This window comes from Camelus dromedarius, chromosome 4 (genome assembly GCF_036321535.1).
Source record: "Camelus dromedarius isolate mCamDro1 chromosome 4, mCamDro1.pat, whole genome shotgun sequence".
NCBI lineage: Eukaryota > Metazoa > Chordata > Mammalia > Artiodactyla > Camelidae > Camelus > Camelus dromedarius.
The window spans coordinates 67,977,769-69,131,201 of record NC_087439.1 but is presented as its reverse complement, the minus strand read 5'-3'; the positions used below and the strand labels follow the sequence as shown (position 1 = coordinate 69,131,201).

General features: G+C 39.5%; 1 protein-coding gene, 2 long non-coding RNA genes and 2 other non-coding genes across 8 annotated transcripts in view; 4 read left to right on the top strand and 1 right to left on the bottom strand.

The window, feature by feature from the left end:
• Positions 1-20,073: 20,073 nt before the first annotated feature.
• On the bottom strand, positions 20,074-21,988 carry LOC116152939 (uncharacterized). Its single transcript, XR_004136570.2, has 3 exons — positions 21,864-21,988; positions 21,299-21,389; positions 20,074-20,619 (listed from the first exon to the last, which is right to left on the bottom strand). It is a non-coding gene; the product is annotated as an uncharacterized LOC116152939 (long non-coding RNA).
• A 72,460-nt stretch (positions 21,989-94,448) lies between these two features.
• Positions 94,449-94,555, top strand: LOC116153201 (U6 spliceosomal RNA). Its single transcript, XR_004136989.1, has one exon. It is a non-coding gene; the product is annotated as a U6 spliceosomal RNA (small nuclear RNA).
• A 110,822-nt stretch (positions 94,556-205,377) lies between these two features.
• PARD3B (par-3 family cell polarity regulator beta) lies at positions 205,378-1,129,690 on the top strand. Of its 4 annotated transcripts, XR_010380651.1 has the most exons (24): positions 205,381-206,022; positions 330,711-330,812; positions 556,301-556,472; positions 621,505-621,614; positions 678,386-678,474; positions 686,453-686,539; positions 692,200-692,325; positions 694,522-694,880; positions 697,303-697,442; positions 698,565-698,693; positions 724,002-724,187; positions 737,190-737,360; positions 741,559-741,691; positions 748,403-748,502; positions 756,820-756,935; positions 788,232-788,276; positions 840,750-840,956; positions 841,888-842,125; positions 932,441-932,551; positions 974,887-975,189; positions 1,023,271-1,023,403; positions 1,067,585-1,067,664; positions 1,108,583-1,110,108; positions 1,125,001-1,125,067. XR_010380651.1 is itself a non-coding variant. In XM_031451950.2 (23 exons), the coding sequence occupies exons 1-23, from the start codon at positions 205,903-205,905 to the stop codon at positions 1,125,356-1,125,358; spliced, it is 3,615 nt and encodes a 1,204-aa protein (XP_031307810.1). In that variant the 5' UTR covers positions 205,378-205,902; the 3' UTR covers positions 1,125,359-1,129,690. The 4 variants fall into 4 exon arrangements, 3 of the variants coding, with proteins under 3 accessions (XP_031307810.1, XP_064341133.1, XP_064341132.1); XM_031451950.2 differs by lacking the exon at positions 1,108,583-1,110,108 and having other exon boundaries at positions 205,378-206,022; positions 1,125,001-1,129,690; XM_064485062.1 differs by lacking the exons at positions 205,381-206,022; positions 1,108,583-1,110,108 and adding an exon at positions 255,557-255,638 and having other exon boundaries at positions 1,125,001-1,129,690.
• On the top strand, positions 372,797-372,868 carry TRNAE-UUC (transfer RNA glutamic acid (anticodon UUC)). Its single transcript has one exon. It is a non-coding gene; the product is annotated as a tRNA-Glu (tRNA).
• A 20,510-nt stretch (positions 1,129,691-1,150,200) lies between the features above and the next one.
• The window catches only part of LOC135321220 (uncharacterized), a 5,522-nt gene continuing 2,289 nt past the window's right edge, over positions 1,150,201-1,153,433 (top strand). The window contains exon 1 of the long non-coding RNA XR_010380787.1: positions 1,150,201-1,151,265. This is a non-coding gene — a long non-coding RNA (uncharacterized LOC135321220). The remainder of the gene's footprint in view (positions 1,151,266-1,153,433) is intronic.

Below are 1,153,433 nucleotides of genomic sequence, written 5' to 3'. Positions count from 1 at the left end.
TTTTTGCTTGTCTCACTTAAGATTCACATTTATAGCCACAATGGATACTTAACTCTAGTAAGATGGTTATATGAGTGCTAAGAGAGATTGTGGAGTCTGTTTTGAAGGATATTTTAAAACAAGAGTTTCTTATGAAAGGAACTACAAGGTCCTATTGTATAGCACAGGGAACTATATTCAGTGTCTCATAATAACCAATAATGGAAAAGAGTCTGAAAAAGAATAGATATATACATATATGTATAACTGAATCACTATGCTGTACACTAGAAACTAACACAACATTGTAAATCAACTTCAATTAAAAAAAAGGCATTTCCTTCCTGGGTGCTTTATGTGTTGCGTAGCATGAAGACAGAGCAGAGCATTGCATACATTCTTATAGTCCTATCTGGATGCTTTATTCAATTTATTATTTTCATTCAAAATTGACACCAAATCACACATAAAAGTAGTAGACGTTTGGTTCCATGTTGTCCTGAAAGAGTTAATAGTCTTTTCCAAGTGATATACTGGATTCTCAAAATATAAATTTGCATAGCAAATAATTAAAGCTGCATATTTGCATATGTCACATAATTTGAATATGCATTTATATGCTCTGGATGTATATGCAAATAGAATTCATTTAAAAATTCCAGGGCATAGATGACCTCCCAACTGTAATGCCCAATGACTTTTTTTCCCCACTTCCCTTTATATCACAGGAACACTTGATGCTTTTCTCTTAGAAAGTCTGTCCACCCTTAGTGACCTTGCATAAACGTGATTTCATCTGGAATTCTGTGATGGGCATTTGTTGGATTTTTTTAACCACTTAACATCTGAATTCTCTTTTTCCTTTGGAGAAACCCACTGCAGACATAGAGATGGCCACATATTTGTTCTTTGGGACCCCTAGCTGGTGAGGGCACATACCTAATCTCAGCCAATCAGACAGCCCATCTAGAACTCTGAGCCCAGAGTATGCAAGAACATTCACTGTGGTGACATCAGGGGGTCTACAATCTGTGTCCCAAGCAATGGTTGCAGCAGAGTTAGGAGTCTAAGAATGCCCTCTGGGAGGTTGGGGTGGGGGTGGGATTTCTAACCCAACTAGGCCTGCAGCACAGTCAGTCGTGTCTCAGCATCTTCCATTGTCCGTTTCCCAAGGCTCTTTCTCAGTCTTCTTGTTGATTCTCTCAGCTACCAAGCATACTTCCAATTAAGCTCTTTCAAACTGAAGTTAACCAATTTTTATTTGTTTGCAAACAATAAGTTGCAGTGCTGATGATGTCACTCTTCTGCACAAAATCATGCTCTGAATCATGTGCTAACATAAATACCTCTTTATCCCAGTTATTTAGGAGGCTTAGGCATTTTTCTCAATGTAACTTCCATCTCCATTCTTCATATTCTCTACTCTCCAGTCAACATTGTCTGACCACAGCTTTCCAATCAGGTGCCTCAATTTGTATCAATTTCCTTGCTTACTAAAAGCTCTCCAGTCATTCCGATCCACATTCATTTGGCTAGGTGTTGGGCCATGTTTAATATCTGCTGTAGCTATAGGTACTGGAGGTTTCAGATTCCTCCAGATTCCAGTTTCCCTGTCTAGACTTCCCCGATTGCCCCCAACCCATGGAAAACAGATGTGACCTTGATCTTCCTTGACCTCTTCTAGCATTTTACATCTTTCTTATGTCAAACCTCACATTCCACTTTGGAAAAAAAATAGTCATTTGTTTTGTATTCAATATCTCCTAGATTGCACGCTCTTACTAATATCCTGGAAGATATATCTTATTGGGTTTTGTATCTACATTTTCTAGCAGAGATCTTGTGACATAAATTCTGTTGAAAAACGAAATGGATATGCACACATCTTTCTTACTTAAATGGAGATTATTACAACTCTCCAAAGATACAGCTTATATCTCTTAAATTCCACCCATCCACTGACTGACTTAAAAGAAAGATAAAACATTATGTTTCTGTCCTAACAAGGGAATAATGTATTAAAAAGTTTAACAGTTAGGTATTTAGGGGTTGAATAAGTATTTTTATTTTGACTTAATTAACTGGGTGTTTTAGGTATTTTCAGCATTTAGATGTTTCGTAGTCAGTGTCTGTAGGTGGGGTCTTGAGGGTAGACAGTCTACATCAATGAACAAGCATGGTTCTCATGGCTAATGTTCACCATTATAAGCTTGTTTCTAGACAATTATGTTCATGTATTCTTTGTTACACACAAAGTTTCAGAGATAGGAATAAAGGAACTCTAGACAAATTTAGGGAAGAAAGTCAATTATCCATGTTAGGATATTTTATTTCTCAGAGGAAGGAGGTTTGAAGAAAGTATCATTGTATGCCATTAATAACGGATACAGATAAGACAGAGTTGCTAGGTAGCAGAGATTAGAAAAAGAACCACGTGTCTAGAAAGGGCTTTACAAAGATGAACAAGTGTGGTCTCATTGGAAAAATTTCCATAAATACAATGCATTTCTGGAATGTTCTGTGCAAAACTTCCTTCTTGTGGGTGTTGTGCTTTCTTTTAAAAAAGAAAGATGCTCTTCTCCCAGTCTTTTTCCTACAAAAATGCATTTAGAAAATGGTTGAAGGGTAAGTGCACTGGGGCACTCTAGACGTAATCAGTTCTGGAGAATCTCTTTTATTACTGGGTCACAATGCGTCAATGATAGTTCTAGATTAGGTATTCTGAGCACATTTGGAGAGAGTTTCTTTATAGTGAGTTTAGTTCCTACAATTTACAATTCTCTCTCTCTCTCCTCTCTCTCTCTCTCTCTTTCTCTCTCTCTCTCCAAGCACTCCAACTACAAGCTGTCTTCTCTCTTTCCTTTCAGCGTGGCTTCCATCCAGAGCCAGTTACAGAAAACAGCAGCTCCCTCGCACTACTGCCGACAATAATCTCAAGGAAGGAATTGCACCTACTCAAGCCTGAGAACATATTCAAGAAGTTAATTATTTTCCTAGCGTGGTCCTTGAAGCAGCCTTTTTTTTTACCTTGTTTCACTATAAAGTGCCATGGGGTATTATTGCTGTGGAACATATGGAGTACTATATAAAACCAAGTTGTTGCTGATTTTACTTAAAATCAGTTTTTATTTCCTGTTTTATGTCTGCTTGTTTACAGCACCTTGCAGCCTCTCCCGCTTATTCCCCGGGTTCTGAGACCTTCCACGCAGAGCTGCCTCTCCCTGACTCTGAGACCTCTCACTTCAGGGTGCCGGGAGCCCCCTCATGCTGAGAGAAGGAAAGAGGGGATGCCAGAAACTCATTTTCAAATAAAATGGCAGCATGATTGAAATGCGTTCCTTTAAATTCAGTATCAATTAAGTTTAATGGTCACAAGTCTTTCATCGATTTATAGAGCTGTGTATATCATGATTTTGAGAGAGAACATTACTCCCAAGACAGCTCTCTAATTGCGAGAAGGATTCTATAGTGCAGAGACCTTCGATTAATGTTCTACAGAGATAATTTGTAGCTTTTTGTTCTGTTGGTCATTGGGCCTGCTGCACACGGACGTCAGTTAGCAGGTTTGGGAAATTTAGCCAGAGCCACGGCAAACGAAGGCTGGTAACTATATCCTTCATGACAACAGAGATCTGGAGAGAGCATTAGTAACTGACAGGGCTTTTGTTCCGGGCTCATTTTCCATCACCGACAAATCCTCAAGGTAGTGCAGAAGTAGTGAATGGAAGACACAGAGACCTGCCCCCAAGAGACACAGTTGAAAAGGTGAAGAATGGACTGTGACATTTGCTTTATTCAGCAGCATGCTAACAAAACAGGCCACAACTTGGGCTTGGGTTCAAATGCTGTCAGCGTGGACAGTGCCACCTAAGACAGATTATTCATTTCTGGCTTTGGGCAAGTTACTTAATTTCCCAGGTGCACAATTGTCTCACCGACAGAATGAAGCCATAATACCGAACTCAGGTACAGCTGAATGTATGTGTCCTGACATGGTAAACACTTAGCCAAGAGATTTCTTTCCCTCCTCCCTAAACATCTGAGAGTCTGTTTGCTACACCAGTGGGTGGACTTTTCTATAGTAGGGTAACCAGTTAGAGATCTCCAGAGTGGGTGAAAGGGTGTTCCGAAACCACCCTCAGACATTTATATTCTAGTTGCCTCTTGGCTTTTCTGTTTTTATTGATTGTCGCTAGTGTGCTAGTCCTGGACTCAGTGATCGCCACAAATTCTGCTTCCCTCAAGAACTGAAAAGCTCATTTGAGCTTCCCAAGAATGCAGGGTGGAGATTAAAATGCCAAAGGCATGAGCCAGTTGCGATCTAAGGAAGTCAAAAGCCAAAAAAGCAAGAAACTGAGAAAGATGGAAAATCTAGTGACACTTCGGGATTCACATATTTCCTTGGGCAAGTGACCTCCCCCTCTCCATGTCCCCCAGGCCTCCGAGGTCTCATAATGTTCTGGCATCCTGGAATATAAGCAGCAAACGGCTCCCTGACGGGAGAAGCTAGAACGATGTCCACGCCCAGCATCCCTGGAGATCCATATCGACAAAGGCTGTCTGGGACATCAGCTGGAACTGGGTTTGCACCTTATCTCCGCCACTGGCTGATTGTGTGAACTTGAGGGAGCTACTGACCTCTCCGGGACTTGGTTTCCATCTGTATAAAGAGTTAATGGGATTGTTGTGAGGATTAGGTGAGAAAAATGTGTTTAAACAATAATGGGTCTAATGATGTGAAAGATGTTAAAATTAAGATCATAGACTTAGGTTCAGAAAATCTCTCAAGGTTCCATGCCCTCATCTGTAAAATGATTATGTAATAGTTTCTACTTTTTGAAGGCTTTTGGGAGAAGGATTAAAGGAATTAGTCAATAAATGGCACCTACAAATAGCCCCAGCACATATTACACGCTTCAAAATAGAGCTGATTAGATTAGATAAGATATTTATATCCTCCTTTTTATCCTGTTCCCCGGACTGTTTGCTTTTCCTGTTTACCCATCCCTCAGCACCAGCCTTGGCCTTCTGTAGATGTCTCTCTTTTAGCATCCAGATAGGAATCCCCAAAGAGCCTTAGCAAACTTCCAGTGGACGTCATGGCATCCTAGTGGGTAAGTCTGCTCTCCCTGTGTCCTGACAGTTGTGATTAGCCACTTTGAAATTAACGCCAGCCTTTCCTAAGGGCAACAGCCATTAGCCAAGTAAATGTGACATCTCAACCTCTTTTATAAAAGTGAGGAGAGTGTTAAAAATATTGCTGGTCATTTCACAGTGAATTGGCTTCCCCTTGAAGAGGTGGTGTGTCTCTGTCCTTGTGGGGGTCTCACGTTCGCTTCTGGTCACCTTGTTTCAAGAGAAGAGGCACCGAGCCTGACAAATGCTGGCGAAGGGCATGATCTGACTCCAAGGTTGAGGAAGACTCATGGATTCTGAGAAGCAGCAAAGAATAGGATTAGCTAAAGATGAGGATGAATCTGATAGCAGGACTCAGCATTATGAGGGTTTAATACAAACTCATCGGCCCCTCTTTGTCAACATAAGAGCATAATATGAGTGCAAGTGAATGTTCCACAATATCAAGGGGCAGCAAATGAGAACGAAGTCTAGGGAAACATTATTAGCACCAAATGTTTACTTGTAGGAACCTCTGTTGTCAAAGGCATCTCTGTAACCAGGATTCTGTCCCCATATTTTTAAAAGACAGAATGGTTTTTGTGCCATAAAAATATGTGATTATGCAAGTATGTCCAATATGGGTAATTAAATTTCATGCTTCAGGAGACAAATTAGTTGTTGAGGGATATCTGGAAAACAATTCTTCTGCATGGATGTCATTTCGCAACCAGCCAGCCTCCCCAGTGGGGCTTGCCTTCCTGCTGAGAAAAGAATAGGGGGTCTGCCTCGAGAAGGATTTAATATGGCGAGTTCCTTTTTTTTTTTTTTTTAAAACTCTGAATGTCTCTCATCCTCAGTTTGAGTGTTTGTTAGCCTTTGGGGTCTGAGTCTATTCTAGGTGGATCTCAAACTAAAGGATTTTGAAGAGACCAGGTCAGTCAGTGTGTTTAGTTTTCCACAATTGCCTAGAAGATCTATCTAGTGGTCCTGAACCAAAATTATAAGATACTTCCCAGGAAAATCCCATTTTCCCTTGAAGTCTTTTAGGCCTGAACGAGTCAGGCAAGGACTATTACCGGGAAGCTTTGGTTTGCAAGAATGGAGATCCAGGAAAAGAGGTGCTGTTACCTGGATTGTGGGCTTTCCAAGGTCCTGGTTAACTGCATTAATGAGAATGCACATTTTTATCCAGTTACCCTTTGCTAGAAAAATATAATTCTTCATGAAAACTGGAGAGTGGTTTGAAAAGGAATTGGCAATAAGATTGTATTTCCCATGAAAGAAGACTATATCTTTTGAGGAAACAATATTTTGAGACATCTCCAATACCCTGAGATAGAGCAGAACCCCCAAACAGATGACATTTGGTCCGATAGATGGCATTTTCATACCAATTTATACAGGTCACACAGAAATATTAGAAAGTCAGGAAACACTTGTGATCACAACTTTATTTGGATAAATTGCTTCTTTCTGATATCTATGTTTTATATTATTTTGCAGGGCTATAAAGGACAGACCCATTGTCAATTTTGAACCACCTTTTGTACTGAAACTGAGTCCTAAACCACACTTAGCTCCCGGCACCTCATGTGTCCCTATGGTACTTATTAGATTATAATTCACTGACTTCTGTGAAAAGATCTGTAGATCTAAGGGCACTGGATCTTGTCTGCTAATAGTCAGATTTGAGTTCTTGACCCACTCATGACAAGTGTTATACTCTGTCTGCCTCAACGTCCAGGAAGACGTTGTGGCCATAACTCCAATGGCCATCAAAGACTCAAGAGAACTCCTGAGGGCAGGCCAGGGAGGATGGGAGAGAGTACTATACTCTATTGGGTTAGAATCTCCCTGAAATCATTTCTTTTCTTTTTCACAACTGCCCATCATAATGTGCATGTGTATTTTGTGGATAAAAACTAAAGCTCAGAGAGGCTGAAAACCTTGGCTAAAATCACATAGCCAGTTAATGGTAGAGTAAGAATTTTAATTCTCACCTGAATGGCTTCAAAGCCCATGTTCTCCTCAAACTCAGGTCAGAGCAAGAGGAAACTGACCATGGTAGACTGCATCTTCCCCCAAATGGCCACAGCAGTGTTTCCAATCCCTCATGCTCTTTTCACAAACTTGTCCCATGTTGTCAAGAGGTGGAGTCGATATCCCCTCCCCTTGACCGTGCACGGGACTCTGTGGCTGCAGCAGAAGTGATGCCATGAGGTTTTCAAGGTCATCAAAGGCAATCTGCATTCCGCTGTCTCCCTCTGAGTGAACCTTCAGATGGTTCAGCTCGCGGCCTTTGAGCTGGCCCAGCTGACACCCCTTGGAGCAGAGATAGCTATACCTCACAGGCCCAAATTACAGATTTATGAGCAAAATAATTGTTGCCATTGTTTTAAGCCACTGTGTGTTGGGATAATTTGTTATGCACCACTAGTAATAGGGAAAATCATAGAAAATATATCAACTCAATACTTAGAATCATGATTTTAGCATAAAGGGCAAGATTATATATATATATATATATATATATATACACACACACACACACACACACACACACATATGCATGTGTTTGCATGGATGCATAGATATGAATACACTTAGACTTGGAGACCCTGGTTATAGCACTGGTCACATTCATGACAAGGAAGCGTAAGTACATGCCTTCCCTGCCTGTTCCATCCCCCTCCTTCTCTTAGAGGCAGCAGAGGAGTGAACACTCTCTGATGTCTGATTGTTTAGACTGCTTTTTCCTTCTCGTGGATGACGGCTGCTGTGAATCTTATCTGCTCTGCGTGCTTCTTCATGTCCTTTTTTGTTTCACTGGAGAATTCCTTCTGTGCACCATGTGGTCTTCGGGAGGTATCCATTACGATGCCTTGTGGCCCTGCCATTAACACCACCTCTGTAGGATGCCCTGGGTGGCTGGATCACTCAGATTGGCCATTCTGAATTCACCATTTCCAGCCCAGAGATTGCTTTGGGGATGGTCATGGTATTCAGACAAGGCCCATTTGCAGGTACCCTGAGATTGACAGCTGGACCCTGGAAGAGAGAGCTCTTCTGTGGTTGATTGAATTATGAATTCTCATTCTTCACCTCTCCTTACACCCATTCACTTTGCTGTGTAAGTTTGTAGTTTCTCCAAGAAAAATGCAGAAAATATTTCCTTGCCCCTTCACTTCAGACTTGGCTATATGGCTTTTTGGTCAATGGGATATTAGTTAACTTGCCCAATGGTATCTCTGTTTTTGTCTTAAGAAGAGTTTCCTTGGGGTTCCTTCTGCGTCTTCATCCTTAGCCTGAGAAGGAACACACATCCCCCAGGACAGAGTTAGTCTGGCTGCCTTAGATGGAAGCAAAGCCTCCTCACAGTCAACCTTCAAACTGATAAGCAATAAATGCTTCTTACTGTGCACGATTGAGATATGTGGCTGTCATGCAGCATTTTAAAGAAAGCAATAGAGAACTAATATACCTTCTTTCCGTGGCATTGCTAAACCAGGAAAGCATACATTCAGATGGCTTGTGGCTGTCTTGCCGGTGAGACAGCTCAGCTGAGAATGAGGCCGGGCAGGGGCTGGCAGGACCAAGAGATGGAGAGCGAAACAAATCCACTTGAGCCTGTGGATCCAGCTGCTGCCTAAAGCATTTGGATCTACCTTTGGAGTTTCCAGTGACAAGGCAACAGATTCCTTCTTTTGCTTAAGATAGTCTGAGTACAGTCGCTGTCACTTAAAATGAGAATAACCTAGACTAGCACACGCGTAGGCACATAAGCCACGTCTGATGTGCTCCCTGCCTCTCCAGCTCCCTGCTCACTCTGGCCCCCATTGCCTTTCTAGCACCTAAATAACTGGCTTTTATCCAGATACTTTTCCAGAACGTATAAAAGATTTTACAGTCGAAGTTTGCTCAAAAGCAGAAATTGTCAACCTGTCCTCCCCTCCTCCTGTACAAGATGTTGCAGAACCTGACCTGCAAAGGACACAGCTTGGAGTCCACCAGCTGGGGCGGGGTTTTGGTCGTCACTTGAGAAGACTAACTGGGTTCTGGCTGTCCTGGGGTCTCGGCAGGCCGAAAAGCTGCAGCTCAACGCAGGAGACTTCTGCTTTCTCCTTCTTCCTAGGGGCAGGCAGCAGCCAGCCAGACTGAGTACATAGGATTGGCAGCTTCATGCTTGATTTACAGGTTCTAATCCTAGAAAGTTCATTTATGTCCCCATGGAATACAATTTATGCGAGAAAGAAAGAGCCCCGCCTCCAGATCTGTATACATGTCTGTTTTTCCCGGCTCTCTGGGTACTTCAGAAATGTAAGCTATGGGATATTCCAAATAACTCCACCCTGGAGTGAACCACATGGGGATATTTGAAGTGCTGTGGGTTTTTTTTTTTTTTTTTAACCAATATCCAAGAGCCTAGTTCAGTCTCTTCCCAGGTTATTCTTTCCTCACGAGTGTCTTTTAATCTCCCCCCTACCTCCCTTATCCCAAGGGCAGTCCATCCTACACCTCACCAGTGAGAGCAGAAAAGTGGTACCTCACACGCAAACACCTGCTCCATGAGAAGTGGGAGGCGGCCGCATCGTCACACTGAACAAAGGCCCCAGATTCCTGCCAGAGCGTGGGGCCGGACCCAGGAACCACACGTGACCATCCCCTCCTGGCAGCCACACCACGTGCTGACCATCAGTCCAGGGGGCTTGTCCTCGTTCAACTTTAGTTTCGAAGCAGGAGCATAAGGAGACGATGTGGCAGAGAATCGCCATGAAGCTTTACAACAAACACATTTTATCAACGTATTATTATATTCAGACATAAGCAAGCCCAGAGGATGATGCAGGGTTCCAAAGCCTGCCAAGGTCTTGGCAGACCCACCGCTCCTGCACCCACGGGGGTGCCATCCCGGAGCAGGGCTCTACCACCCTGAACAGGAGACTCGTCGGTCCCTGGGGAACACGTCAGTGTGCCCCTGACTCTCCCCCGAGCACTCCCTCCCACGTCCGCATGAGGGATGAGGCCCCGTCAGAGTCCTGCCACGAAGGGACCTATTACCAGGCACTATAGGTACGTTAGACATTCTACAGAAATGTCTCCTCTAATTTCACGATGGTACCATGAAGGAGATTGATGTACACAGTCCCATGGCCTCCAGGATTCATTCTCCTCATTTTTCTACCCAAATTAAGAGCAGTCTGTGACCATTCAGGCTGACAAGGTGCCAACTCAGCAAGCTTGACTCCTAGGCTTCTCTGCAGCCGTGGGAGACCACGCCACACAACTCTGACCAGCGAGCAGCCGAGTAAGTCCACGTGGGCGGGCTCTCAGGGACGCTATTGTCGTCTTGACTGAAAAAGGACAGATTCGGCTGCATATGCCTTTTGCCTGTTACCTGTCTTGCCCCTTCTTTCTGCATGGGAGGAGCAGGTCAAGATGCCTGGAGGAGCAGCAGCTATGTTACCACCAACCATGAGAGGATGACGGGGCACAAGCTGGAAGGATCTCAGAGTCCTGATCCATACATCAGTGCTGTTATTACCTCTGTTTTACAGATGGGAACACTGAGGCTTAGAAAGATGGAACGGTTTGAACCAGGTCACAACATAGGTCAAATCTTTATCTAAGTCCAAACTCCATGCTCTTTCTATAAGTTCTGTTTGGAAATACACTCTTAAAATTAGAGACTTTAAAGAATATATGTGTGCATTTGTTCTTAATTCTAGTAGGATATACCAAAAATGTATTCTTACTTTTACATGGAGCTAAATTCGTGGGATAGGGAAGCTGATTGACAGGGATGAAGGGAAGGGCACTGAGCGTGGGGGGTTCAGAAAATTCTTCCACAGTGAGATTGGAAATTTCTGGCTATAGCCGTGTGTGTGTGGGTGTGTGTGTGTAGCGATGCAATGAGGTTAAATAAGAGCTACCATAAAGAGACAAAGAGGGGGTGTCACTAAGTGGAATTTATATGTAAATCCAAGGGAAGCAAGTGAACTCTTAATAGCGTTCCAGCAATAACAGACAAGACTTTCCTTTTCTTCCCTACCCCTTTCTTCACCCCATTAAAATGAATTTCAGAAGCACTATCACACCAGAGAAGAAAAGAACAAAATTGTGTTTGTGTTTAAGGTACTGGATTTAAAATTTTTATTTTATTTAAAAGGTTTAATCTTCTGTGCCCTTTCCACCCAAGTGGGGGTGACGTTATCTTGAAAAGTCACTTTCTTATTACCTTTAAAATAGACTTTTTTTTTTTTTTAAAGTGGTGGGAGGGAATCTTGTTAGGGACTTCTTTTTCTCTAATGAGCTGTGGTTTCCTGATGTAGCCTGGATCTGCCTTAAAAGCGTCTTCATTCACATGCCGTTTCACTCAAGGGGAATTAAGCAGGTCAAACCCAAACAAGTTTTTCATTTATACCAAGAATAAATGATGCTCCCTTGGAAGTGCCTAGAGAAAAAAATCTAAGGAGAGATTTGATTCTAAACCCCAGCACCCCATGAGCCTTGAACTCCAGGGATATTGTTCTTGCTTTGATCACAGATCTATGAAAGAAAAGAAGAAATAAAGACCCAGTATGTTCTTAGCTGCATCTTGTCTTTAGACGGAAAATACCATATTAAGTTTCTCCCAAGAAGTAAGAAAAGCTATGCATCCATGAACGGTAATTTCTGGAGGGATATATGGCTTAGCACCAACTTTCCCCCAATCTGCTGACTTAGTCCCCCCTTGCCCCCATTCAGATGGATTGGTACCACCCTTTCTCCATCATCAAAACTGCATACCAGCAGTCTGGGAGTATCAGCAGATATTTATCTAAATTACTATCATGCAATTGAAATAAACTCAGTGCTACACGAAGTGAGGGGTACCTGAAGATGTGGACTCCTATGTCAGGATTTTAAAACCAATCTGACCACCAGCATCATGCTAAGGTTGTGTGAGGTCTACAGTGAGCCAATCTATGTGCCCCTTCTCCACACGATAGCATTTTTATTTGGAAAAATTCAGATAAAAGCCAAGTACAGGCTTAAATGATAGAGTCATGAGCAAGGGCTGTAAGCAGAAGTCATTCAGGGCCACAGAGCTACTGGAGGTAAGGACACCTCCCCAAAGCAAGGACCAACCTAAGGTTGGAAGGCTGATGCTCAGAAGACAGGTCACCCCCATCCTCACCACCCAAGAGGGCAGGAGAGGCCTCAGGGGAATGAAGGCGTGGCCTGGGCTGATTCACCACCATCTGTTCAGACATTTTAATGATAATAGCAAATAGTTACTGGGCCTTTGCCTCTCACCAGGCAGTGTGTTAAGAACTTGACCTGGAGCGCCTTGATTCATTTTCACAACTCTATGGGATTCTTATTAGATTTTTCATGGAAGAGGTGACTAAGGCTTGCAAAAGTTAAGTAACTTGGCCAAGACACCATGGTAGTTAGTGGTTGAACCATGATTCAAAGTGGGCAGCTAGACCCCAGCTGGCTCCATAATACTAAGAATTAAACTGTCTTCCACATGCTAGATAGTGCCTTGGGCACTGGGAATATCAACATGATGGAGACATTTCTCTCTGGCTTATGGCTGATTTTTTTCTACTTAAAGATTCATATAATCTAGTTATTTCTTAATGCTTAAAGGCTTTCCATGCCTCCAACCCCCATATTCTGGAGCTGCCTGTGCAATCTCCTTGACAATGACTGTCCCAGGAGTGGTTCTCAAGCAAGGCTGTAGGGGACTCTCCACCACCCTTTCTGGGGGATGTGGTCAGGGCATAGATAATTTTTGTGAATCCCCAGGTTATCCAATGTTTAGCCAGAGTTGGGAATCTTTGCAGCAGTTCACGGCGCAGCATGGGCTGTGCTAGTATGTCTGTGCAAACTTTTTGTCCTTAATCTTGTTCTCTATGGTGGGGGTGGGGGCATGTCTGTATGTAGCACCATTTTCAACTCTGGGTTGGGAAGTGCCTTGCTTTCTGTTCAGTACATGGTATAGCCAGGGCCCCAGCAGCAACTATAAAGCAATTGAAGTCTGGAAAAATTGGCGAGGTCCAGCTCTCACAGTCTGGTTGCCCACAGTTGGTCTTGGACAGGGGTGTGGGGGAACAGATGTCAGGTTGTTAATAGCAACCCTAGGGTTTTACTTCTATTAAATAAACTCCCTTGGGAGGAACCAAAGAGCCAGTGGAAATGAGATGTCACTGTTTTAAGAGGGTCATTTGCCCCTAATGATGGAGATAAACAAAGTAGGTAATTGTTTCCTGCCCAGAGAAAGGTCACTTGGGTGACCTTGTGAATAGATTTTTTTTAACCTCGTTTTGTCTTCCTTATCAATCACCTTTCATTACAAAAATAAAACTTCTATATGGCACATGTTATTTCCCTTTTTCAAAAAGATTTTAGTGAACATATTTGGCTAAACAACTAAATTCAAAGTGTTGGGGTTGAAGGAGTATTTTGGTGAAAATTACCACCAACTAACAAGGCCAGCTGGGACCAGTCAGTTACAGTCTTTGACCTTCTGCAGTTCATTTGCTTTTCTTTAGTTATCTTTTCCCAAACGCACTGCCAGTGGTCTTCAGGCTTTCGTTTACTGGCAGGTGCCAATTGGATCCCCATCTATAGTTACTAAGAGTCTGCTCAACGCCTAGCTTAAGACCTTAGACCTGCTACCTATCCAGCCAAGCCTAGAATGGCTAACGGATGTACAGAGTGCTTAGGAACTACCCTCAAAAGGATTCATTCCCAACACCACATCCTTCGTAGGACACTCTGACCTCGTTCAAGGAATACCTGTAGCTATTTCTCAAGGAATTCAGCAAGAATATGAAATGGTCTCAGGTTCAAAGTTATCCCTTAGTTTTTACTCTTTTCTATAAAGCTGCTTGACGTCTTGGTCTTATTCACCATGTGGATTTTATAATAATTACTTGCTAAGTCAATGGCTAAATATAAAATGCAGGAGTAAAATCATTGAATTATATAAAGCCTGTGCCTTAGTGGGTTCATTTTGTATTATAGGAAGGATGTGGGAAGCATGTGAAATGTTAAATAACTAATGGTATTCTGGACCTTTCCACCCCAGAAAAATTCTTCAGTGAGTCATTTTCAGACAGCTTTTGAGATAGTTTTAGAGATTTTCTCAGCCCAAAGAACTGCTTATAATGGAAACAAATAGAGATATTCAAGAAGGCTTTTGCCAAATATCCTATTGTTATTCAAAGGGTATTTCAGCATTTTAAAAATATTTTTCCCCTTTTTTAAAGGGAGGTACTGGGTATAGAACCCAGGACCCTGTGCATGTTAAGCATGTGCTCTACCACTGAGCTATTACTGCCCCCTCCCTTTCCCAGCATTTAATTCACTAATTATCCATTCAATTCTTTGACAATGTTGGATTTCTGAGTGGCAGGGCCCGAGACACCACCATCAGTGCTCATGGTGGGGACTAGGTGCTGGCCAGTCCCAGTGAGGTTTGCTGGTTTCTTTCCCTCTGCGGAACCCCTAGCCCAAGAACAAAGTCTCACCACTGCCCCAGCTCAATGTTGCAACAGAAACTTTGAGTTATGTGGGAGAAGGCAGAGGGTCGATTAAAGGACTGGAAAATGAGACCTATGAGGAATAGTGAAAGGAGTAGGGATTACTGAGCCTGCAGAAGACAAGGCTGAGGGTCACTTTAACAGCCTCCTTCTTTTCTCTGGAACAATCTCTCAAGCCAAGGAACACGGCCAGCTGTTCAGCATCTCCGCTGAAGACCAACCGGGAGGAAATAGGTTCAAGCTACAGCATTAGGGATTTAGGACACAAGAAAGAATTTCCTGACTTTGAGAAATGTTAAACATCAGGAAAAGTTACCCACAAGGGTTGAGGAATCTCCTTCTCTTGGGTATTTTAAAATAGGAGATTTTCATAGCTGTCCAGAATGATTTAAAGACCCTAGCAATTGGGGGGTGGAAGAGATATGACCAAATAATCTCTTTTGGAGTATCTTTTGGTTTGAAAATCTAATAAGGCATTTTCAGAATTGTTCCTAAAAATTAATACACTTAGAGACATATTCTCTCCTGATCCTCATTTGTCAGTCTAGTACAAAATTTATGTTAAAGTAGTATTTAAAAAGGAAGAAACAGCAGGATTGAAGGCAAAAATAAAAACCCACCTCATTTACAGTTACAACTCTTCAAGCTATTTGCGCTTGAGAAGTGGAGTAATTCTCTCTCTGAACAGAGCCATTCAGTCTGTGTTCTCACTGTAAAGTAAAGCGCAACAGAACTGCATTGTTTCCATCACAAGGTTACCTGGAGTATCAATTAAGAAATGAAAGTGCCTTTTACAGTGACAATAATTATGTTATACACATGCAAAAACATCATTATGGAAAGGTATTTTTATTTAAGTATCTCAATACTTCTCTCTAGCTTTCATTTCTGCAGAGAACCGAGTCAGGTCTGACAGAAGAAACTCTAAACTCTCAAGGCACGGCTGGCTGTTCCTGCCATATCTCTGGCCCACAGTCAAGAAGAAAGTTTAGAGAATTTCACTTTGATGTCTGGCCTTGGAATATTTCCTGGTGGTCTGACAAACTCAAGGGCTTCCAACTAGAATTTCAAACCTGAGCAAACATCTGAGCTCCCAATCAACCACTTGGCTCCGTTAGATCCAGGTGAAGAGGCTATCATCTTGTTCCAACCATTCCCCAGGGATTTTCACGAGTGTTGGGGTGGATCACGTGGCTTAAAAGGCAGCTCAGGAAAATTGCTGAAGAGACCCCAACACGGGTTCTGGAAAGTGGCTCATGTTACAACATGCTGGTGCCATTTGCTTGGCTAAGAAGCTGTAAGAGGAGACGGCAGATGAGCCTGGAGGCACAGACTTCTCCTCTCTCCTTGTACAGTGCCTCCTTAATTTGGTGAATGTCAACTAATTGGGAAGGCTTGAGGAAGAAACCTACTGTGTAGCCCAGGGAACTCAATTCAATAATTTGTTATAGCCTTTAATGAAAAGGAATCTGAGATATATATATATACACACACATACACACACACAACTGAATCACTGCTACACCAGAAATAAACATAACACTGTAAACTGACTATACTTCAATAAAACAAACTGAGAAGAAAAGAAAAGAAAAGAAACCACATCACTACTTCGAAGCCTGTTCCGAGGTGGGACTGGGTTTAACACACTCTCCCACGGCTGTGTGTTCCCGAGGCCAGCTTCGCAGCTCCCCTTTAATTTTTTTTTAATGCAAATCTCCCTCCCCTGGTGAGACCACTTCCCAGAGTCCTGGAGGTGGTTGTTTCCCAGGCATCAGTGTGGATTTACTAGAAGAACTTGGTTGGGATTCTACTCCAGAAGAATCCCATCTCAGTAATTTACAGGCTTTCTCCTTGCTAATGAAGATATTACTTTATCCCCAAATTACCAAGCAAAGAAAAGAGGAGGGAGAAGTTTTGGGATGGAAGGAGTTGGCTTATTGCTAGTGAACCGTGATGAGAATTGTCATTAAATCTTCAAGCTCAGGAAGACTCCACTCCCTAAAAAAGTGGAATAAAAGACGAAGAAGGCAGCATTTATTCGACAGCAATTGTACCACATAACCCATCAAAGTCAATGCACAAGCAGTCACGGGGAAAGAGCATTCAAAACCACATCCTGAAACCGGCGGCAGTGACCCCAGTGTCAGCCCACTGCCCTACAGTCAGAACGTGCATTTGCAGCAAACCACTGACTCTCGAACGGGAACGCTACGGAGTATTTTCATTTTTATCCTCAGATGAGTTCAACTTTTTCTAGGGCCTGACTCTTGGAGGAAAAAAAAATTTTTTTCTCTTCCTGCTGGTCTCTTGGCAATTTCTTAGGTGTGAGAAGGAGAATAAGAGCTAAAACAAATGCTACTTCTGGGGAAAAGCCACATTCCAGATGAATTTCTGTTGCTTAGTTTATTCCCATGTTTTTCCTTCTCCCTGGGGCATAGAGCGTTTTTTTACCCCACTCTATATGCTGTGTGGAGTCACAACTCAACATAGTGAGACACACACCAAGTCAAGTGTGTGAAACTATTTCTTGAGTTATGCAGTTTTAACCTTCACATTAATACTTGCAGGGGGAAATGGGAGGGTCCCCCTCCCCACAGAGTTAGCTACCTTAGCAGGTTGTTGGAAGGAAATTACATTGATGAAACAGTTAGACAGTGATTAATATGCACCATAACTCATTGCCATATCCCTGTTTCAGCATTCTCCTCGTCACAGTGGGATGTCCAATTACTCACTATCGATCAGCAATTGCATTGCGTGCAATAGAATGGCAGCATCAATTTATTTCATCCTATTGAGTTCCCGCCAATAACAATTGATATTTGGCACATGCTTCGCAGAGACATTTGTCTGCCATCAGGGAGTTGATTAACAGGTTGGCAGTTTGGATGTTTGTGAAAAAGGGAGGAAAAGTGCAAACTGCTTATGAATTCGTTCTCAGACCTGATGTGAAGGAAAAGGCCGTGTTCTCCCCTCCTTGTCTAAATTTAGTCTCTGCGATCAGCTGTTTGCCCCTGCCAACCAGTTCACATTCAACACTGTTCTGCCCTTATTTTTTATTGATAATCATGTGAATAATTAAAGTCCAAGTGCATGAAACCCACATAAATCATCTTCAGGGGGCACATAATGAACCTGGGCTCAGCCATTGCTCACAGCATAAATTAAGGCCAAAATATTCACGGTGTAAACCAAGCATGTCGTTGCCTCCTGCAGAATTCATAGTAACCTGCTTGTCACTCAAAACCTACCACCCTCAGGGGAGTCCGCTAGCAGAGGACCCTTCTCTCCCCAACCATCACAATGACCACTGACTATTTGCCTCTCCTTTGCCTCAACCATTGATGCTACGTAAGCAGACGACATGCTATTTGTTTTGAAAGTCCCACTTGCTTCACTTGGCCAGTCCTGCTGCGGCCCTAGCATTTGCTCTGCGCTTACTTTGAGAAAACCCAAGCAGCCTCATCCAGGGCTATTAACCTCTCTCGCTAATGTCATCAATCACGTGCTTGGCACCTGGGCTTCGCTAGACAAATCTAACAACATCTGCCACGCATTCTGCAACTTTCTTTGGATTCCTCACACTTTATTTTCGCTTTCATCTCCTCTTGCTGGTGAGATGTATGTCTGATCCTGGTCAGATACCAGGGAGCTGGTAACGTGCCATTCTTCCACAGGGCGGCGTGCCTTGTGAGAAATTGGGCTGGCCACTCACTCGGGGCTGGCAGGTGTACCTGGTGCCAACATCTGATGGCCACTGAAGCTTTTCCCCGGAGAACTTCCTTGATTCAGAGGACACTGGAGTCTGAGAAACTGCTCATATGTGTACATGGGAACAATTGGCACATTAAAAGCATCTTTGGAAAAAAATCGTTTTATTTAGGCAATAGGTCACAGATTTCCTGCCCAGACCTAGGGAACATCCAAGAGCCCTACTCTTTGGTCATCCACACCCTCTCCTTCATCACCCCCAGAGGCAAGTCCCATTTTCTTTTTGTGTCATCATCATTCTTCAGACCAGCATTTGCCTGGCATCACGGGGTCCTACCTGCCACCCTGACTGTGGCTTTCACACATCCAAGATGACACCAAGATGCTTACTCTGATTGAAATGTTCAGGATCCCAAAGATCAATAGCAGAGGCTCCTCTTGGAGGCGTTAATGACTCCCCACCCATTTCCTTATGGCAAACATGTCCTCCAGCCAATATTCCTAGGACTTCTGCATCCACAAGCTTAGAGGAAAAAGCCAAGGTCCTGAAATATCCATCAGGCCTATTATTTTATTAGTCACCTTGTGAAAACTTAAATTTGTCCTCGACCTTTTGTGATGGAAGATGAAGAGCGTGCAGGAGAGAGAGAGGGACTGTTAAATAAAAAATATCTGCTTCCATGAAACTGTCATTAGTAATGAAGAGTGCATTTCAAAGTTCTCCATGAGGCATCCAGGGCTATTTAAATGATCAAGGGAAAGCGCACTCATACCTCAAAGATCTTTTTTTATTATTCGGTAACTTCACTCTTGGCTTACTAAGCCTAATATTTATCTTTTTCAATGAGCCTCATACATTGTGAATCTTTTTTTTTTAAAGAAAAATTCATGTTTATATAGTTTACAAGCTCATTTATCTTCACTACATAAAATTTATTTTTTATGATAAGGCTGTAAAGTAAGGGATCATATTTTAAGGTCCTCCTCATCTTAAAGAATTCTTGAACTGCCAGTGTCTAGGGGAGAGAGAAAAATGAGAGTGCTGATTCAGTCAACGCTGATGCCAGTGTATCTTCATTCTAAAGAGCTCTCAAATATTTAATAAAAAAATTTTTTGTAATAGGCTTAAGTGAAGTAGGCAGCAAGACATGCATCATATGATGCCCATGATAAAGAGACTGTAATTGAGGTGATGGGAGGAGCAGGCACTGCCCTCAAATACACTGATATTACATTTTTTTCCACTTGGATGCCCTCCCCACGCACACTAATCCATGGACCTGATGGGGAATAATCCACTGACATCCAATTTTCTGCGAGAATTTTTTTTTCCCTTCCTGAATGAGGCAATTTGTTCGTGAAGTAGCCTAAGTATTAACCCTTTCTCAACTAAATGGTCTTCACAAAAGAAAGATTAATTCTGGCATTGGAGATTAAGGTCACTGAATCAAAAAAACCTAGTCAGATGCCCTCAATTTCTAGCCATATCCCCTCTTGTCTAGAAAAATAACAAGGGAAACTGATTTTTTTTCCAGTAAAGCAGAAACCAGGAAAGCTCAATATTGAACCTGCAAAAATCTTGCGAATGAAATGGGGCGGCAGCTCCACCAGATTCTGGTTCTAAATGTTTTCTACCTCTGAGACAGAGCTAGAAAAATACACACACACACACACACACGTATATGCAAACAGTTGGTAATTTAACAAACATTTATATGATGCTCAGTTCAGAGTAAATAAAATATGAGCTCAGGTTGTTCAGAGTATAGTGGGAGAGATGCATGCAAGCAAATTACAGAAAGCGTGGAAATCATCAGGAACAAGAGTATTCAAAAGATCCGAGAAGACAGAGGGCAGGCGTGACTGCAGCAGGGAGCGTTTTTTCCAGGGAGGGCAGGGTTTAGAAGGAGGGATACGGGGAAGGCAAGCCAAGAGACAAGCCGGGATGGTGCTATGAGCAGCCTAAGAGAGCGAAGTCACAGGGTGGTTTGACCTGCTATTACAGGGCATACATAACAGTGACTTATTTTGCAAGCTCTTGCCCCATCTACCCGTGCACGACCTCAGGTCCCTCCACGTTCCCCGCCGCACCCCCACCTCAAGTTTCTCACAGAGTCTCCGGGAGGTACCTCACACGCGCCCACGGAAGAGGTCCAGTTATCATCAGCTCCGCGCGGGCCTCCCTCTGCCAGGCAGCCCTGGGTCCTCTGGTGCTGCTGGGTCCCTCGGCGCAACTGCCAGTTATGCTGAGCCCAACCTAGTAACAGAGCCGCTCCTGAAAGACAGTGTTGCTCCCACAAGATCTCACTTCCACTGCTGCTATGTCCCCTCCCCCCTTCAACTACTCCCCTGTTCTCTAACCTTGGAAGTGTCAGGATTGGTCCCTATAACTGTATCAAAGGCTACAGAGGACATTAAACATACTGTGGACTCTTACAGAATTTGTTATGAGGCATTATTTCCATTTGCACACGCAGGTCCCTCTGTCTGAAGGCTCCAACATGGGGAACTAGGGACTACCCCATTGTATTCCCAGAATCATCCCCACCCACCCTGACCCAGGCCATGCTTGTACGCCTGGTTTCCACATCTCTCAGGTAGACTTCTCTCTTAAGATGCAATTCAGCCCTGTGCAAACACACACAGGGTAGTTGACTGCGTGCTGGGTTGTCTCAGTCCCTGCGATGGATGTGGTTCAAGCTGAGACACCCTCCCCCATACCCGGTGACCGGTGACATGATTTGGAGAGTTCCTTAAGAAGCCCCATTAAGTCACTACCACTGAGAAGAGAGGTCTTATGTACTAAAACTCTTAGTTACAAGAGGGGGGAAAACTGATCTCAAATGGTTTTTTTTAAACCCAGGAAAGTTCACATCATTGGACAGTCAGATGGCTCCACTTCTACAAAACTTGATTCAGCCCTCAGACAATGGGATCAGAACTCAGTTTCTCACCTTCCATTTCTTGGCTCCACCTCCTTGGCTCTGCAATCGGGCTGGTTGGTACCAGGGCAGCTGCCATCATGTCCCTACGCTATATCATTCTCTGTGTATTACAAGCAGGGAAAAGAGAAGGTAAAAAATTTCTCTGTCCCAGAAGCCCTGGCAAAATATCCCCTTAAGCACATGAACTTGAGCCGTCATGATGGCCAGAGTGACACAGTGGCTTAGGAAACTGCCCTTTGTCCCAGCCCTGGATCTGGGGATAGAGTCCACTCTGCTGGGAAGCACATGATGGAGTGTGGGTAAAGGAGCACTCTCCTAGAGGAAAAATCAGAAAACTGTCTTTTAAAGGGGGGGAGGAGGATAGAAGGTAAGTGACCAAAATTTTAAAATCGATATTACCCCACTATTTGTGTCCCTAAAATATTGTGGTTGCATTGGCACAAAGGTGATTTAACGAGCTGGAGTAGAGTTATTTGCACTGTCGGGAGAGCTTGATGGATGTTAGTCTGCAGGTCTGAGGCTCAGTGAAAGGTGTGGGCAGGAGGAGGGAGGTGGCTTGGGCACAGGCACTCACCTGGGGCTCTGGACACCTGGGAATGGGGAAGGTGGACCACTACCTGGATCAGTCAGACCAGAAACCAAAGAAGAACCAGCCGTGAGTCAACTGAAATGCACAAGATAAAAATAGTAGACTTCAACATAAACATAAAACAAAACATTGCAAAAATATCGGAGACTACATATCTAGTCTCTGGGCTGAGGAGAACTTCCTAACCAAGACTAGAAATTCAGAAGCTAGATAAGAAAGGATAGGCGTATCTGAACATATAAAAATCAAGAGGATTTGTATGCAAAAATCCAATAAATAAAATCGCAGGCAAATATCAGAACCGGAAAAAAAAATTTACCAGATTTAAAACAGTTGGTATCTATAACATATAAGATCTTTTTAACATTGTCAAGAATAAGCCAAACAATACGATAGAAAAGTCAGTAAAAGATACAAATAGACACATCACTGAAGAGCACATCTAAACGGCCAAAAGCATTTTTTTAATGTTCAGTTAACTAGTAGTTACGGGAAGGCAAATTAAAGTAACAATGCTATGCCATTTTATAACCATCAGATGGACAAATTAGTAAGAACCATCACACCAAGTGACATTGGCTGGTAGGAATGTAATAATTGAGAGAGTGTTCTTACATATAGTGGCAGAAATGTGATGCGTTATAGTTGTTTAGAAGAGCAATTTGGCAATAATTATAAAAATTGGAATTACATTTACTATTCAACTCAGCAATTCCACTCTTGAAAATTTATTTTATAGGAATAAAAGCACCAATACATGAGGATATTTGTGTGTGTCTATGTGAGATCATTGTTCAAAGCAGAAAAAAAAAAAAACTGGAAACAAAATGAATGCCCATCAATAAGAAAACAGCCAAAATTGTATGGAGTATTCACAACATAGAGTATTGTACAGCCATAAAGAGAATGAACCAGAACTATATCAGCTGACTTGGTTTACTTCATGGGCATGTCAGGATGAGGAGGCACTTATAATATATAATATAATGTATAACCTCATTATATATGACAATTATAAAACCTGAACTATATTAATGCAGAGAAAAATATGGAAGAGCACACTTTAGATTGTATTAATTGATTACCTAGAGAAGAAATACCAGGGTATGGAGAGGGGGAAGTAAACAGCTGCCCTGGTTTGCCTGGGACTGGAGGATTTTCCAGAATGTGAGGTTTTCACTGCTAAAATCGGGACAGTCTCAAGTACTCTGGAATGCTTGGTCACCTGAGAGGGGCCAAGGCACAGGATGGCGTGAGAAGGAAAAGGTGAACAAAAAAGGGGGGGAAATGTGATTAAAATCATGTAATCATATATACATTCATGTGAAATTATTTATTCAGGTTGATAGTTGTGAAAAATGAGCTCTAAAAATACTTATTTTCACAATTTTCTGTACAATTTAAGGAAAGATTAAGTCCCACTCACTGACTCCTAGGATCTAGAGGAAGCTGCTCTAAAGATGCAAAGGCTAAAGGCAGCTTAGATTAGGGAGGGTTCATTCAGTAGATGTTCATTAAATATCCAGTCTGCGGAGTAACTTACCTACTGTTGACACAACACATAGAAGGTGGTCAATAAATATGTTGAATGAATAAGCAAATTTCTGGCCATAATTAGAATACATATTTCAGTTGATCACTGAGCAACATGGGTTTAAACTGTACAGGTCCCCCTACAGTTCTACAGGATCCGTGGTTGGTTGAATCCAAGATGTGGAACCATGGATACTGAAGGACGTCTATGGGATTTGAACATCCGTGGCTTTTGGTATACACAGGGCTCCCAGCCTAAGGATACTGAGGCATGACTGTATTATAACCAGAGCATATTATAACCTGCAGACAGCATGATCTATCTCAACAACAAATGCTCTAGTAGAGGTAAAAACAGAAGCATATGAGAACACAGAAGAGGAGGCACTGACTTAGCCTAGTGATATCATGGAAACTCGACAGAGGAGGACCACTGAGGGTTTGAAGAAACAAGTGAGAGTCTGCAGAATGGAGAAAGTAAAAAGGAAACTCTAGGAAGCACAAACACCGAGTGCAAGGCCAAGAATCATGCAAAAGCAGAGTACCTTTGGGAAAGAGTAAGAAACGTCCTGGGGCCCGTGTGTAGGGGCGGCAGGAGTTGGGGAGGGGAGGGGAGGTGTCAAAGGCCTGCGTACCCTGCCAAGGAGTTTGAATTCACTTTGACAGCACTAGGGAGACAGAAGGAGTCTCCCACCAGGGAAGGGACACAACTGGATTTCATTTTTAGGAAGATAATACGAGCACCAAGATGGCAAATTGACTTTACGTCAAATGCCAGTTCCCACTGGCTGGTTGTGGGGACTTGAAGGACAATGCTAAGAAAGACTGTGCGGTCACCCCTGTCTGGGCTTAGCACTGAAGTGCCATGACTGGTCAGCACTGTCTACTGGGACAAGGGAGAAGGGGAGGCTGACAGATCTGCTGTGTCCTCATGCTGCACCTGCCGGCCCCGGGGAGGAGGAGCCTCCCGGAAGTGAGTGCCGTCGGGAAGAGCAGATTTGACTCATCCTCTCAGGGGATGAGGGACATCACTGACATCACAGAGGTAGAGAGGAGCAATCAGAATCAGAAGGGATTTCAGAGGTGAAACCAGTAGGACCGGCCGAAGGAATGGAGGAATGGACGAGGGCCAGGCACTAAGGGACCCTCTGGCTGACAAGTTTCAGACGAGGATTGCTTTACGATATTGGAACCAAACCCGCTTGGCTTCCATACACACACCTCATGAGAGGGCACTGAGGACTCAGCAGTTCCCGGAGCTGCCGTGGCACAGCCGACACGTTTTGCCTCCAAGTCACTTTCCGGTGTCTGTGGCCCCGGCTGCTTACCGCAGCAGTCCTGGTGATTTATTCTGCAGGCAGCTCTTGGAAGTTGGAAGTTCCTCCTGGAGCCGAAAACAGGAAGCATCGCCCCTCACCTGGCCCAGGGGCCAGGAAGGAATCCGTGGACTCTGACACCGCTGCGGGGCGAGCTCCCATGATGTCAGCGGTGTTTACCGCCACCCGGCGCTTCCCGTGACACAGGGGCGCAGCTCAGTCTCTTCACCAGCAGAGAGGAAGTGACTAACCAGGAAATCACCCCTCTCCCTCCACCCCCCGCCCCCCAAGCAGAGACGCTTTGGACTTTCACTAAAAATATCAACACCATCTAAAAATAAAGTCCATCAGCTCTGCCCTTGCCCCGGGAAATCCTGACCAAAGCTCGTCTGACGTCACCACCAGCCCGGGTCACGTCGCGTCTCAGAGCCACACCCCAGCTGGCCTCTCAGCTTAAAGTGCATTTTGAAACCAGTCCCCACCTGCCTCCCTATCAAGGAGAGGGAGAAGAACGGCTGACCACGATTGTAGCAAACGAGCGTCTTCCCAGGGGACGAATGGTCTTCCAAAATTCTTCCACGAGCTCACACACCCAAGTGGGTTTGTTTCCTGTCTGGTTGACTTCCTCCGGGCTCATTATGGTTTCAGTGTCGTTTTCCAGAGCAGGAAAGAGAGCAGGAGCGGGCCTTCGGCAGCCTCGAGTGGACATGCGGCGGCTGACCTGGAGGAGAGAGGGTCTCCGTGAAGCCATTTGTTAGGAAACCACTGACAGGCGCTTGAAGCGTTTGGTAGTGGCGCTGTTCCTGCAGCTGGTTCCTGGGGCACTCAGTTTGCCGCAGAGTTTATATCCTGTCTTGTTCTAAGAAGCCGCAGCTGAAAGTTGGAATTTACCTTTGAGGGGAGAGGAGGCTCCTGATAGGCTGGACTGATCTAGAAGCAGAGCTGGGATGCCTGAGCCCCAGTTCAAGAAGGAAGGATGGAGAAATCAGAACGAATTCTTGATTCAGCCCTTAACTCCTACATTCATGGAAGATTCCCGTTAATACGGAGCTGAGTTATTGGCTTTACTTCCCAAAACAAGGAGGCAGGAGGGTCTCAAATAGGACCCTGACTCCAAAGGAAGTAGCATAGCGTAGTGGACAAAGGCTTTGAAGTTAGACTCCTGGGTTTCGATGCCGTTGTCACCATGTGCAGCTGTGTGGTGTTGAGCTAATTCCTCAGGCTCTGTAAGACTCCTGTTTCCCAGTTATAAAAATGGGAGTTGGCGTGAAGATGAACTGCAATATGAACTGCCCAGTGTCCCATGCATAGCCAGTGCTCCTTGGACATCCCTGCAGGACACACAGTGTGCATGAATGAATGGATCCCGAGTGGTTGGCCGATGGGAAGGGCATGCAAGCTCAGTGATGAAACAAACTGAGACCAGGCAGTGGAAGGCATTCTTTTATTGCCAGTTCTCAGTCTCTGCACCAGAGAGCCCTGGAGGAAGGGGATGGAAACTGTGACACACAAGAGATTTTGGGGAGGGGGGTGGTGCACACATGAGGAGGCCATGCTGGGCTGTTGGATGCCCCCTCAGACCTCACTGTTGGCTGGAGCATTCTCTCTGGAAGGACCCCTGGGAAGGCTTCAGCGGTCACTGCAAGCCTGGCCCCCAGCAACTTGGCAGGCAAAGAACTCCAGCCACCTCCAGGGCACAGCAGTAGCAAAGAGGGCTATGGCCAGTGTGACTCCAAAGTGGTGATGGGGAGGGAATTATGGACTATCAGGAGGCACTTTAGGAGACCAGGAGGTGGGCACAGAATGAGGACAGTTGATAGATAGAGAAATAGAGAGATAGATAGACAGACAAATAGAAATGGAAAGACAGTTGACCCTTGAACAGTGTGAGTTAGTGCACCAACCATCCATGCAGTCGAAAAACTGCATATAACATACAGTTGCTCTCCCTATATGCTGTTCCTCCTATCTGGGGTTCTGCATCTGTGGATTCAACCAACCACCAATAGCATAGCATTGTAGTATTTACTACTGGAAAAATTTCCACGTATAACCCATGTAGTTCAAGGATCAACTGTATATACGATATACATATAAGAACAAAAACCTACAATGAACAAGAAGAAAACAAAAGGAAAGAAAGAAAAGTGAAGCACCATGTTAGGTCCCATGAAATATTTGGGGTTGCCTGTGAGCCGCCTCTGGAAAGTCCACGGTTCACTGCCCTTGTCTTCCAAGGCAAGTCAGCACCTCCTGGAACCGAGGAAAGCTCACTGAAGCGGAAGGAGGCACCCAGGAGATGAGAGGGGATGCTCCCAATATTAATTAGAATGTCAGCTCCATGAAAGCAGGGATCTTCATCTCCAGTTCGGTGAGTACGCTGCCTGGTGCATGGTAGCCTGTCAATAATTATATGATGAATGTGTTTGCTGACTCTGCCCTGTTGTTCTCTCAACGTCTTGTTCTGGGTACATCGTGTGGGGCATACATGCGTCACGTTCATATCAGTAAATACAGTGTAGTTGAGGTTTTATTTCAAATGTTAGTTGTCATTCCAGATGCTGGTTGTAGCCAACGCCCTTCTTCCTAACAGCTGAGGGAAGCAACCCAGGTCATGGAGAGCAAATTCTGACTCAGAAATTCTAGTGAGGCCCCAAACTGGTGCATATTTTTATTACTAAACATACATCATGGCCCAGGAGTAATTTCAAAGCTGTGCAGACCGTCACAGTCAGGGATTCAGCACTTTCCCTCGGAGCCAACTACACCCCCCTCCCCACCCCCTTCTGCAGATTTGGGGTTTTTTTGGTTTGGGGGTCATGGCAGAGTAGATCCTCTAGGGGGCAGTGTGTGCATACGTTTCAGCCAAGCAAGCACGGCGTTTTATGGTTGCTCAGGTAATTGCCACAGCAACAGAAGATCTGGGGGGTCTGAGAAACAAAACGCACTGTACAAAGTTGTTCTTTAGGGAGAGCAGCATAAAAGCGGCCTGAAAGAAGTGCGCAGTAGAGGAAAATCTGTGACACAGCAGAAAACTGGGGGATGGTCATGTTCAAAGCTCCAACCACCGAACTGCTTAAGGTTCAACACAGGAACTATTTGGCATGCTCCTTAACATTTGCTAAAGCGTTTTTAATATTTTTACTTATTACCTTCTACATTTCATGTTTCTGAAATCCATGCAGAATTGTGTTTCATCCTCTTATCTATTCTGGGTGGCAGTTCAAATTCAATTAAAGTTAACCAGTTTTAATTGAGTAATAATAGTTCATACTGTGTTATTGAAAGCTTATAACGTCCTGAATGTTTTACTGACATGACACGGTTTAATTATTTATATGACATTTTATAAAGCTCCCACATCGCTATGAGATGAGGATTCCTCTCATTTTGGAGAGGGGAAACCGGCTCCCTAAGGTCCCTAGCCTAAAACTTGAGTCCAGAACCCATCCTTATAATATTAATAATAATAATAATAATAATAATAATAATAATAATAATAATAATAATAATAATAATATTTTCCCTTCTATAGCCGTGCCTCTCAAACTTAAATGTGTATACTTATTACCTGCAGATCTTGTTAAAGCACAGATTCTAACTCAGTAGGTCTGGGTGGGGCCCAAGGGGCTGCATTTCTAACAAGCAGCAGGTGATGCCAGTGCTGCTGGTCCTTGCACCACGTTTTCAGTAGCAGAACCTAGAAGAGTGTGTATGTGTATAGGGGGCGGTATAAAGATGTACACGTGGTACAGTCCCTGCCCTCAGGTAAGGGTTCAGGCAAGTACACAAGTAACAATACTGCAAGAGAACGCCTATGTGAAGGGCACAGAGGTACAGACGCAGAACAACTCAATAGATACTAAGTGACGGGCTCCTAGGGTAGGATAATGCAGCCCAAAGCTTTGGGAGGGATGGGCAGGAATGAACGAGACACAGCTTCTACCTGCAAGGCACGTGCAAGCTGGTGGAGGAAGGCCAATGGAGACACAAAACCCCACAGGTTTACAAAACAGGCTCCCAGGAGGGCTGTGGGAGCAGGAAGGAGGGACACAGCGGGGTCAGTGAGAATCTCAAACAATTAGAAAGCAATGTATTTAAGACGTTCAGGAAATGATGGCTCTCAGCTGGCTGCTGCCCTAGAGGAAGGCTTCGTGAAAGAGATGGTGTTGGAGAGATACCATGCAAGACAGATGGAGTTTTGACAGTGGATGGAGAAGGTTATTTCAGGGAGAAAAACCAATGTAAGCTAAAGTTCTGAAATATAATAGTACAAAAAGCTAATTTGGGGACGAGTGCAGAAACCTATTTTCCTATCTGGACGCTGTATAGAAAATTATGCTGGAAGCTATGTTTTCGAGCAGTGATTTTCAATTCATATTAAAAATCAAAGAGTTGAAAAAGATTTTGATGCTGGGGCTCCACTGCCAGAGATTCTGGTTTCATTAGTGGAGCTGGAATTGGTATGTTTTTGAATCTTCATATTTTTAGCCACATGATGTGTGTGAACAGGCAGGTTTGAGAGCCATGACCCTAGAGCAGTGCTTCTCAAAGTGTGGCCCCTGGACCAGTAGCATCAGCGCCACTTGGGAACTTGTGAGAAATGTAAATTTCTGAGGTGGAGCCTGGAATCTCTGATTTTAACAACCCCTTCTGGGGATTCTAATGCAAGTCAAAGTTTGAGAACCGGTACTCTAGAGACTTGCCACTCCAAGTGTGGTCCATACCCTTGCTACACGGGCATCGCTGGGAAGCTTTGACAAATGCCAACTCTCAGGCCTCACCCTGTGGCTGATGAGTGAATCAAAAGCGCAGTTTTACAGGATCCGTAGGTGATGGGTATGTAAAGTTTGGGAAGCACTTTGAATTTCTGGGTGAGAAAATCTAAACTTTTTTTTTTCATAGAAGTATAGTCAGTTTACGATACTGTGTCAATTTCTGGGGCACAGCATAATGTTTCAGTCATACGTATATATACCTATATTCCTTTTCATATATTCTTTTTCATTATAGGTTACTACAAGATACTGAATAGAGTTCCCTGTGCTGTACAGTAGAAATTTTTTACACTGTTGGTGGGAATGCAGTTTGGTGCAGCCATTATGGAAAATAGTATGGAGATTTCTCAAAAAACTAAAAATAGGCTTACCGTATGATCCTGCAATCCCACTCCCTGGCATATATATGGAGGGAACTCTAATTTGAAAAGATACATGCACCCCAATGTTCACAGCAGCATTATATACAATAGACAAGACATGGAAGCAACCTAAATGTTCATAACAGATGACTGGACAAAGAAGGTGTGATATATATACACAATGGAATACTACTCAGCCATAAAAAATAGTAAAATAATGCCATGTGCAGCAACATGGATGGACCTGGAGATAATCATTCTAAGTGAAGTAAGCCAGAAAGAGAAAGAAAAATACCATGTGATATCACTTATATGTGGAAACTAAAAAAAAGAAAAAGAAGAAGAAGAAGAAGAAGAGAGGGACAACAAATTAACTTACTTACTTAACAGAAACAGACTCACAAACATAGAAAACAAACTTATGATTACCGGGGGGGAAAGGGGTGAGAAGGGATAAATTGGGAGTTCAAGATGTGCAGATAAATAGATAAATAAGAAATCTAAACTTTTAAAAATAGTAATTGGGAGCAATTGAAGGTTATAGAGTGGTGACATAATTCATTAGGGTTCTAGGAAGAACAATTTAATAATTGTGTGTAAGATGGATTAAATACAACAGATCCTGCACAATATACTTTATTTGATCCTGCCAGATAATCATAGAAAATTCGCTTGTCACTCACACCTCCCCAGACCTTCTTCCCCCTTTGTTCCTTCTTCTTCTTGGCTCCAGCAGAGACTAGTGCACTGGGGTCCTGGGTACAAGCCTGCCTCACTGCTCAGAGCTCCTTTCATGGTGGAGTCCTGCCAGCCATTGATCCAACAGTGGGAGTTATCTCAGCAGTGTGACTGCACTCAGGCCCCAATTCCAACTTGTATAATATTTCTGATAATAAGAGAGCCTAAATGAAGCATCCTTTAAAAGGCCTTCACTGTTAATTTGGCACAGGGAAAAAAGCCAGCCCATTATACTACGTTTTCCAGTCATCCTGCTTGTGCTGTATAGACTCTCTGAATAGATGTCTGTAATGAGATTACGCAAAATGGAATTCATTACCTGACTGAAGATTTATTGCTTTTTAACTAGAAATACAAGGCGATACACACTCTGCTCCCAGAGTTGGCTGTATGACTGCTCTGCATCTCCGTTCCAGAGTGGGTACGGGAAGGGATCGCTAAGGAGCACGGGGTCACAAGCCGGAAGGATGGAGTGAACAAATGTGTCTTCATTAGGACAGAAGCGCAGGAGCCCCAGAGCTCTGCGGCTAAGTTCTGCTTCCCCGGTCTCACCATGAGGACCGTAGATGGGCCAGTCATCTCCCCACCAGCATAGCTGGAAAGACTCTAAGGGGCCCTGAAATGCCGAGGTGCTATAAACTAGCGGTGTTCAGTTCTGATGAACATTAAAGGGAGAGTGTAGTTAATCCCTCCACACGTACTGATGGCAGCGTCTTCCCACTGGGCACCTTCGGCTTGGGGCATTACAGGCCCACGTGTTCTGCCCAGCTTCTCCATCAAGGCAAGGGCCTCGAGGTGAGTTGATAGGCTTGGCTTCTCAGCGCTCATTGTAATCTGTATTTACCATCATCATGTGTATTTTAACACACCTCTGGTGCATGGCGCGCCATTGAACGCTGCACAAAATAGGTAAGAGAGACAGGACCGTGGCCTCATTGGCGAAGGGTAGCAGCTGTATCCAGGAGCACCCTGGGAGCATTCCTTCTTGCACGCTGGTTGATGATGCTCCTTGGTCCCCACGTGGTACCATCTTTGCTTCTTCACACTGTCCTGTGCCACCTCCACAGAACTGGCCGGAACCAAGAGAGGTCATGTCCATGCAGTGGCCTCTTATGACCACTGTAACCACCGCCCATTCTAGTGCCTCTGTCCTCGCCCCCTTCTTCCTCAAGCCCTTCCCTCTGGCACGCAATGTAAAAATACTGCTGATGCTGGCTCTATGTGAGATAATCATCTTAAATAGATGATACTCACATGGATAATAGGATAAAGTAAAGCAGGATGGGCAAATTGATAATTGCAGATTAGAAGGAAACTTAATTAGCAAACCAAACAAAAGCCAAATTTCGGGGGTAATAAGCATGATGTGTTAGCATTGTTAAGAATGAGATACCTTCCCATGTCTTTATCCCTGAAGTTAAAAACCGAAGCAGCCTCCTCGTGTGTGGTAAAAGTGTATCTGAAATGGCATGTTCTATTTGTTTGTTTAAAGATTTCACATTTTAAAAGCAAAAGAAGCCATTATTCCAGATATTTATTTTCCCCGTAGCTTTAGGAACTAACAGGGGGGAAATGTCATCATAGGTTATAATAGTGCCCTGGACAACTGTAGGATGAGCCACCAGCCTGAATTCTTGTTATTATTTTAATTTGTATATAAACCTTGTCAGATAGCCAGGCATATTTTTTTTTAATGCAAACTAATAGCCATCCTCATCTGATGTTCCTGAGACAAATATGACAATGACAATGTGCTGTTAAAGGCCATGTTTGCACTATCAAAATAATGAGATGGTGGCCCCGGCTGCCTGGTAATTTCAGCTATCTTTTCGTCAATTTGGATTGTCACTTGGGCAACACGATAGACAGATCTGGAATTAGCGGTTTCTAAAGCTAGAAAACATCACATTTTCCTCTTTTTGGTGAATGCAAAATGGTACAAGCTTCTTTGTGTCTCATGACCTTGCAATCTAATAGAATGCCTCTAATATCAGACCCTAAGTGCAGACTGGGATGCTGGGACTGGCCCACATGGTACCTTTGCCATGGCTGCAAGCAAAATCGTCAGGTCAATCTTTCCCAAAGAGCTAGAAGCCCATGGATGTGGATTCTGTGACTGTCCAGGGTCATGAATTCTACGGTGCGGTGTTCCTTCTGGGAAAGCTGGCCTGTCTTCTGCCTACTCTTGCAGTTTGAGGTCTCTCAAGATCAGATGGATGCTTTCAGGGCTTCAAGTGAATTTCCAATACTCTCACTCCAAAGTCCCGAAACACCGGTCAGCGAGTCCCCACGTGCTCTTGCCTGGGCCAGGGGCTACCAGAGTCATCACTAGGATGTTTCCAAACAGCACATTTAGTTTGAGGAATTACTGACCAAAAGTCCTAACCTTGCTGACTTTGTTATTGTGTGTTGATGTTGCTACATTGTGACACGTCACAGAACAAAACAAAGACTCTTATCTGAAATAATTATTATTCATCCTTTGCTGGGAAAATACTTGCATTGCAGAACTTGACTAAAGGTTGGGAAGTAGGGGGAGTTGAAAGGATTTAACAAACTTTTAAAAGAGAAAACATCTCGTACACTAGCATATATTAAAAGTTTATGAAATCACAAACACACTTTTGCCAGAAGAGTATAGTTGCTAACATGTTCACTCCTTTTTTTTATTATGTAAGCAAATAATGAGTCCTTCCTCGCTACAAAGGAGTCAGAGGTTTACATAAATGTATAGAGCAAAATTTGAAAGGTGCCCTTTATTCCCCCTCCCTTCTTTCTAGATTCTCACATTCTTTCCAAGAAAGCAGATACTTCCTTCCTGCTTTTTTCCTATGATTTTATAATACACATGTACATGTGTACAAATCTTTAAAGGTTAAAAATAAGTGGGATCACACCATCCATACTGTTCTGCAACCTGATTGACCATTAAATATGTGTCAGTACACATAGCACTACCTCATTCTCTTTAACAGCAGCCTAGTGTTTCAAATTAAGGGTGAATCATAGTATATTTACACATTATCCTATTAAATATTGTTTATGATTTTATTTTACTTTTCCAGTTTCAAGCTCTGAACATTCTGCACATGGAACCCATGTGCAAGTACACCTTTAGGTTGGGTTTCTAGAGTAGAGCTGCTTTTATAATTTTAATGACTATAGCTACTTCCCTTCCAAAAGAGTTCCTCCACCATAGTGGGATTGCAGAGTCATAAACAGAGTACTCTCCAAATATATTCTCTTAGAGACAGTAGGCTCAGTACCTTGGAAATAAACAGACCTGAGTTGACATCTCAGTCAGTTCTGATACTTAGCTCCCCGGCAAGCTCACTTGTGTATAAAATGAGGATACTATTACTGATCCTTGAGGGCTGTTGGGGGGATAAATGTGATAACATCTAAAAAGCACTTGGCGCATAGTAGGTACCCAATAAGCCATAGTAATTATTAATGAGTCTGTGGCCTGAATTCCACAACTTGAGAGAAACACAGCAACTAGCAGTTTCCAGAAACAGAAATGACATCCTGAGAACGAAAAAATTCAGATAAATGTATACACAGAAGCTGCATCTTGTTGGTTTTGAATTTCATCAACATTTCTATCTCCTTCTTACTAAAACCGAGAGAAGCTGCTCATTGTATTAGTTTCTTTAACCTTTGATCTCGATCTGCAATTCAGCCTCCAGAAGTAAACAGAGCACAGACAGCATTCCCAGTTTACTTCTGGATATTTTATATGACAGGGAGGTTTATGCAAGGAGTTATGCTTCGTTAATTCCCTGTTCCCAGGTTAATATTAAGATTAACTGGCATTCCCCGAGCACTCGGTGATGTAGATGTCCAACCTAATTTATCACTCTGGCTTAACGAAGAAAGTTGTCTTTCCCTGTCCCACCTCCCACTGCCTCCTTGGCCAAGATCATCCATAGAGTTGTCTCTTCTTCCACTTCTCCACTTTATAATATGGTGTGATTGCTGGCATCACTTGCCCTTCATATTTTTTATTAATAGGGGGCTTTCTAAGAGAATCAATTTTGGGGGGTAGATAATTAGGTTTAATTATTTATGTATATTTTTAATGGAGGTACTAGGGATTGAACCTAAGACTCATGCAAGGTAAGCATGCACTCTACTACTGAGCTATACCCTTCCCTCAGCCCCTGGAACACTTATTTTAAAATTAATTTACCTCATCTGATTCCTAGCTTTCAGCTGTTGTAGCAAACCTGTGTGTGCACCTGATCACTCAGATTTAGATGGAAATATCTACCCTATCAGCTTAAGGAATGGCTAAGACGGGACTGCTCATTTATTGCCAAGAAATCATTTGGGGCTTATAAATGAGGAATGGTTTCCAAATCTCCATGTCCAATAATATCTGCATTGCCCTAAGCCTTATCTCACCTATTTAATTCTTTCTCTTAGCTGCCAGCTGCCATCCACAAAAGAAGAGCAGAGGCAAATATAAAGGGATAATTATGGGAAGCCTCTTTATTCAAAAAATGGCTTTTCATGATTTTAAAAAGAAAGATATTAATCAAAACCAACCAAAGGCAGCCCCAGCAGCCCTTTGGCAGAGGTGTGTTTTGAAGCCTTGCTAGATGCCTGGAATGGCGTGGTGGAGGGAAGACAGCTTCTCAGTTACAACGGAGTTTCTGGTCCCACTCCACCTGGCCATTTACCAGGGGGGTGACCTTGGGCATGTTACATGGCCTCTGTGAAGTTCACTCATCTCACCAATAAAAATGAGGTTAATTTCAATACCTATCTTGTAAAGTCAAGGTGAAGATTAAATGAGTCTCAAAAATGTAAAGCATTTAGTGCCCCCTACAAAGCCACAAAGCAAGTGTTATAGAAATGTTGGCTATTGGTGTTTGTAGTTAAGAGTCCAGGACCTGAAATAGGCTTCCTGAGTTCATATCCTGGATTCGTCACTTATGACCTGGCTGACCTGGAGCTGCTAAGTCACCCTTTAGAATGTGCTTCTATATTTGTTAAGTGGGAATGATAACAGTATGTCAGGGAATTCTTTTGAGAAGCAATGGATAAGAGTCAGTGTTCGGCATTTAGAAAGTACTCATCAATGTATAATACAGTTCATATTGTTTTTGGTGAACTACATTGCAAGATAGTTATGCTATGTCCATAAAAAATTTGTTCTGGTATGAGTGACTGGGGATTCCTGCACTCTTTCTTCTTGTTTCTTACAAAGGCTGATTTTAAAATATACCTAGGTCTGCAGAAAACTATCTGGAGACATGGCATGCCATTCTTATTAATATGTTGGGATTTTATTGACGAGGCAACATGTAACCGGTGGACCTTGGACCTCAGCCAGAGCCGTCATTACTGCAGTAACAAATGGACCTAATTATAAGGTGGTTTTACCTAAAAGGTCAGCCAAAGCCACGTAACCAGAGGCTGGCATTATGGGAAACTCCTAGTGTATTATATTGCATGTCAGTATTAACACAATTTCTGCTACTGCTGTATGAATGTTACAGTATTTAGAGACCACAGCTTTCTATTCTGTGTGTACAGTCGTGCACACACACATACACACACACACTCATACACACATGCTTTTCCCTGGGGCAACAAGTCCCCCTAAGCCCCATGGTTCTGAAAGCTGGCTGTGTTGCTGGGGGACTCCTATTTTTCAGGCTAGTTGCACAGCTGAAATGAGTCCTTGCTGCTTGTAAGGCTTGTTCCATAATTCCGTTTGGCTGAGGCAGGAGACAAGTACCTCATTTTAATTAGAATTTCAAGCAAACTGCATTATGTTGTTGTGTGTTATTCCAAAAGAATGTACCACATCAAGGACAGCTGTTGATGGAGTAAAGCATCCTGTTTATTCAGCTTAAGAAATAAAAATCCTCTCATTCACTTCACATGCTCTCTCATGACACTGCTCCTTACACATCCCCTGGAACATAAAGATGAGCCCCGAGGCCCTCCAAGACCATCAACTTGCTAAACAAGATGCCAGGTAATAACCACGGTGCCCATGACAATGTGGCATTGTCACATCATTAGCGGGCAAATCACAGGTCTTATCCTGCTCTCTGTGTCTCTGAGGGATTGCTACAAATCACAGAACCCTCTGAGGGATCCCCTGAGAGAGGTCCTAGCCTGTGTTGAGGAAAACCGGGAGCCCTGCTGCTTTAGACCCACAATTAAGTCCCTGCTGCTCTCCAAACCAATGAGTTCTTCCAAGTCATAATCTAATTTATTTTTCCCATTTTCTAAGTAATGCCAGGGTAAGTGCGTTTATCACTCTAGACTCACTGATTCTAATTCCTAATTCAGACTTGTTTGTTCAGTAGAAGGTAAACAACCCCAAGCTATCACCCACCCCCATTTATTTGGAAAGAGAGAGTTTCAGTGGGAAAAGATAAATAGCATGTCAAACGTGGTTTGGAGGGGCTGTGACTGAATAATTTCTAGTTTCCTTCACCTGTCTCCAGCTGTTGTGGCCCACTGTGACTCTGACGGCTGTGTGCTGGCTTGGCTGAGCTGCTATTCAGTCAAATCAGATCAATACTTCTAAGTATTTGTCTGATAGAATAACCTTAGGCCAGTCCAGGAATTCACACATTGAACCACATGGATGAGGATGACTTGTTTCCAGTTATCTGCCCATGAACACAAGCTCAACTGGTTGATACCTGTAATCCTAAAATCCCTTAGAAAATTAAAGGCAGGCCACATTTAGGGGATTGATGGACCCAAAAAGCCCTGGGGATGCATCAATTCAATTCCGCAAACGTTTATTGGGTGCTAGTACATACAAGGAAATATAGGAGAGATAAAGATCAGCAAGATGTAGTCCCAATTCTCCAGTATAATTTAATACCAGGTTATAAACACATCAGTAGTTAATTAATTGTTATTTAGATTTGGCCTTGTTCCAAAGGAAGAACATTTGTAAAAATACATACAATAAGTCAAAATGAAATAAAATAGTAATGCATGAGATGGGGTTGGGGAAAATTAAGGGTGGGGAAAATTCAAATGAAGATGGAAGTGAAGGAAGTTCAGAGAATATATACCATGAGAAATAATGCTCATCAGTGGTAGGCTGTAAATTTGTCTTGGAGCCTCCTGGAAGCTGACACAAAAGCAGAAACAAAATTGGTTTATTGTATGATTGACAATGTCTATATTGATCTTGCTCAAGAAAAGAAGGGCTCTACCAGGTATGGAGAGTATAAGAGATCTTTCTCACACAAAGAGGATTTTGCTTTGTGCTAGTGAGTATCCATGACTTACTTATGGAGAATATAATCATGATTTTCATTGGCTGGGAGCAAGGGTTGTTTGTTGCCTATGACCCCAGCATTCCGTCACCTTCTTCCTTGCTGCAAACACCCAACTCATATAAGCCCCAACGGCTGGATATTGGCTTTCCCAGACTCCTTTGACATGTGACCCCATCATGGCAAATGGGACCCAAAGAGTAGCATGCTGGGAAGCTTCCTGTCTACTGAAAAACACCGAAGTCTGGATATATCTAGCATCGTTCTGGAAAGAGTAAAAATACTATTATAAACATTAATGGGACACATGAGAAAAATACAACAGTGTAAAAAATGGAAACATTTGACTCAAAGTACGCACTCATTTCTGAAAGCAATCTACTACAAGATTCAGAAGATAACATTGGGAAATCATCAGGAATCTTTGAAAGAATGCAAGAAGACAGGCCACTATAAGTTACATGCTTAATGAGACAAAAAGCTGAGATTAAAATTCAGATCAACAGAACTAACAAAGATCCCAAAAGATCTCAAAAGGTAATGGGAGTTCCAGGTAAAGATGGAACTTTAAACTAACATCTCATCCCTCCCTAACCCTTATTAAAGTCATACACATGTATCTTCATATGAGTAGAGAAAATAGAAGAAGAAAAAAAATGGCGAAGTTTTGAAGCTGGAAAACAGACATATAAAAGCTGACTTAACAGATCTGAGAAAGCCAAATTCTAAACTAAGAACCAACCTAGTTTATACCACAGACTCAGTAATCAGTAGCACCAGTACTTCTAGAAGATAGGATGAAGGAGGAAAGGACAAAATATTAGGAGGACTGAGAAAATTAAACAACTAGATCACCAGATTCTCACCCCCAACGATGGACACACACACATGCTGCCATTGAATACAAGCTCTTGTCCCCAGCTGAAGCCTGAGGGTTATGTGATAGGGTAAAATGGAGGATCTCTAGGCATGGGGACACCAATGGAGACCCCTAAGGTTCTATACCACAAGCAGGAAGGTTAAGTACATATTTACATACTGATCTCTAGTCCCTTCTTCCATTAGCTCCCAAAATGCAGGCCATCATTTTTCAGGAAGGAGATGGATGAGTCTTCTCTAAGGGATGTGGCCATCCCATGGTGCTAAAAGCCCCCAAGTACTGACAGTGGAGACAGTAAAAGCTCTTCAGTGACTCACTGAGGTTAAGCTGCACCAAGGCACTTGGAGAACTGCCTATCAGCCCACTAGCACTCCCCTCTTAAATATGAGCAAACAGTCAAAATTATCCAAAAGTCCAAAAAAGCAAAAGACAAAGGAGAAAACAAAAGAAAAAAAAGAAGAAATTGGAAGAAAAAGACAACATGCACGGAGAAGAGAACATTAAATAGTATACTATAATTAATATCACCCCAAAGATAAAACAGTTGCATACATAAAACAAGAACAGGATGCTCTGCAAATGGAACACAGAAACAGAAAATGTAAAAATCCTTTGGATAATATATTGTACAGCACAAAGAAGTATAGCCACTATATTAAAAATAATTTTAAATGGAATATAATCTACAAAATATTGAATCAATATATCATACACCTGATACTAATAGAATATTGTAAGTCAGCTATACTTCAGGAAAAGTAGATATTTGGAAAAATGCAATGGAAAATGGAATTCACACGAATAATAGTAAAAATCTGAATCATGTGGTGAAACTTGGAATCAGTCATATGGAAAATAAACTTGGAAACTTTTCCTGGTTTGCAGGAGCAAAATCACAAGGATTAAAATGACAGGTATAAGATAGATACAGAAGGTATATAATGGAGAGAAAGCACAGGTCATTGGCGTTCTCAGAAAGGAGATCAGTTTAAGTAGAAGAGAAAAATAATAACCAAAGCTAAGAAGAAGAAAGCCTTCCTGAGAGGAAAAAGATCTGTACTTGCAGGTTCAAAGCACCCACTGCATCCAAGCCAAATGGACTTTAAAAGACCCTATCCAGGCACATTCTGGCCAACTTTGGGACTAAGAGAATGAAAGGAAGGTTTTGCAAGGCTCTAAGCCAAAAAGAAAAGAAATGACTGACTACAGAAGAATGAAAATGAGACCAGCCTCAAACATCTTTTCTATAGCTTGAAATACTAGAAGGCAAGGGATTAATTTCAATAGAATTTGAAAGAGAAACAACGCCATCCAAGAACGTTGTACCCAGACAAATTTTATGTGAAAGCAACAGAAGAAAGTACCCTCAAATATGCAATACATCATGAAGTTCTTGAAAGAAATTATCTGAAGATGTGTTTGTACTGCCTGAGAAGGAAAACTACATTTTTAAAGTTTCACAATGTGAAGTTAATTGTACAAAAGGACTGGTGGTAAATATGGAACCATTTAGAATTGAGAAAGATCCAAATTAATTTTTGTAAGTGTGGTTATAAAAGTGGACACCAACTTCCAGACTTATTTTTAAATTAGAAGATATATAATGGTTGGGAGGAAGAAAGAGAGAAAAGGGAAGAGGAGAGAGAGGGCAGAGACAGGGAGAGACAGAAAGCTTTAGTCGTTAATGACATTTAAACATTAATAATGACAGAAATGAGAAGAGAAGAAGGGTGGGAAGTAAAATTGTGCATAAACTTAGTAGTTGTCAGATTTTGCTGTGCATTGGAATCATCTTGGAATCTTTATGAAGCACTAATGCCTGACTTCCTCCCTTAGATATTTCCAGTTAATTGGTATGGGGTGCAACTACAAGCTACTTCCAATGTATGGCAACAATTGGGAACCAGTGGCTTAATTCATTAAATAGGAAAAAGCAAGGATGGCAAAAAGATTTCAGGTTAATTTCCAACTACTGACAATTGGCAATGACTGCCCTGGGGCTTTGTGGAGGTCATATCCAGGCTCAATGGGAAACTGCTCTGATCTGCTTATAACTATCCTCACCAGAAGAGGAGAGAATGACGTAGCACATTTGGCATCCCTGGACTGAAGTAGATTTTGAAACTAAAGTAACTATTAGTGGCTTAAATAACAGCATAGATCTCTTCCAAAATATTAGAGATAATGAAAGCAAAGAAAATATTGCCATATAGTAAAAGTCAAGAAAGTTGGGGAGAAGACAGTGGAAAAAAAGACTAAGAAAGTGGGGGAGGAGGAGGAGGAAAGAAAGCACAGTAGGAGAAATCCCAAAATAAGATGGCAAAATATGATCAAATATGTTCACTGAGCCTATAAATGTAGTTGGGAAAATCTCCTTCCTTGACAAGTATATATTTAGATTGTATAAGAAGAGTAGAGACAAAAGACTAGGAATAGATTTACTGTATGACCCAGGAATCCCACTCCTAGGCATATATCCGAAAGAGCCCTACTTCAAAATGACACCTGCACCCCAATGTTCATAGCAGCACTATTTACAATAGCCAAGACATGGAAACAGCCTAAATGTCCATCAACGGATGACTTGATAAAGAAGATGTGGTATATTTATACAATGGAATACTATTCAGCCATAAAAACTGACAACGTAACACCATTTGCAGCAACATGGATGCTCCTGGAGAATGTCATTCTAAGTGAAGTAAGCCAGAAAGAGAAAGAAAAATACCATATGAGATCACTCATATGTGGAATCTAAAAAAAAAGAAACAACAACAAACAAAGCATAAATACAAAACAGAAATAGACTCATAGACGTAGAATACAAACTTTCATCGTCTCTAACAATAAGAATAGCAAATAATGAGATTTATGGAATGTGCCAAAGCAGTATTCAGAAAAAAATTATAGATTTAAATATTTTTGTATAAAGAAGGAAAATGGGAAATAAATGCCCTATAACTGATGTGACTATGAGAAGGCTGTCCCCATTGGAGGGAAGCTGAGGTTGATGTTGGGGGCCATGAAGATTTCACTGTATGAGTTATGCTCTGCCTCTGATGTTCCTTCTTCCAAAGAAAAGTTCTTCAATTCAAATTCCAACCCTAGAGCTGCACTGATATTCCTCTCCGTTTTTCCTGATGATCCTAGCATAGGTGAAAAGTTTAGGATTTATATATGGGCTTTTACTTTGTTTTAAATTAAGCTGAATTAATATATGAGAACTGTAAGAATTAACAAGTTATTGTAGTACCATTTCTAAATCCATAATAGAAACAGCTTCTTTCTGAGCTCATCAACCCTGATACTGGGCATTTCTTTTCTGCTTTACTCCATTTGGGGGAAGAAAAACAGACATAGAAAAATAGGCTCCATCAAATAAATTATCATTTCCCACAAGCCCAACTGCCTTAAAAAAAAATCGTATCAGGAGCAAGTTAAAATGTATCCTAAAACAAGAAGCTTATTTTAAAAATCTTTAATAAGAAGTAAAATCTAAACCTCCATAGCGTAAAATTCTCGAGATTCCTCTATGCCCACATTGCTTTGCTAAGTACCTGCCTTCTCCGGTGTCACCTTATGCACTGGCCAGAAAGAACTCACCCAGAGCCTGGGCCCAAAAGTGTCTGAACCTGAGCCAAATGGAGATGCCTCACTCTGCATCTGCTCCATGTTTTCAATGACCCTTGCATCACGCTTGCCGAGTCTCCATAAACTAAATCTAAAACCGAGAGAGGCTGCTGTCCTGAGATGCCTACAACTGCTCCCGTTCCACTCCCTCCAGTCAGACCCTTCAGACAGGGACAACAGCATGAATCAGACTCAATGGGTCGTGATGACCGGTTAATTCCCCCCACCGCTAGCTCCCTCCTTCTTCCCTGCTGGGAGTTTCCAGCATGCTGTGTAGCCAGGGCCAGGCTACTTACGATAACGCTGATTAGCCAAATTAACCAAGTGCTTTGCTTGTGCACATTTACCTCCCACTGTTTACTCTTTGGCCATTTTAGTGCTTGTAAACACACATATATCAAAGGCAGCAACAGCAACCAGCACTGAGCCTTTGTTATGGTACCATACATTAAAGGACACATATATATATACTTGTATATGCATCAAAAAAAGGCCCACAAGAAACCACATGAAACTGTTGCTAACGGAAACTCTGTCAACAGTGGAAACATTTCCTCCTAGGAGGAAAATGGGGGAGGTGATAGAGGAGAGAAGCTTTGCTGTATTCTTATTATTTGCTTTTTATTTCATTTGTAAGGATTGTTGTGACACAACTCTACACTGTTGGAAATTTCTTTTACAATGAATATGTAGTACTTTTGTAATTAAAAATATTTTTAATGGGGGGTACATACTGGTAGCTGAAATTATTGATGCTCTTAAGAAAAATATTTCTATTATACAGTGTCTATAGAATTTGAGAATTTGACTGGGGTATCTTGTATCATCATGACCAGGGGCAAAGATCAGAGGAAAACAAATAAGCTCTCTCCGGGCTCAGAAGTATACCAAGGAAAGAAATGGGGCAAGATGAGGCTTTGACTAAAGGTAAGAAGATGATGGAGTGGCAAGAGAGAAAGGGGTCCTAAATTGCACCAGTAGCATCAAGAACTAGTTTCCTCTTCTATGTTCTTGTTGCTAGTGTCCAATGACATAACAATTCCACTCACTTTCCTTTTGCTCTTTCCTCTTTTGAATAGTAGGTATCATTGTTCTTTCTGGTTTGTCTTCCTGTCCTCCCTACCATTGTGCATCAACTGTGTTGACATAATTATTTGATTCACTCACTGGTTGAAGAAAAAAGGGTGAAGGAATGACAACAGAAGCAGAGAAGCAATGCACATCTCCGGGAGAGCATGGCTTTTGAAGGCAGTGGCCGGCCGACATATCCTGTATATATGACGCTCTTGGTACGAACCTGGGTTACTTCTGTTTGGAAAGTGTTTATGAACATCTGGAGAAGCATCTTTAGACCTATGTGTGGCAACAAAAATTTGCTTGCTCTGGGCAACCAATGGGTGAAATAGCAGAACATTTGAGTGTTTCTTTCAAGATAAGTATAAAATTCTAGAAAAGTCATATATCAAAAGTCAAAAGGAACTATATATATATATCCTTTAAGGGAACTCCTCCCATCTGCAGGGGTGGGGCTCCTCAGCAGTCAGGATGCTACTCTTTCTTATTGTCTTACTGCATTGGCTGGGTCTTCCAGTACAATCTTAAATAGAAGTGGTGGTAGCAGACAAACTTTCCTTATTACCAATAAAAGGCATGTTTTGTTTTTCATCACTAAGAATGGTAATTTGCTCCTTTTTTTTTCTTGGTAGATGCCTTTTGTCAGATTGAACAAGTTGCCCTTATTCCCAATTTGCTGATTTCATCATGAAGTGGTATTGAATTTTGTCAAGATATTTTTTTTCCGCTTCCATTGAAAGGTTCAAATGAGTTTACCCTCCCTCCCCTTTACTCTGTTAATGGTGACTTGCATTAATAGACTTTCAAATGTTAACCAACCTTGCCTGCTGGGATAATCCCCATTTGGTCATGATATATTTTGCTTTGTATATGTTACTTTTGCCCTATATCAAGAATAAGTCAAAGACACATATTGTAAACCTTAGAGCAACAACTGAAAAAAAGAAATAGAACAAAGAGGCTTAGAGAATAAGACAATAATGGAGATGTAGGTGATTTTTGGAGCAAATTCTCTTCATATCTTTCTCTTCTCTAGTACTCTGTCTTGTAAATCCCAGCTGCCTTAGCCTGTTCAAACTCCAAGCTCTGTCTTTTTAATTTAGCAAGACCACTGCACTCTGCTTGGGTTTCCCTTCTGCAGACCATGATCCAGAAAGTGCCTTCAGATAGAAAGCTAATGTGATTCTTGGGCTCACTTTGTTTGCCTTCTATCATGGATTACAGTCTTGTTTTGCCCATTATCCAATGTCTGAAAATAGTTGTTTACAGTGGGAGGGCAAGCCTGATACTAGTAACTACAATATTGCCAAAAATGAAAATCACAAGATAGGTACTTTTAAAAACATCATCATTCTGCAAGTGTTATTACACAAGTAGGTATTCTTAACACACAAACAGGTAATGTTAGTGTTTCAGGAAGGACTGTGTAACATCAATAATTCAGACTCTTGTAACAAAGGTAATAAAAAGAGCATAAAAATTAACTACCTTTGTCCAGATATTTGAGGCTTAGCTATAAAAGTAGTGTCGGTAAAAATGATGGCTTGATAAGGAAAATTCAACTCAAGATGGGGTAGGTATCCTTTAAAAATCAGTGAAAAGACAAATGTAACTAGAGAGGGAACAGGAGTAAGCCAATTAAACACATACATGCTAATTATGGAGAAACAGTGACAGAGTGGGTGGGTTTTTTTTTTTTTAAGATAAAAGTAAAACAAAAATTGGCTACTTTGAAGCAAGTTACTGAAGAGAAAAAATGATGATCATTAGTCTTAGAACATTTAGATACAGGCAGAGGGTAGAGCCTCAGACCCTGTGGGAACTTTTCTGGTTTAAGGATTCTATGGTTAAAAATAAAAACTTTAAAAGCCATTACATTAATAGGCCTCATTTCCAAACCATAAACTAAAGTATCACCTTATAGACATTCTGTTTGTAGTTTTTAAGAAAAGGAAAAGGAACAGTTTTTCCCTCATTTTAAGATGAATCTATATAATGAGACATGCACGAATCCAGGGATATCAATGCAGACTGGACCAAAGACACTTTTTACAAGATATTACACAAACCACATCATCATTATAAATGCTGCTTTACTTATTTGCATAGTTCCTCATATCATTAATTCTTGACTTTCCTGTATTTGATGAAAAACAAGAAAGTAACTTTCTCCAGAATTTTCTACGCCTTTCATTCATAGTTTTTCTTTTGAAAAGCAACCCCATCTATGAACAGAAGGCTAAGGAAGAGGTGCTCTATCCTTAAGAGAGCAAAGAGTTTAACTAAAGTTTGTTTTACATTTGTGCATTAATTTAATTCTTTCAACATTTTTTTCAGCTAGGTCAGGAAAGACAAATAGATTTTATATTTAATGCTATCTTCTAGTGACTGACAGGTGCTGTCTGGAGCTCTGTACTGAGACTGAAGATGCTTTTCTGGCTCAGCCAGGTTGATTTTCAGTTGCATCCCGCCCTGGGCAAAGACAGAGGAAGCAACCCAAAGGGGCATTGCCGTCTCTACACAAGTCCCCATACTTGGCTTGAGGAATACTGTGGTGTCCTCTCTCTAAGACTGATAAGGAGTCATTCCAGCAATAATGATAACTATGATAATAACGGTGTATCAATCAGGGCTCAGTTTGAAAAACAGAATCAACTCCAGATATTTCAAGTAGGAAGTGCCTGGAGATTTAACAGGGGATTGGGTAATTATCAAGCTGTTGCAAAGGCTGGAGGAAAGAGGACCAGGGAAAGCCATCACCTGATCTCAGCTCTGCAAGGAACTTTCAGAGAGTGAGAGAGTTGCAAGAGCTTTTGAAAAAGGCTGGTGCTGATCATAGCTGCCTACAGCATCAGAGCATGGGAAACTCAGCTCTGGGTAAGGAGTCAGGACTAGGACTCAGGTCTGACTCTCCCTTCACTAGTCTTTCTACAACACAGCCTTGTTCCTCCTCATTCAACTTTTGCCACCATTGTTCTGACATGCATACCCATAATTTTATTGGTTTTTTGCTAGTTGTTTCCTCTTATTTTTAAGTATCAGGTATGCTTTTTACAAAAGGAAAAAGGCTGCCAGTACTGTTAAAAACTTTATGGACCCTTGAAACTCTTACTTCTGGGGCTTCCACGCTACCCCCTAGTAGGGGCTCAAAACAAGCCAAGCCTCCCCAAAAGTGTTGCTTTTGCATAATTATTTTGAGCTAAAGGAAATCAAGACCCTGCAGTTTCCAGAGAAACGACTGGCCCTCCCTTAAAAACCCGGAAGAATTTAAATTAGGGATTTTTCCCCAAAAAAGATCTATTGTCAGAGATAAAATTTTGTCTCAGTGGCACCATCTATTTGGTGAGCAAATATCTAATTACCAAACATCTGCTCTTCTCCTTACTATCCTGTGAATGACCCTCCTGTCCTTGGAAGCCCCAGGTCCCTGTCCCATTCCTTAGCTCAGGATGATATATATACCTCATTTTACCTTTCTGTCTCTGCACCTTTCATGTATGTGGAGTTTCCCACACGTACAAAATTAAATTTGATTTTCTCCTGTTAATCTGTCTGTCCGTTTAAGTCTTAGACCAGCCAGAAAAACCTAGAAGGGTAGACAAAAGTTCTCTTCCTCCCCAACACCCTTTCAAATATATTAACATGCACCTACTTTTTGGGTTAAAAAAATTAATTTTGCTTATGAAATAATTTGGCTACAGACAACTAATTTAATTTGAGATTGGCTAGGATTTCTTGGCAATCACTTTGTGAGAATCTTGCAAAGTGTGAAAAATTTAACTTTCAAATTGTTTTAGGTGTAATGAAATATTTAGGAGTCGTAAACATGACAATTAATAAAGTTGGCCCAATGTTACATTTTGTAGATGTTTAAACATTTATTAAATTCAATTTTGCAGTTTTCTTTTTGGAGCTAATACTTTTTTTTTTTTTTTTTTTTTTTTTTTTTTTCTGGCTCTCAAATGCTCTCTCTAGTACTGAATGGCCAATGGCCCAGGGCCCTGTGTATTCCGATCTGAGCTCTTGCTGCGTCTCTCTCGGTACCACCAGTTCAAGCATAGCTCTTGGAACAGGTGTGAGCCTTCATACACACTAATCCCAATGAATGGAATGACCTCCATTAGCCCCAAACCCTCCCAGCCTGGTACTCACTCTTCAAGGTTTACCTTCTCATCAGGTCTTTCCTAAAGCCTCTCACCACACCGTCTACCTGCCTGTAGAGCTGACCTGTCCCTCGGCTCTCATGGAAACTAAAGTTTGAATGAAAACATTTGTTACTATGTCAGCTTTGCTTCTCAAGAGGGATCATTTCAATTTTGTAAGAGCTTATTCCAGCACAGGTGCTCATGCATGTAGAATTCACTACTAAAATATTGTGCATTAATGTAGATTCATTATGTAGCTTTTAAGCATCTCCCATGTGCAAGACACCGGGAGGGGTATCAACACAGGATTTAACACCACCCTTTTCTTCTAGTCATCTCTAATTTTTCTTTGGGAGTTTTGACCTATGAGATAAAAATTATGTCATTTTAATTTATGTTTTAATTCTTATTTTTTATTGAAGTGTAGTAGATTTACAATGTTGGCATCAATTGTTCAGCAAAGCAATTCAGTTATACCTATACAAACATACATTTTTTTCAGATTCTTTTCCATTACAGCTCATTACAAGAAACTGAATACAGTTCCCTATGATATACAGTAGGTCCTTGTTGTTTATCTATTTTATATATAGTAATGTAAATCTGTTAATCCCAATCTTTTCTCCCCCTTCCCCCCCATTAACCACAGTTATTTAAAATGATGTAATTTTTAAATTGATTTAGTCACTAGACTCAAAACTCAGTGCTGTAACTATAAACTTTGCTAGTTATTTTCATGTGATTTCTTCTTTTTTTAATTCAGTATCCCAAAACTGTGTTCACAAAAGAAGATGGTATAACAATAATGTATGTGGTAGGTTCCTGAATATCAAAACATGTTCATGTTCATAATTTTATTTGATCCATACAAACAATGTGACAAAAGCAGGGCTGGTAACATCATCCCCACTTTACAGATAAAGAAACGGAGGCTTCAGGAAGCTAATAAGAGGTAGGGTCAGATGTTAGGTCAATATCCAATCATAGTTTCACACTGCAGTAGTTTCATATAGTTACTCACTAAACATTTTGCCCCGGGTTCCAGAATGTTACATTGAAGGCAGAATGGTTACAAATTAGCAAGGAGGATAATTCAGCAGTGAATGTAAATGAGAGTTATAAAATAAATGACATTTAGTGACATTAATTAAATGATTAAATTAAACCTGATATTTTAATCAGAATTTGTTTGTGTAAAGTGCTAGATAAAATGAAATGTAGTTTAACCTAGTTACTTTTAAGATTCCAGTTACCATAACAACTTCTTGTGATTTCAATTAAAGGTGGTCTTTTCTTTAGATTATTTTTAGAACTTCGGTTACCATAACAACCAGATGCTGTGTATTTGATCAGTTAAATTATTCCCAGAGTTAAAATATGGTGTTCTCTTGAAAACAATCAAAATCTGATAAGTGGTGTGTCAGGAATTAGTGCCCAAACGGTGACGCAAACTCAATTTTTCAAGGAGCTCACATGTGAAATAAACGACCAATGAATCTTCCTTTGTGTGCTGGGCTTATGATGTTTCTCAGTTACAGAAATCAAAAAGAGATTCTTTATCAATTGGAGGAAAGTGGAGATGTCAGGTTCTGGGGTAATACGAATTGTCAGAGCTACAAAGAGAAATGATGTAAATGATAAATTCGTTTTCGCTGAGTTTGGGGGCCTTGCAGGAAGTAACATTACCAGCACGTTGCCCGAGCTGGGCGTGGGGAGAGGAATTAAGCTTTCCACAAGAGATGACAGCTGAAAAGAGCTCTGCCTTTCTGTGTCCATTTCCTCCCCCACCCCTCTTCCATGTCTCAGAATTTTGAAGGGGTCTGCTCCTACCTTAAGGAACTGGTTTCCTGGTATCGAGGACAAGAGCCACCACATACTAACAGGCTGTGCAGTTAGAAGCCGGAGTGAGAGGGCTCAGAAACAGGAGGATGGCAAACCAAGAGGTCAAAAGAGAGCCGGGAAGCGCTAAGCTACAGGGGGAGGCCGACTCACTGAGGAAGGCAGAAGAGAAGGAGGGGCAGGCAGGCTACGAAAAACAGCCTCCTCCGTAGCCACAGGCCCTCGGAAGACATAAATAGGCGTAAGTTAAAAACCCTGATGGCCATCAGCCTCCAATCATGTGGAAATATTCCTGACGTAATGGGCCCAAATGCACAGCAACATAACGTCTGGAAAATTCCCTCGCTCTCGGAATCAAAGTCCTCACCTGTTGGGGGTAGACTGGCCCTTCCAGGCAGATGTCTTGCTTTATTTGATGGGCACCCCTCCACGGTGGAGGTGGTTAAGGACAAGCGGCACATCTGGTTGCCCTGGAGGAAGCAGCCCATTAAGGGACAGATAAAGATGGCCTCGCCCAGGTCCTCGCCCTCTGCCCGTGAAACGAGGGGGAGAGCGTGGCCTTGCGCCCGCAGCCGGTGCAGGAGCGGTAGACAGCGGGTAGGAGTGTCAGCCGTGGATTCCGGGCTTAATTATAGTCCTCCTGCTTAATGAGGTTCCATGAGGAGGAGGGGGGGGGATGTTGGTGTGTGCTCATGTGGCTGGGGGTTATTTAATTAAAAAACAATAAAGCTGCCAGCTGCCGCTGGTTAACAATCTGGAACCCTCCCCGCCTCCCCCGGGGAAGAGCGCGGAGCAGAGGGCTGAGGCCCCTCCAGGCTGCGGTGCGCCGAGGTTCCCCCCGCACGTCACCTCAAGCCACCCCGGCTTCCTTCCCCAGCTCCTTTTGGTTGCCAAAAATATAGCTATCAGGTAGATTTACTGAGCCAAAGTACAGCCAAAAATCCTATCCACCGTCTTTGCTGTGTGCTTGTGGGGAAACAGAAAAGTGCCTCTGGAAAGAGACGCAGGAGAACTGAGAGAAAGGGGTGTGTGTGTGTGTGTGTGTGTGTGTGTCCGTGTGTGTGTGTGTGTCCTGTGCTATATTTCAGTTACCGATAAAGGACCAACGCCTGCATGTGAATGTCACCTTCAGTGACTCCCGCATCCCCTAACGCCTCTTAACTCTGCTAGCCGGAAAGCAGAACACACCTGCACCGTGAGTTTCCAGGGGGCCACAGCTGTGTACTGGTGAGGTGGGATGGGGTGTCTGACAACATCCTCATTTGCCCCAGAAACGGAAGGATTCCCGTGGCAAATTATTCACTCCCTGGCGTGGCACTTAAACCCAGAGGCCCCACTTGCTAATGAATCCGATTCTTAGCTGACTTCCATGTTTGACTCCCTAGTAAGTGGTAACCATTCTGATTTGCCTGGGACCGTCTGCATTTTAGCGCTGAAAGTCCCATTCTGGGCTACCCCTCAGTCCCGGGCAATCCAGGGCAAGGGTCACTCTGCCTCTAGCATTCTAGGAACCGGCTTACATGATTAGGGTCTCTCTTGGAATTATTTAGCCTTGCTTTTTTGCCAGCCCAGGTGGGCCATGAACCTCACAGGAGTGTAGTCCATCTCGGGATTCTCAGCCTGTGGGTGTGTGTTCTCTGGCCCCACCTAGCATCCTGTGCCAGGTGTTCTCTTCTTCATCTCCTATCATTTGGCTAAAGAGACAGTTTATTCTCTTTCCAGCTTCCAATCATCTAATCTTCCTGCTTAGGAGCCTCACATGTCTCAAAGTCCTATCTTCTCTACAGCGAGACTCTCCTGACTTGCACATGCCCTTTTAAGTCCACCAAGTAGGCTGGCCTGGGATTAAATCATCTTTGTAATTACATTTAATTTGCATTCCTAATATACAATTTGCATGAAAATTGCTTATGCCTCAGTCTGATCTGGCTCTGATCTAATCCATATTTATTTGGGAGTTGAGGCACCATCATAGGAGAAAACTGTGGGCTCCTGGTCAGAAAAGCTGGCTCCAAATCCTGGCCTTGATATTTACATGCTTAGCAGACTTACATCAATCAGTACTGCCGTGTGAAAAATGGTGGTATGATCAGGACCGAATTGCCTTCCCCCAAATTCATATGTCGAAGACCTAACCCCTAACACCTCAGAATATAAACTTTGAAATAGGGTCATTGAAGATGTAATTAGTTAAGATGGGTTCATACTGAAGTAGGGTGGGCCCATAATCCAGTGTGATTGGTGTCATCATAAAAGGGAAATTTGGAGACACACACACACACGGAGAATGCCACTTGCCGATTCATGGAATCGCAAGTTGAAAATACCCGAAGGTGGTACTAGAAGGTAATAAGTGAGAGGCCTGGAGCAGATCCTTCCCTTGGAGCCTTCAGAGGGAGTAGAGCCCTGTTGGCACCTTGACCTTGGATGGCTAGCCTCCAGAACAATGAGACGATAAATTTCTGTTGTTTAAGCCACTCAGTTTGTGGAACTTTATTATGGCAACCCTAGCAGACTGACACAGATGGTAACATCTATATCAGAGGATTTTTGTCGAGGATTAAATACATTTGATTATTTGTGTTGAAAGCACTTGGTACATAGGAGTCATTAATGAATAATAGGAAAAATAATACAGAGTGGTGGGTTACCTGAAACTTACACACCTTGCAGTGTCAGAGTTCAAATTCCGTTTCTGGCTCTGTTATAATTTATATGATGACTGCAAATCACTTCTGCCTCTCATCTCTCTGATCCTTATTTCCTCATCATCGAATGGATATAATGGCACAAACTTCATGGGGGAATTTTGATGATTAAATAAATGATTAAATAAAAGACAGTAGGAAAGCACGTTAACCAGCTTTATAACCAACGGCCCCAGGGCTTTTGCCTTTGCAATGCAGAAAGCACGAAATTTTAAGCCTCCTCTCTCAGCAGTTGCCCCCACCTGTGCCCCCTGAGTCCTCAATCTGAGGCCAAGAGTTGTGGCAGCTGACAGATGAATGAGCCTGAGAGGCTGCCAACCCTTTGTGTGTTGCAGGAAGTTGGAGCTGTAAGGCCTACCCTTTCCTTTCTCCCTCTCTGCCCACCCTCCCACTTGAGGGCAAGTTTCTTGCTTTTTTTCCTGAGGATCAAAAGAGCTATGACTCTGATAGTGAATGGTTTAAACCCCCTTTCTTTTCTTTTCTTTTTTGGAAGAAACAATTTGATAGCTATAATTATTCCTGCAGACCCAACTATTTTCACAGAAATTAAATACGTCTGTGGTAGTACTTCAGTACATCAACATGTTTGTTACACTATCAAAACCAGGTTTTTGGGGTTTTTTTCCTGCTATGTTGAAGAAATGAACAATTGAGTGCCAGATTGCAGAACTGAGGTTTTCTTTAATATTTACTGCTAGCAGGCACATTTGTTCTCGGGGAAAAAAGCACAGAGTGGGGCCGCTTGTATCCAGTAAAACCCATGGTTGCCATTCATGTACAACCCCTCCCCCAGGATTAAACATTTAATATTGCTAATGAAATGTTAGCTCAAAATGAACATCCAAGGCCTTCAAATATGAATGCCCTTTGACCCAGTCAGTCTTATAGAAATTTAGCCTAAGGAAAGCAATATTCAGGTGTTCAATAATGCAAAGATTTGTGTACCAAGGGTATCAGCATACCTCAGAGATACTGAGGGCTGGGCTCCAGATCTCTGTAACACAGTGAGTCACACAAATTTTTTGGCTTCCCAGTGCGTGTAAGTTACGTTTATACCGTACGGCAGTCTATCCATTGTGCGGTAGCATTACGTCTAAGAAAACATTTTTATGTACTTTATTTGATATACTTTCATTGATAAATTAAGGTATATACCTTAATTGATAAATACTTCATTGCTAAAAAAATGCTAACCCTCGTCTGAGCCTTCAGCATATTGTTAATCTCTTTGTAATAGCAGCATCAGAGATCACTGATTACAGGTCACCATAACAAATATAATCATGGTGAAAAAGTTTGAAATATTGGGACAGTTATCAAAGTGTGACACAGAGACTGGAAGTAAGCAAATGCTGTTAGGAAAATAGCACCAATAGAGCTGCCTGACCCAGGGCTGCCACAAACCTTCAATGTATAAAAACACACAGTATCTGCGAAGTGCAGTAAAATGAAGAGTGCTTGTATTCAGCAGAGAGTATTTCTAATACATTTTTGAGAGAAATCTTAAATTTCAGTCACTAGGAATTGGTCCAATAAATATGGTTCTTATTAATTATATATCATCTGACCATTAATAATGAAACATAGATTTTTATCTATTGACATGGGAAAACTCTTACATGAGCAAGTTACAAAACAGTATGTAAAATATTATTCAAGTTTTGGGCTAAATGTTTGGATGTATAGGGAGATAGAGTGTATGTGACAGAAGAAAAAGGGCATAGACTAAAATATTAATCATAGTTACTTCTGGGTAGAAATACTATTACTGATTTTTATATTGCTCTTTATGCCTTTCTCTTTTTATTTTTAAAGTGAGTATGCTTTATCTTTATAATCAGAAAGGATTATTAAAGCTTTATTAGCCTAGAAACCTGAAGGGGAATTACTTTAAATCAAAGGAAGCAATAGGGTGTAACATTTCCCAAACCATGTTTCAAAATACGTAGTAAGAATTCTTTAAAGCAAGGGTTCCCTAGTGAAATAAGTTTAGAAAACACCTTTCTTGTTCTCTTTCTTTCTCTCAGATTCACAATGCAAATTAGTAGCAGCAGCAGCAAATAATTACCTAAACTCAATTTGATCATAAAACATCATTTTTTCTTGTTTCACCTCTTAATAATATCCCCTGACAGCTTAGTGCCCTGAGAAACACAGTTTGGGTGGGAAATAATGTCAAAACAAGAACCTTTCCTGAGTCTATCTACCAATTTGGAGGGATAGAGGAGTCGTTTGCTGTTTCCATCCCCAGCATACAGTCTCCATGTTCTCAGTTCCCCCAAACAGCCAGATTTGTCTTGTAAAATCGGTCCTTCCCACTGTCTAAGGGCTGTGTGAATTGGGGTCGGGAGTATAAGTCAGTCAAGATGACATCATCTCTCTAACCACGGTGGATTAAGCATGATCAGTAACCCCAGCCTAGTCCATCCAGAGCATGGCATTTCCCTAACCACAGTAAGTTGTACAGGTGAGTGCAGTTGGATCAGAAACTAGGACATTTGTTGAATAACTGTGGGAAGTATTGTGCTCACAGTACTTGGACATGAAGAAGAACACATAGAGCAGTTGCTTAGGGCAGCCATCCTGTGACCACAAGGAGAGATGCCACGTTAGGGAAAAATGACCAGGAAGCAGAGCTGAAGTCTTGATAGAATTGTATCTGATGTCTATGTACCTGTGGCCAATAAATCTCTTTTCAATTTGGATCCATTTTTCTACTTCCAGCTACAAGTGTTCTGATTCAGGAGACTCAAGAAGAATTTCAAAGAGATAATTAAGAGGAATAAAAAGGAGGCTAATCCAATGCCTTAAAAAACACAGTTCATAGAGACACATTTAATCAGTGCCTCAGTCACCTGTCCAATTCCACAGGCATCCTTTAGATTATGCATCCATTATAGTTTATATTATGCATATATATTCACATTTCCTTAGCTTTAAAGTGTCCCAGAATAGACATCCACAGTCACCTGGAGACTGGGAAGGTAAGGGATATCAAAGATTTCTCACTAGTCTCTTCCTTACACCCCCTATGTCTGGCCAGAACCCCACATCCTTAGGATGAAACAAGCAATAGTGGCAGTCCAACCAGGATTGGCGACCATCTATCTCTCTGGTATTTTCCCGATACAGTAATGAAAGTGCCAGTGAGTTACAGCATCAGAGCTGTAAGCAACTTGCCATCAATCAGTGTCTCTTCCCATTTTTTCATATTTCTTGCTGCTTTCTGAGCTTTTACTGAATCCATACCATGGGATTTCTGGGAAGTGCCAACAATCTAATAGAAAATGGAAGTTTTGAACGGACACACTACCCTCCTTGACTTAGGTTTCTCTCCAACAGCTTCCATCTCATTGATTAAGTGACATCTGCCACAAACAGTGTCATTAAATTGTCAGGAAGAACTTCCCCGAGAATTTAATGGGAAAAATCAATGCTGGCATTCCAACCACTTTTTCGACATGATAAAAGTCCTCCTTAAAAAAAGCATCCCTGTTGCACCTGTAAACCATGTCCCAAGAGGCTTGAGAGCCCATCTGCTGATAGAGTGTACAATTTCTATCTACAAACGGACTTTGTGTACACTTAAGAGTGGTTGGATATAAAAGGCTGGTTGAGCCCCATACCCTAGCAAGATCTGTCAAGAAACAACAGACAACAACCTGGATACAAATCACTACTGGTGCAGGGAGAAGTCAGAGAAGTGTAAGGGATGACACATTCTTTATGGACTTCAAGTCAAATTGGGGGTGAAAACTTTGTTACCTTTTTTTTTTTTTTCTCAAAGTTGAGGGCCTTCTTACCATAGCTGTGTGAGACAGGGGCCAGCTGTCCTGAGCAGGTGCTGTATTCTCAAATGCAGACATACACCACTGGCTCCCACCACCAGATAAACCTAAGCTCTGGTTCTCCCTGCTCTATGAACTTGAAATGGAGACAGAGTTTGAATATGATTTGTTAATCACTGGTGGTCACCCCAGATCAGGGTTTTTCAACCTGAGCAGTACTGATATTTCGGACAAGATAATTCTCTGTCGTGGAGGGCTGTCCTGTGCATGGTACTATAGTTAGCAGCATCCCTGATTTCTACCCACTAGAGGCAGCAGCTTCTTCCTTGTTGGGGCAACCAAAAAAACATCTTCAGACATTGCCTAATGTCCCCTGGAGGCAAAATAACCCCTGACTGAGATTCATTGTACTAGATTATTCTTATTGTGGTTGCTCCATCCTCTATCAATTTAGTTAAGCTGGGAGTGAATTCCTCCCCGACTCCCAGAATTCCTCTCCATGTATGTTTCCAGGTTAGCAGTGACTACAAGAGACATTTTGCATGAGATCTGAGAGGTAGTGTGAAGCCTTAGCTGTTTGGTAAAGCTCTGAATTTCAGTGCAGAGTGCCAAGCACTGTGGCACCCTGTGCACATTGTCGCTGATCTGCTGGCTCACCTTGTTGGCACAGGTGGCACCTAGACCCACGGCTCCTCCAGCGCCTGCCAGATCTCCTTTAGCTGAGTCCTGAGTCAAAGAGCACCAGCTTCCTTCGCAGTTGCTAGCCTATCGGAATTATCATGACTTTGGGCTCAACACTAGACATGGAGGCAGCATTCTGCACAAACCGCTTCACCAGCTCCCACCATTGAATACCATCTAATCCCCGTAATAAATTCTTGATTCTGTGCCACTCATAGCAGTTCTGCTTCTCTGACTGAACCCTGACTGATACACTTACAAGTGGGGGTTTCAGGTTGTAGTGACATTTTAGAGAAGAACTGGGAGAATTCCCAATGTTCATTGTACCCCAGATAATTAGTCTAAGCCAAGCCAGGTGGTTCCATCCCTCTTGCCAGGGATTTGTTTGGGGATGCACAGAACTAAGTCAGTTTAAGCCAATGAGATGTAAGGAGAAGCTTGCTTGGGGTTACTGGGAATAAAAAGTCCATCTATCTTATCCAAGTAGAAATAAACACAAAAGTAGGCTGTATCAGTGGCTGCTGGCAGCTGTCATGTGACCATGTGGGGAACTAGCTTTAGGATAAAGCTGAGACCATTGACAGCAAAGAGAAAAACCAAAAAGAACTTAGGTCTGAAAAATTCTGAGCTGTCGAATCAATAAACCCAGAAGCCTTCCCTGCTTCTGAACGTCCTTTTGTATGAGATAATAAATTTCCCTAGTATTTAAGCCAGTCTGACTGAAATTGTCATATTTTGAATGGGTTCAATCCCCAGTACCTTGTGCATGCTAAGCATGCACTCTACCACTGAGCTATACCCTCCCTCTGAACTGGCATATTCTTAAAGTCGAGTCTGGATTAGACCTTGGATACAAATAAATCCTCATCTCTTACAGAAGATTTGACCTGGTCACCCCAGGGTGAGTACCCCATCATTTTTTCACACGTACTCTTCTGTTCCTATTCATCTCAGACCTGGAAGTCTAGACAGCCTTCCTTTGCTGCTTCTACCAATTTCAGTTGCCTCCTCGCTGCCTACTTCTCTCAGCCTCAGATTTCACCTAACACTTTCGATTTAAAGGCAAAAGACAAACAGAACTCAGTAAAAACATTCTCCAGGAAATTTGGGCATGTGCATTCTTGATTCCATCAGGACCAGGATTTACCTGAAAGGTTTGGGTCTTCTCCAACTATGACCCACACCTAGCAGTCCCAGGCCACCTACATCCAGCAGGAAACAGGCATGTATAGAGGCAACAACTTAAAACCCTACCTGGAGTCTCAGCACATTCTGTTCTCTGGGGCTATTCTTGTCCACTGTAAGCTTTTGGACCACTGGTCCCCACCCTTTGGATGCTCAGTCCGTGGGGATAGCAGGATGAAATGAAGAGTCATAGAGGGGCTGCTGTCAGCAAAAGGTGCCTCTGTCTCCAGATGGTGGTGAGAGAGGTCCTAGCTGGATTTCATCTCCACTCACCTCTGCTGCCTGGCATCTCTACACCAGGACACAAGTGGCACAGCCCTGAGTGCTGCCATGGTCAGGAATGTTGGAATTCGACCAACTGACGTTTAGAGCTTTGCTGCTTTTACTGGAAATCAGGCATGCCAAGCAACCTCTCAAAGTCTCATTGTCTCATAAATAAACGGAGAATAGGAAACTCTGTCATCACGCGTGGTGCATGGTGGAAACTCCATAAACACGGTTGTCTTTGTCTGCTCCTCCTCCACCTCTTCACTGCTTTAGCTGACCTCTCTGACCCCCAGCCCCTCCTCATGGGTATCCGCCCAGTCCTTCAGCTTAGCTGAATGACCGGTCCTACCTGCAGCTGCCCACATTCTGGCAGCTGGAGGGACTCATATTAGGAAAAGCCTGCTGTCCAGGTTCAAGGCAAGCCATGAAAACTTTCTGGTCCTGTAAAAGGAGGGAGGCACACAGCCCCCAGGGCCAGAGTGTCACATTTCTCAGGGAAGACATGGAGTTGTCAGGAGAACTTGCTGAGCGCACCAGTGTTGCCTTCGGCCTTTCACTCATGTCATGCCTGACTCGGGCATCTGAGCCTCATGTTTCAACCCTGGTCACACCGATGATTGTCAAGTTGGCTTACAGACAGTGGCTTGAAGGAGGCATAATATGCACATGGCTGTGATCCAGCAACCTTGTTAATCCCTCTCTACTGTTGATTAACTGTGTGACTTCAGAGAAACCATTTCAGCTCAGTTTCCTCCAGAACCTAATTGGGGGATTATCTCACACCATCTCAGATCCTGTATCATCTGAGGGTGGGGGAGGAATGAGTGCATTACGAAAAGTGCCCTCCTCTGGCTTGTTTTAAGGATTTAGTGTCTTTCCAACCAGATAATCCCTTGAAAGTCTTGGTTTCCTCAAGAGTCAGGTTTGAGCTCCACCCCCCATCACTGAGGTGGAGCCCAATATTTGGTTAACTGAATATCATTATATGCTTTGAACATGGCCCTGCATTTCAAAAAGCCTGTTCCTTATTAAGAAATATATATATACATATGTATAATCATTCAAAAATGCGCTCTAAGAAAAGCAGCTGCCTTAAGAATCTTTCTGTGGAGAAGCCAATTGTTTGGGAATTGGGAAGCATTCTGTCACTTGTGAAAAGCAGCAAAAAAGAGAGAGAAAAAAAAGAGGACACAAGAGAAAGAGAGAGATGAGAGGCACAAATATATTGACAGACGAGAAGAATAAATGTTTTCTTTGTGGGCGTCACACAGAGGTGTCGCACATACCAAATTATGACATAACTGTTGGAGTAACAGCTGCAGCTGTTGGCTTTGTAAAGTGATCCCACAACACCCCACTCTACTCAGTGCAGCAACGTGCCCAGGTCACTTCACACAATGAGCACAGCCTCATCCCAGGCCACGTGAGCTCTGTGCCAAACGTGGCTGTATCACAGCAGCAGGATCAAGCCGGGAATAATCGCATCCTTAGGAATAAATCCCCTGTGTAACACGCTGAAATCCCTTTTAAACAAAGCAAGCATGTGAATCTGCTGGTGAGCAGGCAAATCCCTTGATGAATTGCCAAGGAAGAGCGCTGGGTAAAAATTCCATATGTTGCTCCCATTTCCATAGGATAAAAACTACTAGATGGAAAAAAGTTGACTTGGGTGAACTTAGGAAGATGCTTTTGGCTTTAGTCATTTATTTATTTGTTCAACGAATATTTCTTGAGCCTGTGTGTGTGCCAGGCACCAGGCTGTGAACCAGAAATACAGAGACGGAGGTAAGCACTGAGCCAATAGCGAAACAAATCATTAATTCACGGCAATTGTGACGACCTCTTTAAGGAAGAAGAACTGGATGCTAGGTGTGTGAATAACACACTGTGATTCCTCTTTGGGAGCAGGCAGAAATGTACAAGCTTGCAATCACTCTAAGCCTACTTTGAACAAGAGGCAGAGAGTTGGTACCCAGAGAACTAGAAGTTCCAGTGAGAATTTTTTAAAACTCATCTTTTAATGTTGTATTTGGTAGCATGGTCCTGTCATTGACTATCCAGAATTTGGCAGTGAAAGTGTCAGAAGTCTCATGGTCTCAAGTCAGGGAGTGGTAAGCACTAATGGTAATTGTACATAAGGGTAAAATCCCCTTGATAAGAAATACTTCCCTCTGTCTGCGTCGGTTCATGTGGCGTCCAAGATCACGGGCTCTGGGACCAGCCTGCCTGGGTTCAAGTCTGTCTCTACTGCTCACTAGCTGTAGATGTCAACTTACTTAAATTCTCTGGGCTACAATTGCCTCATCTGTAAGACAGGAATAACTCTATTACTTCTTTCATAGGGTTGTTGTGAGGATTGGGTAATTAAATACACAAATAGCACCTCGGTCATACTAAATGCTATGTTAGAGTTGCTGTTATTACTATTCCTCATACCTACATCTAAGACCCTCTACTGCAGCTAAATTATTATATCTTCTCCAAATATTTAATTTCTTATTATCCAAGGATATTCAGACTTGGGTTGTTCATTGATCTCAACCCAAAACCTCTGCTTTTTCCAGATGTGAAAATCTCCTGACCCCTATACCACCCTTAATTATTTTCATGCTATTAATCAAAATACGCAGCCAGTTATACAGTCTGCTTCCATCCATGACTAGATATGTTCTCATTTCTCAGGTTTTGTCAGGAAAGATTTTGCTAAAGATGCTGTCTTCTGTATGCGCCGGCAGTCACACAGCAGAGGGGTCAGGGTACCTCCGTAACATTTCCTTGTTTAAGAGTTAATATGAAGTGGAAGTCTCCAGCACCTAATTCCCTAAACCACACACCCTGTACCCCAGCCACATGGCCACCTTCAAGGAGTATAAACAACTAGGAAGAGCCCTGGAGAGGCCAAGTACCATCATACACATCCTTCATCCTTGAAATCACAGCCAGATACAGGAAGTCCAAAAATGAAAGAAAAAGTCTCACTAAGTCCGATTGATAATAAGTTATTTGGCCTTTGACTTCCATTGTTCATGGAGGGGTCAGGACATCTTTGACATCTTGGAAGAAGATTGGCTTTCTTGAGCAGATGATGGAGAAAATTGTGCTGAGTTTTGATCATTCGTGTATTCCCTAGTTCCTCCACACAAGCAGACTGTGAACGAAAACAACTCTAAAGACATGTAAGCACTATGGTTAATTGGGTATGCAGTAAATACAACTTACTCCTGAAGAAACAGTTTGCTGTTTATTCACTGGGGGAAAAAATCCTAGCTTAATACACTGACAGAACATGACTATTGTGGGGCAGGTTGGAGGAAAACCCTGTTCAAAATATTTTTGAAAGGGCAAATAAAAGCCATCGGATTCTTTTCTTCCTTTTGTACATCTTCACCTTATTTCCTCGTTTGTTCTTTCCTTTCCCTTTTCCGATTTCCTTTATAGCTTATCCTTCTATAAGTGTTGCAGGAGACTTTTCCCAGAGAGAGTTTTCTGAGGCATGTCAGCTAATTAATTATTTTTCAACATTTTTTCTATACCTGACCTCTGATCTCCTGGCAGCCCTACCAAAAATCTTGTTGCCTTCTTTACTCACCCTAGAAAGATTCTGGGAGGAGGTGATTAATTGGCAAATGGGGAAAACGACACTGTCTTGAGACACACAGAGCATATCAAAATCAGTCAGATCCAAGTTCTTGAACCCAATGCTGTTTCCCTTCCATGTACGTACGCCCCGTGGGAACCCGGTACATCTTCTGGCTCAGCTGGAAGCCTCATTTAGGTAAAAGCCAGAGAGAAAAGACTGTTTCACCCCTATGTACTGCGTGTTAAAATCCACCTCTCTTTCATCACTTCTGTTCTTGAGTCCCCAAATCAGAGGCCTGGTACTGCCTGACAGGCATCACTGATCTTTGGCTGAGAAGCCTGGTGATGATTCTTGCCCATCGCTGACGCTGTAAATTAGCTACAACTGGTGTTCAGAAGGCAAGGTTGTGCACCTGCTGCCCTCACTTGGCAATCAGAGACTTGTCTTCCAAAACACGTTACCTTCCCTCTTCCCCTCCCTCCACACTAGATGCACACAAGCTTTGATTTCTGAGGGTCTCTCTGAGGCAGTCTGCTGTTGGATATTTTGCTATCCTGGTTTTCCATTTGATGAAATAATTCAAATGACATAGATGCTACTAAACATGGGGCAGGCTAGAAGATTCCCTTTGCAGGGGTGAAATATACACCTCCGACTCGTCACAAGTCATAGGGAGTAATGCTTTTTCAGGGAAGTGCAGTCCTGCCCATGGTGGGGAGTGATTGTCAGCAACCACCAGCAACGGCAGAATAAGGATGGTGGGTAGGGCCAACCTTATGTGTGAGTTTCAAGGCTGCATGCGCTGACAATAACAGTTATACTTTCTGTGATGGGCCTGATACCGTGACCAAAATGCACCACATGGATGAGAAACTGGGCTCTTGCTCGCTATGGGCTGAATTCCATCATGACCATGTTTCTTGTACATTCAGTGGTTATTGACTCTATACACCTGCCCAACTAGCCCAAATTACCTTGCTGTGTGTTTTTTTTTTTTTTAACCGAATTGCATACCACATTCAGTGTTTCAATAAACTAAGCATAGCCGTTTAAGCTACAAGGGGTCCACGCTTCCAAAATTTTGCTTTTCCTGTCCACCTAGAGCAGGATGTGTCTCATTACGGAGGTGTGAAATGGGAATCTTTGCTTTCTTATGAATAATAAATAGAATCATGAAAACTGAAAAGAACATAGCAGGATCTTGCATTTGGAGCTGACATTTAGTTAGCAGAAGTAAAATTATGTTAAAAAAAATCAATATGCTTTGTGAAACTTTCCATATTTTTAATTCACTTGCAACAGATAATTAGCTCATATATTTAAATTAGCCTGCTGAATTTTATTCAGCAATTTTTTAAGGAGATCGCATGCTATTTCATTCCAACATCAGTTCAGCCACTAATACAGAACAAAGAGACAGCTCCCCTGCCCCTGCTTAAAGGACTGTTTACGGCTCCATTTCCAGCCATATGATCTGGATAGTTTTCTCTCAATGCCACACATTTGCCAGTGAGTCTTTAACCTATGTGAGGGAGGGGACGGAAGATGAGAGGAGGAGGGGCAGAAAGACAAGGGACCAAGGGAGCATCTGAGATCAGGACTTTCACTTGGCTTCACCCTGATTGACTCTGGGTGACTCTGGGTGAGTGTTCATGGGTTTGGTTCTTCCTTCTCAAATGAGAGCACACACGATGGGAGAGCCTCCCCGGGCAGGGATTCTTTCAGGAACAGAGGCATCGGCAGAGAGGAGGCTCAAAGGACGTGGCATTTCCCCTTAAGAACCAAGTTTAAGCCCAAAGTCTCCTATGACTGAAAATATACGACCTCCTGGGGGGACATGGAGGGCAGGGTAAGTTCTCTTTATCGTGTTCGATTTGTTTCCCAGAGCATCCCAGGTGGGGAACAGTTAGGTTCACTGGGGACTTGGCCTTGCCTTTCAGTCTTAAGTTTGGTTCTAAGGTTCAGTTACAAATATCATGCAACATCTTATTCATTATTTCAAGGAATCTTCTTTCCTTTTCATTTTTCCCTTTTTCCTTTATCTCTAGTGATTTTCCGATCCCTCTCTCTTCCCATCACTGTTCTTTCCTTCATTTCCAGGCTTCCCCCGTTCCCCAGCACAGACTTTGCTTTCTCACCTTTTGTGTCTGGCCAGTCCTTCAAGAACCATCCCCCATCTCGGACTAGAATGTTCTTGCCGTCACATTTTTAGCAGGCAGGGCACATTGTGACCGCGTCTATATTAAGGGAGAGGGGAGGACAAGACTGTTTACTTTCTCAGAAGGCTAAACATCTCGGCTGGGAGTCCTTGACTGTGTGTGTAAGGACACAGACAGAGAGGACAAAGGCCAGCAGAAAGTGCTTCTGCCACAGCGATTTGCATCTGAGCTCAATTCAGCTCTGCTTTAAACAGTCTCATTTGAATACGCAGTACATTAGCTCTGCTGCTCCTGCTCCGGATCCAATATGGGAAATGCATTCATAGCTCAGTAACCTCTCCCCCACCCACTCCAGACCACTGGGGAAGAGGGTGGGGAGGGGCTCCAGCAACTGCAGAGAAATTGTATGTCAGAAGAATGTCTTTTCATCAACTGCTCTGTATCCCTCAGCTGCACTCCAATAGGAGATTTGCATATTTTCTCTTACTAATGGAAATAAAGACACGATGAAGATTTTGTTTTGTCTATTTAAAAATACTGCTTGGCCCCTTGTGCTTCTAAATATGCAATGGGAGGAAATGCTTTGTTAGGCTAACGGAAACTGGGAGAGTTTCAGACGACAAGTCTACCATTATCATCCGTGTGAAGGACCGCAGCTAGCAATCGCCTCCAGAATACTTCCTGGCAAAAAATTAATACGTAGATTTATAATATAAGGCTATGTGAATGTAGTCGTGTAAAGGACCACTGATCTGAAGGAAATCAGCCTGCAGAGAGCCCTAAATTATGCAGGAGGCTGAAATGGCATATTATCCAGTCCCTTTCTTTTCAGTGTTCACAGAGATTCAGATATACCTTGTGGTCTTTGTGTATGTCTTATTAACTCCTTGTCTTCTTTCGGCCTGAGAAAACCAAAGATAACTGAAGGATGAGAATGTTTACGCGTGTAAGGAGGGTGGAGTTGACGAATGTTTGAACCCCAGAACAGTTCTTTATCTGGCTATATGTGAAATGTAATAATACTAAGGTAACGATATTGACTTTTTTTTAACAAACATGCCGTAAGTTATATATAGCCCAGACTTTTATCAATGCCTTAAAAACAGTCACCATAGGAGGCTGAGTTTTTGTCATTTTATGGTTTTAGTTTTTAATGGTGGTTTTTGTTTTGTTTTAATATCACCCTGGGAATTGTTACTAAAGCCCACGGCATTTTCTATTGAATATTGCCAATGGAACCAAGTTTTTGTCATTTGAGGCTGAGTTTGATTTTTGCAAATAGTCAGATATTATCTGGAGCCTGAGTAACCGGCGAATGAGCTGTTAAGTGTTAGTTTAAGTAAGATCTTCTTCCATAAGTGTGGCCGTGGCAACACAAAAGGTCTTCTGAGCTTAGTTAAGTGCTGCTGGAAAATGGGAGATATGTGGAAATTCACACTCACTGTGCCTGACAAACCCCCTGCCTTTAATCAAAGAATTGTAGCATTAGAAGAAAACTCAGAGGTTACAAATTTCAAGCCCTTAGTTGAAATAAAAAGGCCACAGTGGTGAAATTTTACTTAAAACAGTGGGGTTTTTTTCTTGACTATATAAGGTAAAGTAATTAAAATTGTGTTTAACTAGTTCTTAAAAACTACAAACATTTGGATGCTGTTTGTGTGTGTGTGTGTGGTCAGTGTGATTGTGTTTGTATTTGTACAACCTACTCCCAGAGTATCCGATCAGCTCTCTACTAATTTCCTTACTTTGGGACTGTCCTCTTCCTCCACATCTAATTCTTGAAACCACAGAGGTGGGGCCCAGCCATCCATGTTGGGAGGGTGACAGCTGCCCTTGGAGATGGCTGATTGGACCAACAGTAACACCTGATTCAAGGCAGGCCAATCAGATCCTCTCCTCTGGGAATCTGGGATTGGCACTCAGGGGGTCGTTCAACATGGCTGGATCTAGAAGATACAAAGTTGGCAACTTAAGCTTTCCAGGGTGCAGAGAGCCAAGAAAGCTGGTCCAGAGAGAAGGAAAAAGTAATAGAGAAGACGTGAAGAGGAAGGTAAAAATGAGAATAAGGGAAGAACTGCCTGTGTGTCCGAAGCCTCTGGTTCCCAGTCAGAGCCTTCCTGAAGCCTGCTTGTGTTACTGCGCTTAGGTTCCTTAAGCCAACACTGCATCCTTAAATGATGTGTTTTAAATGTTTATTTTTATTTAAGTTAGATTGCTTTGATTTGTTACTCGCAACCCACTGGATCAGCCGGAACAGATTATGCATCTATCAACTCCCCAGGGGGCACGGAATCCGCCAGCCTCCCTCAGGAACCAGAGTTCTTTTCACGAGGACCTGATGGGAGAAACGGGAATGGGACAACGGCAGGGCCCAGGCCAGGAGACTTGAGTCATCTGCCGACCACAGCTTTCCAAAGGATACCAGGGGTGAGCAGGGCTCCCTGCGAGGTGTGGGAGAGTTGAGGCATCTGGACCGTAGCACACTGACTGCTGACTGTGGGAAAGGAGCAATTTTTAGTGTGACCTGTCTGGTCCTGTGAAAGGTCCTTATCTGACACAGCACCAGGGAAACTGGGAAAAGCAACTAGAACATTGTCATTCTCCCACATTCAGTGCGTTCAGGAACAGCCTGTGCACCGACCCCTCCATTGCCTGGCCTAGAAGATAGAAACCCAAGCTTTTAGAGCAGATGCACAAGGAGTGGCACCCGATCTCCATCTTCACTCATCTTCCAGCTCATCCAGCTTCATGCTTTTTGATGCAGAAACATGAAGCTACTGGTGTGCCCCTCCCCGACGGCATACCTCCTGCCCGGATGCGTGTAGTTTCCTCTGCTTGGAGTGCCCAGCACACTCTACCTCCCCCTGCTCCATCCTAGCCTCCACTGCCTCGGCCTAGAAAATTCCTATTCAACTTTTAAAACACTCTGTAACAGTCCATTCTGGATGGCCTTCATGGGCCTTTCTCCAGCCCAGGATAGAATGAATCCCTCCTTTCTACTTCAGTACCTTATGAATATTTCCACCACTGTCCTCTCTCACACTCTATCGTAATGATTTGTTTATGTGTTTTCATGACAGTAACCATGTCTCATTCACTTCTTTTGTTTTAATTGAAGTATAGTTGATTTACAATGTTGTGTCAATTTTTGGTGTATAGCAGAGTGATTCATTCATATGTATATTTTTCGTTATAGGCCATTATAAGATACTGAATATAGTTCCCTGTGCTATACAGTAGGACCTTGTTGTTTATCTATTTTATGTATAGTAGTTAGTATCTAGAAATCATAAACTCCCAATTTATCCCTCCCCATCCCCTGTCCCCCTGGTAACTATAAGTTTGTTTTCTATGTGAGTCTGTCTCTGTTTTGTACATAAGTTCACTTGTGTCTTTTTTTTTTAGATTCCACAAAAAAGTGATATCATGGTATTTTTCTTTCTCTTTCTGGCTTACTTCACTTAGTATGATGGTCTTCAGGTCTATCCATGTTGCTGCAAATGGCATTATTTCATTCTTTTTTATGGCTGAGTAATATTCCATTGTATAAATATACCACCACTTCTTTATCCAGTCATCTGTTGATGGACATTTATTGTTTCCATGTCTTGGCTATTGTAAGTAGTACTGCTATGAACAATGGGGTGCATGTATCTTTTCAAATTAGAGTTTCCTCTGGATATATGCCCAGGAGTGGGATTGCATGATAACTCTATTTTTAGTTTTTTAAGGAATCTCCATACTGTTTTCCATAGTGGCTGCACCAATTTACTTTCCCACCAACAGTGTAGAAGGGTTCCCTTTCCTTCACACCCTCTCCAGCATTTGTTATTTGTGGCATGTCTCATTCATTTTTGAATGTCCAGCAGCTAATAGTTAGTGGGTGCACACTGACTAACCTGTAGCAGCTGCTCTGGTAGTTAACACCGTTTTTGTGTTCAATATATGTGGAAAGCAATGAACTGAAATTGTGTAAAGTCATCTTCTGAGGAGGCTGTAAAGTATTTGTTCTAGAGAACAACCTTACCTTAGTGCAAGTGACTATTGGAACTTTTTGCATTTTTAACTCTGCCACCTGCTGCTTCCCAGGAGATTGAGTAGATGTTCCATACCTGAGAGCTATTAGGAGCTATGTTGCTCAACAGAGATATTTGTATATGAGAAGCTCCCACCAGTCTTGGGGACCATGGCAGTGAATGCAAATGTCAATTATTTCCCCCTGGTTCATATAACTGGAAGAGGTTCTGCACTGGCACCAAAGTCCAAAAACTCTGTGAAGTGGGAACGGCTTCTGTTTTCTGCTCAACATTGTATATGTAGCATCTGAATCCAAACAAGGCAGCCAGTAAATATGTGTTAAAAAAAAAAATAACAGGTGGGAAGAATGGAGGGAGAGGAGAAGGGAGGGAGAAGGAGTAGAAGAAAGGAGGGACTTTATAAGGAACATTTTTAACTACTGGTGAAAAATTAAATTCACCCTCTAAAATGAGCCACGTACAACAAAATCACAGTTAAGTGAAAACATACATAGTAAATGATAAATATTGTAGAGTGCAGTTCCACTGTTTCATATACACCATCCGTTATCAAAGTGTTGGTAAAATTCTTCATTTAAGCAGTAGGGTCAGGCTGTGGTCAAGATCACTGTGTGGTCCTATGTCTCCAAGCCAACTTTCTTCCTTGAAGATCCCACCCTGGCACTGGTGCTTTGGTGTTTATTTCAAAAACCTTTCAGTTAAACTCTGTTTGAATAACTGAACAGTCTGTCTATGAGCTTCAGGCATTCCTCCTCAAGATACAGTTCAGTAATTTGACTTGTGTTGCTGGTTTACTCAGAGTTGTTCTTCCCCCAACCATGTAACACTAGAACAGTGGGAGTCCAACAAAGCTCGAGTTGTAAAAGAGCTCTCTTCTCTGAAAATATCTCGTCTTTGCACAAAAGAAGTTGTCTAGACCTTCCTGGCTTTTGGAGGACACATGCCTACAAAGAGATATCTCTGAGGCTGAGTGCATCCCTTTTGTGGAAATTCTCTCTCCTCTATAATTATTTCCTATCTCATTTTCAAATCTTCCCTTGGCTTTAGAGCAGTGGTTTAAAGTGATAATGGTTCACTAAAATGTCACCATCAGTCTTTTCCAATTAAGTGTTTTGTGGTAGCTACTATTGCCTTAGATCATAAAATGGAATCATGGAAAGTTCGAACTAAAATTGTGGTGTGGAAGGTAATCTAATATAAAACCCTTGTTTTACAATTGACTTAATACAGTCTTTGCAAAGCCAAGGAACTTGCCTAAAATTATGAATGAAGTCAGTGGCAGAACAAAAAGAAGAATTTCAGTCACCTGTATTTCAGGCCAGTTGTCCTTTCTACCATACTAGGTAGGAACAAGTCAAGGAAGGTTACATGAGAGTGAATGAGGCCAAGGTCAAGTTCTTCTGATGCCTTAGACCGAGGAGACCTGAAGGCAAGGATTGACAGCATTGCAGAGTGGTGAAGAGAAAGATCTTTGAATTCCTATTCGGATTCTCCGTTCCAAGATTTAATAGTTATGTGACCTTGGGGAAAGTGGACCTTTCTGATCCGCAGTGTTCTTATCTATAAAAGGAGCATAATAAGGGTGCCTACACCAGACAGCTGTTGTGCAAACTAAATGATGATGTGAGTAAGCAATTAGCACAATATCTACACGTAGTAAGTACTCAAAATAGCAGAATTGTATCTTATATTGAACTTGGGCTAATTGGCTTCATCATATGTCCTCAATAATTGATAAAGAGAAAGAGAGAAAAGATGTATGTAAGAGTGAGACCTGGGGGGAGCATGAGAAGAGAACTGTGTGTTTGTGGGTCCCCTGGTCAGTCTCAGCTCCTAGATGCCTCTCGTACCATGAGCATCTCCTTGCCCCTCAGGAGATCTTTAAAGAATGTATTTGTTATATGCCATGTTCTTTGGATGTCAGCCAGCTTCATTTGGTATACATATGAAGAGACCCCAGTCTGCTCTGACGTTGGAAGGACAGCTAGATGGGTTAGGCTTGTTCAGAGTTGTAGTCTTCTGGTCTCCAGCATGACTCTCTATAAAATCAAGGAAAGTGTTGGTGAAATGTCATTTTTGCCTTAGGCTTTGACTTGCTGTTCTAATTCTTTCATTGGATACACTGGCACCTTAGATATCATTATCCTGGTATATATCATCATTATCACTGATGGCCTGTCACAAGTCCCTATTGTTGGTCTGGAAATCCCCTCTCTGGGCATTGTTCTCAGAGTTCCTCTCAAAAGATGACACTTACAGAGTCTCTCTGCTTCCCACACTATATGAGCAGAACCATCCCTGAACATCTCGGAGAAGATGCAGTGGGTCTTCCAGAAATCGGCACATACTTAGTGATTAATTCCAGGGTCCTGTGAACCCTTCCCGGGGCCAGGACTAGGGGAAGGCTAATGATGCACAGAATTTAAGGGGGCACAGAAAACCCAACAGAAAATATCTTGATGCAGCATTTTTTAATTATGTAAAAAGATCAATGGTGAACAAAATTTCAAAATGTTAAAGACAGGACTGGTGATTTTTCCTTCTACGTCAGACTCAAAATATCTTGCTCCTGCACTGACCTCACCTTCCTGGGTCCCTTGCACTCCTCAGCACACACACCAAAGATGTGTTGACCCTTAGAGCCTCTTGAGTGACTGTGGAATTACAAAATCAGCTCAATTTAGTCATGTATTCCACAAATTGTATTATTATATGCCAGACACTATTCTGGGTGCCTGATAGCACAGTGAATAACCAGGAAAAAAATCCTTTGCCTCCATGGGGTTTGCATCAAAGTGAGGGAAACAGACAATAAAGAAAGGAATGAAAAAATACATAGTATGTGTCAGGTTCCTTGGAGAAGGAGGATTGAGGATTCTATGGATGCAGCTAGGAATTGAAACCTTAAATAGGATGGTCAGGGAAGGACCCACTGAGAAACCGACAATGAGCGAAGGCCTGAAAGAGTGAGGAAGCAGGTGACGGGGCTGCCTGGGGAGAATCATCCCACGCAGGGGACCGGATAGTGCAAGAGCTCTGGAGATGGTTGTTCTGAGTGAAGCGTGGAGGTCAAAGACAGCAGCTTCCCCGCCAGAGTGGAGGTTTCTTGTAGGTAAACGGTAAAAATCCTTGTCCGGCAGCATTGGCAATAAAGATAGCAAACTCAGTAAGAAAAAGGAAAACTCTAGTTTGGGTGAATGGGTGGATACCTGAAAAAAAAAAAAGAGAGAGAGAGTTCTAAAAGAATGAGGGGAAGTTTGGTGGGCAGTCAATACTGTCTGCATTAGGAACTTGTTTTTTTAATAAGAATGTGACATGAAGTAAATTAATAAAAGCAGAGGTATCCACATAGAGGCCAGAGTGCTGACAAAGAAGAAATTTTAAAAAAAACTATCTGAATTTAAGGAAAACAGGAACCTCCTCTCACAATTTTGCTCTTCTTGGTACATAGAAAGTGATGCCAAGCCAACAGCCGGAGGCGGAGCAAATAGTACCTGATCTACAATCTTCAATCTCATAACTAAAAACCCACTAATTATTCTAATGGCAAACAGAGCTCTTCCTTGTCCATGTAACATTGGGCCTAAGATCATAGTAGGGAGCAAAGGGTATGGAGTCCAATCTGAATGTCTTGAGGCGTATATCAGCTAGATGGTTACCACAGGCAAAGCTGTGGTTGCCATTCAAGATTTATTCAGTTGACAAATGCCAAATTCCTAATATGAGGGTGATACGAATTGCAGCAATGGATACTTACTCATTGTTCAGGCATCTTCGTAGGGCAAGGACTGCAACATCCTTCTGGCGACTAGGCTTCCTATGACTAGACTTGCTTCTTGTTTTCAATCAAGAAATGCCGAAACAGTTGATAAAGAAACTAATAGCTGAAAATAGCACTGTTATGCACAGATGCTTGGTATTGGATTCTGCTTGGTATAGTTGCTTTATATCATTTAATAATCAAACGTCCAGAATTCCAGATAGGAGGGTCAGTCTACAGCATTATCAAAGATTTTGAAAATATTTAAAGTTTAAAGGACCCTACATTGTTCATTATTGCTCAAAACAATATTGAAATTCTTCTTGAGCAAATCTCTTTCTTGACCAAATCTCTTTCTTGACCTAGGAGATGAAAAAACACTGCTAAGCCTTTTTCTTTGGGTGAACTCGTGGGTCTGTGCTCAGAAGACAGACACTTATACGTGTGATGACAAACCTTAGTTTGCAGAGGCAGCAGAGATGTAATAGAGTGCCTGAACCAGTGCTTTCAGCAGCGACAGAGTGCAACCTTTTTCAAAATAGCTTTTCTTCAAAAACTGTTTGGAAATACATAGATCTTTGGATTTAATTTTCACTTTATATATAATGTCATCTCATGAAATCCTAAACCTTATTTCATCTTACACATAATTTCTACCATGAAATAAAAAGAAAAGAACTCTGCCTGCTTTCATCCCAAGTTTGCTAGACTTAAGAATTATCTCAAAATAACCCATATTACAAATATTCTGTGATGAATAGAAAAGACTATTAGTCAGGATAGACTAAGTTATGATACAGTTATAAATAAAATCTCCATGGCTTACTTCCATGTTTCTTTCTAGTTCATGCCCACTCCAATATGTGTGAGGCAGTCTTCCCTCATCTTGTCAATGCACCATCAGGAACATGACGACCAGAGGTGTCCACAGTCTCCTTGGCAGAAGAAGAGGGAGCTGGAAAATTAGACGGAGTGATTCTACTTACATCCAATGGCCAGAACGCAGTCACATGACCCCAACCTACTAGGGAAGATGGGGAACAAATATACAGGAGCTTATGCCTGGTATAGTGAGCGCCAACAGCCCTGCTTCAGTCTGATCTGATATACGCTCCTTCCTCCCACATGTAGAATCCAGTCACACCATCATCACCCCTAAGAGTCAACCTCAAATCTACTGCCTTTAGCTTACAGTCTGGGATCTCTGGGTGACACGTAATAGTCTCTGTCAAGTCTGGATGTGGCTTCTCCTGGTCCAGAGACCAGGGAACTTTAAAAAGACTATCTGTCCCACCTAATGATGGAATAAAGACAGAATCGTCACAATAAATGTTCCTATTTCAAAAAAAGAAAGAAAAAGAGACACAAAGTAACCACCCATCTGGAGTTCTGAAATCCTACCGGCCACATTTTGGAGACCACTACCTGGGTTGAGGGAGATTCCTGGGTTAGCCCTGATCTGTGCTCCCGAGGGGCTTTTCTCGTTTAGCTTCTTCCCTGACCACACCTGAAAGGGGTGAGCAATATCCTCCTCCAGGCCGTAGCCCTCAACGTTTGCTCCTGCTCATGGAAGGCTGAGGACCAAAAGTTGTACAGCTCAAACTGTCAAAGTCTTTTTATACTCCAGTCTCATGGGTTTTTGGGGGGAGAACACCACTCCCTCAAAAATTCAATAGACTTTTTATCCATTTGATTCTAATCAGCTCCGTGTGGTAATAAATACACCCAGAGGCATCTCTTAGTCATCATTTTCATGTTTCCTCTACTTCTTTGTTTTCTTACTTCTGTTCCTATCTGTTGAAACTAAATGGTGGCCATCTTTCAAGTTTGGAGAGAAAAGTCACTCTCTTAACCTGATGTGTACTCAATTGCTTTCCATTTTATTGGGTGCTTGCAGCTCAAAACGTTTTTTAAGCTCCACCTCTTACCTTTTAGAATCTAGAAGCAGTAGGCTTTTCCAATCCTAAAATGCCTCAAATTTCTGGACTTGATTTCTCTTTGTAAACTGGTCAGTTCTCTTCTGAGCTCATCTTTCTTTACAGTTATTAACATACTGTTTTCCAACCTTCTCCCCTAGAGGTGCACTCAGTAAGCACATGGTCTGTGTCCCAAGTTACTGTAGATAGCAATTTTCCCGAGTGTTCTGCCTCTGCATAACGTGAATGAAGACTTTTCCAGCCTTCAGTATTAATTTCTTCACCATATAGTGACCATTCACTAATTCAATGGCACCTACAGATATGTTGAGTTTTAAGTATGAAAAAACAAAAACAACCCCCCCAACTTTTAGGGATTTAATAAAATAAATACTATTTCCAGCTCCTACAGTGTGTAGTGCATGACAGGTAGCCCTCCTTCTTCTTACAGCTGCATCACCTTGACTACCTGGCCTCCAAGGTAACTGGATCTGAGGGATAAAATCACTGGCTGACCACACTAGAAAACTTTAAGGGATGGCCTAGAAATGGCAGACATTATTTAAACTCATCTTCCACTGGCCAGAACCCCATTATAAACTCCAACCCAACTGCAGGGTGAGTTAGGAAATATTGTGGAGCAAACAGATTTGGGGACAGAGCACTCCTTCTCTGTCACCTATATCCCCAAAATACTAAACCCAAAGATACCCACCAAAAAAATGTAAGGTTTGGGCAAGTTACTTTACCATTAATTCTTTGTTTTCATTATAAAATGACCTTAATTTTATTTAATCATAATAGAATGATTGTGAATATTTAATGCCATGACACATAAAGTCCTGGCGTAATACTTGATGGAGAACAGTCTCCCCTAAAAAGGTTTGTAAAAACCCAATAGAATATTTCTCATTTGTTCTAGGTTTTATGCAGAGGGATATCCTATTCTAATTCAGGCCTTAGTATTCTTTATAAAATAACTGCAGGAAGTAGTTTTGACCTTTGGCAGCCATGCAAGTTCCCTTTCAGAAGTCTGTTGATTGCATCTTTAAAATTGAGATTTTGTTCTTTCGTCGGGATTTTGGTATTCCCTCCAGTGTTGCTTTCAAGAGCCCCAGCTCAAGTGTAGATTGGATAAGTGTAGATCCTTCTGAAGGTTCTGATGGGAGGTACGGACCAATGGGCTAGAGGAGATGATATTCTCTTCAGATTGGGTACTTGGGACAAGGACAGTCTATTTGGGAGGTGATCTCAGGAAGCAGGGTGAGGGAGAAGGGAACTGAGACAGGAAGGAATTAAAGCCAATAAAGGGTGTGCTAATGACTGGATCACCACAGTGGATGATGGGGAGTCTTCTTGGGCTTTCCAGGACATCCTGTAGAATACACTTCATACAGGTCCTATGAAGGCTTGGAGAACCTGGATATGTATCCACCAACTCTTGTCTCTCAGTGTTTGGGGTTCATTCCTGGGACGTTGCTCTCCGTACTTCCAGCCTGCCCCCTGAACAAATGATCATGCTCCTCCAGCCAGAGCACTCCCCAGGCAGCAAGAGGCAAGACCCCCTTGGAAGATCTGGGAACTCTCAGCAGCTGACTTCTGGAGTGAGCCTGGAATAGGAGTGTGACATCAACAGCATGGAGCTTATATTTAAAATAATTCCCCTTGGAATTTCTGAATCACGGGGCCATGTAGCCACCATTCCTTACCAGTATCTCCATTAAAAAAAATTATTGATAACTCTAAAGTGTATCTCAAAATTTTCAAATTACGATTTCCTCACAAGAAATTAAAAGGTTATACATTGGAAAATTTGCTTCTTTCCCAGTCTATTGCCGTCTCATCTCTCTCTGTACTGGATTCTGCCGCATCTTGTTCTACATTTGTTCATCATGGCCACATTCTCCTTCTATGGCAGGAGAGAGTCGAAGGGCTCTGGGCAGCCCAGCTGGTAGCATTCTTGAGGAGTGGAGGGAAATTTTCACTGAAGCCCAAGAGACGGCTACTATCACGGTAGCAAGCAAAGCTGAAAGCAATGTCATTGTAAACATGAGCCCAATAAACAGAAAGGATGGAGACGGGTGGGTGAGTTACAAAAACCGGAGAAGGCAGAAGCAAGCAGCTACTTTTGAGGTGGAGTCCAGAACCCAGGCATCAGGCAGACCAGAGCGGAGCAAGGGTTGGTTGGGTGTAAGTGGGAAGAAGCAATCGCGTGGGAATGCTTGCTGCCTTCAGTTTCCTTCTAGGAGTCAGGTGGATCACTGCGCATGGGTGAGCCCCTGAGGCTGAAAGTCCAGGATGAGGCAGACGGTAGGAACCCCTCGACTTCTGTACATTTCCTGGACTTTGCCTCCCTCATCTCCTAATCTCAATCACTCCCATTTATCGTTTTTGTTACATTTTAACTCATTTTTGTTGTCTTACTTTTTCAGTGTAAAATGCATCCCTGGGTTAGAGCTCCCTTTTTATTCTGGATTAAAAAGTTATACTCTTCATAACTCAGACAACAACATTTTGGCAGGAAGTTAGCAGGAACATATGGGCCTCGGCATTTTGATGCCCAGACTGGCTTCTGCCAAAACATTTCTTTGCTGTCGTATAGATAGCAGCAATGTTTGGGACTGTTGGGGAATCATCCCACACAGCTCAGGCTGGGGAACGCTGCTGCCTAACAGCCTTTGTGCGTAGCCGAGGGACTTCGCATCCCTGGGTCTGGGAATTTTCAGAGGCAGGAGGGAGGCGGAGTCAGTCAGCATCCACTTCTCAAAGTTGCGTGAGCTCCAGGCTGTGTCCCCTGACTTCAGGCACCCGAAGATGGTGGTAGGATGCCTGGGGTAGGAATGTAGGCGGTATTGGTCAGAATCCAAATCAGAAAACAGAAACCATTTTAGTTTTAAAAAGAGAGAATTTAATGCAGGTAACAGAAGAACTAAAATAAATCAAGAGACAGTAAACAACTCAGAGATTAGCTGGAATAGGAAGCCATCAGCACCTTCCAGTGGAGGGGCAACGGGGAAGGTGGCATCAATGGAGCTCAATGGAATTTGGAACCATGATGAGCTTGTCCAATGGGATCTGGAGCCAGAGGATGGACTCAGTTACTGCCAGACATCTCCTGAGGCTGCCAAGGAGGGGGAAATACCCTGGCTCCCCTGGCCCCCACCCTCCATCTTCTTCTAGTCTTTGCACTAGATGAAACAGAAGGCACTAGACATGGGAGCCTGAGCCGCTGCCCCCTGCCATATAGAACCGAACAAAGGAGAGCTAGGGTGGACCTGAGAGCTAGTGGTACACGTGGGGTGGCTGGTGAAGGCAGGACAGGTGGGGGGCTCTCCCTCAGGACCCCAGTGGTAATGGGAGCAAACTGGGCTCCCTGACTGTGGGAACCCCCAGCCTAGCACCAGGGAAGCTGCTCACTTTGTTACACCCCTCCTGGGGGCACTGAAAGGTCACTTTTCCTGGGAGATGGTCAGGAAGAGGGGACCTGAGGTCACAGGGCTCAGCATCTGTCCTGACCTCGGCGGGCAGCTTGGGGCAGGCAAGGCCCAGGCAGGCACTAGACCTCAGCTCCCTGACTCCTCGGGGGCTGCAGGGGGGCCACGCGGGGCTGACTGGACCCTGGCATCCTGCATCAGTCATGTACCCTCCTGGGCCTGCTTAGTCACTGCCTCACTGAGCCTCACGGTCCGGGTCCTGGAGCAGTGCTGGGGATGACAGGAAGTGGACCCAGACAGGGAACAGGGAGCAGCCCTGGGCCAGACTGGGGTGGCCTTGTTTTTGTAAAACAAACATTTTAAAATAAAAAAAAAAAAGAGGACTGATCTGCAAAAGGGCGGAAGAAATTAGTAGCTGGAATGGAATAAGCCACCCACTCCTGCCCTCTAAGGTGGGAACGCCCAAATCCCCATCAGTTTGTCTTGGGCCAGCTCCATACTCAGGATATCGTCACGTGAAGGAAAATAACAGTCACGTCATTATACCTGAATTCACACCAGCTACCTGATGTGACCCGTCTATAATCTGATATACTATTATATCCCCATTGAGTATGTGAGAAAACTCAGACGGAGAAAAGTTAAAGATCTGTCCTGGGAAGCAGTGGATCCAGGGTCCGGACACAGGCAGGCCAGCTGCAGAGCCCATTCTCCGCCTGCTCCCTCGCCTCCCCCGCCCCACCTCCTCGGCTCTGCTGCCTCCACCCACTAGCGATCTGGCCCCCATCACTTGTCATTCTCGGAGGGGCCCAAGGCTCATTCATGGCTTAGAGGTCTGTGAGCCCCTTCTGAGAACCCCCAAAGCAGCTCCTGGGAGGACCCTAGGATGCGGAGACGCTTCTTAGCTTCTCTGTTTCTCCATTGCTTCTTGTTTTCTATGCTGCTTATTCATTCTGCACCCTGTCCTCCAGTGGCAGAGGTACGTGGCGGGGGGTTAGTTTTGTCATTTGCTAACCATAAATCCACCTTATTTTCCTTTTAATTCATGCCTGCAGTTTCTACTCGATATGTACCAGCTATCCCAAGCCCTTGGTATGATGATCTTGGTGCTGTTTTATTTCCAGGCAGCTGGGACCCAAGGGTTAATTGTTATTAAGCTGGCAATGGGAGGCTAGTATGTGACAGAAGACAGTTCTTTGGGCATAAGCTAACACTTTCAGCTTGCAGCTAAGGGACCTCCAAGGCGGGGGGGGGGGGGACAAAACAAAACAAAACCCTGAGCCCAGACATTATAGGAGTTGGAGTACTGCCTGCAAAGAGGCCCGATCGACCAGCCAATGCACGGTTCTTCAAAGGCAGGAGGTCTGATGCCAAGAAGTGAGACGATGGTAGAATATCATATGGGAACCATAACAAGATGGTTTATATCATGAAACCAGGCCACTGAGGACTGGAGAGCAGCTGAAATATTATGTTGAGGCATAAGAATCCCTAGACAAAAACCAGACTAGGCAGTCACAGTTGTCGGAGCGTGGAGCTCAGCTCTGGAGAGGGGACTTCAGTCACCCAGTAGTAGGTGCCAACCGAACTATATGAGGCTGGAGATGCTAAAGCCAACTGGGCTAGCCCCCAAGGTGTCTACAGTGTAAGAGGGAAGGACAGAAGTAAACACCTAATCACAGGAAAGCACAATAAATAACATAACAAAAGATGAGGAGGGCGTAAAGGAGAAGCATCCTGATTCCCAGGAAGAAGCAATAACATGCTAGAAATTTCTTAGGTAAGAGAGAGCATGGCTCGCTTAGGAAAATGCAAATGAGAGTCCCAAGAAGTGACATCAGAGAGATGAGTTTGGAGGCTACCTAACCAAATGGGTTTAGAAATCATGTTAAAAGATGTGTTTCCTTTTTCCCAAGGTCAGTGGGATGCTGTCAGAGGGCCTTATGAAGGGAAGGCACATGAGCAAATGTGGCTTTAGGAAGACCATCCTGACACTGTGACAGATGATGGACTGGAGAGGAATCAGGCTAGAGGCAGGAGAGAATTTAAGGGGTTGTTTCAGTAACAGGCAAGAAGTGAAAAAGTTCTGGAACAGTGACAGTGAGAAAAAGTTCTGGACCATTAGCAGTGAGAATGGATAGAAGGGGAATATAAGAGATTATTTAAGACTGTGGGAGTGATCATAACTAGTGACTATTTGAAAGCAGGAGTGTGAGAAAGTTAGGATTACGTCCAACTTTCAGGCTTGAGAACTTTTCAGGTAGTTCACTTTCTAAAGCAGACAACACAGAAGATGGGATCAATCTTGGACAGGTTGGGTTTCAGCTGCTGGGGGATAATTCGGGTAGAGATCCTGCTAAGAAATTAGGAGAACCATCTAAACTAGTAGTTAAAATCTTGAGAGAACCGTTGGCACTGGTTTGGGCCACTGGAGTGGAGAAATGTCATCACCCAGGAAAGACGTTGGCGAGAAGAATGTTGTGGTTGGTTCTCCGCGGAATCACCAACAACTAAGGAGATGGGAGGAAAAAAACTGAAAAAAGGGCCAGAGTCAAAAGAGGAAAAGTTCAGTGTCACAGGTGTCAAAGGGGAAGATTTTCAAGAAAATTATAGTTAACACTGCCAAAATGCTGCCGACAAGATAAGGGCTGAAGTGTTTCTACAGGTTTTGGCAAATAGATCACTGGTGTTTTCGCATCTTCTCTGGACATTGCCTCATTTCCTCTGAGCTGTGTGGCCTTAAGCAAGTAGTTGAATAATAATCCTACTTCACGGAGTTTTTGTGAAAATTAAATGAAATCTCTGCCCACGCAGGAAGGGCTTGTCTCCCTCTAGAATTTACTTCCTTTAGACATATTTGCAGCCACGGTGCTCCAATATGTTTTAAAAATAGATGACCTTGAAGAAAAGATAGTCTTTGCAACAAATGATGCTGGAGCAACTGGTTAACCACATGTAAAAAATTTTTTTAAAAAGAATTCAGACACAGACCTTTCACACTTCACAAAAATTTTAACTCAAAATGGATCACAGACCTAAATGTAAAATGCAAAACTATAGAATGCCTAGAAGATAGCATAGGAGAAAATTGAGGCAACTTGGGGTATGGTGATGACTTTTTAGATAAAACACCAGGAAGGCACAGTCCATGAAAGAAATAATTGACAAGCTGGACTTCATTAAAATTTAAAACTTCTGCTCTGTAAAAGACACTGTCAAGAGAGTAAGAAGACAAGCCATGGACTGGGAAAAAGTATTTGCAAAAGACAGATGTAATAAAGGACTGTTACCCAAAATATACAAAGAACTCTTAAAACTGAACAATAAGAAAATAAACAACCAGATTTTTTTAATGTGCAAAAGCTTGAATAGACACCTCACCAAAGAAGATACATATGGCAAATAAGCATATCAAAGATGCTCAACATCATATGTCATATAAAAATGCAAATTTTAACAACAACAAGATACCACTACACACCTATTGGAATGGCCAAAATCCAAAACACTGATAATACCAAATGCTGACAAGGATGTGAAGCAACAGGAACTCTCATTAGCTGCTGGTGGGAATTCAAAATAGTACAGCCCTACATTGGAAGACAATTTGGTGGTTTCTTAGAAAACTAAGCTTACTCTTACTGTATGATTTAGCAGTTGTGTTCCTTGATATTTACCCAAATGAAATAAAAACTTACATCCATAAAAAAGCTACACATGAATGTTTATAGTGTCTTTAATCATCATTGCCAAAACTTGGAAGCCACCAAGACGTTCTCAGTAAGTGAATGGATTAGTAAACTGTGGTACATCCAGACAATGGAATATTATTCAGTACTAAAAAGAAATGAGCAATCAAGCTATAAAACCACATGGAAGAATCTTAAATGTATATTACTAAGTAAAAGAAGCCAGCCTGATAGAACTACATCCTGTATAATTTCAACTGTATGACATTCTGGAAAAGGCAAAACTATGGAGTCAACTAAAAGATCAGCAGTTGCAAGGAGTTGGGGGGAGAGTGAGATGAATAAGCAGAGCACAGAATATTTTGAGGTCAGAGAAATTATTCTGTATGGTACCACAGTGGTGAATGCATGTCGTTATACATTTGTCAAAATCCATAGAATATACAGCAAGAGTGAATGTAAATTCTAGACCATGGCTGATAATGATGTTTAAATGTAGGTTCATCAGCTGTAACAAGTGTACCACTCTGGTGATGGCTGTTGACAGTAGGGAGGATGTGCGTGTGTGAGGAGGGAAGGGCCCGGGGGTATATGGGGATTCTCTGTACTTTCTGCTCAGTTTTCCTGTGACCCTAAAACTTCTCCAAAAAATTATCTATTAAATATACATATACCTTTTAAAATTTAAATTTAATATATTATATATATAAAACTTTATTAAATTTAATTTTTCATTTCACCCTTAGAAACAATGATCTGTCAAAGTCTTCTATAGTGGAAGTGGAAGTGGAAACATGGCGTATATCACATTTGGGACTATTACTCCAACCTATTTACTGGATGACCCAGCACACCTTTCTCCTAAATTTGGAAAAATATCCAATATTTAACATTAAGTATTATGCTGATAAATCTGATAAAATTGAGACCAAGTCAATGTCTCTCACTATCTCTACTTTTATTTCACATTGGACTTGAGGTCCTTGCCAGTGTTATAAGTCAAAAAATATATATATATATATATATATATAAAAGATGTCTTTGCATGTGATATGTTATGTACATAGAGATCAAATGGAATCTACAAAGAAGCTATCAAGACAATTAGTAAAATGACCAAATATGGTCTATAGATTTAATATAATTCTGATCAAAATCCCAGCAACATATACTTATGTACGTTGACAAGCTGATTTTAAAATTTAAATGAAAACGCAAAGGATTTAGAACAACCAAGACAATCTTGAAGATGAAGAAATTTGGAGTATTTACAGTGTCAGATTTTAAGACTTCTTATAAAGCAATGTAATTAAGACAGTGTGGTATTTGGATACAGATAAATAAACCTATGAAACAGAACACAAACATCCATCAACAAAAGAATAGATAGCATATTTTGGTGTATCCATATAATGTAATACTATACCACAAGAAAAAAGAGCCAATTACTGAAACATAAAACAACATAGATAAATTTCATGAAAAACATGTCGAGCAAAATAAGCCAATACAAAAGTACATGCACTGTGATTCCACTGAGATGGAGTGAAAAACAGGCCAAGTTAATCTATGAAGACAGAAGTCAGAATACTTGTTATCTTTGGGAGGATGGGATATTGACTGGAAAGGTTATGAGAAAATTCTGGGACAATAGGAATGTCCTTAATATGCACCAATCTGGATCATGATTATCATGATTATATCATGAGATATCTCTCTGTCTCTCTCTCTATCTCTCTCTCTCTGTCTCTCTGTCTCTCTCTCTCTCTCTCTCTGTCTCTCTCTCTCTCTCTCTCTATATATATATAGGCATACACTTAAGATTTATACTTTTCACTATATGAAAAACAATGAATTCTAAAATGCTTATTTGTTTCTTCTCAGTAAGAAGTTCAAGTTGCAATAATTCATCTTTTATATTGGAGGGGGTCCCCTGGCACACTCAGACAACTACACCCCTAAAAACATCACCAATGTGGGAGGTCCCTAGATCCTCATAAGATTTTTCTCTCACCGTGTTGTGCACATTTGTTTTGGGGCATTCAGAGTATTTGCCATTTCCTGCTCAACAGGTCTGCTTACCATGACATCATTAATATGTTGGATCAACTTCATATCTTTTGGAACATCAAGACAATCAAGACTAGGAAAGTGTCATAACCCTGGCGCATAACTGTAAACAAATGTGTACTCCTCTCATTCCCAGGCGAATCTGGATTTCTTTTGATCCTCCTTCATGATGGGAATTGAAAAGAATGCATTCACCCGATCAATAGCTGTATTCCAAGTGCTAGAGGCTACTTTGATCTCTTCTAGTAAAGATACCACATTTGGCACAGCAGCTGCAGCTGGGGCTCCCACTCATGTAAGTTTACCACAGTTCACCATCTTCTGCTATGATCCATCTGATTTTTAGGGACCATACAGTGAATCAAAAGAGAATAGGATGAACCACCTCAGCAACCTGTGACTCCTTGAGAGCAGTACTCAGCCCTGCCATTCATCCAGGGTGTGTCATTGCTTTCATTTTAATTTCTTGCAGGGGTAGAGAGGAGCGGTGCAAATTTAAGAGCTTCCTACATTAGCTTTCTATTGCTGCTATAACAAATGATCATAAATTTAGTGCTTAAAATGAAAGAAACTTATTATCTTACGGTTCTGCAGGCCTAAAGTTCAAAATAGGTTTCATGGGGATAAAATCAAGGTATTGGGAGAACTATGTTCATTCAGGAGGGCCTAGGGGAGAATCTCTTTCCTTGGCTTTTTTAGCTTCAAGAGGCTTCCTGCATTCTTTGGCTTGTGACCTCTTCCTCTACCCTCAAAGCCAGCATCATAGCATCTTCAAATCTCAGAATCTGACTTCCTCTTCTGCCACCCTCTTCTATTTATAACTCTTGTGATTTTGTTGGGCCTCCCAGATAATCTAGAATAATTTCTCCAGTTCAAGCTCAGCTGATGAGCAACCTTAGTTCCATCTGCAACCTTAATTGCCCTTTGCCATGTAACTTAACATAGTCACAGGTTCCAGGAAGTAGGACATGGACATCGTTGAGGAGCCACTATTCTGCCTACCATACTTCCACTAATTTCTGCTGTCATAACACCCCACAATCAAGTAATGAATATGAGGGTTCGCTCACCTTCTGGGTAAATTCAACCTAATGATGCATTTAGAGCTGGGAAAATAATCATAGGGTGGTCCACAGATCCATTGTGTTCACTGTGAGGTGGACCTAGAACAGGACTCTGTTTATCACATGACTTCCATAGCTCCTATAGGCATTTCAATTCCCTTGCTCTGTCACTATCACCTATGATCTGGTACCCAGCAGCCCTCAGAAATCAGCTTTCTGTGAATGTACAGTTATCCAGTAGATGACCTTTAGTCCTTTGAAGGTAGTTTGGGAAAATAGCTACTGCTATATGACGTTATACTTCCTGTGACATCACGGCATCTTTTCTCCAAATAAAATAGCCTCCCTTTCAATTAGTGGACTCTGGGTCTGAGAACTGAGGGATTGTGATTTTCCAGGACAGCTTCTGACACCAGCTTTCTGCTGGCCCACTATTAATTTTTCTGGTTGTATAGGTCAAACAACACCATCATCAGCTGCTCAACTGTCTTGCCCCGAGGAATACCTTGATCTGTTAGGGGTCTTCCGAAAGATTCCGTGACCCACAGGGCTCCTCATTGTCATTCTAGCCATATACCCATTATGGAAATTATATTTGTCTCGCCTTCTGATGGTTAAATGCTGACACCTGGTCTCTAGGATGCCAGAAGCGTATCCTCTGCAATGATACTAAGTACCCCAGTACTGTAATAACCTTCCATTCCACCCCTGGCTCACAAATGATAACCAACATTAATTTCTCTCATTCCCCACTGCCTAAGTGAAGCAAGTTCTCTGGGTCCCTCTGGAGAACACAGAGAGCTGTTTGTTTTTGTGTTTTGTTTTTTGGTTTTTGTTTTGTAATGAATCTATTCAAACAAGTCCACATCTTTGATTCTTTTGACCTGTTCCTTAATCCTCTGCCAGGACAGTCCTGGCATCTCCAGTTCATGTACTCTAGGCCTCCAGAAAATAGGAGGCTTGAGAATTAAGTTGCAGTAGATAAGGCTTGTCTCCAGAGGCCCTTGCCAGGATGTAAACCTTGCCAGTACTCGTGTCAATACACTCTTCCTTACCAAACCTTCTTTTTATCCCCTCTGAGCAGCCTCAAGTTACATTCCAAGCATACTGCCTTGAAATTTGTTGGGATACATAACCTTTGGTGAGTAGTTCCCCTTTTCCTCATAGTGTGGAATTGCGTGAGGGATTGTGATTTTTCCAAGATGTGCTTGACATCAGCTTCCGACTCCCCTACTAATGGCTTTTTTGTTTGTTGTAAGTCAAGCAGCACCATCATCTGCTGCTCAGCTGTCTTGCCCCTGGGAATACCGAGGTCTACTATACACCGTCAAAGGTTCCTGTGAGTCATGGGTCCTCATTATCATTCCAGCTGTATACCTTACTGTGGAAATTACATTCACCTTGTATATGAACAGTGCTTCCAGTTTGCGCTACACTAAGACTTGATGCTGGTTTTTGTTATAGACCAGGGGTTGGCAGACTAGGGCTGGACACTTTAAATTGTGGTAAAATTGTGGAACACAGCCATACCCATTTATTTATGTATTGCCTATGGCTGTGTTCATGCTACAGTGGCATGGTTGGGTAGTAGAAACAGGGACCATGAGGCCTACAAAGCCTAAGGTACTTGCTATCTGACCCTTTAAAAACCAGATTGCCAATTTTTGGTCTAGATCAGCTCTGCCCAGCAGACCTTTCTGTGATGATGAAAATGTAAGGTCTGCACAGTTCAACATAGTAACTGCTAGCCACATGTGGTCGCTGAGGACTTGTAATGTGACTGAGAAAAAAAATCTTGATTTTATTTCATTTTGATTGGTTTATCATTGCATGAGACTAGTGGCTATTGGATTGGACAACACAACTGCAGAAGCAGTGAGGAAGTCGGGAAAAGGTAGCGATCTTAAGGAGGACAAACACATCTTGAAGTCATCCACCACAGGGAAAGATCTTGCACAGTCTTCAGAAAATGCAAGGTTGCTTTCCTCTAACCGAGGGGAAAGGATCACCTTTGCTGGTCCAGGGAGCAGAGGAATCTGGGGGTTGACAGAACTCAAACACATCCACCCAGAAGTCCTCATCCTAGGTCTCAAGCTGTGAAGCCAGCCTCTTTGTGGTCCCACCACTCTTATGTTTACATTTTGAGCCTGATTATTAGCACAGCCTTCTGGATGAAAGAGATGAAGTTCTCTTTAAACAATGGCACTGAGGCATTCTGGTTTCTGGACCATACCTTGAATTGATAGATTGTTGACCTGAGTTTTTTATTTTCTTCCTTCTTGTGTGTGTTAACAACAGCAACTAATTTCCCAGCCCTCATATCTTTCAAGTATTGCAGTTATTACATAAACCAGTACATCTCCTTCCACACGCTCCCACTCTTATCCACCATAGTTGAAATCTAAGAAACTGTGTTACTTTGCCAGGCCAGAGATGACTGTTGTCCCACTTACGGGGGATTACCCCATCTTTCCCATCAGTTTCCCATTCTGAGTGTCTGCTTCCTATAACTACTCTTGATGTCAACATTCTTAGGCTGGGTTCTCCTAGAAGAAGCCCCTGAGACAAGGATTTGGGCACATGTGGTTCACGGGGACCAATGCTAGGGGGGACGGGTTGGGGAGTGTGAAAGCAAGACGGGAAAGGGTAGGAAACCAGTATATGGTATGTTAATAAACAGATCACTATGAAGGGCACCTGGGGCTCAGTCCTGCTGGGAGCCCTGGAAAACGGCGTGGAACACACCTCAGATTTGTCCTCTGACATTATTGACTGAGGGATTCTCCCTGTGTGTCAATTTTCTGGCACTTCCTGCCTGTCAAGGGCATAGGAAGAGAGAAAATTCTCAGATGGAGAGTTACAGGTGTTTGCCCTCTTCATTTTCAGGAATGGTGAGTGTCGAGGTGATGTGGGCAGGGTACCAACTACATCTGCTACAGCACTGAATACGTTTAAAAAAAAAATCTGTGAATCCATGACGGTGCTCAAACAAAGAGGGGTGGCCAAAGCAATAAATGGGAAATCAAAGCACAACACACACACACACACACACAAAACCTCTTTGATCGCCATTGGAGGTAATCAGTATATAACACGACATTCTGACAATCGGCAATTAAAGGGGAAAATTAAGCATGGAACCTAAGTTTCCTGTATGAATAGTATTTCAGGGTCATCAGTTAGCCCTGGTCAATGAGGAAAAAGTCTTTAAAGAAAAGTTACCATTTTCATCATTGTTTTGTAAGACTGAAGTAACATGAAGTCATTAATTTGCTTTAACATATTTCGGAATATAAAAGGAGGGTAGATGAAACAAATGAGGGAAATCTTGATAAGTATTGAATAAATGGAGGTTCACTCTACTATGCTTTTTTTAATCTAAGAGAGAGGGAGAGAAAGTCTTTTGCATTTCTTCTCCCTTCCAGCACTATCATTAGCCTCGAGTTGCATACACATTCTTCAAATCCTGATTACCCATTATTAAGATAAACAAAGCACTAGATAATGCACTCGAACTGCAATCGACAGCTTTTTTCCTAAGATGCAAGTTCCAAATCATGATTCCCATTCCTGCTTTGATCACATTATAACCTTAAAGTTTCCCTGATGAACGGAATCACTTACAGGTAGCCAACGCTTGCTATGAAATCATGCGTGTCTGCACATCTCATAGGTTTTGTTGCATGGATTTGAATATGAGGTTCCCATCAGAATGCCTGGCACGTAAGGAAGGTACTAAGTGTTGACACTGTTTCCCACCATCTCCTCCCCTTCCCAAACCCAAGAAGGAAAAGATCCTTTCAAGGTTCTTCCAAATGTAAATATATTACCTGAGAAGGGCACTAAGTTAACTCATTAGCACCTTTTAACACATAAGCAGAGTTTACTTTATCAGATTAACTGTAGAAAACAAGGTCCCCCGAGGCAATGGGACATCAGCTGCATAAATGTCGACAGGGACAAGGTAGTAGGGAAAGTAAATACATAAAATTCGATCTCACATTTGTTTGTGGAAATGCACTTTCTGGGTTGCTTTTGTTATCAATCTCATTTCATCTTCATCGACCTCTATTTAACAGCGAAGCCTCAAGAAGCTTAAAGCATGGAGCTGGATTCAAACAGCTACTAATAGACAGAGCTAGAATTCAAACTTGAATCTTCTGACTTCTGAAGGAAGTGTGGAAGTCCGGAGCCCAGAAGGAGAGCTGTGAGGAACAGGGAACAGCAGAGTGAGGACGTCTCAAAGAAGGAAGAAGAGGTGGGGTATTTGCCCCGTTCACAATGGGACCCCCTTGGGCCTCCCTACTGTAGCTGGGATTTCAGTTTCTGTATGTGCCTCTGTCTTACTTACACAGAATCACACCTGGGCCAGTCCTTTTGGTGCCTGGAATGGCCTAACGTTCAATTCTTGAACACCTTCCTCAGGAGAGTCATGATCGCATTGTTTTCACACCCAGGTCAAAGCCAAGTAAGATCTCCTTTCAAATTTTCTGAAAAACAGTCTTCAAATTATACCTACAGAATATGTTCTGATTCTGGAAAAATCTAATTTCATGTTTCCAATCTTGACTTCATATATGATATTTGATTTTTTTTTTTTGGAAAAACTATTGATAATTACCCCTATTTTAGTCATTTGAGATCCAGGGCATAGTGAGTTTTAAAAATGCTTACATCCTGTGGAAAACACTTTAAAAAAGGAAAGAGTCATATATTTTGCTGATTTTATAAGTCATATATATTTGTAGCTTTAAAAATTCAATTCTTAGAGAAGTGTACAAATGAGACAGTTTCCCCCATAATCTCATTCTTCAACATGAACCCCAGTTAATAGCTCTATGGCTCTTCTTTCAGACTTTTTATTTTGCAGAGTTTACAAGACACTTTCACATACTTCATCTCACTGAAACTTCACAACAGCAGTATTCAATTATAAATGTGAGATTGGGGAAATTGTTTTCCAGTGAACTTTAATAACCTTCTCACAAAAAGGAGCTACCATGACTGACTACCTTCTATTCACATTTTTGCAAACCCAGGCCAGGATTTATTTGCTGTGACCTTTTCATGTTCAGTTCGTATAGCAAAGAACAGACTGGGCTGTGGAGAACAGAATCAATCCAAAATCTGCTAAGCATTTTGGTTCTATCAGCTTCAGCCTTAGCTAAACAAAAAAACATTTGCATGGGTAACAGATAAAATGGAGCAGTCTTCCAACATACTATCAAGGATGCTTCTTCAAGATCACTGACAAATTAAAATGGGGGACTAGCCAGTCTAACCGTGGTATAAACCTGAGTTCAAATTAGAGTAAATGGTGGTATCTCTTCCCAAATAAGTGGGTAGAGATAGACTTAACACACCAATTACCACTGGAGATAAAGTAACAGCTCTCAAATTAATGGGCTAAAACAAGTTCCCCCAGGCTAACAGCATAGTCTTGGGGTTAGCGCCTTAATTAGTGGGCTCTTTGTTCTAATAGATCTTTTAGACAAGATCTTGAAATCAAGTCTGGGTTGGGGCGGTGGAGGGGTTGGGCGGAGGATATTGGAGAGAGCTTGAAGTCTTAGGAGAAACCGCTTGCTATATTTTTAAACTAGATTAATGGAAAGATAAGAACCTTGATTCTAAAAAGAGGCAAATCAATCTTATCTCTTGATTTAGTTTGTCTATAATGAACTGCTTATTTCGGCCTAGGAAGTGGCTTCAATGAACCCATTATGATGGCCAAGGACTAACCATGATTAAATTTCCCTCCAAGGATAAACAAAAGGAGAGTTAATAATTTTCAGTCTTGCTCCATTTCCAAATCATGAAGAGAAGTGTTTACTAGGTAAATTAGTCTTTTTTAATCATGTTTATAATTGTGGCTTCAACATTTGACGCTTGCACTCTTTAGTCTCAACCTGAAGCTGCAGGAAATGGTGACTGAAGTGGGTTTGATTTCCCCTGAAACAAAGAGGCAGCAACAGTCCCTGAGCTCCCTGGCCTCGGAGCAAAATGCAGAGTGATCTGGAGTACTGTGACCTAGCCTGAAACATTGTAATGGCCCCGGTACTGAGTCACGTCCTCACAAAACAAACATCTGTCTCTCTAACCCTTCCCAGCTTGGGCGGGGCCCCCACCCCGGAGCCGGAGCTGGAGCCGGAGCCGGAGCCGCCTTCCATCAGCGCTGAGGGCTTTGGTGACCAGACTCTGGCAGCCCATCTAAGAAAAAGACATTCGGGGAATTTTAAGTGGTTTGGATCAGCAGTTGTCATGTACAATTGATGTTCATTTATATTTTACTAGCCAAAATCTAATGCTGCCCCAAATTGGGAAAGAAATATTTCAAATACTAATCAGGCCCAATCCTGCTTTAATGTGAAAAATGAGCTGTCCTACCTTTTTTCAATCCTAGTCTCAGAAGAGAGATTTAATATTTCCTGACAGTGCTTTAAATACTTTGCTGTTCAGACTTCAATGAATCCACAATAATTATATCAGTTAAACCAGCTTGGTTTTTCCAAAGCTGTCTCCAGCTTAGGGGACTTTTGAACTCCTTATCATGGCGTTCATTCTTTGATACTAGGTTTAATAGAGGAAGAGCTGATGATACTCAGAGGATCACCATTTAACCCTTTAACCCATTTGCCTATTAGCTATTTTTATTTTTTGGTTTTTGTTTTAACCTATCAATTCAGGGCTCTACAATTTCCCAGCCTCCTCCTTTCCAGGCACTTAATTGCACTGAATCTAGGAGCCATATGCTATTCCCAGTGGAGAGTTTCAAGGGAGGCCCAATGGTTTTTAATTCCCAGAAGATCAAGCAATAAAGACTTCAGTAGATTATCATTCAGAACTGACTTATCAGTGAGGATCTAACCAAGCCTTTTATAGGAGCTTTTATTTTGTCATTTTGATAAAGAAGGCTAAAAAATGACCTTTGTTTCACAGATGGGGAAAGCATGAGATGGTTCACCATTGCTTTTTGTGGGGGGGAAATAGTACCAGGTTCTTTAGCTGGAACTCAGTTCCACTCATTCCTCATCACTCCTCAAGAAATCCAACAATTTCATCATAGTTGTGTCTTCAGTCAGTATACTCATTCTTACCGAACCACACTCTCCAGTAAAATGAGAATTTCTCAATGCACTGTATTGGCAATCTCCAACCTTCATCTCCACGAGGGTTGAGCAAACAAAGGAGCACAGTTGAGAATGATTTTCCATCAGAGGAACAGCCAAGGAGCACTAAACACTTACGTACAGCCACAAGGCAAGCGTAGGAGTTGGAAGGCCTCCCCTCTGTGTGCGCAGGGCAGCGGGCCTCGCCTTCTGAAGGTGTCAGGGAATGGTAGGTGGAGACCCTCTTTATTTCCACAGATGACCCCTGAATCTCCCCAGAATCTGTCTTGACTTCTTGGGAAGTGTAATTAATACCGCTACAAACCAGTGATCACATTTGGGAACTCTTTCATTGCTTTCCTACAATTTCCTATGTAAAAATAAATTAGAATCTGTAGAGTGGATGCTTATTAATAAAAAAAAGAAATAATCAAAGAGATGAACATAAATGGTTAAGAAATCAGAGCGGGCTTGCACAACACAGACATTGCAGGGTCGAAATTGAGGAGGGATGATAAGGTTTGCTTTGTGCTTCTCACTCCATATTTATGATGTTTCCCCTTAATTTTCTCATAATCAGTGATTTGCTGTTTTACATGTCACCACGTCTTATAAATTCAGACTTTCATTTGATGCTCTGTTTTTTAATCCTATCTTACCCATTGACAATGATGCTCCAGGAGAAATATCAGTAACTAAATCTGCTATTTTTACTCTAAGTGGGAAAATTTTTGATAATATTAACAGGCTAACTTAGAAAAGGTCACTTCTTAGGGCAATGAGTTTGGACTATTTGTAGGATTAATGCCAAATTGGGATGCTATGGTGGTAAGACTTTCAAATTTGGGAGTCAGAGGACACAAAGTCTAGTTCTGATTTGGCCCTTTATTAATTATAGGAGCTTCTTAGTGGAATGTGTGTAATTTAAACTTCCCCTTTTAGTTTATAGGAAGTATATAGCTATGCATATATTGGTTAGCTCAAGCTACACCTGAAGAGTGTCATTTGCTCCAATCAAAATTTCACACCATAGGTGTTGTCAGCTAGTCTTCTAGTAAGAAATCCCACCTTCCAGAGGGGCTCCCTAACAAGGATTTAGCAATCTTAGTCTTCCAACACCACCACCAGAGTATTCTTAATTAGCATAATGCATGTTAAAAATCTGTTTTTATTGTTAAAAATTAATTGTCAATTAGCATGGGGGTTGTTAGAAATGGGTTTTAACCAGTGCAAACAGTGATTTTAAAGATTCGTGGATTGTATAAAATATTCTAGAGACTCCCTTCCCAATTGTATAAACAGAATAAGAATCTAGAAAACCCTGTGTCCTGTACCTTAGGGATATCGTTCCTAGATTGTCCTGGGTCCGGCCATTGACTCAGTTCTCAGTCTGCCAGTGGCCTGATGCCTACCATGAGGTTACAGGAACTCTGCGTCTAGAATACGATCATATCTGCCTCAAGTGAACAGTGCCTGCACGGGTGTGGTTAGACTACCTAAAAGCTCAAGAGCTGGAATTGATCAAGCTTACAGGTTACTTTGTATGAGTTGTTTTGTGCCTGCTCCCTAGTAAGTGTTTAACGTGCACCTTTATACACAGACAAATTTGGTCAGAGATTTCTTTCAGTCTAAACTGGTGAAGAGGTTGTGTGGGACATAGTTATGCCTAATTATCTCTAATTATTGGTGATTATTACCACTGTCCACTAAATAATCTTTGCAACATTACCCTTCACTCAGCATTGACGTCTTTTTAGCCCCATGCTAAATATTCTTAATGTCACCCAGGTGCCTGTGGGCAACTAGAGGGTAATAAACTCATAGATCTCCAGACTATCAGTGGGATTCAGTGCACAGGGCTCTCCTGGGCTAGCAGTCCCCTCAGGACCCTATGGTCTGTTCTGACTATTACATGGTCCTTGTCCCCAAATCCCAGAGGCAGTAAAGATTTCTCCACTTCCCCTCAGGGAACAGAAGCCCTGAGGAGTACTGATCAGTACTTCCTGCAGACTAATTTCCTGCGGACTACTTCCATGGGGCCACAATCAACCCCTTTGGTAACCGCCCGTAAGAACAGAGCACAGATACGGATATCCTGTGGCCATATCATAGACAGAGGTGATGACGATGACGACAATGACCATGGTTGTTAATACAGCTTCCACACAGCAAAAAACAATGTCTCCGTGGATTGTTTGGCTGCACTTAAGTAAAACTCAAGGAATTTTAGCTTAAACCACTGTTTTCCTTTTCATATAAGTCGGGCAATCCTAAGCTAGTGCAGGGCTGCCACGATGCTACCAGGGACCCAGAGCCTCCCTTCCTGCTGCAGCATCGTTCATTTGTGGCCTTGGTCCCCGTGCTTTCTGGGTGGCTGCAGCACCTGCAGGCATACAGTGGAGAAGCATAGAGAGCATAGGGCCTTCACAAAATAAGCTTTTGCCTTTTTACTCAGGAAGGAAATCTCTCTCCAGGGAATTCTGCTTACATGACATTGATTGGAACTTTGTCATCCCCTAGCTGCAAGGGAGTTGGGGAAGGGCATAATTTTAGTAGGGCATATCACCATTCTGAAAAAAATAAAATTCTGGTAGGAAGGGAGAAGGGGAACGGATAGTGACAGGCAACTCGTACTGTGTGCCGTTCCTACTCATCACCAGTCACTTTACCATGTACTTTACATACGTACCATCTCTAACATTACCCAGTAACCACGTCCACATAAGGAGACTGAGAATCAAAGGCTTTTGGTAACTTGTCCAAGAAAATGGCAGATCCATGATTTGAATCCAGGTCGACTCAATTCACAATAATATTAGTTACCATTGGTCAAGTGCTTGCTGTGTGTCATGTTCCTCTAGGTGTTTCATGTGCATTGACTCATTTCCTCCCCCTAGAAGCCCTCCAAAGAAGGTATTTTTATTATCTCTATTTATCAGATGAGGAAACCAAAGCTCAGGGAAGTTAAGTAACTTGCTTAGAGTCACTTTAACCCAGATCTGTGTGAATCCTTAGCTGCTGACCATCCACTATACAGCATCTAAAAAATTCAATCCTTTAAACTGTGAACATTGCCACCATCTTACTAGGATAGTTAAGGCACCAAGCAAACAAGCCAAAGGTAAAATACCAATAAGGCAAGCTAATCAATAGTACAACTTAGAAGGAGTAAATAGAGGAGGAGCCGGAGAATGGAAACTGGGAATTCAAGAAATAGCAAGGAAATGAATAAGGTTCAAGATGGTGTTTAAGCGTGTGCCAGAATACACACTTATTATTTTCCCCTGATACAAAGGGCATCTTTCTCTACAGTGGTGTGTACTCTTGATGAAGTCACAAGGAAACATCTACCACAGAAGACCGATGCTCATTGCCTGCCCAGTAACCATTTTCTATTATGTACTAATGGAACTCCCATTTTACTAAGAGCAACATTAGGCTCGGTTAAAATGATTAACTTCTATAGACTTCCTTGCCTCTATGGGTTAGCCAATGATGTATAAGTAAGCACCATTTTTGGTTAGGGCTTCCTGAAGAATTATTGTTTATCACTGAAAAGATACAAGTTTGTGCTTGCTTTAGCAGCCCATATACTAAAATTGGAACAATACAGAGAAGATTAGCATGGCCCTTGTGCAAGGATGCCATGCATATTTGTAAAGTGTTCTATATTTTGCACAGTTCCCAGACGTTCTGCTACATCGCTGGCTAATACCAAGGAAACAATGAATCAAAGCACAGCATATGGCATCAGATATTGAAATTGTGATTTTCCTCACCCAAATGAGACAGACAGATAGACACAGAGACAGAGACAGAGAGATGACCTCTATTGGTTCATGCATATACCCTTTATTCACTTCTCTTCTTCCAGTCTGGAATGCAGTTGTGATGTCTGGTGTGGCAGCAGCCATCTTATGAGCATGAAGATTATAGTCTCATGCTAAGGATGACACAGTAGGAAGATGAACAACTGCTTAACTGCCAAGTCCCTGATGGCATTGTAGCACCTCTATACCACACTAAGCTTGCCTATCTCTGGATTTGTGATGATTTATGAAAAATAAACCTCTATTTAGTTAAACTGCAGTCATTTTATTATTGTTGTTGTTGTTACATGAAGCTGAAAAGAATACCAACTGATAGAGGTGGGCATGCTATTTCCTTTTTCAATCAGCTTTATTCTTTCTTTACTACCAAAGTTATCTCCAGAATAAGGCATATCATTGTCATTGACCAGCTTCAACTGTATAGGGGACCAGGTGTGATGCTGATTAGTCTGGAAGGAGTGATCTTTTGCACTAAAGAAGGCCTCAGGGTAGTAATGGGGCATTATACGAAGAATAGAAGCTTTGGCAAATCTAATCTTCATGACAATGTTTACTCCTCCACTCTGAGCCTCAGCTTCCTTATCTCTAAATTGAAGGCCATACTAATCTAACTTAAATATTTACTGGGAGTTGTGTGAAATGCCTAACTCAAGTGGTCTATATGTGTTTTTCATTATTATGAAGTCCCCTCTCTCTCACCAATACAAATGGAAGAACTCACCTCACACCCTCCTACTCCTTCCTCAGTGCATCCCTCCGCCTTCTTGTGTTTTGGAAAAGGATCTGCCCGGTTTTCATTTTATCTAGACTTCTTAAGGTTAAAAAAAAAGTTATTGGGGAAAGGAGTAGGAAGAAGAAACAGGTCTATAGCATGTAACCCCAGGCATGGATGACTCTGCTCTCAGGCAGAAGAGAAGCCACGAGAAGAGAGAAGACAAACGTCTCCCCCTTCCTCAGAGCTTGCATTTTCCCCAAGTGAAACAGAGACCCAAGTTTGTGACCATATCTTAAGGGCCACAAAGTATAACTGCATTTTAATTAGGGTTTTCCTTGACAGCTGAGTCTTCCGAAATGTGCCCTTGGTATCAAGTCATGATCATCTATACTATATATTTGCACTATGCACATATATACATACCACATACATATTTATATATAACATTAATCTGTTACCATGACAACTATTACAGGACTAACAAATTAAACATTATGACTCCACTTTAATAAGAAAAAAGAAATTCAAATGAAACACCAAGCATTTGTTTAAGCACAAATAGCATTAGTAATTAAATACACAGAGACAATACAAAAAAACCCCACAAATTAATATTTAGAAGCCTTTTCCAGTATGGAAATTGGCTTTGATGTTGTTTCCACTTTTCCTTTGCTTTGCATTATACATCTTTATAAATTAAGTGTGGCATTGGGTTAATAAGAATGGATCTGCTGTGTTGGATCACCTGAAAGCTCAGCTCCCATTCTAAGTAGTCACACCTTCCGTAGTCAGGGAGAAAGATTTTATGGCTCTTTATATTCATCAAAAAGAGGACTTTTTAAAAAGAAAGCTTAAATGTGAATTTGGTCTTACATCTCCTGTTTCATTCAGACAACATGTAGAACTACCCCTGGGGTTCTGAATATATTAACATCCTTTCACAATTAACCCTAATGGGACAAGTGTAGCATTTTTCCAAGTAGATATATTCAGAGCTGAAAAATACATAGTGTTTAAATAGATCTCATTATATCAGCTACACCAAATCTCTCCTCTTTCTATACAGAGCATTGCGCCTCTTTCCACTGTCATGCAACATTAAAATAGGAAGGCATACACAAGGATGACATGGATTTGACAAAAAATTAATGATTTGTACATCACTTTAATGCTTCAAATCTGCAATTCATGTATGCTAATTAGTTCATAATGGGCTGTTGAAGAACAGAACTGTCATCCTGCTGCTTCACAGGTTTCTGGAAGCTCCGATTCAGCACAGACTTGCCCGGTTGGCTGCTGGATTCTGGGCTGTGTAACGTGGCAGATCTATGGAAGCATCCCCCCACCCCCACCCCAACACAACTGTTTCCTGAATGTGGTGCTTTAATCTATCTGAGTCACGACGGCGTATCTCAAATAAGTGATTCCTGGGTGCCTCAGTACATACCGGGAGCAATAGCATAGCATCACTTTATCTAAATGATTGATTTCTGGATTTAGGCTGTCAGGCTATACCTCAGAGGGCAGCTGTCAGCTTCCTAAATGTATGAAGTTGTATTAGGCAGCGTATTTTGAAAATGTATGTACAACTTTTTTTTTTTTTTTATATTTACAGATAAAAAGGGATGTAAAACTTGGAGAGAGGAAACAAAGGGGGCTTAAAAGATCAGATACCTCTTCTTACTGTGAAATCATGTCTATCTTCCCCAATGCAAGAAAAGCTGCTAACAGTCCCTTTTTCCTTTGGTCTTTGTGCTGCTGGGGCAGAGACAAAGACTGTCACGACAGCAGGAGAGGGTGAGACTGAACGGCTTCGCGGACCAAAGGGAAACACCAGGGCTTGCTGGGAGCTGCGAGAATTGAAAACAAGTTGCTCTGTTTTTACTGGAGAGAAAACTGATTTTCTCTGATCTCGTGATAGAGGCTGGACCCAGTGTGGTTCTCATATCTCATCTGCCGATCTGTGAACCCAGCTGCTGCGCATGTCCGGAAAGAAGTTTATACAAGGAAACAAGCATCAAGTTTGTCTTCAGATTTGAAATATTAGTCAGGTTCCTGCTTGCTAAGATTTTGTCTTGAAGACTCTAAAATGAAGATGTACTTAATTAAAAATAGTTTTTTCACTGGGAAAATATGAATCAGAGATCATAATGGAAGAACTGAACTAGGCCAAAAAATATTCAGAATGTAGTTGAGCTATGAAGAGATTTTAGATAATTAGGAATAGAACTTTTATAAATATGCAAAACAATGGTATACTGAAAGGGGCTTTTCAGTGTGATTAAATTAATAAGAATTATTCTGTTTAGAGCTTTTGTTAAGGACTGCACATAATCATGGTGGAGGAAAAATTTACTACTCAGAATAGGTGTTTAATAAATGTTGAATGAATGAAGGATGCTCTTCAAATAATGTTGTGGCTTAGGGAACATATAAAATGATATTCCAACCTAGAGGTGCATATGCTTTCCAGTCAGCAAAGGAAACTTCACATTGACAGAAATGACAGTGTTTTATCTACATTAGACATCTGAATAACACATTCTCGGGAAGGAAATTAAACCATGAACTTGAAGCTCCCTCCAGACCTTGGGTTATTCAAATTTGCAGATTTAAAGTTGTGTTTTGGAAAGTATTTAGGAGTGGGATGGCTGGGTCATTTAGTAGATGTATGCTAAGCTTCCTGAGAAACTAACAAACTGTTTTCCAAAGTGGCTGCACTGTCTTATATTCCCACCAACAGTTTATGAGGGGTCCTGTTCCTCCACATCCTCACCAATACTTTATGTGACCAATCTTTTTAACTTTAGACGTTCTAATAGATATGTAATTATCTCTTGCTGTGGTTTTCTTTGCATTTTCTTAGTGACTAATGATGTTCAGCATCTTTTCATGTACTTATTTCCCACCTACAAGTCTTCTTTGGCAAAATGACTGTTCAAATCTTTTGCTAGTATTTTTTTTATTTTATTTATATTTTTAAAATTTGTTTTTCTTTACATATTCTATTTTTTATTTATTTACTTTTTTTTAGCTTTTTTTTTTTTTTTTTTTTTTTTTGGTGTGTGGGGTGATTAGATTTATTTATTTGTTTATTTTTGGAGGCGGTACTGGAGATTGAACCCAGCGCCTTGGGCATGCTAAGCATGCACTCTTCCACTTGAGCTACACCCTCCCCCTTTACTAGTGTTTTACTTGAGGTTTTTGGTTTTGTTTTTATCAAGTTTTGAGAGTTCTTTGTATATTCTGGATATAAGCTTTTATCAGAAATATTAGTTGCAAATATTTTTTCCTAGTCTGAGTCTTCTCTTTTCATTCTCAATAATATTTTTTGAAAAGCAGACATTCTTCATTGGTGAAGTTTTATATATGTGTGTGTGTGTGTGTGTTTTGGTATCATCTTTCACTGATCTGTCTACTAGAAGTTTACTATTTTATTATCTTCTGAAAAAATGGATTTTATCTTTATTAATTTTTACTCATTTTTTTGGCTTTGATTTCATTGATCTCTGCTCTGATCTTCATTATTTTTCTTCATCTGCTCATTACATATTTCATTTGCTTTTCTTTTTCTGCATCTTAAGGTGGATGCTGAAGTCATTGATTTTAGACCAAAGAGAAATGTAAGCATATGTAGATGCAAATATTGTTGTACAAATATTCTATTTATTTCTGATTGTCAAAACCTGGAAACTACTCACGTGCTCATCAACGGGTAAATAAAGACATAAATTTTGCTATATTTATGCTATGGACTACTACTTAGCAATAAAAAGAGAAGAAATATTATTACACAAACTATGTAGATACATGTGGAAGTAATTATGCTGGAGAAAAAGGCCAGAAAAAAAGATGAAACTCCATGTGATTTTATGTATATAAAATTATAAAAAATGCAAAGTAATCTGTGATACAGGTAGATTAATGGTTGCCCAGGGATGGGCATGGAAGAGCAGTAAAGTGATGCTCAAACCAGGCACTGGGAAGCTTTGACAGTGATGGAAATTGTCGTTAACATCACTGGAATCAGTGCTTCAGGGGTGTACACAAGTTTTAAAACTGATCAAATCGTATATTTTAAATATGTGCAGTTTACTGTATGTCTATTATACATTAACAAAGTTCTTTAAAAATACACCATTATAAAAATCATAATGGCTGCAGGAGTGGAGAAAATAATTACAATACTTATATTTGAGTCATATACAGAATATATTAAGAAAAAATTTTTATAACTCCATAATAAGAGGAGAAATTACCCAATAAACAGTAGGAAAAAGATTTCAACAAGTCTTTTATAAAGAAACACATATGAATGGCCAATAAGCCAAGAAAAGAGGCTCAACACTATTAGTCATCATGGAAATACAAACTAAAGCCACAAGGAGTTATCACAACACCCCATTCGGACAGCTAACATTAAAGAGAGTGATAACGTAAAAACACTGGCAAGGATGCAAAGGAGCTGGAATTTTAATCCATTGCTGGGTGAGTGTAAAATGAAAAAACCACTTTGGAAAATTGTTTGACAGTTTTTTTTTTTAAGTTAAACTTATATGACCCTTAGTACCCAACAATTTCTCTCCTGGGTGCGTACCCAAGAATTTAAAGCATATATCTACATAATATATGAATAGTCATAGCAACTTTATTTGAAATAGATCAGACTCCCTCCTCTGCTTTGAGGACTCCAATTACATGTATATTTGATGTTTAAAGTTGCCCCCCCCCCAAATAATGCTCTGCTCATTTTATTTTTCAATTAAAAAAAAATTCTGTCTGGGGTTCATTTCGGATAGCTTCTATTGTTATGTCTTCAAGTTCACTGATCTTTTTTGCTCCAGGGTTTAATCTGCTGTATTTTTCATCTCAGATATAATAGTTTTCATATTTAGAAGATAATTCAGGTCTTTTTTATGACTTCTATGTATCTACCATTCAGTGTAATGTTTCCTCTGGCCCCTTGAACTTACAGAATACTGTAATATAATAACTCTTTTAGTATTTTATCTACTAATTCTATTATCTGTATAATTCTTAGATCAGTTTCTGTTGATTGATTTTTGTCTTCATTATGAGTCATACTTGACTACTTCCAAATGTTAATTCAGAATGTTAATTCTGTTCATTTCTGAATGGGTATCAGACACTGAATTTTATCTTTTTGGATGCTGGATATGGTTGTATTTTTATAAATATCCTTGAGCTGTGTTCTGGAATGAAGTTGAGTTACTTAAAAACAGTTCTGTCCTTTCAGAACTTTGCTTTTGAGCTTTGTTATGTGGTATTACAGCAGCCTCTATTCTAGGGTACCTTTGTCTCAATACTGAAGCTAGACCTTCTACCCAATGCCCCATGAATTATAAAGTTTTCCACTCTGCCTCGTGGGAACAAGAACTATTTCTGGCTTTGGGGGACTTCCTGGCACTGTTCTTCTAATCTTTTCAGAGAATTATTTCCCCAGGTCTGGATAGGCTCACAGACCAGCACTGATCAGTACTCAGCTGAAGACTCGAGCAGCACCCTCTACAGATCTCTGCTCTCTCCTCTGACTTGCTCCCCTGAAAACTCTGGCCACACAAACGCCACCAATGTACTCCACCTGGGATCCCACTCTGTACCTCAGACAGAAACCTTCCAGGCAGCAAACCAGGGCAACCATAGGGCTCATTGCATTTATTTCCCACCTCTCAGGGCTCAATGACTTTCACTGTGTATTGTCCAAATCTGAAAAACTATTGTACAATATATTTTGTCCAGTATTTAACTGTTTCAGGAAAGAAGGTAAATCCCTGTCATTTAGACATTGCTGGAAACGGAAATCCCACCTAAGTCTAAGTTTGCCCTGCTACTCAATGATGACTTTCAATGAGTAGGAGTTTTTAATTTTCAGTAAGTCCATTTTATCAACTTTTTTTTCATGTGCTAAGGACTATGAAGAATACAATAATAAGTGAGTAGAATACACTTGCTTTTCCAAGAGGATCTCAATCTTGAAAAGAAGTAGGAAGTTACAAATAATACCTGGGGGAAAAGAAGGCTCAGGTGGTCAGCTGAGAAGAGTAGAGCAGGAAGAGTTAAGTATAGAAATGGCCAATAGCTTCTGGTTTGAGAGGAGAAGAGGGTGTTGTGTTAGGCAGAATAATAACCTCCAGAGATGTCCAAGTCCTCATCATTGAAGCCATGAATGTATTACCTTACATGGCAAAGGGGGTTTTGCAGATATGATTAAATTGAGGATCCTGAGATGGAGAGATGATCTGCGGTCATCTGGGTGTGCCCAGTATAGTCACAAGGGTCCTTATAGGAGAAAGAGGGAGACAAGAGAGTCAGAGAAGAAGATGTGACAATGAGCAGGTGTTGGGATGATGAGATTTCTGGAAGGGACCATGAACCAAGGATCAAGGGCAACTTCTAGAAGCTGAAAAGGGGAAGGAAACAGATTTCCCCCTAGAGTCTCCAGAAGGAAAATAACTCTGGTGAAACCCTGATTTTAATCCAGAGACCCATTTTGGACGTCTGAACTCCAGAACTATAAAGTATAAACTGATGTTATTTTAAGCCAGAATTTTGCACCGATTTATAATGGGAGGAAATTAATGTAGGTCTTGAATAGTAGGACTGCTTTTTGCTCCAGTGGGGGAATAAACTTCTCATATGGAGGGTTCCTCATACAGTGGTGACATGAAGGACCAAATTAAAAATACCTGTCAGCCTCTGTTGCTGGAATAAATATTTGGACTCAGCATGATGGGTAGTTCTTAGGCAGGTTCTTGGAGCAACCCTGGAGTCCTGTGAATCAGAAGGAGTTCCCCACCCTCTCCCCTCATTCCAAAAGGGAACCCACATAAGGACTGAGGGGAAGCAAGGACTTTACAAGATTTGGAATTAGGAATTTTATAGTATTTAGCATTCTAAATGGAACATTCTTCCTCCCTGTATAAAATTTAAGTCTATTCTTCAAATTTCCTACTTATGTTCAGAAACACAAGGCTGAATATCTGTAGCTAGAAGACTAGCTCTATATGACTCTCTTGGCCATATTTCTCTGCAGCTTGATTTTCCTTTTCTTGAAGTAATTTTCTAGTATTTATTCAAAGAAGTTCTTGTCATGATGCCTGAATACTTTGTGCCCATTTGAGGTTGAGACAAAATGCTTCTTTATTAATGAAAATTCCATAATAACCAGCACAAGATGTCCGTATGAAGACTACAAGCAGACACAAGTCTTTTGCCCAGATCATTGCGTTAGAGGGGCAGGAGCCAAGGAGATAGACTGCAGAGAGCAGAGCAGTCTCCTTCCTGTCTCGGGTGGGAACAGAGCCGAGGACACACGGTTGTCATTTTGGATTGTAAAAGTCCTCCCCGCGTGTGGGGATGTGCACAGACAAGCAATGAGCTGAACGTGCACAAGCATTGTATTGGATGAGAACCCTGCTCCTGGCCAAACAGCAAATAGCAGGGTGCATTGTTGAAGCTAATCCGGACTCCCTCGGCTTCCCGATGAGAAACGAATAATGCCCCACAGCCTCATATGTCCCGGCATTGTGCTCTAAGTCCAGGCAAGACTAGCAGGAGACAATGGGCTTAACGATTTTATTGCTCCACTTTTTGGGGGCCGGGGCCGGGGGAACACTTCATAAGGGCCTCCTGAAACAGGCCAAGACAAGATCTCAAAACAGAACAGGTGAGACAAGATGTTCATGAGAGGAATTAGGTTTACAGTGCCCTAAATCTGTTTGGTTATTTTATTTACCAGATGAATAATGCTTTCAAATCAGATTCTGCCTACATAGGATCAAAACAACTGTACAAAAAAAAAAATTTAAGATAACCAACTTTTCCTTTCTTGATGACATGACATTAAGGAATTGGTTTGATTGACAATTTTCTCTATTTTTTTTTTTTGAGTTGATTAAAAGAATTCACTTATTTCACTTACCTGAGAAAGTTTCCATTTAGAAATGGGTTCAGTGTGCAGTTGTATTGTGTGCCTGCTTTAAACATACACACACACACACACACACACCCTTCTTTCATCTCTTCTTTCCCTCTCCTGACCTGGGAGATTCTTATTACAGCAGAGGCTAAAACAATACTAGTATAATTGAGTTGTAATTATTCCATGCTTTTGTGCTATCATGTGGCTCCCAGAATACTTATATCAGGTTCTCCCTTTTTGGAGCTGCCAGTGAAGTGGTACGTAGAGGTTGGGAAGCATGTTTGAAGAAATCTGGCTTGGAGGAATACTGCAGGGGCAAACATCTCCTGGCAGCCTATGGGGCTGAAGGATGCACGTCGAGTCATGTGAATCATGCTGTTTACGAGGCAGGTGAGAACAATTTCAATGTAGGAGGAGTTCAAGGGAGTTTGGTCCTAAGCGTTAGATGATTAGGCAAAGAGAATTCAACGTAGAAAAACTCTATGGACCAGAAGAGTAAACAGTAGAGTCATGGAACAGGTGATTTTTTTAGAACAATTGTGACGTGAGGCTAGAAGGCCCAGTAGAACGGGCCCTGTTTCCTTAATGGCTACAGAACTACAAAAAGACTTTCCAGTCTTAGACTTGGAAATAGGACTGAAAAAAGGAATTCTAAAATCTAAGCCAATTGCATGCAAGTGGCCTCAGTGCTATGACTTTATGCAGCAAATGCATTATTTAGCGCCTATCACGTGTAAGGCACCTGCTGGCGGCCAGAGTTCAGCAGTGGACAAGACAGGCCTGGTCCTCGTCTTCAATGGAGCTTAATATCTGGGGAGGAGATAAATACGGTAGGCCAAAGAATGGCCCCCAAATATATCCTCATCCTAATTGTTGGACCTGGTAAATATGTTCCCTTGCACAGTCAAAAGGACTTTGCGGAGGTGATTAAGTTAAGGTTCTTGAGGTGAAGAAATGAATCGGGATTATCCAGGTGGGCCCAAGGTAATCACAGCGATCCTTGTACAAGGGAGGCAGGGGGACCAGGGTCAAGAGAGATGTGATAACAAAGCACAGTTGGGAGAGAGAGAAGGGGCCACAAACCAAGGAGTGCAGGTGACCCTCAGCAGCTGGAAAAGGCAAGAAATCAGATTTTCCCCTAAAGCTTCCAAAGGAAATGCAGCCCAGCTGACACCTTTGCAGCCCAGGGAAACCCATTTCAGCTTTCTGACCTCCAAAAATGTAAGATAATAAACGTATTATTTCAAGCCACCGTTTGTGGTCATTTGTGACAGCAGCAATAGGAAAATAATACCAAAAAAAAAAAAAATCAAATAATCACTCTGAACCCTGTTTCACCATCACCGTGAGGGCGCCACGCAGGGAAAGCACAGGGTGCCCGGGAAAGGATGGCAGAGTTCAGCTCTCAAACGAGCTGGCGTCCCTCCACGCCTCCCCCCTGGAGGAGACAGAGGAGGAAGTTGAGCAGGAGAAGAGGGGAGGTGATGTGTTGCAGGCAGAAGGACCTTGGCAAGACCCCAGTGCATGAAGGAGTGTGACGCACTGGAGACTAGGGGAGGGGGCCTGTAGCCTAGTGAGCAAGGGGACAGTGGCAACAGGAGCATCACAGAGGGAGCAATTCTCCAGTGATCTTACACTTTATCCAAAAGGAAGGGTCATAACAAGTAGGTACAAGATCAGAGTCATGTTTTGGAGGCTCACTCTGGCTGCTGTGAGGGGAATGGAAGTGAGGAAGGGAGAGCAAAAGGGGAGATGCCAGGTGAGGACTGTGGCATTGTCGGAGCCCAGGAGGATTACAGGAGTTTAGACCAGCATAGTGATAATGCGGGTGGGAGAGCAGATAGATTTGGGAGAATAGAATCCATCGGACTTAGTGATTGGTTGATTTAATCAACAATTCTTTTTAAAATTGCTAATTAGTGTTCCATCACATGATTGTATCATAATAGGTTTATCAGTTCTCCTGCGGATGACCGCTGGGGATTTGTCCAGTGTTGGGCTATTCTGAATAACATTGCTAGCAGTATTCCTGTACCACCTTTATGATGAACATATAATATGCTTTCTCTTGGGGAAATACCTAAGAGTCCAACTGCTGGGTCCGGGGGGAGGGGTATATTTAACTTTTTAAGAAACTGCCCACAATGTTTCCCAAAGTGATTGAACCATTTCACACTCCCTTTGATGATTGATTGGACTGAGAGGGTGGTGCAAAAAAAAAATCAAGCATGTTCTTTCAAACTGAACGATGTACCAAGCTCTTTAAACAGCTCCCTGTGTTTTGAGTGTGGAGAGAGACACAGAGGTGAAGGTCATTTTCCTGTGAGCACCTTCCCTGAAAGACAGAATCCCTTGGTTCCTTGGGTAGAGGAGGAGGGGGAAAAAAGTTGTTTAAATTGTCACCAAATCATTCTGGGAAGTATTTTGCTTGCAGACTGGTGGAGGCCATATTTCACCAAATCAGAGATGGGATCAGAGGCTCAAATTTCAGAAGCTACTTGCTCTTAGTCTCAGACAGGGAAACTGAGGCCCCAAGCTGTTAGGAGATGCTCCTTCTGCCCTTAGTGGAATGGAAGTCTGGTTTTGATCTACACTGTGACACACTCTGTGTGCTCACACTGTCTTTCAGATCTCCCCCACTCCCCTTTTAGCCTCCAAATTTGCAATTTTAGGCAAAGGCCTCTCCCTCTTCATCGCTCATCACTCACTGAACAGAATCCTTTCTGTCAATCGTCCCTCAAGTCCTCCCTCCAAAAAAGGAAAGTGTTCCAGAGAAGGGCAGCACCCAAACCTGGATTCTGAGAGCTAAAGACTGTACCAACCAGAAAGGACACTGAGACGAACAGGCTGAAAACAGGACAGGCAGAGCAGGATGTACAGCCACCAGTCTGGAAAGCTAAACTGATCTACATAGTCAAGTAACCAAGGAAGAGCTATGAAAGGATGACCTTCTAGAATGAGAGCTGAATCTATAGAACCCTGAAGCCCAGCAGACTCTGAGTTTCAAGGGAGATTTGAGGAGCCTTTTACAAGAGAGTGATGATCTTACACAGCTTTAGCTTGTAAGAAAACTGGAGAGGCAAGGAAGGATATATTAAAAAATACCTCGGTGGATTATAAATGGATTCTTTTTTTGATTGTTTAGTCTCTTACCTAGGGAGTAAGAATTCCTTGAATTTAGAAGAAGGGGTTCAATGATGGCTCCTCACCCAAAGATATGTCCACCCCAAGCCTCTAGTGTGACTTTATTCTGGAAAGGGGGTCTTTGCAAATGTCAGTAAGTCAAGGACCTCCAGATGAGATCATCCTGGATTATCTGAGGGGCCGTAAATCCTATGACAAGTGCCCTTAGAGGAGAAAGGCAGAAGAGGAGGAGAGGGCCGTGTGAAGACAGAGGCAGAGACTGGGGTCTGCGGCTACAAGTCAGGGAAGACCTGGGGCCACCTGAAGCTGGAAGAAGCAAAGAAGGACCTTCCCTTAGACCCATGAAAGGGAGTTCAGTCCTGCCAACACCTTGATTTCAGACTTCAGACATCCAGAACAGTGAGAGAATGAGTTTCTGTTGACTTTTAGCCGCGTGATTTGGGGTTATTTGTTACACAGCCACTGGAAACTAATATAGGGTGGAAAGGAGATTCTTGTTCAGCAAGTCTAAGTTTGGGATGGAAGGAGGCAATGAATATATGAGTGCGGGAAGATGGAACCAAGGATGAGTGGGTGTGAAGTTCCGGCTAAGTCCAGGCAGAGTGAAATCTAAGAGCAGAGGCACTGGGGGAGCAGAAATTGTCTATGTGGCTGGCTTCTCTTATAGGACCACAGCCAGGGTGCCTCAGGACAATTCTCTCATGCTGCTCTTACGTTATCCACCCAGTTTGGAAACAAGATCCAGTTAGAGATTGGGAGGAAACCACTTCCCCCATCTCTCCTGCAGGTTCCGTAAACACATGCCACGACTTCACTTAGTTCGGGCTTATTACCAGTAAAGCAAGACATGCAATTCCCTTCTTTTAATCATTCTTCTCATTATTTTTCATTTTCTGTTTTAGTCGTCTCATATTTCTCCTCTTCTGTCAACTAGTCCCTTGGTTATGCATTTTTCTTGTCATCCACCTTGGAAAAACAAACTAAACAGCATAATTAGTGTGGCTGGTATGAAAGATGTGACTTTTCAGGGGTGGAAAAGTCACTATTAATTGTTGATTCATATTGTAAACATCTTCGACTCCCATGAGTGGACTGGGTTTCTGGTCCCCACCAGGCCCTTCATGGGGTCCACAGACTCTGTCAAGAAATGATGACTCAGGTGTGACTCTAGCAGAGTGATCATGGTTAAGACTAGGGTGGCATCACACCAGAGTTTGTGTGTCAAGGAGAGAAGTTCATTCTCAGCTAAAACTTGACCAAACTGGGTGTCTATGTTCAAAATTTTAAACCCAGAATTTTAACTAGGAGGGCATTTCATCCTGCAAAAAATAACAATTCAATCTGAAATATAGTCTCTTTAATCCAGCAGTGCTTGATGTTTGCAGATGATTTTCCTCTGCAGAGCCTGAGAGAAACCTCCCTCAACCTGGTTCTTAAACATCACCCCTGCCCCTCCAGCATCAGAAGATTAAATTGCTAAATTTTATTCAAGTTTAAAACTGGGTTTAAAATTGGGGAAGTTGTAGAACGGGGTCCTTACAACCCTGAGCTTCAGGTTGTGATGAATCTGCATTTTGAACTGCAAACATGGTCCATCTCACAGACCTGGTCTACATGATAAAACGGCTGTTGTGAGCATCAAAGAACTTCATGCAAGTGCCTGGCATACTGTAACTGCTCATCAAATATGTTCATTTTAACAATACTGGCATGGGTTTACCCCGCCATGCCCTGTGATACACTTCTCCTTTTGATATCATTCATAAATTCTATGGTTTAAGCAGGTCAGAAAATCTCGGGGAGGGGTCCCAGCAGCCCTTCCTGGGCTTTCCACCACAGCCCTCATGTCCCTCTTCTTCTTCCTCAAATGGTCTACAACAGAGAAGACAGGACTTGATCAATGTTTAGTCTTGCATCGTTAGCATTCCCGTCTTCCATGGAGAGCCAGCGTCACACGGTGCTTCAAGCCTGGACTACTTTCAAGCCATACTTTCTGGTTTCAAATCCTAGCCTACCGCTTACTGGGAGTCTGTTCTTGGAGCTCAGGATGCCAGATGAAATACAGGATGCCCAGTCAAATCTGAATGTCCAATAAACCACAGATGATCCTTTCGTGTAAGTGTGTCCCACACATCACATGAAATATTTGGTTTGTCAGCAAAAATTTGTGAGCATGCAATATATGGGATGTACTTCTACTAAAATATTATCATTTGTTATTCTGAAATTCAAATTTCACCGGGTGTCCGTATTTTTATTTGCTAAATCTGGAAACCCTATCTTGGACAAGTGGCTTGATTTCTCTGAGCCTCAGTTTCCTCATCTGAAAAATGGAGCTAAAAACAGTATTGCCCTCTAAGTATCTGTCTCATAGACTTGTTCTGAAAGATTCCATGAGTTGATATGCGTGAAGTTCTTAGAACAGAGCTTGGCAGATAAGCACTAACAAATAAATACTAATTAAGGAAATAATCCAACCAACCTTTTTTCAAGCTGTCTATACATGCCTCACATAAACAATTGTACCTTGTTCTACAAAAGCAATATTTACAGTCTCTGAGCAAGGTTTAGGGAACGAGGGGCCTGATGCTGTCTTGGGTGCAGTCATTTCAATGATCTTCCCAGACTCCTTTTTCCTTCCCCACAGTTGTGCCCACGGCTGATTTGGACAATTAGTTACGTCCCCCCCATTCCCATTCCTCTCATTGCCCCAGTGTCACTCCACATGGGAGTCTGCTGGCGAGTGGTAGATAACAGGGCTGGAAGGAGGGAGGTGACCTCAGCTGCCTTCCCATCCCCCTCATCACCACTGCCACTCCTCTCACAGTCTCTCATCAATTTCAGGTCCCATGTCACACCCTGCTCATCTCATCCTGTCCCCAAACAAACCATAGGAGCATAGGAGGCTCACACTGGATGATATGCCCACAGGGTCGATGCCTCTGTCTTCTTGTTCAAGGTCTTAGGAAGGGGGCAGGGAGGAGGGGTGAGAGAGGAAGAACTGGGAAGGGGGAAGGGCGAAGGGTGCCTTCTCTGTTCTGAAGATCCTCCCGAGCCACATGTCTTCAAGCCCTATGGTTACTTTTAGTCTTCTTCTCATGACCAGCTCACCACCCTGTTGTGAACCCAGGCCAGGGATCTTCTGAAAAGCCTCCGAGGTCAGACTCAGGAGCCTCAGAAGAACGCCTCTTCGGGCAACTGGGGTCACATGGCCTCAGGGATCAGATCTGTTTTATTCTGTATGTTTTGTTTTTGCTCACGGTGGAGAACTAGAACCTGAGAAAAGACCTGTATCAAGGACAGGAAAGCCAACAGAAAGCCAAAAGACTGCAGAACGAGAAACAAAACCACCCGGCTGGAAAGAGAGGCTGAAACCACTGGAAAAGTGGGAAGGAAAGCCTGTGTGAGCGACAAAGTCCTCAGAGAGAAAAAGGGAAAGGACACCCAGACTCGGGTTCTGAGGAGTTCAAAGCAGCACACGGTTGCATCAGTCCCTCCTCCAACAAGGCGCCAGACCCTCGTGCCACGTTCAGCCTTCACGTCTCAGTCTCTGACCTGCAGGGAGACTCTGCTCGAAGCTGCAAGAGCCTCATTCAGTGGCCTATTGGTAGAGTCTCAGGGTCCCTGCCTTCCGGACCCAGAACCTAAGATCCCACCTGCAACAGTGAGAAGAGCGGCCATGGTGTCCCTGCGCCGCAGAGACAAGGCTGCCCTGGCATTGCAGTGACCCGTCCCTGCTGAATGAACCCCTTACGCCCAGAGGCTCAAAAACAATGTACTCTCCTGCAGTTCTGCAGCTTGTCTGGGCAACTCCCAGTCACGCCAGCTGGGGCACTGGAATGACTGCCGTCATCTGGAGACTCTCCTGGAACTCAGCCGCGGCCGTTGACAGACTTAGTCTCCATCCACTGAGGCCTCTCCACTTGGTGCTCGGGCTGCCTCACGGCATGGCGGTTGGGTGGTCCCCAAGGGACATTCCAACGGGGAAAGTTCCGAAAGGGAGGAGGTAGAAACTTCCAGACCAAGCAACAGCTGGTCCCAGAATTGGCACAGCATCGCTTCCATCATATTCAGCTGGTTAAAGTAGTTAGAGACTCAGCTCAGGGTCAGATGAAAGGCGAGTACACAAAGGTTTGGATACTGACAGGCATGGTCCTTGAGGTCATCAAAATAGCAGTCTGTCACATCTGTTTTGTAGATTCAGTAGCACTTCCAAAACAACACTCTGCCTCACTGAACACGTTTTTTTTTTTTTTTTTTTTTGCAGAGTGCTGCTTTCTACCTTTACTTAAGGGTCTCACAATTGAACAGACAGAACAAATACACAGGTACACAAATTCCAGTGGAAGGCATATCATGAAATCTTGCTATTTAAATAAATGAAAATGAAAAGGATTTAGCAGAGGGGAAATTATTCTGAGCGATAGGATTATGGGAAACTTCCATGAAAATTGCTGGGAATGTGCTTTAGAAATTGTAAACCATGATAAAAAAATATATAAAATATTACCATTAGTGTTATAAAATCAGTGGCTCTTCAATAACTATACTTAGTAGCTTCTGCTTCCTCTAAGTCTAGTGTACCAACTTGTTCACTTCTCAAAAGCATACTGGTAAAGACTTTGGGCTCTGTTGTTAGCCCACCAAGGTTGAAATCGTAGCTGTGTGACCTTAGGCAAGTTAATTAACCTCTCTGTGCCTCAATGGCACGACATTAATGTGGAGAGAATAATATCTTTCTCATAAGGTTTTTATGATTTAATGTATTTGAGGTGCCTAGAATGGTGCTTGTCACATAAAAAAATGCTCATGTTAACTGTTGTTGGTGATTATAATGAGCTGAATAATGCTTCTCCCCCAAAGATGTCCCCCCTACAGGAATCTGTGACTATGTTAACTTACATGGCAAAAGGGACCTTGCAAAGGTGATTAAGGACCTTGAGATGAGAGAATAGTATCCTGGATTATCCAGGTGGGCTGATGTAAGTTCAAGGATCCTTGTAAGAGGAAGGCAGGAGGGTGAGAGTCCGAGCAGGTGATGTGATGATAGAAGCAGAGGTCAGAGAGGTGCACAAAGAGTCGGCAACCAAGGAAAGCTGGCAGCCTGTAGAAACTGGAAAAGGCAAGAACAGATTCTCTCCTAGAGCCTCTAGATGGAACATATCCCTGCTGACCTATTTTTGGACTTCAAACCTCCAGAACAATAAAATAATAAATCTATGTTGTTGTCACCCACTAAGGTTTTGGGAATTTGTTACAGCAGCAATAGGAAATTAATGTGATGATGATGATAACGAAGATGATCATCTGAAAGCCAGTGCCTCCTACACACAATCAAGAAACAGAATCTAACCAGTCAGAGAAGTGCATGCTTTCCAGTCCTAGGGGACGGCATCAGGTAGCAGGCTTGATAAACACAGAGTGAGTCTGTGCATTTGATTCAATCAAGCTGTCACAGTTTTTTTTTTTCTTTTTAGATTTTGAAGCCTCTAGTTCAAACTTCAAAACAATGCTAACTACTTTGCATTTATATTTTATGACTTGTCTTTGAACATTTTCATCAATATTTTATCATGAAGTCATGAGTTTTACTTTAATTATATATTTTATAAAGGTTTTCATCTTGCTTAAGTGTGATTTTCTTACATATTGGGACCACTTAGGGTGTATATTCCCCTTTGGGTTACACATCCCTAAGCATATTACAGCAGGGAAAGAGAAGGGTGCAATATTCTGAAATACTAACAACTTACATCTGCATCGCACTTTACAGTTTACACGGTTCTTTCATCAACTTCATCTCACTTTGCCAGTACAACATTCCTGTGAGAGGAAAGCTAGACTTAGGGAGATTGAGAATGAATTACGGAAGTGGCATGGCTATTAGGTAGTAAAGTCAGGTTTTAACACAGGCCTCTTGACTCAAAGAACACATCCGTCTGACATCATCAAAGATTTTCAGGGAAAAAAATTCAGAGACTTATCTATTGAAAAATAAGGCTTCCCATCCCTCCCTACTAATCCCCCACTACTCATTTAGGTTCAGAGGGTCTAAAATGTTCCAGATTTGAAGATACATACATGACATGCAATATGGCTGTCCTGGTAAGTCCAAGTTTGAACACTAGTCCATTAAAGCCTGTGTATTCCCACCACCAAAAGAAAGACATTGAGGATTATGTGCTGAAAATTTCTCAACACCATCAGTAGCAGACACATTTCTTAGGGACTTGGGGGTGTGAGTGAGGGTTGTGGAGTAAGAGAAGATAATACATTTTCTTGGCTGGCAACCATTCTTTCAGAATCAGTCTAACTTTCATTTCAATCTAGTAAGCTGAAAGTCTAAAATGTTGAATGAAGAACTTGGCTGTGGACTTCCCATACAGTTCCTAGCCAGGAAATCTGAATTCAGGTCTTAGATCTTTGAATCTGGGGAAAAAAGAGATATTGATTACCGGCGAGAACACGGAGCAATGCTGGAGATGTTTCAAGATTTTGTGCTGCAATCGTTACTAAGCCCATCATTTTATAGCACCTTTGGAAACAATTGTGCAGCTAGAGATTGAACAATAAAGCAATGAAGAGGAGCCTGGAAGAAGCCTAAAAATAAACAAACACACAGACTTGGAGACACTCCCACCAGAAGAATTATCCTTAAATAATGGCAACAGTGAAATCTCATCCCTTCCATGAAGCTTTTCTTTTGACCTTGACCAGATATTACCTTCCAATTATGAAGTTCTATAACACCTAAGTTTGAGCACTTTTAGAGCTGAAATGGGAATCCAAGAAAACATCTAAGGGAAATAATCTAGCCAGCTGGCTGAATACAAGATCAAGATTAATTTTTTAAAAATAGCTTTACTATAAATTACCAAAAACCAACTTGAAAATACAAAATGCACAATAGGAACCAAAGATATAATAACTAGAAGTAAATCTAACAAGAATGTGCAAAACCTAAGTAAGTAAAACTAAAATTCTACTGAAGGAAATAAAGAAGAGTTACATAAATGGAGTTATGTTATGTTCCCGGATGCAAATACTGAACATTTTAAAGACTTCAATTCTTCCCAGATGAATCCTTAAATTCAATGTAATCTCAATCAAAATTCTACTGAATTTTCACAGAACTTGACAAGCTTGTTTTAAAATTCATATGGAAGTGAATATGGACAGAATTAACTAAGGCCTTTAGAAAAAAAATAAACAGAGGCATATCTAACAGATTGCAAAACATGCCATAAATCTATAGCTGTTAAAAGAGTGTGATTTTAGCATAGAAATTTATTTTTTAAATCAGGGAAACAATTTAAAAGCATAGAAAGAGAGTCATGTATCTATGGGAATTTAGTACATGATAAAGGTGGTATTTAAAATTAATGAGTATAAGTTACGAATGCATCCTGTAGCAAGTAACAGACACCAGAAAAATCGTAGCCTCATCAACAAGGATTTATTCTCCTCACATAAGAAGTAAAGGCTTGGAAAATCCACGTTCCCTTCAGCTTTCTATTCCAGGCTCCCAACCACACGTTCTTACCTTCATGTTTGTTGCTTCATGGGCAACCCTAGCTGCCCATCCTCCAATCTCACATCCCCATTTTAAGCAGGGGTGAAAAAATAAATAAATAAAAGAAACAAGGAATAATGAATGTTTATTGAAAACAGGACTTTTCCGGAAGTCCCAGTGGGCTTCTGCCTCTGTCTCATTGGCTAGAACTCTTGTTGTGCTATCACTTCAGCTTCCAGGATGCCTGGGACATATGGATGTTTAACTGAACACAGACACAGTGAACAAAAAAGTCTGTTTTTCTTTTCCATAAAGAAGAAAAGGAGGCTGGCTGGGTGTATCTACCCCAACAGGGCCAGCCTCATGGGTCTGAGTCCTGCGCAGTCACACAGGGCTCTGTGCTTGGTTTAATGCTCTGTTATAACCATCTTAAAATTCTTAATAATTTTACCTGTGAACTTCTGTTTTGTAAGTGAAGTCCAACAGGACAATGGCATATGTGCATGAGCCCAGGAGGTAGGTGTGATATGCATGCTCACTGGTCCTGTCACCCTGTTCACGTATAGCATTCACGATGACCCATGAGCAAAGAACCCTAGTGGATCCACGATTCATGGAAGCTCAGTGAGTCTCAAAGCAAGTACAAAGTAAGCACCTTGTATCTGTAACTGAGTAAGGGAGGACAGTAACAGCTCTGAGAGGTATGTTTTCTGTTCAAACCAGAACTTGCTCCAAACAGAAAGAAAGCGTCTTTTCTTAGAAGGCATTCTAAGAAACATGAATGATTTAGGAACCTTCTCATACCCTTTCTTATTCATGCTACTTCCCTGCATTAGCCAACTACTTAAGCTGAAAATGATGACATAGAGGAAAGGAAAACAGGGCAACATATAATTCCTTTTCCTTTCTGTTGTTCCTTACTAATTAGTAAGTGGAAGGCATAGAATGTGCATGTATCAAAAAGTGACATACAAAAAGGTGGAATTAGTTTGGTACAGTGTTCTCACCACTCCAGTAAGAATAAAATACATATGCATATACAAGCCATGATAGACAAAATGTACAATTTCAGTGATTATGCATACATGTTATGCACAGGGCTGTGAGCATGTCAGGAGAGTTCATATGACTAGAAAAGAGCTGAGAAGACCCTAAGTTCTCATCTTTGGATAATGAAATCTCTATTAAATTACTAGTGATCACCAAAGCTAACCAAGTAGAGACTTCAGTGGCCACACATGTCAAGGAATACAAAATTGTTCAGAAAATTTGCTAAACAAACAACAACTACTACAACAAAAAGCAACAATAACAAACTCCAGGAAGGGACAGAATCCAAATTCTAGAATTGGCACATTATAGAATTTAAAATGTCTGGTTTTCAACAGAAAATATGAGATAACAAGAAAGTATAAACCATACACAAAGGAGGAAAAAAACAATCAATAGAACCTGTCCTTGAGGAAACCCAGACATTGGGATTTTAAATCAGCTATTTAAAACATGTTCAAAAAACTAAAGGAAGCCACATTTAAAGAATTAAAGGGAGTCTGAGAATAATGCTTCATCAAATAGAGAACATTGTAAAGAAACAGAATAAGAAAAGAACAGAATAATAAGAAAAGAAAGAATAAATAGAAATACTGGAGTTGAAAAGTAAAATAACTGAAAAAAAATTCACTAAAGGGATTTAACAACAGTTTAGAGCAGGCAGAAGAAGGAATCAGTGAACCTGATAATATAAATTTAGATTATCTAGTCTAAGGAATAGAAGGATAAAAGAATTTAAAAAGAAAAAGAACAGAGTCTGAGACATGTCAACCATACCACCATATGTACAATGAGAGTTTCCAAAAGAAAGGAGACAGAGAAAGGGGCAGAAAGAATATTTGAATAAATAATAGCTGAAAACTTCTCAAATTTGATGAAAAACATTAATCTACATATCCAAGAATTTCAGTGAATTCCAAGTAGTGTAAACTCATGAGTTTATACCTAGACACATCATACTTAAATTGTCTAATGACAAAGGCAAAGAGGGAATTTAAGAGCAATAAGAGAGTAGCAACTCATTACATACAAAAAAAAAATCTATAATAAGATTAGCAACCAACTTTTCTTCAGAAGCTATGGAGGCCAGAAAGCAGTGGGCTGATATATTCAGAGTGCTGAAAGAAAAAGGTGTCAATCAAGAAATCTGTATACTGCAAAACTATCCTTTGAAGAAGAAATTAAGACATTGCCAAATAAACAAGAACTGAGACAGTATTAATGTATTTTTTATTTATAACACTTTTGTCTCCTATCTAATTTTACATACAGCTGCATAAAACAATAATTATAAATCTGAATTGAAGAGTACACAGTGCAAAAAGATGCAATTTTTATAATAATTACAGGACAAAAAAGTTTTATAGGAACAATATTTCTACATACTGTTAAAATTAAGTTGGTATTAATTTGAACTACACTATTTTAAATAAGATGTTGATTGTAATTCCCAAGGCAATCACCAAGAAAATAATTCAAAAATATATAATAAAATACATAACAAGAGAACTAAAAGATGTACTTAACAAAAAAAGAAGACAGTAGTGGAGTAATAACAGGAGCAAGAAGACATAAGTTATGTAGGAAACAAATAAGACAATGGCAGATGTAAATCCTACCTTTATTAGTCTGCTCAGGCTGCCATCAGAAAATACCACTGCTAGGTGGCTTACATAACAGATACTTATTTTCTCACAGTTCTGGAAACTGGATGTTCAAGATCAAGGTGCTAACAGGGTTGGTTCTGGTGAGGACTCTCCTCTGTTGCAGATGGTCACCTTCTCACTGTGTCCTCACAAGGGCTTTTCTCTGCGAACCTACACACAGTGAACAATCTCTAGTATCCCTTCCTCTTCTTAGAAGGTTATAAGACCTGTTGGGTTAGGGTCCTACTTTTATGACCTCAGTTAACCTTAACTAGCCCCTTTAAGGCCCTTTCTCCAAACAGAGTCACACTGGGGCTTTGGGCTTCTACATATGAACTTTTAAGGGGACAGAATTCAGTCAATAAAACTATCTTAGTAATTATTTTAAATATAAATGGATAAATACTCCAATCAAAAGAAATGAATGGAAGAATGAGTTAAAACATATGACTCAACTATATACTGTCTACAAAAGGCATACTTTAGATTCAAAGACACAGGGTAGGTTGAGAGTAAAACAATGGAAAAAGATATACCTCATAAACAATGATCAAAAGAGAACTGAAATGGCAGAAGATAAAAAGACTTGAAGATAAAACTTGTTACTAGAGACCAAGAAGGACATTTTATAATGATAAAATGGTCAATTCATCAAGAAAATAGAGCATATTTATGGAGCATATATAGGTATTATATATATATATATACATTATACATCTATATTATATTATATAATATATCATATATTATATAAATGTATAATATATAATATAGATAGGTATCATATATGATATCTATATATACACATGATAAATATGTGTGTGTATATATATGTATGTGTGTGTGTATGTGTGTGTGTGTGTATGTGTGTGTATATATATATATATATATATATATATATATATATATATATATATATATATATAAAATAACAGAGCACCCAAAACACATGAAACAAAAACTGGCAGAATTGAAGAGAGAAATAAGCAATTCAAAAATAATAATGGGAGACTTCAATATACCACTTCCAGTGATGGATACAACAACTAGCCAAAAGATTAATCAGGAAATAGACTTGAGTAACTATAAAACAACTAGATTTAGCAGACACTTGTAGAAAACTCCACTCGATAACAGCAGAATACTCGTTCTTCTCAATTGTACATGGAACATTCTCCAGGACAAACCATATGTTGGGTCATAAAAAAGTCTCAATAAATTTAAAAGGACTGCAATAGTACAAAGCATGTGTTTCCCAATCACAATGGAATGAAATTAGACAACAACAAGGAAATCTGGGAAATTCGCAAAAATGCAGAAATTAAGCAACACATTCCCAATAACAAACAGGTCCAAGAGAAAAACCACAAGAGAAATCAGAAAATACTTGGACACAGATGAAAATGAAAACATACTTACCAAAATTTATGGGATGCAGCTAACACAGTGGAGAAATTTTGCTCTCTCTGCATTGCTTGAAATTCTTAAGAAACAATTTCTTAGGAAATAATTCTAACTGTCAAGAGTTTGTCGATTTCTCATTTAACAGTTGGTGATCTGGTAGCCTAGGAAGGCTGAACAACTCTCCCACAGTCGCACTGCTAGTCCATGGAGACTCAGGAGAGCCCAGGGACCCCAGGTTCCTGCATTATTTGTGGACCCATCACACATCCCTTCTCCATCACACTTCTGATACCACACCGCTAATACTCAAATAATTCTCTTTGCTTCTACAGACTACAGTTCACTGTGCATTTACTTGAATACACTAGACTGTTAGTTCATTCAACATGAAGACCTCCTTGTGTTTCTCTGGGTGCATCTGCACGGCACTTTGAATAGTAATTACGAAAGCATCTGTTGGGTACCTATTACCTTGTAGGCACTGGGCTAGGCAGTAGAGATAAAAGGTGCACAAGGCACAGTCCTTTCCATTGATGAGGTCAGTCACAGTCTAGTAGGTGCTCAATAAATTATTTGCTGATAAAGTAAATGGATTATGAAGACTCCAACTGGGCAGTCCTGTCTACTTAATAGCACTTGCTAGATTTACTGGAATATATTAAAACATCATATTAAAAAGCTCAGGATGAAGAGCTAACCATATGCCAACTTCTCCGATAATATATTAAAACCACTAGTGACTATCCCAAACTCACATTTTTCAGACCAGAAAGGTCTAAAATAAGGTCTAAGTAAAGCTTTTCCTATCCAGACAGGTGATTTCCACAGACAAATGAGATCATATGCTTCCAAGCAGTAGGCACTTCCTGAACTTTGACAAATAAACTTAAAAGAGATTTATTTTTTAAATATTGACAGCAAGAATAGAAAATGCATCCAAGTTTAGAAGGTAAACTCAATTATGGATGCAGTGTTAACATACTCACATAGAGAAAGAAACCTGTAAGAAATGCATTGCACTGTGGTCTGGACTGTTCAGGTCTAGGTCTTCCTAAAGAGCAGTAGGTCTGGGCCTAGCTCTGTTACCACCAGACTCAGCCACGTGCTGTAGGCGGGACTGTGCCAAGGCTGGGCAACAGTGGATTTCATTCTCTGTGGACTCCAAGTGTCAGGCTGATGCAAAATGTAGCTCTGGGAAGACCCTGCACATTGGCTTTCAGAGGTCACACGGTCTCTTGCTATTTGGTGAATATTTTTCCCTACGCAAAAAAGGAAAATTCTGTTATCGATCAGCTCAGTTACAAAGGATAAAGGCTGCAAAGGCTGGAAAAGAGTTCATCAGAAAAGGGACCTAGAATCAGTCTTGGTGACCCAGAGGCTAAAGAAACATTTTCATTGCTTCTAAATTGATGGCCCAATGAATTCAGATTTTTTTCAAATCTTAACTTACTATTTAATAATGAATATTTAGTGAATGCTTTAGTCCGTGTTGGATAGTTATGCTGCAGTGAAAAAAAAAAATCTCCAAATGTCTTAGTGGGCTAAAATAACAAAATTTTATTTCTGGTTCTTGCAACATGTCTATCACAAGTTAGCAGAAGCCTCAGCCCATTCTAGTCACTGAGAATTCTAGGCTAATAGAGCTGCCACCCTCTCAAACACCATGCTGGTCACCGTGTCAGTGGAAAAGACTGGTCTGGCAGGTCTTGTTCTGGCAATGACATGATTTTGCCCAAAGTGACACATATTGCCTCCACTGACAACTCATTGGACAGAACTAGTCACGTGCCCCACCTCAACCTCCAGGGGGCAGGAAGGGCAGAGAGCCAGGAATATTTGGTGAATAGCAATGACTTTCACAGATTACAATAATGATACTCAAAGCAGAACAAGAATTCCAGCAGATTTAGTAAATCTCTGCCTAAGGACCATCAAACCCTCATTAATAAATGTTTAAGCTATTATGCGCCAGGCTCTGCATGACTATACTTCAGACATTAGCCCCACTGTTTTGTGATCTGCCCTGTCCTGTCCTGTTCGGCCCATCATTTACCTCCCAGCAGGCAATGTGGAATCATAACTTCTATGTCTCCACTGACTGCAGAACCCACCGTGTAGAGAAGCTGTGACGAAAAAATCAGTTCAACTGAAAATTGCAGGTGGAGTATTTTTTGAACAGGTTCTGCAACAATAGAACATGGGTTTTACTATGATTTGGAGTTGAACATCTGTAAAGACAAGGCTGCAGTCTCACCTGCCCGCAAGGGACAGACAGGTAACACAAAGGCATGGAGAGGCTCTGAGCGGGAGGGCGGAGAGGTGGGGGCTAACCTGAACCCGTGAGAACAAGGCCAATCCGAGGGAGCAGAGGTTCTCATCTGGACTCTTGTGGGGAATTTTGGTTTTGGATTTGCGTCCCCCAAAATCTTTTTTTTTTTAATTACACTCTGTGAACCAAATGAAGCATATCATAAGCAAAATTTCACCCTCAGGCTACCAATTGGCATCCTCTGCTGAACAGGTTCGGGTTCATAACATTCGTCTCACGAGCTGGTTTATCTGCTGTTAGGTTCCACTTCCTGTTAGGAGCATAGGCTCACAGTTTAGGTGCTGCCACTGGGTTAACGATGGAGGGGGCATCTGAAGTCACAGGCTGTGAGTGAGGACGCAGCTAGGTTTGAATTTTACTGCAGAGAGTGCATGAGCTGTACCTTGATGAACTAACAATCCTTCTAGAGAAATAGTACCCTAACAATTTTAAAATGGACTTTTTAGTAATAGCTAAGATTTCCTTTTAAACACAGGGAGTAGTGAAATATATATTCAAATAAACAGCATCCAGTTATAGGTAACATGTAGCTATTACTAAATTTCATTATTACTAAATTGTGAAAATTTTTTATTTCATCCAATGAGCTTGCTCAAGTTTTAGCCTCCGCTCCAAGCTCCTCCTCAGATTACACGTGCAGGATTGCTTAATGGTTTCAAAACATGGAATATGGAGCCAAATTTGCCGTCATCAGCTGTGTGATCTTAGGTAAGTGGGCATAAGCTTCTTCTCTATGCCCCAATTTCTAATCAGAAAAATGGGGATAATAGTAGTAACTTCCTCTCTTAGTTTCTTAACACTTTCTTACTATTTATTTAACTATGAGAATCTGTGTTGTCATTCTTTACTAGAGTGAAAAGACCTTAATTTTCTTTTCCAGCAAACTCTGTCCTTGACAGCTATTCTTTGATTGTTATACAAAGTCACTCAAAATAAAGGAATGTCTGTACAGCTACAGTAAAATCTTAGCACGATGGTCTTTTTTGGTTGGGCTTTCATTGCCATTTCACAACCTGGGTCCGGTCCACATTTCTCAGGAAGCCCAAACCCTGCCTCCTTTTCTTAGCTGGAGACTCCTATCCCACACCCACCCTTCTGCAGACACTTTAAAATGCACTTGAACGCCATAGACCAATCATTTAGCAAAGTAAACAATAATTTCTTCACAGGGGACTCCTAAGGGATCTGTGGTGTTTTGATAATCTGCCGTCATGGAAACAGCAAATGAAGTGTTTGGGTCATTGGAATGCTTTTAACTCGCGCTTCCTGTGGCAGAGACTACTAATTGCTTCTCAGTAGCTTTTCTCCCCTTCTTTTTAAGAAATTTTTAGCTGAGCCCATTGCTGCCCCACTAAAACATTTCTCTTGCAGCTTAATGTTGCCACGTGAAAGTTTTGGCAGAAGAGATGTCAGCAGGACTGTTGTGAGCCTTCCAGGACTTCTTAAAGGGAGAGTACCAATCTTTTCTTCAAACTTTTCTCTGTCACAACACCTTGAATGTGGATATAATGGCTGGATTCTTACTCCAGCAGCTATTTTACAGTATAAGGCTTAAGACAGCAACTCTCAAAGTGTAGACTGAGGACACACAGAGTCCCCTAAACCCTTGTTTGGGAGGTCCAAATGTTTCAGTTCCCTTTTCCAATCACGTATCTATGTGACGCTTAGAATTTTCTTCATAGACTTCAAGCAAGGCAATAGATTGCAATGGCTTGCATGCAGTAACAAATATTTGATTCAAGTTGTCTTCTATTATGCCAGATATGGATTTAGAAATATGTAAAATAATGTCATTCTTCTCATTATTTTGTTTTGTTTTAGAAAATATCATTAATTTTCAGAAATCTGTGTTATTAATGTTTACATGTAATCAGTTTACTATTGTTATTTTAAATTAAATTACGTGTGTATAAAATTTCTCATTTTAATTTCTAATATGGTAATCCACGTAAAAACGTCTTTTAGGAGGGCCTCAATAATTTTTAAGTGTGTTGAAAGTGTGAAGAGTGCTCAAAGCTTGAAAACTAAAACTAGTCTAGTCCCACATTCCAGGAATGGCAGAGAAATGAGCTATAAAGAGCCTACGTTAATGTCACGTTCCTTTTTTGTGAACAAAAATTAAACTTCTATTATATGTGAGCCACTATCATTGGAAGTGTTTCTGTTATATACAGTCAAACTAATTTTTAACAGATACACTCATGCTTTCTGTTATTTCAATTGAGACTGTGGCTAAGAACACAACAAAGCAATTAAAAGCTCAAGATGTTTCATTAAACACCCTTAGTTTGAGGCGGGAAGCCCTATGAAAAAGACAGTAGGACCCCCAGGTAGGGCTACTACCCTCCTGCCGGCACCATTTGGTTCCCTGGCCCTCCGGCATTATCTCGCTTTTTAAACTCTGAAACGGCTTACTTCTAGGAAAGTGGAACATATCCCTAAGATTCTATTGGTTCCCTGAGCTAGCTCCTGATTGGTCCATTGCCCTCACTCCTGATTGGTCCATTGCCCTCACTCCTGATTGGTCCATTTCTACAAAGCTGTTCCTAATTAGTCACCTTTGTTATACCTTATTTGCATATGATGTTACAAAATGTTGTGAAGTCTAGACTGGTAGCCTATAAAAACCTGTGTAAACCTACAGACAGGGTCCAGAGCTCGGAGTGTTAACTCCTCTGGGCCCACTGGAGTAATAAACCTGAGTTCTCCAACCCTCAGAGTGCTGCTTGGTCTCTCGCCCGGATCCAGGTTGCTGTCACAACTGAGATATAACACTGAGCTGTAACACACTTTGCTGCAACATTTCTGGAGGGCCCAGCGAGATTCCAACCATGCTGGACCCTTGAGCCATGGGGGCAGCGGAGCAACTGCCTGGAGGTTGGGAACTCCAAAAGCGAACAAGGAGGCACACCACCCGACGGTATTCCAGATCCTCCTTCGTGGAGGTGATTCAGTCCTCTGAGCGGCTATGCCCCAACTGGACTCGGTGGTGGGAGGGACCAACTTACCAAGCAACACGGCCAAACAAGGTAGGAGCCCCAGGAAGCGTCCATATTTAGGTTAGGGTATTCAGGTTCTGTCCAAGTGGACAGAAGTGGAGGCTGATCACCTCCTCCAGGTTCCCCGTCTGATGGTATTCCAAACGGGGAGATCAGGTTAGATTAGGTTAGATTAAGGACACCCTGGGTGATAGGGAGGGGAATGTGCAAATAATCTGTGTGTGTGTGTGAGTGTGTGTGGCCTGAAAAGCATGTGATCAGGTTTGAGTTTGTAGCTCCATGGCATTCTGCTACGGAGTTCAAGTGAGTCCCAACCTGAGGTTCCGTGGTGACCTCATATGGTTCATTGTGGTATCGGCCCCTCGGGGTATCAATTGGAGTCAGTGGCTTATACTGACCCACCAAAGCTAAGAGGCACCATCATCCCCGCAAGGGGAGAGGCCAGGTGGATGCAACGAAAACCCTCGCTTTGTCTCATTTGCCACACCGTCACAGGGTGGCTACACAGGGAGGGAAAGGACATACAACAGCCTATAAGTAAACAACCCCTGTGCCCTTGGGGACTAAAATGAGACTACTTTAAAAAGTCTCAGACACGACCTTGTCACCAGTCCCCTGGAATATCCTGTGGCAATTAATAAACCAGCCTCAATACTACCCATTTGTCTAAAATTAAAACCGCAAGACCTGAGCCAGAATGAGCCACCCCAGGACTGGCCGGAACCCTCTTTTGAGGTCCCCTTTTTGGTCCATTTATTCTGCCACCAGCTGGCCACCCCAGCCTCACATTTTGTCAGTTCAGGCTATTAAAAAACTTTGTGCAGGGACTTCTAGAGCTCATCCAGGCCCAGAAGAGCATCAGGAACACCTGCCTGACATGGAACTCTCATTGGCAGCACTTGCAGCCAAGCAGATAAATGTCAGGCACAGTGAGGCAGCGAGCTTTTTGAGAACTCCACTGTTCTGAGGAGTGGAAAAACACAAGACACTAGGGTCACAGTCCGTGGTGCCAGAAGCAGATCCACACCTATAGGCCATAAAATCTGTCAACTAATAATAATGGGAGGCTCAAAATCAAAGCCGACAATTCTGGACTGCATGATTAAAAATTTCAAAAAGGGTTTCTCAGGAAACTATGGGATTAAATTGTCACCAAGGGAGAGCCAGGTGATAAATAAGGGGCACCACTCTTAAAGTTGATGCTCACTTCACATGTTGATGAGAGCATCAAAAGGGGGAAATGAGGTGGGAGGCCCCATGAAAAAGACAACAGGACCTCCAGGCAGGGCCACTACCCTCCTGCCAGCACCATTCTGTTCTCTGGCCCTGTGGCATTATCTCGCTTTTTAAACTCTGAAATGGCTTACTTCTAGGAAAGCGGAACTTATTGCTAAGATTCTAATGGTTCCCTGAGCTAACTCCTGATTGGTCCATTTCCCTCACTCCTGACTGGCCCATTTCTACAAAGCTTGTTCCTAATTTGTTACCTTTGTTATACCTTATTTGCATATGATGTTACAAAATGTTGCAAAGTCTAGACTGGTAGCCTATAAAAGCCTGTGTAAACCTACAGACAGTGGCCAGAGCTCGGAATGTTAACTCCTCTGGGCCTGCTGGCATAATAAACCTGAGTTCTCCAACCCTCAGAGCACTGCTTGGTCTCTCACTCAGATCCAGGTTGCTGTCGCAACTGAGCTATAACACTGAGCTGTAGCACTGAGCTGTAAAACACTTTGCTGCAACAGTTGAGAGCACTAATTTAAACAAGACAGTGTGAAGCATGCAATCCTGGCCTTTTTTATACCTGGGATGTCACAAATGTCTAATTGCAGATTTTGCAGAAGTTCTGTATCCAGTTTGTCCTTCCTGTCACCAAACCTAGTTTTAAGGGAACAGAACTGGCTCCAATAGCCTGGCACACGTGTAGCCAGGGTGGAGGCAGGGAGATTCTTCTGTGTCTGAGGACCAGGTCGGTCACAGGGTTGCCCCAGTGCCCTTGGCAGAGGGCCGAGTTGGGTGGAGCAGAGGCCATGCCCCTGGGAAAGCTGCCCTCAGTCTCCAAGGCACCTCCTCTGTGTTTCCTGCCTTCACAAAAGACACGAAGGAAACCCAGCAGCTGGTCCCTGCCAGGAAGTAAAGGATACAGATTCTAGGGCCGTGGGAAAGGGGGACGGGAGGCCAGGGGAGGCGCTTCCATGCTGAACACCAGTCTAAGGAGCATTTCGGAAAAAGAAAAGCAAACGCTTCCTGTGATGTGAAACCCACTTTCTACACCAAAAGGAAGAGCCTCTGGTCTGCTGTATGAAATGCATACAATTCCCTTTTAGAACAGAAGACGCGGCAAGGAGGCTAGACTTCCTGTAATTCACAGGGCTGAAACTCATCATGTCTGAAATTCAATTTGCTGCTAGAATTTAAACCTGGTCTGTGCTGAACACTGAATAGAGGTGAAGCAGAATTTTTCCATATATTTGCAATGCATTTTAAATCATAACTCTCTTGAGAATAATACAGCAAATTTGCTTTGTTTTAAGGCTCACAAATCACTACATAATTCTCCAGTCTAGATTTTCTCGCCTTTTTTTACATTGCTGTGAATCCCTAACCATCCTGTCCACCACTATACCACAAACACCTGTAATAAAATTGTGCTGGGACAGGGCTGAAAATGCCTTCTTAAGGTCAGTTTGTTATCAGCAAAAGGAACTTACATGATCAGCATATGTTTAATGGCTAATTATTTAAACTGTACATTGATAGGAATTAAATATTCAAGTGTAATAGTTTAATTGATTAAGAGAATTTTTTCCTCAGATGATGTAGTAACTCAAAAAGCATATTGGTGAGAATGTGCTTTTACTATTTAAATGACTGATTTCCTGCATAGCTTCCCCGTTAAGAAGCTGCTTTGTTCCTACTGAAATGAAACCTTCACTCAAGGGCTGTGAAATCGCAGAGGTGGCTGTGAAGAGCTCAGCCAGAGAGACCAGCATGTGCAGAGCCCTAAACGGGGAGGGGGGAGGTCCTCATTCTTCTCCAGCTTCTGAGCTGACTCTCAGATGGTGCTGTCTGCTTTGTCAGGTAATATAGGTTGCTTACCTTGCAATCCCCCAGCAGGCCTCCTAGAGTGTCTAAGACTTAGATGGTGGATAGCAGTGACAAACTGTGTGCATGTGTGTGTATGCATGTGTATCCATGTTTTCCTGTGTTGCGCTGTGCTGTATAGTGGACTGGAGAAGCAGGACTCCTATGTTAAACAGTGGTGAGTCGTGCCCTTTGGAAAGAACTTTAAAAAAAAAGTGCCAGAGGACTCTCTGAATTGTTAAAGGAGGGATTGGAAAGGTCATAGTAATGATGTTGGCAATCTGAATGAAAATGCACGTTATCTTATAAATGAGGAAACGGAGGCTTAGAGAGCTTCAATGACTTGCCCAAAGCCACACAACTAGTTATTGGTAGCCAATCCAGCCCAGAGCCTAATTTTCGTGGTTCTTAGCTAGCACTCATTTCCCTCTGCCACACCACTGTAGGGAGCTGGTAAACAGTAAAGCAAAACTGTGAAGGCATTTTGAATATGCTTTCTGTGTCCTTATAGCATTTGTCACCATTTAGTAAAATTATTAGTTAACCTATATTCTCCACTAAATTGTGAGGTCCTTAAAAATCAATAAATACATAGTTATTTATTTGCTTCCCTTGTGCCTAGATCCAGTGCCTTGCACATAGCAGGCACTCAATAATTGAGGAAGAAAATTCCTATTTATTTTGAACTTGTCCTGATCATTCTTACATGAAGCTATGAAGTGGCCATACTGGGAAGATACATTAGTTAGGGTCCAGCCACGGAAACAGAAACTACTCCACATCTCTATAGGGGATAGCTACTATAGGAAATTAGGTACACGGTATGGAGGAGACAAACAGGGAGGGAGCGGTGAGATGATGATCAGAGATTATTTACAGAGGAAAACTGGGAGGACACGGTATTAACAGAAGTGTTTAATGGGAACTAGTATTATGGAGGAAATAGTTGTCTTACAGGAGTTGGGGTCTTTGTGGAGTTGGACTCAAAGCTGGAGACCCCACAAGAAGCAGAGAGAGGGGAGAAATACCCATTTCCCCTCCTGCCACCACTCTCAGTAAAGGGGGCAGGAAAGAGCAGATGGTTCCTGGGAGCTTGGCCCTCTCCTCCAGTGTGTCTGCTGCATCACTGCCCCTGACGTGACAGAGGTCCTTCAAGACCATCCGCTTCGCTTCGTGCTAATGCAGCATTCACCAAGTAGCCCTCAAACCTTAAGCCGAATTCTTTTTGCCATGCTGTTATTTCAACCAAAGGATGGAGAACTTGTTTTTTAATAGCTGGTCCACTAATCCACAAGGAGAAGAAAAAAATCAATCCAAACAGCTAAAAGTTGTTAGTTTAGGAGCTTCTCTTGCTTTTTTGTAAATTAGGAATGAAGGACCTAAAACTTTTTGACTGATACAAAAATAAAGCCTGTATTTCAGCACAACATAGTGTCAAAGAGAGAAGGTGGGTCGGGGCGGGCTCCCAGCAAGGGTCCTGGAGCTGCTTGGATTCTTTTGTAAGTTCCACATGAGGGTCATCTTTTACATCTAGATGTTTCTCCCTCCTTTCTTTAACAACAAGAAATAAATTCTAGCCCAGAGAAAGAGATACCCTGGCCTAGGATTAGGAAAAAGATAAAGAAAGGAAAGGAGGGTGATCTAAAGCTCCTTCTTGCAAAGAACCTGCCTCCTGCTGTCTCCAGCAGGCCTGGCCTCGTCCAGAGAAGCCCTCAAAGAACTCCCTTTACGCTCCACTCTCAGATACTTGCACAGTGAAATTTGTTGATGTCAACAGTTGCAACAGAAATTGACAGATACCGACATTTAGGAAAAAATCCTGCAGGCCAGATAAAATTGAGATTAAACCAGAGCAGCTCAGGGGACCAAAGAATCCCCTACTCCCCGAGTCTGGATGGCAAACACACGACATCGATGTGTATCAGATGTTATCAAGGAATTATTGCTAGTGTTCTTAGGTATGGTACAGGCAGTGTGGTTAGCAGGAGGTTCGGCAGTCTTAGGAGACACATGCGGAAGGAAGTACATAGGGGTGAAGCTTTAATGATGTTTGCATTTTATTTTCAAGTGATTCAGCAAAAAATGTTATAAGTGTGTGCATATATACACACATATAAACATAGATGGTTAAAAGACACAAGTATGGAAAAATGTTAATAATTATTAAATCTGGGTGATGAGTATAAGGATATTTTCAAAGCTTTTAAGTTTGAATTTTTTCACAATAAAGCTCAGGAAAAATAACTGTTGTCCATTCAGCAATTATAGTTTCAGTCATCAACTAATAACATGGAAATTTTTTCTTGTAAAAACCCCTATTTCTTGAGTTTGGCAAACTTGAACCAGCTAACTATAGTCTAAGTGAGTTAAAGAATTGGCTTTCTAAACCTGGTAAGCTTGAGTGACGAAGGCCTTGACTAGGGTTCACCCTGATGAAACCAGTATTACGAGCCTCCAAAATATCGTGACATTCCAACCACTGTAACATGAATGTCTGTTGTACTGACTTGGATTTAGGGCAGTATTCTCAGCTGTTCCTTTATTCAGCTGGCATTTATGCACTTGCCCTGGGGCCCTAAGACTGGAGAATAGGCACAGTCTACTCTCTAGGAGCTTCTAGACCACAGGGGAGATAAACACAGGAACAAATGTTGGCAGTGAACAGTGACCGGAGCAATGATTCAAGGGGTCACAAGGATAAGGGTGAGGACAAAGGAAGGAGTAGTTGCTTCAGCTGGGGGTCAGTGAAGGACTAGCAGGACAGGATTCAACAAGGAAGTATATCAGTCAGAGAGGATAATGAGGGGATGATTTACAATAGTGTGGTGGGATTATCACAAACCCACATGGATGGTGAAGCCACCAACTGTGGCCTAGAAGGAGCAAGAGGAAGGGGCCCTACCAGGACTCGGTGGAGAAAGCAGTTGTGGTTTGGGCTGAAGGATTCAGCCAACCTGCAGTGACCCAACAGGGAGGGAGACGGAGGAGGAAATCCCTGGATCCTGTCTGGCCCCACCAGCTCTCATCTCCCACCAAGGCCTCCCACTGGCTCAGGCCAGCCAGAAGCCAGGGGACCAGAAATCTTGGTTGTCCCAAAAGTTCAGCCTTCAGAGGTAGAGGGCAGGGTTGGGAAGCTCGGGGCCAAAACAACGTTATTCAGCAAAATGGATGATGCTGGAGAAGGCCTTGAAATAGGGGTAGGAGAAAGGGGGTATAGAGAGATGTCCACTATGGGAAAGCGAAGGCTGAGTTGTACGGCAGGAACAGCAAGGCAGAAGGTAGCCTCACAGGCTCAGGAAGTGCAAGCGTCTCAGAATGAGATTTAACTTGCTTGATCAATGGAAGAAGGGAATTGGTTATAGTCTCATGAGCTCTCCCTTAGGATCAATCTTGTACCATTTTGGCCTTTTTAAATATGCAAAATAGATGAGTTTAAATTCCTTGAGAACGGTGGCTGGCACCGTGCCCTTCAGAGTTCTTCGGGCCCGGTGGTGTTTGTTGGCTTGTCAGGTGTGTCTGCTTAGTACTTCCCCCTGAATTTTCAGCTTCTTGAAGGCAACCGTGAGGTTGGACTTGCCTTGGCACCTTGTAGAGTGCTCTGCATGTTGTAAATAATGATAGATGTCTAGTAAGTGATTTATAGGCAAGGTAAGACCTGCATCCATGTCCTGAGACCAGAGAAACTTAGACAGCTCTTATGAGAATTAACTGTGATTCACTATAGTACTAATAGATCACAGATTAAAAATAAAGGTGTATTAGATCAGTGATTCCCAATTTGTGTAAGTACGAAGTTCTTCTCTGAGTATAGATTATTTTTACAGAGTCCACGTGTACTAATGGATCTAGTGTACACTAAATAATGATAAAATTGCTCTGGGTTAATATATACTTAGAATTTATTAACCAAAGCATCCAAATTCATTCAAAAATTGTTGTATTATTCAGTATTCATTTAATGCTTGGGATCCATGTGGACCTTGGAAATCTTCACAATAACTCTGTAGTTGAGTCTTCCAACTGTAAGTGACAGATACCTAGCTTTATAGTATAAGCAAAAAGAGAATTAGTAACTGAGACATTTGAGAAGTAGAATGAGTTTTAAAGAAGGCCCTATCTAGGCATTCAAATAACGTCACCATGCCTCCCTCTCCCTCTCCTCATCTATAAACTTTGCTTTCTCCTCTGTTGGCTTCATTCTCCAGCTGATGTTCCCTAGTTGGTGGCAAAGATGGCCTCAGGAAGTTCCAGGGATATTTTGTCCTTACAGCCAGTGAGCCAGGAAAAAGAGAGCAGCCTCTTTTTCATGCAGCATCCCTGTCAGTCCCTCAGTGTGGATTTGCATCAACTCTGGTTGTGTTAAATGCCCACTTCATCCAAGATCACGTGATCATCATGTGAGGGAAAATGGAGGAGGAGGGGTTGTAAATAGGGCTGGGCAATTCAGAGAAGGCCAGAATGCTGAACAGACTAAAAAGGCAGATAGGTGGTACTGCAACCCAGAGGCTGTGAATAATACCCTTTTCTGCTTCTTTTCTCCCTTTTCCTCGTTCATTCATGCAGCATTTTTGAAGATTCACTTTATGGCAGGTATTATAAGAAGAATAACGTTCCAGTAAACCATGAAGTCAGCAGTATCTTATAAGCCCTGTCTTGTTTTTGTTGTTGTTCTTGTTTGCAGAGATTCACATACCTCTCCAAAGATAATGAACTCTATTACAATTCTATAGTTTTTTAAAAACTTTTCCCGCCTGTACAATTCATTCAGTCAATAATTTATTGAGCAATTACAATGTGCTAGATAAAATAGTAAGTATGAATACAAAGCCTAAAACGTTTTTCAGGTTTTAGTTGCCAAGATCTAAATTAAGAATTCTTTAAACAGTGAATAACATTACAGCCATTCAAAATAAATGTCCATGTTTATAGCTATCTGTTGATATTAGCACTATTGCGGAGGAGATGATATGATTTTTTTTTTAACCAGAGGGAGAGAGAAAGCAATCTTTATGTCCATTTTTAGTGATTTTTTAAAAAACATTCTAAGTCTTCTATAAAGTATTTAGATTATTTTAAGTCTTGAATAAGCATGCTGTACCTTCATCACAGTAATGGGAAGATTTTAATCCAGGGTTATTTTCAAAAGTGTGAATTACATATTTCGCTTATGAGCTATAGTATTTGAATTTTAATGCCTTAATAAATTTCTTTGAATATATGGAAAAGATTCTACTCTGTTGACCTTTTTAATAGTCTACTTTCTCATTGGCTACCTATCCTAAACTTTTCTTCCATGTTAGTAGAAATTGTTGCAGGAAGAGGAGGAGTGGAAATGCCAGCCAGTCAGAAAGCAGAATATTAAAAAGGTCAGCCTTGCACAGTTTTCTGCCATCATTCATAAACACATTAAACATCCAGTATGTCATCTCAGGACCAAGATTGTAATAAGAGCAGAAAATGGCACAATATTAATTCATCTTCATGACAAATATTGTAATGTGAAAGGAAGTATACAAGCTACAAATATTTGGTTACCATTTTTTAAATATCTTAAATGCTGTATAATGTAATGAGACTAAGTTTACACTTCCTAAAGTCAAATCCTCGCTAAATATCTACTGCCTTTCAAAATTAATTAGGTTCCTTTGGGACTACACTGAAATTAGGCTTAATTCCCAAGAGAGCTACTAGTATTACTAGTAGCTAATAAAAGACATTCGCTATTTTAAAAAAATAAGTAGGAACTTTAGTTTGGCTTATATTTCACTTTCACTGTCATTAACGTATTTGAATATGACTAATCATAATTTTCTCACCGTTTTAAATCATTACTTTGTGACTACCTCTATGTTAACATAGTTCCCAAATAAAGTAGTATTCCTTCATGATTAATTCTGTCATGTGACAGAAGTTGCACTACATAACTAATAAGAACAGAAGTAGGGGCTTGTATATTCAGAGTCTGAGAAAACTCAGGCAGTCAATCAAATCACATCGGGTGGTAAGCGCCCTGTGCATTCAACATAGTTTTCAATCTCTGTCTTTCAGTTCGTGTGTATGTGAGGTAAGAGGGAGGAGAACCAGAATCCTAGCAGGACTCAGAATCCAGCTCCAATTATTTACTGAAAGAACTGATCCGAGTTGTGCACAGGAGTGTGGGAACTAGCGAGATGGAGGCAGCCAGAGACCAGCAACAGCAGAAGTTCATTATTGCCTCTAGCAAGAAGGGCAAGGAGAGAGTGCTGTAGCAGAGCTCTGTGAGAGCCAGAGCTTTGGATGAGGAGCTGGAACCAGGAGCTGGAGCACCAGGGGAGGAAGCCACCGCCAAGACAATGAAGCACAGGCAGGGAGGGGAGAGGGAAGGAATACCACGACCTCTCTCCTCCCACATCCCATTGGCCAAACCCAACCTCACACCAGCTGTCAGGGAAGCCTGGGGGAGAGAGAGGCGTCAGGGCCAGGCTGTCTGGCTCAGAGCAGAGAAAAGGATGGGCAGGGACACAAATGGACAATAAGCAGCAGAGACGTTAAGGAGGGGAATCTAAGGAAGCTTTGCTGAAGGCAGTATTTGAGGTCCATCATGAAAAGAAGCACAGTGGAGGATGAGAATAGGTGGATGAGAAAATGGAGATGAATGGAGAGAATGAAGGAAAAAGGAATCAAATATAGCTCTCTGGGTCAGACTAGAATGCTGCCGAAGCTATCTCTTTTAGAATATTATTTGAAAAGCTGCCTTAAATGATGTTAAAAATAAATAAATCTGCCTTCAACTGTATAGAATATCTCCTGGCACATTCATTTTGAAATGGGAGATGATGCTGAGAGATTGTGAACATCCATCTTTGGTATTTTTTTCTTTCATGAGAGCTTTGGGCATTAAAAGAAAAATTCCCCTGTGAAATCTGCCAGTCTGAGTTCTTTGGTACTCGACCAGTTGTCGAAACAGTGAATGCAGCCAGAGTATTGAGTGACTTGTTAACAGCAGTACCATCACCGCCTGTCTTTTTACCATAGCTTATTTACTGCTAACAAATATCATCTTGCGCTGCTAACGCGTGCCTTTCGCCCACTGGATCCTGGAGTGCTTTATGAACTACAAATGCAGGAGCAGCTGAAATAGAGCTCTCTCTGGGGTAGAATAAGACAGCTGTTAGCCTTGCAGAAATGTTGCACAGCAGCCTGAGTGGAAACCAGGGAAGGGTTCTCAATCTAATTGAAACTGCAAGAAGAATTTAAGTTGATGGACTAATTGCGGAGGTTGGCGTTTATTTAAAAAAAAAAAAAAAAAAAAAACAAGGCTTGTTCTTCGCTGGTAGTGAGTGGCACAGTGACTTAGTTCTATTTACTAGATCTCGTGGCTTCCATTTAAGAGATGAGGAACCTGAAGCTGAAAACCACAAACTGTGCTCAAGAGAATTGGATTGTGATGTGTGCCCTTTGAGTTTCCAGTTGCTCGTTCTCTTTAGAGTCACAGAGCAAACAGGCACATCAGCTGGGAAGCAACGATTTAGTACTAACGTAAGAGAGAGAGAGATTACACCCAGGGCGTGCACGATTTTGCAGAAACTGGGCTATTCTGGGAAGGTCACCATGTGATCCCAGCTCAATTTGACCCTACACAGTTTATGAACTCGAGCGAGTTCCCAGAGCCAGAGGTGGTATAAATGCAAAACACACTGTTGCCTTTAAGAAACAGCAGATTATGAGTCAATGAAGCTTGAGATGGATTCGTTTGCAGTGGGCTCCTCTTGTCTAACGCTTCCTTCATGCTGGAATGTCACATTAATTGGTTCTTAATTGAACAATGTGCTTCCAATTTTCAAAACCCAGCAGAGTATAAAACAGGAAGTCAGACTCTTGCTCCTTGGAATAGACAGTCATACGGGTAAAGACACAGTTCACAAGGATTAAACTCTCACAGAGGTTGGAAGCTGTCATGCAAACACTTCTCTACTCGTCGCTGTAAGGAATAGCCCTTCAGGTGGTTGATTGCCACATGGAGAGCATTTTAATCCTACTTGTTTGGAGGGACAGCATCCCCTTATCCTTGAGGTGTAAGATGATGACTAAAACCTTCTCAGCTACTTGATTTCTGGAAAACCAAGATCACTGAATGTAGCCATGTGTCGTATCTGGTTAATTATCCAGTTCCTCTATAAAGAAACAATTTCCTCTTAATTTATGTATTTAAAATAAGTCATCATTGGCTCGTTTGTGTATTAAAATAAACCATCAGTGGTGGTAACTAGATAAGTCCTAGACATGAGAGTTTTATCTGCAATTAAATTTGGACCGAAAGGTCTCCTTTCCACCTGAAATTAAAAACCTGTTTGTTCATGTTCTCTCTTTGGAAGTGTTCCATGTACAGGCAAGTTTATCTTTCTATCCTGAAGAAATATTATTTTTAAACAGGAGCTGTGTTCTGAATTCATATGGTGTGAAAAATCAGACATAGAACTAAAGTTGGTTTCTTGCAACAAATAAACCTTTGGAAAAAAACTTGTCAAGTTGCTGTGCTATTTTTCCCCCGATACTGCAGTGCCTGGGGAGAGCACAAGCAGAGTGCCTTAGCTCAGACTTAGGTGTGTGTTTGTTTCCAGGCACATCTGTATCATCCTTGCTCATCTTACAAGTCAGAGGAGGGCTTTTCTATTTGCATTCTCAGACATGGCTCACTCATCGAAGTTGGGCTATTTCTGCCTCTTGCATCAGAAGTAGAAATGACATTCTTTCTCCCACTTGCATCATAAAATATGGTCTTATGTAGCAATTAGTTAGCAACTGATAATGCAATTGATACAGACTTCACTGCTTCTTCCAGGGATGCCCTGGTCCCATGGTTATTATAAACATAGGTTTTAAAAAGGGAAGAAATAGCCCATGAGACAATGCCATTTTAACCACAATCACTCCGATTTTACTGCGGGCGTGGTGACGATATTTTGGATTAGGATGCAGTTAGATCGTGATTTAAAAAAAAAAAACCCAAAACAGTGTATATCACCAACAAATCAAATACAGCTATTGCTTCTCATCAGTGTAGAATCCTTGTGGACTTACATCCTTTAAAAACAGAGTTTGGAATAAAGGTCAATCAAAGGTGCATCTAAGAAACACACCGTGGTCTCAGTGAGTCAACTCTGAGCCTCTCCAGCTGTGAAAGGCCTCTGAGCCTTCATCCTCCATCTTCATGGCGTTTACTGTGCTGACACCCTGATCTCACATCTTCAAGCTGATCAGTCTCATTCACTCACCACCCATTCCTTCTGCTCTAACAAGACTTCCTTAAACTTCACGGGGACCAAGTCTGGCATCAGAGAAGTCAGCATGGCAGCAACACTGCCACAAGAGATAAATGTTTCCCTGGGTACAAACTCAACAATAAGTGCAACATTTGACAAAGAGGAATGCCTTTGGCAGCCCTGTTCATTCTCTTTAAGAAATTGACACCGTAGAGAACAGGAGCAAAGCCCAGATAATGACAGCTACAAAAAGCTTTGGTAAGCGAAGTAATCAGGCCCATGTCAGCCAAGCTCTTCTCTCATGATCTCTTTCCTGAACAGCTGGTAAACTCTGATCAATGAGATATTTTTCAACATCTATGGCAAATCATCAATCAGTGTAAGGTGATGCTCGACAGCAATGATCTAACGGCAATAGCAGACTTGAAAATGGCCCCTAGTTTGAGGAGAGTTGCCTATGGTAGGTTAGAGCTTTCAGGACTCTCTTGTCACCAATTGCTCACCCAGCAGAATTCAGTCTCTATTTTATGCAAGCAGCTATGCTCGACTGATTCCTGCACTACAAAGGTGCTTAAGACACCGGTATCTCTGCTGCTTCTGGGGATGGGGAGAGTCCAGAGACTCCTCTTTGCATGACTTCTCCTCCCTGCCCTCCTACAATGGCTCCACTGGTGAAAAAGAGGTAAATGGGTACAGGCAGAAATTATTGTTGTTTAGTCAAATGATCCTCTCAATCCATCCATTAATTTAGAGATCTTTCGCTTCCAATTCATACACTGACCAGGCTCCCTGTTAGCTCTCGTGAGGGACTGTCATCGTGAGGGTCCCTGATGAACACGAGGCGTTTGCTGCTAGAGGGAGGCCAAGTCACACACGTGTCCCTGCTTTAGAGGATGATGACTTCCATACAATTGGTATACAGTGTGAAGGTGTTGCAAGGAGGGATGAAGCACTTGCGGCAGAAATTAAAAAGAAGTAAGAGGAAGGGCTTCTTGGAGGCGGTGGCGTCTGAGTGAGGCCTCAAAGGATGTGGAGAATTTACATCTGTAGCAATGGAAAGTAAACAGTGCAAATGGAAAATACCACGGCAGAAAGACTCTTTACTAAGGTGTTTAAGATGTTTTAGCCCGAGGGAGAACGGTCCGGGCGTGCACTGGAAGGTTATTAACAATGGGTTTCTTGCTTTACCATTTATAAAGTTCTTATAAAGTAATCCCCTGTTATTCAGGGGGAATGTTTTCCAAGACCCCACAGTGGATGCCTGAAACCTCGGATAGTACCAAACGCTATACTATGTTTTTTCCTAACATACATACCTTTGGTAAAAATTAATTTATGAATTAGGCACTGTAAGAGAATAACAGCAGTAACTAATAATAAAAATAGAACAATTATAACAACACACTGTAATAAAAGTTATGTCAATGTCCTCTCTCTCTCAAAATATCTTATTGTACAAATTTAGTACTTTCTCCATCTTAACTAAGTCCTTCTCCTGCACTGTGGCTGTAATTTTTGCAGTTTGAGGTGTGACAGCAAAACTAGCGCAAATTTCTTTTTCCTTCTTCACAGTTTTGAGGATAGAAGATTCTTACTGTAGCTCTTAGCAACCTCAGCATACAATTGTTTTTTCTTTCCTTATTCGGTTGAGAATTTCTACCTTTTCAGTTAGAAGAAGCACTTCATGGCTTCTCTTTGGCCTAACCGATGTGCCAGCATCAATGCTCTTGTGCTTTGGGGCCGTTATTAGGTAAAACAGGTTACTTAAACACAAGCGCTGCGATACTGCGAGGGTAACTGAATCAGCTGCTGAGTGACCAGTGGGCGGGATGCGCTGAGCAGAGGGATGATTCACGTGGACGGCGAGGGACTTCATCAGGCTACTCAGGGCAGCGTGAAATTGAAAACTTATGAATTGTTTATTTCTGGAATTTTTCATGTAATATTTCCAGAATTGCAGAAAGCAAAACCACAGATACAGATGGACCACTGTATACATTCAATCTTAGAGGGGCTGTGGGGTGCAGAGGGAGAGATGGAGAGTCACGAGCCGCAGTGCCTGGGCTCGTGGTCCCACGCTGCCACTTACCAGCCGTGTGACGTTGGACAGAATAGCTCCGTTCCCTCGGCTGTGAAATGGGGATTATTACGTGCCTACCCCAGAGGTCAATGCGGGGATGAAGTGATTTCATTCCCTGGAAACATCTAGAACACAGTCAATGTTCAATAAATATTAATTTTCTAGTCTATGTCTCAGACTACTCTATGAGAGTACATGCTTCGTGGCAGATGAGGAAACAGTGTTTTTCAGGAACCACCCAAGGACCTGGCAGAGTTAGCGGTCACATCACATCGTCTGGCTCTCAAACCCATGACCCCAAAGTGAGAGAGCTCTTAAACATGCCTTACCACCACCCCATGCTTTGCACTCCAGGCAGTGGTCCTCAACCAGGAGTGGTTTTGTACACACGCTCCCCCAGGAGACATGTGGCAGTGTCTGGAGATACTTTTGGTTGTCATAATTAGGGGGTTGCTACTGGCCTCTAGTGGGTAGAGGTCAATTATGCTGCTAAATATCTTCCAGTGCACAGGATACCCCCACAACCAGAAACTTTCCAGCCCCAAATTTCAGTAGAGCCCAGGTTGAGGAACCCTGCTGTAGGCTATCTCTTGCAGAGGGAATCATATTTAAATATTTCAACAAGACCCCGTTTTGCATACAATACTATGCTGAAAACCATCAAAGCAAAGGGCAAGTTGTGGAGCCAATGAAAAATCTAGGTGTTGATAGAAATGTTGGGGGTTTTCCTCTCGAATAGAATGCCTATGTTCATAGCGGGGGGTGGGGGGGAGCGTCCCTAGCAGTATGGGGTGGGGGAGAATCATGTGAAACCACGATTTACTAAAACAAATCCTGAAAAGCAGTTCAGCTGCTGCAAGAGGCAAACAGCCCGTGCCTTCCGCCTGCTGCCTGCAGTGTTTAAAGCCTGCAGCTTCGCACATACACACCCACAAAAATAAGTTATTTATTTCTACCCACAGCTCAAGGCTACCTCAACTGTCAAAGGTGCTAGAGAGAAAGTCCCCCTCTTCCTATAGTTAATCATCATTGAACTTGGAAATGTCACTCATTTCATTGATTGTGCTGTGATTATACTTTTTTCTCTTTAAAAGGCTATTAAATCAGGTAGAAAAGACCCATTAATTTTCTATTATAAATAGTCTCATAGGCATTAAATACTTCATTGCTTGAATTAGTTGCTGTAGTTTACGCAGAAGAAATTCTCTGCGATGCTGTGGTTTTATGCCTTCTGTCAGCCACTCTCATCTTCCCCCAGTCCTGGGAACAATAATTCAGCTTCCAAGCACATTAAATGTGCTGTAAATAGTACCTGCCTCCACAGCGCCACCTTGATGGACAGATCGACCTTGTTGCGGTGTCATAAATTTGAAGGCATCTAATAAAAACCACCACGTGCAGCCAGACAATTTTGTTCTGAGACTTACCAGGAAGTTCAGCAAAGCAGCTCACCTTGCCCGTTCTGCTGCCACCCTCACTCCCAACCTTGCTCCTGGAGTCACACCGTTATGGGATGTTAATAACAAGAAGAGCTAGAAAAACAGCATTTGTGTAACACTTTCCAACCTACAAAGCACATTTATGAACATTGTCTTATTTGATCTTTATGACAATACTTAGAGCTTGGAGTGGCAGTTCTTACAAAATGATTCAGTAGATAAGAGAACACGGTACTACCTACTCAAGTCATATAAAAACCTCTTCCAGGGCTTCAGGTGAGCTAAGACGAGGAAGACCTATAGGCAATGTTCTCATGGTAGTGCAGGGTCTTAGCTTGGCCTCCCCCAGCAGCAGAACTTGAGACATGGAACTGAGTTTAAGTGGTCTGGGAGATGATCCTAGGAAGTGCCAAGAAGGGAGTGGTGAGACAAGACAGGAAAAGGTGCTTTATGAGCACGTTACTCAGGCTCAGTCCTACAGGGGAACCTTATATATAGTGTGGAGTGGTCCCCCCCTGACGTGGGGAAGCTGGGGCATTGATGCTCCACTTCCCATCCATTATTGCCTGAAGGCTGTTCTTAGGAGGGCAGATGGGATGAACTCTCCGACATTCTGTCCAGGCTGAGAGAAAACTCCCAGAGTTTTAGACCAGCCTGTGGAAGGCTAAGCACACCAGGGAGTGTTTCTGTCTTGAAAATCACCAGTGTCTACTGTGGTAGCACAGTGTCAAACCTACTCAGTGAGAATGTGGAGATGGACCTTAGCTCTCTTTTCTGTGCCATCGTGTCCCTGACTTCCTTGTGACTTGCATCTTTTAATTGTCACAGCCCCTCTCCTCCAACTTCTGAGGCTTAGTACCTTCAGATGCATTTCTCCCTCGCTGGTAGGACATCTCCCTTCTTCAAAGCTTCTCCTCAGATTGTGGACTTATTCCAAGGCATGTCTGATTGCTAACTTAAAACATCTCCCTTCTTAGGCAGCAAAGCAGATCAAAATCTTAATTAACATTAGGCCCCCAGAAGTAGCTCTAGGTCTGTACATTGTTTGGTTTGACCCACTCATGGCTTTCACATTCTTAGTTACCTGCCACATTTTTTAAAAAATTAAAAGATTTCACCTCAAAACTGGCATTCCCCTTTTCTCCTGAAGCATCAGATGATCTGGCAACATGACTCTTGTGAAGGCAAGACAAGGATCAGCGGGGTGGAGGCTGCGTGTCTAGAGAGGACACATCTTCTTCAGCCGGCCACATCCCTGCCACCCTACACTCAGCATGTTCTCATCCCAGCCACCTGCCTGCTTCTGCAGGCTTTGGAATTGATAACACCTGACCTATAGCACATTGGCAAAGAGGGAGAAGATTCTTAGAGGTTGCTGCTTTTGTTACCCTCTGTCAGCATCCTTGAAATCGCACTATCTAGTATGTAATTACTCTTTGCACTTACCAAGCCTTCTAGCTCTAGAAGAAAGTGAGGGTTTGTTGAGATCTTTGTATGAGGAATGACACACACCATTATATAAATGTACATCTAATTTTCATTAGACTTGTCCTAGGTAGTGCCTGAACTTTAAATCCTATCAAGGAGAAGCGGATCTGCGTTTGAAATAGAAATTGCTAGAAGAAAGAACCAGGAAGACATTTAGATAATTTCATCCGGACGTGAGGAGTCATAGCAAATTCCATCTTTGCATTATCTGTAAGTTGGGAGCCACCTGTTCTTCATGACTGTCTGACGGTCGGAATGAGAGGCTCTGAGTTTAATTAAGTTACACGTGTGGGAGGAACAAGCTTTGCAGCAGCAGTTAGATTATTAATGGACTTCTATATTGAAGTGCTCACATTTTTGAAAGGCTAATTACAATATAATTTTAGTTTTAAAATATTGCTTTGCCAAGGGTGGGAGTTGTATCATGTGTTATTAAGTGGTACCTATTTTTTTTTCCAATCTTGGAGGAAATACTGGTATGGTTATGGTCATCTTTAATATCCAGTTTTTTCCCTTGCTTTTGTACTTGATGCGTCTAACTCCTGGAATAGAAATATATACTCCTTGACTGTCAAATATCAAAGAGCGACCCTGGAGTTCTTTGGACTTTTCTGAATTTTCCTAGGAAGAAAGTCAAACTGCTTGTAGATTGAGTAAAATACATCTCATGTTTTTCTTTGCTATCTGAGACCCGTGATCTTATCAGCCGTACAATTTCAGTATTTCTCGGGGGAAGACTGAAGTAGCTGTCTGATGAGCTAGTTCTGGAATGGATACTACCATCACCTGGTTACAGCTGCACAAGTAGGGCTCCGGTTGATTGTAATGGGAATCACATGATTTTTAGATGCAAAAGCCTGATTTAGAGCTCTTGTGTTGGAAGCGCTGTTTACCACATATTCCACGTGGAAATCAACACACATCCCTTCTACCAGCATATCCTCCCAGTGAAAATCATGGTCACTCAGTAAAATTCCAGTTTTACCAAATCAGAGAGAATTAACCTACAGAAAGGAACATGAATAGTGAGTAATCAGGACTTTTATATGCACTGGGAAGAGCCTCGGGGAGAAGAGGTGTTTTTCAAGCAGCACCTGTTCAGAGCAGCCTTCCCCTGGGCCAGGGCCAGTCGGCAGCTGTGATTAGCAGAGGTTGACACCAGCATCAAAGCGGCCCCCCAGCTCAGCATCTCCACGTGCCTATCCAGACAAACGCTGCAGTAGCTGGCTGAGTACGCTGGAGTGATACAAGGCTCAATTACCTCCCATTAAATTTTGCTGTATTTTTTTTAAGTCATTCTGCCTGAAGGAAGTGCTGGAATTAAGGAGAAAAGCCTTGTGGGCCCTGGAAGATGACCAGCCCCTTAGGCCATTCCTATCACTCTCACTCTCTTGTCTAGAGTCATGTTTTCTCCAGCATGACCAGTCCCTAGCAATGAACCAGGATCCTGCCATTCAATCCTTTGTGCAGGCATTTATACCAAGTCCTATTATCCTGGGAACAGAAGGGTGTCCGTGGAAACCAAAACAACACACAGGATCCTTTTATCTGAGTATCCCAAGGCCAAGCGTGTTCCTGCAGCTTTTGGAGCCTGCAGCAGAAGCCCAGTCCTGCGCTGGCTCTTCCCTCCCCATCTCCAGTGTTTTCTGACTGGTGGAGAGCTGACTTCTTCCTAAACCATCAAGAGCTAGTAGTGGCAAATCTAGCCTCCTGTCTTACCCCAACCAAAGCCTCTCCTAATAATTGCTTACCTATCTTCAGTTCTAACCATGGCTGTGAGCCAGCACCTCGCCTCTGACTTCCTCTTACATGTTATAGTTAATCATGCTAGTGAATCCAGTTCTCTGATCCCTCCAGCTGCAGCTGTTTAACTGCCGAAAGAGGAAGGGAAGAAAACTCCCACCATGTCTACATATCCTGTGAGCAATAGTAAAAGGGTCAGAAAGAATAAGGAGTGAAAGAGATGCCAAGACTATGTGCACACAAGAATGTCCCCAGACTGGTAAGGATATGGTAAAAGAAGGAAAGGCTCCCTGATCCGGCTCTACTTGGCCTTAAAGTGGTCTAGAGTTGGCCACAGTTAAAGATGAGTCTGTAATCTTGAAAGAGAAGAAAGCCAGATCATCCAGAAGGAGACTGAACTCAGCTATGAACTCTTGTGTACTAGAGGTCATGGCTGGCACTATAGCCGGACGCTCTGGGGGAAGGAGCAAAGATGCTTGATTTACTCAGGTTGAAGTTATAGTCAAGCCAACAAAGTCAGTGATAAAGCAAGTAACGGCCGGGTATTGTGATCTCTTTGGGATTTTATTCGAGTTGTGGAGTTTGGGGATGCAGAAAGAAGAGGGAGAGATGGTATGTTTTTAAAAGCCTTCTGAGTTCTCATTCTGTCTCAGGCAGGAAGTATTAGCTGGAAGGGGAGCCCAGTTTGTGGGTAATCGAGCCCTCAAGCTCTCTACAACTTTACAGTGTCGGGGACTCTGATGCTTGAGGCTCCTCAGGTAACCTTCAGCGCCTTAGGCTCCTGGGCATCCCGTGATGAGAGCCTCAGGACCCTGAAGGCTCCCAGCCTGCAGTCCACCCTCCCAGGGACGAGTGGTGATGGCTTCTTCCTTGTGTCCTCTTTCTGGTTTGAAATGGGAAACGATTGTTAGACATAATTTCTTCTTCCCCTTCATCATTCCTAACCCACCTCCCTCCCACTTACAGTCTACACCACCTGGGACAACGCAACCTAAGGTAATCAGGTGCATTAATTACCGCAGAGCAAGGGCAGAGGCCTGGATACCTGTTGTGCAAAAGCCTAGTTGCCTGAGGGAGGGTTTCTGTACCTGTTTGCATATGGGAAGAAGGGTATGTTCAACTTTTGACAACAATTTGTCAGTATAATCCTTGCCTTATGTGGACAGCATGGAATCTCTTTTTTTCCCGGGGCTATATTCTGTCACTACGCAGAACACTGAACTGCAAGGTAATGTCCTTCAACCCGCAGAAACCAAGAGGGAGCAGTGGCTGGCCTCCACCTGGCACACCTCTGAATTCGTAGTGAGCCAGGGATCCGGGTAGAAAGATAAGAGCCTTAGCTCCAGGTGCAAAGGTGTGGGTGTTTGGCTGGCTGAGAAAGAACTGAGGTCCAAGAAGGAAAGAGATGAGTATCAGTTAGGTGTCACTGTGCCCTCTGGAAGCACGCCTTCCCAGCAGGTGCCCAGTCTCCTCAGACTCCTCTCAGCGCTCACTCCTGTGCCTGCACTGTCCCCTGAGGAGCGGGCAGGCCCTCCCCTCAGGGAGGGTCAGCCTCTCAGTAGCCCTTTCCTCCCTCCCTCCACCCCCACCATTGTGGCTTCCAAATCATTTCTCTTTCCTCCTTTAAAACCCCAGCTCAGATGAAACTCAAGGCTTGGACTACCCACTTGAGCGGCTCAGCACTCACCACCCTTCCCCCACCTTCGTGAAGGACTTCAGCGTATCCTCAGGCTCTCATCCTGAGGCCGCATTTAGCAGCCCAGTCCACCTGTGTTCAGGCCTCCCGGTCTCCAGCCCTTTGTTCATCTGCTTCAGACCCCTTTTCCCCTGGCTGCGTTCTGATCTATGTTGCCCCTCGTTTCAGATCTCATTCTTGGCCACCCTTGCCTGTCCTTCTAGAGCACTTTCTTTGGAGCCCTCCGTTGCAACAATTCATCAATGCAATGGAAGCCTCCCGTCTCTTGAAACCACCTACTTTTAGCTGTCCACATGCCTCGGTCCTGGGCTTCACTCTCCAGTTTATCCAGGTAAATCCCAAGGTCCCTTTGTGAGTCACTCTCTTGCTAACATCCCAAACCTCTGCCCTGCTTGGTCTTGGTCTTACTAGAATGGTAACACTTCGACCACCCCCTGGTTGGACATACATCTGGCCAGCTCAGTGTGACTGGAAAATATTAAACAACTAGACTAACTACTTTCACTTTCGATTTGTAACCGCCCAGTTTTACTCATAAATTACATTCTGTTTCCCCAGGGATTATAGCTCATCTTGGAGACCATTAAACTTTCCCTCCTACTTCCATTTCTCTGCAGTCTTAGCTGATGTCCCTTCTTCAACCACAAACTAAACACCTTCTGATCAAAACATCCTTATCCTGCCATCATCAAACTTACAAACCTGCCGGTTCCCTTCTATCGCAGAGGAAATGGTGTCCTTGCTCAGATGGGGCTCCAATACCCACCTCCTCTCACTTCCACCAGACGTTACTCCTTAGTTATCATCTCTCTTTCCTGCACCATCAAATGGTTTCTCATTCTCTGCTTGATTGCTCAAACACACTTTAGCAGAGGCTATTTATTTAATTTTTGGAAAAGCAAAGCATTCTCATCATTCAAATGTTGAAAGGTACAAAAAGTTTTCCAAAGGAGAGCCTCCCTTTCCCAGTGAGCTCAAATGACCTCATTCTCCTCCCGTGGACAGTCAGCCTTTTCACGTTCTGGAGTATACTTCTTGAAATACTTCATGCGTATGTGTAGCTACATACAAATATGTATGTTCATTTTCTCCTTTTGAAAACAAAGGTGGCATACTACTTGAATTTTTCTGCAGTTATCTTTTTCACTTAACAGTACACGTTAGAGATCATATTCTGAGTTAGTTCACATAGCTTACTCATTCTGTTTTACAGCAGTATATTCCATTGTGTAGATGTATCATAACTTATTTAACCAGTTCTGCATTAAATATCTTTTTTAAAAATGAACAAAAACTGCAGCCTTCTGTGATCTCACATTTCCCCTCCAGTGACCTTCCATTTCTCCAAACTCCTCAGATGAGTTGCTACTCAGATCACGCCTAGATCTTTATCTCACATTCATTCTTCACCTAACTTCTGTCTGGCTCCATTCTTTACCAAAATTGTTCTTTTCCAGATTACTAAGTTCAAGGACTATTTCTCTGACTTTGTCTTACTTGAATTCTCAGGAGCAATGTTAATCACTTTCCCCTCTTGTTTCCAACACACCATATACTCTTGGATTTCTTATCTTCCAGTTTCCACCTTTCCTGGACCTTTCTCTACCGACCTTTATTTTTTGAAGTACTTTCAGTCTTCTTGTCTATCTACCCACTGTCCCTGCATGAATTCATTCTGACTTTTGGCTTTAAATTCACATACTGATGGTCTCCATATTGATAGTGCAAACCCAGACTCCTCTGAACTCCACATCCACCTGCCTGTTTACCAGCTTCCCTTGGAGGTGAAATAGGAATCTCAGCCTAGACTCAACTCAGATCCCCTGGATCCTCTTCCTCTTCCCCAAGCCTGTTCCTCCGTCAGACTTCTCACCGCGGTGCACATCAGCGGTCTCCACCATTATTAAGGCCAAAAACCTAGGCTTCATCCTTGATTCGTCTCTTCCAGTTATTCAGTCCATATCCAAGTCCTGTGAGTTTTATCTGCAAATGCATCCAACTTGTCTACTTCTCTCCATCTTCCTATCCCCCTCCACATCAAGCTACCACCCTCTCCCTTGGACCATCCCAATAACCTCCTGAGGCCTCTCTCTTCCAGCTCTTGTCCCCTCCAATGGATGCATTTTTCTCAAGGAGCCAAAGAATTCACTTCAAAATATAATGATTATCATGTAGATCAGATTATATCGCTGTACTACTCAAAACACTTCAATGGCTTTCTTTTGCACTTAGAGCAAAATCCAAATTCCTAGTGATGGCCATTAAGATCCCAGATGAGCAGGCCAGGGTCTCCCTAACTGTTTCTATTCCCCTAATTTCAGCCCTAAGAGCAATGGCCTCCTTTCATTACCTCGACTCACTGTCCCCTCTGCCTGGAATAGTCTTCTGTTCATCTGGACATTACTGGCTCATTTGCACCCTTTAAATCACAGCCCCAATGTCATTGCCTCAGATAAGTCCTCCCTGACCATTTCTTTTCCCCACCCCCGAGCTTTCTCACAGCACCCTGTTTATTGCCTTCACATGAAGCATTACACCCTATCATTAGCTCATGTATTTGTTTACTGCTTTTTTCTGTCTCCCCCGCTAAGACATAAGCTCTAAAAGGCAGGACCCACTGGGCTTCTTTAGTGTCTAGCCCCTGGCACAGTGCCTGGAATTTCCTGGAATCTCAGTAATTCTTTGAAGACAAAATTTTTCCCTAAACTGTAATATTACTAAAAGAATTTTGTCAAGTGTTCTGATTTTTAGTAAAAATCCCATAAATATTATGTATTTTCACCCTACTCATAAAATTTTTTTGTCCTTTTGAAGGTACCAAAGGATTTACGTCTAGGACCAAAAAAACACATTTGGTAGTTGTTCAAAATCTATGGATTTTGCTTCACTTAAAGGCTGATGTTTTTGAAAATCCTAAATTTTACTTGTCCTACAATTTCATACAGAAATTTTAATTTTTAACTTTTCTCAAGTTTAATTATTTTTACTTGATTTGATGAAATAAAGCATTAAATAAAATTCTGTGATGTCATAGGCACATAATTTCTCTGAGAAAGCTCAGAACTTACCAAAACAAAAACAAAAACAAAAAACTTTGGGGGGATTGTCCAGCTGACAGTTTCAAAAGCAACACTGGTAGAAGTGATCCAAATGAGGCAGCATCTTGTCCTCAGATTCGTGTCTATTGTGGTCATGCATTAAGATCTTTAATCTTAGTTGAAGGAAACTATTGCCCCTCCGTGATTGTCATTGGCCAAATCACCACTCCCAACCACTTTTTTTTCCACCCCTTGTCTGTTCCCATAAAATGTGGTGCATTCTCCCCAGAGCTTTCTTAATGCAAAGTCATGCATACATGTTGGAGTTCAAATAAATAAATCTTCTCCTATTCACTGTTTACCATTTATATCACAAAGCTCCCGCTGACCAGCTGGCACCCATGGAGACTCTAAAGGTTCTGGGGCTTGATTTATTTTTCAGTCTCTTGATTCATCTGCATGATGCCACTGTTGTATATTACAGGGGCAGGGCCATCTCCTCTATAAATTATGAAATCAGCTGGGAAGTCTGATTGCCTGTTAGTGAATGTGCGCTCCGTGAACATTAATCTACACACTGGGCTGCAGTCAACAAAGTCCTGGCTTCAGGCCAAGCCACCAGTCCTGGAGCACTTTTGACTGCAAGTCAGGCTCACCAAGTTAGACAGGTGTGGAAGACGGATCGCAGAGCAGCAATCCCAGCTCTGGTGGGATACGGAGGAGGGTGGTGACTTTAGATTGAAGAAACTCCAGAAAGGCTCAGCAGAATAGCTTCAAGTAGACCATGACAACTGAGAAGCAGCAGTGAAGTCCAGCCTTTCTGGCACAGAGGATTCAGAGGTAGAGTGGCTCTGAGACATCACAGAAGAGGGGGGCCAGGATGCAAAACAGCTTGAGGCCCACAAAGATTCAGGATCTGGGAGACAAAATCTAGCTGATTAAGGGCATGTATGCTGTGCACATCAGACCAAGAGGAGTGTGTGTGTGTGTGTGTGTGTGTGTGTGTGTGTGTACAGATGCATCTACCAGAAATGAGGCAGCTTCCTTCCAAAGTTACACCATTTGTCAGTGGTGTCATCATTGCTAAAGTCCTCCATAAATCTTAGGACTACATCTTTTAAATTTTCTACAGAAATAATGCATGGCCTTTGCCAAAAAATAAATAAATAACACACACACACATATACAAAATTGTCCTGAAGTGTACAAAGAGTATAATGTCAAATGCAAAGTTGCATATAAAATAGATAAACACAAGGTCCTACTGTGTAGCACAGGGAACTATATTCAATACCTTGTAATAGCCTATAATGAAAAAGAATAAGAAAAAGAATATGTATGTATACGTATAACTGAATCACTATGGAGAACATTATGGAGAGTCCTTAAAAATCTAAATATAGAGTTACTATATGATCCTGCAGTCCCACTCCTGGGCAGATACGTGGAGGGAACTCTAATTTGAAAAGATACATGCTCCCCAATGTTTATAGCAGCACTATTTACAATAGCCAAGATATGGAAGCAACCTAAATGTCCACCAACAGATGACTGGATAAAGAAGATGTGAGATAGATAGATAGATAGATAGATAGATAGATAGATAGATAGATAGATAGATACACACACACAGTGGAACACTACTTAGCCATAAAAAACAATGAAATAATGCCATTTGCAGCAACATGGATGGACATAGAGACCACCATACTAAGTGAAGTAAGTCAGAGAGAGAAAGACAAATATCATATGATATCACTTATATGTGGAATCTAAAAAAAAAAATGATACAAATGAACTTACATACAAACAGAAATAGAATCACAGACATAGAAAACAAACTTAGGTTACCAAAGAGGAAAGCAGGGAGGTTGGGGGGAGGGTGCAGAGGGATAAATTAGGAATTTGGGATTAACACATCCACACTGCTATATATAAAATAGATAAACAGCAAGGACCTACTGTATAGCACAGGGAACTATATTCAATATCTTATAATAACCTATAATGGAAAAGAATCTGAAAAAGAATATATATATATATAACTGAATCACTTTGCTGTACACCTGAAACTAACAGAACATTGTAAATTAACTACACTTCAACTTAAAAAGTGTAAAAAATAAAAATTAAAAAAGCAAAAAAAAAATCCCTTAGAGGTACAGCAGGTAGTTAAACCCTATGGAAGGTTTGAGACCCCTTGATTTTAACCTTAAATGTTTAATTCATATGACATTTTAACAAGTCATGAAATGCTTTTTTTCTCATCTTAGTGTAAAAGAAAATTTTCAAGAAAAGGGTAAATCTACTGGTGGATGGCATATGGAGGTCAAGATCTTACATAGATTTTTAGTATTAAGGCAGAACAAATGGACTGCAAGATTACCAAGAAAACAAATTCAGAGCAGTAACCTTTTGCAAACTGCCAAATTGCTGGCAAGATGAAAGCAGGGTTGCATTTGAGAAATTATGCAGTGTGTGCGTCTCGGAGAAATGTACAGCACGGAGAAGTATATGTGTTTTCATCTGAAACTCTATTTTTAATATTCATAATGACACCAACTGAAGCAAATCTGACTATATGTAGAACATCCAGTAAATGGTGGATGGTGGCGGTAGGGAGGGGGGAAGTTAAATGGAAACAGAGGCTCTGGTGAACCAAGTATATTTTTGAAATATCAGACACCTTCAGCCTGGATGCTGAAGATCACTACGCAGGGTGAAAAAGAAATCGAACGTTTGCCCAGAAAAAGTCTGAAATCGCAGCAAAGAGAAAGCTGGATTCTCAGCAGTGTGAAGGAAGGGAATATAGGAAAGAAAATGTCTCTCTGCATATCATAAAAACAGCAAAATTTCCAGCATATGCTGCTATTTTCCTTTTTTATTTTGGCAGACCATTTTTGTGACTTAGTTACGGGTGGGGTCGTTCTCGGATGTATGTTTCAGCCAAGAATGATGAATGCTCAGACTATTTTTCTGACCTTACATGCATTTACTTCTTGGTTTTTGTGTTTTTTTTAATTCCCCATGTGCCTTCTCCTAGTGTTTTCTATCAGATGGGGTTCCCAGGCAGCTCCATGTGGGATCACATCAGAGATGTGTGGAGTAATTCCACTTAGATATAATATTGACCCACTTCTGAAATGTGTTCCCTTATTTCCTATGTTTGTTTTGACATAAACAAGAGAGTGAGCCAATGAGAATTTAAGTAACAGAAGACTGATAAAGAAGCCAACACACACTAGTAAATTTCAGCTCCTACATCCATCACTTTTTTTCTAGACTTTGAGTAAATTACACATAAAGGTTTTTTCATAGTTCAATCAGGATATTAGATATTTGGGTCTATATTATTTTCTGATTTTTTTTCCCACTCACACATTTCTCTATGTTGATAAAGCTCACATATTTATGTTTAATACCTGCTGGATTGTTCCATGTTCTTAACATGCTATTGCTCGTTGAGCTGTTGCCCTTTTGCAGTGCATCTGAGTGATTATTAAATTTTTACTATTATATACAACAATATATTTGTGTAAGATATCATGTATTTATTTCTCTATTAAGTCACTTTTTACATATTTTTCAAAAAATGGAATTCCTGCATGAAAAGGAAGCTAGTTATGATTAGGAAGCTCCTGTAACCTCCTACCAAGTTGTTCTCCAGAAAGCTTCAATTTGCTGTGCCAACAGCCATGGAAAGTATGTCTGTTTTCCCATATCGTTTGTGAAATTGACCTTTCTCACATTTACTAATTTGAGAAGCTCACCAAATGGATTCTCATTTGTGTTTCTCTAATTTCAGAAAACACTGTGACTTTTAATGAAATTATTTATAGAATTTATTTCTTTGTGTGCTAACTCTCTGTTCATCTCTTTTGAACATTTATGAATGTATATGTTTATATGAATTTTCACATATTTTTATAATAGAGACAGTAGAGAAAAGAGGTCGAAAGCATGACTCTGGTGCTAAATTTCTGGATTTGAATTGAGGCTCTGCCACTTACTAGTTAGTAAACTTCAGCATGTTGTTCCACCACTCTGCATCTCAATTTTCTCATCTGTAGAATGGTGATAATAATAGGACCTGTCTCACAGAGATGCTGTGAAGATTAAATGTGTTGTTATATGCAAATGCTTAACACAGTGACTGGCACATAGTAAGTTTATGTAAATGTTCCCTTTTATAAATAAGCTTTTGGTTTTAAGTTTGCAATTTATTTTTCCATTCTGTTACTTTCTTTTTGGTATTTATTCTATGACACTAAATTGAATATGTAAATATACCCAAATATGCCCTTTTATTGCTAGGAAATGTGTTGTTTTATTAAGAAAACTCTTTGATTATTTGGATTTTGTTGACTCTATGGTATTAGAGTATGACTTCAAGTGGAGGTAATAATTAAAATATTTAGCAGTTGACAACATTTAACAATGATTAATCACTGCTTCAGGAGCCAATCAAAAAATTTAACAATAGGAATCAATCAACCAAAACAAGGCATCCACCGATCAGAAAAGATCTTATCAAATCAAAAGTTGGCATAAACCGATAAAAATACACTCTGTGCATCAGTTAACTATTTTCTGCACTACTAGCTAATTGTTCTATTGACGTATATTTAATACCAAATTCTTTCCAAAGCAGGATATTACTTCGGATTTGCAGTACAGCCATTTCTCCTTCCAATAGGGATATTTAAGTGGTTTAATTGTGTTCAAAGCATGTGTTTTACCGTTTACTTCTAGTTACTTAAAACATCTACTATAGCTACTCTCATCAGGACCATACGAATTGCAAAGTAATACCAGAAATAAGCAAAGCTCAGCTTGTTTATGCAGATTTCGAATGAAATATTTAATGTATATCAGCCATTTAAGCCACGTAGTATAGATTTGGAGACGTGTTGTCACAACGTTAAAACCGGATAAAAAGTGAAATAAAATGGGAGCTGCATTTACCAATCTTATTAGCAAAGATTCCAGGACTACATGTTATGTGGACTATATCGTGACTTTGTTTATCACGGTTCCCCCATTCTGTCTCTTCCCTTTCGAACTGTAATTGGTGTGTTTCATCATGTGCACATACTGAGACTTTTGAATATCTCTGTAGGAAATACAGTGCGGGCCATCCTGTTAGAGGGGCGTCCCCAGCACACTGAGGGGTGGGCTAATAAAGCCGGCACACGATGGGTGAGCTCAGATACAAGCAAAAGTCACCCGAGGAGATACTGCCTTGGCTAAAAAGGCAGCAAGATCAGGTCTTGACGATGGCTAATCATGGGGTTAACACGTTCTAAGAAAACAGGTGTCAACTTTGTGGAATCCACAATTTGGAAATCCAGAAAATGTGAGGGCCAACATTTCAGAGTTCACGGCCGTCATTGGAGGAGGGGGCATTGGACAGAGTGTGAAAGTGTATAAGAGGCACCCCCAGGAGCAGTGGGGAGTAGGGAGCAAAAACAGGGGGGAAGCCTATGTTTAAACCCCAGCTCTGCCACTTACCAGTGACTTCAGTCAAATTACTCAGCCTCTCTGGGCTTGCTTTCTCCTCTGTAAAATGGAGATGATGATGATAATGCTGACCCCGGGGACAGTGAAGTAAGCTGATAATACATGAAAGCATTTAGAAAACCACCCAGCATATAGGGACTACAGAAGTCGATAATGAGTAGAGACTTTAGAACACACCTAGGACATAGTTAGCACTCAATTATTGTTTGATGCTATTAGTCATAAAGATTATTGTGCTTGGATGACATAGTGACCAAAGCGACCCTCTGACTGTCAAACAACTTCCTATGTAAATTTCCCAAGTGGGACAGGATGTGCTGATCTAAGAAAATGACTGTCCGGTCCAATGAGGTGGTTGGAGCTCTCATGGAAGTTGATCTGGTGTACGTATCATCCTGTTATGCATTTGATTTGTATGACTTTGGCTGAGGAAACAACAAGATCTGCTTTTCAGACCTGCAACCCTGAAAGCTTGACTTTGGACAGAGGTGACTCCATTGAGATGTTATCCCTTTGCATGCTACTGCCTGGGTGACAGGACCATGGCCAGTCACAGTCACATCCTCCAGGAAACTACTCATGAAATGAGACCTGCGGAGCTGGCATGAGAAAGTTCTAGCGGAGCCACAGGAAGGTTAGTTGATTTGTGAGCACACACCCGCCTCAGGCCGACACTTGCAGACTGTCGACAGTCCCAGCAGCACAGTCGCTTTTGACCCTGAGCATCAGATAAACATGCAGAGTGCCATGCAGCCAAACTGCTTTCCCGTTAGTGTCTGTTACTCAAGGAATTGCTTATTCCAGCAAAGATGTGGCATTCACAAACATGCACAGTGCTTTTTGTCCTATTAATAGTATTTAAATAATTAATTGTGTTGTGTCATCCGTTATATTCACTGAGCGGCAATAATTTGACAAGCGTGGTGGTATAAATACCCACCAGGCACCCCATGGGTTGTAGGGAGTCCTGCAAAAGGTCACTGCGTCTGCTGGAGACTTGCTGAAATGGTGAGGAAGGCTTTACAGAAATTTTGCTGGAAACCCCCACTGGGAAGATCTGTTTTCTATGGTCTTATTCATTTAAAATTTAATAATTTTTCAGCATTTATTGCTTTGACAACAAGCTCCCATTAGAAAAGGAAAAAATACAAAGTAAAAATCTTCTCTCTTGCTTCAAACTGTGATAGTTTTATGGAATGCCATTGTTTGAAACCAAATGCCAGGACAGTGATGCTGGAGCTGGGTGAAAGTTACTGGCTGAACTCCAGGGAAAGGACTCAACAGCAATCTCACTCCAGTCCCAGAGACCAGGCTCGTGAATGAGTAATAGAAAGCAAGTTCAGGTGCTGAGGGTGCTATCATGATCCAGAGATGCAGTCCTCATCACGTGTATATAGCATCACATGTTCACCAAGACCTGGCATTCTTCCTGGCCTTCCAAGACAATTAATAAGTCCCTTACTGACTCTCTTTTTCTTTAGGTTAAATACCTATAATTCATTCATCATCCCTCTTAAGAGACGGTTTGTGTTCCATCACCATCTTGACAAGATTTGCCCAGAAGACCCTTTAAGAGGGCCATATCCTCTGTAGGATATATGGTATATATCCCAGAATATACGATATCCCAACTTTAGGAACCAAAGGGGTTACACTCGCCCATCAAAGTTGTCAGCTAACTACATTTCTATGCCAGTCCTGGAGGTCCTCCCAAAAGGAGCCATGTGCTTCTATGACTCAGCTTTGACAAAACAGCCAAAATTCACCATGAACTTGTCATTCTTGGGACAGGGTAAAGTCTTGAGAGCAGTTTTTTGAAAGCTGTCAAAGCACAGATGTTAAACTTAGAGAATAATAAAAGAAAAAAAAGGAGTAATGAAACTGCCAACTCCTCTCTTCTCTCCAAGCTGTATTTAGGCAAAATTCTATTTGTTCTCTTAAGGAAAGAGAAGACTGTCAGATTTAAGGGCCCAAGCAAACAAGAAACAAGGCATGTTAATTGAAAGAATTATTGTAATCGAAGTTTGAGTGCAAAATTACATCCTTCATAATTTTACACTTAAATGAAGTGCATTTCTGCCCATGCTTGTAAAAGACAGAGAATTTTCCTCATGTCTGACACATCAGACACCAATAACCTTGCCATGCAGTAACCAGAGAAGAAGGCTGGATGAGTCTGAAAGCTTTTTTTATTGTAGTGAACACGAGGATGGGAAAAATGCATTGTCACTCCATTATGTGGCCATCTAGGTGTGGGGTAACTGATCAAAAGCCCTGAAAGTGTGTCTGCAGACAACAAAGCATGTAAAAAGAAAAGTTTTGGTTCTAGAAAAGTTATATGCATTTAGCTTTTTATATATTATAAACTTTCATATATTCTGTATTTCAGAATTAAAGCATCGTGATCTAAAAATGTTATAAAATAAACATCAGCTAAATGAATCCAGGCACCACTTGATAAATGTCACTATACTATATGCATTTGTGACACAATACAAAGTAGGGCTTAAAAAATATAAGGCACTGATGCTTAATCATTTTTAACAACTATTTTTGTAAAAGTCCCTGGTAGATGCAATTTACATGTAAAATCTTTCAAATATCAGAACGGATTAATACAATAATGAAGAGAACTCATAAATGAGCCAGGTGGGAGAGGACTGCCAGGATCCTTAAGTCAGCTCTGCTCTGCTGATGGCTGCATTACTCATGATAAGCATCATATAGTTGATGTTCTAGTTGGTCCTGGATTATTTCTCTGTAACAATGAATAGCTTTTCTGAGCCACCTCTATGCTTTCCTTCAGTTTCTCCTATGACAAATGGCTTCTTGCAGTTAAAGAATCAAAGTGGTACAGTCATCCAAATGTAACAAAGACGTGCGGTGTCTCTGTGTCAAGCTAAACAGTCTTGAGGTCAGTGTTCCTTAAAGTGGGGTTCCAGACACCTATGCTGGAATCCCCTAAAGAGTGTCTTATTTACAAACAGGATTCCTAAGTCCTGTCCAAGACTTAATGACTCAGACTCTCCCAGTCTGTAGACTGGGACGAGGCCTTTTCAACAAGCTCTCCAGATGATGATCTATATCATAGAGCTATACACCAAAACCTACACACTAAGTCTTGAGAAACAACCCTGTAAGGAATTGCACCAGGTACTTGAACTTAATTAGTCTTGTAGAAATCAGTGGTCCACAGCCCTGAATGTGCAGTAGAACTACTGGGGGAGGCTTAAAGCCACACAACCATAACTGCACTGAATCCCCAAAATACCTAACCTGGCCTGAGGTGATGCCTCATGTGTTATTCTAATCTATAACTAGGACTGAATGTTCATAGCCGCATTATTCCCAACAGCCAAATGTAGGGAACTCAAGTGTCTATCAATAGATAAATGTATAAATAAAATGTGGTAAGTATATATATATATATAATATATATATACACACATAAAATATATATACAATGAAATACTATTCAGCCTTAAAAAGGAATGACATTCTGAAACGTTGCAACATGGATAAACCATTAAAACATTATGCTAAGTAAAATAAGCCAGACACAAAAGCACAATTACTGTCTTCTTCTTCTTACATGAGGTATCTAGAAAAAGCAAATTCAAAGAGATAGAAGGTAGAATAGGGGTGACCAGATGCTGAGAGAAGGGAGAGATGGGTTTAGTGCTTACTGGTTACAGGGTTTCTATTTAAGGTGATAGAAAATATTCAGAATGTGTAGGGGTAATGGTTACTAATAGTGTGAATGTCTTTAATGCCACTGAATTGTGTACTTAAAAATGGTGACAGTTACACTCACAATTGTAATTACAATGATAAACTTCATGTTAGGTCTATTTCACCACAAAAAAAAAGTTTAAAAAGGTAAAACACATATATAACTGGCACTGAGAACTTCTGTACATAACAGACACAGGTGAAGCAAACCACTTGCCAAAGAAACTCTTGCACTGGTCACTCCGTCAGTTAAAGCAATTTACCAACTCTTCATTTCCCCTGAAAAAAGGTGAAGTCCTGAGCATGGACTGAAAGGCCTCCAGGACTTGGCCCTGGCTCCCCATCCCATCTTATCTCTCATCCCTACCCCCCATCCTTCGTTGCAGCCATAAATTCAAACTGAATGACATGTAATTGCCTGAATTAACTATTTGGATCCGCACATCCGTGCTTTTCCCACTTGCTCTTCTTTTCTGCAAAGCAATCTCCCTGCCAAAGGCTCCTGGTCCAGCTCATTACTGAAGGCCATAGTGTCAACCCTGGCTACACATTAGAATCACCTGGGGAGGCTTTTAAAACTAACCGTGCCTGGGCCTCTCCCTGGACCAATGCAATCAGTCTGTTTCAGAAGTGGGAACATCTGAGTATCGGTAATTTTTTAAAAAATGCTCCCCAGGTGATTCTAATGTGTCCCGTGGTTGGGAACCACTTGTGTACTTGTTCCTCGATGTGTGGCTTGCTGACCAGCAGCCTTGACATCCTCTTGGAGCTTGTTAGAAGTGCACAATCTCAGGACTTGTTCTAGACCTACTGTGTGAGCAGGCCAGTCAAGATGACTGTTGTCTTGCTGTCTGTACATCCGCTGCTCAACCAGTTCCTGCTTCACTCACATGACTATCTAATCCTCTTCATTGTAGAGTTTAATTAGTAACCGCCTATGTGCTTGCTCCCTGCCCCAGCTGCTGGTTTCCCTGGTAATTGATGAGCCAACGTGACATCAATTCTCCCTATAAATGGTAGCCTCCTTCTCCCCCAAGGAGGGAGGTCTGCTGCCCTGTCCTGCCTGCTGCCCACGGTGGGGCTGTCACTCCAGGATCTTTGGTTCTGGCAGGTAAGATTCCCCTGTCCTCCAGGCTCTTTCTTTGATCTCAAGGCTGGGCAACTACAAAGCTTGCAGGCCTGCAGGGTGCAGCCCAACACTTACTGATTCAATATTTACATTGTAACAAGGTTCATTGGTCATTTATATGCATATTAAAATTTGAGAAGCGGTCTGAAGGCTCATCTCAGGGCTTGAAGAAGCCCACTCCCAGCCACTGTAGCTTTGTTGGCCACAACTGCCTAAAACATACCTCTGCAAGGGCACTTCTCTCACTGTATTAGGATTTTGAGATTTTGTGGTTAAGGATAATATTTTATCTTTATATCTTTAGTACCTAGCTGAGCCTCTTCCATAGAAGCTTCTATAAACAATTACTTGAATTAAATTAAAATTTAAAAGCAACAGTTAATCTTCTTAGTTAGAAATCTCAAAGCCAATGATAACACTCTCAAAGTAAATAAGGCAGGACAGTAATAAAAAGAATCCACAAAAACAACCCACTTATTGAGCAAGTGTTATGTGCCAAGACCTTCAAATATGGTATGTTCAGTCCTTACGATAGCCACACAAAATAAGCATTTCCATCTGTTTAGTAGATGGGATAATTGAAGGTCAAAGAAGACAAGAAATTTGGTCTCAGAGCTGTACATGATGGGACTGGGATCTGAATCCAGCTTTGTCTTTCACGGCCCATTTTGCTGAGCTTCTAGCAATGTAAATAAAACAACCTTCATTTCAGGACCTCCTGAGGGTATCTTTATTCCCTGCTTGATTCCTTTCTGACCTGCCACTCCCATCCCTCCCTCTCTACCACTATGACCTCCCCATTGGGTTCCAAGCACTTTCTCCTGTCTCCGTTCTGTCCACCTCTGCCTGCTTTCCTCCCCCTCAATGGCCTTGTCCCCTCAACAGGAATTGAAGTACATTTTAGACTCTTGTTTTAATTTTCAAATGTATTTGCTTTTTCTAAAATTTAATATCAGGTCAATTACATTCCTCAGTAGGTATTTAAGATTTCTGATAAGTCCTCTTCCAATAGGACTTGAAATAGGTTATAGATTAAAATACAGTTCGAAGGTAATTTTAATTGGAAGTAAAGGATTGTATTGTTGCTTCTTTTTGGTTTGATTGTATGCAAATATATACATTATAAGCCTAAATTAAGTTATTTTTTGTTGGGAAGTCAGGCTCCAAGCACCACTCTTGTCCTTCCTTGCCCTTCAACAGGAAAAAAAAAAACCCAGTTCTGCTCCACAGTTCTTTTGCTTCTACGTGTCAAATACCAGATTGGATGAAAACATTAATTTGAGGAAGTAAATGTTTTATTATTTATCTAAATATCATATATAAATATGTATCTTCACTGAGAACTGTAATAGTTGGACACGATCCAGTTCACAAATATTTTTTCTTTGAAAGAATGTGTTGTTGTTGTTGTTTTTAATAGAACATTTCAAAAACTTCCTAATAAGAAGCAATGGTAACATTAACTTAAACAAATGTCAAGACCAAAAAACCCCAAATTTAATATAGAACAGTAATTCCTCTGCTGGAATAAAATTTGAACAGAAAAGAAATAGCAGAGTGATGTATAGCCTGGTATAGCCAAATAAAGATTACCACAATATTTTATGATGGCATTGTAAAGCCAAATGGGATAAAATCACTGTAGGGTTGAGCCCCCACAAAATAACAGACCAGCCCTGGCAATTCAACCCCAACAGTAATATATGTGTTGGCTAGTGTACCCTCTTTGGATGTCTTTCCCCTGTATTTCTTGGTGAGAACTATACCCACTGTGAAGAGTTAGCCATCACTGTAGGGTGACCAACTTACGCAGGTGTGTCCAGAACTTCCTCACTTTAAGCTCTTACCTTTGTCCTGAAAACCCCTCAGTCCCAGGCAAACGGTAATGTTTGGTCACCCCACCTGGCGGTCGTGTTGTGCCTGACCACAGTGCCCCTCCCTATTTGCATGTACAGGGGCGGTACTCTGACTCACACTGAGTCAGTCACGTGCTGTCTCCTGGCTAATCGTCCTTTTCTGCTGCAGGTTTGAACTGAGGAGATGTAAACCAGGTCTTGGGCAGCCAGGGCACTGCATGACAGAGCTGGCTATGCCCTCTCCCGAGGCATCCCATCTAAGGCACCATTCACATTCTAGACGTTAGAATTCTATGTGTTCACTTAACACTTTCAGTGGCAAAGAGTCGTGTTACTCCAAAATCAATATAGTATGACAATTTCCTGAGCGATGGAATTAAAGTGTATTCAGGAAGGAAGCCTATTTCTAATTGACACCTAAGTGTCATATGGGCTGGTGGCCACCCTGAAGGCCGTGTGCTTGGTGATATGGTTTAGGGGATCTGAGAAACCCACTCAGTGGAGAGAAGGGAGGACAAAGAAGCCATGAGCATAAGCAAAGACCAGAGCCCATGTGTGTGAAGGCAGGCATCAGTTCTTCATTCCAATCTTCCACCCTGAGCTTGACTCCTTCTTTAGGAAAATATTCAGGGAACTTTCAACAAAATCCTCCTTTTTATTTAAATCAAATAAGTGGATGCTATAACTCAGAATTAACAAAGCTAAGCCTGTAATTTGCATCCAAAAATTGTAAGTTGCATCCACATGACCATAAAAGAAACATTATCTGACAAAAATTGTTACTTTTATTTATTTTCTGAAATGACCAGAAATTTCAATAAAAATAGTTAATCTTCTTAGCACATTACTCCATGCAGACATCGCCTCTGAAAAAAAAATTTATTAGGGAAATCATAACTGGGAAGAACATCTTGAGTGTACATTGCCAATTACATTTAGCAAATAATAATAAAGACATCTGGGAGTGTAGTATTAATAGTCAAGTACCCTTTGGATCTCTGTAAATAGATATTATTAAATCTTAGTAATCCAACAAATTCTGTATAAGAACTTAGCCTGATGGATAAGGATGTTGTTACTGGCAAAGAGATTAGAAATGAGCATCAAATTTGTTTATCTCTCCCTGTCAGTGATGGGCATATAATGCCATCCTTGAGAGAGCGAAATGAAAGAAGTCTTCAATTAAACCCTTGATAAGAAACTGCAGAATATCCATGCCACTTCATATTCTTTTTATAATTATAAGTCTTGATATTTTCCAAAGCATTTTGTGTGTGCTCAATCACATGTGATATCTAGAGTCTATCACATAAAATGTAATTCAGTGGTGGGATTGCAGGGTTTCTGTTCTATAGTATCACTAATAGTGGCAATACTGTGTATTTCTAGAGGGCTTTACTCTAAAAGCAGTTTAGAGAATTGTCTCGTTGCTCTGCACCTGTGAAAGTGGCAGCGTCAGTGCTTTGCCTAGGATGAAGAAATCTTTCTAATGTATTCTAAAGAAAGTCTCTTCAAATCTTTACTTACCAATATTACACACTCTGTGGCAAAACAAAATGAGCTCTGCATCTCTGGCATAATTGAAAAGCTTGTTTTTAAATGCCATATGTTGCTGGGATTCATGCTGTGTTTTTAATGATTATCACACATGCGAGCAAAATGCTATATTAGTTTTATATTCATATAATTCCTCATTATCACAAATCCAGACAATGAAAGACAGGAATGATATTAGGGTGCCAGAGATGCAAAGAATCTCCAAGTTCTCTAATCTAGCAACTCATCTTTCTAGACCACTGAATTTAAGTCATCGCAGATAAATGGTAGCATTTCCTTTTCGATTTAATAAGTGTTTTATGGAGGTCCACAATGCACCTATACAATGGAGAATAAGTTGAAAAATCCAATTCTGTCCCACTCTTAAGGACTATACAGTAGTTCCTTCAAAGAGGTATAAAATAAATAGAAAATAAATAGTAGTTTATCAATGTTGTACATAGCTTGGAATGACAAGTAGAGGTTCTCAAATTTCAGCATATCATCAGAATCCCCTGGTTGTTTAGTTAAAATACAGATTGCTAGGCCCCCACCTCCCATTTCTGATTTGGTAGATCTGGCATAGGAACCGAGACTTTGCATTTTCAACAAGTTCATAACGCTGACACCGTGGATTCCTGGATTGTACCCTGGGGAACCACTGCAGTAAAATACAGGGACTGAAAATATGGGCTCTGGAGTTCAAGTGCAGAGTTTGAATCCTGACTGCAAAATCTTGAATAAGTTACTTATGCTCATTGCCTCAGTTTATTGACCTGTAAAATGAAAAAAATAACAGCACTTAGCTCAAGTGTTGTTGTGGGAATTAAATGATGTAATGCTTATAAAGCAATAGCACGGTGCCTGGCACATGGTAAGCACACAATACATGTTCATTATTAAATGTTATTTTATGTTAGTAGTTCCATACACCAGTTCTCAGACCAGTACTGGTGTGTGGAAAACAAAAAACATGTGTGTGTGTGTATATATATATAGTATAAAGTTACAAAATGTCTTGGGAACAATTTTCTTTTACCCTAACCTAACATTCTTCCTAATTTTTCATGTTGACATATGTTTATGTCTATGAAAATAATGGTGATAGAAATAGTTTTATTTATTTGAATAATAAAAACTTGTCAATACCATAACTGTTACTCTCCCCCATTAAAATTTGGGGTTGCAACAGAAAGAAATAGAGGGGAGTTAGGATCGGGGGCTTCTCAAAAGGGCTACCATAACTGTGTCATCCCACAAATCTCAGAAGGGAGACGGGGAGCTCCTGTAGGAATGATACCCAGCTGTGACAAGAGTAGCAGTCGTGGGAAGGGCTCAGGAGGTCAGGGTGTGAGGGTGGAGTACACAGAGCACAGTGCTGTCTCTGTTCGACTCACTTGATGTAGCAGAACAGGGAGCTGAGATGTGCCGGGGTGGCCTCCCTGTGGCCTCCCCTAATGGTCAGCATATAGTGCAGGACACCCATCATGTTGTCATAGCAACTTTAAGGCAAACCTATGTCAAGGCCCAAAGCAAGAAGCCAGGGACTAGACCCATGTTCTGACCACTTGACTGATGATCTTTCTAATGGCCAATTCAATAAGGCCGGACTTAAAATGCATTCTCTTCTGCCAGTAAGAATGCAGGTTATCCCCTGGGCTTAGGGAGTGAGCCTGGTGGTGGCAGTCAGATGTTCCTCTCCCTGCCACCCGGATCCACGTTGTCATCAGGCAAAACACACTTAAGCCATACAAAACTCTCAAAGATAAAATACAATATTTCCTGGCTATTTTAGTTTAACTGTTTTGGCCCTACCACATTTTTACCGACCTAACCACATTCTCAAGACTTTGGATAAGAAGGAAAAATTCTAAGCAAAGATTTTGAAGAAACATTTTAAGTTCCATTCAAACCTCTTTAGGTAGAGGTCAGGAATGGAAATGAGGGAGATCGTAGGATTCAGGTTAAGAATTAGTGGCATCTTTGGGGTCCACATAATAGATAATGGCTAAGTGTTTTGATGATTCATTGATCTCATTTTGAACATAAAAATGGCTCCCCAAATCAGCCATAGCAGAAGGACCTGCTTCAAGGTAGACAGAGTCTCAGTACCTAAAGGTCATCAAAAAGTATTGTCTTAGGGGAAGAGAGAGAATTTCTGCAAATCAGATATCTGATAAGAGGTTAACATTCAAAAATATATAAGGGACTCATACAACTCAATAGCAAAAAAATAAATAACCCAATTAAAGAAGGGACAAAGGACCTGAATAGACATTTCTCCAGCATATAAATGGCCACAGGTATATGAAAAGGTACCCAACATCACTAATCATCAGGGAAATGAAAGTAAGAACCACAACAGAGATCATCTCACACCTGCCAAGATGGCTACCACTAAAAAATAAAAGATAACAAGTATTAGCGAGGATGTGGAGAAAAGGGATCCTGTTACTCTGTTGGTGGAAATGTAAACTGGCACAGTGATTATTGAAAACAGTGTGAAGGTTCCTAAAAATATTAAAAATAGAACTATCATATGATCTAGCAACCCCACTTCTGGGTATTTATCCTAAGGTATTTAACTGATTTATTTTTGAAATCAGAATCTGAAAGAAATATCTGCACCCCATGTCCACTGCAGCACTACCCAAAATAGCCAGGATACAGAAACAACCTAAATGTCCGTCTACAGATGAACGGGTAAAGAAAATGTAGTGTGTATAGATATGTGTGTGTGTGTGTGTGTGTGTGTACATATACACACACACACATTATATATGTATATGTGGAAATTTATCACGAATGGTCATCAATATTGTCTCCTTTGGACCTTTACTGCCCAGATTCACTGGTGATGCCTGCAGCCTGGCTTATTCTCACACCTCATCTGGCACAGTTGTCATAACTTACAGTAGGTGAACAGTCCCTTATTTTAAATGAATAAACATGGATATACACCAAAAGGAAATAAAATCCGGATCTCAGGGAGGTATTTGCACTGCCATGTTTGTTGCAGCATTATTCATAACAGCCATGACATGAAAACTAAGTGTCTCATGACAAATGAATAGATAAAGAAATTCTGGTATATGTGCACAATGGAGTATTATTCAGCCCTTATAAAGAAGGGAATCCTGCCATTTGCAGCAACATGGGTGGACCTGGAGGACGTCACGCTATGTGAAATTAGCCAGTCACAGAAGGACAGATCCTGAATGATCTCACTTATGCATGGAAACTAAAATAATCAAACTCATAGAAGCAGAGGGTAGAATGGAGATTGCCAGGGGCTGGGGGAATGGGGAAATGGGTAGGTGATGACTGAAGGGTACAAAGTTTCAGTTATATAGGAATAAATAAGTCCTGGAATGCTGCTGCATAGCATGGTGCCTATAGGTAACAATACTATAGTATACTTAATATTTGCTGAGAAAGATCTTATGTTGTGTTCTTACCACAAAAAGAGAAAATGATATCAAAGTACAGGGGTAGGAGGAAAGTCTGAGAGGCAATGGGTATGGCTGTGGCCTTGAAGGTGGTGATGGTTTCGTGGGTGTAAACTTACCCCCAGGCTCAGCAGTTCTATAACTTAAATATGTACAGTGTTTTACCAGTAGATCATACTGCAAAAAAAGGTTTTAGAAGAGATTAAGTGAAAAGCATTGTCTTAGTTTGGGTTTCTCCAAAAGCCAATCCTGAGATGAAGATCCGGGTGTAAGTGTTTATGTGGGAGGTGAGCCCAAGGAAGCGTGGTGAGAGAATGAAGTGAGACCAGGAAGGAGAAGAGCCAGTGAAAGCAGGTGGTGGCCGTGGACAGCGGGCTCGGTCCTGCCAGAACTGCGTGGACCACTCAGAACTGTACCCTGAGTTGTTAGAAGTGGGATTGCTGGATCATGTAGTAGTTCTATCTTTAACATTTTTAGAAGCCCGGACACTAGCTTGGTTTTTATCCATTGCAGCAGCCTGGAGAATGTGCCTGGCAAACCAGCTCCTCCGGGAGCTAACTGGCTGAGGGTCCAGTGGCCGTGCTTTGAAATCACTGGCCACTTTTGTGCTGAGGCCGCACTTCCCATGGGCTGCCCACCGATGACCATGTGTGATGGGGAAAAGGCAGGCATTTTCCTGAGAGACATGGAACTCCTTTCTTGGAGACTTTGGCTTGAGGACTTTCTGATAGCTTTGCTGAACCTTCCCTAGAATGCACTGCCAAGTAGGATGCATCCACCTAAATTTCTCATCACCAGCTTCCTTCAGGGTCAAACTTGCATCCTGGTCTTACAGCTCTCCCAGCCTTCCTTGGCCCCCTCTCTATTTCCTTTCACACAGCATTTCCCCTGCAGGCCTTTTAAATCCCCTCTTCACATCTGCTTCTCAGAAGACCCAACTGAACACATCCACCACTGCCCAGCCTTCCTTGGGTGAGGACTGCTCCTGGGGGCTCTAATTTCCAGCACTTCCAGTCTACCCCATGCACTGGCTCCACCTGCTCCCAGGACCAGCAGACCCCCTCAGGCAGGGAGATACAGGAAGCCTCCTCCAAGGGGACTGTCAGTTGGTGGCCCCTGGGTGAGCCTATGGGCAAAGCATCCACAGTGACAGTGTTTGCTAGGAGGATTATGGTTTGCTTATCTGCTCACATAGGCAAATAGATTGTTACACTGTATGAATATGACTAGGAGAAGAGGAGGCTTCTAGGCAGTAATATTCCCAGGTCTTTATTGGGAAAAATAATTTCCATAATTAGGGCTACTTTGTTTTTGCTTTCCCAATATATCTAGAGGTTTATTTCATTTTCTTCCCGCTACTTTTCTCATGACTTCCCAATTGGATTGGTTGTTATTGATTAAAATGGGAAATGCCTCACGTTCAGAACATTTGCATCTTCTGGTAACAAATAGATGTAAAAAGATTCCGAAGAGTCGTATATAGCAATGAGTCTTATAGTAGGTGTTTCATAGTGTTGGTTTTCTTCCTACTTAGCCGCCTGTGGATAAAGGACCATATGTACAATTCGGAAGGCGCTGTGGGTCATATTCCTTGTGTGGTCATAAACAGGACCAAAATGACATAATTATATGAAAGCACTGCTGCAAAGTGTAAAGGGCAAGGAGGACTTACTTTGAGGTCTTTGCAACTCATTACTACACTGGTTCCGATGGACCGTGGTCAAGGCAAGTCCTCAGAATCAGGACACCTGTAAAGAGGAGAAACTTCCCAGAACATGGTTAGCATATAATATGTCCTTCCAAATGTATGTTCCACTCTACCAGCTTACTTTAAACACAACTTACAGCTCTTTTAGGATATTCAGACCATAAAAGCCGTTTTTAGCTACGGAGAAAACATTCTGTTCCATATGTTAGACAATGTACCATTTGCTGTAATTCCAGCGTCCCTGAATGGTCTACATTTATTTGTAATTTAATAGAATCCATCTTCTGCCTTTGGGATATTATAGAGCATGTGTACCATTAAAAATATAGTTGATGTATTCTACAGCCTGACTTAGCTGCAAATGTAGAGAAATTATTGACGCTGCGTGATAAAAATGACGAAACATGAAACCTTAAGAAAAATGAAGAATCTAATTTAAAAGAATGGAAAAGGCAGAGATAAAATCAGGACAGTGACTGATCCAGCACCAATACATCTTTTATACTTTCTCTTCTTAAACTGAATAATAGAGGTAGGGCAGAATTTGCATTGGTGTGAATCACTCAGATCAAGAGATAGGAAGAAGGGTATACATATATTATCTGGTCAGTTTTACCAGACACTGTTCAATTGCTCAATGATCCATCTGTCTTTTCTGAGCCAGATTTGAACAAAGGTGACCCTCAGAACTCGTTACAAGATCTTGTTATTTGAAAAACATTTTATTTTGTATTTTCTTAAGACAGCCTCAAAGATTAATGTCTAAAATAAACTCAGCTGTTGAAAAATTTTAAAGATACAATCAGCAAAGTAATTCAACATGCCCCCGATGCTTTTAATGCCAGTGATGAAACTCTAATCTGTAACAAACTTGGAGAAAAGCAACAACAACACTCCTGGGTCTTCGTAACTCCTTATGTACATCTTTCAGCTAACAATTTTAGCTTCAATTTCATCCAAGGCAAATTAAATTAAACTTCACTAGAATTCTGTAGGCATCTTCCTTCTCCGCTAATCATCCCAAGGAGTAGAGTTGGCACAAATTAAAATACTAAAGATGTCTCAGATTTATCGGAACAATGCAAGGCTATTTAAGCAAAAACAAAAGGTGAGTGGGGCCAGGAGGGTTTAACTAAGAGTCAATTCTATTCCAGGCTCTACTATTCATTTGATATTGACCTTCCTTATCTTCAACCGATTTATTTGTGAAGTGAGAGGGCTGGGAGAGGGGTATAGCCCAGTGGTAGAGTATGGGACTTGCATGCATAAGGCCCTAGGTTCAATCCCTGGTACCTCCACTTAAAAAAATAAATAAGTAAGCCTAATTCCCTCCCCTCCCCCCAAAAACCTACATTAAGGAGAGGTCTTCTCATTTTGTACCTTCTACTTAGCTCCGTCAAATTCTACATCACTAAATAATAGGATCACATTCCATGTCTTATCAGATGATATTTGGGAAGTTACAAAACAAGCAAAAAAGTTAGGATAATAAAGCAAAATGTCAGAGCACAAAGGAGCTAGAAGGAACCAAGGAAATGGCCCAGGAGATCCCCATCTTGTTAAGTAAGAGAAAATAAGGCACAAATGTATGTCCCATGTGACATGAAAAGCCCTACGGAAAAATCTATCTCTGGTCAAATCACGGGGATACTTGAGCTATTTCCTAAGCAACAGATTGATATTTAACTTGTGATCACTGAAGTTTACAGGCAATTGCATTTTCATTTTCATTTGGCTGTGAGAAAGCTCAGCACCAGATTTGTGGCCCATTTCCAGCAAGTTTATAGGGTAAACCCTACTCCTGCCTAATCCTGCTTTCTGACACATCCATGCAATTTTTTATTTATTGCTATCTTGATGTATTGAATGTGAGGCAGATGACCTTAAACAGTCCCTCACCCTGCTCACTCTCTAATTCCCTTTTACTCAAATCACGAAGACGTATATGGATTAGAAAAAGAAATTTTTTAAATGGTGATCAGAGAGAAATTATTTTAGAATAGTGCTACTCATCTTACATGACCCAGATGTTCCTTCATCAAGGGGTTAGATCTTACAAGGACTGTTATTATCTTGCAAGGAGTAAGATCAGAGTGATGCTAATTGTGAAACATTCATTCCTCTTGCAATTAAACAAGTGCGCACATACCCCCAGGTGGTACACAAGATGGCCTATTAGAGTACAGAAGGAAAATACAACGATTTTTATTTTTACATAATTTTTATTTAAGCTCTACTACTGATTTAATATAAAAATGACCATGGCAACACAATTCTGTCCATATGTCAAGACTGGTGTCACAGAAGGATTCATGAGGAATTAGGAGTGAAAAGTGGGATTTCCACAGTGCAGTCTTCATTCTTGTTGCTGTTTATACGAACCTGGCTTATTCACTCACTCTCACAAAAAGGACAACACTTACAATGTACAGAGACTCCTTACATTATTGACAAGGAAAAGACCCAATAGCAGATGAGCCAAAGATATAAACAGACAATTCACAGAACAGAAAAATCCAAATAGCAACAGACGTTAGAAAAGAAGGTCAAACAAAATGAAAGGAGTGTAAACTGAAGTAATGATGAAAAAGCATGCATAGGTTGGCCAAAAAAATAAGTACCGTTAACACCTGGGGCAAAAGAGTATTCTTGTGCGTTGCAAGTGGAAATGAGAACTTTTACAGGCAAGAGGCAGGAAATTATGTATGATTCCACATTCATAAACTAACACCAAAAAAACGCCCCTCTGCCTATGTGGATATATTTAGTACATTTGTGTTTAGATGTATATGAGCATGGAGAGACATATGGAAGGATATATATATTGGATTGGTAATATCAGTCACATTTTGGGGTGAGGAGGTTTAGTGTGGATGGAGTAGGAAGGAGAGGGGGAAGGAGAGTCCAAAAACATGAGGAAAAAAAGATTGCACTAAAAATAACATGTATGACATGAACACATTTTGAATTTTTTGCATAATTTTATATAGAAGAACTTAAAAATAAAGTGGAAAATAAAACTTCTTAAAGCTTTCAGCCAGCACAGTGTATGTCTACTCTAAGGAACTACAGTTGAGGTGTTAGAAACACGGCAACTTCTGCCTTGGTCAGTTGTCCCCAAGTCCCAGACATCTCCCGGGAGAGTGACCATCCCCCATAGGCAAGGGTAGGAGACTAGACCCTCACCCGTGGTACATATGCATTTTACACAAAGCATTAAGTCCTTCTGAGATCACATTGAGGATATGAATGAACGAAGAAATGCATGAATAGTTCAGGCTACAAGGTTAATTTCTACCAGCTACCACCAACACCAAAACTGGGTTCTAATGCACTGAATTACAGTTGTAGAGAGTTCTCGGGTTTTGTAGTCTAACCTCCCATGCAGGGGTAATAGACTGTTCTAGAGCTTTGCTGAATGTTAGCACAGTCTTCCTAGAACTGCCTCCCAGTGGTTCTAATTCTGTCCCACGGAACAAAACGGAACATCCTCTGGCACTTCTGTGCTATAACTCTTCACAGTGTTGAAGACAGCAAGACGATTTGCTTTGGTCTCCCTTTCTCTGGACCAAAGAGCCCCAGATTCTAAAATGATGCTTCCTGAGCTTCCAGATGTAGTTTGATTCTTTTAGAAAACAGCAGGGAAAGAGTGACTCTGTTTCCATGAAAGCAGCCCAAGACCACCCAAACACTGATTTTTTTTTTTTAAATCACATTATTAGTTCAATTTGAAGTTGTGATCAATTCCATTTATTTTAAAATAAACTGCTCCCGTATGAGCAATTGAGCTTGTGCAATTGATTTTAAGTATCTAAAAGAGTAACTGTGTGAAGCGTTTCTTAGAATTTTGGCCTAGGATTTTAAATTATTGTGATCACTTCACACACCAATTCTGCTATCTGTTCTATTAGTAGGTACATTGCTCCGTAACAAAATACTCCAAATCTTAACAGCTTAAATCAACACTGAGCATTCTATGGGTCAGAAATTGAGAGCAGCTTCACTGGCTGGTTGGTTCTGACTCATGACCTTTCATGAGGTTGTAGTCATCATGTCGGCCAGAGCTGCAGTTATCTGAAGACCTCACTGAGCTGGAGGATCCAAGTGCAAGTTGGCTTACTTACATGACAAGTAAATTAGCACTAGCTGTTGGCAGGAGTCCTCTTGGGCCAGGTGGACCTCTCCATGGGGTTGAGAGTCTTCCCACTGGGTGGCTGGCTTCCCCCAGGGCGAGTGAACCAAGAAAAGAAGCAGGAAGGAAGTTGCAGGGCCTTTGATGTGTCTTGGAAGCCACACAGTCACTTCTGCCAAGTCCTCTGGAGAGAATTAGCTCTACCTTTTGAAGGGAAGGGTGTCAAAGAATTGTGGACATATTTGAAACCACCATAGTGATTTATTTGCAAACTGAACAAAAGGAAAAGAGGAGTCAAAAGATTATTAAATGGGCTTGGGTTTAAATCCCGCTTCTGCCACTTACTAGCTCTGTTAAGTCCCTGGGAAAATTATTAACCACTCTGAACCTCTTTCCCCATCCACAAAAGAGAAAGAGATATGGTGCGTACATCATTGGATTATAGTGGCAGTTAAATAAGATGAAATATTTAAAATACTTAGGACAGCATCTGGAATACAGTAGGTGTTCACTAAACTGTTCTATTTCTTCATTCAGTTGATTGATTGAAATGCTGAAAGGACAGAACATTGTGGTTTGAACAAAAGACTATCTTGCCATGTGCCTCATAAGGTCGTTGGTGCAAGAATGTGGTCCCCTATCTCTCTATTGCTAGGGTCCCAGGATAAAGAAATAAGACAGAAACCTGGTAATCAAGAATGGGACACAAGATTAAAGGGGTCAGACAAAAAGATACACATTAAATTTACATCCTGAGTACATTTTGTGGGCACCAAATAATTTGTTTAAATCTTGTGTCCATTACATGTTTTGCTGAAGAACAATTACCTTTGAAAGAGTAGAAAAGTCATCTGTGTTCTTTAAACACATTAAAAAGTAGCATAAACAAAGGGATTTTTTTTTTTTAGAAATGGCAAATAGTCCATTATCTTTAGCACTCGTTAAGAAACATAAGAGCTATATAATCCCTAAGCTATATGAAACATTTAGTAGAATAAGTTTAGTGTTCTTTTTCTTTCTAGATGAAAAAAAAAAATGTAAGCAAGGGTGTCAAATAAAAGAAACTGATATTTGAGCTTCACCGTATCAAAAAGAAAAATCAAAATGTAGGCATCCCCTAATCTGTTTTCCTTGCTTCCATGCAGTGATTTGCATTTTCAAAGTTCCTTTTGAATGTAAATGAATCCTTACAATATTCCAAGACACAGAATTATTATCTCCACTTTACAGATGGGGAGACTGAGATACCAAGACCAATCTCACCTCAGTTCCTCAAGAAATTAGAGTGTGGAACCCAGTCAGAAATACAGCTTTTGTGCTGCCGTGTTGACGGGGAGGCTGTTACGATGTCAAGCGTTGTAGAATAATTTTGTGTATTCCCAGCCACTTTACAAATAGAAATGACAGTAATAACTCTTGCATGCTTTTCAATATCCAAACTTACAGGCCGTTACCTAGCAGTTAAAAAAAAAAAAAAAAAGAAAAAAAAAGACTGTCACCAGATTTATGAAGGCTTTCTTGAATCTCTGAAAATATAATTTGTATTCCAACCCAGAAGAAAGTGCTCTGATTTTTGTCTATGCAAGACCAATTTTAAGAGGGTCCAAGACTACTCTAGGGGTTTGACTGAGGCCGGCCCACCTTTCCGGTTTTCATATACTGTCCCTTAGTCATTTATGGCTCGGCATTGACTGTGGTAACAGATCATCAGGCACTCGTGACAATACGTGGCAGTTCACAGTTCATGGCAACGGTGTGCTCTGCGTGATGGGGTTTCCAGCAGCTCCGTGGTTATGATTATACAACTGTGCATGGGCCAGAGAAAGAAAATAACCCAGCCGATTATATTTCAGTACACCCATTAGTGGATCAGCGTGAGACACCATCAGCAGTGCAGGGATTCATCAACCTCACAGGCACCCAAGCAGTGTTAAAAGCTTTAACTTTACTAGAAATATAACAAGTAATAAAAACAGACAAGACCTGAACTGGTCTAATGGACCTAGCACAAATGTGGCAGAAGATTAACAGCACTAAATTCTCAGGCGTGGAAACTTCCCCCAGTATTCAGTAAGCGGTTTTTTGAAATTCAGGGCCTTCGGTACAAATCTTTGTGTCAGCATAAATGGGTTCCTAGATGGACAAACTTTCATAGTCACACCGAGTTCATATTCTTCAAAACTGTGTTCAAGTTCTTAACTTAATGCATTTTGCCTTAATGCACTGTTGTAAATCCTTTTCAATCTATTTGTGAACATTTTATCTACTGTTGATGAAAATATTTTCTTTCTCATAGATCATATTTAGATCTAGGCACATCTACCAGGGCCATCCAGAGCATTTGCGTTTTTATTTTATGACAATATACTTGAGATGTATAGAAAGCTATGAAAATAATATACGAAATTCCATCTCACTCACCACCCAACTAAAGGGTTATATTGTCAATATATTTGAAGCCTTCTGTAAACTCTTCCCAAATGCATTCACCTTTTACTCACTCAGCAACAACGCCTCTGCTGAATTTGGAGTTTATCATTCCTGATGCCCAGCTAATGTATAGATAGTGAACAACTAGTGTATAGATAATATATGTGTGTGTATGTATATATGCAATATTTACTATTATTTTTAAGCTGTATAGAAATGGAATCTCTTAAGTGTACTATAGATGTCTTTTGTAACTTGCTATTTCATTAAACATTATTTTTGTAAGACTCATCTGTATTGATACCTGTGGACCCAGTTCATTCCCTTTCATCACTGTATAGCGTTCTTTTGTGTAGGGATAACACCACTTGCTTATCCATCCCCCTGTTTTCTGTTAGGCAGCTTGTGATTATCATATAAACTTCAAGCACGTTTTTGTAATTTTCAGTGTGCCCTAAAGCTATTGAAGAAAACGAACACATGAATGTTAGCGGGTTGTGTTTTCCGGTGGCAGACCTTGAACTGCCTGTTTTTGAATGTTTGTGGCTATGCCATGTTTTTTGTCAAGCCTATGATACCTGCCATGATCAGATTTATTATTTTTTGTTATCATGTTTATTATTTTATTCTGAAATAGGTAGTCTATGTGTCTAAGGCAGTGGCATCACCTTATTCTTCTAGGCATTCTTAACGTCTAATCTAGTGCCATATTATATCCATAAACATTCCTGAGTGGTCTCCATTTGAGAATAGCATTAATGCTTTATGGACGCATTTCTATTGACCAAGTATAGCTACGGAGAGGAAAGCTTCCTCTCCACAGTGTAAGCCTTCACAAGTACAACAGCCTGAACCGTAAGAGTAAACCAAAGACTAAGGGGAAAGGAATGTCGGTGAGTCGCGTGTGTTGCCTGAATCTAGTTTTCTCATTCATCTAATATATCAAACACTGGCGATTATACTATTTTTCAATACTTTTATATTACAAAAATGGATAATGCTATTGCAATCTGCCTACTCTTAGTTGTTTCAAACTTAAAGCATAGGCTTTTGCAAGTGGCAAGAGAATCATATACATAAAAAATGTACAGAGAATAGTCATGTTTCTAATTCACAATAAATAACTTAAACAAGAGCAATACAATTGATGCATAGCTACATAGCCATAAATGATTGCTGTCCAACAAGTTACTTATTTGAAATAAAATGCATTTTCAATCAATAGGTGAAGTGCACATTATCTTACAATGCCTCCGGGAGGACAAAGAAAAAAATTGAAAGCGAGAATCAGCAGCCCATGGCGTATATGATGATTGCTGCTACCTTACTTTTTTTCCCACATTTTTTAAAAAGGTGATTTATTCTATTTTGTGTCAATTTTCTATTACAAAAGTAATGTGTGATCATTCTGGACAATTTTAACTATTTAAAAAATTACTAACAAAAAAATAAATATTCATTACTAATTTTATTTTTCAAATCTAACCACTGTTAATGTTTTAGTACAATGCATTCTCTTATCTATGCATATATATACATTTTTAATAAAACATGAATATATTATAGAAAATATTCTATGGCCTTTTTCACTAAGCAGTATATCATGCATATTCTTTTGTTGGCATTATTCTCCTTTACCCTCATTTTTAATAGCTCTATATTATTCCATAATGTGGACAAGCTATCACTTATTTACCAGGCCTCCATTTTTGAACGTTTATTTTCACCCTAAGTTTTTTACCCTCATCAGCAATGTTGTAGTGAGCATCGTTAATGATAAATTTTTGTGTACATCCATGATGCTTCACCTGGGATAAATTCTTAGAAATGTGATAGCTAAGCCAAAAGCTACCCACACATAGAATGTTTTCTTATGTGCCACCAAACTGCTGTCCAAAGAAGTTGTACCAATTTTCACTCTCACCTTCACAGTTTGAGAATGCCCATTTCTTCAAACAATAGTTTTAGTACATTGCCTTAGTGACCTCAAGGCTTCACTTCTCCTGAATCTATACCATTTGCTCTGTGACTTTCCAGTGGCCTCCTACTGTGGCTGGGGCATAATTCCCTGCTCCTAACCTTGATCATGTGCACTTTTTCTAGCCAATGTGATATTAGCAGTAATGATGAATAAGCATCCTCTAAAGTGCCTGCACTCTTGTGCCTCTGCCATCACTATGAGAAGACATTACCTAGGCTAGTCCACTGGTCTCAGGAAGAGGGTGAGAAACAAGAACAGCAGAACTGCTCTCCAGCCAGCCACAAAGTGTGTGTCTGAGTCCAGCAGAAACCAGAAAATCCACTCAATTGAGCCCGGTCAAGATTAGCCAACACCCAGCTGACCTGAAAACTTGGGAAAAATAATAAATCATTGTTATATTTTGCTTCTGATTTGGGGGATAGTTTGTTATGCAGCAATAGCTAACTGATAGAGTTACCAATGCTACTCTCCCCACAACAGTTAAAATTTGGATAAAACTTTACAGATTACAAAGCCTTTTTATTATATTGCCTTATTCATTATTAACATATAGAAAACCAGCATTCAGAAAGATTCTAATTTGCCCAAATACTCCCAGTGATTCAGTGGCAGAGACAGGGTTCAAACAGAGATCTTATAACCATGCATTTTCCTCTAGTCCAGACGTTTTCTGTGAAGAACCAGGTAGTAATTATTTTAGGTTTTTCAGGTCATAGGGTCTCTTATTGTAACAGCTCAATTCTGCTGTTGTAGCACAGAAGCAGCCATAGACAATACATAAATGAATGAGTCTGGTTGTGTTCCAATAAAACTTTATTTACAAAAACCATCTTGGCCACTCCACAGGGAATGTCTGTGGCTGGCACTTCCACCCCTTGAGTCAATAACTAGCAACTTCCTCATCAGTACTAATGAAGGGGCTGAAAGTTTGGCACCTCATCTTCCAAAGTGCAGACCACCTATCTGAATTACATATATACAACCTAGATTTTATGTATATATATATTTATATATATATAAAATCTAAATGATATATGTAATATATATAAAATCCAAATGACATATATATACTATGTATAAAATCTAAATTATATATAAATTATATGTATGACTAATGCTAGTATATATCTAAATACTTTATTTATATATATATACTAAATACTATGTAGACACATATGTTATACCAAGATTTCACAGCTTCAAACGTGACAAAGATTTATCTTGTTCAATTTCATTTCAATTTCATTTGAAAACTGAAGTTCCCAGGGAACCACAGTAAAAAAAAAAAAAAACTGGTGGTAACATACCTCCGTGAAAGCAATCGCAGGTCGAAGGCCCACTGCTGCAAAGGAGATGACGTTTGGAAAAAAATGTATAAACGGCTGCTGGTCAATCATGAAAATAGAAAATAACTGAGCAGAATCCATCAAAATAGGTGATGTGTGAAAATGAGAATTTCCCAACTTGGTTCACAAAGGAGCGATTTGAAATGAAAACCCATGAATGCATGAATGAATGAATGAATGAGTGATTGAAGAGGTGCTTAGGGAGCTAATGTCAACCCAACTCGATCTCAGTAAAGGTTAATTGAGACAAGGCAGCTGTCTCATCTGCTGGGGGGTGTAGCCCACATCAAGAGGCTTGGCAGCAGCGATGGTTTGCACAGTTTTAAAGGAATCGGAAGCATTTTCAGTGATCGCTAGTTTTAGAAGAGCTCAGCTACGGGACACACAGTGTAGAAAGGAGCAAGAGGCCACAATGAAGTTCAGGACTGAATCCCAGCTCTACCGTTTACCAGCTGTGCGCCCGGGGAGGGGCGGGTTGGGGGGGTTGTTGAGGCCCCCTTGAGCCTCTATTAAAGAATATGTAAAATGAACATAGTAATAGATGTTGCCTCATAGGACTGTTCTGCAGATTAAATGAGGCAACATGCTTAATGTGCTTAGCACAGTCCCTGGCCATGTGGAAGAAATCCATAAATTATTGGCTTTTTGTTAAGGCCAGAGCTAGGTGCTGAGGATAAACCAAAATCTCTGCCCTGGAGAAACTCAAAGTCTAGCGGGAGACACAGATCCAAAACCAGGCAACTACAATGGTGAGTTGTGCCTTAACAAGAGTATTTATGAGGATTCTGGGGGGAAAACAGAAAGAAATGGCAGTTCTCTCCACTGAGAGTCAGAGGTACTGAGCGTGTGTGAGCGTGAGACAGAGATTATTATGAATGTTGCTGAGTTACAGTTGTAATAAACTACAATCACCCAACTGTAATATCCTTGAGGGTAGGGATTAAAGACTAGCCCTGTACCCAGCATAGCCCTTGGACCCCAATCATGCTTTGATGACTATTTGTTGATTTATAAATTATAATAAAGACAATTTTTACTTTAGCAAAGAAAAAATTCAGTTGTGTGAAGAGGAAAAGCAGTCTGGTCTTTGCTATCCATATGGTCAAGTCCTGTATTTTTGAGGCTCTTCGAGCTTATCTAGTGGTATTGGTAAGAGTTTGAGAATAAGTGAAATATAAGTTTGCATTTCCATTTCAGCCCTAATTTACTGACTGTTAGACCTGAGGTAAGTGATTTGCCCCCTCTGTGTGTAAAATAATGTTTGGTTTAGAAGTTAAGAGCATCATCTCTGCAGCTGGGCTGTCTGGGTCCAAATCCTGACTTTGCTACCTGTTAGCTGCATGATGGTGGACAACTTAGTTTGGGTTCCCCCTGCAAAGCCAACCTTTAAATAAGGACTTGGGTGCATGTAGTTTATTTGGAAGGAAATCTCAAGAAGCACAAGTAAGTGAAGGGAAGGAAAGGGACAGGAAGGAAGAAAAAGCACCCCCCATTAAAGTGTGCAAATGGGCAGGTTACTGCTGGGGAACTGGGGCTTAGCTTCCATAAGGCGGCATGAAGAATTATACTCAGAGTTCTTCCACCAGAGGTGGAGGAAACTGGGACATTCGTGCACCAACTTGTGAATGTCATTAAACATTTTTTTAATTGAAATATATTTGACATAAAACATTGCATAAGTTTAAGGTTACGGCATGTTGATTTGATACATTGATATAGGGTAGTATGATTGTCATTATAGCCACAGTTAGTGTTCTATCACATAATTATCATGTCTTTTTTTGTGTGTGTGTGGTGGGAGTAAGATCTAGTCTCTTAGCAAGTCTGATGATTATTGTTGTCCATACTCACTATACTGTGCATTAGGTCTCCAGGGTATATTTGTCTACTTGCTGCAAGTTTGTGCCCTTAAACAGCATTCCTCCTATTCTCCCACCCCTCAGCCTCTGGTAACCACTGTTTTGCTCTGGTGTTTTGCGAGTTTAGCTTTTTCAGATCCCACGTGTGTATTATTATACAGTGTTTCTCTTTCTCTGCCTGATATCTCATTTAGCATAAGATCTTTAAAGTCCATCCACATTGTCACAAATGGCAGGATGTCCTTCTTTCTCATGGCTGAATGATATTCTATGGTATAAATATACCACGTCTTCTTTATTCATTCATTCATCAATGGACACTTAGGTTGCTTCCATAGCTTGGCTATTGTGAGTAATGCTGCGATAAACCTAGGAGGGCATTTATCTCTTAGATACCCTGTTTTCATTTTCTCTGGGAATATACCCAAAAGTGGTATTGCTGGATCACATGTTGAACTTCATTGATTGAGAGTTGTCCCTAGGGGAAGGATGAAGTACTCAGCTCTTCCAGGATGCCCTCCTCACAGGCTGAGCCGGCAACCCTGGCTCTGGTGAAAACCCCAAGGCAGAGAGCCTGAGACCATGGGCACGCGAGGCAAGGAGCTGTCTTTACACAGAAAATGTCCATGGCCACTGCAGGTCACGTCGCCGCTTCAGGTGAGCCATGGCGACGTAAGCAGGGCATCAACAGTGTGTGATGTACATTCTAAGTTTTTTTTCTTTCTTTGTCTGTATATTAGAATCCATAAGGGAGATTTTACAAATGACAACTAAATGCAATGCTTGATCTTTGATTAGATCCAAGATAAAAAATACAGCTAAAAGGACATTATCAGGATGATTGAGGAAATTTAAATATACATGGTCTGCCTATTAGGTAACATGACTACATCACTGTTGAACTTCCTGGATATGAGAATCACATTGCGGCTGCTTAGGAGGTGGTCCTTGTTCTTAGGAGATACGTGCTAAAGTATTTATGAGTGATGTGGAATGATGTTTGCAACTTTCTTTCACTTGTTCCCAGAAAGAAAAAAGAAAATAAGAAACATACGCATACATGCAGATGGAGAGAGGGGAAGAAATTCAAAATGGAAAAATTTGAGCTGGTGAATGTAGGTTAGGGTACACAAATGCTCACTGTACTATTATTTTATGACTTTTGTGTAGTCTTCACATTTTTCAAAATAGAACAGTAAAAATGTGAAGAGTGACTCTGTCCCCTAGAGCAGCGTGAGGATTCACTGAGATTTCCTGTGTAGGGATGTGTAGTGGGGCTAAAAGCAAAGACTTGGTCCAGGCTGCCTGAGCTCCAGCTCTGGCTCTCCCAGTGGGTGACCTTAGGCAAGGGACTTCCTTGGGTGCCTAAGCTTCCCCACCTGCCAACTGGAATTGATAAAAGTACCTTCTTCATGACACTGTTGTGAAGGTCCAACGATACAACATATACACAGGGCTGAGAATTGGTGCCCGGCGTCTGGTAAATATGTAACCAGTGTTAGGTATTAACAGCATCATCACCACGAGTGAGTATATGTCCTAGTTTCCTGTTGCTGCTTCAGAAGGGTCCCAGTGTGGGCAATAAATGATATGATCACCCTGCCGTTAACCTGGAGGGCTACTAAATGAAACTACATAAGAACAGTGACACTTTCACAGCTGGTGCTATCAGTTTTCTTCATCTTCCCTCACACCCTCATCCTATCTGTGTCGGGAGCAGGACAGTGTGGCACTAGGTAGCAGGTGGGGAGCCAGTAAGGAGATGAGAGGACAGTGGGGTCCAGTACCAGGCAGGACGAGTAGGGATGGATGCCCAACAAAAGCTGAGAATAAGGGATTCAGCCTTGGAACCACTAGTCCTAGAGGGACTGAGGAGATGCTGGACCACTGGGCAAGCCCCAGGCCTGTGGTAGAGGGGAAAGTTGGGGCTTAGTCATTACAAATGTGACCAGAAGGTGAGGTTTGATCAAAGGAGAGCAACGCAGATGGTGCAGCTGGTGGAAAGCCAGAGCATGCCAGGGGTCTGGTTATCGTCGTGTCTATGTTTCCTAGGCTTACATTAGCTCTGCCTGGGGAGGGACCTTGTTCCAGCAGCTGTTGTGGTGCAGTTCAGGGGCAGCATGGTGAAGGAAGGGCACTGACAACGGGAGACCTAGCTTTCAGTCCTAGCTCTGCGACTGACTTGATGAGAGACCTTCGCCAGATGACATTCACTCTCTAAGCCTTGATTTTCTTATCTATAAAAGTGAGGCATCAGGTCCCTGCCAGCCTTCTAACCCTGTAGAGATAGAGTAGTTAAGAGCACAGATTCTAGAATCAGACAGAGCTGATTTCACTCCACAACAACGTGGTAATGGGCGAATCACTCAACCCCTCTAAGCCTTGATTTCCCTTGATTACATAGGGAAAATAATCATACTTATATCTTAGGGATTTCATCAAAATTTAAAAAAGCATCAGCTACGTACCTATGACAGAGACCAGATATAATATTTAGGATTAGGCTCAGCTGCAAATAACTAAAATACCCCCAAATAGCAGTGGTTTTAAAAGGTGGAAGTTCATTCTTCTCTGATGTCCAAGAAGTGCCCAGAAGTCAGGGCAGGGGTTGTATGGCATTCCACCGTGTCGGCCACTCAGGGACTTTCTGTCTTGTTGGTCACACTGAGTGGCTTTCCTGAGGTTACTCACTGGTCTGAGATGGATGTTGGAGAATGTTATCTTTAATTTGGGCAACCATCAATTAAAAACCAGGAGATTTTATGGAAAAAAGAGAACTAGATCTTAAGAACAATCAGTAGTTTCTGTCACAACCTTCAATAAATGTTAACTGCTATTTGCAACACTACTGTACAATTGTTTGCATTGTATTGTAGTATTTTGAATACATTTCTTATCATTTTTCCAATGATTCTACATGTAAGAATGAAATGGCTCCAGCAGCTCAAATTAAAAGGATTGAAGATAACCACCCAAAAGATTGTTAGAAAAACTGATTTCCATTAGAGCTTTACTTTCACTTCAGTCACTTTTAGGAATTTCAGTATAGAGAAATAAGTGTCACTCTGGCATCTGATTTCATATTCATAACAATGTGCAAAAAATGGATTGTGTCCTAACATGATTGAGAAACTATGGTTTGGTTGATGAACTAAAGATGATATAGAAGAGAAATCAAGCAACCATAAGGCCCTTAAATGTCTGGGAATAGTACATTTATTTTAATAGCACAAAATGGAAATCAATTCCAATTTCAAGTGAAGAATATATATGTGCTGGAATTAAATGCTCTTGAAATGTTTACACTTCATTTTGGCTCTAAAAGGAAGAGAAATATCAAGAAGACTGTGGGATATAAGAACAGTTATATATTAAAAAATAAGGATCCATCCTTCACTGAGGATTTTTTTAATTGGAACGATGCAAGCCAATTAAGACACATGCGCCATAATAAATTAGACGTTAGAAAACTGAGAAATAAACAATAAGAAATACATCAATGTAAAGATAAATGTTTAAAAGATGGAAAATTATGGATGCATCTATTCAGATCCCATCTCTCAAGCTGTTTGACGTTATTTGAAACTTTACATTTGCTCACATGAACATGAAAACCCAAACACAAGATTGGAACTCTGATCGCAGAAGTCTTCAGAGTACAGTGGATCTCTAGACTTTTTACCTTTTAATTTCCCAATCTTTAATCATCACGATATAATTTTTTATTGGGTTCAAGAATTTGTCATCCATCTTCTCTTTTGCATGATCTGGCTAAATACATGCAAGGATGCTTGGGGGAAACCACTCCCTCCTGCACAGTCACCACCCCTCCTGCACATCCACCTGGCAGGGTATTAACACGCCATTCAGGGAGCACAAGGAACACAGGGAAACATCAGCATAATTAAATCATGCCATCAGCCTCTGAAGTGCACTCCCAGCTGTGCGGCTCCACGTGAAGGTGCTTTTAAATACAGATCACCTAGGGGTCTCGTGTGCAAATCGAACTTTTCTTCCCTGCGTTCTGTCAGAAGAGGCAGAACAGGATGTAGCAGTTGAGAGCCAGAGACCCCAGCTATTTCCTCGATTTCAATCATTTTAAGCTCATTTTGCAGAAATACCCAGCTACCATTTATGTCTACAGGATGTTAATATCTGTTTGGAAAGCGGAAAATTCATATAAATTAGTCAAGTAGTGAATCTAATCACCTATTAGGAATCAAACATCTGGTGTCTGCCTTGAGCGAATAGAAGTCTTGCTTGACCCCATGCTCCTATAATGGCCCAAATCAACCAAATCTTCCCTTTCCTGGCTCCCTTTACTGGTCAGTTCAAGACAATCTGTACCTGTGCCTCTAGCAGACTTGGATCTTGAGTGCTTTTTGTAAAGATTTCAGATTTCCTTTGGTTTTTAATGGCTTGTATTTTAATGTCAATGGATGGCCTTGCTGCCTTCTCCTCTTTTTTCTTGTCCTTTTACTGATTTGTTTCCTCCCTCTTTTTCACCTCTTGGTTCAGTCCTCACATCTCTGTCTCTGCACACATCCTCTTCTTGTGCTTGGTGTCTTTGGTGATGACTCAAGGTAATTTTCTCTCTTGCATTGTTTTCCCTAATTTCAGGACAAGCTGTTGAAACGTGTGCCCTGTCGCTGGATCCTTCAGCTTTGAGACATGGGCAGCAGTCTCTGCCGTAGGAGCAGATGAGCCATAGGCCCATTTTACGGTAAGGGTAAAAAGTGGCCAGAATGTTTTCAGAGGAACAGGGGGGGCTCTGATGCTTGGGGAGGAAAAGCATCTTCTCAGATCATTTCATTTTCCTCATTCAACACTGGAATGTTGAGCTGTCTGTATTGGCCAAGATTCCAGCAGGAAACAGATAACAAAATTAGCAGGGATCATTGAAAAGAGTTTGGAGAAGGCACTGTCTACAAAGGTATAGCATGATTCAGGGGACTCAACAGGAAACAGTGAGGTATGCTGGAACTGGTGAGGAATGGGAAGCCATCACCATCCTAGGCCTAAAGAGGAAGGTGTAGGAGGAGTTACTCAAGTTGAAAAAACCTATATCTGCAGGAGAGGACCACCTGACAGGAGTTGTGCGCTTTGTTCAGAGTCCAAGTCAAACTAGGGTGACTCAAGAGAAAGACGATGAGAAAGTAACTGAAGAAATAAATACCCTGACCTCTTTCTCCACCTCCCTCCAATCCCCTACTGGTCCTCCCATTGGCCAAACCCAACAGGAAGCCATAGGTCAATGAAGCTGATGCAGTCCATAGAGGATAGAAGCATGGAGGACAGTTCTGGAGGGCGAACAGTATATACTGCAATAAGTTAGTTTTTAGAAATTTGACTTGTGTGTGTAGGTCTGTGCAATGACACTGATGATATGAAAATATTTATGAGGATGAGGACAAATACGATGATAGTAGTAGTGTTGGTGACAGTAGTAGTGATGATATCACCTCACTTTACACTTCCAAAGTGTTTCTATGCACATATCTCAGTGGCCCCAGGAGTAAAGGAACAAACTCTGAAGTGCTTGGATTGCTTTGTGAATGACCAGGTCTTGGTAAATTGTTGACCTAGTGGTAGGTATGTAACTAGAATACTTTATTCACTTATTTTAATGATAAGTATTGAAAGCCTACTATGTGCCAGGCTCTGTACTAGTTGTTAGAGAAAGAATCCATTTCTCCTTGGAGTATATACTCTATAATTAAGTTTGAATTTGAGAAAAGTTCCCTGGTGAAAAGGAGACCTGGCTCAGTAATAGAACCACCCAGAGCTATTGTTCAAACTTGGGGATGAGTATGACGTCTGCAAGCATGATAATAGGGGCTCAGTCCGCCTTCCACCTTTGGACTCTAATGGAACCCTACTGGGTTTCCACTTTCTCCTTGTCTTATCTTGTTTAATGTTGAATGCTGGGAAGCATGAAAACACCAAGTTAAAAGCAAATACGGGGGGAAGGGTATAGCTCAGTGACACAGCACATTAAAAAAAGATAAGTAAATAAAAATAATTACCTCCTCCCCCCACCAAAAAAAAAAAAAAAAGCAAATACAGCTATTACAATCTAATTTTAATCCCTGGCAAAGGGCAATAGCAGGATTGTTTTGTTTTTCTGTGTTTTCAATTTGTTAAAGACCTACATATCTCTTTGCTGAGGAAGTTGGTGAATTAGAAGGAACATGGGATTTGCAGCCAGATCAGAATTTTGAGACCTGGATCTGCCAGAGACAAGCTCTTGGGCATCAGACAAGTCGTTTTTTTTTTCTGAGCCTCTATTTCTTCATCTACAAAATTGGAATAGTAATGTTCAGAGAGCAAGGTTTTATATGGATTAGATGAGTATATGAAAATTTTTGTTGAAACTACAAAGGCATATGCAAATCTTAGTTCTTATTATAAGAATTGGCTGGTGAATTCACTGAAATATTCAAATGATTTGTTGTCAAAAATTTGGATTTTGAGAAAGATCCAGGTAATTTTATTTTTTAATCTAGATGTTTGGCATCATGCAGGCATAACCACAAGTGCTTCTATAAAATTTCTGTGCAAATGCATTTCCTTGCAAATGAAGGGAATTCTTCAGATAAAGGATCATTTCTCAGTAAGTTCATTTGAATGTAATTGCTATTCTTTTCGGACTCAGCTACAACTTCAGCCACAGGCTTCCCCTGTCTGCATCCTGCCCTTTTCATACTGTTAACCTAGAGGGTTTCGGCAGGTTCCTACCCTAAAACCTACTTCCCTGCAGAATCTTCCAGAGGCTGTGGTTTCAGACTAACGAGATGTGAATGTGCAAGTTCTGGCTCCGCCACTTTCTAACTATGTGACCTTGAGAAAGTACTTAACCTCTTTGAGCCTCAATTTCCCCATCTGTATTATGGAGGATAGTGCTGGTTATTCTCTGCTTAGCCTTCCACCACAAAGAAATTCCGTATTCCTTTCTGCTCTGCCCTGGGAGTCCAACCCCCTACAGATAACATCAGTGAGACTCACTTGAGCCCAGCCAATGGGATATTAGCATGCAGAAGATAGAGAACTGGAATATTTCTCTTTTTTATTTTTGAATGATGTATATTTGTTTTAAAAGAATTCTCTTTTTTTAAATTGAAGTATATAATTGATTTACAATGTTGTGTTAGTTTCCCATGTACAGCACAGTGATTCAGTTACACGTGTGTGTGTGTGTGTGTGTGTGTGTGTATATGTGTATATATATATATATATATATATATATATTCTTTTTCATGCTCTTTTTCATTACAGGTTTTTACAAGTTATTGAATATTGTTCTCTGTGCTATACAGTAAGAACTTGTTGTTTATCTATTTTCTATACAGTAGTTTTTACCTACTAATCCCAAACTCCTGATTTACCCCTCCCCTCTTGTAACTTTGTTTTCTGTGTCTGAGTCCATTTCTGTTTTGTAAATATGTTCATTTGGATCATTTTTCTAGATTCCACATATAAGTGATATCATATGATACTTGTCTTTTTCTGTCTGACTTACTTCACTTAATATGAAAATCTCTAGAACCATCCACATTGCTGCAAATGGCATTATTTCCTTATTTTTTATGGATGAGTAGTATTCCATTGTGTATATATGCGACGTTTTCTTTATCCAGTCATCTGTTGATGGATATTTAGGTTGCTTTCATGTCTTGGCTATTGTAAATAAGACTGCTGTGAACATTGGGGTGCATGGATCTTTTTGGATTAGAGTTCCCACCAGAAATATGCCCAAGAGTAGGATTACTGGATCATATAGTAACTCTATTTTTAGTTTTTTAAGGAATTTTAACACTGTTTGAGAGTTGGAATATTTCTTACTCCTCTCTTGCCTCTCAGTACTGCAGATCTGACAGTGGCCACAGGACTCCGAGACCAGCTTTGGCAATGGCGCTTCCGTCATAGTGCTAGTGATCGCTGGCTCCAATAACACTGTTCCCCCCCTTTCTCCTCTAGACCTACAGCTACTCACCCTTTTGCTAGTGTCTGGTACCCGGGCATCCCTATTGGTTCCCATAACCCTGCACATACCTGTAAACAGTCTCTTCACTAAGTTGTCTTTATGATCCTGCCTCCTCATGCTTTTTGTATCCTGCTGGGATACCTATTGATACAGGAGTTTAATAATAATGCTACATCCTAGGATTCTGGATTGAGGACTAAGCAAATAATATAGGTAAAGACTTAGAACAGGGGCTGAGACACAAGAGCTCAGTAAACATCAGCTGTTATCATCTTGCTCTCCACTTATCCCCGAAGCCTTAGTTTTCTGATCTGCTTTCCATCTCAGCCTAGAAATCAGCCTTCAGCTCCCCTTTATCCCATGCCTACCCCAGTTCGTAGCCCTCCCTGGCCCAGCTTCTGAGACCCCAGCTTTCTAGATTGTCCAGTAGGGAGATTGGACAAGAGCAAACATTCCTAAAAATAACTAATTCACGCTATTAAACAAAATCAATCTAAAAAATTACCCATGCAATTAGAAAATAAATTGAGTGACCATGTCATTAACTCTCATTCATGAATTATAGCTTTAGCATGTGTATGCAGCAGAATAATTTGTGGAGAAATACATGAAAAACTAAGTGTTAACCTCTTAACAGGAGATCCATCCTCAGTAAATCATAGAGGGAGGAACACATTGGGATAATAACACAGACTAGTAATGGTGATAGTAGTAAATTTCAGTTTGTCAGATAAATTGAAGAGGCTCATAAAATACCAATGAAGTCCAGTTTTAAAAATAATTATTAGGCATTTAAGGTTTTTCAGAAATAGATAAACAAATATAAAACTCATTTTGTCAGGGTGTAAAATCTTCCTTCAAACATTAGTAAGGCAGTCTGGGGCATTGTGGAGAAATAGAACCAAAATAACTTTTAAAAAAAGCAAAGAGTCAATGTTTCAGTCAAATTATTTCCAAACCCAAGTTGTATAATTATAGGGATGACTTCCACAGAGATATTCTGGTACTGCACCATTCTAGGACTGGTTCAAGAAAACAGAGCCACCCCCAGCTGCGGCAAAGAGGGGCTGGAAGCCTGCAACTGGGGGACTCAAGAGACGGTCACAAACCACCTCCCTGAAGCACTAGCATGGGTGGCACAGTCAGGGCTCTCAGGAGAGTCTAGAAGTCATGAGCATCTAGCCACCAAAGCAGAACCATGACCTACAGTATAGAATCTTTAAGAAGTCTACAAAGAGCCACATGGAGAGTGCAGCCATGTCTGATCCTCACTGACCCACTAGAATCCAGAACCACCTGGGGAGGAGGGTCTGGGAAGGGCAGTTCCCAGACTTTGAAGGGAGTGATGGTGGCGTTGATGAGTCAACAGCACACAATCCATCAGAAGTGCTACCGGGCACCATCCTGGGTACTTTAGAACCCTGTCGCATTTAATCCTAACAAGAATCATATGTAGTAGGTAGATGTATTCCCATTTTACAAAACTAAACAGAGAGCCAGAGATACGCAGTAACTTGTTCATGATCATACAAAGAAACCAGATTTATACTCACACTTATCTAGTTTTCTATAACATCCTCCTTCCCTATATAAATAACAAAAGACCATGCTTTTCTTATCTTCAGAACCCAAACTACTATCAAATAGGACGAACATTTTCTGTCATAGAAAATTGAATATATGAGAATGATAAGTTGGGTTAGGTTGAATGAGTTTTGCAAATGAATGTCAATAATTTACCAAGTTCTCTTTTTTTTTTTTTTTTTTTTTTTTTTTTTCAGATTAGCGCCCACTGTGCTCTCATGCTCTGTAGTGCCTCAGAATGCAAAATAAATCACACTCCCTGGAGCTGACTTAGTACTGAGTCCCAGTAAAATAATACCTCACTTTTCAGCTGCTAGAAGGCGATTTGGTTCTCCCAGCAGAGAAGAGTCATGAATAAAAATTAGTCAAGCAGAAGTCAAGCTTCAGGAAGTCGAAGGCTGGGAATGAGTGAGGGTGTGCTCTTAATCAGAACCAGGACTTCATTTCCACCTGCTCACCCCAAGGCCCAAGCTGGGCCCACTCAAGAACAGGTTCAAACTGGGAATTGCTTCAGAATTTAACTAGTCTTCTAGGACCACGAGTTTCTCAAATAGTAGAAAGCTCCCCAAACAGCTGCAATCCAGACATTCATTCCCGATCTGTCCATTTTCTGTAGGAGGGAGACATGAGGAATAAAAAGGATGCCAATTTCCCCTTGTTCACATAAATATGAGACTGGAAATAAGCAAAAATTAAACACAGACTATAAGCTAGCCAAGAAAGTATATTAATTCAAAGAAAAAAAGAGAAGCTGAAAGACTGAGGGTCCAGGTGACAACAAAGAGAAAATTTTAATGGAAAAAATGAGTAGGAGGGGTGAAGGGTATGAATCATGGTTAGAAGAGCATCTCAGAATCTAAGAGCCTTGAGATGGAACAGTTGTAAATAAAGTGGAGGTCTAGGGTGCAGATGCGAGATTAGGTGTCTGAGGTCAAGTTAAGTTGAAGGCTACCAACAATTAGGAGATTCAGGAACAGTGTTGGCGGTCAATGGACTTTGATGGTGAATAACTGGATCCCATTGTTCCTCATGTTAACTACACTCTTCCAAGATCCTCTGTTCTCTGGTCGTCCTCCCCACCCCCAATCCTCTCTCCCACTCACCTTGCTAATCCTCAGATTACTGTCAGAGACAACTGTATAACCAGGTTGATGGACTACATTGGAAATGCATAGTTTCTGAACCACGCTGAGTCCCTACTCATTCATGCTTAGCAATCTTCAGGTGATCCTAGTTAATTCACATTTTTATTCACAATAGTAGCTCTTTCAAACTCAAAGCCACCTACCACCTACCCTTCCTGCTGCCATCCTGATTCTGAATAGACAACCTCACCTCTAACCTCACAGAAAAAGAGAAGCAGTCAGGCAGGCACTTCCCTAAAATCCTCCCCTTTTATATTCAGACTTATCCATCATTTTATCTGTCCTTACCTGACCATTGTTTGCTTAATCTACCTTCTACCCAACTGCTCTAAAGAATTTGCTTCCTGAATTAGTACTCCAAGCTTGTGTCAACAATACCTGCTTTGCTATTGGATTCTTCACCAAGACCCACAAATATGGTAAGTCGTCTTCACCTTAAAAGCAAACATGCCCTTGCCCATGATCACTTAAGCTGCCACCCTGTCTTTCTCATTAACATTTTATGAAGCCTCACTTTCTCCTTTCCTCACCAACCATTCACTCCTGCACTTCACTGAAACATGCAACAAATATGGATGACAGCTAAAAGCTGGTTTATGTATCTACTGCTTACCTGATACCTACTTTAAAAGACCACTACTTTTTCAGTTATACATAAACATACATATATTCACTGTCGCATTCTTTTTCACCATGCTCTACACTGAAATTGACACAACATTGTAAACTGACTATACCTCAATAAAATAAAATTAAAAAAAAAACAAAAAAGACCACTACTAACTTACTTGCCAAGTTCAGTCCTCACCTTTTTGGTCCCAGTTAGAATTTGTCACTACACCTCTCCTCATTGGAATCCTCTCCTACATTAGCCTTAGAGGTGCTTCCTTCTTCGTGAACTTTTTGTATTTCTCCATCCATTTGTTTACAGATTCCTTGGCGAATCCTCTCCTTCCTCCTTCTCTTTAAATGTTGATTCTCTTCAGGATCCATCTTCAGTCTTCCTTCTTTCTTATGTGTCTTCTCTTACCAGTTACATCAAATTCAGTGAATTCAACTATGCCATGATTCCAAAATCTATATCCAGTGCCCAGATATTATCTTCTTGGTTGCCTACTAAATGTGGCCATCATTTGGCCTGCAACTCAACACATTCAAAACAGTACTCATTAATTCCCCTGTATCAAATCCTTCTCCTTTGTTTATAAAATTTCTCCCCAGAAAAGAGGAGAGGAAGAGTTTGGGTAAAACGAACAACTTAAAAGAGTCTACAGCATGAGGGATGGGAAGGGAGGAGGGGAAAGGGTTAGTAAAACTTAGAGCAACATTTATTGTCTGTTTCTTATATTTCAGGCACTGTGTTAGGTAGTTTTCATAGATAACATATTTATTTATTATCTTTAGTGATTTCACAACAACCATATGACGTGGTGATAAAGGAAAAATAACGGCTCCCTAAAGATGCTCGTGTCTTAATCCCCAGAACCTGTGACTACATTACCTTCCGTGGCAAAATGAACTTTGCAGATGTGATTAAGTCAAGGATTTTGTGACAGGAAGATTATCCCGAATTATCTGAATGAGCTCAACATAATCAGGGTGTCCTTTAGGAGAGGTAGGCAGGAGGTTCAGTCAGTGAAGAGGATGTGAAGATGGAAGTAGAGGTGGAAGTGAGGCAGCCGTGAGCCAAGGAATGTGGACTGCCTCCAGAAGCTGCAAAGGACAAGGGAGGGGTTTTCACCTAGCATCTCCAGAAGGAATTGATTTTAAGAACCATTTCAGACTTCTGACCTTCAGGCTGTAAAATAAGAAATTTGTGTTGTTTTGAGCCAACTAAGTAACCCCATTTGCACATGAGGAAATTGAAGCCCAAGGAATTTAAATAGCTGGTCTAAGATCACATAACTAGTAAGTGGTAGAGCTGGGATTCAAGCTCAGGTATTTTGGCTAGCCACCCGGTGTGCTCAGTTGCAATGCAAGCCCAAAGAGGGCTGTCTAAACTGATCATCCAAACAGGGTGGAGATCCAGATGCAAACACCAAGAGCTAAAGAAGGAGAGATTGGAGAGCAAGGGAAATAAAAGCAGGGTGCAGGGATTCAAGAGTGGTCCTGGGCACCTAGGTGCAGTCAGCACTGCTGCCCAAGACTGACTTCTGCTCACTCAGTGCCTCAGTTCTAGGAGGGCCGGCACTGTTCACAGGATAAGCCAGGGTGGATTTTTGTTTTCCTCTCCATTTTCTCTCCATCCCCACCAACCAGTGTGCAAGCTAGAAACTTTGGATTCCTTTGTTCAAGAATCTTAATGAGCATTTCTTTGTGCTGGGTGATGTGCCCGGTCCTAGAGATACAAAATCATACGTCCCCTTGCCTCCTTGTTACTCTCTCTTTCATAATCGGCATATCTTCCTCTGGCCTCCTGCCGCATTATTGATAACTCTGCTATTGTATAGTTAATCCCCATTCTTCTACCTGACTGCAGCAAGCAAAGTTAAATGTTAGACTGACTCTCTTTAGGAGCCCAGGGCTTGGGGCCATATCTATATGCTGCTGGCTGAGTGTGTTTGACAATATGCAGAAAGAGCCCTGAAATGCTGATGAAATGTAATAGTCAGCAATTCCACTCCTAAGACTCTCTTCTCTGAAAATAATCAGATTGAGATATGAGTGTAGTCATTTCAATGCTGTGCATGATAGTGTAAAAATTAGAAATCATCTAAATGTTAACATTAGTGGAAGGGGTACCCAAATCTTGGTGAATCCAGAAGATGGCAATCTATGCAGTCACTAAAAAATATAATGTTTTCACATAATGTTTGGTAATATAGGGGAATGTTCATGGTATCTTGTTAAATATAAAAAAGTAGAACCCATAACTATACTAATAGTAGCTTAATAGCGGTTAGCTTTGCGGAACAGAATTATGGGTTACTCTTATTTTCTTACATGTATTTTTACCTATATTTTTAAATTTTTCTATGAACATATATTGCTTTTATGGTCAAGGTAAATAGAACCAATCAATGTTATCTTAAAAAACAGTCGAGGAGTATGTTTATGCTGAATATTCTCTGCCTTTCTAGACTCTTCGTCATCCCTACTCTGTGCCCCAGGAGAAGCCAACCTCCGTGGACTGCATCACTAAGATATTCTTGCCCATGGTTTCAAGTTGAATTTGACCAATAAGAGGCTCTGGCCAAAGACTGGCAAATAGGAGAAGAGAGAGGTTGGGCTAGCCATTCTCCCTGCTCTCCGGCGCGTCGCGCATCTTTAGAAGGAAGCACGTTGGGCAGCGGCTGTGCTGCTTCACCTGTGGCCACACACGCCGCCGTGCCGCTCCTTCCCACAGCCCTGGCTCGCTCTCTCGGCTCTGGTAGATGCCCTGTCCTCTTGCATCTTCAGGCCTTGTGCCTCTAGGCTTTGTGCTTGCTAATCTCTCAACACCGTCCCTGGTGTTTCCCTTCACTCTGCCCACATCTGCATGTTGTCCCTGCATTAACTCTTTTCAGTTAAAGCTGTGAGGGCACCATCTGTCTCCTGCCAGGCCCCTGACTGGTTTGGTGTTTAAGGTGAGAATACCACAGCTGCAGGAATGCAGAGAGGGTGAAATAAGCAGATGGCTGGTGTGCAAAGAGCAGAGGTAGCTGCACAACGGCAAGATCATTGGGAAAAGCAGTGGAGATCCGGGTCTGGATACAGAGTGATTTGGTTGGAGACTCTTTCAAGAAAAGTGATGGTGTTATCCAAAATTCCAAGTTCAGCTGGGGTAAACAGAACGTTGTGGAAGAAGTTGAGCTTACAGTATCCCAAATATAAACTCTGCTGCTAGATTTGCAACTTTTCGCGGGAAATTTGGAGAGAGTGGGTTGATGGCGCCAGTTCAGAGTTCATTTATAAAATTTATGGATGTGGAGGTACATCTGTGGATGCAGCATCCATCACCTTTCTAAAAGGTGGACTCAAAGCGCAACACAGCAAAGAGCATCTCGTCACCTCTCTAGTGCTGGGTGACTTTGCTTTAGGAGTCACCCTTAGCCTGTGCTTCTTGTTCCCGCTCAAATTCAGTGACCCCTGCTGTTCTGACCAGATATCTAACCCTTCATCTTAGCCTGGGCCGCTGTTACTTTCTGAACCAGACTCTAACATTCTCCCCTAATTTTTGGCTTCCCTGCACCCAACTCAGGATTGGCAGCCCTTACCGACTCCTTCCTGCCACTAGGCAGGTTAGACCAGATGACAGACACGCCCCTGCAAGTAGACTTCCTCAAAAGCTGGACTTTGGCCTTAGAGCCCGAGCCCCTGGCAGAGCGATTTGAGCAATAAAAACCTTACATGTGCACAGTGTACTTTTTCCAAGGACTTTTGGCTCTATCTCATTTGAGTCTGGATTTTCCCCCAGGATGAAGGTCAGGGGAAAAGAAAGGTAAAGAGGCTGGGAAGCTGCCCCACAGCCAGATTTAACTCCCTTATTGCCCCTAAACTGGCAGTTACGGAGCAGTGTTTTCTTTTGGTCATAAAGTTGTAGGAATTTCCCTTAGGTATGAAACTCCCACCCCCACCTTGTACCCTTTCTCCCCGATTGCCCCTGCAACAGAAGGGCAATATTGCCGGAGGTGATTTCCAGGGATTCTTTCACAAAGTAGGCACTGAAACTGGTTCTTAGCCTGTGTGTCTAGATATAAAGCCTTTTTAATGACCCCAAATAATGAAGTCTTGGGCAACCGACTCACGCCAACTGAATTCACAAAAATTGAAGCACAAATCAAAAAGCAATGCTTTAAATTTTTTTTTTAATCTCATGTCAATTCTCACAACAATCCTAAAAGGTACATAGGTTCTATTATTTATTCCCTTTAAGACAAAGAAACTAAGACACATAAAGGTTGAGTAAGTTGTCCAAGATCCCACAGGTAAGAAATGGCAGAGCCCAAATTCAGCCCGGAAGGCAGCCTGCGTACCACACCCTTAACTGAAGCACCAGGCTTCAAGGGGCCGCTTAGACTAGACTTTCACGAAGTGGTGTTTGGATCTCACATTTTCTCCCTGAGGCAAACAGATGGAAATGCAACCTACAGACAAGATTGCTTGGTGAATATTAAGTGCAAACAAATGGGAATTAGATTTTCTTAATGAAGGGTTCTTCAGCTGAGAGTGCTTGAAATATATTCTTCCCCCACTGAGGAGAGCACCAGCCTACAAGATGCCTGGGATCTTCTGGTGAGGGCACCTCTTTCTTGGTCAGTGGTAGGGACCATCAGGCCAAATTCTCAGCCCCCTCCTCCTTCCCTCCCCCTGCCTCCGAGAGAGTCTTCAGTTAACGCTTTCTTCTCTTGGTATGTTAATGTCATTGTCTTTGCCACAGCTTTAAACATGCTAATTACCAGGCTTTGAGGGCTGCTATTCTCTAATCTCCTGATTGGAATTTAATCCGGAAGCTCATTAGCCAGCCCTTCCTGAGCACTGATTCTCGGTTTGCATTTACTGACTCTGGCCTCATCCTTTTGAGTTGATTTGCTTAGTTTAACTCTAAGTTCTGAGGTACTTTACTATCATTCTTATGTATCTTCAAAACTCCCTCCTTTCCAAAGTTGAATTTTTTTTACCTTCCTTTCTAATGTCGGCAGGAATGTTCCAAGTCAACAGTCATCACAAGTGGCTCCCATTTGGAAATGGACAAGGCATCTAGACCTTTGGTGCATGATTTTATTTTGACTGTTTTGCTCAAAGCTCCATGATATCAACTGTATAGAGTTGGAAGAAGTTTCCTTGGGGATGCTAGGGAGAGGGTGAGGTGATATTAAAACTCCGGGCACTTCTGTCCTGGACAAAACATAGGAAAAGCACTGTGACTGGTCCTCCCAAGTAATCTTGATTAAGTGGCACATTTTAAAATGGATAACATGTTGATGGGACTGGTAAAACTAAGGCACCCATGACATTGGTGAGAGAATCAAAAACACGTATCAGCCACCACATGTCGGAAGTGACACAGCCTCACAGGAGAAAGATTTATTAAAATTTTTCACCGACAATGGTATGAAAATTTGCACTAATTCCCCTGTTGGCCACAGTCTACTGATCCAATCTTCTCTCCCTACAGTGTAACCTCTAGGAGAGCACAGGTGTGATATATCTTGTTCACCACTGTCTTAGTCTGCTCAGGCTGTTAGAATACCACTGACAATGGGATGGTATGATTACGGCTTATAAACAACAGAAACTTATTTCTCCTGGTTCTGGAGGCTGGAAAGTACAAGATCAAGGTGCCAGTAGAGTCTGTATCTGGTAAGAGCCCACTTCCTGATTCATAGATGACCATATTCTTGCTGTGTTCTCACACAGCAGGAGGGGTGGGGAGATCTCTGGGGTTTATTTTATAAGGGCGCTAATCCCATTCATAAGGGCCCCACCCTCATGACCTAATCCCCTCCTAAAGGCTCCAAATACTATCCCATTGGGGATTAGGACTCAACATAGAAACTTGGAGAGGACATTAGGTCTACAGTGCTCTTTGTATCCTCAAACAGAACCTGACCTGTAGTAATCCCTTGAGAAATAGTTACTGAACAACTGAATGGGTGTTTACTCAGTGATTACTCTGGTCTAGCTCATAAAGTTGTAAAGAATCTATTTTTATACACATATTTAGATTATAGTCTTCATGAAATATTGTAAACCTAAGGCAGAGGTGAGAAACTGCCTGGATGAAGTTGAAAGACTAACTGAAGTAGCATCTTATCCTTTAGCCAGAGAGATGGGGAGGAAACTTTTTGTCCTGATGGAACAGAATCTAAAACATATTTTTTAATTAATACAATATGGATGTACTATGGGGTCAAATGCAAAATTCAAATAATATTTTTAGGTAGAATAGAGACAATAGAGGTGTGTTTTTCTTGCAGTGGCTGCCTTCCTGAGACTCTGGAAGTTCAGACTGAGTCTTCTATGCCTTTAGGAGCCCTGCTCAAAGACCCTCAGGTAATAGAAGTTTTAGCTATTGTATCAAGTCCAATGTGAGCCACCTTGACTGAATTATTATCAATGAAATCTCTTTGGTTTAGGCTCCATTTTCTGCTTGTCTCTCCCCTACCCACACTTTTAAAAAAAATAACGAGACATTTACAGTATATTGTCTCACTTATTTATCCATGCATTTTTATCTTTAAGTTGGTTGGTCAGTCATTACCTGAGCCCTTATTTACGTGCAAATCATCGTATCTGTGAATTTTTAACAAAGTTCTTTTATTACATTATGTCTTGGGTTGGGTTATCTGGAGAACACCCTATGAGATGGAGATCCATATGTAGAAATATTTTGGGGAGTGTACTTACAGTCAATTCTTGTATGGAAGTGAAGGAAGTAGGATTGTGCAGAGAAAAGAATTGCATAGTGATGCTTTTTCTACAGAGGTCTACTATAATTGGGATGACCATTCAGAGTTGACCAGTTTTAAGGAGGGGATCTGGAACTTCTTTAGGCCCTGCCCTCCACCTCTCTCCCCCACCATACATCACTCAGTGAATGTGGGTGTGTGGGCTGCACCATGAATGAGACATGATTTGGGTCAGGGAGGCTCTATGCCATTATGAGAAATTCCTGGATAGCAACTCAGCTGAGAGCCTCAGCAGGAACAATCTCAGCACCAGGAGAATGAGGGCTCAGAGTCCTAAAGAGGGGATCTATGTGATGCATCACAGCCTACACTGTTACCACAGTAGGGTTCAGTGCTCTTCCAAGGAGTTCCTCCTAACATGTTCTTTAAGAATGCATTTGCATTGCCTCTGGGTGTGTTGGCCATATTTACAACCTTCAAATACACTTAATTTATTTGAGACTTCAGATGGACACACCCATCTCTCTATTCTGGAATGCAGAAAAGTCACAGGCCTTGACTCTGTTCTTAGGCTGGATTTTCCCATCCTGATATCCATAGCAACTCCTGAAAACTAGTGTTTGACTTTCCAACTTTCTTTCTTCCGGATTTATTGAAGTATCCATGGACTGCCAGGTTATTCCCATTTATAATGCAGTTCACTCCTAGTATGTCCTGGGTTCCTTCTGACAACAATATATTTTAAAACCCTTGGGTCCATGGCTTGGCCATCATTAACTTATTGTTTATGAACTTATTTCTTCTTTAATGTATTAGTATTTATGTTCTTTGCTACAGATAGTTGTTTGGTTTGGTTTAAAGATTGGCCTCACTCAGAATAATGTAATGACAAAATAATTTGGGTCGAGAGTGGTTGTTACCGTGATAATGCCTGGGGACTGGTACTAACAGGTCAATGAAGGCAGCTCCAGTAGTGCCTTCTCCTTTCTCATGGACCACGGGGGCCTCAAGAATTGAAATGGGCTTTCATTTCTTTCACTAACGAGCAGCCAAATCTCTCTAGTCTCCAGCCTACTTACTAGAAAGGAGCCAGTTTGATTGGCTTTGCTGATCACCAATTACTTTCCCAGGTATAGCTCTTAATATCAGGTTATGTCATGGGTCATCGGTTGGTTTATGGATGGATGTCCTTGAATTAGGGGCTACTCTGGGTCTAATCAGTAGCTATCCTAGTCCTTTAAAGAGCCTATATTGGGAATACAGCAAAGGAATGTAGAGAAAAAGCTGATGAAGTTTGTTAGAGGTCATGACCAACATACACCGCTCATTGTTTACACCACCATTTGGAGGTATCATGTAACAAAAGTTTATTGTCCATTTGACAGATTGATAGCTCTTTTTATTTGCTGTGAAGTTATCCCTTTTGAGTCTTGTGAGATATGTTGATAACTCCATGTATAACTTATTTAAATTCTTTCTTATATTTATATTCTGGTTATATAAAGAGAAGTTTGAAGATCATTGCAAAAAGGTGTAACTAACATGTCCTAACAAGACTGCACATGCTTAAAGGAAAAATTCTAATTCAATCAAGTTTTCTTGATAGTATTGAAATAAAAATGACTTATTATTCATGCAGACATGTGCTAAAGTATTAATGGATTTCTCAAATAATTTTATGCTTATCACAAATTTAAAGTTGGATACTCTTCAAAGCTTCCATCGTGAATCCATGGATTAGTGTCTAAAATTATATCATATAAATTAAATGAAATATTATCAGATAGCATTGTAGTTAGACATCTTCAGCATTCAAAATTAACAGGATTTTTAGGTTTGCTGCTTATAGTCCTGTGTAATCAAAGCTAAACAAAGCTATTAATTTGGGTTTGATGACTGAGCAAGAGTAGGAATGTTTTTATTTCTTAAATGATGGAAATTAATAGTTACTCCAGCAATCAGGGAAAAGCTTTTACATTTTGCTGTTAAAATGTCGAAGCACTTTCTCTTGAGAAAAGTGTGAATTTAGCCTAGGCTAGGAAAAACGTATTTTCCTAAACATACCAAATTGAATTGAAAATATTATTAGCACCTTTCCTAAATCAAAAATATTTGTGAGGCTTAAAAGCTTTGTTTGTGAATTACTGTAGAAGCCTGCCAGGAAAGACCTTTTGGGCCAGTTGTTACTTTTGCTCCCAGTTATTTCCCTGCCCTTCTCCTTGTAAATGGCTTCCAGCTAGTTTAGCAAACGTGAGACACTGGTGGGAGCGTGGAGTGCAGGAGAAAGGAATCCCAGGGTCTGGGCGTCTCTGTCTCTCTGTCTCTGTCTCTCCTCTGGCTGTGTTTTCTTGACACAACCCCTTACAGTTCCAGATCTCCTCTGAACAGCCCCTCTCTCTGTGCCCCCAGCTTCTGCCAGGCAGTCAGTCCCTGCTGTGGATTCAACTCCTGCAGAGCAGCCCAGCTTCTGGGTTCTGCTAACACTAACCTCTTCCCTGCATCCAGCCAGTCCTAGAGAAAGAAGCAGCTTCCTGCTGTGGCAAATCTCTAGTTTGCTTTGCATTTCCTGTTTGTGTTTCAGCTCCTCCCATTAGCAGAGTAATTAACTGCTTGTATTGGATTCCCTCTGTTTGAGATAAGGGACGAGTCATGTGGCACCCCTCCCCCCTGCTGCCCCAGCACGGGATTAGTAGTAGGGCTGGACTGTAAGCAATTATATAGTTCACTACTTTGGATAAACACAAGTACAGTTTGGGATATTCTACAATTATGTACATATACGATGTTTCACTTAAATATTGTTTTATTCAATTTACTCCAGCAATCATATTTTGGATTCTCCCCCAGCTTTCAGTTACTTTCTACTGTAATTTTTTATACATGAAGATGTCAGAGTAATAACAATCAAATGCTGTTTTATGAATATTACTCCTTTGCTCAAGCACCTAGAGGCTATTTCTTTGATGAAACAGATCCAGATTCCTTAGTCTAGGTTTTGTAGCTCTCCCTCAATTATTTCCCTCAGTCACTTCCTTCTTCCCATATCTTTATAAAGGTTATAACCTTATATCCTATGCTGTGCTCCCATGAAGCCTATCTGTTCCAGTCAAACTATCTTGCCTTCCATTCTTAACATTCAATTTCCTGTCCTCTACCATTGAGTATTCTCTAGGGCAGCAGCATCCATTCTTATCACATCTTTGATATTGATAATATGTTATATATAGAATAAAAATAATAACTGACACACATGTGTCACTTCCCTGGGTCTCTCTCATCTTAAATATTGCCATTCTCCTGGATTCTAGTCTAAGCCCTGTTGTCTTTTCCTTCTAAACTCCTTTTTTTAGATGATCTCCTCCAATCTGATGAGTTCACCTCCAAATCTCTGGCCCCTAAATCTAAATATCTAGTCCCCAGACTCTCTCCTGAGCTTCAAACCTTATATTTCCAGATAATTAAACACTTGTACCTGGCTCCCTTGCAAGCACATCAAACTCAAAATATCCCAAACTGAACTCACTCTTCTTTTCGCACCATGCCCAGTCCTCCTGCAGCCTTTTTAGGATTCTCTCGCTTTAATTAATCATGTCACCTCTTAGCCAGAAACCTGAGCCTTTCCCGACTCCTCCTCCAAAGCTTGCCATCTTTGATCTGTCACACATCCTGACAGATCTCCCCCATCTACCCTTCCTCATCACCTATGTCACCTGAGTCACTGTTGGAGACAATGTCTTCCACCTCATTCCCTGCCTCCCTCTCCTCACTTATTAATGCTCCAACCAAACATTCTTCCCTTTAATTCCCCTAACACACCAATCAGTCTTGTCTCAGGACTATTTGCATTTGCTGTCCCTTTTTCTTGGGATTCTTTGCAAAGTCCTTTTTCCTCTTGTTTATCCAATCTAAACAGATTCTCTCTGACTCCACTGTTCCTTATCACACAGCCTGTTGTTTATACCCTTCCTTACACCTTATCAAAATCTGCAAATATTTCGTTCACTTGGTTAGTCATTTATCATCTGTCTTCCTCACTAGAGTCTAAGCTTTGTGACCACTTTGTGTTCAGCAGATTACAGGTGTTGAGCAAATATTGCTGAATAAAGAAATGAATGATGGAATGAATGAACTAAGTAGGGGCTTTTATCTGTCTCCTAAGTCCCCTGTATTCTTCCAGGCACAAGTCTGATCATGTCACTGTCCTGCTTAATAGCCTCTCATGGCTTTCTATTTTCTGTAATAGTCATCTCAACACCCAGCAACTCTTTCTGAGATTTATCATGGTGGCAAGAATAAGGGTTCAGAATCTAAAGTTTAAATTTGAAACCGCAGGAACAGATAAAAGAATGAGCTCCTTATGATCACCTTCTGGCCCAAAGAAAGCCCAAAGCCTTGAGCTAACGTTGGTCATATCTGTTGTCTTACATTTCACTACCAGGCAGACAGGAAGAAAAAAAAAGCACTGGACTGTGAACTAGAGGGTCTGGGTGCGGAATGTGGCTGGTCATCTGACCTTTCTAGTCCTTAGTTTCCTCATCTATAAAATGAGGAGATTGTACCAATAATCTCCAAGGCCCCTGTCAGCTCCACAGTTCTATGATTCTCATAGACTATTCTGTCCCAGGATTAGTTTTTGGAGGATCAAATTAAAAAAAGAACTTGTAAATTGTGTAATAGAACACAAATCATATTATTTTTCCTATGAGTGTGACACCCTCATTACAAAGCAAATAGTACTTGGACTTCAGGAATTGTTAATGACAATGATGGTGTGTAGCTTCCAAGTATTATTTATTACTTTTTAGAAGTAGTTTCAAGCCCTATGAAAATAAGTGATGTGCAGAAATGCCAATAAATAGAATACAAGTCAGAGGAGGGCAATACATTTTGCCTTCTATGTGCTGGGTGCTTTACGTATGTTAGACCTTAAAATAGGATTATCATCACATTTCATAAAGGAACACAGTGAAGCTTGGCTACGGTGGCATAGATGGTAAGTGATGGAGTACTTTGACACACGGCTCTATCTAGCTCCGGTCTGCTGGTTCTGCCTGCCATCTTTTTATACACTGAAGCATCTGGTGCCAAATTTCAGCTCTTTCTCTACCTCCTGCCAATTACCTACCTCCTGAGGAACACCAACTCACTTCTCAAAGTAAAGTAAAGGGATACAAATGAAGGGCAGACGGAGGCCTTAGGAAAAGTGTGTAGAATTGAAAAGAGAAGCCTTGATTACAACCTCACCTGCATTCAGGGTCTATCCTTGGGTAACTGAGCTTGTTTGAGAGCACCCCTGACCATTGCCTATGGCCTCCTTCTTAACTCTGTCACAGAAACCTAGTGGTGGGAGGACCTGGTGTTACTCTGAGTAGGACCTAGTCCTAGTGATCAGCACTCATGGGCCCTAATACACTTCAGACCAGGAGATCACACAATAAAGAAAAACATCTAATGATCAACTTCTAATGAAACATCTTTGGAACAGTTTCCTTGATTTGTGTTGGTTTATTTTATTTTATTTTTTATTTGTTTATTTTTTAAATTTTTGTGGGGGAGGTAATTAGGTTCATTTATTTATTTATTTTTAGAGGAGGTACTGGATATTGAACCCATGCCCTTGTGCATGCTAAGCAGGCACTCTACCACTGAGCTATAACCACCCCCATTTACTTTGTTTTTTAAAGAGGCACTCATTTCATGATTCAGGTCATTTTCAAAAAAACACAAATCAAAGTAGGATATTAATATTGATAGGGTATAATTTAGTAGGATGGGTGGTCCAGGTGAATCATTGTGGAGACTGATGAGTCTTACTTACAGAACAGGCATAAATAAGAACCTTTCAAAAAGCTGATAGCCCACAATACTCCCTTCAGGGTGTAAAGTATTTATGTTTTAAGGAAACCTATAGAAACACTCAACAAATGAATGCCATAAGGTATTTGGAGACAAACACCTCTTAAGAAAAACTCATTCTTGCCAAGTTAAAAAACAAAAAACAAACCCAAACCCTTTGCTTTTAAATATGGAAGGAAAGAATGAAAAAATCATACCCATTTTTCTCTTTTTTTCTCTTATGCTATCACTCTGGCACCTGCCTTCATAAGGAAGCTAAGAACATAATCTATTATATAATTGCTCTAAGAGTCTTAGAAAAAAGACAATCTTCAATTAATTTTTGTGATAAATAGTGCTTATTATAAATAATTCCTTGAAAGATAAAAATATTTTTTTAAGAGTACAAAACAGCAGAATGGATGACAGGTCAACTATGTATTAAAAATTATTCTTTCTTCAATATATACCTAATGGTACCTGTCATTTTAGTTATACGTTCCATAACGCAGAGCAGTTTAATAATACTGGCCAATATTATTGTTCCCTGCATAACACATTTTCACTCGCTACCCCAAAGCGGGCTAAGCTGTTGGACAACAAATGAGAAAATATCACACCACAGACAATATTTACCCATCCAACCAGCAAAACAAGAAAATGGAGCCCAGGCCTAGAATCCTCTAGTGTTACTCAGTCAAGGCAAATTACTTATTGTCTTCTGCCCAGGAGGTCCCACGGGGCATGAAATACTGATTTAGGAATTTGCGGGGCATGATTATGTGTTGTAACTATGTTCTTTTATGTCACTTCTTAATATATGATAAACGGTTTCTATACATGCTGTGATAAGGTTGAATAACAAATTAAATCTATTTAATAAACATGAGGGGTAAACGCTAAACTCTTTATAAGTGCTAACTTGGGTCATTAAGGTTCACTCTCCGGTGTTCAGGATTGCCCAATGCTTTGTTCATATGCGCGCCTTGCTGTCTAGCTTGTCTGTTCCTTCATCTCACAACCTCACAGCCTCAGCTGCATCCGCAAGTCTTGATTCCGCTCTTTCTGGGAGTGGGATTTGGAGAGCCTGCGTGTTCTTCATGGTTCACTTGGGGCTTCTCAAAGCCAGGAGTTGGGTCAGGGCTCTAAGAATTGGAAAGGGGCTAAAGCTGGTCTAAGAGGATGCTTGTGATGTGAAGAAGAGCAGGAGCTATTCATTATCTGAGCAGAAGAGGAGGAGTCTGGAGCAAGTGTGGGGGGAAAAAAGCCATGAAACATAAGGAATAGTAACATGCAAGGTTATTTCACCAGCTAAAAATCTTTGCTCTGTACCATTCTCCATGTCTATATAATACTCAATACTAAAAGAAGGTCACCTATTAACGCAGTGTGTTAGTATTTACTTGTCTGTTTGCTTTTCTCGTTTGGTACTGCCCACATACCGGTGTAAGATCAGCACAGCCGTTATTATGAGACTCTGCAGTCAGACTCCCTGGGTTCTAATCCAGCCTCTGCTAGTTCCAGGGAATGTGATCTTAACCTCCTTTGGCTTCAGTTCTCTTGTCTTCAAAAGGAAGAAAACAAAAGTATCTCTCTTGTAATATTGCAAAGTAAAATAAGATGTAGATACATTATGCATACTTACGTATGTATGTATATATGTACATAAGTAGTATCTATCTATCTATCTATCTATCTATCTATCTATCTATCTATCTATCTATCTATCATCTTCACCTAGCACAGTGCCTGGTATTGATCTAAATCAATAACGTTCAGTAGAATGATCACATTCACTGTTGTTTTGTAGTTTCTATTTAACTTCTCTCATCTATAAGCCCTGCATCCCTTACCATCTATAAGACTTTGGAGGGTTAGGAAGCAATCTTACATTTTGTGATGGCTAATTGTTTCTTTGTTATCCCATCTGTTGGGGGTTCATCCTTCTCTTATTCTCAGTCCATATGATTTAGTGGCAGGTGAACCACATCTGGCCAATCAGGGTATGTGACATAAGCTTGGATATGCAAGTCCTCACCAGAAAAAGGTTCACTGATGTCTGAGATGGCTGACTTGAAGGCTGTGTAAACCTAAAACACTGGGGTGGCCATCTTTGCCTCCTTTGGGGAGAACCTGTCTGAGAATGGAGACACACCGACGAACCCAGAGCCAATAGATGGAGAGAGATGGCCCCTGAAGGCATTGTTTGAGTTTCTGATTCAATCTTGCCTCAAAGCAGTGCTCTTTGGCTCTTCTGATTTTAATAGGAAATAGATCCTGTCTTTAGTTTATTTAAATTTGTTTGTATTGGACTTGCAACCAAATTAATACTAGTCTACATCCTCTTCAAATCAACTTGCATGAGCCTCTTTGATGCCACTGACCTTATATGAGGCCTTGTACATAGAAAACACAATATATTTGTGGCATATATGAATAAATTTTAAAAAATTTAAAACTCTCAAAATCCATGAGCTCATTAATTTAATATCCTGTGCTTTATCAAACTGTCCTAGGCAATTCAAATTTAATTTAAGTACATCTTGATGTAGGAACAAATTCCTTTTTTAAAGAAAGGAATGATGTAGCCTTGAGGAACTTGTTGGATGAACTGGATTGTGAAGAAAACTGTGTGGGGAGACCAGAGATTCAGCGTTGAAAGAATTGAATTCCTTTTAGCATAACTAACTCCGTGGTCAGCTCATTCCCTTAACATCCAGGAGCACCTTTCTTCATGATAAAATGAGAAGAACAATGCTTGCCTTACAGGGTTGTTTTTAGGCTCAAAGGAGCTCACTGATGTGTGAGCTAAGAATGGTAAAGATGTTAATGTTGAATTTTTTCCCCCAAATACGCCGATATCAATTGGTGACGGATACATACCTGCCACAACATGAGCCTAAATGTGTTGAAAAAAAATTTTTTTTCCTAGTCAAATGTACAACAGGAAGCAAGTTTCAGAAGTATTTATGTGAACATGCACAATCATATCTGGGTCTGGGATGTGACCTTTGGGAGAATAGTGAATGCTCTCGCCTGTAAAAGAAACGGTTCCACTGACGCGTTGTCTCCAAGAATCCCTTTAGTTTTGCCATCTCCGGGCTTCCGAAGGCAATTGCGATGCTGTGTTAAGTTCCCAACAGGTCCTCTGGCCATCCCTGCAGCTCAGTACCTGTGAGCCTTCACGCCTCAGGGTGTTTTTGATGGGCGTGGCGAGAAGCACCTGCTCCCGGGTTCTCCTCGAATCTTGCTCCAATCTCCTGGTTTTAAGGGTGTAGCTCTGCAGTCGCCCAGCTAGTCCCTCGAGTGTGCTGTATGAGATCCGGTTTCAATCCCCCCGTGGGTAGCTCTGAGGTCCCGTTACAATTCCCTAGAGCCCGGTGTGTGTGCAGGAGGGACAGAGCCAGGGAGAGACCGAGTGAGGGGACGAATCTCCGGGCTCCGGTTACCGCCCCGCACAGCCCCCGCCCCGCGCCGCCGAGTGTGCGGCGCGACCCGGAGCGCCGCGGCCCCTTTAAGAGCCGGGCCCAGGCCGGCCCGCGGGCCGCGGGAGCCCAGAGCGCGGCGCGCCGCGGAGGAGTTGGGATCCGGCGCAAAAGTTTCCTCCCAACTCCGGCCCCGCGCGCCGCCGCCGCCGCCGCCACCACCCACTCCAGCCCGGGGCCTGGGGTCGGCCCCACAGCCGCGGCGGCCAGGGCCAGGGCCAGGGCCAGGGCCAAGGCCGGGCCTGGCCGGCAGTTTCGCTTTGGCGGGCGCGGAGCAGCCGCCTGGGCCGGGCCCGAGCGGGAGCAGGAGCAGGACCTGGAGGAGCAGCCCGGCCGCCGGACCGCCGCGTCCCCGGCCCCCGCCACCTGGGAGGTAGCCCTCCTCGCTGTCGCCCCCTCTCCGATTCCCGGCCGCCGGCGGCCGCCTGCCCGGGGAGAAGGGGCGCTGCTGCGAGTTCCCGGCCCGCAGGGGCGCCGCGGGGGAGAGGCGCCGCGGGTCTCCGTGCCCGCCCGCGCCGGGTGTCCCCCGGCAGTGGGGGCTGCGCCCGCCGGCCCAGACACCTGTTCGGCCGGGCCCGGCGTGGTCGCCGGGGGCCAGGATGAAAGTGACTGTGTGCTTCGGCAGGACCGGTATCGTGGTTCCCTGCAAGGAGGGCCAGCTGCGCGTCCGGGAGCTCACCCAGCAGGCGCTGCAGCGGTACCTGAAGACCCGGGAGAAGGTGGGCGCGGCGCGGGGGGCGAGCGGGCGGGGCGGGAGGAGAGGGCGCGGCTGCGGGAGGGCTGTCCGGGAGCGCTCCGCGGCCACAGCACCTGCCAGGTGCCCCAAGGGCATGGTGGGACGCTCAGGGGACGCAGAGCACCCTGGCAACTTGATTTGCCACTACCTGTGGCCACAACTTTTGTGTGTTGCTAATATACGTGACCTGGGTGTGTTTGGGCGTTTGCGGGTCTTTCTTCAACAAGGGTGGTGGGAGGAACCACAGCATCAGTATCACTTGGGGGCTCCTTAGAAATGCACCATTTGTGTCCCAGTCCGAGCCCAAGGCCTCAGAATCTGCTTTTAAACAAGCTCCCAGGTGATTGGTATGACCCCTGAAGTTTGAGAAGTCCTGCTTTAGGAGTTGTTTGAGGGAACAGATCTTAAGGGAACGCCTGAAGGTGCTGCTCACCGCAGGTGTGATTTTTTGACCTGCTGAGGCCAGCCCCCAGCTTCTACTCCTCCGCTTAGAAAGTTGATTGGTACAAGTCACAGTCACAGAAGTTATAACTGATGGGGTCCTTGGAATTTCAGTCTTGTGAGCCATCCTCCCTCAGTGACAGGCAGGAGATCAGGTAGAAAGATGCTGTTTGCTTACACCAGTTGGTCTACACTTTGCTGTTTTTACTTTAATCCCACACATGCTGTGAACATTTACTACATGTGTGAGCTGGGTCAGGTCCAGGGCGACTACTGAAATGATGACAAAGATTGTCTCCAGCTCTGTCCCTGAAGTCAAGGACCAGTGAAAATTAAGTGGAGCTCTAAAAGAGTGTGTGTAAGTGAGCAAGGCATGTTCAGAAGCCCTAGCTGGACTCTGGAACTCATGTAAGGTGTGTGGGTAACGTGCTGGGTCTTTGTGTCCTCTTCAGTGGAACCTTTAAATGAAGGTGTAGAAGAGCATCTTTATATTTTTCGCATCCTCAAATGGGACATCTTGTTCGCCCAGATCCTCCTCGTAAAGTCGTAAACTCTTGCTTTAGAGGCCAATGGTTCTCGTAGTATTTGTTCTCAAGCTGTGAGAACTGTGGAAGTAGTGTGTTGGCCAATTTAGTGATGGAAAGATGTAATTTCTTTTAATGTCTTACAGGTTATCCAAAAAGTAATTTTGCTTCTTCTAAATATATAATTGAGGCATTTAGGAAAACCTCTGCATCTTCTGTGCCTCCAACAAGAATTGTTATACTATACAGGAAAAATTCTACACTGGGTAAATACATGTGTATGTTGCTTTGAACACTCAAGAGTTGGAGGAGAGCATAGTGAACAGTCTGTTAATATATTAAATATAATCGCCAAAGCTGGACCCTTTACTAATGGAATTGAGGCAGAAAGGGAAAATAATCAAAGTGGCCTAGAAAACTATAAGAGTATCTACCCAACGTTTTTTGTTTTTTTTCCCCCCATTTTTACAACACTATGTACTGTTTATTTTGTGTAATTCAGTTAAAAACAAATTTACACAAGTAACCAGTTGTCCTTTAAGTCATGTTTCACTAACTTTCGAAAGTAAGCCAAGATTAAAAGTAACAACATTATTCAAATTATTAAAGTATATCTCATTGAAGGATTGTTTTACTGAGATAGTAAACTTATTCTTAAATTTTTAAAATAATTATTAAAAATAATTTATCTCTAAAAACTTGTATATTTAGCAGTTTAGTACCTGGAGCTGTCCAAGTAATTGAAGTAAGCTATACACTTAGAAATAACATTCAGGGAACTAACTATACGATAGTTAATGCATTGTAATTTGATCTTAAAAGGTGTTAAAAAGCTATTGATATTCTGGACTGAAAGCATAATTTATAATATCACAGATCCCATAATGTAATTGTATTGATCAGTTTACTATTATTACGAGACATTACATTTTTCTGTGTTTACATTTATATATTAGTGAGTATGACATTTAAAGGTCACCTGCAACTTATAAGTACCCCTTCCTTTCTTTGGCTTTTAAAATCTCAATTTAATAAGTGGCAAGTGATATTTTTCCTCTCCCAAAATATTTCTCTCTCATAATTTTATTTTAAATAGCACTGTAATCATAACAAGGCTTAACTAATATTAAATGATATGCCTAATGGAACTAAAATGTCAAGAAATATTCTGATAAATTCCATGCATTTATCCATTGAATTTCGAAAATAATGGGAAAAGACCAGAAATGTCAAAATTCAATTTGAAAAACAATTTGTTATAAATTTACTTCCTTTAAATCAGTGAAAGACTTAAAAGACTTGTTTCCCCGAACAGCAAGGTTTTAAGTCCTTATTTAGTAGTAATAACACGACCACCAACATGAATTGTGCTTACTCAGTGCAGGCACTGTTGTAGGAGCGTTACATATGTATTAAATGACTTACTCCATGAAGTGGGTACTAATATCTTCATTTTACAGATATGGGAAAAAGAAACACAAAAATGTGACTAGTACATGGTAGAATTGGGATTTGAACCCAGGAACTGTGTCTCCAGATCCTTACTCTCCATCATCAACTAGCAACCTAGTAGGTCCTTATGCATTAGAATTTATCCATCTTATTTTTTTACAGTTTGTGTTAAAAAGATAGCTCCATCTACAAACTGCTACAATAGCCTATCAACCTGAAGACAGCAGTCTGGTTAATCTTGCACAGGGATGGGAACATCCACAAATTCCTCTTGATTTTATCTTTCATGGTATAGGGAGAAGTCAAATTGCAGTGACAAATTTTGCAGGATTTGCAAATCAAGTACGAAATATCTTCTTCAGCCTACTTACAAACTGAAAAATTAGGCAAGATCTCTGAGCTATCCAGGTAGAGACATATAAACAAATTTAGTGGGAACATTAATGAAAATAAGCCTGTCTCTTTTGGGGCCCTGAATAATTTAGATGGGAGAAAGGCCAGTTTCAAGATTGAGGCTGGTGTTTCTACAGTTTGAAGGCTAAGTGAAGCCCAAGGAGGCCATTCTAGATTTTGGGGGCAGCAGCAGAGAAGGAGCCACCTCCAAGTGGGAAGAAACAGAGAAAACTGGTATTTGTGGAATGTGGGGAACCAGCTGAATCAGCATCAGATAAGGCCAGAAGTAGGTAAGATGCTGAAGAAACGGAAGGAGCTTTGGGGAAGGGAGCTTTTGATCCTGTCCTGAAACCTGGGACTTGGAGGTTCCTGCGGCCTGCCCCCTCCCTGTCATTGGATGAACTCTACTAGGGAGGTTCATTGACCAAGGGGCAAGAATTATAGGGTTGCTTGTTTTTGGATCCTGGTAGTTTGTCATTGTCCGAGGCTCTAAATCCAATTTAGTTAAGTAGTTAGTGGAGAGGAGATTGTCTTAAGTAGTCAAGGTGGGGATCATTGAGTAATTAGTTAATTTATCATCAGAATTATGTGTCGCAGGTGAGTGGGTAATTGAGTTGTATCCTGCAGGGCTCTCAACCCTGGCTGATCATTAGTTACCTCAAATTTTAACACTTAACATTTTAAATAATAGGAATGCCTGAGTCTCTTTCTCCAAGATTCTCATTCAGTGGGTTTGGAGCAGAACCTGGGCATAAGGATTTTAGAAAGTACTCTGGATGTTCCACGTGCCCTGCCAGGGTTGAGAACTGCTAAACTAGTCTACTACCACTGATCTTTTAGTATCACTGAACTCGTCTGATTTTTAAACTCTTTTGATGGCAGGTACCATGTCTTAGACATCTCCAGACCATCCTGCTATTAGCAACTATCTTCCTACTCCTACCCTGAATGAATTCTCACAGCAGGTGCTCAAGTAATTTATTAAATTGAAGACTCATTTTATATATAAGTAAATAAGGGAAAGATTTGTTTAGTAATGAAAGTATAAAGGAGAGTATATTGTGTGTGTTCAGGATTTGAAATGAATCAGGTAAGACCATTGAGGTCATGGGAGTAGGTATGGAATTTTTAAGAAGACTTGCAGATCTCCATGTATGAGGATAGTTTTTTTTTTACGTCAAGAAACATCTAACTGACTTTCAAAATGAATCTCTTCTATATTCAGATATTTTGAATAATTTGCTTGATATGTTGAGACCAGCTTCCCAGATTGAAACAAAATCAGAGCAACAACTCCATTCCCTGATTGTGAGTTTAATCTAAGAACTCGTGCAGTAACAAGAATCTGGTGTGATATTCTATGGGACTGGCCTGGAGGGGGAGGCTGGAACTCTTGAATGCCTGAATTTTTCAGCTTTTAATGTCTCGTTCCCAGATTTTAAGGTTCCTGTATTCGTAAACTAGGACCACACTGGATTCCCAAAATGCTTTTCAGTTTACTGGGCACTGACTGACTCGCGTGCTTAATTTCCTATTCAGTCGTCTCCTCTCTGGATGCGCGGACTAGCTGCTCCTCCCGGCGTGCAGACAGGACCGACGCTCCGTCAGTGAGGAGCATGCTTCTGACTTGGCTTTGGTTCTGCTGCTTGACTTGCACGAGCAGCCTCTAAGTTTGCAAATGCAGAGCTTGTGTGGCCTGCTATGACCCACAGACGTGTTTTTTCAGTTCTGCTCAGTGTTATATTTTGACTTAGTTGCCATGTTTAAATATTTTGAGATTTCATGCAAAAATCCAGACTTCTGTCTTCTTTCAGGAAAAAAGACTCAGAAACCTTGATAATGCTGGACTTTACTTTCCCACCTAGCAACCATCAGTTGGAGCTGAGGACACCTCTTTCTCTCTGGAAGGAATCATTATGCTCTAGTCTTCATTATTACTTTCCCAATAGATGAATGTAAGTTATTATTCTCCAGTTAAAATGCTCTCAACAAGATTATCCAGACCTTACAGCTAAAAGCCATGGTTACTTTTCTGTCCTTATTTTTAATGTTATACCACCTTTTAAAACTCTCTCTACCCATGAGCTTTCCAGGACTTTTAAACATGTCTCTCTCTTCTGTGTCTTTGCAGGTGCTATTTCTTTGTTTGCTGGAGCCTCAGGGTTCTGGCCTTTCTCCTAATGGGGTCTCATCCATTCCATGGCTTCAGCTACCCTCAAACCTCTAGCCCTGAACTTGGTATAGACTCGAATATCCACTGGCCTCTGGATTTCACCACCTTGGTGTCCCACATAGAGTTGGAGCCCAGCCTGGTCTGTGCACATCTGCTTGTCTCCATGCTCCTGCAGCCTCATTCCTTGATGACCTCTCCTCCTCCATGTTCCACCACCTGTCTACTTGGTCAGAAAGTTCCTTTAATGTATCCAAGTGATATTTCTTAGATCTGCTTCCTCCTTTTCACCCCAGATCACGTGTTTCTCATTTCTGCTGTGAGGAATTGCAGCAGACCCTTAACCCACCTTCCTGCCTTTACTAGCTCCCAACTCCTCCAACCTATTCTCCATTGAACACCTTACAGCTGCAAATCTGATCATGTCTGGAGTACTGCTGGGAATAAATAGCTCTCCATTGCTTTTAGGTAAGAACCTAAATTTTATTTACCTGTCCAGTATCTTTATTCCTTTATACCCTTTCAGCTCATACATGCAACGTAGTGTGGGTTCACATTTTCCCCTACCCCAGATAAATCCTGCTCATCTTTTGGGATGAGTCTCCAGTTGCCTCTTCTCTAGGAATTCCCTCCCTTCCTCTCCTCCTCACTGTCACTTAGGGGCCTCATTCTTGGGTTCCTAGAGCTCCCTATGCTGTGCTTTCATTTTGAGAACTATGTCTTACATTGTGCTGTCTGTTATTCAGGGTCTCCTAACTTAAAAGACAGCCCCCGAATGACTGGCTTATGACAGCGGAGACTTCTCTTCTGGGTGGGAGGTCGGGGCTTTGACCCACACAACCCCCTGGCCACTGTTCCCTTTGGCTTTGGAGTTTTCTGCAGATCCTCTGCTCTGTGCTAGCTGATGAACAATGCGTGTGTGGAGGATGCCACCGGAGACTTGGGGCCTGGACTGGACGTGGCAGATGTCACTTCTGCCAGCATTCCACTGGTGAGACTGGCCATGTGCAGTGTCTAGACGCAGTGGGCCCAGGAAAGTAGTCCACTTGGATATAGGAGAGCTCCTAGCCAGGCTCTAGCACGCAGTGCAGTCATTTTGTCTCCCCTACTATACTGTGAACTATTCAAGAGCAAAGACGAGTCTTAAGTTATTTTCCTATCCCTGTTTTTAGCACAGTACCTGACATACAGTATATATGCCATAAATGCTTGTTAAATTATATCCAATTTCACATCACTTTCTTTCATAAAAATGAGAATGACCTTGAATTCTACACAATGTTGTATAAGTTTGAATCTTTGTATGTGGTATAGTTTTAGAAAGTCTCAATGCAGCATCTCTCTCGATTGTCTTCAAATACCTCATCATATCCGCGTTTGCTCTGGGCAGTAGTTTACTGGTCCTTTATACCTGCCACACTGATTGTCTTAAATAACAGCGCCAAACTCTGACGGGTTGATTCACTTCTCAGATTTTGGAGACTGCTCTGTAGTTCCGGATTTTCAGTGAGAGAACATTGTAATGTTTTTGTTTCGTATTTGAACAATGTTTGATTTTTCAAATGTGTCCTGTTTCTGAATTCCATGTTGATTTTAAAAATGATTCCAGACTGTCTCAATTTGTGTGAATTCCTTATTTTTGAAAGGCACTGTATCTGCATTGCAGGACTGCCAAATTAGGCCTGCGTCCGTCTCTGGGCTCCACCACTCTTCTGATTGCTGGACTCTCTCTCTTTGGGTTGCAATGAGATGGAATTGCAGGATACGAAGGACGGGACTGTTAAAAAGGTTTCACTCTCAATTTAGTCTCTATCAGATGCTGCCAAGTATCATCCAGATAAATATGCCCTGTACCGTTTCTGTCCTCCTCCTCAAGGTGAAGCTGTTAAACTCAGCAGGTGGTCCTGGGCCCTGGAGGAAGAGCTAGTGGTGTCCACTGGGGGATGGAGGCAGATAACGGAAGAGATGTCTGCAGTTCTTGGCTAAGCCACTGTCAGCAAGACTAGAGAGCCACACTGACAGGAGAAATGATCAGACCCATTTCATAGCTTCATTTGAGGCAGAAATTAAGAATTTATGGGAGTTCCAGTAATATACTATAGCAAGATTCAGAGTGAGTCTTGCCACTATTCTTTCTTTATAGAGACATGAACCCTCGAAAGAGTGATCTCTAAGCAAAGATGGGCATCTGACAAGGGATGTGTAGACATAAAATGCACTCCTTCCTGTTTATACGCAGGTGGCCTGTCCTGGGGAAGGGATGCAGAGAGAGAGTGGGATACCTGACTTAAGAATGATGGGAAATAACTGCCATGTCTTAACCCCATCTGCATCACATGAAAAAGTATGTTGTGCATTCAGTGAGGCCCTAGTCGCTTTGCTGGGTGGCTTATAACAATCTAACAACCCAAATGTCACTTCAATCACATGAGAGAGGATTTACAGAGTGACGCTGGGTCAAGCACTGTGTTTTGTGCTGGGGGTAGAGTATAAAACAAGGCATGGTCGCTGCCCTCATCAGGCTGTAGACTAGCAGGGCAGAGAAAGCAATGTCCATAAGCACAGTGTGGTAGCCGGGCCCCGGAGTGGTGGACAGAGGCAGTGGTTGACTTTGACTGTGGAGCAGGGAGAGATGGGGAAGCCGTGCAGGTGTCACTGGGAGTTATACCTGGACAGGGTTTAGAAGAAAGAATAGACATTTGCCAGGGCCATAAGGGTAGGGAGGGCTGCGGTGGGGGCGGGAGGGTGGGAGAGGAGCAGCCTGCCTCCCATTGAAGATAGACAAGTGTTTTCGGGGGGTGGGGAAGAGAAGAGCATTGTGGACAGTTTCCCAGGGGCTATGGTGGGAGGGAACAGTAGGAATGAGGCTGTAGGGAGGAGGCGGGATCCTAGCCTGGGGGCCTTTGCTGTGACTGTCTGAAGAGCTTGAGGGGTCTCCCGCGTGCTCTGGGCAGGGTGGGTGGCGATGTTGTTTGATGGGCTTTTTTCTGTCCATCGCCCTGGCGGATGGAGACAGAGGGAGCTGAAACTGGAGGAGGACTGGTCCCCGTGCTGGCTGTGGGAGTGGGGGGCCAGAAACATTGAAGCAGGAGAGGAAATGGGCTTAGAGACTTCAGGGGCAAAGAAACCAGTCTTGGGAGTTTACCCTTGATGGCAAGAGAAGCGTGGGTGGAAGTGAGGGAGACGGAGCAGCCTGAGATCCTGTTCAGTAGGCGTCTCAGTGACTTTACCTGTGCTCCGGGTGTTGAAGCCTGGGGGCCCAGAGACAAATGGGATGGAGCCCCAGAGGTCGGGGTGGGGAGAGGCGGCAGGAGAGGTGGGAGACTAAAGGCGGATGCAAGGGTTGTCGGGGAGTGTGTGAGGGCTTGGCCAAGATCATAAATCATGAGTTTGTAAAGGTGCCAGTCTTTTGCATCAGATTTTTGGCTTTGGGTTAGAGCCTTGATTCAAGACTGGGATTGAGGGCAGATGTGGAAAAAATGTGGCATACAGAAATAAAAGTGGTCAGACTAAGTTGATGAAGGTATGAACTATGTTAGTTCTTTCAGACTTTTGTGATGGAGTCGCAGTGGCCGGAGCCCTCTGTTTGCCTCTGCAGACCATCTCCTGACCTTTCTCCAGCCCCCTCTGTGACCTAGTAGGCTGAGCAGTGTGGGCTCTGTTGTTCTCTGGAGTCTCCCATGGAGAGAGGTCCTAACCATCGGAGAGATCCCAGCAGGAGAATGGAGATGGGGCATCCCCCTTCCTGCCAGGTCACTGTGGGTTGGGAGCCCTCCCTTATTCAAGGACTTCCCAGGCAGTCCTCCCTGCGTGCCTCTCTCCACTGGATCGGCATCCACTCCCTCCCAGGCCCTTTGGGTACCAGCTGGTGGCAAGGCCTCACCACTTAGGAGCGCTGTCCCTTAATGTTTTACCATAACCTGGTGCAAATCTTTACACATAGTTTCTTTGTTAAACTCGTAAGTGCCTAATTTGAGTGAACCTTCTGTTTCTTGCCAGGACGTGGACTGATAAACACAACAGTAGTAGGTTTTCCTTTATGACCCAGTCTCCACAGCATGTATATATAAATGAAAGAAGTTTCGGGAGGATACTCACCCTTAGTATAAATGATGCCCTCTTATTTTTTTATTCTGTTGTTTTATTCTTTAAAAAAAAAAGTAGTTGGGACATAGTAAATTGATTTCACTGACCACTAATGGATTAGGGTCTATAGTTAGAAAGCCACTGGGGCGACCTGATATTTAGGGGACGTTGGATAGGTCATCAGGTCAGATGATGCTGGAAATCTCCACAGCTTTAAGATCCCATTGGGTTTTGTTGTTGTTGTTGTTGTTTTGTTTCCTTTTGGATTGAGATAAACTGTGAGGTTAAAGGTAAATTCCTAAAATCAAGTATGCGTCACAAGGATTTAAATTACACTTTATAGATTATATGGCCAAGTACCTTCTATAGATAAGATTTAGATCTTGACACTAGTGAGTGGCCAGCATGTGAGCTCAGAGGCACCTTGGCCCAGAAGTTCAGGTGGCTTGATAAACTTCTGAAGAAACTGAAAGACTTTTACTTGCCATCCCATATTTCTTTCATCATGACATAGTCATAGTATTGGTAACTTCAAATATTAGGTTCTGGATTACTTCCTTTTGTAGCAGAGTTGAGGAAATGCAAGATGGATAAATGATCCTTGTCTGTATTTATAGACACATTTATAGAGATTCAGTGGGTTTGAATTTTGACAGCAGTGTCTGATCAGAGGCATTTTCCCAGAACCTGAAGAAAAACCCCAAACTGCAGTTCAAAAATCTCTAGTAAAAAGAAAAAAAATTCTTTTTTGGTCGCTGCTACTAAATTTGTGTTTCAGATCTTTCTCCCTTTCCTTCCACTTTTATCTGTAGATGAGGAGGGCTGCTTGGAAAAGTGACCGTGGGTAGCCCAGAGCCCCTCACCCCATTGCTGGGTTAGTCTCCTAGGATGGCAGGGACAAAGTGCCACAAACTGGGTGACTTTAAACTGCAGAAATTTTTTCACAGCTCTGAAGGCTAGAGGTCCAAAATCAGAGTGTTGGCAGGTTCATGCATCCTGGGAGAGGAGCTTCCTTCCCCCTTCCAGCTTCTGATGGACCTAGATGTTCCTTAGTTTGTGGCGGTGTAACTCCCATCTCTGCTGCCATCTTTATGTGGCCGCCCTCTTCCCTCTGAGTCTCTCCTCTTATAAAAACACAAATCATATCAGATTAAGGCACACCCTAAAGACCTTACTTAATGGAATTACGTCTGTAAAGCCCTTGTTTCTAAATAAGGTCACATGCACAGGTACCAAGGGTTAGGACTTCCACATAACTTTTGGGGGCACAGTTCAACTCATAACAATTGCTATTCAGTTTAATGCATTTTTTTCTGCTTTTACAATAAGAGATATTGAGAAAATTCTATTGATTCCCCATTGTCCTATGCACAATTTTATAAATTTTTGCTCCAAAATGATCCAGATAACTTGCTTCTGGTTTTATTCAGAAGTAAAGGTCTTATGGTTTGATACCACTTACTACTACCATCTCCACTTGGACATTTTGATATCTGTGCCCTTATTTCTATCTGCCTCTTCAGCTGACCTTGTTGAGACTCACGTTGGTCCTAAGTTTCGCCTCATCCCATGTCCTTTGTGCTCTGGCTTCACCAGGCATGACTGAAGCCTTGTGGCTTGTATGAACTGAATTCCTGTTCAGCCTGTAATTACATTAGAGTGATTTTGAGCACCTGTCCTGTGCCCTACAGTGCCGTCCTTTCCTTGGGGCTTCATAGTCCAGTTGGAGAGACATGTATACACCCCTGTTTACTCTTAGGGTTTGAAGGACCTGAAAGAGCTTTTTTATGTGGATCAAACCTATCTATTATTTACCATATCAGAAATTAGATTAAATGAAAAGTTAAAAAATATGTATAATTTAGGATAATGAACCCATAATGAGATCACTTATTGTCATGAAAATAACTGTACGTTTCAAGCAAAAGAAAACTTGAGTGAGAAGTGTGGCACATTTTTCCTTCTCTTTGATGTTTGCTTGTTAGGCAGCTGGATTGTCGAGTGTGCCTGCCTGCTTATTCAGACTGTTGCAGTATGTTATTTTGGTTGAAATATAGGAAGAAAACCCTACCTCGCATAGATATGTAGTTGGAAGGAGGAGCATTTTAAAAGCTTTTTCAGATACTTATAGGTGTGCTTTTGGTGCGCTATGTGCAAATCCAACAAGTGATGGTTTGTTTCTATCTTTCTTCTTTTCTCATACATTTATTACACTGTAGTTTCTGTGGGTCAGGATTCTGGCACCAGTTACCTAGAGTCGTCTTCTTACAACCTCACCAGTTACAGTGGAGATGTCAGCCAGGCTGTGTTCTCAGGAGGCTCGACTGAAAAGAATGTAATTCTGAGCTCGCTCAGATTGTGGGCAGAATTCATTCCTTGCAGCTGTAGGACTGATAGCCCGACCTTTTACAGGCTGTTAGCTGGAGGCCACTCCCAATTCCTAGAGGTCACTTTCCAGAGGTCACTAGCAGTTCCATACCACGTGGACTTTCCCAGACTGACTGATTGCTTATCAAGCCAGCAAGGAGGATCTCTAAAGCATGTTGGCTAGCAAGACAGATTCTTTATTACTTAACAGATCACGGGAATGACATATCAATAAGGATTGATTTCTTAATGATGAGTTGCAACGTGGACTCTGAAATTATACCAACATAATTTTCATACTGTTACATTGTAATTCACTCATTTATGTTGTACTTTGAATAGATCTTCTATCCATGTGCCATATTCTAGCATCATACATTGGTCATTTGGAAAGCATTGGCTCACCAAGTTATACAAATCTCCCAAATGTTGAAACATTTCATTATACAGTTTCAAAAGCCACATACGTTGATATTACCATCAATTTCATCAGAAAGGTGTAAGTCTTGGGAAACTATCAAGCGGACAGTGGTGGATACAGTTTTCTAAAATTTTAATTTTTGCTTTAACATTGGCAACAAATACTGTCATTTGTTTTTCATGAAGTGCCGAGGTTCACATCATTCATTTTTGACATGAAAAATGCCGAAAGCTCAAGTGTAAATAATCGCAGTTTGTCTGTCAGTCATTCTTTCAGATGAAAATAGTACTCCATGACAAAACCCGTTAGTTCAGTTCAACTCGATCACTCACTCATACGAGTGCTTGTCCCTGAGGTGACCATTGTGTATCAGTGTGCAGAAGTGCTTTATGTGTACTTTCTGTTTCTTTACAAGAGTCAAAAAGATGTGAAATCAAGGGTCAAAAATGAAATTTTTGTTGTTTCATCAAGGTCATTCTTAAGTTAACTTGATCCTTTTTTTAAATGCAAATGAGTGACAGCAAAGAATACAGTGATTTCTAGCAGTTTACTGCCTTGATTCTAACTAAGCAATTTTACCCACCATTGCTTTTGCACCAGGAATGCCAAGTGTCAACATACTTGTTCCAAGTGTAAACCATGAGATTCCAAAAACGTGTTCAACATGTTGACTATTTCAGTGCCATTGTTTATTGCCGAGCATTCACATACAAAAAAATTCTCCAGTCAGTATCAGCACCGAGTAGCCATCTCATCCAGAAGAAACAGCAAGTTCAGTTACATCTGTAGATTAATCCATTTGTGAGGCAAAGGTGAAGTTCTGCAGATGGAATATTAACTCAGTCTCCACATTTGTAGCCCGATGTTTCATTTGAGGAATTCTTGTATCGTTGGAAAGTGGAACTGTCATACTCTTTTTTTTTTTTTTATTCAAACTGATTTATCATCCAGCAGGCATTCTGCAATCTCAGTTGTACAAGACTTTCTTAGTCTGTTAGCATGCACTTCTCCAGCTAATGCAATGCAGTGGCTTCCCCTGTAAGGTGCTCCAGTGGCTTTTTCATTTCTAGTTAGAAAAGCTGTAATGTTTGGCTTTAAAGTACTCATCATACCTGCATTTTAAAATACTCACTTCCTTTTCCTTTAAATTCTTAGTGATTCATTTCAAAATGATGCTACGACTTAACTATTTGAAAGTGTTCTGTTGCATTAGACACAATAATGTAAATTACTAATACCTATTAAAGTCAAAGAAAAGATGATTTTCATGTTTTTATCTATTTACAGTTTTACACCCTCCTCCTTTTTTGGTAGATTTTTCCCTTCCATGAATCAGAGACCTCTAGTTTGTCAGTTTCATCTTTTGAAAAGTATCCTTACATGTCGATAGTCCAGTTGTGGTGGGTGGAGGAAGCAGAGTTTCTAATTCTCCTCTTTTATATGTTGAATTTTTTTATTGTAGCAAAATATATAACAAACTTTACCATTTTCACCATTAAGTGTACAGTTCTGTGGCATTCAGTACTTTCACACTGTTGTGCATCCATCACTACCATCCATCTCCAGAACATTTTCATCTTCTCAACCTGAAACTTCATACCTATTAAATAGTAACTCTCCATTTTCCCCTCTCCTGAGTCCCTGATAATCACCATTCTACTTTCTGTCACCATGAATTTTACTATTCTAGGTACTACACATCAGTGAAATCATACATAGTCCTTTGAGACTGGCTTATTTCATTTAGCATAACGTCTTCAAGATTCATCCACGTTGTAGCATGTGTCAGAATTTCTTTCCTTTTTAGGTTTGAATAATAGTCCATTGTGTGTGTATACCACATTTTATCTGTTGTTTATCCATTCATCCATTGATGGACACTTGGGTTGCTTCCACCTTTGAGATATTATGAATAATGCTCTATGAACATAGGTGTACAAATATCTATTCGAGTACCTGCTTTCACTTCTTTTGAGTGCATATCCAGAAGTGGAATTGCTGGATTATATGGTAGTTTTATGTTTAATTTTTTGGAGGAAACTCCATGCTGTTTTCCGTAGTGGCAGCATCACTTGAGATTCCCACAAGCAATCCCAAGGGTCCCAATTTCTCCGCGTCCATGCCAGTGTTTGTTGTTTTCTCTGTGTGTGTGTGTGTGTGTGTTTAATATGTGACAGCCACCTTAATGAGCTCAATTGAAGTATCTGATCTCTCCTGTTAAATCAATGATCTATCTTTAAATATAAAAACATTATACTTTTTAAAAATTTTAGAGTCAAATGTTACATTCTAAATTATAGTTTTATATATTTGAACATTTAGAAATACTTCTGAAAAGATTTGAAATACTACTTTGAATTTGTGAAAGGACAAATAAAATGTGTAATTAACCTTTTGGCTTTGGCCGTGTAAACTTCCTGGAAAGGCCTTGAGACCCCCAGGGATTCACAGACCTCACTCTGAGACCTGTTTGCTGGAGTCTAGCCCTGGGAGACATCTTCACAGTGAGTTTAGGCACTTTTTCCTTAGGTGAGTAACAGCTGTCTCCCTTGGTCTACAAATCTATTTACTGACCAAAAATTTTCTTCCTGTGGTCTATACCTAAGATTTTATTTTGTTTTGTTTTTTAAAAATAACTAAATAATAATAATAATAATAATAATAAAAATAAAAAAGAAAAATAACAAATCTGTTGTTGAAATTAAGGTGGGGAAGGAAGAATGTATTGTCATTGACTGGGAGCCTGCTTAGGGTCTGGCACAGAAAGTAGGAATAAATTGTACTTTTCTGGTAACAGAAATATTTTAAGTCTGTCCTCAATCTTCTTTAATATTTTTTAAAGATAATTTAAGGAGAATATTCATATCAGCCTTGATGTTTAAAAATTTCTCTGGAGCAGCATTTACAAAACTTGTTTAAAGTATTTAAGATAAGTTGTTAGAACACCAGTTGGCATGTGTGGCATTTACTGCTAGTATGCTTAGAATAGGAAAACAGCACGTCTCCGTGGGTTAGATGATTACAAGAAATGATTGAAATTTGACTAAAAAGTTACAACAAAAGTTAGGTATATTGTTTTGTATTTTATAACCTAAGCGTATCACTATTTACAATGACATTCCAAAAATACCAACATTTACATGGGGATTTTTTGTTTTTTTTTCATGAGCCACCCACTGTACATTGGGAGTGGTTGTGCTGAATTGGACCTTCTCCCGAGGTCAGGGGCAGCCTCACCTTTTTTGCTTTCACTGCACAAATTACATATTTACACTCTTGTAAAAGGAGTTTCTCTAAATATGACAAATTGTCTCCATATATGTAGTTCAGATCTTTTTTTTTTTTTAAACCAAAGGTGGTGATTATTTATCTTTACTTTATAATAGGACATCTTTTGGCTATGATTCAGATGCTGTTTAAAAATCATAATGCCTTTTTTTAAACTGATTCATGGAGAGTAGATTTGTTATAACTGTTTAAATAGATAAGCAATAAGTTTATACTGTACAGCACAGGGAACTATATTCAATATCTTGTAACTTATGGTGAAAAATAATATGAAACGAATATATGTATGACTGAAGCATTATGCTGTACACCAGAAATGGACACATTATAAACTGACTATACTTCCGTAAAAATATATACAATCAAAAAATATATTGTATAGAAATATTAGCATATAGGTTGAAATGACAAGAAGCGTAATAATAGAGCAGTGGTCATCAGATGATAGAATCCATGTGATTGCTAATGGAGAACGTGGCCTTGTGTACCTTTGCACAAACTGAACATTCTATGTTCCCGTAGCAAACAGTCTTGGGTGGGGTGCCTGGCATTCTCAGTTACGGCCATGTTGTTTAGGTGGAGAGTTGCATATTAAGACATTTAGAAACTAAAAATTGAGAGAAATTTTAGTTTTCTTTTGTGTTAAGATCATGAGGAATACAATGTTGAATATTACTTTAAATTGTTCCATGCAGTGATGAAGAAAACTAATTGGGAGTGGGGGGGAGGACACTAGAAGGAAAGTACATTTGGGCAAAAAGTGATGAGATGATGCTTCATGTGGGAGTGCTTCTGTGCACCGTGGGCTACTTGCTGTGGCCTCAAAGGTCAGGACGCTAAGCATCATTATGATGGTGTGAAAAAACCTTCTCCCTGCATGTTTGTCATGATTTTCTGTCTTTGGGCCTGGAATATTGAATTGGAATTTTAAAGTGTGTGATAAAGTTTATCATGGGGTTACAAGGGACTCAGGGTAGCGGTTTGGATGATCCCAGGGCTGGAGGCTTGTCTAATAATCCGTGCTGATGAAATCAAAATCTTGGGCCTCCTTTGAAAAGGCAAAGTCTGGCAGGGGATGGTGTTTTATAGATGAAGACTGTAGTATGTGCAGTGAAGCAGTGCACTCACATCCCAGCGTGAGAGAGAACTTTCTGTACTCTGCGGGAGGCAAACCTTGCCTCCAGAGAGAGTCGGGTAGACTTGATGAATTCATTACTCCCAAGAGGTGGCGTGGTGGGGAAGCGTGAACAATTTGGCTGTGTTTATGACGTAGGGCCAGCCCATACCTTGCCATTAGGGTTGATGTGGGGAAGGTAAACACACTGCTGTGTGCTCCTTCTGTGGTTGGCCTGGCAGAGGACAGTGCGTCGAATGAAGCCTGACAACATCTTTGTCAGCCTGATCAGGATTGTCTCCATCCTGGTAGATTAGGGGCTTGATTTCTGCGGATAGGTGGTTGAGAGCAGTGTGGTTTTAGAACCTTAACATTGAGGATCTCAGTTGCCCGCATAGGAGCTTTATTCCAAAGGCAAATGGGGAAAACAGTGATAATGACACGATAAAGGCAGTCCTTTTAGGTGGACTGACCAAGGGCCCAGCGTACAGGGTGGATCAGAAGCGGGGAAACTGAAGATCAAATAATTAGCTGTTATAACCGAGACACTTTAAATCTGGTTAGTAATAGCTCTGATTTCTGTGTGCCTCATTTCTACTACTTTAGGCAATATTTAGAGTAGAAAATCTGCTAACTTAGACTGACAAAGAGAGTCAAATAGATCCATGTGGGCTTTTGAGAGAAGCACTGCTCTTGGTGTCTGGGGCCCGGGGCAGAGCCTAGCGTAGCTCTTCTGTGAACATGAACTGGCTCTGTCCGTGAGCAAGGCTCTTGACCTCTCAAGACCTCAGACACAGAGCAGCTTACTTCTAAGGCTCCTCCCTGGCAATCATTTTATTTTTTTTTTCAGTGTCAGATTTATTACCTTCAAGTATAGATTTCTAAGTACTCACTTCTCTGTGCTGCCAAAGAGCGGTCTTTTGGGGGGGGGGCCTATCTTGATGACGGATGCTGAATAAATGACTCATGTACAATTAACAGTGTACACTCCCATGCAGACGACTTCTGAGCTCTAAGTCTCTCATAATAGTTTTCAGTCCCTTCAGTAGGGTTAAGCCCTTGAAATTTTGTTTGCATCTTTAATTTATTTGGGAAATGAATCTTTCTGAGATGTACATAACTCATCTCCCTAATTAGATTGTAACCTCCTTGAAAGCAAAATGCTTTGTTTTGTTCTTTTGCTTGTTTTCATCCATTATAATGGCTTAAATAGCACTATGCATACAGAAAGCACTTAATAAAGTATGTGAATGAATGAGCAGCTGGAGCATGCATTTTCATCTAAATCAAATTATTGTGCACTCTGACATTTTGAAACACGAATTAATATAGGTTTAGGCCTATGATATTTTATGACTTTCCTGAATGAAATAATGTGTTTGTAATTATTATTGCTGTGGTTGCATGTAAGGATGATGGAAAAGGTCAGTCAGAGGCCAGGAATGGCGCCCACAGGGCACTGCTCTGGGGCTGATCGGTGGGAGTCAGTTGATAGTCGTATCGCTTTTATTCCCTATGTGGAAAGGAAATACCGTCTTCAGGAGGTCAGTCTCTGAGTGCCCTCATGGATCCAGAGCGGTGCCCTACACTTGGGGAGGGGGAAACACAAAAGTCAAGAGTTGAGAAGTGACAGAGCACTTTGTCAGTTTTCTGGCCAGAAAGAGGAGGACACTTTTCTTGACTAGAGATGATTTTTGAGATGAAAGCTTTCCAAGACAGGGGATGCCTGGCTTCTACATTTAGTTTCAATGGGAGACAAAGGCAAGGGGACAAGAAGAGAAGCATGAAGAGGGATGAGAAGGAGGGGCGCACGGTGGCGATGCCAGGAGAGCAGCAGACGTTGCTGGGGGAGGGCAGTGGGAGGAAAGAACCCAGCTGGCAGGGCTGCTTGATCTGGGAGGAAGCTGACCTCTGTCCACAACAGGAGCCCTGGACCTTCCTTATGTTCTAACCCAGGACATTCACTGATGCCATCATGATAAGTCTGACCCAGGGTTCGTGGGAATGAGGCTTTTTGCCCTGTGTTTTAAGATATTGCATCAGACGTCAGTTAAAACAGATAATTAGATATTTAATTTCTTTGTAGGAAGCATTTCTATAAACCCAATAAGTATGTATGTTTTTTCCTCATACCACCTTAGTTGTTTGATCCTCTGAGGATCTGAGCTAAATAGGGGGGTGTTCCAGGCAGCTGTTTAAATTTTGTAGATAAAAATCATAAAGCTAGTAATTCATTCATATAACCAGTATTCATTGGCTGGCAAACGTGTCAGAAACTTTGCCTGTCGGTGGAGATACTATAAAGATATTATCGAGTTCCTGCTGTCGTGTGGGAAATTAGGGTTCTGTCTGATGGTGCACATCACCTGTAAAGCATCGTGTCTCAGAGAGGACTGCTCTGCCTGGGGAGCTGGAATTTTAGAAGCCCTCCTAAAAGAGATGAAACCTGGGTCTTCACTGCTGCCTGAAATTATTGATTCAGAAATGATCTTTGAATGAAGCCACAGAGACCACGTGTTGACATTGACTGGGACAGCCTACCTGGGCTGGTTGCTGTGCCATTCCATCCTGTCTGCTCTTCCATCCCCAGTCCAGGGTCATTCCTTGCTTCACATATGATACTGAAATGAGATGTAAGAAACACCTTAACATTGACCCAGGTCTCCACACTCTGCCAGCTCCGTACTTTCTGTACCCACACTGGTTTTCACTCGCAGTGTCTTTCCCACCAGATTGTAGGCACCTTTGTGGTCATGATAACGGTGGTGACATTGCTGTCGGCAGTGGTGGTGATGACACCTGTCATCCTTTGAGCATTACTCAGCACCAGACGGTGTGTATGCATTATCTCATCTGACGCCTGCAGCCTCTGGGAGGGGGGCTGCTGTTCTAGCTGACCAAAGATGCCACTGAGACTTAGAGAGGCTTGAGGACTCTCCATCCTGGTTGTCATCACAGAGGAATAGGTGGTCACTTGTCTGTCTGGTGTCTTATTTCTTTCTTTCTTTTTGTGTGTGAATCTGTCCATACAGTTTATATCCTTCCTCCCTGCCACGTGCTCAGTTAGTGCGTGTTTTTGTTTGTGGTGAGTGTGTAATAAGTGACAGATTCTGCTCTGTGAGATTATGCCCCCTGTTTTCTCATTGTTCTGGCTGGCACGCTGTCTGAGTGGTCCCCAGGTGCCCTGGGTGCCAAGGCATTGAAATGCAGGTCACTGTTTGTCCTTCAGCCTTGCTCTTCTGCCTTTTGTGTTGCCATCACTGGCTCTCTTCTTCTCTTTTGTCGGAGAGTCTGTAGCTCAGCACTCTCACTTGGCTTCTGCTCTTGGGTGTCACCGCTTACACGCCTGTTCTGTCACTGTGGCTAATTTCCAGACACTTTCTGCCTCTGCCGACCCCTGCTAAGCCCAGGCTGACTAGTCTTTTTACTCCTCTCCTACTCTCCTCCTTCTCTTACGGAATCTCCAGTGTATTTCAGCATCCACGTCAGGAGGCTGATGAATGGGGCATTTGCTTTGCTTGTGAACCGACCAGACATTTCACGTCGAGAATCCTGCTCTTGGTCTTTCTCCCGAGCCTATCCCTGGGTGGCTGTGGGGGTCCAGGAATACCACTTGGTCCTCCCAAGGTCGTTGCTTGTCTGATGGTTGTGTACAGCTCCCAAGTTGGAGCCGTTCAAGAACGAGGGTACCAGAGAGGATGCGTTACTGTAGTCATAACTGTTGATTAGGAATAAAACAAGTTACCACTCTCCTAAAACTTTTTTCCATTTCTGTGCTGTCTTTTTTAAAAGAAATTATGACCAAGTTCTTTATGAAACCCAGCTAGCAGCTACCTCACACTTTCTTCATAATAAATTTTGCTTGAATATGTGGATTTTGTATTTTAACTCTCTGACAGTGACAGACTTAGTCTTCCCTCCAATGGGCATTTTGCCTGTACCTCTGTCATACCATGCTTAACACTCTTAAGAGGGTAACAATTCCTGGTTTTTACGTAGTGTTCTGAGGTTCATCCCCCTGGCAACACCTCAGTTTGGAGAGGAAAAAGCATGACGTGGTTGTCACTTGTGTGGACTTTGAAGTGAGATTAGTTATTTTCAAATAGAAGCTCTGCTATGTATTATTTGTATGACCTTGGACAACTTATACTCACTGTGCCTCAGTTTCCTCATCTGTAAGATGGGGTTATAGATAGCTGTGAAGGACTACATGTGTTCACGTCTCTAAAGTGCTTAGAGAGTTCTGGACATACACTGACAGCCCACATATGTCTTCAGTACAATGTCCATGCCTCTCAAGTGGACCCTGAGCAGGTCCAGCTCTGGGGTTTATTCCGAGTACCAAGCATAAGGCCAACATGCAGTTTCCTCTCAGAGGTTTGCTGACTGTACACCACAGTGTATAAGCACATCGCAAACCTTCTACTAAACCTCATTAGTCCTTTACATTATTTTTTATTGAACAAATTGTTCTTCTGAGCTTGTTTCTACTCTTCAGGTGACTCTGCTTTAGTTTTGGATTTTCATCGACTTGATGGTGACTCGTTTGCTGCTGTTCTTCCTGGCTGTCCTGGGAGCATTAGCCACTAGAAGATTCGCTTTGCAGTTTCACAAGAGCTGGCTGTCCACTAAGTATAACTTACCTAAGACAATAACCTATGTGGCTTCCTTGAAATCTATGTGTTGTTCAGCCTGCATGGTTTCTGAAATTATAAAAATGGGCATTCATTCCCGTGTGTCTCCTAATGCTTTATTTCTAATGCACGTGCTCTTGGGTAACAGGAACAGTGGTGGCAAGCCCTTAAACTAGTTATTGCATTTTGCTTTTTGAATTCTAGACGTGAAACCATTCCCAGGAAAACCTAAGTTATATCATAAAGGACTTAAAACTGTTTAAATAGTTCAGAAAATGTGGTGGGTAGGCTTCTTTTCAGTTCAAGGGAAAATGTAGATTATTGGCCCTCTGAAACCCACTGACGCTAAGTAAGCAGTTTAGATTGGAATCTCCCATTTGTCACCTGTTGGTCCAGATGAGCAGGCTTTCCTGTCTCCCTTTGGTACAGGAGGGACTTAAGTTGGACATGCTCTCGAGTGACGTGGTGCTGGAGTCTGATGGCATCTCCGTTGGAGATGTTCGCCCGTGCTCGCTCTCCTCCCAGCTCTCTGACCATGGTGCTCACCAGTGCTTTTAAGACCCAGGGCTGACTTCAGTGCAGTGTCTGAGACTGAGAATAGGCATGCTCATCTGATTTAAAACCCTCTTCACCCAGTTAGTTCAGCTCGTGGTCTTGGACAATACCTGCCATTTAGTAGAATCAGTCTTTGCTGGCCCCTTCGGTGTAAGGCCCTGTGGAGATGCAGGTCTGTTACTCCTACCCCGTGATTTCTCAGGCAGTCCTGGCCCTTGTCATGGGAGCCTCGATACCTGGGTCTCAGCTCCTCTGTTATTCCTGTATTGTATCTCTCATTTTATAAACCAGGTTATAACCCTTTCTTTCCCTTCTGGGCTCCTCCCTGACCCCCAGTTTCTCTTTTTTTAGGGTCCCTGAAGTTGCACCTAGAGTCTTGCTGTTAATAACTCTGTCCTGAGTTCTTGATTGATTTTGTATACTTGACTTGAATGTTTGACTCTTTAAGTCACACAGTAGCTCGAGGCAGCCTAAAGAGAATAATTGGTAGGGACTTGCCTCCCACCAGCAGCTGGGGTGCTGCTAGCTTTGAAGACAGGGCTACCTTAATCCATGCAGGCCCCCTGGGGCACAGCGTACATTTGAATGTGCCTCAGTGTGATCTAAGGCAAAAGAGGGGAGACGAGGGGACTGGGAATCAGTATCTTAACTTCCTTTTTTCATATAATGCGATGTTTGTTTTGTAAATCAAGGGATACTCTGCATTATTGCAGCACACTTCATTTTTTAATTAAAAATGAAGTGCTAATTCTGCATATCTGAAGTTGATGGTACAGCAGGCCAGTGGTTCTCAGCATGACAGCAACAGGTGTATGTGTGTGTGTGTATGTGTATATATGTATATGCATGCATGCATGTGGGTGGGGGGCTGCATTATATAATGGAATGGTGCTTTTCCACAAGAAGCATGTCTGGTTTCTCCCCGTGCTCATCCATTCAGTTTCCCAGGGGTAGTGGTGGATTTTTAGGAATCACCGGCAGGTTCTTATCCACTTTCCTTTATGGCGTATTTGGGCCACACTCACGGTGGGTCGTAGTCATTGGTCACGGAGCATAATAGCAACAGGAAATATAGCTAATATATATTGATCAATTATTCTGTGCCAGGAACTTTTTCTTAAAATGGGTATTTTTCTCTTGTGCTGAGTTAAGGCACGCTTGACAATTCTAGCATGATAATATTCGAATTTGAAGTATAACTTGACTGTATATGTCTGTATGTTCATATACATATTTATTCAGGCCTTGAATCATCTTTTTTTCTTGGGGTGGGATAAATGAGCTTTGTAAGTTGATCCGAGTGTATTGTTCTTCATTCTACAACAGAAATCAAAGTACTTCCTTTATGTATTCTTAAAACGCAGGCTAGAGCTAACATGTATTTATTAATCCTTACTGTGTGCCAAACTCCATGCAAATGCTTTCGTTGTATCGTTCCATTTAATTCTTGCAAAAGTGAAGATGGCCCTTGAACAACACAGGTTGAAACTGCGCAGGTCCGCTTAACATGCAGATTTCTTTTTCAGTAGTAAACGCTACAGTACTGCATGATCCACGGTTGGTTGACTCTGATACGGAGGAACCACGGGTTTGGAGGGCAGCCTGCGAGTTATATACAGAGTTACATTTATGCGGAGGGTCATCGCCTCTAACCCTTCTTTGTTCAAGGGTCCACTCTACCTCCAGTTTTACCTCTCTAATCGACAGATGTGGAAACTGAGGCATCGAGGATTTAAGGGGCGTGATGCTGGTAACAGCTAGCATTTCATGATTACTCCCTACCTGCCAGACACGTTCTAAACACTTTGCCTTGTTAACCTACTTAATCCTCACAGCACTTTCATGAAGCATTTACTGTTATCATCGCGACTTTATAGGTGAGGGACCTGAGGCCTGGGGGGTAGTTGCCTAGTCCATGGTCACCCAGGCCAGGTCCTGAGCCCAGACTGCTTGGCTCACATTGGACAGAGACCCTGGAAGGGACTGGGGCTCTGAACCTTGGTTTTCTGTCACAGAACATCTCTTCTCAGAGCTACATTGCCTCCAGTTTTTTAAAGGCAATTAAAAATGATGGTTAGCAAGGAGTGGCAATTTGTTTAGATCAGTGGCTCTCAGCTAGGGGTAGTTTTGCCCCTGGGGACATTGTGCAAAGCCTGGAGGCATTTTTGGTTGTCACCACTAGTGAGCGGCTCCTCTTGGCATCTACTCAGTAGAGGCCACAAATGTGGCCCTCACAGCACAGAGAACAGCTCCCCTGCAGCAAAGAATTATCAGCCCTAAATGTCAGTAGTGCTGAGGCTGAGAAACCCTGGTGTAGAATGTTCTGAGTAGTCCCTTTTCTCTCACAGATTCGATTCCTTTTGTTTAAAATTATGCAGAAGATAGTTTTGGGCTGGAGAGTAAATAGAAAAAGGGGTTGGGGCTGATACTAAACTTATAGCAGGGGCGGGGCTTGGCTTGGAGAATATTTAGCTATGAGTTGTATTCATCTTTATTTTAAATGCTGTGCTTGAGTGGATTCATAGGATCACAAATTCCAGGTAAAGGACCCCTCACCTGCTGGGATGTGGGGGGATGGCATCTTTAAGTCCAGTCGTATAACTGGATTTGAGATACTGTCTGGAGCGTATGTCTCTGGGCATCTGGGTGGTAAACACTTCTTTGTACATGTTCTGTGTGTGTGTGTGTGTGTGTGTGTGTGTGTGTGTGTGTGTGTGTGTGTATAAGAGTAACTTCATGAAAGATGGCTTATGCCAGAATAAGAACACAGCAGGTAAGAGCGTGAGTAATCTTTGTCTCATGAGAAAGATATAAACTAGTTTATTCTAATGATGTAATACTTGGGTGCTTGATTTATCACCCCCATTTCCAATGAGGCAAAACCTTTAAGGACCAAACAGGATATAAAAATTCAAAGTGTGTCTTTGTAGTCTGGCCTTTTCCCCTAAGCAATTAGAGTGTCACTTCTGTTCTCAGAGTTTTCTGTTTGTGGATGCTTCCACGGATCATGGTTAAGACCTCAACACATGAACCCATCAGGGGAAGTTCAGAAGCTTTTGAAGCTTGTTCCCTGAGAGAGGTCCTAATCTGGGAAGACGCGATTCAGTCGGACAGCACAGCGGAGAAGTGTGATAGTCGGGCTTTGCCTCAGGATTGTCATAGCCCTGAGGAGCCGAGTATTCACTTGTGTGCTGAGCAGTGGGGACCCAGGGTAGGAAAGGTTGTGAGGGAGAGGTGGCCTTTGAAACGGATCTTATTTTAAGAGAAACTTACAGGTGTAATCCAGGTAAAGTACCAGTCTCGGCAGATGTGGCGGCCTTTTAAGGGCAGGCTGGGGGAGGGAGAGGAAAGGAAATCATCATCATCACAGCAAGAATACTCACAGCTTCCGTTTATTAAGTCCCAGCTTTGTAAAAGCACTAGTCTAGAGGCTTTGTGCTAAACGCATTGAATCCTCACAGCGCTCTCATGAGGTTGGTTTTGTCCTTCACAGAGAGGAAAACCCTGACCTAGCAGCGCCCAGTGTCCTGGCCGCCGTCACAGGGCTCTCGTGGGCCACACGCAGCCCCTGGGCGGCAGTCCATCCGGTTCAGGCTTGGCGTTCCCTGTGTGCCGGGGGGTGGGGTGAGCAGAGCTGTGCTGCAGTCAGATGAACATGCCTCTGGAAGAAATGCCTGTGACATACCTTTCTGTGCCCTTAAAGAGGAGTAAGTTTGGACTTCATTTAAGGAAACTGGCTCTGTTATATTTGGTCTCATAGACATTCTTGGAAATATTGTGACCTGGAAAATTGGACAAGTGTGATTGGAGTTCATCTGGCCAGAGTGACTGATTTGGGCATCGGATGTGAAAGTGTCAGGACAGGCTAAACAAATGGTAATTGTTACCACAGAGCTCTCCTCCATCAGAGCCAGGATAAGCCAGCCTGGGATCAGTGGCTGTTTGGATTAGCTGTGAGGATGGAAGGATGGTATATTCTGCCCTCCACTGAGGCAGCCCCAGTGTGGGAGTGAGAATTGCCTTTCCTTGCTTGACCATCATAGCTAATATTACTGTGCGCTCATCTGTCTCCTAGATTTTATACCTTTTTATACTTCCCCCCACCCTCTCCACCCTCATGACAAGGAATTGAAGTCTAGGCTTTGGTTAGAAAAGTAACAAGTTAATAGTATATCATAATGTAGTTGGTGTTTATTTGTGTTTCCTTGAGTGGCTCTTTTGTGAAGTTACTTTACTGTAAGAGAGGTATCTAATGTGACCTACAGGCTCAAAGAGAATTCAGTTCCATTCCTTCCTGGCTCATTCATTCATCAAACGTTTATAGAAAGCCAGTCCTTGACCTGAACAGGCTCACAGTCTAGACTCTGGAGGAAAACACAGACATGGGAACCAGTCAGTGTGCTGGCAGGTGTGAAAGAGAAGGAAAGGAAGGTGGCCAAAATGTCACAAGCCCCTAGAAGGAGGGGGTCCTGCTGGAGGGAGTAGGGAGGGGCTAGGGGGCAGCTCTTAGTTCTGGGGAGTGTTTTCTCTATTCTGTTTCATCCTCTGTCCTAGACTGATGCCCTGCCCTTCTCATCATTGCCCCAGAGGGAGTCTCCCGGGTAACCCAGCAAGTTGGCTGCCCCCCTTCATTCTCCCTGAGGGCTCCTCTCTCTCCTTCCCCAAGGCTGACACCCAGGGCTCACTGCCTTCTTCTGAGACTGGTGAGCTTCTGCAGCCTCCCATCTTTCCTTTTTTCTGTCATCTAACCCTAGCCAGTACTGTCACTTGTCACAGAGGTGGACAGAAGCATACAGGATGTTGAACATTCTGTAGTGGAAAATATATAGCAGACAAAGCCAGGTAACTCCGCTCGGGCGGGGGAGCGTTTCTCGTGCGGGGCATCGTCTCAGGTGTGGTGAGCAGGCTGCTGTATACTTTTTTGCTTCCTAGATGTTGTTTTGGACTTGTTTTCTTCAAAATGTGCTCTATGAGTATTGTCCACACCTGACCCTATTAATTTAGAGACTGTAATAAGGATTGTGGTCCTAAGGGACTGAGGGGGGCTCCATAAGAAAGCTGTGATCTTGTCAAACCTGTAATAACAATTTGTGTGACACACAGAATGAATCCCTTCCGTGGAGAGGAGTTGGAGGAGTAGAAATCACAAATTTGGAAGCAAAGTATCTTTTGTTAAAGTATATTTTCAAATTGTAGTACTCTTGTGGAAGACAGATGACATTTTTATCAGAAGAGTTTCAAATTTAAGCAGACTAGTTAGTCTGCTTTGAAAAGTCCATTTTCTTTGCTAAGTATAAGGTTGCGTATTATAGCTGTGAGTTCCTAATTCTAATAAAATGCAAGCCAGTAGATGTATCCTAGTACATTTCGTCAAACCGTGAACCGTTAAGGGCTTTATACACGGGAAGGCTAACCTATTTTAAACCAATTAGTTTAATTAGGAGACAGATTTGGAGGGACTGAAAATTGCTTCTTGTTCTCTGAGCTCTGCGGTTGTAGGATGGTGTACAACGCATGTCTGTTTTTTCTGAGGTCATCTAATCTCCTAAAAGAGGTTTTAGATACTGAGTTGCATTTATAAGTAAATTATGTCTCATTTTCTACATTCTTTACTTTTTCTTCTGCAGTCATTAAAGCCTTGCTGTGTTCTTGTTATGTGTTGATAAATGCTTTGTAATTATTGTACAACTAAAATGTTGAACTTGAATGGCTATATGGATTTTTTTATTAAAAAAAAACCAACAAACCCTTCTCACTAAAGAAAGGCCAAGTGGTGGGGGAGAACTGGCAGAGAAATATAGGAAACAGGAACTAGACTGACGGGAGGGGGTGGGGAGGTTCCAGGTCTAACAGCCTCGGCCTTGGGTGTTCACTGGCTTCCAGGTCCTGTGCGAGGGCTCTGTGTGGGCTCACCCTCTCAGTCTCCCTAAGAACTCTGAGATCAACATTATTTCTGTTCCCATTTTAAGGATGCAGAAACTGAAGCACAGAAAGGTTAGTTATCTTGCCCAACGTTACACAGCTACTGTGTTGGAGACTGAATTTGAAACGAGGCAATCTGCTTGCAGCCTACAAAGGTGTTGATGGGAGAACTAAGTTGGAATTGCATCTACCCAAGTTCCAGTCCTACTGGCTGCTTCCCAACTCTGTGATCAGGGGTGAAGATGTCTAACCCACCTGAGACCATTTCCCCATTTGTCAGTGGATGTAGTAATACTTACAGTATAGAGTTGTTGAGAGTTTCAAATAAGGCAATGCATGTAAACAGTTTGGCAGGTAGAAGGAGCTCGGTGAACACTGCCTTCTCTCCTTTCGGTTTCCTATCCTGGGGAAGTGGCGTGGGAGCTGGGTTTGCAGCCTTGACTTACCCTGAATGTCCTGGAGGTCTGAGGCACCGCTGAGATCTCTGAGAGCTCTGTGCAGGTGCTTAACCCCATCTGGAAACTTCCTGTGGTTTCCTTTACTCTTTGGTCATTCCAAAGAGAAGTTTTGTTTTTAGAAATTCATGAGCACCTGGTTACACTTTGCCAGGCAGAAGACTGCCCTTGCAGTGGTCTGTCCGTGTCTACGTGAACACAGCTGGACAAACGTGCTTTCCCAGCAGAATGAATTCTCCTTGGTATCCATGACTCCTTTGTCTTAAGGGAAGATGCATGTTTACTTCTTTTATCTTTGACTTCTTTCTTTGGGTTACTTTTTCCTTAATTCTAAAGAATGAGGGGAAACAAGTATAAAGGAGAAAAAAAATTCTCTTCTGCCGTCTTAGGGTCTTTGGCTGGGCCTATGAATTAAACTGACGTAAGACAGATGAACAGGGGAAAAAGACACACTTCATTAAATTTTTATATGTACATGGGAGCCCTCACGAGACCTAAAGAAATGACCAGAGCAGGAAGTTTTTATACCTTTTAGACAAACAATAAATTTGTGAAGAATTGATAAGACAAAGGGGTTTGGGCCGGAGGCAGTAAATGTGAAGAAGTGCCCAGGAGGACGGAGTTAGTGCTGCAAGGTTGTTTGTCAGATTTCCCTTGGCCCCTGATTCCCCAACTCTGGTGATAGAATGTCTTCATTTCTCTTGGTACAGGGAGGGCACCTCTACATAGGAGTTTATCTCCTGCTTCCAGAAATAAAAGGAGGGTCAGAGTGCCCTTCTGGCACCTGCTGTTGTCAGGTACCTTTAACTCAAAATAGTGAGCGTGTCAAAGTGGCATGTTTTGGGATGACATGCTCAGAAGTCCTTCACAAGTTTGAGTGAAAATAGGTTGTAATGTCTACCTTGACTTTTTTGCTTATTATTCTCATTTCCCCTGAGGGTCCTAAGAGTAAGAGGTGATACCCGACCTCAAGGTTTCTCTTCTATAGGATGGGCAGTGTATGCAGATTCATTTATGGATTTGAGACCCAGCCCACCCCCTCTCTGCTCTCCCAGTCCCTGGTCCAGCCACGTCCCTTCCTGTGCTTGGTTGTGGACGGAAGGTTTTTTATACATCTAGAAAGCAGCATTTAACAGGAGCCTCTGCATATCCATGTATATGCCATTTGCTCCCTTAAGGGCAGTTGGGTGTTTACTTGTGCCATGATTCCTGACGTGTGGTCCAAGGACCACCTGCACGAGAATCCCTTGGGGTATTCATTAAAGAAGGAGATTTCTGGCCCACCCCAGATCCCCTGCATCAGAATCACAGTGTCATTATTTGTGGTTTTAAAGTATGCTTTTCATGGGTTGATCACATTTCCCTTTGAGGAAGAGCAGCAATGCAAACTTGTCATTCAATTGTGTTCAGGTCTTGGCGCTCACATTTTAAGGGCTAATTTTCTGTCCTTGGGGCTTGTCACTACCAGTGAAGGCCTGTTTGCCAGAGTTCCAGGGAGCTCACTGGTGAGCAGAGCTGGGAGTGGTCGGAGAGGGCTCCAGGGGGACCAGAAGGTAGGGGAGGTGATGCCTGTGGAGCCAGAAAAGGTTGGAGCCAGGAGTACGTAGTTGATGGAATTAGATTCAAGGCAGAGGTGACTGGTACTCTCAGCAGCTCAGAGGAGTAGAATTTAGCTCTCTGAGAGCAGAGGAGGGAGATGAATTCAACCAGGTAGGAGACAGAAGCAACAGGAGGCTCCAGTGGGAAAAGTGCAGAGATGGGGATATGAGGCCGGACCTTGGCCAAGGGACCTTTTGGAACTAATTAATCTCAAGTCTTTTCCTCAAGGTGTTTACGATGACTTCCCAGTCTAGCTCCTAGGGATTCGTTTGATAATTGAATAATTAGACAGAGTATAGTGCATTGCATGGATTAAGTGTACACATTGCTTACAAGTGAATGGTAAAATGGAAGATAGCTAGTTAAGAGCGCAGTTAAAGTCCTAGGAACAACCCGAGTTAATTTTTGAAAATGTGCTGTTCTTAGTGTAATCCTACTATCTTAGAATATTCTAGAAAACAACAAAGACAGGTGTACACATTCCATCTTTCTAGGGCAGTAGTTCCCAAGCTTTGCTGTACATTGGAACCACCTGGAGAATGTTTTAAAAAATACTATTCGCTGGTTCCCGCCCCCAGACCTTCTGATTGAATTGGTATGGGGTGTGATCTGGACGCTGGGATTTTAGAAGCTTTCCAGTCTTTCATTTTTAAATGAGGGAATTCAAGCCTAGAAAGAGCGTGAATTTTTCCAAGGTCGCATGAGAGCAGAGACAGGATGAGATAAACAAAAGTCTCCTGACTCTTAGCTCAGGGTGCAGGAACCACTCCAGGCCTTACAGAGGGATTTTAAAACAGGGCATTGTCGACAGAGGTGATGTAAGAGTTGAGGAGGCAGACTGGCCATGGTGAGGCACCCCAGGGACCAGCAACAGCAGACAGCAGCTACATCACCCCTAGGATGGAGAGATGATGGAAGCAGGTGGTGTTTCCAGATCCCAGATGCCAGAGCAATCTTAGAAGGAGCTAGAACCACCGTGGTGGGGATGGGGGGCTGCCTGGCAGGAGCCGAGACTAATACAGGGAGCTGGAGATGTACCAGAAGCAGAGAGGGAGAAGGAGAAACATCCTCCCTTCTCTGCTCTCTGACCAACTCTGCTCTCTAGTCTTGCACCAGTATTGCCTGTTGGCCAAACCTGTTGGGAAGTGTTGTTCCCTCCAGAGCAGAAGCAGCAGCGAACCTGAGAACAAACCAGCAGGTGACTATACTGTGGTCTTTCTGAAGTGCAGAGATGCTGTGTTTGAGCAGATCTCTGTTTGGATGATGGTCCCATTAAGAAGGATCTTATGGGACTTTCTCAGTAAATTATAGGTAGAGATAAATTTTATTTTGGAGGAATAACCGTATTGAAGCAGGTGATTTCTTATATGCATTTTCATTAGTGGTGTGATCGAAAGGCTTAATACGGATGTGTACTTTTACATTACTGTCCCCTTTTTCAATTCAGGTCCGTATCTCTTTCCCATTCAGCACATTTACATTTTTACAGCCTTTATAGTTAAAATATATATCGGTTTAAAAAGACCCATTGGCAATCTTATCTGCACTAAATCTTAAACATTTGTTCCTTTGAGAACTAGTTACTTTCTAGATGTATCACCAAAGCCAGATGATTCCATAAATATATATGAGATGACAGACTTTGCTTTACTATACCATTTAAAGGCATCTTTAAAGAAAAATGGAATTATAGCACACTGCATTTTATTTGTTCTGCCTGATGGGCCAAGTACTTTGCACCCAGCGGAGCTAAGCCCTGACATCCTGCTGTTCTAACAGTAGCTCCCCTGTAGTGTGCTGCATTCTTTAGACTTGGATAATTAGTCTGATGTCATATAGGGAGCTTTATTAAAATAAATACAATACCATAGTTCCTTTCTAATGGCACTAGGATTAATTCGTTGTAGATGTATACCTGACACTCTTTGAATCAACAGACGTAGCAAAGAGGCTTCAGCTGGTGACACCACAGGCAGCGAGTGGGTTTTCAAAAGTGTGTCCCGACCCTGACATCAGTGTCGGTGTTAGGCATTTCTGCAGGTCATGATCTGAAGACCTGTGTCTCTTTTAACCTACCTCACTGAGCTGCCGTGAGAGCAATTAAAACGGGCTTGCCCCTGTTAAGAGGGTGAAGCTACTTAAACACTGAGGATGCTTTGCCAAGGCTGCCAGCGAGGGAGCTGCAAGAGTCTGGCTTAGAATTGGTTCCTAATTTCTGGCCTTTTGCTTGGATTGTCAACTTACAGATTCCAGTAGTGTGTTCTGACTTTGTTTTTCCTCTGACTTACTCTGTGCTGAATGCAAGCTTTCACTATCAAAAAGAGCATACCGGCCTGGGATGTCCAACTTGCACATGTCTGCTTCCTCCCAACAAGTCCGCGAGGAAGTTTCACCATGGAGGCATTTCGTGGCTCGTCTATTATTTATTTGTTAATTGGACTGTTTTTAGTGATGGGGGATCTTATATTTTAACATAGCCCATGAAATATTAATAGTAATTATTAAATAGAATAAATCTCAAACTTTAAGTATTTTGTAGCATTGTCTAATTTAAAAAATCCATGTGACCAATGCTGATAAATGTGGCATGTTCTTGTGATTTTTTTTTTCACTGCCATTGTCTATTTTGAACAGAAACTGGGGACAAGGGTATGTAACAGTTTCTTCTCAAGGTGTATAGGGGTGCTGGATAATGGCACAAAACCAGGTCTTCCAGACTGTATTATATAATACAGTGCAATCTAATAATGGAAGGGAAGCATTTAGTTTTAGGAAGCTACTGACTCTTCATGTCTGTAACTGTGTGTGTGTGTGTGGGGGGTGTGTGTGTGTGTGTAAAAACTGGGAGGAATACCGATAGTGCTGTAGAGGATGTGCCAGTAAGACTGAGGACACACAACTTACATGGGAAAGCCAGAAAGCTCATTCTAAGAGAGATGTTTAGAGTGTAAATCTCATCTTTTATAGGATATATGGAAGAAAAAAAGCCATTTTGTGATGGTTAATTCTGCTTATATAATTGCATTATTTAAAACAGAGAGATTCTTTTAAAAAAATTGAATTTTCTATTCTCCACCTACCTTAATTACTTTTAGGGGGCTTTTATTCATTGTAGGCAGTGGATTGTCCCCAGATAATGGAATTGTTGGTAGATATGTTCACTTTGGAGCTGTCCTGTAGTCGAAATGTGAAGATATTTGGGCTGCTTATGAGGGTATTTAAATACAAGAAGTAGCTTTTCATGTTTTGGATTGAAAGCAAAGAAAGCCACTTCATTGATTCTCAATTCATTTTGTAAAGCCCCGAATTACTAAAATTAAGTTCATTCAGCTCAAATATAATGAGTCATTTTCTGTTCAGCTTCAAGGGAGAAGAGCAGACCCTGGGTCATCTCATTTGGTTTTTTATTTGCTCACACACCTTTCATAATACTCTGAGGGAGGGGGTGCATTAGAATTATTGTGGTTTTGATTGAAGTAGGAAAAAAACACAGTGTAACAAGTCACGGTATCTGAATTTAGACCTTAAACCAACTGCTTCTCACATGGCTGTGTAGACTTCAGTGAGCTGGGCCTAGATTCTCTTGGTCAGATTTAGATCAGATTTAGAATTCTTTCATGCAGAACAAGCTAAACAGTATGTGGGAGTGACAGGAACCCATTTATCATGCACATAATGAGAGCAAGCTGGCCTGTAATAACACAATGTTTTTTTAATAGTGAGGATGCTAAAACATCTGGAGTAAGCAGGTAACCTGTGCATTTAATTCAAGGACTGAATCATAAGAAGGCACTTTAGGGAAGGCCCTTACCATTATGGAGTGCTGGATTTTTCTACTTTGGTTCTTGTAGAAACTTTCATCCCCCAGTATTTGAAATGCAAATATTTCCACTGGGCTTTTGGTATCTTTTATGGTTTTCAAAGGCACTGCATCATTATATTTGGTAATTTCATTTACTTTGCATAATTGTTCCTAATCTTTATTTTTGAGATTAAATCTTCTTCTAGAATACTTCAGTGAAAGGTTCTTTTCTTTTTATACTTGGAATACATCACTTAAATGGATTCCTGCGTTTACTTTGAAAACAAAGAAATTTAAAAATTCTTTCTCCAAATGAAGAACAGTCCCTGGAGAAAGTTTTTTTTTTTTTTTAAAACTAGAGTCATAACATCTAAAATTAGAAATTATTATCAGTCCTCCTTCGATGCAGAGGACACAGAGCTGGGGCAACTCTACTTCAGTCTAAAAACCCCCTGTTCCTTCGAAATCCCTCCTAAAATGTGGTTTCCAGATGGCTCGTGGCCTTGGTGTTCTCTCTTAAACTCTTTTGTATGCCACATTGAAAGAAAAAAGCTCAGCAGATATATTAAAATTTTAAAATGTTAAGACCAAGCCTCACTATGAGTGCCTAGGGGAGACCCATGCAAGTGGACCAGTGGAGGCTTCGACAGGACTCTGCCCTCAAGGGGCTGCATACAGTCTTGACGACAGCACGTGTTCATGTGCTACAACTGGGGCGGAATAGAAGAGATCCTGTCATTAGGTCATTTGGTGGCAAAACCCATGTTAAAATATAAACGCAACAAGCAGCGTGCTTGGGAAAGGAGGGGGCGGAGCTGGACCCTGACAGACAGGTGGGGCGCAGAAGCACCAGTGTGGGAGTAGATCCCGGAGCAGATTTGCAAGGAGGCTGATCTGACTGAACGGTATTCATGCTGGAGGGTAGTAGTAATAAGGGGGAAGAGAGGAAATAAGACCAAGAACCAAGAGGCCTCAGATGCCACTCTGGTGACATTGAACTTGACACTGAATTTACTCAGGAGCCAGTGTCGGCTTTCACGAGCTGGTGTGACTGAATGAAGGCAGAGCTTTTATCAGGATTCATCTGTCTGGGGGGTTTAGAATACCCTGCAATGGGAAGGAATGGAAGACCAGATACAGCCGTTGCTCAGGGTTCTAGGCCCTGAGCACATGTTTGATGCAAGTAGCGAGGTCCAGCTGAGGATGGATAGATCAGAAAGGAGAAAATTAAGAAGAATGTGAAGGGTTGTTGGAAGTAACCCGTGACAGAGAATTTGGGCCTTAAATGACCACGATTTCTGATGTAGGTGGTAAAGGAAATGTTGGGGCCATTGACAAAATGAGGGTATCAGGAAGGGAATTACTTTGTTTCATACTTCAGGGGCGAAGTAAAGAAACTGACTAGCTGCGTGCTCTTGGGTCGGTCAACTTGTCTGTATTAGATTCTTCATGGAGAAAATAGGCGTGTGACCCCTCTCATCTTAAGGTTATGGTGAAGACCAAGTGAGAGAGAGGAATGTGACAGTCAAAATAAAACAAACAGACAGAACTTCAAGTTTTTACAAGTGCAAGATCACAAAGTTTAAAGGAAGTGGAGTAATAGGAAAAAATAGGGAAATGGGTCTGATATGAAACATGAGGTGAAGATGTGATTATCTAACTGTTTGGGAATTTATTTGCAAGGACTGGCTAAGGGCCTCCAAAACCATCTTCTGCCCTTTGGCCAAAATCATCTTTCTAAAAACAAATCAGGTCCTTTTTCCTTCTTAAAATGTTTCCTTGTCCATAGCATGAAACTCTGTTCCCTGAGTAAGACCTAAAATCTCTTCACATTGTGGCCCCAAAATACTTAAAAAAAATTATACACTGAACATTATTTAAACACCCACTCACTATATGGCAGGCATTGAGCTGGGTTCTTAAGATACTGAGGTTGGGAGGCATGGCCTCTACCGTCAAGGAGCTCACTATCTAGGTGGGGGGTGCATATTAGTAAGTGGGTGATACAGACCAAGGGAATGGGGGGCTGTAGAAAGAGAAGCAGGGGAACACCTGATGCAGACATCCTCTCTGAGGATAGAAATGAGGCCGATATCAGGGAGGGCTTCCTAGAGGAGGTGCCAAAGCTGAGTTTTTGCATAGGGGTAGGAGTCAGCCAGGGGGAAGAAATGAGGGGTGTGGGTGGAGGAGGGTGTTTGAGGGTGTGCCTAATCTCCTTTGAATCTCATCACCCAGTTACTGTTTCACATAGAACTTTAGTCATGCTTAATTACTGTTAGCCATTTCTTAAATATGGGAAAGAAGTGGGTAATGGTGGGGGAGTGGTCCTGGACCATAGGACGGGGACCGGAGACCGAGACCAGGACTCCTCCAGACAGATATACACGGAGCAACCATATAACTTACTATTCAGAGTGAGGTGCTTTGAGGAGTGAGAGAGAGTGCTGTTAGTCATTGTGGCTGGGATACAAGTATAAACTGGGGCTGTCCTGGGTATATCAGGATGCTCGGTTGCTCTAGGCAGAGAACCTTCTGCTGCTGTGGTCACACCATCATAGCAAGCCTGCTCCTGGCTCTGACCCTCTCCCTGTAGGACTGCTTTTTGGGATGAGCCCATGATCCAGTTCTGTAGGAAAGCCTCCTTTATTAGAAGAATGAGGACTGAAGACTGGGTATGGGCATAAGTCCCCTCCTGCTCAGGAGTGGCAGCAGCTGTCACTGGGCTGCGTGGGTGGGTGGTGTTATGGGAAGCCTAGTAGGCAGCAAACCCAACATGGTCCCCTGTTTCAACAGTCAAGATTGGACCCTATGGACGAATTGGGGGTGAGGGGCGGGGACTTGCTTCTTGAGAGTCAGAGCCCTGGTTTCCAGTCTGCTGTGGATTAGCTGCTATCCTGGGTGGTCTCTTCCCCTCCCTGTCTCGTTGGGACTGTGAAGAGGGCAGGAGGAGATGATGACGATGCTGGTCAGGTGGACACTTCACTTACAGATGCTTTGTTCATTCTTGTCGATAAGGGTGCTGATGCTGATGGTCAGTCATTAAGAGCCTTTCCTCGCCTTCTCCTCGGTTTATGGGTGTGAGGTTCAGACTTGCATGGCTGGGGCAGGGAGACGGGAGCTGGAAACATGCCTTGAGAGCATCTCTGTCTTGTGGCTGCTCTAGTATGAATGCAGAAGGCTTTGCTTGTGGCCAGAAGACAACACGGACTGTCTCCAGGAAAATGTAGCTTATAGTTACCAGAACTTCCTTTTAGAAGGACTGTGACTTAGCCTTTTTAATGAACTGTCCAAGTTTGATTGCCCCTGTGTTGAAATACCTCTCATTAAATGAGAATTGGTCAAAATATTTGTCCTTTCATTCATAGGAAGGACTGAATCGCCATTCTTTCCCCTCTGAAACTGAATGACAGTAACAAGGATTTAAATGTGTTTTCAAATAATATATACAGCATAAAATAGGGTTTTGTTTTAAAGATCGGCAGTCCGTATTGTGGTTGTCTTCAGCATTTTTTTATACATTTAATATCTCCATTTGGGGATTCAATAACTTAAATGGGAAAAAACTGCAATTTTAATAATAAGCCCAGGTTGATTGCCTACTTTGTCTTTTGTATTAAAATGAATGTTGCAATTACTATGTATTAATATCCAGTAAAACTACATTCTGTTTTCATTTGGTATGAAAAAGGATTGCTTCTGAGCAAGCACACACAATTTATCCTGGTAAATAAAATAATTCGAAATGTGTGTGTATATGTTTATTATGAAGCCATCCTTCAGAATTCACCAAATGGAAAGAGAGGGAAGCTGATTGTCTTTTATTGTGGAGCTGACAGAATGTTTATTAATGGCCATGGATTTGAAATGAGCATCTTACTAAATGGAAGTCTTGGGCCAACCTCTGACCCTTTTGTCTTAAAGGTTTGAGAACAGATAATATGAAAGAATACCAGCTCTTTTCCAGATGGCTGCATGCCTGATGTTCCTTTATGTTTAGCTGTCATTCAAATATGAATGCCCAGTGATTATAAGTGTCTCTTTCTCTTTTCTGGACTGAAATGAAACCTTTTATGCATTGTGTGTTAAAACAGATTAACTGTTTGGCTCATCAGTAGGGAAATGAGAACAATAGCTGCCAGCTCAATGGTAGAGTAAAAGAACATCCTTTGGGGTTTAGGGGCTAAGGTTCACAAGCAAATGGTGTGTCCAAGTGTCAGGCTTGGGAAAGATGGGTGAGTTAGAAAAATAGTTCTCCTGAATTTTAATTTTATAACTGCATCTGGATGAGGGTGGTAGTATTTTTTTTTAGAAGCATGCAGGGTTAAGATTCAATTTCCCATACTTTTACATACACTTTTCAGTTGGTCCATCATTAATTTCTTGGAGTTCTGCTGTGCAAGATGAATTAAAAATGATATGTTCATATATAATGACATGTGTCTTATCATGCAGGCATAATGCAAAATTACTGTATAATGTTTTCCTACGTTCTAAAACATGCTATATTCTAAAAATGTGCTGAAGTTGTCTTTTTAAATGTACGTATATATATACAGACACCACATATATATATTTTCAGATACCTATAGTGGAATAATTTGAATCTCATTTTTTTACACTATTACTAGCAATTTTGTGATCTGAAAACCAAGTAAAGGTGGACGATGATCATTTAGGTGTGGTTGCAGTGCAGACCCGCCTGGAGGGCACTGGTGAAACTGATGACCCCTCAGTGACCTCTGCACTAGAGGCGACGTAGGAGATGGCTGGAGGCCAAGGGTCCAAGGGGACCAACCGCATCCATTGTAGGAAGCTAGACTACTTTGAAAAACGCGTGGCTCCCTTATATTCTCAGCAGTCGAGTAGGAGGATGGCTCTCATTTTCCCTGAAAATCCACAGAATGAGTTAAGTACAATATTTTCATGACCTAGTGTTAGAAAAAGAGCAAGTCTGATCCATTTATTTAACTCTTATTTGAAATGATTATTTTCATGATAAAAGGTGTGCTTCTGTTGTAGTGGTTCTTCTTCATGGGAAAGCCCGCCATGAATATCTGTTGTTTTAAGTAACAGTTGTGTTTCCTTAAACACTCATGATGAAAATAAACTTAAATAAAATCGTTTGCTTTTTCACTTTTGTTAATTTGTCTTCCTGGAATACTTTTGATGTTTTAAAATTTTTATGTGTCCTTTTTTATGACTTATGCCCAGTTTTTTAATAACAGCTTTACTGAGATATAATTTACATAGTATATAATTCACTCATTTAAAATGTAAAATTTAATGACTTATAGTATTTTCAGAGCTGTGTGTCTATTGCCACAATCCATTTTAGAATATTTTCATTACCCTCCCCCCAGAGAAACCCCATTCCTCTTACCTGTCATCCTCTAAGCCCTCAGCTCCTGGCAACCCCTTGTCCGCTTTCTGTCTCTGTACATGGCTTGTTCTGGGCATTTCATAGGAATGGAGTCATACAGCCCACTTGTGGGTTTTTTGGTGATTAACTTTCTTTCTCTTGGTGTAATGTTCTCAAGGTTTATCCATGCTATCCTTTTTATGGCTGAATAATATCCTATTAGATAGATGTACTACATTTTGTTTATCCATTCATCTGTTGAGTGACATTTGGATTGCTGTATTTGTATTTCTGGTAATTTATGTGTTTTTCTTTTCTTTTCTTTTTTTTTTTTTTTTTTTTTTTTTTTGGTCTTTGGATATTTATCTTGCACACGGTGTGGCCTCTATTAGGTTTTAACAGATGGCAAAGCTTTGGATGTTACATATAAGCTTGTGGCAATGACTAAAAGAGCACTGTGGAGCCGAGAGCTGCTATCTCAGGTCTTGCACAGAATCCAACAAAATGCCCATGGATAGTGAGAACAGCGAGAATGTAGAGCCCTCGATGTAGCTGGAGGCTCCCCAGCATCCAGCGTACATAGCAGAGCAGTGTGTGCAGGGAGAGGGTGGTGGTGGCTCTGTGCAGATGGGCTACTGTGTCTTGTACTATCCTCCACGGCACCAGATCAGTTGGCATCAATACATGCTTGTGTGTGAACCCTTGTGTACAACACCGCCCCCCCCCCCCCCCCATTTACTGTCTTCAGAATGGCAAATACTCTAATAGTCTGCAGGCTCCAAATTCTCCCAAGGTATTAAAGTTGGAGGGAGGGCACTAATCTAAAACTGTTATATGTATAATGACAATAATCCCAGTGCACTCAGTAGTTTATATATATTTTTATTTGAGTTCACTTAATTGTTCTAGGTAAGTACTCAGTAGAGCAAGGAGTGATCTCATTTGCCAGAAAATTCAGGAAACAGAACTGACTCAGACTCTCTTGGCCAGCCAGCAAGGAGAAACGGGACCCCCGGTCCTGCAAATGCGGAACTTGTGCTTGTTCTCAAATATCCATCTGCTCCCACACCTCTGCCTTCTGCCTTGATCTCCCTGTCTCCCTTTTGCTAATCATGACCAGCACAATCTACAACTTTAGTGGCGGCATCTGTGTTTTAGTGTGAAAATGTTCTTACTGAAAACTGTCATTAGGGAACTCAATAATAGTGTCTTGACTGGTCTGTCACAAGTGCCAAGATCAGCAGTGACTGGGGCACTCTGGATGTCACAGAGTGGTCCCATCAGTCCAGAACTGTATAGATGAAAGGGTCTAGATTGAGGAGTCAAAGTAAAGCAGATACTGGGTGAACAGGATTTCATGAGGTTATCCTCGTTAATCCATGGGAACGGGATCAAACGCTAAAGCCGGAAGATGCAGGACTCTGCACACTTTACTAACTTAATCATTGGCTTGCTCTTTCACTCACTACCAAGGCTTCCTGTGCATTTTAGTAAATGTAGCATCGATTTATAATAGCATTTCTCTAATATGATGAGAAATAGACCGTGTAGAGTCCTTCTCTTTAGGGTTGACCAACACGCATTCTCACAGTAACAGCAGAGAATTACGATGATGATCACTAAGAAGGATGTGAGAGGAATTCAGAGAGGGTGACAGTAGTGGCCACGTGTGGAGAGTTTGCTGTGTTGGGGATAGCAATACACAGATTGAATCCTTACAGCCATCCTTTGAGTAGGTTCTCTTAGCTCCATCTTAACAGGTGAACAGGTGAGAAGTAAGTTAGTTTGCCCAACACCAAACATCTAACCAGTGGGGAGACAGACCACCTGGGCCCCGGAGCCCCTGGCACAGGTGTAGGTCCCGGTGTTGACCTGCTGCCTGTAGCACTCAATCCCGCATCACCCTTTCCCCATCACCGCTGAGTTCTGTGAACGCGCCTTCATAGCGAAAGTAGTATTTTTCTTTCTTTCTGTTCGATAGATCTGTTGATGGTTATTTTATTCCTTGACCTATGAAAGTAATGCATACTAATTGGAGGAAAAATTCAGAAAGCACTATGGAAAGAAGACAAAAAAAAAAAAAACCCAAAAACCCACCCTTGAAATCCTGTCATGTAAATAGCACAGAATTAAAGGAAGGAGTCTTCAGCTATGATGCTGTCTGCGAGGTGGTTTGATCGGGTGCCTTTGTGAATCTTCTTTAACCATCACTGTCTATAAGGGCAAAAGTCCAAATGTTGCCTGCAGTGACCTGGCGGGAGAAATGCCTATTCCTTGGGGTCATGAAGCTGTCTTACAGAAAAGACTCGCTCTAAGAATTTCCTGGAGTTGTTTGCAGGTTTGCCCTTTGTTTCATAGGGTGCTCAGATGCTGCTTCAGAGCAGGAAATCCTGTTTGATCCTTGGGGTACCTGAATTACACCTTAGTGACGTGGAAGTTTCTTTGTTTCTATAGGAAAAGGCACTCAGACTATCTGCCTAAGATGCCGAGAAGGCATCAGCTTCCCTCTGCTGTCTCCAAAGGAGAGCGAAGGCTGGTTTGCCCCACTTCATCCCATGCCCCTCCCCTACTGACAGTGGAAGTTCTTTTTTTGAAACTTTGATGTGGATCCCATGATGAGGCCAAGCACTGAACAGATGAAAAACTGAGATGGAATCTGAGAGTTCTGACAAGGATTTGCATCACTGGGGATAGTGTGTGTAAGCCAGTGGTTAAGGGTTTGGCTCCTGCCCTCACTTCCCCTGGTGCTGGTGAGATTTCTGCCTCTGTAGAATATTGGCGGTGGGGAATGAGGGGGAGTATGGAAGGAAGCAGTTGGGTGAGAATAAAGAAACAGTTTATAGAAGCATATCAAGTATTATGGATGCTTATTAAGAGGTGGGACATTTATATATTTTATCCAATTGAAATGGTCATTTTGTAAGGCCTTTTTATCACTGTGGGACTGAGGAAGCTGTTTCAAACAGTGAAGTGTCTTTGTGTAAAGCGACAGATAAAAATAAGGGCATATTTCACAAGTTTCACGTCTTCTTACTTGGTCTTATGTTTTGTAATAATCAGACCCCTGGTTAAAATTGAGACTCAGAATTTTATTTTTAAGAGAAATGGGAGAATGCTGTGCCATTGGGCACAATGTGAATTCTTCAGTGAAACAAAGAAATAGGATTTTATTCATTCTCTCAGCAAACTTTTAAAATTGTGAGCAACTGATTATTCGCAGGTGCTGTGCTGGATGCTGTGAGCAAGACGTGCTCTGCTGTCGTCAGGTTCTCTGACTACTGGGTATAAAGACAATTAAATTAAAACAATACAGTGAGTCTTGTGATGGTGTTTTTTTTTTTTTGATAGAGAATGAATCTCATAAATAATTACATTTAGAATTATGAAATCATGGGATAAAGGAATATGATGTCCTCAGTTTTTATTATCGAATAACCAGTTTCCTCTTTTTTTAATTAAAAAAACTTTATTATGAAAAATTTCCAGCTTATACATAGAATAGAGTATGAGCCCCTCACCCCATATGTCTGTCACCTGGCTCTTCAAAGCATCAGTCGCTGGTCAGTCCAGCCCCTTTTTTTATACTTTTTTTGTCTATTTTGTTCCTACTTATTTGTCCTTTCAAGAGATGCTGAGAATCTTGCAGCAGGGCTTCTTGTGTGATAAGGGAGCTTTATTGAACATTATCTTCCAAGTCACTTCTTGTATCTTTTTTATTTTGCCAATCTGGAAACAGAGAATGCATGACACATGGCTATTTTTTAAGTTCGTTCTTTCTTTCTTTCTTTCTTTCTTTCTTTCTTTCTTTCTTTCTTTCTTTCTTTCTTTCTTTCTTTCTTTCTTTCTTCCTTCCTTCCTTCCTTCCTTCCTTCCTTCCTTCCTTCCTTCCTTCCTTTTCCTTCCTTCCTTCCTTTCCTTCCTCCCCTTCCTTCCCTTCCTCCCCTTCCTTCCTTCCCTTCTGTCCGTCCTTCCCTTCCTTCCTTCACTTCCTTTTCTTTCCTTTCCTTTCTTTTCCTTCCTTCCTTTTTTTTTTTTTTTTTTTTTAGCAAAAAGACAATAAAATGGTTATTTAACTCCCAGGTTTGAAGCTGAATCCTGCTGCTTGTCAAGGGGCACCTTTTGCTGGCTTTAGAGTTTCAGAGGTTTGTTTGCCTGGTGGAAAAGTATATGGAGTGTTGGTTGCAAAAAACCTGTAGCAGATGCAAAAACATAGAACACCCTTCAAATAATCTTTCAGCCAGGCCAAGCTTAGCAAGAAGAAGAATTGCAGAGCAGTTGTATTTGTGGTTTATATTTATATACGTGTGAAGGTAGCAATTTCAGAATTCTAAGGAATTAAGCTGGCTGGAGAATCGGGCATGGGAAATTGACCTGCCTAATTCATTGGCTCAGTTTTTGTGGTGCTTGTGATCTGTGATGGGGACACTATTCCGTAGCACTGTGTAATGCTTCCACAACTCATTACTGAGAATGGAATAATTTTTCTTACATGGCAGGGGCTAAGGCAGATTTTTTCTGGTAGAGATTTGAACCATTGATAAAGCCTCCCTGATAGTCCCATTGTGGAGGCTGTTTATTTGCTGCTGAGATTTCCTCTGAAAATGCTTTCCTTCTTTCTTTCTTTCTTTTTTCTTTTTTCTTAAAAAAACCCTCATCTCTCCAGGCAAGGTAATGGGAACTGTGAGAAGCCAGCACAAGTCACGTCAGCTTAGCCCTAGAATGTGGCGAGAACGCAGTTGTTTGCGCAGGATTACACGGCTGGCACGGGCGAACGTGCTCTGCAGACTCATTTCAGTTCTTAAACAGCTCAGTTAGCGACGCAGGGGAACGGGTGATGTTGACCCTTTTCTACTCTTGGGTAGACAGTCTTAGGTGGGCCAGGGAGCAGGGAGCTGGGACTAGAACGCGTCTTCTCTGCTGTCTGCATGACTCGCTGTCCCAAGGAGAGCATGGCACGTTGTTGGCGCTTGGTATTTGTTTGAATAAATGAGAGGGATGAATGGAAATATTCAGCTTTTTTCCAGATACGCTTTATAAAGCCTTAGTATTAGGAGGAGATCTTTGGAAGAGAGTTCCGTGGACAAATAAGTTGGAAAATGTTAGCCTCTGGTAGACTCACTGAGGGTTTGTCTTGCGACGAAGAAAAATCATTTTACTTTTGTTTAATCCAGTGTATAAGACCATATGATTGTGGTACCTTCCATAGCATGTCTATTCATGTCACACAGAATTACTGTTATGGATAAGAGCCTGTGGAAATTCAGCTCCAAATGAACAGCTTTCTAGCGTATTTGGCATTTACCAGTTAAGACCACCAAATCAAAAAATTAAGCTCAGATCTTGGCCTCTGCTTTTGTCTTAGAGTCATTCCTTTAGTTCCCATGTTGAAACCTCAACTATCTTCTCTAACTTGAGGATTTAGACTTCACATTTTCTGTCCCTACTTATTTCCTGGGTTATTCTTTTATTTGGGCATTAAAACAAACTTTTTCTTATAAGAAAAATACAAGTTTAAGTTGGAAAATTAAAGAAATATAGATAGGTAAAACAATCTTACTTAAAGTCCCATTAATGGAGATAACTGTGCTTTATTTCTATGTTGTTGTCAATCTCCTTTAGAGCTCAGACTAGAGGTAGATTGCCTGGGTTCAAAAGCCAACTCTTCCACTCACTGGCTGTGTAGCTTTAGATAAGTTATTTAGCCTTCAGCCTTAAAGACCTCATCTCTAATATGGGGATAGTGACAAGGCCCCTATAACGGGGTTGATATGAGGATTAAATGAATTAATATATGTAAAATGCTTAGAACAGTACCTGGCAGAATTTGTATAAGAGCCAAATTAAAGAAATAATGTGTATGCATTATATATGTGCATACACGTGTGCATGTATAATATTACATAGTTTGCACACATCGCAAGTTATTTAAGTAGTACACCATGTTGGATGTTTAGGTCATGATGGATTTTTCACAATGATGAACAGCTCTGTTATGAATACCTGCCCCTCAGATTTTTTTGAGCATCCGTCATTATTTCCTTAGGTTAATTTCTTAAATTGGAACCACTGGATCAGTGGATGTGAATGTTTTTAAGACTTGGGTACAGTCTTCCTACGGAACTTGGTAAGACAGCCAGTCAGTGCTGCTCACAGCTGTGTTTGGGGCACCTATCTTTTTCATTTTTGTCAATTTGGAGGGTAAAACATTTTCTCATTAAAAAAAAAAACAACTCTACTAATGAAGTTAGTTTCTGCCATATGGATGGATTGGCCACTTGTGTTTCTTTTTGTTTGTGGCTATTTACAGTTTGAAAGAAAAAAAAATGGACAAAGGACTTTTTTTTTTCTTTTGTGAGAACCCTTTTTATATTAAGGATTTTCATACCTTATCATTTGTTGTGAATATCCCCTGCATCCTTTCCCCCTTTTCTTAGTCTTTGTACGTATTCTCCCATTTCTTCACTATATTGCCTGGATCCAGACATTTCTACCTTTTTTTTTTTCTAGTCTAGCGTCTAGCATAACTTAAGTGAACATTTATGTAATACTAGCACTAACACTCTCTGCAGAATATCTTTAAAAAAAAAAAAAGGAGTCTACAGAGATGAAATACCGGTTGTTGAAGGGCATAGGACAATTTTTGAATTTTTGTCTAGTGAAGAAATGCCTTTGAAATTCTTTTTTTGTCCTAGAACTGAAGCGATAAGGTTTCAATTTTTTAAAGTAACATCTCATTCATATTTCATGCTTTTGTGATGCTGACCAGTACTTTATTGGCCTCTCTCTACCATTTTATTTGCAAAATGAGTTATATGCAATGTGAGACTCATAATATTAAATGACTTTTATGTAGACTTACTGAGCTAGATGGTTGAATCTCTTTGTCCATTTGTTAAGTTTAAAGTACGTTTTTTTTTCCCTGAATACATCTGTTAATGATGAACTTGAAGCTTTTGTTTGTTACCCCACTGGATAAGAATGCAGTAGAGAGATTTCTTTTCAAGCATTGATCTTTAAGCACATTTCCTGGATATAGACCTTAAGACCTCTATTTTATAATAATGGAAGTAAAATATTTGATGCATTGAATCTTCTCATGCATATAACCTCGTTTTCTACTCCATTTATTTGATAATTGTTTCATCATTTCAAATTCAATTTGTAATAGCAATGAACACTCTTTAATATTTTTCTAATAAGGATTAGTTGGAGAGGTTAATATGGTCAGAAATTTAAAGAAGCCCAGAGTCATCTTAATGAGTGTCAGGTAATTAACCTACATGAATAGATTAAAGAAATCAAGCAGGCACACTGATGGGTTTTCCTTTCAAGTTCAAATTTAGAACATCATCTGTGCAGTGGTTAGGTCTTACACATTAGATGGTGATTGCTATATTGTTTTTTAATATATAAAAAACTTAATAGTGAAGCCTTATTAGAATTATTCATCAAATTTGATTAATTGAAGGATGATTATGATATGTGATAGAAATATTGAATTCTTATATGTAAATTATATATTTTTTAAAATAAATAGGCTCTCCCCAAAATGAATTTGTTCATGAATCAGGAACCAGTGCTTTAGTATGTCAATCTCCCGTTTCAAGAAAAAAATCATAATGAGAAACTGAAGCAGTTTATGGGCGCTTAATTTAGGTCTAAGAAACTTGATGAAGGTGATTGTTGCTGTTATCCTATGAAAGCTATTGTTCAAATTTAGATGAAAATTTATCTGTTCCAGTGGTGACCGTAGGATTAAAAGACAAGTTCTGGAAGTAATCTTGAAAGCAAGACTTCACCTTCTAAAGTTATTCAAACATGAAATTTATCTTCTTAAAGAATTGAAGAAACTTATGGCAATTTCTCCTTTATTTAGTGAATTATAGTAAACTTCATATAAACTATGTGTTTTTCTGGCCCTACTAAAGGCAGTGTGCAATCTTCTTTTCTTTTCTTGTTTCCTTTTCTTGTTTTCTTTTTTTAAGAACTGTGGCAATTTTAGAGCTTGAAGAGGCGAACACCAGAGATTATGAATATTTATCCCTTCATTGAGGGGAGTTATTTCTGGTTGAGGGTAAGTAGCACCTTCTTGGAGAAAGAGACAAAATCTGGGTTTGTATTCCAGCTCTGCACTTGCCTTCAGCCTCAGTATTCTGTTTCATACAGTGAGGACACAGCTTCATCACATGGGCAAGATAAATGAGATATTGCTTGTGAAACACTTTGTACATCTGCTAAATGATATAAATATCAGATGCTTCATTGTTTGCTTTTAGGTGAAACTTTTCTTGTCACTCACTCTTCAGTGTGTCTCCTCCTTGCTAAATGCACTCTTTCATTTAGCTTAATTTTCAGTCTTTTCATTCTCTTTTGCTACAAACTCTGCCCAAGAATTTTCTTAAATAGTAGCACAAAGAAACAGTGAAAATCAGACTTGTATCGAGTTCACGGGATGGTAAGAATGTTATAATTAGTTCTATACACACCATTTCTAATCTGTGACAAGTAACATGTCCATTTAGTTCAGAATGTTGGGTTTCAATCTGGATTGTGGCCAGTTTTTCATTGTCACAGACCATATGGCCAACTTGCACCTAACAGCATCTCTCTAGTGGGAGTCCTGACTTAAAAAGGAGACTAGGTCAAATCAGGCCATTTGGGACTCATGTGTGAACAGCTCTGTGCTGATTGTTGGTGTGGGTGGGTGAGATGAAAAGATAAAAAACACAGGAAACCTGAAAAAACACATGAAACCCTTAAACTTCATAGCCTGATTAGAAGATGACATTACATAAAAGTCAGAAGTTGATACTAAGTGTCTCTCAACTACTCATTCGGTCATTTGGATTTTATAGATTATGCTCTATTTCCCCAGCTCTCCTGGGGATGCAGGGAGCATCTTTATACTACTTTGCATTGCCATATTGACCAACACAGATGTTTCCTCTTAGCAGATGCTCAATAAATATTTTGAATCAAGCTGTAGAACCAGGATAATTATAAATCCCTCTCTACTTGTAGAAAAACAGTTTGTACACAGGTATTACTGATGCTCAGTTAATAGCATCCTCTGAAATGCTGAGAGCAAATTTACTTCTCTGAATTATATAGCTGTGTGCTCACTTACTTATCTTTTAAAGTGGTCAATAAGTGAGGCTTCTTGCTTAGCACAGGAACAAGAAGTATGGGTGGAATAGTCTTGTAAGTCAGAAAAGTTGAAAATACTGATCTTTATCATATAACCTGAGGCATCTAAGTTAATTTTCTTCTATGCCTTGATAACTCCTATTTTATTAAACTTGCTGTCAGCCTCTTTGAGAATTTGCTTAATTTTTCTGGATCTGACTTTCTAATTGCATACTTTGTATCAGAAAGGCAGTATTTTACCTGTGGTTGAAATGATTTGCGGGTCTTGATTAATTCACCAGCATTACTTCAGGAATCCTCATAAAAAGTATTTCAGTGGTTCTTGTTAATTTCCCTGTTGGGGCAAATTAAGTGCTGAGAAGTAATCCACAAAGTCTGAACTGTTTGGATCTCTGAGGACCATCAGGGACAGATAATGAAAACACTGAAAATGTACCCTCCCAACTTCAATATTATTTTTCTTTAGATCAGACCATAGAACATTTTTCACTGTGCTAACAATCATGTGTACCAAAAACGTAGACCCGTAATGCCTGTTAACTACGTCCTGATAGCAACTTTGCTTTATGGACTGCACTTGATACACTCCTGCCACAAGGGCATTTGGCTAATTCCAAAAGGGACTCTGCGCAGAAAGAATGTGAAGCATGCAGTGCACACCAACAGGAGTTTGGAAAAACACTTCCAAGTTCAAGTAGCGCTTCACATTGGTATGAAAGGTCCGTGTTCGTTTTCTGGCTGTTTCCACCGTAGGAGCCACGCCTCATGCCTTGCTAGGATAATTCCACCTGGGCTCAAACTTAAGTGATTCCATCTGGCTCATCCAGGCTCCTCTGTGGTCAGCCTTTGGGTGATTTCCTTTCATGTGACCCACTGCTACCTGGCTTGTAGTTAGTACCATTTGCCGGGTGAGTAATACATATTTACTGAAGAGCTCTGGGTCATTTCCATCACACTTGAATGGCATTTGGTGATGAGTCTGAGAAGTCAGCTGCTGGGATGATTACATTTATCATTAATGACCTCATTTTCTAATCTCTGAATATTAACAGTGTTCAGAGAGAATATATTTTTATGGGAAATGGCCTACAGTCTTGTGCCTTTAACATCCTGAGTGCTTTTTCTCACCACGGAGAGTTGGACAAGGGCAATTCTTTGCTACAAAAGGGGTGGAGGTTATTTTTGTACAAATTCTTTAAGTATTAATATTTTTAGATTCCATTCTGGAATTCTTTGTATTAGGAAAAAAAAGTTTTAATATTAACTCAGTAAGAGAATATAATCTATGATGTGGCCAGTGGCCTAGTGCAAAAGCTAAGCTTGTTTAAAATTAACGTTTCCCTTTCAAAGCTGTTTGACATCCAGTCTTTCCAAATGATTCTTTAAAAGCAGAAATTAAAATTTACTCCTGAAAGTCATGTGCTTTAAACTGCTTGCTGAAACATGTCCAGAGATGTAAGATTTACATATTTAAAATCATATTTGACCAAAATGAGACATATGCAAGTAATTTTAGATTTTTTGGAAGGGGAGCCATTGTAATGCTTTCTGATCTGTTTCACTCAAGTGTTGCCTGAAGATCATCCCTCCAGCTTTGAGGGAATCAAGCCAAACCTTTCTTTCTCTTCTGAGTGAGTCTCTTCCTAGGAAAGCTTTTTCTTACCCCTCTCCTGCTCACACAGCAGGAAAGTGTTACTGGTTAACTGGCAACCTGCGGCTGGCAATCCCAGCTGCACGTTGGAATCACCTGGGCTCCCCGCCCCGCGATTGGCTTGGGGCGGGGCGTGTTTCCCAGCTTCCTTAGGCGGTCCTTCCGGACGCCGGGTGGAGAGCGCGCGCGGGGCAAGCGGAGCCGAACATGAGCAACGAGGTAAGGTTTTCTCTCCCTCTCTTTGTGGCAAACCAGCCCTTTCGGTTCTGTTTTTACCGCTTTTTATCGCGTAGGTGGTTTTGATTCTCGCTTTCTCAAACTTCAACGTAAAAAGCCCTTGGGGCGGTGGAGCTTGCTAACAACGCCAGTCCTTGGGCCCAGATGCACCAGCTCTGAGCAGTTCGGGGTGAAGTGAGGGCCGGAGCGCGCCCAGCGACTTTGACAGTTGGTGGAACTTGAGGATTCATTTAATAAACGATGTGCTTCCGTTGTCTGTTCCAGCCCGGCAAGCCGTTCCAAAAACGTACTGTGTTAGCATGTTTACTTTGTTACATCTCATGGGCTTGTCGGGCAAGAACGAGGCCCAGTTTGGCTGGGGGATGCTTCTGTTCCACACGGGGTCCACTGGGTGGGTTGCTTGGTGGTGAGACTCAGCTAGTGGCTGTTCTGGAGGGTCCAAGGTGGCTGAATTCCCATTTCTGGCACCTAAGCACAGGTAGCTGGAAGGCTGCTGGGCCCAGCTGGGCCCTCTCCGTGATCTCTTGGGGCTTTTTGACAAAGCTTCTTAGCAAGGTATTTGTACTTCCTACAAAGGTGATTTAGGGATCCTAATAATTTGCCCTGAGCTTTAGATGATTCTGGAGAGCGAGGCAGGAGCCACAGGGCTTCTAACGACCTGGTGTCAGGAGGCCCAGAGCATCGTTTCTGCCACAGTCTTTCTTGTCAAGCAAGTGCGTAAGAAAGCCGGGGGCAGAGCGGACTTCGTCCAGCTCCCTCTCAATGAGAAGGGCGGCAGAGAACTTGCAGCCAGCTCTTGGCTGCCCTTCTCTCAGAGGCAGAAGGCACGCTGCTGTGACTCCGCTGCGCGTTTCTGGATTACTGATTCACAGTCGCTAGTTACTATCCTAGTTCAGTGGCTCGTTATCTTTCACTTGCTTCGTTTCAGTGATCCCTTTTGGTATCTCTCTACGTACACACTGGTCCTCCTCCTTTGATTCACTTTATTCATGGCGCAGGTCATCTTGAAGCATGATGCTGACCGGGGACCCTCTTCCCTGAAAGTGTAGCTGGGTCTCCCTGCCTGTGTAGAAGGTGGTCTGGAGTCTGTGAGAGGAAGCCTAGTGTAGTGGTTAATGCCGCAGATCCTGGAGTGAGACTGCGGGTCCGAGTCCTGGCTCTCTGACTTCCTCCCTTGGTGACCTTGGGCGATGTTCTCCATTTGCCTGCTCTGTACTTTTCACCTGTGAAACGGGAATGCTTATAGTATCTACCTGAGCGGATGGTTAGGAGAATTGCTGCGTCATGCCCGCAAGTGCGTTGGGATGTGGTGGTGGTGTCTGTTGTTGCTGTTAATATTTTTATGATTCAAGGCCTGTCAGGCTGTGTTGCACCTTGGATTTCCAACCTTATTTCCTGTGACTCTTCGTGTAATCCTGTGACTCTTGTTGTAATCCCCGCTGCAGCCTCACTCAGCTGCCGCCTGTACTGTCTCCATGGTTTCCGTGTTTTCTGTCTTGACCTTGACTCGTGCTTCTGCCTGTCCGTGGAAAGCCGACTTCTCTTGCCCTCTCTTTTAGAAAGTGGTTTGACCGCAGCCTTTAGAGGGCTTTCCATAGATGGAAGCTGGAATCGTACTCATTTCATGACCAAAACGAGCTTATGTTTGGTCCTTCTGTTTTCTCATCAATACTTGAGGGCGATACTGTGCCTTTAATATTGGTTTTTAAAACTGGTCATGGTTCAGGAAAGGTTAGATTATGGTGCAATAACAAACAATTTGAAAACTTCAGTGGCTTCAGTTACATATTTCTGATGATGCTGTCAGCCTCTTGTGGGTCATAAGGAGATTTGCTCATTATATCATTTGGGGTCTTGGCTGCTGGAGGTGCCATCTTTTTAAAATTTATTTATTTGTTGGGCTAATTAGGCTTATTTTTAATGGAGGATGGAACTGAGGATGGAACCCAGGACCTCGTGCGTGCTAGGCATGCACTTTACCACTGAGTTACACCCTCCTCCCCCACCAGGCTCCATCTTAGAACAGGTTTCCGTGATTATAGAAAATCAGGGAAAAAGAGGTGGGAATCCATGTTCTGGCTCTGAAAGCTTCTGCACAGAGAGGCCTGTGTTAATTATGTTCACACTCCTTTGGCCAGTCACATGGCCAAACCCAAGCTCATGTGGGCGGTGAAGTGTGGTTGTATTGTGTTCTCAGAACAGGAGAATCAACAGTTTGTGAACAAGCTCCAATGGCGACCACAGATGATTCCCTGGTCTCATCACCTATTCCCTGAAGATGCTGCTGAGTTAATAGGACCAAACTGCTACCAGAGCCTCACCTGTGTGCATCTCATTAGGTTGTAGCATTCACTTCAGGTGAACTAGAGAGACTCCTTTAGATCTCATTTGGATGCTATCCTGCCTAAGGAACACAAAACAAAAAAAGACATGAAGTAGCAGTTACATTGTGTGTGTGGATTTTTTTAAAGAAATATTAAAACCTCAAATGTTCTCATGTTTTTTACATATATTTCCCTTTAAAGAAAGCTATTTCTTCCCCTACCCTCCACTTTCATTCTTGCTTTAAAATAAAAGCTACTTAGTAAGACATGAGGATGTTCCAGCGTCCTAGAACAACCATGCGGGGACAGCAAAATAGAATCTTTGGCAGAGCCGCTAGGTTTCTGGGGTTTACCAAATTGGTTTAATAATTTAAAGGGATAATGATCTTGGCGAATTGGAGAGATAGTCCATAAATGTATGATAGCTTTTAGTAGCTCAAAGTTTAAGATAATGATCAAAAGGAAATTGGTAGAAGCAGACTATCACGTATATGAAAGATTGAAGTGATTAAACACAGCAGTTGGAATGTTTGTTTGATAGTGTAAGCCTTAGGAAGGCTCACCACAGAACTTAGCTTTAAGGATTTCTAAAAATTAGACTCCAGACGGAAGCGCTGGAGCGTTAGGGAATAACCAGCTAGAGAGAAGACTGGCAGGTAAAGGGCCTGGGTCATCACTGACTGGTTGATTGTGTCAGCAGAGTAGGGCTTCTGTAAAACACGTTAAGTTGGCGACATTACATATTTAACTGGGCCTTGTAAGGCCCACAAAGCAGTGCTTGTGTGTATACGTGTCATTTTGTGAGTGATGTGGAAAAAGTATATCAAGGTTCAGAAAAGGAAGTCAAAAAATCACCTAGTACAGTGGAAGCAGAGGATTTGGGAGCCAGGGGACTGACGGGTGTGGCTCTGACTGGGGAGGTGTTCAGCTGGCCCAAATCGCCAGAGAGCTTCAGTGAAGGGTGTGGCCTCACATTCCTACCAGAGACCTGGTTAAGGGATTTTCTTAGAGGGGGATTAACTCTGAATTGGTTGCTTAGAGTTCTGTTCCTTAGGAGTTTTAGGGTGGCTGCACTAGATGCCTGGAAGAATCTATTAATGTAAATTGTAATCCTATGAAAGCCATGGTGTTTTTAAAGAGCTGGACCCCCTTTGACAACTGGGACTTTGAGCAAGCCTCTGCCCAGAAAGAGGCCCTGGTGCGTGCCACGTTGTGCTTCATGTCAAAGGTTTAATGGGACCCTCAGTTGAGAGTCCTAGCAGAAGAGACAAGGGGAAATTTGCAGAATACTTTGTGTCCCCAGCAGCCAGCTACTTGACAGATATCTGTGGTGATAGAGTGGATGTCTTGCTGGTTTTAGATGGGCAGTAAGGGGGAATTTGTTTGTTTTTAATTTTAGGCATTTTAAACAGCACATGCTTGTGGATTTTAAAAATATTTGCTTTAGCACAACACTAAATATTGGAAGGGGCAAGGAAAGTTTACAGCAAAGCACATTTGCTTGGGGAGGTTTCCATGGCTCTCCACTAGCTGTTACATGTTTATATCTCCAAAACTTTCACTCTGGCTTTTTTCCCAGGAAAGAAGTATCTGCCCTTTCCCATTCTTCTACCGTGTGTGTGTGTGTGTGTGTGTGTGTGTCTGTGTGTGTGTGTGTGTGTGTCTGTCTGTCTGTCTGTCTGTCTGTCTGTCTGTCTTTCTTCAAGAGGAGGGCACTGGGAGTAAAGCTGTACAGAAGGCTTCTTTGCTCCCAGAATCTCAAGCCGAATGGAATTGCTCTGAATTGGCTGGGTCTCTCTCAGGGTTATGCCTGGAAGGAGACTGAGGGAGGATTAGAGTGTAATGTGTCCTGGGAGCATAAACTCTTATTAGCACAAATAAATCAACTGATTGGCTCAGTAATGCTGGGAGTGCTGGTAACATTCATAGGTCATTGCATGGGGGTGTCAGTCAGCTGGGAAGTATTCAGATTATGATGTCCTGACTTTCACATGCTGCTTATCATGCCCCACCCCCAGCTACATACGTGTACAATGCATGTATGTTTGCATGATTGTGATGCTATTGGGGAGGGTAAAAGGACTTTAATCTTTAATTTACATTTCTCAGATTAATAGGAAATGGTTATCGTGTTAAATTGTGGGTCAGAAACTGGAAACTTATTTAAAATAAAGATTGAGACTGTGTACTTCAATAATCTTTGTCTCCGTGTGCTATGTAAATCCTGTTATGACGGAATTTCAGTTCAGCTAATTCCTTGCTGTATTGCTCTGGAGTTTACAAAACTTTTAAGATATCCTGGTTAAAAGTTACAGCTTTACTCATACTTTTGTTTCTAAAGTTAAATTTGAAGTGTTTGAGATATTTTCCCCAGTTGGCTTTTGGATCTATTTAGAAAGTTTTGACTTTTAAAATTAAGTTTTTGAGAGTATCAAGTTTAAAGCATGATGTATCTGACATCCTTTTTTTTTTTTTTTAAAGTAAACCCCCAAATATTTTGCAGAATGTTCTGCAATTGGAGAATGGTATTTAGGAAGAATTAAAATTCCGTATTACTGCAGGATGATCAAACCTGGGTTTTTTGTTTGTTTTATTTTGTTTTTCAGTTTAATGTGGCAGATATTGACAAGAATTTCATTAGTTTATCAGCATATTTCTGGCTGCTTGTTCCTGGGTTCTCTCTGGAATCACTCGGCTACATTGGCCTTCACAGAGGCTGCTCTCCGGAGGTGAACGTCTCTTCCCCTCTGAGCATTTGGAGAATAATACACGGCCAGTTGATCTTGTCTGCTTTACTGCTGCCCAGAAATCTTAAGTATTTATTATTCACATAGCTGTATTTTTATTACACAAAGTTCAATTAATACATGTTTGAAAACCTGTAGAATTTTAAGACCTCAGTGATATTTCATCATTTATGCTGAAAATGGTGGCTCCAACACTGCATTTTCTGCTGTTCTAAACCACTTCCCTGGTGCCACCCCTCCGATGGCAGTCAGAGGGTAGAGCTGCACCTTGCTGGCAGAGTATTTCTGCAACCAGAGCAGGGAGGCCTTCAGAGAGAGCTTTCTTGCCCCAAAGTTGTTTTGTAAACACAAAACAACAAGATTTTTATTCTGACTCCTGTCCTGCTAGGGGAGTGGTTAGCTCAGTGGGAGCCCAAATGCATTAAGAATTAAAGGAAATGGGTTGGGAGACTTTCTTTACTCCTGGAGCCAGGTAAGAAGTAGCTAGTGTCATTCTGAATGTGCTACAGATGAAGAAATCCTTGTAGCTCTCTTAGGGTACTCGTTTAGAAACATCCTATTAAAATTTCCTACATAGTTAAAGTTGACATTTTGAACCCTGTCTGAGAAAGCGGGAAACCCTTGTCATGAATAATGCTATGTAGAGCAGTAGATTAGGACATCTACCTTTTATCTTGCTTTCAATTCTGATGTGGCATTCCATTGTAGTTAAAGTGTTACTTGGAAAGGCAGAGGTTGTTTGGAGATTGTGTTGTGGCATGTAAATAAAACTAGTATAGTCTGTTTCAAAGTTACACTGCCTTTCCCCTTCTTCCTTCATCCCCATTCAAAGGTTGAGAACTGCAGGTTTTTTGCATGAAAAGCATTATACTATGTATCATAAAATCCAAAGTAAAATGAAGAAAACACTGAAGTGGTCTCCTTTTTAATCTTAATATATACAGAGTTAGATTAAACTGGAAAAAAGTCTGACGTTATTTTAAAATATGCTGATCTGCTTATTTTAACTTCATCTGCATGTATCACACAAATAAAACTAAAATATATGAATGCAAGCTTGCAGGACACAGCAAAAATGAATGTTTCTTTCAAACCTATCAACTTTTAAACCAGAAGTTTCAGGCTTAAAACACTGCAGGTGTTGGACAAGGTTTTGGAGAAATTGCATTTTAGACCATGAGAATTTTCATTTTTACGAATATGTGATATGTCTGATAATCCTTGAAAGATGGGATCTTCTTGGTCTATCTTCTTTATTCTTACAGCAGCACGTGCAGGAAGTATGCACTGTTTGGTAGTGGAAAGTGTGATGCTCAGTGTTGGGAGATACTGGGCTGCCCCTGCTCAGCTTTGGTTGGTTGTTGCCTCGGTGGAACACAGGCTGTCCATGGCCATATTTTTGCCTTTAGAAGGGAAGATAGCAATCTGGATCCTATTGCAGTGCAGTTGGTTTTTAAACATAAAACTACAACTCAAATAGCACACGTAGGTCTGCAGGTTGAATCAGTCTGGGGATCCCCAGCTTATGATCCTTGGTGAAATCATTAGACAGGTCGCTCTTCTTTCCATTTATATCTAGTTTAAAACAAGATGGGCAGAATTTATTCACACAAATTACAAATATTTACTTTTCTTAGATTTTTTTAATAGCCTGGTTTGCTTTGCCAACAAAAATTCAAACTCCGAATTTCTTTGCAAGTGTATTTTTTTGGTAAATGTGTCTATAAAGTTAAATGTATATTCCCTTTCTGTTACTTGATACTTGAAATCTTTTAAATTTTATTTCAAACTAATTGAAGCAAGACGTTTAAAACTACATGTAATAGCTTTTTCACAAATACCAGCAATTTCATGTTCCATACCTTCCTACTCCTTAGTGGCAGCCAATTTCAACCTTAAATGCTTCTTCTCATTTCTGAGCAATTTGCCTGAGTAAATATTTTTTGATTTTAAAATTTAGGATGTTTTTGGTTGATACAATGATTTGCATAGTTCTTTTTCATTCCTTCCTCCTAGTTTACATCCCCTAGCCCTCCCTCCCCACCTTCTGTGCTTTAACTTAAAAATTTCGGTGCAGTCAATATGCAGTTTTTACATTAGTATGACTAGGAAATATAGTTCAAAGCTGAGCCACATAACATACTATAATTTAATTTTTTTGCTTATACAAATATTTTGCAGGCTTTGGTAATGGTCTCATTTTTTGTTTAGTGATACTTCTTTAAATACTTTCAAACACCTCTAGTAGACTTCTGAGAGGATTCTTGGGAGCTTTTTTGGTGGGGATTTTTTTTTTTTTGACATTCATGTCTGTAAATATCTTTATCCTTTACTGATACTTGATTATCAAGATGAGACATTCCAGGTTGAAGTAACTCTCTTAGAATTTAGAAGACTGTGTTTTATTTTCAGTTTTTAGTGTTAGTGCTGAGAAAGCCTCCTCTTACCTGCCTCGCACCTCCAACCTTCCCATTTTCTTCTCAATTCTCTGCAAGTTCATGATGTGAACTTGCAGAGAATTTATTGTGCTAGGCATTTTCATCATTTGTTAGAGATTTTAAGTCTATAGGTTTATTTTTCAGTTTGGGGAAACATTTCTTTAAGGCTCTCTTCCCCACCAGCACATACAATTTTTCAGTTATTTGTGGCTCTTTTATTTTGCTGTTTGGACTTTCTGTAGTGTACTTCTAAATTATCTTTCACTTATTTTTGCCTTTTTTTGTTGTTGTTGTTCTACTCTGAGTCTTTGAGGTTTATCTTTATGGAATCTTAAATTTCTGCCATTAAAATTTTAACTTCTAAGTTGCTTTGTGACTCTTTATATTAAAGTATGACTTGTTTCATGGATGCAGTATTTGCTCAGTGGCATGAGTTTGGCCAGCTATTGTCTGGGATGCTTAGAGTGAGAAGTGAGATAGAGAAAACCTCACCTGTTCATTTTTAATGCAGACTTCCATCTGATTTCCTAGCCTTTACATGTGCTCAGCTGTGTTCAGTGTCTGCAGATTTCACATCCCTCCATGGCTTTAGTTCTCCATAGAGTAAACCTCTAATTTTCCTCTTAGCTGGGGGAAATGATTGCTGGTGTAGTGTCAGCCAGTTCTCTATTTCCAGTCCTTGCCTCCACCTTTGGGGCATCTGGTGCCTCCGGGTCCTAGATCTTTGGTTTGCTTCTTGTTGGCTTCTATACTGGCTCAGGTATTGGCTGTCTCTGCTTTGTTAAGCCAGCTGTTACCCATCTACCTGCTTTCAGCCTTCCAGATTGTGTTGCCACCTCTCACTTGTGAGGATTACCACTTCTACTCTTTGTGTGACGTGATATATTTTAAAATTCACTCATTTTCTTTTGGGGGAGGGTGGGGCCATGGGGAGGTTACCAGGAGAAGTGCCTGTGTGTAGCTCACCAGGTTTCTCTCGAAATCACCTCCTTTTGGAGTTTATCTTAGTCTCTTCAGGCTTCTGTAACAATATCATAAACTGGGTTGATTATAAAACAACAAATGTTTGTTTTCACAGTTCGGTAGGCTGGGAAGTTCATGATCACGGTGCTGACACATTCAGTGTCTGGGGAGGACCTGCCTGCTCACTGATGGCCGTCTTCTCACAGTAACCTCACGTGGAGGAAGGAGCTCGGGAGCTCGGTGGGGCCTCTCACAAGAGCACCAGTCACATCCCTGAGGGCCCTACTCAGGACACAAGCACCCCCCAAAGACTCTACCTTCTCATCCCATCATTGGATTTTTAGATTTTAACATGGGAATTTGTGGGAGGGGGACACAGTCATTCAGCAGTGGAGTCCAACTGAAGAAATTTTTGACTCATTTTTGATTTCATGCTATTATAAACCCCTGCTCTTCTTTGAGTGTGTATATCCCTAATATAATCTATAGTCCCCTACTTCATTATTTGACACTTCCTCATTCTTAGATTTTTCTACAGCTTTACAGTGCCTTCATCACTCTTTAGTGTTTCTCACGTGCAAACATCTGAGTAGCACAGTAGGCACTTGTTTCTGATTCGTCATCCTTTTCCCTTGTTTGAGCTCACGCTTTCCCGTTCTTCTTCATTGTATGTAGCTGTCAAATTGAATAAGCAAGACTCAAGGGAGATAATCAGCCAACAACTGTACTCCTGTTCCCCACTGTCCCTTTACATTTATTCCATGTGGTTGGTGCTTCCCTTGTCTTTGGATGAAATGTGCAGCACATCCCAGGCTCTCTGGTCAACTTGAAATAATCAAATGCTCTCCTGTCAGTAATTGATACAGTTTAATGTATCAAAACTTCGAAGTTCTTTCAGAGTTAGTGGTTATGCACTTAGCCCAGCTGAAGTCTGCAGAGGATGTCAGCAGCAAGGGGCGAGGGGACACGGCCGGCCTCTCGTCTCTGACCTCGTGCTCGTGCTCCCGAGTTGCTGACCTCAGGCTCTCTCACTCGCTGCTGGGGGATGAGGGGTGGCTGGGAAGGAGGGCGATGTTGTGGTTCCCACTGCTGCTGCAGCAATCGAGCACGAGCGCCGTGCTTGACAGAGCCGGAGGTCAGGGGACCTGGGCTGCTTTCGTGTCTGGAAGTTGTCGGCTAGACTCGGTTTCCTTGTCTTCTCCAGCTTTTAGAGACTGCTTGTGTGCCCTGGCCCATGGCCCCATCCTCCATTTTCAGAAGCCTCCTCCTGTCACATCACAATCTCTTTGCCTCTCCCCTCCAGCTTTCTCTTCTACTTTTAAAAACTTTCGTGATGACATTGGGCCCACCCGGGTAATTCAGGATACTTTCTCATTTTAAAATCAGCTGACTAGCAGTTTTACTTCTGTCTGCAACCGTGACTCATCTTCAGGGATTAGGAGATCTTTGGGTCGGGGGTCATTATATTCTAGACTAGTATCACTAAATACTCTTGCATCTGTGCTCTCTCAGGTTGGCCAATGTTTAGTCTGACTCTTGTGGCCTTCTGCAGGCCATCTCCCCTCAACTCTCTCTGAGAATCATCTGCTTTTCTCTCATTGGTCAGCTTTTTCTTGGCTGCTGAGAATCCAGCAGTTAACACCCCCTCCCTCAATGTATTAACACTGTTCTGCAAAGATCTCCAACTACTAGACCCCTTTTCCTCTGGGCGTGGAGTCATTAAGGGCCATAATCTAAGAGCCGCATGAGCTCACGTGGTAAGCCCCACATGGAGTGGTCTGCGCCTTACTTTGGGTTGTGTCGCCTAGACTTGGGGGGGGGGTCTCCAGTGAAACTGACAGGAATGTACCATTTCAGCATAAGGTTCACATTATATTACATTCAGCCAATACATTAGTGTGCAGTATGTGCTAAATTCTTAAACTTTATCACCTTCAGTCTATTTTTATTTTTACCTTTTTTCTAAACCTTTCACATTTCTCCCTTACAAAAAAATCATCTGTTATATTTCCCCATCTGCAGTCTTTCAGATTTCTAAAATGTTTTTTCTCCTTCCCAAGATTCCTCTTTTGCCAAGTTGCAGTGCTGTCTTAGCATTCCTTCTGGAAGGCTTGTACGGTTAGGGGTTACACTACGGCCAGGGTGAATTCGTACAGATAAATAGTGCCTCCTGCAGAAACCGGCTGTTTTGACCTCACCCTGATTCTTGCAAGCTGCCTTCTAGCCTGTAAGATAGACTCAAATCACAGATGCTAAGACGAGACTTGTTTCTGCCTGGCAACTCTTTTTTTTCCCTTCAAGGCACAGTTCAAATGCCACCTGTTTTCTGGTGCCTTTCCAGGCAGACATTGGTCATATTCTCCTGAAGGGCACAGGCTAGGTCTTCTGAGGGGAACTGGACAAGACCCAGTCTGCAAGCCAGTGTGAACCAAGAAGCAAGCAACCAGCATAAATATTCTTTTGGGATTCTGTAAACCTCATAACTTCACTTTCCCCAAAGAGGTATCTTCCAGTGTCCCTGGACAGACGAGGGTATTTCCTCATCCATTGTCTCTTGTTGTCAAACGCATTGTCTGAACTTAAAGCTCTTCTTACTGGGCTGTATTCATGCCCCTGAATTTTCACCTGGGATTACAAACTAGCCTGATGAGGAAGCAGTGTGTCTCGTAGAAGGCTGAGGCATAGAATGCCCATGGATTGTGGGGTCACAGGAGCCTAGATCTGAAACCCAGATCTGCCCCTTGCTTCTGGAAGGACTTCTGACAAATGATTTGGAGCCTCAGTTTCCACATCTATAAAATGATACTTTATTGAGCTGTGAAGACTCATGTAATTGAAGCAATGTGAGTAAAATGCTGTTTAGAGTGCTTGGAACACTGATCAGACTTCAATGGATTTGACCACAAACTGCAAGGATGATGATACTTGGGTCAGGGATCCTGTCTCCAGGAAAATTCCTTTCTCAGCAACTTTTTATCATGCAGATGCCTCGGAGTAAGATAAGAAGTGACTAATTTTCTAGTGTGACTTTTTAGAATGTCTCTTGCATTGAAGGCAGTCCTAGGTTCTAGACTGCTGACATGAGACTGGACTCAGGAAATGAGTAACAACAGAAAGGAAAGGGGTGGTGAGACTTGAGCCCCTGTAGTTTTACGTAGGAGTGTCTTGTGTTGTAGTCTGTAGACTTGTATGTCTAACTCCTACCCATTGCTTACTGCCCTTGGGGAATATATTTTTCTTTCTTGTACTTTTGATTTTTTGTTTTTTAAACTTTTGTTCATCTGGTAGTTATGCAACAAATATTTTCCTGAATAAATGATTCTGTCTTTTCTTCTAGTTGCCTCTACATTAGCTTGTTTTCCTTTCTCGCTGAGATGTTTCCTGCCCTGGATCACCTGGATTTGATGTCTGGCTGTGCCCTCTTTGTTTTTTTAGGGAAGTCTTATTCCTCACCTCCTCCTATTCCCTTTTAAAGGAGGGCCGACTCTTGGTTCTGTGGCTTTTCAGCAGGGTTGCAATGCCGTGACTGGAGAAGGTCAGCATTTGGACATCACTCTGCATTCAAAATGAGCACCTCCAGTGGCTTCATCGCATGACCACCGCTGAGCTCATGTCTTCCAGTTCTCAGTGTGAGCTGAGGGATGGTCGCAGCAGAATTAATTGGCAGGCATTTCATCATCGGCTCTTGGTGGCTGAAAACAGAGCTGTCCTTTTCTGGTCCCCTCATTTCCTCTTTTGAGAAGGACGTAATGTCTGGAGCATGTCTCCAGTATGGCCGTTGTCACCAGTATCACACCCTTATGATTACAGCGTTTCTCACCGTGGGCGAGTGACATGACAAAAACAAGAGCTAAAGGGCATCTCACATGGATGGGACCCAGCCTGTTGGAAGTTGACTCATTGGTAGGGAGAAATAAGCCGACATTCCTGGTTGTAGTAGGGTTGCTTTATTTCCACATTAAGTGCAAGCTACCGTCAGAATGACGTGTGGGCGTTCATTTCTAAAGCCATGTGAACCGATCTTAGTACTGTATCAGGCATGTCCTGCAAAAGCAATCTGGTTTCCTCCAAAAATGTATATACCTTTAGAGACCCTAAACTGCTTATAGATAACAATAAAAGCCACACACACCTGATACCCTACCTTATAAAAATGGTCTAATTTTGTCGTCTTAGGGTGAGTGACTCTACCTGCAGGTCACTGAGCCTGAGACTTAACTGCCGCCTAGCAGGGGAAAACACCACTAAAGACCAATTATTTAACTTTGCAAGTGTCTTTCACATTAGGCACAGAAGTTGAACAGCCTTCTACAAATCTCCACCTGTGGCGTGCATGCTACTGCTGAATACCTCGTGAAATGCTGTCGTCAGTGACGCTGCTCAAGCAGCCCTGCCCCTTGGAGGTAACAGATCTGCTGTGGTCATTCAGTGAGGTGTGCTTCTAAGATTAATGTGCAAAGATAACATGCCTTGATTTTTCCATTAGATGAATTTAATGCAGGGATTTTTATGTGAGGATCAGCTTAGTGTACTGTTGTACTTGCCAATGGATTATTCCTGAGATACAGTACGGTTGTTAAGGGTGATCTTAGATTTTAGGCCCACTTCTCTTTTTACTTAGAGAAGTGTCAGTGGAGAAAAGTGGGGATTAATAAACAAATCTCAGCTTTGCCTCACTGGAGCCACCACCAAAAAGTCACGCCAGCTTTTAGTCCTAGTGTGTCCTCTTTGATTTTAAGAGAGTTCACATGTGTTGACATGGGGACAAATCTAAAACTGAAAATCATGGAGCAGAGAAAGGTAGCTGATTAGATCACAGTGTTTCTGAAATAAGGCCCTTAAACTGCTAGATTAATTAAGTATTCATGAAGCATCTGCTATTCTGCCCTCTTGGGTGCTGGGGGAGGGCACAAAATGGGATGTAATGAAGTCTTCAGGCCTGAAGATCCAGAGGCTGTTTTACCTCCAAACTTTACGTTTTAGTCATTTGTTATAGTTGAAGTATGAATGACTTGACAACATTTTATTTCCAAGAGATGGTATTTTGGAAAGTTTCTGCATATAATCATCTCCCAGATCCCTTCATTTGGCACGTAACAGAAAAATTTCCCAATTTCAGCTCTCATTCTTGGTAAAGATGGCTTATTTGCTTGCTTGTTTAACTCCAAACTTTAAGTAGAATCACCGCGTTTTTAATACTTAAGTGACCAAGAAATACCGTGTAAACCCTACCCTTACTTGTGAGTCTTCTCTGCCCTTTCATGACAGTATCTATCTGTCCTCACTTCCCCCCAATATTAGCTAAAAGACAAAGCATTTCTGGAAGCAGATACACTTGGCAGTTGCTTACAGATTGCCTCCCATGAGTGAAGAGAGTACCAGAAGGAAGCGGTGAGCTCTATTTCATTTGCGCCCACAGCCCGATTTACTTTAAGCCCCTGGACATTCCTGCAAAAGTATCTGCTTGGTTGATTGAACTGTATTTTCACCTTTAAAGGCCTGTAATGCTTACTGAGAATGCTTACTAGCATGCTGAAGGCTTCTAGAACCCTTTCAGTTTCCATAATCTCTCTGGGCCCTTAGCCAGGTGTACTTTCTTCATTTCTGCCTCTTCCCCACCTCCATGCCTCTAGTCCTCTGTCTCAGAATGAATAGCTTAGGAATAGGCAGCTCTGTCATTTTGGCTTCAACTCGTAAGAGAGAAAAAATTGTATTCGTTGACTTTTGAGTCAAGTACTTGGAGTAGAGAGAGTCCTTTAATTGGTTAGTAATTCTGATAAAAGGCCAACATTTTTTTTTCATTTTTTTTCTTTCACAAAAGCTATGAAGGGCAGGAGGCAAAGAAGTCTGAAAGCCTGGACAGAAAAGAATTTTCCAGCCATAGGTAATAGTTCAGAAATAACTGTTGTCTCAGGATAGTCCAGGTACTGGACTCCAGATGACTTACTGCAGCCGAGTTTTATTTCTTGGTTACTCTGGGTTTTCAGTGTGAGTTGGGAGGGAGCTTGGTTACTCATCATGGCCACTCTGGGACCCAGGCTGACAGCTCCATCTTGACACAGCTTTCCAACCACTGAGCAGGAAAAATACTGTATTGACTCATGTACTAGCTAGCTCTTAAAGGCCACAGTCCAGAAGTGGCATATATCATCGCTTTTCATGATTCATTGGCCAAAGCAATGCACGTTGCTTTCAGAGAGGACAGGCAGTGTGATGCCATCATGTGCTGGAAAGGAACAGAGCGGGAATATTAGTGAATGGTTCCTGCCTAGGTGGTATGCTGAAATAATGCAGGTGCTATGGAGGACATGAGAAGGTTTTAAAGCCAGATCTGAACTCAGGGGATACCTGCATATGTTGACACTAAAAAGAGGGTGTGAGAACACGAACTATATATTTAGCCCTCTACTGTATGGTAGCTATGCAGGGGTGTTCCAGCTGCGTGCTCCTGACAGTAATGGTGGCTCACTATGGGGAGGGATCTCCATGCTGGTGTGGCTAAAACAGTGGGGCGTGGGGAGAGGAAAATAGGACTTTCTCTAGACTACTCTGAATGTCCTCTCTCCATATTGATACTTACCTACATTTTTAGCAAATTACATAGAGAATGCAGTTCTAATTATTTAGAAATGTAAGCACCTGTGGATTACTGTAGCCTACAGAGAATACTTGGTGTCAGATCTGGACCTCCCCTGGTGCTGTGTTCCTACCTCAGCTATCACACTGGTATGTCTTGGTTATTGCAATACATGGCTTTCCTCCCGTATTGGACCATAGTCATCTTGAGAGTAGAGACTGAATCTGTTATTTTGGGAGGCTTGATGGAGCTAATGTGGTGTCCTATACATAATTGTGAAATTATTCCTTTTGAATGGATTCATTTGAGAAATACGTTGAAGAGAAAAACAGGCTATATTAGTAAGGATAATCTGGGTTATGCTGTGGTAACTAACAACCCGCATACTTGGTGTCTTAACAAAACAGGTTAACTTCTCGTTCACTTAGACTGCTGAGGGCCAAAGGGGCACTCTTGGGTAGCTGTCTTCTGAATGTTGGCCCAGCGTTTCATGGAGCTCAGCATCAACACAGGCTTTCATGGACTTTACAGCAAAGTAAGAAAAGCCTGCAGAAATTAGATGCTTTGGCCCCGAAGTGACATCCTTGAAATGCCTAACTTTATGGTTAGGTTATTTAGAGTAGGTTTTTAAAATTTATGATGGGTTATTTCCTGCAATTTCTGGAAGTAGAGGAATTAGGATACTGCAGAGTGTAAACAGTGTCTCCTATACTGGCATAAAAAGGTTACTGGGTAGCCCTTCCATTGTCTAGGACTTTTTTCATGCAGGGGAAGGCATGCCTCCCATACTGACTTCTTTCCTTTCACTAACTCAGATCCTCACCCCTTTTATTCTTTCTAGCAGTGCACCCATCTACCATCTTACTTCCTGGCTCCTCTTTCTATGACCCTACATTTGTGACACTTCCAAGGATGGCTGGACAGTGGCTCTGGGTTTCCCTTTGACAAACAGCTGGCTCTTATTTGAAACTTTGTAATTCCAAGAGAAACAATGCTATCAACTATGTGAGCTATCAAAAACATTTCCATCACCCGTTAAGTTCTCTCCTGTCCCTTCCCAACTAAGTCCCCCAATCCCATAAAGAACCACTGAACTGACTATAAAAAAATGGGTCAATTTTACCTGTATTATAATTTTATGTAAGTAGAATCACACATGCATTTGGTCTTTGTCCCAGCATATTTTTGAGACTTCATCCTTGTTCTATGTTTTAGTAGGATGTTTCTTATTACTGAGTAAGTATTACATTGTATGATTACACCATAGTGTGTCCATATATTCTCCTGTCACGTATCTGGGCTGTTTCTAGTTTTCAGCTATGATGAATCAAGTTCCTGTAAACATTATCGTACATGGCTTTTTGCACATATGTTTTCACTTTTCTTTGCTAATACCTACAAGTTTGCTGACCTTATAAAGGTCATTGAGTTGAACTTTTAAAGAAATTACCAACAAGTTTTCTTAAGTGATACTACCATTTTACACACCCATCAGCAGTGAGTGGGAATTCTTGATGCTTCACATCCTCTGTAATATTTCGTGCTGTCAGTTGTCTTTTAGAAATTTTAGTGGGTGTGTTGTGAAATGTCATTAGGGCATGATAACTTTTAGAACCCTTCTGTTTTTATTCCAATTCTTGCTTGCAAGTAATTAATAAATCTTGAAAAGGAGTCTCTGCAATAGTTTTACCTAATAGGTTAAGGAAGAAGATCTTGGATTGCTGTCTTCCACAATAGACAAGGAAAAGATAGAAAGGATAGAAAGCAAGTTTGGGAGCCTCAGGTTTTGTAGTAGTGAGAAATCAAGTAGTTCAGCTCTAAGATGACCCAGGCTGGGACAGATCTGGATTCTTTAGTATTGTTAGTGAATTGCTTTGTGATGCTGATCCTGAAAAACTCTTCTCAGTAGCTGTAGTCCCATCTTCCTCCAATCCTGGTTTGGTTTGCAGAACTTTATGGAAAAATGTACTGACCCTGTCATGTACACTGGCACTGCTGGAGGAGGAAGTACTACTTTATGAGGTTCAACAGTATACAAAAATCTGTTACTTTTCTACACACTAGTATCGAACTATCAGAAAGAATGCTTTTTTATGATCTTGTTTAAAATTGCATCAAAAAGAATAAAATATCTAGGAATAAACTTAACCTAGGAAGTGAAAGACCTATACTCTGAAAATGGTAAAATATTGAAGGAAATTGAAGATGATACAAAGTAGTGGAAAGATACCTTGTGCTCTTGAATTGGAAGAATTAATATTGTTAAAGTGACCATACTACCTGAAGCAATATAGATTTAATGCAATCTCTGCCAAAATACTCATATTTTTGGCAGAACTAGAACAAATAATCCTAAAATTCATATAGAAGCCCAAAGATCCCAAATTGCCAAAGTGATCTTGAGAAAAAAGAACAAAGCTGCACATATGACCCTTCCAGAATTCAGACTATACTGCAAAACTACAGTAATTAAAACAGCTTGATAATAGCACAAAAGCAGACGTAGAGGTCAGTGGCACAGAATAGAGAGCCCAGAAATAAACCCACACACCTATGGTCAATTAATCTACAACAAAGGAGGCAAGAATATACAAAGGAGAAAAGGCAATCTTTTTAAGTGGTGCTCGGAAAACTGGACAGCTTCATGTAAAAGAATGAGATTAGTATATTTCTTTACACCATATGCAAAAATAAACTCGAAATTTATTAAAGACTTATATGTAGGAAATTAATAGAAGAAAATACAGAGCACTCTTTCACATAAATTGTAACAATATTTTTTTGGCTCTCTCATCTAAGGCAAAGGAAACAAAAGCAAACATAAACAAATGGGAACCTAATTAAACTTCAAAGCTTTTGCACAGCAAAGGAAACCATTGACAAAAAATACTGTATCATTATGCTGTATACCTGAAACTAATGATGTATTCAACTATACTTAAATTTAAAAAGCCTGATTAAAAAATGGGCAGAGCATCTGAAAAGATCTTTTTCCAAAGAAGACATACAGATGGCTAACAGGCACATGAAAAGATGCTCAATATCTCTAATCAGAGAAATGCAAATAAAGCCACAGTGAGATATCACCACACACCTATGAGAATGACAAAAACACAACAGATAATGTTGGCAAGGGTGTGCAGAAAAGGGAACCCTAGCATAATTTTGGTGAGAATGTAAATTGGTTATAGCCACTATGGGAAACAATATGGAGGTTCCTCAAAAAATTAAAGTTGGAACTACTATGATCTAGCACTACCACTTCTGAGTTTATATCCTAAGAAAACAAAAACACTCATTTAAAAAGATACATGCACCTCAGTGTTCATAGCTGCGTTTATTTATAGTAGCAAGATACGGAAGCAACGTAAGTGTCCATCAACAGATAGATGGATAAAGAAAATGCAATACATATATACAACAGAATATTAGTGATAAAGAAGAATGAAATTGCCATTTGCATAACTTAATGGACCTGGAGGGTATCATGCTTGATGAAATAAGTCAGAGGAAGACAAACATGTTTTCATTTAAATGTGGAATCTAAAAAATAAACGAGTTAATAAATGGAAACGAACTCACAGATACAGAGACTAGTGGTTGCCAGTGGAGAGAGGAGAAGGGGAAGGAGCAAGATAGGGAAAGGGGATTAAGGGGTACAAACTACTGGGTATAAAATAAGATGCAAGACTGTAGTATACAGTATAGGGAGTAGAGCCAGTATTGTACAATAACTTAAACTGGAGTATAATCTATGAAAATGTAGAATCACTATGTTGAAGCTAACATACTGTAAATCAGATATACTGCCTTTAAAAAAAGATTTGGTTTAGGAGAACAACTTCTAAAAAATGAAGGACATCTGCTAGTAGGTACAGGTATGTGTCTGTATGTGTGCAATTATTTTTTTTGCACTGAGCTGGACACTGAGTAACTTTTACTCCATTCCATATGTGTAGTGTTTGCTCCCACCTACCCTTTCAAACCTCTTGAGAAATATGTTTTAATAAATCCTAGAAACTGACTTCTTGAATGGTATTTCTGCCAAATAATGCAGTCTAGTCTCAAATACCCAAATTAATAATCTCCCTGAATTTTGACTGTGCTCAACATATCTTGGGAATGGAGAAGTTGGATAAAAATAGTGTCTCTAACATGTTGACCTGTTTCTCTCCATTTTTAATCTATCATATTGACTTTATGAAATTTCCTGTAAACAAAGCTGTATATTTCACTTCCTAGTTTTATTCTGAAACACGGTAAAACATTCACAGAACTCTTACCTAGTTTTTCCTAAGTAGCTTTATGTGGTCTGTCCTATTATCTGAAATGAAGGCTTTGGGTCAGGGGCAAGAGGAGAGAAACTCAACAGTCAATGTAGGTAAGCCATTATTTAATTTTATTTTGTTAGATGCAGCCTGTATTTATAAAGCGATCAACGAGACCTTGTGTTGGAAAGGCGTCTTTCATTCATGTGGGTGGGTGTCAAATACTTTGGTGTCTGAATGTGTTGATTTGTATAATCATTGTTTTAATCTCATCTCTTGGTATCTTATCAGGGAGAACTGGTTATTTCTGCTCTGACACAGGCCCAGCAATGGAGGGTAAAATTATACCTATAGTTTCAAATATATAGTGACACTTAGTAAGGGAAATATTTAGTGATGGCCGAGGCTGGGACTCTGTGAAATCTGAGCAGGAATCCTCCAGCCTAGGTCCTAATTTGTAACTGGCAAGGCTGGACGTAAGCATGCCTCTCACTTTGCCGTCTTCTAGTACCCTGTGTGTGATGCTCTCTGACTTGAGAGACCTGACCCAGCATCTCTGTCAGTTGAAATCCTGTACGTCCTTCAAAAGCCGCTCAAGCACCACTTCTTCCACAAAGCCAGCATCACTCTGTTGTATCTGAAATGATCTCTCTCCTCCGAACTCCCATAACACTTAAGTTGTCTCCATATGGCCTTCTTTACTGAGTACTTGTAGCCCCTTAATTTCACAAATGACTGCATAGGACTCTATCCCTTGATTAATCAGAAGTTTTTTGAGATAAAAAATAGCTCACATTTTTTAGTCTTTGTATGTTCTGTTGTTAGATTAAGTGCTTCACAGGGATTAGTTTATTTAATCATTGTAGGGTTAGGTTAGGATACCATATTTTAATCATTTATATTCTATTATTTATATGGTATACCATGTTACTTACAACGCACGTCGTATTTGTCACATTGACTGTTTTGCCATCTGTAAAATGATACAGTAGAGAGGTCAAGCAATTTGTCCAGGCTGGCACAGCAGTGGCCCGGCCAGTTTCTGAATTCAGACCGTCCAACTCTTTAACCTCAAACATAATACTAGGCTTCATCCTTACGCTCTGCAAAGACTGTTGCATATAGTAGACTGTCAATAAGTGTTTGAATTAGTGGTAGAAGTTCTTGATTGTACAACGAGCACTTAGTGGGTAGAAATCTGTAGTTTAAGATAGAAAGATACATAGATTCTCTTGACATTAGCAAATATAGACATCACGGTTTAATATTTCCTACTACATTTCGCTTGCTTTGGCAATCCTTTCTCAGAGATGGTAGACTATAAATTTCACCTTGAGTTCTGAATTACTAGAACTCATGTTAGTTATGTATGCTAATAGATAGCTGTTTTTTAAATGGTAATTTTATTTTTTAAACAAAAGTCTTTATTTAAAAATAATTCTAGATTTACAGCAAGTTTTGAAGAGAGCATGAGAGGACCTGTATACCATTCAGCTGGTTAATTTCATTGGTAGAATCTTAGTTATCTGTAGTCCAGTATCAAAATTAGGACATTGACATTGGTATAAAGTATGTGTTTAGGTCTATTGTTTTATCACTTGTGTAAATTCATGTTGTCCCTACTACAAGCAGGATATAGAACTGTTCCATTATCACAAAAGTCTCCTTCATGCTTTCCCTTCCCAGGCACAACCATACCCTGTGCCACCCACCTCCCACTTACCTGTTCCTGTGCAACCAGTCATCTCTTCTCTCTTGCTATAATTTTGCCATTTTAAGAGTGTTGTATAAATGGATTCAGACAGCATGTGACCTTTTAAGATTGGCTGTTTTTTCACTCAACACTATGCCTTTGAAATCTCCCTAAGATGTTGCATGTATCGATTGTTCATTCCTTTCTAGTGCTGTGTAGTATTTCACGGTATGGTTATACAACAGTTCATTGAACCATTTGCCTACTGCGGAAATTTTGGTTGTTTCCAGTTTTTAGTTGTTACACATAAAGCTGATGTGCTCAAAATGGATCAAAGACTTAAACATAATACAAGATACAATAAACCTCCTAGAAGAAAATATAGGCAAAACATTATCTGACATACATCTCAAAAATGCTCTCCTAGGGCAGTCTACCCAAGAAATATAAATAAAAGCAAGAATAAATAAATGGGACCTAATTAAACTTACAAGCTTCCGCACAGCAAAGGAAACCATAAGTAAAACAAAATGACAACCTGCGGAATGTGAGAAAATTTTTGCAAATGAAACCAACAAAGGCTTGATCTCCAGAATATATAAGCTGCTCATACAACTTAATAAGAAAAAAACAAACAACCCAGTCCAAAAATGGGCAGAAGACCTAAACAAACAATTCTCCAAGGAAGAAATACAAATGATCAATAGGCACATAAAAAAATGCTCAATATCACCAATTATCAGAGAAATGCAAATCAAAACTACAATGAGGTATCACCTCACACCAGTCAGAATGGCCATCATTCAAAAGTCCACAAATGACACATGCTGGAGAGGCTGTGGAGAAAAGGAAACTGGTGGGAATGCAGCCACTGTAGAAAACAGTATGGAGAGTCCTCAAAAGACTAGGAATAGACTTACCATATGACCCAGGAATCCCACTCCTGGGCATATATCCAGAAGGAACCCTACTTCAAAATACCTACACCTCATTGTTCATAGCAGCACTATTTACAATAGCCAAGACATGGAAACAGCCTAAATGTCCATCAACAGTTGACTGGATAAAGAAGATGTGGTATATTTGTACAATGGAATACTATTCACCCATAAAAACTGACAACATAACGCCATTTGCAGCGACATGGATGTTCCTGGAGAATGTCATTCTAAATGAAGAAAGCCAGAAAGAGAAAGAAAAATACCATATGAGATCGCTCATATGTGGAATCTAAAAAAACAAACAAAAAACCATAAATACTAAACAGAAACTGACTCATAGAACACAAACTTGTGGTTGCCAGTGGGACACGGGGGGTGGGAAGGGACAGACTGGGATTTCAAAATGTAGAATAGATAAACAAGATTGTACTGTGTCGCACAGGGAAATATATACAGGATCTTGTGGTGGCTCACAGCGAAAGAAAATGTGACAATATATGTACATGTATAACTGAAAAATTGTACTCTACACTGGAATTTGACACAACATTGTAAAATGACTAACTCAAAAAAATATTTAAAAATAAAATAAGCACCCCCCCCCCAAAAGCTGATGTGGACAATCACATACAGGTTTGTGTGGACAAATGACCCAGTTTTCATTTGGCTCTAATGTCCAGGATGGTCATTGCTCAGCTGTGTGTTAAGAGCGTGCTCAGTTTTTAAACCATCAAACTGTTTCCTAGAGTAGCTTTACAGTTTTCCTCTCCTCCCATCGTGTATGAGAGATCCAGCGTCTCCACATCCTCCCAGCATTTGCTGTTATCACTAGTGCTTTTCTTAGCAGTTGCAGCAGGTGTGAGTGATACCTCACTGTGGCCTTGCTTTGCATTTCCCTAGTGACTCCGGATGATACTACACATATTTCCATGTGCTGGTTTGCCTTCAGTGAAATGTCTCTTCATGTCTTTTGCCCACTCTCTAATTGGATTGTTTGTGTTTTACCACTGAGTTTTGAGAGTTCTTTATATGTTCTAGATATGAGATGAGCCCTTTATCAGATACACAATTTGCAGATACTTTCTTCTTGTCTGTAACTTGTCCTTTGGTCCTCATCTTTGCTCATTTTAAGGTAGAGCTGAATCCTTTGCCAGGGCCGTAGTTGTGGACTCGGAAAAAAAAAATGCATGGAATGATGTGGGTTTGTGTGCCCGCTGCTCCTGGACAGCTGTGTCGGAGGAAAGAGTGCCATCTACTGAAGCACAGGGACCAGTTCTCCAGCACAGGAACTCTCAGCAGGGAGGGGCGAGGAACAGGCTCCTTTCGGGTTCTGCTGGAGAGGGCCGGCTACCGTTTGTAGAGAATATGACGATTGCTGTTTAGTAGAAAACCACCACCATCCCCTGCCAGGTTAGGGGATTGTTGTCTGCTTAGTACACCAGGTCTCCTGACAAAGAATCAGCAACAGAGGTAATAAATAAGAGATGACATTGGTGCCAGCTGATTTCAGACATCTCTTGCCTGCATCAGCTTGGTTTGTTCTGAGTAATTAAATTCCTCTGTCTAATTAAAGCAATACATTGCTATTAGTTCTAGCTGTATTTATAATATATGCCTTGAAATGACATTTGTAATAAAGACTTACCTGACCTTTGTAACCTTTGTTTTAAACAGCTTATTTTATAAATTTTTAGCTTTTACTAAATTTGAATACATATTACATGTAAGTTTTTCATGCGTATCTCATAATATAATGAAAATTCTTTACTTTTTGTAGAATTACATGAGGATTTACTGATATTTATAGCTGTATTATCTTTCCAAACTGTTTGTAGCAGAGACTATAAATAGGCTTAAAATTACAAAATTTATTGAAAATTGGTACAGTTAGATATTTAGAAAAAGCTATTTTTAATTATGGAGTGGAAAATTCCAGTTTTCTGTATGTCAGAGAAAAGGCAGCTTTAATATTTCTGGCACAAAGACTTGGTAGTCCATTTTCTGGAAAAAAAAAGTTTGAAAAAAATTTGGCTTTAGTATTATAAAACTAACTTGGTAACTGAACAATTAAGAGCAGAATTCCCATGGAGGGACAGTTTGGGTGAGTTCAGATAAATGGGCAGCAGATTTTTGAGGTGTCTTCCTGTAGCTGGAGGGGAAATGGGCATGTATCGCATGTTTGGCACAGCAGCTGAGTATACTTAGTTATGAATTCCTTGCCATTCTCTTTACTATTGCTCTTTCCATGTGTCTACTGAGAAACAATGTCATTTTGCTTTCATGTTCAAGTTCTCTACCTGTGGCAGATGTTTCTAGGAGAAATGTTTACATTGCTATTAGAAGCACTCATGAAGTGGGCATAATTATGTTATTTGGATACAGGTAGGAGATGAATATGATTTACAAATTCTTTTTTACATACTAGAAAAACAAACCCAGATGAAAAACAAATCTGTTAGAATTATGGAGCTCTAGAAGAAAACGTAAAAATTTAGAGTAAAGTTCCTGTTTTTCCTTCCCTGTGTTTCTTGGATTTTTAAAAATAATTCTGTTCTCTCAAACTTTTGATAAATCTAATTGAACTTTTCTATAATAGTGAAGTAAAATTTATGTCCCTATTTTGCTATCTAGCTTTCTCCCACTCCCATTTTAGGAAAATCAGATCCCACCCTATCCCACCAACATTTTCTGATGAAACTTTTCAAAAGTAGAGCGAAGTTAAAAGAATTTTACAAGAACGCCAGTAGACCTAACATCTAGAGTCCATCTCTTAATCTGTCATATATTGATGTATTTCAAAGTAGGTTGCACATACTTAGTATGCAAATCACTGAGTTCAATATTTGTATTTTATTTAAATTTACATGATAGAATTCACAAATCCTAAGTATATGTTAGCTGAGATTTGACAAATGTGTACACCTCTGTAACTCAGTTATCAAGATACAGAACATTACCATCACTCCAGAAGGGTCCCTCATGCTCCTTGACAGTCAGTACTCATCTCTCAGAGATTACTTTGCTAATTCTAAAACTTCATAAGAAAGGAATTACACAGTATATACTCTTGGTGTCTAGCTTTGTTCATGGGCATGTCTTTGAAATTCATCCATAATGTCACATGGATCAGTAGTTCTTTTCTATTGATAGGTATTATTTCCTTGTATGACCAAACTATAGTTTACACATCCTCCTTTTTATGGGTACCTGAGATTCTAGACTTTTAATCCTAGGAAATAACATTTTGAAGGCTGTGTAGTAGCATTTTATTTAAAACTGTATTGTCTTGAGAAAGACAAGTGTCTTGTCATATCCCTTATATGCAGAATCTAAAAAATACAAACGAGCTTATTTACAAAGCAGAAACAGAATCAGACATAGAAAACAAATTTATGGTTACCAAAGGGGAAAGGTGGGGGAGGGAATAAATGAGTCAGGGAATTAGCAGATATGCACTACTATATGTAAAGTAAACAACAAGGACCTACTGTATAGCACAGAGGAACTAGATTCAGTATCTTGTAATAAACTAAAGGAAAATAATCTGAAAAAGAATATATATAAAAAACTGAATCACTTTGCTGTACACCAGAAACTAATACAACACTGTAAAACAATTTAAAAAACTATACTGTCTCCTATACTGTTTCTTCTACAATTATCTCTTCACTTCAATTTTGGAAACTCTTAAACATTTGCATGTAAATTTTATGATCTGGTCATTTGTGTCTATGCCTAACGTGACTCACTGGAGCAAAACCCTTGGACTTTAATTATTACCCCTTTCTCTGAAGGCTGAAGGATATGGCTTTGTGCTTCTCGCTTCTCCCTACCAACCACTACCTTAGGATCATCTTAGGTAATGCCTTGGCCAAGTCTCTGTAGTGTTGATAGACTTGGGCTTAAATTCCAGTCATTTTTTAAATATAAAAATGTAGTTTCTAGTCTGTGGAACAGTTTCTGTTGGGGCTGTTGGTGGTGATGTTGGTGAACAAGTAGAATTAGCAAATGCATTTGCAAAAATTTAATACACACCATAAGGATGATGCATAAATGCATGAACTCAGGGAGGCCAGGAGAATAGTTTTTGAAAAACTGATTTGGAAGTTTTTTTGCTGATTCTTCTGCAATATTATGAAGAGCCATTTAATCAGCATCCTTAAGTTAACTGTGTATAAGCATATACCAACCATATTCAAAACTGATCAGTGCCTTCATTTTTTGATCATCTGACTCTCAAGGTATGGGAAAGTTGAACTTTCTCATCATTGCATCATATTGTAAACTCATCTTTGTATAACTAAAACTTTCTTTCAAGTGTGCGTGTTTAGACTCCTAAGATCATCTAATAAGTCAGGAGATTGCTTGGCTCACTGTTCTTTAAAACTTCGAATGCGCATTGATAATGTTATCTGTGGATAGGAAATGCATGAAGCACAGTGTCTTAATGCCTTGATTGGACAAACTGGTGTAGAGAAAGAATAATTTTGTGACTGTTTCAAAACTGTTTTCTGTTTGTTTTAAAAGAGAGGGGAGAAAACAGGACATCCTGTGGTGTATACCAGTTGTAGAATATATATGATAAAGGTGTTTAGGTATTTGCCTGACAGTACATTTACTTAGAAGAGCTTGAGGCTGGTAATAATCGGTAAATATCCATAGAGGGTTCCAGCAGGGTGTACGTCCCATTGCCTAAAATTGCTTCAAAAAAGGTCTCATGAAGTTGGATACCCTCCAAAGCTTTTACAGAACAAAAGAGATGATCAAACTTGTAGCTGCTCATAGAGAAAAGAACAGAATAATGACTTTGAAATCCTATAGGAAACTTCAAGTGGAGCAATGATGTCCTTTGAAAAATCTGTGAATAAGAGCAACAACAAAATTAGCTTTCCAAGAATTAGAAGTTTGCCCCCTGCTTACCGTTTTACATTTTTTATAGCTCATGCTCCTGCCAAGTGATTGGCTTTTCTGTTTGCGTGAACTCTTCTTTCTGCCCTTTGTGTTGTTGCCTCTGATTGGAATCCCCCTCGCACATTTAGTCATCATTCAAAACCTCGTTCAGGGATCACAGCTGCAGTCAAGTCACATGATTGCTCCTCGCCTTCCTTGAGAATTAACTACCAATCAGTTCATTTTTCTACCTCCTCTATATTATTTGTCACTCTTGAAATAACTCTGATTTTTAATGACTGATTTCCCCAGTAGTAGGATTGCAGTGAGAGTAATGGTGGCAGCGCTAGCCGTGGTAGCAGCTCCGGCAGCAGTAAGACACACCTACGTAGGGTCACTCTGGGCCAGACATTGTTCTGAGCTTTTCACATGAAGTATCTCATTAAAGCTCACCGTGTTTCTGTAATTTAAATTCTATTATGTCTAATTGTGTATTTCATTGTCTGAACGAGTAGTGATTTTAAAACTCTATTTTAGGTTAAGCTAATACCTTATTGATGTTTCTGTCTAAAAAGAACATATTGACTTATCCAGCATTTCTTATAAAATTTTATGCCAAACACTGCAGACGTTTTCTGATCAGGTCAAGAAATACTTCACAAGTAGACTGAAAAAATTCTTGATGTGTGTATAGCATTATATATAGTAGGATAACTCCAAAGTTGAGAATGAAATTGTAAATCCAGTGTATGTATGCTCCTAGTCTCTATGCGCCTGAAATAAGGAATCCTGCCGCTCTGCTTACTTTCAGTGCTTTGAAACAACTTAAACTGTTGAGCTTGTGATGCGTGTAGATGATATAAACGAGGCCCCATCTATCTAGTACTCTCATGTTAATAGTGTTGTAGTCACTCTGACCCAAACTGGTTTTTGTTCACACCTTAGGCACCATTAGCAGCTGCGCTTGTAAGGACATGCAGTAACAGGGCAGGGGTAGTGGGGTTTGTGTGGGGGTAACTATGACGGAAGGATGTTGTAGGGGGTGTGAAGGATTGCTTTGAAAAGGTGTTGAAGTTTATGATTATGGAACTTGGAAACACGTGAAATGATTTGAGTGGTTAAGCTTCATAGAAAAGAAGGTAATAGACAGATGTTGGTGGAAGATTTGTGTTTCCCAACATCTTTTTTATTGAAGTATAGTCAATTTACAGTGTTTTGTTAATTTCTGGTGTACAGCATAGTGATTCACTTACACATACGTATATTCCTCTTTATATTCTTTTCCATTATGGGCTATTACAGGGTATTGAATATAGTTCCCTGTGCTCCACAGTAAGACCTTGTTTATCTGTTTTATGTAGTAGTTAACATCTGCAGATTCTAACATTTTCTTTATCTTGCCTCATTCTGCATATAAATATCTTGGTTTTGGTAAAACAAATAGATTGCTTTATAATGTGTTGTCTGTTAATGTTAATACTTCAAAATATTAATATTTTTGTTCAGAAAAATATGAGGTTTTTCCTTTTGGAGATACGATTGATCACATCAGAAACGAAACCCCTCAGTACAAGAGGGTTTATTTCTACTAAGTTTAGAAGAAAGGATAAATAGGTATTTATTATAGCTGGAGGAAATTTTAATAAAATATTTTATGGTAAATCTCAAAGCTGCAGAAAGGTCGACAGGAGGACAGCATAGTCACTGCAGTGTCTTCCTGGTACAGCCACAGTCACTCCCTGGCTTGGTGTGAATGTGAATCCTGTGCCCAGCATCCTTTGACTTATTTTCAAGCAAATCTCAGAAGTTCCATTTCATTCTAAATATTTGTCTGTATCTCTGAAAGATGAGGATTCTTTACAAATATCACTGCATCATTATTACCAAACCTAAAATTTAACAGTTTAATATCATAGGTCAAGGTTTAAATTTCACTGGTTGTCTCTTCTGTAATTTTCTTGAATCACGATTCAGACAAGGCCCACACATTGCATTTGATTCATGTCTCAAGTCTCTGCCTCTTTAGAGTCCTCCTTGCCCCTCTTTGTTCTAGCAACTTATTTGTGGAAGGAACAGGATTACTTGTTCTTTTGTTCTCTGTAGTTTGTGTTTTGCTGATTTCATTCCATGGTGGTGTTCAACATGTTTTTTGGTCTCTCTATTTCTTTAAATTGGTATTCAGATATAGAACTGTGGATTTTTGTGGGGGAGGGGAGGACTATTATCACAGTCATTTGGTGTCTTTCAGGAGTCCCATTGTGTAGCTACTTCTCTTTGTTCATGGCTGGATAATTTGCTAGAGCTATTGTTTCTTTATGGGTTTGCAAAATGGTAATATTCCATTCTTTCTTCACTTGTTAGCTGGAATAGTACTAAAGAAATTGTCATCAACTACACACCCTGAGGGGCAGGTGAAAGGTTGTAGAGGAAAGACAGATTTAATGCTCAATTCTTCTGCCTTCCTACTAGTTTTCAGAAAAAATGGGTTCTGTAGAATCTTCAGAAGTGACTAGGCACCTTCTAAACATGTATATGTATATATACATACATACATATATGTATATATTAACATTATTATTGTGAACACATGGATATAAACCTGTTTGGTGGGTTTAAAAATTATCATTCTCTTTGCTCAAGTTTCCTCATCTTTTAGCCAGTGGGAACGTCTTCAAGTTGACAGTCTTTGAAGGCTTGCTTGCTCTCTGCCATGACAAAATCTTCCAGCCTCAGCTTTTCCTCCCCCAGACTAGGATCAGCTGTTCTCCATGCAGCCCTGGTTTTTCAGTGGGAAGTTGTACTTTGGGAACCATGATTTGAGTGCTAGAAGTGATTATTGCTACTTGGTCATCGTGTCTAGGTTTTTCCCAGTGGGTAGAGTTAAAAAAAAAAAGACATATGTACCTCAAGTTTATACTGATGCTTCTAACAAATTTAGGAATATATGGTTTTAATCTTTATATAATTTAACAATATGGTTTAATAATACGTAATAATCCTGAATTATATGGTATTGCTTTTGTTTTGGCATCTCTTTTCTCTAACATAACTTGCTTCCTAAAGAATTAACATGATTTGTTTGCAAATGTTACCTGTTCTTTAAGAGAGGTGGAACACTGATTCATAAGTTTTGAAGCCACGTATGTTGGGAACAAGCTTCAAGTTCACTCTCAGTGTGGGGCAGACATCTGGGCAGTGTTCCATGTGTCACATCACCACAGGGAGGTGTTAAAGACAGGTTACCAGAGAGAATGATGCAAGAGATACAGGACTGAGGTCTGGATCTGCCAGTTTACCTGTCACTTGTCTCCTTGTCTTACAAAATGGGCTTACCTCCGAAGCCTTTTATGGAAGATAATATATGTGAAAATCTTGTGTAAATTATTCATGTATCATAATAGAAATTGTTTCTCAGCTTATTAAAAATGAGGTTTTGAACTACTGGACTTCTGGTGAGCTTTGTTGTCAAGATTTGTTTGTTCTTGCAGGGCATATTTTTCTTAAGTTGCTGGCATAGCCTTCCTAATTATCTTTAACTGATCCCCATCTCTGTAGTTAAATGTATGTTTGTAGGCTGCTTTTGACGTGAATATTTGATGGGTTAAATATTTGACTTAAATATTTTTGTTTAAATTACAATGCCATGAAGTGAGTGTAGAAAAGAGGATGAAAATAGAGGGGAGTTTCACATCAAAGCGTGTTCCTTGTTTTCGGTAATTCCTCATTTCTCTTACCCAGTGCCGTGGAGTACCATAGACCACAGAGGTGTACCCCTGTGTGTATAAATAACCTTTCCCTGAGGAGAACTTCAGAGTGTTGGCGTCACACCGTGGAAACAAATGGCAAGTACAGGTCAGGGGCGTCAGCTGGAGACAAGAGTTGCGTGTTTGATGCTAAGCTCATCATATGGCTCATGGGTCTTTCTTAGCTAAATAAGACTTTAAAGTCAGGTTTTTCTGTGTGTGGGTTTTTTTTTTTTTTTTTAAGATTATTGTTTCTGAATTCTCAAATAATAGAGTTCTTTCCTATCTTGGTGCCATGTTTAGCCACTTGAGACCTAGTAGGGAAGTGGCCAGCAGGCCACACCAACTATGCTGGTGCTTCCTGGGTCCTGCCTTCAGGTCCCACATGTCAGTGATAACGTTCAAAAACTCACTCTGTATTGTTGGACAACTGCATTCTGCTCATCTTAACAATTTTAGCCAAACTTTGCAGTTGGCAATGACCTTCTCTCTAGAGTCTGAGCTTGTAAAACCCATTTACAGTATCTCCATATAGACATTCATAACATTTATTTGCATTTTACCAACAATTATATTTCTATATGGAGTTAAAATTGTTGCTTAAATACTTAAATATTTCTAGTATGAAATAACCATATTACAAAACTTTGGAAAATAAAGGAAGTAGATAATTCTGTTAACTTTTTCATGCTGAGTGTTACTAATGTGTTTTTTCTCCTAATGGTCTCTTTTCTGTTAATTCTGTACACAGTTCTGGAGTACATTTTTGTGTTTTTTTAGACTCAGGCTCCAATAAACTTACGATGACAGAAAAATTTTGTATGTCCTTTCATAGGAATTACAATTAGCACTGAAAGACAAGTTTTAATAATTTTTGAAGATAGATTTATTAAAGTTTTATAGAGTATCCAACTACAGTATTCCTGGCCTATTGTTAACCATTCATTATATTTTCTTCCAGATTTACTATACCTCTCGCTTTAATATAACTGTCAGTTTAGAGAATGCATAAGGTCTAAGATATATACATAACATGTTTAACTGTTCCCCTATTAGACATTTACTAACTTATAATATTTTTAGTGTTGTAAACACAGGGTGAACATTTTTGTGGACATACGTTTCTCATATTTTAGATTATTTCTTTAGAATCCCAGAAATAAAATAACTAGGTTACAGTAATATTTTTATAACTCTGGATTTACGTTCCTGGATAGCTTTCTATGAGGGTTGTAACAGTTGATATTTCTAGCAAATTGGTTAGTTTTCTCTTTTGTATGGTTTTTCTCCTCCCTCTTGCCCCTCATCATACACATCGGTCATTTCTTTTTTCAAGGTTTAATGTTTCCTTTAAGCTTCAAAACAGTTCCCGTCTCTGCTTTGGAAAACCCCATGGTTCTTGGACAGGAGAAAGGCCATATTACTGCAGTGGGGCCAAGCAGATGGGTGTGGAAGAGATATGGGTCTTGGAAGATCCTAAAAGGGAGAGGTGGTGGTTGTGAGGGTGGCAGAGTAAAACTGAGTTTGATTTTCCAGTTTTTTTGTGACATTATTCATGATACAAAGCTGCCTCTAAGCTGTAAACGTTTCAAAGCCCTATGTTAAAGAATAAACCTGTGGCTAGGTTTTTTTTTTTTTTAAGATGGTCAAGTTAGATCCTTAGCCATCAAGCTGTGCTTTTTCTTATAGACAGATTGGAAAAGCACCAAGCAGTGGTCTCTAAACCCATAAAAATGACTTGTAAACTTTACTGAAGATGTTGTAGTCAGGTTGCACGGTTAGGAACCTAATGGATGTCAGGGATGTCCAACTAGACAAGTCTGTCGTTCCCCAGAACATCACTAAAGAACGGGCATTGCTGAGCAACCCTGCAAGTTTATTAACATGTCATTGATAACATAACTCTATACAGCAGTCGTGAGGCACGCCAATGTCTGAACGAATGTGGTCCTGTGTAGGTAAAGGACTGGAGGGCTGGGATCTAGCCCCGCAGTGTCGTGAATTGATTTTCACACACTGAGTATTACTGCTCACTATATATTTAAACTGGCTGGAGTGAAGTGTAATTTTGTTATCAAGAACAAACTGGACTTTGAAAGTGATATTTTTGTCAGCCATTCAAAACTAGCGTAAGAACATGTTACAGAGAAGTAATGAAAATAGACCTGTTGGATGTAACGTTGAACTATTACACTTTCCGTTTGGCTGTGCCGTCAGGAGCTACGCTACGATGATTTTGGCCCTTAAATGTCTGTGCATTCATTATACCCCGTGCTTAGTGTGTGTGCTTTGTAGGTGCTTCGTCACACAGTACTCTGTAACCTGGTGGGAATGAACTGTATAGTGCATAGCGGGCTATTTTTGCAGAATTTTAGACTCTGCACCTGACAGTGTCATCCTTTCATTCTGGGCCCCAGTCTCTCTTTGTTTATTAGGCCTTTTGTTTCCTCCAGGATTGGTTGGGAGCTCAGCAGCCACATGTCCTTGGGCAAGTGTCTTTTTAACTCTTCTGAGGGTGGTTTTATGATCAGTAAATTATAAATGCCGATAAATCCCAGCCTGCTGTTCCTGGCAAATTGGTGCCAACAGCCCCCAGGAACTCTAGCTGGAATGGCTAGGGAGCCTTCAGGGGCTATGCCTTAGGGTCCAGATAATTGGAGAAGCTGAGCAGCAGAAACTTTTCTCTTTGCAGTGGAGGTTGGGGGACAGCATTTAAAATGGTTTTCATAGCACAGGGAACTATATTTAATACCCTGTAATAGTCTAGAATGAAAAAGAATATGACAAGGAATATTAATATATATATAAAACTGAATCACTATGCTGTACACCAGAAGTTAACACAACGTTGTAAATCGACTATAACTTAAAAAAATTGGACTTATTAAACTTAAAAAAATTAAAAATGCAATCTTCAAGTCTAATTCAGGTAAGCATTTATAATGAAAGGTCAGGTGGAACATAAAGGCCAGATAGTCCAGGTGTGCTTTGTTATCCGAAGGCCAGGATTTCCAGAACATTATTTCTAGAAAAATGATTCTCATAAGGATGAAAATAACTCTTACTGCTGTTATTAACAGCTTTTGTTCAGTACTTAGTTTGTACTAGACACTGTGGTAAAGACTTCCATGTATATAATCAAATTCTGTCAATGATGCTTTTTTAAGATAGATGCTATGAGCATGTTTATCAGATGAGGAAACCAGTACCAGGAAGGGTCAGTGGTGTAGCCCAGGGGTGTGTATGAGATAGGAATGCAAGCTGTGTCTTCTTTCTCTTTCCAAGTACACTGCTTCCTTACCCTGCTCACCACCCCTGGCTAGGAAGGGTGGTAACCCTTCCGGACTGCATGAACAGGTCCCTTGCGCTCTTGGCTTCCAGAACGGTTCGGCCAATGGTGGGTGTACTGATGGGAGAACATGGGACAAAAGAAGAGGATGGCTAATCAATGTCCTGCTTCCCTCCCTGCCGGGCATACTGTATGTCTTTACCCAAGGCTACATCTCTTGCCAGGGAATCCTCTCCTGGATTTTGGTGGCTGTTTCCTCTCCTTGTCCTTTCAGAGAGTAGTCAGTTACTGTTATGAGACCTGGCATATTCCACTGTCCCTTCTGGTTTCCATAAATCCTGCGCATGCTTTTTGTAAATACTCTTCATTGAATTCTCCTGAATTACCCAGTTGGAGTGTGCCATCTCTTCTAGTCAGAGTCCAGATGGGTATACTGGCTCTCCCATTTTGAGCAAAGGAACCACGCTAAGATGAGTGTGTAAATCTTAGGCAGTTAGCAAATGTTAAGTATCTACAAAGCATGGGACACTGTGCTGGATATATAGTACAGTAACTAATGAAGCAGCAGCCATAGACTTTGCCTGCTTTTTTAAAAAGAAAAAGTGATCTAGGAAGACAGAGCATTTAAAATAATACAAAGCAGCATGAACTCAGTATGAGTTCAGAGACCAGAGGGTTCTATATGGCTGGTGGCAGAAGGTATGAGCAGGTGCTTGATTGGAGCTTTGGTACAATTAGGTCAAGATGGAAAGAGGAATTTGCAAAAAGTGTTTTGGGGCCAACGAGTGGATGGGTCTAGGTGGGGCTAAGGGCTCCAGTGAGGGGAGCAGTGGCGGACAGGGGAGATGCATACTCAGGTTGAAAAGTACTTGGCCTTTTTTTTAATTTATAATTTTGGTTTTTTGAAAAGCTATTTTGTATCCAAATTAACATTTGTTACATTTATAGATGTTCATGCTTATTATAAGTAAAAACTGGTTTGAAGTAATAATGCCTAACCTAGTTCTTTTTGGAGAGGAAGTCAGATTTCTTTGAGTATCTGTTGACTCCGTGTGTCAGGCCTGCACTTGTGTTTGGACACACCATGAAGGTAATTCCTGCTCTTGGTTTAACAACACTTTGATATAATTATCATTACTTCGTAATTACAGTGATAAAATGCATTCTTTGGGAACTTTCCCCTTTTGGAATACTGGAAATAAGTGTGCTTAGTTACCTGGTGTCACAGTGATTTTTCCAATGCTTGAATTTCTAAGGAATCAGCTCCTAATGTACTTCAAAATAAAGCTGATGTCTAATAAAATTCTCATTTTAGAGATGGCAGTTCTTTGCAGAACCTGAAAAGGAAAACTTTAAATCAAAAAAAAAAACTTTATTCACAAAAAGACTTACGTTCTTCTATTTAGAACTACTGGGAGGGAAGAAGGGCTCATAAAACTATCTTAGGGGAAAAACAGCCTGGAGGCTTAAGGATCTACTTTACCTTGTCAACCATAAACTTAAGGGTGAGGCGGAGCTGCAGGAGAGAGCATGTGTGGAGGGGTGGGGGGACCTTGATCGCTCCTGGTTTACAGTATTCCTCGAAACATGATACGGAATTACACCTCAGCTTTTCTCTAAGTATCTGTGGGTACCCTGGTCTCTGCTATACTGCGGCCCTGGCTTTAATGGCCCAGATTGAAGCCATTGGACCAGAGGAGGAGAGGAGCAGGGCATGAGCATGTGAGCCATGCAGGCAGCAGGTGGGGCTTGTACCAGGCCACTGCGTAAGCTGAACACCGGTTACAGTGTTGCTTTATATTAACCGTACATTAACTGAATTTAGTGACGTGTGCTTTTCCTAGTTGTTAAATGGTTATCGTCACAGGGAAGCTTGCCAGTTCAGCAGCAGCAATACATGGAAAACTCTTTATAGTTGGTCTGTCATGATGCTAGGGAAATTTCTGATAGCTGTCAGTGGTGATTGGGAGCAAAAGGACAGCTAGTAGTTAGTATTTAAGTAGATAAACAGCAAGGTCCTACTGTATAGCACAGGGAACTATATTCAATACCTTGTGATAGCCTACAATGAAAGAGAATATGAAAAGGAATATACATGTATGTATAACTGAATCAGTACACTGTGCACCAGAAATTAACAACATTGTAAGCCAACTATTTCAATGAAAAAAAAAGGCATTTATAGAAGGCTCTAGGTATTGAAACATGCATCTCTACCAGGAGACTGAGAAATACATCCTGCCTGGTGTGACAAAAAGACCACCTAGGTATGCTTCTGGTGGAGGGTACGATTTCATCTCATGTGGCCATCTACTTCCAGGATTCGCCTCTTCCCTCCCTGTAGTGAACGCTCTAGTCTGTCTCATCCTCATCTTTATCCCTATCTCTAAACACTTGCGGGATGTTATTGCTTGAATATCTCACTGCCACCTCAGATACAGCATGTCTAAAATAGAACTGATTATCTTCCTGCAAATTTGACCCCTTATATCACCTACATTGTAAAGGATACTACTGATCACTTTCTTGTTCAGATTACAAACTGCAAATTCTTCTTGACATCTTCCCCAACAAAGTTCACATGTGCAATGCTTTTGTATGAAATCCAAGGTTGGTTTATTAGCCCTTCCTGGAGCCAACTCAAGGATACTGAGTGACTGAGAGGAAGACATCAAAGGTCCACTGTCCAACATTTTGTGTCTGGGAGCTGGTAGACTGCTACCTTTGGTAATCCTGTCTCAGCTGCTTCTCGTAAGAATTCTTTACTTAGGTGACACAAATTCACTTTTGTCCTCTGAGGGGGGCTGTCCCTTTCTCTACTCCTTTGGTTACACAGCCCACCACCCCATCTGGGACATCTCGATAGTTCTCTTTGCTCACCTTTCAAAACCCCGCCAAGTTAGACTTCTCTAAAGTTGAAGTTACGTCTCTAGGATACTTACTTTTCAAATGTTGCATTACAGTGTCTTCATGGGGACACATCTCCACTTAGGGACCAAAAGTTCCTTGAGGACAGGGACGGTCATTATTTTACTACCCAGAGCACCTGCTCCACATACAGCAGATAGTTTCTTTTTTGATGTCTCAACCCTGCTGATCACTTCATCTTCATATGTGGTCATCAATCTTTTTTGCATACCAAGGTAGATTTTCTTAGTATTTATGACTTCTGTGTTAACTGAAAGGGAAAAATAGTTCCACTGACTTTTTAAACAATAAACATAAACATTTTTTTCAAAGCTAGAAATTTCTCTTTAGGTGTTTTGAATAACTGTAAATTAAAAAAAATTTAATTGGACATTAATGTATGCCAATTTATTAGTAAAAGAAGTGGGGAATTTCCCATAGTAGGATTCTTGGGATAAATACATAATATTTCCCTGGGAATATGCAGTTTGAAAATACTAGGATCCACTGAATCCCAGCTGACGTTTGTTGTGTGTGATATCATAATTCATGCCAATTGGATCTGCATGTATTTACCATATATTCTTACGATACTTCTTATTTAAATCAAAATGCTCCTCCCCAGAGAACTAGGGAATATAAAATGGCAAGCATGAACCCACTTTTTCAAGACTGGAAGCCATTGTAATCATGTTTCTGCTCTTTGCTGCCACTTCTTTAAGATACAGGTACTCAGTGAAGTTGGTTGGCTCACCACATCTTTAAATCTTGGGTGGTCTAGGCAGGAGTTAGACAGAGATGCTGATGCCTTTACATTATTAACAGGATTCTGGAGAATTTTTATTTGATGTTAAAGCTGTGAGAATGTAAATGGAGAGAAGTCATATTGTGTGTATTTGATGACCACCTGTGCTCAGTGAGGCTGAGATAAATCAAACTGTTACTTCATTGGCTCTACAATGGTATTTGCTTAACTGTATTAAGTAAACTTTGAGAAATCTCAGGCCCTCTGATATAAAATATGCAATTTTTCAAGCATACTAATTTATTAGGAAAGGAAAAAGTGTCCATTGACAGTTCTATATAGAATTTAGGTGATAACTTACATTTTTTTTAACTGACTCTTCAGAAAAGAGTATTCAGAAGAAATATTCATACTTTTCTATTTTTTTCCCTCAAGCACTTCATTAATTATATGAAGGGAAAAATAATTTTGGCTTCATGGATTTCTTAAGAAATAGCCTGTACTTTTGCTTAATATCATATATCATACAAAGGATTTTCCTGTGTCTTCCAGCTCCAGGTCCCTTAAACCTTTGCTTGTAAATAGTGTTCATCAGCCTGTGAGTTAGCAGTCAAATGCTGCTGCTACCTCAGACTTCATAGTCCACTCTTGTGAGAGTACCTTACTACTTAAGTACTTATTAAATGAGCTATTATTAAGATGCAAAAACATAGAATGATCATGTAACTTCTTTTGGCTAAGTAGAGCCACACACCGCTCACTAAGCATCATAAGTGGGCAATTTCAAATTCCAAAAGCAAGTGAAGAAAATACTTCTACCACGCTTGTTTGCTTTCTTGATGTGACAACATAAAATGTTAGATGTTTTCTGGATAGTGAGTGTCTTGAGTTTCTTTTCAATGGCTTTTATCATTAAGTGTGACTGCAATATATTTCTTTTCCTTCAAGGATGCTTTCTGGTTCCAGCCAAAGCACTGATTTTTTTTTAACAGTTAATTTATTCTGGTTTCATTGGTTTATTTGGCTTTTGTATGAGTTGCTTCATTAAACATTTTAAAATGTGAGATATACATCACTTATAAAGCATGTACAGTTAAAAACTATAAATTATGAAGTATATACTTTTACACCTGTGTAACCACTTCCCTGTTCAAGAAATTGAATGTGTCCTGAACCCCAGAAATCCTGAAGTGCCCCTGCCAATATTAAGCCACTAACCTGAATTTGTGACTATTATCCCTTGTTTTTCTTTACCACCTAAATACTATAGAATTCTAAACACTTTAGTTTATATACTTACACATCTAGAATAGACTGCAAAGTAGACGAACACTTCTAATGACACTACCCTTGCAGTTTTGAAGCTCTTTGAAAGACAGTGTGACAAAGGATTACATCCAAAATACATTAAAAAGAAAAAAAACCCTGTCAAAACCCAATAAGAAGACAAACAGACCAATGAAACAATGGGCAAAGATTTGAACAGACACTGTAAGGAACACGTTTAGCATCACAAGTACTGGCAAGAATGTGGAACGTCCAGAACTCTCATCCATTACTGGTAGAAACGTGAAACTACAACCACTTTGGAAAGTGGTGTAGCATCATCCTGTGAAGCTAAGTATATGCCTGCCATATGGCAGAGAGTTCACAGGAGTAAGTACTTAAGAGAAATGAAACACATGTCTAAAAGTAAACTTGTACATGAAAGTTCATCACAGCTTTATTTGTAGTAGCAAGAACCTTGAACCTGAAATATGGTATATCCAACAATGGAATGCTACTGGTGGAAATGCAGTGGTGGATTCATGGATATGGATGTATATATACATTGGTCAAAGCTCTGGAGGTACACTTAAAATAGGTGTACATTAGTATATGTGAATTATACCTAAATAAATTTAATATAAAAGTACATATGGTAGTTATAAGGAAATGAGATTAAATTCCTATCAGAAACTAATGCATTGAATACATACCATTTATATTGTTGCAAATGTAATTCCAAAAATGCATTCAAAATTTGAGAAGCAGCAGCACTTTCTAAATACCTGGATAGCCTCAAAAAAGAAAATCACTCTCTAAAAAGTTTAAAGATGCTTACTTCTCTGTACATTTAATAAAGTTGGTCTTACTGTTGTGTAGTCACCATATCCAAATACACATTAAAAACAAAACCTTAAAAGTATAATTATGTGCACATAATAATAGTAATAATATTAATAATAAAGTAATGTGCAGAAAGACTCTAGGGTTGTCATAGAACTATGCCTTAGCATCCAAATTTTAGTGTCTCCCTTAATTACCAAATCTGCCTTTTATTGTTTATATTATTTGTACCTTTTAGGGTTTTTTTTTTTACAGCCATTAAATCATGTTCTAGCACTCTGTCCTTTCCAAAAAGCTATAGTTGAACACTATGTATAGACAGTATTTAATTATCCACTGTATTTTCTGTCTGCTGCTCTTAATTCTAAAAATTGCATCTCTTAAAAATGTTATTTTTCTAAATTGTGTCTTCAGATTACAGTTGGATATCGCATGTAGTGATGGTGTAGCATTCTGGGTTAGACACACTACAATATGGCAGCTTTTCTTCCAGTCCTATATCATATGATTTAAAGTAAATCTAAATTTTTTCCAGTTAATTAGAAAAACAAGGATTAAAAATATAATCCCCAGATAGGACACAAAATGTATAAACTGCCTAGAAAAAAAGATAAATTTAAAATTCAGATCATACAATCTAAGCTAGTCAAAGTGGGAGAAAACATTGGAAACACAACAATATCCAATAAAGGACAGATACCTGGAATATATAATGTATGCCTAAAAATTGGCAACCCAACAGAAAAATTAAGTAAAAAAAAAAAAAAAACTTCAAGAAAAAGAAATATGCCATCCCCCCAAACACAAGAAAAGTACTCAGATCTATTGATTATCAAGGAAACAGAAATTAAAATTACAGTGAGATACCACTATATACTCATCCAAATAGCAAAGGCAATAACTAATAGTATTAAGTGTCGACTAGGACAGAGAGGAACCAGGACCCTGACGATGGAAGGGTGGATTGGCATGACTGATTTGCCAAACCGTTTTCTTTATCTGGTGAAATTGAAAATGAGTCTAACCCTATGATCCAGTCATGTATTAAGGAGAGTCATACACTTGTACCCGGGGGTGCATGTGTAAGAATGCTTTATTACAACCTAGCTCACAACAGCCCCAAACTGGAAACAAGGCAAATGGTCATTAAGAGGATGGGTAACTAGATAAACAGGGTCCTACTGTACAGCACAGGGAACTAAATTCAGTTCCTTGTAATGGCCTACATTACATATATATATATATATATATATATATATATATATATATATATAGTAAAATGTATAACTGAACCACTGTGCTGTACATCAGAAATTAACACAACATGGTAAATCAACTATATGTCAATAAAGTAAATAGATACATAAAAAGTGAATAGGTAACTAGCTAGCATCTGTTACATTAATGAGGGAATTTCATAGTTACAAAAATCAGCAAGCTACAGCTTCATGCAGTAACGTGGGTGAATCGGACAAACATTTTTGAACAAAAGCATCCAGACAAAACTGGGTGAGTACATTCATATAAAGTTCAAAAAACTTGTAAAACCAAACTAAGATGTTGAGGATTCTGTACCGGCGTACCTTGGAGAGTGCATGCTTGGTTCCAGACCACTGCAATCCAGCAAATATTGCCATAAAGTGAGCCCCATGGATTTTTTGGTTTATCTTCTGAAGAAACTAATTTCTGAAATGGTGTATTTTTCACAGCTCCTAGTGGACTGAGCACACTGCACAGTACATTCAGAGCAGAATTTTTGGAGACCTCTCTGACACCAGAGGATCTGAAATACACTGCTCTCCACAGAGAGCAGCGCCAAGGGCGCAACACACCTGCCCTCCCTGAAATAGTTCTAGTGCCTTTACTTCTGGTTGTGCTCACTGCAGCTCTTCCCTGAGAGTAGAGGGATCCCTCGTGACTCTGGAGACTTACCATCATTTCATTTACTGGAAACATGGATGTCTTACTGTTGATGCTTTTAGTTCTGTAGCAAAATTCCTTGTGCAGGTGTCAGTAAATCATTCCTCGTAGAGAACACTGTTTGTAAGCAGCACATTCCAGGCTGTAGATTGCCCAATTCAGTCAACCCTCTCCTCTTCCTAAAGCCATGTGGTCATACTGCCTGAATTTCTGTGGTGGAACTACTTTCCCTTTTCTAATTCAGAGCCCTGCCTCTCTCTCCTAGCCCTGCTTGTCTGTTGCGCATGAGAAGTGCCTCCTTGCCTGTGTTCCCAGCATTCCCAGCTTTCCCATCTGTACTGTGTCTTTGCGTCCCAAGTGGAAAGGCCATTTCACCTTGCAGAGGTTTTAAGCACCCTTTTCTTATATATTCTGAAATTATACTTCACTTCTTCATTTTTATACAACACGTATTAAGCATCTCTATACAACCTGTTAGGAGTTGGAGGATACAAATCATGAAGTAGTCCACGAGACGATCATGACCCAGGGGATGTCTGTCCTTAACTGTGCTGTGGTGTGAGAAGCACCATGCTGACACGGGGAGACCTGAAGGTCAGTATATACACCTGTGTTGGTTAACAGTGCGTAACAAAACACCATAAAACTCAGTAGCCTTAAACAACGAGCATTAACTGTTGCCTGTCTGTCTTTAGGCCAGCTGCCGTATTCTGGTTTTCAGTGTGTTTATTCATATCTGTGGTCACCTACAGCTTGGGGATGTGTTTCTGCTGGTATTCGCTGGGCCCTTTCAGATACTTGGGGGTCAACCAGCTGTAAGCTGGTCTCTAAAACAGATTTAACTGGGAAGACTTACCTCTGGTGGTTTCTCCTCCTCCAGCAGGCTCATTTGGGCTTTTTCTCATGGCAAAGCAAGCCGAAGTCTAGGTTCAGAATTGGCACATGATCAGTTGGCAAAAGCAACTCACAAAACCAGCCAATATTCAAAAGGAATTGCCTTGTGATGAGAAGTGCTGCAGAGTTGCACAGCGAAGGCTGTGGGTGCAGGGCATGGGAGGAGTGTAACTTGGGTCATTCTTACAGTCAACCTACCAGTGTACTACAAAGAACTGATGATTGAGTTGGGCCTTTCATGGGCAACCAGGCTTCTCTGAGGTGGCAAAGTGGGTAGAAGGCATTGAGCATGGACATGTTGAGGGTTCAGATGATAAATTGTTAGGTGTGAGCAGTTTTGTTTCACATTTGTTCCTGGTACAGTACTTTGTGTTGGTGTTATTTTTTGATCTCACATCACTGTTTTTAAGAGTCTTACTGTTCTAGGTCTGCAGAGATCTTAGGTCAGTCCTTCATAAATGAGGAAACATATAGAAACATTCAGCGACCCTTTCCAGTTCTCTGATCGCATACTTGACAGAAGTAGAAGAGTTAACTCGAATTTCTTCCTTCTGTGTTGCTCTCCATAAACACTGTCCATGTTTCCAGTGTAATGTTCCATGTGTGCTTTTTCAGTGTGACCTGCCTTCTAACACGAGCAACATCATCTCATAGAATCTCTCATTGTGGGCTGACCAGAGAGGCTTGTGTGAATAGTGAGGGCAGATACCTAGCTGTCCTGGAGAGAAGGAATAAGTGTTAAATGATTTAGGTGGTAGTGGCTCCCATGTGGTTTCACTCTGCCTTTGTGTTCTAGGCACAGTCCTGAAGTTCTGAGCTCACACACAGCCTGGTCTGTCCAGAGTAAGACAGTGATGTCACTGGATACTCAGGTTGACTACGTTAGTCTTAATAATTTTAGATCTGCTGCTTTTGGGGATCAGGGTCAAGTGATTGTCATGGACCGAGTTGTAGACGATGCTGTTTGACACATGTATTCCATTCCATGTCTCAGTCCCTTGGTTCTGTTGCTAGGAGTATGGAAATCTGGAGGAGAAAGAGGAAGCGACTCCAGGTGTGTTCCTTATTTCACACTTAACCTTTGTTTCCTACTTACAAGAACTATTAACTTGTAACTTAATTCCTTCTGGAGAAACCAAAGCACAATAAAGAAACTTGGAAATGGGTCGATAGCTTTATGAAGGCTACATATTTAAATTTTTTAAAAGGCTGGTTTTTATAGGCCGTACACGGTCAAGTAATTACATGAAACAAATGAAAGCATGATCATTCGCTTACATAGGAGTATTTGAAGATTATACTTGAAACAAATGGCACAGTGAATTGAAATACTTCATTATACTTGATTTTAAGTAGTGTGTCTCACCATAATTTTTTTCTATTACTTTATTTTGATGATATACTTTGCCAAGCCATGGTTGCATGCTACTAACACTCAAGGAGCCTTACAAAATAATTTTTTAAAACTAAAAAAAATTTAAGAGCTTTTTGATAACATATACACATTTTAGTTTCATGTTTTCTATAATTTTTGAGTATTCAAATGTTTACTGACACCTCTGTGTGCAAAGCCCCTGGTAGAAGCTGTGAATGATACAGTGATGCTTAGGACCTGATCCAAACCTACTGGGCAAAGAAAGACAAACGTGCGACTATTACAAAGTGCTCTCCTATGGCAGATCATTTTTCTGATTGCTCGATGACATTAATTTTCCATTTCGCATTTGGGTTATGCTGAAATTTCATATTTTGACCTTTATTCAAAGACACTTGGAAGAGTAAAAGTTAAAGCCTTCCCTACTGAAATCATTCAAGTCAAACTATTGTGGAAGAGACCAGGCAAGCTGGAGCTGCTTTACAGAGCAAGTGCAGGATTGAGTATTAGGTGTGGAGTTAATTATCTGTACATCTTGTTTTACATTCCCATAGATACAAACTTCCTACTTTATTGGATTCTACAGCTTAAAGAACACAAAAAGGATTATTGATGATTACACCTAAGTTTTAAAAACATCTCTGCTCTTAGTAAATAAGCAGCCTGAACAAAAAATTCTAGGAAAGGGTGTCTGTTGTTTGCAGGCACTATGTAAGCCAGAAACCTCTTTGAAAATTGGTGACCCTTTTTTTCCCCTGCCAATTATGTCAAAACTGAGGAATGGTAAAGGAAAGATGTTGCATAATCTCCAGAATATGCATCCAGTGGTTTCTCTTTCTCTTTCAAACCTTGTAGGACTTAAGACAGGTTACTTAATAGATGCTGTTTTCACCGTTAAGTAGGTTTCTAGAAATTATGGGCAGAGCTCACAAGAGTTTTACATCTTTATTCATTTACATTATGTCAGCTTCTGATACTAAAAAAAAAAAAAATTGTCTCCAGGATCCAACAAAACTCATCATATTTAAGGATCCCAACTTTTATTTCCAGGGCACAACCTGCTATTACCAATGTGTCTACGAGTATTTTATTTCTTCCTAATAACTTATGCAAAGAAATAGCCAGGACCCAATCAATCTTTATATTCTTTACAGACATTTAAAAGCTTACAGATTAAAATGCACAACCTAAGTTCCATTTCTTTGGGGGTATGTATAGCAAATATCTCAGTCCTTGAAAGTTTAAGTAGCCAGGCCAGCTGTCGTATTGTTCCAGGTGTTTGAGCATTCTCTGGCTGAAACACCAGTGGAGATATGATGATCCCAGAAAATGCTACTAACTCCTCAATTTGTATTCTTAGATGTGTGACTGCTTTTTTGAGTGTTATCAAGTGTTTCTGACCTAAAAAGTAATCAAAAATAGTGATTTTAGCTTTCTGTTACTTCATTGGAAGAAACCTACTAATTTTGACAAAACTGGGCAATTTTTTTACGTTACATTACTGTTTGGCTCACAAAGATAGCCCTAAAGAAGTCATTTTTTCCCTTGTGTTCTCAGCCTATGTTTGGGGTCCCTGGTACCGGTGAGAGGGATCCCCTGAGATACTCTGTATGAAACACCTGGCCAGGCCACAGGTTTTCAGCTTAGTCAACAGTGGAGGTGGACAGGGAAATCACAGGAGTGCAGGGGGCTGCAGGAAGGCAATAAGGAGTCGTGGAGACTGGCCAGGTGGAGAGAACTCCGTGTGTGTGTGTATGTGTATGTGTATGTGTGTGAAGTCATGGCTCAGATCCCGCTGATTACTTCACAGTAGAAGGCAGGCCCAGTTTTGACAGGTTGTATGCCAACAGAACCTGGAAAACCAGATTTCTATGCAAAATTTCCCACTGTTAAAATACTGCATGTGTCAAAGAAAATACTTCTGTAGGTCAGGCTGGATGTGCACCATGGTCTCGACTTCCCTATATGTGGATGGTGGCATTGAGACCATTTTATCATCATCTTAAGTGCTTTCATATATTGTTTAACAGCATTAAAATAACAATCGGTCTTCATAAACAATAGGTACTACTTACAAAGAATATTACAACTACCTTGGCCCAAGCCAAAGTTCCTTTTCATGCTAAACATAAACTAGCACCCACTACTCCTTAATACAATCCTGGCATTAATGCCATTCCCTTTCTAAAATTGGAAGACTCTGAGCTAAATCTGTTTTCTGTCTGTGGGTGGGGCCCACAGCTTTATGGTTCTGCTTGAAAAGCCCCTGCGGAAGCTCACCTCCAGCTGGAAAGGTCCTGGCACGAGGAGGAGGTGTGACGTGCTCGTGTAACAGCTCTCAGTGAGGTCTCTGGGCAATGGACTTCCTTTTCATCTGTCCCCCTCAGGGAAGATGCAGTTGAGCAAATGTTTATTGAGTATTGGACCCTCTAAATTATAAATTTCCATCCCCTGTGTTGTCTCCCTTGGTCTGAAGGTTTTCCCCTTCAATCAATACTTTCCATTTCAACCACATTTATTACCGCAATTAACCATCTCCTAACTGGTCTTTGCTTTTTTTTTTTTTTTTTTTTTTTTTAAGAAAAGCAACAAGCAGATACTTCCAGGCCTCCTAAAGAGACGTGTCTTTCCCTCCCATCCACAGCCTTTAACCATTTTAAACAGATAGTTATTTTATGGAGTACTTACAGTTTGCCATCTAATATGCAGCATTGGAGGGGAGTATGAAAATAAGATACAGAAACAGATGCTCTTTAAAAAAATGCTAATTTACCGTTAAGTCAATACTGTCCCTGAAACGAGTTCAGAGGCTGTGTAAAAAATCATTAGCAGATCCAGCTGGCATCCAGGTAAGCACTGGTCTCCACTCCATAGGTCACAGAAATGTATTTCTGAAGTGACTACTCCTGTGCTAAATGTTGATCCCTTAAATAAGTTGCTTCTTGTGTTTGGTGATTTTGTCCCCCTTCTGTCTCTGTGAAATTTTTGTCCTTTATTTTCTTTTAGGAACATAACACATTAATTCCTGCTAATAATAGCAATTTTGTGATGTTTCAGAATTCCTTAAGAAAAGTGCTGCCAAAATCTAGCTTGTTCATAACTCTGTATAACTTCAATTTTAAAGCATAAATGAATGAATTATAGAATATGCAGTATTGCTTTGTGGGATATGTCATAAATGAAGCCACTAATTGTCAAAGCGTCATAGGACTTTGGCAAAGGTCCAGTACGAGTTTAAGCCCTGATTTCCCTCCCTCCCAGAGCCTTGGATGCTCCCTTGTGGCTGAGTGGTTGAATGTTTTGCCCAGGGAGCCCTGCCAGCTGGTTGCCCTGCTGTCCCTTCAGGTCAGGACTTGTCTAGGTCAGGCTGGTAGCTTGTGGTTACCCTTCTGGGGAAGAACAGTTAGTTCTAAGGACCTTCTTACAGCGCTCAGTTCCTCTGCAGTCAAGCCTTTGTGTTCAGTTGTGTCTTAGGACCCAGTAGTATCCTCCTCCTTTCCTTGTTTTCCACCAAAGGAACGTCCCAGGGGGGATGATGCAGAGATGAGATCCCCACTAGATGGGAGTACCTGGCGAGTCCCCTGGGCACTGCCCGGCGCTGATGATTGCTCAGTCTCCCTTGTTTCCCCCCTGTTGAACAAGAATACCGGGAGGAGTCAAGAAGATGCTTCTGAAGCCGTTGGAGCCTCCCTAGTCCACAGGAGTGAACCCTCACTTCAGTTTCCTTTCCTTAAAATGTCTCTAAACAACATTTAATATTCAAGCCAAGCACTTCAGTACCAGAGGCCGAATGAGCCAGGAGAACCAGGCACCCTTGCCTCCTGTCCCTTTGAAGTACAGTCCTGTGTTATAGAGGGTTCAGACATTTGGTCTCAGAACCTCTATACTCTTTTCAATCCTTGAGGATTGAACTTAAGTTTGTGGTTTATATTTATCAATATTTTGATTAGACACTAGAACTCAGACATCTAACACATTTTAAAAATTCAAAAATGAGCCCACTACATGGTAAAGAAATTTTTTTCTGAGAAGTAACTTTTTTAAACTAAAAACTTGAGTGAGGAAAGTACTGTTTTACATTTTCGTGAATCTTTAATGTTAACTTAATGGAAGACAGCTGGACTCTCATCTCTCTGTATTTGTTGTGATACATTCTTTTGGTTTATGACGAAAACCTCACACAGCTATGTAGTTGGAAATTGTGTATATTCTTTTTTGATATTATACCAAGACTTGACAAGTGGTAGCGTAAAGGTTTTTTGCAAGGATGAAACTGAAACCGTATCAGTGAACTTTTAATACTCTGTTAAATTGAAATCTGTTGGTTTATCTTGCATTTTGAATGGGTATTTTTTTCTCATGCATGACTTCATAACATCATACATTTGTTCCTTGGAAAATATTGGTAGCTGTTATGCAGATCTTCCAAATGTTAACATTGTATGATGTCAGAGTTATGTTAATTAATATCACCACCAATCTCATCAGAAAGGTCTTTAAGTATTGGGAAGCTATCAAGTTTACTGTAGTTGATACAAGTTATCCAAAATTCTGATTTTCATCTGACGGCTGGAATTTTATTATTGACAACAAATTCTATCAGTTTTCCTTGAAGTGACAAGCTTGCTTTATTTTTAAGAAATTGTCTGCCAAATTCTAAAGTCTGAAAATCCAGCGTGTCTATCAGTCATTCTTTCAATTGATGGTATTGTTATGGTAACAGCTAGGTCAGCTTGCAACTGATTGCACAAGTTCTGTTCCCTTAGAGACTCATCACATACCAGGAGTGCTTTGTGCATATTTTCTATTTTGGCACACAAAATATTAAAGAGACGTGTATTCAAGAGCTGAGATTTAATAACAGTTACAATGCTTATTGCATCATCAAAGACCTTGAGTGAAACTTTTTTTTTTCTTAAACTGGGAATCAGTGGTGTTAAAAATAAAATGACAATTCATAAGGCTTGGTGCCTACTTCACCCATCATTCCCAAGGGCAACACAGTGAATAAGGCAAATAAAATAGACTTATTATGGAAGTAGCTCTGGCCTCCTGGACCCCCTGGAAAGGTCTGGGGGACTCCCACAAGTTTGTTAGAACTGCTTCTCTAGTACATATGTTCTGAATTCCTAGGTTGCATTACCAGATTTACACTCATGCTACAGCACCATTATGTCCAGTGAAGAAGCAGAGCTGTGTTACTTTGTCTCCTTTATCCAAGCACCCAAAACTAAACAAATTGCTTCCTTAACATTTGCCACATTTTAATAATTGGTCATCTCAGTTTACCATTATGAGCAGGTGGCATGAGCTTAATCTGAGCAGTAACCTCAGACCATTTTTCCCCAGCCTGGTCCTGGTCCTGGTCCTGCATGTTGGCTCACACATCACCTCTTACCCATCTTTGCCTGTCCTGCCTCCCTGCCATCCTGCTGTCTTACTGTGATTTCACTCATTTCCTGAGGTTCCTCACAGCTTATCCTGAGCTCTGCATTCTCCTACTGAGTTTCAGTACTGTTTTGGTGAAAATACCACCCCTGTCCTTGGTCGCAGTGTGGCTACTGAAAGGTATTTGCTGAATTGACACCCACAGTGATACAGAAGTGTCAAGGTCAAACTTCTGGGAGCTGAACTCATGTCCATTTTTCTAATAGGTCTACTTGTTTTACCAAATAAAGGAAATTATTCCATTAGATTGTTTTGATTTAAAAATAGAAACATGAGACTGAAGGCAGATGGGTGGGGTACAGAATACTTGAAATGTCGAGTTGGACCTGGGCTTATAAATTCTACGTGTGGGTCCTTCCCTCATAAGCTTGTGGACCTTCTGTGAGGGAAGCTACCTCTCCGTCTTACTTTCCTCGCCTGCATACGAGTGTTAGTAATGCCTACCTGTAAAGGTTGTAGTGAAGATTAATCTCATTATGTGTAAAGCAGCTGCTACAGTGTGTCATGCCCAGTAGATAGCAACTCCTTTTAAAATAATAATAATGTATTTGTTTGGTACTTAGACATTTACCAGTTCTAGTTTTAGCTCTCATGTAGTTACATTCTTCTAGAATGAGGTGGTGTCCTTAGAAAAGTGGGGGGTTTTTTTTGGTGTGTGTGTGCATTAGCTAAAGTTGTGAAACATTTTTAAGTGTATGAGTCACAGACAGCAGATGAGAAACAAAATGCAAAAATCTTGTTCAGTATTCAAATATGACAGCAAACAAAAACTTGTGTTGTTCAAAGAATAGGGACCTTAATTAGATGGGACTTCTGGTTCATAATCTGAGGCTAATGTTGTTGCTTTGATATAATGTAACCTCATTACTGTCTAATAATTTACTCGTTGGTTAATCATACCAGTAGATTTTACTGTAAGACTCTCCATTCCTTTTTTTGAGATATAATTGATATATTAGTTTCAGATGTACAGCATGATGTTTTGATATTTGTATATATTGTGAAATCACAGTAAGTCCAGTTACAAATTTTTTTCTTGTGATGAGAACTGTTAATATCTAATCTCATAACAACTTTCAAATATGCAATACAGTATTACTACCTGTAGCCACCATGCTATACGTTACATCCCTGAGTTCTCTGTTCCTTATTCAAATCTCAAAAGTAGATGACACAGCAGAAAATGTCTGAGTTGATAAAACTGAATATGGAATAAAACATCAGTTGCTTGTTCTCAGATGCTAGACTTTTTTAAAGTAATGGATAAATACTAGCTTTGTTTTCATCTGGGAGTCTCTGTTGTGTCTGCATATATCAAAATGAGCTGTAGAAGTGGCTTGCTAACATATGAAGCATATACAGTTCTTGTCAGCTGGGGTGTAATGAAGTGCTCGCCACTCTCCAAGTTAATCATTAAAGGCAAACTTTTGATCATTTGTCTTAACATATTGAAGAATGCAGATTTTCCTGTTTGACATGATAGGAATTGGGAATGCATTGTATGAAAGCACTTACAATGAAAGGATATTTTTATTTCCATATTTAAAAATTGATTCTAAGGAACTTTCTTTTTAAGCACATATTGGCTCTGCTGAAATCCATTCTGAAGAACTTTAGGCAAATAGCTTCTGAGAATTTGGACTCATTAGCAGGTATTACTCCTTTGGCTGTATTTCCTGATAATAGTTTTCTGTAAGAAATGTGAATGTCAGGGAGCGGAAGCAGTAAGAATTTGTCTCCCCTGCTTATTGGGGAGTACATACCCGGTGAGGTAGGGCGAGGCAATCCGAGGACTAATCAGTGCCTTCCAGCTTTCTCCCTTTCTTTCACCTCAGTCCTCATCATGTTTGTTGGGCATTATATATACTGCTTAATAGGAACTTTGGCATATGTAAGTATTTGATGTACATATTAGCTGGACCCAGTTTTAGCAGACCCATTGCTCTCATGGAGAAGACTGCAGAGAAGATGTGTGCACTGATGTGGAAATGTTAGGAATTTGGGGGGAGTGGCTCCTCAGAGCCCTGCAGTATGTGAATCGTGTGTGTAGCTGTGATTTTCTTGATATTTTTTGGACTTTGATCTTTAATCCAGGCTTTTAAAATTCTTCAGAAAGTAGGAAATGTCCCCACTTTCGGGTTTTAAAAAAATGATGAAAAAATACACATACGTAAAATTCGGGAAAGGTTGGCAGAGGCTTGAAGAGTAGCCTGTGAAAGGTGGAGACCGGCCTGGAAAGCCCCACCCCACAGCTGTTTGGCTCCTGTTAAAATGTCTGTGAAGGCTGTGCCAGAGGAACCAGGAAATTCCTCCTGGCATGGCTCTTCTGTGCCATCTGGTTCAAGGCTGTGGCCCTGCACCCAGTGATGACTTCCTTGTTTTGGAAGAAGTGGGCCACCACATTCCTCAAGCAGTGAAAGAAACATTCCACCCATTCCAATTATCCATGCCTGTGACTCCTCCTGTTTTTACACGGATCACTGGCTGCCAGCTCACTAGACCAAGACCCAGGGACATTGTGCTGTGATCCTCCCACTCTGCCACGGGCCACTTCTGTGATCTGAGAGAGTATGTTCAGCTAATTAGGGCCTCAGTCTCCTCATCTGCGAAATGAAGTAATTTGATTATCTTGTCCTTCATGAAACAGTTTGTGACCTCTTACCAGTAATCTGTGAGTGCTGTGTACTCACAGTAAAGCTGTTTTGCAAGGAAGTAGAAATAACTGGGATAAACAAGGTTTAGCGTTGGTGTTGATGGGCGTGTTCCTTACCAAGCCTTAGCACCGAGGGCATTGTGGGAACCCCTTGGGGGCAGTATGTGAGAGGCTGTGAACTCCTAAAAGAATGCTGTGACAGTGATTTGGTCCTTGCGTAGAGCCTGAAGCTGTTCGGTAACTGTTCACTGAATGATGGTTGACTGTTTCCTGTTGCCTATTGTTTTCCTTTTTGGACTTACTCTGGCCCTAACCACTCTTCTGTGTCTACATATGATGTTATCCACATGTCAATAACCAGTGTTGACTTTGTGGCTTGGTGAGCTCATACTGGATTTATGATGCCGGGCTGGGTTCTTGGATGGGAAAGTAAAGGAAGTCTACTGAAATGATGAAAACATTGCCCATTCACTTGAAAATGAAGCACACAAACAACTGATAATAAAGGCAAAATGAAAGATATAAGCTAAATGTGAGCAAGGTAATGTGAGGGCATGGTAGAAGAAGAAATTCTGATTGGAGGATTGTGGAAGGATTCACAGGTGAGATGAAGTAGTATCTGAATTGGGCCTGGAGAGATGATAGCTAAGATTAAAATAGGGAGGAAAAAATAAAGGTTATTTCAGACTAGAAAGAAGGGCTTTTTAAGTTGAAGCAGTAGAGGGGGAGGGTATAGCTCAGTGGTAGAATGTGCGTTCAGCATGCACAAGTTCTGGGGTTCAAGCCCCAGTACCTCCACTAAAAATAAATAAGTAAACCTACCCCCACCACCAAAATAGATAAACTGAAGCAGTAGAGAACTCCAAGCACATGAGTATGGGAAGGGCGTGGAGTATTTGAAGGAGAGTAGCTGTCGACAGACTGGTTAGGTGACTGTGGCTATAGTGTGGAGAAGAGACGATGGTTAACTGTAATGGGGAAGTAGTTGTGGAAGCGAAGATAAGGGGGTAGATTTGAAGTAGATTCAGCATATAGAATTGACAGATTTTGTAAAAGGATTTCATATAGGGGTGAGAGGGGTGGGTGAAGATGAATCCCAGAGTTCTGGCTCACAGAACTGAAAAAATACTGCCATTCACTGAGGAAGGCAGTAACTGGGGTGTGAAATGTCTGCACTCGGTTTTGGGCGTGTAGGTTTCAGGCATCTATAAGGCGTTTATATTCAGTAATAAGTCTTGGTAGAGATGTGTTTGGGAACTGTTATTTAAAAAAAAATTAAGACTTTATGTTTGTAGAGCAGTTTAACATTCACAGCAAAATTGAGGGGAAGGTACAGAGAATTCCTATTCATGCCCCATCCCACACAGGCAGAGCCTCCATTATCAGCATCTCCCAGCAGGGGGGTTGGTTACCATCTATGAATCAACGTTAACATATCATAGCCACCCACAGTTCGTAGTTAACATTATGGATCACTGTTGGTGTTGTACATCCTGTATGTTTGGACAAAAGTATGATAACATGTATTTATAGTTATGTTATACGTGTTACTTTCACTGCCCTAAAAATCCTCTGTGCTCTGTCTGTTCATCCCTCCCCTGACAACCACGAATCTTTTTACTGTCCCTGTAGTTTTGCCTTTCCAAAGTCTCATATAGTTGGAATTACATAGTATGTGGTCTTTTCCAGGTTGGCTTCTTTCACTTAGTAATCCAGTTGACCCTTGAACAAATCTGGGGTTGGGGTGCTGACCCTCCACGCAGTTGAAAACCCACGTGTAATTTATAGCCAGCCCTCTGTATACTCTGTTCCTTCGAACCTAGGGTTCCACATCTGTGGATTCAACCAACTGTGGATCATATTTACTATTGAAAAAATTCCACATGTAAGTGGAACTGTGCAGTTTAAACCTATGTTGTTCAGGGGTCCACTATATACATTTAAGTTTCCTACCTGGCTTGGTAGCTTTTAAGTGCTGAATAATATACTATTGTCTGATTTATTGTCGATTTACCTACTGAAGGACATCTTAGTGGGATCCAAGTTTTGGCAAGTATGAATAAAGCTGCCGTAAACATCCATGGTCAAGTTTTCATGTGGACATGAGTTTTCCATAAGGTTTTGGGTAAATACCAAGGAGCACAACTGCTGAATTATACAGTAAAAGTATGCTTAGTTTTGTAAGCAATGCCAAACCATCTCCCAAAGTGGCTGCACCACTTTGCATTCCCACCAGCAACGAATGAGAATTCCTGTTGCTCCACTTCCGCATCAGGATTTGGTGTCAGTGTTTTGGGCTTCGGCCATTCTAATAGGCGTGTAATACGATCTCATTGTTTTAGTTTGCATTTTCCTGATATATGATGTAGAACATCCTTTCATATACTTTTTGACTATCTGTGTGTCTTTGATGAAGTTTCTGTTAAGGTCTTTGGCCCATTTGTAAATCAGGTTTTTTTGTTACCTTATTGTTGAGTTTGAGTTCTTTGTGTATTCTGTATAATTCATTTATCAGATACATCTTTTGGAAATATTTTCTCCCAGTTTGTAGCTTTTTCTCTGAAAAAGATAATATCAAGAGAATTAGAAATTTTCTCATTCTAATAAGGTCCAGTTTATTATTTCTTTCATAGATCTTGTCTTGGGTGTTGTATTTAAAAAGCCATCACCTTAGCCAAAGTCATTTAGGTTTTGTCCTCTGTTACCTTGTAGGAGTTTTGTAGTTTTGCATTTTATGTTTTGGTTTGTAGTCCATTGAATTACTATTTGTGGAGGGTAAAAGGTTTGTGTCTAGATTATTATTATCTTTTGCATGTGGATATCCATCTGTTCTAGCACCATTTGTTAAAGAGACTGTCTTTGCTCCATTGAATTGCCTTTGCTCCTTTGTCCAAGATCCGTTGATGGTATTTATGTGGGTCTCTTTCTGGGCTCTGTTTTGTTGCATTGACCTATCTGTCTGTTCTTTTGGCCATAGCATACTGTCTAAATTAGTATAGCTTTGTAGTAAGTTTTGAAGTTGGGTAGTGCCTGTCCTTCAACTTGGTTCTTCTCTTCAGTGTTGTGTTAGCTATTCTGGGTCTTTTGCTTCTCCATATAAACTTCAGAATCAATTTGTCAATATCCACAAAGTAACTTACTGGGATTTTGATTGGTATAGATCACATCGATCTATAGATCACACTGGCAGGAAGTGAAATCCTGACAATATTGAGTCTCCTTATTTGTGAGCAAGGAATATCTTTGCTTCTCTTCTCTAACAGAGATTGTGGACAATCTGTGTAATTTCTTCCTTAAATGTTTGGTAGAAGTAATCAGTGAAACCATCTGAGCCTGATACTTTCTGTTTTGGAAGGTTATTAATTATTGATTTAACTTATATATTAGATATAGGCCTATTTAAGTTATCTCGTGTGTTTTAACAAATTGTGTCTTTTAGGGAATTGGTCCATTTCATCTAGGTTATTAAATTTGTGGGTATAGAATTGTCCATAGTATTTCTTTATTATATTTTCAATGTCCACAGGAGCTGTAGTGATGTCCCTTCTTTAATTTCTGATATTCATCATTTGACTCTTTTCTTCTTTCTTAGCATGGCTAGAGACTTCTTGATTTTGTCTTTTTAACCAACCAGCTTGGTTTCATTGATTTTACTCTATTGTTTTCTTGTTGTCAGTTTTATTAACTTATGTAATTTTGATTTATTTCTGCTCACTTTGAATTTAGTTTGCTCTTCTTTTTTCTAGTTTCCTAAAGTAGAAGCTTAGATGATTTTTAGATCTTTCTTCTTTTCTAATATATGCATTCAATGCTATGCATTTTCCTGTAAGCACTGGTTTTTATGCATCCCATAAATTTTGTCTCTAATTCTTCAAGTATTTCACATTTTCCTTGACTCCAAGTATCATTTCTGTACATTTGACTTACAAATATGTATGTCCTAGTTCTCCCCCTGACCTCTCCTCTGAGTTCCATTCCAATATGTTAATCTGCCTTTTAAATAGCTTAACCTGAAATCACTAGAGGTATCTCAAATTGAACACATGTAAAAACTAAATTCACTTTTTTTCACCTTCTTCTGCCTTCATCCATGTTTCCCTCTTTATTACAGATTTTATAATGGACTCACTTATAGTCTTGAATTTTAGTGGGATTTTTCCTGGTCAGCCCCTGGGGAGTCACAAATGGTGAAAAGGCATTGCTTTTGTAGTAGGATTTTTATATTCCCACTGTGCCTAATGCTGTGCCTTTTATGTTTTGGACTTTGCCTTTTAGCGTGTGAAAGACTTATAAAAAGTTCAGAGAAGAATAATGAAAAGTATGCTTAATGAGGTAGTTTTGCAGAGTCAAACCTTTGGTTATTCTTGTATAGGAAAAAATAAAGCACGGGGTGATTTGATGATAAACCTTCACATTTGTTGTGGAAGAGGTGTAAATAAAAGCGATTTTTCAGGTCTATGAAGTGTTACTATGGAAGCAACTTTTCCCTAATGCATAAGAACCCAATAAACAGAACAGAGGAGAAAAATTTGGTTAGAAACACTTTTCTATTGGTAAGTGTGCGTCTGAGGGTCAAATGGGCTGGCTGAAGTAGTCAGCTGGTGACATTTGATTGGCCTTACTTAGTTGGCGTCTGTTCTGATTAGTTAGCGCCTCTATGCTTTAGATTAATAAATTTTTTGATTACTTAGAATTATTATTGCCCAGTTATTTAAATTTTTATTCCAATCCTAAGTTTTCTATTTAAGTCCTTTTTTTTTTTTAAGTCTTTTGGACTGTTTACAAACAAATGCTCCTCTTGGATAAAATTCTCTGAAATGTCAGGCCTAAATTTGGATGTGACCCAACATTTCATGAAGGCTGGTCTTCTAGATTGACACTGAATATATGTCTTTTATTTGCTTCATTATCCTAATTTCTAACCATTTTAATTCCAAACACATCTCTGATACAGGTATTCTAACACCGATTTTAATTTGTATTTAATTTGGAATACTTATTAGAGCTATTAAGACATCTTAAAAAAAAAAAGGACAATGTTATCATATTTGACCCCTGTGGTAGGTAAAATAATGGCCTCCCAAAGATGTCTACTTCCTAGTTCTCAGAGCCTGTGTATATATTATGTGGCAAATGAGATTTAAGGTAGCGTATGGAATGAAGGTTGCTCATCAGTTAACTTTAAGATAGGGAGACTCTCCTGTGTTGTCCTGGTGGGCACAGTGTAATCACAAGAGTCTTTATGGATGTGCACATATATAAGGAACAAGGAAGCAGAAGAGGTGATCAGACTGGGCTGGCCATGCCTAGCCTTGAAGATGGAAGGAAGCCTTGAGCCAAAGAATGTGGGGAGCTACTGGAAGCAGGAAAGGGCCAAGGAAAGGGTTCTTTCCTAGAGCTTCCAGACAGGATTTTGACTCTGCTGACACTTTGATTTTAGCCCAGTGAGACCTGCATCACACCTTGGACCTGCAGAACTATAAGATAGATTTATATTGTTTTAAGACACTAAGTTTATGGTAATTTGTTATAGGAGCAATAGGAACCTGATAGACCCTTCATTATTGCTGCTTAGTTACATGAAGGGCTTGCGTCTGACATTCTGGATACCAGGCATTTATCATTTTCCTAGAAAAATTAGCCTGTTTTGCTTTGTCATCAGAGGCAATCATGCTCATTCTCATAAAGAGTGATAGTTCTTGTCTGTACCAAATTGGGCATGATTTGTTTTGTTATGGAATGTGATTATATCCGTTTGTGACTATATACATATCTAGTGTGTATATATATACACATACGTGCTATATGTGTAACAAGTATATGTACTATATAGAGAAAATATAAGATGATATTTTGGGATAATTTAGTATGTATTGTTGTATTGAGGTCAACTTTCATAGCATATGTATCAAAGTAACCCAGTATAATTTTGGGCAAAGAGTAGACTGTAAGAAGGAGAATATATTTGAACATTCTTGTTTGAATGTCTTGGGGGTTATGACATTAGCACTGGAAAGAATGACAGTCACTTCCTATTTGGTTTGTCAGTGAACATGATTTCCTTGGTTGCCATAAATGTCAATACTGTCTTTTGGCTTTCAACTTTTGCGATCAAATTATAGACAAAGTATGGTTGTCATTACAGAAGCGAATGTGTTTTCAACTTTGATAATATAAAAGCAAAGGTAACGCTGACAAAAATGGAAAGTGAAAGGGCAGAAGGGGAGAGAAGTAAGAGTAAGAATATGATGTCGTTTTTTTACTCTGAAGAGTGAAGGGATGCTGTCTTGAGATAGAATTGAAAATAAAAAGTTGTTATTCATTAAAGATAAAAGTAACCATTCAAATAAGCGTTTTTAAATAACTACATTAGGAAAAAAGACTGGGTAAGTTTGAGGACTCTAGATACAGTCAGTTGCTATCAGTGATATCAGAAAGTCAAAAAGTTGAGACCACTGAAATGCATATTATTTAGAGAGAAGGAGATAACATTGAAGTACATTAAAACAGATACCTAAGGGAGTTGCCTCTGGAGAACACACTTGGGCTACCCTTCTGTATCACTCAATTTTTAAAATGGAAGTAATATTTACACAAGGCTTAAAGTAGGAGTTGGCAAACGTTTTTCTTTTTGTTAAGGGTCAGGCAGTAAACATTTTAGCCTTTGAAAGCAATGTGATCTCAGTTGGAGCTATGCAGCTGCTCTTAGAGCATACTCAAAACTCACACCAATAAGTGTGGCTGTGTTCCACTAAACTTCCACTTACGAAAATAGGTGATGGATAGGGTTTGGCCAGAGGACCACAGTTTGCTGATTTCTAGTTTTAAGAGTCAGATGCTGCTAAAAGGCCCCTACTGCTTCTAAGGAGCATCCACTTTAAGCCCTTTAGCTGCCCTTTTTGGTATTTATCACCATAATTCTAAATTTATGAATCCAAGGGATAACTGTGCTCTTATTTCTAAATATGAATTTACTACCAACTCTTGATTCATCAATTTCAGACATGATCTGTTTCCATCCTGTTAGGATACTTGAAAATTAAAACTTTCTTATAGCTTCTTCACCTTTTCTCCCCTTTCATCTCCCAGAATTATTGTTGGAATTTTGGCTTAAATCTATATGCAGTATTTTCCACTACTGTGACCACATAGATACTGTTCATTCTAGAGCCAATAACAGTAGTTGCTTCTTGTCTTATACAAATTTTTGGTTTTCTTGGAGTTAATGTATTTTATTTGCTTAGCTTACTTTGAATCTCATGCTTTCTTTGTTCTCCTTCTGATAGTTGTTTAAAATGACTGTCAGTTCCCACTAATAACCTCATCTACAAAACAGAAACAGACTCAGACATAGTAAACAATCTTGTGGTTACCCAGGGGGAAACGCGGTGCAAAGGGATAGATTGGGAGTTCGAGATTTGCAAATATTAACTACTATATATAAAAATAGATAGAAACCAGGTTTCTTCTGTACAGCACAGGGAACTATATTCACTATCTTATAGTAACCTATAATGAAAAAGAATATGAAAAGGTATGTATTATATGTATGACTGAAACATTGTACTGTACACCAGAAATTGACACAGCATTGTAAACAGATATACTTCAATTAAAAAAAAAAACTGCAAAAAAAAATATGATTCAGTTCCATTTTCCATGGAGTTAAAACTGTCATACAATCTGCCGATTCATAGTTTTTCCTTGATGACTTTGCCCCTGGAGCCCTTTGTGGTGCTGACCCAATCAGGATGGTCGCTCTCCAAGCTCCTGCATGGCTACCATATTAGTTGCTGTCACTTTGTTTTGGGGAATTCCTTCTCGTCTCTTCTGTACTGGGCCCTGTTTCCTGGGCCACTCATTTTGGTGGTGCACTTTCCTTTAATGGCCTGTGAGGAGTGGCTGGGGTGGAGGTTAGGCCTGGCTGCTGGCTCTGTGGGTAGGGTTGGATGGGGTAGTGAGGCTGGGATGCAGAACGTTCAGTACTCAGCCCCTGTTTGCAGTTTGCAGCCCTTTGTCTTCAGCCCTTCTCTGTGCCTGGTGCCTTGGTGTGTGGACCCCACTCTGGATCCATTTACACCAGAAGTTATATTTCTTGCCTCTTGATGAGGGAGGTAATGTGGGCATGCAGGAGTTTGACTATTCCTTTAAAAGGTTTTCAGACAATGTGTGTTCACCATTTTCAGCCCCAACCTTCTTCCAGTTTTCATGGAGCCTGGTGAGTCCAGACTGTGTTCCAGGCACATGGGCTTGTTTTCCATGGGAGCTGTCTCCATCCAAAGGCACTTGGGTTTGACCTTCATCCTCCCTGAGAAGTCATTACTCCTTTATCCATCTGTTTTCTGTCTTTTATACTGTACTTTGAACTGCAGATATGTACTGGTTTCGTTAAACAGAGTTTATTGTCCTGTTTTTGAAATTTTCTTGTCTGAGTTTGATTTCCAGGAAAGACGGGATGGGATTAGATGTAACCACTGTAACTGTAGGTGTATGTTAGCTAGTACTTTTTTTCTTTTTCAATTAAAAAATTTCTTTCTCTGCAACTTTAAAAAGAAATAAGGATTGAATTTTTTTCCTTGGACTAAGTACAGACCCACAGTTATCTCAGCATTTATATTAATAGGTATGTCTAAGTGAATATATATTTAAATCTATGTGTAAGCATATAAAATTGATAAGTGATATAACTCTCAGAAAACTTTTCCTCAATATTTTATTTTTCTATAATTATTGTCATCTTTCTTTTTGAGGTAGACGCTGAGTCTGCCATGTTTCTTGTTGCTGTCATTTGCCTGCTGCACAGTTGGCATTTCTGCTTGAGGCTTCCCCCTACTGTATTTATAAACTGATACTGTAATTGTGTAACGATTCCATAATTTTAGATAAAACTACATAGTTTTTAGTATTGTCATTTACCCTCGTGAAGTGTAGGTAAGATGTTGAGACCAAGGGAAGTCCATCCCAACCTATTAGCAGATTGCCTTCTGGAAGTTTTATTGGCTGCTTGTTTTTGGACTTTGACTAGCATTTTCCTATGTAAATAATATTTAAGTGGACATTTTTCTTGTCTGTACAGGCCTACTTTTCCTACATCAATGTTTTAATTAATGTCAACTAACTATGTCAATTAATTATGGGTCCTGTCTAAGGCACTGGGTGTCAGGGACAGATAGCCAGTATTTCCAGGACTTCTCACACCATTTGTGGTGGAGGACTAGATTGTCTTGTTTGTTTGCCTATAGCAAATTGATACTTTTATAAAATACAAAATCATGTGCTTGGATATTGCAGCAATAAAAAATTGCTGTGAATCATTTTAAAATAATTACTCCCAATTCCTGTATTAACTTTGTTGCAGAAAAACAGTTCATGGACTGCATTGGTCTACAGACAACATTTTGATCAGAAGCATAGGGAAAACTTGGAAAGAATGTTTCTTCCTGGCCAAAGTTTTGGCGGATCGAAAACTTGCCTATAATTCTGATACTTGTATTTATGGAACTTGTGCTCGGTTCTAGCTTTGACTTCTTTTACAAATGGCACTCTTTATCAAGCCAAGGGGTGTCTCTTTGCCCCCTAAACTCTCAGCTTTAAACAATCATACAGGGTAGTAATGAATAACAGGCACTGTTTATTGTATATCTATTGTAAGGGGAAAACTGCGCCAGATACAGGGATTACAGTAGTATATGCGTTAGAAATGGCTCTGCCTTTGTAGAATTTTAGCGTATGATGCCAAGAAGGAAAACACACGCAGGTGTGTATGCCTGTGTATGTGCATGTTTGTGAATATGTAATGAATTCGTCACGATCCAAGGGGGGGCTAGGGCATTGCCATTTTATATGAGTGGTGGAGTCTGGATTTCAGCAGTCTTTCTGGCTTTAAAGCTCACACTTTTCCCACAGAACAGTTTCATTTGAGGGCAGGGGGTAGCAGGATGGGCCATCTTTATGTGGCCCATGTACGGTCACACCTGCATCAGCCGTTCGGAGGGGACCATCCAAGGTGCAAATAGCATATAGGTTCCTTCTTCTACCTTCCTGGAAATATTTTCATTTAAAAGAAAAAACCAGTTTTACACATGTTTAATGAGGATATAAAATGAGTAGAATTTTGATGTTACAGAGTTAGAGCGAAACTTTACCTGGTGTGGGTAAGTTACTTTTGGAGAGGCTGGACTGGCGGTTACTACCACGTGGTATTTTCAGCTCTTAGCCATGCTTTTTTGACCTGACCAGTGAACTGGTTTTCCCACTCTAATAAAGTCCCCTTTTCTAGGCTCTGACATCTTTTACAAAGATCTGCAATAGACTTGCCCACGGGCACAGGCGTTTGTTAGGAGACCTGTCTGCTTTCTCCAAAATGCCCCGGCTTGCCTCCTCAAATCTTTGCTCAAGCGGTACCATTTCAGTAAGGCCTGACTTGACCACCTTTTTAAAAATATAAGCTCTCCTCACTTTCCATCCTGCTCACTATAATTTAGTTTTCTTTCCCATGTTCTAAGGTGCTGTTAAATTTACTTATTATGTTTGTTAATTCCCGTCTGTCTTCTCTCTTCAGTGACATGTAAGCTTTATTCTTCCAAGGATGGGGTTTTTTCCTCTTACAATTTGTTAATGGATGTTGCATCAATGATTGCCTTTGACATGCAATCCAGAGAGTGTTTCTGCTCTTCTGATGCTGCCCTTGGCTTGATCAAAAGGTGTAGGTCATATGATTAAAGCTTTTGTTTTAGTATAGATGAAATGGTTTTCTCTGTTACAACAGGAGGGCTTTTTATCCTCCTCTTTTGTTGCTCCTTTCTGTTTCTCCTCATCTTTATTCCTATGCCAAATACACAATGGATGCCAGAAGTAGTTCTAGGTACTGGGGGTATGGAAGTGAAGAGGATAAATGAGGTTTCTGTATCATGGAGCTCATGTTCTAGTTGGAGGAGACCGAGCAGTATAAATTAACAGGTAGTTGAATAAACTAATGATCATGCTTGGTACTGACAACGGGGGTGGAGAATCAACATTGGATTGACAGTCAGGAAGGACATCTGAGCAGGGGATACTTGAGCATAGCTTTTCCTACTTTCTGTGCTTTCTTTGTTCTTTTGAGCTGCATCTGTGATTCATCTATAGTGTTCTGGAGGAAGGACGACCCTGTTGTTGGAGAAACAAAGCTAACAGCAGTAGAGAGTAATGACCCAATACTTTTGAAAATCAGACACAGAAACTCCTTCACTCTTCCTATTGCTGCCATACTGAAAAGAAATTCTGTGAGCGGTGGTTGGGAATAAAGCTGATAAGGTCTTTATGTTTATCTTCCTGTTAACTTACTTTTAGAAACATCTACCTCTTCTGATGTAAACTAAAATTCTGTTTTCTTTCTTAATTTATTCAGGGATGGAGCTTAAAACTTTGTGTTTGAGTGGAGAGCTAGAGGTTATGGTGGTTACCTGGAGAATGCTTTAAACCTTCTTCATTCATTTATATACGTAAAGATGCACACCCAATTGATTATTTGTCAAAGGTCTTCTTTGGAGTTAGTGTAAAAGATGCTAGCGTCATAGCAGCAAGAAAGTTTGAATTTAATTGGTAGTATTAAGTAAAGCTTGAATTGTATATGAATTTGCATTGTCAAATTCTTATTAAAATCCATTTTGTAGCAGAATTTTTTTTTAGGTCTTTATAATGAATACATTCTTCAAAATATAGCTTGTCTTTCTCTTTGGGACATGGGCTCTTCCATTCTTTGGCTGTAGATTTTGCATTCTTTTGGACCACACAAGTTTCTAAAACCTTGGCATCCAGGTCTTTGGACTATAAAATTTCATTGAAAACAATGGAAAATGGAATTTGAAAAAAATCAGGTGTTTTCTTTAAAATTATCTTGAAGCATTGTATTTCAGTGTTACTACATTAGTAATGGTTTAACATTTTAAAAGTCTTTCATACTGGGAATCTTTCAAAATAGATATTTCAATTAAAGGTGTAATTTTTGTTCATTTCAGACTTTAACATTTTATTTTCCTGATAGAACTTTGGTTTATGATTACAATGTATTTAATCCTGAAGATTTAGATAAGGCTTATACTTTTATGCATTTAACTCACTCTTAGATCCAGGAAAGGAAATTTCCATATTCTTATAAAGACAGTGTGCTGTGATGTTGCAGGCAGTAGATTTGAAAATAATTAAGATTTGTCCTTTATTAAACAAAATATATAAGTATCTGGAACTTTTTTCCTCAGATAAGTTTAGGTTAATCCCAGGATGAAAAATGAATCTTTAAGTTCTTTATGTAAAGAAAGCTGCTGAGGTCATGGTTACTTCACAATGCTGGATGGAAATGACATGTAGTAATTAGCATTCTTTTTATTATTTAGTTGATATATGAACTAGAAAATGAAGTGTATGCCTTGATGGTTAAATATTTTTCCTCCTGCTTGAAAAGAAGAATGAGAAGTATTATCAAAACTGGGATTAGCAGACAAAATTGGAAATTTCCCTTGGAATTGTGGTGCTCTTGTAGTGAAGTCTGCAGTGAATTTGGTGAGGATTGTATGTCACAAGCCAACAGCTACCTTCCCTGAGGCTTACCCTTTATGTATTCTGGTTTCCCTCATAAGATCGAAGGGCTGGTCTAGGTGGTTTGTGAACCAAAGGATTCCTACTAGTTTTTGAACATATAAATTTACTAGTCAAGGCTTGAAAACCCCTAATTTTTTGGTTGCGGGGGGAGTGGGATGATGGGGAAGAGTTGTTTTAGAGTGAGAAGATTAGTGTTGTAAGTACAGTCCTCTTTCAGTATCCATGGGGGATCAGTTCCAGGACCCCTGCAGATGCCAAAAGTCCCTGTTGATGCTCAGGTCCCTCTTATTAAATGGTATAGTACAGTCAGTGCCTTCATATCCATGAGTTCTGCACCAGAGAGTAATATGAAATTTTCAGTTTTTTTCCCTACCAGAGTAATTCTTTTACTTTGGAGATGGAAGATCTTTTTCTTAAATTTGTTTACAAATTAGTGAAATTTTAGGTTGCCCAGCAATCTGCTAGAATAACTGATACATGGGGACATTTAAGTTGTTTTGGTCATGGACTTTCTGCTTGGAGGTGCACAGTAATTGTGGAATTCTGCTGAAGTGCTGAAAACATTCTTGAGATACGGCAGACCTTTCTTCTTTCAAGAAGTGTTTCTAGGTCTACGTTCAGAGTCCTAAGGAGCTTTGAAATTCTAGATGCTGTAGGTTTGAGAGATGGAAGGGGACTTTAGGATCACACAATTCACACTTCTTATCCTGTAGCATCCTTGAGATATGGCCATCTAGCCTTTGCTTGACTCCTAACGGGGCTCACTAAATTTCATCATACTCTACCATGAATTTTAATAGGCATTTGAGAAAGCAAATTCATACAACTTAAGCTTTACTTGATACAACCAATTAAATCCAAATTTTCTTTCTGCTATGATGCTAGCATCTTTTACAGTAACTCCAAAGAACATCTTTGACAGATGTTATCAATGATGTGTCCATCTTTATTTTTTATTTTTATTTAAAAAAATTCTTTGAATTTATTTTTTAAGTACAGTCAGTATACCATGTTGTGTCTGTTTCTGGTGTACAGCATAATGTTTCATTCATACATACACATACATATATTCCTTTCATATTCTTTTTCATTATAGGTTACTGCAAGATATTGAGTATACTTCCCTGTGCTATACAGTAGAAACTTGTTTCTCTATTTTATATGTAGACGTTAGTACCTGCAAGTCCCAGACTCCTAATTTATTCTTTCCCCTGGTAACCATAAGTTTGTTTTTTATGTCTGTGAGTCAGTTTCTGTTTTGTACATAAGTTCTTTTGTATCTTTTTTTAAAAAACAAATTCCACGTATGAGTAATAGCATGTGTTATTTTTCTTTCTCTTTCTGGCTTCACTTAGAATGGCAATCTCCAGGTCCATCCATGTTGCTGCAAATGGCATTATTTTATTCTTTTCTATGGCTGAGCAGTACTCCCATTATATAAATATACCACAACTTCTTTATCCAGTCATCTGTCAATGGATATTTACGTTGTTTCCATGTCTTGGCTATCGTAAATAGTGCTGCTATAAACATTGGGGAGCATGTGTGTTTTCAAATTAGTTTCCTCCAGATGTATGCCCAGAAGTGGGTTTGCTGGATCATATGGTTAAGTTTATTTTTAGTTTTTTGAGGAATCTCTATACTGTTTTTCATAATGGCTGCACCAAACTATATTCCCACCAACAGTGCAGGAGGGTTCCCTTTTCTCTACCCGCTCTCCAGCATTTATTGTTTGTGGACTCTTTAATGATGGCCATTCTGACTGGTGTGAGGTGATAACCTCATGGTAGCTTTGATTTGCATTTCTGTAATAGTGACTTAAGAATTTTTTCATGTGCCTATTGGCCATTTGTATGTCTTCACTGGAGAATTAATTGTGTGTGCATCTTTGTGTATATGAATGAAAAAGGTTTAAAGTATTCTAAGGTAATGACCACAACCTTTAGCTCTTTACTCTCACATTCTCACATTCGATAGCTCTTTTTAAAAGATCTTTCTATGCTGAGCATCAATATACCTCTGGTGTTTATGGGACTTTTCTGGAGTAATATAGAGTAAGCCAAATTTTTCTTGTACATGACAACCTTTTAATTTGATGAGAGTCTCGTATGATCATTTAAATTTTACCTGTAAAAGCTCAACCAAAGAAAAAGGGAGGGGGGGGTAAGAATTTGAGTACTGTAGTTCATTCAACTTGTATGAGCAGTGAGCATATATCCCAGAGGAAGCCCAGAATGAGAGACTCTGCTGCTACCTGTGTTGTTTCATTTCCCATGTGCTGATGGTATTGAATATATCTCTGGCCTGAGTGGGGTTCTAAATGCTTATGAAAAGCATTTTTCACAGAACATATTCTCCAACATAATTGAGATACTTTAATTGGTGCTTATCTGAAAAAACAATAATATGCTCTACTCCTGGATGAAAAACAAGCAGTGTTGGACTTCGTGAAAGGAGTTACGTTCATCTCCAATATGGTGTCTCCCTGGGAGATTTCCACAGATAATTTTAACCATAAGAGATTTTTGTCTTACTGAATATCTTTAAGAGCTCAGTGCCTCATAAACAGTGATTTTACTGTGTTGGAAATTGTGAAAAGTGTTTTCCTTCTGTTTAAACAAACCTAAATTATATGTTATGATGAGGGAGCTGACCTACTTCCATCCCCCAAGTGGGTGCGCTCCCATTTGTTAATAATTGTCTCAGTACATTTTGAAATATTACTCTAAATGTGGGGTGGCCACTTTAGCATAGGACAAGATCATTACCTGCTCTGTTCTGGACACAGAATCTCCATTAGCACAGCCCGAGATGGGGGGCACGTTTTTAGTAGATCTGTCACACTTCTGGCTCATTGAAGCCCATGGCTCACTAAGTTACCTCCGTGGGTCTTAGAGGTTTTGAGTAACTGGTGGTCATCAAGCTTCCTGTTCTGTTGGTGGGATAACCTGGCCGCCCCATCTTTTAGGACTCCTACATTTCTTTTATTTGCCTTAGGATTCGTTCTTGGATTTCTGAGGAAACTTGTTCTAACCAGCTTTTCAGTGGTATGCCTTTGTTATCTATAGAGGTGTCATGCGTGAAGGAGCCATTAGGTATTGCACTTTGAAGAAAGAAGCCAATTTTGTGAAGCAAAAAATTCCTTCCATTTTTATGTAAAGTTTTAGAGTATAACACACGTACAGAAAGGTGTATGAATAACTGTAGCCAGCATACACATCAAGAAAGAGAACATTGCTTCAGAAGCCCTTTGTGTGCTTTTTAGTCCCTGCCCTTCTCCTCTCCAGGGGTAACCAGTCTCCTGACTCCTAACACTGTGAATTAATCCTGCCTGTTTTTGAACTTATTATACATGGAATCATAGGGTATGTACTTTTTTTTTTTTGATATTTAGCTCTTTTTGATCAGTGTTATACTATGAGATTCACCCATATTGCTACATAAAGTTATAGTTTGTTCATTCATGTTGCTGTTTAGTATTCCACTGCACGGGTGTGTCCATTCTACTGGTGATGAATATTTGAGTTATTTTCAGATTTTTAGGTATTAGGAAGAATCCTACTATGAGCATTCTAGTACTTATCTTTTGGTAATTCTGTATATTCATTTCTTCTGGACTCAAAGCTGAGAGTGGAGTTGCTAAGTAATATGTGGATGTTTACATTCAGCTGTATGCAGTGTTTATGTTCAGATACTGCCGATTTTTTCCAAAATAATTGTATAAATTTATGCTCACATCTTCAGGATCTGAGAATTCTGATTGCCCCAAATCCTCACAATCCTAACCCTTATGAAGTTGAGCAAGAACAACATCTTTATAACATCAAGTCTTTCCATCCATAAAACACTTCCTTAATTTTTCCAAATATTTTGTGAGTTTTAGCTTAGAAGCTTTACATGTTTTTGTTAGACTTAGTCCTAAATACTTGATTTTTTGATGTTGTTATAATTGTTACCGTTTTAAAAAAATCTGTTTTTCTGCTGTTGGTTTGCCTTGTTTAGTGCGAGGTTTGCCTTGTTCGCTAAGACGCTTTATTGTGAATTGGGGTGAATGTTCTCACGTGCTTGTGTTGCCTCCATTGTGGTGATCATCAAATTTTTATCTTTATTCTCCTCTATTAATTTGGTGAATAACCTTGGTTGGTTTTTTAATTTTAAATCACTCTTGCATTACTGGAATATATCCCACTTGGGCATGGTGTTTTATCTTCTATATACATCATTGAATTTGATTTATAAATGTTTTACTTCAGCTTTTTGGATGTGTATCCATATGCAAATTCTTGTACTTTTTAATAATTTTCTTGTGGTGTCCTTGTAAGGTGTTGATACCAATGGTATGCTGTCTTCATAAAATGAGATGGGAAGTTTTCTTTTTCTAGTTTCCAGAAGCATTTTAATAAGATTGATACTATCTTCCTTAAACACGAGGAAGATTTTATCTGTAAAGTAATCTGAGCCTGGTATTTTCTTAATGGGAAAGTTTTAAATTAATAGCTTCAATTTTTTAATGGTTGGTTTTTTGATTTCTATTTTCTATTTTTTATTAAACTATAGTTGATTTATATTAATGTGTTAGTTTCAGGTGTATGATGAAGTGATTCAATAATACATATATATTCTTTTTCAGGTTCTTTTCCTTTATAGGTTATTAAGATACCGAAAATAATTCCCTGTGCTATAGTAAATACTTATTTATTTTATATATAGTAGGGTGTATCTGTTACTGTCATACTCCTAATTTATCCCTCCCCCACCCCTTTCCCCTTGGGTAACCATGAATTCATTTTCTGTCTGTGAAACTGTTTCTGTTTTGTAAATAAGCTCATTTGTATTCTTTTAAGATTCCACATATAAGTGATATATAATATTTGTCTTTAATCTGTCTGGGTTACTTCACTTAGTATGGTAATCTCTAGGTCCATCCGTGTTGCTGCAAATGGCAATATTTCATTCTTTTATATGGCTGAGTAGTAGTCCATTGCATACATATAGCACATCTTCTTTATCCCTTCATCTGTTGACTGACAATTAAGTTGCTTCCATGTCTTGGCTATTGTAAATAGTGCTGCTATGACCACTGGGGTATATGTACCTTTTTGAATGAGTTTTTGTCTCCAGATATATGCCCAAGAGTGGGATTACTGGATAATATGGTAACTCTGTTTTTAGTTTAAGGAACCTCCATGCTGTTTTTGTGTATATTTTCTATTTTTTTAAATTGAACTACAGCCAGTTACAATGTGTCAGTTTCTGATGAACAGCACAGTGTTCCAGTCATGCACATAACACACACATTTGGCTTCATATGCTTTTTCATTAAAGGCCACTACAATATATTTCCTATTTTTATTGTCAGTTTTGGAAAGTTATATTTTTCAAGATATTTGTTCATTTTATGTAAATTGTTCATTTTAGAGGTCTAAAGTTTTCACAGTACCCTCTTAATAACTGTGAAATCTATGATGGTATTGCTCACCTTTTCCTTCTTAATACTGGAAATTCATGTTTTTTTTTTTTCTACAGTCTTACTAAATATTTATCAATTTTATCAGGCCTTTCATAGAACCACCTTTGATTTGTATTTGTTTTATATTTGTTTATTAATTTATTGGTTATTTTGCTCTTTATTTCCTTCCTTCCGTCTTTGCTGTTATTTTCTAGCTTGTCTTTAGCTTTTCTTTTTTGCTAATATCTTCATTAAAGGCCACAACTGTTCCGTTAGGCATTGCATTAGCTGCCTCCCACGTGTGTTGTATGTTAATTATTTTTAAGTTATAAAATACTTTCTAATTCCCTTTATTTTTTATCTGTGGATTATTTGGGACTGTATTTAATTTCCAAATAACCAGGCACTTTCTGGATCTCTTTCTGTAATTGATTCCACCATGATCAGAGAGTGTATTCTAAATTATTTCAGACTTCTGATACTTGGTGTATATTTCATATTCTCTTTAAAGAATGTGTTTTCTAATATTTTGGGGTACAGTGTTTTGTATGTGACAAATAAGATCACTTTATTAATTGTGTTGTTCAGATAATTTATGTCTTAATGAATTTGTTTCCTATCAAAAGTCTCCCACTATGATTGTGAACTTGTGTGTGTGTTTGATAGCTGTCCATTTTGGCAACATATGTATTGAAGTTCTGTTATTGGGTACATTCAGGTTTAGAACTATTTTCTTTCAGTTGGATTGAACTTTATATATCATCATGAAATGTCCCCCTTTACCTTTAGTAATATTTCTTAAGAGTCTCCTTTATCTGATGTTAGTGTGGCTATATCAAGTTTCTCTTGGTAGAGTCATAGATTTTTAGAACTAAAAGTGAATTCACAGATCAGTTGATTGATCTTCGTTTTATATGTAAATGGAAGTTTATAACTCTGCTGTTGAATTCACCAGGTATTATTACTTTGGTCCCATTGTAGTTCTCCTGGAATCTTTGGAAACATGCTCGATTTAAGTGGCATCAGCTCAGACCCGTCTACTAATCTTGTCTCAAGTTTGCACTTGATCTACTTCCGAAAGGTGGAAACCTGTCCTGAAGTCGGGGCCAGCTCATAGCGAACTCTGTAGTCATTACTGCCTTTGCCAGCTTAACTCTTTCCTTTCAAATGTCAGTGCTGCTTTGCCATGTTTTGATCAGGCATCGTTGTTGGGAACTACTCTTCTTACACTGTCTGTGGCTGGTTCTTCAGAGACTCCTGCTCTCTGCCTGTCCCACGTAGTCTCCAGACCTGCTATGATCTCTCTCTTTCCTGGATGCATTCTGGGGCATCTGATTTTCTTTTGGTCCTGGGTAGAAGGGAGAATCACCTAGAGCATTATGATGGAAGTAGTTAGCTAAAATGTGCATGCACAGAATACTTCTGGTACCTCAAGCTCCCTTTCTGCTCTGTTTTCCCTTGCTTCCTAAACCTTTTCATTTCATGATTATGAGTAACTATGCTCTGAATCTTCTCTCACTTGTGAAACACTGGACACACCAATGCAAAGGCCTTGGGGCCCTGCATCATTGCCCCTTTGTGTCCTTCGCACTGACCTCTAGGTGGTCCATTGTGCAGAAGGCAGTAGAGCTTCCAGGTTCACTAATGATGAAGCAGCAGAGGACCAGAGTAATGGCAACTTGAATGGATCCATATCCTGGTAGAAATGGGTCTGATCTCCTTCTTAGGTAATTGTGCTTTTTGTTAAGTTCTTTAATCTAAAAGTATTTTCTGTTTAAACAATTCACCTTGGCTCTTCTGTCTGTTAAGCATTTGACCTTCAGTAAGTCAATTCACCTTTTCATGCCTTGCTTTCCCCATCTGTAAGATGGATTGATAACTATTTCATAAGGCTGTTTGAGGATAAATGAGTTAATCATATAAAACACACAGTACCTATTGTACCTGGCCTATAATAGGCACTAAAATTATCTGCTCTGATGATGATGATGATGAAGATAATGATGAAAATGGTGAGATCTCATTTTATGGATACACTCCAAATTCAGGAAGTTCAATTCTACAAAGAAAATTCTAATTTTCTATTAACTTTCATTTTATAATTGCTCTTGTGTTCCTGTTGGTAAGATTTTTCTTGTGAGAACATGAAGCCACTAAGAACTTAGTTTCATTATTGAAAGAGGGCTGTGATTGCCACCACTGGTAGACACAGCCCTTCTCCATCCACTGACTTTTCCTTCACAGCGTTCCTCTCCTCATTCATGGACTTTGCCACCTTGCAGGCTATTTTTTCTTTTCTTCTACTAGAGGCACTTCGCTTTGAAACCCTCTCTTGATCATTGACATATCTCTGGGCCTGGTAGTCATAACATAGTAGGCTCTGGCTTGCCCATCTGCTTCTCTGCATATTACAGATGCAAAATTACTGTTCTTCAAAACTTTGGCTACTCTAAATTTTCAAGAGTGTGGGGCCAAATTTTATGTCATCTGCCCACAGTGAAAGATAATGGTTGCTGTTAATATCAGTGCCTGTTTGGTACAATTTCTACATTGATCATTAAAAGTACCCTGTAACTGTATTCTTTCTGTAGAGCATATGTTTTTGTTTCATTTTCCAGTTCATCCTTGTAGACTATTGTTAGTTTTCAACTTCCAGTAGGGTTTAAGTTAACTGTACATTATTTAAGAAATGGATTAGATACTGATCAGAAGTGGAGGAAACATAATGTATATTATGTTATTTTTCAATACTTTAGTGACCCTAGGAGTGTAAGTAATGTGATTTATTGCATAGCACACATACTAGAGATATTTCCAAAATAATTTAAAAGTTACTCGTATTATAGATATTTGAGCAATATAAAGGTAGATTAAATGTCACGATCCTGAAAAACACAGTGAACTTTTCCAAGTGATTAATTGGGTGAACCAAGGCATATATGTGAACATCTTTTCATGTTTGATCAGTTTTATTCATGATGGCAATAAAACCAAGTAAATGAAATGCAAAATGTTGACTGCAATGTAATGGTTGAAATTTTTATATGCATAAAGGAGTCAGGGTAAATTTATGGTCTTTCAATGGCTTGTTGGCTGCTAATATTGTATGTACTTTCTTAAAGTGATCTATAGCACCACTGCCAAAATGCCATGGGGACACAATCACAGTTGGTACACACTGTGTGTGTTGATTTACCTCTCGGATATGTGAAATGTTAACTCTGAGACGGATGTCGTATAGCTCATCGGTTTTTGTTCAGCGTTGGATGTATGCTCATCATTTGCCTTCGGAGTGTAAACAATGGCAGTGTCAATATAGCATAGAGAGTTAAAATTGCAAAGAGTCTTATATTCTGGCACCATGTAGTTCACTGAAAGTTTCTCAGATTGAATTTGAATATATGATTCCCAAATGTATCAAAGTGCTATTTTACTTAGGTTTGTAAAACTTCTGTACTCTTTTGAATCAAAATCAGAGATAAATGTCTTAGTTTCACCTCCTGTGCCTTGTTTTCCAGAAGGTCTTAGATCCCACAGGTGTGTGTGAGGGAGGACTGCTGTGTGACTTAACAACCCATCTTGCTGCCACTTGTCTGCTGTTCCCTTTGCCGCTGATCAGATTCTATCCCCTGCTGTTTCCTGAGTTCCCTAGTTTGCATCAGTCTTCAGTGTCCTTCTTTCTGTTCCTCCCTCTAGGCAGGAAGAAGGAAGTGTACTTTAACTTATACAGCAGTTGTTGGGATAATTGTTTATCTCAGTCTTAGGTGATAAAATCTGCTTTTCCAGAGTGTGGAGAAAAAAACAGACAACTTGATAGATGTCTGGTTTAAGTAATTGACTATACAAAAATACAAACTCTTTAGAATACATCACCTTTTATAAACATTGTTAAAATCAGCAGGTTTCATCTACAGAGCTGTAATATATCAAAAACCAACTCAATGGAAGTTAATGGAAATTAATTAGATGGAAGTCCTGTTGCAAGAAGGCCATTTCTGTAAGGAAACATGTAATATTCTATAGATTTCAGCCAAAGCCCTGGGTAGATTTGGTGAAATTTGTTGCTTGTAAGTATGGCCATGCCAAAAAAGATACAATTCCCAAAGGGGCAGTTCTGGGCAGTTCTTTTTTGCTCTTTTCTGTATATTCCAGTGGCCATCACGTATAGTGTTTTGTCTACCCAGTGTCTTTCATGTTTAGAATCTAATCCGTTGTACTTAGCTCACCTTTTAGAGCACCATTACCTTGAGATGAGCTCGCAGATTAAAGAATCTGAGTGAGGGATGCTTTTCTTACCTGGTTATACAGTCCTTGCTGATATCTTTGCAATCTCTATCTGGGCAGAACAGAATCAGGTAGTTTCCTAACAAGTCATTAGTGTTTTCCACCTATAAGCCTAATATTAGAAGCAAAAGAAATTCCTTTCATTCTGTTTGGAATTGCTGTTTAGATACTCTATAGACAGCTTAATTTTGAAATGTCAGAAGACTAGCTAAGCAGAATTCCTTCGGACTCTTTAAGCTTATCACTTTATCAAGTCGATTATTGCTAAAAGCTATGGGCTTGAGCCTCTTTTCAGTAGCTCCGTATAGATGCTTTGAAAGAATTATTTAATAATATGCCCTTGCCTTTTATCAGGGGACAGCTAAAGAGAGGCCTGTATAGTAACCATTTCTGTTAGTTTCTGTAAAATTGCAGTTGAATTCTGTGGGTTATGTTAGGGCTTACCCTTTATAAAGATTCATGTGGTAAAGACTTAGAGCTTTATCCTAGAATAAACTCCTAAACCTTCTCACAAACTGGTATCTAGTCCTTTAGTGCATACTGGGTGCTTATAGCTCAAAAGTTTCCCATGTTGAGGGGCTTTCTAAGAATCACAGAACCAAATTGATCAAATGGGTATACTTTGATTTACCGATTTAAGTTAAAAGGCTAAAATTACCAAACATTTATCCAAATAAATGGGAACATTTGTTTGGGGTGTTTAAAATTTTTATCACTGGATCATATTTTTAAAGAATCAATTGTTTTTTTAAAATTAAAATGTATTTTACCTTTATGAAAAATTTTAGTCATGGAACTTTCTGGTTTTTCTACCATAGGATCCTGGTTACTGGATGAAGATTCATCACTTAGAGTACACAGACGGAGGAATCCTGGACCCAGATGATGTCCTGGCAGATGTCGTTGAAGACAAAGATAAGGTAGATGACTCTAAAAAATGTTCCTCTTTGTCTTCCTCTGTAGAGCGGCATGTTTTTCCCAAGATTGAGATCCTTAACAAACTCATGTGTCAATTATTGTTAAAAGATACCATCTGTTCAGGTTTCCCCCTCGACAGCCCATAAATCAAAGTTCTTCATCAGATGCCTGGAAAATCTTTGTCAAGGTTTGGGAATCTGCTCATGGTGGCCTAATTAATAGACACTTAATTCCCAAGAGTTCCTGATACGCCTCGGGAAATTAGTGTCAGGCTTCGAGGCTGTTGGAGTTCTCATTGTCACTGTTGGCTCTGGTGTTTCTTCTTGGCCCTTGCTAAGTGTTTAGCTTCATGCCTGAGACTTGAATGTGTTTCAAAGGAGAGCATACAATGGGGAGAAAGGTCTTATGAAGAACGATGGTGAAGATTTTTCTTCAAGTAGCTGGCAAGCAACTGTCTTGAGTGATGGTCTTTGTGTTTCTATGGCTGAAGTGAAAAACACTGAGTTGAATATTTCAGAAAGTTTGAACATACTTTGCCATTTACTTGGGAATAATCCCATTGCAAATATCTTGCTTTAGTGGGATTATTCTTCTGATGTTAAACTGAAAAAGGTATAAAAGTAAACTATTCAGATGCAGTACCCCGGGTTATTGCTGTTGAGACAAATCATTTATCACTATATCTGCCTGGGGCTTCTCTGATCAACAGCTGATGTGTTTTCCAGAATTGAACTGCAGCTTTCCCTGAGACATCCTTGCTTCTAAGTCTTTTTTAACTGTGCATCCTTAGTGCTGTTGGTACTAGGCTGTTTGATGTCTGTAAACATGTTTCTATGAAATTTCAGGTAGGGGTGTATGTGTGTGTTTTAATCAACTGGACTGAAATATAAATAAGTGATTTATTTAACTTAGGTAAAAATTTACATTTTTTTCCCATAAGATCTTTTTGGTCTGTTGAAATTTACATTAGTCTTTGTGGATATTCTCCCCATTTATTTTTCCTTGTTTTCTGTTGAAATTTAACCCTGGTTTGCTTTGCATTTTAACTAGCCATTTCATAAGGGACTTAGCTCCTTAAATTGTAAGCTCCTGGAGGACACGGACTGGGAGATTTTTATTTCTTCTGTATTCCTTGTGTTAATAATAAATGGTACAATATTTTATGCAAACTTGATTCTCAAAGAACACTTCTGAATTTATTTATTTTATTTTTTTATTGATTTATAATCATTTTACAATGTGTCAAATTCCAGTGTACAGCACAATTTTTCAGTTATACATGAATATATATATATTCATTGTCACATTTTTTTCTCTGTGAGCTTCTGAATTTAGAGTAAAAAAGAAAGCTTACAGTTGCCTCTTGCTGTATGTGATTTTGATGCACACTTCTTATTTTTCGGTCTCCTGGTAAATGATAATGTAGTATTTACCTTCATGACACAGGAGGGGGACTCTCCCTGCTGTTTTTCCCTTTATATTGTTTCTTCTCTACAGCCACCTTCTTCCTTTGAAATATTCTGGGTATTTGTATGGTTTATGAATGAAGAAGGCCTTCCCATCTCACATTTCACTGATATCCAGTGTATTAAAATAAAAAGCTGAAATGTGGCAAGTTTAAGAAAGGCCAGAAGAACAAGATTATACTGTATAGCACAGGTAAATATATACAAGATCTTGTGGTAGCTCACAGCGAAAAAAAAAATGTGACAGTGAATATATGTATGTTCATGTATAACTGAAGAATTGTGCTCTACACTGGAATTTGACACAACATTGTAAAATGACTATAATCAATAAAAATAGTTTAAAAAAAAAAAAAAGGCCAGAAGAAAATGTCTTACCCCAGCCTCATCTAAGAGCTCATTACAGGAAGGATGACTCTATGAACAGTGCCCAGGAACATCACTTGTCCTGTGCAGCTCCTCCTGTTAGAGAGTTACTTTTAACTGTCTTGGCATTGCAGTTTTTAACCATAATACATTTATTAGGCACAGAAATAGCTTTCTTATATAGAATATGTTTTAAAAGGACTTCACCACTCTTACTAAATAAAGTGAAAAAAGTGAGATAATCAGTTAAAATCCTAGCAAAGAATTAGCACTGTTGGGGTTTACCCATTCTTGTAATGTACTTTTTACCCATTATCTTAATGCGCTGTAGTGCTGCCTCATGAAGCCTGAGTGGTATTGTTCTGCAGATGAGAATTTACACTTTTGGTATTGCCAGAAATAATTGTACTACCATTTTCCTTTTTTTTTTTTTTTTGTTAAATAATGCAAGTGAAAAAAGCATCACTTTTTTTCCCCCAGACATTCTCTCTGCAGTCTTACAATTTCCTTACAGTCCATTTGTCTAGTGTGGGAAGAAGGTTCTTCCAGACGTTTTCCCTTTCCTTTTTGTCAGTGTAGAGTAAGAAGTAATTATAAATGATGCTCATGGATGTTTAGTGACATATCAGACACACCCAAGATCCTTGGAGACAGTATTGGACTTAGATGAAATTACAATTCACCTGCTTTTCAAACTGGTTACCTAATCACCTCTTATGTTTAGAATATAGAGAGAAGCAAGCCCAAAGAGGCACGGATGGATGTACGTAATCCTTGTGCTAAATCTGCTTACCTCAGCTCCCAGGAAAGACTCTAGCTTTAGTCGAGAAATGGCAGTTAGGGGGCCACCAACGGCCTACCTGGAAAGGATGAGGCAGGAGAAACAGAATCTTGGAATCAGAAAGCAGTGTAGGCTGAAGCTGTGTATTTAGTGTATGGAAAAGCTATCCAGTAAACTTCAGTGAAGACTGAAATGAGAGGTCAGCTGGTGTTCTACTTAAAATCATACAAGAGGCTAGTAGAGTTGGTTTTCTAAAGAAATGACTTTCAAAATTTCTGGTACCGGAAGTGTGGCGTCTTTGGCCTCACTTGTGTTATTCTTTCGGCCAGCACAGTGCAGAGTGCGTGTATGATGCACTTTGGGAGGCTTTGTTTTATTTTCACTTGCTTTCCCAGTAGAGCCCCTTCACAGGAGAACTAAGTTTTTGCCATATTACACTATTTCTGTCCTGTATTTCATCACAATATTGGAGCAGCTTTGGAATTTTGCATCTTATGATAGCCGCTATTTGTGTAAAATGTGCTAACAGGTAGTAATTACCTATTTGTGACCGTCATTCTCAAGATTCTTCAGTTTTATGTATCAGTCTGATTTGGGGTAACTAAGAATTTACGACTTTACATGCCTCTCTCTTTCAGGCCACTCAAGGCCACTGACTTAGTTCACCCAATAACAACTTAACCCTTTGCTGAGCACTAGCAGGGGCCCAGCGTGGCTTTGGCACTTACATATTTTATTTTAATTTAGAGCACCCCTGCAGGCAAGAGTGTCATCTCCATTTCTGGTTTCCAAGAACAGTCACAGAAGTTGGGTCGCTTGCTGAAGATCACTCAGGTGGTAGGTGGCAGACGCAGACTCGGGAACCTCAAATTTAAATTTCCACCCTCCATTTTGTTCTACAACAGGCAGGGCAGTGTGTTAGGTGTTTGTATCTATGGTCTCTAATTATGAAAATTCATCAATCATAAGTGAGCATGAATTTGCTTTTACATAATTACCACCATTGTTAAGATATGCAAGGGAACTATGGAGTATAAAACAATTAATTCAGAATTAGTATGTCTTGCATATGTGGTTAACTCCAACTCTCTTTGCCTGCAGCCTGCATCTAATGGAGTGCAAAGGGCTGCCAGGTTTACCTCTGTTGCTTTCTCTTGAATCTCCTTTTCCCAGGACCCAGATGACTCAATCCAGGTAAAGTTTAATCCCACATGGGCCCTGTAGATGACATTTGGAGTCTAACCACTACGAGCAGTTTCACATACATGGTGTGTACTACATGCAGCATATCATATAGTGTGCTGTCTGCAGTGGGCAGAGTAACAGCCCCGGAAGATGTCTACATTCTAATCCCCAGAACCTGTGAGCATCTGTGTTACATGGCAAAGGGTCTTTGCAGGTATAACTGAAGACCTTAAAATAAAGAAATGATTCTGGATTATTTGGGTGGGCTATGTGTAATCACAAGGCTCGCTAGAAATGAGAGGAAGGCAGGAGAGTCAGGGTTAGAGAGATGCAATGTGAGAGTCAGCTGGTCATTGCTGGTTTTGAAAATGGAACCAGAGAATGGAGGCAGCTTCTCCAAGCTGGAAAAGGCAAGGGATCAGTTTCTCCCATGGTCTCCAAAGGAGCTCAGCTCTGCTGGCACTCTGCTTAGCTCAGTGAGACCCACTTTGGACTTCTCACCTACAGAACTGTAAGATAAAATTGTCTTGTTTGAATTCACTAAATTTGAGGTAATTTGTTATAGCAGCTGTAGGGCATTCATACACCGTCTTAGGCTGTTTTAAACTTGTAAAGTGATGATGGTCTTCTCAAGTTTCATAGTAACTAGGCGTTGAAGATCCTGTGGGACAAGGAAAATATACTTCAGATCAGTTGATTGCTCTTTGCATTTCTTCCAAAATCCATCACAAATTGATTCTTAATTTATGGGGTGAGCCTTCATACTCTGGGACTTGGATGTTAAACACCTTGGTAGTTATGCTATTGTCCTGTATGGAAGTCATTTCAGCACCACACCCAAGAGATGTGTAAAACTCATCAATTTCTTGTTGCACATGTAAAGGCCTGAAGACTGATGCCCCTGCAAAACTTAATGTTCACTCACTGATATTCTTTGAGTGTGAGGACTTCTGAGTATTGAGTTTTGTTTTTTTTTTAATGATTGTTTTCCTTGTCAATTGTCTTTATTATTTCCTGACTGGGTTGTAAAACATAATTAGAATATGATACTGAAATATGGCAGTGTACAACTTCTAGTATGCAAACTGGATTACTGTCATGGTTTTATTAATACACAGAAGTAATACAATGTGGTTAAGTACATAGGAGAGAAAAGCCTCTGTCTTTGACTGTCATACGGGTTCACTTTGGAGAGATGCCAATGGTTTTGGACTCCAGCGAGGGCAGGTTGGCCCCCTGGGTCACCTGTGAAGTCTGGTATTCAGATAGTATGGTTTCAATTCAGTTTTATCCCTTATTAGTTCAATGTGCTTGGGCAAATTCTTCATCCCTTTCAGTCTTGATTTACTCATTTGTAAAATGGATATGATGTTAGTGTTACAGTGTAGGAAAACTGCATAAACTGTAAAAAGTTTTGAGTCCAGTATGGTATATAGTAAGGGCTCATGTGTTAACTATTGTATCAATAATATTATGGTAATCTTATTAGTGTAGCTTTTACCTGTGTTTTGATTTAACCATTAAATGTTTAAAATTTAAATATTAAAATATCAAACTATTTTACTATACATTTTAAATGTTTTTTTAAAACCTTAAATTTATTTGTTATTACATTATTTAATAGTTTAATAAGAAGATGTTCTATTACGGCAAAACATTTAGGTAAATGCTGGTACTATTTGAGAAATTCAAGTGCCAATATGAGTAATTTTAAAACAAGGATCCTTTTATCAGGATGTGGTGCTTGGTACTAGAAGCAGCATTCAGGGATCTAATGTGGTTTTGAAATAGAGACTGTTTGCACAAGGAATGAACTAGTGACCTAAAACCAGACATCAGTCCATAAGGACAGTCCATAAGCTTTCGGAGCACGCTCTGTTGCCCTCTAGTGGAGTCCCCAGCTACCTAGAAACTGGCTCCCAGGAGGTGCTTCCTGACTGTGATGATGCATGTAGTTCTACTACATTATAAAATAATTTTTAGTGTATTTTTTAGTATAACTCACAGACTCAGTCGTGGATAGTAAAATCAGAGTTTATATTTCACCTCGTGATTGTTGTTTCCTCATGGTCACCAACCACATTGTTATTTACCTGTGCTTTTGTGAGACTTCTTTGAAGGGCTAAAGCAAAATCTTTGCATTTAAAACTCTTTGTTTAAACTTCTTACGTCTGTCCTGTTCACTGGCTGCAAGGCTGTTGGCTGGTGGTGATGAAGTGTGTGACTTCCTCAGTGTGTAGCTGAACAATTTAGGAGATTATGTTCTTCTAGGGATAGGGGATGCTAAATTTAGACTCCTTTAAAAAAAAAAAAAAAAAGGTCCTGAATTAATTACTTTATTTTTGAGTTCTCATTTTGTTAGTAAGATAGTTCTCCTTGAAATGGGATTCTATTTCAAGTCCTTGATTTTTTAGCAAATCAGAATATGGTGTTCTGGGTTTTTTGGGTTTTTTTTTGAAGTTTTTCTTTGGTTCACAGGTGTAGTGTTGAAAGCACATTTGAGGGGTAGTTTGGAGAATGTTTCAGAAATAAGTGCAGAAGCCCAAAAGGATTACCTTGACGAAGACATTCTATCTCAAACTTTTTTGGGTTTTTTTGGGGGGATGGGTTAATTAGGTTTATTTATTTATTTTTTAATAGAGGCAGTGAAGATTGAACCCGGGACCTTGTGCATGCACTGTACCACTGAGCTGTACCCCTGCCCCCCAATCTCAAACTTTTAAAGACTACTCTCTGCTTATAGAATTACAGAGTTACAGAATTCTAGAACTAGAAGAGACCTCAGCAGTAGTGTGGTCTAGCCCTGTCATCTGGCAGAGGAGAAGCTACCTGAACTGAGAACATTTTACAGGGCTTCATATTTCCAGCTGATTTCTTTCCTGAGTCTGTTTCTGCATTTCCTCCCTGGGATCCTGATAACATCTGGTGCAGATCACAACTGCTCAGTTTCCTGCTCCAAGTTGGCTTCCTTCTTTCGACGTCCTAATTTTTGTCACTAGCAGCATCTTCTAGTCTTACAGGCTTCAACTTGCAGTCATCTAAAAATATTAATTAGTTAATGCAGTTTATTCTTAACTTCAACCTGCTTCATGTCTGTTCCCCTCTTTGCATTTCCACAGCTGTGAAATATAAAAATCTACAAAATCTCAGGCAGGGTCACTTGGTTGATAAGGAAGTAGGAGTCTTTCTCTCCCTCCGCACCCCTCACCTGTTCTTTGCCACAAGTGCAACAGAGTGGCTGGGAGTATGGATTTTAAACAAAGTTGGTTCATCTCTTGGCTCTGCTGTCTGTTGGCTTTTGGCAAATGCTTAACTTTGTCTTTAGTTTCCTCATGGGCACTTGTAGCTAAAAGAGTACTAATTTTATAAGTTAAAACACGTGAAGTATTTAGGAGAGTACCTGGCCTGTAAAAAGTCATCAGTAAGTGTTAGGTGGTATTATAATTAGCATACCACTACTGTCATTAATGTAGATTACATTGTTCCTAAAGTATTGCTTAGGTGATAACATTCCTTCCAGAGTGCAAGTGTGTAATCACGGCTAAACCTCATAGCTATACATTATAACCAGAGCCTTCAGAGTGTCCCTAAACTATCTTCCTCAAACTCAACCTTCTCAAACCTCACCAGGAACAAAACTGCCGTACCGATAATTCTCTTAGGTACCATATGCTTTCTTGCTCCCTGGCTTTCTTCATGTTCCACTTGTCTAGGGTATCCTTGTCCCTACTCCCTGCTTATCCAAGTTGCATTCTGTGTATCATGGAATGAAAACTCCCTGAGGAGAGGGTCTTTGTCTTGTTCACTGCTGTATTCTCAGTGCCTGGCACTGTGTAGCTGTTGAGGTGGTTGTAGGGTAGAATGGAGTGAGTGAGTGAATGAATGAATGAATGAATGAATGAATACGTCTACGTTGTCAGCTCTTGAGCAAGCCATTTAACTGCTCTAAAGCCTAGTTTTTCTTTTTCTTTTTTCTTGATAAAAAGAGTGATTAATGGTATCTTTTTCACAGTGTCATTGGAAGGATTGAGAGGCTGTATGTAAAAATACAGTATAAATTATAAAATACTATATACATTACAACAAAATGTATTTATTCTTGCTGTTCAATCCTTACCAACCTTTCAAGATCCAGGTCAAATTTGATTTTTTTCTGGTTTGTTTGCAGACCTGTCTAGTTCTAAGTGAATTCTCTGTTACTCTGTACTTTTATAGGAATTATTAAGTGATCTTTTTAAAAAATATATTATTGCCTAGTAACATTGATCAGTTTCCATCTTGAAATTCTTAAGAATATTATCACAGTTTAACTTCATAAGTCTTAGTTGTGTCTCTCCAAATGTTTTGTATACTCCTTTTGGATTGTGATAGTCTCTTCAAATATTTAACACCTGAACTTTTATTTGTGGCTTGGTGATTAATGAATGTTCGAGTGTAGTTAGTGACAGAGTTATAACTAGAATTGAAGGTTTAATTGTCCATCTTTTCCTTTCTTATCTCTTAAATATTTCATGAGGAGGCATTTTGTGGGCACGTTTCAACCCCAGAGGAACACTTTGGAATCAATGCCATGGGACCTCACTACGGCAAAGACAAATAGTGTTGGGAGATACTTAAACCAACGTAATCCGGATGATGGCCACGTCAAATATGTTCTCCCTGGTGCCTTCTGCAGTTTACTTGGTTGGCAGTGATAGTGTGTGTGTGTGAAAGAGTCTGTGTGCAGGTGTATGTGTGTGGGGAGTGTATTCACTCGCCCTGAGCGTGCTTGTTTGTTGTGCACATCTGTAATGCAGAGGTTTTACCAGGGCTTGGAAAGAAAAGAAATTATCAAGCTTGATAGCGCTGTTAATATAGATAGGCCCTTGAGTACAGTGAAGAGTAAAACGTAAGAACATTTTTGATATATGTGTAAAACTTCAGGTTTGGAGGGAAAAAGGCAATAAAACTAGAGATTATAATAAACCTTTACTTAGAGCTAAAGAAGTAATTCTGAAAAAAATCAATGAGCATTTCTACCTTTACAGCGTGCCTTTAGCCATGTGTTACTGGACCTAGTTCTAGTAATGTTCTCTCTCACAATAGCTTCTTCTGAGGCTGTTTGTATAGGCATATCTATGCCCAAGAGTTATGTGACCATTATTATTTTTTTAAAAATACATTTATTTTTGACTTTCATAACTTACAGATGACAATTTCATTAAAACACCTGAAATTACATCAAATATAAAGCTACTTAGATTATCAGACATCTTCTCTGAAAAATGTAAATGCCTCTGGGTGCTAATTGAGCGCCCTATTATCAATAGGTAAGCATGTATTGATTTAATCAGATTGCATCCCTCTGCCATCAGCTTTGCTAAAGGAATATTATTCTAGAGTGTTACGTGGGAGTGCACTGGGCTTTGGCAGTTTGAATCCAGGTTGTTCATAGTATTATTCTAATCTCTTTCAGCCCGTTTTTTTTTTTGTTTTTTTTTTGTTTTTTTCATTTTAAGAACTACCTAACCCTGTTCCACCAACCACCCAGGGTTAGTAGGAGGATCAAATGAATTTAAGTTCATGGTAACTCTTTGAACTATGATGCACCAAATAAGTAAAGCACTTCTGTCCTTACATCTCGCAGCAGCTGTCCTGAGCTATTTAAGCAAACATTTCCTTACTGTCCAGGAGGAACTTGGTGTGGAGTAAGAATACTGAGCCAGAGGAAGGGAACGTGAGAGAAGTCGGCAAGGAAGGAGGCTGGTTATGTGAAAAGAACAGTCTTCTCTCCTTGTCATCCAATGAGGGAGAGGGGACCTCTTTAACCAGGAAAGGGGAAGAGGTGAGAATTACAGGGAGAGGCAGGTTACCAAAAGGAGAAGGGTTGAATTCACCATTAGAAATTTAAGGGATGGGAAGAAAGGCCATCAATGCTTCCACCTGCAGACACGCGAGGGAAGCATCAACTACTGGACAAGGACAGTTTCCCAGGCTTCCATGGTTCGGGAACCTTGATGACATTTGTGTGTGTGTGACTAATAGTACATTTCTTAAAATGGAAAGGGGCTGGGTACTTCTTTGAAGAAGGCAGGGTGTCTCTATCTTAGAGAGTTCTCAAGAAAAAGGGTAAAGTTAGGAGATAAAAACACCTGAATAACTGGAATCCTATGATTTAAGAAACAAAATGAAACAGACCAGTAAGGATGCACGCTCAGTACTGACAAGTGTCCTGGGAAGCTTAAGCACCTGTTTCAGTTCCTTGATGCTTTCCCTAAGAGAGATTACCCATTCAGTGATTTCTTGGGAGTAGCTCTGTAGCAGCCTCTCAGTTAATCTTTTTCTGTGCTGGTTCTTCTATCTCCAGGAGCTTAAACTCACTGGATATTATTAATTAACTACATTGTGAATGGACTTTTTGGGGCTGCTCTTGGAATCAAATTGATATTTATAACATTGCAACAATTGAGATACTTGTTCCAAATGCCATTTACGTTTACAGACACCTTTCACTTTATGGATACATTTTCAGTAAATAAGAATATTTAATGTCCTTAAACTCAAAATTGTAGCTTTTTAAAGTCCTAGAAGTATATAATTTTCTGTTAAAAGATAAAGTGTATAATCTAGAAGCTTCACTTAGCGAATTTTGTCAGGATTACTGAACTTCATATTTGCTGCTTTAACTTTTTAGGTTCTCTTTTAGCTCCCCTTCTTTTGATGTTATGAATCAATTTTGAAGGATCAAGTGACATTTCCTTAGCAATAAAGAAGAAAGCCTCCTTGTGCAGACTTTAATCAGAGGAGCAAAATAGCGTAGAAGCCTGTTCATATTTAATATCTTTATTAATCTCAATTCAAAATGTTACAAGTGAAACACATATTTACATAGTACTTAACCATGAACAGACCAGAAGGACTGCAGAGCAATCTGACTTGAGATGCCTGGCATAGCCTGACAATCTGAAATGCGCATCTGTCACAAAAAGTTGGAGAATCTCATAGTTCATAATGGATAACAGGGTTAGACCCTGATTTTCTAGATTGCTACCTTAGCATAGCCACCGTGTATCAGTTCGAAATGAACTCAACATGATATGTTTTTCTAAGTAGCCCATCCTTTAAGTATGATTTTTACAATGCTCTTGGGTGAGTTACTGGAAATACCTAATGTTGCTAATACGGAAGAACTGTCTTCCTGCTGTTCTATTCCCACTTGGTTAGGACATATTTGTTCTTCCCTCTTTTAGTCTTACTCATCTTGAATTTGAAAAGTTTCCTTAATTTAGTTCATAGTTCCGCCAAGTTATTTGGTTCCTTCCTATCAGAAGTTTTTGAATTATTGGTGAAGGAATTAATCCCCTAAGGTTAAAAAATATGTTTCAATTATTTGGTTTGCTCTACTTTGATTTCTTAGCAGGATTAATTGGGAATTTTTCCATTTGGTGAGAATTATACCTTCTTATTTTAAATTCTTTATTGTCCGTGATTGTTGTGTGCTTTTTTCTTAGAAGGGAATAATTCATGATATTAAACTATTAGATTTATGTTTCTTACAAATTCTCACTTAATGTCAATATATACTTTTTGAAAGAATTAGTAAATATCTTAAAGATTGGGGAATCAGAAGGAGTTCTGCTTGTGACTTTCTTAGATACTTAAAACTTAAGTAGTTAAGTTGATGACTGTCTTACTGAGGAACAGAGAGGCTATCTTTCCCGGCGATCTTTTCTTAATCCTAATTTTTATTTTAACAGCATGGAATAAACATTTGGTGCTAATCTTGAAATACTGGGATTTCTCTTTTACTAGATACAATCTGACCGAAATCAGGAACTAAAGCAAATATTTAAAGCAAATAAATTGAAAAACAAAACAAAACTCAGGCAGTGTAAGAAATCTGTGAGAACTAGGAGTGAAGCATAGTAATCTAAATAACTCTCCAGTAGCATGAGACAGTCATGTGGCTAATACTCCAGCTTCTCTTAAGCAGTGAAGACGTTTTGTATTAATCATAGTTTTCTCAGATCAGCTGGAGAGAGAAGGAGCCCTTGAGGTGACGTAAGGTTCTCCTCCTCCTGTCCCTTACCCAGGTTGTAAAGAGGTTTCTCGGCATAGCAAGGGCAGCCTGGAGACCAAGGTGCCCTGGGTCCCTAAGTGGGGCAGAATGGGGACTTTTTTCTGTCACTAAGGCAATGGGAGTGCTCAGAGTATGGATACTGGGAATCTTTTTGTGTGTGTCATATAGTGAATGCATTTTGTATCCCTGTAATAGTCAGTCATCTTTTTATTGACATTTAAATCATGATCATTCTTTTCTGAAGTAGCTACGTGGCAGTTAAAATCAGAGTTCTTTGAACTAGCTGCAGAATTTGCCCCTTTCCCTAAATGACATGGAGTATTTAGGTATATTTAGGAAGACTGAATATTAAATGAAGGAAAGACTCCAGATGGATTTGTAAGAATGTCATGTATGTACTAGGGGTGGGGGCATGAATGCAACTGATTAGAAAAAGAATTTGCAGATTCAGTGTGCTGATGACTTGGAGGAAGTGCTGTGATAAACGTCAAAATAAAATAGGGAACAAAGAATAATATGAATAAGAAAGTGATAGAAAAATGATAAAATAATGTTGACATTTCCTTAGGGAGACCTAATGTCAAAGGCATAAACGCTCAAACTATTTAGATGTCTCTTCCCCAAATGGAAACTACTATTTAAGGAAGTTAAGTATTTAACTGCAGTGGTTGAACATAATGGGTGAAATAGTTTGCACTTGACAGAGACTTCAATCTGAGATGAATCTTGTGCTCATATTTAATGCATTAAAGTATGGAATACAACTATTGGTTGGCCAAATTTTAATTTTAAACTTTAGCATCTTTGGTGTACATACACACAAACAGAAAATTTATCAAGTTGGCAGGTTTCAAGAAAACTTAGATTGAGAACTTATATATTTCTTGCTACACTGATATTTGAAATGAACATTCAAATGGGAATAGAATGTTAAAACTCCCTGAAATACTGTTCTTTAAGTCTTTGTTGTTCATTGGAGGTAAGCTGAAAATGAACATCAGATTTATTGAAATGAATACTTAGAGAAGTCTGTTTCCTGGCAATTTAATTCAACATACTGCTTAGATTTTTCCCAAACTATTTTCCTTTTAAATGGGGAAAAAAAAAGTTTCTTTTATTCAACAATAGAATCTGATGGCCTAATGTCACCAAAAGTAAACATGTTAATATGGGATTTAGAAATTTTTAAAGTTCTAGATAGAACTTTATTTGAAAATTTAACTTCTATACTTGAAAATTACTGTCTCTGGAATATTCTGAGTACTGTTTTGACAGTCGTACACTTTATAAGAGATAAATAACATCGATTTAAAAAGTTTGATAGTGTCTCCATATAAGGAGAGGAATGCAGCCCTGAACTGAATTTTTGACGCACAATCTTTTATTATGACATCTAGTTGATTAATGCTTCAGCCAAATCATTGTTTTAAAATATCTCCTTTCACTGTCCATTAGATCTGGGGCTGCAAGCACTCATGAAACCTGGCATCCGCTTAGTGCGCCTCATTGTTTACTCTGGGACAAAGCCAGTGTCTTGGTTGTAGTGTTTAAAGTACAGTCCAAATGCTTTCTTTTAAGAATTTGTCTAAGGCCAGACAGTTTTTATATATGACTCTCTTGTTGCACTTGAGTGACATGTGGTATGAAGACAGACAGTATTTTAAGACTACAAGGTGGTGAGCCACAGGAGTTTTGAACCAGAGGCACCTTTGTAGGTTTTTTTTCCTTTAACGTTACTTAAAACTATTTCACTACTAAAGGTGTCTAGTACCTGTTCAATTAAAGTCAGAATACAGTAAAATATAAAGAATGCCAAAATCATCTGTAATCACATCAAGGAGAAGTAACCATAAGTAAAAACTGGGCATATACATTTATTGCATATATGTATTTCATACATGTATTAAGATATAAATACTACATATGTACTTTTCATACAAAACTGGTACACTGACCTGCTTTTCTTTGACTTAGTGCATTGTTTTCCTGTGTGTTTATTGTTTAAAAGGTGATTTGTAATGTCAGTGTAGTATTCTATGTGTGTTTGGGGATTTTTAACATCCTTCTTGTTCTGTTTGAATTTTTGGTATAATTCTAGTTAATAATTACTGTAGGTAAATATTAAAAACAAGATATATTTTTTAGTATAAAAATTTGAGGATATCTTAGGAAAATGACTTTGCCCCTTGTCATGGAGCCAGTCTGTGGCTGTGTCAGGAGTCAAACACAGATCTCTAAAGCCGGAGTTCTTGACTCTGTCTAAAGCACAGTGGTTATTTTTCCCGTGCTCATGGTATTTTTCTGGAACTCTACTGAGTTGTCTCTGCACTGGTTCATGTGTAAAGTGTTTGTGCCATGAATCCATACCCATTATGTAGTTTTTCTAAAACATTGTTAAAGAGATGGGGTGTGTGGGAGAGGGGTTGGGCTAGGGATTCGAAGGAAGTGACAACTAATTTATTTCCATTATTTTATGCTCTTGCAAAAATAAAAAAAAAAATAGGTTGTGAATTTCTTTACTTTTATGAAATGTTTTAATTTTTGTAGAGTTGCCATGCATTATTCAAGACTACAAAATGATTTGAATTTCAGGAGCAGACAGATTTTCTGATGAGGATTTCAAGCTGTGTAATTATGAAATCCATATAGGTTAAAAGTTCAGAACTCGTTAGCTTAATCATTAAAAAATAACCAGTTAATAAGCATGGCGTTTCATTTCAGAGGGGTACGGTTTCACTATCACTTACTGAGGTACTCTTGGATTCTGCCTCACCCCCCACTTCATACTCTGAGTGTTCATAACTGCATACCACATAGCTTAGCCTCTATTCCTGCATAATTTATAAAGAAAATTCATATTTTATGGTGGTAAATTCGATGCCGTAAAGTAAGGCACGTTTCTAGTAATTTCTTTAACAATTTTCTTGGCTCCTTAAAAATTCGAGGAAGTTAATGGGTAAGTGCCAAATATCAAAAAGGTCCATTGGAACCTGTTACTATGATGTCAGGGCATACATTTAGGAAATGAATTGTAAAAACCCTTCAGATAAAGCATAAATGTTCCTGAATAAAATGTAAGGGAATTCATGTTTAAGTTAAAGAGCTCATAAAGGAGAATTTTTTTATTGTGGTAAAACATCCGTAGGAAAATTTACCATTTTGACCATTTCTAAAGTATATACTTCACTGGCACTAAGTATATTCATATTGTTGTACCACCATCACTGCTGTCCATCCCCGAACTTTTCATCATATGAGTATTTTTAATTTTAAATAACATAGTGCAGATATCATTGAGAATATGTTTGGATTTGTAGAAATGCTTAGAACCTTTAAAGCTTTTGACTTTTCAGTTTATGTAAAAATTAGCTTTGAAGTTGTAGCTTTTGTTATTTCAGTTAAAACACATGACATCCATGGATACAAATGAAATCTTTGCACAGCTTTTGAAAAATTATCAGGATCATGCTCATATTCTTTGGGAGGCAAAGATATTGAGGGGAAAACTGTATTCACATAAAAACAATCTTAAGAAGAACCATTTGAGATGATTAAAGATACCACGATCATCAAACAGTTAAAGATGGAGAATAAAACTTGGTATTTATGAGATTTTTGACTGGCATGAAGATTTTAATGCATATTATCTTGCTTTGCTAATCAAGGTGATTGAGATGCACTTGCCTGTTAAATAGAAGTTGCTCTCGGCTGCTTTTGGTTATCAGAGCTTTTACATTTATCTTCTCTTCATTTGAATGCTACACAAACCCTCCCTTAAAATCTGAGTGGGTCACTATTTTTTTCCTTAGATTACCACTGTTACATTCTGAGAATGTGTTTTTTCCCAATGCTTAGAGAATGATAACAAAAAGGAATTTTTTATTGGTTCATTTCATGCTTGGTAAGATTCCAACTGTCAAAACATTATAAAATTTTGAACCTAGAGGCACATTTCATCACCAGAGTACTAATTACTGCAGAGAACTGGAGCAAGTCATTATGTAGTAGTGTTTATTAGAGCTGCCCAATTTTAATGTTTTTTGGACCAGAGACACTTAAATAAAAGGTTAAGCTGTTTCAGCACAAAAGTGGGAGGAAAAACTGAATGGTGCATGCAACACTGTCAAATACAATGAGAAGGGTGGAATTAATTGAAAATTATTCACCTACTTGCACTGAGATTCAGCATCTTCTTTCAGGGATGCTCTGAGCATGGCAGATGCTGTTCTTGGTTTATTTTTGTTGTGTTTAGTGTTGGGGACCTGTTACATGTGAGGCGCTGGTGATATGAGGGAAATGTGAAAGAAAGCGTCTCCCTTCATGGAGTCTATGTCCTTGAAGTAGAACAGAGACAAGAAGCAAAACTGTAGCAATCATGGAGCAGAAAGTGCATAGTATGTGCTATAAAGATCAAAGTGCCTGAGAAGGGATAAAGACTTGGAGCGGGGGTGGAGGGGTGTAGGACAAGTGCGTTTTTGGTGAAGTAGTGAAAGGAGGCTCTTCTGAGGACATGGCATTTGAGAACAGCAGTGAATGAAAGTCATTTGAAGTATTAGTCATGTAGAATTTTAATTGTAAGCACACAGGTACCTAACTTATACTGATTATGAATTAAGTAACTATAAACTGAGCTATTAAATAAGCAGATACCATAGTTTATTTAATAGGTATTTATTAAATATCTCTCATGTAAAAGGCACTGACTAGATAGCAGACTACGGAGGAGAAAAAAAAAATAAGGGCTGTGTCTCTACGTTCGGGACAATTAAAGTTGCGCGTCAGACACTGTAGTCTGTGAAGAATAGGAGAAGCAAGCAGGCCAAAGCAGTGACGTGTAGGAACTAGCAGGTTCTTCTCTTTGGCCAGAGTGCATTATATGGTATTTGTGTGTGGTTTTATCTCTTCATCTCCCCTCCCCTCCCCAGCCAGCACTGTGAGGTCCTACAGTGATGATCATAGCTGCATTCCAAGTGTTTAGTGCATAGTAGGTTCTTAGCAAAGGGACTTTGGGTAAATGGGTGAGTGAATGCAGACAGAAGGCAGACCTTAAGCATTTTTAAAATGTGGTTTTGATGAAAAGGAGAAAGAGGTTAGCTTTGCATGTACTTGTAAGAGTGATGCTTATTTTATTTAAGAGGAGGGACAAATCCAAGGTGTGAGAAGGAAACAAGGGACAATGGAGAGGAAGCAGACCAGATACAGATGCGGAGAAGAGTGATAGATTGTGACTCCAGAAAAATAGATGAAGTGTGTTGGGCTCAGGTGGAGGTTGACCTTGGAAAGTTTGGAGGGACATTTTCCCTTCAAAGATGGGAGAAAATGTAAGTGGGATTGGAGAGATGAAGAAAGATTTTGAGATGTGGAGAAAGAAGTCTAAGCTGATGATCTCAGTCATAGTCTTAGTGAAGGAAAAAGGGGAACCATCTGAAATAAACAGAATAGAAGCTCTTAAAGACAGATGGGTTTCAGAAATGGAAAAGTTTGAGATTTGAGGAAGATAATAGAGAATGTATCATCTAATAAGTACCCCCTAGCCCACCATAGATCTGGTACAGTGTCCCCTAGTGATGCACATTACAGTGCTCTTGCAGAGAACAGTATATTTACACTTAGTGGGATAAAAATGACAAATGCAGGCAGCATGGTTTGTACCAAATTTATAAAAAGCAAGAGAAAGAAAAAAACACAAATAGATTTGAGACCACTTTAGATGGTAGAATATCTTGAGCTTGTGCAATTTTCATTGTTTGTATGTGTTTGTAGGTGCAGTTGAGAGGATCAAGGTATTTAAGTGTTGAAAGATAGCATTTAGGGTCGCTGCTGTGATGTCTAAGAGCAGTGAGAGAACTTCATCACCATGTAACTGTGCCTGTCTATGCAGTCTCCCCTGCATGCACGTACATTGACTCCCAGCAGCCTGGACGGTGATCCAGAGCAGTCAGCAAGGACTGCAGGTTTGCTTTTTTCATTCCTGACCGGGATGTGCTCTTTTGGCATTGAGGAGCTTAAATTTTGAAACCAGCAAGTGGCTTAAAGTCTGATGGTTCAGGAATGGATGAAGGTAATGAAATTTTTAGGAGACTTTTTTTCCTCTCCCCCTTTAATGAGGGTACTAGGGATTGAACTCGGGACCTTGTGCGTGCTAACCACGTACTCTACCACTGAGCTGTACCCTCTACCCCTTTAGGAGACTTTAAGGAAACCTCTGTTACAGCTTTTTCATTTTATTATGATTAATTCTTTATATGGATTTTTCTTCCATATATTGATACATTCTTGAAGACTTTGTTGTTTTATTTATAGTTTTATTCCTAAAGCCAAGCAGTGTGCCTCAACATATGTAGTAGGTGGCTGATGACTAAACAAATTGTTACAGTTAGTACAAGTATGAAATATCATAATTCCTTATAAATGAGCTATGACTGAACAAATGAATTATCACCCCTCTGTGTTTTCCCATGTGTGCACACGTGTACAACTTTTGGACTGTATTCTCCAAACAGGATTATAATCCATTTTTCAGTACTGTTGCAGTTTAACAGAATTTCCGTATCAGTAGAGATTTGTGCTAGTTGATTTTATAATCTCAAGTCAGAACAATCTAAAGGCTACGTAAAGAACTCTTTGAAGAAAAAAATTAGTGTTTTTTTTTTTTTTATTTTGAGGGGAGGTAATGAGATTTTTATTTATTTACTTTTTTCCTTTTAATGGAGGTACTGGGGATTGAACCCAGGACCTCGTGCTTGCTAGGCATGCGCTCTACCCCTGAGCTATGCCCTCCCCCACATAAAGAACTCTTAATATTAACATTGGACAAAATGTTAATGAGAAAAATCAAACAGTTTTATGGGTGTGACTTTGGACTTTGCATTTCATTTTGCAAGTGTTTTATATTGAAGATTGTGAAGCTCCGTGCTGAGGGGGTCGTTGTAAAGACCGTGGAGTTTGAAGTCCCAGGGGCAGTGAGAGGACAGCCTGAGAGATCCCTGAGGGAACTTCATCCCGCGGTCAGCATCTCCCTGGTCAGATCTCTAGACTCACAGCAGCTCTGGGATGTAACTCAAGACTCGAAGTCCCTAAACTGGGAGGAGTAACTCCCCTGCTATAACTGAAGAGACCTGTTTGACTGTAAAAAGAATTCTGATTTTGAGGACAGACTTTCAGTGTGTAGTCTTGTGTTTATGATATACACAACTTGTAATTATGAAGGAATTAAATAGTAGCTAGCGTATGTAACATGCTACTTTATTTCTGACATTATACATCATGCACTTAAACTTGGTCATTAGATTTCATAAATGATTTTCCAGCATTAGAATACAGGCACCGATGAAGATTACTCAGCCTTGGGAATTGAATGATCACATCATTAATAGTGAAATAAGTATCACCTTCACTTGTTTAAAATACTCCTGAAAATTCTCAGTATTTCTCAGAACCTTACGTATTTGTCACATCAAATAATTTAGTTTTTATTTTTCTTTCTAGGGATTTACTTCTAAAGTGTAACATAAAGCCACAGAATCCTAGAAATCAAGTAATGGGATGTGACTTTTGTCCTCCCCCCAAATGTGCATTTCTTGGTCTTTTGTACAATTGCTAATTGATTGAGAGAGGAGTCACTTGACTTTCTAACTTTTTACTAATAAAGCATGAAAGAAAAGTGTAATATAAAACTCTTCTCTTACAGAATTGTACCAGAGCAAGTTTGTATGTTAAAGTGTCTCTTCAAGGTCATGATACATCTTTTTTTATGCTTTCCTTATTGTGTTGGGTCAGAAACTACAAAGTCCTTTCATGGTGATATTTCTTTCAAGAAGCTGTAGTCAAATATCATCTGTGTTAATAGTCATTTCTGAAGAAATCTTTAAAAAAAATCTTCCTTAAGTGCTTTAATTTATCCACTTGGACTGTTGAATGATAAAAGAAGTTTTCTTCCAAGCCTTTTTTGGAGCTAAGAACAAACAAAATGAAAAAAATCTTCTTTTGGTGGATGGTGCTTTCTCATGTAGCATTTTACACCTGGAACACGGAAGATGGCTGAAACTCCACTGAAATAGAAATAATGTTTTGGGGCAAGATATTTACTTAGAAAATGTGCAAATAAGTTAGTTGCATTTCTTTTGCTATGTTCTATTCCTAAATTTCTTTACTCCTAAAAGGGGGAAAAAAACCCCAGTCTGCAGAGTTGTAAGGGTGTTCTGAAGCACTTGGGTGCTAGCCCCATTAATTTGCTACTATACTGATAGAATTCATGGACTTTTAGGTTTGGACTGTATCATGTGAATAACCAATAACATATTTTCCACAAGAGCAGAGCATACTACAGTGTTTGACATGGAGAGAAAAGTGAACCAGAGGGAAGACGTAAACGAACTTCTGCCAGGCCATGAGGGATTTTGTGAGTTTGAGGTCCACTTTCATCATCCCAGAGTTGGATTTTCTCATGTCTTAAGACCTTTAGTCTTAGCATGTGTATATTACTGTTCTCATCTTTCTCCTCTATGATCTCCAGATTGCAGGATCACAGTACACGCTACCTTCGATTCTCTTTGAAGTTCGGCTACTGTTAAACATAGTGGACCATCCGTCTAGTGCCTGGTAAAGACAGCACCTTCTTTCTGCTAGTGTTCAGTTACTGGATACATATCTATCTGGATTAGGTCTCAGTTTTCTGGGGTTCAACACTGAGTCATCTTAAGATAATTGAAATCAGGCCAAATAAAAACATTTTCTGATTGGAATATTAGCCATAGGCTAAACTTTAAGGGTCATTTTCCCTTTGCATTCTTAGAATGTATTTGCCTCAGGAGTAAGCACTTGCTACCTAAAGGATTATTATCTTTAAGGAATTTTAAATTTGATTGAGGAATGATGGTAATTATATTTTTGAAGTTTCATCTTTTAATTTTGAACAGGCTGAATAAATCATAATTTAAGATTTTTTTAGTTCCCTGAGGAAAATAAGCCTTTTCAAAAAATAGGAAAAAATTTATTTTGGTTTTGTTGACTTGCAGAGTGATCTGTCTTTTTAAGGCTTGTATTTCTTACATTAAAATAAGATTTCAGAAAAATGTGTCTTCTAGAAAGACATGTGATTCAGTTTCTTGCAGATATAAGAAACAATGTTTCCATGTATTCTAAAAAGAGAGAAAAAGGATTATGAAAAAGATCTTTTACATTGTGCCTTACTCTAGAACATGCAACTCGATACCTGTTAAAATGAAGCAAGTTCAAAATCTTTGCCCTGCCTAACTATACGTTGAGATATGTTTGATGAATTTTTAAAAAGCTGTACTTTAAATCATTTGAAGAAATGGGAGGCATGCTCGTGGGGTAGAGTTTTAGATGGGGGATCAAAGTCCAGTACTTTTTTGGGCTCTCACTGCCAACTGAGTGATTATGATCGAGTCCTTCAGTCTCCCTGGGCATCCCCCTAATTTCCCAGGTTGGGTGTCCAGTTCCCATTGCCCATATTTTTTCCTTATTTTTATTTGATAAAATATACAGAAACCATTCTACTTTCTGTCCCTATGAATTTGATCCTTCTTAGGCACCTCATGTATGTGGAATTATACAGTATGTGTCTTCTTGAGACTGGCTTATCTCACTTAGCATAATGTCTTCAGGGTTCATCCATGTTGTAATTGTGCCATACTTCCTCTTTTAAGGCTGAATAATACTCCATTATATGTACTTACCACATTTGTTTATCCATTCATCCATCAGTGATGTTTGAGGATCATCTGGTATTTTTTCTGTCCAACTCTGGAATCCAGAATTTCTCCATGAAGTTGTGGTTCCTTTTTTGGAAGATGGTATTTTGAAAGATCCAGGTGTTAACTGTAAGGATGTATTGTTTCCATGTCCTCTCAGAGTTCAGGACTAGGAAATACATGTGTATTAACTCATGTCCACACATTCATATTTATTTTTATAGTTACCCATCTGTTTAACTGTTAAAATCGCTTAGGTCATACTGCTATCTCTGCTTCCAGTCGAGTACTGTGGGCTTCATTCTAGCCTTCCCTCTCTCCTTATTTATAGCTCCTTTCTGTTAGAGTGAGAAAGCTGGCTGTCAGTACCCATAACATACATGTTTGTGCAATCTCATTATATACACAGTATAGTTTCACATTTGTTAACCCATACCCCTGTAAAAAGCACATTTACTGGCTAGAATATAATATTTGTGTACTTAAATATTCTTTTCAAGATAACCGCAGTACCCTCATTAGACTAGGAAAAAACAAACCCTTGAAAGATCATCCAAGTCCTGTAAGTGTCCGTATTTCCCTATTGGTCTTATTTTTTTTCCTAAGAATTTTTTAGTTTGTGTCAAAATCTAAATAAGGCCCCTGCCCTTTCTGAGATTGTTTTAAGAGCCAATACATTCACTTTCCCCACATTAGTTTGGACCTCTGTCACTTGTCACCAGACTGTCCTGACAAAAGCACAGTGATTGATCAGTCAGCTCTGCCATTACACAAAGAATAATAGGAGGAAACTCTTCTGCCTTAAGGAAATGATTTCAGGAGAAACCAGTTACAGGGAGAACACGCATGGAAGTACTCCAGATCGTTTGCGAACAGCCCATACATTACTCTCTAGTTATCTCTGTGGTATCAGATCATATGAAATGAAGGCTCTCATAACTTCTTTCTTCATCGTAATTTACAAAAAGAAAAAAAAAAAAAACCGACCAACAAAAACATTCATCACGAAGTCAGGACAAGTCATCAATGTCTAATACCTAATCACTTAATCACTTTGCTTGTGGAGTCACCATTCACTTCCCAATTTGACAATATGTTATAGTGGCGTGCTATAATTTTCATTTTGAGCTATACAACAGAGGTGATATTGCATTTAATGGCTGAATGGCTTCCATGTTACAATTAGAGGTATCTTAAGCAATGAGAGGTGGCAAATTATCTTTTAAAAACAAAATTATAGGACACTCACAAAGTACCAGTTTCTAAAAGGCTTACCAACAAAGTATCCTTGAAATGAATGCAGAGTATGATTTGCTAATCTCTACTAAACTGATTGAATTGAGGTTATAGTTGCTTTTGAAAGAAAATTTTTTTTTAAGAAATTCTAGTGTTAAGAGATCAAGAGTGAAGAACTATTGGAGATAATCAAATAATTAAAAGAGATTAGTAGTCTCACCCAATCATTTAAAATGTTTTAATTTAATATAAGGTCCTGTCTTTAATGAAGACTTGGTGTTTAATCCTAGTAAAGTTTAATTCCCTGTGACACTGACACATTCTAAGAACAAATTTTGAAATGTGCTTTTGAAAATCATTCATATTTCTAATGGGTGGATTCTTTCTCCCATAGATTTTGCTAGACAAGAATTTTAGTTGTCATTTAAAAATCTGCTTTTTAAACTCTTTCAGTTATTCAGCTTTTTAAAAAGCACATACTGTTTTTCTATTTCAGCTGCTGGTGACTATGAAACTGAGTATTTCTGCCACTTGATCAGTTAAAACGTAAATTGTAACCCAGTCTACTTTGTTTTGTAACTTCTGTGCATAACATACAGGGAGACCTTAGTCATATTCCCCAGTTTGAAATTTGCAGGACATTTTGGAGAAGATGGTTGTCCATGAAAGGGAGAGTCTTTGGAATGCTCAGTTTCTTGCAACCTAATTAAGGCATTTCCACAACTCCCTTTGTCCCTTTGAATTAGCTTCCAGAGACCTAAAGGATCAAGTCCAGAGTCATGGGTCTTTGGTAATATGGCCTCAGCTAGTCTTTCTAACTTATTTTCCATATACACCCCACTTCCCCACCCTCGCCCCCCAACTCTGGATCTGGCTTTCACGTTTCTCTGGACTCGAGAGCCTCGATTCTCACAGTTGACCTTTCACGTATGCTCCCCTCTCCCTTCTCTCGCTCACACACCCCTGTACATCCTCTGTGAATCTGCCTCTGGTTAGAGTCCCAGTCCTCCGAGCTCCCTTTCCGCACTGCATTGACTCAGACTCAACCTGTCATGGAGTTTTGTAAGTGTCTTCGTACTTCACTAAATTCCTTAATGTGGACCATCAGACTTGCCTGGCATTCACGGGACTTGAACCTGACATACTGAAGCTCCGTCTCAAACAGTGAGGCCATGGATATTTGAACGAGCACTCTAGAAAATGCTACGTATGCTGACATTGGCACGTTACTGCATCAAAGTGCCTACTTTAAGGTAGGGACCAGTTCTTAATTGTCTTTGTATCTCAGTGGTTGGCATTTGTTACATGTTGAATAACTGCTTGACAAATAAACATTAAATGGTATGTGAAACCCTATCCTATCCCTGTGAGGTAATCATTATCTTAACCTGACTGCTGTTGGCCCACTTACATTTGGTATTACGTTAAGGATATGGCACTTGCTACTTAGAGTGTGCTCTCCGGACCAGCAAGATCTGCATCATCCAGAAATGCGGGCTCTTGGGCCCCACTCTTGACTTACTAAGTCAACACCTGCATTGTAACAAAGCCCCGTAGTGATTTGCATGCACACGAACGTTTGGGAAGCATACTCTTAGTGAGTTACAGTGCACTCTTGGAGTATAGTGGGCAAGATTTTAGCCCATTGGACAAATAGTGACTGTTTAATGAGACCAGGGAACTTTAATCACTGAAAGATAGGCGTTGAAAGAGTGGGCGCCTGGAGGAGAAGGTAGTGGGAATGGAGTGTTACAGAAATTAGGACATGCTGTGGAAGAGCCAGCTGTGCATAAGGTTATCTGATGTCTTTATGTTGACGTGAGTTGGACTAGGACACTGGGGGGAAATTTCATTCTTTTCCTTTGGGATTTTCACCCATGGACTGTGCACCTCGTCCCCTTCACTGTTGCAGAGTGAGCCAGTTAATAGTGATTGCAGCCTTAATAAGGTGATGTGAGATTTAGAAGCCTAAAATACCTTTGTGGAAAACCCAAACATTATTTACCTCTGTAGGAAATAGTTTCAAGGGAAACCTGAGACTTGGATACCCAGATCTGAGGTATTTTGGCTTAATAGCAAAGTATTTCTACATTTTTAATGTCCAATCAATATGCCTGCGTGACTAAGTAATTAAAACTTGTTAATGACTCCCATAGGGTTCTCTTCTTAGTAGAATCTACTTGTAAATGCTAAGTGAGGAAACATTAAGTCCTTCCATCTCCTCTCCTCTTTAAAGTGTGCCTCCCATTTTTCCCTGTCTCAGCACTGTAGTTACAAGCAAGTGGAAGCCTCCTTCCTCTTTCTTGATTTCAATTCAGCCAGTTAGAGGGTGTGGTGAGTTTAATGGTGGCATAGATGGAAGGGGAAAGGGCTTGGGGGCCTGCGGTTGAGTAATCCAACAGACATCCAAAGTAATGATCATTTAAACGTGTACACTGAAGTGTGAAGTGAGCAGAGAGACCTGCCATGTTCCCCGTGTCAACTGAAGACAGGTAGGCAGGAAGCCAGAGAGCAAGCTGAGGGTAGCAGAAGGATCCGGAGAGATGGCTGGGCTGGTGACGTGGTGGAGACGACACGTGCGCCTCAGGTGGCTGGAGCGGCTGGAGCACAGGTGTGGCTGCTCACGTCTGTCAGCCGCGACACCCGGGAAGGCCTCAGCTTGGTAGACCGGGCTCAGTTTGTGTGCTCTGCGGCCACAGCGATTGACATTTGTGATGACAGTTCTGCTGAATCACCGCAGGCCCACTCTGCATATATTGCGTGTCTTTTAATGTTACGTGAATGGTCTACTTACCGCACTTTTGGTTTCAAGGGGCAGGATCTCACTCACACTGATTTAAGGTGTGTGATTGTAATGATACACGGAAATTTCGGGGAACTGGAGAGTAGAAAAGCAGGTGTCACGAGACACAAGAGTAGGAATGGGAGCGTTTTCAGGACCAGAAGCAATTATTCTCTTCGGATTTACGCGGTTTTATTCATCTCTGTATGATTCCCAGGGGGCATCTGGTCTCTCGGTGTCTTGTTCTGCTTCTCACCCTTTTTCCCCATGGTTAGTTTTCTCTGCTTACTGACCTCGCACATGGCCTCTACCCCCAACGCTGTCATGATTTATTAGGTTCAGTATCCACTGTTAACTGGCAATGGTCTCTTGTGTCTTGGGTCAAATCCAAAAGCGAGTGAGATTACCAGATTTTTTTAGTTTATGAGCCAAGCCAAACCAGTGCTTGGCTGCCTTTGAGAGACGTGCATCCCTAGTCAGCTGTGTTGAGTTTGGAGTCGGCCATACGACGTGCAAACCCGCTTCCCTCAGGGGCTGCAGAAAGCTTCAGGCATTAAGATACATATGTGTCGTTGCATTTTAATCATGATTACTCATGACGTGCAGTTAACCGACAAGTGTACAGCTCTTTTCAAGACACATTTGGTGGAATTTACAACCATGAATAAAATACACCTTGGGAGAATTTATAGTCCAGTGGAGAGACAATAGCTGATTAACTGAAACAATTTTTTCTTCAACAGTTTTGAAAATAGAGTGTATTTATAGTTGTGTTTTATGATACTATTGAACTTCCTACTTGCTATCTGACCTCATTTTGTAAAGACATGAGTCTAATGAAACTTTTCAAAAGCACATCTTGTGGATTACTTTAGTTGAAAGTACTTTGTATAATAGTTATAATGGAGTAATTATTTCATGGCAAACAAAGCTAATGTGGAATATTTGTAGACTGAGGTATGTTTTCAAAGCCTAGTGGATTAGCAGAGAATTGAAGAATTAGGGCCAAGTGCCTTCAAATGTTTATCTCTTTATTTTTGAAGTTAAAGCTGATATTTTAATAGACAGGAAATATGAGTGATGAAAATCTTTGATCATTTTAATAGTAGATATCTTTAAAGTGTAAATTAACTGCTAATTTAATTCATTATAATGCTATGTGAAGTAATGTGCTTTTACTTAAAAACTTATAATTTTGATGAAATATGTATATTTTTAACCACATCACTTTCTGGTTATTTTATTTTGCCTTTTCACACAGTTCTTGCATAATAACAAACTTTTTTTCATTAAAACATTTTTGTTGATTTTCAGTTACATTAAAACTAAAGAAATCAGAAGTATTGTTACTTATATAGTTGTCTTTTTTGTAATTATGAATTTCAGGGTGATCTGTACAATCATTTTTTATGGAATTCTAAAGTTTCACTTGTTCATGGAAGGTAAGTTAAATTATACAAAATAACCATCTGAAACTTTATTGTGAATATGTAAGAACAACAGGTAATCCAAACTGTTGAAGTACTATTCTGTAGTTGTGAATAAATCCCAGGGGAAATATGTTCATTCATAAACTACTTCTCTGCTTTTTTCTGTTGAAATACAATTTTTCAGTATTTTCCTCTTAAAGTTACTTCCTTTTCTGAGGTTTCTTTGTCAGGATTTGCTCAAGGCATGTAACAATGCTGCCTTTGTAGGATTTTTATAAAGGTCAAAAGAAAATACAGTTAACTGTTATTTAGCCGAAGATTAATTGATGTTGGATTAGTTATACTAAAGGGAAAATAGACATTTCATTCTTAGAATTTTAAATTGCTATGAGCCAACAAAAATATCCACATTAGATAGCATCTCTTACTTATAGTTATGTGGTAACAAACAGAAGCCACATTGGGTTCATTACCACATGGGAATTCCTGCTGTCCTGGCCAGTCCACTGCGTACCTTTCATAGTCATGGCTGTAGGTGTTCTTGTTTTTTTTGGTCTGTGGCCTGCCAAATTCGGAATGGTGGAATGGTGGGGGGCCTTCTAAAATGTAAATGTACTAAAATAACTGAAACTAAAATGTTGGAATCAAGGTAAAAAACTGCATATTGCTGAACATTCAAGCAACAGTTGAAATTATCCATCAGTTAAATAGAGAACACTGTTAAACAACTTGCATGATACCATGGGAAGGAATCAGAAGATTTGTGGTTGCAAAAAGAAAAATAATGAATTGATGTCTTTGGTATTTTCAGTGAGTTCTTGCAGCAGAAGGCAAAAACAAAAGGTAAAAACTAAACTTAAAGAAAATAGGTCTAAGGACCTTGATCAGACAGTGCGGGTTCTGTCAGCCAGCACTGGGCATGCGAAGTTCAGCTGCATCCCTGGGATTCAGGGCGGACAAGGTGGGAGATCACTGCTGCTTGCTGTGTTTGCTGGGTTGTAAGTTCTGCCTTGACAGCGGCCATATGACAGTGGCTTAAACAAGATACCGTTTGCTTGTATCTCATAGAGACATCTGAGCTGAAGGTGATTTTGAGGGTGGATGCGAAGCAGCTCTGCTCGTAGAGGTCTTTCTCATCTGTCTATCATGCTTTTCCAGTAGTTTTTATCCCTGTCTATACATTAGATCCATCTGGGGAGCTAAAAAAAGAAAAGAAAAAAAAAAAAAAGACTCCTGGGCCCTACTGTAGTTCATAGTTTAATCTCTGAGAATTAATACCACCCCGGACTTCAGTTGGAATCGGTGGTCAGGACTTAGTCCATAAACCTCATGTGTTTGCAAGAGAGGCTAGGAAAGATTATCTCTAGCTGCAGGAAGGGTGCAGCTAAAACCTGGCTGGTTTTATTACTGAAAAGAAGGTAGGTACTAGGGGATCATCATTTGTCATCTACCTGTGAGTAGTGAGTGTTGGACACACTCAACGAGAATAATGATTTCAGATCAGTTGGCAGAGAAGAAAAGATAGTGGTGGAGCGTGAAGTGAATTAACACAGGGGTAACGGGGGTGGTGCTGTACTGAATGCCTCCAGGAGACAGGCTGGAACCTCGTAGGAGTCAAGCAGGTGAAAAGGCCAGGCCTTCCCCAGCACGGAAGGGCTGCTTTAAAGGGGCACCTCTGCCAGCTGCTGCCTGGTCCAGGAGTGGGCCAGGTTTCTCCAGATTCAAATAGAACGCTAGGTTTTTACTGAAATGTCAGCCCAATTTAACAAGTCTTTAGGTTGGATACGGATTAAGAGCCACTTACTTACAAATCCTGACCTCCCTTTTATGGAACAGTATTTGGAAGACAAAGGGTATTTTTCTCAGTGACTGATGTTCCCTTAAATTCGTCCTGATATTTAGAAATATAGAGACGAAATTTGCTAAAAATGATAATAGTAAAAGATATTTTAACAGTCACCTTTTGGCCATTTTAGTAGCACTGTGTGTGATACTTTAGCATTCTTAAGCTGTTATACGTGAATTAATTTTACGTTTTTAGAACTCTAGTTGTGAAATGAGCTTACAGATTTTGGCTGCCTTTATCTTAGCAATCTTCTGATATTTGCCTCTAGTTCATTAAGAGCTACCTCTTTATGTAGAGGCACTTTGTGAACTGTAACGTCACTGTACTGATATTTTTAGTGTTTTGTTCTGTGTCTGGCGCAAAGCACTCAATGAATGAATGCTGAATAAATGACATCTTTGTTAACCATTAGTGTTTCCATCCCCAAGACAAGACATCTACTGATTGTAATTAATATTAGTGAGAAACCACAAATAAGAAATATTTCTGACATACTATTCTTTTATCAATTTTTATAAACTTAGGTAGAGTGAAATAAACTTGTTATCTATTGATGAATATTGAATCTTAAAGATTGAATTAATTACTTGGTAGAAATTTGTTAAGATGTTATTCTATGAAATGCAATTTGTTACAACTTTATAAGGACATAAAGAATCTATTCCTGAAACTACCTAACTTGTATTTTGGGATGAATTTGCTTACCTGGTAATATGTGGTTGTCAAATGCTTTGGTGGTGACAACTTCCTGGAAGACAGTGCTATTGAATTTGATTGGCTCACTTTCTGTAATTTAAATTAAAAGCAGGATTCTGGGTGCTTCTCAGAATAATCATGTTTGGTTACTGTGCCCGTGGCTCAAATGTACTACTTTTGTTAAAGGCAGTACTGTGAGGATCTCATCTCTCAATTGCTTGACTGATGAGAAGAAAGATGAGGTTTGGGGGCTGATACCTGCTCTTAGAGGTTAGACAGGTATTGTAACTGTTTACTTCTGTTGATTTCCACATGGTAATGCTTTTGGTCCTTGTTAATCAGGATGGGGAAACACCAAGACTTCGGTGAGTGCTTACATTTTGCAAATTATCATGTTTACAGTGCAGTCACTTTGTGGAGCTGTGTAGAGACATCCTCTGAATATGAGCAGGATGCTGTCCTGCTGCCTCTTTAGTTGTTTTAAGAGGCACAGAGGCTGTGGTCTGCAGCCCATTCTCGCTCTCAGCCTCCTGCTGTTTTGTTTGGTCAGGAACAGTCGAGGATTAGCATGGGAAGGGCGAATCCTTCATCAAAATTTAATAGTCGAGGTACAATTTTTATGAATGTCACTACTTTGATACTTCACCCATCTCTGGAAATGATTACTTGATATTTAGATATAACAATCTGGCTACTTCTAAATATGAGAAGAATATTTCCTGGATCAGCTTTATTAATTTTTTGGAAGAATTAACTGAACTTGTTATAATTTGATCTTTTCACCCCATCATGAACTTTTAGATGCCACTGAGTATATTTTTCACAAAGTGGACTTCTTTTAATTGAGATACAGTTGATTTACAAAGTTGTGTTAATTTCTGGTGTACAGGATAGTGACTCAGTTATACATACATGTATTCATTTTCATATTCCTTTTCATTGTGGGTTATTACAAGCTATTGAATATAGTTCCCTGTGCTATAGAGTAGGACCTTGCTGTTTATTTCACATATAGTAGTTTGTATCTGCCAATCCCAAACCCCTAATTTATCCCTCCTTGTCCCTTACCCCTTTGGCAACTATAAGTTGGCTTTCTGTGTCTGTAAGTCTATTTCTATTATATAAATAAATTCATTTGTGGCAATTTTTTTTATAGATTCCACTTAAGTAATATCTTATAGTATTTTTCGTTCTCTTTCTGGCTTACTTCCTTAGTATGACAATCTCCAAGTCCATCCATGTTACTGCAAATGACTTTATTCTTTTTTATGACTGAATAGTAGTCCTGTGTGTGTGTGTGTGTGTGTGTGTGTGTGTGTATTTACCTCAACTTTATCCATTCACCTGTACATGGACATTTAGGTTGTTTCCATGTCTTGGCTATTATAAATAGTGCCTCTATGAACACTGAGGTGCATGTGTCTTTTTGAATTGCTTTCATCCAGATATATACCCAGAAGTGGGATTGCTGGATCATATGGTAACTCCATTTTTAGTTTTTTCAAGAAATATTCTTACTGTTTTCCATGATGGCTGCACCATACTACATTCTCACCAATAGTGTAGGAGGGTTCCCTTTTCTCTACACCCTCTCCAGCATTATTGTTTGTGGACTTTTTAATGATGGTCATTCTGACTGGTGTGAGGTGATAACCTCATTGTAGTTTTGATTTGCATTTCTCTGATAATTAGTGATACTGAACATTTTTTCATGTGCCTATTGGCCATTTGTATGTCTTCATTGGAAAAATGTCTTTTTAGGTCTTCTGCCCATCTTTTGATTTCGTTATTTGTGCGTTGTTGTTGTTGTTGTCGAGTAGTTTGTATATTCTGGAGATTAAGCCCTTGTCAGTTGCATGATTTGTAAGTATTTTCTCGCACAAAGTAGACTGGTTTTAAGGTGACTTAACCATTGACAATGATTAGGTTTATTTTATTTATTAAGAAATGTATTAAAAATGAATGCTACATTTATGGAGAATTCATAAATTGCTCTGAATTACTTGACATTTCTTTTAGGCATAATACATACATTGTGTAATTTGTGGGGGAAAAAATGTAGTTTGGTTATGTTTCCCAGTAAACCAAAGATATTTCATCTCTATTCTTCCAGGGTTGTCAAGAAATAAAAAGGAAAATTTTGTCATTTGGTTTATTGGATTTTTCTTTATTCCCAACACCACCAGTCGGAAGACAATAAACAACTTTTTAACACTGTAATACATGTTCTGAAGGGAGATCCTCTGTTTCATGTTGATTTAAAAGTACTGTCTTCCTTCGAAGGAAATAAAAGTAGTCTTGTCATTCTTTTAATTGCAAATGGGCTGGAAATCAGCAATGCGCAGAGAGAGCAGCACGAGAAGTCACTTAGTAGAAGTGAGCTGAAAATCCAGGATGGAGGCCGGGTGGTAGAATGATACAGGTCACTGTGATTTATGGGAGAAAGTGGGGCATGATGGAAGTATACTGAAGGTTGACCAGGTAAGACTTTCGAGGGAGACTAGCACATTGTGACTGACGTTGGTTTAACCTAATTTTGTGTATAATCTGAGAATAAATTCCAAATTGCTTCTGGCAAGACATCATGATTTTTTTTTTTCCTGTGCAAGTATTAAGTTTGCTAGTTTGGAGTTCTCCTATGCCTTCCGGACACAAAACAAGAACATAAAAATTGTTATTCTTATTCTTACAGTTACTAACCTAATGGCCAGTGCCTTTGCTTAAAACTGGTCTCATTATATTTTCTTCTTGGTCAGAAACCCCTTACGTACTGCTTGTCCTGGAAGCCTTGATGTTACTTGTGACATTCCAAAGCACTTTTCGTTACACTTTTATCTCCATCCACCTTAGAAGGGCAGTTAGCTCTAGCTAGTTTCATTAAGGAAAGTTCGATAGGAAATTAGTCATTTTTCTCATGCATGGTTGCTAATCAGAGTCTTAGTTTTTAGCTGATCTTTTTTGCATTCCACCTTGCCTCTTCCTTAGGAGATACTGGCAAATAATTGATACACTGTTTAAAAAATACAATGTCCCTCAGTCTTATGGTTGATTCAGAATGAAATCTTTTATGGATTTCATGCCCCACCTGGAGCAATACTCTGTAATGTATTCACTGGGAGAGTGCACTTTAGAATTAATTATTTGTGTCGTTCATTCAGGTATTCCCTCACTATTAAATTATTGCTTTTTTATTCAGTATAAATTTGCTTTTCACTGTTTTTGGTGTGACCTCTGTCATCAGTGGGTACTTTAAAATTCCCTTCCAGGAATTCCCTCTGATTATCTGTAACATTTTGGTTTGAATAATAGGCATACTGCACAACTTGGAGAGGTGGCCCTTTGATACTCAGTCTATTAATTATTGATGGAGTGACTTGGGGGAAGTGCAGTATAGGAGATACAAATTAGTAGAAAAATACTGTCCTTGCTTTCAAGGAGTTCATGGTCTTATTGTGGAGATAAGTTGTACCTGGAAGTCTGACTATGTGTCTGAGCAAGTAATGCAGGCCATGTATACTGTAGGATGGGTGTGGGTGAGCATGAGGGAAGGAGAGCTCAGAATGATCCAGTCCATTCATAATTACTAGGATTTGACTGAGCCATCAGGCAGGGCAAGAAGGAGTGAGAATTGGGAAGTGGTATGGTGTTAGGAAATAAGCACGGTGTGGTGTGATAGGCATTCTACACTGAGCTACAGTGGAGAATGTGCTTAAAAATAGAAGAGATTGAATAGAAGGAAATTGAATATGAAGAAAGACAAACACATCTAGATTTTCTTCCTGAAAGTATCCCTCTTTCGTTTGAAGTTGGACATTTAAATAACCCATCTCGAAATTTCGCTTAATCAGACAGGAGAGGAAACTCTTTGTAGGACATAAAGTAGTTTGGCAGACACAGTTAAGGATGTTACTTAAAGAATCGAGGACTGTCTTTGAAAAAGGTGTGGTCTTTTCTTTCCTGGAAAAAGCAAGAAAGTGCCCTAAGCTTAGAATGAAATACATGAAAATGTATTTTAATATTCCCAATTTAATAAACATAGAAAATATGGTTAATATAAAGTAAGAACTGCAGTGAACACAGTAATTTTACTTATGTCACATGCTATAATCTGTTTAATTTGCTGCATTTTATTTCCCTTCTAATCACTTGAATTCATGTTTTGGCAACACCTTAAAATTTAAAAAATACCTTGGAACTCTGATCAAGTATGAACACTGTCTTTGCCTTAGTGGTGCCATTTGGTTTAATATCACTGGCCATGTACAGGATGTTACTTTAGAGTCTGTGAAATCCACCTTACATATTTTGTATATTCAAGCAAGCAGGTATCAAGCATGAGTGAGTTTGAGGCTCTGAAATGTATTCATCCAATATGTTGTGAACTGTTGCCTTCCCTTATTGATGGGATCCCAGTGAGAATTTCAAGGAGGACACCAGAAAACCAAAGAAATGCCCCTGTGGTCAACTCTGTAACTTGTGGGAGGTGACAGTAAGTGTTTCAAGGACAGTTCTGAAATGATCCCCACCAGTGTCACATAGCCATTGACATCTGGGAAGTGACAGTAGCTGACAGACCATGTTGGCATGGCAGAATCAGAGATGGACTAGCTCAGTTGGAAGAAAGATGTCATGCTGACTAAGAGGCTGAGAAGCAGAATGCAGCAGTGGCGGCCCGTGCAAACAGGGGCTGTTAACGTTAACCAACAGACAGGTTGAGTCCAGCGAGGGCTGCGGGCCCCCATCCCTTGCTCTGCGAATTTGTACACAGGAGGTTCTTTACTGTCAGCAGTAGCTTCTCTCAGTAAAAGGGAGGAGCTGTTTCTGTTCATTCTCATGCTCATATTGGACAGTGACAGGTAAGGAATGTACCTTTTGTTATGAAGAAGAATGCAGTTTTAATGTGAGTTTGACCTTGAAGGCGAAGAATTGCTGAGCCATCACTAAAAGTAGCTGCTGGTTTATCCTCTTACATTCCTGATCTCACACACCTTCAAGATGGTAACCCAGGAGGTGCATTGTGTTCAGGGGCAAGGGGATGAGAGACCTATGGACTGTGAAAAGAAAGTGATGGGGATACCTCTGCTTTGCTGCTTCAGCACCTGGGCTTCTGTGCGCTCCTGGAGAAAAACTGTCCAACTGGCTGTTGTGGCTTGGCTTGCTCCTTCTCTGTTCCTTCAGTGGCCGTTCTAAGACCCCACTTCCCTCCTTAAGCTCCAGCTACATCCCTGGCCTCTGAACTCTGGATTGATGATCTTCCTAAGCTGCCTTATGGAAGAATAAAAAAGGACCTTGAGGCTTGAATAAACTTTCTCAGTTTTTCACCTTGTTGTCTAACAAAATTTAATTTTTGCCCTCAAGACTCAGAGTTGCTTCTCCTACCCAAGGCTAGTTCTTCAGCTTGCCTTTTCAGTCTCATTCCCTTCCTTCTACCCCCAGACCTTTAACTTCATACTCTCCTCTCTCCTGTCTTGAACCTCTCTCCTCCACTGACTTGGCTCAGCTCTGCCTTATTAACACCAAGTAGGGAAAACAAACAAAAATCTCCTGTGTGTCTTCCTTGCATTCATTTCTCTGCGATTTCCTAGTCTTTTCCCTTTCCCCTTTCTGAGACTAGTTGCTTAGGGGAGTTGTTTAAGGAGAACATGATGATCTCAGTGCATCGCCTCTTTCTGCAATTCAGGTTTCTGACCTTGTAATTCAGTGAGGCTCCTTGCACCATATAAAAGGTCGCCGAGGACCATAGTAAGAGGCAGTACTGCAGGGCAAGTGAGAAGGTCGTCAGGCAGAATGGAAGCCTGGGGCCAAGCTGATGGGCCCTGGCTTGTGAGGTGGGTAAGGCGGCCCTTACTGTTAAGTGCTTTTTCTTGTCCTTTTTGCTTGTTTGTTTTTTATTTTTTTTTTGGTGTGTGTATGTTTATTCCATTTGAATGACCACACCTAAGCATTCACTGAGGGCCTAGAATTCTGTTTTTAATGAATTTTCAGTCTCTAAGGAATACTGTAAACTCAGTAAACTAAAAACATTTCCCAGGATTCCTCTGTGGAAATGGTTGGCTTCTAAACACAGGTTAGATATTTTCAGTCATGTATTCCTATAATTTTACCAAAACAAATAAACATGGGAACTATCTGAGGGTTATCTTTATCCATTTATGTATAGTTTGTTCTCCACCTAGTTGCAGAAAGTTCTCAGATCAGTGACTGTAGACTGTAGCACAACTTTACTACCACAGTGATGAAGGAGAAGGAAACTGGAAAGAGGTGAGGGGAGTCGAGGGCTTCAGGATGACCAAGTATGAGCAGTGATGTGAAATGCAAGAAGGAAACCCACCCTGTTCACGTGGAGTACGCCCACGGGGCTGTGTTTCAGGGACTGAAAATCACAGGAGTTTGCTTTAGCAAAGAGTAAAAGGTGTTGAGGCTGAGGCAGGAAGTGCATCTGGTTTAATCAGAAAACTTAGCTGTGAATGATAAAGGAGAAGTTGGCTGTTTATTGGAACGAGTGTGGTCCCCTAAGGATTCATTACATAACACATAGCAGGGCCCTACAACCTGCAAAGCCTGCTCACTTGGGTTTTTTCTTCTCCTCCTGAAGCTCTCATTAGGTCTGAGAGTAGAAGTGTTACTGTTATCCTCGCTTCTTGAGATGAGAAAATCATTTCAAAGTGTGCATTGTGTCCACCACCCACGTCGAGAGCCCCTGAGCTGAGATTTGAATGGAGGTTACCGTAATCCAGTCCTGTAATCTTTCTGCTTTGTGAGTCATCTTCCCTTTTAATCTAAGAGTATTTGATAACAAAGGCAGAAGAAGAGGAACTTTTAAAGATAATGATAGAGAAGATGTTGGGAAGGGAAGGGCTGATTTTGAAGACAGAGTCTCTCAGTACTTGGAACAGGTTCTAGAATGTGGGAGGGAGTGGGAGCTGCCCTTACCCCTAAAGAGGAAGAAAGAAGTTCATTCTCTGTTATTTCAGGACATGTTGACAGGCTGAATATAGGGCCTGGGATTGAAAATGTGTTAAGGAGTCTTGGTGGGTATGAGGCGAGGGCCTCGTTCCACATAGTCCCCAGGTGAAGCCTGACACAAAGCCTTTGAGGCGCATTCCCTGGTGATGATGCAAAATAATACATTTGGCTGCAAGTTTTAATTGGGTCTTACGTTGTCACGCAACTTCGTATTCGTGACTACTGTCTGCCAGTTTTCATGGATCAGACATGTAAGAACTGAGCGCTTGGCTCCTTAGGTTGCCAGGTTTTTATACGTTGATCCCGATGTTTCTTTCAGAACCAGCTCTTGCAGGATAAAGAACTTAGAGATTTGTAAACTGTCCCCATGCTCCTTGGATCCTTGCCTATGTTCTGAATGGGAAGAGACAAACTAGGCTTTCTGGAGGCATTAACTGGCTCATCCCCCAGGCTCTTGTTTCCATAATGCTAGAACTCTTGTTCTGATAAACCTATAAATGATTATCCACCTCATAGATGCTGTGTTGTGACTTTTATGACATAATCTTGAAATGTGATACCTGGTAGACACCTCCTGTGTCTCAAAATGTTGTTGTATCAGTAACATGTATTACAACTTCCTTAACTTTTCTCCTTCAGATGCTGCTAACTTATGAGACCCCAGAGGATGAAAGGTGCATCATTGTATCATGTAGCAAAGCCCTATTTAGGCATTTGGTAAATGCACTGGTCTTATTTTTAAAAAATGATTTTAATACCCTGTTATGTGACTTAATTCTGTAACTCAACAGTGACCCGCATTCTTCATTAAATACTTGCTTTGGATAGTTTAACCCCTTTGGTTAACCATTTGTGTGTGTGTGTGTTTGGTTATTTTCTTCTCCAAAAGAGTAAATAAATTGAAAAACTAAATTAGTATTTATATAGTTCTGACTACTGTGACCAATGATTCCTCCTCCTTTAATTTTTTTCTTTTTATATAAATCATTCTTTTCATTTTCCTCTCTACTTACAAACTGTTGAAGATATATACACACATATAGGTATATATAAATATTAAGATATTTGTATACACGTATCTGTACCTATATAAATGATGGTTATTCCTTGGGTTGTAAATGGTTAATTAATCTCTGTAGCATACTTATACTGCTTTGTAAGCAGGTTTTCTGTACCATCGCATTTTGTCATAGATAGCAAAATTAGTATGTAGTTTTTAAAGGCTCAAATGGATGTTAAAACTAAAGATGGAAGAGTACATAGCTTTCCTTTTTAAACTTATGCCCATCCTCTGAAAAGCAATCTTGCAGACAGATAGATATAGGCAAAAAAAAAAAAAAAAAAAAAGTGGGAAGGCCTTTGTCTTTCAGCAGAAAAAAATTGCATGGTGATATTCTGAAAGGCTCTCATTGGAGAATAAAGGGTGTAATCTCTGTATTAAACACAGATGGAATGTTTCAGTCTCAGCCATCACTGAAAAATCTCCGCATTAGCTTGGATCACGCACCTTTGGGGCATGTATAAATGACAGTGATAAAACTACCTCTTAGCTGAGCTGGAGTGCACAACATCCCTTTATCTGTGCCATCTGGTGCTACAGAGGACGGCAGGTTCTCTCTGCCACGATTTTTCTTTCTTTGGGATTTGTAGACTTCTTTAGCATAGAATGTGTTTGACCAAAATCAGTCTTTGCCCAGATTTCAGTGGCAGCAGATTGAAAATGGAAATGGAATTCTAGGGGATTAAAAGTGTAGGAGGAGGCAGAGAAGTTAGTTAGACACACTTAGATATTTTGGAGGCTGGTGGTTGATTGCAAATATGGTGCTTTGTAAGTCTTGACCATATCTCCCTCCCTAGTGATGGGAAGCTGTTCCTAGTTTTTGTTTTTGCCATTTTTTTGAACTGTTGTTTGTAGCATAATAATAATAAGCAATTGATGCTCTGATTCTCGCCCATTGAAGCAATGAATGGTGGTTATTATGCATTAGGGCTCTTACTTTATTGTCAGTTCTGCAAATTGGCTTACAGTGCTTTATCACCACTTAATTTATCTATTTTAAGACCAATCAAAAGATTTAACTGCCTGTCGAGTGTTGCAATAACCTGTGCTCCTTTATTGTCTACCATTGTCTGTGATTAAAATCAAAACAAAGTTAGATTACATTTTACTAACAAAAGAACATTCCTTGAGTGAATTATGACTTAGTGATAGAAGGTTTATAAATTATTAAGTTTTAATATTTTCCCCCTAAATTGGGCTTAGATTATGTAAGAGCAGTCTAGGCCCACTTAGCAGTTTATTGATTGTCACAAAATACCAATGCAAGCGCTGACTTTCATCTGGATGCGTTCAGTAGAGAACTGAGCAGAGCTCCGTAGGGTTTATCAGTAGAATCACCTTTGAATCACCTGAGTCCGGGATACAGTCATGAGACACGAGAATGAAAAATTTACACAAATAAAATTCGGAGTTCTTTGAAGTTAAAACTGAATAAAATCACAGGACTTACATTTATGTTAAATATACAATTACAGGTGGTCTAGCTGAGAGTTAAATTCATTTTTGAGTACCGAGATGGCATAGTCCATGTTGGCGTAGAACCTGTTCTGACCAGATTGGGTTAGAGCAGAACTCAGGCGAGTTACCTGAACTCTGACAATATTTTCATTTCCTCAAAGCTATTTACTTTCCCCTTTCCATAAGGGAAGGATGGGTTGAATCAGCGAGTTCTCCTTTTCAGTCTTGCTTGCACTGAGGTGGTTTGTTTTCCATAAGCCTCCCAATGTACCCTTACTATCCTCCTTAGATGTAAAAAATAATTGTATATTTTGGGGGCTATGGTTTTGGAATAAAAGAGTGAAGTTGTCTTATCTAGCAATGTTAACTTGGTAAAAAGCCACGTGCATCTGCCTGTTGCCCCCCACAAGCGGCTGTGCGAAGGAGAGGGCTGGGTTTCAGAAGCTTGACCTCAGTTCTTAGACACAATGGATGGAGGAGGGGGAAACAGCACAGTTTTCCCCTGGCCGTGTTTTTCTCCGGACATCTCGGTGCCCCCATATTCTGGTGCTGGGTTGGAAACAGGAGACCATTAACTTATTACCTTGCTCTTAGTTTAACATTGCAGTACATCTGTTCACAAAGGAAAAACCAAGGATTTCTTACTTGCTCCTTCCCCCTCTGGAGACTTTGAAATTCAGGCATTTAGTAGAAGCCTGAAAACACACTAATCAGCAGAACTCTCATTTTGGTCTAATTCTAGCGGCATGCATACCTTACCTGTGGGTATTTGGGCTAGGAGATAATCATATTTGGATGCTCATCTTTACAATCTTGAGTAGGTTTATTGTGAGAAGAAACTATTGGAGAAAAATGCCTGATTTAATGCAGAAAATTTTCAATATAGGGCCATCTAATTTCTACCTTTCTCACTCAACTTTACCGTGAGGAGAATGGCGCCCTAATGATGGGCCGCACTCAAGCTTCCGTCCCATTCCTAGCAGGGTGCCTGCCGTTGTGGTGCGTTTCACAGTAGTTTTTTTGGTGTTAAACATTCATTAAAGGTGTTAAAGGAATTCAGACAAGAAAGATAGAACGTGAACTTGGGAAATCTTGTGTTGGTAACCTAAAAGACACTCAGTCTAATAAAGTCACCACGAAAGGACTCAGAAGCCAGCTGGGCAGGGCTTGCATTGGAAATTTTGAGCATCAAAAATGAATAAAGTCTATAACATATTGTAAAATTGAAAAGAAAATTTGAGATGGTAGCATTATTCATAGTGATATACAGTAATACCACTAACAGTGGCCTTATAAAACATGAAATACTTAGGAATAAATGTGACAAAATAAGTCCAAGATCTGTGCATTGCAAGCTGCACAACATTGCTGAGAAAAATGAAAAAAGATTGACCTAAATGAAGAGAGAATGTTTATGGATCAGACTATGCTATTGAAATGCTAACCTTCAAATTGCTTATATATGTGTTTAGTGCAATCCCAACAAAACTCAGTAGGCTTATTTTATTTTATTTTATTGATAGGAACTGATAAGCTGATTCTAAAATTTAAACTGAAGTAGAAAGAACCTAGAACAGTGAAAAAATTTTGGAAAAAATGAAGAGAACTTTATAATACCTGATTTTAAGACTTTCTTAAACTACTTAAGTCAAAACAGTGTGATGCTGACATTAGGCTAGAAAAATAGATCACTGATTTGTGTAGAACTCAGAAATAAACCATATTTATGTCTGTTAAGTTTTCACAAAGATACCCCCCCACACCGGTAATTAAATGAAGTAAAGGATAGTCTGGTCAGCAAATGGTAGTAGTAAAATTGGATATTTATATCCAAATACAAAAAACAACCTTTGTATTTTTACAAAGATCATAGATTTATAAAATATCTAGAAGAAAGCATTGGGGAAGTGTTTTTCCATTTTATACTAGGCAAATGTTTCTTACATATAATGTATCTAAACCATAAAATGAAAAATTAGACTTAATCAAAACAGAATTTTTGTTCTTTAAGGCATTGTTAAAGTGAAAAGACAAGCCACAGACTGAGAGAAAACATTTGCAAGACGTAGTTGGTAAAGGACTAGTCTCTGGCATATACAAATAACTCTTAAAATTTAATACAGGAATTCATCCTGATTAAAAAATGAGCAAAAGATTTGAACAGACTCATCACCAAAGAAGATCTACAGAGAGCCAGTAAGCGCATGAAAAGTTGTACCATGTCTCTAGTCATTAGAGAAATGCAAATTAAAACTATAATGATACTATACCTTGAAATACATTACTCTATATGGAAATAGCTAAAGAGTAAAGAGTGAAAACAGCAAGTATTCGCAAGGGTGAGGTACAACTGGAACTCTCATATGCTGCTGGTCGTTATTCAGAATGGTACGATCACTACGGGAAACAGTCTGACATTTTCTTAAGTTTTACTTAAGTCTGCTTAGCCATCTGATTCTTAGGTCTACCCGAAAGAAAGGAAACACAAGCTCACACAAATACTTGCAAGTGAATGTTCATAGCACCTCACTCATAACAGCCCCAGAGTGGAAACAACCCAGATGTCCATCAACTGGTGAATAGAGGAACAAGTTGTGCTATATGTATACAATAAAATTCTACTGAATAAAATGGAACAACTCGTTTTACATGCAGAAGCGTGGATGCATCTAAAAAGCATTTTGCTAAGCGAAGGAAGCCAGACACCAAAGACCGCATACCATGGTGTGATTCCATTAAATGAAAATCTAAAAGGGCAAGATTATAATCATGTAAATTATATCAGTGGTTTCTGGGGGTAGGGTGAGAGAATTACCTGCAAAGGAGCAGGAGAGAACTGTTGGTGGAAATGTTGTATATGTTGACTGTGGTGATGGTTGCACAACTATGCACATTTGTTAAAACTCTAGTCTTAACCTTTAAAATCAGTGAATTTTGAGTCCCTGGTGGTCTAGTGGGTAGGATTTGGTGCTTTCACCACCACGGCCCGGGTTCGATTCCCAGTCAGGGAAATCTGTTTGTGTTTCCATAAAATCAGTGTATTTTATTGTATGTAAGTTTTCCTCAGTAAAGCTGTTCAAAAGTAAGACCATAGTGGTGTTTGAAAAAAGAGGATTAAAAAAAATAACCCCCCCAAACAAACAAATGAACTCCCTAGTAGTCTGCCAACTTAAACTTGAGGAATTACTGCATTTGTAAGGTTACCATTTTGGAAATCCTAAAGTAGCCACTGATTCAATCAAGAACCATCAATGACTGCTGAAACCATTTGGGGAAGTTGTTGAACAAGACATTTTCAAAGATTACCCTACACACTGTTGACTGCTCTTATGGGCTAAAGTGTGCCTTTCCTATGGTACCCATGCTTGCCATCAAAATGGATACCACCAGCAGAGGATAACCAGACACCGTGAGCTCTGGGTGTGCACTTGGATGAAACGTTCTTGCTCAAATTACTTAACTGAAATCTAAACCGAGCTAAAATCTAAATCTGATTTTCAGTTTACAGGAAATGTGAGGGGTAGAGGAACACATTTAATGACGTAAATAAATTTGGCCTAATTCTAAATTTAAGACTTTCTATAAATGACAACTGGACTGGACTCTTCAAGTTTTGTCAGGAAAACTCAAGAGAGCTGGGGAAATTATTCTAGATTTAAAGAATCAGAACAGACAACATAGTGCAATGTGTGGAACTTGATTGGATCCTGATTAGAAAAAAAATCATTATAAAAGAAATTTTTGGGCAAATGGGAAAATTTGAAAATATGGCTAGGCCATTAGACAAAATGGAATTTTTTTTATTTTTTTTTTCATGTGATGTTATTATTGTGGTTGTGACCAGAGTGTTCTTATTGTTTGGAGAAGTATAATGTGGCATCATGTTGTCTGCTACTTAACTTGGTTCAGAAATAAAGGAATGATAAAACACCAACACAAAGATGAAGCAACTGTGACTTTAAAGGGTGAACTTTAAAATCACCTGGAGGCCTATTCACTCTCATGTCTGCATCTGGGCTGCAATGACTCAGAGGCTGGGCTCAGCTGGGACTGTCAACCAGGACATCTAAACACAGCCTCTTCTTGTGACTTGAGCTTCCTCTTAACGTGATGACCTCAAAGGAGTCACATTTCATACATGACAGCTCCACATTCTCAGCACAAGTCAAGTGTTCACCTAAAAATGTTATTTTACCTTTTAAACAAGACTTGACCCAATGTTGTTTTCTATGTTTGATTGTTGGCATTTTGCATAGCTATTTTAAATCGTGTTCAGATGTTCTAAGAGACGGTTTTGTCTGCAGAGGGAAAGTAGCTAAGCCTTCTAAATTATAAAATTGAGACTCTCAGATGAATGAAAAAAAAAATACGTATTACATATATATCATAACTAAGTGGCATTTTTATTTCATTTCAAAATTCTTGGCATCAATTTGAATAATGCGTAGCTCTATACCTTTAAGAAGACTAAAGCATGAATACCGCAGGGTTTGCTCTGTTCCCTGTGTTACCACTAACAAACTGTTGGAATTTTGTAGAGACAGTAACTACCATCTTACGGAAGTCAGAAGGTAGAAATGTTATGAGATAGGGATATAAAACTTTATTTTTTTCTACTTTCTTTTATAAAATCAGATTATATTTCCCCTGTTTTGAGCTTCCTCACAGAAAAGGAATGGTGAACTTTTTCTTGTGTTACCTAGACTGAGATCTGAAAATGCTGAGTTCCATACTTACACCTATGACAGATCTCAGAAAATTAGGACTCCATTTAAATCTTCATGGGGCTTGAACTAATAAGTGTGTCAGAGTGGCCACTTGCGACCCCGGCTCTCCGCACAAAACCCCTGGTGACGCCCTCTTAGTTCACCATTCGGTACTTGCTGACATTTGTCTTGTTTGGTTGAAGCTTTGAGCCTCATGTTATTTTCCCTCTATGCTTTGGGTTATTAAGACCATGTTCAGTCTAACTAATTTTGGAGGAAACTTCTTGAATAATCTCCTGTGTTGACCTTCTGTTTTTGGCAACTTGTGAAAAATAATTACCTCTTGTTTTTTGGTTATTGTCCTGTTAGTGTTTAGCACCAAAGCTTTTACTTCATGTTTCCTGACACTTAGCAGATGTAGTGTAAAGTCAATTTGGGGGGCTTTTCCAGTAGGGACACAAGCCATCTGGCTCCAGAGGAGTTCTGTTCCCCCCTCCCAATCATCGCCGTTCTACTCATTCCATCCTAGGCTTCTGTGAAAATCCTTTTTTTCCAAGGATTCAGTGGACCCCTGACCTAGAACATTAGGACTGAATGATATTTACCCTCAAAGTTCTGAGGTTCTCAGTCCATGGATCCAACAGCATCAGTGTTATTACCTGGGAATTTGTTACAAATGCCATGTTCCTAGGCCTCACCCTAGTCCTACTTGCCCAAAACCCTGGGCTTGCATCCTAGCAGTCTGTGTTTTAAGAAGCCATGCAGGGGATGTACATAAGTCTAACAACTCTGTCTAGGTTTGCTGTTACTAGCATTTAACATAAATTCTACCCCCTTATGCTTCTGCAGAAGTATTATCGTCTTTGGAGAAGTCTCTTTTATGTGCATCATTTTGTTATCATTACTACATATAAGTGTATGTGTATATGTATAATGACAAACGTTTTTCTTTGTGAGTTAATTAAAAAAAATACAAAGCACTATCTCTGCCATCATCTCCTGCAGAATTTGAGGTAGATAAAAAGAAAAATCACGTAAAGTTGGAGAGAGAAGTAGATCAGAGTAGAACTCCACGGAGCTGGAGGTTGACAGACTAGTGTTGGGAAGACGAGGAGGAGAAAAGGGTGGAGTAAGGGCAGGAACTGGGTGTGTAACTTGCGTTGAAAGCTCAGCTGAGGACATCATCAAGGCAGCTGAGCAGGAAGACGGCGGAAGCTGGTGCTCTGCCGTGTCAGGACGGGTCCCTTTCCAGCATAAGGCAATGGATGAATCCAAGTCCTTTCCTTGGTTGATTCACTCTCCTGACCTTTAAGAACTATTTTTGCTTTTAGCCCTCTGTACACTCCTGCTGTAAAATAAGATGGCTTTTTGATGATTGCCACTTTGTCCACAATTTCACTAATTTTGCTGTAGAACTATATGCTGTATATTACAGCCCTGAATTGTATGGTAGTGTCCTAATACGCAGACTGCAGTTATTACTGTTAGATTAAATACGGAAGTGGTGTCCATCTGAAAAGAGGCATCAGTTGCTTTCTTCAGAAACATGTTATCATTGTTTCATTGAGTAAGAGATTTCACTTACATTGTTTCCACTTACAAAGCTTTCTCTCAGATTTTGTCTTGTTGAGATTCCACACGTCCTGCTTTGCAGTAGTTGGGAAGCAACCTGGCTTTGAGTAAGTTCACCCTCCTCTAAATTTATTTCTTTATTAGTTTTTGAGGGAATGTTTATTCATTATATTTTTAAAGCTATATTGAAATTATCCTTAGTTTGGGTATATGTACCCATTGTAGATGCCCACCAAATACTGGTTGAGAGGATGAATGGCTTTGCTAATTTAGTTTGAGATTTTTTGAGAGCTGCTTCTATGTTAGTAAGGTGCTTGGAAATACGCTTTTTTGCTATTGCTCTGGATTGACTTTTGTATTATATTTTTGTGGTTAAATATTGATCTCTTTTTTGAAATTCTTAATTGCTTATAGATTTTTTAAAGTTGATCTTTATTTTATGGTTCTTTGCTTTAAATGTTCCACTTAATTTCAGATGGGAAGGATTTAAAGCAAGCTCTAAACTAGGATCGACTTCGTGTACTTGTCTTGAACAATGTGCCGGTATGCAGTTGTGCCCCATGGCGCTTACTGGTAAGGCCTCTCATTGTGTGCAAGTGGAAGGGAGAAGACCTGCTTTGTTGCTTTAATGGCTTTGTGCAAAACGGCAAGAACTTCAGCCTTTTTTTTTTTTTTTTTAATAGAAAACTCATTTGGGTTTCTGACTCTATCATTTCTCCCCATAGCTTCCTGGCTGGCCTGTCACGTTGTTTTTCCCTTATATCTCATCATACTTTTCCTTCCCCTACATTCTCTCTCTCAGTTACTCTCACGGGTCTGTCACACTTAGATACCACCGCTAAGGTAATCTCAGACTGTTCCTGGCTCCTTCCTCTCCCCCTCATCTGACATTTCCGAAGGGAGCATGGGGATGCGGGCGAAGTCCTGGTTTCTTTCACTGAGAAGTGCTTTGACTCTGGTAGCAGTCACCAGCTACTAGGACTATCTTAAGCACAGCCTTACTTCAGAATGTCTACAGGAGCCCAAGAGCAGGCACTTACAAACCTGGACCTTGCAAAGGAAAGTAGAATACTACCAAAAGCCGAGTGTGGTGCCTTTCTCTATCCGTGTCTGCTCCATTTTCTTCTCCACTTTGTGAGTGATTTTTGGAAATGATAGCCAAACCGGAGCAACTGAATTTTTCAATTACCTCCTTTCTCGAGATGAAGCCTGACTGAATTAAGATCTTTGTACCAATAGAGTTATTCAGATTGGCCCAACTTGGACTACATATTCCCCCACATCCAACACACTGTGGATAGGAATTAGGGTTTACTGGAAAACAGAGGGTGGTCCCCCAGTAGCCTCCTCATTCCAGTGTGAGGTCATATCTGCTCAGACTCAAACTGGGCCAGAACCAACAAAAGAAAACCCAAGGTTTGCAGTTTTAATTGATAGAAACCTTTCAAATTTTACATCACATTTCCCTAACTATTGATAGCCAGTTTCAAACAGAGAGTTCTTGTCTTTCAGGATGGGAGAGACAAATGAATGCTTTTAATCACTGAGGAATGAGGAACTGGGAGGAAGCAGCTGAAAGAATGTGAAAGAGAAAGTTTCATTGCTGAAACAAGGTCCAAGAGCATTTAGGAGGCGGAGGTCCAGGGACAGTCACATGTAGCTGCTGGCCTTGGGCAGAAGAGATACATTGTTCTCATGGATCAGGAGTATCACTGTAACTGTGTTTGAGTTGGAGAGTTGGCAAGCTGAACTCCAGTAGGGGCAAGGGTGCCAGATAAAATGATAGTCAGGATTGGGTGGAGCCTGGAAGAAAATGGTGAAGTTTGTGATGAGTGGGGTGTGAAGTAGAACTGTGAGTGAGTTAAAGGATTCCTGAGGGTGACACTGAAGCTGAAAAGCCAATATCTGACCAGGAGGTACAGCTGTGCTCCACTCTCCCCAGAACTTGGCTTTTCCCTTCAGAAGCAGGGAAAACAGGTGATTCATTAATCCAGGTGGAAGTGTCAGATGCAAAAATGAAAGAAAAAAGATTGAGAAGGGATAATTGGCAAGTGAGAAAGTGGAAGTGCTTAGTTGTGGGATACAGTCTGAGCAGGAAAAGAAATGAAAACAGGGAGGGGCAGAAACTTTGAGGACTTGAAAAGCTTTGAAAAATCTTGAAGGTCTTAATGTTGCAAGCTCACATGAGCTGATAGAGAGAGATGGAGGTTGGAAGATGAAATTCCAGAATTGGTGCTGTTGGAGCATTGTCAGGTCCAGGTTATGGCCAGTGATTTCCTCTTGATGGTCGCTCCTTTGGAGGAAGTCAAAGAGCATGGATGCCAGGGCTTTTTAATGAACTGTCCATGAAGATGTTCATAACGTGTCATGATGCCTATTCTGTGCTGAGTGCTGTTACCAATTTTGCAGATATTATTTATAATAATTATAATAACCTTACAATGTAGATACTGTCATTTATCCATGAAGAAAGTTGAACCAATGTAAGCAATGTGTCCAAAATCACAGAGTTAGTAAACCCTGGAGTCAGGGTCCCGCTGCAAAGCCAGTACTGTTTACTCATTGAGTCTCCCCAGTTGACCATCTACCCAACCCCTCATGCCTGCTTCCTCCTTCCTTCATTCTTTAATTTGTACTTTTCTTCACTCTAAAAAAAGGAACTTATGACAAACAAAAACATGTAGTGAATCAGGATTTAAAAAGTAAGTGGGAAATAATGGTAAAATTTAAAAGAAAATAGAAAAAAGATGAAATCAAGGGTAGGTTAGTATACACTTAAGGTATTAATCTTGTCACATCTACTAGGTTTAGGCTGTAAAATGAGCTGTCACTTTAAGAGCAAACATGACCAAAAAAAAACACCCATGACTTGCCATGCTCAGGGTTGATAAGATAAAAATAAACTAGTCCCTCAGAAGAATACAACTCCCATTACTGAGGTGGGGGGATGTCAGAGCCCGTGTAAAGCCATAAAGAACATTCTGAAGGACACTCTTAGAAAAACATAGCAATGTATTTCATTGAGTTTTTTATGATAGTATCTGTCAAGGTAGACAAAATAAAATTAGTTCTTTCAGGGTTAAAATCATGTGGTTGAATACAGTTTTCTAACTAATGAAGGGTCAGAATTTAGAGAGACCTCGTCAGTTGCCAAACTTTTTAAACACTGGCAGAGAATAAGATTGCAGCTGGAGATGAGTAGAAAATGTCACAGCAGAGGAGCAAGAACTTCAGCCTGGGATGGTGGTAAGATGACACCGAGTGGAATAATCTGAGCTTTGCAATCAATCATTTGTTGCAGTTTCTTGGACTGAGTGTTCAGCAATCCCCAACCTGGATTAGGGCTGAGGACGTCGTGTATGCACTTAGAGCACCCAGTACATCAGGAAGTAGCAAATGAACTCTAGGCGGATGAGAGTGGATTCTGGAACATTCTTTTTCTTTCTGTACTTGAGTACTTTTTAAATAAGGCATCATCTTACCATCTTCAGGGCAGTGGTTCTCAAAGTTAGCGTGCATTTGAATCACGTGGAAGGCTTGTGAAGGCCTATGTCCAGAGTGTATGATTCAGTAGGTCTGGAGTGGGGCCTCAGAATCGCGTTTCTGACAAGTTCTGTTCTTTTTTATTTTGAGGTGTAACTGACATCTAACACTCTATTAGTTTCAGGTGTATTTAATATTTGCGTACACTGCGAATCTTACAAGTTCTTAGGTGATGTTGATGCTCCTGATGAAAGCTCTCACTTTGAGAACCACTGCTCTGCAGACAGGAAGTAAAGTGGAATCGGGTAACGTTTAAATATTAATGCTAACAGTCTAAATTAGGAGAAAGGCTTAGATGTTTTTTCAAAAATTTTTATTTTCATATACCCATGTCCTCTCTAGCAAGCTAATGATTAAGAGTCAGTCCAAAGGTAGATCTGATGGGACTTGATTTAATTTGTTAAGAAGGATCATTTGTTCCTAGCAGACTTGATCATTTGCATGCTTATAATTTTGTGTACACGAGCCAACCCCCTTTTCACTGATTTTTATCAAAGATAGGTTTTATATAACCTGTGTCAAATTCACAATTAATTGAAATTCTTAGATTTCACAGGGAATTTTTTGTTTTCCCCAAAACTGATCTGTTAATTATCTGAAGTGCAAAGGTGCAAAGATTCTAGCCTGTATCTCTAGAATGGTAATACCATGGAGGACCATTTGAATATGAAAGGAATCATTTCTTGATGAGTTCAGTGTGTTAGAGACGTGGTTTCTAAGGTTATTGAAATAGAGAGCTCATTTTAATGACTTTTTCTCCCCAGTATCAATGGGCCTTCCATATCAGGTTTTGGGTCTGGGAGAATAATTTTGGTATATTTTAACAATACTCTTATTATCTAGCCTTGAGCTCTAAAAAAAATGCTTTATGGATTTTTTTAAAGGATATCTCATAATATTAGTAAATACTGGGATCGCACCAACTCAATTTTGATGTGCTGAGACAACAAAATAGGCTTTATCTCTTTTTTATTCCAAAAATAGAGCCACTCTGGAAAACGTATTATAAACAAAAAAAAAGCAAAGAGATGTGAGGTATTTTTCTTTGGTTCTTGGTATGGTTTAGAAGATAACCAAGAACTCTTGTAAGAATTTCCTGTATTTCCTTGATGAAAGTATGTGAGTTAACTGTGCTTGAGGAGGTTCTATTATAATACTCTCACACAAACAGCTGAGGGTTGACAGAGGAACTCACAGAACGTAAATCTTAATTTGTGTCCATCTGATAATCTCATGCAGAGTGCTGATGGCTCTAATTTTTCCTTTTTAGACGTTGTTTTAATGCCTAACAAGATAAAGTTCTACATGTGGAAAATATTAATGTAATTAAAAACATTTGGCTTTTTTGCATATATTTTCTAAAATTAACTGTCTTGTTAACACTCGTCTCTCTTGTCTCTAATTGGGTTGAAATGTGTGAAAGAAAAAGCTTTGATATGGAACTGTTTTTCAAAGAATGGCTCTACTGTGATACACATAGAGGAGCTAATAGATGTGGCTTTGAAAAAATTTCTCATGTCAGCGTTTTTACTTAGGTGGCAAAAAGATTTAAATAAGAATTTGCTACATCTCAATGACTGAAGTTTTTTTGTGCATCATTTGGAAATCTAAGCATTATCTATCACTTCAGAGTTGAAAGGTGGTGCTCTAAGATCTGATTCTGAAGAAATAGTTTGTCTTACTTTAAAATATTAATAGTATCATCTATCTTATAAAGAAGGGGAGCTGTATTTACTAATTTCCTTTTCTACAGGCATGTAAATACTATTTTTCCTTATTTCAGGTGTTTAACAACTGGTTTTGACTGACTAAAATTCTTAAAAAGAACTAAAAACAAAATTTAAATAACATCTGAATGAGGTTAAAATACTGTAATTTGAGTAACTCTTATTAAGGTTTTACATAAAAGGAAAAAACCTGCAGACCATCCTTGTTACAGTTTCACTGTAAGCAAACACCCAGTATATTGAGACAATGCTTACCATTTTTTGAAGGTTGAATTTTACATAAAAACAAGGTTGTATTGTATGCCTGTGGAAAAGTTAATATTCATTTCTTTCCTATCATCCTGTGAGTTTTATTAAAACTGCTTCCACCTGTCAGCAAGAAGTAAAGAGAATCACAGTGAAAGGAACTGATACTGAATTAACTTTCTGAAGGAAAACAGAAGCATCTGCCCTTTTTGAATCGCGCCGTGGACTGCTGGGGTCTTGGCTAATCACTGTTGCAAAAGTTTGGGAGGATTCAGCGTCTTGAGGGAGGGAGGCAGGGGCATAACCAGGTTTGGTGGGGTCTGAAGCAAACCTAATTTGGGGGATTTTCTTTAAGGAAAACTCCACAAAATATATTTTCCTTAGGAATTTTATAAAAACCTGAGACTAAGTGAAATCATCAGATTCCCGCCCAGGCCCCTGAAAGAGTCTCTGGCAGGAGGGGTCCTTAAATTTAATGCCTTCAGGGTAAGAAGGAGGAATGTAGATTTTGCCTGTGGACAGGAGGTGGCCTCCGTAGTTCCTTCCAGAGCTGGCCGTTGTTTTCAAGGAGCAGTTTTACTTCTGCAACACAATTGTCATCTCGCCTTCTTCAATCCCGGCTTCCAGAGCATCTTCCTATAACCTGAAATCTTCAATGAAACTTACTGAGTAGATACTTTTTGGTTGGTCAGTTAGGAGTTGACCAAAATCTAGCACTTGGCTGATATTGCTGAAAATGGAGAGGAACCGTGTCATGGGTATGGTTGGCAATTTATTGGATTTGTCCATGTTTTAATGTAGCTGCAAAGTACTGGAATCACATTCCTCCTAAGGAAAAGCGATCTTTGACTTCCAGTCTACTGTTGTGTTCTCGAGGCTCAAGAGGAGAGCCATTCTTGCATCGCATGTTACTACGTAATATATATTGTCCATCGGGTCTAACGTGTCGAGGGCTGTGTAACTGCCTGGGTGGTCTCGATGTCTGGGGTGCCTTACTAGATATCTGCTTAGTGACACAGAGAAGTGTTGTATTAAAAAATACAGGCTTTAGAACTTAAAATATTTGGTAAGCATAATCACCATACACCAGGGTTACCTCCTAATATTGACTGTAAAACATTTAGAAAATACGCTTATTTTATATGTTCAGGAAGAAAGATTATCTTTAAAAGGTGGATTTGGGAGCTAGCACAGTGGCTTTGAGCATATCACTTACTGTGTGCCACTGGGCAGTCTTTGTCTTTGTCTTTGCGCTTCCATTGTCTCGTCTATAAATGTGGGTCTCCTAAGGTTCTTGTCACGATTAAACAGCATAATAGATGTGGGGTGCTTGGTGAAGTCTCGTAAACCCTTCCAAGTATTTACCTATTGCCACAGCTGCTGGGTGGCCATTGATTCGGCATTAGACAAGTACACATCTGAGAAATTCCTACTTTTAGTAAATGAATAAAAATCGGTGTCTTTATAAGCTTGAATGTTCTCCCTTATCAGAAAATGAGAACTGTGTGTAACACAACCTGTTTTCAGTTTCGCCTTAGATAACAGCATGCTCAGAGCCAAATGCATTATTCCGATGCTGTAATTTGTTCAAGCTTGAGAACAACTCCTTTGCTTTCTTTGGTTGATCTCTGTTCTCTTTGATCTTTTAATTTCTAATTTTATACCATCTTAATCCATAAATCACTGCCAAGCCTTTTGGAATGGGAGCGACTTACATAAAATGGTCTATCTCCCATTCCCCATTAACATCTTTATCATGTTCAGTTGCGTGCAGTTCTCATTTGTGTGGTTTTAGCTGTAGCATGGATTCTTCCCTGGCTTCATTGGGAAAGTGATCTGTTCTGCACCCCGCCTAGGACCTTCTGTAGTGCACCATACAGGCTAATTTTTTGTACCACATTTTATGACACACGTTTGAAGAGCATAATGCAAGTTATCACCTGCTTGCTAAAGGCATAGACTTAGAAAATGACAGGAGTCCTGTTCAGTATTCTAGAGCCAAAAGCGACATGGGAGGTGTAAAACACGGTTTCTTCAAAACACCCAGGCCTTTGGCTTGTTTACTTGTACTTTATATCCCATCAGGAGTAAATCAGCCACCATTAAATGAGATTTCAGGGCTTTCTAAAAGTGAGAAATTTCCATTGAGAATGCAGCTTGTCACGTTTTTATTACCTAAGATTTTGTAAGCTGGAAATACATTTTTTCTCTCTTCCGCTTTTCTTCTACATTATAGCTAGGTGTGCCCTCAAGTGTGTTGAAAAGTTTCTACCACTAAGTGGTATTATGAATGATTCATTATTAAATACATTTGTTTGCTATTTGACAAACAAGCCATTATAGGCAGAAATAAAAATTTGAAGAGTCACAGAGTTCTGTGGATGTATAGCTGAGAATACTGCATGTAGATACTAGGAAAATTTTCCAACTCTTGCCTGTTATTTAGAAAAAGTTGAGCATCTACAACCTACTTAGAATTGTGAATGGGTGGTATAGTTAAGCAAAAAGCCCCAAATCTGACATTGATACTTGAATGGGAGACCCGTGACCTAATTCTAGCTGTGTCACTCAACGGTTAGATGATTTTGAGCCAAAAAGTTACTCTCTCTACGCCTTGATTGTCACATCTGTAACACGAGGAGGGTTGGGTTAAATGGATCTCTAATTCCCCATTCAGCTCTAATAGGCTTTGATCCTGTTGTCATAAAGCTAATACAATGAAAAGCTTTATTCAAAATCAGGTGGTGCAGTATTATTTAGGATTGCTCCCTGGAATATATCCAATGGTCAGGAATGAAGTTCACAGTTATGTGTGGTCTGAAGATACATTGAACATTCAAAGACAGTAACCAGTATCTGTATTCCTGTGGAACTTGTGTTCCACATTCCATGAGAGGTAATTGATGGTCCGGTCAGCTACTGTGGATATGCTAAAAGCAAGCCTCAGCCCACAGTTGGGGCCATGCTGATTCAGCCATCTGTAGAATTGCTGTGGCTTTCCACTTGCCTGCTAGGATTCCTGCAGTGCAGATAGCCTCTGGGAAACAATGCCACTGTGAGACAATTCCAGTTCCATTGTGGAGGAAAATGAATTGAGAACCTCAAAGTGGGGTCCATGGACTTGTGTGATCCACAGCTGCCCAGCAGACAGTTCATGTGTATGCTTGACAGCTGGGCAGGAAAAGAATAAGAGACAGCTTTTGTTCACGTACATTTCATAAACTTTAAATGCTGACAGATAGGACAGGCAGTATAGTATATTTAATTATGAATAATTGTAAGATAATAGAGCCCAGGATAGTTAAGAGGGAACTCGGGAACTGGTCTTTCTGGGTTCAGATTCAAGCACTGACTCTCAATTGCTGTGTGATTTTGAGCAAGTTGCTTAACCTCTTTGTGCCTCAGTTTCCTCATATACTGAATAAGTCTAATAATAGTATCTACCGTATAAGGTTGTTGTGAGGATTATTGTATCATTAAATGTAAGGCATTTAGAATAAGATCTAGCACATAGTAGGTGTTGTCTGTTATTAGTATCATTACATCGTTTTCACAGAACATTTAGAATGTTTTCAGTGTCAGTGGAGAATAGATTTGGGCATAAATAGCTGGAAGTCTGAAGATAGAAATAGCTTAAGCTGGCAGCTTATTTCTGTCAGATATTAAAAAAAAAAAAAAGTTGATAGGTACCCAGTGCATTGTGATGCTAGGGACCAGGCTCCTTTGTTTTGTTTTTTGTTTTGACCAGTCTCAGTGGGTTATTTTTAACCTCATGGTCCAAGATGGCTGCCCAAGCCATCTTGTTTGAATTCCTGCCAGGACAAAAGAAGAATAGAAGAGTGTGCTCCTTCATTTTAAGCACAAGTTTTCAAGGTCACGCATGACCACTTGGCTTACATTTTGTTGACCCCTTAATTACAAGGCTACACTAAGCTTCAGAGGAGACTGTAAAGTGCTCGTTGATGTGATGAGTCCACAGTGCGGTTTATTGAGAGTGAGAGTGTGGGGGAGCAACTAGCATCTCTCCACAAATGCTAATTTGGAAGACTGGATTCCTTAGTTTTCTCAGTTAAGGTGTAGGTCTGTTGCTAAAATATGTGTTTGCATCTGATTTACATGTTTAAATATTCAATTTTTGTTATTACTATTGTGTTATTTTAATTCTTGTGTACACAAAAATGGATTGATGTCTCAAATGTGATTAATTAAATGATAAAGATAGAATTAAAATATTAGCATCAGAACTCCAGTTCAAATGCTGAATTTAAACCTATATAAGTAGATAGGAGGGGCTCTGGTCGTGTCCTAACTTACCAGAGGCTTCTGAATAAGGAAACATGTGATGGGCAAGTATGACCGTGAGTATCTAGCATTCAGACTTTACTGGACTGGTGACCCACTGACCTCTGGTCACCTGTTAGGAAACTGTCAAAATGACCTTTGCAGTGTGAAATCAGTGATCTTTTTTACCACCACCACCCCCCGACAGACAGACTAAAAGCCTTGGAGACATCATTCAGAATTTCAATCTTGCGATGTAAGTCATACTACTTGACCAAGAAGCTTGTCAACTAACCCAAACACTCATGACAAATATGTGTAGAGGGGAAGCAGATGAATTATTGGCCAAACCTCTTTGTTAAATGATAGGTCCGTACCAGTGGCCATCAATGTGTAAAATAGCATTTGTTCTTCTGTATACTAACATTTTCCCTTCTGTATACTAACATTTTCCCTTCTGTATACTAACATTTTCCTCACTGAGGCAAAAGAGCTGAGGTGTAGACACTGAATCATGACTGGGAATATGTAAAATACCTCTATTTATTCATTCACTCCGCACATATTTTTTCAGGGTCTACTTTGTGTTGAGAATTGTACCAGGCAATGGAAAGATAGCAGTGAATAAGAGACGAAGCCTTTGCCTTCATAGAACTTACTTCTAACAAGATAATTATTTGATGACTTTTCGCATTATCACTTAAGACCCTGTGCTGCAGGAAAAGGGAGTGATTGTTCTGAGAGTTCTAATGTAGACTGAACAAGGTGGATTAGGATCTACGGAGATCTGCTGAGAGAGTAAACCAGGTTTTTTTTTTTTTTTTGCAGGGGGTGGACTGGCATTGCTTTGTAAATAAGAGTTTACCTAAATACTTTTTCAGCCTCTGCTTTATTCCCTAAAAGCAGTTGCTTATCAATAATATGCCTCCTACTTAGGATTCAGGGATGAAGGAACTTATGAAAATAGTGACTAGGATGGAATTGCAATCAGTAAGTACATATCTTAATGTGCTGGACAAACAAATGTAAGATTGGTTTCTTTCCCCACTGAAGAATGCTGGCTGGCTGTCCAGTGGTAAAGGGGCCCAAACAAGTTTTATCTGAAAGATGGAATAAAACATTTCTTCTTGGTAGAGGATTCAGTTCTTCATATTATTCTTAAGTGGCCTTCTTGGTTGGTGTTTCTCTGTGATATTCAGTTTCTTGAGTAGCCTGACCCCACCTTTTTGTGACTGTATTATCACAGTGTTAAACAGAGAGAGCAAGTTACTGGGGGGTTTTGAAGAAGACTGATTATAAATACTTTTTACCAAGAATTTTGTTTTTTTCTTACTAGTTGATGATTTTCTGCATTTAGATGAAGAACTTGACTGGCATGTGAAAATGTCTGTAGACATGCCTTAGCGGGATATGAAGCTTTATTTCTTTATGTGGAAAGGAGTCATTAGCCTCACTTCACATTTCAACTGACCCTCTGAGAGCAGATGTAAATGAGATACCTCTCCTAGTTCCCAGGTCTGCATGAACTGAATATCGGAACTCTCTGAGAGATCCACCAAACATACATCATTCCTAAGACTCTGATAGAGAAGGAAGGACTTTCTAATCTAGATGAAATAGGAAGAAAATTAGCTAAATATGTAAGGAGTCTAGCTTACAGTTCATACCAAACAGCGATAACTTAGTGGAAGATTTAAGCAGAAACTCATCTCTCATTGATGTAAAACTATTGTTAATTTTAAACATTTGAATTTTTACTTAAAAATTCTAATGACTTTGTTGTTGTTGTTTAACAAGATGGTGTCTGTGTGCGCTGAACATTTGTTAAGCAGCTCAGAGATCCTTTAAGTTGGAGAAATGCTACTCCAGCCAGAGGAATAGAAATCAGATGCACAGACAGCAAGATGATGAAACTTAAGAAAAATTAGAGTTGGGCATGGAATAGCAATGGCTTTTTCTTGTCTCACAGATCTGTGGATTGATTGGTTGCTTTGGGGGTCACTCCATCTGTGTGCTGCTGCGCTTAGTTAGGGCTGCTTGATTTTCTTCCGTGTGGAGCCTCTCTCTTCAGCTGAACTAAAGCATGGTAGCTGGGCGTCATGTTGTGGTTTCCAAGAGAACCAGACCCAGAGTTTAAGTGCTTGCCTGTCTCTTGGCCAGCATGGTAGCTGGGCGTCATGTTGTGGTTTCCAAGAGAACCAGACCCAGAGTTTAAGTGCTTGCCTGTCTCTTGGCCAAAGCAAGTCAAGTGGCCAAACCCTGGGTCAGCATGAGAGAGGGCTACACAAAGAATGAATCCTTCAGGCATCCATGGGGTCCACCAGTGAAACAGTCTACCACAAATGTGGAAAGAAAGAGGCTTCTGATTGGAAATACTTGTATTTCTGATGAAACCTAAAGACTTGGTTTCTTGAGAGATGGGGTAAGTTTAAACTAGAAAATTGAATTGCTCTATGAATATGAGAAGCAGGATGTTTTAGGGCTGTGGTCCTCAACTCTGGCTGCCCGTTAGAATCTCTTGGGGAACATTGGAAATTCCAGATGCTTAGTTTGCATCCTGGGCCAATTAAATAAAACTTCCTAGGAGCTGACTTAGCATGGATACATTTTAAGGCTCTTTGGCAGGATTCCAAAGTGCAGTCAAGGTTGAGAATCACTGTTTTAGGGTATGTTTCTGTTGAGATGGACTTGAAAGAGGACAGCCCTGTCTCTTTCTGGCATCACTGGGTGAGATAAAATGCTTGCCAAATGTGCACTGAATAAGGATCAAGCGTGGCATTCTTTATGATTTTTGTAGGGCTCTCAGGTTATAACTTCTTCCAGTTGTTCTAAGAACATCTTTTTCCTGAGGTATCATCTCGATCAAATTTCTCCTCTCCTAGAACCCTAAAATGGTTAAGTATTTTCTCTTAAGTGACGTTGAAATGTCAAATATGCTTATATCTGGTTTGAGGTCCTCAGTTTTCTGTCTCTGATATTCCTGTTCCCTACTTACATCTCCTGTAGACTCAGGGTTCAGGATATTTGGAGTTAATGTAAACCTGGAAATGATGGAGAGGTATCTCACTTATATCTGCTTTCAGAGCATCAGCTAAAACACCTGTCACACATAAAGTGATGCAGTGGGATTAAACATAATATATTCTAAACTTCAAAAAATGTAATTTATCTTGGAGATTTTACTGAATTTTGGCTTTCTGATGATTTCTTTATATTTTATTGTATGGCTATAGCCTAATTTATTTAAATTATCCCCTCTTGGTAACATTTATACTTCTTTTGGTTAATTGTTATTTCCAACATATATCTTCATGTACATGTACATATTAATAACAGGGGAATTTCTCCATCAAACAGTGCATGCACTTAAATTTGATACGAATTGCTAAAGTGCCTTCCAAAGAGATAAATTTATACTTCCACAAGTTTATAAGATACCTGTTTTCCAACATCCTCATCTACACTGGATTTTAACCAAATTTCTATGTTTCCCTTTAGTTTGGGCCCTTGTTATCTCATCTGAATGATTGCAATCGTCTGTTTTCTCTGCTTACCCTCTACAGAGACGTTAGCAGAGTATGGTACATATGGAAGATTCTCTATAAATGTCAGAGTGGTAGACTTTACTGAATTGAAGAACAGATTCAAAAATTTCTACTTTTGTTAATCACAGTCACAAAAATCCAATGTAATATAAATACTCCATGGTGCTACTTTGAAACCATCCCCTGTCCTAAAATAAAGGAAACCAAATAGTCTGTACTAGGTATGTATATTTTTTTAAAAGCTGAGCAAAGTACTGGAAATCTGCCAACAGGTATGATGCTGGTATGGTGCTTTGCAGATAGTGGGTTGTAGCATTTTTGAAGAGTGTATGTACATGTAATGAATATTTCCTTTTGGAACTGTGATGAAAGTATCTCTGCTTGTTTAGATTTTGTGGGGATTTCCTGTCGTATACAAACCATAGAGTAAGTAGCTAATGAAAGTCTGACACATGTAGTGGAATATTTAGGAAAATAAGAAAAAAACTACAGCTTGTATAATGAAGAACTGGCATTGAGCAATATTTTATTGTGATTAAAAAGTCATGACTTTATGAATTACTTTTCATATCTGGTCTCTAGTTTTTCTTTTAATATATTGAAACTGTTTTATTAATAAGGAAATTTAACATTTTTTGAACCTTTTACCTTGAGGCAAATATAATTTTCCTGGTTCATTATTAAGCTTATCTCTCTTAAATATCTTGCCATTTTTTGAGAGAGATAGAAAATGTGGAAAGCTGTATTCTTTAGGATTTTAAGAAATATTTATTGTACTTGTTATATTAATAGAAAATTACTGGCTTAATGGGTGAAAGAGCAGTGTGCAATATGATGTCTTTCCTTTTCAAAATGTGCATTCATCATTGACGGGAGTGAAGTTTTATGTTTAACATGGATTCATGAAACTGAAGGTATGCAGTGATTTTTTTATTGAGAAGTATGTAATTCTCTTCAGGGGCATTTCTTTCTACCTGTCATTGGAGAACCTCTAAATAGCTACTTAACTTATTGACTGTCTTCTGAATTCTAGTATTTGTACTAGGTATTTTACAGATTTTTTTAATTTAATCTTTACAAGAGCCCCTTGAAGTGTTACTACCTTTTATGGCTGGCAAGAATAAACCTCCATTAGATTAAGTAGCTTGGCCATTGATGATATAGTTTGTTAGGGGCAGAGCTAGGGTGCAAACCTGACTCTTAAGTCCACGATCATTGTATGCCCAGAATGATGTTCATGGGGTTGGATTTTGGCCAAGAAGTCAAGATTCCCAAGGGTTCATTTTAGTCTTCCATCATCTTCTGTAACTGTTGTCACTTGAACATCATGATGTTCCAGAAGCTAAAAAGTGGGAATGGTCCCATTTTATGGTTCTCACTAGAATGTAGCCTTACTCAAGGGCAGACTCTGCTGAAGGAGTAGCCGCCGGGATAGAGCTACCTACCGGTTGAGAGCAGGAGTAGCTCTTTGTAATGTCAAACCACTGAATCCGTCCTTCCTGTTGTATGCCTTCTGAAGAATCAGGTTCCAGTGAGAGAATTCAGTTGTTTGATCAGTTCTGGGCTGGTTATTATTTTCCTTTTATTAAATTCTCCCACTGATTTTCTTTGGTATGAGGAGCTTGTGTGTGAGAACTGCAACATTCAATTTTTATAGTTTCTTTACAGTGTAATTTCTTACCAGGATATCTTCGATTATTTTATCAGAGTTTTGATATTAAAGTATTTTTTAAAAGTCTGTTTATAATGCTTAAGACTGAGTGTTCATCCAGTTTTTGTATTTAAGACAAGAAATTTTTCCTTATTTCAGCTCTAATGAAGCACCACGTCAAATATGTATTTATCTGGCAAATAGTTACAGGCCTTGTTTTAAATTTTGTGATGTTTTGAAATGTAAATAGAGCATATGATATAGTTATACTATTGATTATGTATATTGTCCTAGTGTCATAGTATCTACATGACTCAGACTTTCAATTTCAAACATCTCCTCTCTTATGCTCCTGAGTGGGATATTGTCATTGCTTTATTATCTGAGGAAAACTCTCATCTTGCCACTGCACCTACAATCTTCTTTTTAATCAGACAGTGCTTATTTATTAAATAAAGATTTCCTAAAGCTGACTCAAATGTGTAGAAACTGAAGAGGCGGGATTTACATTTATTTATATTATGGTAGAAGTAAACTTAAAATTGAGCCTTTATGCATATGTCAATATTATTTGCTTTGAATTGAATTAAAAGTAATCTGTATATTGCTTTTTTTTTTTTTAAAGGTGTCATTTGAAGCAATATGGGCATTGGAGTTTTAGTTTATTTCTTTTGATGTCTTGGATCAGACAGTGACTTTTTCCCATTTGTTACTGCTTTTAATGTTACATATTTTCTTTAATATGCTGATTAGGGAACTTGGCTGTCAACTGCTCCCCTAGCTTTAGTTGACAGGTTTCCTGCACTGCCCTCTGCCTTTCATATTTGTTGCAAGCCTACAGTATGGCTCTAGGATTTCTTCCTAGACATGCATCTCTTGGTTCTACCTTCCAGGAGCATTGTGATCTGTAAACTGCATTTCACTGTTGACAACACCTCTGCTGTTCTATCCAGTTAAATCTGATCTAGCTAAGACAAAGCCAGATAGCCCCTATGTCAAGTAACCACATACAGATTGAGTGTACTTTGTGTTTGTGCTTTAGTTTTATGGATTAAAGGCTTAACTCTATCTGAATATTTTGTGCAAGTGCATTTTTTAGGGCTGACACAAAGGCAGCTATGCCTGGGTAAATTGGTTTCTTGGCTAGATTAGCAAAAGACTCAAAATTCTTCAAAATATAAAAGGTTTTTTTTTTTCCCCCACTAACAGATACTAGTTTCCAGTGAACTGAAGAAGATGGATCTTACAGAAAGTGAAATTGATTTTAAAGGATTATAGGACTTTATGAACTTATTTTTTAAAGGAGGTAAATAGTGCATTTTTACTGTTGATAGCAGAAATTCCTGATTGGTGCATACCCTGAGGGTTTGTTTTTTTTTTTTAAGCTATTTTATGAGCTCTGAAGAATATTTGGAGCACTGTTAAGGCTAATACCTCTGCTTAGATATTGAGTCTCATGGACTTGGTGAAAGTATGTAGTAACATATACCAGGCCATTCATGGTTGTTCACTATTTAGTACTTATAATGTGAAAAGATAGTATGTATTGGTTGTTGATCAGACCCAGTTTTCTTCCATGGTCATGGAATAATGAATTTCTTAATCTACGTAATACTTAGGAAATGAATATTTGGCCTATACTTAAAGATATTTATTTTCCTAGAGACCAAGTTTTTTTTTTTCTGTGGGAAGATTTCTTCACAATTTTGATAGGCTTTACTAATAATTTTTTTTTTAATCTTGAATAAACAGAGGAACAAACCTGGATGTTGATACTGAATTTTCCTAGTTTAAATCTAGGCAAGTTGGCTGCGTGACCTGCAGGCTGAATTTGGCATGCAAGGATGGATGTGTGTGTGTGTGGTGCATTTTTAACTTAAATTTAAAACATGTTTGGTTAAGACAGACATTCTGTGGCTGCAATAGTTAACTTTATTTTCATGTAACACTATCCTGCTTCACCCATTTGTATTTCCTGCCTGGCTTCTAGACTCATTTGAGCGTTTGACAATTTTTAAAAAATCAATTTAGGAAGAACTGTTGCATTTTATGTAATTCTGGTTGGTATTCCAGTGGGATTTGGGTGGGGAGAGGAGGAATGAATTTAAAGGTCATCTCTGGACCATTTTCTGGGTTATGGAGAGAAAGTTAAATGGAGATTTACACCAACGAGCTAATTTTTTTTGTTATAACAAGCCAGGTTTTAACTGGGGAAATAACCTTTCCATAGGATTCAACTGGCTCAGCTCCAGGATAGAACAGAAGTCAGCCAGCTCCTCTGGGTCGATGGTGATGATGCCATGGGTTCTCAGCGTGGTCACCAGAGCCGCATCAGCATCGCCTGATAACTTGTTTGGGGGAGAAATCCTCAGCCTCATCCAAAAGCTACTGAATGGGTGGAGGCCTGCAATTTGAGTTTTAACAAGCCTTGCAGGGCTTGTTTTGTTGCTCCCTAAAATTAGAGAATCGTTGGTCAGTTGAATCTCATTACTGCAGTAAGATGAGTGGAATGAGGTGGTGTTCCTTGGATTGGAGAAATTGGAGGTCTGGTCTTGACTTACCCTGTTGACACCTGTGTGACTGTGACCCCCTATATTTCTGTCCCTTGACTGTGAAATAAGGGAATTGAGTTCTATGACTTCCTTCAGATGGTCCAAGGTGTGAGTAACTTCAGAACTTTGAACTGTATTATTTCTTCTCTCCTACTGCTATGCAATTAAAAGTAAAAAGCCTGAAAGGAGTACCATTCAGTCTTCCTCTGTTGAAGGGGCTGTGGGAAATAGAAGTAGATCATTTGTCAGGGGCCCTTAGGCTACAAACTAATAATGGAAGAAATGGCCCTGAATCTTCGTAACACCTGTAGACCTTGCCTTAGAAGATGCTTGACAAGGACAGTTGAAATATTTAGTGGTACTTGATGTGCTGGAGTATGAAACAGAGTGTAATTTAAGCAATTTAGAGCCCATTGAACTTGTCGAGCTAGTGCAATTGGTATAGCCAACAAATGGTTATGAAGGAAGCAGTTAATATAAATGGTTTCCTGTGCTACTTGGCCTGCTTTAAAAACGAGTAAGTTACAAAATTCTACTCTCAGTGTTGGTTTGGTGTGGATTTCTTTTATCACAAACTTGATATTTGTGTTTAAATCATGCTTTGACTTTGCAAGTAATTCCTTATATTTTATTTTACATAATAGCCAGAAAAAAAGTATGGAATAATAGTTTATTAGAGTGATGAAACAGGTGAAAGCTGCTCTGCTTTATCTGATCAATACCTGACAATTCTTAGAAACTTGCTTCTGAATCTCATCGATTGTTTTCTGTTTTAAGTAGTACACACGATTTAAAAAACCTTAATATTCTGATCACAAAGCACTACTTATTATAGAAAATTCACATATCATAAAGGTATATAATAAAAAAAAAGCCCCTTGGAATTCACTTCTACTTTTGCCCACTATTCACAGTAACTATTATTTGTTGTACTTTCCTTCATATTTTTGTCTAAAGTGCACTCCTGAAAATATTAGTGTTGTTAACACTTTGTTTCATGTTCTATGAGCGATTGAAGTTTCAATTCCTTTGGTAAGTTTAGGGCAGGATTCTAGTGTAATTGTGAAATCTTTAGCTTATATTCATCCTCGTAAAAGGGAAATACAGATATGAATGCCGTTAAAAAGTAAAAGCATAGAGGAATTCAAATTAAAAAAATTGAGGAAATAACCAGCAAACTAATATGCTTCTCAAGCTTATGAAGTAGAAAGGTGCCCTTTTATAAAATAGTATATTATGAGATTATAATAAGGGGTTGATTGAAGTAAATGATTTTGCAGAGTTGGTTTCGAAATTAACTTAATGGTAATATTCCTGTAGGAAAGTCTGGGCTGGAGTATTCTCTGTTGTCGCTTGTATGTTCAAAATAATGTGTTATTGTCTTTGAGAATGTGCCGGGTTAAATCTCAGAAATGATCATCATTCACTCCATCAACAAATATTTTTACAGATCTGCTGTGCATCAGGCGTGATAGTTTTTGAGAGGTTCACGCAGCATTTTCATTTTTCTGCCCCTTTGAAGGAACAGATCTACTCCCACTTACTCACAGCCCTTGGCACCACCCAGAACCAGCTTACACCCCACCTTCTGTTCATGCTTCTCCCACCTTCCACCCGTATTAACATCTGACAGACACCTTCTTCTGTCAGGAGTCTCTGGCTGTTTTGTCATTGACCATGATACATTGAGAAAAAAATTTACTCTCTTGTGTAATTTTGGCAAACAGCAGCCCGAGCTCTGCTTTTCCAAACAAATAAGTTACAGATTGTCATGTTTCTGTTGGGAGAAGGAAAAACGTCCAATCAGAAGAGAATTGAAATGATATCAATTAGGCTCATTGTTGGGCAAATCGCTGGTGTTAGGTAAGAATTGTGGATAAGAATAGCCTGGCCCCCTTAAGGATCAGAGCCGGCATGTGTGCGTGCATGAGGAAACCAGGCCTTTGTCAGGATCCTTTCTGGAACGGCTATTAAAGTAATTACAGTAATTTATAGATTTTTCTTTTCCCCCTTCCATTTCAAAATGGGGTCCGCTTTTTGTCTTTTGTCTTGAGCTCCTCAGTTGGAGTGTGTGTGTGTGTGTGTGTGTGTGTTTGTTGGGTCCCTCGCCTGGAGTTTCTGTGAACTCGTCTGCCCGCGGCCTGGTGAGGGGCACTGCTCAGGGACACCCAGCGATGGCTTTGCCATCAGGAAGCCCAGCTTTGGAGAGTAACAAGAGAATTTTACCGTACATTACCATATCTTTGTGGTTAATTATAGTTTGTCATGGAATCTTGTAAAATCTCTGTGTTTGATTTAGAGACATTTTCTCTGAATGTCTTTAAAAATACCTCCACTCACAGGTATGGATTTTACATTTTTATGTCACTGTCGCTTGTGTATAACAGCAGTAGTCCTTTCTGCATCCGACTTCTAGAGGGTGACTTTTAAGAATCTCTTAACTACGTAATGTAGTACGTGCTCATCGTGCAAGACTTCTAAATTTACTATGATAGAAGGACAAAAGGAGTTTTAGGTTGTTGTCTTTTTTGGAACTTGATTTTTTATAAACTTTTATACACTTGATTGTTTACCCATTTAATAGCTTCAAATCCCAAGAATTCCTTAGGACGATTCATGCTTATTTTATCTTCTCTTTGCCTGAATAAAACAAATTGACGAGTGACTTTCTTTTTAACAAGTCCGCATTGAACGTGGAGATGAGGCTATTTCTAACTAAGCCTTCGCATCATTGTTTACGATGGTAGTTTAATGTGTATATATAGTGTACATTTTTAATTTCCTGAAATCAGGTGTTTACCCATAGAATGATGTTTCACAAGGCAAGAAGACATAGCATGTTACTTACCTTCTTAGAGTCAGAACTGAAAGAGTTAAGGCTTTCCTGTTCTGTGGATCTAGCACCGTAACCACAGTAACCAAGTTACTGCTATTTGCTTACTCCTAGCAGAGACCAGAGTTGGTGGTGGCAAAAGTCTACTTCACAGACAAGCACAATTGCAAGTGATCCCAATGGGTTAGGATTCTGAGGTATAATTAACTATTTCTGTTTTTTAAGGCCTGTGGTTTTAATAGAAATAAATTATATTTCATTTTTTCAGGTATTTTGATCCCTCAGCCGCCGCTCAAGTTTAATATAAAGGAAGTTTATGTAGTTTATAGTTTGCATTTTCTTAAGGGAGCAATTGACAAGGACTTTTTTTAAGGAGGCAGAGACAGAGTTTGGTGTAAGTAATAGAAAAATTAATTATGGAAAATATAGTTTCTCCGTAAAATTACAATAATGCTGAGTTTTGTAAAGGATGTGAATGTTAATTTTGAGTATTCCCATAGAAATGCAACAAGTGGAAAATGGTTGTATTTTGTCTGATTTACATAAAACAACATGTATTATAGCTATCTCTAAAAGTTGTGGGAAAAACATGGATGTGTGTGTGAAATAATATTCATATTTTATGGCAAGAAAAGATAAGTTGAAAGAAAAAAATTATTCTTGGCTCTTTTGCTCCCTCTCCCTGACTCACTGGGCACTGTGTGTCTGCATTATGTATTGACCAAACCTCCCCCATTGACAAAAATACCAGCTCAACCATGAAGAGCGATGTTCTCCTAGCACCAAGAAGACAAATTTGAAAAGAGAATATTCCTTCCTGATCTTGTACGGGGTCACATGACCCACCAGGATGACGCTTAGATCAGGATTATGTAAATTGTCAATATGTCATTTAATGTACAGCCCTCTGTCTCAAAAAACTTACAGAACTGTGCTTTGATTTCTAACCAGTGGAGCAGTTCTCAGAGCTTTCTGAGATGTTCTTGCTGGGTTATAATCCTCAAATTTGGCTCAAATAAAATTTTCTATTCTTTCTTAGATAAACTGATTAATTTTTCGTTGACATATGCTAGCTTAGAGTAGTTTGGGCTGCTGGGAAGAAGTACACCTGCAAATTTAATATGTTCAAAGCCAGCTCCTCATTTTCAACTTTCAGCTTTCTGGATGCTTCATGAAAGACTTTTATTATTTTGACTTTACATATGTTTTACATCAGTGTTATTAAGATAATTTTTCTCTTCTCTGGGAGAATTAAATCTATCTATATCAATTATGTCTATTAGTGATAAATATTTAAATGATCCTGGAAGTCTTAACTTTAAGAAACTGGTAGAAGATGACTATCTTTTTAACAAAGTCATATTGAGTATTTGGCTTTACCTCTGAAATACAAAATTAGCTTTACCTATGAAATATGTAAGAAGCCAAGTATTCTTGTAAGCTCCATTATTGCCTTGGATGGTAGTACAAGCCTCCATCATCTCTCTCTGACCACTCACTGCAAGAGCCTCCTGCCCTCTCTCCCTTGTGCCTTTCATCCTGACTTCCTCTTTCCATCCATACCCCCCATATCCCTGCTAGGGTGTTTTAAAATGATAAATCTGATGATGCCACATCCCGCTCAGAATGATTTAATGGTTTTTCGTCACACTTAGAATAAAATCCAAAGGGTTTGTCCTGGAGTGGATCCATCTCCTGCCACCCTGGCCTCATTTTTTCACCCTTTTCTTTCCCTCCCTACACTCTGGCCACACTAGCTTCGGTGCTGTATTTTGAATTTGTAGTTTCCCAAATGGGAGCTTCTGTACCTTCTGTTTCCTAGACCTGGATGGAAGGTTCTTCTTTCAGATATTTAATGACTGCCTGGTCTCATTCTGATTTCTGCTCAGATGCTTAGTTCATTTGGACTGCTATAACAAAAATATCATGGACTAAGTTGCTTATAAACAACAAAAATTTTATTTCTCAGTTTTAGAAAAAGGGGAATCTCAGATCAAGGTGCTGGCAGAGTTGGTGTCTGGTAAGACCCTCCCTGCTTTCTGGTTCTGTCTGTGTGGTGGAAGGGACACCTGTGGGGTTCTCTTCTATAAGGGCACTAATCCCATTCATAAAGGCCCCACCCTCATGACCTGATCACCTCCCAAAGGCCTCACCTCCTAATACCATCACACTGAGTATTAGGTTTCAACATATGAATTCTGGAGGTAAACATTCAGTGTACAGGAGATGCTGTGGACTCAGATGTCTGTCTTTACTACCGTGTCTCAAACAGCAACTCTCTCCATCTTTATTTTCTTGCTTTATTTTCCTTTGCTGCACTTACTACTGCCTGTCACATTGTATTGTATATTTCCCTCCATTAGCATTCAAGCTGTATGAGGATGGGGAGTTTTTATTTTGTCCTCCTTCTGTGGACTTAGTTGTGGCACATTATTGTTGGTATAATTGTTTAAAAAATGACTATTCAAAGGAACTAAGCTTGAGTAGGTATAAAGATCCCATTTTCAAATGATCAAGAGGAGGTGTGGGATGGAAGCGGGGCTCCAGCTTGAGGTCAGCAAATGCTGCTTATTTTAAAACCTATGTTAGATCCTTCAACAGCTCAGACACCTCCCTACTGCTTTCTCTCCTGCTTGTGCTTAAACCTTGTGTATCCTACTTTTTTATGACTTCTCTCTTGGAATCATTTTTCAGAAAATGCTTTTTGATGTATAACTGAAAAACAGTCATAATACCTTTGCATATGCACTGCTAGGAAAACTTTACCGTTTTATCACATTGTATGTTTCCAAAATCACACCCACAGTCAGAATCTGCCCAGTACATCTTTCATCGTCTCTGTCTACTTGATTATTACTCTTCAGTTATTTATACTTGGAACTAAGGAAAGAAATTGTGCCTGATGTTTCCCATAAGAAATCACGGCATTTCTGCACACTTGTAAAGACTAGGAATTCCTTCCCATTTACGGTAGTATTTTTGTAAGAAAAATACTTCATTTGAATGGTCTCTAGAGATCTAAAAATGCCAATGTATATCCTCCAAATGGGTAATTTCTTTCCTCATTGTCAGTGGAAATGCCTGTTGCCTGAATTTCTGGGTTACAGAAACCTTGAGGGTTTCAAATTTGTTTAATTGTGTCTATTGAAGATGACTTTGTTGGATAATTTAAAAATACAGTGGTTAAAATAATTTAATTGGTAAAACACTGATAAGAAAAGCCTCATGTCTGAGCTGTGAGGAAGTGAGGTACACTGCATACAAGCATTTTTGGCTCTTAGAAGTTTAAGCACTAACCCTGGACAGCTTTACAAAATGGCCCTTCTTCTCAGTGAAGTCTGTTATATCAAATATTGATCATAGATACAGCCACTCATGATAGTAATAATAATTGAATGTTCACGTGACAGAAACTATCCTAAGACTTCACATAATGTCATCTCTCTTAATCCTCAAAACATATTATGAAGTCAGTCTTCTTACCCTTATTTTGAGTTGAGTAAATGAAGGTTTAAGGTTAATTAACTTGTTCTTGGTTATGCAGTTAGAGTTGATGGAGACAGGATTTAAATCCAGGGACTTCTCACTGTCAAACCCAGGATCTCAACCCATGACTTGGCTGAGGTTCATGATGACTTTTTTTCTCCCTTGTAATAGAATGATGCCCACTGTGTGTGTAAACCTCTTGTTTGCCATCCCCACCTCCATTTAAAGCCCCAGGGAGTAATTTGGCTGATTTACCTGTCTCTTCTGGTTATTTCTTAGGGCTTCAGTTTCTGGCTGATGTCTTTAATGCATGGACTCTGTTAGCATCTGAGAAGAGAAACCGAACACCGTAATTAAATCAGGAAGACTATTCGGTGGCATTTTCCATCTTTTTGGCTTGTAGGTACCGCTGCTTCTCTTGGGGGAGATTGTGTGATACCTTATTTCCCACAATCCTTAATGCTTGCGTAAGAATGAGCGCTGCCATGGTGAACTTTCATCATGGAAGTTTGCTTTTCCTTTCATTTGTTTTGTCAGCAGAAACGCTGGGATTCTGGTTTACTAGCTAAAAAAAAAAAACCTGCCAGTAACCAAACACATGGTCTGACAATGTTCAAAATAAACTTTTGTTGTTATTTAACCTTTTCTGTAAGGAAAATTATTGAATGACACAGTCTCTTGAGAAATTTTGCTGAAATGCTGCAATACTCTTCAGATAGTAATTACAGTTGTTGATATGTTTTCTAGCTCTGGGACCAACATGAGTGAGTAGAACAGGAGTTGAAAGCCTTCAGGGTTTGCAGGAGTGGTTTGATAGGATGACAAGCATTAATTGAATAAGCTCTTTAATATAAAGTTGATTTATTGAAGATGGATTCTGGATGAACTTGTAGCCTCAGAGGTGAGGTAATAGAATAGCTTCCTCTTGAGGTTACCTGTGTGAGCACAGAATAGATCATTAGTGATAGAACATCATTTCGTGGTAATCTAGCTGGCAGTTGTAATATTTTATTATGCTATTTAGGTCTTAAGTAGGCAAGTGGCCATTTCTCAAATGCAGAAATTGTATGCAGTATTTACGACTCCCTTTTCTAAGCACTTTTGGTTTTTTCCGTATAGACAGAACATAATTGTGAAACTTTGCCTTTAAATAATTAAACTTGGCTACCATTTTAGAGTTAGAAAACTTGTCTTGGGCCTGAGCAGCCAAACCACACAGCCACCATGGTAGGATTCTAAGTCGAACCAAAGGCACCAGAGAGAGGATTTGAGAGATCTGGGTGGATAGCTTTAGGGTGTTGGGTTCACTTTGCTGGGTGCCTCCAAAGTTGCTAGTGAGGTTGAACAAACAGTGACTCTACAAAACTCGAACTAGAAACGAGTGGCATTCTTTGGGGGTGATTCTTCTTTCTCTTTCGTGTAAGGAGGGAAATTTCAAGCCCAGCAGAGGAGGATTATATTAATATTTATTATGCCTAGCTGGTGGTCCAGAGATCTTAAGGAGAGGAATAACAAATGGGGGTGGATAAAGTAGGAGTCGTTGTGTGATACGGAAAAGGGGACGTGAGTACGTGACAATGTCCCAGCAGAAGTAGGAAAGCTGCCAAAGGTTTACGTCTGAGCACTGCACGGTGTCCCCTTGGCGGCAGTGGAGATGATAAATAAACCCAGTGAAATGTTCATTCCTGTCGTGGAGAAGGCTGAGTTTCAAATTAGTGAAGACTAAGAAGAATCAAAGTCCAGAAAGATGACTGTAAACAAGCTGCACAGGACATTATCAGTTTACCCAGTAGTGATCAAATAACCCTGAGGATTAGAAAGCATTTGAAGTGAGCAGGAAACCCATTTTGCCGTCTTTGTAGCGAGTACTCGTCAGGACGTTTGGAAGCAGTGTGCTTTTTGGTTAGCACGTGGGCCTCCTGGCTTCAGGCCAGTGCTCTTCTGGTACACGACTTTGCGTGTCAGTGGAGGTGGGGAGAGGGAGGCAGAGGTGACAGTAATGGAAAGAAACAGGAAGGTTTATCCATGAATTTACAGGAAGGTGGCCAAAACCATGTCTTATTCTATACCCTTGAGACTGTTACCCTTTTCTTATGTCCTGCTTTTTGTAGCTTTGTTAAACTACAGCGTTTTGCAAAATATCTCTTGCTGAGTAGGATGTTACTGTGTGGTAATTCTCTTAATACTTGAGAACCATTGAACATTTTGAAGCTGTGAAATGACAGTCACCTCTGTCATTAGAGAAAAAATCGTACTGGTAAGGTGGAGATGGTGTTGGAATTGAGAGAGATTGTAGAGATGTAGAACACTTGGGGCAGTTGCTCACAAGAGCCTGCACCGAGGCGATGACGGTGAGAGTAGAGAGGAGTGGAAACCTGAGACATGATCGTGGGTAGGATGTGTCTACTTTGTCAGGTGGTTGAACTTAGATGACAGCAGTGAAGGGCAGTGTGGGGCGGGTCTAGATTTCTCGTGTGGTTGAGTCAATAGTGACTACAAAACTAGAACTAGTCACTTCAGTATCTTCTCTCATCACTGCCAGCAACTCGTTGCCAAGTCCTGTTGACTCTACCTCCAGAATACGCAGTGAATTCTTCCTATGGACTTCACTTCCACCACGCTAGCCCAAGCTGCCCTCTACTGCCTGGACTGACTGCTACAGCATCTTCTTAACTGGTGCCATGGTATCTGCTCTTTCCCTCTTCCATCCATTTTCCTAATGTCAGTGACAGTGCTCCTTTCAGTGTGCCCTTCTGATCACTTTACTCTCTGATTTCACCTTCTCTGTGATTTCTTAATACTTTTAAGATAAAGACCAAAATCTTCCACGTGGCCCACAAAGTGTAGTACTGTGCACCCCGCCTGCTGTATCAGCCTCATCTCAAACCTTTTCACTCCATTTTCATGTGGCTTCAGCCATTCTGTCCATCTTTCAAGGTGTCAGACTCTCTTCAGACATGCTTCTTCTGCACGCGCGTTTTCCACGCTTGATATGCTGTAGCCTGCCCCTGTCCCTAGGCCAACTCCTCCTCCCTTTACCCTCTGAGTTTTTCTTTATAGAAACCTTCCTTGAGACCCTTGACTGGGCGTGTCCACTTCCTTCCGTACTCCCGTTCCTTACATAGTTCAGTGAATGAGGTTCCATGAGACCAGGAGTTCTTTCCAGTTTTTTAAAAATTACTAAATCCCCAATGCAGTACCTGGTAGATAGCAGCTGTTCAATAAACATATTCTAGGTAAACGAATAACGGCTTTAGTGGAACAGATGTGAATTGTTCACATGGGTCGTTAGGAATACTTAATAAACTGTCTAGTAACTAGTCATTTCTTACATCTCTCAGTTAAACCGAGGACATAATGTGGATCATGTTTTGGTTGACAGTTTTTTGAAGACCAGAACAATATAGTCAGACATGGAACATTCTGGTAATTTGATAGGAAAGTAGAGGAACTTGGAAACTTAAAGAACCGAAGACTTAACATGTCTCATGGTCTTTGCCTTCCCTTGTTTCCTGCCGACTGCTGTATTGATTAAGCAAGATCATGACAAAATAACCTTCTGAGCAATCCTAGGTCACGTGGCTAGTAAGCAATAGAGTAGGTGATGTTTGAGGCCAGACTGAGGTATAGTTCCCAATCCTGGGCTCAGGCACTCTTACCTATTGAATCAGGTGTAAGATGATGCAAAAATACTTTGTAAGCCGTAAGGCTCTAAACAGAGTAAGGTTTAGCCCACAGATGATACATCCAGCTTGCTCTCTGAAGTAGCTATAAACTGTATTTCATTAAATGGTGGAGAGGAGAATGGTGAATTCTGTATACGAGGTAGCATTGAATGAATCAAGTTGAGCTATTTTGCAAAGGCTTCATTGTGATTGTGTGGCTGTATTTGGCAAGCAGAGAATTCCTAATTTCTTCTGCTGTGAGACTCCCAAGGAGACATTTATATTAGCAATACTGAATTTGCAAACCTGCATTTTAAAATTTAGCTCTATTTGTATTCTTTGTCTCTCTAGGAGGTGTTCGCTGCATTATGAAATTCTGTGCTTTTACCTCCTGCTAAGGATTTGAGTTCTTAGCCTAATTAATCATTAAGTGTTGTCAGTCTATCATGATGTGGTTAATTATCAGAGAGAGTGTATGTGTTTCAGTCATGACCCTTTCCTGGGTAACTATAGAAACCTTAGCAGGACTGGTTATTATCTAAAATTATAGAATTTGGTTTCTAAAGCATTTTAGCCTTTGATAGTTATGGGCAAATAATTGGTCATCATCTAGAAAGAAAGGAAAGCTTGCATGAAACGAAGATTTTAAAATAATGTATACATTCTAGAAGTGTGTTCTAAATAATTTATAAATAATAAAAATGTGTTTATAGAATATTTCAGATGATAGCTTAAAGGCTTTTGTTAAATAGTTTTGTATATTTGTTACAGAGCTTTTTTACAAACTGTATTTATCACCAATAATGTTTAGAACCATTTTAGTACAAGTCTAAGGTAATTCCTGACTTGCACTGGTCCAGTGATATTACAGTGAATAGCAGCTACATATCTGGGTTGGTAACAGCTAAATTTAGGGGCTATAAACCTCTGCATATACAGACAACATGAATATTGTACAGTGTCATTTGAAGAGAACAGAAGTAAAAACACTTGTTTTTCCTATTCTGAGAAATTCCATCTGGTTTAGAAAGAAAGCAAGATATATCATTGCATTTTTTTTAATGTGAAGCTCAACAAGCATTATAATCTGAGTGGGGTTGAACATTAATATGGACAGTGGAAATCTGGCAAATCTGTACCGTCCTTAGTCTGTCACATCGTTCAGAGAACAGGGAACATCCCATTTCTAGGAGGCAGTGTTTAAAGTGTGTTGCCCTCTGTCATTGGATGAGTGGAGTTTAGTGACATTTAATAATAGTGATTTGTTTTCATGGTCTAACACCTGAACGGCTTTTTTATGGTCCTCCTGTATTTCGGGGCATGTTTACTTTCAAGGAGAATGTAGTGACCAGAACTTTAATCTGCCTTGTAGCTTGGTGCTAGATTCTTGGAAATTTACTAGAGCAGATTAATGACTTTAATGCACGATTGCAGATAATATAAGCAAAGTATCAAAATATCAGTGAATGAAATCCTAAGGCCCAATTTAATTCTGTTATAAAATTATAATGAAAGTGTACATGTAAACATCTGTACCTGAGACTTGGATCACTTTGTCAGCTAAGACTACCCAAGCTGAATCCTTAAAGTTGATTTCCATGGTTGTTTGCATCACAGGCTAAAGTCACGTTTAAAACTGATCATTTACTTTTCAGTTCAAAACAGAGAGGTTTTGGCAATAAGGACTCAGCTGTCAGCTGACTTGGTCTGCAACAGTGGTAACAATTGCTTTTCATTATTGAGCTACTTAAAAATTAAGTAATTTATTTTCATCAGAAATGCAGGTCACTGCAGATGTTAATGATTTATTGGTTTGAAAAAGAGATGCTTTTTTAAAGATAGGTGATCCTGTAGTGAGTAAGTCCAGTAGGTACACCTAGCCCGAATCAAGCTTTTTTTCGTTGATGTATTTTTTAGTATAATTCTCCTCCGGTGACCCAAAGTGCTTAACAGGCCCTACCTAAACATCATAGTCTGAGGCAAACTGAATCAACAGGCAGTTGATTGTTGTTGTTGTGTCATTGTTCAAATCCCTCACTACATACTAATAGCTTTCTCAGCTTCGATTATCAGATTCTACTCTTAATATTTATGCATTTTCTAACTCTACAAGTCGGCAGGCTGTTTAGAATTTGCTTGATGAGTGACGATGAGAATTGAATCTCTTACTTGAAACTACTGAAGTCACAAATTTGGGGAGCTGAGAGTGTGTTGGAACTCTGGTGTGGAGAGCGTAGTGTCACTGGTTTTGTTATGCTGGAGTGTTGCTCAGCCTAATTATCTAAGAATCTTCCGGTTCTTTGGCGTGCTACAGCTGTGACTTTCCCTTTGTCTCAGAAATAACTATCTCCCATACTGCATATGTACAACAGAATGTTTTTTCATGAGAGAATGTTTTTTCATATTAATAAATCACTTATGAATTTTATTCCTTGTTTAAATGATACTGTTTACTAAATATATATTAAGACATTCCTGATTGTTTATCTGCTCCAGTAAAGCCACATCAGTGATCCATTTTTGAAATATTTTGAATCAGCCATATGAAAAGGAAATTTAGTGCAACTTAAGCTATTTCTGATAATTCTGCAAAGATTATATTTCTCCACCATATATATCTAGTTAGGCAACACATTTATCCTTTTTTTATTTTTATAATTTCCTTATCCTTCTGGATTAAGTATGGATATTTCTGATACAGTTTTAATTTATTTTTATACTACTGGTTACTAGTAATTATTGGACCCACATCAAATACTGGTGAGTTCAAATTCCAGCTGACAAAAGTGTCCTATACCAGATTTGTGATTTTTTGTTTGTTTCAAAAGACTGCTTGTTCCCTAAAAATGTCTGTTCCATCTGCCTTTTGTGGCATTTTCCTTTTAATTTGGATTCAAGAGGAAGATGTCTATGCCACAAACTCTACTTCTCATGCTGAGCTGGTCTGGCAGTGAGAGAACTGTAAATGACTTGGCAACCTGATTTGTCTCACATGGCCTCACCTCTGGAGCTACTTACTGAGGGAGACAGTTAAGTCTGGAACATGCTTGTGATGTTGTAGAATGAGCAATACTGACCTAAGTGCAGAAAACCTAATATAATCACGGTCAGTGTGTTTAAGTCAGGGTTGGTGTTTGGTGAAGACTCTCTTCCTGGCGTGTAGACAGTCATGTCCTCGGATGGCCTGTGCACACATGGGGAGAGAGGGATCTCTGGTGTCTCTTCGTCCTAGAAGGACACTAATCCTTGTAGATTAAGGCCTCACCTTTATATTCTCATTTAACCTAATTACTTCCCTAAAGGCCTTATCTACAAATACAGTCACATGGGGGTTAGGGTTTCAACATACGAATTTTGGGGGCATACATTTCAGCCCACGGCGTAGTGCTACTACATACGGAACTTTTACCATGTGCCAGACACGCATTTACAGACAACCATTTACACATGAGGAAACAGATCCTGAGATGAAGTACCTTACTCAAAGTCACAGATAACAAGGGGCAGAGTTGGGATTCAAATCCATATAATCAGGCCTTACCTGTTGGTTATTCTGTCCTTAAAATAATAGTGACATATTTACAGCTTTTCCTTGCTAAATTTACTTCTGGCCTAATATTGGATGAGATTCCTTTTGGCTTTTTTATACATACAAAACTGGTTTTCTTTCTTTCTTTTCTTTTCTTTTTCCTTTCTTTTCTTTTTTCTTTTGTAATTCACTTTTTACCTGTTGTAACAGTTAAGAGGGCAGACTCCAGAGCCAGAGTTTATGGGTTCATAGGTGTCTTTTTCTGGAAAACAGGGAATAGATACCAACTACGTAGTTGGGATGTTGTGATAATTCAGTGAGAGAACACTTATTAAGGACTTAGAAAGTGAGCCTGGTGCCTGGTACACAGGAAATATGAATGAGTATTAAAGATAGGGCAGTAAATAAAGGATGAGCTCAGGCAAGAGTGATCTTCTCTCCCTGTCTTAGGAAGGCTTACCTGATGGAAAGTGTTTTGTTATAAATCTTACACACCTGCTAACTAATGGCAGCACAGGGTTCGTCACAGAATTTATATGCTCTGGCAAACTTGCCAGTTAGGCAAGACTTTATAAAGCAGATATTATTTGCAATTTTTTTCCTCTAAATGCTTTGAAGATATCATGGGAATATTATTTTCCTTTGACCTGTAGGTTATTAAATTCCTATTAAAGCCAGATCTTCATGTTACATATCTTCATGTTACATGTTTAAAGGACAACCTGTGCCTTTCCGGTGTACGAATAGGATCCCAAATCTCTAACATACACACAGCCTCAGCTTTGCGTTGCTCCTGGCGTGGTTAGCCGCTGAGGTGCTCTGCCTGTGCCCGGACGCTTCACATGCGTCCTTTTACCACCACACAGTCCACTGCCGCGGGAGCAGGAGCAGACCCCTCTCCTCCCCCTGCTCTTTCCCTTCCCCGCTCACTGCGGTTCTGGTGCGACTCTGCCCTGCTGCCCTTCGTTTCCTAAGGCAGGGCCTGAGGCAGAGGGATGGAGGGTAGGAAAAGCAGGAAATACCTCCTGGACGTTTCTGAGCTCCCCCAGGAGAAGTGTAATTCTGGAAGTCGTGACTAATTTCTGTGCCAGGATTTAGGCTGAGTCCTGCTGGGGGAAATGGCATGTAGACATTCATGCACAGCGTATTAAATGCCAGGGGAGAGGAACTAATTCTGCTCTGGGGTGTTGGAAACCATCAACAAGAAGAGGAAGTCATTTATGTTGGGTCCTGAGGGTTGATTGCCAAGGTTACTGGTTGCTAGATACAACTGAACTCCTTCTGAGTTGTCTTCGGTGGCAGGTAGCCATCTGTAGGCTAGTCAGGGAGCCGAACTACCAAGGACGGCATTCCTCCTGGGGGAAGTTGTTTGGGTTCTAAGCAACTTATTTACAAATGTACCACTGGCATACAACCCATTTGTAAGTTGGTATAATACAATTGTTTTTATAACTGCTCCTATGTAATCGTTCATTATTGATGAAGATGAAATTTCCCATCAAGTTCACACTGAGGTTTTTTTCAGCAGTGGTGATGGAGTTGTATGAATGCCCCGTTATTCTCGCTCAATGTCTGCTTTGACCATTATCATGCATTTGCAGGACTTGGGTTAAACACAGTCTGTGGCTGTGAAAAAGATGTAAACTGTGGAACCCACATGCACATCAAACCTACGTTGTTGTAACAAGTTAAATAATTAGTTATGTATGTACACTAACCATAAAACTCAAAAAACTGACAGTAATGTATGAAGTGTATGAAAATAAATCACAAAACAAGTACAGTGCAAGAATAAGCACCCAAACTGTGAAAGTATAGTCAGACTTGACCTACTGTTCATGCTATGAGAAATGATATTTCTAAACGCTTAATGAGTTTTTACTAATTTCCATTAATCTGAGATGGGTTTCTTTATGTCTTGTAATACTTTTCTCATGATTTGAACTTCTTTCTAATCTACGATTTCCCCCAGGAATTGTGTAAATGCTTCTGTTCCTCCTGTGACCCGGCTCCTCAATCCCTGCAGCATCCCTTTTTTCCAGCCTCTCTGGTGAGTTGTACTGAATGAAACACCAGCAGTGCCTTAGATGAGCCAAGCTCTCATCTCTAGCCTTTGCTGTCTCCCCTTCCCCATCCCCATCCCCAGCTTGACAACTCCTCCCCTTTCGGGACTCAGCTTAGAAGTCGGATGTTCTTGGCCATCCCTCCTTGACAGGACATAGCAAGGCTACAAAGGTGTTCCTGCAGGCCCTACCAAGCCTACAGAAATATTTGGGATGTGTCCTTACCACAAAGAGTCGTGCCTACTAGTCCCCTTATCTGGACCACTAGGCTGCTTTTTATCCATTATTTAGTCCCAGGTGCTTTCCCCGTGACTGACATGTAGGAGGCACTCAATAAATATGTGTGTGTTGAATGAATTCGTAGGTTATATTTTTGCCTCTTCTCTCTCCAGAGTGTTTTAGTTCACCGGTAGCCAGAGTCTTTATTGGCTGTCTTTAATGCATCCAGATGTATAAATGTGTGGAAACAGCAAACTGATGCTTTTTTAATTTGGAGCCTCACATAATCGTATGGGGAGCAAGTTATTCAAGTGGCAACAGAAACTTGGTATACGGTGATAGGCACATCCTCATTCAGTGACATCTTACATTCATGAAAGTCACGGTGTATTTTTTTACAGAGATGTAACTTACTATTCCTTGAAGTCTTATATTTTGGATTCTGTTTCGGACTCTTTAGAAACTGAAGAATGCCTTTCTTGTGCTAAGGTCCTCCATGTTTGCCTTCTGTTTGTTTGCTTTTAGTCCTTTCTCTGAATTACTGAAGCCCAGAGCTCCAGTGACCTACATGCACTTTCAGACTCTGTGTAGTGGCCTGAATTTACTGCCATCTCCTTGGATGGCAATAAGCTAAACATTTGAAAAATTACTGCATCTTAGGGTACCAAAGGAGGTCACTGGAGTTGAGTCCAGCTAATAAGTTTTTTCGTCCTATTTATTTTCCCTTGTCAGTGTTGCTCTGGGCTCCTTAGGAATTTATGAAGAATGTGGTGCTGTTTTTTTTTTTTAACTTAACAAATCATCTACATTGATTTTTTTAAGGAGCAAATAACAAAACATCACATCTAAAAATAAGTTATTTCAGTGATGGTACATGGCAGTCCCACCAATGCAATGAAAATCTATATTCATCAAAATATAGATACTTGGAGTATCAAATCCTGTGAAAATTGTGAGCTTTTTGCTCCCATTCTCAGTTTAATAAAGACAAAAAATATCAATAAGACTAAAAACCATTTTCCAGCCAGGCAATCTGCAATGATTGTAAGTCAGAGAACTGCTTTGTTCTTTGGGCACGTAGGGTGCCAGTGTTGTTTCTGTAGAGCCCAGATCAACTAAACATACACACATTTCTTGTTGATCCTATAGCTTTTGCATCATTTTTATCGAAGTTGAAAGGGGAGAGTTTGTTTCCATGACAGCCACACATCACATCTCTTTGAACCCTACCATGTGCTGTTGAGAACACTGCTCATCTCCGAGTGCTGCTGGTCCTCATTCTTAGGATGAGGGATCCCTTCACCTGCTGCAGGTTTCATTTCTACCTTTGGATTTCCCTGGTCTTCATCTTTGAAAGTACCTGATAGTGTATTTCAGTTTTTATCCCACCGTCTCCCTTCTTAGAGACTTCCCAACCTTTGTCAGTCTTTCCGATGTTAGAGAGCAAATCTGTTCCCTAAGTACAGACAGCTGTTGGGGCAGGAGTGTTAAAAGGAACAGTAGCTCCAGCCCTTTTGTGAAATACGTAGTCAGCATCGTGGCTGCTGGAGGTGGCTATTCTGGAGGGCTACCCGTGGCTCAGTACTGAGTGTATTCAGTCTTGTTAAACTTGGTCCCCTCTCAGTAAGCAGGATTTCTGGAGAGCAGTGTGATGCTAGCAAGAGCAGGTCTTGTTTTCCCTTTGACCTTGTCAGTAAGAGAGTTTTGCTGTTTTCTCGTTTTAGTGCAGCCCTTTCAAGTTGAGGTATTAGGATTTGAAACCTCATTATATTCTTACTGGGTGGAAACTAATTTTCTTCTATTACTTTTCAAAGAGAAAAAGTGTTTTTAATTGGTCTGCTGACTTTGAAGGAAAAAGAACTTTGGGGAGGGCTCTGAACACCAACTTTATGGACAGGGTTGAATATATTCTGTGATGCTGTGTCCCCCTTCTCCCTCCTGCTGACCGTGGGTGGGTGGGTGGGTGGGTAGGTGTCCCCTCCTCAAGTTGTCTGTCTTGGCAGAGCGTGGCGACTGAACTGGGTTTAACCGTTGATCCTGCGAGACCGAGTTCCTTGTGGCATCGTGACTGTCGTCTCGGTGCTTTGTACAGTACCTGGGTTGTCGTTGATGTTTAGTACGTGTTTTATGAGTAAATTTGCCTTTATAATGCCTCCTGAACAATTTGTATGTCATACCAGGTGGCAGGTTTCTTTCCTAATGGTTGTGTGTAGGAGAATCTCAAGTTTCCAACTGGATATCCACTTGCATTTTACTAGATGTGTTGGGGCAGTAGAATGCACATCGACTAATGGTACCTGTTACCTGGGAAAGGCGAACACCCTGATCAGAGAGGATTAGGCTGAGATATGCTGATACTGGCCAAGGAAATTTGCCCCCCTCCTCCAGCCTAACATTCTACTTGAACAGAATTTATGGGACATAGTCTTCTGTTACAGCTCTGCTTTATTGCCTCACAGGGACAGTTGAATTCCCTGCTATAGACAGAGAAGTGGTACCCAGAAGATATGAAAATAATGACAGCTAAGGAAAGTGTTACCATGAAGGTTTGATTTTAATTCTGAGCTGAAGCTACCAGGAGAGCCAACAAACAAAACTCAGTCATTTTTTATAAAATGAAAATTAAATGTTTAAACTTTGGATATAGTAGCTTCATAAAGCTAATCTACTTATTCTCAGAAGTTTTAAGTCTATCATGTTGTTGTTGTCAATAGTAGTTTTAGTGCTCCATTTCCAAGAACAGTGGCGTCCTCCACCAGTCCTTTACCTGAATTCTCCAGCTGGGTGAAGGTTAATTTTCAGCTTGCTAGTAACTGTTTGAAAAACAGTTCATGAAACAACTCAGATCTCTTGAGTTGCCTCTCTCCTTAGATCTCAGGTTAGTTGTTGTGTAGGTCATAAGTTGCGGGGTGCGTGCCACTCAAAAAACTTTCCCTATAGTCTTGAGGGTCCAGAGTTCTACCTGCCGTATTTCGTTATGAAGGTTTTAGTGCCCCTTCAGTTGAAGTTACTTAAGTCACAGTCCTTTTTTTTTTTTTCGGCAAACCAACCAAGTCCTTGAGTCATTAGATAAACTCAAGCATTGGGAATGACTTCATCTGCAGTCAAGGTTCAGAGAAAAGATAAGGACTTAGTATGTTGTAGGAAGGCCTCTGGTGTTTACATCCTGGTCCCAGTGCTGCCTGCACAAATTTTCTAACATGGAGCTGACATCACCTATTCCCAAAGCACCATCTAAGAATCTGCCAATTTAGATGAAGCAACTTTTGAGATAACCGGTCAATACAGGAGAGAATGAGGTTTTCCTAAGGCCATGGCCTCTACGTGGTTGTTTTTATTTCTTGCTTTTTATTTAGTGTTTGTCAGTGTTGTGAAGGGTCCAGAAAATGGAAAAGATTGTCCTTAACTTTTATGACTTCAGTTTATCGTATGAGAGAAAATGCTCACCCAAAAGAAAATAGAAAGTGAAACCTTCTTTATCTTAGAATTGGATGTAAGCTTAAAGGCTTTTCTTTAGTCATTTTATGGCCACCTTGGAAATGTGAACACGGGTCCTGCCACAGCCAGACTTGTAATTTACCCCCTGATCAGAATGAAAATGATGGCAATTCACTCTTGATTTAAATGTAGTCCTTATTTTCTCTAGTATTATTGCACAATATTATTTTCTAAAGCGCTGTTTCTCATCGACAGTGTCTTCCCACTATTGTATCATTCTCCTATTATTTATACATGTAAGAACTCTGCTCCTCATAATCCTAAAATTCATTTATAATAATTTAAATAAATAACTTTATTTTATTTTATCTTATTCTGAAAGAAAACTGACTTTCTTGGAATGAATTTCTAAAATATGTCTCACTTCCCATTTTGCCTTCTGAAAGAAGAGTTTTGGAGGATCAGAGGATTCTAAGGGTAGCATGAATCTTGGAAGCCATTTTGAGTCATGAGGCTCACTTTACAATTAAAGAAAGCAAAACTGTTTCAGTGGCTCACCTGAGGATGTGAGTTCATGGAAGTAGTGACTGTAGGTCTCAGTCGTCTGATTACTTCTCATCGCGTTGCTCCTTTGGAGTATATCAGATTGCCTCCCTCTTTTAAACCAATGATGGTACCAGTAATCAGATTTTAAAGATCAGGGCCATGATGTCATTGACCTTGTCTATGTCCTTGTTGATCCTGTACCCAACTTTTTTCCAGTAAAGAAAGTAGAAGTGCTTAATCGTGATCCCACCTTGGTTTTTACTATGTCAGTGCCTATGCCTGCTTATTTATTAATCTACATTACTCCTGCCTTTCAGATCTGAGAAGTAGAAACTTTGTACTTGGATGCTTTTTTAAAAGTTCTTCATTATTAACAATCCTTTGCCTAACAGTGTCTGAAACTTATTTTTATCACATTTGCTAAAATATGTCCAGGGATATGGTTTTAGAAAAAATGCTAGACTGTTATCTTTTACATTTAACAAAAAAGTTCTTTGGAGCTAATGCCCTTGGGATACTTGATAATGAAAGTCAGAAGGGTGTTAAAAATCTAATTTAGAAAGACTTCACCAATTTGGTAAATAGAAAAATTATAAATAGTGAGTCTGGTAGCAAATATAAATTTATTAGACTTTTGATTGGTTATGGATGTGTGCTGAACTTTATGGGTAAAAGCACAAATATCAGAACATATTATATTCTTCTATCATATTTTTTCTTAAAGTACTTAAAATATCCCTTTGAACCTACTTCACAGTTTTTGCTTGTTAAAGAATATAGCAATAATAGTTTTAAACTTGAAATCTTAAGAGAAATCATCGGGACCAGAGCTTTCATATTTTTTATCAAGTTTTATGTTGACCAAAGAACAATAATATGTACCTTTTATTTTCATAGTGCTGTATTGTAAAGAAAACCAGACAAAACCCTGAGTTTCCTTTTGAAATAAGGTTGATTTTTTTAATAGCTAGAGAAGTGGAAGGAAAAAGGCCAAAAATTTGGAATTTAGGATTTTCCTACCTATAATTACATATACTGTGTCTACCACTGTCCATCCTTCTACTCCCAACACCCCCCCCCAGCTGAAACTTGACCCCAACAATACATATATTTCAAATACCAGCTAAAATACAAACTCAGTCCAATGATGAAGTCCTAAGTATGTCAGTTAGAATAGCCTATGGCTTCTAATTCAGAGAGCTTGCAACCTGGTGTGTTTCAGCTAATTTTAATTCTCCTAGATGTCTCAAACACAAATTACTTGATTACCTCCTACATCTCTCTTACTCTGGGTTACTGAACATAATAATACGATTTTGCTTTTTTTTTTTTTAATAGACCCATTCATCACCCTGATCATTTAGCACTTCACAAACAGCTGGTGGCAAGCAGTATCACTAACATTCTTTTAGAGTTCTTTTGGGGTGTTTTTTTTTTTTTTTTAACCCTTGATTCTCTTGAGCAAGAATAAGACAGGAAAAAGAAAGACCAGTTTTTGTTTAATCTGTAGTGATCAAAAGAAGTCCCCAATATTAGTAGGGACTGATTTTGACAGTAACTTGTATCTGCAAAATGTATGAGGCTGGCTCTATTCCAACTTTTTCTTTATCTTTTTCATTTTTCTTTTCTCTTTGATGGTAACAAAGTTTTAGTTATAGCTACAATATTTTGTTCAGATTTTAGAAGACTATTCCTTAGTTCCTTTACCTTTGTCATCGTGGGGATAGTCTATCCCCTCGTTTGATTTGTGAAAAACTCCTCATTTTTCCTGAAAATGAGCAGACTCCTTAGTCATACATGTATTTTGGTTTTGTGTCAGTGCTAATAAAAAATATAGTCAGGATTATAAATCTGAAAGTTTTTTAAATGAGGGTATAGTTCAAGTATTCCCAATAAGTTCTTTCCCTTTATGCTTTCCCTTATCAGCTTTCTATTCTTATTCTTATTCTTATTCTTATTCTTATTCTTATTCTTATTCTTATTCTTATTCTTATCTTATTCTTTTACTATGAAGCTCTCCTTTCTCTCCTTTTTTATCATTATACATGTCAAAATAACTTTGAGAGTGAGTTTTTTGCTTTCACTGAATATACTCATATCGGGCATGTTTGCATCTGTTAGGATCTATAACTTTTTTGTGGCACTTTACAACTCTAGAGACCACCTGGTTTTGTGTAATCCCACTATGGGTGTGTTCCTAGGCGATGCCATTTATTTGGAGCTCAGGGAGATAGAAAGAAGCTAAAACTGCTGTGTTATGGGCGGTTAGTAGACTTGGGTGAAAGCAATGAAGGTACCTCAGGGTTTTTTGAATGTTATTGGCAATGTTCAAAGCAGCACTGTTGTATTTTTCTGAAGGGCAGAACTTTCTTTTATAAGATTTTTAATCAGTTTCCCATATTAAAGTTCAAATCTCTGTAAATTCCACGTAACCAAGGAGATGTATTACTTCAAGAAAGAAAAAGAATTATAGTATTGCAAAATTATTTCCTTATTTGACATCAGTATTACTCTAATAAAGGTAACTTGTATTCTTCATATGGTGGTGCACTGACACTGGCGCTCAGTTCACTTTGGTGAAGTGTCTGCAGAGGTGTGTTGGTAAATGTTTATTTACCAGCACTCAGGGCCAGATGAGGTCGAGTGGGACTGGTTTGTAGCATGTGCCACTTACCGTGATGAAATTACTCCTCCTGTGGACAATTCCAGCCTGTCAATGTGATGTCACTAGGCGGAAGGTGGGTAAAGGCTTGCAGTTGCTCACCATCAATAGTCTTCTTACCACACAGGTGACAGCAGATGGAAACAGCCTCAGAACCATGGGTCACAGTAAAATGTCACCAAATATTTAGGAAGTGATGTGTTTTGAGTTTTTATTATATTCGTTTTGAGCATAATTTATTTAATTGTAATTTTATAAAACGAGATATTTGATCATGGATATGGTTTAACAATTGACTCACAAAATGCCTGAAATTTAACAGTCTGCCCCAAGTCGGAGTAAGTCCTCTTTGGAAGATAACTGTCAATGCTTTGTGGCCAGTCCTGTTATATGTGTGATTTGTTTCTTTAATTATTGTCCTCACCTTTGAAAACGCTGCTGCTTACTCTCTCTCTAGATACATACCATTTTTATTATCATCATGAGTATAAATATATGAATAAGCTGCTCAGGTTTGATGATATGCTTGTTTCTACATAAAGTAAGTTAAAGATAGGTAGTCACTGTCCCTCAGAAACTTAAAATCCAAGATACGGTACTAGTCATGGAAAGCACAGAAATATTCAAAATGTAAGCAGTGAACAAAGACTGAGTTAAATCTTCAAATTTGGCCAAACTCAGGTAAAGAAAAGATGTTCCATTACATTTTCATAGTTCCGTGATGCCTTTGGTGATTAAAATATATTTTGTGGAGCCCTGCCCCTGTCTCTTTCAGTTTTTGTACAGACGGATAGTGATTTTGGAGACATGCCTTTGCATTCCAGCCAGGAAAACAGTGTCCGTCATTATACTGTTAGATATGCTAGAGAAGCTTCAGTGAGCACAGGACCCTCCCTCCCCTGGTCTGCCCAGGATGGACTTCTGAGACTACAGGGCATATGTGAACAATGTCTTGTGCTTGTTGGCGAAACAGAGCGGGGAGGGGTTTCCATTTACTGAAGGAAAAATGCTCAGCAGCCTGGTCTGAAATGACTGTGAGAAGCCAGTCTCGCCACTGGACACCACAGCGTGTGACTTTCTCTTCTGTTACCAACAGAATACTTGGTAGCAACCCAAGCTCTCCCTACACTATAGAAATGTCTAACCTTTTATATGGTTAGATCGTTAGAGAATATGCTAGCTGAGCTTGTCCAGAAATGCATTTCCTGAACTCTGCTTTCCCATTTCCTCTTACTGAGGACAGGTATGAGCATCAGTTAAATATGGAATACTTTTCCTGCTTTATATTTCATATTTCTTGTATTACAGCCAATATGATAAGTTATTTTTAGAATTTACTGACAGCAGGTCACTTTTTTCCCTTACAACATACTTTCTTTTTCTTAAGATGAAGATTCTATGCAACATATTAATCCTCCCATTTTTTTGTCTTGGTGACCAGGAATTGAAAGTTAAATTTAACAGGTCTGTGTTAATAAGTGTGACTGAGACTTGTTTCCTGATCACTCTACATGTTTAACTACTTTTCTCTCTTTTGTATCTATGTCACTATTTATAAGGAACACCAAATCAGAAGATAGGGCAGACATTATAAACACTTTAGTTCAAAGAGCTGTTAATGGAAGACGTGATAGTAGTGTGTTTGATTAATATGCCATGCCAGTAAGTATTGGTGGTTGTCTGTAATCTTAGTTGCTGTTCCCAGTCACCATCCTCTTCTCCATCACTTCCTTGACCTATACAATCCTGGTTTGGGGAGAGCTGTGATTGACCTACTATGTTCAGAAATACGTGAAGTGATTGAGCAGTAATGTTGAGAGATACCACTACCTGGTGTTTCACAGGGAGTAATACAGCACTGCACAGACAGGTCAAGGGTCACAAATGGGAAGAGACATTACATGGCAACAGGGCGACTGACAGTGCCGCTCATCACCACAGTGGGAAGAATGGCACTGACCCGATGTGGAGAATGTCACCAGCATCCAGCACACAGGTCAGAGAAAGGAATTTCACCACCCCCAAGACTAAGAAGTTGTTTGAAAGATAAATAAACTCGGCGGCAACTTCTTCCTCTGAACATTTCAACATAGACCACTCAGGTGATGCCGGGGCGCCTGGCACATGGTGAGCTGTTAGGATCCTTTATTCTCATTACCACAGTTCAGAAGAGCTGCGTGAGGATAGCCAGGAATAGCATCCTGACATAATTAAGACTCACTGACCTACTTGTCACACAAGACCACCTTGTGAAGCCTAGGAAGTGTGTCATCTTTTAGATGAATCCATTCCTGGGTGACATTTGTGGTTAGCATGGTAATATACTTCATAAAATAATGAACAGTTTCTGGTCTCATGTATTGAAGTCCACGTACTCTTTTGAGTAGCCATATGCCTCTGGCTAGGCTGTATTTAGATATACTATTCTATTTGCATTGTTCTTTGACCATTTTAAAACTATTCATTAGATTAAAAAAAATCACCCTATAGAACGGTTGAAGCTTTCACAGGAAAGTAACCTGGTTTGTGTATCATTATTTAACAGCCTTGAGAGTTACAGCACATGAGAAAATTTTTCAATTAAAATATGGTGATTTTATGAGTCCAGGTATAACATTCTATTCTATTCTATGTTTAAGTAGACTACTGAAATACATTCTTACAATTCATTGATGAACAGGTTTATTACCTAAACGAAAATATAATCAGTTAAAAAAAAAGTTTGCAGCATGAGAAGCGAAATGTCTCATTTTGCATGGTTGTTTTGTTATTATGTTATTTTCATAAAGGAAAGTTATTAAAATAAATATTGTACCAGGAAAGTATACTGTAAATAATTCAGGCTTACTGGAAAATTACATTAAAAGTGGATACAAAGAAGGGAGCTTGGACAAATACATTAAAAAAAATGTTAACTTATAAACAGACACTGCTGTTTCACTGCTCTTGGTAGTTTATTTGACTTCCTTTTTTTATGAAATAAATATATTTTATATTAGCATATGAGGCGTCTTAAATTTCTGGACTTTTAAAAATGAAATTTATTGCCACATCAGGGTTTCTACAGCAGGAGAGTTTTTTTGGAAGAATGCCATTGGCCCAATGAGATAGGAGAAATGCTCTGTATAATTTGAAAACACATTTCTTTAGGTGAATTAAAAGGCTAAGGAGGCCATTATAAAAATTAATATAATTCTCTTGGGAGATAGCATCACATTCAAGGATACTGAGATTATCTCTGAAATATTCTGTAAGAAATTTATTAAGTTTTGATTCATAAAACCTCCTGCATGTTAGGTTGCATTTCTATTTGCATTTGTTAAGCAGTTTTATTTATCCTGGAGGAGGGTTTTGTTTTTATCTCCATTGTACTTGAGAGTAAAATCACCTGACTGTATGATTATTTTTGCAGATTGTTTATCCCTTGCATATTTGTGCTTTGCACTTGTGTTCATGGAGTTCTGTCTGGATGGGGAAAGGGGAATGGAATTTTTGTGTCTGTTGCTGTAACGAAATATTTTGAAGTACTTAGCACAAATTGTTCGTTTTATTCTTTGTTTACATATTGCATTATACTCTACTGGTTCTTTATACTGTACAACGTTTGACATTTTTATTCTGTCTCTCAATGCGCCTAACACAGTGTTTGGGGGCAGCTGACAGAAATAGAGGTTGCCTTGACTTGGAGATTTCTCAGTAGTTTCGGACCATCAGTGCTGTGAATTTGATGCTGAGTGACATGGTCTTTTAGGGGATTTCTAGGTTCTTGATTGGCTGGGTTGAGGTGTTGAAAGTGACTACTAAACTGGGGATGTGGCATGGAGTGGGATCGGAGTCTGGTCTCTGGGTGATTGTCTGTGTATAATCTAGGTAACTAAAGAAGGTCTTTTTGTCCAGAGACTTCAGAGTATGCTGTTGGTGCCCCCAGTGTTTTCTTTCTGTGACCATTTCCCCTTTTAAGCAGATGGTGCAATTAATTTCAATAATTCAAACTGCTGTCCTACATATCTTAATATATATTTGGTCCCTCCCTATGCTTTCTCCTACCTTAATTGATAGGGCTCTAAACATGTTTATTCCTTTTCTTTTTTTGTCTTTCCTTTTCCTTTTGTTCTATATTGACATTAAATTGAAAGCCTCTAACCCTGCTTCATGCTATTGTCCTTTTTTGTTGTTTTCTTTTTTTTTTTCCCCTGGTGCTTTCTTATTTCTTTGGTACTCAATTGTGTGTTTGTGTGTGTGTGAAATTAATGCTACTGAACTTTACATCAAAACTTGGTTAACATGGCACATTTTATGGTATGTATATTTTAGCATAATACAGAAAATATATAAGCTTTCTGATAAAACGTTAAAAAGTTCTGTAGAAGGATAGCTCCTAATAGAGCAGGTAGAAAACCCCCTGCAGATGAGAACAGAGTGGAGTACAACCCCCAGGCCTCGTGATCGCTGGCCTCTGGCATCTGAGCCCAGGGAGTCTGCAGGAGTGCTGTCTCTCCCTAGAGGTGCAGCAGGTTGGGGAATTTCCCTCCAGCCTCAAAATGACTTCACCTACATTAAAAACTAACAGTTGTGTAAGTTTTTCCCTTTTGTACCACTCTATTATAGTACCTGTTGGCTCTGTGGGGAACATTTTGCCTGATAATACTTGTTTTGTTGGAGTACATTTTCTTGATACGTGTACACACCTGTAAAACTATCAAGGCGATGAAGAGACCCACTTCCCCAAGTGTTTCCACGAGCTGTTTTATAATCTCTCCCTCATGCACCCTTCTGTTCCCCCTTGAACTGCTTTCTCTCATACATACCACTTTGCGTATTCTAGGTTTTTATGTAAGTGGAAGCTGTGTCATGTTCTCTTCTGTGTCTAGCTTCTTTCACTCAACATAATTATTTTGAGGTTTATTGATGTTGCAGTCTGCAGAAACAGTTCATTTCTTTTTATTGCCAAATAGTATTCTTTATATGGATATACCACAATTGGTTTTTTCATCTGTTTATAGACATTTGGGTTGTTTCCAATTTTTGACCATAACAAATAAACCTGCTATAGATATTTCTAGCTAAATATTTTTATGAATAGATATTTTCATTTTCTTGGGTAAATATCTAAGAGTGGAAAGGCTAGATCATACTATATGTGTATGTTTAAACTAACAAACTGCAGAAATGGTTGCATGATTTTACATTCCCACCAGTGATAAGAATTCCAGTGGTTCTACGTCTTTGCCGACAATTTAGTATGGTTAAGCTTTCTAAAATTTAGGCGTTTTAATAGGTGTAGATTATATTCATGTTTCTCTTGTAACAAATGATGTTCAGCATCTCTTTATGTGCTTATTTGACATTTATACATCTTCTTTAGTCAAGAATTCATTCAAAACTTTTGCCCATCTCATTGGGTTGTTTTGTTACTTTAGTTTTAATGGTTCTGGGTACAGGTCTTCATCTGATAAATAGTTTGACAGTACTTCAGTCTGTGACTTATCTTTTCATTCTCTTAAAAATTTATTTGAGGGTAGAAGTTCTGATTTTCATGAAGTTCAACTTCCTTTACTTTTCTTTGGGTCATGCTTTTGGTGTCATAGCTAAACAGCCTTTGACTAATTCCAGGATGCAAAGGATTTCTTCTGTTTTCTTCCAGGAATTTTCTAGTTTTAGGCTTTACAATCAGGACTGTAACTCATTTTGAGTTAATTTTTGTGTAATGGGTAAGTCATGGGTTCAAGTTGATTTTTTGCACATGGATGTCTGGTTGTTTCAGTACCAGTTTCTAAAGAGACTCCTCTTTCTCCACTGTATGGCCTTTGCACATTCTTTTTCCATGTGTCTGTATCTTTATTAACTTTGCACTCTTTTGAAAGATGGATGATGACCATATATCCATAGTCCTGTACTCATAGCTGTCTTGATTAATGTAGCTTTATAATAACATTAGTCTTGAGATAAGTGTTCTGTAACTTTGTTCCCCTTTTCAACATTATTTTGTCTATTCTGGATCCTTTGCATTTTCATAGAATCAGCATGCCAATTCACAGAAAAGGCTACTGGGAATTTCATTAGATTACGTTAACCATATAGTCCAATTTAGAGAGATTTGTGCATCTTGCCAATATTAAGTGTTCCAATCCATGAAGAAGGTATGTCTTTCCATTTATTTAATTCTTCAATTTTTTTCCCCCAGAAATCTTATTTTTAGTGTATTAGGCATTTCACATCACTTAATTCTGTTGTAATGTGATTGCTTTTTTAATTTCAGGTTTTATTTGCTGGTGTATAGAAATACAGTTGATTTGTGATATTGGTCTTGTATCCTGCAACCTTGCTAAATCCACTCGAGATTTATGTGTGTATGTGTGTGTATTTTTCAATTAGGCCATCTTTATAGATTGTCCTGTCCTCTGTAAATAAAGAATTTAATTCTTTTTTATTCTTGAGTCGCCTTTCTTTCTTTTGCTTGGCTTATTTCTCTGCTTAGAACCTCCAGTACAAACAATATTGAACACAAGTGGTGAGAATGATTATTTTTGTCTTATTTCTGATCTTAGAGGGAAAGAATTCAGTCCTTCACCTTTAAGTAAATTATTAGCTATAGGCTTTTTCGTAGCTGCTTTTGCTATGGTTGGGGAAGTTTTCTCCGTTTTCTAGTTTGCTAAGAAGTGGCTTTTTTTAGTTTTATTTTAAGGGCAGAAGTGGATGTTAGATGTGTCACATGCTTTTTCTGCTCCTATTAAAGAAGTTTGTATGGTTTTATTTTTTATTTTGTTAGTATGGGGAGTTACATCGAGTCATTTTCAAATGTAAAACATCCTTGAATACAAGTAGAATTGTAATAAGCTGCACTTGGTCATGCTGTATTACCATTTTTGTATATCATTGAATTCAAATTGCTGCGATTTTGCCCAGCATTTTTGTGTCTATTTCTATAGTTCTGTGTCCCTGTCCTGCCTCTGTGTGGTTGCCAAGGCCTCATGAAGTCAGTTGTGGGGTATTTGCTCCTTTAAATTTTTGTAAGAGCTAATATAAAATAAACATTATTTCTTCCTTAATTGTTTAGGTTTGGAGTTTTCTTTGTGGAAAGAGTTTAAGATAAAAATTGAATTTCTCTACTAGATAACAGGATTATTCAGATTGTCTATTTCTTCTTGAATGAGCTTTGGTAGTTTGTGTCTTTAAATAAATTTTTACACTACTTTTAGTTGTTGAATTTCTTGGCATTAAGTTTTCCATAATATTCTCTTACTATTCTTGTATTATCTATAGATTATGTCATGGTATTACTTTTGTCTTTCCTGTTATTGGTAATTTTTGTCTTCATTTGGGTCTTTATTCATGGTCAGTTTGCCTAGAGGTGTGTGTGTATAAATCCATATATATGATATTTGTGTGTATATATGAACCATCTTTTGGTTATTTGATTTTTCTTTTATTATTTCCACTTTCTGGTTAATTGATTTCCACTATTATCTTTATTACTTCCATTTTGCTGCTTAGTTTGCAATTTTCTCTTCCTTTTCTGATTTTTGACGTTTGAAGCTGAGGTCACTGACTTTGAGGTCTTGGCTCTTCACTAGTATACGCACTTGTTTAGTGTGCTTAGTTTTCCCCTAAGCACTGCTTTAGCAGCATCCTGCAAAACTGATGTGCTTTGTTTTAATTTTCACTCAGTTCAGAGTACTTTGTAATTTTTTTTGTTGTATTCTTTGACTCTGTTTAGACATGTTATTTATTTCCCAAGCATTTGTGAGTTTTCTGGAGATGTTTTATTATTGATTTCTAATTGAAGTCTGTTCTCGCCAGGGAACATATTTTGCATGATTTCATTGTTCTCAATTTGTTGTGACTTGTTTTATGACCAAGAACATAAGTCTGTCTTGATAAATGTATTGGGTCTAAAGTACTGACAGAAGAGTACTGAAATCTATGACTCTAACTGTGGGTTTGTCTGTCTGTTTCTCCTGGTTGCCAGTTTTTCCTTCATTGCTTGTGAAGATCAGTAGTTAGGTATGGAGTGTTCAGGAAATTTATGTCCACTTGATGATTTGACCCCTTTATCATTATGAATTTGTCTTTTTTTTATGCTTGACAATGTTTCTTTGCTCTGAAACCTACTGTATCTGGTTTTAATGTTGTCATTCTGTCTTTTGATTAGTATTGATGTCATTTTTTCCATCTTTTTACTTTTAACCCATTTGTATGTGTTTACATTTGATGTGAATTTCGTGTAGGCAGCATGTACATGAGTCTTAACTTCTTAAATCTAATCTGACATGTACCTTTTAACTAGGGCATTTAGACTATATGCAGTTAATGTGATGTTTAGATGTAGATCTATCATCTTGTTATTTTAGTTCCATATTCCTAATTTTCTGCTTGCTTTTTCATTAACTAAGCAATTTTGAGATTTCATTTTTTTTTTTACCCTGTTGATTGATTATCTGCAGCTCTCTATTATGTTAGTGGTGGCTTTTAAGATTTATATTTTTCTTCCTCAGCTTTAGCATATCAGGGTCTACCTTTATGTGGTATTATACCACTTCGCATGCATGGAATGCCTGGCAATTCTTCATTGAATGTCAGACATTGTAAGTTTTACCTTGCTGAATGCTAGGTATTACTTTCATGTTCTTGATCGTGGTTCTGGCACACAGTTACATTTCCTGGAAGCAGTTTAATCCTGTTTGGTCTTAGCTTTAAAGTTTGTTGGCTGGGACCAGAGCTGTGCTCAGTCGAGCTCTAATCCTCACTCCTGCTCCATGAGCCTCCTCTGTGATCTGCCCGGTTTTGAGGTGTTTCAGTCTGCCTGCTGGGAAGAAGCACTCTCTTGGCCTTGTGTGTGGGTGACTCTGTTACTTCTGATCCTCTCAGGCTGTTTCCTAGTAGACATGGGCTGATCAATACTCAGCTGAATATTTGAGGGAGACCCTCTGCAGATCTCTGGAGATACTTCTCACTCAGCGCTCTCCTCTTTCCTATGAACTCTGCCTGCCTTGGACTCCTCAGACTCTCAGCTCCGTCTCCTGAACACAGGAAGTCTGCTGGATTTCACATTGGATGCATCTTCTTTATCGATAGCCTGCAAACTCTATTAGGGCAGGGAACTGAAGCAGTTGTGGTGTTCAACATGTTTGTTTCTTGTCTCAGATGCTTTTTGTTCCCTAATGAGTGTCCTGCAAGCTGTTGCTTTATTTTCCCTGTTTTTTTTTTTTGTTTGTTTGTTTGAGGCAAGCAGATTAACTGTCCAGTCCCTGTTACTTGATCTTGGTTGGAGCTAAGGTCTCCCAGGAGTTTTTTTTTTTTTTTTTTTGAAGATGAAATATGCCTTTATAAAGGTATACTTGAAGACTTTCTCTTTGGATTGATTGGTGCAGGTCTATTCTAATGGCATAAGCTGCCTACTGCCGAGAGTAATTTCACTACACATACATGTATCTGCACTAGCATTCATCAGCCTCTTGGGTAGACTGTGGAAAGACTTCCTTAGCAAAGACTTCCAAATGGTTATAAATCCAAAAAGTATAGTAACAAGTATAAACTAGTAGTTCTTGCCTCAGTAAGAGAGTAAGAGAACTCGGAGAAAAAGGGATTGGATTTATGGCCTAACTTTCATTTAAGAAATGCATGACCTTGGGAGAACTATTTATTTTTTTTTTTTACCTATAATCCTCAGTTCTTTCAGGAATAAGTGGAAATGTTGGTTTAATCAGCTCATGAGTACAAATTAAAGTTGATATTAATTATTCACACTGATTTTTCATTTTGAAGATATAAGATGTTAATGCAAACTGTTTCTTATCCAAACAAGTTTTATAGAAACATTGAGCTTTTTAGATACCTAGGATACAGGAAAGTATTATATTTATATTGATCTGAATGTGCTAGTGTAGTTTCAGTGATTCCCGTGGGATGAGCATACAGTAATTACAATTTTAAGTAGTTCGTATGTCTGAAAATGTTATCATTGCATATATTAATGCTATTCAAAATGCAGTTGTAAAAAGAAATATGAGGAAAATTATTAAAAAATTATCAGAATGAAGTTGAGCTAATAGGTGTGACATCTAATTATAACTTGCCCCAAGAGAAATATCAACTGAAAGTTGAACATTTCAGTCTCAGCTAAGATCCTTGCCTGTGCTGACTGAGACGAGGTAGGCTGCATAATGAGAAAGGAAGTCTTTGTTACTATCTCATGCTGTTAATACCTTGATATAATTTAGAACCTATGTATTATATATGTGGATTGAACTATCATTTGGAAGATCATTCTTTATTTAAAAATCTTGCTATTTTCCTGAGAGAATAGGCTGAAGTCCATTTTGGGATGTGTTAAATTTAAGTAACCCAGAGTGAGAGGTTATAGACAAGCAAGGGAGGAGGCTAGAATGATCCATGTGGTAATGGATTAGACTTGGACACTCTAATCAGTATTAAACTTATGTTTCACTTAATATAGATGCAGATGGGGATATATGTTTACATACATATATATTCATGTATAGAGACATATATATTCACATTACATATGTATATGTTATTAGTATGTACATACATATGTCCTTGCTCTGGGATCTGAGAGTGCCTACAAGCGACATCAACAACCCAGTAACAACAAGCAGGCCTAACACCCAAATCTTCTAATACCATATTTGAATAAAACGAAGCAGCGCTTTTTAGAGAAATGACTGATGCTAAGCCCAGAGCATCTTGGAGAGCCAGACAGAAAGTGTGTTTTTAATGCTTAAAAAAAAGTCCCACAGTGATAAGAGTATGTCAACTGGACACAACGGCCAAATGAAAGACTCCCGATGGCCAAAGCTGGAACAATTTGAGCAGCAAAATAAACATATGCTTGGGGAATGTAACCCAGATTATAAATATCCATGAGTCTGTACTGACGTGAATGAATTAGTGAGGAAGTAAATGGGGAGGAATACAGCCTGTGCGAGAGAATTCCAAATCATAAAGGAACTCTGCCATCATGGAGGTGAAGCATAGGTCCTCATTCCTTAAGTGAGCTGAACATAGTGACCTCTGTCTAGAGTGCAAGAAACTGAAGACACTACTTTAGCCGGGTGGTCGAGAGTAACATGACAGTGACAAGTCGTGTTGGTAGAAGGTGCCCTCGCTGTGACTTGGTGAGGATAGCACTTTACTTCTGTGGCCTTCTTTCTCAAAGCCCATAAACCCAGCCTAATCATAAGCAGTCTAATCATAACAGGGGAAGTCTGAGAAAGTGTAATAGCCAAGAGGAGCCTAGGGAAACACAAAAACTAACTGTAATCCTGGATGAGATCCTGGAACAGAAATAAGATATGAAGTAAAAAGTAAGGATACATGAATAAAGCGTGGACTTTCATTAATGGTAATATGTCAATATCGGTTAATTGATTTTGACAAATGTACCATGCTAATGCAAGATAACTGGAAACTGGGTGTAAAGTATATGGGAACTGTGTCAGCTTCACAATGGTTTTATAAACCTAAATCTATTTGAAGTTTTTTTTTTAAGTACTTAAATATGTTTAGTTTATTTCTAGTCTTATTTTTGGCAGTTTTCAGTTATGATGAAACAAAATATAAGCAGTCTACAAATGGACTTGAATGTTCAAATCAAATAATAAATTTGCTTCAACGCATTTTTGTATCTGTATAATAAGCATGTTTCTTAAATTGCACAACTTGTTCCCAGTTATTTTGAGTTGAGTGCAACATCCCTCACCTTTCTTTATTGGTAGTGCTGAGTAAATACTGAGAGAGAAGAAATGGGGAAAACAGATTTAGCTTATTAAGAGTTGTCTCATGCTGTGTAATGCAGAACATATTTCTTCTACTAACTTCCTTGATTGAAAACAAAATTTTTAAGCCCTTGAGTTGCCTTTTGGAGAATCATTGTGCCATGATGGTGCTGCCACTTGGAATACCCTTTGCAAATACTAACTTTCTTGATTTTTTTAAGGTAAAAATATTAACTAACTGCATATAAACGCTTCCCATCAGCTTCAACCACTCTCTGCATGGCTTTTGAAATCTTTATCTCCTTCTGAAGGAGTGGCAGTTCAAGTTTCAAAATTTTGGACCCATTTGTTTCTCTTCTACCATAGCCAGCTTTTTCTACTGTTTTATATTTATCTCTGTTCTGGTGAAACAGAATGGCGTGTCCTCCGCAGATTTGTTATAAGACAGTTGGTTATCTTGTGCTCTTATTTTAGCTGACTATCAACATAAAGATGCTGGAGTTTGTGAATGGAAAAACAAATAAAGTAAATGATGGTGTAATATTTAGGAAGTATTGTGGAGAATCACTGACTGTTTTATTTTTTAACTGTTTGCTTGTCATTTATGTAAAACATGTGCCATGGTAGATAACAGAGATGAGAAAGAACAGTTCTGCCTTCATGGACCTTATGGTCTGGTAGCCACATACATGAATGTAACTAACACAGGATTAAAAAATAAAGTACAAGCCAGGAGATGCTGCTTATTGTGATGTCTGTGACGCTTATTAAGAAATTGTGTTCTTATTGTCATTGATACTTACTTCCTTATTAATGTCAGAAAAAAGCACAAAACTTCAGTGGCGTGTAGCAAGAAATAAGAAGAAACAGTGAAAATGAAAAAGATAAAGAGGAGGAAGTAAGTTAGGTATGGGGATTCTGGTGCTGAAAACGTATCTGTACAAATCTGAGCTCCAAAGGAAAGCACTGTGAGCCACAGCAGGATGCAGTTTCAAAGAACTGCAGTTTGTCCATCAGATGTTTTTCCTCTTCCCAGCCAGACCCACTTTCCACCCTTTTCCACTCTGCTGTTTGCGTAGGGCAACCAAGCTGCCGTGATCCCTTGTTGTCCAGTTTCCACTTGGGCTTGGCTAATGGGCAACCCCAGATGGAGATGAAAAGAGGAGGAGGGAAGGTAGGCTGTTTCATCCCTGTTCCCTCCCGCTCCCTTCTGCAGGGTGGCTGTGTCCCTCTGCCAAAGGCCACACTCCCATTAAGGTAGCGCTGGCCCCAACACTCTCCTTCCTAGCTCTGGAAACACTTTGCTCTTGCTGCTTCAAGCTCAGGCACCCTGGTGGCCATTCCACACCCTGGAGGACTGCCTTGCCGTCTTGTGTTTTTCTTCACTGGCCCACGCCTTTTACATAGTCACTGTGTTAAACTCTTCTTGAATTGTCCTTATCGGAGTGCATCATAGGCTTCCTGACTGGCACCTTCAGAAAATCAGAACCACAAGGAGCTAATCTTCATTCAGCCTTCGCACTTCATTTTATAGATGACAAAAATGAGGTCAGCTTTTCCTAGGTGTCTAAGTGAATGGTCATGACTGGTCTAGAATCTAGACGTGCCAGACTCCTAGGCCAGCATCTACTCTTCCTAGTTCTCATTTTTCATTTGCTTTGAAATTATGTGAATACTATGTTTCCTTTTTTAGGCTTTTAAAGCTGAGGCAATGAACATTCCAGCATTCAGCTTTTGAGCATGTGGAAATAAATGAAAAGTGCCCAAATGAGAACAAACAGAGGTGTTGATTCAGAGATTGTTGGAGCAAGTGAGTCAGCCACCATAACTTTGTTTGGCAGAGATGCCAAGGCAGGCAGGGGGAGTGGGAGAGCCTTTTAATGGCAAGAAGTTTGATGTATGCTCTCGCTGGGGGTCATGGGCCGGGTGAAGCTGGAGGCAGGCCCGCAGAAGTCCAGTTGTGTTTGTTGTTGAATCACTTTTTTTGCAGCATCAGGTCAAGAGACTGGCTGCACAGTCAAGTGATGGAGTCAGGTTCCTCCTTAGACACAATCCCATTGCACCAAAGTCCCCAGACTCCTTTGAGTTTTATTGCCATTTTGAAAGAAATTCTGGGCAGTAAAAGTCATATAGGAAGTTTAATTTTGGGAAGAAAGCAGAGGAGAGAGGAACCTCTGAAATTACATATTATAGTCTGACTGTAGCTCTGAAAGATATTATATAGGTTGGGAGCAATGGGAGCTGACCCTCATCTCTCCTGATACATATTGGGCCTCCTGGCGGAGATTGCTGGGAGCCACGTCTCCGTAACTAGTGTTACCTGCTTGCACAGTGGAGCAGAGTTATCGGTCTGCTTTGGGACTTAATATTCCACGTGTTGACTTAGCGTGGGTCCACCTGCAGCAGCTGTTCTCCAGCAGCTGGCAAAGGCAGAGGTTCCAAGTTATCAGATTAGAGTAAGACGGGTTATAATTCCATTCCATTCAGTGCATGAGTTCCATTCATTGGCCTGTGAGCTCCTAAGGGCAAGAATCGAGTCTTATTTTTATATACCTTGGAACTACCTAATTTACATAAAGGGTTGCCTGTTATACCTGTAGTATCTTTTTTAATTATTAAAATATTGACACATAGTATTTTTTTCCCTTGGAAATAAAGATTTTTCTTTATTCCTCAGCCTATTGCCACATATAGTGTGAGTACATCTTTATAAAGTAGTAAATCATTTTGCCGTTGTTTCTTTGCAAGTTTTATTCCCATGCATTTCACTTGTGGTCCTATAATGTGAGGCTTGTTGAGTTTTCTAGTGATTGATTTCATGTAAATCAAAAACTGAAGAAATAGCAGTCACTATTTGTGTAAAATCTGATCTCAGCAATGATCCATATTCACAGTTGTTGAAATATCGTGTGTGGAGCTAATGTTAGCAATCCAGCATTGGAAACATCATGCCTTGTTTATTTACAGGTTTTTGCAAATCCGTACAGTGATAGAAATGCATGAAATTATAATACTTAGGGAACTTTGTCACAGAGGTAAGGATCTGTTCATGTATTTCACGGAAATATTAATGTAATTGGTTTCCTTTAAAACTTTTGTAAAAATGGCAGTGATAGTTATAGAAGTAGGTTCATGCTTAGTTAAAGAGATCTGGCCTTCTCTTTTGTTAATGAATGACTTCAAAGCTAAAATTTGCATTAAGAACATTAATGTGATAATTTTAAAAGTACCCATTAGTCTGACATTTTTAGGATAAGAAAACTAAATTCTAGTGAAGTTGAAACATGTGGAAGAACAGTGGTAGATATTAGGCAAAAAATAATCTGATCACAATAAAAATATGCTTTTGCTTGAAAATCTGTCAGAAGGAATTCCAAGTATTTCAAAAAATGCATGTTAAATGTGCTTTACTACAGTTTTGAAATAGATTAAAATTCTATGCAAATTAATGCAAATAATGTGGCTTGAAGATTAAGTTTTGAAGTGCTATCTTCATTCCCTGGAGTAAATGGCTGTTGAAGAATGGATGTATAAATATCTGACTGGCTGGCTGGTGGGCCGAGTGAGTGAATGAATGATTGAATCTTTTCTTTGCTTTGAAAGCTGTTATATTTTCTTCTCTGCCAGAGGGCCAGTTTTTGATTATATTCAAAGTAGGTTCTAGGAAGTGGGGCATTGCAACCCCAAGTTTAGCTTAATCACTCCCGTTCAACCCCCTGAAGACTATTCGCCCCACAATGATGAGGTTCCAGTGCAAAATTTCTAAGCTGTAATGCACCTGAACACCAAAGCAGGAGGCTGTTTTCTCAGCACTCATTTATTCATTCAGTACCTATCTTTTGAGCACCTCCTAGGAGCCAGGCGTTGTTGTAGATGCATCAGCGTTGACCGCTTAAACGGGGATCGTTACTGTTTTTGCCACCTGTTCCTTCTGGAAGTTTCCTCTTCCCTAGGAGTCTGCCATATTTTATTTTCCTGGCTTTCCTTCTACTTCTATAAAATTTGCTTCTTTTTCTATCCCCTTTTCTGACCTCGCCTTGGGAGCTCCCTGAGGCTCAGTTTTTGCCCTCTGTTCTTTCTCTGCTCTGGTGATTCTCACCCCTGGCTATGATCACAACCTCTGGGGTGAGGCCCCAAGGATGGACACATTTTAAAAGCTCCCTAAGTGATTCTGATGCATCGCTGGAGTTGAGAACATTTTTTATACTGTAATCCAGGGAATTGCCTGTGTCTCAAAACATCACTTTTGTCTCTCCTGATTAGTGTCATGCCAGGATATCCTTTCACTTAAGTGCCTATTCGTGCCTCTGGCTAGCCAAGAAGATAGTTCCATTTAGAAATATCACTTCTGTGCTTTATCTCCAAAATATCCTTACCTCCCAATTTCTTTGAAGTATTCTTTAATTCCAGTCCATAAGTGGTAATCTTTGACTTTTCTTCCTTCCTTCCTTCCTTCCTTCCTTCCTTCTATTCAGTGTTTTTAGCATATTATGATCCGGGTAACTCTCATGAGGTTAGTGCTAGTAGACACTCATTTGCCCGTGTGCGCTTGCTTTGCTGCCTGCTGGGTCACACTGAAAGGTCTTATTGTAGAATACAAAGCTCCAACACCGAGACCCACGGGTTAGCTTCCATTCAGAGCATCTGTTTCAGCTGTCGGTTAGGAGGGCCTGTGCCTTTCCCCCTTCTGCAAAAGCCTTCCCTGACTTCTCCAAGACATGACCGCCTTTCCTTTTCAGGGCTGTGGATAGTACAGTGCACTGAATCACGTAACTCTCATACTGAGGTTAGGCTGTTACCTAGAAGACAAAGTCCTCACTAATCTTGTCCCCAAACTAACTGTGACTGCCCACTTCCTTTTATCAGAGACACTTTTCAGGAAAGGTGATGAGACATAGCTCAAATATTACATTAGCAACGTAAGGAATGGGAATGTTAAAAACAGAAAACGCCTATTATAAAATACAGCTGACCTGTGAACAATGTCAGGGTTAATCCTCCGTAACGCACCGTCAGCCCTTTGCCTGTATCTGCGGCTCCTCAGCAGGTATGGATTCCGCCAACCACGGACTGGGTAGTGCTGTAATATTTACTGTTGAAAAACAGCCACATGTAAGTGGACCTGTGCAGTTCAGACCCATGTTGTTCAAGGGCCATCTATGTTTTCTACAAGTATATAGTCAACCAACATTAACTGGATGGCTATTATGGGCTAGGAACTTTGTATTCCTATTATCTTATTTCATCATTTCTGGGATTTCAAAATGTAGAATAGATAGACAAGATTGTACTGTGTAGCACAGGGAAATACATACAGGATCTTGTGGTGGATCACAGCGAAAGAGAATGTGACAATGAATGTATGTATGTTCATGTATAACTGAAAAATTGTGCTCTACTCTGGAATTTGACACAACACTGTAAAATGACTATAACTCAATAAAAAATGTTTATATAAAAATAAAATAATAAAGCAGTGTTATCTCAATTTTAAGAGGAGGAGACTGAGGCCCAGTAACATCCATCGGCTTTCTGCGTATCATGGGCATAACTGGGACTCCACTTTAGGTCTTACAAGTTGAAATCTGGTGCTTGGTCTCTAGTGAGTTTTTTTTTTTGTTGTTCTTTTGCTTTTTAGAGGCGGGAAGGCATGAGGGGATAGGAGGTTGCGCTTCTGTTCCATTAGTAGTTTCCTTTCCTGAAACTCGGGGAACATGACAGGTGCTCATTAAGGTGTTAGCAAATAAGTGAAAGGTGAGAAGGATCATAGGGTAATCTGGATTTTCCAGATCTCCCTCCTCCAGAAGCCCTTCTAGACTCAGTCCAAATCAGAAGGGCTACCAGGAAGAGTGGTAGTTTCTAGCCTTGAACTTAACAGCATTGTTTAAATAATGCCTTGTTATGGGGGCTGATTCTGAAAATGTTCACAAATTATCTAGCATATGAATTTTCCAATAAACTATTTTAATGAACTAGGGTTTGAACTCTGCCATTGTTGTCTGAGTATTTAGACTAAGGAAGATTTCAAGACCATGTAGACCAAGTTTATTTCCTTCAAAAGAAGGAATTAATTTTCCCACCACTGTGTCTTTGAAATGGGAAATGAGGCTAATGTTCCCATGATGGCTGTTGTCCAGCTGAGAATGACTTCCTGTGTCAATTTCCAGGGCACAGGAGACCCAGGATGACTTCCATTCTCTGCAGCTAGAGAGAAGGGAGGAGAAAGCACTTCCTTGGGGCAGCTGCTGTTCCATTCAGTCTCTGTTCTATGTGTGAAATATAGTTCGTAATCTGGACTTGGTGGGCAAGTTGAGTTTAGAGAATTCTAGCTATTTTTGCTGGAATTTATCTATTATACTTTAAAAGTGTTAGCTGTTTTTATTTAAATGATTTACTATTTGATTCATTAATTGAATAAGTAATAGGTTTTAGCCAGCAAGGTAACCAAATTCTGTTGTCTGCACTTTCATTTCCTAAGTTTAGCCCAATAGCTTTGTTTTCTTAGATGCTATGTATTTTACAATTTTTACTTGAACTTTGCTATGAATAGAAAAACTAGGAGTAAGAAGCTGCACTTCAAAGGGAAATGCAGTTTTACTCTTTGAGCTACGCTGCTGAGATCAAAAGCACGTGAGGGGTGACCTGGGTGTCCGGCGCAGGTAATTGGAAAATAAGTACAATTTCTTAGTACTGCATCTAAAAATGAGGAAAGTATTCTTTAAATACCACATTTATATAAAAACTTGAACAAACTCAATCCACATGTCTTAATTAGCTACTATAAAGACATTTCATTGTTTTCATAATGTGTTCAGAAGTGAAACTGCTCTTATTTAAGTATTACGTGGCAGAGATGTTAAAATCCAGTCTAGAAGAGAGAGAAAGGAGAAAATGATGCTGTGCCAAAGATATATAAGAAGAGAGTTTGATTACAATCAAAGGCAAACAGGATTTTCTTTGGTCCCAAAGCAGATCTACTGATTTTACTTGGCTTATTTTTGTACATTTTTGGCAGCTAAAGAATGGATTGCCTTTCAGACAAAAGTCTTCTCACTGTAGTGGCTCATTTTGTAGTCCCTACTTGGTACTAATAGGACCTTCTTACTTGAGAGGGAACTATTCCAATCAACAGGGATGTCAGGATTTTGTGAAAGAAGCTTTCAGAGCTTTTTTTCCTACAATACAAATCAGTCGTATTGAATAGGGTTTGTCACACTGGTTCCATGGACTCCTGAGTGTTGTAGGTGCTAACTGGGAGAACCCCAAGCGCAGTGTCCCGTTATCATTTTAATGATCTTAAAAATTAGTAATTATATTCTGGACTTTCTGGATGACTCTTTTTCAGTTTGCTTACAGATTTCCTTGTCCATGCTTGCTTTCATGTTTAGAATTGATGCGAAGGTAGTTGACTTTTCTGTATGGGCAAGAATTAAACCACCATTCAGATACAGAAAGGGAGGGGATGTTGAATCATCTCGTGGTACACACCTTGTCAGTGTGGACTGGATTCATGTTGAAAGGAGTTGAATTTCATAGGGAAGAATGGACAGGCCATTCTAGAAGAACAGCCAGAGCGAAAGCTTTCATGCCATCCTTGGGAACAGCTGTGTGTGGGGAGGTGCAGTAGACGCAAAAGCAGACTGGTGAGGGAGATGGCATGAGAATAATCTGTGAGCATAAGTGGATTCTAGGCTGTGGAGAGTGCCCTGGGCTTGAGCAGTGACGAACCACTCAAGGTCCAGGACCACACTGTGACACAGGCAGAACTGTATTCTAGAGGAGTTTTTTTTTTTTTTTTCTGTTAATGTATTGCATTTCCTTTTTAATAACATCTCCAATGAACAGTTATTACTTGTCTTTAAATAAACAAAGTACTTATATCAAAGTATGCTGGGCACTCTCAAGAGAAAATGGAAAATGAACACCTGGTCGCTATCATTAAAGAACTAATATGCTTTGAAATGGAAGGAGCTCTACAGGTGTAAGTTTGCATTATTGCTATAGTAGAAGAAAAAGCATTGTTCTAAGCAGGCAATTGAACTTACAGAAGATTAATAGCACTAAAAATACCTTCAGACTCTAGCTTGTTACCTAACAATGCTTTCATTTATCGTGAAAAATGGTGAATGCAAATTGCATTCCCTGTTATGGTTTGATCATTAGGAATTTTATAGTTATATAAATGGACACCATGTTATAGATAAATCTTGAAGAGTCCAAGTATTCAGTGTTAAAATCACTTGAGGCAAGGACAACAAAAGCAAAAATAAATGGGACCACATCAAACTGAAAAGCTTCTGCACAGTGAAGGAAACCATCAACAAAATGAAAAGGTAGCCTTTTCATTTGTTGAATAGGTGGGAGAAGATATTTGCAAATCATATATCAGTTAAAAGTTAATATCCAAAATATATAAAGAACTTGTACAACTCAATAACAGGAAAATAAACAATCTAATGGAAAAATGAGCAGAGGATCTGAATAGATATTTTTCCAAAAAAGACATATATATCACCAACCGGTTCAAGAAAAAAGATGGTCAACATCACTAATCAACAGAGTAGTACAAATCAAACCTACAGTGAGAAACTAGTACTATATGTCAGTTTTTAAAAAAGCACTTGATATTCACTGTGTAGCATCTTTGAATGTTACAGCTTGGGAAGATGAGAGTTATCCTTCCCTTTTTTCTCCCACAGTTGGAGGGAAAGGCCACAAGCCATTACAGAGTAGCCCCATGTTACTTGGCTTCTTTAGTAAAGACCCTGTTTCCCAGACTAGTATTGGCATTGGGTTAATTTAACCAAAACCATACAGTGCTCATTTCTTCTCTGTGCTTAAACCCTTCCAATGTTCTTACAATAGAATTCAGGGTCTTTAGCATGGCTCACCGCTCTGAATGCCCTGGCCCTGCTACCTCTCCAGATTCATCACCACTGCTCTTTCCCTGCTCCTCTGCACCCACCACAGAAGCTTCCTTTCCCTTCTTCCATTCCAAACTTGATCCTGATCCCCACTCTTCACCTGGCGATGACATCCTTCCCATACTCATGAAATATCTCCTTGGGAAAGATGTTCGCCTTTCTTGATCTTTCAGGCTAAGTAAAGTATATCTGTACTCAAAACTTAACCAGTTTTTTTCCTTCATGGTAGCTCTTATTTTGATGTATTTATTTGTATTTGCCTTACCTGGTCCCTCAACTGGTCTACTGTCTTCATGAGCAAATGCACCGATTTTCTGCCATACACCTAGTGCCCAGCACAGAATAGAGGGTCAATAAATACATTTTTTTAAAACTGGTGTTTGGACAGAGAGAAGGGAGTATTAAGTGTAAGATTAAAATATAATTGAAAATAGAAATAATTCCTCAACTTTAAATTACCAAGCAAATATCTGCTGAGACAAATTTGAATCCTGTAAAGGAGCTATGTTTCAGTGGTCCCGGACAAAATATATTTAAGTGAAGCAAATGGTACATATATCTGGCCATTACTGAAGCGTGAGAAGAAGTATAAAAAAACTTCAAATCTTTTGAGTAGCATATATATGTTTATTAAGTATTACTCTTATTAGAGATCAAGGTAGTTAATTAAGAGGAATGCGTTTCCACAATGGAGAGGGATTCTGAAAATTAATAGACTGGAGCTGGAAAAAGGAAAATAAGAGTGAAAGCTTAAAACACAAGGAGAGAGGAAATTTCTCCTACCCCAACCCTCCTCCCACGGATCAGCAGCAAGAGTGTTTATTAAACCAAAAGTGATCAAATCACTTTTACTGTTTGAGTGTGGGCTGAAAAAGACACCTGCATTTCATGAATTGATGAGTAATTGTTTTTAGTTCTGATTGTGAGTGCCCTGTTGATTGCAGTAGTGTGATGTGGTTGAAAAAGCACTAGGTTTAGAGCTAGCACACCTGGATTTAAGCCCTGGCATCACTTACCTTATATGTTCGACCTGGGACAAGGCACTTAACCTCACCAAGGGTAATTGGATTTATGAAATGGTGTCCTGGAGGATCCTTGTATGTGTCAAACGAGATCATCACAGGAGAGCTCTTGGAGAATGGTATGCGGTACTAACATAAGCTCTTTGGAGTTGGGTATGTGGTTGTCCTTCAGTATCGCACTTGGCACAGATGAGGGAGCTGCATCCTGTCTGGTCCTCTGTTCTGAGCAGACTTGGTGGGTGATACGCATACCAAGAAATGTACTTTGATGCAGAACGTGCCATCATGCATGTGTGAAACAGTGTATTTTGCCTCTTCATAGTTCTTCCTTTTGACGTACACGTGTGGGGGGAGCAGCATCATGGTTGGAAAAGGAAGATCTAAGGCATGAACAAGTTCAGTTTTGAAATAAAGTACCCATTTACCCACCCACTTTAAAATCTATTGTAAAAATTATCAAAACATATCTGAGAATGAGGTAATATAAATACATATTTCCTTATGTATTTTGGTAGTAGCTTTTAACATGAATGAAGCTTTTAGCTTCACTTACAGTTTTATGATTTTCTTCCGTTGACCAATTAAAAGGCTTATGTGGGATAATTAAGTACATAGATGCTATTGGATTTATCAAGGGACACAGAGTAGGTGGTTTATTTTTTAAAGCAGATTATTTTGCATCTCAAAAATTAGAATTTTATATCTCTGAAATCATGAAGCACGTTAATCAAAAATATTCTAAAATTCTCTTTTACACATAACTTAAGAACTTATATGTAATAGATACAATGATGATAATATGCATTTTTAAAATACCTTTAAATTATACCAGAGAGCAAAAATAGGGTGTGTGTTAGGGCATATGTGTGAAGAGAGAGGAGTATGTGTGTGTATGCAGATGTACGTGAAGAAAATACACTGCTAACACCAGTTATTTCTGGGATATGTGATTATGGATGATAGTTTTTAATGATTTTTATTTAGTGGATTTTCTACAATGATCATATACTTTGTTGATCACAAGAAGGTTATGAAAGTAAAATTTTACATGCTGTATAAAACCAACATACTTAAAGAAGAAAAATTTCCCTTTGAAATTAAAGATCTCCTCACGAACAGCATCTCTCCCTGCTTTTAAAGCACGCTTCTGGTGCCCCGGTAGATGTTTCATCCTCTGTAACATAAGGCATTTAATTAACATCCAATGGTGTATGATTGGGCCCCCTGATGTAGCATACTTCCACATGAATTATTATAGTGTAACAATACTAACAAGGAAGTGTAGCTGGCGAATTTGCATAATTAGTAAAACTATATGAGAATATAAGCTTCTCCTTTTATGTATTTGTAAGCTAGTAAACAGTTTAAAATGTGATTTTGTAAGATGCCTCATCTTTTTAAAATCTAGAAACATGTTTGGAGTAACAACTTTTTAGTAACTAAATTTGGTGTCAGTGACTTCGAGGGCCTAAGAATCTTAAATGTTTGGATTTTCTTTTGATAAATAAATACACACACATTTATTATATCCAAAAGGGAGCTTTTCCTGTGCGTGTAACACTCAGCTTTGTAAGCTGGTGAATTGGGTTCTCAACAAGTTTGTGAAGAGGCCCTGCTGACCCCCCTCCAATGACGAGCTCACTACACTGTGGAAGGACCATCCTCTAGTTGGGCGGCTCTACTTGTTGAGAAATTTTCCCATGATATTTGCTTCTTTTTAATTTTTGCTCTCAAGAGTACTAGTGAATAAGACTGTGTCGTCTTCTATGAGATAACCCATCACATATTAGAAGACCACCATCCGTCCGATCTTAACTTTCCCAACACCCACTCCCAGTTTGGTTTATTCAACAAAACTATCTTGAGTACTGAACTTGATGATTGGGGGCTACCAAGATGACCATGATAATGTCCTCAAGGAGCTTACAGTGTGATAAGTGGGTAATAAAGTAAGTGCAAGTGAAGAGTGATAAACGAGGGCTATGAAAATACTGAGATCTTGCAAACTAACTTAGTACTAAGTAAGAGGAAGCTTCTCACAGATGGCTGTGGTTGTGTCAGACTTTGAGTCAAATAGGAATTTATTTCCAAAGAAGCAAAGCGAAGGGCACATGGTGTAGACAGAACATCAGTGGCAAAAACTAAGTTTCAAGACCCTACCCAGCCTACTGAGAAGAATCTGCGTGAGTTGGTCCTAGAGTATCCTTCTCTGCTAGTTGTTTGTAGAACATCATTCAAGGAAAGAATGTTTTAACCATAAAGTTAAAGTTATATGGTACTTCGCATTAGATGCTCCACAGAAAACAAAATGTTGGCTTTGGAGTTAATTTTTGCTCAATTTGGAATTACTTTTTTTTTTTTTCCCCTGCTGGGCTCCACTTCGTCTTTAATTGTCAGGAAGGAGCTGTTTGTTACAACTTTTGAAGTCCAGCCCTGTTTGAGTTACTACAGTTTGGTGAAGTTGGTGCTTCCGGGTATTACAATGTTGATGACGTATATTTATCTCGCTTTACAGAGCACCAACTGTATGCCTTTCTAGCAGCGTAAATTTCCACGGCAAGGTCAATGTTGGTAATAAGGCACATAACTTGGTATCATGTCAATTATGCTTTTTCTATGACAGCAGATACTTGACTGACATAGTTAAAAGTATTCTCTTATTTCCAGTAAGCTAGTTTTAAGAAAACCCCTAGCTATTAAATGTGTAACTCAATAAAGTCAAACTTCCCGATGATTAACTCTCATATTTTCCATTTTGCTTTTAGAAACATTTAAGAGGGCGACTTCTTGATGCTCTCTCTGCTGGAAGCTGATGTGAATGTGCCACCCAAATCCTTAGTTCCCTTTGTGTTCTTTGAGAAAGAGATGATTTGTCTTCCTCTTTCTCTCCACCCCTGGTACTTTGCTCTTTTACTCTCTCGGTTCCTCCGGGGCCTCTTTACTTTTACTTACTTACTTATTTATATTTCTATGGCAGTTCAGCATTCTCTCACTCAAGGTTAAGGAGAAAGGGAGAAAAATAAACTGGAGTGTAATGAAAAGGAAGACAGATCATCTTAAAGCTGGCAACCAAATCATCCACAAGGAACATCTTGTTTTGTTCAGGACAAGTTGAAAACTTGAATAGAAAGCTCTCATTGTCTAATGCTGGGTTTCTGGTGATTTCCAGGTATCCCAAGACCTGTCTCATTTAGCAATAAATATTTTAGTGCCACTTAGAAAATGTATGAATGTATTTTTCTTAAAAGAGCCATCCCTTTCCACTTTGTGTAGGTTTCTCCCCTAGCCCCATATACATGCATTCAGAGAGTGACAGGATGAGAGATGTCCTTCATTTTCTCCATCAGGACATTGGAATTTATACAATTATGTAGTTAATATAATTTAGTATTATTAACATTATTGAAATAGCTTATATTAAGTTACTCAGTAGTAGCAGTACATAAATCATGGGTAAAATAGTTGAAAAAAATGTAAGGCACATTTAAGGGCTGAGAAAGTTTTAAAGATGTAGAAGCATTTTCAAATGCTGATTTTCTGTGGTAGCTCTAGAGAAACAACTTGAGGACCTTCACAATTCTACAGGGAAAATTCCACTCGAAAGCCATTTTTCCTTTATAAAATACAGCATAGAGGACGCATAATGTATCTGTACTCAACTTTCAGTCTTTTCCTTTAAAATTAATACTTAGTGTCAGGCTTCCCCTAATTGCCATTGGAACATTCTTTGTGGCACCAACACAAACTAATCCCCTTCATGGGATGTTTTAAAAGTTGTACGGAAATTTTTTTTTCCTCTTGTTTAATGTTTTTTCTGAAGTATGAGTACTTTTAGTAGTTTCCACTTTGATACTGATTTTGATTATAGTTTTCTTCGTATGAAAGTTAACATGCATGATGAATTAATGTCCAAATGTTCTAAGGTTCAATCTGGGACAAAGCTGATCTTGAAGGTAGTATAATTTCACTAGAGATGAATGAATCAATTGAATTAGAGTGGGGTTGAGTTTATTAGTGTTAAATGCATCAAATTATTTAATTTCAGAGGTTTAATTCCTTTATTTTTATACCATGTACAATAGCCAAAATCCACACCTTAAAAAACTCTTCATACATAAATTCATTTTCATATTCTTTTTCACCATGAGTTACTACAAGAAGCATTATACTGTACATGAGAAATTGACACACTGTAAACTGACTATATGTCAATAAAATACATATATATACGGAAAAAACAAAAGCAAAAAACTCTTTACGAAAGTATGGTTTTTCAGCATCTAATTTTTTTTAAATGGAGTCCACATAAAGATGGAGATAAACAATTCACATCCTTTGTAAAGCACACTGTTTCCTAGACTGCCATGAAAACTTAATTGTGTACTGTGTAAACATGAGATCATGCCTGGTAAAATTAATTTTATAAAATTGTAAAACTTTGAATGTCACTCTTTGTCAGTGTTATGCTTTGAAAAACAACACTTTCCACCTGGCCACTGTGTGACCTAGAGGTAGCTTTCATTTTCTTTTTAGCTAATGTGAATTCTAGAAATGCAGAGATACTGAAAACATCATTTCTTTACTTTCAGAAAAAAACATTTATTGCTAGAACCTTTGTAAGTATATGATCTCCCACAGGTTGTCGACCTGTATCTTACAATTGCTAGTCTACCTGGAGTGACTAAACCACTTAGTGCTCAGCTGAGGTTGAGCGAGCTCTAGTGGAAACAATCCAGAGTCTTACCCGTTGCCCTCCCTAATTACCCATTTAAATATACTAAAATTGGTTTTAAAAAAGCAAAGAAAAATAGTTGAATTTGTTTTTCTCTTTTTTTGTTATAGATTTTAGAAGACAGTTTCTAACCCGAACTAGAGCTTGAATAATGCAGTGTTGAGTACACTATGGGAGCATAATTGTATATTTCATGAGGAAAACGAATATGTTTGTCCCATCTAACCACAATGACAACTACTAGAACTTAATCCTATAGTTTTTTTTCTTTTTCCCCCCAAATAGAGGACATTTCTGAGTTGGTCACACTTTCCCCATGAGCAGAACATCGATGAGGACAACTAAGGGTAGCTCACTCTGCTGCTCTGTTTTCTAAGATTAAAGCCACAATTTTCTACTACTTTTCATTTCTGCCATGTAGGGCTCCTACCACCTTATGTGATAGGATGACTCTGGTGGGAGGATTTCAGTGCCTGAAAGCTCCCAAACAGAGCAGAATGGAAAACTCCAGGCCCAGAGCTATCTTTGAGGAGGGGTCCCAGAAGAAGATGTCAGCCCACGCTGAGAGGAATGACGCTAGTACAAAATTACTGTGAATTAGAAACCAGAGAGTGTGCAGGTGACAGCAGCCATTGTAAAAGGGTAACTGGCTTTTCAGCTTTACTTATTTGTAAAGCTGAAAAATGCCACTACTGTGTCTTGTTGAGCTACACAAGTAGCATTCCAGAAAAAAAAAAAAAGGAACCTTGTTAAGTGTCTGTGCAGGTGATACTGTGCCTGGAGCTTGTTGCTGCTTAAATGGTTTTATTTCTGAAGGTGCAGATCTTTAAACAGAGTCTATGGATTTTTTGTATGGGAACTAGAATATTGACTTTGCTTGATAATGAAGGCAAATCTCCTATGGTTTATCTTTCCCTGTTTCAAGTGAAAATCATGTTCTCTCTCCCTCTTTATTTTCATGGGGACTATGAAAGTTTCCTCAGTTATACTAAAGACATTTGTGCCCTTGAAATAGATCATTGTGTAAAATACAAATTGTCAACATTGTATCACAGTAATAATCACTTGCAAAAGAGTTTTTTGGTGCTAGTACAATTTAAGAAATTTGTAATTAAATTGTCATTTTAAGTGAAGTAAGGCAGAAAGAGAAAGAAAAATACCATGTATCACTTATATGGAGAATCTGAAAAAAAAAAAAAAAAAAGACAAGCGAACTTATTTACAAAACAGAAAACAGACTCGCAGACAGAAAAATTTGTGTTTACCAGGGGGCAAAGGGGGTGGGAAGGCATAAATTAGGAGTTAGAGATTTGCAGATACTCTTATATATAAAATAGATAAACAGCAAGTTTATACTGTATAGCACAGGGAACTATATTCAATATCTTGTAGTAATTTGTGAGGAAAAATAGTATGAAAACAAATACATGTATATGTTCGTGTATGACTGAAGCATTATGCTGTACACCAGAAACTGACACAACATTGTAAACTAAATGTACTTCAATAAAAATATACATATAAAAATAAAGTAAAGAAAGAGAACCTTTAACAGTATAGGAAGTTAGAAAGTATATTTTAGAATTGAGTCTAAATGAGTAACGCAATTCAGGTTGGTAATACTCCAGAAGATTCAGCTGCCTCATGGAAAATTCAATATCTGAGTAATTCCTAGTCAGACTAAAGATTTGAAAAATTAAAACTGTTTTCTATTTAGTTAGGTTTCTTTTCTCAGGATTGATTTTATAGCAGAATAATGAGTTTGCGTGTGTATGCACTTAATAGTAGTTATTTTTTGAAGCAGTAGTCTTTCAAGTCCTTCTCTAATCTCTTTAGCATCTAAAATGAGCTAATATACAATTCCCAGGTGGCTACTAAATATTAGATATGTTGACACCAGCAGGGGTGTATGGATGATGGTGGGAGGGAGAAAATGATTCTACATAATTCATATGCTGCAGAATTAAGGTGGCCTTGGATGCTTTCATTCCCTTTAAAGAATAATGTTTTCTCAAACGAGGATTAAATAAGAGCCTCAAAAAAGAAAGAAGTGATATATTGACATTTGATGTGAAGAGTTATTATAAACGATGAGGGATCAGTGTCAGAAAAGAATAAAACGTGTTCCTAAAGAATGGAGGGGGAGAATCTAATAATTACATTTTTAAAAATACACCTGAAAAATTAGAGGGATTTTCCCATTTAAATTTGTCGTTGAAAAACTCACTTGGGTGGGGAGAATGTTTTTGATAGCTGGTGGGGATTTCTGAGCAAATGTGCTGGAAAAAATGACTTTGAAACAGCGGCTTTTTTTTTTTTTCCCCTTTGAAACATTTTAAGTCTTTGTTCAAAGCTGATGAAGACACTTGCTCTGTACGACAGGCCTGCCCTGTGTGTGGCTTTCCTGGTTTATCCAGAGCTGATTCACTACCAGCTTCTCCCTTCAGGCCTCAAAATTGTTAAATTTCTTGAAGGGACACCGAGTCATTAGGAAAAGTCCTACGAGAATAAGGGAAAGTAAGTCATTTTCCTAGATTCGGCTGCATTTTCATGGGCTTCAGATCCATGGTAACGTGGCTCTCAACCTGAAAGGGGCATTGGAATCCCCTGGGAGCCTTACTTAGTAACTCTGGTTTCTGGGATCCGTCTGCAGAGTTTCTGATTCAGAGGGTTTGAGCTGGGGCCTGAGAATTTACATTCTAGCAGCTTCCCTAGTCATGCTGTTGCTTCTAGTCTTCGGCAGACACTTTGAGAATCTCTACACTAGTGGAAGCATGGAGAAAAAACAAAAACCTTGGTCAAAAGTTTGGTAGTCAGCTTCCCATTGGATGAGTACGGGAACTACCCTTTATTAATTACTAGATCCTCTGCTAGTTCTGTTTTTTTTTGTTTGTTTTTTTGTTTTTTTTAATTTATTGTATTGTAGTAAGTCAGTTTGCAATGTTGCCAGTTTCTGGTGTACTGTGTGATGTTTCAGTCATCCATATACATGCATGTATTTGTTTTCATATTCTTTTTCATTACAGGTAACTACAAGGTATTGAATATAGTTCCCTGTGCTATACAGTAGAAATGTTTATCTATTTTATATATAGTTAGTATCTGCAAATCTCAAATTCCCAACTTATCCCTTCTCAGCCCCTTTCCTCCCTGGGAACCATAAGTTTGTTTTCTATGTTTGTTTTGTAAATAAGTTCACTTCATTTGTCTTTTTAAGATTCCACATACGCATGATATCATACGGTATTTTGGTGGGGAGGATCTAGCTTAGTGGTGGAGTGCCTTGCTTATTAGCATGCATGAGGTCCTGGATCCAATTCCTAGTACCTTTGCTAAAAAAAAATTAGTAAGTAAACCCTAACTATCTACCCCACTAAAAAATAAAAAAGTCTATAAAGAAAAGAAAAAAGAAAGCCTTGCTAGGTCTTGACATTCCATCGCCCATCCAACCTTGTGAGGGATTTTCCCATTAAAATTTTTCTTCTAAAGACTCCCTGGAGTTTAAAAAATCAGGAGAATGATTTCTGTTAGAGTAACTGTTTAGGATTTCTGAGCAAATATGCTGAAAAGAATGATTTTGAAACATTGTATCTATTTTTAAACTTTAAAACATTTAAAATCTTTGTTTAAGCCTGACTCCTAATAGAGAAGATTGCTCTGTGTTTATCTGTATTACCAAATCACCTGTACCGAACTCGGTTTCCTTAATTAACCTAGCCAAAGTTTGAAGCCAGGGACACAATTGCATCTGAATGTCAGCCTTTGGGTCTGAAGTCTCACCTCTTTGCATCAAAACATATTTTGGTGCTTGTTGCCAAACAATCTCTATTTCCTTTTTTTGTTTGTTTTGTTCACATGTTGTTCAAAAGCTTTCAACATTGTGTTTATTTTTATACCAATGATTTCTGAGTTATATTCTGACCTGATAGCTCTCACTGGCAGGCAACACTAATTATTTAATAGCAATTTGTGTATGAGTAATGGAAAGGTACAAATGTGAGAAAGGAGCTGAAACTCTCAAATGGTTTTAGCAAGTTAGTGGAGAGGATATAGAATTGTCTCTTCAGTGAGAGATGACTCATTGACCATGAACTGTGCTAAGAACAATACAGACATTATCTCACCTAATCTCAAATGAGCCTGTCCCCCCAAAAATTGTTACCTTTGAAATGTTGACACTCATTGCATTTGTTTTTTATTGAAACTGATGTCAGGGAGCTGTATGATATTTCTGTGCAAATGTCACTTAAATCATTCTCAAGTTACTCATCTATCCATATTTAAGACAGTGAATAATTTCAGTACCACCACAAGTTAAAAAGTCATAGGTAGGAAAACAACAATATGAGACCCATTCTGAGCTGTGCTGATAGCACTGAAAGTTGTTTAATTGGAAATACTAGTTTAAAATGATAATTTGTTTAATTTAATATTTTAATTTGTATAAAGAGTTTACATGGAAATTCAGCTTTCTGAAATATGTTCTCACTGAGATGTCACATATGTTATTAAAAATATTAAAATCAAGTCAAACTTCTGGCAGTACCTTGTGAGCATCTTGGTGGTGGTGGATACATGTTATGTATTTTTAATATCAGACGTATAGCCCTGCGTGGTCTCATGTGTGTGCTTGGGGTCGGTACTGAAAATGATGAAATATTGCTTCTGCTGAGTTATAAATTTCTTTTTAGTGCAGATCAACCTGTTAATTTTTTGTGTGAGAAAAACAATTTTATAATAGCTTCAAATAAGAACTTGAACAAATATGTTGACATGCCATTTTATTTTAAACTATTATAACCTACATTATTGATTTACTCCTTATAGGTATATTTTTAAGTATGACAAGGCTATGTTTTTATATGTGATTTTATTATTTGACCTCTGACCCCACCATCTCTTACCCAGCCTTCTCCCCACAATGGGCTACATTTCTAGGCCAAATGATTAAGGTGAGAAAAGATGTAAGATTTTCGAGATATCATTTCTCTCAGAGAACACATCTTAAAATAGGAAAATGCATCGTGAATGTTAAGGATTACCTATAGCTAAATGAGAGTTGAAAATAGAAGCATGTGTTGAATTGAAAGTCAATTTGGGAGAATGTAGTAGAGCATAGCCTGACAGATGTTAATGTAACCCTCAAAGGGAATAAACCAGAAGCCGTGAAAGTCTGCGTAACTACCACTCGTTATGTTCTGTGATGTTCCTACCAAGGTAAAAGGAAGCATGAAGATGAAAATAACTAGTTTATGTAAAGCTGTATATTCTAATTCAAGATTTAACTTTCTGTCTTGAACGATTTTTTTCATGTAAAAAGTCTTAACTTTAAATGGCTATAACTTGTTACTTGCACAATACAAAATTTTTCATAATAAGCTTTATTGTAGAAATCATAAAATACAGATAGGAACTTTATTTTAATATTGTCCAGATTTTGCTCACAGATGCAAAATTACATTTGTAGGTATGTAAGGGATAGCAATAAAATGTATTTTAAACTCTTGATGGTCCTTGTTTCTGTTTTATAAGAGGGAAAATGGGTTCTAAAGGTTGCACACATGCATCAAATCTGATTTACTCTTGTTGAATAAAAGAGTGTGGCTGATTTCTTTCAATTCTGAGAACCTGGCATAGACACCCTTGCCTTTATATAGATTAGGAGTGAATAGATTCTGATTTCAGCTGATTTAATTTCACATAAAACTGTAACCTTCACAAGTACACATCAACCTGAAACTCATTAGAGAGCTTTTATGATTTTAAAACTTTTTTCTTCATTTGTATAGATAGTAATTGATCTGAAAAGTATCTTTCAGATTTTATCATTCTTCTCACCTGTGGAAAGGTTTGCCGTATAAGCCTGTATGAAAGTGGGAAACAGATATGTGATGAACCACCACACATAATTAAAAGACAAGACACAGATAGTAAAGAGTATCTGCTATTTAACAATGGATTAATGTGTAGAATATGAAAGAAGTCTATGAATCAAAATAGAAAAGAATGAAAAAATAGTAAAGAAATATGAAAGTTTTGAACAATAAGTTTATAATAGAAAAGAAAGATGGAAAAATGCTCATTTTCACTGTTCCGGAATTGAAAATTAATGCAAAGTACTTTCTGAAGATTGGCAAAATTGATAAGGATTGATGATATAGGAAATATGTTTTAATTACGAATCAGTATGTACACACAGCGAGACTTGAAACGAAAGTTTCACAAACGGTACATACATTTACTATAAGTCAAGTACACTTGTGTCTTTTTTAGTCCATTCTACTTTCTCTTAAAAAAATTGTAACCCAGTAAATTGATTTTATCTCAGCTGCTTCATAGTATTTAATTGTAGGAATATATCCAAATATTCCTTCATCTGTTTTACTGTTTACAGACATTTGGGTGGTTTTCTGCAGTCATTCTCCTGAGTGGTGTGACCGTGAAGACTGTTCACATCTCCAGGTTCTCACTTGCTAGGTTCCTTCTGGTAATGGAATTGCGTGGTCTTTGGGTGTGCGCTTGTTTGGCTTTCATGGATACCCTCACACTCTTCTCCAGAGTGTTTGGTTCCAGTGTGCGCTCCCACCAGTGTAAAAAGCCTGCCATCGCTCTATTTCCTTGTAATAACATTGATCTGACTTTTTAATTGTTGCCAATCTGGTGGGTATGAAATCATATCTTGTAATAGCTTCATTTTTATATTCTTCTAATTTTCAGTGACATTAGGTATTTTCATGCATTGAGTCATTTCTGTTTCCTCTGTGAGATGTATTTATGACTTGTGTACATTTTTCCTTTGTATGGAAGGATTTTCTTAATTTATAAACATTTTTTTCTTATGTCCTGAGGATTAATTCTTTGTCAGTGTTGTAATTGAAGGCTTTTCGAGGCTTCTCACTTCACATTTCTCTTTTGATAAAGAAAATTTCTTGATTTTAATATAGTTGAATTTGTCATTTTTTCTTCATGAATTTTTTTTAATTTTGTTTAAGAAATCCTTTCTTATCTCAATATCTTATAGATAGTAAATAAAATCTTTACCTATAATTGATTGAATATTATGTAGAGGTCTAATTTAATCTTTTTTCCATTTGGATAACTAGTTAACCTATGACCATTTAATGAAAATCCACCCTTTCCCCAGTAATCAAACAAGCCATAAATGGTATGGATCTGTTTCTGGGCTCTCTGTTTGGGTCAGTGGCCAACTTGTCTGTAGCTTTTAAAATTCCCGTTTTAGCTATTCGTTCAACACGTAATTATTGAGTGCCTACAGGCAGTTTACTAGATATTTGAAATAACTATTTCCTAGACATATGAAATAACTCAGTGAACAAAATAAAGATTCTTGCCTAGGGGAGCATAGATTCTAACACAGAGAGACAGACACATAAATACTAAGTATTAAATAAATAAGCTATATAGTATGTTAAAAGTTGATAAATCCTATTCTTGCCTCTGAGAAAGAAAGGAAAACTAAAGCAAAGGATTGAGATGGACAAGGTTGGGGGAAGAGTTGCAGTGTTTTACAGGGGAGACTGCTGGTTCAGCAGGCCCTCTCATCTTGGTTTTCTTCCCGGGTGTGTTTATTGTCCACTATATGGTTCCCCATAAAGAATTTAGAGTTTACTTGCCTAGAATCATGAAAGAACTAGATAATTTGACTGCATAATTAATAAAATTATAAATAGTAAATACACTTTATTTTGGTTCTTTTATTTCACTTTTAGAAAATAGTTCTTGTAGATATAGGGCTATAAATTGACAATTTCAGCACTTTGAAAAACACCATTCCAGTATTTGTTTTATTTTTGTCGTTGATGCCAAGATATCACTGTTAGTGTCCTTACAGTGTCTTTGTAGTTGATCAGTTTGGCTCTCATGATTTTTAAATTCTCTTTTCTTTATTAAGTTTCACTGTTATGCATATAAAAGTGAGTTTTGTTTTTAAAATTATCCTGTTTGGGATTTTTTTTGGATAAAAGTTTGGTAGCTCTACTCTTAGTAATTTAAATCAATTATTTCTTCGCAACTATCTTTCTGAAACTTGTGTTAGATACACGTTAGACCATCTACCTCCTCTTCATGATGCTTTAATCACCTACTTTTATATTTTGCATCTTTTAGTGTCTGTGGGCTGCATCTGGATTGTTTAATCTTTAATTCTTATTTATATCTTATTTCCATTTCATGAATTTCTCTTCTTCAGTAATATCTAATATGCTATTTTACATATTCATCCTATTTTTATTTCAGTTATTATATTTTTCCTTTGTCCTACCACCTTTATCATTTTTGATTTCTTATTCTTTCTTTCTAAAGCTTTCTTTTTATTTCTTTAACACATGAAACACAGATATTTTACATTCTCAGTTTTAACATTCTAATATGCAGTATCTTTGAAGACTTGATTTTATTGTTTCTTGCAGTCTGAATCTCATTCACAGTGCCTTGTGAGTTTTTTTTTTTTTTTCCTCTTTTTCTAAGCTACAATTCTTTAGAATTCTGTGGAACTTACTTGAGAATGTTTGTGTGTCTTTTTTTCCCTGCTAGCCATTTGGGAACATTACGACCCAGAATCGCTTTAAATTAAATTCTTAGCTTCTAGTGACTGGAGTTCAGGATGGGTGTATCCGTGTGTGATCCCCCACTCCCTCTCACCTGCTGCCAGTGTCAAAATAGTCATGTTTGCTTCCTGATCTCCTCCACGTGGTGAATTTATTTTTCAACAGTGTTGCAATGACTGTATAGAGTTTTTATGTCTTACCTTTTTGTGAATATCTGCAATGAATGTCTACTATTGTCTCTTTCCCTTCAATGTTTCCTGGGCGTTGCTTCCTTCTCCTATACCCTTTGCAAATGAGTAGGGTCCATGTTACTAAGTTTTGTCACATACTCTCAAAATAAAATTAGGCTTCAGTGTTTACTAATTTTTTGGATCCCTCTTTCGTTTGATTATAGCCTATGTGGATTCCTTATTGTCCTTCATTTATAACTTTCATTTTTTAATTGAAAAATGTTATCTGCCTTTGTTTTATCTCTCATTTAGAGTTTCTTTCATCTTACTAGAGGTTGAAGTTTCAAGCTCATTATTAACAATTTTTAAAATCCACTTTTAAGATTCTTTTTAAAGCACTTGTTAAGATTCTTTAAGGTTGTTTTCTCATTTATCTCAAGATTGTATCACTGTAGTTCTTTGATGTAGAGGTTGCTTGGGTATTTAAATTGACTCCATGAAAATTTTTGCAACCATAATTTCAGGAAGGGAAAAATGTCACAAATGAAAAGAAGTGGCTATTGGAAAAAGATGTCCACTGAGGTTTAAGAGTCAAATTCGTGGTCTATTAACCTTGACAGAATAATTAGAATGCTGTCATTTTTCAAGCAGATATAAAAATTAATGCTCTGTAGGACTTACAGGACATTCAGAATCTCCTGAGAGTTATGACTATTTCTAGTTCATAAATTACTATATGTATATTCTTTAAAAATAGAAACTCTTTTGGTGAATATATTTGTATAAGTCTTCTAAACTCAGCTTGTCTGCTGTGTGTTTCAGCACATGACTCAGCTGAATACTGACCTTCTCTCGACCTTTTGAATGAGTGTAGTTTGAGGTGCTGAATTCTAACTAATACGAGGAGCAAGTTGGCATTTAGGGAAGGGTGAAGCACTGACATCTCTGTAATCTAACTTGTGAACCTTTTTATGAAATTTAAATGTTAGTACAATGGTATCACAGAACCTTCATTTAAAGAATCTTTAAAAGACTACATTTCTCCACATTAGGGCTGATGAGTGACACCTTACTTAGCATTTATGAGAATGGAGAAAACTTCAAAAGATAAAGTCTTTCAAAATACTCTTTTTCCTATCCCTGATGAAATATATTTAGTTATGAGTAGGACCTATATTTAAATTAGCTTTAATTTTTTTGATCAGCATATGTGATCCTCAAAAATTGGAGTTAAAGTATATTGTTTTATAGAAAGATAAATTTTCATTTCATGTTTCTGAGAGTAGTGGTGGTTTCTGCTAATGGGGAGATTGAGAATTAGGGCATAGAGAAGAAAATAAATTTGTATTTTTCTAATAACTGAATAGTTAACATATAATATTATGTATGTACATACGTCTATTCATATGCCCACACATTCGTACTCTTTTTGAGCTGGTACACATTGGTCCAGGTCTCAAATGGTAGTCAGTCATATTGAACAGGATGGTTTGCTTTGTCAAAAGTCCATTACTTGGTGAGTACAGATTTGCTGCTTGAAGTTCAGTTTATATCTTGTTGCTTTGTTTCATTTTATTGAAAACATTATTTGATGTGAGATTTGGTAATGTGGTGTTCTTGTTTTTATACTTTTTCTCTTCTGAAGGAAGACTATCTCATTATTCTTTCTTCCAGTAGAAAAGAAGTAATTGAAGCTTCTGTGTCTCTTTGATATTTTGCAGAAAGTTAACCTTTCTGGGACAGCTGAGATTTATTGTTTACTGTGACTGGACTCGTAAGCTTTTGAGACGTGAACCTGGCTAAACTACCTTAATCAGCCCAAGTATGCACACGTGTATATGAGTAATGGGGTGAATGTGATGAAAACATGTTAAAAGCTGAGGCAGTTGCTGCGTTGGGTGATTCTGGCTTAGCAGGAAGTTGCTGATATGTGTGTCATGAGCTCATTCATTGTATTATCTGAATTTCAGTAGGCAATGCTGGGAGGTTTTCCCAGTCCCTGACTCCTGTTTTGGTGCATTATGCTTTATCTTCATCATGGAAGCAACCGCTGACCAAATGCTGAAATACATGACTCCACCTGTGAGTTTGCATACCTTGAGCGAGGACGGGGGCTGGGCTTAATGTATCTGTTTTGGTTTTGCATAAAGTCTCACAGTGCTCCACAAATGGTCTCTGCCGCCTTTGTATGGACAGCTTGATGATTATGACTGTCTGGCAAACTGCACTGAGTGCTTGCTGTTGAAAGAATCGTATTGTTACCATCTGGTGAAGTAAGACAGAGGACTGCCGAAGTACGGTTGGTCCCCTCACTTCTGCACTAAACAGTTGAATTAGGCTTGTGTTTGGTTACCAAATTGTGCCTGTGATTCTGCTAATTCCCCTTAGAGCTGGGAAACTGCTTCTAAAGGTCAGAGGAACTTGAGTAACATGAAGTTCCCAAATGCATGTCACTTGTCTAAATCAGAAAATGAAGTATAGTGACTTACCCTTGTTCAAACCAGTGGATTCCCTATTTCCCATTTATTCATCTTGGTGAGGCACATACTTTCCTGCTTTACCTCCTCAGTCACCAATAAAGATTAGCTGAACAAGACCAGGAAACATTTCAAGTCTGCCCGCCCATGCGGTTTTGCTGTTTGTAAGTTCTGGAAGAGTGTGGTAAGAAGTGACTCTTGTCCTCCATCCCCTCCATACCAATCCAAGTGACTTTCCTCAAGACTTGGGAAATAATAGAATATGGGGAGACTATCAGAACAATATGAGACTGTAAGTAGAATAGAATTTAACTTCTTGACAGCATGAGTGGTAAGTAAGCATGGTAGTAAGCTGTAAAACATGTTTTACAGATTTTGGTTCTAAAATTACCTTTAAAACGAGATTCCTTGATAGTTATTTTCTCTACCAAACTGTATTTGACTTTAGCATTATGTATTTTATGCCGATTAAATACATAATCCTAGCTCTATATACTTATTATTAGATGGACACACTGCAAAAAAAAATGCCCATTATCAACTGGCCAGCATAATGATCTCAACAAAATGACATGGACCAAGTGTTTGAATTAACTTTTTTTAATAGGGAGTTTTGATTGATGAAACAGTTTGAGTATGAAATTATTACAACTCGCACAGTGTGATATAAGGAGAGGTACTAGTGTTTTACAAGTGGCTACCCTTTAATATGTTCAGAAGATTTTGGGGGGGGGCTTCTTGCATCAAGTTTTGCTTGTCAAAAACTTCTTCAAGAGTTTGTTAGGTGATTGCCCTGCTTTTAAATTCCAGTGGAGTGCAGTGCTTTTTAATTTCCGTAATTATAATTATGCAAAATATTACATATATGTATGTGTATAGGTATGGTTCTAGTTAAGACTTGTTATAACTTCTTATAATACATAAATATAAATATAATAAAGCATATAGTTCCATGTGGCTTTTTGTCCAATCTTTAAATATACATATTGAAAAAAGAATAGACATACTTTTTCCAAGAAACAAATTGGAATTAAGTGATGGACATGAAGCAAACATCTTATCAGAGTTGAAATTTAAATACTGAAAAAAATTCCACATACAATTAGCTTCTCTAAGCAGTGGATTTCCAGGGATTAGTTAACTTCCCAAGAGGTTAATGCTCTGCATCTCTGGTTGCAGTTGTAATGTGCCTGAGACATGCAATAATTCTGCAGAAATGCAGTGCTCTAAATGTCTTGTTTCTTAATTATAAAAGTTGTTGCAATTATTCCATTTTATGTGCAATTTATTTAAGTTCTAGAAGCTTAGTTAACTCAGCTAAAATTTCTTTAAGATAGAATGAAGACTCTTGAATATGGATCTGTCACTAACAATAATAAAGAGGAACCCTCTACAATATGACTTGATGTCTTAGTATTAGAAGTTAACATGTTGAAGTTCTTTCAGTTCCTAAGTCATTAAATTGTATTTATTGATTGTTCATCTTCATTCTTACCAAATATTAGTGTCATAGAGTTCTTTGGATTATTTGATCATCAAAATACACAAGAATTTGCCAGAGTTTCCTACTCTCTGCTCTTGGGCGTTATTTTTGGTGCCCTATTTTCTTGATAACCACTTACTTTTTTTTTTTTTTTTTTTTTTTTTTTTACTATTATCCACATGGGCATCTATCACTCATCAAATGTCATTAAGTATTCCTATGTACCAGATCTGATTCGAACAGCATATGATGCGTAACAGCATATGGTGCAAGTCTACTAGAGGGATGGTTGGTTAAATTGTTGATTGTGGTACTATGTGAAAAGCTCCATAATAGCTCAATAGAAAAGGGATTTTGGCATCACATAAAAGGACATCTCAATCAGCTTGAGGAGTGAGAGAGGTCTGGGTAAATGTCACATGTGGGCTGAGTTGAGACTAAGAGTTTAGTGCTTACTAGGTGAAACCTGGACATATGAAAGAGCTAGGGCAGAATGGTAGGCAGGGTCAGGGCATTTCGGGTCAGGGGTTCAGCAAACTACAGTCTTCATTTGGTCTTCATTCACTACGTGCTTGAGTTACACAGAATAAATCAGGATTAAGGAACCTGGAAATGAAAGTCAGTGTTGGAACTTCTCATACACACAAGCTCGGCAAGCCAAAGGGACATGGTGACAACTGTACCAAATAATGAAATGACTGATGAATGAACTTTGGAGCGAAAAAGAAAAATAGCTGGAGAAGATGTTCAATTACTTTTTTCAAATGTTTTCACAAATATTAACCTAGCACTTTTTATGTACTAAACACGGGGCCTAAAACTGAGGAAACAGTAATGAACACAGTAAATACAATCTTTGCCCACATGGGCCTTAGTCTAGCAGGAGGAATATATTTTAGTAAATCATTGCATAAATAAATATGTAATTACAAGTTATGAATCTGCTAGTTAGAGTAAAGGATTTAAGAAAGAGAATGGAGGAGTCATTTAAATGTAGCAAAGGTCAAACAAGCATTTTTTTTACTCCATAATATATGTTTGTTTATTTTTCTTTCCTTTTCTCATTTTTTGAAGTGTAGTCGATTTACAATGTTTCAGGTGTACAGCAAAGTGATTCAGTTTTACATATACATACGTATCTGTATATATATTTCCAGTTTCTTTCCCATTACGGCTCATTATAAGAAATTGAATATAGCTCCCTGTGCTCTACTGTAGGTCCTTGTTGTTTATCTGTCATATACATAGTAATGTGTATCTGTTTTGAGGAAGGGATATCACGCTGTGCCCTAGGAAAAGGTGGGAGATACCAACGGATGAGCAAGGGTAGAGCATTCTAGGTAGAGAGTGAGGAGCGTGTGTCAAGATCTAGGTGGAACAGAGCTTCGAAGGAACCGAAAGAAACTCTGAGAATGAAGTAAAGCAGACAAGGGAACCAGTGATGTAAGATGAGGCTGGTGGGGTGGGGTGGGGAGGAAGGTAGAAAAGAACCCAAAGGGATCAAAGTGAAGACGAAGAGTAAATTAGAAGCGAGGCTGGGGGAGCCAACTCTTTCAGGTCTGCAAGGAAGTGATGCTGTTCAGTCAGAGCTCAGGGGGATTGTTCTTCCTTTATTACAGTTTTACAGAGGAGTTTCTTTAATGCACTAAGGAAGATGGATAGGTGAAGTGATGAGAGTAATCTGTGCTAAGATTGCAGGTTAGAAGAAGGATTTATCCAGGATTTTTCTGAGAAAATGGAAGGAACCCAGTTTGGAATAAAGAGGTGGTAAGGTTAGCAAGGAAGTCTGAAAAACCTGCTGAAGAAGCAGGAAATAAGGGTTTTCAGGAGAAGTGTCTGGGGGACTCTAATGATGGTATCATTGTTTTCTACCAAGAATACATGGAGAGTACACTTGAGTGAATATTCCATAGTGAAAACATAATGCTGGGCACATAGCAAACATGCAGTGGTTTTCAGAATGGTTGATGTCCTTGGGACACAGCGCTAAATGTCTGCTGAACAGAGGGTATTCTATCATTCTGTTTAAAAAGGGGAATATTAGAAAAAGGAATATTATATCTTTATCATAAAGATAAGTAGACTATATATATATTTATTGAAGTATAGTCAGTTTACAATGTTGTGTCAATTTCTGGTGTGCAGCATAATGCTTCAGTCATACGTGAACATAACACATATTCGTTTTTTTTTTTAACATTATTGATTTATAATCATTTTACAATGTTGTGTCAAATTCCAGTGTTCAGCACAATTTTTCAGTTATTCATGGACATATACACACTCATTGTCACATTTTTTTCTCTGTGAGTTATCATGACCTTTTGTGTATATTTCCCTGTGCTATTCGTTTTCATGTTCTTTTTCACCATAAGTTACTACAAGATGTCAAATATAGTTCCTTGTGCTATATAGCATGAACTTGTTTTTTATTCTAAATATATTGGTTAGTATCTGCAAATCTCTAACTCCCAGTTTATCCCCTCTCACCCACTTACCCCCCAAGACAAGTAGGCTGCTAAGGTTTTAGGTCAGACAAATGCATATACAAGTGCATGAAGTCTGTGATGATGTAATTAGATGATATTCTTTGAACAGTTTCTCCTTCTCCATCCTCCTTTAAAATTTTTAAAGAATTCCCCATTCATCAGTTTTTGCTGAAGAGTCAGTGAAACTCAAATTATTACCTGTCTTTGTATCACCATCCCAATGCTGCCTGTTAATCCCCTGGGAACTTCTGACATCTTTTCTCAGTTTTCTTCAGTTAATATCATTGATAAGCTTTATGAAGTTACAGCTGTCTTTATTAGCTCATGATTTTGCATCATGCATTTTAGGAGAGGGTTTCTTCATGAGAAAATAACTTTTACTCCTGAGAAAGAAGACTGTTTGTATTAGTCTCTCACACACATGGTGCCTTTGTGGGTGGTTCTGTTAGGAAGAGAGGTCACCCCAAGAGAGAAACAGTGAGACAAACTTGTCTCCCAAACAGATTCTTAGACACCTGGAGACATGAGGGCCAGATTTGAACATGCTATTTTGAATATGTCTTTCAACTTAACCCCTAGTGGAATTCATCTATGTTCAGAGCTGCTATCTTTATGTTAACTTCTAAATAGATCTAATAGTATATTAATAACTTTAAACTTCTGGACATTATTTAATCAATTTATCAAATAATTTGTTAAGACCATCATATTAACCTCTCAGTTTTCATCATGTGGTAAAAATTCCTTTCAATTTCAAGTACCAGAGAGGATCACCTTGATTGAAGATACATTTATTTTGATCACAGTTAGAATTTTTTAAACAATTTTATGTTTCAGAACACTTGTGGCTTTTAACCTTCACAAAACCAAGTTATCATCCTCCTGTTTCTAATATTCTACATGGTTTTGCCTAAATTGCTGAGGAATATTAAAAGTGTTTAAGGACTTTTTCCATTCCCAAGTTTCAATGAAATTGGAATGTAAAATATTAAATGTGCAAGTGAATTCTGTTACAGGATTTTTGTTAAAAATTAAGTACTTTAAGGCAAAAGGTATTTGTGAAATTTAAGAGCAAAATATAACAGCTAATTGCTTACTTTTTCCCTTTTTCTTGAAGTGGTCAAAATATGACTAATGATAGCTATTGTGAAAATGTGCTTAGCAATATTCATAAGTAAACTATGAATAATAGACACTATTCCGCTGTCAATAGAAATTTTGGAAATCAAAACTAGAAACTTCTTATTACACACATTTAGTATAGAAAATATGGAATACTTTAAGAAATTGATTAGAAAGCCATATGCCCTAATTTAATGGTTTGTGGTTTACAATGCTAAAAGATTTTCTTTTTTTTTTTACTGTGAAGGTTAATACAATAAGAGCACCCTACACCATTTATAAACATCAGATATGCGTACAGAGAACATTAGCATCTGTTTGTAAAAATTGGAAAAACTCAGATGTTGTGGCTTTAAATATGTATAGTTTCTGACATTTGGGTAGAATGATATCTTTTCTTATAAGTGAACTGGATTCCTGACATTCACTTAAATGCTAATTTAATTTTGGCCCTTGGAATAAGAAAGGCTTCCAAATTTCATGACAGTTGAGTTATCCTGGGATTCTGATGAGTGATTAGGAACAAAAGGGGCCTCCCTCTGAAGCCTGGACAGTGATGGAGACATTAGATAAATTCCCGGCAGTAACAAGTCTAGAAAGAAATGTCTTGAGCGTAATCCACAGCAAAGCCTGAAACCCTCTTGCTTTAAGGAATTTCCTGGTGGCCTTAGGGAGGATATTAATGGAACTCTTTAGGCTTAACCTCTTTAAGAGACTGTTATGCAGCCCTTGTTGTTTCTAAAGTCAGGAATTTTAAGTAGATTAGAATGAAGAACAGTGCCGTGCCGCATAAAGTTAACATTATACTGTTAATAACATTCAACTGAATTCCCTCTACCAGAAGTTGTTTTTAAAATAATCAGGATAAACTGTCAGAATAAGGATTGTTTTCCCCTCTTTGCTTCTTTATCCGAAGAATAATTCTTTATAGTTAAGAATACCTTATAAAAGCAAAAAGGGAACAGAACAATAAAAATTTGTTACATTAATGACTGATTCTATGTTGTATTATAGCTGTCTAATTCTTAATTCCAACAGGGAAGCAAAAAATAATTGAAGAAAATTGTTTCGATTCAAATCATTGAGATTTCTGTCCCCATGAGAACCAGTGGGTCAGAGGACAGTGTTGGGATGTCTACCAAGAGTGGTTAAAAGGGAAGGGTGCTAGTTTGCTCCCTCTTTCTCTTCTGGAGAAAGAGCCATTTGAAAAACATACGTACAGGCAACATGGCCTGGACTGGGAAGCAGAGACGCTGGCAGATGGTACTGCAGGATGGAGAAACTGCTGGCAGATGGCTTGGACTATTTGAGCAACAAAGACACTTTTGGCTATCAACGTGAAGAGCTGGAAAGAAAGAAGAAGACAACTTCTCCAGTGTTGCCAGCTTGTGTACAGAAAACGTTTTGGCAGAATGGAGACTGATAAAAGATACTCAATTGTTAACTGCAAGGAAAGCAAAGAGTTGTTATTAAGTTTCATGAAATGCGTTTCGTCTGGTGTGATTTGAACATATTTTCATATGGGAGAGCCCTTTAGAGATCAGCTAAACCAACTATGCTGACTTGAGTATTGGGACACACTCGTTCTGTTTTATTACTGAAAAGATACCTTTTCAAAGTTTTATTTACAAAAGGTGTAATCCGTGTGTCCCTTTATAAGTTTTCTTAAAAAAATCTTTATTGACGATTCCATTTCCCTGGCTCCATATCGTGTGGTCAAATTGTAGTTGTACGTTGTAGGGCTTAGGAGCGGTTCTCGTTTGCCAACCGAAAGTGCCCTTCAGCCGTGGTTAGCGTGCTAGAATCCTGTGTTCTGAGGTCAGGTTTGGCTAACGTGACACATAGACTTAGAGTTTTATCAGCAAAGGGTGTACATAGTTGTCACTGAATTACTTTGGGGGTTATAGTCATCCCCACACGTGCCACATTGGTTTTCTGGAGTCTCTGAAGCCCCGTATAACAAATCGGCATTTACTTCTTATGATTTCATTGGGGCTGCTACAATTTTTCATTTGTATCTTTGTCACCTAGTGCTACCTAATATCTCTCCCTCACAGGCTTTTTGTTAGGTGTTTTGTTTCCAGAATTAATTAATTTAGATGACTTTAACCTAATAACTTTTATCCACAAGCAGCAATTTAAACTGAAATATATAACTTGGTTGTTCTGAAATAATACTATTTTCATATATCAAGACAGTATTAAGAAAAAAAAATGTAGTAGTGTTTTTCAATCGAATTTTAAATTGAAACACTAGGAATAGAAAAACCGAGTTCATATATATATATATATGTATGTATAATTTCTAATAATTATTTCTCCCTAGCTCACTGAAGTTTAAACTTTTAGTATCTCAATTATTCAGAAAACTGCTGAGATTCTGGACATAACTGAAGGTGCTGCTGAACTGAGATCAAGAGATAAGAAAGGTAATTTCAAGTGATGTCACCCAAGATGCCTCTAAGCCACCAAAATTACTGTCTTCATGATTATTTAACTTTTGATAAGCCCCTTCTTAGAGCTCCTGGATTCTTACTTTACACGGTATTCTGTCAGTCTTCATGATCTGATTTCTGATTGGAATTAGAGGCTTACATAACAAGTGTGGGGATGTCAAGGCACAGCCCTAACATAGGGGAGAAACCATAAAAACAACTCAGTTTACTAAGGGATGAAATGATGGCTTCAAGAACTCACGAGAACAAAACTTATTTCAGTAGGTTGTCATTAAGACACTTAAATTTCTCCAAAATGTGGTCAAGTTTTTTGGTCACTTAAGGGGCAGACATTAATTTTCTGGACAGTTTGCTAATTTAGAGACTTTCATACTTAAAGAGAGTTTAAATTATGTATGATTTTAAACCTATAGTTTCCATAAATTGGAAATTATATTTAAAATCTTTGCTTAGAGGAGTATGCCTTCATAGTCCACATCTTGTATCTGCTTCCCAGAGAGAATTGTTTCTTCCTTGTCATCTTCATTTTTTATAATGATGGTGGCAGTCGTGGTACAATGAGAATTGCTAGGTCATACAAGCCAGGCAGCTGTCATTCTGCCTTAGTCTTGGGCAGACCACATTACTTTGTCTCCCTAGTCCTCTGTTTTCTCACCTATCAAATAAGAGTTGGCTTTTAATGTCCTTTCTCCTTTTCTTAATCACTGAAGCCTTTCCTGCCACTCCAGGGTACAACTTATAAAAAGGAGGAAGAATTGGTATTGACTGTTTTGCGACCACGAAAAGGAAAGCGAGATCCAGAAGGTATGCACTGATAGATGTTTGATTATCAAGCATCTCAGATCTTACTCCAATTTACAGCTAGACTCCTTTGCACTTCAATGCTGGTTTCCTCCTCTGTGAAATGAGAGATTTGATTCAGCAGGATAAAATCTGCAAGGTTTTAACTGTAACAAAGACTGTATGATTTTTAAATTCCATTTACGTCTAGAAAAGGGACCTCTCATTAGGACACTCATCCAAGAACCTCTTATTAGGACTCACTCAGCTGTTCTGGGCCCAGAGCTGCACCCCTGCATCATTCCTGAATTTTTTCCCTTGGCCACTGGCTTCCTCTACCATTGTGATACATTTTAAGTCTTTATATGTTGGGACAAGAGAAATGGAGCCGTCCCTATTCATCACTACACCTCCAATTTCTAGCCAGATACTTGTTGAATAAATTACTGTGAACATTTCTAGCTGTTACTTGACTCTCAGTCCCTTGTTTGCCACCAGAGTCCCTGTCCTGCCATCACTTCCTCAGGCTGACAAAGCTCTTAAGCCTCCTCCCCCTGCTTACTCTACAGCCAGGCAGGCTTGTTCGCCTCCTCATTGTCAGTCATGATGCATTAGGGACTGGAATTTTCAGTCTGTTTTCCCCTAGAAGTAATGTTTAAAAATGTTGTTAGCTTTGGTATATTGTCCTATAGATGTTGTGTAAGTTAGACACATTTTAGTTTCCTGGCTGAAAAATTTAACCGTTATTTACAGTGCAATATTGTTTCTCAGGGAATATATATTCTGGGTTCCAAATGATTTGCAAATGAACTGTTGTAAAGTTACCCATTCGTAAGCCGAGATGGTCCTTTGGCAGTAGGTGTAGAAAGGTACATCGAGATAAGAATGGTGTTGACATACGTGAAGTTTGTCTTGCCTCAGAGAGCTGTGTGGCTTGTGACAAAGGAAGAGACTATTCCCCAGTCAGTAATTGACTTTTCTCACATATATGCATTTTCACGTGAAGCAAAACCTTTCCAGAACACATCTACCGCAAGAGCAAAGTAAAGTGAAATCTTGTAAAAATTGAATTTGAATAAGGGCTTCATTATTACAAACTTTGCCAATCCCCATTGTTTATGGTTCAAAAGAAAATATAAGTGGATTATTTTCATTTAAGCTGTCATCTGTGATTTGATTTTTCCATGGGGTGCTCCTTTCATTTTGATAATGCTTCACTGGGGAAATCGTACAGTAGCAAATAGACTGCTTCCTGTTCTATTTTGATACGTCTGCTTTTCAGTGTCTTAGAGTCATTATGTTTTCTTGGACTGCTTTTGTATACTCCAGAGTCACCCTTGTACTTCTATCCTTGCGCATCCTTAAGGTCTATCTCCCATTTCTGAATATAAACCCTCAGACAGGGGGCATTATCTGATTTGCTTACCACCATTCCCTAGTCCTTAGAACAGTCTATTATGTCTGGCACATAATAGACACTCACATATGTAAGTGAATTGAGTGCTTTGGCTATTGATTGTATAGGTCAAGATTTCTCAATCTGGGCACTGTTGATGTTTTAAGCCAAATAAAACATCTTGGTGAGGGAGCGATCTTCCACGTTGTATGATGTTTGGCAGATTCTTGGCCCACTAAATGCCAGTAGAACCCTTCGAATGCAACAATAAAAAAATGTTACCAGACACTGCCACTGAATGAGAATCCCTGATGGGGGTAGAAGAGCGAATCCCAAGATTTGTATGTTACAGTGGTGAAAGTCAGAGGTACAGGGAATCCATTTCCTCCATCAGGAGCTGTATGACCCCACACTCTGGTTCCTGAATCTTTGAACCTTGGTTATCATGAGAGTTAAAGGGCTTCAGATATCATCACCAGCATGAAGCCCTTGCTTTCCAGACAGATCCTGCTTGTGGCCAGAAATAGCCTCCCAATCCATCAGGTCTCCCCAGTCATTCTGATCATGTATCTTTACTGAGGGCTTGTACCAGATCATCATGATGTCATATGTAGCACATAGACTCTTTCTATTATTCTGCTGTATTATTTTATTTTGCTCTTAATTGATCGACAAGTACTAGTAGCCATCGGAGGAAGAGTGAATCACAACATGTATCATGTGGAGTGCTGAGTCAAAAAAATGACACACGTGAACTTACTTGCAAAGCAGAAACAAGACTTAAAGACACAGAAAACAAGCCTGTGGTCACCAGAGGGGGAAGGGGAGTGTGGAGGGATAAACTGGGAGTTTGGGATTAGCAGATGCACACTACTATATATAAAAGAGATGGACAAGGTCCTATAGCACAGGGAGCTGTGTTCAGTATCTTGTAATAGCCTGTAAGGGAAAAGAATATGAAAAGGAATTTATATGTGTATAACTGAATCATTATGCTGTACAGCAGAAGTTAATACAACATTGTAAACTGACTGTACTTCAATATAAAAAAATTTTAAAAAGATGAAAAGACTACATGTATAATAAGAAAAAAGTCTTTGTTACCATGAGTATGTTTTGCTGGGGGTGGGGGTAGGAATTATAGACTGCATTTTATTCACCTAAGAAAAATCCAGAGAGTTCAGAGATTATTTGTACCATTGATTAGCTGTGGCTCTGATGGCTGTATGTTCTCACTGCTTATTCTCTGAGCTTTGGTCGTGAGTTACTGTGAAGGTTAGGTGAAACCATGTGAGTCACTGCGAGCTGGGCATAGAGTTGGTGCTTAAAAAGTGTAAGCTCTCTTCCCTCCCCTTAAATTTCCCATTTGTGTGTGTGTATACATACTCATCTATTCATACCTCCATCTGTTCATAAATGTCTACATGGATAATTATTCAATAATTAATATATTTAAAAAAATCTATTGATTGCCTATTTATCAGGTTCTGGCACTGTTTATAGATGCCGGAAATGGAGCAATGAAAAAATGGTAATATCATGCAGCCACTATGGAAAACAGTGTGGAGATTCCTCAAAAGACTAGGAATAGACTTACCATATGACCCAGGAATCCCACTCCTGGGCTTGTATCCAGAAGGAAATCTACTTCAGGATGACACCTGCACCCCAATGTTCATAGCAGCACTATTTACAATAGCCAAAACATGGAAACAGCCTAAATGTCCATCAACAGGTGACTGGATAAAGAAGAGGTGGTATATTTATACAATGGAATACTACTCAGCCATAAAAACCGGCAACATAATGCCATTTGCAGCAACATGGATGCTCCTGGAGAATGTCATTCTAAGTGAAGTAAGCCAGAAAGAGAAAGAAAAATACCATATGAGATCGCTCATATGTGGAATCTAAAAAACAAAAACAAACAAAAACAAAGCGTAAATACAGGACAGAAATAGACTCACAGACAGAGAATACAGACTTGTGGTTACCGGGGGGTGGAGGGTGGGAAGGGATAGACTGGGATTTCAAAATTGTAGAATAGATAAACAAGATTACACTGTATAGCACAGGGAAATATACACAAAATGTTATGATAACTCACAGAGAAAAAAATGTGACAATGAGTGTGATATGTCGATGAATGACTGAAAAATTGTGCTGAACACTGGAATTTGACACAACATTGTAAAATGATTATAAATCAATAAAAAATGTTAAAAAAGTGGTAATATCAACAGCAATCATTAATAGTATTGAGGATTTTAGATTATGTTCTCCACTGAGTTGTGTATAGAGTAAAACTAGCAAAATTGAGAATCACTCTGGAACAGTTGATTCAAGAGTATGATCATTTAAACTATTGTTATTTATTACACACAAAACGTTTGTCCTTGTCAAAACAGTGTTGTGGTAAAGGACATGACTATTTTTTAGAAACAACTAATGCAAAATATTGAAAGCCTGAACCTTTGACCTAATTAGTTTTGAGCTTTTGACCCTGACAAATTGGAGTGGTTTAAACATTAAAAAAAAAAACAAAAAACTTTTCAGTTTGATCCTCCCTTCTGGTTTATTGTTCTTCTGCACACTCTCAACACTCAAATTAGTGCTTGAGATTGCATTGGGGGTGAAGTGCATTTCTGTATTATCTGGAAATATTTGTGTATCTTCCTGTCTGAGAATATCTGGATTGCACTGAATTTCCTCTCTGGGAGATGGGCGAAAATAACTTTTTGCAAAACATGACTGCATCATCCCTAAGCACCATTACAACATGTTTAATGGGCTGTAATAGTATTTTTATTATCTTATAACTTTGGCTCCCTTAACGTGTTTGAAGGTCTTTAAAATGCACCTTTGAGCATTGTTCCATGTGCTTTGTGTCCCCTGAATAAATATTATACCCCGATTGACTTTTTAATTTTGAAGTTTGATAACAGTAATGAAAGAGAAATCCCTGACCATTTTATACGTTTTGCCACTTCATTTCACATAGCTTCTTTCAGTTTCCAGGGATGTATTTAGTAGACATTTGTCTGTTTTGAATGGGTGTTACTCAGTTGTTTAGAAAGAAAGTGGGGAAGGAGGAAAAAGAAAAGAAAATCCCACCTCTGCTCTGCTGGTCTTTAGCTGGTGCTGTGAGGCAAACAGAGGTGTTTGAAATGTTGAAACCGATGAACCAACTCTCCCATCCTGAGCACGTGAGACGAAGGAGCGTCTTGGGCTGGCGAGGCATCCGTGTGGAATAGGTCTTAGAGAGGTGGGGTTGGCCTTGGAGGGATGAGTACTCCCAGAGAGAGACATCCACGGTGTCCTCCTGGTTAAAGCACGAATATTGTGGAAAGCATCATATGTCACTCACTTCTGGGATGGTGATGGGATTATGTGAATGACTTCAGCTGGGTCTCTACCCAGGTGGAGTTACCACTCTCGATGGCCTTGGCTCCCCTGGGCTCCATGTACATAAGGGGACTGTGCTTAACTGCCAGTGAATCGGACGTGTTTTGTTGAGAAAAATTTAAATCAGATTATGTATAATAATATTATTGAGTATTTATAATGAGCCAAAGATGGTGCCCAGTGCTTCAAGTTTTATTTCATTTAACCTTCAAAATAATTCCACTATTAGCATCATTATTATCTTCGTTTTATAAACGGGAGGACTATTTATAAGGATTGTGTAATTTACATACAGACGTGGTGCCTGTAAAGGGTGGTGCTGTGGTAGGAAGATGCAGATTGTAATATATAAGGTTTAGAAATCATCCATGGTCATGCTTCAGTCATAGAATTTTAAATCTAGAAAACCCTTAGAAACCAGAAACTATCCAATATCCATACCCCACCACTACCATTACCTCCAATGTTTCAGAAGAGGAGCACCCTGAATTACTGAGGATTTGAGTTTTCCTTCAAAATACCCTGACAAAGCTGTAACTTTTAACAATTTCTTGGGAGGGCTTTTGCTTTTATTGAATTTTATATTAATACTACTTCATTAGTAGTGCTTCGGATTTAGATAGGAAGTGGATGGGGTGTGCTAAATTGATGGTTTAGAGTTTTTTAATCTGTTGAGTTGGGGTGTGTCTCATGGGGCAGGTGTTGAGCTGGGGAGGTTGAGGTGCTGCATCTATGATGGAGATCCCATGCAGTGGTGCTTAGATGGAAGGAGGACCCGACTACCGGTTGCCAGTTGGTGTTTAACATCCAACAACGAAGAAACTGTATCTATCCATACACGAATTAGGAAAACCACCATTAAGAAGGCAAAATAAGATATGATGCATACTTTTAGGCTGCTAATGTGATGTATATTTTCCTCTTAAAGGCTGTTATTGCTACCAATTACCTGCTTTTTACGTTGATCAAATACGATTTGTGGAAACGATTTGAGGCATATTGTATGATACCGTTTGTTCCCAACTCTATACCACCATTAGGATTGTTCTTTCAGTCTCTTTGCTTCATTTCAGTGTTCTTCCTTTTTTTTATTCTTATTTTTCATTGAAGTGTAGGCTGTGTACAGTTAGTTTCATGTGTACAGCGAAATGATTTAGTTATACATAAACATTTTTTTTTTCCAGATTCTTTTCCACTACAGCCCATTACAAGAAATTGTATATACTTATGGGCGGAAATCCACTTGGGGGACATGTTAAAAGATTTTCATGTAAGAATCCTGGACTGGGGCCCAGGAATGTTCATTTTCTCCCCCTCATCTCACCTTAAGAGATTTTGATGTGAGTGGTTCATAATCAAACTTAGAGAAATGTTGTGGTAGGATTGTTCTTCTGATCTTTCCAAGATAAAGTTTCCCCTGAATATCCCTCATGTAAAAAAGGAAATACTTAGCTTGTTAGGCTAGGGGCAATTTCTATTTTTAGCCATATATAAAATTGGAGCCTTGAGCTGAGTTTGTCTTTATCGAAACTATATTTACGTACCTAGAAACCTAAGAAAACAGAATATTCTGGTGACTTCTTTGATGCGGTGTGAGGTGCTTTCTAAGGTAGGCAGTTTTTGTTGGCTAGGGTTCTTTTGATCCAGTCATATCACACTGGACTGGGACATGGAGGTGACTAACATTTTGCTTTTCCGGGATCAAAGAATACTGAAAATGGTACGAGAAAACAAAACTGAGTTTTCCATCTTTTTCTGCCTTTAACTTCTTTGTGTCCCCTTCCCTTGCTCTTCCGGTATTTTGGAGTTCGATTTTTAAAAGGGATGTGTGGTATTTTTAACGTTGGGTTCATACCTAAATATCAAAATGCTCCTTTCTCCACAATGGCTATAGAGGAGGAATATCCAGCTGGTTCCCTGTTTTCTGTTTTTCAGCCTTTGGTTAGCATAGCGTTTCTGTTGCGGCTGCAACTAATATGAGAGTGGGTTGCAGAAGCCACTTCTCCTGGCAGTTTCCACACCTACCTGGGCACACCAGGAAAATGAGGCTTTTGCTTTACATGAATAGCCCCTTTTTCTCCTTTTCTCTCCCTTTCTCTCCTTTTCCATCTCCCTCTCTCTTCTAAGGGCCTCAGAAGGAGCACGTTCACTGGGGTGGCAAAGAAAGTCCCCTTAGTTTGCGAAGCAAGTAAACTAAGTAAGCTGTCAGGCTCCAAGCCAAATGAAATGCTATGCATGACAATTCATTGGATAACTACCAAAATACCTCTTACTGTAACTGTAATTCAGAGCATCCCTCGCTGAAGTTAAAAAATGATATTACTTAATTAATTGGAATGTTTCTAGGGGTACTCACCAAATGTCTGCACTGTTTGCATGCTAGGTTTGGACACTGCCGGCAAGGGGAGGGACTGATAAATTAGTAAAGCTCTAGTTTGTGCTGGGGATTTAGTCCTTCCAACAAGAAGTTAGGTAACTGTGTCTACACATCATTGATGAGGAAAATGAGGGTCCCACAGCGTTTGTTGATGTCTAAAACTTAGGGATTTCTCATTACTTAACATTACCTCTGAGTGAGTCAGGGTGCTGATATATCACTAATAATAGAGCTATAATTTCTGTCTTGAAGGGTTTGTATTCCAGCGAGAGAGGAGGAGCCATACACACAAATTACAGGGTTTGTAAATTTTTATTAAGGGGCAAGTGGGTAATATAAAGAAATGCTGTGGAGGTTTTGAGGAATGAGATAGGATGCTGGGCTGGGGCCATCATGAGAACATGTCATTGTGGAAATAAGAATTGAAATGAATTTAAAGGACAAGGAGGGTCTTGATGGATCGGCAGAGACAGAGATGCCATTCCAGGTGTGGAATATACTTCAGCCACAGCAGAGACAGAGTCCATGACGGTGGCCGAAGGACAGGACCAGTGATGGGGAGACCGTAGGAGACCCCGGGAGAAACGTGAATGTCAGGCTTACAAGGTGGGATGTTATACGGTGGTAATGGGACACTTTTCTGTTGAACAAACATCAGCCGTGAGGAAGATCAGAGTTAACCATGAGAATGTGTGCGCGTTGGAACTGAGAGTGAGAATAGCATACTAGAGGTTTGCTGAAGCCAGTTTGGAGATGATTGAAATAATCTAGCCTTGAGATAATGAAAGTGTGACCCTAGGTGGTCGTGTAGAAAATACACTAAAAGAAGCGGATTTGAGAAGCGAATGACAGAGTTGAGTGGCTGACCAGAACCAGAAAAGCTAGTCAAGTATGACATAGATGCTACCACTCAGAAGAGAAGGTAAATACATACCGACATCCCCACCCCCCAAAATTAGTTTTTGCCAAATGCTTATCTTGCTTATCTGCCAAGTGTAAGAAACACATCAATGGAATTAAAGCTTAGGGGAGAGTGGAAGAGATTTACCTGGAAGTCACAATTATCCCCACTGTGTTGTTCGTGTAGATGCTTACGTGGTTCTGCTGGTAGCTCCGGTGGGAACCTACCTGGAAGCACTGGCTCACTCAGTATGGGCACTAGAGTCCAGATCTCTGCTGTCCTAGCTGATTGGGGTCATCTGGTCACGTTGCTAAAAATTGGAAGACATACGCTCATGCTGAGTTTGTAAGAATAACAATTATGTACTCTCATACTCTTTTATAAAGCTGCACTAAAATTAATTTGGAAATTTTGTGGGACTTCAATAGAAGCAAAATAATAAACAAAAAATGAGTTAGTTTTTAAAGTGAAGAAGTATACAGAATTATATAGAATGTTTCCTTTGTGCCTCTTCAATATCTTATTTGGATTCTAGTCGAATTGAGTTAAATACCAATTTGTTTTGGTTTCAGAGATTTTTGTTTTGAGCTCCTCAGTAATAAATGATATTTAGAGAAATGTGAAATTGCCTATCCATTATTAAATATGTTTAAAAATGTTTGAAAACATTTTATAAAAAATCATAATTAAGGGATTATACTACTGTTTAAATTTGTAATATCAAATGCAAACTCCAACTCCGTATGTTTTGATGTACTGATTTTATTCAAATTTGCCTTAACAAATTCTGTTTCAAGTACATTTTTATTCCTGGTGTTTTTAAAATTTTAAGGTCTAGAGTTATTTTCCTAGCTGGATTTTCATTGTTTTTTTATTTTACTGCTTATTTTTTATGTTTTCATATGAAAGGGACATTTGTAGATTGTTCACCAATTGTAATTATGTTCTTACATAAACCCCTTTTGGAGGCTTTGTGTAAATTTCCTTTTGATTTATTGTAGACTATAAACAACTCAAAACAGATTCTATTGTTTAGATTTTTTTAAAAAACACTAATCATGTCATTTTCTGCATCATATCCTGATTTATCCTTCAATTTTAACTTTGGAAGTGGCTTCCTCTTTGTTTTCCTGGTCTCAAGGCAGAATTCAGAACATGCAGAACAATGGGTGAGACAGGAGAACATTTTCAATGGGACAGAAAAGTTTAGTTCTAATCCTTTCTCACTTCTCTGTTCTATTTTTAAAAACTGAAGTGCTGAAAACATAAATAATAATGATATGATTTCTTTATTTAGAAAATCAGCTGTCAATTACCTAATGAATATTCTTTTTAATCAGTGTTAATTGACAAACTTCCTGCACTTGTAAACTCAGTGCTTGCATAATGGGTTCATTTTGACTGTTTCTGATTTCCCTTTTATGTTTCAGTAGTCCTGTGGGCGATAATTCTGTGTTACTCCCTGAGTTCCCGAGTCTGGAGCTAGATGGAGCTATGAGATCTTCTGTAAATGTACTCCAGGGCAGTGGTCCTTCTTCAGGTCTACTTGTGACAATCAGTGTCTGTTGCCCCTTTAAGCCTCTTACCCCTTTACTCTTTTTTTTTTTTTTTTTAATTGAAGTACAGCCAGTTACAATGTGTTGATTTCTGGTGTACAGCACAATGTCCCAGTCATGCATGTACATACATATATTCTTTATTCTTAAAGAGAATGTGGAGGAGAAATCCGGACTTTTTAAAACACTGTCATCAAAATGGATAGATAATCCCACAGTTCTCTAATTACCCAGTATTACTGAGCAGCTAAAAAGACAGCCTCCCAAAAACAAGACAAAAGGAGAAACACACACACAAGCTAGATAAACCTACCCTTAACTGAAAGCCAGATTAAATGCTTTGTCATAAAAATATATTCATTTGTTTTCTTTTCCAAAAGAGCATCATTCTCTGAGAAATCCACCAAACACAGAATATGATAGAAAAAGGAACATAAGGCAGTTGTTTCAGGATCATCTGCCACATTTCATATGCGTATGTGTTTGCTAGAGAGATGTAATTATATACGTAATATGCGTAATGTAGGTTCATATAATTGTATCAGAATGTGGAAAATATTTCACCAAGAAAGATGAAAAGTTTTGCCTGAAAGGTTTTGGTTAGACTTGAGAGACCAGTGACTTGCAGAGTCCCCTGTGTGTAGGCTGGTTTAGAGGGTCTCATCAGTGAATCTTGTCCATGCCTACAGAATGCTTTGGAGGGAAAAAAAAAAAAGCTATTATTTTGTGTATGTTGCTTTGTTTTTCTCTCAGCTCTCTGGGGCCAGCTGTGCGATTCTCTTCACTTGTTATTCAGTGTGTTTAAGTCCTGAGAAATATGTGCAGACTCGCCGTCTCACTGCTTAATGTCTGTTAGGGCAGAAGTTGTTAAAGGTCATCTGTTTGCTTTGAGAAAGTAATTGTAATAAATAGTTCTGTGTGATTCTCTGGTTGCATTAGCTTTAGCTCTGTGCTATTCAGATATTTGTGTGATTCTGTGGATGATTTTCATTTACTTAATTTGGCAAATACTTATTTGAATTCTACACTTTCTTTGTCTTTTTTTTTTGTTTTTTTTTGTTTTTTTTTTTTCTTTTTTTTGAGTCACACGTAGTCTAACCTGAGTCTCTTATTGGGAATTACATCTCCTTAAGCTTCATTCCCCCTCTACATGCTGCAGGCTTTACCTGCTTTTCAGACCTGGGGTAGTGGACAGTGCTTCAGATCGTCCCTAAAGGCTCTCAGGGCTTGAGAGGTGGTTCTTGATTTGGCTTTCGTAAGTACAAAGAATATTTTGTCAATCTAGGTAGCTAGTTATTAGATAAATAACAAAAAACAATAGATATATTAAAATAATTGTAAGATAAATGAAAAAGATTAATTAACAGTTAAATAGACAGAAGTCTTACATCTGAGAGACCTGAGCACCTAAAATACGCATTAAAAGGGTTGCACTAGAGCTAATATCCTTTACAGGCCAAATCTTCTTCAAGCCCTTCTTGTTCGTTGTTTAAATACAATTTGACTTATCAGTCTCTTTCCCTACAGAAGGCTTGAAGGCCATTCAGCCCTCACAGCAGTGGTGTATGGAACACGAGGCATGGTCCCATTTTAACAAGCGAGGGAACTGTAATACATACAGCTCAGGGGGCCTGAGCCCTTGGTCTGCAATCATACAGCTTACTAAAGTTGGGCTATCTAGACTTAGTTACCCGACTTTCCAGTCAGTGCTGTCCCCAGCTAGTCATCCTGCGTTTGTCCAGCCAGACACCCCACCCCCATCCGTAGCACTTCCTTAAATACACATTTTGTGCCAGACACCCTTTAAGCTGCTGAGCATTTAATGCAAGATGACCCCCATGAGGTCTGCTTGTGAAGGGAGACAGACGGTAAACAAGTCGGAAAAACAAAACTGAAACAAAAACAGTATAAAACTATAATGTGGTAACAAAGGACAGGATGATGTGTGAGAGAGTGACTAGAAACAGCACCGGGTAGGTTGATCATGGAATGTCTCTCTGCAGAAAACATACCTGAGTCCACGTTACAATTCTAGAAGCAAATAGAAAGAAAAGACAGTAGGCAGCTGGCAGCGATAGAAGAGGCAGCCAGACAGCAAGCAAGCAGAGCAGGTAGGAATAACAACAAAATACGAGTATAGGAGCTCTCATTATAGAGACAGTAAAGGGCCCCTTGTAACACAGATGCCTCTCAGGATATCCCTGCATCCCAGCAGGGTGCTCTACTGAGTGCTCATGATGATTGAAAGAAGTCACACAGAAAAAAGATGAACTGTGTACTTCCTGTTTCAGAGAGTAAGCACTTTTAAAGAATTTTAGAAAAATCATACATTTAGAATAAATAAACTTTGACGTTTAAAAAGAATAAGGAACCATTAGTGCATACTTGACCTAGAGAGAATACCATAGTACTGAAGATGACAGAGAAGGGAGACCTAATCGCAACATTTGTATTTCCCAGATTGTAAGTGTCCAGAATAAATGGATGTATGAAGCAGGGCAAGATTTTTTTTTGTTACTGTTATTAAAGTGAAGCATAATTAGCATACAATAGAAGACACATTTAAAGTAAAAGGTTCAGTGAGTTTTACCAAATGTAATCACTTTCGTAATCACTACTTCAATAAAGAAGGTAGCACTTTTCCGTCACTTGAATAAATTGCCATGTCAGTTTCCCCTCATCCCCAGAGGCGACTGCTGCTCTGATTTCTATCCTGCTAGCTTCCTTCTAGAACTTCCTATCAAAGAAATCATCCTGTGGGATTTGGCTTCTGTCATTCTACGTAATGAAACTCATCCATATAGTTGTGTGTATCAATGGTTTATTTTTTATTGCAGAATAATATTCCATTATATGGATATACTAAAGTTTATCATTTTCCTTAGCTATTCTAAGTTTTTGTGAAGTGATATTTTGTGGTGTTTTTAACTTACATTTATCTTATGATTAATGCTCTTTGATCCTTTCATGGTTTTAAAAGTTTATTTAATCTATATGTTTTTTAACAGTTTTACTGAGATACCCCATAAATTTCACCTGTTTTAAAGTGTGTAATTCCTTAGTTTTTCGTGTAACTACACAGTTGTGCAACCATCACCAAAAGCTATTTTTAGAACATTTCATCATCTCAGAAAGAAACCTTGTACCCATGAGCAGTCACTCCCCATTCCCAATTTGTGTATTTTCAGCTGCTGTTTTAGAATTTTGTATATTCTTTATCAAAGTCCTAGTAAATAGCTCTATTGGCTTGTCCAGGCTAAACATGAAGATGACACATTTCCTTGAAGTTTCATCTGTTCAAGTTGCTGTGCAGAGCATCTTGTGAAAATCTGTAGGTGGAGAGCTCTCAAGGTTGAATGTGGATTCCTGTCACCTAAGGATCTTGTTCTAGTGCAGATTCTGACTAGGCAGGTCTGCAGAGGGCTGAGACTGCATTTCTGACATGTTCTCCCATGATGCCCGTGCTGTGGGTCCCTGGGGCCACATTGAGCTGCATGGTAAGAGATTTTGGTCAGATGTCTTGAAAGAGGGACAGTGTGAGAGAGGCTGCATTAGTGCTGCGACATTTTTTTTTATCTGATGGTTTATAAGCAGAGGACATTTTTATTCTCAGAGCAGTTCTTCATCCATTTGGGGTTTTTAAAAGTTCATCACATCTCTTTGTACGTATATAAAAAGGGAATGGGTTCTAAGAATTTTAAAAGGAGAATTAAGAAGAAGGTCTTAAAAATCTTACAGCATGCCATTAGTTTGCTGATAGCTTACCAAGGACCCTGCTGAGGAAGGAATGAGAAACAACTGTCCAGGGAGAATCCTTTAGGGTTTCAGGACTTGCCCTCAGTTTCTGGAACCACTTCTTCACCTGTCTTTCCTGGAGCTTTCAGAAGGCCTAGGGTGAAGAGGGAATTTTACTGAGACTTGATGGCAGTTGAGAGATGCTGGCCTGGGCCTGTGGAAACAGAGCAGCCTCCTTCCCTGCCTCAGCCAGTGGATTGTTAGTTGAATGGTGAACAAAAGGACAATGCTATGCTCAATAATTACTCAAAGTATTAAGTTTGGCTTAAATATTATGTCTTATAAGGTGCCATAATCCAGGGGTTTATTTACAGAGCTCTCTTTGCAAATGTAATAGCCTCGACTCAGCCAGTGCTTGGTAAGAGCTCTGTATTGGTGCATCTAATTTAAATGCAAATATTTTCTTAAAAGTTGGCCATAAAGTACCCTTCTACTGAGCAAACCGGTTTTTTCCTACTGTTCTCCTTCATGTAACTGGAGATATATTTGGACAAAACGATTGTGGGGTAGAGTTAAGGATTTTGATTTTCTATTAAAAATTCAGAAGTGGAAGTTACTTGGTGCGACCCTTGGCAGACATGTAGACCTAGCAGATACAATGCAAGGAAAGCTACACATCTTGATTTTTTAAATCTGAGTTCTTTTGACAAGAGGGAGCTCTGCCTCTGCTCCAGGAGCTGTTCCGTTGCTTTCACACAGATCCCTCTCTCCGAGCCTGCAGACATCTGGACACTTGGAATCTGGCTTCCTCGGAGTAGTTTTTCATCATGTCCAATTCTTAGAAAATTTTAAATTGTGTTAAGGTATTGGATTTTACCAGCAGGGGCCACTGCCTTACGTTATCTGAAGTCTTGATTGAAAAGCCCTTAATTTGAAGATAGAAGTTATGTAAATGAAAGCGCTCTAGTCTAGAAATTTTGAGTAGCATGTTGGTTTAAAGTGAAGTATGTGATTCTGTCAGTCTACCAGAGGATCACCAACAGTGCCAGTATATTACGAGGGCTCAGAGCATGACTTTCTTAAGCACACCAATAGTGCTTTCAAGTAATGAGGGTCAGCAAATTAAGATTTATTTAGTAATAATTCCAGTATATTTGCAAACTCTGTTTCTACTCAAGTTTAGCCAAATACCATGTAACAGTTTGAAAACATCCAGTTAGGTGCCCTACGTCATTGTTTCGTTCATTTCAGAGAGAATAATTCTGGCTACAGCAGTTTTAACTATGACTGTGTTTTCTCAGAATTGAGTAACTTCCTCAGACTGAACATATTAAATTAGTTTCAATTTCCTGCCAAAATTTATGGACAGGTTGTAAATGAAAAAGCTGCCTCTGCTCTTCATTATCACTATGTATTATAGTTTTTAAAATAAAAATGTTATTTACTTGCACCTACTGTCAGATATTAAACTACAGAGGCATCCATCAACAGTTCTGTTGAGGCTGTAAAGAAAAAAGTCATGTAACAGCACACCTGGCCTCAGTGTTAAAGCAAAGAGTTAGTGTTACAAGGTGACTTTGATATGTCAGAAAAGCTAATTATGTCCCATCAAAGGACTGAAGAAATTGCCTTTTTTAATGAAAAGTATTTTATAAGTGGTGACAATGATCTGAGGCAAAGCAGTAAAACTAGGTATGTAATTATATAAATTCTTTAAATTCTTATTAGACTTAGCTAATTGACATGTTACTGTCCCATATTGTAGGAGAAAAAAAAAAAGTTAAACATGAAAAGCAGAATAGTGGTTTTGGACTGTAGAGATACAGTCTAATCTAAAATTGAATCTCTCTCCATTTTTCCCAAGTACAGTCTCATTTTTTTCCTGACACTTACTGATAGTCATGCATGTTTTTATTTTATGTTGAAGTAAGAGAACAGCAGACTTTTAAAAGAATAAACTGTTAGTCAACAAAATGAAAAAGCAACCCACAGAATCGGAAAAAAAAATATTTGCAAACCATCTCTGATAAGGGCTTGATATCCAAAATATATAAAGAACTCATACAACTCAATAGCAAAACAGAACAAATAACTCAATTAAAAATTGGCAAAGGACCTGAATAGACATTGTTCCAAAGGAGACATACAGATGGCCAACAGGTACATGAAAAGATGCTCAGCATCACTAATCATCAGGGAGATGTAAATCAAAACCACAAAAAGATATCACCACACATCTGTTAGAATGGCTGTAATCAAAAAGACGAGATAACAAGTGTTGACAAAGGTGTGGAGAAAGCGGAACCCTCGTGCACTGTTGGTGGGAGTGCAATTTGGTGCAGCCACTGTGGAAAACAGAACAGAGGTCCCTCAAAGAATTAAAAATAGAGCTACCGTATGATCCAGTGATTGCACTTCTGGATGTTTATCCAAGGGAAATGAAATCAGTATCCCGTGTTTTCTGCAGCGGTGTTCACAGTAGCCGAGTTAGGGAAACAACCTAAGTGTCCATTGACAGATGATAGATAAAGAAACATGATGTGTGTGTATATGTATGTGTGTGTGTACTTTAGATACAGGGGAATATCATTCATCTATAAACAAAGTTGGAAATCCTGCCATTTGTGACAAAGTGGATGAACCTGGAGACATGCTAAGTGAAATAAGCCAGACACAATGAAAAATACCGTGTAATCTCATATGTGGAATCCAAAAGAGTCAATTTCGCAGAAGCAGGTTGCCGGGGAGCTGGGGAGTTAGGAAATGGGGAGATACTGGTTCGAGGGTACAAAGTTTGAGTTATAAAATGAATAAGTTCTGGGTACCCAGTGTAAGCATGGTATTTACAGTTAATAATAGTGTATTGTACACTGGAAATTTGCTAAGAGAGTAGGGCTTATATTCTCACCACCACTGCCTTCCCAAAAGGTAACTATGTGAAGTAAGATGATGAATGGGTTAACTAGCTCAATTGTGGTAATCATTTCACAATGTATAGGTTTATCAAATCATCACATTGTACACCTTAGATATATGCAATTTTTGTCAATTAAATCTAGATAAAGCTAGAATAAAAAGAATAAACTATACAGTCCTTAAAATAAAAACACCATTTTTGTAACTTAGGGTAATAAATTACCCAAATATTTTTTTACTTTTGATACGTATATATGTCTGTGTGTTTTCCATTCACCTGTACACATACACACACTATATGTATGAACTTAATTTTTATTTCTTTTGAAGAGCGGGTGATTACAAAATGAGTCCTGCTGTTTTGTATTTCAGGGTTAAGAGCAGAACTTTTTATTGTCAGCTTTGACAGAATGTATGTGATTATTAGTGATGTCTTTTTTTAGAAAATTGTGAATTATAGGAATGCTGTGCAGGAAGAAAGAAGTGAAGCATGTAGTAGTTACTTAGGTTTCCAAAATTGACAATTTTTTTTTTCTCCTTACGGAGGGTTCTGTACTTAAAGCAGAAAGCTGTGGTTGGTTGCTGTTTGGGATGTGGAAAGGTCTATGCTATGGGTGTTTTACTCCTGTAACTGTCATCACTTCAGAATGGTCCGATTATAGCTGTTTGGTAGGAAAGGTGGGTGAAGAAGTGATCTCTGGCAGCATTCTAAAGTGGTGACCCTTTGGTTTTTTTAAATTACAAATGTGAGAGAAATTAACTCATTTTGGTTCCTGGATGCTGGCATGGTTCCCGAAGCTCCCTGTTTCTACATCCCAGACAGAAATCCAACAGGGACTGTGACAGGGCAGCCAGCAAAGAGGTTGTTTCAAGTGTTTGGGGTGGGAGAATGTCTCGGGGCATGCTTCAGATATGGATTTTGTGATTCTGAAGTCATAAAGTCAGACTTGAAGGTATGGAGCTCATGAATGTGAGTACAGGTCATCGAGGTATGGCGTGTGCCCTCATCCCAGCTCATGTTCTGTGACAAAAACCAAATTACCTCCCTCTGTGCGTGCCTTAAAATGCCATGGTCAGCTCTGAGACTGCTTAGATTCTATGGCAACGTGACACTCATAGAGGAAACCAACATAAAAATAATTTATAGGAATCTAGGCCAGAGCATTATTTTGAGAATGGAATGCCTTAATAGGTGGTGGCTAGTGCAAGACTCTAAAATCTCATTTCTCCTATTGCATGTTGTCCTTTGTAAAGCTATTAGAAATTGTCTCTTACCAGCATTTATTGAGGAACTGACTGGTTGGTGGTAGCGATGCAGGAAAACGGATGTGAGGCATGAGAAGGGCCGAGCCCCAGGTTTCGGTTGAGCCTCTGGGATGTGCCCCGCCAAGCGTGGGTCCTTGGCTTCGCTCAGGAAAGAATTCAAGAGCGAGCCACAGTTGAGTAAAGGTAGATTTATTTAGAGAGATACATTGAAAGGCAAGAGAAAGGCCACAAGGTGTGGGGGTTGGGTGCGCAGATTAAAAGTAGGTACACACCTCATAGACGGAATGCGGGCTGTCTCCGAAGAGGGACAGAGAGGCGGCCTTAAGGTGCTGGTTTTTACGGGCTTGGTGGCTTCGTATGCTAATAAGTGGAAGGACCAGTCCAAGTAGCCAGGGGAAGGGGCTGGGAATTCTCTGGAAGTTGGCCATTTCCCACCCTTTGACCTTTTGTGGCTAGCCTTGGGACTGCCATGATGCCTGTGGGCGTGTTATTCACCATGTTAATATATTACAATGGGTGTATAATGAAGCTCAAGATCAGCTAGAAGTTAAATCTCTCATCATCCTGAGCCTCAAGGCCTACTGGGGGTTGAATCTTCCACCACTGTGATGTTAACTGCTGTGGCATTCCGCGAATGGCTGCACCCTGCCCCCTCCCTGTCTCAGTAGTTGGCTTCTGTGCTTGTGCCTGGGCAGTTTTTGTACTTACAGCTCATAGCTTGATGCTGAAATTAGGTCTGCAAGAGCTGAATACCACTGACATACTCTTCACCAGTGCTGGATCGACTGGCCAGCAAAAGCCAGGTGCCAGACGGCTGTCAGATTTAAATGGACTCTCACTGATTAGCAGAATTTCAGTGGGAAAGAAAGGCGAGGTTCTTTTCCCTTTGATTGTTTTATTAAGTGTGAAATAGCTAAGCATCCTTTCATATTGATCAGACATGATGTGGCTGTTCTGAAGGATTCATTTCTTTGATGTACCTGGATTGTGCTTCTCGAAAGGAATAGACTGGACCCTGATTTTCTTTTCTAGACTGCCAACTTTTGATATGTGGAGATTGCTCTCTGAAATGACCCCCTTTCTGAAAGATCGTTCTCACTGTTTTCAAAGGGGCTGTCAGAGCCCAAGGAAAGAAAAGGTGTGCTGTCGATGTTCTTTGAGAAAGGCTGGAGGAGTTGTTTGGGCTTGAACATCACTTAGCTCCTTGGAGTTATCAGCCGTTCTCCATCTCTAGCTTTGGCTGGTTGCCTGCAAGTTTCATATATGTAGTGGTTTGGAATACAGCAGAGTATGCAAGAGCCTTGTTATCTTCCAGAAAAGTACAGCTTATGTGGGGCTGCACACAAATGACTTTCCCATGGACAGGATATCTGGTCTAACTACTTTAAAAAATTGCATAATCCTATAGGGAGCCCTAGCTAACTAATGCAGTAATTATCTAGGAGAGGAGCCAACATCCAGCAATTATATTAGAACAAACGTGCTGCAGTGTTTCTGTTTGTGTATGTCTCTTGGCATCTCGAATTAATATTTTATCATATTTCATTAAGAAAAAAATTAGCCAGAGAAGCCTTGGAAGCAAAATCATTGGAATTATCTGTTGTGTAAGGTTAGGACATTTCTATGAAATTTCTTCGATCTTGACAAAATAATTTCACACCACTGAAAACAATTAATGTTTCCCTCATAGCTAAGCAGAGGCAAGGATTTTCTTGAGGTCTGTGCTTGAGAAAAACTTGACCCTATCAGATGTTATCTTTAGCTATTTATTTTTTCTTTGTTTTTTAAGTCTGTCTATGTAAAATATCATTTTTGAATGCTTAGGGTTTTTTTTGGCTGAATGAAGAGTAGATAAACATTGCTCAACATCTATAAGTTGGTAAACCTTAATTGTCAGTTATTTTTTCAGGATGCTGCTTATTTTATGTATAACTTTGCTTACACACTGATAATATAGACTAACGTTTGGAATTTTGCTTAATAAAATTCAAAAACAACTAGGAAGATTTAAGGTCTTTTTTTCTCTTTTCTTTCTGTCATGAGTGACTCAACACTGTCATTTTCAGAGGCTGGGAAAATGAATTGTTTTAACTGGTATATCCCAGTCTGAAAAATAACAACTCTTGGATTTGGTAAATGGTCCCCAACAGTGACATGCTGATGCTAATTGGATTTTTTTCAAAGGCAAATTTCTACTGGATATTAGGCCAGGCTAATGGACGATCTGAGCTCTTTTGCATATATGACACAAGAGCCTAGTCTGGGGTCATGGCAGAGGGGAGGATTGTTCAGAGAGAATGAGTTTGTAATCAGGCATCAAGAATACTGATCTTATGGGCAGTCATGAGTTACCAGCTCGGCATCAGTCTTCCTCTCCCAGGGTGATATGAAGGGGTGCTTTTGCACTGCCCAGAATCTCGAGTGTGCTAGGAAGGGCAAAGTTTGACCCGGGTACCAAGAATTGGTGTTTGGCTGTGGTTATCATTCTTTAGAGGGCCTGGGAGATAGTTGACAGCCTGATCTGAAGCATGTCCAAGACACTTTCTTCTATCAGGCAGCAAAAACACCTTCTTAGACACACCTAGATATGCATGCGTGCTTCCTTTCCATTTGAGCAAGGGCTCAGCTGCACTGAAGAATGAAGCTGTGAACTAACTTGCACAGCATTTGGAATACAATGGCTGGGGTTGATTTTAATTTGAAAACTTTGCATATTCAAGAAAAGCAATTGTCTCAATTCCCCATGTTTAAAAATCTGTACCATTCCTTTGTTTTCCAGAAGTGAGAATCCACTGAGAAATCTTTGTTACCAGCCACTACTTTCACCCCATTGTACAAAAAGTTGTTACCATTAAATTTAGTGCCAGAGTGCTCTAAATATTCTTCTAGATTGCATCTTCCTTGAGAACAACGGACTGATAATCCTTTTATAATTCTTCTAAAATTTAACATAATGTTGGGTAATCTAGAAATGTCAGGAGTCACTTTACCACTGGATTGATTTTTTTTTTTTTTGGCAAATGGCTGATTTTTGCAAAAAACTTATCTGTAGATTGTCTCTTATTTACCTCTCTTCATTTCTCACAAAGGATTGTTTAATGTGCTGGTAGTCAGACTCCCTGACAAAACATCTACACTGAAGGCTATGGGTTGATTCTAAGGACTTAAAGTTTAGAATTTACTAAACCTGTGGGTGGTGGACAGCATCTGAATGCTTATTAGAAATACAGAATTGTGCCCTTCCTCTCAGGCACTGACTTAGAATACTTTTGAGGAAGGTAAAGTGATGTAAGTCTCCAGAGATTCAAAACTACAATGGGACCTCAGAGAGTTACCCTTCAGTACCATAAAATTCCTTGTGGAATTTGGGGGATTATTCCAACCCCACTCTTTGCATGCCTTTACAGGGAATAACAGACTAGACTTTTCTATGAATAGAAATGAGCTAACTTTGCTTTTGTAAAGACATCTTGTAGTCCACATCTAGAAGGAATATCGGGTAAATAAGAACTGATATTTTTTCTGTCTCTCTGGAAAAACTAGTAAAAATAAGTTTCTCAGTGGTTGTTTAATCACCAGTGTCATCCTCATGAACTGTTTATTATGTTGGCATTGTGAAGTAGCAAGGAGACTATGGACTTTGGAACCATTTGGAAACTGAGTTTAAATCCTGGAGTTGCTGATTACTAGAACTATGTAGCCTAGAACAAGTTACTTAATCTCTCTAAACCTCGATATCCTCAACTGTAAAATGGGACTGAGAGATCAACTTTTTACAGTCTCTTTGCTGCACTTTGGTTAAATACCAAGGAAGCATTTGAGAAGATCCTTGTAGCTCATACGTGTTATGTTGCTAAGGCATGGTAGAGAGGACCACCACCATCGCTATCTCCTCCTCATCCTCACCAACATGTAAGGGTTTCCAATGGAACCTATGTTAATGTTTTATTTTCCAAAGTACTGTCGAAACCTGAATTATTGTTCATTGTTCCTTTTTCCATCGTTGGTGTGTCTTCTGGATTCAGATGCATGCATACATTTTCTTTGTGGGGATAAATACAAGGTGGTAGCTAATCTTCCACCTCTTTAGGGCTAAAAGTGAGACTTCTCAACCTTGAACAGAAGCAGGTAGAAGACATCTTAATCCTAGGAGATCACTGCAAATGAGGTTGCTGCTTAGTAGACAAAGACTGATGGGGTGAAAAGTACAAATAGATAATGTCTGCATATTTGAAGTGCAACATTTGAAACAGATGCAACAGTCCCACCTTAGTAAGGATAAATGAAAGGTAAGTTACATAATTTGAGTACTTTGTGAATAGAATTGTGGCTTCATAACCAGTAGAGTGACTTTTTTTTTTTTTAAACCTTCTGTATTTTTTTCCCCAAAGAAATAATGGAATTGTAAGCAGAATAGAAAATTTCCATCTGGTAATAGCAAAATTTTCTTTATAGACATAAAGCAGTTGTCTGTGTGCATAAATTTTTCTTCAGAGAGAACTAATAATCTTTGAATGCCATTTATCTTAGCCATCATTCATGTGTTGTGTTTTGTTTCATCCTTATGAAAGTCTTGTGAGATAAGCTGTGTTATTCATATTTTAAAGATAAGAAAATAGTTTTAGAGATGAGTAAACTGGAACTTGATTCAAGATCTTTGCTTGTCCCACTTAGAGGTTGACTGTTAGAAAGGATATAGAGATTGGAGACCAAGTTTGTTGAACCTGATTATTGTGGAGAATATATTATAACATGTTTCAGGCATCTAGTTAGTTGCATATATGTGTCTGATTTCAAAGTCTGATTGTGAAAGCCTTGAAGATTCAGGGGCTCTAGTTTTGTACCTCAGGTAGAGGCTGGCATACCTTACAATTGCTCACGAAATATTTGTGGACCGAATGCTGAATGGGCTACACGCTACTCCTTTGAACGATTTGCTGTGTGTGAAAACAGCTTCTTGACACAATGGTCATCACCAGAACAGATTCATTTCTTCCACATTTCACTTTCTAAGTGATGTTACGGTGCACTTGGACACCTGTAAAGAAGATCTGAATTGTAAAGTAAGTTTTCCAGTTTTCTTTCCACAATTTTGTGACTTAAAACAACTCTTCAAACTATTTGAAAGCTTTTGGTTTTATTTATGAAAACTGCAAAGCAAGCTGAGCCAACTGTCAACCATGAGAGTCTTCTAATGAGTCTTGCCTGGGTAGGTTCACACAGGGATATGGGGAAAGAAGACTAACCTTCGTGCTTTCCATAAACCAGGGTCAAAAATTAAGTTGTATGTCTTCAACCTGTTTTTATGAGTTCCCATCGTAAATCATGCCATTGGAACGTAAGCATTTGACCCTCATGATGAGGCATCAAGAGAGCTGTCACCATTGCTCTAGCACCAGTGTCTCCAGTAAAAACTAGAAATGCTCTGTGAGCTCCCATGGTGAGTTTCTGGCTGTTGCTTGTCCATGTTTGGGGTCTTGATGTTTTATGAATTATTCTTTAGTCTGTGTATTTCTATCACACTTGACAGTTCTGATTAATAGTCCTTAGGCTGAATACTAGTTTTAAACAAAGGAAAATACTTGACATTATCAAGCAGAGCCTTCTTGGATGTGCTTTGGGAAGCAGGAGACAGAAATTAAAAATATTTGAGATTGGTGTCTAGGCAACATAGGAAATCAGACAAACAAATATAATCGATAGTATGTCTTCAGTACCAGACGCACCATAAAAACTGTTCGGTTCGTCTTGGGCTGGTGTGAACTGCTGAAAAAGAAAAATGTTTTCTATGGACAGAGAATGATCTCCAGATGAGGACACTTGGGGATTCTTGTCCTTTGAGGGTTTGTCAGACAGTTGGTCTGTTTAACATCAGGGCATCATACAAAGGCGATTTTTTTTTTTTTTTTTTTTTTTTTGAGATGAGGCTTGTTTAACATCAGGGCGTCATACAAAGGCGATTTTTTTTTTTTTTTTGAGATGAGGCTTTAGCCTAATGACTGTGACTGCCCAGAAGTCACTCCTGGGGTCTGACAGGCAGTCCCTGCATCTTCAAAGGCCTGCAGGGTAGGTATCATTACACTAAGCATTTTATGCAGCAAGCCCATCGAGGCATGATTTTTTTTAAATCAGTTTTCAATCCCATCTGTTCAAAACTAGGTAAACTGGATCTCTTTGGTTCCTTTGTTTTTTGTTTAGGGAAAGTTATCTGTTCAATAGAGACGGATAGTAATTGGATTATATTACTGTAATTCATTTATTAAGAGAGCATTAGAATCCACAGTAGTGTGTTTCCATCTTAGAATCCACAAATTACCAATTAAACACAATCTTCTGTTCTAAAACAATGTGATTATTTTTATTTAAGCCTATTTTGGAAGCTGAGTCACCCGCCGCCTACATACATCTTTGTTTAAAAAGCATTAGTGGAATATTCCTACATCTGTAGCCATCGCTTACTCATTTGTCATTTGCAGGGGTAATTGGCGATAGCTGTTCATCCAGACAAAGCCTGACCACGCTTGGGGTCCCTCTTCTGCCTGTTGGCTAGTTATGGCAAGTTTTAAAGGCAAAGCTCTCAAGAAATTATACCACTTTAAAAATAAAAGTTATTTGAGAATGGTGGCACACTACTGTGTAAATAAAAAGAAGGCCAGGCTGCTATAAATGAGCAAGCTATTTTTCTTAGAGTTAACAATATTGATTGAGCACTATTCTCTTCCTGGCTCCATTTCATTCCCTTTGGGAATTTTCGCAAATTTACAATCACATCCCTTCCCTCAAGCATAATACAGAGTAATTGTAGACATAACAAGAACCCACGTGAAAACCTAAATAGCAGTACTGGCCAACTCCACAAGAGGTGTAAGACAGGACAGCGCACATTTCAGAAAGTTACACTTTGGTGTGTCCTGAGTTTATGTCAGAGCTCACCGTGGAGTTGAACAGCCAGAAAAGTCTTCAGAGAAATGGTGAAATTGGAGCCGAGCCTGAGGAAAATGTAGGAGCTTAAGGCCCCAATGTTCCCGCTGGGAGGGAGGATATGAGAAGAGCAGGGAGGTACGTGGCATGGGCCCCAGAGAGAGCTGAGAAGCAGGAGAGTAATGGGAGGCTGGGATCAAAAGGGCAGAAGCAGGAATGTTAGACAGGAGTGAGCACTGATTTTTCAGGGAGAACAGAAAGTTGGAAGGATTGCAAAGATCTATGCTTTTCTAGAAGTCTGTATGGAAGTGGCGACCAAATGTTGGTGGATGTGCATTGGTGTGTCATCAGCAGTGAGGCTGAGGTGGAGGACGCTAGGCTTGAATCTTCGTCTTCTCCGTGGAGGGTATCGGGCAGCTGGGACAGGGGGTGGTGATGCAGAGTTAGAAGTGCAATGGACCAGGATGTCCTTGGAGAAGAGAGAGTGGCACTCAGAGGGTAGACAAAGCCCAGGGAAGAGTGCTCCGTGCCTCGCAGCCAAAGAAAGGACATGGCTTTGAAGTCAGTGCCACAGGGGACGTGGATGTGTTAGAAGGTGTGGAAGGACCAAGATGTTGAGGTCTGAGAAGAGTCCTTCGGTCATGATGACAGAAACCTTTTGAGAATGCAATAAAATAGTAAGAAACATGCAAACCATTGAGTAGGCGTAGGAGAGCATGGCTAGGTATGTTAGGAAATATTAAGTCTGGTAGAATTACAGTCCATACTGTTAATAGGTTATTTATCTCCCAGATAAGCATATTATATGCAAATGCAAGGGTGAGATAAGTAGATTGAAAGGACTGAACTCCCAGAGCTCAATGCTGCATGAATCTGTTGACATTGCACCATTTTAAGAAACCCTAAGTGCGTCATGCTTCTTTCATTTTGCCTCTCGGCTGCTTGAGATTTGGTTTCTGGACCCTTTACCTCTTTAGGGCCATTTCAAGCCAGAGACGAGCCCTCCAACTGGGTTGCTTCGCATCCCTTACACCCATAATACTTGGCTCCATCTAAAGATCTTCTCTGCTTCTTTATCACTTCAATTCATCTTACAACATTAAGAATTAAAGACAAAAACAGGTTTTAATAGTGAATGCCATGAGGCGAATGGTCTTCCTACCCTATAGTAAATGGATGTTGACACTTGACAACTTCCTCAATGGGTGATACCAACTATATAATCTGCTAGCTCAGTGCAAAATGAAAATGCTGAGTGGATTGTTCAAAATTTAGTAACAGGACAGCAACAAGCCAAGCATTAAACCAAGAAGGCAGGTGGCTCTTTGACTGCAGAGGTTTGCATAGGCGTGAAGCTGGCCCTGTCTGTGGAGACTGTTCAAGGCTAGTAAGAGGACAGTAACCATTCTGTCCTCCTAAGAAAAAATATGATGCAGAGTAGTATGAAGCACATCAGAGCAAAACAGTGAATGTTGTTGACTGAAGTCCATCCATGCTGGCGGATTTGGCTGGACATACCTCTGACAGTCATTCAAGGTGTCAGCATAATTACTCTTGTGTTTTCCATCTCATCCACTGTTGATCCCACAAATTAGGGAAGGTGAAGAGAAAATTGAAGGTGTTAGGTCTCTGTTCGAGTACCCCAACTGCAAGTCTCTTCCCACTAAAGTAACGAATGAATTTTCTAATAGCCTTGCTCTGAAATGGGAAGTGCTGTAGTCAGTTACCCAGAATTGCTGATTCTAAAACCATCTGAATGATGTGATGACTTTTTTTCTTCCTTTGGGAAGATGTGAAGGGTTGTGTTTTGTTCTTTGGAAGTTTAAATTTACCTTCTCTGGGGCTTTCTGTTTCACTGCAGCTGAAAGCATGGTTTACTGTGTTTGCGTTGCCTTTTCCATGGGCGGGTGGGTAGCAGTCACCGCCGCTCTGATCCGTGTGGCTCTCAGCTGGCAGTGTGGGTGCCACATTAATGGTTCAGTGGCCCAAGTGTGTGTGGGAAGGTGTGCTTTGGTTCTGGATTACATATGTAAGCAGTCATTTCTTAAATATTTATTGAATAAATAAATGGAGAAACTTTATTTGATATGTGTGTATGTGTCTTTTTTCCCCATCAACATCTCAGCAGAAGATGACAGAGCATGGAACAGCATGGTGGTATTGGAAATGCTTCTGCTTTGCGAATAGTAGGAGAAATTAATTTTCATTCACTAGTCAAGAAGTTTCATTTGCCTTCACATCCAACAGTGGGATATCTCATTTGATGAAATACAAGCTTTTGGCCAAAATGTGTGTACATTAGACATAGATTAAATTCACTGGGTAATTATTTAAAGGATGACTATGTTAATGGGTTTTCCATGTTTGGGGTACTGTCATTGATTTTCTTTTTCCCCTTCTCATCGTCTTTGTCTGAGAATTTAGTTATAAATGAAATTAGCTGAAGACAAGCCAGGAGGACATTCTCCACTAAGAGTGTCGCAGAGTGACAGCTGAGATAGATACATACACGGCTTGAGGCCTGACAGCTGCAGGGAGGCAAGGGGTGTCCCCGCCTCTCCCCCTCCCCATCCACTCATCCCGAGTTCATTTTTATTAAGTGATAGCACGTTTTACTGCAGCTACTACAGCATCTTTCCTGTCTGGAGGATTAGAATGTTTGATGCAGATGATGGTCTGGATCTAAAACAACCGTGACATTGATCCTTTTCAGCGGGTCAGAGATATCATCTCTTGCCATCAGCCACTGACTCCACTAGGATATGCTAGGAATCTGTATCTAATTACCTGTGCAGCTAATTACCTCTGCCATGTTAAGCAGCAGCAGTAATCTCATTTCCCTTTCAAGTCCATTTTACGGCATCAAACTGTATTATATTCCCCTTTTAATGGCTGCTGACAAAATTACTGCAGCACCACCCAGAACTCGAGGAGGAGCCAGCCTGCCCGTGACACTGCTGCACCTTGTATGTTTTCTGTTGATTCCTTTTGTTTGTTTGTTTGTTTTACAGTGAGCTATTAAATACCTCTGTGTCTGAGTTATCTCCCCCAGCTCCATTTGTTGGATTAGCATTACCTTCCTGTGACAAGACACTATATCAGAAGTAATCGATCTGATTAGCATGGAGATGATATGAACACAGATTGTATTGATGTTTAATAGTGCAGGCATCCAGGTGCTGTAAACATTATAGATGTTTCTGTATGCGGTGTGCGAGGTCTCTGTAATGAAGACAGCAACCACAGCAGATTTTTAGAGCGCGATGATTTATTTTCTGCCAAGTGCCACGGTGGGTCTTGCATAGTATATGGCACTCCTGTGCGGGATCCGCACAAAATGTTTTAATCAGCATTCAAAATAACGCAGATATTTTCACCGGACAGTTTCTAATCTTGCTTTTATTAAGAGATGCTTGCCACACTGCAGTGGAAAGCCTACTGCAGTCTCATTGAAAACCAGCCACATTCTTCTCTGAGCCATATCCTCAGGTTACCTTATTATTATAACGCATCCCGTGTTTTATAGAAAGACCTGCCAGAGTTTTGTGCACCACAGCCTCTTCTCATTCACACCACATAATCAAGCTTAACATTTAGCTTTCATACCTATTTTTACTTTGATTAATTTTTTTTGCTAAAGATCACTTCTTGATCTGGATTCTGCGGGTGAAGGAAGAATCTAGCTGGCCACCATTTGGGGGCTGGCTCTTGGCAGTCTGTGTGAACAGAAGGGAGTCTCTGCCAAGGAAAGTTTTGTGTAAGTGGATAAACCTTTTGCTGGGGATACAGTGGAGAGAGGACATTCCTAGAAAAAGATCTTGCTTTGACATTAAGCATTAATCTTGGTGTCTACATACTTCTATAAACTTGTTCTGGAAACTAAGAGAGGTGGAGGGCAGGAGATTGCTTTTCTTTCTTTTGAGAAAAGAAAATATTTGGAGTTGAGACATTTTCTCATTTCATATTTATATAATCTTGTGGGCTTCTAAATTTTCTGTTAGATCATACTGCCTATAATAGAAAAATAGGAAGTATGAGTAGATGATCTTAAACATGTTCCTGAGAATAGTCATCTGTGTGTATGTACATGTGCATATGCACGTATATTATTTATACATATGTACACATACACATGCAGTTCATACTCCCACACAGATATATCTGCATGTGTGTCTGTTTCTGTGTACCATATTTACTTGTGTCTAGCCTGCCATGCGTGGTTTTTTTTGTCTCTCTTCCTTTCCTTTCCTATTTCCTTTACTCCGCTGCTCTTTTCTACATAGACACCTAGTACCAGAGCCAAACACAATTACTTACTTCTAAAATTCACTATTCTTTTCCATCCTCTTGGCCCCCCAATACGTTGTTTTATTTTTCCTTGAAATGTTTCCCCCACTCTTGTCACCACCATACCTGAGAGCTAACATTTGCCTGCCAATATCAGCTCCAAACCTCTCCCTTTGGACAGTTTTTCTGAATTTGCCCATCCACCAGTCTTCAGTAGTGAGCAGTGCCTTCCTCTGAGCACCCCGAGAACTTTGTATGTGGCTTCTATTACCATATTTCTGATCCTGTGTTTTATATGGCCATGCCTTTCTGCCTTGGAATGAGGACTCTTTGAAGGCAGTAATTAATAATTAACTATGTCTGTGTACATGGCAACTAGTGGGATGCTTAGCAGCTCCTTTTTATTAACGTATGTATTGAGTGTCTCTTGAAGCTTACATTCTCATGAGAGAGAAATAATTAAAACATAATTATGTAACCGATGGTGATAGATGGGAGACATGGGGAGGGCAGGGTAAGCAGGAAAATACTATATGGGGTGAAGAGGAAGGCTTTCTTCAGAAGGCGCAGTCAAGGTGGAGAGGGCAGTGAGACTGGCGCGTGCCTGGACTCGTGCAGCAGGAGCAAGAGGGGGTATCTGTGGCTGAGTTGACTGTGCAGAGGGAGGGTGGGGGAGCTGAGGTCAGTAGAGTGCACTGGGAGGAGGAGGGTCTTTTAGAGCATTGTGAGCCACAGTAAGGGCTTTGGCTTTTACTTGGAGTCAATTGAGGACTCATTAGATTAGAGAGTTTTGAGCAGAGACATGAAATCATCTGGTATATCATGGCAGATGTAGGATAATTCTGGCTGCTGTACTGGAAACCAGTGATGGAGAAAGACTAGTAATGAGGCAAGAATAAAGGTGGTGATGTCAGTGGCTTGGACCAGGTTGATAATGAGAGGAGATGAAGAGATGTGGGCAGATTCTGGGCACAATTTGAAAACATCCTCAGTAGGATTTAATGATGGATTAGATATGGGGAAATGAGAAAGAGAAGAAACAAAATCAATTCTAAGAGTGCCTGCAACTATAAGAAAGGAGTCTCCATTTATTGAGATGAGAAAGCCTGCTTGAAGGGGTCTGGGCTGGGGGGAGGGAAACTCGATCAGTCCTGACTGTACGAGTCTAGTTAGAGACACTTATCACACATGTAGGCAAAAAGAACAGTTACCCAGAACTAGAATTTGTAGAAAAAGTCCATATAGAAAAATGCATTTGGGTATTTCAGCATAGAAATGTTTTTTAAATCATGAGACTGGATGATTAGGAAGTGAATGTAGGTCTGTGACTTCGCCCAGGGACATTCGAGTATCTAAATAGCAGAGAAGTGTTGGGGAAATGGAGGAACTGGCATAGAGGAAGATTGGAAGAGAGCCTGGTGTCCTGGAAAAAGCATTTCAAGGAGGAGGAAAGGATCACCTGTGTGTGATGAGGAAGGGAGAGCTGAGAAATGGCAACTGGAATTGGAACTTGGAGGTAATAGCTCCCCTCCAGGAGAGCTACTTCAGTAAAACAGTGAGAGCAAAGCTCTGTCTCAAGGGGCCCTGCTCTACGGTTGAGTTAGAGGAATGGGAATGTCCTGGGAGGGCAATACAGGGTCAAAGGAGGGATTCTTGTAAGACAACACTAAGAAACTAAATAAATGGTGTTTGTATGGTAGATGAATAAATGATCACATGAACATAGTTAAAAATTCCAAAGCTGTGCTGTCCCCCCCCCCCGCCAAAAAAGCATATGAACCATGTGTATAGTTTTTAATTTTCTAGTAACCACACAGAAGTGTAAAAAGACCAAATTGATTTCTGTAAAAACTTCTCTTTAACTCAACTTATACAAATAATATTTCAAGATATAACCAACGTAAAATGTCTTGAGATAATACATGCTCTGTTTTCATACTAAGTGTTTAAAATCCATGTGCATTTTATGTATATAGCACTTCTCAGTTTAGGGCAGCTGCATCACAGGTACTCAGAAGCCACGTGTGGCTGGTGGCTACCATGTTGGCTAGCACAGTCCTTGATGCTGTACCTCACAAATAAGAAAGAGCTATGTTGTAAGTCAAGCGAAATATTTTTATTAAATCATATCATTTATTCAGAGTGTATAATTTGTACCAACTGATGCAAAATGAGTAAGAAATTGATACAGAAATTAGTTTTTTTTTTTTTTAGTTAGGTAATATAAATACAGGAAACTATTTTTAAAAGAACATTTGACTTGTGTCCCTTTCTCAAAGACACTAAGATTTTCTCTCAACTTTTTTTTCCCTACTAAAATAGAAAGTTTAATTGTCGTTTCAAATGTGTGGTTATAGTAAAAGTTGAAATGGGTTTAATGTTACTTATAACATTTATAAAGTTTGGGATGATTTAAAGGGCATTAAATTTTTTTTTTGGATGAATTATACATGTTGCTACTCAGAGATTAATGGTGTCCTTTGCAAAGAATGTGTGTATTCTACTTGAATTTGTTGAAATTATAGTAATGGAATTTCATTTTTGCAAGGTTGTATGTTAATACAGACATTTTCTTTAAATAAATAGTTTGAGGTGAGGAAAAACAGAAAGGAGTGCAAAGCGGGGTTCAAATAAGTTGAAACTCGGTTTTTAGGAATACTAGAAAAATACGGTTAGAGCCATGCTATGGTCACAGGCATTATTATTTTTATTTTTTCACTTAACTTTCTGTCCATTAAATAAGTCAGACATTCCTGCCTCAGTTCCTCTTTACAAAGAGGAAATGGACTAAGTGCCCCTTAGAATACAGCAATTCTGTGAGTCTCTGAAATGCAAGTTGTTACACTGAATTGCAAGTTTACAGTAAATCATAATGTACAAATTTTGCAATTGTACAAATGGTTTGCGTCCAATAATGAAAGCATAAAATGAAATAAATAAACATGGTAAACACTCCATGGAAGCCACTCCTGGACTGAGTTATTGGTGTTTCAGAGATGGACATTTAAAGTGAATTTCATGAAAATAAATTCCTCAGATTTTTTTTCTTCAGATTTTTAAAATATTAAATATACTGATAGACCATGTAGATAGGTGTTGGGCATAGTGCCTTTTAAACAACAATAAAAGAACACCTTTAGTTCATAAAAAGAGCGATAATTCAAAAAGAATAAACTTTATTAGAAGAAACAAATGTATTTTAAAAAGGAAAATGGGCTTTATCCCCTTAAGGTAGAGATTGGCTTAAAAATGTTTGTACTAAATTAATGTTTTTTTTTGACAAGTAGAGAATTAAGGAGAATTTTTTTAAAACAATGTATAACTCAAGTGTGCATAGGGCAGTTGAAGAGGAGGATGAACCGATAATGCATTTCTCTTGGGAAAAATCAAGGAGTGCATTTAAAAACAGAATAATTTGGAGAAATAAAAATCTAGAAGATTAGGAGATGCTGGGTTATGTTATAAAATTTGTTTATCTCCTTCCCTTAACCATGTATGTTTTTAGAATCATCTTTAAAAGGCTAGTTTGGAATGTCTTTTGCAATTTTAAACCAAGAGCTTTTTAATGAAACTTTTAAAAAGTAATGCTTATCATATTTTTATAACCATACATATCTTCAGAGTTTTGCATTATGTAGCCCTTTAACACTCAGAATATAGTTTAGATAATTCACAAAAATAATGTTACAGTCTAGCCAAAGAGTCTTTTTCACTCTATCATGCATTTAAAAGTTATATATGAATACAATTACTTGAATTTACATTTGTTTATTCTGTAAACATTCATACTATAATGTGCTATTTTTGCAATAAAAGCTAAGAAACTCTATTATTCTTGCATTACATTCTTCACTAAAAATTTACTGTTTTATTCAAATAAACAAATTCAAACTTAATGAATTCCAAAAGAAAAGAACTAATATTAACTTGGCTTCATTGTGCTTTATCTCCAGAATATTTTCTTCTCCTTAATCAGATTCTTCATAGATACAACCTCTTACCTCTGTTTAAACTCACTTCTTTCGACAGCACTTTGACTGTAAGAACTGAAAGAATATGTGCAGGAGAGCGAGCAGTAGAAAAGGAATAAGAAATACTTAAGCTGAAGGGGATGGTTCTTACAGCACATAGGGCGTCCCCCTGAAAAGAGTGCTATCTGTTCTTTTTGGTAAGCAGTGGGACACAAGGAACAGTATTACTGATTTTGCTCTATAGTAAATAGTCCTCATATATAATCCGAGCAATAAATAATTTATTTCCTTAGGACTTTTCAACTATGAGCATTTCGATTTTGGAATATCCAGGCTTTCTACTGAGACTGTGCTTGAACCAAACTTTTCTATCACGTGACCTTTGACACTGTTCTATGTGCCTGTTTGTTCAGTAAAGTAGGATTCTGCAAATGCAAGCTGCTGTTACTATGTGTGATTCTACTTTGGGATAAGTAGTAAATGAGGACACTAGAGGTTAGGTTTTGAAAAGAGGGGGTGAATTCAGTGTCAGCAAAGTTTGGGATTTTTGCAGTAATGCAGTAGTGAAGGTAAATGAAGGAAAGGCCAAGTGGCTCTTGGCTTCTGCTTTGTGCCTGGTTCTGTCTGGATCTTACCTAAGGGTGGTGTGCTATGTGTTGATGAGATTCAGCTCAAGGGCTCTGGAGTTAGGCCACCTGGGCTAGAAGAATCTCTCTCTCAGTGGTGACAACTTGCACACTTGACCAGTCCATCTAAATTTTAGTTATCATATATATGAAATGGAGATAAATTTTAGGACATATACCATACAGATCTGAAAGGACTAATGAACATCATATATGTAAATCATTTAATATAGTTCCTGGCACAGTGTAAGAGCTTAATAAATGTTAGCAATTAAAGTCATCATTAATACTGTTTTTATTATTATTACCTGTGATATTTATAAGGGAGACTAATGACAATGGAATTTGAGAGATAGTTATGCAAGCATGAATAAAATTCAACAGTCCTATTAATTAGGAAGGGAGCTGAGAAATATCTATTCAGCCAGGTCTAGTGCATTAAATAAAGGTTAGCTAAAGCTTTAACCATTACTAACATCCTTGTTACTTGATTCTCTGAGACCAAGGCCGAGCCTAATTGTTTGAAGGTCATAAAATTAGAAAGGCTTTGAGCTTTTGTCTAAAATTGAAAATTGTTGCCTCGTACGCATATGGTCTCCAACACATCAAAATGAGTGTATTAGTAGTTAATTGCATCTTCAGGGAAGGAGGAAGTTGAAAAGATTTTAAGAAGTGAAGAACGATAAAAGGAAATTAGTGTGCATTACTCAGTATTAGCATTTGCTCAGTGTTGTGGTGTCATGGATATCCTTTTTTAGTGTTTTTCTTTATTTTTCAAAAATATCTTTAACAAGTAAATTTATGAGGTTTTTACAAGTTTATTAATGCTTTAGTTCTCCAAGCCTTATTTTTGCTGTAACGTAGGGCTTAGACATCCTAGAATTTGTAGATTTAGGAGGGACTGTTATACATATGTCTTTCTTGATTAAGTTTCTTGTTTAGATTTCAATAAAATTGCCTTGAATCAATTTTGGAGGACAGAGTTGGTTCATGCATTTCAGTCTGTAGGCTATGATAAATACAGAACTACTAGACTTTAGGTCCCATTGGAGAAGTGGACAGATACCTGAAAGTCAAGTGAAAGTTGAGAGAAAGGGTTAATAGTCTGTATCCTAAAACTCTGATTCCTGTGTTTTTAATTAAACATTATCTGAGATAATTATAGGTTCATATATGCTTATAAGAAATAATAAAGAGGTTTTGTACCCTTTACTCAGTTTCCTCAGTGGTGACATCTTGCAAAAACTATGGTACCATATCACAACCAGGATGTTGACATTGATAAAGTCAAGATACAGAACAGTCTCATCCAGGATTCCTTGTTAAAACTTTGATTTTTGATGGCTAAGTCACTTCAAAGGGATCAACTTAATACTGAGCTTAGTTCAAAGAAGCAAGCCAGACATTTATCAAGAGAACATCGATCATTAGTTTCCACCTCTTAAATGGAATGTTTCGGCCATCAATCCGGCAGCAGCCACCAGAAGAGAACAGAAGACTATCTCTGATACCGCTTTAAAGTAGTGAAAAAACAAACAAACAAACAAACACTAATGTATCTGATAGACCTTGATTGAATGAACAAGGAATGAAAAGGTTTCTGTAGATAATGGAAGGACTGAAGGTAAAAACTTAACTAAGAACCACGCACCAGTATGGAATGATCGTTTCTGGAAATAGTAATGACGTTTGCACAACAGTGACAGTTACACATTGTGAATGTACTTGATGCCATAGAACTTCACACTTAAAAATAGTTAAAAGGGTAAATCTTATGGATATTTTACTACAATAAAAACCACTAAGGAAGCAAGCAAACAACCACAACAGATGACATTGACTACTTCTTGTCTTTTAGCTACAGTTCAGCAGCTTTTTTTCAGATAACTTTCTTTTTAAAAACATTAGTTTTTCAAATATATTTTAAGTAGAAAGGATTATTTTCTTTAAAGAGCTGTTGGAAATTTAAGGCATGCTTCAAGTGGTTCTATAAATTAGTTGATCTGTATTCTTCACCCATCATCTTAGGGTTTAAATTCTAGGTTTGGGATTTAAGGATTCAGAGGTACTTCCTGAGGAGCTACATATTTCAAGCTGTATGAATAATGGTTTGCTATTTGTTCCTACAGCATTTCTCTATATCTTCTAGGTATTTCTTTACATGAAATGCCCTGCTTTTTTTGAAACTTAAATTAAGTTTAATTCATCTCTTTCTACTGTATTTGGACAAAATGAAGTTATTCACCCAGCAGCAACTGCTGAATTGAATGTGTACTTTCCCGGTGCTTCTAGTTCCATGGTGGGCCACTGGTCACTGGAGTTGTGGTCACTATGTGAAACTCCTAGAAATGGTGATTGGTGATGACACAAAGAACAATCCGAGACAACCTCCAAACTGGAGTAAAGGTTTGAGGCAGGAAACTCTTGAGAACAGAGCTGGCTGAAACATGGTTGAATAATTGAGGTCTTTGAATGAGAGGATAATACATACACCTTTATCATTGTCTTAGTCTGTTCCTACTGCTATAGCAAAAACACCAGAGCCTGGTGGTTTATAAGCCAAGGAGATTTATTTGTTCTGGAGGCCTGGAAGTCCAGTATCACAGTGCTGGCAGATCTGGCGTCTAGTGACAGCCCACTTCCTCATACACAGACATCAGTCTTCTCACTGTAACTTCACATGCAAGAAGAAGTAAAGGAACTCTTTGGGTCTCTTTTAATAAGGGCACTAGTCCTTTCATGAGGATCTCACCCTCATGATGTAAACACTTCTCAGATAGTCTACCTTTAAATACCATCACTTTGGGCATTGTGATTTAACATGAATTTTGGAGGGCCACGAGCATTCAGTCTGTAGCAATCGTATACAACAAGGAAAGCCATTTTTCCTTTAGACCTTTATGGTACTTATGGTTTTAAGTGAGTAGCTATGTTAAAAAATAAGAAAAGTTGTGGTTCTCTTAAGCTTATCTTGCAGAACGGAAAAAGTACTTGGGTACTGAGAAATGAAACAGAAGTTTGAGTTTGAAACTAATTGGCAACAACTTGTATAAAATATTCCTTTCTTATTGCCCAAGTGTGATATAAGTATAAATATCACGTTCCTATTTATAATAAGACCTGTGGCCAACATTCAGTATTTGAGCAACAAGCTTCTAGACACATTGTGTTATGTATATGAATTTCCACACCCTTGTGGGAATTTCTACACCCTTGTGGGAACTTGTATTTTGTTTTACCTTACCACATTGGCCAAAACCATTGTATTGTGCTAAACTTACCATCTCTTTGAAACCTAGCACTGTTGTTTATATCTGTAACCTCTTTTTGGGGGGGCAGGGGAGGTAATTAGGTTCATTTTATTTTGTTTATTTATTTTTAGAGGAGGGACAGGGGATTGAACTCAGGACCTTGTGCATGCTAAGCCTGAGCTATACCCTCCCCTCTTAACATCTGTAACTTCTTGCTGCTCTGAATCCCACAAACCGTGGATACTGTAACTTTTGCAGAAGCCTTCCTAATTGGTTCACAAGTTCTCTGTTCTTTAATTTCCTGAAAAAGTTCCTCATTCTCTTGTTATTGATCTGAAAGAAAATGAAGAATAAATATAATTCTGACAGTCTTCATCTCTTTCTCTCCACCTTTTCATTAGAAAAGGCAATCATTGCAGTGTCCTTTTATATGTAAATCTTATTTTGCCTCTAGCCATTATAAAGCTTTATAGAAGCTAAAATTTTAAAAACCTGTGGCAAATAGAAAAGGCTTAGCTATATTTTCAGTCTCTATAGAATCCTCTTTGAAATTAGATGACCACCTTTTCTCAATGCTGAGATTATTCATCATGCTGTCAATGTATAATATCAGTCCACTATTTGTAATTTCTCCTGGCTAAAGCATCCCATTTGCTATTGAATGCTACTTGAAAGAACATCATTGATCTAGGCCACACGCAAGAGTTTTAAAATCTTCCCATCAGAGGATATTACACCCGTATAAATAAAAGAGGCTCTCATATTGTTTTTGTGAACAACTGCTTTATAGTTCTTTAAGTTCAATAAAGCACTACCCTTTGTTAAACTTAAGGTCTTTATTGTTTTCTTTTGTTAAACTGTTTCTGTATTCATAGTCCTGGATGGTTTTATTAATTAATTTAACTTTACCACTACTCAACTAATTGCTATTAAAATACCTTATAATCATTGTTAAACATGTTAATTCAGATATTGACCGTTACCATTATTAACTGCTATCGTGATAGAGGCCTGGAAATGGATCTTAATTTGGCTTTTTTTTTCCCCCCAAACTTAACAGTTAATAATACACCTCAGGTATCCCCTGCTAACCTAGAGGTGATTTTTATTTATATCCTTTTCTGAGCAACTTTACCAAGGACATTTGGAGATTTTGTAAAGTTCATATTCTGTGGGTAACCCTGACTTCTGTTTTATTTACATTAATTTTAATTACCTCTTGGTTGAGAGGCAAATTTTCTGTCATTTGGTTATACTTACCTATAAATTGGTTATAGCAGCTTCTTTAATTTCTATTCATTTTTCAGAAACTCTGTAGTATCCCCAAAAGGTTTCCTTAAAAAATAAATTGAGATGTTAATTGGGATGTTATCTCTTTTATCTTTTTATTTGTTACCTATTTTTGTTTCTATTTTTCACCTTAAAAAGTACATCGATCGATTTGACGGCCTTTTATGTGCTTCACTGCTTTTTTGTCCTTCAACTTTATCTTACTCAGAATTGATTTTAGGTTTACACACTTGAAACTGTTAATCTTCTTTTAAGATTTCCTAAATTTATTATGTAGGTTGTGGATATGTTACGGAATCACTGTTGTGCTGAGTAAGTGGGGCTGTTGATTTTTATTAAAATTAAAGACTTGGGGAGGCAGCGTGGTGAGGTGAAAAGAACATAGGCTTTGGAATAAGATGAACTTGGGATTGAATCCTGGCTTCTTATGTTCCTGGAGAGGAAAACATCACTTAAACTCTAAATTGCTAGGTGGTTGTGAGAATGAACAGCGATAGCATAGAGAAATTCCCAGTACATGGCAGTGCTTCAGTGTCCCCCTTCTGCCCCTGAGTTAACTGAGTGGAAGAGAAGGTAGATATTAAGCAAAAAGCAACTGGAGGGGTGGTGATGTTCTCAGCAGCAGGAACCAAAGGGGGTTGGACGAAGGATATATTTGGTGGCCTTGGGCCTGGCAAGGTGGCGAGGAGAGGAAAGGGAAGAGGGAGTCACAGAGCAGGGTTTCTGAGCCTTCTCCCTGCTCTCCACTGGTACAGCTGTCTATCATTTTCCTTTAAAACTGTTCAATAAATTGTGGCTCAGTCTGAGATTTCTGCTGAAAGAAAAGCAGCATCACCATTTAAAAGTAAGATATTTGAGGACCCAAATATAAATACACTCAGGATCGCTAAATGGAACTGTTTTTAAAACTTTGTACAGGATGCGTTAATACTGGGGGGGGGGGGTGGAAGAGGGAAGTTTTCCCTCTGGAATGACTTTCAAAGGAGTGCACCTCAGCCTCTAAGACGCATGAGTCTCAAATCTCTGCTATCGTTGAAGGGCTGAGCATGCAGTGGTCACAGTGGGAACAGGCTGGTAGGCATAGTGGCTAGAAGTTGACGGGGGGAGGGGTTACAGTTAGATTTTATTGGGCAGCTGCTCCCCATTTCCTAAAGTGTTTGAGATGAATGAACTCAGCACACAACTTAAATGGGTTAATGGGGGGAAAAAGAGACTATTGAGGACCAGTGGCAGCCATCCAGCAGCATTTAACACCTTAAAACATTCCCAGAAATGAAAAGCTGCTAAGTCAGGGGGAACAGAAATAAATGAGGATAGCAGGTGAAAGACTAAGATGTTTTTATGGGTTAATCTAAGAAAATGAACATTGAGATGCCTTTCCAAATAAGGTGGAAAGTAACGTGGACAGGACTGTAGGGGCATTTGTGGCCGTTACTCTACTTTGGGTTAAAATGACTTTGTGGACTGCTGGAATAGAGAAGGACTTTCTGATCGCAGTTAATGCTTCGTGTAGCAGCACCTTTTTATTCCTTGCCTGGACTGGCTAACTGCTTAAACACGTTTTCTGTGACTAAGCTTACAGGGCACAGTGTGTCATTTGGACCGTAACCATTTGGTCAGAGAGGTAAAATGAGCCATTCCCGTCTTCTCTGTGTGGAGTTCTAGAGTGGGTAGCCCTGTGAGAATGCAGCTAGTTGAGACTCAGACTTTCCACGCTTTGATGCCCATAATAACTCTCATCTCACAGAAAAGTGAAAATTGCAGTTAGAATGCCAAAGCCCTTTTTCATCCTTTGTTTTCTCGTTTCCTTGGCAAGCATGCATGTGTGTGTGTGTGTGTGTGTGTGTGTGTGTGTGTGTGTGTGTGTGATGAATATCAGGGCCAGAGAATTCTCCCATGCCAGTTGTGTATGTGGCCAGCAGACCTTATTATTAACCAGAGAACACGTGATGTTTGGACTGTTATTGATAATTATTTCTTTTGCTCAGTGTGGCATTCAGGCTATAATTTCAGTGCCTTCTCTTACGTTGGGAATTTAGCAACTATTGTTCTGCCTAATAACCATAGCTTGAAATATACATTAGCAGCCCAACTAATATTCGTGAAAGGAGTGAGTTCAAAATTTGTTGTCAGATTCATCCTGACCTCCAGCTGTGGAGGAGGCGGCTTTCTTTGTAGCATGGCCACAAAGTTGTGTTTCTCCCAGACTTACTTTCATAGTAAACATCTCACATGGGATTACTTAATCTGCATAGATCCCTAAGCCATTTGAATTGGAGTGCGTAGGGGGATATCCTGGAGAATGGATGTCACTTATAGATAATGAACATTCTTTGGAAATTTCAGCTTTTCTCCTGAGAACAAGGTACGTTGCGAAAAATTGAAGCAACATGACATTTTCTTTTGAAAAGTGAAAAGCATTTAAGCTTTTTTAGCAACTGGAAGAGCGTCTGTGGAAGACGACGACTGCGTCTGTGATAGATGATCTGAATCCATGGGGCTGTGCTTCTAGGTCTTGTCTGTAAAAGCGTACATTTTAGTATACCTTCTACTTTTCATTTGAAGGTAAATTATACTCTAATAAAATCCCTCGGGAGGAAAATTCCCAAAGCAGCTAATATCCCTAGAGCATCCTGCTGATAATACAGAAACATTTATCCTTTGCAGATGGTTTTCCTCTGTAGGTCTTGATATTAATGAAAGGGACATTTTGGGCTCAGCCAAAGCCTTATTTTCATGGGATTCAGAGTTCAATCAGTGCATTGTCATAAAATTGTGTCTTTTTATTGATATTGAAAGACTGTCTTGACTTACATTATTTCTCAGACTTGTTTCTATGAAGTTTTCAAAGTCCTCTTCTCTCTGTTTTTGACACACATTGGATTCACTGCAAATTATATTGTTACTAGCCTGTCTATCATAATAGTTTAAAGCATTTTCTAAGCCCCTTGGTGCTATCCGATACCAAATGACTTAAACAGATACAATTTCTTCCTTCTTTGAGCTTTTAATGAAACAGAATAATGATAGCAAAGGAACTAGTAGGGGCATTCAGAAATAGGAACACATGTTAAGACTACTTAACCAATGTATCCTAAAACTTTTGAGCCAAAAGGAAATTTAAATATACTTAAGTATAATTATCACATATTGAAGATGAAATTGAATCCTCTATAAATGAGTCACTCAAGTTCATTCAAAAAAGCAAGTGTAAGATATTGAACTGAAACACCAGATCTCTTCCTTGACGGTTGTTCTTGTGAATCATACTTCCATGGGAGTAAAATATGAGCGATATCTTCAAACTAGCCTATCAAGTGGGGGTATCTTTTTTTTTTTTTTTAATGATCCTCAGAGATACACATTGGGAGAAATCGATACTATCCTTTTTTTATACAAAATAAATTACTTTATCATTTGCATAATACTCTACAAAGCATAGAAGTCTAGGGGATACAGAAGAGTACAAGAGACTGGCTTAAGTACCAGAGAGTCAAGAGGGGAAAATGTAATAGAGCCTAGGCTCTGCTGGGCGCGCTGCCATCCTTTTATAATTCGTGAATTCTCTATGACCCAGATGAATTAGCAGCACCTAAAAGAATAATTGATGCTACTAAAGATCTGGAAGGACTGCCTAGCTGGAGTAGCTCTTTCTGTTTCTGTAGGTATCTGAGATTATTTGACTGGGGAGTTTTCATGTAGTATATTTGACTTAGGTAAAATTTAAAAACAAACAAACAAACAAAACCCCTCCTGAACCTTAGGGCTTAGATAAGATTAAGGGCATGAATCTGGGTGACAAAATAGTTCCCTGGATCAGTGCTATCAGTTGTGTTCTTTCGCAGAACCGGTTTGTGTTGCTTCTAACAGATTTAAGCCAAAAGGGAGTTTATTGCTAGATGTTTACATAAGCTCGACAGTCTGCAGGAGGGTTCAGAGGTTATGTAGTTAGGAACCACACACATAATCATACCTTAAAACAAGAAAGGATACTGCCATATACTTTGGTCAAGAGTGTAGAATGGTACAGTCATTTGGGAAAGTAATTTGTCTACATCTGTTAAAATTGAAAATGCACCTGCTCTTTCACATAGAAATTACATGGCTAGGAATTCATTCTGTAGAAATAAAACATGTATAAAGTTAGGCATACAAGGATATTTATTGCTGTTCATTCCCCACCCCCGGCCCCCAAGCAAGATAATGTTCACTGCTCTTGGAACCTGTCTATTGTAAATATAGAGGGAAATGCTGACAGACACAGACTATGAAGCCAGGATTTGATAAGTTTTCTACATCTTGGCTCTGTGAAGCTAAGGGTATGTTACTCAACTTGTGTGTATCTAAGCGTCCTCAGCTGTTTTGTTAGTCAGATCTTGAGAGACAGAACCAACAGGGTGTGTATGTGTCGGTGCGTGTGGGTGCGTGTGGATGTGCATGTAAAGAAATTTATTGTAAGGAATTAGTGTAGGCAGCTGTGGAGTCTGGCAAACCCCAGGATGTGCAGGGTGAGTCAGCGAGCTGGAACCCAGGAGAGCTGATGGTTTCCTTCCAGTTTCAGTCAAAAAGCATGAGAACCAGGAGAAACCAGGGTTTCAGTTTGAATCCAAAAGCAGGCAAAAAGCTGATGTCCCAGTTCCCAAGCAGTCAGGCAGAAGGATCCTCTCTTACTCAGGAGAAGGTCAACATTTTTTTTTTAACATTCAGTTCTTCAACTAATTGGATGAGACCCAACCACATTTGGGAGAACAATCTGCTTTACTTAGTTGATGTAAATGTTGCTATCATCCAGAATCACCATTACAGAAACACTCAGCATTTTTAACCAAATGTCTGAGCACTCTGTGGCTCTATAAGGTGACACTTCAAATTCCCATCATACCTAAAATGAAGAAAATGCATGTACCAACACGAAAGTTGACATAATTGTTAATAGTGGTTACCCTGAAAGTTGGCATGTTGTTGGAGTTCAGAGTTTTGGATGGGACTTTCATTCAGTTTGTACGATTTTTTAAAATGTTGAGAACATGGGTGGTTTCACTTTTGGAAAGAAAATCAAATTTGTTGCACAGTATTCCAGTGCATGAATCTGCCATAATTAATACAGATTTTCCTTTGTTGCTAGACATTTAGATTTTAAGCAATTTTTCCCATACAAGAGAAGGGAAGGCATTCCAAATAGAAAAACCAAAGTATATAGGCAGGAACAATCATGATCTAGCTCATTGCTGGAAAGGATGTAGAAGGGGATTGAGTATTACGGGCTGATTAGGTGACGAATGGGGAGAAGTATAGGTGAACCTGTGTTTAGAAGAAAACATGGAGAATTTAAAGATACGATTAGATGAAGAAAGGGTATAATAGTGACCTGAAATGAAGTGAAAGCAGCTCTGGACTAGGTAAGAGGCTGTAAAGAGAAGCAAGCTTCCCCAGGACTTGAAGGTTTCATAAAATAGGTTGAGAACTTTGATTCGTCTCCATAGTGTAATGGATAGCTGGGCCAAGGTCTTAAAGAAAAACTGGACCTAGGTGAACTTTTTCTTTTTAAAGAAGAGAACTTTTTTTTTTTTTTTTTTTTTTTTTTTTGGTTAAGGAAGAGAATTATTTAAGAAAGGGGAGCCAGGGAAACAGAAAACTGAGAGGAACGAAACTTGGAGTAACCATGGCAAAATAATATTGACTGTACTTTCTAGCTAAGGGAAGTGCAGATTCAGAAGAAGAGAAAGCCATAGAATAATAGCGAGATTGAACAAAAATTTGAAAAATACAAAAGAAATTTTGATGAGTCAGAAATGACCGTAACATGTGTGGCTTCTGAGGGAGAAATTAATGTCTTGCCTACGTTTATGAATCAGATCAGTGTAACAATAGGATCTTTATTGAGCTGGGCCAAGTGGTCTGTAAAAAGGGTGCAGAACTAATAATTTGAGATTAAGTGAAGGTGACAGATTTAATAACATTACTACATTACTCATAAGTTACTTCATTTTATGGCATTGTGTTAACATTCTTGTCGTCTTTATGAGCATTTCAAGCACCAAGCACATGGACATGCTCAACAATGCCTGAGAAAAGTCAAAGAACAAATAGATGAGAGTGCAGACAGACAAGGCAGTGTGTGGCAGATAACTGTTTCCCGTTGTGCTGGAGCAGGACAATGGAGTATACTCTGATGATTCTAGGTTAGGAAGGAAGCTTAAATAATTCAGGATGCTCCCGTACGTGAAGTGCCCAGCACCATGCCAGGTACACTGCTTGGGAGCTGCTGTGACCATCATCAGCATTCTTGGCCTCCCCGTCATCAGAGGTGTTCACCTAATTGTCAGGAAGTCTAGAGAGCACCAATGGCCAAAAGCCATGATACTGTTAAATATTCTAATTTCTTTAGTATTTGGGGAGCCAAGAGCTCATCAGCACAACTTCAGGAATTCAGAAATGTTCTTTTTCAAATTTTCAAAGATTTCTCCATTTCATAAAGGCAGAATGTTATCAGGAATTTGCTTCTGGGCTCAGAAACTTTCATTTCAGTCTGCAACAGTGCTTTTCCATGATGCAGTACTATGATTTTCAACCTTTGATATTTGTACCTTAGGGTATATGTGGTTGTTTGAAAATATCAACAGAAAGTCACAACTAAGCCCAGAACATCTACTCTTAGCAACAATTTACTTGAAAGTTTAGGGAAACAAAACATATATTTAAATAAACTAATATATTATTGGATACATCTGAGTTTGGTTAAAATACTTAACGTTTAAAGGTAGCTTGGGATCACAAAGGGTCATTTTAGAAATGTTCCCAGTTTTCTAGACTAGTATTAATTTGGATTATTTGTTTAGCTTTCTCTCCAGAAGAGGCAATGGGGATATTTTGGTTTAAATATTTTAGAAACATTGTACGATAATTTCAAAGGAAATTCAATAGAGTAACATGCAGCATAAAAATGCATGACAATTTGGAAGTGATGCTAATTCTTGGTTTATGTAATTCAGTGTAAAAACAATTGTAGCCTTTTAATCACCCACTTTTATAACTTTTTATCTCCCTTATATTGCTTCAAAGGAATAACCCAAGTCAATAAAGTAGCAGTTGATCTGAAATTTGCATTTGTTATGTTGTATTAAATATTTTATGAATCATTTGTATTTGTCTTGATTTTCATAGTGATTTTGTGTATTTAAAGAAGATATCTTTTTTAGTGTAAATACATATGTTAGTAACAGTTTTGTCAAACTTTAAAAGTATTAAGTATACAGATTTTAGATGCATTTCCAGCAGGAGGTTTGTTTTAAAGAGAGAAAATTGTTAAGAAGAGTTAAGTATTGATCTTGTAGCATGCCCAAAGTGTGTTTGCCTTTTGATATTGAATATAGACAAGTCTGTCAAATTATTAAGCAGCAAGAGAGAAAAAAGTCTTGAAAGTTTAATTGGGGAATAGCTATATAAAACTATCTGAAAAACTAAGATGGTAAGTGAGGAATGTTTTAGTTCTTTGTCTTGAGCATTGTTACGGGTCCTATTTTATTTTAGCTCATGTTTGTTTTCTTCTCTTCACATTTATCAGAATTCTTCCATGTTCACCTGGCTAATCTGAAAACTAACCATGACAAATAGATGTTTGGAAGCATTAAAATGATGACTGTCAAAGGGGCTATTACCATTTATCATGGAAATGAATTCAACCCACTGATGGTAATTTAGCTTATGGGTAAAATGAGCCTCATATGTTTATCAAATGAAGTTTTCAAATGTTTAACTTTCTCACAACAATGTTTTCTAAGGATGCAATATTGCATCTAATACTGTGTTCACAAGAGATACTTCATCTCATAAATTCTCAAACTCTATTCTTAACTATCATAGAAACATGGAGATTGAGAGATTGGTTCCTAACAAAATTTGATGGGCAAATTTCCATAAACTTTTATGGGAATATTCTGTTGTGTTCCTCAGTTCAGTATCTTCTCTGAGTAGATGGGTGACACTCTTGGGCTCCAGAATCAGACTCCCTGGAATTGAATACAGTGCCATCTTTGAAGAGCTGTGTAGTATCATTTTAAGTTCCTCTTCTGATGATAGTGCTGACTTTATATGACCATGAGAGGATTATGAGATGATGCAAAAGTGCTTAGACAGAGTCCTCATGGTACCCAAACCATGAGCTGAGGTACCCAAGGGGTGCTACAGAAAACTCACAGGGCCATTGCATAATATTTTAAATTTCTGTGAAATATCACCTGAGCTACTAGTCCAAGGTAGTTCAGTTTCAATGTTAGATCGTATTCTGTTCCTTTTGATGATGTCATATCTTTTCAAAGCTGAGTTTTTGTCAGTTGTTAGGATTAAAAAGTACTAGGTGATCATGCTGTTGGAACAGGAAATGAGGGAGCTGGTGTCTGGTTTAAGAAGTTGTGCAGTGCCCAGTGGGCACATGCATGGCTGTTAGTTGGTGATTGTGTTTATTTAAGAATTAAACAAACATATTTTGTTCAGTTTATATGTATTTCCTCAGATGGCTGCTGCAGACTTTGTAGGCTATCAATAATTTAATTCTTTGGTCTTTGCTGCTTAATGAGTAGAATTGTTAGGTGTTTCACTTAGCCTGAAGTTGCCATGAAAAAAATGACTGAGAAAGGCTCTGTGCACCAAGAAAGTTTGAAAATCTGTGGCTTAGCATTATCTGGTGCATGCAGTAAACCCTCAGGGAGGGTTTGGTTGTTTTTGGTGGTGATGTCAGTTGAAAAGTCAGAAGCCATTTCCTTAAATGTAACTGAAGTTCCTCCAGTTATCCTTTGAACTCTTGTCTTCTTCTGTAATGACAGCTAGAGGGGAGAGGGAGGAAGAGAACCAGAACAGAAGGAGGGAAGGAAGTGAAATGAATAAATCCAACTAGGAGTGTGGGAATGAAAGCCACCTCCCATGATATGGAGTAGATGGAAACTGCTTCCTGCAGAAGAAGAGGGAGGGGCTTATCATGTAGGAATAGCTCAAGAAGTCAGGAGAAGACATCCTGTGGACAACCCCTATCTAGCCTTGAAAGGAGGGGATAAGACATGGTGGCGCCAACGTTGGAGCAGCTGTGCAAGAAGAACAAAAACCAGCGGAGATTTAAGGCCAATGGTGGGGCAGGGAAAGAGCCTCCAGAAGGAGGGGTGTGGCGCCCATGTGTGTGCCTGGGGAGAGGCTCCAGTACCCCTGACCCAAGGCTGCCAGCTGCTCTGGACTCCCGCCCACAGCCTAGGCAGCCTGGGAGTGGGGGGTGGTTGGGCTGGGTGGTTAATTCTCAGAAGCTGTGCCAGGCACTCAGCCAGGGAGAGATACCAAAGCCAGGAAAACAGGAGGGGAAGGCAGCGGTGAGACCCCCCTTTCTCCCTCACTTCCCTCACCTGTTTGGGACTCCTGGATGGATCAAGGGAGGGGGTGCTGAGATACAAAGAAAATTGTTCATCTCTTTATCTGCACCATTACTGTACCTCTCAGTGGATGGCCTGGGGAAACACTTGTCACATCTGGAAAACACTTCCTTGATGAAAATAGAGAATATTGTTAGCTAACTCCTTTTAAGTATCCCTACATGATCATATAGATTTTTACTTCCTTTCAACCACTTTTTTTCTCCAAGTGAAATTGCATTACTTTTTTTTTTTCATTTCATCAAAGGGCCCATTCTACACTTAAAATTGAATTTTATTAATTAGATAGTTTATTAATTTTAGAAAGTTCCCCTCTTTAGAGAAGTCTTCTTCCACAACGAAGCTGTATTTCATTTTAAGTTTGAGTAATTTCTATTGTTCCTTTGGTAATCATTGTATTGCTCAAACTTGTTAAGCATCATTTAAAGAAAATTTTGAATTGTGGCTATTTTAATAGTTATTATTTTGCCATATAATTTTAGTTACAAATATGTAAAATATATACTAAAATAGATAACTTTTTCAGGGTTATATGTGGGCCACTGAAGTTTAGCTAAATAAACTAAAGCTCAGCTTTCATCTTGGAAAAACCTAAAAGTAAACATAAGATATTTAGAGAGCTTAATGTTCTCAGAATTTACATGGCCTCATAGTCTGAAATAGTGGTAACAATTTTGGGGGCTCCCACAACCCTCATCTTCTGAGATTTTTGGCAAGTCTTCAGTTAATACTCAAGATACCCTATTCACTGGGTTTTTCTGTGGTTTTATTGTCACTGATACTTATTAATGACATGAGACAAATAAAGTGCCCTTTCGTAATTGTTGTCTCAAAACATTGTAAAAATCAAATGTGGAATAATTAAAAATGCATTTGTGGTTTGTGGCTGTGAATTTGACTACTTAGAAGGTTGAGTGGTGGGCTTAAATGTGTTCTTGATAGGTTTGCGTGGTTGATTCCAAGTTCTGGAAACTGCCCTGGCGTAATTTGTAGTTGGCTTCAGTGAAGGGAGAGTAGGATGCTTTAAAGTACAGTTGACAGCTGTGCACACAGGCGCAGATAGCTGTTGCAGATAACTGTTAAACCCTTTACCTTCAACAGTTACTTTATTTTCAAGGTAAAAAATTAGGGTCAAGTAGTGTATACCTACTCACTTTTCACTATTCTTGCAAAAATACTTTCATTCAGATCTAAGAATATTTCATGGATTTGTGAAAAAGACTGTTTCACTCACTATGCCACTTTCATTAAACAAGTAATATACATATGGTTATTTTGAACTTCATAGGTCATTTTTAGATTCAGTTCGGTATTAATTCCTAATCACAGGCAGCTTTTTCTGTTGCATTCACAAAACTGTTAGATTCTCTGAAGAAATGTAATATTTTAAAATTTCTTGGTTAACCCAAAGAATGGGTAAAGTAATGTAACAATGGTCCAATTTATATGGGTAGCATATTGAATTTTAAATGCTATGAGGATTTATTAAAATGCACATTTTTTTCCATCAGTGCAATTGCATTTCAGTGATAAATAATCCAGAAGAGTTCATTTGTAAGAAAAGCTAAATTAGAAAATATTTTCTGTGTATAAAGTTGTAGATATTTTTTATAATAAGTGAGGAAACTGTAATTAGAACTGATTTATCCATTTGTTCATAGAGTTCTCTTAATGAGCAAGTGTATCACATATTCTTACTTGTGATTTTTGGACCATTTACATGAACAGTCCTTTGCAAATATGGGCAGGATTCATGATCCCCTTCTTTTCTGAACTTCTAAAATAGGAAATACATTTCAGTTCATTCTTTATTTGACAAACACAATTTATTGTGCGCCAAGAGGGCTTCAGGTATTTTTCTAGGTGTAGGGGACATAATGCAATGAACAAAATGGATGAAAATCCCTGTCCTCTCGGTTTCAACATTTTAGTGAGGAGAGCACTTCCTAAATTCAAAGTAATAAGTAAATATATCACATGTCATAGGGTGATAAGTGTTCTGTAGAAACAGAGGAGGGAGGGAGGATAGAGAGAGCCAGAGGAGGACGACTTAACTGGGAGTCACCAGGGAAATTCTCACTAAGGAGGTAGGATTTGAAGCCTGGGAAGTGATCAGTGCTTGATAGGTGGGTAGATCAAATAGAGCCTTGACAATTATTATAACAACTTCACTTTTATTCTGTAGTCTGAGAAGCCAGCAAGGCCTTTTCAGCTGAGAAATGACATGATCAGACTGCATCTTGGGAATTGAAGGTTGTGTAGAGCAGAAGGTAGGAGCCAGTCGGTGTTCCTTAGCAGTAATTTAGGGAAGACACGACCGTGGCTTTGATTCTGGGTATTCAGGAATGATAGACCTATTGGATGTGGAAAGTGAGAGAAACAAAAACAAAGGATGACACTAAGATTTTTGCCCCAGGCAGTTGGAAGGATGAGTTGATTTACTGAGCATGGAAGGCTGTGAATTACAGATGTGATGAATGCTATCAGAAGTCTGAAATTTGGAGTAAAGACAAAGACTGAGATATAAATATGAGGATTCTATTTTTTTTAAATGATCTAAGGATAGAATACTAACATTTTATACCTTTTTGTTTTAAATTTGGATCAAAAAGGTATTAACTATGTAGACAATTAAGTTTATATATTTTTATTCAGAGCATTTTATTTGTTGTTCAAATAGAAGTTTATTTTACATTCTGAAAGGCTATTGTGGATGCTTATTATGATTTGTGGATACCAACTAACATAAGGTACTATTTTTTTCTTTAATAGTGAACTCTGGCAATAGTAAACTAAAAGTGATTGTATTTTCATTATTTTAGTCCAGTTAAGTATTTGAATTTGTACATAATGAAAGCTTTTTTTTTTTAAGATCAGTTTACAAGAGCTTGCTTTATTGGTTAAAGCGATGAAAGTTGACAAAATTAAGAAAAGCTTGTAGCACCACATGTGTAGCCTGATGCATTTCACTAAGATTTGATGGACATTCTGACATCAGGAGAGAGATTTTGTGGAATCAAGATACACCAAGAAGGAGATACATTGTTACTTAAATGAGTAGAAGGAAATGTAATATATGTACCTTTGAATTTCTCCTTTGAGAACATTCTTAACATAGAAGGAAAGCTGTTGGATTTTAAACATTACAGACAGACTGTTTGTTTTTGAAACACCCTAGTGCTTAGTAGTGTCCTCTCCTGAGGGAGAAATTTCTTTGCTAGACTTGCTTTGAAACTTGCTTTGAAAATACTCTTTCAGTTACTTTTTTTGCTGAGGTGTAAAATTTGCAGAAGTTATGGAAAAGTACTGTCATTTTTAAAGGTCTGACATGCTATTTGTTCTTTCTGAAGGAGTTTGTGATTTTTGTGTTTTGCCTGGCTTAATCATTTGTCCCACTCTGATGGATGTCCAGCCATTGCCTGCATCTCCTAGGGACCACTTACTTCCCAGAAGCACCATGCCTCTGTGATGTGTTCTTCTTCCCCTGTGATCCTCGAGCCCCCCTATCTTTGCACATACCCCGTCTTCATTTAAAGCTAGTACTCATTACTCCCCAATCCTTCACACACCTTTTTGCCAACATTTTAGTATGAACATTTTCAAATATAGGAAAAACTGGAAAAAATTACACAGTGAAGACCCATATACTCAACACTTAGATTTTACAATCAGCATTTTACAACATTTGGTTTGCCTGTCATTTCTGAACACATCTGTCTGAGCCTCTCTTCAGTCCACCTTATTTTTGATGCATTTTTTAAGTAACTACAGACATGAGTGCACATCATCCCTAACACTTTAGCATTCATATCATTGACTAGAATTCAGTTTTGTTTACGGATCTTTTTAAAGTAAAATTCACATATGATGCAAGGCACAAATCCTAAGCGTATCATTTGATGAGTTTTGACAAATACATACACCTGTGTAATGGAAACCCCTGTGGAGATTTGAAAGATTACCATTACCACAGAAAGTCGCCTTTTCCCAGTCAGTCTCTGTCCCCCACCCCCAACAGCAGCCACTGCTTTGATAGTTTTCTGCCACAGATTAGCTCTGCCTGGTGTAGGACATCATGTAAACTGAAGTATACAGTATGTCCTCCTATATGTGTGGCTTTTTTTTTTTTTTTTCAACTCAGCATCATGCCTTAGAGATTTGCCCCTTGTTGGGTACGTAGCAGTTAGCTCCTTTCTAATGACGAGTAGCATCCCACTGTATGCATGTGCTGCAAGCTGTTTGGTCTCTTGTTATGGGCATTGGAGGTATTTCCATTTTTGAAGTATTACTAATAAAATCAATGTGACCTTCCTCTCTTTCAAATACAACTCATCCTTCATCTAATAAATAGCCCCTCCCAGTCTTGTTTAATGTAATCTAAGCAGTATAGTTTATTTGAGTTTCTAAAAACACTTTGCGTATGAGAGGAGGCTGTTTTTTGAGACTCGAAATGAAGGATTTCAGTGATGTTTTTGTGCCCTGAAACCTCTTCAGCTGCCTCTTCCAGGCAGTCATGTATTTTCTGAAGTCCTCCCATTTAGACAAGCACATTGGATTTCTCCTGCAGATTCTCTTCCTTAGCTCTTACTTACTCCCCGTTTAATTAACTTGAGGGCAGTAGAGGAGCCTTACCTCCTTTCATGTATGGCGGCCATAAAGCGCTTTGTGGAAGTGGGTTTGAAGAACTTTTAGAAAGTCCCTGGCAATTGTGTGTCTAATCCCCCCTCCAGTTTAGAGCATGGCAGGACAAAAAAGGCTGCAGGTTTGTGCCTCCATCCTGAGATTGTGGGCCACCAGGGGAGGCTGATCTCTGTTAGGCTGACGAATAAAGGGGATTTTGGATGTGACCTTGATGATGCCTCTGGCGATCTCTTTTCCTAGAATGAGGCTACCGTACTGTATAACTATAGGACGGCTAAAACTACTGGCTATCAAAAGACTCTACTTTAATTTTTGTACTTCCTCGTCTCTGAGTTGCCAAGAGCAAGCCATGGAGCAGGCCGTTTGGTGTGTCCTTTTGTCTAAATACCCTTTCTGACTAACCACAGCGCTCAGCATGACATGGTGGGTTTATGCCCTGGGGTTCTAGGGCTCTAAGTTTGAGCCAGGAAAGAGGAAGGTGATAGAAAACCTCCAATGAAAAATTCAAAGACCTTTGTGGCTCATAGCAAAGAATTACTATACTTGATTAAAAGCAAGGCCAAGAATCTAATTTTTGCATTTTCCCTCTCTTGCTTGTGTTTTCAACTAATGTTGTAGGGCCTTTTATTTACTCAACCAGATTGACAAGATTATAAATGAGAGCTGTGTGTGGAAGCCTCTAATTTTTCATAAGTAAATGAATTAATTTATCATCGCTGCTGTGTTTTATTGCTGTCTCCATGCCAGACTGCCCTGCTCCTTTATTCCCCCTTTTGCCTTCTAAACATTGGATCCATGTCATCGTGTTTGACAGGTTTCTGATTCCCCTGTCAGATGCAATTTGGTGCTAATCACATTTCCTTTGCTCAATGTCAATGATACAAGCCATGCATAATATTCCTGTATGTCCACTCACTCACTTGCAGTGCAGCTGGAGTATCTTGGGCATTAATCTGATAGAATGCCACATTGAAATGCAAAAATGATGCTTAAGCACTAAGATAATGTGGTCAGACAGATGTGCAATAGATAAGTGAGGCTAAACTGGTGATCTTTGCTGAGGTTTGATGAATTTTATTTCATTTCTGAATATCTCTTTACAAACCTGAGACTGTAATCAGTGCTGGTTCATTAGACCTTCAGCATTTTTAATAGAATTCATTCGTTGTCCATGTATGAAAGAACGAGAGTTATTTTTCCCATTAAAAAGCAAGTTATAGGTAGTTATTTTTATTGTTGAAGAGTATTCCTGTCTCAGATCACATACTTGATCAAATGTATGAAAGTAGCTAATAATCTAGAAAAACCTATTTACAGAATCATGTGCTAGTTTGTAGCCTAGAGGAAATTCCAAACAATAGACCTTCCATGAGATTAACCTTAGGCAGAGTATGATGGGAGGGTTTTGTTTGATTTGGGCAGAGGGTGATGGCCGTTTATTTTTTGAAGCTGAGTGAGATGCTTTGACAGTCAGAAAGGGAGAGAGCACACACTCAAGGAAGAAGAAACAACATGAAAATCATAGACAAGGGAGGGCATTATTTATTCAGTGAGATGGCTTGCCTATTGTGATGGTCAGTGACACTACAAAAGCCATTCAGGAGCATAAGGGAAGATCTTGATTTTGTAGAAAAGAGGAACTAATCTTTTTTTCAAATGAGTCTGTGTTATGTTTAAATTTGAGTGCCCCCACCAAATTTGATGGTGATATGGAAGAAGGATTAGAGGAGAAACCAAAAGGAACATCAAATAGGGACCCTTGCAGTAGGCCAGGTGAGAGATAAGGGCCCAAACCAGGACAGTGAGAGCAGAAATAGGAAACATAAACACATGTAAAAAGCATTACTAACTAAAAGTTGTAGTTACGCAGTTGGGTTGGATGTGGTGAACGAGGGTGGCTTGGTGAAGGAGGGATGAAGGAACAAAGATATTCCCCGGTTTCTAGGTGAAATAGGGTGCTGTGGACTGTGATGCCTCTTAAGTGAGAAAACCGTAAGTGTAGGTAGGGTGAGATCATGAATTCAGTTTGGATTATGCTGAATTTGAGGTTCCTATGGGACATCCAAATAGCAGTGAGCAGGAGGTGGAGATATTTGGTGGCCATTTTCATACATATGGTAAATAATTGAAATCATAGAAATGGTTGCAGTTGCTTTGCAAAGAGAGCATATAAGCAAAAGGAGAAGCAGCTAATGATGAAATCTTGGAATTAAAGCTATATTTAAGGGGAAAAGTGTACCAAAGTGAACTGAGAAAAGACTGAAATAAGCAATTATCCAGAGAAGGGAAATACTGTGAAAGCTGGTGTTGGGTAGGGGACAGTCAGCTCTATCAAATGCACCAGAGTACTTAAGCAGGAGGAGCACTGAGGAGGGATGGTTGAATTAATACCTAAGTATGGAGTGTTCAGCAAGAGCCGAGGCAGGTTCCATGGAGTGGTAGAACTAGAAATCCTGTTGTAGTTGGTTGAGGAGTGAATGAACGATGTGAAACTGAAGATCCCTCATGTTGACAGCTCTTTTAAAAAATTGGTGGTAAGGGAGAAGACGGAAGAGCACTGGGCTTATAGCTTGAAGAGCACATAAATACATAAAATGATTTTTAAAAACGGGGCATACATTCTCAATGAGGGTAATGCTGCCCTCAAAGGAGTGAAAATTGGTTCTTGGAGAGCAAAAACTATCTTAAATATTGCAATGGACTGTATCCGAGAGAAGTTCGACTGATCTGATAAAATCTTATTCCTTAGTGTTTAATTTCTCTTTTTGAGTATTCTTGGGTATCATAAGAGCAGCATCAACTGAGTTCATGGAAAGCACACATTGTGTACAAGATCGGGGCTGTAGCGTTATGGCAGTTACATAGCTGTGACGGGAAGACTTTTGATCCACTGCTGGATCTCAAAGTTGTAACCTGAGAGGTGGTCTGTGTCTTCCTGTTAGCTGGCTTGCGACTGCTGTGTATTTTGTTCCTCAGTCTTTTTGTGTGTGACTTGGGCTTTGAGAATTAAACTGAAATAGTTTACATTTTGTTATTTAATTTTATAAAAATTATTCAACCCATCATCAAATGTATCCAATGCCAAAAAGAAAAAAAAAAGTTGGTACTATCTGAATGATTAGCTAGCAGCCAGTTCAGTTAAAAATCATTTTCTTAATCAAGCAACACTTAAACAGTTAACTGAACTAACAGTTAACAACAGTTAACTGAACTAAGAATATATTTTAACGATTAAAATTTTAATCATTTTACTTTTGCTGGAAATAAAACAATTTTGAATGATTTTTTATAAATTTGATTACATTTCTATTATGTTTATGTAAATTAGTTTCATATTAAATTTAATAATTGTAATATATCTAAGTAAATACATGCCATTAAAAGTTGCTCAGTAAATGTAGCTATAGAGCTAAGTTAAATGTTAATAGCTTTTTAATTTCTAATTAAACTTTAACTTAAGAATTTATTCAGTCATTCTTAACTGCATTGAATAAAATTTGTAAGCCTTATATTTACTCTTCTTATGTATAAAGCATAGATATACATACAGAACTTAAACAGATAAACAGGATATTAAAATTTCATGTGAGGTGGCATTAGGAAAACAATGTATTAAAAGGCTCTTTACAGAGACAATTGTGAATGAAAGGTTGAGAAATACTGGGAAAGAGGAATCTTACTATTTGCTTAGTTTTTGTTCCTTCTTCAATTGAATGATACCTTTTCTGTGAGATTTACTCAGCGCTGTGATACCACTAACATTGACTTTACCAAAAACGCCTACTTCATTTGAGACCCAGTGCTTACAGAGGATATATGCTTAATGAGAAACTTTATACACACAGGTAATTTTGATTCATAAAAAATAATAGCCATGATTTCAGAGGCTGAAATACCTAAAATGGTAGGTCAAAATTTTAATAACCTAAATTGAATTTCAGTATAACCCAGACCTTCTGGGGCACTAATGATATGTTATCAGTGTGGCATTTGTCTTGGTGATAGAGGACTTGATGAATGATATTTCAGGAAAAAGCTTACTAAACTCAGAGGGACTCTGAAAGCTATAACACAGTGAACTAAAGCCACTGTCAGTGAAGGAGAACCTTGAGCAGTCAGATCCCATGAGTTTTGTCTTGAAACAGTTAAAAGTTGGAAAATGTGTGGTTTGACTGTGCAACCAAAACAGCAATCTATTGAACATTAGTCTGTAGGGAGTTCTCAAAGGGTAAAAAGACTACCCAGAGACAACCTGAAACAAAACCATCCCAGTTTTCCATGGGGGAAGATGCTTTCATTTTCAAGCTGTTGGAAGTGTTAAGAGAGTAAAATCTTCCCGTGCAATTAGTAATGGATCATTGATAAACAATGCTGGTAGCTGCTGGTAGCCTGTTTTGGTCTGAGACATTGTAAAATTTCAAACTGGCATTCTCAAATAAGTGGGCATTACCTTCATGTATATTTTACCCTTTTTTAAATTTCAACATTCAAGGGGAAAAGTTAAAAGCATATTCATTCACAGCAATTTCATGTATTAAAAACCTATCACGATATCATTTAGGTGCTGTTAAAATCATATGTGAATAGTCTTTTGCAAGATTCCACTCCCTCTTAAATATCTTCTGAATATCTTTGTGAAAACAGTTATTCAACAGGATCAGTCCTTCACTGTATGTAGAATTCTGTAATAGAAACATTGAGGATTAAACACACACACACACACACACACACATCTTGTCCCAGCTTTTAAGGAGCTTGAAATTTAATGGAAGCGCTAAAACACACATATCTAAAACTATTCACAAACTAAAATAAGGTTAAAAAAAAAAAAACAATGCAAATGATATATGTAAGTGTCGAACTGGATTTACAGTAATGGAATGATCAATCAATGAGGTTAATAAAAGACAACTTCCCAGAAACTGAATACTGAACAGGGTCTTCAATGAAGAGACAGTGTAAATTAAAATTAGAATTGAAGAAGGAAGAAATTCTGTCGCGTGTTAAAAAAAAAAAAAGGAAGAAAAATATTTTAGGTAAAGGTATATGAAAAAGCCAACAACTGATGTAGATACGGGAATGGTGATCAGTCTTCCCTGAGTAGTAGATAGGTAGGAAACCTTGGGAAGGAATAAGAATGGCAGAGTGGTTTTTTCACTACATCTAAGCCTTGGCAGCTAGAAATACGGAGAATGAAGGGGGAATTTTATCCCTTCATACGGTGAGTATGAAAAAGAGAAGTAAGAAATCCGCTGTGATTATTTTATTGAGCACACTGCTTAGCTTTGTAGTCGGGACTGAAGCAAAGCCCCGCCCTCAGTTGCCTCCCCCTGCTTGGGTAAGTAGTATCCATTTCTTTTGACATAATAGTTGTAACAGAACTCCTTGATCCCCAACGACAAAAACCGGTGCTGGCTACCTCAAGAGGAAATATATTTGAAAAACATGAGTGTTTGTAAAATCAAAGGGGGCTAAGAATTGAGAATTTATGAATGGGCAGGGAATCATGGCAAAATGAGGAAGCAGGAGTTGAAATTGCTTTTTACTAGGAATCAACTGGCCAGTGTGCAATTCTGTAGTAAGCAAACACTGAGCATTTTTTTTCATCCTGTGTCCCTTCAGTGAGATTTAGAGTTCCAGGAGAATAGTATTCTCTGAGCTTTGGTCTCATTTCCACCTCTACATTGTACCACGGCAAAGAGAGGGGCAATATCTAGAACCTTTGTCTTCAGTAGTGAGTTCCAGGCACCTGGATGTACCAGTCACGCAAGACCACACACAAGGTAAATCCCCTCGAGACAATCAGGGACCTCTTAGGGATGGGGAATGGATGTTGACTGGCCAAATACTGAGAAATGTCCACTCTGTTATCTTTGGAACTTGAGTGGAGAAATAGAAGTTTATCCTAGAGTCTTTGACATATGAAAGCAACTCTTGATCAGTTTATTCAAACTCTTTTTATATTTATCAAGCAACTTCTTTTTCTCTAGTGAAGTTCCTAGGTGAAATAGTTCTCCAAGGAAAACAGCACACCCTTCACCACTAAGAATAGAACCTGAGAATTCCTAATTAAGGCCAATTCAGATTACATTAATGAAACAGCTAGGGGACTTAACAGCTAGAAGTCCCAATGCAGTGTTGCACCGTGCCATACTCCTACAGAATCCTTTCACAGCATGTGGGCATGATCTGTGAAAGCATTTTGTCATTTCTCTCTGAGGCAAACCAAGCCTCCATAGCAGTTTTTAAGTTTCTTCAGTTAATAATCTCTTTGAGGCCATTGGACTCCTAACTTCCAATGCAGCATTCTAGAACCTGAGGATAGTTCTTAACAGTTTCTAAATGGTCAATAGTATAGCATAATTTTCAGGCTAGTTTTCCCATTATGTGCATGTGGATACATTTACCATTCTTTTGATATTAAACATTAGTGTTATATATTTTAAAGTTTCTAAACTCTAAATTCTAAACATAAGAGACAAAAGATCTGTATCTGTTACCTGAAAGCCAAGCTAACAATGAAAGGGGAGTAATTAATTCTCGTAGTATGTTTGGGATTCTTTCTTTCAAAGACAATAGCATAATGCAGCCAGAATTATTATTAATGATCCAAAGAAAGGCTGAAAATTAGACTAAACAAAGTTTGAATTTTCACCATTATTTTATTCTCTTTGAAACTGAAGAATAGCATGTTTTTGGCAATACTGAGAAAATGAATAATCACAGATAATGCATTGACTAATAACATAATTGTATGTTAATAATACAATTGTATGTATATTTGGAGAATTACTACTCTAGCTATTTTGGGTTATAATTATAACCTTAAGACCCATATATTAATGGTTTGGATTGGTACATGAATCCATTCTGTTACGAATTATAAGCACATCAAGCTATTCTAATATGAAGGCTTGGTCACAGGTTTTTTCTGTAGCCCGTTACTTTTGCTCCTTAACAAGTCCTAATAATCCTTTGGAAACTATGTAGCTAAGGTATTAAAAGAGACATACAGACATATATACATGTATATACATATACACATACATGCATGCATGTATATATGCATATTATACATGTTATGCTTGTCTGTGTTTTTTTAAAAACACATATCTAGGAGTAAAATACTGTATCAGTTACCTGTTGCTACAGTAATGCTGTGTAATACATAACCACAAAACTCAATGACTTAAAACAACAAGCAGCTTTTCATTGCCAATGAATCCATATACTAGCTAGGCAGATTGGGTTCTGTCTGGGTTTAGTCTTGTATCTTTGGTAATTGTGGGTCAAGTAGGCAGATCCCCTGATCTAGGCTGTGTTTGTTCCCATATTTGGTGTTTAAACTGTCTATTGAATGGTCTAGGGTGATCCTGACTAGGACAACTGGGTTCTTCTTCATGGGATCTTTTACCCTCTTTCAGGCTAGCCTTTGTTTTCTTAGTCGTGCAAAGTTCCAAAGGAACAAGCAGAAACGTGCAAGTCTTCTAACAGCCTAGCCTGGAAACAGCACGATGTCAATTCTGCTGAATTCTAGTGAATGAAGTAAGTCACAAGGCCAGCTGGGAGTCAGGGAGTAGGGAAATAGACTCCACCTTTGATGAAGGAGCTTCAGAGTCACATTGCAAAGGGAAATAATCCAAGGAGAGGAGTAACTGGGCTATATTTTAAAAAAAAAATCAACTTACCACAAAGCTCATATACCTAAAACTCTCAAAGAGTTTCACAATATGATTTGGTGTTTAAGAAAGTGGTGTTGTAAGTCCTTTGCAGAGCAACAAAGAAAATAACTGCTTTCGGACGGGAGATTCATCAAAGGCATCTTGGTCAGTCTCGTCATCTAAGTGCAGTCGTGGGGTGGGGATCCCAACCCAAACAGGGAGAAGAGAACTTGGCCTAACCTGGCTGTCAGTGAGCTGTGAACCCATCAATTTACCATTCCCTCTGCTTCTTTTTTGCCTCTTTGTGGGAACCTGCCTTTAACTTTTGAATTTTCTCCTGATTCAAGAGTAACAGTGGTGAGAGTGGAGTGGCTGAGATCATAACTAACCAAGTCACCCACTGGAGCTGGTGAGGGCTGTGCAGCTTCCACCCTACTCAGGGTTTCTTAGATGAAAATGTGCTGCTTTGAAACTGGGGCTTGACCTGCGTGGTATCTGTCCTGGCTGCCCGTTTACAGAGGAGACGTTTGCTTATTGTTCCAGTATCTGTAACTGACCCCAGGTCCCTGAGCCTCCATCCTCCTGGTCAGTGGCTACACAGCTGGTTTGCTTAATCAGAATACTTAACTATTTAGTTATCCTCAACTAAATATATTTTCCAGGGAATGACATGGAATTCTCTTCAGTATGTTTCTGAAAAGAGTTTGATGTTAGTAAAGTATGACTGTGTATTGTATGTGGAGGTTATGGTTTTGGAGGTATCTAGACTGTTTTTGGAACAGCAGCAAAAAAGGTCATCTTGTTGGATCAAATAATCTGCTAATGGACAATCTAACACTTAATTGACATTGAAAGCTAATGATCCCCAGTAATCTAAGCTTCAAACTTGCCAATGTTAATGACTTGAAGAACGGATCAAGATACCTTATTTGTTGTTCCTTCCTATTAAGAAAATATCTGAATATTGCTGTCTTATCCTAAGTAAAACTTAGAAATTGATAATAAAATGAGTCAGAAAGGACTGATAAGAAACTGCATTTAAGTACTAAAATGAAACAAATATTCTTCCAGACTTAAAGTTTTATACTGAATTTTACTCACCAGCAAGGGTTGAGGCTAGGCGGCAATCTTCAAAGATTAAATAAACATGAATTGAATACAAAATTTCCTTTTGGTTCTTATAGATTTTTCAGAATATCAACTAAATGAGAAACTTATATAAAGAACTGTTGGTTCTTCCCTGGGACATGAGCATTTGGGACAAGTTCCTTTCCCTAGAATGCTGGTGAAACAAAATGAAAACAAATGTTTTGTCTCAACTCATAGGACATAATTATTTTTCTTATTTGCTATTCTGACTACCCAGACAATTTAATTCTTCCCAAATCCAGCTTTATCCCTACTCCCATTATACTTAACAGGATGACATTAACTTTTAATTTGTTGAGAGTATTAAGGCTCCCCAAGTTTAGCTCCCTTAATTCCCCCCTCCCATGACATGAAAATCTTGGTATGTTTTCACTTGCCTCTATTTACTGTGTCTGAGTCAGAAATGGTCTTCCTCTTTGCCAAACCCAACCCTCTAATTTATGGTTTTAATCATAATCCACCATCTTCTTGAATCCCTGGGACGTTTGCTCAAACGATTACATTTTTCCTCAAGTTTCTCAAAGAAATGTAAACAATGATATTTTCCTAAAGAGAGCTTGAAAACTTACATTTTTAATTCCTCTCTGTGTATGATCTGCTTTCCCTGTTACTTACCAACATGCTCAGTCTCTCTTTATTCTTAAAAAAAATAACCAAAACACTGCAGTCTTTTAAACTCCATGTTGTTTTGATCCTTTTCATTTCCTGTCTGAAGTTCTGGAGTATTTTGTACTCACCAAGTCAGCTTTATTACCTCCCATTCTCTCCTTAATCCAATAATCCAACCTTCAGTTTCCATGGCTGCTTCCTCAGCACTTTAGGAAAACTACATCTTTGAAATAGTCCTCATGTAGTGGTCGAATCCTGTGCTCTGTTGTTAGGCCCTTATAACCCTCAACCTATTTACCACGTTCTTTTGAAGCTCCAGCCTCCATTGCTTCTGAGTTTAAGAACTATCCAGTGCTCCCAATTGCTTGTTCAGACAGTTCTCTCTTTATTGGCTGCCTCCAGTCCCCCTCCCCCCTTTTTTTTTTCCCAGTCTCTTAGATCAGTAGTTTGTCTTGCTCCCTCTGCTTTCCGTATTACTATAAAACTTGTCTGAAAATCAAGTTTAACCCTTGCATATATATTTTATCTTTTCACCTAAGTTGTAAAGGCCCTTAAGGACACAGGTGAAATCTGCTGTGCTTTTGTTTTCTCGTTCTGCCAAGCAGGGAAGTAAGCAACGTTCTCTAGGCTGATGGCATGGTCTCCGGCGCAGTTCCATTTACTGGCTGAGCACTGAGGGAGGGAATGGCTTAGCTTTAACATAGAACCAAAGCAGAAATGGCGGATCTTCAAGGACATTTATGTTCTCAGAGTAAGAGTTTTGTAAAGAGTTAGCACTCTGGAGTCAAACTGCTTTACTTCGAATCCCACCTCCAGCACATTAGCTGTGAGATATCAGTCAAATTTCTTCACTATTTTAAGATTCGGTTACCTTGTTTGTAAAATAAGGATAATCGTGGCATTTACTACTGGGGTTAATGAGATTATTCGTGAATATCTTTTAACATAGTGCCCTATAGAGAGTACTCAGTACTGTTCAGCAGGTCAATTTTCTTACCAGTTTAGGAGTATTCATTTGGGGGTTAGGAAAAAGCCCGTTTGATTGTAGTTGGTTTTGAAATAATGTCATCATGAGGTTTTTCTATAGGTTGAGCTTGAAACTTTAGGTTATGAAATAGCCACTATTTTTCTTATAACAGAGGATGTAAATTACTTTGAATTATACCCTTACATAAAAGCTTAGGAAGTTTTTTTTTTTTTTTTTTTCTCTTAAGGAAAAACAATATTGGAAAGTTTTCCAGATTGGGGTATGTGGCAAGTTTCCCAGCTTTTGCTATCTTTTGGAGACCATTCACATATTACAAATCTGATCTAGCTCACAGACATGCAACTCACTAGACCAATGACTTTGGTTAATTCACTTAAATCCTCTTTGGACTGTAAGTTCTTGTGAAATAAAAACAAACTAAGGACGGAAAAGAAGAGCAGTCCGGTTGCTAAATTGTCAAAACAGAAGAGTAAATTTGCACCTCAGTTTGGCTGGCGTCTCTGAACATAGGAATCCGTCTCAGATACTCAGAATCAACATTTTGTTTCTGAAAAATGTTTGATTATGAGCAGTATTTAATGACACAACTGCAAAAATCTTACACGATTTGATTTTGGAGAGAGACACCCTCATAGATCTATTTACCATTCTTTTATCTGGATTTGTATCCTTTTAGGCCAGGAGGCTACATACATAGTATTATTTTAGTGATCTTTCAATCATTCACCTATTTAATGGACTGCAATCTATTGTGGCATACTGTTTCAGTAGGGAGGATGATATGGAAGTTGTTTAAGCAGTTTTTATGCCACTTTAAAAAATAGCTCAAAATATATTTCAAGCTTGGGTGGGAGACTTTCTTGTCATAGTCTAGATTTTAATTTTAGGAAGTGTCATCCCCTACACTTGGTTATGTTTTGTCTCTTTAATGAACCTAATGTCCTGATTTTGTTTTCCTTTTTTTTTCCTTTAGTAAAAGAAGCAGTTGCACTTAAGTTCTCCTCCAAAGCAATAAAATCAATATCTGCCTTTAATGATCTCTGTTCAGTTTTCATTCCAAAATTTTATTTTGCTTATGAGCAACTGCCATTCCTCTCTAGAGTAGGAGAGAGAGAATTTTTTACTTGAAAGTATTGTATCCTTTCTGCATATGACAGATACTCAGTGTTTGTTGAAGTGTATTTGTTGACTGTAAGAAAAAAAAAAACCAAAAATGTGATGGAGGAGAATAGAAATCTGAAATAATGTTATCAGGAAAGAATGCATTTCTGATTAAGTTAATATTCTTTAACTGGAAGTTACATAGTATATAGTATAACAGCTGAACAGGAGTATTGCATAGTAATTTATGATTAAAAAAAGATCAAGAGAAAGACAAGTCACAGACTGAGAGAAAATGTTTGCAAAAGACACAGCTGATAAAAAAACTATTGACCAAAATATATAAAGAACTCTTAAAAATACATAGTAAGAAAACAGTCTGACTAAAAAGTGGGTCAAAGACCTTAACAGACACCTCACTAAGGAAGATACACAGACAGCAAATAAACATGAAAAGATGCTATACATCATACGTCATGAGGGAAATGCAAATTAAAGTGACCGTGAGATGCCACTAAATACCTATCGGAATAACCAAAATCCGGAACATTGAGAGCAGCAAATGCTGACAAGAATGTGGAGCAGTAAGAACTCTGAGTCATTACTGGTGGGGATGCAAAATGCTACAGCCACCTCAGAAGATAGTTTGGTAGTTTTTTTTTTTTTTTTTTTTTTTTACAAACTAAGCATCCTTTTACCAAAGATTTAGCAGTTGTACTCTTTGCTATTTATCTAAAGAAGATGAAAACTTATATCCACACAAAAACCTGCACACAGATGTTTAGAACAGCTGTACTCATAATTGACAATGTTGGAAGCCACTGAGATGTCTTTCAGTAGATGAATGAATGGATAAATAATAACCTGTGGTATATCTAGACAGTGGAAAATTATTCAGCACTAAAAAAAGTTATTGAGCCATGAAAAAACAGAGGGACCTCACATGCATATTACTAAGTGAAAGAAGCCCATCTGAAAAGGCTACGTACTGTACAGTTCCAACTATATAACATTCTGAGGAAGGCAAAACTATGGAGATAGTAAAATATTTGTTCAGGAGTTGGCAGGGGGATGGGGGTGGACGGACGAATAGGTAGAGCACAAAGGATGTTGAAGGCAGTGAAAATGCTTTGTATGATACCATGAGGATGGATACATGTCATTATACATTAGTCCCAATTCATAGAATGTAGAACACTGAGTAAACCATAAAACTATGGACTTCGGGTAATTATAATGTGTCAATGTAAGTTCATCTGTTGTAAGAGGGTACCACTCTGGTGGGGGATTTTGATAAGGGGAAAGCTGTGTATGTCGGGGGTAGGAAGTATAGGGGAAGTTCTTGAATTTTGCTGTAAATTTTAAACTGCCCTAAAAAAACTTAATTTAAAAAAAAAGCATGTTTATTAAAGGGTGGGTAGATGAAATAAACACAAATAAAAACCATCTGGTCTTGTCCTTAAAGATCTGTCGTTAAATCTGGGCTTCTCATTTTTACATTTAGTCCGTGGTATCTCATTAAGGCACTTACGTATCTTGTTTGTCAGGCTTTTGGTACTGGTGGTGGTAACTTCAAGGTGAAGCAGCTATTCCTGTGCCTAGTTTCTTTGACTCATGAAGAATAATTGTACAGGGTTATGCATGATTAAATAACCCACAGCCTTAAATCCTATTTGGCAAAATTCAAGGCTCCCTAGGCTGTGAGAGCCTCTAAGTGACCTCCGTCTCAAACTTCATAGTGTAATTTTAGTGTTAAGAACGGGCTGCTCTAAGGTGTCTGTAGGGGACATTACTTAAAGTTGTTTAAAGGAGTAACTTTACATCATTAGAATAAATAGCATGTGTAGGGCTCTGTGCACATCCTACATATCTGCCTGGAGTGAAATTACTTCCCAAGCTATAGATAAATGAAACTAACCCAGACACTCTCAAGGAAGAGTAGAATATTGGCTGATGAAAATTGTGTATGGGTTTAGGGTTCTCAAGCCACAATTAATTTACATTTGATTTTAATTGATGACACCCTGATATATCAGAGGTTCTTTAATTAAGAAGTAAAAATGTAGGCAGATTGGAATATTGGTAATTGGAAATAGAGGAGGTTTAACTAATGAAGTGTGGCTTTATTAAATGTTTTGTTCATTTCATAGAAAACATTATGTAGAACTTATTAACAATTATCTTTTGTTTAAAAGAAACAGTGCTATTTGGAGGATTTAGATTCTTTATTTAAAAATATGTGCTGTGTTAGAAATAATGGTTGTGACCGTAAAGCCCCAAATTGCTTTTAATGTTGTGCGTGGACTACTAAACCACCCTGCTTTATTATAAGCTATCAGAGTTCATCTTTTAGTGACTTTTGGTCTAAACCTACATTTAATAAATGGCTCTGCATTGTAAGATTTCCAGCTTAGCCTGTCAGATCTCTTGGATCTGCTCAGCATCTCACTTAGAGTTTCTCCTCTCTTTTGTCAAGTCTCTAATAGCATTGCCTAGAGTGACAAGTGTCTGAAAAATGACACAGATTGTAATTTGCAGTATTACCTTTACTGTTGCAGATTATTCTCCCTTATAATTACAGCTTACACAAAAGTCTGCTTGATACTTCCTTGTAATCAGAGTAATAATACCTTGCATTTATGCAGTCTTTTCTCTTGTGAGCTCAAAGCACTGTTACAGGCACTCTTGTTAATTGTCACGACATTCCTATGAGCAAAGCAGATGGTTGCAGAAAGGGAGGCTGAAGTGTAACCAGGTCAAACGACTTGCCTAGGGTAAAGCCATAATCAGTGACACTGACGGGAAGGAAGCCAGGTCTCCTGATTCTAGACCAGTTTTCTGTCTTCTGCATCACTTTGCCTCCAATTTTTTTCACTTGTTACATCTGTTTCCATCATTGTCATGCTGTTAATTACTTAATATCATTTTACTGCAAGATTAGCTAAAGGGAGCAGATACACTCTGACTGTTTAAAAATATGTTTAATGCAGCATGACAGAAACAGTGACACTTCATGGGAGGACAGGTAGGGTGTTAGGATTTTGGTTTCTTGATGAGTATCACTAGTTTGGGGGGCCCCGGGGGTCCATTTTCCCCTAAAGGGTGTTTTTTGAATGATGCAGCTGCCTAGAAGCTATTGGTCTTGTTTTCTTATCTGAATCAACTGAAGCAAAACATGATCAATTAGTTGATTACTGAATGATACTCAGTGAAGTGTCCACTAAATTAGCAGATGTATCTTTTTATGCTCAATTATCCAGCTGTGTAGTCAGGGTTTTGAGGCTTGGTAAAAATAGAAAACCTGTGTATATAAAATGTAGGTAAAATTGCAACCTATTAACCGTGCCTATTTTTAATTAAAAATTTTTATTCTTTCTACATTGAGGTGTGAAACTGTAACTCTTATCTGGTCATTCCACATCCCATTCCTCTGAATGAAGGATCCGGTCTGAAAGCAAAGTGGGACCTGGAGTGGGTATTCATTAGCTTGTTTATTCAGGGGTACTTAGTGGTAGGGTGGAAAACTTGAAAGGTATATCCATCAAAGTTTTCCCATGATGTTTGAGTCTAATATATATGACTCATTGATTTAATAATAGAAAGAACTGATTTAATTGTTCTGACCGCAGATTTATTGACAATAAAGTATAATTTGGTGACCAGTAGGTCTTATTTTTACCCTCTTGCCCTTGTTTAGAAAGCCTTGTTTGTTACAAGATGCTTGATTATGACCCAATAATCAGACTTCTATTTTAATCCCACAGTTTCACTTCTTTTTTCTTGTCTACATTGACTATTTTTCGTTCTTACTTTCCTTATGTATATGTATTTTTAACTTTGTCCTGTTTGTACAAGGTCACCATGTGTCTTGTGTTAGTTTTCTGAGAATATGTTAAGAATATATATATGTATATATCAGACTCAGTTTTCTCTTTCTGATTTTTTAAGAAGTAGATTTTTTGGGGGTTTTGTTGAGTATATTATGTGTGACTGATGTATATTCTTTAGAAATAAGCTGCTTCTCCAGGCACAGGCCATATCGTTGAAATGGTAGAGTCTGTAATACCTTGAGGGCATAGTTTGAACAGAGCTTCTAGTTTCCCTAGTTTAAAACAGCACTGTTTTAAATAACAGCATTGCTATAGTTTTCATAATTCCATGATTACAGGTTGTAAAATAATAGCTGATTGCATGCTATTATGAGGCCTGCAGAATTCACAGAAAGAGCAATTAAAAACAAATGTCAAAGTACTTAATATTGAGTATACACTGTGTACTAGATTCCAGAATGTCCCTGAGTGTAGCTTTTATCTTCTAAATAGAAAGTAGGATTTTGCTCGCATTATTCTTTGGGGATGATTGTAAATATTCCGTTTCACTGGTCTGTTTGCCGAGTGCTCTGGGAGAAACGGACCGCATGCTTTTTGGCCGTTAAGCCTCAAATCCCAGAACAGAGCTTTGCTCCAGGGCCTGTAAGAGCCATGTGCTCCCTTCTCCATCCTTTGAGCTTCCTCACCTAATGCTCTTCCTGGGCCACGTGCCATATGGTCCGGGAGTCATCAGTGGGAACAGCTGGTGACTTCTCTGCTTATTAGTAGCCATCGTGTCTGAGTCAGATGGATTCTTCAGTTTTCTCTTCAGCGGTGGTTTGAAAACAATGCATGGCTTATAAATAAATTGATAAAGGTAAAACTTTGTAGATTATCTGTTAAAATATTAGATCATCATCTTTCTCCCTTCTCATGTGCTTTGGACTATCTGCCCTGGCAGTTTTTTCTACTTTCTCTTGCTTTTTAAAATATAACACTGGTTACTAAGAATTCACAAGATGGCAAACACTGCCTATGTTATTTATTCCTAGTAACAATTTCATTGAAAAAATTATTTGATTGTCTTGATTTTACAGATGAGGAGGCAGAGGTTTAGACATCTTAGAAATGTACCAAATGGTAAAAGCTAGTGCGATACAGAGCCAGGATGTGAACAGAATTCCCTGGCTTCACACCCCAAACTCCTGACTCTGACACAAACTGCTTACTCTTTGCTTTGCTTTGGGTTTAGGGGATACACGTGTTTTGTTTAAATAGTGACATGAGGCCTTATCCGGGAGGTAAATAAATTACAATGGTGACTCTTTAAAACTGTCATACTGGGTATACATACAGTTTGGTAGGTCAAAGAAAGAGAATCAAAGTACAGAAACTGATGGAAAAGCACCCAGGAATTCAGTATCTGAGAAAGGTAGACTATGTGTAAGTAAAAATGATAGCTAATATGTACTATGCACTTATAAGATAATAGGTATTATAATAATACGAGGTTCAGTCACAAGTAGTCACAGGCATCAGGTAATATTATCCCCGATTTACAGACACGGAAGTGAGTACAGGCAGTGCTGCTTAAGCAGCTTGCACAGGTGGCACAAAGGAAGGCTCTGCCGGATCCCCAGTAATTTTTTGGTGTGTAAAGGGAACCACTGGCGTAGATCGTGACAGGACCAGGGCGAAGAGAGCCTGACTTGCTTGCCGAACTCTTTACTGAATGTATTTAATTTTTATAATTGGCTGTTTTCCCCCTTTTGATTGCTTCCCCAGGCTGACTCCTTCCCACCTCTTTTATTTTATAAACATACATTTTTAGCACTGTTGTCCCTCTGCGTCCATTCAGCTGGCCTCCGGATCCCTGATAGGTATTCGACTGCAGTTCCTTGGATCTGTCTTCTAGAAAGACTGCAGATGTGCGTTTGCATTTTCTTCTCTGTTAAGGATTGTTTAGCTCTTGGTCGTGGTTGCGCAGGTGTGGCATTCTGCCATGTGACGGGCTGCCGCAGGGGACACTAGCTTCGTAGGCTGTAGGAGCTTTTCAGTGCTGTTACCTAAGGTGCTGTTACCAAAAGTTAGGTGTGAGTGTTTCTAGACCTTGATTCCTGGAACATGCCATCATCCTCACGGCCTAGATGGGCCCCGCTGATGTGGGTCTGTCCGTACGGCTGAAGGGCTGCGGTGGGGCCGACGGTCTCCCGTAGCTGGCTGTGCGTTCCTCCTCTCCAGCTGTTCCCAGGGGTCATCGTCTCCTCAGCCTCTGTCTGTTCATGGTCCTTTTTTCCCCTTGTTTCCGTGATACTGAGAGTATATAGGCAATTTCAAAAATTTAGAATCCTGGATCCTCAAATATTTAAATGCTAGTTCTCCTTTGTAATGACAACATAGAACAGCTTCAGTCTTAAGAGACCTCTCTTTGGGGGAATCTGCCCCATTGCAAAGGTAGCTGTGGTTAAAAACCTCAATGTTGTGGTCACAAGTAGAAAGAGTGGAGAAATTCTTGTGATAGAGACACGTGAGACCGACTGTGTGTGTGAGTGTGTGTGTGTGTGTGTGCGCGCGCGCGCAGGCGTGCGTGCGTGCGTGCGTTTGCCTCCTGGGCCTGACCTTGGGCTTTGTGTCAGCTGCTGTCACTGCTGTCTGCCAGGGGAAGACAAAAATGATGCCTGATGCCTTGAATGTGGGGTCTGGTGTATTCTGTCTGTCTGGATATCTAGATTTTTTTCTTAATAACCTGTGAAGTTAGAAATATTAAATAAATCATTGTCCTCTCCCTTAATCTGAATGTCACTTCTTGACCAAACAATAACGCATCTTTTTTTTTTTAAGGAAGCCGTTTTGTCTTTCTTTAATCGTTCGTTTGCACCAGTTTACCTTTGAGCCTCACTTTGCAGAGAGGCAAACCCCTGATAACGTTTGGGAGCTTCGGACTCCAGGGTTGGAGAGTATAGTTTTCCTGTGCGCTCACAGAGAAGTCCGCCGTCTTCCCCCCAGTCCCCGGCGGGCCGGGGAGGCCTGGCCTCTCCAGCCTCTTTCTGCACCCCTTTTCTCTGGCTCGCTGCATTCCGGCCGCGCTGACTTTGTCACTGCTTTGCCTACGTTGCAAGGCCTCTCTTGTCCTAAAGGCTACACACATGTGATTTCTTCTGGCTGGAATTCTCCCCCTAGTTCGCTCTTGCTTTTCCGACCGCCCCCACCCGCCGTCACCTTTTAGCTCTCAGTTTAAATATCACTGTTTCAGAGAGGACTTTCTTTACTAAGTCCCTCAACTGCTCAGTCTTGTTAATCTATCTCGTAACTTCTTTCTTTTTCCCTTTACAGCACTTGCAAATTTTATAATTATATTTTTGTCACGCCTCTTTCATTCACTAGACTAGTACTTCTCAACCATGGTTGTGCAGTAAAGTCACCAGGAAAATTTTAAAACCTGCCATTGCTCGGATGTCATCCTAGACAAATTGAAGCAGAGGTTAGAGCCTGATCATCAGTATTTGTCAAACATTCTTTGGATGATTCTGATGTGCAGCCAGGGTTGAGAACCATTGGGCCAGATCATAAGCAACAGAAACACAAAAGATGGCGTCTGTTGACCAGCCCGTGTATGCCCTGCCTAGCTCAGCTCCTTGTTTACGAAGAGCCCATGCGGGATCCACAGTGTATGGAAAAGGCACAGCCAAATCAGTTACGACCACCACTGTCCTGTAAATCAAAAATTTTTGAAAGGTTGTCTTTTTAAATACCTCATGTAAGGATAATGCTGGGATCTTTCTCCATTAACCCAAAATAAAATGAAAAAATAAGATATATTGTTTCCTAATAGGGGTGGCATTGTCCTTCAGGGGAGCTGTTGACTGTAGGTAGAATAGATCACTAGAAGGCAGGTGGTGAAATTTAGGACAGTATGTTACAGAAGTCTTTTATTCAGTACATCTATATACAACTATGCTTAAATAAACCAACAAAATAACAGTGATTGAGAGATTATGCTGTAAGAATAAATGTCATGTTCTATTCTGATATTTTAAAGTTAACCTTTGTAATATGTACATCATTTCATAAATGAAAATAATGTATTTTAGCAAGATTTCATCATTTTTTGTCACTCAAAAAGCCACTGAAATCTGAGGCAGAGAATATTGCATTCTAGTAGTATTTTATCACTTAAAGGCCCTATGTGTACACTGTGTAATGAGGCGCTTACAGTATCCTTCAGAAATAAAAAAAGATATTATAATGCTGTTATTCTTGGTGTCTACAGTTTAAGTGGGTTTTACAAAAAGGACCTTATAGCTTATTATAAACCATTGATAAAGTATTTATTTCTTCAGGGGAACTCTACCACTTATCAGAAATTTATAATAAAAGCTGTTTCTTATCATACCATGCTTTCTCAATGAGCATGTTTTTTTCAGGCCACAGACTGTCCCCAAATGTACATAAGTTCATCATTATCCCAGTGGTTTTCTGGTATCCCCTGATAATAGCATACCTGCTATTTTACCTTAGAAACAAATTTGTAACTTGAAGTATTATAATTTTTTTCCTGAAATAGGAAAGATAAGTACTGCTTTTACAGTGATCCTTTTAGCAAAAATATTCATTGCATACCAGGCACTGGGGTGTTCATAATTCCTATCACAATACCTCAGAGGGTAACGCAGCAAGATCTGTGCTTTGGGAGAAGAGTGCAGAAGCATTCAGTGACTTGTCCAGGTGAACCATCAGGGTATTAGTAGGACAAGGAACCTTGGCTCTTCTGTTCATCTAAGATAACAGTCCCTCATTCCTCCTTAAGAAATGTGGTACTATCCTAGTGGTGCGATTGTGATCCAAGAGGTAAAGGGTCAAATCAGAAAGTTGGGGACAGTTCTCTGGGACATCCTGGGCTCTCCAGCTTGCAGAGTGATAGTTAGATGACTGCAGAAGTGTAAGTGATTTAATTTTTTTCAGTGACGTACTTGAGTTTTGGGTGTTTTTTTCACTCGTCTGTTTTATCTCTAAGTTTTGTGCCTAGAATTGATTCCATCAATCATATACATGAGTGTCACACAGATACAATTGTGTTGAGTGTTGGGAGGTACTACTGAGGAGCTTGAGGGACAACTCACTGGCTGTAGACATAAATGGATGGGATGGTTCTAAGGGTGGGTCTGTTGTCACAGTGGTTTTGGACACAGCTTGCAGACTGGACATCAGGCCTGAGTTGCTGAGAATGGCCAATTGATGTTCCAGTTAGAACAACACATACACTGGGAGTACCTGCTACAATCAAAGTGTGAGACTCAGTTTTGCAGGGCCACTAGTACCTCAGGTTGCTTATAATTTATTAGGAGCGAAGAAAAAAAATAACTGTAGTGTAAGAACGAGTGGAAGAGCTGTAAAAGATGTGCTGAAAGATTAATCATCTCAGAGTTAGTTGATTGAGTAGCAGATGTTCAGTGTCATGTTCTGTTCAGTCAGCATGGGAGGGTTGAAACTGTCATCTTTGTCACTTATAAACCTTGGGGTTTGTTGGGTATTTATTTCCATATGGTTAGCCTTAGCCATAACATTTTGTTTTATAGCATAACCTTGAGAGCCATATAACGTCCTATTTTATAGGAGTTAATAATAAAATTCATCAAGATGTATGCATTAAAAAGACTTCAATATCATACATATATTGAACACAAAATATTTTTAAACCTTTGTTTCATTGCTAAATGGATGAATTTGCTCTGTTTTGGAAAATTATAATGTTATAGCCTATTAGGATGGTAATTCATGCCCTGAAAACATAATTTAACAACACAGCTATCAGTGCCATGAAAGAGTTAATGCACAGTAGTAGCTGGGGACATTTTGTTTTGTTTCCCTCTCTTAGACTGCCTAGCAAGATAAGATTTATTACTGCTGCACCTTTCCTATGGAAATCAGGCTTTCTAAATGGGTAAATTAAAGCTCATTGTAAATTGCTGAAGGTAATATCAGTGTCCATTGTGCTGCAGGGTTTCCAATGTGGGTCTTTTAACCTTTGGTTCCATTCAAAGGAAATTTTCTTGAAAGATTTATTCTCTCTCTGATGGCATTTTTAGACACTGTACATGGTGAGTGGAGTGTTGGAGAAACAATTTGGATTTTTTTTTTTTAAAGCTGAATTTCACTTAATTTTTTAGAGCTCTCATTATTACAACATTCTGAGTGTATTTTGCAAACACATCCCTGTATATGTTCTAAGTGTCAAGTGGAGCTACTGGAATATTTGGTCTGAAAGGAGGTGCGATACAGAACTTGAACATAGCCATTCCTAAATGTGCAACTATGTTGGTTCTATATAATTTTATATGTAATTGATATATAATTTTGATTCAATGATTGCTCAGTTGTTTAGATTTTTTTGATGTTCATTTCAGGTAACATTCAAATATGTGGGAAAAAATCTGAGTTGTAGTTATTCAGTACTTACTATTTTGTGCAGCTGGACTAAGTTGGATTTTTCAATATGTAGATTAGTCTTCTGCAGACTATAATAAGCAAAACAGGAGACGTGTTACAAACCAATTGCTTAAATGAATAATGAAGACTAAAGGATTTTTTGTTGTTGGTTGCAATTGAAATTGGCTATCTCTGGAAATGTAACTTCTCCTTTCCCTGTTTTTATAGTAACGCTGCATTAAGATGTCAGGTCAAAATATTTTTTTTTCTTTCTCTCTCTGTTTTGATATTTCATTCGAGAACCAGTATTTCAAAAAATGTAGTGATTTAGTACAAATTCCTTAGTTCCAGTCAGATAAATAAACCTTAGCAGATTCTGTGAACTGATTTATTGATAGAACTCTGAGGCATCACAGCCTTTTTGAGAACATTTGAAACATTTCTGAATTCTGAATTTTATTGAAGTCGTTCTCAAGAGAGAAGCATAGTGCGAGAAAAGCCCTCTTCTCTTTCCAGAGACTCGGACATCTTAACAAAGCTTGAACTTTTTTCTTTAAAGATCATATTAAAAGCAAACAAACATATTAAACATATTAACTAAACATATTAAAAGAAACTCCTAGGACAAGTGATAATCCAAACATTGTGCTGGTCACCAGTGATTGCTAATAGGAACAACCTTCAGTGTGGTCAATTTCCTATGACCCATGGTAATGAAATTTAAGACTGGCACAAATATTTGGAATACAAGGAGATCTCCAGACTCGTTTTTACACAATGAATCTGACTTCTTTGCAATCTGAGTTTATTATCTTTTTGTTGAGGAAAAGATTAAGAAGTATCTTGTGTAAATGTACCTCTTTTTAAAATGATCTTTGCCTTTTTTTTTTTTTTTTAATAAACACATTTGTTTGGAGATCTTCACAGAATGAAACAGTTTCTGTCTGCTTTTCTTAAACCCAAACATCTCTCCCAAAAGGAAGGTGACATGAGAGGCCCCATGTGCCAGGTGGATGTTCCTGTGACCTGTGATGAGACAACTCCAGGTTCGGGGCAAGCGGGCGGCTACACAAGAGAATCCAAGGTGCTACTGTGAGCTCTTGATTGTGCCTTCTCCCGGGGGACTGCCAGTGGTACCAAAGTTAACAGAGGGGCGTGATTTAGTGGCCTTTGCCCATGCGAATCCTCTGGTCTAATACTGCCCTTTGCCCAGTGATGGTCTGTGCCAGGTTTTTAGGTCCTGCAGCTGCTCATAATGGAGGTAAATGATTTGTGCTGTGAGAAAACAAGCAGTAAGACTGCTTGAGTTACCCAATTGGGAGTGTATTTTATTTTATTAGACTCCATATTAAAGATGTGTTTGCAGGATCACATAAAGGAAGTGAAAGAGACTGTTTGGGGCAAGTAGGGAGGAAATCCATCTTGTTGGAGCGAATGTTCTCTGCTGTCATCCTGACACTGTCCTTCCATCTATAATAGGGAAACCAGGAATACTGGACAGAGAAAACATTAAAAAATGAAAGCTGAAAAGTAAACTAGTAAAGGGAACTATAAAAAGAATACTAGCAAGTAAGCTAGTAAAAGTAGAAAAGGAGGTTGGGCATTCAACCTTATGTCACTTAAAGGGAGCTACGCTGAGAGTAATGCAAGTTCTTTCTAAACCAGGATTTTAAAAGAAGAAAAAGTGAGACAGTAGAAGACAATCTAAGCACAACAGAAAGAATGAAACAACTGACACACATTTAAAATGAAGTACACCAAAACAAGCAGCAGCCAGATTGAAGCCAAGTGACTTTTTACAAAGTTAGCCCTGTAAAGAAATGTAAATGGGAAAAAGGAGAAGTAAGATGCCCGACGTAAAAAGCGTCCTCAGAAATGAGGCAGCTCCAGTGCCCGGGGCTCCATGGAGACCTCCAAGGGCGGAGGCAGAGCTGCGCTGCTGAGGGCTCTTGGGGTCTCCTGCCACTGGCTCCGGTCCCCCAGCTCCCTCTAGGACACCTGAGAGGGCCAGGAGAGCTGCCCTGTAACCAGCTATCCAGCGAGCTGCCGGCCGCCAGCTTCCCCTTGCTGGCTTCGCACAGGCACCAGAGCCGCCAGGCCATCTCCATCCTCGTGGGAAGCCCACTCCCGGAGGGAAGGACCCGCGATCAGACCAGTATTCTTCAGACTAGCAGTGGAGGCGAGATGCCGGGTTCACCACCCCATTGTAATCAGCTGCTTTATTAGTGAGCTATCTAAACATAGAAAACCTGTGTTTTGAAAAGGTCTGCTTTTTCAGTGGCTGACAGGATGATTTTCTTGTAATTGTACCTGACATGACCTAATTAAGACTCCCCCCCACCCCCGTCTTCCTCCGCCTTCCTCCACTCTCTCTCTCACACACTCACACACATCCTTACACACCCTCTCACTCAACACCTGCAGTCCATGTGGAGTCGCTCTTCAATTGCATATGTCTGGTTACTCAGAATTCAAGTTCCCAGGCCGTGTATTTATCACGACTCCAGGCTGTGTGCGAGGGAAGTAGGGACACAGGATGCCACGTTTACAGAGTGCTGTCTGTTGATACCTAATCATATTCCCCAAAAGAGTGAAGGTGGCCTTCTTCATGGAGCCGTTGCTGGCACTGAAGGTCTAACAAGCGCATATTATAAAGTCATATAACCTAGTACAAATTTTAGGAAGCCTATCCGTGGGCAAGACAAGGTCTTTTATTTCCTGTCTCTAACCTTTCAGTCCAGCCTTCATTCTTCTATTTCTTTTCCTCTCAACCTCCAGGGACCTGCGCTCCAAACACATCAAACTAGTTGGTTGGCATTTCACAAACAGTGAATTTGCAATTTCCTCCTCAGGTGCTTTGTGTGTGTTGTTCCCTCTGCCTTCAAGGGCTTCCCAATCCTGCCGCCCTGTGAAATCATGCTAATTAAGGCCCAGCTTAAATGTCATCTGCCCTCTATACCTTCCTGAACAGCTTCCCAGCAAACATCCGTAGAATGACTTGTCCCCCTGCCTGGCATTTTCCTCATTCAGCGATTTCATCACATGTCAGTGTTTATATTGACTTTCATGTCTGTCTGCCCTTCCTGCTACTAAACTGATAGGTTCTTGAGATGGGGGGCAGGGGCTGTGTCGTCAGTTTTTAGCACAGTGCTTAGCATGCTGTAGGTATTCAAGAAATGTTCCCTGACTGCAGAATCTGAAGCCCTCTACCTAGGTTTTTGTTCTGGGCTGCTGAAACGAACTTAACGTTTCCTTACTCACTGAGGTTCAGTTTAGTCCAGGATGAACACCTCACTTCTACATTGGCTTTTGAGCGTTGATCTGTTTTCTTGTAGCTCAGCTTGCCCTGTTTTGAATCCAGGAGGTCTTCCATGTCTTTCAGTTTTTTTCCTAAAAATCAACCTTAGCCTGGAGATTTTATAATTGATCACTTTAAAAGTTGTGCTTAACCGTAAAGAGCCTGAGAAAACTATGTTGCTTCTGGGTCTGAGACTTCGTCCTGAAATACTAATTTTTGCCAGTTGCTTGACCTCTGGGTAGGGAAGCTGTATGAGTCAGGATTCTCACGAGGAACAGAACCAGTAGGGTGAGTAGGGTGTCTGTGTGCATATATACACAGATATATGAAGCTTATTCATAGGAGTTGGTTGACATGATAACAGAGGCTAAGAAGCAAGCTGCAGACCTAGGAGAGCCAATGTGTAGTTCCAGTCCAAGTTCGAAGGCCTGAGAATCAGGAGAGCTGAGGGTGTAAATTCTAGCCTGAAATCTGGCAGGCTCAAGACCCAAAGAGAGCAGTGTTTCAGCCCAAGTCTGAAGGGCAGGAAAGACCAACGTCCCAGCTCAAACAGGCAGGAGAGAGAGATTTCTTTCTTAATCTTTTTCATTCTATTCAGGACTTCTGCAGATCGTAGGGGAGGGCAATCTACTTTACTCAGTGTACTTACTGATTCCAGAGTTAATCTCATCCAGAAACATTTTCACAGACACATCCAGAAATAATGTTTAACTAAGTATCTGGACATCCCATGGCCCAGTCTAGTTAATGTGTAATGTTAGCCATTCAGAGGCAGTTATATGTGTTTTGCCAATGATACCAATCAGCTTAAGGAATGAGTTCTGTGTATAAAGAGCATCACTTATTTTGTGAACTGATAATGCAATTACGGTCTTTGCAAGAAATCTGAAGTATAGACTCATCTGATAATTGCATTTTAATCATGGAAGAAGTATAGAATGGGGGAAAACCCATATATTTTCTAGTCAGACATATGGCAAGAGTCTCAAATTTAATGATTTTAGGAGCTCTGCAAACTAGTAATCAGTGGACAGCGTTGAGTAGATGCCAAGCCAGAATGGTGGGAACAGCGGTGCACAGGAAAACGCGATACCTAGTTTAAAGGCATGCACGTTTTTTAAAGTTGTAACTTCAAGTTAGCCTTTGACTAAGTGCTTTCCTTGTTTATCTATTAACTAGCCACAGGACATCAGAAATTTATTCAATTTTTCCAGAACTCAGTTATTTTATTAGAATAACCTCAAGATAATTTTCATGTGCTTCACCAGCCAGTTCAGTTTGGAAGCTTGTGAAGTAACACTTTTGCTGAGTTACAGAGGTCTGAGTGGAATTGTAAAGAAAAGCGGCACACCATCCTCTGAAACACATGATCCGCTTTCCAGTGACGTGATAGTGAATGGTTCCATTGTTCTGTGGACTATCAAGGGCAGAAATAGCCTAGTCATATTTTTGTATCAAAAAGTGACTATGTATACTCATGTGCTTCCAGATGTAATGTGACCACATCTCTTGATAATTAGGTAGCAAATCCCTACAGGTGATGCCAAGTCTGTCTTCCCATGTGTCTGCATGCTTTCTAAAGCTTGTGGCATGCATGCTTCCTGTTGTAAAAGAGGACCACTTTCAATGCATATGTGTCGGTGTGTGTTGATTTTTCTCGTTCAAAGTCTTTTCGTATAGTCCTGAAGCCTTCAAACTATAATTTAAAGCAAGACAGCCTCTGTGGATTTATGGAGTCATTTTCCCTTTGGCTAAAGCCCTCCGTGGTCACAGACCGCTAGATTTAAAAAGGCAGCCAAACCCGTCCAAAGACCGACATAAATTTTCAAAGGTAGAAAAAAACGGTGCCTGCTTATTAAATTAGTGAGAATAGAGTATGTGGCAGCTACAAATAAATGATGTTTTTCCCCCTTAAGTTGGAAGCAAAGGCTGTTAGAGATGTGTGATATTTGACTCACATTTGTCAAGTTAAGCTACATTAGTTGAGAATAATTTGCATGTTGCCTCATGCGCTTACTTTAGACTTCCGTTTGGGTTGGACTAGATAAATGGGTTCACCTTTGCCAAAAAGCTCCCAGCGATAAACACATTTAAAACGTTTTCCCCAGCATACAGAGTCTGCACATGAACATTAAAAAAGAAAAAGTTGGGGGGGGGATGCTGTTGTCTCACCAGACTCTTCCCCGGTCCTCTGGTATTTATGTCATGGGGTTTTCTAAATGCAGTGTCAGGCATCCTCCATGGGTTCCTTACATCCACTTTCCCTGCATTGTATCCTGTTGGTTCATAGAAATTACTCATTTTAGCCCAGTAAAAATCGGGCTTTTTCTTTTGGTGATTCATTATGGGAAACCATTTTCACTGACTTTCAGGGCTTCGGGGAAGAAAACATGTTTATCCTTGACAGATCGTGGTATTTTTCCATGTCTCACAGGAACCTTTCCAAGTCTTTCCTTCTATAAAAACAAAATAAATTATAAGAATGGAGACTTTCTAAACTAAAGTTGATTAACCGTGCAGGCTTTCTAGAGCGCTTTTTGAAAAACGCTGCACAGCGTTTCCAGTCGTGAAACGTGTGTGACAGGATTCTGTCGGGAAGCAGCATCTTCATCCCCTTTAATCCAAAGGTGCTGTTAGGAAATACAATTTTTGCAATCAGTTAATGTTTGGAGTTCTGTTTTATTAGCAAACTAGGTTATATTTCTATGGAAATGGGAAATATTTCTCCTAATCCTAATGTGAATACCCCCTGAGTGGAAACTAGGTACGAAACGTGAGATAGATATTCTATAGTTAGTAATTCCCCAGTCCTCATCGGCCTCTTTGCCTTTCTTTTAGTTTCTCACTCGGTGCTTATCACTAGACATGGTGAGGTACCTACTAATAACATTGTATATCTTTTTGTTTAATAAATATGTATATATTTTATTGAAAAAAGTCTACATTTTTCTGATGTTAGCCTACTTAAACATTATAAATCAAGCCTATCTTATTAGTCAATATTCACTCCAATATTGCTCTGGGCTGGGAATTACTTAGTCTCTTTAAATTGACTTTGTGCATTTCTAATTAGACAATAGTAGGGTATATTCTTACACTCGATACACACTTAATCTCTAGATACCAGATATTATCCAGGATACAAATTGAGTTGAGTCTTAAAGGACGAATAGGGCTTTTGGTCAATAATAAAAATAATGATAATGATGATAATTATAATAATAGCTAGGGACTGGCATTACAGGAACACTTTTTTTGTGGGTAGCCATTCTGCTAAGTTATAGCTCACATAATACAATTCGAAGGGAACCTTAGGATGATGAGGAGGTGCTGAAGTTTGACTGGCTTCTGACTCGGGCTTTCTCACTTACTGGCTGTGTAATCCATCTGACCTCTCAGTGCCCTCAATTTTGGAGACTAATGGTAGCTGCCTCCAGGGCTGGTATGAAAAACATGTGAGATAATACAGTCTGATACTATGAATTTAAAAAAGGTAAATGCTCAATAATTGTTTAGCTACTGTCCTCCTCCATATTGTATAAAGAAAATGGTTGAGGCTCAGAGAAGGTACATAACTTCCCTACATTTAGAAAGGTTTGAATTCAGACAGTCTGGCTCCAGAGTCTCCAAGTTCTCAATTACTAACGATTCTAGGAAAGGAATGTATAGTGCATGGTACTTTGATACATTAAGATATTGTAATATGATTGCCACTGTAGTGGTATTTATCACATTACAAAATTACAGTGTTCTTTTACATTTAAATGAAAAAACATCCAAGCATTTCTCTTTGATTTAAGCTGTATTCTAAGCCGGTCTTGTATTTCCAGTGAATAAATATGAGCCTGAAGTTCTGATGGGAGACTCTTTGGAGGATAGGGAGTTTACATATGAGGTCTCACCGGAAACCATGTACCTGAGCCTCCCCACCCCCCGCCCCGCCACCTCCCGCCCAACACAAGGTCCACGCGCTGTAGTTGCGTAAACTATATACCTCCTCACTGCTCTGGATTGATTTGACTCAAGGATTCTGACTCCAACTAGTAAAGATCACCAGGACTATAAACAGATATATAATACCTGCCAAGGGGACTGGATAATTGCTTATCCAGTAGCCAGCATATACTCTCCCTGATGAGAGACTGATGTGGGATATCAAACCACGGTCAGATGACTTGAGGTCAGTGAAACCAGGGTAAGTTTAGGAAGGCATATGGTTTGAGCAGGGCCGTCTTCACGGGTATGTGACCTGTGCAGTTGCTCAGGGTCCCGTGCTCGGTTCAGACTCTGCTGTTGCCATCTTGGAATGCTTTAAAATTCCTGAACCAGGGCCCCACACTTTCATTTTGCACTTGGCCTCAGAAATTTTGTGCTTGATCCTAGACTCATGAGTTTAATGATACCACACTGTCATCCCCATGTCTCACCCATTTCACAGTAAGGCTGTCCCTCCTAATGAGACTGCAGATTTGTTCTTAATCCAGTGGATCCTTCATCTGGGTAACACTGACACTGACATGGCCAGTGTATCACCTCTGACACCATCTCCCTGACTACTGTTACTTATCTTATCTTACTGACATACCACTTCTGTAGCTTATTTATACAGTGAATTAAATTTGTCCTGGGTGCATATTTTTAAGATGATTTGGTGTACTTATAAACAGACCTTAACATATTTATTTAATACATTAACTCTTTGAGAGAATTTTTGTTTCTTGATTCTTTAAAAAGTGCCCCAGATATTACTTCTGTGTTATAGATGAAATAAATGTCATTAGGTTGAAATTTATTGAAAGGGGGATTAACTGGCAGAGCTGAATGGATGCTAGCATATAACTGAAAGCGTGCTGGTACAACAGGGCAATGTGTCTAGCAACCCAGTATCATTAGGGCAATGTCAGCAGACCCAGGACAATTACGCTTTTAAATAAACAATGAAAAGAAGATTTGAGTGAGAGTTAAAGACCTAATTTTTTTTATTATTATTATTAATGCATTACTGTCAATAGTCAGGTCCTTCTAGAGCTTTTAATCCTTAGCGTATTGAGGGGCAGGGAGACAGTTTACAGAAAAGCAACAAACATCTTTGATGACTGGGCAGTAGGGGATATAGAAGAAAGAAAAAATATGAACACTAAAAATTTCTGTTGTCTGAGGGACAACAAATAAGGGAATCTTAAAGTCTTTAAGGAAGTGAAAAAAATTAAACAATTTTGTTCATACATTTCTTTTTTTCTACATTTTAATAAAGGATTGAATGGGATTTCAACAAAGTTTGTAGACAGCAGTGACAGACATTTGGATTATAAAATCATTGAAATATTTAAATTTTATTTGTGAATTTTTAAATTGGAATAGCTTTTATCCATCTGTATTTGTTTAGAATATGAATTATGATTTAAAAACCAAAGGGCCACCAATCCAAACATTTCCCACCTGCTCTCTCTTAAGGGACTATCAAAGTAGTAAATTAAATGAAACCGACACTGTTTTTCTACTTGCCCATCACAAAGTATTACTGGTTCCAGGTGACTACCTATTTACAAGGGACCTTTGAAGATTTAATAGAGGGTTTTAAGTGAATGGAATACCGTGCAATGGAAAAATTTACATCATAAACAAAATTGAAAGGTAAATTAGCAAAAAGAAATTTGCGAAGATAAAAAAGACAAACTTAATATACTTAAATAGCTTCTCCATGTTAAGAAACATTAAAATCAAAATGAAAGGGCAAAGGGTATGAATAAACAATCCATTGAAGAAATAAAAATGGCTTATAAAATTATTTTCAATATTACTAATAGTCCAAAAATTGACCTTAAATGGGAGGATATAATTTTGTCTGCAAAATCATCAAATACTGAAAAATGATACTACTGTGCAAAGATAACCTCGACTTGCACCCAGAATGGCTGAATAAGCTAAATTATTTATGATATGGCTAATTATGTTATGACATATTATTCAATCATGAATTTTCTCCATTTTTTTTGCAGATTACAATTAGAGAAAATTGCTCACAAGAAAATCTGGGTAAAAATATCAGAAAACTAAATTGTGTGTTACATAGTCTGGGTCATGTAATGGTAACGTGTATATATAAATGTGTAAAAAAGAAGAGTGGAGGAGAAGCACCAATATTCTAACAGTGTTTCTGGAATTTGAGATGATCTTGCGTGTCTTCTTTTCTACTGTGTATTTTCAGAAGTCTGGTAATGACATCCTTTGAAGTTTTGTTCATTTTCCCTCCCTCTCGCCCCCAAGACACAAACACAGCTCATACGCAGTTGGCTGGAGGGAACTGAGGGGCTTCATGATCCCCACATTTTCTTGTCCACACATTTTTCTCTTGGCCTGGAAAACATAACAGCCTAGAGCTGCAAAGTGCAAAAGTGGCCCTTGGGTTTGGGGGTGTTGGCGTGAAGACTGCTTTTGAAACCCAATCATGGAGGATGGTCACAGCAACCTGGATTTTTTGAGTCCATTCCTAATTTCAAAACTTGCATTCCATTTTTTGCCATAAGGAGACCTGGTATGTTTTAATTTTTGATTTAGATATCATAGTTTTTATGCCTACAGAACATGTTTTCAATTTTTTAGGAAAGCCCTTTGCACTAAAGCTAAAAATTGACAACTGACACACAAAGACCATCTTTCTACAATTAGAGACAAGACCTAGGGTGCAGCTCGTCCTTGAAGAGGTGATGCACCTCCTGTGACTGGGCAAGGAGCAAGGACCCCAGGCTGCCTGTCTTCAGGCCCCAGTTAGCGAGGAGGCATCATTCTATGTGAGTTTAGTACACCCACAATCATAATTACAAATCTTGACATTTAGAGGCTCCCCAAGTCAACACCCGTCCCAGCAGGCTTAGCCACATTATCACTAGTTAGGGAGACGTAGAGCAATTAGAAGCTAAAGGAAAAGGTTAGCTCTAACGCTCAGACGGGAGGCGTTCAGGAGCTAAACCCACCTGTGATGACAATGTTAATTTTTTTTAAATATCGGCGTTGAAACCTTGTCACCCGTGACACGGAGGATCTGAGTCTAAATGGGATGTTGGAGGGAAGTGCTTCCGCATCCCTCAGTCAGGCTATGCACTGACCTTTCGGTCGTCTCCACAAGTTGCTCAGCTGTCTTGAAATGTCAGAGAAGGTAGAACATCATTGGACCTGTCATGAGGTCAATCAGCTGGTGCTCCAGCCAATTTGCCAAATGTGTCCATGCCAAAGAGTCTGTTCTCCCACCAGCCTGATGAAATGCAGTATCCATTAATCACCAGCTAATTTTCAGGGAGTTGTGACCTTCCTCATATTTGTAGTCCACTCACAGCTTTACCTGGCCTGGCGAGGGGAGGGGATTCTCAGATTGGGAGTATGAGGCCACCTCAGGGACATGTGAACCTGCTGAAACTTATGTTTGAGGCTACTAGGGTGACTGGCTAGGGGATGCCTGCCTCAGGCCAGCACTGACCTATTTTATTTAGAACATTCAGAACGTTCTGTGTAGTTTGCTACTCCTAAAGGTATTGCTTATAGCTCAACTGCGTGCAAAAGACATTCTCTATTTGAAAAATTTAATGATAGAGTGAGGTCTCATTGTTTTTTTCTTTCAACCTATCAATTCTTTATCTGTCTTTAGAAGGGGGTGGCTTTGTCATCATTCTCCACAAAGGTTTATTACCTGAGAGCTGTTGAGTTGTCTTAAAAGGCAGAAAGGTTTCTTTTTTTTTTCTTTTATGAAATAGACTGTTCTATTTGTAGCCAAGTCTCATAAATTAAGATACTTGTCAAAATAAATGAATAGTATGTTTGTTATATTCATGACTTAAAATCACATCTGATTGCTTACTCATTAATCCACAAAATTAAGCCATACACCCTGGATTGCAGTCATCAGTACAAACAAGCAGGGTTCTTCTAACAGTCAGATGTGATGGAGAACACTGTGCCGTTGTATTTGTTTCAAAACTAGGTATGTTGACGTGCAAGTTTGCTTTACAATTTTAAAAGGTTTCCTCTGAAAGAAAATCAAGTACATGAATATAGTCCACCAGGAAACAAGATTGGGATTATAATGTACTAAGTGGAGTTTAGATGGAGAAATTGTAAGATGCACTTTTGGAGTGAACCTCAAGGATGAGCAGAAGCTATTTTGCCCTGAATAGGAGCACACACAGTAATGGAGGTTACCTTATTCCCAGGTGGATGGAAAGTTAAAACACAAGGAGATAGTGTCAACATAGAAGTATTGACATCCATGTAAAAGAGACGTTGCTCCTCCTCTTGGCTATAGCAGAGACCTTAAAACATTCATTTACCTGCCTCTTTGTCAAGTACCATACTGAGAACTTGGAATATAAAAGTCAATTTTACTTTAGTTTTCACAACTGTAAAATGGGGATAATGGCACCTTTCTCATAGGGTTACTTAAGAATATGAAATCAAATGATATATGTAGGCACGTTGAACAGTGCCTAGCGCGTAGTGAGCACTATGTCAGTATTCATTAAATATATGTTTTTAGATGATGTGACCCCCAGTTTAGAGTAGCTTACAGTTTACTTTTAGACCGAGGCAGGTAAATCAAGGTTCTCCATGCCGTGTGACCAGTGTTGCTACAGAGAGGGACGTGCTATTGTGGAAACACGGAGCCTGGTGGAAGGCTTCATAATGGAGACTTGAACTTCGTTTTGAAAGCCATGAGAATATATAATGAAGAATTTTAAGCTGCAGCAAGACCATGTCAAGTCTGTGATGGAAGATCGCTCTGGCAGTGAGGGTTGTGGGTAAATGTCAGGCGGCTCAGACTGGAACCCAGAAGTGGGCGGGGCCCTGGCAGTGGATATGTGAAGACCTGGCCAGAGGCAGTGTGGCGTTTATTGTATGGGATAATCCATGCAGAGAGAGATCACCCTCACATTCCTGCAAGTTATTGCCTTCAAGGATCTGTTGACAGACCTCTGGTTGGCTGTGGTAGCCCTGGGCCTTGGCTAGGAGATGACCAAACTACATTTCTGAGACAGTTACAGCTTTGGTTTGGTTAGAGAATAGGAACTGTAGGGAAGTAGGGAAAATGAAACAAAGCCAGTGAGATAATACTCAATGTGGGTGTTACACCATCATAAATGCATGTATGCCTTGTAATTCACAAAGTATTTTCTCACATGCTGTTTTATGTTTTCTGGTATCATATATACTTGTTTCAAATAGGATAGTCTTTCAAAAATGCAGGTTAGACGTATGTGATTTAGATAAGAATAACTTGAAGAAAAAGCATTTGTGTATGTTTGTGTCCATGCATTTTAAAACAACCCAAGTTGTATCTTCATTTGTAATAGTGTACATGCTCCCAAGACTTTCAGAGCCCCTGAGATTGGATAAAATCAAGGAACCATCTAGTGATATACTGGGTAAATGGCTGGCAAAGCTACTCAGTGGACTGAGATCAGCTCTGAAATTTCCCATCCAATTTAACCCACGTATCTTCAGTTTCTTGTGTGTCTGTTATTTTTAATATGTGTAATTCTGGACTGTGGAAATATTATTACTGACAAGACATGTATATTATTGAATGTTTTTTGCATTTCTGACGTTTGTGTTACTCTGATAATGCTTGAGACACTCTCCTGGCTTCTGTACCTGTTTGCTTTTCCTACAGCTGCCCTCTGGGTTCCCTAAGATTAGAGCTTGGTGGCTGCCTGACCACCTGACCTCCATTAGGCCACCGGGACCCTTTGCCTGACCATCGCTATGGATGGTGAAAGGCACAGAGAAGAGGTGCTCAGGCTTCCCCTGTGAATATTAGATCTGAGTTGTGAATGTCATTTCATAAATGGTAAGCTGTTGTTAGTAAGGAAAGTAAAGGATGCAGCAGAACAAACTCAGTATTCTCTAAAACTTGTCAAGTGGTAACACCTCCTCTTTAAAATTTTAATTCAGTATAGTCAGGAGAAAAATATAATCCAACATAAAATGTGGCTAATGTCTACCTGGCTTCTTAGTAACTTAACTACATAAGTAAAGGAGGCAGATGTATTTTTGCTAAAATATGGGTGGTTTTTAAATAGGCATATTTTTCTTATTATGGTTCAATTTAGGCAGCTGCCTCTTTAAAAAGTGATAAGGAAAAATAGGGTTCTTAGTATAGCTGAATAAATCATGTTGTTTTCTTTAGGATGGCGCTTAGAGCTGTAAAGTTTGTAAAGGCCCCTGTTGTAGATTTTCTGTTGGGAGAGGAAATGAAAATCGGTTTTACCTCACTTGCTGAGTGTTGGTTGAACTTTTTGAGAATCAGAGTTGTTGCATACAGTGCTCTGAGATGCTGGATCTGATGGTAGCATTTGACAAGGAGGCTAATATGATCCATCTAATTTTTAAAATCCAGATTAAATGCTTTTAGCTGGCTGTCAAAATCCCATGAAGGAGAAGAATCGATTTTCAAACCTTTGTTTAAAGTGGCATAAAATTAGCTCGGTGGCCAATTGTTCTTCAGTTACAAGCAGATGCATACATTTAAATGAAATTCTGCAGTGTTTCACTCTCTTCCCAAAGGTGATAATGTGTTTTCCTCTACTTGTGAAATTGTTGTAATTTCACAGTCTTACTTAGATTTAATTGTGTTTATTAAGATTTGAGGCAAATGATTCCAATTTTATTTTGTAGGATACTGGGGTTTTGTTTTTTGTCTTAATTCTACTTGATAGTTGTTGGTAACATGGAATATGTATGAAACAGTAAAAAATAGTAGTATGTTGTTAAATTCAACAGCTTAACCCAAAGAACTCAATATGGCAAATAAGCCTTTCTTAGTAGTATGTTCGTTTATTTGACATGTAATTAAAATAGAGCCACACATTTCTCAGTGTAATTACTAATCCAAAAAAGACTACTTTTATAAATACAGTTTATTATGGTCTATGAGCATTTGGATCATTCTTTTGTCCTCTGTGTAGGCTAAAGATAATAGCATCAGATGATAAAAACTCAGGCTATAAAAGTGACAGAATGCTACAGGCTGACGACAGAGCAAACCACATCATGAATATTGAGAGACTCTGCAATAAATGCACTTGGTGGCATTTATTATTAAAATATTTACTTGTCAGTGTAGAAACTCAAGGCGTTGGTATATTGCTTCGAGTTATGGTAGAAGTGGAGCAGACAGCACAAGCCATGTATTTGCTCGGCGGAGGAGCAGCGCTGCATGTCTGGAGGTTGTGTGTTCTCGTGTGATGAAGAGCGAGGAAAAAAGAAAAACAAAAATTACCTATTTGATGTGTTTGATCTTGGTACTGTCTCTGTTCCCCTGTCAGTCCTGTGATAAAGAGATTAAAGGGAGGCAACAAAGTAAAAGCAGAATAGGAATAAACAAGTCAAGTGGGACTGAGTCTGAGAGCCAGGGAATGCCAGCTCAGGGAGGAAAAAGAATTCACATTTAACCTGCCATTGTGTACCGGGCTCTCTGCGAAGCATTCAGGCCTGTTAGGGGTATTACCAAGGACTTCAGTAGTCTACCCCCGCCCTGCCCGCCCCGCAGCACACACCCATGCAGGCACTTAGACACCTTTACCTTGTTTGAGTATAAAAATAGGTCTGAGTCCTTAAAGAGATATTGATGGTGTGAAATGGTGCAGAACACATGGCTCTTCTGATCAAGTCTGTTATTCAGGGTCATGGATATTGTAGATTATCCACAGCTCTTTTCTTTCTTTTTGGTCTTTGAGGTTGTTATTGTTGTTGACTTTTCCACTATTTTGACCTTTACACAGTAAATATGAGGAAAAAAGATTGAACTATTCTATAAAATAAGGCGTATGCATGATACTTTTTTCTAGGCAAATCCTAGTTTGAGATGTTCCTTCCAGAGACCCCGGGGAGGGAATGGTCAGGGGATACTTGCAGTCAGGAAGCCAATGCCTGGTCTTGGAACTGGGCACACCCCTGGCTTCGGCAGTTGCGATCCAGTTATTGAAAATAATTTGTACCTGCCACATTCATGTATCTGTTTTCATGCGTTTTCCTAAGTTCATTTTAGGAGGTAGGGATGTTTCTGAGGAACACACTTCACCTGGACCTCTAAATAGAGGTACAGAACGCATGAGGACAGTTGCCTTAATTTTACCGACAATTAAGGGGAAAATCTTTTCATGTTAAATCAAGCATAGAAAGCTGGTAAAATGTAAAATTGATGTGAGTGTGTAATATAAAAAAGCCCAGCACTTCAGTTTTGAGCTCATGGTGTGACAATTGAGGCTCTGCTTCTGCTACCCTGGAGGTGTCTCCACGTTTGTTTTAAGCCACTTCGGGGGAGAGACGTAGAAGCTTCACACCGGATCCGTCGATGTGGCCTGTGGAAGAAAGCCAGTGAGGAAGCAAGTGTCTGAGGCCAAACTGCTAACCCTTCCCGTCTCTCCATCCACTGAGCACCCCTAGTTCAACACTTCCGCTCCAATTCAGAGACCAAATCAGCAGATTCTCCCTTTCAGAAATGAGCCTGAAGAGGAACGAGAAGACGCATAATCTCCACTTCAAGAGCAGAAGCAATTTCCCCAGGGTGGAGTAGAAAATGAGGAATTTCTCCCCCGTGACAACAAAGTCAAAACAACAACAGTGATGATACAGGTTTATATTGGTTGTTTATACTCATTCATTCAAAAAAATTAATTTTAATATTCTAACAACATAGGAAAAATCTAGTGTCCTTTCATTGTTACTGTAGGTTTTAGTATATAGTTTTCCCACATTTCACTTGTTATGTTCCAGCACATACATGTTGGGTGCTTCCTCTGTCTAATTCACTGTTCTAGGTCATAGGATACAGCAAACAACAAAATAGACAAAAATCATTTTCTTCTTGGAGCTCACAATCTAGTACAGTTTATTAGGGAGTTGTACAGGGAGACAGGCCATAAAATAAGACAAATGACAAAAGACTTGGCATTGAGGGTTGACAAATGCTATAAAGGAAAATAAAGGAAGTATGGGAATTAGGGGGGACGTTGCAACTTCAGTAGTGTGGCCACTGAAAGCCTGGCGTTTGAGTAAAGATCTGAAGGATAGAGGAACAAGCCACGTGGGTATCTAGTGGGAGACTGTGTCTGGCAGAGAGAGCAGCAAATATAAAGACACAGAGAGGGACAGAGGGGATAGCAGAGCTGGATAGAATCTTGAGAACAAGGGAGAGTCATCAGGACATGCAGTCAGAACCCTAACTGGGAGCCCCTCACCGTGCAGGCCATCGCTAGGACTTGGGCTTTATTCTAAATGAGGTACAAAGGTGTTACAGGGCTCTAGTCAGAGGATAGACACGATCCACCTTAGTCTGAGTGCCATCATGCTGGCTGCCACGTTGAAAATGGATTGAAAGGGAGCCTGGGTGGAAACAAGGAGCCCCGGCAGGAAACAGTTTCACTAATCCACGGGGGAGGCTGTGGTAGCTGTGTCCAAAGAGTGACAGTGCAGTGATAAGAAGTGGGCAAACTCTGGTTATAGCTTGACATTTCTTGACAGATTGGATGTGTGTGTGTGGGGAGGGTGTGAGAGACAGGGAGAAAGAGAAGGAAAGAGGGGTCAAGGATGACTAATATGTATTTTGGCCAGAGCAACTAGAAGGATGGATTGTCATTCATTTGGGATGTAAAAAGATTATGGAGAAAACTTTGGGAGATCAGTTTTTGGCATGTTGGGTTAAGCAGTTGACCATATGAACCTGGAATTGAGGAAGAAGCTCTGGGTTGGTAATGTTAGTGTGGAGTTTATCAGCATATGCTTTCTTATATCTTTGCCAGGAGACAAATGTGATCACCAAATGTAGACACATTGTCTTTAACATTTTGAGGATGAGGGTGAATAAGTGAGAGGGAGCTTAATGGGGGGGGGGGATGAGGATGAAATGGAGAATGTGTGGTGCCGTGGAAGGCAGATGAAGCAAGTCATTTAACGAGGAGCCAGTAATCCGCCGAGTCCTAGAATCAAGCTAGAGAAGTGACATTGAATTCAGCAATCTGAAGATTGTTTCTGACCTTTATAAGATCGGTTTCAGTGGATTAGAGGGGTGAGAACCTGACTAACGTGGCCTCAGGGAAGAGGGGGAGGAGAGAGGTTGGGACCTGCTGTCTGGACAGACAGCTTTCAGAATTTACTTCACATGGAGACTGAGAAATGGGGTGGTGTCTGTAGGGGTGAGTCCTGAAAAGGTTGTTGTGGTTTTGGTTTTATTTTTTGATGGGAAAGTGAATAGCATATTTGTAGTCTGACCTTCCTGTGTGTATCCAGGGATTAGATGCCTAAATACTGATAGAGATCTGTGGGGACAGGAGTTCTGATCGGAAGTCAAGTCTGTTTGAAAAGCTCATTTTGGATCATGGGGTCTTAGGGAAATGTCAGTGCTGTACTGGGTGACATGAGAATACTGGCATCAGAGAAGCAGAACAGAAGGGGCACCAGAAGATGGATAGGGCAGCAGAAAAGGAAGGCATCCAAAGCAAATACTGCCTGCTTGCATTTTGCATAAAGTTTAGGTTACTGCAGTCCCTAAGGTATGAGTGTAGAATCTTCCACATGCCACAGAAATTTGATCTAAATGGAACCTTAGCAAAAACAAAACAAAACAAAACAAAAACCTTTTTAAATAGAATTTTTTTTTTAATGTCCAACTCATCTCTGTGGGAAAGGTAATTCTGAATAGTTTTAAAGGTGGAGGCAGGCCATTTTCATGCACTGGACACTTTGGAAACCAGTATGCCTTCTCTGCTGAGGGACTGGAACAGTGGTTGATGTTAATTAACATATCTCTCTAACACTGTCTGCCAGGAGCTCTGTTAGCCGGTAATGTAGGTGTTCTGATGAACCACATAATTTAGCCAACAAAGACCTACAACATGTGGTTTAAATTAATTATCAGTGTAGAAGGAAGCGTGAGTCTGTGTCTACTGTCCATGTTGAGATGAAGAATCTCTTACCAGCGAGCACCTGTGGGGCCAGGGGCTTTGTCTGGGCCTCGGATTCAGGAACTGATGCTCTGCTTTCCAGGACTAGACGCTTTATTCCATCCATTATCCAGACATCCAGAGAGGCTCTGCGGAGCTAATGCCTGTCAATCATGGGATTGGGAGAGGGACTAAGCCAGTAATTAATCAAAGAGATTATGAGATTTGGGGAGCCCCCATGTCTCACTCTCATCATCTTGGAGAAAGTCATGTATTGCCTGTATCTCCAAAGAGTAGAGACGCGTTCTTTAGGGCCTGACATCCTCCTGGACAGACTGCCAGTATTCCGCCAGGTGGCCTCTCTATTTACAGTTTTCTTTTTGGAAAATGGTTACAGTGTGATCTGAATCCCTGGATTGGTCTAGATTCTAGTACAAACTACTGTTTAGTCTGTCACTTTGGGAAACGAAATCTCTGAACTACCTTGTTGTCTCATTAGATAAATAGGGACAATAACATTGTTACTACATAAGCTATAAACTCATGTGGATGTAAAATTAGCGTGGAACACAGTGAAGCATCTTAAGGAGAGAAGGTTACATAGGAGCCATAGATAATGATTGATTTATGGGTTATCAATTTTAAACTTTTCTATTATACTTCTGATGGGTATCTTTTTCTCTTTTCCCCAGTATTTTAGGCACATAAGATACACTAAGAGTTAAGGATGTAGCAAGAAGGAAGACTTACCAAAGCTGTTCGTGATACCAATATAATAAGCCATTTGCTGAGTTGATTAGTATACTAAAATAAATGTCACAGATATGTGTTAGAATTCACCAATATGCAAAATTGAAGTTATAATTATGTTACAGAAATGGTGATGAAAATAACACGTCTACCACATTTAAAAAAATTGATTTTATTTTCCTTTTCAGGACTTAATGTGTTAAACTCTTCATTTTGGCCAGAAGATTAGGAAGATAGAGTTCTCCTGATTATTTTTATACTAGAATAATCTTTCATTATTAATCCATTTAAGTCTTATCTCAAATCAGTTCACCAGTGCTACCAATTAAAAATAGAAAATGTATGTGCTCAGTTTCAAGAATTAAAAATAATGCCTTGGGAGTAGCATTTCTTTCCTGTGGTGAGAAGATTGTTCGGTTTTCCAATTAAAGACGACTCCATACTGGAAATGAGTAGTCAATTATGAAAATTATTTTTGAATAGCCAATTTGCATATCCCTAATTGTATTCATTTCTTTTTAAAGACTGAACTTGAAATTGATGATGTTTTGATTGGTTACCCCTGCACTGGTGGTATTAATACTATCACCAACCAAGTTCCCCTGTGAATGGGGCTTTGAGTGCCTTTCCCGAATAAATGTTTGAATGATAAGTAGATTTGTTTTATTTAATGAATGAAAATATCTAAAGACTTACTAGCAGTTTTCCAGACTTGCACACACTGCCCTTACTGAGTTGACAGTAGCATCCTTGAGCTGCCTGCTGCACTCACATTTGGACTTTTCCACATCAGCTCATGAGGCACATTTGAAGTTCCTACTATGATGGTGTCTGCTGGCCAAAAATGTGTTTTCAGCAGGGCAGCCTTCACCACTGATACAGCAGTGTTTACACAATTACGTGATATTTTATGTTGCCCCTATTTTTAAGAAAAATGACGTGGAGATGGACAATTAAAAGTTTTTATATCAATGATGGGAAATTCTCATATGAAATAAAATTGAGATGAAGATTGAAATTATTAAAAGTTCTGATGTTTAGTTTCATTGGACTTAACCAATCCACATGGAGCTAGTCATGAAGGAAAAGAACAAAATTACAAGCATGTAGTAAAAACCGGGATATCTGTGTGTACAAGATAAAGACAAATGGTGTGTAGCTATGTCTACTTATTATGGTTGTGTGATTTTATAACATCTTTGCTGATGTCCTCTTCTACCATGTAATCTGTTCCATCTCTACATAGTCAACTTTCATTTTTGGCAACACTCTTAAAAAAAGAGATACTGGCATCCTTTCAACCATGCTTCAATTAAAAACAAACAAACAAACAAACAAACAAAAACAAGGTGGTGAGGGGAGAGGAGGCAGCCTCTCATTCCTTAAAGAGAATTAGCCAAAATTGGATCTCTGTTTAAGGAGTATACAAACCAAAACTTTGTTTGGTTTTTTAAAAACGAAACAAAGATCACAATCAGCTAGATAACAGTGTCCCTGTGATATGAGTGTCCCACAAAGTAATTAGTGTTGTTGGGTTTGTTTGTAGCTGATTGCTGTGTTTGACGAACAAGAACCACTCCACAAGATTGAGAGCCCTGGTGGAAACCCGGCAGGCCGGCAGAGCCCAGATGCTTTTGAGATGGAAGTGGCTGCCCAGCTGGCTGCGTTTAAACCAGTTGGTGGAGAAATTGAAGTAACCCCTTCTGCGCTGAAATTAGGTAGGTGTATTTTTGAGTGGTATGCTTTTCATCTGGTTGAAATACATCATTTTGTTGGCTATGAGTTGCTTCTACTTTATGGCTTAACCTGTCAGTATTTGTCTTTCAAAAAACCTGGTTTGTCTTTCTCTAAATTATGATGATAGTGATAATGATAATGATAATGATGATGATGATGATGATGATGATGACAACGTAGAACTTTGTGGTGACTGACGCTCAGGCAGTGGATGCAGCTTTTCGTGAACCATAGGTGAATCTGAATTACCTGCCCTTGAAGTAACATGGGGGAGGAGTTGGACTGTAAATGATGAAGTTTGTCTGTAGCCTACGGGGACCACTTAACTTTTTTTTTAAAGTTATTTGGAAAAAGCTAAGGGTTATCAAGGAATCCAGGCTAGAAAGAAAAGGTCATTTTCTGTGTCAGCCACCTTTTTATTCTCCACAAACTGTTTATCTCAGAGTTTGGGGGAAACATTTAGTTTCTTAATTCTGTCCTATGATTTACTCTAGCAAGAACTGCTCCTCCAGTGATTTTGCTCAGAGAGTCCTTTTTTGTTGTATCTGGTTTGAAAGTGTTGGTAGAGAGAGAAAATAAACATTCTTCTAAAGTTTTTGTGAATATATGACACCAAGGTAAATAATGTGTCAGTTATAGGTGATACCTCTTAAAGTTAGTTTTAGGTCAGTTTAACAGCCTGAAGTTTTGAAAATCCACTAATGTTTTGGTACTTAAAACTGTTTTTTTTATTCCTGTTGAATGGATGCCTACATTTTGAAACAGCTCTAAGCACCAGGTGTAGGTTAATTCTCAAGCTAGAGCAGAGGTTTTTTTCTACTTTGCAAAGGAAATTTTTTTTTAAAGCAAAGCACATGCTTAAGATTGTAAAAATTGTACCTATGATAGTTTTTGCCATTTGAAACAAAATATATACTGTAAAGTTTACTTTACATACCACAAAACTATATATCCAAATTTTGTATTAATTTTCTGGAAAGCATCTATAGTGCCCCTTTTAAAATAAGCCAAGTGGAAATTAATGACCTGCGGTCTTCATAATTTCTGTCTGTCTTTCTGGGAACCACGCTAGTGAAGAGTCTGCTGGAGCTCAGACATTGGAGGCCTTTGTGGCAGTTTCTCTTCATCTGGAGAGAGGTTTGTGGCTCCAGCAACCTCACATCCCTATCATTCATTTGCATAATGGATGCCTTTTTATCCATTATGCAAATGGTACGGGAGGAAAATTAGGCAATAAGGGAAGACGAAAGGAGAAAATTGCTCTTGCTTTTGCTAATATTCTATTTATAAGCAAGCACTGTGGTCTTCAAAGGGCTGAACCTCAGAGTACCCCTGTGCCTGGAAATCTGCTTTTTCACCTTTCTCCTGTGAGCTTTCTCGGGGGGAAAAGTTTGTTTTTCTTTAGCTTTTCCACAGTTTCTTTTGTTGAACCATCTGAGCAATATAATGTTGAATGCTGAGGTTCCCCTTCTTTGAAAGTGGACTTTCTGCTTCTTCAATACTGATAGAAAATAATATTTATTAAGTGGTGACCATATGCCGGACACTGAGCTCAAGGTAGTGCACTGAGTATTCTAAATCCTTTACTCATAACAGCTCCTTTAAGCCTCATAACGCTTAGTTGAGTTCTGATTTCTGACAAGAGGAGACGGGCGCAGAGCAGTTACGCAGCTCCTCGGAAGTCACGCAGCTATTCGGTGGCGAGGTCAGAGTTTGACGGATTCCTGGCTCCAGTGTCGGGGACAGTTCTGCAGTGCGGCCTTTCATATGCTGTTTGTAAAAGAATACATTGGTACGGTTTTCCTGAGGTTGGCTTCATGAGTATATCCCAAACCCTGGAAATGCTTAATTCCCTGGCTTCCAACCCCATGCCGCCTGGCACCCTAGACTACATGGTAAGATTAGCCAGCCTTCACTGTTAGGCGGTCAGCGTTGCCTTCCCACCGTCTGCTCTGAAACCATGGCATTATCCCCAGCTCCTTCTCGTTCTTCCCACCTTCCACGCTTTCTTCAGCCTTTTCGTCCATGACCACTGCAGCAGGCCAGAGGTTTCTCATTGGTCAGACTACTGCAGTGCCTCAAACTGACCTCTTCCTTTATGGTGAGTGCCTGCTTTCTCCAACCCCTGCTTCTGCCAGAGCCACCTTCCCAAGTCACGAATCTGATTGGATAACTCCCCTGCTTCCCAGCGTCCAGTGGCTTCCTATTGTGAGGAGAACCAGGTCCAAACTCATTAGCAAGCTGATGCAGGTGGTTCCTCCAAATTAGCTGGAGGAATTTGGGTAGGGATGAGTGATGAAGAGATCATCCCTTACCTACCCTCTTGCTTCCATCAAAATGAGTTCTTTGCATTTCTGGAACTTGAAAAAGCAAAGAAAAAGTATTTATCGAGTTTCTCAAATTCAAGAAGAATGCAAAACAACCAGCTTTGGTATCTGCCTATTGTGTTTTCCTTTTGTTGACTTCAGGGTGGGGTGTGATCATGGGTTGGGCAGAGGGGATGGAAAGATATACTTGGCAGCAGATGCCATGTCCATGGCTCTTCTGGGGTGTGTCCTAGTTGTGCTGTCCCACCCACCCTGAGACCCTGTTTAGAAAAGGAGTGGGAGGGGGTGGTCAGAGAGGGAGTAAGACAAGTGTTCTAGCAATCCATCATCACCGGCTGCAGATAAAATGCCGAACCCCAAGCCCTGGCCCTTCCTCTGCTCTTCACTAAGCTCTCAGAGGCCACTGGAGCTGGATTTTCTTCTCTCGGGGCTCATCCGCCCAGGCTGGTACAGCAGACGCAGGGCTGATCCTCGCTGCTTCTCTCATTCTTAAGATCCATCCAGGAAGATGGAGAATGTAACCATTGTCTGTTCACATATATTTCTTACTTAAGGAGACACAATTGAATAGATGTTAGGAATCAAGATGTTCTTACAATTATGTTTTACTGATATCTGAAATAAAAATACACTCAACGTTCAGTGTAATTTTTATATCTTTTTCCAACACAAGATAATCATCAACAATAGCCAATTAAAAATTGACCACCTGCCCCACATACATGGAGACACAGGTTGCCCATGGCTTTTTTTTTTTTCCTTTATCTTCCAAGATGAAATACTCATGCACAGAATATGCCGAAAGTTCATATTCAGGATATTTTCCTGATCTGGCCACTTCTCTGCCCACTACTAATACTGGCTGCTGTTCCACAGTCACCTTAACTGACAGCCACCATGAGCCACGTGTCTTTCTCTACATTTGCTACTTTCTTTGAAACCTCTGTGTCTTTGTAGTTACCATTCCCTTCACCTGACTCACCCCTTTGCCTCTTTTCTACCTGGGGAAATTGTATGTACCTTTTAAGTTCAAGCTCAAATATGACTTTGTGAAGCCTTGTCCAAACCTTCAAGATAGTACAGTAAGTGTACCATAAGTATGTTTCTTAATTCTTCAATAAGGAAGGGATGCAAACATGAGTAAATTTTCTACCGACCGAAAGGGTTCATATTCATGCGTCCTATAAGCTAATGGGGTATATATTTTTAATTTGTAAGACGAGTTTTAAATCATATGGGCAAACACATAATTCTAACTTCATTCGTCTGAGTTATTTCCCACCATTTATTTTCTAATGGATTTTCTAATGTAATGCTAAATAACTAAGTTCTGACTCAGCCCTTACTAGCAAATTATTCTAACACTTTAAGATTTTATGTTTCTGAAATTGGCCAGTGCATTTTACCATATAGAGATTGCTAACCTAAGAGTCTATTTAAAACAAGAGACGTGGTGGAACAAACACCAAGCAGTACAGCAAACACATTTGCAGAGTCCATTTAGACTTGAAAATCACCTAGTTCACCAATTTTCCAAGTCTTCTTTGTGGAACCCTGTGGTACTTCTTAAAATGTTTCAGGATTTCTGCAAATACTTGATTCTAGTCAATTAATAATGTTTGCTGAGCATTTAAGTTCTAGATGCTGTTCTAATTCATTCATGTTCATTCACTGTACAAATAGAATTGGTTATGGTAGCAGGGAAGAAAAGGATGCAGACGGTTGTCCAGGAGGCAACAGAGAATCCATAATACCGTTTTGAAGTCCTATAGGAAAGAGACCCACATTCACTCCAAAGAATTCTTGGCACTTCTCAGAACAGCTTATGTGAAGTACTGGTCTGTTAATAGAGAGTTCCATAAAATTTCATATTAGCAATTTTCTAGGCAATTAACATTATTTTACAAATGACCAAATGAAAGCTTAAACTCAGTATGTGCTCTGATGTCAAATAACTAGTTGGTTAAAGGCATGGAATTGGACCTGGCATCTCTGGGCTTTCAACTACATGACTTTTTTAGATTAACTGTAGGTTTCAATTATATATATTTTTAATATTATATAGGATAAAATAGCACCTTATTTATCCTTTCGGAATTGCAGGAGAGTATAAATTAGTAAATAGATACTATGAATAGTTGTAAATGAAACACCAATAAGGAAATAAAGGCCAGAAAATTAAGATGGAGGAAGTTTCTTTAAAATCCTTCTGTAAGTTTCAGAAATGAATTTGCTCTTATTTCTTCATCCTGTGTGTGTGCACACATGTGTCTGCATTTACATGTGTATATTTCAGGAAAAAAATTGCACCAAAACAAATATGCTGATATTTGGGATACCTGGGTAATTTTTTTGTTTTGTTTTGTGGATACGGTTGTACTTCTTGACATTTCAAGTATCTGCATGTAGCGCCTTCTGTTTGGTAGCGGCCCCGTCTTTGTCCCTTGAGAACCAATGATATGGAGTTGGTCCAGACCCTACAGTATTGAGTCTGTATGTCCAGTCGGGTCATTTAACAGGTATCTATTACATTTTTCAAAACGAAAAATAAATCAGGACACACTTGGCATTTTAGAAATGAATATTCTGAACTGAGACCATCCAGGTTACTTCTTTGTGCCACTAACATATCTCCCTGGGCCACAGTTATCTAATCTGTAAAATAAGCCTTTCTTGTTCTAATGGGCTATTATTGTCCCAGGAGAATTTCATTTAACACCAAGCAGAATTTGAATCTTCTCCATGCCCCTGTCAATTTCCATCCCATGGCCCCAATTAATTAGTAGTTTTATCTCAGACCTTTTGATAATTTTTCTTGTTATTTTTTGGCTGAAATTTGCTACTTTGGGTTGTACTTCTATGAAAAAACATCTCTTTAGTTATAATTATTTTCACAATGCAATTTAAACAGTGTATCAGGATAAAGACTACTTTAAACTTCGCTGTTGCCACTCTTGTGATCTATATTACCCAGATGTAAAGCAATCTGATTAAAGTTTGGAGTTGAAACGATATTAGCTTTATTTTGCTCTTGTGTGTTAAACTTTGAAGATGAGATACTTTCTATTTGAAAGTGATTCTTGTTTTTGAGACTTAAAAGCTGAAAGGTGCCTCAGATGCTTTATTGTTTCCATGTGTGTTTGTGCTGCTTCAAAACTGAAATGAAAATTATGATTGTATGTTTGTTATGATATAATTATTTTCAAAACACTGAGTTCTTCTCTCTTTATTTTCGGTAGTTCCCAGATAATACTGTGTAGCCATAGATTAGTGTTGGAAATGGTGACCGTTTTCTATCTGATTCTGACTAATTTACCGCATAAGGGAAACATATGGGATCGTTTGTCTGAATTTTTAAAGAAACCAAATCCCTTTATGGCACGGATCTTCAGGAAAAAATAAAGAAGGGGGAAGTTTATTCCTTTAATTAGGCTGCAGCATGTAGGTAGCTGCTGTGCCCATAATGTGAGTTTAAGTATTGGCATCTGATCCTAGACAAACACACCCACACCACACACATCGCGGAACGAAAGCTTGGGGCTGGGCCGTGCTTCTGCCGGAGCCTTTGAATTCTGACTACAAAGCACCCAAGCCTGTGAGGGTCCCTTGTTACTGGAAGCTCTCTCCAGTGGGCGGTGAAACCCCAAGCTGAAATGACCAGGGAGCTGAGGTCACTTGCTTGGATGAATTCATAAGTCATAATTTGGTCATTGAGTTTCATCCTATTTGTTTCCTGTTGGGGCTGATTCTTCAAAAGTTAACAGCTAGAGAATGGCTTTCCTTTTCTTCTTCCCTGGGAGCCTGTTTTTTTTTCCCATGCAGGCTTGGATGAATGATGCTGTAATTAGCTATGGTAACCTTGCCAGGCAATCATCAATCAGTCCTAGCCACGTAGTCAACAAAGTTTCTGCCTGCTTTTCTGCCATGTCGGTAACTAAATCAGAACTGGGGAGGTCACAGCGTCCTAACCCATTTCTAGCACCATTCTTTTTCTTGCTATTGTTGTTTTGGGTTTTATTTCAGTTTGTTTTTAGAGTAGGTGAAAAGTTGCTTGATTTGGGGGGGAGGTGGCACAGGGAAAGTCATGTCCCACATTGAATATTCAAAATGTAATACTCCGGAAAAGGGCCTGAGGTACTGAGTTAAACGAAAAAATAAAATCAATATCTAAAGACAAGCAACTCTAACAAATAATAAAAAGTAATTACTACGCGGAAGTGACTTCTGGTTGTGTTAGTGAGGTACAGATGTGAATGATAATTCAAATATGAAGTTTTCAGTACGTGTGCATTGACTCTTGAGTAATAGCTGGTGAATGGTCAGTGTAAACATCCTAGACAATCAGTTCATCTAACATTTTGTAAAAATAACATGGTGCATTTGGCTTGAAAATATTCCATATTCTTATACATGTTTTTTAAAATAAGACATTGTTTATTAAATGATAGAATGTTAAGCAAGGGGAAATAAAAATTGATAATATCCTGACAGCCATTTTCCTTTTTCTATTTTCTATCCAGTTTATCTTTGTATTTTAATCTTAATTCAGTTCTTTTTTTTTTTTTTTAAACACCTGCTTAGTCCTCCTTTTGTTTCTTTTCTTTAAGTTTGTTGTTTAGCCAATGGCTAAATTTAGTACCTAAATTGGTACTAAGTTGGTTGTACTATAATAAAAGAAATTATTAAAGGGAAATTGCATTTAGCCATTTACCCCCCAAATGTAAGACAGTATATAAAAATCAAGCTTTCATTCTTGTTCTTTTCCAGCTATGTTTTCTAAGTTGATTATATGACCTCAAAATAAAAACAAAACAAAAAAAAAAAACACTGAGTGTACCATATCTCTCCCCTCTGGCCTCTTGCTGATGCTAGACCCACACTGAGACAGAGTCTGCAGATCCCCTCATAAACAAACGGAATGAAAGGTCACCTTCCTACTGCTCACTTGGTATTAGACCCCTGGGTTTTCAAGCCTCTTTTGCAGATTGCTTTTAAATAGTAAGCCCAGTGAAGCCCTGTTTGCAGAACGCTAGTCTCTGACTGGTGAAAATATTTTCAGCCACACTGTCATACTCACCTCCTTGTAGTTCCCTGGACCACTGATAAAATGACTTTGGGTTTGTCCTTTTAATAAAAGAAACCATCCTCCTCCCCCTGACCCAACACACACACCGATAGTCTTTGCTTCCTCCCTCTCCCCACCCATTACAACTCCCGGCTTCCTTTTTTGTAACCAGTTCCTAGTTCTCTGGTCAGCTACTCTGAGTCAGTCAAATAGGACCAAGCAGAATGGCCCTCGTTCTCTAAATATAACAGCTGCTTTTTAGAGCCTCGTTGGTTTTCACGTGTCTGTTACAGAATACTTTCAAATTACCTATCCATATTAAAAATTTCTTAACAGTATGACTCAAATTTTTATATACATAAATCTTTGTGGCCATAAAATAGATACATTTCTCATAAATTTCTAATCACACTTAAACAAATTATTTATGATAACCATGCTGGTTTTCTTTTGCAATTTGAAATTCAAGAACCTTGCTAGCAACTCAAAATATGGTAAAGCCTCTTTTGCACTAACAACTTAAATGTAAGATTTAGCCTTTGGGACTTTTTCTGTGTGTGTGTGTGTGTACACGTGTTCACATGATTTTTTTTTCTCTTTCTGCCCAGATGGGCAGGGGAAAAAAAATCCACTAATTTAATTATTTACAGAAGATCCATCTTAAGGACAAGTCACTCAGAGTTGGACACGCTTTTATGACTGGCTCAGGATTTTCTCATTTGCTTTATCTGATAAACCCGTATGATGAATTACGCCCCAACCTATGCACATTTGGTTATTTTCTTGATCTATACCCATTTGGAAATTTTACTAAGATCTTGATTTGGCCCAATGAAAGTAAGAAATACTGAAACAGCTTGATCTGTTCATTCTCACATCCCAAGGTGATAAGGAAAGGTGACAGGCTTTGCTTAGCAATTGCCTTAAGAAAAGCTCGCTCTCTCTCTTGTGTTTACCCTTTTTTTAATGTTTACCAGATAAAATAAGACAACCTCTAGATCTCACCACCACACCCTGTCAATTTATCATTGAAACAATGCATCCATCATATGCTACACAGAAAATGGTATTCATTCTGTTTGTTCTTAGGCTTAATGAGAAGATCTTGATAGCTATCAGAAAATACAGGTAACCTTATAAAAATACCAGAAAAATTCCAATGACTGCCCTGTATAAGACTCTTTCTGAAAGTCTTCAAACTCCTTTACAGATGGAAGAAATTTGGGCTTTATTATTCCTTTTTCTGTGTGTAAAATTAAAGTGAAGGAAATTATACAGTGCATCTTGCTTATTTTCTTTCTGTTTATACAGAAGACTGGACTGTGATTACTTAATGCATGTGTATGAAATATGACATGATCAAGGAAAATAAACGAGAGGAGGGTTTTTGCCTTACCACAGCCTCTTTAAAACCGTAACACTTGTATTTGGTGTTTTAAGATAACATTGACTAAAGAAGCCATTACTTCAACGTCGTATTTCTTAGAACTGTTGATAAGAATGGTGTTTCCATATCCTTTTGCACTATTTGTTCTGGAAAATGGCATGGATAACAGCAGGCTGAATGGCTTTATGTCATCTGGTTCTGCATAATTGCGATGATCAATTAAAAACTCTGCTTGTGTTTTTAAAGCAAATAGACTTTTCTGCCCCAGAGATCTGAAAGCATGAGGCAAACTTCTTATTTTGGTCACAGTTCAGGAATAATGTCCTTTGACCTCATGACTTCAGTTTGGTGTTACAGCTCACTGCCCTCCGGGCGGGGAGCTCAGCATTTGCACAACTGACATCTGCTCCTTTCAGATGGCTGTGCTGGAGACTACAGCTCTGGTACCTGATGGCAGTGCTGCAGAAGGTGGTGTCGGGCCTGTGGCTGACTTCAGTTAATTGATAATTATTTATTGCTGGCCCAGTAGATGAAAAGTGTCATTGCTAGGCAACCAGAGGAATAGACAGCAACACAAGTTGTGAGCTCATCTCAGGCAGCTTACAATCCAGTTGAATGAAGACAAATTACTGAGTGTGTCTCTTAACTTGGTTAGGCTTCCATTTTTATACTTTACAACTGCTGTTGTAATAACACAGAGCCCACAATCACAAAACCGTGAAGTGGAAAGGGATCTTACCTCATAAGTATGTTTAGATGCGCACAGAAGCTGCGTGTGCTAGTAGTTATCTGCGACGTGTCCTTATAGCTTGGTTAATTGTCTCTTGTTTGGGTCTCTGGTTGATAGGTTCATGGAAATAATGAAACTTCAAGTTTGGAACCTGTTTTGCTGTAGTTTTCGTTGACTCTCTGTTTTGGGCAGGGTTAGCTGTAGCTCCTAGTAGGTGACAAAGAATAACTAGGGATCCCTAGTCTTTCCACTACCACCCACAGTGTCCTGTGCTCCCCGAGTGAGATCTCCAAGGACTTAATGACTTGACAGACGAGCATTTATGTCTTCATGCATCTATTCTCCGCGAAGACACTCGTGTCAAATGTACTCTTTTAATTCTAGGTAGTGAAGTTGGAGACCAGACTTCCGCCCTGGTGAATTGAAGGAATACGCTGTTCAGAAGGGTTAGCTGTGCCCTCAACAGGAGGTGGAGTTCAGTGGCCCACTCCTTTTCCACTAAGTGTCACATAAACTACTGATTGGACCTCAGTGAGGGTCTTTTCTTCTCCAAATCTATATGCAATACTTCAGCCTAATTGATGTACGTGATACGTTTAAGAAAGTTTTAGTTTCACTGCCTCTGTTCTTCTGACTGACAGTAGAATTCTCCAGGTGAGGGTCCAGACTGGCTAAACGTCACTGCCCTGTCTCAGTCCTTCTACGTTGGGGCCCTACTGAAGAGGAGCATTTTGACCATGTTAGAAGATTCCCATAGAGAAGTAAAGAGAATGAGTTTTGTGTTTTTTCTCCTTTTCAGACTTTTCCAAAACCTTAGTCAAAAATTAACTTTCTTTAAAAGACCTTCCTCAACTGCCTTCTTAATGCTTTATTTTTAAAAATCGTGTTTTAGCATTTGTTTTGTTGCTGTCATCAATTTGATAGAGTACTTTCCTGTCTTTGCAAGGTGAAGTTATGTGAAGTTAAGCAAAGTTCTTGTCTGTAATTCTTATTTTCTTAAAAATTAGTTCTATTCTCCATATCCAGGATATAACCTGAATGTATTTGACTTCATATCTTAATGAAGAAAGAAGGCAATGCATTATTTCCAGGAAAAAAAAAAAACAAGAGATAGAGAAGGATATAGATGGCATATTACCTGTTTACTTTACAACAGTGTAGTGTAGAAATTAAGAGTAGAAGCCATGGAGCAGGTCTATGTAAGTCAAATATCACTCTGTTCTTTGAAAGCTGGGTGATCATTGGTAAGTTATTTAACATCACTGTGCCTCAGTTTTCTCATCTGTAAAATGGGCAGTATTGGTAATGACCAAATGGAGTTGTTATGAGCATCAAAAGCACTCATGTGTCTGTAAATAGAAAACACTTAGAATAGTGCCTCCCATAGAATAAGTGGTAAATAACTACTAGTCACTTCTGCTGTTTTCATCTTTATATTTGTTATTGGTCATTTGGAAGAAAATTGGAAAATCTTGTGTTTATGTGATTGCTATTTTGGTCTGGCTCTTTGTTCTCCCTTTTTCTCACTTTCAACTTTCATCCCATGGCACTGTGTTCTCTTTCAGAAGTGTAGATTCTGGTTACCTCAGGCCCTCTTCTAAGCCATAAAATTTTTTTTTTTTTCTCTCTTCAGACTTAACAAGATAAATGGGAAAATGGTTTATTGAAGCCAGAACAATACCTAGGGACATTAATCAGTGTAAATATAATTGCTGCAAAGTTTTCAAGTAATGCCTTTGTGCTGGTTTTTAGAGATTTGTAGAAGGGTAATTGCTTTGATTCCTCTTATCTTTACTTAACTCGAGTACTTACTTTCATGTCCTCTCCCTGATTCAGCATATTGTTCACAAGAATTTTCCTGTGGAATTGAGAAGTGCCTGCTGTTCATGTTTGACAGTACCTTCACACAAGGGAGTGGGGATATATTTTTGATGTTGTTACTCTTATCCAACTGGCCTAGAATACCATATGAGTCAGGTTGCCAGCAGGAAACAGATGGCGTGCTCAAAGGTATAATAGAAGAGAATTTAATAATGAGATTATTTAGGAAAGTGAGGCACTCAAATTCTGAAACAATTTGAGACTCCTTCCCAGCCCAGGCCCGGAAAGGGACAAAGGGAGACAGGTCTTAGCAATCTGGTGAGAACTACAGATGTGGGCGGGAGGGCCTTCAAGGAGTAGAACCTGTGTGTGACCTAAGGTTGTGCAGCCACCACTTTGAAAGGGGAAGCTGGCAGAGATGGGGATAAGCATGCTCGTATCTCTGTCTCCCTACCCTCTGATCTCCTGCTGATCCTCCCTCAGGTAGCCAGGGGGAAACTGGTCTGTGTGGTGCACCGAGTTACTGAGTGGAAGTCAGTCTCCTGGGGTCAGAACAAGGCTTAGGAGATGGGGGAGTGGCTCCAGGCCGCAACATGGAGACCACCTAGCACAAGTACCTAGTCTGCCTGGCTCTGAGGTGACTTTTTATAAGGCCCTGGTGGAGATCAATAATGTGTTAAAATGAACAAGCAGTGGATTATATGTTAGGCATGAAACTTATCTACTGGAATATAGAACTCACTAAAGCAGACTTCTTTCCTTCAAGTTGTTCACAATTAAAAAAAAATAGTTTTCATCCTTTTTTTTAAAAAAAATTGAGACATAGCATGGGTAATATTTCTCTGTACAACACACTGAAATGTATTGCCCACCTTCATGAAATAATTCTGTTGTGCTGACTATAATTCCACTACCCGTGTAACTCAGTCAGCGAAGCATACTGGCGTTCAGTTCACAAACACGTGGACTCAATACACTGTTTTGTGTCTCCTCCTTCCCGAAGTTTTATAGAAACGACAGTTGAAGTAAGAATAAAGAGGGATGGTATAGATCGAAATAAAAACAATGGAAATGGGAAGGGGGAAAGTGGAAAGTGAGTAAAATCGGAGTTATTTATATAGTATGCTAGAAAGATTTGAACTTTGGCAGAACACGGAAGCGGAGTAAGGAGAATCGAGGGTGTCTGGTGGTGAGGGTGAGCCTCCAGCCCTGAACAGAGCTGCGTGGAAGTGAACGCTTGAAGGAGGTGAGGGAGTAAGAGCAGTTCAGATTGGTTAGAGGAGAGAGGAAGGGAACTGAGAATGTGGGAAAGTCCTCCTCTTTCATAGCAAAGGATGCTACTTAAAGCAGCTTGAGTGCTACTTAAAGTTTGAAAAATCAAAAAGTTTTGTACACACACACACGTGCACATATGGTTAGCCACCAAAAGATAGAAGAGTTATAAAAGAGCATAAAACAATAACTTCTAGGACATTGAGCCTGACAGTGCACAGGAAGAAGGAGAATCTTACTTCTTTCTGCATAGTTTGAATTATTGTGATGGTATGAACTGTTTTTACAACATCAACAAAACAAACAACTCGGTGAAGGACAGAGGATCTAAATAGACGTTTTTTGAATTAACTCATACAGGTGGCCAACAGGCACATGGAAAGATGTTCAGCATCACTTGATCATCAGGGAAATGCAAATCAGAAACAATGAGATATCACCTCATAACTGTTAGGATGGCTATTATCAAAAAGACGAGGAATGACAAAATGTTGGAGAGGATGTGGACATTGCTGGTGGGACTGTAAATTGGTACAGGCACTGTGGAAAACAGTATGGAGAGTCCTCACAAAATTAAGAAGAGAAACCAGATGAAGAATATGACCCAGCTATTCCACTTCTGGGTGTTTAACTGAAGCACATGAAAACATGAATTTGAAAAAATACGTGAACCCCTAAGTTTATTGCAGCGTTATTGGTAATAGCCACGATAGGGAAACAAGCTTAAGTACCTATCAACAGATGAATGGAGGGGTGTGTGTGTGTGTGTGTCTGTGTGTGTGTGTGCATAACACACACACAATGGAATGCTACTCAGCCATGAAAAAAATGAAATCCTGTCATTTGTGACAATGTGGATGGACTCTGAGGGTATTATGCTCAGTGGGATAGGTTAGATGGAGAAAGGCAAATACCCAAATACCACATGATTTCAGTCATGTATGGAATCTAACAAAAAATAAGAAATAAAAGACAAACTTACAGCTACAGAGAACAGATTAGTGGTTACCAGGGTGTTGGGGGGTTGAGCAAAAATGAGTGAAAGGGGTCAACAGCTAGACTTGTGGTGCTGATCACTATATAGTGTGTTGAGCTACAGTGTTGCACACCTGCAACTTGTACACACACACACACACACACACACACACACACACACACACACACAAAACATTTTAAATTGGGAGGGGGGCACATTAGAACACAAGTAGTAGGCAAGGAATGTCAGGGACGTTATTAGAGAATGTTGAAACCACTCTTGATGGGAAAAGATAAATCATTTGCAAAATTAAGGACTTATTATTGGTAAGGCCTTGTTTGTAACATACCTGTCAGTTGCTCTCTTTTATCCAACTCACAGACCAAGCTGGGAGGCTCAGAAAAGACTATGACCATGGCTAGCTCTGAGAACAGTTGCAAAATCCCCCCAGATCCACCGCGAGTTAAGCACACCAGTGCAGGGGTGGCATGTCTCAGCTGCCACCTGAACTGCTTTCTGTGTCGTGAGAGTGCTGGTTCACATTTCACACCATTACCAAGTCACTTCATTTGTATATAAAGTCACACTCACAGTATATAAAATCAAGCTTGAAAATTTGAGTTATATATATGGCAGAAGGAAGAAAAAAAGGTTTTCTAATTAAACCTTTTGAAATGGAAAAAGAACTATATCGTTGCTTGTAGAAGATGTATAATAATTCAGTATTAAATAGCGTGTATTTACTTAGGGCTTAAATCACTGTAGACCTAAAAATAAGTTACTCATTGTATCTAATGAACATTAATCTGCGTTATAATTTGTAATATACGCTGTAGGGCTTGTCTTTTTGTTTGTTTGAGTGTTTGATTTTACTTAAGGGGAGTCTATCAAATTGTGAATGTTTGTAATGATATTGGATGTAATTACCTCAGTCTAGAACAACTGAAAATACTTCATCTGTGGTGTAAAATAATTGGGATACTTTTTGTTTTGTTTGGATTATCTGGATAATTGCCTCTATTTTCCACCTGACTTAGTGTAAGTAGACACATGCGTGAGTATTTTCCAGGAGGCTGCTACTTAGGGTTTCTTAGCAGAGTGACTCGAAGCTGAAAGGTCTGATAGTGAGAAAAGCTGATGAGCTAATGCAATTTTGGTTGTTCAGCTGGTTATTGGGTCTGATGATTTTTAGACATCATGTAAGAATTTCCTTATTCGGTAGTTTCATTCTGAGATAATATGGGTGTCATTAAATTTTGAGCAAATACATTTGCTAAGTCTGTCCTGTGACCCTAATCAACTGAGAGTACGTTGTGAATCGAAGCTCATGAAGAGGTTTGGTAAAGACTATATCCAAAAATGTGAGAGTGCACGTGTTTTGTATGGATAGAAGGGAAAAGGAAGGTGAGGGAGGAAGACAGTTCTCTTCAAGGAAAGTAAAAATATAATAAAGTCAAAGTCTGATACTAAATTTGACTACTGAGTGTAGCTGATAATTTGGAGGAGATGATGCAGCTTGTATGGAGGAAATATTCAACTGTAATAAAATAATAATTTTTATTAATACAAATTGAAAATTATTAAAATTTTTTTCTAGATCTGAGAAATTTTCATTGTATTTACAGTGTAATGGCCAAATTAGCAAAAGAACTAATAAAATACATTTCTTGTGGAAAGATCTTGACTTAACAGTATTTGACAAGTATTAATAGATCTTTGTTAAAATGTATTAATAACAGTCAGGATTTTTCAATCTTCTCCGTAGTCAGTTGAGAATAATTAAAATAATTTTTATGTATTTTTGATGTTATAAATGCTGCTACTTTATCACGAAAACTGTTGGAGCTTCATGTTCAGGAGGGAATGGAGTTAAAACTGGGTAACGCTCAAGGGAAGATTTGGCAAAATGATTTCACAGAGCTTCAAATTTAGATCAGTCATAGCCAGGGCTCCTAGGAGAGGTAGAGTTCCTTGTCTGTATTTAATATGAATAACATTAATATTAAAGATAAATTTGTGTAATAGGTGAGCCAAAAAGGGATGTTACTGAATATGTGAGTTGGCAGTTTTTCCAGGAATGTTTAATTCAGTAAAAGGAAATGGAATGGGCCTGGAATTTAAAGGACAGGCTTTCTTTTGAGGATTCAGACGGTGGTGGTGAGAAAGAGAAGTGTCATTTCTGCATTGCATCCCTTCCATCCAGTTATGTACGTGGATGAGGGTTTAATGGTGTGGATTCCAAAAATGAGAGCCCTGTGGAGCTACTGAGCTTCCATCTGGTGGAAGTGATGTCAAGCAGGCGTGGACCAAGTCACTGGGGGAAGGAATATGTCCACCTTTGCTCCATCCTCACCACAGAGTACTTCACGTGTCTTACTTTACCAAGTGTTGAAGCAAACAGTCCTACACAGCTCTGTCACCAACAAAACTTTCTCCACAACATTTGGAACATCTGGCGTGGCATCGCCCCCAAAGCCAATTGGTAACGTTGTAGGCTAACAGATTAAGAACTCTCTGCTTTAGTCTCCCTCCCTCTCTAATTTCCCTTTCTCCTTCTCTCTTTATTTTAGGCCTTCCTTCCAATTTTTTTTCTCTCTCTTCTTTCTTTCCATCCTCTTTCTGCTCCCCTCTCCTTTCTTCTTTCCTTTCTTTGACAATTATGCATGAAAGCCCAGACAGCAAAATTAGTCAATTCCTAATGCACATCTTTCTGAGGAATGATGCTCTTTATGAACTTGGGAACCAAGACTAAGTGCTTAAGTGGTTGAGTAGACACAATTGGAATCAAAAGGTAGAATTTCTTATATTGGAAGGAAAGGTTTCACATTAATTGAAATGAAATGTGTGAAGTCATTGAACTCAAGGGAGCATGTATAGTTCACCAAGATCTTTTTAAAATAGGGGAGGAAATTTCACAGTGTTTGCATTCTTGTCATGTACCATGGGCATGAACATGCCTGGAGTTGGACCAGATAGACAGAGTCTTGCTGAAACTGATCTGAGCCTCTACCACCCTGTCTTACATCAGTAGCAGAAGACCTTTCTCATGCCACAGTAATTAAATTAATAAAAACAAACAAACAAACAAAACACTTGAACAAAGTGGAAGCAAATGGAGCCCCAGATACCAAACTGGTTTCATTTGGGAGGAAAATGTTGGAAGAGTTTGGGAGGCATGCATGCAGTAGACAAAGGATGCTACAGGAGAAGTAGCTGGATTGTATTGAAAAGGACGTAACTGGGGCCGTGTGCTGGAGACCTTCATGGATGTGCCCGATACGTTGCATCCTTCGCTCACTTTGATAGTGGCCTGTGGTGGCAAAGCAAATGGTCCTGATTCCTTTCCTTCACTAAGCCCTGTTAGGTGCCATTGCTGACTGAAAAGAAGCCTCAGAGGTTGCAGGTACATAAGTCAGCAAAGTACACAAGGAATAATGGCTTCAAAATAAGCTTCTGAATCATTCTTTAAAACCTGTGTAAGAAACTATGAAGTGTTATGGATAGCCCACAGCAGCCCTAAACCATGATTTATTTGAGCATTGGCAATTATTAATTTGTAATAATCACGACTTTGTCTAGCATAAATCATATTAATATTGAGCACCTTTCTTTGAGCTCTTAAATCTAGTTTTGTAATACATCAAACTAAATGTAAAGACTAGTATGACAACCCCTTGAATGGTGACGGTCCTATTTTGCAGGTCTTGGAGCTGTTTCTGAGTAAAGGGAGATCATGCAGTTGTTAGTTTCCGTCGTTATCAAGTTTATATTTCTAAGATGTGCAGTTAATATTACTGTGTATTCTTATTATCATTTTGAAGTGATTTTCTTAGATTTCATAGGGAAGATTGTTCAGTTTCTCAGGTGTTCTACAGGGTATAAAAATTACTTTGACAAAAACTAATACGATACCAGCTAGAAGAATAATTGTCATTCGAATGACCTTTTTGGTGGGTAATTTGAAAGACAGCCTTCTGCCATCTCTCTGCCAGCCTTATAGTTCCTGCCAGAAAATGCAGGAGCAGAATTTTAACTCCAGTGATAAGATTCTCTTCAGTCATTTGTTGCCTATCTCCCTCAGTGCAGTTCCTCAAAATTTGAAAGCTCTTTCTCTCTCTTTAAGGGATTTTTCTCATTACCTGGAGAAAATGCGTCCTATGGGAAGGGATTCTAAAACAATAGTACAGGTGCTGAATCAAATTTCCCAGGTGTGTTGGGGATTCTGTTGTAAGGATGGTAAATAGTACTGGTTTGGTGTTAAATGGCACTCTTGTGTCCTATTGGAAGAGTTAATACAACTGCCGAAGGTGCCTTTCCTTACAACAAGGGAATAGCTTTGACTTTGGAAGAATATGGACTATGAAAGTACCCAGTTGAAATACCCAAAAAGAAAAAAAATAAAAGCACTTACTAGTAAAATGAAGACAATTAATTTGCAAATAAGTGTGTTTTTAAAATGTGGCCCTCGGGTGACATGTAAATCCAAAAGACCAATATTTTCTCTGAGAATAGAATGACTGGAAGATTTTTTTCCTTTAATTCTGAGAGTATCCCCAGAATGGAATGCTCATTGATTGATCAAATATGTATTCTCATCAAGAATATTTCATCAAGAGTATCAAAGAAAAGTTTTTTCTGCTGTTCTGGACCACAGATTATAAAGGTGACATGCTTGTTCATGTGTTTGTCTTCCCCGCTTTCTGTGCAGCGTGTTGCATGGATGTTGGGCCACGGTGCATTTTGTTCACTGCTGTATCTTCAACCCCTGGAACAATGTCTGGTGGGTAGTGGTCAGTCAAAAAATATCCACTGAATGAATGCATGAAAAAGTTGAATAAATAATTAACCTATGATACGTTACCTCTGTATTTCCTCTAAGTACATTTTCATCTTTTTTTCTTTTAGTATTTTTTTTTTCAGCGTCCCAAGACTGAGGCTTTTTCCTTCAGTCTTTTCAAGTTGGAATCTTAATCCTATTTCACTGCTTTTCATTCAACAAGAATGTTAAGCATGTGCCAGGAATAGTTAGAAACATTATCTATGATTCCGGTACAGGAAGGTGGTTTCATTCCATTAGCTTATTTCTAGGGAGTTTACGGATTTGCCTCTGTGTTAATCCAGCTGACAAGCAGAATCCAAAAAGTCCCTTTTGAAAGGATAGAAAAAAGAGGGATTGTTGCAGTGGAAAGGAAAAACAGTTCAGTTAAAGAGGTGGTGAGGAGAAATTCTGGGGGTGGAAGGGAAAGGGAAAGAGAGACAAGGAAAGAAAGAGAAAGCTGTGGTCAAGCAAGAGAAGACATGAGACTAGCCCTTCCTGTGTGGAAAATCAGGCCAAGTTACTAGCTGAAGCTTGGCATTTGGGGTGTATTGAAATCCCACCCGAATACATAGTGCTTTCATGCTCTCAAGAAAAAAAAAAAAATCTGGACTAAATAATTAGATATGACAGAAAAAGGGAAGAACCTTGTTCAAGGATTTCTGATTTGGTGATTGTTCCTCATATCACACCCCTGAATCTACTGAACTCCCACTCCCTCTAAAATGAGTAAAGACAAAAGAGAAATCAGAGAAATTTACAGGAAATGGTGCATACATTTTATAAGATGGTAAGTAAAGGGTATGTTGTCTAGTCCCTGACACATGTGCACCAAAAGATGATCTAATTTTGAAACCAAATTAGTTGATAATTGTGTTTAATACATGTATGATCTTTTGAGAATACTATGAGATAAAGAACATGAAATATGCTATGCCATTTTACTACATATAGAGAAATTGTGGCTGGAAGAGGTGATGAAAGTAAATGCCCCTGTACCAGAAGCTAGGTCCCTTAACTTATCACCTGGGGCCGGTTCTCCTACCACCTTGAATCACCTGCTATGTACCTGGCTCTGTGAATGCAGTTTAAGCACAAGGGAGACCAGTGAGGGAAGTTGCATGGAGACAGAGGCACATGCAATATAAGAAATAATTTTTTTAAACTATTAGATCTGTCCAGTAGTGGGAAGAATGGGCTTCTTCCAAAAGGAATTAATTCATTTCTTCGTTCATTTATTCACCAAGGAATGTTTACCAGGTGCTGCCCGTGGAAGCACTGGGTTATGTGGTTGACTTACAACAGTGGGCAAGATTGCAGTGGTCTTTGCTGTGACCGCACATGTAGCCTATTACAGGAAGGCAGATGGAAATAATAGCCAGAAAGGATGTGAGTGGAGTGATAAGATGAATTTGGGCTACCATGAGAACTCCACCAAGGTTCCCTTAACCTGAGAAAAGAGCTGGAGAGGAGAGATTCTGGGAAGGTTTCTCAGAGGAAGTAGAGCATTGACTAGGCTAGTGAAATTGGAAAGAAGATTCCACACTAAATGAGTAGAATTTTATGTTAAAGGAAGTAAATAATGTCAAGAGTGACAGCTGTAAGGAATATAAGATGGGGAGAGAAGTGTGGAGAGAGTTGGCTGGAAACGGGGAGGAGGCCGGGTCTGGAAGGGCCTCGGTAGCCAACGTAAGGAGCTCCGTCATGTTCTCAGAAGCCACTAAACAGTAGTTTGTTTATCATGTCTTGAAAAGGTTAAAAAAAAAAAAACTTACAAAAAACTGCATTCAGTGGGAAGAGTAGAAATGCAGTGAGCACCCATGTACCTGACAGCTGGTTTGAAAAATGGACATTGCCATTACCTTTAAAGTCCCCCGTGAACACCTCGCCAAGCCTGCCTATTTCACTTTTATCTCGGCCATTCTTTTGCTTTTCTTTGTAATTTGACCACATATTTTTATATCCCTAAGGAATATATTATTTAGTTTCATAAGATTTTTGACTTTATAGATGGAATTTACTATAAAAATTTATCTGCACATTTTTCTTAGTATTTCTTTGCTGAAAAGCATCCATTTTGTTAAATGTACCTGCTACCCATTCATATTCACTGTTGTATAGTTTTCCAGTTTTCTTTTAATGGACATTTGTGTTTTGGCCAGGTTTTTACATGCAGCATGGCTATAAACCTTCTCCTCCATGTATTCTGATCAGCATGTGTAAGAGTTTCATCTAGGAAATATGCCTAGGAATAAAATCGTTTATTCATAGGTTATGCCACTTTTCAAGTGTGTTAGATGATGACAGATTATTTCACACAGTGATTTTTATCAGTTTTTTCTCTACTATGAAGTAGAAGAATTCAAGTTGTTCCACATAGTCAACAAAACATAATATTGCATATTAATATTACATACCCGGAATACTAATCACTTTATAGCACAAACATCTTCTCCCACTTGACGAGTAGTCTTTTTACACCTGTATGTCTTTTGACGAGCAGGTATTTATGATTTTAATAGAGTCGAATCTATCAACCCTTTATTTTAGATAATTTGTATTTTATTTAAGAAATCTTCCCCTACTCAAAGGTCAGAGAGATTCTTCTACTTTGTTTTGTAAAAAGCTTTTAATGTTGTTTGTTTAAAATTTTACTTTACCTGGCATGAAGGTTTTTGCATGTGGCATGAGATAGGCATACATTTTTTTTCCTCATATAGTCAGTTGCCAGACACAATGATAAAATTCAGATTTTTTTCTATATTTCTCTTTGGATCTATAAACTATTTCGTTTGTCCTCCTGTCTTCTCCTGTGCTAATACTATGCATGCTTTAATATGCCTTTATCATATTCCATGATACCTGGCAAGACAGGGCTCCCACGTTGTTCATCTTCTTCAGGAAGGGCTGGACTGTTCTTGGCTCTTTGTTCTTCTGCTTAAATTGTAGGGTTGGCCTGTTGAGTTTCAAAAACGAAAACTTACTGCGTTTTGTTTCAGATTGAACTAAATCCATAGATCACTTTAGGGGGAAATGACATCCTAACAATGTTGAGTCTTCCAATCAGTGACCACGCTGCTTCTCCGTTTATTTACATCTTCTTTATTGCTCTTCAGTGAAAGCTGATGATCTCTTCATGAAGTTCTTGCGCCTGTTTGGATTTTCTCCTAAATACCTGAACTTCTGATGCCGTTGCAAAGAATATTTCTGAAGTATTTTGTTTGTTGCTGGAGTACAGAATTCAACTGAATTTTTTTAAGACAGAAAATTTCCTAGGACTTTTATGATTCATAATTTAACTACAGTTTGTTGTAGGAGTTGGAGTTATCTGCAGGTAAGTACTGTTTCATTTCTTCCTTTCTAATTCTTCTTTTTTTTCTTTATTAATCCTTTCTTGCCTTGCTATGCTAAGACCTCCATTGTTGAACAGAAGTAGTGATTGCAGGCGATTTTATTCGTGACTAATAAGAATTTGCTCAACTTTTTACTCTTGATTGTGATTTTACTGTACAATTTTATATATATGTACATAAAATTTGACACTGATATATTTAGGTATTTATATAATTTATGTCATATGGTTATGTATATAAACATCTATCATAACATTTATAATAATACAAATATATATTTATACGATTTAATATTTTAATTTTTGTTTATATATGTGCTTATATACATATACATATATACATGTGTATATACATACATGCACAGATATATTATAATCATGGGTGAAAAGTATTAGTGAATTCTTATTTTTTATTAAGATTATTAAGATCACCCCCTGTTGCCGCTTCTGTTCAAAACTGTAATGGAAGTCTTAACATAGTAAGCTAAGAAAGACAATTGTAAGGATTAGAGAATAAATGAAATAATTTTTTTCAGGTTAAGGAAATCACTTTCAATTTCTAGTTTACTAGAAGTTTTCGGTGTGAATGAATGTTAAATTTTACTAAACATTTTTCTATATCCATTGAGGTGATTAAATATTTTTCTCCTCTAATCTGCTAAAACAATGGATTGTATTAATTGATTTTGAAAATTTAAATCAAACTTGCATTCCTGTGGTAATTCTAAATTGGGAATAAAGAGTTACTGCTTTTTTATGTTGCTGAGTTTAGCTTGTGAATATTTTCTTTAGGACTTTTTAAATCTATGTTACTGAGTGAGATTATCCTCTAATTTCCATTCTTGCACTGTAACTAGTTTGGTTGGAAATTTTTGCTCAGGAGAGGAGATTTTCTTGATTTGAGATTTAACTGTAATACGGAGCACAATTGAAAGTATAAAAGAGTGTGGTCATTTTTCATAGACAGACAAGTATTTCATTTATAGATTGGATGTGATATAGAGAATTTGTGGCTGACAGATGCTCTACAAAATTCTTCCCAACCCTGAAATGTGTTGGTTCTGTAGTTCACTATCTTTGCCATCATCATTTACCTCTTCTCTAGAGAAGTGCTAGGAAGGGTAGGAGATGGAAGGAAAGTCTGGTGTTGCCCTGTTAAGTGGAAATACATTTCAAACTATGACACCGTCATAAGAATAATTTTTAAAAACATTTACTTAGAATTCCCATGGTTTCATGCTCTCTTATATTAACTCATGAAGTATTTTATACTAGTCTCAGCAACTTGCTCTAGAATATGCATAGAAATAATTTAAAATTGAGTTTTGAACTTCGAACGTGTTCTTTTTCAATCTCACCTGATAATGATGCCAAGTGCACCAAATCTTTTCTATCCCCTGGAGATGAGAACATTTTCCCTGTGATGTTTAAACTTAATTCCAAAGTCCCATCCCACAGATAACCATTTTCCTTTCCCCTGTACATTAAAGTCGTCTCCTTAATTGCTGCAATAGTCACAAGAAGGCAATTGGAGCTGGAGTGCTCTCGGTGGGAGAAGAGTGCTGCCGCTGATCACAGAGAGAGTGGTATAGAGAACCACCCAATTTACTTCAGAGGATTCAGCCGTTGTCAGCAGGCAAGCGGTACATAATATATTTTACCTGAGCTCTTAGAGTGATAAGGAAAATGTTTGGTGTGCATTCAGGCCCAAAGAAACTTTTAAGATTTATCTCAACAGAATAGTGTTCAGACGAAAAATAGTCTATATACTTCTAGGATACAAGGGCAGTATGCATTTCAAGTGTTTCCACTCTGGGAGTTTGCGGAATTGTTACCAGTGAGGAATCTAAGCATGGCTGAAGTCAGAGTATACTTTCCTCTTGCTCCCTTTGCCTTTGTAGAGAGGCTGTGCGTCTCTGAGGGTACGTGGGGAAGGCAGCTCTGTTCTGCTACTGAAACGTGATCGTATCAGTCACAGAGTGGCTGAGCAGATGCCACACGCGGGGGAAGTTCTGGACAGAACAGCATTAGCAATAAGCCCTCGCCGCCCCTGGTGGGACCAGCGCTGCGCAGCTCAACTTGCGATGTTAGGCTTGTTAAATTATGTTTACGGTGCGGCCGTGGCCTGCGTTCTGTGCCGAGTGAGCCTGCTCTGGTGTCACATATAAAACCTGTTGCTGATGCTTATTGAGTGCCTGGAGTGGTTGGGGGACTAGATAAGGTTTCTGCTGGTTCCTCATGTTGTACGAGTAGCTTTTCCCTCTTTGTTCTGGTTTTCATTAGGTTTCCCTAAAAGTTCCACATTTGTTATATTATCTACCATATATCCCTGAATATATGGCCCAGTCAAATAGAAGGTGACCTCCGTTTTCCCAGTGAGGATATGAAAACTTTCAAGGAAATAGGAAGAATAGCCAAATGTCTGCTTAAGTTGAATTTATGAACTTAACTAAACATACTTTTTTATAATGACATACGTAAAATTTATTAGTGACATTAACACCTTGCTATCATAGGAACTATTTTGTTGTTGTTGTTGTTTACTCTGGTTTCCTGAACACAGCATTGTTACTTTGTCATCCTTACTTTCTGGTTTGAGGCTCTGAACTTCTTGAATCTCTCTGCATGACACTGTCACTCGGAATTTTGTCCTGAATCATCCTTTGCACAACATCACGCATGTTAGGGTTGTTTTTGTTTTGCCTTGTTTTTTGGTCCTGTAGGTATAACTGTGTGATATCCACTTTGTGGCTTTTTACAGTGATACTTAAATGCCAATTTACAAGAGTTATCCAATACTTAAAACTGTGAGGTCAGACCCCAGGAATACTGATTCTGTGTTAAACTTTTCCCTTTTGTTACTGATTTATAGTCTTTAGTCTGAATAGGCTACCCCACCCCACCCTATCCCCGTATCTTGGTGGCTGAATACAACAGAATCATTTCCTTTCCATACCAAGTCCACTGCAGATCTGGGTGGCTCTCAGGAGCAACAGTGATCCCGGGTGACAGGCACTGTCATCTGTAGCTGTGCTGTCTGGACCACCTGGCTTCCTGACTGGCACATCATGGGTGATAACTTTGGATCGTCTCAGAAAGACATTTAAAACTGTGACTCAGAAGTGGCACACACTGCTTCTGCTATACACCCATTGATCAGAACTCATCAATGAAAATGTCAGTTGGGGTAGCAACATTCCCGGCCCTCGGCCTCCAACCGCCCCAGGTGCTAGGAAGGAGAGGAGTGACTGGGGCAAGCTCTGCAAAGCTGTATGTATACCACCACCCAAGACTAACATTGCCTGAAGCTTGCCTTAGGCTAGTGAGGAGCTTGTTGAAGTCAGTGGCCCCAGGACATGAGAACTCTTTAGTGTTGATTGAATTGGGCAAGACGGTTCACCTTACATATCTCAGATACAGTATTGAATGAAGAATGGAGGGAGTGGAAGACCATTAAAATTTAATCGGGTACCTTTGTGGGTGACATTCCACGAGAAATATCAAGAAATTCACCCTAAACACAAACATACTCACTCCATTCCTTAGTAAGTGGCTACTAGCAACATTCATATTACTCACTTGAGTAGTTGAAAGACTCAGTGACCCATCAGTTCCCTTGAAGCTTGTCAGTAGTCATGATTGACAGCATTCATAAGGCGAAAGTGTGTGTTCCTAGCCTACCAGCCAAACAAGCCACAATTAAGTCCTGGCCTTCTCTCAGGCAGTCCTGCCCCTACCTCCTTGCAGACTGTGAACTATATTTAAAGAATAAAGTCCAAACTCGTAACAATTCATGGTCTGGCGCTGACACTTCAGACAGACCACATCACTGAATGGTCCTCAGGCTGAGCTTTCCAGCTCTGTGTCTTTACTGTTCTTTCTTCGATAGGAGGTGTTTCCTGTGATCACCCCCACTGAGCTTCCTCCCCCAGTGACATTTTTTACCCAGAGGAAAGCATCTGGTCTTTCCAGGTCCAAGTCAAATGCTTCCTTTTTCAGGGAGTTGTCTTTGAGTCTTCTCTGCGATTCCACAGCCATGTCTTTTCCTCATTCTAATGTTATAACCCTGCCTGATCTCCAACCACCTCCGCCTCCATAACTCTTGTTGAAGCCTTCATCCTCTCTCCCTCTGAAGCCCCTCTACCTGCTCTCCTGCCTCCACCTTTGCCGCTTCATAGTCTATTCTTGCAACAAGTGTGGATTTTTTAAATAGAAATCAGATCAAGTATTTCCTCTGTTCCAAATCATCCAGTGGCTCTGTATTTCATTCAGAGTAAAAATCAAATTCCTTACAGTGGGTAGAGTAGCTTTCTATTGATGCTGTAAGAAATGGGTAGCTTAAAACAGTACAAATTTATTGTCTTATAGTTCTTTTTACTAGGCTAAAATCAATGGGGTTGGCAGGACGGAGTTCCTTTCTGGGGAGATTCTAGGAGAGAATCTGTTTTCTTGTCTTTTCCTGCATAGAGAGACCTCCTGCGTTATTTGACTCCTGGTCTCTGTCCGTCTTTAAAGCCAGCAGTGGCCCGTGGAGTCTCTCATGTGCTGTCACTCTGACATGGCTCTTCTTCCTCCCTCTTTCACACGTGAAGGACCCTTGTGATTACATTGAACCCACCCAGATAGTCCAGGACAGTCTTCCTCTGGTAAGAGTCTCAGCAGATTGTCAATGTTAAGTCCACCTGTGGCCTTAATTTCCCCTTGTCATTTCATATAACAGATTCACAGGTTCCAGGAATTAGGACAGTGACATCTTGGTGGGCAGGGGTCATTGTCTGCCTACCATAGTGGATTACCAGGCCTCCGTGGTCCAGCCCCTCTTACTTCTCTGATCTCAGGCCCCATTACTTTGCTGCAGGCCCCTGTGTGCCCATCTCCCTGGTCTCCTGTTATTGCAGATTCCTGAGATGCTCTCACTCTGAGGCTTTGCGCTCATAGGTCTCAGGCTCACTCTGAGGTCACCGCTGAAAGATCCACATTGCTAACTGTCTCCCCTCCTTTAAGCCTTTGCTCAAAAAGCACCTTCCCATCTTAAACACACACACACACACACACACACACACACACACACACACACACACACACACACACAATGAATGTATTTACAAAAGAGAAACAGACCCACAGACATGAAAAACAAACTTACAGTTATCAGCTGGAAGGAGGTGGAGGGATAAATTGGGAGTTTGAGATTTGCAGGTACTAACTACTCTATATAAAATAATTAAACAACAAGGTCCTACTGTATAGCACAGGGAACTATAATCAATAGCTTGTAGTAACCTATAATGAAAAATAATATGAAAAGGAATATATGTGTGTATATGTATGACTGAAACATGCTTTACAGCAGAAATTGACACAACATTGTAAACTGACTATACTTAAAAAAGAAAAAAAAAAAAAAGGCTCCTTCTCATTGAGGTCCATCCTGACCTCCCCATTTAAAACCACAGCCCACTGCCAGCTCACACTGCACTTTGTTTTTTCCTAATGTTGTATCCACATCTGACATTGTAAATGACATTTTTCTGCTTGTTGTTTACAATGTAAGCTCTCAAAGAACTCAGAACTCTCTTTTTCTCCTCTGTTACATGCTTAGCCCCTAGATTAGTGCCTGGCACATAGTTGACAAGCAATAAATATTTGTGCCATGGATGAAATATTTCTTGTCATTGTTTTAATTTTTTTTCACCTTTATTGAAACATGCTTAATATGCAAAAAACTACACATATTTAATGTGTATATATCAATGAGTTTGGACATGTGTAGACAGATACTCATGATACTATCACTACAATCAAGGCAATAAATATATTTATAGCCTCCAAGACTTAGTGTGTCCCCTTGCTTTATATTTTCATCTATTTTTTATGGTAAGAACATTTAACATGAGCTCTACCTTGTTACAGTTTTAAATGCACCCTGCGGTACTGGTACCTGTGGGCACTGTGCTGTCCAGCGGGTCTCTAGAATTTATTCACCTTTGTGGCTGGAACTTTATACCCAGTTCTACAGCAACTCCTGATTTCCCCCTCCCCGTCCCCGGCAACTACCATTCTGTTCTCTGCTTCAGTGAGTTTGAATACTGTTTTGTTGTTGTTGTTGTTTAATACATGTAATTATTTGCCTGCATCAGAACTTTCCCATAGCCTCTGTGAAGGGGCCATGATAGAGCTTGCTTTGGGGCCTTGCATGGTGTCTAGCATGGGAACTGGCTTGTGGTAGGCACTTGGTATGTGTCAAAGTGAATTATCAAAACAAGGTCTTGGGGGGAGGCATGAAACCCATTTCATTTTATGAGTCTAGACTGGATTTCAGGAACAGAGTTAAGGAGAGTTTCAGGCAATTTCAGAGTCATTGTAATTGAGGAGATGGGCTAGGTTAGCCAGGTAGTGGAAGAGTGGCTGAATTCTTATTAAAACTTGGGGTATCACTATATTGCTTCTTAAAATTACCCCCTCTAGGTCTTCAGCCCCGAGGGCTCTTTTGTTCCCGTCTCAGGGAGGGAGCCACGGAGGAGAATATTTAATCATTCGGTGCATTGTCAGGGTGGATGATGAGAAATATCCTGTATATTCTAGCCTGTGCTCCTGCTTCTGAAAGAGTTCCTCTCCCTCTGAGTAAATGAATTGAGGAATGAGGATTCGAAAGACCAGGTGTTACTTTTTTTTTAAAAGAAGGTTTTGTTATAAAAATAAATGAAATCTGTATTTTATCATTTCAATTCAGGCTCTAAGCATGCACTGTAGTTACCTTTCATGCAATGTTCTTGCAATAATGCTGTTTCACTGGGCTTTGTAATGAAGCTTTGATTTGCATCGCTGTCCTGAGAACTTTCTGACAATGCTTAGGTAATGTTATGAAGGCAGAAGGAAATGAAATGAAATGGTGGTAATGCATGTCCATTGTGAAGAAATGTTAAGTTGCCAAGGCAATGTCATAGCGATAATATTTTCATAAATTAAATTAAGATACATACGGCAAATAAATATTGCATTTCTCTTTATTATCACTTCAAATACATGAGGATAACTATTAGGATTAAAGCCAGAAATTTCTAAAGCATCTCAGCCAAAACGAGATGCGCTATTCATCAGTTCGGCCAGACGTGCTCTCAGGATTCCTGTCACGTTTATTTCAGGCTTCCAGCCTCTCCCCCTCCGTGTCCTCTAGCAGCCTCTCTGCTGTGCTCCTCTGTTTCCTGAAGCCGGATTTCTGTTGAGAATTAGTGGGAGAGTCAGTGTCATTCTGTTAAGCCTCTCTTTCATCCTGCAAAATCAACCCTCTGGTTTAAGTTCTGTGCCTTTAACAATCAAGCTGATTTTACTTCCCTCCCTTCCTCCCTTCTTTCCTCCCTTTCTTCCCTTTCAAGGAGGTAATTCATTTTCAGACTGTTAATGGTGGTATTGGTGAAAATCGCCTGCTTAGGACAGTGTTACTCTGTTGGCTCACTCAAGTTCGGTTTTCAAAGGTGAGAGGGACTGCCTGAGTGTGCTCAGTTTCCCTGTGAAATGGGAACAGATGGTTCCTACCTTATAGGTTATCATGAAGAGCTAGTGTGATTCTGCCTGGGAAGAACCCAAAGCAGTGCCTGGACCCAGCTGTGAACAGTAGTAGGATCTGGGTTCAAATTCTATACTTTTATTTTATTTTATGATTTATTTATTGAAGTATAGTCAGTTTACATTGTTGTTAATTTCTGGTGTACAGCATAATGTTTCAGTCATCCATATACATATATGTTCCTTTTCATATTCTTTTTTATTGTAGATTCCAAGATATCAAATATAGTTCCCTGTGCTATAAGTAGAAACTTGTTTTTTATATCTATTTTATATGTAGTAGTTAGTATCTGCAAATCTCGAGCTCCCAATTTATCCCTCCACCTTGTTTCCCCCTGGTAACCATAAGTTTGTTTTCTATGTCTGTGAGTCTCTTTCTGTTTTGTAAATAAGTTCATTTGTGTCTCTTTTTTTTAGGGTCCCCATGTAAGTGATATCTTATGGTATTTTATATCTTTCTGTCTTACTTTGCTTAGTATGCCTTTAAATCACTTGTTTAAAAATTAGTGGGTAATGTTGAAGTAATACATGCCCATTGTAGGAGAATTTTTAAATGTTGGTAACTGAAGGGCAGATATAGATGTTACTATAATCCCACCACCCACAACTAAGCATAAACACACCAATTTCATATTTCGGTGTATATATTTCTAAACTCTACTTTTTAATAGAAGTGGGATCATAATACACTTTATTGGTAACATAACTCCCTCATCCCCAGTAAATATACTCTAAGACTTTTTCAGTATCAATTTATTCTTCTACAAAACTTTTGGGAGTAGGTGGCACAGAACATTCCAGTGTAGAGTCATATCACAGTGTTAAATATTTAGATGGTACTAATTTTATGTAACTTTAATTACAATGCCTATCCCAGATGACTCTATTTTATTTTTAAAAGTTACATCAAAGTAGAACTAACCCCCTAATACAAAAATAAAGTGTCATATAAGCCTGTTTAATTTGCTTTGTATACATTCGCTTGGTAAGTATTTGTACTCTTACTGTGTGTCAAGAACTGTCTTTTACTTCACTTAATTTTTTTCCTTCTGAGTCTCAATTTCATCCTGATGAGTCGTAATGTATCTGAGGTGGTAATATTTATTTCTGAAACTTCTCTGGTGTATGTGATTCTTGACTGTAACAGTATCTCTGCAACCTACCTAGAAGTTACGTCATCTTGGAAAAATCACTTAATCTCTCTGATACAAAGGATTGTCAGCTCTAAAACAGGGCATCTGTTTACAGGCATCACAGATCGTGTATGTGGTATGTTACTGCAACAAGAAATTCTAACTTCTTAACTTCTGACTTATTTCTACCATGTCTTAAATTGATTTGCTTGAGAAAGACTTTTTGCCCTGTTTTATGCTTAAAGGGTTGTTAGCTTTAGAACTGCTTACAGTAGCCAACACATTGAAGGAACTTAAATGTCCATCGACAGATGAATGAATAAAGAAGTTTTGATTTGACACAACATTGCAAAATGACTATAACTCTATAAAAAAAGTTCTGGTATATATATGCAATGAAATACTACTCAGCCATAAAAAGAAGTGAAATAATGTCATTTGCAACAACATGGAAAACCTAGAGATTACCATACTAAGTGAAGTAAAGCAGAGAAAGATACATATCATATGATAATACTTATATGTGGAATGTAAAATATGACACAAGCAAACTTATTTACAAAATTGAAACACATAGAAAAAAGGGGAAATAGTGGGGGGTAAATGAGGAGTTTGGGATTAGCAGATACAAACTATTATATGTAAACTAGATAAACAACAAGGTCCTACTGTACAGCACAGGGAATGATATTCAGTATCTTATAATAATCTATAATGGAAAAGAATATGAAAAAGAATATATATATTTATAACTGAATCACTTTGCTGTACAACAGAAACTAACACAATGTTGTGAATCAACTTTACTTCATGTTTTAAAAAAGGGTTGTTAGCTTTTATATTTCTCTTTTATCTCTCAGTTTATTTAGTCTAAGGATGTATAAAGCTGATTTCCATTTATTGTTCAGCACTGGAAAATACAATAGTAGAGCAACCAAGTGGAAGGCAAAGGGGAGGAAATGGGCTCTTCAAAAATACTTTTCTGAAAATATTAATAGCAACATCAAACGTCAATGAAGTTGATGGCAGAGAAAGGCACATTTCTTTAAAGAAAAAGGGCAAGTTTATTCTGAAGGCAAGGAGGGGGAATTCACCACTTTCATCAAATACTCATATTAAAGGAAGCCCAGAAATACTCTTATTGGAAGAGCTGGTTTTCACGTGAATGGTCTTCTCCCTTCTGTGAAACGAGAAAAGACTTGTGCCTGTAAAACAATAGTGGCATTCCTTTACTAAGATTGTGCAATATTCAGTGCCCAACTCATCAAATCGGCAACAAGTTGAAAACGGAAGATTTGACTTAATGCTATGATGTGCCATAAAGTTTGAAGCCAAATCTTATTCCTTAAAAAATCTCGGATCATCTATAGCCTGAGAATTCACTACGGTGTCTTCTCTATGGCGTCTTCTACTCTTCTTTTTATTTGCTTATTTGTTGAAACTCCTCTCATGTGCTTTAAAAAAAAAAAAGAGAGTGCTATATTTTGGTACATGTAAATTTAAGATCAATATGTCTGTTTTTTGGGGGGAGTTGTGGGAGGAAGGAAGGGGAGTAGACTTTCTGTTATGACCTCATATCCTACTTCTTCATATTTAGTACTTTTAACCTTATATTCACCTTTACTCATTTGAATATCATCATTTCTGCTTTCTTTGTTTGCTTTGTATCTCTTAACCCATTCCTTTTTATCTTATTTTTTTAAACTTTATTAATAAAAATGTGCAAAGCTTAAAAAGTCTAGAATTGTATCAAGGACATAGTCCCTGGCCCTAATTCCTGCTCTCTAGACAACTATTCACATTTCTTCTGCTTGTTTTTTCTAGTGCTGATCTGTTTCTAAGTAGAAGGCTTGTGCTCTTTTTGGTACTTATTTTTCAGTTTGTCTTTGTCTTCCTAGTTATGGAAGCTGAAGATTTAAACTCTCTTATACTAATCACCCTTCGCTTTCTTTCCCTCATTTTTCAAAAATAGTTATAATTGAGTTCAATCTGTACTTTGTTCTTATATTAATGTTTTCTGTGTGTATATATATGTATATACATATATAAATGTATGTATACGCAGTGTGTGTGTGTGTGTGTGTGTATGTATATATATACACTACAGAGCATGAAGGGCATTTAGACCACATTCCCTTCATTACACCATTTTTCTAAAGTGAAGTGATTAATACATATCAATCAAAATATTTAATTAAAAACTTCCAGTAGAAATGTAAAAATGCTCACAGTATCATCAGTCATGTCAATCTGCCAGTTTGTTTTTGCTTGAAGTTATTCCTACTGGCATCCTCCTTGGATCCCTTCCTTCAGGCTTCCCCTCTAAAGGCCTCTGCCCAGCCAGTACCGACAATTCCCTTTACCTCTCCCCTGGGTTGAATCCCCCTTTTTTGGGATTTCATGTTTTCCCATTGAGGTTTATTCCCTCATTTTCATGAGACACACCTTTTGGTAACTTTCTAAGAAAGATTGCATGGGAGCAGACAATTTTTGAGACCTCATATTTCTGAAAAATGCCTTCATTGATTGATTGATTGACTTGATTTATAGTTTGGCTGCATATATAACTCTAAGCTAGAGATCTTTTTACTTCTGAATTATGAAGCCATTGCTTTTTTATCTTCCAGCCCTCAATGTTGCTTTAGAGAAGTATGGTGCTATTCTTATTCCAGATTTTGTGTACCGATTTTTTTTTTTTTTTTTGATATTTGGGAAATTTTAGGATTCTCTTTATCTCTAGTGTTCTGAAAATTCAGTAGTATTTATTATCAGGTTTGTGTATTTTCAGTGAGCTGGGCCCTCAGTTGGATATTTTAATCTAAAAAGTCAGAGATCTCAATTCTGGAAACCTGTTGCATATTATTCATTAGATAATTAATACTCCTTTCTATTTTTTCTGTCTTTTTCTTTCTGGAATTCTGCATTAGTTGGTGGCTAAAAGTCCTGGATTGATTCTCTAACTTTTTCTATTTTCTCTTTTATTTTCCATCTGTCTATCTCTGTGCTACTTTTGGGGAGCTTTCCTCAAACCTGTCTTCTATCACCTCTGTATTTCTTTATTTATTTTATATTTCCGCCACTGTGCTCCCAATTTCTAAGAGTTCTTCCTTACTCTCTGAATGTTCCATACGTAGTGTCTTACTTTTGCCTTCGCTTCTCACATTGTGTTATTTCTGAATCCCTTCTGATTGTTTTGGTCGTTCATTTTAGAGATCTTTCTCTATTATCTCTTATCCTCAGTTGTCTGTTCATGTTTAAGAAGGATCTGATTGCAGGCTCTCTGTGTACGAGGTCTGGTGGTGATGGGGCGCCTCCCCTGGCTGGTAGCGCTCTTGAGCTGACTGGACAGAAATCCTGCCTTTTTACTGGGGCTCCTGAATGTCTTTACACAGATCTTGTGTTAGTTATCTACAAATCACTCAAAACTTAGAAGCTTAGAAAAGACAAACGTTTACTATCTCACAGATTCTTAATGTCAGGAATAAAGGAACAGTTTAGTGACTCCGGTTTAGGGCCTTCCAAGAGGTTGTAGCCAAGCTGTGGGCTCGAGCAGCAGTCATCCTACGGCTTGACCAGGTCAGTGAATTCACTCTTAAGTTCACTTACACGATTGTAGTGACGTGATTGTTGGCCGTCCTTCATCGCTTCCCTGTGTCGATGAGGCTGAACAAGTCATTCAAGAGAGAGAGCAAGGAAGCAGGTCTCCAAGACAGACGTGTGATTCTGTAACCTCATCTCAGAAATGACATACCAGCACTTACGCCATGTTTTATTGACCGCGTGGGCTAATTCCGGTACATGGTGGGAGGGGACTACAAGAGGGTGTGAATCCAGGAAGTAGGGATCGCTGGGGGCCATCACAGAGGCTGGCTACTATGGATTCCCCAGAGAAAATTCCTCCAGACTCTTTGCCTGGAGTATGAAGCCTAGCCGCTCAGTGTTTGGGGAACCCGGGAAGAGAGAAGTGGGGCTCACCTTTCAGTATTCAGCTTTTGCTTTGTTCTTTGGTTCCCAGTACAGTTCTTCACACCCTCCTTCTGCAGTTACTCCTGGCATCTCACCGTGTTGCTCCTCTTTGGTCAGTCTCTCCAAAAAGTGCAACCCTTGATGTATTTAGGGATGAGAGAATAAGGGGCTGGATGGTCTAGAGCATCCAGACTGATGGAATGAAATGGGACAAGACCTGCTGGGCATTTGGTAGGTTTTCTATCAGTCCTCCTGCCATCAGCCCACACTACCTTCAGAGGAACCTAGTTCCCCAGTTTTTGAACTTTGCTAGTTTGCTGAAGCTTCTGTTGGCTTCCCCACCCCTGAGAAATCTTAGGTGTCAGCTTTCTCCCATCTGGCAAAGTCATTACTTATGTCTCCACTTCTCATCTTCCAATGTTTCATTGGTGTCACTCACCAGCTCTCATTTTTTTCAGTATTCTTTGTCTTTGTGGCCTTAATCTTTTTTTTTTATTTCATTGCTTTTGTGATAAAGTGTTAGGATAGACGAATTTCTGTATTTAGCCTACCATTTAGTATGTATTTCCATTTTTTTTACTCATATAATTTCAATATATACCTTGATGCTTAGTGTCTCCTACAGAGTTTACTTTTAGAGAAAGAATTCAAAATGTTAACAGACTAATCAGCTTATCCTGCCCCAAGCTTTCAAGATGATAATAAGATGGATTTTGTTTTCTGTGGCTCCCTTGATTTCTGGCTGCTTTAGAATGTAGGTTTGTGAGGAAACAAGAGTAGATTGAAATGGTCAGTAGCATGACATCTGGAGAATAAGCTTAGAATTCCAAGGATTTGGGATTTATTTTGGACTGTTCTTTAAAGTACCCATTACGACAAACACTTGATAGCTTAACACACGCAACTACGTAAAAGATAATGTTTTAACTGCACATATAACTGAAGCATATCTGTATTTGTCTCCAGTTTAAAGTGTTTAAACCTGCCTGTTCTATACAGTGTTAGGATCAAAGAAAGAAAGCTATAAACAAGTTGGAAATATTTATTATGATACCGCAAGGTGAAACTAGTGAAGTCATTCCGTGGGTAATTTATGACACTGCTAGATATCAGACACATGAGAAGCTGTCCTAAACTCCCAAATGAAAGTAATTCCGAAATGTAGCATTTCTAAAATTAGTAACTTGTACTTGTGTAGCATAAGCAGAAGATTAAGATGTACTGAAGGTTTTAATCTTCTTGCTGATGGATCTAAACTCTAGGTAGTATTTCCTGCGACTCTGATTCTTGGTCACACACTGTCCCTGCCCAGGCGAGCTCAGCCCCTGCCTCTCCCATCTTGAGTCCACCTATGACTTTAGACCCAAATGTGCTTTCCCTCAGTCGGGTGACAGCTTCCCGCCAGAGACCTCCCCAGGCAGACACAAAGCCGACATCTCGGGGTTGTGTGTATTGTCTGTACCTCAAATGCCAATTCTTACTTATTTTCTATAGTCTTTTGTTCATCTGTCTTCTAGTATTCATAATTTATAACTGTAGTTTAATTATTCAAAATAGTTATTTTTAGATGTTTGAGGGTTTTTTTCCCTCGGACTGTCTTGTGTATAAATGTCATCATCTCCAGTGAGACTGTTTAATCTGGGGGGGGGAGAGAATCTTCTCGCGCTGCTGTGTGTTTGCTGTGCTGCGGTGCAGGGTTTCTCGTCCTCAGCACTCAGGACTGACACTTGGGACCTGGTGAGTCTTTGAGGACGGGCTGCCCCGTGCATTGTGGGTGGTTGAGCAGCATCCTTGGTCTCTGCCCACTAGACACCAGTGGTACTCAATGCCTACCGCCATGTTAGTGACAGCCAACTTCTCTCCAGTCACCGTCAGATGTCCCCTGTAGGGGTGGGAGGGGGCAGTCGTACTGGTAGAGTGGAACTCATTCTGGGGGAAGACCCGAGATGAGTTGCCAAATACTGGAGGTGGGGACTGGCTAGGTTGAGAAGATTCTGACATCTAGTCTTGCTGTGAGACTCAGGCGTGTGTAGGAACTGAAGGAGCAAAAAGAGTTCCCGGCTGCTCCAGAAGAGGTGATTGACAGTGCTGTGAGTTGGCATCTGCAGAACCACAGTCAGCTTCAGAGGTTGAAAACCCCTTTAGGTGAACAACTGCTGAGGTACCACCGGCACCAAGGGGCAGCGTGACCTGTACTGTCACAGTCGCGCTTCCACAGGTGATGGAAGGAAGCAGTGCGGCAATTGAGACAGTTTGGGGCCCGAGGTGTCACTCTACTGTGAAATCTGTAGACAGAGAGGGCATTACATCTATCTTTTTATCTTTCCATCCTTGCCTCTGTCTATAAATTCACCTTGTCAGCAGCCCGGCTGCAGACTTAGCTATCTGAATTGTCCCGCTAACCAACATCACTCCGGGAATTTGGAGAATTCTTAGGAAGGGTGTCCTATATTCATATTGGCATGCTTCTGCTCTAAATTAAATGAAAATAAGAGTTGAACCATACACTAAATAAAAATAAAAGTAGCTTCATTTGCATGCTGTACCTAGTATCATCCTGGCTCCTTATGTCCTTTTCAAATAACGTCTTGGAAAACCAGAAATTTCCTGACAGCTGGACTTCCACCATGGCTGTTTTAACCTCTCTGCAGGTGCAAGTATATTTCTGTCATTCTGCATTTGTGGTTCTGATGTCTGACTGTCACGTGTAGTGTTACTGAAGTCTGCAGGGTAGAACTGCCTTCTTATCTATAGTTCTCAGGTACAGAGCATGAGGGGATGGTTGTGACGAAGGAAGTGATATCTATTTCACACCTGCGCTGCCCTGGTTTGCAGACTTGGGGGGAAGATGCCTGAGTAATGTTCTTCATCAACTTTTTCTTCTAGGTTTTGGCAAATAATTTTTTTCTGTAAGGGTATTTAGTGTGCTCTAATCAAATGTGCCTGCAGTGATCTTGGGTTTTAAGAATCACTTGCTTTTATTATTGTATTATTATGACAGATTTTTATTACTGTATTATAACAGATGTTCCGTGGGCAGCTCCTCTGTGCCATGCAGGGTGCTAGCAGCAGAGAAGGCAGTAGAAGGCGGGGACACACAGCCTCTGTCCTCATGCAGCTCGTAGTCTAGCAGAGGGGCAGTCACCTAACAAGCATGTAACCTGAACTCTGAGAAAGGGTACAAAGATGACAGTGTTCAGAGAGCCCAGTTCAATGAGAGACTCAGAGACCTCTGTAAAGAAGCACATTTTAGGCAGAAGGAATGTTTCTGTCTTAGGCCTTTCTGGACGGAGGCCAGTGCTACAGGCTGAAGAGGTCACATTCTCTATGTCCTGTGAGCTGTTGGTTTTGTTATGTATTTTTATGTTAGCATCTCACGTGAACCGACACGTTTACATGTCCTTCACCTCGGCAAGGTGCAGACAGTTCCTGAAAGATACAGATTGTGTCTTATTTATCTTGGTATACTTCAGTCCAGAGTTTCACAACTCAACAGTACTCAACATTGAATTGAATAATAGTAAGGAAGTGAATGAGTGAGTGAATGTATGAATTAATGAATGAACAGATTGGAGGATGCAGTAAAGGAAGTTGGTGTCTGCTTTGTCCTCTGCATTGATGCTTTCTCACTCCAGCTGTTGGAAACCCCGTCTTCTTACGAAGTGAGATTTCTTACCTCGTTTGGAACAGTGGCCCTATGTGACTTTGGATGTCCAGTATTGAGCACAGTGCCTGGCACTGAGCCATTCAGTAAGTGAGAAGTAAATGAATGAAAGAATGGGTTTGCTGTCCCCATTGTGAGCCTTACCTAAGCCTGCTTGCTGACCTCTGAAACCCAGAGTCTTGCCTGTTGGCCCAAAGCGTTCCTGTACTCTGTCTGCATCCCCTCCCAAAAGTTACGCTTAAGTTAATTTGTCTAGAAATGAAAAATTGCTTTTATCTTTAAAATACATCTCAAAACTGTCTCTTTCTCTGCTTGGGCCAAATCACCATCGTCTTTCTCTAGTGCAACTACCATGATCTCCTCTTTTATCTCTCTACAGTCTATTCTCTACAAAGCAGCTTAATGTATCTTTTAAAATATGAAATATAAACGTCGAATTTAAAGCATTCTGTAGATCAGATCATGGCTCTGAGAACCACAGTGGCCCTCTGGCACATGGAAAGAAATTCACGCCTCAGCCCCTCGTGCCGGCCCCTGCCTTCCTTGGCAGGCTCATCTCATGCCCTTTTCCCTCTTGTTCTTCACGCCACAGACACACCGGCCTCCACGCGTGCTGTCCACATACCTAACTCTCATTCCCCAGATGAGGATCCTGCCCAGACAGGCACTCAGGAACTATTGGAGACAGGAATGGTTATTTAGTCTACTGATCCTCAGTTGCTGTATGACCTGTGGGACCATTTCTTTTCCAAGGAAATGGAAATTGTATGCAGGGCTCTAACATATCAAGGAAATGAAAGTGGTGTTACTCTGACTCCCCTGGGAACACGGAGAGCGGGAACCTCCTCTGGGTGCCAGCGCTGCTCCTGGAAACGTAGGGCCCCATCAATCACGGTTTGCAAGACAGTGATCTAATCCCATGGTACCTGCCTGTTTTTTGTATTTACTGTCTCAGGCTTCTCTGAACTTGGACCACTGTCCTTTTGGGCATGCAGAATGTGCTTCCTGTCTAGGTGAACTCCTGACTGTCTGCCTTCTAAGCCTGCCTTCTTACATGGCCAAACATTCTACTCTTGAAAAGTTAACACAATCTAGGAAAATAAGATGGACGTATGGAAGTTAAATAAGACATTTATATGAGTAACTTCCAGATAGTTCCCCAAAGCATCATAAGAGCCCAAAGAAGTAAGAATTTACTGGAGAGGGTGAGAGAAATGCAGGAATAATTCATGGAGTTGTTGGGACATGAGATGAGGATCAGAAAGCAGTCAGGAATAGAAAGAAATCATCCCAGGAGTCTCCTGTGCATTATAATCTGAGCAGAAGTTTAAAGGGGGTGAGAAAGCTGTATAATTGAGAGGGAGCTGTATTGTCCTCGCTCGCATTATGAGAGAGACTTAAAAGTATTTGACATCACATTGTAAAAGGCACTGATGTCACACTGGAGGCAGATTGAAAGCTGTAAACGAATGGGGCCCTGGAAGTGTGCAAGGTAGCTGACAGAGCAGTAACCTGAGAGCTACATGTACAGAATAAACCTTGTGTTTTAGGCACGACTTTAAGCACTTTGTGTGAATGTCCCCTCTTCACAATTCTTACAGAAAAATGTCGTCATTATTTCCACGTATGTGTGAGGAAACAGAGTTTTAGATATGTTATGCTACTTGCTCAAAGCCAGAAAAATTTCATAAGTGTGACAGACAGGATTTGATTCTCTGTTAACATTCATGCTGGAAGAAACAAGGGTGGGAAAACCAACTGGGCATTTTTTTCATTAATCAAAGTCAAGAAATGAGAAGGGTCTAAACCAAGACTTACGACTTTGGACCAGTCACAAAATACTCCCTTTCTGGAATTCTCTGCTTTAAATATAATTGAACTTAGAGTGGTGTTAATGGAAATGGAAGAGGGTTGTATTCAAGAGACATTCACCTCACTGTGGCATAGAATTAGTTTGAAAGTCCTTTGATTGCTACAAATTTCTATATAAATGAGCCCCTCTGCTTTGAGGGTCCACACATACAGTTTTATTAATTTTCCCAAAGGTGGACTGTCCGGACACCAACAGCCAAAACTCACAAAAGATGGCTTTGTGAACCTTACAATAATTGATCACTTTACTGTGGGGAAAGAATCTGTCTTTAGAACTGGGGTTGGTAACCTGCATGAGGAAGTCTCCTCAGGAGACTAAATCATAGGGCACAGGTTACTCATTGCAAAAAGAATTAAAAGAGGAAACTGATTATTCTTAAGGGATATTTCCATTAAGCTTGGGCAGCATGGTAAATTACTCTTCTCTTCCGAAGGATCGTTCTAACTCCATGCTTTTATGTTTAGAAACAGAGGATCCTGTCTCCTAAGAGCTGTGCAAAAGATCTGTGAATCCTTTCTCTCCAGCCCCTGCTATCTCCCCCCACCCCCACCCACTTTCCTATTTAGAGGGAATTCGTGTTTGGAAGTCGTCATGATGTAAAGGAAGGAACAGAGGCTGGGAGTTAGACCTGGGTTCTGACTCAGGCTCTGCCTCATACGGCCTTTAGGACCTTTGCTAGATTACGTATCTTCTCTGTGTCTTGGGTTCTTTCTCTATCAAACAGGTAATCACATCTACCTTTGCAGAGTTTGTCAAAGGAATGCACAGTGTGTGGAATACCTGGCTTACAGCTATGTACTGTGAGGTTGCAGACACTTAAGTGAGCTGGGCCAGTTGCGTAGCACAGACAGAGCATCACACCCTCACTAACAAATGCAAATAAAGTAGTTACTGTTGTGATAAATATCATGTCCAGCCTGGAAGAAAATATTATTGAATGAACTAAGTTTTTCTTTGTTTTTAGTTTGTCACTTTTCAGTTCTTGCTTCTGAAGATACACCTTGTTTGTTCCATTCTTGGTCAGGGACATTTTGGCAGATAGCTAAGCTCATCTATTATGTTTGTTAAAAATAATAATAAAAAGAAACAACTGTAAACAGTAATTGTTTATGGACCTCAAATTCCAGCATCATCTTACCAGTGCTCATAGGCATTTATTGTTTTCTAATTCTGGGCACATCTGCCCATCCTGGATCACTGTCTTGAACAAGATCTCACCATTTTACCTGGCTTTGCCTACTGGTCTCACCAGGGGACTCTCATGCTCACCTAAGCCCTCCTCCCAGTCATCACCCTCATCAATGTTTTGCTTAATGACTTAACTTCTTCTTAACCTCGATTGACTAAATGAAGTGGTCCTAGACTCTACTGAATTGTCCTGTGTATGCACGCTAAATCCTGGCCTTGTCACTGGGTGATTAGCAGAAAGTTGGTACCATTGACAGAAGCAGTGAGGTCAAAAGGGGAGCTGACAGGAGGGAAAAGATAAGTATAATTTACAACACAATTAGTCTAAGCAGAGGTGATATTTAGGTGGTTAGAGATAAGGGACCAGAACTCTAGTTTGGAAATGTGTGTTTTTTAACAATACTGAAAGATGAAGTTCATGCCTCAGGTATTCATTCCTTAAATGTTTAGTAAGCATATGCTGTTGCCAGGCACCCTGTGAAGCCCTGGAAGTAAAAATGGGAGTTATTTGGAATTCTGTAAGGCAGTCACTCTCTAGAGTAATAAATAGGTGTGATATATCTGTGTACATGTATCTACTTATTTATCCAAAGAATAATTGCTTTGATTTAATATCCAGAATTTGAAATGTGATTATTAAATCTGGAAAGAAGGACAGAAGTTGGGAGACCAATGTTCTGAAACTTAGTAGCCAGATGGCTAAGGCACCTATTCTGAGCCTCAGTTTTCTCAGTTACAAACTAAGGGTATTGGACAAAATTAAATGTACTCAGCTGATCTCTTGTCAAATCAAGTGGTTCTGCAAAGACTGCAGAAATATTTGACTTGGCTTTTGGAAAGTGTAACAAAAATAATTTGCATGCTTAAATAAATGTATTCTAGACCTAGAATTTGCCTCACTGGGAGAACCTCATTGTTCTTGACCCAAGCTTATAATTAAAAATTAAAGGTTACAAATATGAGTTAGCTGTACAAGTAAAAAATGCACATGCAAGTTAATAAAATAACACTTTTTTTCCTGTTTTACTTATCGTGTTTTATACAATATTTTGTTTGTCCAATGAGTTCAGCTGTTAGAAGTTTCCATCACTAGTTCACACTGCGATACCCACCTCAGCTCTAAGAAGCGAGGCCTTTTATGACTCACATAATAAAAGTGATTTTTACCTGAAGTCATCAGAATGGATGGTTCTTTTTGATTTAACAGCTTATGAGATGTAATTTATAATGTACAATTCATCCATTTAAAGTGTATAGTTCAGTGGTTTTTTAGTGTATTCACCTAATTATTCAACTTTTATCAGTCAATTTTAGAACATTATCACCATGCCGAAAAGAAGCCCTGCACCCCTTAATAACACCCCCTCACCCCCCACTCCCCAGCCTGTCCTCAGCCACAGGCAACCACTTACCTGCTTTCTGTCTGTATAGATTTGCCTGTTCTGGATATTTCATGTAGATTGAATCACACAATAAGTGATCTTTTGTGACTGGCTTCTTTCACTTAGCATAGTGTTTTCAAGGTTCATCTAGATTGTAGCAAGTATCAATACTTCATTTATGTTTATTGCCAAGTAATATTCCATATTATTTATAATACCACATTTTATGTACCCATTCATCAGTTTATGGACATTTGGATTTGTTTCTACTCTTTGGCTATTATGAATAGTGCTATCATGAACACTGATGTACAAGTTTTTGTGTGGACCTAAGTTTTTATTATAATTTTTTGTATATACGCCTAGGAGTGGAATTGCTGGGTTATGTGGTAACTCCAGTTTAACCATCTAAGGAGCTGCCAGGCTACTGTCCCATAGTTTCCACACCACGTTGCATTCCTACCAGCAGTGCATAAGAGATCCAGTTTTCCCACATCCTCACAAATGCTTGTTGTTTTCTGCCTTTTTGATGATAGTTATCCTAGTGGATATGAAGTGGTATGGTTTTATTTACATTTTTCTGAAGGTAGAATGGATAGTTCTTGGGAAAAAAGTGTCAGAAACTGGGAAAAAGTAGAGAGAGAGAAAAGAATATGAGGGCTGGAGATGCAGAGCGGGAGCTGCTTACAGAACTGGCCGGGAGGCAGGGCATGGGAGACAGGGCCGTGCTCCCTAGAGCCCGCCGTTCTGGACTAAGGCCCCGGCTCGCGCCTCAGTGGTGGTGCAGTTGTGGTCCTTTAGGGAAAGGCAGGGGTCTGTGTGTGTGTGTGTGGGGCTCATTCTCACATGCCCCGTACTCCCCGCATGAACTCGCTTCTTCAGTGTAGTCAGAATAGTTTGGATGTGTTTACTCCTCCCCAACCCCCTTCCCAACTCAGAATGGCCATCCCTGCCACTCTGTCATTGATGACGTGTTTCCCTTCTCCTAGAAGGACTTCCCCTGCTTTCCCTGTCCACCCCAATCCCACTCTTAATACTGGGATTAACATCCGGCCCACTGCCCATTGCAAACTCCTGACGTTTTGGACATCGTCACTGTGTTACTTTTTCACCCTTGCACTGTGCTTGGGAGGTTTGCCCCGTTCAGCTTCCCACTTAATGATAAAATTGTCTTGCGTTGATCACATTATTTTATGTAAGGTTTCAAGTATCCCAGTGTGTTCCTTAAAGGGAAGGAAGGGGTTTATGCTGCTTAATGTTGCCTGTAAACCAGAAACATGGGCGCTTGGTAATAATAGAGGTGCTTAGTGCACCTAACGTGGAATTAGAACAAAGTGTTATCCTTCCATTTCCATCTAAACTCTTCTGAGAATTTCACAAATACAGACAGATTCTCACTAACCTTAGGGGGGAAATGCCCTTAAATTCAGTCATAAACACAAGGGGAAGAGTTTCTTTTATATTTTCAGATAAAATCTATTTCTAGGTCAGATTACAGTTGAAATTATAACATTTCTTTAGGGAATTGCTAGTTTATAAAGGATCTGAGGAATGCCATCAATGCTTCTTATGTTTGGGGGGCTTGTTCTGTGTATGGAATTATTTGTGAAACGTCTGTCTATGCGTTGTTGAAGTCAGGTGGGTAATAGTGCCTCAGCGAGATGTTTCCTTCCAGATGTTAAAACCCTCGGGCCCTGGCAGTGGGACACTTCAGTTTAGAGACTCTATTGTTGAGTTGTCCCCAAGGTTAGTCTCCTGCAACATTGTAGTCCACTTCTGTCCTTGAGCTCTCATTCTGAAATTAGAGATAGGCAAAGTCAAGCAAACGAGGCAAAGGTTAATACTGGCAGGCTAATAGGAAACAGATGGGAGCGTCAGCCTTGAAGTGAGGTCCCGCTAGGAGCCTTCCCTCAGAGACCCAAGATGACTTGAACTGGAAATTTGACCAGGAAGGAGCTCCCCAAGCGACCTTGCTTCAGAGCACCTCAGCTGAAAGGGTGACAGAGTTCAGAGCGAGGTGATGGGTGACAGAAGGGCTGAGAGAGCACAATTACCTGTGGGTTGCTTCAGAACTACAAATTTGCGATCTAGCAAATAAAGCAAATGTGAATGGTTTCATGAACCTAAATAGATAGGTATACAACTGGAAAGGTGTCCTGAGAAGGACTATTTCAATCGTTCAATACAAATACATCCACACGGGCTCAACTCCAATTTTAGAACTTTCCCTGTGGAGTAGGGAACAGATTCTGAGTAGCTGGAAGGGAGGGTAAAATTATTATTGAGGCTTTGTTATGACACAATAAAATTTATTATAAATGGAAGGTAAATTACGTACTATAGATTTTCCTGATGCTGGGCAAGTATTGGGGCCATAAGTTGCTGTCGCTCACATTTTAGGATTCATTTTTCAGCGGCTGGTTAGACTGCCGCTGGAAGTGGGAACTTTGGAAGGACTGACTACAGAGTGGAACCAGAGTATGTGGGGTTGCCGTGTGGCAAACAGGAGGGGACAACATTCACTGGGCACCTATGATATTGTAGGCCTTGTGCTGGACACTGCTCACTCTTTTCAGTGACCTTGTGCCTTTCCTTTTAATCCTTATTTTAAATATGAGGAAACTGAGACCCAAGGAAGTTAAGGAACTTTACCTTCAGGTAGATGGTGGAAACCACAGGATTGGATCCTTTTGATTCCACAGCACATGGTGGGTTTGTTTTGTGTTTTTTTGGTATATATTAGTTAAGGTGCATTGTCAGAGTGCCAGAGTCTTTGTACCTGATCAAACTCCTTTTGCTTCTACTTTGAGAAAATTTAAAAAAAAAACTTCAAAATGTCAGAAGTTATCTTTTCAAATAAATTAAAACCTTTATTTATATTACTCTTATTTCCATAATTTGCTGTCTTTAGTAATCACCTGCTTATTTTATTGTTTAGATTTAACAATATAAAAAGATAATAAAAATAAGTCTAATGACTATATTAAGTCAAATTACACTAGTTGAATGTTAAATGGTATATTACGATGTGACAAAAAGTGGTGATGTATTATACATCCTAATATTACCTACACATATTATCTTCCATATATAATTCTTTTACTTTGTGAAGTAAGCATACCAGTATCTTCTCAAACCAGTTCACTTTTAAACACAATATCTATGCCTGAATTCTAACAGAAGTCAGATTTTGCCAGCCAACATTGGATTGGAAATGCCTCCATTCAAAATTTCCTACAAACGATCGTTAGAAATGTATTTTAAATTTCATTCTAGTGAAACCAACTTAGAGTGAATCTTAATGGGCTAGAACAAAATAGATCTTGGATTGATTTTTCCCATAAAATATGCAAAGCCCTATTTTTTAAATAGATTTTTTTTAACCTCTGCGATATTGCTCCTTTTCTCTATTTAACAATGAATTTGTCTAAAACATTTCTTATCCAGACTTTACGTAGATTACAATAGAGTTAACATCTTAAAATTGCCAGGGTGGATGGAAAGCACAGAGAAAGACCAGAATTTAGGTCATGTTAACTTCAAGCCAGTATTTTGCCTGTAATTCTCAAGAATGATGTGCAAAACTGCATTTAAAACAGTTTTCGGTCTCAGTTCTTCAAAATATTATCATTTGTTAAGCAATATAACCATGCACAATTGTAACAAACCGGACCACGGTTGTGTTTTCCCCTCCCTGACTCCACAGGTCTACCAGGCAGACTGTGTGTATCACACAACATCCATGCAAGGCGTCCCTCTACATCTTTCTCTTTTTCTTGCTTCTTGTTACTTACAAAGATACATACTGTGCCAGGCACTAAGCTGGTTTCAACAGCTATTTATTTAGATTGTGTGAACTGGAGCTGAACTTGAACCCAATTAATAGCAACTGAACTTGAACAAACTGATATGAAATCATTACAGGCTCAGTTCCCTGGTCCATTATCCCTGAAGAGATCATCCGACAGCACTCCAGGTGCCTTTTCTATGCCAAATCTTGGTGCAGTGCCCAATCAGAGAGTGTCGGGGGGATTAGAAGTTCGGTTGCATCGGAGTTAGCTCATTACCACATTTGTGATCGCTTTCACAGAGAGGAGAGGTGGTGATCCCATTGGGCGGGATTGCAGAGAAGGCTTTGTTTTCAGTACCATCTGGCACATGGTTGGCACTCATTAACAAAGCACAATGTCGATTAAAATAATCATTGTCCACGGACGCGATGCTGCTTGGATAGGTCCCCACCTTTGGCCTCCTAGCAGAGGAAATGGAAGAAAGGGAAGGCTGAGCAGAGTTGCCTTGGGTAACTGGTCACTGAGTTTGCATCTTTCTTGGTGCCTACACCTTCCCCGATTCATCTACCTTATTTTCATTTTCATATATTTATTTACTTTTAGTACCAGTGACCTTTACCTTTATGGAGCAGGATTACAATGAACCTGACCCTGTTCTCAGTTCCCAAGGACCCTAGTTATGGCACTGCAGCTTCGTAACTAGACACTATGCTGTAGCGCAGCCAGGAAAAATTTGCTGAAGGTCATTCAGCAGAGTGCTATTTCTTCTGCATCTTGAATTAAATATAATTAAGGGTTTAAGGCTTTCCGCTTTTAAAGGGTGCATTACTGGACTCAGCGATTCAGGTGATTAGTAAGACTGCCTTGTCCTCCCTTAAGAAAGCAAGCGTGGATTTACATTAGCATCTCTAGGACTTTAGTCTGGCAGAATCTGCTTTGATTTGTTCACAGGAGTCTCCCTGGAAGGCTGCCCTGTGCGTAGGGATAGGAGTGCAGGCTTTCAAAGACACTTGCTTACCTTAGGTTAGAATCCTAATTTTACCGTATACTACATGTGTGGCCAGGACCACCCTTCTCTTGGTCTCTGTTTCCTTAGCTACACAGTGGGGTAAAACACATCCTCAAGCTTTGAATCGCTTGAATCAGTGTGAAGATGAACAAAGCACTTAGAATTGTGCCTGATGAGCTCCTGATGAGGTCTAGCTGTGATCATGGGTCCATCCCCATCATTTTCTGCAAGGATTCATTCTTCCTCATATCTGTGTAACTTTCCTCCCAAACGATGGGACTTAACTAGCTGTCATAATGGAGGTGGTGGTGAAGTGGGCGTCTGTTCAGATACGTTGACCAGCTCTTCCTGATAAGACATCTTGTTTTAACTCCTTGTCATGCTAGTCCAAGGTGAGAAGAAACCAGCTGATGTGGGCATTTTCCCTTTAGATGTATAGTACGTTCATATCATGACAATTAATCACTTGTTTCCAGAGCAGATTTTACATATCTTATACTACAGAAATTAGTTGTATGTTTCAGGGCTACAGGTAGGCACTCTCACTAATGATCATGTGGTTCTCTTTCGTTGTGGAACCATGAACAGCACGTCCCTCAGCAACCTAATGATTTGTGTCTTGTGATGCTGGGGGTAGCCAAGACTTTTTAAATTCTGTTTGCCATTTGGGATGTGGAAAAGCCTCCAAGAAACTGGCTTTCTGCAGGAGTGTTTAAATATCACTCATTCCACGAAGAGAGGATGACAGACATTTTAGATACAGGAGAAAGATTAAATGCATTTGGCTTAACTAGCAGCACTAAAAAGGGCTGCATCTTTGTCTTGTTGCTGTTTATCTTCTTCCCAGCAGTGGAACATTGAGCTTCCGCAGGCTGGGATTCAGGTATTAATGCCGAGTTTAGGTCAGGCAAGAGTGTGTTCAGTCTGTGACACTTAGATAGCAAAGGCAAACTGCGCACGGCTATTTGTCAGGAGTTCCTGTGTGCCAGTGATTGCATGCTTGTGGCTCATAATCAGGGTGATTCACAGCAGCCGTTAGATGGGCTTACTGGGGCTGTGTTTTCCTTTTGCACTGCTGTCATTGCCAAAAATGTCAGCATTTCTCCTGCAGACCTGCCCTTAGGATGCATGCACGGTGCCCTTTACTTGGGTTCAGTAGCTCGCTGCAAACATCACGGGTAGCTTTTATCATCTTGAACGTGTTGTCTCCCACCAGTCCCTTGAAGAATAAATTGGAATAAATGCTTTGTTGTTTTTTTCTTAAGGGATACTCTGGGACTGTTGACAGAATTTGTGCCACAATGTTCTCTCGGGAAGCCTTGGTTTCCAGATTCTCTGCCTTGGTTTAGCTGTGTACACACTTGAGAATCAGCAGCGAGATGTCATGTTGTTGGTTTTTCTGTATCCATGGAACTGGATCAGTGGTCTGGGTTCCTGTTGAGCAGATGTATAAAAAGCTAAACATCTCTCTGGGTTTAATAGCAGCCTGGCTCTGAGGTCCAAGGGTGTCTCCCATCCCCACCCCACTTCCCCATCCCTCAACAAACCTATGCTTTGTATCTGACCTTAGAAGTTGAATCGGGGGGGAGGGTTTAGCTCTGTGGTAGCGTGCATGCTTAGCCTACACGAGGTCCTGTGTTCAATCCCCAGTGCCTCCATTAAAATATATAAACCTAATTGCCTCACTGCACACACACACACAAAAGGTTGAATCAGCAACCTGTTTTGCTGACTTGTCACTTAATTCTGTGTATCCTGGTTCAGGCTCACCTACATCCCTGCATGATTTCTCAACCTACACCTGTCCCAGCTCTCTGGATTATTTCCTTAATTTAACAAACATTCATATAGGGCCCACAGTATGTCAGAGTCTGGGTGCATCACACTAAAAAGCTGAACAAGTCTCCGCTCTCAGGAAGCTTCTATTCTGGCTGAGTCAGTAATTACACATGTCAACAAATTCACAGAGTATTTCTGATAGTATCATTGCAACAAAGGCAAACAGATGAAAGGAGCTCTGAGAGGAGAAGGAAGAGCATTCAGAACAGAGGGATCAGCTAGTGCAAAGGCTCTGGGGCAGTCTGCAGGCATCAGGGAAGATCCAGAGCCGTGAAGGAGGCCAGAGGGCTGGAGCTTAGTGAGCAACGGAAGGAGAGTTGTTGGGAGAGAGAAAAGCCCAGATCATCTAGAGTGTTGTAGGTCTTGGTAAAGAGGTGATTTTATTCTAATGAAAATGGTCAGAAATGAGGACTTGAACGACTGCTCCTGCAGCCCCTTGAACAGTGGGAAATGGATGAGTGGAGGGATGGATGGGTGAATACCCACTAAGGAATTACCCACTAAGATGTCGATCTCCTGGGAAGCCCTCTCCAACATCTATAATAATAGTTCTCTCTCTTCCTCCTACAGCACTTTGCAGTGACTGCTTGGATATCTTTAGTGACATTGTCTAATGCATTATTGTGTTCAGGTCAGTGTCCTCAGAGCCCTTTGGAGGTCAAGGACTATGTCATACTCCTCTTTGTTTCCCCAGGATTTAGCACACTTCCTAGAATTTAGCAAGTTTCCAGTAAATGCCAACACAAAATCAATGTTAAATAGGACACGAAGCTCCAACAGCAGATGGGCTCTTGGAAGCAGATTATCAAACTCACTGCTGGGCTACTCCATGTGTTCCCTTAAGGTGTTGGTCATCCCCTAGAGACCTCCCAAGTCAGTCTGATTTAGAGGGCTTTTTTTTCTTTTTTCTTTTTCAAGTACTTTTGACCATGACTCAAAGCAAGAAAATGCATTTCACATTGCAAGTCAGCACAAACCTGTGGTATAACTGTTCTAAAAATAGTAATAATAAAGCATAGCTTTACTGTGTGTAAAGTCTATTATTTTCTATGCCATCCATGATGTAAAATGCTGATTATAGCCCTTTATATTGATTTCAAGATTTCCGAGCGGGTTGCATCTCACAGAATGAAAAAATCTTGCTTTGAGGATGAACAGATTTTCCTGAGATGAGAGTCAGAGAAGGCAGCATGAACTCTACCTGGCACTCAGGCTGCCTGAGTGTACTCTGGCGATTTGTTGAATGTTTGCCCAAAACTAGCAGTGACCATGCAACCAAATAAAAAATGCTGTCATTGACAGACACTTGGGTTGTGTATGAGGAGGAACCATCGTAATCTAGAATTCAACTGTTTTGAGCACTGGAAGGTTGTTGGAAGTAGGACTCCTGGGCATCTGGTCCACCGTATCTGGACATGACATTGTGAATGTTTTAGGTAAATGTGTTGCTTCTGAAATGAAACCATGGGCCCACTGAGATATAGAGAACTTACCATTTCCTCTGCCAATATGTTTATATAAATATTGCTGCCGTTAAGCGTGCTCAGATAGCAGAACTATTTCAGTCTTTTTATCTCTTTAAAACTAATTTAAATCTGAGCTTTAAAAGACTGTTTGATACCATATGTTTGTTTTAGATAGGAAACAATCTATTCTAAACATATGAGTTTATGAAATCTGTATTCTAAACATAAGGGCTTATATAGGCTGTGGTAGGCTGTTCCATGGCCGCAAAGTCCTCCCATCTTAGTATGTGTGACCCTGTGCCATGTGACTTGGCTGCTCCTCCCATCAAGATAGCAAGTGTATTTCCTCACCCCTGCTAAAATGTGTTCTCATATGCTTTGCTAAGATTCCAGCATTCGCTGGGGAATAAGTCTTTCTATTGTGGCTTTTAAGTCTAGTCTGAAATTGATGGATTTTCTTTTCAAAGACCATTTAAAAGCTTCTTTTTGAAAATGACCAAAGGCTACAGACAGGGAGTGTCCCAGACCTTTTGTGAAAACGTTGGATAGACTTCAAGAATACAACCAGAGACCGCTGCCAACTGGGAAGATACCCATCACACATGCTGTGTAGCTGTGAAGAGACAACATGGGAGAAACAAATTAAATGATTTAGCAGGGTCACCAGTGTAGCTGAGCATTCCACCTATTTCATTTTGAGGCCCAAACACCACGTCTGTGGAAGCAGCTCTGTGTTGTGCACATGTGTGTATGTTTTCTAATCTAGATAGATAACATAGTATTGGGTGACCTAGACAAACGTAGTACAAAGACAGTTCCGATAGCATCCAGTCTCTCACGTACAGCTTATAAGGGCAAGTCCTCCTTTTCTATGCCCGCTTCTTTTGGAAAACAACACTGTGTTGGTTTACTTGCCCTGAGAAGACCTGAAGATGAGATTATGGTCCTTCAACTCAAATTAAAGGAAGCTTGTCTCAAGAGCAATTTGACAAGTTCGATTACTGGCTGATTTAGATACTGGCCTCTTCTGTGCACCTGCAACTTACTGCTTTTCATAGGTGGGAGGTCCATGTTGTTAAATTTCATTCTTAGATCCCCCCTGATCTTGGCAGAGTTTGCTTTAATTTGCTGTTCTGTAACTTCTTGTCAATATTGTCTATTTCATGCTATTCAGTTATAATAAATACCTAACCAATATAATGCAGTGCTTATGGATATAGTGGGCTTTTGATGTAAGCTAGGTAGAACAGGTATTACCTTTGAGTTAATAAATATTTCATTTTCTGGCATAATTTGGTTTATTCCTAGGACTTGTGCAAAAAAGATACAGTGATATAAACTTACTTGTTCTGTCCCTTAGAGTAGTCATGGATTTTCAATCTTTGGCTTTTTTTTTCTTTTTAATTGAGTAAAACCCAGTCACTCTTACGACTCTCAAAAATCCACTTGTAGAAAATATGTTAAATTTAAACCAAACTCTGTATTCCCCATACTTTGCATTAGCAGGCCTTCTGTGTTCAAATGCCTTTTCCTTGGAAGTTAGCACCTTAGTGCTGTTAGCAAGAGCATTTTGCTCCTTTTCATGAAGAATCCTAGAAACACAACCTAGATTTGTATCTGTGGCCTTTGGGTTTTGATGCATGTTGAATCTGATGCCAGGACTTACACAGAAAAGTCAATAATGATCCGTAGATCATTGCTTCGCTGTGCCGCTGGGTGAATTAGTCTGCCGGTGTAATGTGCTCCAGCTTGTGTAATGGGCCTATTTAGTAGCAAGACAGCAGCCATATGAAACACCTGGGTGGTCTTCAGGGTGCTTTCAAGTGGATTAGATTCCAGTTATCTAATGTGAGGTCACAAAGGTTTGGACAGCTGGGGCCATTTCCACATCATGAATAGAATATGACCCCTGCCTACCGGATGCATAAGGTAAAAGGTGCCCGAGGTCAGTGCCGACCCCTGGGCTCCGGGAGTAGCTGTGGGTCACACAAGTGAGGTCTCAAACCACAGTCGCAAATGTTGGAAAAGTCTCCATGCAGGATGGGACAGGATAGAGTCACATTTTCCTGTGGTGCTTTTATGAGACATGTTCCTTGCCAAGGAAGCCCCATTTCTGTGTTGTCTGGATTGAGCTAAAGTTGATTGACTCTTGTTTAGAATTTTAAGTGCTGTTAAATAGAAACTATGCCTTCCATACCAGAAGTAAGGCCCTGAGAGGCATTAGGTCCCTTTGCTACAACACAGAAGGCAACATTTGGGGCACACAGGCATTGGCATAAGACCATCTTTTCAGTGTTCCTAAAAGATCACGGAGGCTCCATAATATACTGCTTCTTCTAGACCTTCCAGGGACTTTGAATGATCCAATAAAATGGGATGATCAAAGGTTTCAAATGCAGCTGATAAATCACATAGATTTGTGCCCAGAATGCCTTAAATTGACTTGTGGATGTTTCTCATCTATCATGAAGGACTTGATGATTTGAATGGAGTACTTTGATGTTGCCAGTAATTGTTTGCAACTGCCGCTCAATGGCCTGAAGGCATTGCTTGATTTCTCCCTTTCTCATCTTGTAAAGAACTAGTGAAGTATTCTTTCTGAGGCTGTGTTCAACTCAGTGGAAGCTGTGAGCTACAACCTAGGACAAAAGAAAGGTTCCATAAACACTTGGTACAGACCAACATCACTGCCCTAGTGAACCATCCGATATGTGCTCCACGCTGCGTCAAACAGTCCTCCCAAGTCCAGACCCCCTCCACTGGACACATATGGAAACTGACTTTTATGGTTTTCATAGGGGAATTACTACGTAAACTGCTTGGAAGAGATAGCTCCACTTATTCTTTTAGTCAGCATTTTTCATATGAAAGCTACAAATGTGTTTCAAAATTGTATTTCAGTCAGTTCTTCTATACTTGAAAAAAATGCTATGGATTATCTCCCTTTGGAAGCTTCGCTGTTACTCGAGTCAGATTAAATTGAAACTCTCCATTTTAAGACCTTCTAGTACTATTCTTCTGACCAGATCACTCCATTTCTCCTCTGCTCACTTGGTTCCTGCCTGTTTTCTGGCTGAGCAAATCTTATCAGTCTCTGTGCAAGCGTGTCCGTCTCTAACCTCCAAAGTCATACGCCTCTCTGTCTACGATTAAATACCTTAGTCGTCATGTTATACCAGTTTATCAGCCTGTGTCTGTTATGCATTTCAAAATTCTGTCTGAAAGTCAACTCTTCCAAAGACTCTTTTCAGGTAAACTCAACTATGTTCCTTCTAGTTATTCCATGGGTTGCCACAAACCTTATGAATATAGATGAACCTCATAAATACCAAGGATGTAAGAGAGTAGATGATAGAAAACGGGAAGATCAACTGACCAGGCAATGATGCCTTCCTAATCCACGGTAATTGATAGGATGGCTGTCAATATTTCAGAGCCTCTGCTGGAGTTATTTAACAGTGCTGTTGATGTCACTTTTATGCTCATTTATCAAGTTGCAAGGGTGATAACATATGCCGCATCAGTGTGAATAGTGTTTGTTTTACAATAAATGTTGATGCTGAAGAAAAATAGTGTTAGGTGAAGGGAAACAAACCTGACAGTAGCACTTTATTTACTTAATGGGGGCATAGACCCCTCTCTCAAACCAAAAGAAAATTCCCTTGTTTGCGATATTTCTGATTCCAAAGATTTCTGAGGTTGATCTTTGTTCCTCTTGCTCTGTTTAGTTCAGTTCAACAGGCATCTGTTAAGTACCCGCTCTGCTAGGGAACCTAAGTGATTGACTAAAGTGAATTGCTTGCTATCAAAGAGCGTACAGTGTAGTGTTGCCCCACCTCACTCTTGTCCCCATCACTCTCTCATATTCCTGTTTCAGAACTTGCTTTATCCCTGTATTGAACACCCACACTCATTTGTGTATGTGTTTATTATCTGTCTTCCTCCAGCTGTTTACAAGCTCTGCAAGATGAGGACCTTTGTGTGTTGTGTACTGATGTATCCAGAATGCCTTGAAGGCTGCCTAGTATATTTTAGGCATTCAGTAAGTATTTGTTAAATGAATAAATTAAAGGGAGACAAAAAAAAAATACATCTTTTTATAAGACAAAGCAGGATGTGATATACCCTAAAAAGTCACAGAAGCAGATTTACATTTTGTAGGGCTCTCAATGTATGAAATCCATGGAGGTTGCTGTTTAAGAAAAGGAACATAAATTTTTCATATAAAAATATATGTATATATAAATGAGTATTTTTGAAATGAAAAAAAATCACAATTTAAAATTATAATAAAATTCATATACTAGAGATGTCAGAAAATATGAAAAACAATATTTTGTTGATGATATATTGACTACATAATAATTAAGTAATACCTGAAAATAACTTATACTTTTTTCTACAATTTTGACTGCATATTCTTTAATAATCTATTCATATGTAATATCATTTTATATACACTGAATAAACAGACAATTCAATCTTTGTTCTAGCTTGGTTAATCAAAATGTTCTTTGTTTAAGTAATATTTGAGATGTATAAACATGGGCTTCACACATACATACTTGTAATCTGTGAAATGGCTGCAGGTCTGTTTCTTACTAACAGGAATTCTAATTCTATGTCCCATTTTCAAGTATATTCCATATAGAAGAGGATTTCCCATGTTGAGGTATCAATGAAAATTGAATAGTGTGATTACTGAATTATATATGTATTTTTTAAAAATGTTTTTGAAGCATGTTTCAGGCATACAAGCAAGTAATTTAGTCACACACATATGTGTAAGAACATGTATTTTTTCAGATTCTTTTCCATTATAGGTTATTACAAAATATTAAATATAGTTCCCTGTGTTATACAGTAGATCCTTGTTATTTATCTATTTTATATATAGTCATGTGCATCTATTAATCCCAAATTCCAAATTCATCCCTCCCCCGCTTTCCCCTTTGGAAACCATAAATTTGTTTTTTATGTTTGAGTCTATTTCTGTTTTGTAAATAAGTTCACATGTGTAATTTTTTTTAGATTCCACATATATGTGATATCTTATTTATTTTTCTCTGGTCTGGCTTACTTAGTATAATAATTTCTAGGTCCATCCATGTTGCTACAAATGGCATTATTTCATTCTTTTTTTTTTGGCTGAGTAATACTACATTGTGTGTGTGTGTGTGTGTGTGTGTGTGTGTGTGTGTGTGTGTGTGATATTTTCTCTATCCAGTCATCTGTCAAACATTTAAGTTGCTTCCATGTCTTGGCTATTATAAGTAGTGTTGCTATGAACATTGGGGTGCATGTGTCTTGTTGAGTTAGAGTTTTCTCTGGATATATGCCCAGGAGTGGGATGGCTGGATCATATGGCAACTGTAAATTTTAGTTGTTTAAGGAACTTCCACACTGTTCTGCATAGTGGCTGCACTAATTTGCATTCCTACCAACAGTATAGGAGGGTTCTTTTTTCTCCAGACCTTCTCCAGCACTTATTATTTGTAGACTTTCTGATGAAGGTCATTCTGAGTGGTGTGAGTTATCACCTCACTGTGGTTTTGATTTGCATTTCTCTAATAATTAGTAATGTTGAACAACTTCCCATGTGCCTGTTGACTGTCTTCTGTGGAGAAATCTCTACTTAAGTCTTCCACCCTTTTTTGATTGGGTTGTTCATTTTCTTGATATTGAGCTGTATGATTGCTGAATTACATATAAATTTATACATAGAGTGAGTGAAAGAATTTTCCATAGACTAGCTCCTGGCTTTGTACACTTCCAATCTTACTTACCCTCCAGTACCCACACTCTTCCAAAGCTAAGGGCAGAAAGAGCACAGTCATTTCATTGTTCTACCTGGCCCTGTACCTTTGTATCGTGAAGCTGGACAAAACAGTAGGCAATGGGGACATAGCTATATTCCTCACCAGAATGACTGGCAGTAACTTAACTATACATGGAAGTATCTGTAACCACATAAACAGTCCTCTACTCTATTCAAATGAAATCTGTCTCCAACTCTGTTTCCCCTTAACTGAATCCCAGAAATGTTCTTGGCCATTCCAGTTTCACCCAACAGGAAGGACGGTGTGGTGGAGGGGACATCGGAGTTGAAAGAGATAAGAGTTAACCTATAGCAATTAAACTATTTACTTCTGTAAAGTTTGCAAAAATCATACAGTCATGTGATCATGTTCCTAAGCTTCCTCCTGGGAGCATGTGAGAGGCCCTGAAGTGAGGCTTCATTAGCTCCACAGCAAATCTGTATGTAGATGTTACAAGGAAGTAGAAATTCTTTATACCTTCAAGGATGGACAGGATGATAACTGATTGCAGTAGTAGAGATTGATCATTTAGGGGGTAGAAGCAGCATGCATACTGAGGTCAGAGTCTGCAAGGCGTTTTTAGGCAATGGCAGGCAGTACCATTTGGCATGGACCATGTGCAAAGGATGCAGAACAAGACATCATCAGAGAGGTGACTGGGGGAAACCAATGAGGTCCTTGAACGCCAGAACAAGAAATTGGAGGTTAACATGCACATGTCAGATCCCTCCCTTCGCCTCTGTGATTCAGGAGCCTTTATTTGGATTTATGAATTCAGGTATCTTTATTTGTGTTTGTTAATGTTGTGTTCTTTTTTAGAGTGTTTACCTTTCAAAGGCCAGGACTTTTGCTTCTTTTGAAACTTCACTGTAACCTGTTGTTCTTTTTAAAAAGTCTTTGGAATTTACTCTTAACCTAAAATGACCATTTTTTTTTAATTCCTTCCATCAGCATCCCTGAGACACATAGAGCATGTTTTGTCCTTTGCTTGTCATTGTTCTCAGTATAATGGTTGAAACCTAGTACATGTCTGAGACATGGCATTAACTGACCTAAAATAGCAGGAGAAAGTTGATATTGTGCTGTAGTTTAAACAGTATGAAAAATTGTAGATTTGTATATATCAACTGGATAAAATGGGAACACTGCAATAGGAGAAAAGGCTTGTGCCCTCAGGAATGCAGCGACAGTATACTTTGAGTTGTGGACACATGACTGTCTTCAGAGGAAAGTATAATTCCCAATAAAAGTCAGTTAAAACCCCCCTCCCTTGTTTTTACAGCAGTGGCGCTCTTATGCACGCATCTTTCCAAACACCAAAAGACACCTTACCACGCGTGTGCTCATTCATAACTATTGTGTCGCTAGACTGTGCTGTGAATTGCTTGCATATGTCCCGTCGTATGTTGAGGAGGCTTTTTGGGGGGAAGGTTTTGCAATCCAAAATGAAAGAAAAATGATTCCATTAGTCAACTTGAACTTCTTGTCTGCTTTTACGGCAATACTGGGAGCCGCTCTCCTCATGGAGTGATATTTAAGACTAAAGTATTTGGACAGGTAAAATTCTGCTAAAATGCAACTTGGTTTCTCTCATGTGGTTTTTCCATCACGGTATCAGCTGCGGCATTCATCACACGCCCGACACCAAACCTGGTCAGGCACTCCTGTCGTGAAAGTGATCTCTTCCCAGTCCGTGGCCATAAATTACACCGCTATTGATATCATTACCAATTTTTTTTATGGGTCTCCAGGTTTCAGTGCAGGGGAGTTTGTTAGACATCAGTTGAAAAGCCCTATCTTGTGCCCATAAAATACACACGTGCGCGCACACACACACACACATATACCACACACACACACAAATTCAGTTGTCTCCCCAAAACGAATGATGTATTACTTTCACTAATATTTTTTTAACTGAGGTATTTGCAGGCTTAGTAGGAAAAGAAGACTAGCCAAGCATATAAATCGTTTGCAAGAAGACCATGCAAGAGGTGCCAGTGAGCCCTGACTAGCAGGCCGAGCACCATGCCGGATGGGTTAATGTTTGCCTTTAGTTTCTCACTCCTCAACACCCCTTCTTTTTAATCTGTATCTTTCTATCCACATCTTTCTGTTTGCCGACCTTTTTAGATGAAAAGCATTGCTATTGCACTGAAGAGATAGCACTCCCATTACTTCCACACACTTACCCACGTGGAGATGTGACCTCGCAGTGGATTAAGTGTTGAGTGAATAAAACTGGAGTAGAAGTCAAGTCCAAAGACTTAAGAACTTAATTTCTCTGGACTTCGATTTACTTACTGTCTGTATAAATCACAGAAATCTCTCTTTTCCGATCGGGACTGAGACTTTGGTGTATGTAGCTTATCCGACATGCTCACTTGGTTGAGGAGGCGGAGTTGGACTCCGAGACGCAGCCCAGCCACTTCCTGGAGGGCGTATAGCACCAGAGGCACCTCTGGAAGGCAGGGTTCCTGGCGCTCACTCTCTCTGCACCATCAATCAGGGGGACATATCCATGCTGTAATGTCAAATTTATTCACCAAATGTTGACATAACAAGATAATTAAAAGGCATTCTTCCAGGTGCTGACTGGTTACAAAGTCAATCAAGGAAATGTACTATATGAAACCAAGGTGCAGCTTAGGCATTCTATTACTATTATTAATATGCAATTAATATTGCTTACTTGGCAGAAAGTTTCTTTTCCTATTTATCTCTTTTTAAGTCTGTAAAAATGTTAACTGTTTGCGATTCGTTTTCATCATCAAAGTGAAATATTTACCAATTTAGGTGTATCTCAGCAACAGTTTTCCCCTTTTATGTTTATCTCGTTATCATGAGCGTCAGTAGCATTGGAAGGAGAGCATGTTTTCGTTCTTCAAACCATGTGTTTTGGCGATGTGATAATTAAGTAGCAGAGAAATCATCCCTTAGAGCAAAGGAAAACTGAAAAGCCCAGCCTTTACCCCTCTGTGTACAGAAGCAGCTGATCATGTTAAACTCTGGTTTCTTTCTCCTTTCTCCCACCCCACCTTTCCTCCAGGCTCACCTCTGTGGCTTTGCTAATAACCACACGTCGTTCTAGATACACTCTGAAGATTCCATGAGCAGATAAAATCCTGGTTTTCTCATTATGCCATCAATAGGCCTCTACTGATTCTTCCTCTTTTCCTTTGTTTACCACAGGTTTGTCTCCGTCACTTATTCTGGAAGCCAGTGTGATTTCTAGTACGAACTTCGCACTCACCTTTATGCATGCACAACACATCTAGTCTTGGATGGCTCATGCATATCAAGACATCTAAGACATCTTAGATGAAAAGCATATCATTAAAAAAAAAAAGCTGAAAAAAAGCCAATCATTCTAACCCTCAGTAGGCTGAAGCCGATTCATGATGTTGTTTTTCTGAAACAAATCATAGCAGTTGCTAGAACTTTCCCTCTGCTTGTTCTTCCTCAAGAAGAAACAGAAGCTTGGTTTTAGGCTTCTTTTGTATGCTCCTCCTCACTTGCTTTGTACGGGGAGTCACTGCTGAATTCTGTGCCCTTGTCTAGTTTCTCACTCCTTTTCTGCCTGTGACTGCTGAGTGCCTCTTTACTTTCTTCACATGGCCCTTCCAGCCTTTCCGTGCTTGAGGCCTCCCAGTTCTTACAGGATGCCTTGCCAGCACCTTAACTGGGAGCCCCGAGAGCTCTCCAGGTGTCAGTCACCCCAGGATGAATTAGCACCAGTGTGGATGATGAGCTGGCCTTCCGGTTTAGCTCAGGAGAATCACTGACCATCCTTAAATAAATCTCTTCTACTCTCCATGCAATTTAGGACGTGTACCCTTATGACATCTGACATGGGGCTCGTGCTAAAGCCATCGTTTCTTTTCTCTCCCCACTGCATCATCATATGGGTGATTCTTTTGGATCTTTGTTTCAGCCTCTATGTCTTTCTCAGGCATCTTTCAAGACCCCCCAAATAGAATTTTATGTATAATACATCATCTGACATTTAAGCTGATTTCATCCCAAACACTTATCTAAATGGGGACAGAAAATCCCTCCAGGTGTGTGTGTGTGTGTGCGCGCACGAACATGGTTTATACTAAAGAGCAACTTGTGTTTACATAGATACCACCTTAAATCTGCATTCGCCTTTATATCTTGCATGACTCATTGATGTACCAATTTGAGCCTTGTAAATAGTTGATGCCTCTTTCAGAATTCTTTTCCCCAAACTGGATTAGGTGACCCTCCTGTGGGCTCCCTTAGTTACATTTACAAGGGGCATTGGACAAGTAACGGTACCCCTTTGAATTCTAATTTTACCGTCATTAAAATGGTGATTGCTTGAGAACTGGAAGATGCGCCAGTGTTCGTAGACACCTGGGAGATCACTCCAGTGCCACTTTACTCAAAGCCTGGGAGAACCTGATGAACTTAGTCATCTTAAAAAGAACAACAGTGAGTGTCTGTGTAAATTCTTCCTGCGTGTAACATAAGCCCTGAATCTACACGGCAAAATGCTCCAACAAGAACTGAGCGTTCCTGATATGGTAAAACCCGATCTTTTGAGGACAGAGCCATTAGTAGCTGCACACCTGATCAGGAGCTCTTCTGTTGGAGGGGTACTGCTTCTCTTTGGCTGACTCATGGGCTTCCATTAAGTTTCTGTGCATCTGGCCAATTAAAATGGGACTTGATCCAATCTACAGTGTGTGTGTCCATTGGTATGGGTTTTCTCGTAATCCAAACATCACTCCCCTGGAACACTGCACTGGGACCTACTGTTCTGTACACTGAAATGTTTCTTATCCCCACATCTCCTTCTTTAAAACATATGCTTAGAATAAGCACTGTGATTATTCATCTTAACATTGTCCACTCCTTGTATAGGTTGACCTCAAATATTTAACTGAGTGGAGAACATAATGCATTATATCAGACTTTATGCTTTAAAGTACTTAACATTCCTTATTTTATTTAGTCTCTGCATCCAGTGGCTTTTATACTTTGATATCAAGGAATAAAGCTGTTCCTTGAGCTGACCTGAGGGCTTTTGCCTCTAAAATCTGATGAGTCATTTCTCAATTACCTGAAAGATACCAATGAATAGTTTTTTTGGTTGGTTTTTTTTTTTTTTTCTTCTTCATTTTGGAACTTTCTCCCCACCTCACTTTTTTCTTAAAAGCTTAGATTTCTATAGTCAGGCTACACCTGATTTAGCACGGAATTGTGTTCTTACTTACATTTACATAGTATTCCAAGAAAACTGACTTGAATTTCAGTTCAGCTGTTTGATCAGGTAAGATAACACTGCTCACAACAATAGCAAGTGTTTTTGCCTCCTTTTCCTGTGTGTGTATATATTTTGGGGGGTGAGGGAGGGAGGTTTCTGTGTGAAGACTGTCTGTCGGACAGTGGGAGAGTGCTGTGTCTCATGAATGCCTTATTCTGTCTTCACGTCACATCACAGAACTGATGGAAAGCTATCACTGGGTTTTAAAAGATGAGATTGTGTCACTGAGCAGTCTAATGTCACAGAGCCCGAGGAGGTAAGCTCAGTGTATTTGAGTCCAAAGCCCTGGTCCTCTTCACTGTCCCACCACTGTAGTTCTTAGTGTTAGTGTCTAATCTTCTCTGCTAGGTTATAAATTCCTTCAGTGGAGAGGTTATGTTTTATTTACACCACCTCCTGCATCACCCCGAAGAGGTTCCATAAAAACAAATGTAGTTGTCTCCCTCTCTTTTCAGCCTGGCTTACAAGGTGTGCCTTCTCTGTTATACATTTCCAGGGATTTGCCCAAATCATCTTCAGTCCTTTTAATTACTTGCTTTCTGTTACACACTAGGATGTATCTTTCCTTGTCTTTAAATTGTAACTCAGTCTCTTCCAGACAGTCACCTTCAAATGGGGCTTGGGAATTAAAAAAATAAATTTTAAATTGCCAAGTGAAAGGTTGTTGAAAACTCTGTGAGATAGTAGTTCATATTTAAAGATGCTCCTTAAGACATCCAAGGAGAAATTAGATGACTCAACAGGAAACATTCAAGTACAAAATACAGAAAAGTACAGAAGAATAAAACTTATTCCTGATGAATTGACTGTATGTTCAAGAAAGATCTACCTGTCTTGCAGTTTGTTAATGCTCCAAATAGTTGGTACACTGATACAAAACTGTCACCTTCTGGGAGACACACGCTCTAATACAATGCCATACTGACTGATTATAGAAGTCCAAATACATGTTATTATAAAATTATGTTTTAAATAATATATTTTGTTATTAAAGCATCAGATATTGACAATAAGTGAGGAGTCACTCATGTCTTTAAAGTTGAATGAAAACTATGTACTATGGCTTATTTAAGAAAAATATACTTATTACCCAAGAAAAATGTCTTTCTCTTTTCCCCTCTCTCTCTCTCCCCCTCTGTATAGACACACACACACGCACACATGCACACACACACAATGTTCTGTATATATGTGTGTGTGTGTGTATGTGTATGACTTAGCTGAAAAAAGAATGTAACTGAAATTGTCAGTCACTAAATTATCCATTTCTGTGCCTCTAAATCAACTTATTTTGTGGCTTTGGTGCCCCATGCTGGTTTTACGTGTTTTGTATTTGTCTCTTCCCAATTTGAGATGATTGGCGTGCAGTGCACTGGTCTGGGTTAAATGCTTGGAAACAAACCAGAGTTTCAGGGAGGTGGCCCCTTTCTCTTCTTAACTTTAACGGTAATGGGCTGCTCCTGAGGATAACGCATTTAGACTGACTTGTTCACTTCGTGTTCATGGTAACTGAGGGGCTCAACCTGAGAGGCTCTTGGTTGTCAAATCACCTGAAGGAGGGAAAAACATATTGATGTGGAACCAGGACTTGATTGTCTAAGATTTTACAGTACTTTCTCTTGCTTTTATTCTTCTTGATTTTTTAAAAATGTTTCTTTCAGAGAATAAGTGCCAACCATAGAACTGTTGGTATGTGACTTACTTAAGAAATGTTTTAAACTAATACAAATGAATGTATATGCAAAACAGAAGCAGACTCGCAGACATAGAAGACAAACCTGTGGTTACCACGGGGCAGAGGGAGGGGGAAGGGGCAAATTAGGGCTGTGAGGTTAACAGATGCAGAGTACTGTGTATAAAATAGATAACAAGGATATACTGTATAGCACAAGGAATTATACCCATTATCTTCTAATAACCTATAATAGAATGTAATCTGCAAAAACCCTGGATCACTACGCTGTACACCTGAAACTAACAAAATACTGTAAGTCAACTATACTTAAGAAAAGGTTTCAGAGTAGAGGTGGCAAATTATGTAGTGAAATGTCTGCCAATAAAAAAGAAACAATGGAATGTGAACTTAGATTTTATAATACCTTTTGGCATAGTGTTTCATCCTCAGTAGCACATTAGTTTCTTATTATAAAATAAGTTATTTTTTAAAAGTGACTTCTAACTGAATAGGAATGAAAAAGTATTAGCAGTTCTATGTTTTGTACACAGAATAAGAATGTTGTAGCACGTAGAAAAATCAGATTTTTTAAATAACTTCAAAATGGATTCAATCTTTATAACTATACCAAATAAAATGAGGTCTGAAAAATGTTATTTTTAACCTACAATAGCTTGAGAGAGTTGGGGAATTATTTTCAGCATATTGATAAACAGAGAATTGCATTTCTACAGTGTCTTTTTTCCCCAGAGGCATAGAAATAAAAAGTTAATTTATATAAGAGAGCACTTCTTCAGTCACAAACAGATTTTTTGAGTGTCTCCTCTATTGTGGCCAGTTGTTTATGAAGCGGATTATTTCTGGCCTAATTGTAGGCAGAGTAGTAAGACCACTAGCTCTGCTAAGGTTGAATTTCATTTGAACTTTGTAATAGTATGATCTGTTTTCAGAATTTAATAACTGACTCAAATATTTAATAGTGGAAGCTTTCATTAAATTAAAAAGAAATCAGGATATATTTTTAGAGGAACTAACTTATTTTCCTTATCAGTTTTATCTACTTTAGGAGAAAAGGAAGAGAATGAAACCAATCTCTTTGCGTACCTAAATAGACATTAATGCTATTACCCCAGAAAATAATTTATTTCAGTAAATATCATCATTCAAAAGATTTGGGAAGCGCCAAATGGCAGTAATAACTATACTTCTAGCTCTACTGAATAGCAAATTGCACTGACTGTGTGAACCTCTTCACTTGTCTGCTGGATAATCATTCATTTTAATACTCAAATGTATTTTCTAGATCAATTTTCAGCTGCACACCACCAACTTTTGCATTGCCTAACCGTTTTCTGTTAAGTACAGTGGCTTGCTTTAAAATGCAAATGGGAAAAGAGGAGAGTTGCAAGATTTTGTTTCAATGTGTCATTCTATAAATAGATGACCAAGGATCATTAAGTGAATTAATTTACAGGCATTCTTACAAACAGAATGTTTTTACACGAAAGCATGTTGTAAACCTTTTTAATTAAATGGCATTGTACCCTGCACTCCCCTCCCCGCAGGGTTCTCTTGACCTCTCACCTCTGATTTTGCCCTACAGGCACTCCGCTGCTGGTGAGGAGAAGCAGTGACCCAGCGCCAAGCCCCCCTGCTGAGGCCCAGCCAAGCGCTTCACACCCCAGTGGCCAGAGTCTGAAACCTGTTATGCCAGTAGGTATCCTGCAGTTCGCATTTCTAATGAAAGATCAAAGTGACTTACCCATAAAAACTGACTGAGACCTCGCACTCTTTAAGTAAGTGGATCATCAGAGATCTTTTGCTAGGACATGCAGTATTCGTCATAAAGATAACCAGCAGGAGCTATCGCCGGTATACAGTGATAGTCATAGCTGTTATTTATAAAGCTCGAATTACATGCCTAGTGCCATTTAAAGGACTTTACATTAAGTCATCTACACTTCCACGTCAGAGTACGAACGTGTTTCATTGATACCGAAATTGGGGCAGAAGGAAGTTTAGTGATCTAAGGTCACAGCTAGTAAGCGGCCGAGCCAAGAATTTAACCCAGATGGTTTGGCTCCAGAACCTATGCTCTTAACCAGGGCACTGAACTGTTGGGTTTCCCTCATCCTCCCGCTTCATAATGCTCCAAGGTATAGTTTATCTATTTTCACTGTGTTAACACAATGCTTTTGTGAAATCATATCATGATGAATGGCGATAAAGTTTCAAGCTACCAGTGTCATAGACATGTGGTACCAGCACTGTGTTTCTAGATCTCAACTTTCAAATAAAGAAAAAGTAAAATTATATAGCAATAAACGTGCTTACAGCTAGATACACCTATAGCTGTCCTACTTGTAACTGAGAAGTTAAGAGGATAATAGTTTCCTGAAGAGACGATGCCCGTCTTCCATTTGGGGCTGTGAGGTCCTTCTGCTAAATCCTGAGTCGCTCTGAAGAGTTGTAACTGTGGTTCATCCTTTAAAACAGCCTGAGAGTTACATTTTGGATAATGGCTGGGTATCATTGCGATAGGTGATCTTTGATAACGTAACCGTATTTAAAGGTTTCCTAAAAGCAAGTCTCTTCTCGATTTTAAGTCTTACTCCCTATAGTTCCTTCAGGGAAAATAAAACTGTAGGTAAATAAAGATACTGAATGAGCTAAATGGATTCTCCCAGTTTAGTATAAAATATTCTCATCAAGAACCAATGCCAGTGTGTATGAAGTAGGCATCACCATATGAAATCATGGGGTAGTTACTAACAGGTTTGCAGCACTATTTTGGCATATTTATTTTTGTAAACAAGGAAGTACCTGTCCTGAGTGTATTTTAGATGGAATGTGTTCTCACTTTCCATCCTTCTGAGGAAACATATTTAATGGAACGTTACTTTAGTAAAAATCAGGTGTGTGTGTTCCACTCTAATGATGAGTACAAACAGAACCGGTATGTAGTGTGGTGCATGTCTGTGTGTTTAATGCACACTGATTGAGACCATGTTAAGCCTAACTATATTGGATTGGAGGAAGAGAAGAACTACAAAAATGAGAGAATTACATACAAGAGGAAAACTCTAATCTACTGCTTATTTTTACGATGTTAATATACCCTAAGACAAAAGTCTTATCTTAACGTGTTACCGTGATTTACATGCAGAAACTCCACCATTATTTAGTTCTGTGCTTCTGCACTTAGGCTCTGTGTTGAAACCAACTGAATGAAGTTCAACTGTGCGTTCAAGTTTATGGATAGCAAAGATGCAAATTCAAATTCAAGAAGAAATGCTGACACTCAAAATCCTTTTACCTAACCCTGTGCAAGTTCTCAAATATGGGTTGGGTCCTTTTGTATCAATAGTAAAAAGGAAAGCAGATTTCCTTCTTCCCTCACAGTGTTCCCTGTGGGTGATGAAGTTCAGACCTGAGACCCAGAGAAGAGAGTCTGGTCCTTGCCTTGTCACTGAATAATGGCACATCCTAGGCTTCTCTTGCCTCAGTTGTAACATTCTCTTCATACAAATTTTAAACACACATTGTGCCTTAGTTATCTTTCTCTCTCTGATCTCAAGTACATAGACGGTGCTCAGTGTATGCATGTTGGACTTAGGAACGCAAGGCTCATATTAGTCTTGAAAAAGCCCTAGAAGTTCTTGGCAATTACCTAACTTTCCTAACTCAGGTATGATCCCTGTCTGCTCTAAAGAATCTGCTGGGTAAGTGGTCATCTGCTTTAAGGTCTGGTCCAGGCCAGGCAAGAGACAGTTTAACTGCACTACTGTGCAAAGGGTAGGCAAAGTTAGTAAATGAAGACATTTAGTTGTGTCTGTTTTTATCTAGAAGAAAAATACATTTGTGTGTGTGTGTGTGTGTGTGTGTGTGTATTTCTTCCATTATCCCTGCGTATCCTATATTTGATGAGTACACCAGATTACAAAGATTGAAATATGAAAAAAAAGTGATATAAAGATCTGGTTAATAATTTTGTATTAACTAGGTGTTGAAATGATACTACGGTGAATTGGGTTGAACAAAATATATTTTAGTTATTTTCACCTGTTTCTCTTTACTTTAAAAAAAATGGCTACTAAAATTTTAAAAATTATATCACATTCCATTCCTATTGGATGGAGCAGCTCTAGACGGACGTGAAATTGGATATAACACTAATGAAATGGTTTGAGAGAAAGTTATGTGCGTTGCACGTCGTCTCTGGAGTAACAGTGTGATTAGGTCTGCCTGGGGCAGTTTCTAGTTCATACCTGTTGTTCTGGCATGTTTATTAACAGTGTCCCAGCTAACCCTCAGAGGTGTCCCTGTATGGATGATAAATTATAGTCAGTTTACTGTTGGCTCAGCCATAAGAGGAGCGGCCTTTCAAGGAAGCCATGGGAACATAACAACTGCAGCTGTGCCTGGGAGCTCACCGCTGAGGGTGTTCTGTGTGGCCAGGGCCTGAGCCCGGGGAGTACAGAACTGGACACTATGGATTCTTCTCCGCCTCTCAAGACTCCGTAATTCTGCTTCTGCTTCCTCCCCTCACTTGAGCTGCACTGTCCGTACTTGATTCTTATGATTTGATAAGTGATGATGAATAGGGAAAGCGTGTGATAATGTATCCATGAAGCAACTGATATGAAAAATAATTGCTTAAAAAGCTCCGTTCAATTGCATTCATTTCAATATCCAAGGGAAAAAAAAGCGACAACAAAATTTCCATCTCTTAAGCAGAGTGTTCAGATGTAAGTAATTCACAGATGGCATATGCCCAAGTGGGTTATATTCAGTCATTCCCAAGAAATGAAACTGACTTACAACCCACAACATAAGAAGCTGTAAGGATGAACATTTGACACATTTGATTACGTTGAAATACTGCCTGTAAAACCACAGTTGATGATTGTTATTTTTAGTTGTACTTCATTAGGCTTGCTGTATAGAGGGGAGAGTTTTCTTTGATGTCCAGAGATGTGTTTTTGAACTGTTGGAGAAGTTGCACTTGTTTTCTGGCTGGTTAAGTTATTACCAATTGGTTATTTAAGATGTACACCCTTAGACAAGTTGGAGTTTTTTCTTTTTTTTTTTTAAAAAAAAAAGGAGGTTTTAAATTAGAAAAATCAGATTCTCTGCAAGCTTCTAATTCTGTGTATATTGCAAAACCTCCAAATCGCGTATATGTCAGAGTACCACCAGCTAAACAGCATGGGAATCTGTTTCCTTTCTTCCTCTTTTCATAAATCCACTTAATCAGAATAATATAATTATTAATGTGCAAATAATAATGACTATTTATCTTTCTGGGAGTAGAAAATTCAATTGTACAGACTGCTTTTGAATCAAAGAGAATCCTGGGGGCAAGATATTACAGTGAGAGCTTGATTAAGGGCGGTCTTACCTTCCTTCCCTTGATTGTAACCTGGTGTTCTTGGCTTAAGGGCATGCCATAAAACCAGGTTCTTGAAATTGATGTTCCTGAATTTCCGGATGGAAGAGAACTCTAAAACAGATGTGATTTTTTTCCCCTTAATATCCGGTTAACTACCATGGTTGTTCTGTGTTTTAATGACAGTTTATAGTTTCACATTTAACCCCTAAGGCAAAATGATCCTACAGGGTGAGTAAATTAAAAAGTGGATTCCTGAAAATTGTAATGTTGCAGTGGTTCTCTTTGTTCTAAAACCATTACTTGTCTTGGGTCACCAAAATAAATTAAGAAAATACTGTTCTTTTTTTTTTTTTCAAGTCTATATCTATAATATACACATTTTATTTCAAAAATAAGATGCCAGTCTTTGAAGTTGTTAAATTGGAAGTTCCATGGATGGGTTTCAGAGAGTCTGTTAACTATCTGAAGTTTTATGCCATGGTGGGGTGTGAGCGCGCGTGCGTGTGTGTCTGTGTGTGTCCTGAAGGCATTCTATCACTCTTATCAAATTTCCTTGCATCAGAAGGAATACAAAAGATTAAGAACCACTTGTTTTGGGATTTAGGATGAGATAACGTGGGAGAGCCACCAATTATGAATGATAGAGATAAAAAAGTAAAGTGGAAATTGCCACTGTCCTCCAAATGTGTATTAAATACTTAAGGTTATTTCATCGTAGTATCACCATTCTTATCCAGCACATATAATGTGAATTCAAGATGTGCAAATGAATAGAAATTTTTAAATTGCTGCATTGAGAGATCAAAAATAATCCTTTAGTCACTAGCAACACTGTTCTTAGCAACAGTAAGATTAGGGGAAAGGGACTCTGACTCTTTTGGGAAGACACCCTAGGCAGAAGTGTTTCCAATAGTCCTTTGTGTTCAGCGGGAACGAGAAGTGAAAATACAATATCGATGTTTTAGAGTTTTTGGAATTTCATCAGTGAAGATAGTGGCAGGTAGCTTCCAGTGAAAGAAGATATTTCCGGTGAGCAGAATCATTCTCTTTGTGTCTTGCATATATATATATTGATTTGAGAATTTTCCCTCGGATGTCACGAATATTGAAGTTATTATAGTCAACATTCCTCCTGGGTTAAATGTTTTCAAATTCATGAAAGAAACCATTGGAATATTACAAAGAAAGTGAAATAGCTTGGCTTTTAGGATTAAAATCATCAAACTGCTACTGACGTATCAGAAGGCTTTTGGTTGTGGGTTGTTGACTTGTCAGAATCCAACATAGGAACTTAACAAAAATTTTGAATGACTGAATCAGATTTTTCTATCTGTCAGATACACAATTAAGTAGCTGTAGAAACAGTGGAACAAAATAGTTGTTGTAGACTGATGTATGTTGGAGGGAAGGCTCTATCCATTGCTTTCCAAGGAGGAGAGGGTGGATACTGAAGAGCAAAAGGGGGGAGGAAATAGCATGTAATATATAATCGCATTATTCAGCGATCCAGAAGCCTACAAAAGGTTTTTCTCTTTTTTTTCCGTACTCCTGCCACAGTGATTTAATAGTAGTCCTGGTGTTTGTAACTCCAGCTGTTCACGCTGTGTGCTGATAAGACCAGGGGTTGGAGACACATTGCAACGATGGTTTTCATATGGCTTTGTTTTTAAGAGATAAAGCTGCCATCCAATATTTCATGGGGTCAGATGTTTACTTAGTTTGACAAGTTTAGGCAGCTTAATTTCTGAAGCAGTTATGTTTGTAAGACTCGAGTACAGGTGGGAAAAATCCAGAAGCCAAGTTTATTCTGCAAACATTTTTCACCGAACCTTGCAGAAGTTGGTGAAACAAACTTGTCTGAATGTCTGTGCCACGACTAATCAAGGAACCTGAGGATTGTGGCCCCTGTTTAGGTGGGAGCTGGTGCGTCATTCTTTTTGGATCTGGTCCAGAAATGAAAGTCTAAAAGAAGGATCAATATTCGGAGGTCAGTTTCAAAATTAAAAGGGCAACCATGACACGTTGTCTTAGGCTGTTTAGATTAATCTGCACCTAATGAAAATTGAATGGGTTTTGCTTTTATATCAGCCGAAATTGATCGATCTCTTAGATGTCCACGACCCCTGCCACGTGCCATGCAGAAAACATGAGGCCTGGTCCCTGTCCTCAGGAAACTTACACCCTAGTTATGAAGACCAGACCTAATGCCATTAAACAACCCTAGCCATCTACGAGTGTATATGGTCAAATGATAGATTTTTTAAACGTTAAAATTAGTGTCCTTTGCCTTTAGTCTACACTCTGCTCAGCCTCCCAGGCCTCTCAAGGGAATCACCATGTGCACTCTCTCTATTAGCTCTTATCTCAAGTATAACTGCTTGTTTACATGTCTGTTACAAGATGGCTCCTCGGAGGCACGAGCTGGTGTGTTCATTTTTGCATCCAAGCCCTTAGTCACGGTGCCTGACACTTAAATACATGATTTAGGTGATTAAAACTTTTACGTCTGAGATGGGCAAAATGAATTCAGTCCAACATCTTTTAACTATTTTGTAAACATGTGTGCATGTATGTGTATACATATGCGTGGTATGTATATATAGAGACACACATGTATCTATGATTAGAATGTAAAAATGGTGAAACTACACTGTTTTGCTCCCTAAAAAGCTTTGATTTAGGATTTTCTGCTTTAGGAATATGTGTTACCTGTGTTTTGGTTTTTTTTTTTTCAGTGTTGTCAAGGGGAGAGAGAGGTTTAAATACAGGTTCTCCACTTGGAATTTAAAATGTGGATTGGTGGCTGAGGTCAGCAGTTTCAAGTGAGACCTGATTTACCTGCTTACAATTCTAACAATGACTTCATCACAGAAATTGATGCTGAGAAAGAGTAGAATTATAAGGAAAGAACAAACCTTGATGATGCTGGAGAAGAACAGTATGAAGCCTAATCTTGTCAGTGCCCACGATATGTGAACAGAGAACAGAGATTAATGTGTGTTTCATGGCGTCAGTTATCTGCGTTCGACCTTTCTGTCAACAAAATCATGAGTTCTCTAATCAAACAGTTAGTAATCTTGGTAGTTGTAGCTTTATAATTTTCTAATAACTATGTTCAAGGAATTTAGAAAATCCTTGATTGGACTAGAAATTTCTGGAGAGGATATCTCATATACCCATCACATCTAAAGATTTCTCCTCCTAAGGTTTCCTCATAGCTCATCTTCTTTAAGAAGTACTTCTGGTTTCAAGTGATTGGGAAAAAAATAAAAATAAAAATCCCAATACGTGAATTAATTCAAAACCGGTATGGGAACATTCACAAGGTGTTTCTTAGAAAAACACTAATAAACGTCTCACGTTAGCAGTATGGGCTGTTGTTCTTAGGGACTCAGACCAGACTAGCAACTTCAGGGTTCCAGATGTAAATAATTAACTTGACTGGTATGAATTCATCTTTAAATTTCCTTTTAATGTCTCAATATTTATAAGTGCTCATGGAATGAGGCTGTATTTCTATGCAAAACATCAAAATTTATTGCTCAATGTAATGATATGAAGAAATACGTATTTTTTAAAAAGCTAAATGCACACACAAAGGTAGCAGCATAAAAACATGCATCCGTACACTTAACTTCTTTGGAGAAGAGCACTGCTTAAATCTGCAGACTAAAGTAGATCACGTTACTTTAAAGTGAAAGCTCAAGGGTGTGGACCATGTCTTCTGTAGGTTCTGATCTGCCATGTATGTCTTCCATGTTGTAGGCATTTACCGAAGATTGATGGCACAGAAGGGAAGGGTTAATGAGTGTTCACCTTGAGAAGAAACAAAACAGTCAGTATTGAGAGGAAAGGATTTTTTTTTCCCTTGAACATGGTGTAATTCGTAGAAATCTCTTCTGATGGGAGTTTTTTTTTTTTTTTTTTTTTTTTTCCTCCTTGCAACATAAACTCTTCTGAAGTGCAGGTTTCATTTTTTTTTCTTTTTTTCAAAATCTAGTCATCAAATGACACTGTACAGACATTTAAAAGACTTTTTCCCTTTCTCAAGAGGGTGGCCCCTTTCCTAATAGCTCTGTGCTTTAAAACAGAATTCTGCCTTAGATGAATCACATTTTAAAAGTAGCTACTGTATGTGTTTTACACTGGTGGAAACATACAGCATCCTCGTAAGCAGCGTGTGAGCTTGTCACCGTACAGCTTTTGATGTCTGATTAGATGATCATAGGGACATCTGGAGCGAGTTAGTTCTGAAGTCACTGGTGTGAGGCACTGGAGAATCCAAAGCCTTCTGACAGACTTGAACCAGTAAAAACATCACTACTTTTAGCAAATCTTTTTTAACTTACAACTGGCTGACAATTTTCTGACTGACGTAGCCGTGATGTTTTCCAACTGCCTTTCCAGCCTCCTTTCTCCACAAAGCTCCCTACCCTTTCAAGCAAAGAATGGGTAAATGGCATTTGTTGTAAAAATCATAAAGGTTTCTCCTCCTTTAAAAGGAAAAAGATAGATTTTTAAGTATCAGAAGCCAGCATTGGTGGACTTGCTTAAAGAATTTGTATTGTCTCCTTTTTCTCTGTCTTTAATTTCAATCATTATGTTACACATGCTTTCTTAATTTTAAATAAAATATATTTGGTACTCAACTATGTTTTCTGAAGATCCAAAGATAAATAGGCAACCAAAGTGAATGACATTGCTATAGTGTAAGACCATAATTTTAGAACACCTATCAGAAGTTCATATATTAATCTAGTCAAAATGTTATTACATATAAGGATTGTTTAGTTAAAGGTTGTATAATTTGTCCAATAAGGTTATATTGATGTGAGATGATTCCTTATTGTTTCATGAATAAAATTATCATATACCTGTAAATATCTGACTATATTTGTAAAATTTGACCATGTCTCTCTCCTGCCCTGAACAACTGATTGATTTCCATGCCTCCAGAATATATTTTATTTTCTTGATATGGCTTTTTTATTGTGGTAGAGTGCACATGGTATATACCATCTTAACCATTTTTAAATAGACCGTTAAGTTTCACTGAGTATATCCAGATTATTGTTCAACCATCACACCATGCATCTCCAGAATTCTTTTCATCTTGCAAAACTGAAACTCTACTTGCTAAACCGTAAGTCCCCATCCCCCCTCTCCCCAGCTCCTAGCGGTCGCCATTCTCCTTTCTGTATCTGTGATTTTAACTACTCTAGAGAACTCATATCAGTGAAATCATAAAATGTTTGCTTTTTGTGACTGGCTTGTTTCATTTAGAATAATTTCCTCAAGGTTTATTCATGTGGTAGCCTGTGCCAGAATTTCTTCCCTTTTTAGGGTAACATGTATGTGAAACATTTTGCATATCTGTTCATTCTTGGTAGACACTGGGGTAGCCTCCATCTTTTAGCTATTGTTAATAGCGCTGCTGTGGACATGAGTGTACAGATACCTTTTTCAGACCCTGCTTTCAATTATCTGGGGTATATACCCACAAGTGGAATTGCTGGATCATGTGGTTATTATATTTTTAATTTTTTTGAGAAGCCACCATACTGGTTTCCATAGTTGTACTGTTTTATATTCTCACCAGCAGTGCACAAGGGTTCCAATCTCTCTACATCCTCACCAACACTTGTTATTTTCTGCTTTTTAAAAATAGCCATTCTTATCGGTATGAGGTGTCATCTTGAAGTCTTGAATTGCATTTCCCTAGTGGTTAGTAATGTTGAACATCTTTTCATGTGCCTGTTAGTCATTCATACATATTCCTTGGAGAAATATCTATTCAAGTCTTTTGTCCATTTTTCAATTGGGTTGTTTTTGTTGTTGAGTTTTAGGAGTTCTCTATATAGTAGATGATTTGCAAATATTTTCTGCCATTCTGTAGGTTGCCTTTTCACTCTGTTGATAATGTCCTTTGATACCCAAAAAATCATTTTCACGAAGTCTAGTTTGTCTCCATTATTGCTGCCTATGTCTTTGTTGTCATATCCAAGAAATTATTGCCAACTTCAGCGTTGTAGAACTTTTGCCCTATGTTTTCTTCTAAGAGTTTTATAGGTTTAGCTCTTATGTTTAGGTCTTTGATCTACTTTGAGTTAATTTTTGTATATGGTATTAGATAAAGGTCCAACTTCATTCTTTTGCATGTGAATATCCAGTTTTCCCAGCACCATTTGTTGAAGATACTGTTCTTTTCCCTTTATTCTTGTCAAAAATCATTGACCATGAGCGAGAGTTTATTTTAGGGTTCTGGACATTACTTTTTACAACCTAAGTGCAGCCCCAGTGTTTAGCTTCAACTCTAGCCACACCACACTGGGCACCCCATGCACGCTGCTCAGTTTCTCACACGTGCACAGAATGTGTCTGTGTCTTTGCCCAGCTGTTCCTTCTGCCAGGCAAATGACAAATGTCATTCACCCCACTTCCCCCTAGCAAATGTACAGTTTTCTTTGAAAACCCAGTGCAGTGATCTCTTTCTTTCACTAATCCTGCCCTCACCTCTCCCTTTTATAGGCAGAATGAACTACTTCCTTATAATTCTTTCTACTGTGTGCTATAATTTTCCACATTTCATGTCTCCCTTACTAGACTCTGAACTACTCATGAGTAGATCAAATTTTCTTTCGCATACCCAGAATAAAACATCGGTTTTCAAGAACAGGAGGCACATATAAAAGCTTTATATGAAGAACAGTACAGAGTACATTTTCCTATCACATAGTAGCCTATTTAAACCACAAAGCGATTTAATTGCAGTTTTAACAGCATTAATCTGCATGCTAGGTCTGCCAACAGATGGCCACGTAATTCTACCCAGGATATCATGGAGGGAGGGGCTTTCTTTGCTCAGTTCCAAGTACATGTCAGATGTGGACATTTTATTATATATATTTAAATAAGTTATTTCATCCCTGCTAGAAAATCTGCTAGATCAGTTATATTTAATTTTATTTCATAGATGAAGAAGCTAAGGCTCAAACAAGTTAACACATTTGCCCGAGATCATATAGCTGAGAAGTAGCAGTGCTAGAATTTTACTTCAAATATGTCTTAATCCACAGTATAATCTCTTTTCATTCTCCACTCAAATCAAATGTTAATCTTGGAAGTAGCACCCTAGGGTCTGTACCTTTGTCCCACTGATACTGTCATTGCTCAAATGCTTTGGACAATCTTCATCTGAAACTACCTTCAAAGCCAGTTTATAAGCCGCTTCCTAAAATAAATAAAAGAATTTTCTCATTTTATACTCGCATGTTATTTTTCTACCAAAAATGGTATTGTTCTTTGATGCCAAAATTTATATTGTAAAGTTGGTTTCAAATGACTTGATTGTTTATACAGTTTAGATATCCCTGTGCAGCAGAAAGATTTGCCACCACAAAAAATCTGATGGAGGCATTAAAAACATTTATGGAAGAATAGATTCAGATGTGCTTAAAGCAGCAGAGTTTTATAGCCATTCTTTGTTTACCCAATTGTCTAGTGGTTAAGACAACTAGGTTTTATCCCTGACTCATCCCTTGGCTCTTTGTCAAGTTAGGCAAGGATAATTTTATTCTCTGTCTAGAAGAAGATTGCCTTCTCTCTTGCCCACAGTGGAATTGCGAGGTTAATGCCTTTTATCTTGAGAGTATAGCATTTAGCAGACTGTGGGTGCTTAATATATGTTAATAATAGTGATAATAATGAATGTTGATAATTAAAGTTCTTTTATAATTACCAAATTTCTAATGTGTGTTAAATATAATTAAAGGGAAATGATTTAAGTTAATATGCCTGCATACAAAAACTGGAGCTAGCCACAGCTTTTATTTTTAGCTTCTTAAATAACATCATGAGTGTGAATCCAGTATTAAGAAATCCAATTATGATGATAGTGTCACTCTGGTCGTGTATGGAGAACCCATGCAGGGTCTGGAAATGAGAAGGGCATCTGTTTGAGTTGAAAAACATGGCTATGAATGGGAAATCACAAGGGACTTCCGTGATGGGAGTTTGACCACATGAAATTGTACATCAGACATTATTATTGTAATCTACCCCCATGACACTCTCCAATTTCCATGAGAGAAAGGTATTTTTTCTAGAAGCTGGACACCATCGCAGCAGTGGATAACAAACAGATCTGCCCGGAAGGTCTCTAGAAGATGCAGGTAGAGTAGAGGAAACCATAATTACAGATAATTTCCCATGAAATTCACCTTGGTGACTCATCCTTCGAACTCAGATTATGTCCTAAGGTGCTAGAGTGGTAGGTGGGCGCTGAGAACAGTGAGAGGCAGCAGGCTGACCTGGTGAAGAATACGGACTCGTTAAGCTTGACTACCTGGTTCAAATCCAGTTCTACCCCTGAGTACATGGTTGACCGTTGTCAAGTATGTCCCTTTTTTTGGTCTCGCTTTTCTGTCTATAAAATGGTGATAACAGCAGTACTTATCTTACAGGGTCATCTTGAGAAATAAATGAGTGATTGTAAAAATTCTTACAATACACAGTAAGTACTGGACACGTTTGTTGAATAAATATATGTGCTGGATTTGCACCAGACATGAAGGAGGAAAGGGTGGTGGGATAAGGTAGGCTCTGGAAGCAGTTCTGAGAATCATCTTTTATAAAAGCTGAATTTGTTCAGGTTTAGCTTTCATTTCAGGAAGGCACTTAGTACACAGCTAGGAAAAAAAAAAGATTCCGAAGTTGAACATTAAATGTAGGTTGAGCGTCTGTTGTTTATAGAGGCGATTGCACCTTCTTTTCATTTATGGGGGAAGAAGGAAAAAAAAAATAATGAACCTTCCGAATACCAATTCTTAACGCAGTATTGGAGCTGCGTCAGTGAATTCAGCCCCATTTTCCATTCTTGATGTGAAATGGTTCTCTTCCTTGTAAACATTTTGTTTAAATTGAAAACCTAGAAAGAAACAGGAAAGGAAGATATATTAAGAAACAGGCCAATTTCAAATGGTCAAACCTGTCCTTCATCTCAGGTAGTTTTCTGAAAGCCCCACCCTTCATTGTTTCCCTGGCTTGCTCTCCCTCCCCCTCTGCCTAGAGTCACCTCTCTCGCTTGTCTGCATGGCGGGTCCCTTCTCATTTGTTAAGCCCAGGCTAGAACATAACCTTTTTAAATCTCTTCTCAAGAACCCTTCTCCCTAGCAGATGTTTGGTGCCGTTTCAGCGATATTTTTTTTTAAAGTAATGTAGGCCATAGCAGATTGCTGAGATCATGATGAAAATATTTTTGGAGGAAGCAGTATTTAATACAGGACCGAAATATCAGGGGCCACTGCAGTACCGGTGCCTCTAGGTATCTGGTGTTCGCATCCGCTCAGTGAGAACAGATCACACTTCTGTCATGAGCAGTGTCATGAACACTTATCATTCTTCTTCATGTGTGTGTCTCCTTCCTTCCTCTGGGGTGGAAGTGTGATGAGGGCAGAGGATGTGCTTTTTATGTTGGCAGCTTAGCACTTGGCAGACAGCAGATACTGAATACCTAACTGACTGACTGAAGAAACCAATGAATGATAAAAACAATGAACACGCCAATGGAAAGAAAGAAAAAGGAACAACTTCTCAGATTCTAACAGGTTAATGTTTTTATAGGAGAAAAAGAGGCAGTATTTAAAAGAATACAGCGTGTTACAAAGTATGTTTTTATGCTTTCTGCATTCACTGTTAAATATTAGCAAATGGACTTCATTCAGCATGAAAATCATTTTTCTGTCTCTGGCACAAAACAAAGCAGAGCAGACGTAGACCTCTGAGACCGTTATGCCATTTCTGTGATTTCCATATCGTTCTTACTCAGTTCCTCTAAGTCACTTTCTGGCTTCTTTCATTTTAAACGTGATGGCAGTCGTAGGGGAGGGAATTTGTGTGGAAATGATTATAGTCATTTAAGCTCAGCCTCTGATCAGTGCTTTCTTAACAATTGGAAAATATGTAATTTAATTTAATTATCTGTGTGTATTCAGGAGAGTAATTATAGAACTTACCAAAATGACCACTTAATGTCAAAATTCGAGTTTTTTTCTGGGTTTCTAAATCTCTTTTGATGAAAAGATAAAGTAGAAAATAGAGACTTTGTGCAAGTATGTTCTATTAAACTTGTGAATATTAGGACATTTTTCATCTGGGCTCAGATATGCATTCACTGAATATCCATAAACGACCTTCCATAAAATAACAATTAGAATATTTATTCTTCCTAGTGCTTCTGCTTCTATTTCTTCTTTAGTTATCTGTAGGTTGGTTTTTTTTTTTTTTGACAAAAATATTGAATAGTTTATTTTCTGCTTTAGCATAAGCCAGGTGATTGTTTTCACTTTTTTGAAGTATAGTTAATTTACAGTGTTGTGTTACTTTCCGGTATGCAGCAAGGTGATTCAGTTATACATACATAAGTGTATTATTTTTCAGGTTTTTTTCCATTATAGGATATTACAAGATATTGAGTATAGTCCCCTGTGCTATATAGTAGGTTCTTGTTGGTTATCTATTTTATATATAGTAGTTTATATCTGCTAATCCCAAACTCCTAATTTATCCCTCCCTGCCTCTTCGCCTTTGGTAACTGTAAGTTTGTCTTCTATGTCTCTGAGTCTATTTCTATTTTGTAAGTAAGTTCATTTGTCTCATTTTTTCAGATTCCACATATGAGTAATATCATATGGTATTTGTCTGTCTTTGACTTACTTCACTTAATGTGATAATCTCTAGGTCCATCCATGTTGCTACAAATGGCGTTATTTCATTCTTTTTTATGGCTGAGTAATAATCTATTGTGTATATATGTACCACATCTTCTCTGCCTATTCATTTGTCAATGGACATTTAGGTTGCTTCTGTGTCCTGGCTATTGTAAATAGTTACCTTTAGTACTTACACAGATAAGTTATGAAACCAGCCTCTAGCCATTTCTTGTGTGACTCCACCCCATGTGATAGAAATCCTCTGGGTAAAATATTTTGTTTTGCTTTGCTTCTACCACGTATAGTTAAACTGATTTTTTTATTGCATTGTGTAACTTAAAACAATTTATCTAGGAACTGCCAAACTGATTTTTGGTTTTAAAGTGTTTGCTAATTTTCAAATTAGTGTACCAAAGACAACATGTAAAACTAAGTATTTTAAAGCAACAAATCGAGGCATCAATATCAGGATAAAATTCTTGTGGTCTAATTTGGAGAAAACTTTTGTGGAGTTTTAGCTCATTGCATGATTTCTGACTGATACTATACCTGGAGACCACTATGGAAAATTAAATCTTTGTCGAGCTCTCATAGTATATTCCCACATTTGACTGTGAACTTACTGGGCTCTTTTGTTCACAGGCTTGGACTGACTCTGCAAAATGGTTCGTAATGTCTTTGTTCACTTAACAAACATTGTGCCAAGTACCATAGTTTGTGCTATGGATCAAAAGATGAATAAAGCATTGGCCTCCCCCCAGAGCCCCCCCATTTACGTGTCTCTCGCCCTCATCCATTGAGAAGCACAGATGTGTACATGGAAGTTATGATACAAAATGGCAGGTGCCGTGATTTTCCTATGTTCAAGGAAAATCTGTAGAAAATAACAGGGGGATTTGAACATCATTCCTGAGGGGTCCAAGTAATGCTAAGTCCTAAAGGATAAGTAGGAGGCAACCAGGCCAAATCATAGAAAAATGCATTTTAGCCAGAGGTTTACAAAAATAAAGCCAGATGTGAGAAACAGTTTTCCCAAGGTTGTCTGTAGGAATTGCAAATACTTTGGTCCTGTTGAGAGAGTTTGGAGAGCTCTAAGGGGCTAAATCATAAAAGACTATATATGTCATATACAAGAGCTTGGCTTTAATGTGTTATGTAGATCTGCTGAAGAGTTTGAAGTAGAGAGGTTACAGGTTCAACTCTGCAAAGACCAGAGCAGAGATAAGAGAATACTTAGGAGTTTATCATATTATTAAGGGCAGAGGTGGCGACAACCTGAATTACATCATGATTGCCTTATGTACATTATGGACTCAGTGATTGATTGATTCAGTAATAATTACAGAACATTCACAACCACACTTGCTTTGTGCCAGTCATTGTTCTAAGTGCTTCAAATGTTTTATTCTCTCTAATCCTCATAACAATGGTAGGTACCATTTATATCCCCATTTTATTGATAAGGAGTTGAGGCACTTAGAGACAAAGGTCAGATTGCTCAGTCATACAGTTAACAAGTGGCAGAAATACTTAGAAAATAAAGTCCACGGATCATGGATAAGAGAGTAGAGCATACAAGAGATGCCCGGAAGAATTCCCAGGTCTCACTTTTGTGTCATGAGGCAAGTGACTGTTATACCAACCAACGAAAGGAACTTAGAAATCAGTTTGTAGGGTGAGATACAAGCATTGGTGCTTGGACATCAAAGAAATAGGAGCTCAAACCTTGAAGTCATTGATAATCTTGTTAAGAGCAGTTCCAATAGAGGAAAGTGGGGTGGAAATGGCTGTACTGTTGGTTGAGAAGGAGATTGGAGGCAAAGAAGTGGAAACAGCTCTTACAGAACTCAGGACATCAAGGAGAACACACACAGGTAAATTTTATATCCCAGTAACCACTTAAGAGCTCTTAATTTCCGGTGACAAAAGTACAGTGTAAAATGACTCAGTCATAAAATGAAGTATTGGGTTTTTTATTTTAATTTCTAAGAATGCTACATGTAATCTATGAGCATGTTGAATATCTGGATCTTGGGAAGTAGGGGATGCAGCTGGGCTTCAGGAAAAACTGAAATCAGAGATTCAATTGTCCCTGCTCCATTATCACAGATTTCATCATGTTTATCTACAGATGCGCCCCCTCAACAGAGGAGAAACAAGACTGCTAACAATTCTAGTTTTCCCATCTCCAGAGAGGCACTGAATCTTTTTCTGGGGTCCAGGAAAGAAGTCTGGTGACTTGAAGCCATGGCTACTTTAAATCAGCCATAGCAAGGGCGGGTGGCGGGAGCAGTCTCTAGCCACGTGACATTTGGTGCATGGGTCACTGGGGGAAGGGCAGTTTCCAGGATGGGGAGGACTGGGCAGATGTTCTTGTAGATCTATACCTAGAGCCAGGTCCAGGTATAAACAATCACTGATGACAGAGTGTACTGCAAGTTCCAGGAGAGCTCTGCACTAGGGTGGCCAAGGAAGCTTCAAGGAGAAAGATGGCTTGATGTGGGTCTTAAAGGAAGGATGAGTATTAGGCATGGAGAATTCAATGAGCAAATTCATATTAACAAGGATACGTCAGCCGTGTTTGGACAGAAGCAGACCTTACTGGGCAGAGCGGAAGAATTCTGAAGGTACTGTTTCTAAAAGAGTAATCCAAAGAGAACGTACCTCAGAAATACCTGCAGAGTTTGCAAGAATGCCTATTCCTGAGCTCTGTCCCAGTCTGTTGAATTACAGGCTTTGAGAGTAGAGTCCAGGGAATTTGCCTCGTAAATATTGTTTATGGTATCCAATCTCCAATGCAATGGGAGAATGCTGTGAGGTTAGGTTATAAAGAGAGACTGGACGACGTGGCCTGTGGAGGACAAGCTACTTGAACACCAGGAGGTGTGATCAGAGGTGGAAGAAACCCTTGGAAGCCTAATTCTCATAAATTATTCAAAGATGTGGTAGGTAGAGTGAAAATATCATAATATATTTGACAAATTAATAAACACACTGGAGTTGTGAAAAACAAATTAACTGTAACCTTTTGCATGAAATTGTAAGTTGTAAACATCAAAAAAAAAAAAAAAGAAAAGTGGGACAGACTTTCTGTTGGAGAGGAAAGGAGGGGGTGAAACCAAAGGACTTTTAAAAAATAGGATAATTTGATGGGACCATAAGGACACCCTGACGTGATACATTGTCTAAGACACAAGCATATATTTTATTCATTCCTCATTTAATAAATCATATTTACTATCATCAGCCTCATCAAACAGCAGACAAGGAGGGAAAAGAAACACCTGAACTTTCTCTCTGAAGAAAGGATTTTTGTCTCAGGCCACAGAAGCAATGATTTAGGACACAGACCCCTTTGGGTCTGGAAAAGTTAATGTATCTCAAGTAACTAACTGACATTCACTGGAGGTAAGAACAGATAAAGTTTCCCCTAAAGATCCTGTGTGTGTTATTCTGCTCTCTGTTTGGTGGAGGCTCTAATCTTAATCTGATGGCGTTGAACAGGACAACCTGCCCCTTTAACATTTCTCTGTCTGACAGGACTTCTGATATTTGGTTGCATGGTTAATGTCAAGCATAAAGAGAAACTGGTTTCTGGTAAAGCAGTTAGGAGAGGGTTTCTGACTCATGGAAGACTATGCTGATGGAGGAACCAGTGAAGCAGAAAACCCCAAACCACAGATAATGTTGTTTTTCTACCTGGATTAAGAACACAATGTGTTCAAGTTACACAATACAGCAAATGCGTTGTGGGGCCGGAATTGGGAGCCCCACCTTCTGGTCTCAGCTGAGAGACTGAATTGCGTGGCCTTGGAGGAGTTACTTTACCTTCTGGGAACGGTTTATTCATCTATAAAATGAGAAAGATTTCATATAAAAGAAGAAATGGTTAAAATGGAGTTCTCATTATAATACTGGTAGGAACATTAATTGCTATAACACAGGTGGAAATTGTCAGTGATCTTAATTCTCAGTTTAAGAATTTGTAATGAGGAAATATTTTTCTACCCACTTTTTTTTTCAACTTTAAAGCTTTTATTTAGTTCTTAAATTATCTGATTTCAAGGAATGTGTCTAACTTTTATTTTCACTTTTTCATTATGTCTCTCAAGTGGCCAAGAATACATTGAAAGTGTCAAAACTGGCTTGGGGTTGGCTTCCTCTAAATCCCATGCAGTGCCTAAAGGGAGGGGAAGTTGTGCACCTGAGCAAAACTAGAGGTTCTAACTGGAAGGGAAATATGATGAAATTATCTTAATAGAAAACCAACACTACTCTCTCTGGTCACCAATATTCTTTGCATCCATTTTTTTTTTCTATTCTGTTTTCTTATTCTGAACACTGAGCTTTTTTTTTGATTTTAAGGATTGGAAATATCATTCCTAGTCTGTGACTTGTCTTTTAACCTTGATTTTTTAAATTATAGACACTTTTTAAATTTTAACACATTTATGCTTTTAGTTCTAGTGTTTTGCCGTGTGTATGTTTAAAGAAATAATTTTTTTTACCCTGAATCACAATGATATTTTCCAGTATTTGTTTTATTTTTCACATTTAAACCTTTAATTCACCTATAATTTCCTTAAGTGGTGTGAGTAGGGATCTATTTTTATTTAATTTTTTGTTGTAGTGTAATTTAAAGTAATTAATGAATATTGATTATTGAATGTTATTTCTGTTTATTCAGATGATAATTTTTCACCTTTAATCCCTGAAAGTAATGTCAGTAGACTTTCTTATGTCCAGTCTTTGTTGCATTCTCACAGGACAGCCTCCTTGGCCATGATGTGTTGTTTTTTCTATATTGCCAAATTCTACTAGCTAATTTTTATTTAGGATATTGTCATCGATATAACTGAGATAGTTCTTTATTTTTTGCATTGTCTTTGGTTTTGGCCTTATGACATCTATAACTCATGTGAGCTTCACAAAATGAGTAGGGAAACTTTCAGTGTATTTTTCCCCCATTCTCTGAAGCAATTTGTGTTTGATAAAGGAATTCTGATTCTGTAAACTTGTCTGTTCAGTCTGGAACTGTGTATGTGGGTGCTGTTTATTTTTATAAGGGATCATAGAAGGAGGTGGCTAATATTGTTAATTTTTATGTTTTCTATTTTTCCTTTATCAGTCTTAGTGATTTGCCTATATTATTATTTTTTAAATCGTTCTTAGAAAACTTTTGATTTTGTCCATCTAGTCTTTTTTTTTTCTGTTTTAATAGCTTCTGTTCTTATTTCTTTTATTCTGCTTTAGTTTTAAGGAAAGTAGGAGTAGAAAACAATAAGTTTAAGTACTTTCCTAGCTTATTACATGGTTATTTATTTCCCTTCCTTTAAATGCACTTAAAATATAAATTTGCTTCTCATGAAAATACGACAACTATAGTAGCTGCATCTCTTAATTTTTGATACACAGTACATGCATTTGTTACTCATTTCAGTATGCTTTGATTTCCATTGTGATTCCCTCTTTACCCTGTGAGATAGTTAATAGTACTTTTTAAAGTTGATGAATGTATTACTCTAGACCCATTGCTAATTCTTTTTATTGAAGTATAGTTGATTTACAATATTGTGTTAGTCTTAGTGATTCAGTTATATATATATATATTTTACAGTATTTTCTATTATAGATGATTACAACATACTGAATACAGTTCCCTGTGCTGTACTGTACATCCTTGTTGCTTACCTATTTTATGTATTAGTAGTTTGTATCTGTTTATCTCATACAATTAATTTATCCCTCCCCCCCTTTCCCTTTGGTAACCATAAATTTGTTTTGTCTGTAAATCTGTTTTTGTTTTGTATATAGATTCTTTTGTATCATTTTTAGATTTCACAAAAAAGTGATATATAATATTTGTCTTTCCCTGTGGGACCTCACTAAGCATAGTAGTCTCTAGATGCACCAGGTTACTGCACATGGTGACATTTCTTTCTTTTTTCTGATTGAGTAATATTCCACTGTGTGTGTGTGTGTGTGTGTGTGTGTGTGTGTGTGTGTGTGTGTGTCCCCGCATCTCACATCAGCAAGTCATCTGCTGATGGGCACTTGAGTTGTTTCCATATCTTGGCTATTGTAAATAGTGCTACTATGAGCATTGAGGTGCATGTGTCTTTTCTAATTAGTTATCATTGTTTCTGGATATATGCCCAGGAATGGGATTGCAGAATCATATGGTAGCTCTATTTTTATTTTTTTAAGCAATGTCCATACTGTTTTCCGCAGTGACTACACCAATTTACATGCCCTCCAACAGTCTAGGGGGGCTTCCTTTTCGCTACACCCTGTGCAGCATTTACTGTTAATAGGCATTTTGATGCTAGCCAGTCTGAACAGTGTGAGGTGATATCTCATTGGGATTTTGATTTGCGTTTCTCTAATAATGTGATGTTGAGCATCTTTTCGTGTGCCTGTTGGCCATCTGTATGTCTTCTTTGGAGAAAAATCTATTTAGCTCTTCTGCCCAATTTGGATTGTGTTGTTAGTTTTTTTGATATTGAGTTGTATTAGCTGTTTATATATTTTGGAAATTAAGCCTGTGTCGGTCATATTGTTTGCAAATATCTTCTCCTATTCTGTAGGTTGTCTTTTCATTTTGTTGATGGTTTCCTGTGCTGTGCAGAAGCAGAAGCTTTTAACTCTGATTAGGTCCCATTTGTTTATTTTTGCTTTTATTTCTTTGCCTTGGGAAACTGATTTAAGAAAATGTTGATACAGTTTATGGCGAGAATGTTTTCCTATGTTCTCTTCTAGGAGTTTTATGGTGTCATGTCTTATATTTAGGTCTTTAAACTATTTTGAGTTTATTTTTGTCTATAGTGTCAGAGAATGTTCTAATTTCATTGATTTGCATGTAGCTGTCCAGCTTTCCCAACACCTCTTGTGGAAGAGATTATCTTTTCTCCATTGTATATTCTTTTCTCCTTTGTCATGGACTAATTGACTATAGGTGTGTGGGTTTATTTCTGGGCTTTCTATTCTGTTCCATTGAACTATATGTCTGTTTTTGTGCCGGTGCATTGTTGTTTGGATTACTGTAGCTTTGCAGTATAGTCTTAAGTCTGGAAGGGTTATGCCTCCAGCTTTGTTCTTTTCCCTCAAGATTGCTTTGGCAATGTTGGGTCTTTTGTGGCTCCATATAAATTTTAGGGTTATTTGTTTCGGTTCTCTGAAAAATGTCATAGACCCATTGCTAATTTAATCACAGTGTTCAAAAAGAGATTTATATGATACTGATTTCTTAAATTTTATGATGATACTTTATAACCCTAATGTATGGTTAATTTTTATAAAAATTTAATGTGTAATTAAAATCAATGCTTGTCTGCTTGTTTCTCTATTACCTCAAGATTATTCATTTTGTTGTTCAAATACTCTATATAGATTTTTAAAACATTTTACCTATCTGCTAACCTCTGACAGAAGTGTACTGAAATTCCCCAGTATGGTTATAGTTTGTGAAATTCTGCTTCTAACTTAGTGAGATTTTGTCTTATGTATGCAGAGGCTGTGTTATTAGCTGCTTATAATTCATAGTTGTTATATATTCTTGATAAGTTCTTTTGTTTGAAGTTTTTCTCTTTATCCTAAATATTAGTAATTTTTCATTAAATCCTATTTTATCTGATAGATTTGTAACCGTCATTTTATTTTTTGTAACTGTCTTCTTGGTATATTTTCCATCCCTTTATTTTCAACCTCTCAGTGTGGTTTTGTCTTAGACATGTAGATAGGGGCATAAGGGACATGTAGATAATGTCTTTTAAAATCCAATCTGACTATATATTTAAATAGGTTAGTCCAATCTGTTTACAATTATTGTGATTAGCGTCTTATTTCAGATTATCATTGGACAAATGTCCCCACCCCCTTTTTTCTTTGTTTCAAATCTCTATACTTTATCTGTATTCTTATTTATTAGTCATAAATTTTAATGTGTGTTAAATTTTATTATCTCATGCTAAAGAATTTTGAAGTAGATTTGAACACTGATACAACAAGCAGAATTAGCTGAAATGGCATTGGGGATTCACCCTTGGATGCTTGAAAAATAACCTGACTAGAACCTCACCCTGAGAGGACCGGGCTGCACTTGAACTCATCTTCAGTGGGGCCAGTGGCTCCCTGGCACCAGCAGCAGGCACAGTAAATTCCCACAGGCCTCAAAATCTCCCGGTTGAAGGTGGCCAGCCTCTGCAGAGCACTTCAATAAACAGCTAGTATCCACACTCTGCACTTTCTGGTGCTAAGCTTCTTGCTTATTCCTGCCACTGACAAGGCTCTCATATCGTCCTATGGTCCAATGAAAGTAAGACTAACAGGGTATGTTCTGTGATGCCTACCCATGGCATGTCCAACAGACCACCCTGGTCTCTGCTCAGCGTTCCTTAGGATTAGTGGAATGATCAAGGAACCTGTGCAGTCTCTCTTCTTGCCACTCCACCGGTACTCACCCCCTCCAACCTCCTCCCACCCCCACTTCAATTTCCTCAACCCTCTTCCTAACCTGTTGTGTGTGAGGTTGTAAAATCATGCTGAGCCCTGTTGCTCGGTATGCGGTGACTGCTAAAGTATCTGCTTGCAAAACAGAATCCGTGTCATACAGTCTCCAAAAACTTACACATGTGTCTCAAAAAGAGAAATATTTCCTCCATTATAAATATAACATGATCATGCCTTATAAAAGTAATCATTTTTTTTATCATATAGTACCTAATCTGTATTAAAATTTCTTTAAATGTTCTCCAAATATTGTTTCCAATTAGGATTTAACCCAAGACCACACATCTGATTACTGGCTTTCACATCTCTGTAATCTAGAGCAGGCTCTTTATTACACTGACTTGCAGAAAAACCAACCTGTTGTCCTTTAGTAGGTCATTTTTTGTGGATTTGATTGCTTCCTTGTGAAGTAATTTGACTTCTTCTAGTCCCCTGAGTTTCTGTTAACTGGAAGTTATATTGAAATGCTTGATCGAATTTAAGTTAAATGTTTTTAGCAAGATTACATCATAGGTGACATGTACTTCTTATGTATCAGGTCCAAACACACAAAATATCTCTTTTGTTTTGTTTTTCACCATTAGTGACCTAAATTTGATTATTAGATTAAGATGATAACCTCACTGCAAACATGAATTTGCTTCACTTGCAATCAGAAATAGTCATTTATGGACTAACTTTGGTACTATGTCCAGTTACTAACAATAGTTTTTATAACAGATGATTATTTTATCCTGAAACAGTAACTTCTTTAGGTATTATAATATGATGCTTTTTAAATGCTTTCATTTTTTTTCCCTACACTTCCTGGCATTCCTTTATAATACAGTGATTTCCCCAGTTTTCAACTGGAGCTGTTTGATTACTCTGAAATATAGTTTATACCATTAATGTAGGAAAAATGCTTTTTTTTTTACTTTAAACGACTAATTTTCAAAGTAAATAATTTCATCCATTGAAGTGCCAAATGGTGACAAAGGAGTTTTCTCTGGCTTTTTCTTTCTTGAGTATCATTACGGACTCAGAATTTCATACATGTAGTGTATTTCAATCAATTACAGTCAATTCTTTGTGATACCTCAGCTTTGGTGAGTGGGAAGCTCCTTCAGACTAACTTCTGATTTTTGACATCAAACTTCCTTGCTTTCTGGAATAGCCAGATTTCCCGAGGTCAACTTATACATTTCTGGCCCCAGGCTTGGCATCAGTCTTCTCTCCAAAGATCCATAGAGAATGGTGTGGACGTGAACCAAAATCGAGATCCTAGGTATATATCTTTTTCCTGAGAGTTCATTACTTCTACACCATTTTCTGTCCACAATTGGAAAATTTATGAATATTGGTATTTAAAATCTTGAGCTCAAATCAATATCTCTAATTTAGTTTTAGCATTGAGTTTAATTTCTTTGATTTTATAATTGCTTCTCTTTCACCCTGAAAGTCTTAGTTGCTCTTAACTTTAACATAATTACTCACTTGATTTATCCTACAACTTAAATTCAAATAACAGCACTGATATTAATGTAAACAGCACAAGATGTACTATCAGAGCATATTGATCATAATCATTTGAATAAATCATTTTACTTTGTAGTTTATCATGTTTATGTGTATGTAGAGAGATACATACATACATATACATAGTAATTTTTAAAATAAATTTTTGTTATTCAGAATTTGTCTTTCTAAACATGACTGTCACTTTTACTCACTCCATGTACTGATAGTACTTTCATAATTGTTAATGTTGTTTGTAGATTTAAGTTTTATCTTTTCTTTAAGTTCATAGCACTGGTCATTAACATTTTAAAGTCAGTAATTAATATAGCAACTTGTTTGAGCAGTTGTTGTACTTGTCTGATTCATGCCTTCTCATGAATTTTCTTTTTTTGTTTTTAATACTAAAGTTCTTTATGACTATTTCTGTGAGAGGGTATATGAAACATAAACTTGAATTTCCATGATGTCTTTAGTTTTACCCTAACCCTTGGATGATAGCTTAGTTGGGTATAAAATTCTAGGTTGCCAGTTACTTTTCTTTAAAGCTTTGAAGATCTTATTAATTGTCTGCTGGCAACTATTTTTGGCTAATAAAAGTCTAATTGTCATTCTTTGGTGGATGGTATACATTTTCTCCTTCCTTTTGGCATTCTTTTCATTGTCAAGGTGTTTTCTTTAGCACTTGAAGTACAGTGTCAACCTGAGGGCTAATGTTTTCCTTCTGTTCTGAAAATGTATCATCTCTTACCTCTAACTGTAGTGAGTCTTCACAATTGCCTTCATTTTCTTCTTCTGGCATTCTTTTTAGACATTCATTGGGATCTTTCGACATTTTCTTCTAGAGTCCAGCAAGTCCATGGCTTTGGTCTCACTCACCACTTTGTTTTTATTCAGTTTCAGGGATACTATGGTGTTTATTTTGTTGAGTGAAACTTACCTTTTAGAATTTATTCTTTTTATATTTAACCTTTTATTTATGTGTGTGTTAAAAAGAGGTGGTATCAAATCCTTACTATTTTGCTACTTTTTTTTTTTGCTGGAAGGCACTAATATTTTTAAATGAAAAATGAAAAAAAATTTCAGTTTCTCTTTTCTTATGGGATGAGTACTGTGCATTATTAATGCCATATTTAATCATAAAGCCATATAAAATCATATACTTTTTCAATGTATAGAGCATCCATACTCTTGATCTTTATTAAAATTTTAGATAAAAATTGAGTTATTTTTATACTCTTTTTATGAACATGTGTCCTCATACATAATAAACTTTGCACTTTAATTTACCTTTTTTATAAATAAATAAGATACAGTTTAAAAACTGTATTTCTGTCATTAGTAAATCATGCATATTGAATGATATATTCACACAGTCTACATTAAAAAATGCCTACATTTTTATAAATTTATTTGAATTTAGTAAGTAAAATAATTCAGGTTACTAATTAAAGGGTAAGGAGAGATATCCAAATTCTGTTTCCTATCACTGGTTCACAAATGTAATATAGTTTACCATCTAGATATTTTACATTCTAAATAACATTTTCTCATTTTTCTAGAAAATATTTTAAATAGGAGAATTGAACATAGGAAGAAAATAACATTCTTCTCTGTAACTATTTATTTACTATTAAAAAAATAACATTACTGGCTATGGCCACATTAGTTAAATTGTGTTGATAATATTTAGCAACAGTGATGATACAGGCTTTTGAAAAACAGTATCAAGTCAGATATATTAAAATTTTATGAAATTAAACTTAGTTCATTGAGGATAGAAATGTTATTCTGTTCTTTGATTTGCTTAATATATGGTATATAGTAACTGCTTATTAAATATTGAATTGCAGATAGTAAATTTCAGAGGAGTTGCATGATTTTACCAAGTCCTGACTACTTTTATAAATTTGAAGATATATCTTCTGAATATTTTAGATTTGTCCTTGAAACTTAGCACAAATATTATTAGCTAAAAGCTAATTAGTTGAAAATTTTAAAAATTCAGATTTAGTTTTCCTGCATCCTATTCCAACTACCTTTCCGTGCCCCAGAGTTGAATAAATGGTTATTTTTATACATGAAAATTGGCTGCTTTTAAAAACAATTTTAAAGTGTGAAATAAAGCTACTGTTTCACCCCCCCCCCCCCCCCGTGTACATAGTGTTTTTCAAGTAAATCAGGATGTGTTCTCTTAAAAATCATCTTTTTTTTATTTAAAGATGTGTTGTTCTGTAGTAAAAGGATTGGTCCTGGCATTGTCCTGCTGTGGTAGATTTTAAAAAGATGTCAAAAAAACTTGTCTTACTTGCTTTGAAGTAAGAAACCAAGATAAAAATAAAATAAAATTAAAAAGAGCTTTGACGACATTTCATCTCATGCTATTTTTGAGGGGGAAAAGAAGAGCCCAAATGTATATAGTAACCTTGTGTCTTGGTAGTAATTCTGTAGACATTATCAGATCAATCTAAATTGAGTTAGTGTATATGTGGTAGGCAGAAACTGGTAGAAATTAGTTTATCTTCCCCAGACTCTTTCTGTTTTCTTTGTACAAAATAGGATAAACTCGTTTTTTTAGACCTGATTAGGTTTCTGTGCAGCTTTTTTCCCTTTTCCCTAAAAGGGCAAGGATAGGCCATACTTTGTTTAGATTCACACCAACTATTAAAACAGGAAACCATTTAAAAGCCTTAGGCACATGTTTGACATCTGTGGCTACTATTGGAAAGATATGTTTGAATACAAAACCTGAAACATTTCCAAGTAAGGAATATGAACGATTATCCCTAACACTTTTTAGTTTCGTTGGTTGTAACAACATATTGAAGCCATAGAATATGATTCTCATGGTGGCTGTACCTGAAAGCAACCTAACCTGCGGAGAGTCCTCTTTATTTTATGAGCAGGGTCTGTACAGAATGCGTTTCATCTCATCAGACAAACTGAAAAGCTGTTGCATGGCTAATGTTCGTGGACATTTTAGAAGCTTGTTTGTTTTAAATACCCATTGTTTCTTTTATTTCAATGTGGACTTCTGTTTCTTCAATGGATACATTTATCTGTGGGGCTTCTCATGTAAAGCTTGGATTGTATTCAGAATATTCGTATCAAAAATGCTTGACTTATATAATGCCTTCTGAAATAATTTTACTAATCTGCAAATTGTCTATTTAAATAAAAAAGATTTATTAATTGCAAAGGAATATTTTTGAAAGGACTTTCATTTAATCCACTTTAATGCCAAGCGTTAAATACATTGTGCAATATATTTGCGTATATCAAGGGTTTACTTCTCACTGGAGCTCTGAAAGTTGTTAATATGTGAGGGAATTTCTAACTCTCTCTTGAGGAATTTGAAAGCAGAGATTAATCTCGGTTTATGTAACTATTTAAGAAAAAATATCATGTGTTACCTCTTCCATCCAGGATGATCAGCAACTTCTCTTCACAGAAAATGGTGCTGATTTAGTTGCTGTGCCCTTTATATCATTTCTGTGAAAATACTGTGATTAGCTGAGCTCTTAGTAATTATGTCTGTCTGATGTGTCAAAGAGGTTTATTAAAACTCAGCAACAGCTGTTACCTAGTAGTGTCCTCTTACTCACTGTGCATCAGAAAACCTGTAAATGTTCAGAGCTTGGCTTCTTTTTAAGATGTAAATGGTGACACTCAAAGACTCAGGCTGCCCTTTTGTTTTGTACATATTCAAAAAAAAAAAAAAAGCCAGCTTTCCAATTTATTCCTTAATAATAACAATCTTCCAAGACTCCATATTTTTCTAGGTCATTTAGACAAATGTTGCTGTACATCAAAATATAATTAAATGATACATTATCAGTTTAAATTGCATTTTTGGTGTATTGTTTCGGAATAATTGTGATTTATGGTGCTGCTGACTGCTTTTATAATTGTTAAGTGTTCTGTGGCTCACTGAATGTTTTTAACTTTGTTGTAGTGCCCAAAGGCAAAAATTGCAATGGGTACAATTTTATAAATCAAACGCATTAATAAATAATTTTTCCATTATGACTCTGGAGTAAAGAGACCTATATAGGAGGATCTTTTAAAAACATTACTACTTATAATTTGATGTGGCTTTAAATGAGTCATTGTACATAATATATTGTAATGAGACAATCTTTTCTAGCCCTACAGGTATTTTACAGCAAATTTCACTGTGAAAGAATGTTAAGAACTTCAGGGAAGTCAGAGAATGAATTTTATGTTTTGTTGGGTTCTTTTGGTTAAAGTTAGAAATTCTGTACTAGTAAGCTTTGGTTCTCATATTTGTAAAGTTTTTTTTTCTCACTGATTATGATGGAGAGATGAATTATTGAATAAAATGACTGAACCCTCCTGGAGGAAAAAAAAATGTTTAAAATTTATATATAGAAAGTGCAAGTCAGTCAGTAACATTTTAATGTATCCTAAAGAAAAGGAAATGGAAATCCCAAAACATTGAGGATTATTCATGTGCCTATGGGAGTTTAAAGTTCAGCCTATCTCCAAGAAAATGAGAAACTTTACCTCTTTTGTAGGTTGCAAAATTATTTCTATATTTGCTATTTCTTTATAAGAAATAAATTAATAGATGTTTGCCTTAGCTGCCTTACCTATATGAGAGTTCTGGATAGACAGTTTTTCTGATATAATGGTGAAATACACAAGGCACTATCCAAAAGTGACATTTTACTTGACCTCTACAGTTCAACTTTTTTTTTTTTTTTAATAAATGCACACACTTTTGCTTTGACTGTTGTCAAACTATGGATCAAATTTTAACCATGATTGGAATTCTCATACTTAAAAAAATAAAAACTCATATTCATCTATAATAAATAAGATACCCCATGCCAGCAATGAACAAGTGCTTATAATTTTTTAAAGCTATGAAATTATGTCAGAGTATTTTGTTATATAAAATTTTTCAATTGTTTATGTAATTGACAGTGAACATCACAGTAACTAATTTTTAAAGCATCTTGTGCTTTATCAGAGATTTTCAAAAAACCTTTGATTTTACCTAAATTTCTGACATTAAATGGTTCTGTTTGTAATTGTCCTATAAAGTTTTAAAAAGGGAAATGAGGAAGCTAAACTAAAAATATGACCTTCAGATTAGATTTTGAGCAGCCTGTTAAACAGTGTAGGTGTAAAGCTGTCTGTTTAATGACAATCTTAGATGGCTAATTCTTGTAGTATGTAACTAGATTCCTGCACCGAACAAAATAAAGGCAGTCAGTCAAAAGCACTGGTCTCCAGTGCATTAACAACTCCAGTTAAATAGCTGTTGGCTTCAGGAACATCTAAAGCTGTTGGCTAATAAATTGTATCTTGTGTTACATATTTTTACGTACTATTTACGTATTTAGGATCGTATGCTAGGGGAACTATAGATTGGAATCCCTGTTGTTTTCAGTCAATAATAATTGTTAACGTACTTCAGATTTAATGTTCGTAGTTTAGAATTTCCCACAGTGTGTTCCACAGATGATCCCAGGTCAGATAACACTGGAAAATGATACATGCCATATTCCCTCCATGAGGGCTCAACATACAGCAAATTTAAAATTCTGAGAAGTATTATGTAAAGAATTTTGTTTAATTTAAACTAGTGTTTGCTAAATTTATTTTACCATAAGACCCTTTTTGCAAGGACTGTCTGCTGACAAATAACCTGCAGAAGACACTGGGAGGAATATAGAAATACCGATCTTATTACAGCTCATTAATAGCAACAAAAGTAAACCCTAAATCTAGCCCACCATTTGCACAGGATTTTATCAATTGCCGAGTTTTTGTTTGTTTGTAAATATCTAGATTTAGTTGACAGGTGAGTAGGAAGAAGGGGAAGAAGAGATACTGTTACTTCTAAGTAATCTCTAAAATCATTGTGTTTGAAGGGCCTAGGAGCTCGGGGTTTGACTTCATTTGGGGCCTGGAACAAACTGTAGTACTTTTTATGGTCTTGTTTCGCTTGTTTTTCAGTTTACAATGTCAGGCAACCTCCTTTTGAGTTTTGAAATTCCATGTCTCAAGACTGAATTTTTGGTTCCTTTTTTTCCCCCTTTTTTAAGAATCAGATTCTAAAGATAAAAGATAAATAACAACTAAGTCCGCACCGTCTTAACGTAATACTCTCAATATTTTGCTAGCTGTTTGGTTTGATGTATGCAGTCTTGACACTAGAAGCAGCCAGTGAAGTTCATTGTCTCGTTGTGTGAGTGATCTCTCTTATTTGAAGAAGCCAAGAATGAGGAGACATCCCCTCTAACCCCTAAATCTTTGTCTTAATCAAATGTAAAATGATTTCCAAGTAAACTGAAACCAGCTCTAAGATCTCTTAGAAGATGATTGTGAGAAATGACTGAGAAATAATAGCAATAGAGAAGCTTGAGATTAATATACCCTTGAGGAGTCTTTGTTTACAGAAAACAGGAGCATTAAGTAATCACACTTAAAAGAGATTGTTCTGTTGAATACTCAGCATAGTTACTAACCACCCTCACTGCTCCGTGTTCTTATTTAAACAGCAAAAGACAGTTGGCCATAGGAATTTCAGTGTTGGGAGTGGGAAGTATGGAGCTAATAGGACTAATACAACTTGCACCAATGTTTCTTTAAATGGAGAGTAGTTATTTGCATTTGCCACAAATTAAACTTACCTGGCTATTAAAATTCTACCCTCTGATCCTTGACTTAACAATTAAGAATGGCTTCCTTGTGGTTTTTCATCTAAGAGAACCGGTTAACATATTTATAACATATAAGGCTTTCCAAAAAGGCATTTTATGTAATTAAGAGTAAAGTATAGTTTGTTGAGGTAAATGTGTCTTTTCTGGGGTTAAAAGTTTAACTTAAACTTGTTAGGAGCCATGAGGATTTTAGTAAATAAGTAAAAGCACTGAAAACTCTGATTGGGTGTTCATAATTTAGCTTTGCTCTTTTATTCAATGTGACAGAGCAATTTAGTATTTTTAAGTTCACTCAGTCGCTACTGCCACATCATTCTCCGTAATTTTTATAGATTGCACAGTTTTCCTTTTGTGTTTTCAGATGAGAGTATTTCTTTTCTAAAGACATGCCAAGGATTCCCCTTTTTTTCCTTAGTAATTTCCCCAACTCCTTCACCCAGTGAATCTTATTTAATATATGTTTCACAAAAGTGTTTTGCTAAAGTACAAATTCAGAGTAAATATGACTTCATTAGTTTAAATTCACATTTTTCAGTCCATGGAGTAAATGTAATGATTATAAAACATGTCTGTAAAGTCTTTGACACCCCCTCCATCAATAACAGGTGTCTCTGTGCCCTCTACATGAATCTAGATTGACATTAGTGACACCTTGTCACTAATAGCATCAGCAGACATTATATGGCTTCTGAGACCAGTTCATAGAGGCCACACAGCTTCCACCTGATTCCCTAGGGAAAAGCCCTCTAGAGGAAGCCAGCTACCCTGCGAGAAGTCCATCACTCCAAGTCCACTTGGCTGGAAGGGCCATGTGTACACACCCTGGATGACAGTCATAGCAGAGCTTGACTATGCCCAGCTCACATCAACTGTCGGCCAAGTGTGCCATCTTGAATGTCCAGACCTGTGCAGCCTTGACTGCCCCCCACCCCGCCCCGCCAGCCCACATCTGACTGCAACCTTATAGGAGACCCCATATGAGAGCTGCACAGCTTAGCCCTTCAGAATGTCTGACCCACAGATATGTAAATATAAATAGCATATGTATCATTTTTATAGCATTCAATTTTAGACTAATTCGTTATGTGATAATAACCAGAACAAGTAGGTTCACTAAATTACTCAACTCTATTCTTACATCCTAGAATATATTCCAAACGATAGTCATGATTTTTAAAAATTACTTTGCCTCGAAGAGTTTAACCCATTAAATTATTACCTCATGAGTCAATCTTTATAAGTTAGAAACATATTCTTCTAATTACACATAGGTTAGCATGTGTTGAAAATGTAAACCATAAATTCATATTTCAAAACAAAAACACTTCGTAGAATTAGACTAAAGTGAAAATTAATGTGCTAGAAAGTTTAATTCTCGTCCAATTATAAAATCATAGGCAATTGCCTTAGTTTATATTCTTGGATTCTAAGAGGTTTTGTATGCTCATACGTTGCTGCCACCATTTGCCAATAAGTTCAGCTTGCTGAGCGGTGATGGAGAACTAGAACTCTTCAAGCCTTTGCCCGGAGCCTTTTACTTATTTTATGTATGTTTCCTAGTATTTATATCATAGAAGTAACATATACATATGCTTAAAACTTGATACCAAAAAAAAAAAAAAGAGTAAAATGCAATATTGGCCTCCCTGCCTCCTATTCAGTCCCAATCCCCAAGGCAAACATTTAAATTAAATATTACCTATATTCCCCTCTCTTGATTTGTCAATGTTCTATAATGTCTTCTCTTGACTACCTGCTATCACAGATGAAGGATTTGACACTTAACATTACCTACCACTTCCCATTCACCTCCTCTATTTCCTGGCTTTTGCATATAATTTTCAGGTTAATGGTTATCTTTCGACTAATAGTTGCCTTTATAGTTCTAAATTCTACACTTAAACATCTACTTCTTGATTTGCCTACCTTAGGCAATATTTTCATTATGATAAATGAAGGAATTAGAAGCCTTTTTTAATTTAAATTTTCCTTGATGCATCATTCTGTTTGTGTGAGGCCATTAATATTTTTATCTAAAAATTCTTTATCCATTCTACTATTGATGGATATTTAGATTATTTTCACTTTGAGTCTGTTGTTAATAAAGCTGCGATGAGCATTCTGGTACTTGTCTTTTGGTGCACACATGTACATGTTTTGTTTAGTCTCTGCACCTTGGACTTAAAGGCTGGGTGCATATGACCAGTTTCTCAAATGACTGTTCAAAATTACACTGACAGCCGCAGTGCAAGAGAGTAGGAGTTCCACGACCTTACCAATAGTTGGGATTGTTTACCTTTTTCATTTTAGCCCTTTTCATGGGTATGTTGTAGTATCAAATTAGGGTTTAATTTGTGATTCCTTGATTAATGAGGTTGAACACCTTCTCGTATGTTTATTGGCCATGGTTTTACCTTTTTCTGTGACGTGCTTATCTAGGTCTCTTGCCCACATTTCCGTTGGATTTCCTCTATCTCTCTCCTCGTTGATTTGTAGGCATCCTTTATATGTCCTCTTTAAGAACCCTTTTATCAAAAACATGTGTTGCAGATTATCTGTTTGTAGCTTGCTTTTTCCACTCTCTGTGTAGTGTCTTTTGATGAAATTATTTTAATGTAGCCCAATTTATCAGTATTTTCCTTTATGGATAGTGCTTTTGTGTTCTGTTTAATGTATTTGTCCTTATCCCAAAAGCATGAACATATTCTTCATTGTTATTTTTGAGAAGCTTTATTATTTTTGTCACTCCCTTTTAAATCTAAAATCTACCTGAAATTTATTTTTCTAGAGTATAAACTAGAGGACATTTTTATTTTTTCATGTATTTATACAGATTTGACCCAGCATTATTAATTTTATAAAAAGAATAATTTACTTAGTACTTTCCAATTTCTATGCTTTTATTCCCTTTTCTTGCCTGACTACAATGTTAAATAGAAGTGTTGAGAATAGATATTCCGCCCATTTTCCCAGTCTTAACTAGAAAACTTTCAGTCTTGTGCCATTAAGTACCATGTTATGTCTAAATTTTTCATAGATATCCTTTGTTAGGTTGAAGAAGCTTCCTTCTTTTCCTAATGTTTGAAGACTTTTTAATCATAAAATTCTTTTTTTTTATAGCTCTTCTGTTCTGTTAACATGATGAATTATATCAATGGATTTGTGAATGTTAAATCAAGCTTGCATTCCCAGTATAACCTCATTTGATCAAGATACATTATCCTTTGTATATATTGCCAGATTTAATTTGCTAATATTTTACTAAAGATTTTTACATCTCTGTTCATGAGGGATATTGGTCTGTGGTTTCTTTTTGGGGAAATGTCTTTATATGATCTCGGTTTCAGAAAAATGCTAGTCTCATAAAATGAGTTAGGAAGCGTTCTCTGCTACTCTCTTTCTAAAAGACTATAGGATTGATCTTTCTTTCTTAAATGTTTGATATATATATTCAGCTAGGCCTGTAGCTGTCTTTGTGGGAAGGTTTGTAATTACAGATCAGATTTCTTTATATGATATAGAGCCTTTTGATTTCCATCTTTCTTAGTGAGTCATTAATTTGTGTCATTCAAGGAATTTGTCAATTTTCATCGAATTAGACAGATATATTGTCCTAAGTAATATTGGCACTTTATTTTTCTCTTACTGTCCACAGGATCTATAGTGGGGTTCCCTCTTTCATTACTGACATTGGTAGTTTGTGTCTTCTCACTTACTTCTAGGTCTTTCTAGCTAGAGATTTGTTAACTTTATTCATCTTTTCAAAGGATCGGCTTTTTATTGATTTTTCTCTATCATATGTCCCTTTTCTGATTCATCAGTTTCTACTCTTAATGTTCTTCTCTTTCTTATACTTTACTCTTCTTTAGCTTTTGAAATGGGAGCATAGATATTTTATTTTAGAAAAGATTGTTGTAAATAACTTCAGACCAATAACTTGAAACCTTTGCTTTAGTGGACAGTACATTACTAAAGCTTTTTCAAGAGAAATTAAAATCCCAAATTAAATATGTAATTATAAGGGAAATTATAGATTAAAAGATAAAATATACCATTTTTTAAAAAGGAGGGGGGTAACATCACAGACTGTCCTATATATATAAACTCAGTGGTGTAAAAATGATTCCAAAAAATAGAAAAAAGAAGAGGACATACTCCCTAACTCATTCTGACTTTAGTATATTCTTAATATCAAAACTATGTAAGAATGATATGAAATGGGCAAATTATAGGCTGATTTCACTGTGATAGGGAAAGGGTAAACTGTGGTTTCAAAAACCTCAACAAGTTTGTTCCCAGGCCACCTCTTTTATTCTTAATACTGTTTATTTGTGCCTCCTCTCTTTCATTTCTTTCTCTTGTTCAGTCTTATCATTGGCTTTTCTATTTTCTTTTTCTTTTGTTTTTGAAGAATCAATTTTTGGCTCTGATGCTTTGAATGGTGGCATTATTGTTTATTTCTTAAAATTTATTTTAATATTGTGTCTCTTTTTCCTTTCATTAGGCTTATTTAGTTTTCAGCCTTTTTTCACTATTTAAAAGTATTTTAACCTCTTTATTAAAATTTTCAGGCATACACAAAAATAAGATAGTATAATGAACCCCCATGTAACCTGTCAAGTGGTTTCCATAATCAGCAATATATTTTCATGTTTAATCTGTTCTCCCTCTTTTTAATTTTACTTTAATACAGCAAAGCAACTTCGAGACATCATGCTGTTTTATATGGAAATATTCCAGTGTGCATCTCTAACAGGAACTCTTTAAGCATGATCACCATTCTATCATCACACCTGGCAAAATTAATAAATAATTCTTTAAATATCATCTAATACCTTGTCCATGTTGAAACGGATTCAGATATCTAAAACATTCTTTTAGTCGCTTTGTCTGCAGTAGGACCTAAACTGTGCCCACACATTGCATTTGTTTATCATGAATCTTAAGATTCTTATTTTATAACTGTCATTCATCTCATTTCCTTTTTTAAGTTCTTTGAATTTGGGGAGAAACTAGGTCATTTTTTTTTTTTTTTTTACTGTACAGATTCCTGCATTCTGGAATTAGCAGATGGCTGCCTTGTATCATTTAGGTTGTTTTCTCATGCCCTGAGTTTTCTGCAGTTAAATATAGTGACTTGGTTGGATTCAGGATCAGTTCTTTTGGCAACGGTGTTCCACAGGTGGTGCTGTGAACTTACTACCTATTTGAATCACACTGTGGGGAACATGGTGTTTAGGCTGTGCAGGGTCCTGATCTCTCTGTAAAATCCTGTTACCTTTTCATGTGATATTTTTTGTCATCTATTAAAGGCTTTCTTTTTTAATATAAACATTCAAGTTTTTAAAAATTATATAATTTTAAAAATCATAGCTGCACATGTTACATGTTATTAATTTCCATTGTGAGTTGTTCTTTGACTTGTAGTTACTAAGATACATGCTTTTTAGTTTTTTTCCACTAATGTGTGGGCATGGGGTTATTTGTTTTTAGGGTTTTTTTCTTCATTATTATTTTAACTTATTAATTACACTGTGGTCAGAGAACAAAGTGTGTATAATCTCTATAGGGTTTCTTCAGGTTATTTTATGTTACAGTACATGGTCAGATTTTCTTTTCCCTTTATATGTTGCTTTTCTTGTATGTTTTTAATATGCAGTTGTTTTCTTAAAAAGTTTTCAGATACCAGTTCATGTTCCTTTGAACATTATACGTAACTTTCCAGTTGTGATATTTAAATACCATATATCCATTAGTCTGTATTAGCTATCAGTTATTGAGAAAAATGAACTAAAATCTACTATTATGATGGTGGATTTATCAATCTCTCTTTGTAATTATATCCATCTTTTATTAAGAGGCTGTGTTGGGTACGTAGGTTGATAATTATTATATCTTTCTCTGGATTGTTCTTTTTGTCATGTAATTAATGGCCTTTTAATTACGTAATTTTTTTTCAGCTTCGTCTATTTTGTATGTAAGATAGTTGTACAAGTTGCTTTTTTATTCATTATTTACTAATCTTTCTCTTTTAATTTTAAAACTTTCCATGTTGTCATGTTTTAGATATATCTCTTATGAAAGGTTATAGTTGGATTTTATTTTTTAAATCTAGAATCTCTGCTTTTAGTTATACTATGACTTTAAAAAAACAGAAAATCTTTAGAAACTTTTTTCTAAAAATAAAGGATATACCCTTATTCAAAATATTTTAACCACAAATTAAGTAAGGTTATTTTTATATAAGAAACTGATTGCCATTACAAAAAAAATTATTCTATGTATATTATCTATGACATGATTTTTTTCACTTAAACAATTGTCTGCAGTTAACATTCATTTCTTCTCTTTGACATTTACATATTTTAAATAATAGTCATTGATATTTTCGCTGTCTTTAAACTTTTTGCTTAAACTTCAAGTCTCATGTATATTTATATGAGGTGCTTTCTATTAAATTATTGGCCCTAAAACCTTTATTGATAATTTGATATTGAGTCTGTTTTTCCATTTTCCACTTGAATTACCTTTGGTCAGAATTGTTTATTGCAAGAAGAACATGGAATCCTGAAAAACAATGGAAGGTCAAGTCTAATACCTGTACAACTTGTTATGCTGCTGTTAATACAGAACATACTGCTTTATTAGCATAGAGCTTTATTAATAAGTACAGATGACTGTCCCTCCATTTAGATTTTGAACCTTCACATGAAGAAGAGCTAGTCTAATTAATTATGACACTTCTAATTTCAATTAATTTACTATTTTAATGAAGACTTCAACAGGACCTAATGCTTTTTTTCTCCCAGGTGACAGTAAATATTACAGAAATAATGCACTTTACCAGGAGGTACTGAAGCACAGCTCTTTGGAAAGCCATAGAGTGCAGGCACGTTTACATGACAGGAGCATTCTAAGTGGGCTTTCTTGTGGCCTCTTAATTTTCCACAAAAATGCACATGGAGTATGAGAGACAGAGGGAAACACATGGTTTACGTGGGAGCGCTCACAGAGGCTTCTCTTTGTGTTTCCCCAGAGACCAAGACATCCGGTTGCACCTAGGTCTGCCTGGTTTGAGTTGTGTCGGCATCAGTTTTGTTCCAAGTTTGAAAACTTCGGTTACTATGACTGTATTTTGGTTATTGAATATGTTTCTCAGGTTTTAAAAGTAATTAATCTCTAGCTCCTTTATATATTTCACCATGTTGAGGGAATCTGTGAAGGCATTCCTCAAGGATGGTGACAGAAACTAGTCCTGACTCAAAACAGGATCTGCTGCAATTAATTGTAAAAGAGAAGGGAAGGGTTGGCACCAGAGCCTTGCTCCACCGCCAGTGTGAGAGGCCCTGGATGAGTAAACCCACAAGTGTTGTGACTTTTCCGCCTATCCCGCCCTTGCAAGGACTAGGAGGCGTATTAAGTTGTGTGATTCAGGGAACATAGCAATTCAAAACCAGATGCTCAGACCACTAAGCCATCCCTTCTGGCACATTGTAAAGCATGCAGTTGTAAATATAGCAGATAATTGAAATTTAGATTTTAGATAAGGGTATTGTTAGCAGCCCTCCTCAAGCTTTCATTGCTTAGAGTCTCAGAAGTTTATTTAACAGTTCATTTTAATGCAGTTACTGTCAAAATTAATTAAGCCTATTTATTTTTTCTTTGTCTTGTATTTTTTTAACTCTTTGATGAGGAGAGTATTAACAATAAAAATGAAAGTGTCCGAAATTAAAAGTGCATCCACACTGAAGATGGAAAGTATTCTCTATATGGGGACATAAAATTTTGAGCTCTCCTTTTAGTTTCTTTTAAATTTCGGCTTAAGAAATACATAGTTATTTCTTCATTGATTAAAACTGCCACCATCCTTCTTTGTCCATCATATAGTGTACCTGCCATAAATTAGCTGCTTCATTTCTTCTTTTCATGCTAATTAAGTAACAGTCATCCTTGCTTTAAAGTAGGGCATAAATGTGGCTTGTTAAAATCCTGGCAGCCCCGAAGCTAGTTTTCTTTGTTTGTTGTGGGTTTTTTTTTTTTTAATGTTTCTTTAAGTCATAAACTATGCCATTTGGTCAGTAATTTTCTCCTCTTTCTTCCTGTCTTTAGTATAATGGACAAAAATGGTCACATTTTAGCAGGTTCTTGTCACTGCACAAATATCATCTGTAATGAGATTATTTGAGGAATGAAAGAGATAATCTATTGAAACCATTCCTTACCCAAAGGTAAACAGAGGAAAAAGTAGAAGTCTGTGAAGAGTAGTATTTTGAAAAGACATCATCTTGGAATGAATGTCACCATTTCACCAGTGTTAGTATTAGATGTTTCAGACGGCTAAGTAGTATCACCAAGGACAACATCATTAAAGAACAAATAACAGCAAAAAAGCTTTACTAGGTTCAAAGTGATACTAATCAAAACAGCTATTCAGGATAGGAATGAGCAGAACTGGTATTGTATCGCTCCACAGCGGTATTGTGTGTTGACTAGAAGCCAGACCTCACAATTGAAGCATGGCTTCAAATGGGACAGTGGAATGATAGGAGACAGTAGGGTTAGGCCAACTGTTCGACTCCAGAGCAATTGTATATTGAATGCTATGTTTATGCAGAAATGTCCAGATGAATGTGATTCTAAGAGACCCATCAAGTAAATGGATTGGGCTTTAAAGAGTTTGCAACTGCAAACCAAATGCCTACCAATGAGGCTCTAACTCTTGGGCATTCACCCGTCTTTCCAGTGACAGACCCACACACTGAGAAGTCATCATTAGTGTCCTAATGGAACCTGAAGGTAATGATAGAAACATATTCAGTGATGCATGAGACAATTGTACAGAGTCAGTTCCTTTAAGGGGAAGGATTAAAATTTGACAGAGTTTGGGCTTAAGTGAAGAAATCAATTAAGATAAGAAGTCTAGATGTATGAGCACAACAAGCATTGAATTATTCAGATGGACAGGAATAAAATAAGTAGGTTGGTACATTGCTTTGTGAAAATAATAGGGTGGAATGTGATAAGCTGGAATTGGGGAATGGCTGAATTGCTTCAAAGGACAGTGGGGAAAAAAGCCAACCAGCTGTGTCAGTTTCAAACCATTTGGACTTAACCACAAAAATGCATAAGAAAACTATGTTAATTAAAAATTGACCCTCAAGTTTTATTCTTCTTTAGGCTAAAAGTCTGGCAGTAGAATGGGACAGACTCACATCACATTAACAAAAAAGGTTACTGACTCTCACTCTTCCCTTTCTAAGCCTTTTTATGTCTTTCTGCCTCTCTTCTGCCTCCTGGTCTCAACTTTTTTGTGTTATAAAGGAAGAAAAATCTTTCCCTCTCTAATCTTCTACAGTTGATGGCTGGAGCCCAAGAAGCAACTTGATGAAAGACATATTAACAAGAGAAAAAAACAGGTTTAAATATGTACACATACACATGCACACAGAGAATTAACAAAGAAAGCCGGCTTGGGGTGGTGGCCAGATGGCTGAGGCTTCTGTACCATCCTAGGCTAAACAGGAGAAAAGCTTTGGGCATCCTGGGCTTGAGAAGCAATGTATGGGAAAGTAAGGAGAGAAAATACGTCTTCTTATGCAGTTAAGAGTCTTTCGGGTGTTAAGTGTTCACTCCTGGAGTAGCTCTCTTCATGGTAGGAGGACATCTTTACAAATGGAAATTTTCTTTACAAAAGGGGAGATTTATACTTTATTTTTAGGCAGTTAGGGTCAGGTAAAGAGCTTTTCCTGTGTGGTTCTTAATTGACTTTACCTCAAAATAATCCTTTCACCAAAGTGGCATATTGTGGAGTGGCATCTTCTGGTAGCCTTCAGTGTCAGTTATGCAGATTTATCTGTGTAACTGCTGACTTCATGGTCCAAAACTTAGGACCACTGTCCTCTACCAGAATCTTTGTGCCCAGCCATAAAACTACGAGCCATCCTGACGAGTACAGCTAGCCACCTGACTGGGGAGAGCAAGGTGAGCCCTGATTCCACGTCCGGCTCCTTTCTCTGGGCACATCAGCCCACTGCTGAATACCCACCACCGAATCACCATACATTTCTGTGTTTGGTGAGATGATGAACCTGAGCCTAAAATCTGGATTCTCTATTTACTGGAACAAAGGATAAGATTAAGTCCATCATTTTGTACAGACTCTTTGTTATCTAGTACACATCCTTCTGCATGCACGTGTTTCAGTCTTCAAGAATGAGTTAAAACCAAGCTCTTTATTTATTGTCATATATGTAATTTGATCATGTCTTAGAAGAAGGTCACCCACAGAAAATTAGCCAATATATTTGATAAAATAGACCTTTTATTTTTGTTTCCTGTTGTCGTTTCCTTCTGAAGAGCTGTTAAATGCTGTAATTTTAATCTACTGTAATTGCCTCACAAGTGGATAGGTCATTTGCTGTATTTTGTAGAGGCACATCACCTGAGTGCCCTCAGCTACAGGAGAAGTATTTCCCTTGTAATAAGAAAAGAGAGAGGTTTACATCACCATTCAGTTTAAAAACCCTTATCTGTCAGGAAGCATGCACTTTTCTATGCAACCTTGATTGTTCATTAGAAGTATGAGGTTTCGTCACTGATTAGACATGGCTAAAGGCTGGGGTGATGGTATTGTGACAGACATCTTAACAGAAATTGGATAAAAGGAAAATCTCTGCTTTGTTCAGGCCAAGAGAAGCTTTGATTAGAAAGATTCTTTCTTTTTTTTCCTTCCTTCCTTCCTTCCTTCCTTCCTTCCTTCCTTCCTTCCTTCCTTCCTTTCTTTTCTTGACTCTGTCTTATTATGTTGTTGAATAAGTGATCCATAATACATTTGAAAACTAGCTGCTTGGTTTTTTTAAAACTGGTCCTGTAGTACACATCACTTAGAAAAATATAGCTCAAGGGCCATTCAAATGTTTACAAGTATCAATACATTTGTTGCTGGAGAAAAGGTTCTTGTCTCACATGGGAAAAAATTCCAGAGTGAGCCATAGTAAGTGAAAGTGGATTTATTCAGGCAGATACGCACTCCATAGTCAGAGTGTCGGCTGTCTCAGAAGGCAAGAGAGGTGGCCCTGAGGTGTGGGGGGGGCTTAGTTTTTATGGCCTGGGTAATTTCATATGCTAACTAATAAGTGGAAGGATTATTTTATTTAGGGGAAGAGGCGGGGATTTCCAGGAATTGCCCCCCCCCCCCCGCCCGCCACCTACCTTTTGGCTGTTTATGATCAGCCTGAGAACTGTCATGGTGCCTGTGGGTGTGACATTTAGCATGTTACAATGAGCCTATAATAAGGCCTAAGGTCTACTGGAAGTCAAATCTTTCACCATCTTGGGCTAAGTGAGTTCTAACCAGTTTATATTCTGTCCTCAATTGCTGTATCATTCTTTTAGTGGTTGTTCCCTGCCTCCTTCCCTTCTGTCTCAAATTGACATTTTGCTGAGTGACTAGAAAGATACAGTTTCTCCTTTGTTTGTTATTTCTGCATGCAGTTATGAAAAAGTTCACTGTCCTGTGTTTCTATGGAAGGGAGTATGGGGATACAGTCTGGTTCACAATCAGATAACAGGGTAAGTGCATTGATTTGTTCACTGATTCATTCATTCACTAACTCCACTCACTATAAGCTAAGCTGAAATAATTTAAGCGAGGAACCTAAGGTGAACTGACATGGCTTGCATTCTTCCAACTTTGTAAGGTGGAAGCCATGTCAATTTCCTGAGGATTTCAGCTGACCTCTATCAGACAGTGTTTCCCAAGTGTAAGTACTGTGTTCTTGAAGCCTAGTGAATGTGGATGTGGGAGAGGTGGCAGTGATGCACATTCTGTGCAGAAAGATTTGCCCAGTGATTTTGGGAAAGTCTTTATGAAGTTGGTTTGTAGCTCTTTCTTAAGAGGAACTAGAACATAATGACCTGCCAGTTCATCCTTTAGCAGTTTTCATTGCTTCAATTTCTTACCCCACAGAATTGTTCCACTAACTATGTCCATTTGGTGGCTCTGAATGGAATTCAAAGATTAATCTGGGGATGATATTTGGATTAAATCATCACTGTCTAATAGGAACAGTTTTAAAAATGTGAATTAAGAAATCTAATCATAATGCACCTTTGCCACATACTTCTAGTAATTATTTGGACCAGGGGTTGGAGGAAGAAATTTAAGCATTAGAGGCTGAAATTTGCCCATCCCAAAATAGCCAACAAGTGGACAAGTAGTCAAGGATAACAGACCTTTAGCACTTACAGATTCAATATTTGAAATTTCATATATACTGCATGTAAGTCAAAGGTCCAGAGCATGTAATAATTTGTAATTTTGCCACAGCACAATGTGAATCACTCACACTGGGAAGTTCATGAGCAAAAATGACTTAGCTTGTCAGGAAGGCTTCAGAAAAGACCACAGCATTTACTGACAGATTTTGAAGGGATGTTTGCACTGCACCTCTCCCCTCCCTGGAGGTTCTCAGAAAGTAGATGAGCAGTGTGGTCAGTGAGATCCCCTCCCACATCCACTCAGGCTTTTTATCTGTAGCAGCCACTGCCTGCCCTATTCATACATTCTCCCTTGTAGCAGTCACTGTTTAAGGATGTGTCTGTAACAACATTTATTATCATTTCTGTACTACAAATCTCATGATTCTGTCAGAGATATGGGCTTGGATTAACAGCTGAGTATCAGTTCTTAAGCTTGAGATCATAGTCAAGACTGGGAGATTGGAAAACCCTGAAGTTTTATGCAGAATTCTGAGTGTGTGTGCATATGTATATTGGTATCGGGAGGGAAACCGTTACTGTCATTAGTTTACAGGTGAGACTATCATCAAAAAAAAAAAAAAAGTTAAGAACACTACTTTAGATGGAGACTGGCTAATTTTTGTTAGTCCATTTACTTACGCATGCTGTGACACATGAGAAAGGACTGAGACTGGAGAAAGGCTAGCAGTGTGCTTGGCATCTGGCTGGTGCTCAGCTGAGTTCAATTGTGGAGCATACAAAAAGTGGACCAGTGGAAAGCTCAGTCGCTACGATCTCCTCTCCAGCCTCTTTGCTTTTCCCTCCCAGAATAAATTCACTAAGATGAAGAATATATGTGTTTTTACCCCCAGTGCTTGGCACAGTGCCTGGCAGAGGGGACTCTCCATAAGTATTTGTTACCTGAATAACCCTGTTTTATTCCTGGGTTTCCTGGCCCTAAGTACCTTATCATTTGGTATGTTTTGGTTCTCAGGAGCATCTCTTTGGTAAGTAACCAGGATTCAGCTTAGAACCCCTCCCCTGGCTTCCTGTGTTTGATTTTGCTTTTGGTTACAGTTTCTGAAATAGAAGCAAGAAGGTGCTGAGTGAGGTCAAGGTGCAAGAGGAAGTCATCTGGGATGAGAGAGAGAGATAAGGCACAGAGAGGAGATGAATTGAGCTGACGGGACAGGAGGGAAGGCTGGAGGGCCAGCCTGGAGATTGGTAGATGAAGGCAGAGAGCAGGAAGCGGTGAAACAGGATGTGGCAGGGTCCAAGGGAGGAAGCGAGGGAGTCTCAGTCAAGAAGCAGCTCCAGGATGGGGGTTGGCAGCACAAAGAACATGAGCATGTGGTGTTTCATAGGGTGGCCGGGGAAGTGGTTTCACCAGGGAAAGTCGGATTTCCTTTAAATCAACGTGGCAGAGAGAATACTAGAAGCAATTCTTGAGCCTGTGAAAGAGTTCCCAGGCATTCTTGAAAAGACTGGGGGCAGAGGGTTTGGAGGCATTTGGAAAGTGATAAACCAGAGAGATAAAGAGATGTCCAAAGAGGGAGAAACACTGGAAGAAGACAGCTGACCCAGGAGATTTTACTTTATCACCTTGACCTGAGTTTCGATGTAAAGAGGTGAGATAAGGCTGAGGGTATAGCTCAAGTGGTAGACAGCATGCTTAGCATGCACAAGGTGGGTTCAATCCTCAGTGCCTCCTCTAAATATAAATAAATAAATCTTAATACCTCCTCCTTAAAAAAAAAAAAAAAGAAGAAGAAGAAAGAAAAAAAAATGAGACAGTTGGAAGAAAAGAGGAATATTGAGCAAAAAGTTTCAAAATGGCTGTGCTGCAGTGGTGGGGCCTGGCTCACAGCCCTGCCTCCTCAGGTGAAAGGTCCTGCAGGGACCAGTAGCCTCCAGCCTGCAGGTTCAGGATGTGGAGGTTTCCGTGCGGCAGGGTTCCTTTCCCAGCTGGCAAGAGCCTGATGAACTTGAGCTTAGATAGTTTTAAATATTCATTTAAATACATTTTATAGATAATGAAAGACATTTTAAATTACATAATAATAAAATATAAAAGCATATATAAAGAAACATAACCAGCCGGGTACAAATTGGCACATTCTCTTGTACTTCAATGATTTCAATCTGTAAATAAAGATCAGCTTTCAGGTCTACTTTAAATTCTCTTGCCGGTGATGGTTCCTGCTTGCAGCTTTGAATGCAAAAATAGTGCCGGATTCATCTCTGAATCCTACCTCCCGACCCTTGCCATAGTCTTACATGGTGACCCAGCGCGTCAGAGAGGATTCGTTCACATTGGGATATATTTTGTCCTATCAGAGGTTACCTACGTGCCTTGAAGAGAAAGGATTTCTAGGGAAATGATTTCTTTATCCAGTGAACACTTCTCTGAAGTGGGAGACTTGCCACATTTTAGTCCTGTGCAAGGTGATAGGTATTCAAAGATGGAAAAGGCACGTTCCTCGCCTCCAGGATATCAGAACTAAGCCAGGGAGACAGACCCTTGCAGAGCTTCCGTGTGGCACACAGGTGGCCTGAGGAAGGAGACTGAGTACTCCACGACAGAGCCCCCGTTCTGTGAAAGGAGGGGTGGCTGTTTGTCAGGCAAGCAGGAGTGTTCCAGAAAGCTCGCGTGTCTAGATGTTTGCTAAGCATCGGCTCTGTGCCAAGCATTGTTCTGGGCTTTGAGGACATCTGAGTGAACAAGACCCCTGCCCTCGTGGTGCTTGTGTTTTAGCTATTGGTGGCCCAACCAGTGAGCTACTCCTAGAGCAGAGCTTCCCCCACCCCTCAAACACTGTAAAGGGTTTTAAGTAGAATACATTTGTATTTGAATAGAAATGTGTGGTGGTTTCCTCACATGATTAGAAGTTCTGGTTTGGCTGTAGCTACTCTTCCAACTTTCTGTTGTGTCTCTATACTGAAAAGGAACAAAACCAAAAACAAACCTTCTGCAGACTGCTGCCTGTGACTACAGCTGTTCTCTGCGGGTCAGACCTCTGCACCTTATTTAAAGCTGTTTCCACGTGCCGTTAAAACCCAAGACAGTGCCTCTGGCTCTGGATCACCCCCCGGCTTTCCTCCCACCAGGACTTTCACCTCCCCTGCTGCTCTTCATTCTTCACATACGTCTTCACACATTGCTTCAAGTGCATCTTAGGTTGTCTGAGACAATCCTTCCCCAAACCGTTTATTTTCAGTAGGTCTTATAAGCGAGTGGGATAGTTTTTGAAACCAGAGGCTTCCAGTAAAGGCGTCACTAAGTGATATGCAAGAATGACAAAGTGAATGGCAGAATGATTGTGTAGAAAGATATAAGGAGGCCATAGTAGAGAGACCGGTGCACAGGGCAGAGTGAGGGGGCTTTGGGGCTGGATGAGAAGGGAGTGAAATGCCAACAAATGTAGGAAATAAGACAGACTTGAAAAAGTCCTTGTGCACGGCTTATTCATGGACGAAGATGGGTTGTAAACTTGATTCTCCATCTGATATTTCAAAGGAGTTTTTCACCGCAGACTTTTGGCTTCCTACATTTTGAGAAGTTTTGGAAAGGTCCTACTAAACTATGCATACACATAAATCTCTGCTTTTTTTTTTTTTCTCTGAAACAAGTCCCTACGGATTTAGTTATGGATTCAACATTTTCTTCCACCTACTTTCATAGGGAAAATTTTCGTAGTGCAGACCAGCAGAGAAGTGTGCCAGTGCCAGTGTGAGTGACATGCATGTGCAAATGGAAAGTAGGCCTTTAATGATGTGTTCTTTTATCTTTACATTCTCCTAACCCAGCCTGGAATTTGTACGCTTTGCTTAAATGCATGAGGTACATTTACTAGAGTTAAACTTGATTGAAATATATTTCAGCCGGCAAGAAAAACAGTTAAGCTAGAAAATTTTTGTAACGGCTGAATTACCTCAGCTTCCTCAAGTCTTTTTATAGTTGCCAGCTTTAGGTGATGGTTTGTAGTTAGACGGGAGGCCCTAGTGCCATCAAACTGTCCGTTTGGACAGACTTGTATTCTGAATATTTGAGAAGATGATACAGTTTAAATAGGGAGATTAAATGGAAGAGAAGCAGGTGTTTACAGTACCTTTGATCACTTGGTTTATGATGGGAGCCTGATCTGAGGCAGACCCTTATGGAAGAGTGTGATGTATTGTTCAATGTTTTTACCTTTCCCTAGTATACAGCACTGTCTTGTGTGTACCTAAGCACTGGGCGCCAGTGGTTTTGAAGGACTCAATAATACAGAAAATTAGGGCAAATTAGGTGTAACTGGGTGGGGGAAGTAATCCATCTGTAAATTGAAGTGGCCATTATCAACATATTTGTGTCAGTCTTGTATTTGAAAAAAATATGTTTTCCACTTTTCCTTTTCACATTTTTTGCAATGTGTCATATGAGTATGAGTAAGAAACTGTAGACATTGAAAGAATGGCTGCATTGCCTTCTTGAACTTCTGAACTTCCACAGTTCTGAGGACGCAGAAGCAGCCGTTTCATTGAACATAATTTGCTTGGGAAGTAGCGCACCCATCGGTGTTGGTGTCACGCTGAAAGAGCAACTGAGCAGGTGCAGTGCTGATCTTGACGTCAGGGCTGGGTTTGCTTTTTGGTGCCTGGGTAGGACTGATCGGTGTGTCTGGTCAACCCGCAATTCCCTCCTTCCTCCAACCTTTCTTTTTTAAACCTGCAGCTGTGTTTCGACTGCCTGATACAAGGTTGAGTCAAGGTCACTTTATAATTCTCTTTAAAAAAAAAAAAAAAAAGAAAAAAGAAGAAACAAACAAAAAAATCCCAGCAGGTAGAATGTGTACAGGGTATGCATTTAAAAATTTTATTTAAAAAAAAAAAGTCTTCTCAAATCTAAATCAGAATACTGGGAACTCTTAAAGAACTTTTACCTGTGCTAATTAGAATAAAAAGGAAAGGAAATACCCAAGGAAAGATCATAGAGAAAGAAACAGAAAAAGAATGAGGAATGGAAGGAGGGTTTTAGTTTTATTTCAAGTATACTTTATCTCATGTCATACATTTGTTCCCCCAAAGTTATTTAGAATCAGTATGTGAACAAGGTATATAATTATGTCTCTGTGTGAGTTGATTTCTCAAGGGAAGCTTTCAAAAAATTTTTTTTTCTTTCAAAGGAATAACCACCCCTTTTATCTGTTGAAGGATTTTTATTTTTCATTAGCTGGGATTTACCTGCCTTACTATTTGGTGTCCCTTCACTAAGTTCTGGGACCTTCTATACCTGGAATGGACCTTAGAAATCTTGTCCTCAGTTTACAGCAAATGAAAGAGGGGGCTGGGAGACGAGGTGACATCATTAGGCAAAGCAGTGAGAGAACTTCTGTTAGAACCTGCATCGCCTCTGTCCTAGACCAGAGCTTAATTTTACTATTATACCTCGGTCTGTCTTACTTTTCTTAAACCTATTAAAACTGTGCAGTGTCTCTGAAACACAAACCAGATGAAGAGAAGGCCTGGCCACCTCTGAATGTGCTCAGAGTCAGCGGGACCTGGCCTGAGCAGCACGGCACCCACAACTGCACAACCCCTGTGAGACCGTCAGCTGAAAGATCGTTGACTTCCAGTGTGTTTTACAAAGTCCAGAGGTGTTTAAACTCAGCCTGGTTTCACCCCATAAACATGAAGGTGGCTCACCCTGTCGCTTGGCGGTGTGGGTGCGTAAATGTGTGCACACGCGCCTCACGAGCCGAAGTTTTGAGCTTAGTTAGTAGATTACTTGTGACCTAATTAGATCTATTCTCAAAAAAACCTTTATTTAAAAGAATGCAATTATTAGCACTCAGTCTCTAGAATAAGGAGACACTTGATAGTTTTTTATATAAATTCTTTTTTGTAATGTTTGATCATGTGATATTGTTTCCTCACACCACTTGTCTAAAATCAGTGGCTAAGAATAGCCATCACAGGATAACTATATCTAACATGCTTGTGTACAAACCTGCATCTTAGGAGACATGGGTCCTAAGTGATCTTGGTTCTTTTTTTTTTGACCCTTAGTTTCACTTTGAACAAGATATTAAGCTTTTTTTTTCCTTTGAACATGTTCATGTATAAAATTGGGATAGCGTTAAAAAAGTGAAAATTAAATCCAGCAATCCCACTGGCATGTATCCAGAGGGAACTCTAATTCAAAACGATACATGCACCCCCAATGTTCATAGCAGCACTATTACAGTAGCCAAGACATGGAAGTAACAACAGATGACTGGATGAAGTTGTGTGTGTGTGTGTGTGTGTATGTGTGTATATAAAATGAACTACTACTCAGCCACTACTCAGAATAAAATAATGCCATTTGCAGCAATATAGATGGACCTGGAGATTGTCATTCTAAGTAAAATAAGCCAGAAAGAGAAAGAAAAATACCGTATGATATTAGTTATATATGGAATCTTAAAAAAAAAAAAAAGAGACACACAAATGAACTTCTTTACAAAACAAACAGACTCACATCATAGAAAACAAACTTATGGTAACTAGGGAGGAAAAGGGGGGAGGGATAAATTGGGAGTTTGGGATTTGAGGATACTAACTACTATCTATAAAATAGGTAAACAGCAAGGGCCTGCTGTACAGCACAGGGAACTATATCCATTACCTTGTAATAGCCTGTAATGAAAAAGAATATGAAGAGGAATACATACATGTGTGTGTATAACTGACTCACTGTGCTGTACACCTGAAGTCAATACAATATTGTAAACCGACTACACTTCAAAAAAAAAAAAAAAAAAAGAATTCTGGACTCTGGCTTTGTCACTATCCCAGTAAGTAAAAAGGGGTTGTCACCTCACCCTTCTAGGGCTCGGTTTCCTTAGCTATTAAATGAGTGGACTAGACCAGCTTGTCAGCATCATTTTTTCCAGGGCGTACTTAACATTGCTCAGGATTTCTGAGGATCTGCACTAGTTACTATAAGGCGGTGCCAATTTCTAGATATATGGATACATAGTCTAATATGTATATAACTATTTACATTTGTTTTTATATACATATGTATGTATATATAAAATCAATTATAGGCATGTTAAATTGCCAGGACTGAAATATTCTGGGGTAGCATCAGTGAAGCCAGTTGAGGGATTTCCCATGGCAAGGCATTGCCCGGGGCCCGAAGAACCTATATTGGGTCAAGCTTGAATAACAGTGTTTGACTACCAAAACGCGTGTTTGTCTCATATGTGTGCTTATCAGATACAGCTTGTTTTTACTTGAGCACAGATATTCTTGTTCAAAAAAGTCAAAACAAATATTCTGAAATTAGGCCCAGAATTTTAATTTTAAAATTTACATGATGTTTATGTATGAGCACCAGGCACCTAACCTGGCATTCACATCTTCTCTGTATAATTTTTCTATCATTCTCACTCTGAAATTCATATGCAATTTCAAAAGAAACATTTGCAGTTGGCTTTTCAGAATGCAAATCTTGTTATAAAATGCACCTGAGCTTTTGAAACTTAACTCAGTTGCTGTTAAAATTTGTGGGCAAGTGGTTTCAAATGTGGCTAAAATGCATTGACGAAGGGGAAAGAAATCAAGGCCATATATTTTCACTTGTAAGTCAAAGGGAGCCCTCTATTAATAAAGAGACATCTATTTCAGTTCTCATCTGAGAGATGAAGGGCTGAGCTGTAAGGCTGCTTTTAATATTGTTTTATAGCTGTGGTTGACTAGGGAAAAGCAATTTGAACTTCGGTAACATTTTCTTCCAAAAAGTTTCGGGAGTGTTAAGTTTATTTGGAGATACATAACTTAATGAGGCTACATCATGAATATACTTCCCTGTATGAAATCATTGACTGGTACCCACCGTGAACTGAAATGATAGCCTGATGTCAACACCAGGATCACCCTGGGGAGAATTCTGCCCCGCCTGGTGCTTGGCCCCTTCCAAGCAGCTTGTGAGCACTTGCCATGTGAGCACTGGTGCTAACGAAATGTAAACACCTTTGCTTTCCAGCTGCTGCTAATTGGTTTGGGAATATTTATGTAAGTGTTGATTTTAAAGCTAAAAATAGTGCAGTGATGTTTAAATCCAACTCATTCTGGCTGTCAGAAATGCTCCTGTGATCCTGAAAGTGTTGCTAAAAATGTTCCCTTTTTAAAAATTGTAGTAATTAAGCTTGTCTGTTGCGAGAGCCACATATGATATGTTCCCTGCTCTGATAATCAGAGAGGTAAAGGACAAGCTTCTTAAAGGTCTCTGCCTGGCTGGCAAGATGCGGCCTCCTGCTGAACTTTATTAGGGAGCCAAGTATTGTCATGTGAGCAAAAGGAAGAGACAAAGTAAATTTCAACACAGCTTTATCCTTTTATGTTCTATGCAACTGACCACATCTCTATTTTAAATTAACATTAAAAATAGAAATTAGAGTAATTTTGTCAATAAAATTAAGTATAGAGCTTCTCAAATCATTGTATTTTCTGGAGGCAAGTTTGAGGATTTGAAATCACATAATTAACATTATCTAAATGTAAAGGTGAAGGAAGAAATATAGTGATTATTCAGCACCCATTGTCTATACTTCTAGCTCCTTATAATCAGATTAACTTTTCCCCTTTATTTTCAGATGTAAAATTCATGATTTTACAGATTTTTCTCAAAATTATTTATATAGGCTATGAGGAAAAAAGTATCATTTTCATTTTTAGATATGTGTGATTTCGTGACTTCATTTCAACATGTAATTTAGTGAAGGAAAAGCCTAAGTGCTCTTAAATTATTGCTTGTCATTTATTTGGTAATTTTTGAAAAAGTGATTATATGGACCCTGTCAAGAAATAAGCTGCCTTTGTCTCTACGTCTTGAAGCACTGCACTGCTACAGTATTGTTGAAGTCAGTTTGGAATTGGCTTTGTGTCCTTGTGGGATGCCCTAAGCGTTTGTCTGCCTGCCCCATCTCTAGACAATATCAAAGAACTCTTTTACTGCAATATATAGAAATGATTTTGACAAGTGACAAACACTGCCCATCAGTTGAGATGATAAACTGTAGTTACTACCCTTTTTGATAGCTGTAGCCAGACAGAGCTTTTGATGCTCCATTTGAAATAGTAGAATCCTTGTCTTAGACGTAGAAGTCTGTGAATGTGTGTCCTTTTAAGTTTGTAGGTATTGACATGATTGCTATAAACCTAAAGTCAGTCCGGAATTACCCTTGAGCAAATTATCACATTGCAATTGGCCCAATATTGCTTTCAAATTCTAATTGACATTTTCATTTACTTGAAGCATTAAGTATGTTGTTGACATAAATAAAATCTACACTTACTGTCTAACTAGAACTAGAAAAAAAATCCTTTTAACCTTGCAGAATGTTGATTTGAACCAGAAAATATGATATTTTCTTACTTTGGCATGGGATCAACAAGAAAATTCCAGCTGGAGTAGGGACCAAATAGTCAAACATAGATAGTTAAAACCTTGTAATAAACATCCCATTTTTTTCTTTGACATTGTGAAGATACATGTCCCTACACAGTTATGAAACCAAAGAGAATGTTTATTTTAATAACTGCCACTGTTAGCTGCTCATAGATTAGAAGACTTTATATTGTTAAGATGATAATACTCTCTAAATTGGTCTACAGATTTAATGTGATCCTTATCAAAAGCCAGTTGGTGTTTTTGCAAAAAGTTGTTTCTTGGATTCTAAAATTCATATGAAAATGCAAGGGACCCAGAAGAGCCAAAACAAACTTTAAAAAAAAAAAGTTGGAGAACTCTCAATTCCTGATTCCAAAACTTTAGTAGAAAGCTAGAATAATTAAGACTGTACAGTACTGGCATAAGTTTGCAAGTATAGATCAACGGAATAAAACTGAGAGTCCAGAAATAAACCCTTGCACTTTTGGTCAGTTGAGTTTTGATAAGGAGTTTCCCCTAAGTGGGGAAAGAAGAGGTTTTTCAAAAAATGGTGCAGGCACAACTTAATATCCACACGCAAAGAATGAAGTTAGATCCCCTACCTCACACCACGTACAGAAATTAAGTCAAAATGGTAATAGGCCTAGTATAATAATTAACGTTATAAAACTCTTAGAAATAAATTCAGGAGTAAGTCTTTGTGCCCTTGTGTTAGGCAGTGTTTCTTAGCTATAACACCAAAACACAAGTTACAAAAGAAAAAATAGATGAATTCTTAGCTACAAAACCAAAACACAAGTAACAAAAGAAAAAACAGATAAATTGAAATTCATTCAAGTTAAAAACTTTTGTGCTTTAAAGGATCCATCAAGAAAGTGAAAACACAGCCCATAGAATGGGAGAACCAAGTGTTCATAGCAACATTACTCATAATCAGCAAAAGTGGAAACAACCCAAATGCCCATCAAGTGGTCAATGGTAAAGAGAAAGTGGTATGTCCATACAGTGAAATATTTGGCCATCAAATGGATTGAAATACTGTTACATGCCAAGCGTGGAAGGGCCTTGGGGATGTCATGCTGAATGATGGAAGACACATACCTTATGGTTCTGTTTATGTAAAATGTTCAGAATAGGTAAATCCTTAGAGACAGAAGGTAGGTTAATGATGGCCAGGGGCTGTGGAAAGGAGGAGAAATGGGGAGCACTGGCTAATGAGTAGGGGTTTTCTTTGGGGGGTTTTGAAGTTGTTCTAAAATTAGATAGTGGTGACAGTTGCAAAACTCTAATTTAAAAAGGACTGAGTTGTACTTTTGGAAAGGGTGAATTTAATGTAATTTAAATTGTATCTTAATAAAGCTTTTATAAGAGAAAAATAGTGGATCTTAGAGCTCCAGTCAAGCCTTGAGATGATTGCAGCTATTGCCCTGCTGATATCTTGACTGCAGCCCCATGAGACGGTCTACCCCAGGACTGCACCGCTAAGCCACTTCCAAATCTCCGACAGAAACTTTGAGAAATAGTGTTTACTTTCTTACCCATTTAATTTTGAGGTAATTTATCACACAGCATTAGGAGACTAATACAGTACCATTCAGCTTACTTATTCATTAACATTCACTAAATGAGCTCTGTGCATCAGGTACTTAATACAGAGAGGACTAGACACAGCCTCACCCTTCAGAGAGCCCCCTCTTGTGTGGGAGAGAAAGATGAGAAAGTTAACGATTTTGACATACATGCAGTCATCAAATGTTCTGACATGTGTGACAAGTTCACATATTTTGTTAAAGTTTCAAGTTCACATATTTTGTTAAATTGTCTCCGTAAGTATTTTTGTAATTTGCTGACCCTGTGTCTTTTCTTGGTAAGCATGCATCAAGCCCTTCATAACAATGTGAATATTTGAAAGCTTTCAAAGATGCTATTCTTTGAAGATTTGATGCCTTAAACTAAAAAGTGTTCTTTAACCTTCTGATTTTTCTTCCCTTTCTTTATCCTCATGGAGAGGAGAAAACGAATAAGTTTCTAAAAATCTAATGTAGATCAAGTCCTTCACAAAACTACCAACTTAGCTAGGTTAAATGTTGCTCATTCAATAGCTAGGTTAAATGTTGCTTATTCAATCTAAAAATGAAATATATTTTTAAAATCATTTACAAGGACAAACTGCTTGAGCTGTGGCTCCATGTCTTGTTTTCTTAAAAATATTAATCCAATTCCTTTATGTCCAACCTTTTAACTCATGTGTTGTAATGTTTTGTTGAAATGCATTTAGAGCCATGAAAGCATCATGTGACGTGTTGTTTCAGTGAATCCTGCATCCTTAACTAGCACTGCCTGTGACTCTGCTTCTGAAGAGTGGTGTATCTGCAGAATGACTGTTAAAGTCCAGTTACAAAGCCTAACAGAGATGGGTGGGCAGTATAGCTCAGTGGTAGAGTGCATGTTCAGTCGTGCGCAAGGTCCTGGGTTCAATCCCCAATGCCTCCATCAAGGGAAAGAAAAAAAAAAAACAAAATGAAAAAAGCCTAACAGAGAATTAGTGTCTTAGGTAAATGAGAATTGCTTCTTTTTCAAATCCATTCTTCCTTCTGCATCATATCCAACTCAACTTTGTCCTGGAGTGCAGAACCTCTCTGTAAGCAGAAGAATATTTACCATTAAAAAAAAAAAAGAAGAAAGACCTACAAAAGATTGCTTTGGCAGTTCAGGGACTTTTATAGTTCCATATAAATTTTGGAATTGTTTGTTCTAATCTAGTTCTGTGAAAAATGTGAGTATTTTGACAGGGGCTGCATTGGATCTGTAGATTGCTTTGAGTAGCATGGCCCTTTTGATAATGGTGATTCTTCCAATCCAAGAGCACAAGATATCTTTCCATTTCTTTGTATCATCTTCAGTTTCCTTCATCAGTGTTTTACAGTTTTCAGAGTGTAGATAACCTCCTTGGTTATTTCTAGGTGTTTTGTTGTTTTTGTTGCAATAGAAATATTTATACCAGTTACAAAATTCTGGTTTTTGAAGTGGGGGAAAAAAGTGAATGAAGGGCTGCAAATGGCAAAATATCCTTTTTTTATGGGTGAGTTGTATTCCATTGCATATTTATGCTGCATCTTCTTTGTCCATTCATCTATTGATGTGCACTTAGGAAGCTTCATATCATGGCAATTATAAATAATGTTGCTGTTAGGAGTGGTGTGTATGTATCATTTTGAATTAATTCTTATTTTGTTGTTGGCTTTGTTCCTTTGACAACTATGTAAGTTTAAAAAGCTAAAGCTAAGCATTCTTAGAAACAATGAACAGTACATATATATAAATTTTTTAAACGTGCAGTATATTGTATGTATGTATTTATATGCAATATATTGTATATATGCAGTCAAACTGTAACAATTCTACCTAATAAAACTGAAAAGAAAAAAAGTGTTTATCATTTTAGAAATTAAATGGTTAATTTTAGTTTCTCTTTGTTGAAGATCATCCTCAAATGAAAGTCTTAAGACAAAGCAAAAACTCCAGATTTCTTTTCCTGCACTATTCCTGTTATACTTTTGACAGACGTGACCTTGCTAGGCAACTTTTTTTTTCATGGATTTTGCTTTCTTTTTATTTTTAGTGTCACTGGGAGGGTGCAAGCAAGTACAGTACATTAAAGCTAATACATCACCACCTGTCAATGGCACCTTCCCTTTGGACCCCCTTTTTCGTGCTGATTTCAAACACTCAGTCCCAGAAGCTTATGGTTGAGTAGCAGGAAGCTAAATGATGTATTCCAAAGCTCTTAACATATTGCCTTGTGTAAATGGCCCATTTGAGTATTTCAGAAACCAAATGGGAGAGAAAAGAATATTGAAAGCACTGAAAAGATTAACACCTGTTTCCAGTCTTCAAAGAAATTGGAGCACACTATATATCCGGAGTAAAACCATTTACTCTTTCCTGTTGAGATATTTTATTCAAAAATTTCAGTTCCATACACATAGGATCCACATGTTTATGGGTTTGTTTCACTGCAGAATTCCACACAGGACTTAGAAGATGGAGAAGTTATGAATGGTGCGCAGACGGAACTATTGACATCGCCGAAAACTATGGATGCCTTGAGGTACTCTCTTTACGTGAATAAGAATATTTTAATTCAATTTAATGTTTGTATTTTAATGGCTTATGGTTGTTTTTATTTAGGAGGAAAGATCAAGATAAATAGAATACTAGAGTGATACCTAATTCTAAAATTAATTGCTTAATTACTCTTTTCTCTTGTTTTCTTTGTATGATATGAGAACTTCTTGACAAACATATATACAAATGAGCTTCAATCCTTCCAACTCTTCTGCAACCTGGATTTCTTAATTGCTTTTTTCTTCCCTTTGAACAACATTTCTGAGTTCATTGTGGTTGAGTATTTTACTTTGACGTTAGCTCTTTGAATATTGCTTTGCATTGTGTTTTTAACAATCTTGCAATATTTCACCCTATGTATATAAAGTAAATCTAGCCTATCAAACAGGATTTTCCGTGTTTTTAATGTAAGTAACTCATTATAGGAAGTCAGCTGTTCTCATGTTTACCGGTACTTCCTTTGCTCAGTGTTAACTTCCAGCTCATCCTTGGCTACTGCCTGGGTCCAAATCCCAACTCTGCTTACGCTTACTAGTCTAGGAGCTTAGGCAGGTTGCCCATCGGTCTTTGCCTTAGTTTCTGGTCTGTAAAATGGAAATAATGTTAAAACCTTCTTCAGAGGGCTGGAATGAAGACGAAATTATTTAACATATATAAAGCACTTTGAACAGTGCCTGAGTCAGAGTAAGCCCTGTGAGTACTTGCTGCTGCTGCTCATACTGTTACCATCATCATCTCTCTTGTTATTAGCATCATCGTCAATATCATCATTTTTAAAGCTGCTTCAAATTTTGTGTTAAGTCATTTCCTATTTACTAGGTTGTTGTCTTCAGCACTAGAAGGTGATGATTCTCAGGCTGACAGTCATCCATTCATTCACTGAGTCAGTGTACCCCTTTCACTCAGTCCAGTTAGTAACAGGCGCCTAGCATGTTACGTGGAATGAGCTTTAAAAAAAATGTGATCATCTTTTATCACGCTGCTATACTGCGTGGATTGTCCTTAAGTTTATAATTTATGGCCCTATGGCATAGTTACTCATTCTTTAGATTGTTTCTTTGATTAATGAGCTGCATAATATTAAAAATTTGGTGCAGAAAATCTCCAGGGCACTCTCTTTTTAGAAGTTTGATAAGGTTGTTTTGGGAGGTAAGCGTAATGAATGTAATACTCTTAATTCTGTTTGCCTTTCATTTCACTTTATTTTAATGTCAGCTTTTTGAAAAGTTTGCTGACATCTTGGCTAAGTATTATGTGGGTAGTTGTTAGAGAGTGAACAGTTGTTTGCTTTATGGCTGCATGGACAAATTAGCTAAGCTTTCTCTGGATATAAGGAGTTCAGAGAAATGGAGTATAAGAATTTTTTAAAATATTGTTATTTAGTTAAAATACATCTGTGTTTATGTGTAATTTTATTATCAAAACAGACTTTTTGCATGAGTTTTATTAGCACCTTGAGCAGGCTAAGAAAGTGTGACTCAGAGTGATTGACTTCTAGAGACCCAAACTATATTCACCACCCTTGTCTCCAGGTCCTCTGACTCTGGCATTACCTGTTGTGCGCACCTTCCCTGATTCCTTGGTGGTTTATTTCATGCAGCATTACCAGGGCTAGGAAACCTCACTGGTGCTCGCCACGTTTGAGGCCAAGTTTAGAAAGTAGAGCGAGTGCAAATTCCGTTACTTGCAGATGCTGGATGGGAGGAGGATGCGAAGCATTTTAACAGCGTGGAATGCAGAGCTGGGGGTGGGGTGCAGGAAGCTCAGAGACTGCAGTTCCAGGAGAGGACATTGATTCTAACTGATATGGGATGAGGAAGACACACCCAAGGGAAAATAGGAAGCCACTTACTGCTGAGGTGTGCGGTCACTTTTTCTCCTGGGGCAAGGAGGGTCTGATACCACCCCTAGAGCTTGCTCCAAGAATAGAACTCTGGGCTTACTTCCATGTAGGTGGCATGGAAGCTAAGGAACGTGTTACAGAATCCATCTCGAAATGTCTTGAACCTGTCCTGCTGTTTGAATTCCCATAGTTATTGCTCAAGCCTTTGTTACTTTTCTGTCAGACTACTGTAATAACCTAACTTCTCCTGAGCATCAATCTCTCCTTGTCTAATTGATCCCACATATCACTACTAGATAATTTTTAAACCACAGCATTTATCAAGGCATTCCTTAGTTCTAAAACTTAAGTCCTGAGTTTGAGCACTTCCTGTGTAACCTTGGACTAATTATTTAACCTCTTTAAAGTTTTTTTTTTTTTTCCCCTGTGGAAAACGGGCAGTTGCACTAGCATAATACTAAATGAAAGACTGGATAAACATTCATTCCTATTTCAGTTGTCATTATCACATGTACAACAGTTTATTACAACTATTTGTCATTTTCCCAAACAAGAGTGTGATTCCCCCGACGCATTCCCGAAACCTAATACAGATCTTGGAACATAATAGTGGCATATTTGTTGAATGAATAACTGACTGGATAAAACACAATAATTCATAAATCATAACTATTGACTGCTCACCCATAATTAACAGAAACATTTATATTTAAGGAAAAATAACATTTAGAGGGAGTTCTCCAAATAGCCGTACAAGACGCATCTCCTGTGAAGTACTTCTCGGTTTACTTTGATCTTAAGAAGACAGTGAAGCAAGAGGTTGCTCTTGGGTGTTTCTTTTTTAAAATAAAATTACACCTTAAGGTTCTCTTTAAATAGCAAGTAATATGTACAAAAGACCTTCGCCTCATGCCTAGTTTCTCTCTCATTCCTGACCTCACCTTATTCCAGACTTGCCTTTTTTCCCAGGCTTAAAACTGTTACCATTTTTTATCCCATCTTCTCATTTGCCTCTGGTATCTGTTCATTTGGCAAATTATTGACAGAGTCCATCTCAAAGTACCTTGAATCTTCCCCATGTTTTCATGCTTTATATGTAGCTATAATCATTACTCAAGCCTATTACCTGTTGGATAACATTATTGCAATGATTTACTAATTCCCTGTTCAAGTATCAGTTTCTGTCTTTCCTATTTCTAGTTGATCCCACACATCCCTGCCAGGTAAAATATTTCTAAACCACAGCATTTATCACAGTGCTCCTCAGTTCCAAGACCTCTAATGATTCCATTTTCTGCAAAATTAACCATGATTTTTTTTTTCCAGTTTGGAGTTTGACATATCACACTGAGGTTTGATCTCAAGATGATGGTTCAACCTTATCTCCTCAATATCTTCCCCTCTCTTCTCCTCCCTTCCTCCCCCTTCCTTCTCTCTTTAATATTACAGCCAATCAGCGTGTCCACAAACCATCCTGGTTCAGTCACTCAGAGCAGTTTTCTCTCCTATGCATGCCTCTCCAGCTTCTTCCCAGCTTTTCTGATTGAAGATCCATTTGCCCTTCTCAGTTCCCTCTGAAATCCCACTCCTTTGAGAAGATTTTTCTGATTCCAGCTCCCCTTCCCAATCCTGTGTCCTCTTCCTCTGAACCTCATCAGAAAGTACCTCTGCTCTGAAATTCAAGTGTCAAAGTGATTGAAAACTATGTCTCTAAAAAGCAATAAATTCCAGTTTGAATCCTAACTTTACCTTACGTGAATGGTGTGATGCTTGACAAACTATTTAACTTGTTAAGCATCGGTTTACTAATTTGTAAACTGGAAGTGATATATTTACTTTGTACATTGGTTGTGAGTACTGTTATAATGCCCAGAAGATGGTTAACATACTGCTTCTGCAAAATAGCTTCCATTCATTGAGAATATACTAAAATTCCTGCTACTGTTCTCTTACTTTGTATTATTTTACATTACCTGGTCTAATCTACCCCCCTAGATTATGAACTCTTCAAGCATTAGACTTTGTTTTTACCTTGAAGAACTTCTTCATTGGGATGACTCAATTAAATATGTGTTGAATTCAGGTGCATTAAGTGAATCCCACCACCACCAACAAATTCTTTGTTAGATGTTTTACTCATTATAGTTACATCAACAAGACTTTTCACCATCCAGTAGACCTCAGTGTCAACCACAAGCTCTTTTGGAGGTTTCTCTCTGTAGTCCATCTCATATGGCTGTATATGACAGTCCTGGCCATCAGTCCCCAAAGAACACCAGCTCTTACCTTCTCTCCATCTGTTACAGCCCAGTGTTTTCTCTACCAGCAGTTTAATTATGAAGGAAATATGTTCCTCTATCCTACCATATTTAAGGGTTAAAAAAAAATGCTTACTGAAGAAATCGATTGGAAAAAGCTGGAAAGCTGGAAATACATGATTCTCTTTTAATAAGTAAGCTTGTTTGTTCCCTCAGAACATTCTAATAGTCATGCTAATAGCTGGTATTACTGAGCCCTTTGTACATCCCAGATACTGTGTGTATGACGTATGTGTATAATGTTCTCTATTTTTTTCTTTAAAACCAATCCCTCTGTTTGGCATTTTTCTTAATTCCTTCATTGTCCCAGTGAGGAAACTGATACTTTTGGTCTTCGTTTAAGTGATTTGACTCAGACACCCTGCTAACAGCCACTACTAGGGTATGCTGTCTCTCTAATTTCCCAAGTTAACCATGATTTCCTTCTGAAACAAAGCGTCTTCCCCTCCAACACCCCCGCCCCCCGCCCTCAGTCCCATCTTTTCCTTACCCTATCCCTGGCCTATCCCTGGGCGGACTCATCTTAAAGACGCTGTGTGTTCATCATGTGTGGAGGAATTGGAACTACGGCCATCCGTCTGCTGCTCCAAGTGTGTTCTCTCCCTCAAGCTCCATGTCTGTCTTCTGGAAGGAACCCAGTGAAGCACTTTCCATCTAGTTCTTGACCTAGCTGTTCACAGCAGGCTCATTTTAAACCACTGATTCTGCACTTTTGCCCATAGTTTTGTCCTAAACTCTGAGATAGGTAGCAGCTGGTTCCAGTGATTCTTTGAATCAGTTTTGTCATTTGGACCTTAAACATTTAGGTTGCTTAAGACTATTGGACCGAATGTCTTGTGACTATCTGCTTTTGTTTTAGTATGTCTTAGAAAGTTGTATAAAGTTAGTTATTTTGAGCTTAGTGAAATCCTCTGACTCTTTCTGTGTCACTGAAGTATTTTTCCTTCACCCCATAGTTCATTTTTAGTCTGTTTTTCACAAGTAGCTGCCAGCCCCTTTTTCTTTCCACTGCTGGAATATCCTTCTCACTTCATTCTTTACATTTTCCGTCCTCAGTCCACCTCCAAAGCATAAATAAACGTGTACGTATCCTGCTCATTGGTCCTTGAACTCTGCTTTGCAGTTTGCCTAAACAAGTAGCATCAATGCATATTTTCACATCTTAGTTAAATATCATTTTATGAGATATGTATTCAAATAATTGTGTCTAGTCCTCCTTGCTGTGTTCCACAAGGGTGTATATACAGAGATTTCTACAGAACCCCATTAGTATATATAACACCGAGTGGTTTTGTCCCCTTTTAAAATAAATAAAAATATATGGACTGGTCTATGAGGCTTCCTTTTTCAAATGCCTTTCTTTCCATCTTGAAACAAATAATGGATAACAATTTATAAAGAGCATGGTAAAGCATAGTCTGTGTAAAATGTGTAATGCTATATTAAATAAATCTAATTCTCTAAGTGTCTGCGTATTACAATCAACAAAATTGAAAGTCTTTTATGCTTTTTGCCTAGGATAATATTTTTGTCATAGTAGTTTAACATTTGTCAAATATCATTCTAGCCAAAAAATTGTAATTGTCACATACAAAGACTGCATAAAAGTTTATTCTGAAATACTGAAGAAAAGGAATCTGACAGAGTTGAAATAAACCTTAATACTGCAACCCCCCAAAAAAGTTTCAGTATTTTGAAATAAAATTGATTAACAAATTAGAAGATTTATTTTATTCAGTGAATGTAAAAATACAAGATTGATGATTACTGAAGAGTAGGTATCAGTATGACACATAGAATTTATTATGTTTTACAGGAGTTTTGAGTGAGATAAAGAAATATTTGCAAACTAGAAAAAAAAGAGAATCTATAAAGCCATTCTAAAAATTTTTAAGCTGAAATCTTGTAGTCTATACTGAATACTTATATTCCAAAGCCTCTAAATAATACACATGAATGTTCTATCAGCATGTGGATATTTAATACATTTATTAGGAGAAATTTATGTCATCCTCTAAGTACAAAACTGTAAAAATACATTATAGAGGTAGAGATAATCAAGTTTCAATGGTTAAACAAGATTTTAGTCTCTTGTCTTTAGAAGTCTTTAAAATAATATCGTAACCTTAGAATGTGAATGCTTTGGGTTTAGTCTTCCTTAAATACCTATGAATGAACTACAAATCTGTTATTATATAAACATGATTGCTTTGTGGTCCATTGAAAGCTATACAACTTTCTCTTCCCACCAAACATCTTATCTTCAGGACTTATAATGCATATCTATATAGTCTACTTCATATGCATATATTCAAATGGTGTCTTTATGCTCACACAGAAAGTATAGAGAAGAATCTATTTTATCCCATGATGCCAACACTCTTAAGATTTATTTTGTTTGTAACTTTTATTCCAGGCCTCTGATATAACCTGCTTGAGTGAACAAGTTTTAAATATATCAGCAATATCTGAGCAAAACTCATTTGAAATTTATTATCAGTTTGAAATTCCATCATGTTCCACAAATGTTGGAAACTGACATGCTCTTTTTTGCAGTTCTTAATGATAATAGGTTTGCAATGAAAACACATTAAAAATAAGCCTAGTCCACTGATGAGAATATATTTAATGTATTTATTTTAGATTGCTGATAATTTAGGGAATACTTCATGCGGAGTGAATTCATCAGGCATCTTGTTTTCTTAATGCTGTTCTCAACTTTACAGCAAGGAGCCACAATTTCCCCATTTTCAATTTGGAGCAGAGAGGCATTGGTAGCAGCTGTAGCTCTTAATTTGACATCTAGTTTCAGGTCATTTTCATGTAAATAGAAAACAAGAGAGACCTGCCTACAATTTCCGTAATAGGGATGTTTGCTTCAACTTTATCATTTTTCCTCTGGCAATTTTATTTTCTCTCTCCAGGATTAAAGGAGCCAATAATTGTTCATGGTTATTATTTTTCATCTTTATAAAAACTTGTTAGTTTTACTTTCTATTACTCCAGAGCTCCCAATGCCTTATATATTTCAGTCATACACACTATCCATTAATGTTTCTAGCTCATCCTTTCCTTAATCTGGAGTAGGTTAGGCAGGTCAGGCTTTCTATTTCTTTCTGTAATATATTTTCTCCAAGCTTTGCAACTTCTTTTTTACCTCTGAAAAAAAAAATAGGTGAAAATTTGGAATTGTTCCACTGAATACAACTGATGCCTCATTGAAAGGAAAGTTTGAGTTTTGATTTATAATGCTTTGAGCATGCCCATATGTACCACCAACTGTGGCTTCACAGTTGTTTAAAATGTAATTCTGTGCTTTTTCTAATAAATACGTATTTTATTTCATTTTTTTTCCTCTGTTCTGGGGTATAAATGCTACTTTATGCTTAAGCATAGATATGCTTAACTCCATGTATTTTGCCATCTATACAGTAATTTTCAAGTGTATCTCAATGGGGAGAAATTTCATTTTGTGTACATCGTTTTTAAATATGTTGATTTATGCAGATTAAGTTAAGTAGGAAGTTATTTTTGTAGGTAGTCATTTCCATTTGTTCCTCTTCTAGGAGAAAAAATAAGAAATCAGATAGTCTTTTACACATTTTATTTCCTGGATCTTCTGTGACATACCAGCAAATCACATACCCCTTTGATTTCATCTCTGCTGTTGAATTTGCAGTAGTTGTTATAATCCTAAACTTTTTTGTTTGGTGTTTTTACTGTGCCACATCTGGCTTTTTGTTTTGTTTCTGTTTCAGCAGAGACTCATCTGTACTCTTATTTTTTTTTTTCTGCCCCAGTGATATGACAAGAACAGTGGAGCTATCTGGGGAAGGAGGCCCCTTGGGAATACACGTAGTGCCCTTCTTTTCATCTCTGAGTGGAAGGTAAGATGTTTTCCTTACATCAGAAGCTCATACTAATGAAAAACTTGACTTGAGCTCATTTTCCCAAACATTTTCAGAAGATTCAGTATACATCTTTATTATTTAGATGAATACCTCAAGATATACTTCTATTGGCCACTTACGTGTTAGAAACAAAACTAAAATCACTTACTTCTAGGATATGATGGAAAAGAAAAAAAATCATGGTTTCTGCATTTATAATTAACTAAGAAGTACTTTCTTAAAGTATTCTTATCAGTGACATGTAGTAAACAGAAACCCGGGGAAAGACTTGAACATATATTGTTAGATATATATGGCAACTGAATTTTTTAATGTTCAGACATGTACTTAAACAAGTGAAATATAGTAATCCCAAACTGGTATTTCTTGATAATGTTCAGGTGTATATAACTTAGAATAATAAATATTCTAACATTATAAGTAGTTACAGGAGAAGCTAAATATGTTTTGATGATTTTAGCTATAGTAGCAAAATGCCATTATGGTAATTATTTTGTTCCAAAATGTAATCAATTAAGCATAATTTACCACACCTTTTGAAATTTTAGGGACATTATGTTTCTAAATCTACTCGGGTAAACGGTAATGTAGATTGTGTCACCATTTCTTGAAATTCCTGTCTACCTAACTGGACGTAAAACTTACTTTACTGATGGGAATTAAAGTGTGTGCCTGAGAGTTAATATTAGTATTAGTGTAACAACCTTACAGAACTAGTACTAGACATTAGGTTACTTTTCAATAGGATGACTGCCTTTAGCTCTAGACTGATACTGAAAAAGGCGATCAGAAACTTAAAGAAAATTAGTTTCTCACCCATATGACATGACTGTAATTAATTTGCTAAATTTATTTTCTTGAATGTATCACTGGAAGGACAAAACACTGATTTTAGCTTAGGGAATCAAAGGCCAGAAAAGTCTGTTGATTTTCTCAAGGTCACACAAAAGCCACATGCCCTTACTGCATTGCTCTTTCTAGAACAAAAATTCTCCCAAAGGTTATATAGTATTAATTTACTTATTCTGAGTATTTATTCAATTCAGTCTGCCATACAACAGAAAGAGCAGATTTAGTCATGATATTTTGGTTGGCATCATTTTCAGCAGGTAGCCATCTGCTACCTGTAATTGCAAAGTCATCACCTTTTTTAGCAAATAACATCTGATGCCAAGCTCTTGCTGGAATGCATGTCCCCTAAAAAGAAATGAACTGCAAAGCTAGTGGCTCTTATTGTCTCATTTCCTGTATGTGTTAATAAGTGTGTTTATAAATGTTACGGGTTATGGCACAGGACAAGCTGAGGTTGTTTTTGATAGACAGGGAGACTATTTACCCAGTTGTCATGAGAAATTCTAATGGCTTTTGGCAGAAGTGGGCTGATAGAGCTTTGTGAAATACCAGAGTGGTTAAATTACCAGGCCCTTTAGCTTAATGAAGCCGGAATAGAACACAAGATCATCCCAATTTTGAAAACATGAAGAAATATACAATGTGACAGTCACCACACTTCATTTTCAGTAGTTGGGAGAACAAGTTGACCTTGTGGACCAGAAATCACCTTCTCCCACTTTAAATGAGGAAAACACACTAGAATGTATTGATTTTCTCCCTGCTCCTTCCTGTTCTGATTTCTAGCATAAGCCTTGCAGGAGAGGAGAAAGAGTATTGGACTTGGATTTGGAGCAGTTGGATTTGAATCTGTGTTCCCTTTTGTATAAGCTTGAGCAAGTCCCCTAAACTTGCCTCTTGTGAAAACCTACTTCACATCAAGGTTATGGGGATTAAATGACATTAAAAATATGAAAGCCCCTTGTAAAACACACAGCAGATGAATGTGTGAAGTATTAGAATTATTCCTACTTTGGCTAAAACAGAAAAGCCTGGTTCAGAAGTGCACTTTTATAAGTTCATGGTCAGCTGTTCAGTAACTTGATGAAATAGTTGCATAATTTTTTTTTTTTTTGCTATCCACCAGTATTATAGAAAGGAAATTTAATTAAAAAAAATAGTATGGAAGTTGAGACATGAGCCAATAAAAGTTAAGAAGTAATGAGTACAGGCTGAAACAGCACACTTAACTCAACCCATGTGTCTAGAAGCAACTGCATATAGAGCGTGTCAGACAAGTGTCTGACTTCCTCAGGCCATGTGGTCTCACCGTGTGAGCGCAGGGGGTGCGGGTTGGGGAGTTAGGGTCATAGTAGTATACTTAGTTCTTAATTTCCTTCCATTTATTGGCTTATGTCATTATTTAAAATTAGAATTTACATTTAATTATTTACTAAGACTACTGTAATGGGCTTTGCCTTCAATTTCTTTTTGATTTTTTTTTTCTTTAAGAAAAATAGAGCCACACCTGTTTGTAGAATGAGCTCTCTAATCAAAGTTAGAACACCCTGAGTACCACACGGTGGCTGCTGTACTGGATAAGACCTCAATGGATTTATTAGGGTGCAGAATGCTACTTGTATGGAGGAACGTTGGCTTGCACAAGAAAAGCAAAAATGCAAAAAAGAAAAAAAAAATCAGAGTCCCTGAAAGTTAAAAGTGACTTAATTTCATTTTTTTTCAAAAAAGTCAACGTAGCTTTGTTTTAGAATTAAAAGTGTGAAATCTAATTTTTTTTTTTTAGCAAATAAAGATAGCATAATATACCTGTTTCATAGTAAAGACAGCTGAATACGAGGCAGAAGGCAGGACTGAGTGAAGAGTGACAGGTGATGTGAGGAGAGGAGATGTTTAGGTAGTGATGCTAAGCAAGCAAGTGGCTAAGGTGGGAAGTGATACAGTGTTAACACTCCGGTGATAACAGTGGGAAGAGAGGAGATAGCAAGCAGAGGGTAGGTTTGTGACTAAATGAGTATTAGAAGAGCAAGAAGCAATCGTTACCCCTCTTAATCACAGGGCTGTGGACTTCAGCCTCCATTATCACTGCTTATTAATGCAAATGAACTGGTTCGTCTCAGCCTACAACTCCTCGATGGCATTAATTCTTAAATCCTGAGGGTCTTGGTCCCAAACAAGACAGCTCCCATAGCCCTCTCAGTTGAGACAAAGAAGGTAAAGAGGAACTCTTTTCTGAGACTTTCCATGCTGGGGGATGAAATCAAATTGGAGGGAATCCATCCCTTCCTTAGACTAAAGAAGGCAGGAGGGATTTGTTGCCAGGGACCGAACTAATAAAATCAGTCAGTTTTACATTTTACCAAAATTACCTCTGACACATGGGTTTTATAGTTGGGCTTATTCTGTCAATAAATTTTTCATGGAAAGTTAGGTTATTTAGATCAGTGAGGTTCACATAGCATACTCCAGCTGTAATATGCCAGCTAAATTGCAACCCAGTGGCCTGAAAGAATTAATTCATCTCCCAAAATGTGAAATTAAATCCTAGGGAGTAACATTACATGACTGATGATGTACTGAATTAAATTAAAGGAAGACTTGAATGCTTGTTAAAAAAATATCGCTTACATAAACTAGTTTATAACCACATGTGAGCTTCCTAATGGATCATGTTGTTGTGAATCCACCATAACAAAAATCCAAAAATGTGAACTATTAGAGAGTTGTTTAATTTAGGAGAGAAACGCTGTGTTGTTGTATTCGTTTTTCCTCTTTTTGACACGTCAGGTAGCTCAATTTTTAATATTATGTTACGAGATTAAGCTGGGATTAATTGCTTAAAAATACCAATATAAATCTCAGATCCTTTATCTGAAAATAGTAGCTTTCTCTTCCACACAAAATATGATTAACTTACTAACCTACTAGAACTAGGAAACGAAGCATCACCGCACGCTCGCCCTCCGACCCGGAGCCTTCCCTGCAGTAGGTGGCGTGACCGTTCACTCCTCTCTCCTTCATCAGCGGACGGTGTCCATTTCACTTTTCTGAAGTGGAGATCTAAGTGGCCCTGCGTGTGACTCTCCTCCAGCCATCTTGAGGTGACCTGGGCTCTTTAGATTCACTGAGGCCCTGGAGGCAGAAGCCCCACTCTGTGGCACCTCCAAACAGGAAGACAGTTTTCTCCTCCACCTTCATCAGAGACTGCCCTTCTTCCATGGCTGATCCTAGTATTCACGCATCAAATGTGCTCATGTTTTATTTGGATTTGGGACTTAGTGCAAGGGGACTGTGTCATAGCTCCTAAGGCCCCTGTGGGAAAGAGGATGACAAAGTAGGGAAATGAGGGCGAGGGAAGGGGCGCAGGCAGTTTCTCCACATCCAGCAGACTCCTCTTGGAGGATGTATCTGTCTGTCTGTCTTCTGAGACAGTGGGACCCTGACATGCCACAAAGAACAGGGAAATCCCGCAAGTGAGAAATGGCTAAAATATACACGAGTTTGATTTCTTTTAGGTTTTAGTTCAGATACTACCAGTATGTAACAGGCACACGAAACTATACACACACACACACACTTTAATTCTTTATTTGTATTGCTGTAGTTTTCTTTCACCTTTTATTTTTCTCCAGCCCCCTCCCCTCTTGACTCTAAGCCACAGCCATGAAGCACCAAGAACCTGCAGGTATCTTCTCAGAACCCAGACACTTTCTGGTTAAAATTTCAGACGACTCTTCCCAAAGCCCTGTCTTCACACTGTCACTGCCTCGCTCAGAAGCAGCGAGTGGCACGGATACCACTCCAGCCTCATCAGACAAGTCCATCAGCTGGTATTCCAGGCCCCTGCTTGTGGCACTGGCCTCCCCAGCCAGTGTGAGCTCCAGCCCTGCTCCTTACATGAACCCGCCGGGTTTTCGCGCCTCCCTGTGTATTTTCTCTCCTTCTGTCCAAATCCAGCTCATTCTTCTGTTCTAGTTTACATCCCACCTTCCTCCCAAAACCTCCAATGAACACTCTAGGCTTATTGATATCTCCAGGGTTTTTTGTTTGTTTGTTTATTTTATTATTATTATTATTATTATTATTATTTTTTTTTTACAATTTTTACTATACTCGAAGCCTATACTGACCGTTGTCCTGGTCCCACAGGCTTGCCTCATACTCCTCCATCTGGGGCACATTGAAAAAACCCTCTATACACACTTGATTCAGTGGCACTAACAAATGGGACTGAATTTCCTTCTAAACTGAGTGATACGATCTGTGCTAGATGTTTACTTCTTAAAACGCAGACTATTGATCTGGGCAGGAAGACTGCAAAACATTATCATGTATACCTAACCCTCTCCCATTATCAAACATCGTGTTGCTCCCTTGGCACCTCAGACTTAACTATTACACAGTCGGCCCTTGTGTGATGCCCTCTCCAAACCACGAGTCCCCCGTGTCCTGAGCGCCAGTGAACTCCACTAGCTTTTTCTAAGCTTTCTACAAGCATGGGAAATAGAACTGTAGCTCAGTGTGCTCTGGGATGGTGTTTGGGTCTATTTGTCTTGAAGAGCTTCTTCTTTTTAGTGACTCATATGTGTATGTGTGATTTTTTGATTTTTTTTTTGTTTTTTGTTTCTTTTTAACTAAGGATTTAAATAACAAACAGTAGCCAGAATATAAAACATAATTTCTTTCAGAAGTAGAAATCAACACTTATTTCTGAACAGTTGCAAGTGGAGAATCAAGTCACGTATTATGATTCACTAATTCTGTTTTGACCTGAATTTTGCATGTAGGATTCTTGGGCTCTTCATCCGCGGCATCGAAGAAAACAGCAGGTCCAAGCGGGAGGGGCTGTTTCACGAAAATGAATGTATTGTAAAAATCAACAACGTGGACCTCGTAGACAAAACCTTTGCTCAGTAAGCATTTTTCCTTATTTTATTTACTTTGTGATTCCTGGAATGCTTATAATCATTACTGAGCTCATGATGATAAAAATGTAGGGTAGAACTTGTGGTCAATTCCCTTTGACCCCAAAACATCCATTTTCACATGCATCCTATGATTGAGCATCCTCAAAGGTGGCCTGCACATGTCCCTGACAGCCCGAGAATGGCAGACCACAGACAGAGCAAGCCTTCTGCCTGGTTGTCTTTCTGGGGCACCAAGAGATGGGCTTGTTTTTCTTGGGATACGGGTCAGTTAGACTGGTATTTAATGACTCTTTTCACAGACTGTTAGTTCAGCTTATTAATTAACTTCCTTGTTGTCAGCCGTCTTCCTTAAGCTAAATATCTGTGAGAGATGTCTGTGAAGACTCACTGAATAGTAGAAACAAAGGGAAAAAATTAAAATACTCTCCTTCAAGAAATCATTTCTCTGCATGTGAAAATGTTACAGGAATAGGTTCTTATACCTAAGAATTAGAGTCTGCAGCAGTTGGCATATATATGCTTTTTTTAAATGTAGATTGGCATTGCAGCGGAACAAGGGGATAAAGATGAATACTCTTTAGTAATGACCGCCAGCCTCTCTTGTGTCTGCTTGAAACAACTCTTAATATATCTTCTCTGTGGCCATTAGTCTCCAATATTGTGTGTTGTGTTGGGGGGGCGGGGGGTGAGTGATTGAGTGCCTGTGGGTGGAGGGGCATTGGGCCCTAGCTGCATACATGTGGAAGAAAATGAAACCTTAAGAGTCTCTTAGTGAAAATAATAATTGGCAAAATTATCATTGTTATCAGTTATGATATTATCTTTATATAACACTGTGCTTTTTTACAAGGACTTAATAGGAGTGCAGGGCAGACATGGTTACCCTGATATTTTACAGGTAGAAGTTGAGGCTCATAAAAATTCAGTATGGAGTAGAAATTGACTCCTGGTCAAGGAACTGAGCAGAGGAGTTGGGCTGTCTGTGTGACGTCTTCTCCCTCCTCCCCTAACAATGTAAACTCTTCAGTAAGGTGACGGGGAGCTCAGAGAGCTGTTGGAATTGAGATTGAATATTATTTGGTGTGGCTGCTCTGCCTGAAATAAAGGTAGCTTCAACAACATTTATTCTTTCTAAGAACAAGTAAGTGTGGAGATGGCAGTCCAGAGTTGGTATGGCAGGTCCACCATCAGCAGCGAGTCAGGCCTCTTCTGTTTTTCTGCTTCGCTGTATTAATTATGTGGCTGCTATCTTTAAGTTGTGTCATGGTCACAAGATGGCTGCTGGGTTGCCCTCCATCACTTCTGAATTTCAAGAAATAGGAAGGAGGAACAGTAGAACAAAAATTACTGCTTCCCAGACGAGCCAGCTTCCCTCTAACCCCCTCACTTACATCCCATTGGCGAGATAGGCTGCCCTATCTTGCCTAGTTTTCTCTAGTCCTAAGGCTTAAGGAGGCGTAAGGAAGAAGGAGAGAAAAAGTAGCAAGGAATTTGAAGGAAAACATAAAGTGCTAGGACGAAACAGTAAAAAAGTATAGGTACTCTTTAGTAGAATATGGGGTGGAGTGGTGCATATTGGATTGACAATCCACTATGATGCTTGACACAATCAACACACCTCCCACATGTCTCCATGAGGAGCGTTGTGTCAATATTAAACTTCTAGAACACAGCCCATGTTAGAAAAGACCTGTGCTTTAGAATAAAGTCCTAAAAGGAAACTAATTGATAATCTGATCAAGAGTATGAAATGATTTTTTTTTCCATCTTAAAGTTAAAGCTTGCTTTTATATTTACTTTGGTAAACACATCTGGGTTGATTTTCAGATTTAGAAATGCTTGAAAGCTGTGGGTTGTTGGGTAACTTACTCAAGCTCTTTGAGTCTCAATTTTTTCATTTTCCAAAATGAGAATGAATTATACTTACCTCACATGGTTGTTAAATAAGATTAAATGAGAGAATCATGCACGTTGCTAATGCACTTGTAGCCCAGTGTGGTGGCACCTAATGGGCGGGTGGTAAGCGGTACCTAGTACTTAATTAGAGAAGTCTTGCCGCTAGTAATAGTGGTGAGCATCCTCTCTGCTTATGCTGCTGTGCTGCTTCCCCAGCCACGATGCTGGGGTGCTTTAGACGGCATGCTTGAAGGCGGCATCATTATCCATTCACTGTCTTTCAAGGGCTCAAGATGTCTTCCGTCAGGCGATGAAATCCCCAAGGGTGCTCCTGCATGTGCTTCCACCTCAAAACCGTGAGCAGTATGAAAAATCTGTCATTGGACCTCTTAACATTTTTGGTAACAACGATGTCGTTTTGAGAACAAAGGTGCCGCCTCCTGTCCATGGAAAATCGGGAATAAAGACAGTAAATCTCGCAGGAACAAGCGGTCCTGAGGAAGATACATCAACTTCCCTGCAACAAAGCAAGAGCCCCCCACTACCAAGACTAAGTAGAAAGCCCCCCTCTCCCTCACTCTCCCCTCTCATGGGGTTCGGCAGCAAGAAAAATGCAAAGAAAATTAAGATTGACCTAAAGAAAGGTAATTATTAAATTATTCCTAGTAGCATTCTATTATTGTAACATGTCACACTGGTTAAGAGAAATGCATTAAGGCTAATTTTGTTAATTCTCCCTTCATTTAATTGAATCAAAGAATAGATTTAAGTGTATACTTTGGTACCAAATTTCTGGAAATTGTAGTACTTTCTTACTCTTTTTTTTTTTTTTTCTGGAGAGTGGGTTATTTGAAACAAGAAAATTAGGAAGACATACTGGGAAGTAGAAAGAACTATTTCAAACTTGATAGAAACAGCCATATTGTGTCACAACTTAATACTAAATAGGCACTAAAATTCAGTTGTCCCTGTTTCAAGCAAGATGAGTGATGTTTGAAGAATTCTTTAGTCCAAGTCCAAAAAGCCAATTTATTATTTCTGGTTCTCTAAGATACTTCTGTATTAGCAAAAAGTTATTCCTCAGCAAATATGTGGTAATTATTAATTTCACTAGTTTAACATTGCAAACAATTTTTCAAATATACATAATTTCAAATGCATGTATAACCTTTTCTTTCTTCACTGTTTTCAACTTTTCATTTCAAGCCCAGATCGATAAGACTAGATCATGCATGTTCATACATATTTATGCAGTACTGCACATACACACATAAGCATTCACGTACTTCCGTGCTTTTGTTTATTTTGTAATGTCTCTTGATGATCGCTTCTCCCAGTGCAACCTTCTGCAATCCGGTGTGATTTTTCAAGACTCTAATTTAAAGAATCCAAGGTTTCATGGATTCTTGTCTAAATTAATAGAAAATTTAGTGATCACAAGGTAGTTTTAGAATACTTAGTAACATATATCTAAAGCAAATAGCATGTACCTTTAACTAAGAGAGATTATTCTGAGAAGTCCTCTGGTCAAAATTGTGTCCCCCCATAAGAATTCTGTACTGGGAAGAAAATGTACTGACTAGGAGGCAAAAGTACTTCTGTGTGCTTAGCAATTAGATTTTTTTTTATAGAAATGTATCCATTGTGCTTTTCATACAAATTATGCAGCTATGTATAAGGCGTGAGGTTAAGTGGTTTGAGGATAGATAAACCAGACAAAAAATGTGACCTTAAAAATTCATCAGAAAGCCTTGAATGCAAGAATAAAGAATATTACATAACAGCTATGTTTTGGGAAGATAAATCTGACAGCACAAAGATACACTAAAGAAGAAGGTGAACAACAAGGGATCAGTGAAGGGTGCCCTGAATCTGTCTGAATGTAATATGTATGCCTAAATAGCTGACTGGATGTGGGAGGGAAGAGAGAGGAATTAAAGCTACTGCTGAGGTTTTCAGCCAGGGTGGCCTGTACAATGGAGATGCCATTACTAGAAAAATTAGGATTTTAAGTAGAAAAAGCCTGGATCTGAGTTGGAGATGGAAGTTCAGAGTGAAGTATAAAATGCTGGTGAAAGTATATGCTTGGTGATATCCAGGAAGTTGACACCAAAGAAATTAGTGCCAATCCAAGAGACTTAGGTGTCATCCACAGGGAGATGGTAGTTACAGCCAGGAGCTGGCCAAAGCCTAGAGACAGATTGTTCGAGGATTGGTCCTTGGGGATCATTTGTGTTTACAAAGGAGAATAGTGGGTAAGAGAAACAGCAACAAATATGATGTAAACAGAGAGGCAGGAAAATAATCAGAAACTGAAGATATGAAAAACAAGAGGGGTGGTTAATTTCAAGAAAATGGCTGGTGAGAAGTGTCAAAGCTAGAGGGGGAAGATTAGAATAGGAAAAATTATTGGATGTGGTTATGGGGAGGTCATTGGTGATGGGAGATGGAAGGGGCAGTCGGATTACGGGGGGGTCATTGGTGATGGGAGATTGAAGGAGCAGTAGGGTTGAAGTAAGGATGCGCTAAGGTGGAGAAATCTAACCATACTTTTAGATAGAGGTTAAAAAAAAATACACTTGAAGAGAGATGGAGATGTAGAATGAGACAGGAGCAGCCAGAGTGAGTGATGGGACAGTGGAATGCACCGAATAAGGAAGGGTGACACGGGTACACAAGGAGCCCCGGGTTGGCAGCTGATGGAAAGCCTGCCACGTCAGACGGCATTTGCTTCTCTGGAGGGTGTGAAGTCAGGTGTTGGTTTACTGAGAAATCGATCTCCTGGGTGAACGGATAACTTGTGGCGTTTCTTCCAAGACCTTCATAAATGAAAGTAGTAACACATCTAGATTGGCCCTAAATTCACTGCGATACCATCATGGCCTATGAGGAACTGAATCTGTATTTGAAACAGGAAAAACTGAAGCATATTTGAAATAATTTCTGGAATGCCAATATTTCACTTCTCGTGCATTAGTCTAAATTAGGTAGATTTTGCTGTAAGATGGAATATAATATTAACTGCTGCTTACGGTGATTGTGTATTTTCCTGGCCTTATACACTAGGCCCTGAAGGACTTGGTTTCACTGTGGTTACCAGAGATTCTTCCATACATGGTCCTGGTCCCATTTTTGTAAAAAACATCTTACCAAAGGGCGCAGCAATAAAAGATGGCCGCCTGCAATCCGGGGACAGAATCTTAGAGGTAAGAATCAGAATGAATATCTTCAATAAAATACGTCTTGGTGTTTAAGTACATAAACATATAGTCAATTTTGAACACAATATATTGAAAACTGTACTTGCAGACAAGATAAGGACTTTAATCAGAAAGCTAGTTAATGGATAGCCTGTTTGTAAGTCTCCAATAAGAACAGTGATACAGGCCCAAATAGCATTGCAAAGTTTTCCATATCTCCTCTTTCTTACATCTGCCTCTTAGGGTCCCTGGGAAATTTGGGTCAACTCCAAGAGTTCATCATATATTCATTTAAGGCCAAGAATTTGAAAGTCGCACCCAAACCCTGGTCACAGTTTCTTTAAACTCTTCCAAGGGTGGACCAACCTGTCTCGGGTTGATCTGTGCCTGTAGAGAAGTATTTGGGATACCTAAAGCAAGAGTTTTGTTTTGTTTTGTTTTGTTTCCATTTATTTTTGTTTGATAGTATCATCTTCTTGGCTAAATAAATATTGTCAAATTTATCATTCAGGAAATCATTTTCATTGAATCTGGTTGGTTCCATTTAACTTTCTCATGGAGTGGAAGCAACACTATATAGCTTTTTATGTAGTTCTAGATCAGAAAGAAAATGCACCAAATGACTAATGTAGCCCCAAATTAGAATCTCCAATAATCTGTAGTGACTTGTGGACTATAATTTTCTAACATGGAGAACACTGTTGAATTATAATGAATACTCTTATTTCTGCAGGAATTTGCCACGTGGTAACAGTCCATTTCTGCTTTTTGTATTAGGCAGACAATGATACCAGTTAAACATCTGAAATCTGTTTCCCTCCTACTTAAGGAAACATTCTCTGGTATCTGTCAGTCCGAGTTCCCCTTCATAGCAATATGATGTCTTAGGAAAAACTGCTGATGCTCGTTACTGAATGTCTGAGGTTGCCCAGCACCATAGTAGCGATGGTTAGTATATTGCTGGTGTTATAAACAAGGTTGGTTTGGGCTCATGTATTCAGTTTTCATCTTGCCAGAGCTTCACTGATCATGGGAGCCCATTTGCTGCTTGCTTTCACAAGCCATCCAGGGTGGAAGGAGGTGGCAAGTGTTGTTAACTGTGGCCACTCATATGATTGCATGCATTAGGTGAATGGCAGAGATGTCACTGGACGGACTCAGGAAGAGCTCGTGGCCATGCTGAGGAGCACCAAGCAGGGAGAGACCGCCTCGCTGGTCATCGCCCGCCAAGAAGGAACTTTTCTGCCCCGAGAGCTGGTATGTTCCGATCACAGTCTTACTGACTTTCCGGTACGAAACTTCATATACTCAGTGACTTCAGAATAGCTGAGAAATGAGTTCTAAGTCATAGGCTCCATTTCTAGCAAAAACTGAATCACACTGAGAGTGTTCTGCCCCATTTGGGGCATCCCTGTTTTAGAATGTTGATGCAGTGAGATGGTTATTTGCAAACAGTGCTTCAGGTGTACAAATTCAAGCACCTTTGAAGGAAGCAATTTAACAATATTCAGCTGAATAAAATACACACTGAGTATGTGCTGTGGGTTAAGCCCTATGCAAAACACAACCAGCAGAAGTGTTCATAGTTCTACCTTAGTGAAGTTTGCAGTCTAAAAGGAAATTAAAATGTAACCAACTATTTAAAACGGTGATAGAGTGCTATAGTAATACATAGCAAGGGAATTTAACCTAGTCTTGAAGGCTGGGAAAGGCATCTCAAGAAAGAGAATCTCTAAAGTCTTATTAAAAATGTATACCATTTGACCTAGTAGCTACATTTTGCATAATTTGTCCTAAATTGATTATCAAAGATGTGGAAAAATTTCTTGTCCCATTGATTTTTTTTTCTAAAGTCCTATTTATTGTAGTGATATATTGGGCACTGTACAACCAGAAGGTATTGGTTAAATAAATAACTGGATAACTTTCCAATGAAATATAGTAACTACTTAAAATGGCCTCTGTGAGGAATTAATAATGAGAGAAGGTTCATAGTATATTGTTAGTAAAAAGTTGGGTATAAAATGATATATACAGTATGATCAAATTACATTAAAATCTAAAAAATTGCTGGAAGGAGATGCACTCAAGTTGTTGGAATTATGACAGGTTTTCATTTTTTCATTTTTTAACAGTGAACATATCATTTTATTATTGAAATATTTCTTAAAAAGGCTTTGGGGAGATCCAGAGGATTTTAATGGTCAATCATAGAGGAACAGATGTGATAAGAGGACTTTTAATTACCCTTTGTTTTTTATTTCCTTTGAATCTTTGTAAGAAATGACAAAGGCACATACGGGTTATATGATACGTTCCCAGAGTTAGAGCATCAGAACAGTGACAAGTTAGATGATAACATTTAGTGTAGTTGACTTGAAAAAGAGAAAGTTTAGGACACGTGATAATTGCTATCAAATACATAAAGAGTTATTGTATGGATTAAAAAGTACATTTTAATCTGTTTCTTCAAATAATTTATATCCATTAATTTGTTTATGTATTAATTCAAGGAACAAGTTACTGAACATGTGTTGTGCACTAAGTCGGAGGTTCTGGGGATACAAAAATAATTAAGACTAATTTCCTGCCCTATGTGAGCCTGTACCAAAACAAATACTTGGAAGTGATGATGTTACAAGAACTTTCTAACTGTCGGAGCTGTCCAAGAAGGAAATAGGCTAGTTAGTATACTGAAACAGAATCTGCCTCGCCACCTGCCAGAGAAGCTCTGGAAACAGTTCTCCCATTGATAAAGTGATAAGACTAGATAACCTCTAAGATTCCGCCTTTGTTACATGTGTTTATATTCATGTTTGAATATAGAGCTTTCCTGAATCACCTCTCTTATATATATATATATATATATATATATATATATATATAGAGAGAGAGAGAGAGAGAGAGAGAGAGAGAGAGAGAGAGAGAGAGAGAGAGAGAGAGAGAGAGAGAGAGAGAGAGACCTCTCTCTTACATATGGAATACACAACTCTGCCGTGGCATTGTATATTTTATATGTAAGAGAGGTCTATATATTCTTCATGTTTTATATGTAAGAGGTCTATATATTCTATATATTTGTATTATATATGGAATATTCTATATTGTACACATAGAATATATATAACAACCTCTCCCATATAGAGAATATACAGGCGCCTTCCCTCCGTGTTTCTGTAGCATAGAGTTTCCTTTTGATTCCTCCTCCTCGTTCCCATCATCGTAGCCATTTTCCTCTTGCCCTGTTGTATGCTTTGAGAAGACCTGTGGTAAAATAGGGAAAGGAAGATACACTCTCTTCCTCCTTTCCTCTACTTAATTCTTCCATCCCCAGCCACTTTGGAAAGCAGAATCTTGAATTTCCGCCTCATCTCCTCACTGAAGCTCCTTACTCTTCCTAAAGAGAATGCTGTCAAAACTTGAAGTCTAGATTTTTTTCCTCTAAATTCAGATAGATTCTTTCCTTCAATCTTATTTATCCGAAGACCGTGGTCTTTCTCTGCAAGGGTCAAAGCAATAAGAAACAATACAAAAGGGAACACCATGGATGGATAGCAGGAAGCCCTTACACTTCATGTTTAATTATTTGCTGGTGATAAAAACTCTTAGAAGACCTCGGGAGGACTGTGTACTTGTCCCAGGGACAGGAGAACTAGGAAAGAAGTTTTGGTGTATTCTGTTGATCTGTGGTTCTGGGAGGAATAAAACCCTGCATAGAAAGAGAAATACTCCAGGCAGCCCCCAGGCATGCAAAAGAACCCAAGGACAGAGCTGCAGCTAGGAACTCAAACCCTCAGGAGTCCCTCATTCCCCATCTAATAGTTACTTATACCCCTTTTCCATATGTCCTCTAGAATTTCCAACTGCGCAGCTAATTACTTCTTCCCACAAGCTCTCCACTCCCACCCACCCCCATCCCCACCCCTGGTAAAAGGGAGGGGAATGCTGGTCTTACTCCAGTTTGAAACTCTGAATGCATTTTCAATCAAAAACAATTACATCTAGAAGTTAGTAAATGGAATAAGAGAATTTGGGGACTAAAGGGACCTGAAAGAATCAGTGAGTCCAACTCCACTTTTGCAGTTGAGAAAACAGAGGCTCAGGGCTGTTGAGTAACCTGCCTGTGGATGCACAGTGAGCAGGAACTAGATGCCCAGCTTTCCTAACACTTAGTATCATCTCTGGAGCTCAGCTTCTGTCCTCACCACCTACTGTGTGATCCAGAGCAGGTCACACAATCATTCTGGGGCTCAGTCTCCTCATCTGTATCATTAGATTGCGGTGAGGATTAAAAGACGATAATCTCTAATGAGGATGTCATTAGATTGCAAAGCTCTTAGTGTTGCTTCTGATCAGTTGTAAGTCTTCAATACACGTTAGCTGTAGTTATTTCTTCTAGAACATTACCACTTCTGTAGTATTAGAAACACAGTACTATATTTTATTGATATTATGGGATAAATAGATTTCTGCAGGCTTACCTGGGACTAAACACTATTTTGAACATTAATTGTCTTCTTTTCCATTATTTTAAAATGTGTTCTGGTATGCAAAGTACTGAATTACAAATAAATTTTCAAGCCAGGCAGCCTGTATGTATTATTTCACTCTCATTTAATATAATTTAGTAAAATTGGATTTCTATCCCAGAAAGTGACATCATAGGCCAAGCCCACCAAGGAGCACATTAAATAAATTATGCAACTGTGAGATTATGAGTGACAATAAATTGTTTGTTCTCATCATTTTTCATTTTACACAAAATCTGGAGGGCCTGTAGTTAGTATCCATTCTCTAAGAATTTTCTGCCAAATAGTGTCTTTAAAAAATATTTTATTTCTAACTATCCAAATAAGTGGAATATTCTTTGTAACCACGCAAAGTAGGAACCTTTGAGGCTTACAAGCACTAAAGTAATGTAGACCTAGAGTCTTAGTTTTGGAGGAATATGAAATACATTATTTTTCCAGCCCAAATACCTGTCTTGAATCCTAAATAGCAAGAACCATGCAGGAAGTTTAAGGAGAGGTCATGTTTGGTGTGCACGGACTCTTTCCATGGGAACTATTCAGAGTGTGGCACTGGACTGTTTTAAAGCATGGGATGGGGAAGAGTGTGCAATGTGATTCATCTTTGTGTTTTACTTTCAAAAAATTGAAGGTGGTATCATTTGGGTCTCTTCTCCCATATCGTGATGGATGCTCACACTTGACTTTCCATTGAAAATCTGGCAGGATGAAGGAAGGACAGCACTTCCTGCTTTTGTCCTGTTCTATCTCCTTTGAAGAAAACAAACTGTGTTTATTGGTTTCCTGTTCTGAGATGCTGTCCTCTCCCTTTTGTTACACTGTGCTATTTCACGAGCTCTGCACCCTCTTCACAGCGCCGCTCTGCCTGTTTTCTGACAGTTAAATCTTCCTCACTTCCTTGTTATCATTAGCTCCTTACGGCTCACAGCCAAGGGAGCATGTGGTCAGCAGTTCCCCAGGAAGTCCCAATATAGGATGGTCCCTCGGATGTGACCCTCTGTCATTCCAAAGGCCTCAGCATCCATTTCCTGGTCATTTCTCCTGACTTGCCACAGAAGAGAACTGTGCTGAATTCTTACATTTGCTGCTCCGTGTCTTCCTTCCTGAGCGACTAGTTAGTATCACCATTGTAATGGCACATTTAGCCAGCCGTCCTTCCATCTGTGGCCAGCTGGGTTGAAAATCAAATGAGAGGAATTGATGTAAGAACATTGTAACTATTTAGCTCTTTCTAGTATCTTTACCAAAAGAACTGTGCTTCAAAGGTAATCTTTCCAGAATCCCAGTCTGGAAGATCCTTTGATGTTCTCATCACCTTACTGAGTGAGAGTTTATTAAAGAGGTGTTCACATAAGGAACATTTTTGCAAAAGGGGCTTTGAGATTACTGTCGGTAATAGAATCAGAAGGTGAAACTGCTGTGTCTGCGCCTGCACTTGAAACGAATACCATGCTACTTATTTGGTGGTTTGTTTGGTCTGTTCTGTAAAAGACATGGTCTGCAAATTCTTTTCCATCCCTGGTACCTGAAATTCTTTTCCATCCCTGGTACCTGAAATTCTTTTTTTCCTGTGCAAAGTGTCATATGAGTTATCTTTCCATTTAGAAAAGATTCTGAAAAACTGAGAGTTTTCTATTTACTCCGTGCCTTTACTTTAAGAGCTTCAGAGAACGAGGCACTGAGCCTCGTGTGTGCCATGTGTGTGCGTGTCCATGTACATGTATGTGGATGTCTTCTTCCATTTACTGGGGGAAAAGAAACCTTCTGCCATTTCACTGTTAACCTCTTTAATGTTTCATGTTCTGACCTGCTGCCTTATCTTTAAATTATCCAGAAAATCACAGCCACCCCTGGTGGGTAAAACAAGCTGAGAAAATTTCAAATGTATTTATAATTTCTACCTGCCAAGTTTGCCCGCTATTAAGCGCCAGCCTCTGCAAGGGGGATTAACTATATTTCAAGCGAGCAAGTCGCCCCTGCCTGGTGTGATTGAGGTCCCAAAGTTAGCCATGTTTGTCATGCTAATCTTCTCTCAGGAACATGGCTTTTGCTGAGAGAAAAAAGAAAAAAAAAGAAAATGATGCACACCCATGTGGAGGCTCCCTTAAGAGTTGCTGAGCATGCGATATTCCAACGCTGCCATGTTTACCAGTCCCTGTGACTGCCTTTGCTAAGGCAAATGACACGTGGCCCCAACCCCTTCCCGGTTTATTCTCTTCTTCCTAAGTGAAGAATTCACACCTTTAAATGTCAAATTATTTAACATCATGAATCATGCAAAAATATTAGTTTGAAATCTTCCGTGAACCTCGTTTAGCTGATATATTATTTTATTCCCTTTGGCTGTTTGATTCAAATGATTCTATGCTTAATTAAGCAAGGTACTTAGGGAAGAATGAATATTATAGTGGCTATTTGTGGATAAGTAGCAGAAATTGAAGGATGATTTCAGGATGATTTTTCTACCTAAACCAAAGTACAAGAGTTATGTTTTCCAATTTAAATAATTATGCAGGAACTAAAATGCATTGCTGTATTTTATAGATTCTCCAAGTGTGGTCTCAGACCAACAGTGTAGCATCACCTGGGAACTTGTTAAACATGCAAATTCTCAGGCTCCCTCCAGACCTAAAAAATCAGAAACTCTAGAGGTGGGGCTCAAAGAAGTGTTTTAACAAGCCCTCCAGATAGTTCTGATGCTTCCTCAAATTTCAGAACCATTAAAGTCGTGGTTTAGTTACAAAGAGTATAAGGCCTATAGGATAAGTTAGTGAATGTAACTGACTAGCTTCAATAACCCAATTTTCAACTTCACCTTTCTCTTCTGCAAACAATTTCTTGTTGTGTGAAATGTATCCTGTGAAAATTTCAAGCCCAGTTGAGCTGTGGCTCTTTGGCCATGTGCCCCTCCTTTTGGCCAAGGGCCAGTGCGGAGTGCAATCCAGTTACTCAACTCAATTACACCTGATTCATTTAGGCAAACTCAATTGTACTTGACTTTTTCAGGCCCAACTCGATTGTGCTTTAAAATTTTCACACTCAATTTGATTGTGCTCCAAATTTGTTGCATGCCACCTCGTAACTTAGAGATTTAAACGCATACCAAAGGGAGGCGCTCTTAGGGATGCTTAGAAGATCGGATTACTAGTATTTGTTTGAGGTTATACCTAACTTCTCCTTCCCTTCCCCTTTGGAATGCTGCAGGTAAGGTATGCTCCAGTGGTCCATGCAGGGACCACACTCTACCATCCCCATTCTGCTGTGTTGGATTCAGAGTTTGCAGAGCTCCTAAGAAAGTGAGCCTCAGAGACGCTCACAAAGCAAGTATGCTAAGCTGTTCCCATTCGTCTCATTTTAAAGATGGGGAAAGTGAGGCACAGAGATGTTGTCCCTTACCAACATTGACATCGTTTGTCAAAATCAGAAATGTTTTTAAAGGAAGACTTCCCTCTCCCCAATAAGCATCCGACTTCTCACTTGTGCTGTGTACTAAGAGACTAGCTCCTTCATCTCTGCCAGTTTTTAAAATGCGTTCGATAACCCACAAGGCACAGGGATTAATAGTCATTTGCTACTCTCTAGGAAGTGCTCATACCTAAAAGAATTTTACTGAACCCTTGTCAGCAAAATCTAGTCTTGATAAAATAGATGATGATAAATGCTCTGGTTCAGCGTTATGCAAACAGATGGAGGAAGTGCTGGCCATTTTGCCTGGCTGTATGGCTTCCAGGTGTCAGAGTGAAAATACTTAATGGCTTTTATCACAAGGCTGGTTTTGTTGGAGACTGGAAGGTGGTGGCAGGAGGAGTGGTCTATGCTGAAAAGAAGCTCTCATGACATTTCAGAGGCCTGGAGCCTCCTTATATAGTAGTGCAAAGTGAAGTATGAGGAGCTATGAGACCTGGCCAGACTCTCATGGCACAAGACATATGTCTTATGAGTGGCTACTGCGGCCACGATCAGGCTTCTGGAGGCTAGAAACGAGAGGCGCCTTCTGAAAATACATGTTTAAACAGCTCAGAGAAAGGAAGACTGTGACCCACCACAGACGATATTCTTATTATCCAGTTAGCCAAATGTTACCAGTAATTCATGCCAGCTGTTGGTAGGGAGCAGCTGGATAAGAAGGTGGTTACCAAGCTCAGGGGGTGACCTTGATTTGCCTAATTACCACACTGCCTGTGATCAGTACACTTGTTAAGGTACATTTGGTGTAAGATAAGGAAATGCGTTCGTTTTGTAAAGGGTATTTAAAGATTAAGGGGAGAAAATGTACTGCCTTAATTGATTGTGGTTGACTTTTCCAGCTGTTATCAAAGTAAATACCACACATGTGAAACTGCCGCAAGAGTCCGTTTCATTTTGAACATACGCTGAGAGGTCTGAACGTGTTTCATCTGCCTGTTTTTCAAGAAAATGTGTGATCTTTATCATTAAAGGATATCAGCTTAAGATTGTTACTTTTTTTTTTTTTCTCCTAAGAGCTGATAAAACAGAGATAGACACTTAAATAACAATCTGTTGCCACTTACCTCTTCCCAGGCCCCGTCCCCAAAGATTTTCTGGGCAATGACTTTTAAATATGTTCTCATTATTTTTAATGAGTGTGCATAACGTATGACGCATAATACAACAGTAGATAGGTGCCCTTTTACTGAACTTGTCAGATATAATAAAACATTGAAGGAGTTAAGATGCACTTTTCTTTAAGATACTATAATTATTTAAATTAAGATGCCCAAGCACAAATTGCCCACTATTCAATTCCCATTGCTAAAGAAAGCCCCACCATGGTCTGAGTTCTCTCTCTAAAAAACAAATGTTTTATCACAAATGTGAAAAAGACAAAGGAACATTCAATATTGTTATGTCTCTCTAAGTTTACCCTTCTTTAAATCTACCCCGATGGCAGGATATTCAATTATAAACGAGTTCAATTATGCTTCCTGGCCACTTACGGAGTTATATGAAAGACTTTTATCACCAGGTCTTTCCGCAATTAATTCTTCGCATTTCTTAGAGGCTTAGGACCAAAGGAAGGATTGTTTCACAACTTAAAATGCTGTTTTAGTTTTCTTACATTTCCTCTTTCTCTTCTCTTCCTTACTCCTTCCTTTTCTTTCTGCTCTGACCTATCATCCGGCCTTTCTGGAAGCAAATAACACTCAGTATGGTATCTTGCAATAGTTTTAGAATATTTTTATTTCTCCATTACGTTAAAATGCCAAGTAGAGATGAAGAGGAAGGTAATAGTACATTACATTAAATTGCATTAAAATGCCAGGTGGTAGATAAAGATGGTGGTAGAATAGAGAAGTTTATCATCCTGCAGAACAGCAAAGCCTCCCTTTGCTAGTCTTTATTATGTAAACATTGGTGCCTCTGGCCTTAGCACCCTGCAGGTGAACTACAGACTTGCAACCTGACTCACAAGGGCTCCTCCTCTCGCCTCCTAATATTCCATCTATTTAATACAGGAGTAGATAAGTCATCTCCCTTTCCCTGCTTTGTTGCTTAGCAACATTTTAACAGCGACACTCTTGCTAAGCATAAATTCCTGTCCCAATTTAAATTAGTTATTTGGGATTAGCCGATATAAACTTTATATATAAAATAGATAAATAACAAGGTCCTACTATATAGCACAGGGAACTATATTCAGTAGCTTGTAATAACCTGTAATGAAAAAGAATATAAAAAGGAATATATATATATATATATATGTGTATATATATATATATACACACACACATATATATATATATAAATGAATCAGTATGCTGTACACCAGGAAACTAACACAGCATTGTAAATCAACTATACTTCAATTTAAAGAAAAAGATAATTAAGCCAAAATATTAAAAAAAAATCCTGCCCCTATTCTGGATACATCCCTCCCCAGATGAGGGATGTGCTTTTCCTTTCTTTCTCTCACCCCATGTAGAGGTTTACTCTTCTACAGTAGACACACACCCACGACCTAGACTGGGGAGTGAGAGTTGGGTTGTGTAGAGCGTGAGGAACTAGTAAGTACTAAAATTAAATTATCAAAAGAAAAGGTCATTTGACAGCAAATAAGGAGAAGACTTTGATTATCTATAAAATGAGGAGACTGAACTAAATGGTCACTTAGATCTCTTCCTACTGGAAAATTCTCCGAATTGCGGTGCATCAAGTTCTGGCATGATGCTCTGTACAGCTAGCGCCTGATTATGAATGATCTGTGTATATAAATGGGCAGCAGGGGTCCGCCTCTGTTTGCTTGTTCCACAGTTCAGAATGCCTTGGGAACATTTGACCTAAAGGATGCCTTCTCCTAAGTAAATGTAGAGCTAACAAATTGCCAACAGATATCTTTCTCCTGGCCACCTTTTCTACTCCCTGCCGTTGCGGTGCTTGTTGACACAGCAGTTAGCAGACACAGACGGAGGCCTTCTTCCAGGGCTCTCCCACAGCTGTGGGTGCCATAGGAGACTCACTCCCCCAGCCAGCTCAGAAGGAAATGTGTTCTTTCTCTCCTAAATTGGAAATTCAGCTGTATTTTCCCATAGAACATTCTGAAGTATTGCCTATGCACTAGAATGGAAATTACTGTATACTGTTAGGTTTTGGAGATACTGAGAAATGAACAAAGTAGCTTGGCTAGTTGAAACCAACCTCGGCAGAATTTACCAGTATTTCTTTTGAGGGAAAAAAAAAATTCAAGCTGTGGGAACCAAGTTTACAAACAAACTTAGAGCATACAACCTATTTTCTAACTAGAAATTGCCTTATCTGGATCCGCAGTCACAGTTTATTTAAAGCTTACTTCGATTACACATAAAGAGAAGAAAATGAATCACAAACATTATTCATTAATGTTTTGGCCATCCTTAATGCAATAAAAAAAATCTCTGTGTTCTGTATTCTTCTGTTGGAAAAATATGACTGTGTCAACACTCGCAACTTGTTGAAAACTTGGCAGATATTTTCAATGTAATTATTAATGCAAGCCACCTCAATCCTCTTGGGTACTAGACAGGTGGTAAATACATTATAGAAATAAATATTAATGTAATTATTAACTTGATGATTTTATGTGCTATGTAGGCATGCAAGAAAATTAAACAAAGATGAAGGCTGTTGAACTTGTTCACGTCCCAGGACATACATAACAGTGACTTATTCCCCGTATTGTAAAGAGTTAGAAATGCACTAGATCGAGCCTTGTCTTCAGCTGCAAAACTGAGTACGATTGTAAAAAATTATATATATGTGTAATTTTTCATGGTGGCTAAGTTAATAACATGCCACTATAATTTGTGTACGACTGAAATAGGAAGCAAATCACGTGCATCCTAGTCGGAAAGAAAGTATGAAACAAAATACCCACAAACAAGTCAGAAGCTTATTTTTTAAAAGCCCAGTCTTTGCAGTCAGATAGAAGTTCAGAGGTTCCTCTTTAACCTGTAGGGTTTCTTGCAGAAAAGAATACCGATGACATATAAATGCCTTACTTCCTTCACAAACCTTTGAACATGTAACCCGAAGATTGCATTGCCTCTCACCCTCAGCTCTCAGTAGCTCTCAAGGGACTTGGCACATCTTATCAGACAGGAGCAGCCAGCCAAGGGCAGCCGGCACATTGCGAGGCCAAGGCAGGGTGGTGGTCAAGGCCATTGGGCAGGTAGCGAAAGGCCTCTTGCTGTGTGAAACAAATGCAGTTTCCTTCCTGCCTTCTGCAGGAGCTAATTTTGTTTTTCACTTCTCTTCTGGTATGAGAACAATAAGGACTTGGAAGGCCATTCTGCCTGGAGGAGATGTGCACCAGATTATCATCCGTCCACAGACGAAAAGTGCCGAGGTCAATGAGAACAGGCACTCCGGGATGAAGTAAAAGGTTTAATTGAAAGTACTGTCCTGGGGGAGATAGATGATTGAGCGTGCTATTGAGTGGACATCAATTACCATAGACCAGAGTGAAGAAAGTGAAAGGCGGACCATTCCATTTTTTTCCAAGTTCCCAAATCTGTTTCTCTTTAAGAGAAAGTGGGAGGTCATCCTAATAGAATGCAAAGAGGGGAAAAGTCAGTTTTTGTTCATGCACAGTGTTCTTAGAACATTATTAAAGTTTCTTAGGAAGGTGCAGGTGAATTTTCTACAAGAAGAGATACTTTTGTTAGAAGTTAGAGATCTGGGCAGAGTACAGAGTCTGATGCCAAACAATGGTTAACATTGATATATATCTATTGAGTTGAGTTGTTAGTAAATGTTTTGCACTTACTCGTAATTACAAAATTTTTTTGATTCTTTGATCATGTCTCTCAGCTGTTTTAGTAGGTTAGGTTTTCATTCTACAACGTAACAGAAAAAATAAGTTGAGGCATCTGAACATACGGTCCCCATTAAAAACTAGACATATCACTGAAATATGGCCATCTTTATAAATCACACGTATTTGTTTAGCCAATGCCCTGCTTTTGACGTGGCTAAAACAATGAGATGAACTCTGCATTCACAGAGACAAAGTCTGGGATCAAGAACTGCTTAACAGGAAAATAATCGGTCGGGTGTCTGTTTTGCTAGTCATTAACATATTTGAATGATGACTTTGAGTCTTCTTTCAGGTCAGATACAGTATAAAAAATATTCTGGATTATCCATGCCCAATAGGCAATGGATTTGAAAGGACAAAGGCAGGGAGATAGCAAATATATCGAGTGTTGTATTAAGTGTTACACATAATGCTGAATTTAGTTTTAAAAAAATTCTCAAAGCAACTTTTAGTTTATTTGCTTTTCAGTTTTATTTAGAACAAATGAATTCGCTCAGTAAGTGAATTTTAGTTTTAAAAGTGAAAAATTGCTTTTTTAGGGTTAATTTGAACAGGGTAGTTGCCAAATAGTACCAGCTGTCATAATAAAGTAGAAGTGAGTGACAGGTTTACTCCACCCCATATCAAAACTCAAGAGCGGATATGGTGATCAGATGAGCCAAAATAAATGTGAGTTCTTAGAAACATTTGCAAGCTATTTTCTTGCAGAGCTCAGCCCTTCATAGGCATCAAAGTACATACAGGTCATGAGTAAGCTTAGCACTGTTACCGAAATGAGAAAGAGGAATTGCTCTGTCGGTGGAGGTATCCCAGATACACTACCTGATATCCCAAACTCCCATTTGATGATGGTGATGGTGGTGATGACAGTCTATATTGCAACGTTTGGGAACTTAATTAGCAGTTTTTAAACTAATTTTTAATATTAATGAAAATGTGGCCCATTTGAGCTACAATGGGAGAACTAACTGCTACAGCACTTGTCAGCAGTGCTCTTTAAATATTTACTATACAGTTACTCTCGGGTTTGCATTGGGGTAGTGCTAGCGGCATAAATACAAGTGGAGTGGTCCTCGTTGCCCTTGAAGTCCTTAAAGATTTGTATAACAAATAGCCATTATATAATGTGATTAGTGTTATAATTTAATTATGAATAGAGACCCAGGTGAGGGCCCAGCCACAGAGACAAGGGGACAGTCGAGATGGGCTTTGATGGGTATGTAAGAGTTTGCCAGTGGGGGTCAATGTGGGAAGAAGGGAGAGAATGATTTTTAGGTAGAGAGAATCACATCCAAAAAAGAGAAGCTCCTTGTAACATTTAATTAATTAACTTCAATTTCATCTAACAAATGTGTTAGAAAGTTTAGAAGTGCTAAAACTATGCTTTTATAGATAACATGCAAGACATAACTGTCACTTTTTTTTGGCCTTTTAATGGCATTATTTCAAGAAAGGCATTATGGTAGGGGAGTGTCAACAGGATAATTTATGGAATCATCCTGTAACAAATATTTTTATACATATGCATTATATTGGGTGCTAAACTGGATTCAAAATTGAATTAAACATAATTCCTGTCTTTGATGAGATCACAATGTTAGAGTTAAGACAGACACACCAGCAAATAATTATAAAAACAGAAAATGATGAGGATCTTAAGAATGGGAAAAAGACAGAAAATGGGAACTGAGAGCAGAGCAAATTGCTTTCCCACTGACAAAATCAGAGAAGGAAGAGGTGGCTTACATGCTTAGACACAAAGTCTGAGTGTTTGGAAACTAAAGAGTCTTTGACTTCATTTTACCACCGTAAAAGTTCTTTTGAGGTTAAAATAATTTTTGCACTTGAGATATATATATATCTCAAGTATATATACATATACACACACACATGTATATATACAAACATACATATAATACACGAAGTATTTTTCCTTATTATGATTTCATCAAGTATAATAAGTGTAGGTCTGTACCGTCAAAAAAATGCTTGACTGAAAAGATTCATTCACTCATTATGCTTAGATGAGCCTTTCTTTTTCGAGTATCAGCAAGTAAAAATGGACCTGTGATGAGTTAACATAAAAAATAATAATTTATTAGGCATGAGCTAAACGGAGATAGTCTTTGTTTAGTCTTTGAAGCACACCTGACTTTGTTGGAAAATGAAAAGCCTTTAGTTCAGGGAAGAAAGAAGTCCTGCTAAACCTGCATCTATTGATTAGAAGTGTGCTGAACTTTGAAACTTGTTGTAATTACACACTGATTTTACAGGAATTGAGGCTATAGTAATTGCTCCCTTACCCTTGTCCTGCTTTCTTATATACATAACAGCAAAGGAGAGGAACATTTGAAAGATGAATACTGAAGAAAAATAAAGTGAAAGGCAATATATTCATTAGCCCAGCCAAGTTATTTAGGGCTCTGGGACCGTCTGAACAGCCCTCTTAAGAGCCTGGAAGAAACAGTGCAGGGATGTAAGGGAAGGAATCTTCCCCTATCTAGGCTGCCTACTTCCTGTGCCTTGGGGAGACCTCACAGACCCGGAAGCCACTCTGAAGTTCAGACTGTAAGACGACTATAGGATGGTGTCTTAGTCTGTCATGGCTGTTACGACAATACCACACACTGGCTTATAAATAGCAGGAACTTATTTCTCACAGTTCTGGAACCTGGGTCCAAGATCAGGGTGCTGGCATGTCAAGTGAGGGCCCTCTTCTGGGTCGCAGACTTCTTATTGTATCTTATATGGCGGAGGGGCTAGGGAGCTCTGTGGGGTCTGTTTTATAAAGGCACCAATCCCGCTCATGAGGATGCCATCCTCATGATCTAATCACCTCCCAAAGCCCCACCTCTTAAAACTATCACTTTGGGGATTAGGATTGCAACATACGAATATTGGGGGACACAGTATTCAGATGACAGCAGATGATGTATACATGTGTCAAATGGAAAATGTGATACCAAAAGAAGAGAAAGACATGATTAAGAGAAATATAAACCCTATGATATATCATTAACCCTTGATATTTCCCATATCTTTCTCTCTCTTCATATATATATATGTATATATATCTTCCAACCTTAGCCTGTAGACTTGGCCATGTGAATTCATTTGGCCAGTGAGATGTTAGTAGATGTTTTGTGAGCAAAGGTTTTAAATGTACTTTCATTTGTGCATTTCTGCCTTTAATCATATGAGGAATGTGTTTCAGATACCCGGTGGTCTAAAGAGGTTGAAAGTTGCTTGGAGCAGATACACACCTAATCCACAGCTTGGAGGCCAGCCTGCCTGAACCCAGCCTAGATTAGCTGGACCCCAATCAACTTGAGATGTGTGAGCCAGGCATAAATGCCTTATTGTTCATATCACAGTTTTGGGGTGATTTGTTATGCAGTATTTGGGGGCAACAGCTGACCGACACATTCAGTCACTTTTCCCCATTAATTAACTCTGGGTCGATTTCCCTCCCCTTTCTCTTCAATTTGTTTATAGTAGTGACGATAGGAAGATATATCCACATTTCAAATCTAATGGGTTTCATATGCTACAGAGCTTAAATGACTTCTTATTTTATAGTCATTTTTGTCTGAAAATTAATTTTAACACAGTAATTGATTTAATTATTAAGATAAAAGCAAATGATATGTCTGTCTACCAATGGGATGTTAGATGTATGGTAAGAACCTTCTCATTACAGTAGTAAACATGTACTGTGAATTTTAAGTGGTCATTACCCACTGAGATTTCTCAATCTCTACTTGGAATTTAGTGTTATTTATCATCAATAGTAAACTCAAAGGGATTGGTTTCCAGCTGGAGTCTAATCAGATGCCACTCAGGCATCAGAGAAAAGGGAAGAGTTAAGATGGTTATATTTTTATAATGTAATTTTCTTATAAGCCTTAACCAGCAAACAAACTCTGCCTCCCCCAGATGGTGTTACTTCCTGGAGGCTGTGGTAGTACTGTTACTATAATACATAATATTATATATTATATTTAATAAACATGAGTCTCTGTGCCTTAAAGTGAAAGAACATTGACTGGGTCCCTTAGGGAGAATGCAGATACCCGAGATGTAATCCCTGCCTTTAGAATTCTTGAGTTGGGAAGAGAGATATAATGTCTTTACTAAAAGAGTTTGTACCCTAAACAATGGCACATATACTTAGAATGGAGGGTATTATATAGAACATTCTTAAATTTTTACTCTAATTATTTCAGAATTTAGTCTGTGACCGCACGTTTCCTAAGGGCCCAGTGAAAACAACCTGTAATTCATTGTCTTTAAACTATCTTCAGAAATCTCCCAATCCAAAACAAATTTAATTTTTTTTTTAAAGTTTCTCACAAGCAAACTAAATGTCATTGATTCTCCTGTGAGGAGTAAGGACTCCCTCCTTCTAAAAGCTTCAGAATAGACTTGCTATTCTGCATCTTTTGAAGCCTGGCGTGAGACTTTCCTTCCATTGTTCTTGGTTGTTGATGGTAACTGTGTCGTATAACATGTGCACAGAAGGGTGATGCAGAAATAATGAAACTGGAAAGTTTAACTGTGAGGTTGTGTGGCATCTTTAGGGCCTCGTTCCTAACCTGCAAGATTTCTCTCTGGAGCCTTCTCTGATCTCTGCTCCATTCCTTTCATAACCTTCTTTGTGTTCTCTAACGCAATGTTTCCTTAAGTGTATGCTAGGGAACACTTTCCTATCATATGCTTCACGCAAAGATGTGTTCTACGGTCAAGTAAAGTAGGGAATATATATACTAACTTTTAAGGACACTGAGAAGTCCTAATATAAACCTTCTGCCTAGAATTTTTCATCATGGAAACCCTCATTTTCCCCTCACATGCATTGCCTGTGCCCTGTGTATTAGACCTTAGGATGATCCAAGTCTTAGAAGGGCTCAGTTTCTTGGCTCCTGAAGCCAGCCCTAATTGGGCATGGCCTCGGGCCAGACTTCCTCAGGAAGCCCTCACAGCCTGCGGACTGACTGTCGTGGGGTCAGGGGCACCTCCAGTTCAGCCAGTGCCACCCCCTTCCTGAGTGGTGGCCCACTGGGCTGTGGGTGGAACAAGTACCACAACACCATGGCCTGGTGCTCACTTCTGGAAGTGCTGTGTGTTTTTATTTATGTTTTGTTTTTGTTCTTTATGATCTTGTTGTCTTTTAAAGGCATTCAGTGCAAGTGGCCTGACATACAAAATATCTGTGACGGCAAAGGCATTAGAAGTGTTTGACCTAAGAACCAGCTTCTCAAATGGGTCTGCTCCTCCTCCAGTCAGGCCCACTGTGCTTCCTTTTCAGATTGTTGGATTATTGCAGTCATATTGTTCTTGAATCTTATATAAGAGAGTATATTCTTATATTTACCTACTGAATTATTGCCTATAAAATACTCAAAGACATTTTTACTCAGATTTCCTGAATCTACTTTTAACAGGATGGAGTAAACACAAAACAAAAAGACCTGTTGTTCCTTGATATTAACAAAGGAGGTTCTAGTTTTATATGAACACATACTGTCTGAATTATAAAATAATAATTTACATTACTTTCCATGACACAAAACACTATATTCACTTCTTTAATCTTTATCTGAAAAGGAAAAAAAAAATTCCCAATGTCCTTCAACTGTTGAATTTGCTGATCTTTCAAGTGTATTTACTGTAAGTAAGAGGGGGAAAAGGTTGCTATAGGAATCTTAACTCTGACTTACTTTACTTTTGTTAGTTTTAATCTCTGATTTAGTATTACATTAAGGTACTTTTATATTGAACAGGCAGTAAAAGAATGGTCATTTTTTGACATTTGTTTTCTGGTATTAGATTAATCCTTTACTTAAAGAAAATTGTATTTTGATAAGTTCAGTCAGAGATCAGCTTTTGCTCTCAGTAGTTTCCCCCTTCTGTCCCTTTTCTGGGGAATGGATTTCAAAAAACATGAAAAAGTGTCTCAATTACAAACATTTTATAGAATTTTCTTCTTTCAGGTCTTTGGTTAATAATTACTTTTAAATGAATGAATGTGTACCTCAACAGGTCCCATAAGGACATATGTTTAAAATACTGATTATTGAGCTAACCATAACTACATCATTTAAAATTTTTCCTTCATTAGAAGTAAATGGCAGTGTTGCTTACATATAGTTCTATGAAGCTTTCCCCCGACTGACTACAACATTAACTTATATTCTCCTTTTCTATATCATTGATACACAATAGTGAGTTTGGGGTTAACTGTCAACAGTGTATAATTCAGAATTTTTAAAAACCTATCTGCACAGTGATCTCTGATTCTTTTTGATGACTTGTCTGTATTGTCCAGAGGGCAAAAGATGTTAAAAGATAAGCTGTCTCCTCGTAAATCACCAAGAGTCCTTCTGATTCAGCGGCACTGGAGGGCAAGTCCTTTACTGCTCATTATGATGACCATCTTTAGGTCACCACTTACCTTGGCATGTGCCAGCTCCTCGTCATCTTTTCTTGACTCTCTGAAAAGTGCAGTCTAAAATAAAATGCCTCCCAGCTGGTGGAGTGAGTCTCTGATCCCCACTCAAGGATGATATTCACATTTTGAACTTTATATAATCCAATTGGCCAAAAATCTTTCATGCTTATAATAGCTTCTCATGCTTTTTCAGAAGATTAAAAAATTTCAGAAAATTAAGTGTTTTACAGGTGTCTTGTCTTTTCATTGTTGTGAAAATTTATTTAGCTGTAACAAAAGTTTCATCACCTTAAATTTCTTAGAATTTTTAAAGCAACAGCTTACAGTGCTTAAGCTTATTATAAAATATCCTAGCAGAATTGCCAGGTATTGCTTTTGCTTTCTATATTAAAAAAAAAAGTATTAAAAATATTCTTTTTTTTTCCTTAAAGCCCTTTTGTTGGAGTTTTGGTAATTGACAAAATAATTGCATGTGAAACATAACTCTTGCATAAAGTAAGCTGCTCACAACACAGACTAATTACACATTTGGGAGGCGAGGCAAAGACATCCAGAGCCTGCTTGTGCTGAGCCAAGAGCACTGCATTTAATGAAATGAGGGCCATAAAAGGTTCAGCATGGATGCTTTCAGGTCTGACCTGGGCTTCTGGGAAATTGAACATTGGCCCTGCAGACTGGTGATTCCCCCGGGCCTTGAAAAGCTGGGTTATTACCACTTGCATGCGTGAATCAAGCACTGCTTTGCAATACAAGAACATTTGTGATCTCAGAGATGGCCCCATTTGGAACACTCTTAATCTAATAATATAGACGCCCCCCCTAGCCATCCATCCTCCTGCCTCTCTTTCCTTCTCTCCTGCCAAGTAATTACTTTCAATATTTGTTTGATAAAAATGGTTATGTTTCTGGCAAGGTCCGACTATGTAGATTCCTCTGTTTCCTCTTACCTGTTCTTAAACTCTGTTCCTTCCTGTCGGGTTATACTGTGAATGCAGCAGAAAGGCCCTCCCATGTTGTTCAATAAACTTTTTTGCCAATTATGTTCCATGTAGATTGGCCATTTTACGTGACAAGTAGTAGATACTTGATTAAAAAAATTGTTGAATCACTCTGGTTTGTTTGCAAAAATTTGATGATAGGCTCTTTTGTTTTTTTTAAATGGAAGTGCTGGGGGTTGAACCCAGGACCTTGTGCGTGCTAAGCATGTGCTCTATCACTGAGCTGTCTGTACCACCCCACCCCAGCCCCAATGATTGACTCTCATCACTCAGGCCACAATGGGTCAGTCTCATCTGAATTCCAACTGTGAGAGGGTATTCATTATGCTTAGAAACAGAAATAGTATTACAGGGGAAAAAAATAAGAGAATGGAGAATTAGAAAAGGAAATAACTGAATGGGAAGGAGAAAGGGAAATATATATAATCAGGATAATAACAGAAAAAACATCTGTAAGAACTTGAAGAAAGTTTGCATAAATGAGAACAAAAGGTTAAGGTTATGGATGGATGGGATAAAGCATTAAAATGGCTTATAGAAATGAGGAAGGAAAAGGCAGTTAACATTTTACTCATCATTTGGTTTTGCACTTCATTTCTTTTTTTATTTAATAAAAATAGTATGTATGTGTATATGTGTGTATATATATGTGTGTGTGTATATATATATACATGTTTTATATATACACATATATATGTTTTATATATACATATATATGTTTTATATATATTTTATATATATATATAAAATCATTGCAGTGTTTTCCAAATTAAAGACAGTGATTCATTTTTGGATTATGAAATCAATGTTGTGGGTTGTGGCAAATTTAAAAAAATGAAATAGCACAGAAAATATTAGAATGTGTTGCCCTCTGGATAGGTATCTTAGGAGACTTTCAGTTATATATGTGTATGTGCACACGTATATGTACATGCATGGATGGATAGAAAGGAAGACGTGCTAGGTAGATAAATAATGCAGCTTCGGGTACTTGACCACAGTGCTTCCCAAACTCGATGAAATATACCATGAAGATTGCTGTTTGCAGTGTTCACTTACGATTTGAAGTACATGATGTAATTTTAAGTCATGAACAGTCTAGTGTCCATCACAGATTGGTAGCTATGACACGTCTTGGTGCCTTCATTGAGAATCTGTGGTTTGAAGCTGAGCTGGGTTGTCATCTCTCCTGGGAGGAGGAAACGTGATATGAAAAGGGAGGTTAGACTAGGTTACTTTTAAGGTTTCTTATAACTGTGATGCTTTATGCTTTTTATAGTTATTTTTAATGTGAAAAATAATTTGTATAAGCATTTAAATTAATGAAATCTAGAACAGTAGGAACCAAATGTGGTGCCAACAATTTATTCATTTGCATATATATATGTATATACAGTCACACAAATACGCATTCACAGATACACGTGTATACAGATAGACGGCATTTCCTATTGGACACTTACTCATATGTATTAATTTATTTATTCAACAAATATTTATCCAGTGCCTATTTTTGAGTCTGGCACTGTTTTAAGTAACAGTGATACATTGATGGAAAAAAAAGAAGAACAATATAAAAGTTTTTGCATTCAAAAGGCTATTTTTAAAAAGTAAGCAAGCAACTAGACAGTATAAGACAAATGCAGTGGAGAAAAGGCAGGTCAGGGCAACGGACATGGGTAGGGCGGGACTGGGCAGGGCTTACAACAACTTTAAACTGGCCAGGGACATCCTCACTGAAAAGCTGACATTTGAACAGAGAACTGGGGGTAGTGAGGGAAGGAGGCCTGCAGGGGTGTGAGGGGGGAGCACACCCAGCAGAGGGAAGAGGTGATGCCGAGGACTGGGGGCAGACGTTAGATGCGGTAACTTAGAAAGTGAGGATGGGAGAGAAGGGAAAAGGCCAGATAGTTGATTCTTAGGACACTGGTGTCCTGGGATTGGTGAGATGAGAAGAATGGGCAAAGGGTCTTGGAAAGGAGTAGAGAGCGAAGTAGTTGAACACCGAAAAGAAGTGTCCTAGCACGGCGGGAAGAAGGTGTTTCAGGAGCAGAGCTTGATAAAGTGGGTCTAATGCTACTGGAGATCAAGTAAGATGAAAGCTGAGGATGAACTGACCACCGGATTTGCGAACATGAAGGTCACTGGTGACTGTAAGAGCAGCTAGTGTGTACACTCACATGCACCCGTATTTACAAAACATGTACGTATTATATATACTGTGTGTAGTTCTAAAGAATAAATATTACTGTAGGGTATATAAATACTGTATCTAATATACATGGTATTAGAATACATGTTTGTGCTTGTGTGTACCTACTGTGTGTGTAAACGTGCATGTGTGTTATAGAGATGTGTTTACTGTCACTGCACTTGGCAGTACAGTAACACAGCACATGGTTCTTAAATCTTCATAAATTCCTTTTAAAAACATTTTTTCATAATGATTGAGAAATATTTGGGGAAAAAATTATAAAGAAGAAAATGATGGTTCATATTGCAGTGGAGGTAGGTCACCAAGTGTTTTCTATGCAGGTGGATGGAACGGTTGGAGGGCGGGCAGGCAGATGAGTAGGTGTCTGAATATGTGTATAGAGTATATGTTACATATTGAAATGCACTGTATGTAAGCTTTATTTAATATTGTGCTATATTTTCATGATTAAAAGTCTTTGTGTCAGTACTATCTTATATAATTCTATGACTCTTAATAAAAAGTACAAAAACAGTATATAGTTAAGCATAACGAACCTAACGAACACAGCTTGGTGGGCTGCATTTTTCTGCTGGGTTCTTTATGAGTAAAAGGCAGCATTTTGTATGTAGAGCAATGATTTAATATTCATCACTTTTATACTCTGTTCTTCCCACAAAGTTCATGTTTCTGCCCTGGAAAATTAGCCGCCATATAGCCAGGGAGATAACTAAGTGCAGACTTCCTTGGTTCATTTTGACCATCTCAGGGGTCAGTCATGAACCTGTGAGCCTGAGACCCAGTCAGCTGCAGGGGCTTTTACTACTACTTGGGAACTTACCACCAGATAGCACTGAGGTCCCAAATGCCTCTCTGAACCCTGGCTGTCTTGAACTTAGCTGCATTTGCAATTGTTGATTCAGGGCAGTGGTGTTCACTCAAAGGTGATTTTGACCCCAGCGGGTATTTGGCATCGTCTAAGGGCATTTTTGGTTGTCACAACTGGGGAGGGAAGTACTAGTGGATAGTAGCCGAGGATTCTGCTAGATCATAATGTCCTACAATGCACAGGACAGCTGCCATAGCAAGGAATTATCAGGCCACAGATGTCAGCCATGCTGAGGTCAAGAAAGCCCAAGTTGAAGATCCTGTGTGGGTGGCCCTGGGCAGGTGCTAGGGCATTAGACCTGGGCACATGTAGTCGAGGCATCTGGACATCCATTCTGGACCTGGCTCTTGGAACCTTAAGGACTTGGTATTTACAGACATGGCCTCTAGTGGCAAAGAATAAGAAATAATGAAGAGACAGAAAATAAATTAATGAAATTCACATGATTTCCCTTACCATGTCAGCCTTTTTGGATCCAACCCCCCACCCCAATTACCTGTGGGTGGAAAAAGCCAGGGAGACTCCTGACGAAGTGAGGGAAGGGGTCTTGTCTAAAAGACAGGAAGCCCGGGAGGGCCCAAGGTCTGGATGTGCCGCTGCCTTTGGGCTCATGCTCTCACTAAGGTCCTGCATTTGGGGCATTTTCCCTGCTTCACAATGCAGTATGGCAAGGTTTGAGTTTAGTTTTCAGAGTTGCTAGTCAAACCAAAGTTATCAGGAGGAAGCATTCAGCCTATTGATTTTTTTTTTTTTTTTTTTTTTTTTTTTTTTTTGCACGTTAGGTAAAGGGACATTTATTTCTAACAGAGGAAATGGCTGTGTTAACTACAGTAATGGCTTCCTTCGCCATTGGGAAGTTTGCTATTCTTAGATACCACTAATTATAACTTCATAAGAAAGATGTAAAACATCAGTATAGTTGGGTGGAGAATGTGAAATTGAATGATGTCTTACTGTCAGACTCCAAGACAGGAATCTGTCTTGGAATTTCTAGTGGCTAGGTCGAGTCACAGCGACCCTCAGAAGTTGAAGAGTAGTATAGCAGTTAAGTGTCTGTCACAGGAGCCACACTGTCTGGGCTTCACAAAGCTCCAACATCGATAAACCTTATGGACTGTAAGCATGGTACTTGCCTGTTGCATACCTCAGTTTCCCCATCTGTAAAGTGGGCATCATAATAAACCTCACAGGATTGCTGTGAACCGTGCAAACATTGTTAGCCACTGGTTTACTTTTGTTATATTTTCAGCTCTCAGATATCAGGGACTTAAAAAGGGTAAATTAAGTTTCCAAAGAAGAGAGAACCATAGTATCACCTAGTGTCAATTTTGTTTTTACCACTTACGTAATAAATGAAAGGGGTTTGTGCAAATAGTTGTTCTCAGTCTTACTGGGAATTAAACTCAATTGACAAAAGAAAACTGACTATGGAATAAAGTGGTTTGAAGGTATTACTCCAGCAAAACTTGTCTTTGTGTTGCTTTGTCTCTGGTAGATAAAAAGCCAGAGAAGCTTTCTAGTTCTTCTCTAAAATAGTGTTCACAAACTTCTAGTGAAAATAGCCTTTTTTTTTTTTTTTAATTTACACTTTAATTCAGTGGAACCTGATTAGTCTGAAATTAACCCAATCTCAGAGAGGCCTGGAAACATAAATGATTTTGAAATGTTATAGATTCTAAACTGGACATTTTGGAAGGCAAAAATGAAGGCTAATAATTTATATTTAGTATTTAACTCTGGCATTCCAATGGGGGAAAAAAAAAGACAGCTAGTTTGTATCAAACAATGGGATTTGTTTCTTAGATAATAATATGATAAGTTAAAGAGCCAACCTGTAATAGGTTTATTAAATTAAGCAATAAAGTTTCATTTCTTTGAAACTACCCATTGTCAAAACCTTTACAGCTAACTTCATTTACAATGAAATTAAATGAAGGAACTATTTCTCTACAGCTAGACATGGACTTCCTCTGTTTTGGGAGGAGTTGAAAATGCCATGTCAGTGGATCTGGCTATGATCAGACCTCTTCATCCTGTTTTAATTGTGGGTTATTTGCTACTTCTGATTTTATAGCTGTTATTTTGTGACTGACATTCAGACATTCATGGTAATTTTTAAAATACATAATTTTACATAAGCATCCCTCAAAGTGACCTTAAGATGAGAGTCTCTAGACATAATTACAGAGAGGAAGGAACTACCGACCTCGAGTGAGTTGATGGTTTCCAGGGCTATCTCATTTTCAGATTTTTCAGTTAAGCACTGGGGCAGAGTTTCACAATTCTGCAAGCTTGGGAAGGATGCAGAAGAGGCACCTGCACAGTTTGTCATGTGGGCAGCACCTCTCTCCCTGCTGCTGTGTATTTGAAAACACGAAGGACCAGATATGATTAATCGCATGCTTCTCCTTGAAGACCTGAACCCTAATTATGCCTTTTGCCACCATACTCTATTTTTTTTTTAAGAACAGCTATACTTGTGGCTAGGTGTCATTTGTCAAAGAGGATGTGAATGTTTGTTATGCATTATCAGTTTTGTTTAGGTGCAATAACTAATTGCCAGCGAGTTATACTATCCAAAAAGCAAGCTTAAGGTGCGAGTTTTGACAAAATGAAATTTAATTCCGTGATGTGTATTAAAAATCATATCTCTAACTTTAAAATTAACATTTTGTTTTTAGTGCTCTATATCTTACTGACAGTGTTTATCAGTAGCATTGCTTCAGTGGTAAATGATATGTTTTAAATGATATAAGCCAAATATTCCCCCAAATTTTAGCATGTTTCTGCACTGATCTCTGCTTCTGCATCTGTAAAATGGAGGTGTTGAGATCACGTTATCAGTTAAGATCTTTTCTGGTACCTAAGAGTCCCTAAGTAATGTCTAATTATTGAGAATATTCTGCTGAATTTCCAAATATGGAATGTTTCAAATGGTATGACTGCCTTGCCAAAGAATCCTCTCTGTTGACCATCACCAAATATTATTCCCAAGAACTGCCCCTTCCACTCCGTTGATGTGGTGGTGGCCCTCTGCAGAGAGAGAAGACCAACCTTTGCCCACTCAGAGCAGGATTACAGCTTTTAGAGGTCCAGTCATCCCATCTTGCCATCTGCGTCCGTGGTTGGCCTTCTGAGCATGTAAATATTAATATTCCCTTCACTCTTTCCACATGTGCTTCCCCAACAGAAAGGAGAACCTGACTGCTGTGCACTCTCCCTGGAGACAACTGAGCAGCTCACCTTTGAGATCCCCCTGAATGATTCTGGTTCTGCTGGTCTTGGGGTGAGCTTGAAGGGGAACAAATCTCGAGAAACTGGAACAGACTTGGGAATTTTCATCAAGTCCATCATCCATGGAGGTGCTGCTTTTAAGGTGAGTAGGAAAGATGTTTGCACATTGGTGTGAAGATACTTAGAGATGTAGCTGTTGTGCTTGGGGACCAGATGGAGAAAGTGTCTGAAGGCTGGAGACCACTGAGGCTTTTCTGCCAGATGTTGGAAATGGACATATGAACAGATCTGAGCAGCAGTTTGTTTTCATACTTTCAGTGGTTAATTTCATGCCCTGGAGATAGTTCTAACAACCCATTATGATTAATATTCTTTCTTGAATTCTTTCTATCATGGTTAGGATTCCTCCGAATTTGTAACCTAACAAAGTTAAACCTAAAAATACATAATCAGAAAAAGCAAACTTAAAAACAAGTCGACATCAAGACAACAAATAGGAATCTGATACTTCTTGTGCTTGTGAGAATGAGAGGTCAGTGGAGTCTGAGAGTGACTGTAGTGTAAATTGAAGGTCATTCATCGCATTTTATCCAATGGAAGATGACCGTGGTGCCAGGAATGCGTATTTGCCTTTGAACTTGGAGAAGCTTACATGTTTCCAGTTAAAAAGGAAAGAACGTGATTCTGCCCTTTCACACTGGGGTGGGCAACGTGATCGTAGTTGTCCACTTAATATAATGGTTAACTAGATTTGCCTGGGTTCGAATGCAACTCCACCTCCATGTGCTCTAACTAGCACAGTATTAATAGTAATACCTAATGTATAGGGTTGGAAGGATTAGATAAAATACTATACACAATGTGATTAGAGCGGTGATGTGATTATAGAGAGGGGGAAAACATGTTTGTGCGTATCATCAGCTATCCTCACCACCACCATCATCTCACGATGTACAGTGAGATTTCCAGGGTTTGAATCCTCCCTTAACATCTCACCCTCGGTGAATGTAGGCAAGTTATCTGTCCTCTTTATGCCTCAGTTTCCTCATGTGTAAAATGAGTAAAATTCATAATGCCTACCTGCTGGTGCTCTTGTGAGGACAAAAAGAAAAGAAAAAGTGCCTAGTGCCATGCCCATGATAAACTTTGATTAGCCATTAGCCATTCTTAAACAATCTGGATATGAATAACGCATGTCCTCTCCCACTCACAAGCCAAGAGGGCATAGTTAGAATTTGCAGGAGCCCCCAGTTCTAGGATCCTGGTTTTGTTGAAGCCTTGGTCTCCTCCCACTTACCATTCCACTTGTGCTTCAGACCTAGGCACTGAGCTAATGTCTGTTATAAGCAACGTGTTGTGGCTAGACAACTCTCTAATGCACTCCTTGGATCAGTTAGCTTCTGCTGCATATTAAGTAATGACAAAATTTCAGAAATATACCTCTGTAAACCTTCATTTTCCTCCTGGCTCTTCAGGGCAGCTAGAGAGGATCTGATTCAGGCTGGCATGTCTCTTTCACAGCACAGATCTACAGATCTGAGTGTGCACCACGTGTTTCAGCAGGACTTGAACTGCCAGGCTAGTTGGTGTCAGAGGGCCAGCAGCAGTGGCTGAAGCTCTTAAGTTCTGGGCTCCAAACTGGCACACTGTCACTCCTCAATGCACACCAGTGGCCAAAGCAAGTCATATGACTGAATCCAAGATCAGCCCGAGGGGTAGGGAAACAGTCCACCCATGGTGAGGTGATGGCAAAGGTCTGGATGCAGAGAAGGCTGAAGAATTGGGGCCAATCATCCAGTCTATCAGCCTCTCCAATCTGGCTCAGAAATGCTGAACGAGGAGCAGAAGGGAAATGATAGTAATAACAACAACATCAATTAACATTGATACTGTTTTGTGCTTAATGTATGTGGACCCTATGTCAAGATTTTAGACAGATTCTCTAATTTTATTCTTCACATTTCCACGGGATTATTACCATGCCATGTTATCAAAGCGGAATTGCAGATTGCAGTGGCTACTGCCTGGCTTATGGTCTCAAAGCCAGGAATTGCTTAAGCTAAGATCAGAATTCGGGCAGTCTGACTTCCGAGCCTGTGCTGCGCTGTCCTGCGATGAAGGCTCTTTGATCTCATCTATTCATATTTCCAGAGATCAGAGGCTGTTGCCCTGGTTGTCTTATGTCATGCTTGTCATCCTTAGCCAAGCCATCTAAACATGTGCTGTGTTTGAGGATGAATCTTGGTCATATTTGTGGATACCAGCTTGACATTCTTCTCATTCCTAATGACAGCTCTATTTGCAGAATGTATTCCACGTAAAATTGAAACTGAAATGAAGTTTTGGAAATTAAAAGCAAACATCTTAGTTTTTTTATGGGCAATAACTTAAGCTCAAGCAGATATTGGAGAGCAGGTTTAATATGTATATCCACGTTTGCGTAAGTGAGCATCTCCTTACCTAAGCAGTTTCTAACAGTCCTGTTTCTTGAAGAAAGATTTCACTTTCCATTTATGTAAATTTCTTTCCTGACACTGGTCTGCTGAGTCAGACCATCACACCATTAAAAACTACCGGACAGCATATTTATAGCTGATCTTAAATTGTAAGCGGCATCAATCATGAATTTAGCCTTTTTGTGAATGTTTAGTTCCATTTGTCTTGTTTACTTTTTGCCGTGTAGAGGGTAGAGGCCTAAACTTTGCTCAAAAGGAATCTGATTAACTGGGAGGGAAAAAAGTATTTGCTGTTTCAATAATCCACTGTTACTCCTCAGAAAACTGCCACCTGTTCTGTGATTCAGGATTAGGTTTTAGAAACATTGTTTTGAGACTTTGTTCCTTTCCCTGTTCAGAAGATACACATGTAACAGACTGCACTGTCCCTGGGGCAGAGGGGAGATAAGCAGGGGTAGCATCCACTTTAGCATCTGGCCCAAGATTTTTTTACCTGAAATCAACAAAATCATCTTTCCGCCAGAGCACACTCTTTTTCTCCGGCCCTTCATACCACTAATTGGTTATCAAGGTGTTTTCCCTTTAGGGAAGGTGGATTTTTGAAAACTAAACTACTTTGAAAAGTATGACCAAATTCTTCCTGTGGATTCTGTGCGCTGTGTTCTCCTGGGGACTTCCACTGGTGTAAACAAAGATAGGCTACTTCTTGCCAGGTGTAGAACCGCTGGATGACTGTGACTATAATTGAGGGCATCTTTTTTTTTTCCCCTCCTCTTACCTCACTGGTTGTTGCTATCATTCCATCTCTTATTTGAGTCACTTCTAATAGAGATGTAAGTCTCTCTTTGAAAATAAAAGCATCCAGCTACCCTATAATTCCCTCTTGAAAGTGAAACCCTCACCTACTCCAACAGCAATCTAACAATATTTTCACTCTATTCAGGATTATTCACGTGCTTAATCTCACCTTAATATTTAAATTCCAGCCTGCAAGTCAAGAAGCAAAGCCCAGACACTCTTCCCTGCTGTTGTCAGGCAGCAGCAGTTGCCATTTCAGGTGGCTGTAGGCTGCGGAATCCTTTGTAGACCCTCTGAAGCATCTCTCTGAGCTGTACTTTTCAGTGTACAGCCAGTGACCACTGACCATAGCAGCCAAATGCAACTTAGAGTATTGATGCTGATTTGCTTAAATAATAACATGCATTAAAAGTCCCTGGTTTCATTTTAGTTTTGGTCATTTTTCCTGGGCGTTTGCCCCTGAAGTGTAATGTAATTGCTTCCAGAACCAAATTATGCTAGACACAAGTATGTATGATCACTTCTCATGAACCGAGAACTATGAGTGGAATGAAATTAGGATTTCATGAGGATGCTTTTCTAAAATTTCCTTTTTGTGATTGGAATTTAAAGTGAATGTGTTGTTGTTACTGGTAAATGAAATGACATATTGTCTTTGTTGCAGTCAGGAAAAAAAACTTGAGAAAAATATTCTTTCCCCAAAATCTACATAAAATGAGCTTTTCCTTTTTCCAAGGAAGCACACATAAAAGTCTCGATGATCAGTTTGAAGACCTCAGATAATTTCACCCTCATTTGTTAAACATTTTGAATTCTGAGATCAGTGGCTTTCTTTTGCTTTGCTTGTGATGTACTAGTTAACTGAATATTTTTTAGAGACAATGCCTTTTTACATCTATTGACTATACTAACTTAAACTGCTTCTTTTTCTTCTTTTTCTATCTTCAAAATGAATCATTTTTAGAAAATATATAACTAGAATAGTGATATTTTTAAAAACTAAGGTAGAATATTAACACACTATGTAGTAAGAATAAAAATCCCATGGAGTCTGTTGTGCTAATTTTGAATGACGTTTTTTATTTGAATATACTCACTGTGGAAGTGGAATGTGTTCTATTGAAACCGTGAAACAATAATGTGAAAAATTAAAATTTAAAGGCAGTTTTTGCTAAGGGAAAAATGCCATATATCAGGCAGATTATTTAAAGGCTCTTAAATAGAGAGAATGAATTTAAGAATACCTGTTATTCTCTAGAAAATTAATTAGCCAGGTTTGTCCTTAAGAAATACTACTTGATGATGATGAAATTAAATGAAAGAAAAATGCCTGACATAGCTAATTGCAAATGCATGCACTCAGAATATGAAATAGACATAATTTAAGTAATTTGATTCTTGTGTGCTAAGGAAATTTGGAATACTCGTTCTGAGAGATGCAGAATTGCACAATCTACCATTTAGTAATGGGTAAAAAAGAAACTTTAAGTAATTCAGGCAATCCCCCTATTTTAAAATGACTAAAGTATGAACTTTTGGAAAGTATACACAGTTCTAGAATTTCCAGCAACACAGTGCTTAATCCTCAATCTCCAAGTCTCTTCGTGATACGGAGCAGTTAATGGCATTCAAGCCACTTAATAGAAGTGTGGTAGGAGTTCCTAGCTTGAGTAATTCCCACCTCCATTTCTGTTGGTTTCTGTAAATCATGTGGTGGATCTATAATTAATGAATTCAAAGGAAGATTAAAGGGACAGCTTTTTAAGGAACACAAGTGTTGAATGATTTCCCAACTACCCATTTTTCTGAAAATTGATAGTGTTTTCTATGGGTGGGGATCTGTAAATATCATTACCAGTAGTCATGTCTTCCAGGTTCTTACCTCTGACAAAAGGACCATACAGCCTGGGTATGTAAATAGCTTTATTGCAAATTCTCAGCTGTTAGAAGCCAAACTCTAACATTTCATCCAACCGCAAAAATGTGATAGTTTATGAACAATTAAAAGAAGAACTTCGCCTAGAAAAATTCACCATCACTGTATACCCAATAAAAATTTTTCCTTAAAAAAAATTACTAACTTCAACGTGAAAAAAAAAATCAACTGTTATGCCAACTATTTTAAACCGATTTCCTTTTTACTAAAAAAGACAAAAATATTAGTATGTATTAAAATAATCCAGCTTATTATTTATCAGTCTTCTGCAATAGTAACTATTTTGTAAAGATATAATGTAACATTACTTTTAAAAATCCCACAAAAGCAAGTCATTGCTTTTCTTGCCCATTTTTAATCACTTTTACATTTTTATGAAAATAAATTTATATCATGCTGGATAAAATTTTAGAACTCTGTATCATTTCGACATATACTTGAACTCCACGATTGTCTCAATAGGCTTGACAAAATGTAAGAGTTGGTAGACCTCATCAAAAATGAAATTATAATCTATGAAGGTTGATATAACATGATCATGATACTCTTAAAACAGTACCTTTCACCTGAAAAGCTATATTCACCTTCATTATGGGTATTTACAGGAGACACTGAGTTCATAATGCAATCGGAGTTTTGTTCTAGGCATTCTGCTGTGGGTCCAATTTTTTAGTGACCAGACTTTTAGCAATCTTAGCACAAACGATAGTGCAAAAGTGAATGCATGAGATCCTTTCATTACATTGAAAAGGCCTCTGAATTTCCAATCTGTTTAGGCATTCATGTAGAAGCTTCTTGATTCGTTTATAACACATACACCTTAGTAAGTTTTTATTATCCAGTGTTCTAGACTTTCAAAGTAAACTAAAAATAGAAAATCAAGAAGGAGAGAGGAAGAGATGGAGAGGAAACTGAAAGGCCAGGAAACAAAAAAAGAAGTGTGAAACAAGCACAGAGCGCTGTTGCTGCAAAGTAGACCAGGGAGTGTTTGTGATGACTCTAAGTCAGTGCTTCTGAAACGTCTTGCTGAGACAATTAGAAGGTGCACTAATGACTATAGTAAAGGCTGTAAGTTGCAGTATATTTATTTATATACCATATGTTTACAGAAGGTGTTTAAAAAGCAAAGAATTATTATCCATTTTGAAAACGTTGTGTCAGAATGGTTTGAATTATGTATATTCTGATGCTTTTAAAAAATACTCTTCAGTCATCTTTTAAAAAAAAAAAAGTCTCATATGCCAGTAAATGGTATGCTGAGTAAATGGTATGTTGCTGGAACTTCACTGGTTTGATGTGTAGAAATGGGGTGAGACTCTTAAGATAATAACTGAATTAGATAAATTCAAAATTTTACAATAGCTGAATAAGTGGATGTTGAGCCAGGACACAGATAGTACTTGACAGCTTCACTTTTAGAATTACAGCATTTCTCAGAGCATATGCCAGCATACCCAAGCCAGCCTGGGCTCACAGATCTCTCAGTCACAGTTTGTAAATTACAGACTTTGTCCATTGTAGGTGGAACTGACACCAGGTCCAAAGAACCTGAATGAAAGATGTTTCAAGGGACTCAATGTAGCAAGCACCTCTTGAACAGGTACAGCAAGTCATACAATATAGAGCAGACTGCAGACTGAAATTTAAAAAGGAATAATACAGGAAGCAGAATAAATACATACATAACTCTAAAAGATAAGGTCTCTGGTAGACAAATATAAAAGCATCGTGAATGTTGAGATGGAGCAGTTTGTTGTACCTGTGAAGAAAACTGCAAATGGAAGGCATTTGCTGAGCTTTGTTTTAAAGAATAGATATTCACAGGTGAGCAGGAATGCAAAGGGCATTTTGGAGACAAGAGTGTGGGCCAAGTCACCATGGTGTATACACCGCAGTGCAGTTTGTTGTTTCTGGAAAATTGAGCTCTCATTGGGGAAGAATGGTGCTGTTCATATTGGTAGAAATTGTGTTAGGACAGATGATATAAAACATTGACCAGTGTAGGTGGGTACCCTTCAAGACAAGAACGTACATGCTGCTTTCTAGTCTTACCAGCTTTCTTTATTATCTTTGTTTTAAAAACTAGACGTTAAAATCTTGATTTATTCTTTTCCTTTCATTGCTGTTGTTTGAAAATGAAGTTAAATGATTGCAATCTGGAATGCAAGGCTCTTTCTAGGTTGAATCCCCCCCCCCCAAAAAAAATACGGTAAGCAGATGTTGTCATAGAGTGATTTGAGCACCTTGAGAAAGATTTGTTCAGAGCATTCCTCTCCCTCAGTCAGGTGCTGTCTTGCCTGGAGCCCCACCCTACTCCAAGGAAATGCTGCTCTGTGGTCTGAAGTCAAGCTTTGGGGTTTGGGCCCTGAGCGTTGACGATAACCCAGAAGGCTTCACCAAGGGCCGCATTAGAAACAGGCAGAGGCAGGAGCCAACATCTGGTTGTGATTAATCCTCTCAGCACCCTGACCTAATGCAGACTGGCCTTGGGCCTCAGCCAACTACTGGGTTAGGCAGCCCACTCCCTCACGCCTGCTCATGTTTTGCTGAGGCTAGTTCTTTGCCGTGGCTTCCTTCTCTTCCCTCGATGTTCATCAAAACTTCAGAGGCAAAAGGGCCTTACCAAACACTGCCCCGAAGAGGTAGATTAAGCCTTGCCCCGTCACCAGTAATCAGGGCAGAGGCACAGCAAGGACTGAACACCCAGTTCACTGAGAAATCACAGATAAGCTTCAGTTGGCACATAAAACATTCTACAAAGCACATGACTGCTCCCCCAATACGAAGACTTATGTGGTCCACATGTGCAGTTATGGAGAAACCATCGTGTAAATATTTATTTTTAAGAGGTGAGAATCTGTAGCTTTTATTAAATTCTCAGAGGAATCTAAGAGCCCATAAAGATCCAGAATCACTAGCAAAGTGGTTGAAAACATGGACTTCAGCATGGCCCAGACCTAGTGCAAATTTGCTTTTAAATGTGTGACTTGTAACAATGCACTTAACTTGCCTGATCCTTGGTTTCTTCTTTTATGAAAGGGGAGCAGTAGTCCCCCGTGTATAGGGTTGTCCTAAGGATAAAGTTGTCGAGTGCATATAAAAGGTTGAGCCCAATGACTCCACAAAGGAGAAACCCTTTAAATAACAATATCCATTGATCACTGTAGTACCTTTTGTCATCTGTAGAACTCTATTTTGGAAGCAACAAAGCACAGTGGGTACATACCTGCGTCAGACAGGTAGACCTGGCCATGGCAGTATTCTTTGACAGATCACTTCATTTCTCTGAACCTCCATTTTCCCATCTCTTAAACAGTGGAGAGCAGTGCTTGTATCACAGGGTTGTTATAAGAAATGAACGAAAACATATGCAAAATATTTGCACAAGGACTGGCCTGTATCAGGTGTTCCGTGAAAGGGGGTGTGATACTCAGACATCTTGTCTCCTAGTCTGCTCTTCCACCAGCATAAGAACCAGGTTAGGGCTGATGAGATTTGAAGCCGTCCCAGGGCATGGCAGAGACCTAAATCTCATACCAGTTTCTATTTGTCCTAATGTGCCTTGAGGAAGCTATTTTTTTCTTTACTCTGTTCTCCTTCCTCTTTTTCTTATTTTTCTTCCTCTTTGGGAACTTCCTTTACTCCCTCCTAGCTCGAGGATGGATAGAGTTGGTTGTGGGGGTTGCCGAAGGTAAGGAGTATAGTTGTGGTCTTTTTGGTTAGGGGTCTGATGGCCATAAAGTGGGAAGGAAAGTGTCCTCGTTCAGGCTGCTATGACAGAGTGCCGTAGACTGGGTAGCTTTTAAACAACAGAAATGTATTCCTCACAGTCCTGGAGTCTGAAGTCCAAGATCAAGGCGCTGCAGATTCAGTGTCTGTTGAGAGGCTCCTTGCTGGTTAATAGACACCTGTTTTCTTGCTATAACCCCATATGGCTGAGAGGACAGGAGATCTCTCCTTCTGATCTCTTTTATAAGGGCACTAAATAAATACCTTCTGAATGGTATTGGGGGTTAAGATCTCAACTTATGAATTTGGGGAAAAGACAAACATTCAGTCCATAGCAGAAAGGGCATTTTTTTTCCTTTAACAAATGCAAGAATGATCCTAGATCATTAACAGTCATCGTAGAATTAGGGTGATGAAATAAATCTCCTAGAGAAAATAAATATCCTAGCATTACTGAGAAATACCCCTGGATAGTTGAATTGACTTATGTAAAATCAGTTGATGAGAGTTACCATTTTCCTGCCTAAGAATTTACTTAAATAGAATATTAATAGAAAAAATAAGACCATGAAAAACAATTTTTCTGGGTCAAAATTATATCAGAGTAGAATAGACATACACAATTTTGAGGGATCTTTGATGAGTTGGACTTCATGGAATCAATTTCATTTTAGATCAAGATTAGACTTAGGGGTGTGTGTGTGTGTGTGTGTGTGTGTGTGTGTGTGTGTGTGTGTGTGTGTAGCCAGATGGGTAAGCAGTCCCCAACCCCACTCCACCCCTTACAGCTTTATTTCTTGCCCTGCCATCCCTCAGTGTAGTCTCCCACCTCCATGTCTTCTATCATCTGGCTTGGCTTTCATACAAGATTCTCTTCCAGAAAATATCTGGTGGCATATTGTCTTCTCTGGATTTGAAAGTCTTTTTTCTTGAAGCATTGTCCCTTTAGAGACCAGTCATTGTCATCTATGGAGAACACAGAATGGTTAGTGAATAGGGACCACTGAGAAGTCAGGACTCGGGCTGTTCAGATCCAGCTCTGACCTTAACTAGCTGAGCGAGTTCTAATCCAAGTGGGAGTGCCTTCTCTCTCTCTTTCTCTCTTTTTAAATTATAGCTGATATACAATGTTGTGTTAGTTTCAGGTATACAGCAAAGTGATTCAGTTATATATATGTATATATTCTTTTTCAGATTCTTTGCCATTATAGGTTATCATAAGGTATTGAATATAGTTCCCTGTGCTATACGGTAGGCCCTGGTTGGTTATCTGTTGTCTGTGTGATAGTGTATATATGTTAATCCCAAACTCCTAATTTATCTTCCCCCCACCCTTTCCTCTTTGGCAACCATAATTTTGTTTTCTATGTCTGCGAGTCTGTTTCTGAGGAGTGCAATAAATTGTTTCTCATCCTCTTTGGGCATCACATTATTTATTTATAAACAAAAGAGGCTAGACCACATGATCTCTCAAGGACCCTTCCAGCTCTAAATTCGGTGATTATATTCTAAATGTTAGGACAATGCAGTGCTTACTGGCACCACCATGAATGGAATTACCCATCATTTATCTTCTAAAGGAAAAGTAAAAATAGCAACAGAGCAGCCAAGCTTAAAAATGAGAGTATGTGGATTTCTATCACACCTGCAGTTCTCCAGTGATGCTTGTGAATGTGAATGTCTTCTAAAAAAAAAAAATCCTGCCTGTCCTGGGATGAGCTGACCTGCTTTTTTGTCTTGGACTTGGATGCAGCAAACGTGTCCTACTTCAACGTAGTTCCACATGCTTGAGACTGGGAAGTAGCTGAAAATAAAAGTTTGTGCTTAAGATTCATTGGTGAGAGATTATTTTAGGTTTTAAAGTGTTTTCCTACATCTCCCTGTCTCTTATTTACCTCTTCACTTGTCCCGTACTTCACAGAGAAGGTTCCCAGTGGGATCTCGCTCAGAGTTCGTTCCCTCGGTTCTAGACGTACCCGTTAAGTTTTCATCTCTCTTCTTCCTCTGCTAGAGGATGAGGTGTCCTGCCAAACTGAGCTTCTCCAGGTCCAGCACTAGACCTCGTTTCCTGTTAACAGAGCTGGGATCCTGATCCAACTCTCCTGCTCCCTCCTCCTCTTTAAAAACCACACGCTGGTTTCCAGTCCTCCTAAAAAGATGCGCAGTGACCCTCCCAACTTTCTCAAGATGCAGCCCAGTCGTCCTCCTTCCATTAAACACCATGAAAGAACAGAATAATTGCTGGAGTAAAGTGTCTCACTTCACTTGACACAGCCATTATGGTTGTCTCACCGTGAGATAAGGGAAGTGAAGTGTTTCCTCTCTTGTTTGGCCTTTTCTGTAAAGCTCATTTCCAATTTCACTCTGAATCGGGGTAAAGGTTAAGTGGAGTGGGAAAACACGAGGAAGGGAGAGGACGTTAGGCTCTGTCGAGGCAGTGCATGCAGACGCTTTACAGCTGGATGCTACCCCCTTCTCATCCCCTCAGGCCCATCCCCACGCCCTGCCATCTCAGCTTTGTTCATTGAACAGCGTACACTCCTTTGGGTGGCCTCCAGCACCTGCGTGGCCAACACCCTGTCCAGTGGGAATCATGTGCAGTGCATCCCCACGAAGGCAGCAGCTCTGCCGAGCAGCTTTCCCCACTCCCCCTCTCCCCGCTGTCGGCAGAGGGACTTCCTCAGACCATCTGCTGCTGCATTAGTCAAAGTTTATCAACTTGTCCACAGGGCTGCTCTCCCCAGAGCTGTCTGGCTGGTCCTATTGTTCATTGTACGTCTGTTTTTCTCATTTCTTCGGGAAGTCTCTCTTTTTTTTTTTCCCTTTTATATTTCATTCTGTTAATTTGACCATGGATCCCAGATACTTCTAACTGCAAAAACTCTTGAGTATTTCCCTTTGCCTGTTTTAGTGTTGCACAACTGTAGTCTACAGACAGATAACAAACGGAGAACGAGCAGAAAAACTGAAGAGCCACGGTTCGTGAGACTTGAACTTAAGTCTGTTTAGCTCTGACTTCCTTTGTGATCTGAGCCAAGTTACATCACTTGCCTGCCTCGGTGTCTTTATTTGTAAAGAAAAAGGCAAGAGTAAAAGCATTGATCTGCTTAACTTCTTGAGTTCTGTGGGAACGAGAGATAATCTATGGAAAAACTGTTCTGCACGCCCACTGGTATTTCTGTTAAGTTTATTAGCAGCAGTGCTGGCATCGTAATGTTCCTAAAACTGCATCTGTGCCGCACAGCGAGAAATCTCCACCCTCGTGTAAAACAGGTATGACGCGTGTGCCTAACCTGACTGTCAGTGTTTGCAGCATTTTTTCCTTCCAGGCTGCATGCTGGGAGTCACGCTGTGCTCCCCTCCAGTTCTTCTGTAGGAAGGGCTGGCATCTCAGTTTGCTTAGTTACTGCTTCAGATGCCAGCTTGGGAGAGACTTCTAGCTGAAGATGACTAGTGTCTCGCAGTGATTTAGACTAGAATCCAGGCCGCCCATCTGCAAGCCCAGGTTCCGTGTGCTCTTTGCTGTATGGTGTTCCTTCCTGCACGTGCTGGTGAAAGTACTCATCGGTCAGAGCCTCTGCACAAAACAGTCCCCTCTGCCAAGCGTTCCTGCCAGACGGCATCATAGCAGGTTAGTCCTGCATCACACACCTCTGTGTTCTTTTGCCAACTAGCAACTTTTTGCTTGTGTTAGAGAACATTACGTGAGATTTTTTTTTTTTTTTCTCAGCACTGTTCAGTAGAGCTAGCAACAATATCTGGGAGACACATTTCTCCTGTCAAGCACGCAACCTTTAAGCGTGATCTCTCTCTGTGCCTGAAAATGCAAGCCCGTGTTTCCAGTGATAGGACCACTTCCTTTTGCCTCCAAATCCCCTCTCCTTGAGTCAGCAGTGTGGTCACTGCCAGAGCAAATGGCAGAATCAGGCTAGGCTGGCTTATTTAGCAGAGATTTAGGTAAGGCACCTTATACAAATGTTTAAATTACTGCAGTTCAAGACTCTAAGATTTCTAAAATACACTTCCACACAGTTCATTATTGTTAGTATTTGTGACAATTTGATGAAGTCCAGGGCCTTTTGCTGCCATAGAAAATAAATCCTTGCTAATAGCTGAATTTGGTTTTTCTTTTTTTCGTTATAAACTTGACCTTTTCCCTGAAACAGCCACATGTCATCACCATGCTTTTCTCCATTTAACACTCTTTTTCTTTCCTCTGCCCTAGGATGGCCGTCTGCGGATGAATGACCAGCTGATTGCAGTTAATGGGGAATCTCTTTTGGGAAAGTCTAACCACGAAGCTATGGAAACACTCCGGCGATCAATGTCCATGGAAGGGAACATACGAGGGATGATCCAGTTGGTGATTCTGAGGAGACCAGAGAGACCAGTGGAGGTAATGCAAATCGTCATTTCCCCCAGCAGAGTGCCCAGACAGCCACCAGAGCATGGCAGCTTCCATCACTAGTGCAGTAGCTAGACTCGTCCGGATTCTGAAATCGGAAAAATATGCCCAAGGGGTGCTCAGATGAGTATCTGTGGCAAGCAGGTGGTTGTGTATTTTAGGTATAACTAGAAGGTGTAAAAAATGTGCATATAAATGCAGTAATTTATCCAGTGCAACAAGTCCATATATTCTAGTTCTTCCCCCCAGAAATTTCTAGAGCTCTGGACTTCATGAATAGGTCTTACTTACATAGCAAAGCATTAAAACATAGAACATGTTATATATTTTTTGAGTGATGTGCTAACAGTGTCCATACTTTAGAAAGTTTTTAACCAGATGTGTACAGTTCTTAATGTGCAGGTTATTATAATGTAATTAGTGTTCTCTGTTTGCCCCCAAGATGTATACCTGGGTAATATAGATCTAGGACTTAACTGATTTAAAATTTGATCTGTTAAGCAAACTTTACCTTTCATTTTATTAAATAAATGTTTTTAAATAGTTTTGCAATCTTTTATCATGTTACTTTATGGATTTTTAAATGTAAGGAATATTTTTACTTACCCGTGAAATGTAAGCTTAAAATAGTCTTGAATGCTGATATCCCTAAACATTTCGTTACAAACAATTATTATATTTATATTACATACTTATATCCTTATATAAATACATTATTTTATTTGTCATAAATATGAAGTTTTCCTAAAACACTATTTTCTCCTATTAAATGCGCCTTAAAATTATTTTAAGAAAAGGTAAGAAGAAAAATTGATAATAGGAGTTAAGGAAAACATTAGTGAATCACACATTTATTTTCTAAGGACAGATGATGTTTGTGTAATACAGTAATATGCAGACTTAAAACAGAATGCTATTAAAAATAAACTAATATAAAATATTTGTTTTAATAATACATTCAACTTAAAATTTTTAAAAATGTAAGGATTTTCAAATTAAGAATAGAAAGTAGTTGGAGCTCAGAGTGGTTAAAAGGTGGGGCTCTAGAGTTTGGGATTACTTGAGTTAAAATCCCAGGTTGTCCATTTCCTGGCTCTGTAGACATACAGAGTTGAGTGCTCAGTACTTGGTGATAGCAGTTCTATTGTCTGTTTTATCCATTGATACATCCTTACTTCCCAGCACCTAGTAGACACTTACTAAATATTGTTGTGTGAAGGAATAAAAGTTTCATCTGAGACCTACTGCATCTGAGAGTATCTAAGCTGAAGTAGTAAACATATGAACTATATCTTACTTTGTTACATTATCAGCTGTTGGAAGGGAATAATGGTACCTTTTTACTGTTCTGAACATAACCTTGTAAATGTTAAATAAATGTAAATTGGCCAATTACTGGAGACTATATATAATGAGCCAACTCGTTTCCCACATTTGTGTCTGCTTAAGTGACAGAGAGGCTGCCATGAATATTTAATGGATTTACTTGTGTACATAGTCATAAAACTCTCATCTCTTGCTTGCTACCATGAGAGAACTGGCTTCTTTCTGGATGAATCTGGTTGTTACTCTGGAGCCCTACATGTCCATGGAACCCCGTTGTTGGAGGCGGGTGTGAAGGATGGCCTGCGGGCCCAAGTCACCCCTTCCCATGCATCTGTGTTTTAGATCTCCCTTAAGACTTCTTGGAGCAAAGATACTTCGTCTAATAGAAAAGTCTGGATTACTCTGCTCTAGAGTTTCATATCTGTGCAAATAGCAAAAAGAAAAAGAATGAAAAAGAAAAATGAATGTGGTTGCTTAAAGAGTCGCCTCCCCACCCTCACCTTCCCTCGTTTTACATCTCTTTAAAATCTATGAATGCTTTGTGGATAGGTGTTTTTTGTTTTGACTCATCAAGTTGAGACACTTTATTATTTGCATTCTACTTTACTTCAGATGTTTTCATTTTAATTATCACATTCTGGTCTGGGTTGACAATAACTCCATCAGAAGAAAGTACTAAAATTTTAGTTCCTTACCGCTCCTCAGGGGTGTCTGATTAATGTAGTTCATTGGGGAATCTATTGGGAATAAGAAATGGGACAAAAAGCAGTTTTTATGAGGACATTTCAACAAGATCTGTTTTTAGTTTCCCTAATATTTACATGCTTTCCACGGGGGATGAGCAGGCCCTTGGCTCTCAGAGCCAGCGAGAATCTCTATGGCACCCGTGAAGATTAAAGAGTGTTTTTTCATGTAAAGACAGAAGCCTAATATACAGCTAATCTTTATTAAATTGGAAAAAAAAAATCTGTAGCTATTTGATCTCCCAAATCTGTTTTACTGTGTCAAAGCATATGCTGTGTGCTCGTGTTTCTGGAGAATTCTCTTGTGGAACAGCGATCACCCTCAGGTACAATAAAAAGGATCCGTAACCTAGAAAAAGGCCTCAGCACGGCTCATACATTCAGGGAAATCAATTAGTTAGATTTGGGAAGAATACCAAAATGGTTACTTGAACATTATATTGATATCAAAAAAAAAAAAAAACAAACCATGAAGGCGCTACTTAAGTAAAGTCAAAATATATCGTTGTTGGGGTATTTTCCCACATTACCCAGATGTACAAGATACGTAAACAGTTTTGATGAGGACCTCGTGAAGAATGCATAATGAGCCCTTGATTGAATCAGAATCATTTTAAACAGAAACATGTTTTTCAAAGGATGAGCTTGAAGTTCAATTGTAATTCTATTTGAGCCTAGAGACTTGGTATTAAAAAATGGGTTATGACCTGCTTTTTTTTTTCCTTTCCCCAAAACATTTCCCTCCCCGCTGTAAGCTCAACTTGGTGGCAGCAGAATATGTTTAAAAATCCATTATGTTTTTTATTGGCCAGGACACTAATGGGGAGCCCCGTGACAGCTCTATTTTACGGGCTGAATACTTTAATTAGGCTGGTTACTGATCACTTGTTGGGATATCGATTGTGTCATTTATCAAAGAGCTGGGGAAAATTTTTTTGTTGTTCCTGTTGTTGTTGTTAAACCAGAGCACTTGACTATGCAAGGTAAGTCCTACCTCCCAGCCTGCCAGGGCTCTAGCTGCGATTCGGGGCTAGTCTGCACCCGAATGGTTGACTAACGGGACAGGGGCAAAGGGTAACACTGGGGGTGGAGAAGGTGTGATAAGCCTTGACAAAAAGTTCAAGAACTTTCAGCAGCTGAAAACATTTTAATTATGAAGACTGCTTGCATTGAATGTTTTAAATATTTTGTTTAACTAGCAGGAGACTGAATTTTTGTAACTAAAGAGGAAAGTATAAATCAAATGCATTGTTTGGGCCAAATGCTCTTTTTCGGAAGGAAAGCGCTTTGAGGAGCAGATCTATGTTTTTTAACTACTTCTTTAAAATCTGTTAGGAAGATGCTTAATACGGGCGAGCGCACGGCCCAGTTCTCTGTGCCTCAGTCCTCGAGAGCAGGAACCAGACCTCTCTGCAGTCGGCCCTCTCCTCTTGGCTCTTCAGCACCTGTGGACTGTGGCTTGTGCGGGTGTCACTGTGGATATAGCAGTTTTAAGGAAACTGTGAATTTTTTACAGACTGTCAAAAATCAAAATAGAAGGGGGAAATATGGGGTAGGGGGAGAGGAAAAAGAAATCACAGGAGAACCACTGTCGGGCGTGGTCACAGCAGCTTGTTTTAGCTCCTGGCCAAAAGGTCCGGTGTCTGCAGTAGGACACACTCATGGCATTTCAGTGGCAAACCTGCCTTGGTTCTGACTTGTCCTCGAGCATATGCACTCAATTGCCAAGGGGGAGAGAGAGAGGAACCAGCTGGTTGGCAGAGAAACACCCTTGGCATGAAGTGTAATCTTATGTTGACACTGCCACAAGCTGTACTCCCAGATGGAAGAAGATTTGAAAGAAGCCAGTTGTAAGTGGCGGGAAAGAATAATAAAGTTAATCCTCTTTTGTGTTGGCTATCAGCACTCCTAATCCTTCACACCACAGTGTCAGTATTTTTTATCTTGTATTCAAAGATGTTTTAACTGATAGGGCCATTTTGATTTTCAACAGTTGAGGACTTAGGTGCAATAGATTCTTGAAAGATTATTCATGAATTCATCATTCTTTCACTTTGCTTCCATTGACCAAGTTGGGACATATTTAAAAAGCCAATGTAATATTTATTTTCATCCTTTAGGAGCAGGCAGAGTGCGGGGCACTTTCTAAGCCATGCTTTGAGAACTGTCAAAACGCTACAACCACCTCCAGGAGAAATGATAACAGTGCACTGCATCCATTGGGCACTTACAGTCCACAAGACAGACCCAAAGGTAAGATTCCATCCATTTTCGACTACTGCAAGTGGTGTCAGAAAACACGAGAGTGTTTGTTGGTTTGTTTGTTTGTTTCTAAAGGAACAAAGGGGAATTAATTAGACTAAGTGCAGACTTTGTTACTGTGAGTCATGAACACAGAAATGGGTGGGAGAGCTGACTCACAAGTTGTGAAGCAGATTCCTGGCATTGCCTCCAGTCTAAGTGACAGTTTCTTTGCTTGCTGCCCCAAACACGGAGGGTTATGTTTAAAACAAACCACGCCTGGAGAAAGAAAACGGCAAACTGTTATTTTTTCAAACAGTCTGTTAATATTCGAAGTTACCAAGTGTAAATAACTGCTAACCTTACAAAATAGATGGTGTAGTATTAAACCATAAAATGGTCATAACACAGTTCACAGATTTATGCTTGCTTCCAAGTGCAGTAAACACCATGAACTGAGACCAAGATGTGATGGTTGGAATGTTCCCATACTGTCTCCCTACTCGGTCTTTCCTCGTTACCTTGTATGGATCACATTTTTGAGTAGAGTTCTACGTGTAAAAAAACGAATTTTCTTCAAAAATTATACTTTAGGTCGCCAACAAAGTCTTTATTTCCCCGCATCTCCTTTCTTTGGTTACCTTCATTTTTTTGGACTGCAAAAGCAATTGATAACCATTACGGAAAATTAAGAGAAAAGCTATAAAGAGAAAATTTAATGTTACTCGTATTTATGTCTCTTAAAAATACTGATCAGTAACATTATGTATATAATTCAACTTTTTCCTTCATGTAGATATGTGCACATAAAATGAAATGAAAATGAAATATACTGTATATAATGTTTAAGAACTTTTTAAAAATTAATAGCACATTATGAACATCTTTCTGTGCCATTGAATGTTCTGCAGGCTCTCATTCAGCCGTCTGTTGAGAGGAGATGCTGTTTACGTGCTCAATTCCTTGTTTACACTTATGAGGCCACCAAAATTTAGCTACGTGGGAACAGTTTCTGAACTCTGAGACTTGTTAATCTGAGGTTCCTCTAGAATTAAATTGTTTCATCAGAGTTTTTTCCTCTGAATTCCTCCATTTCAGTGAGAGGAGCAACAGCTGTGACCATTTATTAAATGTGGACTGTCTGTGAGATACTGTGTTAAGCAGTTTATACGCACACTCAGAGTGGGGAATATTATTCTCCTCATTTTACAGATGCAGAAATAGTCAGAGAGGAGGGTAAGTTACTAACCCAAGACCGTATGCTAATCACTGCAGAACCTGCAGACAGCCCCTGTCTCTCTGACTCAAGTTCATTCCCTAAACCACGGCGTGGGCCCTGTCTTACACTGGCCTCTTAAAACTGTTGAAGTCCTTTCATCTGATGCTAAGAATGTCCATTAGAAGCTGACTTGACTTTATGTCAGATAAAGACACAGTCAGTATCAGGGAAAAAAAAAAAAAAAAGAAAGAAAGAAATAGTGTATCTTTTCTCATCTTAATAAAATTAAAAATGTTCTTGACAGAAGCAAGATCTCCTGAGCCCTTCAGTCACAATAGCAGGAGAACCTGGAGAAGGAACAAAAAGTTTTTTTTCCACACTAGAAGAGCCTTCTCTGGAACTTCAAGAGAACTAGTTAAAGGGTACACTTAGGAAAAAAAAGTTTAAATAATAAAGTCCACTCAAGACACACGATAAAAATAAAATGCAGTGATACTTTGGAGCTTCAGTAGAATGTTGAGAGTTTGTATTTCCACTGAAGAATTTGAGTCCTTTAGGCACAGAACCACTGGGAAGTTCTGTCTCTCCCCTTTCTCCTAAGACATACATCTGTGATCCACAAGGTCCCTGTTACACTTCTTCCTCCCACCTTGATTTTCTAAGGTAACAACAAAAATCCAGTTCTTCTGATTTATATCTTAAAAAGCACTTTTTCATTTCTTTGTGGATCTGTGATACAATCCTCAGTTGTAAGAATTAGGCCTATCCAAAATGTGAAACAACCCAAGTGTCCAATAACAGATGAATGGATAAACAAAATGTGGTATATCTGTACAATGGAATATTATTTAGCCAGGAAAAGAAGTTCTGATATATGCCACAACATGGATGAACTCTGAAAACATTATGTTTAGTCAAATTAGCCAGACACAGAAAGATAACCACTGTGTGACTCCCCTTATATGAAATATCTAAAAGAGGCAATTTCATAGAAACAGTAGATTAGAGGTTACCAGGGACTGGGGGTGAGGAGAATGGGAAGCGACTGCTTAATGGTTATAGAGGTTCTGTCTGGGGTGATGAAAAGTTTTAGAAATAAATAATAGTCATATTTGCACATTGTGAAAATAATTAATGCTCCTGAATTATATAAGTTGACAATGGTTAAACTGACAAATTTTATGTGGTATTTAGTTTACGACAAAAAAAAATAATTTCAAAAAGAAAAAAAGAATTAGTCCCATCAAAGCATAGATTTATTGCATTTTAATTGTAAGAGGCCAATAGATGAAATGCTCTTATTTTTTAATATAAGCCTGTTGACTGAGAAACCCAAGATATATATAACTGAATTTATAAACATGATTCTGTAGAAGAATATCATGATCATCACCTCTTTGTGATGTTAATATCATCTTCAGTTTTTAGAACCACTGAGTGCTCCTGAGTTTCAGATGCACGTGAGGTGGCGATAGGTCACTGAGTGAGTGTGGTCTCCCCACCACCAAGTCTTTTTAAGGAGCCCCCTTAGAAAAACAAGATTAGCTTGACGAAATAGAATGTCTCGTGAAGAGAGGAACTGTTACAGTCAAAACATTAAGTTTTTTTTCTTCCCTTCTTCCTTTCCTTTGTATATTTAAAAATCCAATGTTGAGACACTGTGTTCCACCTATTTTTGTAATAATAGTACATACCACCCACGGTTCCACTGTTATTTTTTATATATATACATATTCCTGTCAAACTGTTAGAGAGAAAAGGCATTTTTAGAACTAACATTTGTAGAAATTGTTAACACCAGAAAATTCACATTCATGTGGGAGAATTGCTTGCAATGCCCTCAGTGGAGTGAGTGTGGTGCTCCAAGACAGTAACAAGGATGGAGGCTGTGTCCCAGCGGTTTACTATAAAATCCTATCAAGCATTTGAATGGTAATGAAGTGCACAAACACTGCATTTTCTGAAGAATCTTGCTGGCAGATCTCACCCTGGGCCACGTAATAGCCTAAACACAGTTTGCCTCTGGTTTGTTATTCCTTCTCTCTTCCTTGTTCTCATCTCCATTTGTACTCTTCCCCTGCCTCCTCCCCCTTTTCAGTTCAGATGAACTCCAGCCCCTGCCTCAGTCACCCGTTGCCCCACATCTGCCCAGAACCACCCACTAAGATCTCCTCCAGGCCTTTCATCCTTCTCCCAAATCAAATGTTTTGGTTCTATGTCCTGTCCCACCAGATCATGTTCCCCAGGGTCCTCTGAAGAGACACATAATAGTGTAATTACTTGTAATGTGTCTCCTCCCAGGAACCTGCATGTATCCACCCATCTGTAGCATACAAGGCATTACCTCTGCAGTGGTGGTCAGAAATTGAATTATACTTTTCAGTTGACTGAAGTTTATTGGATACTTCTATTGTGCAGAATGCACTAGGCTGCAAAGATGAATACGAAGCTGATATGATTTTCAAGAATCACATCCAAAAAACTAAAATACTTAGGAGTAAATCTGACCAAGGAAGTGAAACTTACTATACTTAAAGAACTGCAGTGCACCGACTGAGGAAATTAAAGATGACTTAACAAAATGGAAAGATATCCCATGATCTTGGATTGGAAGAATTAATATTGTTAAAATGGCCACACTACCCAAAGCAATCTACAGATTTAATGCGATCCCTATCAAATTACCCAGGACGTTTTTCACAGAACTAGAACAAATAATCCTATAATTTATGTGGAATCACAAAAGACCCAGAATTGCCAAAGTAATACTGAAGGAAAAGAGTGAAGCTGAAGGATTAACCCTCCCAGACTTCACATAATACTACAGAGCTACAGTAATCAAAACAGCATGATGTTGGTACAAAAACAGACATATGGATCAATGGAACAGAAATAAACCCACAGACTTCTGGTCAGTGTTTGACAAAGGAGGCAATAATATACAGTGGAGTAAAGACAGTCCCTTCAGCAAATGGTGTTGGGCAGCTGCATGTAAATCAACAAAGTTAGAATACTCCCTCACATCATACACAAAAATAAACTCAAAAGGACTTAAAGACTTAAACATAAGACAAAACACTATAAACCGCTTAGAAGAAAACATAGGCAAAACATTATCTGACATAAATCTCAGCAATGTTTTCCTAGGGCAGTCTACCCAGGCAATAGAAATAAAAGCAAAAATAAACAAATGGGACCTAATTAAACTTAGGAGCTTTTGCACAGCAAAGGAAACCACAAGCAAAACAAAAAGACAATTTACAGAATGGGAGAAACTATTTGCAAAAGAGGAGACTGAAAGTGATTAATTTCCAGAATATATAAATAACTCATACAACTTAATAATTAAAAAGAAACATGCCGAGAAGACCTACAAGCAATTCTCCAATGAAGACATACAAATGGCTATAGGCACATGAAAAAATGCTCAGTATTGCTAATTATCAAAGAAATTCAAATCAAAACTACAATGAGGTATCACCTCACACCAGTCAAAATGGCCGTCATTAAAACATTCACTAACAATAAATGGTGGAGGGGGTGTGGAGAAAAGGGAACCCTCCTAGGCTGTTGATGGGAATGTAGTCTGGTGCAGATGTTATGGAAAACAGTATGGAGATTCCCTAAAAGCTAAAAATAGACTTAGCATATGATCCAACAATCCCACTCCTGGGCATATATCTAGAGGGAACTTTAATTTGAAAAGGTACATGCACCCCAATATTCATAGCAGCATTATTTACAGCAGCCAAGACACGGAAACAATCTAAATGTCCATCAACAGATAACTGGATGAAGAAGTTGTGGTATATTTATACAGTGGAATACTACTCAGCCATAAAAAAGAATAAAATAATGCCATTTGCAGCAACAGGGATAGACCTGGCGATTGTCATTTGAAGTGAAATAAGCCAGAAAGAGAAAGAAAAAAACCATATGATATCACTTACATGTGGAATCTAAAAAATAAAAAAGACAGATGAACTTATTTATAAAACAGAAACAGACTCATAGACATAGAGAACAAACTTATGGTTACCAGGGGAGGAAGTGGGTAGGAAGGGATAAATTGGGAGTTTGAGATTTGCAGATACTAACTACTATATATAAAATAGATAAAAAATGTGTACTTATATACACAGGAAACTTTATTCAATATCTTGTAGTAACCTGTAATGAAAAGATTCCATCCATCCAGGGCCAGATCAGAAAAGGGTAGAAGGGCAATAGAGTTTGCGACTATAGACTAAGGCTTATCAAGCTATGGCCCTGGCCCCAGACCGGCCTGCCAGCTGGCCTTGTGCATCAAGTTTCATTGAACACAGTCGCACCCATTCATGTATGTACTGTCTGTGGTCATCTCTGCACTGCTGTGACAGACTTGAAGAGTTGCAACAGAGATCCTGTAACCCACAAAGGATGAAATATTTACAATCTGGCCCTTTGCAGACAAAGTTGGCTGACTCCTGCTTTTAGACTGTTCTTTTAAATTTTTTTTTAATTGAACTATAGTCAGTTTACAATGCTGTGTCAGTTTTTCATGTACAGCATAATGCTTCAGTCATACATGAACATACATATATTCATTTTCATTACAGGTTACTACAAGACTACAAAGTTGACTAATTTGCCCACGTTCATCCAGCATTAGGAACCGTGATTAGAAACATGCAGCCTTGCTCCACAAACCATACTCTTAACCAGGATGCTCTATAGTTTTTTCATACGTTAGTTAATATTTTCATTAATGATGAGCATTAAATGCCATAATGTATATAATGCTTAGCTCAATGTGTGGTACACAATAAGATCTCAACAGACTCTACTTGTTAACTAGTTATTGTAGTATTCAGTATGCATGTTTATTTTTTTCCATGTAGAATAGACTGAAAAAGCAAACATTTTTAGTAGGGAGGAAAGCCAGGATTCTGACCCCAGTCTTTTGCTTCCAAGGCCCCAAACCCAGGGTTTTCCACTACAACACAGATGCAATGGAGTTTTTTTTTTTTTTTTTTTTTTTTTTTTTTTTTACCACTACGGTGTCTAATGGTGAGTGGATATACTGTCTTATCTCATGATTTTTTTAAGCATTTTTTGTCACTGAGGCAAATGCTTAAATCACCACCTAATCCAGAGCATTTATTATAGGGTCCTGTTTACAAAAATGCTAAGTCATAAAAGAAATGGCTTGTTAATCTTCCACAGATCACAGATAATGAATGTCCGCCTTCCCTAGATGGGAAAAGGTAGTTAAGATACTGGGCTTTACTTGCCTGGGGTTGCCAGCAGGTCACCAGCACAAAAACATATTAGCCGGCTTGGTCTCCTCATTCAGGCTGTATTAGATGTCGTTGAATCCTTCAGTTCTGTATGAGGACTTAATTCATTTCAGGGTTGGTTTCTGTGTTGGTGAAATTGCGTCTGAGAGATGGACTGAAACAGAACCAGGCACTGAACAGGTCTGCCTGCCGCTGACTACAGCTTCATTTGTTCTTTGTTTATAGAGCTCTTGCTTCCCAATGACAGATGGGCCGAGAGCAAAGCACCACCCTCTCCCCCACCAAATCCCGTTCTGGAATTGGGCCTTGAAGATTACAGCCACAGGTATCGATAAAATGATATATTGTAAATGTTCCCCGTTATGGTTTTTCTGGGAAAACGCAGCAACCTTATTTTAACTCTATTTCTTTCCAGAATGGAAATCTCATAGTATCTATAATTCCTTTCCAGTGAAAGCTTCTCATAGCTAATATTAATAGCTGAGATTGTTCGTATTTTTCTTCCTGGAATTTAAAATTCATCGTATGTTATTAAAGTACTTAGGAAAATTGTTGAATTTGCTTTTACCATGTTAAAAACTGGAAAGGTGGAACTCAAAGAAAAGTTATTTGTTAAGGTATAAAACAAAATTGAGAAGACATAAGCTTCATTTTTTTTTCTCATTTGTAGTTGGCAAACCCTAAAAGTATTTTTAAAATAGATATTCCAAGGAAGTTAATGGAATCTAAAAATTAAAGCACCACCATATATAATCTAAACTATTGAAACAAGTGCCCGATATTATATCCACTCTGTAATAGAAACCAAAAAATCAATAATTTTTAGAATCACACAAGCATGAGAGAGAGATTTACTAAGCATACACACCTTTTGACTAGTAGAATTCATAGATTTTGTTCTTCTGATGAGTTTTAAAAATCATTAACTTGTCCCTTTGCTATTTTCTATATTTATTATGCCTGTTAAAAACTGTGTATTTTATTCTGTTCTGTGTCTCATGATAATCCTGTGAAAATTTTTCATTTTTCTTGCCGCAATGCTTGTGTCATTCCTATTATGCTTTTTATTACAATCGTCTAAAAATAAAGCAATATAACAAGAGTATAGCTAGCTTATCAGCTGGAAGCTTACCTGTGTTTAGCTATCTCTGATTCTTACATTTTTGAAGTCAGCCATCTTACTCAAAGTACAGTTTCTTGAATTAGATTGATAATCACAATAATTTTCTAGATCAGTATCTCTAGAGGTTTCTTGAGTGAAAATCTGGACGCATTTAATTTTGTTCATTCATTTCCATTGTCTGCCTCAATCCTGAATCAAACGTGACAGTTTGGTAGCATTAAAAAGCCCATTTTAAAAATAATTTCTTTCATTCTACTTAACCGTTTATCCAAGGTATGTAAGTGAAACTGTTGGAAGACTGCAGAGATAAGTCAGATATAAACCTGTGATACTGTTATTTGTAATAAATATGTATTTAGTCTTAGTTCCATTTTTGGCACCAAGCCTCTAAAATCCTTGGAATTTCCTAAGTATCAAGGCTGATAAAGGTGCCTTATGTTAATGAGGTGGCTTCTGGAGGCACCTGAGGAAGGGGACTGGTTGCCAGTAGAGCCAACCTTGTGTTTAGTAGGTTGGAACTTTCAGGCTCACTCAGAGAGGTGAACATTGAATCAGTTGACAATAGCCAGTGATTTAATCAGTCATGCTATGTAATGAAGCCTTCGTAAAAACTCAGAAGGACAAGGTTCAACCCAGGTTGGTGTATATGTGGAGATGTGGGAGAGGGGCGTACTCAGAGAGAGCCTGGAGGCTCAGATCCCCTTCCCACATACTCTGCCCTATGCAGTTCTATATATGGCTGTTCCTGAGTTATATCCTTTATAATAAACCAGTGATCTAGTAAGTAACATATTTCTTTGAGTTCTGTGAGCTACTTTGGAAAATTAATCAGACCCCAGGAGTGGGTCTTGGGGACCTCTGATTTATAGCCAGTTGGTCAGTACTACGGGTGACAACCTGGACTTGAGATTGGCATCTGAAGTTCAAGGAGGGGTCGTTGGAACCTCCAGTCTATAGCTGGTCAGTCTGAAGTACAGGTGACAACCTGAGCTTGCAGATGGCATCTGAAGTGGAGCGTGGGGGGCTGTCTTGTAGGGCTGAGCTCTCAACCTGTGGGACCTGGTGCTTTCTCCAGGTAGAGTGGAGGTGTGGGGGAACCCCCACAACACACGTTAAAACTGGGTCCAGGAACCCAAAAGGAAACCCGACCCTCAAAAAGACGGTGGGCTACTAGGTAAAAGCGACAACTAGAACATAAGGTACAAAGTGACCTTAGCCAGGAGGTGTAGATAAACTGCTCTGGACACCTGAGGCAGAGAGAGGAATGCTCCTAAGCAGAGGAAGCAGGGAACATGTTAAGGAAAAAGTAACACTTGAGCTGAACCTTAAAATACGAGTAGAAGGGTGGACCTAGAAGACCCAAGGAGGAAGAGAGTTTCAGAGAGAGGGAAGGGCAGAAGGCACAGATGGAGATGGGAAAGTAAGTTGATTTGGGCAACTTGTATCCTGGCTGACTGGCCAGCTGATCAAGTCCAGAGTGCAGGGACAGAGAAGACAGACTGCATCTGGCAGATAGTAAAATCTTACAGTAGGGGATTCAGCAGATAAGATCCAGGTTTTAGTTGTGTACAACATGGATTAGATAAATGGAGGAGAGTTAGTTCTGCTAGAAGCCAGAGACTCTGTGGATCCCTTTGGGGGCAGTTGCAGTAGAAGATACTGAGGGCCTGTGCTGGGGAGGATGGGGAGAAACTTCCTGGTGAGAAATCTTCAGGGGACAAAGACAGTTCAGGGATATTTCAGAGAGAACATTACTGAGAATTAGCAACTGCCTTTTTGGCTGCTTCAGGATCTCCACAGATTTTTTCCCTTTTCTTTGCAGTAAAACATGTTTCTCCATGATCTTGGGGAAAAGGGAAAAAAAAAAAAAAAAGCCTATACTGGCTCTCACTGCTGTAAATATCACATAGTGTGAACCAGTAACTTCCAGCTCCTTCTCACCCTCCTCCTCCCTAAACTACTGTGTTTAGACTCCATTCTCGCCCTTGACTAGAACTGCTCTTTTCAATCAAAAGTGTAACTTTTCTCAGGCTTGAGTCTCCTTTAGTCTTTTTTTGATTATTGCCATTCATTTGCTCACTTACCCATTCAGAAGTATTCATGGAACTCTTAGCTAGGCACTGTTGAAGGTACTTGAATGGATTGTAAAGGGTCCCTGCCCGCAGGGAACACAGTGTCCTCTTGAACAGACAGACACACACGGATCCTTAGGAAGCAGCCTGCTGAGCAGTAGATGCAAAATGCTGCTGGAGCCCAGAAGAATGAGCCACTAACTCTGCCTGCAGGTGTCGAGGAAGGTTTTAGAGGACAGAGAATGTTTGAAAGGTTTCTTGAAGGATGGAAAGGAATTTACTAGGCAGAGAATTGGTGGGACGGGCAATTTAGGGTAGGGAAACCAAATGATGGGAGAGGGGAAATGCATAGTGTGTTCAGGGTGGCTGATCACTGAACACTGGGGGAGGAATCAACAGGAAAGCATTGTCTGCCATGCCTTGTGAGCGCCACCTTCTCCAGAAAGCAGTGGAGAAGCGTTGAAGGGTTTCAAGCCTTGGCGGTGACAGTATCAGGTTACGTGAATTCAGCTGTGGAGGATACATGGCTGGGGGAGGCCCTAGACAAAGGTGCCAGTCTGGGAGTACTGGCAAGGAAGGAGAAGGGCTTGAATAGAGAGAGGAGCAGCATGGCTGGAGAGGAAGGGACAAAGCCAAAGACATTTCCGAGATGGAAGGAACAAATCTGAAGCTTTGAAACTCTCTCTCTCTCCTGGGATCCCATGACCTGCACCATCCTGCAGGCTGCTGTGTTGCCTAGGTGACCAGCAGCGGTGGGGGTTTGGATGTGTGAAACTTAGGGTCAGGGAAGTGTTGGAAGGGAGCCAGGAGGTTTGAGCCAAGGAGGTTGTCTTGTCTTTAAAAAAGAAAAATTTTTTTTAAACCTTCTGAAGAGGAAGAGAGGGCTTTAAGGGGTGGAACCAGTCTTGTGAAACAAAAAACTGCTGTTTGATGAGGAGTGAAAACCAAATTTGATCAAGCTTATGCCTGTACTTTGAACCAAAATGAAATCTGGAATTTACTAAATTTATTTGTACTGTTATGGGGCAGTTATAGCTCAGTTGTAGAGCATGCACTTAGGATGCACAGGGTCCTAGGTTCAATCCCCAGTCCCTCCATTAAATATATATATATAAATAAATAAACCTGATTACCTCCCATATCCCCCCAAAAACAATAAAAAAATTATTAGATGAAAATTTAGGATATGTGTTTCTAAATAAAATACATATACATATGTGTATGTGTATATTATACATTTTCTACATGATACCTCAGGGAGAGTTTAAGGCAAATCAACAGCAAACAGAATATATTGAATTTTATTAACAGTTGAGGCAACATTTAGTTATCCCCTACGTGCTCATGTTTTCCCTCCCTCCTGGTTCTCTCTCAGTTCTCTGTCTGTCTCTCTTTCACACGTGACCTGCGTCAACTCTCGCTCCCAGCAGCCAATTGTTGAAGCTGATTCACGGCCACCGGAGACCTCAGACATCATCTTTGTGGCTGCCCCATGAAACCTTCCCCTGCCTTTTTATTTCAGACTGTTCTCCTTGAACATTCATGCCGGGGTCTTATGTGTCTTTCTCATTCCTGACTTGTCACCCTATTCAGGACACTGGCATATGTTTCATGCTGCCCTTATTTATTCATTATGCAGCATAATTTGACATTGAGTATTGTTTCTCTTTGATAGATCCCCTGGTTGTTCATGCTGAAAACACAGTCTTTATCTAAGATACGTCTTTGGCCTGTTGTCAACTTCCAGCTACCACCATAGCCCACTCGGCCATGAGCACATGCTAACTGCCTACAGAATTAAAATATGTCATATTTCATAGTTAATCATTGTGTCACCCTCTCACACCAAAAACTTTCAGTATGTAGCATAAAATTACAAACTGTTTTACTAATCTAATGTGGGTGTTTTCACATTAACCAGTTTTTTCACATTAGCCAATGTTGTGAACCAGTATTTTCGCGTTAACCAATTCAATACTACACTCATCATTCAAGTGCATTATATGTTCACATTGGCTCTAGTCCCCTCTCGGCTCATATTACACTTACTTCCCTCCTTAAATATCTGCCAATCTGATATCAGCATAATTTCTATTTTGTACAATGGCACTAGGGGTCCTTTGATAGAAGGTTTTCAAAGTGTACCCTTGGCCACATTGAAAACAATGGTAACAGAAGTACCTATCACCATGATCAATTTAATGGACGTATCCAAGTATACACACACACCCACACATGCGCGCGCGGATATTTGTTGCATTCATACATATAAAGCAGCTTTTTATTTCTTTGATCATCCTTGATGGGATCTCCACATCTCTACAAAAAATTCACTTTGTTTAGACTGATCCTTACTTGATGTGACTGCAGTGCCATCTTGGTTTTTGAATGGGGATGGGGTTAATTGTTTCCCATGTGTCTGGGAAAATTTGAGTTCTTACTCTTAAATTGGTCAAGTAATGCTGAGTTTGGTCAACTAAGACAGTAAAGTCGGTTAACCAAAACATTATTCAGCTGGGTAGATTCCCTTTGCCTTGAACAGAGCACTTGAAATGCAGTGTGATCTGTTTTAATGAAGAATATTCATGTTGGTCCTAAACTGCCTCCCGAAAAGCTTTCATTATAACGTGGCATCTGCTTTGATTAACCCTTTGGTTTTCTTTTATCTCATGACATGCACCACTCTGTTGACACAAAAAGCAAACCTAGATGCAAGCCACCTACGAGGGTGTGTGTGGCTTTGCACTAAGAGGGAAAGTTTGGTTTCTGTGGATTCAGGGTCAGGACAACCTATGTCCTAGGCTGGGCACCATTTTAACCAAAGCTTTTGTGGCTCTGGGAAACCTTCAATAAAGCATGGTTCTGGTCCTGACTTTGCCACTGGCCAGCTGTGTGACCTTGAAACATCAGTGGACACTCTGGGCCTCAGTGTCTTATCTACAAGAGGAAGAGTTAGATGGGGTGAACTTTAATGCCTTCCAGCTCTTAAATTCATTGATTCTGTGAAGACCATGAGTCTTTCTGACACTAAAACCACATATCACCAGAGATCAAAGGATGGGAAACTGAGCACAAATAAAGGTCAAATAACACTTTTAAAGGCAAGTGCTTCAGAAACATTAGCGCTCAAGGAGAAGCTCAGGTTGACCATAGCACCTCAGAATTCTTCTTTAAAATGGGCTGAAACAATTCAAACATTGCTGTTATGCCAGGCCAGTGTCAGCAGCACTAGTGGGTCAGGATTTTTGTACACAGCTGGCGCATGTTGCCACCATCACTGGGTCCACCTCTCATGTGCTTTATGTCAGTAGCTTTCTCTGTTGAGAATGCAGCCAGACACCAATACTAAGAACCCAAAAAGAAAAAGCTTCATCATCCTGAAGGATAGATTTAAACTTCTGTCCTGTTATATGCAAATTGTATTTGCATATAACATCCTCCCATATACTTTAAATCACCTAATACAACGTAAGTGCTATGTAAATAGTTGCCAGGGCATGGAAAATTCAATTCTTGCTTTTGGGAGCTTTTTGGAAATTTTTTTTCCTGAATATTTTTGATCCCAGATTGGATGACCCTAGAATGCAGTCTGGAGGAAATGGAGGGTGCACTGTATAGTTCTTTGCCGGACAGTATGTCAGGCACTCCTTCAAAGACCGCTTTGACCTCCAGAAGTAAAGAAAAGGGTTAAGCGCTTGCTTTTACTGTGCTCTTATTGTGTGCTAGGCACTCCTGTCGGTATTTAACGTATCTTAGTTTACTTTATCATTACCGCAACTTTATTGAGTAAATTCTATTACTGTCCATTTTATGCACTAGTGAACTGAGGTCGCACACCCTGGCATCTAGCGCCCAAGCCCAGGGCCCTAAACATCATACCACTTCCCTTCTAAATAGGAGGGGAGAAGGGCTCTTAGTCGCAGGCCCACAGAGAGTCTGACAAAAAAGAAGGCAAAGAAACTGTAAAAAAAAAAAAAAAAAAAAAAAAGGATAACTTGAAAAACAGACATTTAAAGTCTTTCGGGGAAAAAAAAAAAGTTTATTCATCTACTTATTTGTTTCCTAAATGCTTCTGTAGCACATACTCTGCGCCAGACACTGTTCTCCTTACTTTACAAATCTTTATAGCTCATTCTATCTCTTAACCCTACGAGGTAGGGAGCTTAATTATACCCATTTTGGAAACAGAGAGGCTCATGGGCTCGCCCAGGTACCACGGGTAGGAACGAGCAGAGCCAGGGTTTAGAACTGGGCGGACCTGCTCCGGTGTCTGTGCTTTTGCGGGCTGTGCTGTATTACACTATATCCCAATAATGGAGGCTCGTTCATTCAGCAATATTATTATTGCTGCAAGGCAATATTAAATATGCATGACTAATAAGTTTCAAGAAAAGATTAAACTTATTTTGGTATATTAGGCTAAGAAAGCGAGATCCCCTGTATGTTTTAGAAGGATTCTCATTCAAATTAGTTGAATTTTCTGGTGGTTGTTTTCTTGTTTATAGTGTCAAATCCCAACTGTTTGAAAAAAACGCAACCTCATTACTCTCAGATTTACAAAGAAACTTGATTGGAGTTTTCACTGTATTTAAGATGAGAATAAAATTGTGTTGAAATGAGCTACCATATTTACTTTCTAAATACATGAGAGTACCAAGGGAGAAAGAGACTGTAATTTAATTTATGAAAAGTATATAAATATAATTTCTTTCTAGATCAAGAAATAAGGTATTGTCTGTAAATTGTCTTACATAATCTCCTCCATCTTCAAGCAGTATAAATAAAATATTCAGCAGAAATAGAATTCTTTGAGATTGAATACAAGTACTGTAATGGGCATTTGATGTATCTTGTGTCTAAATTGTCAACTGTGCTTTTCCTGTTATTTCCTGTTGGTATTATTGATGAGCAGGCTATTTGCTTAGCATTAACATTAGTTTTAGAAAATAGGCCTAAATAAAGTAGAAAACCAAACTACTGCAGCCATTAGTCATTCAACAGGACGGTTTTCTCTAAAGGATACAGCCCTTTCACTTGTTTTTAAAGGAAGGGCGCGCTGGGCGCACAGATCTCTCTGAACCTGCTTTCAGGCTGTGCTGATGTCAAGCGACATCCTTTGACGCTCCAGTGCTTTCCAGGTTCGCCTTCCCCACTTAAAGTTATATATTGTACAGCAGGATCCCAATTAGCAGAAATCAGTGAAGAGGAAAACATGATATTAGCCGGAGAATATTATTTAAATTGCAGATTGTGATAAAACACATGAAAACAGAGTTGCTCCATCTCATAAAAGAAACCTGAGGTTCAAGAAGTGGTAGAAATGTAGGGTTGGGAGCTGTAGGGGGAGCGATGAGGGGCTGTGCTTGAAATGAGAACTGCTGCCTTCTGGGGAGGGGGAGGAAGATCATATTCTGAACCTAAATACGGCATATGGCTTCTTTCTGCAGCTCTGGGGTGGACTCAGCAGTGTATTTTCCAGATCAGCACATCAACTTTAGATCTGTGACACCAGCCAGGCAGCCTGAATCAATGAATCTGAAAGCCTCAAAGAGCATGGACCTTGGTAAGTGAGGGTGAGGTGACATCCAGGTCAGCTCTCCAGCCTCCGCCCATCTGTCTTCCTGAGTGTCCTGTCTTTGCTTCTTCAACTCCAGCCTTAGGGGGCCAGGTCCGCTAAAGCCTGGAGGAGGGGAGATGCTCATCTTCTCTTCCCATCTCCTCTCACACGTTGAATTGTAATTACCCCTTTTTAAAAGAGAGATAAATGACGTTTTTGTAAAGTGGTCTGCATAGGTCAGGAAAATGTGAGTATTCCTTCCGGAGAATCTGAATGCCGTAAGCATCTTTAACTTGTCTGCCGGTTCCTTTCCACTTCTCGTTGTCCGTACCTATTGCAGGGCCTGGGAAAGTGATGTAATTGAATCCTCTTCCATGGGATGCCCCGTCTCTATGTGCAGTGAATAGGGAGGGCAGCAGTGGAGATTTATCACTTTAAATGCCCGTCTCCAAATCCTGTAACACCATATAGGGGGCCTCGGTTTACCAGATTAAGGGTAACAAGGTACCCAGGGTTCATGCCTAGACAACCTCATCGAAGTTCTGAGTCCCTCAGGGAATTCCTGGGTAACCGTTGGCTGCCAGGGCCTCTCCAAACTGTGGGCCCCAGGCCCTGAAATGTGAGACCCTGGAAGACATCTCAGATACCCAAGAACATCGCTGTCCTCCCAAGGACTCAGAGAGAGCGAGCTATTAGAATACGGTGCTGGTGCAAACTAAATTCTCAGCAAAATATTCATTGCTTCCGGAATGTACAGTGGCCAAAATTTGCATTTTTTTTTCCTTGAGGCACATTACATATTTCATTAGTAGCAACAAGAAAATAGAATAATCAAAACTGCATGTTCCACAAAACAATCTGATAAATAGTGCTTATCTGTTACTCATTTACAGGAGTTCAAAAAAGTGTTCCATCCTGATGAAACCAGAGAAATTAATTCTGTTTTCTATAAATTAACTAGATCACTGGGGTACATTTGCTCTAATCACCTACAGTGAGAGACTGATAGAAAGCCTTAACAAGGAAGCTGTCTGGAGCACTGGTCAGAACAGGGTATTTTCTCAAGCATGAGCTTCTGACAGACCACAGGAATAATGTGTGACAGTGATATAGGTGATTACTAATAATTTAAGGAGCAATTTATTTTTATAGAGTGCTTGATAAATATTTCCTGTTCTGTCTTCCCAGTTTCTCTGTAAAGAAGATGAATGGATAAAAACTGCTCTTCATTTGGGGCAAGAAATATATTGCTGTTTTCCTCATTTAGTTTAAAAAAAAAAAAGAACAGTGGCCAAGGTTTTAAAAATCTCTGCAAAAGAAAATAAAATAGCATCCATTTTAAGAGAGAAAAAATGATCACATCCATAAAAATAAAACCTAAGGCATGTCCAGAAACAGAATTTGTTTATATTTTTTGATTACTGAAAACTTTGTTTTTGAGTTTTCTTTTTTAGATTGAAATAGCCCTTGCAAAATATATATAGTTGGCAGTCGCCCGTTGCACTTTATTGTACTTATACCATAAATGACAATAGTAACATTTGTTCAGTTTAATTAACTGGGCAAAGGTCATGAGCTATTTTCTTCAGGACACAGGTATCTAACTAAAAAAATATTGGCTTAAATGCACCATACAGCACAAGTGGTAAAATATGCTACAAAAACATTTTTAAAGTAACTGTCAAAGTTTGGTCCCTTCCAGGAAGTGCCAAATTAAAGCTAACACTCTTGTAGAGGGCTCTTGGGGTCAACCTTCTAGAAACGTTCTGAACCCCTATTCCCAGAACAATGAGTGAGCTCAATAAACATGTTGATTTTCTCAGTGAGTAAACTCAGATGATGCCAGAATGGTAAACATTTGGAAGTGTCTTTCCTGTTTGATTAGATGAAAAGAATATTGGAAGTGGTTTAGCTTCCCACATACATAGCACTGGGCCAGTGTAAAGAATTAATGTATTTTCTAAAAAGGTTGGTGACTGTGCTCATAGGAATAATCCTCTCAGCAGGGTCAAGATGCATTCTTCAAAACGTAAAGAAAAAAAAATAAAATCCCAAGGTATTTAGGCTGAATAGCAAATTAGTGCTATTTGACTATTTTTGACCTAGAGAAACAGCAATTTGATACGGTTCACAATAAAAAAGGCTAAAGCCTCCTATTTATTATATAATTCATGTTGGGTGTTCCTCCTTTGAAAGCCGTTAACAATCTTCAAAGGCGAATAGGCCTCATTGGCACCTTCTTTGTTTTTGTTTGTTTTATTTTGTGCTGTTGAGTCTGCACTAGTATTTTCACTGGCAGATGATGTTCGAATCATTTTAAAAGTGAGTGGGTTCCGTTTATTTCTTTTTACTTGTGTTTCCGAAGACAGTAAATTCTTGTGAAAAGTAAAGCCTTCTCACCCCATCTCCTCCTCCTATTTCCCAGACACAGGCAAGATTTAAAAATAGCTTGCTACGCATGTCCTTAGAGAAAGCGCTCTATGTATTTGCTTTTCCGCCTATGGACGTACGTCAAAGTCACACGTTTTGTTTCTTTATCCTAATTGTATGGTGTTATGTTACATGAATGAATCTTGATTTGCAATTTACTTTACCCCTTTGGATCAAATTTGGACTTAAGGATTTGGATATTTTGGGTTTGGGTAGCGGGGGTTGGTCCATTTGTGCTGCTTATTCTGTGATCTGTTTATTCATATACTTTGCCAAAAGTGTTTCCATTTTTTAAATTCTTTTTCTCTTTCATCTTTAGAATATTGTTGTGTGTGCTGTAAATAATTTTCTGCAATTTATTTGTCGTCTTAGTTTGGTATGTAGACGTGCTATTCTACTGATAAGTTGGTCTGTCCCACGCCCATGTCACCCTCTTTCAATTGTCATCCTATTACATTGTATTTTGATAACTTACAGAACAGTCTTCCTCTGTTTTTTTCTTCTTTTGTAAAATTACTTTGGCTCTTCACATGCATTTATTCTCCCACATGACCTTTAGATCAGCTCGTCAAAATGAATTTAAAAATTAAATAGGAATACTTCCACTGCATGTGCCCATTAATTATGATGTTTGCTGTTGGTTCCTGATACAAATGTTTTTATCAATTTATGTAAATTTCTTTGTACGCCTGGCTTCTTGCAAATTTTTTTATTTGCTCATTTGGTTTCATCAGGAATGAATGTTGAATTTTATTAAGTGATTTTAAGGATCTATACAGGATGATCATGTGTATTTTGTTCTTTATTCTACTAATATAGTGAGTTAATAGATTCTCCAATTTTATCTTTGATTCTTTCTGAATGACTCTAAGTTTTTCTTTGCATTTGAAAAAGGTAGAAATGAGTAACACAATATCGAAGTTCTCTGAAATGTAGGTGTAAGACACCTGATTATAATTTTGCTCAGTGTCATTGATTCCTATATATCTAAAAATTAACAATTTTTTGAGGCTGTTCTGCCTCATTATTTGTGGATACTTTTGCTGGCATGCATGTGGCCACATTTAAGTCAGATCAGAAATGATTAAAATGATGAATAAAGGGAATTTATTTTTAAATAATTAGATGTAACTATGCTCATTCAAAGGGGTTAGGGTGTCATTTTCTGGGTTTTCCAGAAAATCAATCTTTTTCTGCTAATTGTAGACTTTCCTCTATTTATTTAAATTACCAGAATTACTATGTTCAGTCTGGATCCCTTTAATTTGCTTATAATTGAGCCTGTGTGGGTGTTGAGTTGGAAGCTCTCAGGAGCTGAATAACACAGCTGCCTCTTTGGCCTTTGGCATAGGGTTTTCCCCCAAAGAGCTGCCCCTGTTGGCAGTATGCCAGGGAGCTACATTCAAAGACTTTTTGATGAGACATAAACATCTTTAATATCCAGGCCTGGTGTTTTATGACCCCGTAATACTATCTAAGAATTAATCTGAATTATTCAAAACACAGCACTTCAGTATTTTGGCCCATTCCTTGACCTAATCTATAGCCCCATTCAAAGTGAAGTTTAAAATGCTATTTCCCATAAGATTTTTTTCTGAGAGTTTTCTCTTCTGTTTCAAATTGGCCTCCTACTCCCATTTCAGAAGGGTGTTCAGTAACACAGTTAGGGGAAGACAGAGGGCAGTGCAGATGGAAGATGCTGACCAGCTGTCCTGCCTCTGTTCAATGAGAGGAAATGAGCTTAAAGTGATGCATGAGGCATTCAGAGGAAATCTTAGGAAGTTTCCTGACAGTGAAGATTGCTAACATTCCACATCTCACAGTCTCTTAAAAAAGTGCATGTGTCTTGAATGACTGTCCCTAAAATCAAGACGATAGATAAGTTGGCTAATTCTCTTTCAAGATTGGTGATTCAGCCATTTACTTTTCTGTTAGTTGCTTGCCATAAATTTGTTTTAAGACAGAAATATGTGTAGACACAGTTGAAGTAAATTATAATCAGCTGATTTCTCTTATCAACAAAAGGTAACTATTTCAGCCCAATTTTGAAATTAACCCTTTCATACACATCAGGTTTTCCTCTCAGAGAGCAGTCAGGTATCTCTAGCATCCAATGGAAGACGGGCACCAAAATAGTATAGTGAGGGACTTTCATATGCATTCTCAGTAATAAGAGAAAAATTCTGAACACTGAATACTTAGAATTTTTATAAAACTGTGTATTCTGATAACTGTGGTGCTGATTTATCAATTAACATATCATGTAATGCCATATAATATATTAACATTTTTCATATAAATTGTTATTTATATCCATGGATCTTCTTAATTGCCCATCAATTAAGTAATACTTCTGCATATGGTGAAAGCTGGAATGAGTACCACTGTTTAAGATATAACTTTGACTTAATAAAAAAAACAAAGACCTGGTTGATAAAGAAGAATGAACGGTAATACTAAAAGAAAGTGTCCACCACTCAAACAGATGAGGAGGAGTGTGAGGACATAATCAGGCGCATACCCTAAGCTTCAGGAAGTCAAAATGAAGGCATTACTGAGAATACTTACTTGTTCATTGAACAGATATTTATTGAGTACCTACTATGTGCCAGGGAGTGCATTAAATCCTGAGGATTCAGGAGTAAATGAGAGAAATGATACTTACTTCAGGTACCTAGATTAAATCCCTTGTGAGAAAGGAAAACTCAAGAATTAAGATTCCCAAAAGGAAGTGTTGACATGATGATGATAACGCGGAAGGAGAGGGAGAGGCATCTGAAGCACTGGTGTGGCTACTTGAGGAACTGATTGATCACCTTGGCCATGTAGAGAAGAGGAAGAGAAGCAAATGGTGTCAACAACGAGTAACAATAATCTAAAAGAGTAAGTGTAGGAAGCGCTAAACAGCTGCAGTGATGAGGCTTTCAAAACCTGTAAGAGTTACACAGTCGGGCTATTCTTAGAGTGCAAAAAAGAAAGTGTGGTGGCCCATTGTTTAGAGCACCTAGCAGCTGTCAGGTGGAAAGCAGAGCCCCCCCCCCCCTCCCAGTTCCCGAGTTAATTTTATCTGCATGCACACGAGAGAATGCTGATCAAACTGGCAAAGCATGGCTGCCAGCAAATGGGAGTCTGGACAGTTTATATCCCTGCACACTACAAGGAGTGTGATTCTAAAGCCACTATCCCTGATCATTAGAAATTAAGAAGAGTCTGCCTCACACCGGAGGACAGGAAGCCAATTGCCAGTGTTCACAGAGATGATGAGTTCCAGAGACAGCCAGTAAAACTAGTGATCTCAGTGCTGATCCTCAGAGGATTTCCGTGTTTGTAAAAAGAAAAGAAAAGAAAAGAAAAAAAAAAAATTAGCAACTTCCATGGAGGTCTCTGAAACAACTGATGTCTCCTTTCATTTCTGATAGAATTTCTAGACTGATAAAGCAGGGAAATATTACAAATATAGTTTACATTGATCTTAATAAAGGTGTTTAAATTTGTTCTTGGATTGAGACTTTTACCAGAGTAATAGCATTACTCTGTGGGTAATAGCCTTAGAATGCCCTTTCCCCAAGTATGCTAATTAAGGCTCATTGTCACTCTGAACGGAATTAAATAACATATACTGAAGACTCTGTACCTGCTCCCTCTCATTGTATTCTAATAAAACAATGGAATTTGATGAAGAATAGGTACATTTAAGTTGAATGAAGGCATGAAAGGCATTCTTACCAAATTTTCAGTAGATTTTGTCGCAGAGAATTGGGTAATGTGTTAGATTGACCGAATTAGCATTCAAATGATTTATCCAGAAGTGAAAAAGATAGAATTTATTAAATAATAACAGGCATTTATTGGGTACTTTCTATATGCCAGGCACTATCCTACGTGAAAAAGATAAAGGCTTCATTCTTAGGGTGTTGTCATCTTTGTTGGGTAAATAGATGATAAAGTTGCACATAAGAAAATAAATAATAAATTTTCAAATAGAGATGATTTCTCTGAAGCCAAATTCAGGTAGAGATGAAGCATGGGGAGAGGCAAGCCTATTTTAGATAGGGTGGTAAATGGTAAAGGTATTATCCTGAAGTCAGGTTAGCAGAAATCAGTTGTACAAGTAGAGGCTTTAGGAGACCTGGTGTAAGAACAGTCACTGATGTCCCTGGTTTTTAGCTCTTGCCTGACATGGCCACCCCCAAAGCTAGTCCCATGTCACCTGATCAAGGAAGACAACAGTTCCACTGTACCCGGAACCGGTCAGAACACATCTATAGTGCTGTGTTTAACTCTGGGTACAGTATTTTAATAGAGACAAAAACAGTATAAAAGGCATCCAGATATTGATGGCAGGCTAGTAACCACGTCTGATGAAACACCGTTGAAAGTTGCTAAATAAAGATACTTTGCCTGAAGGAGAGGTGACTTAGGAGGCGTCTGAGAGCTCTCTATAGATATTTTTGTGGCTAATATTGAAAAGCTCAAATCTGTTTAAAATTGAACCTGCACCCCAGATATATCAAGTGATGACAGCCATGTCAGATAATGCATCAAGTTTACCAGATTTGATGTCTAGGAAGTTAATAATGATGGAAAACTGAATTCTGGTTTGTGGTATGTTTGGTATGCAAGGAAAAAAAATATATATATATATAAACAACTCATGAAGACTGGGAAGAGAAGCAAAATTCACCAGAAATTTGGAAAAGGAACCATTGTGTATTTTTCATTATGAGATGAAGGATGCAGATTTAAGAAAAAAATTAGTGTACCTTCCTGTTTATATAGTTAATGTAACCATGCAGGTTATAACTGAAGTAGGGTGAGTAGATGGAAACAAGTTAAATGAGCATAGAGAAATATACGTCTCAGGACTCAGGCTGAATTCTTCTCTGGTGAGCAAAGAGAAGCCAGGAAAACTTAGAATAACTGACTTCACACATCCAAAGCCAGGCCTCTTTCAAAACATTAAGAAAAACCAATATTTGCCTTAACTAAAACATGTAATTAAATTTCATACAGTTGCACATTTAAAAATGAAAATGAATTATGGACTAGTATTATTAACTGAATTACAATGATATAGATCACTTCTCTATACCTGTAATTTCACAAGATCATTGTATTAGAGCAGAATAATGCAGATTCTGTTTAAAATTGAATAGAAGAACTATTTGGGTTGGAAACAAAGGTACACAAATGCTTCTGTCTGTAAAAGACCTGTTTTCCTCCGTGTAATTCTGTATGTATCTTTTTTTCCTGGTTTTTTTTTTTTTAACATTCCCTAAGAAATGCATTTTCAAGAATAATTTGACTGTGTGTCCATGTACTATTAATTGGAAAACGATGCCTTTTATGTAGAAATGGTACATGGATGCTACTTTATATGTTGTATCCTCATCTGAAGGTTGTGACACCTTCCGTCCCAACACTGCCATACTCCAATGAATAAATGCTGATTAATGCCTTTAAAACAATTGCTCTCATCTACCATTTGTTGAATGACTGAGAGGCCCAACTCTCTAATATGCCCCTATCAGGAAGAAAATCATCTTTCAAGCAAGGATTACTCCTCTTACATAAAAACACTTAACCTGGTACCCAGAACATAAGAAGTTCAGTGATGTTATTAGAAAAGCAGCAGTCACCCAGAGGGCAGTAGTAGTAGTTGTGTTAGACGTGAGCCTTTTCATCTCCTACACACTTTTTTTGGTAATTGGTGGTTGACTTGAATCATCAGTATAAGTAAATTCTCCTAAGTATTGTGAAATACTAGGGGAAAGGTTATTATGGATTTTGTAGGTAGATTCCTTTTTTTTTAATTAAAAAAATTTTTTTTAATTCTAATTTATTTTTTAGAATGCTTTTTTTAATTGACATATAGTCCATTTACAATGTTGTCTCAATTTCTGATGTACAGCATAATGTTTCAGTCATACACACATGCTTATATTCGTTTTCATATTCTTCATTATGGATTATGACAAGATATAGTTCCCTGTGCTATACAGTATAAACTTGTTGTTTATTTATCTCATATTTAGTACTTAGTATCTACAAATCCTAAACTTCCAATTTATCCTATCCCATCCCTTCCCCCCCCCACAAATATAAGTTTGTTTTCTACGTCTGTGAGTTTGTCTGTTTTGTAAATAAGTTCCTTTGTGTCTCTTTTTTTTTAGATTCTACATATGGAGTGATAGCATTCTTTTTCTTTTTCTGCCTTCACTTAGAATGACAATCTTCAGATCCATCCATGTTGCTGTAAATGGCATTGTTTTTTATTTTTTATGGCTTAGTAGTATTCCACTGTGTAAATATACCACAACTTCTTTATCCAGTCATCTGTCGATGGATGTTTAGATTGCTTCCATGTCTTGGCTATTGTATATAGTGCTGCTATGAACATTGGGGTGCATGTAGCTTTTTTAAATAAAGTTCCCTCAGGATATATGCCCAGAAGTGGGATTGTTGGGTCATATGTTAATTCTATTTGTAGTTTATTGAGGAATCTCCATACTATTTTCCATAACGGCTGCACCAAACTGCATTCCCACCAACAGTGTGTGAGGGTTCCCTGTTATTCACACTCTCTCCAACATTTATTGTTTGTGGACTTTTTAACAATGACCATTCTGTCTGATGTGAGGTAATACCTCATTGTAGTTTTGATTTGAATTTCTCTGATAATTAGTGCTACTGAGCATTTTTTTAATGTGCCTATTGGCCATTTGTATGTCTTCATTGGAGAATTGCTTATTTAGGTCTTCTGCCCATTTTAGATTGGATTGCCTTTTGTTATTAAGTTTATATATTCTGGAAATTAAACCCTTCTCAGTCTCATCATTTGCAAATATTTTCTCCCATTCTGTAGGCTGTCTTTTTGTTTTGCTTATGGTTTCTTTTGCTCTGCAAAAACTTTCAAGCTTAATTAGATCCGATTTGTTTATTTTTGCTTTTATTCCTATTGCCTTTGTAGACTGCCCTAGGAGAACATGGCTATCTATGATTTATGTCAGATAATGTTTGCCTATGATTTCTTCTAAGAGGTTTATAGTGTCTTATGTTTAAGTCTTTAAGCCATTTTGAGTTTATTTTTGTGTATGGTGTGAGGCAATGTTGTAACTTCATTGATTTACCTGCAGCTGTCCAGTTTTCCCAGTATCACTTGCTGAAGATTCTTAATTCAATAATGGCTCGCAAATGGTCTCAAATATTGCCATAGTTTTTCACTAAGATTATATTTCTTAAGCTGGGGTATTGTTTAGTGGAATATATAGATAAGAAATTAAAATCTAGTGTCTAGAAGAAAAGCCCACCACTGTTTTCCCACAAGAAATGTAAAGAAAACTATAAAATTTGGAAATGTTTATGGTTGAGCCTTAACTAATGATACTATGCCAATAACAAATGTACGCCAGATCTTTCCTGAACTGGCCTCTCTGTATTCAGAGCATTACTTGTGCTCTGTTGGGAAATCTTGATCCATGGAAAAACTGCTTTATCCTTTAGAACTGAAATATTCCAGACCCCTCTTAAAACTTGGATTAGTACATGAAGTGCTTTCTTCTTTATATTTTGCACCTCCGTGGAGACTCCACATCTCGAATACTGAGCATTTTAAATAAAGCCAAATATGAACCTTTTTTTCCTTCCCACTTGCCTTCGCTTTCTAAACCATTGTTCATATTTAAATGAAATTCTGTGTTCCTTTTTAAGGAACTTTTGTACTAATGTAAAAACATCTTTATAAAATATGAAGCTAAGGGAGCTATGCAAAGCTAAACAAAATATTTAAATTCTTCTTGCAAATATGAAACATTTCAGTTGTTTTGAAGTGAGGGTTCCATTGGCTGAAGATATTATATATAAATAAATAATTAAATACAGTATAATAAAGTATCATGTATAATATAATGAATCCATGTTAACGAAGTTTGGGAGTTTTACAGTTGTCCCTTCCAGATGGTATTCAGAATAATAAATATTTGTTATTGGTAATACTTTATGCAGAGATTTAAGCTACTGTAGGAAGGCGCAACTATCTCATTTTTAGGTGCAGTAGTTGCAGTTTGTTCTTTAAAAAGCAAAACATCTTTAATCTTGCTTATTTTTATTCTCATGTATACATATTCATATTTTTATATTCTAATTTTTCCCCAGTTATTGTACTAAATATATGCTTTTCAAGTTGAGTCCTTTAAGAATAATCTAGCTTAAATATTAGACTCTGTGTCTTTGCTTCTATAATAATATCTTTTAATTGTAAAGCTTACTCTTGAGTGAATGTAACCTGTTTTGCCTAGTATTATATTATTTGGTTTGTAATTTGTTTCCAATTTTTTTGCTCCTCCGAATAGCAATGCATTGACCCTACTAGTGTATAAACCTTTGTAAATAATCATGATTATTTCATCATAGTAAATTTCGATATGTATAACTCTTTGGCCAAATGTTGTATAAAGATTAAGGCTTTTGACATCTGTGACCAGTTGCCCTCTCAGAAGGAAATTTAGCTCATCTCAGTAGTATATGAAAGAATCTGGGTGTCGTCTTTTGGTTTTTTTTTTCTTTTTTGCCAGTTTTGACTCAAAAGGGCTATTTGTATTTTACTTTTAAAATTACTTCTGTGGGTAAACATTTTTCATATATTTATTTGTTGTATATTTTCTCTTGTGAATTATCTGAGCATTTTTGCTGTAAGGCTGAAAATTTCTAAATTAAATATCGCTTTTTAGAAGTAAAATGTTATTCTACATTAAAGGTCAAATCTCAACTATTGCTCTTGGGGAAAAATAGATATTTGCTTTTACTTTCCTAAAGCTAAGTGTGTTTCTTGCTCCAAAGTACATATTAATTACTACATCTGTATCTTTCATTAACTGGTTAGAAAATGTCTAGCTGAACATGAATCAGAGGCAGAGTCAGAACTTGGACTTATTTACGAGAAAAATGTCTTAATCTAGGGGAAGTCCATTCATCTTACTAAAACAATGTCTTTGTAGTTCTTCATGGGAACACTAAACTTACTGTACTTTATATACAGTGGTTTTGGCTGCTTTAGAGCACATTAGTACAAGGGCTGGTGTCACCAGAAACACTTACTCTGTTTTCATAAGACTGAAAAAGTTGTCCAGCACTTGAAGATATAATTTCAGTCCCATGTAAAATTCATCCATCTGTCTCTTCCTTTAACAAATATTCATTGAGTGCTGCTTCTGCGCTATGTACTGTTCTAAATAATTGAGGCTTATCAGTGACAAGACAACAGCATCTTACTTCTGTGAGTTTCCTTTAGTGGAAGTAGTCTCAGGAACAAAGTTTGAGAGATTAAGAATATAAACAGTCATGATAAAATAAGAGAATACAGGCACCAGACAGATATCTAGTACAACAAGCTAACTTGCACAAATTGTGGAGAGAGGGAACATGACTGGAAATGCTTATGATTCAATCCCCACTTGGTTTCTAATGTTCATAAGAAAAGGTTAGGAGGAACTCTAGCCAATGAAGGTATTAAAATTAAATAAAATTAAAACAGAGATCAAATTGGAAATTGACTAATCATGAGTGATGGTTTGAAGTGAGCTGGGACTAGCCGATCTACGCTCTGCTGATCCAGGAGCTAACTGGCGTAATCCCCAAGCACAACACGATTGTCCTGACGGAATTGTGAGACCTGTAAAGTTTCAGCTGAAATTTCTTAAAAGTAAAACAAGAGTGTACCAAGGGATTGGAAAACATTTAGCCCATTTTCTAAATTTGGAAAAAAATAATGTAGCACCCAAACTGAGTGAAAAATGAGTTATCAGAGATGCCTGTTTCCACCCTTAATAAATCAGTAGATTCCAGGTAAATAATCTTAGTTGTTCTCTGTTTTTTGTTTTTCTCTAGAGGTAAGTCACAAAGCAAAGTCCTCCATCTATAGCCTAGTAGTGAAGGCTTATCAAAGATTGAAGATAATATAAAAATAGGTGAACATAAAATTTAATTAAAACTAAATAGAGTGAATGTCTTCATAATGACTTGAATGATATAGTAAAGAATGGTTTAGCGAATTTGGAAAATTCTGAGTTAAACAGCCATTTAAATACAAGATGGTTCACTGCCTTTAATGTGTTTTATGCACGTTGTGGGCTTGTCCCCACAAGTTTTCAAGATATAGTAAAATGCAGCATTTCCCAAACTTACTTGATCACAGGAGCCTTGGTTACAGACCATCTCATAGGAGTAGAGCTCTGAGGAATGCCCTTGGCAGAGAAGATGTGTTTGTGAGGTTGAAAGATGATGTACAAGAATCAGAGCAGGGTGAACAAAGGATTTCCGACAAGCTGGGACATGTGGAGCACTGCTGTGAAGGGGGATGCAACCTGAGAGAGCATCTCCAGGGTGGAGAAATGTCTACGGTCGCTAACTAAGTAGGAATTAACTGCAGAGCAGCGTGAAAGAGCAGGGCTATAACCAAGCGTGAATTGATCACGGATGATGATGACAGAATGTGGCTGGCTGCATGCAATATGTCTCAGGAAGAACCTCTCATATGTTACTGGATGGTCGGTGGCTAGAAACTGCAGACTTTCCTTTACTCCTGGTAAACAGATCAGATTTCCTCAGCCCAGTATTCAAGGCAGTGATGATACCTATTAATCTACACTATGAAGAGAAAAAAGAGGGAACATAGTATTATCTATAATGGTAGTGGTAGTACCTAGTGTTTTTTGTGCATTTGCTATTTACCAGGTGTAGTTATTTGCCATTTTACAGATAAATGTAATGGTTCATAAAGAGACTGACTTCTGTAAGGTGTCATAGCTAGGAAGCGGGGTAGCCAGGATTTGAACTCGGGTACATTTAACTTCCATGCCTGGGCTCTAAACCCTTAAGCCTTTCCGTTGCAAGTGAGAATTATTAATTTCCCAGTCTTAACTCTAAAAATGGAAGACTCATCATCCTCTCTTCCTTCCTATTTAAATTTTAACTTTCATTCAGGGCCCACTCAAGTCTTGCCTGCTCCAGGGAGCTGTCATTTTTTCCAGCTCTTTCTCTGACTTCCTAAAGCAATTACCTTTGGTTTTACCAATTTTAGCACAGAATTGCGTACTCTTTTGAGTACCTACTGAGGGAGAATTAATTATACCCACTCCAGTCAGATTGCAAGCCCCTGCAGGGTCATTCCTTACACTTCTTTGGCATCTTCCTTACTACTTAGAATGTGTAAGTGTGGAGTAAATCCAAGATGGAAGATATGAATGGATAGCATGAGAGCAACCTGGCTGTGATCTCAGAAACCCATTGATCTTCATGATTGATTTCACTGATCCTACTCAGTGGGCAGGTTCACCTTTCCTACATCAAAAGATTGAATGAATAGATGAATAAAAATGCAAATAAATGTTCGATTTGGGTAGCAAAGTCGAGTAGGGCTAAAAAATATCTTAGGAGGGTGTAGAATATAGCATTCTACGTTCACTTTTACTTACCCAGACTAGTTTTGTTCATTTGAAAGTGTTTAGAGAAGGTTCATAATAATGAACAGATTTCAGGGAAGAGTCAAACACAGGAAATATAAAAGGCTAAGGGCTTTAATTCCATTACATAGAAAAGAGTGAAAGCAGTTGTTTAAATCTTGAAGAAAAGGGCTGTGTGCTTTATTTCCTAATTGGAGGAATCTATGAATAAATTAGGCAATCACTTGACATAATTGATTTAGATCATGTGAATTCCCTCTCACTGCCAGAGAGGGTTAATTAGATCAGATTGTTTTGTGGCCCTTCCTAGACTTCCATCCTTGACATTTTTCCCCCTTTGTATTCTTCTATCTTTTCCTTTGGTTATTTTCTTTTTAAGCTCAAGAAGTATATCCTTTTATTTATATTTTAACGTATAAGACTTTTTCCTTTTGTTTGTTGAATTAAGATAATATTTCTCTAACAACAACAGAAAAACCTGCATGCTTCTTACTTATGAATCCCCTTTTCATTTTCTATAAATCTGTTTGCAGAAGGATACTGTAAGCTGTGCATAAACCCTGTGCCATGGGAATTATATTCAAAACATTCTTGAACTGCTTGCTTTTACCTGCAGCAACAAGAAATTGAATTACATTAGTGTAGAGCAATTCGATTGCATGTGAGCTGTCACGAATGTTGTGTAAAGCTGAATATTCAGAGATTTTTTTTTGCTCACCTTGGGTCACAGAGTATTAGTCGTCATGACAAATATCCCAAAGTGATACCAAAAAGAGTCTGAGTCAAAGAACATGAGTGGCTCAGAATAAATTGAAAATATTCTACACAGCTTACACTTGGTGCAGGCTCCCCCACTACGGCTTCATAACGTCTGTGCCTGTTTTTATCCACAAAGCAAATTTTTATTTAGATTCAATCAAAGAATTTATTGATACAAGTTCATTCTTCTTCCTATAGCCTCATGTGCTAAGACAGCTGAGGATCTTTAACAGGCCTCTTATTAACGTAACCTGATTTAAGCAGTGTCCGGCATCGCTACTTGATATTGTTAGGTATATAAGTTAACTCTTAAATTGGCTAAATTAACTAAACCCTTAGATGTCTAAATCTGTATCCATATTTAAAAAAAAAAGCTCTCACTTTAAGGGCTTATCCATAAACAAACCATAATTTAGAGATGTTATTATACTGAAAATATGGTCACAGAATCATTAAGGACAAGAATTTCTAAAGATAATTCAGTCTGTCTACCCTACTGGAGAAGCTCATGATACACTCCATCATTAATGAATTGGGAATATTATATTTGTAAGAAGAAGGCAGTAGTCTTAAACAGGTGTTCAGTATATCATTACTGTGTACTTTTCTAAGCATGTTTTAGAAGGTTCATTTTGAAAATAAAATGCTAGTATACAAGAGAAATATGTAGAGAAGTTTATTTGAGTGAAAAGAGAAAATCTTTTTTCTTAAGTTAGAGAAGAGAGTGACTATGGATAATATACGTGACACTAAGGAAAGAGCAGATGAGTTCACTTTGGATTACGTTGTTCTTTTTAATCCAGCAACATCCTGAAAAGTTAATTAATTTGGAAACCCCAACATTCTTAAAATAGGATTAAGAGACCCTGTTTAAGAGACACTTAATCATCGCTCCCTATTAGCCACACGTTCTGTGTTGTTCAAGAGAATAAAGGAATAATTATAAAATACATGACAAAGGATTAACATCTTGAATATAGGAAGAGCTCTTGTTAGTAATTGGAAAACACTTCAATACAAAATTTGAAAAATATATGATCAGACAATACACAAAAGAAAAAATGTAATCAGCCGATATATGTTAAATATATTCAGCCTCTCAAATAATTAAGGAAATTAAGATACTATATAGGCAGACATTGGCAAATGTTGCAAAAGACATGCGCCAGTCTTGCAACACATGCTTGCTGGATATTTAAGTTGTTGCTGCTTTACTGTAAAGCAATGTGGTAATTCTATAAGGCACCTTAGCACTCAATATTTTTATCTTTTATCCAGTAATTCCATTTCAAGGAATTATCCTACAAAAAAGATTTAAAGATTTGACCATGATTTAAATTTAAGGATTTTTCACTGTAGTGAACTTAATTTTCCAGCAATAAGAGAGTTATTGAGATTGTAAGCTATTAATCTAATAGATATGATAGACTATTATGCAACCAATAAAAATCTTCAGACTATTTAATGACATGAGATGTTAATGATAAAACACTTGAAGAACACAGTGTACAATTAATGTCTGTACATGTGCATAGATGGGCGTGTCTATACATATATCAATAACGGAATACATATATCAATGGCGGAAGTTGCAAGGATCATTTTTATCTTATTTATACATTTCCATATATTTCAAATCTTCAAATATGTATTACATTCACAATTAGAATAAAATCAATTGGCAATATTAAAATAATTTTAAAATAGAATTTAAAAAGCAGGTAATCCTGTCCATGACAGAAAGAAATGGGGATATTTAACTACAAAAAGGACAAGGAAGGTGCAAGGTGCATTGGCTGACCTTGCATCATTGAGGACTATCACCGAGAAGAGAGGCTAAGAGTATTTCTGGGCAGAATGATGAGACGTTTGTTGACAGCTTTCAGGTCGACACAGAAAGTTACTCCCGACCAGAGTAGGCGCACACTCCACTGCAGCGCTCTGAGAGCTCTACCAGCGGTGGTGTGATAAATGGGAGTTTATTTGTCACACACAACCTGAAGTCTGAATAGGGCAATTCAGGGTCCCAGTGAGGCCATCAGAGACCGAGGCTTCTTCTCCTTTTCCCTTCTGTCATCCTTGATCTGCGAGCCTTTGTTTTCGTATTTGTTATTTCAGTGTCCAGATGGCTATTGTAGCTTCAGAAATCATATCCCTGTTCAAAGGAAAAAAAGAAGCTGGTGGGCAGGGAGGAGACAAAAGGGCCTGCCACCATTCCTCCCTCTCTATCAAGATACCCAGTATGGTCTAAGTGCCGCCCAGCGTGCTTCCACTTTCATCCCACTGGCCAGGCTATGACGTATCACGTACCTTCTAGCCAGAAAGTAGGTAGGGAGAGCAGACTTGTCGGTGACATTGCAGTGTCTGCCCTAGCTGCCCTGCAAGGTCATAAGCTTCTGGTCCCTGCTTGTGTGTAGAGGTTTAAAGAGAGCCTCATGTCCGCTGGCTGAATTTCTGAGTTCTCTTAGATCCATGTCTTTAGAGACCATTATTTCAATCCTGTTTTGACAGAATTGTAGAATCAGTTAGAAAAGTGGTAAAAGAGCAGTGACCTGATTCCCTGTCTGTGGTCCAAGTCAAGCTTGACCACTTACATTTGGGCTGGAGCAGAGGACGAGGAGTCAGAGTTAAGACAACACTGGCACCATTTTCAAACCAGAGAATCTAATGAAGGCACAAAATACAGAAAGGAAACACCCAAATGGAACAGCAGTAAATCATTAGTTTCCTTCTTAATGATTCTAAACCTATGGTTTTTAACTTTATAGTTCCAGGTCCCGAATTGTTGAAACAATCCCTCGGATTGAAGCAGGCAGTGGTTTTGTATTTTCCTCCCAGTCATTATAGGTGCAAGGCTTACAGCCAGCGTGCTTTACAAGGTCCTACCAAAGTATCCAAGACATGAAAGAATTATTGGCTCTAATCTATGAGAATAAAGCAGGAAATTAGAAATTGATAAATATTTGACTATCCCTAAAATGTAACTTTGTCAGTTTTATTAACTGTTACATTTAGAAATAATTTTAAAATATCAATACGTTACATTTGTATTTTGGGTTTTTTTCCACAGGTCACAAGAATTTCTAGGTATGCACCGAGATTGCTAAAAAAAAAAAAATCCGTCAATACCTATTAAATGAAGCACTCACACCCAAATAATTTTAAATCAATTTTTCTAAATCTCTTTCAAATTTTTGCAACAAGATACTTTATTTAATGTAAGAATCGGGGCAGCAGGAAGGAGGGTGTGACGCGCCATATATGCAGCCCACTGCTTTTCCTTTTTGCTTTCCTTTGTCAGTAGCCTCTGAGGCTTCCAAAGAAATCCCTGGTCTAAGAACAAAAAAGGTTCAAAAAATTCACTGCTTGTGAAGTCACTTTGGACTCTGGGTCTGGCAACTTTCTACTTTGCCTATTAATGGTTTTTATTAGCGCAACCTTTTTCAGGATTCTTAATATACCTTAAGATCTTCCATAAAGATAGTGGATACTTAATATGTATGTGTAATCACCTGTTCTGCAAAAAGGAGCCGGATTTAAATGAGCTCGTCTAATAGATCAGTATAAAATACCAGATCGTTTCACTAGAGTGTATGCAGACCTTTGAGCATCCTATCTAAGTGAATGGTTGTGTGCTCTGAATTGGAGAGACAGCACATAAGCCTCCAAATTAATATCCTCTAATAAACAATGAGTCTGGATGACAACTTTTCAGAATCTATTACATACTAGTAGCCTTGGTTTTGCACAGTTTGCATGTTAAACAGTTGATGGTAGATTCTGGGCAGAAATAGAGACAGTATTACATACTTCAGTTCATGCCAGAACAGAAATCTTTTGATAGCACTTATCGTAGCCAAGAACAGAAGCAACTATACAATCCCCAGCCAGAAGCCACATGCCAAAATTAATTCATACAAGAATAAACTTGCTGTCTTATGTGAAGTTCCTAAGCTTTAAGGGAAATTCACATGAAAATCCTGGATAGCTCGGGTTACTAAATGTGGAGGGTTATAGTTCAGTTCTGGCCTGGCCAATTAATTTTACAAGAAGAGACACTGCCTAGTGATGGGGGAGTATGTTTCTACCCAGCCTGCCATCCTACAGGTACCTTAAGAGAGCAGGGATGGTGTTCAGTGGCGTACGCTTTGCATGTGGCTTGGGCGTAGCAGGCTTGCTTGTCAGATGTGTAAATGACATACACAGTTTGCTGGGTTAGCTAATGCACTGGATGACAGAATCAGGATTCAGAAAGGTCTCAACAGGGAGAACTGATGAGCTGCAATTCAGAAGATTAAATTTAATAGGGATAAATGTAAATTCCCGTACTTGTGTTCAAAAAAAGAGGCCATTGCCTCCTGTCTTACTTCCATCCAATTCATTTTCCACGCCACAGCCTGGGTGATCTTTTTAAAACACAAATCTGATTATGTCACTTCCTTGCTGAAAATCCCTCAGCAGTGTCCCATTGCCTTGAAGATAAAGACAAAACTCATTAATATGGCTTTTGAGATACTCCATGCCTGACCCCTCTCTCCATCCTCCACTTACACTCTCACCTGCCACCCTCTCATGCTGAGCACTTCAGATCTACGGAAGATTTTTAGGTTCTATGTGTGGGACCTGTTTGGGGGCTTTCATGCTTCTTCTGCCTAAAAACCATCTCCACGCTTCCCTGTACATCTGCGGGTCTCAACTGAAAGCTGCCAGGAAGGCCTAATCCATAAACTAGGCTCAGTCTCTGTGTTACCTATTTTCTCAGTTCCCCAATCATCCTTTCATTCACAAATATTGAGTGCCTTTCTGTACCAGGCACTGTTCTAGGTCCTGGAGACAAAATGGTGAACAAAGCCCGTGTCCACAGGGAGCTTATGTTCCAATAGGGAAGATTTCAGGCAGTGCTGAGTGCTTTGTAGAAAAATGAAGCAGGATGAGGAGATAGTGACAGAGAGTTGGGGTTGGAAGGTCCTACCTTAGGTCAGGTGACCAGGCAGGACCTTTGTGAAGATCTGATGTCTGTGAGGAAGTGAATGTGGGGGGCAGTGAGCTATGTCAGGGAAGATCATGTCCCAAAACTCTAAAGAGGGTCATACTTGGAATGTTTAGGGAACTTTAATGAGGCCAGGATGGGTGACATACACTGAGCAGGGGGAGAGCCATGCAGAACAAGGTGGAAGGGCCACAGAAACCGGGGCTCAGAGGCTAAAGTAAGTTTTTAGATTTTCTTCTGAATGTGATTGGAAGCTATTGGGAAGTTTTGAGCCCAGAGACTGTTATGATAAGTTTTTTTTTTTTAAAGGATTACTCCAGCTTCTGTATGGAAAATAGACTAGAGGGAGTGAGTGCAGAATCTCAAAGATAAGTCAGGGGGTTATTCCAGCTGAAGGAAGCTTTGATCAGGAAGGTTTGCTAACACCCTTTTCGCTGTGTACAATTAGTTGTGTGCTGGAAACGCTGCTGGTACACGGCTCGAGACTGTCTTTCACTCCACAGTCCCTGGTCCAGCATACTAGTGGCTCTCCGAAGGTATTTGTTGGACAAGGACCTGGCTTAACAGCAGTTAATGTAAAAGAGACTTCAGGATTTTTGTTGGCCATACACTTGATGAGCCAACAATAAGCCAATTTGGCTGCCAAAATCTAATGCTGTCTTACATTGCATTAAAAAGTTGATGGGAAGTGAAAAAGAGATGTGAGTCCAGGGCAGTTGGTGCCACTTCTACGCTATCAAGATTGTTGATCTGATCCTACACCATTTTTTTCCTCTATCTTGTAATAATGGCAGCTGTCAGTCCCAAGACTGCACACTGGATTCATTTGTGGTCCTCTCTGTTGCTTCCTTCCTATGTTCTAGCAGTAAGTCCTCTGTGATGTCACTTAGATTTGTCTGTTTTTTTTTAAGATTGTTCAGCTGCTCTAACACCATCTGAACAATAGTCTATGCCTCTCCTTGGTAACAATTTCCAGGTGTACGAGTCTCAAAACAACTTATGACAACTCTGTTTCTTCCTTCTGGGAGCGTCAGCAACCATTTTTAAGAGACAGCATGTGCTCTTTCACATGGCTTGTTATGAAATTCTACTTTAGGAGGTAGTGGTGACTAGTGAAATATATGGTTCTTGATGGTGAAGCCATTAGCAAAGTCTTCCCTCTCTGACTCACATTGTAGAAGGAATGTGTGCTTTGAAGTCAGGAACCCTCCAGATCCCAGCTGTCTCACTTGCTAACTTTATGACATGATACCACTGAGCCTCAGTTCCCTCCTCTGTGAAGTGAAAGTAACCATTCTCAGAGTTTTTATGACGATTGAATGAGACAACATATATTAAAATGCGTAGTGTGATTTCTGACACATGTAAGTTGGTAGTAAGTTTTCGTTTCCTTCCTCTTTATTCCTGTGAAAGATAGAATCTCTATATGGAAATATACATTATGATTAATGGAATTAGAGGTGTGTTGTTTCACTAGTTAATAGTGAATAATAGTCTTTCTTGTGTAACATGTAGGGTAGCCTGTGCCCTTTTTTTCCCTATAATTTAATCAGTATCAATTTCTTGCTGAAAATAGAAATATTTATCAAGGGTCTAGGAAACATGAAAGTTTTCATAGTCTGAGTAGTAGAAATAGTCCAACCCTTGGGTAGATCCCAAGAATTCACAGAAAAAGAAGTTTCCTGGGAGGGATCTCACACAATCCTTTCCCTGTCATAGATTTCAAAGAGAGAGACAGTGAGTCAGAGACTCCATACAACTAACTTTTGAGGACCTCTGTGATCTATAACTGTTTATCACGTAAAGATGAATAAAATATTATATTTGCCTTCATTGAAGTTGCTCACAAATCAACATAATACAGGGTGGAAAGTTGTACATTGACTTGAAGGCAAACCTGAAGTGTTCTGGGGGAGTCGGAAATAGAATACCCTACAAAGAGGAGGTTACAGTGGGCAGCTGGGCCCAGGAGAAACACAGGGTTTATCTGTGAGAGGTTTGAGGCATTTCCAATTAAAGATAAAGACAAATGGGAAGAAACCAAGAATCGCTCAAAACAACTTCAATAAAAGGTGAATAGAGTAAAATATAAGAAAAAAGCTAAAGAGAGTTCAAACCTTGAATAAAAGAGTAAGGAGACTTCTCAGCAGTTGAATTTAGTGAGGGTTTGGGGTAGGTTAGAAAAATGATGAAGGTGACCTTTAGCATAGATTAATCTGGGCATGGTAAATAAGATTTAAAGTGGAAGAGATGGAGGCAGGCCAAGAACAAGTTGGAGGCAATTGCCAGAGTTCAGCCATAGGATGGAAAAAGCCTTGGGTCCAGTTTTGAGGACTCTTGGAAGGAAGATGAATGAGCACTGCTCATGAGGATGGCATTTGTGCTGTCAAGGCAGGAGACTAGCCCTGGGCCTAGACATGGTTTGCTTTCAGTCCACCAGCTTGGGTGTGTTCTCTTTGTGGTCCAAGAAAATTCCAAAAAAAAATTTGTTTGTTCTTAGCATTGATTTCATGATATCCTTCTGTTGGAGAGAAGCAGGTAATGAGACTTTCCAAGAATATTCTCAGTCACTAATCCCATTCTTAACTCAGTGTTTTCTCCATTGCACCTTGGGTTACAGTTACACAAGTAGGCTTAGCGCCATTGGTTCTAGGACTTAGAAAGCTGTGGTTGTAAGAACATAGATGTTTTGATTTATTTAATATTGTAATCATTTTGCAACTTATTTCAGAGAAATTAAATAGGACTATATGAGAAAACTTGCTATAAGATTCATATTACATTCTTTGATATCTGAGTTAGGGAGATAGGGCTGAGAGTCCAGGGAAAGCAAATGGTTAGAGTTTGAAGAGTACAAGAGAAGACATATCTGCATAGAGAGAGAACTCCAGAAATATCTAGACAATCTTTTGTGGGTATTACACCATCTACTAATAAGAGCACACATGTGAAGAAACTACCAAGGCTGAGAAAATAACTCCCCAGAGTAGCTAGTGCTTACGCAAGACCACCAACAAGGAACCTATTCCCACCAACAAGGAAAAACCTTAAAATCCACAGGGCATTGGGTAAGGTATGCATGGAGGTACTGCCTCTGTATTAAGGCATTTCGGCCTAGGGTAAATGTTGCTGTAGTCCTGCCTAACAGATCTTAAAAGCAAAGCCTCGAAAGATGAACTCTTCCCAAGTAACTCAACTATATCCCAAAGATGTGAAAATACTTACAGGATTATAAAAATACTGAGCACTCAACAAGGTAAAATTCACAGTATCTAGTATCCAATAAAAGATTATCATGCACACAAAGAAGTATGGAAATATGACACACAATGAGTGGAGTTGATCCTGGGAATGCAAGGTTGGTTTAACAATTGAAATCAATTGATGTGAGTCACATATCGACAGACTAAGGAAACAAAAATTGTATGATCACATCAGATTACACAGAAAAGTATGTGACAGAGTCCAATATTATTTAATGAATGATACAATTTAAAGAAAGTCTTTTGGGAACAAATTTGCAGTAAAATTATAAAGAAAAGCAAGAAAATTGTGGAGAAAAAGGAATGAGATTGGAGTGGAACACCTACAGGGCTTCAAAGTAAAATAATATTCTTTTCTCAGATCTGTTGGTTGGTACACAGTGTTTGCTTTATTGTTGGCTTTTGCATCTTACATATGTTATAAATATTTTAATGTTGCAGTACTTTAGAAAAGCAATTTTTGTAGTTCGTGGGTTTTGTTTTTGTTTTTGTCTGAAGTTGTGTTGTAACAAAAAGACATCTATTTACAGCTTTATTTGGGGGGGGTGGTTATTAGACTTATTTATTTTTAGAGGAGGTACTGGGGATTGAACCCAGGACCTCATGAATACTAAGCATATGCTCTACCACTTGAGCTATACCCTCCCCTCTTCTGTTTACAGCTTTGGAAACTTGCAACATTTGTGTACGGAAAGGAGTACCCTGTGTACTAGTACTCGGCATTTTTGTTAATGCAATGTGATGTTTTCTGCAGACAGAATGAATTGCTCTTTTAGGTATCATTACCATGTGAAGAACAACAGTGAGATTAGTGCCAGCAAGCCCAAAAATAAATACATAAGAACTGATAACCTAGTTATTAGAGAAACACTGCAAGTTGTGACTAGACTACCAGGCATATTTTTTCCTACAGTTCACTGCTCAAAATGTAAATGAGTTTAAAATAAATGAGTATAAGTAGCTCTATCGAATCATAATCTTTATTTAGACCTATCCCAGAATCAGACTCCAGTCACCTTCCCCTACTCCTTCCTTGCCAAGAGTGTGTCTGCAAATGGCATCACAAGAATTTTACTTGATTTATACACATTTTTGTCACAACATTCATATAACCATATGTATACCACAATGAACATATGTCACATTTATTGGTCTAGCCCCTTTAGCTGAAGGGACATATCTAAATTGCTGCTTCCTTTCTTTAATCTTACAAATACTGCACTCATTCACTCAGTAAACATTAATGAGTACCCACGAGGGTGCTAGGCATGATTCCAGACTAACAAGGAAAAACAAGGCATATCTCTTCCTTAAGGTGCTCATAGTTTAATGTGAAGCAGACCCATACACAGATAACTGAGATATTTGCAAATTACTTTGATCCCTGCACTCAGCCTGGAGACATAAGAGGATGACCTGGAGATGACATTTGAATGGGGTCTTAAAACACGTTTGCCAAGCAGGAGAATGGATGAAGTTTCATTGTGATTCAGACAAAATTGCACGCGTTGTCTTTATATTGTACAGATGCATGAAGTTGCATGGCCTGTTCAAAAGCATACTTCTGGTGTGCTGGAGTGCAGAGCACCTAGCAGAAGTGACGGGGTGTGAAAGACAGGCATAATCCTCTTTGAGCACTTGCTTCTGCTGGATTCCATGATAAGTTTTATGTCCTGTAAGTTGTCTCATACTTTGTGGTAGGCGGCATTGTCTACATTTTACAAATAAGTTCAATGCACTTGAAAAAGACTAAGTAGTTAGTCTTTGGTCACACATGTAATTAGTGTCAGAATCCAGGTCCCTTTAACATCAAAGCTTGAGTTCTTCCACTCTTGTCATGCCTACTTCCTTACCATGAATAAAAAGATGTCCCAGGTGTATTGGTTCAAATAATCAGTCACTTAAAACCTTTATTATTTTTGTGAATCCTCATGTCTGTGTGACTGCTCTATTCCTAAAGTGTATCCTTTTTCCTTTATTGTTCTGTTTATTACACTATGTTGTGTCCATACAACATACTTATTTGTATTTCATCGTTAAACCCTAGGGTTGAGTGTCTGATTCTTTTCAGAAAGACAGTGTTTATGGAATGGATTCAAAACAAATGAATTAATGAATTAATGAATTTATTTATGAATGAATTAATGAACAAATGAATTAATGAATTTATGAAGGAATGATTTGGTTTTTCTAATGCTCTTTAATGAGATAAAGACTAGTGTAAGAACATGAAAAGTGTTGGATTTTCCTAACTTTAGGAAACTTCGGGCTTTCCTAAGATTCATGGAGAAAGAAAGGGAATTCTAAAGAGATCACTGAGAAGTTGTGAATGAATGCCCAGTTGGATAATGATGAAAGAGGGGCCCCTCATTTTTGTCCTGTGGCAGCCTGGCTGGGAGATGCCCTATAATGTTAGAAGAAAACTTCAGCTGTTGTGTTCCAATTAGCTTATTGTCAGAGCAGTGGCACATCAGGGATGAACTTGGTTCTTTGGGGGAAGCTTGCTAAGATAGATGGTGAGATAACCATTTGCATCATTATCTTGTACTAATTCCCCAGCCCCTTTTTTCAGCAAAAGCCTTATTTTCTTTTTTGTGTTTTTTTTTTTTTTTTCCCCAAGAGAAGGAAGAATTTTTCAACACATAAGAATTTATAGTGCTGAAAACTCAAAAAGTCCCCCTAAGGAGAAACAGTATGCCAAATAGTCATTGACATAAGAAAACACTATAAATTAATGCAGTAATAGTTCATGGTTGCTAAGGAGGGAACTAATTTACAACTTGAAACAGGTTTGGTTACTTAGAAATTCTGGAAATCAATCAGTGGCACAGAAATTGATCTGCTGAAAGAGAAGCAAATTGATTCTTAATATTGGCAACTACATCCCTTTTTTTTTTTTTTTAATTCTGAAGGAACAGCTTTTAGAAACAAGTTTATTAACCATTAAGGAATTACTTGATATTTAGTTTCCTAGCAAACTATCCGAAGAGAAGTATTTATGGCCTCATTAGAAGATAGATTTTTATTGTGCCAAATATCATCTTCAAAATTGCAGTCTCTACTATGTCAAAGATATGGAAATAAAAAACTAAATGAAATAGAGCTGTCTCTGTGAAAGACAAATACTGCATCATGTTTTAGAATGCTGCTTTGCATCAAACTCTCAATATGAAGTAGTGGAAATCTGAACACATTTGCATATTCCCCATTCATGACATAGTGTTGGCATTCTCAAAAAGAATAACTGTAGCTGATGGCAATTTTCATCTGAAGAGATTTGTGCATTTTAGCAATATACCATCTTCTGTCAGCATAGGAAGAGCATATGGGGCCCATTAACTCACCAAATCTGCCACCGTTCTGCAAATTTTTATTAAGCAAGTGCAGTCCCTAATAGTCACTTATATTACAGAATGCGTATCAAATGCTATCAGTAAGCAAGGGGATTGTTTTCACCCAGTGAGAATGCATTTGAAGTGTATAAGAAAGCTTGACAAAAGAATAAAACACTTTAAGTGATCACTATATTAATATAAATATATCCAACTGGGATGCCAACATATGAAAGTATTATATGCACTTTAATGTTTGCCACTAGTAAGTTCTCAGAATGCCATCTTTTTCACAGATTTTCCTCCCTTATTTTCTTTCTGTATGGTTTCTCTCAATTCTAACAGTGAACCTGGTTGAAATTAAGCCAAAGGACGCTGTGCATTCAGCCACATTTTTTAAAAAGGTGCCATCGGTGCTGAGTAGTTGTAATTAGCTTCAAAGGTCTACAGTCAAAACAACTGGAAACATAGACCATCAGAGTGCTGTGTTTCCTGAGCAGGTCTTTCTGAACCAGAGGAGGCATCAGGAAATTAACAAACATCCAAACCAGAGTGCCCTCCTTCTGAAATACCTTATAGTAAAATCAAGTGGTGTCCATTGATCTTGAGTTGAATGCTAGGAAGCAGGAGCTTAATATAGAAATCCCATTATCTGAATAGCTCTAGAGAAATCTCTAGAGAGGCGAGTCCACAGTGCCCTCTAAGTTCTTAATAACAGTTACAATAATAACGTCTATGAATTTCTTCTTCAGGAGTCAATGTTTCACTGATACCTCTTCAATTACTGTAATAACCCTGTAAGGTAATCAGGAGCAAGCAGTACCAGCCCTTGGGTAAAACTGAAGATAAGAAAGGGAATAGAATGTGCTCTGGAAACTTGAAGGAAAGAAGGAAGGGAGGAAGTAAGAAAGGAGAGAGATGGGAGAGACGGGGAGGAGAGGCAGGAAGGAGGGAAAACAGTCTGTCATTAGAACCAGGACAAGAAAGTTTGGCTCTTGTTCCATCAACACTCTTACTCGATACTTCTGGTACCCTACCACTTTGCAACGGAAGACCTTCCCCTCACCAGGCTCACTCATTTTCAACCCCTTGTCATTAAGATCTTTGTTGGAAATGACATACCTGCCATATTAATACTGCTGCTGTTCCCACTGCAGCGCTGCCTGCATAACATGCAATGAAATGAGTAGACAAAGCTCCAGCCCTGAGAGAGAGCTCTGTAGAAGCTCTAAGGTAATGTGAGTTATAAAGGAAGTTGAGTATTAATTATAACACTTGTCATTTAAAGAAAAAAACTTGGTAGTGTATGTAATTTTACCTCATTTTCTCATTTGCTACTGTTATTTAAATCGCTTCCCTGCACTAAGCATGTGCATAAAAGATGATTGTTCCCAATTTAACCTTTTAAATAAAATGTATTCTATTAATTAAGTCATTACAGCTCCCTCTATTTTCTATTATGTTGATTCATTTATTTTCTGTCCTGAAGATAGACATCTGTGTCACTGACTATTTTGGAGAAAGACCCCTAATTTTTATGCCTGTCACCCATTTGGATTTTCTACACTGTTTTTTGAAATAGTTTGTGTTAGTGTTCTTAAGACTTTCAAATTAAAATAATAAGTATTCCTACTAAAAATAGCACACAGTATTCAGCCAAAATGTTGTTAACCGTGTTCAACCTAACATGGCTGGAGAATTTTCAGTACTTAAGTTGGCTTTGATTTAATGGGATAACTTCTGTGTTAAAGAGTAAAAAACAGACGAAAACAAAAGAGTAAAACCCTATCCTGGCATGAATTCCTTTTTCAGAATAACTGCACATGATAAGACCGTATACGTAGTGTGAATACCGTACTTCCTTTGCCTTTCTTCCACTGCAAGATGAACTAGGAGCCAGGTAAACTGGAAGGCAAACCCTGCTGCGGGTGTTGGGTTATCCATGAGATAGCAGTTGAAAGTACCTGTGCTGCAGACAGTTGAACCATAAACACCGTCACAATCTCAAATTCATAACCTTTACCACTCTCACAATTTCCATTAATCAAAAGTTTTCATTTATTGAGAAATATGTACCTGGAACTGTGCTAAGTGCTTTTGTACTGCTTTTTCATTTAGTCCTCACAACTCCCTGTGTAGCATTTTAATCTCATTTTTCACATGGGGAAACTGAGGTTTAAAAGAGCTTAATAACTTGCCTGATTAAAGCTGGAATTCAACCCACATCTGTCTCATTATTAATCACGTTATTCTGTAACATGTAATGTAAATTATTTCTGTTTAGTTTCTCTGTAATGATCTAATAGCTAAAATTCATTAAACATTTACTATATGATCTTCTAAGTATTTTTCATAAACTTTTACATATAATCTTCATTACAATCCTATGAGGAAGACAATATTATCCCCACTTTATATATATGATGAGATTGAGGCACAGAAAGTTAAAAGAAATCACATGCAACTAGTAAGTATCCAAGTCAAGATTTTAACTCAGACAAATGATGTCTCATCTGTGAAATGGGATGAATTATTTTAGCTTGAACCCATTAAAACTGTAGATTTCCAAACACGTTAAACAGAGTTATAGCTAGCACTCGTTAATGTTGGTCACCGAAAAAGGTTTCTGTTAATAATGTATATTCAAATAAAGAGGGTAATTGTTTTCTAACACAGTGGTGTTTATAAGTGTTTTCTTATACTGAATTGATACTATCAGAATTTGAAAAGTATAACAACTCTTCTATGATTTATCACAAGTATAGTAGCGTGGTTAAGAGCGCCATGTTTAAGTTCTGGCTCCTCCATGTATGAAGTGTGCCTCAGTTTCTTCATCTGCAAAGATAATAATATCTGTCTTTACAGATTATTGTGAGCATTAAATGAATTATTAGATATAAATTATATAGGGTAGAACCTGCATATTATAAGTTCTCAATGAGTATTAGCTATAAGTATTATTATTTTTAAATTATCATTATTTTCCAATATTTTTCCATTTATACTGTAGATTCCACTATAAATTTTATGTGTGTGTGTGTGTGTGTGTGTGTTTATTCTTTTTCAGGTTCTTTTCCATTATAGGTTATTTAAAGATGTTGAACATAATTATCTGTGCTATATAGTAAATCCTTGCTTTTTATCAGTTTTATATATATGTATATGTATATGTATATGTATATGTATATGTATATGTATATGTATATGTATTAATCCTATACTCCTAATTTATCCCTTCCCACCTTTCCCCTTTTGGTAACCGTAATTCTGTTTTCCACTGTAAGTTTTCTTAGAGCTAGGAAAGACAGAATCTGGCCCACGGTTGGCCAGTTGGTAAGTGTGGATTGACATCAACTGGAAATAGGAAGAAAAGTCTAACAAGATCCTTAAGCAGTTAATGCCAGGAAAAAAAAAATCACAAATATGTAATGATTTTATCTAGAAAATAAAGAATTAGCTTAGGAAAGGAGGGCTTGGTGGGTGTGGGAAGATTTAGGTATAGTAACTAGTCAATGAACTATGACAATGTTGCAGGTAAAGGAAGGGGAGGCATATTACTCTGAGGCTGCTTGAATGTTCAGGAGATTAGAGGATCACCTCCTTGTTAGCAGAGTTCCCCTCATCTTGCTTCAACCCTTGAGTCACCAGAGTTTTATAGGCTAATGTGGTCAGTGACACATGGTGAATATTGAACAGCTGTTATTGAATATTGAAGTGATAATCCATGCAGAGTTGCTGAAAGATTAAGAACTTTGCCTCTATGTTCATGAGAGATACTGGTTAATAGCTTTCATATAATGTCTTTGCCTGATATGGGTACCATGGTAGTACCAGCCTCACAGAATGAGTTGGGAAATATTCCCTCTTCTGAATTTTCTGAAAGAATTTCTGTAGAATTGGTACTACTCCTTCCTTAAATGTTTGGTAGAATTCACCAGGGAAGCCATCTGGGTTGAGAGCTTTCTTTCTGAGAAAGTTTTAACTACAAATCCATTAAAAAACAAATAAAACTATAGAGCTGTTCCATTATCTATTTCTTCCTGTATAAGCTTTGGTGATTTGTGTCTTTCAAAAATTCATTTCATCAGAGCTATGTTAACCTAAATTTTTTCCTGCTCCTGAAGCAAGATCCTTCTTCCTACTCTAACAAATGCCCCGGAATTATGAAGGTCTTCACTCTGGGTATTGGGAATAGAAACTTTACTCCCAGCTTTGTGTGAACTTTGGACACTGTGCTTTTTCCCCTGTGGGTACTTCTGTCCTAGGCTGTGGGTGGTTTCCTGCACACGCATGTGAGCTCAGCCTTTAACTGAATAGGTGAGGGGGTCCTCTGCAGATCTCAGAAAGGATTCTGTAGCGCTCTCTCCTCTCCAGTTCTCTGACCTACAGACTCCATCTGCCTTGGTTTTCCTGGACCTCCAGCTTCATGTCGTTAGGCTGGGATATCAGTGCGCTCTGCCCGTGCTCCCCTTCCTGCACCACGACCTGGAAGCATTCTCCGAGTAGGAAGCTGGAGCAATCGTAGGACTTACCCGACTTGTTTTTCCATCCTTCAAGAGTCGTTGCCCTCTGTTGCCTGATGTCCAGTCTCTTGAATGCTGCTGTTCCATGTTTTATCTGTTTTAAAACTGTTTTCAGGAGAAATTGTAAATCTGTTCCCCTTTTGCTCCATTTTGACCAGCTACAGAAGCCTATCCTTGAGGACCGAATGTATATATTGCTGCCATGCTCAGAGGGTTTTATTTTACATGATAGAGCTTTGGATCCTTGAGTTTAATTTCTGTTTTTGCAGATATAGAAACAGCAATCCAGTTAAAAGAACTGAAAATATTGAAAATTTGTAAGAGAATTAAATGATACTCACAGAAGATTTCATAAACATGTATTTCTTCATAGCTGTCTTTAAAATACCTACCAATAGAAATGAGGGGGGAATGATGGAGGAAATTTTTTTCTCAAATCTTTGCCAGTAAAAGATTTAACTTATTACAAATCTGTATTAATTTGTTGTTCAAAAAATGGCTGATTTACAGGCAGGTCTGATCCTTGTCTCTTTTATTTCCTCACAGTGCCAGATGAAAGCAAAGTCCATTCATTGGCTGGACACAAATCGGGTAAGAAATTCCTTGTAACTGACTTTATATTCTCCTTCCTGGAAATCACTGGCTGTGTTTGAGTAGCATTTAGAACCTGTTTCCATCCACTCGTCACTGAAAGGCTTGCTAATTAATACATGAGATGTCTCTGACTTCCACAAGGATGAATTATTGCTTGGCTGTGTGTATAGTGGCATAATGTATGCTGACTCAAATGTTTGAGAAGAAAGAAGAAAGGTTTCCAAAAAAGTAATTGTAAAGCCAAAAATCTTTAACCTGTATGCCAGCAGAACACATAGAATAACAAGAAATTACAAAGAAAACCCAAGAAATTTTGAAATGCTTTTCCATGATGATTCTCACATAAAAGTGGCAGGACAAAGATTTCCAGAATAAGAAAAATATGGCCATTTCTTCCTCCTCAAAAAGGAATCATCTTTTTTCGTGTCAGTAAGAGGACTGGGCCTGAGGTGCCTGGATTACCTTTCTTTAGTCTTATGAATGAGCTCGCTGGAGGTGCTCTGGGAAGTCCACAAGGACCTCTGAGGGTCTCTTGGCTCTCCGTTGTGTGTGAGGTACCCTCAGGTCTAAAATCCAAGCTTTTCCTTCATTTCCAAGTGGCCTGCCTTCTGTTCCTTTGCCCTTTCTTCAGCATCATTTATCCACATTTGTTGAAAACACTGAAAGCTACTAAGCTGGTACATACAGCACTAATCCGTTTCCTGCGAGGGTGCATTATTTGGGGGAGAGGGGTTGCAGAACATCCATTTTACTCTTAGAAATGCCACTCCCAACAACAGGCGGGCTGTGATTTGTTGGTATCCCTTCTTTCTGAAACAAAGAGGGCTTTCCCGTCACCAAGCATCCCCTGTGTTTATGTGCCAGTTATGTTTTCAGCAGTGAGTGGGCTTGATGCCTCATTACTTCCATCATCTTCCGAGGCAAGATTATGATTTTTTTGTTTTTCTTTTTCTTCTTTCTCCGGATTCACTAGTGATAACAGCAGGGAAGGGCTGGTTCACAAGTCTTAGATGTTTTCTTTCTGGCTTCTCCTAATAAAGAGCCTAAGAGGTTAGATCACTGTGAAAGAAAAGATTTCAGTGGGAGAGGCGCACTGCCGCATGGTGCTTGCTGCCATCATACTTGTCCACTAAGTTCTCTACTACTGGAAATGTTTTTAGGAGTCTGAGAAGGAAGGTCTCATGACCATGGAACTCCGAGGATAACCTATATTATTTTCATCTTAAATGCATGGTACTGCTCGTACTCAGTTCTCTTACACATACTAATACTGGAAAATAAAAATTTTTTATGTACTGGTATAGGCTTCAAGGTATAAAGTGGAAGCATTTTTTTTTAAATGTTTATCAATTTGGTTTTTGAAAGCAAGCAAACAATAAACCTTCAGGTTTTTTCCAGGAAATCAAATCTTATTCTAATTTTATTTCATTTCCAAACAAATTACTATTAGCCAGTTTCTAAAAATGATTGTCACTCTTTTTCACAGAGAACATTATCTTAGTAATGGCTGTAATATTTTAGATAGATTCAAATGACATGTTTTTATACAGTGTGATATATTCTAAATAAATTAATAAAGTACGCTGAATACAAAAATGGAAATAATCTTCCAAATTAAAAATGTCAAAAATGACATAATTTTAAAGCTGTCAGTCAGGTTCATTGTAAGCTTCATGTGGTGGCTTTGCTTTAGCTGGTAATAGAGATATATTACTGATGGTCTTCATATCACGTGAATCAAACTGTTGAAATGCATCAGGTGTTTAGAAGAAAAGCTTGGTCCCTAATGAACTGCTGTTACAATATTCACCATTCTTACATTTTAAGTACTTTTATATCCTATTCACAGCATCATCAGTTTTTTCATTGACTATCTGTGGAACCAGTGCAAATGCTGGAAAAGAGAAAAAGAAAACTTGATAACTTTGGAGCCAAAGTGGCGTATGATAAAACACAATTAAGAGGGCTAACCAATCTCCTAAAATTGTGTGCTCTAGAGTTAAATTACATGAGAGCACTCTGTAAAACATTAGAGACAGTACTGAGAAAATGAAAAGCGGCATTAAAGAAAAATACGCGACTAAGGTCTTGAATTATAATGATCCTCAGGAACTCATCCCTCACACACAGCGCAGCTCCCAGTGTGGGCTGCACTTAGGTAGAGCAATTTCCCATTAGGCTTTGGCGGTGGTGGCAGTGACGATAGTGAAAGAGAATTAAGGGTCCTTTGGATTCTGGCAGCCTCTTCCAGTTACAAAACCATTTTTAAAATTCTCCTAATATAGGACCATAGTCTCTTGTCTGCTACCGTCTGCAACCACTAAGCATGGGCCAGTGTGGATTGTGATGTGTGATGTTCAGTGATCATTCATTCTTATCATGCCAGTGTCAGCTTCTTTTTATTTCACCTTTCCCTTCCCCAAATCCTTTCTCCAGAGTATTTGGGTGAAAAGACTGATCTCTCTTTTGCTAAAGAAGAGATCTCCCCCTGTTGCTTTTTAATTATAGAAATGTGGGCAGCTTTCACACTGTCCAAGACCATCAGGAAGTTAAATTAAATTGTATGTGCTGACCTAAATCTATCATCCATCTTCTTATTCGGGATGATATTCAACATTTTAATATATTCATCTGAGTTAAAATTTCTTCTGAGTCAGCTACTTAGTGTGTAGAGAACCATTTCATGCCAAGTTCCATCTGTTGGTCTGGCTTGGGTACCTCCCAAATTTGTGACAATATTTTTGGCACCTTTCCTTGGCTTAATCTTTAAGTGGTCAATTCCTCAGAGCTCAGATCAAATCAGAGTCTCAGGTAAGATAAATCTTTTGAATGTTTTTGGCCCAAAATGTAGTATTTTCCTCACTCCTTTTGGAATCAGTCCAGTATTCTTGAAATTTCTCTAACCATCCACCTCAGGGGCTTCCTTCCACTGGCAGTGCACTGCATCTCAGACCTTGGCAAGGAAGCGGGCAGGTGGGTTCTCCTGTTGATAATCATATGGGGTCCTCCTCCACATATTAGAGGTATTAATGTTTATGGAATGATGCGATCTACTCAGAGAAGTTAGGAGCAAATTGCTTTTTGTTTGGTTCCTTGAAGAAAAATCACGTGTTTCAGAGAGCCTTGAAAAACCAAAAAGCTGTCTGTCACCTTTTCCCCTGTGTCACTAATTGAATTCTTACAAAACTCAAATCCTAGCAATGCATAGGGGGAAATAATTTCAGCAAAATGTATATTTTAAACAATAAAACAATTGTTTTAAATGACAAACATTCTTAGGGGGCATTGGAATCCAGAGGAAGCAACATCAAATTTGTCATACTTTTTATTTTTAATTAGGTTTTAATTTTGGCTATACACAGACTCGTAAAGTGTATCTGAGAAGGAATCATTTTCTTTTCTTTTTTTTTCTTATATACTGAACTGACACCTAAACCAATAGTTTAATGCTCCTCAGCAATCAGACAGAAAGGACTTACAAATTTTACTTTTTTTTTTTCCCACTGTGTCTTCGTATTTTTTTTTGTTTTGATTTACTGCTTAGAACTGTTTTAATATGTATTGACTGTCTGCAGAGATCTCTGCTGACCCAGCTCTTTAAGATGATGCAGTACTGAGGAAAGCCGATGAGTCCTGCTTTATGAGCTCTGACATATTAATTAGCAAAATGGACTAAAAAGCCTTCCTATTTCTATTTTAATTTCTTATAGTCTCAAACACCTGTCTATATAGCTGTAAAACAGGCAAGTCTGTAAAAGTAATGGTTGGCAGTAAGTCCAGACCTTTTCTGAGGCAAGTTTATCAATTAATGAGCAAGGACTCATTAACCATCTAGGGATCCAGGGGATATCTCCAGATAAGGTGCGTTGCAGCCGGTAAGTACGGTTGGTAGCTTAATACATTTTGCTGATGAAGAAGCTAAAATCAAGCTCAAGGCATTTAAGTACTTGTTCTGTCGGTTGGTGATGAGTGGGGTTAGGCTATAAACCCTGATACAGATCCCATGCTTTTGGCCATTTTACTTTCCACCAGCGTGTGCCTAACACCTCACAGTCTCAGGAACTGAGAATACAGGAGTAAGACACAGTCTAGTTGGAAGACATGACACACACATCAAAATATCCTAAGAATCCTTCCTGACCTTTTGTAACTAACCCCAGCTAGCCGAATCAGGAGCACAATAGGTGTAATTCCCTACTGCAATTCAGTGAGTGTGAGAAGGACATCTAATCTGATCATCCGTGCCTTTGTTTCTCCGCGTGCAGGTATGCATGTGTACGTGTATATGAATGTGTGAAGTTAAGAGATGTATGAGAGAGGAAATATGCATGTGATGTACATGTATTATGCATAAATTATAGCAAATATGCATGTGATATGTGTCTTATAGCAAAGACTAAGAGTTTAATATGCAATTTGCTAACTTGACAGACATTACATTCTGCTTTCTGCTTTAAATGCATTGTGTGTAAACTTCAAATCCAGAATGTTTAAATGTAGTTGAAGAAATCGCTGGATCTTTGCAAAAGAAAAGGTAAAACAAAGTTAGTCAGAGAAAGGCAAATATTATATGATATCCCTTGTATGTGGAATCCAAAAAATAGTACAACTGAATTTATTTACAAAACAAACAGACTCACAGACATAGAAAACAAACTTGTGGTTACCAAAAGGGAAAGGGACAAGGGATAAATCAGGAGCAGGGGATTGACAGATACACACCACCACATTTAAAACAGATTAACAACAAGGCTTTACTGTATAGCATAGAGAACTATATTCAGTATCTTGTAGTAATGGAAAAGAATTGAAAAAGAATATATATTCATAAATATGTATATAAAGCACTTTGCTGTAATACTTGAAACTAACACAATATTGTAAATTGACTATACTTCAGTTTTTATAAAAAGATGGTTTAGCATAGTTATATCAAGCTAAGAAACATGCTTAACAGTGGGAACCATGTTAATTAAATAAAGCTTAGCAGAATTAAATCTGTTCTACCATTAAAAAAAAAGAAAGAGAAAACATAAGGTGATTGGATAGAATAATGAGTTATTAAATGACATTTCATAAACTTTGTTGAGTCAGTATTCCTTAGTTTTATAGAATATCTAGATTAAAATATGCATTTGAATTTTGGAAGACTAGCCATGGTCATTTTTCATATTTATGTCTTCTAATTGAATTACTGTTTTTTATGACCTTTTATTGTTATTGTTGATGAGGAACTAAAATCTTGGAGTAAGTAAGTGAATAGTGGACTTGAACTCTTTCTTTCCTCATCAGTGGGTTAAGGTAATATTGCATGGTTATCTATTTGGACAAACATTTTTATTGGGTATTTTCTCAGCCTTTGTCATGTTATTCTGGATAAATACAGTTTTAGACACAAGAAAGGTATACATTACCCACATGCTCCTGCTTTGGTTTACATTTCCATGGGGTACAGGATGTTATCATTTAAAAAATTAGTGATATATCTAGGATTCTTAACATAGAAACTTGATTATGAATCAACTCTAGCATCTCCTGCGTTGCAAAAGGTTAGTGATTAGTCTCTAAAATTCAGTGAATCGAATTGAATTAGAAACAAATACAGCATGAGAAGATTATTGACTATTCAGACGTGGTGTGTGCATGTCTAAATTTCATCAGTAAATAGAGACTACATTTTTTTTTACAAATCAAATATCAAAATTTTTTCGGTTCCACTCGTGCTTGTTAAATGCCCACTCTGTAGCAGGTACTGTGTTCAGTGCTGGAGATACAAAGTGACATGTGTCAGACAGGAATTGCTTCCATAGCAGGATCTGAAAGAGAAATAGAAGTTTGAGAAACAGAAGAGGTCACCGAGCTAACACATTCCAGGCACACGGAAAGTTATGAAAACAGGAAACATGATGTGTTCAGAGAACTGTAAGCAATTTGGCACGGCAGAAATGCAAAGGGGAGAGTGACAAGCACGAAGGCAGAGATTAGATCATGGGGAACTCCTACCAAATGAAAGAATGAGAATTCCATCCTACAGGCTCAGAGAATCTAAACAGATTAAAGGAGGAGAGTGGTTGGCTTTCTAGTCTAGTAACATCATGCCTGTGGTTGTGGGGACTTGAAAGGACCAAGAAACAAACAAACAAGAGGCAGGAGTCACCAAGAGACCATCACGATAGTCCAGATAAGAGACAATGTGGGCATAAATTTAAGTGATTAGCAATGGGAATGGAAAGGAAAGTAAGAAATATTTAAGACAATGAAGCTTTGAATTTTGTGTATGTGTGTGTTTAACCAAACTTAGTGGGTAAGTGGTGAAGAAGATCCAATTTGATTCCAGTGTATCAGTCAGCTATGGCTACAACCATGCTGCATAATAAAACCAACAATAGGAGGATATAGCTCAGTGGTAGGGTGCATACCTATCATGCACAAGGTCCTGGGTTCAATCCCCAGTACCTCCATTAAAAAATAGATAAATAAACCTAAATACCTCCCCCCAATAACTTTTAAAAAAATAAAATGAAATGAAAAATAAATTTAAAATAAACAAATAAAATTTTAAAAAATAAAAAATAAAACCAGCAGTAAATATTTGTTTCTCGATCACATATCTTCAGGCAGGCTGGGAGTTTCTGATCTCAGAAGTGTTTGGCTGGGCTTGGCTCCAACCTGAAGTTCAGGCCCAGGTTTTCTGCATGTGTCTTTTATCCTCCTTGGACCAGTGGTTTCTTGAGACAAATACTTTTGATAACAACAGTGATAAGGTGGAAATAGAATAGAAAGGGAACCCATAAGCTCTGTGCCAGTTTTCATGTATTAATGGTGTGACAGTGAGAGTAATAGAGGGGGTGGTAAGAGGAGTAGAGGAAATTTGACAGAATAGCATGCGCTGTGAAGGAATCGGGGTTTTACATAACAGTAGAGGAACGATGTACTTGAAAATGGAAATAAGAAATCAGAAGTTGAGCTTCCTCCCAACAGTGACTTGCATGATATGGATGAGAAGGAACAGCTTCAAATGAGAGACCTGCAGGAGAAGCAGAGTTCTTAGTGGAGAGGTAGACTTCAGTTACAGCTAAAAGGCAGGGGAATTTTCAAAGAAGAGGGTGGAAGTGGACAGCATTTTGCCAACCATGGAAGGATAGTGGAGACTCAGGAAGGCAAGATTGAGGAGTCCGGGATGGAGGGGAAAGTGGGATGGCGAGTCACGTGGGAAGATGTGCAGAGTGGTGTAAGGCGAAAGCACAGGAAAGAATAGATGACCAAAGATACATCGTCTTGGGAAATGACTGAGGATGGCAGGAGTGATGCCCCTGGTTTGTTTAGATGGCTCTGCAAGTTGCCAAGAGAATCAATTCTCACACTTTGCTAAACAGAAAAGAAAAAGGCTTGGGCCAGTTTAGACTCAGTTGTGGCCTGAATAAATTATTTCTTGTAAAGAGATCTGTCTGTGAAGGATGAGGAGATGGAAGATATTCCAGGAGGAGATGGAAGATTTTCCAGGAGGAAATGGTCCGAAGGTTACAAGGTTTGAGAAGACGCTTAAATTTTACTAGGTGTGGAAATTGAGAGATGGTCATTGGAAATCACTTCAGCTGAACAGACAGGAGAGCCAGATCAAAATGAAGTGGCCTGAGAAGGAATGGGAGGCGAAAACAAGGATAAATGAGCTTTCAGAAGCTTATTATTAAGAAAAAGAAGAGAGATCTGTCTAAAGTTGTTTTTATTGTTCTATTTCATGTTGTTAATGAGAACCAAGTTCGTAGACTGAGAAGAAGGAGATGTTTGTAAGAGAATGAAGAAAGAGGAAATTGTTAAAGGGACAGGATGAAGAGTGTAGTTTTATAGCTGTTGGCTTTAAAGAGAATGAGCTAAGATAGGAGGGAAAGTAGCAGAGATACATGTGGTATAGATAAATTTATAGGCAGAGGGAGGTGAGAAATTAAGGATGTTAATGGTCTTTATTTTCTCGATGATGTCAAAGTCTACACTGACGTTACAGGATTGGCCAATAGGCTGGCCAAGAAAATAAGAAACACTATAGGTAACAAGTAACTCATGTTGGGATGTGTTTAAGTCATTGAAGGAAAATTTGTTGAGAAACTATGAAACAATATATATACACCTACACGTGTACATGCTCACTGCATTCACAGGTTGAGTTGCAAATGAGCTACAATTTTTCTCCAAACTAAAATGTTATCTCTTGCAGTTATATTTTTAGTTCTCTATTTATAGTGGAATTATACAATATTAGGACTAAGTGGGCCATTATATATCTCTAGTACAACCAACATATTTTGAGGAGTAGATTGATTCCTAGAGGGGGAAAATCACCCCCCTTCCCCACCAAAGGCCCAGCTGGTAGGGTCTGTTGACTTCTCCTTCAGCTGTCTCTTGCTTTGTGAATTCAAACATCATTGCTACCAGTTTTGCCTGAGCTACTAACCTAAAACTGTCATTAAAGTCCTCAAAATTTCCCCACACCCAGCATAGATAGCAGAAAGATGGAGTAATTTGGCACGGCACTGATCTTTTTCTTTTCAATTTCTCCCATTGAAACACACCAGAACTGAATAAGCTGCTGTATATGAAAAAGTCTGTATTTCGTTCAAAATTTATTACAGACTTTGTCACAAAGCCTTTATCTGTTTATAGTTGCTATTCATTATACTTTATATTTTTATTATGGTGTTCTATTTATTTTTCCCCTAAATATAAATGTATAGGACAAATTGTTTTGTTCCAAACTCCAATGGATGTTTGTCGATACGGTGTATTTAGGTACATATTTTCCCCCCATGTCCTTATGTATTGATATTTACGTTACAGAGTTCTCAGCAACAAAGCTCTTGATTGTCCTGTCTCTCTCACAATTCAGAACTTGACAGTTTATCCTTGGATATATAATTTATTGTGTTCAAGTGTGCACTGCTTCAACAAATCTAAGGTTTCTACATTTTTTAATTGTTTGAACAAAGTAAAAATGATGTTATAAAGAGAGGAACATATTTCTATATATGTTAAATTCTTTGAATGTGGCTGAACTCTCAAACTTCACCATCTGTGGGGAGTATGTGTCTTGTACATTTAGAAAATAGTGGTTTGGAACTGACAATTCTTAATAGTGTTTCTAAATGCCAGCGGTGAAAACAATGTTGTTAAATGATTATATGATGGTTGACAAATACAAAGTGGATGTTTGTCATCACAACTTTACTATAGGCTGAGCTGTCTGTACCCAACTTTGAGCTAGCTCTGCAGCTGGAGAGGAACAACAGTAGGAGCCACAGAAAACGACAGCTGACCTAAAAATTACACAGGAATGCCATCATCAGTCACAGTACTACTGTATGGACTTGGGTGTATCGTGGGTAAACACAAATCACATTCTTGAAAACATAGTAACTATAAATTTTAAATTATGAGCACCAATTCTGTCCTCTTTCCTTTATATTTAGCTTTAGGATGTCTTCAGTCAACTTATCACAATGAAACTATTTCAGTAAAACTGTTGGGCTCTATACTTACTAGCTTTAAATGATGGCAGTCCTTTATCAATAGTGGGCTTAGCAAGAGCTAGGAAACTTTCCATTCCTTTAAAATTATTTTAGAAAGGTTTACAGTGAGACCTAGAATTTAAAATCACTCTTCTAAGGAAGGTATAACTTATGTTTAAATTTGTTGTGGAGGAAAAAAAAAAATAGAGAGACTCTCTGGTTCCAATGACCCAGAGAGGGTATAGCTACCTGCTTGTAAGAGCTTTTATTTTAAAGTTTTATGGATAATCTGGTTGCCAGTGTTAACTGAATGGCTGCTTAGCCATTCCAGCAATGGTTTTAATTCTAAGCTTTCTCAACAAAAAATTAGCCAGCATCTAACTTTGGAAGATCAAGTTTAAAATCCAACCTGGGACATCTGAAGAACAGCTCTTACATAATAGATGCCTGATCAGTGTTGAATAATATAAAATGTGTCAAAGCCTAAATTTTGTTTTTAATATCTGATAGAGGTATAACATTGCCAACTAATGGTGAGAAATATTTTAGAATATATTGGCCTTGATAATGCCAGTCTTGCTTTATATTAGATCAGTTGTGTGTGTATGCACACAGAAGAGTTTCACAAATGAGTACTGTTTTGTGGAGGGGGGGAGGGGAAGTATTAAAAGACTTGTATGTTTCAAGAAGGGTTTTGCTAACTTAAAAAACACTCAGTTATTCCTGTATTTAGACTCTGTCGACAGGGATCACTGTCAATATCTTTACCAAGTCTAACCACAGCCTCTATCACCTTGTCTTGATCTGCCCTTGCAGACTGTCTCCTGCCACCATCACCCCCCAGCCCACCCCATCGGCCACATGTTCCCAGCTCAGAGCCACTCACCACTGCTGTCTGACCACATCTCTTCTTTCACACCTCAGAGCCCCAGCTAAACTCTTGGAAGGCCCACCTCCCTGAGAAAACCCTCCCCAGCTTCCTCAGACAGGGGTCTCCTCTGGTATCTCACCTTGTTTAACTTCAGGTGTCTCCAGACCCTGTTTTTATCCTTTTCAACTTCTCTCACCCTTCTTGCCCTGGCTCACACTTCTGCTCCAGAGACGATTAGCCCCCAAGGGCCCCCTCTGGCTGTTTTTCAGTCTCCTTTGAATAGTCATAACTTCCTTAGACTATTAATAATCCCAAGGCCTAGCTTTTCCTCACATAGACAGGAGAACTCTGCTATCTGCTGAATGAAAAGGCAGGAATCAGTGACAACTCTTCTATTAAGCCAATATTTATTGAGCACTTACTGTATACCAACCACTGTGCAGGTACTACGAGTGCAAGGTTGTATGGACTGTGGATTCCGCCTCTAAGGTACTCACAGTTTGCTAGCAATAGTAGGAATGAAAACAGTGAAAACACCACGTGCTTATACATAAATGTGAATACGTAGAAAAAGGAACAGTGGGTACCTGTACTGAGAGGAAGAAGATAGAGGTTGGGAGTCAAGGGGGATTTCTGCTTTATCTATATAGTATTTGAATTTTTACATCGAGACTATGTTTATGTACTGGTTGGGTAATGAAAAATTGATGGGTGTAGAAAAATGAAAACTTTTCAAACATTCTAAAATTTCTCATGCCAAATCTAATACTCAAAATGTTGTACAAATGAGAAGATTCAGTGTGGGGACTGGCACAGAATATGCACAGAAGAACCCCAGGAAAAGGGATAGTTTCTGGGAAGGAAATGAGAGACTGAATCCCAGAGTCACACTGGGAACCAGTTGGGGGCCCAGAAGTGTTTCGGGAGGAAGGGAATAGCGAGAGGCTTAACCGTGAGATACTTCCATCTATGGATTACTGGGAAATGTGCCAATGAAAAATAAATTTGGGGAATTTTAAACACTCCTGTCAATTTTTGGTATCCTAGAGGGCAGGAACTTAGTCTTTGAAATGTATTTAGTAAGGCACCCACTTCATGTTCTTGTGCAAAAATTTCTTTTTTAGAGGTTCCTGATGTCCAACTGTGTCCAATAAAAGCAGAATTATAATAAGAGGGCTCATGATGAATATGTAAAAATTAAAGAGAAAACTTAAAGCAACCTAGATTACTTCCCCTTGCTAAAATAAGCAAATGCAAATTTATTCCCACTCTATTGATAATTAGAAACCACACACCCACACGAAACAACTTACAGATTCCACCCATCAAAATAGAACAAAGCTGTTCAAAGTTACCTTTTGAATAAAAACTCTTTTATGAGCCAGTCTTTTTTTTTTTTTAAATGTGCATGCCTTTTAAACCAGAAAAACTACCACTGCAAAGAAAAAAAAAAAAACTCAAGATAATTTTGTAAAATACCATGATAGGCCATCAGGTGGTTGTTAGAGGTATTTAGAAATGTTGGTGTCAACCTGGTGATGGAGGCGTTTTACTTGTTATGCTAACAGGCTTCAGAGAAAATGCTCCTATTGGTTGGTTCAGTGATCTAAGTTCATGAAGTATTTTAAGTGGTTTATATGGACACTTTTTATTTTTGAAAAGTAGGCGTCTATACTAATGTGTATCAGTAAAATACTGGTTTTCTATTTATAATAGTGCTACCTTTTTAAAATAAAAAATTGAAAGTATGAGATGTTAAAAGAATATTAAAAAGGAAATAATATAAAATATGTGAACATAGCAAAATATTACAAAATCGTGTGACACAGATTGCTGGAGTTTGGGAAACACTGATGAATTTTATAAGTTTCCATCAGCATTTTTATAGTTCTCATCATCGTGCTTTTTTGCAAAGCTCAGAGAATTTTGGTTTGAGAAAAGTACCTCCGCTCTAAGGCCTTTGGGCTGTGTAATACTCACACTCTGGGTACCGTTTCCTGTCCATAGACAAATGCCTTCATTTCTGGTTAATCACTGGCTCCTTCAGCAGAGGAATGTCCACATCTTCAACTATTTCTTGCTATGAATTTCTCTCCATTGAGTTTAACTCGAATTATATTTTCAAGTGCATTCCTCGAACAGGCCATCTTTATCTGAGAAACAGAACGGATACAACAATGCCCTTCTGAGTAAGCCCAGAAAATCTTACAGATGCAGTTAACCTTCGCTTTTCACTTTTCTTTACCTAGCCCGTGAATCCAGCAGGGAATCAAGTTGGCTCCATGGAAATAAAACCCAAACTTTACTTCCCAGCCTTGCCCAAGCCACCATCACCTCGTGCCTTCAATAGCCCCCTAACTTCTACTTTCTCTATGATTCCATTCTCCTTACAAGAACCAGAGGGATCTTTGGAACACATGAATCAAACCCCATGTCCTCAGATGCTTAAAATCCTCCCATGGCTTCCCATCACTCCCAGAAAATAACCCACATTTCTAACCAGGGTCCCTTGGACCAGCCTCATCTTCCTGGCTACCTCATCCCCACTGCTTCTTCCGCCTCCGAATGCCTGGCCTGTGTTGCCTGCTTTCAATCTCTTCGACAGGCCAACTTGTTCTCTTTTCAGGCACTTTGCACGTGCCTTCCCTCTGCTCAGAATGATCTCCCTCCACTTCCCATGGCTGATTTCTTCTGAAGTCAGTTCTCAGGTCAAGTGTTTTTTTGTTTTGTTTTGTTTTGTTTTGTTTTGTTTTGTTTTGTTTTGTTTTTGTTTTTCAAAGATACCTTCTCTGATCACCCCATCTAAAATAGACAAAGTAAGTCAGTTTCTGTCGCTCTGTTCACTTCCTGATAGCACTTATCACAACCTGTAGGGTGTGTGCGCGCACGCTTTTAGTCTACTGTCCGTCTCCTCCACCTACAGAACACGAGCTCCACAAAGACACAGGCCTTGGGCCCCAGTCCAAGAACAGTGTCTGGCAAAGAGCATAGATTTGCTCAGTATTTGCTAAGTCTTTCTTGTATGTCTTTTTGCATAGTTTTACTTTGAAAGTTTTCACATCTTTTTTTTTAATTTTTTAAACATTTTTTTAGTTGAGTTATAGTCAGTTTACAATGTGTCAATTTCCAGTGCAGAGCAGAATTTTTCAGTTATACATGAACATACATATATTCATTGTCACATTCTTTTTTGCTGTGAGCTACCACAAGATCTTGTATGTATTTCCCTGTGCTGTACAGTATCATCTTGTTTATCTGTTCTGCATATGCCTGTCAGTATCTACACGTCTTTCTGTTTTTAAGTGTATATCTTGTTTAAATTTTTGGTTGTGTTCTGACAATCCAAATTACAACTGGGAATTGAGTGCATTTACATTACATGATCTCAAGGCGGACAGCGCATTGAGATCACTAGCATATTTACCTTTACCTTTATCATCTTATTTTATGTATGAGCCACTTCTTACTGTCTCTCTTCTTTCTTGGCCTTTTAGAATAAACTCCTGTTTCATTTTGTTTTTAATCCTACTCTTTTCTTATATTAATTTGAAAATTATACATTCAGTTTTTATCACAGATACTTAACAAAAATCTAAAATTACTTTAGACATAATCCTTTTCATAAACAATACAAGGAACTTAGAATATTTTAGCCCTTCTTACCCCCTCCCAATTTCTATACTATTTTCCTTTTTTTTCTTATTTTTTGATCCCACAGATTATATACTAATTTTAATGTTTTCTGCATTTATTATTTGTTCAAACTTACCAGTATATTTATCAATTTCTTTTCTTACTATTCTTTCTTACATCTCAGACTTTCCTCCTGCAGTCTTTTTCCTTCTTTCTAAAGTATGCCCTTCAGACATTCCTTTAATGATGGTCTATTGATTATACTCTGTGTTCCTTATCAGGAAACATCTTGTTCTTGACAGCTAGTTCTGTTGAGCATACCGTGTTAGGCGGACAGCGCATTGAAGATGTTGTTCTACTGCTTTCTGGCTTCTGCTTTGAAAAGTCAGCCTTCACTCTAAATGGCCTCTTTACCAGCAATCAGTCTTTTCTCTGGATACTTTCAAAGTCTCTTTGCCTTTGATGTTTAGTTTCACTGCAGTTTAGGTCTTGCTTTAGATTTTTTTTGCATTATCTTTCTTGGTTTATAGTATCTCCTATGGCTGTATATTAATGTTTTCCATTACTTCTGGGAAATTATAAATGTTAATCAGCCTCTTCTCCAGTGGAAATCTTCCTAGATGTATGTTAGACCTCACTCCTCAGCCACATCACTCACACCCTTTCATACTTCTCTATCTCCTTGATTCTGTGCTCCACTCTGAGTAATTTCTCCAGATCTATCTTCTAATTACAATTTAGTATCTAAATGTCTTTTGTGTTTCTGCTGATTCTCATTCATGGCGACTTTTTCTTCATGAATTTGGTCATTTCTGTTTGGATGTCATATTGGGTTGGATATAACGTGTGAGGATTTGGGGGAGCCTGATTTGCATGTGCTTTTCTCTGGAGAAGACTGAGATTTGCTTCTTCTGGGGGTGCTAGCGGAGTGCTACTAACCTGGAACCACTGGCATATAATTCGTTGGCTGACAGCTTAATTAACTGGGAGAAAATTAATTTGATTTAATACCTCCAAATGGATAGTCCTGTGGTTGAAATTTCTCAAAAGAGAGAAAGTGATTGTTATTTTTTTTTAAATTGTCATTTTCCTTTTCTAGAGCCAGAGTAAAGACAGATTTTCTTGGACTCCCTTTGCTGAGAACGTGTATTCAGGGGTTGAGGTTTTTCAGCCCACGCTCTGCTAAGGTTGTAGGTCCTTTTAAGGGTTTCTTTGCTTCAGAATTTCCATTACTTTCCTATGAACCAAGCAGTGCATTTAAATGTGATTTGTTTTAAATTATCCAGATCTGTTTGTATTTTATTATCAAGATTTTGAGAATTAATATGTAACTGGAAGTGAAAGTTTTGAGCCTAATAATTGCTGAATGAATGAATGGATAAATGAATGAATGATTATCCTTTTTAAATGGCTGAGTTCGAATAAACCATTGGACCCAATGCAGATTAGAGCACGTGTTCAGCCAGATATAGTTTTATCTCACTGGGTCTGGATTACTTCTGACAAAACAAACCAATCCAAAATGATCCTTAAAAGTATATGGAAAGCCACATGACACAGAACCAAAGTTAGGAATGATGTTCATAATATGCTGAGAAAGTTTGAAATGGAAAATTCCCTTCATAAGAAACTATAAAAAGTTCTGGTTATATTTGTAGTTACAAGCTGTGGTTTATTACACTGTCTAGAAATTCTTATAATGATTCATTGTTATAGGAAGAAATAAAATAGGGTTTACAGAGGAAGTTCTATCAGATTATGACGTGCGATGCTGTAAAGTGGGGAAGAAGAGGCTTATCTGGCTGGTTGTTGTCACTGCCTATGTGGGCCGTGGATCAGATGCTGATTAAAAATTTTTTCTGAACTTCTGGAACGCCCTTCAGAGTGAATTCCATGTCACAACCACACCCAAAGAGTAGTATATGAGAAGGCTGTTTGATAGATCCTGTAGGTACTAAAACTAATCAAAACCAGTCCTGTTCGCTCCAACAAAGCTGGCCTCCCATATGTTCTCCTTTTTTTGTACCCAGTGCTGTTTGTTTTTTCTCTTTTGAAGTCCAGAAATTCTGATACTTTTACAGAGTTTTTTATGCAATTTATCAGTTATGCAAGACTCAGGTTACCATAGAATAGGTGATGAGATTGGGCAAAGGAATGACATGAGAATTTGGAAAACGACAGCTCATGGTCCTATTACTGAAGAGCTATCTTTGCTGTTGGAGTCTACAAGGATTAAGGAAACCCCATTATTTCTCTGGAGTAAAAACACTGACTTGGTCAGCTTTAGTACAACAGATGATGTGTCAGTTTCCTATTGTAGAAGAATAAATCAATAGGCTCTTTTTCTTTCTCTGTGCCTTTTCATCCTTTGTTCCTATGAATTAGAATTTCTGGGTATGGCATCCAGGGTTGACATTGCACACACGATACCCTTGGCTCCAAGGAGGTCGTGAAATTGGATCATTTCCCAGATTATACATCTGCCCCTCTAACTTGCATTTCACAGCATATGGCTGTGGCAGAGGGGGCAAATTAAAAATTGTCTCTGCACTGCCTCTGAAGTGTAAGAAAGAGGAAGCACCTTTTCATCTGGTCATGAAGTTGTAACTGGAGTGTTAAAAGGGTATGGGTAAAACTGTTTTCTTGTGAATTCCCTTCAGTAAGTTAAAAATGTATTCAATTTGTTGCAGTCATAGAAGTCATACAAAGTACTATATAATAAGAACACAGAACAAATGAAATCCCAACTTCTGTTAAGGAACTCATGTGTCATTTGAAATGTGCACAGCAGTACCATCGAGGAAGAACAACTTGGAATGATCTAATTATTGCCTTACATTGTATTCATTTCTCAAGTGCTAACAAATAATTTTTCTTAAAAATGTTTATGTCTATATGCAAATATCTATTGGAGTAGTAAATTTATTTCAGAGGATATCAATCATTAGGGCTTCTTTTGAAATTGTGAAAATTTAAGATTCTGCCAACTAGGTATAGAATGCTACCAAAAAGCAATTTAGGGCTAATTTGAGACCCAAGGTTACTGGTGAGTTGTTGTGAGGATAATGCTCTATGGGTCTAAAGAAATAGCCAGAGTAAGAAGGTAAAGAGATGGATGCTAAAGGAGATGTATCATTTCCTCTCCTAAGCTAGTCTGTCACTTGTGCTCTGAATCCATCCCAACTATTTCTTCCAAGATCTTCTTCAATCAGTTAATGACTTTCTCTTTCATCTTCACATTCTCCCTCATCTTTGGCCCCTTCCTTTCATCCAAGGAGGAATAATCTAGGTGAAAAAGAAATAGTGGGTGGAAACAGTAGGAGTATATGGAAGCAGAGAAGAACAGAAGGAAGGGGAGTCTAAGCAAAAGCAGTGGATAGTAGTAAGTGCAGACAGGGACTATGTCCTAGAAGTTTTGTTTTCCTTGCTCAGGAGTCTCACATTATCATTTGAATTGCAGACAGAGTTACCATCTTAAAACAAAAACTGGGCCATCCCATTTTACTTCTTTGAAGCCTTCAATATGGAACAACTAGATAACCACATGTAAAAAGAAATGAAAATTAAAAAGGACCTCTACCCGTACCTTACATGATATGAGAAATTAATTCAGAATAGTTCATAGATCTAAACATAAAAGCTGAGACTATAAAACTTCTAGGAAAAAAAAAAAGAAAAAATTTTAGTGATGGTGGATTAAGCAGTATATCTTTTAGGACCAACTAGACTATGAAGTTATTTGAAGTAAGCAGTAAAGAGAGGTTGAAGAAGATTGTTAGAGAAACTAGGAGAATCGATAAATATATTATAAAAGATGTTGCAGATATAGGGTGTAGAGGGCTTGACAATTCCTTGTATTTGCGGACAAGAGATGAGAAAACTCAAAGCTTATCTGAGACTTTTAGGCTGGAAGTTCAGCAGGAAGGTGATATCTTTAATCAAAATAAAAAAAGGAATCATGAAGAACAGTCAAGTTATGAGGAAGAGGCATTTGAAAATATGAGTCTGGAACTCAAGAGAGGTCAAGGTTAACAATACAGATTTAGAAGTCATCTGCATAGAGGAGATATTGAATCTTAGATTTGTCCACAAGATTGCACAAATTAAATTAAGTAATAATTCTTTAAAAGAGTTAGCAACCATTAATTCATTTGGTTAACTAAAAGCTTAAGATGAAGGCGAAGGCAGTTACTAGAGTTAATGATCAATCTCATTTTTGCTATTATCATGTTTAGTGGCTCGAAACAACTAGGATTTTTGTTCTGAAAATTAGCTGTATAGAAATGCAAAATTTCTAGCAGTTACAAATTTGATATCAAGTATGTATTTATATTCTTAAGGGATCTTAAACACAAATGGGATTTTTTGTTCAAGTTTTTAATATCAGTTGGATATAAGTGCACAGAAGTCATTATTGCAATGAAATTGGCACCAATTTTGCCCCTATAGTCTTGTGTTTTCTTTTAAAATGCTTGTTTTTATGCTTGTTTATCATATTAGTTGTCTGTTTTTATCAATGGATAAAAGTCAGCTTATACACAAATTTCCACTTAGTAAAAATAAATGTTGAATGAATGATATGTTCTTCCAAAGATAGTTAGTGGTATAAATATACTGTTTTTTTTTTTGCTTTCGTCTTCAGAGATTATTAGACAAATTTTCTTATTACTTAAAAATACTTTTTCACGCGCATACATAGAATGTTCAAGCCTGCAAAGAATGACTTATATCTGTAACAAATGGCTAATTGATTTTACACACATATAAGCCATCTATTTTAGTCTGCATACTCTTTATGCTTGTGTCTCCTGGTATTAGGGCTGAAATTCTCACAGAAACTTCTCTAAGCTTTCCTGTCCTCAGAGCAAGTAGGGAAGAAATACCAACAATGAAACTGGACGGAAATAGCACCAGTGACTTACTCCAGAATAAATTAATATATTTTTTGAGGCTTGGACCAAAAAAAAAGGACTTCCAAGGATAAAAATAAAATGCCCATTTACATGTGGCCTTTGGGAAATGTTGAAGTGGCACATAGAGTAGATGCACTTCCAAGAGTGCAAATCTGAAAATCAGTCTCTAAATTTTAGTGACAACCTGGAATATTCATTTTTAAAATTACATGAAGAGGTCTGCAGCTTCTTTTTCTTCGTTGAGTTTTGATGTGCTGGTGTAATTATGATGGTGTTTTTCTACCCACAAGTGGGATAATTTCTTATACGTACGGATTAGGATGGAATCCCAGGTGCTCTTTGATATGCCACTTTCAATATTGCTACAGACATTCTGAGACTTCACAGAAGAGACATTCAATGCCATGTAGTTACGTAGATGTCACTTTTCATTGTTTTATTCTCAAAAATGAGGAAAAACTCTCTCCTAGAAAAACATTGGTAACAAGGAAGATATTTTTGTTTTTAAACTAATGCCCAGTCCTCTTTTTAATACTTGATATTCATTAATTACAGTAGGTCCAAGTCACATGCTAGTATAGAAAATTGAGATACTCAAATCTTTTGATTTTTTTCAGAAGTGAATTTTATCAGATACGTATTTATTAAATTAAACAGGCTATCAGCTAGAGCCTAGAAATTCTCTGTTCATACAGATTTCTATCATCTTGGAACTTTGCCGGTGACATAAAACATAAATCTTGAGAGAAGGGCTTTTGATTTTTATTAAAAGTAACTTGCACATCATGTAAGGCATCAATCAGAAGACTCATTAAGAACATTATACAAAAAAATTAAAATATTGCTTCCACTAAGATCATACCACTATATCCTTGAAAATACATAGCTTCTTATCTGAATATGCTTTGCCTTTTAGACTTGATTTTGAGTAAGAAAAAGCAATTTTTGATTAAATATCTATTGATTTACTGTCTCCCAAACCCACCAAATAGAGTTTATCTAAGACTAAAATGCAGTTACCTCTAGAATAAATTTTGGCAGCTGAAATGGAACTTGGAAACTTTTAACTAGACACAGAGAATTTACTGAATTTAAAGCAAAAGTAAGGTGAACACCATTTTATCTCATTCAAGATGCAGCGGTATTTTAAGGAGGGATAATAAGGTGTTGGCAACCCAATATAACAAATATATAAAAATAAATTTAGTTTTTTAGTTCACTGTGTAACATTGTAAATCAAAAGTGCAATTACTGAGGGGGACGGTATAGCTTAAGTGGTAGAGCACATGCTTAGCATGCACGAGGTCCTGGGTTCAATCCCCAGTACCTCCATTAAATAAATAAATAAACAAACAAACAAACCTAATTAACTCACCCCCAAAAAAACACTTTAAAAAATACAATTATTAGAGACTTTATTGGAGTCATAAGCAACTGTTGCTTAGTAATTTCCCTGAAGGCACATGTGCTAAAGTCTAACACTGTGAGAGTTAGATCAGGGGAAGTACTTAGCATAGCACCTAAACCAGAGTAACTATTCAATAAATGTTAGCGATGACTATGATTTTTGTTGCTGTTTTCTATCCCATCCTTCTTCTCTCTTCACTTTTCTCCTTTACATCACTCTTAATTTCGAGAAGCATGATTTGGGCTATCTAAATTTGAAGGTCCTCTTCTTTTGACAATAAAAGGATTCTTTTTAGTCTCTCACCCTGTTTCAGCCATCATTGAGGAAAGAGGAAGAGATGGGCAATGCTGAAGGTCTCTTTGTGGACGTACCTTGCACGTGTGGTTTTCAGAGCTGGGTTAAAGGGATATAGGTGATTTTCAGCGGGATGTGCCACTTTTCAGATGTGTTATTGAATTACCCTTTCAGTCCAGGCTGTTCAGAACATATTCAATGAAGAGAATCCCATCCTCAGTCTTATTGGTACTAAAGGAAATAACAGGGAAAAAAAGACATTTCTCCCACAGGATTTAGAATGTCTGCAGTTAATTTTCCCAGAGGATTTTTGTTTGTTTGTTTTCTAAAATCAATGCTAATGTAATTGATTTTAAATGTTTGCTAATGTATACCTTGGTTTTTTAAAGATGGGAGTTCATCCTAAGTCCCCTTTTCTTATTTTTCTTTCATAGGCCCACTAATATTTCTCTGTCTCAGCCGACACTGATAACAGAACTCCCTTAACATTTACAGATTCATACAGATATGACATAAAGTAGTAATTCTTGACTTCTCGCTGTGTCCTGATACTGCACAAGATACTCTGAGAATCCCAAAGAAGTAAAAGGCATAGGGAGCAGACAAATGTTCCCAGAAGGTAGAACTTACACGTATGAAACAATAAAGAGTAAGTGATTTATAAATACTGAACTCTGAAATAGAGAGCGCCAGATTGTGTGACACAGACAATAGGACAACAGGGCTTAGAGATGGGCGAGATCAACATGGACTGTATTCATCAAAGAAGGATTTGGCCTGAGCTTTGAAGGATTGGTTGGATTTGGATCAGGACAGAGGAGAGGGGAAAGCATTCCAGGCAGCGCAGAAAGCAAAAGCAAACTCAGAAGCAGAAATGTCATGCAAATGTCATACTATGCCCTAATTTTAATGATTCTGCAGTCCTAGGAGGTGACTTTGATCTCATTGTAATTTATATCAGCAGCAGACTATTCCAGCCTTGTAGCTGGCTTCATTTAGAGAGAAGGAAGATTGAAGAGTGAATGCCGAATAAATCCATTTAACAAATCATAATAGTAAATAAAAATAAGAAAAAGCTTAGATTTTAGTTTCTAGCAATTCCCAGCATGTTCTTTAGTCCATGGTTTGACTTTAAGAAGACAGAATTCTTAGGGCACCATAAAGAACCTCAAACGTTCAAGATAACTAATCTAACCTCTAAACTAGAGGAAGGATGTTTTTCGTAATACTGTGATGGAAAAGGCTGCTGCCATACTTTATGCAGCACCAACTCTGTTGGTTATTAATCAGACTCTTTTAAGGTTAAACTGCAGGCCTGCTCTCATCCCAGGGCCTTTAGTGAGTGAGCCCTAGTGAACATAACCATCATTCAACTTCTTGCCTTCTCCAGTGAGAAAGAATGCTGACATCGAAATGTTTTAGAGTCAACTGCAAGAACTCATTAATACTGTGCCAAAGTAGGAACTGCTGATCATCAGGGATTTGATCACAAAGTAAATTAGAGGTTGTGCATCACCATGTCTTGTGACAAACATGCATTAGTAAAAGTAAATAACCATGAAGACAGACCAATTAAGGTCTGCTTATATAATTGGCTCTTGAAAACACTTTACTCCAATAGATTAGAAGAAAAATGAGCATCAACTTGGAAATCAAATTGACTCTTATAATAACGAACAAAAGAACTGTTACAGGTTTATAGTAAAAGATCCTGACAGAGGCCAGTATTGATTCAGATTACTGGTTAGCACTCTTAAGATGCTGTACTTTTCTGGGTGTCAAGAATCCCCTAGAAAAATAAGAGAAAGAAAATTGAGTTTCAAGTACATAGAAACCTTTGATTTGAAATGAGGTGAAAAGGAACTAGTGCTCTAATGTCACTAGTGTTATGAGGCAGTGATTTGTGGATACAGAGTCAGAAGGCAGGTCCATAAGTAGTGTTAAATTTTTAATTCTGAAATATATGGCCAGTCCAAAATAAGCTTAAAAAAAAAAGGTATAGTTTTGAAAAACATACCAGAGGTTTGACCAAAGAGAAGACCTCTTAACTCTTTGGAAAAAAAATCTGAAAGGAGTGAAGATTTAAATATGATCATGACTGGAATAGAAGTGGAAAAAGAATAAGAAATGACATCATTTTAACAACCTCATTAATGATGTGATAACAGGAGACTGTCTTAGAAGTTATTTCATTTGTGGGCTGGAATTGCCCAAAAGGAAGAAAATGTAATGTTCTTGTGGGGAAAAAAAAAAAAAAGTCATGCTCAAGTGTGAATTTCCAAGCAAGTGGTTCATCCTTATAATAAAGTAAGTATAAATCATCCAGTTTCAGAAAGCCTGTGAGGTTGGAAGAGCAAATATTATTCCATTTTATAGATGAGGAAACCAAGATGTTGATGCAAATGGTAAGGCGTAGAGTCTAGATTCAAATGCAAATCACTTTTACTCTAAACATTTTTAACAAATAGATCACTCAACACTGTTAGAATTTTTGCATTTGCCTTTGAATAAATAGCATAGATAAATTCCTACCTAGATAGCAACTCATTTTATTACAATTTTCTAATTCCTCAAAGTCAAGTTCTCAGTGATTAAAGGTCTCCAATGTTTTTTAAACCATCATTAAGATTTTTATGCTAAAAACTTTTTGGTTCTTAATCCTATGGAAATGATACACTCTTATAACTAAATAGACTACTTTTAAACTGTTTTCCAGTTTTATTTTTCTGTCGTTAGTAGTATATTTCAGACATAAAGGAAGTCAAGAGGCTTCTTCAGGTCATGCTTCCTGAGTAGGAGAGAGAAAGCAATGTTAATACCTTGTTAGAATTTCCAAGAACTTTTATGTTCAGGAATTTACATTCAGGAATTTCATTGATTTTTTTTTTTTTTTTTTTTTTTTAGTTCCCCCAGGGGGCAGTTGAGCTCCTAGGCTGCTGATTCTCAATAACTAAACTCATACCTGACAAACAAAAATGCATTACTCTGTGACAAGGTGTAATTAGTAATTTCCCTCTAAACTGGAATAGTCATTTTAGCTGTCAGAAGTATTTTTTTTTCCTAGTAAAAAAAAAAAATAATTCACTTGCAAAAAACAAATTAAGATCTGAACAAGCAAGGGGGACTGAATCACCTGAAAGGATATGCTTCTCCACTTTTGGGATGTACCATAGACTAAGTGTTTTCTAGGATTCCTCCTGATACTTTCACCGGTTTCCTGATTGACAGATAGCAGTTTGTGAATTTTGAAACTATGTAAATTTCCCCCTAAAGTAGAGCAAATAATGGAAGGTTTTAAGAGATATCTTCAGATCCTTCTAAGTACAGGGCTAAATTAGGTCATAATACTATTTGTGTCAGTTAGGAATGCTCTAGGCTACAAAGCACAGAAAGCTCTACTACTGGTAACCTAAAGAAGTAGTGTTTATGCTTCTGACATAATAAGTCATCTAGATACAGGCACCTGCTAGCAGGGAAGAGAAGGAGGGAGAGTTCAGTGGACATTAGGTTGGTTGTGTCTCTGACTGTCTTGGCTTCTCCTTCTTTACCATCTCAGGGCAACTCTGAACATAAGGTCCATGGTGAAGACAGGATAGGGCTAGCCTTATCTGTCCTGCTAGTAAAAGCTAAGGTCTTCCCAAGAAGGCTCCAACTCACTTCCACACATATCTCCTTATCCAGAGCTGGCTCAGTCCCAAACCTGGCAGCAAAGTGTAGGATGTGAGTATTTGATTTTCTAGCCTCTATTCCAGAAATAGGGAAGAAAGAAGGTGGTTGGGAATGGGGGTGGAATAACCAACCAACAGTCATTGCTATGCCACAAAATATAATAAATTCTGCCACTAAAATATTTTTTTCATAAATTGCATTATCCCATCGTAGTTGGAGCATTCACCATGAGCTTACCTGGATCTAGAAATTAATGACTTAAGGAGAATTCCTGTATGTCCAGAGACAAGCAAAGAAAAATCATACTCCCTGAGAATGCAGAAGCTAGACTTTGTGCCAGGTGCACTTTCTGCAAAGTGATTCAGAGTCATGCCTCAGCAAAATATCGGATTGCTCCCAGACGAGCGTCTTCAGAGTCACTTGAGAATGTAAGAAACTCCAGTGTCAAGCATTTGCTGCAGAGAGTGATAGCAGGAAACCCTCATAGTCCCCATGTTTGAAGAATTTCCTTCATGAAAAAATGGCATTGCTAAGTAATAGTGATTGGCTGGTTGATTGTTTAATCTCTAATTACTGACATATAAGTAAATATGCCAGTAACTATAAATGTGTATATGTGTGTGTGTGTGTGTGTGTATAATTTTAGCCCAAAGCAGAAACATTTGCTCTTTTAGGACATTTGTGAGCTTTCTAAAATGTACAGTGCTAATCATGGTTATTTTGACATTTAGAAATAACTTACAGATCCTCATTTTTGCCTATTATTTTCTAAAGGGGGCTCAAATTATAGATCAGGAACCCCAGGTTGGAAAGCACTCAACTTTCCACTGATGGTCCCACATTGCTTTTAGGAAGAAAACATTATGTAGTATTAACTAGACTTATTATTTCTTGATATATACAAATATCAGGTCATCATGTTTTGCATCTGAAACTAATATGATGTTACATGTCAACTCTATCACAAAGAAAAAAATTGTATCAGATATAAAATTTATTTTACCTTAAATAAGCTACATTTTAATAGTGTATTAGCTTCCTCTGGTAAAATTAGTAAAAGATGTTCTTATTTTGTCTGATTCCCTGAATGAAAGGTAAAGAGTTTGTTTCTGGTAAAATTTTGTTTTATTTGATTTCTCAGAATTTAATAGTGCAATATATATTTTACCACCTTGTCATACATTTTCTTAGATAGTTATATTTCAGGTAATCTGTCCCCTCATTCCCATGATTATTTTCCTCATAATTATATTTGTATTTGGTAGATAAACAGCACCAATGGCAGGAAATGTGCAGACTTTAGTATATTGTATATAAGGATCATTACATTTTATAATTACTTGTTTTATCAACTAGGATGTGTTTAGCTGCAAGTAACAGAGAGTCAGTGACAATGATTCCCCGCAAAGAGAGTTTATTTTCCTTAGGCATCAAAAAGGGCAAAAGCAGGGGAGGGTGTAGCTCAAGTGGTGTAACACATGCTTAGCATGCATGAGGTCCCATGTTCAATCCCCAGTACCTCCTCATTCATAAACAAAGAAACAAACAAACCTAATTACCTCCCTCCCCCACTTTAAAAAAAATTTGAAAAAAAAAAGGGCAAAAGCAGTCTAGCCAGGGTTGATATGGTTGCTCAAACAAGTCATCAAAGCACCAGCCTTCATCTGATCTCTTGTTCCTCCATGCCTCACCATGTGGCTTTCAACCTCATGTTTTCAAAAAGGCTGCTGTCCCTCCCTTTGCAAAAAGGAAGGAGGATAGATGGAGGGCAAAAGATATAAAGCATACCATTTTCGTTTTCCTTCGTTCAGCTCCTTTTGTCCAGAAAACAGAAATGTTGCTGAAATTTGACCTCCGAAGTTTTGTTCACATCTTATTATTCAAAATCATCACATAGTGACCCAGAAGTGCAGGGATATACAGGGAGGTGGACATTTTGAACTAGTCAGATTGCTTCTCCAAGCAAAGTCAGGATATGATTAGAAGGAAGAAGGTGAAAAAGGATTTTGGTACAACAAGTAATTGTACTTAAGACAGATGAGTTAACCAAATAAAAATTGTCCCCTTTATTATATTAGTTTTCCCCCCTAAATTTAACTTAAAATGTCTAACACAATTGAAAACTAAAGCAGTTTTGCAATGTAGACACTGAAATTTATGTATAAACAAGTTCAGTGTTCTCTGAACAACAACTGATACGTACGTTGCAGGAACTTAATGAATAGTAAATTAAATTGTGTTGATTGCTTCAGTGATTTTCTTAACCTAAATTTTCACTTTAACAGTTGCAACTAACTATTCATATATACAATCAACTCTAAATTACCAAAAGGCGCAACTCTGGATTCCCATTATTATTGGAAAATCCAGCTATCCATTTCTTCTTTGCATTGTCACCTAGTGGAAAGCTTTCACTCCTTTCTTGATCATAGGGTAAACTATTCTGCAACCAAATTCAGTATTTGTAAATGCAGTTAGAAAAAAATGTTTACTTTCATAAGCTACCTATGTTGTTTCATTTTTGTTACTATGGAGTCTAGCAGGTTGTACAGTTCCATGGTGGGGTGGGGAGGGGCTATTCATGTAGACCACCTATGAGTCATGCCAGTGGTACCCCAGGGACTGCACAGCACACAGCCAGTTGAGTGTATGTGAGTACTCTGGTTACTTCACTGCACATTTGAGGATCAGGTCCTGTTTTGCATTTTCCATATTATTTGATCATCTAGATTAGGACAAATACAGGAATTTTTCTAAATTAGTCAATTTTCCCTTATGTATGTACCTAAATTTTAGATAAATTACTAGTATTGCATTTAATTTCCATAAACACTAATTTAATAGAATTTAGTATCTATAGGTTCTTTATTTTCTTTACTCTTTTATGAATAGACAGCATGTCCACATGCTTTTGCTGTAGTGTATTGGGGCTAGGATGTATTTGCAAGAGTATTTGCCAACTAATTTTATTCTCTGATATATAGAGGAAAATATTGTTCAAGACCTTTTAGAAACTTATATTGCGTTTACTTTTAGTTTTTCTGAGAAAAAAAAGGAGCCATCTTGTTCACTCCAGGGAGAAATGTTTCTTATTAAACAATATTTATTATTAAACAAATTTATGGTACATCACCTTTGTTTTTGTTAACACCTCCTTTTTCTATATCCCTTATTTTACATAGTTTACTTTTACATTTGTGACTTTAAAAAAAATTAATTCTGCTTAATTTCTGCCTGGAATTATTCAGGAATCTATGTCAATATATCTCTGACTTTCTCCAGATGATCCATAGTATTTTCTCTTCTTGGTTTTTCAATAAGTTGTCTCTAATATGGATGTCTTGATATTACCTTTATAATTTAAAATATTTTTAAAAAGCTGTGGTAAGATGAGGAAATATCATTTAACTAAATATTCTTTAATATTTTAAAAGCAATTCTCATTGTTACCTTTGCCTTAATTTTTATTACCCTTTATTGTAGAGTTGCACATCGTTTCGAAGGGCTTTTAGTTTTTATTCTCCACTTGCTTCTAGATTTCTAACTACTTGTGTATCTTTCAAATACACATGTAAACATAGAAGAAAAAATGTAAGTAATACTGCTAACTGTGGAGGATGGCAGACTGTTTGAGAAGGAAGTGAATAAAGAGGTAACATATAATCACGGATGAACCCCAAGACCCAGTGCTAGGCCACTTCCAGTACCCTATTGGAAAGGAAAAAAATCTCTTGAGTTTCACAGATAAGCCAAAACTTCCTTGTATTTACCATGCGCTGAAAATACAATTAGCAGTGTGTATGGGGAGAAGAAACATAATGGAAAGAGAAATTAGTCTCTGAAAAGCACATTCTAATGAGGCCATGGAATACAAGTTCATGTGTCTTCTCTCCAAATATTTATTGAAGAGATCTAGCAATAAAAACCAGGAGCTGCCTGCCTCTTTGGATTACCCAAAAGAGGTGATTGTGATTGCATAATAGCATTTTTAAAAAAAATCCAGGATTGCCTTTGTTGTTTTTCATCTTGAATTCTCTCTCTTTTGTCGATGGAAAACAGAGAGCTTGTACAAAGTGATTCAGTTATAATACTTTTTCCTTTTCTTTTCCATTATAGGATATTAAATATAGTTCCCTATGCTATACAGATAGGATAATTTGTTCTTTTTTTTATTATTGAAATATATAGTCAGTTTACAATGTTGTGTCAATTTCTTGTGTACAGCATAATGTTTCAGTCATACATGTACATGCATGTATTCCTTTTCGTATTCTTTCTCCTTATAGATTACTACAAGATATTGAATATCAAATATAGTTTCCTGTGCTATACAGTAAAGCTGGTTATTTATCTATTTTACATATAGCAGTGTGTATCTGCTAATCCCAAACTCCCAGTTTATCCCTCTCTGACCCCCTTTTCCCTTTAGTAACTATACATTTGTTTTCTGTCTGCGAGTCTGTTTCTGTTTTATAAATAAGTTCACCTGTGTTTTTTTTTAATTCCGCATATAAGTGATATCCTATGGTATTTGTCTTTCTCTTTCTGACTTACTTCATTTAGTATGATAGTATCTAAGTCTATCCATGTTGCTGCAAATGGTATTATTTTATTCTTCTTTTTAATGGCTGAGTAATATTCCATTGTGTGTGAAATTTGTTTTTATCCAGTCATCTGTTGATGGACACTTAGGTTGCTTCCATGTCTTGGCTAATGTAAATAGTGCTGCTATGAACACTGGGGTGCATGTATCTTTTCAAATTATAGTTTTCTCCCAATATATGCCCAGAAGTGGGATTTCTGGATCATATGGAAACTCTATTTTTAGTTTTGTAAGGACTGTCTGTACTGCTTTTCACGGTGATTGCGTCAGTAGACATTCCCACCAACAGGGTAGGAGGGTTCTCTTTTATCCGCACCCTCTCCAGCATTTATTACTTGTAGACTTTTTAATGGTGGCCATTTTGACTGATGTGAAGTGATACCTCATTGTAGTTTTGATTTGCAATTCTCTGATAATTAGCAATGTTGAGCATTTTTTCATGTGCCTATTGGCCATCTATATGTCTTCTTTGGAGAAATGTCTATTTAGATCTTCTACCCATTTTTTTGACTGGGTTGTTTGGTTTTTTGTTATTGGATTGTATGAGCTATTTGTGTATTTTGGAAATTAAGCCCTTGTTGGTTGCATCATTTATAAATATTTTCTCCCATTCTATAGGTTTGTCTTTTCATTTTGTTTATGGTTTCCTTTGTTGTGCAAAAGCTTATAAATTTGATTAAGTCCTATTTGTTTATTTTTGCTTTTGTTTCTATTGCCTTGATAGACTGCCTTAGGGGAACACTGATAATATTTATGTCAGATAATGTTTTGCCTATGTTTTCTTCTAGGGATTTTATGGTGTTATGTCTTATATTTAAGTCTTTAAGCCATTTTGAGTTTATTTCTGTGTATGATGTGAGGGAGTGTTCTAACTTCATTGATTTACATGCAGCTGTCTAGCTTTCCCAACACCAGTTGCTGAAGAAGCTGTCTTTTCTCCATTGTATGTTTTTGCCTCCTTTGTCAAAGATTAATTGACCATAGGTGTATGGGTTTATTTCTGGGCTCTCTATTCCATTCCATTGATCCAAATGTCTGTTTTCGTGCCAATACCATGCTGTTTTGATTATGATAGCTTTGTAGTATTGTCTGAGATCTGGAAGGGTTATGCCTCTGGTTTTGTTCTTTTTCCTTGGGATTTCTTTGGCAATCTTTTATGGTTCCCTATAAATTTTAGGATTATTTGTTCTAGTTCTGTGAAAAAATATTTGGGTAATTTGATAGGGATTGCTTTAAATCTGTACATGGCTTTGGGTAGTCTGGCCATTTTAACAATATTAATTTTTCCAGTCCAAGGGCATTGGATATCTTTCCTTTTATTTGAATCATCTTCAGTTTCTTTTATCAATGTTTTATAGTTCTCAGCATGTAAGTCTTTCATCTCCTTGGTCAGGTTTTTTCCTAAGTATTTCTTTTTTTGATCTAATGCAGAGCTCTAAATGCGTGTGAGTGTGATGTTTAATGGAAACAGGATGTGGTCTGATTAATGGAAAACAGGAACTATCGTCTCAGGTGTGTTGGTGGATTTTGTCATCATTTAGTCCAAGAACTCTACACAGAGAGTCTTGATACAAGTCACTGAAGCTATTGCTCTCACGGAGGTGTTCTCTCCCTGAAAATTTGTAATGTGCATAATAAACTGAGTATAGTCTATATTAATTGCTGACACGGGGAAGTCATCTTGGAAAGGAACACAGGGGCAAAGGAAATTTGGATGGAAGAGTGTTCGGCAGCCCCCTCCCGCTCAGCACATTTTCCTTTTGTGCCGAGCCAGCAGGATGTCTGGTGCTGGGAGAGCTTTGGCAAACAACCGAGAGAGAAAATCTACCTTCTGAAAAGGTAGTGAAATCACACAGACCTTCAGCTCCTTAGTATTTATACAGTATTTGTGGAATTTTCCCTTTTGTTTTCTTATTCATTCTTAGTAGAAGAAAGGACAAAAAGACCTGATGAAAAGCTTCCCCAAGAAAAGGCTTTTTGAGGGAATTTAAAAGGAGACAAAGGAGTCAGAACACAGGTTACTTGTGCAAGAACTGAGGGAGGAGAGAGTTGCCAGGCAGGAGCAGAGGCGTGACCATAGGTGGGGGGGAGGCAGGGCACCCGCCAGCACACAGACGGCCCCTCTTGGAAGTGTGGGTGTTTCTCCTGGGGAAGTAAGAGGAATTCCTAACAGTGGCTTATGGCAGTCATAAGCCAGCATCTACACAGAAACTGCTGCCTCTGAGCTTCATAGGAAGCCTCTGAGCGGAGAAGCCCAAAGGACTTCGGTAGAAATTTGCATCTCTGGCTGGGAGACCTACCTGTAGCCATCGCTTCTGGGTTTGATTCTCAGCTTCATAGCTGGTTCAGTATATGACCCTGAGTCACTCTTAGCCTTGGCTTCTTTTGGTTTAAAATGTGGAAAATAATAACATCCAACCTCATAGGTGAAGATAGATTCAACCATGTATGTAAAAAAGCTAGCAGTTTTTGGCACTCAGGACAAGCTTTGCACATGTTAGTTGTTATAATTGAATGATCCCCTCCTTTGCAAAAACAGGGATGCGGTTAAGTAAGAATTCATGCTGTGAAAAGTCAAGGAGGGGCAATCTTTGACACTACAATAAGGAAAGTTCAGTTAGTCAAATGACAATTATTGAGTATCCACTCTGCAGGGCACTGATACAATGGTGACTGTGACTTTATCCCTGCTTTCAAAGAGCTTAGACTTTAGTAAGGAAGATAGATACATACACAGACAACATGCAGAATGATGCATAATCTACAAGAGCTGTTGTATCACATTGTTTAAGCACTGAACCTGGAAATGGAGTGCTTGAGTTCAGATCTCAGCTCTGTTGCTCACTAGCTGTGTGACCTTGGACAAGATACCTAACCTCTCTGTGTTCAAGTTTCCGTTTATATAAGTGACAATAATACTACCACTTGGATCCAAGAGTTGAGGTGAGAATGAATCTTGTGGATACTGTACAGTGCTTAGAGTAATACTTGGCACTCAATAAATACTAGTTTTTATTATGTTGTATTAGAAATGAGAACCTGCCTGCTTTCCTGTGCCTTCTTTCTCTTGACGTAGAGGTGGTTAGGAAAGGCTTCCTGGTGGAAGTGGTGTGTAAGAAAATCAGGTTGAGGAAGGGCTGTCCTAAGAGAAGAGAAGAGAATCCTAGAGAGAGCAATGGCATGTACCAAACCCACAGGACAAAGCTAGCATCTTCTAAGTGCAGCAGTTAGTTCAAAACGGCTGGGATTTGGAAAATGTGGGCGAGAGCAAAGGAAAGAGGAGAGAAGTGAGGTAAGATGAGTGGAAGAGGCCAGACCATGAAGGGCTTTGTAAACCAGCCTAAGGAGTTTGGACTTTCTCCCAAAAGCAGTGGGGAGCCTGGAGGAGTAATTTGATCAAATGATCAAAAATCCTGAAAACAGATGCCCAGAGGGTGAACGTGAATAAAGACAGCATTGAGCTTGAGGGTTAAATGTTGGAGAAGGCCCACAGTCGGGGAAAGGGGGAAGGAGGGGCACAAGGAAAGGAGTCTGGGGAGGAAAGGGCACCTTATGAGAATAAGCAGGTAGCCCTGGGCCTGGATGCTGGAGAGGTTTAGGATTTCAAGCAGAAAGGGTTAAGCAAAGTCTCGAGTGCGGTGGAGAGATCAAACAAAATAAGGACTGAGAGAAGTTTATTGGTTCTGGCAATTAGGAGGTAATTGGTGACCTTGGAGCATCGGGGAAGCACTGGAGCTGGAAGCCATATGGTAAAGGATGCAGAGACCAGGAGAAAGTCGGCTCCTGGAGGAGGGCTCTGGGTGCGCCCAACCTGGCACTGAAAGAAGGGAAAAGAGAGCGGTGAGAGGACCCAGGAGCTTTTGAATAGGAAGGACCCAAGAGATGATTTCAGTGAAGAGAAAGAATGTCTAGCCTCTGAGGGGTGGAGAGAACCAGGATACCTGATTGGTTCAGAAGGGAGAGGGTCTCTCTGAATTGGACACGAGGCTCAGAAGGCACAGTGGACGCAGGAACAGACACCATTTCTGAGGGTGGGAGAGGAGAGGCTCAGAGGACTTTTTAAGTTTTGAAAATGAGGGGAAATATGTAGAAACAGGTGACTTGCTGTCATGGCAGGTTTTGAGTCAGCTGCTGTGGGAGAGACTTGAGAGAATTAACGAGAAATGAGTAAAACAATTGCTGGGCACCCGTGAGGCGAAGTGGGACTCCTTCACAATAAATTAGTGAATTTAATTTTCCTGGAAGCCTCCTGCAGTTGTGAGAAAGAAAAAAAAAATGCGTCCACTTAATTTCTTAAGACACTTGAATTTAATTCTAATTTAAAACTTTAAGAAGCTACTGAACTTTATAAAACGGTGTTCGTTTTCCAATTCCCTGAGTTCTACTAACCTTTTCCAGAATTTACCATTGCCTTTCAAAAGAACTGCCAGAGTAAGTGTGGCCCTGTGGGTGCCTCCTCTCCTTCCACTCGCAGTATTGGCTACATTCCAGAATTCTTTACTTGTTAAAATGTTCCAATCAGATTTCCCTAAACGTTGGCCCCTCTAACTTCTACAACTTGTCCAAGATGTAACTCTACCTGACTCATGTTTCTGCCACTGTCACTGCCTCCAATGTTGGCGGATTTGGTCCATTCATGTATTTCATCTCTTACCAGCTTTCCTCATTATATTCTCCCAGATTTCCGATTTTTTTGCTCTGTTAACGATGTGCATTTGCCGTAATCTCACCGTGGCATTATTAAAATGTCCAGTTGTCCAAAGGGCAAGCTAAATGGATGTCTTACCGTGTGGGACGGAATTTCTCCTTAAATCTCTGCTTTTATGTTTTTGAAGTTTAGACTTAAGAAATACCTCGGTCGCATTTTAGAGCTGTTCCCCAAAACTCTGAAACGTTTCTGAGTCACTTCCTGATATGCAGGACCCCTCAGAGTACGAAGGCACTTTCAATGCCTCTGCAAAAGGACATCCCTTCCCTAAAACGGACCCCCACTTAGAGGACATTTCTCATTTGCTGATAGAATCGAACCAGACCCAAGAGAAGCACATTCTGGGAAGTAAGTTCACCAGTGTTTCTGACCATGAAAGTAGGTTTCTGAAATCCAAGATTATTCCCAGCAGGGAGCCTAAATACAGCCTGGAGCTACAGAAAAGAAAAATCCCTATTTTACCTGTTATGTCTATAAATTGTGATCACTTATTTTCATTCCAGAGCCTTACTTTGTGCTGAACCATGAAAAGCAAAAATACATTTAAAATATTAAACTGTAAGCTGTTAGGGGTAAAAGGCTCCCTTTGTGTCAGGATTTTTTCTCTCTGATGGGATGAATAGTAGTCGCCTTTCTCTGACATAAATAGCTTTCATATAATACCTTCCAGTGAGGGGGAAAAAAAATGGCTTTAGGACAAAATACAGTCACCACTCCTTTTCCCCATGCATGAACTTTTGAACAGAAAAATAACATTAACAGATTATTAAACTATTTGTCACCAAAGAAAAGTATATGGTATTTTTGTGCCTTTAATATTTTGTAGCAGGAAGAAGGAAATCATCAAAGGGTTAGTCTTTCTTGCCCTGCTTTCAAAATCCACAAATTTTTCCCTTTCCACTATGATTCACAATTGTCCTAGGTTTTCAGACTTGTGATTTTGTTCATTATTGCAAATGGTTTAATTTTCATTCTGAAATCTAGATTCAGTTTCAGAGTTCAGCATGAGAGAAAGGAACCATTGAAAAACATTTTTTTCCTTTCCTTTTTTTTTTTTTTTCTTTTTTTTTCTTGAGGGAAGGCTTTGATTCTCAGAGGATGTCAAATTCCAATGTCAGTTTTGTAAATAAGTATCGAAAAGTCTGTTGTCTTCCCAGGCCAGGCTGGCTGTCTTGTTTGTGTGTTTGTAGTAAACTCATCTACAAATGCTTCCCTGATAAAGTTAACACTTAGTTAATTACCCAGAGCCTTGACATGTCCTATAATTGCCATTTGGCTAACAAACATTTGATATTTGTCTTGGGTAGAATTTGTCGAGACCCAGAGAGGCAAGCTCTTGATGGATGGGGAACAAACCAAATAAATACAGTATTTTATGTTCTTTTAATTCAGGGCCAAGTGGATTTGGATGAAGTGTTTATTTAGTTTGCTGGCTGTTTCAAGATGCTGTGGTGTATTGATTCCTTTTATTACCAGCAGCCGTTTAACCTGACCTCTTCCAGATCCAGTATTTTAAAAGCCATAAATTTTAACTTTACTTATGAGCAAAGGCTGAAATGCTGTGAAAGCCTTTTTATTAGTTGAGCTCCACCATTCTCGATGCTCTCGTGTCACCCATGGCAACAATATTTAGGGCTTCTTAAATTAGAGTGGCTGCTCGGCTGCTGGGGAGGGGCACAGGCAGCTATAAAATGAAGTCATAAACATTCCAAGCGGGGAGGATTCCATGATGCGAGAGCAGACAGGTGCAAGAAAGAAGGGGCAGCCTCAATGAGGAAAAGATTTGGGTTGATCATGTTAAATAAACATTTGCTTTAGCATCTCGGATACTGCACACTATTTGGACATGAGGAACAGAATACCAGGTAACCAAGGAGCAGGGAGGAGCCAGGGACCAACTTGGGACACCAGCCTTAGACAACTGCCCTGGTCTTCATGTCCCAAGTTCCAGGCACAGCCTTCATCTCTGGAATCGAAACAAACCAAGAAATTGACTTTTTTTCCTTTTCCCCTAAGCTGTGAAAATATATGCTTCCCATCATAGACTGATTTGAACAAGATCTAGGAGAGACTCTAGGATGTCAGTTCTTATCTCTTTCAAGATATCATAAACTGTCCTCCGAGGACAGGAAACTGTTTTATGTCAACCAGCAAATCAAAACCATTTCATCTTGAAATAGCCCAGAAATAATGAACCTCCTGGCCAGGTGTATACACTTTAAAGGGCCTAATTTTCCATAAAGAAGAAGAGACAGACACACTATATATATGAATTTATTCCTGAAATGCATCAGTAGGTGAGACTGCCCTTATATTTGGAGTGGAGGACAGGAAGAGAATTCTCCTTTGTGTGACTTCCTGGGTTTAGCTTGTGCACATAGTAGCTTTGGTCTGCTTTGGAGAAAATTGCCCATCAGTTTCCTAATTATCAAAGATGTTTGTTTAAATAAATTTTCTTTCCTCAACCCCTGGACCTCTTTTTATTTGATCATGCAGCAAAACTCTAATACAGCATTAGTGGGGTTATATAAGCAAAGAATTATCATTTCACCATAGGAAAAAGACCCAAGCTACAAAGAGAAAATCTCATATTGAAATAATTTAAATAAAAACGCCTACGACAACAGAGAAATGTTGAATGAGGAGATTCCCTCCCCCCATCTTCATTTTATATTTCTTTGCAGAGGAATTTAATCCAAAATGATATGTGTTTGGATTTGGTTTGTTATTTCACCTTCTGATTCTATTCTGTTTTTCCTTGATGATGGTCTGCTTAAGAATCCTTACACTACCTATGGCCAGAGACTTCTGTCCTAGCATTTTAAGAAGCTAAGTATTTTTAATAACTTGAGTGATACTTACAAGATAATCCTTAATATTTGCCTCCTCTTTGGATAGTTTAGTGACTTAAATGAGAAAAGTAAAATATATTTAAATGTCTTGCTATTAAAATTATGTTGCTTCCCCAAATCATGTTTCTTAAATCACTAAAATAAGAAAAACGTTCTTAGTAATTTGGAAAAAAAAAAAAATCAGGGTTAAAACAACATCAGAATTTTACCATCTTTCAGTTTAAAAAATTGCCTAAACTCAATAGATACAGATCTCACACTGTCCAAATCATTGTTTGGTCTTCACATAGAAACCAAAGGCCTGAGAGTGTGGGAATCTTTACACGACTCTGGCCAAAGCCTTCTGTCCTAGCACGTTAATAAGGAGTTAGGCATTCTCATTGATTCAGTCCGTTAAATTTAATTTAATTCAGTTCACTAAACAGCAGCAAAAATGTTTAATGTTTTCTTTTTCTATAACCTTTTTTGAATCAAGGTGGACCTAAACACATTCTTTATCCAGTCTATCATGTGGCCCATACCCCTTTTGATAACCATGCATCTGATCTTTTTTTTAGAATTTTAATTGTAGTTAAATACGCATAACATAAATTTACCATCTTAACCGTCTTCAAGTGTGCAGCTCTGTGGTGTTAAGCACATTCACGTTGACGAGCATCCCACTTCTAAGACACCAGATACTCTAGTACAGCCCCCTCTTCCCTGCAGTAAGCAGGCTGCCTCTGCCGGCAGAGCTGCCGTGCTGCATTTGATGGTCTTGGGCCGAATGTTTTCTTCTGCACCCACAAGAGGGAACACAGTTGTTACCTTGGGAAAGTTACTCAGATTTCTAGAAAAACTTTCTGTCGGGTTGGCTGTCATGGTGTGAATTAAAAGGTTATGTCAGAGGTTAAACTATGCAATTAAATCAAGAAAGCAGATTGTTCTTGTAGCTGACATTAGCTTTTGCAAAGAGACTGGATTAGCTGTACTGAGTCACATATAAGCTGCACAAAGGGAACGTTGGGAGAAAAATGATTTCACCAGGTACTTCCCTTGAAAGAAAATCATTCCGTCTCGCACCTCTGATTTCTCGTCTTAATTCTGTCACTGCAGGAGGCTTATTATCCTGCTCCAGATTTGCACACAGTGGCTGATGCCTTGTGACGGGCTGTTTTTGTTTTTCCGCTTTAGAAAGCACTCCTCCCTAAATAATTGTCTGCAAGTTAACCTTTTCTCTTACTGGAATATTTAGTGGGATAGCATATAGAAAATAGCAATGTGTAAGGGAGACTCTTTGGACAGGAGATAAATTCTTTGAGGCCACGAGGGTATCATTTATTAAATGACTGCTCCAGTCCACTAAATGGGCCCCTTTTGACCTGAAAGAGTTAATGCTGTATTGAAAGTGTCTGGCTTGTCCCCAGCTTCTCTCCCTTGGAAGGCTCTGACCCACTAATGGCGGTAATAATAATAATAGAAAACAACCCCGCGCTGCCTCCATCACTCGGAAACTGTTAATGGTATCCTAATGTTTTTTATTCTTTAAGTGTAACAGAAAACTGACAATCTGCTCAGCTAAGATTTCAAATGTAGTATTTTTTTCATTGCCGTTTTTACATGCCATGCAGGATGCTGAGAAAGGAATAAGGCAAAGCCTTATAATTGGTCTTTTAAATCATCATAAACATTTATTTTTCCCCCCATGGCTATTATCTAGTGCCAATAACTCAGTCCTAAGATGATGGGAAAAACTATTTAATGATGCATCACACACTCCCTCCTAAATTCTTATCCAGAATTAAGCAGGGAATAGAAAAATATGACACTTTTCTCAAAAGTCGATTTAAACATAAGAGCAAAGGCAGCTCTTTTTCATGTGTGTGGGAATATTAGCGGTGAACCAAGGAGTGCTTTCTTTTTTGACATAAACACTTTTTAGAGAAGCCAAAATTTTTTTATTATTATTATAATTAATTATTAAAAGTAGAAGAGGGCTCTGTAATGTTTGACACAGAACTGGGGCTTCTGGCTGGATGGTTGACGTCTATAAAAGGCGAAGCATGATAATACCTCCTTGTTGGGTCTGTTTAGGAGATTATAAGCATTTGGCACGGCGCCCATCACATAGTAAGTTCTAAATAAAGATAGCTATTGTTACTGCTTTTGAACCAAAACAAAACATCCATCCCAATTTTAGGTCCTTCAGTCATACACACACAGGGAAAACGTTCAACCTAGTACATGGTGCCCTTAGAAGCCCCCTGCCTTGTTTATTACCCACAGCAATAGTGAAGGAGTGTATTTGAGCTACTGTGTTTGGACACAGAGCCTCAGACTTCAGAGACCTCGTACTGCCATTGGGGTCAACCGTGCCTCTGGTCATCTGAGCGCTTCACTCTCTTTGCTTTCTCTCTGCCCTTCCTCATCTCCATGCATATGACTGCTCTGCAGTAGACAGATTGGTGGCCTTGCTGCCCTCGGCCGGCCTCTGCTCTCACCTCTCCCCTGCCTTGGCTCCTGGACCAGTGCTCAGTCTGTCTGGTGCTGCCCAGTTTTCAGAGGTCCAGGTCAGGCCAGAGTCTTCTTTTTCTCTGCTGACTCCCACCATTGACTCCATGTCTTGCTTGATCCCACCTTGTTTTGGGGTCCTTTTGAATTCTGCATTTGACTCTTCATATAGACAGACTGCTTTGCCCTGTGAGCAGGTGTTCACAAAAAGATACCCCTCTTTGTCTTCATTTGATCATTTCAGTCCAGCATCTATGACAGATGTAGAGGAAAGCATCCCTTTTCTTCTTAACTAATACTGAGTTTGACCTGTATGCATGGTGCGTTGCAGCTTTGCTACCTTCTTGTACACGTGTAATTTCATCTGATCACAACAAAAGCCCATGAGATGGCATCGCTGTTAACGTAGACAAGGTACTTCACCTACCTGTGCTTCCATTTCCTCAACTATAAAAATGGAGATAACAGTAGTATATACCACGTAAGTTGAGCTAATGAATGTAGCTGTAAAAGTACTCAGAACATGCCTGGTATAGATGGCTGCTGGTGTTTTTTACCATCATCATTATTATCATCCTCAAAATAATCATTTTCATTTTCCACTTTTGCTAATGAAGAAACTGAAACCCAGAGAGATTAAACAGCTTGCCTGGATTTCAAGTCTTCCAGTTCCAAGTCCACACCAAAGATGCCTCAAGCATCAAAATCTTTATCGTTAACCACCCTCAACTGCTTGCTTTTGGCCCAGCATTTCCGTAGTCAGTTTACAGAGAAGTTCATAATTCACAGTTTGTTTAGAAACTCTATGAAGGAGAAGCTTAAAATGAACACACCTGCACAACACTAACCTTTCTGCAGAAACAGACACCTCCTCCCTGGGAGGCAGCTCCATCTCTTCCCAAATGTGAGGTCTCTTGAGTAGCCATGGGAATGCGGTGGGAAGAATAGGCAGCTAAAAGTGATACCAGGTTTACTCTTACGTCTTTAAAACTCAGAACAATATGTGTAATTAGCACAGTTGTAGATAGGCTGTTTGAACCCTTGGTCAGCCATAGCAAGGACTGATTGTATTCATCTTTTGAAAGCCCTTCTATTAAAGTGTGTAACAATTAGTAGTATGTCTGTGGTTATTAGTAATCATCTAGGGAATGGTCCTCTCTTTCATGATGGAGTCAGCGGCCAAGCTAAGCAAGTCAATTTAATACAACTCTTCTCATTGTTGGGAAATTTGTCTCTCATAAAACCCACCCTGTAATAGATGAGAATATGCCCACCTTTGGTACAGCGTCAGACACACATCTCACTGCTGTTATCAGCTCTGTGCTTATGATCCATCCTTTCACCAGCATTGTAGCCAAGGAACAGGCCTTCTTGTTCTTCAAGCATCTGTCTGACCTGAGTAGGAACAACCTGGTCGCTTGTTATGTGAAGGAGATATAGGAGGGTAGGGTACTAAGTCAACACTCTTTAGGTTACACTCGAAAGAAACGAATTTCAAGCTGGCTCTTACGAAGAAGATAATTTGTTGACTCAAGCCACTGAAAAGTTCAGAGGAGCATCTACATCAAGGTGTGATTGGATCCAGGGTCCATGTCAACAATACTCTCTCCCAGCCTTAGTTCCTCTCTTTGAACTTTGTAGAAAAGCAAGGCGGCTGCCAGCAGCTCCAGGTTTATCCACCCAGTAACCACACGGCAAACATGATGACTTTGTCCTGGTCACTCTACCAGGATTACTTCTAATTAGCCAGCAGCCTCCTCCTGAACCAACCAGGGGGATGAAATACACTGAGCAGTCATGCCCGGGTTAGAGGCATACTCCTGGGTGAGAGTAAGGGAGGCACAGTAACTCATGAAAAGTCAGGACGCCCCTGCCAGGGGGAAGAGTGGTTACTGGGTAGGGAGGAGAAGTGGCTGGCAGTAGCAGGGGGAGGTAGAAAGGACAGATCAGGATAGCTGGAGAGTGGAGATGCTCTTTCTGTTTCTCCATGAGCTTCCCTGAGACAGAGTAAAGCAGTGTTTCCAGGTACCCCTAACTTTTCACTACAATCCGGCAAGAATTTCAGTACAAAAAAGACTGATCACAGACTTCCCTGAGGGGGTGTTATTAATGGAAATACCACCTCCTTGTAACCTTCTTTCCCGCCGCCGAGGGCTCCGCGGGCTGAGTTATAGGGAAGCTGCAGCGTGTTGTCAGATTTCACAACAACATTAAGTGGGACTTCCTTTTCATATTTGCCACCTCATTTATTTTGTGTGTCCCCATGTTATTAGTTTTACTGCCCATTAATCATTATATATTATAAAATACAGTAAAGTGTGCTTACGAAGAGATAGCACTGGGTCTGGCCATGACACTCACAGCTTAGCCTTGCCGGGAGGAAGCTGAGGGCTGACAGGCAGCGCCCGCATCCTCGCCAGTCCCCGAGGCACCGCTCTGAGCGTTCCTTCCCCACCAAGCAGACTAGAACACGTGTCTTCAGACTTTCCCATCCAGTGAAAGAAAAATCTGAGGAAAGTTCTTGTTCACTGTGAGGACAGATGACAAACTATACAAAAAAATGTTTTTGAAGAAATTGCTTCACAAAAGTCTGACATTACAATTGTGAAAAGGAAGAAAGTAAAGAATAAGGTATTTTATTAGCAGGGAGTTTCATTGCTATAAAATATTTTAGTCTTCCTTCTAATTTGGCCTATAAATTTCTTCCAAATTATTTTTCCTCCATTAACAATATTATCAAGTCATTTCTCTGGTGAAAAATTTTAAAAGGCTTCCAGTTGCCCCCTGCTCTGAGTCACACCTTCTTAGCCAGATGTCGAGACCTTTCCTATCTTTCTTCCTCCTCTATCCCTACACATTTCCCACTAATCTCCAATTTTCCCTTACCGTTCATCCATCCTATGTCCCCACCATCAAGTAGACATGTCAGGATTTTTCGTCATGCTTTTCCTTCCCTTATAGTGGAGTGATGGTTACCTTCACTTTTCCAGTGTATTTGATCCATGTTCTAGGACAAGTCCCACTTCATTCATGAAGCCTAATCCTGTGACCCCAGATCCCAGTGTGCTTTCTTTTCTCTGGACTTCCCCAAGTCTAAACTACTCCAGCCCTGAAGTCTGCTGTATGTCAGTGTTCTCAGCTCCATCATTCACCAAGATGCCTGTTGACTAATGATCCCAAAAGTCTGTGACCTTGTCTGGTGTGACACTTGGTTGATCGTGTCATGGGTCGGTCTCAGGGAGAAGAGTCACCTGGCTGGTGAAAGACAGCCTTTTACTTGCTGTCCCCAGTGTCGTATTGTCATCGAGTGATTTGAACACTTGGTTTCTTTATGGAAAATGCCTCTGTAAGAAATAAGCTTATTGGGGCTATTGACGGAAGTAAAATGTACAGAAGATGATTTAAAAAGTGATAAAGAATGTTAAACAGTACAAAACCAAAAAAAAAAAAGTAGAAGTTTTGAATGAAGAGTGAAAATTCAAACCTAATGATGACTCAGGCCCACAATGTAGGGACATAGAAACAGAAATCCTCCTGGCATTCTGGTGGTTGTAGATAATCCTCCTAATGAGTGTAAACATTGCTCGTGAAAGAAGACATATGGTACAAACTAACGTTTACTGAACATTCACCGTGTGCCAGGCCCCACGTTCAAGCTCTGGATCAGATAATCCTCTAACTACCCTGAGAGGGAGGCGCTACATTCTCTCTCCTTTACAGATAAGGAAAGTGAAGCACTGAGAGGCAAAAGCCTCACCCAGGTTAACACAGTACAGAGGTCAGACTGAGACACAAACCCAAGCAGTCTGATGTCTGAACCCGGGCTTGTATCACGTGTTGCTTTAAAGGTTAAATTTTTAGTGGATGCTAAAGAGGCCGTTAATTAGTGGAGTGAAGAGATAACATGTTCCCCACTGGAAGCATAATTTCAGAGAAAGCTAGGAATCAAACATCTTATTTCCTAAAACTTGTGGCTCCGTATCACCTTTAGATGGATACGTCACAAACATTAGGGAACGACTCTATGTTCCATGGGGTTATCACTTCGTGTGTGTTCCTCTGTGCTCACCACGTGGATTGTAACAGCTTGGAGGAAAGAAGGTACTTTGTCTTTCATTTCTGGGCATCAGAGAAGGTGAGAGGAGCTTTAGCGTGTTCAGACATAGCGTATGTGTAGCTCTGCCAAGTCAATGGGCCAACCTTTCCTTGTCTGCCAACTCGGGGTGTTTAAAAGAAGAATGGGAAGAATGTTGAGTTGAGTGGTTCTTCTAAAATTTACATAAGAGAGAGCACTGAAGTACTGCCTCTCAGGAATCGTTCTCAAGTCATCAGGGTTAGGGGAACCACCAAATACTACTGGAAATCCTCTAAATTCACCTTCAAGTAGAGAGTACAAAATTATTCCCAACAGATAGCCATTTCTTCAGTCCAGCAGCAGATTAAGTGCCTGGTTTGTGTTTAAGGGTGGAGACACAGGAAAGATAAAAATCTTGAGACCCATGAATCACATTCCCTGTGATAAGGTGCTCCTGGCATGGACAGCAGGCAGAGACCATCGCCTCGCGCCTGTTAGAATGGCTGTTCTCACAGAGACGAGCGGTAGCAAGTGCTGGCGCGGAGGTGGAGGGAAGGGAATCCTGCGCGCTGCTGGTGGGAATGTAAGGTGGTGCAGCCGCTATGGGGGACGGTATGGAGGTTCCTCAAAAAATGAAAACTAGAACTACCGGGTGATCCGCAATTCCACTCATGAGTGTATCTGAAGGAAACAAAATCACTATTTTGAAGAGAGATTTTTACTCCATTTATTGCAGCCTTATTCACAATAGCCAAGACATGGAGACAGACAACCCATGTGTGGATGAATGGATAAAGAACATGTGGTATAGATACACAATGGAATATTATTCCACAATAAAGAAGATAGAAGTCCTGCCATTGTGACAACATGGAAGGACCTTGAGAGCATTATGTTAAGTGAAATAAGTCAGAAAGATAAAGACGTACTGTAGAAGCTCACTTATATGTGGAATCTAAAAAAGGCAAACTCATAGAAACAGAGACTAGAATGGTGGTTACCAGGAGCTGAGGGATGGGGAAAATGAGATGTTGGTCAAAGGCTACAAATTTACAGTGATGAGTTCTGGAGGCCTAATGTGCAGCATGGTAACTATGGTTACAACACTGAATTACATACTTGAAAGTTGCTAAAAGAGTAGGTCCTAAATGTTCTCACCGTAACATGAAAAAATGGTAATTATGTGAAGTGATGAAGGTAATAACTAATCTTACTGGGGCAATCATTCTGCAATATATACATGTATCAAATCAAAATCAAAAATAGAAATATACATGTATCAAGTACATAGCACACCTTAAATTTATGCAATGTTATGTGTCAGTTGTATCTCAATGAAAAAAATAAAATAATGTTTACCCAGGGTGAAAAAAAAAATCAGAGACTTGCAGGAAACAGTTCCTTTCTCCTAACTCCAGCTCTCTCCCAGACACACACTCACTCTGGGGCACACTCTCACTGAGAGCAATAGTGAGTAAAATTGCTCTCATTACCTAATTTATTTACCCTGCCCTTCCTCCCTCTTCTTCTTCGTAGCTCTCTCTGGACATGAACAAACAGTTGAATTTGGGTAAGATCAGTTGTGTAAGATGTGGCCTCATTTTGTACAGAAAAGAACTCTGTAAATAATAAGCAACAGGGAAATGTTAGTTACCATTGCTCTTGTCTTCTGTTCCTCTTAGGCTGTAGCACAGCTCTGAGCGACAAACAGTACTCGGTAAAGACTCATTGATAGCTGACTTGATTTTGGCTTGACATTTTAACATAGATTGAAACCTTAGTTAAAGTGTATCTTGTAAGAGATTGTTACTCATCTTAACACAAAACTGAAAATCCTTACTTTCTATCAGTTCTGGAAATAATAACTGAGTAATTGAAAATTTGAAGTTTTGTTTGGCTTTGTTTTTCTTTTTAGGATAGTCAGTTAGCTATAAAATGGGAGAAAATAATAAAGTAAAAAGTATGAAAATAATTTTTGGCCCTAAAAACATACAGGTACCCTGTTTACACAACATCATGCAAAGATATCTTCATATGGACACCATCCAAGAGATCCATCAGTTTGACCTTTTAGTTACACTAATGGTTCTTTAAAAAACTTATTAGAATTCTTTATAGCATACTTTATTTTGAGAGTATGACAGTATCCAACCCACATAAGACATAAACCACTCAACAATCAAAAGCATAAGGTCAGGATGTCCTCTTGAAGCCAGACATACAAAGAATAAGTGGTAAAAAAGGAAAGGGTCGGGGTAGGGGGTGGAAATCACTGAAACAATTTGTGTTCTGAATGAAAAGCCTGTTACCAAGATATACAGGGAGGAACTGCAAGACAAACAGGGTGTTCTTGGCAGTGGGTAAAAATGAGACTATTCAACATGCTTGTAAGGAGGTAGACAAGGCAGAAATGGCAGGTAGAAATGGCAGACAAGGTTGATATTACAAGGAGAAAAGTTAAGCAAAAGGAATGACTGGTATAAAAATAAAGACAAAACATAGAGAAGATGAATGAATAATTATAGGTAGGGCAGAAATGATTAGATCCTTGAAGGTGACACCGAAGAACTGAAGGGTCCATTTAAGAAGGATCCGAGGCTGTGTGCGCACTTTGAGGACATGAAGCAATTGTGGGGTGTATTGTGGGGTTGACTCCCTGTAGCCTCTAGACTCTGAAGACTAGGGCCATCCATGTGTTGTAGCCACCCTTTACCTGCACCTTCATTTATTCTTATAACAAATATTTATTTAGTCCTTCTCTGCACTGAGGATACAAAGATCAACAAGACTAAGAAAATGGTAGGTGGCGCTGATCGATCCTATTAATTCTGCTCTACAGAGAGGAAAGCTTGCCACTTCCTTCAGTTTATTTCACTCTGAAATGAGTCTTTTTTTCCCAGTTAAATAATAAAAGTGTTTTCCCTTTAAGTAGCCACATTTCCCTTCCAGAAACCAGTGCTATTTATATAATTTTTAAATCCATTGTTACCTTGAATGCCAATTTGGGAAGCATCCTTGTTGTTGTTTTTAATCCAGCGGAGTAACCCTGATAAGCCAAAGACAAGGACAACAAAAGATTGTAACAAACCAGTCTATTGAAAATGAGTTCGACTGAATTTTTCAGTGGCTTTAAGAGAATCTACCCAGAGGTATGGTCATATATATTTTTAAAAAATAGTTTACCTACTAAATTGAACCACAGGGTCCATTTTCTTACCCACAAAGTGGATAAGAAATAATAATAATAGAAAAAGCAAAGTGTCATGAGAATATTTCAGTGTAATAAATTCACTATTCATTACATTTGTTGGATATAATTTGAGTCCAGCAAAAAATATATATATATATATATGGCATTAGATTTGGACTTTCATTTCATAAAAGAAGGAATTTTTAGTGAAGAAAATTAAAATAAAGAGTTAACACTTAGCAGAGATTTGAAGTCACTTGGACGGCCATGCCCACAATTGTAATTAAAGCATTGGCCATATTTGTTCACCTAATCTTCCCATAATTTTCTCTAGATATTTCCATTTTAAAACAGACATAAAATAGACAATGTTTGGAAACAGAGTAGGGAAGATTATGCAAATATATGAATCTTAATGAGAAGTTCATTATTGAACATTTTGACACGAATTTCAGGAAATGATAAAAGACCCTGGGATTTACGAGACTTAAAAGGAAAAAAACTCTGCTCCTAGAGAACTTGGAAATTGCCAGTAAAAGAGCTGAGATCCAAATGACAGCAGATAATGTATAAATCAGATTACATTGTGCCCTCTGGTAATGAATAGGAAACGGGGGCCCTGTGATAAGCTTGGAATGATGATCAATATTTGGAATACTGAGATAGGCAAGAAGGTAATTAGGCCCATTATGGACACAGCACAGATAACATAATTTGGGAAATTACACATTGGGATATTATGGGGAATTTTTTTCTAGGCTAATGGATTTACAACGATATCTATTAAAGCCCATAAGACATTTTGCCTCTAGGGAAAACTACTAAAAAAAAATCAAACATACAAAATTTTCAGTAAGTGTAATCTAAAATAAAAAGACAAAGTGGGATGTGTTGCAGAATAAAGTAGTGGTGTGACTTCCTACTTGGAATTTATAATAATTTTTCATTCAAAGAGTTTTAAGGCTATTAATTTCACATCACAACTCCCCATGAAGCAAGCAAAGCACTTCTTTTGTATTTGCCCAAGTTCATTGCTCGTAATACAGCAAGGCCAAATTGTTAGTGAAAGCAAGCTATCTTGACGAATTCATGGCCTCTCAAGTTTCATGCTGTGTCCCCTGGATAACACTGCAATCATTTTGATCCCCAGTTTACTACTGGGCATAATTCCTTTATTTTAGAGGGAGGGGCTCTAGCTTAATTAATTTTCACTAAGTGCCTTGTGGGCCATTGATGTTATTGAAATGCACAAATTAATGCATTATTTATTGTTAATTTATCATAAGTATTTGCTAATTGTAAAGCTCTAGCTGGGAGAAAAACTTTCCGTGTATCTGCGAGTGAGTACCTTCCCCCAAATAATTCTTTATGTTTTAATAAGAATGGATTGGAAGCAATTTCATCAATAATGGAGGATCCAATTACTGGTCTCCTGGATTAAGGCATTCTTTTATTGCAAGATTTTAATGCTAGAATGGGAAGTTCAAACATTGCCAATGAAATTGCAGACTAATTAAATGATTATAGCCTAAGGGGAAGGGTATCCAGGACTCCACTTCTCCACTATTAATCTTCCCAAGAAGAGCCTCTCTATGCAATGAGCAGATGGATATATATGCCTTATTTCAAGAGAAAAAAACTGTAAGGAATTATTTGGGGAAAATCAGTTCAACTTTTGAATAAAAAAAGAAAGGATGGTATTTCTTTATGAAGCTCTTTTCACCTTCTTGTAGAAGGAATGGCTGTGTTTAGAAATGCAGTGGTGGATTGAACCAAGGGAATCACGCTAGACCTTCACTTACTCAGATGTTTGGAGTTGCTGCAAAAGCAGCAGTGACAGAACTCACCACCACTGCTTTACAAGCGCCTGTTATGTGTCCAACATTCTTCCGTCCTTGTCTTCTCCGAATTTTACAGGTTAGGAAACTGAGGCACAGGAGGGTTACGAACGAACAAGAAGTGGCCGAGTTGGGGGTGCTGGGATCTTCCGCAGCCTCTCCTCTTCATCACTGTTAGTTGCTACTCTCTGTTCTCCTTAGTACCTGCCTTGCAGGGAACCACCAGCAGTTCTCAGCCATAGGACAGAAGTGGGAATCCAAGACTGAATCAGAAGAACTGAGGTCCACATCCAAACAATCCTCCAGGAAGGACTTTCTGTTTTATACTACGTTGAAGTGGGACTTGCTACCTACAAGGCTGAGGCCATGGCTCCACATTGTTTTAAGACTGTTCTGTAGAGGGCCCTCCCCACTTTGCCAGTGGCTCTCTGCTGCCCTTCTCAGCACCTCTCTCATGCCCATGGAGAAGTGGTGGCAGATTTCCTTTGACTCTTTAGACTTGGTGTGTGTGTTCATTCTTTTCGTAACACTGTTTTTCTGGATGATGGAGAGCAGTGGCTGTGTCTGAGGATTGGTGGAGCCAGAAAACACGGCCCTAAAGTTTTCCTCTGTATGGGGAAGGCTTCCAGGACCACGTCAAGCCAGTCCTTCACTTGGGAACAGGTAAATCTTCAGAAATGCTATAGCATCTTTAAAAAAAATATTCCAGTGATGTTTCTTTATGATGCCTTTATTTTAAGGAAAAGTTTGGCACTTGGAACTTTTAAGAGTAGTTTTATTAGACCACTTTGAGAATAACTTCTATCATGTAAGTTCCCTCTTTTAGTACCTTTGGTGACCATTGTATCATTGTTTCGAGAAATTTGTGAATGTCAGGTACATGTTTCTGATGGAAAGATGAGTTTATCTGGATCTTAGGGAACATGGTCACTGAATGTAGAAGTCGCCAGTTAAAAATGTAAAGCCTTACTACTAAAGTTTGGGAAAAAGATTTATTTCTTGGCATTTGCAAGTAACTTAAACTGGCTTGGAAATCACTGAAAAGTCATATTCTGATGACTTCTGTAGATACTCAAAATGGGACAAGTAAATGCTCAAATTTGAACACAGTCCACCTCGTGACTGATAACACGTGATATTCAGAGATCACTCTCTAACGATTGCTTAAAGTCAGCCACAGCCAATGTCACATCAGCTGCAGATGAAAATATGAGGGATTATCATATTTTGGGATGACTTCAGTGGGATAGAGTGATGGAGGTTTTGATTTTGATTAATTACTCAATTTATCTTACCCTTTCAAAGAGACCTCTACTTTTAGTGGGAGCCTAGAAAAAAGTATGATTTGTGTAAATGGTTAGGCTAAAAATAGACAGTGAATCTTCCCATTCTGAAAGCTACAGGATTTCCAATGCAGTGTCAACCCAAGCTGGGATTGGTGAGGGCGGGAAGAAGGAAGAGGGATTGAATGTGACAATTTATGGTACCCGATGCAGTCTTTACAGGGTAGAAGACTTGACTTCAAGTGTGTTGCTGAAATTTAGTGCTGATGCCATCATTTGACATATTAATCCCTTGTAACCAGTAACCTTGACCTTCTCTCAGAAGCTGTGGACATACAAGAGAAATGTGAACCCTAGTCAAGGTCCCTTTCAGTTGGAGATTCAATTCAGTCAGTTTAGTGCACCTGTAAGTCCTTGTAAGGACTTTCCTGATTTCAGATTCTCCTCTATACCATCAGTCTTTTTTCCACTACTATATCCTGTTTACTCCCTAGAAATAAATAAGAACATTGTTTTCAAGCCTGAAAATCCTTGAGTCCACATTTATAGCCAAGACTCATTCGCCGTTTTTGCTTTTAATTTTACTGTGCACTACATCCACTAGAGCTAGGTTATAATTTTGGCCAACATTAGTTGACATGTCTAATTTGTGACTTCTATTTATGTAAAGTGAATTAATTGCTGTCTCTATTAATCCTGCAAAATCCATGAATCCTTAATGTTCACTTTGCTCAGAATGAGTAACAGTGTATTTGTTCCTTCTCACAAGTGACTTCTTGCCGAGCTTTCGATGCTCTCCTCTTAGATAGCACGCCTTGTATCTTGGGTGATTCATTCACTTTCATGTTCCCTGGAATTTACTGCTGAAGGTTGACATGAATACCTACAGTTTGGGCTCTAATATAATCTCCCGAATAGCAATTAATAAATAAAAGATGGGCACTGTTGTTGACAGAGGAGCTGGGCTTTCTCAGATAGTTTTCATCCTCCTGTTTTCACCAAACTTCATGTCGGATCCCTAGGGGTTGATGGAGTAGAATATTTTCTGCAAACTCCAAAGCTTTTACTGGTGCTTTAATACCCCCAAGCCTCTGTGTTGCTTTTTGTTTTCTTGTCAGAAATGATCTTATTCAGTTTCTGTTTCTCCCACTCACCTTTCTTCCTGGGTCTGTAAGAAATATGCCTCTTTCTGGATTTAGTAGCAGCGTACTCTTCGTATGTATGATTTGCAAGTAGCACCTGAAATTCATCCCTGAAATTTCTTATAACCTTTTTTTTTTTTTTTGCTTAGTCCCTTCTTTGTTGCATTTATTGATGATAGACTCTTGCTTATGAAATGCAGTATTTATCGTCATCATGGATATGGTTCAAAGTGCAGAGTTGCCTCGTGTGAATTAATGATGAAACTATAAAACAACAATAAGTTTCTGCATTTTGTCTGCTTGACTAGGCTCAGAGCTAATCAAGGCTAATGCTCTTATTTTAGAGCTGGGGGACACTAGAGGCCATTTTAAGTTGCTTCACCATAATCAAGTAGAGGGCAGAGGCCAAGTACAATTTTAGGCCATACAGAGCAGAAGGGGCCGAGTTAGGCTGCCCAAGGGCAGTTCCCGGTTCTGATGCTCAATAGGTGTGTATCTTTAGACCAGGTATTTCACTGCTCTGTGCCTCAGTTTCATCACCTGTAAAATGGGAACAGTATTGTCAGGAACACAACTATAAGAATTACAGTAGGTTAATATAGACAAAGCCCTTAGAACAGGGCTAAATAAACACTCTGCATTGTTAGTTATTTGCATTATTGTCATTATTTTGACTATTTTAACACAGTCACAACATACGGGAGGATGCGTATTGTGCTTTAACTTTATACGTGTCTATGTAGGCATTACACCTTTGCTGTACTTCTTTTTATTCCTTGTATTACCTAGTATTTTGTTAAGGAACTAGTGATGATGGCCATGGTGGCAGCATTAGTAGATGCAGAAATAGGGATCATAGTAAGAAAAGGTGGTGCTCTACTGAGCCCTACTAGTGCTGAGCATCCAAGTAGGTGCTTTACGCACATAATCCTCATTGTACTCAATCTGTGTCTATTGAGAAACTGCAAAGTGGTTGATTTCCAGAAATGCAAGTGTAGCACCTTCATAACAGAAGCCTCCTTTGTAACTGGAGAGCATCGTGAGCTTGGCGCTGGTGGAAAAGAGCCCTGCTGAAATTCCTTCTGTCTTTACAGTGAGCCTTGTGCTGCTGGTGTTTATAGAGCCTAATCCCGTTACGGACAACTGGGAGCCTGGCTGTGGGCGGGTAGGGAGGGCAAGGCGTGGGTGAAAAAGGACAGATACAGGCTGAGACGAACAGTGCCAATGGGAAATACTACATGTCAGAGCACAAATCATTAAAATTCACTTAGGGTTTTTTTTTTTCTTTTTTAGAATTTTGTATCATACAAAGAAAGTGGCCCCTTTTCTAGACACCCAAATTGAAATACCTTTGGAACAATACTCATTGACACAGAAAAGCTGTTTTCTTTCTTGCTTTGCTTTATTTATCCATTGACTAAGTAAGTTGCATTCATCATACGGTGACAGCACGAGAGCAATGTAGTGTTTAACCACACGGATTACAGTCACCTCAGTGCTCTTTGATTTCTGTGCATAGTATGTTACTTAATAATTCTAAAAACAATGGTGAAAATAGTAAAAGTGACAATGTATGGGAGTGCTGGGGATGGGGACTGTGAGAGAACCACTGACTATGTTAGGTGTTCTGTGTGTGTGTGTGTGTGTACGCGTGCACGTACACACTCATACATCTGATCTCTGTAGACTGCTCTAACCTCTCAAATCCATGTATATGTGTGTGCGTACATATGCATATGCACGCATATTTATTTCTATATACGACGTATATTATCACTTTAAATCTTCCCACAACTTTACAGAAAAGGAAACCAAGGCTCAGAGAAGTCAAAGTACTTGCTCAAAGTCGCAAAAAGTAGCAAAGCTGGGATTTAATGCCAGGTCCCACCCACACAACCCCCGACTTTTTGAGATAAAACAACAAGCCTTCCCACTGCACCCAAGTGCCTTCTTAGGGGAAGAGTGACCTTTTGCCTCTCCCCCCCTCTTTTTTTTTCCCAGAATCTCCAAGCAAAGATTTTGGTCCAACCCTGGGTTTGAAAAAGTCCAGCTCCTTGGAGAGCCTGCAGACTGCAGTGGCTGAGGTCAGGAAGAACGAACTTCCCTTCCACAGGCCCCGACCGCACATGGTCCGTGGCCGGGGCTGCAACGAGAGCTTCCGAGCAGCGATTGACAAGTCTTACGATGGACCCGAAGAATTAGAGGCTGGTAAGGCAGCGCGCTTCCTCAAATGGGTTCTTCCCCTCCTTATTATCTGCAAATCATAGGCAAGAATGGGTGCTTAACTACAGAGAAAAATGATTTAAGGATCACAATTATATTTTTGATATTAAAAGTCATTCATTTTCCTGATGTGTTTTGCCCTTTGGCTTAACGAACATGGAATTGGATAACGCAATATGCAATTTATTTTACAGTGCAACACTAAAGAAATGTTCTCCTTCAATTTCCTACAAGGACCAACTATCATTCACCCTTAGGGCAGGAGCACTAAGTATGCATTTCTTGACATTCTTATTCAAGTCATTAGAAGCAGCCTCCACCCCAGGACTGGCTGCATTAATTGGGGAGAAGCAGTTGGGTGAGACTTGTACTCGAAAGCCTCTCCTGGAAAAGAACTCACCCGGATTGTTTCCCAGCACGTTGGCTTTCTGAGCCGATCAAGGTTAACAAGCTGCTTTCAGAGAAATTCGTGTTTTACCACCTATCAAAACTTTTATATTACTGGCTAAGCAACCAGTGTCCCCCACTCCCAACATCAAACCTTGCTTGAAGTAACCAGATTTAGGCAGTTGTCTCTTCAAAGGTTATCCATAGCCCCGCGGCAGCGTAGAACTCCAGAGGACTTCTACTCATTCTTCTGTACTTGACATTGTAACTTTTCTTACTTTTTTTTTAAATTGAAGTATAGTTGATTCACAATGTTGTGTTAGTGTCTGGTGTACAGCACAATGACTCAGTTATACATGTGCATTTATATCCTTTTTCATATTCTTTGTCATTTTAGGTTATTATAAAATACTGAGTATAGTTCCCCGTACTAAACAGTAGGACCTTATTGTTTCATTTCAGCTTTTCTTGAGATACTAACAGTAAGGGCCCCTGACCGTGTGTATTGATTTTTTTCTTCTCTGTACAGACGGACTGTCTGATAAGAGCTCTCACTCCGGCCAAGGAGCTCTGAATTGTGAATCTGCCCCTCAGGGGAACGCTGAGCTGGAGAATGTGGAAAATAAAGCCAGGAAAGGCAAAAAACCGAAAGAGAAGGAGAAGAAGAAGGAAAAGGGCAAATTGAAAGGCAAGGAGAAGAAGCAGAAAGAGGGAAACGAAGACCCAGAAAGGAAAATAAAGAGGAAGGGACTCGGTGCCATGCTGAGGTAGGAACCTGCTTGGAAGGCAGAGTTGGTGGTTTGGTTTGGTTTGGTTTTGTTTTGTTTTTGTGTCTCCTGGTGAAATCACTCATCTGTGTGCACTCAAAAAAAAAATGCAAGCTTTCCTCTTCAGCTAGATGCGTTGAAGTCTAAACTGTGAATGTACTTGTTCCTTTTCTGCGGAGGTGGAAGGAGCCTTGTTGGTTGGTTCCTGGAGCTCCTGGTGAGGACAGGAAGCTGTCATAAATCTTGTCAAAGGCCAGCCCTTGGGAGAGGCGTGGCCAATGCCCTCAGCCCTGGGTACCAAAGCTCTCTGTGGCTGAAGGGAGTGCTGCTTCCGTCAGCATAAGGGAAGCAAGAGGCAAGGGAGTCCTCAGCTGGTGACCCCCTAGGGCACCCTCTTTGAAGTAGAGAAGACGGGAGACATGAGCCTCAACTCTGCTCCCATGCCCCCTCCACGTGTGATTCTAGGCCTGTGCTTGGCCGGTCTGTGGGCGCATCGGCTGTCACCCTCACAGGCACTGTGGTGCAGCGGAGATGCCACTGCGTCCGGAGTCACAGCGCCTTGGTCTGAACCGATGAGCCTCCACACGTGAGCTGCTGGGCTTCCCTGAGTCTCGCTTCCCTCTCTTTGAGAGCAGGGCTATCACACCTGCTGTCCTGACTCAGCGGGCTTGTGAGACGGATGCCTGTGGCCGTCAGTCCGTTACCAGGCAGGGCTCAGCAGGGTGCCGTCAGGAAACAGCGTTCTTTCTTTCCCTACAGCTGCCTTCAGATATGCCCTGATGATACCGTCAAGATGTCCACAATTTGATGACATCTCAGTTTTCTGAGTGATGACTTCCTGATCACTTTAGGGTATTAAAACAACCACCTTGTCGGGGGGTAAAATGTACCATCTAATGCTAATCACCACTTTTTTCTTCCCTGCCCCTCAGGCCTCAATGCCAAGGAGGGCCCTGCAGTCTGGTGGGAGGCAGGACCCACCTTCTCCTGTTTCTCAGTCTCTGGAACCAAGGGAAGGGAAGGGCCTTACTAAAACAAGGACAGAGTCTGATCTGACTGCTGTATCTGGTTTACTCTGGCATTTGGGGACCCTTTGTGGACCAGTTTGGTGGACTTTTCAGGGGGCTCCTTACTGCATCAATCACTGGTATAGGAGATTTATTTCTCTCCCTAAGACACTCTGACTCTTAACCTCTGACCTCCGATAGCACAATTCTGGAGTCTCCTTACCCCAGACTTATTGGATGATGTCAGTTGGAGATGGCTTTAGCCTTTCTTCCAGAGCATCTTCTTATAACGATAGAACCTGCTATGATTATGAGAATTATAGTTGCTTAATTACAGGTAATGCTTAAGACAGTGCCTGATAAATAACAGACATTCAGTAAGTGTTAATTGTTGCGATGAGCAGAATAGTGGCCTCCCTAAGCATGTCCACATCCCAGTCTTCAGTACCTGTGAGTAGGTGAGGTGTGTGACAAAAGGGAATTAAGGCTGCAGGTAGAATTTAGGTTGCTGATTAGCTGCCCTTAAGGCAAGGTGATTATCCTGAATTTTCTTCAGTGGGCCCAAGGTAATAACAAAGGGCCTTAAAAGTAGAAAAGGATGATGTGACCATGGAAGAAAGATACAGAGAAATGCAGTGTGTGGCTGGAAGGGACCAGGAGCCAAGGATTGTGAACAGTCTTAAGACAGTGGAAAGAGGAAAGACATGGATTCTCTCTGGAAAACTTCCAGAAAGGGACACAGCCTGCCAGTCCCTTAACTTCAGCCCATTTCTGCTGTTTAAGCCACTAAGTTTGTGGTTAATTTTTACAGCATCAATAGAAAGCCATATAGCTATTTTCATCATTATTATGTCTTCTAAAATATAGTCATTTATAAGGAAAAAAAATCCTCTTTAAGGTATTAAAGAAAAAAACTATAAAGATTTAACTAAAGTAAATAGAAAAACTGTCACATACCCATTTTCTTGAATATTAATAGATTAAGTCTTAACTTTGTATTTGATTTCGGGAGATTTGATTTGGGAGAGTCATAGTCCATTGCCTGTAGTCCAGAGCTGCCTCTTCCTGTTGTCCAATATCTGCTGTATTTTCCTCGGGTAGAAATCGCAGGTTCTAAATCCTTGAGACATGTAGCAACTCGGATTTTGTTTCCTTTCACTGTTTTAGCAAAATTAAGATCTGAAGGGTGGTGTTTGATTTTTTTCTCTCTGGTGTAAAAATAGCAACTGTTTTCCATAGCCTTTTGCATCTGAGTTTGTGAGCATATTGGAGTTGCTGCTACAGGCGCATCTTCAACAACAAAGAACACAAAAGCTGTTACCATTAGCCAACAGATTTTGCTTGAATTCTCATCTGTTGCTCAGATGCTATTGACTTAGTTTCTTATTTAAAATAGATGGATTGCTCTAAGGATCTCTAGGAGTTAGATGGGTGGTTTAAATGTGTATCATTTTTTCCATTATCTGCATCTCACAGACGCTCTCCTGAGTGCAGGGCTTTGATGGAGGTAGGGCAGCTTTACCACGTACTGTGGCACTTGGCCAAGGGCACGAGCCGCCACCGAGTTTCTGCCTCCCTCTCCTCACCAAGCCACTCGTCGTGGAAGTGCGAAGGTGTTAGCAGGGGCCTTGTCTTGCCTGTGGAAAGCTGAACGTTGTGTGCTTTCCTGACACTCGCCGGACCCCCTGTGTTGATGACATGGAGCAGCACCTATTCCCCATCCTTTTGAAAAGATTGTGGGGGGGTGGGGGGGTCGCATTAATTCACGTCTTCATATGTGTTGTCTGGTTCCAGGATGCTTACGCTTTGCTGGTTTCAGGATTACCTCCTTGCACATTCGACTGTGGCTCTTACATAGGCTGTGAATCATTGTGGGAAAATACGCAGCTCAAGGACCTGCCAACTTCAGTGATTTCCCTGTATCCTCTGTTGACCTGCTGTTGAAAGAGAATTTTTGAGGATCAGTGGGTTTCATTGTACCTGCAGGAAAGACCACCGGTGGTCCCTTGCAGCCCTAGGGGAAGTTCAGGCCCCTCCGTAGACAAGCCCGTGGCTGTCAGGCCCACAGCGCCCTCCTGGGCTCAGGCAGATGTTTTCTAAGGACTGAAGATCGGTATCCTTTGGCTGAGAAAATCTTGCCCTGTTTCAAGTGGAAAACTCAAAAGTCCATTCTTGGTTTCTTAATTATTTAATAACCTTGTCAATCCTTACATTCTTTAAACTGAACCCTGTCGCAGATGTGTATCTAAAATCCATCCCTTTATATCGTAGCTGCTGTGTTCTCCTCTTGATATGGTAGACCGCTCACTTCAAAGACCTCTGGACTATCCATTTGTTCTGGATGTGAAATGGGAAGGCCTGATGGCAACTGAGAACCTTATTCTCTGCCCTTGGAGTGACTTGGTTCTCAAGGGAACTGTGCCTGGGAAACTCCTTTTCTGATGGATCAACAAACAAAGTGTAAAGCCTGCCAATAGGAATTTCGTTTCTGTTTTCAATATATTTTGCCCATATTCATTTGATTAGTAATATATATTGAATGCCTCCTTTTGGCCAAGCACATTCATGGTTACTCTTCAGTTACTTAACACCAGTTATTAAAGGCCTACTTTACATCAGGTGCTGTTCTAGGCACTGAGCATACAGCAATAAAGTCCCTGCTTTGATGGTCCTTTTTTTTTAAATCTTACCAAAGGAAGGAAAAGTCTAAGACTTTTGAATTTTCTTGGTGAGTTTAAAACAAAAACAAGCAAAATATCACGAAACATCTAAACCACCTGTAACGGTGAATTTCCCAGGGAGTGATCGGGTGTTTGCCTAGGATATGTCTGGGCCAAAGCAGTATCTTGTCAACTTGAGGGAACCAACAATCAATTTATATGGCACCGAACAAGACCTCCAGGCCATGGCTCTTGTGGAATTTATATTCCAGTGAGGGAGAGAGAATAAACAACTCACTCAAAATAATTGAGATTATTTCAGGCTGTCGTAGATGCTGTGAGGAAGGTGAAGTCAGAAGGGATGGTGTCCTCTCCCCTTCAGTGACTGTCTGCCAGCCTCGTACAGAGTGCATCTGCCCAGGATACACTGAATTTCCAACTGATACCTTATCAGAACTTAGCACACTGTGGTACTAATACCAAATCACTTTACGCCTGCTTTTTTTTTTTTTTTTCTTTTTTGCAGGATATGAATATGGAAGGTTATTTTTAAATCAACTTCACATAAACCTATAACAAAAAAGCAAGCCCAAATCACTGTGTTTTAGTATACAAAGCCCTATCATACCTGAAGTAAACATTCTGAAGACACCTCGTCTGTAATCGAAACGGTGAACTTGATTTGTAGCTGTTTGAATTAACTCCATTCCTCCCAGCCCATCAGTTAGATATTCTTTATTATTTCTTCTTAACTCAGCTAATTAGGAATACCTCAGGAATACACTGCTTCAGTTTCTACACTGAAAAAGCTAAACCATGAACCCGAATGACAAGGGTATTTTTCAAAATCCAGAGGCTTCACCTTTTTATTTCTAAGCTTTGCAAATGCTAAAGCATCTGTTTAATTCGTTTTATACTAACACATACTACAGACATACCTCATCTTATTAAGCTTCACTTTATTTTGCGTTGCACATACTGTATTTTTCACAAATTGAAGGTTTGTGGCAACCCTGCATCGAGCAAGTCTGTTGGTGCCATTTTTCCAATAGCATTTGTTCACTTCACTTCTTTGTATCACATTTCAGTAATTCCTGCAATAGTTCAAACTTTTGCATCATTATTATATTTGTTACAGTGATCTGTGATCAGTGACCTTTGATGTTACTAATGCAAAAAGATTACAGCTTGCTGAAGGTTTAGATGATGATTAGCATATTTTGGCCATAAAGTATTTTTTAATTAAGGCATGTGCATTGTTTTTTAGACATAATGCTATTGCACACTTAATAGGCCACAGTATAATGTAAACAGAACTTCTAATGTAAACCAAAAAATTTGTGTGACTTGTTTTATTGCAATATTGACTTTATTGCATTAGTCTGGAGCTGAACCTGAAGTATCTCTGAGGTATGTATGCCTGTGTATGTCTTATTGAAACTAGAAAACTCTGTATCATGGCATCCTACTGTGAAGTGTTTTACAAAGAACACTCACACACACACACACACACACTCTCTCTCTCTCTCTCTCTCTCTCTCTCTCTCTCTCTCTCTCTCTCTCTCTCTCTCTCTATCTCTCTCTCCCGTCCACCACCACCACCAAATTAAATCTTAACTAAGTTGAAAGTCTGTCCCTTACAAGCTCTGAGGCCTTCATGAATCCCTTTGAATCTCGGTCCACTCATCAGTAAGTTGCAGCTAATAACACATACTCTCCAAGTTGTTGTGAAGTTTAAGTTAAGCAATTTCTGTGAGTGGTGCCTGGCGTGGTAAGCACCCTTTCTTGTCGTCCCTCAAGGCCTCACCCCAGACAGCCAATCACCATCTACTGCCTTTGACGTGGAGCCCACTAAATTTCTGCTTCGATGTCTTATTTTCCCTCCAATTGCTATTATGTATTTCAGGTGGACATACTGTCTTTTTTCTCAGCCTGCACAATTTTGCATAATAAACTGTAAGAAGGAATGACAAAGCAAAAATCATTCAGTCATTTATATTATCAGCTTTGGGTCACCCCTTTGTAAATGGAGCCCTGAACTCTTTTCAAAGGTTATCTAATTTCTTGGTGGAAGGCAAACTTTCTATTGCTGAATACAAATAGAAAATGGACTTAAACGGAGAATCAGTTTTTTGTTTTGTGCTCTTTTTTTTTTTATTTTACTATCTGTATTTCAGGCCAGAATGGATGGATGGGTTTTGGACTTGATATTTCTTAATGCATGGCTCAGAGTTATTTCATTGGACCGCCTCATAATACATTACGCCCAAAGATACATTTTGACTTGATTTTTAAATTAGGTTAGGTAGACTGAGTAGTTAGATCTCAGGGAGCATGGCGTGTCTGTCGTACATTTCTCCTCCTTACCTTGATCCCGTGAGGGCTGTTGCAGGTCTCGTGTACAATGAGAGTAATGCAGCTTAGCTTGTCATTACCTCTTTCTAGGCAACGGTTGTAGAATGTCTGGTTATCCCTTCAACTTGATGGGTCTAGAGGTGACCTAGCCAGTGTAGCCAGGCCAGCAAACTTGTAACAGTCATTTCCCCAAAGGCAAAAAGGCCAGCGTTAAGGTGCTTGGTTTCATGAAGTAGAGGCCAGTTTGAAACGTGAAATTTCATATGAAAAACGAAAGCCAAAGTAGATCCGAGTTCGTAATTCAGCTTCAAGCTGGATACAGAAATACATGGAAGACACAGAGCCTTGCAGATCAGGGTAAAATGGCCGCATAGATTGAGTCTGAAAGAAATATAGGACTATGGCAAAAAAAATAAATTTGCATGTCAAAGGCCACTGCCGGCATGGCCATCCATCCTCCTGCATGGCTGGCTGTGATTGCAGAGGAAAGAAACAGAAGCCGGAAACACACTACAATTTAGTTAGGCTCATTTTTTGCCTCTTTGGTAACTCTTGAGTTTTCTCACCTCACGGTCCATCTGAAATTATTTACTTTCTCTTTCACAGTATGAGCCATGAATATTTTGTTTCTTCATTTTGTTAATTTGCCAATTTTCCTTTGAGCTAAGTGCCCTAGTAATTTTAATTTTTCATTTGAGTTTGGAAGAGCAATGACCCTTTTTTTTTTTTTTCCTTTTCATTATTACTATCACAGGCCTGGGCTCAGAATGCTACTTTTTTATGGCCAGCAGTGTTGAGCCCATAATGGAATTGCAAAGTAGAGAGTGTAATATACCGATATTGACTTCCATTAAACCCAGTGGTGTGATAGCTGATAATATTTATATATTTATGTATTATACATCCTAGCTTTTGTTCGTTTGCAACTAAGCACCAGAGGGGAAAATTAGCATCATAATACGAATAGATTGTGGATGAGAGAATGCAAAGAAGTGGAGAGGGAGCCTCTGTGAATAGGGCAAGTGATATAAAATGATGGAGAGAGATGTAAGTATAGTGTCTAAAAAGTAGAGATTAAATTTGGATCAAACAAGTTTAGGATTGCTTGGTCAGCATTTATTTGAGAAGACGGAGAGACAGATGGGGTACTCCTCTGATAGGCCGAGTGCAGAGACCTATGAGCTGCTGCAGTGCCCAGCATGCGGAGTTTGTTTGCTGCCTGACTTTAATAAATTTTTTTTCTGCAAACAAACATGTCTGCAAATGTTTGTTCATCGTTCCTTTTTGGGAGGGGTGGGGTATGTGTTTACAGAGGGGTGAGGAGCACGGATGGAGTTAATTAGTATAAAAATGTTCAGGTAGCTTGTTTTCAAAATCATTTTAAAAGCTGATTTGCTGTTCATCGTCTTCCCCTCCCACCCTGTGTAAGCTTGACTACTCAGTAGCTCTGTTTATAGCTGTCCAAAGCCAGATGATTTTCTCATGCTTACCACAATAAAAAATGATCCCCTAGAATGTCAACCAAAAGGCTATTTGTTTAACGAGGATTCCCTTCTCTTCTTAATATGCGCACACAGCTCTCATTAACGTTAATGTGAATTACGAAAGAGCACTAAAGAATAGACCCCTTTACCTCATTCCTTTTCTTGGATAATGAGGTTTAGATTTGTTAACAGATCAGGACAAAAGTCCAGTGGAAAAAAAAATCAGCTTAACTTTTAAAGAAATTGATATGCTGTAAAGAACTTTCACAGGGGCTAAAATGGAAGCTACACATGAATAAATAAACTTCATTAGCATCTAAGGTGAAATAGAATCATTTAAGATGCTGGGTTAATAAAATGCAAAGGATTTCCTAATGGACCTATTTGCATACTCTTATTAAATGACTAATAAAACATATTAACAACAGTTTTATTCATATATATAAACACTCATAAGTTCCTAGTTGAGATTGTATTTGCCTAATATGCTTTGTACCATGTCCAGTGCAATGTCATGTCCTTGTAGGATGTTTACTTAATACTATTAGATAATGACATGTATAGATTTAATAATTTGCTTGAAGGAAAAATGGAATTCGTTCTTTATTTAGCACCTTTTATCCGAGAACTTCAATGTAATTTACCAACATCCATCTTCAAGATGCATGGGAGATGAAGTGGCGAATAGTAGCTTTACTTTGCAGATAATGAAGAATGAGACATGGAGATGTGAAGCAGCCAGACTAGAGACCAATTTTGACCTGATAATGATAACAGGACTCCTCTTGATCATTGCTACTATTGCATTAGCATCTAAAAGTGCATTGGCACCAGCCATAGTTCTGTGTATACTTTCATACACCCATGCTTCTCTATTTTTGCCATTCATTAGGTTTTTCTGTCTTAAGTCAACATATAAAACAGCAACTTAATTATATAAGATGGTTAATAATTTAAGGAAAAGACTCGAACCTTTGGCATAATAACTGTACCTGTTTTCCTCATAGAATAAGAAAGAGGCTTCCCAGAACAATTAAAAACAGGTATGGGAGATCCACAGTTTGAAAAATAGATAAGAGATATACAAATGTTATTGGATTGCACATCTAGAACTATTATCTCAACCACGCTAAATAACACCCACCAGGGTTTTGGAGACAATCCAATTTTGTTTCTCCAGCTAGCTGCTGATCATTTCTGCACGGTGGCCTTGCCTCACCCTTAGCTTCAGCATGTCTGAAATCTAATTCATCATCCACCCATCTAAGTCACTAGCTCATCCCGACTTCCCTGATTCTGTTTGAGGCACTGCCAGGAATCCCATGACATCTGGGATGCCTCCCTCTTCCCATTCCCATTCTTCCATCAGCCAGCAATCCTGTTGATCCTTACAAAATGTTGTCTCTTACATCTGGACCTTTTTTTTCCCCCATTTCCACTGCCATAACTCTAATCATGGTCTTTGTTATTTATCACTAAATTGTTTCAATAGACTCCTAACCAATTTCCCTGCTGTTTTCCTTTCTTCATTCCAGTTCATCCTAGGCATAGTTAACCAATCATTCATTCAGTCAGTTATCAGACATTTAATAAACACCTTATGCCCTAAAATGCAATGTAGCTCTCAGTGGCAAAGAGCAGATCATCTAGAGTCATTCTATGTAGGTTCAAATCCCAGCTCTGTTGCTCTCAGCAACTACTTGACCACCTCGCACTTCAACTTACTCTTTTGTGAAACTGGAGTAATAGTAGCATTTACTTAATAGAGTTGTTTTAAGAGTAAATTAGGTGATATATGAAAATGCCTAGTGCATAACACATTCTAAAATATAGTCTACTAGTAATATTCTGCTCTAGGAGCTGAGATTCTCAATTAGCTAGTAGTTCTCAAAAATCCAACCGTATGCTGGAGTCATCTACAGAGCTTGTTAAAGTTCTAGATCCCTGGACCTTATCATCAGAGATTTTGATTTATTAGGTGCAGGGTAGGGCCTGGCAATCTCTGCTGATTCTGTTGCAGCCAGTCCCAGGAACCTCCATTTGGGAACTACTAACTCATAAAAATAAAATTATTTAGTTTGGCATTCAAACCCTCTATATTCTTATTCCAATTTATTTTTCTTTCTTTTCTTTTCTTTTTTTTTTTTTTTAACTATTACTTTCTGTAAATTCATCAGTCTAGCCAGATTACTCACTGTTACCCAAAACGAGCTTTGTGAAGCCCAGAGGGCCCCTTCTCTTAGGATAACCTGCCTTCCTTCTCTCTCAGTCCTTCCAGGCTTCTGAACCCTCCTTATGCCCCATCTCCTTTATGAATCTTTCTTTGACCAGCATGTCTCTCTTTCTCATCAAAAGTCTTAGAGTTTGTGTCTTATCCTGTAGTACCATAGGCTGACTTGGTTTTCACAGGTCTGTCTCATGTCCACAGAGGGACTGTAAATTCCTTCAAGCAGAGGGACTTTCTCACAATGTATTTCACAGTGTTGGCCTTTAATAAGCTTCTGCTGATTGACTGGCTTATATGGAGTGCTAATTGGAGTAGGCTTATTTGGATATTAATGTGTTGTGCCCTTTAGTCATTCTTGGTAATAATACTGAAAATAATGAAAACAGTGGAACTGGTTCAAGAATAAGAAAGAGGGTGAACTGCTTTGGGAGTTTTTTTTTTTTTTTAATTTCTGTTTGAAAGAAAGGTTGAAGGATGAGTTACCTAGTGATGGTAAGCAGCTGTTCACCATCCCCACTGAGGACAGGGCTAGAGAAAATGGGCCAAAAGCACTATCAGAAAAAATGAGGACAGGGCTAGAGAAAATGGGCCAAAAGCACTATCAGAAAAAAATGAGGTTAGATATAAAAAAGAAGATGGTTTTTAAGCACTGGAATGAGGTTTCTGAATAGGTTGTGGAATTGACCTCCTAGAAGTACTTTAATGGTAGGAAGGATGAATATCCATCTAAAATGATACGAAAAAATTTGCCCATCAGTTCATTACTTTAGTATCTATTAAATGCTACTCTGGGGAAAGCCAGGAAAAGATATACAACATGAACCCTTTACTTAAACTCAATATTTAATTAAGATGACCCATAAATTAAATTATTAGCAACAAAAGTGGGATTTAAAATTAAGAGCCAGACTGTGAGGTTAGAACCGTAATTGTGGTTGGAATTCAGACGTATACCCTCCAACCCCTCTCTACCTCTACTCCCCCAAAAAACCAACCCCAGGCCTTTTTTAACTAAATAAGTTTTCAATATGTCTTTCCAAACTGTTTTTCTAAGTTGAGTGGAGCAGTCTCCCATCTTTTTTGAAATAATGTATTCAGTACTGTTGAGCAGGCAGCTAAGTATACAACAAAATGTACAACCAATCTTCTTTTCTTCCTGACATTTTTTTCATTCATGCAATACATGTCGATTAATTGTCTACTAAGTGGCGTCTTCCGTTTGGAGATAACCACAGTAAACAAGTCAGATGTGTTCTCAAGGTTACCTACAACCTTTCCTTAAAGTGTGGTGGGGCTTCATTAAAGTGGCATAAAATTGACTAAGCTCCTTTTAAATAAACAGAGCATCCCTGAATCCCATAAAACTATGGTTAAACTATTCACAGTGTATTTAGTAAAAATACTAACAGTGAGATGTCTCAATATCTCAACTTAGATGTGTAACTGCCTTCTTGGATGGAGGTTTTTCTCTGCCTTGAAGATACATACTTTGTATACGCTTGCAGTATGTGTATAAATCATCACTGTGGTCATGGACTCCCCGGCTACTGGCTGAAAATAATTATAGTACAGATGTGTCTGTGGACTGAAATAGGTAAGGGTTGAAATCTGAGAAGTCATTTTCACCAAGTGAACTGGCACTGAATTGAGGGAAATAGCCCAAGACTACTAACCTTTAACTTGCCAAAATAGAAAACCTAATTAGAGGCCAAATAAAAAATTTGGCCTTTAAATATATTGGTACTCAGTGTGTCTTTTGTTCTGCATTGGAGTGAGTAGCTCATCCCAGTTTGAGGACTGAAAAGCCCACACCCAGGGGAGCTGCTCAGTTTTAAGCAGACTCGGGCAGTGGACCACTCTGGTCTGCATTCCCAGTTTGATCTGAACTTCCCAGCTCTTCCTGCCCCATTTTTTGTTTATATGCCACTATATAGTCACAAAAATTCTTTGAAAAATAAATCAACACTAAAAAGTAATTTTGTTTTTAATACCAAAAATTTAAGATACTTATGCTACAAATAAAAAAACATAAAAGAGTGGAAACTATAAAAGAAAACTTGAATGAACTCCTCTGTTATCTTAGTTTTTTAGGCTGGTTATCCCTGGGCTGGTATCTCTTCTCCTAAGGCTTTCTTAGTGTCTGAAAAAGCCACTTAGCTCCAGAAATCAAAGAAGAAATGTCTTGGTAGAGAATGACTAAAAGTGGCGTCCCACTTCCCAACAAAAGAATTCTTAAAATATTATATAAGTCAAAACTCAAGAGAAAGCTGGAGGGTACATCAACCAGAAATAATGGTTTCTAGCTCTGCTGACAGAATCACTAGCGAACAGTAAAAACCCTAATTCTGGGGCTTTTGGTGTTCGTTCCTCCCATTGATAGGTTTTTTTCTCCCCCAGGGGCTGTAATTTTCCACTTTAAATTTGAACTCTAGTCAATGTATAGTAGAAAATCAATATCACAGATTTGTTCTGCTTTCTTTTTGCCTCCTGGAATTTTCAAAGTATGTGAAGGAACAGCTTTTATGATGAAGATGGACTGTGAAATGAAAGGGTTGGCTTTGACCAGTTTCTTAGAACTTTGATGCAGACACTCAACACCAGGCCACCAGTGCCGTTTCCTCCGTGTCTCTGCCGTGGCTTCGTTAGCCCCACTCTACCAGGGTATTTACCATCCGGAGTGATTTGATTACGACACACTTTTGTAAAGACTCTTTGGCAAGTGAATTGGAACTTTCTCTTAGAATATTTTTCCTATTTATTCCACCTTCTCCCCTTAATTTTTGTTACTATTTTCAGTTGCAACTTCTTTCCCTATATTGTGACTTGAGAGGAGGGAAGTCGAGGAAGAAATTCACCAAAAACCAAGAGTAATCCAAAAACGTAGGTGTTTCACATGTACACAGGTGACAGTTCTCGCATTGTTAAAAATAAGCAAAGGTGCCAAGCAGCTGTTGCCAGAAATGCAGACACAGGGGCGGGGCAGGTCATTCTCACTCCCTGGGGTAGGTTAAGCTCCCTCCGTTGGCAGTTTTAATCCTTTGGTCAGCCTTCTAACTCCAGCTCACCCAGCATCTTCTCAGTCTCAGCAGGCTCAGGCCACACTTTGTGGAAGATCTGATTGCTCTAGACTTGAGTTTGAACTAGTCTGCATCATCTTGGTATTTTCCACTAATTTTGTACCACCTGGAGTATGAGGACCATATCTAATGAATTTCTGTTTCTTTCCCAGTACCACTACCTTTGCTTCCTTTGCCATCCCTCTGTCTTCCTGTCAAGTTTTCTCATAAATATCACCCAATTTTCGGGTTCCTCCTGGTCCTAGTCTCCTGAACCAAACACAGAAATAGATTGACTATCAGTAGTCTTGCCCTTGACCGTGCTCAGCTGTGTGCACTTTGCATCTGGCATCTGGTAGCCTCACCACAGAACTCAGCAAACTATGGAACTCTGAGTAACCAGGACTCTTAAATGAAGTACTGCCTCCCTACCTTGATGGCTTTTTCTCTGGGGTCTGCCCAGCAGCACTACCTAGTATCCTCACCAAAAGTCCCCACTTTGAACCCCATCATCTTAGACTAGAGCCCTGGTATAGTGGAACTTGCTTATTTCTGACAGGTTACACCCATAACACTGTCTCCTGGCTCCATCTCCAGCCCCATAAGTCCAGAATATTTTTCCTTGAACCTCCTGTATCTTATCTGATTTTCAAGTATTCATCTGTCATTTGCTTTCCTCACTGCCATGGCGTGTGCTGCTGATGGAATATGCCTGAATGGACCATTTCTGGGCTAGTTGGCTGACCTTCCAAAGGCAGCCTCTGTGCCTTCAAGTGATTCCTCCAGCCATTATTCACCCTGGTTAGGCGGACTCTATCTAATTCCCTTCCCCAGTGATCCAATGTTGTTCAATGTATCTGATACCAAATTTGCTGTTGCTCACTGCCTTGCCTATAGAATGCATTCAGCAATGGATTGCTGACTTAATTCTTGCTTCCAAGAAATCCATTCTAGAAACAGTAACTAACGATCGCTGTCTACTTGCAAATCCTTCCATAGACTGACTTGATTTTTAGATGACAATTGATATTTTTTCTCTTGCAGTTGTTTTTTTAATCCAAATGATTCATTTTTGAAAAACTCAAGTATTAATTCTGAAAGAGAAAAACAAATCCTTTGAATACTGGAATCCCTAACAGAAGGGACTCTCCATTTTGGAGATACAGGTTAAACTTCCTGATTAGCCCTGTTCTTAAGTTTTGCATTTTCAGTGTTAAACTTTAAACTTACCATGTTTTATTTCAAAAGAGATGTATCAGCGTTAACAGAAATAGTGGTAGGTTATAGGATGTAACAGAAATGCTGACAGACTGTTTAACAATAATATGGCTGGCCGATACCATTTTAATCAGTATTGTCATTAACGACTATCAGTAGAGAGGATGAGATATTCTTGTCTTTGTGAATTATGATTTATGGCTGGCACAGCAGTCACACTGAAGTATATTTATTTTACAATATAGAGACATTGATTAAATGCACATGGCATCTCAAATACAGTTGACATTTTAAGTCAAAATTATTACAGACACACAGCCATTCATTTAAGCTGTTGCTTTAAAAATGTGTCTCAACTGATTGTTAATGGAAGAAAGTCTAGCTGGGCCAATATTTCAATAAGTTGATCCTTTATTTTCCTGGTGTGATTAGCCCGGGGGAGATTTGCCTCCTTTGGGCAGTCATAGTATTTTGCTTTTTCTAGTGGACAGAACACCAGATGAAAATAGTTCCTTATGTATATACACATGGGTTCTAGGTTGCTCAGAAAGTATTCTCTTACTAGGATAAAATCACTTTGGGTTTCCTTTCCATAATTGTCCCTTTCTTTTCTGAAAAATCTTGCCTTCTAGTCTACCAACCTGCGTAGGAAGTGAGTCTTAAATAATTGATGACAGCTGTAGCTGAAACATTAATATCATTTAGGGATGATGGTTTTTGTAATGTATATTGTTGCCTGCTGCCAATAGACCAGTGACTTTAAACAACATAAGTGTTTGAGTATTGATTGTTGATTTACAAGATTGAGCCAATAGTAATTGTGTCTGAGAGCATACTTATATACCAAGGCCATAAATTCTCTGATCTGTTTTCCTATTTATGTCTTTTTAACCTCAGAGCTTACTTAGATTTTTCAAAACATTTTATTATGAAATAATTTTGGACTTATAGAAAAGTTACAAAATACAGTATAAAGAATTCTTATGTACCTTTCAGCCGGAAACCTCAGATGTTAACATTTTACCACATTAGTGCAAGCATTTTTCTCTCTCTCCTTTTCTTTGTCTTCGTATGGAGAGACCCAGGCACGCATTCCTTTTTTTCCTGAATTATTTGTATTTGCAAACCTGATGCCCTTTGACCCCTAAACTTCCTTTGAAGCAAGCACTGCATCATTGTATCATTTTTATCCTGTACTTGAGTAAAGAGCTGGCCTCAGTTCAACCTCAAATCAGCGAAATTAGAAGTTATAAAATGAGAAAGGTGGTGATTTCACACATGATATAAGTAAAAGGAAGAAAAAGTATGTGTCATTCTTTTACTTTTGTGGCCTGTGTTATCACCGTCTAATCTGAAAACCTAAATTAAGTCAGTGTTGACTTCTGGTAAATGAATACACATTTCCAAGAGTGAGATGTATTCCTTTGACAGTTAATGAAACTTCAAAAGTAAGACATCTGCAAAAAGGTGCAAATATCTCATCCTTGTGATGAAGTCTCATTAATCATTGAATTTAGCACAATGTGCGTGCATGAGATGGTAAATAGGAAAGTGCCCTGCTGATTATTATGAAAATCATGCTGCAGAAGGCTTCTTAGAAATCCAGTGCTATCTTTTTCTCAGCCTTCTTATCCTTTCCACTTTGCTGCAAAGGATTTATTGATACGGCTGGAGGGGTAGCTGGGGGAGCAACACCAGTCTTTGATCACCTTAGGGCTTCCCTTATAAATATCTGTGCGTTTGATAGCATTTTGAAAACAAAATTGTACAAAGAGAAATGTAATATGATATCGTGAAGTTGAGTTCATCCACGGAATTTATAATTTGCCTCATCAGAAATTGGAGAAATATGGTATATTCTACCAGTCTCTTTAATTGCATATGTTAGGTATCTGGGATGTTTTAATTGGAGAGGCCACTCCAAGGGTTTCTGACTTTAGTGAAGCTCCTGTGTCTTGAGAGAAAAGGAGGCATAGTAATATTGCTGTGGTATAAAAGATGCATAATATGTAATATTATAGTAGGGTATAATATAGAAAACAGGTGTGGCTGGTGAAGAGTGCAGGGATACATGTCTGTTGAGAATCAGTACTTGAATAAGAAAAACTACAATTCCCTGAGCATTCAGTCCAGCTTTTGCAGAAAACTAAACCAGTAATACCTAAGTGTGTTCCTCATCACCGGTCTGTCCCTAAATTACGTGAATGTCATGGTAACAACCCTCTTATGCACATGACCACATGTTGGCTGAATTTGTCCATATTGCTAACTGGAGATAGCTCTATTCTGAGTAAGACAGAAAAAGTACAAAATAGTGTAAGCAGTCTGCAGAATCCTTTTCTTCTTTCTGTCAGGATTCAATTAGAGCAACTGAAATCTACTCTGTTCTTCTTGTAAGTTGACTGTGTCTTTCAATGTCTGTGTCCCAAATATCTTCCACAGACAAGGTAATGCAACTATATGAAGCACTTTCAAATTTTTTAGCCAAAAAGTAGTTTGTGTAAGTGTTGTTATATCACTGACATCTTTTTTTAACTTTTTAAAAAATAAAATTGGTAGGTAGCATTGTAAGTAGTTTGTGAAAGTTAATATGTCATATTTTATTGTATAAATTAGCTGTGTTCTATCAAGGTGAGTGGTAAAGAGTTTCCAAAAGACAAACCTTATTTGTCCATTTACATAGAGTATCCACATGCCATGACATGGGGTTTATGAAGCATGTGTAGAGATAAACTTCTAAGGCACAGTTCTGGGACTGTCTAAGAATTACGTGCACAATTTTTACTGTAAGTGAGTATGTATATTTTTGTGGAGCAAAAGTCCATAATATCCTTCGAATTCTCAGGGGGGTCTGTCACTCCGTTTCAGAATGGAATCCAGCCTCTGCAGGGCCGTCTGTGTCCTCTGCCTGACAGGTGGCTGATGTTCTTATTTCTACTCATTGCCTCCTTCCATTAATGTATTCATCATTTAGTTGGCTGCAGGTGTCATCAGAGTAGGAATGTAACCCTCTGTGGGAAGAACAATGAAGTACAGAATGTTCATCTCAACACTTTATATCCCAGAGGCCTCCTCACGATGGACCCAGGTTTGGAGATAACCACCTAAGTGCAGTATCAAGGGAAGCACCACTGTTCACTATGGAAGGGCGTTTAGTAACGATTATCTTCTTTCTGGTACTACAGTTGTTCCTCAGTATCGCTACTGGGGATTGGTTCCAGGGCACCCCAGAAATACCAGAATCTGCAAATGCTCAAGTCCCTTATATGAAGTGGTGTTGCATTTGCATATAACCTATGCACATTCTCCCGTATACATTGTCATCTCTAGATTACTTAAAATACTTAATACAATGAATACAATGTAAATGCTTTCTAAGTAGTTGTGAATGCAAAGTAAATTCTGTATATATAAATAGTTACCCGCACAGCAAATCCAAGTTTTGCATTTTGGAACTTCCTGGAAATTTTTTTCCCCGAGTATCTTCCATCCGTGGTTGGTCCCATCTTCAGAGGTGGAATCCTGCAGAGGGCCAACTGTACTCTCTAGCTAGCTTCCATCAAGTGCAAACCAAATACAGCTCTCCTCAACCTAACGAAGAAATGAATCTTTTTAGTTGAGACTCTCTGTTTATGTTTACCTGTGTTTTTCAGGGGATCCTCAATGCTGAGGTTTCTCCTCTGCTGTCAAAATTCAGACCAAGAAATTTCATCTATGTTTAGGTAGCCCATTATGATTCACACCACTAGGACTGCAGTGCACATCTTCTTTTGGTAGGTTCTTTACAGTGTCTAATAGAACTAGGCTGTCAATTCATACTTGGCCATTAGGTGTTGCTACATTGCACAATATAGTCCAAACTCTAAAGCAACCATCTTTGGAACTCGCAAATCTATAAAATAAATTTTTCTGTTATTAATTCTGTACATTTAAAATCTCTAACATGAATGTGGTTGAAATAAGAGATGCCTATAATAAATAGAATGTCTAGGTAAAGTTTACCCATAATAATTTTAATGTTACAAATAGTCTATGCCTAGCCTTGTAGAGCAATGCTCATTTTTATTAAAATTTTAAAAATTGATACTTCCTTGAAAAACAAGGACACAAATAACCATTCAAGAAAGTAACAGTCATTTCCTTTCTTGAAAGGGCAGGCAATTAGAGATGTAAGTCGAATTGCAGTTTAATGAATCAACCTCCCTTTTAAAATTAATAATGTTTAAAAATGAGTTGTTTCAGTTCCTCCTAGATCACATTCTCCTCCTCAAGACTACTTCTCCCATACTCTGGGCTCCTGCTCTCAAGGTATTCCTTTTAGCTTTCTGGCTGCTACTTCTAGCTCCTCATCTTGGCCTCTTAGGAGAAGCTGGCATTCCCTGGACCTCTATACCCTGCCCTCTCTTCTCACCCTTTTTCTTCTCTCTCTGTCTCTCTCTCCTCTCCTTCCTCCCTCCCTCTCTCCCCACCTCTCCCAGCAATCTCAACTATAAGCCAGCCTTTGCACCTAGGGTCTGGATCCACATACACAAAACATCCTAAATGATTTTCCCACATGCCTCCGTGGGTACACCAAACTCATCCTGTACATTGTGGAGTTAACTGCTTGTCTGCCCTTACTAAGACTATCCAGGTCAACAAAGTGATGCATCCTTTCCCCTCACCCCTCCAATTCAGTCCATTACGGGGTCCCTAAGTATGTAAATTCTTTCTGTTCACCTTCATTGCACTTTCTTAGTTCAAATTGTCCTTATTTCTCCCCAGATTACAACAGTGGCCATCTAAGCAGTCTTGACTTTCTCTTCCAAACCCCCTCTGCCCTGCATCTACAGTATTGCCTGTGTGATCTTCCCCAAAATAAATCTGTTCTCCTGCCAAAATTTTTGCTGTGGCTTTACAGTGTGTTGAAGTGCTTACATTTCCAAGATGTCATCTGATGCCCCACCTTTATTCCCTCCTGCAGCCATAGATAAGTACCTACAGTTGTCAGAATGTACTATGAAAGCATTAAGCCATCAATGCTTTGGGCCGTCCCTGTTCCCTGTGAGTAAAATGCCACTTCCCCATTCTTGAACCCACACTGTGCCCCTGGCCAACTCTTAGACATGCTTAAATGCTGAGTTCAAGGGTCACTTCCCTAGGAATCCTTGCTGGCAACCACTCTCTCCTCACGCAAGGCTGGCTAGATAGGTTACTCATATCATCCCATTATTTTGAGTAGTCAGACATCCTGTATTGAAACAGTGAATTTTTCTGGTCCTACTTTGGAGGTACCTGGCTACAGAGAAGGTTGTTGAATTTCATAGTCCATTATTATAATTTACCTGTAATTATAAAGGCAGATAAACACAAAAACATACTATCATCTTAGACTTCATTGCTTGTGGATCTTAATGTGAAAATCATGTGATATTTTATGAAGCTTTAAATCTGAGGAACTAGGATCTGTGAAAACTGCCTAATTTGTTGATTTGCATGTGAAGTGTGTGGTTCCCAGTGGGTGGTGGAACATGATTTGTCATGTAGCTTACTAGCTCTGAGCAGGTAACTGGTGTCAGTTCCCACTGCTGTTACAAAATAGATTTGGCCCTTATTATAGCTTCTATTTGAAAGTTACTATTAAAAACCGTATGCTAGAGATAGGAGAGTGCTTTGCAATGATGGATGCATTTTATGTAGCAAAGCAGGAAACAATGACACCATGTCTTAATGACACTTTATATTCTGCCAATGTACTTAGCCACGACTTCCTCAACTGCATAATCTAAAGTAAACAAAAATCATATTCCATTAGTGACACAATTCGACAATTGAATTTTTGGGATGAACTTTTGGCATCCATTGAAAGAATTGGCTCCAACCCCAGAGAGGGGGTTAATCTTTTTAGGGCATCATTGCCTGGAAAGTGGAAGAAAGAGATGACCAAGTCAAGGAATAAGAATAAAAGCATTATCTCTAAGAGCTAGAATGAGGGAACAATTCAATGGTTATCATTCTATGACCACGTTTTATTCAGTCATTAAAAAAGAGAGAGGATATTTTACTGAGGAAAATTGAAAAAAAAAATACACATAATCCCAGTAGGCTGAGGCTTGGTGTAATTAAATAATGTAACATTTTACCTTTTTATCTTAATAATTCCCTAAGGTCTCAGGCTAAATCTATGCAGAACAAAGTTGGATATCCCAGTGCTGAGAATATTTACCGTAGCATCCACCCGGTTTGGGGAAATGGATTCTTCATTAGAGAAACTGGTACATTCTTGTACAGTGATAAATACCTAGTCAGATGGCTATCATGTAATAAGATAGAATAAAAATCAATATTAATCAGAGCAGACAACTGTTTCTAGTAACAGCTCAAAACCCTCAAGCCTTAGATATTCTCTTCAGTGCCCTTTCTTTTTTTGTTACAACATTCTCTCCTTCTGATATCAAATATTCCTCTAATTTAAGATCTTTAGCTTTTAATCCCGTACTCTGATCGTCAGGGCTCCTGGCTCTGGCTCTTCTTAGAGGGAGTATGAAGCTTCTCTTCAGAGATCTTCAGAATGCACGTGGCTGCGATTTTCTTATGTAGGTATCCCAAGATTAAGCTGGAGTTCAGTACTGCTTTGATCTCATCCATCTCTTTCCAAAAACTTGAATATTCAGCCCATAATTTGTACCTATCCACTTGATTTCCCCACTTTTATGAGGCTATGGCTATTAATTGCATCTTCCTACTTTTATAGCAAGTGGGGAGACCCCTACTCCCAATGCTGACTGCTGTCGTACGGACTCTGGCATGTTGCAGAGGCGGTAATGACAGCTGTCATAGTGACTGTTACAGTGCCGATAAGGACTGATGCTGCTCTGAATTCTTGACATTCATTAGCTCAGTTACTCTCACAGTGGTCCTATGAAGTAGGCAGTGTTACTGTATGCATTTTACAGATTTAGAAACTGAGACATAGACAGTATGACTTGCCCATGGACACGCTGATTCTAAGTGGGCAGAACTGCTGGGATTTGACCCCAGCAATCTTCTTCTATATTCCTTCCTCTTTATACTGCTTGACTCCTTGCTGCCTTGGCTACTCTGGGTATCTTAAAGATACTTGATCAGTCACTTTTCTTGTCCAAAGGTTAAAAGAAAAAGACACAGGTAAGGTCTACCTCAAAGGATTATGGTTAGAATTAAATGATACAACGTATCTGAAGTGCTTAACTCAGTGACTGATACAAAGTAAGTACATATTCATGTTGGCAATTATTATTATTATTATTACTATGTATTATCAACAAATGTCAGATGAAGGAATTAATTAATATAGAGGCATAACTTAGCATCACTAAGTTGATTACTCCCAGTTGGTTATTCCCAGTTGCGTGATTTCTGTTGAGAAGCTCATTTAGTAGACTCAGTAGTCTCCGTGTGGTACTTGGGCTCTTTCCTAAAAGCATTGTACATAGGAATCAGACACCCTCATGCCGCCTTCTTCAAGTTAAAGAAAGAGCTATTATGACAGTAAATGACTACGTTTTTAGTATAGCAATTATACCACTAAATTAGAAATTTTGAAAATATATAGGATAACCCATGGAATGCTATAAATTGTTAAAACCCCCCGAAGTATATGCTGTAGGAAGAGAGACCTATTTTACTGTGTTTCAATGTTCTTGCCCTGCTTTTCTCTTTATTGCTTTATGAGATTGACATTATATCATTATCTCTCATTGTCACCTTAGCCTTGTGAGCTTTGGATGCTGCTAATGTTATGGTAATAACTGCCACAATTTGCAATTTTCACTTGTATTAGACCTTGATTCATTTTTTTTTTACCTACCTTGTATAACCATCACTGATTTTTCTTGCAGATAATAAGCAACTTAATGGTTTTTATAAATGAATACTGGTGTGAAATTATCAGAGCAGGAAAATCAATATTAGAAAATTTCCTATATGAACAGCAACAAAAATAGAGTAATATGAAAGGAACTGTAAATATTCAGAAATCAAATGAATTCATGATTTTGAAAATAGTGTTAGAAATTTTATAATTTAAAACCTGCCGGTTCACTATGCTTTTTCAATTTCACTGTACTTTTTAAAAATTATAACCTTCCTCCCTCTTGTTTAAATTAAAAATAACACATCTGGGATGACTGCAGAGCTAGTTTTTTCAGAATGCTTTCCTATTTTTCACAAAAACCATGTCTTGCACTATAATTGGAAATTATATAAAATCAGGTTCTTGAAGGGAATCCATCAAATGTCTCCTGAAAAGTCAGTATATTATATTTTTGTTTGTTTGTTTAGGTTAAATGAACTCTAGAGATTCATCAGCCACTAGAAATATAAAGTGTTGAAATGGTGTGTGTATATCTTTTCCCAAACATTTTCTTCCTTGTGTTTCCACTACCAGTCACAGTCCTGCAGTCCCACCTCCTCCAGGATATTCCATCTTCCCTGAAGAAAGGGCCTAATGGCAAAGCTCCCCTGCGTCTCGTTCCCTTTGCCCCTTCTCTGGCACGCCATCCGTTCACTTGATGAATATTTGTTGAGCAACAAGCGTGCATAGGCACCGCGTACAGTGATGAATGAGCTGCAGCCCTACCCTCAGAGAACTCAGAATACAGTAACTTGTCACTGACCACCTTATATCATTAGTTGTTTTTCATGCATCTGTGTCTCTGTCTTAAAAAGGGCAAAGGCTACAATTTTAAACTATTTTGCTTCCTATATACCTTTCACCTAGCAAGTGCTCAAGACGTTTTACATTGAATGAGTGAAGTGACGCACCATCCAGAGGAGAGCAACATCTGGGTTGGGGTACCCCACTCCTAAGCCAGAATGAGCATGGACGGGGCGTGGCTAAGACCATGATCGTATGCCGTGCGGCTCATGTCTTAGCGCACCCAGTAGATGACTTTGAAGTAACGTAAAATATTTCATCGCACACCATGAAGAGTTAGGTGTTCATTTCTAGACTATGCTTAGGTTCCTTAGTCTTTTTTCCCCAAAACAGACATAGTTTTATCCAGGGCTATTAATGGCCAAACCTTGACTAAAGCCATTGACTTCTCTCAAATGGTATTTGATTATTTCTTCCTCTCTTCTCCTCTACTGAGAAGAAAAAGGAGAGTGAGAGATGGGAAGGGATAAACATGCAGTCTCTCCCCAGGTTAGAAATGTGTAATAATTAACTCAGGAATATGGCTTAAATTTGCAAAACAAAAGAAAAATGTTTCTTTAGTAAAGAACTTTTGTAAAAGCACACACTGCCCCAGTAAAGAGAAAAAAGAAGAAGGACTGAGTCCACTGGGAAGGTAAGAGGAAAGCAGAAGTATTCTACACCTGTTCTGTCCAGTATGGTAGCCACTAACCACATGTGGCTTTTGAGCTCTTGAAATGTAACAGGTCTGAACTGAGGTGTGTTGGAAGTGTAAAATACACACCTGATTCCCAAAACTTAGTGTGAAAAAGAAAGTAAACCATCTCAAAAATTTTTATATGTTGAAATAATACTTTAGATACATTGGGTTGAATAAAATATTAATCTCACCTGTTTCTTTCACCTTTTTAGTGTGGCTAATAGAAAATTAAAAATCACGTATGTAAGTCATGTATTATAGTTCTGTTGGACAGCACTGTTCTGGACCCTAGGTTTTCAAACTGGGCTCCTAAGGACCCTGCCCTCCTTCCTAGTATGGCAGCCAGAGACCAGGGAGAAAGGGCGCAGTCCATCCCATCAGAGAAACTCCTTATTTGTTTATCAAATCAAGTTTCTAACATTGAACTTCTTTGAAGGAAAAAATCTGCAGCCAAAATGTTGGCCAACCCTAATCTTGGAATATTTTCCATCCACTCTACAGATGTAGAATGAGAAGAATAAGGAGGAGGGAATAGCTCAGTGGTGGAGTGCGTGCTTAGCATGCATGAGGTCATGGATTCAATCCCCAGTACCTCCATGAAAAAACAAAGAAAGAAAAATACATAAACCTATTTACTCCCCCCCTCCCAAAAAAAGAATGAGAAGAACAAACTCAGATACCTTCCTCCGTCCCCTGTCACTACACTCCATGCATTAACAAGAGGGGGGCTGCTAGATCCTTCTGTAGTTCTTTGTTATTTGGGGAGTTCATCAAAAGTGTATTTGTTAGTGAAGTTTTACTCCTTTTCTCTAAGTTGAGAAATTTATTTGCAGTGGAATGTCTTTTAAGTATTCCTAATTGATAGCATGGAGGGCCAAGTTACAGATGGTCTTTATTAGGATTTTTTTTTCTTCTGGAAAATGTAGACCTCTTCCCCCCTGCCCCCTTAGCAACAGCGATCGGAGGATGATTGAGTGGTCTCTTGTGGAAATATGTATTTACCTATGTAAAGATCAGTTTCAACTCAGCACATTCGTCTTTAACCAGTGAACTAACCTGTAACCTCTAAGGGGTGTTGACGTCTCTTCAGCTCATGATTCTGTGTGTGTGTGTGTGTAGGCATGCATGCGCATACACACACATATTGTATTAACTATGAATACAGCTGTGAACTTAGAGAAGAGCTTTTAAAGCAACTTTGTGAATTTTATTTTCTTAAGGATTAATAATCCTGACCATTTTAATCACCCCCATACACAAATAAAGTTAACACAAGGTCACACACCTGATTGTACACCGTGACCCCAACTTGAGAATGACAGAAGCAAACAGGAAAGAAAAGAATGAGTGGCATATTGTAAAAAAGCCATTGATTTCTTTGACACTAATTGCAAACAAAAATAGCCATGGAACCTCAAGGGGTATTTGTATGTGTTTGTTGTCAGAGAGTAGATACAGGGACCCATAATAAAGAACAGTTTCCTGGTTGGAATATTGTCTCTTCTTTTGGGAGGTTATAGATTTTCTTCCTCTGTGACCTTTCCACTTGGTCCTCAGAAAGGCACGTTGATTTGGCTTTGATGAGTTTTACACATTTTATGGAAAGGAGGCATTCTGATGTGCGAAAGTTTGCTTGTCATTAGCTGAATTCATTTTTGTGCAAAATGTTAATCCATAGTTCACATCATAGTGAAGGACGAAGCGTAAGTGAGAACATACTAAATCAAGTAATGTTTTCCTCATGTATCTCTTCTACCTCAGGCAGATGTGCATACTCAGTGATATAACATAATTGACTCGTTCCTCCTTGAATGTGGGGTTTATACATTTTTCCATGATCGGAAAGGACAGAATTCTGTCTTGAAGTTACAGGTGAAGCATTTGTTTTGCCATCCTTTAAAAAACAAGAATATCTGAAATTTCAGGTCAGGAATAAGCCCAAAGTTTATGCTCTGCCCTCCTTCCTGTGTCCTTCCCTCCCTCCCTCCTTCCATGCCCACTTCCGTCCCTTTTTCCTTCCCTTTGTCTCTCCTTCCCTCTCTCGCTCATTCCAAAGCACCAACAGGGGAACTACAGATAGCAGACCCTCTCATGGAACTTACCTTCTTTGTAATTTTGTATTTTTGATCCATTCTGAATATAAGCATTAGTAGCCATGTCATGAAATAAGGCAATTCCAAATAGTTTTGCCTGCCCCATCTCTGAGACATGGTGGGAGGTTGTAGAAACAGACAGCAGATGTCTACCATGTCTACTGGCTCTTATCTTCAAAGAGTACCATGGTGCTCTCTCAAAGCCTTTGTTCTCAGGCACTGATTATGCTAGTTGTGGAGTTGTCGTGCATGTTAATATTCCCTTCAGTGTGGGTGTGCGTCTAATATATAACATGACTCTGAGTCCTCCATGCCACGTAAACCATGCATTTCTGTGTGTTCCCCTGAGGTGCAGCGAGCTATAGTGGGAAGAGTATTGGCCCCAAGAGGCAGGAGATGTGGATTGTAAGCTTGTCTATTCTGTCAACTCATGGGATCGTCTTGTCAAAGTCACTGTAACTTTCCAGGTTTAGAGGTGTCAGATTTGTAACTAGCTTAAACTTGGTTATCATAATTCTTCTTCCAAACTCTAAATATCTAGGGTTCTATGAAAAGATGGTGAACAGAGGTTTCACTACAGAATATATAGCAAGATGGTGACCCCTAAACTCAGTCTTACCTCTAAGACTGAGCTCAGAGCCCTTCTCTTTGGTTAAGAATATTTCTTTGAGAATGAGCATAAGTAATTAATAGGCAGTTTCACATGAGTAAGAATATATATGAAATCTGAAATGTGACCATTACATCATTTGACCATAAGTTCACTTTAAATTAGTGTAAGTCTGAGTTCTTCAAAGAAACACCCAGTAGGACACACACACACACACACACACACACACACACACACACACACACACACACACGAGATTTATTATAGGAATTGGCTCACACAATTACGGAAGCTGAGAAGTTCCACAATCTGCTGTCTGCAAGCTGGAGAGTCAGGAAAGCCAGTGATGTAATTCATCCTGAGTTTAAAGGCCTGAGAATCAGGGAAGCAGATGCCTAAGTCCCAGTCCTAAACCAGAGACCTGAAAACCAGGAGAAGATGGGTATCCCAGCTCAAGCAAGACAAGCAAATTCACCCTTCCTCTGCCTTTTTGTTCTATCTAAACCCTCTGTGGAGTAGACGATGCCCACCACATTGGTGAGGGCCAATCTCTCCTGAGTCCGCCAACTCAAATGCTAATAGTCTCTTCTGGGAGCACCCTCACAGACAGACCTAGAAATAATGTTGTGTCATACATATGGGCATCCTGTAGCCTAAGGTGATGCATAAAATTAACCATCACAGTCTGCAAGTCAATGGACAGTTATTTCTTGGACCTATATCCTTAAAATCTATAGAAAGCTTGTGCTCAAAATGAATGTCTCCATTTTTGATTCTTACGTTGGACCTAGACGCTCTCCTCTTGTTCCCCAAGGGCAACGTTTATACCACTTGGCTTGAACTCCTCTCTCCCTCTCTACATTTCTTCTCGATACCTGCCTTTAACTTTCACTTAAACTAATAACTTGTTGCACAATTACCATTCTTTAGCTCTCATTCAGGAGACAGTCAGGTCTAGTTGCCGACTTTCACAGACTGATGAATTGGGAAAACATTCCTTCATTCACCAATTCGCTAAGTGCCTGTTATTTCCTGGGAAATGTTAATAATCCATTCTTTGCTCTTAAGGAACTTGTCTTCCAGTTGAACAGGTAAATAATAAGTAATTACCTGACCATGCAGAGTAACCATTAAGAAGAATGTGTGTGTGAGAGCCCCACATCCCTTGGTTGGGGGAAGAACAGTGACCACTTACAAAAACCATGATGTAAATTTAGGCACAGAGGTGGAATCAGGGCCCAGTTCATCTTGCTCTAGACATTTTGTCAGTATCGTAAGGAATAATTTTAGGGTTGGCTCTTTCTTTAGTGGAACATTTTTGTTAAGTGGTCTGCTGTCAAAAAAATGTTTCGAATTGCAACCTAACCTTTTATAATTTAACCTAACCCTTGTCATTAAAAAAAAAAAAGTCAGTAGCTTCTTTGTGACTTTTTCAGTCTCTGCTGAGGCGATGTTCTCCTAATTGGATAACTTGTACTTCTGAGTTTAAAAGAAATCCAACCAGATACATGATTCACAGTGCAAACACTGGTGACACTTTTTAGCAACCTGACTTGGTGAAGACATCTCTGTGTGAAACTGTCTGACATGAGGCTCATTTAAGCTAATAAGCAATAATAATTTGCTGACTCGGGATATGGTTCACAATTTTGGTATGCTTGCATCTTTTGTCTACTTCTATGTATTTGAAGTTCCTGAGTGAGTGTTCTTAGATGCATTGGGAACATGTTTTCTAGATATTATCTCAATTCCCATATGATCTTTACATCTGTTAGAAAGCATGTGCGTTTGGAAAAATGTTTTGGCATCAGTTAATGTTTTTATTGACTGCAAAGCATCTCTTAGGTAAAGTTTTGTTGATGGATAAAGTTGAAATGCCAGAGTTGATCTACCCTATCCTCTTTAACTTTTTAGTTGTGGAGATAAGAGGTTTACTCAACGAGGGTGTTAATACAACTTAAAGGGTTTTTTTGTTTGTTTATGTAATAAATAGTAAATAAAAATAAAATTTTTTGTTTACATAATTTATTTGTGTACAAATAAATACATAATAAAATCAGTTTTATAGAGTGGGCACATGAAAATTCCCTACTATTACTTTCAAGTTAAAGGTAGTGGTTTTCTGTGTTGGTGTTTGTGATATGTATTATTAATAACTTTCTTTTAGTGAATGAAGTTAATGAGTGTCTATGTCAAGAGTAGCTGGCTTACGACATTCTAGTTCATTGGTAATTATATAATTATCAAATTAGTGTTCTACCTTTTTTTTCAAATAACGAAAGGCTTTGTGAAGGAGCTTTGAGCATATTCTACATGGGGGAGAGAGAGTGCAGATTTCCCTTTTACACGTGACAGCAGCTACCCAGAGATACAAAGGCTCTGTTGTAGTTATCCCGGTCTTACATCAAAATTTTCGTCCCAATATGTGATTATAGATGTTTTGACTCATTTGTTTCTGTTGTCTCCACTTTCTCATCTGCTCCCATTCTTTAGTATTATTTTCATTCCCAGTTAAATTGTTAAACTCCAGTTACATGGAGAATATCACCATGGGAAAACGTAAGTTTATTTATATCACATCTAGTTCTGGCAACAGCAGTGATATATAGCGTAGCTTCTCGGTGCTTCTAGCGTCGTAATGTAACCAGCTTTGACTTTTCCTTAGATGAAACAGCCTACTCTAGATAATCCATTTCATTGTTTTATGTCTCAGTGTTACCATGTAGCATATCAGTTAATGATGATTACTCCTGTTTAATTCACAAGAATTCTGAAAGGATGTGTAATAATACAGTGTTTGGCTATGAAGTATGTCTCTAATAAGGAAGCGGCCATGAGCAAGCCTTTTCAGGTGGGGATAGAATTCTACAGACCTAATGTTTAGGTAACTGATCTTTGTTGAATTGTAGTGCGTTTCCAGATAGCTTTATATCCCAGGGTACACGGAGGGAAGCTTCACAGCTGAGCCAGTGTTAGACATTCTCACTTCTTTATTTTCTGTGTTACACAAGGAGGGAGAATGCAACAAACTGAACAGGCGTTCCTGGGAAAATAAGTGTGGAAGGAACCCAGAGATTTGAGTGGGGGAGGGATAAGATTCAACTAATGGTCCAGCGGAATGAAGACTATCCTTAACAGTTATGCATCTCTGGTAGCTTCTACCAATTGGTAAAATTTATAAAACCAGTTTGAAATTTATTGAACACAGTTTTATTCCAAGTTGATGCCCTGAAATAATCAGACAACACATTTCTTCACACATTGGTTTATGTTTGTGTAGGACATTCTTCACTTTGAATGTCAGTTCATCATCTAAGAAGTACCTTAAGGCAAGTATTAATCCATTTTACCATTAGAGGAAGATAAATTTTTTGTGGTAGTGAAGTCACCAACCACAGAACTGGGAAGGATAGACTATATGCAGAATTACTGAAGCAAGTTTCAAAAATATGAAACTATTAAATTCTAAAAAAGAGAATTTTACTGGAATCAAATAAGTTCACAAAATATGTGCAACTCAGATACAAGCTTCAGTGGTTTGCCCTCAGGTGGTTTAGTTTTTTGCTACTCAAAGCATGGTCTGTGGACCATCAGCTGAGAGCGTCACTGAAAAGCATGTTAGAAATGATCTCAGAATGCATCTCAGGCTTACCGAATTCGAGTTTGAGTTGTAACCAGTTCTCCAAGTAATTACATGCAGTTTAGAGTTTGAAAGGTGTGGGTTTGGTAAACTGTAAGGTTAATTTTCATAAATAATGTGGTTTGTCTGCCAAGAAAAATTGTGAGCACAGACCACCTTGGGAAGCTCACAGTGTCCGGAAGGAGAGGAAAATCAGACTTCCTGTCCCGATCACTTTGTGTAGTGATGGGCACTGTCCTTTAAACTATTCTTTAAGGATATATTTCAAGGACACTGACCAGGGTGGTGAAGCAGCTCAAACCAATTTCATAAAAGGAATAATGGAAGAAACTAGAAACATTTGAGCTGGAGAAGAGAAAGCAAAGGAGTTAGAAGAGCTGTGTTCAAGTCTTCAAGGAGCTGTCCTGAGAAGAGGGCAGGAGTAAAGCAATTGATAGAGACAATGCATGGGAAAATATAGGAAGACATACCCTTGCTAAATATAAAGATGAACTTTAAAACACTTACCTGTGTCTTAAAGTGGATCTTCCTTTTCCTGTAAGTAGAGAGTCATGTTGTCAGAGGTTTTCCAGCAGAAACTAGAAAACCATGGACTAGAGGAAATACCCCTGCTAAATGCTCTCCAAGCACCTTGTACTTCACCCTGGTGACACTGGTCACATGACTTCTGTAATTTTAAAATAATGTTCAGAAACATTCTCTGTGTGTCCCATCCGGGCAAGGGACTGACTGTCTCTGTCACTGACTGTTCTATCCCTAGCCTCTAGTTCAGTGTCTGACAGAAAATGTTCTTATATGATCCAAGGAAGGGAGGAATACATGGGAGGGGAGAACTGAAAAATGTATTTGTTAGCAAAGTCAAGTAATGTCTTTGATACGCCAGGCACTCAGGTAGGCCTAAGTAAACAAAACAGATTAATATTCCAGCGCTAAAAGTTCATTTCCCCATGAGATTTTAAGTAGCTCCAAGAATGTATACGTGGTCCATACAGAAAGAATGAAGAGTATGAATCAGATGTCTTTACTAGAGTAGCACATCTTGGAAGAAGTTAACACCTTCAGAATGTCTCAGAGACCAACCAGACCAACAGGAAGGGTTTAGAAGTTGAGACGGAGACCCCACTTTGTTATTTCAAAATTACCTTGAGTGTGGAGTTAGAATGGGTTCTATAAGGCTGGTGAAAAGCTTGGACAAATTAATAGAACTTCGGAGAATGTGATTTTCCAAACGGTAACATGTGGCTCAGGACAACATGGACATATGGACGTCTGTACTACCAGAGTACTTTCGGGAATATGCTCTCATCTCAGTGTCTGCTTTTGTGATTTATCTTGATTACAGCATGGTATTAAGGTAATACGTTAATATTTAATATTAGAACCATTTTTGACCTAAACATTTTACCTGAAATACATCCTTTTATGGGAATTACTATATACTCGTTGAGCCTCATTCCATCCAGGTGCCCACATTTTTTCCTCATCACCACGCATCTTTGATTTTATAATGTAAGCCAGGAGGAAAACAGGATTCATTTAACAGAAAATTGCTTTTCACAATCTTCTCTGGAATCTCTTTTGTCTGTTACCCAGGCGATATCTATATTATTACTTTGTCCTCAAAAGCTTTTACCAATTTGGCAACACAGAAGGACTAAATCGCTCTTCTTTTATCTGGCTTTTCATTAGGAGAGAAACTTTCCAAATTCATTTCTGTCTGCCTTTTCCTCCGTGCTAAATCTTGTGTGTCTTGAGTCTCTCTATAATAAATACCCTCGTTATGACTGAGGTCATTTCAGTTCTTCCTAGTATTTCAGTTTCTAATGAAAGCGATGCCAAATGACCAAATGGATAAAGCTCCCCTTCTGTCCACCTCCTACCGCCCCCCCAGGAAAGCAATCCTGTCAGATATCTGCTAATTGCCGTCCATGAATCAGCCTCATGAGCAGCCTTATCTCTGGTTCCTTCTCCAGCTTTCTGCAGATAGCCAATAACACGCACTCCGAGCGTGAAGGGGATAAAGATGGTGTGACTCTCAGAAAGCCAGCCTTAGAGTGGAGTTAGAGCACTGTTTAGATTCTTTACTTTAATGGTTCTGACATGATTTATTTCAGCCAGTTTGCCTGCAGACATGGATGGCTCTAGTTGCTTCAGACATTTTAACTTGGGATCCTACAGGCACACTTGTACTCCAATTGTTCCTCCTGCCTTACACGTAGGTCCTGTGTCAGGACATCTTGTATAAATCAGCCTTTGGTGGTAACTTTAGGCAAGTAACGTAAGCACTTTCTCCGACCATCTGTAAAATTAAGAAGTAACTACAAAGCATCTGACACATTCCTTAGAAAAGCACCGTCCAGCCACCCTGGCCTGGCTCACAGCTGTGATGAACAGCACGCTGTGTCTCCACCTCCTGACGTGTGTCTTCTTTCCTGTCCCTCTGCCCCCTGCCTTCCTGACTGACCCTGTATCTTCTCTTTCTCCCCTTAAGCACTTCCCCTCCACCCTCACCCCCAGGCCTGACCCTACTCACACCTGCTCCGGCCCCATCTAACACAGGATGTTTTAATATACTATATACCTGGAAGAAAAGGAAATTGAAGTTGCCACCATGAACTTTCTTCTCTTTCCTTCTCTTTTGAATGGGGACGTGTAGCACCGACAGCACGGCGGCTGTTTCCTTGGCGGCGGTGGGAAAGTGATAGGGGGTTAAGGAAAGGATGCTTAAGAAGTTACAGCTTCCAGCAGACAGACGGTGTTTGATCTTTTAATAGTGTTGCCATTGGGCCTAATATATTTTTTAACATGGGAGATGGTGAGAAATCAGAGCTTTGGAGGTGGGAAATGAGTTAGTTGGTTTTTGTTTTTTGTAACCCAGAGGAGACCAGAGACCAAAAGCTATGGAACTGTCAGGTGAAGTAGAAATAGCGGCGTGTTGATACAGAATAAGTGAGATGCACAGAAACATATCAAGTGAGGACCTACCCATGATGCCCTGAAGAGAGGAAAGAGGCAAACAGGTGTGACGCTGGAGGGAGAATGACAGTGGGTCAGTGGAATGATTTCTCCGCTGCCCTCCAGTTCCGCACAGGCTGTGGGCAGCTCCCAGCCCATCATCTCGGGACGTCTCTTACTTGGCGTGGCTCTCTCCAGAGAACTCACCTGTTCCCGATGGTCCTTTGATTTTGCATGTCTGACTTCAAACTTCTCTATGGATGTTCCTAAGAAATGCTGAATACAGTCTTCAGTACCTCCCCTGACAACTGAGCATTTCTGGTCCTCACCGGGTATCTGACCTGGGAGCCACCAGCTCTGTTTCTGCACCGTTGCCATTATGGTCTTTCCCAGTAGCGTCTGAGTATTTATTTGAAAAATGTAGGTCATTTTGCACCATTTAAGCTACTTGGACTCTATGTAAAATTGTGTGGGTGTGGTGGGAGGAGAATGCCAAAGAACAAAAGTAAATATTCTAAACTCTGGAATGTATTGCCAAAGTTCTCATCCCCAAGTTGGGTAACTGGGAATTTTATCTTATAAGTCTTCCTCCCCTTTCGTAGTACTTAATGATTATTTGACTTTCACATTCAAAAGGAAAAAAAATTAAGGGCATTTTTCAAAACCTCAGCACTTAAAGGTATTACTACCAATGAAGCCCAGCAGAGTTTCAAGAGTTGAAAACAAATGGTTTGGTTAAATGTTTCTGTGTGAAGTTAGACACCCACCCAATTGCAAGTGTCTCTATGTCCTCGGGAGCCTGGAGAATTTGAACTCAGAAATGTCCTGGTTCAGAGAAACTGAGTACAACAGAAAGCAGAGTGGGACTGAAACAAAGAAGTCATGAAAATCTGAGATCTGTGGGCCCAGTATATTCTCTCCAGAGCGATCTTCTGGAGAAAACGAGCAGTCACAGAGAAAAGAGCTATGGATACTGATGGTGTGAGATGATCTAACAACAAACCTAACTTACCACCCAGCTCTGCTACAGTGAAGCTCACTGACCACTCCGATCCACCCAGGTCCACAGAAAGCCTGCTTGGCCTTTAGTGATACATAAACATTAAACAACAACTGGGATCACCAGACATTTGAGGAAGACCCTCACAGGGAAGAAACTAAAATTAAAAAAAAAAATAGATGCATGAATTAAGAGGAAAAGGAGACAAAGCATAAGGTCAAAGATGGCATCAAATAATTATAATGTTATCAGAAATAAAAGCAATTTTATCTTCGAGGCAAAACTAGATACAGTAATAAAAGAACAATCATAAATTATTATGAAAATATTATAGGACTAGAAAATTCTGGAGGAGTTCTGCTAGAAAGTAGAACAAAAGGGCAAAACATGAATAGTAGTAAAATGGAGCCTATTAGATCATGCTCAAATGTCCAGCCTTTGATGGATGAGAAATTTCTAAAAGAGAAAACAGGAAAAGGGGAGTAAAAGGGAATGTATAGCGTAATTAATGCGTAGCCTCACACAGTTTCACAACATGAAGAATAAAGAAGATTCTTAAAATTTCTAGAGAGGGGGAAAAAAACCCAAATCTCCTAGGAAGGGTCAGGAATGAAAACAGTGTTAGACTTCACAACAACAATACTGGAAACTAGAAGCCATGAGTGAGATGCCTTCAAAGTTCTGTGGAAGTGATTTTCAGGATAGAATGCTTTATTTGGCCAAATATCAATCAAACATAAAGGTAGGCTAAAGACGTTATCAGACACGAGGAATCAGGCAGTTTCTCTCTCGTGCATTCGTTCCCGGGATTTATTGGAGGATATGCTTCACCAGATAAAGGAGGATAAATCAAGAAAGCGGAAGACAGCAGATCCGGGAAGCAAGAAGCCAACCCAGGAGAGAACAAAGGGAAACCTTAGAACTTCAGGGAAGGGAAACCCATCTGACAGCCGAGAAGCCAGGCGCAGCAGCAGCTCTCCCGGGGAGACAGCAAGATGAGGGAGACAGTGCAATGGGGGCTCTGGGCGGGAAAGCTTCAGGGAAAGCAGTGGAACTGACAAATGTGGAATGCAATGGCAGGGTTGGAGTGACCAGAATTAGTAACCACATGTAAAAACAATGCAGATTTTTTAAAGCAGCGACTATTAATTCCCAGGGAAGAAACGAACAAGAAAGAAAAAAAAAATTCCTTAGTATACTGCTTGGCTTAGCGTTGAGCAGTGTTCACAGGGTTATAATCATATAAGCATTAAATTGAGTATTTATGTAAGCCAAATTGTGGCATAACTGTATTAGGAGTTTGGGAGCACATGGGAGGATGAGGACCCCAGATAGCTAAAACCTTTATCTCCCACCATAGAAGGACACCAAATAATGACTAAAATTTCTTAAGAAGTAACAGGATGAGCTCATCTTCTACAAGTGTGCACATCAGCCCAATTATTTCAACACGGTTGCCTCGGGAGCAGGTCTCAGAGTCAGCAGGGAAGATGCCTGCTTTTAGTACATTTTAACTTTTAAAATTATGAAGTATGTACATGTATTATTTTGATGAAATAATTTTTTTCAAAATAAAAAAAGTATCTTATATTAAAAACTTAACATAAACACAGATTTCTGGCTTCCCCTGGAAAACTAAACCACCTGGCCCCCTGGGAGCCCTGATCCATCTGACAAGGTGGCTTGCTCCCTTTAGCTGACGCGCATGCTCTCCACCCTGCCACAGTCTCCCCCTTGCCCTCTTGTCTCCCTGCAGCTGAGGCTCAGGGTCGGGTGTTATTGTGCATTGTGATTATGCATTTTACTGGCTGCAGAGTTTAGAAAATCAAGGGACATAATTCTGAGCTCCTGTCTCCTTGAGAAGAGGGACAGTGAAAGAAAGTCCAAGCAAGAAGACTTTGGGTTTCCTGGCTTCCTGTACTAGGTTATCTGCCTGGCTTCCGAGGCATTCACGTTGTCTGCCTAGAATCCGCAATAATATAGCACAAGCTTTTGTTAGCTCTGAGCACAGAGACCATCCTTCATATGGTCACCTGTTTATAAGACGTTTTATAAACTTTGTCACCCTGCAGCTATTTCTTTTCCAGATTACTGTCTCCAAAGAGCTGATTTTTCCATTTCTCTGATCATCCCCAAACACTCTCAATCTCCATTGTTTCTCTCTCTGCACAGTGAGGGCCTGATCAGTGAGAAATGACTTGACTACTTCACAGCTCTCACCCACTTTACCGCAGTTCCTGCCTCCCGGTGTCCTGTCTCCTTTTTAAATAGCGCCATTATCCTGACGGCTCGTGCCCAGTGGGTGGCCTTCTGTGACTCCTGTGTATTTTTCTACTGTGGTCGACACACAGTGAATACATTTCCATCGTGTATGTGTGCACTTGGGTTTTCCTCCTTAAGTGCAGTGCCCTCCATTTATTTCCATTAAATTTTACGTTCCTTATTCAAAAACGCTTTTCTAAATTGGTCAACGTGGGTTTTAATTTTTCTGCTGCTGTCAAAGGTGCTGGTTACCTCTCTTTGAATTGTTGTAATTATCATGCTTTGTAATGATGCTATTTTGTTATTCAAATCATTGGTTGAAACATGAAATTAGGTAGACTCTAGGCCAGTCTCTACTGAATACTGGGAAATGCCACGTCAGGATCACCCTTGACCACTGAAAATCGTGTGTGTTTTTAACTTTGAGCAAGTTAACTAGTTACTTAAAGTAGTTAAGTAGCCTGAGTTAAATATAATCTCTACTTTATTGTTTAAAGTAAACATGGTTAAAGTCAACCTGTGTAGGAACACCCAGGATATAGAATTTTACACTCTTTGTTAGTCTTGGGTATACAAATTCCAAATAATTTGAAATTAAAAGCCGTAATAGAAGAAGGAAAGTGGATCAGGAAAAATCCCAAAGGTCTTTTATTTAGAACTCCTTGAATAAACAGCATTGGAGTAGTAAGATCAATGATAGATACTCTTGTCTGATTCAGAATAATCTGAGAAACAAGCTGCACATTTTCCATTTCAGTTGATGTCCTGACAAACATACTAATATTTGAGTAATTTGTCTCTTTCTTCTTACAGAAAATAAGTAATTGTTACCAAGCCTATTGCCCAGTGATTTAGGAAGGATTTGGGAGCTGGGTCTAAGCAGAGGAAGCTTTCCAGAGCAGGTAGTGGTAATCAGAGTTTGCCAGTTGGGTCCTCCAGGAAGCAGTAGCTAAGATGAAGTCAGAGTACAAGAGGTTAGTAGAGGGGACAAGTTTTAAAAGGGAGGAAGCAGAGTTGGGCAGGGAGAGCCTTGACCAATGCACAAATTTCACAAAGTCTTGGCCAAACCAACAGGAGCTCCAGATTGAAGACTGCCCATTAGAAGAGCTCCACGCTGGGCGAAAACAGGTGGCCCGAGAACCTTATACTGACTGGTGGCTACCTTGGGAGAGCGTGGCCTTAAGTCCAAAGCTGAGGAGGAGCCTAAAAACAAGAATAGCTAGAAGCTGTCCCCTACATTTACAATCTGCGCAGCTGAGCGACAAGTTCGTTCTTGAAGGCAGATAAAAGCAGTGCATCTTTATTGCTCTACGTAGAACATTCTCTTTATGGCTGAAGAGCTACTAGAGATGGTTTTGCCATTCTGGTCCTCTTATTTTCAACATTTCATCAACACATGGAAATTTCACTCTTCTGTACCAAAGTAATATCATCATAGGAGAACGAAGCTCCCAATACCTGAAGAAGCTCCCAAATGTTAGGTAAAGGGGTACCTGACTGGGATGGGCAAGAAGTAGCACAGTTGGATAGGAAGGAGACTTACCCAAGCATTGACCCTACCTGAGGATGACAGAGAGGTAACCAAGGAATCAGACATGGTCCATGGTTACCTAAAATAACAGTTTCCCACTCATTACACAAAATGATTGCATTTGCTTCTTTGAAAATGATTAGCTCCCAGCACTGAAAATCATGGAGAGAGAGTTGATTGGGAATTTTAATCATCCAGAATCAACCCTAGTTTTGAGAGACATGTATGCCCTTTAGTTCTCTTAACACCAAATTGTGCCTTTGAATACTATAATTTAACTGATAGAGAAAAACAGCAGTTAAATAAGGGAGATTTTCATTTTACAGTAGAATGGCTACAGAACAGCACAAGTAAGGGATAATAATACTAATAAAAATTTGTTAGGTAGTGTTCCAAAGTGACTTGTTGAATTCTGGGAAATACAAACAAAATGAAAGGGGAAATTCAGGTAAAATAAGAAAAAATGCATGCAAAGATACAGAATAATCTTAGCATTGATATTGTATATATACTGGCTCATTACCCGCGGCCTCAAAGATCCTAATGTGTTTATTATGCCATTTACCAAATGATAGCTATTTCCTGAACAACTGGCCTCCCTTGTCCTTTGTTAATAATGATGCCTGCACTCTGGGACAGAAAGATAGAAAAAGCCACCTGGAAAGAATCAGCAGGAAGTAAGAGAGGAATGGGTCATCTCTTTAGCTTGATCTTGTACACTGTTCCATTGGCTTTTGGGGGGGCATCTGAAATATGTCTTAGGTGCTACAACTAAGTCTTCAAGGTAGAAGCCAGGAAGGGGAAGGAGAAAATACCAAACACAGTCATCTCATATGGAATTTCCCTCGGTCTTTACCTGGCCTGCCTCTCCGAGTTCTATTGGTGTGAGAGAGATCTGCCAAGGTCAGCTAGTAAATAGCAACCAACGTGTTACTTCCTGTTGCAACCATTTTCTTTTTCCAAAGCAGATAAATAGTGAAGAAACATCTATTTCCCTGCATCACGCAACCAGCATTACAACACAGGATTTCTTAATTTAAACCATTTTAAAATAGAAATATGCAGGTATTAATTATTCATTTGTATTTAAGAATTTCTTCCATTAGCATTTTACACAGATAAGAATTGAAGATATAATTAAACTTAGAAATGAAAACCGAGGTTTAATTAGTGAGAAGGTAGCACTCAGATACCTGACATCTTCCCAATCATATAATAAAATGTTATGAAAGAAACAGTTTCTTTTTCTTCAGGTTAGGAAAGGGAGAAAGAGGGAAATGTGATCACTGTATTCCATGCTATTTTATGTATGTCGTTTGATGGAGCACAGACCTGCTAGAGTTCTTTTACCCAGAGTGTACATACACAGTGAACGTGCGCCAAGATGTGCCCAGGCCAGCACCGAGCAGCCATCATCTGTGGTGGTGTAGCTGGCTCCCCTTCAAGTCTGTCCCAGCCCCTGACTATTTCTTGAGTTAGGTCAGTAGTCTTTAAATGCTGCTGTTTTTCAGAAAGCCTTGGGTTTCTGGATTGGCTTACCAAAGATTGGGGTTTAGGTTAAAAGCACATCATAGGGAAACATGTGTTGAACATTATTCTCCGTGTGTAGACTTTGAAGAGCCTCCCAGGTATATGTAGGATTTCGTATGATGAGGAGATGAATTCAGTTCAAGGTACTCAATCTTACTGCCAATCTTTTTCAATAAGAAACCGTCTCGAGCCTCTTTAGTTTGCACATCTGTGTTTGATAACATAGGAGAATGTCTTTGATTAGACTTTCAGAGTAATCATTCAAACACGACTTTCTCCTCTGCTTTGCTGCATCTTATAAAGTTAGATTTTGCCCATTAGTGATGCACTTGATTGCACAGAAATAAGATTGGCTTTATGAGAGAGTATAATCTTGTTCAAAACATGACTTCCCTCACCCCCTCCCCACCAAAGTGCTGCTATTTTGGTGTCAGAGTCCCCTCTACCGCCACTTTTATGAGCACATCCCAAAATACAGTTTTCTTTTTCTTTCTTTTCTTTTATTGTATTTTATAACTTTTAATCAGATTTTTAATGGTACCTCTGTAGCCTAAGGCAATGTTACAAGTGGCATGTTCTCTTCTCTAAATCATTTTTTACTTTTCTGTAACCCTAATGGAATTGAAAGAAAAAGAGTCTCTGGATTGTCACCCAAACACTTATTTATAATTTCCTACAATATGCTTAACACTTCTATGACTTAAAATCTTTTAAAGCATCTGTATTCTTCATTTTTGCTTAATTTCTATGTTGATTTGTCTCTAGCAATTACAAAAGTATATTCTTGGCCTTTCCCTTTTTTATTATTTATACAGTTAATGACTTTTCTGTTTTATTTAAAAAAAACTATTAAACTATTTGTTAAAAAACTATTTATACCTTGTTGACAATTAGTAATCTTATTAAATTTTATTAATTGCACATTGAATCAATGCTAAGGGCAGATTTTTCTATATTCTTCGTTCATCTTCCTGGTTTTCTCTTCAAACTAAGTGAAATTCTTTCATTTGCTTTTTTTCAAAAGGTGACTGTTTTGTGGGATAAAATACCACGAGTTGAATTGGAAATAGAGACAGTTGGTGCTTTGACAATGGTTATTGAGCCATTATTCTCTGTTTTCTCACTTTGTCTGCCAGCACCCCCATTTATGATATAAAGTTAAATATTTCTTTGAAACCAGTGTTTTTTGATGAGCTCTTTCCTTGGAGGAATTGTATCAGTGATTAATCTCTTAATCCTAGTTGGCCACAGTCTTTCTGTTCACTCACCTATTAATTTTGGTAGATTGAGCCCAGATCATAGCACAGAGCGGTGGGTTTTCAGCCTGTGAAAGGATGCCCTCAGGCTAGGCATTGGGAGGAGGTGATTCTGCCAACCGTGCCCAGTGCTGACTTAGTGGTAGAGTATATGGCTTGGACTGGAGTGAGAAAGGAAGGCAGAGCTACGGCAGAAATTTAGTAGGTTTTAAGAAATGAGAATGCGGCCGACCAAAAACAGTGGTTCCATAGGCAGAGATCTCTGCAGTTGTGTTGCCTGTCAGGAGCTTCAAGAGAGGAGTAATTGCCTTGGAAACTGGAGGCGAGTATTCCATTTCCAGTGACATCTTCTGATTCTTTATACGGCTTTAATTCTAGAATTGCTAAATGTAGCTCTAGGAGCGCATTTCATTGTTAGTCTGTCTTAAGTTTATTAAAACAAGTGAAGTAAGGCAGAAACAGGATAAAACATTGATTTCCATAGACCAGAGACTTCCCTTAAAGAGATGCATGATGGCTTCTGCTGGATCTGTCTGCAGACACAGCATCCCAGCTTCTTTCTGTCAAACTACCTGCCTTCCAGGATGTATGTGCAGTCCTAAGGAAACACAGTTAAAGCCAACTGTTTAAAAGAAAACCATTCTTTATGGAGTACAAAGCTCTTTTATAAGACTAAATTGGATGGTGGGGAATGTTTGGATAAATAGTCTTACAGCAGCTCAGTTCTACCCGGTTTGCTCACAGATATCCATAAGAGCCTTGGATCTTGTGTGTATATATAGGGGCGGTGTTTGTAATTGAGCTTAGTACGTACTCTTTGTAGGGTCGGCACATGATGGGTTTCCCTCGTAACGATAACAGAATCTTACATCAAGTGAACGTGTAGGAGTGAATATTTAAACCATGTGTGAGGAAGAGAAAAAGAAACATAGTGGAGCTTTTCTTTGTGCTGTACGGTTATGGATTATCTTTGCTGGCTGGATATTTATTTCAGATTTTTGTGGTCTCTCATGTCCTGGATTATAGGGAGTCTCGTAAATGGGTTTCATATGGTAGCTGGTGACTCTAAAGGGCTCTATTTTAAGATAATTAACTTCACAGTTTTAAATTAGATCTCTGGCACTCACGGAATGAAGTAATTTTGATTTAGTGATGTATGATTTTATTAGGTTAGTTAATACCTATAGGAAAACTGAATATTTGCTTTAATTTACCTCTGTCTCACTTTCCCTTAAATATTTCACAAGGAAAACAAGGACACAGGCGACCATTCTTGTTCAGATGCACAGGTAGCATTTGGTGTCTGTAGTAGCACCCAGTGATACTTTTGACTTCTCTGATATGAGACATTAGAGATATATAACCAGTACCAGACTTCCATAGCCTTGGGTTTCACTGACTCCCTCGTTCCTCATCACCTAAGTCTGCTCGTAATTTTGCACCCTCCAGCATCCCTTTGTCATGCCCCTGACTTGTTACTTGCAACCGCTGATTCATCTAGCTTCATTGCTCTCATGAAAACCAGTCCCCACTTTATCACGTAATTCAGAAGTGCCCTACTATGGTAGAAAATAGTAACCCCCCCCCCCACCCTCCAACCAGTGGTTACATCATACAGAGAAAAAATCAATTTTTCATCTTTCTATCCGTTAAAAATCTCCCCAAAATGTATTGAGGCAGGACTCAGAACAGACTCTACTTACCTTCAAAGCAGTGCATTTTCCACACGCAATCTAATAAGGATTTGTCTAGATCTTCTGATCCTACAGATTTCTTAAATGTCTATGTCTAGACTGTCCCATGCCCTGGGAGTCATGTGCTCCACAATTAACTGTAAGTGAGAGAAATTAAGAGGACCAGAAGGAACCTGTGCAAAAGGAGGAGTGCAAATGTGCCCCTAACAAGAGCAGCACATGTTACAGTTGATCCAGGAAGCCTTCCTTTCACACCTCCCAACCCCAGCCCTGCACTGGCCAAGGTGCCCTTCTGCTCTCCTGGCATATGCGTAAGCCTCTATTTTTTTTTTTTAAGGAATCTTCATAACGGCTGCACCAAACTACATTCCCACCAGCAGTGTAGGAGGGTTCCCTGTTCACAAATACACACACACACACACACACACACACACACACACACACACAATGGAATACTACTCAGCAATAAAAAAAGAATAAAATAATGCCATTTGCAACAACATGGATGGACATGAAGGTTATCATTCTACATGAAGTAAGCCAGAAAGAAAAGAAAAATACCATATGATATCACTCATATATGGAATCTAAAACAAGACACAAATGAACTTATTTACAAAACAGAAACAGACTCACAGTTATAGAAAACAAACTTATGATTACGAGGGGAGAAAGGGGGTGGAAGGGATAAATTGATCATTTGAGATTTGCAGATACTAATATACATAGAATAAACAGCAAGTTTATTCTGTATAGCACAGGGAACTATATTCAATATCTTATAGTAACCTATAATGAAAAAGAATATGAAAAGGAATATATGGATGTATATGGATGACTGAAACATTACGCTACACATCAGAAATGGACACAACATTGTAAACTGACTATATACTTCAGTTAAAAAAAAAACAAATTATCACAGAACATTGTGATTTTTCTCTTTACGTGGCTCTCCCACTCTGGAACCCCTTGAGTGTATACAGCAGATCTTACCTTTGTTCCACCAACATGAAACAATTTCTAGAATAGATTGGACATCTAGTAAACTCCTTAAAGAAATGGTCTCTCCGTAGCCCAAGGACTCTAGTTTATTACTTGATACATAGAAGAAATCCAATAAGTGTTTTGTCAAAAAAGTCAATTGAATAAAATAAAACCACTTCAGAGTCGTTAACTTCCTTGGTGGTATGATTGAAGCCTTGTGTTTCATGGGTGAGAAGACGAGTCTGGAGAGATGGAGCCCGTTTGCCCATCACTCTGCAGCACATCACTAGCAGCTGGAATTAAAGCCAATGCACTGATTTACAGCTCAGTGTCCTTTACACTCCAAATTGTTGGCTGCCTATAGTGTCCTGGCATTACAGAAACAAACACATAGTGAAAATCTCCAAAATATTATCTTATGTGTGCAAAGCACTTTAGAGCCTTACAAAGTGCTTTAATAAACACTCTCACTTGCTTCTTGCATTATCTCAATGAGATCAGTAAGGAAGATCATATTTCTGTTTAATAAATAAGGAAGCTGAGATGCACAGAAGCTAGTGACTTGCCCAGAGTTTAGGATTCAAATCCTCATTTTCTGATGACAGCTCTATCTTTCATGCAGCTGTCTTCTGGTGCTGCGAGAAGGAACTAATATTTCCAAGGATAGTTTATCCCAGAGATTACAGAGATTTTTACCATCCAAAAAGTATTAAAACTGGGTGGGGACCTTTCCAGAACATTCTAGATATGAAGCTTATGCAGGATTGGATAGGCTGTGAATTTGGAATGGGAAGGAAAGTAAGCTACAGGCTGTCATAGAATATTGATCTCCTGGGATAAAGTGAGGGTAAGTAAGGTGAGAACTTTCAAAATGGGAAAATATATATGTATATATATACACACACACACACACAGAATAAGCACGTGGCTTAGAAGTGATAGATTTGTGTGAACAGGTTCCAAAAGAGAGAAGACATCTTTGATATAAAATAAAATAAGGCTTTTTTTTTTTCTTAGAAACATACTTCTCAGCTTGGTGTGCCTCCTCCTTCCCATTGGCCAAGAGCATCACATCCATTGTACCTTAACAGGGCTGACAGCACGGATACGCAACCTGCGCAGCTGCCCAGGGCCCGCATGTACAAAGGTTCTGTGCTTTGACCAATGCCCTGCTGTTGCCTTCTGGACAACAGATTCCACATTTTCATTGTACATGGAGCCCCACAAATGATGTGGCCAGTTCTGGTCAAGAGACTAGGGCCTTGCCAATATTTTCCAATTATGTGGGATTTTTTTTTCCTCCTTTGCAGGTGATTAATTCTTCAGGATACAGAAATCTTTGAACCATGATGCATACTTTCTATTAAAAGAAAAATAGAGAAGATTGCAAAGGTAGTAGCAGACATGCAAAGTAAGCAGAAAGGCTGAACCTAAAGTGATTCTGTTACATCTTTTCTTTACGATCAGTTCCTGAATGATCAACAAGTGATCAAGTGTCAAGAATTAGGATTTTTTAAATGATCGATTTAATCTTTTATCTTGCATTTTTTGCACATTGCCTCGATTATATAGAGTAAGTGATCACTCTTTATATGGAGAAAATGGTTGTGACTGAACAATCATGAGAGCTTGATGTAGGGGAAGATGTCATTTTTCTTCTAAATAACTTGCATCCATACCCAGAAATTTCAAAGAGCCAGTATAAAATCAGTAAGAACCCATGAGCTTACACAGCCGCCCCCTTACCAGATGCCTGAAAGTTCCTCCTCCTCCCCTTCCTCCTGCTGTCCCTTGACAATGTGTTTTTTTTTTGATAGTGGATTTTTTTTATCAAACTTTATATTACTTCTCAAGCCTGTCTTGGGATGGTTTGACACAAAACTTGAAGAAGAAAATTGAAAAACTGTTTTGTACATCCGTGTGTTTTATCGGCCCTGCAGTATATGTATTAGCACGATAGTAGGGAAAGTGTGGGGATTAAATCTAATATTGATTTAGGTATTATCCTTCATTGGGAAGCTTTGCTGAGTGCACACATAAAAGAATATCACTCCATTAGCAATAAGCACAAGAAAATTCTGGGAGAAAAGTTTCTCTTTCTCTAGACTCAAATGATACATATCACACTCCTTATTTCAGTAATGATCACGTGGCTGCTTCCCACCTCTGCTCCACTGTGATCTTTTCTCTTCCAGCCACCTGTAACAGTGAATTCAGACCAACATATTTCTATCCATGTACTCATTCATTAATAAAACAAAAGTACTGCATACCTGCTAAATGTTAGGCCCAGTGTGGAGTGGCGGGGAGAACATACTAATTCATCATGATGAACTTTGATAGCTCCCTAGGAGCTTCAGGTGTGTGTCCGCATTCTGGAGCTGTTGAAGCAATTGAAGACAAAAATATGTCTTACACACTTTGGATTGGATGTTGAGAACAGAATATGCTCCGTGAAAAACTTCCTGGGTTGAATTCAGTTTGGAAGAGAAACAGAATTACTTTCTGGCTTATAGACAGTAAGAACTCAAGGGATACGTGTCAGGGAAGAAAAAGGGCCGACACGGGTACTGGTGTGTGTTTAATAAGAGGTAAAATAACTTGCTTGAGTGAGTGAAACCAGAGGATGATTTTAGGAGGGCCCATCGTGCCAGAGAACAAGGAGGAAATATCTCTGTAGAGAGTAGAAAATGTTATGTGAAATGAGAGATTTTTGAGGTTCTAAAGGGAAGTTTTAGCTGGGGAAATGCAAGGACATTTCTGAGGCTTGTGAAGAAAGAAATTGTCGGTTGTAATTATGCAGGCTGCTCTAAAGTCAGACAGGGACAGGAGAGGATTACATCTCGGTCACTGTGAGGGTAAAGCTAAGGGAAAAGACGGTAGGGCTACAGGGGCCTCTTGTCAAAGATGTTAGGAAGTCCTAAGAAATGTTAAAGCGGGAGAAATGGAGATAGAACAAGAAGCCATCGATGCAGCGATGTCACTGGGAAAAACTCACACTGTAATTGGGTCTTTGGCTCTGGAGGGATCTTAAGGACTGGTTAGCAGTGTTCCCACACCAGGATGAACCACAGAACCATCTGGTGAACTTTTGAAAGAGAGATCCAGCATCCCTCAGTTCACGTGGTGAACGTTTCACGGATGGGAACCAGGTGAGGTGGGCTAAGCTGTTCCTGGAGAGCCCTGTTGGTCCCTACCAGTTACTCCAGTCTCATTATCTTTCTCTTGCGTTTCTATCAAGCATCTCTTTAATTCTTTATCCAATAGCTTGAAAATCACTATTCTGCTGTCTCCGAAATGTGTATCCTCCCCACCTCATCCCCCTTTTACAAGCCAGGCAGTTTACCTCGGCCTACTCTCCTGCACCCCCACATTTTCCAGGCCTGCTCCAAGATCCCCACAGAAGTTCCACAGCCCTGTCTGCCAGTTCCTTCCGTGAGCTTGGACGAGATTCATCTGGGCCTACAGATATGAACACATTGAAGGCAACCTGATGCTCTTTTTTCAGTTTTATCACCTCTCTCAGGCTTCAGTTCCTTCTTAATCTGTTGGTTTGGGGCTTAGTTTGAGGATCATTTTCATTGGTAGGGAAAGTGGGAGCAAAACAGAAAGCCAACAGTTTCTTGTTCTGTCTTACTGTCATCTGCTAATACTATAATACCTGCCCCCAGGGGGATGGGAACCATTCCTCGCATTCACTCTAAACATACGTTAACAATTCCTTTTATTGTCCTCTGCGTTTTTTCTCCAGCTTGAGCTCATTCTCAGATTTAACCCCTCCTGACGGGATTCTTACCTGATCCTCTTTCTGCTGGTTTTTGATTGTGCTTTTTTCCTTCTCTTTTGTATCATTCCTGTCTCACCAGCTATACGCCATTCTTCACATGCCTAACTCCTCCGTTGCATTTTAACTCATCTATCTAATTTTCAGTTTCTGTTGTCTACATTTTATTGTTGAAGGTCTCGCTTCTCCCCTAAGCCGTCTTTGTTCCTTAGACACTGGTTCTTGGACTATGTCATTCTTTCCTCTGAACTTTCAGAAAGGTGTGTCCCCCAAATCTTGAGAAGCGTGGTCTGTGGCCCAGTTTGCTTTAAAATTGCAAGATTTTCTGGATCCTCCCTAAGCCTGTGGAATCAGAATCTCTGGGGTTGGCTCCTGGAATCTGGTGATTAGAAAGTTTGTTTGTGGGGGTAGGGTATAGCTCAGTGGTTAGAGTACATGCTTAGCATGCATGAGGTCCTGGGTCCAATCCCCAGTACAGCCATTAAAATAAATAAGCCTAATTGCCTCCCCCTCCCTAAAAAACCAAAACCAAAACCAAAAAAAAAAAGCCCCACAAACAAAATAAATAAAGTGTTTTAAAAAGACATATCTAGAACATTGAAAAAATAAAAATTAAAAATAAAAAAAGAGAAAGTCTGAGTGTTTGGAAAATGGCTACCCAGCGTGTCTTTCCCTGACTCTTAGGAAAACAAAGTAGCACTTTCTTTCAAGTTTCCCATCACTTAACTTTGCTTTACTGGTCCAGAGTAATGGCTTCTGTCATTAACCCCTCTAATTTCCAAAAGATTAAACTGTCAGCAAATTAATAATTTATCTGTTGTTCTGCTTTTAGGAGAGGACCACTTCTGAAGATAACTTGTATTTCTCTAAACACTACTATATGTTGCGTCCAGGATAAGACATGACATACAGAAGTGAAATATTATGCATGTCCTCTGGCTGGCAAGGTTGTCTGTAATGTATTTCCTTTAGAATCATAACACATAAATTTAGTTTTGGTTTATTTCTGGACTGAGTGCAAAGAGTTGAGTAAACAGTAATCCTTAGTTCATAGCTGTAATCATCATTGGTCTGCACACAACCCCTTCCCTGGTTGAGTTTCTCTCCCATTCTTTTACTCCGAATCCACGATCCTCTCCCCTTTCCCTCCATGTGTACTCAATGTAAGGTGTATGGTATATAGTCATAAATAATTAAAGTTGTATGTATTATAAATAAAGTTGCTTTGTGTAGGTATTTTAATTCACAGAAATAACATTTTGCTCTAAGTATCATTCTTTCCTTTTTTCCACTCAGCATTGTTTTTAATAGCTATTCCACATAATTCTATATCAGTCTGTTCCTTTAATTATATTTTATGGTATGTGTATACTGTATTTTACATCTGTATCCTCTTGTGCTTCCAACTCCCTCGTACCACACAAAGACGTTAAGAAACGTCCTCATACGTACCCCCTAATGGATCTGGGGAAATTTCTCTTGGCTTAGAAGCAGAAGAGTCTTAGAATACACGCATCCTTTCTTCACTAAATGCTGCCAGACTGCATCCCCAAATCACAGTATCGATACATATTTCTATCTCCCAAGGTCTCCACTTTTTCTAATTTTTGTCATTCTAATGCATAGCAAGTTGTACTTTGCTGTGTTTCAGTATAGCTTTTCTCCCATCGCTTGTGAGCTTGGGCATTGTTGGGCATTGTCTTACACGCTTGTTAACTCCTACGGCTGCTCATTCTGCAATTTCTTTGTTTATATCCTTTGCCCATTTTTTGTTGGAATTGTTTATTCTTTTGAGTTTTCCTTTTTCTTATCAACTCATTTTTTTATTGAACTTGTCAGTATTCCTCATAAAACAGAAATTCTTAATTTTTTTGAGTTATTTATTTATTTTTAAGATTTTTTATTGATTTATAATCATTTTACAATGTTGTGTCAAATTCCAGGGTTCAGCACAATTTTTCAGTCATTCATGGACGTGTACACACTCATTGTCACATTTTTTTCTCTGTGAGTTATCATAACATTTTGTGTTTATTTCCCTGTGCTATACAGTGTAATCTTATTTATCTAGAAATTCTTAATTTTATAGTGATAAATCAATCCATAATTTCTCCACTCCTAGGTCACAGAGACTCCTATGTTTTCTTCCCGTTGGTTGGTGGGGTTATCTTTTAAGTGTATGTCTTTAATCCAGTTGTGTTCCTCTTTGGTTTATAGTATTATAGGATTATAGTATTGGGAGGTAGAAATTCAGCTTTATTTTTTCTTAACATAGTAAGAAAAACTTCCAGCACCAGCCACTAAACAACATATTCATTTCCCGGAGAAGTGTGGTGTCCTGGGAGGACACTGCCGTCCACTGGTCAGGAGCATGGCTCTGGGACCCAGCTGCCCAGGTCTGAATCCTAGCTCTGTCACACACTAGCTTTATGACATACGCAACCACTGAGCAGTGCTCCAAGTTTCAGTGAGGAGGAAATGAGATGTCCCAGGCACATTGAAGGCACTCAGCTTTTGTCGTTGTTTACCAGGTTCTCCTGCATACCTGGGTCTGTTACAGTCTCATTATTCTACACTCAGTTTCATTGGTGTCTTTTTTTCCTCGTACCAATGTATGTGATGCGTGTGCCTTTCCAGCTCACCTTATATACCTTCCTCAACTCTTTCTTCTCCTTTCTCTTTGCTTCTTTCTTCACCACCCCGACCTATCATCACTTCCCCAGTTTTGTGGATTGAGAAAGTTGATTCTGTCCACGTTTCCTTAACTAGACAAAACTTGGACAACTAGTATAGACAGGGGGAAAAAAAATCTTGGAAGAAACGAATGCATAAAGCAACTTGCTAATGTAATTGATTAATTAACCATGAGATACATAACTGTCAAGCAGACCCAGATACTTGGGTATTTTTGAATACCTGCTCATTCTTCTCTGCCGGAGAGTATATTCGACAAGCATTTCAGAGTCAGGAGCTCATGGAACCAGAGTAGGTGATAGGTGGAAGATCTAATGTTATCACACCATGTAGCCAGAGACATATGCATATTATAAAATATAATATCCCATAGTAGAAATACACACACCTGTCAAGCAGAGCAAAAAGCTCTAGAGTTACCCAGACCGCTCCCTCCTCTGGACAGTGCTGAGGACAGATTCTTCCTTGCCCAGTACCCTCTCTGCCCGCAACCCACACATACGTGTCGGCAGACACCTCATTTCTCACATATTCATTCTTCAGGTTTATCAACACCATTGATTAAGCCTCAGCCATCTTCCTCCATTCAGGCTATACACACCATGATTAGATTTCTGCACCCTGGGTTTCATCGTGCCCCTTAAGATAACATCTTCACAAAAGCACAGGGCTTTCCCCACGTTCAGGGGATAACACGTTGCCCATTTTGCTTCTTTCCATGCCATGCATCGTGTCCGCACAGAGTAGGGTTTTGTTTTTTCTGACTACTTTTCACTCTCCCCTTTAAGGCACTCTCTGTCCAACAGTCCTCCCAAATGCATTCTTTCTAGTGCCTTTCCGTTGCTTCTACCCTAATCCATCTTCCCCACCCCTGTCTTACCTCTGCTCCCTCCCCAGGACTCAAGCCAGTCTTCCTCTGCCTTTAATTCATACTCATCTGCTGGCACTTCAGTGCCTTGGAGTTGGAGGGACAAAGCATTGTGATCTTTAGAGTAATTTTTTTTTTTTTTTAAGATTCAAACAGCTAAACCTTCCTTTGAATCCACTTAAACCCATTTGTTCCTGGCAGCTGTTGACTAACCTGTGGCCCTGAGTGTGTTTTGCAGCATCAGAATTTACTTCCAAAGATTCTTGCTAGAAGAAGCCAGTGACAGTGAAAAGCAGTCACTGCTGATTCAGATATTTTATATCAATTATTTTTCTGACTTGACACACAAAATTGAGTCACAGCATTAAATATAGGTATTATTATACAATTAATGTCAGAACAAAATAACAGCCTGCTTTATTTTGATTTTCGCATTGTACTTATAGCTATTTATTTCTCTTGTTCAATCATAACTTACTTTGACTTCGTGTTCAATAGGTTCTGCAACAAATTTATAGTTAAATAACATTATACGTCTCATCTCAATCAGTCATACTGCTGTAATTCAGGTAAACAGACAATAATGAAGTAGGCAGGGCACAGAGGGTGTGTTCTGTTCCTCAGAGAGCATCTCAAGAAGCCTGGGTCATAAGTGAGGATCCCCCAGCCCCCTTTTGTTATTTTTCTATACCATCTGAATCTGGAGATGTATAATCTCTTAGGTAGCCTGTTTAGACATAACCAGGGTCTGCCACTTTAATCATATCAGCAGCTTACACTTAGATACATTAAACTTGTCAAACTGGCCACCTTCATTAGCTCACACTAGCTAGTTTATGTGACATAAATTCAGGAATGAATTATTGCTGTATTTTGACATTGGGAAAATGGCAGACAGAGGGGGATGAATGGCCTGCCTGAGGTTACACAGCTCTGAAGTTAGAAGCCAGTTCTGACTCCTGCCCTCCTGCTGTGCCTCTGCATTCCTAATGATGGAGCTCTTCTCTTGGGAAATACTAGGTTCCCAGGCACTGCAGGGCCACACACGTAACAGCGGTAGAAAGGTCTAGAATGAGCTTTCTTGTAGATACATGTGGTGAAGTAGGTAGGCTTCCACCAAGTGCTGGCACTGGGGGAGTCAGGGCATCTCTCCAGCCCTTGCCAAAGCTGTGGGACCTCGGATTCCCTAAGGGCCTTCTCCCCAGCAGCAGGGTGCTGAAAACTGCTGTGTGTTCACTGCCCGTTGAATACAAAGAGCCATCAGCAACAGCTAAACAACAAGCGTAGCTCTCCTCACACTGCGAGGTTACCTCAAGCCCACTGGGACCTCAGGAACTAGGAACTAGGAAAGATTTAACAAAAGTCAGAGCATCAGAGAACTTCCAGAACAGAGAACTGCCCCAGAAGGGGCAGCACTGTGGGATGCCTTGATGAGAAACCCTGGCAGTAGGAGAGGAGAGGGGCCTTACCAGCTAATTTCATGGTTTTTTCCCCAAGACTGGTCCCTCTTAGTACCAGGATCTGTCAGAGTAAAATGAGCAAGATAAGGGTCAGTTGAATGAGGTAAGACATATAGAGCATTTAGTATAGTGTCTAACACACAGTGAATTCTCAGTGTCTCTTTGCAAGTAAGAAAGCAAAGCAAAGAATGTGACACTGAATATATGTATGTTCATGCATAACTGAAAAATTGTGCTCTACACTGGAAATTGACACAACATTGTAAACTGACTATAACTCAATAAAATAAAATTTAAAGTAAAATAAAAAAAGAAAGCTAAGTAGACAGGAATAAGTGCACAGAAATTAGAATTCAGCCTTGGAAAAAACAGAAAGGCTGAGAAGCAAAATGGTTCTCTTTTCTGGAGCCCCTTTTCCTCCTTTCTCCCAGCCCATCTTATGAACACAGTGTAGACGCCCTTTCTGGAGGTCGAATACGTTCGTCAGTTGTAAAATGGAGTAGAAATATGGAATTCTTAGAGATCTTCAAGTCATTCAGCCATGCCAGAATAACAGAACAAGGAAGACGTTTCTTGTTTTTCCACTGACTTTATTTTGAAGTTAAGACACTCAGAGGCATTCAAAGCCAAATAAACCAAACTTCAGACCGAGAGTCCAGATTCTGAAGCCCCCACAGGTTAGCGATTTCCTGCAGGAACTTCCTCGAGAACCATTCATCTTCAGGATCTCCTCCTCTTACATCTCTTTTTTGTCAGTCATGACGTACGTAAGAGACCTGGCATTCCCCAGCGTACTGTTTCCTTTGTCCCCTGTTATTCAAGCCTAGAAATTACATCTGAGTCCTCCTTGTTGCAGGTGACAAGCAGCGTTTGTTTTGCATTTTGATGCAGTCAAATGCTCAGGTTCCAGCCAGAAAAGCCAGCTTGGCCCGGGCTGGTCATCTCCCAGACCGTAATCCTCTCCACCTTTTATTCGTGTGCAGGCAGCTCAAGGTATTAGCCCTCTCAAAATTGCAAAGCCTCGTTTTGTTTGCAACTCTTGAATATCGTATTACCAGGCCGAGTGTGGTTTTATTGTCAGCTGGAGTATGCTTAAATGAAGTGTGTGGATGCCTCAAGAGGGGCCACGAATTCCCTCAGCACTTACCGTGGGCTCTGGTAACAAAGACACTTCTGGGCTAGGGAAGAATGGCAAGTGGCTGTGACTCCACTGCCAGAGGCCTACAGTTAGTTTAATTATAATACCTCCTCACAGGTGCTCACTTCTCAAGAAGCATGGAAGGTTGCTCACTCTCTTGGAAGTTTTTAAGTCTTTTTCACCCCAAGACCTCTTTTAGGAAGCCTGCTGTGGCCTGGCGGGTGGAGACATTCTTTTCGGCCACATGGCATCAAGCCAGTTAGTGGATGAGGTCCCCTTCTCACTGTTCTCCAAGTATCACATCAGGGCCATGTCGGCCCAAAGAACTTTTTTTTTTTAACCTACAGAAGAAGGAAAAAAAATTATTATCATTTAGAAAAAAGAAAAACTTAATGATAGTTTGCTTCCATTAAATGTATCTTTTTTGGGGACTTAATCTTTGTGCCCAGATGTCTTAAAGACAACAAGGGGCATGTATCTCCATAGAAGGAAAGGCTTTGCCAACACAGTGTGTTGTTACTCCTGTCATTTGTTACTTTCCTCTTATTAGTCACACTGATGTACTTAAGAGTGTCTTTGGATGAATTAATTGGTAACTGTTGAAGAAAAGTGACACTTGGCTATATTACTATATGTGTGAATCACAGGGTGCTAAATCAGTAATATTTGAAAATAGGATTATTCTAGTAGTTTTGGAAAAAGGTTGAGGGAAAATGAGCACACAAGAGTGATCGGGCCTTGTGAGCTGTACTCTGGGGAAGGAAGTCAGTGACAAAATCAGCCGAGTAAGCAAAGCAAGAGATTACCCTGCATCTGTCTCTACCTATCCATCCATCCATCCATCTATCCATCCATCCATCCATCCTTCTATCCATCCATCTACCCACCTATCTATATTTATTTGGCTGCAAGTCTGTGGAATTCATTTAAACTCTTGTTTTTCTTTCCTCATTATATAAACATTAAAATTAGTTTTAAATTCCACAAGCAGCCCTATACTGATGGAAAGGAGAAATAGCCCACAATTTTGTGGTTGGAGGGAATAGAACTTTAAATTTTTCCTGAATAATCCCCCTAGACTAATAATCAAGTGTTGACTCAACTCTTAACATTGCTGTGCAGTCCTTAAATGGGCTGAGGTGAGGAACTCCCTTCTTATATATGATGACAGCCTAATGTTTTGTTCTATCAGTGGTTATTACAACAGCTTATATTTATGAAGTGTCTTTTTCTGAAGAGTTTCTAGGATTCTGTAATTCTCTGCATTTTACACGTGGGGACCCAGAGGAATAGAAATGTCACATCATGACAGAGGGACAGAGCTAATGCCAGAACACGGCTCTCTTATCTTCCAGGTTATTGCTTTATCTTATCATGCTGCCTGTCAGCATACAGATGACACTCAAATCTGTTTCCTTTCAGTGCTAAATTCACAGATTTTTTTTTAACTGACTGATCCTCAGTGGACAGAGGCAACCAGGATATCTAGCACTTAGTCACCAGCCATCTGGACTCCACATCCTTTGAAGTTTTGTCTTAGTGCCTGGGGGCATGTGAGGTGGCTCTAGGGCCATGTGATGTCACTAATAGCTGGTTGATGCTGAACCGCCAAAGGTGTCAGTAGCAATAACTGGGTCTAGCTTTTAGTTCCTGTCACAGATCCCTAAGGGTGCAGAAGCTGAACCATCACACTTGGTCTGAGAAACTGTAAAAACAGAACCTGGGGTTCCACATAGCCACCCTCTTCTTTATCGTGTGTCCCCCAGTATCTTTGTCTACTAAGAGGTCTGAGCTCTCCTAAAATATCTTCTTAGTGAAAGCAGTGGCTTCTAGAAAGATGATCTCTGCCTCTAAAGACTTCACTGAGACCTACATTTAGTGCCGTGTATCTTCACGAATGATTTGAACTGTGTAAAACCTGTAAAATTTGGAGACATTTACTAAGAGTGCAGTGAGCATGATTCTGAGGTTTGTAAATCAGTTAGGACCAATAATCTTCAAAGTTGAAGGCACCAAGTTTGCATAGTTGAGAGAAGTGAAAGCTAAGAAAAAATAAAATCCTTTGCTGGTGGTGTTTATGTGATGAGTTACTCTGTAAACAGTGGTGATCAGATGGTTTCCATTCCCCTCTAAATGAGGAGGGGAGAATGGAAAGAAACAGAGTTAAAGTAAAGTAGAGGGGATTTAAGTTAGATAAAAGGAAGGACTTCCTGACAATAAGATTCTTAAAGCCTGGAATGGTTATCAGGACAGGTTATGGACTCGTCTTATCTAGAGACCTTTAAAAACAATGTAGATGCCATCTGTCTAAGGTGGTTTAGAACAGACAGCCCTAAAAGCCTCTCAATGGATTAGATTATCTTTTAAGGTTCTTTCTAGTCCTATGATAAACAAGAGAACTTGGAGTATTAGTAATTGGCCAATTGGTAAACATCGCAGTGGCAAAAACCATCTTGACCCACTACTCACCTCCCCCACCCGCCCGCTGCCAGATAGCCAACTTCACAATTACCATTTTAAGTGGACTTGTTCAGAGACCTGTCTCTAAGTTTCATAAGAAACTGAGCGTTTCTCCGAGTTTGTTGCTATTTTTACAGAGTGTTTTTTATGTGTGGAGTCTTTGAATTTATGTAGTTAGGTCAAATGATCCTTTTTTTATTCCTTTTATTGCTTTAATGTTAAAATGTTCACAATTAAATTATTTTAGTTTTATAAAATGATTTATAAATAAATAAGGATTGTCAAGGTGGTATTTATTTATATTACTAAAAAACTGGAAACAACCTAAATACTCAACACGAGGGGATTTGTCATCATAATTTTGTCCTTTCCAGATAATGGAATAGAGTGGAGCTTTTAAATTTCTTTTTTTTTTTTTTAATTCAGGAACATTTAATTACCTGGAGGAATGCTTTATATGGGAAAAAAATAGCATATAAAACTGTATCCATGGCATGATTTCAAATGCCTTTATACAAGAAAACAAAAACCTGGGAATGAAATATACACCAGTATTGGTGAGATGTTGGTGATAGAACAAGGGCTTTTGTATTTTCACTTGAAATATTCTTTTGAGTCGTTCAGATTTTTCTGTAGCATGTATGGATCTTTCTTACTATCAGGTCAAAAAAGTTGTAAAATAAAATAAATTCAACTCTAAAAAGTGAACAATCACATACTTCAGACACAAAACTAACATATCATTGTGGTCTTCCCTTTCATTCTCTCTCTAGTGTTTCTAAAATATTTGTAGAAGATTTGACTGTTAGGCTTGGCATTGCCCTCACAGAGGCACTGTGTCTGTTTGTAATGCAAATTGTGTCTAGTCTCAATTCAGGAAGCTTGGGGAAAAACAAAACAAAACAACAACAGTAAACACCCTCCATACTGAAGCGCTCTCATAACTTCCCGTTATCACTTGCCTTCCTCTGGACTCAGGAAATGAGTCAGAAGTTAGTGTGCTTCATAGCCCACGCTTCAGTTCTCTCTCCTGGCAAACACTCTGAAACATGAGTTCTTGTGTTAAGTTTGATGGGACTCTGTTGCATACTTCAAGTGTAGTTATAGCTTTACCTACTCAAATGCTTGCCCTCTCTTCTGTGGCTGCAAGAGAAATTATGATTTAGAAAGTGTACCACTATCAGCTGACAAGAGTGTGTGAGATATGTTGGTGTTAATATGCATTGCCTATGATGAAATTTAGCATGGACGAATTGGGAGTTTGGATTTTACTCAGTATCCAGTTCTTAGTGTTACATATGAGAGGTATCCAGCCACCTCTACCAACCACCATTACTCTCCTAATTCAGGCATTTATTATCTCTCACCTAGACTAGGTTTTCCAACATGTAGGCTTCTAACTGGTCTACCAACACCCAGCATCTTTCTGCTGTGCTCCATCTTCCAGCTGGTGCAAGAATGATCTTTCTCAATTCCAGTAGTCATGTCACCATTTTTCAGTAGCGCGCCCTCACCTGTAGGATGAAATGTAAATTCTTCAGACAGGCTGTGAGCCTCTTCCTGTTCTGATCCTGTCTTCTTGTCTCATCACATCTTCAGTTTATTCTCCAGTTGTAAATTCTGTTTCTTCAGTGTGAAACTGTCTCTTGAAAACAGAGTTGAAATAAAAATCATTCTCCTTTTTTAAGACCCACATCAAGTTTTTTTACCCCATGCTATAAAGGCTTCTTCTGCTTACTCAGTGAGACTTAAGTGCTCCTACCTCCCCATTACAGACAATCACAATGTAATTATTTGTTTGCTTGACTTTCTCCTTGTGGGGCACTGCGCCATTTAAGGGTTTAACTTTTACATCCTGAGCACCTTGGACAGAGCCTGGAACATACTAGTTGAGAAGTAAAACTTTTTGTCTCATTAATATATTAACTAATAAAATGGCCTGGAATAAAATACAGGCATGCCACATTTTATTGTGCTTTCCTTTAGTGCGATTCACAGATACTGTGTTTTTTTACAATTGAAGATTTATGGCAACCCTGAATTGTCAGAGGATGGTTAGCATTTTTTAGGAATAAATCATTTTTTAAATTAAGGTACGTACATTGTTTTTTAGACAGTATCCTCTTGCATACTTAATAGACTGCATTGTAGTGCAAACAACTTTCATATGCAAACCAAAAAATTGGCGTGACTCACGTTATTGCAATATTTGCTTTATTCCAGTGGTCTGGAACTGAATCTACAGTATTTCCAAGGTACGCCTGTAGAAATTAGATGCTTTTAAAATAAACAGGCAATAAATAAACTCAGGTCATTAACAGCAAGTCATACCATAGACTTAACTTCTCTTGGCTCAAGGGAACTCTTCAAGGCTTTGTCCCCTGAGCCCTCCCTGCTGGACTGCTCCCAACAACATCTTTTCCTCAATACCCCGAGGATGTGCCTTCAGAGTGACATGGAGACCCTTGCAAACAAGGAAGAGGTCCACAGGGAGAAAGAGGCGGAAGACACTTTGTCATTTTTCACCTTGCTCTCTAGCTGTCTTCATGATGTGGTGAAATTAAAGTTATAAGTTGTTTTCTAGACGCGTAGATACCAGACTTTTCATGGGCTAATCAATTCTGTAAAAATGGGAGGTCACCATAAAGCAACCAAGTTTTTATTTCATCAAGTTAAAACATAAACGAAGCTCGTCTGCTATAATCAGTGTTTCATTAAGAAAAGCACATCTTACATATTAACAAAATAGGAAGGATGTAATCACAGAATGTGGGAGAATTCTTCAAGTTAAACAAATGGAGTGAGACTTCCCTGAAGTGGAGTTGTACTTACTTTTCTCATTGTGTTGCTGCTTGGTGAGAACTTACCCGGACCAGCATGGGATAACAGGCAATAAGGACTAGTTTTTTTAAAAGAGGGAGGGATGGCCTGCAAATAGCAGGACAGTCAAAGGGCAGGAGGAGGAACAAGGAGCTTCTCCTGCTGCTCACAACTGACCTTACGAAACCACTGGTTGCCAGGAGGCAGACACGATTTATCCTGCCCGTCTTCTGATGTTTCCAACTGCTAAGGATTGCTCTTGGGTTGAGTAGGGGGAACCTATGTCTTGAAAACTGATTTCAAGCTGTTACTTAGGAATTTCTGAAAGTATCAACAGATGACAGTAGTACTTTTAATGGTAATGAAAAGAGCCCTTGAAGTGCATTCTGTCATCTTTGTTACTTACCAAAGTCTGTTGATGGTGAAGTGGGTGGTCAGTTTATGTTTGCATTGGCATGGCAGCCACTGACTTAAAAATAGTGATGTCCATGTATGGGTTGTCGTGTATTGCTTTTAGCTGGTGGATGGTCTGTAGTCCTTAGTTCGTATACATGTCATTTCAGCCACAAGTACCCCTAGAGGAGCAGCTGTAGGCACCTTGATGTTGCTGAAGGCCCCTCACCCAACTTTGATGGTGGTGCCTAACTTTTTTGTTGGCACCTTAGCCTATCAAGATCAAGTGCTGGTTGACATCCCTCATCATAGATCAGTGTTCTGATGACTTTTATTCTCATAAGTGAACATCATCTCAGAAAGGTGGGGCTCCGTTCCATCACTCTATTTAGCTAAGCATTGTTGTTTTGAGAGAGAAATGCATGTTTAGTTTTAGTATCTCTAACATGGAACAAAGTTATGAACAGTTCAGTCTTCAACCTGGCATTGTAAATTTAGCGTGTCAACATAATAAAGCATAAATAGCCACACACAAAGAAACTTGCTCTATTTAGGGCCAACTTTCTCTTTCTTGTGGTTGAATTTATTAAATGTGGTAGGTGGACAGATTCTTCCAAGTTTTGAGCTATGAGCTGGAGAATCCAAAAGCAGCTTATGATTGTGATACAGTTCTTAGTGGTTTTGTTTTTTTGATTGACCACTGTGTGGACGTAAAATTGGAAAATCAGATTCAGGGCCTGGAGAGTTTTCTGACTTGTGTGTATATATTCACATATTCTAGGATTATTTTCTGGAGGAAATAACCCATATTCAAAGTATTAGCATTTGGAGCTTTTTCCTTTGAATAACTTTGACATCTTCTAAAAAGCTTACACTTCCCTGTAACCCAGTCATTTAATTTTGGGAGGAACAGTTTTATTAAGGTGTAATTCACAGGGCATTCAGTTCACCCATGTAAAGTGTACAACTCAGTGGTTTTTAGTATATTCACAGAATTGTGCAAACACCACCATAATCAATTTTAGAATATTGTATCACTCTCCAATGAAACCGTGTACCTGTTACCTGTTAGCAGTCACTCCCCATCCCCCTGTCTCTCCCCAACACTAGACAACCACTAATCTGTTTCCTGTCTCTGTACCTCTGACTGTTCTGAATATTTCATATAAATGGAATTATTCACTGCATGGTCTTTGGGGACTGGCTGGTTTCACCTAGCATGCTGCTTTCAGGGTTCATCCATGTTGTAGCATGTGTCAGTGTTTCATTCCTTTGCACTGCTGAGTAATACATCGTTGCGTGAATGAGCACCACATTTTACTTACCCGTTCATCAGTTGGTTGGCATTTGGGTGGTTTCCCCTTTTGGCTATTATGAATAATGCTGCTGTGAGTATTCACGTGCGAATTTTTGTACAAATGTATTTTCATTTTTTTGGATCTATACCTAGAAGTGGAATTCCTAGGTCATACGGTAGCTGTACGTTTAACTTTGTGAAGAGCTATAAAACTGTTGTTCAGAGTGACTGCGCCTATTTACGTTCCTATGAGCGGTGTATCAAAGTCCTAAGTTCTCCACATCCTCGCAAACACTTGTTGTTACCTATCTTTTTTTGTCATAGCCATTTTAGTAGGTTTGCTGTGCTGTCTCCTTATGGTTTGCTTTGCGTTTCCCTAATGACTAATTTTCTTGAATTTTTTTCTTGTGCTTATTGGAAATTTATATATATTATTTGGAGAAATGTCCAGTCACATCCCCAGTCACTTCATTTTAAGACCTGTTTTCAAATATGAATGAATCAAAAAGGTAAGGAATAAGGCTATTCCTCAATGAGGATGAAATGAGGGTAAAAAAGGAAAGAATTGGGTTCCTGTAGTTTCCTCTCTTTTCTTATGGTCCTGTCTATTAAATGACTCAAAATTTATTTCTTACTCACACTGAATGAAATTTAAACTCCCTTTAAAAAATACATAAATGTTTAAGCTTCAAAAATTAAGCTTTTTGGGGGGAGGTGGGGTAATTAGGTTTGTTTATTTATTTGTTATGTATTATTTAACAGAGATACTGGGGATTGAACCCAGGACCTCATGCATGCTAAGCACACACTCTACCACTGAGCTATACCCTCCCCCACAAAAATTAAGCTTTTACTATTAAAAATTTAGAGGCTTGTCTTTTATCTGTTTTTCTTTCTGAGTGAAATCCCTTGTTAGACATAAGCAGGGAAAGATGGTCAGCTATGGATACTGGGATGTAATCCAAGATGCTGGTTGTTTCCCTGATTCTCCAGGGGGAATCTGAAGATGAACCAGAATCTCGGGCTCACACCATTTCAGAAGCTAAAAGATCTAATCAGAATACCAGCTTTCTCCATTGCTCTGACCCTGGATATTCTCAGTAGACACCTGTTAGTGGTTGAACAAGATGACTCCTTAAATTGTGAAATATTTTATGGAGAAGATACATCTGTTAGAACTTTTCTCCACAGCAATGGGTTATGATGTACTTTTTTTTGCTGTGTTTCTACTAGTGCCTTGCTTCCACCAGAAGCAAGAGAGAAACTGTTAGAATTCAAACAGATTCGGAACAGTCTTTCAACCCATTTCAAATGAAAGGGAAAAAATCAAAACGAATGAAACAATCAAAGCTCCTATTAAAGTTTTATTACAAAAAAAGTAAAGGAATATCAAAAAGGAATAAAACAGCAAGTCTTAACTCCATGGCAATATTTCCCATCCTCAGTTACACTTGATACTTTTATGCTACAAGAAGAATTAATATGTAGACCTTGAGTGCATTGATGATTGTTCTGGACTGGTAATTGTGATCTTATTTAAACCCAGTGACTATCCAGCAAAGGTTGCCCTCTATCAGTGTGATACCTGGGGCGCCTTCCCCTTTGCTCCATCCGTACCGAATCATGCAATGAGATTATTATTTCTTCATGCTAAAAAGATGTAATGTTTAATCACTTCAAATTTTTCTAGTACTAAATTCTATATTCCGGTCTATTTTGGTGTCTATTTTCTAGGCCCTGTTTTCTTATTGTCTTCTGTAAACTTTTCTCTTAATTAATTAATATTCACTAAGCATGTCCAGATAGTAGGGCAGAATAACCATTAATAGTGACCTTTATGAGTCTTTTATTTTAATTATGTTATATTTAAGCAAATATATCCAAACTATTATCATTTTCATATGTGTTATGAACTCAATTGTAGCCACTCAAAATCTGTTCATTGAAGTCCTGTCTCCCAGAACCTCAGAATGTCAGTGTATTTGCAGATTGGCTCGTGGAAGAGGTCGTTAAGTTAAAATGAAGCCATTTGAGGGGGATCTTAATTCAGTATGACTGGTGTGTTTATAGGGAGAGGAAATTTGAACACAGGCACACACAGCAGGAAAGCCACGGGGTGACACAGGAAGAAGACAGTCATCTAGAGGCGGTTAAGAGAGGCCTCAGAAGAACCCAGCCCTCCTGACACCATAATCTCAGACCCTTAGCTTCCAGAATTGTGAGAAAAGGAATCTCTGTTGTTTAAACCTCCTAGTCTACGGTACTTTGTTATGACGGACTCTGGCAAACGAATACAAGGTATAATTAATATAAAAAGTATCAGTAAGATAGTTTATATTCTTATTTATTTATTTACTTTGGGGGAATCTAGTCTCTGAAATCTACTGTGTAGTTTCCACTCACCAGCACATCTCAGTTTGGACTAGCCACATTTCAAGTACTCTGTAACCATATGTGACTAGTGACTACTTCACTGATGAGTGTAGGGGCAAAAAAATATATACTATGAGAGTCTTAATGATGGGTAAAATGTGAAATGAGGAGTCCAGGAGGCTAAGAAGTTTACTGGAAACAGAGAAAGAGTTCAGTATCTGGTTTTTTTTTTTTTTTTCATTTAAAATTAATGTAACTACATTATAGAAAATTCGGAGAAGATAAAAAAGAGAAAGGATACTCTCTTTCCCATAACCCCATTCCTAGAAAAAAACCACCTAAATTGTAATATTTGTCTTTAGCCTTTATCCTACATACTGCCTTATTTTGCATATCTTATTTCCCACTTTTATTTAATATGATATCATAGCCAATTTTCCACATTGCTACAGTCCTCACATCTGTCATTTTTTATGACTGTGTAATACTCCATCAAATGGTGGCAACAGAATTTAATTAGTGTCCTTTAGTATGACAGTGTTTAGTGTATGCAAAGAAAGTAGATTAAAAGTGTAACACTGAAAGAACCAGACCAAGGAAATGGGAAGTTTTAGAGCAGAATTACTTCTGATTCTTCAAAGGTTGGGCAGATTACCAGGCATGAGCACAGAACACAAAGACTGAGCATAGATGATAAATAGGTTATTTTCTAATCAAATAAAATTTAAATTAATGTGATACATTTAATTATATGAAAAAACTTAATGACCCTTTATGGTAATTAGGCATGAATAGTACATGTTGACACAGGTAGTCCTGTAATGTAATTAGGGCTACTTTACGTGGCCAAACAGAATTTTCAGTTTTCCTCCTCTGTTTTCTCGTCCTTATAATCAGTTTCAATGTCAAGTATCACTCTGATACTTGTTTTATCCAGCTGTAGTGGATCATATTTTTCCCCAAATTATATCTTGTATGTATTCATTAGAAATGATTACTTAACATTCACAGTGGGTGAGGTACCGTGAAAGACAATATAAAGGACACAGGTAATTTTGATACAGTTCGTGATTTCAACTGACCTTCAAGGTGAGTAGCTCTTCCATTCACTTACTCATTTATTCATTAATTTATTGAAAGAGTAGTACAAAATAAGGCTAAAGAAGTGAGTTGGGGAAGGGTTGGAACGAGCCTTGCAGGCCAGGCTAAAGAGTTTGAACTTGATTTCAGAGGCAATAGGGAGCCAACAGAGATCTTGGAATGAGGCTTAAATACTCATGCACACTTATATACATTTTTGGAGTGAACTCGCTGAGGACTGTGTGGAGAATGGACTGGAGCAGGAGAGATTTGTGGCAAGATGTCAGATTAGTAGGAGACTGATGGAAAAGACTGGAGGGAAAAAGATAAGGGCCTGACCAAAGGCGCTGGCAGAGGGAGGGGAAAGAGAAAGAATCCCTAAGTTTGTAGTGTAGGAGATGGGTGATATGCTGGGGTGGGCTGCAAAGGGGGAGGAGGAGGGAGAGGGCCCGAGAGAAAGATAATAAATTCTTGACTGTGAGGAGCATCTGGACACACTGGCAAGGAGGTCTTGTTTTTAGGTAGTAGATTGAAAGGGAGACAGGGAGAAAGAAGACCTTCTAGACATTAAGGAGGAAAAGGCAGAAACGTAGGCATGCCAACAGAGCTTGCCCTGTAGGCAGTGAGAGTTTGGCAAAGTATAGGATGCTGGACTGCAGCTGATTTCAAAATGAGGTATGAAAATGTACCACAGAAATCCTCTGTAACCATAGCTAGCGGAGTTTAAGAAAGTTCTCTGAGATAAAATCCAGGCATTTATAACAAATGCTCATTGAGTGTTTTCTGTGTTCTGGACAGCGTTCCAAGCAATTAAGCATCTATTATCTCATTTAGCTATTTCTAATCCTATGGTATATTTTCTAGAGTTATTTCAACTTTACAGAAGAGAAAACAGGTTTGGAAGGCTGAGGAACGTGGAAGGCCACTAGATAGCTAGAGATGACTTGGAATCAAAGCAGGCAGAGTCCACAGCCCGTGCGTCCTCACGCTGGGCAATGACTTAGAGAATTCCTGGGAGGCGAGGAAGCCTAAAGAGCAAGATGTGGTGGGGATGGGTGACAGAGGCTGGGGGAGCCGTCAGTCACCTACAGCCCTAGGCAACACGGAAGACACAATGCTGATGTCTGAGGCCTGGGGAAGCCCGAGCAAGCAGCAGTAGAGAGAAGTGATGACGTGAAGTGCTGGGAGAGGGTGGGAGGGATGAGGGTGAGCCTGGGTGGTCTGCCGGTTCAGGCAGGTAGAGCTAAGGGTGACCGCGAGGACTTTAAAGGAAATCATGGCTGCTGCTTTCAAGTCCCACATGCAGCTGAGAAGGAAGTGGTGTGCATGCAGGTTTATGGCAGCATATATTCTGCAATCACCGCCACAGGGCATGTAAGTGGGAGCTGCGGCAGAGAGTAAAATCAGTACTAAGCAGTTCTAAGGCAGGAGGAAATGAATTGGAGGTGGGATGAGGCCTGTGTCATTGTGGGTGTGGTGGAGAGCCTGGGGGAAGAGGCAGGAATTCCTGGGAGGCCTGGAAGCAAGTAGATGTCTGCAGTGAGAATGGAGAAGAGGTCTGTTTTCTCATTTGTTTTACTCTTTAATAAGCCTGGAAGTAGCTCTCTCAGTAGTAGAGGCAGGAAAATGCTGAACAACTTACAGGCTTAGAGATGAAAACAATAGCTTTCAATATTAACTGAGCACTTTTAGGATGTATTGGACCTTTTTTGCACACTTTACAACAAGCCTATGAAAGAAGAACACGGTAAGGGTGAGCTGGGAGAATTCACAGCTCCCATTTGTGAGAGCCACAAGCAAAGCCAAGTTTCAATTAAGATAAAAAAAAATTGTAGGAAAAGTTTTAGTGAAGGGACAAGAAAATACAGTTTTAGAGTTAGAAGAAATACTGTAACAGATAGTCCATAGGTCAGCGTTTCCCGTACTTGCCGGAACTAGGCAACACCTGGGGTTCCTGGTAAAATACAGTTTCTCATTCTGGAAATTCTGCTTCAAAGTTTGGATAGGTCCTAGAACCAAGTTTTAATAAGTGCTTTATGATTATATAAGTTTGAGAAACACTACCAAGGAGTGTGATTGCCAGGGTTAAGAGTGAGGTCAGCACTCAGAAGAGGATGCCTGAGGTGTGAGGATGGGATGGGAAGGAGAGGAGAGAAAGAACCAGTACCTGGGTAAGCCTAAAAGGAAACAGGGGACCCTCAGTCCTGTGTTTAGAGGGAAGGGGCTCCAAGTCTCCAATTTGGCAGAAGCCTGCAGTGATCTAAGGACTGGTCCCCACCCCAGCCAACTCCAGTAGCCAGGAGGGGTCTCCTGGCTCACGTCTTGCACAGATGACATGAGAGCCCACAGAACTTTGGGTCCCTCTTATCAGTTTGACCTCAAAGCCAGGCATCACAACAGTTGATTCGATTTTAGAACCTAAATATGTCCTCATCTGAATCACTACCTCACCATCCCCACTCCCCGTACAGAACAACTTATACCTGCTTGCAGACACCTCAGATCCCTTGCTGAGGGATCAAGGGTATACCATCCTTTTACAGTTTTAACAGATTTTAAATGCAAACACCAGGAAGACAGGAGGCAGTGAAATTCACTCACAGCACAGTGTAACCCATCAGTCAACCAGTGTAAAGGTCTTAGTGGCCCAAGCAGGCATTTGAACAAAGATTGGAGCCTACTGGGGGCCCTGGAGAGAGCCACCTCCCTTAGGGGAGAGAGGAGGGAAGGCAAAAGGAGGAAGGTTTCAAACCTAAGTTTCATTTTTCTCTGTTTTACTAAGAAGGCCCAAGGCTGACCTGTTTGTATTCAGAATAGAAAAGCTAAATGGGATTTCCACACGGGGGTGTCTGTGTTGCCAGAGATCATCCTGATGGGGCGTCTCAGGGGCACCGTGCGAGTGCTCGAGGGCTGGATGTTAGCAGAAAAGAGACTGGACTTTTTTAAACGGTAAGAGAAGAGAATGATCTCAGGGTACTTCTAAGGCAGCTGCTGGTCAGCTCTAGTTAGGAGTTATCAGTGGGTCCCTTCAAAGTCTTGAAGGAGGAAGCCATGAAACAAACATCCCAGAAAAAATATGGAGGGGAGTTTGAGAGGCTAAGTACCGATCCTCGTCAACTGTGATTGAAAAATTGTAGTAATCTGAAGCACAGGAGCAACGGTTGTTCTCAAAGGCTCCATAATTCAGCGAGTTCACTACAAATTCATTGAACCACCTCTGGTTTTGCTTCAAATCCCTGCCACCACCAAAACTGTTAGAGGCAATCAAATCCACAGTTGTAATTTACAGCTACTGTATTGACAGCCAGGCAGATCCCTCCTCCCAGAGCTTCATGGTATTGGCCTCTGGTGAACCTGGGCGCTGGAAAACGTTATTGAGTGAAATCTGTGTGTGCACACTGAATCTATGGGGATGATTTTAGAATGTACCCAAACTTCAGTGTTATGGTGGGGTCTAAAGTTATCTTTGGATTTTGGATTGTTTAAAGCAAATACAGAGTCTCATTTTAACAGGATACTGGCAATGAGAATATACCAACTCTTATAGTACTACCTTAAAATATAGTTTCACAAATGACTTCTGCATTATTCCATACCCTGTGCCCTTTGTGTGTCAAATTTTAGTAACTGGCAAAGAAAAAAAAAAGTGGGAGCTTCTTACATAATTTCGTTGAGCAGGTGTTAGACTGAGGCTTCATATTTGAATCCATTTACTTTTTAAAAAAATGATCTGTGGACATTTATTTGCCTGTGGCATATTGTACACATAAAATTCAAAAGTTTTCAAAATGACAGTTGCTGTTAACATTTGCCTTTGTTCAGTCCTTAACAGTCAAGATTAAGTTATCTATCACAGAGCTGCTAATTACAGATGGCCTAAGTAGTGACTTCCTCCAAGCATGGAGTTCAAAGTAGATAATGCCAAAGCTTTGGAAGGTTGAAAGGTGCTGTATATTTATCCCTTCCTTGCATGTACTCAATCATGTGTCTCCTTCCATTTTAGCCGTTTCTGCTTCTCTTCTTCACCTCATCTTTGTACTGCTTGAGGCCAATACATCCATCCAGCATTAATGCCAGGCTCCCCACCTCCATTGCTTGGGCTATAGCTTCACTTCCTTTTCCTTTTGAATCTAGTAAATTCCCAACAAAGGAAGTGGGATGTATTAGGAGGACCTGTTTCTGGAAGCCTCAGAAACACGTAGACAATATACCTATTCCTGTTTGGGGGGGAGGTCTGCCCTTAATGGTAGGAACGAGATCAGTAAGAGGTCCAGTGAGAAGTCATAGGGATGAACAAAGGAGAATAAAATTAACTACATGTGTCCTTCTTCCCTCTTTCCTTGTCATCCTTCACCTTCTGCTTTTCCTTCTTTATGTTTTAAAACTTTTTATTTTGAAATAATTTTAGAGAAAAGTAAACCTTACTTGAATTTCGACAGTTTTTCCATTCATGTCTTTTTTTCTGTTTCAAGATCCAGCCATTCCACACTGTATTATTAGGTGTCCTTGGTCCCCTGTGCTCTGGACAGGTCCTTAGTCTTTCCTTGTCTTTCATGACCTTGATGCCTGAAAGAGTATTGGTCAGTTATTTTGTAGAACATCATCAGCTTGGGTTAGTCTAATGATTTGTCATGATTAAACTTAGGTTATGTATTTTTGGCCAGGATACTACGGAAGTAATGTGCCTGTCTCAGGGGGTGCGTGATGTCAGTATGTCTCAGAATTGATGATGTTAGTTTTTTGGGTTTTTTTTGACGTATAAGTTGATTTAAAAAGTTTTGTTAGTTTTTGGTGTACAGCAAAGTGATTCAGATACATACATATGTATATATATTCTTTTTCAGGTTCTTTTTCTATCATAGGTTATTACAAGATACTGAATATAGTTTCTTGTACTCAACAGTAGGACCTTGTTATTTATCTATTTTGTATATGGTAGTATGTATTCTGTTAATCCCAAACTCCTAACTTAACCACCCCCGCCTTTTCCCTTTAGTAACCAGAAGTTTGTTTTCTATGTCCGTGAGTTTCTGTTTTGTAAACAAGTTCATGTGTGCCATTCTTTTAGATTCCACATATAAGTGATATCACATGATACTTGTCTTTCTCTGTCTGACTTACTTCACTTGTGACAATCGCTAAGTCCATCCATGTTGCTGCAAGTGGTATTATTTCATTCTTTTATGGCTGAGTAGTGTTCAGTTGTATATATGCACCACATGATGGTGCCAATCTTGATTGTATCGTTAAAATGGTGTCTGCTAGGTTTCTTCGCTGCAAAGTTACTGTTTTTTCCCTTTATAATTAACCCATAACTTGGGAACATATTTTGAGACTATGCAAATGTTCTGCTTCTCCTCACACTCACCCAGTAATTTTAACATCCATCCGTGGTTCCCATCGGCAGCCACTATTACTGTGTTATTCTTTTTTTCCTCTCTCTTTTTTTTTTAATTGAAGTACAGTCAGTTATAATGTGTCAATTTCTGGTGTACAGCACAATGTCCCAGTCATGCATATACATACATATATTCATTTTCATATTCTTTTTCATGAAAGGTTATTAAAAGGTATTGAACATAGTTCCCTGTGCTATACAGAAGAAGCTTTTTAAAAATCTATTTTTATATATAGTGGCTAACATTTGTAAATCTCAAAATTCCAAATTTATCCCTTCCCACCCCCTTTCCTCAGTAACCATAAGATTGTTTGCCATGTCCGCGAGTCTGTTTCTGTTTTGTAGATGAGTTCATAGTGTCCTTTTATTACTTTTTTTTTTTAGATTCCAGATATGAGTGATATCATACGGTATTTTTCTTTCTCTTTCTCGCTTACTTCACTTAAAATGATGATCTCTAGGTCCACCTACTGTGGTATTCCTATAGTCATTTTGACTTTATTCTTCCCTCTACGTTCACGAATTAGAATTCTTTTGTAATGAAAAGCTATCCTTTCTCCCTCCACCATTACTTTATTTATCCAGTTATTTACATTATTATAGACTCATGGATATTTACTTTTTTCCAGTCCTGTCATTATTCTGTTGCTCAAATAATTGCAGCTTTGGTTTTTGGGAGCATTTCCAGGCTAGCTCCTGTCCCCTTTTGACTTGCCCAGGATTTTTTGAGAACTTACTTTCTTTTTGGCACTGTGAGATGCTCTGGAATTATCTCATATTTTCCTTGCCACATGCCAAGAATCAACCACTGTCCCTCAGAGGAGTGATTCCTTTTATTACAGAATCCTATTCAGAAGCCAAGATCTAGGCTCTAGGAGTGCTCATTGCTTGAGTGTCATGGCTTCTAGACCCTCTCAGTAGATGGAACTTGGAAATATGTGTACTAACCTATCATATGCTCACAGCTGTATTCATTTTAGAATCTGTGTATACACTTAAAAATCATGAATTTATGCTCTTACCTCCAATTCCAGTCCAACACCACTGTGTTCACTGTAGTCTTCCCTGTCCTTATTTGTAATTACTTTTTCATACTGTGAAAAGGCTGGCTGTCTGTAATGTATTTAATTATTTGTTCAACCCTAATATATACCTAAAGTTGTTTCAGAATTGCTAACCCTTACCCTTGTACTAACCAGAGTGTAATGTTAGTGTTCAATTCTTTTTATCTTTATCCATATTGTATCCAGTCAGGTTTCCAATGTTATTTGGGTTAGTTCTTTTTTTTCCCCCAAGCTGTTCAATGTGGTTATGTTAATTATTTGCAATATAATTAGGTTCATTTGTTATTAGTTGTATTCCTATCTGAGGTTCCCCCACATCTTGATTGATTGTTTTTAACGCGCATACACTAAAATTCACTCTGTTGTGTACAGTTCTAGGGGTTTTGGCAGGTGCAGAGAGTCACATATCCACAATCAGGATATGCAACAGTTCCAAAACCCCAAACTCTCCCCTCCACTCCTGACAAGCACTGATCAGTTCTTTGTCTCTGTAGTTTTGCCTTTCCCAGTATGCCATAAATAAAATCAGTCAGTACTCAGCCTTTTGGATTTGGCTTCTTTCATTTAGCAAAATGCATGTGAGATGCATCTGTGTTGCTGTGTGAGTCATGTTCTATCACGTGGACACTGTACTCCCTTCTTGTGACGTAATTTGTGATCTTTGTCCATGCATCTAATGTTTGCATTCATAAAATTGCCCAGTGAACTGATGCTGAAACTGTGACTTTAAAGGTGTGTTTTTCATCTTTCCCCGAGTACTGAGTTTACTTCACTTCGTCTTATTTACTGAGGTTATTTTCTACAACCATCAATCATTTTAACATTCCAAGGAGGGTTAGAGCCAACCCTTAATTCTTTTTGGTAAGATTGACAGGGAGTATGGATAATTGAAATCCTCTCATAATCTACAGGCCTTGTAATAGCTACTTCTTCCTCCAACTACTTAAAGGTAGCAAAATTGACTCCTTTTAAGTTTTATATCCTTTCCCTTCCTTTACTCATCCTCTGGTAGAAGCACTAATGAGTCCTCAGGTGGCCATAAAAATGGAAAGACAGAAAAAAAGGGGAAGCACAGGCTGTGGGTAATCTACATAGTAGATAAAAAGCCTCTGTGTCATTGAGAATTGATTGCACTCTAGTAAAATTGATCTGAGTAAGGATTATGTATCTTTGACTTATTTTAAATTTCCTTTTAATGCTTGGCACTTGTTGACTCAGTGATAGACTTATGGTCAGTCCTAAAAGTCTACCTAAAAGAATATATTCCTACTCAGAAAATATCAACCTCCCAGCTCTATTGTCTCTGGCAAGTACCTGTGTGCTCTTCACCACAAAGCATGGCATTAATTTGTGGCACTGAGAAAATCTTAATTGCACTGGAACGGATATTTGTAACTTATATCCTTGGATCGGCACATTTGGATAGTCTTTTGGGAATCTGTGAACTTCTAGAAATTACATATATTAGTGTATGCACATTTTATGGGAGGGAGAACCCTGTTTTGAATCAGATTTTCAAAACTGCAAAACAAACAAAATTAAGACCATTAACCAGAAAGATTATCTGCGTGACTCGCCTAATGTTGACTTAATAACCCTGAAAGCCCTCATATCCTGTCTTTTTTAGTCTAAGAGATCTTCATTCGGCTTCAAGAAGCATTCACTAGACTATAAATTCCTTAAGAGAAAGTGTTAAATCTTTTTCTTCCCCTGTGTCTCCAGCACCTAGGACAGAGTCTTATATATAATACGTGTTTGAGAAATACTTCCTGAATGAATGAAATATTTTTAGGCTACTGATAGGACTTTTTAGTCTGTTGATGATATAAGAAATCCGACTAGCCCATGCTGTCTGTGAGACATTTTAATTTAATTAGTTTGCAGGAATCCATCAAGCTTTGTCATTTATCAGTTAATCCACTAGTAAATCACTAACACTGAATGTCTGCAGTATTTTTTTTTTAGTATTTTTTATATTTACATCATGCGCCTTCATTCCCTAAATCCCTGTGGCCTTCATTGGTGATAAATGGAAATATATTTCCCCTTCTCTCTTTTGCTACCCAAGAAAGTAGAGGGTTGGATGGATTTTGAAAAGATCACTTTACAGTGTGAAATCCTGAGGGAAAAAAAGTTTCTAGTGTTTGTTTGTTTTTTTTTTAACTTTGCATGTAAGCTCTAAACCGCAAAACTGTGTTATTATACAGAATTTACCGTTCTAGCTGAGTTTTGGAAGCCTGGGTGATCTGACCTCACCTACAAAGTGGTCACCAACAATTCCAGTCCATGATCATCTCTTCAGTCAAATAATGGTGCCATTAAAAAGTAGCATGGTCTTGTTTGGGAGTATATCAGCTCTGGCTCTCCTGGTTCAGTATTAGCTGAGAGCTGAGCAGTGGGCCTCAATCAGTAAAAAGCTCAGGAATTACATTTATTTAAGGTTGCTATAGTCATTAAAATACACTATACATAGATATCTTATGTTTGGGCCACAGGCTATTATTAAAAAAAAAAGTCAATATTTAAAAATCAAGATATTTTACAAACATAGACCAAAGTTGCTAACTTTTTTTCTTTGAAGCTGGTAGAAATCACTGGGTCATATTTAAAACACTCCCTGTAAATCTCAAATGCTTGCTTAAATTTAAGTTTCACCATAGTCTTTCCCCTTTTCTGAAAGTCTCTTGTGGTATGCTAGGTTTGCAATTCTGTGGTATTGCAAAATCTGGAACCATATTCTGTCTTTCACCTGTGAAAATGTTATAGTTAACCCACATATGTTCAGCCAAATGCACTGAGCTGTTTTTCTGGGAGAAGTGATGGATTTATGCTGCTCTGTCTACACATTCTTGGCCAGTGCCCTTTTGACCACTGGCACAAATTTGAAAGACCGTCTGCGTTGGGGGTAGAGCTTGTGGTTATGGACTAGGTCCAAGTTAACTGGCCCACACAGGGGAGCCAACCCATGACCTTGACCCCATTACCACAGTGTTCTAACCAATTGAGCTAAATAATTGAGTAATTGTTTCTTAGCAATCTGATCAAATCAGCTGGCATATATTAAGAGTCTGTCTGTGGACAAGGGTGAGGATGTCAGTGAACAAGGGAGCTTAAGATAATGAGAAAGTTATCAAGTCCGCACATTGGTTGGCATGTTATATTTGGCCAAGTAGTCACTAAATTGGGCTTTGTCATTATAGCTAATTGCATTTCTGGGCAATTGAAACTCACAAAAAATCTAAGCTTTTATTGAGTTGGATTCCTTTTCAGAATTCAGAATTTTGGGTGAATAATTCATAACATATGCACAAACAATTGGGGAACGTAGCAAGATGGAAAGAACTTTGTACTGAATTGAGGGGTCAAGTCCCTGTTTGAGTCTATCAGTGTGGCCTTAGGCATGTTGCTTGACTTTCTGAGCTTTGATCAGGATTAGCTAAATATGATATCAAAGATTCTTCCACCCCAAGAGACTTTCCATAACTCTACAATTTTGAACCAATAAAAAGCCCTTTGCCTATAAATCTCTTTATAACTAAAAATGCAAATGAAATATTTTTCACAGATAGGCAAATAGTATTTCAGAAGTGCTTATTGAACAAACATTTTTGAAATGTATTTGAGTTTGCATAAAATCAAAATATAATACACATGTTTCACAAGGAAATTTAATGTAAGTTCAATAAATAAATAAATACATAGGCCATGGTTTCATATATTACATGATAGGTTCTTAATGGCATTTTATATTTCAAAAAAATATATATGAGTCACCTTGAAATTTCTGCCTTCTTACCAAATGACTGTTGTTTTAGATGCAAGGTATTGATCAATTACTTTGGGATTATTATTCATTAATCTCCTGAATTGGAGTCCATTAATGTGGCCCTTTTAGATCTACCTCTCCTCCCCCTTACTTGCTAAATTTAGATTAAACACGTTTAGCTCAACCTTTCCTTACCAAACTGTGCATTTTTCTAGTTCTTTTCATTCTTACTAAATCACTCAAATACTACATTTATAGAACTTAAATAGTGGTTAGATTTATCATTCTTCTATCCACAGTGAGTCTTCCATCACTAGATTGACTGGATTAGTGAGTCTACAGAGCTCAGTGGGATGGGTCCTAGAGAGTGTTAGGGCTGGTATAAAATGAATGACAACAGCTTAGTCACACTTGAAATAATATATTGGTTTGGGTTTCCAAATAACCTTCTGAAATAAAAAACACTAATACTGTGGGTTTCTGCAGGATCAAATATAACTGTAGTGTTTGTAAAAAAGATTAGTTATTGGAAGTCGCTTCAATATTAGGTGGTGAAGTTTAGAAATACTAAACCTGGGGAGACCAGAAGCATTAAATCCAAAGCCAAATACAGGTTGCAGGTGTGCTGGGTGATGATTAGCAACCCAACCATCTTCTGAGTGATGCTGTTGGTGTGCCCTGCGCCGTCCATCCGAAGCCACAGAAACACAGGCTGCCAGCGCATTGTCACAGATTATGAGACACTCTGTCATCTGCATGAGTGCATAGCTGGGCAAAAGTAAAGTTTCTAATATCGTTCCTTTTATGTGATATGATCCAAAATTGATCTGATATTTTAAAAGAGCCCCAAAGATAAGAAAACACCCTCGGGTCAGTTCACTTCATTGAAATGCCTACCTTTCTTAAAGAAATGTTCACCAAAAATCACACCTGGATTGTCCTACTCACAGGCTCAGACCTTTGATTTATTTAATTATGTGCTTCGTAGGACAGTGCTGTTAATGACATGCATACAAAATTTCTAGTATTGATTTCTTTTATTATTCTGTGAGAACACTGGTGGCCATTTTGAACTGTAGAATAGTATTAGGAATTTATGGGGATTACTCATCTGTGGTATTGAAGAAAGGAAAAATTAGCCATCGGTACAGGGAAAAGAGGAACAGGAAAATATACTTACATAGCAGAATAGTAGTTTCACAGTCTAGTGGACAAGCAAATAAGAGCCTGATGCTTTGGACAGACTATAAATCAATTTCTGATTTATTTGGTCAAATTGTAAATCATCACTGTGGTAAGCTACTGTGCATTTCCAGGCGAAAGCCTACTTTGTGATTGTGTGTTACTGGTAATAGCTCTTTGTGAATTACAGGTGATTAGAAAACTTTTCAGAAATCAGGTTGTTGTTTAATCCCGGCTATATTTTCTTTAGTGATGTTATATTGCTGGAGAATAAGATTATTTCCATTCTTAGAAAACTGTATTAAAATTCCACGAGAAATCTGTGAATGAAAAAGGTTGCCTGCCGTATCAACAAACAAAGGGCGCTGTGGGCATTAAGCCATCAGCCAGTACCACTGCCCCTGCCCCCTGCCGTGAACCTGCGGGAACTCAGGACAGAGACTAGCAGGCTTGGCCTGGTGCCAAGCCCTCGGCCACTGCAGCCACCCCAGCAGTGCACCCGGAGGGGACTCAGAATGGGGAAGAACAGGATACTGGCCCTCGATAGGTAAGGTGTATATCAAAGGAATGATTCCTGTGAGCCCAGACATAGGCATCTTCCCATACACAGAAAAGTGCTAAATTCATTAACTTGAGATGTCTGGTTTTCTTTAGCAGTAATCCCTTTTGGGGGGGCTAAATGTTTCCCTTTTTTTGAGGGGGATTATAATTTTATTTATTTATTTATTTATTTATTTATTTATTTATTTATTTATTTATTTATTTATTTAATAGAGATACTGGGGGTTGAACCCAGGACCTCATGCTTGGTAAGCAAACACTCTACTACAGAGCTATACCCTACCCCCTAACTTTTAATATTCCAACTACCTGGTCTTTGTTGCAAAACTCCTGTATACCCTAAGGCTATTCCCTTACCTCTTTGGAGCAGTACTTCAAAGCTATCTGAGAGGCTGCCTCCAAGACTCGAAGTCCTCAGAAAGTCCACCAAGTAAAACATAATTCTCAACTTTTAGGTTGTGCTTTTTTTTTTTCAGTCAACAAACCTATTCCTATGAAAAAGATGATTGTCTTTTGTCCAACCCCTTCTGGACAAAGGGAAACATTGTTGACTGCTTGATCGCTCTGGAGTGACTATCACTTTGTCCAATGTCTTTTGGTGTGAAGTGTTCTCCGCCTGGAGAACACCTATAATATTCGCTGTGCACTTCAATGAACAAACAGCAACTCTATTTGAAATAATTAACTGCTCCTCATTTTGTACTTGGCAACCCTATCTTATTCATGGGTTCCAAGTTTTTAAAATACAGAAAAGTTAAGGGAAGGGAGTTTTTAGACTTTTTAAAAATAAATGCAGACCCTTAAAGGGAACACAGGTTTGAAAAATTTCATGAAACTTGTGACTTTTTGGCCCTAGAAGAGTCAAAGTACTATGTAGAATTTCACTTGAGACATTCAGGATAGATGTATATGTATATTTTTTCCCTCTCAGCCTATTCATAGTTGAGAACCAATTCCATTTTATGGGCTACTCTTAAGGGACTTAGTGAATAAAAAGGGATATTAGTTATTTTAAACCTAACATAAAAATATTGAAATCTGATCCCTTACCTTACAAACTAAATTAGGGCTCAAATTTTTAAAATTACCCCTTTTTCCAAAAGAACTCTTCTGTGAAAGAGTACAGATGGGGGTATTATTATTTGAAATTCTGTTAGAGTGAACTAATGACTAATGATTTGAAACCTAAGATTAAAGAGGTCATAATTTGTGAAACGCTGAAATTAAAAGCCTGAGTACGTGATAGACATCATGTGTTTTTATAGATGACACCTTGCAGATTAATCATCTTTAATGACAGCTTTGGGTTTAAATTTTATTCTAGAATTTAGCCTGGTGTTTTTAAACAAAGTGTTTGTACAACAGGAAAGAACTGGTCATCATGAGATAGAAATCCAAGGTGACTCATTGCCCCCATAACACTCAATAGCCAAGTGTTCATTACCTTTATCAGGTGAGTAACTGTCTGTCCTCTCTTCGGTCTTACTGTGGCTGTAGACATCCAGGTCTGTGACTAGCTTGTAGCTGCCACACTGAAATTAAACTGGTTGGGGGAGCCTTATGGGAAGATAACATGCTGAGTTATAAGGCACCATTGGGTCCTTCTTCTAGGATAGAGGCTATGAAGAATGGAGACAATTGATGATTCCTGAAATCCTAACCTTTCATTCAGCTCAACAGTTGTTGAACTTTTACTATGCATCAGGCACTAAGAATGAGACCACATTTGATGAACAGACTTGTATCCTTAGCCAGCTACTCGAGGATCTGGCCCAAAGCTGGTGCTGAGCAAACACCAGCTGAATGACTGCATGATTGCGTGGATGCATAAACGGGAGAAACATTAAAACCCAGCCCTAGTCCTTGAGGAGTTCTAACTTAACCAATGGTCAAAATAGTGCCCTGCCCCAAATACAGCTGGACATCAACACAAGCCCTCCTCCTCTTGGGACTCCCTCCCTGAATCCACTCTCTGTCCCATCTTGGGTAAAGATAAACATGCCCACCCAAGTTAGTTTTGTTCAGTAAAAATGTTATGCACATGAGAAAAATAAAAACTCTTTCAATATTCGTTCTAGTGAATTGAGACATCCTAGAAATTAACCCCCAACGACTTTCCCTTATTCAAAATTGCTTTCTCTTCTGCAGAAAAAGAAAAAAAAAGCTCAAAGTTAAGAGAGCGTCTACCTTTTAAGAATAGTTTCAAACTTAGTATCACTTATTAAGAATCAATATAATAACCCTTTTCTATTGTTTAAGGTGCTCTTACCAGCTCAGTCGTGCATTAATTATTTTGCTTCTTTTGTATTTGTACAATAAATGCTTGACAAAAAAAGCCACATAATTTAAGATTTTTATACCACAATGAAAAATTTTCCCACCCCCAGGGAAAAAAAAATTCTGTGATGTTCTATTGTCTTTTCAGGGAAATTTTTATATATTAAAAAGAAGAAGAAGAATGTGAAAAGAAAAAAAAAAGCCCTAGTTATACTTTATGTGACATGTAGAAGGTTTAGAATATAGAGAGCATAAAAGAACATTACACGAGCTATAGAGGGATGAAGCTGTGTTCTTAATTTTAAATTTCAGATAAATATGATTTCAGCTTTGATCCTACATGGACTAATTCTTTTGTCACTCAACTAATTAATTCAGTATGCTAGAGAAAAGATGCTAATTTGGGCATCAAAGAAGTGATAATTTTTTTTTGTTTCATCAGAGTTATAAAGATAAGTTTTACTCCCACTAGACTAGGTCTGGAGCTCAATTGTTTTATTCTTGTTTGGTGCAGATAATTCCAGGAAATTGTGCCCTGTTTCTCTTAACTTCTGATGATGGAGCAGTAACATCCTGGATTCCCTTTTTTTCTTTTTTTTCATTGATGGTTAGTTAGTTATGATGTGTCAGTCTCTGGTGGACAACATAATGTCCCAGTCATACGTACACATACATATATTCATTTTCATATTCTTTTTCATTATAGGTTATTACAAGATATTACATGTAGTTCCCTGTGCCATACAGAAGAAATTTGTTTTTTATCTGTTCTTATATGTAGTAGTTAATATTTACAAATCTTGAACTCCCAAATTTATTCCTTCCCATCTTCTTTCCCCCAGGTATCGCATTTACTATGTCTGCAAGTTTGTTTCTGTTTTATAGATGAGTTCATTAGTGTCTTCTTTTTTCTTTTCTTAGATTCCACATATGAGTGATCTCATACAGTATTTTTCTTTCTCTTTCTGGTTTACTTCATTTAGAGTGATGATTTCCAGGTCCATCCATGTTGCTGCAAATGGCATTATTTTATTCTTTTTTATGGCAGAGTAGTATTCCATTGTATAAATATACCACAACTTCTTTATCCAGTCTTCTGTTGAAAATGGTCTTTTGCATAGTCACTGTACCAAAAAAAAAAATCTCAAAACCAAGCCAACCAACCAAATGAGCAAAAAAAAAAACCTACAGTCATTTCTTAATACTGTTGTCCTTTTGTTCTTTCCACATGATGAGTTAGACACCATCATCTGTTCTTTCTGATAACAGAGTTTACACAAAGTACACGTATGTTAATATTTGTGCTATTGGAATAAGTTGCATTCGACATTTTATTTAGAAGCTTTGAATGAGACCTCCAGTTTCCACAGAGCTTTTAGTTCATCCTCCCTGGATTTCTTTTCATTGACTTGAGTCAGTTTTTCCCTTTGCAGGCAGCTTGCTGAAATGACCCCACCTGCCAGTGAACAGACCTCAGAGATATTTCCTGTGGGGAGATATTTCCTTCTGCAGGATGAGTCTGTGGTCAGTGTGGCATGAGCCCTGGCAGGTTGAGCTTGGGAAGCCACGGGGGCTGGGAAACCTCCCACAGTTGGTAGAAAAAAAGTTTAGACGTGAGATGTGGCTTGGTCTCAGAACACTCTTTCCTTTCCTAGTTTTTGGATTTCTGGAGCAAAGGAGATAGAGAAAAGGAAGGAAAAAGGAAAAAGGGGATGCTGTGGCTGCCCAGATGGAAAGGAAGTATCTGGCTCTTGGGCCAAGTCTGAATTCCGGCCATGTGTTCTCTTTGGATCAGCACTAGCGTTTTATGCATAGGTCATCAGTTGCACTCAAGCAGCCTTCAGAGACACTTAAAGATTCACTTAAAAGTAATAAAAATAAAAAGGAAGAAGCCACATATTCTGCTGCTTTGAAATAAGTAAACATTTAATAAAAAGAAAAGCCTTTCTAACTATTAAGAAAACATAAAAATGCAAAATGACCTATTTCTTTAATGCTCCTGTTAAATATATTTCCCAGAAATCAGAAGCATTTAGTCTGAATCACTAAGGCTCTTGCCTACAATGTCTTAAAGCCAGTGAGAGCGTATGAAAGCAATTAATCAAAGTTCACTGTGGTCCTGAAGAGTATTTTGTCTTCTGGAAAGCAGAGGGATAGAATAACTTAAAACCCAGTGTGGTAGTGACAGTTAATAAGCTTTTTATAGTCCCTGTGTGGATCTGAAAATCATACCTTATTAGTATCTTTATCTTTCCTGCTCACTCATTCACGCTTATTTTCATTTAATTTTAATTTCTGGCCTCTTTTTCATATATTTTCCTCTTTTTTTTTTTTAACACAGTGATGCTTTAATAATCTGAGTGGAGTTTTCATTTGCTACAAAAATGCTCAGCAAAAGTAACTGCCCAGTGGCTCACAAATCCCTTAAATGATTCCTACAAGTCAGTCTCCCATAGGCCTTTTTTGCTTATTTGTTTGTTTATTTTTAGGAAGGTGGGTGATTGGCGATATGCATTTTGCTTTACTTTACTTTACTTTCCGGATCCTCCAGAATTATTTTTAATGTGTTTGGTGTTTGCAAATCCATTGCGTTTCCTAGCGCCTCAGTCTGGGAAAGCAAAGTAGTTCAAGGATTCCCAGCAGCTCAACTGAGCCAGAGAGCTGCTTAAGCCTCTACCCGGCAGATGTTTTATCCACTTATGCAGAAATCCTAGCACGTTACAGGACCTCCCTGCTTTTCCATCCTAAAAACAAACATCAACACATCTGAGATCCGAAGATTCCCTGCTTCGGAATGAAGGGTCGTCATGACCACCAGTTTAGGGTTCGCATCTTGGGAATGAGCAACAGCACAGAGGAAAGTAGCCCTTTAAGGGTGGGTGAGAAGTCTGGTCTCAGAGGAAGTAGGAGATAAAGGTGTCGGTGGGATTAAACAGTGTTGGTTGTTTTCATACAGCTTGTCTTCATCTTGGAAACATATAAACACACCCAAAATAAATGTCTAAACAATATGCCAGAAAGTAACATTTTAGTCGAACATCTAATTTTTAGGACTTCAACTCCTTGACCCAGTTTGAGTTAACAAGAAAGATTTTTTTTCATAATTTTTTTTGATTGAAGTATAGTCGGTTTACAATGTTGTGTCATTTTCTGGTGTACAGCATAATAGTTCAGTCATACATATACATCCATACATTCATTTTCATTTTTTTCATTATAGGTTTCTACCAGATAATAAATATAATTCCCTGTGCTACACAGTATAAACTTGTTGTTTATCTATTTTATATATATTAGTTAGTATCTGCAAGTCTTGAAGTCCCAGTTTATCCCTTCCCTCCCACTTTCTCCCCTAGTAACCATAAGTTTGTTTTCTATATCTGTGGGTCTCTTTCTGTTTTGTAAATAATTTCATTTGTCTTTTTTTTTTTTTTAGATTCCACATATAAGTGGTATCATATGGTGTTTTTCTTTCTCTTTCTGGCTTACTTCACTTAGAATGACAGTCTCCGTGTCCATCCATGTTGCTGCAAATGACGTTATTTTATTCTCTTTTATAGCTGAGTAGTATTCCATTGTATAAATATACCACAGCTTCTTTCTCCAGGCTTCTGTTGATGGACATTTGGGTTGTTTCCATGTCTTGGCTATTGTAAATAGTGCTGCTATGACCATTGGGGTGCATGTATCTTTTAGAATTAAAGTTCCTTCTGGTTATATGCCCAGGAGTGAGATTACTGGATCATATGGTAAGTCTGTTTGTAGTTTTTTGAGGAATCTCCATACTGTTTTCCATAATGTCTGCATCAGCAGTGTAGGAGGGTTCCCTTTTCTCCACACCCTCTCCAGCATTTATCGTTTGTGGACTTTTTAATGATGGTCATTCTGACCTGTGTGAGGCAATACCTCATTGTAGTTTTGATTTGCATTTGGTTTCGCTTATGGTTTTGCTTATGGTTTCCTTTAATATTGAATTTTGTTTTGCTTATGGTTTCCTTTAATATTGAATTTTTCTTCAGTTCCTGAAGCATCAGTCCACTCAGTTTCTGCTCTCGAACACCTCCTATAAAGGAAATCCATACCTCTTTTTGCAAGCCATGGAGCGGACTTACAGAGCTTAAAATATGACCCTCTGGTATGGAAAGCTATACTGAGTTTTAGAGCATTCCACCTCCCTCGTGAAAAGTCACAGGCATTAGCCACAGCACTCTTACACACTATGGGAGACTGGAAATGAGAATAGTTTTCTTTCTTCATCAAGATTGATTACAACAAACACAAATCTGTATGTCTTTCTATCAATACTAACATAAAAGTAAGCAGTGCTCTTAGGTACCAAAAAAGGGGAGGAACTCTCTAATTGGTCAATTTTTACTAAATTTTTATCAGATTCATTAATTCTTAGGTATGATGGGAACCATCTGAGGTAAACAAGACGTTTGTGACTTTGGAGAGAAGCAACAGCTGAAGTGCACTAAACCATGTGAGATTGCAACACATAATTATGTGTATAAATGTATTTTGTTGTTGTTGTTGTTTTAACCACAAGTATTTATTGATGGGTCGAAGAATACAATTTTAATGGAACAATAAGGCACAACTGTGGATTAAAACAGTTTGCTATACAGCCAAAAGGAGGAGAAAGCCATAATCTTAGGAACTTTAAATATGCAGGTCAAGGAGCCTCTGAAGTACCTCTCTAACAGACCAGTGTCAGACAGTTCTTCCCTTTTGTACAATTCCTATAATACATTGCTTGATCATGAAGTCAGACTGAAACTTCACCAAGAATTCCTCAGTCGTTTATACTTGATTCATCCAACCTGGTCACTCTTTCTTCCCCACTCTTCCTAATCCCTTTACAGTTTTTTTTTTTTTTTAAAGCGATTCCCTTCCTAAAGTATTGTGTATACATCTTGGGTAGCCTTCCAAAGCAAGGAAACAAGCAAGCAAGCAATGAGTCAAGAAAATCAGCCAAGGACAGATACACAAATGAAGAGACTCACAAAGACAGATGTTAGGATGCCAACAGCCTGATTCAATGTCTGTGCTAAGCTGACTTAGGCAGAGAAGTTGCTCTGGTTCATGCAAAGGCCTATAAAGCCACCTCAGGTTGTGCCACTGGTGCCAGACCCCTTGTTTCTAAGGGATCAGCAGTGGTCTAAGAGAGGAGCTAGGAAGTCAGTGTAACCCGGCAGCTAATGATGTAATACATTCAATGCTTTGGACCTGTATTAGGAGCTGACTATGGCTTCCAGCATGAACATTTGCCAGTTGTAAAATTCAGAGAATTCTGTGCAAAACTTCAAGACACTGAGGACAATCTTTAAAACTCGTGGACTGGGATGAGTTACTGGCATATACATATACATATGCTAATTCAGAACCTAATTTGGACTACGTCAAACAACAGAAACCTTTTATGGGTGAATGTCAGAATAAACCATGGAAACATTGTCAAAGATCTATGAACTTCTCTGCCCCCATGTTTTGCTTCAGTTTTTCAAACTGTATAATTTATAAAATGATAAGACAATATCATGTGTAGTATGTAAGTGAACTAGTTATAGGGAGAATGAACCATTATCCAAGTCCAGAAAACATGACTGAGCTTTGTGCCTTTTCACATCTGATTTCATTCCCTGGATTTCTGAGTTTTGTATTAATCATGACTGGATCTTGTAGCCTTTTCCAAACGCATCAGTGACACCCAAAGACATTTCCTGATTGTAGGAGGAGAAATACATACTGTTTTAAACTTCCAGCTATCCTTGGATTCATAGCTCGCCGCTGATTTTGTGTAAGAGTGAGCTTTTTTCCTCGTCTGACTTTTGAGTGCTCACCAGCCAGTGTTCAGGGTCACTTTTATACAGTGGTTTCACCAAGTGGAAGGAGATTGGACACGAATAGCTGCATAGACTGCCCAGTGGCTTCAAGGAGAAGAACTGTAGACAGATACTACATAGCAGAATTAAGAAGTGAATTAAATGAGAGACTGGACCTGGAAAAAGCCAGAGATAGAGCTATATGGATTGCAAATTTGGATTATTTGTCAGAGTTCATGGGAATCTGGGAAGGATTTGAAAATCATCACTATTTAGAAAGCTCAAGGAAAGAAATAGAAACAGAAGAAAATATTTGCCAAGAAATTAAGGGATAAGTACTGAGCATCTACTATAACCTTCATTGTATAGAAAACAATAGGGATGTCGGGGGCCTTGTTTACTTAGCTGGATTGAGGAGTTAGCAGTCTGCCTAACAGTTGATGTTGTTAGAGATTAAATTCCATGTGCGTAATCCTTGTGGTAGGTAGTGGCTGCTCAGTAAATGGCTGGCTGGCTGAATGAATGAGCCCCTGTTAAATTCTACTTCCCCAGATGGCTGTTTAGGGCCTCCCTGTGTAGGCAAAATAGCAGTGCAAGTGAGGTTTGTTTCTGTTGCTTTTCTGTGTACATTTTCTGCGGTTCTTTTCCACCTAGAGTGTTCTGTGCCCTTTGATTTATTCATTTATACCAGGAAGCCTCATTTTGTGGATGGAGTCATTTCTCTTATACATGTTGCATCATATTAACTGATAAATTAATTACCTGGGAACTCCTTCACTCCCCCTTTATCAACTCTGTAAACAAACTAGTTCTCCCCTGGCTGCTGCTTTTTCCGAGGTTCCTCCCCTCTATTTAAGGCCAGTCTCCAGAGATTCTGTATACCTCTTTCCTCTTCTTTATCAAGAGCTTTGTTCTTCTAGGCCAACATCCATAGCAGCAGTACTCACAGTAACAACAAGGTGGGCACAACCCAAATGTCCATTGACAGATGAATGGATAAACAAATATAAATGTGTGTATAATGGTATATTATTTGGCCTTTTAACAAAGAGGGAAATTCTGCTACATGCTACAACAGAAAATTAAACTTGAAGACATTACACTGAGTAAAATAAGCCAGAAACCACAGGACAAATACTGTATGATTCTACTTATATAAAGTACCAAGAACAGTCAAGTTCACAGAGGCAGAACGTAGAATAGTGGTTACTAGGGACTGCGGGAAGGAGACATGGGAGTTACTGTTTAGTGGGTACAAAATTTCAGTTTGGGATGATGAAAATGTTCTGGAGATGGATGGTGGTTTATGGCTGCACAACAGTGAGAATGTATTCAATGCTACTGACCTAGGTATTTTAAAATGATTAAAATGGTGAATTTTATGCAATATATATTTTGTCACACTAAAAAAGAAAGTAACTTTATTCCCCTCTCTCTTCCATCTCTAAACTCTCACACTCTCTGGCATTTCTTCTTACCAGCAAACAAAAGCCTTCTGAGACCAGCCAAATTGCAAACCTCCATTTCACCCCGCTTCCAGCAGCCACCCTACCAGCCAAACCTCCAGAAATGGTTGTACCCACACAGGCACACACTGTAATACTTACCTGCCATTCACTCATGAGATCACACCCACCTGGCTTCTGCTCACATCACTCCACTGAACGTTGCCAAGGTGATGAATGGCTTCAAATTACCGAGTCTAATGAACTCTTGCCAGTCCCCACCTCCCTGGACTTCTCCACAGTGTTCACATCTGCTGACCATGTCTTCCCCCTCCCAGCACTCTGCTCTCAGACTCTTCTACCACATCCTCCTAGTTTTCTTCCTGCCTCTCTCACTGTTCTTGTTCCGTCTCCTTTGTACACTGCCCCCTACCAATGTTTAAATGTTGTAATTCCTCAGGACTTTATTCTTGGCTCATCCATCTGGATTTCCCAAAGGCATACTAAAATAATTCTGCTTAAGTGCACTTTTGATGCCTCTCCATTGACCCGCCACGTCTAAGTCACTGTCTTCTCAATGGCCACCGGTCATCCAAGCCACCCTCATCTTTCTCCCACACTCCTGCAGTCAGTCGTCCCCAGTCAGCTTTCCTGCTGTTACCTGCTACTTTAGCAGGCAAGATGGTATTTTAGAACATGCATCACGTTGTATCACCTCTGCTTAAAAAGACTTGGTTACTACTCTGATTCTCCGCTACCAACTCTTTAAATCTATGAGTTTCCTTACTAGCTTCCCTATCCCTTGAATCGCTCAGAAATGACCTGCTGTCACTCTTAAACTAAACTCTCAGCTTCTCTCAGACCCATATTCTGTCAACCTTGTCTTCTTTTCTATCTGAATCCTGTGCAAAGATCCCCTGTGCTCTCCTTACTTCGGGGACTCTGGCCTTCGTTCACTGCTTGGAGTGCACCAAGCACCACGCACCATGCATGTCCTCTGCATGTTCCTTATGTTCACCCACAAGGCTTACATCCCATCCTAGCTTCTCTGGAATTTCTCGCCCTTAGCGTCTCAATTTAAATGTCGTTTCTTCATTGAAGACTTCTCTAATCAATCAATTGCCTGTTATTTTCTCTCCTAACACCCTTCATAGCACTTTTCACGACTTATAGTTACATATTTATACTTGTTTGGTGACTGTCTCCTCTGTTAGAATGTAGATTTCATGAGGGTAGGGTCTGGTTTTGTATCCCAATACAATATCCACCTCCACCCAGTGCTCATGACAATGTCTGACCCAGAGTAGGTGCCCGATAAATATTTTTGAAACAAATGCACAAATGAAAGAAGAAAGCAAGCAAGCTAGTGTTCCATGAAGCTGTTTCATATAACCTCTCTGCAGAAATGAACAGGAACAGGTGTTTTAAGCAAACGTATAATTCATGATTATCTAAATTTACATAAAGGGTATGTTGAAAGGTGATTTTTCCACTTTACAAAAAGATCCATCATGAGAGTCTCTAAACAGGCTTCCCAGGTATATGGAAACTACAGTTTTATTGATTAAAACCATATGTTTGCATAGAATTCTTCAGGAAAATATCTTTTCTATAAAGCAAGGTCGACCCATAAGCAATTTCCTTAAGGCACGTAGCCCAGAATGGCCAGCTCTCAAATTTCCTGGGTAACAGATAATGGGAGGCCTGGAATGCAGTGGATATTTGAAACCCTAGAATGCAAAGCAGTCATTTCAGCCATTTAAGGTCTCAATGACTTTTCTCACAAAAATGGCTAATGGGGAGATGAATCAATGTATTTGAATCTCCCCAACTCCTCTCTCTGTATACCAGTGAAAGTATGAATGGTTGTGAAATGCTCCCCAAAGTGGCTACTATGAAAGGAAAACAAGGGCTTGTAAAATTCACTGAATTGATGCCTTTCTCCCAACTCCCCCTACCACCACGACCACCACTGATAATTAAGTTGTCTGATTGCAAAACTGGCAAAAAATTCAGTGTGTTAATAAGTAAAAGGCAGTTAACTTCACTGAGTCTGAATTTCCTCATCTTAACAACATGGGAGCCCTTTTGAAGATTATTGTCTGATAATTCTGTTCTTGAACCTACCCAAACTTTATAAAATAAAAGTAATTGGTGACATTTCTCTCTGTCTAATGAAATAAATTCCGCAGCTATTTCTGTCTTCCTTACTGGAAACTTGAATAAATGATCATGAACTTTAAATCAAAACATAATATTTGTGGAATTGGTTGATTTGACTATTATGGATGGTTCTTGCTTAGAAAAAAGTGCTTTGCAGAATTTACTTACAACTAACCTTTTCCCTATCACACATATCATACTCAGTCGCAAGCACAGGAAGCTCCTCTTGGATTGCAGCGCAAGTGAAATATTTTAGCTGCAGGAAGGAAAAACATACTGGTCATGGTAATAAAGATCAAGGTTGACTAGGGTACAGGTTAGTTTTACCCTTCAAAACTAAGAGTACTTTCATCTCAGAAAATCTAATACCTCCAAAATTTATAAGAAAATATTTGGGACACAGGAAAAACAAGCCTCGAGTCTGTAGAGATCTTGGCAACACTTTTGCCTTCATCAACTTCCTGAGGTATTATTTTACCCTCACTTTCTACAATTTTGATTTTTTTTTTTTTTTTGCTTCAGTACTGCTATATTTGGTGACATTTTGAGGGAGAATTATTTTTCTAAGTGATGTACTAAAGTATTAACTTCTCACATAAAGGAATTTAGAGTAATAATGTTCATCCCTAAGACTCTTCTGCATGGGTCTGAAAAGACAAAGAATGTATTTATTGAAATACATTATTTAGATATCTTCTGCTTTGTAAGTTAAAGAGAAATCTTGAATATATTAACACATCTGAATTATTTCAAAGTTAATGTTCTTGTATTTTATCTGTATTTTTTTCTCTTCCTAATTGACTTCTTTAAATGATATTATGTCATTTCTTCAGTGAGAAAGAGGAATAGATTCAGAAAGGGAGGCAGAAAAGAAAAAGAGACCTCTCCCCAAAGGTCTCCCCCCCACCAAAAAAAAAAAAAAAAAAGCTGGGGTTGGTGGAGTTGGTCCCATCATTGAGATGATGATGACTGATCAACCAAGATCCTCAGCCTAGACTGGATACAGAGAAAGAATTGCAGTAGGAGCGAGGACAGATGGAGAGTTGGCAAGGAGGAGAGAGGAAGTTCATGAGAGAGAATTTGCTGATTAAAATGTTAATTGAAAAATATTAGAGAAGTCAAGGCTGGGAGAGGCTTCTGAGGAAAGCAGGATACAGCCTGTACTTGGAGAGCACCAAGACTATAGATGTCATAGTCATATCTTCCATGTGTATATCCTCAGAGCTTCCATTTAACCAACAGCCTCTGCTTTGGATTGAAACACAATCCAGAAGGAGACAAATATTTGCCCACTTTTATGAAATTCTGAAGAAGATAGGAGTTCCTTACAGGTTTATAATTCAGGTCCTCATGTGAGGAGATTCTGACTCCCTGTGTATGTGTTGAAAGGCTGGGGGACAGGTGGAAGTGAGGGAAGGAGGGCAGTCAACCAAGCATGTGTAATTTGAAAAATGTCCTCAGGTTGGATGGATGGGTGCATAGATACATACATAGATACACAGATAGGTTGAGTAAGCTAAAGATAGAGATGCACACATATACAGAGTTAAAATTTGTAGCTATTTAATAAGAAACAAGAGACACATAGGATTTCCTTAGATTTAAGAGGAGTCTTTGACTAAAGAACATGCATAACTGAATGACTTTTTTCCTGGTTATCAGCAGAGCATCAAGTCATTTTCTTTTTAATTTGTGTTCATACCAAGACTATGGGAGACTGCTTCCAAAAAAATATCTGTTGGGAAAAATGCCTATCATTTAAGAATATGTCCTAGTAATAATTAATCACAGCTTTTTTTTTTCCATTTCAAATGTGCAATTTAATTTTCCCAAAAGTGCTAAGGAAACACAATATTCTTTTAAAGTATCATAATTGGAGGAAACCCTAGTGTACTGTTGTTTGGAATGCAAATTGGTACAGCCACTATAGAAAACAGTATGAAGTTTCCTCAGAAATTTTAAACTAGAACTACCCGGTAATCCAACAATCCCATTTCTAGATATATAGCCAAAGGAGTTGAAATCAGTATCTCACAGAGATATCTGTACTGCTAAGTTCACTGCAGCACTATTCATAATAGCCAAGATATGGAAACAACTTAAGTGTCCATCAATAGATGAAGGGATAAAGAAGATGTGGTATATATATACAATGGAACATTATTCAACCATAAGAAAAAAAGGAAATCCTAACCATTTGTGACAACTTGGATGAATCTTGAGGGCATTATGCTAAGTGAAATAAGACAGAGAAAGGCAAATAATTGTATGATGTCACTTATATGTGGAATCTAAAAAAGACAAACTCAGAGAAACAAGTAGAGTGGTGGTTACAAGGGATTGGGAGATGGAGAAATGGGGAAATGTTGGTCAAAGGGAACAAACTTCCAGGTAAAAGATGGACAGATTTGGGAATCTAATGTACAGCATGGTGATGGTGATTCTAGCAAATAATACTCTATCATATAGTTGAATGTTACTAAAAGAGTAGATCTTAAATGTTCTCATCATGAAAAAGAAATGGTAACTATGTGACAGGATGGAGGTGGTAGCTAGTGATGATGGTGATTCCTTTTTAACCTATAAATGTACAAATTCAACACATTGTATACCTTAAACTTACACAGTGTTATATGTCAATTACAGCTCAGTAAAGTATCATAATTGCTAGTGTGCCCAGTTAACTGCAAATATCCTGAGCACCAAGGAGTGCTCAGAGCACACTGACCCTGGACTGATTTAAGAAGCCTGAGGCTACATGAGAGAGTGAATGTGGCCTGAAAAAAAAGTGCAGTGTAGGAGGTGACCCAAGTTCTAATCCCAGTCCTGCCCTGAACTTGTTGGGTGGTCTTGGTCAAGGCTCAAGTCCTCTCAGAGCTTTTGGCTCTTCTTTTGTAAGATGAGAATATTGAAAGTCCCTTGAAGCACCATCACTGTATGATCCCTTGAGTTTAATCTTCAATGTCAGTGCCACCTGGAGCTCTGGAGGGCCTGATGAGGAGGTCGGTCCATTTTTAGCTGTATATTAATGACAGCCTTGCAGTTCTTTAATCCCTACCGAATGATGGTTTGAAATTTTTAATCTTTAATCATGATTTTGTATAGACTGCACAGTCAACAGCCAAAGAGAATGAAGGAAAGAGGGCAGAGAGGAAAAGGAGGGGACTTGAGTAACTATTATTTTTCTGCATTCAGTATCTTATTTTACTTCTATACTATGCAAAATAATCTTACCTTGCTTAGAATAAAGCATTATGATTTAATGAGGTCATCTCGTAAGTACCTTCCGTTAACTGTGAAAACACCATGATTATCGTTCACAATCATCTTCTCCATGTTTCCCTAGATTTGGAAAGAAGAAAGATGACAAGGGTGGAAAGGCTGAGCAGAAAAGTCCTCTGAAGCATGGTGGCCTGAGAGAAGAGGAACTGGAAAAAATGAAAGAAGAACGCGAGAGGTAAGTAGAAATGCTGAGCCCTTTCTTTGATTTTCATGCATGGTCTGTGTTTAATTTTCTTATAGTATCAGTCACCTGGAGAAATCTTATTTTAAGAAGCATAAAGATTGACTGATACAAAAGGAGAGACACCTGATATAAATGGAATCTGCCTTTCTGGGGAATTTTTACTTTATTTTGAGAAGAAATTAACTTCATGTTTTTATTTTACTGATACTTACGATTCCATAATATGCTACCCCCAGTTTTGATTGTATGGATGCTTATGCTCCCTATGGTTTAAATGAGGAGTTCTTCTTTTTTTTTTTTTAATAAAAAGGTCATTTGGATATTGATGTTTAGAATGATCAAATTTCCATAGTCTGTTCCTAATTTTTGTCAAGCTGTTGTATGCCTTCTTAATTTTATTCTGCTAAGCCCATTTGAGTACTGTAATCTGAGAAGTGCATGCCCTTCATTTTCAAAAAGCCAGTGTCTTTTATTAGGCCATCAGCAAGTTGCGAAGTATGTTGCCCATCTGTTAAAGAGCCGGTTTCATTTACTGAAATGACAGTTTGCAAGGGCTGAAGTCTCCTGTTTGAGGAGCTTAATGTTCCATTTGGACAAGAGGTCCTTCACATATCTTTGATGTTAACTCTGGCACTTATCCCAAGTAGGTGCGTAAATGTCTGATTTTGAAACATGTAATTGCGTATTCATATTTGTCCTGAAAACTCTGCCTTCACGACTAAATGAAGCCTGGAGAAAGACTAAGATTATTATACAATTTTAAGTATGTGATGCTGGCTTGATCATGTATGAGGCCAGATTTGCCCAACTTTTCCCTTACTCATTAGTAATAATAGTTCTTGGAGTTTTTAAAAAGTAAGTTCTTGTTCTTATTTTAATACTCTAGCATGTGTACTCAGAAAATCATACTTTTTCATTGTTTTTTCGGGCGTAAAGCAGGCTGAGTGTCTACTGTTAACCTTTGACCCTATCTTGTAGTCTATTCCCCTGAGAAGGCTGGCTTTAGCAAGAAAAAAAAAAAAATTATTTAGTCCTTTCTCATTTTTGAGAGCTTGACAAGCTCAGTTCCAGGGTCAGTAGAGCAGTTAAGAGGAAACCGAGTGCTTTCCATTGTTGTTGACTATTCACCTGTCAGAACTGCCTTGAAGAGAAGAAAGATGAATTCTCCATCATAGCCCAAGATTCAGTAATCTTGTAACGTAAAATGTAGTTCAGGCTAAGATTTTAATGCATATATTGGCAAAGACATCCATGTGGTGAGTCCGCATCGTAGATCTTTGCTGCTCCCCTGACTTCACTTCCTGAGGCACCATGTCTTGCCTCATCTTCAGGAAACTGAGCTGTTTGCTAGAATGCGGACTTCACATTTTTTGCACCTCAATACTTGCTTGGGGTTGGGGGGTTTCCCCTCAGTAGCTCGGGACCTCTATGCCAGCTAGAAAATTGATAACTCATAAAATAAGGTGGGTTGTCTTTAAGCGGGAGTTCATTTCCTTTCTGGCTTTGCCTTTAGGAAGCAGGTGCCTGAGGGAGTTCTATTCTTAAAAGCAGAACTATAAATTCACCTCAGCTGGTTATATAGCCTTCCAGTCCAATTTTCTTCAAATATGTCTGGTCAAAATATTGAAAGGACTATACTATTAGCCTCCACTTAGGACACTCCACATGTGGACACATAAAACACATCTGATATGGGTTTTCTAGAGACAACATCATCTCAGTCATGTACTAGGGGAAGATGTAGACAAGTTGATTTTATGGTTGGGTGCTATAGAATCAATGACCAAGGGCATTTCAGCAGCTCAGAGACTGAAGACCATAGAGGGTGGAGGTCAAGGCTGAACATTTGGCATTGCTCCCAATCCTGGAGTCCCATTTCTTGGCTCTCCACCACCCATAAGAAACCAATTCACAACTCTTAAAGAACTCAGCAGATGTATCACTCTTCATGGCCTGGCCACGGGAATAAAAAAATAGAATAAAATAGGAAATAGCGTATACAAATTCACAAGGTTGTCTTTTTTTGGACATTTGGAATTTGCTATCTTAAGAGGGTTCAAGCCATCGAGTTGCTTATTTGTTTCATCCTAGCTGTCATAGATATTGGGGGTGGGGTATAGGTCAGTGGTAGAGTGTGTGCTTAGCATGTAGTTCAGTCCCCAGTACCTCCATTTAAATAAATAAACAAACAAACCTAGCTCTCATCTATATAATGTTTTTTACATTAACATCCCTTTTTCAAAGAGTTTAAAGCACTTAAATAACATATATATTGTATATTGCTGAAGCCAGCCTTTCCCAACTTGTGAAAGACAATTATTAAGCTTTCAAGAATTTTGTGAGCTGGCTGTTAAACCACTAGTAGCTTGAAATTGGTTGTGGTGGGAGTATTGATACACAGAAATTGGCAAATGATGGTAAACTGGGTTTATTCAAAGAGCCAGTTCACCAACACACTGGTGCTGCTTAGTTACAACCAGGAAGAAATGATCAAAAGTAGAGGGAAAAAAAAAAAGAACTCAACCAAATCAAACCACATGACTTCTTATAGATGGCTGTGTTTCTCAAAGTGTGGCCCATGGACCACCTGCATCAGAATGAGTCACTTGGGGAACTTGTTAAAAAATGAAAATTTGTGAGTCCCACACCAGACTAGCTCTATCTTGGGAGCTCAGGAGTCTGTGTTTAATAGGTTTGCCCAGTGTGATTCTTCAGCATTCTGAAGTCTGAGAACCCCTGAGTTTGAGAGATAGGATTTAGCTGGAACATTAGATTAACTATTCTCATTCTATGAAAACTGTTACAGTTTGTTTCCCAAGAGGATTGAATAACCCAGTCTAAAAATACTGCCATCCTTCTCAGTTGCCCTCTCTGAAGCATCCTGGCACATGTTGTGCAAATTGAGAGGGCTCCTTACCAGTGCTCACTCACCCTAAGGGAACACGGAACACTTTCCCCATACCCCCCTCCCATGCACACAAGACTTACAAAGATAGTATGTTTATTAAGAAAATTTTGGAAACATAAAAAGTATAAAGATTATTAAAATCATGTATAATTCTCCCATAATTCCATCACCACTATTAAAATTTCTATGAACTTTTTATTATATATATTTTTATTTGAAGACTTAATATTCATGCTGCATATATCTTACTTTTTACCCAGCATTATATTGTGAATATTTCCCCATGTCATTAATGTTTTGAAAGTATGTCATGTTGATGACTGCCTAATATTCTGTGAGATCAATATATCATAATTTATTTACTTTCTGTTATCTTCAAACAAATAGTCTATTTCCATTTTTCACTGTTCCAAGTAATACCTTGATGAGCATCCAGGTACAAAAGTCCTTATAGATTACCTCTTAAATCATATAATTTGAAGGTTCAATTTCCTTGTAACTGTTTTGCCCAAGGGTTGATCTACACTCAACTCTACATTTTAAGGTTATATCATTCCTCTCCATTCCTCTCATTATTTTTCTTACGACTCTCATATCTCATTTTAATTTGCCTCCGTATCTAATTCCCACTATGGAGCTGTTTTGATGATTTATATGAATTTCTTACTCATAACTATAGCTATGAGAGGGTCAAAAAAGCCACAACAGGTGGATTGAGTTACTAGATTAGATTGAACGAATGCAGAGTCTAGAACAGTGGTTCTCAGTTCGGAAGGTGATGGGGGAGGAATTTTGCTTCCCAAGGAACATTTGGCTGTTTCTGAAGACATCTTTTATTGTCCAAACCTTGGAGAGGGTGTGGAGAGTGAGTTGCTACTACCATGTGCTGGGTGGAGGCCAGGGATATGGCTAAACATCATACATTGCTTGGACTTGTACATTACAAGACAGTTCCCATCCCCCAACTTATCCGAGTTATCCAGTTCAAACTGTCAGTGATGTAGAGGTTGAAAACCCCTGTTCTACTCTCTGGACTTCACAAAGAATAGGGGTGCTCTCCTGGGTATTAGAATTGCATTTTCTCATGACACCCCATGGCTAGTGCAGAATGATACACACCAGGTCACGTAACCCCAGAAGGATTATTAGCTATTTGAGAAACTGTTCCCAAAAATTGCTAGTGAATATTCCATCACTATAAGCTTGCAACAAAAAGTTTGTCTCAAAAATGTATTTTTAGTTCTGCCCTGCTGAGCACTGGCATCAGTGGTGATGCCTGTTGATCAGGTTTCAAATTCCAAGAAGCTGCAGGGGTTGACAGTGTGTCCAGTGACAGAATCATCTGGAACAATAGACTGAATCAAACATAAATAAACTTAATAGTAATAAATGTAAAGTCTTGCTTTTGGGCCCCCAAATGAACTGCACAAACACAGGATGTGGAAGGTTTGATTTAATACCAAATATATGAAAAATTTGCCTGATGGTTTCAGTTGAGGGTGAGCTTAGCATGAGTCAACATGAGGATATGCCTGCCAGAAACATAAGCCAGTCCTAGGCTACATTACTGGAAGTTCATGTATAAAAATGAAGGAAGAAACAATCATTTCTATTGTACGCTGCTCAGATCACACCTGGAATGTCCTTTGCCTCTTTCACACAGAAAATGGCAGCACTAAATCCATGTCTTTTGACAAACATGGGAGGACATGGGAACACGCAGCCTGCAGGGTTAAGACTTAGTCGATTTCCCACAATTAAAAAAAGATTAACATAGAAAAGGAATTAGATATATTTTGTAGCATCCGTTCTCAATTGTCGCTCTGTCTCCGCTTATTCATCCGTTCATTCATTTCCTTGATGATACTAACAAGGGATTCTTTTAGGAGAGGTAGCCTTCAGCTTATTAGAGGGGAAACATCCTGACAAATTAGAGCGCCTCATGCAGTGGCGAGTTTCTTGACATGGGGAATGTCTAATGAGAAGCTGGTGATTACACTGAGAACGGATTAGTGCACCAGGACAGGACTGGACTAGAATCAGAGTTTCATAAGACTCAGTCATCAATATAGTATCTTCACTGCCTTATTCACATCTATATATATCCAATTAAATAAGAATTTACATAAGTGCAAAACCATGCAAGTTAATATAATTAAATATATCAAAAATTATCTTGTGTGTCATTAATGCTGCATTTGTCCTTAGATGATCTCTATGACCTTTCCCAGATCTTAGCATATGAGAAATATACATCTCTCTGAATATAGAAGCATTTACTTTGGATTCCCTAGAGTGGCCTTCTTTGAGCTGGCTATGGCATTGGTTCAGTGACGTGTATGCACTATTCTTATCTGAATGTAGAAGCCCAAGGTTTTTGCTTATAATTGCATGTTAGGATTTTCTTAGTCTCATATTTGATTTCCTGAGCTGATCGTGTGTCCCCTCCCAACATAAGTCAAACAGTCCATGGCAGTCCTGTTTTAAATAAACTCATCATTTTGCTCATGCTTCAGTGAGATTGGCCATAATAAAACATTAGTTCCAAATGCTTATATCCATTGCTAAAAGGATGAATCCAATTTTATATTCAAAGATTACTTCGCCTAGAATTTTTTATCAGACTAAATTAAATTAGGGTTTTCCAAACATTCAGATTATGTAAATTAGTGTGGTGAGCTGAAAGCAAGAAATTGTCTTAACGAGTCAGTAAACCGTGTATTTTTTGTTTGATTCTAAGACTTTATCTTAAATTTGTAACTTTCTTCAAAGTGTGAAATTATCCAGATTCTTGGACCTATAAAGAACCTAACAACATGCATTTCGTACTTGTACTGTTAATACCTTCTCAAAAGTCAGGTGGAGATTGGTTAAAAAAAAGTATGTTCAGCCGATTTATTTGATTATTGCACTTGGGGAAAAGTCTCTGTTAACGAAAGGCTGTCTTCCATTAAAATCCCATATTACTGATCCTGAAATAAAATTTCCCTAAATGGAATTTCTTACTAAAATTAGGGGCGCAGGTGGAGTTTAATAACGTATGAGTTTACACTCGATCTTCTCTCTTACCATGTCAGAGTTTATTTTGCACGGGAGCTCATTTACTGTGTTAACGAAACGTTTTGGTAGCTCTTATTAGAATCTTAGTAGGGTAAGTGAGGAGATGGGGGGGTGGGCGGCAACCTCTCAAGCTTCAGCACTGAGAAGTATGAAAACATGTGGCTCTTGTTTTCAACAACTGGCCTGAATGGAACTCCTAAGTGAGAGCGAAGCTAAGATTTAGGAAAGTTCATCGGTTTCGGTGTCTGAATTCAAGGTTCTTAGTTTTCTTTCCTTGAGGAAGCCCTCCAAGAACTGCAGAGGCTTCTCCCTTGCCTTCAGCTGAGCTCCTTGTGGCCAGTTCCCTTAGTTTAAATCAATACATGTGTTTTTGATATTTGGCAAACCAAGATTTAATTACACAGCTGCAAGTTCCCCACATAAACGAAATGCATCTTCGAGAAATAAAAACATTCAGAAACCATTTAGAGTTTGAGAATACAAGTGGGTGAAAATCTATTCCCAACCTCTCAGCATTTTATTTAATTATGGGAGATTTTTATGTTACTGGAAATTGAAATGAAAACCAGAATGAGGCTAGAGTTTATCCAACATTTGTGCATACTGTAAAATGAAGATGCTTATTATATTCTAAGGAAGAAAAGGAAATTATATTCTGAATTAATATTTTAGTTGTAACCTACGTAAATGTTACACTTCTAAGTACATAGAGCAACAAATGAATTGACAAGATTTTTGTCATTATTGTATCCTAAAAAGAGTGCATATTTTACTGAAGGAACCAGAAGGTTGACTTTTTAATTTGCCAAGAGAGTCTCTATAGTTAATTATTTACTGAACTTAAACTTTGGCACTATTTAAATTGTTGAAAACACCCATGTTTTGGCATGATTACATACAAATGATTAATTCAGCATGGTTCTACTCCTCACTGAATATCCCTGTCTTTTGCAGTAGAATTTGCTAGGTCCTGTGGTGTGGGCAAAATAAAATGTTGGAACGATTCCCAGTTTTAATAGTTCCAATTTATTATTACCACTGAACCCTGATCAGATCATGGACTGGATTAGATCCCAGTTTTTCAAAATGCCCCAATTTATGGCTCCCTTAGAATCCTGATAAAAATGTGTATTTGAATAAGGCTTTGGTTGGCTAAAAGAGATCCAGTTAATTACTTTTAGATTCTTATTAGATCATCATTGCATGGAAGTTATGAAAAATATTACTCGATGGTGTTTCTCGGGACAAGGTCATGTTCTCATTTTATGCTGACAGAAAGAAGCTATCAGAGTTCTGTTTTTCATAGTACTAACCATCACAGTAAATGAAAAGAGATTTGCTATATCCCAGTAATTACTATTGATGCTTGTGTTAGGGTAAGGATAGCCTTTTTCCTAGAATAAGAATTAAAAACAGAGAGAGAGCAAGAGTGAGAGAGAGGAGAGGATGTCACAAACACAAGGCGTAGTGGCCACACCCCTACCAGCCCCCAGTCAGGGGCCATTTTTCAAAATTTACATCTTATTTAGAGAAGTGAGGGAGTGAGACATGGGGTGGGGTGCAGGTGGCTTTCTTCTCTGTACATTTATTTGATCTTCACGACACCTATCTTCTCAGCAGTGCTTGTGGTCCCCAGCAAAATTGGGCACATGACTGTATTCCTAGAGACAGGAGATGGGAACGCCTACATCTTAATGTCATGCCAGCATTTTTTATGAGCCAAAAGCCTTCTATGGAACTTGAATCAATGTTAGAAGTGCTATATTGGCAACTACTTGTCAGCCGAGCTGGATTAATACATAAAAGGAATCACTTGACTGGCATGCTTTCCAATGGCCATTTAGACAAACTTCTCAGATTGAAGTCCACCAGCTCTTTTAAAAAGTGTTTTAAAAGGATACTCTTATATTCAAATACCCTGGAGTGACACATTATATTACTGTATTCAATTATAGTGCTCTTGAAATACATTCTGAAAAGGAATTATGCTAAATTACCTGCAGTGATCCCACAGAAATGTTTAGAATATTTGATCTGATAAAAACGTGGAAAGAAGACCTAAATTCTGTTGATCTAGATACTTGGTTTTTAATACACACACAAAAGATAGAGTCAATATAATCAACAGACTTCAGTAATTCACTGGATTTTATACCAGTCAGAGGTACGGATGTATTTGGTTCAGTGAAGGTTACATACAGCAGAGGCAGAATTTGAGAACAATTTCCTGTGAAAGCTTTGGGCAGCAGTAACTAGACAGAAGGCTTTTGGTGACGAAAACTTAGGAATGAGAGTTCAGTACTTATTTTGTCAATTATTTTCATGTCTTTGGATAAACAACTTTTGAGAATGTATTCTTGAATTCCCTCTTTTTATTAGCATGAACTGAAATGATAGTAATAATTCTTTAGGGCCTGAGTTTTAGACATTTTGTTTGGATAAAATGCTTTTTAACTGCTAAGTTCTTTCAAAGAAGAAAATTTGAATAAATTAAAGTTAAGTATTTTCTAGGTTTTCTAAAGTAGCTCATCTTCATGTCTTATTTGAACATGTGCTATGTGGTATCCTGCTTTGGAAAGCTTCCGTGACAGCACACCCACTCTGGGGGCCAAGGTGGCTGTTCCTGTAGGTCTGCAGAGCTGCAGGCTGAAAGTATGCTCCACCTGTCATCTTCCCGATCTGCTCCTCTTCCCCTCGTCTTCTCCATATAGGCATCTTAACCTAGGCCTGTGATTTACAAACACCACATTTTGAATATGCTCTTTCCAAATCTCCTGGGCAGTTCTTTATATCAGTGGTTTTCAAGTAGGACTGGTTTTACCCCCAGGGGCCATTTGACAATGTCTGAAGACACTTTCAGTTGTCACACTAGGAGGAGGTGCTACCTGAGTCTAGTAGGTGGAGAGCAAGGGTGTCTCCCACCATCCCACCGTGCAGAGGACAACCCCGACAATAAAGAATCACTCAGTCCAACATGTCAGTTGTGCCAAGGTTGCCCAACCCCATTTGGGATAAATAGATAATCAGGTAATCTAGACAGAGAGGTCCAGGTGTAGAATGACATATGCTATGGATATGTCTGTGGTTGGGCCTGAGGATGTGTATTTTAAAACTATTTCCCAGGTGTTGCTTATAGCTATGTTGGGGCCAACTGGCCTGGGTGGTGGCCCAGGGGAGGCATGTGGCCAAGTAGAAAGATTACAAGACCCAGGAGTGGGTCAGACCTGGGTTAAAGACCTGACTCTGCATGAACACTGTCAAGCTGCTTAACCGCTTCAAGCCTCTGTGTTCTCATCCGTCAAATGAGAAGTCTGTTTTTCAGACGTGAAAAGTTTTACTTCTAAAGCAAGCTCCTGGTTCACTCTAAGGTGCTCAGTGTTAATTTCTGACCAGCTCTGGGGATTAAAGACCCCAGGTAATCCGTTTAGTTATCCTTTGTGAGCCCAGAACTGTCTGAGACACACCATCTGTGAAAGTTGCTGAGTTGGATACTGTCCTGATGAAGAAGGCCAACTTGAACGCAGACTTTGCCCGGCTGAGAGTCATGCCAGATACTCCCGTTCAAGAAGCTTCTCCTCGTTCCTTATTGATCACCAGTTGGAAGTTGTTCCTCGGGCACAGTGAGCTTGGCACAGGATGGCAGCGCAGTAGCTGGGGAGCGCTGGCTGCAACCAGTCTTGGCAGCCACGGAAACAAATTCAGGGAGGAGGGGTACAAATGGCATGGGTGACTGCCAGCCTCTCAAGTTCACAGGGTATGTGACTGCAGAAAACACTTGTAACCACAGTCATGAAATTCACAACATCCTCACATTTGCATTTCTGTTAAACATATTACATTAAAGGGAGGATCACTCTGGTCTGCCAGTATTTCAAATTCAGTCTTTGGTGGAAATGGAATAAAAGTGTCCTTTTCTTTCTCGTCCACTGTCCCCCACCCCCCTGTCCTTCCTCTGTAGTTTAATCACTTAATGACTTTGCAGTGCATCTGAATTGACTTCAGATTGGTGTCCAGAGAAACCTGACCCCTTTCCCAGTCTCAAACTCCAGCCTCCTTCTGCCCTGCGCCCTTTGTTTGATTTTGATATTGAAAGTTAGAGATTGAAGTGGTTTCAGCTGTGGCACAAAAGTCTCCTTTTCTAAGGGGTCACATAAAGGGCTTTTTTTAAAAACAACAATAACAACTGGCTGTTTAGATGGAAGCTGTCAGTATTCATGTTCTTGGAGGAACTTAACAAATAAATAATAATTTGTGAAATCATGATTTCTTGAAGCAGAGATTGTTAAATATGGTGGGTTGGGGAAGAGTGGATCCGTAATAATAGCTTAGATCAAAGTCATTCCTCTCTCCAAACTCACAACGGCTCTCTCTTTCCTATTGTGTACAGTCTAAACTTCTTAGCCTGTTGTATCTGACTATAGCCCGGCTTTCCAATCATAATTTCCATCCTGGCCAGTGAGACCCGTGTACTCAGCCAGTCTGGAATGTTCACTCTTTTGGAGATTACTTTAGCACTCTCCAACCTGGTGCCATTCCTAATACCATTCCCCTTGCCTGGAATGCTCTCCTTCTGCCTCAATTCATCCAGATCAATGCAAGTTCAATGAAATCCCACTTCTTCCATTTATACCTTCCCAAGTTACCTAGGTTGGAAGAAAATTCTTCCACTAAAGTAACCTGGCTCAAGTTACTTAATTTGGCTAATCTTACTTTTTTTTTTAACTGCAAAATGGGTCTATAACTATCATAACATTGCTGTGTGGACTAACTGAGATGGTGAAGTGAAGTGTTCAGAATAGTGCCAGGTATAGAGATGTTCAGTGTGTGGTGAACTTACATTTTTCTTAAAGACAGTGTTTATTTGAAAGAGAATGAGCATTAATATAAAATATTGTTAGATTCGAAGCCTGACTCTTCTGTGCATTGGCTTTATGTTTTGTTGAAACTTTCTGAGCCTCAGCTCACTCATTTGGAATTTTTTTTAAAAAGGAGAAATAATATCTAGCCTTCAGAGTTCCTGTGAAATTTTTACATAAGATGAAATGCATAAAGCCTCTTAGAGCAGAGCTTGGCCCAGAGTCGATACACATTGTTATTATTATTGTTATTTTGCTGCACTGAATTGTGGATGTTTGTGATTACAAACATGCTTTCTCTTCATTACTAGCTTGTAATGTCCTTAAGGTGAGAACCACGTTATAATTATATTTCTACTTCTCTCAGCATTACATTTCACAGAATAGGCACTCAAAACACAGTTGCTGAATAATGGGTGAATGAAGGAAGGAACAAATATAAAACTGCACTGATTTTAATTTTATTTTTCAAGTGAATAGTTGCTGGAATGGAACCAAGAGGCAGAATAGGCTAAATCAGTGGTCGACAGAGTTTAGAAAAATGAGACCTTCCCCTGGGCTATGAAATGGTGTCAAGAAGCATGAGATCATTTGTAACTGGCAGTGGAACAGTGGAAATGGGCCACTGAAGCGTAGTGGCCAGCCCATCCGGGCTGTCGGCACCTGTTTCCCTACCACTGAACCAGATCTTGAGAGACAAGACCTTAAAGTGAGTGAAATTCATCCATTTCACAAACAAATGGAAATGTTACGGGCCTAGAGAGTTATTTGTTTGGTTGTTGGTTTTGGCTTTGTTTTGGGTTTGGTTTTTATGGGCTTTTGCCCCCATTCTCTTCCATTGGTTTAAATTTAACCAGTGGAAATTATTTTTAAGTACCATTCATTTTGACCTTTTAAAATGAAAGATTTGCCTTTATGGGGAAGACTGAATTTGATTGTATAGATGAGAGACACTGTCCTTGGCTTATTCTCCATCAAAGGAGGATCCCTTTTGTGCTGCATGTTGATCTGATTTGATCAGAATTCATGGTGCAGATTCTATTTCAGGGGACAAGCATAAAAAACTGTAATGGAGGTGGAGGATCAGGAAAAATAGCACCAGCCGTTTGTAGTATACCAGATGCTATATAGCTGCTCTTGCAAGGAGGCAGTATCACTAAAACCCTAGTCCATAATTAGGAGTCCACACTACCATTAAATTAGGGTCTCTGCCCATAAGGCAATTCCTTATTATACACTCTCCTGCAACTTCGTGTCTTTCCTTCTTGTCTAGATCCTAGTTCTCTTGAGACATAGATTGCAACTTCTACTTGTTTCATTTCCTTACATCTCAGTAGAGAGAAGATATTTAGTGAAGTGCTGGTTAACTTAAAGTTATAAAATACTATAAGATTTAAAACAAGTTACTGATGTAATTTTTTAAAAATGAATAAGCTTCCAATAATCCATTGGAAAATAATAACTGTGTATTAAAATATGTTGCCTAAAATTCTTGCTTATTTTTGAAACTATAGTGCTTTGTTTAAAAATTATTTTGATTATAATAGTAAGCACCAGTTTTAAAAAAATAAAAAAACAAATGAGTAGAAAAGGAGTTGCTTAGATAAATCATTTTTAAAAAATAATAGTGAACTCTATTATTGACAGTAGCAACAGCTAATTAAAAATTCTATTAGTGAAGATGTAAAAGATGGCACATTTCCAATTCAGATTGACACTGGGGATGCAGATATAATTGATATTTGTTCAATAATCCTAAAGCGTTTCATGGTCTTTAATAGAAGTTGTGATAGCCAGAGAAAGTTTCAACTGCAAAAAATATATATTCCAGGTACTTAACGATATTTTCAAATCAAATATGAGTCTTTGCGAAAATACGTTTTAGCTGAATGATCATCAAAGGATATGTTAATGGGTTGACTTCGTTAAAGAGAAAAATCACTGAGTCAAGAAAATACATAGTGTAATTCATATATTTTTGATCTGGTTATAGTGGATGTAATAAGAAAGCCAAAAGAGGATAATTTACTAATTGGACTTCTAAATTTCAGAGCTACATTTTGTAATGGTCACATAAATAAATGCATATTAAAAAAATCTTCAATAACCAACCATTAAATATTCCACTTTGGGAAAACAAGATCATAGCTTTTAACAAATGGTTCAGTATTACAGTTGGCTGCTTTTGATCTTATTAAACTCAGATTGAGTATGTTCCTATATTTTTTTACACCACAGATTAAAATCTAGAGGTAGTAGTTTTTAAAGTTTTTAGCAATCAATTCTGTTCCCAATAATTATGTATTTACCTTGCCAATTTCAAAGGATAGATAAGTAAGGCCTGAAAAAGAAAGATTTTAAATGAAACCAGAACATTTTACAAAGTGTTAAGAAATGGGCAGTCAGTTTTTTAGGAAACATAATTCTTTTCACCAGCAAACAAAAATTCAATGCCAAGAAAACTGACATTATGCTAAAATATTCCCTGCCTCAGATATGTGTGTGACTTAACATAAAAATGGATGCTTAATATCAATGACCAATTCACATCATCAGATGATAACTGTTCAGAGGAAATAAATGTACTCTACTGGAGCTAGTCATGCAGCCCTCATTGATCAATCTGAAATAACCTCCTGCAGATGTCAATTACCATGGTTCACACTGCTGTAATTTACATAAACTTGGCTCTGCCTAAGTTCAAAAAAAATTTTTTTTCAAAGTTACATAATAAACCAATATGGTGTGTGAACCAAGATGGAAATTTAAGTTACCAAAGATATACTTAGAGGTTTTGCTTCTAAGCAAGAGAGAGGAACACATTTTACTAAAAGCATGCCAATTAAAGGGGTAAAATTGAGGAAGATCTCCAAAATATCACAAATTAAAAATAAAATGTGTGGTGTGTTTTTACAACTTTTCTGGAGCATTTGAAAACATACAAAACTATGTAGACATGTTTATGATTCTATTTACACGTTCATTTTTACATTGCCTTATAATCAGATAATGTTAAGGAAGGAATTTTTTCACCTAAAGGAATATGAGAACGTGTCGGGCACAGACTAGCTAAGGAGTGCTTACATTCTGTTTAAGTCCTTTGTGGCATCTGAGGTCATCTTTCTGGTATTAAGAGAGCTTAGCTGGCTGAAAGTTTTCCTATTTGTGCGAACATCTCCAATTGTGTGTGTGTGTGTGTGTGTTTGTGAGACTGATAGTTACATAGGTAGGTAACGTGCATGTTGGTTTTATAGTGCTGGGTAGTACACCTCTCAGCCCCCTCTTGAGCATTTAATAATCATTCCTTGACTGATTGGAAAAGTAGTATGCTTCAGGTTTAAATGAATTATTGCACAGCATCAGTTTACATGCCGTATAAAAGGATACTCGTGAAGAGAATTGGCTACTTGGAGGAGGAGGGAGGTGCTGAAAAGAAATCGAGAAAAATGTCACTGGGAGGAACAGAACACCCTGTGGGAAAGGTAACGCTTCCACCCCCACACTTCATCCCGGAAGTGCTGCTGAAGCCCTGGGCCTGCAGGTGAGCTCACCACGCAGGTGGCTTTGTTAATTTTGTTAAATGAAGACCGCTGGTTGGCTCAGATGGTTACGGCAACATGCTGATAAGGTTTATATGGTAAAAACTATACCCCTTTCTGAACTATTGATGCATTAAATAATCAGTACCCGTTGTGGTCCAGAGTACTGTAATAGCGTGTAACTGACTCAGAGATTCATTTTTTAAAAGGATCAAGAAGGGATCTTTACCATCAAGCCGTCCGTGACTCTTAAAAGTAGCCCGAAACAGTACCTCTAACTCCAGTTGAACATCTGAAAAATGTATTCTCTTGGACAAAAGGCCTTCAAGTTATGGGGACAAGTGAACTCTTATTTTTCAGGAAAAATGCCTGAGAGGACCCTGGAGCATGTCATCATTTTATACAAAAGGTGGCACGTTCCATCCCATACTGAGTTCATCCAGTGCATCTCTTTGCACCTCTTCTTCATAGCCCTTCAGCCTGATCCCCACATGCTGGTACCTTCCTGAAAAGATTAAGCCAGCCTCCTTTACCTTTTACTGAAGTGCAGAAGTATTTCTGAATCTGTTCTGTGTTTAACAATACTAGGTACCATTCAGGCAGGATGTGGACTACAGACTGGCCTTCTCGAGAGCCCTCCATTGAGGTCACGTCCTGCCTACTTCCTGTGCATTTTTAAGATCGAACAAGCAGGTTTCTTTTTAACTGGCCATACTCATTTGGATAAATTATGGCTAATCCTTACTGTCTTCTATTCACTTTTTTTTTCTTTTTCACATTTCTCATATGAAAGGTCACCTTTCGTTGGTCATTTCAGTTGAATAGTTCCCAATGTGAGTTCTAAAATCATGGAAGAAAGATTTGTATATTGGTGAATTTTAGTATTTTTGGTCGTCTGGAGAAATAACATAATCCATTTTACGTCCCTAGATCTTTTTTCCTCAAGATAGACCACCATGCCTTTGAACCTGAAGTTAAACTGAGGTCATAGGAAAATTTTCCACTTAGAGGATTTGGGTACATACCTCCTGCTACAATTCACTTTTGACTTGTTAAGTTACGTTTGGACTGAATTCTTACATAATTCAGCAAACATTAATTGAGCAGCTAGGCACTTGGGGAAATAGCAGGATAAGGAAACACAACCTAGATGGTACCCTCAACAGATTCATAATTAAGAGAGAGGAGAGAGACCAACACACAGATAGTTACAGTGAAGTTACACTGTGATAAATATTGCAATAAGACAAAAAAATGCTGTATAATCACAGAGAAGGCAGCCAGGAAAAAACTATGTTATAGCTGAAACAATAGAACAGACCTTCTTTATCATCTGATATTTCTAGACACTTTCAATGAAGTCATTAAAATCAATTGTAAAGTACAACTGAACTGTGCAGCAAATTGAGAAAGACTTTTAAAAATCTGAATTCTTAATCCCATCAATAATATATGATATTTTTGCTGCTAACTAGAGAGGAGTTTAAGACTCAGGAAAAAATTTTTATTTGAAATCTAAAGGAATTTCTAAGCAATCAGTGTACTTTCTATTATAGTTTCTTTTTCTAAAGCTGAGAAAGGAGACATTTGAAAAGTTTAGGGCAAAACTTTCTGGGAAAATGGCAGTTAGTTGAGGCAGCCACATAACTATAGGTTTATAAGTATATATTATGGAAGACCTAGTCTGCAGAAAAATACAGAATTTCTTTAAATATTTTAGCTATGAAGAATAATAATTTTAGTAGTCAGGAAGGCATTTGACAAAATATTTCTGTTGATAGGCTGAGTTTCATGCATTCTATTTGTACATGGGTCTGTGTGCTACATATATGTGTATATATATGATATGTGATAACAGAGCACCATAATCCAAAAAAGTAGAGCAAATTGAACTTTTGTAACAGTTTTGAAAAAACCAATTCGGGTAACAAAAGGCCACATTTTTCCCCTTTGTCCCACGTATTGCTGTGGGTCTCTTGGACTCAGGCTGCCTGAGAAAAGTAAGTTCCATATTCTATACAATTCACTTACCCTTTAAACTTTTTCAAGTTAGTAATTACACCAAAATTGCATTCATATGAACTCAACTAACCAGATTCTTTCATAATTCTTTTAAACACCCACAGGAAAGGAAAAAAAAAAAAAAAACAGAGGGAGGGGAGAATCAGGAGAAAATAAGACACTCCCCAGTGCCAGGCACGTGGTAGGCAGGCAGGATGAGTAGATCGAATGGATAGGGTCAGCTTACAGCTAATATTTAGTTACTACATTGTGACTTTTTAGTATCTCGGGAGCTACAGGATAAATCTTGACTTCTGAGAAGGATGGCCTTCAAGTGATTTCTGTTCCTCAGTCTTCTAAAGAAAATTATTTTTTAATTTAAATTTCTTAAATTGAAGTATAGTTGATTTACCATTTGTGTTAGTTTCTGGTGTACAACATAGTGATTCAGTTGCACATGTATATATATTCTTTCTCATATTCTTTTTTCTTATAGGTTATCATAAGCTATTGAATGTAGTTCCCTGTGCTATACAGTAGGACCTTGTTGTTTATCTATTTTATACGTAGTAGTTTGTATCTATTAATCTCAAACTCCTAATGTAGCCCCTCTCTCCCTTTCAGTTAGAGTAAGTTGAAGGATTTGTATATCTTAGAAAGATTTGCAACTAACAGAGTCAAGCCAAAAGCGTTTGCTGTTTGCTCTCGATCAAGCTGAAAATTCAGTTAACCAGAACACTCCTTGTCCCCTGAGCATTCTGGCCAATCCGGGTAATGTAGCATCTATTTAAAGTGTCTGCCCTGTCCAGGGTTCCACGTGGACCTGTGCAGGAGCTGGAAGAACCACGCGTGTGCTTTTTAAACGCTCCTCGTGGTGTGTGCACGTGCAGGGTGCTTCCAGATCTGTCCTCTCTGCTCCTTCCCCTCGATGGCTGTTATTATCATTGCTACCAATTGTTTTTTTATGTGCCAGCCACACTCTTCTAGTACCTTCAGTGGCAGTAAGTCATTTGGCCGTCTCTCTTTGGGATGGGTACTATTATATTTCTCATTTTACAGGTGACAGAGAGGTTAAATAATTTGCCCATGGTCACAAAATTAGCAAGTGGCAGAGCTTGGTTTCAAGCCCAGGCTGTCTGGCTCCTTCTCCAGGCATCCTGCTTCTCCGTTTCTGAAACAGCAGTGTTAGTCTATCCATCAACCACTGCTGGTCTACCCAGAACAAGGCCTTGCTCCCGAGGAGCTGCGCAGTGGAGGATGCTGCCTCCCGTGAAGCTCTTACGGCAGAAATATAAATGTAAATTTCACTCATTAAAACCATAATTAATTTATTGAGAGTGAATTGTTATTATTTCAGGGACGAATGCATATTGCAATATGCTGATTATTTTAATGAACCAAGGAGCCTCTTCTGGGATACTTCTACAGTGTTATTTGCAAGCAGGTCACTGTAGATTTTCTAGAAGGGGGAATAAAAAGATTGCTGCTCATTTTCAAGTTTTGCTTTATTAAAAATGCAAAAGAAAGGGTGTGCTGTATAATGTATTCGGGGGGAGATGATAAGAAGATATCTTTGTTTAGGAAAGGCCTGACATCATCTGTTTTAAATTCACGATTCTCCTTCTGGGGAGTCGTTTCTTGTGTTACTGATGTCAGCTGCCAGAACTAGTTTGTGTAGGTGTTGTGCCCACAGTAATGTCTCCAATATAATTGTGATGTTTGACATTTAGAGCCATTTATGTAGGTTCCTTCTCCCACGTTCCACAGCAAACATATTTTCAGTCTCTTCATGACACATAGTATGAAAGCTTCCAGAATTTGGCTTACTTCTTCTCTTTATATGCCTTAGGGTATGGGGTTGGTTCCATTGCTCATATTCCAACATTGCAGAAAAGATTAACATTGACACACGATCCTAGGCTCTGAAAGAAAATAGGCCATGCCTAAACACTTCCACTTAGGACCCGTCCATTCCATTTATGCGTAACCTGTATTAGTTTCCTGTTGCTGCTGTGACAAATTATCACCAACTTTGTGGTTCAAACAGCACAGATCTCTCCTCTTACAGTTCTGGAGGCCCCAGTTCTGTAATCAGTTTCATAGGAGTGAAGGCGGCAAAGTGTAGACTGGGCTGATTCCCTCTGCAGGCCCTCGGGGAGAATCCATTTCCTTGCCTTTTACTTTGGCTGCCTGTATCCCTGGCCGATGGCTCCTTCCTCCGTCTTCCAGTCCTTGTTTCCATTGACACATGGCCCTTCTCCCTCAGAGTCGGCTTCCCTCTGCTTCTGTTGTCACATTATTGACTGCCTACCATGTGCCAAGCACTGTGCTAGATACATCAGTGGCAAATAAGTTCCCTGCTCTCATGAAGCTTACATTCTTGTAAACAGATCAGTGAAAAAATAAAATCAAGTAGTGATAGAACTACGTACAAAATAGAATAGAATAATATGACAGGGAGACTGGACTGGAGGGGTGTCTGAGATGCTGAGACTCGAATCACAGTGATCTGCAGCAGCCACAGGAAGACCTGGGGGCAGGGGGTTTCAGGCAGAAAGAACAGCAAGTGCTAATCAAGCCTGAGACAAATGAAGCCGCAAGACTGGAGTTTGATGAGGAGGGTAGAGAGTGGCAGGGCCAAAGTCGTGGAGGTAGCCTCATAGGTTAGAGCAAGGAGACTGGGTTTTATCTATGTGTAAAAGGAAGTCATGGAGGTATTTTATACAGAGAAGCAGTTACACATTTATTTTTTAAGAGGTCATCTAGGCTGCTATTTAAAGAATGAATTCTCCCCGCAGGGAGATATCTAGCCACACCCTTCCTACCATTTAAAATTTATACCTCTTTACTATTAGATGGAGCCTGAATAAGATCTAAATCTCAGGTAGTAATTGAAGAAATTGAAGGATGTTTCCCCACATCTTAAAATGCAGACCACTGCGACACCCTGCTAACCACAATAAAATATGCCAATCCGACCCCCTGCTTCTTCCCAACACTTCACAGGCTTTACTTTTTCCTTTACTTTTGCAATTCCTGGTTCCAATAAGAAGTAAACCAAGCCTCTTTTCAATGTTAAGAAGCTTCCTATGTTAATGATAAAACCTGGAGCAAAGGGTCCTAGCTGGACCACGGAATAGGGAGCCAGTCAAGTAATGGAATGCCGTGCTCAGAACTGAGAGAGAACACTCAGAAGAAAATGGTGGCATAATATCTATTGGTCTTTGTGGAGGAACAGATGAGGATAGGTCAGGCATTAGACTCCCATGTACAAATGCCCGTTGCCTATCATATCAAATTCAATCATTCTTGCTGCAGTTCTCAAGATCACGTACATGCAGCATATGACCCTTTAAAAAGCTGCCTTCAAAGCACCACACTGCCACTTTGGAACCACTGGTTGTGATTCAGTATTTCTCCTCAGTACCCACTGGAGAAGGAATGGGGTCATTTCTAGTAGTTGTCTTGTTACCTAATTGCATGATAGCTCTCTGGCAGAGTCACCATAAGCAGCAGGTACCATGTGGATTAGCTTGTTGGACCTTCTCTGATGACTACATGGTGGTGATCATCTAAAGCGGTGGTTGGCTTTTTCTGTGTTCCGCCCTTAACATGTACATGGAGGAAGGCCAGTTGACAAGGATGCTTCTGGTGCTGGTTCATCTGAGGCCAGGACCCCTATTAAGCAGATCCCATTCCTTTTGGAATTAGGAGGAGATTTTAATTTGCAGACCTGATGGACAAGCCTGTGGTTCTTCTAGTACTATGGACTAAAAACTAGTCTAGCCATAGATCTTAGTACACAGGAAACCCTCAATCAAGGTAGGAACCAAAGAAACCAAACTGACTGATATGCTCCCTTTTTTGGTATGTGTCTGGACTTCTGACAATATTTTATATAGTTTCTCTAGGACAAAGTCACATAGTTAGAAGCCAAACATGACAGCCCTAATAAGCACTGCAGAAAATACAGTGGTTGGATAACAGTGGTTGCATGAATACAATAGGAGGGAAAAGACTGTGCTTTCTGCTTCTTTTAAAACTCTCCATCTTGCAGGGAGCATGACTTTTCATAAGGGCCCTTCACATGTTGGCTGGATGGAGATGGAAGGATAAAGCATGCTTGTCCTTGTCTTGGATACAGTCATGGTTACATACCTAAAATGATTTTTCCAGGCCCTACGGAGGTCAACAGAATTTCTAGAGTTCTTCATGAGCCCAGAGTTCTTTTAAGAAGATTTTATGTGACCTGGGAGTAGACATTCATGGCCTGGAGAAATCTGGCACTTATTAATTTAATATATTAATTTCCTTGTTAAGGAAACAAAGGAAATGGAGCAGCATGTGCTGTGTGGATGTCCATGCTCCCAGTGCTTCAGCACATGTTTATGTGAGTGAGTGTTTAGAGAGAAAGATCAAAGGCGCGTCCAGGAGAGCCCTGGCCAGGTGTGAGATTCCAGGTGACAAAATGGAAGGAAAAGACGAGTTAGAAGGGAAAAGAAAGGAAATGTAGCTAGTTTCCTTTGATTCTCTGTATTTTTCCTGTTTCCTCCCCCAGGAAGTTTATGTAGACTTAACAGTAACCCCCAAACAGTCAACCCTGGGGACTCAGCCAACAGTCAGCATTAGGGACTTACCCTCACTCTTTTCCATATGATGACAACCGTGTCATCAGGCCAGTCATTTATTTTTGCAGATATCACCCCTGGCAGTCCCTAGGATTAAAAATTGCTATATTCCTGATCATTTTAATATGGAAAACTTACTTTCCTCTCAGCTTCCCACACTGCTGCATATAACGGATACATACTAACTGAGGGGATATTAAAAAATAAGTAAAGCCTGCAGCCTGGGGCAGATAGGATCCTTCCACCCTGGTCCCTCAGAGAACTTGCTCCACAAAGACAAACAAGGAGCTGGGTTTTGGCTCGGAGCAGGGACAGGGCTGTCCCTCGGTCTTCCCCGAGCCCACCTACGGAGCGCCGACCAGGGCGGAGCGCACAGCTGCACAGAGAGTGGAACTACCGGCGGCGCAGGTAGAGCGAGAGCGGTCCCCCCGCCTTTCGGGCAGGAACACAGCCCCTGACCGAGGTGCTGGGAGGGGGCACGACCCGCCCTCCTACCCGGCCAGTCTGCAACATCTGACTGCGGCATCCGGAGGGGCAGCGACCCGCCCGCCCACAGCAGAGAGCTGCACCTGACCCAGTGTTAGGAGGAGGCGCGATCTGCTTGCCGACAGGTGCTGGGAGCAGCACAGAAGAGGGCGCCAACGGAGGGCCTCTGAAAACAGCAAGCTGAGCTTCCAAAACAGGACGAAGACAGAAAGACTTTACATTAAAAGCACACAGACCCCAGGAGAACACCGACAAACCCCCCCCCCCCTTTTTTTTTTAAATCTGTTTTTACCTGTTCTATTTTCTATTACTCTCTTAATCTTTACTTCTTAATTCATTTCTATTTCTCTTGGGTTTTGGTGTCCTGCTAATGATTAGACACAGGTTTCAAATACATCTATTCATCTCCCCCCCCCCTTTTTTTGTAAAGGTTTTAAAAGGACGTCTCAACCCGATTAATACTCTGCTTCAACTCACTCTTCTATTATTCATTATACACTGTTTTCAGACCCTCTTTCTCCCTTCTTTTAAAATTCTTTCTCTCTCTCTCTTATTTTTTTTTTTCTTTTTTTCCTAAGTTCTATTCCTAAATAGGCATCAGATAGATAAAATCCTTAAGGACCAAAATAAACAACTGATACTCCATAAACCACAGTGCCAAAGAGGTATGAGCAAGATGAAGAAGCAGAAAAACCTTTCCCAATTAAAAGAACAAGAGAAATCCCCTGAAAGAAAGATCAACGAAATAGACATCGATAGCCTACTAGATCAAGATTTCAAAAAAGGAGTGATCGAATTGCTGAAGGAATTAAAAGAGATAGTGTTTAGAGATATAAAATATGTCAAGAATGAAATTGAAGCTATAAAGAAGAGCCAAGTAGAATGGGTAAACTCATTGACAGAGATGAGGAATGATCTAATAGCTGTGCAAAGCCGACTAGATAATGCAGAGGAACGAATTAGTGATCTAGAAGACAGGGCAATAGAAAGCACCCATTCAGAAGAACTACAAGAGAAGCAAATAAAAAATAATGAAAATAGCATAAGGGACCTATGGGATAATATAAAGCGTCCCAATCTTCGCATAATAGGGGTCCCAGAAGGAGAAGAAAGATCAAAGGGGATTGAAAAGGTTTTTGAAGAAATCATGACTGAAAACTTCCCAAACTTAAAGAAGGAATCAGATATCCAAGTACAGGAAGCTCAGAGGGTCCCAAACAGGAAGAACCCAAATAGGCCCACACCAAGACATATCATAATCAAGATGGCCAGAGTCAAGGATAAAGAAATGATTCTAAAGGCAGCAAGAGAAAAGCAAAGAGTAAGTTACAAGGGAACCCCCATAAGGCTCTCAGCTGATTTCTCTACACAAACACTACAGGCCAGAAGGGAGTGGCAAGATATATTCAAAGCCCTGAATGAAAAAAAGATGCAGCCTAGGATCCTTTATCCAGCAAGGCTATCCTTGAGGATAGAAGGAGAAATAAAGAGTTTCACAGACAAAAAAAAAGCTGCAGGAGTTTAGCAACACTAAACCCATGCTAAAAGAAATATTGAAAGGGCTATTCTAAATAGAAAAGCAGCAGGATGCTATAGAAATGAGAAACACACAACTGGAAAGGTGATAACTCATGAATTACAAATAAAGTAAACATGAAATTATAAAAGAAGACATACAAATCACTGAGAGTGGGACAGGGAGGCAGGGAAATACAGAATTTTTTTCTTTTTTAAATTTTTTTAACAGTAGGGTGGGTTTGAGATCATGTTACTATCAGTTTAATAAAAACAGTTATAGTAATGGGTTGACAGATTTACAAAAAAGGGTAACCACAAGCCAAAAATTTACAAAGGAGTCACAAAAATTAAATAAAATCCATGATAATACAAAGGAAAATTACCAAACCACAAAAGGAAGAAGAAAGGAACAAAGAGGATATACCAATTCAACTGCAAAGATAAGTTCAAAATGGCAATAAACACACATCTATCATTAATTACTGTAAATGTTAATGGACTAAATGCTCCAATCAAAAGACACAGAGTGGCAGACTGGGTAATAAAGCAAGAACCTTCAATATGCTGCATACAAGAGACCCACTTTAGGGAGAAGGACACATATAGATTGAGAGTGAAAGGATGGAAAAGGATATTCCATGCAAATGGAAAAGCCAAAAAAGCAGGTGTTGCAGTACTGATTTCAGACAAAATAGACTTTAAAACAAAGGCCATAAAGAAAGATAAAGAAGGACATTTTATAATGATTAAAGGAGTGATACAAGATGAGGATATTACACTCGTTAATATATATGCACCCAATATAGGAGCACCTAAGTACATACAAGAATTACTAACAGAGATAAAGGGGGATATTGATGGGAATACAATCATAGTTGGAGATTTTAACACTGCATTAACATCACTAGACAGATCTTCCAGACAGAAAATAAACAAGGCAACAGAGAAATTAAATACTACAATAGAAAAACTAGATTTGGTGGATATTTTCAGAGCATTACACCCCCAAAAAATAGGATATACATTCTTTTCAAGTGCACATGGAACATTTTCCAGGATCAATCATGTACTTGGGCACAAAAGAAACCTCAACAATTTTAAGAAGATAGAAATTATCTCAAGCATCTTTACTGACCACAATGCCATGAAACTGGAAATCAACAACAGAGAAACAAAGGAGAAAAAAAGGAAAGCATGGAGATTAAACAATATGTTATTGAAAAAACAATGGATCAATGAGGAAATCAAAGCTGAAATTAAAAAATACCTTGAGACAAATGATAATGAAAGCACAACCACTCAAAACCTATGGGACACAGCAAAGGCAGTGCTAAGAGGGAAGTTTATAGCGATACAGGCCTTCCTCAAAAAAGAAGAACAATCTCAAATAAACAATTTAACCCACCACCTGAATGAATTAGAAAAAGAAGAACAAAAAGCCCCAAAAAGCAGCAAAAGGAAGGAAATGATAAAGATCAGAGAGGAATTAAATACAATAGAGATTAACAAGACCATAGAAAAAAATCAACCAAACTAAAAGCTGGTTTTTTGAAAAAGTAAATAAAATCGACAAACCTCTGGCCAAACTCAAAAAGAAGAAAAAAGAGAGAGCACAAATTAGCAAAATAAGAAAGGAAAATGGAGAAATTACAACAAACAAAATAGAAATACAGAATATCATACGAGAATATTATGAAAAACTATATGGAACCAAACTGGATAACCTAGAGGAGATGGACAAGTTTCTGGAAACATACTGTCCACCAAAACTGAATCAAGAAGAATCTGAACACTTGAACAATCCGATCACTAGAAAGGAAATAGAAATAGCAATTAAAAACCTCCCTACAAATAAAAGTCCAGGACCGGACGGCTTCACCGGGGAATTCTACCAAACATACAAAGAAGAACTCATACCAGTCCTTCTCAAACTCTTCCAGACGATTGAAAAGGAGGGAATACTCCCAAACTCATTCTATGAAGCCACCATCACCTTGATACCAAAACCAGGCAAAGACACTACAAAAAAAGAGAATTATAGGCCAATATCACTGATGAACATAGACGCCAAAATCCTCATCAAAATTTTAGCAAATAGAATCCAACAACACATAAAAAAGATTATACATCATGACCAAGTGGGGTTCATCCCAGGGACACAAGACTGGTTCAACATACACAAATCAATCAGTGTAATACATCACATCAACAAGAGAAAGGACAAAAACCACATGATCATCTCAAACGATGCAGAAAAAGCATTTGATAAAATTCAACACCCATTTATGATAAAAACTCTCGCCAAAGTGGGTATAGAGGGAACATATCTCAACATAATAAAAGCTATATATGACAAACCTACAGCCAGCATAGTACTCAACGGTGAAAAACTCAAAAGCTTCCCACTAAAATCTGGGACAAGACAAGGATGCCCACTATCACCACTCCTATTCAACATAGTCCTGGAAGTCCTAGCCACAGCAGTCAGGCAAGAGAAAGAAATAAAAGGGATCCAAATTGGAAAAGAAGAGGTAAAAGTGTCATTATATGCTGATGACATGTTACTATATATAGAAAACCCTAAAAGGTCCACACAAAAGCTACTAGAGCTGATTGAAGAATTCAGCAAGGTAGCAGGTTACAAAATTAACATTCAAAAATCAGTTGCATTTCTTTACACTAACGATAAATCAACAGAAGAAGAAAGTAAAGAAACAATCCCCTTTAAAATAGCACCCAAAGTAATAAAATATCTGGGAATAAATCTAACCAAGGAGGTGAAAGAATTATACACAGAAAATTATAAACCATTGATGAAGGAAATTAAAGAAGACTTTAAAAAATGGAAAGATATTCCATGCTCTTGGATTGGAACAATCAATATTGTTAAAATGGTCACACTGCCCAAGGCAATCTACAGATTTAATGCAATCCCTATCCAATTACCCAGGACATATTTCACAGAACTAGAAGAAATCATAATAAAATTCATATGGAACCATCAAAGACCTAGAATTGCCAAAGCATTACTGAAGAGAAAGAAAGAGGCTGGAGGAATAACTCTCCCAGACTTCAGACAATACTGTAGAGCTACAGTCATCAAGACAGCATGGTATTGGTACCAAAACAGACATATAGACCAATGGAACAGAATAGAGAGCCCAGAAATGAACCCACAAACTTTTGGTCAACTCATCTTTGACAAAGGAGGCAAGAATACACATTGGAATAAAGACAGTCTCTTCAGCAAATGGTGTTGGGAAAACTGGACAGCAGCATGTAAAACAATGAAGCTAGAACACTCCCTTACACCATATACAAAAATCAACTCAAAATGGATTAAAGACTTAAACATAAGACAAGATACAGTAAACCTCCTAGAGGAAAACATAGGCAAAATATTATCTGGCATACATCTCAAAAATTTTCTCCTAGAAGAAATAAAAGCAAGAATAAACAAATGGGACCTAATGAAACTTACAAGCTTCTGCACAGCAAAGGAAACCAGAAGTAAAACAAGAAGAAAACCTACGGAATGGGAGAAAATTTTTGCAAGTGAAACCGACAAAGGCTTGATCTCATATAAGCAGCTCATACGACTCAATAAGAAAAAAATAAACAACCCTATCCAAAAATGGGCAGAAGACCTAAACAAGCAATTCTCCAAGGAAGACATACAAATGATCAAAAAGCACATGAAAAAATGCTCAATATCACTAATTATCAGAGAAATGCAAATCAAAACTACAATGAGGTATCACCTCACACCAGTCAGAATGGCCGTCATTCAAAAATCCACAAATGACAAATGCTGGGGAGGCTGTGGAGAAAGGGGAACCCTCCTATACTGCTGGTGGGAATGCAGTTTGGTGCAGCCACTATGGAAAACAGTGTGGAGATTCCTCAAAAGACTAGGAATAGACTTACCATATGACCCAGGAATCCCACTCCTGGGCTTGTATCCAGAAGGAAATCTACTTCAGGATGACACCTGCACCCCAATGTTCATAGCAGCACTATTTACAATAGCCAAAACATGAAACAGCCTAAATGTCCATCAACAGATGACTTGATAAAGAAGAGGTGGTATATTTATACAATGGAATACTACTCAGCCATAAAAACCGACAACATAATGCCATTTGCAGCAACATGGATGCTCCTGGAGAATGTCATTCTAAGTGAAGTAAGCCAGAAAGAGAAAGAAAAATACCATATGAGATCGCTCATATGTGGAATCTAAAAAACAAAAACAAAAACAAACAAACAAACAAAAACAAAGCGTAAATAAAGGACAGAAATAGACTCACAGACAGAGAATACAGACTTGTGGTTACCAGAGGGGTGGAGGGTGGGAAGGGATAGACTGGGATTTCAAAATTGTAGAATAGACTACACTGCATAGCACAGGAAATATACACAAAATGTTATGATAACTCACAGAGAAAAAAATGTGACAGTGTGTATATGTCCATGAATAACTGAAAAATTGTGCTGAACACTGGAATTTGACACAACATTGTAAAATGATTATGAATCAATAAAAAATGTAAAAAAATTAAAAAAAATAAGTAAAGCTATTTTGGGCTATGTACAAATGTTACTAACAGTTAGACTAAAGAGTAAGAATAAAGCACATCAACAAGTTAGGAGCTTTATCCCTCCAGCAGAGCCCCATCCAGGGCAGATTCTTATACCACTTTTTCCAGTGTTAGTTTGGCCAGAAACCCGGCGCATCTTTTAACGACTTCAGTGCCTAATGACACCGTTTGTAGGGGCAAGGTATGGGATTGCTGTGAGGAAGCCATGCATTATCAGAGAAGATAGTATGCACTCTGTCATCGGTCCCTTCCTCCCCCAACCCTTCTTTGGGGCTAATTTCCCAATGAAAGCTAAGGATGTTTACTAGGCATTTCTGAGAAATTTGTCTACATTATGAGAATGCAAATTACAGGAACTCAGTACATTAGCAATGGAGAAAGTTTAATGGGTCTGGGAAAGGTATAAATTTAGGGAAAATGTAAATTGCAATAATAGGAGAACCTTCCCTGAATGGCAATTCTCTTGAAGTGATAGGATTTAGTAGCAGTGGGAAGGTACTAACGATTCTCACCAACTGACGTTGTAAAAATGCAACTAATAAGTAGGAATTGAAAATTACTGCCATGATTTTAGAATAACAGGATGAAATACATTTATTGTCAAATAGATAAAAACCATTTGATTCGGGAAATTTAGTTGGTCCCGGGCTGTGTAGGATATGGTCGTGTAAGATTTGGGGTCGTCCCCAGCTAGGCAAAGAACCAACTAACCTCTCAGGGATATCCAGAATTAGAATGTCCTGAGACCACACGTGACTCTCAAAGGCTTCCCAAACTTTGATGCCTTGACCTGCTTTATTGAGCATCAGCATGCTCTTTTCCACATGACATTCAGCAAAACACAGGCACAAATTCATGTACAGTACCCAGTCGCAGTATCCACGAGGCAGCATAGCATCGTTTTATTCTGCAGACCAGGGAGGACTCCATATGCTGCATGTATGTGCCAAGAGGGAAACACGAAGGAAAAAATCCCCTTAAAAGATTCAATTAACAGCATTAAAAGAATTTGCATGTCAGTATTGTAGAATATGAAACTTGCTACACCAAAATATATCTATTTATTTATTACAAGAGAGGTGATAAATTGTCCCATCAATCTAGTTCCCTTCCCACATCAGGTCTGGCTTAGGCTGACAAGAAAAATGGACAGGACAACAGGAGATCGTTTAGAAAATGTTATAGACACCCAGGCAGGAATGAGGAAATGTGAAAAATATTAATGCAGTTAAAATAGCTTTGTTGAAAAGATGAAACATTGATCACAAAGATTACATGTAATTCTGTATTGGCTGTTCAAAATGATGATGATGATGATAATAAAAATAATAAAGAACTATAATTGTTCATGGTCAGGTATCCTTGCAGCTTTGAAATAGCATTCAGAAGGAAAAGCTGAAGAAACTGGGCTTGTTCACTGGAACAAAGGATAATTGTAGTGACCTAATTGCAGCTTCTACTATAAAAGCAGGAGTGATAGCAGGACAAATTATGTCCACTGTCAAAAAAGAAAGCTATGCAGCAGGTAGTTTATAATCTCTTTTAATGATACTACTTCTTTTACCCTATAGCTCTTCCCTGAAAAACCTTTTCTGACCTCAGCTACTGTCACCACTACAGGTAGCAGACCTCCTCTTCTGCTGTCTATTCATGTCTGGCTCTGTTGTTTGGGTTCACACGGTAGCAACAAAGAGAATTCCAGCGCCTACGTCTTCCCAGCACTGGTCAAGTCAGTTAGAATTTTACTGTTGACACATTTCACATGAAACAAATCAATCAAGAAATAGTGTGCAAAAGTAACAACATCTTATAAAGCTTTTAAGCATAAAGGATGAAGTATGAAATGCTAGTCACTAATTTTCAAGTAGAATTAGAAAAGACCAATGACGAACTCAGAAAAATATATGCCACTTACATCACTAAGAGCTAATATCGCTACTGCACAAAGCTCTTTGCAAAAAGAGGGGGAAGATGACAATCTGATAGAAAAATCAGCAAAAGATATGGACAGCTCGCAGAAGAGGAAATGAAAATGGCCCTTAAACATACGAAAAGATACTCAGCATCACCTAATAAGAGACAAGCTAATTAAAATTTCACTGAAACATCACTTCTCACCTAGGTTTATCAAATATCCCAAGGTTTGACATGTACTCTGTTGGTGAGACTGTAGAGAAATGGGCACCCTCCCACATTTCCAGGGGTAATGCAAAATAGAACAATCACGGAAGGAAATTTGTCATAATCTAGGGAAATTATGTCTGAGTTTCTCTATAATCCAGCAATCTTACTTCTATGAGTTCATCTAAAGCCACAATGAAAAAAAAAACGGACTGACTGCTGCAAAGATTTGTCATTGTGGCATTATTTGTAATAGCAAAACATTGCAAATACCCAAATGTCCAAAAATATGTGATTCATTAGAGAAACAAAAGCATGTCCACACAGTAGACTACTATGAAACCTTTTTAAAAATGAGAAAGATCTCTGTTTACTAATACGGTGTTTTCTTCTAGATATTGGCATGTAAAAAAGCAAAGTGTGGAAAAAATGCTAAGTAATCTACCTTTTGTGTGAGAGAGAAGAAATATAAATATATAATCATGTTTGCTTTCATTAGAAAAATAAATATTTATTGCTTAAGGTAGAGAGGACTGATGAAAGCTGTATACCTGTATGTTGTATACAGTTCAGTTCAGAAATACAAATGTTTTACATACTTAACAAATGAAATTTAATCCAAAGAAAACAAAAGGAAATCCCCCGAAATGGAAAAGAAACCAAAATGAGTAACCTAACGAACTGGTTGCCTGACTCAGGAAAAAGAAATACTTGCAGTGATATGGAACACAGCGTTTTGACTGTACGTATTTAGTGGGATACATTCTAACAAAAAATGAGATATGAACATTTCAAACTTCATTCAATAGTTTGCTAGTGATGTTGGTATTATTTTAAAACTATATGTATTTAAAATCATATATATGAAAACACAAATAGTTACGTGTCATTGGTATTAAGAATTAAGGTTTTTTGTTTTTAAAAAGAGAAACAAATACAACAATTTTTAAAGTGAAGTAACCCTCTATAATGTTAAATCTGAATCAGAAATAACAGTATGAACTCATGATATATTTCAAAAACATGTATTTCCTAGCTGTATCATAGAAAAGTCACAAAAGCAATGATAACCCAATGCCTGTGAGCTCTCCATGGTGTTCTCAGGGTATCATTTCCCATTAAAAAAAAGAGGGTTCGTGGAGAAATGGCTGCTTTCAGGATAGGGATACAAGATACTCAGCATGAACCGAGCTCAGCTTGTTTGTCAGAAAACAAGGACCATTCCATTCCATTTCTTGGCTTATAGATGCATGACTGTAATCTCTGTCCCCATCTTCACGACCCTTGTCTTCTGATTCTTCTCTTTCCTCTTTATAGGGTCACTTGCCATTGGACTTAGGGCTCATTCAGATAATCCAGGATGAGCTCATCTCGAGGTCAACCTTTTATCCAGAGAAGTTCACATGGACATATTTTTTGGGAGACCAACATTCAACCCACTACTGTACTCTTCCCCCAAAAAATTGAACCTAAGTCTAAGACTCTAGCTGTATGTTCTAACATGGTAGCCACTTGTCACATGTAGCTATTTAAATTTAAATTTAAAAGTGTCCCTTAGTCACACTAGCCAGATTTCAAGTGCTCAGCAGCCAAATGTGGGCACTGTATGACACAGCCCATACACAGAACATTTCTGTCATCACAGGAAGATCTATTGGGCAGCGTTGCTCTTGAGCTACCATTCATATACAGGAAACGTGGGGGTGGAGGAACAAGTTAAATCACACTGGGAAGAAGCAGCCAAATGCAGCAGGTGGGACTGCCTGTAGGACAATCTGCCTGGTTCTGCAGCAGTACAGTTGCATGGAAAAATTGAAAAGCGAAAAGGAGAAACAATATATTTTTATACAAGAAATGAGACTTAAGAGATATAAACCAATTCAAGATAAATCCAATGGGAAAGACACATTTTGTAGGCACTTGAGGAAATTTGTTTATGAACTAGGTAATAGATGACACCAAGGAATACTGTTAATTTTTAAATGGGATAGATAATAGCATTGTTGTTATATAATAAAATGTTTGTAATTTATTTGATATGCCTTCTGAAGCACATAGGGATAAATGCCTAAGACTTGCTTACAAAATCCTTAGCAAAGAAATTTGAAAGGAAAAAATACATGAAAAATGTGACTAAATCTTAATTATTATTGAATATGGAACAAGGTATAGGCATGTGGGCGTTTATCTCTACATTTGAGTATCTGAAAGTTTTCACTATAAAAATTTTAATATGATTATGTTTAGATTATTTGTAGTTAATATAAATGAAAGAAACATTAATATTGAAGTCAAACACCTGCGTAGAATTCAAGAATCCAGTTCCTGCCGCTTAAGAAATGTGAGCTCTCAGACAGAATACTTAACCTCCCTGAACCTCCGTTTCCTCATCTATAAAGTTGGGGCTTTTGTAGCTTGTGAGAATTAAGTTATACAATCATGGGGGGAAACCATAAATATTATTAATGTCTGTTCTTCCTATTGGGTAGATGAAATGCTGGATAGAATGGGCTCTTGTGTGTAGTACAACTGCCCTAATTTAAAGTGTTTGGAGGGTACTCTTAATTACAGAATATTTTAAAGTTCTAGTTTTATTCTTAGTTCATGGGTCCTGTCACCTCTTACCATCTCCACTGCTACACCTTCATCCAAGTCACAAACATCTCTCACCTGGATTATTGTAATAGTCCCCTAACTTATCTCCCATGGCTCTTTTCTCACCCGACACTCCTACCACCTTCTCAGTATAACAGTCAAAGAATCTCTTTAACATGTTAAGTCAAATCATATCGCTTCATTGCTTGAAATCTCCCACTGGCTTCCTGCCTCACTGAGAGTAAAAGCCAAAATCTTTACCATGGACCTCAAGGCCTGATTGACCTATGCCCCAACTTTCTTCATGGCCTCTGACACCTCAGTCCCTCACACTGGCCTCCTCCCTGGTTTTGGTACTTTGCTCTCTCAGGGCCTTTGCACTTGCTGTCCTCTCTGCCTGAAATAGCCTTCTCCAGTTATGTGTACAGTTTCACTCTCCTCTTCTTCAAGACTTTAATTTAAAATATTCTCAGTGGTGCCTTTCCTTCCACGTATTTAGAAGTGTAATTCTCCCACAAAACTCCTACCACCTTTCCCTGTTTTATTTTCCTCATAGTACTTACTACTGTCCAATATTATTTTTTATTTTACTTATCTTGTTGTCTGTTTCTGCCTCCCTGGACTAGAATATAAATTCTACAAGGGCAAGGATTTATATGCACTACTCAATCCCCAGCATCTCAGCATCAAGAACAAAACCTAAAACACGTTCAATAAGTATTTGTTGAATGATGAATGCAGAAACTTGTGATAGACATAAAACAAGTTGTCTAGCCTTTGGGAGATGTGTTTTTGGATTAATAACAATGAGATGTATGTATCAAAATCAGCAGCTGGCTTATAAACTGGTACTTTGGAATGGTTTAAATTGCTTGAGAAGGGGTGTGTTTCCTTAAGCAATTTAAATATTTTCTGAGCAATCACACTCATTCTGTTAAATTGTTATGATAATAATTACTTTTAGTTAATGGGGGAAGAATTATATATAAGTAAATTTAGGAGTCATGACTCCAAATGTGTTAGATCTTATCACGTGGATTTTAAAAGGAATAAATAATTGGCTTTTTTTTTTTTTGCCTTTAAGTTCTTTTAAGTTTTAAGTTTTTTAAGTGAAAAATAATTTATATACAGTGAAATATTCAGGTCCTAAGTAAACAGAAGAATATTATCGACTTTATTTTGAGGACTGTATATCGAGATGCAGACTATTGCTGTCACCCAAGGTTGTTCTCTCATTCCCTTTCCCATTCGGCACTCGCCCCCAACTCCGTGAAAGAACTGATCTGATATCTATCGCTGTAGGGCTATTTTGCCTGATCTAAAATTTCTTATAAGTGAAGTTATATACTAAGTTCTTTTTTGTTTCTAATTGCTTTCACTAAGCATGCTAATTTTGAGATTCATCCCTGTTCTTGAGTATAGTTTATGTTTTGTTATTACTGATTTATATTCTATTGTATGAATATACCATTGTTTAGCTATTCATTCTCCTACTGATGGACATTGAGTTATTTTCATTTTTTTGCTAGAATTAATAAAGCTGCTACTGAACCTTCTTCAAGGACCTTTGTGGACATATGTTGCTGTTTCTCTTGTATAGGTGCCTGAGAGGTGAATTGCTGGGTCATAGCTTTAGTGAATGTCTAGTTTTATGACAAACTCCCAGACCTTTTCCCAAAGGGATTACTTGAGGTTATACTTCTACCAGCCATGTGTGAAAGTTCTAGATGCTCCACATCCTTTCCAACATTTGGTGCTGTCATTCTTTTTCACTTGAGTAATGGCACCTCATTGTGGTTGTAATTTGCATTTCTCTGATGACTTACAATGCTGAGCACTTTCTTATTAACTTACTGGGCATTTCTAGATCCTGTGTTGTAACCATTTAAGCTTTTTGCCCAATTCTAATTGGGTCATTTTTCTTTTTATTATTGAGTTGCAGTTATTTTCTTTCAACATATTAGATATAAATCCTTTGTTAGATATATGTGCTGCAAATATTCTCTTTCTCTCATTTGCCTATCACTTCCTTGATGCATTTTGATGAGAAAGCTTTAATTTTGATGAAGTCTAATTTACCAGTTTTCTCTTTTGTGGCTCATGCTTTCTGTATCCTCTCTAAGAAATATTGGCCTACCCTGAGGCCATGGAGACTTTTTTTTTTTTTCATTCTAGTAGCTTTATTGTTAGAGCCTTCATGTTAAGGAGTATCTTCCATCTTGAATTGATTTTTGTTATGGTATAAGGTAGAAAACAATGTTCTTATTTCCTTTATGGATACTCAGTTTTTCCAGCACCGCTTGTCAAAGAAATTGTCCTTTCTTAGTTGAATTTTTCGACATCTTTGTTGTAAATCACTGCACCGAATATGTAAGGGTCTATTACTGGACTCTATCTTCTGTTCCATTCACATACCTTCAGTTTCACCACTTGGCTGCTGGATGTTGGTTCTGCTCTTTGGATTTCTTTACAGAACAACACCCACCCCCAACCCCATTCCCACCCCTTTTTATCCTGGTGTAAAACAGTGGTAATTTGATATATGGTATTTATATTGGCATTTCTCAACCCAGTGCCATTAGATGTCGCATACATTTGTGGTGCTTTGATGTTTGCAAGTCTAACCTCTGAGCATAAATTTGATCAAATACTAAATTGGAACAAAGCAGGAGGAAAGATTATGTCTAATCTTTGGCTTGATTACAGAAGCTTTATCTAAGTCTTGAAGTCAGTAGTATAAGTCTTCCAATTGTATTCTTATTTTGCAAAATTGTTTTGGCTATTCTCGACTCTTTGACTTCCCAAATAAATTTCAAAATTACCTAAGTATGGAAAATAAACCAGCTAAAAATTATGTAAGTATGGAAAATAAACCAGCTAAGATTCTGGTTGGGATGATGGTGAACCTCTAGAACAATCTGGATAAATTGTCATCTTAGTAATTGAGTTTTCTGATTCACAAAGTATAGCTCTCCATTGATTTAGATCCTCTAGTGTATCTCATCAGCATTTTATTATTTTCAGTGTCTTTTGTTAAATTTATCCTTAAGTTCATAACATTCTTTAATCGTATTTTAAATGGTGGTGTTTTCTTGATTTTATTGTCTGATTATTGTCTATGGTCTATTAGTATGTAAAAATACAATTGATTTTTTATATTCACTTTGTACACAACATTAACAATAAAAGCTATAATTCAGGAAACTTCCCTGATACAAATTTTAAAACGAGCTTAAAAGTACATATTGAAAGATTGTCAAACCACAGTGACTTTTCTAGTAATATTATTAGAGTTGAAAGAAAAGCAAATAAAATAAGTTGACCAGATAAGCAAAAAGAGCAAGTTACTTATAAGTAATTTATAAGACAAAATTAGATTGTCAACTTTTCATCAGCAATATTTTGTCATAGAAAATGGAGAACAGTCATATTTCAAATACTCAAGGAAAAATGGTGAACCAGTAATTTTATATCCAGCAAAACTGGCTTCCAAATATAAAGGTCATACTGTTGTCAGCTTAAAAAGCCCTATCCCATGAGTTCTTCCTGAAGACTCTTGTAAATGACTGCATATTCATTGACATTAAATATGTGGTTACTTATACAGCTAAGACGAAAAGAGAGTTGAATAGAAGTATTTTATGTAGCAGCTATGTGCTTTAGCAACGTAGGTATAGTACACCTACAAAATGGAGGGATGGGGGAAGAGCACATGAAAAGAGAAGTTTAACTCTTTTCAATAATCATATCGCTAGTGGTACAGTTGGCATTGTCATTTGGAAACTACTATATATGTAATATAGAGTAAATCAAGTTGTGACCATGCGATACGTAGTTCCAGCACTTTCTGTGCCTCAAGAAGCAGGATTCTTAATGTGGAAGGAAGGAGATACATATGTAATAAAGATGTGATTGAGGTGAAGAGGGAACCCCTAGAGACCTTCTAGGGTGTCCCACAAAGGTCTATTTCTTGACTTCATTAATCATTACAAACATGTTTTGCTTTATATCTGTTCTTTAATCCATAGGTTTGTTTTGTATGAATTTCAGTATCTTTGTTTCATTTTATAATAAAAGGTTAAACAAATTAAAAAGTTGTAGTAGGAACTCCCTCATCCAAAATTTTAATATTAGGCAAACTTGTGTTACATAAACCTCATGGAAATTTGCCAATAACTTTTATTAAAGGTGTTTATCTTGTAGGGGAGCTTTAGGTGGATAACTCAAACCAGTCTGTCCCACCACATCTGACTTACACCCCAGCATTAAGCAAATCACCGTTCTTGTGCCATTTGCTCATGTCCCTCTTTGTGACTGAGTGCCTCATACCACTTCCACATTTCTCTTCCCTCCTCCCGGAACAGGGTTGGCAAGTCCCTCCAAAGCCCAGATCATGTGGCACTGCTTCCGTGATTCTTCTTCAAAACCCCTAAGCTGAACTGATTCTTACCTTTTGTACATGCAGTATCTTTGTTTTCCCAGTGAATTATTATTGTTTGTTTACATTTATGTTATTACTTGATAATGAGCCAGGGACTGATAATTGTTCCTTTTTTCTTTCTGGTATACAGCATAATATCAGTGACTATGAGTGAATAAATCAATCAGTCAGCCAAAATTAACAGAAAAATATGACACTTAAGGATCTTGTAGTCTAGTTGTGGAAGCAGAATAGCCAGAAATCAATCAATAAAAGGTTTTTATTTTGTTTTGGTTTTTAAAAAGTAATATATAACAATTACAGACTAATAGAGAATTTACTGGGTCAATAAAAAATAAATTAAATATAAAGAGTTTACTGGATATGCAGGTTGAAGAAGAGAAAGAGGAGAATTATTGAGGTCTATGAAGAGCTGTAAATGAGTAAGTTTTGCCTTTATTCTAGAGAAAACTAGAATCAAATAGTTGACTAATGGAGAATGGGTGCTCTAGGCAAAAGCAGTTGATTTGAAAAGGACCAAACAAATGTTCAATGAACAGTAATTCGAAGAAAATTATTATCATAACTGAGTTGATAATGGGGTTATGAAACATCAGATTTAGAAGACAAAGGATGCCTGCTGGCACCTCTTTAATGTTTTGTTCTGTTTTGTTGTTTTAGTTTTGAGTCACTCCAACAGTCAGTATGTAGTTGTAGGGGACTTTTTGCATTTTTAAAAAATTTTAAATTATTCTAAAAATGTATGACATAAAAATTCAAACAATATACCTTGATTTCCACTCCAAAGGCAACCGTCATGATGAATTTTTTGTGTGTCTTTACATTTACTGTGCATATACAAAGATATGTACATATATCATTACAGATATTTACGAATATCCAGACCCATATGTATGTCCTATTTCTTTTTAAGATAGAAATAGCATGACCCTGTGTTTTAAGCTGCACAGTATTTCTTTTGCAATCCCCTATTAATGCACATGGATGCTCATCTTGTTTTTCACCAGTATGATAGCACACAGCGTGTTTTTCTTTTTGATCATCTGCGATCCTTTAGTTATAATAAAGGAATTTATTCCGTTTTCATTTATTGTCATAACAGATAAATCTTATCATTATATTTTATGTTACTTTCTTTTTTTACTACTTTCTCTGTTCTCCGTTTTCTACTCTGTGGTTGGGGTTTTGTTTTGTTTTATTTCTCTTCTGCCCATAATTTGTTGTTTGACTCAGTTTTTTGTAATTGTATTTCAAATACTATAACCACTGTTTCCTGATTTATCAACTTTAAGTGGCAACTACTGATGCCTGCTTTAAAAGGTGAGGAAATAAATGCATTGAATATTAATGCTTTCCCCTAACTCATCTCCTTATTTTTTTTATGGTGATATTATCTTTATATTGTCAGAGTTTGTGATATTTACATTTTGTGTAATTATTCTTCCTACAGATGTTTAGCCTTTATTTTATATTTAAATGAAGGCATTGCTCACCTTCATACCTGTCATTCCACAGCTTTGCTGGGCTGAATTCTTCATTTGGATTCAGTTCTTGGCTGACTGCTTTTCATTATTAAGTAGTTTTTCAAGATGGGTCAACAAGTGTTATATTCCCTTGAGTTGCTGAATGTTTGAAAACGTTTTTCTTTTGTCTTTATTCATGTTTGAGGCCTACCTGAATTTGCCTGAATTTTTAGATGACTTGGTTTTTCTCTTGAAAAAATTCTTATGCTTACTACAGGCAATAACCCTGAATATTTTCTCTTTTACTATATTTAATTTTTTAAGTGCTTGTTATGACCCATTAAGTTAATTTCATCTTCTACAGTGTCTAATTCTTTTTCAGAAACCCATACTAAAATATAATGTTAGATGGCGTGGGCATAGTTATCTCAGGTCACCAGCAGCTTCAAGTCCATATGTTCCCTCAAAATATCTTCTTGCCTGATCTGCTGGGCGCACTGCCCTGAGGGCTTGTTTTCTATGGTCTTCCGTTTTGGGGAGAGCAGGTCATCCTAACAAGAGATCAGCCTGCTTAGTGAAGTCTCTTAGATTATTTAAGGTTTTATTTTGCTGAGTTTGTGGGTTTGCATCTCTGCTCTGCTCATGCTGCCCTATTAACTACAAAGGTTGATGTTTCTTTTCTCTTCTCTGCATTTACCTTGATGAAGTTTCTTCAGGGTTAGAGGAAATACATCTCTCAGTGGAAATCTCTCTCTTCTATCCCTGCCTCTCCTTCATTCAGAGTTTGGAACCACACAAAGATTTACCCTAGAATTCCAGACTCCTACCCCTGTCTTCAGACTCTCTTTTTCTAAGTAAAGTTTGTTGTCTGTAGTCCTCTCAACCGTCTCTAACTTTCAGGAAAATGTATACCCTGCTGGAGACGAAGGCATATATTGACTCAAGATACTACCCCCTTTGGATTGAGTTCAAATGTCATTGCATGCTTTAAGATTATGGCTATATTCTAATTCTGCTTTAGATGGAATTTTCTTCCCATTTTCTCAATTGTCTGTTCACTTAGGGTTTCAGGGAAGGAAATAGAGTAACCATGCCCTTACTCCATTTTTTTATTGCAATGTTCTGTTAGAGATCCTTGATCTGACAAAGATATGATGGAAATGCTCTTTGAGGGAGATTATTTTAGTAGCCTTTTAAGGTGTAGATTAAAGTAGAATGTGGTGACATACCAAAAAATCTCAGAATAATCTAGCCAGCACAACCTAATAGAACATTCTGCAATGATGGGATTAGTCTGTATCTGCACTAGCTCAGGTGGCCGTTGAATACTTGAAATGCAGTTTGTGAAACTGAGAAACTGAATTTTAAAAATCATTTAATTATAATTAATTCCAACTTAAATTTATGTAGCACCATGTGGTTAATGGCCACTATGTTGGACAGCACAGATCTAGGCAATATAAAGCCTGAACACCAGACTGTGGCTAAAGAATTGCAAATAAAAGAAGCTATCCAAGAGGTATAATGGAAGGAGAAGATTTAAACAACTTAAAAGCAATGTGCTGGGGAGAATGGGGAAGCTGGTGGTGCCATTCAATAAAAATGGTGTATTATCCAGGGCTTTTGAAGAATAGATTTTTTAGCAGGTTGAGTTCCCAGTGATAAGGAGACATCCAAGTGGAAATGACTATAAATAATCAGGATTCTCATACAGAATTGAGGCAAAGAGAAATAAGAGTGACCAAAAAAAAAAAAAAATCGATTTCCTTGACATTTCTCTCTTAAGTCTCTTCTGCCTCCATACACTCTTTTCCAGAGATTGCCTTGTCCTCCCCCACACAGAGAGATCCTGGTGTATGGCATAATAATGATGGTTCAGAGAAATTACTGTTTCACCTACTGAGTGATTACTATGAAATTAGTTACTGAAATGCTCAGTGACACAGGGAGGATCAAGGAGAAATTTGGTTTTGTTGTAGAAAGGAAAAATACAAGATAAAAATACTGCTTTGCATATATGGAGTACTTTTCATCTGAGAATCTTTACCTATTCAGCAAGCTTAATTAATGAGAAAACATCTAAGAAAGAGAAATGATGAAATAAGGAACACAGATTCTAGTGTTCTATTTCTGTGATTTTTAAAAATCAAGCTTGATATTTTCCTCTTTCATTAATGCACAAGTGTAGCCCCTTGTGGCAGCCGGGAGATGCTCATCTTTCTGCTGAATGATTTCTCTAGAAGGCATCCCACTTAGGAGGAATAGGAACCACACAGAATCCCACCCCCTAACTTTATTGATGTCCTGTGCTCCATTTGCAATGGAAATCCATCCCTATCATCCTAGTGCAGCAAGCATCCTCTGATAATCCAGTCTGCACTGTCCCTGGAAAGATGGTTTTGTTGCAGAAGGGAGCAGGTTATCTTCTTTGTCAAAAATTATTCAAAACAAACATCCATGAATCTAGGACTGCCATGAATTGAAAGAGGACAGGCAGGGCCTCTTAACGGGTACCCTACTGTGTAATCTTCCTTTCATCTTCATTCAAAATCCCTTAGAGATTGAAGCTCCCCTTTGCACAAAATATAAATTCTTCTAATTACTTTTGTGTAGGGTACATGATCTGACCTAGTCAAAAGAGATATGCAATAATGCAGCCTGGCATTTATTTTCATCTGTTGTGACTGGAAGATAGATAGATACTGGGGGGGGGGGGGGGGTTGTCCTATACCTTCTTCGTCTTTTTATTTTTCCTTCTTCCTCTCTACTCAAAAAGAGAAAAAGCCATTCTGCCAAAAGGGAAAATACCTTGAAAGATCATGGCTTTTAAAGATTTTTACAGAGTTTGATGTTCTGTAAAATAAAGCTAGCTGCCATGTGCGAAAACAGCTGTTTTTATTTGAAGAGGAAAAGATACTGAGAGAATTCAGTTTTTGTTCTTTCATCCAGGTCTTCAATATATATTTCTAGGCATGTATGGATCTTTCATTTCTAGCCCACAATCCTCTCAGATTCTCTGAGCCCAGGACTAAAGATTTATCCCTATCCTTTCTTGAAAGTCTTTCTTTCACCACCTGAGCCAGCATCGTCTTACTTCCTCCTCCCATACACAGTGCACCTTGTTTGCCCAGTGATGTGAGGTTACAGTCTCTCCTCGTTATTGCAGAACACCTCCTGACACCAGCAGGTCACCATCGTCCAATAAGATGCCACAGTGACCTTTCTATTTTAACACGTAACTGGGAATTTAGGAGAGAGTTGGTCTAACACTTCCCAGATTAAATGTCAAATTCTCAAAATTCAGATGGATTTGGTATCCACAGTAGTATATTTTTCTACTCCCATTCCCGGTAGTCTACACAGTACACTGATTAGCAGAAGCATTTTGTAATATCACTAAAGGCTTTAGCGTGGAGTTCTGCCAGTAATGGTGTTTAATTCACTTATATGTGCCAATTCGTCTCTGTCAGGAGCCTATTAATTTCTTCACTCTTTTACTCTGTCCCTAGCCCCTGTATAATGAAACACAATGATCCCCATTTGTGTAGCCAAAAAACTTAGAGTCTCTTATAAATTATCTCTGATCCTACTGCTTTTAGTGACCAGAAAGCCTCTGTATTTCTTTTTCATATTTAAATCAATTTTTGCAAGCTCTGTTCTTTAGAAGAATACACTGGAACTCTGAGGCATCAAACAGTGAAATCATGGACTAAGTATAAGATTCTGATGTGCTCTTTAACATGCATCCCTGTCCCAAGGCAGACTTCTATAATATCACGCCAAAGATGGACTGTTCCCATGGGCACATCCCATTTATAGGGAAGAAATCTTAATGAAAATCAGCCTCTGACTGTACAATCAGTCCAGTTATCAGATGCTAAAATACCTATAGCATTGCTATAAAAGTAAAGACCCTGTAACAAATAAAGGTCAGAAATGTAGAACTAGTTTTGTGGAATATGCTTTTGGCATTTCTGCATGGTGTGATCTCGAGTATCCAGGAAAGTGACAGCTAAGTGGCTGACCAGGAAGAATTAACATAGATTCAGGAGAGTGTATCATTGTTATTAGCATATAAGCTCACATACCTCTTGTTCCACATTTTTCAGGATTGGAGCAAAACATCAGGAGCTAAGGGAAAAGCAGGCAAGAGGCCTTATTGATTACGCTGCTGGTGCAATGGGGTCACTGCATGATATGGACGATGATGAAATGGACCCCAACTATGCCAGAGTGAACCACTTCCGGGAACCATGTGCATCAGCAAACGCCTATAGGTCTCCATCTCCCCCTCGGCCTGGAACACTGGGCTACCCTCGAGATGGCCGTCCACTGTCTCCAGAGAGAGACCACTTAGAGGGTCTTTACGCCAAGGTCAAGAAGCCATACCATCCACCAGTGCCAGCTGACAGGTAATATAACTTATGGAAAGATGAATGGAGTTTTAATTCAGTAAGTTTCAAATCATCTCTACCGCTGAAGTAGATGAAAATACATCCTTCAATCTGTTAAGCTGAAATGACATAGTACCCTTGACAAGTGCTATGCTTTGACCTACCCATAAGGTATCAGCTATCAAAAATAAAACAATTGCTAGTTATAAGGTGGCATGAATGAGTAGTAGTAGCTGAGTTCATGATGCAACAGGGAGCAATTTTTGAAGGAATATTGAAACAGAGAACTAGTGATAAAAAGAAATATTGTCCTTTCTCCTAAGAGCCCTACTGTAAAAAGACTTATTCAAGAGGATGGCATGATACTTGGAGGTGAGGAATCAGAAAAGAGAGTGGTGACTTCCAAGTGGGTGTAATTGAGGTGGAATTATAGGTAGCCTCAGAATTGCAGAAGACTTTGAAAAGATTGGGATTTTCTACTGAAAGAATACGCGATTCTGTACAGATATTCATGGATGATCAGAGGCAGAAAAGGAGGTAATCTAGGCAGTAGGAGTTTGATGAAGTAGAGACAAATAAGAGGTGACAAAGCCAAGGATCTTTACGCTCAGCAGCTAAGGAAAGAGATAATAGGACCTATCTGTCAGTACAATTGAAGTAGGTAGGGAAGAAGATGATTCCAGCCCAACCTCCTGCCAAAAGCAAAATGCCTCATCTCTTCAAAGGCTGATATAAAAGAGTGTTAGTCAATATACATTGTTAGGTGGCCCTTGGAATTACACACACGAGAAATGAGTTGACTGACCTTGGTTTAATCTGGCTGTAACTTGAAGTCTGGAGGGTGGAAAGGTGGGGGGAAAGGGTGGCAGGCACCAAGAGCTCTCATTCTAGATGGAAAAAAGACTTGTTTTCCAGATTCCCTTTGGTCCTGACAACCACCCAGTCCCTATTAGTCACCAGCTTTTGTGTGATAGTGTGATAGATCGTAGATGTTTACCATTCACATTTCCCCAGCTGGGTGATATTATGCACTTTCAATTAGGTTGGGGAGAGGAAGGAAAATCATGGCGTTTTTATGCAGACTGTAAAGTGCAGCTTCACAAGACTGATTACCTTTCAGGGCCTTTCCAATAACCAAGTGGGAAGGAAGGAGCAATTTTTAATCCTTACTGTCAAGCTTCCAGGTTGATAGTATTAAAGAAAGATGGTAAAGTTTTTCTTTGGGATAAAATGAAAATATAAATTCCTGTGACTCTGTAAGACAGCCATAACAAAACTGTTAATTCAAAGGACTGATTAAGAGCTGGCCTTTCTTCTCCCAAGCCTTTATAAAGGGTTGAATGTTTATTGCGTAAATAATACTACCAGGCGCGAGTCTCTTCTGAGACTCAGACGGTCTTGCTTCTCTAAATCCTTGTAAAAGCCCTTTGGCGAGTGCCCACTGCTAGAATCCCAGTGCAGAACTATTTCTAGGAACCTCCAGAGCCAATATTTCAGTTCTCATTCCACAAAAATAAATACGAAGCATTCTGTTTAAAAAAAAAAATGTACACTAGTCAAATGGAGAATTCTGGGTTAAGCTACGCTGAATAGGTTTTCCGACTTCTGTCCTCTTCTCCCCAGTAGCTAATATGCATTGTAAGTCTCTAAGGGAGCATACAATAGTCAGCACTAGCCCAAATGTTGTCACCTAAGGTTATTTTTTTCCCAGCTCTTATGGCTGTTCTTGAGAATACCAGGAGACTCTATTCTGAAGCTAATTTTCACCCAAGTAGATTTGACATGGACGGAAATCTCTTAAAATAATCATAACTCTAGCCACCACAGAGTGATATCAGAAAAAAAAATATTATTTACTGCCCACCCTAGGTGTATATAAGCAATAATCTTTCCTTTCGCTCTGACCTCTTTGTGTTAATAAATGATTGAAAGTTCTTTCAGTGGAGTTTTAGACCATTGCCATGTTTTTTTGGATAGCAGATTAAAAGGTAATTCTTTATGCTCAGAATTATCTTTATTCTGCTCTTATCTTTAATCATAGTTTAAAATTGCTCCGCTCCTTGTTCTTTAAGTCTTAAGCATTTGCTAATGTTAGCTATTATGATAATGACAGTTGTTATCATTACTGGTTTTTATCAATAAAATTCTGTGCTTTCCGACAAGCCTGGGCCCAGGTGAGTCTAAAAAGAGAGTTGCCGTGGCAGAGCCCCTAACAGTGTCCAGAGGCAGGAGCTCTGAGCTCTAGACCTACCTTACGTACAGTTGGAGGCCTGCCATTCATTTAGTCATCTGTTCAGTCTTTCACTTGTTCAGTAAATATCTGTTTGGCTCCTACTGTGTTCCAGCTACTGCTGAAAGCTCTCACAATGATACAAAGATGACTAAGATATGGTCCATTCCAGAGGAAGTCGTGTTGTAGGTAGGAGGGATCAACACATGTAGAAATAGATCATTGCAATTTAATGTGAACAGAAGAAGAAGAAGCTTTTCTTTTCTTACTCTGCTGGTCAGGAAAGGTCTCCAAAAGGAAATGCTATTTGAACCATCTCTGGAAGGATTCGTAAGAATTCACCAGATACAGTGGAAAAAATTGTTTTTCTTGCAGACTAATTAGTATGCACAAGGTGAAGTGGCCTGAAAGAGTGTGGACTGTTAGGGAAGCTCTGAAGCACCCAGAACACAGAGCGTGGGTGGGAAAGAAAGTGGTAGAAAATGAGGCTGGAAAGCAGATTGGAGCCAGATTGTGAATGACTAGTTTCCATCCCATACTCACACTTACTTTTTTTTAATTTTTAATTTTTTTATTGAAGTACAGTCAGCTACAATGTGTCAGTTTCTGGCATACAGCACAATGTCCCAGTCATGCATATACATACATATACTCATTTCATATTGTTTTTCATTGAAGATTATTACAAGATGTTGAATATAGTTCCATGTGCTATACAGAAGGAACTTGGTTTTTTAATCTATTTTTATATGTAGTGGCTAACAGTTGAAAATCTCAAACTCCCAAATTTATCCCTTCCAACCCCCTTTCCCTGGTAACCATAAGATTGTTTGCTATGTCTACAAGTCTGTTTCTGTTTTGTAGATGAGTTCATAGTGTCCTTTTTTTTCTTTTTTTTTTTAAATTCCACATATGAGTGATATCAAATGGTATTTTTCTTTCTCTTTCTGGCTTACTTCACTTAGGATGACAATCTCTAGGTCCATCTATGTTGCTGCAAATGACATTATTCTTTTTTATGGCTGAGTAGTATTCCATTGTATAAATATACCACAGCTTCTTTATGTTGTCATCTGTTGATGGACATTATTTGGGTTGCTTCCATGTCTTGGCTATTGTAAATAGTGCTGTTATGAACACTGGGATGCATGTATCTTCTTGAATTAGAGTTTCCTCAGGATATATATCCATAAGTGGGATTGCTGGATCATAGAGTGTCTATTTTTAGTTTTTTGAGGAATCTCCATATTGTTTTCCATAATGGCTACACCAAGCTGCATTCCCACCGGCAGTACTCACACTTATTGATTGGTAGTAACTGTCTGCAAAGCTGTGTTAAGAAAGGTTCTGAAGTTATGCTTGAATAGTGGTGTCTGCCCTGGGCTCTAGAAGGGTAACAGTAGCATGTGTGCAGTGGGGAATCCTGTGCAGATTGGGAGCCATCAAAATGTCATAATTGGGGAATGAGCTGATAGCTCTGTATTTGGAGAAAATAGCTCTGCTAGTTTGATGGCAGACAAAGAGGAAGATATTTAGATGGTGAAACAAATTAAGACATGATTATAGTAGTAAAAGATGGCAGGGGCCTGGAATAAGAGAGTGGCATTGGAGACAGAAGAAAATAAGAAGCAGCCAAAAACCTTAGCTTAAAGCTAGGAGAAAGATGTTTAGCAGAGACCACAGAGGTGAGACTTTCAAATGCTTCAGAGAGGTCACTGGAATGAGGACTGAAAAGAGGATTTGGGATATGGCCACTGAGAGGTCATCAATTAACCTAAAACAACGTCAATAGCTAGATAGGAGGAGGGGAAAATTATAATAAGAGAACTGATTAGGAAGTGAGAACTTAGTAAGCCTGGTGGTAAAGAGAGAGTTTGTAGGATGGTAAAGGACGCATGTTGTGAAATTCCTTACATGACACTATTTCAAACTAAAAAGAGAATTCAGAGACCATCTTACATGATCATTGCAGAAATTGAGGCCCAGAGAAGTTGAGTGACTTGCTCAAGATAACACAGCATGAAGTCAGGACTTTATGTATACAGTGTCTGCTAAGTGCCAGGACCTGAATTCAGTACTGGGCTCATCAAGGAACAGGGAGGAAGATGGGTACCTTCTCCTCCATATGGAGCTTACCATCCGGTGGCTGCTACAAAGGTGTAAACATGCCATGAGAACACAGTGCAAAAAGTGTTCCTGCAAGGGAAGCATGAGGTGATGGCAGGGGCTGGGGCTTTGGGGTTGGAGGCACAGGGAACAGTGTGGGTGAGAGCCTGCCTGGAGGTGAGAGAAGTGTGGTGTGTTGGAGGAACTAGGAGAAGCTCAACAAAGTAGAAAATAGAAACCTGAGTAAGAGAAGTGATGACAGGAGATAAGGCGGGAGAGTCAGAGAGCTGGGCAGAAGGCAGATGAAGAGCCTGGTGGGCCTCCATGAGGAGTCTGCACTCTAACCTGTGATGGAGGGCAGGGCTCCCATGAGACTTAGTACTGGAATTCAACCCAGCTATTACTCCTCACCTCCTCATCTGCACAAGGAAACCTGTATTGACAGCCTCACATATTGCAATGGCTAAATATGATTTTACCTTTTGCATTGTTTTGGGGTCTATATAAAACATACTTCTATTTGTCCCTATATTTCTGCGTCAAAGGAACATATCATATGCGTATGGCCCACAGTGGCTTCCTAAGAAGGGCAATTTCTGCCTCTTACCGCCCTGACTCTCAGGGGTTGGCTCTGAACTTTCAGCTCATCTGAGAAAAACTTGGCTTAGAAAGGATTCATCTGTAAATGATGATGGTTTAAAAAATCCCTACCACCATAACAGATTCAAAAGACTGGATCCACACAGTGCTCTTTCTCCCAGGATTTGAACGTAGCATGAGTTGAGTCCTGTCCCCAAAGCCTGACATCTACTTTGGGTTTACACTGCTAGGTTCGCTCTGCAGCGCCAGGATCTAGAGGCTCCTGGAGTAAATGATCATTGAGGCTTTATATCTGATTGAGGAGAGGCAATGAAAGCGCACGTGGCACATGATGTAGTCGAGGTTCTGCATTACTCCCCAGGGTGGCTTGCCACTCTTTACTAGAGCTTGCTAGATATGTTGAACCACACAGCCCATCAATAAAAATGCTCTTAGGTGTTAACTCCCCAAAATACCTGTATTTGTTTCTAAGTGATATTCACTTACTTCCTTAGTAATATATGCATTATAGAACACATGCCAAATATAGAATTTAATAAAAGAATGAGATTTTTTTAAAAAGTAATAGTTGTAATGCGATCTTTATCCCCTCAAATGGGGTGCACACAGCTCATTTTGGAGATAATGGGCTCCAGTCCAGACTCCATGGGGGCAAGGACCTTACCTGCTTTGGCTCACCATTCTCTCTCCCAGAACAGTCTGCGCTCAATAATTGGTTTGCTCCAAGTAACATTTCCCATAGCTCCTGGATCAGCCTAACTGAGAACAGAATTTAAACCTCATTAAGAGCCCTTCAGATATGTGAAGTGGCTGCTATGACCACCTTCACTAACAAACATTTATTGAACTCCAAACATGAGGCAGGCTCTGTGCTCAGAGCTGGCCTTACAAGGATAAAGAAAGCAACCACATGATGCTGAGAAGTAGAATCATTTCTTTAGTATTAACTTTTCTAGATATATCAGTCACTTCTTATAGTCCACACCTTTAGCCTCCTTGGTAGCCGTATTCTGAATACACTCAAGCCTACTGAGTTTATGACCGCCCTCTGTGGAACGTGGCATGCAGGACTAGACACCGTATTTCACATACGGTCAGAAAAGCGCAGAAATCAATGGGACTCTTACATCCTTTGGTGTTAATTCTTTGCACATATTAATATGGCCGAAACTTTCCTATCAGCTGTCATTACTGGCTTATATTGCACTTCTAAATTAAAGCCTCTCTTTTGTTTTCATTTGAGTTGCTCTTGAGCCAGATTCCCCAATATATTATGCAAAATCCTATATTCATACAATGATTTTTTAAATGTAGAATATGCTCCTTATCCGAGTTAAGTATTTGCTTGTTAGGTTTGGCCAACTGTTGTAGGCAATGAAGATATTTTTAAATACTGACTTTTGTCCTCCAATATATTAGCTATCCTTCCTAGGCTTATATCATCCTCATATTTAATCATTGTGGACCCATCCATGTCATTGATAAGATCATTGATCAATGTCGAGTACAACCCCTGTGACTCATCCCTGGAGGCCTCCATTAATCAATGCTCTTTCAGATGTTCAGTTAGCTAGTAATCCAGCCTGCTGTTTATCTGGTGTGCATTCTCGGTTCATCCATGAACACTGCGGATAACTTTGTCAGATAGCTTACTGATACTAAGGTATACCGTGTTTGTGAGAACCCCTTGATTTACCAATCTGGTAACCCTGACAAGAAAGGGAGCTACCTGCTCTTACTAAATCCTAGGGTTAACTTTCTTCTCCTCCAAGTAATTACAAATAATGTGTTCATTTAGACTTTGTTAGGCAAAATAAGAATTCCTGTGGTCCATGTGATACTAGGCACTTAATATCCGCTTACTAAATACTTACTTACTGACATACCACAGCTGTGAAGTTAAATTGGCAAACGACACACAACTCCTCAATATTCCAGTTAAGTGGCTTTTATTCCTCAGCAGATATTCACCAATATTTGTAGAAAACTTTTATTGAGCATCTGCTGTATTCCATAGGTCATACGAAGAAGTTTAGAGACCATCCTTACCCTCAAGGAACTCATTCTAAAAGCTGAAACCATCCCCTAAGCAAATAATTACATTATAATGTATTCCATTAGAATGGAAATATAGAGAGAATATATTATAAAAATCATGAAATTGCACATGCATTCGATTTGGGAAAGACCTGAGGCTATGGATTGGTCTTTCTAGGGTCTTGCTTCAAATGTGTTAATTTTTCAAAACCTCACTCTCCTCCCTGTAAAGTGGGGACAAGGGTATACAGTACTTCCTATGAATTGTTTGTGAACTAAACGAAATTATCCCAGGGCCTGATTCAATAAATTTTGAATATTACTATTTAGGAATGTTATTAGACTATATTTTATTGAACTGTATTTTGTATTATTGGGCTCTATATCAATGAGTATATCAAACTAAATATAACTATGTAGGAAGTTTATTGGTTATATCTAGCTGTTGCCTCTGAAAGCCATAGGTTTGGAAGCCTGTTAAATTCCATCTGTTCCGTGGTCACATGGTTAATGGTTAATTCTAATTCCAGCCCAGACTTCTGCTGGTGTGTTTCAAAAAGTAGACACAAACAAACAAACAAAAAGAGTGTGAGGAGAAAAGCCAAGAAAACTGGAAAACAGCTCAGATTCTTTTAGATCAGTCATAGCATCCCATAAGTGAAGAGGACACATAGCTACTTTTTTTTTTTTACTACACATTTAGCTACTTTGTCAATTGTTTGTTAAAAGCCGTAACTCATTAGATGCCCAAAAGCTTGTCATCAGAACTAAGCTATCTTACTACCACATCCCTTGCAGTGCTCATTTGGTTAAGAGTTGGCGGTCAACAGTTGTCTATCAAATACACTAGCTAAATTTCTCTGGGCCCCAGAAGAGCTGTCGATCCTATTTGACTGTAAACAGTAGAAAACCCAACTGATACGTTTGTCTCAACCTTTAAGGAACGTAGGTGGCCCTGGCCTCATGAAGTGGCCTCTTCTCATTCCTCTCCTTTGCTTTCCCCAGTGGCTAGGCCTCTTTCTCATGTTGCTTCATGATGCTCAGATGACTGCTGCAGATCCAGACTTCATGTCTGCTCTCCATGATGAAAGTAGGAAAAAGGCAATGGCTAATGAAATGTGCCAGTCAAGGTCATTCCTTTGAAAAGATTTCCCAGAAGACCCCAACAACTTCTCATCGGCAAAAGCTACATTTATAAGTCCCTTGTAGTTGCGAGAGGAAACAGAGAAATAGTGTTTTATCTTTCCAGTAAACAAAGACAAAAGAGAGGAGTTCAAGTGGCTTTTAGGGGAATCACTCTATGGAATCCACCAAGATTACCTTTAGATGATTTCTCTTCTTTTTTCCCCCACTTCCCTTTAATAATGCAAAAGTTATGGATTGATACTACATAGCACTCTATGCAAATAATAATAATAACTCCATGTGGGAGGCTATTCTTATTACGTAGACCTTCTTTTCTAGATGAGACAGAACTATTTCAGTCTGAATAACTTCTAATATGACTGAAGTAAAGCAAGTGGGGGACACACATTTTTAGTTTTCTGAAAAAACTGAAAACATACTGAAAAAGTATATTTGGGGAAATTCAAAGATGAGGGTGATGAAGGATAGAAAAAGCGTTAACAGGAAGCTTCGTAGCCAGGTATGAACATCTCTTGTACTCCTGGAGTAATGCAGGGCAATTGATGTCTCTTCACCAGTTTCTTGATTTCAGAGCTTTGATATTTCATTGAGTCGCAGCTCCGTCGTGCACAGTTCATGCCTCTGTTGGTATTTGTGCCAGTCTCTTTCTCTAGTGATTTTTTCTGTTAATTTTACTTTAGTTTAACAGCTTTTGCTCTCATTTCTGAGTCACAGCTTTGTGAGGCTGTGTGTCGGGATTTGAGCAGTGACTACAGTAGATTATTCAGAAATGTGTTCTTTAGTTTTTACAAACAAAGCCAAAGTGCTCTTATTTTAGTTTGGGAATCCCAGTGATAAATGCCTTATCCATTGAGAGTTAAATTCGTCATTTGAACAAGGCAATCAGATTTTTTTTAGAACATACTACCATCAATTTTTAAGTGACTTTTAAAGAATAATGAGAAATCTCTTAATGAAAGGATCTCCATGACCAGATAAGTGCTAATAGTAACTGATATACCATTAACTCTACTTTCCTCCATCCTCTCTCTTTAAAACTTGATGTTCTCATTAATTTCCTTTTTTCTGTCTTCTGAAAGCCTTACTCGTGGGACTATGCTAGACTTATGTCTGCCTAAGTTGTCAGCTTCCAGGGGTGACAAATGTGGACAACCTTCTCCTTTATTATACATGAGCTAGGCAAAGAGGTTGGGTACTCAGTGACCATCCATTTCTAAGACCTCCATCCCTGTACCAGCCTCAATCACTGGTAGTAAGTGAGCCCAAGTAAGGAATGCTTGCTGAACGGTTACTCTGTTTTCTTAAAGCTGTCGTTTAAGCACTGGCTTGACTATTTTCTAAACAGATGTCCTGATCCTTAGGATGTAGTCATCTTACTTATCCTGTTTACTAAGAAATGTAGGAAGGACTATACGGAATTACTTTAGACGTGTAAATAAGACAAAGAGAATAGAACAGAATACAGTCTTCTGCCCTCTAGAGGGATGCAGTTGATGTATGGGACTAGTAATGGTGATTATGCTGTGAGAAGGGTAAGACAAAGATGCTGTAGGAGCACAAGAAAAGGGCATGGAATGTGGGCCTAGATGGTCAAGAAAGGCTCCTTGAGAGAATCCAAATTATGACCTAAAGAACAAGTAGAAATTAGTCAAGCAGGCAGAGCAGCATGAACAGGGGCTCAAAAAGAAAACATGGTGCATTTAGGGAACTGCATATATCAGAAGAACTGGGATGTGGTATATAAATTAGGGCCAGCTGGAGGAAAAAGATGGAGGTCAATACAGGCCATATTGTTAAAGGCTGTATAATCTGAGATAAAGCATTTAGACTCAAGAGCAACAGGGAGCCCTTGAAATGGAGAGAGTGGGGGTGGCTTCTTCAGATTTACGCTTTGGAAATTCTGTAGAGTAGTTACCTATTTCACAAGTGTGAAGCTGGCAGCTCAGAGAAATTAAGAAACTTACCTATGGTGACACAGGTAATGAGTTGGCAGAGCCAGGACCCCAGCCCAGGTCTGACTCCAGAATCCATGCATGAGCTTCCAGCTACGCTAGGGATTTTCCAACTGCAAGCTGTAACCTGTAAGTGTACCTTGAAATCAATTTAGTGGGATCAACCAATTTTCTTTCTTTCTTTTTTTTTTCCCAAGAAAATAGGATAGAAAAGAATAGAAAAATCACTGCATAGATTGTAATAAGCTTAAGGATTAGTTCATAATTTCTTTAAGTTTTATATGTATGTAAAATGTATATGTATGTGTGTATATGTACACAGAGTGTGTGCATGGGTGAGTACTGGGGCATGATGGAAAATGCATCTCCCACTGTAGATTGCTGTTACAAGTGTTGGACTCCACTGAACATGTGCAAAGAGCATGCATGTTGTTCCTCACCTGCCAGGCACCCCTCACTCCCTCCCTTGCTCCCACATTCATTCATTCATTCTGTTAACAAACATTAGATGTCTGTTAGGTACAGGGCACCTTTCTCAAGTCTACAGAGGTACAAAGACACATCAGAAACCTTAGCCTTTGACCGACTTCTCTGTAGTAGTGCTAGATTTGTGTTGATCTACCACACTTACTCCAGGCCTTCTGTGACTTGTGGTTTGCATTAATCTATTAGGCTAAGCCACATACCTTTTCATTACACAATCTTTGCTGATACTAAAGACAGATTCCAAAGTGCCCTCTTCATAATTTCTTTTATTTAATGTAATGTATAATCAAGAACAGGCCATTGTTAGGTCAATTGCTTTCCTGTATTTATCCTTTCAAACAATAAATAATCAGTGGGAAGAGAAAGGGCAGTAAAAGATAGTTTTAATGTTAGTACTCTTTAAGTGTCCGACATCTTAAAGAGATGCTTTAATATTTATACGCTGTGAAATACTCTCCGCTCTGGAGAGCTGACTGGGGATTGATATTGAACCTGTACAGAAATAGAATTCTAGAGCCATTGTTTCGCACAGCCTTTCAATAAATCCTGAGCAAGCACTCCGGATTCCCTTGAACTTGGCCATTACTCAGCCTCTGGCTTTCCAAACTGCCGAGACTCTAAGCACAAAGCTAGGAGGGATATTCTCTTCAATGCAGATGCAGTGGAATTTCTGCATCAAGGTCAGTAGGTGGCCTGGGCCTGAGCCATGCCCATCCTTAGAGCAAAGCCTGGCTGCATGTCCTTGCACCACTCCTTACTGTCTCTCTGTCTTCCAGTTTAATAATCTTGCCTTTTATACTATTCAATCTAGTAATCCCATCTATGGAACTCTTAATTTTAGTCATTATAAGTTTGAGGTTTAACATGTCTATTTGTTTTACCCTGAGATTCAACTTTTCTGATGAAGTTCTCCATCTTATCACCTTTTTCCTTTATTTTATTATTTTCAGTACCATGTCCAATAATGTACATATCTGGGTTAGCTGTGGGTCAATTTGTATTGTTTTATTTTTTACTTGCTTTTCAGTTATTTGGTCCTACCTCCTGGTATGCATTGATCGAATACTAGACATAGTGCTGGAAAAGTTGTAGAAATAGTCTCAGGATGATGTTATGTTTTTCCAGAGAGGATTTATTTTTTGCTTTCTGGCAGGCAGTGAGAGTAGGGGCATATTGCATTAACCCAGTCTTGGATTGAGGTGGTTGGATGCTGGGTTTTTGTTGCTGTGAGGGTGGCCTATTTGTAGTTTACCCTTACTTCTGGGGTGTAGCCTTTCTGTGATCCTAACTGGAAATCTAGTTTGTTTACCAGGCCCTTCTTTCTTTGCAGACCATAAACTCTAATGTCTATGTCCTCAACTGTGTGAGAGTATCAGAATTTCTGCACGATCTCCAAGTCTCCTAGCCACTAAACTGTGCTCATTTTTTTAAGCATTTGATTCTGTGCTACTTAGGAATTAGTAAATAACTTGCAGAGAAAAATGACATAGAAAATTGGGCTCAATTTAACATGTTTACCTGCTTTTCAGAACCAGTCTTGGCTCCTCCAATTCTGGCTGCTTTGGGAGTTCTCCAGTACCTCCAAGCAGTTTTTTTCCTTTTTTTTTCCTAATTTGTCCAGCAGCTCTGGTTACTTTTATTAAAGTTAGACTACAACAAGCTATGCCACTGTTGCCAAAAATGGAAACTTTTTTTTAATGTTAGTGTTGATAATGCCAATTTATGTTTAGTAGAGTTTGCTGTTAGGATTAGAAGAACGAATATATTGAAAGCCACACGTATAGGGCCTGGTCAGAGGAAGCACTCATAAATGATGTGATATTTGAATCTAAATATACACTGATTTTTGAAAAGTTGTAGAAGAGACTGGTTATTAGTATTCAATTTTTTTCCCATGATGCTCTTTCTTGTTAAGGGCCCACAGAACAGCATCACTGTCATTCTCTTGAGTGTTGGTCTCATGAACATTACATCAACAACATTTCTAAAGGCTACCTCTCCTTACATGCTTGTGAGAGACCCCATAAGCCATCCTCACCACTTCAGTGACCATACTTAGTGAGTGGGAGGGTGGGTTTATTTCCTTTTCTTGCAGCTCAGGTCTCAGTGTTCTTCCATAGAGAATAGTATGACGGTGCTCAGCATCAGCCCTTTCTCCCTTCAGCTGTTTTCCTGTGTTCTGCCACAGCTTTCCACTCACTGCAGCTTGGTTCCAGCCTTTTTCTTCTGGCAGCGAGGCCAGTGTTGGTGAAAGCTGGAAAATACCTTACGAATTGGTTTCTCTGGGCACTTATGTGAGTGAAAACTAAGAAATGCCAAGAAAAAGAAGCAGAACTAGATCTCAGTGTTTTAGGAGTTCAGGACATGACAGTACCAGAAGGCTCATATGTGCTTAATTCCAGCTTAAAGTTTAGAAAACAGCTTTTATGAGTGTATGTGATTTCCAAGTCTCAAAACTAATTCACTGGAAAACAAAACATGTAAAGCAGTAGACTTAAATTTTCAGATCATTAGAGTCAATATACAGTTTTGAAGAGGTTCAGTCCATAAATTTCCTTTGGGGTCATTTTTTTTTTTTCTGAGAAGGAATTTCTCCAAACTTAGCTGTATCAGATAAAATATGTCTAGAATCTGCTCAGATGTGGGTTTGGGGATCTAGAGGCATAATATATATGAGGATTTTTAAAATTTAGGATATTTATAGGAGATGATGGTGATGATGATAGCTAATAACAGTGTTCATGGAGCACTTATGATGTGTTCAGTATGGAGACATTTTACATGCATTGTGTTGCCTCTTGAGTAGTATTCAACTATCTATTCATTACTTCTCTTGAGGTTATCATGTTTCTTCTAACAGTCAATGGCGTGGAATTCAAAGTTGGGCATAAATCCTAGGTATGAATCCTAACTCTACCACTCTATCTTGGCCATAGTAGTAACATCCTTGAGCCTATTTTTCTTCACCTTCAGAGTGGAGATGATACCATGTCCCATGGGATTCTTGGATACCTAAGGAGTTAATACATGCTAAACCTGTAGCTCGGTGGCTGACTCATAATGAGTGCTCAGCAAAGTTTGGCCACTATTTTTTCTTCTCACTTTTTTTAAACCACTCTTGGTTAAGATGCTCGTCCCATCATTAGATCAGTCACATGGAGAATATACCTAATAGAAATATCTAAAAATATGAGAAAAAGGGATTAGAGGAACCACTGACACTGTATCCAGAACCAGCTTACCTTTCAGACCACGTTAGGAAACGTGGTTGTTTTATACTTGTTTGAGTTCCATAAAATTGACTATTTAATGAATCCACATTTATTCAACCAATATTTATTAAGATTTGGCCATAGTTCTTACTATCATGGAACTTAACAAGAAGACAAATACTGAATAATTATAACTACTTCTTGAGTCCTCCCAAGGAAAACTGCAGGGTGCGGTGAACATATTTGATGTTGTGACAAATCAGGGAAGAATTAACTGAGAAAGTAACATTTAAGTTGAGACTTAAAGAATGAGTAGTTAGTCAGAAGTTTGGTGGGGAAAAGGAATGAAAGGCATTTCAGATATAAGAGCAGCACCGGGGAAAGCCCTGATGTGGAAAGGAGCTTGGTATGTGTGAAGCAGAGGAAGAAGGTCCTATTACCAACACCAGGCAGAGAACAAAGAACTGAGGCTTAGTACCTGGATGAGGTAATCAGTCTGCACGGTACCTTCCTTTCCTTCATTCGACCAAGAAATACGCCCTATCACAGATCACAATATAGAAAAGGTGCCTCATTTTCTTTAACATCATATCATCATTCTCAGCCTATTCAAGGACGTATACCTATTGGCTCCCAGAGATTTAACCCATTTCTTACCCCATCACTCACTCACAGGGCTAAGAGATGACTTATTAATCTGATAAATGTAAGCTCCTGCAGTTAAAGATCAACTTTTTTTTAACTGAAGTGTAATCAATTTACAATGTTGTGTTAATTTCAGATGTACAACATAGTGATTCAGTTTTATAAATATATATATTTATATATATATATACACATACACACACAGACACATACATATCTGTATATATATATATATCCTTTTCATATTCTTTTTCATTATAGGTTATTACAAGATATTGAATATAGTTCCCTGTGCAATACAGTAGGACCCTGTTGTTTATCTGTTTTGGTCCCAGGTAATGGTCTCAAACTTGAGCTTGCAAAAGAATCTCCCAGAAGGCTTGTTAAATCACGAATCTGGGCTCCATCCAGAGTTTCAGATTTAGTAGGTCTAGGGTGGCACCGTGAAATTGACATTTCTCAGAAGTTACCTGGTGATACTGATGCTGCTGGCCTGGGTTCTGTACTTGATGAATTACTAGTTTAAGGTGTCTTTCTTCTTTCAGCAGTTTAACAATCACCGTTAGTTCCTTAACTCAAAGAAAATGTACGGGAGTGCCCAAGAGGGAAGACTAAAATCAAAACTACACGTTACGGGTAACTTCCACATTTGCCTAATGGAACCATACCTTTTGTAGGCAAGGCTTACCTTAAATACCTGTACTCCCAGTGCTTAGGACATCATAGGTATCCGTTACATGTTGGTTAAATGAACTGATCCGTGAAGGACTCACTGAATGGATCTAGTTCAGTGGATTTTATACAGTATTCTTTGGAAAGCTCTCATGACTCCTTTCAGTCTGAACGGCCTTCTTGGAGAATAAAGTATTGTCATTCTCTTGGAATACAGCCTCAAAAACTGCAGAGTCAAGATATACTTGTATTTTAAGTACTTATTTGGATTAAAAACTGAATTGCTAACAGGATTACAGAATGCCAAGTTTGCTGAGACTATGTGCATGTTTGGTTCTAAGTTCTTTTGTCAGTCAGTAGATTTCTGTTTCTAATTACAGTCTTAATGTTTTGGGGTTTTTTTTTTTTTTTTTTGACACTTGCACACAAATTTTCAGTTAAAACCAGCTTCAACCACCATAACCACCAGTGTGTCACCTAGATTACATGGCTAATGAATACAGAGGTGCTATACCTCAGTTCACATTGTGATTCAGAAAACAGTCTGCTATTTTTTTCCATTTTCACTCCCACAGTGTTGTAAAACATTTTTAATGAACACTGTAGCAATTTTTCTCATTCCAAGAGCATGGAGTTTTAGTAGATGATGCAACATAACTTTAATAAATGATTCTTTATGTTTGTCTTTGGAATCTCTATTTTTGGATGAAAGAAGAAGAAAAATGCCCAAGATTACCATAATTCTCCAAAATATAATGTTTATAATCTGGAAGTATATCCCTGCCACCAATCAAATCATAGCCTAGTCCCTGAAGTCTGGAGCTGGTTTTGATGTGGGCCATCCATCGGATCTCAGGTGTGACCCAGGCACTGGCTCATGGGTCAAAGCCTTCCATGTACTGCAGTGGACCAACTTGAACAATTCTGTGCCCAGTTTTTAGCTTGGACCTTGACTCTAGCTAACACTTGTAAAATTGCAAGTAACTTATCCGCAGGCTCTGATAATCAGAGTTCAACTTAGAGGAGAAGTTATTTCCGCATCAGCTGACCTTTTTCTTTTTGCCCTGTCCCCTTATTTGGTTTGAACTGATTCACCTAGTTGGGGTCAACTTGGAGGCAATATTTCCTATTCTTTTTTACACATAAAAGTTGAAGTATTTGAACAATGGATCCAAAATAATCATTGCACGAATGCACTCACTTAGGGGAGCTCAGCTGAGATAAGGGGCATTCCCAGACAAGTATCAGCTTTGGGCATCCAGGGTAGCCTCGGCCTGGCCAGGCACTGCCTTCGGGCTCTTCAAAAGGCAGCTGAGTGATGTCAGTGTTAACATTTCACTGCGCATTAATTCTTTAAAAAAAAAAAAAACTGCCATTTAGTTTTAAATGCTAATATGCATATGGTTAATTAAGAAGCCAAAATTGGCTATAAGCTTGGTGAGCTCTAAGAACAGGGAGAGAGAGATCATTACGCTTCTGCTCCTAGTTAGCTATTTGTGAACCAGCCGATAATGTGCAAAATTAAGATTTCGTAAGTGGCATTTGAAATGAATGGTTAATGGCTGAAGATTAATTAAACAGTCAGAGTTGCTGAAGAAAAGCTGTTTAAAATTACGTTTATAGGCCAGTCACTTGCACACTGAAACCGAAATCCTGATAGATTGTGGCCTTTTTACCAAGAGAGCATTTTAACAACGTGGGTCTTCCTGAGTAGGAAGACCTACTTCCTACTCAGGAAGACCCACCCTTCTCACTCTCCATGCAGCCTGGCAGCAACCTCGGGGACGTTCCTCTGGAGTAAAAGCTGCCCAGTAGGAAAATGGACAAGAAAAGTATTTTCTTGAAGGGATTTTCGCTAAAGCCTTCATCCCAGGTAACCAGGCATATTTTATTTCCTTCCTGCCTGCTGCATAGTTCGAGTTGGAGTAGGCAGAACCCGTCGGGTTTTGAAGAAGCTATTCTAATTCTGTAACAGAGACAAGGAATTGCAGTATATTGTTTTTAACCTGTAGTGGATACCTCCTTATGTCTGAAGCTGCTAGCGGTCTTGGTAGTGGAAACATGGATTTTGTGCGTCTGGTTCTACCATAGATTCCTTGGGGGAAAGGTTTGTCTTGTGCATAGGAGTTGCTGTAAAAATACTTTTTGAATGCATTTGTCATAGCTCAACTCAATACATGTTGAATCAATCAATAAATGACAGAGCTACTGAAAAGTTTGGTAGTAGCCTGTCAAAGGCTCTTTTAAGTGCCTTCCATCCTACTCTTCTCCTGCACCAGCTATTAACGTGTGGTGGAGATGCAGACATGTCAACAAATAAATAAATCACAGCCATGCTGGGTACAGAGTAACCAAGGAAGGGGAGTTAGGGATCTCAGGGTGAGGGTGGGATCAGTCAAGAGTGTATTTTCCTATAAATTGCAAGTAAAATAATTCTACTGATTAAAAAAATATTAACATTAAAATGTACTTTTTTTTTTTTTTTTGAGTTCAGCCAGTTCAGTCCCCTGCCTCCAGGCAGAAGACCCAAATCATACAGACCAGAAAGTTCTGACTCCGGTTGCAGAGTTCCCCAGAGATGGAAACCCCGCAGCCTCCCTTGGTACCCTGTTCTAGTGTTTAATCGCCGCTCTGATCAAGAAGGTAGTGCTCTTTCCTCTTCTCCAGCCCTCGTTGGGTTGGTGGACCCTGTGAAACACCCATGAGACCCCTTGGAAGCCTTGAGAAGTTGATTGGTCAACTCCAGGCTGCTCTGGGTTCAGCAAGGTGCCTTGTAACGGTGAGACACCACACTTGTACTGTAGCGATGGTGGGACCTTGTTGTATCTCTAATAAGCCAAAATACTTTTCCTCCTGGTTTAAAGAGAAGGAGAGCAATTTGACAGTTTAGCATGTTTTAAAGAAGTTGTTTTTTTAATTATTTTTTCATTTGCATATGTAGTTAAAAACAACTGAAGTTTAATCAAATGTTGTATAACTCAGAAGCCAAATTGCAATGTTTGATAAGAAATAAAATTAGGAATTATTAACAATGGTAGCCAGCACAAGACATTATTGAGAATTTGCTGTTGCTAGGCACTGTGTTCACTGCTTTGCCTGTATCATTTAACCTCCTGATCACCTGACCAGGTGGCATTATTACTATTCCCAAAGTACAGATGAGGAGCCTGAGTTGCAGACAGGGTAAGGAACCGGCCTGATGTCGTCAGGGGTGGGCCAGGGTTTGTACCTCGTTAGCCTGAATCCGGTGCCTAGACACTTAACCACTGTGCTTTGTTGACTTTTGTTTTCTCTTTAAAAAGTTATTCTTCTTTCTTTAACATTCTATTTCATTATCTCAACTCTTTTTCCCCCCATATGTATACAGTTCAAATCTATAAACTTTCCTTTTGGAGATACCAGCACTCTACGGAGAGGAGCACCCCCCACCCCCCCCCCCCGCCACGCTAGTCAACCGCGGCTCTGGCTGCACTTGCGGGCGGCTGAGCGGCGGCAAGCCATTCTACTTTGGGAAAGGCAGTATCGGTTCCCTGTAGAAAAACTGATAATTCAGAGCTTTTTCCATTCTGGGGAAAATCGAACGATTCCATAGGAAGGAAGACAGGTCCTTCGGGGAGAAAACCTGCCTCATTGAAGGAATGGGGTAAAAACTTGCCTGCTGACGTCAGAAGCATCTGGGGAGCAGTGATGTGCAATAATCGCAGCTAAAAGCTGCATTAATTGACCAGTGATGGGTTGAAAGCTGCCTCCAACCAGGGTCCCTAACTCGCTGGTGCTCTTTTCATAAGCAGAGTGAGAGGCAGGAGGCCACTTTCCATGGGGTTCTCCAGACAGGAAGTGAGCAGCTGTGCCAGAGCAGTCTAGTTCTACCAAAAAAAAAAAAAAAAAAAAAAAAAGCTTGGCTTTTTACATTCAAACCATCGGGGGATCTTGTGAAAATGTAGGTTTTGATTCCAGAGAGCCAAAGTGAGGCCTGAGGTCCTGCATTTCTAACAAACTCCTGGGGTGACAAAGGGACCATACTGTGATGAACAAGGGCGTAGATTCGAATAAGGCAGTGCTCAATTGCTATTAATTTTCAAAATCATCTAAAATAAATATGTGGCAGATCTTTTTAAAACCTTCCAAAGTTTCAGCTGTCATTTCCTCGTTCTGGTGAGATGTGTGGGAGAAAGCTCATCCCTGCACAGGCTGGAATATTCTTGGCTCTCCTCGGGGCTCTGTTTCCTGGAAGGGAGGGAACGACTCTTCTCTCTGTCTTATTTGTGCTGTAAAAGCTGCCGTCTGCATCCGCGTCCGGGCTCTGACCTCTTGCTGCACTCTGGGAAGTCTCTTTCACCTTTGCCTTGCGCTCTGTCTCCGCGGTTGAATCAGCATAAATTTTCATTTCTTTTCTCAAGCTCTGTTACTGACCTGCCAAGAGAGGTTCGTTTTATCAGTCCAAATAAGTAATCCATTTTTTCCACCGCACCCCATTCAATTAAGAGTCTCGATAGCTCCATTTATTCCATCGTTTGATTTAAAGCCAGTTACATAAAAATTATGTCCTTTATTCTGATATTTGTGTCTTGGTATTATTTTAACTAAATACTGTCTTAGCTTCTTTGATAAAGAGTATCACCCTCATTGACCTACACCCTGAACAAGCACAAACATTTCTAGGCAATGCCCTTTTCCGTATTTTTGCTTGAATGCCAGTATTTTAGATTAAATTATTTATTCCTTTTTTGAACAACAGAAAGAAGCTGATACCACTAGAACCATTTGTAACTTAATGAGAAGAGAGAGAAAAAAAGATTTTTTTGTGAGGGCCGGGTCACATATTGATATATTTATGAATTATATGAAATGCCACTGAATTATAATAAATGGGAAGATATTCTCAATTAATGAGACCTCTCCTCTATGTGGGAAACAGTTAAAATCGAGAACAGAACCACTAGGCCCAACTTGGTGTCAGGACATGGGGGTAGTTTGACTTTAGGTTAGAGCAGCTCCGTCCAATAGAAATACAATGTGAACCACACGTGTAGTTTTAAATTTTTTTAGTAGCCTCATTTAAAATAAAATTAATCTCATAATGTCTTTGATTTAACTTAGTATATGTAAAATATAATTTCAACAAGTATTCAAAACAGTTTTTATAGAGCTATTTTATAATTCCTTTTTTCATACTAAGTCTTCAAAATCTGGTGTGTATGTGACACTTCACAGCACGTCTCCGTTCGGACTAGCTGCATTTCAAGTTCCAGTAGCCATGTGTGGTTGTTGGCTGCCAAGTGGGACAGCCTGGAATCCCTTCAATATATTCCCATTGTCGGCCGATACTCCCATTTGAAGCTTTTCAGATACTAGAGTCCAGAGTAATGGGAGGACCCTCTCATTTTAGAGCAGCTCCAATGGCAGAAAACTTCTCCTTATGTTAAACCCCAAACTTCTGCTAGGGAAGGATGACTGTTCCTTCTCTCACAGGGTTTATGGGCCGTGTAAACAGTCCATCCCAGCGAACAGACATATCTGTCAGCGCTAGCTTCTCCATCTCTAGAGAGATGCACCCCACCTTAGGTGCCAGCAGCTGCACAGTGAGGAGACCTCAGAATGGGCTGAGCTAGGAGGCAAGGTGCTGGTCTGATCAGATCCCAGATCTGTCCTTGCTTTGCCTGGAAGGAAGATAGAACCAACGATCTAGCTCAGCTTAGAAGGCTTCTACCTTAAACCGGAGAATGGAGCCTGGCCTTCAGATACAGAGTATGTGTGGTTCCCCCATATAAAAGTTTGTGATCAACTAACTCAGGCATGTGTGTGACCAATTACAACAGTATAACACACGTGATTATCACGTAACTACAATGCTTGCTTCCTTCCTTCCCAATATTTATTTATTCTAGTCAGGAATAGTAAAAGGTAGTCCCACAGAGCAAGACCTTCTCTTTCCTTGGGTTACACTCTTAATCTCAGTTAACTAATCTACCCCCAAGATGCCGTGTCTCTAAAAGTTTATGTAATGACGGCCTTAGTCCTCCCTTTGTTAATACCCACTTTTAATTGCAAGTCTTTCTTGCCCACCGTAGCTGCCATTTTGTGCCTGTGGCATCTCAGCATAGAGCACCATTATCCACCCAGCTGCTCAAGCCAGAAATCTGGGGTCCTTCCTGAGACTCTCACCTCCCTTAGCCACACACCCAGACTCTTTCCCCGGAAGACCCATGGGAACGGGTAGCTTTGGTTCTCATGTCGATGCACTGCATGTGCCCTTGAGGAAATGTTGGGTTCAGCACTCCTCAAACCCTTCTCGTGATCCGCCATGCTTTCCCTTTAGCGGTGCACTAATCCAGATGAGGCTCAGTTTGACCGGCTACAGCGACTGAACTAGGGAGCATTGTCCTGTCTCACTATATGTGTTGCCTTTTACAGATGCCTCTTAAAATACAGCTCTCTTGCTGGCTCTCTTCTTGCTAAAGCTCTCCTTATGCTCCCAGTATTCTAAAGTCCCCAACCTTAGTTGCACAACCCAGGATCTAACTGACCACAGTGCCTTTTCTCCCTGTGCCCTGATTTTTTTTCTGGGTTAAACCCTGTATGTTATTCAGGACTTATTAGTTCAGACATCCCACCCCTCAGTGATCTGCCCAAAGCTTCCCCTGGAGACCTGTACCACAAAAGGATCGTGTATTAAAATGAACTGCTTCTTGTTTGTTCCCTCAGTGAAACCCTGAAGCAGGAATACTTTGTTCCAATCCCAGCACAGTTCCTGAGGCATCCGGTACCCAGTAAATATGTATTGAATGAATCAAGGAAGCCTGGTGGCTTCGCTCTTAGCTGCATGACTTCAAGATCACATGGCTCTCTGGTCACTCTTGGGCTGGCCAGCCTCCCAGGCTAATAGGACGCGTCTGGATTCCTGGTCAGCACCACTTCCCTCTGGTTGCTTCCTCCCTCTGATTGGCTCTGATTCTTGGGTTTCAGTGGTCCTACCGGTTTCTACCAGTCCTTGGCTCTCACCGCTGGGGCAGCGTACCCTATTCCTGTTCTGTCAGGAGACGCCTCCTAGCCAAGTACCCCTGGATGAAAGACTTCCCGGAAGACAGCAGTCCTATTTCTTCCGTGTAGGCCCTGCTTCAGACACTTCCTAAGGGCATGGGTGGTGCTTCCTGTTCAGATGGTACAGTCAGCACAGTCTGGCTGCTGCCCCAAGAGAAAAGGCTCTTCTTGGCAATTACATTTTTTGTAAATCTCTTTCCTACACCCAATATTTGCTGCTGACTCCTGTTGATCTTCAGTCATCTCGCCTGCTGTATTCTAGGAAATTTTGCTGGAAATGAACACTGAACTTATTGTCCTCTAGTTTTTCTAGAATTTGCTTTGGCCACTTAAAAAAATTGACTGTGATTTGCTTTCTTCGAGAATCTGGGCACATCTCCCGTTGTCTGTAATTTCTCAAGGATGCCACCTATGTTTCCAGGGGCACTTCTTCCAATTTTTTCAAAACCCTGGATGTAATTAGAGAGTACCAGCAACTCTGAAATGTCTTTAAAGCATCCTGGATCATGTATTTTTTTCTCTTCCTCCCATCGTCCTTTTCTGCCTCTCCTCTGCCTACCCTTGGTGGACACATCAGATGAGCCACTTAACGTCTCTGTGCATCTTTCCCCATCCACAAAGGCAGCATTTCTTCCCAGCTCCAAAATTACATGGTTCTGTGATTCTTTAACGGAAGCAGAATAGGAGTTCAGGTTGCTCTGCCTTTCCTCCGGTGCTGCTATCATGTCAAAGCATTTTCTCCTAGCAGTGACCAGCCCTTTCTTAATCCTCTTCGAAGTGGCCTTAGCAATTAAATAAAAAATAAGTCTTTACTATCAAGGCCCCTTAGCTCCCTTTGCATTTCACTGCTCTGACTCATACCTCTTTGCTCCCTTCTTTGTTAACCACAGTGTTCATGGATCTACACTCAAAACTCCTTCTGCTCACCTCTGCACTGATACTTCACCCTAACTCCAGATTTTAGGAATTACAGCATTACGCTGAATCTCCCTGAACTCTCATCTTGGAAATCTCTTTTTGTCTGTCATCCAGGTGGTCCTATCCTTAGATAATGAGAACTTGAGGTAGGAGATTTATAGAAAGCTTTTGGCAATAGAATTATATACACACATACATACATACTTAGATGGTTTGGCTGTGATTTTTTCCTTTCCTCCATCTTAATATCAAAATCTGTAATTATGCTATTGTAAACTTTATTTGCTTTGTAAAAATGTTCCTTAAAAAAGATAAAGAATCTCTTTTATTCAGTAATAATATCAAAACCTTTAAAGAAGGGGCAAGGAGTATGGAATAAAGGAATACAAGCAAGTCACTGTCAGTATTCCAGGATGATCACTCCTCCCACTCCAGTCCTCTGGCCTGGAATCTACTGCAGACCTACCTATAAAACCAATGCAGTTTCACATAGATGTGAATCATGCAGATACAGGAGTTTAATAAGAGATCATGCATGGAATACGGCAGAGAAAGTAATGTTTGGCTCTGTGTTAAACAGTGTGAAAAACTGTGTGGAACTGATGATGGAATCATGGGACTCTCTAAAATGGCACCCTGGCTTATGACAGACAGGTGGGCATAAAAGTATTCTTTAAAACAAAGCCTGTTGTGATTTTTCAAGCCTTGAAATGATACGTATCAGACATCAGAAGGGAGAATTGATCCTTGCAGTCTGACATTTGATAAATTGCAAGTTTTGTCCCTGCCCATACCCTTTAATTCAGAGACTGCAGTGTTGTTCACAGTTTTGTCTTTGTGGGTGGGTCCATGTTGATGTTTGTTGTTGAGGTTCCAAATTTTAGGAGTGGCCTGAAAAGTCTCAGGATAGAGTTGCCCAGATACAGCTGTGGCTCCATAGATAAAAACATGGCCCATCATTTTACGTTCAATTTCGTGTAACCAGAGCTAGGTTTTCAAATTGATGTAGCCATATATCTTTTTGTGCATACATGTTTATCTTCATTTACAGGCAGTGACTTTAAAAAAAAAAGTCATTATCAGTGAAAAACCTACTTTTTTTTCTGAGTACAAAAATAGTAACCTATGAGAAACTCACTAGAAAATACTTTAACCATTAATTTCACAGAATGACAACATTCAAGGTAACCTGTTGCAGCGTCCATTTACGTTCCAGGTGAAATGAAACTGTTTTGATCGGGACTGTCGCAGATCATTTCTGCACATAAAATACATGTGGGGACAGCTTTCAAATGGAGTGGTTGCTTTTTGTTTAGCAGGCAGGAGACTCTCCATTGTTGTCAGACCCTCTTTACAGAAGCATCACTATCCTCAGTGATACACAGTCACAGAGAAGAGGGAATCGTCCCTCAGCCTTACTTGGAACAAAAAAGAGCGAGGTTGGGTTCTGCCAGCGCTCAGCGTGTCTGAGGGCTCTTTTGTTCAGCTGGGCTGTCCTCTAGCCAGCAATGCTTTTATGGTCTTGGAATTAGACTTCTTTCTCCTGTGCTGGTTTTTTAAAGGTGTAAATAAATATATTCTTAAGAATATATATATATTCTTACTCTCTGAAGGTAACATGGGTTATGTAAACTGTGTAATTTGAGGGTTCTACTCAATTCATGAAGTCATGGAAAGTTAGGAGGAAAAACTAAACCCTCTCTAAATTTATCCATCCATACATTCACACACAGTTTCTCTTTAGTGCCTTTCAAAGTTTCCCTGGTTTCTAAAGATTAAATCCAAGTTGTTCACTTTTTGAAGAACCAGTGAAAACAATATAGCTTAAATTTCATCATTTATTGAAACAGTGAAGTTTTGTTTTCAGGGTGCATAGGGACCATCATACCATATTTCATAATAATAAATATTTTGTATCGTAGGTAATATGTGATGATATATGAAATAATAATAATTTATGTCATAAAAGGGGGCTGAAAAATATTACATTGATTTCTGTGTGTTTGTCTCTCTCAAGACTTTACCTATTATATTCCCAAGGACTAATAATTCTCTGTTCTTAAAACTTACTTGATGCTTAATTCCCAGAAGCAGAAGCCAAGTAGGGCAAAACAAGATGCTGGAAAATGGTCCTCACAGCTCTCAGTTTCTGTAGAACCATCGAAACCTTGGATAGTCATCAACCTTGGGTGTTTATAGTCAGCCAAATAAATAGAGGGAAGGATGAGCTCTGGACATCCCTTCTGGTCCTAGGATTGTATGGTTCTCAGGAGGGAGAAGGGAGACAAATGAGAGTATGGGAAGTTTGAATACAGGAAAAAGAGAAATTAATAGAGAAATAGATATTCACTTGGATTAGATGGAATGGCAACTGATGACCAAGAAAATGAAAAAAGAGAATGCCCCAAAATTAAAGCTGAAATGGCCCATTAGAGTCAGAAGCTGGGCATTTGCAAACGCCAGCAACTCCTTGAGAAGCTCATAAAAGAGAGCTCTGGATTAGGAAGTCGCCCTTGCTAGTTCTCCCACTCCATAGTCCCCACTTAGTCTCCCACTATAATCATCTCCCATGATCATTTTCAACTGCCAGACCTCTCAAAACTCTTTTTCCCCATTAATAAAAGGAAGAGTGCTTTTATAAATTTAGCATATTACCCATTGCAATATTCTGCCTTTCAAATCACAGATTAATTTTTCATGGATCAGTTATGAAAAATACAAACAAACTAAAATTCTATTTATGATTCAGACGACCAACCAAGTAATGAGATTCTGTGTTATGGGAGCTGTCACATCTTGTCTCAGCCCTGTTGTGTCTAAATGTTAGCTCTCTTATTAAGCTCCATTAGAGGGTTTTACAATACCAAATTGTTTATACGCTGCTGATTTTCTGCTGCCTGACAGTAGGGCACGTTTCACCCATTAATGTTGGTGATAACTTACATTGTTAGTAGAAGCTGGAATAAAATTCAGCAGAAGGTGTCATGCACTAACTGAAATGCTCCTTTCTGTACACTTCCCAGTGTAACATTTTGGCCATGTATTTTTAAACTTGCGGATTCAGTCTGCCATCTTCTGAATGGGGAAATATTCTTTTCTTTGTTAAATCTGAATGACCCTTCTGCTACCAAATTGTATTTTTGTAGCCTTAACTTTCATCCCCTTATGTCCCCCATGAAACGCTGTCTTGCTCTTTCTATGTGAGATTTAAAGTAACTCATCGTTGTAGCTTTCCTTGTGGATTACAAAGCACTTCAGACACACGTTCCCATTTCCATCTTCACTACAGCCTCTCTTCCTTACAAGGAAGCTAAATCTGATTCCAGAGCAATCCCTCCCAAACTACCTACTTAATAAATACCAAATTTCTACCCCAGTCTAGTTAGCTCCAATGCTCTACACTCTTTTTATATTTGTATTATTTTAAGCTATACTGTTATTTTGTAAATTTTCTACATTTTATATTAAATTTAACAACCAAAAAGTTAAAGTAGAAAATAAAAATCGAATCATCAATTATCCCACCATCCAGAGTTGACCACCCTTCAAGATTTTAGACTATTTCTTCCAGTCTTTTTTTTTGTGTATATCATTGTATATAAAACATCTAATCTGTGTGTGTGTGGTGCTCACACATTTATATACATATGTAGTATTTACATGCGTGTATAAATTTTGTTATTTTGCCTTTCGGCCATTATATTGTGATCTTTTCCCGTGCCAGTTAATCTCTTCAAAACTATCGCTTTCAGATGGTTACCTAAAAACATCATTATATAACTGTACCTTAATTTGTGTAACTTTTTTCTTAGTGCTACTCGTTAAGGGTGTTTCAGAGATTTCAGTGTTATAAATTACTTCCTGACAAGCACCATTATACATACATCTCGGACTGTTTCTGTAAGATTCCTAGAAGGGAAAGATGCATCAAGCTTGAAACATGTTGCCAACAATGTTCCAGAAAAAAATGAAGCATATAATGCTTCTATCCAGCCATGTAAGAGAGAGCTCATTTCTCTCCCACATGATAACATTGAATATTATCTCTTTTTCCCCCTAAATCTTGGCTAATTTGATTTGTGAAAAATAGTGCCTTATCATTTGAACTTTGAACTTCTTAGCTTCCTGGTGTGGTTAAGCATTTTTATGGAAGTCGGTGCCTGTTCCAAATTACCATTAGAAGTTTTCATTCTGTCTCAGCCCTGTTCCACTATCAGGAGGAGTAGTTACTGGAATCAACCTCTGCTTCCTCCCTTAAAGAATCTATTTGGATTTATCAAGACATATTTGGATGCAGGTTTTTATCCCCCTCTTGACAAAAATGAATGATTATACACCTGAGTCTTTTATACGCGGAACTAAGCCACACCTGTTTGGATCTTGTTTTAATCAACCCAGCCTTACCCCTAATAGAATAGCATCCCTTTGAATGGGCAATATTAGAAAAACAAAACCCTCACAGTAGATAGTAAAAGAAATGTCACATCAGGGTCTGGACATTGCTATGACAACCCAGGCTCCGTCTTTCACCACTCCCATCAGCATGTGTAGCAAAGGAAACCCCTTTGTGATGTTTAATCTGAGAAGTTTAATATTAAATATACATTTGACATTGAACGCTCACACCTTATTTGCTATTGTCAGGCTTACTTGATAGACAGCTAAGTCAGTCTCTTTTTATAGTCCATTTCTGAGATGAACTATAAATTTTGAAGCTGGGCTTCATCATTGCAGAGAGAAAAGCTTTTCTAGCCTATTGTTGAAATATAATATTTTCTAGGATTTACGAGGTCCAGATTCAGGAAGACCATTTGCCAAGCACTTAAGGCTGGTTTTGCTGCCCTTTGCTTTTCTTCTCCCCTGCAAACATATCTAGGGGGAAAAAATCCATTAGAAAAGAAAAATTATGAAGAACTTACTTGATTCAATATAAACGTCAGCCTAAGAAAGAAAAAGTCCTGAGCATCCCTGTGAGGAGCCTCAACCACACAGGCTGCTCCTTGGTGATAGGCATCCTGTTTGCTTCTGCAGATGAAGTGGCATCATATTTGTTTTGATAGGAAATGAGTGCCTCTGATTCAGAGCAGCGTTTTGAATTTATACATATAGTACGCATCCTCTCCAATCTGCTTCCTGGATTCTTTTTGAAATTCCATGATATGACGAGCTCTGTGATTTGGTCATATTCCATTTAGCTTGTTTTATTGCTGTTAATTTTACACAGGAAAATAGATTCTCTGAAACTTGTGATCACAGTAGCTGTCAAGTGGGCAGAAATGAAGAAAACCACCAGACAGTGTCAGATTTATTAAGCGCTCTAGAAGTGCAAAATTAATGCAGTTCTTTGTCTTTGAAAGGTTCAGTGTCCACAAGCTGGATTTATCCTAATGGACAAGCAGCGGAAGGAACAATCGTCAATTAGCTATCTCTTTAGCCAGACCACGCGTTGTTGGAACGCGTGTCGGGTGAGCCACCAGTGCACCTAGGCAGACCTCCAATTTGTTCATTTTGATTGCAAATGACTTAATTTAAAATTTTTCTAACAAATGCATTAGGTAGAATGGTGAAGTTTCCTTTTTTAGTTTTTTTTCTTAAAAGAATCACCGGTGAAAAACCATGTTAAGTAGGCTTCTCACTCCATTTGTTTTCAATCACTGCTCTTAACACATGAAATTCTAAGTAGCCTATGACTCTTCCAAGCACTAAACGACAGCCGTGAATGTGGAAGGGAGAGTTCTCATGCCCCAATTATTGGCCTCTGCTTGGTCTGAAAATGTTTTATATTCACAGCATTATTCCTGTGCTAGATTATCTGCCTATAGTCCTTTTTTTTTTTTCATTAGCATGAATGAATTTTGTGTTAGCCTTTCACTAGTTTCAGTGTGCAAAAGACTTTGAAAGTAAAGTTTTGATTTGGGGGTCCCGCATGAACCATTTTTATCTCCGTAGAAGACTTAGGAATCATTTATTAAACTTATTACCTGAAAAGTTCATCTCCTAATCATGCCATTTGCTTCATGTAATTTCGTGGTTGCAGCATTAACATCTTTTTCCTCTCAAAAATATTAACCTTTTGCCTTGTGTATAATGAAAACATCTGTTGCTTGTCTGTGGCAGTGGTGTTTTCACATTTCTTTTTATTTGTGGGTGGATTCCAAGCTGGTTCTGTGAAGATGCACTTCAAACAAAATTCAGTAACTATATGTCTGGCCTTTTGTTTGTCAAATTGCAGGGTTTGAAGCCTTAACTGTAAAGCCCTGATGTACGACTTAGTCCTGAACTGTGCAAACATTTTCTTTCCCCCGTTAACTGCATCCTCCCCTCTTTTTACAACCAGGAATATGCTTCAGGTTATTACATAATTAACTATCTAAAATATTTTATGAGCAGATAAGCACAATGACACTGAGTCTGGCTTGTATATTTTTACAGCAACTCTGTAACTATTCTCTTTGGTACAGAGTAGAGGATGTGTATGGAAATGTTACTCCTGAATTTTTTATGGGTTCACTCTCTTCATTCTAGCTGCTGTCTCCCACAAAATTTGAGTCATACCTCAACTGTGTGAATCCTCTTTTAATGCTCAGTTGCCCTGAAGTGTGCAGTTGTGGAATATGTCTCAATGTCTTGAGTGAAGAAATTGGAGGCATTGGTTTTAACAAAAGCAATAAAATGACAACAGCTGAAACAATTTCTGGAGGTAAACAGACGTCTGTCCCTGTTGTCAGACTCCTACTCAGTGAAAACACTTAAAAAGCACATGACTTTAGCCTTTCTTTCTTCCTCTTGTGTCTAAGGAGGGCAGAGGCCTCTTGTGTCTTCAGTTTTTATGGTCCCTAAGATTTCAGTATAGAGCACACAGTATGGGAAACAATGCCCGCCTTATCACACTGAGTTACCTCTGCTGAACAATGAGTGTGTTTGCAAAGAGGTGAGTGTTCATGAAACAGATAGAAAAGAAGATCATAAGCCTGGGAAAGGCTTTTTGGTTTTGAGGGATGTTTCATAATTTTCTTCTTGAACCCTCACACAAGGACCAGCACTCTGTATGCAGCGCGCTCAGTAAATTTCTTTTGGCCATCAGTGACTGGTCTCCGGTACCATGAATGTACCATCGCAGGACTAGGCTTGGTGGAGCAAGGAGAGGTTTACCTTGGGAAGCCCCACTCCACCACACCCAACCCTCTACCGGGTCTTCATAGCTTTCCCCCCGAATCAAAATTCCTGGTATCAAAGCATTAACTCACATAAAGATGAATGATGTCTTACAGAGATAGACATTCAGCACCATCTATATTTTTTTGGTTTGGGGGGTGGGGAATTAGGTTTATTTACTTATTTATTTATTTTTTAATGGAGATATTGGGAATTGAACTCAGAACCTTGTGCATGCTAAGCACACACTCTACCACTGAGCTGTGCCCTCCCCCACCATCCCTATTTGACTGGAGATTGAAGCCTTAGACTAAATTAAGGTTGAATTTCTGTCATCAGCCTGGAGGCACTGAGGAGGTGCCAAGGGCTTCCCAGTTACTCTGAATAAACTTACCTACTTGTCTCTCTCCTCTAGTCCAGAAGCCCCTTTACTGGGTCCATCCAGTTTCTCCTGAAAAGGTTAATTGCAAGCACTTCAAAATGTGTTGGATTCTAAATTATCCTGGAGCATCAGATTGAGCAGGTTTTTGTGGTTCTCTAAATCTTCTGCTGGACTGACTTCATCGGCAGTGACCCTACCCCATTTCTAACATCCTAGTCCTTTCTCTTTTGCCCAGAGCTGGACTTGGCTTAACAGCAAGGAGGATGCTTTTGATTGCACTGGATGTAGAATGTAATATTTCCACTTGGCACTTCTCCCTTTTGCCCTGCTTAAGATTTCGCTACCTCGGCAGAGTGCTAGAAAGTGATATGCTTATTAGAAAACTTTATTAATCAGAGTAGAGTGCTATTTGGCAGTTAGATTCTAATGAGGATGAGGAGCTAAATTTAATTCAAAGCTAAAGGTCAGCAAAACGTGCCAGCCTACCTTCTCTAAAGTGCGCTAGCTTGGATGCTCCCAGTTTCTGGACAGTTTCACCTGCAATGTGCCTGCTGTATTTAGTATGAAATAGCACAGAAAAGGTTTCCAGCGACACTGTTTCAGCACACATTTATTCCATGAGCATTAACAAGCCAAGTGCATTGCTGCTTGGCTAGACAGTCCCTCCGGGAGTGGATGGCACCAGATGTTATAGCAGCTGCTAAAAACAGGAGGCCATGAAAACATGATGCATTGGAGAAAAGTTCAAAAACTATAGAAATGTCCTTAAATGGCGAGCTATCTGGGCAATGCCTAGAAATGGCAAAGTAGCTTGTACCACACCATTGGAGATGCACTCACAGTGTTCAGCTTCTGAGCCTGGGAAGGAGAAATACAAAAAGGAAGTCATTTTCCAGGCGGCACCTAAAGGTGTTACTGAGTGAGTGCGGCCCCATGCCCCCCCACGCCCTCCCCACCCCCACACACAGCCCCTCCTCACCCTTAAATGGACCATTGTTTCCGCCCTTTTCCTTCCCACGTCTCACTGCACATTTTCTTAAATCACTTTCTTATTTTCAACTCCCACAAAAATCTGTTTATTGATTACATCCTAGTTGAGGGCAAGGCACCAAGTTCTGCAGAGGACATGAGAACGATTCGGCTCCCCACGTTACTGAGCCGCTAGTGGCTGGGGGTTAAACAAAAGATTTAAACTCTGTAAAACACGAATGATCATAATGCCACAGAGACCTCCATTTCTCACTTACGCTTCCGCAACAACCTCTATTCTGTCCTCCACAGAAAAGCTGAAATTGCCTTCTAAATATTTCAATTAGATCACATTTCTTTCTGCTTTAAAATCTTCTAACATGGTCTCATTTCACCGGGTAAACTCCAAAGATCTTAACAGGTCCCTCAAAGCATGTGGGATCTGTCTTACCCGCGTGTTTGACCTTGTCACTTACCCTTGGGCATTAAGCTCCAGCCACACTTTTCTTTCTGTTCCTTTAATGCATCGCAGTCATTCCTCCTTTGGGCTCTAGAGTGCTCTTCATAAGGATGCTTCTGGATGGTTCCTGCTTATAATTCAGATCTAGCCGTAAAAGAGAGAGGCCTTTCTTGACTACTCAGTCTGAAGTACCACCCAGTCGCACTCGTATCACCATATTGTACTGTGAGATCTGGACGGCTTCCCACTGTGTGATTCCCTTTTCTATTGGTTTGTGTATTGTCTCACTCACCGCCTAAAACATAAGGCCTCACAGTGTCTGTCTTGCACTCCCCTTGTGTTCCCAGGGCCTAGAACAGTTGCTTGTGAATAACAGGTGCTCAGTAAATATTTGCTGAATGAATGGAAGCATCTTGAAGGATTACACAGGCAGAGAACCATTCCTTGAGTTCGGGGGCCAGGCACTGATGCTGGAAGACAGTTGTGGAGAGGACATGGAAGGTCCCTGCTCTCACACGTCTTGTATTCTTGTGGAAGTCGGCAGATAGAGAAAAGTGAACAAATAAATAGTGAAGATGTGTTCACAGAGCAATCAGTGCTGCAAAGGAGACAGGGAGGTGACTGGGGGGGAGTGAGGTGAAAGGTCTAAAGACAAGGTGGGTTAGAGAGGGCCCCCTGATGCGGGAGAACGTGCCTTGAAACACTTGAGGTAGACCGTTTCAGGCAGAAGGAATAGCAGTTATAGACTCCTGGGGCTGAGACAAGCTTGGGCTGTGCAAGGAACAGGGGAGAGTAAGAGAGGAGCTGCCGGACATAGCAGAGAGTGATCAGAGATGAGGCTGAGAGGGAAGCAGGGGCCAATTCTGTGACCAGAGACCATGTAGTCTGAGGGGCGTGGTCTGGGAATTCATCTGCACATAATGACAAGGCAGTGGGTGTTTTAAAAGTAAAGATGGATATCACTGTAATTATATTGTTTGAAAATTAAGGGACAAAATTACAGGTCGTACAGACAAAGGCATGAAAGAGGGGGTATGAGTGAGGGTAGGTTTAGGGAAAAATTTTTAAGTTGCACTGGAGGCTGGACAGCCAGTGAGGAAGGAGAAGGCTGGGTTGGAGGTGTTGGCAATGGGAAGACAACAAAGAGGCTTTCTGAGCAGGAGAACCACGTGAGCAGGGCCATACCTTAGGATTATCTGGCAACAGAATGGAGTTGGGATGGAGACACTTGTTACCAAGCTGTTTTCATGGTCTGAGCAATGGGTGTGTGAACTAGGCTTGTGGAGGAAGGACTGCATGGGAGGGCTCAGTGCTAGAGGCAGCTGACTACAACCAGTTGGATGTAGAATGCATGGGAGAAAGATAAGATACTATGGACAACAACAGTAGCAGCTCATTTGTTGAATTCTTGTTATGTGCCCGGCACTATTCTGACTATTTTAAATGTAATAACTCCTTTGATCCTCCAAACAATCCTCTGAGGTCTTACCATTGTCGGCCCCATCTCACAGACGGAGAGGTGGCATAATTTCCCCGAGGTGGGGAGCAGAAGGTGGCAGAACCAGGATTTGAACCCAGGCAGTCTGGCTCCAGGGCCTGTGCTCTGGAGGCTCTTCGTTGTTTTAAGCCTTGATGAACATGGAGAAGGAATCACAAAACCAGGAGAATCAAAGGGAAAGTAGACTTCAGGGGAGAGGTGGAAGATTGTTTCTGAACAAGTTGGGTGTAAGGTGTTGGTATATTCCAGGTGCAAATGAGGAGCGAGGACTGAACATAGGCAGGTGTCCCAGGCAGATGTGTGTCTTGGTCCGGGCAGGCTGTGTGGAGGACTTGCCTTGTGTGAGGCACTCCAGGGACCATCTGTGGAATGGATGGATGAATCAGTAGGTGACCACAGGTGACCATGAGAAGGAATGTGATAAAGCCCTAGGAGTGAACTGTATCCCCAAGAGTGACAATATGGACAAGAAGCCGTTAGAGAATCTTAGAGAAGGACCCGTGTTTAGAGACCAGTGGGAGGGGCACTGAAGGAAATGGACATGAGATTGACGAAGTAGGAAGGAAACAAAAAAAAAAGAGACTTTCAGGGATGTTGCTGCCTATGTCTAGTCCTGCAGAGGTTCCGGTTAGGCTGAGCCTCCAGAGAGCAGTTTTAACAGCAGTGATGGTGCAAACCAGATTGTCATCAGCCCTAAGAAAGGACAGCAGGTGACAAAAGGAGACAACAGATGATTCTTTTCAAAAGTTTGGTGAAAAGGGGGAAAGAGAGGCCGGAGGCAACAGCTTGAGGGCGGAGCCAGGGCTGCTGGACAGTAACAATTCATGAAGGTCCTTTCATTGCTCCCTAGAGAAGAGAATGAGGAACAGAGTCTTCTGGGCCTCCCCAGGGAGTTGTGTGTGTGTCCATCCCTGAACGCGACACGGGCAGCGGGGGCCCCAATCTGCACGACAGCAGGGTGATGACGTCAAGCCTGAGACACCACTTGGTTGAGAGCCATGCCCTCCCGGGATGTGTGCGTGGGATAACAGCTAGTTGGATTAATTCAGTGACACCTTATTCAGAGGAGGGTGGAAAGAACTGACGTCATCAAGCTGCTGATTTTATACAGAAGCAAGACATTTCCCCACTGACAAGAATTTGTGGCATTCGGCAGCTGTTAAAAAAAAAAAAAAGACCCCCCCCACCTTCTTCAGACTTCTCTGGACTTACATCTGTCTTCCCAGCTGTGAGCTGCTGAATTCCAGGGTGCAAAACCGAGGGAGACAAGTGGGAGGGGCATAAAATAATGATTACATGCTGCTTAAATATAAATCTCAGTTTATTGTGTGTTCATGGGCACATGTCTTCCAATTCAAGTGTGTGCCTCACCCCCTCTCTTCCAATATCTGTAAACCTCGACAGTGTTAAGCATATGTTTTAATAAATATTTTGTTTGCTGTACTCCTATTAATATTCATAGGGGATGGAGCACTTTGGGTTTTGTGATTTCTAATAAACATTGATGGTGTTACTAGTTTGTACTGAGCATTCAGTATGCTCCATCAAAATGGCAGCTCTAATTAGGTTCCTTGAATTAGCTAATGGATTTTGAGAAAGATAGCTTAGAAAGCTCTTACAGCTGTCCAAGATACTCCTGCCATGGCAGAAAGACAAAAGGCCCCTGGAAGCTACAGACTTCAGAGCTTTAGAAATGCAGCTGACAGTTAAAAAGATAAATTACATTCATATTTTTCCAGTGAACGTCCTAATACTGAATTAATGTTATTCCTGTAGTGAGCATCCATTAAGGAGCTCATTTTATTATAAGGATGCATTTTGGCCATTAGCTCTTTTCTCTGGCTCCTCCTCTCTCCCCACTTGCCTTTTCCTCCCTCCAATTCCCCAGATATGTCAGATGCAGTATTAAAAAGCTTATTTGAGGGAAAGGAATATTTTCCTGTTTTTGTAGATTGTAAGTTTAGAAGCTCTCTTAGATGTACAGTAAGCATTCAGTTTAAAAAATGTCAAGGTAATACACACACAAATAATACAGTGATTCAATTTAAGCCCCGTGGCTTATATTTTACATAGAAACTCAGGGTGGGGGGAAGCTTCTAGCTAGTGGGCTTGTTTACACTTGGAGAAAAATGATTTTGTTGTCTAATAGGAATATCTCGAAGACAGCGTGATACTTCCTTCTTTCATCTTAATGTGAAATGCACAAAATAATGCAGTGCCACTCAGCGCATTCTTCACTCCTCCTTTTTAAGAACGAAGTGCCTTTAACAAATGATGAACTGATGACATATAAATGACTAGACTTAATATGTCTGCAAATAGGGAGGAAAAATAGTTCTTGGTAGAACAGAGAGTAATAAAGCTTGTAACAAATAGAATTCCAGAAACAAATACAGTCACCCCACAGGCTCCTTTGAGCTGGGTATGTGAGCACTCATTAATTCTCTGTGTTCCACAGAACATGTCGCTCTCAGCTTGCCCACTTAGAAAACTAATACCTGTTACTGTTTAATCTGAAGAGTTACATCTCTCTAGGCACACAGTAAATCCATTAGGGGAATGTTTCCTGGGTCATTAACTCTCAACCATCCAATTTCTGTGTTCCCCATTTGAGTCTTTGCAGTGCCTTTGTTTCTCTAAGTTCTGCCTGCCTTTTGGCCTTTTATCGTCTCATTAGAACCTTAACTAAACAAGGGGCTGGGCAAGGAAAAGATTGTGAATCAAGTCAATTAATTGGGGGATTGTTTACAGCTCAGGGAAAAAAAACTAAAGTTGTCCGTTTCAATGAGAGTTTTAAAAATCATCCCTAGTGTCTTATTTTTCATGCTCTTCCAAACCTCATATTTCCACGGTTAATTGAGAGCTGACTGAAAAAGCTGTTGCTAATAAAGCTGTTGAAACTAGGGAGGAAATAGAAAAGACTGTTGATGCAACGTACAGATTACAGATCAGACAGCTGTTTGGCCTCGGTTTGATATAAATAAGATGGAAAAGCCTTGTTATGTGAAGTGCCAGGAAAAAAAAAAAAGGATACTCAATTCTTCCCCACACATGACTTCGCCATGATGAATAAAAGGCATAATTGACATCATGTTTATTGAAAAAAAAGCAGCAACTGTCACACTGTTGAGAGGCTACTGAAAGCTGGAGGAAGGCATGTTTTTTATTCATTTTCACTGTAGGTTATTTATAGAGTTCAGTTGTCAGCAGCAGCATAGTGCCTCATTTTCCCTCGTCTTTGATAGTCCGCGACTCATTCACTTTTCAGATCGAGGAGACAGCTACAGATTGCTCCAGGGCAGGTACTCGGGCACCACCATTACCTCGCCTGAACAGAGCAATGGCTACTTATTAATTGAGATTCTGTGACTACTTTCTCTTAAAGTGCCAGTGAAAATAAAAGTCATTATCAACCCATAATGAGTTGGTTTCATTTGCTTTGTTTTGTTTTTTTAACTTTTTGCCCTCTGATTTGGCAGCCAGTGCCCTGTTCCTAATGGGAAATGTATCACTATATTGATGATGCGTCATGCTTCATCACCAGCTAGTGTTACTGGTTAACAAGAGCTCTAGTTATAGAAAATGTTCTGTTTTCAAACAGGAAGAAAGTCTCAGTGTCCCATTGCCTTAAACTAAAGTGGCCCTCAAGGTACAGTATTCAACAGGTAGGGAAATGGAAATAGAAGGTGACTTTTGCCAGTAACTTGGTCAACCATTTAGCTTGAACTGTATACACACCCAAGAAATCATTGAATATAAGTGCAAGAAAGTCTCGCAGAGGTCAACTGGTTCATTTCATAGGTTATAATATATGGAAAGAGAACAGAAGGGTCTTCTGCAGTCATCCTGATGTAAAGAATTACTCTGAAGATGCTGCTACCCTACATGAAATTGTTCAGGATTCCATATCATCTTCCCTCTTGGAAAGATTGGCATATGGAGCTGTTCAAGTCCTGCTGATTTTATTTCCTGGGATTCTTCCAGCCACTACCACATTTCCACCATGCCTAAGCATGTGCCCTTTTATGTTGCCACCACGTGACATGTGATGTTCCTTCTGCTGCACACCCAGTCACCCCTCCTGATCCTTGCTCTCCTTTTCTCCTTGAGGCCTTTCCCAGCCTCCCCAAGCAGAGCTGATCACCCTCTCCTCTGAGCTACTGCAGGATTTTATTAGCCTTCGTGATACTTCCTCATAATAATTGCCACATTGCACTGTAATTATTTATTTATATTCCCATCTCCCTCCATAAGACTGAGATCCCTGAGGGATGGGTTCTGGGTCTTAATCACCTTTACATCACCACAGCCAGGGACATGGCAGTGTTTTAAAATAAATAAATAAAACCTTAAGCAAATGTACACATCTGAAAACGTTCAGAGGTTGTTGGAAGACTTTTACAAAAGCAGCTGATGATCTAAAGTTGAAACCAGCTTCTTACTATCTAGTCTGTTCTAAAAAACAAAGTCACTGTTCTCCTGAAAAAGATTTGTAGGAATCTGAACATCTTTTACAAACAACTGAAACAGTCCATAGGAGATGATAGTATAAGCTGTCTCTATCCCGTAAATCCCTGATGTCAAAAGGCCAGCATGAGGTTACGGGGTTACCAGAGCTCACTTTACACCCAGGCAAATGAGAGCTGTGGGATATTCTTGGATTTGACACCCTTTGGGACCTAGTATATATATGTTAACTTTTTACATGGCTCTTTGGAGTTGAGAATCTGTTTGGATTGAGGAAATATTATAACCCTATTTAAAACTGCAGAAGAGCTCAGCATTAGTGCATTTCGGTGCAGAAGGAATGAAAGAATTAAGGTAGTATGAAAACACATTCTTAGTAAATCCTTGGACTGAATTGTTATTTTGCTAATCGCATCAGAATACTGCATACAGAAATCTATGTTTATGAGATAATAGAATTTAGCACCATGTATGTGATAATTAAGATCTCCCTGTAGTCACATACATATGTGACACATGCATACCTTCTGGGTGTTTGGACAACGGATCATACATCTCTTTAATGAGTAAGAACTGCTTTACGTTATCGTGTGTATTTAGAAGGCGCTGACTCCTGACTTTGACTGTTGAGCTCCTGATCAGAATCTTTAGCTTCTTTCAGTTGAAAAACTTGGTTTTTTTTTTTTTTTTGAATATTTTTTCTCTCTTGTCACGTTCATTATTTTCCCAACCTCCTCCAAAGGAAGGGAAAGAATCAGTCTTGTTAAGTGAGTAAGAAATCACCATTTGAATGTACTGATATTTGACCTGCACAGGATACAATAGCCTATTCTGCCTGATGGAATCCTCTAAATTAAAAAAAAAAAAAATCCATACATTAAATCATTTAGAATCTCCTTATTTTTCCTTCACATTTTGTGGTCAATTAGTCCTTATTTCCTTATTGTGTAAAAGGAAAGGCCTAGGTGTCCAGCTGCTGGGAATCAGTGGCCTTTGATGGCATTCCATGATCCCTTGGGAGAAGACAGAGCTCATGTGTTTCCTCTGAGGAAGAGGGAATTTCACGGAGGCCTAGGAAATTCCCAAAGTTTTATGGCCTGCAGCCCACACAGGCTTATTTTTCCCAGAATTGACCCTGAAAGTTTAATCCACATCTAAATGTCAGTTATGTATTCCTAAAACTCAAGCTGTGTTTGATTTAGGCCTAGAAGATAATAATTTTATCTTGCGAGTCCTACAGGTGTTGGTGAGAATTTCTTTGAGAAAGTTGAGGGAGAGGGTGTATGCGTTTATGTGTGATATCATTAATTTGCGTGCGATATCATTAAAATGGTGTAAATTCCATAGATTTCTGCCATTTACTTTATCAATATTTTGCTAATTTTATTTTGGACCATAAAACTCTTCAAGAAAACTTGTAACGGTCCATATGAAATCATGCCTTAAGTTTAAGTTTCTAAAACCATTACATTAGACTAAAGTTGTGTACCACCAGAATTAACCTTGAAAGTACTTGAGGAGAATGCCATATTGGACCCGACCTATAAGCTCTTTCTAACCCACCCAGCACTCCTTTAGCACTGCATCAGCTGGCTCTTCCTTTGATTGAGCACCAGCCAAAGTAGCTGGCTTGCATTTAGGTGGCCATGTTGTACAAGCAATGCATATCTTGAAACGCTGGGATCATATTCAGTACAATGTAAAGCTCACATTATGAGAAGTAATTAGGAACTGACAGCAACCGAGGGAAACCAGTGCAGCCCATGTCCAGGGGCCTATGTTCGTTACATGGACTGGCCAATGGGAATACTACCACTACTTAAACTGCCATTTTCCCCCAAGCCCCCATTTTTGTCTAAGTTCAAATACTGAAGCATCACTTAAATGCCATTGTGGTGCATTGTCACTATACTTCAGCCATGTAAGAACAACTGTAACTATATGAATTATAACGGTTTGCTTATCCTCTTTAACAGAAGACACAGTGGATGCACGGTTCCAAATAGGTCCAAATCTATTTTTCTTTGCATCTTTGTATGCTTGTTTAGTAAAGATGTAGAGTTGAAATGAAGGGCTAATTTTGCAGCCATCCAGTGTGAAATTTTCAACTATATTTCAAAATCTTTCTGAAGAAACAAAAATTACCATAAGAACACTTGAAAAATTCCTTCAGTGACCCCCACATATTTTGTATTGCTCATAAAATTGGCAAAATGTGCAGAGACAATATGTATCATATGTTTATACATAACTTCGACTGTGCCCAGTATTTGTGTAAATTACTGAATGGTCAAAAACACTGCTCTGTGTTGGAGGAAATATGTTAGAATACTATGCAAAATATAAATAACTCAAATGGATACTTTATGACTAATGGCAAAACTGGCTTCTGAAATTCGAACATAGCCAGGAGGGCACTGTACAGTATCAGAATAATGCAGTTATGTGTTACAGACTTATAATGGCAAGTTGAAGCTGTAAATAATAACTTGTGTGTTGTTGAATTGTGAATAGCACTGTCAGTGTCACTCCTAAGAAATTTGCATCTTTGCTAGAAATAGAGGAGCAGAGTGTTCTGATTAGAGAGCGGCCTCACGTTGTCTCAAGTGATAAAGAGCAAAGGTAGAGCAAAGCCTTTTATCAGAAGAGGAGATGACATTGATCTGGTGAGATTCTCCGTCACAATAATCAATCACATGGGAGAAAGTTGCCCTTCATGCATCAAGGAGATTACTTTCAACAGTAAATGGTGGTCGTGGTTCGTGGTATTAGTGGAAAGAAATTGTTTGCCATTATTCAATCAAAAGCGCCCAGGGAAGGGAGCCTACTTTTCCACTAGGGCTTGATTCATTGGGGTCAAAGTCCAGTCCAGGGTTAAGACTACCAGAACAAATCCTCAAGCTATAGGAGTCAGCGGGTCAGCTGACTGAGCTTGGGATGGAAATACCAAGATAAGGATCCCAAAGGGAACAGATGCTGAAAGCAGGAAACGTGTTGAGAAAGACAAAAGGTCGGATTCAGGTTGCCATGCAAAGTCAGGAACCCAGGCAAGCCAAGTCACATAGTCAGACTGTTGCATCTAGGTCCAAATGCCACTGCCAGAATCCGATGGCTGGGGTGGATGCCCACGTTCAGGATCATAGGCTGAGCTAACACATCATTGTACTTTGTGGGGTCTCTTCTTTGTGACCCTGATTTGCGTGTCAACCTCTCTGGACCAGTTTTTTACTTTTCTAGTTTTATTTTTTTAAAGAAATTACATTTTATTTTTTAACTTGTTGCTTTTAAAAGACTCCCAATTTTATTTTTTAATGGAGGTACTGAGTATTGAACCCAGGACCCCATGCATGCTAAGCACATGCTCTACCACTTAGCTGTACCCTCCCCCTGGACCAGTTTTTCAGCTTCCCCAAAGGATCCTGACATAAGGAGTAATTTTATTGAACCCTTAGAAATTTATACAAATGCATACTTTTCAAAGTTATTTATTAGCATAGAACATAGTTATTTCCCTCAGAATCTGCCACCAAATTTTCATGTGACATTAAATTGTCTCTTAAAATGTCTAAGCATTGGTGCTTCACTTACTAAGAAGAAGTATAATGTCAGGGATAATTGACAAAAATTGCCCTAGAAATAAAGGGAGACTCTAGATGTGAAAAACTCATTTTGTCTGTTACAGCATAATTCACCCTTTCCCCAAACTCGTACTCTTAATATGAGAATTCAGAGGCGGTCAGAATAAGCAAAGGGTCCTTAATTTAGAGCAATTGTTTTAATCAACAAAATAACTTAAATCTGATAGAAATTAAGTGTCTATATGAAGAAAGGCATATTCATGTTATTTGGGGAAACTTTTACTCAAAGATAATTGAAAAAGGGGTCACCATCATAGTGACGATGAATTGGGGAAGAAATTAGAAGAATTCCCAAGTGTGGTTCATGGGTAGCCAGCTATGTGTTCCAAAATTTCCCTCGACTAAACCATAAAAATCTTACTTATCAATGTACCTTTGAAAAAAATAGATATTCTTTATAAGAACTTAGGAACAGAGAGAAGATAGAGAATTTACATAATCATAATTTTTACTGAATATTGACACTGGATAATTTTCAGAGCTGTTCAGTACTAGAATATCATTTGAAGAATTTTATAGAATTAAGCCCATGCAAAGCCATTATTTATTATTAAATCTCATTTAGCATATATGGGCACACTGTATAAATGTATTTTTATTATAGAATGTTAAATCCATAGAATATTACTGTAGGTGCCATTGGGCTGTAGTTTCTGTAAATCTTTGAAACACTTTTGAATAATGATCCTAAGTACATACGTAAGAATCTCTCAAATTTTTTATTTGACAAAGTCTTTATCAGCAATGGAAAATAAGTAACAGCTGTGTCCATGACTGTCTTCAGCTGCGTATTCTTTTCCAGAACCTAATTTTTGATTTTAAGTGAAATTAGTAAAAGAATATTGCATACAGACAGTTAGATTTTATTATGTTTGTGTTATCAAGAGTGTGGATGCCACAGAGTCTCAGGTTTTTTGAGGGCTCTGTTCCCACTTTGGAAAAAAAAAATGCCTTGTTTTCTAAGGCAAAACTATAGTACTGCTAAATTTGAAATTTAAAACTATGATGATTTGTTTAGGTCCTTGAATGCAAAAAGACAAAAACAAACAACCATTCCTGTCAGCCAGGAAGAAAACCAGGGAAACAATAGCATAATGGCATTCTTGAAGGGTGAGTTTTTTTCTTCACTCCATATCTTTCAAAAGGAAGAAAACTTTTTGAGAAAACCTTTAAAATCCCACCCTTTTGTAAGTATAGAAAGATGAACACCATATTCATATAATTAAAACATCCCATGGTGAGCATCACAGTAACATTTTTACGGTAATGTTATAAAAAATTAAATAATCTATCAAACCCCAAACTGGAAAACAGTCCCTATTCTCCTGATTATTGTTGACATGCACACGTCTAATTTAAATAGTTTTATTCAGTGAGTTTGTAAGGATTATCACACCCAGGCAGGAGTATTCCTGTTAAAGTTTCGTTCTATGACGACTGTCTTTTTAACTGCATCACCAAATCTGAACCCCAGGCTCGTACTCACTCATCAGAAGGAAACACCCCTCCTTCGGAATGAAGAGCTACGTGTCTTGAAGGTATCTGGAAGTGACACAGCTCTTTGGAATTAACTGTATGCAATTCAGTCATAGTCAGGGTACACGTATTTACACACATGCCCACAAGGCACACACGCAAAGTCATTGCAGATGAATTCACAAGTCGAATCAATGGTTCTCTGCCAGTGACCGGCTCCCTCTCATTCAGTCCTTGGTGAACGTTACCAGGAGCAGCCCTGGCTGTCTGTCAGTCCTGGTCCTGATCCAGAGTTTCTTTTTTCATGTGGGATGGTTGTCATATGTTGAGTCTCTTTTGCACCCCATTCAGTTTTATACCAGTTTCCCACGTGAGCCGGTTAGAGATGTAATAATAATTACCCAGAAATCTCAGTCTTCAGTTGCTCCGGCATCATTCCTTAATGAGTACAGACTTCATTGCATGTATTTCTGTTACTTTAGCTGCTTCGATTTCTATTTTTATTACAAAGATCTGTGCAAATAAAAGAATATCAAAAGGTATGGCTATAAATGTGCTATGCTAAACTCCCTCTGCCTTGAAATGCCTGTGAACTCCTGCTGCAGAGTGCCTGCTGCATTTTAATGCCTTTCTCGCGAGGCAACATGATATAGTTGAAATAGCACTGGCTTTGGAGTCACGCATCTCCTGGTCCACCAGTCAACACTTGAGCTACCTAACGTATCTGAGCCTCAGCGTACTCATCTGTGAAATGTCAATAACGATGTCATCCTCACAGGTTCGACTGGGAATTAAATAAGATGAAGTACATAAAGCATAAATATTATACTCAGGGCATCAGAGGGGCTTAGTAAATACTAGTTTCTTTTCTTCAGTGTGGAGCAGTAATGGAAGGAGACCATGACATGCACAAATGAACATTCATTTTAAAATGTACTTCAATGGAGGTAATTATGAACTTGGAAGAATAGAGTTAGGTTCCAAAGGAGCAGCTAATGCCTTACTGTGATGTGTATTGCATTTGGGAATACATTCCTATAGGTGATAATGAAGAAAATGACATGGTTCCTGAGTTCCATTACAACTTGAAACTCTGTCCAGCTTTAAGCTGTTATAAGAAAAGCCTGTTTGACTGTACGTCTGCCTTTAAGAGCATAGGCGGTAAAAATTTACAAGAAATCACTACAATATAAATCTGTTTTGTTATACGGCTTGAATTTATTTAAAGTGAAGTTTCAGCACATTGAAGTGCAGGAGAGGCATTGATCGCCTACATAGGGATACAGCTTTGACAGGCACTTTTTTTGTAAGGATGGCTAACCTGTACTTTATCCAATGAACAAAAAATGCAGAGTCTAATTTTCTAACCAGCAACTTGAAGATGTGATTATTGACACTTTGCCAGATTTTATATGGTTGCAAGAGTATTTGAGTTACATCATAAGCTGATGTCACTTCTGAGGCTATCAGGCAAAATTCTTAGCATCTCTACTGCTAAGTTCCATCAAGTTAGGAAAATAGAACAGTTAGCATGTAAGTAGAGGAAGGAAAACAAGAGTCTTCAGAAAATTAGTCCTCAAGGCTAGCCTTCACTTTCATTCTGGTTCAATATGTTGTTCGAGGACCCATTCTTTAAGATATAAATGAGATGAAGGAGGAGACGCAGGCTGGAGGGTAGTAAGCAGTGGTGGAAAGAGCCTTCTTTGAAGTCAGACCTTGTACATCTATTAGCCACAAGCCTCAGATGCCTCACATCTATGGAGCAAAACCATGAAAGCTATATTTAAATATTCTTGTGTGACTTTGCAGTATTAACGATACCTGTCATATAGGAATTATGAGTAAACTCAAGTACCAGGTCCTGGGACTTGGTAGTGACTTCTTGAAGGTCTGGGTTAAGAAGGATTCTAAGCCCACCTCTAGGATCATGGAGAAGGAAGGCTGTAATTGATTAGTGATGTCTGCTCTGGGCAGAAAGTGGAGCAAATTAAAGTTTGTATTGATGTATTTGGTATATAAAATATTCCACAAATTGTAACTATTTAGTTATTGCTGCCTATGACAAAGGCATTTTTACATTCCTCTTCAAATTCCTACATCTTCAATACAAAATGGAATGTTAACTGCCTCAGTTACAATAGCTGTGTATATCATTTTTATCGATTTGATGGTAAATGCATGTGTGTTTTGTGCCAAGAAGAGCTGAGAAATGAAATCAGAATTTGCTATTCCTAATTTTATTATGTAAAACAACTACTTGGGGAAAAATCTGATACAGTTACTGAAAGTAGAGTGAGGGTTGGAAAGAGGAAAAAAAAGAAGAGATAATGTTGAGATGTAGTCCTGGATTATCATGAAAAGTTTGTACAGTGTCCCATAAGTTCTTTAAAATATTCACACAAGGGAGAAGATGCAGCATGTTTTGCACTTAGATGGTCTATGAATTTCTAGACTTTTTTCCTGTTTTTCTCTGAGGCCAGATTTCTTTCCTGGGTAAATAGTCATGTTCCTGTCAACCATAGGGGATTTTCTGAATCCTAAACAGCTGATTTTGTATTCCTGCCCCATTCCTTCTATTTGAGAACTGAAATCTTATCAAGCCCATATATTAAAATTTATTTATTTATAGGCATATGGAAGAATGGCTTACCGTCTGAGTCTGATTATTTTTTCCCACAAATGTAGGAAAATTGTGGGGATTTTTAAAACAGTGCCTTATCAGTTTCTTTTTTTTTTTTTTTTTTTTTTCTTTTATTACTGATGACTCATCCTGCTTGAATTCAGTGCTTCAATTTCTTTGGGTAGACTAATAGATTATGTATGCTGTGTTTGCACCATGATGATTGAACTCATCTGGTGAGTCTGAGCAGGGCTCCTGCACTCACGTAACGGGCAGAAGCCTGCATGGTGGATTCAGGCACCGTTGTCAGCTCAGAGAACTCGAGAGAGGGAACTTATTCAAAATTGAGCTGCGCTGTCTTTCCCACCTTCCGTTCTTCAGAAAACCGTATCAGACCTTCCTTTTTTTCTTAATGCTCTTTTCAAATTTTTGAGGAAAACTTACAAGTACAGTAGGAAGCAGAACTATTTTGAGAATTTTAAAATACATGTTGGAGGAAAATCAAGGTATACGATCCCCAAGGATCTGTCTTTTCTTAATCAAAGGTGTCGGTTATTTAGTGTCGTAGAGCAGGTAGGAAACCGAGAACTGTGTGCTGACTGTGTGGAGAGGGCCTGAGACACGTGGTCCTGCTTCCAGTTGACTTACAGTCTGGCTCAGGAAAGAGTGTTTTCCTTCCAAAAGACGGTTACTCACCATTTTGTTTTGAGAGTTTACAAGTATAGTTTTTAAATGTTTTAATGATATAGTAGATGACCTCTTTCTATGGTTTCAGATATCTCATTTTATCAGATATCTCACTTAAACTTAAAACTCAACTGTAATAGTTGGGGATCTTTTTGGCACATAGGGGTCTTCACAGAGGGGCCACTACCTGCCTTTCTCAGTCCCACCTGTCTCTTCTCCCTGCTTCTCCCATATACCCTGTATCTAGAGCAGTGATTCTCACATACCCGTGAAACATGAGTATCATTATAATTAATTGTTACAAACTGAGTTAAAGTACCAACATTTGCAAGTGATAGATTTTGTCATTTATTAGAGTATAATCAAAATATCCCGTAAGTACCAGCACTCACTTTTATTATCATTTGCTTCCTAACTGAGAGAGGGAAGGGAGCACATATCACCTGATACGTGTGTGAGGCAGGACAAAAAACGTTGAGGACCCCTGCCTGCCCAAACTGACTTCCTTGCACTCCCCAAAGCAAGATGCTTCCTCATTTCTGTCCTTTGTGTTGTCCTTCCCTCTACCTGAAATTTTCTCACCTCACCTGTCCAGCTGTTGAGCTCCTATGCATCCTTCAAGACTCAGCAAAAGTGTCACCTCCTCTAGGGAGCCTTCTGTGATCTTCCATGGCTCTGCTCTCACGTTGTCAAGGTTTAGGCAGCCTGTGTTTCAGCAAACCCTGTGCAGACCTCTAGCACCTACAGTGGATTATGGCCTTCTGTGTCCCTTTGAGTCCCCCACCTCCCAGACTGTGCCCTTTTTAGACAAGATCTGGGAACTGTTCGTTTTTATATCCCCAGGTCTTCATGTAAGGTCTGGCATGATAGGGCATTCAGTTATGCCTCAGATGAGCCAAAGTAGTTGAACAACTGTGGGGACTTGCCTAGCATCCTCCGCTTGCTTCTAGCCGTGATTGTATCACATGATGTTGGTTCCGTTGAAATGATGGTGATAGATTCAAACTAAAAGGGAGCCACTGGCTGACCAGTGTGGGGTTGAATGGCTAAGTCTCTGGAGAAGCTGTAATTCCTGAGAGGAACAAGCAGCTTAGTAGAGAGGAGAACCTTGGACAAGTAACCGAGATAGCATGTTCTACTATGATGAGCCTTTTGCTTTTCTTTTTACTTCTTGGCATGACTTCCACCTTCTTCCACCTTCTCTTCTCTCCCTATGTCCTACCTACACCCGTATATTGGCACGTACCCCAGCCCCACTCCAGAAACTCACAAATGTCATTACAATTAACAGTGGCACCTGTCAACTCTGCATCACACTGAACCTTCAGGTCAAATAACTGGTATCAAATAGGCAACACTTATTTGAGAAAATGAGACACTGCATTCAAATTTAACCAAACTCTGTACATTTGATTATAAGAAAAAGGTGATGGCTTTCTTAATTGCCCTAAAGGTCTAGACCTTCTTACCTTCTCATTCAGAAGGCATTCATTAATCCAAAGTTAGATGTTTTGACCTTTGGAGCTAAACTTATGCACATAATGACTGCTTTTTGTTCATTTTTTCCAGTTTTCCTAGAATATTTGAATGATATTACTGAATCTTCCAAATTTGGATATCTGCTGCTTTAATAAAAAAAATCAAAAAGTGGGTTCCCAGGATAATGTACATTAGTGACTGTTTGTTTGATTATGTCCTACAGTGGCCGTCCCATGAGCGGAAGCGCTGACCGCATCCAAAAGTTGCGGAAGGAGTACTATCAGGCTCGGAGGGAAGGTTTCACTTTATATGAAGACGATGACGGAAGAGCAAGAGCTGATTATGACCTTCACTGGGTGAGTCTACGCCTGATTCCAAGCACTGAATTCATCTTTACTGAGACAGTTTAGCATGGAAGAACATGGCCCAGAATGTTCTGTGCATATCGAGGTATATACAGGTTACTTGGGTTTTACAGCTATGAATATTACCTGATCCACAGCCATCTTCTCCCATGGAAGTTGTTTACCTAAAGCAAACCACACGAGTGCACCATGGTTCACTTTAATTGCTCTCATATTTACTTCCTGTTGGACTTGAATACGAACTTGTTGGGATGGAACAGATGTTAGCTATTTTAAAAAAGAAAAGGAATCTTGGTCATCATCTCCTGAGCCTTAATCCTTGCCCTCCATCTCTTGGGTCTCAGACATCTGGGCAAGCATTAGCAGACCATGCAACATAAGCCGTCTCTCCTTTGGAAAATGGTTATTAGAACTACATTTCAGAAAGGTTATCTTCAAAGATATCAATTGTTTGTATATTGCATCTGAACAGTTTGCATTCTGATGATCTTACCTGTGCATTAAGATCATCTTATTTTGAGATAAGGGCAGTTTTTTTTTTTTTTTCATTAGAGATTCTCTTTGCCAAATCCTTCAATATTCAGCAACAGAAATGAATACTGTGACCTCCAAAGAGAGATTCTCTGGGTTTTTTCAAAATAGCATGATTCATTCTCTTGTCTTTTTCAAGAAGGTCAGGTTGTACCTACAAAATACACTTAACTCTCAAGCACTCACAAAAAGTGCTTAGAGTTGGATTAAAAGTACACGTCACATACTTAGAATAGTGCCTGACACTGAGTTGGTGCTTAATAAATGTCAGCTCCTGCTACTGACGTGATTGGCACAGAGCTGCACGTGGTAATGGTAATGACCTTGCTGTGAGCCATCGCTCACTCATCCTCTTGATGGTTACTGCCTTCTCCTACAGTTTTTAGTGCTGTTTTGAGAACCACATAAGGAACTGTCTTACCGTTGGTGGCCACACCAGCTCTTCTGAAGGACAGGTCTGTTAAAGGAAAGTTTCCGTTCTTGATTTTCACACTCATATTTATGTTCATGAGGTCAGGGTAGGGAGAGTAGAGTCCAGCCACTGAGCTGATTCCCTCTAGTTTTCATTTGGATACTGTGGCTTCTTAAACATGAAAATCACTTTACATTGAGGTCCAAAAGCCAGTTTCAGCATCCACCACTGCTGTGCAGAGCACCTGAAACTTCGTAGCCCAGTAGATTCTTCCTTGCGTGGTGGAGTTTAAAAACACTAAGCAGAAATGCACAATAAGAATTAGCGGTCTCCAACCAAATGGCTTCGGCCTCTTCCAGAGAGAAGCATCCTTTGACTACAGATCAGAACAAAGCACTCTTTATTGGTTTTACTACAGATGTTAGGATTAAGCAGAATGGAACTTACAGTGATGGGGCAACTGGTTACTTAGACTCTCAGTGACAGAAGAGAAAGATTTTCAGAGAATAACAATTTGATAACAATTCATTTCATTTCAAGCTTAATCAAGATTAACTTACTGACTTCGATGAAAGACTCTATACGTAAGGCTCTGCCCCAACAATCAAACAATAAAATTAAGTTGTTGAAAGTCTGGTTATGGTGGACGTTGTTTCCACCATAACCAAAGCAGAACACCACGCCCAACGCATTGAAAAGTCTTCCTTCCCAAAACCAGTATGAATGTCTATGAGCGAAATGAGATCGTAATTTTACATAAAGCCGTCCTGGCTGTTTGACCTTATTTTATGTGATCTCCTTACATCAAGCTGAAAGGATGAACATGCTTAACATTCATGAGACTTAAAGTTTCCTCTGACCGTCACCAGATGTGAGCCAGATAACTACACACTTGGGTCCTCCCTATCTTTCTTTTTTTTTTGGTTGCTGTGGAGGTTTTCTTTTAATCAAGCATTTCAGTGTAGAGTACACAGGTCCTCCCTGTCTTGATGGTTCTGTTTTTGTGCCAAGCAAATGTGTAACCAGACAAATAATCTGGTGAGTAAAGGAGTATCTCTATGTTAATTTGTGTTTCCCTTGCTCAGGTGTATTGAGCTTTGCCAAATGTGACTGATTTTACACTTCCAGGGCAACTGGGGGACTATACCTTCCCAAAGGGATGCTTGGGAAATGCACTGTCATGAAAGAGGTGGTACTCCAAACCAGGGATTAGAATCTCAGCATCCTTTCCCATCCTCTCCACAAGCCAAGGAAAAACACTAGTATCTTTTGTCCAGCATAGACCTGAGAAATTACACCATTGTCTTGCTACTTTTGGAGAGACCTAGAAACTTAACATTCATTCCTGCCAGTCAGCCAGACCCAACAAAGCAGCTTTTATGAGACTGTGCTTCCTAGATCAGCTGGCCTTCAGCATCACGGAGGGTGCCTGTTAAAAACAGATAAATGTGGGGAGGGTATAGCTCAAATGGTAGAGTGCATGCTTCACATGCACAAGGTCCTGGGTTCAATCCCCAGGGCCGCCTCTAAAATAAATAAATAAGTAAACTTTACCCCCCCCCCAATAAAATATATAAAACAAAAATGAAACAAATAAAAAACAACCAGCCAGAAAACAAAAAAAAAAAACTGATAGACAGTCCATGAAGGGGAGGGATGAGGCCCAAGGGAGGGCTTCCAGGTGCTTCTCCAGGTGGTCATCATGTTTCTGACTTCCAAGTCTAAACATAGAGATAGAGTATTGATTCCAGTTGCTTCGGTAAACACCAAAGTAGTTCACCTTCTCTGACAAATCATGACATCATCAAAAAATACTTCCATGGACTCAGAATTCCCCAAGCTCCCAGTACCTCAGGTTGAGAGGCCTGACCAATATTCCCCAGAGTCCCATGACGCTGGGGAACTTCTGATCAATCGACGAGGAAATTAGGAGACTCCGTTATCTAATAACTATTTTTAAAATAAGCCAAAAAAGAATGAAAGTAGGCTCGCAATAGTCTTCAAAGACAAACTGATTAAAACAATCACTGGAAAGGTTATTAGGTTCTGTTTATAATTTTTTAGTGTATTTTTGTCAGTGGGACTGCCCTTCTTTCTTTGGCCCACCCCAGACTTGCTGTATCTTCTCAGGCCATCTTGTGGGTAGTTTTCTACCAGGGTTACACCTGCCCGGTGGCCCGGAGTGAAGCCTCCTCTTACATCTCTCTTGGGTTTTCACTTGCTCTCACCTTTCTCTTTCCCTTCTCTGTTTCTATTTCTCCAATTCAATTTTAACCAGTATTTGCTCAGCCTTAGTGTAGGCCCGGTACTGGTAACAATAATGTATTTTCTCTACCTTGCAGGATCTCACGGCCTAGCCAAGGATACAGATATCTAAGCCAAAACAAAACAAACAAAAAGAGGACATTAATATATGTGCGAAATGCTGTAGTGTAGGAATGCTATTATGTTCTAAATGAGCTCCGAGAAAGCAATTAATTCTGCTGGAAGCAGGGTGTGCATTAGGGGTGCTGGGAAGCGATAGAGAACATTTGGGAGTTGCCTCAGCCACATAATTTGTTCTTTTTCTCTCAAATTGGGTGTGTTTTTCTTTTTCCCAAAGGAGCTCCTGATTTATTCACTTCATTTGTGTTAAATTAAATGAATACACACAGATTGCAAGGTTTGTAAATATGGACATGAGACCTTAAAACTCTTTTCAGCAAGTCTGCTTTGTAGCTGTTTTCCCATCTAGGCTTTGGAAAGCTGTAAAGAATGAGTGGAGGGAATTGCAGCAGCGGCAAGTGAGATGCCTGGTGAGTTTTGAGAGACCCAATTAAGCAAGCAGGACAGGCTAGCTGTGAAGTGTCCGCATTTGCCAAAAGAAAGCATAATACCTGTTATCTGCTGGTATTTTATTTTCTGGAAAACTTGTTAAGACTGTCACAGTTCTCTGGCAACAGGCTGTGGTTTGTTGCTGTTGTTGTTTAGATTATTAGCAGATAAAGATCGTCTGCTTATTTAACAATATCATGAATATCCCGTAAGTAGCTTCGGAAATGGGACGACTCTAGGGTTTTCTAAAATGATTAGAACCTTCATTGCTGTCATTTTTTAAGAGATGCATGGCATGTATTATACCTCCTCCTTCCTCTTTATAATTCTTTGGCTAAACTAGAGGGATAGTTATCTGTAAAAGGGATGTGTAGACACATGGGTGGGAAGAAATTACACTGGTTTCCATTGCTGTAAAAGACATAGCGCTATATCTTTATGGCGCTATGGTTCAGGTAGATCATGGTTGGAACAAAGAGATGATTGGATGAATAAATAAAAACATTTTGAAAGATTTATTCATTCTATTATGAAGATGGTTTAGGAACCAACTCGAGGGAACATACTTGGCAGCTCTCTGGACAATGAAAGACACATCTGGTGAATTCTGCAGTGAGAGGAAAGGAGGATCAGGATGCTGAGATCATGCCCACCATGCTAAGAAAGGATTTAGGGTGGAGTGTATAATAGCTGCACAAGTACAAAATCCATCAGATGGTTATTTTCTAAACATGAGGGATAAGACAGGTGAGCTTCTGCCGTCCAATGGTCCAATCCCAGAACTGAGACTTGTCTGTATCTTCCTTCTCTTGCTCCTTAAAGGCATCTGTTAAAAACTAGGGACACTAAAAAACAACTCTGGATTAGTCAGTGGCTCTTAAGTTGCAACAGAAGACTAACTCAATCTGGCCTAAGCCAAAAAGGAAATTTTGTGGCTTATATGACTTTAAAGTCCATAGGCATATCTGACCTCGGGCAAAGCTGGGTCCTGCTCCTCCAGGCAGGCCATTAGGAGTCTGTCCTTCTCCCTCTCTCACCTTTGTTATTCTGTCTGCAGGCACCATTCTCAGGGGGCTCCCCCATATGGTGGCAAGACAGCCATCAGCAGCTCCAACACAAAAATTCTGCAGAAAGAAAAATTGTCTCACCTCCCAGTATATCCAGGAAGTCCTAGAATTGATGGTCAGTGCCATCTTCCATGGCTTACTGGCTCAACCGGAGCCACATGTCCACTCCTAAGCTCCCATGGCCAGAAAGATGCAGTGCTCTTACTGGCCAGAACTACATCACAAGGCTGCCCTTGGAACCAGACAGTAGAATCAGAACCTGCATAAATTCCATGAATGAGTGTAGGGGAAGAGGTGGTCCCCTAAAGAAAATCGAGATGGATTGTTTTGTTTTCACAAAACAATGGAAGGGAAAATGGATGTCTGGCACAGTTAGGCGTTGTCTACTGTAACTTCTAGTTCTCCTAATGATATAAACTTCCTTCATCTCCTTAGATGTCCAAGCAAAGAGAGAGAAATGACTTCTCCCTTCATGTATTTTCATAATTAGAAAGAACAAATCTATTATCATTCTTAAACTTGACTGTTTTCAGAATGTTTGTATTTATTCACTCAACCATCTTTTTGTTCCAGCCATGACCTACGTGAACTAATGCTGCCATTGTTGGCTAGGTAAAAGGATCATTTTGCTCCTGGTCCAGTATCTTTGAGCTATCCCAAGAATTCAGCTGGCTTAAGTGAGTTATTCTTGAGAAATAACCAGACCACTGGCTATTTGTTCAGATAGACGAGCAACATTTTGATTCACCCAAGACCTAGGAATTTGCCTGAAGGGGAGGCAGTGGTATTCGTTGGAAGGACAAAAAGTAATTCTCTTTCTTTGGGTAAGAATTGCTCTGTCTGTATCCTCGTGGATCATTGTTTTGTGACAAGCTCACATGCTATTCTTAAAAGCTTCAAACGATGGAATGAAGTAAATAATTAGAACCATCAAAAGTATGTATTCATAACTGTTGTAGTTCAGCTCCAACCAGCAGTAACCAGTCCCTTCTCAGTTGATGAGACCCTCTTGAGCTCCATAAACATGTCCTTCCCAGTGTGTCCATCCATCAACAGATGAGTGTTTCCCCTGATTTCCTGAAACAGATGAACTGAGGAGTGGAAGAGGTACCAAGGCAGAGGACGGTCTGTGATTCTTGGTGGATTTTGGAAGGGCCTGAAATTTGATTGAACTTGATGTTGGTGAAACGTCAAATGCCACTTGAAGGGTTGAGTCTCCTTCACCTAGATTTCAAGAAGTAGTGAAAACTTTAGGAAAGAAGAAGACAAAATAAATTGAAGGCTTTTTTTTTCTTTTGTTGGTAGTTTTAGTCCTTTTATATTGCAATGCGGCTTTCACAGGAACATGATGACGTATTAGCCATATGGAAGATCATGTGAATGCATCTCTAGCTCTTAAGCATAGTATAAATCATTTTGAAAGGCGACTATGTTTATAGACAATCCTCAACATAAAAATAAATCATGCTTCAGAAACCCATTAAGAAATTGGCAGTTTGGACCTGGGAGTGGTTTTCCCCATAGGGAAAAAAATTGTTGGTTGTAGGATCCCAGACCAGTCTACAAAAAGCCCACTAAAATCCAATAACCTTGTGCTAATTATAAAACAATAGCTCAGAAGTAGGAGCAGGGAGTCATCTGAGCTGGAGGAGGAGTAGGAAATTCCCTTTTCCCTGTTTCTTGGACACATTTTTCTTTGGAGATTTTCTTTGGCCCCTTCCTGTCAGTCTTTTTTTTTTCTTTTTAAATTTACAACTTGTTTCTTTTACTTATTCTTTTAATTAGTATTTTTATTGAAGTATAGTCGATTTATAATGTTAGTTTCATGTGTACAGCAAAGTGATTCATTTATACATATTCATATATTTTTTTTCAGATTCTTTTCTATCATAGCTCATTACAAGAAATTGAATATAGTTCCCTGTGCTATACAGTAGGTCTTTGTTGTTTATCTATTTTATACATAGTAGTGTGTATCTATTAATCCCAAACTCCTCATCTATCCCTCCCTCTCCTTTTCCCACTGATAACCACAGTTTGTTTTCTGTGTCTGTGAGTCTTTTTCACTATTTACAATAACCAAAACATGGAAGCATCCTAAGTGTCCATCAGCAGATGACTGGATAAAGAAGATGTGGGTGGATGGGTGTGTGTGTGTGTGTGTGTGTGTGTGTATAATATTATTCAGCCATAAAAAAGAATTAAATAATGCCATTTGCAGCAATAAGGATGGACCTAGAGATTATCGTATTGAGTGAAGTAAATCAGACAGAGTAAGACAAATGTCATACAATGTCACATATGTGGAATCTAAAAAGACTTTTTTTAAGATACAGATTTTATTTACAAACCAGAAATAGATTCATGGACATAGAAAACAAACTATCAGTCTTTAAGAGTGTTTCCCTAGGTTTCCTGACCCTTAATCACCCCTACCTCCCTATCATGACACCTCACTTAAGCCCATGTTTTCCCCCAAAGTACTCAGGAATCCAGAGTTACCTGTCTTCACCGTCCTCCATCAGAGTTACTGTTCTCTTAGTTTGTCTCAGCTACATTCTGAGGTGCAGATAATCTGACCCATAAAGATTCTTCATACTCCCTGAGAGACTTCTCTTTTTAAAGAAGACATTTGATTAACCCTAACTAAGTAGAAAATTAGGGGCCATAGGGGACGTCTAGGAGGAGGGAGCAGGAGAGGGGTCAGTGGAATCTATCCTTGAGAACTGTCCCCTGATAAAACAGGGATAGTGACCCAAGGTATTAGGGCATTTCCCCACAGCCTGGACTTTCTTTCATGTGTTTCCCCACATCTCCCAGCCTGACCAGCTTCCTGTGGGAGATGAGCCAATTCTAGGAGTGGCACTGATTTCTCCAGCAAACTGGCCCTCACTTCCCTCAAACGAAGCATCTGTTTCTAAGTCTGCCCTCTGTGGCCCGTGGCCAGTTGCCACAACTCACGTTGACTATGACTCAGTGAGCGCTGTCTGAAAATCTACCCTGAAGACAGCTCCACCCTAAACTGTCATTTTCCCATCCAGTATTTCTAAACCCACAGCTAGATCCTGAATTCCCATATAGCAGGTATGGGAAGCATTTTGGAGCATGGACTCTGATGCTAGACTGCCTCTGTTCACATCCAGGCTACCCCATTGCTAACTGGGCAAATTTGGGCCATTTATTTAACCTCTCAGTCTCCTTTAAAATTGGGATAATAGTACTACCTCATGTAAGTGTTGTGACAAATGATTATTACACTTAAAGCACTTAGAATGGTGTCTGGCATGCAGTCAGGTGTTCAAGAAAGGTGAGGAGATTTTAAGTGTTGCACATACTGAAGGTGTTTAGAAATAATATATTCCATTAGCCAGATAGCTGTTCTATCTTCATCATTATTGGTGCTTAACCTCTGGTTATTCCAGAGTCCTGGGACATTGTACACACAGAAAGCATTTGGGAGGCCTTCCGATCGTGCTCACTCTGGTTACCCCCTGAGGTGCCCACAGTCCCTTCAGGTGGTAACTGTCAGGCTTGGTTGTAAGGCACTTTGGGCAAAGTCCATTGGTCAAAAGGTCAATACCTATTTCCCTCTCTCACACATAAACTTCAAAAGTGCACTGCTTTCATCCCTGACCCCAGGGGCACACCTAATCTCTTTAATGAGCTTATGCTAAAATCAAAGACCAAAGACCAGAAGAAAGTTCTGTTTTCAGCTCTGCAAAAACCCTGAAGCAAAGAAATTCTTGGGTCTAGTTAAGGACTTAGAATAGGAGGGAGAAGGTAATACAAAGAGAAAGTACGCAAATGATTTATTTAATAAATTTTACTATAGCCAACTCAGTCACAACAATGACATCATTTACCCAGTGCTGATTCTATAAGTGAATACTTTATATAAATTATTCTAGACACCTCTATATGGTAGGTGTCTTTAATTCTATTTTACAGACGAGGAAACTAAGGTTCTAAGACTTTGCACCATAGTCACACAGTTAGTAGCAAAGATGATATTCCAGTCTGTGCTCACTCCCTGTGGAATCGGAAGGAGGACCTGCTGTGGCCACTGTTGAGATACTTTTTCTACATGAGTGAGATGTTTGAAACAAAGAGAATCTCTGCTGAACTACTGTTTAATTATCACTCTTAATTTGCTTTTAACCCAATAGAAATTGAACCAAAACCAAATATTGGTATTGTTTCATTACTTCTTTGTGAAAGTCAAAATAAAATCATTCTTTTTAGGCTATAATCAAATAAGTTGGCCGATCTCTGGCTCAAACCCAAACCTAAATACCAAAAAGCAGGAAAAAAAGTTCAGTACCACATTATTTTTCCATAATATGTCAAAAAAAAAAAAAAAACCCTATGCTCTACTTACATTAGAGTGAAAAAAGAACTCTTTCTGCTTCTAATGAGCAATTAATTCCAGCTCAGGATGTCAAGTTTAGAATAGGTTAAGTTCCCCAAACCACAGCCGTTTGTGTTGGATCATGGTTAAAACCCAGAATTCCAACTTCTACAATAATCACATTCTTTTCTTCTACTGCAATGGGAGAAATGACCATTTTATGTAACATAGGAAAAACCATAGCAGAAACTCCTATGAAATCCAGATTTCCTAAACTGTTCTCAAAGCTGTTCAGAATCAGTTGGATACGTTTTGTTTTAGCAGAGCTCAAAAATTCTGAAATAGACTTCGGGAACTGAATTTTTTAAATGGAACTGTTTGGAGGAGAAGATATGAAAATTCACTTAATTGGCGTTTATAATACACGTATCACTCAACCCTGATGACAGTTGAAACTCCACGCGAGCCTTATTCAGAGCCCAGAACAGCCTCTTGCTCGACTCCCCTAACTGTAATTAACCAATGGCCATCTTGTTCTTTCAGTTTAAGAAAATTTTTGACTCGAGTGATTCTAAAATTTAACATCATTTGGTTCTTATTAAGTAGTAACTAGCCTGGTGTTATGATGGGAAGAAGAAAACTCAGAGAAAGCTCTCCTCTGAAGTTGACAGAAAGAACACTTGAATCAGAGAAGATCCTAAAATGATAATCATCACTACAGCAGTCCTGGAACCCCCATCCTCCACAAGAAGAAAGGCTGCTTTCGAACACATTGTAATGACACACACTAGAGTCTGAGACTTTACAGTCCTCCTGTGACGCTCATTAATTTCCCTGTCTCACTCCGAGCCTTGAAATCACAGTGCTAATTCTCAGAGTGTTTATGAGAAAGTGCAAAAGTTGATACCACTGACTTCAGCTGGGCTGACGGGAAAACTTCTCATTTGTTCAAGCAGATGATCTAAGAAGAAAGAGTGTAATGTTATTACTATAAACTAATGAGAAATAGTTTCTTTTCTGTTTTCAAGATAAGACTTCTATAAAGCAGTGCAGTTCTTGGGTTTTATCTCCATGAAACTTTCTTCAGATGACTTAGCTCATTTCATGTCGTCTCTCACTCAGTCTCTTCCCTCGACAGCAAAGCCAAAGCAGCACATGAAGGAATAGGTTTTCCTCAATGATTCATTCCTTTGTTGATTTCTTTATTCACTGGATGTTTACCTATTTATATGTAAGTGTACATCAAGCCCAGCACTTCCATCAACAATTACCAAGAAAGGAGGAACACCTACTGATGTTTGTGTGTTGGTGTGTAGATATTAAAGTTTCTCCTTTAAAGAAACAGTAGGAAATGTTGTATGAGAAAGACATCTGTCATAATCTGATGTCTTTTCACCTAATGAACCTGCTGGCTCACTCTGTGATAATGGATACCCCCAAACCATGTGGAGATGCTTCTATTTTTTAGTTTAGTTTTCCCATCGTCACTAATTATCAGAGTCCTAGGTCGTTTCTGAATAGCAACCCTATGTTAACTGTAATTTATATAGATTAGCTACTTTTCCTTTCTTCATCTGCTTCGTGTGGACCAGGTTTCCTGTTTTCTGTACAATTCCCTTTACGGTAATTTCCCAGGTTTAAATTGTCAGGCAGCACTTCAGCAGCAACGTGCTCTGTGTGCATGTGGTTAGAAGGGAATCAGGAACTCACATTCCAGAGGAGGAAATCATGGTCCCACAATTAATGTGAATGACGGCAGGAAGAAATCTTTTAGCATAGTGCTTAAATTGGTGCTTGAAAAAAACATGCTATGGGATTTAGGAGTTTGTGGTTTACCTGTGGTGCTAGAACTGTTTTTAAATTTCCCAACTTCAGAAAGTGGATAACTTTCTCCTTTCTACATATTGTTGCATATACGTAAGGTTTTCAAAAGTCTTAAATATGTGATGATGAGGGAATTAAAACAACGACAGGCAAATAGGAATGGACTGACATTTTGTTTCCAGCATTCCATAGTCTACTTAACTGATTTATAAATTTATCATAAATTTTGAATACCTTTGCAATTAGAAGCTCTTAAGGCTTTCCTTTCTTGAAGATTTTATCTACAAAATAAGAAAACCTGTTAGTGACTCTCATCAATTAAGGAAAAGAATAAACCCACTGTCACTTATTCTGTGTCGCTTTGGCTCCAGGATTGGATAACAAAGTTTCAAAGTGTATGGTTGTTTAGTCATACATTCATTTATTAATTAATTCCTTAGACCTTTATTTGGTGGTAACTTTGTGCCAGAAATTGACTTGACTCTGAGGAATTAAAGTGAATAAGCAGTTTGTGTCAGGTGGGAAAGGCAGTCAGAAAACATGATTTCAAATATAATGAGATGTTTAGGAATAACTGTACAGGAAAAAAATATGTAAAAGAGAGACTAACCAAAAAATGAACTAGACAGATTCACTTTTATCCCATAAAACCTCCCAGTGTGTGTTCTGCCTTTCCTTTTGTCTGCATTTAGGGCACTTTGCCTCCAAGTAAGCTACTCCAATTGTCCTTTATAATTTCTAAGCAAATATAAAGTGGCTTTTGTCATCGGTTTTGCAATGATACTTTTCTTTGGGCCCAACCTCTAATTTTGAGGATCTGACCATTTGTGCATCACGTCTGTCCCAATTATTGATTGAGCTCTACCCTAGAGGGTAGTTTTTCTAACTGTGTGTCACAACTTATTAGATAATCATAAATTCAATTAGTCAATCACAGTCGACATTTTTAAAGATTTTTTTTTCTTTGAGTTGAGGGTGTTTTTATTTTTATTTTTCATTTTTTTCTTTTTCAGTTTTTAGTTAGAATTATTACAGTTTGACTACACATGTACATTATATTGCATGTAAATACATACATACAATATACTGTACTTTTTTTCAGTTTACATGTGTGTACTGGTCATTGTTTCTAAGAACAGATTAGAGCTTTAGCTTTTTAAACTTATATAGTTATCAAAGGAATAAAACCAACCACAAAATAAGACATTTTAAAAGATTTTGAATAGAATAGAATAGAACATATGAGAGGGCATGACAGGTAGTAATTATGAGTATTGGGGGAAATTTTGTTTCAGAGCCAGTGTGTACACATATACACGTATGTGCTGGGTTATGATCTAAACTGTATTTCTTCCTAGGGGTCATGATTTTAAAGGTTGAAAAACTCTATTCTAGGCTTTAAGTTCCATATCTGGTTGGTATTTGTTTCAGACCTGTGGCTCAAGACATTTTCTGAATACTGTTGAGTACTATCTGAAACATAATGAATGGCACAGCTTGCTTTTCTTGATTATATCTGTATCGCAATATGATATATAGATAAAGAAGGGAATAGACACAATTGGCACATATTTTACTTTTAATCTAGCAGACAATGGTTTATGTAGCTCTTTTATTTTTTTAATAGAGGTACTGAGGATTGAACCCAGGGCTTCATGCATGCTAAGCACACGCTCTACCATAGAGCTATGCCCCACCCCCCCAGTTTCTATAGCTCTTAAATGGGCATGTTAAGATGCTACAGTTACATAGCCGAATCAGGTGGATATAGTTAGCATACTCTAGTCTTTTTTGTTTTCCTGAAATTACTTTTTTTCCCTTTACATCAAAACAAAAAAATCATTTATAAATGTAATACATGCTCACTCGAAAGAAATTTACATAATTGGTAAAAGTGTTAAAACGGCCATTTAAATCATCTATTATCTGACCACACTATAAATGAACACTGTGTTTTGGAGTATTTTCTTTTGTATAAGCACACACATACACACACATACATCTCATATGTAGTAGTTACGTTGGAAACCAACTGGATATGCTGTTACTTAAGCTACTTTTTCACTTTCTGTTATATTGTCAGCATTTCTCATGCCACTAAGTAATCTTCAAAAATACAAATTTAATGTTTAATGCACAATATTTTCTAGAAAGGAGATTCAATAACTGATTAATCACCTTATCATTTCTTACATATGTACTAATTAGGTTTATAAGTAAATCTTTGTATCCTTATGTTATTTCTTTATCATACATCAATATAAAATATTCATTATTTAATATAAGGCTATGAAAAAATTTAATCAATACGAATAACCAAACTTGCCCCTAGAAAAGTTGTTAAGTTTATATTCTCCTACCAACATATTTATTAATATATCCAATGAATATTAATGGTCTGTTTTATAAAGGTTTCATAGCAGCCCTATTAAAATGGAATATTTTCATTTTTCTTATTTTTTTTACTAATTTGATAGCAAATATCACTTTGTTTTCATTAAATTACAACTGAAATCAGGTATTTCATGTGTTTATTGTCCATATAAATTTCTTCTTTTCTATGAATTTTTAATTTTTCCTACTACAGTATTTTCCATTCTTGCTCCTGAGTTGTCAGTGTTCTTGATGTTGAAGGAATATTAAGCCCCTACTATCAAACATCATTCAGAATTTTTTCCAACTTTATCTTAGTCTTTTAACTTAATGCTACTTCAGAGAGAAAAAAGGCTTTTCCTTTTATGTAAACAAATCAGAGACTTTTATTAGTTTTCTTCAAATGGCATTTAAACATCTAACCAAGATGATCATATGATTTTTCTTCTTTTTCCAGTAATGTGATGATTAATATTAATAGGGTTTCTAATGTTGACTAGCCCTTGCTTCTAATATTGAATAGTCCTTGGAGTTCTGAAAAAATAAATCTACATTCATATGCTATTTTATTCTTTTAGGGTAGAGCATGAATTGCTAGCATCTTATTTATGATTTTATATCTATATTTGTAAGTGAAATTAGTATCTTAGCTTTTTGTTGTTTTATTTTCCCCTAAATTTAGCCGTTTTACATAGAAAGGTTATATTGTAACCTTTGTATATTTGTAAAAAAAAAATTGTATATTTGTAAAAAAATTGTATATTTGTAAAAAAAAAAATTGAGTGGCTTTTTATATGTTTCTGTGCTTTGCAACAATTTCTGTAGTCTAGGAATTACCTCCTTGTCAAGAATTTAAAATATCTTGTCCGTAAAACCATCTAGCATGATGCTTCTCTGAGAGTAAGTCTTTGACCCCCTTTTGAATTGTTTCCATAGATGGAAATCTTTGGAAAAGGAGATGTTTCTTTCTTTACTGAATTTTGGAAATTTGCTATCTTTTTTTCTATAAAATTATTTCATTGAAATTTTCAAAATTTTAGTATATTTTATGTATTTATCACTTAATATATTTTATAATTTTATTTTTCTGCTTTAATACATTTATTTTTACTACATTAGCTTATTATTTCTCTTTCCTTAAGAAGGGATAAAACTTTCTAAGTTATGCAGCTTATTTATTTCAGTTACTTTTTAGTTATATTCAATAATAATACAACTTAAGGCAATGAGTTTGCTTTTAAATTTAATTTGGTGAACTTCCAGAAGTGTTAGTATCTTAATGTTCTTCTTACTTTTTTTCTAGGTATTCTGAAATTAAAAATTTATTTCTCCCTTGACCAAGAGGGATCTTTATTATATAATTATATAATCTTTATTTTAATTTTTAAGGGTTTAGGTTTTTTCCATTTAAATTTTTATTAATGTGTGATTTTAATGCTTTGTAGTCAAGGACAGTAACTTCTGAAATGTCTGGCATTTATTAAAAGCTGGCATAATATATGTAACTTTTGTCATTTAAAGATTTTAATTGATTAAATTAAAACTAATTGCTTTTATATAAATGTTTATTGTTCAGTAAGTATTTATTCAGTGCCTATTAAATTCCAAGAACTATTAAGGTGCTAGGGATATGGCAGAAAGCAAAACGGACAAACATCCCTGCCTTGGGGTACTTGTATTCTAGTACATGACATATATGTATCACTATATTTTCTTAAATATAAGTCACACAATAAATTTAATGACAGCTTTTCAGGAAAAGAACAAAAAAAGGAGAATACCACCACATTAAATGTAAGTTTCTATGTTAAGAGCCATCTTCCTTTTGCAAATGTTTAATTGTAAGAAATGTGTGTCCTACAACTGGTGAAGTAATTATGAATTACGTTGTTTCTGACACTGTTTATTTCTTTAGCATCTTCTTGATCTGTCAAAGATAGATAAGCCCCCATTTGCTATTCTGTTGCTGACGCTTTCAGCTTCATTTTTTTTTTAGGTCTGTCTCTTGTAAAAGGTTGAATTGTGGTGTTTGATTCATTCTGAGGCTTTCTCTTCTGAAGAAATGTTCAGCTCATTTATATCTGTTATCATAACCAGTGTTCTTATTCTTTCTGTCATTTTGTTTTAGGCTTTGTGTTCTCAACACGTTTTTCTGTTTTCCATATTTTAGCCCATGTGCTGTATTTTCTTTGATTATTTTATTTGGTAATTTCAATCATCCTGACTTTACAAAAACATTTTTATCCTATTTTCTTTATCAACATCAAAAATGAAATCATCTCTATTGAGTTCCTTCCCTGTCAAAGTAAAATGACTGTATGTTATTACAAGTTTTCCTCACTTTTAACCTGTGGTATTTTACATCCATCCATGTTTTTAAAAGAAAAATATGTATTTTCTTCTTAATATTTTGTTTGTGGCATGTTCCCTCTTATCCTGGGATTGCATTCCAAGTCTACTGCCAATCCTTCGCTTCAACAATTCCATAGTTGAGTTCTTTATCTTGACTCATCTTTTGGTTAACTTGCTTACTTTTTTGAGTAATTTTATACTTTAGGAAAAATAAATAATTAGTATATTTTTTAAATCTTTAAAATCTGATAATATCTTTTATATATAAATCTCAGTACTTATTAATAATGCCTGGTGCTTTAAGGGGTGTAATAACTATGTGTTGAATGAATGAATGACATACCTAGTTTCCAAGGGTTTTCTTCCTAAAACTATGTTGTTTTTTGGTTTTTAATATTGGTGAAAAAGAAATCTGAGGCTGATCTGATTTTTCTTCTTTGTAAGTAACCTCCTTCTCCTGTCTGGGTCTTCTGGGATTCTTTTTTTATTCATGATATTCAAATTTTTTGCCTGAATTTGTCTAGATATAGGTCTCTCATTGTTCATTTGGCCGGGTTCTTATTGAGTTCTTTCTATTCACAGCTTCATGTTGATTTCTTCCTGTTTTCTCAGTAGAAAGCATGGATGCTGTTCCTTAAAGATGATTAAATTTCCATTGCATCCTCTCCTACCTTATTGGAGGGGAAGAGCTGCCTGATGTAAATTCACATCTCCTGTCTAGACGTTAGGCAGCTCAAGAGGACAGGAAGTGAACCCAAATCCTGAGCAATTCTTGAAGGAGAACTTTGCTTCTGCTTGGTTTCTCAGATTGTTTTGCTGAAATCCATGGGCAAGGGGTAGGCTTTGTGTGCCCTTGGTTCTGTTCCGCCCTCTCATCCTATATTACCAGTGGCCCCCATCCTCATACCATTGTACCATTGCACATCATGTCAGGAGATAGTACTTTTTCTCTCTTGAATTGTTTTTCTCCCTGCTCTTTCCACTTCAAGAACCCTGAGCTGTCCCGATGTACTGTTTAGGAAGGCTGCCACTCCAGAGACAAGAGAAAATGTTCATCTCCCCATCAGCTCTGAAACATCTCCTCTAGCCTCATGCCCCCCATGGAACAGTTTCAGCCTCCTCCTCTGGCAGCTCCCAAGAAAGCTGACTGTGAGCTGTCATCGTGCCCTCCTGTTAGCTTGGCCTGGGTGCCGTTTCTGGCAGATACACCTCAGTGCTTAGCCCTGGTGCGAGTTCCACCTATTTTACACGCTCTTGGTTATTTCAGCTGGAATCTGGGAGATCAGTAGTAAATTACCCATTTCACTGCCACTGAGTCCAGAATTTGATACCCAGTATAATGCCTGAACTTCTCCAGGAGCAAGGATGTTTTAGTGATAAATCATAGCAAGACATAGGACAGTTTTACTATATCACAAAGGCCATTTTTCTAGCCACATCTTATTCTTATTCACACACAGAAAAACAATGCCCATCTAGTGGTATGACTGGAAAATATTACAGCTTTTTTCCCTCCTACACTGTTAACTCCTTGTTTTTCTTTAAATGGTTCTGCAACATGAGACAGGGTGTAAGACTTCCAAATTGGTTTCCTTACCATTCCAAGGAAAGGACCTCTGCAAAATGTAGTAACAAAGATGGTTTTCTGATTGCACGTCCATAAAACTCCAGTGGGACTAAGTTGAAAAGGCCAGAGAAGTTCAGGGGGTAGAGTTGTTGGTGGTTTTTTATTTACATTGGTGGTGTGAAAAATAATTAGGCTGTAATGCTGAGTGTTGTGTATATGCACTTACCTGGGAATATATAAGTGTTTTATTTTTTTCTGTCAAGCTGCATTGTTTAAAGTGAAAAATAAAGTAGAGATCCTGGTTGCATGACTTCAGTAGTTCCTAGACTGAGGTCCGTGTTGTGGGTGCTAACCTAATAAGAGAACCACTATGGGTTTAAAACAGTGAGACCCAGCATTATTGAAGGCTTATCCCATCTCACATTGAACTAACATTCACCCTTGATTTTGGTGACAATTCCATCCCATGAGAGTTTCCAAAAAAAGGCCTGGCTAACTCCTAGCCCCTTCACCCCTGCTGATGGGATGACTGGAGTTTCTGTAAGTCCATGGTCTGTGCCCACTCTCAGGAAAGTGCAGGGAAACCTGTGGGAATTTTTTTTTTTTTTTCAAAAGTTCTCTTAGAATCAGGTGAGTCCTACCTACTCTGACTTTTATGACCTCCTTTCTCTCAGGGTCGGGGGCTCCGCCTTCCGTGAGTATCAGGTTTCCACTGAGGCTGAGAGCTCTGGGACCCCCAGGACCTTAGAGCTGTAGCTCCTACAGGAAATCCCTGACCTGGGTCAATCACCCATTTGAACTTGACCCAAAATACTTGCCGTCCTGTCGTGGACCATCTTGAACTTAGATTCTGTCTCACAGCTTGGTCTAATCTCTCTTTTCCACTCAGAACCTTTTTCTTATGTCTCTCCTGCATGTACTCATGGCTTCACCTGAGAGTTGGCTGTAAGGTTGTGTGGGCATGTGCATCTGCCCATCCTCATGCAGCTCTCACTGGTCTGGCCCATTCATCTGCTGCCCACAGATCAGGTGGTATTAGAATCTTGGCTTTTCTTTGGGATTTGAAGATACTAACTAGTATATGTAAAATGGATAAACAACAAGGTCCTGCTGTATGGCACAGGGAACTTTATTCAGTACCTGCAATGGCCTATAATGAAAAAGAATATGAAAAGGAATATGTATGTGTGTATAACCAAATCACTATGCCGTACACCAGAAACTAGCACGATACTGTAAACCGACTCTACTTCAGTAAAAAAAAAAGGATCTTAACTTCAAACTAGAAGGGTTAGTGGATTACAAAGCTCATTCCAATATTGCAAGGTAGAGTTTCACAAAAAGCGATTGACCTTTATGGTCTCTTTTCCTAAAATACTGGTAAGTGTCTGCACCCAGAACCCGCCAGTCAGAAAGCCGACAGGAGCTCTCGGGCTTCAGTTCCATACGTGTGGTTCTCCAGCTTGAGAGCAAGCTCAACTTTGATGTCAAACTACTCATCATCTGTTTATGGCACTTACTGCCTGTCCGTATTTCCATTTTTAACTTGGAAACAAATTTGACAGATGCCACATTCCATATTACTACCTTTTTTTTCAGTTCTTGTGAGGGAAATAATGTAAGATGCTCAATGAACTGACGTGGAAAAATTTAAACTTAAAAGAGTCCCACTGAGCTTCAGCTCAGTGCTTTGTCTTTAATAATTATTGCATTTTTCTCTAGTTTAAAATTCTGTGCAACACCAAAGCGCAACTTTACTGCCTAAATTTCCTGCTGTTTAGAATTGTCATCTGGGAGTGGTGTGGAGTAGGGGAGACCAACCTTCATCAATAATGAGTAGTGATTTTAAAATAATTTTAATGATTCTTCTATTCATATGTCCACACCCACTTTCCAGGTAAATTGTGTTCAGGGACACCAATGGTCACTGAGACTCCACTTAGCTTTCAGGATAGTGAAGAAGTCAAATGAGAGGTTTGTAGCTCTGAATAAACTAGCACAAGTGTAGTTGATGACCAGACACACAAGTGTGACTATAATGAAAGTTACCTTGAACGGATCAGTTCTTCGGATGGCATCCATTTCTTTTGACACATGTGCTTGATACAATGAAGTACGGCTTCCAGAAAGTTAATGGAGCAGATAATTAATCTATTTGGAAGCATAAACATACACGCACACACACAGGCGTGCACGCACTGCAGGGGGACAAAGAGCACTGGTTAGCACGCATCTCATCAAAACAATCTAAACGTACTTCTGGAGAAGAGTATGTGGCCTTCTGACCAGGGGAAAATAGAAAAGTCATTTTTGACTGCAGTAAGGCTTTTGATTCTGTGGTACGTAACCAACATCAGTAAAGGAGAAAAGATCCTGGCTGTCCCTTCTTTTTATCTAGGTGGGCGATGGTTTGGGGATGCTGGTAAAACAAGTCACTGATGTTTCAGCCTCAGTTGGCTACAGCACACCAGGTGGTCTTCTCAGTGGGGATAACTGACCAGAACAGTTAACATTTTCATTTGCAACAGAAGTTAATTTGTTTGGTGTCTTTTATAATGTACCAAGCAGCTACCTGACATGCAAGCAAGTACACCTATAGGGTGAACACCTCATTCAAGTCTTTTTTATAGATTAAATCAGTGTATGTTCATGGATTTTGAAATAACAGGTATGGATGTGGTGGCATGACCTCCTTTGAGTATTAAAAAAAAATTAGCTTCCAACATATTTTAATACAAATTTTACCTTTGTAAGTGGATGACCTGAAAAGAAAGTGTTTCCATGGTTTAAGGGGACACATAACTTGTTTATGATAACTTCTCCTCCAAGAGAGCCAGGCATGGATTGGGGACAGGCTTTGATATCTGCTGGGAAAAGAAATCGCTGACAGCATTGTGTGAGTGATTGGCTAGAAGATTTCACTTTATTTGTAGTTAATTCTGAAAATAAACTTTCATAATGAACTGCCGAAATACACACTTGAAGCGACCAGATGATCCATCAGGATATTTTTTTTTAATGTAATTCGTCGTATGTGACAACCGAGGCATCAGTTTAAGAGGAACAGATTAGGCCTGAAGTCTTAGCAACAGGTCTTCCCACTTTGCTCATTTCTTTTTATCCAGACTCTGTGTTCTTCCCTAAGAATCACTGAGGCCTTTCAAAGCTCTTAGAGTTCTCTTCCCCCCCCCTCATTTTTTTTTTTGCCTTAGAAAATGTTATGTAAAAGCTGCCTTTCTGGAAATGAGATTCTATACTGTGAGGGTATCACCGAAAAGGAACATATTGATTATATTTCACTTTGTCTCCTGACATGGCTGTTTTGAGTTGGTGGCTTTCTGGAGGTACCATTAGCTAGAAATGAGTTTGACATCCACAAGACACTATATGGCTATGTTCCCTTCTTTTTACAGATGTAAATCTAGTTAAAGAAAAGCTTGTCTCTAAGAGTTTTTCTTTTTTCTTTCTTTCTTTCTTTTTTTTTTTTTTTTTTGGAGGGTAATTAGGGAACAGATGCATACAGTTCTGAGAAGTATTTCTTTGAAGCACCATTTTCCAGTCAACTCCCTGACAGGTCTGTGCCCATGGGCTCTGGTGTGGACTTAGGGCAGAGGCCCTGGGTACAATTACCCATCTGGTATCCATCTGGTAGCACAAATGAAAGATAATACCAAATCACAGAGAAACTGTACCAACTGCCGACTTGATACAAGCAGGCAAGGAGAGGTGCCACCCAACAGCGCTGTGAAGACTAAGAAATGCTGTCCATAGGGTATGCACATTTCCCACCCCGAGAACAGCATGCAAGAACATATGGAAAGGAAATAATACTGTGCACGTCTAACCTGACAGCTGCAACTTATTAAATATTAAACCAAGTTCTCTCTGCCAATATTAAGTTGCTAGTGGAGTTTGGGAGTAAATGTATTATCCTAATATGCTTGGGGCCTGTCTTTTGCTACCCCATGTCCATCCGCAACAGGGTTAACAAGACTTGAAGACTTCTAGGTGAGAAGTGAGTACCAGCCTCAAAAGGGCATTGGCTTTAGTTTACATATCTTGCCACTTTGCAGTAGTCAAGGATGTGCTTGCTGTGAAATGATCTAGACAGTTATCAATTCATTGCTTTCTCCTTATTTTTATTTCCCCCTTTACTGCTTTTTCTGCTTCCCTCCGGAATGCAGTATGCTCTGGTTATTACGGTGGCTAATAGTTGAGAATCTATTAATATAACTACCAGAGATTGGCCGTCCTCAGACAGCACCCTCCCATCCAAGCTCCAAATGGAAACGCTGGTTCTAGACGGAGGGGGCGTGCTTGCCTATGAGGCCACCCTTCCATGGAAATCTTTCCCATTTATTTCCTCCACTTACTCTGTAGTATTGGTCCCTGCCTTGCTTTTTCTCTCCATGAATGCCAGGTATGACCAAATAGAGTGAGAATCCAGTGACCTTACAATCACCTAACAACAAAACACACTCTCACGTAGTCTTTTCTATGCATTAAAAGGATTGTCTTCATAATAACATACATGTCTATATGGTAGTTTATATACTGACATATATTTTGAACGATGCAATCACACTCATACCTCTAAGCAATTTACTGAAAACAGGAACCTATTTTTACCGAAGAGAAAACTGAGGCTCAGAGAAGTTACGTGGATGGCTGACAGTCATATCATGAGCTTTGAACCCAGATCATCTGACCCCAAGTTTGAAACTCTTCCACCAGATTTAGTTTTTTTGTTTGTTTAATGTCTCTGAATTTCTCTTCCCTCCTTACAAAAGGGAATATTAACTCCTTAAGGATCATTGCAGTAAGAATGAGACAGCCAGAGTCAGAGGTAGAGATTCTGAGTGGAGCAAAAACTCCTCCCGCTCCACGGGTGGTTACAGGAATGAGAACTAAGCTAAATTCCTTTCTTTCATAAACTTCTGTATTTCATGTATTTCCACTGAGAGCTAAAGCAAAGAAAAATATCTTCCCGGATTGGTCACACACAGACCTATGCTGAACTATCCAAGAAGATAAAGTGGGGGGAGAAAGAAAGGTGGTGATTTAGAGGCACGACTCACCCGGCTAAGAATTGGAAAGTAATTAAATCGTTCAGGAGCACTACGAAGGTGCCCGGATGGAGGTGAGTGAACGAGGAGGTGTCAAAGGAGAGGGGTTATGATTCCAAAGGTGAGGTTTCAATATCGATGCAGACTGACCTGTGTGAAAAGCCAAAGTGAACTTAAACCTGAATCCACGTGGAAGAACTAAATTGCATGCTCTGTGCAAGAAGACAGAATATTGTAAATTCCCTGGCTTTTCTTCTTCCAACTTATGAGACTCAAGTCCTTTTACTGTAATTTATACTAATTAGTCTTTCCACTTAAATCAAGAGGGAAACTGCAAATGTAGCCATCCCTTGTCTGCTCCTCATTAGAGACAATTAAGAGTTAGAAGAACAAAAACACATCATAGGATTAATGATAAGCAAAGCCACCCAGAGAGAGAAACACGAAGCCGGAAATGATCTTACAGAGCTGGACAAAAGAAAATGATAGCCTTCAAGATCATCTACCCTTCTGGCTAAGGTCTAAACAGGGTCGAAGGTAGAATCTCCAGGTCATACTAGCCTCCCTTGCTGTATTCTTACCTGTGTTTTTCCTTTCCCCTGTCATAATGCATTTATTAAGAAATGCTCTCTCTCTCTCTCTACATCCAACTCATTAGTCTCCCTCCATGGATAAGAGGTATGGCATTACTGATGAGAGAAAAATAAGTACAAGGCTAATCAGCCTTGCTAAATTCCAGCCTTGGACAGTATTGTCATGGCAGCTGTATTCCAGCATCCAGCCAGGGCAGAGAGACACAGCCGAGGGAGTGGATATGAGATGTCCTAGCGCCACTCTTGGAGTCCCCCTGCTTATACCATTGTATACTTCCCCAAAGGGGGAAGGAGGAGATTAGGGAGCATTTAATTGCCTTATAAACTGATTGACAAATTGGTGACCTGATGCATATGGATGATCTTTTCAGTGAAATGGCTCAGAAGCCGCGAGCAGAGATCATCAGAGGCCATGATTTGCACACCCTCTGCAGGGTTATTACAGAGAAGCAGAAGGATGGGTTGATTATTCCTTCTTTCTGTGGGTTTTTTTTTTTTTCCTTGAATGTTTTCTTCACCTCCAGGGAAATACATTCTAGCAGCGTGAGTACCACTATTAATCAACACTTGTAGCAATAATCAGTGAGTGAAAAATGGTGACCAGAATCCGCGAATGCACTGGCATAACTGTCTTCTGAGTTTTCCTTTGTGATCATGCCTTGGCATTCTAACATGGATAATTTATACAAAATTAATGTTGGCACCTTCGGAGGTGCAAAGATTTATAGAGGCAGTGCTTACTTCTTCACCCATTAAAAAAGAAAGAAATAGTTTCTGGTCATGATGAGTCATATTTTAGAGCCTTTAAAAATACACTTGCTATCTTCATGTTACTTTGTGTTATGTTTAGCCAGCTAGTCCCTTCACTTTTGAATATGGGTGTCATGAAAGGCAAAACCTATAAGTTCTTCCAGTTTTTTCAGAACTTTCACCAGGATGCAGGTGTGAAAAATAGTCAAGAATTCAGAAGTAACTAGGATCCCAAGTTCCTTCTGAGAGCTGTCTGGTATTACTGCCAGAGTGAAAATAAAAACCATGGCTGCATTATCAGAGTGCCAAAATGCTGTTGCTAGCCACACCTGAGAAAGTAGTTTTCAAAATAGAGCAACTTGGTGATGACTGGTGATGATTTTAGACACAAGGGAAGCCATTTTAAAATTCGGTTACCACTTCCATTCCACCAAGCCACTTTTAAATTCATAACATCCCGTGATCAGTAGGACCAGTTCTGAGGTGCCAGTGCTTTGAGCATTCTCTGAAACTTTACTAAGTTGAGATGGGCTTTTCTGGAGCCTAAAGAAAGTCACTAAGGTGCAGGACCACATCTTACAGAGCGAACGAAAGATCAGGACTCATGGGAGCATATGACACTAGCCCCTTGTCTGTGGATCGCTCCTGTCATTAAAATCAATGCAACTTAATTAAAGCAAATTACAGATAGATACATCTATAAATAAAATATTAAAGTGTGCTGCTGAATATGATAATTGCTGCATATTTAGCAATCAGTGTGTGTGTTCTGCCTTTGCCAGGAGGAATGCCTTTCAGTGGAATCAATGGAGCTTTATTAAAAACCATCCAAATTAGAGGGAGAAATGCTGAGTGTTATAATAACACAAAAATCACCATGTCAACTTTCATTGCAAAGAAAGGAAAGCAAAATATGTCCATCCCTCTTTTTTCACTCGAGGAAAATATTAGACATATTCTCTTTAAGATGTGGATGTTTCAAATTTATAAATTTTAATTTTTGTATTCTCTTCTCCCAGAAGAAGGCGGAGGGAAAGTAATGATCATAAATCAAACAATTCAGCAGTGGGGCTGAAGTGTGAGGAACACACCAGAGCCTGCATATGCTGTTTTATACCTTGATGACAGAAGACAAACAAACGAAATCCATACTCTAAACAGAGCTTCAAGTGGCATGTTTTACTCTCCAAGCCACTAGACTTTCTGTGTGTGAAAGGTTTCATAGGTTAATCTAAAATAATGAATCTTAGAAATAAAAACTCATTTTCATCACCTTCCTTCTCTCCCTATCTTACCTCTGTCACCTCTTATCATAAATAAGAATTAAGCTTTTGGCCAAGAGACATCTTTTTCTTGTCAGGTTAATTTTAACGTATACCTTTAAAAAAATCTTTTGTCACCCAATTTACAGATCAATAGTGGAAAACATAAGGGTTAATTAAATCACTCCCAGGTGACCAGAATCATTTGCAAATTTAAGAAAATAAATACAAAAATTTTAAAAAGGCAAAGATTTCTATGTAGAATGTTCTAAGAGATGAAAAATGGAACCAGCTACTTCTAGAGAGTCAAATAGAAGCGTTTAAGAGTTCTTCCATTGAATCACTGTGTCTATTGTTTGTCTCTGGAAAGGGAAGGAGGAAAAGAGAGAAAGAGAAAAAAACATAAAAGAAAGCAAAAGGAAGGTAACATGAGGAGAAATGTGTTTGGAAAGTGATTTATAACTACCTTACTTCTTAAATGTTGACACGTTGAGTGACTTCTAGGCATTGGTCTCGGTGATGGGGAGACAACCAAGCTCTAGTTCTTGGAGCTTCTGTCTGTGAGGAAAGAGAGACAGCAAACAAGTGAAGAGCAAATTTTGGTCCAGGATTATTTCCATGAAGGATAAAAGCTGGGCTGTCTGGAGCATGATACAGGGCGAGGCATGCTGTTTTATGTAAGGTGGTCAGGAAGGCTTCTCTGCAGAAGAGACCTTTGCACAGTGACATGAGCAAAGTGAGGGACAGAAGCACACGGCTGTCTGGACAGTAGGCATTCTAGGCAAGAGGGAAATGTGCGCACAGAAGCCCTGAGATAGCAACTTGCTTGGCAAGCCGGAGGGGCAGTGAGGAGAGCAGCATGGCCAGAGCCGTGCGAGCAGGTGGAACACAGGAGGGAGTGAAACAGACAGATGAATGGGTGAGGCTTTTGGAGCAAAACTATTGAGTCCACTCTGCTTAACCAGTCTCACCAGTGGTTGTTACTTCTAATTCTCTGAGATGCATGTACAATGAGTAATACTCATGCTGAGAAAACAGTACAGGGCTGGCACTGGGTGCTGTTTTATACCTTGCTATGTCTTTCAAAGCCCCAACTCTAGCAAAGGATTTTCAGGTGAGGTGACCTATGATTCTACTCTAGACTGCCTATGCCAGAGGCTGTCATACTCACAGACTGTTCATAGTTGTGACACGTGAGTTTTCCACTCCACAGGAGGGTGTGTACGGATGAGCGTGGAGTTCTGCCACATGTATCTTAGCCCCATGTCTATGCAGATAATCAATTGTGTTCTGCTTCCTTCTGATGTTATTCTGCGGTAGTGCCGTGGATTACACCCACCTGTGAGTTCTGCAGGTGATGGGAAGGGGAAGTAGCCACAGCCACTGCCCATACATATCACAGACACCCGAGCCCTTCTTTGCCTGTAACACACACCATCCTGTGTGTCCCTCAGAGTTGTTCCCCATGAAAAGGTAGAGGAAGGGGCAGAGTCATGGTCCTAAGGCTGTTTACAGGGGTACTTCTTCTGTGTCATAGGACATTTCAAAACTAAACCGTCTGTTGAGACATGTACTAGCAGTAATTTGCAACTTAGATACACACAACAGCATGACCACTGTGGTTCATTATAATCTGTGTATATTCTAGTCAGACTAAATACTGCCATTCAGGTCATACAGTAACACTGCCATTACTGGGGTGTTTGTTTGGAGCATGAAAAGAAATGTATTTGCTTTGGAAATCTCTGGAAATACTGATACAGGACCTGGTTTAATGGGACTCTTTAATTCATGGTATTTCCAAGAACAAGTTATGCGAAGCCAGTATTCCAAAAAAAGCTTTCCCACTACTCCTATGAAGTAGATGGAGTTCACTCCACCACCACTGTCATTTCCTCCCTTGTACAAGGTGGGTCTGGCGTCCCTGCTGCTTTGCTGCAATTCCTCAAGCAATAGCCGAGCGCCCTCTTTTTAAGGATCCCCTCTTTCCATGACTCAAAGAAATTAGCAGTTAGAAGCACGTTGCAGTATTGGATCATTTTTCTTTGAGACCCTTACTAGTAGAGAATTATACTCCAAATCACATTTCCTGGTGCGCTGTCCTTTCCGATTGTAAACATGCCCAGCGGTGCTGTACTGTGTTAACCCACGAGGGTGGGTAGAGAAGCGATGGGGGTGAGTCTAATAAAAACTTGGCAGCAGGCCTAGTGAAAGTTGGAATGGCCCTAAAACCTTTAATAAGCGCTTTCTCTTTGTGTAAGTTCTTGCCGTTTGGTTTCCATGAATATCTGGGCAATAGGGGACTTTCAAAGGCATTTCCTCTGGGCAGGTATTTGAATTCTGATTGAGTGAGAAGGACAAGATAGAGCAAGTGCCTGATGGCTGTTAACTGAGTTGTGTGTCCTTGAAAATGCGGGCTGAATTGAATTCTGATTTTTCTAAAAATGAGGGGATGAGCTTTAGGACAACATGGTCCTGTGTTCCCAGGAATGGCGTGAGAGGGGCTCTGTGCCCGTTCTTTCCAAAGCATTGCAACCTCCTGCTCCCACTTGCTCGAGTTTTGCTGCTCTTTGAATTACGGTGTTTGATCTCAGTTCTGAAGGACAGAAGATTCTATTAGTTTTTTCTTCGGATGACCCTCAAATTGAGAATGATGTTTCCCCTGTGAACTCCTTATGTTTAAATTCAACGTTCTTCATATGGTCAGTGATTTACCATACATGGTTTGCTAGCGTGACTTACGTAGTCTTGCTGTCTGCAAAGTGAAAGTTTCTCCTGGCCCTTGGGGAAGATGCTCAGAGAGACCTACCCCCTGGACTGCATTGGACCAAAGGACAGAATCAGGAGATGAAGATACTCTACTTCCTCTAAGTGACTAGGATTAATACTGGTGTTATTTTGAACAGATTATAATGAACCGCAGTGGTCATGCTGTTGTGTGTATCTAAGTTGCAAAGCCCAATTACATGATGGAGGATTTTTAGTAACTGGGCCCTTTGGATTTTAAATCCTCTCAGGTCAGTGCCCATGAGGAAAGCCTTCAGTAGGAAGGACCCTGGGGCTTCACAAAGAAAGTAAATCTGATTTATGGATGGACATGGTATTGCGTCTGTCACAAATACAGTATGAATGGGCGCTATACATTTTCTAACATACAAATCAACTCCCCCTGGGAAATTATCCCTCCTCCTAATGGATTACAGCACTGGAAGTCCTTTGTAATGTTCATCCTAAATTTTCACTTTTCTTAATTTCATTACATTGACAAGTAGAGATCCCTGTAAATCCTTTTGCCTACATCTTAGGGCTGTTAGGAGATTTAGGCTAAAATTTGTAAATCAACTTACAGTTCTCCAACTGGGCCCACTAAAACAGTAAAATCATTTGTATATAATAAATGGATGCTGATTTCTGCTCAACATTTATACTGCACTGAGGCACAAGAAGTACACCTTTAAATAGATAAACATTTTTCTTCTTAAACATGGGAAATCATCAAAGTAGCACTCAACTAGCATTTCAATTGCTTAGCTGCCAAAGTTAGAATTTTGTTTCTTTACTTAGAGAGAATGATGTCTAGAATTCATTTCTTTTTTCTTTTTCTTTTTCTTTTTCTTTTTCTTTTTCTTTTTCCTGTCTGCCAACCTCTTGCTACGTGATGCTTCCCCACAGACTCTGAATCTCTGCTTCTCTGGAGAAACTGTGCCTTGCCTGGCCTCTCTCTGAACACAGAAGCCAGGGATACTTTCAGACTTGAAAACACAACGATGAGGCCGTCACCACAATGCAGCACTGAATCTGGGCTTGCACTCATTTAGGAAAAACTCAACAATAGACTGTGGTAGGACCTCTAACAGAGTGGCTGAGGTCAACAGGTGGGGGTGGCTCCCTCCCTACCCTACCTGTGCATGGAGCTTCTTCTGCCCTGGGAGAGAACCCAGCTATTATCCTTGCCCCATCCAGTCTGTAGGAGTGCATGCATAAGGTCCTAGTATTTATGTGTGATCCCAAACAGTTCAATAACGTTGTAATAAAATGCACACTTCACATTTGTACTGTGAAATGCCTAAATCACAATGAATACTCTTTCTTGACTTCACTCCGTGAAGTGGAATTAATGTTCCCTCATGAATTGGAGCATTGTACTCACTTGTTAATAGCCTCTTGAGGTAGGCCAGCTAGGTTAATCCAAGTCTGTTTTCTGTGGGTAGTTTAGGATTATGTGTTTCTCTGCTTGCCTGTATTACATCTCACCTTCAAGATTACTTTTTTCATTTAAGTGGTTCAGTCTTTTAATCAGCTGGCATTTCTTGAGCATGAAATATGTGCTGGACAATAACTGTTAACAAAGATCATTGTACATGATCATTATAAGATAATAGTCTAGTTAATTATTTTAAAAGATATACTCTAGACTCTTGGAAAATGGGAAGTGAATAGCTCTGCTGAAGAGCTTCCCAGAGGACTTGATGGTGGAAGAAAAGGGCAAAGGGAGCAGAAGGGTAAGGAAGTGTGAGGGTGCATGGGGGTCAGGGAAGGACCAGTGGTTGAGAAAGGCATGTGTAGGGTACCTAAGGATGAAGTGATAAAGTATGGAAGGATGACGTGAAGGATGAAGGAAGGAAATGGGGCTGCAAAGATGATGATGATGATGATAGACTATGAAGGGCTTAGATGTCATGTTCAAGAATTTAAACTTCATCCTAGTCCTTGAGTAGTTTCTCTGTAGAGTAGTAAGAATGTATATACATATACACACATGTATACACACACACACACACACATATACATACCTCATCCTCTTAAATATCACATTATTCCAGCCATTCATCCTATGTATATAAAATGCAGAAAAGAGTCTTTTTTATAAGAGAAAGTAAGAGTGCTCCCTAAGCATACTCGCTCGCTCGCTCGCTCTCTCCTCCTCCCTCCCTCCATCTCCTTTCTCTCTCTATTACTCTCTTACTCTCTTTCCCAGGACTTTTTTGGAACGGTAGTACTGAAGAAGCTTCTATTAGTTTAGCCAGGGCAGATCGAGGGTCATGGAAATGACGCCTACGGAGCAGGAAAGAGATCTCCAGATATTTTTCTTACCAAAACGAAAGATCAGGTTCAATGTAACTGCAGCAACAATAAGAACAACCATGATTTCTTGACCATATAAGTATACTCTATACATATGAAATGTCCTTTGTGGTTTACATGCACCATACCACTTAATCCTTACAACCACCATCTGAGGTAGGTACGATTATTAACCCCACTTTATAGGTGAGAAAACTGAGATTCAGAAGGTAGCTTGCTCAAGGTTACACAGTCAGCAGATGTTGGAATTCAAGCCCAGCCAGTCTCTTCTGGACTAAGTGCTCCTAACCACCACACCACACATTGTGCAGACCAGGGGACACGACCTCTCAGTGTCCAATTAGAAACTCTTCATGTAAGTCAGTTTCCAGTTAGGATGGGGGGCCGTGGTATACTGTAGGGATGCTGGTGCTCTTTAGGACTGTCTCACTGTTGTGCCTCCCTCTTTGAGCAAAATGGTCTTACGAGGAATGTACAGCACCTGCCTGTCTCTCGGTCAAGGTGGTGGCATGGATGAGTCACATTATATATGAGAACATACTTTGATCATTGCAAAATCCTTTTTTAATATAGTATCTGATAATATTCATTTGAAATATATGTAGGACTAGACAGAGAGTTCATTTACAAACGGGACAGATATATTTTGAAAATTGGTACTGACCCCTAAGGGGTCAGCCTCTAGAAGAGCCCGTGGGCAGGGGCGCACCAGCATCCAAGCCCGGAAGCCAGCCCTTGCTGATCGCCCTCCCAGATTTTTCCCCAAGTGGAAGCACAGCTGTCACAATGGATGGCCAGCTGTTTTTCATTTTAACAATGGCTGTTAAAACCCACACATGAGTATTGTTTCTGTACTGGTCCCTCAGCAGCTTAGGTACCTGGTTCTCAAGCTTTAATCAGGTCACTGAACACAGTCTCCGAACCTGAACCCTCACCCCTTCCCTCAGGTCACTGCACAAAGCTAGTGCTTCCCACTCAAGTGGCATCGTCAGATCTCTGCTGGGTGGACTTCACAGAGAAGCCAGAGGAAGTTAGATGTGGCTCAGGTGGAGTGTTTTCAAAGCCATCTTAGGCAAAGAAGATGAAGCTTTGATGTAGACTTCCACTATTTCCAAAGCAACTCAGGAACAGAGGGGAAAACAATCTGAGCACTGGTCTCCTTGCATCCAAACTTCCCTCATTTGAATATCAATGGGCAGCTTACAGCAGAGGTCCAGCAGAGGGTTCCTGGAACCCCAGTTAATCACAGACTTGGCCCCTCCTCCCTGGTACTGGACGACTGTGGTGCTGTCATGCTATATCCATTTCTTGGCTCCTATAAGAAACTCGAGCTGATTTTCATTGTTGTTTGTCACTCTGTATATTTGCATAATTTTATATTCTAAGCTGAGTTCTTGATTTTACAGCAGCATAACAAAAAAAAAAAGTGTGAATTGGCAGGTTTGGGGTATGATTTGCAGCTGGTCTGTCGCTTCCTCTTCCTGGAAACTTCAGCTTACAGTATGGTACAATTATCATATTTTACAGGACCTGAGCTTATATTTACATCTGCTCATCTTTTGTTACTGTTTTGTTAAAAAAAAAATACTCTCTTTTCACATTCATTTTTGGGTAGATGAACAGTCCACTACACTCATTTTATACACTTTTCTCTTCTTGGTATAAATTCATACGGTCCAGTACTATTGAAATCAGAGCACCGAGGTCTAAGCCCTTTGGACAGTTTTTGGAGATGGAAAATGATGACAAGCAAATGTAGCCCAGGGTTACCGTAATACGTCTACCCACCCGCCTTTCACTCATTGTCATTATTTTGATTAAAATGTATATGGAAGCCACAGTGGTTTCTCAGGATGCAAAAATTATTGCAGAAACTTCCTCTATTAATGGAAATTATTAGAAGATGGAAATGGTACTCGAACAGCAAGAATGACATTAATTATGGGAAAAGCAATTGTATCTGGCAGTTGGCAAGCGTGCATATTCTTCAACACTCTTCCATGGGTTTGTGTCCAGCCAGCATTAGAAATCTAAAAGCTTTTTATTTTGGCAAAGTCTTCATAGCACTTGGACTTCCAGCGTCTACATAAAAGATAATTTGGAAAGAAATTATGTTGATGAAATTGAAGAATTCAGTAATGAGTTCTGTGTAGATGAATCAATGCCCAATTAAATGATTATATCAAATCCAGCTTTAAACGTTGACTTAAAATAATCACATTTTAAAGAGTTTGAAAGTGAGATGCTATATATACACCTAATCAGAAGGGCAGAGTTGTATTACCCAGCCTGGTAGGGGAATGGAGTGTTCTGATTGATCCACGAGTTTGATTAATGGAAACTTAGGACGGGAATTACCTGTATGCTGAGAATGAGAATAGTTTGCAGTAACCTAGTTTATTTCATTCCATAGTTCCCTTTCCTTTTTGCAACTTTTCTCTGCTTCTCAGGGTTTTTCTTTCCCTCTTTCCCTGTCTACACGCCCTTTCCAAGGCTCTCTTTGTCTATTGCTGTTTTAATGTTCTCACCACCTTCTACAGAATCTGTTTCTTACCCACTACTACTTTCACCTGTTCTTGTCCCTTCGCAACATGAATACAACCCATCAGAGCAACATTTGTTGCCTTATTCATCCACTTGATTAGCATTTACTGAGCCCTTGCCTTGTTGAAGGCACTAGCTTGACCACAGGAAGAACTACCAAAACTACAGAAATAGACATCCTGCCATAGGCACAAAAGTGCATTCTCGGGGGTCCATCAAATGCCTAGTGCAATCAGATCATTGAGTGCATATGAGAGGGACAAGATAAAGCTGGGACATTAGGTGGCTGTCAGCTACTGAGAGCCTTTATTCACCAGTTAATAAAAAACCATTGAATGGGGATGTGAGTTTGGTTTTGCTGTTCATTCTAGGTCCTGACACATCAATTTTCAGGAAGTCATCTGTTTATTTCTTCCTTTTTCCTCCTCTTATCTTCATTCATCTTCCTAGAACTTGAATTCTGCTGGTATAGCAGTCAGTTGCAAAATAATTTGGTTAATATAAGTTTAGGGCTGTTGTGTGTCTGATTCCAGCATTAATGGTAGCAAGGGTCCGGTAACTTTGTGACACAAGTCACCGCTACACACTGGGGTGCATGTTCAGATCAACAGTAGTCATGCCTGGTGTGTCCAGTAATGGATTCTACCAGATAAGCCTCTCCTACTAGTGTACCAGTATTATTTTGAACTTACAGAATCTTTTCTAAGTAATTACATAGCTAAGATTCCTAATGGTTTTGATTTATACTCCAGATCCAAGTTTAAATCTAAACCATAAGCATGTTTCTAGTTTTTTTTTTTAAGGAAATGAAAAAAATCAAGACCATATAAACAGAAGAGCTTGAAAGTGGCGGTCTTCATAGGACTTAACCAAAGGACAGATATCATAAAACTTCCTTAAGAACACTTTGATAACATGTGCGCTACTGTTCAACAGGTCTGGTTTTTAAAAACTAGCTAGTCATTACGGAACTGATTAATTTTTGTGTGTTAGCTGCCAGTGAGTAGACGTTTGAGACTTGTTCTTCATTGTCTCGATAAATGTTAATGAACAAGGTGCTATGCCAGGCCTTGAGAAGGCAGTGGCTCAAAAAAGAGGCATTGTTTCAACTCTGACGAAGCTTACAATCTGATGTCTGTGTAAACCCAATTAGTAGACTGACATGCACGCATACTGAAAATAACTGTTGTACATAATACAGGATATTTTTTGTAAAAGATATCCCTTTACTAAAAATTATTTTTGCTCTGCCAAAAATTAACATATATGCATATACTAATGCCTCCATCTATGTTAAGTAAATATTGCTAGGCAGTTGGAGTTCAGTGGTGTGGCTATGATGACCAGAAACACATTCAGAATGCTTGTGGACAGTCATAATTTTACATATTCCATCCCATTGCCGTTATAGTTCATTTGAGCTTTCAGGTCTGATGTCTCAGTTCTTTCTTCAAGAAATAGAGCAACAGAAACTATAATGGTCACTGCAAACGTATGAGGCAGCATTAAGCATGAGAGAAGTGCCACTTTGGAGTCGGGCGGATCTCTGTCCAGATCTCGGCTTTGCCACCATAGGATCCTTTGGCAAGTTGCTTTAACATTCTCTGAACTTTAGCTTCCTCCTGTGTAAAATGAGGCAGAGATGGAAATGGTATCGTTGATTGTAACTCATGATACTGATTGTAGGGTGTTCCAGAGAATCTTTTATTTCTAGTGACTATAAATGGGAGTGACTGGAACTTGCCTACGGACTAAAGGAGAAAAAAAATTCTGAAAAGCTTAAAATTTTGCAAACATGTGCACTATTTAGGCATTATAAATGCAAGTATGTTTTAAGTATACTAGAGAGCTTCAGGCAATGAATATCCTTTATAAGGCTTTGATGGTTAAAAGAGATAGTAACTCTTAGTAAAGGTAAGTAACTGTAAGAGACATGAGACTCCTTAAAAGAGACAGAACTCATAAGAAATAATATGAACAAACTATTATCATTTTAAGATTTGGACATATTTTGAAGGTCAACTTCATTTCTTCTAGGATGACTAAAAAAGGTTGTCACAAAGTCCAATAAAATAGAACAGCAGAGGAATAAATAACTCACATATTACATCCAAGAAATGATTAGAAACCAAATCCAGTAAGTACTGTATCCTGGAACCTAGTAATTAACAAATGTAACTAACCAAAACTCCACCAAAGTCCTTTTATTCTGTTCCTGGAAAATACAGGACAGGTGAACAGACAGATTTCTTAAGGAATGCTTTTTCTAATACCCTTTTTTCATCTTTTCATCAGATCTTTGTCTTCTCCCAAGTGCAAGTTTATATGTCAGCCAGTGTTACATTATCTCTATTTGTAGGTAGACAGATGGGGAAAGGAAATGAGGAATGGTGTCTGGCTCTTTAATTAAAGATGCAGAGCCAGAGTTTGCTCTTCAAGCTTATTGGCAAGACACATATGCACACGTGCACACACTCACACATGCGCACACACACAGACTCACACACAAAGTGCATCTGATAGATGAAGCCAAATTTGTAAATTGTATCCACAATCATAGTTTCTATGGTAACTGTATCTTAGGGCCAGACACAAACAGAGCTGGGCAGAAGATGTCTGACTTTATTTTCTCCAAAGACAATCAGAAGAGAGATTGTTCAGGTTATCAAGATGCTATGGCCAATGTACATATGGCTAGTACTTGGATGGTGCTAGCATGAGATTTAATGATTAAATCTCAATAAATGCTTTATAGAGTTGCAGAGTGCTTTGTGAGCTTTGTCATTCATCTTTAAAATAATTATGTACCTACACAAAAGTACTATATTAATGAGGTATAATTGGTTAACCTAAGGTGAAAAGTATATACAAGTTAACTTTTTAAAATCTGTTTAGATGAGAAGGGACTTGAAGGATTTATGTTTTAACTCCAACATTTTACAAGGGAGGATAATATAGGCACAAAATGGTTAAAAGGCTTACCCAAGAGTTATTTTTAAAAACATTTTTATTTGCTGTATTTTCTAAACTAGCAGATGTTCTAAGCAAGCCTATAAGCTGAATACCCAGTTATTTAACAAAATTACTGAAATTAAATTAGAGAAAATAAACACTTCAGAAATAATGGTTGAACGAGTGTGTGTACTTTCGCTTCTCTAGATAGCACATTTATAAATACATATCTCAGGAATAATACACTTCACATTGCAAAAGAGAAGTAATTAAACAGCCTATTTTGATTAGTTTCTTTTTAAGTGGAGTATTGTTAGTTTCTCTTCAAACACGTAGCATTTTAGCAGAATGTCTTAATGTCAGAAGATTCTCAAAGCCAAGTTCTTAACTTTTTAGATGTTTTTATTGAGTTTATTCTTTTAAAAATCTTCCAGCTCAACCTATAGGTAGGTAGGAGAAATATAATTAAAACAAAGCTTCTGGAAACTGCTCAAAAATATCTGTCATGATACCAACTTGAAGTGAAAAGCATATTTCCTTAAATGGCATCTAAATTTTTATCCTTTGCATTTTAATCTTATGATGTGTCTGGCAGCATGAAACTCATTTTTTGGTAATGGATCTGAGTAAGACATATTTGTAAATGAGAATGTTATGTGTAAGTGAATAAGCTGTATTGCAACTTTGCACAGTCTTTCCATCACGGCAGCTTTTAAATTTCCTCAGGAAAATTGACTTATGGAACATAAATTACAACATTGGCAAAAATATATCCTAACCTGTAGGAACTGGAAAACATGTTAATTTTGAATTGTTTCCGCTTTTTATCATCAGACATTTGCAGAAAATTTTGTGTGATTTATTCTTTTATTTTTAATGAATTGTTAAAAAATGTTTGAAAGGGCATTAAATCTTCCCCTCTGCCATTAATCTGCAAATGGGGGAAATAGAGGGGTTAAATGGCCTCTTTAGTATATTGCTTTACAAAACCGCTGATTCTAGCAAAGCCCGGCTAGAAATACATACTAATTTAAGGAACACGGAATATAAGCAGCAAGCTCCTTGCTTTTGTAGAGGAAAGACTAATAGCTTTATTTTAACAAGGCTCTTAACACCCCAGCCGGCAGGCAGCAGGCATTGAGTGAATGAAATTGGGAGAACTCCCGTGGACTAAAAGCATCTTAATTCAACATCCCCCCAACTCCCAACACCAAGCGCTCCTGATAGGCTGTCATAGGCTGTCATAATCCAGACAAAGAAGATTGCCACGTGCAAGGCACACCAAGGGATGAGCTTTTCAAGTTGTTTTGAATAAGCTCTCTGAAGTTTCACTTCCTGAGCAGTAGAGAGATAAATATGCCCAAAACCTAAGCGTAAGTTCTAACATTACATTGTTGTGGAAAAGACTAGGTTTCTGTTAGGGCTTAAGTCAAGATTATTTCTATCAGATGTATATTTAGGTCATTACATTAAAAAAGAAGAAACTGCATGATGCCAAGCAAGATAAAGGGCTTCTTTAAAAAAATTAATTGGATCAAAGCGGCTGACCTTATTTTTTGTGTGTGATGAGAGAAATTACCTAAAAAGGAGTTCTTGAAGCAGGAACATTTCTGAGGCTTGTGCACAGAGCACAGTGAGAAATGAGCTTATAAATGCCTGTGCCTGTTCTGTCCCCCCTCGCTCCCTCCTAAAGTGGCCTGACGTCCTAAGGACCTGACTGCAACTTATAATTAGATTCTCTCTGGCAGCCCTCTATCTGTAATTTCCTACTTTCAGTTCACAGCTATTAGCAAGAATCTTTGTCCCCAACACCATCATCTGTATTGCCACCATTTCTGTTGTGGATCTTAAAAGTGACCAAATTATGGGAGAAGTTTAGATAAACGATGACTTATCCATAAATCGAATATTATATAGCCATTAAAATTCATGTTTATGGAAATATATCTAATAGCACAGGAAAAGGTCAGTAATAAATAGCTGGGCGAAAACTTTATATACCATTAAAATACATGTATGTATTTGTAGATGTTAACTGAGGTCATCTTTGGGTGACTTAGAGAGAAAAAAACAGTTAAATCTGTTTTTTAGATAATGGAACACAAATTTATTTCTGTCATCCCCCTTGACTAACAGTGTGTCCCTGAGAGAGGCCACTTTTTCCCATCTCTGTGTCTTGGAGTACTTAGCATGCAGCTCTACTTAGGAGACACTAACAAATGTTTATTAACTTGAAAGTATTAATCTCATTTTCTGAGCATGATACCACAAGACAGTACAACCAGTGGTTGTTTATTTATTAGAAATCTATAAAGATTTTCAACGCCATAGAGTCCGGCTTTCTCTCCCCATCAATCCTTTGCAATCACTCTCAGTAAAGCACCAATTGCCATCTCATTGCCAATTCCCATGTACCCTTTTGCAAACCTTATATTAGTCAGTTGCAGAGAACGATATACACTCTAGTTAGTTTAAGCAGGAATAAATTTATGACACTGTATTAACATGCTTACAGAATCGTAAGGAAGGCTAGGAAACAAATTCTTAGAGATTTCAGGAATGACTTCCCAAGCCACACAGCACATCCAGGCTACCCAGGGAGCCTCTGCCACTTCTCTGAGGAAGCTTTTGGCTCCACAGCCACACAATGCCTATGTCACGTGCCACCATAGTTAGGAAGGTGCCACATCAGGAAGTTACCTTTAGTGCCACCAGCTCCAAAGCTGGCTATGAAAGCTATGAAAGCTATGCTCCAGCCCCAGTAACTAACAACAGCGTATCTGCAGACACTGCCACGGGAAAGCCAAGCACACCTTTGGACATTCTTGACAGAATCAACAATTCAAGTGTTATTACTGCCAAGGTTTCGTTTCTCAGATGGTATAGCCCAGTTAAGTCACGCCCAGTACATTGACTACAAGGGAATTCTGGGAAAGGTAGTTTTCCGCCCTCCATGCTCTGTAGTTCAGACTGACACTCTGCAAGGCAGGAGTACTGGGTAAAGCACTTCAGCACCCAGTACACACCACAGACCTTGTCTTACTGAAGCTCTTGGCTGCTTTTGACACTGTTGACCACTCCCTCCTGTGTGGAATTCTTTTCTTGATTTCTATGATAATACTCTCTTGTTCTCTTCTCAACCAACTACTTTTACTCAGACTTCCTCCTGGGTTCAACTCCTTTTGCCTGCCCCTTCAATTATAGTATTTCTAAGAGTATTATTAGTATTCTGTCTTCTCATTGCATGTCTTGTCTTCTCTTCTGTCGCTGTAAGTTCTTCCCAGGCATTCTAATTCTTTTCCAAGGCTTCAGGTACCATCTACAAGCTGGCTGATTTCTCAGTTCTGCATGTCTCATCCAGATTCCTCTCCTAAGTTGCAAACTTCTATTCAGTTTTCTATCAGATGTTTCCATCAGATGTCTGACTCAAGCTTAATATATCTAAGTATTCCCTCCTCCTACCCCTGCCCCTACCACCTAAATCTGTTTTTTTTATTTATTTATTTATTTATTTATAATCATTTTACAATGTGTCAAATTCCAGTGTTCAGCACAATTTTTCAGTCATTCATGGACATATACACACTGTTTTTTAATTTAAAATTGTACTGTCTTGAGAACAGTTACCAAACCTACCTGGTTGCTAAGCCCAGAAACTTGGGCATGATTCTAGACACATCCTTCCCATTAATTCTCAGTCAGTTGTATTAAACTTACCTTCTTAACATCCTTATGTAACTCCCTTGTCTCCATCCCTTTGAATATCCCCTTGTTTAAGCCTTTATCATCTCTGACTTAAGACTGTCACTGGAACCTCCATACTATGGCAAGAATAACCTCTCTAACCTGTAAATACTATTACTTATCAAATATTACTTCTCAGTGGCTTTACCATCAAGTAATAGTAAAATCAAGTTCCTTAGCAAGAGCTCTTCTAAGATCCAGTCCATGTGAATTTCTCCAGACCTTAAACTCTGGGGTCAGACAGACCTGAACCTTGTCTGAGATCTCCCATGTACTAGCTGTATATTAGACAACTGCTCAGTTTTCTCATCTGCAAAATAGGGCAACCATTGGAGATATTTGAAAGGAATAAATGGGCTAATGCAGATAAAACATTTAGCCTTGTGCTTGACACTCAATCAGTGCCAAGTAAATGTTAAATTGTAGTAGTAACCTAAGAAGAATTTAAAAATAGAGAGATAGCCCGTGTTCTCGGATAGACTTAACATTGTCAAGGTGTCAGTTCTTCCCAACTTGATGTAGAGATTCAGTGCACTCCCTGTCAAAAATCCCAGCAAAGTACAAACTGATTCTAAAGTTTATGTGGAGAGGCAGAAGACCTGGAATAGGCAACACAACATGGAAGGAGAAAAACAAAGTTGGAGGACTGACGCTACCCAACTTCAAGACTTGCTATAAAGACTTACTTAATAATCAAGACAATCTGTTCTTAATTTGAAGTCATGACAAATAGATCAGTGAGACAGAGAGCCTAGAGACAGACTCACGTAAATAGAGGCAACTGATCTTTGACAACGGTGCAAGGGCACTATAATGGAGCAAAAATAGTCTTTTCAACATATGGTGCTGGAACAGCTGGACATCCATTAGCCAACAATATAAAAAATAAAAAGAATCTAGACATAAACTTTATATTCTTCACAAAAATTATGACAGACCTAAATGTAAAGTGCAAAACTATAAAACTCCTAGGAGATAACACTGGAGAAGATCTAGATGACCTTAGGTTTGGCGATGACTTTTTAGATACGACACCAAAAGCATGATCTGTGATGTATATGAGAACTTTCTGTACCTTCCTCTCAATTTTGCGGCGATCCTAAAACTGCTCTAAAAATCTAAAGTCTATTTTAAAAAGTGCAGTAGTGGGAATAATACTGTTGTAACCATAATAGTAGCACCAGTGGTACTGCTGCTCCTGTTACTAATATCCCTTTCCTTACAGCCTCTGGTCCTTCTTTTCCCCAAATCTTGACATTCCCGAAAACACAGTGCTCTATTTATTTCACTTGTGTTCTCTTTACTTAGAAGGCCCCCTCCTGCCACTCGTACCCCTTTCTCCCCTCAACAAACGCCTCCTCATTCATATTCAAGCTTCAACACCTGTATGAGGCTGTCTTCAGCTCTCCCAGGTGGACTCTGGTCCTTCAGACACCCACCGCCTCCTTCTTCAGACTGACACTCCAGCAGTGATCTCACTGTACCTTAATCGTTTGCAGGCCTGTCTCCTTTATATTCAGAGCAATGAAGAATTCCAGCCCCAGTTCATTGTTTTGAATATGGTGCCTAGCATGGCCTTAAGATACAGTGTGAGCTCAGTAATTACTAACTGAATGATAGCATTGAAGGTACTATGGCATTCATAGAGAAGCTCACAAACATACACAACTGGTGAACAGCAGAGTTTTGTTTTATTGAAGTACAGTTGATTTACACTATTTAGTTTCTAGTGTAAAGTGATTCATTTATGCATATATATGTATATATCTATTTTTAAAGTTCTTTTCCATTATAGTTTATTACAAGATGGTGAATATGGTTCCCTGTGGTATGCAGTCAACCCTTGTTGTTTATCTGTGTTGTATGTGGTAGTGGGCATCTGTAAAGCCCATACTCCCCATTTACCCCTCCCCCCCACTTTCCTCTTTGGTAACCATAACTTTGTTTTCTACGTCCATGAGTTTGTTTCTGTTTTGTAAATAAGTTCATTTGTACTGTTTCTTAGATTCCACATATAAATGGTATCATATAATATTTATCTTTCTTTGTCTGATTTACTTCATTTAATATGACGATCTCCAGGCCCATCTATATTGCTGCAAATAGTACTATTTCATTCTTTTTTAAGACTGAGTAATATTCCTACATCTTCTTTATCCAGTCATCTGTTGATGGACACTTAGGTTGCATCCATGTCTTGACTATTGTAAATAGTGCTGCTGTGAACATTGGGGTGCATGTATGTTTTCAAATTAGAGCTTTCATCTTCTCCGGATATTTGCCCCAGAATGGGATTGCTGGATCATATGATAACTCCATTTTTAGTCTTTTGAGAAACCTCCATATTGTTCTCAAGAACAGAATAATTTTTGATGTATAAGCATTACCACCCGTCTTTTCAAGTCTGGCAGCTTCCATGAAGTTTCTCCTAACACCTTCATCTGTGCTATGCTGGGAACATCCTGAATGGCATTGGTTCACACACTGTCGTACATCATTCTTCAGTTATTTCATTTCTGATGCTGGTTTTCCCAACAAAACTAAAAGTTTCTTTGTTGTTGTTTTTCATTTTGAGGGGAGGTAATTAGGTTTATTTGTTTTTTAATGGAGGTACTAGGGTTTGAACTCAGGACCTTGAGCATGCTAAGCATGCACTCTCAGGACCTTGAGCATGCTAAGCATGCACTCTTACCACTGAGCTATGCCTTCACCCGGCTAAAAGCTTCTTAAGGGTGAGGATTATACTACTTTTCACAGAGTCTAGTATGCCGGTAGTTCACAGAAGAACGGCAGCATAGGGCTCCGCGTCCCGCAACACCAGAACGTTAACTGCCATCGTCAGGCCAGGCTGGTTCAGATGACAGCCCTGAGTGTATTAACTTGGAGTTTTGTGGCCACATGAAAGATTAGTTGTAAATGTCCAGAGCCATAGTAAGGATACTATAGTAATGTTTTTCTAACAACCACAGCTAATAATCTTCAACGTAGTTCTGGTTTTTACATTAATTCTTCCTCCATAAAAAATAGGTCAAAAACAAATGAGAAAAACCTTAGATAGGAGTGACTGAGGACAACACTTCTATCCTTTGCTGCTTTTTCTGTGCCGTTTATTTGTCCCCTGTCTGTCTGACACCATCCTTGCCGCTAGTCTTTGTTAGAAAGGTTAGCAGTTTAAATCAGGGCTTTCCACCCAATGCAGAGAATTCTCAGTCTCTCTGTGGTTGCAGTCTTCATCCCACCTAGGGAGCTCACTGGGCTGTCACCCTCTCAAATAACTCTAGCTGCTCCTGTTCCTGTATTGGTGAAATATAAAGCGGTTTTACAGGACACACTTTGAAGGGCCTCCTGTAATAATTCAACACGAGGAGTAGTCTTTCTTACTCTGATTTTTTTTTTACAAAATGCCCAAAGGCTCTTCTTTGGGGGGGGGCGGGGGGTAGCGGTAATTAGGTTTGCTTATTTGTTTGTTTGTTTGTTTATTAACGGAAGTACTGGGGATTGAACCCAGAACCTCATGCAAGCTAAGCACATGCTCTGCCACTGAGCTCTGCCCACCTTTATTGCTCTAAATGTGCACATACACTTGTTTTGCAGTACCTCCCCCAGCAAACCCTCCCTACACACCACCCAAGCTGAGATGGTGGTTTCATAGAGAGCTGGGACATTTAGTAGGAAGAAAATAAATTCCGGATTGAGTTACTACCTAGAAAATTTCCTCTGTGACCTTGACACCATTAACTTCCTGTGTTTACTAGCAAACTTCCTTTTCCCCACCATTGTAACAGTCCAGGTTTTCTATTTATTGCTTCCATGCCTATTATGTGAGAGCTCCCCAAGCACAAGAGCGAGTGCACAAGTGGCCACAAAACCACATGTGTTGAGGTGAACAGACAAGGAATCAGTCAGTCAACAGATACTTTCAGATACCTGTGTGTGTTCATCCTGTATGAGAGGTGGTATGAGAGGTCCAGAAAGCTGATATATAAAGTCTTTAGATTCATGGAACTAACACATTTTATTGAGAGCCTACTGGGGCCAGTCACTCACTGCCCATCAGAATCTCAGAGGCTGGTGGAAGAGACCTGAAGGGTGGTGAACAAAGGAAGTGCATAGGAAGGGACAAAAACCAGGAACGACCCACACTAGATAGAAAAGAGTTGTTCACTTCTCTCTGGTCGTTTATAAGGGAGGGAACTAAGCGAGGTTCAGGTGATCAGAGAGGGCTTCCTAGAAGCTGTAGGGTAGACAGCTGGTTGTCAGCAATCCCAGTTACAAAAGTTTCATGGAAGAGGTACTTTTAAATATACATCCTTGTCACAGCCAAGAGGAGCCTAAGGAGAAGTGATGACTAAATGTAATACGTTATCCTGAACAGGATACTGAACAGAACAAAAGATTAAGTAAAATCTGAATAAACTGTGGACTTTAGTTAACAATATTGTATTAATATTGATTTATTCATTGTAAGAAATGGACCATACAAATATGAGATGTTAGTTACAGGGAAACTGGGCTCAGGGTATATGGGAATTCTCCGTACTATGTTCACAATTTTAAGACTCAAGCTGTTCTGAAAACTAAAGCTTATTTTAAAATGAAAAAAAAAAAAAAAGATCTTAACAACCTCCAGAATATCCCTGGCATGGTGACAGGAAGGAGTCAGTTTGACAACGACCCTTTTTTTGAAAGAAGTGACTTTGTTGTTAAATGCCATGTTAGTGGCTTGATCATCAGCTCCTATAGCGATACTGAGTTCTTGCTTGCTTTTCCGTGGTTGATTTTTGGCAGGCGGCAGCAGCATTTGTGCGCTGATTATAATTCTGAGATGCATTGTCAGTAACCAGGGTGCATAATGGATCTTCATCTCTAATTACTTTTCTCTCCACAGGTGTCTGGAAAGGGTCCAGATGGGAACGCACATAACCTCCGCTTTGAGGGGATGGAGAGACAGTACGCCTCCTTACCCAGGTAGGTCACGGAGGGGTCTCCCATCACCATCTCACCCGCATATAAAGTCTTTAGAAGAATCTACATGAAATTGAAATCTGGCTTTGAAATAAGGGAATATGTTATAATGTTGCCTGACCGCCGTCTGCTGCAACCCCAGTGCCATCTTCACAGCTGTGCTAATAATTGAAACACTTGTGGGTTATTTTTTAAGGGAAGAAAATAGTATATCATTGCAATTGAACATGTCAGCAAGAATATTGGATTCTGAATGGAAATCCTAAGCCATTGCTATAAAAATCATATTGAGCAGCCTGCACCCAGCTTGGAGACAATATAAAATAGGAAATCCTCTGTCCTAGGAGCTACCCACGAGGAAGGGCATGCCAACCTTAACCTTGGCGCTTCAGGTGGGTGTTAAAAAGCAGGAGAGAAATGTGAACCCGGGAAGGTGTTCTTTACTTGATTTAGAATCTGACCGTGTTCGCTGGGCAATAAGCTAGCTGCGAGGCTCCCACCCAGTAGGGGGAAGAGAGGGCTGCGTGGGAAAGCTCAGTTGGCGATTCTGCCCTCACATGATCCACTTCGGCTGTAACTAGATACCCCTGAAAATGAGATACAGTTCTCAAACGTTTGTGCCCCTACCCGTTATGAGACGAAGCGTAATTTTAGTCTGCGATCAGTGGCACGTGACAAAGAGGAAACCTTTCGGAGATGACATCCAATGCAGCTATTATGGAAGTAAAATGAGTTGAGAGTGAGAATTTGTGAGTTTGAAAACAAAAACAAAGAAAGGTTAATGCCAGCCAGCAAACCAAAGTGTTAGGGAGTATCTCCTTTAAAAAGGGCGGGGGGTGGGGAGGACCCTAAGTAGAGATTCCTTATCATCAAACTGAATGGTTAGCTTGCTAACCCAGAGCTGGAGTTACCGTTTCGAGTTGCACGTTGGCTCTACTTCTGCGTGTGAAATGACAAAAATAACATCCTGAGTGTCACAACAGGCAGAGCCTAAGTGACCATCTGCTCTCATAAATAGTGTGTTGATTTTCAAAAGTAATAAAACCCAAGATCTAGCAGAGAACCAATTTTTAGCCCTGATTGGACAGGATACCCCAAAATACACTATTTGTAAAGCTTCTGTACAACTGTATTTTATTTATCCCCTTGTTTTCTCTTTTGCTGTGTTGTCTCAGTCTTCTTCTCATCCTTGACTTCTTATCTCTCCTTATTTTTCCCTGGCCTACTATTTTGTGTTCATTTCTAAAAAGGGAAGGAGTCTCCAAAATTCATTTTAAATATAAAATTTCTGGCTTTCAATATTGAAGTGTATGGAAATTGTGGTTAAGGCAGATGGAAAGTACTGTGTTCTTATAAGAGGGAAAAAAAAGAAGAACTGGAAACAGTTCAGTGTCTTCCTGGCCAACTTGTACTCAGACTGCGGAAATGGATTTTTGGGGGGATACAAATCAAAAGCACAGAAATAACATTTATGAATAACATTTATAGGCATAGAAATTCTTAAAGTTTCACTCATTCATTTATTCATTCCCTGAGTATCTATTGATCATTTACTCTGTATCAGGCCCTGAGAATCTGGGGACTGGGGACACAGTGCCAACTCATCGTCACGATCCTACTGTCTAGGACAGGAGGCAACAAATCAGCTTTTGATGAGAGTTCAGCAAATGCTGAGATTAGTAATTATTAACAGAAAGTCCTCTGAATTTCCAACTCCTACTTATTTTTACTAATCCCTGAGATACTCCATCATGGCCGACTCTCAACATGTCTGTTTTAGGATTAAATACTGCAGAGGGAGTTTTTTGACAAAGGCAATACATTTATGTTGTTTGTGGCTCTGGAGCTATCATCACAATATACGAATTGACAAAATCCTGCCAGCCCCAAGAATATAACTGTAGCCAAAAGGGAAGCAGCTCAGACTGAAAACAATTTTGATAAACGGTCCACTCACACACATAACACAGTGGTAGGAGTGAGGAGCTTTGCGTGCAAACACACCTTTGCAGCTGCCTGGCAACCAGGAGTAGCCATGATGGAGAATAAATAAGGCTCAGACAAATGCATGAGAGGTCCCTGGCGCTGGTTTCTTAAATGCAGGGGCTGCAACTTGACTTTCCATCTCAATATCTAAAGGGGAAATGCAAGACATCCTCACCAGTGTGCTCTGATCCATTCAAGGAGTGCATATTTACCCAAGAGGACACAGAATGCAGAGGCAGTGGACGCGCTGCTGGCTTCTGTGTCCCAGTGACACTTACCCTGGTTTTTTAGTCTTCCCCATCCCTGGAGGGGGAAATCACACCAGGTCCACTGCTCTCGCCTTTTGCCAGGAGAGGGAGGAGAGCACGTCTCTGTAGGTACCAGATCCCCTCTTAGTCATAGAGGTGGGGAGCTTTAAAATATTTATAGAGTTAAATTATTAATTAAAAATAGGAATAATTCCCTTAAAAACTGAAAATAGATTTACCCTGTGATCCAGCAATCCCACTTCTGGGCACATATATGGAGGAAACTCTTTAATTTGAAAAGATACGTGCACCCCAGTGTTCACAGTAGCACTATTTACAATAGCCAATATGTGGAAACAACCTCAATGTCCATCAACAGATGACTGGATAAAGAAGCTGTGGTGTATATATACAATAGAATACTATTTGACCATAAAAAATGAAATAATGCCATTTGCAGCAATATGGATAGACCTGAAGATCATCAGACTAAGTGAAGTAAGTCAGGAAGAGAAAGACAAATATATGATATCACTTATATGTGGGATCTAAAATTTAAAAAAGGACACAAATGAATTTATTTACAAAACAGAAACAGACTCACAGACATAGAAAACAAACTTATGGTTACCAGCGGAAAAAGGGGGCAGGGAGGGATAAACAGAGTTTGGGATTTGCAGACACTAACTACTATATCTAAAATAGATAAACAACAAGGTCCTACTGTATAGCACAGGGAACTATATTCAATATCTTGTAATAGCCTATAATGGAAAAGAATATGGAAAGGAATATATATGGGTATATATATATATATATATATCACTATGCTGAATGTCAGAAATTAACACATTGTAAATCAACTATACTTCAATTTTTAAAAAAATGGGAATAATTCTATCTATAGGAAGTCGGTGGCCTACCTTATAGAGGACTCAAAATGCTACTTACTGATTCGGTTCCTTTGCTGTTTGTGGAGCGCATCACAGGGGTTTTAAGATAAACTCAACAATGCTGATTTGTATGCCAGGTTTGGAGCCATCAGCACACAGTGTAAATACCCCCCGGTGCATGGAGCTGGCGAGGAACCCCGGCCAAGGGGTGCCCTGCTGTGCTTTCGGAGAACTCTGTCATTTTAAAGTAGGCCCATGCAGCCTGCTGCCGGGCTAAATGACACTTGACACAATAAAGGCAGAGCCCTAGCCAGCTCGGGAAAGAGACAATTCCCGGCACTCGGCAGTTATGAGGTGGCCTGAGGCTAAGGGCTAAGCGATGTTAAGTGTTATTGTTAAGCAATGTTAAATCTTCTACCTCGGAAGAAAAATGACTTTATTTCCTTTCTCCTGAGGGTGCTGTTTCGGAAAGCAGAGTGTGGTTGTAATACAACCTCTTTGGCAAGCACCAGGCTTTTCCCAGGGCTCACGTTTTACCATCCTGTCCAGCCCCCAATTTTCCTTGGTGGTAAACAGAACGAAATCAGCATCCCCTGATTCCTGCCTGACACAAATTATTACTCACCCCGGGTGAGCGGGGAAGTGGCTGTTTCCTAGGCTGCTATAATGTGTGAACATCAACGTATGTATTTTTGCAAACAGCTTCTTTTTCACTTCAGCCTCCCAGCCCCTTTCAATTTTCCCAGGCCCCATTCTGGTTTCAGAGGCCTCCCTTCAGCAGTGAACTCTCTCCTCTCCCATCTCCAGCCTCCATCATTCCCACCTGGCCCATCCCCGGCCCCGTGGGATCCCATTATCCCTTCTCTGCAGATGGTTCAGTGCATCAGCACATGATGTTGCTCTTCCGGGCTTGTAATCAAGTGTTGAGTCCTAAGGAGGGAGCAGAGAGGCTCTACATCTCTCCTGTGGTCCTACAGGCATGGGTGATGAAAGGTTGCTGGAGAAACTCATAAAAGCATTCATTGGTTCCACTACAAAATTCACATTACCCCGCCCCAGCTGCTGTCCAGAATGCCTTTCAGTCGTGCTGTCGACTCCCTTGACTATCCCGCAGTGGCCGTTCCAACCCTTTTTCTGCTCCTGTTAAGTTCTGCAAAGATGACTAAGGTCCCCAAGCCCAGTCTCTAGAGATGACCTCACTTCCTTTCCTTTACAACCTTGAGACATCCAACATTAGTTCCTCAACTTCTGCGCCCTACAATTCAGACTTGCTCTGTCTTCTCTAACACACACTTCCCAAGGGGAGAGGATGAAGGCATGGACTTGGAGTCAGGCCATAATTATAATCCCATCCATTACCTATTATTACCTGTGTGACCTTGGACAAGGATCTAACAGCTCCAGGCTCAGTTTTTTAATCTGCAAATTGGGGATGATATTAGGGACTCTGTACAGTGTTTGTGTGAGTATTAAATATAATGATACAAGCAGACCTATTAGAGAAGACCCTGCGTGACATATTTTAAGGATTTTTTAAAATGTTATTTCTTTTTAATTTTATCTCTGGGGAAGACTCATTCTTTTCTTTTCTTTAATGAGTCAAACCTTTACAACAGAGCTCATTCCCACTGGCTTCTTGGGGAAGTGCATCATCAACTCCCCCTCTCTCGGCTGCATCTTTAAGCCTTTGCCAGTTGCTTCCCTCCACCTGCCTGCTACTGTAAATGCACAGGCTTGGCTGCACGGCTCGCCGGGAATTCCAACAGCTGCGTGGAGATGTGCTGGGGACATCACTGAGGCTGAAGGGTTAGCCAACTCTAGGGAAGGACTAGTGGTCCCGATGGTCAAGGAAGAGGGCACAGCTAACTAGGATGATCTGAATGCTAAGTGGGCTGTGCACATGCTGGGAGACAACAGTTCTTATAGACAGGGAGTTCATATCAGGGATCTAGGATGCTGACTGGAGTCTAGGCAAGAGGTCACACTACTCTGCAGCAAGACTTCATTTCAGGCCTGGCATCTCCCATGGGACCATATCCATGTGAATTTACCAGACAGGCTGAGCGTGATGCTCTTGCTCCCAGGAGGGACATGGTGAGGGAGCAGCACTCTAATTCCTGGTGGGAGGAAGTCTTGAGATGCTACGAAGTTACTTCTGTTGGCCCAGGACTGGACCTTGCTGACCATGCAACTGTAATGACTCATAGCCGAGCAGGACTCAGGTGGCAGGACTACCCCATGAACTTGACTCTAGTCCATCAGAGACAACAAAGACCTTCCCTCAACCCTCCTTCCTCCTCCAGTTCCTGCTTGCCCTCCTTTAGGAAGAAGTGGCCAATTCCACACCACCCACTGAGCTTTAGCCTCCTGCCCCAGGCTTCTGACCACGCCACTGGTACCTCCAGCAGACTCTGCCTCCAGCCCTTTTCTTTATGGAGATTCTCTCTGAGCTGCCACCTCCGTTCTTAGAGGTTCACTTCTCATCACTATGATAATGAGTCCAGAATGAACCTGGATCACCTTCACAGCTCACTCTTATTGCCACCCCAGTTAGAAATGTCTGCTTGACTTACCCATCCTTCTACCTCTGAGTTGCCTCAGAGCCCCCAAGCCAAGATCCAAACCCTCTGTTACCTTTCTTTAGCTCGTCTTCCTTTTCCCTTCCATACCACTTGTTTAGCACTTTACCTGTGCCACTGAGAACACCTTGGATTAGGTTTTGATTCTTTGCTGCCCCTTTCTGCCAATATTGGATTATAAATCCCTTGAAACAAAGGATATTGTTTTATAGCCATCATTTTTTTTATATCCATCACTAGGACCTAACATAGGACCATGTATACTGTAAATTTTTAATGTGTTGGTACCCAGATGAGAATTGATTTATTTTTATGTAAGTTATGGGAAAGAATTCCTCTTAAGATTTTTTGACCATTTATTTCAAGGCACTGTTTTCCAATAAAAGTACTGATTTTTCCATGAGACTTTTCCCTGGGGTCAGTGGAAGTCCAGTCTTCTAAATAGTTAACTCTTACTGAGCACTCGCTATGTGTCAGGCACTATTCTAAATGCTTTGTATCTACTGACTGACTTGATGTTCACAGCAATCCTGTGACTCGGTAGCAACCCTATTATGATTCTCATTCATAGGCAAGGACACAGGCAGAGAGAGAGAAAGTGAAATCACCCAAGGTCAACAGCTAGAAGTGGGAGAGCTGGGAGTTGAACCCAGGCGGTCTGGCTGCAGGTTTATACATTTAGCTTCTGGGGCTCAGGTCATCCCGTTCAGAGTCAGATCCAAACTCTGCCACTATCACATCATGCCCGTGTATTATTCACTCACTTGCTTATCTTTCTCACTAAAGTGTAATTGCCTTTGAGGACAGGGACCGTGTCTTACTCATCTTTGTATGTGACACCAAACATTGCTAACAGACAGGTTAGGTAACGCCTTTCACCTGTCTCTGCAATGCTGTCATAAAATCAATTATCTTCCATTCCCTTGGCTCCTTCCCTTGAAATATGAACAGTTTAATGCGTAATTGCTAGATGAACATTAAGCAATATTCTTTGCCTACCAAGAAGGAAATCCTATTTTGTTAGAACACTCCTGAGAGTTGAAAAAGCAGTATCTGCAAATTGGTACTTTGGTTCTTTAAGATTAAGAAGAGTACCAACCCAGAAGAAAAAAGATGATGATAAATTTTCTGGTGGAAAGGGGCACCAGCACTCCCAACGAGAGAGACTCCTTTTCTCGAGACTCATGCAGGACAAAGGCCTGCTTAGGCTGGATTTGGCTTCCAGTCCTGATGGTGCTCTAACCTGTGTAATTACAGAAGTTACTTGATGGGGAAAAAACGTCTCTCTGAACACCTCAGGCAGCTTGAACTTGGTTGTGTAATGAGAAGCGACTTACTAGAACTGATTTTGGGTAGAAAGACAACTTCAGAAGGAGCAAACAGTTTATGTTTGCTTCCTAGGAACCCAAAATACACTCGCCGTCTAAGTGTGTTCCCCGTGTTCTGGTGTCGGGTCCAATTGTATGCACATCAGAAGAACGCGCTGTAAGAGCGCTCTTCCGGGTCAGCGTTTCAGTTGGGTCACTTTGTCAGCTTCAGCTTTCCTGTCTGTATATGCCTTGGCCCACCCCCGGGATGCAGGGCTAACTTTGAAGCTCGCAATGTGCACGGCTCCTGCTACATTACGTTCTCCCCAGAGCCATTACGTCACTGCTTAAAGACACCCTCCATCTCTGACTTCTCTTGTTCTTTCCTCCAGTTAGCTTTCTGCTCTGCTCACAGCTATAGAATCTTCCTTTGCCAACCTATCCTTGTTTTATGGCACTTGCTAAGCATATGGCAGTGACGTTCGAGTTCTGCAGAGATTTCCACCAAGGCCACGGTCCTGGTCTTTGCTGAAGCTAATCGAGATCATGATTGAATGAGGTCAGTGACAACTGGAGCAGTCACACATTGGGTGTATGTACATGTGAGCATGTCCGGTGCAGGTGGAGGTCCAGCCAGCTGGATCTGTAGAAGATGACAAAGTCTCCACGCTGCCTTGTTGAGTACTTCTCTCTGCCACAAGGCCAGTTCATCAAATAAGCTGTTTCATGAGAACATACATACTGCTCCCTGCAGCCCTGGCAGCCGGACGAAAGCTCGTCCAGCCTTTGAGGCCATTTTAGCTACAAGTACTTCTTCTCGGCAAGTCTCTAGACAGGGGCCTGTCCCTCTTCATCCAGATACGATGAATCATGGCCAGTCTCCCTGACACCTTCCTGGTGGCATAGCGTTATCTGAACAGCCCTTTCTGGCAGTGAAAAGCTACCTTTCAGCGCCCCCGGCTGTGGCTGCTGCTCTGACTCTGCAGGAATGCCAAGACGGGCTAAAGAACTTGTCCGGAGCCTGTCTTCCAGGTCCATGTGTGACAGAGTTTGCTGCTTTTGAAAATCAGTGAAGCTCTTTTACCCCTCCAGATTCCCTCCAGATTTAGCTTTCTCACCCTTCCCACTCGGTCCCTATGTTGAAAATCTCCCTGCCCTGTAAAGTCAGCTGCCTACTTGACTGGCCCCTCTGACACCACCTCACTCAATGCAGAGGACAAAATGATGAATTAGCAGCAATTTACTTCTTTGGGAGATTAAGACATCTCCACTGTCAACTCAAACTTCTTGCAGAAGGCAAAAAGCCCTCGCATGCAGTACCGCCTTAACATGCCACACAGCTGAGATCAGGGGGTTAGTGCTCCTGCCGTATCATTTTTATGTCACTTAGTTCCTCGGATAAAAGTCCATTTTAATCATACTTTTCATCATTTCCTCATAGCCAATATATCCTTGATGCCAGTTGGAATATTTGATTTTCATTATTCAGTCAGAGGCCTCCATTATGAGTATAGTTAGAATATTAGAGATTTAAAACACGTTAGGACCCATTACAGTACTGAGGTCCCCAAAATCGTTTTAGATGAATCTTGACGGACCACATATATTAAATTCCATAGATTTTTTTTTTACTTTTCCCTCATTTTCCATAGAAACTTCTAAACTGTTACATATTTACTTAAGTACGCTTTTTAGAGAAATATGTGCCTGCTGTTTCAAGTAGAGTGCTAAATCTGGTGTTACTTTGAACTTGAAACATACTAGGCTGGGTAAGCTGATGCCCATGTTTTCCCTCCTGCATATATTTAAAGCATTTATTTCTCAATTCTCCAGCCAAAAGGAAAGAAAAGAAGGTCAATTTGCATTTAGGAAGCTACTTGGTGTGTTGGTTTATGTCTCATTTCTCATATTCTTTGGTCATTCTGGATGTTTTCCTATTGTACTGTCCTTCCACCATCTGCCCCCAAAAGCTCATTGTTCTGGAATGACCGTGATGAGTTTCTTTTTTCTTTTCTTTTCTTTTTTTTTTTTTTAATTTTTTATTGAAGTGTAGTTGATTTACAATGTTAGTTTCAGGTGTACAGCAAAGTGATTCAGTTATACATATACATATATTTTCTTTTCAGATTCTTTTCCATTATATGTTACTACAAAAGATCGAATGTAGTTCTCTGTGCGTGGTGAGTTTCTTGACCACACTGAGCTGTTAGGCATGATGCACAGCTCCCCCTCTACACCCACCTCCCTATCTTCCACATCTCTCCAGCCATTTGCCACTGTCACTTAGCCAAGTTCCCAGGTCTGTTGTATACAGGTCCTGTCCTGGTGTCAACCTACTGCCAGCAGGGACACTCTGGATAAACCAAGTATATTCACTCGTTGTAATAACTGGTTTGTATCTGTTTGTGAGGCCTGTGCTTTCTGATTATTTAAAATGACATGAAATCACTAAAACACGCAGGCATCTTGGATAAAAAGTGAGTGCCTCCCAAATGTGTGAACACATGCTATTATTCAACAGGAATAATTAAGAGTAAAATCACGAGGTTTAGTTTCCATTTTTATGTACCAAAATCTGCACCCAAACTGTTTCAAAGATGTCACGTTCATTCTTAAACTAGCCAATTGTATTTAAAAGAAAATCAAACTAAGAGCAATTAAAGCAAAGGAAGTAAGGGTGGGGGTGTCACAAAATGCATCCAGTGCCTGTTGTGTGCTTTGCCTGTTACATGCGTCGTCTCAGTTTATCCGCGTCATCCTGCTGAGTAGTTGTCGTCATGATGCTCATTTTGTAAAATTTAAAAATCCGCCCCTGAAGTGGCAGAATCAGGGTCAGAATTCCAACTCCGTTCTTTCTGGTTTCCAAGGTCTTCTTTACTTGTCTTCACCATCCTGCTGACACTGACAAGTTAGGGAGAGGTTGGGGTACCTCTGCTTTTTTCAGGAGTAATATGAGTTCATGGGAAGGAAGATACCTTAGGCCATATTAAAAATGCATCCACATGTATTGTCTTTCAGGGCTCCAAAATAAATGAGAAACATTGAAACCTTCAGCAGTAAAACATACATGCATACATACATACGTACATACATACATACATACATACATACATAAGACAGAGAGTAGGGAATTTCTCAGAAAAAAAGAAAAAGACTTGTGAAGCATCATTTTCATTCTTACATCACTCTGAGGTTTCCCTAAGTGAAAACAAGATGGCCACATTTTCCTTAGCACAATTAATCCCTTCATATGGGGAGCATAAATAAGGATGGGACTAGCCCAGCATTTACATCCCAGGGTTCTGTATGTAGAACTTCTACAAACCTCAGCTGCGTGGACCAGGCTCCAGTGTCCACATTGCACTTGGCACTGCCCTTCCACAGAAACACTGATCATGGGCCCCGGGGAGGAACCAACATTTGTGAAGTATTGATTATGCTCCAAGAATCCAGTGGGCACTTCAGTGTTTAACTCCATTTATTTCTTATAACAATCCTGAAATAAACAGTATTATCCCTATTTTATGGGTGAAGAAACTGAGGCTCAGAAATGCAAAGTGCCATGGCCAGGGTTGCACATAGAGTAAGTAACTGATTTTCGAGTCAATCCAGCTCTTTCTACCTCCAAAACCTATAGGATCTCTACAAATCAAGTTGTCTTGTGCGAGGCCAGCTACAAACAGGCAGGAGAGAAGCATTCAGTGACCATCCTTTACTAAGGCAGCACCCTCTGTGCTGACCCCACCCTAAATGACAGCAGTCTGTAACTCGGGGACATTACAATGAGCAAACCCCTAGCAGGCTTCAAAATTACTAAGAACAGCAACCATGAACCACAGAGCTCCCCTTAGCGTATATAAACAACTACCTCCTTCCAGCTGAAATATCTTTTAAAAAGTGCTCTCTTTGTAAAGACTGCCTCTTTGTCATGCTACTGTTTGAAAAAGAGACACTAGTTGGTTCCACTTCAGCAATTTTCATCACCAGGAAAATATTGTTGCTTCTTTCCTAGTATAGTCCTGGCACATCCTCAGGGGACATGGTGAGATATCATTAGAGATAACTATGGAGGGTTGGCTTCTCTTGACTCTGCTGCTTCAAGTCCAGAGAAGAGAGCTTTGGCAGTCGATTACCATGGAGGTGCCACACGAGCCCATCTGTGCCCTGGATTTTATGTGACACGGGCCCCATGACCTCAGTCACTCTGCCAGGAAACACCTTGGTCCAGCTCCATTATTTCTAGCAAAGGCAAACATTTGTGGTACAAATGTGGGAAGGGTTGGTACAAAAAGAACAGCATCCAGAATATGTTCTTGCTCATATTCCAAGTCTTTAATTAAGCCTAGACAGAAGTGGTTGGGGCTTGTCCCAGTAGAAGTTTGGACCACTTGACAGTCAGCAGAACTGACCCTTCTGCTTGAACATGGAATGACATGTTAAATAGGTAGGAACCTGGCGGTCCTCATTGGCTCCTCTCCACCAACAATATGCACTGGGGCATCATTAGCAGCCTTTAACCTTGACCATGGCTTGAAAGTGAAGACAGGGTGGTGACTGCTCAGATAAGGTTTCCGCCCACTAATTGCTTGCATGTATCTGAGGCAAATGGAGACTCCTTTCCAGAAATGATAGTGTCTGACAGCCTGGTTTTTGCAAGGTCCTGGAAAGAGCTGTAATTGTTGTAGCAGAGGTTTAAGATGGAAAATAAGCATGTTGAGCTATTTTGAGAAGTTTGCCACAATGAAGTTTTTCTCCGGGAAACAGTCCTATAAAATCAGGATTGGAATTTACGCTTGGTCGCTTTCCACTGATTCTTCGGTGCCTTTGACAATGGATGCTATGTGGTCTGGACTGTGCACCGCCTTTTATAGTTTTTTTCCAGCATCAAAATCAAGTCCACGTATAAGACAAAGTTTCCAGCCAATGTTTGAGATGAGTGATTTCCGGATGTGCTGTGTGCGTCGTGGCCAAGATACTGTGATGACTGCCTTCTATGGGCTGGTCATAAACAAGTCACACGTGTGTCCACCTTGTTGACAATTTGAGTTCCTCAGTTTGTCCTTTTTCTGGTGACTCTTTTTGTATCTGATTTTTTTTAAAAACAGATCCGTTCTGAATTATTCACAGCTAACTGTGCAACTTTATTAGCCTAAACAGATGAGCTAGAAAAGTCGTCTACCCTTCCTTATTCCTTCATTCAAAAATGATTTACTGGCTACCTACCAATATACTCCATAGGTCTTGAGGATAAAAGTGTAGGTCCCAGAGGACACAGTCCCTGTACTATGGGGTTTATAATCCAGTGGAGGAGATAGTAATTGTACAGTCACAAAGAAACCATAAAATTGCCCATCATGAAAAATGAACAGATACAGGATTCATGAAAATATAATGGGAATTTGGGCCAAATCAAAGGAGAGAGTGAGCCTTGGGCTATGATCTGAAGAAGATTAGAGAGAAGAAATACGAAACAGTCCAGGCAGAAAGAACAAACACTTGCAGAGGCCTCGTGGTAGGAGAGAACATGGTGGGCCAGGAGACTGAAAGGCGGCTGAGTGGCTGGAACAGAGGCTGCGGGAGAGGAGCAGAACTAGAGAGAAGTCAGAGCATGGCTGGTGATGTTAAGGATGTTTAGATTCACCCAAACACTCATTAGAAACCATTTGTGGGTTTTAGCAGGAGCATGACATGGTCAGATTTGTGTTTCAGATCTGCAGAGGGAGGTGGAATGGCTGCAAACCAGGTCAAAGCTTATGGCTGCAGTTTGAGGAGAGATGGTGGTAGTGCGTCCCAGGGTGGTGATGATGCTGGCAGAGATGGGGAAAGATGGAGGGAAGACCTGACAGCACCTGATGGTGGATTGTATGTGGAGGTGGATGTGGAGGAAGGGGGCAGGCGAGGGGGTTTGGTAAAGCCAAGTGTCACGAATTAATCCAGACACAGCAGTGTGGGTGGTGGTACACTTTCCCCAGAGAGGAAATGCTGGGAGAGGACTAGGCTTGGGGAGAAGATCATGAATATGCATTGTGATGTGCTGGATTTGAGGTGTCCTTCAAACTTGTACAAGGAGACCCTGTAATGTACTGTAGAGATGGCTCAGTGTGGGTGCGCACTACAGTGGCTCAATCCGGATGTTAGACAAATGTCTGTTCATGAGCACTGAGCAGACGACCTCAGGGCACATCGGGGTGATGATGTCATAAACCACAGAGGCTTCTACTCAGAAAGTACAAAGCGAGGCAGGTGGACAGTGCAAATTGCAGAGGCCTGGGCTCCAGCCCGTGGTTATGACATGTCTTCACTGCTTCTAAGGACAGCAGAGACTTATCTGTCACTGTCTGTGTAATTTCATCCTGGAAATGATGTTCTTCTCAAGTAGGAAGAATTGGTGACTTAATGCCATCTGGCATTCTGTGACTAAGCATAGCTCTGACCCCATAAGGCATAAGCATGAAGGGAAGAAGCAGCAGTGGAAATCGTTCTGGTAAGCATGCTGTGCTTAGAAAACAGAACATTCTTGTTCTGAAATACGAGTGAAACATGTGGAGGTAAAAAGGCACAAGTCTCCAATTTCCTCTCAAATGGTTCAGGAAATACTAATCTGTACATGTGTATAATAACATGTATATGCATGTGTGTGAGTATATGTGGAGAAGAGAGGGGACGGAGGGGAAGGGAATAGAATGGAAGAAGAGAATAGATGACGAAGTATATGGGGCAAAATTGTGAAGAATTGGTGAATCTGAATAAAGGCTCTAGGGAGTTCCTTGTACTGTTGTTTTTGTTTATTTATTTTGATGGAGGGACTGGGGATTGAACCAAGGACCTCACGCATGCTAAGCATGCACTCTGCCACGGAGCTATACCCCACCCACCTTGGACTACAGCGGCAGCAACAACAACAGCAGTAACAAGGAACAGTGGAATTGCTCATAGTTTTCTAGTACAAACTTAAAAGTAAGCGATGTGCTCATTCTGGAGTCTTAGACTGGGTTTGCCTCCAAAAGGGGACCCAGAGACAATTTTAGAGCAAGTGATTTTATTTGGGAAGCAACCCTGGGAAGCACTGGATGGAGAGTGGGGAAGGGAAGAAAGCTGGAACAACGAGATTTATAAGCAAGTTCCTGCTGCGGGCATCAGGCAGGGTCTCCTTCTGCTGGGGCCCTCTAGGAACCATACGGATGCACTCACGCCTTGTCCCATGTGACGGGCAAGGATGATGCAGTATTTACCTTTCAAGCTCTGTTCATCATTGGCTGAGGGCTGCCACCTAAAGGAGCCAACTCCACAGCAGGTCCAGGGCACTGGAAAGAGCATACCCCAAGCCTCAAAGCACACTGACTCAGAGTAAGTCCTGTAATGGACCTGAAGTGCTGAGGAGCCGTGGGTGGGGCCCAGCGACACTGCTACAACTCGAGTGAAGTCCCAGAGTCACAGTGGGTCAGTCCTGGTTGCCTTCCATGAGAGGAAAAATATGTAATTGTTAAGTAGCCCCAGATGGTCTTGATGCCTTCATTTTATTTTTGGAGGAACTGTTCTATGATTTGACCACATCGTATATGGAACACAGTGAATCACAATAACATTGACAGGGCAGCCCAAGAGCATAACCCCAGAAGAATGTATTTCTGATTTCTCTCCACTCAAATAATGCAGTTCATCAAAATGATGTAAAGCCTTTGACAAGTTCATTTTCTGCCGAGCTCATGCTCAGAACATCACTAAAATACAGCACCTCTGGGAGTACCCCTAGGATTATGGAAAGCCTCAGGAAAATGGAAATTTGGTAGTGAGGTGCCTAACTCAGGCATGCCCATTAATGAATGATGGAAGTTTGAGTGTCTGCAGTGATTCTGCTTGTGATCATGGCTGTAAACACATACCAGGTCAAGGTTTGCATAGATTTGAATAGGCCACTTTTGCTCCAGTTGAGAATAGCAGGGACTTGGCCACACGCAGGGACTAGTCACACAGCCCCAGTCATGTTACACCTGTGGGCTCTGCAATCTCACCTTAGCATAGGCTTTATGCTGGGAAACTAGTGTTGTATCCGTGAAGCCTATAAAACTGATCAATCACACCCTGTTCAGTTACGACACTTAAGCTCATCTTCCTGAGAACAAAAAGTGTCTGTCATAAGTCAAGCAGGCTTCAGGATAAATTCCTAACATGCACTGACTAAGTCAAAGAGTGAATATTTTTAAAGTTCTTGCTATATACTGCCAGACTGACCTCTGAAAAGATTGTACCAACTTATACCCTCACCAGTACTGCATACAAAGTATTTTTTAAACTGTCAGTTTAGTAGATAAAAAAGTGATAATTATGATCACTCTTTTAATTTGTGATTCCTTTACTCTGAGTGAGGTTGAATTTTACTCATACATTTGTTGAAATTTGTATGTGTTTTTTAGTCTGTGGTAGCTCATCAGTTTGCTATCATTTCTGTCTAGGTGCTTATCTTTTTCTTCTTGATTTGCTAGAACTCTTCATATATTAAGGATCTTAACACTGTCATACAGTAACATTATTTTAGTTTAACTTTATATTTATAGTAAATAGGAATTTATGATTTTAAAGTTAAATCGTCAGTGTTTTGGTTGATGAATTATTCTTTGCTTTTGTATATAAAAAGTTGTCTCTTACCAACAGATCAGATAAATATTTGCCCATATTTTCTTCTAGTTCTTTATTATTTATTTTCCCATTTCTTTATTCTACTGCAGGAATGTTTGGAACACACATGTCATCCTAATGTATTTTCATAACATAGTTTCAAGCAGTATCAACTGTGATCATAAAAAAAATGTGTGGTGGTCTAGACACCCATGTTAAATGGCTTTGTACAAACACCGTGGAAGATATATGTGTGCATTTCATCGACACATATTAACAGTCAGTTTATACCTTGCTCTCACTGCAGTTAGGCCCTGCATCAGGACACATGTGTCCTGAGACATTCTGACCAGGACCCTTGGAACGTGATGCAACACCAGGTCGTCAGTGTCCTGGGCATAGTTAGGATCACCCAAACAGGCTTCCTTCTTAAGGTGGCACTTCCTCTTGTAAAATATGCGCTCCTCTCCTTGGCCCTCTGGCATCTGATGTGACTGTCCGCAGTGTGAACAAGGTGTAGAATGCACAGGCCTGCCCTGCCTCTCCTGGAACACGCATTCCTGTGCTTCTCACATCTGCTTGATAAGAACTCTATGCGTGCTTCTCCAAGGCAGTGTTGATATTATTGGAAGTTGCTCTTTTACTTTCTATGAGAAAGAGACGCAGTGTTACCAGAAGGAGGCTTGCCCTGAGATAGTAGATGCGTCCATTTGGCTACACCCAAAGTAACTGTGAGAGGAAGGGTTCTTAATCAAGGGTCCTCATCTGACATGTCAAAACTATCCACTGATTGGTTTCAGGGGATTGCAAACTCCCTAAGATGATTACATGCCAAGCTTTTAATGAATAATAGTTTGTATATATTTTTGAGGGAAGGGGTGAGTGGCAAAGTTCTGTGACTCAGTAAGTTTAAGACTTAGTAAATTAGAGAGATTTACTGTCAACTCTTTTTAAACGGTTCATTAAAAAATCTTCACATGATGGTTCCTATGTGGCTGGCATTATTCTTTCAATGAAATGATAATGCCTTCATAAGATTATTTCGCTTGGAAAATTTATGAGAAAAAAATATCCAAACCATAGCTTACTGTATTGCAGGGTATCTGCAATATCAGAGTGAATATAATAGTCATAGCAAAAAAAAAAAAAAAAAACACCTTATTTTGGTCTACCTTTCAGTCCCACATGGTATAATGTGTGTATGTATTTCTATTTTGGCCTCTGCGTTTTTGTCTGCTTTTAGAAAGAACAAAACCTTCCCAGCATATAAATCCCAGAAAGTGGGTTAAACAGCATGAAACTCTTGACTTTGTACCCCCTCCCCCATCACACCCACCAGCAACGCGAAATACAGGGCCTGCTTAAGTTTCCAAGGCCACAGTTGTGTGTTCACCATGCTACCTAAAAAGGATTTATACATTCCACTATCTTCCCAGCTTTTGAAAAATCACATTCTGTTCTCATCCCCAGACAGCAGAGAGGGAGAGGCAGCCACTCATGGGACTGGGCAGAGAGCAATCTTCTTTGGAACAAAACGTACTATGTCGATCCCACCATAAATTATAGCAGCATAAAACTGCAGGAAACCCAAAGAAAGTAAAATATTAACATTAAACCAGAGCAACCCCTGCCGTACATAATTTAGATAAATAATCCATTTAATGTAGGTATTGTGATATAGTTGTTCATGTGCCACTGGCAACAGTTTATATTTGAGAAGAATAGAGGCATTAGCTTCTGGTAGATGGCAAATGTGTTTTATTCATTCTTATACTTAAAAGCCGAATGTCCTCAAATAAAATACTGATCAACGGCTAAAAATTTAAGGGCTGCTGTGTCTTTGTCTCATAATATGGATTTGTGGCCTAATCTAGCCTTGTCTTGCCCTTTTTGCCTAATGGTAGGATATTAATAAGAGGAAGATGGTTACATAAAACATCCTCTGAAAGTGAAATTTTTTTTTTTTTAGCATATGAGTAACTTCAGGTGGCTAAAGACTGGGTGAGCTAACCTGAAAGTAACAAGCTGCTCACTGTCTCAGCCAAATTAGGCTTAATGCTGAAAGGCATTCCTTAAGAAGTCAAGAAGGCCAGGGGGGTCAAGCCATCAGGCCAAGGAGTGCAGCTGTCACACCACCTTTTGTGGTCTCCAAGGGAGTAAGCAAAGAAAACCCGGCGTACAAAATCTCTCAAAGAATCAACAGGGAGAGCAAAGCAAAAATAACCAGATGTCCCAGAAGACTCTATTGGTGTTATGCAGAAAGCTAGAGCAGGACGAACAGGGTTTGGATCTTATCAACCTCACTAATAAAAGTCACTTGGCTCTCCATCGAGAAGAGCAGTTGGTACAATATGGAAAGGTTTTAAAGACCATTAATTTCTTGAAATGAAACAGCTGGCCTTATTGGCTATTAAATAATGAGCCAGATTCTCCCCAGTGCCTAAGTCACTCTCTAGTAGTAAATTAGTCATTTAGGGAGGCACATTAACTCTTTAAGAAGATTAGAATTCGATTTAGTACACTTTATGCATAGGAGGAAAGTTGTAGGGAATCTGGCTAGAGCTGAGCAAAGAAAAGATGGAGACAAGATGGAATCGATGGATGAAAGTCAACCTCTGATTTGTGTTAACGTGACAGCTGAGATGAGTGTAGGAAATTCAAGATATTGAGTTGCTGAGGGACGTTTACAGTTGGAAGAGATCGTGATGCTACAAAGAGTTGGACACTTCGTTGATTGACTCATTCATTCATTCATTCATTCAATTTTTAGTTGGACAGCTTTGTGTGGCCGGCACTGAGCTAGGCACTGAGGAAATACTCTTCAATGAAATATGGCCCTTATCTCCAGGGCTTTACAGTCTAGTCTCTGGTGGCTTGGGTAGGGAGTGGAAGAGAGACGAATAGAGACTGCAATAGAGCAGGTTAAGTGCTAGAATTAATATTTGCATGTGTTGAATTTGAAATAAGGAAGTGGCAAGACATGTAGTTATGAAGCACCTTGTATAACAGGTGAAGAAGTTTGGTTTTATCCAAAAGCCCTCCATTGAAGGCTTTTAAACAAGGGAATGGTTGAATTAGATGTGCATTGTAGAAAAGCCTCCTTGATAATTTCATGGAGAATAAATTGGAGGGACAAGACTAGAATAAGGAAAGACAAAGCGAAGCTGTTGATATAATCCTTATAAGAAATGCAGAGGGCCTGAAGTGAGGCTGTAACGGGGGGATGCCAGGAAGAGAGGAAGGGCTCGTTCTCTGAAGGAAGTGAATTGACACTACTTGATGTCTGAGTAGATGTGGTCATTGATGGAAAGGGTAGGTACAGAAGTAACTCTGGAGCCCAGGCCTCGGACAACTGGCTGGAAGGAGGTGCCATTCTCCTTGGTAGATGCTGAAGGATGGGGTGCAAGATTTGATGGAAGGACAGTGTTGTGACAGTTCCAGTCCCTAGAAGGATGAACAGGTGTCACATAGAGAACTAGAAGTCATCCATGTGAATCACGTCATGAGATTTGAAAAGTACATACTAAAAGGAAAACTGAGATGCATAAATCTGCGGAAGTCTTCAAGTCTAAATCCCTGAGCAAATTGTGTTTTGCTTTGTTTGGTTTTTCTCCCAGAAGGGATTTAATTTCAAAGTTCCCGATGTTTCCAAACTGAGGCTATGTCACTGCTCACCACTAGCAGCATTCAAGTGATGGGAGAGTAACATATAGGAAATAATCATCTTTGAAAAGCCACCTTTCTTTAACCCAGCACATCAATAGTTAATAAAGCATCACTACGAATATCAGGAAATTTACATTCTATGTTAAGAAGTCAAAAACTACACAGGTTGCAGACTAGGCAAGTTAACAGTTCTTTCGCTGTCAGCACTTAAAATCTATACCGTGCTTTCTCTGTATGGTATGGGGTGAAACGTGCCAACAAATTGGCTTAGATGATATATATGAAAATATGGAAGAGATTATATATTAGGGGGAAAAGGAGAAATTCTTACATGTTAAAAGGTGTTGACAACTTCACCACAGAATAGCAAAAATGTCCTTAAAGATAAAACACTTATTATTTCAGGATTTCAGAAACCACAGTTACAGTGTTGTGCTATGTGCAGCAAAAGTCGTTTTTTCGAAAGAAAATTGACATCAAAGTTAACTAAACCAATAACTCTTGTGGCAACTTCATGATGAGAACCTCATTCTTTAGGAATGTGAAAAGCATAAAATTAAAGGGGTGGAGGGTTCATGGATTGCCTAAAGAGAACTACTTAGCAAAGGAGGACAAACAGGACTAAACATGTCACTCAGTGTTGGGTTTTTGTTTTTTTTGTTTTTTTTTTTTTTGTAAGTCAGGGTGTCATTCTGGTGCCATTGTATCATGGTTTGCAGGGAGAGGTCTCCAGGTAGATGGCCAAAAACTAGCCCAGTCAACGTTCCACGGGAGACTTGTTTATCTTTGTTATCCATGCGCTCCAGCTGTAGTAGACAATTGCTCCTCTAGAATAATTCCAAAAACATCTATACCAACAGTGCTCATTCATGTTCTCTGTCCTTCTCGGAGAGACCCTCTGTCATTCCTGGTAGTAAACACCCCCATTTTCTAGCACATGCCGGAATCAATAAAGACTCAGTGCTCTAACTGGGGGAAGCATCACATCATTTTAACATGTTTCCTAAAATTTGAACAGGAGACAAAGCCTTTCTCCTCAGTTACAGTAATGAGTTTAAAAATGGGCATTCCTGGGCTAAAATGTATATGATAGTATCTTCTTATTTTCTGTGTTGATCAGGAGAGGGAGCAGGAGAGTAGAGGGGGACTGGGACCCCTAGGAGCTCTAAGGGGACAGAAGCCACTGGGGAGTTAAACAAAGAGCTGCCACAACAAAGGCAGCATTTACAGACGTAAAAATAGAGCCTGTGGCTTCATCTTTCTCTGTCAGGGGCCCATCTCTAAGGCAACCTTACGAGAGAGGGGGACAAGCCACTGGCTGCCTCTTCAACTGTTCTTTGGCTCTAGCAAGAGCAAGGCATGTTCCACACCCAGATACATTTTTGAGTATCCTGTTTGCTGTTTCAAAAACCAACCAGAGAAAAATGTCAGTCGGAGCCAAAGAAGCAAATGTTTAAAGAAAATGTTTTTTTTTTCCCTCTGATTTTTAGGCTTGAAATGTGGCAGGGAAATGAGGGAAGATTGTAAATAGGTGCTAAATCAGAGGATCTGACACACAGAGGGTGATGGGTGAACTTTTTAAGGAGAAAGCAAATGTACATGGATTTTGTATTTAAATCCCATCTGGGCCAAATTACAAAAAGCAAACAAAAGAAAAAGGATAAAGGAGAACAAAGAATAAAAGTAAAGTAGGTAACATGTATTTAAATATTTCACAAGAATAGCTTAACGATAATGTTAGCAAAGCTTTTTTTCTTCCTCTGAAATCAAAAACCCTATGGAAATAAATATTTCTTTTAATAGGATCCTTAATATGTTCACAGCATCTCAAGTCTCCCTCCTCCTAACAGATGGTTTAATACAGTTGGATTTTGAAGGTACCTGGGCAACTTTCGGGGTGTTTGGCCTGCCTTGTGGATTGGTTCAGAACCATCCATTGCTTTCTAAAAAAAGATACTCTCTATTTTGTGGGCTCCTCTGACATTTATTTCTGAATATTGATTAGAATGATGTTCATAGGAAGCAGCTCGGGCTGTGGATGTTACTGACCTGGGTTCTTGGGCTCTTTAATCAATAGAAATTAGTACGAAGGCCAGACAAGGAATTCAGGCTTGTGCTACAGCACGAGGGAGCAGAAACAAGAAAGACGTTCTCTTGCTCGCTCCCCCAATGGGGACAGGCAGGTCCCTTAAATGGGGGTGACGCAGGGTGGGATCAGTGTGCGGGGCTGGAGGGGTGGCTCAGGCGGTCTGCCCATGCCCTCGGGTGCAGGGATCATGTGTGGTGCCCTGCTTTTGCCCTTGGCACTTTAGAAGTGGTTGGGTTTGGGCCTTTTTTCTAATTTTGTTTATAATTTGCTCCAACTGTACATGGGTGGTTATTTTTAGTCCCTTGTAGTTTCTTTATATTCTGTTGCCCAATGAGACGTTTGTCCAGGCGCAAGCACTGCAGTAAAGGGCCCCAGGTTCCAGGCGCCAGAGTCTAGCCTATGCTACAGGCAGATAAACCTTCCAGCTTCGGTGGTACAAATGCAAGGGCACCTAACTGCTTTGTTCTCTGCATCAATGACCATCCACTCTTTAGCATCTTCTAGCCGGTTTCTCACCAGGGACACTCACAAGAGCCCTGCGCCATTAACCATGGAGAAGCTGCTCTTCCACGATGAGCCCTAGCAGCCTCCCCAGGAACTGGTTTCCTGAAGACTGTCTTCCTCTCCCTTTCCTCACCTTACCTCAACAGGCGTTCCCAGTGCAATAGATCAAGTAAACTTCGTACGTCAACTAACTGTAGTAAACACCAAATAATAATGTGTTAGGTAGAATTTCATTAGTCCCCAAAATCAGATTTTTGAAGCTGTAAGAAAATATAGTTCTCTTCCTAGCATTCCAACATTCCAGTTGTTTACTTTTTAAGAGTCCTCAATTCTCTTTTCTAAACAGAAACAAGAGTTGCTATTCTTGTATCTAGTTGTTCAGAACCTACATTTTGGGGGAAAAAATGTGGCTGGCATTGGGAGGGTTAGGGAAACGTGGAGGCAGCGAAAAATGTTAAAGTTAAGAATTAGAAAAATCTGAGTAACCCATATAAGGGAGAAAAAAGGCCCTGTGGCTTAGTCAGTTTTTCCTGGCCTCTCTTGTCCTCCTCCTTGGATATGCGGTCTCCCTTGTGACCCAGAGGTACCTTTCCATTGTGGGTTTGAAACTCGTCCCCAAAGGGTGTCTCTGTGCCGATAGGGAAGGCAGCTGTGGTTATGAACCAGCACACACCAGAGGCTGCCAAGCTGTTGGGGACCTTGTGTGAATGGATGACAGTTTTAATTTCTCTCCCCAGCAGAGGTGGTATCCAGCCAGCGCTACTTCAAACCAATTTTGCAAATCACATTTCGTGGCTGAAAATTGGTTTACTGCGCCCGTCCCATTTTGGAAGCCAAACGTCCCTGGTTTAAGGTGGTGCCTTCACTGAGCTGGGACAGCTAAAGGGTGATTCTTTTTCCTGTAATTGAAATGACAGCATATTCTTCCACAGATTAATTTTAAATTACCCATGTTTATATCCTGTAATCAAAATGATAAAAACAGCACAGATAATTTTCTGCACTGTTCTTTTAAATGTTTTCTGAGACTAATAATAGCTGATTGGCTCTTGATATTTTTGCCTCAGAGAGAAGTTTTACTCCAAGCACACTAGCTCGAACTGTTTGTCATTGTATTCTTAATTATCGTTAACCTTGATTTTGCCTCGTATTAAAATAAGGAGGAATAATGTTTAAATCTTAGATTCTACTGCGATTCCTTTTGTGGACTTAAAGATGATGCTTTCCTAAAGAGATCTGTTCCCCGGATTATATCTCACACTGAAATAAGGGCCTTCTTACTGGAAGAAATATTTCTGAAAAATGAGTACTTGCAAGAAATGTTCATCTGTGAACTTCTAGCAATTAGAAGTGGCTCCACACTTAAGACTCTTTAATAATGTCTGTTAAGCAGCATTTTAGCTCATTTTTATAACACATGCAGGTTTGGTGATTTATATTAAACATTAAACGTAATAAATTTAGATCTTTTTTTGCGTATGAGGCACGGCATCTCTGAATCACCCATTTAAGCAGAGTGCCCCCTGGAAGGTCCAATCTCTTGCTATCATTCATGGCCATAATAAAACAGGCTTCTCCTGCCTCTTTCTTGACATCTGTAATAATGGGAATGACATGTGTGTGGTGACACTGTAACAAGAGGGCGTGTTGATACTGCTTCATGGCGGGGACTAAAGGTCCATGACCAGGCGGTGAGCTGAGAACGTGTGTCAATGACTTCCGTCTCAGATGTGGTACCAAAAGCTATGCTAATGCCTATTTCAAAATTTTATTCAAAGATGATGTTTCAGTGTCTTAAAAAAAATGAACTTTAAATGCCTCACTCTACATGGCTGGAGTTAGTAAAAGAATTGATCACAAAGAAAGGAACTTTGAACACAAATGGATCTACTAATGATAGTCACATAAGAAAGATTTAAAACCTTCCTGTTTTTCAGCCATTCCACAGATGGTCGTTCCATTCTTCATTTGTTGAATCATGGAAAGGCATAAGACAGTGGGGAAAAGCTACTCTTTCTGATGCAACAAGAATTATAGTAGCCTCTTCAGAATTATCAGGACAAGTTTATCTCTAAGTGATTCTATTTCACACTGAAAATTACCTATACGTTTTGATTGCAATTTGTGTGTAAAATACCTAGATATACTTTTGGAAATCTGTACCTTAAAATGAGAAATGCTCACATTTCAAGCATTTAACTAGGGCTGAGAATTCACTAATACTTTCCATTAAAGACACCTGAGCAGTCTAAAAATTTTTGATTTTTTTTTTTAAAGAAAAAGATAGTGGAAGAAGATATAACTCCAGTTTTCAGGCATGTTAAGTCAGTCAGAGGCAGCTTTGTGGATGGGGTTTAGAGCTGGTCCACACAGCCTGGCTGTGTGCTGGCCCCCAGGTGTGGATTCTCATCCTGCTGTCTTCATTTCTGCTTTCTACCTGCAAATAGTTAGGTGAGAAGATGCAGATGAGCCAGCCCAAATCCATCCCTCATGCAGTCAGTCCTCAATCTCAAACGAATTACGTTTCTACAGGCTGGGAACAAACCAAGTGTCCTGGAACTTGGAGTGCATTTTTCATAGAGAGGACGTTCTGTCCAGTGAGCAGGTTGCCAGGCAAGCAGCCGCACAAACCTATTTGGCCTGTTACATAACTGAAGTGCTGTCCACATGAAAATCGCTTTTAAAATATTGCTGCTGTGGGACGTTGACACACCTACTCCAGAGTGGGTGTTCTCAACGGTTAACAGACTCAGAATAACTCACACCCTCTTGCCTTCTGGGGTAACACACTGGAGTCTGAACACAAAATGACAAGTAATGAAAGCAAACAGAATGAAAAAACATTGCTTTGAAGAATACCAGTACAATGCTGGTAATTAAAGCAGAAAAATATAAAATTGAATAAGAAGGCATGTTTCATCTATTTTAATCATTGTACTTGAGGAAAAGCAGGTTCAATCAGGGAAGGAGGAGGAAGTAGCTGGAAGATGCTGTTCTGGGGGCGGCATCTGGCCACTCTCCAGGTTGATGACTTTGCTACCTTTGGGATTTTTTTTCCTAGAACATTTCGTAGACTAGTCTAGATTATTGCCTTTTCCTCAAATGCTTTTGGCAATGGAAGGAACTAATAGAAACAAGAAAAGTTCTTGAGGTATCTGGGGAAGAGTGGGAGGGGAGGTGGAGGATTCAGCTCTGTTCAAGAATTTGGTATTGCCTCTTATGGAGTGAACTGGCGTGTTTATTAGTAAGACCCAGAGGAAAACTGGGCATTGCTCGATTCTCTTGCTGACTGATGCAGGGGAGTTAAAAAAAGAAGAGATGAGGAAGAAATATTCTAGCCAGCAGTGACACTGGTAAAGAAGGCACAGAATCCAGGGCTGCTGGGTGGCTGAACGGGCTAGTCTCAGGGTAGTCAGGAAAGGAATCAGGAATGGGGAATTGGTTACTGGAGGGTGGCGTGGGGGGGTGGGTGGAGGAAGGTGGATTGTCGGTGTAGGTGTGTAAACGTATAACCTAATTATGTAAAATTTTTTCAACATTTTTTATTGATTTATAATCATTTTACAATGTTGTATCAAATTCCAGTGTAGAGCAAAATTTTTCAGTTATACATGAACATATATATATTCATTGTCACATTTTTTTCTCTGTGAGCTACCATAAGATCTTGTATATATTTCCCCATGCTATACAGTATAATCTTGTTTATCTATTCTACAATTTTGAAATCCCAGTCTAGCCCTTCCCACCCTTCGCCCCCCTTGGCAACCACAAGTTTGTATTCTATGTCTATGAGTCTATTTCTGTTTTGTATTTATGCTTTGTTTGTGTTGGGTTTTTTTTTTTTTTTTTAGATTCCACATATGAGTGGTCTCATACGGTATTTTTCTTTCTCTTTCTGGCTCACTTCACTTAGAATGACATTCTCCAGGAGCATCCATGTTGCTGCAAATGGCGTTATGTTGTCGGTTTTTGTGGCTGAGTAGTATTCCATTGTATAAATATACCACCTCTTCTTTCTAATTATGTAAAATTTACTTAATTACTACGTAAGTGTGTGAAAGAGGTTGTTCTTGATTTGGGGAGTATTTATACAGGAAAGAAAAAGTATTCTGTGTACTCTCCATGGACTCTTTTTGTGAAGTGTAAGTTAGAGCATTACAAGTGGCTTTGAGCTTCCATTTGACGATTTCCCAGGCAATGTCTGTGTTACGCGCTTGAAGTCCACTAAGACTGATGAGAGCATCAGAGATGTTCATGTTCGATTTCTGCACTCCGAGGACATATCTGAGTGCATGGCAATGATGACTGAAGGGATTGGGAGACATTGGAAACCATATACAAAGGAGAAGTAAGCCATCTCCCTTCTCCAAAGCTCTATACATCTATGTGCATTTGTGTATATGTACATACATATAAATAAATGCGTGTTATGTGTGTGTATAATAGAGGCATACTATTCTGGAATGGCCTGAGAATAAATATCATGATAAAAATCATGATGATATTGGGGGTGAGGAGGATGAGGATAGCAACTGATATTCATGGACTGCATATTATGCATAGGCACTGTTGGAGTGTTTTGCATGTATTAACTCATTTAATTCACACCACAACTCAGTCAGGTAGGTACCATATTTCTCCATTTTAGAGTAAAAGAAAGATAACTTCTTGAGTTTCTTACTGAATTTTAGTTCAGTAATCCCCAAATGCAACCCAGGTGAATCATACTTTCTGTTAAAATTAATGCCATACTTGTCTGGCTAATTTGGAACCACCATTTAGATATATACCACGGGATAATGCAGACCTGCCACAATCTTGGGTCCACTGTCTTTTCCTGTTCTGAGTGCCCCATTCCCACCTCCCTTCCAATTCCAGCTACCCATCTTCTGGTTTGGTCTACACGGCTTGTGCTTGTCACTTCCAAACCTAGCCCCAGCATGTTCCTCTTAAACCAAAACACAAAGCGGCAAGGGCAGATTTTCAACCTTCATTCGTTCACTGGCAATACCTATTATAAGGGCCATGTTAACCATTGACAACTCTTAGACACTAAACAGCATTTTCAGATGTTCTTCTTTGAAATCTGATTGTGTAAATATTTAAGAAAGTGCTTAAAGGTTAAAAAAAAAAAAAAAACCAAACATATAATCACAGTTGAAAACAATTATCTGTAGACCAACATTTTCCAATATGGTAGCCACTACCACATGTGATCATCAGTATTTAAAATGTAACCAGCCTGAATTGTAATGTGTTTTAAATGTAAAATACACACCAGGCTCCAAAAATTTAGGAAAACCCTCTCTAAAAAATGTAAGATAGCTCATTTTTTATTGAAGCATAGTTGATTTACAGTGTTGTTAGTTTCCAGTGTACAGCATCATGATTCATTTCTATATGTGTGTGTGTGTGTATACTTTTTCATTATAGGCTATTACAAGATATTAAATACAGTGGACCTTGTCATTTATCTATTTTATATATAATAGTTTGTACCTGCTAATCCCAAACTCCTAATTTATTCCTCCTCCCCTTTCCCCTTTGGTAACCATAAGTTTGTTTTCTATATCTGTGGATCTCTTTCTGTTTTGTAAATAAGTTCATTTGTATCATTTTTTAACATTCCACATATAAGTGATATCATATATTTGTCTTTCTTTGTCTGGCTTACTTCACTTGGTATGATAATCTTGAGGTCCATCCATGTTTCTATAAATGGCATTATTTCATTCTTTTTTTTTTTAACTGAAGTAAACAATTACATTGTGTCAACTTCTGGTGCACAGCATGTTTCAATCATATATATACATACATATATTGGTTTTCATATTCTTTTTTGTTATAGGTTACAAGATACTGAATATAGTACCCTGTGCTATACTGAAAAAATTTGTTTTTTATATATTCTATATATAGTAGTTAGTATTTGCAAATTTCAAACTCCCAATTTGTCCCTTCCCATCCCCTTTTCCCCCAGTAACCATAAGTATGTTTACTCTGTCTGTGAGTCTGTTTCTGTTTTGTAGATAAGTTCATTAGTGTCTACTTTTTTCTTTTTTTTTTAAGATTCCACATACGAGTAATATCATATGGTATTTTTCTTTCTCTTTCTGGCTTACTTCATTTAGTATGACAATCTCCAGGTCCATCCATGTTGCTGCAAATGGCATTATTTTATTCTTTTTTTAAGTGTCTGAGTAGTATTCCATTTTACATACACACACACACATTTTCTTTATCCAGTCATCTATTGATGGACATTTAGGTTATTGTAAATAGTGCTGCTATGAACATTGGAGTGCATGTATCTTTTTGAATTAGAGTTTCTTCCAGATAGATGCCCAGGGGTAGGACTGATAGATCATGGGGTAAGTCTATTTTTAGTTTTCTAAGGAATCTCCATACTGTTTTCCATAATGGCTGCACCAAACTACATTCCCACCAACAGTGTAGAAGGGTTCCCTTTTCTCTACACCCTCCCCAGCATTTATCATTTGTAGACTTTTTAATGATCGCCATTCTGACCAATGTGAGGTGATACCTCATTGTAGTTTTGATTTGCATTTCTCTGATAATTAGTAATAGTGAGCATTTTTTCTTGTGCCTACTGGCCATTTGTATGTCTTCATTGAGAAATAGTTATTTCTTCTTCTGCCCGTTTTTTTAATTGGGTTGTTTGTTTTTTTATTATTGAGTTGTATGCACTGTTTGTATATTGTGGAAATTAAGCCCTTGTCAGTCACATGACTTACAAATTTTTTCTCCCAGTCCATAGGTTGTCTTTTTATGGTTTCCTTTGCTGTGCAAAAGCTTACAAGTTTGATTAGGTCCTATTTGTTTATTTTGGCTTTTATTTGTATTGCCTCAGTAGACTGACCTAGGAAAACATTGCTATGATTTAAGTCAGAGAATGATTTGCCTATGTTCTCTTCTAGGAGATTTATGGTGTCCTGTCTTATGTTTAAGTCTTTAAGCCATTTTGAGTTTATTTTTGTTTAGAGTGTTCCAACTTTACTGATTTACATTCGGCTGTCCAGCTTTCCCAACACCAGATACCAAAGAGGCTATCTTTTCTTCATTGTATATTCTTGCCTCCTTTGTCAAAGATTAATTGACCATAGGTGTGTGGATTTATATCCGGGCCCTCTACTCTGTTCAGTGGATCCATATGACTGTTTTTATGCCATTACCACACTGTTTTGATTACTGTGGCTTTGTAGTATTGTCTGAATTCTGGATGGGTTATGCCTCCAGCTTCATTCTTTTTCTTCAGTATTGCTTTGGTAATTCTGGGTCTTTTGTGATTCTGTGTAAATTTTAGGATTATTTGTTCTAGCTTTGTGAAAAATGTCCTGGGTAATTTGAAGGGATCACATTAAATCTGTAGATTGCTTTGGGTAGAATGGCCATTTTAACAATATTAATTCTTCCAATCCAAGAGTGTGGGCTATCTTCCCATTTTTTAAATTATCTTTAATATTCTATATCCATGTTTTAAAGTTCTTAGCATATAAGTCTTTCACCTTCTTGGTCAGATTTATTCCTAAGTATTTTTTATGTGGTTTTAAAGAGACTGTCTTTTTACTTTCCTTTTCTGATATTTTATTGTTAGTGTAAATAAATGCAACTGACTTCTGGATGTTAATCTTTTATCCTGCTACCTTACTAAATTTCTTTATCAGTCCTGAAAGTTTTTGTGTGAAGTCATTAGGGTTTTCTATACATAGTATCATGTCATCTGTATATACTGACAGTTTTACCTCTTCTCTTCCAATTTGGATCCCTTTCATTTATTTTTCTTGTCTGATTGTTGTGGCTAGGACTTCCAAGACATGTTGAATAGAAATGGTAAGAGTGGGCATCCTTGTCTTGTTCTACATTTTAGCTGGAAAGCTTTCAACTTTTCACTGTTGAGTATTATGTTCACTGTAGTTTGTCATAAACAGCTCATATTGAGATATGTTCCTTCTGTGCCCACTATGCCCATGAATGCATGTTGAATTTTATCAAATGCTTTTTCTGCATCTATTGAGATGATCATTTGGTTTTGTCCTTTCTTTTGCTGATGTAGTATATTACATGGATTGATTTGCATATGTTGAACCATCCTTTTGTCCCTGGGATGAATCCAAATATCATAGTATATGATCTTTTTTATGTGTTGTAAATTTGGTTTGCTAATGTTTTGTTGAGAATTTTTGCATCTATATTGATCAAAGTTATTGGCCTGTAATTTTCTTCTTTGGGAGTGTCTTTGGTTTTGGTATCAGGGTGATGGTAGCTTCATAGAATGAGTTTGGGAATGCTCCCTCCTCTTCACTCTTTTGGAAGAGTTTGAGAAAGATCAGTATAAATTCTTTGTATGTTTGGTAGAATTCCCCAAAGAAGCCATTCAGTCCTGGCCTTTTGTTTTCAGGGAGGTTTGTTTGTTTGTTTGTTTGTCTGTTTTTTAATTACAGATTCTATTTTCACTTCTAGTGATCAGTCTCTTCAAATTATCTATTTCTTCTTGTTTCAGTTTTGGTAGACTGTATGTTTCTAGAAACTTGTCCATTTCTTCTAGGTTGTCCAATTTGTTAGCATAAATGTTCATATTATTCTCATGGATTTTTGTATTTCTGTGGTATGGTTTGTCATTTCTCCTCTCTCATTTCTTATTTTGTATATTTGAGTCCTCTCTCTTTTCTTCTTGTGAGCCTGGCCAGAAGTTTGTCGATTCTGTTACTCTTTCAAAAAAACAGTTCTCAGTGTTGTTGATTTTTTATATTTTTTCATCTCTATTTTATTTATTTTCTCTCTGATCTTTGTTATTTCTTTCCTTCTGCTGACTTCAGGTTTTGTTTATTCTTTTTCTAATTCTTTTAGATGGCAGATTAGGTTGTTTATTTGAGATTGTTCTTGTTGTTTGAGGAAGGCCTGTATCTCATGAACTTCCCTCTTAGAGCTGCTTTTGCTGCATCCCATAGATGTGTAGTGTTTTCATTTGTCTCAAGGTATTCTTAAAATGTTCTGTTTGATTTCATTATTTCCTCTTTAATTTTCTATTTGACCCATTGGCTTTTTAGTAGCATGGTGTTTAGTCTCCATGAACTCAATTTTTTCTCTTTCTGTGAGAAATATTCCATCCATTTCTCCCTTTATGTCTGTTACTATTTGTTTTATGTTTTTAAGTGCTCTTGTATTGGGTGCATATATGTTAACAAGTATAATACCTTATTCTTGTATTGGTCCTTTTATCATTATATAGTGTCTTTATCTTTTTATGGCCTTTAAGTCTATTTTGTCAATATGAGTATTGCTACCCTTGCTTTCTTGTCATTTCCATATGCATGAAATACCTTTTTCTATCCCCTCATTTTCAGTCTTTGTGTCCCCTTCACCTTAAAGTGGGTCTCTTGTAGGCAGCATATTGTAGACTCTTGCTTTATTATCCAATCTGCCACTCTGTGTCTTTTGATTTGAACATTTAGCCCATTAACATTTAAGGTAATTATTGACAGATATGTATTTACTGCCATTTTAAACCTTGTTTTCCAATTGATTTTGTATTTCTTCTTTGTTCCTTTCTATTTTTGTTTTTCCCTTTGTGGTTTGATTTTCTTTTGTATTATGCTTAAGTTCTCTTCTTTTTGATTTTTGTGACTCTATTGTATGTTTTTGATTTGTGGTTACCCTGTTTTTCAACTATGTTAACCCATTACTATATCTACTTGCTTTAGATTGGTAATCATATAGGCTCAAACACAGTCTAAAAAAAAAAAAAAAAAAAAAAAAAGTCTATATTTTCTTACTCCCCTCACTCACATCTTATGATTCTGACTGTTTTACATCTTCATGTTTATTCTTTTGCTTCTCATTGTAGTTATCATTGCATTTCCAATGGTAGTTTTCTATTTTCTATAGTCTTGCTTCTTTCCCATTTACAGAAGACCTTTCAATGTTTCTTTTAGGATAGGTTTAGTACTTCTGTATTATTTTAGTTCTTGCTTGTCTGAGAAATTCTTTAATCTCTCCTATTTTAAATGATAATCTTGCTGAGTAGAGTATCCTAGGTTGCAGGTTTTCCCCTTTAAGACTTTGAATATTATCTTGCCACTCCCTTGTGGCCTGCAATGTTTCTGTAGAGGAATCAGCTGATAGCCTTATGGGGATTCCCTTGTAACTAACTCTTTGTTTTTCTCTTGCTGCCTTTAGAATCTTCTTTTTAACTTCAGCCATTTCAATTATAATATATCTTGGTTATAGGTCTGTTTGGGTTCATCTTGTTTGGGACCCTCTGTGCTTCCTATACCTGGATATCTGTTTCCTCCTTTAGATTTGGGGGGTTTTAGCCATAATTTCTTCAAATATGTTTTCAATCCCCTTTTCTCTTTCTTCACCTTCTGGGACCTCTATTATGCATAGATTAGCATGCTTTATATTATCCCATGGGTCTCTTACGTTGCTGTTTTTTTTTTAATTTGTCTTTCCGTCTGCTGTTCTGATTGAGTGATTTCCATTATTCTGTCTTCCAGATCACTTATTTGTTCTTCTGCATTACTTAGTTTGCTATTCATTGCTTTAACTCAGCTTTCATCTTGGAAAATGAGGTTTCTATTTTTACTTGGTTCCTCTTTATAGTTTCTAGTCCCTTGTTACAGTGATCTGCACTTCTATCAATAGCCTTTCTTAATTCCTTCAGTATTTTTATCTCCTTTTTGAACTCTAGATCTGGTAGACTTGAAAGATCTGTTTGTTTGTTCTTTCAGGAGATTTATCATATTCTTCTAATTGGGAGTGGTTCCTCTGCTTCATTTTATTTGTATTTCTCTAACTATGAATTTAGGAGTAACAGTTATCTACTGTGGTCTTGAATGAGGGCTAATTTTTTTTAAATTTTTTAAATTGAGGTATAGTCAGTTTACAATGTTGTGTCAATTTGAAGGGCTGTTTTTATGTGGGAGTATCCCTGTGTAGCCTGTGTGCATCTTAATATTTTTGTTGTTAGGGCTGTTTTTAGTATAGATGCCTGCCACATCTTTCCTCCATATGTGCTGGCTGTTATCCCCTTGATAGGGGGTGTGATGGGTGTTGTGGTGACTGGAGCCTGCACTAGATGTTGAGTGGGGCTTCCTCTTTGCTCTGTGGTTGTCAGAGACCTACTGGGGGCAGGGTCTGCTCCCCAGTTGTTGGACTAGAAGCCCTCAGGTCACATTCTGAGCTGCTTTGTAAGGTAGGCAGGACTGGAGTGCTTCTGCTGGGAGAGGAGCTGCTGAGTATCCCTAGACAGGAGATGTCCACTGGGAAGTGCCCTTTGTGGTGTCACCTGTCTCTTGTTTTGTGGGCTCACAAAGTACACTGTTTTTGGCACTGCCCTCAGCCATGGGAATGCAGGTTGTCTGCCCCGGTGTCCTTCATGCACTGTGCTCCTAAAGCCACTGGGGCAGATCTGCTTAAGTCAGGCTCCAGGACCTGCCATAGTCCTACACCTGGATCTTCCATGGGAGGTATGGAGTCAGCTGAGACACCACCACCCCCCAGTCCCATCTCTGTGTGCAGCCACTCACTGCTAATGCTGGACCTGCCCCAGCCACACAAAAGTAGTCTGCTCAGATGACCCAAATGTGCTGACCTTACAAAGGCACTGGCTGTGTAAATCCACTAAAGCCACCTGGGACACACGGCTCAGATATCAGCCCAACTTCCTCTTGGGGGCAACCCACCAGCACTCATGTGGTCCCAGAGTTCTTAGAGACAGAGCCACATTGGCTGTGAGCATGCTGAGAAGGGGGCTGCTATGGTGGAGTCTCCCCCCATCCTTCGCACATTAACAATGGGGCTTTTTATGGTGGGCCCAGGCTCCGTTGCACTCACTTCTAGCTGTGGCTCCTATCACGCTCCAGCCCCTTCAGGCTGTCTCTGTGCAGTCAGCCCCAGTCTTCTCCTTATGTCTGTCCTTTGAAGCCCAAGTTTCAGCACCGAGCCCCTGCTCACACCAGCAGGTGCACATCTCAGGCTGGGGAGTGCTGCAAGGCGGCACGGATCCTCTGTGCCAGACACTCCCTGTACTGCCTGCAGCCCAAACAGACTGCTGCACTCTCCTCCAAGCCTCTGAAGCTCCCTTTCTGTCCCAGCTGATCACTCCACTGATGAAGTTCCCAGGGTAAGGGAACTTCTCTTCTTTCAGAGCTCCCTAATCTTGGTTTTTTGTTTGTTTTGTTTTGTTTTTTTGCCTACCCAGTTACATGACCTTTCTTGCAGTTTTGATTATATAAGATCTTCTGCCAGAGTTCAGTAGGTTATTTTGTGAGAGTTGTTCCACATAGACGTATTTGTGGGAGAAGGTGAGTTCCATGTCCTTTTATTCCACCATCTTGATCCCAAGCTTTCTCATTATTTTTACATTGATTACATGTTAAAATAATATTTCAGATATACTGGGTTAAATAAAATTACTAAAGTTAGTTTGACCTATTCCATTTTACTTTTTAAAGTGGCTATTAGGAAACTATAAAGTGTGTAGATGGCTTGCATTGTTTTCTGTTGGGCAGCACTGCTGTGGACCCTAAAACGCAGGCTCCATAAGCACAGAGTGGAGGTAGCTCTGCTGAACCTCCCAGTTAAAGTCTGAAAGGTACATGTTCAACCTGAGTCTTCTTTTTGGAAAACACTTTTTTTCCCCTTAAATTGTACATAATACCAGGCACACCTGGATTTCTAGATAATTACACCCACAAGTGGCTACATGCAGACACAATTAGGTGCTTGCAACTTGTCTGAAGGCACAGGTGTCTAATTGCACCCACAAATGGCCATTTGGCAGGCACCACTTATTGTGCACACAGCTGATTATAGGCAGAAAATGGCAACAACCAAAAAGGAGGCCTGGGTAATGGAGGCATGAAAATAGGTCCTGTGTCACCCACAGCCTTGGTGTGATCACTCCTTCCTGGCTTAGACTTTTGATCACTCCTTCCTGGCTTAGACTTTCTGGGGAATGCCCACTTAGGTGTTTATGGAAAGCAGCATATTCAGAATGCACAGGCTGGGAGATGAAAATGCATATGCCCCATCTCACAAAGTAAATGCTGTCTTGAGCTTTTAAGTAAATTGGGACTAACGAAACCCACATTGTCAACCTGAGTAACCTTAAAGTGGATTCCGCTCTGCTGGGACCGGCTGTTTATAATGGCTAAAAATGATGGAGTGTGTGAGAATCCCTAGGGACACTTTGGTAAATAGTAGTGTTTAAAGGGTTAATTCAACCTAATGAATCACTTAGTGGGGATGGGAAGGCCGGAGTGGTAGCCTCGGAAGACACAGCAGGCAGGCATTTATTGAAATGCGGGGCAGTCGGAGGGGGAGGCCAGCCTTGAAGCCTCGAGCAGTTGTGCAGGTCAGCCTCCACAGGCAGGGAGTAATTGATATCCCTAGCTCTCATAACAGCTGAAACAACAAAGCTGGACATGGAAACACGTTCACTTACGCCGATTTCAATGTCCAAAGGAAATGTGGGGAGACGCGGAGGCCCTGCCTCTTCAACTTTTAGGGCAAGTATGGGAACAGAGAGTCTTCTGGCTCTCTCCCCTCATATTTCAGGAAGGGCTTTGTACTAGATTGCAGTAGCTTTGTGGTCTCTAGCAGAAAGCAAGCCTACTCAGCACTACTGATGATAAGCATCAACCCTCAGACCACAGCAGATTTGGTGTTGGAGGAAATCCACACTATTTCTTCATCACCATAAAACGGAGAGACCAGGCATTGGTTTCTGAATTCTTAGAAGACCAAGGATGCCTTCAACAAAGTTAGGAAATCCAAACCATGGCAGCTTGATGCCGTGTTTCCAGGGCAGGCAGAAAAAGATTTTCTCCTAATGAAATTGCTTTCATAGTGGGTATTTATTTGCCATATAAGTAAGTCCATGATTTACCCACCTTGACAAATACTGTGTCTTGGATCATCACATCCTTTTGTGCCTGCTCTTTATTTATGATGATTGCCGCCTACTCTTGAATGGCAATGCTATTGTAATAAATCTCCATAAAAAGCCAGTTCTCAGTTCAAGTTACTGCAGGCTGAATATGAGGAAGATAGTCTAAAAACACACACTGATTTTCCTCTTTTAGAAATTCTGTGACAGGCTTGCTCAGAACTTCTTTCATTTCAACTGGACTGCAGCTCAGCCTAACGTCAACCTACCATAATTCTTTCATGTGGAAGGCTATTATTCTATTACAATTTTCTCTCTTGTTGCCTAATGTCCAAAGAGGGTTGGTGAGAGATTATTGCAGAATTTTCTTCATCTTAGATATTTCATCCCATATGATTATTCTTTAAAGGCACAGTGGAAAATCTTCTGTTTCTGATTATTAACCTTCTTTTACATAGCCTTGAGATACACATGGAAATTTTTCATTTCTCTAGGAGTTTGTTGTAAAGATAATTTTATAAATTTTAAGTCAAATTTTTTTCTCTATTTGACTCATTGCCCCTTGTTTGCTGCTCAGTTATTGGAGACAATTTAGTGCCAGAAGGAGGGAGCTGTCATGGGGTGATAGTTTTCTGCTGTAAAATGGAATTTGCAAGTTTCCAGTCTGGGCCAGATGTCCTTGTACTTTCTTATTTTAAAAAAATTCTTATTATGAAAAAAAGTTTTCACCAGTTGTTAACTTTGCTACCCAATACCTGATGGAGACTTCTGGTTTCTAGTTCTGAAGGTAAGGAGCTTGGAAGTCACCACAGTGTCCTAGCAAGTAGAGAGGTAAACAGACTGAAAAATCAGCAACTTTTCTTGGATCCATAAGAGAGGTGAGGACACAGGGAAACTGCTGCCCAAAGGTTGGAGAGACAGGCAGGCAAATACAGGGAGTCACAGCTCCCAGCAGAGACTCAGGAGTGGAGTGGCTGCAGGAACCAGCACCAGGGTAGGAAAACCTGACCTGTAGTTGGGGAATTGTCGGAGGCTCGGTGGGGACCCGGTCATGGGCGGGGGCATCACATTTGGCCTCACCAAATCTCGAAAGTGACATTTACCTCCAGGAGCTCCACTGGATTCCCAGAGTCAGTATCGAAAAATGCTCTCGTTTCCAGCAGGGGGAGGAGAAAAGGAACCATTTTGAAACACTCTGTTCTTAATAAGCCCTGCCCTCAGGAGAAGCTAGTTAACCAAACCTAACTGACCTGGCGGAAGGGAAATACCCAACTCCAGCTGGCTCCAGCCTTTCCTGTGGGAGGAGGGAAGTACCCAAGTCCAGGCCACTCCGGCCAGCTTGTCCCACCTACGGGGAAAGAAAGAAACTGAGAAAGAAGTGTGCGGCTCACAGCCCAGAGGCATCGACTCACTAAAAATCTGTGACCTAATCACAGGACTGTGGGCTGCTTTCCTTCCCCCATACACCTCACCACCACATCACTAAAGGCCTATTTGGAGCAGTTCCTTTTACCCACTATATCACTTCAGCTATCAAGAAGAAGCTGCAAGGCATACTAAAAGGCAAGATAGAAACAAAAACACAATTTGAAGAAAGCAAACATCAGAACCAGACCAGGCAGGGATGTTGGATTATCATACCAGGAACTTAAAATAATTATGATTCATATGCTAAGGGCTCTGAGGATAAAGTAGATGGCACACAAAAACAGATGGGAAATGTAACCAGGGAGATGGCCCTCCTACGAAAGAACCAAGTACATGGTGGCAGTTGTAAGGCTCTGCCTTAGTCTATTTCAAATTTCTGGTAACAACCTGCCGTGTAATTTCTTGAGCCTCTCTTTCAAGAAGCTAAGAGCAGTAAGCTTCTATGCCAACACATCCACCTCTATCCTTTGGTCTCAAGAAGAAAACCTCCCGTTGGTGTATCTCAGAAGCTACATCCACAACCACAGTGGACCAGAAGACCTGCATTACTATCAGGTGCCCTGTGGGGTCTGCGATGCTACCGTGAAAATCATAAGTCACTGGTCAAGAAGTAAATGTCTATTCTTATGAATTGTCTTCATCTCCTTATAAACCACAATTGTATTTGTGGTATAGATTTGGTTTTACGTTCAGTGTTTTCATGAAGAAAGCTACTTAATTGAAAAAGATTCACAGTCAGCACTGGAATGTATCAGATTGAGGTTTGGTGGTTGATGGTCACATTATCTGTATTTAATAACCCACTGCTCCAATGCTCTGAATAATAATACCACAGCCATCAGAAGCAAGTTATTCTCTTCTCCAAATTTTGACATATAAGAAATTCAGTAATTGCATTGGAAGCTTCTGGTATCTCATTGTGTTGGCATTGACTTTACATCAGGAAAACAAAAGCCACAGGGAGAAAGTAGATAAAGCCACTGAGGGCGAATTCTATTTTAGGTGAACACTCAGGTCCTGGGTTATTTGCATTGGTTTTCTGCTTTTCATGGATTTGGATTTTTAGACTTTCTCTACCATGAACCCCAGCCATGACCAATAGTGGGGAAATAAGCAGAACTGCTGGTCTTCATCAAATGAAAAATAGTTATAGGCTGCTTTTCTTTCCCCTTTTCCTGCTCCCATCTCTTTTCCCAGTTTCCCATTTATAGCCATGCTTTGCAAAGATCAGCAGACCTACTAGAAGTGCGATGAGCACGGGAGTGGACGCAGGAGACAGACAGCAACAGCCATCGGCTCATTAAGGACAGGGCCCTGTCTATCACCTGTGTCCTCCGCCCTACAGAGAACCGCACATAGGAGGCATTCGACGAAGTTTTTAGGCAGAAAAAGACGGGAGGAATTTGCATCTGAAGGGAAAATATTCCAGACATTTCACTGTGAAAGTGTCAGGAAGGACAGTTCTCTATTTTCAATCATTTTGAGTTTAAGTGGACATTCTGTTTGTGTTAAGTTTTGCGGGCTTTCAAATTGAGCTCTGAGAGGTCTTTCATTGAAAACAAATTATTTTTCAGTAAGTTGTATTTTTGTCACTAAAAAATATCTTCTGCTAACAGAAATGCATAAAGCAAAAGAATAATTGTGGAGATGACATAGCATGTTTTTCCAAGTTTCTGTTCTGAATAGTTTGTATATCTATCTTTCCAAAAAATTCTTCCCAAAAACTCAAACTTCTCATTTTTGTTACCCACCCAGACCTTGATTTTTTAAAATACATTCAGCAGTTTCTTTAAAACATGAATGACTGGAGCTTTTCTAGACAAGTAAGGAATTTTTCAAGTGTAGGATTTTCTTTATGTCTTCTGTGGAGCACAGTTTAAGAGGTGGTTTCAAAAAAAAAGCAATTGAACGAAGTAAAATAGTCACCCATACCCTTGATTCTGATGGTGGTTCAGATGTATACACTTGTAAAACCTCATGGACACATTTCTCGTAGTTCTCGTAGGTAAATTAAGCCTCTGTAAGTTTGAGGAAGGAAAAGAGAGGTCCATTTTTACCTGGACTCCCAAGTCATGTAATGGTGGCTCAAGCTCTCCTGACTGCTGGTCCCTGGCAAACCCCAACTCTGAGACCCACCCCATGACGTCCTGGCTCATACTTACCACTCTGTCAAAAGCACAGGTGAAAACCCAGCCGCCTTGTGCTGCTCCTGAGAAACAAGTTTCCATTTTCTTTGCCAGTGGAATCATCTGCCTGCCATTCAAATCAACATCATGTAAAATCAGTATTCCATAGGACGAAAGATAATAATCTCACAGCAGTCAGGCTCTCCAGACCTCTTTTCCCAGTGCAGCTCCAGAGCCAGTCCCACCTCCAGTGGTTTATATGAACAGAGACAGAGATGAGCAACTGATAAATGCTGTCAGGCATGGGGACAATGGGATAGTCATCTTATCTTGCTTTTTCTTTACACTCTTGGGTCTCAACAGGCAGTTTTCCTGGCGTGGTTTAGATTTATACAGCTAGTTGCTAAGTACCTGCATACGCTTATTGTCACCTATTAGACAACTGGTAGAGGACAGGAGTTGGGACTATTCACTTCCTCAGAAATAGAGGTAACACAGCCGCCATGTGTAGTTACGGAAATCAGTTCTAGGCACAGGCATCTAAGCCGAAAGGAAGTCTGTCAAGGGCCAGAACCCAACAGGCCCTCCCCAGCCAGCACCCTTTTTTAATCACAGTTCAATGAGAGAAGTACTCTAGGCCTCTGCTTTTCACCTTCTCCACGCTGGAGATGTTGGGAACTGTGCCAGGCAGAGGCAACATGATCTACAATAAGCTTTTCTCTCCCTTGTTTGTTTGTTAGTTACTGAAGTGAATGGCCACCTGCCCTTTCCAAGTACGTTATCCTGTAGTAGTACTTGTGGTCATCCCGTTAGGTGCCCTCCTCCACACACAGCAGGTAAGCATTAGCAGTCTCCCTCTATATTATTCAGGCATTTTTCTATATCCAATACAGAACAAAAATCTACTGGCAAAAGTAACTGGAAAAAAGTCCAAGGGTAGGCTTCTCTTCAGGTGCAGCTGCCCAGGAACTCAGAGAATGCCATCAGGAGTTGGCTTCCTTCTCCCCATCTCTTAACCTCTGTGTCCCTCTGTGTTGGCTCTGTTCTTAGGCACACTCTTCCACCCTGGGGTAGAGACAGTTGCCCACAGCATCAGCTTATTTCCTGTATTCTTAGTCACTCCAGCAAAAGAGGGATTCTCATTCCATCATATCTAACAAAAAGTCCTAGAACTGTCTCGGGCTGCTGGGGTTGAGTTATGTACTTACCCATAAACAATCACTGTGTCCAGGGGGTGTAATGTTCTGATGGCCCAGTCTGGGTCACATGCCACCTCTGGAGTCCTGGGTAGACTCACCCCACCTGAACCATGGGGACTGAGTGGGGACATGGAGTGATTCCCCAAAACTCAAAATACCATAACCAAGGAAAGACGGGATAGATGCTAGGCAGGAAAAATGGCAGCCTTCCACGGTCCCAACTCTGAAGAAAGGGGGAGAAGGAAAGAGAATCAAGGATGAAAGAGAAAAATTGAAGTGCTTTTGCACACTCACAAATAGAAGAAGGAATGCTAAACTCCTAAAAAATTACCAGACCCAAACACCAAACTGTCTTCTACTTCTAGGTCTGATTGTCATCTGCTGCACAGACTTCAAGAATACATCCCCAAATAAATCCAGTGTGTCATCCATGCAGATAGTCCGATATAAAAGAAGAGACAAGGGAGATGGGGACATTATGAGTCTTTGATGGTCTTTTGACTGCTTCCCAAATTCCTTTGAGTTTGGATGCGTGCACATGTAACCTACAGCTGCCCACGCAACTGTTTTTGTCTCTAAGAACATAAGCGATCCCACATCCAAATCTTCCAGCAAGTCTCCAAGAGGTGGCCTCAATGTGGATACACTAAGTGGCAACTTGACATCAAGAATATAACCAGGACTGCACAAAAAAGAACAACTGTTTCGAGAGAGTGTACATCTTAGTGCATTTTGTATAAATTTTTTATGAACATAGTCCATAAATTTTAGGAAAGTGGTGATAACTTGCCTCATTTCCATCTGGAGGAAGCAGATTTTTAGAGAAGAAAAAGGCCTCTGGACATATCTGAATATTTGGAAGACTGAGAAAAGCATGTAAGACATTACGGAATCAGGAATAAACAATAAAAAAGTTGGAGCAAAGAGAAAAACAATAACAATTTAAAAATCCAACGTTTGTCAATCACTTACCACACCCAGGCACTGTGCTAAGTGCTCTACATTCTAACTTAACCCTCCTAACTATTCAGTGAGGCAGGTAACCATTACTATTCCAATGTTACAGATGAGAAAATTGAGGCTTAATATAGGATAAAGGATAAGAATGTTCCCAATGTCATATTCCATTAGTGGAAACCTGGCACCACTTTTGCTAACTCCCCAGCTGCTTCATCCCGTGATGCTCATAGCAGGGTCTGTACTGATGGTCAGGATGGCTTAGCTCAGAGTTGGCTGAGACCTGAACACAGACATCCCCAGAGGTAGAAGAAGGGATTGGGAGAGGCTCCAGCAGGAGGAGGTAAGACCATCAGAGGCAAAGAAGTCCATCCTGTTTGGACAAAAATCCAAGATCCCAGCATGCAGAGAGGAGCACAGCCTGAGAGGAAGTCTTGTAAACAAAAGACCAAAGGCAAAGGCTCCGTTAGCATCAGGAATGTCTAGCCACAAATGAAGGTACACAGCCTTGGATGTTAAGGTTTCAGAGGTAGGACCTCATTCCTCGTAGGATTTTAACAGAGAGGGCAGAACCTCGGATAGTATTAATACTATCAGTATCTCGTAACTGAGTAGGGCTTTGTCAGTTACACAGGATTTTCCCTACATCTCTAATTTGATCTCGCAACAACCCTACCAGCTCGGCATTATAATCCCCACTTTTAAGTGAAGAAAATGAACATGGAAATTTCTCACTCAAAGCCAGTGGCAGAGCTGGAACTAGAACCCAGGAGTTTCGGCTCCAAGCTCAAGTGGTTGTTTAGCTCAAGTGGTTGTTTACCATCGAGCAGCTGAGCCCACCATCACAACAGAAACTCACTTACCGGAGCCAGTGTCTGAGCTGGGAGCTTGGTCACTAGGCAACAAGCAAGATGCCAGTTGCTGGGGAAGAAAGGTATGAGGCTGAAACTCAAATAAGCATTTTTTTCCCTCAGTCGGCAAGTATAGGTCCCACTCAGCTGAAAGAAAAGAGGACCCTTTTTCCCACACCAGGAATCTCCAAATAACATTCATTTAAGAAATACTGAATTGAGTTTCAACCATATGCCAGGCATTGGGAAGTCAAGGGTGAACTCACCAATACCCCTTACCATTACAGAGTTCACACTTTATTGGGGAACAAATAAGAAAACAGGTAATTATATAGAGTGGTTAGTAACTCCATAGAGCCAGAACTTTTTCTATGCAAGCATCAAGTCTGCATTCAACATTTTCCATGATCTTACGTAAATTTAAACTAATCATGACTTAATTTTCTATCATTACTGATACTGCTCAATAAGTTCCCAAGAAGGGCATCTGATTCAGAAATAGGGGGTCAGGAAGAAATGGTCTCTGGAACAGCTAAGTTTTGACACTTTAAAACAAGAACACTTTCTTGGCCTCTGAGCTTGTCTACCCAGTAGCCTGCAGTTTGTCACTGCCTTATTTAAAGGGTCACCATCTCTCACTGCCCCCTTCTCCCTGCTTGCCCACATCCAACTCTTCCTTCAAGATCCCCTTAACGACCCCCTCATCAGAACCCTCAGCTAGAGCAGTGTCCCATGGTCCTTACTCAGCCTTGAACGTGTGTGTCCTGTCTTGTCTTTCATCTCGTTCTTTCTCTCCCTGGATAGCTGGTGAGATCCTCGGGGACAGACTCTGGGGCTCGTACCTTTTCACAGGTGCTGGAGATCTGGGGGCTCGTTTAGCACTGTCACCAACCAAGGAGTACGATGGCCCCTGGGCTAGATGAACATCAGGAGTTTTGTCCGTCCAGACTGAGAACTACAGGGGAAAGATAAAAGGATTATTTTTCAAGGAGACATTTGGCTTCTAACAGCAATTCTGATTGCCTATCCCTGACAAATGAAACATCCCCCTGAAGCCACTTCTTTCTACCAGAAATAGCACCCAGAGAAGAACAAGTAGATTTAAATTTAAATATTTTGTCCTGTCTCGATTTTCCATGCTGTTATTTTTTCAAATGGTCATGATGAGGGTAATTAACAACTTAATTCATTTGTTCTTGTTGTTGATACTTCTTTTAACCTCAATTGAGTGTGTTCCATACTTACAAATGCCTATAAAACTGCTAAAACTCCAATGGGCATTTTTCAGCTTCTGGTTTTACCAAACCGTGTTTCAGTAAACCTCACTTAAATTAATCGACTAAGTAGAGAATTCCCCAATGGGATGTTAGGGACGGGTAAGTATGTTGTAAATAAAACAACTAAAGGGCTAGTTCACACCTCATCAAATGGCTTAACCACCTGATAACAGTTAACTACATACATTGCTCATAAAATGCACGAGGCAAGGAGGTAAATCAGAGTCCCGTTTTTCTGAAGTGGGACACACCTACCCTTTTGCCAAGGCCTGGTATTACTCTGCCCAGGGCTGGGATGAAACCTGCACAGTATCACCTCATTGGCCAGGAAAATATCCACACAGTGCCTCTCAATGAGGAGAGCAAATTCTAGTCCAGAAATCCCATTAGGCGAAGCAGGTTTCCCTTCATAATCGCAACCTTTGAGATAGAAGGGTAATATCAGATCTTGGATTCTTTTTACCCCAACTTCCCTCCAATAACGCTTTCACCCATATCACTGCATTTACTCTTGTGAGAAGAAAAGCACATATTACTTTACAGATGGAGAAACCAAGGCACAGATAAGTGAAGGCGGCCAGCCAGGGTCACCCTTGCAGAGGTCAGGCTGAAATGCAGCAGCGTGACCTGAGGTCAGTTTGGACTGCAGCCTGTGTGGTTTCCTGGAAGGGCCATGAAACTGGAATCCCCGATGACTCATTGGGGGCCACCTATTCATTTTACAGAATTGAAGATAAGGCCTGGGAAAGTAACACGACTTGTCTGAACCCCTGGCGAGTGACCCAGTCTTTGTAGTTCCTGACTGGGTCCCTCCTCCATACCACAGTTCTCTCAGGCACAGAGGTACTGATGGAGAATTTGTTTTAAAGAGTGAAAGGTAGACCAGGTACGGTGGTAGAAATCTTGGTCTACTTCCCAGGGCACTGTCACTCTTCCAAGTGGGGAATTTGGATCACACACACCTGTCAGTGGAGGATGCAGATTGAAGGCCATGATGCAGAAATCCTGAGGGTGAGAGCTGTTCCCATGGGGCAGGGGCCTAAATAACTCTAGGGGCAGGGGGGCTGTCAAGGAGAGAGGCAGGAAGGAGCACAGCCTAAGGAGAGCGAAGCCCCTGCCTCCAGGGTACGGCGCTGCCCGCTGACTGCAGCCTTGAAGGAAGGCAAGACCCCAGTTTAAAGAAAAACAGGAAAGCTGAGTTTTTATGTGAAAGCCCTTAATGTACAAATGCCAGCAACTAGTTGAAAAAATTCTGTAAATACCACAAGTCTGTATACATATATGAAGATAATTATTCATTCGTTCGTTCGTTCATTCATCCCGTGGACCTACAAGCTGCTACCTCTGTCGGAGGACTTCCCACAGTGACACATACTAATGTGGAGTGGTTCCCATAGGCCCCCAGCACTCAGTCTCGAAGTTTGCATTTGTTTGCGGGTTTGTTTACTTACTCCTTCAAGGTCTTTGGTCAATTACCTTAAACTCCACACAGAAGATCCAGCTTTATTTCTTTTAAAGATGATTGTAACTTCAAATTCAACACGTATTGAGGACCTCAGTGTGACTGGTCTTTTTGTTCTTTTTTTTTTTTTTCTAATTGCAGTATAGTCAGTTTACAATGTTGTATTGATTTCTGGTGTTCTTTCTTGTTTAGTTTCCATCACAGCCCTGCAAGGGGAGGAAAGGCAGTCACAATATCCCCGTTTCACACATGAGGTCATACGCTTTACATATGAGGTCACTGAGGCTCAGAGGAAGTTCAGTCACTTGGATCGTATCCCTGCAAGGTGCCTTGTTCAGATCAAGCCCCTGAGCCCCCACTCTCCCCAATGCGTAGATGCATCCTGCAATCCCTCAGCACCGAAAACCCTGAGAGCAGCCCGCCCCCTAAAAGACAAACAAGAACTAGTTCCAGAACAGGGTGGCAGGTTTGGAAGCTCGAAGTCCACAGAAGCACAGAGAGGGCCTAGAATCCCATCTCTCCTGACATTTAAAAACGAGCTGGCATGGAGCAAATGGTAAATAACGTTTTATTTGGTAATGGTTCTTTAGTTTTAAATCACCTCAGCCTTTACTTTTAATTAATTTCCTTAAATTAGATGACTCATACTTGTAAATATTTGCTTTTCTACGATCAGTTTTGTTTAAATTATTAAAGCTTCAGCTTCGTGACTGATTTTAAGAATGGAGGTTGCCACTGTGCTGGTAACAGCACGCATGTGGTAAAATGGGGTGGTTTCATACTGACACATGTGCCAGCCCCAAATGCGGCCAAGAGCAAGGCAGCAGAGAAGGTGAATTTATGGTTTTCTTCGGATTGTTCGAGGAATAAATCAGTAACTCAGGGACTTAGAGAACAAATGTAAGATGAAATAATATGTGAAGGAGCTCACTCACAACAAAAGCTTGTCTTGCTCTCTTTTTTTAAAAGCACCCATCAATGGCTCTGGATCCACATATTATTTTGCTAAAGGGAGTAGAGGTGGAGGTCTGAGAGGGGGGTTGTGAAAAGGCTGAGGACAGTAACTGTACAAGAACATTGGAGACCCAAAAAAAAGTGTTGATGATAGTGGAGTAATTTCACAGCCCCAGTCAGTATGGGCTATTATAAGCCTTGATTTGCTGGCTGCTCCATGTCCCCAGCATCAAAGGCAAGGATGGAACCCGAAAAAACTGGGCTGACAGTCAGGCTGTGTTACAGCAGAAAGAGAAATGACAAAGGATGCTCTAATTTCAGTGAAAGGGGGATTTGAAAGTAAAAGGTCTGTAATGACATTAATAACCAGTCTTTACCAGCCGCGAAACGATCAGCCAGAGGATGAACAGACCAGGGCAGGACGGGGTGGGGGGCTCAGAGCTAGTCATCGGCACCTAACACTCTCTTAATAACTTTTGTTATTTTTCAAAAACCATTTTGACAATACAGTTCAGTAACCTTTGTGCTGTAAATCCATTTCATCTGCAAAGATGAAAGCTGAGTAGAACAGGGTATTACACAGATTCTGTCACGCTGCTGCTGTCTCCCAAGTGCTCTGCCAAATAAGGAGCTGGATTCTGGGTGAGAGGACTGAGTGGAGCCAACAGCTGAGCCTCGCATGCACCCAGCAGGCCCAGCCTGGGCTTCGGAACCTGCTTAGCACAGACAGGAGGTGAAGGCCCAGGACTGCCCTCCACGCTTCGGTGGAAAGAATCACGAGGTGCCTCAATCTCACATCAGGATGGATCCAGAGAGGCCAAAAGTGCTTCCATCTATTCTCTGGTGGGAACTGGAGAAGGAACCGGCTCACTGCCTTGGGGCTGGCTGGGCAGCAGGGAGACTGTGAGAATATAAATCTCCAAAATACACCTGAGCAGGACTGTAGCTGCATCAGTTAACAAACACCAAACTCACCGCAAGTGGAGCTCTGGGGCCAGGCTGTACCTCCTTCGACGTGTCTGCTCCAGTGGAGGCTGGGACCGAGAAGCTCATGTCACCGATGAGACAAGGATGAGCAAAGTCCTTTTCACAGGAAACCAGCCTGGAGATGAAATCAAGTCAGTATTTGGAGGTGCTGAGGTCAAATCCTTCCTACCCAAAAGTGAACCCGCATGCCTCAGTTACACTTCAGGCCCTGGTCCACTTGTCCTTTAACTGCCTTACAGATTAGACATTAGAACTAACATGCTCATTTCTTAAGGCAGAAATTTATGTTTCTGCCAGAGGTTTATGAAATATGATCTATAAACCTCATTTAGTCTTATAAATTGGGGAGAAAAGATCACCTGATTTTTTTTTTCAAAAAAGATTTTTGGCAGATCTCATATTCAGGCACAAGCAAAAAAAAAAAAACAAAACTCTACCAGTTAAATGGTCAGGATTTAAATTTAAGATGATCACATCCCCAAAGATGTAAATGCTGACACAGTCCCCAAAAGAACAGTGAACTCGCCCGTCTTTACAAACTGTGCCATGTTTTCATTCAAGGAGAAGTGCAACGTGCTCGAATTGTTTCAAAGTTTGGTGGCAACTGGCTTGAAGGTGACAAAATTCAATGTCCTTCAGATGCACATGCCCCTGTTTCTATGCTGTTGACTGCCCACAGCTTTACCTGCCTGCTGCTAGCCCTAAAATACTGTTTTTAGTCCAGTTGAAAAGGAATTTGAGCCTAGAGTAAGGCCAGAGAATGAGGACAGACAGCCAAGAATACTGAAGACAGTGTTTTCTAGAACCCTGGGGTGACTGGAGTGGGGACGCCAGAGAGGAGTCTGGATTTCTGGCACAGCCAACTGTATAGGTTATGTCATTCTCCCAAAGGACCACTGGAGGAGCAGCAGACTTGGGGAGAGGACATTACTTAATTTTGTACCTGTAGGTTTGAGGTGCCTGTGCAACCATCCCACAGCTAATTCACCTCAGTCCCCTGCCCCAGATCCCCCAGAACAAGTCACTCTCCTTAATCTGTCCCAGAGTGAACTGCTCCTCATTCATCCACTGTTCAGGAGCCAGCGTCAGAAGAATGCCTCTGATTCCTTTCCCCCGCAGCCACTAGGCACCTTGTGAGCAGGTGAGAAGCAAGAGGGGTCAGAGGGTGTACGGTCTAGCTCAGTGGTCAATCATGTGGCCTCTGGGTCAGTCCGCCTGGGCTTGAATCTACTGCTACTTCCTGTGTGACCTTGGTCAAATTACTTAATCTCTCTGTTCTTCAGTTTCTTACCTGCAAATGAAGGATAACACTAGTACCTACCTTGTGGTGCTGTAATGAGAAATAAACATGTTGAAATGGAGAAAATGCTTTGGGTGGCACCTGGCCTGCTGTGAGCTCTCAGGAAGGAGCCATCGTGCTTGGCAGGCTTTGAACCTCTGCCATTCTAAATCGAGCTTTCAAAGTTTGTTCCAGACTTCATCAAGGAGAGTAGTAGAACTCTTCCCAGCACTTCTATTTCTGCTTCTGAGTCTGAGAGTCAGAGAACTGCAGTGGCAGGAGTCTCTCAGTGAAATCGTGGCATGGAGGCTCCTCCCGATATACACACATGAAGGTGGAAGTATTTAAGACTCCTTCATGGAGGTCCTTGCCCCTAGTGAAGAGGAAGTCTGATGATCTAAGACGGTAGGTAGTTTACATCAAAATCTTCCTATTGCACAGGCTTCAGAGATTAACAGCAGAGGCACTGTGGCGGGTAAAGACGTGGCAGCAATATGAATAACTGAGTATCTTTGGCTATTTCAAAAACTGTATGTATTACTGTGAATATAACATAAATTGATCAGGGAAAAGCAGCTCTCATGAAGAGCATGTTTTCCCTAGAATGTCCTGTATCCAAGCAGTAACCTTGGACAAGAAACTGCATAGCGTTTCTCCTAAGGGGCAAGTGAAGTTGTTTAGAATTCAGGACCCTACCCTCTCGAACCTGTAGGCCCTCCAAGTCTGACCTTGAAACTGAACTGCTGTCTCTTGCATGACAACTGGACGAAGTCCTCAGTGTTTAGACGCTGAAACTGCAGGACCACTGTTACAACAGATAGAGAGGGAGAGATGGTTTTAGTGGTCTAACAAATTATGATGATTTGTTTCTTTTGGTTGCCATTCTCTTTAAATAAACCTCTTCCATGGTTAAGAGGACCCTGGGGTAATTATATGCAGGTATCGCTCAAATGGATTTCATGACTTTTTTGCAGCCACTCACAACAGTTGTGGCTTTCCACAAGATTCCTTCTCCACGTATGCCCTCGTGCTGCCCTTTCTAATTGTGCTCAGCACCCATTTTAGAAACCTCATCCCCCCTCACAAAGGAAATTATTTTCGCAGGACCATTTTTAGAGACGATCTCCCAGCATCTGATAGGATGAAATGTTCTTAAGGGCCGTTTTCCAGATAACATCTGCTAAAGGGTTACATAGGATCCCATCCTCAGTGCGCATGCAGTTTGTAAATAACTAAATTCTTGGGTTTGTGGTCACTGTTGGAAAACATGTAAGAAGGAATTAAATGTGGGTGATCAAAATGATGCCTGTCTTAAACTGTTTTAGAAATGCCTTCCGAGCACTCTGTCATTATCATTCCTCTTTCATTTTCTTTGCAAACATCTCCTTGGTGTTAACTAGGGCCAAAAGCATCCGCTGAAAAATCTGCTCCCACTCCAGTTCTTCGCGGAGAGCAAGAGCCCTCTCCTCATAACGCAATGGGAAATGTGAGTGATGCAAGCAGAATTTTTGCCCGAAATTGTTTCTATCACATAGGCCATCAGATGATCATTGTATTTTATGATTCTGTAAAATCTGCAGATATCAAAGCTATGTCATATACACTGCAGAGGGCTCTGCTAATCCTGGCCAACCACATTCATGCTTGGACGAAGGGTGAAGGCCTGGTGATTGGAAACCTGACGCTGAAGGAATTCCAAACACAGGCTAAAAGCATCTCTGTCCACATAACATGGGCAGCTCACGCGCCTGTGAGCATATTCGTTTGTGCTGATCTTTTTGCCATATTTGTAGAAGAAGCAGGGAAGCAAGCTCCAACATCGGCTCCGCCGGTAAATAATCTCCGCGTGGCGTGCGTGAGAGGAGCACGGCTGTGCCAGATGTCGACTTTCTGCCAAGGGGTACAAAATACCTCTCTCAGCACCAGCAGTTTTACATCATTTACTTCCTCCCATCTGAACCCAAATCTGGTCACAGTCAACTGTTACCAAAAAAGGGAACCCATAAAGGCTACCTTGGAAGTTAAAAAATTGTGTTTTGGCTGCTAATAGCACGTGTAGTATTTTATAGTAATTAAGAGGGGTAAGATGCTGCCCTTTGGAGGCTTTTCCTTAAGTTAAGAAATCCATTGCTCATGCCTAAGGTGATGTGCTCATCTTTGCTCGTCAATTCTTCACGGCTCTCACGCTTGTTACTACAGAGCGCGTTTTATGACTGCTGAGCTCGCCCCCTCTCAGAACCAGTGCTCTTCTGGTCACTGGTATGTCTCAGCCATAGCTGTTTCCCCTGTTATTCTTCAGCTCCACCTGTCCTCCCTCCTCCTAAAGGAGCTCACTGGGTGAGAGACAGAGGTGCTTCTGAAACTCACCTTGAGATACATTGGTGAGTCACGATCACTGCTCTCTTGTAAGGGTTTGTCACTGATATCTGAAGAACTGAAGGTTGCAAATACTTTTCTCTTAATAAATTATAGCAGATTCAAAATTTCTCCCTTAATAATGTGGCCCCCACTCCCATCAGTCCCCTTGTTCTCTCTTGGATAAGAGGGAAGGGCACTGAGTTATAGCAGACGGTAGAGAAGTTGGCAGAATCCTAGCTTCTGCCTCTCCTGGGCATGCGTGGCTTGTGTGAAAGCCACCCATCATGTATGTTCCGGTGGAGAGAAGGCTGGCAGGGGCTGTGACAGAGGGGGACTGAACTGCACCTTTACCTCTGGCTCATGTTCATCAGTCCTCAAGCCCAGGTACTAGAAACTGGTGATCACACCAGGTTTTCACCTTTGACATTGTCTCCCTAAGGCTCCGAGACCTGGTGTACTGTATTTTTAAATGCATACATTAAGATATTCCTAGATTATTGTGTTTCTGACAGAAACAAAATTCTTTGCTGGACCATAATAAAACCAGTCCTTAACTGATTCTTGAATAAACACACTTAACCTGCACCAGTTAATCAGTCACGTAAGTCAAGGCAATTAAATTTGAGTCCAAGATTCATTAAGCACCTACTATGATTCAAGTACTATGCAAGACAGCAGAGATAAGACAATCTACTTTTGTTCTTGGCAAAGAAGACAAGTACAATAACCCAGTCCCTGAGAAAGTTTACAACCATTCTATGTTGGACCCATTCCAACCTTTCATTTCAGCCCAACGTCCTTCCCTCCCTCCTTCTTTAAAAATTAGCATCCAGTCATATGTCAACCAATGTCAATCTCTGCCTCTCAATGAGAGTCCACTTTCTCTTTTTATTCCTCTACACACCTAACTATTTCCAGCCCCTACACATACCTGACCTGCTATGGTAACCATGTGTATTTGTGGGGTTTCTCTTTAAACTTTCTTGAACAAAATCAGCATACATTTATGGAGCACCTATGATGTGCAAAGCCTTGTGCTAAGCTCTGAGGGAGATTACCAGATACATGAAACTCAGTTCCTTCCTTCGAGATGCTCTTGTGCAAGTATATAACCAGCCCAAGGCAAGGAGACAGATGAGGTGAGAATGACCTACTGTGGTGAGTGCAGAAGAAAGAGATTTTCTTTGCAGTTGTTGGGAGGGAGGAGATGCGGGGTAGATGAGAGGATTCAAAAGTGCCCCTGCCTCTTCATATACTCCAGGGGCTCATGCCCCTTTGTCTATTCCAGTAAGTAAAGCCACCTCACGCGTAGTTAAAAGGCTCTGCCAGTTACTCAGTCCTTCCAATACAGAGCCCTTTCCCCAAAAGGATTGATTATCTTAGCAAATGTAAAAGCATCCCTTCCCTACTTCCATAAAATAGCCTGTTGGTACCCAGGAGCTGGCTCTCTGACCCATTTAGCCTCTGGTTTTCAGCTCTTTTTGTCTGATTAAAAATAGTGATATACTGAGATGGCAAAAAGAGGAAAACTTCATGTAAAGAAAGGAATCCTTATTGCTTCCTCACATGTCAATACCACAGAACTTTGTCCTGTTTACCCTGAATGGTTAACCATCATGATTACACTCATCTATGTGATTGGAGACTGTATGCCTGAGATAGTTCCTACAAATTTTCCAATCAAAATCTGAATCCCTTGGGTCTCCAAAATTGAGCCTAATCAAAAAAAATAAAATAGAAAAAGAATAAGCAGTAAAAACAAACAAAAAAAAAATTGGGAAAGCAAAACAAAGCAATCTACAGATTTAATGCAATCCCTCTCAAATTACCCAGGACATTTTTCACAGAACTAGAACAAATAATCCTAAAATTTACATGGAATCACAAAGGACCCCAAATTGCCAAAGGAATACTGAAGAGAAAGAACAGAGCTGGAAGAATAACGCTTGCAGACTGCAGACACCACCACAGAGCCACAGTCATCCAAGCAGCACGGTAATGACACAGAAACAGACATGTGGGTCGGTGGAACAGAAAAGAGAGCCCAGAAATAAATGCACAGACTTACGGGCAATCAATCTCCAACAAAGGAGGCAAGAATATACAATGGAGAAAAGCCAGCCTTTTTGGCATTTGGTATTGGGAAAGCTGGACAGCCGCATGTAAGTCAGTGAAGTTGGAACACTCCCTCACACCATACACAAAATAAACTCAAAATGGCTTAAGAACTTAAACATAAGACAGGACACTATAGACCTCCTAGAAGAAAACATAGGCAAAATATTCTCTGATAGAAATCTTAGCAATGTTTTTCTAGGTCAGTCTCCCAAGGCAATATAAATAAAAGCAAAAATAAAGAAATGGGAGCTAATTAAACATAAGCTTTTGCACAGAAAACTACAAAAGAAAATGAAAAGACAAGCTACAGAAGGGGAGAAAATATGTGCAAACTATGTGACGGACAAGGGCTTCATTTCTAGAATACACAAACAGCTTATACAACTCAATAACAAACAACCCAATGCAAAACTGGGCAGAAGACCTAAACAAACATTTCTCCAATGAAGACAGATGGCCAAGAGGCACGTGAAAATGTTCATTATCACTAATTATTAGAGAAATGCAAATCAAAACTACTAGGAGGTTATCACCTCACATTGGTCAGAAAGGCCATCATTAAAAAGTCCACAAATGATAAATGAGGGTGTGGAGAAAGGGGAACCCTCCTACACTGCTGGTGGGAATGTTATTTGGTGCAGTGATTATGGAAAACAGTATGGAGATTCCTTAAAAAACTAAAAATAGACTTACCCTATGATCCAGCAATCCCAGTTCTGGGCATATATCTAGAGGAAACTCTGTTTGGAAAAGATACATGCACCCCAATGCTCACGGCAGCCATATTTACAATAGCCAAGACATGGAAGCAACCTAAATGTCCATCAACAGATGACTGGATAAAGAAGATATGGTATATACAGACAATGGAACACTACTCACCCATAAAAAAACGAATGCAATAATGCCATTTGCAGCAACATGGATGGACCTGGAAATTGTCATACCAAATGAAGCCAGAAAGAGAAAGAAAAATGCCATATTATATCACATATATGTAGAATCTAAAAAAATTATACAAATGAACTTATTTACAAAACAGAAACAGACTCATAGACAAAGAAAACAATCTTACGGTTACCAAAGGGGACAGGTGTTGGTGGGGGGGATGAGTCGGGAGTTCAGGATTTGCAGATCCTAACTACTACATACAGAATAGATTAACAAGGTCCTACTGTATAGCACAGGGAACTATATTCAAATCTTGTAATAGCCTGTAATGAAAAAGAAAATGAAAAGGAATATATATGTATAATTGAATCAGTATGCTGTACACCAGAAAGTAACACAACATTGTAAACTGACTATACTTCAGTAAAAACAAAGTGGGGGAAAAATGAAATTTTAAAAATACCAATATTTTCATGATGGTTTCCTCAAAAAGTTATAATATAAATATAGGCTTGTTCTTCTTCCCTTAAGTAAATATAGTTCCTGAGTGAGTTTTGTTTTTTTGTTTTTTTTTTTAAGAAAAATACTAACACATACAAATAAAACTCATGGGGCCCCATGAAAAATGAGGAGACTTGAAGTGAGGTAACTTTGCTATCTGGATCTCTGTTTTCATCAGGATCTTCAAAGAAAGCTGCCCCTGGATTTCCCAGGGTTTCAAAGCACGCAGCATCGGTCACTGTGATAAGCATTTCTTAGCCCCCAGAACGGGTTGGGTTTTATGCTGTCCTGCAAGTACTGAATTTCACCCAAATAAAGACACTATGAAAAGGGATATTCAAAATTAACAAAGCTAAAATATTCACCCCCTCTTCTTCCTGATCCTATCAAATTCTGTCATTCGTGAACTGGGCTTTTTTTTTTTTTTTCCCTGTTTAAAAATTGTTGTTTCAGTTTTATTTTTATTTATTTATTTTTAACGGAGGTCCTGGGGATTGAACCCAGGACCTCAGGCATGCTAAGCACTTGCTCTACCACTGAGCTCTATACCCCACCCCAAAAATTGTTCTTTTAAGTGTGTGTGTCTGCACACGCACACACACAATACTCGTAAGCACTTAGTTCTGGTAAGTCAGTGCTCAATTTCAAGCCAACAGTTATTATAAACAGCAGCAGCCCCCTCCCCCACCACAAAGAAAGGAAAATTCTCCCAGCTCTCTGTGAACCTCAAAGAGTGTTTGTATAGGCCAGCTCATTGTTTCTCTTCTCTCTGAAAAATTAGAAAGGATAACTGTTTTGATGAGTTCTACAGAAAAAGACAATTTCCATGATTTCATTTCTTGACAAAGAACAGCTACCTCACTTGCTTTCTGCCGCATGTAAGCAAACTCCCAGACGTAAAATCTCCCCTCAGAGGAAGCAGTGTGGCCCACAGAACGATCCTGAGTTCTGCCCCATCTGTGACGAGTGGTGGAGGGTCGGAGGGAACGCGACTGTCCCATGTGCACGCAGCCTGCACGGTGGCTCTGGCTCTTAGGGTGGCTTCTGCCCCGTCACCACTTGATCTGGGTCGTCTCTCCACAAAAAAAAAAAAAAAAAAAAAAAAAACACCAAGTCCTGCCTGTCTTTTATAATGTTCTGTTTTAAAAGAGAGGAATCTCCAGGGAGAGAACAGGACCCTGAAAGTCCAAGGCCTGGAATTCTTCCTTTCTCTCTTGCCATCTTAAACAGGAAACATTCATGCTAAGAGGGTCCGGAGGGAGCGCTGGTCGTATGTTCATTTTAAGGCAGATAATGTTTGTGTGTTGCGAATGTCAGTGATTTATCCCAAGGGCTTAAAATGAGTGCAGAAAAACCACATGTTTCACTTCATGCAGAGAAATATCTTCTGTAGACTTTGAGAGAAAACATAGGTTAAGGATTTTAAGTGTTTCGGAAATCTCCAACATGAACCAAAAGGAAATAGGAATGAACACAGTGGGGGAGGTGGGGGCTTAAAATATTTTACGATAAAAGATATAATGAATGCTGGAAGTTTTCTAAATAAAAAATAACGTTCTAAAGGAAAGGGAAGATGAAATCCCCATCCTTTATTTCCCAGGGCTGGAGTGACAGAGTACACATTTGTGCTTTATTTGTCATGGGCAATTTAAAATAGAGCAAAGCAAACTGCACTGAATAATAGCAGTTGATGCTATAATAACTTGTATGCAAACAATGTAATTTTTTTATCTGAAAACTCTAACTAAATTAACCCAGGCTCAAGGATCTATCTTTCATTATTATGCATAGCCAAATGAAGACGTTAAAAAGCACAGTGAGAATTCTGTTGTTCATCCTTATGAATGTGTTCACATGCTGCTTTCCACATGGACCCGAGCTTGGGGCTTGTCAAACCTTCAGTGATTTGGGGAACTTACAGACCTGTTTTCACATCAAACCCTGCAGATTACAGGGTGATTCTGACCCTCACTGACAGTGCTTGATTAACCAGACACTGCTTTCTTATAGCCCTGTCATTTCTTTCAAGTGTTCTACCAGTTTGTACTCTGACATTGGAGAGATTTTCATCATTTATTCTCGTTGCTGTTTTCCTTTAAAAAGAAATAATAAAACGAGGAGTGGTAGAAAGTGGGGAAGATCTGGGGACGGTAGCATGGATACGTGCACAGAAGGTTTATGAGGTTTTAAGAGCTGCAAACAGAACTCATCTGTTTAACCCCAGGCTAGATAAGACGCAGGCATCTGCGCACTGTTTAGAGACGTATTGCTTCTGTTATGGCAAATGAATCAGAAGATGCTTGTTGTCTTAGTAGAGAGATCCAGACAGGGTCGCTTTCTGTTAGTGTTTTTTCTTGCCCTGGACCTTTCTGTGTGCCTACTCATTACACAGTGCAACTCACAGCTGGTTTGGCTTTTCCCAATCTGCTACTGGCCACGTGGTACTTATTGACTTTGCTGTGGAATTGCTTTATATCAAAGTTTGGGGGTGGGTAATTCTAAGCTCTGGGTTGGGAATTTTTCTAGGAACTATAGAGAGCGGAGGGCACACTAATCCACGCAGGGGTGTGACAGAAGCTAACCAGACTCAGACCAAGACTGTGGCCCATGTAAAGAGCACCCCATAGACCAAGGAGAGAAGTATGCAATCCCTGGGAAATTTATAACTCCAAATCATGTGCATTTCCACCACCACATCTATGTCAGGCTTCAGGGCAGTGGAGAAGGCGAGGGGGCAAATGGTCACAGCTTTAACAGAGCCAGACTCTGCCTTGTTTAGGAAACTAGCTTGGTTACTGTAATAAAGGCCAACATATAAACAAGACAGAAGTGTATTTCTCCCTCAGGCACTAGTTGGTCCTGACTGACATGCTAGCTTCATGAGGCTGAGGACCCAGGCTCTTACCTTCTTGTTGCTCTGCCTTCCTCAGCATATGGCTTTCCCCCTGGGGTCTCCAGTGGCCAACAGAAAGGAGCGAAGAGAAGAGGGCCCCTCTCTTCCTTTTAAGGGCCCACATCATGTCTGGTCACATCCCAACGGCAAGATCCAGTCTGTGGCCACGCCACCTGCAGGGCAGGCTGAGGAATGAGGTCTTCAGCGGGGCAGGCGGCTTGGTAGCTTTTGATGTGTCTGTTCTTCTCTTTCCAGGGGAGGACCAGCGGATCCCATAGACTATCTGACAGCAGCACCTCGAGGCCTCTACAAGGAAAGGGAGCTTCCATATTACCCAGGGGCTCACCCTGTGCATCCCCTCAAAGGGAGCTATCCCCGCCCCCCGGACCTGAGGGTCACAGATGTCCGGTATCCCCAGTACTACGCACCCCCGCCAGCCCCCCAGCACAAAGGACCCTTCCGACAAGATGTTCCGCCTTCCCCTCCTCAGCACCACAGAGTACCAGCCTACCAGGACATGGGCAGACCAGGGCCCCGAGGGGGCAGCCCAGACCAGTACCCCTACCGAGCCCAGGATCCCCGGCAGAAGAACCCCATGACCGCAGCCGTGTAGCTAAATGCCACCAAGCTCTGCCCAGCCCAGAAAGGAAGACATCTAACATCACCTTAAGGCCTTCTTCCTATTAAGAATTCTCCATGGTACAGATTAGGTTTTTCTCACTGAAGTTGCAACACTCAGCTGCTAATCAGAGAGAAAGAAAGGGACAGGAGTTTGGGGAGGGAAATCAGAAGGAAGAGGAGGGATGGGGCCATAAAAACCATACTGCCTGATATTTGAAATAGTTTTAGAATGGCTCATCTTACTAAGAGTGGCAATTGAACAGGCAAATATCTATGGAGATCTAGAACAGGGCACCTCCCCGGAGCACACACACACACGCCCCGTAGGATTGGCAGCCCAGGGCCATCTCTGGCCGGGATCATCGTCCATTTGGGGGCTAAGCTTCAGCCACCTTATTGGAGTTGTTCAGTCTAGGAAGAGTGGCTGCAAATATGGGCACCCTAAAGGAGTAGTTTTTTTCATTGGGAAAGCAACAACAGCAAACATGACGAGTGATCTTGAAATGTTTTATACCCAGAGGAAGACTGCATTTCTTTACTTGTAGACTTTCTCAGTTTCTTGGTACCACTCATTTGGTATAAGCATTTCACGTTTTCTCACTTTTTATATGAAAGCAAGATGTGAATGCAGTCTTAGTGTCCTGGGAGAACGTGCAAAGCTAGTCAAAGCTTCCAGAAGAAATAAATGTTTTCCATGGACCAATGCAGCAGTCAGGTTAAGAGAACTGAAATTCCCGTGGTCCTCACCTTCCTTCCTCCCTCATCCCAGTCATGATAGCGTGGAGAGATCTGGTTTCAGAGTCATCCCCCAATCTCCTGCCTGTAATTATTGTAAGCAGGGCCTCTACTTTAAGGCTCCCACTTGAGAGCTAAAATGTACTCGGGAAAAAGAGGGTCCAGTGGTTAGGGCGCACAGGAAGCAGGGTTCTGGAGATGCCAATTCCAGACTCGGTACCAAACAGGGCCATCTGCACCTGGAGACGGGGAGGGGCTGACTGTGCTCTTTGGGAATGATAACCAGCAGGTAGTAGATGGTAGTGACTGACTGTGTGTATATATGGGCATGCGTGTGCCTTCACAGGCGTGTGATTGCCAGGATAGAGAATGGAAAATAAAGATGCTTTCTGGAAAGTCTGATGAGGAAGGAAATAAAAAGGAAAAAAACACCCGGAAAACAGAAGGGAAGGGAGAAGGAGCGTAAAACTACGTCATTCTATATCTGCTGTATTTCATTAACAAAAGTTAGGGCGGGACAAAGGCCAAGGTCTCCAGTTGGGAAAAGAAGGTCTTACGGCTTTGAGAAGCCGAAACTCCACCCTCCAAAAACCCGTTACAATTTCTTTAGAACTTTGCAACTATTTTCTACTTATTTCAACAGAACACCTAAAACCTACAACCTGACCCAAAGGAAAACACAAGAGAAGACTGAGAAACAGCAAAGCTTGGGAACAGCAACTTGAATTGTTCAGTGGCTCTTGAAATACTTTAACCCTTTTTAATTCCTTCTTCCTTCCTTCCCTCTCTCCGACTCCGCCCAAAAAAAGTCTTGCGTTCAATTTAAACATATTTTGGCCAAGACTAATATACCTGTGACTGTTAGAATTTTTTAAATTATAGTATTATTGAATATATAGAGTATCTATCTAACCCAGTTTAGGTTTTTGTTTTTGGTTTTTTTTCCTAATTTAAAATAGAGTTCTGTTACCAAGAATGATGCAACTGCTGGTTTTAGACTTGGTGTTATTCACTGAACTTGGAGGGGTATCATTTTCTCAACTACTATTTACTTATGGCCCTCTTGAAAATAGACTGTCAACTTGTTTTTTGCCCTCTATCATCTCCTTAAGCCAAGCACCTTTAGATTCTTTGCAATTTGTGCAAAGAGGTTGAGGATTGGGCCCTGCTCACCTAGGGGTGGGGTGAAGGTGAGCTGTAGGGTTTCCCTGCCAATGTGTTGCAAGCTGCCTTCCCCTCAAGCTAAATAAACCATTAAAAGATAATGATGAGGGAAGTATGATGTGGTCTGAAGCATCAAAAATCAGCTCTTCAGAATGCTCCATAGTTTAACCAAATTTCTGTAGACTATTGGACGTAACCAAGCTAGAAGCTTCCTTCTGGATTAAGGTCAAGATCCCATGAAGGCCAGTGATGTAAGGTGAGATTTTCTGTGTGTTGGAGTGGCCCTTGTAGGAAGGATACATTTTCACCATGTTGCTACCTTGTAAGCATAATATCGCCTGTACTCAGGCTCAGGGTGAGCTGCTCCGAGCAGGGTTTTGTGTTGTATACCTACACAATAAAACCGTTGCTAATCCTGAGGGGCAGCCAAAGAGGTGAAGATACTAGTAAAGTAGACCCCCCCCCCAAAAAAAGATTATAGCAGTTTTCTTTTCTTGATGTCTAACACATGCCCCATTTGACCCTGCCCGAAAGAAGCTAACATTGTGTGTGACAGTCTTCACCAAGCCAAGTGACAATTAAGAACAGCCTGAATGTAAGCTTCATACATGACTGTGTCCCACTCCTCCAGCTGTCACCACCAGAGGTATGGAACTCCTTCCCAGAATTTAGAACAGGTTGTTTAGAGTATTTAGAAGACCCAGCTATAATCAGTAGGTGCCCAGTAGCAGGAAATAGTTCCCTGTTTATTTAAGGCCTTGGAAAAACTCAATCAGGTGTCTCCTTGTAGCTCAGAATGCTAATAGCCCCCCAGAAAAGGTGGCACCCACAGTAAGCTATAGACCCAACAATGTACATCCACTCAGCTCCTGATCTAGCCACTGGGGTATCCGGGCCCTGAAATGATGTGTTGGCCTCAAGCCACTAGATGCTTTAAGGAGCTCTGTTTTTGTCCCTTTTTGCAGCAGTGGAAAGATGAAAGGGAGCAGCAGACCACTGAAAAGTTTTAGATGCAGGTGAATTCAGTCCTCTGCAAGGGGAGAAACACAGCATCTCACTGACCATCTCTCTTCGGCTGTGGCAGTATCACTCTTGGTATAATATTGCTTCCCCACAACATCACATCACTGGATGAAAGGCAAGCTCAGAGTCAGGATTCTCTTAAATCGTGGTTGAGTAACAACAAAAATTGGGGTGGGGGGCAGAAATGACTGTGAAGCTCCTTATTCTTAAGATTTTTAGACCTATATGCATTGACCCCACAGTACAGCACAGAGCAAAAATCTTATAATCAAGAGCACAAAGGCAGCCACATACCCACTGTCACCCCACGGAGGAAACTCTGTGCACACTGACTGAGACAGGTTTGAAACTTCACTTTAGCTTTATTTTTGCCACCACTAACAAAATTAAAACATGATTCTTTATTCCTTCCAAAGAATTTCTTGAGTTAAATATATCTTCGGAAGGAAATCCACCAGACAGTCTTCTGAGTTGCCATGCACAGGGCTGGTACGCACACAGGTCAAGCCTTTAAGAGTGTTTATTCCCTGACCTGTAACCACAGCAATCTTTTTCTTGGGAGGAACATCTTAGCATTTCAGAGGGACAGAGGGATCTGGAGAGTTTGGTGTGGATAGGGATGTGTGTCTGTCAAATGCCCATAGGCATTAAACTCTGAACTCCACATGAACGGCCTTCAGATCGTTGCTAAATTGGGTAGACACCCTACTGCTTTCTGAGTCCATAAGCAACAGAAAGTCTAGATTTAGTGCAATCAGACGGGAGAGAGATGGATTCAGAAGCAGCCCACGATAGTATTTCTCTGTACTCCCAGCTCACACCGACTTAAGTGGAAATGATGCCCCAGTGAGACCAGAAAGAGGAGTCTCCATAAGATATCCCTACAAAGTCACCTTTCTGATAAAAAGGAGAATGAATAAGCCTAGAATCTCATATGCAGCTCTGACTTCTAAGGGAAACTCTTTCTCCCTCATGTCCTTAAATAGCAACAGAATCACACACAGCCTGACTTTTAAGGTGGGATTAAGGACAAGCCCACCGTGGAGAGTGAACCAACCCCCAAGACTGCCCTGACTCAGCTCTTTCAGACAGTGTTATGTTCCATCTCTGCCGCCTGCAGTGCTGTTTACTACTGGAACATAAAAACAAAACCTGCTGTGGATACAGTCACTTTTTCTAGTGTTTTCCTGTGCTTGTATGATACCAAGTCTGTTCATAAGTTCTGAAGATAAATTATGTGAAATCCTATTTTGGCATATGGGGAGGGGTAGAGAATGAATTCTTTACAGACTTTTTCAGATGATCCCATTTGTACCACAGAAAACATTTTGGATGTTGTTATATATGAATATATAAATTTTTTCTTGTTTATTTTGCATTAAAGTAAAGCTTTATTCAGTCAGTAAGAGTCAGAGTCTTGGTTTTCACCACCACCAGTTTGTTTTGGGATTTGATGAATGAGTAGGTTGGTCTGGTCCTGCTCACCCTGGAATGGCAACGTCACAGGGCAGAAGACACAGGGAAAGGGGATCTATCACATGCTGGGTTCCCTGGAAGCAGATGCTAAGACGGGGAGGAGTGAGCAGGATGTTTATTTGGGGTGCATGCAGGTTCAACACCCACAAAAGGCAGGGGAAGGAGACAGGACAGGGCAGGGGGAGAGGCGGGACTGCCACACCCTCCAGCTGGGCCTCAGCCAGCTCCACAGGGAATGTCTGAGCTGTGGTGGTCCCATGGAGTTGTCCCCAAGGGAGTCGGGCCTTTATCCCCCAGTCTTGGTCTTGGGATGTAGGCTACCCCGGAGGTGGGAAGGAGGTGAGGCCCAGGCCCAGGCAGTTTTGTTCAGGTGGGGCAGTCCCCAAGAGGGCTGCCAGCTGGGGTTCATCTAGGGAGGTGTTCATAGCAGCTGGGAAAGTAGCCCTTCACTCCCGAAGTGGGATGTGGGCGGAGCATCATGGCATCCCTGACAGTGCAACACTGTCAACCCCTCTCTCATGCTGGAGACGTTCTTACCTTGTCTACAGAAACATGATTCTGAGTTGGTTTTCCTTGAGGCCATCCCTGTTTCCCAAGCAACTTGACTGGCTTATTCTCAGCCCTCTCCCTCCTCTCTCCTGCAAGTTCATTCACAGCAAAAGGTTCCAGTGACCATTTCTGGACTGATTTGCTCACGATCTCCAACTCTGATCTGTCTCCGAGCACATGCATTTCCACTTTCCTACTGGACATCCCCACTTGGATTTTCCACAGGCTCTCTGCACGCATGTCCAACCTGAAAACAAGCCTGCTCTAAAGAAACCTGCTTCGCGTGACTCTGCTGGCCAGCGGCACCACCACGTTCACAGCTACAGACCAGAAACCTGGAAACAACCCCGGACTTCCCATTTATGACTCTGCCCTTTCCACACACCCACCCCTATCTGATGAGACGGAAAGCCAGCAATTCCCTCCAGCAGTCCTACCAAATAAGCCCATGCTTCCAGACACCTTGCCAGGCCTTAGTGCCGCCCCCTCCCTTCTCACCCGCCGTCCTCAGTAACCTTCTGTGTGATCTCCCACCTCTTACTGCGCCTGCCTCTGACCCACCTCTATAATATGCAGACCCACCACCTTCCTCGGTAAATCAAATCTTACTGGAACACATACACATGGATTCCTTTATATGGTGTCTGGTACTCTTTTCACGCGACAATATCAAACTCTCCTCTGCACTGCCAGAGGAATTTTTCTGAAATGAAGATCTGACCACATTACTCTCTGGGAAGCAGCACAGTCTTGTTAAAAGAACACCTTTGAAACCATGGCGACCTGGATCTAAAATTAGGTTCAACACTAATTAGCTACATAAACTTGGGTAAACTACTTCTCTCTCTAGGCCTCAGTTTTAGCATTTATGAAATGAAACTACTACACGTTTTATGGGGTTTTTAAAGAATTAACCCACACGACAAATACAGGACCTCTGGAGCCAGTATGAACCACCTCCCAGGAGTCAACTGTCCACGTCTCTTCCCAACTCCATGCTCAGTGACGTCACACTGGTAGTTTGAAATAGATCAGGTTAGAAGCATTCACAACACAGAAATTAGCAGACCCTCTGGAGAGCCAGTTGTTAAACATAACCAGCACACCACTGTATAGAACACACAGTGATATGTTTACAGCACACTGCCGTACAGAACATATGTAGTTGCCCAGCAGTCAAGGAAAACTAGTCCTTGCCTGCATTCACATACACACACACAGACACACACACACACACACACACACACACACGCACACGTACATCCTCACTCCGGGAAGCCTTTCTATGGCCCCTTAGTACTTACAGCTTAAAGTCTAAAATCCAAAGCCCTCCAAAATCTGTCCACTATGCCTTCCCCTCCTTGTGTCTTCTTACTACTGCTTTTACATCTTGTGCCCCTGTTGTCTCAAATTACTTGAGTTTATTTGAACCAGGCAAATAATCTCACAGAGCTACCCTGGCAATATATACTCAGCATAGCTGCCCCTGCTCAAAATGCCCTTTGGCCTGTGGATCCTCGCTCCTCCTTCAGTCCCCAGGCTAACCAGCTCTCTCCCCACGAAGACTAAGCAGCAGACGCTGGAGGGAGGCTCCCTCACACCCCTCCCACCCTCTGCAAGCAGGACTCACGGCAGGTCGGAGGCACTAAACTGGAAGGCCACATTTTCCAGGTTTCCTCACAGTGTGGCTGCCATGCGAGGCCCAGCTTCTACCCGTCAGACCAAACACGGCGGAAGACAGAACCGAGGCCCAGCCACACTTCTGCAGGGCAACACAGCGGAGAGGCATTTGGTTTTACTGTAGAAGTGTCTGGTCTCTAGCTTCCTGGGGGTCAAGAGGCTGTGTGTGGGTCCCCGTGTTAGCAAGGATTACAGCTGGGGCTACGTGATTCTGTTGCGAAGAGTTGGAGGATTGGCTTCTCGGGGCCCGACTTTCTGATCTTCGAAACCGGCTCAGTGAGCTGGTTCTGTAGTGTCATTCTGAGATTTATTCTTGGAAGCCGTGCCTAGAGCCCGCTCCTCCAGCCCTTCCAAACGTGTTTGCAAACACCTACCTCCCTACACTAAATCCCCTTCTGAAGGGACTCAGTTCCCTGCAACGGAACCAACCGAGATAACTTCCACGGCCTCCTCCCAAGGCCGAGTTGGTAATTCCATCCTGTATGTTACGGAGACACTTTCTGCAGATCCTCAGTAAAACTTTTATTACCTCCATTACAATGATTAGTTTCCACGTCTGTGTGGCCTTCTGAGGAGTCTCGAATTTGTAACACATTGCCTGGCTCTGACTATATGCTCAAGAAATATTTGTTGAATTCATTTGAATGAAGAAATGAGGTGTGAGGATTCTTTCCCTGAATTGCTGCACGGCTGACGGTCCACCTCACAGCTGAAACCATAAATCTCAACGTCCTGTTGTTAAAGATCACCTGGTTCTACTCTTGAGGTGAAAGGTGTTAGCTCACGTGGGCAGGCCAGATTCCAATTTAAAGCATGGAGCAGGCTAGGCAATTGTAAGTGCAATGGGTAATGCATTATTTAGAGAGTAAAGAGAGGCTTAAGTAAAGAGAAAATGTATTACTTACAATCTACTAAGATGGAAATACTTCAGTGACAGACGATTACTATTATTATTGTATAATTCCTTGGATTTCAGGCAAGTGCTCTGCAATCACTTGCATTACTTGTTCCTTTTAACAACTGCAGGTAGTGAGCTGGACGGCTCCCTGACTTTCCATAAGGAAACTGAGTCCTGCAGACAAGGGCACTAAAACAGAGGCTGGATGAATGCTACTCAGGCCTATCCAAAGAAACTAGAGATGACTCCCATTAAGTGTCTCCATGATGGAGATTTCTTTTTGGCAGCTATGCTTATTCTCAGTAATTACTGTTTACACTACATGCTGAATGTTTCATGATCACAGTCATTTTTGCTTCTCACACAGTCAAAGAACATCAGGTTCATTCTTATTTTGCAGTTGAAGAAACTGAGGCATGAAAGTCAACAGAATAACCCCAGAGCCACACAGTGGGAGAGAAAGCTAAACTCCCTTTACTCATTAAGTATTTTTTGAGAGCCTACTCTGTTCCCAGCACACAGTCCTAGCTCCTCTGGACTGTCTGCCACGTGGGTAGGTACCTTGCAAGTGTGCATCAGAAGTTCCTTCCTCAGCCTGTTAGCCAGTGTGCCTCATCCTAGTACTAATCACTGGGCTCTCAGAAGTCACCAGTCATGGTTAAAGATGGCCCGTGTTCTCTGGAAGAGGAGAGATACTTCAGCTGCCAACATTTAAAGTTCAACAACCATCCTTCTGACTTGAACCTTTGTTTGGCTGGCTGTTACTGACCCAACTCTCCCCACACAATCCCAAATACCTAAGTTTGCTGCATAGTTATGAATGTGTGACACCATTAAAAATAGATGAATTGGACCCTAACAACTTTGACCTTGTAGCTCTTCTGCCTAGTCAATCTAATAAGGAGGTCAAAAATAAAGAGATTCAGTTGTGGCCCAACAGATACTTCATGTCAGACACTGTAAAACGCTGCAGAGAACCCCAGACAGGGAAGAGCCTTGGATTCTGCCCTCAAGGGCCTGACAGTTGAGGAGGAGAGAAAAACATGTAGACAAAGAACCAAAACTCAGAGCTCAATGTAGTCAGTGCTTAAGGGAGGTGAACACTGCCAGGGAAGCCTGGCTTTTGACTTTGGGTGTAGACAGGATCAGGGTAGGTCTTCTGGAAGATGTGACATCTGAAATAGTCTTACAGGATGGGAAGAATGTAACAGGCCAAGCAAAGAAGGATGTTGGCTCTCCAGATAAAGAACAGAACATAAGTGTCTGCACAGAGACGGGAAACTTCCAAATACGTATGATTCCGGGGGAAGGAGAAGGAAATACTGTGATGGGGGCTGGGGGGTTGTAGGTTAATAATTATAATAGCTAATATTATTCAGTGCTTAGCAAGTGCTAGATACTGGCCTAAATGTTTTTCAAAGTTTATCCCATTTAATCCTCAAACTCTATGAGAAAACAGAGCCTTAAATGAATTAAGTAACTTGCCCTTGGAATTTCAGACCCAACAAGAATCATTACTTAGAGGCTCTAGGGATTTGGGTACTTGAGAGAATCACTCACATAAATGGGCATTTAAATAAAACTGGCCCAGACGAAAGCATGAGGTGAGTTGAACTAGAGAAATTCATCAAATCATCAGCCCTTACTGGGAAGGGGAGGGCTAATATTTATGGTGTGTAGAGGAGCCATGCTGGTTGCTTTCCTTACATTTCTCTCCACATCAATTAAGATCCCCATTTTACAGGTGAGAAAACTGAGACTCTAAGAGCCTAAAGCATCAGCTATAGCTAGTAAAGTGGCAGCTCTGATTTTAAATCCAGCCTTGAGTCTACAACGTTCCTTGTTATATCAATGAATAGTGAGGATTAAAAGTAAATCCCAGCGCAATTTCTTTTAATTCTTCATCGCTTACATTGTGATTACTATTTAAAGCGTGCGCAATGTTGAAGAAAACTCAGAACGTGTAAATGCAGATTTTGACATTTCAGACTCAAGAAACAGGCGGCCCTGTGTTAGTTCCACCATATATTAAATTATAATCTATGTAGACAGCAGTTTTGAAAGGTATCCAGGCAAGTAAGTTGTACTTTTGGCTGAAGTCAGACAGGTAGACGAAACTTTGATGACTTAATTCCCCCAACTATTAAAGGTATAAGCAGACCAGGACCCTGAGTTGGGGGGAGGCTGCCACGCCAGAAAATTTATTAAGAGCAGTAAAGTGCAGGGCCATAATTTCAACAGGTTATCTTGCTTCTCTGGCTAATTGTTTTCCAAGGTTTCTCGGCTCAGAACCATTCAGCATTCTTATCACCTGGGAAACGTGCGTGCTCCTGAGGACATTTTCCAGCATGCAGCCACCTCTGTCCTCCAGTCATGGCTATATTTTTGCTCAAAGAGCTGTTGACTAGATTTAAGAGCCGTCCCAGCCCCACAATGCGCAGTCTCGCTGATCTTCAGAGAGACGGTGGTGTCACCCTTTGATTTATGGAGAGTGTGGCTCAAACCCAGCCCTGTGCTTTATTAAAGCAGCTTTTAGCCATATTACACCTTCCCAGTTTCAAGCTCCAAATGCCTCCACCACCTAGCAGTCAAAATCCCTTTGATAAACAGTATTTGGGGTAATTGGGAGGGGGGCCTCCGCCCGGTACCCTCCCAGCATCTGCCTCCCGACCCCCCAGGTGTGAGATGGTGGGCGGGGAGGGGGCGCTGGAGACCCAGGCAGATCCCTGCTCTCCAGGTGGCCTTTCAATATCCGCTTTTCTCCTGACCCTCTCTTGACCTTCGCAGTGTGACAGTGTTTGGCCTGGGGCTGTGCCTCTTCATGGTGATTTTTTCTATCCAGGCTTTAAAGGGGAAGCCTCGTAGAGGTGCAGCCACACTGCTTGGGGACCCACTTTCAAAGGCTCCTGTTCTCTGAACTGTGTTCTGCAAAGTCCAGCAACAGGATGCAGGCCCCCAGCAGAGAACACAGAAGAGAAAGGGGCATAGAAGTACCTGCAGGTGAATCGCCCGGCCTGTGAAGCCTGGCTTTGTCCCAGAACACGGAACTTTGTCTCTACTGATCCATCAGCCCCTTCCCCAAACACAACCAGGAAAGGCTGGGGGCGGGGAAACCCGATTATTCTCAGCTACAAGTGCCAGCCGTGCTCTACTGAGAAGCACGAGGCCCTTCCCAAGAACCTGGCATCAGGGTATCTCCATCCTTCCCCACAGTGTCCCCAGCTCCCTCTGGGATCGTCACTAAGCCCTTACTGCTGTCTGCCACTCGGATCCTACACCATTCCCCTGCCTCAGCCAGCTCACTGGAGCGGGCTTGATGAACAGTCATGTTGGGTCAAGGTCGGAGTGTAACACCTGCCCTCCCGGACTTCTCAGTGCGGGGATAAGCCATCCTAGCGCCGGGCACGGTGGTGGATGGGTTGCGAGTGGCTCTTTTATTGACAAGCTGGGGGACCCAGCTGGTTACTGACCATCTCTTGGCTTCAGCTCCCTGCCTCTGAAACGATGGTCATGCTGACCTCACAGGATGGTGTGAAGAGTACATGAAACAACGTGTATGAAGCATTTCTTACATCAGCCCACAAAAGCTCAGTGTTATCTACCATTATTGGCCCTGATTTTTGCAAAGAATCTGACTCTAGGTAGCACTTGAACAGCACACCATCACCACAAGAAAGCATTTTCTTTCCAATTCCCCGCTTCCTGTAAGAAGACTGGGTCAGATGCCTGTATGTCTTCAACACCCCTTTGCAACTTGCTACAAGGAGATGGCCTCAGACTTCTGCAGGCAAGAGCTTGAATTTTATAACTTTGTTTTGTTTTTATTGTATTTATTATATAACTATCTCCTATTTATTAAAAAAAATGATCCTGGCTTTTTCCCACTTAAGCTTTCATTAAAAGCAAAATGATTTAGGTAAATATTACATACATAATGGTACAAATGAATATAGCAACAATCAAGGCATGTTTTTTAAAAAAAAATTATGTCTAGAAACACTGTGCTAAGCCAGCAGAGAGGAGCCCCTAAGGCCTCTGAGACTTCCAGGAGACAGGGCAACTTCTGAAGGATGCAGGCTGTTTGGCTGAATCCTAGAACTCCAGGGTAAGTCATAGAGGAATGGAATGAGGCCAGAATGTTCTGAGACAGAGACTGTGCTGCCCAGGCTGACTTCCCCCGAGGGGATCTTCCCTGGCCTTCAGCCCCTCCCTGCTCCTGGCTGGAGTTCCACCACCTCCCCATGGGTCCTTTTCTTGTTCTCACTCCCCAGCAGTGGTGGCTGCAGGGGCATTTGGATGATTCTTCTGCTAGAGCCAGAGACAAATCAGACTGTACCCAAGAAAAGAAAAGCACTAGGTTTTTTTGCCCCAAACTTTGGAATTACACCAGCATTGGAGCAGGCCTCAATCTCTGCCTACCTGTCATTACAAAGCATCCCACCCTAATCCAACATGACCTCATTTTAAATCAATTATATCTGCAAAGACCCAACTGCCAAGGAAGGTCCCATTCACAGGTACCGCAGTTCAGGACGTTGAGTCTATCTTTTGAGGAGGCACAATTCAACGCACAACACTATACCCTGTCCAGAGGCTCTCCTCTCTCCACACCTCCCACTGGCGTCCCATCAAAATTTCTGCTCAAGGTGCTAAGACTCGTGCACACTAAAGTACCAACAGCAGACTGCCCAGACCCTGCCAGTGCCTTCCTATGGTCCTTTTTTTCCCCTTCTTTACTGAAAAGGTCACCATTTTCTTGGGACTGGGGAAAAGTCAGCAAGAAATGGGGACATGTGTCCATCCATATTCCTTACTATATAAACAAAAACAAAAACAAAACAAAACTTGCTTTCCTACACTCACCTTCAACATAGGGGAGGTCACAGGTCACTGTTCTGGCCAATGAGAATTAAGCAGAAGAATCTGGGGATTTCTGAGAAGTGTTTGATTTCCAGATACAAACAGCACACCTGCCTCCTTCTCCCTTACATGTCCCTTCTCTTTCCTGCCTGGGACCTGGATGTGAGAGCTAGAATCCCAACAGCTATCTTGCAACCATAAGGTGATAAGCACAAAGATATGAGGTCAAAACCCAACATGCTAAGGACGGTGATGCAGAAATAGTATTTAAAAAGAGCCAACAGTTATTGAGCGTTTAATATGCACTAGGCATGGCTCTGGGCACATTAAGTGTATTAGTATATATTAACTCACTCACTCCATCAACCCCCATTGGCTGAGTATATTCTTATCCATATCTGCAGAGGATGAAACTTACACAAACCCACCCGCCACGGGCTCCATGCTATTAACTACTGTTGTGTTGTCACTCTCAGCAAAGGTAGAAAGAGTCGAGGGGTCCTGATGGTGTCACTGAGCTGCTACATAGACCTTTTCATTTTAAAACAATAAACCAGCATTGGTTGGGGTTTATGTTACTTGCAGCCGATTGCATTCTTGGCTGACCCTGATATTACCTCCTAGGGTCATCAAAAGGATTAAATGAGAACATATATGTCTGTGGATGGAGAACAACAGTCAGTTGATACCGTCTAAAACACAATTCTCAATAAAGGCTCTCAAATAATTGGTTTCAACGTTTAACCATTCAAAGAGGCAAAACAATTAAGTCAATAATGTGGTAGGCAGAAGAGTGGCCCCCCAAAGACACCCTCATGCTAATCCCAGGAACCTGTGAACGTGGTGTATTACTTGGCCGAAGGGACTCTCCAGGTGTGATTAAGATTAAGGATCCTGAGATGGGGAGATGATTGGGGGATTATCCCTTGGGTCCAATCCAATCGATCACATGAATCCTAAAAGCAGGAACCTTCCTGACCGGGGTGAGGGAGGTTCAGATGCTGCCAATCTGAGATGTGGACGTCACATGCCAAAACCAGAGAGAGGCCTCTATGGGCGACGGCCAGCGAGGAAACCTCAGTCCCACAACACGTGGAACTGAACTCCACCAACACCTGACTGAGCCAATGAAAGGACTCCCCCACCTAGAGCTGACGGAAAGGAGCACAGCCCTGCCAGCACCTTCATTCTGACCAAGTCAGACTCATACTGGACTTCTGAGCTATGAGACTATAAGATAATCAATCTGCATTAAATCATTACACTTGTGATAGTTCTCTATTGCATCATCACAAAAAATAATGGAATCTCAAGCAACATCCAGAGGGTTAGCTTAGGAGCTTTAGAGAAGGAACTGAGCTCCCGCTCACGAGGTCAGTGAGAATCCCACCACAGCATGGAATTCATCACGATCTTCATACGAAGCCTTCTTGCCTGGTGGTGTAACTGACCTTGTTTTAATGCAGCATGCTGGCGACCCCGACATACAACTCGAGGGGCACCACTCACATAGCCCCAGGGGTGGCATTCACACAGAACAGTATGAACAGTGCCTCCTACAGTTGTGCAGGGCCACAGCCCTGCTGGTGAGAGGGCCATGGGGGATCACAGTGGGACTAGGGGCTGGAGCTTGGTGGGGATTACTGGGGCAACGTCTGTACGAGGGAACGCACGGGGGCCTCTCTGAAAAACACCTGCCAGCTGCCCAGTGGCTTTGGTATTAGAGAATGAGCATAAAATGCCACCTTGTAATGTCAAAAACTCCATTTTAAAAGAGAACAAAAAGGAACGTCTTGGGGTTTTCTCCTCTCAGCTGAGCCTCTGCAGTCAGGGGAGCTGGTCACTATGGGCCTTTGGGGGGCCCAGTCACTCCCTCTGTCTCAGCTAATGAGGGGATCCCCTTGAGAGGAAGCCAGTAAGGTTTAAATCTGAAGGTTTAGTTGAGGACAAAGTTGACTCTCTGATGACAAGTGTCTATTTTGAATAACAATTTGGTGAAAGAAATATTCAAGACCTTGAGAAGCACTTGTCCATCTAACCTTTTTCCTGGGGAAGACACTTCCCTCTACTCAGAGATGTGGAAACTGAGCCCCACTCCCTGCAGGGATTCAGATTCTGGGGCTGCTCTGTCAAACACAGTTACATCTGCTGACAAGAAACCAGTTATGTAAAGATGTGAGAAATGGAAATGCTGCACCAATTTTCCAGAACAGAATCTGCCTCTAAAAAGGTGTAACTTCATGCAAAAGATGCCTCATCATTTGAATAACAAAATAAGATATGCCAAAAAAAAAAAAAAAGATTTCTCAAAGAGCTGCTGCATTCAGGTTACAGGGAGTACAAGCAGTATGAGGAATATTTCTTGTGCTATATTTAAAATGTTGTGTGAGAAAATAATGTGTTTTAGAAAAGGAGCCGAGATAATGTCACAGACTTTGCTTTAGTGACTGTCAAGTAAGTTTCCAGGCTGGTTTTTCTGTTTCTTACAGATTCCTGGAGGTAATGGTGAAAGCTGCCATTAAAATTCATTAGATGAAAAGTAAACATATTACAATTGATGGCATTCTCCTCTAAATTGTTAGCCCTATTAGTGAGAAACCTCTTGCCTGCCAAAGTCTATCTAGGGTGCCTGCTTCTCTCTAAGTACTTCTCCTGCATTTTAATCTCAGGAATACTCTTTCAGTGTTAGATTTCTTCCACGCACCACATATCACACAGGGCATTCCATGAACCGTCCTGAGATGCTTCTCAACTTGCAGAAACCGGGTGCTGAGGTGACAAGCAAATTCTTCCATTCCAGGCATCAAAGTTGGAAACATTACTTAAGGATGACAGGAAGAGATTTTTTTTTCCTATGTGCTCAGTTACTAAGGCCTGAAACAGCAGTCCACCCAGCTGAAAAGAAAGTCCTGAGAGCTTCCCTTAGAGCCCATTGAAGAGCCGTCTGCAAGTCCTCTCCTTGGGTTCAAAGCAATTCAAGGGCAGCAGAAGCAGAGGGAAGGCTCTGTGCCTGCCTGCTTGATCTTTGGACCTGTTCCTGTGCGGGCGGGCCCCTCCCTGGCCTGCCTCCCAGGGGTTAGATCAGGAGGAGAACAGAAAGCAGCAGACCTCACCCCACTGATGCAGTGACCCCTGTTACAGACTGAATGTTTGTGTTTTCCCCACCCCCAACAAAAAAATTCACAGCCCTAACACCCGACGTGATGGTATCTGGGAGTGAGACCTTTGGGAGGTAATTAGTAAACCCTCGCAACGCGATTAGTGTCCTTAGAAGAAGACAGACAAGATCTCGATCTCCGTCTCTCTCTGCCAATCTCCAAGCTAGGACGAGGGGCCTTGCCAAGAATCTAATCTATCAGCACCCTGACCTTGGACTTCCCAGCCTCCAGAACTGTGAGAAATAAACGTCTTTCGTTTAAGCCACCCAGTCGTCTACGGTATTTTGTCACAACAGCCCGAACTACCTAAGACACCCCTCACCCACAGAATGTGGCATGATCATTTCTTCTTTGTGAAGTATCTTATCTCTGATCATTCCTTTTAGACGCTCCTGCTATGACAATCTGCAGAGTGATTATCAAATCTGCAGAGTGCAGTTTGGCAAGAAAACTTTCCATGGGTCAGAATGTTTCTCCCAAACACCGAGTTGGCCCACAAAATGCATCATTCAGCTTGGCAAGCCCTATACTAACTGGCTCTCCTCATGGAAAAGCCAATTTCAAGCTATCCTGGGAGGCAGGTGACACCAAGCTGTTCCCCAAACCTGGCTTCAACAAGAACTGTGGGCACAGAAACGGAGCAGACTCTTTCCTCTCCTCCCATCTGCCTCCTGGCTTTGTCATGGTGGCCGGAGGTGATGGACTTAGCAGCACCCATGGGTAAGAAAAGGCTGCACTTCTCCATCAAGACAGTCCTGGGCTGGAATCCCTGCTCCACCACCAACTATGACCTTGAGTAGATTATCAAAACTCTCTGCGACAGTCTTCATTTACGAGGCAGTGGTAATAATTCCTGCCTCACAGGACATTTAAGAAGGTGAGTAAGATACCTGTGTACACATACCTAGCACAGCACCCAGACAGCTTCCTTCCCACTGTGCCTTCCTCCTGGCCTCTCTCAAAATGGTTCAGGAACTCCCAGGGTTGGTGTGGCATCTCCTCCTGTGTTACCTACCCTCACTCTTTCCCAGGCTGTATCTGAATGGGTCAGGGTTTGAGGTTGACGTTGCAAAAGGTCACAGTGGCAGAACTAAAAAGTCTTAGCAGACAGCCTCCCCCAAAGAAGAGCTTAATGTTCATGGTGGGGCGTTCACACAAGATGGGATCATCTCCGCTGACCTGAGGTTTAGTTCTGGAGAAAGTGGTGTGAACCTATCCTACACTAAAGGGGACAAGAGTTGGCCACTGACAACAAGAAAAGAAAACTCAAGCTCAGTTTTTTCCTAGCTTCAGAAAACAGAAAGTTGAATATAGGTGAATTGTTCCTGCAAATTAGAGCTTAAAGACCGTACTTTGCTTTCTCCCCACTGAGACTGCGGAGGAGAAGTTTGGGCCTTTGGTATCAGCTTCATACTGGAAATAAACCTAACATAATCTATTCATAACCCAGCTCTGAAGCTCTTCCCCTCAGAACTTTCAGCAATAAAATAATAATAATAATAAAACCAGGGAGGGAAGGATGAAGCAATTCAACTTATTTCATTATCTTGGATTTTACACATCTTGTTTGCTAGCTTGATAAGGGATGCTATAATCTTTTATGATATCAACATCCTTTTTTTATTGCACTAGATGGTAGGGGAATTGCCCCCAAATTAATAAAAACCATATGCTGGATTTTGATTAGAGATCACTCTGGAACGATGATTGATCTGGCTGGGGAATGAGAATAAGCGTCCCCCGCTCCTCTTCTTTTTTAATCATATGCCTTTCACAGTCCCCTTGCCTCCTTCCCACCCCTGCCTTTGCCTTTATCTGCAAAACCAGGGTAATGAAAAGGCCTTATAAATCTCCGGTGTATACATTTGTTACCAAAAATTGCTTTGTAATCTGAGTTATCGGTCCACCCAATGCTATCTCTACTGCACTGGGGCTAGTAATAACAGCATTTCATGGTTGCGTCTGGATGTGTTGGGACAACATACGTGTGATGAGACTGGTCCTCTGAGCACATGAGATGTGCCACTGGCAGGGTCCCATTCCTTGACTCTCTAGAGAAAGTGGGAAATTCTCTTATGTTAAAGACAGACTAACCTAGTTAGCATAATCTATTCTCTGAGCAACAGAAAGTCTCCCAACTTGCTTGCTCCAACCCATCTCAGAGCCTGTTCCCATGCCTGACAATGTTTCTTTTCAACAACATGAGTAGCTGAGACCTACCAACAGCCAAGACAGTCCACCTTTGAAAATCCTTTCCTTTAGTCCCTACTTTAGAGTTGCTCCAACTATGGAATACATAAAAATACCTAGGAAATTTCTTAAAGCTGATGACCAAGGCATGTCTGTAAAAATGTAGTTTCACTAGGTTTGGGGTTGGGCCCATGGGTCTGCATTTTTAACATGGACAGAAGGTAATTCTGGGTGTGTGTCAGTGTATCAGAATTTTATATATATATATATATTTATATATATAAAATATATAATTTTATATATATATTTATTTATATATTTATATATAGTGTTTCTTCATGAGTGGTCTGTAGAACTATATATAAATAATAATTATATAATTAATAATTATATATAAATTAATTAAATAATTATAAATAAATAATAATTATATATAAATAATTCTACAGACCACTAATGAAGAAACACTATCCTTACAGGGATCTTCAAAATATCTTAGTTGTGTTTAAGAGCTTTATCTTCGGGATAAAATGCACTGGGTGCAAATCCCAGCTTTGCCATTTACTAACTATATCATCTTGGGCAATTTAGGTAACCACTCTAAGACTCAGTTCTCCTTGCTAGAGAATAAGGATAGTAATATCTTTATCACAGGGTTGTTGTGAGGATTAAGTGAAATACTACATCAACAATGCTAAGCACTGGGCCTAGTAATTATAATCATTCTGTACAGAGAGAGATTCCTAAAGAAAAATGTTTCAAGGGGAGCTATCAAAGAGTTAGCTGCTGTAGTATTTTTAAATACACCACAAAAACTATGGAAACAAACCAAGCAGAATATTGGCCTTGGAAAGATTAGTGGTAGGGATTTGAGGAAAATGAAGGTTAACAAGTTATGAAAAAATAAGAGTAAGAGAATGTGAAAGGGGGTAGAGTGAGTGGAGGTGTACAAATTTCACAACTGTTTTCAGTTGTAGGCTGGACAGCTGTATCATGCTGGGTGGAAGTGTGACTCCACTGTTGTCTTTACTTGGCGATTAATCGTCATTTAAGAAGTGTGCGGGTGCCAAGCTGACAAGCAGTAGACTGGGATAGCTTTTTGATGTGTCAACTTGGCTAGGCTACAGCCCACACTTATTAAATCGAACACTAATCTAGATGCTGCTGTGAAGGGATTTGGTAAATGTAATTAAAGTCACTAATCAATTGACCTTAAATTAGAGATAGTACCCTGGTGGGCCTGGATTAATCAGTTGGGAGGCCTTAAAAGCATGCTGAGGCTTTTTTTTTTTTTTTTTTTAAGAGAGAGAAGAAATTCTTGCCTACAGACAATAGCTTCAGCCTGTGGGAGTTCTAGCTTACCTGTGAGCTTCCCTTCCTGACAGCCTGCCCTATAGATTTTGGACTTGTTCAGTCATATCCATTGTGTAAGCCAATACCCTGTACTAAATCTATGTCTATATATCTATATCTATTTATACATAACATATACATATATCGTCCATACATCTAAATCAATCCATATGTATAAAACCTGTCCTTTTACCTACCTACCTACCTGTCATCTCTTGCTGGCCGTCTCCGTGGTTAGACCTTACTGATACAGCTCTATCTGGTCCATGTTACGGAAAGTAGATTTAAAGCAGGATAAAATTATATGACTTGTAAATAGGCACCACCCCGCTCCTGCCCCTTTGCAGCCAGTGTTATGTCAATGTCTAACAGGAGAGATGAGAAATATCTCTTTTCCCTTTAAAATGGTCTTTCTTTTTTTTTTTAGATGGTTTTATAGAACAACAGCTGGGAATTCTGTGATAAGTACTAAGGAAATAACAAGTGCCGTGGATTTTTTTTTATCACTCTCAGTAATCCAAAGAGATTTGCAGATCTTATCCTAATATAACTCTGGAAATATCTCCGTGAGTGTGTTAACGGGAGGCATTATTAGTCTCATCTTAGAGATAAAGAAACTAGGGTGCAGAGAAGGGACAAGACTTTCCATAGGTGATTCAGCAAGTCTGCAGGTGAGACCCAACAAAACCTGGGAAATTAATTCCCAAACTCTCAATCCTTGCCGGACACCTGATTTGTGAAGGTAAATTTTGAAAAGAGAAGAGGGGAGGGTCGGGGGAGAGGGAAGAAAAAAGGTACTTCATTTTGTTTGAGGAAGCAATGTTAAAAAGAAGTCACTCACAGACAATGGATTTTAAAGAGAGAAATCCAACAGGGTATCATTAAAATGTATATGGAAGAAATGTAGTAGCTTGAAGAGACTTTTTCAGTGCATTGTGTTTTTTTTTTTAAAGTGTTAACATCTTACTACAATTATGCTCCCATTTTTGCTTATAAAACGCACAGGGGAAAACGTCTGAAAAAGCATGCACCAAAATGTGAAGAGTACGTTACAGGTGAATTTCATCTTGTTTTTGCTTCTCAGCCCTCCCTCACCTTTTCTACTAAATATATGTGTTAATTGTATTTTTTAAAAAAGATTTGTTAAAGAAGTATTCTATTTTCGTGTGATGCTTATTACTCTGTGGGCATTCGAAGACAGTCAATTTGATGTAGGGACCTAATACTTCAGCTGCTTCAGAGTGCCCAGGACTCAGTTGGGGAGCTTAAAGATGCCAGTTCCTGGGTTCCCCCACCCCTACCCCTCCAGAGGTTCTGATTGAGGATGCCTGGGAAAAGCCTCAGAATCTAGAGTTCTAAAAAGCTCTCAAGATGATTCCATTATAGCCAATAGCCGGGACAACACTTTGAGAAAAACTCTGATACGTGTTACTCCTTACTGAGATGTCTCTTCTAAGGTTACAAAATGCTCAATGTATTGAATATGGGTAAGTGTGGGAAGACCAAGAGCCACCCTGGTTTGCCTCCAAATAACTGAGAGTGTTTTTAACAGTTCTGAGTAAAACGTGCCCTCACTGCCGTGGCCTCGGGCCCCCAACTCCTCCTGTCTGCACCTTTATACTTATGCCGAGCACATTTTGCCCTTCAAAAGTGATCCACAACCAGCAACATCTTACCTGGGGGCTTGTTAGAAATGCAGAATCTCAAATCCCATCCCAGACCTACTGAATCAGAACCCACATTTTAACAGGATTCAGGAACACTGAACTGGAAGACTGCAGCCACCAGAAATGAGGGCCACAGTCCCCAGTTACAGACTCCGCAGGGAGCCCCCATGTCAGGACCCCCATGACAGATTCTCACTGAGCACAGCTAATGCTTCTGGTCCAGCAAAGGGCACGCCTGCCGGAGCCTGACCTTGGTCTGAGATTTGGAGGCCAGGTCAAGGACGTCCTTCCTGTGTTGGGTGTGCTTGTCATCTTTGTCTCAGGCCAGTCGACTTCCTCCCCGGCCTCCCTCGCCCAACCAGCCGGGGGCTGAGGACACCCTTCAAAGCAAGGCCATGTGACTAAGCAAGCGGTAGGCTCAGTTCATTCATTTCCTCAGCCCCCCTTTCCGCCTTCTAGAAAAACTCAATGTAAGTCATCATGTTAATAAATGTGGCAGTGTGCGGGCAGAAACACAGGAAAAGCCCAAGATGAAAAGAAAAAACAAAAATCAGCAACACACACACACACACACTCTAGTCTCTGCAAAGCCGGATATTTCTTTTTCTTGCTTAGCAGGATATGGCATCTCGGGCATATTTTTTTTCCCTCTTTTTTGTGCTCTTTTCCCTTTTTAAACAGACACATTTCAAATGTCAGTGGGTGATAGTGGAGCCAAGTCAAATCGGATTCAGGAGACCAAATAGCTAAAGGGTTTGATCTTTGCAGCTGTCTCTTCGAGGGAGGCTCCAGGAGACTGACCAGTGGGGGAGGCTTGCCGATAAGCTCAAGTGGGCATTTATTGTGCTAACTCAGGCCCCCTCTCAGTTTAACCTTTATTTACAGACAGGAACCGAAATGGTTCAGCTTGAAAAGAAAAGTCCTCTTTCCCCCTCCCCCCTCCTCTCCCTTGCCCCATCCCCTGAGGGGATGGAAAAGAAACGAGGCAGAGGTTAAGTGAGGGAGACAATAAAAAAGGACAGAGTCCTTATCTAAAATCTGAGTGACTGACAGAGAGTGGCAGCTCTGTGGCTAGTTTTCGGTTTTTTACACCTGCCTCCAAAAATCCCAAAGGAGAGACTTAGGCATATTGGTCCCCACCTTTCCAAGTCAGCCAAATGGAAATCAGACTCCGAACGAACGTGTCCCCACCCCCAGAGGGGCCAAGGCTAATCAGATATCCTCTCTGAGGGGCTGAGTGTCCAGGGACATCTCATATTTTAGCCGAGTAATTCAGTCTTACTTGCCTAATGCCTTACTGAATCTTGTCATCACAGCAGCCAAGTAGAAATTATATCTGCATGCCGTGTGGAGCAGTAAATCCTCGGGCTGTATTCTCAGTCATTCCATATTTCAAGGCGGGGAAGCTTATTTCTACTAGGCCGTTAATAACCGAAGTGACTGGGTAAGGAAGGGAAAAGTTTGTGTCCACCACTGGCGCCCTCACAGATTCGTCCTGGGGACAGGAGGGAGGGAGGGTCTGAGGTACCATGTTTTCACGGGACTCACGGCTGGAGTAGTGTCGTGATCCAGGAGAGGGTCCATGGAAGTCGGCTCCTGCATCCTTGTCTGATTAAAATAGGAGGTGCTTCTTTGTGCTGGAGGAGAAGCTGAACGGCCTTTCAGTTTTAAAATAACCCTGGGAATCACGGAGGCTTGCTGGAGGGCAGAGGGAAGCTGGAGGAAGGGAAGAGGACTAGCCACCAGAGATTTTAAGAGGCGAGGATGGAGCTGAAGATGCTAGGATCTGAAGAAGCAAGGTTGAGACTACTTGGGTAGATCAGTGAGTAAGGCCAGGTGAGCCAGGCCAGAATCCTGCTGGTGTGACTGAGACTCCAGCCAGCCTTCCCCACCCAGGTCCCACGTGGAAACCAAGACTGGCTCTCCCAAGACCAGTCCCACATCCGCCCAGGGGAAACACTGCTGAAGCCTCTGAGTGGGCTGGTGGTGAAGAGAGGACAAGAAAGAACAGAAGACAAAGAAAGGAAGGGTTGGGGAGGAGGAAGAGAGAGAAGCAGCAGAGGAAAATAAAGAGAAAAAAATCTATTTAACCTTGCCCAACCTGGGGCTTTCCAGATTTACTGGAGTATGACATCATTCTTCCCCTCATAAGATCTGTTACCATTGCACTGATTTATGTGGGGTTCACATAAGTGTCCCTCAGGAACACACTTGAAGAAATTCTGCATCACATCAACCTTTTTGCCTACATTTATTCTAAAAAGTATAGTAAATATATCGATTTCATTTTCAGGAGTGTGTGCATGCTTACAAGTGCACCTTTAGGTCCCTCAGTTCAAATTCTCACAACAGTGTGTTAAATTTTCCCATAACAACTGCTCAGTTAAATATCAAGCACTGACCAGTTTAAAGTGTGAAACACATAATTGACTATGGTGTAAACCATATTAATTAATGTTTCTGCATGCCCCATTTATTCTGTGTGTAGGCTATTTTCAAGGTTAAATATTTAATTAAAGCCTTCCGTGCTGACCAGAGATGTCCCCCACAAAACGTTTGTTTAGTGGGAGATAGCAGACCTCGGGAGCCCAGGCCTCTCCCACTCTCAAGCTGTGTGACCTTTGACGAGTCCGTTAGCCTCTCTGGGCCTTGGTTCTTTCAGTGGCAGGATATGAGTGTTGAACCAGATAATCTCTGAGGCCGACTTAGCATCAACATTTACATTTCGAAACCCTTGCCAGAGCAAACCTCCCTAACCATTACTGCCTCGCCATGATCTAAATATTAGACTTGTAAAATGTGAACAGATTTAATTTACTAAAAGCCTCTAATCAAGACCAAAACCTTTTACTTAAACAATTAGAAAACAATTAGCTGGGGAAATAAAAACAATTTTAATTTGCTAAATGGGCTTCCTCCCTCCTAATAGATATGGATAAGACCCTAACTAATGCTTCTGACCACACGGAAACCACACGGGCATCGCTGAGTCTGTGGGCAGAGGCGCGGGCCGGCTCCATTTTCTATTAGGAAAGTGAAAGGTGCTCGCATTAACCTCAGCCTTTTTGCAATGATTCATGTTTAAACATACGCCTAATGTTCGCAGGGCTGAGCGCTCCCCAGTCGTTGATCTATCCTGATGCCTAAAGGCAGATGGATCTCCCACAAGCCCAAGGCTATGCGATCGTGCCTTTCAAACCGCCACGAAGTTCTGTGACTCTTCTAGACTGAACCCCTCAAACATGCTTCTGAGCACACTGAGTTACCCAACAGGAGTCTTTTTTTTTAATTCATTTTTAAGGGAGGTACTGGGGATTGAACCCAGGACCTCTTGCATGTTAAGCATGCACTCTACCACTGAGCTATACACTCCCCTCCACCAAGCCTATTAAATTAGTGAAATGTGAGAGCATCTGGCCCCAAGTTCCAGTAGATTCCAGCTAGAAAACTGTTTGATTTTACATGGAGCTCAAAGGAATGGAGAGGCAAATCTCCTCTTTCCACCATTACTCAAAAGCAGTAATAGAGAGCACACTTCATAAACTGCTCTTACTTAATAGAAAGCAATTTTTCTTTCAATTTAGAACACAAAATGGAGTAGTCCCCATTTTGGAAGTTCTTTCAGGCTAGTTCCTCTCATCTTTTTGGTTTCTTTTGCCTTCCTCCTCTTTGAAATACACATGTTTTCATCTTGGGCAAGTTACTCCATCCCTGTGAGCCTCCTTTTCCTATTTATAAAGTGAAACCAAGATTAGCGCCGCCCCCATTTCACAAGCTCTTTCAGTTTTTATTTTGCCTTCTCTTATCCTCTCAAAATACACATGTTTTCATCTTGGGCAAGTTTCTCACTGCTCTGCGCCTCAGCTTTCTCTCTGGTGAAGCAAGGAGATGGATTCTCTGCGGTGCCTTCAAGCTCTACAGAAAAGTGTGGTGCAGTGATTTCTCATGCAAACGCTGGGAGCTGGGGCACCTGCTGATTTTACTTTTTCTCCCTTGTTATGTTACTTTTCTGCCCACCTTCATCTTAAAATTTTCTCTCCTTTCTTCCTCCCCCCTGGGCTATATCACAGATGCAGTCTGAGGAGCGCTAAGAGGGTTGACTCTGAATCCAGACCACTCAAATGTGAAGAGCAGCTCCAGAACTCACCAGGCATGTGACCTGGGGCACATCTGAGGCTCTTGGAGTCAGTTTCCAAGTCCATAAAGTGTACTGATAATAGGGGCATCTGTTTCAAAGAACTGTGAGGAGGATTCAGTGGCTGAGCTCATGAGAAGTGGTTAGAAGAGTGTCTGCCTCCACAAATGTTGGCTTTTGTCATTCAGTCTGGACAAGGTCATTGGATTCGCCATTGAGGAGTCAACTTGCACGAGTAGGAGTTCACGAGAATTTCTGGCAGAGAGACGAGGTCTGAGGGAGCCTAGGATGAGGAGGAGGACAACCAAGTGTCCATGTTACCCGCAGTCACCCTCACAGACGCCCGTGGAGAGAGAGGGTGCAGCCAGCAATGGAACGTGAGGACGCACAGAGCTACTTCAGGGCTAGACCAAAGCATGACCAAGGGTGAGAAAGAAGGAAGTCTCCCTGACACTTCTGCACAGGACACAAAATTGTTCTTGTGCAGCAAGGCTGGAGGAGAACCCAACAGACTTTGGATGCCACAGAATGGGAACCAAGGGGCACCTGGAGAGAATTCCACCAGGACAGATGTCAGCTGTCCCAGTGAGGACTCCAGCCCCATAGGTGGCGCTGAGGGACTACATAAGCAGGGACATCATCTGGGGGCAAAAGCTGCGCATCCACAGGTCAAGGGTAAGAACAAGACAGCTGCTCTGTGAAGACTCTCTGACTCAGGGAGCGGGATTCCGCACAGAGCTGATGTCCTAACAGGTAAAAGTGGATGATTAAACCCTGTGGCCCACAGGTTTGCGTGCCCCCAAGAGGAAGGGGGGATCTTGGGTAGCACTTTGGGGTAAGAAGTTTGCTGTTCCTGAGCTAGACGCACACTAGCTGCACACCGGCTGCAGCCCTCCTCCCCGGAACCACAGCTCTCACCGTTTCTGAACCAAATGTCAGGATACCTGATGGGAATGCCGGCTTGATCCCCGATAAAGCCAACTGGAAAAGGTGGCTTCAGACTACAGCCAGGTCAGCTTTCTAACCTTTCACCCCTGAACTAGGCCAACATGACCTCCTGGGTGCAGGCAGGGGTGGACAACCTCAGTGGCCTCCTACAGGGAGAGCCCTCACCTCTGGGTGAGAGCAGAGCCGTCAGGGACCCTCCTGGAGGCAGGCAGGTCTGAAGATGGGGTGCTGGCTAGGCATGCACGAGTCCTTCTTCCAAACTTATCAAGTCAGGGGAAGGAGAGAAGCCAGGAGGTGACTCCAAACTTCCTCCACATAGAAACATGAAAGTGGGGAGATGAGAGGCTCCCCTCACCAGCCCTCTCCAAGGTCACAAATGCAAATGTTTATGGGGTGTTGGTGTGGCTGTGTGAACATACGAGAGTGTCAGAAGGTCATGAGCAGCAGCGGACAGATGTAGGGTCTGGGAAAAGATGCAGCGGGGGCAGAGGTCGCACTTAGGGAACAGGAGCACCCAAGCCCCTTCCAAAGGTGGCCCCCCACCCAGCTCTGGCCAAGTGTAGGACCAGGTGCAGGCTGAGCTCCTGAATGAGGATTCTTTTTCAACAGTGAAACTTCCTGATTGTTAAATGGTGACACAGAACTCAACCTCACATGGCCCATCAGAGCGCTGCCAGGTGTGGCCTATTGTATGGTAACCAGGTAATGGCCCAGAAGGGATGGACTGCAGGGATAATGGAAAACTAAGCCTGAAGGTGTTTGCTCTCTTGTGTAAGGGCAGAAAAAAGAGGGAGATTTCCTCAACAATGAACGAGGAGGGGCCCAGAGCACTGGGGCCCAAAGACAGGGTCTCCTAGGGGCCCTCAAGACTGGGACAGCTGAGAGATTGCTTTGTCACCCCAAATGGGGGGATTGTAGCCCTTGATCCATAAATATAGGAGGATGAAAGGGCTCCCATCTGGGAAAGAGGGAGATCTTGTCGGAATCTGCCTTGTTCTCCAAGCCCACACCCTCCACTGTCCTCAGTCCATTCAAAAGCCCAAAGAGAGGCGAACCCAGCAGCCAAGTGAGTCACCCAGTCTGGGAGGACTTTTCTTCTATCCTGGCTTCCCTTTTGCTCCCTTCCCCTCTCTAATTGTTTCCAGGGCCAGCACTGGGGGCAGACACCGTCCAAAGGGCTGCTCTGTTCCTCCCTCCCCCTCTGGAACAGGCCTCACAGGCTGCCCTGTGTTGCTAGTGCCCATTCATCTGGAACTAGCTGCTCACAGCCACAGCTAAAAAGGCCTTTCATCCACTCATTATCCCTCCACCAAAACCTCAAACGGGAGGAGACTTCAAAGTATCAGGGCCGAGTCTGATTTCCAGTCTGCGGCTGCTCCCCTGCAAGCAAAGGCAGGAGGGAGGTCTCCCACTGCCCTCAGGTTCTGCCTCGGCCGGCGGAGTTGTCATCTGTCTCTAGTAACACCCAGTCTGCTGCGTCCCTTTCCTCCTGGATCCTTCCATTATTGTGTCTATTAGAGAAACAAAGGCTTCGAAGAAGGCTCCCCACAGCTCTGCACCGCCCCCTTGCTCTGTTGAGAATCCCCTTCCAGCAGGACAAGCTGCAACACTCTGTCTTGGAGCAGCCAGTGGGTTGGGTCTTGAAACCAAGAGCCCCTGGCACAGCTCCTGGATTTCTCCATCCTATCCTCCTCCTCCTTCGATTTCATTTCTGATTAGAACCATATTTTTAAGAGTAGATCTAAGACAGGGCTCTGAACAGCAAGTGGAACGGCCATGTCTCCATCCTGATTTTAAGGGTCGTGCCATAACCACCTGGTCTTCTTAGTTCCGGTTTTTTAATTGAGGTTGAGATGCACTCTCATACTTTGTAGATCTCTAAACATGTGTCATATGGTCCTCAAGTCCCAACAGAACCAAATATAAACCAGGATCTCTTCCTTCCTTCTCATCACCGTCTCATTTTTTTGAGAGATGCCCAAGTTGGTTGGGCAATACTCCTAGACAGAAACACATTTTTAGTCTGCCAACTGCCTAGACCAAGCATTAATGAAAAGTCTTATGAAGCTTTGAGCAGGTACAAACAAGCTGTTCACTGGATGACTTTAGTCCTGCTGGAATCTTAAGCAACCAATTTCTGACCTGTTTGGTAAACTGAGACTTGAACATAGCCTATCACTAAGAGGTATTTACTATCTGCCTCACGAGCCAACCAGAGATTGGAACATAGA

Bases quoted from the DNA above. Each gene is read 5' to 3' on its own strand.
- PARD3B (XM_031451950.2), top strand. From the start codon at position 205,903: ATGAAAGTGACTGTGTGCTTCGGCAGGACCGGTATCGTGGTTCCCTGC. The intron at 692,326-694,521 runs GTAAGCATTTTT...CTGTCTTTCAAG, and splicing joins GTAGACAAAACCTTTGCTCA to GGCTCAAGATGTCTTCCGTC. The intron at 756,936-788,231 runs GTAAGTGAGGGT...ATTTCCTCACAG, and splicing joins CTCAAAGAGCATGGACCTTG to TGCCAGATGAAAGCAAAGTC.